The 1,143,906-nt window shown below is 44.5% G+C and overlaps 5 protein-coding genes, 2 pseudogenes and 2 gene segments (V, D, J or C); 6 read left to right on the plus strand and 3 right to left on the minus strand.

Annotated features, from left to right (window-relative positions):
- Positions 1–650: 650 nt before the first annotated feature.
- Positions 651–1,661, plus strand: LOC143795472 (general transcription factor II-I repeat domain-containing protein 2-like; annotated as a pseudogene).
- Positions 1,662–55,263: 53,602 nt separating this feature from the next.
- LOC143817389 (immunoglobulin gamma-1 heavy chain-like) lies at positions 55,264–823,504 on the plus strand. The segment is given in 10 exon segments: positions 55,264–55,563; positions 55,652–55,965; positions 443,444–443,458; positions 539,502–539,547; positions 804,853–805,152; positions 806,180–806,497; positions 806,719–807,039; positions 807,697–808,011; positions 822,333–822,454; positions 822,902–823,504. Coding segments are annotated over 10 exon segments (1,881 nt in total).
- On the minus strand, positions 230,569–241,769 carry LOC143817377 (zinc finger MYM-type protein 1-like). Of its 2 annotated transcripts, none has more exons than XM_077298760.1 (2): positions 241,626–241,769; positions 230,569–236,144 (listed from the first exon to the last, which is right to left on the minus strand). In XM_077298760.1, exons 1-2 carry the CDS (start codon positions 241,641–241,643, stop codon positions 233,790–233,792), a joined length of 2,373 nt encoding a protein of 790 aa, XP_077154875.1. In that variant the 5' UTR covers positions 241,644–241,769; the 3' UTR covers positions 230,569–233,789. The 2 variants fall into 2 exon arrangements, with proteins under 2 accessions (XP_077154875.1, XP_077154885.1); XM_077298770.1 differs by lacking the exon at positions 241,626–241,769 and adding an exon at positions 240,056–240,075.
- On the minus strand, positions 569,796–571,808 carry LOC143793641 (NADH dehydrogenase [ubiquinone] 1 alpha subcomplex subunit 2 pseudogene; annotated as a pseudogene).
- LOC143793987 (uncharacterized) lies at positions 603,586–715,402 on the plus strand. Of its 2 annotated transcripts, XM_077280902.1 has the most exons (12): positions 603,586–603,851; positions 623,314–623,637; positions 661,334–661,624; positions 684,383–684,688; positions 690,348–690,641; positions 696,335–696,646; positions 707,788–708,075; positions 708,305–708,634; positions 708,717–708,977; positions 709,229–709,555; positions 710,070–710,212; positions 715,078–715,402. In XM_077280902.1, the coding sequence occupies exons 1-12, from the start codon at positions 603,764–603,766 to the stop codon at positions 715,084–715,086; spliced, it is 2,973 nt and encodes a 990-aa protein (XP_077137017.1). In that variant the 5' UTR covers positions 603,586–603,763; the 3' UTR covers positions 715,087–715,402. The 2 variants fall into 2 exon arrangements, with proteins under 2 accessions (XP_077137017.1, XP_077137018.1); XM_077280903.1 differs by lacking the exon at positions 690,348–690,641.
- A 20,732-nt stretch (positions 823,505–844,236) lies between the features above and the next one.
- On the plus strand, positions 844,237–868,519 carry LOC143817403 (immunoglobulin heavy constant mu-like). The segment is given in 7 exon segments: positions 844,237–844,440; positions 854,850–855,149; positions 856,915–857,235; positions 857,699–858,025; positions 859,289–859,618; positions 865,878–866,020; positions 868,385–868,519. Coding segments are annotated over 7 exon segments (1,479 nt in total).
- A 52,800-nt stretch (positions 868,520–921,319) lies between these two features.
- OXA1L (OXA1L mitochondrial inner membrane insertase) lies at positions 921,320–960,501 on the plus strand. Its single transcript, XM_077298811.1, has 10 exons — positions 921,320–921,577; positions 944,939–945,055; positions 954,215–954,446; positions 954,545–954,688; positions 954,950–955,035; positions 956,450–956,614; positions 956,698–956,802; positions 956,918–957,080; positions 959,725–959,805; positions 959,965–960,501. Exons 1-10 carry the CDS (start codon positions 921,485–921,487, stop codon positions 960,069–960,071), a joined length of 1,293 nt encoding a protein of 430 aa, XP_077154926.1. The 5' UTR covers positions 921,320–921,484; the 3' UTR covers positions 960,072–960,501.
- LOC143793653 (uncharacterized) lies at positions 928,882–933,641 on the plus strand. Its single transcript, XM_077280710.1, has 3 exons — positions 928,882–929,113; positions 929,208–930,038; positions 933,622–933,641. The coding sequence occupies exons 1-3, from the start codon at positions 928,882–928,884 to the stop codon at positions 933,639–933,641; spliced, it is 1,083 nt and encodes a 360-aa protein (XP_077136825.1).
- A 35,026-nt stretch (positions 960,502–995,527) lies between the features above and the next one.
- SLC7A7 (solute carrier family 7 member 7) lies at positions 995,528–1,027,813 on the minus strand. The gene is made up of 10 exons (XM_077298821.1): positions 1,027,662–1,027,813; positions 1,023,415–1,023,958; positions 1,021,358–1,021,483; positions 1,009,506–1,009,650; positions 1,007,921–1,008,044; positions 1,007,693–1,007,796; positions 1,005,450–1,005,546; positions 1,002,200–1,002,349; positions 1,000,328–1,000,511; positions 995,528–996,110 (listed from the first exon to the last, which is right to left on the minus strand). Exons 2-10 carry the CDS (start codon positions 1,023,917–1,023,919, stop codon positions 996,016–996,018), a joined length of 1,530 nt encoding a protein of 509 aa, XP_077154936.1. The 5' UTR covers positions 1,023,920–1,023,958; positions 1,027,662–1,027,813; the 3' UTR covers positions 995,528–996,015.
- Positions 1,027,814–1,143,906: the final 116,093 nt, after the last annotated feature.

Genomic DNA, 1,143,906 nt, shown 5'->3' on the forward strand with positions numbered 1-1,143,906 from the left:
AGAAATGTATTTATGGGAATATTATTTTTTTTTTTCTTCAATTAGGAATTTTTTTTTTATTTTTTTTTACACATGTGGACATTTTTTTTTTTTACTTTTTTACTTTGTCCCAGGGGGGGACATCACAGATCGGTGATCTGATAGTGTGCACAGCACTCTGTCAGATCACCGATCTGACAGGCACTTTGCAGAGGCTTGCCGGCGCCTGCTATGAGGAATTCTCAGCAGACGCCGGCAAGCAGGGTCATCTCATGACCCAGAAGGAGTCCCGTGGCCATCTTGGATCCGGGGACTCCTTCCAGGTCACCGGAGCAGCGCGATTTCATCGCGCTGCTCCGGTGGGAGAGCGCAGGGAGCCCCCGTCCCTGCGCGATCCCCCTCTATGCCGCTGTCACTATTGACAGCGGCATCAGAGGGGTTAAATGCCCGCGATCGGCGATAGCGCCGATCGTGGGCATTGCTGCGGGGTGTCAGCTGTCATATACAGCTGACACCCGCACCCGATCACCGCGGCGCTCAGCGCAAGACCGCGGTGATCGGGGCGCCGTACTAGTACTGCGGCTGGCACTAATGCAGTGCAGGCAGCGCCGTACTAGTACGGCGCATGGCACGAAGGGGTTAAAGAGTGCCTTCTTTCTGTCGCCAAAGAGATGTGTCCAGAAAACTCAGACTTGTTTAGTACAGTTAGTCTTTTAGGATCTACAATTACACGAAGGATTGAAGAAATGGGAGACAATTTGCATCAGCATTTGCAAAACTCTGCAAGAAAACTTTCCTATTTTTCCTTGGCACTTGACGAGAGCAATGATGTTCGTGATTCCGCACAACTTCTAATTTTTATTCGTGGGACGAATGACAATTTTGAAGTCATGGAAGAGCTTGCTGCACTGCAAAGCATCAAATGAACAACTACAGGAGAGGATATCTATGAAAAGCTTTCCCAAACTGTGAAGGATTTGGAGCTAGACTGGGCTAAACTAGCCAGTGTGACAACTGATGGTGCGCCTAGCATGGTGGGGTCTAAGAAATGAGTAATTGCTCGCATTAAACAAGAGATGGACAAAGGTAACCATTCTCATCCAATAGCCATACACTGCCTCATCCACCAACAAGCGCTATGTAGTAAATCACTGAAGTGGGACTCTGTTATGAAAATTGTGGTATCTTGTGTTAACTTCATAAGAGCTAATGCACTAAACCACAGACAATTTCAGGAATTTCTGTCTGAGCTAAATGTTGCCTATGAAGATGTTCTGTACCACGCAGAAGTCCGTTGGCTGAGTCGAGGCAGAGTTTTGAGACATTTTTATGACTTGCTTCCACAGATTACAGATTTTATGCTGTCAAAAAACAAAGAAGTACCAGAGCTCAGTGATGCAGAATGGAAATGGCACCTCGCCTTTCTGACAGATGTAACAGAGCTACTCAACAGTTTAAATGTGCAACTTGAAGGAAAAGGGAAGCTCATCTGTGATATGCACTCACATGTGAAAGCATTTGAAGTAAAATTAGGCCTCCTTATCAAACAAGTGAAGGAGGAAAATTTCTGCCATCTCCCCTTAACTCAAAATCTGTTAGCAGAAAAACCCATGGTTGCATTTCCAAAAGAAACGTGTGAATTCACTGGAAAAATTGCAAAAGGAGTTCCAATTCAGATTTAAAGGGACTCTGTCACCTGAATTTGGAGGGAACAATTTTCAGCCATAGGGGCGGGGTTTTCGGGTGTTTGATTCACCCTTTCCTTACCCGCTGGCTGCATGCTGGCCGCAATATTGGATTGAAGTTAATTCTCTGTCCTCCGGAGTACACGCCTGCGCAAGGCAATCTTGCCTTACGCAGGCGTGTACTATGGAGGTCAGAAAATGAACTTCAATCCAATATTGCAGCCAGCATGCAGCCAGCGGGTAAGGAAAGGGTGAATCAAACACCCGAAAACCCCGCCCCTATGGCTGAAAATTGTTCCCTCCAAATTCAGGTGATAGAGTCCCTTTAAAGAGCTTCATCTCCATGAACACGACATACAGCTTTTCCGTAACCCATTTTCTATTGACATTGAAAATGTGGATGCAATTTACCAAATGGAACTGGCTGAACTGCAGAATTGTGACTCTCCGAAAGACGCATTCAAGTCAAGCAGCTTGCCTAACTTCTATGCATCTCTCCCCTCTGAGACCTATCCTAATCTCAGGAATCATGCACTCAAAATGGCAGCCATCTTTGGCAGCACTTATGTTTGTTAACAGACTTTTTCCAGAATGAAACATCTGAAATCTCCAACCAGATCTAGACTAACTGATGTGCACTTGCATCACTTGTTACGGCTAGCAGTGACAAATATGGAACCGGACATTGACCACCTCATCAGTCAAAAGCAGGCCCATAGTTCCCATTGAAATAATGGTGAGTTTGTTGATTTAAATTTACTAGTTCTTTATTTTGAATATTGTTTTTGTTCCCTGTATGTTTTTTTACTTTAAAATGAGATATGTGTAGTGTACATAGGGATTGTCACAGTTTTTTTTTATAGTCCGGCCCTCCAACGGTCTGTGGGACAGTGAACTGGCCCCCTGTGTAAAAAGTTTGGGGACCCGTGCTCTAGAGTAACAAGTTGTAAAGGTCTTTCAGTTCAAATTGTACCTGGTAGAAGTCAAGGAAAGATCTTTGAAAATGACGAAAATGACTATACATTTATTTGTGTTTACAGAGAAATTTTAACTTAATTTATGCTTCGTTATGAAATTTGTTTAGATGCTGGAATGAATAAAAAACGCACATCTTACTGAATCCAGTTTGTTTTTGATTTTACACTGTGAATAAAATGTATTATTAGTATTATTCAGATTTTTAATGATTATTATTGTTATTAACTTCATCTTAAGTTAATTTACCACCTGCATAAACTCTATTGAATGTTGTCATTATTTACTTTAGTTTAATCACCAGCAGCGTTGATTAGATAGCAATGAGTGTGCCGAGCGTTAGCTGGCTGGAAACAGCTAGTAATATCTTATTAGCAGATCACTCAGTTGTAGATATAAGGGTTCAAAATCCTATCATAAGAGCCAAATAAGACATGCCGTCACTTTCAGCACAAACTTATGGGACCGGGCGTGATTAGGGGCAGGGTTCAAAACCAGACAGGGTCCGGCATATGCTAGAGCGGCCAGAGAGTGTTGATAGACTTTGTGAGAAAAATATGCGGCTAGAGAGACGGAGCAGCGATCCTTAATCCTGGCCCAGAAAGCCACAGAAACTTCTAGAGACTGTTTCCGCCAAATACTGGGCATTTTCTCCCCACTAGAGCTACGTTGCATTGTACGGAGTCAATCCCTGTGTTTCTTGTTGCATACTAATCCATATACCTCTGTTATATAATTGCTTGTCAAATATTTTGCAAATATTGTCCTTTTGTGATTTGCCATTTTCAGTATCTGTTTCAATTTCATATTGTTAATCCAATAAGTAAATTGTTCTTTCTTACTTGTGCCTCTGGTGTTGCATTTAGTCACCTGCTTACATAAGCAATTACCTTCATAAGTCACATGCTTAGTGAAAGGAAGTACAACTGTGTGCACTATAAGTGTCACATGGTCCGTCAGTATATGCAATCCTTTTCTGAAAGGTCCCAGAGGCTGCACCATTATTAAGTAAGAGGCATTACTAACCAAACAGTGCCGTAAATACAAAGGAGATCTTCAAACATGTCAGGGACAAAGTTATTTAGAGGTACAAGTCAGGGTTGGGGTATAAAAAAATGTCTCAGACTCTGATGATCACCCGGATCACATCAAAGCCATTATCTTCAAATGGAAAGAACATGGAACAATAACAACGTGCCAAGAGAGGGACACTCATCAAAACTCTTAGCCTGGGCAAGGTGGGCATTAATCAAAAAGGCTGCAAAGGGACCAATGGTAACCCTATAGGTGCTACAGAGTTCCCAAGCAGCAAATGGTGCATTTGTCCAAGCGACAATGATAAGAAAAACACTCAATAGAGGTGGTCTTTATGGAAAAAATAGGCAGAAAAAAACCTTTACTTACACAAATTTTAAGGCTTATTTTGAGCTTGCCAAAAGACATGTGGAAGACTCCGCAAATGTATGGAGGAAGGTGCTGTGGTCAGATGAGATCAAATTTGAACTTTTTAGCCATCAAGGTAAACACTATGTCTGGCGCCAAACCAACACAGCTCATCACCCGAAGAACAACATCCCCACAGTGAAACATGGTAGTGGCACCATCATGCTGTGTGGATATTTTTTGACAGTTGGACAAGAAAATGGTCCGAGTCAAGAGAAGATGGATGATGCAAAATACAGTGATATTCTTGAGTAAAATCTGTTTGTCTGTCAGTGATTTGAACCTGGGATGGAGGCTCACCTTCCAACAAGACAATGACGCAAAGTATACTGTTAAAGCAACACTGAAGTGGTTTATGGGGAATGTCTAAATGTTTTAAAGTGGCCTAGTCAAACAACAGACTTTAATCCAATTGAGATTCTGTGGTCATACTTGAAAATTACTGTTCACAAAAGGAAACCATCTAACTTAAAGGAGCTGGAGCCATTTTGCCTTGAGGAATGGGCAAAAATCCCAGTCGCAAGATGTGGAAAGCTCATAGAGACTTATACAAAGTGACTTGCAGCTGTAATTGCTGTAAAAGGAGGCTCTACAGAGTACTGACTTGAGGGGGGGTTGAATAGTTATAGACATGTTCACAGTTGTAGGCATGTTCTTTGCATGAACTTATGCAAACCCTAAACAAAACAGTGAAACTCCAGGTCATGAGGTAGCAAAACACAAAAAATGCTGTTGGGGGTGAATACTTTCGCAAGCCACTTTACTTGAAAGACGACGCTATGTTTGTTGTTCATGCACCTGTGTTTTCAGACTTTATTAAATAGAATCATGATTATAGATCACATAAAAGCAACACAGCAATACCAATTTGCTAAATAATCTATTTCGATTGAATTTTGACTGTCAATTTTTTTTTCTATCTCATATTCTTTCTATATTTCCCAATAGATTAAATGCCTAAAAGATTAGATTAAAAGCTCAGCTCACTTTGCTGTTGATTGCAAAGATTAAAATGTGAGTTATTCAACACCCTCATTCCCTTATATGTATATGACACAGAAATAATAAAATGTCACAAGGGAAATTCTTACAGTTACTTAAGTATACCATAATAATAAATATGCAAATTTATGCAGATGACTTTGAATCTAAATAGAGAACAAAATCCAGAACATGTTCACGAAGAGCATCAGTACACCCATCCTAAGCAAAGTTTCTCTGCAAGTCCTCAGACCAGACATGAAGACTTTCCTGTGGATACTCAGTGCTGTGTTATCTCTACAAAGTGGGTTTCATTGCAGAAAAAATATATATATTTGTCAGTACTACAATATCTCATTCATTTTTTATTGTTTTGCAGGTGTCACATCACAAATCTCTATGGTGGAGTCTGGTCCTAGGATTGTGAGGCCATCAGAGACTCTGGACCTGACCTGTAAAGTGACCGGTGCCTCCCTCACTGATGGCACTAACATGACATTGTGTGCACTGGATCAGACAACATGAAGGGAAAGGACTGGAGTGGTTGGCGTACATATGTTATGAGAATAGCAAATATTATGCCCAGGCTATCCAGGGACGTATGACTCTATCAAGAGACACAAATAAAGGAGAAGTTTATTGTAAACTCACTGGAGTGAGACCTGAAGAATCTGGGGCATATTATTGTGCTAGACAGTCACAGTGTTACAGATGGACTGAGGACATGTACAGAAACTGAGAAGACAAGACATGAAAACCGTCTGGATGTTTTGTGTATTGCCTGTGGAATCTTGTGAATGCCTTGGCCGTGCCAGGGGCAGAATGTGGGGTACTTTCCTAACTGTGGGCAATGGCACTGCTAATGTACAGCACATGGCAGCCTTAGCTTGCAGTTTTTTTGCTTAAACATTCTACCTTTTTCTCCACACATTGTCATATTGATTTGGCCCATACACGTATGCATGAACTTGCTTTTATATGACTATATGGACACATCTTGAGAGTTTTCATTGCATATGGAGGTGTACAAGTGGAACGCCCTCCAGGACAGCGGGGTACTCGGTACCGGGTCCGGTACTTAAAGGGGATGTCATGGTGGCTGCGACACGGTACGTGGCCCTGGGAGCCCAATTAAAGGGGGAGGTCTTTAAGGGGTTTTAGTGAATAAAGTCTATTGTTCGTGTCAACACTTGTGGTTCTCAGTCAGTAGGGACCGACGCTGCTTAAAGGGGTCCTCTGGGGCGATGTTATGCAGCAAGATGGTAACGCTTCGCACAGGTGAAGCGGGGTCCCCAGGGCTTCCCATATGGCACCGATGATGTGGTGCATGGTATAGTAAAGAACGCGGACACAGGTTTGCAGTCTTTACCTGGTTTACTGATGGCAGTAGTCCTCAGTCCAGGGTACTAAGTGCATGGTAGCTGTGGTCTGGCTGACTTGGAGGCAATAGGAGATTCCTCTCTCAGGTGAGGTCCATAAGTCTTTTCTACTTGCGCTATTTAGTTGGTTAGGTCCCTGCCGCTTGAAGCTTAGATGCAAGTCCCCTCATCCTGAGACAGATGTCTGTACGATAGGCAGTTCGAGCCTGTTTATAGGATCTCTATCATGACCCGGGCTCTTAGGTTACTGCTTCACCTCAGACTCGATACGGGTAATTGACATACAGTCCTATACCCTCCAGTTCTGTCGCGAGTCCTGGAGAACAACACGACCTCGGGCTCCCGGTACCCGGCTTCTGCGCTCTTGCTCCCAGGGTGTTCTTCCGCTGTTCCCCTGATGAGCCTCTTCCTCCTCTGTGCTTCTTCCCTCAAATCTCCTCCACTATTCAACTCCTTCAATTTATCGCTCTTTCCAGGGGTAGCAGCTCCCTCATGGCTGCTCTGCCCCTACGTCTGCTCCAGCGCTCCTACTCCTCTCCTCTCTCAAACTGAACTGACTGACTGGCTCCTCCTCCAGACCAGGATACATAAAGTCCCCTGAATCCGGGTCCTGAGCTCCCCCTCCTGGCCTAGATTCAGATGAGTTGAATGCGAGTGCCTTACTTGATAGCGATAATCTCCCTTCCAAGCGTGACATCACCCTCCCGGAAAGGAAGGCAACATCACTGCAACAACTGGTTACCTGGGGTGTTGCACAAGCTTTTTATATCAAATTCCAAACAAATGTGATGTGTTTGAATATATATTCCTGTTCATTTTGACACATTCGGATCATGTTTTCATGGAGTTATTCTCTCCTAGAGTTATTAGAGCTATTAATCTGTGCTGAGCCGTTTCTCTCTAAAAAGCTGTATGGCCTCTAGGCATTAAAACCCTGGCATCTCATTCTCCAATCTTAATAAGTGGTGTGTAAGACTATGAAGCACCAAATTCATTAAAAATGCATGCCATTTAATGATTTTGGTGCATCTTAGCAGTGCTGTTTGCCTCTGGTGTTTGACTCTTGCCTCCTGCTAGAAATGTTACTTAATTCTTGGACTGGAGAAAAGTTTTTGGCATATGGAGAGCCGCCATATTTGAAGAAATTGACAGTAAGAGTAACCACACCCTGTTTCACCCTGGCTCCTCCCCAACCCAATATCTGCAGGTAAATTGGGTTTCTGGATGTGACATGTTCCTTATAAAGTGGTTTAATGAAACTATGCAATGCAATAAAAAGACACTGTTCAAAATTTCAACTTTCTTCTCATCATGCCATATTAGATCACCCAGTTGTAGAGTTAAGGGTTCAAAATCACGCCATAAGAAAAAAATAAGACATGCAGTCACTTGCAGCTTGGACTTATGGTACCGAGCGTGGTCGGGGAAGGGCTCAAAACCAGACAGTGTTGATAGACTTTGTAAGCCGCAGAAACTTCTAGAGACTGTTACCGCCAAATACCGAGCTTTTCCCCCCCACTAGATCTAGGTTGGACTGTAGACACAGGGCTGATCCCAGAGTTTCTTGTTGCATACTAATCCATATACTTCTGTTAAATAATTGCTTGTCAAATATTCTGTAAATATTGTCCTTGTGTGATTGGCCATTTTCAGTATCTGTGTTTCTGTTTCATATTGTTAAACCAAAAAGTAAAATGTTGTTCCTAGCTGGTGCATCCATTGTTGAATTTAGTCACCTGCTTACATTTGGTGTAGTCGGCTGGATGCAACATTCTAATGGGGATCAGGTCAAATTGGGCATCATCCATGCTTAGTAACCTCCCAACAGTTCACGGGTAATAATTTGCAGTTGTTGAATTGGGTGGAGAGACTGCGGAGCATGTTGCCTATGTATCCAATAAACCCCTCTGTACAGTCAGAGCTGGCCTTACTGACGCTTAATGGAGAGGCGCAACAAACTGTTATGTACCAACAACAAAACGACCGTGACACTGTTAAGAAGGTGATTAAGATCTTAGAAGACATTCACACTTACACTACTGACCTTGTCAATTTACAGATGCACCTTTTTCAAGGGGTCCATGGTAAAAGGGAAAACTGTAGTGCAGTATGTCAACGCCCTGCTTGAAATGACGGACCATGAGGCCAGTAAATGAAGTGCTGTGGGACCAATTAGTTAACAGCCTAAGGGACCCCTCTTTGAGACAGGCACTTAAAGAGTGGCTATAACTTTACCCCAACATGAGTTTCTTAGAGATTGGGGCTGAGGATCAAGTTCGAGAAAAAGTGGTGCCCGCCATAACAGGCCACAGTTTTTGAAGCAGCTAGCAGGGAACCTGACTAGGACTGAGAAATATGTCAGCAGATCAGGAACATCTGAGGGGAATTGTGCAGTATAAATGGAGGTTCTGGCAACCTTCAGATAAGTGACCCTCCCAATTGGATACAGAGGGAGAGATAAAGAAGAATATTTTCCCTCACCTGACCTTTTGTCTCAAGTGCATTGCCTATCGGGAGAATGTAGAGTGTAGTGTTGGACCTGCGGCATCAGGGGACATATATCCCTGGACTGCCGATCTGGGGCAATGAAAGTAGAATCCGTTAGTTAAACTAAGGGTACTGTCACACTAAACGATTTACCAACGATCACGACCAGCGATACGACCTGGCCGTGATCGTTGGTAAGGGGTTGTGTGGTCGCTGGGGAGCTGTCACACAGTCAGCTCTCCAGCGACCAACGATGCCGAAGTCCCCGGGTAACCAGGGTAAACATCGGGTTACTAAGCGCAGGGCCGTGCTTAGTAACCCGATGTTTACCGTGATTACCAGCGTAAAAGTAAAAAAAAAAAAACAGTACATACTCACATTCCGGTGTCTGTCCCCCGGCGTTCTGCTTCTCTCCACTGTGTCTGCCAGCCGGAAAGCACAGCGGTGACGTCACCGCTGTGCTCGCTTTCCGGCCGGCCGGCGCTCACAGTGCAGAGAAGCAGAACGCCGGGGGACAGACACCGGAATGTGAGTATGTACTGTTTGTTTTTTTTTACTTTTACGCTGGTAACCACGGTAAACATCGGGTTACTAAGCGCGGCCCTGCGCTTAGTAACCCGATGTTTACCCTGGTTACAAGCGAACGCATCGCTGGATCGCTGTCACACACAACAATCCAGCGATGACAGCGGGAGATCCAGCGACGAAAGAAAGTTCCAAACGATCTGCTACGACGTACAATTCTCAGCAGGATCCCTGATCGCTGCTGCGTGTCAGACGCAGCGATGTCGTATGGATATCGCTGGAACGTCACGGATCGTGCCGTCGTAGCGATCAAAGTGCCAATGTGTGACAGTACCCTAAGGCACCACATGGTCGAGGACCACAGCATGGGGCCCTGTACCCTACGCAAACTGGAGGAAGACTCCAAAGATATTGTTTCTGAAAGGCCTATCACCTGAGCTGAGATTGACGGGGAAAAAATATGTTGTTTTATGGACATAGGGTCCCAGATGACCACAATGCTTCTAGAGTACTTTGGAGCTCACTTTCCTGATGCCAGCCAGTCTAGGAAAAGGCCGAATATTAAACTGGTGTCCATCCCTGTGGCTGGGGTGGTGTGAATGTACAGAAGAGGGTTGGGAAAAAAAGGTATAGTGTTGGTAAAAGGCACCACAGGCCATGGGCCCATCATGACCATGAGGATGAATGTCCTCAAGGAGGTAGGAGAATTTCTGGCTGATTGACAGCTAGGGAGCAACTGGAATTGTGTGACCAGATACCATGAGTCAAAGGGTGTTTCAACAACTCACACGGGTAAGTCAGGCCCAGAAATTACCTGACACCTCCAAGTCCCTCAGCAAAGTGGTCATACTGTCAAAAGCTACAGAGACCTTGCCTGTGAGGCAGACGGTACTCACCATGATGGTGCGGGCCTGTGTTCCAATAGAAGGGGTAGAGGTTCAGATTGACCCAATAGGGAAAGATAAGACAATTCCTCAACTCTTAGTCACCCACACTCTGGCCACGGCACGACAGGCATGTGAGCCTGTTCGTTGCGTCAACTTGAGAGGTACAAACTTACAGATATTCCCCAGAAAAAAGGTCTGTCAGTTGCATGCAATGCTGGAATACCTAACCAATAATGATGCTATCAAATTTACACCAGTGAACGGAGATCAATGGACTCTGTCAGACTCCCTCACTGTAAAAGAAAACAAAGGGGAAAAACCAGCCGGACGTTGCCTCCTGGATCAAACGGAGTCTGATCTCACCAAATTCTTCCCGGGACAAGTAAAACAAATAGAAAAATTGCTGCAGCTCTACCAAAGAGTATTTACCCATCACAAAGATGACTTCAGATGCACTTAGGCCATTCAGCACAAAATCCTCAAGGGAACCACTGCTCCTATTAGAGAAATATTCCATCCGATTCTCCCAGAGATGTGCCAAGAGGTGAAGGAGTTATTTTCACAAATGATCAAAAAGAAAGTCATTTGAGAAGGCCAGATCCACTGGGCTCAGCCTATTGTATTGTATTGGTCTGGAAGACGGATGAAACCTTGAGGTTCTGTGTTGAATGTCTGTACCGTGTGGGGCTTCTACCCCCTGCCCCAGATTGAAGAGTTCCTGTCTGCTCTTGGAAAAGTGAGATACTTCTCTTCCCTAGATATAGCAAGAGCCTACTGGCAGGTTCCTATAGATGCTAAGGATTGACCTAAGACTTAACTCATACTCCCCAAGGGACTGTTCAAATTTAACCGGATGCCTTAGGCTTAACCAATGCCCCCGGGACATTTCAATGGCTAATGGAAAGATACTTTGGGGGCCTGAATTAAAAATCCACCTTAATTTACTTGGATGACATTCTTGTATACTTTTCTACCTTTTAAGAACATCTCAGACTGTAAGAGCAATGGTTGGAGTGTCTCCAGAAGCATGGGCTGAAGGTCAAACACCGAAAATGCCACTTGTTCCATAGGGAGATTGAGTAACTAGGATACACTGACTCCAGAAACAGGGTTTACCCAACCCATAATTTGAGTTGAGAGCATTCATGGGCCTGATGGGGTACTACTGGAGGTTCTTCAAAGATTTTGTGAAGGCTGAGGGTCTGCTTCACAAACTCCTAAGGGGAATGGCAGGAGGGAACAAACTGCGGACTATCTAGTGGGAACTCCATCAGGAAGAGGCTTTCTGTGCTTTGTAAATAGAACTAACCAATGCCCCCATACTGGCCTGTGCTGATTTCTCCCAACCCTTTGTGTTGTACAAGGATGGAAGGATGTACAGATTAGGGGTAGTACTGGCCCAAGTTCAGGAAGGGAAATATAGAGTAACTGCATACAACAGTGAATCATTAATGGAAACTAAGAAGAACCTCGATAACTATAGCTCGTGCATGCTAGAGCTACTGATGCTCGTATAGTCCATGACCGAGAAGATTGCAGAGTATCTGTCAGGATTGGAAGATCAGGTGTAGACTGATAATAAACTCTTCAATCATCTGGAGAATGCAAAGCTGGGTGTGCTGAAGTAAAGCTAAGTTAGGAGGATATCCAAGTAACGGTACAAAATCTCATACGGATCAAAAGCCCAGAATACACATGTGGATGCATTGTCCTGGGTCACCCCAGTGAGTGCAAAGGGGAACACAGATGAAGATCTTGAGAGTGCCGAAACTCCAGACTTTAAGCGGTTTGCAGTCGCCGTGTTGGCTGGCCGAGAAGCGGAAGAAGAGCATAATCCTGCTCAGATCCTGGGGCACTCAAGAAATGAATGGGTAAGGCTGCAACAATCCAATCCTGAACTTGAAAAGATAAGGAGGTATGTTGCTCTGTGACAAAGGCCTGACCAAGAGTTAACAATGTTTCTGTCAGCAAGCACCTTGCAGATTCTGGGAAAGTGAGAAAGGCTCTTTCTGAAAAATGGCTTGCTGTCCCGCAGATTTCAACTGCCCTTTTATGTCACCTGGCAATTGGTGATTCTGGAGGGAATGGCAAAAAAGCCTGGCCAAAGAAGCTCATGAAAGGGGAGCCCACTTTGGTTCTGAGATGACTTTCTGATGGTTGCAGCGGTTGGTGTACTGGCCTCAGCTGTGCCACACAGTAGAAGAAATCTGTTGAAAATCACGCCAGTGTGAATAAACCAAGCCTCCAAAGGAGAAAGCCCCTTTCAGGCCATAAGGAGAATGGTTCTATGGGAAGTATTGATGGTAGATTACTTGATGATTGGGACAAGTTACAAAGGTTATGAGTACTGCTTGATGATGACCAACCACTTCACCAAATTTGTTGTGGTCTCTTCAATTCGAGACCAGATGGCAGGAATAGTGGCCAGGACAATCTGTCGGGACACATTTGTGTGTTTGGGTGCTGAAGAGAATTCATTTGGACCAAGGGGCCTGTTTCCAAGGGAAGATAATGGAGGAGTTACCCCACCTCTATGGCATTGATTAGTCCCGCACCTTACCACCTGCAAGGAAATGGAACTTGTGAACACTTTAATAGAACCCTGTTGAACATGCTGCAGACTCTGGAAAAGGATCAGAAGATGAGGTGGCCGGAAGTCACTTCTGAGCTAGTGTGGGTATACAACAATCATTTCTATGCAACCGCTGGATATACACCCTACACGTTATTACTCCGATGAAGAAGATGGGAGATTAACGAGTTGAATCTGGATCCAGAAGACATTTACCTTGGTAGCAGACCAAGCACCTGGGTCTGGAGGCACCGACATCAACTCCAGTTGATGAGGCATTTGGTGGAGCAAAAGCAAAGGGAGGTGAAGCACTCAGACAAGTCCCTAACATAGTTTTTGGTGAATCCTGAAGGTAAAGACAGATCCCCTACACCAGTGCTGCACATAAGCATTCTCCAGCCATGTTTTCCTGAGATAGCGAAGGGTGAAAAAATGGGTCTTCTTGAAAACTCATCTAAAGTCAGTTTGGGGACCACAGCTGAGCAGGAGGAAGAGTGGGTTGTTATGCAGATGAAATCAGAAGAGTCAGCACCCTCACCTCTTACCAAGACATAAGAATGGTAAGAGTAAGAACCACTCAGTGGAGTGATCAAAACCTCAGATCTCCAGGGAGAACCCTCATCAGAGGAACTGCACAGGACAGATCAAACCAATGCTGGCATTCCTCCTAATCAATATATGCAAGAATAGTTTGTCTGGTCACAATCCAACAAAAGACCTTGGAATATGCACAGCTCTAGCTAGAGCTTGGACTGTCACTGAAGAAACACCGATCATGCAGAGACTCTCCAAGCCTGTGGACTGGCAAGATACAAGAAGAGAGGAATGTAGGAGGCTGTAGCATAGGAGATAAAGTGTTGCAAAGCTGTGTGACCTCTAGGCTTGAGCAAGATGTTGTTCCTATCTTCAAAAAGGGGAAGAAGGTGGACCCAGGGAACTATAGGCTGGTGAGCCTGACTTCTAAACCAGGATAGGTCTTTGAAAAAATTATTAAACAACATGTATGTAAGTACCTGGATAAGAATGAAGTGATTAACCAGAGTCAACATAGGTTTGTAGCTAATAAGTCCTGTAAGACTAACTTAATTTCCTTCTATGACAGAATCACTGACTTGGTGGATCAGGGAAATGCTGTAGATATAGTATATCTTGACTTCAGCAAAGCATTTGACAAAGTATCTCACACCATCCTTATTGAAAAAATGACTAAGTATTGAATGGACAAGGCAACTGTTAGGTGGATTCATAACTGGTTTAGTGATCGGACCCAAAGAGTGGTTGTAAATGGCTGCACATACAGTTGGAAGAATGTCTCAAATGGGGTACCACAGAGTTCTGTCCTGAGCCCTGTATTGTTCAATATCTTTATCAATGATTTATCTGAAGGAATTGAGGGAACACTGATTAAATTTGCTGGTGACACAAAGCTAGGAGGGATAGCTAATACTAGAGAAGAGAGAGACAGGATTCAAAAAGATATAAATATACTGGAGCAGTGGGCAGCAACTAACAGAATGGTTTTTAACAGGAAAAAATGCAAAGTACTACATCTGGGCAATAAAAATGAAAAAAGCATATACAGAATGGGAGGAATAGGGATAAGCAACAGTGCATGTGAAAAAGACTTGGATATACTAATAGATCATAAACTGAACATGAGTCAACAGTGTGATGCAGCAACAAAAAAGGCAAATTCAATTCTGGGATGTATTAACAGAAGCCTACAGTCTAGATCACGTGAAGTCATTATTGCCCTCTACTCCTCTTTGGTCAGACCTCTCCTGGAATACTGTGTCATGTTTTGGGCACCACATTTTAAAAAGACATGAACAAACTCGAGTAAGTACAGAAAAGAGCGACCAGAATTGTGACCGGTCTGCAAACCATGTCCTATGAAGAACGGATACAGGACTTGGGAATGTTTTGCTTACAAAAAGGAAGACTGAGAGGAGACTTAATAGCTGTCTACAAATATCTCAAGGGCTGTCACATTGTAGAAGGGTCATCTTTATTCTCATTTGCACAAGGAAAAACTAGAAGCAATGGGATGAAACTGAATGGGAGGAGACAGATTAGATACTAGAAAAAAACTTTTTGACAGTTAGGGTGATCAATGAGTGGAACAGGCTGCCACAAGAGGTGGTGAGTGCTCCTTCAATGGAAGTCTTCAAAAAGAGGCTGGACAGACATCTGTCTGGGATGATTTAGTGAATCCTGCTTTGAGCAGGGGGTTGGACGAGATGGCCCAGGAGGTCCCTTCCAACTCTACCATTCTATGATTCTATGAAACCCTGAGGCACTATTGTCAATGAGAAAAGTTGCAAAGGGGACAGAATTAGATAGTGCCCCGGATCATGTGACAGGGACGAAACCAGCCTTCAATATAAAAGTTCCGAGCTCCAAAACGGGAGATATGGCTCCAAGACAGCTGACAGATGCTCTTGCTGCAGCTCTAGCAGCAGAGATAGTAGGCTGCAGGCACAGATACTGTATCAGCCAAACCTGGACATAGACGGTCAAACACTGAAGACCAGAGCTACATCAGTCAAGGTCCAGGCTGGACTAGTCAACAGACAAGCAATGAAGACACGAACGAAGCCCATCAAGGTTCCCAATCTAGACAACAGCAGTTAATAGTGGAGGATAATCCCCCACCGATACGGACCGAGGAGGTACTCGTCAGTGTTCAAGCACTGAAGAGGCCCTGGGTGTACCTGGGCAGAGATTTCATCATTGTCTTACAGTATCGGGTGGTGGCAGGGTGAGGGCTGAGGACCAGACGGTCTGGCTGACATTAGAGCAGCCCAAAGAACGTGGATACAATTTGTAAGAATAACGTGCAGCTAGTGAGATGGATCAGCGACCCTCATCCAGGCCCAGAAAGCTGCAGAGACTTTTAGAAAGTGATACCACCAAATGCTGAGCTTGCCCCCCCTCCACTAGACCTAGGTTGGACTATAGACACAGAGCTGATCCCTGAGTTTCTTGTTGCATACTAATCCATATACCATTGTTATACAGGGTGTACCATTTATATGGATACACATAAATTAAATGGGAATGGCTGGTAATACCAACTTCCTGTTTGTGGCACATTAGTATATGGGAGGGGGAAAAATTTTCAAGATGGGTGTTGACTAGTGTTGCGCATTCCGATAACGCAAGTATCGGGTATCGGCCGATACTTGCGGTATCGGAATTCCGATACCGAGTTCCGATACTTTTGTGGTATCGGGAATCGGTATCGGAACCATATTCATGTGTAAAATAAAGAATTAAAATAAAAAATATGGATATACTCACCTCTCCGGTGGCCCCTGGATCTTACCGCTGTAACCGGGAGCCTCCGTTCCTAAGAATGAGCGCGTGAAGGGCCTTCGATGACGTCGCGGCTTCTGATTGGTTGTGTGACCGTTCATGTGACCGCTCACGCGACCAATCAGAAGCCGCGACGTCAGCCGCGACATCACCGAAGGTCCTTCACGGGCTCATTCTTAGGAACGGAGGCTCCGGGTTACAGCGGTAAGGTCCAGGGGCCACCGGAGAGGTGAGTATATCCATATATATTCAACATAGAAAAAGAAAATCCATGTCCGCACTGCTTCTTTTCAGTAAACCCAAGGTAATAGATTTTTACCAACTTAGCACCTGACGGTTGCGATGGCTGTGCGTCTCCTCCACAATGTTAATACGGGGGTGCCGCATCCAGAAAAATGATACAGAATCCAACAGAAAAAAGAGCAAAAAATGGAAGCGCACTTACCCCAGTGGAGTTAAACATCACTTTATTAGGACATTTAAAAGTGAAAAGCAGGGAGGGATGGTGTCAGCTGCGGACAACGGCCGTTTCGTGCTCAGCGGCACTTCAAAGGGTCCTAGCACTGACCGGATCCGGGGAGTATTTTATAGACCCTCCTGGGTCATCAACTCCTCCCCCAACATATTCAGAATACGAACAAAGTTGCATTTAAAAACAATTAATAAAATTAAAAAACACACTCTATGCACAAAATATAAGACAAGGATAAACATTATGGACTAACCATGAATTTCCTACAGAAAAACAGACATATCGACTCTTTCGTTTAAGCCAAATGGTCCTGCTGCGTCTCTAAGCACAAAAACGCTAGAATACAAACTGTTCATGGCCGCTGAAAGAGAAGTAATCCTCTTCTGGACGAATAATTCGTTGAAGTCCTATATGGAGTGCGGCCGTGTGCCGCGAGGACTGCGGGTCACAAAAGAGATGGCTCAATATAAAGATAATGAAGCTTTTATTAAAGAGTGGGAGAAAATTCTATTACATTGCTCCCAAGAATTATTACGTCTAGTTTTGAAACAAAACGTTATTAATTATGAGGCCACTAAAATTGAATTCATTAAGACAAAGGAAGAGTTAAAGACCAGGCTGTCTGAAACTCAATGGATAGCAGTAGACAAAAAACTAGACACAAAATTGGTGATTCTGCAGAATTAAATAAAAGAGAGGAAAAGAGACACATTTATAAGAGATAAAGCTGATTTTGAATCAGGGTAGATTTTTACCTGGAATAAAGGTGGTGCATCAGATGGCAACCGTACATCCTGCAACAAATGGAACCAGAGTAAAGGACAAATGCGGAATAAGCCCTTCTTCAAAAAGAATAAAAATAAGAGAGATTATCTCACCACAGACTCTGATTCTAGTGCCACGGAGGACCCCTGCACGTCTACAAATTCAGTGCCACCTCAACAAACACTTGTTCCTGGTCTGTCCCCTTTAGACGCAGGACGCGTCGAGGGGGTAGGAGAAATGGCAGAAGGAAATGCCAAAAAAAGGCGACAAGTCTCGTGGAAACCAACGAAATAACTGTGGTTAATTTGACCCCACGTGTCTTGGATGAGGCACATCTATCAGTGCTGTCCAAGGGATTGAATTTCTGTATATCAGAGCAATTTGATATAGTAGATTTCAAGATTGACCTGTTTAAAGCAGTCCGTAAGATACATCTTTTTAAATCTTTTGTCACAGCTAAAAATAATGCTGCTCCACGGGAAATTTTCCCAGGAGAAACACCTTGCCACATGGGCCCTCTTGGTTTTTTTGTCACAGAGGACCCATTTGGTGATGTACAGGCAGAGACACGAGATCTACTTGATTCCTTGGGCATGATAAGTATTTCCACCGATAGCAATGATTTGGCAAATGTACCCTTTACAGGAGGGGTTAAATCAACCTATATGCCCCCAGTCTCCCCAGGTAATTTGGTGGATGTCTTTCAATTACAGGGCCTAAAAGATATAGAGGCTTTAATACACAAACCGCCGATAGACAATTTGGGGTTAAATGAAAAACGTGCCCTAGCAGAAATACGGGGTTGGTCTGATGTGATTGTCCGTGGGGCAGATAAAGGTGGGAACGTAGTTTTGTTGACCAGAGATTACTATAGAACAGAAGCAACTAGGCAATTATCAGATGAAAAAACATATCTGAAGTTAAAAGGGGATCCCACCACTAAATTTAAGAATTCTTTGCGCTCCCTGTTGAGAAAATACGTGGAAAAAGGGTATTCTCTTCGAGACAAGCTGAAAAGCTGCTCCCTGATTTTCCAAGAAGACCACACTGGTATCATATACCTAAATTACACAAGTCGGCGGAGGCCCCCCCGGGCCGTCCTATCATATCGGGGGTGGGTTCTCTGACTGAGCCTCTTTCTTCCTATGTCGATTGGCTGCTGCGTCCACTTCTGCGGGATATCCCTTCTTACATTAAAGACACGGTTGATTTCTTAAAAATATTAAAAGATTTTGAATGGCACGAAACGTATGCCTTAACTTCGATTGATATCGAAAGTTTATATACAAGAATCCCCCAAGAATTAGGGGTGGAGACACGGTCAAACGTATTCTGGAAAACACATCTACAGGAAAGGACACTGTGTAGTTTATCTGTGAGGGGCTTTCTTTCATTTTGAAGCATAACGCTTTCCAATTTGATGGCCAGTGGTACTTGCAGACGGAGGGTACCGCGATGGGTACCCCGTCGCATGTACCCTGGCCAACCTCTTCCTTGCCAGGTTTGAGGAGGAGTATATTTATTCCTCAAATAACCCTTTTGTTCGACATGTCAAGCTATATGCTAGATATGTCGCTGACATATTCATGGTGTGGGATGGGCACCAGGATACTTTCACGGAATTTGTGAGGTACCTGGGGACATCCAACACCATGAATATGGGGTTTACCTCGCAATTCGGAGGAACCAATTTGTTTTTTTTGGATGTAAAATTATATATTAATGAAAGAGGTATATCCACAGAAGTACATCGAAAACCTACTGCATCAAATTCATTATTGCATTACAACAGTGCCCATCGCTCATATATGAAACGGTCTTTACCGTACAGTCAATTCCTTAGGGTAAAGAGACTCAACAGTGATCCAGTGAGGTGTATGCAGCAGTCAATTGATTTAGCTAATAGATTTAAGAAACGTGGCTATCCCCCTGAGGTTTTGAACTCTGCATACAACAAAGCAGTTGCCGTTAATAGTTTTACTACTCCACAAAAAAAGTGTGAAAAAAAGTGTGACAAAAAATTTGTGTTCAGTTTCAGGTTTGGCCCACTTGACAGTCACATCAGATCAGTTATCCGTAAAAATTGGCAGATTTTGCGACAGGACACTGATTTAAAGGAAGTAGTGGACAAAGGACCTTTTGTTTGCCAGTCGCCGTAGCAAAAATATTAGGGACAATATAGTCCGCAACCGTTTTATAACGGATAAAAATAATTGGCTCACAGACAGTATCCCAAAAGGAAACTTTAAGTGTGGGGGTTGTAATTTTTGCAGGTTTCACCATATCGGTAGTAAGGTCAGAGTGGGGCATATCCAACATACAGTGCAGGATTTTATATCCTGTAGGACTAACCATGTAGTATATGTTATCTTCTGTACATGCAGAAATTTCTACATTGGTAAGACAATTCGCCCTCTATTTGTGCGGATTAGGGAGCATTTTAATTCTGTAAAAACAGGAAAAGGGGCCCCAAGATTAATTGATCATGTCCGTACTCACCATGGGAGTGATGTCCAGATGTTCAGATTTGCTGGTCTGGAGCACGTCTCCCTACCTGAGGGGGGAGGAGATTTGAATCGCCTTTTGCTATGCAGAGAGGCTAGATGGATTCTGCGCACTGATGCAGCAGGACCATTTGGCTTAAACGAAAGAGTCGATATGTCTGTTTTTCTCTAGGAAATTCATGGTTAGTCCATAATGTTTATCCTTGTCTTATATTTTGTGCATAGAGTGTGTTTTTTAATTTTATTAATTGTTTTTAAATGCAACTTTGTTTGTATTCTGAATATGTTGGGGGAGGAGTTGATGACCCAGGAGGGTCTATAAAATACTCCCCGGATCCGGTCAGTGCTAGGACCCGTTGAAGTGCTGCTGAGCACGAAACGGCCGTTGTCCGCAGCTGACACCATCCCTCCCTGCTTTTCGCTTTTAAATGTCCTAATAAAGTGATGTTTAACTCCACTGGGGTAAGTGCGCTTCCATTTTTTGCTCTTTTTTCTGTTGGATATCCATATATATCCATATACTCACCTCTCCGGCGGCCCCTGGACCTTACCGCTGTAACCGGGAGCCTCCGTTCCTAAGAATGAGCCCGTGAAGGACCTTCGGTGACGTCGCGGCTGACGTCGCGGCTTCTGATTGGTCGCGTGAGCGGTCACATGAGCGGTCACACAACCAATCAGAAGCCGCAACGTCATCGAAGGCCCTTCACGCGCTCATTCTTAGAAACGGACGCTCCCGGTTACAGCTGTAAGATCCAGGGGCCACCGGAGAGGTGAGTATATCCATATTTTTTATTGTAATTCTTTATTTTACACATGAATATGGATCCCAGGGCCTGAAGGAGAGTTTCCTCTCCTTCAGACCCTGGGAACCATTCCGATACTTTGCGTCCCATTGAAATGCATTGGTATCGGGTATCGGTATCGGCGATATCCGATATTTTTCGGGTATCGGCCGATACTATCCGATACCGATACTTTCAAGTATCGGACGGTATAGCTCAACACTAGTGTTGACCATGGTGGCCATTTTGAAGTCAGCCATTTTAGATCCAACTTTATTTTTTTAAATGGGAAGAGGGTCATGTGTCACATCAAAGTTATCGAGAATTTCACAAGAAAAACAATGGTGTGCTTGGTTTTAACGTAACTTTATTGTTTCATGAGTTATTTACAAGTTTATGACCACTTATAAAATGTGTTCAAAGTGCTGCCCATTGTCTTGGATTGTCAATGCAACCCTCGTCTCCCACTCTTGACACACTGATAGCAAAAAAGAAAAAATGCTACCACAGGCTTCCAGTATCCATTGTTTCAGATGCTGCACATCTCGTATCTGTATCTTCACAGCATACACAATAGTCTTCAGATGACCCCAAAGATAAAAGTCTATGGGGGGTCAGATCGGGAGACCTTGGTGGCCATTTAACTGGCCCACGACGACCAATCCACTTTCCAGGAAACTGTTCATGTAGTAATGCTCGGACCTGGCACCCATAATGTGAACGAAATATGATGCCATCCAGGGCAATCTGGCACTAATACAAGTCTTTGACAAAAAAAACGGATCCGTCGGCATCCGTCGGTTTTTTTGATAATTTGCCAGATTGTGCCTGATGGAAAAAAATGGATGTGTGAAAGTAGCCTAAGTTTCACATGGTCTGTCAGTATACAGTGTTCACACCTTTTCTGAAAGGTCCCAGAGGCTGCAAATTTACTAAGTAAGAGGCATTACTAACCAAACAGCGCCATAAATACCAAGGAGATCTCCAAACATGTAAGGGACAAAGTTATTTAGAAGTACAAGTCAGGGTTGGGTTATAAAAAAATATCTCAGTCTCTGATGATCACCCGGATCACCATCAAATCCATCATCAACAAATAGAAACAACATGGAACCATAACAAACATGCCAAGAGAGGGACGCTCACAAAAACTCTTAGCCTGGGCAAGGTGGCCATTAATCAAAGAGGCAGCAAAGAGACCAGTGGTAAGTAACCCTATAGGAGCTACAGATTTCCCAAGCAGCAATTGGTATATTTGTCCAAATGACCACAATAAGAAATACACTCAATAGAGGTGGCCTTTACTTACACAAACAAATTGTAAGGCTTATTTTGAGTTTGCCAAAAGACATGTTGAAGACTATGCAAATGTATGGAGGAAGGTGCTGTTGTCAGATGAGACCAAAACTGAACTTTTTGGCCACTAAGGTAAATGCTATGTCTGGCACCAAACCAACACAGCTCATCACTCCAAGAACACCATCTCAACAGTGAAACATGGTAGGGGCAGCATCATGCTTTGAAGATGTTTTTTGTCATCTGGACAGGGAAAATAGTCCAAGTTGCGAGAATATGGATGATGCGAAATACAGGGATATTCTTGAGCAAAACCTGTTTGTCTGTGAGCTGAGACTGGGATGGAGACTTACCTTCCAACAAGACAATGACACAAAGCATACTGTTAAAGCTACACTGGAGTGGTTTATGGAAAAATGTGTAAATGTTTTGGAGTGGCCTAGTCAAACACCAGACCTTAATTCAATTGAGAATCTGTGGTCAAACTTGAAGATTACTGTTCACCAAAGGAAACCATTTAACTTAAAGGAGCTGAGACAGTTTTGCCTCGAGGAATAGGCAAAAAACCCAGTCTCAAGATGTGGAAAGTTCATAGAGACTTATGCAAAGCGACTTGCATCTGTAATTGCTGTAAATGGGAGCGCTACAAAGTACTTATGAAGTACCAAATTCATTAAAAAGTGCATGCAATTAAATGATTTTGGTGCATCTTAGCAGTGGCGTTTGACTCTGTACGTTTTGCTAGAAATGTTACTTAATTCTTGAACTGGAGAAACATTTTTGGCCTTGGAAAAGCCACCACTTTTGAAGAAATTGACAGTACGAGTAACCACGCCTCGTTTCACCCTGGCTCCTCCCCAACTCAACCTACTTCTTGTTGCATAAAAATATTCACATTGTTCAAAGTTTTTAATGCCAGTTTTCTGATGTAAACACTTTGATGAATCAGGGTCTAAGATTTTCTGAACACATGTATGAGCCTTCACTTAAAAGAGACTTCTAACATTCATAAGCGCTATTTACCTGCAGATATAGGAGTAGTTAGTAGGTCTATAGCAGGGGTCCCCAAACTAAAACTTGTCACATATAGGAGTAGTTAGTAGGTCTATATTGTTTAAATCCTGTGCTTAGTTGATCAGTGGCTGCGAAGATAAAAGTTTTTTTATTGTATACGCTGAGCGTGCTGTAATCACTAACCGGTACTTTGATTGACAATCTGCTCTGATCTGCATACACACTCTGCAGATCCAATGTGCCAGGAGTGATAACAGCATCATCACTGTATATTGAGCACTGTCCAGATGAGTGGAAGCGAACAGCTACCAGGAGAATAAAACTTAATTTTCTTCCTGCAGCTTCTGCTCTATTAATCAAGCTTAATAGGATTTAAATACCATTTACATGCAGATCAGTCTGGTCTGTTAGACCTCTCAATATCTCTGTGTTAGTGTGCGGTTTGTCACCTAAGCAGATTAGCTTCAGCAGAGCCTAATGCCACTTGGCCAAGGCATTGCTGCAGTGCTTCCCACTTCCTACTGATGTTGACAATTTGGAGATGGACAGTGAGGAGGAGGAGGTGAAAGAAGTTCTGTAGAAGGTGGTTGAAACCCTGATTGAACCAGTGCCCGCAATCCTCTGTGTTGGTAGCACGTGTTCCATCCCAGGGTCTGACTGGGAAATGTAGTGCCCCTTGCCACAATCAATTGTCCACGTGTCTTTGGTTAAATGGATGCTCCCAGTCGCAATGTTGGTAAGGACATGTCTGATGCTTTGGGACACATGCTTGTGTAAGGCGGGGACAGCACATCATGAGAAATAGTGGCGGCTGTGGACCAAGTACTGAAGGATGGCTGCTGCCATGAGGTCACAGAAAGCTTCAGTCTCCACAAGCCTAATCGGCAACATTTGCAGGGAAATCAGTCTGGAAATGTAACCATTTAGTATTGTGGCCTGTGGATGAGTGGCTGCATATTTAAGCTTGTGTTCCAAGGACTGAGGTAGGGACAACAGAATGCTGTGCTGGGACAAGGACATGGACGTGGGTGCTGACTGTGGTTGCTAGTGTGCAATGACAGGTGCAGGCTATGAGGCATCTTCACATGTGTCATGGACGGTGGATTGGCTTGCACATAGAACAGGGGAAGAGGCAGCGGTGTCACCAGCAGACATTGTTTCTGGAACCTGGCATTCAGCCCAACTAGTCAGGGGCTTTGCTGTCATTTGCCTAAGAATGCTGGTGGTGGTCAGGCTGGTTGTTGTGCTGCCCCTGCAGATGTTGGCATGGTAGATGTTGCAAATTGCCTTTTTTGGGTTAACTGGACAGTCTTTAAAAAGGCGCCAGACTCTGGAACACCTATCCCTTGGCCTGGCAACTTAACCCATGTTTGTGCTCTGGAGCACTGTTGCCCGCCTTATGGCTCTGGCCACCTCACTACCTCTTCCTGCCTGTTGTGGTGCTGTGGATATTTCCCCTTCTGCACTGCTGTCTTTCCCAGGTTGAGTCAGTGACTTTATCGTTCACCACCTTTTCTTCCACTTCCGCACCCTTGTCCTACTCCAGACTTGCTGACTTAACAACATCACTTGTTGGCAATTCTGTCTCCTCATCATCCATCTTTTGCAACAGTAATTGCATTTTCCCACCGTCACCTTCTTTGGCCATGGCTGCTCAAATACTTGGGCATTGCTACCTGCGTTCTCCTCATGTCCCACTTGAAACAGGCAGGGTGAGAGGCCAGAATCTATAATTGGAAATGTGAACAGCTCTTCGAAAAGTCATAGTGGGATCTCACTTGTCTCTGGGCACTAGGCATGATGGGAGGAAGGAGGATCAGGGTGAGGATTATGTGGTCCTCAATCACTTCTACTGACATTGTGTGGTAGACAGGGTGGTGCTGGCAAAGTGACTGAAAGCATTATGACACAAGAGGCATGATTCATGTTATTGACATCAATGGCATGTGTCACATTATATGTGATTGTATGAGGCATGTCATTAATGATGTGCATTACAATTCACATAACTGCTTGTGGAGTACTAAAACATGCCAGTGATGAAGAACAGGAACAAATAGAAAGTAGAAGCCAGAAGTAAGAAGAAAGAGGAGCTAGTCGGAGACCTGTGGCATCAGGAGAGGTATGGGAAGGGGTGAGGAAGAGTAAATATAAGTTTGGATTTTAGGCGGATTTGCTCATGAACTAATTGTAACAATCTAAGGACCACTCTAATGAAATGTTTTAATTCTCTTTTTAGTACCAATCAGACTTGTATGTGCAATGAGTCAAAAAACATACCAGTTGCTATCTTTTTCCGTTTTCGGCAATATTACAGTCTGCTCTGGCATCACTTGACTACATTCCTGACCTGCAGAATCACACAGTGTTTTCTGTGTGTAGTGGAGGTCACTTTTTACATTTTATCAATGCAAGTCTATGAGACATAGAACAGACCATTATGCTGCTGAAAAAGGCAGGAGACGGCAATCGATGAGTATATTACTGCACTGACTACAAAAACACATATCATTGCTACCAAGGCAGGACTTGGACAAAAAAAAGCAGCTGCCTTTATGACAACAGTGGTGTTACCGTGTAGTGTATACATACAGAATAATATAGATCCTGAAAATTCCACCCAGTATACAGGACCATGGTAGTGTGCAGTGTACAGCATATATTCAGAATAATACAGAAATACAGATTCTGAGAATTACACCCAGTGTACAGGACAGGATAAGTGGTACTGTGCTTTGTATATATACAGATACTGAGGATTACATCCAGTACACAGGACATGATAAGTGGTACTGTGCAGTGTATATATACAGAATAATACAGATACTGAGAATTACACCCAGTATACAGGTGAGGAGAAATGGTACTGTGCAATATATACATAGAGAATAATACAGATACTGAGAATTACTCCCAGTATAAAGGACAGGAGAAATGGTACTGTGCAATATATACATACAGAATAATACAGATACTGAGAATTACACCCAGTATACATGACATGATCAAATCCTAAAAGTTACACCAATAAATACAAATTCCTTTGCCTGCTGGCTAAAATACAAGTGGGAAGTGACAAAAATCCATCTCACTGTTACTTTTCTTTACATTTACCTTATGTATCTCAAAAGTCACCTTACAAATTAGAAAAAAGCTAAATACATTTGCAGTAAAACGTTAGCAAAGCATTCGGAATTATCTATATTTGTGAATTGAATACAATTGCAAGAAAAGATTTCCAGGGCTCTAGATATTCCCTAATCATTAGCTTTGTTACATTATCTAAAACAGACAATCATTGTCTAGTGTTCGTCATTTTTAAGATAATGCAAAACCATTGTGGAATATCACGTCTTGGAAATATATTCCTGATATTGAATTGTTTCCAAGACACGCACACATTATATGGACTAATTTAAGCTATCTACTACAAAATGTTAATCAGAACTGAATTATCAAAAATCATTATATAGCTATTCTGATATAGATTTTAAAAGTAAGTACATCCGCTTCCTGAAATTTAAGAGATCTTTTAATAATGTGTGCATATTGCATTGTGAGATATGATAAACTCAAATCTAAATGACCTATTTGGGAGGCAAAACCTTCTGCCCTTCGCTACCATTCATTCACCTAACTTGTCAGCTGCTCTGACTTAGAACCATGTCCTATATGCCTAGTGATTGGGAAGTGAAGAACAATTTATTTCTATGGAATTTTCCTTGTGAAAAATATTTTTCTTTGTCATGTTGTTTCCTTTTTTCCTAATACTAGAATGCTTACAAAACCCTTTCAACTCCCTTTACTGTTACTCCAAAGATTAACATGTGAAGAAAGTGTTTTATTCCTTTATGTGCATATGACAGACAAAAGACAATATATAACATGGAAATTCTTACTGGCTGCTTACATTTGTCAGAATAATAAATATGTAAATTTATGCAGATGACTTTGAATCTAAATAGAGAACAAACTCCAGGACATGTCCAAGAAGAGCATCAGTACACACATCACTAAGCAAAGTTTCTCTGCAATTCCTGAGACATGAGGACTCTCCTGGGGTTAATCAGTGCTGTCTTACATATACAAGGTGGGTCTCATTTCAGGAAAAAATGGCATTTGTTCATCAGTACTCTAATATTTTATATATTTTTTTTTATGTTTTTCAGGTGTCACATCACAAATCTCTATGGTGGAGTCTGGTCCTGGGATTGTGAGGCCATCAGAGACTCTGGACCTGACCTGTAAAGTGACCGGTGCCTCCCTCACTGACAGCACTAACATGCATTGTGTAGCTTGGATTAGACAACCTGAAGGGAAAGGACTGGAGTGGATAGGAATGATATGTTATAATAATGACAAATATTATGCCCAGTCTGTCCAAGGACGTATGACTCATACAAGAGACACAAATAAAGGAGAAGTTTATAGTAAACTCTCTGGAGTGAAACCTGAAGAATCTGGGACATATTATTGTGCTAGAGTGTCACAGTGTAACAGACGGACGGAGGACATGAACAGAAACCTATTTACTGAAAGTGAATATTGAATTTTTTTTTATTAACAAGAAATCTGTTAGCATGTTTAGTGTATTGCCTGTGAACTCTTGCGAATGTCTGAATCTGCATGCATAGTAATTTTCCATCTTTGGACAATGGCATTGTTAAAGTACTGTGTAAGCCATCCCTAGCATGTGATAAATGAATAACTTTATTCGCAGCGGATTATTCAGGATACTCTCCAAGCATGTGACAACAGACCTTATTTATTCAGGAACAATCAGGAACAATATATGATAAGTAGTGTTGAGCATTCCGATACCGCAAGTATCGGGTATCGGCCGATATTTGCTGTATCTGAATTCCGATACCGAGTTCCGATATTTTTGTGATGTCGGAAATCGGTATCGGAAGTTCCCAGTGTATGGTTCCCAGGGTCTGGAGGAGAGGAGACTCTCCTTCAGGCCCTGGGATCCATATTCATGTAAAAAATAAAGAATTAAAATAAAAAATATGGATATACTCACTCCTCCGGCGGACCCTGGACCTTAGCGATGTAACCGGCAGCCTCCGTTCCTAAGAATGCAGTGAGTTTAGGACCTGCGATGACGTCGCGGCTTGTGATTGGTCGCGTGAGCGGTCACATGAGGGGTCACGCGACCAATCACAAGCCGCGATGTCATCGAAGGTCCTTAACTCTGCATTCTTAAGAACGGAGGCACCGCTAAGAGCAGGGGCCGCCGGAGGGGTGAGTATATCAATATTTTTTATTTTTATTCTTTATTTTATACATGAATATGGATCCCAGGGCCTGAAGGAGAGTTTCCTCTCCTTCAGACCCTGGGAACCATTCTGATATTTTGTGTCCCATTTATATGCATTGGTATCGGGTATCGGCGAGATCCGATATTTTGCCGGTATCGGCCGATCCAATCCGATACCGATACCTTTGCATATCGGAAGGTATCGCTCAACACTAATGATAAGCTTAATAGGAATAAATAATTTGTGTGTCTCTATCTGTGCAGCATCTACAGCAGGCTGCTTCTCTCATACACAGACAAAGGAAAACAAACAGAAAGGCCTGTTTCACACGTCAGTGGCTCCGGTACATGTGGTGACAGTTTCCTCATGTAGCGGAGACACTGACTCACGTAGACACATTAAAAGAAATGTGTCTCTGCACATGTCAGCGTGTTTTCACAGACCGTGTGTCCGTGTGCAAAACACGGAGACATGTCCGCTTTTCTCTGGCAGCACGGTCTGCAAAGCATCCCGCACACGTGCACACGGAGAACAGTGTGCACTCACTTCCGTGTGCACGTACCGCGGCAGGAAAAAGGAGAAACAGCGCTACAGTTAAGCGCTGTCCCCTGCTTTTGGTGCTGAAGCCGGCATTCATTCCTTCTCCCCAGCAGCGTTCGCTGGAGAGAAGGAATGAAAAATCAAGGTTTTAAAAAAAAAATTTTGTTAAAAATAAAGTTTGGGGTTACCTCCCGCCTCCCACCCCGGGTGCGCCTGCCCGCTTGCAGAGAAATACTCACCCAGCTCCCGCGATACCTCCTCTCAGCGCTGGCAGCCTGTCCTGTGTGAGCGGTCACGTGGTACCGCTCATTACAGTGATGAATATGCGGCTCCACCTCCCATAGGGGACCCCAAACTTTATTTTTAACAAAAACATTTTTTTTTTTTTTTGATTTTTCATTCCTTCTCTCCAGCGAACGCTGCTGGGGAGAAGGAATGAATGCCGGCTTCAGCACCAAAAGCAGGGGACAGCGCTTAACTGTAGTGCTGTCTCCTGCACGGTCCGTGTGGTCCTCAGTCAGCACATGGGTGGCACACGGCTGCTGCACGTGTGCCACACTGATGTGCCACGTGAGCACACGGACACATGGACATGAATAACTCTGGTACCGATTTCTCCGGTACCGGAATTATCTGGACGTGTGAGACTGGCCAAAAATACAGCTACGTGCTCTCTCTGTATGAACCTCTGGAAGTTTTTTTGCTCTAACTTTATAAACAGCGTACAAATCTAGCAACTAAACACATAGACAGGAATGGAGTTGTTGCACCAAACATATCCCAACAAACTTCAACGTAAAATGTTTCAGTTGTGCTGAAATTTATGAAGTTCACTTGTCCAAGAGACCTTGAACAATTTACGATTTGATTTGCACAAATCGCCAAAATGCCTGCCATCATTTTTTACATTTCAGAAGATTGTATCTACCAAAAAAGGCTCAGTTGATTTCAGAATGCAGCTGCACAGGATTCCCCATAAATTAATGGTTTGCAACTATTACAACACATGGTACAGCGGTACAGCTCTTCAGTAACTATTGTAGCCTGTACAATGGCAGATTCAGGGAATGCAGGAGCCATTTTAGAGTAATTCTGGATGAAGAGAGGAAGTGAGAACTCACAGTTCAGCAACACAGATATAGAAAGAAAACCCTAAAACAATGGACAAATATTTCAAACAGTGTGTTGTATATCTCCATCACTGAAGAAAATGAGTGTAATATTCTGTGAATAATATAAAAGTTCATTTGATAGTGGAAGAGAGAGATAGTGTCAAGCTGCTGCAATGCAGGTATGTGCAGGCTTCACTAGATGGCAGTAGAGAGGAAGCAGGTCTGCACCTAAACAGAGCTGACCTGCAGTGCAGCAATGAGGCTATCACAGGTGGCAGCAGAATAGTCAAATAAGCCAGTTCTATATAGTCAGTAGCGCAATACCAAAGGAAAAGACAAAGCACAGAGTCAGAGACAAGCCAAGTGGTCAGTAACAGTCAGGAGTGGATAAACCAAAGACAGAAGACAAAAACAGGTCAGGATACAAGCTAAGTCAAAACCAGGGGGGGTCTGCACACTAAAGGGAAACACTGAGTCAAGACGGAAACTGGGGAAAAACAGAGACATGGGTTCATGCAGCTAAAGCAGCAGGACAAATCAGGATATACCAGAGTCAACTACACACACCGAAGGCAGAACTATAACTGACACCACCTGCAGGATGCAACATAGATAAATAGCAAAACCTGAAACCAGACTGAGGCTGCGAAAAGTTGACCCCTGACATGATCAGACCGAGAAAAGGGGAAACAAGATTCAAAACTCGGTCTGGATCATGAAAGTACCCTCCTCTCAAGGGGGGTCACCAGACCCCATGTTTCCCAGAATAACGTATATGAAATGCCCAAACCAATCGATCTACATGGACAGATGGCGCCTCAGGACCGTAACCCCTCAAATGGACCAAATACTGAAGTGAATTGCGGACAATGCGAGAATCCACAATCTGTTCCACTTCATACTCAGCCTGGCTATCCACAAAGACAGGAGGTAGAGGGGATGGAGACCCAGCAAAGGAAGGTACAAATGACTTAAGTAGGGACTTATGGAAGACATTGGGGATATGAAGAGATGGAGGCAGGTGTAAGTGAAAGGCAACTGGATTGACAACCTCAATGATCTCGTAAGGACCAATAAACCTGGGCCCTAGCTTAGTAGAAGGAACTTTCAGACAAATGTTCTTGGTAGACAACCACACTTTGTCTCCTACCAGGAATACAGGTCCTACAGACCGTCGCTTATCAGCAAAATGTTTATGTTTGCCCTGAGCTTCCTCGATGTTCTTCTGGACCTCCCTCCACACCTCCCCCAATCGTTAAACTGCCATATCAGACCCTGGACATCATGAATCTACCCTGGAAAATTCAGCAAAATGGGGGTGAAAGCCATAATTGCAAAAGAATGTAGAGGTGCTAGTGGACTAGTTAACCCGATTATTAAATGCAAACTCTGCCACTCGCAACAAAGAACACCAATCATCCTGCTGAAACGTAGCAAGACACCGCAAAATCTGTTCAAGTGAATGATTGGTCCTCTCCATCTGACCGTTGGTCTTGGGATGGTAGACAGAGGAGAAGGTCAAGCAAATACCCTTTTTTTACAAAATGCCCTTCAAAATTTGGACACAAATTGTACTCTTCTATCACAAACCACACTCAAAGGCACGCCATGCAACCACACAACGTGCTCAACAAACAACTTAGAGTTTCAACTTTAGGCAATCTTGCCAGAGGTACAAAATGTGCCTGTTTACTGAATCTATCAAAAACTACCCAGATAACAGTTTTGCCATTGGAAAGAGGGAGGTCAGTGATAAAATCCGTGGACAAATGAGTCCAAGGTCTATCCAGAATTGGCAATGGCACCAATTTCCCAGCCAGCAAGTTATCGGAGCTCTTAGCATGGGCACAGGTATCACAAGCAGACACAAACACAGAAACATCAGAGGTCATGGAGGACCACCAAAACAGCCTATCAATAGCTTTCCGGGTGGTTGAGATCCCTGGGTGCCCACTGAGAGCAGAATTATGGAACTCCGGAGAACCCTCAACTGGTACTGAACGAGGACAAAGAACTTATTATCAGGCAAAGAGGGAGGAGCGAGAGACTTAGCCTCCCGAATTTCACACTCCAATTCAGAGGAAACCCCTGCAACAACCACCTCGTGCTGAAGAATGGAGGAAGGAGTTCGGGGGGTGATATCTCACCAAAAACTGCGAGATAAGGCATCCGTTTTGAAATTCTTGGAACCAGGCCGAAAGGTGATAGAAAAATAACTCCTGCCTAGGAGTTAACTGCTTGGCAGACTCAATGTAAGACAGGTTCTTGTGGTCCATAATCACCGTGATCCAATGAACCACCTCCTCCAAAAAGTGCCTCCATTCTTCAAAAGCCAATTTTATTGGCTTTATAAATATTTTTACCAACATCATAATTCCTCTTCGCAGAAGAAAACTTCCTGGAGAAAAAGGTACATGGTCTTAAATTGGTCAAAGTAACAGGTCTCTGAGACAACACCACCCCTCTCCTACCTCCCATGCATCCACCTCTACAATAAATGGTTCTGATGGATCAGGCTGAACAAATACAGGAGCAAACAGAGAATTTCCCCGTAACCTATGAAGAACAGCACGTAAATGACCAATGTGGGATTCCTTGTCAGGCAAGAAAACAAGAGTTTCATCCAGGTATACCACCATAAAGCACCCAATAAAATCAGAAAAAACATCATTCATGAAGTTTTGAAACACCGCGGTGCGTTCGTGAGACTGAAAGGAATGACCACATTTTCAAACAGACCCTCGGAGGTGAGAAATGCCTTTTTCCACTCATCCCCTTCCCGAATGCAGATAAGGTTATATGCTCACCTGAGATCGAGTTTGGAACACCACTTAGCCCCAGACAATTGGTTATAAAGATCAAGAATGAGTGGGAGAGGGTAGGTATTTCTCACCGTAATTTTATTTAGTTCCCGGAAATGGAGGCACGGGCATAAACCAACATCTTTTTTCTTAAAAAAGAATCCAGTGGCCACAGGTGAGACAGAAGGATGGATGTGACCTTTGCGTAGACTATCAGAGATATAGTTTTTCATAGAGGTACATTCCGGGCCAGAAAGATTGTACAAACGAGCTTTGGGCAATTTAGAACGCGGAATAAGATTAATCATACAATGATACGGACAATGTGGTGGCAAGACCTCAGCCTCTTTTTCGGAGAACACGTCCTCAAAATCTTTCAAGTACTCCAGAATACCCTCCAGATTAATGGCAGACACAAAAACAGCAGAAAGACAACTACTGGAACAATTAGGACCCCATTTAACAATATCATGTGATCCCCAATCTATAATAGGATTATGCCTCTGTAACCAGGGGAACCCCAACACCAGTCCTGCAGGAAGATTATTCATTACATGAGATTTGTTCCTGGTGCAAGAATCCCACCTTGAGGAGGCACTCCTCAGAAACAGGCTTAATAACATTTTTAGCCAACAGTGTCTTATCAATGGCAATGATATGAATGGAAGTCTCTAGCCTAACCATCCCTAGTTCCTGGAGTTCCCTTAGTTCCCGGAAATTGAGGCATGGGTGTAAACCACCATCTTTTTTCAACAAAAAAAATCTTGCGGCCACAGATAACACAGAGGGATGGATATGACCTTTGCTTAGACTATCAGAGATATAGTTTTTCATAGCAGTATGTTCTGGGCCAGAAAGATTGTACAAACAGGCTTTGGGCAATTTAGAATTCGGAATAAGATTGATGAAACAATCATAAGGACGATGGGGTGGTAAGACCTTAGCCTCTTTTTCGGAGAACATGTCCCCAAAGTCCTTTAGGTACTCCGGAATATCCTTCAGACTAATGGCACACACAAAAACAGCAGAAAGACAACCATTGGAACAATTAGGACCCCATTTAACAATTTAACAAGATCCACAGTCTATAACAGGTTTATGCCTCTGCAACCATGGGAATCCCATCACCAGTCCCGCAGGAAGATTATTCATAAGCAAACATGAAATTGGTTCCAGGTGCAAAGAACACACCTTGAAGAGGAACTCCTCAGAGACAAATTTAAGGACATTTTGAGCCAACGGTGTCTTATCAATGGCAACGATATGGATGGGAGTCTCTAGCCTAACTGTTCCTAACTTTAACTTGGACACCAGACTAGAGTCAATGAAGTTCATGGAAGATCCACAGTCCACAAACGCTGAAGTGGATGCAAAACCACCTCCATAACACAGTTCCACCTCTAACAAAACTTTTTGAAATAATGAAAATGGTACCTGAGAGTCTGGATGACCTCCTAGATCAGCACCCAGACTTGGCAGCTTGTTACTCAATGGGCAAGAGTGGCAGTCCTTCTTCCAATGTCCTGGATCTCCACAATAAAAATAATTTCCCATCACATTGCCGTTTCCTCTCTTTCTCCTTGAAGTTGGTGGCACCAACTTCCATAGTCTCCTTGAATGACATCACCTCAGACTTAGGAAATTAGGGAGACAAAAAGCGCATATAGGGTCTTATCCTCAGATTAAAATGCGTTTTTTTAACAGGGAGCTACTCACCTGATGGTGGAAAGCAAAAGCATGTACGTGTTTGCTGCTGCAGATCCACGGGCCGCCAGCGCGACCTTGTCAGAGACGTTGTGCAGGATAGTTTATGCATTAAATCTGCGCTGCCACAATAATACAGATTCAGATGTATTGAAGAAATCTAGTGGTTTATTCAATGCGTTTCAAGGTCTCTCTGACCCCTTCATCAGGAAAACACCATAAAGATATCCGTGGGTCATGGCCTCCTCCAGGAAACTGGGTGTGTATGAAGGGCAAGAGCATCCTTGAGATGATCAGAAAGTCCTCTCTCAAACAGGCATCTCAGAGTAGAGTCACCCCAAGACACCTCAACGGACCACCGCCTAAACTCAGAGCAATATTGTTCAGCAGTGAGTTAATTCTGGGAGAGACTCGTGATCATGTCCTCTGCTACCCTGACCCGGTCTGGTTCATCATAAATGAGTCCCAAAGCCTCAAAGAATCTGTCCACAGACACACATTCAGGAGCAGAAGCAGGTAAAGAGAAAGCCCACGACTGAGGTCGCTCCCTTACTAAGGAAATGATTATCCCCACCCACTGACTCTCATCTCCAGAAGATCAGAGTCTAAGAGAAAAAAAAACTTGCAACTCTCCTTAAAAGTATTGAATCTCTCCCTCTCCCCAGAGAAGGTGTCTGGGAGCTTGACTGTAGTTTCAGGAGAGTGCAATGAGACATCAACAGTGTTAGAGTGCTTACAGTCAGATTGCAATGATTTAACTGTGTCAGAAAGCTCCCTTTGCAGGTGGTTATGAGACAAGGACAAGGCCCTCTGTTCCACAAACAGGTCTTCTATCATCACTGTCAAACTGTCCATTTGATCCGCTAAGGTATGGAGCGGATCCATAGCAAACAGGTCAAGGAAAAAAATGCAGAAATCCCTTTATATGTATATTGTCAGCTATAATGTCATGCTGCTGCAGTGCATTATAATGCAACCTCCACCAGATGGAGCTTGAGAGGGAAGTTAGACTGCATACACAGAGAAGCACCTCACAGCAGCAGCATAGGTGCCACCAAGTGGCAAGAGAGTGGTCAAACAAGCCGAGTCAAAAAATAACAATAAGCAGAAGTACTAAAGGGATCAGCAATACATATGGTCAGGAACAAGCCAGGAGGTTCAGAAATGGTCAGAAGCTGATAAGACAAAGTCAGAAGGCAGAAGAGAGTCTGAATACAAGCAAAGTCAGAAACCAGAGAATCAAAGCCAAAACACAAGGAAACACTTGGAAAAGGGCAGACAGAGGGAGTCAACAGACACGGGGCAAGTCAGGGATCACAGCAGGACAAACCAAGAGCTACCAGAGTCAGGTTCACACGCCAAAGGCAGAAGTATAGCTGACATCACCAGCAGGATGCATCGGAACTAAATAGCAAACCTGAACCCAGAACGAGGCAGAGCAAAGTTAACCCTTGACATGATCTGCCAGGTAAAAGGGCAGACAGGATAAAACCCTGAAACGGATCATGACAATCAGTACCAGCAACAGTACCTGTACCAGGACCTGTACCAGCAGCTGCACCAGCACCCGGCAGCCTTGAGGAACCAGGCAGCAGCAGCAGCCCTACTGTTCATCTTGAGGGCTCCCCCCAGCCTACTGTCATATCGCACTGTGGGCAATGAAGGTGAGATATCCCTGCCTCTGATACCAGGAGGAATGTTGACATGGGGGTGCTCAATTACCTGTCCAGGGATGCCCAGGATGAGAGTGAGGAGGCATATTCCCACAGCCTGGCCCAGTACCTCCGTCCACTAACCCATGAGGTGAGGCTATGTGTGCGAGGATCCATTCAGAGCTTCATTGATGCATTCACACTCCCCAATACCCCATATGAGGTATTTGAGTTCTTGAAGAGGTGGCAGCTGTCACCCCGTAACCTGCTCTGAGTTTACCCCAATCCAGAAGTGCATGCTCAATATGGATACAGTAGTTGTCCTACACATTTTGGGTATCGTCGCACTCATAAGAAATTACACAACACATTTTATGGTGCATTTCTTCCTGTTTACCTGAAAATAAATGTGAAAATAAAAAAATTGGGGATAAAAGAACATTTTTTGTGGCAAAAATGTGATTTTTTCTTTTTATGGCTCAACATAATAAACTTCTTTGAAGCACCGGGGGATTCAAGGTGCTAACCACACATCTATATAAGTTCCCTGAGGAGTCTAGTTTCCAAAATGGGGTCACTTTTGGGTGATTTTCACAGTTTAGGCACATCAGGGGCTGTCCAAACATGCAGGGCCAGTTTTAGGCAAAGTGGGGCCCTAGGCAAAGTTTAAAATGGGGCCCCAAATGCTAATATATTGCACATCACACAGAAGCATACTGGTTGTATTTACATCCGCTGAGTTCAGGCAGCTAAATGAGTGTGATCGACAATATTGAAATCGTTCAGCGCTTGTTTCCCAGCCTCTTTCCACCATCTGAGAAAGAATGATGGGGACAGAATGATCACTAATAGATCACTAACAGATCACCATACAGTATCAAGTTATCAGCAGCACATCTGCAGTTTACACCGGTGATGTTCTGCTAAGAACAATGATTTTTGTTTTTGTTCCCACATAAGCAATCCAATCACTTGATGAATACTGTATGCAGAATTTTACTTGTTTAGTATTATACACCCCATAGTCCTCCACATAGCATAATGTGTACCACAGTCCTCCATATTGTAAAATGCACACCCCAGAGTCCTCCATATAATATAATATGCCCCATAGTCCTCCATATAGTATAATACACTCCTCATAGTCCTCCATATATTAAAATACACTGCTCAGTCCTCCACATAGTATAATACACTCCTCATAGTGCTCCATATAGTATAATGCATTGCCATAGTCATCCATGTAGTACAATCCACTTCCCATAGTATAATACACCCTATAGCTCTTCATATAGTATAATGTATGCCCCATAGTCCTTGACACAGTATAATGCAATCCACATATAGAATAATACAGCCACCCCACAGAATATAATATAACCCCCAGTAGAATATAATGCAGCCCTCCTCATATAGTATAATGTAGCCCCCTCATAGAGTATGATGCAATCACCCACCATAGAATATAATGTAGCCCCGAATATAATATAATACAGCCTACCTCCCCATAGAATATAATGTAGCCCCATCAAAGAGTATGATGCAATCCTCCCTCATAAAATCTAATACAGCCCCCATAGAATATAATGTAGCCCCCCATAGAATATAATACAGCCCACCTCACCATAGTATATAATGCAGCCCCCATAGAATATAATGCAGCCCCCCATAATATATAACACAGCCTCCCCCATAGAATATAATGTACCCACATAGTATATAAAACAGCCTCCCCCATAGAATATAATAATAATATTATTATTATTATTATTAATATTTTTAATTAAAGTTGAAGGAAGACTTTAAGTCCATCTAGTTCAACCCATAGCCTAACCTAACATGTTGATCCAGAGGAAGGAAAAAGAACCCATGTGGCAAAGAGTAAGCTTCACATTGGGGAAAAAAATTCCTTCCCGACTCCACATATGGCAATCAGACTAGTTCCCTGGATCAACGCCCTATAAATTTAAGTAATGAATCACTCATTACAACATCATACGGCAGAGAGTTCCATAGTCTCACTGCTCTTACAGTAAAGAATCCGCATCTGTTATTATGCTTAAACCTTCTTTCCTCCAGACGTAAAGGATGCCCCCTTGACCCTGTCTCAGGTCTATGATTAAAAAGATCATCAGAACGGTCTTTGTACTGTCCCCTCATATATTTATACATTAAAATGAGATCACCCCTTATCCTTCGTTTTTCCAAACTAAATAGCCCCAAGTGTAATAATCTATCTTGGTATTGCAGACCCCCCAGTCCTCTAATAACCTTGGTAACTCTTCTCTGCAGCAGCTCTAGTTCAGCTATGTCTTTCTTATACACCGGAGACCAGAACTGTACATAGTATTCTAAGTGTGGTCGAACTAGTGACTTGTATAGAGGTAAAATTATGTTTTCCTCACGAGCATCTATGCCTCTTTTAATGCATCCCATTATTTTATTTGCCTTTGTAGCAGCTGCCTGACACTGGCCACTAAATGTGAGTTTGTCCTCCACCCATAATCCCAGGTCTTTTTCATTGATGGTTTTGCCCAGAGTTTTAGAATTAAGCACATAGTTATACATCTTATTACTTCTATCCAAGTGCATGACCTTACATTTATCCCCATTAAAGCTCATATGCCATTTATCAGCCCAAGCTTCTAGTTTATAAAAATCATCCTGTAATATATAATTGTCCTCCTCTCTATTGATTACCCTGCAGTTTAGTGTCATCTGCAAATATTGAAATTCTGCTCTGTATACCCCCTACAAGGTCATTAATAAATCTGTTAAAAAGAAGAGGGCCCAATACTGACCCCTGTTGTACCCCACTGCTAACCACGACCCAGTCCGAGTGTGCTCCATTAATAACCACCCTTTGTTTCCTATCCCTGGGCTCTTAACCCACTTACACATATTTTCCACAATCCCCATTATTCTCATTTTATGTATCAACCTTTTGTGTGGCACCATATCAAAAGCTTTTTGAAAAGTCCATATACACTACATCTACTGGGATCCCTTGGTCCAGACCGGAACTTAGTTCTTCATAGAAATTGGTCAGATTAGTTTGACAGGAACGGTCCCTAGTAAACTCATGTTGATATTATTCCTCTTCAGATACTCCAGTATAGCATCCTTTAGAATGCCTTCCAGGATTTTACCCACAGTAGAGGTTAAGCTTACTGGCCTATAATTTCAGAGTTCAGATTTTGTCCCCTTTTTGAATATTGGCACCACATTTGCTATGCGCCAGTCCTGTGGTACAGACCCTGTTATTATGGACTCTTTAAAAATTAAAAATAATGGTCTATCAATGACTGTACTTAATTCCTGCAGTACTTGGGGGTGTATCCCATCCGGGCCTGGAGATTTGTCAATTTTAGTGATTTTTAGACGCCGCCGTACTTCCTGCTGGGTTAAGCAGGTGACATTTAATGGGGAATTTTTGTTATCACTGATCATATTGTCTGCCATGGGATTTTCATGTATAAATACTGATGAAAAAAGTCATTTAGCATATTGGCTTTTTCCTCATCCCCATCCACCATTTCACCCAGACTATTTTTAAGGGGGTCAACACTATCATTTTTTAGTTTCTTACTATTTACGTAGTTATAGAATATTTTGGGATCATTTTTACTCTCTCTGGCAATGAGTCTCTCTGTCTCAATCTTTGCAGCCTTGATTTGCTTTTTACAGAATTTAATTTTCCGTATTTATTTAATGCCTCATCACTACCTACTTCCTTTAATTATCTAAATGCTTTCTTTTTGTCACTTATTGCGCCCCTTACAGCTCTATTTAGCCATATTGGTTTCCTCCTATTTCTAGTATGTTTATTTCCATATGGTATGTACTGTGCACAGGTCCTATCCAGGATGCTAATAAATGTCTCCCATTTTCGTGATAAAAGAAAATACACCAGCGCTACCTGACTGGAGTCACTGTGCTGCAGGAGCCAAGACAGAGGAGCTGGTACTGTCAAAAAGGGAAATGCCAACGTATAAAAGAAAATGGATCCGCGCTACAGTGGTGTGGAAGTGACCAAGGATGCAGATTAGTGTATATAGGGATGCCCAAGCGGTGTTGCGCCGTATAGATGCACAGTGTGTCAGCGGGAGGTTCCCCACCCCCGCCAATGAACCACCATAAACCAACCTAGATGGATATAAAATTAAATCGAATCTGAAACAGGGTTATACTCCATCCAAAGAAATACGATGCGGACTCACCGTGCTGTACTGAGGACTCGGCGTGCAGAAAGGAATGTGGTCCGGGCTGGGTGGCAGGGTTGGTCCGGCGGGTGTGCAAGTAGGCAGGTGGGCGAGCAGGGAAAAGCAGCTGCCAGGCGGCGTGTGTTGTGAGGGCTGCGTAGAGCCAGGGACGGCTCCGGCCGGTAGCGTCCCTGGATACGAGCGGGAGAGAACAGGGGGCGGAGCTCGCTGGCACAAGGCTCAGCGTGTGACGTCACTGAGCTGGAGAAAGGTACGGGGAGACAGGGGGACCAAAAAACCGACGCGTTTCGAAGGGACAACGACCTTCTTCATCAGGGTAGCTCCGCCCCCTGTTCTCTCCCGCTCGTATCCAGGGACGCTACCGGCCGGAGCCGTCCCTGGCTCTACGCAGCCCTCACAACACACGCCGCCTGGCAGCTGCTTTTCCCTGCTCGCCCACCTGCCTACTTGCACACCCGCCGGACCAACCCTGCCACCCAGCCCGGACCACATTCCTTTCTGCACGCCGAGTCCTCAGTACAGCACGGTGAGTCCGCATCGTATTTCTTTGGATGGAGTATAACCCTGTTTCAGATTCGATTTAATTTTATATCCATCTAGGTTGGTTTATGGTGGTTCATTGGCGGGGGTGGGGAACCTCCCGCTGACACACTGTGCATCTATACGGCGCAACACCGCTTGGGCATCCCTATATACACTAATCTGCATCCTTGGTCACTTCCACACCACTGTAGCGCGGATCCATTTTCTTTTATACGGTGTCTCCCATTTTCTTTGTGCATTTTTATGTCTCAGGATATCGTCCTAGTTAATTGCACCAAGATCATCTCTCATCCATTGGAAATTTGCCCTCCTGAAGTTTAGTGTCCTTGTAACCCCTCTACTACACATCTTATTAAAGGATGCATGAAAACTTATTATTTTGTGATCACTATTCCCCAAGTGACCCCCAACCCTAATATTTGCTATGTGGTCTGGCCTGTTGGTTAATATTAGGTCTAGCAGTGCCCCCCTTCTTGTTGGTCCTGAACCAGTTGTGAAAGGTAATTGTCTCTCATAGTTGTCAAAAACCAATTACCTTTGCTGGAACTGCAGTTTCTGTTCCCCAATCTATTTCAGGGTAGTTGAAGTCCCCCATAATAATGACTTCTCCTTGAGGCGCAGCTTCATCTATTTGCTTTATGAGGATATTCTCTGTTGCTTCCATTATTTTTGAAGACTTATAACAAACCCCTAACAGTAATTTATTATTTTTTCCCCCTCCCCTTATCTCCACCTACAGGGACTCTACATTTTCATTAGATTCACCTATATTATCAGGCAGGATGGGCTTTAAGGATGATTTTACATATAGACACACACCTCCCCCTTGCTTATCTGTTCGGTTATTTCTGAACACAACAGCCCAGTCATGGCTCTCATCCAGCCATGTTTCAGATATCCCCTCCATGTCATAATTATGCTCCAACAACATTAATTCTAATTCGTCCATTTTGTTGTCGAGGCTTCTGGCATTAGTATACATGCACTCTACGTATCTCTCTGTACCTGTATTCTTTCTTAAATTATTAATTGTTTTAACCCCACCCCCCATGCCACCACCACCCCCAACTTCCTTATTTGTGCCCAGGTCTCTATCTGCCCTATCTTCCCCTCCTATAAAATGAATACCCTCCCCAAACCCTAGTTTAAACACTCCTCCAACCTTCTAGCCATTTTCTCCCCCAGCACAGCTGCACCCTCCCCATTGAGGTGCAGCCTGTCCCTAGCGTAGAACCTGTAGCCAACTGAGAAGTCGACCAAGTTCTGCAGGAACCCAAACCCCTCCTTCCTACACCAATTCTTGAGCCACTTATTAAGCCCCCTAATTTCCCGTTGCCTCTCTGGCGTGGCCCGTGGTACAGGCAGTATTTCGGAAAATACCATATTGGAGGTCCTTGCTTTCAGCTTGCAGCTTTATTCCCTGAAATCTTTTTTAAGGACCTTCCACCTACCTCTAACTTTGTCATTTGTGCCAATGTGCACCATGACCGCTGGGCCCTCACCAGCCCCTCCCAGTAATCTGTCCACCCGATCAGCGATGTGTCGGACTCGAGCGCCAGGTAGGCAGCACACCGTTCGATGATTCCTGTCTTTGTGACAGATTGCCTTATCTGTTCCCCTAATAATTGAATCCCCCACTATCAGCACCTGTCTGGCCTGCACTGCTCTCCTATATCCCTCCGTACTGTAGCAGTCACTCCTCCGGCTTTCAGAGGACATGCCTGGCTGCAGCAGTGCTACCCCTGTACTGGCACCCCCCTCATCTGCCAACTTAGCAAACTTATTGGGGTGTGCCAGATCAGGACTAGCCTCCCTGGCACTCTTCCCTCTACCCGGCCTTCTAACTGTCACCCAGCTTGCTGCTTCACTGTCCTGCAGCTCCATCCTACCATCCCCCCATCTATCACATTGAGCGTCTACTCAGTGAGCAGAAGACTCCTCTCCATATTGTCTATGGATCTCAGTGTTGCCAGCTGCACATTTAGATTCAGAATCTGGGCTTCCAAATGCACAACGTGCTCACATCTCGCACAGCTGTATGCACCCTCGACCGGCTGATCAAGGATTGCATACATGTGGCAAGATGTGCACTGGTTGGCATTAACAATAGTGGAGCACATTTCCCAATGGAGATTGCACCAGACAGACACGTTAATTAAAAATGAATACAAAGTATTAATAAAATACAGACAGCAATTCAGTAATTCCTCCCTTGGAAACTCCCTGAATCCAAAGTCACGGAATCTCAAGTCACACACTTACCACCGTTCGCACTTACGCTCAGGTCACACTCAGCCCGTTCACACTTGCTAAGCTGAAGATTTAAAGAGATTTTTTTATTTGTATTTTTCCCCACAGCAACAATCAAACCTTGCTCTTCAATGCACTTCCAAAAGGACTTCCAAAAGGAATATACCCCCATAGAGTATAACACAGCCCCCCATAGAATATAATATACACCCAATAGTATATAACACAGCCACATAGTATATAACACAGCACACATAATATATAGCACAGTCCACATAGTATATAGCACAACCACATAGTATATAACACAGCCCACATGGTATATGACACAGCCCACACAGTATATGACACAGCCCGATCAGTATATAACACAGCCTGCATAGTATATAACACAGCCCACATAGTATATAGCACAGCCCGCATAGTATATAACACAGCCCACATAGTATATAACACAGCCCACATAATATATAGCACAGCTATGTAGTATATAGCACAGCCCACATAGTATATAGCACAGCCTGTATAGTATATAGCACAGCCCATATAGTATATAGCACAGCCCACATAGTCTATAACACAGCCCATGCAGTATATACCACAGCCCACGTAGTATATAGCACAGCCCATGTAGTATATAGCACAGCTTGCATAGCATACAACACAGCCCGCACAGTATGTAACACAGCCCAAACAGTATATAACACAGCTTGCATAGTATATAGCACAGCCCGCATAGTATATAACACAGCCCACATAGTATATAACACAGCCTGCAAAGTATATAACACAGCCCACATAGTATATAACACAGTTCACATCTCCCCCTATGGCTCCACAGTCCAGTACTCACTGTTATAATAAAAAAAACAAAAAACACACACTCCTCACCTCGCCTCATGCCCGCGCTGCTCCCTGCTCCTGTCTCAGCAGCTGCACTGCCTGGCACACAGTGAGTGTATCGCTCACCCACAGTGTCAGAGGAAAAGAGGGGAATGATGGGAGAAGGAGCATCAGCTGATGCTCTCTCCTCCATCATTGCTTTGAACTGTACCAACAGACACCGGTATAGTTCAATGTGGTGGCAGCAGGGGAGTCGGCGCTTTTGACAGGCAGGCCCCCCTGCCTCCCAGGGGCCTCATAGCAGCTGCGTGATGTGCCGCTAGCCGGGGGCCCCTGGGGGATATGGGGCCCTAGGCAGCTGCCTGGTCTGCCAGCCCCTAACGCCGGCCCTGCAAACATGACATGGCGTCCGCTAATGATTTCAGCAAATGTTGTATTCAAAAAGATAAAAAATTCTCCTTCCATTCTGAGTCTTGCAGTTAGCCAAAACAGTTGTTTTCCCCGACATATAGGGTATTGGTGTACTCAGGAGAAATTGCACAGAAATTATATCATGCAATTTCTCTTATTACCCTTGTGAAAATGCAAAATTTGTGGCTACAAAACATTGCATTTATAGATACAACCATCTTTTACCAAATCCAGCACAGTTTTAAGAAACATGCTAAAGCCAGCACAAAAAAAAGGAAAAAGATGCAACATTTTCTGCAGCAAAAGTTATAAAGACATCATTATATATACTGTTGAAAAGCTCCAAAGTCCTCTAGTGGTGACTGCAGGCAGTTAGAATTGTATCATTTGAGCTCTGTCTCAACATTGAAATTACCAAAACAGAAAAGTTGTGGAAAGATGGAAATCACATGATCAATAGACATGTTAATGATAGAAATTGCATTTTCAAAATATCATGATTTATTCACCCCCGAGAAAGCATTGACAGCGAAACGCGCGTCGGGTACTCTTCTATGCTCGGTACTTAGGTTGGTATTACCTCTATTACTATGCAATATTCGCTGGTATACCCATTGTGGGTGTTGGGGATTCTTGTATATCTATGATTATACTTTTTTATGATATGGATGTATTATGTGTTGGCTCTACATATTACTGATTGACGCTACATACTATTATTAGCTACCCGTAGTGGTTGTGCACTTGAGTATTTATTTGGACCACCACATTAACCCTTGCATATATTAAACTTTGTTTCCCCTCGCCTCATGGGCGTATCTGTTTGAACATATATTCTATGTATACCTCCTCATACTTGTACTGTAAATTATATATCTTGCTGAGCATAGCACATTGGTGTCACTATCCCTGTTATTATTTTTTCTTTGCTACAAATTTTAATGGTTACCATTTGTATTAATTCTTAATAAAAATAATATATTTTATTATACTTCCCTGTTATGGAGCTGGTGGTTAGGAACACTTGGAATGACCAGATAGGTAAACCAGAAATATAGGACAATCTCTGGGGACGTGGGAACTTTACTGACCGCAACTCTGATCCTATCACACACACTATAGGCAGCCGTGGAGCGTACCTAACTCTCCCTAGGCGCCTCTTCACAGCCTGAGAGCTAGCTACCCCTAGAGAAAAACAAAAGCCTCACTTGCCTCAGAGAAATTTCCCCAAAGTAAAGTCAGCCCCCCACAAATAATGATGGTGAGTTAAGAGGAAAATACAAACATAGGAATGAAAACAGGTTTTAGCAAAAGAGGCCCACTAGTACTAAATAGTATGAAGATAGCAAGGGAACTGTGCGGTCAGTATAAAATACTACAAAATATCCACGCAGAGAATACAAAAAAGACCCTCACACCGACTCACGATGTGAGGGAGCAACTCTGCTCCCCAGAACTTCCAGCTAGCAAGAAAATAGCATATAAGCAAGCTGGACTGAACTTATCATATACTGAGAAACATTTTCCAAAAGCAATGAGCAAAAATGAACTAGCATGAACTTAGCTTCTCCAGGAGGAGACAGGTCACACGTGAAGTCCCAGAGCAATCTGGACCAATACTGAATACAACGACAGCTGGCAACAAGTAAAGATCTAGGTGGAGTTAAATAGGCAACCAGCACTGCAGAAAACGAGGCAGCTGGAGCCCAGCTAAAGACCACCAGTATCACTCAAAGCCACCAGAGGGAGCCCACGAACAGAACTCAACAAAGTACCATTCACGACCACAGGAGGGAGCCCGAGAACGGAATTCACAACACTTCCCTCTGTGATTCACTTTTTTTGTTTTGGGAAACATATTGTATATGACGTGACAGAGCTATATATTTCTGGCAGTTGTCTGGTAAATTTATTCAGTATTGAGTAAAAGTGCCATTTGCAGAAATACATGGACTTACATGTAGTGATGACCGAGGATACTCGTTGCTCGGGTTTGAGTATTTGTGAGTGCTTGTATATTTAGTTTTCCTCACCTCAGCTGCATGATTTGCGACTGCTAGACAGGCTGAATACATGTGGGAATTCCCTAACAAACAGGCAACCCCCACATGTATTCAGGCTGGCTAGCAGTCGCAAATCATGCAGCTGCAGTGATGAAAACTAAATCTCTGAGCACTCACAAATACTCAGAGAACACTCAAGCGTGCTCGGGTAAACCCAAGCAACGAGTATAGTCGCTCATCACTACTTACATGCCTTAACATGCTATTAGATTATTAATGATTGTTTGAGGAATGTTCTGCCTTGCTGAATCTACAGAGTATGAAAATAATCAAGATCTGCTACTGGCAACTACATCTGCATTTGCTGACCAGTCACGTCCCAAATGTTAGTGATGGAAGACAAGTCTAGAGAGGCTGCAGGCCGTGGTAGCACATTTGCCATGCAAAATTCTCAGTAGCATTAACAACATGCAGAATAATAGCTCCTAGGTTGCTTTGGAGAAATGTCCATACCACTGGTTCCACAAGTGTATCAATCCTATCATATCCATAATTCCACGACTTTTCATCCTTGGTATTGTAATTTCAATGTTGAGGAGTATGGGATAAAAACTAAAATTTGTTAAGAAATTAATGATACAAAATCTCAGTGTGACCAATGAATTAATAAAGATATCATTGGTTGATGGGAATTTGTCAGCAGGTTTTTGCTACATCATCTGAGAACATTGAAATGTAAGCAAAGAGAAGCTGAATCCAAAGATGTATCACTTAGTTTACTGGGTGCAGCAGTTCTGCCACACTCCAAAGTCCATAGACAGTGTATTCCGGTAATGTTAATCTTTTAGTGATAAATCCTTCTCAGTAAACAGCAGCACACAGTTTAACAAATGAAACATTCCTGAATTTTGTTTCAGCCTCTATCTCCTGCTGTTTTCAAATTACATAATAAAAACCTACTGACAGACTCCCTTTAATAAACAGATGCAGATAGCATGTAAATATATTCAGATTACTTATAATATAAATGCTGAACATACACCAGGAAATACTAACTGGAGCAGCAGAGCACACAGAGCCTGAGCCAAGCTTTACTAACTGCTCACACCAGACATGAAGACTTTCTTGTGGTTCCTCTGTGTTATATCATCTCTACAATGTAAGCTTGAATTAAGAAATTATAAATTACATTAAATGTATGGGATCTAACATGTTATTAATACAGTGAATTTTTTTTTCTAGGTGTTACCACACAAATCTCTATGTTGGAGACTGGTCCTGGGACTGTGAGACCATCAGAGACTCTGGACCTGACCTGTAAAGTGACCGGTGCCTCCCTCACTGACAGCACTAACATTTATTCTGTAGAATGGGTCAGACAACCTGAAGGAAAAGGTCTAGAGTGGTTGGGGAGAATACTATATCAGAATGACAAATATTATGCCCAGTCTGTGCAGGGACGTATGACTCTAACAAGAGACACAAATAAAGGAGAAGTTTATTGTAAACTCACTGGAGTGAAACCTGAAGAATCTGGGACATATTATTGTGCTAGAGAGTCACAGTGTAACAGATGGACTAAGAACATGTACAGAAACTGACATATTGGATACTGAACCAAGGAGTTCTATGAGAGTGACTGAAAAAAAGAAGCTGCAAAAATACATTTTCTTAAATTTAGAGGAAACAGCAAAAAATCAAATAGCTAAAACATATCTAGACATCATTGTGAATTATAAACAGAAATTGCATTACAAAATATGGTCCTAATTCAGTGACATTTTTTGCATTTCTCTTGTACTCCTGCATTAGATCATCTCTTAAGGAAGGTACCTTCACATTAAGCGACGCTGCAGCGATAGCGACAACGATGCCGATCGCTGCAGCGTCGCTGTTTGATTGCTGGAGAGCTGTCACACAGACCGCTCTCCAGCGACCAACGATGCCGAGGCCCCCGGGTAACCAGGGTAAACATTGGGTTGCTAAGCGCAGGGCCGCGCTTAGTAACCCGATGTTTACCCTGGTTACCAGCGTAAAATGTAAAAAAAACAAACAGTACATACTTACATTCGCGTCCCCCGGCGTCCGCTTCCTGCACTGACTGAGCGCCGGCCCTAACAGCAGAGCGGTGACGTCACCGCTGTGCTGTACTTTCACTTTCACTTTACGGCGCTCAGTCAGTGTGGGAAGCGGACGCCGGGGGATGCGAAGGTGAGTATGTACTGTTTGTTTTTTTTACATTTTACACTGGTAACCAGGGTAAACATTGGGTTACTAAGCGTGGCCCTGCGCTTAGTAACCCGATGTTTACCCTGGTTACCAGTGTAAAACATCGCTGGTATCGTTGCTTTTGGTGTCAAACACGACGATACACGCCGGTCTGACGACCAAATAAAGTTCTGAACTTTGTTCAACGACCAGCGATATCACAGCAGGATCCTGATCGCTGCTGCGTGTCAAACTAAACGATATCGCTAGCCAGGACGCTGCAACGTCACGGATCGCTAGCGATATCGTTTAGTGTGAAGGTACCTTTACAATTGCCCAACAGTAATCTGCAAGCATTGATGAATTCCATTTCCATTTATATCTATTCTCCATAGCTGCAATATCTTGCTGAAATCTCTCACTGAGCTCGTCGCTCACTGCTCCGCAGTTTGTAGGAAAAAAGTCTATATGTGAATGTAAGAAATTAATCTTTAATAAATGACATGTCATTGCCAAGATCCTTATATGTTTTGGGTATTGAGGAGCGAATACATTCGCATGAACATGCTGGGCTGGCTTGCCAATCAGAGTAATGCCGATGCCATCTTTGGTGTGGCATTACTGTGATTGGCTGGACTTCCAGTGTCATAGGAACTATTTAAACGCTGCCAGTGCAATCTTGTGCACATTGCAGCCAAAAACAGCATAGTGAGAGTGTAATGTGAGCATGTTGAGAGTGAAAAGAGCATTGGGACAGTGAGAGAATGTTATAGTGAGCGTAATTTTTTCCAAAAAGCTCTTTTAAGAGCTGAAGACTGTCAGGACTATTTGTTTTTGTTTGTTAGGTGGGGATTTAGTAGTGAGAGATTTAATAGAAGGGAGGGAGGGAGGTCTTGTGGGTGTCTGAAAGGCAGGTACCTGGGTGTTCTCATCATTGCAAATACATATTGCAGCTCTCTGTTATTTTCTACATAAAATATCTAATATTTGTATAGCAGTTGTGCGACTGGTGCAATCAGGGAACAGATAATCGTACGTGACAATTTATCAGGGGCAATATGGTGTGGTGATTTCATAAACGCACGCTGAGCACTGTCACAATTGGGTGCTGGTGTCAGCTCTATGTGATACACTGCAGCAACAACCACAATCGGTGGTGACAGTGACATCAAGGCAATGTGATCGCGTTGCGCTGATGATCTCCATGATGACCCCCAGCCGCAAGATGGCCACGGGGTCCTTCAGGGTGCTGAAGGGAAGGTGGCTCTGTGAGCTCATGCACAGAAATGGCATCAATTTCACCACAGTAGAAATAGTATAATAGGGACTGACAGGTCTTTCACTACACCCAATCCAGCAGATGGAAACCTAACGAGGAGTATTCACGTTTCCAAAAATTAGTGGCAGACAATTAGACAGTAGCAACAATTTGACCACAGTACAAATAGTATAATAGGGACCGACAGGTCTTCCACTACATCCAACCCACCAGATAGACACCCAAGCAGGACTGTTCACATTTCCACAACTAAGCGTTAACATTACCAGCAGCAGCAGCAACAGCAGGCACATAAGCCCCACTAAAGATAACAGAGACTGGAATTATGTTTGAACAATGCAGCACACTAAAAACTACAACATCCTGTAACAGAAGTTGTCAGTTGTCTTTGGATAGGACGTCACTTTAGTGGTTCACTAGTGCTTTCAGAACCATTAACACCTACCCCACATATACCTCGAACACCAAGGCTAATCCCCCTTCCTCCACGACCTCGCTTTTTCCTGTTATGTTGCTCAGATAGTGTGCTAGGAGCACATTATTAGCAACTAAAAATTAGATTTTTTATTCTGCACAGCCTCTTCACACAGCTGAATTTCAGCAGCACAAAATTAGAAGGTGAATATGGCATGATGAGTCACGTTACTCACAGCAGAAAGAATTGTTTCAGTGTCGATGATGCCTGTATGACAAAGAAGATCTGCTACAAAAAAAATTGAAAGTGAGATGTCCCCTACTTTATGACAATAGCAACAGAATTTTTTGTTTATTTGGTGTGGATGAGACCTGTATAACATTGAATACATGTTCCAAACAATTTGCATGTGAGATTTTCTCTACTGTATTATGCTAGTAACACAGTATGCATAGTATATAACACAGCCCACATAGTATATAACACAGCCCACATAGTATATGACACAGCCTGCAAAGTATATAACACAGCCCACATAGTATATAGCACAGCCCACATCTCCCCCCCAGAAAGGTTACACAGTCCAGTACTCACTGTTATAATAAAAAAAATCACACTCCTCACCTCTCCTCATGCCCACGCTGCTCCCTGCTCCTGTCTCAGCGGCTGCACTGCCTGGCACACAGTGAGTGTATCGCTCACCCGCAGTGTCAGAGGCAGAGTGGGGAATGAAGGGAGAAGGAGCGTCAGCTGACGCTCTCTCCTCCATCAATGCTTTGAACTGTACCGGCAGACGCTGGTATAGTTCAATGTGTCGGCGGCAGGGGAGTCGGCACTGGCAATAGGCAGGCCCCCCTGCCTCACAGGGACCCCATAGCAGCTGCGTGATGTGCCGCTAGCTGGGGCCCCCTGGGGGAGCAGGGGCCCTAGGCAGCTGCTTGGTCTGCCAGCCCCTAATGCCAACCCTGCAAACATGACATGGCATCCGCTAATGATTCCAGCAAATGTTGTATTCAAAAAGTTAAAGGGTTCTCCTTCCATTCTTAGTCTTGCAGTAAGCCAAAACAGTTGTTTTCCCCCACATACGAGGGGCGATCCAAAAGTAATGATAATCGGTTATTTCTATTGCACACATAAATTAAAATAAAATGTTTTCTTCTCTCTTAGGTACCCACTAGTCCAGGAAAAAAAAATCACTTAAATAGATTCCCATGATTCCCGGGAGCTACATTCATTTGAATATGAACTGCCGAGGAGTGAACATCAAAATGGAAAAAAACGAGCTCAGAGCTGTCATCAAATACCTCTGCTTGAAAAAATGACTACCAAAGACATACACAGCGACTTGGTGGAAACATTGGGCGACTCTTCTCCTCCATATTCCACAGTTGCATGCTGGGCCAAGGAATTTAAGCTGGGAAGAACATCGACAGAAGATGAACATGGTGAAGGACGCCCATCCACGTCCCTCAATGAAGAAAACGTGAAAAAAGTTGAAGAATTTGTATTGGCAGATCCAAGAGTGACTATCAGGCATGTAGCTGAGGTCACAGGGATCTCATATGGCAGTATTCAAAGAATCCTTGCAAAAGAATTGCATATGAGAAAGGTCTCCGTGCGTTGGGTCCCAAAAATGTTAACCGACGAGCAAAAGAAGAAACAAGTTGACATTTCAATAGCAAATCTCGAAAAGTTCCAAGCAGACAAGGAAAATTTTTTCTCACGTTTTTTGACCATGGACGAGACCTGGATCCACCACTTTGATCCCGAAACTAAACAACAATCGATGACATGGAAACAAGCTGACGAACCGACGCCGAAGAAATTCAAAGTGTCAAGCTCAGCAGGGAAGGTTATGGCATCCGTTTTTTGGGAAGCTGAAGGAATTATTATGGTGGACTATTTAGACAAGGGAGCCACTATTACGGGCTCCTACTACGCAGAACAAATAAGATTGCGGGAGGCTATCAAGGAGAAAAGGCGTGGCAAACTGAGGGCTGGAGTGCTGTTTCACCAAGATAAAGCGCCGGCTCACAAAGCTGCAGTTGCCATGGCTACCATTCAAGAAGCGGGCTTTGAACTGGTGGAACACCCACCTATTCACCAGATCTAGCCCCCAGTGACTTCTTTCTCTTTCCTCGGCTCAAGGAACACCTCCGGGGCAAGAAATTTGACGACAATAGCAACGTGATAACCGCTGTTGGGGATTTTTTTGAGGGTCAAGATCAAGAATTTTTTTCGAAGGGAATTCTAAGTTTAGAAAAGAGATGGACTAAATGTATAGAATTGTTAGGAGACTATGTAGAAAAATATTTTTTTTTTTACTATATTCATTGTGTTTAGTATTGATTATCATTACTTTTGGATCGCCCCTCGTATAGGGTATTGGTGTACTCAGGAGAAATTGCACAAAAATGCTATCATTGAATTTCTCCTGTTATCCTTGTGAAAATGCAAAATTTGTGGCTACAAAACATTTTTGTGCGAAAAAATTGACTTTTCTATTCCCGTTATAGATACAACCATCTTTTACCAAACCCAGCACAGTTTTAAGTAACATGCTAAAGCCAGTGCAAAAAAGGAAAAAGATGCAACATTTTCTGCAGCAAAAGTTATAAAGACACCATTATATATACTGTTGAAAAGCTCCAAAGTCCTCTAGTGGTGACTGCAGGCAGTTAGAATTGTCTCATTTGAGCTCTGTCTCAACATTGAAATTACCAAAACAGAAAAGTGGAAAGATGGAAATCACACGATCAATCGACATGTTAATGATAGAAAATACATTTTCAAAATATCTTGATTTATTCAGTATTGATATATTAAACACAGTCTAGGAAGAAAAATTACTTTGCAAAACGTCAAAAACTGTAATAAATACACACTACCTCCTAAATACGGAGTAGAAAGACGAAGCAGCAAAATGTTAAAATAATTATAATTTTATTGAGAAAATGATTAAAAACATGTAAAAAAGCTGTATGAACCACACAAAACAGAGCGCGCAAAACCGGACTCCTGAAAAATCAATGTATATATACCAGGTCAGGTATGTGCAGGAAATTAATACCTTGAAAGAAACATATTTCTAAACTGATGAATACAATTAGCTGTATTGCCAATCATATATGACACTTAATTCTATGTGCAAAAACTGCTACATAAAGTGCCAATAAATAAATATCGATAACAAATATATATACAAAATGTGCAAAAATTGCTACATAAAGTGCTGGTGATGAATGTTTCTTACATATATAAATAAATAAATAATAAATATGAACTTGAAAAGGAACTAAAGTGTACCAATACAGTTTGTATGTATATGTAAACTATTCAATAATTAGGAATGCTGGATATTCTATGAAAGTATATAATGCCCAAAGTGTGCCATGATCAAATTATGAGTCTAGCATAAAGTGCTATGTGTGTAATACATCTAGTATAAGGTACTGGGTATTAAATATAAAGACTTGGTATACACGTGTGTCAATGCAAGATAGCTGCACTATGCCTTTAATCTAAAGTGCCGAGTGCTCAGTGCTAGTATATGGCACACACATGTGCCACTACAAAGTTATATGAACAAAGATCCAGCTTATTGTATAAAGTAATGTGGACAGACCTGTAATCATACCTGGCAATGGATATGGTCCTAAGTGAAGTGCGTGCACTTTATGTAGCAATTTTTGCACATTTTGTATATATATTTGTTATCGATATTTATTTATTGGCACTTTATGTAGCAGTTTTTGCACATAGAATTAAGTGTCATATATGATTGGCAATACAGCTAATTGTATTCATCAGTTTAGAAATATGTTTCTTTCAAGGTATTAATTTCCTGCACATACCTGACCTGGTATATATACATTGATTTTTCAGGAGTCCGGTTTTGCGCGCTCTGTTTTGTGTGGTTCATACAGCTTTTTTACATGTTTTTAATCATTTTCTCAATAAAATTATAATTATTTTAACATTTTGCTGCTTCGTCTTTCTACTCCGTATTTAGGAGGTAGTGTGTATTTATTCAGTATTGAGTAAAAATGCCATTTGCAGAAATACATGGACTTACATGTAGTGATGAGTAGTGAGTATACTCGTTGCTCGGGTTTGAGTATTTGTGAGTGCTTGTAGATTTAGTTTTCCTCACCTCAGCTGCATGATTTGCGACTGCTAGACAGGCTGAATACATGTGGGAATTCCCTAACAAACAGGCAACCCCCACATGTATTCAGGCTGGCTAGCAGTCGCAAATCATGCAGCTGCAGTGATGAAAACTAAATCTCCGAGCACTCACAAATACTAGACCACCCGAGCAATGAGTATACTCGCTCATCACTACTTGCATGCCTTAACATGCTATTAGATTATTAATGATTGTTTGAGGAATGTTCTGCCTTGCTGAATCTACTGAGTATGAAAATAATCAAGATCTGCTACTGGTAACTACATCTGCATTTGCTGACCAGTCACGTCCCAAATTTTAGTGATGGGAGACAAGTCTAGAGAGGCTGCAGGCCGTGGTAGCACATTTGCCATGCATAATTCTCAGTAGCATGAAAAACATGCAGAATAATAGCTCCTAGGATGCTTTGGAGAAATGTCCATACCACTGGTTCCACAAGTGTATCAATCCTATCATATCCATAATTCCACGACTTTTCATCCTTGGTATTGTAATTTCAATGTTGAGGAATATGGGATAAAAACTAAGATTTGTTAAGAAATTAATCATACAAAATCTCAGTGCGACCAATGAATTAATAAAGATATCATTGGTTGAAGGGAATTTGTCAGCAGGTTTTTGCTACATCATTTGAGACCATTGAAATGTAAGCAAAGAGAAGCTGAATCCAAAGATGCATCACTTAGTTTACTGGGTGCAGCAGTTCTGCCACACTCCAAAGTCCATAGACAGTGTATTCCGGTAATGATAAATCCTTCACAGTTAGTAAACAGCAGCACACAGTTTAACAAATGAAACATTCCTGAATTTTGTGTTTCAGTCTCTATCTCCTGCTGTTTTCAAATTACATAACAAAAACCTACTGACAGACTCCCTTTAATAAACAGATGCAGATAGTATGTAAATATATTCAGATTACTTATAATATAAATGCTGAACATACACCAGGAAATATTAACTGGAGCATCAGAGCACACAGAGCCTGAGACAAGCTTTACTAACTGCTTACACCAGACATGAAGACTTTCTTGTGGTTCCTCTGTGTTATATCATCTCTACAATGTGAGTTTGAATTAATGCAAAAATTAAAAATTACATTAAATGTATGGGATCTAAAATGTTATTTATACAGTGAATATTTTTTTTCTAGGTGTTACCACACAAATCTCTATGGTGGAGACTGGTCCTGGGACTGTGAGACCATCAGAGACTCTGGACCTGACCTGTAAAGTGACCGGTGCCTCCCTCACTGACAGCGCTAACATTTATTCTGTAGAATGGGTCAGACAACCTGAAGGAAAAGGACTAGAGTGGCTGGGGAGAATACTATTTCAGAATGACAAATATTATGCCCAGTCTGTGCAGGGACGTATGACTCTAACAAGAGACACAAATAAAGGAGAAGTTTATTGTAAACTCACTGGAGTGAGACCTGAAGAATCTGGGACATATTATTGTGCTAGATACTCACAGTGTAACAGATGGACTGAGGATATGTACAGAAACTGACATATTGGATACTGAACCCAGGAGTTCTATGAGAGTGACTGAAAAAAAGCTGCAAAAACACAATTTTCTTAAATTTATTTAGGGGAAACTTGGCAAAAATTCAAATAGCTAAAACATGTCTAGATACTATTGTGAATTATAAACAGAGAAATTGCATTGCAAAATATGGTCCTAAATCAGTGACAATTTTTTGCTTTTCTCTTGTACTCCTGCATTGAATCATCTCTTACAATTGTCCAACAGTAATTTGCAAGCATTGATGGATTCCTTTTCCTTTGATATCTATTCTCCATAGCTGCAATATCTTGCTGAAATCTCTCACCGTGATCGTCGCTCACTGCTCCGCGGTTTGTAGGAAAAAAGTCTAGATGCAAATGTAAGAAATTAATCTTTAATAAATTACATGTTACAGCCAAGATCCTTATATGTTTTGAGCAGTGATGAGCAAATACATTCGCATGAACATGTTGGGCTGGCTTGCCAATCACAGTAATGCCGGTGCCATCTTTGGTGTGGCATTACTGTGATTGGCTGGATTTCCAGTGTCATAGGGACTATAACGCCATCTTGTGCACATTGCAGCCGGAAACAGTGTAGTGAGAGCATAGTGTGAGCGTAGGGAGAAGGAAAGGAGCGTTGGGACAGTGATAGAAAGTTATAGTGAGCCTTATTTATTTCAAAAAGCTCTTTTAAGAGCTGAAGGCTGTCAGGATTACTTGCTTTTGTTTGTTAGGTGGGGATTTATTGTGAGAGAAGGTAGGGAGGGTGGGTGGGTGAAAGGTAGGTACCTGGGTGTTCTCAGCATTGCAAGTACATACTGCAGCTCTGTTATTTTCTACTAAAAAAATATAATACTTGTCTAGCAGTTGTGCGACTGGTGCAATCTGGTACAGATAATCGTAGGTGACAATTTATCAGGGGCAATAATCTTCATTACTCCTCATTTGCACTGTGTTAGCAAGCCAATTTAAAAAAATAGCCACAGATTGCTAGATACAGTGAATTTATACGTAAGACCTTTGTAAGGGTACTTGTGAAAAATTAAGCCAGTATTTTTTTGTTTCATAAGCATAACGCATTGAAAATGCGAAAGGGTGACGTTAAAGGATGTGGGTGGGGTAGTGCCCGCCAATTCCATGTGACAGATCTGAAGGTCACTCTATCTTCTTCTAGATTCCTGTCAAAATTTGATCAGCACGCTATACCACTATTGAACCCAGACAAGTGGCTCCAGTGTGTTGACAAACAGCACCACCAAGTCTACAACATGCTTAAGTCTCATTAGCCATGAGGATGGGCCTCTGAATCCTCAATCTGGTCCTTCTTCCTCCCACTATCAAGAGTCCCAGGAGACATATGACCCCAATGCTGGCACTTTGAGGAATTATTTATGTTCCTTTGTCATTTGTCAGGCCTCTCAACGTGCAACATTAAAGAGGGTCAAGATGAGGTGGAGTGCAGTGATGCCCAAGCCTTTGATTACCCACTGTCAGGAGAAATACACATTGGGGAAGGTCAATTGATGTTTGAAGAGGTGGAGGATAATCATGAGGCACAGTTGCCATCAGGTCAGCCTCAAATTGCAACTCAGAAGGAGGATCAGATTGAGGAATTTGAAACTGACATGGTCGATGATGAGGCCACTGATCCAACCTGGCATGATGGCACGCCTAACGAGCACAGCAGTGCAGAGAGGGACGGATCCTTAGTAGTGATGAGTGAGCATACTCGGTAATGCTCGTTACTCGCCCGAGCATCGCAGTACTCGCGATACTCAGCAATCACCGAGCATTTCCGAGTTGGCTTGGCGGGAGCTCGGGTCCCCAGCCTGCATGATTGGCACTCTTTACAGAGCCAATCAACATGCAGGGATTGTCTGCCGCACACTGTAATGCCGTAGCCATCTTGGTTGTGACATTACAGTGATTGGCTAGCCTCACAGTGTCATCAGGTCTATAAAAGACCTGGCGTCGCCTTGCTCATTGCACTCAGCTCCTGATTCAGACAGTGTATGGACAGATGCTGCCGAGATAGGGTCAGATTTGGGGGTTTATCAGTTAGTGTGGGTATACAATCTGATTGGACACAAATCCAACTAAACCAACAGTCCTTCTAAGGACTAATTACGGAGTTTATAGATTGCAGTGCTAGGTAGGCAGGGTATGTGGCTCTATACATATCAGTGCAAGGCATGCAGGCACTGTATTTGGGTATATAGATATTATTGCATACATCAAGAGGGTCCATTCCATTACTGTCTGCTGCTGCAGCTTATTACATATATACCTAGCTGCAGGTATCAGTGGCTAGGAAGAATTTTGTTGGCATATTAATCCTGATTATTTTATTGCAAAGCAATCCAGAGCTCCACTTTTTTTTTTGCTTGTTCACATATTGAACATTGTTTTTGTGGTCATTTAGAACACCAGGGTGCACGCATTCCGTGATGCAGCAGCCACTTTATTTTTTGGCAAGGGTGTTTATGATGCCCGTAAATATTTTATTAAAAAAAAAAATTATGTGTACCCCCTCAGGGGGAAATGTTTGTAAGCTCATACACTTAGTATATGGGCATTCCAAGTATAGGAGACCCATTCATTTAAATTTGGAAAAGATTAATAGGACATCCTCCACGTCTCTTCAGACACCACTGCTAGAACACTAGGGTGAACATATTCCGTGATACAACAGCCAATCTATATTTTGGCAAGGGTGTTTATGATGCCCATAAATATTTTATTTAAAAAAAATCATGTGTATTCCCCAGGGGGAAATGTTTGTCAGCCCATACGCTTAGTGTATGGACATTCCAAGTATAGGAGACCAGCTCCTTTATAATGGGAACTTTTTTATGAGGCCATCCTCCATAATTCTTTCAAGGGGCATTGCAGTGCCTCCTAATTTTTTGCAGGCCTTGCATTTACTGCATAGGCAAACACTATGGGAGACCCACTTCCTAATAATGGGAACATTGTTTTCAGAAGTCCCACCTCTACGTCTCTTCCAAGGCTTATTGGGGTGCATGCAAATTTGGTGCAGTGCAGGCCTTGCATTAAATACGTAAGCAAACAGTATGGCAGTACCAAATGAATAATGTGAATTTGGTTTTCCTGTGGACATCGAGTATGTGGGCTCAAAGGCTTATTGGGGTGCGTGTAACTTTGGGGCAGAGCAGGCCTTGCATTCAATGCATAGGCAAACAGTATGGCAGTACCAAATGACAAATGTGAACTAGGTTTTCCTGTGGCCATCCAGTACGTGGCCTCAAAGGCTTATTGGGGTACATGTAACTCTGGGGCAGGGCAGGCCCTACATTCAATGCATAGGGAAACAGTATGGTAGGACCAAATGAATAATGTGAACTAGATTTTCCTGTGGCCATCCAGTACGTGGGTTCAAAGGCTTAGTGGGGTGTTGTAACTTTGGGGCAGGCCTTGCATTCAATGCATAGGCAAACAGTATGGCAGTACCAAATGACAAATGTGAACTAGGTTTTCCTGTGGCCATCCAGTACGTGGGCTCAAAGTCTTATTGGGATGCCTGAAACTTTGGGGCAGGGCAGGCCTTGCATTCAATGCATAGGCAAACACTATGGGAGAGCCACTTTCTTATAATGGGAACAATTTTTCAAAAGGCCTGGAAGGGGCATTGTGGTGTGTCACCATTTTTGGCAGCCCAGCCACTCACTGCATAGGCAATAACAGTATAGAAGACCCACTGTTTAATAATGGCCCTTTAAGAATATTAATGCCGCCTGATGCCCCTATAAAAATAGGCTTTGTGACTTTAAGAGTCCCTTTTTCATAAATGAAACAAGATGTGTCTGATGATGTGTCACACACCACATGGCCAGCTAAGGTTGTTAAATGTTACAATGACATTTCCCAGTGAATGCATTTGTATTGGTTGAAAGCAATGCTAAAGTAAAAAAACGCATCAAAAACGCTACTTGTGAACATAGCCAAAGTGGTGGAGGTGCATTTTTGGGGGGTTTTTTATTTTGCCTAACATACAAATGATTACCCTGGAAAGGATGTTCCTTAATATATTTCCCAGGAAAATCCATTTTGTTTTTGTTTTTGTATGTTTTAGTTTGCGGCAGTAAAAGTGGCGTCACACTCTGACAACATTGGTCACAGCTGTGACCTAGGAGTCTGAAATGCTTCCAGGAGTCTTCCCCATGATGTTCCCATGTCCTTAGAGCACTGTTCCCATCGATATCTGATGGATTTTAAACCGTAAAAGTACCCCCGGGGGGGATCACGGCAAAAATGCTTGGGTTTTCCATAGACTTACATTGGGCTCGTTGCTCGGGTCAAGTAGCTGAATATTCCAATTTGCTCGACCCAAACAACGAGCACCTGAGCATTTTAGTGCTCGTCCATCACTAGTAATCAGTTCAGGCCATGTTTGTGGAGTACTCAAAGCAGCACAACACGGTACACACATCCCACATGAAGGCCCAGAAGTAGGTCTTAAAGTGGTGTTGTTCTGCAGAGTGACTCGCTTGTGCATGTTGCAGCTGAAACCCCACTATCGTGTGCTGCTGTTCGCACAGTCTCTCCAGCATACTCAAGCTGGAGTTCCCCCTTGTGGGTATGTTGCACATGAGGTGGGGAACAGAAAGGCAAAAGTGAAGTTGCATCGCAGACAGGTGAGCAGAAGAATGGTGACAACGCCAAAAGCACTTTCTCGCTGGATGAGGAGATGGTGGAAGAAACGGAATAGGAGGAGGCAATATGGAAAGAAAAAAGGCTAGGGGCCAGGTGCAGTGAGCAGTAGCAGCCAACTTAAAGGATAGGGGTCGGCCTCAACACTTTTTCACCCTGTTCCCTCATTTGCTGTGCAGCTGGGGCAGCGTGACCACCACCTCTTCCTCGGAATTTCACACGTCCCTTGGATTTCATTGACTCCATGTAGGGTCTAGGACTGCATCATCACACCTCTCCAGTTTGTCCAGAACTCTGCTGCCATACTAATCCACTTTTGTCCATGATACTCATCTGCTTCTCACATCTGCAAATCCCATCATTGTCTCCCAATTCCATAACCTATCCACTTCAAGCTATTAACACAAACCTACAAAGCCATGCATAACCTGTCTCCCCATATGTCTCTGAACTAATCTCCCGCCACATAATCTGTAGTCTACCTAAGACCTCTTTCTCTCCTCCACAATCATTATTTCCACATCCAATCACCTGCAAGACTTCTCCCAAGTAGAGATGAGTGAATATTTCAATGTTTGGTTCAGATTACATTCGCCAAATTTGCAATATTCGCCGAATAATTCATTGAATATTTGCCGAACATAACCGAACGCCATTCTTGTCAGGCAAAAACAAACGCATGGACAACACCTTATAACGGCTGAAAATACTGCCAAAACACATCAAATCAGGGACAGAAACAAGGAAAATGGCCTCAATTCACTCACATTATGGATTTTAGCATGGCACTGCAGCAATCAGCCGGGCATGAGGTATCGTGGTCTGGGACAGCATTTACAGTTTTCAATTGAACGTCACAGTAAGACGAGGTGGGTGAGGGATCGGTATAGGGCTCCTTTGCTGGGGGACCTGAGACCACATGCAATACCTCTACCTGCTTTCATGCTGAGCAACACTCAGGTGGTACAAATATCAGTTTTCTAGACTACCATTGTCAGAAAAATTTAAGGATAGTAACACGGGTAGTTGAGTTCAAGGAAATGCGTGCCTGACAGTCTCTGAGGCCTACTGCTACAGTCAACACACATGAAGCAGATCCAACCAGGAGTGTTCACGCTTCCAAAAATTATTGGCAGACACCACCAAAGTGGCATCAATTTCACCACAGTAGAGATAGTATAATAGAGATCGACAGGTCTTCCACTACACCCATTTCAGCAGATGGACACCCAATCAGGAGTGTTCACATAAACAAATGAGGGCCTTACACCACAGAAGTGGCATCAATTTCAACACAGTAGAAATAGTATAATAGGGACCAACAGTTCTTCCACTACAACCAATACAGCAGATGGACACCCAACCAGGAGTGTTCACATTTTAAAAACTGAGTGCTTGACACCACCGAAGTGGAATAACTGTCATGAGAATAGAAATAGTATAATTGGGACTGAGACATCTTCCACTACAGCTAACCCAGCAGATATAAGCCAAACATGACAGTTCACATTTTCACAAATTTGTGTTAACATCAGCAGCAGAAGCCACAGCATGCACAGAAGCCACACTAAAGATATCACAGAGTGCAGTTACGTGACATTAATGCATCACACTAAAAAATGAAATATCACCTAGTCTGTACAGTCTGCGATTGGGGTGCAAAATTTCCTTAGAGATCCATGACTTGATTATCTTAATGAAAGTTAACTGGTCTGCACTTCAGGGGACAGCCGGCTGCGCTTATCCATCAGGACACTATCAGCAGCCCTAAAGACACGTTCTGAGAGAACGCTGGCTGCCGGGCATGATAAAACCTACAAGGCGTGAGAGGCGAGCTCAGGACACTCATCAATTTTGGAAGACCAAAATGTGAAATGGTCCAAACCCTCCCTGATGGCATTGATATTTAGTACTAGATGCTCCTGCAGCATCTTCTCCATTCGTTCACACATGTAAGACTTGGATTTTGTTGTGCTGATGCATGAGTTGGTCTAAAAACAGTGCCAAAGGACTCACAGAATATGCTTCTTGAACTTCCACCACTGTTGCTGCTGCTAATGTTTTGGCATTGACGAATTGACGTGCCGAAGGTTGGAAGTCTACAGCTGCGATGCAAACTGTGTGCTTTACTGCTATCTTGGGGAAAAGCTCTCTTAAGGTTGTGTTAAAGCGTGTTTCGATGATCCAGCATTCACGGGTTCCTTTCTAGGGCTAGAATCATCGAGCAAAATTTGGTTTTATCACTTGGATCTAATAAAGTGGCAACTCAGTAGTCAGCATTATTCCTAATCATAACTATATGAGGATCATGTTGCAGCAAGAAGGCATTCATATGTCAGGCTCTACCATGAGGTCCAAGCCCATACTGTGTTGGTGGCTGGGTAACAATGAGGCTTGTTTCCTCCATCCTTTCCCGCCAACCACGAACAACAGAGAGAGGAGGATTATCCTCTTCATTTGACAGTTGCTCACGCATCACCTCTTCCTCCTCCATTTGTTCCTCGGATCTTGCAACTTCGATAACAGTTTGTCTGTTATCACCATCCACCCTCGAGTGCAATAATCCACCCTCCCTTGGAACCACCTGTGTGATGACAGTCTTGAACTTAGAGAAAATGTTATCCTTTCCGCATCCTCTTCTTGTGGGACCACCATCTTCTCCCGCAGGCTATTCAAAGTCTGCTCCAGCATATAGATGACCAGAATAGTGATGTTGATGACAGCGTCATCAGCAGTAATCATCTTAGTAGCCATTTCAAAACTATGCAGTGCAGAAGGGTGCAGAGGTCCTGTGCCCACTCTGTAAATGTGATATGCATCATGGCCGTACTGCGTTGGCCCAAGCTATACAACATGACATAGTACATTAGGGCTCGTTGCTGCTGCCACAGTGGATGCAACATGTGCAGAGTGGAATTCCACCATGTCGGTACATTGCATATCAACCTATTAACTGGCACGGACAAAGATCTCTGTATCGATGCAATTCGATGGGCAGAGGGGTGAGAAAAGAGGAAATGACCACACAGTTTACGTGCTTTCTGGAGCAGCTCACCCAGGCTGAGAAGCCATTTCACCACCAGGTTGAGGATATGATCCATGCACGGCACGTGTGTGAGCTTGCCTCGCTGTAGGGCCGCCACCAGGTTTACACCATTATCAGACATGGCCTTCCCTGGATGCAGATTCAGCGGAGACAGCCATTGATCAAACTCAGTCTGGAGAGCTGTCCACAATTCTTTAGCTGTGTGACTGCGATCTCCAAGGCATATCAATTTTAAGACTGCCTGATTGTGGTGAGCCCTGGCTGTGCATTATGGAGGTGTTGAGGGTTCGCTTTGCACTGTTGGACCGCGTGCCTCATTAAGGCAGAGGTTGAGGGTGCAGATAGAGGCCCTAAAAGAGATAGAGGAGGCAGAAGCAGAGTAGGAAGTGTTAAATGTAGAGGTTAGTCCTGCAAGCCTTGGGGATTCCAAGACTTGTGGAGCAGCGCCTGTCCCCACAGCCACCATAGTCACCCAGTGCCCAGTCAGCAAGACGTAATGCCCTTGGCCATGCTTAGTCGTCCAAGTGTCTGTGGTGAAATGCACCTTGGCAGACAGAGATTTTGCCAAGGAATGGGTGATCTTGTCTGTGACATGCTCGTGTAGCGCAGGCACAGCTTTCTTAGAAAATCAATGGTGACTGGGTAATTGTACTGGGGGACTGCATTGGCCATCAGCTTTCAGAAACCGTCTGCATCTACCAGGCGGAAAGGCAGCATTTCCATGGCCAACAGATTGGAGATGGTGGAGTTCAACCTCTTAGCTTTGTCATGCATAGAAGGAAACAATATTTTACGTGACCACAACTTCGGAACCATGGGCTGGCTGCAGTGCTGTGAGAGGGCGTAGTTAAGTGAACTGGACAAACTGCTGGACCGTGACAGAGATGCAGGCAGAGATGTTACTGTGGATAGAGAAACTTGTGGTGTGATCATTCTCTGAGATTGGTCAAAGATAGCAGGCATGTCTGCTTTCCTTACCGCTGAAGTCGGCCTCTCTGTCAGTGTGACTGGAGCGGGTAAAGAACCTGAGGTTCTGTGGTCAAAGTCCTGCATATCAATAGTTGGCACGGTAACAGAGGAGGACGAAGAAGTGGCAGATGCGATTGATGGGGCGGCTGATGGTTGCTGAGGTCCGCTGGTCTGCATTTTTGCACAATGGGATTCCCACATTAAAGCATGTTGATTGCGCATGTCACGGTTCATACATGTAGTAGTCAAATTATTGCACTTTTTACCTCAAATCAGAATTTTGTGCATTGTTGGTAAATTAAGTGAGTTGGCTAATCCTTTGCAGTGTCAAAAAAGGCTCAGGCTAGGCAAATCTTGCCACCACTGCGAGCTGCAGACCAGCGGACGCTGCTTGTCAGAGGCACAATTGTGGCAGAGGATGCATCGCTCATTGTGGCTGCCTCACTATTTGTCTGCGACGTATGGAGCACCGTAACCTTGTTGTCTTCACCCTCAGATGACCTACTCAGCTGTGTGCCTCTATGTTCATGCCAACTGGGATCTAACACCTCATCATCATCAACCTCTGTGTTATCACATTCCAGTTATCACAGAAGAATTTTTGTGGCCTCTAGATTATAGAGATAACACACTAGATGCTACAAACTTTTTTAAAGTCAGGTCCCTTACTGTATGATGAAGGCCTGATGAAGAGACCTGTGTAGTCTCGAAAGCTTGCAATTTGTTACCATCTTTTCAGTTAGCCATTAAAAGGTATGAACCACTGAGGACTAGTGTTGAGCGATACCGTCCGATACTTGAAAGTATCGGTATCGGAAAGTATCGGCCGATACCGGCAAAGTATCGGATCTAATCCGATACTGCTACCCGATACCCATACAAGTCAATGGGACACCAAGTATCGGAAGGTATCCTGATGGTTCCCAGGGTCTGAAGGAGAGGAAACTCTCCTTCAGGCCCTGGGATCCATATCAATGTGTAAAAGAAAGAATTAAAATAAAAAATAGGGATATACTCACCTCTCCAGCGGCCCCTGGACTTTACCGCCGTAACCGGGAGCCGTTGTACCTAAGAATGCGCGCTTGAAGGGCCTTAGATGACGTCACGGCGCTCTGATTGGTCGCGTAGCGGTCACGTGACCACTACGCGACCAATCACAAAGCCGTGACGTCACCTAAGGTCTTTCAAGCGCTTGAAAGACCTTAGGTGACGTCACGGCTTTGTGATTGGTCGCGTAGCCGTCACGTGACCGCTACGCGACCAATCAGAAGCCGTGACGTCATGGAAGGTACTGAACGCGCTCATTTTAAACAAAGCAGGCTGCCGGTTACCAGCGGTGATGTCCAGGCTGCGTCGGAGAGGTGAGTATATCAATATTTTTTATTTTAATTCTTTATTTTACACATTAATATGGTCCCGATACCGATTCCCGATACAACAAAAGTATCGGATCTCGGTATCGGAATTCCGATACGGCAAGTATCGGCCGATACCCGATACTTGCGGTATCGGAATGCTCAACACTACTGAGGACTCTCAATTCTAAATATTTTTGTATGACATTAATAACAGAAACATTTTTGTGACCTCTAAATCAGGCCTCTATAACACACTAGATGCTATAAACTATTTTAAAATTAGGTCCCCTACTGTATGACACTAGGAACAGAAGAATTTTTGTGGCCTCTAGATTACAGAGATAACATACTAGATGCTACAAACTATTTTAACCCCTTTCTGTCATCAGACATACTATCCCGTCGAGGTGACCTGGGCCCATATGACCATCGACGGGATAGTACGTCCAATGCGATTAGCCGTGCTTACGGGGGGAGCGTGGCTGATCGCAGATGGGTGTCAGCTGATTATCACAGCTGACATCTGGTACTAAGTGCCAGGAGCAGTCACGGACTGTTCCCAGCACATAAACCCCCTGGAACACTGTGATCAAACAAGATCGCAGCATTCTGGTGGCAAAGGGAAGCATCGCGCAGGGAGGGGGCTCCCTGCGTACTTCCATGAGACCCTCAAAACAACGCGATATGATCGCGTTGTTCCAAGAGTCTCCTCCATTCTCCTCCCTGCAGGCCCCCAGATCCAAGATGGCCATGGTGTCCTTCCGAGTTCTGCAGTGAGGTGGCTTGTCAGTGCCTGCTTAGAGCAGCCGCCGGCAAGCCTCGTGCACTGCCTGTCAGATCGCTGATCTGACACAGTGTTCTGCAAAGTGTCAGATCAGCGATCTGACACTATATAGTGATGTCCCACCCTGGGACAAAGTAAAAAAGTAAAAAAAAAATATTAACATGTGCAATAATATATATTTTTTAAATTCCTAAATAAAGAAAAAAATGTGTTCCAATAAATACATTTCTTTATGTAATTAAAAAAACAATAAAAGTACACATATTAAGTATCGCCGCATCCGTAATGACCTGACCTATAAATCTGTCCCACTAGTTAACCCATGCAGTGAACACCGTGAAAAAATAAATAAAAAACTATGCAAAAAAAAAATGCTTTATCATCATCCCGCCGAACAAAAAGTGGAATAACACGCAATCGAAAAGACGGATATAAATAAACATGGTACCTATGAAAAAGTCATCTTGTCCCGCAAAAACGAGAAGCCTTACAGCATCATCAGCGAAAAAGTAAAAAAGTTATAGTCCCCAGAATAAAGCGATGCAAAAATAATTATTTTTTATATAAAATAGTTTTTATTATAAAAGTGCCAAAACCAAAAAAATATATAAATGAGGTATCGCTGTAATCATACTGACCCGAAGAATAAAACTGCATTATCAATTTTACCAAACACGGAACGGTATAAACATCCCCCCAAAAGTAATTCATGAATTGCTTGTTTTTATTCATTCTGCCTCACAAACATCAGAATAAAAAGCAATATAAAAAGTCATGTGCCCGAAAATGGTACCAATAAAAACGTTAACTCGTCCCGCAAAAAGCAAGACCTCACATGATTCTGTGGACCAAAATCTGGAAAAATTATAGCTCTCAAAATGTGGTGATGCAAAAACTATTCTTTGCAATAAAAAGCGTCTTTTAGTGTGTGACAACTGCCAAACATAAAAACCCACTATAAATAGTAAATCAAACCCCCATTTATTACCCCCTTAGTTAGGGAAAAATAATAAAATAAAAAAGTATTTATTTCCATTTTCCCGTTAGGGTTAAAGTTAGGGTTGGCGCCAAAAGTTAGGGTTAGGGTTGGGGCTAAAGTTAGGGTTAAGGTTGGGACTAAAGTTAGGGTTAAGGTTTGGGCTAAAGTTAGGGTAAGGTTTGGGGCTAGAGTTGGGGTTAGGGTTGGGGCTAAAGTTAGGGTTAAGGTTTGGGCTAAAGTTAGGGTTAAGGTTTGGGCTAAAGTTAGGGTTAAGGTCAGGGCTAAAGTTAGGGTTAGGGTAGGGGCTAGAGTTGGGGTTAGGGTTTGGATTATGTTTACGGTTGGGGTTAGTGTTGGGATTAGGGTTAGGGGTGTGTCAGGGTTAGGGTTATGGTTAGGGTTGGGATTAGGGTTAGGGGTGTGTTGGGATTAAGGGTGTGGTAAGGGTTGGGATTGGGGTTAGGGGCGTGTTCGGGTTAGGGGTGTGTTGGGATTAGGGGTGTGGTAAGGTTTGGGATTAGGGTTAAGGGTGTGTTGGGAATAGGGGTGTGTTGGGGTTAGGGGTGTGGTTAGGGTTGGGATAAGGGTTAGGGGTGTGTTGGGGTTAGGGTTGGATTTAGAATTGGGGGTTTCCACTGTTTAGGCACATCAAGGGATCTCCAAGCGCGACATGGTGTCAAATCTCAATTCCAGCCAATTCTGCGTTGAAAAAGGAAAATGGTGCTCCTTCCCTTCCGAGCTCTTCTGTGCGCTCAAAAAGTGGTTTATCCCCACATATGGGGTATCAGCGTACTCAGGACAAATTGGACAACAACATTAGGGGTCCTATTTCTCCTGCTACCCATGGGAAAATATAAAACTGGGGGCTAAAATATAATTTTTGTGGAAAAAAATGATTTTTTATTTTCATGGCTCTGTGTTATAAACTTTAGTGAAACACTTGGGGTTTCAAAGTTCTCACAACACATCTAGATAAGTTCCTTGGGGGCTCTAGTTTCCAATGTGGATTCACTTGTGGGGGGGTTTCTACTGTTTAGGTTCATCAGGGGCTCTGCAAATGCAATGTGATGCCTGTAGACCATTCCATCAAAGTCTGCATTCCAAAACAGCGCTTCTTCCCTTCCGAGCTCTGCTCTGCGCCCAAACGGTGGTTCCCCCCCCCCACATATGGGATATCAGTGTACTTGGGACAAATTGCACAACAATGTTTGGGGTCCCACTTCTTTTGTTACCTTTGAGAACATTTAAAATTGGGGCAAAAATATCACTTTTGTGAAAAAAATATGATTTTTTATTTTTACAGCTCTACATTATAAACTTCTGTGAAGCAGTTGGGGGTTCAAAGTGCTTACAACATATCTAGATAAGTTCCGTCTGGGGCCTACTTTCCAAAATGGTGTCACTTGTGGGGGGTTTCCACCGTTTAGGCACATCAGGGGTTCTCCAAAGGCGACATAGCGTACATCTGAATTCCAGACAATTTTACATTGAAAAGTCAAATGGCGCTCCTCGCCTTCCGAGCTCTGCCATGCGCCCAAACAGTGGTTTACCCTCACATATGGGGTATCGGATACTCAGAACAAATTGTACAACAACTTTTGGGGTCCAATTTCTCCCGCTACCCTTGGTAAAATAAAACAAATTGGATCTGAAGTAATTTTTGGTGAAAAAATTTTAAATGATAATTTTTTTAAACATTCAAAAAATTCCTGTAAAGTATCTGAAAGGTTAATAAACTTCTTAAATGTGGTTTTGAGCACCTTGAGGGGTGCAATTTTTAGAATGGTGTCACCTTTGGGTATTTTCTATCATATAGACCCGTCAAAGTGACTTCAAATGTGATGTGGTCCCTAAAAAAAATGGAATTGTAAAAATGAGAAATTGCTGGTCAACTTTTAACCCTTATAACTTCCTAACAAAAGAAAATGTTGGTTCCAAAATTGTGCTGATGTTAAGTAGACATGTGGGAAATGTTAAGTATTAAGTATTTTGTGTAACATATCTCTGTGATTTAATGGCATGAAAATTCAAAGTTGGAAAATTGTGAAATTTTTACAATTTTCTCCAAATTTCCATTTTGTTCACAAACAAAGGAAAGCAATTTCAAATAAATTTTACTGCTATCATGAAGTATAATATGTCATGAGAGAATAATCTCAGTGTCAGAATCACCAGGATCCTTTGAAGTGTTCCAGAGTTATAACCTCACAAAGTGACAGTGGTCAGAATTGTAAAAATTGGCCCAGTCATTAAAGTGCAAACCACTCTTGGGGATTAAAGGTTTAAAGTCAACTCCCTTGCTGTATGATGTTAATAACCGAATAATTTTTTGTGGCCTCTACAGCTTAATTTCAACCCAAACAAATGACAGTGTGAAACAGCAGGTGTTAGGGGTCGAGATCCCACCTCTGCACAGGGGGAATCTCGGGCTGTCTCCGCTGCAGTCTCCCATTCTTCTCCTGCCACGGTGGAGCCTGCTCAGTGGAGACATCGGTTCCAGCGTCTCGCTCAGTCTGACTCTGTACAAAGAGTTACAGCTGCTGTTCCTGCTTCTGCCATTGAAGTCAGTGCTGGCCAGCGGCGAGGAGATGCTTCTGGGACTAAGTCCTGCTTTTCTCGTTCTGAGCATGCCCAGAGTAAGATCTCTCAGTGGAGATCGAGGGTCACATGATCAGATACTGCAGCTAAGGCCATTGGTCCTTCAGGAAGGTCCTGTAGGTGCTCACGCTCTGTGGCAGCCTCTCATTGGTCCTTCTAGGAAGGTCCTGTACGTGCTGCAACTATTTAAGGCTCGCATGGCCGCACGTTTGTGTTCAGGGACCCGGCTGAAATAAGCCCCTAGAATGCTGGCACCTCCGGCGAGGAGATTTTGTGTGTATGTATTCAGGGACCTGGCTGAAATAAGCCCCTAGAATGCTGGCACCTCCGGCGAGGAGTTTGTGTGCATGCATGACCACTGACTGCCCTCAGTTGGGTAGTTAGCTTGTGCCACTGTGAAGTCAAACAGGGCACAGTGCTTTGAGTTTAAGTAAGGTGGGTTAGCTCATACCGCCTTATAGTTCCGCCATTTGCTAGCAGCAGGTTCTTCTGCACGGTGGACCCCGGGCTGTGAACGCATCTATTATAATAAAACCTCTATATTTACTTGGTGCATTCCGCTAGCCCTAACAGCAGGTTGTCTAACTTTTTTCAACTGAAAAATTATAATTTTTTTAAAAAATGTGCCTTAGGTCTGCAGACAGGTTCATTTCAACGCCACAAAATGACAACGTGGGATACAGCAGGCTGTTTCACGATTAGCAACAGAGAAAATTATAACTTTTTTAATGTGCCCTAGGTCTGCAGACAGTTTTATATCACCACAGCGCTAAATGACAAGGTGGGATACTATTTTTTTCACTAGCTACATGTGAATTAGAATACTATACTCGTGCATTGATCACAGTAGAAGCAGTGCACAACACATGCCCTGCTGGCTTTCTTTGTGGAGCTCAGTAATGTCCAAAAAGGAAACAAAATGCTGGAAGGTAAATTTAACACACTGGGCAGTAGCTCGCTACACTATCTTACTGATATGCAACCATATGTCTAAAATGTGGAATACAGCAGGCTTTTTGACATTTAGCTACTGAAAAAATATTATTTAGAATGCTATACTCGTGCATGGAGCACAATAGAAGCAATGCAACACCATACTTGTAGGACATGTGCCTCAGGAATGGCCCCCAAAAACAATTCTGGAAGGTAAATTTTACAGCCACACTGGACACTATCTACGCTATTTGACTTACATACATCCACCTAACTAGCTAGCTAAAATATTGCTGTTACATAGTTAGTAAGTAAGTAAGGCCGAAAAAAGACATTTGTCCATCCAGTTCAGCCTATATTCCATCATAATAAATCCCCAGATCTACGTCCTTCTACAGAACCTAATAATTGTATGATACAATATTGTTCTGCTCCAGGAAGACATCCAGGCCTCTCTTGAACCCCTCGACTGAGTTCGCCATCACCATCTCCTCAGGCAAGCAATTCCAGATTCTCACTGCCCTAACAGTAACGAATCCTCTTCTATGTTGGTGGAAAAACCTTCTCTCCTCCAGACGCAAAGAATGCCCCCTTGTGCCCGTCACCTTCCTTGGTATAGGAATGGAGGCAGCGTCAGTAGCAGCCTCTCTGCACTGTTCCAGTGTCAAAATGGTGCTAAAACAAGATGTCCGCTTTTTAAATGGAGAGAGACATGTGATTTCAGCAGCCAATGACACAAGCCATAGTGTCAGGATATTGTGGGTGTTTCCTGCGCCCTAATTGACTAGCCCCAATGTGCACACATAAAGTTAGGGGGGAAAAAATGACGGCTGTGCTGTGCTTACAAGAATGCCGTGCCTCTAACCTCTGCAAACCTCCTCCCTTCATTAAACACATGCCAAATGCTCATGATACACCAACATTATTGTTGCTAAAGTGCTGAAAATATTTTTGTGGCAACGCAAATATTTTCCCACACTTTTACCGATTTTATAAAATTTTGCTCGAGTTTCCGATCACGAATCCGAATGTGCCATATTCATGCCAAATTTATGTTTGGAGATCTTTTCCTAACAAATTCACTCATCACTACTCCTGAGCCATTTTGCTATTCATATTTCATGTATTTCATATTAGACATGCTTTGGCACGATAGAGTGCAACCTATTTTGTATATTGTGTATGGAGGTAGCTGCTCCTGGTATGCACCTATTCACACTAGTTTGGATGTGCCAGTCGTTTTTCTGTCATTTCTATGTTAGCTTACTGACTGAGCAATCCTCCGGTCACCATGTGGTTTTTAATTACACCTATCACACTTGGTTCCGGCAAACCCATATGTAGGCTTTGCTGACAGAGGTGTCCACATTCACCCAGGCATACAGACAGTGGCCTTCGGTAAGTGTTCACATTTGGACAGGGAGGTCAGGGACCCATCTGTTTAATGAGACCACCTTGACGATGGTTGATGGGCTCACACTATTTGATTAAATCAATTTCTGTGCAAAGAGTCTCCCAGATAAAAGTTGAATTACCCCATATAATTTACTCTCACATGTTTCTTCTGCGTCCAAACTATGCAACACTTAGTATCCCCCATCTTGTAGAATTATGTGGCCCAAGACATCTGATTATCCCCCACATTTGGAACTTTCAAACGGAACTTGAAAACCCGTCTTCTGAACAGCATCAGCCTGCAATAAACCTGCTTCCATCTCACCAATAGTAGAGCTGCTGCAACCCTCAAACCTGTCTCCTGCCCCATTATCCTGTAGAACGTAAGACCGCAAAGATAGGGTCTTCTCCCCTCTGTACCTCTGTCACTATTAGTTTGTTGATTGTAATTTCTATTTGTGTTTTGTATGTAAACCCTACTCTTGTCCAGCATTGTTGATTTAAAGTTACACAAAACAAGAAAAATAATTCTCAGCATGATGTTCCACCCAGTCCTCACCACTGCCCTCTTTGCTGGACTACACACAGCAGAAAGCAGCAGCGGTTGGCACCTGTATATCATCATCATCATCAATCATAAATCATCATCATGGTCCAGTGGTCCGCTGACCGTTTTCACTACTTCTTTCATGTATTTATCCTCAAACAGAATGGTTGGGCATCAGTGCACTCAATCGCTTCCACTTGTGATGCGGGGCCAGGTAGATGACCCATGGAACCCCAGCCAACAGAGTCATCAAAAAGCAGAAGCGACTGCTGCATGACTTGTGTCTCAGACTGCTTGGCTAATTTTACTCATAGAAAAAAGGAGTTTGAGTCCAAAATAGTATAAAAATATAAACAAATTTTATTTGTACACTATATCAATCCATAAACTGATCTATCAAATACACTGAAGTTTATAACATGCTCAGCAAGAGAACACAACCGTGACCAGACCTGTGTGACCTACTACATACTGCTAAACGTATAAAATAAAGTGCTATGTGCCTAAATATAGATACCATGGGATACAGAAGCCCCTTAGGACCTAGTAATCAGTGTCTCTCATGTCACTTGTCCTTAGTTAAAGATATCTCATTAACATAATGTCATACGAATAGTGAGCCCAAGGCTTGGTTCCTTACCCATGTAGCAGATGTAGGGGGATCTCACAGTACAGCCCCAATGTGCGTTTCGCGTCAGCTTCGTTAGGGGGCGGTACTGTGATGTGTGTGTGGGGTGATCTTATAGGATCCATAATTACCCTTAAGGAGCCACAGGCTGTAGCGCATGTGCGCAGCTGACGGCACCGGGAGCTGCATCACATCAGGCGTCCACCATGACGAAGCGCTCACAGGGACGTCGCGCTGATGCCACTGGAGCGCATACGTCGTTTCCGGGCGCCGTCCACAATGCCCCGGAACACAGGCCACAGCAGACATGCGCACTGTGGCTCTATGGCAGTGTTCCCCAACTCCAGTCCTCAAGAGCCACCAACAGGTCTTGATTTCAGGATTTCCTTAGTATTGCACAGGTGATAATTGCAACACCTGGACAGGCAAGAATTCAATCACCTATGCAAAACTAAGGAAATCCTGAAAACATGACCTGTTGGTGGCTCTTGAGGACCGGAGTTGGGGAACACTGCTCTATGGAGTAAGTCATTGTGTAATAATTATAGGGGATAACTCAGGAGACTCTTTGCGTAGAACAAGACAACTACAGGACACAGTTTTATAAGTGGTAAAGTCTATATTATCACACGGTGATTCAAACAGGTGCAGAGAGAAACTCAAGTCCACAACACTTGGTGCAAATAATAAACGCAGCTTAGCAGTCTATAGGGAACTTCAGAGGAAAATGCAAACACGCAGAAAGTCTATGAAGCACAGTTATTCTTGAGGATACTTGACACGACTAAGTCCTTGTCTTAGTCCAAACACAAATAGATATGCTTATAAGGCAGTTCCAATAATATCTTAGCACAACCAGGGAGGCCTGGGTAACAGTCTCAGGTTTTTGCAGAGCAGCAACAGCTTACATGGCCAGCAAATGCAGATGGAAGTAAACATGACCAGCAGATGAAGGAGGATTACTGGAAACTGGTGTATGCAGCAGGAACTCAGAGCAGAGTAGCAGGATCACCACACAGGTTCACAGAAGCAGGTATATAGCCAGGGAGTCACCAGAGGTCAGGAGCTGTATGCAAGGCAGAATACTCTAGCACAGACTGAAGGCTGGGGTGGAGTTTCATAGCAGGAAGACACAGTGCACATGAGACCAAAGACGCCATCTTGGAAAAGGGCAGTAATGCACAAAAGGTAATAAAAAATGTTCAGAGTCCTGACACATTCCTATGTTGTGGGGAAGCATGGTATTGCAGCTTAAGTGATTACTATCTTTCTAATTCTAGGCACTACATATGAGTGCCAAATTGGAGAAAGTGCGAAGTGCCAGAAAAAGTGCTAGTGATGATAATAAGACATATATATGTATATACATATGACAAGCTGATTTAAAGCTCCATATTAGAGCAAATTTTACATAAATCAATAACAATCTAAAATAAATAATTAATCTAACAAGTGACATCACCACCAAGTAATATAATTAAACAGTGAAAAACAAATTGATCTCATTACAAATACCAAATAAAATACCTAAAGAATATGCATGAAAAATAATATAAAATAAATTTATATCCATTAAAGTTCCGCTGCTTATAGGCTTCCACACATGTTCTTTATGAAGGTACATCCTGGATTAATCATCCTGGGCCATATAACGGAGAGCCTCCCCTAGATATCCCACCACTAGGGTTGAGCGACTTTTATTTTTATAGGATCGGGTCGGGTTTCACGAAACCCGACTTTCTCAAAAGTCGGGTCGAGTGAAATCGTCCGATCCTATAAAAAAGTCGGGGTCGGCCGAAACGCAAAACCCAATGCAGTGCAATGGGATACTATGGTTCCCAGGGTCTGAAGGAGAGGAAACTCTCCTTCAGGCCCTGGGATCCATATTTACGTGTAAAATAAAGAATTAAAATAAAAAAATTGATATACTCACCCTCTGACGCACCCTGGTAGTAACCGGCATCTTCCGTTCCTAAAAATGGCGCTTGAAAGACCTTTCGAATGCTTCACGGCTTGTGATTGGTTGCGGCGGCCCACGTGACCGCTGAGCGACCAATCACAAGCCGGTGACGTAATTCTCAGGTCCTGTTCTGGTTCTCAGGTACATGAGAATTACGTCACAGCTTGTGATTGGTCGCTGAGCGGTCACGTGGGCCGCCGCGACCAATCACAAAGCCGTGACGTCATCGGAAGGTCCTTCACGCGTTCATTCTTAAGAAGGAAGGCTGCCGGAAAGAAGCAGGGCACGTACGAGGGTGAGTATATACCTAATAGGAATATACTCACCCTCGGCTTCTTTCCGGCAGCCTTCCTTCTTAAGAATGAACGTGTGAAGGACCTTCCGATGACGTCACGGCTTTGTGATTGGTCGCGGCTGCCCACGTGACCGCTCAGCGACCAATCACAAGCCGTGACGTAATTCTCATGTACCTGAGAACTAGAACAGGACCTGAGAATTATGTCACCGGCTTGTGATTGGTCGCTCAGCAGTCACGTGGGCCGCCGCGACCAATCACAAGCCGTGAAGCATTCGAAAGGTCTTTCAAGAGCCATTTTTAGGAACGGAAGATGCCGGTTACCAGCGGCGATGTCCAGGCTGCGTCGGAGAGGTGAGCATATCAATATTTTTTATTTTAATTCTTTATTTTACACTTAAATGTGGATTCTGATACCGATTTCCGAAATCGCAAACATATCGGAACTCGGTATCGGAATCCCGATACCAGATTCAGAAGATCGCCGACCTCATGGCCGACCCCACTCAGGAGTCGGGTCGGGTTTCATGAAACCCGACTTTGCCAAAAGTCGGCGACTTCTGAAAATGGTCGACCCGTTTCGCTCAACCCTACCCACCACTGTGTTATTTCGAAAAGACTTGTTGGCGTCATCATATAATATGTAACATGCAAACATTACTAAATTAAAGCAAAGAAAACATATAGTTAAAATTATAAACACACACAAAACAAAATATTGGAGACATTTCTTTACAAAAAGGAACTGAAACTGACTTGTTCATTTAGGCCTGCTGGAGTGGTAGTATTCAATATAGTGATCCAGCGGCATTCTCTCTGTACCAATTTCCATTTTAAATCCCCCCCTCTAATACCTGCACGTATTCTATCAATGCCCCAGATCCTTAAATCTTTTGGGTTGCAGTTATGATATGCCCTGAAATGTTTGGGAATGAGTTTAAGATTAGCCACATCTTCCACATCACGTGATGCCATTATATCCCTTACGTGTTCCCGTGTATGAACACGCAATTCACGGGATGTTAAACCAACATATATCAAATTGCATGGACAAATTGCATAATAAACCATGAGAGTCTGCAACTGATATATTCTCTGATTTGAAATTCATTTTTACCATCCGATGACGTGAAAGATGTGGCCCTAACCAGATTTTTACATGCCAGGCAGTCTCCACATGGATAAAATCCATTTTTCTGCCTTCCGGCATTAAATGGATCTGGGGCTTTGGCTATGTAATGACTATGTACCAGCATATCTTGGATGTTACTACTTCTTCGTGCTGTCATCAAGGGCCAATCAGGAAGGCACTTCTGTAGGATAGAGTCTGTTTTCAAAATCGGCCAATGTTTCTTTAAAATATCCCTCATCACTTCCCATCTATGATTGAAGGTGGAGATGAATCTTATTTGGCTATCCCCCATTTTACTCCTCTTCTTACTAGCTCCCAACAGCTCATTCCTATCGGTCCTTTTGGCCCTTGCATATCCTCCTTTAATAGAACGCCTACTATAGCCACCTTGGCTAAAGCGTTCGCTCAAGTCTCTGGCTTGTTCCTCAAACATTTGATCTGAGGTGCAGATTCTTCGTGCTCAAAGGAACTGTCTGGTAGGAATGGCTCGTATCGTGGATTGTGGATGGGAGGAGGAGGCATGTAACAAGGCATTAACAGAGGTCTCCTTCCAGGCTGTATAAATATACCCATTCTCCTGTACCTTCAGTGTAATATCCAGGAGGGAGACTTCTTTTTGATGATACATGTATGTTAATCTGATATTAGAGTCATTATGATTGAGTCCTACCATAAAATGCTGTAATTCAGAGACAGAGCCCTGCCAGACAAACAGGACGTCATCGATATATCTGTACCATCCTAAAATTTGGGGGGAGGCCTGTGCACCATCAGCCAAGATACTCCTTTCCCAAAATCCTAAATATAAGTTTGCATAAGAGGGCGCACAGGCCGCTCCCATTGCGGTGCCCTGTCTCTGAAGAAAAAAATGGTCTTTAAATACAGATAAGTTATGCATAAGGACAAAATCCAATAACTCCAATACCAGTTCCCTAGTATCAGCCTCCAAATTACTAGATTCTAGAAAAAACCCTGTTGCTCTCAACCCATCCGTATGGCGGATGCTAGTGTATAATGACTTCACATCCGTCGTCACTAAGATCAAGTCATCCTCCACGACAAGGCCATCAACTCTCCTCAGGATGTCAGTAGTGTCCCTGACATAGGAGGGCAACGTTTTGACATGTGGTCTTAAGTAATGTTCAATGAATTTACATGTTGCATCACATAGCCCTCCTATGCCAGAGACAATAGGACGCCCCGGAGGAGAAGTTGGATCCTTGTGGATTTTGGGAATCAAATAGAAGGTGGGGATTATCGGATATTAAACCAATAATCCCCCCAAGATTTTTTTGGAAATTATGCCTCTTTCAAGCCCCATCTCCAGAATATCGTGTAGTTGTTTCTGAAATTTTGAAAGTGGGTTTTGCGGCAACTGAGTGTAGGTATCTCTATTATGTAGCTGTCTAAAGGCTTCTTTTTCGTACCTCTCCACAGGCCAAATGACAATGTTTCCCCCCTTGTCAGCTGGTTTTATAACTACATCATCCCTCTTTTTTATCTCCTCCAATGCTTGTCTTTGGAGAATGCTGAGATTATCTCTTTTCTTATAATTATTGATGTTTTTAAAATCCTCCTTCACTAGTCGAGTGAAAATGTCAACCTGTGGACATAATGACAAGGGGGGAAAAGTCATACATCTAGCTGCTATAGGAGGTGGAGAGGAACTTACCCCAACAAAGGTAGATTCTTGTTCTAATTCCTCCAAATTTTGCAATGTCTCTAATTCAACAGGGTCAGTTATTCCAAGAGAAGAGGAAGGTCCAGATATTCCTCACCCTGATCCTCCTGCCTTCCACCATGCTGAGTGCCTTGAGACATCTGATCCCACACTTGGACACTCTGAAGGGCTGTTCAGTTTTCCACTTCAAGATTCTGGACTCTTGTCCAGTCAACTTGAAGTGGGGACAAATGAGATCGCATGTAGAGCTACCCAAAGCTTTGACCAGCCATGGTAACACAAAGGCGATTGTGGGAAGTGTCAGAAGAGGTGGACGATGATGAGACACAATTGCCAGAAAGTCAGGAGGAGGAGCAGGGTGAGGATGTGGAAGACGAGGTGGTGGATGACATATTGACTGACCCAACCTGTTAGGAGGACATGCATAGCGAGGGCAGCAGCAAACACATGGGGAAGGAGGCATATCCCCCCGACAGGCAGGAAGAAGCAGTGTGGTGGCAAAAGGTAGAAGGCGTGCATCCGTTCCCCGTAACACCAACATGAGTGAAGTTGCCATTCCAACTGTTAGATCTTCCCAAGTCTGGTTATTTTTTAAAGACTCTGCCGATAACCCCAAACAGGCCACTTGCAGCACCTGCCATGCCCGCATCAGCAGGGGTAGCAAAACAACCAGCCTGACCACCACCAGCATGATCAGGCACATGGCAGCAAAGCACCCGACTGTGGGCCGAACCCCAGGCTCCAGGAACACTGTCTGCAGGTGACACCATTGCTTCTTCCACTGTTTTGCATAGAAGCCTATCCCCAGTCCACCGTGCATGTGAGGATGCCTATAGCCCTGCACCTGTTGTTGCCCACAGTCAAGCAGCACCATCATCAAGCCCAATCACGTCCTTGTCCCAGCACAGCCTTCAGTTGTCTATACCCCAGTCTTTGGAACACAAGTGGAAATATCCATCCAACGCCCCACAGGCCACAGTCCTTAATTGTAACATTTCTCTTCTGCTTGCGCTCGAAATATTGCCTTTTAGGCTCATTGAGACAGAATCTTTCCGCAACCTGATGGCGGCGGCCATCCCAAGGTACTCGGTCCCATCACCACTATTTCTCCCAGTGTGCCGTATCGGCAGTACACCAGTGTCCCACAATATTACCCGTGCCCTCAGCAATGCGGTTACAGGGAAAGTCCACCTAACCACGGACACGTGGACAAGTGCTTGTGGGCAGGGTGGGTACATCTCACTGATGGCATACTGGGTTAACATAGTGGAAGCCGGGACCAAGTCGGACCTTGGGATGGAACACATCCTCCCCAGGCCGAGGATTGGTGGCCATATGTCAATCAGTGTTGCCCCCACAGTCTACAGCTCCTGCACCTCCTCCTCCTCTTCATCCTCCATCTCTGAAATCAACACATCAGTCAGAGACTGGAAGCACTGCCTCAGCCAAGTGGCAACAGGCTGTGCTGAAGCTAATCTGCATAGGTGACAAACCGCACAATGCAGAAGAGTTGTGGACAGTGCTGAAAGAGCAGTCAGATATTTGGATGACACCGTTGAACCTACAGCCAGGCATGGTCGTCATTGACAATGGCCAGAACCTGGAACCCCATGTCCTTAACCTTGTGGTTCAAAGTTTTCTGAAAAGCTACCCAGATCTGCCGGATCTGCTAGTGAAAGTATGCCATCTGTCTGCCCATTTTAGAAAGTCAGCTTCAGCTTCAGCCGCCCTCCGTGCTTCAGCTGCATTTGCAGCTTCCAGCTCACCGGCTGGTGTGTGATGTCCCCATGCGCTGGGACTCTACGCTGCATATGTTGGAAAGGATTTGTGAACAGAAGAGGGCAGTTGTAGACTACCAACATCAACAAGGTCATCGATATTCAGTTCAGACTCCACACATAAGACCTCAGGAATAGAGTTGAGCGACTCTTACTTTTTTAGGATCGAGTCAGGTTTCGCGAAACCCGACTTTGTCAAAAGTCGGGTCGGGTGAAATCAGTAGATTATTGCGTAAAGTCGGGGGCCAAATGAAACACGAAACCCAATGCAAGTCACTGGGGAATCAAAGTCGGCAGAGAGTGGAGGACAGGAAAACACCTACAGTGCCCATTTTAATGCCAAAAACATCAATTCTTATTGCTGAAGCTTGTCAATCTTAATTTACTTTATAATAATAGTTAGGCATTGAAAACTGGGGGTCATTTGGCTAAAATTGTGGGGGGGAAGGGCTGGCTCAAGTTTTTCGTGGGCCCAGGAAACGCTGAATACGTCACGGCGGTGGAGCAGGGAGAGGTAAGTATTTCAACTTTGGAAGTGCTGCGATCCTGAGCAAGCAGTGGGGGCCCACTCGTTGGCATTGGCACTGGCACAGGGCCCCTCATAGTACGGCGGTGTGTTTGACAGCGGGTGGCGCCTCCCACCGGCAGAGAGACTTTTGTGTACTATGAGGGGCCCTGTGCCAGTGACGTCACCAATGAGTATGCCCCCCCACCTGAAGAAGGAACCTGCACTTTCATCTGCACCTTCCTCTTTGTCCCCGTGTAAGGTGGTATAGTATGCGGGAAGGGGAACCTGACTTTCAGCAGGGTCAGATTCTGGCTGTGTAGAGTGCAAGGGGAATGTAGTGGTCTGGGTCAATGTAGCAGCAGACTCATCTAGCAGTGGCTGGGCAATGGGTAGGATGAGGAGGAAACACAGATATAGGCCCAAATAATAAAATAGGCTAAATGCAGTTCAAATTGGTAACAGGACTAAACTAGCGGCGTTGCTTGGTTCAGCGGAGGACAATTGTAAGGAGTGGCTGACACAGTGAGTAGGCCCAAATAAGTAAGTAGGCTAAATGCAGTTCAAAATTGTTAACAGGAATAACGAGACGGCATTGCTTGGTTCAGCGGAGGACAATTGTAAGGAGTGGCTGACACAGTGAGTAGGCCCAAATAAGTAAGTAGGCTAAAAGCAGTTCAAAATTGGTAACAGGACTAAACTGGTGGCGTTGCTTCGTTCAGCGGAGAACAATTGTAAGGAGTGGCTGACACAATGAGTAGGCCCAAATAACTAAGTAGGCTAAATGCAGTTCAAAATTGGTAACAGGACTAAACTAGCGGCGTTGCTTGGTTCAGCGGAGGACAATTGTAAGGAGTGGCTGACACAGTGAGTAGGCCCAAATAAGTAAGTAGGCTAAAAGCAGTTCGAAATTGGTAACAGGACTAAACTGGCGGCGTTGCTTGGTTCAGCGGAGGACAATTGTAAGGAGTGGCTGACACAGTGAGTAGGCCCAAATAAGTAAGTAGGCTAAATGCAGTTCAAAATTGTTAACAGGAATAACCAGGCGGCATTGCTTGGTTCAGCAGAGGACAATTGTAAGGAGTGGCTGACACAGTGAGTAGGCCCTAATAATAAGAAAGTAGGCTAAATGTCTGCCAAAAACGTTTTCTGAAATAACCAGGTGGCATAGCTAGGTACAGGGGTGGGCTCCTCTGCTGAGTAGCAGACAGTGGTAGTAGGCGCAATGTATTAACTGGTCTAAATAGAGGCCAGGGCCCCTGTATATTTTAACTATCATCTATCATTTCAACAAATTTGTATTGGCAGTGCCATTGAAGGATTTAACAGCACAAACTACACAGTGGTGGAGCAGGGAGAGGTAAGTATTGCAATTGGTAGAGCACTGTTCGAGCTGGGGGGGAACATTCTCTCGTGGGCTGCGGTACTGGCACAGGGCCCCTCATATTACAACGGTGAGTCTGATGTTGGTTTTGCACCACCACCGTCAGAGACACTTCATTGTACTATGAGGGACCCTGTGCCAGTGCCGTCGCCCAAGAGTGGGCACACCCACCTGTCCAGGCAAATGGCACTCGCACGGGTGCTTGCGCCAGGTGGTGACCACGGCCCTGTGGGGGGAGTCAGCCCATTTAGGGAGGTATAAAAATGGCCTATGGTGGACATTCAGCAGCTGCAAATGGAGGAATTGGATAAGTCAGTAAGAGGAATCCAAAAGCAAGACATTTTTCAGGCAAGCTACATGTCAGTAGGGGAAGGTGGGGCCAAATAATTTGAAATCCATGATTGGTTCATTTTAATGAAGGTTAGATCGTCAACATTTCGGGTAGACAGACGTGTCCTTTTTACGGTGAGTATTGAACCAGCAGCACTGAATACTCTTTCTGATAGCACATTAGCAGCAGGGCATGCGAGCTCCTGTAATGCATGTTCTGCCAATTCAGGCCAGGTGTCTATTTTAGATGCCCAATAATCAAAGAGGAATGACCTGGGAGGGAGAACATCGATAAGGGCGGAAAAGTAGTTCGTAACCATACTGGAAAAATGCTGTCTCCTGTCACTTTGAATCGATGCAGCAGTACCTGTCATGTCAGCGGTCGTTGCGAAATCACTCTACAACCTGGTCATAAAACCCCTCTGTCCAACGCCACTTTGGATTTGTGCACCTCTAACACCTCTGCCATGTTGCCCACTACGGCTCGTGTGAGAACCAACACCGCCGCTGTGTGTTATGAATGCCTGAACCAAACGGTCTACAAGAGATGCTTGTGTGGTAGCCAATATTTGCTCAAGGTTCTCATGTGGCATGATATTTTGTAATTTTCCTTTATATTGTGGATCCAGGAGGCAGGCCAACCAGTAATCGTCATCGGTCATCATTTTGATAATGCGAGGGTCCCTTTTTAGGATACTCAAGGCATACTCAGCCATGTGGGCCAATGTTCCAGGTGTCAATTCACTGCTTGTGCTGGGTTGAGGAGCACTTTCTTGCAAATCAACATCACTTGTGTCCCGCAAAAACCCTGTACCTGACCTTGCAACGCCACGAGTTTCTATTACCCCCTGAGAAGCATCCTCCTCCCATAAATATTCATCCCCATCATCCTCCTCCTCCTCCTCTTCATCCGCCACCTCATCCAGGAGAGTTCCCTTAGCTGACAATGGCTGACTGTCATCAAGGCTTCCCTCCTCTTTGGCTGCAGACGCCTGCTCCTTTATGTGCGTCAAACTTTGCATCAGCAGACGCATTAGTGGGATGCTCATGCTTATGATGGCGTCGTCTGCACTTACCAGCCGTGGGCATTCCTCAAAACACTGAAGGACTTGACAGAGGTCTTGTAGCTTCGACCACTGCACACCAGTCACTCCATGTCTGCCATCCAAGTGCCTGCCCGTGTATGTGTATCCTACCACAAATAAATTACAGCACGCCTCTGTTCGCACAGCCTCTGAAGCATGTGCAGTGTGGAGTTCCACCTGGTTGCAATGTTGATTATTAGGCAGTGCTGGGGAAGAGTCAGCGATCGCTGATGGTTCAGCATACGGCTGGAGTGTACGGGCGACCGGCGGATGTGCGAGCAAAGTCTTCGTACCTTCAGGAGCAGGGCTGGTAACCCCGGATAATTTTTCAGGAAGCACTGCACCACCAGGTTCAAGGTGTGAGCCAGGCAAGGTATGTCTTTCAGTTCTGAAAGGGCTATGGCAGCCATAAAATTCCTTCCGTTATCACTGACTACCTTGCCTGCCTCAAGATGTACACTGCTCAGCCATGACTCAGTTTCTAGCTGCAAGTACTTGGCCAGTACTTCCACGGTGTGTCTGTTGTCGCCCAAACACTTCATTTGTAACACAGCCTGCTGACGCTTACCACTAGCTGTTCGATAATGGGACACCTCGTGTGCAACACTGGCAGCTGCGGAAGGAGTGGTTGTGCGACTACGCTCTGTGGACGACCTTTCACTTATGGAGGAGGAGGAGGAGGAGGGGTGGCGAACGCCTACAGCCAATTGTTTCCTAGACCATGGGCTAGGCAGAACTGTCCCACTATGGCTGTCCCCAGTGTACCCTGCATCCACCTCATTAACCCAGTGCGCCGTGATGGACACGTAACGTCCCTGGCCATGCCTACTGGTCCATGCATCTGTTGTGAGGTGCACCTTTCCACTGACTGATTCCCTCAGTGCATGGACAATGCGGTCTTTGACAAGCTGGTGGAGGGCTGGGATGGCTTTTCTCACAAAGAAGTGCCGACTGGGTAGGTCATAGCGTGGTACTGCGTAGGCCATCAGGTCTTTGAAAGCGTCGCTTTCAACCAACCGGTAGGGCATCATCTCTAACGAGATAAGTGTAGCAATGTGGGCGTTCAAACCCTGTGTACGCGGATGAGAGGATGAGTACTTTCTATTCCTAACGAGAGTCTCTTGCAGGGTGAGCTGGACTGGAGAGCTGCATATGGTGGAACTATCGGTGGTGGTGGTGGTGGTGGACATGGCGGATTGAGAGAGGGTTGGTGATGGTATTCTTGATGTTGGCCTACATACAGTGTTTCCTACCAATAACCTTGTGATTCCCTGACTGCTTTGGCCTTGCGACGATGCCTCCACTTTTGCTGCTGGTGGTGTCCTAACCGGTGGGCTTACAGTAAGGGAAGCAATGTAGTGTTGCTGACTACCTTCATTCTGAGCAGGTGCACCAACGGTACGTGACGTTTGGTAGTTAGTCCAGGCTTGCAAGTGCATGCTGGTTAAATGTCTACGCATGCACGTTGTATTTAAATTTTGAAGATTCTTCCCTCTGCTAAAGGTCTTTGAGCATTTACTACAGATAACTTTGCACTGATCATTCGGATCTTGGTTAAAAAATTGCCACACTGCACTCTTCCTACTATCGAATATCTTTTCAGGCATTGCACGCTGTGCTACTTTCACCGGATGGCCACGCTGTCCTAAAACTGTTTTTGTTTTTGACACACGTTTTTGGCCAGATACGGGCCTGCCAGATGACAGCTGTTGCAATGTAGATGGCTGCTGCGGATCATCCTCCTCCGATTCTGAGCTACTGGCAGCGGCACCCTCTTTCCCCAATGGCTGCAAATCTGGGTCAACAACTGGGTCATCTATCACCTCCTCTTCAATGTCATGTGCACCTTCCTCTGTGTCACCGTGTAAGGTGCTATAGCGTTCGGGACAGGGCACCATAGTCTCATCAGGGTCTGATTCAGGCTCAGTACACTGCGAGGGCAATGTAGTGACCTGAGACAATGGAACAGCATAATAATCTAGCTGTGGCTGTGCATCAGTGCACTCAATGTCCGATTCATCTTGTAATGGGCAGTTAACAATTTCCCTTTTTGACCCAGGCACGGTATGTGTAAAGAGCTCCATGGAGTAACCTGAAGTGTCGCCTGACGCATCCTTCACTTTTGGTTTGGGTGAAGGACACAAGGAAACGTCTTGTTCCTGACCGGGAGCATCCACTGATGACTCGCTGCTTTTATATTTGGAACTTTCTGAAGAGGAGGCGAAAGAGCTAGAGGCTGAGTCAGCAATGAAAGCCAAAACTTTTTCCTGCTGCTCCGGCTTTAAAAGCTGTTTTCCTACTCCCAGATAAGGGAGCCTTCGAGGCCTTGTTTAGCCAGACGATGACGCTGGCTCAACACCTCCAGCCTTAGGTGCTATTTTGCTTTTCCCACTACCACCAGATGCTCCACCACCACCACCACCATCAGTACCAGCTGGCAACGACCGCCCACGGCCTCTTCCACCAGACTTCCTCATTTTTGGGAAAATATAACCAAAATAACAACCGTTATATGGTACTGTAAAACAAGGTAGAAGGTGTATATAAACTTGTTGAGAATTTAAATCTCCCTTTTTATTTTGGGGAGACTGAACACAAACTCAGGCCCAGTGTATTTTACAATGCAATGTGAGTGGCAGCAAGTGGCTGGCTGATACACAAGAAACTAAGAGGACTGAGGTATATCCACTTTGTGAGAATTTGAATCTCACTTTTTTTGGGGGGGAGACTGAACCCAAACTCAGGCCCAGTGTATTTTACAACACAATGTGAGTGGCAGCAAGTGGCTGGCTGATACACAACAAACTAAGAGGACTGACGTATATCCACTTTGTGAGAATTTGAATCTCACTTTTTTGGGGGGGAGACTGAACCCAAAATCTGGCCCAGTGTATTTTACAACGCAATGTGAGTGGAAGCAAGTGGCTGGCTGATACACGACAAACTAAGAGGACTGAGGTATATCCACTTTGTGAGAATTTGAATCTCACTTTTTTTTGGGGGGAGACTGAACCCAAACTCAGGCCCAGTGTATTTTACAGCGCAATGTGAGTGGCAGCAAGTGGCTGGCTGATACACGAGAAACTAAGAGGACTGAGGTATATCCACTTTGTGAGAATTTCAATCTCCCTTTTTTTTTGGAGATGGAGCCAAAACTGAGGCCCAGTGTATTTTACAACGCAATGTGACTGGCAGCAAGTTGCTGGAAGATATATGAAAAAATACAAGGACTGTAGTACAATTTCAATCTCCCTACAATGATCTCAGGACAAGTATGGCAGCAATAAAAAGGACTGCTGCACACAAAAGTGTGAACAAATAAACAAGATAACTGTGCAGAAAGGAGCAACAGGATTTTGCTTTTAAAAAAGCAGTTGGTTTGCACACCAGCGGTGCAAACAGCAATGCAGCTATCAGGGAGCCTTATAAGGCAGCCTAATAAGCTACAGAGCTGATGCACAAAGATATAGCCTCCACTGTCCCTGCAGAACAAAGGTGGTGTTGGACAGTGGAAATCGCTGCAGCACAAGCAGTTTAGGGGTTAATCTTCCCTCCCTAACTATATCCCTTCTTCTGATGAAGCTGCAGAAACCTCTCCCTATGCTACGATCGGCAGAAGTAAGATGGCGGTCGGCGTGCACGCCCCTTTATAGCCCCTGTGACGCCGAAGAAAGCAAGCCAATCACTATCATGCCCTTCTCTAAGATGGTGGGGACCGAAACTTATGTCATCACGCTGCCCACACTCTGCATCCTCCTTCATTGGCTGAGAAATGGCGTTGAATGCGTCATACGAAACACGACTTTGGCGCGATGATCGCCGACCGCATGGCCGATCCCACACTAGGATCGGGTCGGGTTTCATGAAACCCGACTTTGCTGAAAGTCGGCGATTTTTTAATTTGTCTGATCCGTTTCGCTCAATGCTACTCAGGAGTGGACATGGATGTCAGACATATGTACCATCCTCCAAAACTTTGAGGACTGCACCAAGATGGTGAGCGGCGATGATGCCATAATTAGCGTCACCATCCCGCTTCTCAGCATTCTGAAAACTTCTCTGCTCACAATTCAAGAGGATGCATTGCAGGCAGAGCACGAGGACATGGAGCAAGGAACCATACAGGGGGATTACACTCAGCCCAGCCTCATGTCTTCTCAACGTGGATTGGTAGTCAATGATGATGATGAGGAGGAGGAACAGGAGCTACTTTCATGCGCTATAGATGGTACTACAAACACATCTGTATTAGCGTCTGTTCAGCGGGGATGGCCTGAGGACAAGGAGGAAGAGGATGAGGATGAGGAGCAGGAGGACAGCATGGTCAGTCGTCTTGTTGGTGAGGACACGGAAGTCTTGCCTGTTAGCAGTCTGGCACGCATGGCTGACTTTATGTTGCGCTGCATTTCACGTGACCCTCCCATTATAAAAATTTTGGTTGACACTCATTATTGGTTGGTGACACTTCTAGACCGATGCTACAAGGAGAACTTTCAATCTCTTCTGGCTGAGGCAGAAACGTGTACTAAAATGTTGCAGTACCAGAGGGCCCTTGTAGCGGAATTACTTAAAAAGTTGCCATGTGATAACGCTGGCAGCAGACGTCAGAGTTTGTTGTACGACCAAGGAGTCCAAGCGGGAGAGGCAGAAGTACAATCCAGCTCAAGCAGGTGAACAATGGCAAAGTTCTGGGACAGTTTTCTCAGATCCTCTCATCGTGGTGACACAGAGGAAGGGGTTCTGTCACAAGAAGTGCAATGTTTGTGAAGATGGTGAGGAAGTACCTTGCAGATCGTACAAACGTCCTCCGTGATTCCTCTGTGCCTATTAATTATTGGGTATCCAAGCTGGACCCATGGCATGAACTGGCTCTCTATGCCTTGGAGGTCCTGGCCTGCCCTGCTGCTAGCATTCTATCTGAGCGGGTTTTTAGTGCCACTGGTGGAATTATAACAGATAAGCGCATCCGCCTGTCAACTGAAAATGCTGATAGGCTGACTCTTATAAAAATAAACAAGGGCTGGATTGGGAAAGACTTCTGTACATCTCCAAGTGAAAACAGCAAAACAACCTCAAATACATTCTCTCTTTTGGGGAGGTGTATTCTCATGCACCTCTTCACAACCACACAAGGGTATATGCTTCCATATTTGGTCTGTTTGTTGTTATCTTCCTTCTTATCCTCATCCTCATCATCCAGAACCACTAGATGACCAGGGTGAATGTGCTCTGTACTCTTATAGGCCTGTGCATTTTGGGCAAGGGGGCTGTGATGGCACTATTTTATTTAGTAAAAAAAGGACCCCACATTGGGGATATGGGCATTACGTTACATTTGGCCTACTTCTAACTCTGTCTACTGCAATGTGTCCGTTACCTGCCACTAGATCACCAGGGTGAACGTGCTCTGTACGGTGAATTTTGGACAAGGGGACTGTGATGGCACTATTTTATTTAGTAAAAAAAGGACCCCACATTGGGTATTGGGCATTACGTTACATTGGGCCTACTTCTTAACTCTGTCTCTTGCAATGTGTCCTTTACCTGCCACTAGATCACCAGGGTGAACGTGCTCTGTACGGTGAATTTTGGGCAAGGGGACTGCAATGGCACAATTTAATGTATTAAAAATATTAATACAAAATATTATACAAATGGCGATTTGGAATCCAGATTAAAATACTGTATACTGAATGCATTCAGACAATCACATAGCTGCATTTCTTGTGAAACATTTACAGATGTGGCAGACAATGCTCATGGTGACACAATCTTGAGAAATGTTTGGTTATTCACTTCACAAACAGTTCAAAGCCTCTATATGTTTGCTGTTTGTCATTGTAAAACATTAAGGTTTACTGAAACTCTGCCTGTGGTGGTTTGATGCAAATCCTTGTGGCTTTTATATTCTGGGGGTTTATGGCCCCTCGTCTGATGATTTCATGATATCACAGTTTCATACAACCTTGAAAGCTGGCCACTTGAAGGGCTGGGTGAAACAAGAGTTACTGCATAGTGTAAATCACTATATAAGACCAGAGAAACATGACTAAGACAGATGCCAAAACTGGGGTACCTGTACATGTACAGTGTGCTGACACCTGTATAATTGGGGATGCCCATGCAGTGTAGGTAATCTCCCAGGGGTTCTCTGTTTTGGTGTTGCTTCTCTGAGATTCCAGACGGATGATGTTTAAAAGCCTCTTGTTGATGATGTAAGTATACTGTATGTATTTAATCTTTATTAGTGATGAGCGAATATACTCATTACTTGAGATTTCTCGAGCACGCTCAGGTGACCTCCGAGTAATTTTTAGTGCTCGGAGATTTAGTTTTTCTTGCCACAGCTGAATGTTTTACATTTGTTAGCCAGCATAAGTACATGTGGTTGCCTGGTTGCTAGGGAATCCCCACATGTACTTATGCTGGCTAACAGATGTAAAACATTCAGCTGCGGCAAGAAAAACTAAATCTCTGAGCACTAAAAAATACTCGGAGGTCACCCGAGCGTGCTCGAGAAATCTCGAGTAACGAATATATTCGCTCATCACTAATCTTTATATATACGTAATCACTGTATGTATTTAATCCATATATGTACTTATTAACCTTTGTATGTTAACATATACAAAAGTGTACACACTCACACTATTCAATCATACTATTCCTTGAATTTTGTACTTTTCAATAAAATTGCGTTGCATTGCAAGTATTAGCCTTCTTTAAAGCCGTATCTGAACCTTAGTGTTAAAAATGTGGCAAATAAAATTGCCAAATTCTCCTGTAAATAATTCTGCAAAGAGGGAACCATCATATCATTAAAAAATGCAAGTGAATTTTCATGGGCCCATGCAGTATGTGGGTTCCAAGGTGTAATGGGGTGCACATGACTGACTATGCAGCAAGGCTGGCTTTGCTGCCAATGTGTAAAACAAAGGAGTACGGGAGTACAAAATGCATATTGTGAAGTGGATTTTCATGGGCCCATCCAGTATGTGGGTTCCAAGGCGTAATGGGGTATATATGACTGACTATGCAGCAGGGCTGGCCTTGCTGCCAATGTGTAAAACAAAGGAGTACGGGAGTACAAAATGAATATTGTTAAGTGAATTTGCATGGGCCCATCCAATACAGTATCTGGGTTCAAAGGCTTATTGGGGTGCATATGAATTGGTAGCAGGGCAGGCCTTGCATTCAATGCAACATTTTTTCAGGAGGCCCTCCTGGACATCTTATGAAAGGGTTTTTGGTGAGTTGTAATTCTTCACAGCCTGCCCACTCACAGCCTAGGCTACAACAGTTTAGGAGACCCACTGTTTAATAATGGCCCTTTAAAAAGATTAATACCGCCTGATGCACCAGTAAAAATAGGCTGTGACTTTAAGAGTCCCTCCTTCATAAATGAAACAAGATGGGTCTGCTTATGTGTCACACACCACATGGCCAGCTAGGGTTGTTAAATGTTACAATGACATTTCAGCTAACATAGAAAAAACTCAGAAAAAATACATACAATGAGATACGGTGTTAGGACTGGCGGAACGCACCAAGTAAAAGATGTAATAATATTGGTGCGTTCGCAGTCCGGGGTCCACCGTGCAGGTGAAAACCCGCTGCTAGCAAATGGCGGCGCTATATGGCGGTGGAAGCGAACCCTGCTAAGCCACAGGTCCGCAATACCGCACAAATGAGTGCAAGCAAGGAGTCGGCGAACTTAAACCCAAGACTCAGGGTAGAAGTCCGTTCAGACAACTTGCTCACCACACCGCAACTGAGCGTGTAGGAATAGCAAGAGCACCGAAGTGCGAACTGTGCCGTGCTGGCAGACACCACTAGTACCCAGACGTGGGTTAAGAAGCGCACTACTGGCGCTTGGCGCCGCACTGGCGGTCACAGCGATAGACGCTGACTCGTGTGTAACACGTGGAGTGTTTAGTCGGACGCTAGGTAGCAGCCATACACCTTATGCGAGCTTTCATACAATAGGGTAGGGGTCATTAACCCCTTCACCCCCAAGGGTGGTTTGCACGTTAATGACCGGGCCAATTTTTACAATTCTGACCACTGTCCCTTTATGAGGTTATAACTCTGGAACGCTTTAACGGATCTTGGCGATTCTGACAATGTTTTCTCGAGACATATTGTACTTCATGATAGTGGTAAAATTTCTTCGATATAACTTGCGTTTATTTGTGAAAAAAAATGAATATTTGGCAAAAATTTCGCAATTTTCCAACTTTGAATTTTTATGCCCTTAAATCACAGACATATGTCACACAAAATACTTAATAAGTAACATTTCCCACATGTCTACTTTACATCAGCACAATTTTGGAACCAAAATTTTTTTTTGTGACGGAGTTATAAGGGTTAAAAGTTGACCAGCAATTTCTCGTTTTTACAACACCATTTTTTTTTAGGGACCACATCTCATTTGAAGTCATTTTGAGGGGTCTATATGATAGAAAATACCCAACTGTGACACCATTCTAAAAACTGCACCCCTCAAGGTACTCAAAACCAAGAAGTTTATTAACCCTTCAGGTGTTTCACAGGAATTTTTGGAATGTTTAAATAAAAATAAACATTTAACTTTTTTTCACACAAAATTTATTTAAGCTCCAATTTGTTTTATTTTACCAAGGGTAACAGGAGAAAATAGACCCCAAAAATTGTTGTACAATTTGTCCTGAGTTCGCTGATATCCGATATGTGGGGGTAAACCACTGTTTGGGCGCATGGCAGAGCTCAGAAGGAAAGGAGCGCCATTTGACTTTTCAATGCAAAATTGACTGGAATTGAGATGGGACGCCATGTTGCATTTGGAGAGCCCCTGATGTGCCTAAACATTGAAACCCCCCACAAGTGACACCATTTTGGAAAGTAGACCCCCTAAGGATCTTATCTAGATGTGTGGTGAGCACTTTGACCCAACAAGTGCTTCACAGAAGTTTATAATGCAGAGCCGTAAAAATAAAAAATCATATTTTTTCACAAAAATGATCTTTTTGCCCCCAATTTTTTATTTTCCCAAGGGTAAGAGAAGAAATTGGACTGCAAAAATTGTTGTGCAATTTGTCCTGAGTACGCTGATACCCCATATGTGGGTGTAAACCATTGTTTGGGCGCAGGGCAGAGCTCGGAAGGGAAGGAGCGCCATTTGACTTTTCAATGCAAAATTTACTGGAATTGAGATGGGACGCCATGTTGCATTTGGAGAGCCCCTGATGTGCCTAAACATTGAAACCCCCCACAAGTGACACCATTTTGGAAAGTAGACCCCCTATGGATCTTATCTAGATGTGTGGTGAGCACTTTGACCCAACAAGTGCTTCACAGAAGTTTATAATGCAGAGCCGTAAAAATAAAAAAATCATATTTTTTCACAAAAATGATCTTTTCGCCCCCAATTTTTTATTTTCCCAAGGGTAAGAGAAGAAATTGGACCCCAAAAATTGTTGTGCAATTTGTCCTGAGTACGCTGATACCCCATATGTGGGTGTAAACCATTGTTTGGGCGCAGGGCAGAGCTCGGAAGGGAAGGAGCGCCATTTGACTTTTCAATGCAAAATTGACTGGAATTGAGAAGGGACGCCATGTTGCGTTTGGAGAGCCCCTGATGTGCCTAAACATTGAAACCCCCCACAAGTGACACCATTTTGGAAAGTAGACCCCTTAAGGAACTTATCTAGATGTGTGTTGAGCACTTTGACCCAACAAGTGCTTCACAGAAGTTTATAATGCAGAGCCGTAAAAATAAAAAATCATATGTTTTCACAAAAATGATCTTTTCGCCCCAATTTTTTTATTTCCCCAAGGGTAAGAGAAGAAATTAGACCACAAAAGTTGTTGTGCAATTTGTCCTGAGTACGAAAATACCCCATATGTGGGGGTAAACCACTGTTTGGGCGCATAGCAGAGCTCGGAAGGGAAGGAGCGCTATTTTACTTTTCAATGCAAAATTGACTGGAATTAAGATGGGATGCCATGTTGCGTTTGGAGAGCCCCTGATGTGCCTAAACATTAAAAACCCCCACAAGTGACACCATTTTGGAAAGTAGACCCCCTAAGGAACTTATCTAGATGTGTTTTGATAGCTTTGAACCCCCAAGTGTTTCACTACAGTTTATAACGCAGAGCCGTGAAAATAAAAATTCTTTTTTTTTTCACAAAAATGATTTTTAGCCCCCAGTTTTGTATTTTCACAAGGGTATCAGGATAAATTGGACCCCAAACCTTGTTGTCCAATTTGTCCTGAGTACGCTGATACCCCATATGTGGGGGGGAACCACTGTTTGGGCGCATGACAGAGCTCGGAAGGGAAGGAGCGCCATTTGGAATGCAGACTTAAATGGATTGGTCTGCAGGCGTCACGTTGCATTTGCAGAGCCCCTGATGTACCCAAACAGTACAAACCCCCCACAAGTGACCCCATATTGGAAACTAGACCCCCCAAGGAACTTATCTAGATGTGTTGTGAGAACTTTGAACCCCCAAGTGTTTCACTACAGTTTATAACGCAGAGCCGTGAAAATAAAAATTCCTTTTTTTTTCACAAAAATGATTTTTTAGCCCCCAGTTTTGTATTTTCACAAGGGTATCAGGATAAATTGGACCCCAAGCGTTGTTGTACAATTTGTCCTGAGTACGCTGATACCCCATATGTGGGGGGGAACCACTGTTTGGGCGCATGACAGAGCTCGGAAGGGAAGGAGCGCCATTTGGAATGCAGACTTAAATGGATTGGTCTGCAGGCATCACGTTGCATTTGCAGAGCCCCTGATGTACCCAAACAGTACAAACCCCCCACAAGTGACCCCATATCGAAAACTAGACCCCCCAAAGGAACTTATCTAGATGTGTTGTGAGAACTTTGAACCCCCAAGTGTTTCACTACAGTTTATAACGCAGAGCCGTGAAAATAAAAATTATTTTTTTTTTCACAAAAATGATTTTTAGCCCCCAGTTTTGTATTTTCACAAGGGTATCAGGATAAATTGGACCCCAAGCGTTGTTGTACAATTTGTCCTGAGTACGCTGATACCCCATATGTGGGGGGGAACCACTGTTTGGGCGCATGACAGAGCTCGGAAGGGAAGGAGCGCCATTTGGAATGCAGACTTAAATGGATTGGTCTGCAGGCGTCACGTTGCATTTGCAGAGCCCCTGATGTACCCAAACAGTACAAACCCCCCACAAGTGACCCCATATTGGAAACTAGACCCCCCAAGGAACTTATCTAGATGTGTTGTGAGAACTTTGAACCCCCAAGTGTTTCACTACAGTTTATAACGCAGAGCCGTGAAAATAAAAATTATTTTTTTTTTCACAAAAATGATTTTTTAGCCCCCAGTTTTGTATTTTCACAAGGGTATCAGGATAAATTGGACCCCAAACGTTGTTGTCCAATTTGTCCTGAGTACGCTGATACCCCATATGTGGGGGGGAACCACTGTTTGGGCGCATGACAGAGCTCGGAAGGGAAGGAGCGCCATTTGGAATGCAGACTTAAATGGATTGGTCTGCAGGCATCACGTTGCATTTGCAGAGCCCCTGATGTACCCAAACAGTACAAACCCCCCACAAGTGACCCCATATCGAAAACTAGAACCCCAAGGAACCCTTGCCCTAACCCTAGCCCTAACTCTAGTCCTAACTCTAGCCCTAACCCTAACCCTAACGGGAAAATGGAAATAAATACATTTTTTAATTTTTTTATTTTTCCCTAACTAAGGGGGCGATGAAGGGGGGTTTGATTTACTTTTATAGCGGGTTATTTAGCGGATTTTTATGATTGGCAGCCGTCACACACTGAAAGACGCTTTTTATTGCAAAAAATATTTTTTGCGTTACCACATTTTGAGAGCTGTAATTTTTCTATATTTGAGTCCACAGAGTCATGTGAGATCTTGTTTTTTGCGGGACAAGTTGACGTTTTTATTGGTAACATTTTCGGACACGTGACATTTTTTGATCGCTTTTTATTCCGATTTTTGTGAGGCAGAGTGATCAAAAACCAGCTATTCATGAATTTCTTTTGGGGGAGGCGTTTATACCGTTCCGCGTTTGGTAAAATTGATAAAGCAGTTTTATTCGTCGGGTCAGTACAATTACAGCGATATCTCATTTATATCATTTTTTTTATGTTTTGGCACTTTTATACGATAAAAACTATTTTATAGAAAAAATAATTATTTTGGTATCGCTTTATTCTCAGGACTATAATTTTTTTATTTTTTTGCTGATGATGCTATGTGGCGGCTCGTTTTTTGCGGGACAAGATGACGTTTTCAGCGGTACCATGGTTATTTATATCAGTCTTTTTGATCGCGTGTTATTCCACTCTTTGTTCGGCGGTATGATAATAAAGCGTTGTTTTTTGCCTCGTTTTTTTTTTTTTTTTCTTACGGTGTTTACTAAAGGGGTTAACTAGTGGGGCAGTTTTATAGGTTGGGTCGTTACGGACGCGGCGATACTAAATATGTGTACTTTTATCGTTTTTTTATTTTATTTAGCTAAAGAAATGTATTTATGGGAATAATATATATATTTTTTTTCTTTATTTAGGATATTTTTTTTATTTTTTTTTTACACACATGTGGGGAATTTTTTTTTTACTTTTTTACTTTGTCCCAGGGGGGGACATCACAGATCATTGATCTGGCAGTGTGCACAGCACTCTGCCAGATCTGCGATCTGCTGTGCAGGGCTGCAGGCTTACCAAGTGTCTGCTCTGAGCAGACACTCGGTAAGCCACCTCCCTCCCTGCAGGACCCGGATGCCGCGGCCATCTTGGATCCGGGACCTGCGGCGAGGAGGGAGGTAGGAGACCCTCGGAGCAACGCGATCAGGAGTTTAGGACCCTCGATTATGTCGCGGCTTGTGATTGGTCGCGTGACGCTCATGTGACCGCTCACGCGACCAATCACAAGCCGCAACGTCATCGCAGGTCCTAAACTCCTCATTCTTAGGAACGGAGGCTGCCGGTTACATCGGTAAGGTCCAGGGGCCGCCGGACGGGTGAGTATATCCATATTTTTTATTTGAATTCTTTATTTTTTACATGAATATGGATCCCAGGGCCTGAAGGAGAGTCTTCTCTCCTCCAGACCCTGGGAACCATACACTGGGAACTTCCGATTCCGATTTCCGATACCACAAAAATATCAGAACTCGGTATCGGAATTCCGATACCGCAAGTATCGGCCGATACTTGCGGTATCGGAATGCTCAACACTAGTCCTCATAATGTTGCGGGTCCTACCACTAATATCAAAAAACAGCTAACATAGAAAAAACTCAGAAAAAATACATACAATGAGATACGGCCTTCCCAAAACCCTGTCTGATGACAAATGCACACTTAGCAGGATGCAGCAGGCCTCCACTGATAAAGGCTAGGAGCGGCACATGTGCAACCTACTTGATTAAACGAATACCTCATATAGTGTATGTGTTTATCATATGCATACATTGTTTTGCACTATATCATATCCTTTTTTGCAGGATGTGGCCAGGCCTCTTTATGTTGGTTAGGTTTTTCTGGGGCGTCTGTCACTGTGTGCTGCACACTATAGTGCTGGGCAGCCCGCCTGTTAATACAAGGGGCGTCATTAATAGGTTGCATACCAGACACTGTGCACCACACTTATCAGTGTGACTGGCGTCCTATGTGAGTTATATCAATGTGCATTTTTTCTACTAGGCAGCCAACCCCTGCAATGTTTGGAGGGTGGGGGTGGTTGTTTTTATCAAGTAGGTTGCACATGTGCCGCTCCTAGCCTTTATCAGTGGAGGCCTGCTGCATCCTGCTAAGTGTGCATTTGTCATCAGACAGGGTTTTGGGAAGGCCGTATCTCATTGTATGTATTTTTACAATGACATTTCCCAGTGATTGCATTTGTAGTGGTTGAAAGCAATGTTAAAGTTGAAAAACGCTTCAAAAACGCTGCATCTGAACTAAGCCAAAGTGGGGGAGGACATTTTCGGTCTGGGGTTAAATATTTGGCCTTACAGGCAAGTCATTAACCTGCAAAGGATGTACCTTGACATATTTCCCAGCAAAATCCGTTTTGGTTTCGTTTTAGTGTGTTTTTTTTGGCACCGGGAAAAATGGCATGAATCTCGGAAAAAATTGTTTAAAGCTGTGAACTAAGAATCAGAAATGCTTCTAGAGGTGATCCCCATGATGTTCCTGTGTCATTTGAGCAGTGTTTCCATCATTTTCAGACATTTTTAGACCTTAAAAGGACCCCCGGGGGGAGGATCATGGTAAAAATACTCGGGTCTCCTATAGACTTAAATTGGGCTCGTTGTTCGGGTCGAGTATCCGAGTATTCCAATTTGCTCGACCCGAGCAACGAGCACCCGAGCATGTTAGTGCTCGGTCATCACTACTGACTACCACATTTTTTGTTCTTGATTTCTCTTAGTGTTTCCTAAAGCCAGAAAGTTGCCATTTGAAATGACTTTAGTTTTGTGCCATGTCTGTGATCTGCTTTTTTTGTACAATATTAAACAACTGAATGAACATCCTCCAAGGCCGGTGATTCCATAATTTTTGCCAGGGGTTGTACTTTTAGGCTGGGGTCACACTAGCGTATTGCATCCGATGCGAGATCATCGGATGCGATATGCTAATGAGCCTCTGCTCTGCTGAGAGCAGGAGCCGAGTGTCATGCGTCTGTGCTTCGATCGTCTCGCACAGAGCGGATCGGAGCACAGCTGCGGAGGAGGCAGAGAAACTAATTTCTCCATCTCCTCCATTGCTGGGGTCCGCTTATAATGCACTGCACTCGGATGATATCCGAGTGATGTGCGCTGTCTCACTCGCACCCATAGGCTCATATGGGTGCGAGTGAGCCGAGAGTCAGCCGAGTGTCCTTGACAATCGCAGCATGCTGCGATTGTCTCCGACCGAGGAAATCAGCAGACAAAATGTCTGCGGGAGCTGCCCTATAATTTAACATTGGTCTGAGTGCAATGCGATTTTTAATCACATTGCACTCGTCCGTTTAAGTCACCAGTGTGACCCCGGCCTTAGGCCTGTCCCACACGTCCAGATAATTCCGGTACCGGAAAAATCGGTACCGGAGTTATCCGTGTCCGTGTGTCCGTGAGCTCACGTAGGCCATCCGTGTGGCACACATGCGGCACACGTGCGATAGCCGTGTGCCGCCTAGGTACCACACGGACCGTGCAGGAGACAGCGCTAGAGATAAGCGCTGTCCCCTGCATCTGGTGCTGAAGCCGCCATTCATATCTTTTCTCCAGCAGCGTTCGCTGGAGAGAAGATATTAAAAATCCTTTTTTTTTCTTTTCCCGGGGTTTAAAATAAAGATCCCTGTCCCCACCCCCCTCCCAACCCCTGTGCGCCCGCCCGCTGTTAATAAAATACTCACCCGGCTCCCTCGAAGCGTCCTCTCCGCGCCGCAGCTTCTCCAGTATGAGCGGTCACGTGGTGCCGCCTATTACAGTCATGAATATGCGGCTCCACCCCTATGGGAGGTGGAGCCGCATATTCATGACTGTAATGGGTGGCACCACGTGACCGATCATACAGGAGAAGCTGCGGGGCGGAGAGCAAGCGTCGAGGGAGGCGGGTGAGTATTTTAATGCCGGCGGCCGGGCGCACAGGGGGTGGGAGGGGGGAGGATGCCCGAAAGTTTATTTTAAACCCAAAAAAACAACAACAAAAATTTTCATCCCTTCTCCCCAGCGAACGCTGCTGGAGAGAACGGATGAATGGCGGCTTCAGCACCATGCTGGGGGGACAGCGCTTACTGTAGCGCTGTCTCCTGCATGGCACACGGACTGCACATGGACAACATCCGTGTGCGGTACGTGTTTTACACGGACCCATTGACTTTAATGGGTCCGTGTAATCCGTGCGCTCCCACGAACACTGACATGTCTCTGTGTTTTTCAAACGGACACACGGTCCGCAAAAACACGCTGACATGTGCAGAGACACATTGATTTGAATGTGTCTACGTGTGTCAGTGTCTCCGGTACGTGAGGAAACTGTCACCTCACGTACCGGAGCCACTGACGTGTGAAACCGGCCTTAGAGAGATTTTCTGGTTTGGTAGAGGGGCGAATCCCTCTCTCCACTCTGGGTTTTGGGAGTGGCTCTATGTCCATAATTCCCATTTAACCCTTTTCCGACATCGAGCATAATAGTAAGCCAATGTTGAACTCCCTCCTTTGATGTGGGCTCAAGCGGTGAGCGCACATCTTTCCCGGTACATGTCAGCTGTTTTGAACAGCTGATAGCGGCATTTAACTCACGCTTTCGGATATCGGGCCAGAAATCCACCCTCCGGTGACCCCTGGTGGTCGGCGCTCATAGCAAGTGTATAATTCTACTACATAGAGGTGATCTGATCATTGCCTCTATGAAGTAGAGCCGATCGGGTTGTGGTAGCCTCTAGTCTCCCATGGAGACTCTTGAAGCATGCCAAAAGTAAAAAAAAAAAGTTATGTAAAAAAAATAAAAATATAAAGGTTCAAATCACCCCCCTTCGCCCCATTCCAAATAAAACAATAAAAAAATCAAACATACACATACTATTTATCGCCGCATTCAGAATCACCCAACCTATCAATACAAAAAAGAATTAATCTGATTGCTTTACAGCGTAGAGAGAAAAAAAGTAAAAACACCAAAATTAAGTTTTTTGGTCTCCGTAACATTGCATTAAATGCAATAACGGGCGATCAACAGATCGTATCTGCACCAAAATGGTATAATTTGAAACATAAGCTCGGCATGCAAAAAATAAGCCCTCACCGAATCTGAGATCACGAAAAATGGAGGCGCTATGGGTATCGGAAAATGTTGCAATTTTTTCTCTTAACAGAGTTTGCAATTTTTTTTCACCACTTACATGAAAAAGAACCTATACATGTTTGGTGTCTAGTATCTATGAACTCATAATGACCTGGAAAATCATAATGGCAGGTCAGTTTTAGCATTTGATGAACCTAGTAAAAAAGCAAAACAAAAAATATGTGTGGTATTGCACTTTTTTTGCAATTTCATCGCACGGACTTTTTTTCCCCTATTTTCTAGTACATAACATGGTAAAACCAATGGTGTCTTTCAATAGTACAACTCGTCCTGCAAAAAATAAGCCTCACATGGCCAAAAATAAAAAAGTTATGGCTCTGGGAAGAAGGAGAGCAAAAAATGCAAATGCAAAACCAAAAATACCTCTGCTCGTTAAGGGGTTAATCTCTCAGGGGTGTTTTGGGTGGGTCACTGTTTAGTTTTCTAAGGACGGTTTCACACGTCCAGATAATTCCGGTACTGGAAAAAACAGTACCGGAGTTATCCGTGTCCGTGTGTCCGTGTGCAGGAGAGACAGCGCTACAGTCTATGCACATATTCATCACCGTAATGAGCGGTACCATGTGACACACACAGGACAAGCTGCCGGCGCTGAGAGGAGACATTGCGGAAGTTGGGTGAGTATTTCTCTGCAAGCGGGCTGGCGCACGGGGGATGGGAGGCGGGAGGTGACCCCCAAACTTTATATTTAACAACAAAAAAAACAACTTGATTTTTCATCTCTTCTTCCTGCAGGAGAGAAGAGATGAATGCCGCCTTCAGCACCTCACTGAGGGGGGACAGCACTTACTGTAGTGCTGTTTCTCCTGCGGGCGGTAAGCACACACGGAGGAGAGTGCACACTGTTCTCCGTGTGCACGTGTGCGGGACGCTTTGCGGACCGTGCAGCCGGAGATAAACGGACATGTCTCTGTGTTTTCAACATGGACACACGGTCCGTGAAAACATGGAGACATGTGCATAAACCCATTCATTTGAATGGGTCTACGTGTGTCAGTGTCTCCGGTACGTGAGAAAACTGTCACTACACGTACCGGAGACACTGACGTGTGAAAGAGGCCTAAGTTGCAGAGCAGGAGGCTCCGTGCGCCCAGGCCTGTGTGAAGCTAAGGCTACATTCACACGTTCAGCAGTTGGTCAGTATTTTACATCAGTATTTGTAAGCCAAAACCAGGAGTGGGTGATAAATCCTGAAGTGGTGACGGGTTTCTATTATACTTTTCTTCTGATTGTTCCACTCCTGGTTTTGTCTTGCAAATACTGATGTAAAATACTGACCAAATACTGATAGTGTGAATGTGGCCTAACACAGAGCCTGGGACTTCAAAGCGGCTGACACACCCAAGAGTTACAGCAGTGCCATTGACCATGGCAAAAGATTGGAACATGGACTGTTTTTTGCTAACCTGGCTGTGAACAGGAGCATATTGTTTTCCTGTTTATGTGAGTTCTGGAATAAAGATGCAGCGCCCCAGAGACCTGGTCGTTGCAGTACTGTGGCTCCGCCACTATGGGGAGCTACGGTGCGTCCGATGGCACTGAAGGAGTTCATCTGATCAGGTATCACAGACACCAATACATTTCACAGCTGGGCCTCCGGGGGGAGCTAAGGGTGCTATTCATTAGGCCACTCCCCACCATAGTGGGTAAACTGGGAGTCAGGCAGGAAGTTAGATCAGAAAGCTGACTGGGTTGGAACCAGGCAACACCTTGTGGCAGAGGGTGTTGTGGGGGAAGATACAGTAGGGTCTCTGTCAGGGGTGGGATCCTGACAGAGGCTTGGCATTGGAAAGAACGTAACGGGTTCGCGCCTGCTCCGGGAAGCGGCGGTGCCCAAGAAAGGACTAGAAGCGAGATAGATTGTGCTGAGTGAGAAACGAGATCAAGCAATAGGAGAATACCAGTAGGGGTCGTGCTGTAAGACCGGAGCAACACCCTACTGAGGCGCATTACCGGTGGCCGGAACGCCGAGGGAGTATCATAACATTCAGCTTCAAGCAATACTCTAAACAGCGGCAGGACAGTCAGTCTAAGGCGGGCTGTCTCACACAAATCACCTATGAAGTCTTGGGGGGCACCTTGTGGAGAGGGGCGACTCTAGGGTCCCGGAAGAGCTCCGAGCCTACCCGTCAAACGGGTGCCGTCCCAACCAGAACATCAGGGAGGGACGGAGGATTAGAAGAACATCATTTAATCGAGTTGTGAGGGAACTTAAGAAACAGACACAACGGTTGTGGGGACTTTCCGTAAGCACAGCAGGGAAGGACCGCAACACACAGCGCTAGAAGGAAGGCACCGATTTCCACCTGTGAAGAGAACTCTGGAGGTGCCATTGGACCGGCCGGACTTGAGCAGCCTGGTGAACCGTATTCTGGACTGTGGACTCAGAGATCTTCAGTAGTAAAGAGACTGCAACCTGGTGTCCTCGTTATTTACTGCACCGCACCACCACTACCATCATCCACATCTATCATTCACTGTGCGCCCCACGGCAGGGTCACGGACCGGGGCCTAGCCGCCGTGACAACCCCAGAGCAGAGACTCCGGAGGCCCGGTACCGGGTACCCCTCGGCCCTGCGGCGGTGGGGGCGCTACAACTTGGCGTCACGAACAGGATCTACTTAAGCCTGAAGAATCAGGTCATGTGTGCCTAGGAACTGTGATTTACTGTGCTTGGACTGTACTTTGTTGCAAAGACTGTGCTGTGCCATTTACCGCCAAAATCCGCCACCATTACAGCGCTGAAGAGAGCGCAGGAGAAGAAGAGGGGCGTGAAGTGGGCGTAGACAAGCTGGAGAGCGCGAACAGCAATGGCCGCCCAGTCTAAATATTTCTGTGTCCTGAGGACGTGTCCGTCAGCGGCTGAGGTCCGCCTCCTGATCTTGTTTGGAGGGTGGAGACCATGGAGACGGGGCCGCCCACGAAAGAGACCGCGGGAAGAGAACATTGGAGGAAAGGCAAAGATGGCGACACCAGGAACACCGCGTGGGACTGACCCAATCCGGCCTGAGGCTGCGCAACCCGACACAGCCCCAGAAGCGCCAACGCTGCGGGGTCTGACCCTCACGGAGTCACCGATGGGCCGACCCCTTTGCCGCTGTCTGAGGAGCGTGTGGCTGCAGCCGAGGCCCGCCAGCTAGCCTGCCGGCTGGAGGCTGATGCCCGCGTGCTTACTCGGCTGGGCCAGCCCACGGAGGTCCAGTTGTCCCCTGTTCCCTCCCACTTGGCCGCGGCTGGAAGTACGCTACAGACGCCGGACCTAAAGATCATGCCGGACGCCGAACATCTACGGCGTCTGATGGCAGCGTGGCGGAGCCGGCCCCAGCCTGCAGCGCCGATTGACTTGGTCAGAGCCCCGGAGATCCCGCCATCACACTGGGGTGTGGTAGTGTCTTTTAACTCCCGGCACGGGAGAGGAGTCATCCAGGAGATTGGGGAGCCGCTGCAGGTCCGTGTCGATCGGGAGGAGGTGGAGCCCTGCAGCAGGAGGTTCGCTCGTGATCTGGAGCTGGGCGACGCTGTGACCTACACGAGGTGGAGGAGGGAAGCTGGTGGGACGGGCTGGATAGCCCGAGGCGTACAGCGATGCATTGCCCTCCAGGCTGCTGCCGGAACACCGGAAGAAGATGATCCCGTGAAGGGGGCAGCAGAGCCCGGCCCCGCAGAATCTCGAGAAGACCGGCCTCGCCGTGCCCCAGAGGGACGTGTGCACCTGCCAGTGAGAAGGGCCTCCCGGCGAGGGATCTTATCGCTGCGGGGACCGGAACCGCTTCCTGGCTCACCAGTGCGATCCGTTGGCCTGGTGAGGCCAGATCAGAAACCACCCTGCTCCACAAAGGACGAGTAAGCATAATTGCTTTATTACTATGTACATAGTTTTTAACTGTTTGTTTCCTGTTTGGCTGCTAAACCCGTCCAGGGTAAACTTTTAAAGGGATCCTTTTGTTGACCCGGGATCCCTAGTGTTTTGTTTTGTTTGTCTTTTCAAAGTTTTTGCACAAGTTTTAGAACTGCTGAAATCATGAACAGTGCATGATCCGAACTTCTTGTATATAGTTTGCACCTTATTAAAGGTGCTCCCTACTGGTTTTACTTAAAGAAAGACTCTTTGTGAAGATACCGCACTGGAACCTTTGCTGAGTATGGACTGGTAGCTTGAGAAGATACGCTACCTCATAGAGACTTGGTCCCCTCTTAAAGGGGATGTTCATTTGTTGCGCTTAAACTGTGAAATTGCTTTAAGACAGGAAGCAATAATGTCTTGACCAAAGGAAATGATGATAATGTTTATATGAGAAACGTTATATGTATCCAACTAGTTCATTGTGAAGAAATGCTGATGATGTTCTCTGAGAAGAAAAAGTGAAAGGTGGAAGAAAGATGCAGTGGGCCCGTAGGGATAGATGTGGTGTCCAGCATGCATGATAGGAAGAAAGATAATGAGAAGGCTAAATGTTCAATAGGAAATGTTTTGATAATGTTGATAGATAGTTAGGATAGAAGGTAAACCCTGAGTCCTCATAGGAGTCATGTAGAGATGGCTCAGTGCTCTTGAATTGAAAGTAATGTTATGTTCTATACTGTGTATAGTAGTTGAAAAGGCAGTAGGCCCTGGCTGAACGGGGCGGTCCTGTAACAGAAAGGAGAGGCAGTAGGTCTGGTGCCGATAGGACAGGCGGTCCTGCAGATTTAAAGAAGGAGAATGAAAAAGTTAAAATACCTTATAATGTGATTATAGGAAGGTCTTTAGTGGATTAAGAGTGTATGTCCTTAAAGACAAAGTTAAATTATTGTTCAACAATTTTTGCACTTAGTAGAATACCCGGTTGGGTAAGAAAAGTTAATTATAGCATGTTGCTATGATATTTTACCGTGTTTGTAACGTTCAAGTGTCCTCACCTCCCATAAAGGGAAGCTCTGTTCAAGTATACTTGTTGTTATTGCACTCAACAAAATTGTATGTCTTTTTGCTAACTTGTATTGTTGTTTTCTTCCCAGTCCCGGAGTACTGTGTTTAACCAGGGGGGAGTGCAGCGCCCCAGAGTCCTGGTCGTTGCAGTACTGTGGCTCCGCCACTATGGGAAGCTACGGTGCGTCCGATGGCACTGAAGGAGTTCATCTGATCAGGTATCACAGACACCAATACATTTCACAGCTGGGCCTCCGGGGGGAGCTAAGGGTGCTATTCATTAGGCCACTCCCCACCATAGTGGGTAAACTGGGGGTCAGGCAGGAAGTTAGATCAGAAAGCTGACTGGGTTGGAACCAGGCAACACCTTGTGGCAGAGGGTGTTGTGGGGGAAGATACAGTAGGGTCTCTGTCAGGGGTGGGATCCTGACAGAGGCTTGGCATTGGAAAGAACGTAATGGGTTCGCGCCTGCTCCGGGAAGCGGCGGTGCCCAAGAAAGGACTAGAAGCAAGATAGATTGTGCTGAGTGAGAAACGAGATCAAGCAATAGGAGAATACCAGTAGGGGTCGTGCTGTAAGACCGGAGCAACACCCTACTGAGGCGCATTACCGGTGGCCGGAACGCCGAGGGAGTATCATAACATTCAGCTTCAAGCAATACTCTAAACAGCGGCAGGACAGTCAGTCTAAGGCGGGCTGTCTCACACAAATCACCTATGAAGTCTTGGGGGGCACCTTGTGGAGAGGGGCGACTCTAGGGTCCCGGAAGAGCTCCGAGCCTACCCGTCAAACGGGTGCCGTCCCAACCAGAACATCAGGGAGGGACGGAGGATTAGAAGAACATCATTTAATCGAGTTGTGAGGGAACTTAAGAAACAGACACAACGGTTGTGGGGACTTTCCGTAAGCACAGCAGGGAAGGACCGCAACACATAGCGCTAGAAGGAAGGCACCGATTTCCACCTGTGAAGAGAACTCTGGAGGTGCCATTGGACCGGCCAGACTTGCGCAGCCTGGTGAACCGTATTCTGGACTGTGGACTCAGAGATCTTCAGTAAAGAGGTAAAGAGACTGCAACCTGGTGTCCTCGTTATTTACTGCACCGCACCACCACTACCATCATCCACATCTATCATTCACTGTGCGCCCCACGGCAGGGTCACGGACCGGGGCCTAGCCGCCGTGACAACCCCAGAGCAGAGACTCCGGAGGCCCGGTACCGGGTACCCCTCGGCCCTGCGGCGGTGGGGGCGCTACAAAGACATTTTATGTTGAATTTTCTGTGGTCGCTGCTAGTGTTGAGCGATACCTTCCGATATGCAAAGGTATCAGTATCAGATTGGATCGTCCGATACCGGCAAAATATCGGATCTCGCCGATACCGATACCCGATACCAATGCATATCAATGGGACACAAAATATCGGAATGGTTCCCAGGGTCTGAAGAAGAGGAAACTCTCCTTCAGGCCCTGGGATCCATATTCATGTATAAAATAAAGAATAAAAATAAAAAATATTGATATACCCACCCCTCTGACGGCCACGGCTCTCACCGGTCCAAGCGTCTGCCTCCGTTCGTAAGAATGCAGAGTGAACTAGGACCTTCGATGACGTCGCGGCTTGTGATTGGTCGCGTGACCGCTCATGTGACCGCTCACGCGACCAATCACAAGCCGCGACGTCATCGAAGGTCCTTCACTCCCTGCATTCTTAGGAATGGAGGCACCGCTAAGGTCCAGGGTCCGCCGGAGGGGTGAGTATATCAATATTTTTTATTTTTATTATTTATTTTTTACATGAATATGGATCCCAGGGCCTGAAGGAGAGTCTCCTCTCCGACAGACCCTGGGAACCATACGCACCGCACACTTCCGATTCCGATTTCCGATATCGCAAAAATATCGGAACTCGGTATCGGAATTCCGATACAGCAAATATCGGCCGATACCCGATATTTGCAGTATCGGAATGCTCAACACTAGTCGCTGCCTATCTCTCGCACTGTGTAAACCCTGCAGCACTACACCACCTATATTCAGCGCTCGAACCCAGGATGAAGTCTATGCAAATATGTATGACTCTAGTATATAAAGGGTTAGATCATTCTCCTCTTTATCTCACTTATCTTCCTCACATTGTAAATTGATCACTGACAATGTATCTTCTATTACTGCTGGTGATTTCTCCAATAAGTAAGATTTAGATTGTGTCTGTATTGTATATAATATCAATTTTAAGCTGCTATAAGTCACATTTTTCTTACCATGTTCTCTGTATTTCAGGTGTCCTCAGTCAGACATTACAGGAGTCCGATCCAGGACTTGTGAAACCTTCACAGCAACTGAAATTAACCTGTACAGTCTCTGGGTTTGAGTTAACGAGTTATCATATTCACTGGGTCAGACAAGCCCCTGGGAAAGGACTGGAATGGATTGGACTAATATGGGATGGTAGTACTGTGTATGATGATTCACTGAAGAGCAGAACCACAATCACAAAAGACAACGCCAAGAAGCAGGCCTATCTCCAGATGAATAACATGGAGGCTGCAGACACTGGAGAATATTACTGTGCAAGAGAGGCACATGAATATAAAATAATGAGGAGATCATACAAAATCCTGCTGTGTCTCACTGGTTATAGGAAACCACAAGAGGAAGAGAAGTACTGATCGGCGAAAGAGAAACATTATAAGGACATTAACTGTTTTTTAACAAATTATCCATAACCGTATCCTCCAACACAAAATGTGAGCAGTTTTACTTGAGATTTTTCTTATAAAAAAATTAAAAAGTTGTTTGCAGGCAGAAATGGTTTCAATAGAAATTATAGCTTACCAAGAAAACGTAGAATCTTCACACAGCTCCACTAGCATTAAGATAAAAACATTAGGGGTAACGTGCACCAATGCGTTTATATATTTTTAACCCCTTAATCCCATTGGACGTACTATCCCATCAAGGTGACCTGGGACTTAATTCCCAGTGACGGGATAGTAAGTCCAGGACGATCGGCCGCCCTCATGGGGGGAGCGCGGCCGGGTGTCAGCTGACTATCGCAGCTGACATCCGGCACTATGTGCCAAGAGCGATCACGGACCGCCCCCGGCACATTAACCCCCAACACACTGCGATCAAACATGATCGCAGTGTTCCGGCAGTATAGGGAAGCATCGCGCAGGGAGGGGGCTCCCTGAGACCCTCGGAGCAACGCGATGTGATCGTGTTGCTCCAAGGGTCTCCTACCTTCTTCTCCCTGCAGGCCCCGGATCCAAAATGGCTGCGGGGCTGCATCTGGGTCCTGCAGGGAGGTGGCTTATCAGCGCCTGCTCAGAGCAGGCGCCGGGAAGCCTCCCTGCTTTGCATGTCAGATCGCTGATCTAACACAGTGCACAGCAAAGTGTCAGATCAGCGATCTGTCATTTTACTGTGATGCCCCCCCTGGGGCCAAGTAAAAAAGTTTAAAAAAAATATTTACGTGTGTAAAAAAAAAAAATCCTAAATAAATAATAATAAAAAAATAATAATATTGTTCCAATAAATACATTCCTTTATCTAAATTAAATAAACAAACAATAAAAGTACAGATATTTAGTATTGCCGTGTCCGTAACGACCCAGCCCATAAAACTGTCCCTCTAGTTAACCCCTTCAGTGAACACCGTATAAAAAAGAAAAAAAAAACGTGGCAAAACACAGCGCTTTATTATCATACATCCGAACAAAAAGTGGAATAGCACGCGATTAAAAAGACAGATATAAATAACCATGGGACCGCTGAAAACGTCATCTTGTCCCGCAAAAAACGAGCCACTATACAGCATCATCAGAAAAAAAATAAAAAAGTTATAGTCCTCAGAATAAAGCGATGCAAAAATAATTATTTTTTCAATAAAATAGTTTTTATCGTATAAAAACACCAAACATAAAAAATTATGTAAATGAGGTATCGCTGTAATTGTACTGACCTGAAGAATAAAACTGCCTAATCCATTTTACCAAACGCGGAACGGTATAAACGCCACCCCCAAAAGAAATTCATGAATAGCTATTTTTTTGTGATACTGCCTCACAAATATCGGTATAAAATGCGATCAAAAAATGTCACATGCCCAAAAATGTTACCAATAAAAACGGCAACTCGTCCCACAAAAAACAAGACCTCACATGACTCTGTGGACCAAAATATGGAAAAATTATAGCTCTCAAAATGTGGTAACGCCAAAAAATATTTTTTGCAATAAAAAGCGTCTTTTAGTGTGTGACGGCTGCCAGTCATAAAAATCCGCTAAGAAACCCGCTATAAAAGTAAATCAAACCCCCCTTCATCACCCCCTTAGTTAGGGAAAAATAAAAAAATTAAAAAAATATATTTATTTCCATTTTCCCATAAGGGTTAGGGCTAGGTCTAGGGTTAGGGCTAGGGTTAGGGTTAGGGCTAGGGTTAGGGTCAGGGCTAGGGTTAGGACTAGAGTTAGGGCTAGGGCTAGGGTTAGGGCTAGGGTTTGGGCTAGGGTTTGGATTACATTTATGGTTGGGATTAGGGTTAGGGGTGTGTCAGGGGTGTGGTTAGGGTTATGGTTGGGATTAGGGTTAGGGGTGTGTTGGAGTTGGGGTTAGGGGTGTGGTTTGGATTAGGGTTAGGGGTGTGTTTTGGTTAGGATTTCAGTTAGAATTGGGGGTTTCCACTGTTTAGGCACATCAGGGCTCTCCAAACATGACATGGCGTCCGATCTCAATTCCAGCCAATTCTGCGTTGAAAAAGTAAAACAGTGCTCCTTACCTTCCGAGCTCTCCCGTGTGCCCAAACAGGGGTTTACCCCAACATATAGGGTATCAGCGTACTCAGGACAATTTGGACAACAACTTCTGTGGTCCAATTTCTCTTGTTAAGCTTGGGAAAATAAACATTTGGGGGGCTAAAACCATTTTTGTAGGAAAAAAATGATTTTTTATTTTCACGGCTCGGCGTTATAAACTGTAGTGAAATACTTAGGGGTTCAAAGTTCTCACAACACATCTAGATAAGTTCCTTGGGGGGTCTAGGTTCCAAAATGGGGTCACGTGTGTGGGGTTTCTACTGTTTAGGTACATTAGGAGCTCTGCAAATGCAACATGATGCCTGCAGACCAATCCATCTAAGTCTGCATTCCAAATGGCGCTCCTTCCCTTCCGAGATCTGTCATGTGCCCAAACGGTGGTTCCCTCCCACATATTGGAAATCAGCATACTCGGGACAAATTGAACAACAACTTTTGGGGTCCAATTTCTCCTGTTAGCCTTGGGAAAATACAAAACTGGGGGCTAAAAAATAATTTTTGTGGAAAAAAAAAGAATTTTTATTTTCACGGCTCTGCGTCATAAACTGTAGTGAAACACTTGGGGGTTCAAAGCTCTCATAACACATCTAGATAAGATCTTTAGGGGGTCTACTTTCCAAAATGGTGTCACTTGTGGGGGGTTTCAATGTTTAGGCACATTAGTGGCTCTCCAAAAGCAACATGGCGTCCCATCTCAATTCCAGCCAATTTTGTATTGAAAAGTCAAATGGCGCTCCTTCCCTTCCGAGCTCTGCCATGTGCCCAAATAGTGGTTTACCCCCACATATGGGGTATCAGCATACTCAGGACAAATTGCACAACAACTTTTGTGGTCCGTTTTCTCCTGTTACCCTTGGTAAAATAAAACAAATTGGAGCTGAAGTAAATTTTTTGTGAAAAAAAATTAAATGTTCATTTTTTTTTAAACATTCCAAAAATTCCTGTGAAGCACCAGAAGGGTTAATAAACTTCTTGAATTTGGTTTTGATCACCTTGAGGGGTGGAGTTTTTAGAATGGTGTCACACTTGGTTATTTTCTGTCATATAGACCCCTCAAAATGACTTCAAATGTGATGTGGTCCCTAAAAATAAATGGTGTTGTAAAAATGAGAAATTGCTGGTCAACTTTTAACCCTAACAAAAAAAAATGTGCTTCCAAAATTGTACTGATGTAAAGTAGACATGTGGGAAATGTTACTTATTAAGTATTTTGTGTGACGTATCTCTGCGATTTAAGGGAATAAAATTCAAAGTTGGAAAATTGCGAAATTTTCAAAATTTTCGCCAAATTTCCATTTTTTCATAAATAAATGCAGGTAATATCAAATACATTTTATGACTATCATGAAGTACAGTATGTCTCGAGAAAACAGTGTCAGAATCACCGGGATCCGTTGAAGTGTTCCAGAGTTATAACCTCATAAAGGAACAGTGGTCAGAAATTTAAAAATTGGCCCAGTCATTAACGTGCAAACCACTCTCCGGGGTTAAGGGGTTAAAGAAGTAAAGAATTAAATAGCTAATGGCAATGCAGTTCTACTAATCCCTTAAAATGAAGAGAACATGTCATTTTTACTGCAACATTAATACAGTGGAGAAAAAGCCAAATTTACTGATGGAATTGCTGTGTTTGGCTGGTGTTCCATTAGAGTATGGCATCCAGTTATTCTCTCATGCAAAAGCATCAGATGCGATATGCTAATGAAACTCAGCTCCAACACAAGAGCGAATCGTGGCACAGCTGGTGAGGAGACAGAGAAATTAATTTCTCAATCTCCTCTGCTGCCGGCATCAGCAGGAATCGCACTGCACTCGGGAGATATCTGATAATGCGATGATTCACATGCACACAGACTAATATGGGCACGTGCAATCTGAATTCAGCATGCAATTGCAGCATACTGCAATTTTTTTTCTGTCCGATCGAGATCCGATCGGAGTAGGGTAAAAACACAATTGAGAAGAGAACAATAGGGTTAAATTGTCACGAATGCAATATAATTTTTAATTGGATTGCATCCTTCCGATTTAATCGCAAATGGGAGCGAGCCCTTTTTCTATTCCCCACCTCAATGAATGTTTTCCCTCTTTTTAAATACATGATATGTCAAATTAAGTTGTGGCATGAAAAATAGAACTCATCATGCAATAAGCAAGACACCAATCTGCTATGTTTACAGAAAAATAAAAATGTTATCTTCCCCGTTGTGATTGTATTTGGATAGCAATGAGAGATTCAGGCAAGAATATGAATTTGCATGCTTACTCCAGAGTCCAGAGCATAATAAACATTATTTTTTACATATTAAGAAAATACTTTGACTCACATCACCTTTCTGGCCCCTCCACTCCCCATCATCACCCGTCCAATCTTCTCAGCATCTTCAAATTGCTGCTCTCTTACAGAAACCCCTGGGCCTGTCATGCTGGACCTGGACTTTTTATTTTCATGGGACCAGGAGGATTTAGCTCATGTATGTACAAGGTCACTGAGCATGCTGTAATGCCATGGCCTCTAGCACACATGCCCAGAACTCTCCCAAGACACATCAAAGCCGGAAGTACTGGTCCATCGCAAGAGGCATGTGGATTTCAGTGCAAGCGGCGGCAATTTGAAGATAAGGTGAGGACTGGTCGGGTGATGGTGAAGAGAGGTGGTGCTAGAAAAGTGAGCAATAAGTTAAATATAAGGATTTCTTAAAATATGTTTTAACATTTTGATGGCTGTTTATGGTTCAGAAAAATGGCATCTGCTCTCTCATTTTGTTGGATCCACATGAAAAGAAATTAAAAAAAATTCACATCCTGGTGAATGCGCAGTTTTGTAAAATTTGAGTAGAATTCCTTTCCACCTGAATTATTTCTGTCATCTCTATATTTGTGCATGGCATGGTGTATGCAATAAATGAAACTGGTTCAAATGTAGATGAATAATTACTGTATTCATCTACATTTGAACCAGTTTCATTTATTCCATGTGTCATACCTGCCAACAATTGAAGGATAGAAAGAGGGACAAATTATGCAGCGCACATAACGCGGCGAGTAAAAGTTGTGGCCATGCCCCTGGACACATCCCAAACCAAGGCCTTTTACCATTTCTTTCTTCCCTGGCTGGAAGAAATGTCAGAGAGGTAGTGGTAGTAAGAGAAATGCAGATGCTTGAGACTGCAGGGTGTAAACCCAAATCCAGGACTAAGAAGAAAAAGGGAAGGCTGACAGCACTCACTTACTGGGGCGCCCATTCCAAGTCCAGAGAACCCTCCAGGACAATCAAAGTTTCAAATAGTAAAGTGACAGCGCTCCATCCAGGTGTAGTAGTTCAAAAAGACAGATTTATTTTGCCATATTACAGCAACGTTTCGACCACATGGGTCTTTATCAAGCATACAATAGAGTGCACAGGGTAAGCTTTAAATAGTGTAAGCGCCACGCAGGGCACCAATCACCAACAAGCCCCCACCCACCAAACAATTATAACATATCAATACAAAAAACAAACATCAAACATCTATATATTAAAAATCCCCAGCCGCCAATATATCCACTACATATCCATTACAAATAATCCTTAAACTTTCATAATTAACGCATTGTATATAGAAACGTTGATCAATCAGCTTCATGCATCAGGGTCGTCATGGAAACATCCACCAATCCATGCAGATCCTTGTAGCTTATGTAAACATATCCAAGCCAATAGGTTTCACTCCTGAAGAAGCGCCAAATTTCATCCAAGCGCCAATCCATATCTCCAGGACAATGAAGAGCCCCCATTCCCACCAATGAAATAAATCGTAACATCACTTAAAAATCACATATACCTGCGTCAATGCTCAACATCATCACCCAGGGTCCGTCATCACTCCCTGGATCACAATAGGGCGACGACACGAGCGCGCAGGCGCACCGCAAACCGGAAGAGAACACATCACATGAGCGCGATGTGGACCGACCAGCGATACTGCCCGCCCACCTCACGTCAGCCGCACCACGTGACCCAGGCCGAGACCGATCACCTAGGTGACCGAGATACACAGAAGAATGCCCAAATCCAGGACTGTCTGTTGTATCCGGTATAGTTGGAATTAGAGATGAGCTGATCGATTCTGGTCCAGCATCCAGGTCAGTGGTACCAGGTGGTTGGACTTGATGCCTGTGAATCTTTATGTAGCTTCACTATATGACATCTGGCTTTTGATGTCTGTAAGGCCATGTTCAAGCATAGCATAACTACTGTGTTTTGTTTTCTGCAGCTGTCCACACCAAACTATGCAATAACAATCTTCTCTAATTATTGCAGTATTGCTGCATTTTTACGCCTTTTCTTTATTTGATGCATTTTTAGTTGTGAAAAGCAAGCACTAAAATGCTTGGGTACTTGTTACTCAAGTCTAATGGAGCGGCCCCCAGACGCAGGACGGCGGGATACTCGGTACCGGGTCTAACGGTTCTGAGGATGTCACGGTGGCCCGACCCGGTCCGTGGTCCTGCTAAGGGGCGCCCAATAAAAGGTGTAGGTGGTGGTGTAGGTCGCAGTAAATAACGAGGACACAGGGTTGCAGTCTCTTTACCTCTTTACTGAAGGCTTCGGCATCCGCAATCCAGAGCACTGCTAACAGGGCTGGCTGAGACCGGCCGGTCCGAAGGCACATCCAGAGTTCCCTTTGCAGGTGGAAATCAGTGCCTACCTACTAGCGCCTGGGTGTGGTATTAGCAGTAACACAGTAGAAGACAAACAAATAACTATTTACAGTTTAGTTGCTCCAAGGTTTATCTTTACAGTAAATTGCAAGACACCAGCCGGTAGCGAGCACTTCCTGACCGGGAAAGCTCCAGTTCCCTGTTCTCGGCTGATGCGGTGTCAGTATCGGTGGTTCGTCTCTCAGGTGCGGTTAGGTCACCTGGTGTCTGGATTCGAATGTCAGCTTTGGTTGCAAGTTCAGTAGCGGCAATAATACACACAGTGGTGATTGTAGTAGAATTTGTCAGGTCAGAGTTAGTCGTAGTCAGGGCAGCAGGGGGCGCCACTGCCGGCTCGCATCGTTGGACGTTCCGAGTGCACCACCCCTGCGCATTCCGATGGTGAGTGTAGGTCACCGGGTCCCCTTTACATAGTAGTGGATCATCACATCTGTTGCGGAACGGTGTCTTCACATTGTAGCTGGTAAAGAAGATTTCAGTCGGCAGTCCCGGTTCTTGTATGGAGCCCCAACCCCTTTTCGGGTGAAAGGCTAGGACAGTCCCCCATTTTACCACGTCCTTCTTACCGCGTACAGTCTTTGGGTTTTGTACTTTCGGTGCGTCACTTTGTTCTGTCTCTTTTCGGTTTTTCCAATGTAGAATTAAACATTGTTTATATTGTTCCCAGGTGAGCACAGCAATGCTGAGGCCCTCCTGCCTGGCCCCGTCTGGCCCAATCCTCGGGGTATCCCATTGGAAGATCACCCCCTCCGAGCTCACATCTAGTGGTTCCCCCATAGTTGTCGGTAACGGAGGTACCAGCTTCTCCATAGTGTCGGGGGTTATCCCTACCAGCTCAGTGGAGAGGAATCAGTCATTGTCGGGACGGGGAGCGGTCAGGGAGCAGGATCGGTCGGGAGAGCAGGGGCGCTTTCCATACCTGCATCTGATGTGGTTCCACCGATGCCGATCTGTTCCACTGATGAGGACACTGGAGTCGGCAGTGGCTCGGACCGCGGTTCTTCCAAGGCGTCCTTCTAGCACAGCTCCGACTTCCATTGCTTCACATCGGCTGGCTCCATGTTCGGGATAGGTTGACTCGGCTCCCCCGCCGGCGGCTCCAAGAAGTTCGGGTCCTTCAGCTGCGGTGGGTTTGGATCCACTTCTGGCCGGTGGGGATAACCCAGGATCACTTCGTCGTCGTTCAGCTACTCGCTGGTCACCTTCACTGTCTCGAAGTCGGCAGCTGCACATGCACCTGGCTCCGCCATTTCTCGGGGGTGGAGCTCCTTCTTGTCTTGGTTCCCGCCGTTGCAAATCAGGGGGTGGTTCTCCTCTGCTTGTAGGCAGGTCGTCATCTTGCAGCAGTAGTCAGAGGGGGCGGTCGCCACTTTTGGCGCTGCTTTGATAGTCTCCTCCCATGGCACGCCCTTCTTCTTCTGCGCTCCTTGTGGCGCTGCAATGGCGGCGACTTTGGCGGGAATCTTTGGCGGCAATAGCAATACACAGTCTTTGCAATAAGTCACAGTTCAAGCACAATTCAGTCACAGTTCCAAGGCACACATGACATGATTCTTCAGGCTTAAGTAGATCCTGTTCGTGATGCCAAGTTGGAGCGGCCCCCAGACGCAGGACGGCGCGATACTCAGTACCGGGTCTAACGGTTCTGAGGATGTCATGGTGGCCCAACCCGGTCCGTGGTTCTGCTAAGGGGCGCCCAATAGAAGGTGTAGGTGGTGGTGTAGGTCACAGTACATAACGAGGACACAGGCTTGCAGTCTCTTTACCTCTTTACTGAAGGCTTCGGCATCCGCAATCCAGAGCACTGCTAACAGGGCTGGCTGAGACCGGCCGGTCCGAAGACACATCCAGAGTTCCCTTTGCAGGTGGAAATCAGTGCCTACCTACTAGCGTCTGGGTGTTGTAGTACTTCCCTGCTGAGCACCACGGGATAGTCCTCACAACTGTCGTGTATGTTTCTGTTCTTTCTCTCCGTCCCCCCAGATGATATGGATAGGACGCACCCGTATGACGGGGTAGGCCTGGAGTTATTTTGGGACCCTAGAGACGCCCCTCTCCCACAATTGCCTCCGTTGTCTTCATTAGGTGATTTAGGTGAGGCAGCCAACCTATAATTAACTGCCCTGCCATTGGTTTGAAGTAATTCGTAAGGCTCAGGTGATGGACCCCTATGATGAGTATAATGGAAGTCAATGGGAAACTCAAGCATTTTTCCGGGGGCTCACCCACCAGAGGTCTAAAGGGAGTCAAACAATTGCAGCCATGCAAAGCCAGCACTTAAATGGCACGGAAGCATCTCTTAATGCGAGGTCGGTGCTGAGAACAATGTTGTCAGAGTATTATGCCATTTTTACAGACTGACAATAAAACCTACAAAACCAAAGATAAAATGGATTTGACTGGAAAAAATGTTAAGAAACATTCTTTCCAGGATAATGACTTGCATATAAAGCAAAATAAAAAAGCTGAAAAAAAAAAGATCCTCCACCCGTTGGGGTATGTTTATATGCTGTGTTTTTGCACGTTTATATTGCTTTCAATGGTGAAAAAAAAACATTCAACAGGAAATGTAATTTTATCATTTTAATACTGTATCTACAGCGCCAAAAGTTTACCAAGGTATGTGAACTTTTGATCAGGGTCATTTGGATGTTTTGGGTTGTCATTAGGATGTAAAAAGAGAAAACACAGTAGTTTGTCAATAAATGGCTTCACCCAACCACTAACCATGAGTGGAGAAAAAGTTTTGGTGTTACCATTCATATTCTCTGAAAAAAGTCCAAGAAAGCAAATATTCTGCCTGGGTATATAAACTTTTGAGCACAATTGTAACCATGATCAAACACATTGAAAGTCATAATTTTTTATTTCTTTGAAGGCCATCAGCCGGCCATCACTATTTATAGAGGGTCATCAGGTGGCCCTTTCCATTGTTAGAGGGCCAGCAAGTGTTTTGTGGACAGATGAGACCAAGATATAATTTTTTGGTAAAGCACATAATTCTACAGTTTAGTGTAAATGGAATGAGGCCTAAAGAACACAGTAGTTACAGTTAAATATTGTGGAGATTCAAATATATTCTATGGTTGTTTTGCTGGCACTAGCCCTGGGTGCCTTAAAATTTGAAGACTCCCAAAGGATTTTAGGTCACAATGTAGTGCCCGGGGTCAGAAAGCTGGTTTGCATCATAGTAGCTCATGGATCTTCCAGCAAGGCAATGACCCCAAACATACTGTACTTCATGAAGCACCCAGAAGTAGATGGAAACAAAGCACTGGAGAGTTCAGAAGTGGTAATTCCAGCTCCCGTAGTGTAAAGTCTCCCACCACTACCTCTTACATACAGATGCTAGCAAGAAACTGTGAATGGACACATTAAATCAGTTAATTTTGCCTGATTTGATGAATTTCTGAGTACATGGAAAAAAACAGCAGCAAGGTTTAAAATTTTAAAGGCAATAATCCCTGACTAGATGCCTGTCATACGCTATACCTACTGCAACACCTTACAGTAGAACGAATTGCAGATAAGAGAGGTATTATTGTAGAATATAGAAGGGATTTGAACCAGCCCTGAAAAGATTTCTTCTTGTACATGGTAGCCTCAATGTGTAGAAAAAACGCAAGTAACATTGGCAGATTTGATGAATTTCTGAATAAAGATTACCATAAAAAATATTAATTGGTTAATGAGTCCATGTAAAAAAAACAGCAGCACAGAGAAGACATACAAACTCCTTGCAGATGTTGTCTTTGGTGGGATTTGAACCCAGGACTCAAGCGCTGCAAGGAAACAGTGCTAACGACTGAGCCACCACATCTGCTCTTTTGGTTTCATTTTTTCCCCTCATCTAGAAGGTGGATCCACAGAAAATCAATTTCTCCCATTTTTAACCCCTTTACCCCCAAGGGTGGTTTGCACGTTAATGACCGGGCCAATTTTTACAATTCTGACCACTGTCCTTTTATGAGGTTATAACTCTGGAACGCTTCAACGGATCCTGATGATTCTGACAGTATTTTCTCATGACATATTGTACTTCGTGATAGTGGTAAAATTTCTTTGATATTTTGTGTGTTTATTTGTGGAAAAAAACGGAAATTTGGCGAAAATTTTGAAAATTTCGCAATTTTCCAAATTTTAATTTTTATGCCCTTAAATCACAGAGTTATGTCACACAAAATACTTAATAAGTAACATTTCCCACATGTCTACTTTACATCAGCACAATTTTGGAACCAAAATGTTTTTTGTTAGGGAGTTATAAGGGTTAAAAGTTGACCAGCAATTTCTCATTTTTACAACACAATTTTTTTTAGGGACCACATCACATTTGAAGTCACTTTGAGGGGTCTATATGATAGAAAATACCCAAATGTGACACCATTCTAAAAACAGCACCCCTCAAGGTGCTCAAAACCACATTCAATAAGATTATTAACCCTTCAGGTGTTTCACAGGAATTTTTGGAATGTTTAAAAAAAAATGAACATTTAATTTTTTTTCACAAAAAATTTACTTCAGCTCCAATTTGTTTTATTTTACCAAGGGTAACAGGAGAAATTGGACCCCAAAAGTTGTTGTGCAATTTGTCCTGAGTACGCTGATTCCCCATATGTGGGGGTAAACCACTGTTTAGGCGCACAGCAGAGCTCGGAAGGGAAGGAGCGCCATTTGACTTTTCAATACAAAATTGACTGGAATTGAGATAGGACGCCATGTCACGTTTGGAGAGCCCTTGATGTGCCTAAACATTGAAACCCCCCACAAGTGACACCATTTTGGAAAGTAGACCCCCTAAGTAACTTATCTAGATGTGTGGGGAAAGCACTTTAACCCACCAAGTGCTTCGCAGAAGTTTATAATGCAGAGCAGTAAAAATAAAAAATCATATTTTTTCACAAAAATGAAGTTTTCGCCCCCAGTTTTTTTTCCCCTAGAGTAACAGAAGAAGTTGGACCATAAAAGTTGTTGTGCAATTTGTCCTGAGTACGCTGATACCCCATATGTGGGGGTAAATCACTGTTTGGGCGAACAGCAGAGCTCGGAAGGGAAGAAGCGCCATTTGACTTTTCAATGCAAAATTGACTGGAATTGAGATAGGATGCCATGTCGCGTTTGGAGAGTCACTGATGTGCCTAAACTTTGAAACCCCCACAAGTGACACCATTTTGGAAAGTAGACCCCCTAAGGAACTTGTCTAGATGTGTGGTAAGCACTTTGACCCACCAAGTGTTTCACAGAAGTTTATAACGCAGAGCCGTAAAAATAAAAAATCATATTTTTCCACAAAAACTATTTTTTAGCCCCCCGTTTTGTATTTTCCCAAGGGTAACAGGAGAAATTGGACCCCAAATGTTGTAGTCCAATTTGTCCTGAGTACGCTGACATCCCATATGTGGGGGGAACCACCGTTTGGGTGTATGGCAGAGCTCGGAAGGGAAGGAGCGCCGTTGGGAATGCAGACTTAGATGGATTGGTCTGCAGGCGTCAAGTTGCATTTGCAGAGCCCCTGAATGTACCTAAACAGTAGAAACCCCCCATAAGTGACCCCATATTGGAAATTAGACCCCCCCAAGGAACTTATCTAGATGTGTTGTGAGAACTTTGAACCCCAAATGTTTCAATACAGTTAATAACGCAGAGCAGTGAAAATAAAAAATCTCTTTTTCCACAAAAATTATATTTTAGCTCCCAATTTTGTATTTTCCCTAGGGTAACAGGAGAAATTGGACCCCAAAAGTTGTTGTCCAATGTGTCCTATGCTGATACCCCATATGTTGGGGTAAACCCCTGTTTGGGTGCACGGGAGAGCTCGGACGGGAAGGAGAACTGTTTTACTTTTTCCAATGCAGAATTGGCTGGAATGGAGATCGGACGCCATGTCGCGTTTGGAGAGCCCCCTGATGTGCCTAAACAGTGGAAACCCCCAATTCTAACTGAAACCCTAATCCAAACACAACCCCATCCCTAATCTCAATGGTAACCCTAACCACACCCCTAAACCTGACACACCCCTAACCCTAATCCCAACCCTAATCCCAACTGTAAATGTAATCCAAACCCTAACCCTAACTTTGGCCCTAACCCTAACCCTAACTTTAGCCCCAACCCTAACCCTAGCCCTAATCCTAACCCTAGCCCCAACCCTAACCCTAGCCCCAATTCTAACCCTAGCCCTAACCCTAGCCCTAACTCTAACCCTAATGGGAAGATGGAAATAAATACATTTTTTAAATTTTATTATTTTTCACTAACTAAGGGGGTGATGAAGGGGGGGTTTGATTTACTTTTATAGCGGGGTTTTTAGCGGATTTTTATGATTGGCAGCTGTCACACAATAAAAGACGCTTTTTATTGCAAAAGATAGTTTTTGCGATACCACATTTTGAGAGCTATAATTTTTCCATATTTTGGTCCACAGAGTTATGTGAGGTCTTGTTTTTTGTGGGACGAGTTAACATTTTTATTGGAACCATTTTCGGGCACGTGAAATTTTTTGATCGCTTTTTACTCAGATTTTTGTGAGGCAGAATGACCAAAAGCCAGCTATTCATGAATTTCTTTTGGGGGGGCGTTTATACCGTTCCGCATTTGGTAAAATTGATAGAGCAGTTTTATTCTTCAGGTCAGTACGATTACAGCGATACCTCATTTATATCATTTCTCATTTTTTTTTGTTTTGGCGCTTTTATACGACAAAAACTATTATATAAAAAATAATTATTTTTGCATCGCTATATTCTGACGACTATAATTTTTTTATTTTTTCATTGATGATGCTGTATGGCAGCTCGTTTTATGCAGGAGAAGATGACGTTTTCAACGATACCATGGATATTTATATTATTTTTTTTAACGCGTGTTATTCCACTTTTTGTTCGGCGGTATGATAATAAAGCGTTGTTTTTTGCCTGTTTTTTTTGTGACGGTGTTCACTTAAGGGGTTAACTAATGGGATAGTTTTATAGGTCGGGTCATTTCGGACGTGGCGATACTAAATATGTGTACTTTTATTATTATTTTTATTTAGATAAAGAAATGTATTTATTGGAACAATATATTTTTTTTCTTTATTTAGGAATTTTTTTACATTTTTTTTTTACACATGTAAATTTTTTTTTTTTTTTTACTTTTTTACATTGCCCCAGGGGAGAACATCCCACTATAGTGTCAGATCGCTGATCTGACACTTTGCACAGCACTGTGTTAAATCAGCGATCTGACAGGCAGTGCTCCTGGCTTACCAGTGCCTGTTCTGAGCAGGCGCTTGTAAGCCACCTCCCTGCAGGACCCGGAAGCAGCCCCGTGACCATATTGGGTCTGCAGGGAGAAGGAGGTAGGAGACCCCCTGAGCAAGGCGATCACATCGCGTAGGTCCGAGGGTCTCAGGGAAGCACACAGGGAGCCCCCTCCCTGCACGATGCTTCCCTATACCACCGGAACACTGCGATCATGTTTGATTGCAGTGTTCTGGGGGTTAATGTGCCAGGAGCGGTCCATGACCACTCCTGGCACATAGTGCCTGATGTCAGCTGCGATAGTTAGCTGACACCCGGCTACGCTCCCCTCGTGAGCGCGGCTGATCGCATATGACGTACTATCCCATCGAGGGTCAGATAGGCCCAGGTCACCTCGACGGGATAGTACGTCTAAGGTCAGAGAGGGGTTAAGGAGGTCTCTTACACTGGTAAAGTGTATGCACTAAGTACAAGGGACACAAAAAATTAGAAGGAGGAAGGATCCTGTCCAGTGTGAAATCGATTTTCCAGAATCGAACTAGATTGTGCAAAAACTGTGTTGCAGTCTCCGTAGGCCCCATTTGCCCCAGAAGGCCAGATTTCCATTTTAAAATCTTTAGGCCTAATATTGGGATGCAGCAAGGAAGGCCAATTATCTACTATCTATTATTTTCCACTCAAAAATTGTTAGGCCTAATATTGTGGTGTTGCCACGAGGCCCAATTAGCTAATCCAAATCGTTTGTGATATAATTGTGTTTCAGTGACAAATCAAAAGGCTAGATTTCTACTGTACTTAAAAATTGTTAGGTATAACAGTGTGTCATGTCGGACGATATTCACACCAGGGCGTCCGACAGACAGCAGTAATTCCATTTACGGCCACTATATGCTCAGTGGCGTCGGCTAGACTTGTTTTAGGTTGTCCGGGGTTAATCTAGCTGGTACTTGGGTTGGAGGCTGGGTCACACCCACTGCCTTTAAATAGTCGTGCTGGACTTTGGGCGTCGCCGATTATAGCTTGTGCCTCATGCCTAGTGAATCCGGTCTGGAGTGGTGATCTTGGAAAAGAAATATTATCTGGTGGTATATTATCCTTTGTTTATATTTCTCCTTCTTATATTTGTATTTTGGTTTTGCTCTGCGCACATTATTGTGTTTTCCTATGCGTCTACGGCGTGGTGCATTTTAAGTTTTCCCTGTCTGTATTGTCTCTGGAGTTTGGTGTTAGGTCTTTTCATTGGGTGGCGCGTGGTGGTTCCAGCATAGGGCTAAAACAGGAGTCAGGGCCAGGCCTGGTGGCCCAGACAAGCACACCATTAGTGTAAATTCTGGGAGAGGGACAGACAGAGTTTTTCCCTAGTCTGAGGGATATTGCAGGGGCCCGGGAAATTTGCCTTAGCCTTCTAGGCTCCCCGTAACACAGTGGGATTCAGCCAGGAGGCCCAATGTACTAATTCTGTGATTCTGCCTCTAGCCCACATTTCATAATATAAATCTTTTGTGCCAATAATGTGTTGCAGGCACCAGGACTCATTTCATAGTCCAAATTATCTGGGTTAACAGTCTGCTGCAGGCACCAGACTTCATTTCATCATCCAAATCATTTGACATAATAGTCTAGTCCAGGCACCAGGCCGCATTTCATAATCCAAATTGTTTGGGATAATAGTCTGGAAAAGGCACCAGACCTAGTTTCATAATCAAAATGTTTTGTGCTAATACCATGGTTCCACCACCAGCCAATATTTCATAATATAAATCCTTTGTGCTAATAATGTGTTGCAGCCACGAGGACTCATTTCATAATCCAAATTGTTTGGGAAAATAGTCTGGTGCAGGCACCAGACCTCATTTCATAATCCAATCATTTGGGCTAACAGTCTGGTGCAGACACGAGGCATTATTTCATAATCCAATAGTTTATGAAAATACAGGCACCAGACCTAATTTCATAGTCAAAATCTTTACTGCTAATTCTGTGGTTCTGCCACCAGCCCTCATTTCATAATATAAATCTTTTGTGCTAATAATGTGTTGCAAGCACCTGGCCTCATGTCATAATCCAAATCACTTGGGATAATAGTTTGATACAGGCACCAGGCCTCATTTCATAATCCAAATTGTTTGGGATAATAGTCTGGTGCAGGTGCAAAGACCACTGACAACATCTGTACTGGTCGGGCTACTCAACTCCCTTTCTTTTGCAGCCACCCAGTGGTCCGCCTTGTAGATAACGCTCAGAAAGAGCATGTGCTCGAGTGGATGGCAAGTGCTACATCAAGTGGGATCTAAACCTTTTCCTCCACCTTAACATCACACACAGTACAATCCTCAGTGGTGGCACCTCAATCGCCCATGTTTCCCCCCACATCACAAATTTTCAAATGTTCAACTGATTGTGGAGAACTACAGATGGGCCATTTTGCTGAGCTGTTCACACATTCTATTCCATGGGCATCAGAGGTCTGCTCCAAAGATTCCCATAATCCAGATGAGGAAAGCATCTGCGCCTATGCCCAACATTGTTTTCATTTTGAAGCTGGATGAAGTAGAGTCTGAGCAGAATCCAGACCCTCATCACCAAACATTAACCACCAGGGGTGGAGTTGATCCTGATGAGACTCAGATACCAGAGGTGCATGTGAACTGTACTATGTTGTCAGGGCAGGAGGATGAAGAGGGTGACTCTCAGGGTGATGAGTGTGAGAACAGAGAAAATGATGATGTGGTTGTAGATCCCACTTGGTGTGAACCTAGAGGTACACAGCTGAGTAGCTCAGCAGAAGAGGTGTAGGAGGAGGAAGATGAACAGGTTACGTTGCGGCTTCCCACACAGACACAAAGTAATGCAAACACGGCAAACACTGCATCCTCAGCCACAACTTTGGCAGTGGCCAGCACCAGTCACAAGTGTGCAATTCATCAGGGGTGGCAAGGGTTACCTAGCCTGCACCTTTTTTGAGAACTCAAATGATAACCCAACTCAGGTTGTCTGTGATGTTTGTATAAAAACCTCAGTAGGGGCAAAAATTGCAATAATTTGACAACTACATGCACGAAACGCCACATGCACGATCAACATTAAATAGTCTAGGAATCTCAATGCACTAAAATGCTGACTAGCCGGTCTAGAGAACCACCAGCCAACCCATCAACCACATCTGTTGGTTCTACCTCCTCTGTTACTGTGACCAGTGTTCTCACACAGGTCTTCGGCTGCAGAAAATCCGCTTGTTTATTCCCTACAGTGAGGGTGAGTAAGAGCCCATCAGCTGTTATGGAAATGGACATGACTGCAGTTTTTGTGTCGCCTAGAACAACACAAATTTCTCAATACACCATAACATCTCCACCTGCACCTCACTCACAGTTCAGCAGTTTGTCCTGTTCACCCTACTCACCCTCTCTCAGGACAGCAGCCAGCCCTTGGTCCCTCACTTGTAGCCACGTAAAATAATGTTTCCTCCTACACATGCCAAAGCTAAGAGATTGAATTCAACCATCTCCATTCTGTTGGACATGGAAATGCTACCTTTCCACCTGGCAGACACAGGCGGTTTCAGAAAGTTGATGGCAGTTGCAGTCCCCCAGTAAAAGTTGTCCTGTCGCCATTACTTCTCTAAGAAAGCTGTGCCTGCACTACACCTGTATGCTGCAGACAACATCACCATTTCCCTGAAAAAATCTATGTCTGCCAGGTGCATTTCACCACTGACACCTCGACGAGCAAACATGGGCAGGAGTGTTACATCTCGGTGACTGGGAACTGGGTGACTCTTGTGGCTGTGGGAGCAGGCGATCAAGGGGCTGCTCCACAAGTTTTGAATCCCCAAGGCTTGCAGGCCAAACCTCTGTATCTAACACTTCCTCCATTGCTCCTTGCTCCTCCACTTCCTCTAGGGCCTCCACCTTTTCCCTCAACCTCTCCCTTAATCAGACATGTGTTGCAACAGTGCAGATATAATCCCCTCATCTCTGTATTGTGTGGACATGGCTCACCGCTCTGCAGTCAGGGAGTGTTCAAATTACACTGCGTGCAGAATTATTAGGCAAGTTGTTTTTTGGATCACATGATACTTTTTATACATGTTGTCCTACTCCAAGCTGTTCAGGCTTGAGAGCCAACTACCAATTAAGTAAATCAGGTGATGTGCATCTCTGTAATGAGGAGGGGTGTTGTCTAATGACATCAAAACCCTACATAAGGTGTGCTTAAGTATTAGGCAACTTTATTTCCTTTGGCAAAATGGGTCAGAAGAGAGATTTGACGGGCTCTGAAAAGTCCAAAATTGTGAGATGTCTTGCAGAGGGATGCAGCAGTGTTGAAATTGCCAAACTTTTGAAGCGTGATCACCTAACAATCAAGCGATTCATGGCAAACAGCCAACAGGGTTGCAAGAAGCGTGATGGGCAAAAAAGGCGCAAAATATCTGCCCATGAATTAAGGAAAATCAAGCGTGAAGCTGCCAAGATGCCATTTGCCACCAGTTTTGCCATATTTAAAAGCTGCAACGTTACTGGAGTATCAAAAAACAAAAGGTGTGCGATACTCAGGGACAGGACCAAGGTAAGGAAGGCTGAAAAATGACCACCTTTGAACAAGAAACATAAGATAAAACATCAAGACTAGGCCAAGAAATATCTTAAGACTGACTTTTCAAAGGTTTTATGGACTGATGAAATGAGTGACACTTGATGGGCCAGATGGATGGGCCAGAGGCTGGATCAGTAAAGGGCAGAGAGCTCCACTCCGACTCAGATGCCAGCAAGGTGGAGGTGGGGTACTGGTATGGGCTGGTATCATCAAAGATTAACTTGTGGGACCTTTTCGGGTTGAGGATGGAAGGATGGAGTGAAGCTCAACTCCCAGACCTACTGCCAGTTTCTGGAAGACAACTTCTTCAAGCAGTGGTACAAGAAGAAGTCGGTATCGTTCAAGAAAAACATGATTTTCATGCAGGACAATGCTCCATCACATGCCTCCAACTACTCCACAGCGTGACTGGCCAGTAGAGGTCTCAAAGAAGAAAAAATAATGACATGGCCCCCTTGTTCACCTGATCTGAGCCCCATAGAGAACCTGTGGTCCCTCATAAAATGTGAGATCTACAGGGAGGGAAAACAGTCCACCTCTCAGATCAGTGTCTGGGAGGCTGTGGTGGCTGCTGCATGCAATGTTGATTGTAAACAGATCAAGCAACTGACAGAATCTATGGATGGAAGGATGTTGAGTGTCATCATAAAGAAAGGTGGCTATATTGGTCACTAATTTTTTTTTGTTTTGCTTTTGCATGTCAGAAATGTTTATTTCTAAATTTTGTGCAGTTATAGTGGTTTACCTGGTGAAAATAAACAAGTGAGATGGGACTATATTTGTTTTTTATTAAGTTGCCTAATAATTCTGCACAGTAATAGTTACCTGCACAAACAGATATCTTCCTAAGATAGCCAAATAAAAAAAAAAAACACTCCAACTTCCAAAAATATTAAGCTTTGATATCTATGAGTCTTTTGGGTTGATTGAGAACATAGTTGTTGATCAATAATAAAAATAATCCTCTAAAATACAACTTGCCTAATAATTCTGCATGCAGTGTAATATCCATGTCAAATTAGAGCAGTGGTTGTCTCCACTGAACCTGGAGGCAGGGAAGTCCTTGTGCATTAACGGTGCAAACCTGCTGGCAGCCCTTTTTTTGACCCCATGGGGTGAGATCTTGCGTGGAGCCCCAGATCAAGGGAGATTATCAGTGGTCTTGTATGTCTTGCATTTTCTTATTATTGCTCCCACAATTGATTCCATCACATCAAGCTGCTTGCCTATTGCAGATTCAGTCTTCCCAGCCTCGTTCAGGGCTACAATTTTGTTTCTGGTGTCCTTCAACAGCTCTTTGGTCTTCACCATAGTGGAGTTTGGAGTGTGACTGTTTGTGGTTGTGGACAGGTGTCTTTTATACTGAGCAAATTCAAACAGGTAATGAGTGGAGGGCAGAGGAGCCTCTTAAAGAAGAAGTTACAGGTCTGTGAGAGCCAGAAATCTTGCGTATTTTTAGGTGACCAAATGCTTATTTTCCACCATAATTTGCCAAATAAATCTTGCCAGATCAGACAATTCTGAATTTGTACTCTCATTTTGACTCTCATAGTTGTGGTCTACCTATAATGTCAATTACAGGCCTCTCTCATCTTTTTAAGTGGGAGAACTTGCACATTTGGTGGCTGACTAAATACTTTTTTCCCCACTGTATATGAACTGCTGACTTGTAAAGCTCTGCGGAATATGTTTGCGATATATAAATAAAGGTTATTATTATCAGTAAAGTGAAGATGGTGAAGTTCAAGCTCTTAGCTTTGCCATGTGTAGGAGGAAACAATCTTTTACGTGAGCACAACTGCCAAAAATGAGGGCTCGCTGCTGTGCTGACACAGGGTGGAGTAGGGTGAACATGACAAGCTGAGGGACAGTGAGAGAGGTGCACGCGGAGATGTTACGGTGGATTGAGAAAGATGGGGTGTGCTTGGTATGTAATATCAGTCAAAAACAGCAGGCATCTTCATTTCCAAATCAGATGACAGGCTGTCAGTCACCCCAACTGTAGGGGGTAAACAAGTGGAGGTTCTTCAGCTGGAGACCTGTGTGACAACACTTGCCATGGTGAGGGAGGGAGAAACAGAAGATGCGGTTGATGGGGTGGACGGTGGTTGGTGATGCCCGTAAGTGAAATTCCCAGATAAAATGCATGTTGATCGTGCATGTGGTACTCAAATGATTGCATTTTTTTAAACTTTACTCGTTATTTTAAAAAGTTTGCAGATAACATGATTTTTTAGATTTTTGCTAGTCTGAAAAAGACCCAAGCTAAGCAACTGCAGACCTGCGATCACTGCTGGTCACTGCCAGAGTTGCGGCTCAGGATGCATTGCTTGTTATAGTTGCATAACTGTGTCTGCGGGAAGTAGCAATGTAACCTCTTCATCTTCCTCCTCCTCCTCATCCTCCTCTGCTGAGCTACTCAACTGCTTGCCTCTGAGTTTACAACAAGTGTGATCTACTACCTCATTGTAATCCTCTCTGTTCTCCCACTCCTCACCTTGAGAGTCACCATCCTCCTCTTCCTGTCCTGACAGCACAGTACAGTTCGCAGGCGCCTCAAGTATCTGAGTCTCGTCACAAATGGATCACCTCCACCCACCGGGGTTAACGTCTGTTGATGAGGGTCTGGATTCTTCTCAGACCCTACATCGTCCTGCCCTGGATCAAACTGCAAAAAATGTTGAGCATCCATGCAGATGATTTCCTCCTTTTGACTTGACTTTAATCTCTGGAGTATACTTCCAATGCCCATGGCATACAATGTGTTAACAGATCTGCAGACTCAGCCATCTGTGGTTCCCAACGACCAGTTGGCTGGTTGGAGAGTTGTGACATAGGAGAAAACAAGGGTAATTGAGAGGCGAACCTCTGAGGACTGTTCTGTGTGTCTGATGTTAAGATGGAGGAAAAGGAGCAGAGGCCACTTGATGAAACACTTGCCATCTACTGAAGCACATGTTTTTTCTGGCCCTCATCTACAAAGCGTACTGCTGTGCGGCTGCTAAAGAAAGGGAGTGGAGTAACCCGTCCAGTAACATAAGTTGTAAAAATGCTCACTGCAGCAAAACAAACCTACTTCTCATCCCTCATATCATACCTGTCTCACAACCCTAAATAGCCATTCAGTACTTTCAATTCTCTCCTCCATCCACCAGCACCCCCTCACTCTCATCTCAGCTGAAGACTTTGCCTCACCACTTGTGAACTTGACTCAATAATGTCCCACCTCATTCCAAACCTTACCAGTGCCTGAGGGCAGATATTAATAGCCTAGAGAGGGACCATGGTTATTGGCCCCCCTGGCTAAAAACATCTGCCCCCAGCCACCCCAGAAAAGGCGCATCTGTAAGATGCGCCTATTCAGGCACTTAGCCACTCTCTTCCCACTCCCCTGTGATGGTGGGATATGGGGTAATAAGGGGTTAATGTCACCTTGCTAATGTAAGGTGACATTAAACCTGTTTAATAATGGAGAGATGTCAATAAGACACCTATCCATTATTAATCCAATAGTAATATAGGGTTAAAAATACACACATTATGAATAAAGTATTTTAATGAAATAAACAAACACATGGAGTTTTAATATCTTTATTGTATGCTCAATCCAACTGACGAACCCTTGTTACCCCATATCCCATCGCTACAGGGGAGTGGGAAGAGAGTGGCTAAGTGCCAGAATAGGCGCATCTTACAGATGTGCCTTTTCTGGGGTGGCTGGGGGCAGATGTCTTTAGCCGGGGGGGGGGCAATAACCATGGTCCCTCTCTAGGCTATTAATATCTGCCCTCAGTCACTGGCTTTCCCACTCTGGCGGAGAAAATTGCGTGGGAGCACACGCCATTTTTTCCGTGATTTAACTCTTTATTTTAACACATAGAGCTCCCAAATTTTGCACACACACACTACTAATATTATTAGTGAGGAATATGTAAAAATATAACAGATATGAAATGGTTTACTGTATGTAAACCATTTCTCATATCCTGTCGGGTTTGATAACGAGATAGCAAAAGCTGGCAATTGAATTACTGTTTTTTATGCTATCTAGCCCTGTATGAAATATATATACAGTATATACACTCACCGGCCACTTTATTAGGTACACCTGTCCAACTTCTTGTTAACACTTAATTTCTAATCAGCCAATCACATGGCGGCAACTCAGTGCATTTAGGCATGTAGACATGGTCAAGACAATCTCCTGCAGTTCAAACCGAGCATTAGTATGGGGAAGAAAGGTGATTTGAGTGCCTTTGAACGTGGCATGGTTGTTGGTGCCAGAAGGGCTGGTCTGAGTATTTCAGAAACTGCTGATCTACTGGGATTTTCACGCACAACCATCTCTAGGGTTTACAGAGAATGGTCCGAAAAAGAAAAAAAATCCAGTGAGCGGCAGTTCTGTGGGCGGAAATGCCTTGTTGATGCCAGAGGTCAGAGGAGAATGGGCAGACTGGTTCGAGCTGATAGAAAGGCAACAGTGACTCAAATCGCCACCCGTTACAACCAAGGTAGGCCTAAGAGCATCTCTGAACGCACAGTGCGTCGAACTTTGAGACAGATGGGCTACAGCAGCAGAAGACCACACCGGGTACCACTCCTTTCAGCTAAGAACAGGAAACTGAGGCTACAATTTGTACAAGCTCATCGAAATTGGACAGTAGAAGATTGGAAAAACGTTGCTTGGTCTGATGAGTCTCGATTTCTGCTGCGACATTCGGATGGTAGGGTCAGAATTTGGCATAAACAACATGAAAGCATGGATCCATCCTGCCTTGTATGGAGCATCTTTGGGATGTGCAGCCGACAAATCTGCGGCAACTGTGTGATGCCATCATGTCAATATGGACCAAAATCTCTGAGGAATGCTTCCAGTACCTTGTTGAATCTATGCCACGAAGAATTGAGGCAGTTCTGAAGGCAAAAGGGGGTCCAACCCGTTACTAGCATGGTGTACCTAATAAAGTGGCCGGTGAGTGTATATATATATGTCTCTCTGGCATATACAATACAGACCAAAAGTTTGGACACATGTTCTCATTTAAAGATTTTTCTGTATTTTCATGACTATGAAAATTGTGCATTCACACTGAAGGCATCAAAACTATGAATTAACACATGTGGAATTATATACTTTAAGGGAAGGTGCCACATTTTATTTTTTGTATTAAAAATGATTGCTTATACAAACAATTATTTTTAATACAAATTAACATTTTTTAACTTTAACATTTTTTTTATTATTAATTATTTTTTCAGCCACTGGGCGCCGCCATTTTGCTTAGCAGGAGTGTAAGTGTAGCTGCACGACACTTACACTCTGCAAATATGGCAGCCCTGGGCATAGACATCTGTGGTCGGCATCTAACCCTATAGTTTCCAACACCACAGCAGAGGCAGGAGATCGGCGCCATCTTTCTGGAGCTCACAGTGTATCTGTTAGCTCCACTTGAGAGCCCTGCTGTTATAGGAGGAGGAGACCAAGGAAGGCACAGGAGGGAGAAAGGAGCAGCGTGGGAAGCAGTGAAGTAATATCAGCGGGGGAGGGGGAGAGGTAATCTAATCCTATCCTTTGTGATGCTGACTCCGAGCAGTGTATCTACTCCCATGTGTGTTACTGTGCTGAGCCGTGTATCTAATCCTCTCCTGTGGGATACTGTGTGCTGAGCCATGTATCTAATCCTATTCTGTGTGTTACTGTATGCAGAGCCATGTATCTAATCCTACCCTGTGTGATACTGACTGAGCTGTGTATCTAATCCTCTCCTGTGTGATGCTGTCTGCTGAGCCATGTATCTAATCCTACCCTGTGTGATACTGTCTGCTGAGCTGTGTATCTAATCCTACCCTGTGTGATGCTTACTTACAGCCAAATCTAACAGACAGTTCTCCATCCTCCTCGACCATCCCTCTGCTTTTGACACAGTCGACCACTGCCTGTTGCTTCAGATTCTTTCTTCCCTTGGCATCAAAGGCCTTGCCCTGTCCTGGATTGCCTCATACCTTTCTGACCGCACATTTAGTGTTTCCCACTCCCACACTACTTCCTTACCCTGCCCTCTCTCTGTTGGAGTCCCTCAAGGCTCTGTCCTAGGACCCCTACTTTTTTCCATATATACCCTTGGCCTAGGACAACTCATAAATAGGGTTGAGCGAAACGGATCGGCCATTTTCATAAGTCGCCGACTTTTGGCAAAGTCGGGTTTCATGAAACCCGACCCGATCCCAGCGTGGGATCGGCCATGCGGTACACGATCTTCGCGCCAAAGTCGCGTTTCATATGACGCTTAAAGCACCATTTTTCAGCCAATGAAGGTGCACGCAGAGTGTGGGCAGCGTGATGACATAGGTCCTGGTCCCCACCATCTTAGAGAAGGGCATGGCAGTGATTGGCTTGCTTTCTGCGGCGTCACAGGGGCTATAAAGGGGCGTTCCTGCCGACCGCCATCTTACTGCTGCTGATCTGAGCGTAGGGAGAGGATGCTGTCGCTTCGTCAGAAGCAGGGATAGCGTTAGGCAGGGTAAATTGACCCCAAAACCGCATGTGCTGTAGCGATTTCCACTGTCCAACACCACCTTTTCTTTGCAGGGACAGTGGAGGCTAGATTTCTCTTCATCAGCTCTGTAGGTTATAAGGCTCCCTGATAGCTGCGTTGCTGTGTGTACGCCGCTGTGCAAAGCAACTGCTTTTTTCAAAGCACAAATCCTTGGCTCCTTCCTTTCTGCACAGCTATCTTGTTTGTTTGTCCACACTTTTGACTTTTGTGTGCAGCACTCCTTTTTGCTGCCTGCCACACTTTTCTGAGATTACTGTAGGGAGATAGTAATTGTAGTACTTTTTTTTTGTTGTTGTTTTTATCTCTTCAAGCCACTTTCTGCCACAGAAAACCTACTGTATAACAGTGTTAAGATAAAACCTCAAGGCAAAGAATACATAAGTACTGAATTCACTTAGTAGGATAATTAATAAAGATGTAATATATTTATATATATATATATATATATATATATATATATATATATATGTATATATATCCCGTAATGGACATGGTGATGGACAAATCGGAAGAATTATATGAAAAAAGAGAACATAAAAACCGAACTGATGCCCAAACAATAATTCAAATAATTTTATTTATAAAAGAATACACCAAATGGTAGGGGGAAAGAAACCAAAAAGAGGGCACAATACAAAGGAGACAAAGCAATACACAGTCCTTCTATAATAGGGTGATGATGTAATACAAATGAATAAATAAATATATATAACCCAACGCAGAACTGAAAATTGTATAAACACACACTAACATGCTAAATGTACAAAAGAAAAAATAAATAAATAAAAAATAAATGAATATAAAATACATATAATGATGTCTAAAGTGCTTTGTAAGCTGAAGTGCATATACTACCTGCAAGTGCAATAGAACGTGTGTGTATATATTAATATATATTTAATAGTAACTGCAAGTGCAATAGAACGTGTGTGTATATATTAATATACCAGCATGAAGTGCAATACGTGCTAGTAAGAGTGGCCAGAGTATCACTATAAGGTGCAAGTGTGTGGCCAAATATACGCTGGGTACCTGCTAAATAGATCTAGGCATTCTGACCAATATCACAGATGATAAGTCATAAATATAGAACATAATATCTTCAAATGAATAGATTGCCTGGAGCAGGTATTACCTGTTGTGCTGCCGTCTCCTGGATGTGCCACTCCCCGACGCGCGTTTCGGCGTCAGCCTTCGTCAGTCCCCTGTCTATGATGGCCAGTTTTACCTTCAGACATGGGGAACGGCCATGGGCACCCGCTTTGCTCCCAGCTATGCGAACCTGTACGTAGCCAAGTGGGAGGAGCTACACATAAAACTCATCGATAGCCCTCATACTGGGTTAGTTATGTGGAAATGTTTTATAGATGATGTACTATTTATTTGGAATGGCCCCCAACATAAATTGGATGCATTTATTGCCACCCTTAACTCAAATGATTTCGGGTTAGAATTTACGGCAACTACCAGCAAAACGGAAATTAATTTCTTAGATTTTAGTATTTACATCGAGGACAATCAGGTGCTAACCAAATGCCACCGTAAGGCGGTGGACTGTAATGGTTTCATCGATATTAATAGTTGTCACCTACCAATCTGGCTGAATAATATTCCTAAAGGTCAATTCACCCGAATAAGACGGAATTGCACTAAACTACAGGATTATGAAACTGAGGCAGAATACCTGACAGGGCAATTCCTCGAAAAAGGCTACCCGAAGGATTTAGTTGAGGCAGCCAACAAGGAGGTATACGAAACCTCTAGGGACACCCTCATACACAAAACAAGGAGGGATACTAGTACCCTAGAGGGCATTCCAGAACAAATTCAACAACTACCCATCATCACGCAATATCATTATGGGTATAAACATTTTACCAAAATCGTACGTAAACACTGGCCAACTCTCCAACTAGATAGAGTGATAGGTGAGTTATTACCACAACAACCAAGATTCATCTTTAGGAAATCTCAAACCATTGGTAATATTATAGCTCCTACAACTACTAAGGGTCCCATTACAAGAACACTTTCAAAAAATCCAGGTTTCACACCATGTGGTACTTGTTCCTGTTGTGTGCGTACCAACTTCAGGAAAATTAAACAACTGAAATTTTACAATTCAGATGGAACCCGGGAATTTTTAATCAAGGATGACATATCATGCTGGTCATCGGGAGTTATTTATTTAATTAAGTGCCCTTGCGAAAAAATTTATGTAGGCCGCACTAAACGTAGACTGATGGATAGGTTGAAGGAGCACTTTCATAATATAGATAAAGGTTTTGAAGGCCATCCTCTGTCAAGACATTTTAAGGAGCACCATGGAAGATCAACAAGGGGACTTACCTTTTGTGGTATTCAGGGGGTCCAAAAAAATTGGAGGGGGGGTGACTATATTAAACTAATGTCACGCACAGAATCCAAGTGGATCTTCATACTAGACAGCCTGGCCCCTAGAGGCTTGAACCATGAGGTCGAACTATATGCCTTCTCATGAATGAAGATGCCCCTTATTCCATTTTAAATTCCTGGGGAATTTCCCTCCCTTTTTCTTATGCACCCATTTTAACCTATTTTAAACCATTTTTTATCCATACTGTTGCTTGTGGTTTCATTTACTCTTTGCCCCACCATTTGTATATTGTCTTTGGGGGGTGTATTATACCCATTATATCATGAGGTGGTTTTTGAATATTTTTGCACGTTTTTGTTTTTTAAGATACCACCATGAAACAGGGGTTTTTAATGTATTTTTAATGCATTTTTAATATGTTTTCTATTGTAATTTATGTAATAAAGTTTCTTACACATATAAAGTTTTTTAACATATATAGGGACATATAGCGCCTCTGGTGGCGCACATTCCACACTCATCTTCTCTATTCATTCACTTAAACTGTATCTCATACCAGTGTTGCTAGTGGGAGTGGTTTCTCTACACTTTTTTGGAGCAGTAGTGGTTATATTAAGAGCAGGAGACAGCCGGGACCTACAGCCCTGACGAAGAAGGTCCGGAGACCTTCGAAACGCGTAGGCACTGTGATCCCTATCGGCACCCGTCCTCTGCTCTTTCCCCCTTTTCCATCCTGGTGACGTCACCCTTACTACACGCCCCCCTACTCCACCGCTCTGCCTAGCGGTATTCTCGCAGCCCACGTGTGCCGGTCTAACAGCGTTCCAGGCGTGTGTAAGCAGAGCACTAGCTAGGGAGGACGCTCCCGAACCAGTGAGTGCTTCTGCCGTCCGTCATCACCGTCTGGACCTTCCTGCTCCGGACACACAGCTGGCAGCTGCCCCTGCTCCTATCCACACCAGCACTACGCTAGCACCTGCTACTTAACAGTAAGTGTATTAACTTTACTGATAGGGGATTTAGATTGTGAGCCCCATCAGGGACAGCGATGATAATGTGTGCAAAATTGTAAAGCGCTGCGGAATATGTTAGCGCTATATAAAAATAAAGATTATTATTATTTAATTCATCTGTTATACACTCACATACAGATTGCACCTACCATAGGCAATAAAGGTACCGTCACACTAAGCGACGCTGCAGCGATAGCGACAGCAATGCCGATCGCTGCAGCGTCGCTGTGTGGTCGCTGGAGAGCTGTCACACAGACCGCTCTCCAGCGACCAGCGATGCCGAGGTCCCCGGGTAACCAGGGTAAACATCGGGTTGCTAAGCGCAGGGCCGCGCTTAGTAACCCGATGTTTACCCTGGTTACCAGCGTAAAAGTTAAAAAAACAAACAGTACATGCTCACCTGCGCGTCCCCCAGCCTCTGCATCCTGACGCTGACTGAGCTCCGGCCCTAACAGCAGAGCGGTGACGTCACCGCTGTTGCTTTCACTTTCAGTTTAGGGCCGGCGCTTTAGTGTCAGGAAGCAGAGGCTGGGGGACGCGCAGGTGAGTATGTACTGTTTGTTTTTTTAACTTTTACGCTGGTAACCAGGGTAAACATCGGGTTACTAAGCGCGGCCCTGCGCTTAGTAACCCGATGTTTACCCTGGTTACCAGTGTAAAATATCGCTGGTATCGTCGCTTTTGCTGTCAAACACGGCGATACACGGCGACCTAGCGACCAAATAATGTGCAGACCTTCTAGCAGCGACCAGCAATTTCACAGCGGGATCCAGATCGCTGCTGCGTGTCAAATACAGCGATATCGCCATCCAGGTCGCTGCAACGTCACGGATTGCTGGCGATATCGCCTAGTGTGACGGTACCTTAAGTCATTGGGCGGTCGGTGATTGCTGGCCACGGCGGTCTGGCATTTGCTTATCTTCATTTGTGGAGCTGTGACTAGCAGTGTTATTGTAGGGACGGAGCCGCTTCCTCATTGTTGTTAGCTGCCTATTAGCAGCTCCTGTGTATCCATTCTCAGGTTTCTCATTCTTTAGGCACTTTGATCCTATTGTACGTTTCCAGCTGGTTAGCGCGGTGTCCTTATCTATTTTACAATCCTCCACATTACGCGACAGATTTAGCACAGTGGCTGTCTAGGCACCAGCAGCTTTCCATCTTGTTTATCTTAGGAGCGCCAGTGTGTTTCTTCTTTTGTATACTTTTCAGTTAAATCTGCATTAGTGCCAGTCCTGTGTGTGGCTTCTGTCTTTTTTTTCTGCCACAGAAAACCTACTGTATAACAGTGGGCCTGATTTCTTCCTAATTCTCCCATAAAACAAAAAAAAAAGTGGGAGATTAAGACTGGCAAATCTGCATTAGTGCCAGTCCTGTGTGTGGCATCTGTCTTTTTTTTCTGCCACAGAAAACCTACTGTGTAGCAGTGGGCCTGATTTCTTCACAATTCTCCCAGAAAAAAAAAATAAAAGTGGGAGATTAAGATTGGCAAATCTGCATTAGTGACAGTCCTGTGTGTGGCATTGATTTATTTTTTTTCTGCCACAGAAAACCTACTGTGTAACAGTGGGCCAGATTAAATCACTTGTCTCACATATCCCCCAAAAAAATTAAAATGAAAGGAGAATAATCTTGCCAAACCTGTGCATGTGTGCGAGTGCTGTCTGTGGTATCTGTCAGTCATTTTGTGCCACAGGAACTATACCGTGATATAGTGGGCCTGATTCAATCCCTTGTCTCCCATATCAAAAAAAAGAGGGACATTTCTATTGCCTGTGTGTGCATCTGCGTCAGTCCGGCTAGTGCCATATCTGCCAGCCTCTTTCTACTAATCAAACTGTGTATTGTGTAATACAGTGGGCCTGATTTTTCACTGCATTCTCCCACACATAAAGAGGGACATTTCTATTGCCAGTGTTTTTATCTGCATCACTCCTGTTAGTGCCATATCTGCCAGCCTCTTTCTGCCAACAAAACTGTGTTGTTGTGTAATACAGTGGGCCTGATTTTTCCCTGGATTCTCCCACACATAAATAGGGACATTTCTATTGCCAGTGGGTGCATCTGCGTCATTCCGGCTAGTGCCATATCTGCCACCCTCTTTCTGCAAATCAAACTGTGTTGTTGTGTAATACAGTGGGCCTGATTTTTCCCTGGATTCTCCCACACATAAAGAGGGACATTTCTATTGGCAGAGTTTTGATCTGCGTCACTCCTGTTAGTGCCATATCTGCCAGCCTCTTTCTGCCAATCAAACTGTCTACTGTAATATAGTGGGCCTGATTTTTCACTGCATTCTCCCACACACAAAGAGGGACATTTCTATTGCCAGTGTTTTTATCTGAGTCACTCCTGTTAGTGCCATATCTGCCAGCCTCTTTCTGCTAATCAAACTGTGTTGTTGTATAATACAGTGGGCCTGATTTTTCCCTGGATTCTGCCACACATAAAGAGGGACATTTCTATTGCCAGTGTGTGCATCTGCGTCACTCCTGTTAGTGCCATATCTGCCAGCCTCTTTCTGCCAATCAAACTGTCTACTGTAATATAGTGGGCCTGATTTTTCACTGCATTCTCCCACACACAAAGAGGGACATTTCTATTGCCAGTGTTTTTATCTGCGTCACTCCTGTTAGTGCCATATCTGCCAGCCTCTTTCTGCCAATCAAACTGTCTAGTATAATACAGTGGGCCTCATTTTTCCCTGCATTCTCCCACACATAAATAAGGGAGATTTACATTCCCAACAAGTTCACGCACACCTTGTACCTGGTTTTACAGGACTACATAATGGTTGTTAGTTTGGTAACATTTTTCCAAGAATGAGGAAGTCTGGTGGAAGAGGTCGTGGCCATCGGCGGTCATTGGCAGCTGGTAATGATGGTAGTGGTGGTGGTCGTGGAGCATCAGGTGGGAAAAGCAGTATAGCCCCTAAGTCTCGAGTTGTTGAGCCAGCGTCATCGTCTGGCTGCACAAGGCCTCGAAGGCTCCCTTTTCTGGGAGTAGGAAAACCGCTTTTGAAGCCGGAGCAGCAGGAACAAGTATTGGCTTTCATTGCTGACTCTGCCTCTAGCTCTTTCGCCTCCTCCTCGGAAAGTGCCAAATGTCAGAGCAGTGCGTTGTCAGTGGATGCTCACGGTCAGGAACAAGTCGCTTCCTTGTGTCCTTCACCCAGAACAACAGTGAAGGATCCGTCAGGCGACACAACTGGTTACTCCATGGAGCTCTTTACACATACCGTGCCTGGGTTAGAAAGGGAAATTGTTAACAGGCCATGCCCATTACAAGATGAATCGGACATGGAGTGCACAGATGCACAGCCACAGCCAGATTATTATGCTGTTCCTTTGACTCAGATCAGAACATTGCCCTCGCAGTGTACTGATCCATAATCTGCCCCCGATGAGACTATGGAGCCCTGTCACGAACGCTATAGCACCGGCTTACACGGTGACCAAGAGGAAGGTGCACAGGACATAGAAGAGGAGGTCATAGATGACCCAGTTGTTGACCCCGATTGGCAGCCATTGGGGGAACAGGGTGCAGGCGGCAGTAGCTCTGAAGCGGAGGAGGAGGAGCCGCAGCAGGCATCAACATCGCAACAGGTTCCATCTGGCAGGCCCGTATCTGGCCAAAAACGTGTGGCAAAACCAAAACCAGTTGTAGGACAGCGTGGCCATCAGGTTAAAGTAGCTCAGTGTGCAATGCCTGAAAAGCTATCCAATAGGAAGAGTGCAGTCTGGAGTTTATTTAACCAAAATTCCAATGATCAGCGCACAGTCATCTGTAAGAAATGCTCAAGGACCTTCAGCAGAGGTCAGAATGTTAAAAATTTAAATACAAGTTGCATGCATAGACATTTAACCACCATGCACTTGCAAGCCTGGACAAACTACCAAACGTCCCTTAACGTTGTAGCACCCTCTCACAATGAAGCTAATCAGCAAGGTGACATCCCTTCCCTCACTGTAAGCCCACCGTTTACCACACCACCTGCAGGTAATGTTGCGGTTTCGTCGCAAGGCCAAAGCAGTCAGGGAATCACCAGGTTCGTGGTCGGAAAAACTGTATGTAGGGCACCATCAAGAATACCATCACCAACCCTCTCTCAGTCACCCATGTCCACCGGCACCCCCGCTAGTTCCACCGTATGCAGCTCTCCAGTCCAGCTCACCCTACATGAGACTCTCATTAGGAAAAGGAAGTACTCATCCTCGCATCCGCGTACACAGGGTTTGAACGCCCACATTGCTAGACTAATCTCGTTAGAGATGATGCCCTACCGGTTAGTTGAAACCGAAGCTTTCAAAGCCCTGATGGACTATGCTGTACCATGCTACGAGCTACCCAGTCGACACTTCTTTTCGAGAAAAGCCATCCCAGCCCTCCACCAGCATGTAAAAGACCGCATTGTCCATGCGCTCAGGCAATCTGTGAGTAGAAAGGTGCACCTGACAACAGATGCATGGACCAGTAGGCATGGCCAGGGGCGTTACATCTCCATCATGGCACACTGGGTTAATGTGGTGGATGCAGGGTCCACAGGGGACAGTAATATTGGGACAGTTCTGCCTAGCCCACGGTCTAGGAAACAGTTGGCTGTAGGCGTTCGTCCCCTATCCTCCTCCTCGTCTTCCAGCAGAAGCGAGAGCTCGTCCACAGACCGCAGTCGCACGACCACTCCATCCGCAGCTGCCACTGTTGCACACGAGGTGTCCAATTATGGAACAGCTAGTGGCAAGCGTCAGCAGGCTGTATTGGCAATGAAGTGTTTGGGTGACAACAGACACACCGCGGAAGTTCTGTCCGAGTTCTTGCAGCAAGAAACTCGGTCATGGCTGTGCACTGTACATCTTGAGGCAGGCAAGGTAGTGAGTGATAACGGAAGGAATTTTATGGCTGCCATAGCCCTTTCACAACTGAAACACATTCCTTGCCTGGCTCACACCTTAAACCTGGTGGTGCAGTGCTTCCTGAAAAGTTATCCGGGGTTACCCGACCTGCTGCTGAAAGTGCGCAGACTTTGCTCTCACATCCGCAGTTCGCCCGTACACTCCAGCCGTATGCAGAACCATCAGCGGTCTTTGAACCTTCCCCAGCATCGCCTAATCATCGACGTTGCAACAAGGTGGAACTCCACACTGCGCATGCTTCATAGACTGTGCGAACAGAGGCGTGCTGTTATGTATTTGTGGGAGGATACACATACACGGGCAGGCAGTTGGATGGCAGACATGGAGTTGTCAGCTGTGCAGTGGTCGAAGCTCCAAGACCTGTGTCAAGTCCTTCAGTGTTTTGAGGAATGCACACGGCTGGTTAGTGCAGACAACGCCGTAATAAGCATGAGCATCCCCCTAATGCGTCTGCTGATGCAAAGTTTGACGCACATAAAGGAACAGGCGTCTGCAGCCGAGGAGGAGGGAAGCCTTGATGACAGTCAGCCATTGTCTGCTCAGGGAAGTCTACAGGACGAGGTGGCGGGCGAAGAGGAGGAGGACGAGGAGGATGATGGGGATGACTATTTTTTGGATGAGGAAGCTTCTCAGGGGGCAATAGAAACTGCTGGCGGTGCAAGGTCGGGTTCAGGGTTTTTGAGGGAGACAAGTGACGTTGATTTGCCAGAAAGTGCTCCTCAACCCAGCATATGCACTGACTTGACAACTGGAACATTGGCCCACATGGCGGATTATGCCTTGCGTATCCTCAAAAGGGACCCACGCATTATAAAAATGATGACAGATGACGATTACTGGTTGGCCTGCCTCCTTGATCCTCGCTATAAAGGCAAATTGCAAAATATCATGCCACATGAGAACCTCGAACAGATATTGGCAACCAAACAAGCTACTCTTGTAGACCGTTTGATTCAGGTATTCCCAGCACACAGCGCCGGTGATGGTTCTCACACGAGCTGCAGGGGGCAACAGGGCAGAGGTGTTAGAGGTGCACAGATCAGAAGTGGCGTAGGACAGAGGGGTTTTCTGACCAGGTTGTGGAGTGATTTCACAATGACCGCAGACACGACAGGTACAGCAGCATCCATTCAAATTGACAGGAGACAACATTTGTCCAGTATGGTTACTAACTATTTTTCCTCCATTACCGATGTTCTCCCTCAACCGTCATTCCCCTTTGATTACTGGGCATCCAAAATAGACACCTGGCCTAAATTGGCTGAATATGCATTGCAGGAGCTTGCTTGCCCAGCAGCTAGTGTGCTGTCAGAAAGAGTATTCAGTGCTGCTGGTTCAATACTGACCGAAAAAAGGACTCGTCTGGCTACCCAAAATGTTGATGATCTAACCTTTATTAAAATGAACCACTCATGGATTTCAAATTATTTTGCCCCACCTTTCCCGGCTGACACCTAGCTTTCCTGTAAAAAGGTCTTGCTTTGGGACTGGTGTTACTGACTGTTCCAATCTCGTAATTTGCAGCTGCTGTTTGTCCAGCATACGACATCTTTACACCTCCCTAAATGCCCTAACTCCCCCCACGGGGCCGTGGTCTCGCCACTTGTGGCAAGCACCCCTCAGAGTGCCGTTTGTCTGAAGAGGTGGGTGTGCCCACTTTTGGTCGACGGCACTGGCACTGGGTCCCTCATAGTACAATGAAGTGTCTCTGGCGGTGGTGGCGCGCACCCAACATCAGACACACCGTTGTAACATGAGGGGCCCTGAGCTTGTACCGCCGGCTAGAAGAGAGTGTCCCCCCCCAAGGTAAAACAGTGCTCTACCACTTGCAAAATTATCTGTCGCTGCTCCACCACTGGTTTAGTCTATGCGCTGAAATCCTTCCATGCCTGGCACAGACAATAACAATTTGTTGACATGTGTGTTGCTAGTTAAAATAGTCAGGGGCCCTGTCCTACATTTACACCAGTAAATACTTTACGCAAAATTACAATGTCTGAAAGTCAGCATAGGAGCACACCCCTGCACCTAAGTATGCCACCCTTTTTTTTGGGGGGGGGAGGGGGGGTTTTGGGGGAGACATTAACATCTAGTTTGTTTTTGGGAGTACTTACTGTGTCAGACACTCCTTCCAATTGTCCTCCACTGACCACACCAATGCTGCCTGTATACCCCTGTTGCCAAATTTAAGCTGCAAAGAGCCTATTTTATTATTTTAGGCCTAGGAAGTCTGTCTGCGGTCCCTCCTTCCAATTGTCCTCCACTGACCACACCAATGCTGCCTGTGTACCCCTGTAACCAATTTAAAACTGCATAGAGCCTATTTTATTATTTTAGGCCTAGGAAGTCTGTCTGCGGTCCCTCCTTCCAATTGTCCTCCACTGACCACACCAATGCTGCCTGTGTACCCCTGTTGCCAAATTTAAGCTGCATAGAGCCTATTTTATTATTTTAGGCCTAGGAAGTCTGTCTGCGGTCCCTCCTTCCAATTGTCCTCCACTGACCACACCAATGCTTCCTGTGTACCCCTGTTGCCAAATTTAAGCTGCATAGAGCCTATTTTATTATTTTAGGCCTAGGAAGTCTGTCTGCGGTCCCTCCTTCCAATTGTCCTCCACTGACCACACCAATGCTTCCTGTGTACCCCTGTTGCCAAATTTAAGCTGCATAGGGCCTATTTTATTATTTTAGGCCTAGGAAGTCTGTCTGCGGTCCCTCCTTCCAATTGTCCTCCACTGACCACACCAATGCTGCCTGTGTACCCCTGTAACCAATTTAAAACTGCATAGAGCCTATTTTATTATTTTAGGCCTAGGAAGTCTGTCTGCGTTCCCTCCTTCTAATTGTCCTCCACTGACCACACCAATGCTGCCTGTGTACCCCTGTAACCAATTTAAAACTGCATAGAGCCAACTTTTTTAGTTAACACATACTACCTTTGTCTGTCTGCGCCACTAAATCACGCTGTCCTCCACTGAAAAAGCTGAGCTTCAACCATCAGGCTCTCATTAAGTATTTTTAAATGTAACACTGCAATTGCCCTACTACTTGGGTTGGGGCCTAGTAACGGTGTCTGCCGCTCCTTGGTGTTCTCCTCCTCCTTGGTGTTCTCATCCAGGTTTCCTTGTCTGAGCTTCAACCTTCTGGCTCTCATTAAGTATTTTTAACTGTAACACTTTTGTTGCCCTACTACTTGGGTTGGGGCCTAGTAACGGTGTCTGCCGCTCCTTGGTGTTCTCCTCCTCCTTGGTGTCCTCCTCCAGGTTTCCTTGTCTGAGCTTCAACCTTCAGGCTCTCATTAAGTATTTTTAAATGTACCACTGCAGTTGCCCTACTACTTGGGTTGGGGCCTAGTAACGGTGTCTGCCGCTGCTTGGTGTTCTCCTCCACTGAACAAAGCAGTGCCGCCTGTTTCCTACTGTTAGCAATTTAGAACTGCATTTAGCCTAGTTACTTATTTGGCCCTACTCACTGTGTCAGCCTCTCATTACAGTTGTCCTCCACTGAACAAAGCAATGCCGCCTGGTTAGTCCTGTTACCAATTTTGAACTGCATTTAGGCCACTTTATTATTTGGGCCTAGATCTGTGTTTCCTCCTCATCCTGCCCATTGCCCAGTCACTGCTAGATTAGCCCGCTGGTACATTGACCCAGACCACTACATTTACACCAGTAAATACTTTACGCAAAATTACAATGTCTGAAAGTCAGCATAGGAGCACACCCCTGTACCTAAGTATGCCACCCTTTTTTTTTGGGGGGGGGGGAGTTGTTTTTTTGGGGGGAGACATTAACATCTAGTTTGTTTTTGGGAGTACTTACTGTGTCAGACACTCCTTCCAATTGTCCTCCACTGACCACACCAATGCTGCCTGTATACCCCTGTTGCCAAATTTAAGCTGCATAGAGCCTATTTTATTATTTTAGGCCTAGGAAGTCTGTCTGCGGTCCCTCCTTCCAATTGTCCTCCACTGACCACACCAATGCTGCCCGTGTACCCCTGTAACCAATTTAAAACTGCATAGAGCCTATTTTATTATTTTAGGCCTAGGAAGTCTGTCTGCGTTCCCTCCTTCTAATTGTCCTCCACTGACCACACCAATGCTGCCTGTGTACCCCTGTAACCAATTTAAAACTGCATAGAGCCAACTTTTTTAGTTAACACATACTACCTTTGTCTGTCTGCGCCACTAAATCACGCTGTCCTCCACTGAAAAAGCTGAGCTTCAACCATCAGGCTCTCATTAAGTATTTTTAAATGTAACACTGCAATTGCCCTACTACTTGGGTTGGGGCCTAGTAACGGTGTCTGCCGCTCCTTGGTGTTCTCCTCCTCCTTGGTGTTCTCATCCAGGTTTCCTTGTCTGAGCTTCAACCTTCAGGCTCTCATTAAGTATTTTTAAATGTAACACTGCAGTTGCCCTACTACTTGGGTTGGGGCCTAGTAACGGTGTCTGCCGCTCCTTGGTGTTCTCCTCCTCCTTGGTGTTCTCCTCCAGGTTTCCTTGTCTGAGCTTCAACCTTCTGGCTCTCATTAAGTATTTTTAACTGTAACACTTTTGTTGCCCTACTACTTGGGTTGGGGCCTAGTAACGGTGTCTGCCACTCCTTGGTGTCCTCCTCCAGGTTTCCTTGTCTGAGCTTCAACCTTCAGGCTCTCATTAAGTATTTTTAAATGTACCACTGCAGTTGCCCTACTACTTGGGTTGGGGCCTAGTAACGGTGTCTGCCGCTGCTTGGTGTTCTCCTCCACTGAACAAAGCAGTGCCGCCTGTTTCCTACTGTTAGCAATTTAGAACTGCATTTAGCCTAGTTACTTATTTGGCCCTACTCACTGTGTCAGCCTCTCATTACAGTTGTCCTCCACTGAACAAAGCAATGCCGCCTGGTTAGTCCTGTTACCAATTTTGAACTGCATTTAGGCCACTTTATTATTTGGGCCTAGATCTGTGTTTCCTCCTCATCCTGCCCATTGCCCAGTCACTGCTAGATTAGCTCGCTGGTACATTGACCCAGACCACTACATTCCCCTTGCACTCTACACAGCCAGAATCTGACCCTGCTGAAAGTAAGGTTCCCCTTCCCGCATGTTATACCACCTTACACAGGGACAAAGAGGAAGGTGCAGATGAAAGTGCAGGTTCCTTCATCAGGTGGGGGGGCCCACTCGTTGGCGACGTCACTGGCACAGGGCCCCTCATAGTACGCAAAAGTGTCACTGCCGGTGGGAGGCGCCCCCGCCGTGCAAACACACGCCGTACTGTGAGGGGCCCTGTGCCAGTGCCAATGCGAACGAGTGGGACCCCCTGCTTGCTCAGGATCACAGCACTTGCAATGTTGCAATACTTACCTCTAACTGCTCCACCGCCGTGACGTAGTCCACGTTTCCTGGGCCCACTAAAAACTTGAACCAGCCCTACCCCCCACAACTTTAGCCAAATGACCCCCCAATTTTCAATGGCTAACTATTATTGTAAGGTAAATTAAGATTGACAAGCTTAAGTAACAAGAATTGATGTTTTTGGCATTAAAATGGGCACTGTAGGTGTTTTCCTGGCCTCCACTCACTGCCGACTATGCTTCCCCATTGACTTGCATTGGGTTTCGTGTTTTGGCCGAACAACGACCCTGACTTTTCAAGAAGATCGGCCGATTTCACTCGACTCGACTTTTGACAAAGTCGGGTTTTGCAAAACCCGACTCGACCCCAAAAAAGTAAAAGTTGCTCAACCCTACTCATAAAGTCCCATGGCTTCCAGTACCACCTGTATGCGGACGACACTCAGATCTACCTCTCTTGCCCAGATGTCACCTCTCTGCTGTCCAGAATCCCGGAGTGTCTATCAGCCATATCCTCCTTTTTCAACTCTCGCTTCCTAAAACTCAATGTAGACAAAACCAAACTCATCTTCTTTCCCCATTGTCATTTGTCCTCATTTGACCCAGGTTCCTCTGTACCTTGCTCTGTCCTGTGCTTCCGCCATACCTTTCTCTGTCCTGTGCATCCGTCATACCCTGACTGTCCTGTGTTTCCGCCATACCCTGCCTGTCCTGTGTTTCCGCCATAACCTGCCTGTCCTGTGTTTCCGCCATACCCTGCCTGTCCTGTGTTTCCGCCATATCCTGCCTATTCTTAGTCTCAGTCATTGCCAGTCTGTCCTGTGTCTCCGTTATAGCCAGTTCTGCGTCTTTACAGTTCCTACTTCCTGTCCCGGGGATCAGATTCTGCGGCAATAGTCTCCCTCGGACCTGCCCCTAACACTCCCTGTATTGGGGGTGGTCCACCAGGCCAGCTCACCCTTGGGAGGTTCGTTGTCTTGGTTCTGCGGGTTCACTTTAGGAGTTCCTAAAGATCTGACAACCATCTCGCGTATCCCCTCTACCTGATTTATCTATTATGGTAAACAGCATCACGCTCTCTCCCGCACCTGAAATCCGCTGCCTCGGGGTAACTCTCGACTCTGCCCTGTCCTTCAAACCACATGACCGAACTCTTGCCACCTCCTGTCACCTCCAACTCAAAAATATTGCCAGAATCCGTCCCTTCCTCAGCCCACAATCTACTAAAACTCTTGTGCATGCCCTCATCATCTCCCGCCTCGATTACTGCAATACCCTCCTCTGTGGCCTCCCAGCTAACTCTCTTGCACTACTCCGGTCTGTCCTCAACTCTGCCGCCCAGCTAATCCACCTCTCTACTAGCTACTCCACTGTTTCTCCCCTCTGAAAATCCCTCCACTGGCTCCAAATTTCCCAACGAATCCAGTTCAAACTACTAAAACTGATCTACAAAGCCATCCACAACCTGTCCCCTCCCTATATCTCTGAACTAATCTCCCACTATCTTCCCTCACGTAATCTTCGATCCTCCCAAGACCTCCTACTCTCCTCCACACTTATTCGTTCCTCACACAACTGCCTCCAAGACTTCTCCCGAATATCCCCCATCCTCTGGAATTCCATGCCTCAACACATCCGATTATCCACCACCCTCAGATCCTTCAGACGGAACCTGAAAACCCATTTCTTCAGGAAAGCCTACAGCCTGCAATAACCATTCTGCCGCCTCACCACCACCTGAGCTGCCGCGTCACCACCCACCCGAGCTGCCGCGTCAGCAACCACCCAAGCTGCCATATCACCAACCACACGAGTTGCGGCGTCACCAACCACCTGAGCTGCTGAATCACCAACCACCCGAGCTGCCGTGTCACCACCACCAGAGCTGCCGCGTCACCACCACCAGCGCTGCCGCCTCACCACCACCAGAGCTGCCGCCTCACCACCACAAGAGCTGCCACCTCACCACCACCAGAGCTGCCGCACCCCCGAAGTTCTGTCTCTTCCCCATTATCCCGTAGAATGTAAGTCCGCAAGGACAGGGTCCTCTACCCTCTGTACCAGTCTGTCATTGTAAATTTGTTTACTGTAAACGATATCTATAACTCTGTACGTAACCTCTTTTCTCATGTACAGCACCTTGGAATTAATGATGCTACTGTATATAAATAAACAATAATAATAATTTAATTCCCTTTAATTCACTATAATATCCCTATGATATCTATTTAATTTCCTTTAAGATCAATTTGATATCACTTTGATATCAATTTGATAGGGGGCGGGGCACCTGTCAGATTTCTTTTTGACAAAACATACCTCACCCTTACTACTCAAGTGGAAATAGTAGACAATGGCCCCTTAAATGTTTTACACAATTTCTCCCAAGCATTGTAATGTCCAATACATCATCAAAAACTGCTGTTTGGTCTCGGAAGGAAAAATGTATAATTTGGTATTTGGAGCTTAAATTTGGCGGGAATAAATTGCAGACACCATGTCTCATTTGCAAAGGTTCAGACTAACAAAAAAGGCAGAAACCTCCTTAAGTTTCCCCATTTGGGAAACTATACCCCTAAATTAATTCATTTAGAGGTGTGTTGAGCAACCTACAGGTGCTTCAAAGAACTTCATAACTTTTGGGTGCGATAATTAAAAATATTTTTTTTTCCAGGTAAATATTTTTATTTAACCCTAAGTTTGTAATTTTCACAAGTAGTAAAGGAGAAAATGAACCCCTTAGTTTATTACGCAATTTCTCTTGAAGTGGCAATATTTCATATGTTGTAAAAAATAGTTGTTTGGGCTCATGGCAGGGTCCAGAATGGAAAGAGCTCTATTTGATTTTTGAAGTGCAAATTTGGGTTTAAGAGATTGTGGACGCCAGTTTGCATTTGAAAAGCACCTGACATGCAGAACAGCAGAAACCCATGACTAGTGACCCCATTTTGGAAACTACACCTGTGACGCCCGGGAGACCGAGGTACCCAGCACCAGATCAATGAGGTCCGTCTCTTGAGGGGGATGTCACTAGTGGCTTGACCCGGTGCTGTGGCCTCAGGCGATGCACAATGTAAGGGATATCATGAAGGAACAGACACTTACTTGATCAGCAGCAGGTCCTCTCAGCTGTGATGACCCCGATCCTGGATAGATGGCCATTGTCCAAATGAAAGACTGAGGCACTGAAACGTTTAACCAGTTTACTTCAACAAAAAGGGATTTGCAATCAATACTGTCACCGGAGTCTGTTTAAGAACTCTGAATTACTTTGACTCTGTCAAGATTTCCACCTCTTATTATGCGCAGTTTCTGTATGGCCCTGCTGCTGTTTGTGAACTGGCTGCCGACCTAATCTGTCTCTTCTGTGCTCTGGTTCGACGGACAACCCGAGTCCTTTTTTGTCGGCTTACCCCCTCTGGGAGTACCGCTGAACTCTGTGTCTGTTGCTGCGTCTTACCCTGGTGAAGCTGATATCACCTCACTTCCTTCCGGTTACTGTATTATATATAATGAATATAGCCACGGATCCGGTATCCGTCTTTGCGCCTATTCTGGGTAGAGGATATTGCTACCCGGTTCTCACAATGTCCTTTTTCTCTATTCCTCTTTTCCTACTATGGGTATTACGGGCCTATAATCCGTCATAGGGCTGTTAGGAGTTCAGTTATACGACCTCTCACTTTCAGCTCCTCAACCCAACTGCCAGTCCTTTTCTCAGACCAGAATAGATCAAGGGGAGTCTCTGGAGCTCCCCCTTCTGGCCAGAGATGGTAGTGCAGTCTTGCTATTTTAGTATTTCTATTTGGTGTCAATAACTATTTTTGTGACAAATACCCCTAGGGGCGCCACACACCCCTCAAGGAATTTATCTATTTATATGTTGAGCATTCTGAGCCCATAAATGCTTTACGGAACTTTTTAAACTTTCAATATGAAAACAAAAATATCTTTTTTCCACTAATATGTTGTTTGTAATTTCACAATAGGCAATAGGAGAAAATGGACCTCATAATTTGATATTTGTTGCCAATTTCTGTCGGGATGTGAACCATGCACTATTTTGCTGTAGTACAGAATTTTCACCTATCACAGCTCTCTCATTGTTCTGCAGCAAGTGGTGATGGGAGGTGCTGAGCAGCGGTGGTGAGTGCAGGTTGGCAGCCTGATATTGTACTACTAATGTCAATATACCGAGCTAATCTGACCACTGGAAGGAGTGACCACGCTGTGCTCTGTACACTGACTCAGTTCTGCAATGTTATTGTAAAGTCTCATTCAGATGTCTCCATGCAAACTTAACAATTAGTGATGAGAGAGTAGTGAAATATTTGGATTCGGGAAAATCGGCAAGAATAATTTATAATATCATTGTATTCGTACCGAATAAGTCAATGGGAAAGTTGAATATTTTTCTGCTGAACCTAACAAACAGGACTGGGGAGAAAAAAGCTGAAATGGATGGGAAAGAGCTAAAACTAAATTTTGAACAGCATGGAGAAGATGCCTGCATGCCTTTCTGACGCACATATGGTATCTGGAAATAATGTTGTCAGATTATTGCGCTCGTTTTACGGATTTTTAAAAAGACCTACCAAACCAAACCAAATTTTTTTTAAAAGGGAAAAATGATAAGAAACATTTTTTCCTTCATAACTACATGTATATAACGCAAAATAAAAATAAAAAATGTTAGCATACGTTCACAAGGATCATTTGGCTTCAGTTTTTCCTTTAACATATGGTGAGGGCTCTCACTCCTACATTTGGGAGGACCCTCCCTCATGTCAAATAGTTAGCAAGATAGTGGAATATGTACATATTCCCCATCTCTTTCCAATGCCATTTCAAACATGCCCATTTGAATTTTGGGTATCGCCCACCACCACCACCACGTCCACCACCATGTCATTAAGCGGCCTTCACTTCCAATTTGCAGAGTGCCAGCAGGTGGTGTGAAACCTGAGTTTGGTAAGGGCCCTCAGGTAACCCTGTATCATACATTTGGGAGAGCTCTCACGCCTACGTTTGGGAAGTCCCTCCCTCATGCCAAATAGTTAGCAAGATAGTGGAATAGATATTCCCCATCCTTTTGCAATGCCATTTCAAACATGCCCATTTGAATTTTTGGTATCTCTGGCCTCAACCACCACCATGTCCACCACCATGTCATTAAGCGGCCTTCACTTCCAATTTGAAGAGTGCCAGCAGTTGGTGTGAAACCTGAGTTTGGTAAGGGCTCTCAGGTGGCCATGTATCATACATTTGGGAGAGCTCTCACTTCTACATTTGGGACGTCCCTCCCTCATGCCAAATAGATAGCAAGATAGTGGAATACATATTCTCCATCCCTTTATAATGCCATTTGAAACATGCCCAGAGGGCCAGCAGGTGCCATGAAACCTGCATTTTGTAAGCTCCACTGTTCATTTTTGCCACCGGATCCCAATGGAAAAACTGTCATAGCGGGTGAAGCCGCTGTAAGGTGTAAGGTGAATATAATACAGCAGTTGAGGGAGCTGTATGATCAATGTCAGTAAATTGGATTCTACCAGACACCAAAAGCATTAGAATTAAATTCTGAATACAGTGTATGGAAGTGAGGTTCTGTATTGTACTCAGTCTGTCAACCCATGTCAGTAACATGTACAAGCCTCATTTTACTTGGAAGCAGCCTCCTCAAGGGAAAGAGACAGGAATGCCATTGACCAATCTGCACAAGCCTATGCAGTTCTTCTGCAAACTACCCAACCAGGCAGAATGTATCTTTTGGTAAAAGTGTATGATTCAGTGGCACAAGTGGTAGAAAGTTTTTTGATGCTGCAAATCTAGACAATAACCACAGGTTTGTCAATTGGATATGTATTATAATATAATAGATTTGCGCAAAGGAAAAACTGGAGAATATCTGGGGAAAAAATATAATATTTACTGCAAGTGATTAGCAAAAAATGCAACAATGTCAGAAAAAATGAATATGTGACACATATTGCACTAAACCTGTTTCAGTGGTAGCATTGAGCTCACCTAGATAATTGCACATAGCCCAGCTGTGGGTGGAAAAATTATAATAGAAGATACTGTATATAAAAAAGCACAGATTAATTGCCACCCAAGTAAGGTTCCTGTTTCTGGGATGCAAAAAAGTAATGAATGATTAACCAATATATGCCAGAAACAAACAGATGGCTCCACAATTATAATGTATAAAAGTTGAAATAAAAGTCCCAATAAAATAGTCCAGAGTCCTGTGTATTTTGGGGGCCCTTTAGGCCATTAGGAATACAGTCTTAAAGTTAATTTTGGAGCATGCATGTAAGAACCAAAAAAAACTTTTGCATAAAAAAGAGGCTGCCCCGGCCTGTGTCAGTATCTCTACTAGAAAGCTACCGCAGTAGCCAGTGGGAGGATACACAAGATCACCAACCTGTTCACTTGCTGTGGTATACCTTCTGTGGAGCTGGTGTGATGGTGGTGATTGCAGGTTCTTCATTTGGTGGTAGGCGGTAGTTGTATCCAGTGGTTTACGATGGATCTTGATCACTGAGGTTGGTAACTGCATCCTCGCTACAGCTCGTGGTAGGAGCAAGACCTGGCATGCAATTACAGGAATTTTACCTAGGTGGTAATTAATCTGTGCTCTGTAGTGTTGAGCATTCCGATACCGCAAGTATCGGGTATCGGCCGATACTTGCGGTATCGGAATTCCGATACCGAGATCCGATACTTTTGTGGTATTGGGAATCGGTATCGAAACAACATTAATGTGTAAAATAAAGAATTAAAATAAAAAATATTGATATACTCACCTGTCCGGAGGCCCCTGGACATCACCGCTGGTAACCGGCAGCCTTCTTTGCTTAAAATGAGCGCGTTTATGGCCTTCCATGACGTCACGGTTTCTGATTGGTCGCGTGCCGCTCATGTGACCGCCACGCGACCAATCACAAGCCGTGACGTAATTCTCAGGTCCTAAATTCCTAATTCCTAATTCTAGGAATTTAGGACCTGAGAATAACGTCACGGCTTGTCATTGGTCACGTGGCGGTCACATGAGCGGCACGTGACCAATCAGAAGCCGTGACGTCATGGAAGGCCATAAACGCGCTCATTTTAAGCAAAGAAGGCTGCCGGTTCACAGCGATAAGGTCCAGGCTGCGTCGGAGAGGTGAGTATATCAATATTTTTTATTTTAATTCTTTATTTTACACATTAATATGGATCCCAGGGCCTGAAGGAGAGTTTCCTCTCCTTCAGACCCTGGGAACCATCAGGGATACCTTCCAATACTTGAGTCCCATTCACTTGTATTGGTATCGGGTATCGGTATCGGATCAGATCCGATACTTTGCCGGTATCGGCCGATACTTTCCGATACCGATACTTTCAAGTATCGGACGGTATCGCTCAACACTAGTGCTCTGTTATATATTATAGTTTTTTTCCCTCCACAGCTTGGCTAAGTGCAATTATCTAGGTGAGCTCAATGCTACCACTGAACAGGTTTAGTACAATTTGTCTCACATTTTCATTTTTTTTTTACATTGTTGCATTTTTTGCTGATCACTTGCAGTAAATATTATATTTTTTCCCCAGGTATTCTCCCGTTTTTCCTTTGTGCAAACCTATTATATTAGAATGTTTCTTTTGCATGGTTTTGAGCAACAGTGGAGTTATTAACCCCTTTACCCCCAAGGGTGGTTTGCACGTTAATGACCGGGCCAATTTTTACAATTCTGACCACTGTCCCTTTATGAGGTTATAACTCTGGAACGCTTAAACGGATCCTAAAGATTCTGACACTGTTTTCTCGTGACATACCGTACTTCATGATAGTGGTAAAATTTCTTTGATATTACCTGCGTTTATTTGTGAAAAAAAATGGAAATTTGGCGAACATTTTGAAAATTTCGCAATTTTCCAACTTTGAATTTTTATACAATTAAATCACAGAGATATGTCACACAAAATACTTAATAAGTAACATTTCCAACATATCTACTTTACATCAGCACTAGTGTTGAGCATTCCGATACCGCAAGTATCGGGTATCGGCCGATACTTGCGGTATCGGAATTCCGATACCGGGATTTCGATACTTGCCGCGTATCGGATACCGGAATCGGAAGTTCCAAGATTCAAAATGCAGAAATTCAGCCAATGAGAATGATTCCAAGTGTGGGCACATCCTGTTTAGCATGGAGGGCATGAAACTACTGGCAAGGCTGTGATTGGCTGCTGAAATGATGTCATGATGCAGTTTAAAAGTCGCTGGCGCCATTTTGCGATCACTCTGCTGTGAATTCAGTTAGTGACAGGACGCTGTTTGCTGACTGAGGGACAGTTTAGAGATAGCGATTTGCTTCTTTGTGCTTTCCAAAGGCTAATTTAGCAACCGCTGTGTTCACCTACTATTCACCTTGCTTTTGCCTTGTAGTGCTGTTTTCACAGCGATCTGCAAGGTCTGTGTGTGTGTGTGTGTGTGAGTGCAGCCCACTCTCTAGTCTGAGTGCAGCCACATAGGCCATCCATAGCTGGTTGTATTCAGTTCAGGGAGGGTGGTTCATTGCCTCATACTGTTCTTTTTTTTTTTTTTTTTCAAGTAGTGTAGTCTGCTGCTAATTTATTCAAAAAAATCCTATTAGTGTCTTTCCACCCGTCTCCAGCTAATTTGTGGAAAAACACTACATAGGATAACGTAGAGGAGGGTTTTTGGGCCTTGCAGCGCCGTTTACGGCTGTCTGCACGGTCTCCGTGTGACTGCAGCTCGCCCTGTAGTCTGTGAGCAGCCGTAGCCTGGTTGTCTCCAGCTCAGGGTTGTTCACTGCGTCATACCGCCAAATCAATTTTCATTTTGTTTTAAGTAGTGCAGGCTGCTGCACATTTTTTCAAAAAATTCCTATTAGTGTCTTTCCACCCGTCTCCAGCTAATTTGTGGAAAAACACTACATAGGATAACGTAGAGGAGGGTTTTTGGGCCTTTCAGCGCCGTTTACGTCTGTCTGCACGGTCTCCGTGTGACTGCAGCTCGCCCTGTAGTCTGTGAGCAGCCGTAGCCTGGTTGTCTCCAGCTCAGGGTTCTTCACTGCGTCATACCGCCAAATCAATTTTCATTTTGTTTTAAGTAGTGCAGGCTGCTGCACATTTTTTCAAAAAATTCCTATTAGTGTCTTTCCACCCGTCTCCAGCTAACTTGTGGAAAAACACTACATAGGATAACGTAGAGGAGGGTTTTTGGGCCTTTCAGCACCGTTTACGTCTGTCTGCACGGTCTCCGTGTGACTGCAGCTCTATCCGTTGTCAGTTCAGCCCCCAAAAAATAAATAAATAATAAAGTTCACCAAACACACAAGTTACACCACTTTACATTTGTGTAGGCCACATTAGCTCATATTAAAGTCTAGTCCACACTTTAGAAAATTAGTGTTTCTTATACCTGTTAGGAGGAGTTGCTTAGGAATAAGCACACAAAGCCGTTAGTACTTTTCTGCTTATCTTTATCAGTCAACCAAGATGAAGAAGGCAGTGAGTAAGGCACGTGGGCGTGGGCGTGGGCGCGGAGCAGGGAGGGGACGTGGGGATTCTGTGCCTGCTGCGGGCACCGGTGACTCATCAGCACCCACATTCACCAGGCAACAGTCGTTCATGCGCAGCTTTGTGTCAGAGCGCCGTACACCGTTGCTGCGTGAAGAACAAATTGAAGCCGTTGTCGGATGGATGGCAGCTAATGCATCAACTTCAATTAGTGCCACATCCTCTCAGACACAGAGCACTGGAGAGCAGCCATCTGTCTCTTCACCACCTGCCAAATTGCCCAGGCAGACAGAGAGCCCAGGACAGGAGCCATCTCTACTTCTGTTCTCTGAATCTCTTGGCTTGGAAACAGGGGGCCAGCCAAGCAGCATTGGAGAAATGGAAGAAGAGGCAGGGTGCAGTGATGCCCAACAGCTTTTTCTCTCTTCCTCTGAAGAGGCGGGTGGGCCAGTGGCTCCGGTCACCACATCGCAGGCCGCATCAGCTGATGATGACACTCAGGTGCCACTTACTGGTGCGTGCTCTGCTGCTGAGACTACCCAGGAGGAGCAGTTGGGGGCAGAGGGTAGTGTAGATGATGAGGTCCTTGACCCATCTTGGCGTGAGGGACAGGAAGGTGGTGGGAGCAGCTCTGAGGAAGAGATTCCCCGTACGGCCCAAAGAGGGAGAGGGAGGGGGAAGACTGCGGATCCTGCAGCCTCCGCTTTGGCACCCGTTAGGAGCATGTCTCTTCCAAAAGCCAAAAAGGGCGCTCCCAAGACTTGCAGTGCCTGGTCCTTTTTTGACACAGTTGCAGATGACATTTGCTATGTCAGATGCAAGGTGTGTCATCAAAAAGTCAAAAGAGGTCGAAATGTCAGCAACCTCAATACCTCCAACATGTGGAAACATGTGCGCAACAGGCACCCGGCGGAGTTAGAAAAACACACTGAAGAGCTAGGCCAACCAACAGCGGCAGCTACCACCTCTTCAGCTCGTGTTGCCTCTTCCTCTAGCTCACACGCAGCTGGTTCGGCTTCCTCCCAGGATCGCCGTGGAAGAACCTCTGGCCCTGTTGTCCAGAGACCCGCTGTTATTCCACCCGCAGCACCACTTTCCCAGTCATCCACACACTCCCAGCCCAGTCTACAGCCATCGGTAGTACAGGCATGGGAGAAAAGGCGGCCTTTCTTGTCAAACCACCCACGAGCACAGGCTCTGACTGCAGGCATTGCCAAACTTCTTTCACTGGAAATGCTGTCATTCAGGCTGGTGGAGACTGACAGCTTCCGTGACTTGATGTCATTGGCAGTCCCACAGTACAATGTGCCCAGCCGCTTTTACTTCAGCAGGCAAGCCGTCCCTGCCCTGCACAAGCATGTGGAGGGACACATAAAACACGCGCTACTGAACGCCGTCAGTAGCAAGGTCCACCTCACCACCGATGCGTGGACCAGTCAACATGGACAGGGGCGATACCTTTCACTCACTGCCCATTGGGTTAATGTCGTTGAGCCGGGTACAGACCGTGCGAGTGGCGCAGGACGTGTCCTGCCCACTCCAAGGATTGCAGGAATCCATTCTGTACGCATTGACTCCTCCTCTTACACCAGTTCCTCAGAATCATCGCTGCAGGAGCCGTCACAGTCCACCTCCACATGGACCCGTGATGAACGTGTACCTGTTACGACCGACATGAGCACAGCCGTGGCCAAACGTCAACAGGCCGTCTTGAAATTAATTTTTTTGGGGAATCGTAGCCACACAGCGCAGGAGCTCTGGAATGCCATCAAGCAGGAGAGCGATGTGTGGTTTGTGCCAGCAAATCTCCAGCCAGGCATGGTAGTGTGTGATAATGGCCGAAATCTGGTGGCAGCTCTGGGCCTCGGCAACCTCACTCACATCCCATGTCTGGCACATGTGCTCAATTTGGTCGTGCAGAGCTTTTTGAGGGACTATCCGGATCTTGATGCACTGCTGCACAAGGTCCGCCTAGAGTGTGCTCACTTGCGGCTTTCCAGCACGGCAAAAGCGCGCATTGCGGCTCTGCAGCGCCGACACCGCCTGCCGGAACATCGCATCATATGTGACCTACCTACCAGGTGGAATTCCACGTTACATATGTTGGAGCGGTTGTGTGAGCAGCAGCAAGCTGTAATGGAGTACCAGCTGCTTCAGGCGCAAAGAAGTCGCAGTCAGCGCCGTACAGACTTCACAACCACAGAGTGGGCCACTATGAATGACGTCTGCCATGGCCCAACTGTGGCACAGTTTTCTGTGCCCCCCACAAAAGTCTACACCATCACAGACGGCTCCAGTCAGCAGGAGGCAACGGTTCCGTCAGATGGTGACAGACTACATGTCTTGCCCTCTTGCTGTACTCCCAGACGGCTCTTCCCCTTTCAAGTTTTGGGTCTCAAAGCTGGATACATGGCCAGAGCTAAGCCAGTATGCATTGGAGGTGCTGTCTTGCCCTGCGGCCAGTGTATTATCGGAGCGTGTCTTTAGTGCTGCAGGTGGTGTACTAACTGACCGTCGCATGCGACTATCCTCCGATAACGTTGACCGGCTTACTTTCCTGAAAATGAACAAGGCCTGGATCTCGCAGGAATTTGCCACTCCTCCTCCTGATTAAATAATTAGGTCACTGTATACGTTATCCAGGTCTCCTGTTGTGTTCATCTTTCTACCACCTGAACTTAAATTCCTGGGCTCCAACACCGCCAGTTGAGGCTCAGAAGTGCCGTCTGCACAGTCAAAACATACGACCCAGTGTTATTGGGTTTCAGTAACGTCAGCTGATCCCCAGCTGTGTAGCCGGCAATGTGTCATGCGACCGCCACGCTGACACAACAACTGAAATGTAAGGGAATCTGTCCCCCCCCCCCCAAGGCGTTTGTTACTGAAAGAGCCACCTTGTGCAGCAGTAGTGCTGCACAAGGAAAAGGTAGCTATTTTGGTTTAGCTCCTTGCACACGCGGAACTTAACACTTATAAAATGTGTCCACTGATACCGTAAAACCGTCCCGGAGGTGGGACTTTCCTTCGTAATATGACGCAGCACAGCCGTCATTCCTACCCCCCCGGCGCCGCGCCCCGGCTCCTCAGCGTTGTTTGATTCCGTCCCGGAGCCTGCGCTGTTATGTTATCCCGTGGCCAGGCACACTTAGCGCTGCCCGTCTTCTGGCATCATTTGGTGTCAGGATGGCTGCGCCTGTGCGGCCGCGCTGGCCGAGAGCCCGCCTCGCAGTGTCTTCTGATTTAATCCCACTGGGGGCCTGGGATCCATGGACATGCGCATTGCATATCTGAACCTCCACCTCTCACTCATCTCCCTATGGCTTCTTCAGACTGTTCGGTGTCAGCTGGTCCCTAATTGCATGCCACGGTCGTGACACCGCACAGTCTTAAGAAGCCGTAGGGAGGGGAGTGAGAGGCGAGGATATGCACTGCGCATGGCCATGGATCCCAGGTCCCCAGTGGGATAAAATCAGAAGACACTGCGAGGCGGGCTCTCGGCCAGCGCGGCCGCACAGGCGCAGCCAGCCTGACACCAAATGATGTCAGAAGATGGGCAGCGCTAAGTGTGCCTGGCCAAGGGATAACTTAACAGCGCAGGCTCCGGGACGGAATCAAACAACGCGGAGGCGCCGGGGGGGTAGGAATGATGGCTGTGCTGCGTCATATTACGAAGGAAAGTCCCACCTCCGGGACGGTTTCACGGTTTCAGGGGACACATTTTATAAGTGTTTAGTTCTGTGTCTGCAAGGAGCGTGATGAAAAGAGCCACCTTTTCCTTTTGCATCTTTTGTGCTGCACAAGCTGGCTCTTTCAGCTACAAACGCCTTGGGGGGGGTTAAAGGTTCCCTTTCGACTTTCTCAGGCTTCGGCCTACATTGTGTTCCTCTGCTTTTCCACCTGTCCCTGGGCTCCAACACCGCCAGTTGCCGTCCAGAAGTGCTGTCCGCACAGTCCCAACAGTCGCTCCTCTGTTATTGGGGTTCAGTAACGTCAGCTGTTCCCCTGCTGTGTGTGTGGCAATCCCTCCTACCTCCTCCTACCTCCTCCTCCTCCACCTGTCCCTGGGCTCCAACACCGCCAGTTGCCGTCCAGAAGTGCTGTACGCACAGTCAACAGTCCCTCCTCTGTTATTGGGGTTCAGTAATGTCAGCTGTTCCCCAGCTGTGTGTGTGGCAATCCCTCCTACCTCCTCCACCTCCTCCTCCTCCACCTGTCCCTGGGCTCCAACACCGCCAGTTGCCGTCCAGAAGTGCTGTACGCACAGTCAACAGTCCCTCCTCTGTTATTGGGGTTCAGTAACGTCAGCTGTTCCCCTGCTGTGTGCGTGGCAATCCCTCCTACCTCCTCCACCTCCTCCACCTGTCCCTGGGCTCCAACACCGCCAGTTGCCGTCCAGAAGTGCTGTACGCACAGTCAACAGTCCCTCCTCTGTTATTGGGGTTCAGTAACGTCAGCTGTTCCCCTGCTGTGCGTGTGGCAATCCCTCCTACCTCCTCCTACCTCCTCCTCCTCCACCTGTCCCTGGGCTCCAACACCGCCAGTTGCCGTCCAGAAGTGCTGTACGCACAGTCAACAGTCCCTCCTCTGTTATTGGGGTTCAGTAACGTCAGCTGTTCCCCTGCTGTGTGTGTGGCAATCCCTCCTACCTCCTCCACCTCCTCCTCCTCCACCTGTCCCTGGGCTCCAACACCGCCAGTTGCCGTCCAGAAGTGCTGTACGCACAGTCAACAGTCCCTCCTCTGTTAGTGGGGTTCAGTAACGTCAGCTGTTCCCCTGCTGTGTGTGTGGCAATCCCTCCTACCTCCTCCACCTCCTCCTCCTCCACCTGTCCCTGGGCTCCAACACCGCCAGTTGCCGTCCAGAAGTGCTGTCCGCACAGTCCCAACAGTCGCTCCTCTGTTATTGGGGTTCAGTAACGTCAGCTGTTCCCCTGCTGTGTGTGTGGCAATCCCTCCTACCTCCTCCTACCTCCTCCTCCTCCACCTGTCCCTGGGCTCCAACACCGCCAGTTGCCGTCCAGAAGTGCTGTATGCACAGTCAACAGTCCCTCCTCTGTTATTGGGGTTCAGTAACGTCAGCTGTTCCCCTGCTGTGTGTGTGGCAATCCCTCCTACCTCCTCCACCTCCTCCACCTGTCCCTGGGCTCCAACACCGCCAGTTGCCGTCCAGAAGTGCTGTACGCACAGTCAACAGTCCCTCCTCTGTTATTGGGGTTCAGTAACGTCAGCTGTTCCCCTGCTGTGTGTGTGGCAATCCCTCCTACCTCCTCCTACCTCCTCCTCCTCCACCTGTCCCTGGGCTCCAACACCGCCAGTTGCCGTCCAGAAGTGCTGTACGCACAGTCAACAGTCCCTCCTCTGTTATTGGGGTTCAGTAACGTCAGCTGTTCCCCTGCTGTGTGTGTGGCAATCCCTCCTACCTCCTCCACCTCCTCCTCCTCCACCTGTCCCTGGGCTCCAACACCGCCAGTTGCCGTCCAGAAGTGCTGTACGCACAGTCAACAGTCCCTCCTCTGTTACTGGGGTTCAGTAACGTCAGCTGTTCCCCTGCTGTGTGTGTGGCAATCCCTCCTACCTCCTCCACCTCCTCCTCCTCCACCTGTCCCTGGGCTCCAACACCGCCAGTTGCCGTCCAGAAGTGCTGTCCGCACAGTCCCAACAGTCGCTCCTCTGTTATTGGGGTTCAGTAACGTCAGCTGTTCCCCTGCTGTGTGTGTGGCAATCCCTCCTACCTCCTCCTACCTCCTCCTCCTCCACCTGTCCCTGGGCTCCAACACCGCCAGTTGCCGTCCAGAAGTGCTGTACGCACAGTCAACAGTCCCTCCTCTGTTATTGGGGTTCAGTAACGTCAGCTGTTCCCCTGCTGTGTGTGTGGCAATCCCTCCTACCTCCTCCACCTCCTCCTCCTCCACCTGTCCCTGGGCTCCAACACCGCCAGTTGCCGTCCAGAAGTGCTGTACGCACAGTCAACAGTCCCTCCTCTGTTATTGGGGTTCAGTAACGTCAGCTGTTCCCCTGCTGTGTGTGTGGCAATCCCTCCTACCTCCTCCTACCTCCTCCTCCTCCACCTGTCCCTGGGCTCCAACACCGCCAGTTGCCGTCCAGAAGTGCTGTACGCACAGTCAACAGTCCCTCCTCTGTTATTGGGGTTCAGTAACGTCAGCTGTTCCCCTGCTGTGTGTGTGGCAATCCCTCCTACCTCCTCCACCTCCTCCTCCTCCACCTGTCCCTGGGCTCCAACACCGCCAGTTGCCGTCCAGAAGTGCTGTACGCACAGTCAACAGTCCCTCCTCTGTTATTGGGGTTCAGTAACGTCAGCTGTTCCCCAGCTGTGTGTGTGGCAATCCCTCCTACCTCCTCCACCTCCTCCTCCTCCACCTGTCCCTGGGCTCCAACACCGCCAGTTGCCGTCCAGAAGTGCTGTACGCACAGTCAACAGTCCCTCCTCTGTTATTGGGGTTCAGTAACGTCAGCTGTTCCCATGCTGTGTGTGTGGCAATCCCTCCTACCTCCTCCACCTCCTCCACCTGTCCCTGGGCTCCAACACCGCCAGTTGCCGTCCAGAAGTGCTGTACGCACAGTCAACAGTCCCTCCTCTGTTATTGGGGTTCAGTAACGTCAGCTGTTCCCCTGCTGTGTGTGTGGCAATCCCTCCTACCTCCTCCTACCTCCTCCTCCTCCACCTGTCCCTGGGCTCCAACACCGCCAGTTGCCGTCCAGAAGTGCTGTACGCACAGTCAACAGTCCCTCCTCTGTTATTGGGGTTCAGTAACGTCAGCTGTTCCCCTGCTGTGTGTGTGGCAATCCCTCCTACCTCCTCCTACCTCCTCCTCCTCCACCTGTCCCTGGGCTCCAACACCGCCAGTTGCCGTCCAGAAGTGCTGTACGCACAGTCAACAGTCCCTCCTCTGTTATTGGGGTTCAGTAACGTCAGCTGTTCCCCTGCTGTGTGTGTGGCAATCCCTCCTACCTCCTCCACCTCCTCCTCCTCCACCTGTCCCTGGGCTCCAACACCGCCAGTTGCCGTCCAGAAGTGCTGTACGCACAGTCAACAGTCCCTCCTCTGTTATTGGGGTTCAGTAACGTCAGCTGTTCCCCTGCTATGTGTGTGGCAATCCCTCCTACCTCCTCCTACCTCCTCCTCCTCCATCTGTCCCTGGGCTCCAACACCGCCAGTTGCCGTCCAGAAGTGCTGTACGCACAGTCAACAGTCCCTCCTCTGTTATTGGGGTTCAGTAACGTCAGCTGTTCCCCTGCTGTGTGTGTGGCAATCCCTCCTACCTCCTCCTACCTCCTCCTCCTCCACCTGTCCCTGGGCTCCAACACCGCCAGTTGCCGTCCAGAAGTGCTGTACGCACAGTCAACAGTCCCTCCTCTGTTATTGGGGTTCAGTAACGTCAGCTGTTCCCCAGCTGTGTGTGTGGCAATCCCTCCTACCTCCTCCACCTCCTCCTCCTCCACCTGTCCCTGGGCTCCAACACCGCCAGTTGCCGTCCAGAAGTGCTGTACGCACAGTCAACAGTCCCTCCTCTGTTATTGGGGTTCAGTAACGTCAGCTGTTCCCCTGCTGTGTGTGTGGCAATCCCTCCTACCTCCTCCACCTCCTCCTCCTCCACCTGTCCCTGGGCTCCAACACCGCCAGTTGCCGTCCAGAAGTGCTGTACGCACAGTCAACAGTCCCTCCTCTGTTATTGGGGTTCAGTAATGTCAGCTGTTCCCCTGCTGTGTGTGTGGCAATCCCACCTACCTCCTCCACCTCCTCCTCCTCCACCTGTCCCTGGGCTCCAACACCGCCAGTTGCCGTCCAGAAGTGCTGTCCGCACAGAGCCAAACACCTCGCCAATGTGTTAGTGGGGTTCAGCACCGCCAGCTGTTCCCCTGCTGTGCAGCCGGCAACGTGTACTGCGACCGCCACGCAGGCACAACAAGTTAAATTTAAGTGAACCTGTCCCCCCCCCCCCAGGCGTTTGTTACTGAAGGAGCCACCTTGTGCAGCAGTAATGATGCAAAGGGAAAAAGTGCCTCTTTTCGTGGTGCTCCTTGCACATGCTGATCCTAACACTTATGAAAAGTGTCCCCTCCTACCGTGATACCGTCCGGTTGGTGGAACTTTCCTTTGTGATGTGACGCAGCACAGCCGTCATTCTTACCCCCTTGGCGCCGTGCGCCGCCTCCTCAGCGTTGTTTGAATCAGTCCCGGAGCCTGCGCTGTTAGGTTAGCCCTTGGCCATGCACACATTTTGCGCTGCCCGTCTTCTGACATCATTTGGTGTCAGGCTGGCTGCGCCTGTGCGGCCGCGCTGGCCGAGAGCCCGCCTCGTACTGTCTTCTGATTTAATCCCACTGGGGGCCAGAGATCCATGGACATGCGCAGTGCATATCTGAACCTCCACCTCTCACTCATCTCCCTACGGCTTATTCAAACTGTGCGGTGTCAGCTGGTCCCTAATAGCATGCCACGGCCGTGACACCGCACAGTCAGAAGAAGCCGTAGGGAGATGAGTGAGAGGTGGAGGTTCAGATATGCACTGCGCGTGTCCATGGATCTCAGGCCCCCAGTGGGATTAAATCAGAAGACAGTACGAGGCGGGCTCTCGGCCAGCGCGGCCGCACAGGCGCAGCCAGCCTGACACCAAATGATGTCAGAAGACGGGCAGCGCAAAATGTGTGCATGGCCAAGGGCTAACCTAACAGCGCAGGCTCCGGGACTGATTCAAACAACGCTGAGGAGGCGGCGCATGGCGCCAAGGGGGTAAGAATGATGGCTGTGCTGCGTCACATCACAAAGGAAAGTTCCACCTACCGGACGGTATCACGGTAGGAGGGGACACTTTTTATAAGTGTTAGGTTCAGCATGTGCAAGGACCATAATTAAAAGAGCTAAGTTTACCTTTTTCCAGCATTAGTGCTGTACACGATGGCTCTTTCAGCTACAAACGCCTGGGGGGGGGTTAAAGTTTCCCTTTCAACTTGCTCCAGTGCAGGCTTCGGCCTACACTCTGCTCCCTCTCCTCCTCCTGCTGACCCTGGGCTCTAACACCGCCAGTTGGGGCCCAGATGTGCTAGCTGCACAGAGCCAAACACCAGCCAATGTGTCAGTGGGGTTCAGCACCGCCAGCTGTTCCCCTGCTGTGCAGCCGGCATCGTGTCCTGCAAAAGCCACGCAGGCACAACAGACCCAAAGCTGCCGCCAGTGCAGGCTTCGGCCAACACTCTGCTCCATCTCCTCCTCCTGCTGACCCCGGGCTCTAACACCGCCAGTTGGGGCCCGGTACTGCCAGCTGCACAGACAAAAACACCAGCCAATGTGTCAGTGGGGTTCAGCACCGCCAGCTTTTCCCCTGCTGTGTAGCCGGCAACGTGTCCTGCGACCGCCACGCAGACACAAGAACTGAAATTGAAGGGAACCTGTCCACCCTCCCCCAGGTGTTTCTATGTTTTACAGCCACCTTGTACAGCAGTAATGCTGCATGTGTGCAAGGTGGCTCAGAAACGTATTCTCCTTGCACTCGTGGAACTGAACATGTCTAAAATGTGTCCTCTGTGACCATTAAAACGTCCCTCAGGTGTGATTTTCCTTTGTATTGACACGCAACAAGCTCCTTGGTAACGCTGCCCGTCTTCTGGCATCATTGTTTGGCTGGGTGCGCCTCTGTGGCCGCCTTGCCCCACACAACGCCCCTCGGTGTCTTATTTATTTTGACTGCGAGGGTGTGATTGACGGGCATGAACGGTGCATTTCTTCGCCTGTCCCTCATCTCCTTCCGCCTTCTTCGGACTGTGCGGCTTCATGGCCGTGGCATGCGATAAGGGATCAGCTGACGCCACATAGTCTGAAGCAGGTGTAAGAACCCAAGCGAGAGGCGAACATATGTACTGCGCCAGGCCATGAATCCCAGCCCCGCAGTGTTTTAACTATGTCAAGACACTGCGGGGCTGGGATTCATGGGCATCGCGAACCGCACCGGCCGACATCAAATGATGTCAGAGGACGGGCAGCACTAACAGCGCAAGGCCAAGGGATAACACGACAGCGCAGACTCCTGTACAGCAAATAACAACGCTCAGGAGGCTGCACCCAGCACCAAGGTGGGATTCTTGACATCTGTGCTGCGTCTCATTACAAAGGGAACTCGCGCCTCCAGCACAGTTTGACTGTATAAAGGGCTAAATGTTATACGTGTTTCATTCAGCGTGTGCAAGGAGCAAAATTAAAAGAGCAACCTTTGACTTGTGCAGCACTACTGCTGCATAAGCTGTGGCTCTTCTACTTTGTAACCCCTGAGGGGGGGTTAAAGGTTACCTTTGAAATTGGTTCAAGTAGGCTTCGGCCTACACTCTGCTCCCCCTGCAGAGCCTGGGCTCCAACACCGCCAGTTGGGGCCCGGTACTGCTAGCTGCACAGAGCCAAATACCAGCCAATGTGTCAGTGGGGTTCAGCACCGCCAGCTGTTCCCCTGCTGTGCAGCCGGCAACGTGTCCTGCAACAGCCACGCAGGCATAACAGACCCAAAGCTGCCGCCAGTGCAGGCTTCGGCCTACACTCTGCTCCATCTCCTCCTCCTGCTGACCCCGGGCTCTAACACCGCCAGTTGGGGCCCGGTACTGCTAGCTGCACAGAAAAAAACACCAGCCAATGTGTCAGTGGGGTTCAGCACCGCCAGCTGTTCCCCTGCTGTGCAGCCGGCATCGTGTCCTGCAAAAGCCACGCAGACACAAGAACTGAAATTGAAGGGAACCTGTCCCCCCTCCCCCAGGCGTTTGTACGTTTTTAAGGCCACCTTGTACAGCGGTAATGCTGCATGTGTGCAAGGTGGCTCATAAACGTATTCTCCTCGCACATGCGGAACTGAAAACACGTCTGAAATGTGTCCTCTGTGTGACCATTTAACCGTCCCGGGGGTGTGACTTTCCTTTGTAATGACACGCTGAAACCCCCTTGGTAGCGCTGCCCGTCTTCTGGCATCATTGTTTGGCTGCCTGCGCCTCTGCGGCCGCCCTGACCCACACAACGCCCCTCGGTGTCTTATTTCTTGGGACTGCGAGGGTGTGATTGATGGGCATGAGCAGTGCATCAGTTCGCCTGTCCCTCATCTCCTTCCGCCTTCTTCAGACTGTGCGGCTTCATGGCCGTGGCATGCGATAAGGGATCAGCTGACGCCGCACAGTCTGCAGCGGGTGTAAGGACCTGAGTGCGAGAGGCGAACATATGTGCTGCGCCAGGCCATGAATCACAGCCCCGCAGTGTTTTAACAATGTTAAGACACCGCGGGGCTGGGATTCATGGTCATCGCGAACCGCAGCGGCCGACATTACATGAGGTCAGAAGATGGGCAGCGCTAACAGCGCTAGGCCAGGGGATAACACGACAGCGCAGACTCCTGTACAGCAAATAACAACGCTCAGGAGGCTGCACCCAGCACCAAGGTGGGATTCTTGACATCTGTGCTGCGTCTCATTACAAAGGGAACTCGTGCCTCCAACACAGTTTGACTGTATAAAGGGCTAAATGTTATACGTGTTTCATTCAGCGTGTGCAAGGAGCAAAATTAAAAGAGCAACCTTTGACTTGTGCAGCACTACTGCTGCATAAGCTGTGGCTCTTCTACTTTGTAACCCCTGAGGGGGGGTTAAAGGTTACCTTTGAAATTGGTTCAAGTAGGCTTCGGCCTACACTCTGCTCCCCCTGCAGAGCCCGGGCTCCAACACCGCCAGTTGGGGCCCGGTACTGCTAGCTGCACAGAGCCAAACACCAGCCAATGTGTCAGTGGGGTTCAGCACCGCCAGCTGTTCCCCTGCTGTGCAGCCGGCAACGTGTCCTGCAACAGCCACGCAGGCACAACAGACCCAAAGCTGCCGCCAGTGCAGGCTTCGGCCTACACTCTGCTCCATCTCCTCCTCCTGCTGACCCTGGGCTCTAACACCGCCAGTTGGGGCCCGGTACTGCTAGCTGCACAGAGAAAAACACCAGCCAATGTGTCAGTGGGGTTCAGCACCGCCAGCTGTTCCCCTGCTGTGCAGCCGGCATCGTGTCCTGCAAAAGCCACGCAGACACAAGAACTGAAATTGAAGGGAACCTGTCCCCCCTCCCCCAAGCGTTTGTACGTTTTTAAGGCCACCTTGTACAGCGGTAATGCTGCATGTGTGCAAGGTGGCTCATAAACGTATTCTCCTCGCACATGCGGAACTGAAAACACGTCTGAAATGTGTCCTCTGTGTGACCATTTAACCGTCCCGGTGGTGTGACTTTCCTTTGTAATGACACGCTGCAACCCCCTTGGTAGCGCTGCCCGTCTTCTGGCATCATTGTTTGGCTGCCTGCGCCTCTGCGGCCGCCCTGACCCACACAACGCCCCTCGGTGTCTTATTTCTTGGGACTGCGAGGGTGTGATTGATGGGCATGAGCAGTGCATCAGTTCGCCTGTCCCTCATCTCCTTCCGCCTTCTTCAGACTGTGCGGCTTCATGGCCGTGGCATGCGATAAGGGATCAGCTGACGCCGCACAGTCTGCAGCGGGTGTAAGGACCCGAGTGCGAGAGGCGAACATATGTGCTGCGCCAGGCCATGAATCACAGCCCCGCAGTGTTTTAACAATGTTAAGACACCGCGGGGCTGGGATTCATGGTCATCGCGAACCGCAGCGGCCGACATTACATGAGGTCAGAAGATGGGCAGCGCTAACAGCGCTAGGCCAGGGGATAACACGACAGCGCAGACTCCTGTACAGCAAATAACAACGCTCAGGAGGCTGCACCCAGCACCAAGGTGGGATTCTTGACATCTGTGCTGCGTCTCATTACAAAGGGAACTCGCGCCTCCAACACAGTTTGACTGTATAAAGGGCTAAATGTTATACGTGTTTCATTCAGCGTGTGCAAGGAGCAAAATTAAAAGAGCAACCTTTGACTTGTGCAGCACTACTGCTGCATAAGCTGTGGCTCTTCTACTTTGTAACCCCTGAGGGGGGGTTAAAGGTTACCTTTGAAATTGGTTCAAGTAGGCTTCGGCCTACACTCTGCTCCCCCTGCAGAGCCCGGGCTCCAACACCGCCAGTTGGGGCCCGGTACTGCTAGCTGCACAGAGCCAAACACCAGCCAATGTGTCAGTGGGGTTCAGCACCGCCAGCTGTTCCCCTGCTGTGCAGCCGGCAACGTGTCCTGCAACAGCCACGCAGGCACAACAGACCCAAAGCTGCCGCCAGTGCAGGCTTCGGCCTACACTCTGCTCCATCTCCTCCTCCTGCTGACCCCGGGCTCTAACACCGCCAGTTGGGGCCCGGTACTGCTAGCTGCACAGAGAAAAACACCAGCCAATGTGTCAGTGGGGTTCAGCACCGCCAGCTGTTCCCCTGCTGTGCAGCCGGCATCGTGTCCTGCAAAAGCCACGCAGACACAAGAACTGAAATTGAAGGGAACCTGTCCCCCCTCCCCCAGGCGTTTGTACGTTTTTAAGGCCACCTTGTACAGCGGTAATGCTGCATGTGTGCAAGGTGGCTCATAAACGTATTCTCCTCGCACATGCGGAACTGAAAACACGTCTGAAATGTGTCCTCTGTGTGACCATTTAACCGTCCCGGGGGTGTGACTTTCCTTTGTAATGACACGCTGCAACCCCCTTGGTAGCGCTGCCCGTCTTCTGGCATCATTGTTTGGCTGCCTGCGCCTCTGCGGCCGCCCTGACCCACACAACGTCCCTCGGTGTCTTATTTCTTGGGACTGCGAGGGTGTGATTGATGGGCATGAGCAGTGCATCAGTTCGCCTGTCCCTCATCTCCTTCCGCCTTCTTCAGACTGTGCGGCTTCATGGCCATGGCATGCGATAAGGGATCAGCTGACGCCGCACAGTCTGCAGCGGGTGTAAGGACCCGAGTGCGAGAGGCGAACATATGTGCTGCGCCAGGCCATGAATCACAGCCCCGCAGTGTTTTAACAATGTTAAGACACCGCGGGGCTGGGATTCATGGTCATCGCGAACCGCAGCGGCCGACATTACATGAGGTCAGAAGATGGGCAGCGCTAACAGCGCTAGGCCAGGGGATAACACGACAGCGCAGACTCCTGTACAGCAAATAACAACGCTCAGGAGGCTGCACCCAGCACCAAGGTGGGATTCTTGACATCTGTGCTGCGTCTCATTACAAAGGGAACTCGCGCCTCCAACACAGTTTGACTGTATAAAGGGCTAAATGTTATACGTGTTTCATTCAGCGTGTGCAAGGAGCAAAATTAAAAGAGCAACCTTTGACTTGTGCAGCACTACTGCTGCATAAGCTGTGGCTCTTCTACTTTGTAACCCCTGAGGGGGGGTTAAAGGTTACCTTTGAAATTGGTTCAAGTAGGCTTCGGCCTACACTCTGCTCCCCCTGCAGAGCCCGGGCTCCAACACCGCCAGTTGGGGCCCGGTACTGCTAGCTGCACAGAGCCAAACACCAGCCAATGTGTCAGTGGGGTTCAGCACCGCCAGCTGTTCCCCTGCTGTGCAGCTGGCAACGTGTCCTGCAACAGCCACGCAGGCACAACAGACCCAAAGCTGCCGCCAGTGCAGGCTTCGGCCTACACTCTGCTCCATCTCCTCCTCCTGCTGACCCCGGGCTCTAACACCGCCAGTTGGGGCCCGGTACTGCTAGCTGCACAGAGAAAAACACCAGCCAATGTGTCAGTGGGGTTCAGCACCGCCAGCTGTTCCCCTGCTGTGCAGCCGGCATCGTGTCCTGCAAAAGCCACGCAGACACTTGCTCTTGTACCTTCTGCTCCCCATCCTGGTTCCAGTACCGTCAGCTGGTTCCGGGCAGAGCCTTTGGCTTAGGTGCCTCCCTCTGGGTATCCGAGTTCCACCAACGTCAGGTGGTCCTTTGTAGTGCTTTCAGGCACGGGTACCTCCTGCTTAGTAACCGGGTTCCAGTAACGTCAGCTGGTCTTCGGTAGTTCCATTGGCTCTTGGACCTTCGGCTACCCATCCGGGTTCCAGCACCGTCAGCTGGTTCTCGGCAGTGTCTTTTGCTCTTGTACCTTCTGCTCCCCATCCTGGTTCCAGTACCGTCAGCTGGTTCCGGGCAGAGCCTTTGGCTTAGGTGCCTCCCTCTGGGTATCCGAGTTCCACCAACGTCAGGTGGTCCTTGGTAGTGCTTTCAGGCACGGGTACCTCCTGCTTAGTAACCGGGTTCCAGTAACGTCAGCTGGTCCTCGGTAGTTCCATTGGCTCTTGGACCTTCGGGTAGCCATCCGAGTTCCAGTTCCATCAGCTGGTTCTCGGCATTTTCTCAGCCTTCTTGTACCTTCTGCTACATTTCCAAGTTCAAGAGACTAAACACGATGACCCGGAAGACCACCCCTAAGATGACGACGACACCAGAGACGACAACCACCGTGATGACGACGACCCTGGAGACGATGACCCCGAAGACCACCCCGATGACGACGACCCCGGAGACGACGACCCTGAAGACCACCCCGATGACTACGACCCCGGAGACGACGACCCTGGAGACGACGACGACCTGGAAGACCGAGAAGCAGAAGAACAAGAGGCTGCAGAACAAAGAGCAGAAGAACATTAAGCATAACACTAAATATCAGAGCAAAAAATATTATCTAAATTATAAGCAGAAGAAGACTAAGCAGTGTATGGGGGTGAGTCCGTTCCTCCTCGTGGTGCCCCTGGATAAAGCCTGATGCTGCAGGCCAAACTGAACGCGGACAAATGTAACTCTTTTGTGACAGGCAGAACGGAAGGTGTAATCTTCAAACTTTTATAGATAACAACTACGGGAATGCCTGTCACAAATAAGAATATGATGAAGAAGTAGAATATGATGAAGATAATAGTAAAATAAAAAGAAGATGAACAATGTAAGAAAAAAAATAATAGGTAGAAGATGAAGAAGAAGATGAATAAGGTGAAGAAGTTGATGTCAAAGAAGCTGATGATGAGGATAATGAAGAAGAAAGTGTGGGAGAAGTAAAAAAGAAGGTGAAGGGCGTGGAAGTAGTGAAACATCAATATCTGACAAAATAAAAAAAAAATTAACATAGTCAAAATCTTTCTACCGCCGAACGTCATAAAAAAAAAAAAAAACTGCTATTCTATTACATTGGGCTAAACCTCTGTGCCTTTAATGTCTCCGCCACGTCCCCCAATACATCCTACATTATTCTTAGTTGTTTTCCTTCATGTAGAATGAACCTACAAGTTTATAAAGGGTTTATTTTAATTCCGATATTTTAGTCCCATTGACTTGCATTGGGATCGGGTATCGGTATCGGATTAGATCCGATATTTTGACGGTATCGGCCGATACTTTCCGATACCGATACTTTCCGATATCGGAAAGTATCGCTCAACACTAATCAGCACAATTTTGGAACCAAATTTTTTTTTTCTTAGGGAGTTATAAGGGTTAAAAGTTGACCAGCAATTTCTCATTTTTACAACACCATTTTTTTTTAGGGACCACATCTCATTTGAAGTCATTTTGAAGGGTCTATATGATGGAAAAAACCCAAGTGTGACACCATTCTAAAAACTGCACCCCTCATGGTGCTCAAAACCACATTCAAGAAGTTTATTAACCCTTCAGGTGTTTCACAGTAATTTTCGGAATGTTTAAATAAAAATGAACATTTAACTTTTTTACACAAAAAATTTATTTCAGCTCCAATTTGTTTTATTTTACCAAGGGTAACAGGAGAAAATGGACCCCAAAAGTTGTTGTAAAATTTGTACTGAGCATGCCGATACCCCATATGTGGGGGTAAACCACTGTTTGGGCGCATGGCAGAGCTTGGAAGGGGGGAGCGCCATTTGACTTTTCAATGCAAAATTGACTGGAATTGAGATGAGACGCCATGTTGGTTTGGAGAGCCCCTGATGTGCCTAAACATTGAAACCCCCACAAGTGACACCATTTTGGAAAGTGGACCCCCTGAGGAACTTATCTAGATGTGTGGTGAGCACTTTGACCCATTAAGTGATTCACAGAAGTATACAATGCAGAGCCGTAAAAATAAAAAATCATGTTTTTTCACAAAAATGATCTTTTCGCCCCCAATTTTTTATTTTCCCAAGGATAAGAGAAGAAATTGGACCCCAAAAGTTGTTGTCAAATTTGTCCTGAGTACGTTGATACCTCATATGTGGGGGTAAACCACTGTTTGGGCGCATGGCAGAGCTCGGAATGGAAGGAGCGCCATTTGGCTTTTCAATGCAAAATTGACTGGAATTGAGATGGGATGCCATGTTGCGTTTGGAGAACCACTGATGTGCCTAAACATTGTAACCCCCCACAAGTGACACCATTTTGGAAAGTAGACCCCCTAAGGAACTCATCTAGATGTGTTGTGAGAGCTTTGAACCCCCAAGTGTTTCACTACAGTTTATAACGCAGAGCCGTGAAAATAAAAATTATTTTTTTCCCCACAAAAATTATTTTTTTAGCCCCCAGTTTTGTATTTTCCCAAGGGTAACAGGAGAAATTGGACCCCAACGGTTGTATTCCAATTTGTCCTGAGTACGCTGATAACCCTACATGTGGGGGGGAACCACCGTTTGGGCGCATGGGAGAGCTCGGAAGGGAAGGAGCGCCATTTGGAATGCAGACTTAGATGGAATGGTCTGCAGGCGTCACGTTGCATTTGCAGAGCCCCTAATGTACCTAAACTGTAGAAACCCCCTACAATTGACCCCATATTGGAAACTAGACCCCCCAAGGAACTTATCTAGATGTGTTGTGAGAACTTTGAACCCCCAATTGTTTCACTACAGTTTATAACGCAGAGCCATGAAAATAAAAAATCCTTTTTTTTCCTCAAAAACTATTTTTCAGCCCCCAGTTTTGTATTTTTCCAAGGGAAACAGTGTAAATTAAACCCCAAAAGTTGTTGTGCAATTTGTCTTGAGTATGATGATACCCAATATGTGGGGGAAAACCACCGTTTGGGCGCATGGCAGAGCTTGGAAGGGAAAGAGCGCCATTTGGAATGCAGACTTAGATGGATTGGTCTGCAGGCGTCACGTTGCATTTGCAGAGCCCCTGATGTAACTAAACAGTAGAAACCCCCCTATAAGTGACCCCATATTGGAAACTAGACCCCTCAAGGAACTTATCTAGATGTGTTGTGAGAACTTTGAACACCCAAGTGTTTCACTACAGTTTATAACGCAGAACCGTGAAAATAAAAAATCCTTTTTTTTCTACAAAAACTATTTTTTTGGCCCCAGTTTTGTATTTTTCCAAGGGAAACAGTGTAAATTGAACCGCAACAGTTGTTGTCCAATATGTCCTGAGTACGATGATACCCAATATGTGGGGGGGGAACCACCGTTTGGGTGCATGGCAGAGCTTGGAAGGGAAGGAGCGCCATTTGGAATGCAGACTTAGATGGATTGGTCTGCAGGCGTCATGTTGCATTTGCAGAGCCCCTGATGTAACGAAACAGTAAAAACCCCCCACAAGTGACCCCATATTGGAAACTAGACCCCCGAAGGAACTTATCTAGATGTGTTGTGAGAACTTTGAACCCCCAACTGTTTCACTACAGTTTATAACGCAGAGCCGTGAAAATAAAAAATATATTTTTTTACACAAAAATTATTTTTTAGCCCCCAGTTTTGTATTTTTCGAAGGGTAACAGGAGAAATTGGACACCAAAAGTTGTTGTCCAATGTGTCCTGAGTACACTGATACCCCATATGTTGGGGTAAACCCCTGTTTGTGCGCTCGGGAGAGCTCGGAAGGGAAGGAGCACTGTTTTACTTTTTCAACGCAAAATTGGCTGGAATTGAGATCGGACGCAATGTCGCATTTGGAGAGCCCCTGATAAGCCTAAACAGTGGAAACCCCTAATTCTAACTGAAACCCTAATCCACACACCCCTAACCCTAATCTCAACTGTAACCCTAACCACTCCCCTAACCCTGACACACCCAACCCTAATCCCAACCCTATTCCCAACCGTAAATGTAATCCAAACCCTAACCCTAATTTTAGCCCCAACCCTAACTTTAGCCCCAACCCTAATTTTAGCCCCAACCCTAACCCTAACTGTAGCCCTAACCCTAGCCCAAACCCTCACCCTAGCCCTAACCCTAGCCCTAACCCTAACCCTAACCCTAGCCCTAACCCTAGCCCTAACCCTAACCCTAACCCTAGCCCTAACCCTAACTGTAACCCTAACCCTAGCCCTAACCCTAGCCCTAACCCTAGCCCTAACCCTAACCCTAACCCTAACCCTAATGGGAAAATGGAAATAAATACATTTTTTTAATTTTTTTTAATTTTTCGCATCTAAGGGGGTGATGAAGGGGGGTTTTATTTACTATTTATAGCGCATTTTCTAGCGGATTTTTGATTGGCAGTTGTCACACACTAAAAGACGCTTTTTATTGCAAAAAATGTTTTTTGCATTACCACATTTTGAGAGCTATAATTTTTCCATATTTTGGTCCACAGAGTCATGTGAGGTCTTGTTTTTTGCGGGATAAGTTGACGTTTTTATTGGTAACATTTTCGGGCATGTGACTTTTTTGATCGCTTTTTATTCCGATTTTTGTGAGGCAGAATGACCAAAAACCATGAATTCATGAATTTCTTTTTTGGGGGGTGGCGTTTATACCGTTCCGCGTTTGGTAAAATGGATGAAGCAGTTTTATTCTTCGGGTCAGTACGATTACAGCGATACCTCATTTATATCATTTTTTTATGTTTTGGCGCTTTTATACGATAAAAGCTATTTTATAGAAAAAATCATTATTTTTGCATCGCTTTATTCTGAGGACTATAACTTTTTTATTTTTTCGCTGATGATTCTATATGGTGGCTCGTTTTTTGCGGGACAAGATGACGTTTTCAGCGGTACCATGGTTATTTATTTCCGTGTTTTTGATCGCATGTTATTCCACTTTTTGTTCGGCGGTATGATAATAAAGCGGGTTTTTTTTAACTCATTTTTTTTTACGGTGTTCACTGAAGGGGTTAACTAGTGGGACAGTTTTATAGGTCGGGTCGTTACGGACGTGGCGATACTAAATATGTGTACTTTTATTGTTTTTTTTTATTTAGCTAAAGGAATGTATTTATTGGAACAATATTTTTTTTATTATTATTATTTATTTAGGAATTTTTTTTTTTTTTACACGTGATGGGGGGGGGGGGGCATCACAGTAAAGTGACAGATCGCCGATCTGACACTTTGCTATGCACTGTGTCAGATCGGCGATCTGACGTGCACTACAGGGAGGCTTCCCGGCACCTGCTCTGAGCAGGCGCTGTGACGTCACCTCCCTGCAGGACCCGGATGCAGCCCGCAGCCATTTTGGATCCGGGGACTGCAGGGAGGAGACGCTCGGTACAAGGTGAGCACATCGCCTTGTACCGATCGTCTCAGGGAAGCACGCAGGAAGCCCCCTCCCTGCGCGATGCTTCCCTGTACCGCCGGTACACTGCGATCATGTTTGATCGCAGTGTGCTGGGGGTTAATGTGCCGGGGGCAGTCCGTGACCGCTCCTGGCAACAGTGCCGGATGTCAGCTGCGATAGTCAGCTGACACCCGGCCGCGATCGGCCGCGTTCCTCCCGTGAGCGCGGCCAATCACGCTGGACGTACTATTCCATCCTTGGGAATTAGGGCCCACCCCACATGGACGGAATAGTACGTCCAATCGCAGAAAGGGGTTAAAGGATATGTCCCACAGAGTGTTGACTTCTATGGAGTGTATTACTCAGGTGACAGGCAGTGCTACAGAGCTCAGGTAAAGGCCTTAGGTGGCAATGACCATGTTCCAATATGTGTAAAGCTGTGACCTGACTAGGTCTGTGGAACGTATTAACTCAGTCTCTCAGACGTGCTTAAAATGTACATAAACTGGCCACTACCCCACCACAATTTTTTGTAAGGACCCAAATTTAGAAAATGTAAGGGAAGTGACATTTTAATAAAGAGACACAAGTCTCATTTAGGAACCTGGAAAAGCCAGCAATGGTCTTTGTCCAGCACCGGACAAAGTAAATTTCTAACAAATATGTATGCCCTATATGACGAACGATTTGTGAATAGACATACTGTATATGCTGACAAGGAACAACTGAACGCTGTGATGGGACAACGAACTGGACGCGGTTGCTGACTGTTGTGTCTCTGCAACTGCAGGTTGTGGGCAGGAGGCATCAGCGCCACCTTCATGGACAGCAGATTGTGAATGACGTAACACAGGGGAAGGGCCAGTGGTTTCATCGTCAGACACAGATTTTGTACCCAGGCATTCCACCCACCCATGTACAAAGGTTTCCAAAAATTATCCCAAATGGTCTGCATCATACACGCTGAAAGAGGCCATGATGGGGACCTCACAATACATTTAGCAGTTATCACAAGAGGTAGAGAAAGGGAGTGCAAGTTTCAACATTGCACAATATGCAAATATGCAATATGCAAAGTTTTCCAAAAATTACCCAAAGGGTCTGTATCAGACCAGCCGAAAGACGCCGTGATGGGGATATCACAGTACACTTTGCAGTTATTACAAGAGGTAGAGATAAGGAGTACAAGTTTCATATTTGCAAATGTGCAAAGTTTTCAAAAAAATTACCCAAAGGGTCTCTATCAAACCAGTTGAAAAACGCAATGATGGAGACATCACAATACACTTTGCAGGTATTACTTTTCAGGTGATAGTACATGTGATTCAAGGCCTAGGCAGGTAAGCACCTTTGCCTGTTTTTTTGGTGTTTTTTCTAGTATAGTGGAGGTTTTTGCCTCTTTTTCCTCCTTTTGTGGTTTTTGCTGTTAGAGTAGGACTGGCAAGTGTGAGGACACTTGACCTGGGTTGCCAGCTTACGTATTGTGGCCATAATATTAACTAATACCTTACATATTTTGATATGTTCTTGTGCACTTTATTTATTTTCATTTTTAGGGGTGCAGTTGGGCCCAGATGGCTTTGTATACTGCTGCCTCTGTTCACACAGGCTGCATTACAGTTTGCACTGGTCAGCCAGCCACAGGGCGTTATAAATAGGCTATAATCCATATGCTTTGCATTCTTTGTGTGGACATTGTCGCAGATTATTTGTTTGCACTGGTGTGCCAAACGGCCAATCCCTGATTGCAGGCTGGCTGTGTCATTGGTATTACTGCTCCTGTGTTGTTGCCATCTTTACTTGGGCCCGCTGCACCATGATAGTGCATTTGATTCAAGGCCTAGACAGGTAAGCACCTGTGCCTATTTTTTGGTGTTTTTTCTAGTTATTACAAGAGGTAGAGATAGGGAGAACAAGTTCCACATTAGCACAATGTGCAAAGTTTTCAAAAAAATACCCAAGGGGTCTCTATCAGACCAGCTGAAAGATGCTGTGATGGGGACATCACCATACACTTTGCAGTTATTACAAGAGGTAGTGATAGGAAGTACTAGTTTCACCATTGCACGATGTACAAAGTTTTCCAAAAATTATCCCAAGGTGTCTAGATCATACATGCTGAAAGAGGCCATGATGGGGACCTCACAATACATTTAGCAGTTATTACAAGAGGTAGAGATACAGTACAAGTTTCACCATTGCACAAAGTACAAAACATTACCCAAGTACAGAGGTCTCTCTGTTATGATCCCAAGTGGCGGAGGATCACAAATAGATCAGCAAGTGATTAAACTAAGGACGAGCGCTAGGGAGATGGTAACTGGACTGATCGCAAATCTGAACCTATCCAAAACAACTAGAGGTAGCCGGTGAACGTGCCTAAAAAATTCTTAGACGTCTCGAGCCAGCCTGAGGAACTAGCTACCCCTAAAGAGAAAGAAAGACCTCGCTTGCCTCCAGAGAAATAATCCCCAAAGATATAGAAGCCCCCAACAAATATTAACGGTGAAGTAAGAAGAAGGCACATACATAGGGATGAAATCAGATTCAGCAAAAGAGGCCCACTAGTACTAGAAAGCAGAAAATAGAGCAGGGGTCTATGCGATCAATAAAAAACCCTTACAAAATATCCATCCTGAGATTTCAAGAACCCACACACCAACTAACGGTGTGTGGGGAGAAACTCAGCCCACTAGAGCAACCAGCAAGCGAGGGAATTACATTTTAGCAAGCTGGAACAGAAAACATGATAAACACTGCTGATCAAAAAATTAGCAAACAAAACTTAGCTTATCCTGGATGGACTGGGAGCAAGGTAGTCAGAAGGAATCTGAGTAGCACTGATTACATCGACAGCCGGCAACAAGTGAAAGTAAAACAGAGCTATATAGGAACCTCCCAGAGGATAACGAACCAGCTGATAGCCAGAGACCAGCAGGATAACAAACAAAGCAACCAGGGGGAGCCCAAAGCAAAAGTCAAACCATACCACCAGTGACCACAAGAGGGAGCCCGAAAACAGAGTTCACAACAGTACCCCCCCCCTTAAGGAGGGGTCACCGAACCCTCATGAAAACCCCCAGGGCGATCAGGATGAGCCACATGGAAGGCACAAACCAAATCGGCCGCATGAACATCAGAGGCGACAACCCAAGAATTATCCTCCTGACCATAGCCCTTCCACTTGACCAAATACTGGAGCCTCCGTCTAGAAACACGAGAATCCAAGATCTTCTCCACCACGTATTCCAATTCTCCCTCAACCAGCACCGGGGCAGGAGGCTCAACCGGAGGAACCACAGGTACCACATACCTCCGCAACAACGAGCGATGGAACACATTATGAATAGCAAATGATGCCGGGAGGTCCAGACGGAATGACACAGGGCCAAGGACTTCCAGAATCTTATAAGGACCGATAAACCGAGGCTTGAACTTAGGAGAGGAGACCTTCATAGGAACGAAGCGAGAAGACAACCACACCAAGTCCCCAACGCGAAGTCGGGGACCCACACAGCGACGGCGGTTGGCAAAGAGCTGAGCCTTCTCTTGTGACAACTTCAAATTGTCCACCACATGATTCCAAATCTGATGCAACCTATCCACCACAACATCCACTCCAGGACAGTCAGAAGGCTCCACCTGACCCGAGGAAAAACGAGGATGAAACCCCGAATTACAAAAAAAAGGAGAGACCAAAGTAGCAGAACTAGCCTGATTATTAAGGGCAAACTCGGCCAACGGTAAAAAAGTAACCCAGTCGTCTTGGTCAGCAGAAACAAAACATCTTAAATAAGTCTCCAAGGTCTGATTAGATCGCTCGGTTTGGCCATTCGTCTGAGGATGGAAGGCCGACGAAAAAGACAATTCAATGCCCAACTTAGCACAAAAGGTCCGCCAAAATCTAGACACAAACTGGGATCCTCTGTCAGAAACAATTTTCTCAGGAATCCCGTGCAAACGAACCACATTTTGAAAAAACAGTGGGACCAACTCGGAGGAGGAAGGCAATTTAGGCAAGGGCACCAAATGGACCATCTTAGAAAAACGATCACACACCACCCAGATGACAGACATTCTCTGAGAGACAGGGAGATCTGAAATAAAATCCATGGAAATGTGCGTCCAAGGCCTCTTCGGGACAGGCAAAGGTAACAGCAAACCACTGGCACGAGAACAGCAAGGCTTCGCCCGAGCACAAATTCCACAAGACTGCACAAAGGAACGCACATCCCGCGACAAGGAAGGCCACCAAAAAGACCTGGCCACCAAGTCTCTGGTACCAAATATTCCAGGATGGCCCGCCAATACCGAAGAATGAACCTCGGAGATGACTCTGTTGGTCCATCTATCCGGGAAAAACAGTCTCTCCGGTTGACAGCGGTCAGGTCTATCCGCCTGAAACTCTTGCAGCACACATCGCAAATCTGGGGAGATGGCAGACAAAATCACCCCTTCTCTAAGGATACCAGCCGGCTCTGAATCTCCAGGAGAGTCAGGCACAAAACTCCTAGAAAGAGCATCAGCTTTCACATTCTTCGAACCCGGCAGGTACGAGACCATGAAATCAAAACGAGAGAAAAACAACGACCAACGAGCCTGTCTGGGATTCAGCCGCTTGGCCGACTCGAGATAAATCAAATTCTTGTGGTCAGTCAAGACCACCACACGATGTTTAGCTCCCTCGAGCCAATGTCGCCACTCCTCAAATGCCCACTTCATAGCCAACAGCTCCCGATTACCGACATCATAATTCCGCTCGGCAGGCAAAAACTTTCTTGAAAAGAAAGCACATGGCTTCATCACAGAGCCATCGGGGCTTCTCTGTGACAAAACAGCCCCCGCTCCAATCTCGGAAGCATCAACCTCCACCTGGAAGGGAAGTGAGACATCTGGCTGACATAAGACCGGAGCCGAAGAAAACCGACGCTTCAGCTCCCGAAAGGCCTCCACAGCCACAGAAGACCAATTAGTCACATCAGAACCCTTCTTGGTCAAATCCGTCAAAGGCTTAACAACGCCAGAAAAATTAGCTATGAAGCGACGGTAAAAATTAGCAAAACCCAAGAACTTCTGAAGACTCTTAACAGATGTGGGCTGTGTCCAGTCATGAATAGCCTGAACCTTGACTGGGTCCATCTGAATAGTAGAAGGAGAAAAAATGAAACCCAAAAAAGAAATCTTCTGGACTCCAAAAAGACATTTTGAGCCCTTCACAAATAAAGCATTGTCACGTAGGACCTGAAAGACCATCCTGACCTGCTTACCATGAGACTCCCAATCATCCGAAAAAACCAGAATATCATCCAGATACACAATCATAAACTTATCCAGATATTCACGGAAGATGTCATGCATAAAGGACTGAAAGACTGAAGGAGCATTAGAAAGTCCAAAAGGCATCACCAAGTACTCAAAATGGCCTTCAGGCGTATTAAATGCAGTTTTCCATTCATCACCCTGTTTTATACGCACAAGGTTATACGCACCACGAAGATCTATCTTGGTGAACCAACTAGACCCCCTAATGCGAGCAAACAAATCAGTTAACAATGGCAAAGGATACTGAAATTTGACCGTGATTTTATTCAAAAGGCGATAATCAATACAGGGTCTCAGGGAACCATCCTTTTTAGCCACAAAAAAGAATCCTGCACCAAGAGGGGATGAGGACGGGCGAATATGTCCCTTCTCTAAAGACTCCTTTATATAACTCCGCATGGCAGCATGCTCCGGCACAGATAAATTGAAAAGTCGTCCCTTAGGAAACTTACTACCAGGAATCAAATTTATAGCACAATCACAGTCCCTATGAGGAGGTAGAGAATTGAGTTTGGGCTCCTCAAATACATCCTGGTAGTCTGACAAAAACGTAGGGACTTCAGAAGGAGTGGACGAAGCAATTGACACCACAGGAGCGTCACCATGAATTCCCTGACAACCCCAACTTGACACCGACATAGCTTTCCAATCCAGGACTGGATTATGAGTCTGCAACCATGGTAGACCCAACACGACGACATCATGCAAATTATGCAGTACAAGAAAGAGAATCACCTCCCGATGAACAGGAGTCATGCACATGGTCACTTGTGTCCAGTACTGAGGTCTATTCGTAGCCAATGGTGTAGAATCAATTCCACTTAGTGGAATAGGGAATTTTAAAGGCTCCAAATCAAAACCACAGCGCCTGGCAAATGACCAATCCATAAGACTCAGGGCGGCACCTGAATCTACAAAAGCATTAACCGGGTAAGATGACAGGGAACAAATCAGGGTAACAGACAAAATGAACTTAGGCTGTAAAGTACCAATGGTGACAGATTTATCAACCTTTTTTTTGCGCTTAGAGCATGCTGAGATAACATGAGCTGAGTCACCACAGTAAAAGCACAACCCATTTTGCCGTCTATAATTTTGCCGTTCACTTCTGGTCAGAATTCTGTCACATTGCATAGATTCAGGTGTCTGTTCAGAAGACACCGCCAAATGGTGCACAGGTTTGCGCTCCCGCAAACGCCGATCAATCTGAATGGCCAGAGTCATTGACTCATTCAGACCTGCAGGCGTAGGGAACCCCACCATGACATTCTTAATGGCTTCAGAAAGACCTTCTCTGAAATTTGCAGCCAGGGCACACTCATTCCACTGAGTAAGCACCGACCATTTCCGAAATTTCTGGCAGTACACCTCCGCTTCATCTTGCCCCTGAGAGAGGGCCAATAACGTCTTTTCAGCCTGGTTCTCAAGATTAGGTTCCTCATAGAGCAATCCAAGGGCTAGAAAAAACGCATCTACACTAAGCAATGCAGGATCCCCTGGCGCCAATGCGAAGGCCCAATCTTGGGGGTCACCACGCAAAAAGGAAATGATAATCTTAACTTGCTGAACGGCATCACCAGAGGAACAAGGTTTCAAAGAAAGAAACAACTTACAATTGTTCCTAAAATTCAGGAACCTAGATCTATCTCCAGAAAACAACTCCGGAATAGGTATTCTAGGCTCTGACATAGGACTGTGAACAACAAAATCCTGAATACTTTGAACCCTAGCAGCAAGATGATCCAGACTGGAAGCCAAGCTCTGGACATCCATGTCAGCAGCTGAACTCAGAGCCACACCAAGATTAAGAGGAGGAGAGAAGCTAGCCACAGCAGCTAGACACACGGCAAAAAAAAAAAAAAAAAATTCTCAAGGCTTCTTTTCTCCTGCTTCTGCCATGCAATTAACACTTTACGGCCGGCTGTACTGTTATGATCCCAAGTGGCGGAGGATCACAAATAGATCAGCAAGTGATTAAACTAAGGACGAGCTCTAGGGAGATGGTAACTGGACTGATCGCAAATCTGAACCTATCCAAAACAACTAGAGGTAGCCGGAGAACGTGCCTAAAAAATTCTTAGACGTCTCGAGCCAGCCTGAGGAACTAGCTACCCCTAAAGAGAAAGAAAGACCTCGCTTGCCTCCAGAGAAATAATCCCCAAAGATATAGAAGCCCCCAACAAATATTAACGGTGAAGTAAGAAGAAGGCACATACATAGGGATGAAATCAGATTCAGCAAAAGAGGCCCACTAGTACTAGAAAGCAGAAAATAGAGCAGGGGTCTATGCGATCAATAAAAAACCCTTACAAAATATCCATCCTGAGATTTCAAGAACCCACACACCAACTAACGGTGTGTGGGGAGAAACTCAGCCCACTAGAGCAACCAGCAAGCGAGGGAATTACATTTTAGCAAGCTGGAACAGAAAACATGATAAACACTGCTGATCAAAAAATTAGCAAACAAAACTTAGCTTATCCTGGATGGACTGGGAGCAAGGTAGCCAGAAGGAATCTGAGTAGCACTGATTACATCGACAGCCGGCAACAAGTGAAAGTAAAACAGAGCTATATAGGAACCTCCCAGAGGATAACGAACCAGCTGATAGCCAGAGACAAGCAGGATAACAAACAAAGCAACCAGGGGGAGCCCAAAGCAAAAGTCACACCATACCACCAGTGACCACAAGAGGGAGCCCGAAAACAGAGTTCACAACATCTCTCGAACTACCGGTTAACCATTTGATTTGCGATGTGCCGACACGATGTGAGCGATTGGTGAGGATGGTGCAGGAGTATCTGGAGCTCAATATCAATGCCATCATTGGGAGTTTGGATCCTTTTGCATTTTAGTCTTCAAAAATGGAAGAGTGGCCTGAGCTCGCCTGTCGCACCTTGGAAGTTTTGTCATGCCTGGGAGCAAGCGTTTTCTCTGAACGTGTCTTGAGCACTGCTGGTGGTGTCCTGACTGATAAGCGCATCCAGCTGTCCCCTGAAAGTGTAGACTGCCTAACTTTTCACAAATGACTTTTGCACCCCAGTTGCAGACTAGGTGATGTTGTCATTTTTGGCGTCATGCATTGTTATTTGTGGTTTCTTCTTTGCCTGCTGTTGATACTGCTGCTGATGTTCCAAACAATTTTTTGAAGTGTAGAGGTTCCAAGTTGGGTCTCCATCTGGTGTGTTGCCTATGGTGGAAGGTGTGTCATAGGCCTATTACAATATTTTTACTCTGTGGAAGTTGATGCCAGTTTAGTGGTGTGTGACAATTACTTTTTGAAAAGTGGAGAAACCAAGTTGGGTCTCCATAAGAGATGAGCAAACCTTTCAAGGTTCGGTTTGGATTCAAAGAACGGATCAATGTTCGTCGAACACTTTGTTGAACGTATCTGAACCTTATTGATTTAAATGGGAGGGAAAATCAAACGCACAGACAAAACCTTTAGTGGGGGCAAAAAACTGCCCAAAAAGCTGAAATTAGGGTCAGACACCATGAAAAGTGGCATCAATTGAACCACAGTAGAAATTTTATAATAGTGCAGCCGTCAGGCATGTGGCATGCATGAGACAGGGTCTGAGCCAGCATTTACAGCTTGGAATTGAAGATTCAATGAGGACCTGGGGGTTAAGTGAATGGTGTAGGCCTTCTTAGCTGGGACACTTGATACCTCATGCAACACCTCAAATTTTTTTTTTTATTCCAGACGCACTTAGATGGCACAAACATCAGTGTCATACAGTACTATTGATAGAAAAATGTAAGGAAAATTACATAGGTTGTTAACTGATCCATTGACCCACATTAGAACCAGAAGTCAGCCAAGGACTATGACACCGGATGTACAGCTTGGAATTGAAGTTTCAATGAGGACCTGGTGGCTCAGGGAGTGGTGTAAGCCTTTTTTGTTAGGAGACTGAGTCATGCAACAGCTCAATTTTTTTTTCAATCTCAGCCACACTCAGATGGCATAAACATCAGTTTCATATGGTACGATTGGTAGAAAAATGTAGAGAAAGTAAAGCAAGAAGTTGACTGAAAGTAAGTACAGGCCTGCCTATCTGGGAGCCCTACTTACACAGGCAAACCACAAGATGGAGACCCAACATGGAGTCTGCACATTTCAAAAAATTATTTGCAACATCAGCAGCAGTAGCAACAGCAGACACAGAAGACATCACAAAGAAAACATAGACTGCAGTAATGCAAGATTAATACAAGACACTAAAAACGACTGGAGTGCAAAAGTCATTGGAGATCTGTGACTTGTTCATTGTGATGAAAGTTAGGTGCTTATCTGTCAGGACACTATCAGCAGCGCTGAAGATAAGTTCTGCGAGAACGCTGGCTGCTGGGCATGACAAAACCTCCAAGGTGTTACAGGGGAGCTTATCCACTCTTTCATTTCTGAAGACCAAAATGTAAATGAGTCCAAACCTCCCCTGATGGCATTGATATGGATTTCCAGATGCTGCTGCGCAATCCTCTCCACTCGTTCACAGCATGTCAGACTTTGTGTCTGTGTGGGAATGCGCAATGTAAGCTCCTCATCTTCCTCCTCCTCCATCTCCTCTGCTGAGCTACTCAGCTGTGTACCTCTGGGTTCACACCAAGTGAGATCTAAAACCTCATCGTCATCCTCAATGTTCTCACACTCCTCACCCTGAGAGTCACCCTCCTCCTCTTTCTGCCCTGACTCCACATTACAGTACAGTGGTATCAGAGTCTCATCAAGATCACCTCCACCCTTGGTGGTTAACATTTGGTGAGGAGGGACTGGGTTCTGCTCAGACCCTACTTCATCCAGCCCCAGATCTAACATAAAAAATTTGGGGCATCGGTGCATATGCTTTCCTCCTCTGGATTCTGTTATTTTTTGGAGCAGACCTCTTATGCCCATGGAATACAATGTATCGACAGCTCTTCAGAATGGCCCATCTAAGATTCCCCAAAGTTAGGTGGGTGGTTGGAAATTTTTGATGCACAGGGAAACAAAGGCCGAGTAGTCCGCCCAGTAACAGATGTTGTCAGTGGTCTTAGGATTTGAGGAGACGGTGTTTGTTCAGGTGAGCTTTCATTCACATTAACACCTAACCAACGTACATGTCTAACACCAAGTCTATTCCCCCTTCCACCATGAACTTACTTTTTCCCACTCATGTTGTAAGCAGCCTTTCACTCTTGTACCCTGCTGTTTCACAGCATTAGACCCACATCTGTCAGTCACCTGTCACTAAATGAACAATCACTATTTATTTTCGTAGATACTGTGCTTGAACAACACTGTTATGCCTAATGATTTTTAAATGGAAATCTGGCCTTCTGATTTGCCACTGAAATACAGTATTAGCGCAAATGATTTGGAGTAGCTAATTTGGCCTCGTAACTGAACCACTATATTAGGCCTAACAATTTTTTTGTGGGAATCTGGTCTTCTGATTTGCCATTGAAACCTAGTGTTAGAAAGAACGATTTGGAGTAGCAAATGGGGCTTTCAGAGACTGGTTTTTGCTTTGATGCTGGAAGATCAATTTCACACAGGACAAGTTCATTTTCAGCAACACCAGTATTAGCGCAGGAGTGACCTCTCTGCACTGTGACACTGATCAAATGGAGCCAGCAAAACAAGGTATCTGCTTTTCATATGGCCAGGGACATGTGACTTTGGCAACTAATCAAAGAAGACCTTGTGTCATGATGTTGTGGATTTCTGCGCCCTGATTGGTTGCCAGAATCAACACACATAAAGTTAAGGGGGAAAAAAGCATGGGCCACTCCTGTAATCTCCTTAGACGCCCCTTTAACCTCTCCACACACCCTCCCCACTTCAAACACGTCCCCCCAGCTCATCATACAGCACTACTATTCTAGCCAAAGTCATACAAAAGCATTAGAGTTAAAATGCTTGTGAAAGCGAACACGAATCCAAATGTGCTGTTTGTTCCGAAATTTGAGATTGATGAACGCTTTCTGAACATGTTCACTCGTTTCTAGTGCAGAGTACACATTACAGCTTAGAGGACAGTACTCCCAGAGATATGGGTGCAGAGTACATACAACGGCTTAAAGGACAATACCCCCACAGGCCGGGAGGTGCAGAGTACACACAGCGGATTAAAGAACCATACTCCCACTGTTGGGGGGGTGCAGTGTACACACAGCAGCTTAAAGGACAGTATTCCCACAGATATGGGTGCAGAGTACACACAGCGGTTTAAAGGACAGTACTCCCACAGATATGTGTGGCATCCCTGAGGGTCCAGTCGCCACAGAGTACTGCACCTCACCCAGAGGTGTGGTATTCCACTCTCAGGTAAGGAGGGGGCACTGCACAGAACCCTAAAACCTGCATCCAACACTAGACATTTCAGTCAGGGCACCTGGGCGTATCCTTAAAGCGGATGGCCTCATCCCAGTCTGGGATCCCCTTTAAGAACCGTACCGAGTATTCCTACGGCCCTGTCTGGCGCTCCATATAGGTTCAGAGTTCACACAGTGGCTTAAAGGACAGTACTAACACAGGCAGGAAGGGTGCAGAGTACACACAGTGGCTTAAAGGAAAGTACTCTCACAGATATAGGTGCAGAGTACAGACAGTGGCTTAAAGGACAGTACTACCACAGTTGGAGGGGGGTGTGCAGAGTACAGACCACAGCTTAAAGGACAGTATTCCAATAGATGTTGGTGCAGAGTACATCCAGTCGCTTCAAAATCAGTACTCCCACAGGCGGGTGGGGTGCATAGTACACACAGCCGCTTATTCTACAGTACTCCCACATGTGGGAGGGTGTATAATACAAAGTCCGGTGGGTGGCACAACACACACAAACAACGGGATGAAAAAGGGGGAGGAAGGCCCTAACAATAGGGAGCGAGGGATGGGGCACCTCCTAACAACAATCTGAGCCTATCCCTAAACTTCCCTAATGCCCTATGCAGGTCCTTCCCCCCACCACCATCACATGCCTAGCCCCTAGCTATCACCTCACTATACCCTGGCTAGTGCACTGGCCAGCAAGGACGCTAGCCTCATCACTGCAAATGGTATCAACACAGGGGGTAGTGACAGCATGAGACAGACAAGGAAAGTAACAACGAAAATGTAGCTCAAGCTCCTGCTGCTAAGCCCCACACAACAGAGGATACGGAAGCAGGACCTCAAACTCGACCAAAGCAGCTGATACACTGCTGGCACCAGAGCTTCAAACTCCTAGGCTGGTCTTCAGAGACAAACTCTATTACCAACAGTCAGCTGATGCGTCATGTGACTATTTAATGGATGGTGGGAGTGGTCACCATCTACACTAGCTAACAAGCAACACAGCAGCTGCCAGCAAGAAAACTAACATTAATCCTTGCTGGCCCAAAAGCAAAAACCACGTTTAAATGAAAGCAGAACCAGAGCTGTCATGACTCCAAAAATGAGTCTTGACAACAGTACTCCCACAGGCTGGGGGTTCAGAATAGACACAGCAGCTTAGAGGACAGCACTCGCATTCAGGAGGTTCAGTGTACATACAGCGGGTTTTAGCATAGTACTCTCACAGATGGATTTGCAGAGTACACAAAGCAGCATTTAGCACAGTATTACCACAGATAATGGTTGCAGAGTACACACAGGTTTTTTTTTTTTTTACAGAGTATACAGTTACAATCTGTTCCACATTCCAGCTCCATCCTATCCCTACACTAATGGGAGCATAATGGTGGTGGCACTCATGACCCGGCCTTCATACAGGCTGGGCACATGTTACGCTGGTCAATCACAGCCATGCCAATAACTTGAGTGGATGTGATAGCTCTGGAAGTGCCCACAGTCTAAAAGTTTGTTTATTGGTTGCGCTGCAGCCTTTCAACGAGCTTTATTAGACTGGCAAACCCAAATAGGAAACTGGACATACAGTAAAAATTCCATGTTCGGGGTTTGTACTAGACACTAGGAATTAATCACACTTTTAGATTAAATGAGCGGGTTTTAGTTTACAAAATGGCATGACTTGTGGGGGGTTTCCACTGGTTAGGCATATCAGGGGCTCTCCAAATGTGACATGGCATCAGCTCTCGATTCCAGACATTTTTGCATTCAAAAAGTCAAATGGTGCTCTTTACTTTTCGCATCTTCAAGTCTCCCTTAACAAAATCAGTAAACAGTAGCGATGACGAGTGAACATGCTCTAATAATGTCTTATCCAAGCATGCTCAGGTGTTATCCAAGTATCTTGAATAATATGATCGTGTGGCTGCATGATTTACGGCTGATAGTCTGAACACATGCGTGGATTGCCTATTTGTTAGGAAATCCCCACTTATTCAGGCTGTCTAACAACCGCAAATCATGCAGTCACAGGGACATTATCCGAGCCCGTTCGCCCATCATTAGTGAACAGTAAAAAAAAAAAGTTAAAATGACCCCTCTTTTTCCCCATTGAAAATAAAGATAAATAATAATGAAAAAATACACATATGTGGTATTGCCACATTCAGAAAAGTCCGATCTATCAAAACATAAAAACAATTAATCCGATCTGTAAACACCATGAACAGAAAAAATTAAAGGACACCAAAATTACATTTTTTTAGTTGCCATAATGTTGTAACAAGTAGTGTTGAGCATTCCGATACTGCAAATATCGGGTATCGGACGATATTCGCTGTATCGGAATTCCGATACCGAGTTCCGATATTTTTGTGATATCGGAAATCGGAATCGGAAGTTCCTATAAGTTCCCAGGCGTGTGCGGTGCGTATGGTTCCCAGGGTCTGGAGGAGAGGAGACTCTCCTTCAGGCCCTGGGATCCATATTCATATAAAAAATAAAGAATAAAAATAAAAAATATGGATATACTCACCCCTCCGACGGACCCTGGACCTCACCGGTGCAACCGGCAGCCTCCGTTCCTAAGAATGCAGTGAGTGTAGGACCTGCGATGACGTCGCGGTCTTGTGATTGGTCGCGTGACCGCTCACGTGACCGCGACGTCATCGAAGGTCCTTCACTCTCTGCATTCTTAGGAATGGAGGCAGACGCTTGCAGCGGTGACAGCCAGGGCGCGTCAGAGGGTGAGTATATCCATATTTTTTATTTTTATTCTTTATTTTTTACATGAATATGCATCCCAGGGCCTGAAGGAGAGTTTCCTCTCCTTCAGACCCTGGGAACCATCAAGGCTAGCTTCCGATATTTGTGTCCCATTGACTTGTATTGGTATCGGGTATCAGTATCGGCGATATCCGATATTTTTTGGATATCGGACGATCCAATCCGATACCGATACTTTCAAATATCGGACGGTATCGCTCAACACTAGTAACAAGCGATCAAAAAGTGACATCTATCCCAAAATGGTACTAACAATAAACATATATGTATCGTCCTGCAAAAACTAAGCTATCATACAGCTATCTCTATTGGAAGAAAAATTTAGATGTTACGGGTCTCGAAAATTGGCAACACAACTCCAAATATTTTTTTGCAAACCTCAGAATTTTTTTTCACCACTAAAATAATAAAAAAATTTGACGTTTAGTTTTGTCATCGTATTGATGAGGAGAATCATATTGCATGGTCATTTTTACCACAAAATGCACACCGTAAAAACAATTTCCAAAAAACAATGTCAGAATTGTGTTTTGTTCACAACTTTACCGCACTTGGAATTTTTTTTCCTGTTTTTGAGTACACTATGTGGAAAATGAATGGAGTCACTCAAAATTACAACTCGCTCTGCAAAAAACAAACCCTCACATGTCTATGTGGATGGAAAAATAAAAGAGTTATGGCTCTGGGAAGAAGGGGAAGAAGAAATGAAAAAAAAAAAAAAGAAAATGGTATGTGGGGTGAAGGGGTTAATAATAGCTAGAGTTGATAACATTTATTGCCAGGAGGGAGACAAGTGGACAACAGGGTCATCTGCCCAAAGCAAGATTTAGGCCCCAGAGCAGATTGAGAAGCCATGTTCACTGTATGCACAAAACTTCAATAAAAACCTTGAAACATCATTAGTAAGAGCAAAGCAACACGTCCAATCCCGTTTAATCAACTATGTAAATAAATGCAAATATATACAGGTTAGAATTGTGTACAAATAGAGGACAACCTACAGAAATCTCCAAAAAGAGAAGCAGCAGTCACATAGCACTCGATTTCAGCTTCATAATAATTTATCATGATGACACATATCCAGAACTTCCTGTGGTTGCTCTGTGTACTGTACACACTACAGGGTGAGTCTGATTTACTAGTAATATCATAAAATTACCAGCTCTAAGTGAGAAGTAATATCTTTATTCTATGTACAGGTGTCACATCACAAATCTCTATGGTGGAGTCTGGTCCCGGAATTGTGAAACCATCAGAGACTCTGGACCTGACCTGTAAAGTGACCGGTGCCTCCCTCACCGACAGCACTAACATGTATGGTGTAGCATTTATCCGACAGCCTGAAAGTAAAAGTTTGATCTGGTTGGGGGTAATATGGCATAACGCTGGCACCAGCTATGCCCCGATTGTCCAGGGACGTATAACCATAACAAGAGACACAAATAAAGGAGAAGTTTATTGTAAACTCACTGGAGTGAAACCTGAAGAATCTGGGAGATATTATTGTGCTAGACACTCACAGTGTAACAGATGGACTGAGGACATGTACAGAAACTCATAGTAATACTACTACAATTATACTACTGGAGAAATGCATGGGAGAAGTCAGGACTGAATGATGTACCTTGTTTCATCTGCTGTGAATTTTACAAATTGGACAGAATAATTCACTAGCAATCAATCATCTCTTAAGCTAACGCCTTTTTATTTCTCAACTATCTGCATTTGCTCCCTGCTCAGACCCACAGTTGTCTGCTGTAAGCAGGGGTGGACATACTGACCAGGGCCGTTTCTTCAACAGGGCGGGCAGGGCGGCCACACGGGGCGCCGTGGGGCCGGGGGGCGCAGGAGAGGCCTCGGGCCCCGGTGGTCCCCTGCCCGCTGCTGCTGCTGTTTAAGGGCTGTCAGGGGCGCGGATGCCGCGCTCAGTGCTGAGCGCGGGCGCGCCCTGCCCGAACTCAGCTGCAAATCTGACAGCTGAGCGGTCAGATCATCGCCTCGCGTCGCCGCGCCCCCCCCCCCGCACCGCACATAATGGTTGCGGCCACCTCGGCGCCGCCACTCACCCATACCTCCCAACCGTCCCGATTTCAGCGGGACAGTCCCGCTTTGGCACCGGGGTCCCGCTGTCCCGCTTCGGGCATTTAAAATCCCGAATTTGCGGCCGCCGGTGAAGCCCCGCCCACTTCCGGGACGTAGAGAGAGCCTGTTTTTTTTTTTTTTTATATAAAAGCTGCCTCCTGACCGCCCGCGCAACACCCCCCCCCCCTCCCGCCCCCTGTGCGGCGCTGCCACGCTGAAGGAGAGAGCCTGCAGCAATCAAGAAGAAAGGTCAGCGATTCACTACCTCTGGCTGTGTGTGCACGGAGCTCCGGCTTCTGCTCTTAGCTGCTATCCCGGCAGAGAAGGAGAGACGGGGGAGGTGCCGGGATAGTGCAGAGCTGTGAGCAGGAGACTGAAGACTTCAGCAGAGAGCTGCACATGGACATCATCAGCCGCCCCTGCATCACAGAGGAGATTGTGTGTGTGTGATGTGTGTGATGGCTGCGTGTGTGTGTGTGTGATGGCTGTGTGTGTGTGATGGCTGCGTGTGTGTGTGTGTGATGGCTGCGTGTGTGTGATGGCTGCGTGTGTGTGTGTGATGGCTGTGTGTGTGTGATGGCTGCGTGTGTGTGTGTGTGATGGCTGCGTGTGTGTGTGTGTGATGGCTGCGTGTGTGTGTGTGATGGCTGCGTGTGTGTGTGATGGCTGCGTGTGTGTGTGTGATGGCTGCGTGTGTGTGTGTGATGGCTGCGTGTGTGTGTGATGGCTGCATGTGTGATGGCTGCGCGTGTGTGTGTGTGATGGCTGCGTGTGTGTGTGTGATGGCTGTGTGTGTGATGGCTGCGTGTGTGTGTGATGGCTGCGTGTGTGTGTGTGATGGCTGCGTGTGTGTGATGGCTGCGTGTGTGTGATGGCTGCGTGTGTGTGATGGCTGCGTGTGTGTGATGGCTGCGTGTGTGTGTGATGGCTGTGTGTGTGTGATGGCTGCGTGTGTGTGATGGCTGTGTGTGTGTGATGGCTGTGTGTGTGTGATGGCTGTGTGTGTGTGATGGCTGTGTGTGTGTGATGGCTGTGTGTGTGTGATGGCTGCGTGTGTGTGATGGCTGCGTGTGTGTGTGATGGCTGCGTGTGTGTGTGTGTGTGATGGCTGCGTGTGTGATGTCTGCGTGTGTGTGTGATGGCTGCATGTGTGTGTGATGGCTGCGTGTGTGTGTGTGTGTGATGGCTGCGTGTGTGTGTGTGATGGCTGCGTGTGTGTGTGTGTGATGGCTGCGTGTGTGTGTGTGTGATGGCTGCGTGTGTGTGTGATGGCTGCGTGTGTGATGCATTTGTGTCAAAGCTGCATGTGTTTGTGAGCTGCGTGCGTGTGAGCTGCGTGCCTGTGTGTGAGCTGCGTGCCTGTATGTCATTATACAGTATGGAGCATCATGTGTGGTCATTATACAATATGGAGCATCATGTGCGGTCATTATACAGTATGGAGCATCATGTGCGGTCATTATACAGTATGGAGCATTATGTGTGGCCATTATACAGTATGGAGCATCATGTGCGGTCATTATACAGTATGGAGCATCATGTGCGGTCATTATACAATATGGAGCATCATGTGCGGTCATTGTACAGTATGGAGCATCATGTGCGGTCATTATACAGTCTGGAGCATCATGTGCGGTCATTATACAGTATGGAGCATCATTTGCGGTCATACAGTATGGAGCATCATGTGCGGTCATTATACAGTATGGAGCATCATGTGCGGTCATTATACAGTATGGAGCATCATGTGGGGTCATTATACAGTATGGAGCATCATGTGCGGTCATTATACAGTCTGGAGCATCATGTGCGGTCATTATACAGTATGGAGCATCATTTGCGGTCATACAGTATGGAGCATCATGTGTGTTCATTATACAGTATGGAGCATCATGTGCGGCCATTATACAGTATGGAGCATCATGTGGGGTCATTATACAGTATGGAGCATCATGTGCGGTCATTATACAGTATGGAGCATCATGTGCGGTCATACAGTATGGAGCATCATGTGTGTTCATTATACAGTATGGAGCATCATGTGTGGCCATTATACAGTATGGAGCGTCATGTGTGTTCATTATACAGTATGGAGCATCATGTGTGGCCATTATACAGTATGGGGCACTGTGTGGCCATATTTTTTTGTTTATAATTATTGTATATGAAACAGTGTGATCGGCAGTGCTAAATGGGTGTGGTTGGGATGTGGATATGGGTGTGACTAATTATGAATGGGTGTGGTCAGAGGCGTGGCCTAAAATTTGCCGCGGCGCGCAAAGCGCGCCGCAAACTTTGTCCCTCTTTCCCATCTTCAAAAGTTGGGAGGTATGACTCACCTCCGCTCCGCGCTGGATGAACAGCGAGAATGAACAGCCAGGATGAGGCAGCTCGGCCACTCCCACACTGATAGCAGGGGCGCCGCGCTCTCGGCTGAGCACGGGCGCTCCCTGAGACAGTGATCAAAGAGCTAAGCACACACACTATCACTGTCAGACTAGGCTGCCTGGCTGTTGCCAATTTCAATGCTGGACAGGACAGGCTGCAGTCTAGTCTGACAGTGGTAGCAGTATAGCAAAAATGCCCACCCCCTGCCTATGGATTAGTCCTTCCCTTCCCAGCAGCCCCATTTAGCAGTCTGAGCGCGCTCAGACTCAGAGGGCAGAGGGCACTGACACACTGAACAGGTGAGGGGGTCTGAGGGATGGGATGGGTTGGGCTAGCCTTTTTTTTTGGATGGGGACCCCCACACCTGCCCCCCCCCCAACCACCCTTGGGGCATGCTGATTTGGCATGCCCCACAGCATGAAACCCGGGAGGGGGCCCAGCTGACTTACCTCATCTTTGGCAGTCTGGTGGCATCCTCACCCAGGCGAGAAGTGTTGGAAAGAGTTATGGCAGTAACTGTATACCTGGCAACCAATAATTTAGCTTTTCGAGGATCGTCAAATACATTGTTTACACCAAATAATGGACATTTCCTTGGGCTTATAGAGCTTCTTGGAAAATTTGAACCAGTAATGAGAGATCATTTAAAACGAATTACTTCCCAGGAAATCCATACACATTACTGTGGAAATTTAATTCAAAATGAAATTATCTGCTTGATGGCCTCTCAGGTGAAGAAATGTATTCTAGAAAAAGCCAAAAGATCTAAGTATTTTTCAATAATGTTGGACTGCACACAAGATGCAGGTCACACTGAACAGTTGTCATACACCTTAAGATTTGTTGATATAGATGATGATCACGTAGCAATAAAGGAACATTTTATTGGCTATCGTCCTGCTACTGATACATCTGGGGAAAGTCTCGCCAATCTCCTTTTAGAAGAGATTAGTAAATGTGACCTGGAATTAGAAAATGAACTGGCAGAAAAGCTGAATTATTCGGAAGCTATTAATGCTTTTGCAGCGGCTAAATCTAGAAGAGTCAGTTTCTCATAAATCTGCAACCTACAATTTTTAGGATCTGTTTCCAAAATAATTAATAGATATTATTTACCTACAACTTTGTTCTCACCGTTAATAATTAGCATACTTGTCCCTTTTCCCCAAGTTCTATATAAGTTAAAGGCAAATTATAATTTATTAAAAAAAGGGAAGATACAAGCCTGCTCTCTATTTATTACTCAAGCCCACAAAAATAATGTTTATTATTTTCGGTGCCGGGGGGGGGGGGGGGGGGGGAGAAATTTCCTACTCTCGCCCTGTGTCATTTTTGGGCTAGAAACTGCCCTGATACTGACAATGCAGCTAGTGCTTCTGCACATGGGTCTAAACAACTATTATAAATCCTTTGTCCATCATAGACCCGGTGGCAGCATCAACAATCACAGGAGAGGCAGGAGGCCTATGCCATCATGATTTTACAGACCAAGAGGAGTGTAACTACTGTGCTGCACGCTACAGATGATGCTGAGACAGGCCCCTTACCTCTCCTGTTAGTGTTGGTGTTAGCTATGGGAGTCACCCATACTGAGCCTCACACCGTGTGTGATTCCCTCTGCTCTGTGTGCCATGGACACACACAAGCTTGTGAAGTACACACTCTTGTCTTGTCAATCCACTTGTGCGATGAGGGTATGTGGGTAGAGAAATGGTGCTGAAGCTTCATTGTCATACCTATTGCCTCATCTTAAGTACCGAAGATTGTCTATTAAGATTACTTTGATTGAGCCTTCTGATCACGAATAATTTTAACAGAATGCTAGTGTAAGGAGATGCAGATATTGCCCTACTCCCCCTTGAAGACATCATTGCTGAATATAATGCTACGTATTAACATAGGTTTAAAAAAGACCTAGCTAGGTCCATCAATTTCACTTTCTCCACCAATTGTTCATTTTATCACTAAATTAACTATAACCCACAATGTTATATGATCGAGGAAATCGTCCAGCCCTTTCTTAAAATCTGTTATAGTGCCTGCCATTGCTACCTCTTGTAGTGGGGCATTCCACAGTCTGACTGCTCTAACTGTAAAGAACCCTTTCCTATTTAGCTAGAAAGGGGCACAGATATATCCTCCGAATAGAAACTTGTAACCTCTCACATATGTATAGGATTAAATGAGGACTGATAGTCAACTGCATAAACCAGAGGGGGGGGGGGATCACAAAATGATCATAAAGTCCATAGTAAAGTGAACAAAAGATAATTTTATTAAATACTAGCTGAAGAGCCCGATGTTGCTTGGGCATAGTATCTAGCTGTGGTTAGTTGTAACAAATTACAATGATTATATTGCACATAAAAACATTTCACATCATATATTCAACACTACAGATTTGCAACACAAATTAACTAAATTATCACCTAAGTATTGATAGTATTTTATTTTCAACTCATTCAAGAGCCTTTTGGATAAATAACATTTTTGGTTTCTCCTTTCGGTGCAAAGATGAACAGATATTTGGCAGTTCCAACTCTTGAACAGGCCACGTAAAGTTGACCATGAGAAAAGCATGGAGATTGCAAATTGCTCCCTACTACTTTCAAGAACTGTCCCTGAGCCTTGTTACTGGACATTGAAAATTCCAGTTGAACTGGAAACTGGAGTCGTTTAAAATCAAATCAGATGGAATGAGTGGTGTTGTGAATTTGCTTTTTGCTCCCTCTAGTGGTTACTAGTTTTTTGACTCTGGTTTTTCTGTCATTCCTTTTATCCGCACCTGGGTCGTTAGTTAGGGGTGTTGCTATATAAGCTCCCTGGACCTTCAGTTCAATGCCTGGCAACGTAGTTATCAGAGCTAGTCTGCTGTGCTCTTGTCTACTGATCCTGGTTCCAGTTATATCAGCTAAGTCTGCCTTTTGCTTTTTGCTATTTGTTTTGGTTTTGTATTTTTGTCCAGCTTGTTCCAAATCTATATCCTGACCTTTGCTGGAAGCTCTAGGGAGCTGGTGTTCTCCCCCCGGACCGTTAGACGGTTCGGGGGTTCTTGAATTTCCAGTGTGGATTTTGATAGGGTTTTTGTTGACCATATAAGTTACCTTTCTTTATTCTGCTATCAGTAAGCGGGCCTCTCTGTGCTAAACCTGGTTCATTTCTGTGTTTGTCATTTCCTCTTACCTCACCGTCATTATTTGTGGGGGGCTTCTATCCAGCTTTGGGGTCCCCTTCTCTGGAGGCAAGAAAGGTCTTTGTTTTCCTCTACTAGGGGTAGCTAGATTCTCCGGCTGGCGCGTGTCATCTAGAATCAACGTAGGAATGATCCCCGGCTACTTCTAGTGTTGGCGTTAGGAGTAGATATATGGTCAACCCAGTTACCACTGCCCTATGAGCTGGATTTTTGTATTCTACAGACTTCCACGTTCCTCTGAGACCCTCGCCATTGGGGTCATAACAGTTTGCCAGGCCAATATTAAATGTTTAATGCATTGCAGAAGAGGGATTATAAGAAAGAAGATTCTGAGTTTTTTTTTTCTTCTTCCCCTTTACCTCAGAGTGGCTATGCTTGCTGCAGACATGAATGTCCAGACCTTGATTACAAGTGTGGACCAGCTGGCTACTCGTGTGCAGGGCATACAAGACTATGTTATCAGAAATCCTAGGTCAGAACCTAAAATACCGATTCCTGAACTGTTTTCCGGAGACAGGTTTAAGTTTAGGAATTTCGTGAATAATTGTAAATTGTTTTTGTCCCTGAGACCCTGTTCATCTGGAGATTCTGCTCAGCAAGTAAAAATTGTTATTTCGTTCTTACGGGGCGACCCTCAGGATTGGGCTTTTTCGCTGGCGCCAGGAGATCCGGCATTGGCTGATCTTGATGCGTTTTTTCTGGCGCTCGGTTTACTTTATGAGGAACCCAATCTTGAGATTCAGGCAGAAAAGGCCTTGCTGGCTATGTCTCAGGGGCAGGACGAGGCTGAAGTGTATTGCCAAAAATTTCGGAAATGGTCCGTGCTGACACATTGGAACGAGTGTGCACTGGCCGCTAATTTTAGAAATGGCCTTTCTGAAGCCATTAAGAATGTTATGGTGGGTTTTCCCATTCCCACAGGTCTGAATGATACTATGGCACTGGCTATTCAAATTGACCGGCGGTTGCGGGAGCGCAAAACCGCAAATTCCCTCATGGTGTTGTCTGAACAGACACCTGATTTAATGCAATGTGATAGAATCCTGACTAGAAATGAGCGGAAAATTCATAGACGCCGGAATGGCTTGTGCTACTACTGTGGTGATTCTACACATGTTATCTCAGCATGCTCTAAACGTATAGCTAAGGTTGTTAGTCCTGTCACCGTTGGTAATTTGCAACCTAAATTTATTCTGTCTGTAACTTTGATTTGCTCACTGTCATCTTATCCTGTCATGGCGTTTGTAGATTCAGGTGCTGCCCTGAGTCTCATGGATCTCTCATTTGCTAAACGCTGTGGTTTTACTCTTGAACCATTAGAAAATCCTATACCTCTTAGGGGTATTGATGCTACACCATTGGCAGCAAATAAACCGCAGTATTGGACACAGGTTACCATGTGCATGACTCCTGAACACCGCGAGGTGATACGTTTCCTGGTTTTACATAAAATGCATGATTTGGTTGTTTTAGGGCTGCCATGGTTACAGACCCATAATCCAGTCCTGGACTGGAAGGCTATGTCAGTCTCAAGTTGGGGCTGTCGTGGTATTCATGGGGATTCCCTGCCTGTGTCTATTGCTTCTTCTACGCCTTCGGAAGTTCCGGAGTATTTGTCTGATTATCAGGATGTCTTCAGTGAGTCTGAGTCCAGTGCACTGCCTCCTCATAGGGACTGTGACTGTGCTATAGATTTGATCCCAGGCAGTAAATTTCCTAAGGGAAGACTGTTTAATCTGTCGGTACCTGAACATACCGCTATGCGTTCATATATCAAGGAGTCTCTGGAGAAAGGACATATTCGTCCGTCTTCTTCCCCTCTTGGTGCGGGATTCTTTTTTGTGGCTAAAAAGGACGGATCTTTGAGACCTTGTATTGATTATCGGCTTTTGAATAAGATCACTGTCAAATTTCAGTATCCTTTACCGCTGTTGTCTGACTTGTTTGCCCGGATTAAGGGTGCCAAGTGGTTCACCAAGATAGACCTTCGTGGTGCGTACAACCTTGTGCGCATTAAGCAAGGTGATGAATGGAAAACCGCATTCAATACGCCCGAAGGTCATTTTGAGTACTTGGTGATGCCTTTTGGGCTCTCCAATGCGCCTTCAGTTTTTCAGTCCTTTATGCATGACATTTTCCGGAAGTATCTGGATAAATTTTTGATTGTTTATCTGGATGATATTTTGGTTTTTTCTGATAATTGGGATTCGCATGTGGAGCAGGTCAGGTTGGTCTTTAAAATTTTGCGTGAAAATTCTTTGTTTGTCAAGGGCTCAAAGTGTCTCTTTGGTGTACAGAAGGTTCCCTTTTTGGGGTTCATTTTTTCCCCTTCTGCTGTGGAGATGGACCCAGTCAAGGTCCGAGCTATTCTTGATTGGACTCAGCCCTCGTCAGTTAAGAGTCTTCAGAAGTTCTTGGGCTTCGCTAACTTCTACCGTCGTTTTATCGCTAATTTTTCTAGCATTGTGAAACCTTTGACGGATATGACCAAGAAGGGCTCCGATGTAGCTAACTGGGCTCCTGCTGCCGTGGAGGCTTTCCAGGAGTTGAAACGCCGGTTTACTTCGGCGCCTGTTTTGTGCCAGCCTGACGTCTCACTTCCCTTTCAGGTTGAGGTGGATGCTTCGGAGATTGGGGCAGGGGCCGTTTTGTCGCAGAGAGGCCCTGGTTGCTCTGTTATGAAACCTTGTGCCTTTTTCTCTAGGAAGTTTTCGCCTGCCGAGCGAAATTATGATGTGGGCAATCGGGAGTTGTTGGCCATGAAATGGGCATTTGAGGAGTGGCGGCATTGGCTCGAGGGTGCTAAGCATCGTGTGGTGGTCTTGACTGATCACAAAAATCTGATGTATCTCGAGTCTGCTAAACGCCTTAATCCGAGACAGGCCCGCTGGTCATTGTTTTTCTCCCGCTTTGATTTTGTTGTCTCGTATTTACCAGGCTCAAAGAATGTGAAGGCCGATGCTCTTTCTAGGAGCTTTGTGCCTGATGCTCCTGGAGTCGCTGATCCTGTTGGTATTCTTAAAGATGGAGTTATCTTGTCAGCTATTTCTCCGGATCTGCGACGTGTGTTGCAGAGATTTCAGGCTGATAGGCCTGAGTCTTGTCCACCTGACAGACTGTTTGTCCCGGATAAGTGGACCAGCAGAGTCATTTCCGAGGTTCATTCCTCGGTGTTGGCAGGTCACCCGGGAATTTTTGGCACCAGAGATCTGGTGGCCAGGTCCTTTTGGTGGCCTTCCTTGTCAAGGGATGTGCGGTCATTTGTGCAGTCCTGTGGGACTTGTGCTCGAGCTAAGCCTTGCTGTTCTCGTGCCAGCGGTTTGCTCTTGCCCTTGCCTGTCCCGAAGAGACCTTGGACACATATCTCCATGGATTTCATTTCTGATCTTCCGCTATCTCAGGGCATGTCCGTTATCTGGGTGATATGTGATCGCTTCTCCAAGATGGTCCATTTGGTTCCTTTGCCTAAGCTGCCTTCCTCTTCCGATCTGGTTCCTGTGTTTTTCCAGAACGTGGTTCGTTTGCACGGCATCCCTGAGAATATTGTGTCAGACAGAGGATCCCAGTTCGTTTCCAGGTTCTGGCGATCCTTTTGTAGTAGGATGGGCATTGATTTGTCGTTTTCGTCTGCTTTCCATCCTCAGACTAATGGACAGACGGAGCGAACCAATCAGACTTTGGAGGCTTATTTGAGGTGTTTTGTCTCTGCTGATCAGGACGATTGGGTGACATTCTTGCCGTTGGCTGAGTTTGCCCTTAATAATCGGGCTAGTTCCGCCACCTTGGTTTCGCCTTTTTTCTGCAACTCTGGTTTCCATCCTCGCTTTTCTTCGGGTCATGTGGAGCCTTCTGACTGTCCTGGGGTGGATTCTGTGGTGGATAGGTTGCAGCAGATCTGGAATCATGTGGTGGACAACTTGAAGTTGTCACAGGAGAAGGCTCAGCGCTTTGCCAACCGCCGCCGCGGTGTGGGTCCCCGACTACGCGTTGGGGATTTGGTATGGCTTTCTTCCCGCTTTGTTCCTATGAAGGTCTCCTCTCCCAAATTTAAACCTCGTTTTATTGGGCCTTACAAGATATTGGAAATCCTTAATCCTGTATCTTTTCGTCTGGATCTTCCTGTGTCGTTTGCTATTCACAATGTATTTCATAGGTCCTTGTTGCGGCGGTACATTGTGCCTGTAGTTCCTTCTGCTGAGCCTCCTGCTCCGGTGTTGGTTGAGGGCGAGTTGGAGTACGTGGTGGAGAAGATCTTGGATTCTCGCCTCTCCAGGCGGAGGCTTCAGTACCTGGTCAAGTGGAAGGGCTATGGTCAGGAGGATAATTCCTGGGTGGTCGCCTCTGATGTTCATGCGGCCGATTTAGTTCGTGCCTTTCATGCCGCTCATCCTGATCGCCCTGGTGGTCGTGGTGAGGGTTCGGTGACCCCTCACTAAGGGGGGGGTACTGTTGTGAATTTGCTTTTTGCTCCCTCTAGTGGTTACTAGTTTTTTGACTCTGGTTTTTCTGTCATTCCTTTTATCCGCACCTGGGTCGTTAGTTAGGGGTGTTGCTATATAAGCTCCCTGGACCTTCAGTTCAATGCCTGGCAACGTAGTTATCAGAGCTAGTCTGCTGTGCTCTTGTCTACTGATCCTGGTTCCAGTTATATCAGCTAAGTCTGCCTTTTGCTTTTTGCTATTTGTTTTGGTTTTGTATTTTTGTCCAGCTTGTTCCAAATCTATATCCTGACCTTTGCTGGAAGCTCTAGGGAGCTGGTGTTCTCCCCCCGGACCGTTAGACGGTTCGGGGGTTCTTGAATTTCCAGTGTGGATTTTGATAGGGTTTTTGTTGACCATATAAGTTACCTTTCTTTATTCTGCTATCAGTAAGCGGGCCTCTCTGTGCTAAACCTGGTTCATTTCTGTGTTTGTCATTTCCTCTTACCTCACCGTCATTATTTGTGGGGGGCTTCTATCCAGCTTTGGGGTCCCCTTCTCTGGAGGCAAGAAAGGTCTTTGTTTTCCTCTACTAGGGGTAGCTAGATTCTCCGGCTGGCGCGTGTCATCTAGAATCAACGTAGGAATGATCCCTGGCTACTTCTAGTGTTGGCGTTAGGAGTAGATATATGGTCAACCCAGTTACCACTGCCCTATGAGCTGGATTTTTGTATTCTACAGACTTCCACGTTCCTCTGAGACCCTCGCCATTGGGGTCATAACAGAGTGGTGTTGTGAAATTGGATTCTGGGCTCCCCCGGTGGCCACTGGTGGAATTGAACTTGTGTGCATCATCCTCTCTGTTCACCTGTTCCCATCAGGATGTGGGAGTCTCTATATAACCTTGCTCCTCTGTCAGTTTCATGCCGGTCAACAATGTAATCAGAAGCCTTTCTTTGCATGTTCCTGCTACTAGACAACTCCCAGCTAAGTTGGACTTTCGTCCTTGTTTGTTTTTGCATTTTGTTCCAGTTCACAGCTGCCGTTTCGTTACTGTGTCTGGAAAGCTCTTGTGATCTGAAATTGCCACTCTGGTGTTATGAGTTAATACTAGAGTCTTAAAGTAATTTCTGGATGGTGTTTTGATAGGGTTTTCAGCTGACCATGAAAGTGCCCTTTCTGTCTTCCTGCTATCTAGTAAGCGGACCTCGATTTTGCTAAACCTATCTTCATACTACGTTTGTCATTTCATCTAAAATCACCGCCAATATATGTGGGGGCCTCTGTCTGCCTTTTGGGGAAATTTCTCTAGAGGTGAGCCAGGACTGTATTTTCCTCTGCTAGGATTAGTTAGTCCTCCGGCTGGCGCTGGGCGTCTAGGGATAAAACGTAGGCACGCTACCCGGCCACTGTTAATTGTGCGGCAGGTTTAGTTCATGGTCAGTTTAGATTCCATCTTCCAAGAGCTAGTTCTTATATATGCTGGGCTATGTTCTCTCGCCATTGAGAATCATGACAGTTTGACCGGCCCAAAAAGGGTTAAATTATTGGCTGAGAAAGGAGAGAAAAAAGAAGTCTGCTGAAAATTTTTTTTTTTTTTTCTCTAGTTCTGAGTGTGCTCATAATTGAATCACTTGCTAGTCTGCCTATACTGCAGCCTTCCTCTCTTTCTCTCCTTCTAATCCTTGAATGGCTCTGTGTTCACCTGTTTGAAATGGATCTTCAGAGTGTAGCTACAGGTTTGAATAATCTCGCCACGAAGGTACAAAATTTGCAAGATTTTGTTGTTCATGCACCTATGTCTGAACCTAGAATTCCTTTGCCTGAATTTTTTTCAGGGAATAGATCTTGCTTTCAAAATTTTAAAAATAATTGCAAATTGTTTTTGTCCCTGAAGTCTCGCTCTGCCGGAGATCCTGCACAGCAGGTCAGGATTGTAATTTCCTTGCTCCGGGGCGACCCTCAAGATTGGGCTTTTGCATTGACACCAGGGGATCCTGCGTTGCTCAATGTGGATGCGTTTTTTCTGGCCTTGGGGTTGCTTTATGAGGAACCTCATTTAGAGCTTCAGGCGGAAAAAGCTTTGATGTCCCTATCTCAGGGGCAAGATGAAGCTGAAATATACTGCCAAAAATTCCGTAAATGGTCTGTGCTTACTCAGTGGAATGAGTGCGCCCTGGCGGCGATTTTCAGAGAAGGTCTCTCTGATGCCATTAAGGATGTTATGGTGGGGTTCCCTGTGCCTGCGGGTCTGAATGAGTCCATGACAATGGCTATTCAGATCGATAGGCGTCTGCGGGAGCGCAAACCTGTGCACCATTTGGCGGTGTCTACTGAGAAGACGCCAGAAAATATGCAATGTGATAGAATTCTGTCCAGAAGCGAGCGGCAGAATTTTAGACGAAAAAATGGGTTGTGCTTCTATTGTGGTGATTCAACTCATGTTATATCAGCATGCTCTAAGTGTACTAAGAAGCTTGACAAGTCTGTTTCAATTAGCACTTTACAGTCTAAGTTTATTCAATCTGTGACCCTGATTTGTTCTTTATCATCTATTACCGCGGACGCCTATATCGACTCTGGCGCCGCTTTGAGTCTTATGGATTGGTCCTTTGCCAAACGCTGTGGGTATGATTTGGAGCCTTTGGAAGCTCCTATACCTCTGAAGGGGATTGACTCCACCCCATTGGCTAGTAATAAACCACAATACTGGACACAAGTAACTATGCGTATTAATCCGGATCACCAGGAGATTATTCGCTTTCTGGTGCTGTATAATCTACATGATGTTTTGGTGCTAGGATTGCCATGGCTGCAATCTCATAACCCAGTCCTCGACTGGAAAGCTATGTCTGTGTTAAGCTGGGGATGTAAAGGGACTCATGGGGACGTACCTTTGGTTTCCATTTCATCATCTATTCCCTCTGAGATTCCTGAATTCTTGTCTGACTATCGTGACGTTTTTGAAGAACCCAAGCTTGGTTCACTACCTCCGCACCGGGAGTGCGATTGTGCCATAGATTTGATCCCGGGTAGTAAATACCCTAAGGGTCGTTTATTTAATCTGTCTGTGCCTGAACACGCTGCTATGCGAGAATATATAAAGGAGTCCTTGGAAAAGGGACATATTCGTCCTTCGTCATCTCCCTTAGGAGCCGGTTTTTTCTTTGTGTCTAAGAAAGATGGCTCTTTGAGGCCGTGTATTGATTATCGGCTTTTGAATAAAATCACGGTTAAATATCAATATCCGTTACCACTGCTGACTGATTTGTTTGCTCGTATAAAGGGGGCCAAGTGGTTCTCTAAGATTGATCTCCGTGGGGCGTATAATTTGGTGCAAATCAAGCAGGGGGATGAGTGGAAAACCGCATTTAATACGCCCGAGGGCCACTTTGAGTATTTGGTGATGCCTTTTGGTCTTTCAAATGCCCCTTCAGTCTTCCAGTCCTTTATGCATGACATTTTCCGCGATTATTTGGATAAATTTATGATTGTGTATCTGGATGATATTCTGATTTTTTCGGATGACTGGGACTCTCATGTCCAGCAGGTCAGGAGGGTTTTTCAGGTTTTGCGGTCTAATTCCTTGTGTGTGAAGGGTTCTAAGTGCGTTTTTGGGGTTCAAAAGATTTCCTTCTTGGGATACATTTTTTCCCCCTCTTCCATCGAGATGGATCCTGTCAAGGTTCAGGCTATTTGTGATTGGACGCAACCCTCTTCTCTTAAGAGTCTTCAGAAATTTTTGGGCTTTGCTAACTTTTATCGTCGATTTATTGCTGGTTTTTCTGATGTTGTTAAACCATTGAGTGATTTGACTAAGAAGGGTGCTGATGTTGCTGATTGGTCCCCTGATGCTGTGGAGGCCTTTCGGGAGCTTAAGCGCCGCTTTTCTTCCGCCCCTGTGTTGCGTCAGCCTGATGTTGCTCTTCCTTTTCAGGTTGAGGTCGACGCTTCTGAAATCGGAGCTGGGGCGGTGTTGTCGCAGAGAAGTTCCGACTGCCCCGTGATGAGACCTTGTGCTTTTTTTTCCCGTAAATTTTCGCCCGCCGAGCGGAATTATGATATTGGGAATCGGGAGCTTTTGGCCATGAAGTGGGCTTTTGAGGAGTGGCGTCACTGGCTTGAGGGGGCCAGACATCAGGTGGTGGTATTGACTGACCACAAAAATTTAATTTACCTTGAGTCTGCCAGGCGCCTGAATCCTAGACAGGCGCGCTGGTCGTTGTTTTTCTCTCGGTTTAATTTTGTGGTGTCATACCTACCGGGTTCTAAGAATGTTAAGGCGGATGCCCTTTCTAGGAGTTTTGAGCCTGACTCCCCTGGTAATTCTGAGCCCACAGGTATCCTTAAGGATGGAGTGATATTGTCTGCCGTTTCTCCAGACCTGCGGCGGGCCTTGCAGGAGTTTCAGGCGGATAGACCGGATCGTTGCCCACCTGGTAGACTGTTTGTTCCTGATGATTGGACCAGTAGAGTCATCTCTGAGGTTCATTCTTCTGCGTTGGCAGGTCATCCTGGAATCTTTGGTACCAGGGATTTGGTGGCAAGGTCCTTCTGGTGGCCTTCCCTGTCACGAGATGTGCGAGGCTTTGTGCAGTCTTGTGACGTTTGTGCTCGGGCCAAGCCTTGTTGTTCTCGGGCTAGTGGATTGTTGTTGCCCTTGCCTATTCCGAAGAGGCCTTGGACGCACATCTCGATGGATTTTATTTCGGATCTGCCTGTTTCTCAGAAGATGTCTGTCATCTGGGTGGTGTGTGACCGTTTCTCTAAGATGGTCCATTTGGTTCCCTTGCCTAAGTTGCCTTCTTCTTCCGAGTTGGTTCCTCTGTTTTTTCAAAATGTTGTTCGTTTGCATGGTATTCCGGAGAATATCGTTTCTGACAGAGGGACCCAATTCGTGTCTAGATTTTGGCGGGCATTCTGTGCTAGGATGGGCATAGATTTGTCTTTTTCGTCTGCTTTCCATCCTCAGACTAATGGCCAGACCGAGCGGACTAATCAGACCTTGGAGACATATTTGAGGTGTTTTGTGTCTGCGGATCAGGATGATTGGGTTGCTTTTTTGCCATTGGCGGAGTTCGCCCTCAATAATCGGGCCAGCTCTGCCACCTTGGTGTCCCCGTTTTTCTGTAATTCGGGGTTTCATCCTCGATTTTCCTCCGGTCAGGTGGAATCTTCGGATTGTCCTGGAGTGGATGCTGTGGTGGAGAGGTTGCATCAGATTTGGGGGCAGGTAGTGGACAATTTGAAGTTGTCCCAGGAGAAGACTCAGCTTTTTGCCAACCGCCGTCGTCGTGTTGGTCCTCGGCTTTGTGTTGGGGACTTGGTGTGGTTGTCTTCTCGTTTTGTCCCTATGAGGGTTTCTTCTCCTAAGTTTAAGCCTCGGTTCATCGGCCCGTACAAGATATTGGAGATTCTTAACCCTGTGTCCTTCCGTTTGGACCTCCCTGCATCTTTTTCTATTCATAATGTTTTTCATCGGTCATTATTGCGCAGGTATGAGGTACCGGTTGTGCCTTCCGTTGAGCCTCCTGCTCCGGTGTTGGTTGAGGGTGAGTTGGAGTACGTTGTGGAAAAGATCTTAGACTCCCGTGTTTCCAGACGGAAACTCCAGTATCTGGTCAAATGGAAGGGATACGGTCAGGAGGATAATTCTTGGGTGACTGCCTCTGATGTTCATGCCTCCGATCTTGTCCGTGCCTTTCATAGGGCTCATCCTGATCGCCCTGGTGGTTCTGGTGAGGGTTCGGTGCCCCCTCCTTGAGGGGGGGGTACTGTTGTGAAATTGGATTCTGGGCTCCCCCGGTGGCCACTGGTGGAATTGAACTTGTGTGCATCATCCTCTCTGTTCACCTGTTCCCATCAGGATGTGGGAGTCTCTATATAACCTTGCTCCTCTGTCAGTTTCATGCCGGTCAACAATGTAATCAGAAGCCTTTCTTTGCATGTTCCTGCTACTAGACAACTCCCAGCTAAGTTGGACTTTCGTCCTTGTTTGTTTTTGCATTTTGTTCCAGTTCACAGCTGCTGTTTCGTTACTGTGTCTGGAAAGCTCTTGTGATCTGAAATTGCCACTCTGGTGTTATGAGTTAATACTAGAGTCTTAAAGTAATTTCTGGATGGTGTTTTGATAGGGTTTTCAGCTGACCATGAAAGTGCCCTTTCTGTCTTCCTGCTATCTAGTAAGCGGACCTCGATTTTGCTAAACCTATCTTCATACTACGTTTGTCATTTCATCTAAAATCACCGCCAATATATGTGGGGGCCTCTGTCTGCCTTTTGGGGAAATTTCTCTAGAGGTGAGCCAGGACTGTATTTTCCTCTGCTAGGATTAGTTAGTCCTCCGGCTGGCGCTGGGCGTCTAGGGATAAAACGTAGGCACGCTACCCGGCCACTGTTAATTGTGCGGCAGGTTTAGTTCATGGTCAGTTTAGATTCCATCTTCCAAGAGCTAGTTCTTATATATGCTGGGCTATGTTCTCTCGCCATTGAGAATCATGACAAAGTGGAATTCTTGGAATGAAAAGGTCCTCTCCTTTAGCACATCCTGTAGCTGAGCTGTGTATCTAATCCTATCCTGTGTGATACCGTCTGATGAGCTGTGTACCTACTCCTATCCTGTGTGTCACTGTCTGCTGAGTCGTGTGTATTTAATCCTATCATGTGTGATACAGTCTGCTGAGCTGTGTATCTAATCCTATTCTGTGTGACACTGACTGCTGAGCCGTCTCTAATCCTATCCTGTGTGATACTGTCTCCTGAACTGTGTACCTAATCCTATCCTGTTTGATACTGTCTGCTGAGCCATGTATCTAATCCTGTCCTGTGTGTTACTGTCTGCTGAGTCGTGTATCTAACCCTATCCTGTGTGTTATTGTCTGCTGAGCTGTGTATCTAATCCTATCCTGTGTGATACTGTCTGCTGAACTGTGTACCTAATCCTGTTCTGTGTGTTACTGTCCACTGAGCCGTGTATCTAATCCTATCATGTGTGATACAGTCTGCTGAGCTGTGTATCTAATCCTATTCTGTGTGACACTGACTGCTGAGCCTTGTCTCTAATCCTATTCTGTGTGATACTGTCTGCTGAACTATGTACCTAATCCTATCCTGTGTGATACTGTCTCCTGAACTGTGTACCTAATCCTATCCTGCGTGATACTGCCTCCTGAACTGTGCACCTAATCCTATCCTGTTTGATACTGTCTGCTGAGCCGTGTATCTAATCCTGTCCTGTGTGTTACTGTCTGCTGAGTCGTGTATCTAATCCTATTGTTTGATACTGTCTGCTGAGCCGTGTATCTAATCCAATCCTGTGTGATACTGTCTGCTGAGCCGTGTATCTAATCATGTCCTGTGTGTTACTGTCTGCTGAGTCGTGTATCTAATCCTATCATGTGTGATACAGTCTGCTGAGCCGTGTCTCTAATCCTATCCTGTGTGATACTGTGTGCTGAGCCATGTATCTAATCCTATAGTTGGGGATACTGTTTGCTGAGCCATGTATCTAATCCTATCGTTGGGGATACTGTTTGCTGAGCCATGTATCTAATCCTATCGTTGGGGATACTGTTTGCTGAGCCGTGTATCTAATCCTATCATGTGTGATACTGGGCTGTGTACCTAATCCTATCCTGTGTGATACAGTTTGCTGAGTCGTGTATCTAATCCTTGTGTGATACTGGGCTCCCCCTGAAGTCTTTGTCAGAGGGTGATCTGTGTCGGCACAGTAATAAATTGTTTTATTTCCAGCTTTACAGAAGGACGATAACACCATAGAAATGATAAGAATAATAGGCCTCAGTTACCACAACTGTTGCTCGCAGCAACCAGTCACAGCGTCTTATAAACAGCTCTGGTGAAATGAAAGATGCTTAGTGATTGGTTGCTATGTGGAGTGTGCGTGGCTGATACACTCACATGCTTATTGATTGGTTGCCGATACACACACACACACACACATACACTCATAGATAGATAGATAGATAGATAGATAGATAGATAGATAGATAGATAGATAGATAGATAGATAGATAGATAGATAGATTTTACCGAGTGGGCGCGCGGTGTATATGAGCCCCCGCTGGTGAACTTTTATCAGGTAATGAGAAACTCTGGATGTACTTTATTGCTTCAGTGCTGATTTTTCTGCTATACTATTTCATTACCTTGGCATGCACCTATTGATTCCAGACTACAGATATATGTACATTTTCTCAATAGTTTCTCATCCTGACGTCGTATTGCAGGTTGCCTTCCATGTAGCCTCTACTTAGGATTATACCTGCATCTACACAAGATGGTGCCTGCTCATATTGTCCAATGCGCCCCGAGGATACATAGTTGTATGTTTGTCCACATGTCAAAAAGTTATCTTTTGTTCACTTTACTATGGACTTTGTGATCTTTTTTTTTGTTTCTCCTCCCTCCTCTGATTAACCGCTTCATGACCTTGGGATTTTCGTTTTTTCCGTATTCGTTTTTCGCTCCCTTCCTTCCCAGAGCCATAACTTTTTTATTTTTCTGTCAATTTGGCCATGTGAGGGCTTATTTTTTGCGGGATGAGTTGTACTTTTGAACGACATCATTGGTTTTAGCATGTCTTGTACTAGAAAACGGGAAAAAAATTCCAAGTGCGGTGAAATTGCAAAAAAAGTGCAATCCCATATTTGTTTTTTGATTGGCTTTTTTGCTAGGTTCACTAAATGCTAAAACTGACCTGCCATTATGATTCTCCAGGTCATTACGAGTTCATAGACACCTACCATGACTAGGTTATTTTTTTTCTAAGTGGTGAAAAAAAATTCCAAACTTTGCTAAAAAAAAAAAATAATAAATTGCGCTATTTTCTGATACCTGTAGCGTCTCCATTTTTCATGATCTGGGGTCAGGTGAGGGCTTATTTTTTGCATGCTGAGCTGGCGTTTTCAATTATACCATTTAGGTGCAGATATGTTCTTTTGATCACCCGTTATTGCATTTTAATGCAATGTCGCGGCGACCAAAAAAAGTAATTCTGGCGTTTCAAATTTTTTTCTCGTTACACCGTTTAGCGATCAGGTTAATGCTTTTTTTATTGATAGATGGGGCGATTCTCAAAGCGGCGATACCAAATATGTGCAAGTTTGATTTTTTTTTATTGATTTATTTTGAATGGGGCGAAAGGGAGGTGATTTAAACTTTTATATTTTTTTTATTTTTTTCACATTTTTGTAACTTTTTTTTTACTTTTGCCATGCTTCAATAGCCTCCATAGGAGGCTAGAAGCTGGCACAACGCGATCGGCTCTGCTACATAGCAGCGATCATCAGTTCGCTGCTATGTAGCTGAAATGCAGCTGTGCTATGAGCGCCGACCACAGGGTGGTGCTTAGAGCTACCGGGGATCAGTAACCATAGAGGTCTCAAGGACCTCTATGGTTACTATACAGAAGCATCGCTGACCCCCGATCATGTGACGGGGGTCAGCGATGAGCTCATTTCCGGCCGCCCGGCCGGAAGCGCCGGTTAAATGCCGCTGTCAGCGTTTGACAGCGGCATTTAACTACCGTAGTTAATAGGCGCGGGCAGATCGCGATTCTGCCCGCGCCTATTGCGGGAACATGTCAGCTGTTCAAAACAGCTGACATGTCCCAGCTTTGATGCGGGCTCACCACCGGAGCCCTGCATCAAAGCAGGGGAGCTGACCTCAGACGTACTATCCCGTCCGAGGTCAGAAAGGGGTTAAACCTCATTTGCCCAGTGTTTTGCTTATTCAGACATCTTATCCAGATCGTTTTCCAAAATTGTTCTGTCGAGGTCAGATTTTAATATCCTACACAGTTTGGTGTCATCAGCAAAGACTGACACTTTACTCTCAATCCCATTCAAAAGATCATTAGTAAAGAGGTTAAAAAGAATTGGTCCAAGTACAGATCCCTGTGGTCCACCACTGCTGACTATATCCGATTTAGAGAACATACCATTTATGACAACTCGGTTTCCTGTCATTTAGCCAATTCCTTACCCATCTGCATATAGTTTCCCCCAGTCCTTGCCTCTGTAGCATCAGTATAGGGCCGGCCTCACACTAGCGAGTTTTACGGACGTATGAGCGCATAAACTACGTCCGTAAAATACGCATAACACACGGCCCAATGATTCTCTATGTCCCAGCTCCTATCAGCCGTATTTTACTGATCTGTATTATACGGTCTTGTATGGCCGTACAAAATCGCAGCATGCTGCGTTTGTCACTGTATTGCGCAAAAAAATCGTCAATGAAAGTCTATGGGGGCGAGAAAAATACGGATTACACACGGACCAGCAGTGTGACTTGCGAGAAATACGCAGCGGTGTTAGAGAGAAAAGCCGGTAATTCAATTGCCGGCTTTTCATTTCTCCTTCCCAAACCCGACAGGATATGAGACATGGTTTACATACAGTAAACCATCTCATATCCCTTTTTTTTGCATATTCCACACTACTAATGTTAGTAGTGTGTATGTGCAAAATTTTGGCACTGTAGCTGCTAAAATAAAGGGTTAAATGGCGGAAAAAATTGGTGTGGGCTCCAGCGCAATTTTCTCCGCCAGAGTGGTAAAGCCAGTGACTGAGGGCAGATATTAATAGCCTAGAGAGGGTCCATGGTTATTGGCCCCCCCTGGCTACAAACATCTGCCCCCAGCCACCCCAGAAAAGGCACATCTGGAAGATGCGCCTATTCTGGCACTTGGCCTCTCTCTTCCCACTCCCGTGTAGCGGTGGGATATGGGGTAATGAAGGGTTAATGTCACCTTGCTATTGTAAGGTGACATTAAGCCAGATTAATAATGGAGAGGCGTCAATTATGACACCTATCCATTATTAATCCAATAGTACGAAATGGTTAATAAAACACACACACACACATTATTACAAAGTCCTTTAATGAAATAAAGACACAGGTTGTTGTAATATTTTATTATTCTCTTAATCCAGCTGAAGACCCTCATTCTGTGAAAAAGTAAAAATAACAAATCAACAATATCTCATACCTTCCGATGATCAGTCACGTCCCACGAAGTAAATCCATCTGAAGGGGTTAAATCATTTTACAGCCAGGAGCTGTGCTAAAGCACTCGCTCCTGCCTGTAAAACCCCGGGTACTGAATGGAAAGCAGGGTGATCTGTAGTTACCTTGAGTTGCGGTGATGCGCCCTCTGCTGGATGTCCTCATGAACTGGAGCCTTGGAAAAGTTCCCACGCTCGAGTGCATATGAGGACATCCAGCAGAGGGCGCATCACCGCAAGTCAAGGTAAGTACAGATCATCCTGCTTTCCATTCAGTACCCGGGGTTTTACAGGCAGGAGCGAGTGCTTTAGCACGGCTCCTGGCTGTAAAATGATTTAACCCCTTCAGATGGATTTACATCGTGGGACATAACGACGGAAGGTATGGAATATTGTTGTTTGTTTTTTTAACTTTGTTTCAGGACGATGGTTTTCAGGTGGATTAAGAGTCTAATAAAATATTACAACAACATGTGTCTTTATTTCATTAAAATACTTGTAAATAATGTGTGTGTGTTTTATTAACCATTTCGTACTATTGGATTAATAATGGATAGGTGTCATAATTGACGCCTCTCCATTATTAATCTGGCTTAATGTCACCTTACAATTGCAAGCTGACATTAACCCTTCATTACCCCATATCCCACCACTACACGGGAGTGGGAAGAGAGTGGCCAAGTGCCAGAATAAGCGCATCTTCCAGATGTGCCTTTTCTGGGGTGGCTGGGGGCAGATGTTTGTAGCCAGGGGGGGCCAATAACCATGGACCCTCTCTAGGCTATTAATATCTGCCCTCAGTCACTGGCTTTACCACTCTGGCGGAGAAAATTGCGCGGGAGCCCACGCCAATTTTTTCCACCATTTAACCCTTTATTTTACAAGCTACAGTGCCCAAATTTTGCACATACACACTACTAACATTAGTAGTGTGGAATATGCAAAAAAAAAAGGGATATGAGATGGTATACTGTATGTAAACCATATCTCATATCCTGTCGGGTTTGTGAAGGAGAGATGAAAAGCCGGCAATTGAATTACCGGCTTTTCACGTATATCGCGCTGAATTAAATATATATATATATATATATATATATATATATATATATATACATATATATATACTGTATATATGTTTTACCGAACATTTGAGCACATAAATCCATTAGATGTCGGTTTTGCAAGCCTGCGAGAAAATATCGTAGTACGGATGCCATACGGATTACATACGGAGGATGCCATGCCCAAAATACGCTGACACACCCTGCCTACGGATGACATACGGATCACTATTTTGGGGACTTTTCTGCGTATTACGGCCGTAAAAAATGGACCGTATTTACATACGCTGAGTGTGACGCCGGCCTAAGGCCAGGGTCACTCTTGTGAGTGTGATATAGACAGAAATAGAAAAACCAGCTCACCTGTTAGGCATGTGTCGTGGGGAAGCAAGGATATCGTGTAGTCATCACGTGGAACAAATGTAGCAAGAAAAGGAAAATCCAGCTTCCAAAAAAATTCCAAATTTATTGTGAATAAAACATGAAGTCCAGTAGGATGAATTCACATGATAATGAGTAACAGGTTACGAGTTTCGAACAATAGCTTGTTCTTTCTCAAAGCTTTGAGTATTTTCACTGTGTGATAGTAGCAAAACAATATAAATCTCTGTTATACAGAATAAATCCGTCTTATCACTTATACTTTACAGTGAATCGTGCAAAAATAAAATAAGAATAAAGCTCCAGTCACATTTATCCTGCTCTCCTCTGAACGATTATGTTGGGTTTCTGTGTAAAAAATTCCAAAAACCGGGATTCTGAAAAAACCCTCGACGAAACTACACAGGCAGATAGAGTAACTTTGGACAGGTCTCTGTTCCATCATTTTAGGTGTCTTTTTAGCGCACTGGTGTGGTAGACCACAGTTGTGTGCTTAATATATACATGCCACCGGAACCTACGCCAAACGGACTCCAAAGTGTCTCCATCTGCCTCATTAGAGCGAGTGATATCCCCGATGTAAGTGCTCAGCGTAGAACACAAGATTATGATCCAGCCTTATTGTGGAAGCGATCAAAACATGTTATGTACCCCAAAATGTTATCAATAAACCCCTAACTTATCCCACAAAAAACCAACACCAACTCACATCCATTATCAGGTATCATATTCCCAAAATGCATCGTAAATGTTCAGTGCAAGTCAGAAGCGGGTGTATGAAGTGGGCTCACAGGCTGAGCCTGTATTATAGTGCAGGCTCAGTCCAGTTGTAGATGTTGTCCAGCCATATGCTAAACGTCTGCAGTCACTATGTGACTATAGACTTCTGAATCCTCACAGTGTACATCACATGCTGTGAGGATTCTCCGATGTTGACAGTAAAGCTGGCGTCACACACAACGTATAAAAAAATTGGTCTGTTTTACACGGACGAGAATCGCAGAAATGTTCCCTGAACAGTAGTGTTGAGCATTCCGATACTGCAAATATCGGGTATCAGCCGATATTCGCTGTATCGGATTTCCGATACTGAGTTCCGATACTTTTAAGATATCGGATACCGGAATCGGAAGTTCCTATAGTGCAATGATGCACTATAATGGAGTGTGGGCGGTGCGTGGGCGGAGACTGCGTGTCTGTGTGTGCGGGCCGGGTCTGTGCGTGACTGTGGGGGGTCTATGCGGGCCTGCCGGGGGTCTGTGCGGGCCTGCCGGGGGTCTGTGCGGGCCTGCCGGGGGTCTGTACGTGCCTCTCAGGGGTCTGTGCAGCCTGCCGGGGGGTCTGTGCAGCCTGCCGGGGGTCTGTACGGGCCTCTCGGGGGTCTGTGTGGCCTGCTGGGGGTCTGTGCGGCCTGCCGGGGGTCTGTGCGGCCTGCCGGGGGTCTGTACGGGCCTCTCGGGGGTCTGTGCAGCCTGCCGGGGGTCTTTGTGTTTGTGTGCAGGCATCGTCTGATGGGACTACAAGTCCCATCGGGCTATGCCTGCTACAATGGCAGTGATTGACACATTAACCAATGATGGGACAGTAGTAGTCCATCATCCGGCTAATGTGTTGAATGTAAAAAAAAAAACACAAACATACATACTACATACATACAACATATATACATACAATATGCATACAACATACTACATACATACAACATACTACATACATACAACATACTACATACATACAATATACTATATACTACATACATACAACATACATACAACATACTACATTCATTCTACATACATATACACAACATACTACATACATACATACAACATACATACAACATACTACATGCATACAAGATACATACAATATACTGCATACATACATGCAACATACATACATACAACATGCATACAACATACTACATACATACTACATACATACATGCAACATACATACAACATACATACATATTACATACATACTGCATACTACATACATACTACATACATACTACATGCATACTACATACATACTACATACAACATACATGCTACATACATACACGGGAGTTGGAAGAGAGGGGCTAAGTGCCGGAATTTCTGGGGCGGCTGCGGACTGGTATTTGTAGCCTGGGGGGCCAATATCCATGGCCCCTCTCTAGGCTATGAATATCAGCCCGCAGCTGTCTGCGTAGCCACATCATTTTTTGGGGGTCCCCTTATTTTAATGGGCAGTAAAGGCTACGCAGACAGTTGCGGGCCGATATTCATAGCAGGCTACAAATATTGGCTCCCGGCCGTCGGCTTTCCCCCTCTGGCACAGAAAGTTGCGCAGGAGCCCATGCCGTTTTTTTATTGTTTTTTTTTAAATAAACGCTCATTAAGGCCTCTTTCACACTTGCGTCGGTACGGGTCCGTCGCTATGCGTCGGGCCGACGTACCGACACACGTTGTGAAATTTGTGCACGACGTGGGCAGCGGATGCAGTTTTTCAACGCATCCGCTGCCCATTCTGAAGTCTGGGGAGGAGGGGGCGGAGTCTCAGCCACGCATGCGCGGTAGAAAATGGCAGATGCGACGGACAAAAAAACGTTCACTTGAATGTTTTTTCGTGCCGACGGTCTGCCAAAACACGTCGGATCCGTTGCATGATGGACGCAACGTGTGGCCATCCATCGCGATCCATCGCTAATACAAGTCTATGGGTAAAAACACATCCTGCGAGCACATTTGCAGGATCCGTTTTTTTCCACCGGATCTGTTTTTTTCTCATAGAGTTGTATTAGCGCCGGATTGCGCCTGATGGCCACACGTTTCATTCGTTTTTTGCCAGATCCGTCAAAAAAGCTGTTTCCGCCGGTGGAAAACACATACAGAAGAACGGTTTTTCTGTCCGGCAAAAAAATGCACAGTGACGGATCAGGCAAAAAACGTATGAAACGTGTGGCCATCAGGCGCAATCCGGCACTAATACAACTCTATGAGAAAAAAACTGATCCGGCGGAAAAAAACAGAAACTCCGCCCCCTCCTCCCCGTACTTCAGAATGGGCAGCGGATGCGTTGAAAAACTGCATCTGCTGCCCACGTCGTGAACAAATTTTACAACGTGGATCGGTACGCCGACCCAACGCATAGCAATGGACCCGTACCGACGCAAGTGTGAAAGAAGACTTAATGAGCATTTAATTTAAAAAAAAACAAAAAAAAAAAACGGAAGGAAACAGCGCGGGCTCTCGCACAATTTTCTGCTCCAGAGGGGGAAAGCCGACGGCCGGGAGCCAATATTTGTAGCCTGCTATGAATATCAGCCCGCAGCTGTCTGCGTAGCCTATTGTCTATTAAAATAGGGGGACCTAAAAAAAAATGATGTGGGGTCCCCTATATTTAATAGCCAGAAAGGCTACGCAGGCAGCCGCGGGCTGATATTCATAGCCTAGAAAGGGGCCATGGATATTGCCCCCGGCTACAAATACCAGTCCGCAGCCGCCCCAGAAATGGCGCATCTGTAAGATGCGCCAATTCCGGCACTTAGCCCCTCTCTTCCCACTCCCGTGTAGCGGCGGGATATGGGGTAATAAGGGGTTAATGTCACCTTGCTATTGTAAGGTGACATTAAGCAGGGTTAATAATGGAGAGGCGTCAATAAGACGCCTATCCATTATTAATCCAATACTAGTAAATGGTTAATAAAACACACACACATTAGGAAAAAAGTATTTTAATATTCTTCATTTAACCATACTTACCATACTTCAGCGCCTGCAAAAAACATAAAATAATAAACCGTATACTACCTGTCCGCCGTAGTCCAATTAATAACGAGTGTCCGACGACGATCTCCCCTATAGAACAGTGACATCAGGTGATGTCACTGCTCTATAGGACCTTCAGTGACACACTGACAGGAGACAATGGCTCCTGCAGTGCATCACTGAGAGGTTACTATAGTTCAAAGTCTCACTTTATGGCATTTGCTGCGTGGGAAAATTTCTCACACAGCAATGCCAAAAGTGAGACTAGGGACTATTTTTTTACAGCAGAGGAGGAATACAGTGCGGAAGGATACCTTCCTCCCGTCATTGTATTCCTAGAGCCCCTAGAGAGCGGTCACATCAGCTGATGCTGCTGTTCTCCATGGCAGATCGTCGTGGGACACTCGTGGATTTCTGCAGATCAGGGAGTATATTGGTTGTTTGTTATTTCAATATTTTTTACAAATGACACTGGCTTCGGGGAACAAAGTGACAAGTGATGGTGAGTATGTACTCTATGTTATATGTACTGTATGTCTATATGTATGTATTGCATGTAATGTATGAATGTATTGTATGTAGTATGTATGTATGTATGTTGTATGTATGTAGTATCTATGAACAGTATGTAGTATGTATGTTGTATGTATGTAGTATGTATGTATGCATGTAGTATGTATGCAGTATGTTGTACGTATGTTGTATGTATGTATTATGTAGTATACAGTATGTTGTATGTATGTATGTAGTATGTTGTATGTATGTATGTTTGTGTTTTGTTTTTACATTCAACACATTAGCCAGATGATGGGACTACTACTGTCCCATCATTGGCTAATGTGTCAATCACTGCCATTGTAGCAGGCATAGCCCGATGGGACTTGTAGTCCCATCGGACGATGCCTGCACACAAACACAAAGACCCCCGGCAGGCCACACAGACCCCCAGCAGGCCACACAGACTCCCTGAGAGGCCCGTACAGACCCCCGGCAGGCCGCAGACCCCCGGCAGGCTGCACAGACCCCCGAGAGGCCCATACAGACCCCCCGAGAGGCCCATACAGACCCCCGGCAGGCCGCACAAACCCCCGGCAGGCCGCACAAACCCCCAGCAGGCCACACAGACCCCCGAGAGGCCCATACAGACCCCCGAGAGGCCCATACAGACCCCCGAGAGGCCCATACAGACCCCCCACGGTCCCACACAGACACGCAGTCTCTGCCCACACTCTTCCCCCCTCTGGAACAGTATGTACAAGGACAGAAAGGGCTTATTTTCATTCCGATATTTGTGTCCCATTGACTTGCATTGGTTTCCGGTATCGGCGATATCCGATATTTTTTGGATATTGGGCGATCCAATCGGATCCTGATATTTCCCGATATCGGAAAGGTATCGCTCAACACTACTGAACAGTGATCCGTATGTCATCCATGTGCAGTGCGAGGATGCAATTTTCTCGCATCTAAGCAGCCGTGTGACATCCGCATGGCGAGATTTTTTTCACCGGCTTCCAAAATGGACACACAATGGATCTATGGCTTCAAATATTTGTGAAAACATACAATAGAAAAAATAAGCCAGCACTTCTTTTCTTCAAGTGAAAATCTGTGTTTTAATTCAGACCCACATGGCAGGTGATGTTTCGGCTCTAAATGAGCCTTTCTCAAGCCTTGACCAAGAAGGAGAGTGATGGGGTGCTACGCCAGATGACCTGGCCTCCACAGTCACCAGATGTGAACCCAATAGAGATGGTTTGGGGTGAGCTGGACCGCAGAGTGAAGGCAAAAGGGCCAACAAGTGCTAAGCATCTCTGGGAACTCCTTCAAGATTGTTGGAAGAGCATTCCTGGTAACTACTTCTTGAGGCTCATCAAGAGAATGCCAAGAGTGTGCAAAGCAGTCATCAAAGCAAAAGGTGGCTACTTTGAAGAACCTAGAATATAAGACATAACTTCAGTTGTTTCACACTTTTTTGCTAAGTATATAATTCCACATGTGTCAATTCAGTTTTGATGCCTTCAGTGTGAATGTACAGTGAAACACACACACATATATATATATATATATATATATATATATATATATATATATATATATATATACACACATATATATATATATACACACATATATATATATATATATATATATATATATATATATATATATATATATATATATATATATATATATATATATATATATATATATATATACTGCTCAAAAAAAATAAAGGGAACACATATACAACAGAATATAACTCCAAGTAAATCAAACTTCTGTGAAATCAAACTGTCCACTTAGGAAGCAACTCTGTTTGACAATCAATTTCACATGCTGATGAAATAGACAACAGATGGAAATTATTGGCAATTATCAAGACACACTCAATAAAGGAGAGGTTCTGCAGGTGGGGACCACAAACCACATCTCAGTACCAGTGCTTTCTGGCCGATGTTTTGGTCACTTTGTTGTTGAATGTTGGTTGTGCTTTCACACTCGTGGTAGCATGAGACGGACTCTACAACCCACACAAGTGGCTCAGGTAGTGCAACTCAACCAAGATGGCACATCAATGCGAGCTGTGGCAAGAAGGTTTGCTGTGTCTGTCAGCATAGTGTCCAGAGGTTGGAGGCGCTACCAGGAGACAAGCCAGTACACCAAGAGTCGTGGAGGGAGCCATAGGAGGGCAGCAACCCAGCAGCAGGACCGCTGCCTCAGCCTTTGTGCAAGAAGAAACAGGAGGAGCACTGTCAGAGTCCTGCAAAATGACCTCCAGCAGGTCACAAATGTGCATGCGTCTACACAAACAGTTAGAAACCGACTCCATGAGGATGGTCTGAGTGCCCGACGTCCACAGATGGGGGTTGTGCTCAAAGCCCAACATCGTACAGGACGCTTGGCATTTGCCACACAACACCAGGATTGGCAAATTCGCCACTGGCGCCCTGTGCTCTTCACAGATGAAAGCAGGTTCACACTGAGCACGTGACAGACATGACAAGAGTCTGGAGACGCCGTGGAGAGTGATTTGCTGCCTGCAACATTCTTCAGCATGACTGGTTTGGCAGTGGGTCAGTAATGGTGTGGGGTGGCATTTCTTTGGAGGGCTGCACAGCCCTCCATGTGCTTGCCAGCGGTAGCCTGCCATTTGATACCGAAATGAGATCCTCAGACCCCTTGTGGGTGCAATTGGCCCTGGGTTCCTCCTTATGCAGGACAGTGGGGACTATCAGTGTGTAATGAGCTGTGGGGACCAAGATATAGTGTTTAGGGAGCTGTGGGGATCATCATACAGTGTAGTGAGCTGAGGAACATCATGCAGTGCATAAAGAGCTGTGAGATTCATCATACAGCGCATAGGGAGCTGGTGGGACCATCATGCAGTGTGTAGGGAACAGTGGGGATCATCATACAGTGCATAGGGAGCTGTGGGGACCATCACACATAGTGTACAGGAAGCTGTTTGAACCATCACACTGTATAGGGAGATGTGGGGACCATCATACAGAGCATAGGAAGCTTTGGGCACAATCTTAGGCTAGGTTCCCATTGCGTTAATGGGAGAGCGCTAACGGACAGCGTTGCACGGCGAAATTAACGCCGTGCACCGCGTCCGTTAGCGCTCCCATTGCCGGCATTGTTAAAGCGCATTGCTAGCGCGTGTCATTTTCGGCACGCGCTAGCGATGTGCCGGTCTTTTGTAGCGCGCCTCGGATGCTGCTTGCAGCGTTCGCGGCGCGCCAGAGGTCCGTTCCCCGCTCTCGCAGATCGGGGATCTGCGAGAGCGGGGACGTTAACGCGACACCTAAACGCGGCCCCGAAAAAGACATTGCGTTAGCGCAATCCGCTAGCGCTCGCGCTAAACGGATTGCACTATCGCAATCTGAACCTAGCCTTACAGAGAATAGGAAGCTGTGAAGACCATCATACAGAGCAAACGGAGCTGTGGGGACTAGTGTTGAGCGATACCTTCCAATATGCAAAGGTATCGGTATCGGATTGGATCGGCCGATATCCAAAAAATATCGGATATCGCCGATACCGATACCCGATACCAATGCATATCAATGGGACACAAAATATCGGAATGGTTCCCAGGGTCTGAAGGAGAGGAAACTCTCCTTCAGGCCCTGGGATCCATATTCATGTATAAAATAAAGAATAAAAATAAAAAATATTGATATACTCACCCCTCCGACGGCCCCGGCCCTCACCGGTCCAAGCGTCTGCCTCCGTTCCTAAGAATGCAGGGAGTGAAGGACCTGCGATGATGTCGCGGCTTGTGATTGGTCGCGTGACCGCTCATGCGACCAATCACAAGCCGCGACGTCATCGAAGGTCCTTCACTCCCTGCATTCTTAGGAACGGAGGCACCGCTAAGGTCCAGGGTCCGCCGGAGGGGTGAGTATATCAATATTTTTTATTTTTATTATTTATTTTTTACATGAATATGGATCCCAGGGCCTGAAGGAGAGTCTCCTCTCCTCCAGACTCTGGGAACCATACGCACCGCACACTTCCGATTCCGATATCGCAAAAATATCAGAACTCGGTATCGGAATTCCGATACAGCAAATATCGGCCGATACCCGATATTTGCAGTATCGGAATGCTCAACACTAGTGGGGACCATCATACAGTATGCAAAGAGAAGTAGAAACCATTATACAGTGTGTAGGGAGCTGTGGGGACCATCACACAGTGTATAGCGAACTGTGGGGTCCATCATACAGAGCGTAGGAAGCTGTGCAGACCATCATCCAGGGTGTAGGGAGATGTGGGAACCATCATGCAGTGTGTAGGGAACCCTCAGCTGTCAGTGTTAGAAAGGCTGTGTTTTTTTAATTTAAATAATTTTTAAAAACGGCTTGGGGTCTCATTTTTGACAGCCAGCCAAGCTAAAGCAGAAAGCGGGGGGCTGGTATTTTTAGGCTGGTAAGTGGCCATGGATATTAGCCCCCCCAGCCTAAAAGTAGCAGCCGCCCAGAAATGACGCATCTATTAGATGTGCCAATTCTGGCACTTTGCTCGGCTCTCCCCACTCTCCCCCGGCTCTCCACACCCCCATTACTAAGCCCATAGTGATATTGTATAAAAACAAACACACCCAGAATAAAGTACCTTAATTGAAGGAATGACAAACTCCTTTAATGCATCTAAATTAAACCATTGCCCTGTACATTGAAGCCAATGTCTCCTATAACAGAATTAAAATAATAAACAATATTCCGCACCTATCCACCGAGAAGTTAATAATCCATTTGTCCCATGACGCATCTAGCTCAGCTACATCATGGCAGGCTGCATTGTTGCATGATGCGACTATACAGACTGCCATCCAGCAGGGACACTGAGCGCGCTTTCTCACTTTTGTGTCTCGCGGTGAAGACCTGTCACCTCTATGAATTTGGTAACATCAGTCAGATCACAGAAGCGCACGCTGTTCAGGGTCTCTGCTGGAGGGCAGGCTGTATAGTCACATCATGCAACAATGAAGCCTGTCATCTAGATGTAGCAGAGCTAACCCCGTCAAGGATTATTATATTCTCTGTGGACAGATGAGGAATATTGTTGTTCATTAATTTAATTCTGTTACAGGAGATATTGGCTTCTGTGGACTGGATGATGACGTGAGTATGGTTTAATTTAGATTCATTAAAGGAGTCTATGTCATTCTTTCAATAAAACTTTATTCTGGGTGAATTTTATACAATATCACTATGGGGTAATGGGAGGTTTATAATGGGGGCTTCCTCCTGAGAGCTGTGCTCTGCCCTGTGCTGACCCTCTCTTGCCATCATGTGTCCCCATTCTGCCCTGTCCTGCACCCACTGCTCAGTCCTGCCACCCCACTCCCCCATCCCCATTCTCCCCAGCTATTCTTAGGATAGTCATCTGTCATGCAGATTAATGGGATTACTGCTGGCACTTGGGCTGATGCCCCATAGAAAAGGTTGTAGTTATTCATGGACATTATCGTGCCCCTCACGTGTGTGTGCAAACAATCCAGGGGAGGGGGACACTGCAGGGAACTAATACTGATGATGTGGGCGCAGTCTTCTGCTATATTCAATGTGTAGACATATTGTGTACATGTGCATCTATTGCTGGTAAATCAGTGCTTCCCTATCAGTGCAGTGTGCCCCATGTTATCGGTGACAGGGGTCGGGATGTCGCCACTTGTGCTCAGTGAAACTTTCCCCCAGTCTTGTGCTCAGATCTGCCCCAGAGAGGAGCCCACCGCCATCACAACGAAGCCCTGGCTGCCCCCTTGTCCCTGAGCCTCACACAACGAATATGCAGCGGCGGCCTTCTTGCAACGGGGGAGTCCCAGCAGCAGAGGGTCCGGCAATGACCCGCTGGTGGTACTGCGCAAGGGCCTGGTACCACCAGCGGGTGCCATATTGGAATACCCATCACTTGGGTATTCCAATATGGCGGTCGGCGTACTTCCAGTGCGGCGCGGTGGATTGTAGGATTCGAGGACATTCAGACGGAAGTGGATGACAGACAATTTAAGGTAATTATACAAATAGATATATTTAATAAAAGACTTGTTCAGAAAAAGTGGTGTGGGCTCCTGTGTAATTTTTGTAACCAGCAGAGTGAAAGTCGATGGCTGGGGGCCGATGTTTATAGCCTGGGAAGGGGGTAATACCTATGGAGCTTTCCAGGCTATTATCAGCTCATAGCTGTATAATTAGCCTTTACTGGCTATTAAAATGGGGGACCCCAAAAAAAATGACGTGGTGTCCTCCTATAATTAATAACCAGCAACGGTTATGCAGTCAGCTGTGGGCTGATATTAATAGCCTAGGAAAGGGCCATGGATACAGCCCCCCAGGCTAAAAACATCAGCTCTCAGCCACCCCAGAACAGGCACACCTCTAAGATGCGCCATACAGATGTGCCAATTCTGGCACTTAGCTTCGCTCTTCCCACTTGCCCTGTAGCGGTGGCAAGTGGGGTCATAGTTGGGGGGGGTTGATGTCACCTTTGTATGTTCAGGTGACATCAAGCACCAAGGTTAGTAATGGAGAGGCGTCAATAAGACTCCCCTATTACTAACCCCATAGTCATATTGCATAAAAACAAAGACACCAAGAATAAAATCCTTTAATTAAAAGAATGACAGACTCCTTTAATACTTCTTAATTAAACCATACTTACAACCTTGCCCATTCCCTCGATGCCCTTGTCATCTGCAAAAGAGTTAAAAAGAAACAAAAACAAACAATATTCCTCATCTTTCCACAGAGATGCTGCTAATCCATTTGTCCCATCTAGATGGCAGGCTGAATGGTTGCATGATGTGACTGTACAGCCTGTCATCCAGCGAGCGTGAGAAAGTTCTCCTGCTCATGGTGCCCTCAGACAGGGAATACAAGTTCACAAGTTCAACAGGGTGTCTCTGACCTTGAGAGACACCCTGTTGTGTCGATACACATGGGTCTAGCACCTACTCTGCCTGACTGTTCTGCCACATGGGGGGTGACCATGACCTTAGGATAGGGTAAAGTATTTGGTCTTACTGGTTTATTGGTATCTAAAGCGGCAGTCTATCTTTATGCCTCATTTTGCCTTGTTTTGCAATTTTTATGGACCATTATACCCACATAAGTCTAAATTATTATCTGGTAAATTGTGATAAGGGTAGTATGTTGCTTATGTGTCAGCGGTTTACACATTACTTGTTAGCTTCATTAATTTAAATCTATGCCTAATGAGGTCCTTGCAGCTGACTGGTTTCATATAACCCTCTCACAAGAGGATGGTTTGAATATCTAAAATTCACTATATGATAGCAGCAGGTATATTTTGTATATATTTCGTGATTGCTACCAGCTTGCATTTATTTATTCTTATCTGCAAATCTTCGCATCAGGCTACTATTTAGAGGTTTGTTTACTATCAAATATTATAGCATGTAGGGCTCTGGTGTATTGTATACATCATTTGTATGACCCATACTCTTTTGATTGTAATCGGAGTTGTGTATTTTTTAAAGGTTTTTGTATGTGGTGGTTTTCAATAAAAGCATTCTTATATAACACTTCATAAAAAATTCTTGTGGTGATCCCCTTCTTTTTATGCATACACTTTTCTTTGATTAGTGCTGTTGTATTGTATGCATTGGGTGATCCCAGTATTCTTGTATTGATTGACGGTGCCCGCTTATTCATATACATATGCTTCAGGTTTGCACTATTATCGCACACGGCCTTCCCTGGCTCCAGGCTGTGTGACTGCGATTTCCAAGGCATATCAATTTAAACACTGCCTAATTGCAGTGAGCCCTGGCTGCACGTTACGAAGATTGTGGTGGTGGTGTGTTTGGGTAATTCTCTCTGAACTGTTGGAATGCGGGTTTCATTAAGGGATGGGTTGAGGGCACAGGTGAAGGAGGCAGAAGCAGTGGAGGAAGTGTTAGATACAGAGGATTCCACGACTTGCGGAGTAGCCCATTGCCCCCACAACCACCAGTCACAGTCGGCTAGATGTAACGTCCCTAGCCATGTTAGCTCATCCAGGCATCAGTGGTAAAATGCAACATGGCAGACAGATTTTTTTCAAAGAATGGGTGATGTTGTCTGCGACATGGTAGTGTAGTGCAGGCACAACTTTCTTAGAGAATAGCAACTGGTACTATAGGCCATAAGCTTTAGGAAATTATCTGTATCCATCAAGTGAAAAGGCAGCATGTCCTTGGACTACAGATTGGAGATGGTGGAGTTCTAAGGCCACATTCACACGGTCAGTATTTGGACAGTATTTTGCATCAGTATTTGTAGCCAAAGCCAGGAGTGGAACAATCAGAGGAAAAGTATAATAGAAACATGTGAACCACTTCTGCATTTATCACCCACTCCTGGTTTTGGCTGATAAAGACTGATGTAAAATACTGACCAAATACTGAACGTGTGAACGTGGCCTCTCTCTTAGGCTATGTGCACACGTAGGAAAAGTGGTGCAGAATTGATGCGGATTTTCTGAGGTTTTTGCCACTGCGGATTTTTAACATGGAGGGGTGCAGAACCGCTGCGGATCCTCACAAAACAAGTGACATGCACTTCTTTGAAATCTGCAGCAATTCTGCACTGATTTTTCCGCACCATCTGCACAGCTTTTTTTTTATCCCATTGATTTACATTGTACTGTACATCACAGTGTGGATCTGCAGCGTTTCTGCGTGGAAAAATCCGCGGCGGATCTGCAGCAAATCCGCATCGTGGGCACATAGCCTTAGCTTTGGCGTGTGTAGGAGGAAACATTCTTTTACATGACCACAACTGAGGGACCGAGGGCTGGCTGCTGTGCTGAGAGAGGGTGGAGTAGGGTGAACACGACAAACTGCTGGACTGTGAGTGAGGTGAAGGCGAAGAGGATATGATGTGCTCAGTGAAAATGAAACAGCAAGCATCTCCACTTACGCAACAGCTGACGGGCTCTTACAATGACTGTAAGGGGTAAACAAGTGGCGGTTCTGCGGCTGGAGATGTGTGAAAGAATACTTGCCACAGTGAAGGAGGAGGAAGCAGCTTGTGCAGTTGATGGGATGCTTGGGGAGGCCCGCCAATCTGCATTTTAGTGCAAGGAGATTCCCAGACTAACGCATATTGATCGCGCATGTGCCAGTTCATGCATGCAGAAGTCAAATTATTGCAATTTTTGGATAATTCTTTGTTTTAAAGTTGGCAGATGACCCAACTCGCGTTATCCTCTGTGGTCTCAAAAAAGGACCACGCTTGGCAACCCTTGCCGCCCCTGCGAACTGCAGCCCCATGACCACTGTTGGCCACAGCCAGAGTTGTGGCAGAGGATACAGTGCTTGTCATCAATCCGTGTCTGTGCGGCAAGCCGGAATGTAACCTCCTTGTCGAGTGTTCAAGGCTCCTACGTTCAAAGGACAGGAAACCACACCAAAGGAGGAAGTGGGAGTTGCCTTTTTATTTTGTGCTCCAGGCTTCCTGCCCAGTAATAGGGGTGGATCCTACTCTCTCAGGTGTGCTGTCATGGGTGAGGAAGGGGCAAAAAAACAAACAAAAAAAAAAAAACACTCGTTCTTGTGCCGAGATAATCCTATAAATGTGCCCCTGCTATGTACTGTGTAATGGCTGTGCCTGACCTGAAATCACTTTCCCTTTAAGTTTTTCTTCATTCTAGGAAATAAAAAGAAGTCGTAGGGTACTAGGTCGGGCACCATAGCGGAACGGAGCGTCGCGAGGAGCATCGCTAAAGGTCTGGCCTGGATTCGGGGGCTGCCGGAAGGGGAGTATATAACTTTTTTTTTTTTTTTTTTTTTAACAGGGATATGGCGTGGGCCGTGAGACATACTCCGTGGGCCGTGAGACATACTGCGTGGGCCGTGAGACTCTTTCGCCCGGGGTCCTCAAAAACCTGCAGCTGGCCCTGGCTTCACTGATCGGCCGGCCGCAACCAAATCCTGTGTATTCATTGCATTATTCTGAAATCTTCATAAATAAACTACATACATATTCTAGAATACCTGATGCGTTAGAATTGGGCCACCATCTAGTCTTTAATAACTTCCCAATAGTACTCATACCTATGTTAAGGAAATATTTTATTCAATACTTATTTGTTAAATCATAGCATTACCTCTGCACTGAGGCAAGAAAAGAAGCAAGTTCATAAATCATTTTACATGTGATATAGAACATGATGAATTATAATTAACAATATTTAATCAAGTTAATATGAAAAATGTCACAAATATGAGCTGTAATGTTACACAAAATATACAATAATCTTAATTCCAGCAGTGGCATATACTTAGAAAACAAACATTACTAAGCTGTATATTTGTGCTCTGTAGTTTGACATCAACAAGCATTGTTAGTACAAAGAAGGCATAGGCACAAAAGTTATCAGTCAGCTAAACAATCACTGTGGAGAAGAATGAAATAGAAACACCGATAGAAGAAACACCGATAGAACAAAGGAAATGTGACATATTTCTGTATCACCCAGTTAAGAAGATTGATTACGTATGCACGGCCAACTTTAGAAGATGGAAAAATCTTTTTTTTCCTCTCTCATTCTTCCAAGTAGAAAGGTGAGGATTAGAGTTGAGCGAATTTCTTTGGGTCTCCGCTTATTTGGCAAGCTATAGTGCTTGCCGAATAAGCTTCAGAGGGAAACTGATACATGGAGCGTGCCGGCTGATCAGCGCCGCAGCTACATGTGTCACTGTCACAGCACATGCATGGAGAGCCTGTTTGTTGGGCTCTCCATGCATGTGCTGTGACAGTGACACACCCGCGACACATGCAGCTGCGGAGCCGATCAGCCGGCACGCTCCATGTATCAGTTTCCCTCTGAAGCTTATTTGGCAAGCACTATAGCTTAGTTATATATTTAAATTACCACATAAAAGGTAAAGGAAAAACCCTTCTATCTCAAAAAGAAACAGGTCAGAACATATCTCCAGCAGGAAATGAAACCTTATCTGAGTATCAGAGTCCTTACTTTCAATCACTATGTGCAGTACTTTATTTGAATGCTCCCCGAGGCAAACAATCCTTTTTCCTGATCTTAAGACAGAAGTTCCTCTTTACAGCATTGGCTGATCAGGATAACAAGTCCTGTAGTTTAACATGGATTCTAACTAGGCCTTTCAAAATTACAGCAGCATGAACAAAGAGAACATTTTCTTCTACACACAACGTATCCAGATAAAACTTAGAATAAATAAGAAAACAAAAACACACTACAGTCTACTGTAAAACGACAAGTCTGCTGTCACTGTACATGATGGCAGACTTGTGAATTTTCACAGCGCACGCACTGCATGCCGTGAGGATTCTCTGGTGTCAGTGCGAGGAATGACAGTCATGTGACCTCAACTATGCGATATGCATACTCCATGCCAGACTGTTTACAGCATCGTGCAATACACTTGGTTTGAGTGTACTGGAAGCATTCTAGTAGGACTCTGAATATATATATTGGAGTATATATTGGATATACCCTGGAGTATGTATATTAGGGTACGTTCACATTTGCGTTGTGCGCCTCAGCGCACAACGCAAACAAAAACGCAGCAAAACGCATGCACAACGCTGCGTTTTGCGCCGCATGCGTCCTTTTTTTAATTGATTTTGGACGCAGCAAAAATGCAACTTGCTGCGTCCTCTGCGCCCGGACGCGGGCGCCGCAGCGACGCATGCGGCGCAAAACGCAAGTGCGACGCATGTCCATGCGCCCCCATGTTAAATATAGGGGCGCATGACGCATGCGGCGCCCGCCGCTAATGTGAACGTAGCATTACATACTTAATTATAAGAATGCCGTTCCTGGCGCTGACACCAGGGAATCCTCACAGCACGCAGTGCATACGCTGTCACAGAATGAATGCAGACTTGTCGATTTAGACCGGACAATCCCTTCAAGCAAATACAAAAAGGATGGGGAAAAATAAAAATATATATATATCTATTTAGCTACTGCACTTGTCTAGCTTTTTTAGGACCCATGTTGTCAGCACATTCAAAACTACAATTCTCAGAAATATTAATATCAATATTTTACTATAAATTCAGAAAACTCAAATGAGCTTAAAGGGGTTGTCGATTACTTAGATATTGGTGACCGACAACCGGCACCCCCACCGAGCAACAGTTCAAGTGACAGCTGGATGTACGGTACACAGTATGCAGACATGAAACAGCGCCACTCCATACACTGTAATGGCTCTGGTTCTATTGGGCTCTCTGCTGAAGCAACTCAGAACAGTGACTATAAAGTGTAATGAGCCGTGTGCTGTTCCAGGTTCGCATACTGTCTTCAGATGACAGTGGTGCAAAAAGCAGATTGGCAGGGGTGATACATGTCGGAATCCGACCAATCCTTGAGACAGGTAATTATATAAACAGTGGACAACCCATTAAGTAATTCTAGTGCTGTGCCCAAGACATTGGCATTTCCAGCTTTTTGCACAATTATAGCTTTCCTCGGTCAGAATTCTGCTTTATAAGGCTGCCGTCACACTAGCAGTATCTGATCAGTATTTTACATCAGTATCTGTAAGCCAAAACCAGGAGTGGGTGATAAATGCAGAAGTGGTGACGTGTTTCTATTATACTTTTCCTCTGATCGTTCCACTCCTGGTTTTGGCTGACAAATACTGAGGTAAAATACTGACCACATACTGATAGTGTGACGGCAGCCTAACATGCTGCATGCTAGTAAATCAGCATGTTCAACATGACAGGCTTTGTCTACTTAGACCATGAACTATGATCTAACTTAAAAATGGCACAAAAGTCAGTGAATAAAATACAACCCAAAAAGTTAGTCCTAAAGAAGGCAACTTTGCTATTTTTTTTAGAATAATATCCCTTTGCATTTTAAAAGGCAACATATTTACAATAGTTACAAAAAAATAATTGAAGATGAAGGCAGATTTTTATTCATATGCCATCTCATTGACCATTTCATTCCATTAATGAATAGCTACCCTTAAAAGTTTAAAACCTACAGGATACCATAACTTTTTAATTGCTGAGGTCCAACTAGCAGAAACTCCATGACTTGTAAAACATAGATTACCAGTTTGTTAACATACCCTCTACATATGAAAAAAAAATGTTTTCGCTGTGCTGGGAAACTACCAATGGGACATCTTCCCTTTTGTTTGTGGGGGTCTAAAAGGTTGCAGGCATCATTTGTTTTGTATGGCTTTGTAACAATAGATTTTAATATTCGGCATATAGGATCTTTATTGCAAATATTGCCGTCTAATAAATGTAATTTCCAGACTACAAAATAGCTGTTTTAGCAATTAAGAGCCGTGAACAAAGTTATGTGCAATAGTTTCTAAACAGAGACTATCTAACCGTGTCTCATTAACATAGCATATGGCCACATCATTTGAGCGGGTCTCTGTGGTTGTAAACTTCAATAAAGTTTTCAGTCTTTGGAAAGGGCCACAGATTTGGTCATTTTCCATTGTGCTCACTGGAATAATAAGTAAAAGTTTGAGAAATTTGCCCAGCTCATTGAAAAATTCCTTAACTTCAGGACTAACTGACTTGTAAAGGCCTACAGCTTCGGATAGAGAACTGTAGCTGTTTTTGTGAGCAAACATTTCTAACTGGACCTTTAACATACGAACATTGAATTCTGGATATTTAGAAAGGACTCCAAGTTTTTGCTCAATAACATTGTCAGATTCCCCTTTGCCTGCACAAAGCAAAACGTCTTCAAGAATGCAGTATTCCATAAAGCCTTGTTGGAAAAATTGGTTGTCCAGCTGAGAAACTATTGCATCGATCATTCTGAAATACTCCGTTTTAAAGTAATCCTCTTTAGTAACTGCAATTTGTGATTGTGCTGCTTCTGTATTTTGAGAGCTCAGTGTTGGCTGTGGAATGGATAAAGGTGACAGGTTAAGTTTTATGACAAAGTCTTCTGCTTGTCTTAGGAAATCCACCACAGGAGCTTCTTGGCGTACCCTTGTCAAAATTTCTTTCACCATCTTTATTTTTTTCAAAGTGTTCAACATTAGCCTGTTCTGGTCATCAAAATTAATGTTCAGAATATTTAACGACTCCAGCACTGCCCTTACAATCAGCAAACTCACAATTGTATTGCCGTCGATGAACTCTAGTAACAAAGCGTGAGCTTTTACACCGGAAACACCTGCATGCGCTTGCATTTCTCTTAGGCCATCTATGATCAAACCATAGTGCTGAATTACAGTATTTATCAGGGCCAAGTTCACATACCAGTTGGAAGAACATAAAATCCTTGTATGGCACGGAACATTTGAGGTTACCTCAGCAAATAAAAATTTAAACTTTGACGTTTTGCTAAATAATTTGCATAGGTTGTTTACAGAATATACGGCCTGTTGCAATATCGGGCTTGTATGGCTAGCATTTCTTGCTAAAAAATTGCCGCAAGGAGCTCCACAATGGACAAACCTGGCTAAAGGTTGTTTCTGTTTCAGCAAAGTCTGAGACTCCATGTAGCTAGAAGACGTGACAGATGATCCCTCAAATGAAATTCCTCTTAGAAGATCAATGGGCAAAGAATGGCGATCAAGAATATCCAAGATGAGATTTGCAGCAGAAGTACCAGTGTCCTCCATCGGATCAAGAAATCCAATAAATTCCTCTTGAGGGTGCATGTCTGAATCCAAGTATCGCAAAAAGAGGCTCAGCTGATGCGACTCTGAATTTTGAATGCTGTCTAATATTATGGAGTAGTACATTGAACCTTGATTAACTTCTCTTGTGATTAAAGATGTGATTTCATTGCTCATTAAGCCAATTATTTCATGTTGGATTTCGTGACTAGTGAAATTTTGATTAGTCATGAGCCAGTATTTAAACACATCATTGTCTTGCCCGAAAAACTTTAGAAGTTCAAACAAACTCTCTTCAATTGATTCGTGAGTCTGAAACGTGTGACCTCTATGAATCAAAAACCGTATGGAACTAATCAGTTTATTCAAGCATAGAGTTGGAATAGCCTGTCTAACTTTTCGTTGCTGTTCCAAAGCAGCTTCTCTCTTCTGATTCTGTAAGGCATGCATTAATTTCCAAGTAGCAAACTCGTGGCTTTTAGACTTTTGATGAGAACCAAACTTTTCCCGAGCCTTTTTCCAATTCGAAAATCCTACAGCTGTAAATACTGAATCCCTTCTCCTGGTGGAACCCAAAAGGCCCATGCTCTCAGCTTTTCCACAAGTAAAACAAAGAACGCCTTTCAGCTGGGGGTTATAGTGAAGCCATGGAAAATCGGTGTACCAAGCACTCTGGAATCTTAGTTTCCTGGTTCCAAAACACTGTGGGGGGACAAGTTCTGCAGATGGCTGAAATGGCTTATCAACATCAAAAAATTTAGTCGTGTTTTCATCTATCGGACAATGGTAACTTGTGCTAGAATCCAATACTTCTTCGGCAAAGGCATTCAAGCTCATATCAGCTTCATGGGAATGACTGCTTGACTGCGTAACATCATCACTGTACAGACCAAATCCTTTTAACCAAGCCTCTTCACAGCTGTCAGCTTCATCCTCATCTTTAATTTCTTTCTTAATTATCTCAATATTCACTGGGCAAAATCTTTTTTCCTCCACTGCTATTAACTCATCATCATTTGGACGTTTAAATGCAGGGTAAACAGAATCCTAAAAACAAACAAACAAAAAGTTATTGTTGCTTCACCATTTTAAGATGTTACAAAAACATTAATGTTTAGCAAAACATTCCATATACTTTGAATGAAGGTGCAAGACTGCCTCAACTCAACTAACCACTGAGTGATATACCAGCAAACCTCCCAGATATATTATCGAAGGTGGCATTGACATAGTCTGGCCAAGAGCAGTTTTACACATCCAGGTTTAGCTGTCCTGACCCAAACTTGACAGCCTTATAGGCCCCCATTGATCTAATACTGAAGATCTTGACCTATCTCAAAAGCAGGTAACTAATATCATAGGACTGAACTACTCAATTAACACCTTCCCGACATGTGACATACATGTACATCACACTCCAGGTGCACAAGTATACATATGCAAGAAATGCTGGGTTTAATAGAGCCAGCATTTGCATGTAATAGCAGCAATCAGATGAGGTAGTGTGGAAAAAAATGCTGCAAAGTAAGAATACTTTCAAAATAGAAGTGTATGATTATACAGTGGGGCTGTGCGTGTGCGCCTGTCATTAGACGGTGTGGGCTGTGCGTGTGCGCCTGTCATTATACGGTGGGGCTGTGCGTATGCGCCTGTCATTATACGGTGGGGCTGTGCGTCTGCGCCTGTCATTATACGGTGGGGCTGTGCGTCTGCGCCTGTCATTATACGGTGGGGCTGTGCGTCTGCGCCTGTCATTATACGGTGGGGCTGTGCGTCTGCGCCTGTCATTATACGGTGGGGCTGTGCGTCTGCGCCTGTCATTATACGGTGGGGCTGTGCGTCTGCGCCTGTCATTATACGGTGGGGCTGTGCGTCTGCGCCTGTCATTATACGGTGGGGCTGTGCGTCTGCGCCTGTCATTATACGGTGGGGCTGTGCGTCTGCGCCTGTCATTATACGGTGGGGCTGTGCGTCTGCGCCTGTCATTATACGGTGGGGCTGTGCGTCTGCGCCTGTCATTATACGGTGGGGCTGTGCGTCTGCGCCTGTCATTATACGGTGGGGCTGTGCGTCTGCGCCTGTCATTATACGGTGGGGCTGTGCGTCTGCGCCTGTCATTATACGGTGGGGCTGTGCGTCTGCGCCTGTCATTATACGGTGGGGCTGTGCGTCTGCGCCTGTCATTATACGGTGGGGCTGTGCGTGTGCACCTGTCATTATACGGTGGGGCTGTGCGTGTGCGCCTGTCATTATACGGTGGGGCTGTGCATGGGTGCCTGTCATTATATGGTGGGACTGGGCGTGAGTGTGTGTGTCATTGGTGCATTCACTGTGTCATTCTATGTGACTGCAGACTTGTGCATCTCACATTGCTCGCAGTGCTGTGGTTATTTGGCGGGTGTGTGACTGCAAGTTTGTGATTTGAATAAATGCGGTAATATGCCGACTAGACTTGCATAGCCTAATGCAACTTTATTAAGCAAGGCCAGAAACAGTCTAGTCGGAATGTGGCTAGGAACATATATATCGAATGCTTGCATTCACAAGACCACCTGTTCCCAATGCCGGCAACAGAGAATCCTCACAGCGCACAGTGTGCACGATATTAGGATTCACAGACAGTGACTGTAGACATGTAGCTTAAGATCCAACAACCTCTTTAAGAATGGGGCTGTGCACCAGTCAGTATACAGTGGGGCTGTGCGCGTGCACCAGTCAGTATACAGTGGGGCTGTGCGCGTGCACCAGTCAGTATACAGTGGGGCTGTGCGCGTGCACCAGTCAGTATACAGTGGGGCTGTGCGCGTGCACCAGTCAGTATACAGTGGGGCTGTGCGCGTGCACCAGTCAGTATACAGTGGGGCTGTGCGCGTGCGTATATATTTTATCGCATGCTTGCAGACACAAGACCACCTGCTCCCGACGCCAGCACCAGAGAATCATCACAGCATGCACGATATGAGGATTGACAGATAGTGACTGTAGACATGTAGCTTAAGATCCGACAACCCCTTAAAGGATGGGCTGCTACCCATGGGCCACTGCTGTGTGCTTGCCTCCCCAGGCTAAAATTTGCCAGCCAGCCCGACTATAGAGACACCACCTAAATAACATACAGCAGGGTCATCTACTGGGTAACATTGCTGCTATCGGAACTAGCCCCATACATGTTCTGAGAACCTCTATCGTACATGTGTAACAAATGTAGACAAAGAGTAAATACAAAAAGGAAAACAAACATCAGATTACAACAGGGAGCGGTGACAACAGCTATAGAGACCATCCACATGGGATATAAGCTCTGGGCAGCAGGCGAGGAGCCAGGACAGAGACCACCGCCCACCATGTGCACACACTGTACAGAGACCATAACCTACAGAACCCCCGGCCTCCATGGCCCCAGGACCATATCCACAGCTCAGGGCAGCAGCAGGCGGGGAGCCAGGGCAGAGACCACCGCCCACCATGAGCACACACTGTACAGAGACCATAACTTACAGAACTCCCGGCCTCCATGGCCCCAGTACCATATCCACAGCTCAGGGGAGCAGCAGGCGAGGAGCCAGGACAGAGACCACCGCCCACCATGAGCACACACTGTACAGAGACCATAACTTACAGAACCCCCGGCCTCCATGGCCCCAGTACCATATCCACAGGTGAGCGCAGCAGCAGGCGGGGAGCCAGGACAGAGACCATCGCCCACCATGTGCACACACTGTACAGGGACCACAACTTACAGAACTCCCGGCCTCCATGGCCCCAGGACCATATCCACAGCTCAGGGCAGCAGCAGGCGGGGAGCCAGGGCAGAGACCACCGCCCACCATGAGCACACACTGTACAGAGACCATAACTTACAGAACCCCCGGCCTCCATGGCCCCAGGACCATATCCACAGCTCAGGGGAGCAGCAGGCGGGGAGCCAGGGCAGAGACCACCGCCCACCATGTGCACACACTGTACAGAGACCATAACATCATAACATACAGAACCCCCGGCCTCCATGGCCCCAGTACCATATCCACATGAGAGCGCAGCAGCAGGCGGAGAGCCAGGGCAGAGACAACCGCCCACCATGTGCACACACTGTACAGGGACCACAACTTACAGAACCCCCGGCCTCCATGGCCCCAGTACCATATCCACATGAGAGCGCAGCAGCAGGCGGAGAGCCAGGGCAGAGACAACCGCCCACCATGTGCACACACTGTACAGGGACCACAACTTACAGAACCCCCGGCCTCCATGGCCCCAGTACCATATCCACAGCTCAGGGCAGCAGCAGGCGGGGAGCCAGGACAGAGACCACCGCCCACCATGTGCACACACTGTACAGGGACCATAACTTACAGAACCCCCGGCCTCCATGGCCCCAGGACCATATCCACAGCTCAGGGGAGCAGCAGGCGGGGAGCCAGGGCAGAGACCACCGCCCACCATGTGCACACACTGTACAGAGATCATAACATACAGAACCCCCGGCCTCCATGGCCCCAGTACCATATCCACATGAGAGCGCAGCAGCAGGCGGGGAGCCAGGGCAGAGACAACCGCCCACCAGGAGCACACACTGTACAGAGACCATAACATACAGAACCCCCGGCCTCCATGGCCCCAGGACCATATCCACAGCTCAGGGCAGCAGCAGGCGGAGAGCCAGGACAGAGACCACCGCCCACCATGTGCACACACTGTACAGAGACCATAACATACAGAACCCCCGGCCTCCATGGCCCCAGGACCATATCCACAGCTCAGGGGAGCAGCAGGCGGGGAGCCAGGGCAGAGACCACCGCCCACCATGTGCACACACTGTACAGAGACCATAACATACAGAACCCCCGGCCTCCATGGCCCCAGGACCATATCCACAGCTCAGGGCAGCAGCAGGCGGAGAGCCAGGACAGAGACCACCGCCCACCATGTGCACACACTGTACAGGGACCATAACATACAGAACCCCCGGCCTCCATGGCGCCAGTACCATATCCACAGCTCAGGGGAGCAGCAGGCGGGGAGCCAGGGCAGAGACCACCGCCCACCATGTGCACACACTGTACAGAGACCATAACCTACAGAACCCCCGGCCTCCATGGCCCCAGGACCATATCCACAGCTCAGGGCAGCAGCAGGCGGGGAGCCAGGGCAGAGACAACCGCCCACCAGGAGCACACACTGTACAGAGACCATAACATACAGAACCCCCGGCCTCCATGGCCCCAGGACCATATCCACAGCTCAGGGCAGCAGCAGGCGGGGAGCCAGGGCAGAGACAACCGCCCACCAGGAGCACACACTGTACAGAGACCATAACATACAGAACCCCCGGCCTCCATGGCGCCAGTACCATATCCACAGCTCAGGGGAGCAGCAGGCGAGGAGCCAGGACAGAGACCACCGCCCACCATGTGCACACACTGTACAGGGACCATAACCTACAGAACCCCCGGCCTCCATGGCGCCAGTACCATATCCACAGCTCAGGGGAGCAGCAGGCGGAGAGCCAGGGCAGAGACCACCGCCCTCCATGAGCACACACTGTACAGAGACCATAACTTACAGAACCCCCGGCCTCCATGGCCCCAGTACCATATCCACAGCTCAGGGCAGCAGCAGGCGAGGAGCCAGGGCAGAGACCACCGCCCACCATGTGCACACACTGTACAGAGACCATAACTTACAGAACCCCCGGCCTCCATGGCCCCAGGACCATATCCACAGCTCAGGGCAGCAGCAGGCGGGGAGCCAGGGCAGAGACCACCGCCCTCCATGAGCACACACTGTACAGAGACCATAACTTACAGAACCCCCGGCCTCCATGGCCCCAGTACCATATCCACAGCTCAGGGCAGCAGGCGGGGAGCCAGGGCAGAGACCACCGCCCACCATGTGCACACACTGTACAGAGACCATAACTTACAGAACCCCCGGCCTCCATGGCCCCAGGACCATATCCACAGCTCAGGGCAGCAGCAGGCGGGGAGCCAGGGCAGAGACCACCGCCCACCATGTGCACACACTGTACAGAGACCATAACCTACAGAACCCCCGGCCTCCATGGCCCCAGGACCATATCCACAGCTCAGGGCAGCAGCAGGCGGGGAGCCAGGACAGAGACCACCGCCCACCATGTGCACACACTGTACAGAGACCATAACCTACAGAACCCCCGGCCTCCATGGCCCCAGGACCATATCCACAGCTCAGGGCAGCAGCAGGCGGGGAGCCAGGACAGAGACCACCGCCCTCCATGTGCACACACTGTACAGGGACCATAACCTACAGAACCCCCGGCCTCCATGGCCCCAGGACCATATCCACAGCTCAGGGGAGCAGCAGGCGAGGAGCCAGGGCAGAGACCACCGCCCTCCATGAGCACACACTGTACAGAGACCATAACTTACAGAACCCCCGGCCTCCATGGCCCCAGGACCATATCCACAGCTCAGGGCAGCAGCAGGCGGGGAGCCAGGACAGAGACCACCGCCCTCCATGTGCACACACTGTACAGGGACCATGACTTACAGAACTCCCGGCCTCCATGGCGCCAGCGTGTCTCACTTCACCAGCCCTACTGTTCCGACGGAAGCTGCAAGACCAACTCACTGCCCGAAAAGGACCTTTGATGATGTCAGGACCATGTGATTAGTCACGTGTGTGGGCGGAGACAGACTGTAGGCAGCTGTACTGCTGGAAAAGTTTCATGTTGTTCTTTCTGGTAAAGATGAAAATGGTTGATGCTAAAGGACCTTTGATGATGTCACAGGAATTTGATTAGTCACGTGTGTGGGCGGAGTCTGGCTTCAGGATGTGGCAATAGAGCAGTTCTGTTCTGTGACGGGTGATATAGTCTTCACCACAACTAGGTACCGACAAGCTTGGCCTTACACACGGGGGTCTGCACTGCATACATTATATACATATAGTCCTAGTCCTGCACACACGGGGGTCTGCACTGCATACATTATATACACATAGTCCTGCACACACGGGGGTCCGCACTGTGTACATTATATACACATAGTCCTGCACACACGGGGGTCTGCACTGTATACATTATATACACATAGTCCTGCACACACGGGGGTCCGCACTGTATACATTATATACACATAGTCCTGCACACACGGGGGTCCACACTGTGTACATTATATACACATAGTCCTGCACACACGGGGGTCCGCACTGTGTACATTATATACATATAGTCCGGCACACACGGGGGTCCACACTGTATACATTATATACACATAGTCCTGCACACACGGGGGTCCGCACTGTATACATTATATTCACATAGTCCTGCACACACGGGGGTCCGCACTGTGTACATTATATACACATAGTCCTGCACACACGGGGGTCCACACTGTGTACATTATATACACATAGTCCTGCACACACGGGGGTCCGCACTGTATACATTATATACATATAGTCCTGCACACACGGGGGTCCGCACTGTATACATTATATACACATAGTCCTGCACACACGGGGGTCCACACTGTGTACATTATATACACATAGTCCTGCACACACGGGGGTCCACACTGTGTACATTATATACACATAGTCCTGCACACACGGGGGTCCACACTGTGTACATTATATACACATAGTCCTGCACACACGGGGGTCTGCACTGTATACATTATATACACATAGTCCTGCACACACGGGGGTCTGCACTGCATACATTATATACATATAGTCCTGCACACACGGGGTCCACACTGTGTACATTATATACACATAGTCCTGCACACACGGGGGTCCACACTGTGTACATTATATACACATAGTCCTGCACACACGGGGGTCTGCACTGTATACATTATATACACATAGTCCTGCACACACGGGGGTCTGCACTGCATACATTATATACACATAGTCCTGCACACACGGGGTCCACACTATACATTATATACACATAGTCCTGCACACACGGGGGTCCGCACTGCGTACATTATATACACATAGTCCTGCACACACGGGGGTCCACACTGCATGCATTATATACACATAGTGCTGCACACACGGGGTCCGCACTGTATACATTATATACACATAGTCCTGCACACACGGGGTCCACACTATACATTATATACACATAGTCCTGCACACACGGGGGTCTGCACTGCATACATTATATACACATAGTCCTGCACACACGGGGGTCCGCACTGTATACATTATATACACATAGTCCTGCACACACGGGGGTCTGCACTGCATACATTATATACACAGTCCTGCACACACAGGGGTCCGCACTGCATACATTATATACACAGTCCTGCACACACGGGGGTCTGCACTGCATACATTATATACACAGTCCTGCACACACGGGGGTCTGCACTGCATACATTATATACACAGTCCTGCACTGCATACATTATATACACATAGTCCTGCACACACGGGGGTCCACACTGCATGCATTATATACACATAGTGCTGCACACACGGGGTCCGCACTGTATACATTATATACACATAGTCCTGCACACACGGGGTCCACACTATACATTATATACACATAGTCCTGCACACACGGGGGTCTGCACTGCATACATTATATACACATAGTCCTGCACACACGGGGGTCCGCACTGTATACATTATATACACATAGTCCTGCACACACGGGGGTCTGCACTGCATACATTATATACACAGTCCTGCACACACAGGGGTCCGCACTGCATACATTATATACACAGTCCTGCACACACGGGGGTCTGCACTGCATACATTATATACACAGTCCTGCACACACGGGGGTCTGCACTGCATACATTATATACACAGTCCTGCACACACGGGGGTCCGCACTGCATACATTATATACACATAGTCCTGCACACACGGGGGTCCGCACTGTGTACATTATATACACATAGTCCTGCACACACGGGGGTCCGCACTGTATACATTATATACACAGTCCTGCACACACACGGGGTCCACACTATACATTATATACACATAGTCCTGCACACACGGGGGTCTGCACTGCATACATTATATACACATAGTCCTGCACACACGGGGGTCCGCACTGTATACATTATATACACATAGTCCTGCACACACGGGGGTCTGCACTGCATACATTATATACACAGTCCTGCACACACAGGGGTCCGCACTGCATACATTATATACACAGTCCTGCACACACGGGGGTCTGCACTGCATACATTATATACACAGTCCTGCACACACGGGGGTCTGCACTGCATACATTATATACACAGTCCTGCACTGCATACATTATATACACATAGTCCTGCACACACGGGGGTCCACACTGCATGCATTATATACACATAGTGCTGCACACACGGGGTCCGCACTGTATACATTATATACACATAGTCCTGCACACACGGGGTCCACACTATACATTATATACACATAGTCCTGCACACACGGGGGTCTGCACTGCATACATTATATACACATAGTCCTGCACACACGGGGGTCCGCACTGTATACATTATATACACATAGTCCTGCACACACGGGGGTCTGCACTGCATACATTATATACACAGTCCTGCACACACAGGGGTCCGCACTGCATACATTATATACACAGTCCTGCACACACGGGGGTCTGCACTGCATACATTATATACACAGTCCTGCACACACGGGGGTCTGCACTGCATACATTATATACACAGTCCTGCACACACGGGGGTCCGCACTGCATACATTATATACACATAGTCCTGCACACACGGGGGTCCGCACTGTGTACATTATATACACATAGTCCTGCACACACGGGGGTCCGCACTGTATACATTATATACACAGTCCTGCACACACACGGGGTCCGCACTGTATACATTATATACACATAGTCCTGCACACACGGGGGTCCGCACTGTATACATTATATACATATAGTCCGGCACACACGGGGGTCCGCACTGTATACATTATATACACATAGTCCTGCATACACGGGGGTCCGCACTGTATACATTATATACACATAGTCCTGCACACACGGGGCTCCGCACTGTATACATTATATACACATAGTCCGGCACACACGGGGGTCCGCACTGTATACATTATATACACATAGTCCTGCATACACGGGGGTCCGCACTGTATACATTATATACACATAGTCCTGCACACACGGGGGTCCGCACTGTATACATTATATACACATAGTCCTGCACACACGGGGGTCCGCACTGTATACATTATATACACATAGTCCTGCACACACGGGGGTCCGCACTGTGTACATTATATACACATAGTCCTGCACACACGGGGGTCCGCACTGTATACATTATATACACATAGTCCTGCACACACGGGGGTCCGCACTGTATACATTATATACACGTAGTCCTGCACACACGGGGGTCCACACTGTGTACATTATATACACATAGTCCTGCACGCATGGGGGTCCGCACTGTATACATTATATACACATAGTCCTGCACACACGGGGGTCCGCACTGTGTACATTATATACACATAGTCCTGCACACACGGGGGTCCGCACTGTATACATTATATACACATAGTCCTGCACACACGGGGGTCCACACTGTGTACATTATATACACATAGTCCTGCACACACGGGGGTCCGCACTGTGTACATTATATACACATAGTCCTGCACACACGGGGGTCCGCACTGTGTACATTATATACACATAGTCCTGCACACACGGGGGTCCGCACTGTATACATTATATACACATAGTCCTGCACACACGGGGGTCCACACTGTGTACATTATATACACATAGTCCTGCACACACGGGGGTCCGCACTGTATACATTATATACACATAGTCCTGCACACACGGGGGTCCGCACTGCATACATTATATACACATAGTCCTGCACACACGGGGGTCCGCACTGTATACATTATATACACATAGTCCTGCACACACGGGGGTCTGCACTGTATACATTATATACACATAGTTCTGCACACACGGGGGTCCGCACTGTATACATTATATACACATAGTCCTGCACACACGGGGGTCCACACTGTGTACATTATATACACATAGTCCTGCACACACGGGGGTCCGCACTGTGTACATTATATACACATAGTCCTGCACACACGGGGGTCCGGACTGTATACATTATATACACATAGTCCTGCACACACGGGGGTCCACACTGTGTACATTATATACACATAGTCCTGCACACACGGGGTCCACACTATACATTATATACACATAGTCCTGCACACACGGGGGTCTGCACTGCATACATTATATACACATAGTCCTGCACACACGGGGGTCCGCACTGTATACATTATATACACATAGTCCTGCACACACGGGGGTCTGCACTGCATACATTATATACACAGTCCTGCACACACAGGGGTCCGCACTGCATACATTATATACACAGTCCTGCACACACGGGGGTCTGCACTGCATACATTATATACACAGTCCTGCACACACGGGGGTCTGCACTGCATACATTATATACACATAGTCCTGCACACACGGGGGTCCGCACTGTGTACATTATATACACATAGTCCTGCACACACGGGGGTCCGCACTGTATACATTATAACACAGTCCTGCACACACGGGGTCCGCACTGTATACATTATATACACATAGTCCTGCACACACGGGGGTCCGCACTGTATACATTATATACATATAGTCCGGCACACACGGGGGTCCGCACTGTATACATTATATACACATAGTCCTGCATACACGGGGGTCCGCACTGTATACATTATATACACATAGTCCTGCACACACGGGGGTCCGCACTGTATACATTATATACACATAGTCCGGCACACACGGGGGTCCGCACTGTATACATTATATACACATAGTCCTGCATACACGGGGGTCCGCACTGTATACATTATATACACATAGTCCTGCACACACGGGGGTCCGCACTGTATACATTATATACACATAGTCCTGCACACACGGGGGTCCGCACTGTATACATTATATACACATAGTCCTGCACACACGGGGGTCCGCACTGTGTACATTATATACACATAGTCCTGCACACACGGGGGTCCGCACTGTGTACATTATATACACATAGTCCTGCACACACGGGGGTCCACACTGTGTACATTATATACACATAGTCCTGCACACACGGGGGTCCGCACTGTGTACATTATATACACATAGTCCTGCACACACGGGGGTCCGCACTGTGTACATTATATACACATAGTCCTGCACACACGGGGGTCCGCACTATATACATTATATACACATAGTCCTGCACACACGGGGGTCCGCACTGTATACATTATATACACATAGTCCTGCACACACGGGGGTCTGCACTGTATACATTATATACACATAGTTCTGCACACACGGGGGTCCGCACTGTATACATTATATACATATAGTCCGGCACACACGGGGGTCCACACTGTGTACATTATATACACATAGTCCTGCACACACAGGGGTCCGCACTGTGTACATTATATACACATAGTCCTGCACACACGGGGGTCCGCACTGTATACATTATATACACATAGTCCTGCACACACGGGGGTCCACACTGTGTACATTATATACACATAGTCCTGCACACACGGGGTCCACACTATACATTATATACACATAGTCCTGCACACACGGGGGTCTGCACTGCATACATTATATACACATAGTCCTGCACACACGGGGGTCCGCACTGTGTACATTATATACACATAGTCCTGCACACACGGGGGTCCGCACTGTGTACATTATATACACATAGTCCTGCACACACGGGGGTCCGCACTGTATACATTATATACACATAGTCCTGCACACACGGGGGTCCACACTGTGTACATTATATACACATAGTCCTGCACACACGGGGGTCCGCACTGTATACATTATATACACATAGTCCTGCACACACGGGGGTCCGCACTGCATACATTATATACACATAGTCCTGCACACACGGGGGTCCGCACTGTATACATTATATACACATAGTCCTGCACACACGGGGGTCTGCACTGTATACATTATATACACATAGTTCTGCACACACGGGGGTCCGCACTGTATACATTATATACACATAGTCCTGCACACACGGGGGTCCACACTGTGTACATTATATACACATAGTCCTGCACACACGGGGGTCCGCACTGTGTACATTATATACACATAGTCCTGCACACACGGGGGTCCGGACTGTATACATTATATACACATAGTCCTGCACACACGGGGGTCCACACTGTGTACATTATATACACATAGTCCTGCACACACGGGGTCCACACTATACATTATATACACATAGTCCTGCACACACGGGGGTCTGCACTGCATACATTATATACACATAGTCCTGCACACACGGGGGTCCGCACTGTATACATTATATACACATAGTCCTGCACACACGGGGGTCTGCACTGCATACATTATATACACAGTCCTGCACACACAGGGGTCCGCACTGCATACATTATATACACAGTCCTGCACACACGGGGGTCTGCACTGCATACATTATATACACAGTCCTGCACACACGGGGGTCTGCACTGCATACATTATATACACATAGTCCTGCACACACGGGGGTCCGCACTGTGTACATTATATACACATAGTCCTGCACACACGGGGGTCCGCACTGTATACATTATATACACAGTCCTGCACACACGGGGTCCGCACTGTATACATTATATACACATAGTCCTGCACACACGGGGGTCCGCACTGTATACATTATATACATATAGTCCGGCACACACGGGGGTCCGCACTGTATACATTATATACACATAGTCCTGCATACACGGGGGTCCGCACTGTATACATTATATACACATAGTCCTGCACACACGGGGGTCCGCACTGTATACATTATATACACATAGTCCGGCACACACGGGGGTCCGCACTGTATACATTATATACACATAGTCCTGCATACACGGGGGTCCGCACTGTATACATTATATACACATAGTCCTGCACACACGGGGGTCCGCACTGTATACATTATATACACATAGTCCTGCACACACGGGGGTCCGCACTGTATACATTATATACACATAGTCCTGCACACACGGGGGTCCGCACTGTGTACATTATATACACATAGTCCTGCACACACGGGGGTCCGCACTGTGTACATTATATACACATAGTCCTGCACACACGGGGGTCCACACTGTGTACATTATATACACATAGTCCTGCACACACGGGGGTCCGCACTGTGTACATTATATACACATAGTCCTGCACACACGGGGGACCGCACTGTGTACATTATATACACATAGTCCTGCACACACGGGGGTCCGCACTATATACATTATATACACATAGTCCTGCACACACGGGGGTCCGCACTGTATACATTATATACACATAGTCCTGCACACACGGGGGTCTGCACTGTATACATTATATACACATAGTTCTGCACACACGGGGGTCCGCACTGTATACATTATATACATATAGTCCGGCACACACGGGGGTCCACACTGTGTACATTATATACACATAGTCCTGCACACACAGGGGTCCGCACTGTGTACATTATATACACATAGTCCTGCACACACGGGGGTCCGCACTGTATACATTATATACACATAGTCCTGCACACACGGGGGTCCACACTGTGTACATTATATACACATAGTCCTGCACACACGGGGTCCACACTATACATTATATACACATAGTCCTGCACACACGGGGGTCTGCACTGCATACATTATATACACATAGTCCTGCACACACGGGGGTCCGCACTGTATACATTATATACACATAGTCCTGCACACACGGGGGTCTGCACTGCATACATTATATACACAGTCCTGCACACACAGGGGTCCGCACTGCATACATTATATACACAGTCCTGCACACACTGGGGTCTGCACTGCATACATTATATACACAGTCCTGCACACACGGGGGTCTGCACTGCATACATTATATACACAGTCCTGCACACACGGGGGTCTGCACTGCATACATTATATACACATAGTCCTGCACACACGGGGGTCCGCACTGTGTACATTATATACACATAGTCCTGCACACACGGGGGTCCGCACTGTATACATTATATACACAGTCCTGCACACACACGGGGTCCGCACTGTATACATTATATACACATAGTCCTGCACACACGGGGGTCCGCACTGTATACATTATATACATATAGTCCGGCACACACGGGGGTCCGCACTGTATACATTATATACACATAGTCCTGCATGCACGGGGGTCCGCACTGTATACATTATATACACATAGTCCTGCACACACGGGGGTCCGCACTGTATACATTATATACACATAGTCCGGCACACACGGGGGTCCGCACTGTATACATTATATACACATAGTCCTGCATACACGGGGGTCCGCACTGTATACATTATATACACATAGTCCTGCACACACGGGGGTCCGCACTGTATACATTATATACACATAGTCCTGCACACACGGGGGTCCGCACTGTATACATTATATACACATAGTCCTGCACACGCGGGGGTCCACACTGTGTACATTATATACACATAGTCCGGCACACACGGGGGTCCGCACTGTATACATTATATACACATAGTCCTGCACACACAGGGGTCCGCACTGTGTACATTATATACACATAGTCCTGCACACACGGGGGTCTGCACTGCATACATTATATACACATAGTCCTGCATACACGGGGGTCCACACTGTGTACATTATATACACATAGTCCTGCACACACGGGGGTCCGCACTGTATACATTATATACACATAGTCCTGCACACACGGGGGTCCGCACTGTGTACATTATATACACATAGTCCTGCACACACGGGGGTCCGCACTGTATACATTATATACACATAGTCCTGCACACACGGGGGTCCACACTGTGTACATTATATACACATAGTCCTGCACACACAGGGGTCCGCACTGTGTACATTATATACACATAGTCCTGCACACACGGGGGTCCGCACTGTGTACATTATATACACATAGTCCTGCACACACGGGGGTCTGCACTGCATACATTATATACACATAGTCCTGCACACACGGGGGTCCGCACTGTATACATTATATACACATAGTCCTGCACACACGGGGGTCCGCACTGTATACATTATATACACATAGTTCTGCACACACGGGGGTCCGCACTGTATACATTATATACATATAGTCCGGCACACACGGGGGTCCGCACTGTATACATTATATACATATAGTCCGGCACACACGGGGGTCCGCACTGTATACATTATATACACATAGTCCTGCACTCACGGGGGTCCGCACTGTATACATTATATACACAGTCCTGCACACACGGGGTCCGCACTGTATACAGTATATACACATAGTCCTGCACTCACGGGGGTCTGCACTGCATACATTATATACACATAGTCCTGCACACACGGGGGTCCGCACTGTATACATTATATACACATAGTCCTGCACACACGGGGGTCCGCACTGTATACATTATATACACATAGTCCTGCACACACGGGGGTCCGCACTGTATACATTATATACACATAGTCCTGCACACACGGGGGTCCGCACTGTATACATTATATACACATAGTCCTGCACACACGGGGGTCCGCACTGTGTACATTATATACACACAGTCCTGCACACACACGGGGTCCGCACTGTATACATTATATACACATAGTCCTGCACACACGGGGGTCCGCACTGTATACATTATATACTCATAGTCCTGCACACACGGGGGTCCGCACTGCGTACATTATATACACATAGTCCGGCACACACGGGGGTCTGTACTGTATACATTATATACACATAGTCCTGCACACACGGGGGTCCGCACTGTATACATTATATACACATAGTCCTGCACACACACGGGGTCCGCACTGTATACATTATATACACATAGTCCTGCACACACGGGGGTCTGTACTGTATACATTATATACACATAGTCCTGCACACACACGGGGGCCGCACTGCGTACATTATATACACATAGTCCTGCACACACGGGGGTCTGTACTGTATACATTATATACACATAGTCCTGCACACACGGGGGTCCGCACTGTATACATTATATACACATAGTCCTGCACACACGGGGGTCCGCACTGTATACATTATATACACATAGTCCTGCACACACGGGGGTCCGCACTGTATACATTATATACACATAGTCCTGCACACACGGGGGTCCGCACTGTATACATTATATACACATAGTCCTGCACACGGGGGTCCGCACTGTATACATTATATACACATAGTCCTGCACACACGGGGGTCCGCACTGTATACATTATATACACATAGTCCTGCACACACGGGGGTCCGCACTGTGTACATTATACGGGGGTCTGCACTGTGTACATTATATACACATAGTCCGGCACACACGGGGGTCCACACTGTATACATTATATACACATAGTCCTGCACACACGGGGGTCCGCACTGTATACATTATATACACATAGTCCTGCACACACGGGGGTCCGCACTGTATACATTATATACACATAGTCCTGCACACACGGGGGTCCACACTGTACATTATATACACATAGTCCGGCACACACGGGGGTCCACACTGTATACATTATATACACATAGTCCTACACACACGGGGTCCGCACTGCATACATTATATACACATAGTCCTGCACACACGAGGGTCCACACTGTGTACATTATATACACATAGTCCTGCACACACAGGGGTCCGCACTGTGTACATTATATACACATAGTCCTGCACACACGGGGGTCCGCACTGTATACATTATATTCACATAGTCCTGCACACACGGGGGTCTGCACTGTATACATTATATACACATAGTCCTGCACACACGGGGGTCCACACTGTGTACATTATATACACATAGTCCGGCACACACGGGGGTCCACACTGTATACATTATATACACATAGTCCTACACACACGGGGTCCGCACTGCATACATTATATACACATAGTCCTGCACACACGGGGGTCTGCACTGCATACATTATATACACATAGTCCTGCACACACGAGGGTCCACACTGTGTACATTATATACACATAGTCCTGCACACACGGGGGTCCGCACTGTATACATTATATACACAGTCCTGCACACACGGGGGTCCGCACTGTGTACATTATATACACATAGTCCTGCACACACGGGGGTCCGCACTGTATACATTATATTCACATAGTCCTGCACACACGGGGGTCTGCACTGTATACATTATATACACATAGTCCTGCACGCACGGAGGTCCGCACTGTATACATTATATTCACATAGTCCTGCACACACGGGGGTCCGCACTGTGTACATTATATACACATAGTCCTGCACACACGGGGGTCCGCACTGTATACATTATATACACATAGTCCTGCACACACAGGTGTCCGCACTGTATACATTATATTCACATAGTCCTGCACACACGGGGGTCTGCACTGCATACATTATATACACAGTCCTGCACACACAGGGGTCCGCACTGCATACATTATATACACAGTCCTGCACACACGGGGGTCTGCACTGCATACATTATATACACAGTCCTGCACACACGGGGGTCTGCACTGCATACATTATATACACATAGTCCTGCACACACGGGGGTCCGCACTGTGTACATTATATACACATAGTCCTGCACACACGGGGGTCCGCACTGTATACATTATATACACAGTCCTGCACACACACGGGGTCCGCACTGTATACATTATATACACATAGTCCTGCACACACGGGGGTCCGCACTGTATACATTATATACATATAGTCCGGCACACACGGGGGTCCGCACTGTATACATTATATACACATAGTCCTGCATACACGGGGGTCCGCACTGTATACATTATATACACATAGTCCTGCACACACGGGGGTCTGCACTGTATACATTATATACATATAGTCCGGCACACACGGGGGTCCGCACTGTATACATTATATACACATAGTCCTGCATACACGGGGGTCCGCACTGTATACATTATATACACATAGTCCTGCACACACGGGGGTCTGCACTGTATACATTATATACATATAGTCCGGCACACACGGGGGTCCGCACTGTATACATTATATACACATAGTCCTGCACACACGGGGGTCCGCACTGTATACATTATATACACATAGTCCTGCACACACGGGGGTCCGCACTGTATACATTATATACACATAGTCCTGCACACACGGGGTCCGCACTGTATACATTATATACACATAGTCCTGCACACACGGGGGTCTGCACTGTATACATTATATACATATAGTCCGGCACACACGGGGGTCCGCACTGTATACATTATATACACATAGTCCTGCACACACGGGGGTCCGCACTGTATACATTATATACACATAGTCCTGCACACACAGGGGTCCGCACTGTATACATTATATACACAGTCCTGCACACACAGGGGTCCGCACTGTGTACATTATATACACAGTCCTGCACACACACGGGGGTCCGCACTGTGTACATTATATACACAGTCCTGCACACACACGGGGTCCGCACTGTATACATTATATACACATAGTCCTGCACACACGGGGTCCGCACTGTATACATTATATTCACATAGTCCTGCACACACGGGGGTCTGCACTGTATACATTATATACATATAGTCCGGCACACACGGGGGTCCGCACTGTATGCATCATATACACAGTCCTGCACACACGGGGGTCCGCACTGTATACATTATATACACATAGTCCTGCACACATGGGGGTCCGCACTGTATACATTATATACACATAGTCCTGCACACACGGGGGTCCGCACTGCGTACATTATATACACATAGTCCGGCACACACGGGGGTCTGTACTGTATACATTATATACACATAGTCCTGCACACACGGGGGTCCGCACTGTATACATTATATACACATAGTCCTGCACACACACGGGGTCCGCACTGTATACATTATATACACATAGTCCTGCACACACGGGGGTCTGTACTGTATACATTATATACACATAGTCCTGCACACACACGGGGGCCGCACTGCGTACATTATATACACATAGTCCTGCACACACGGGGGTCTGTACTGTATACATTATATACACATAGTCCTGCACACACGGGGGTCCGCACTGTATACATTATATACACATAGTCCTGCACACACGGGGGTCCGCACTGTATACATTATATACACATAGTCCTGCACACACGGGGGTCCGCACTGTATACATTATATACACATAGTCTTGCACACACGGGGGTCCGCACTGTATACATTATATACACATAGTCCTGCACACGGGGGTCCGCACTGTATACATTATATACACATAGTCCTGCACACACGGGGGTCCGCACTGTATACATTATATACACATAGTCCTGCACACACGGGGGTCCGCACTGTGTACATTATACGGGGGTCTGCACTGTGTACATTATATACACATAGTCCGGCACACACGGGGGTCCACACTGTATACATTATATACACATAGTCCTGCACACACGGGGGTCCGCACTGTATACATTATATACACATAGTCCTGCACACACGGGGGTCCGCACTGTATACATTATATACACATAGTCCTGCACACACGGGGGTCCACACTGTACATTATATACACATAGTCTGGCACACACGGGGGTCCACACTGTATACATTATATACACATAGTCCTACACACACGGGGTCCGCACTGCATACATTATATACACATAGTCCTGCACACACGAGGGTCCACACTGTGTACATTATATACACATAGTCCTGCACACACAGGGGTCCGCACTGTGTACATTATATACACATAGTCCTGCACACACGGGGGTCCGCACTGTATACATTATATTCACATAGTCCTGCACACACGGGGGTCTGCACTGTATACATTATATACACATAGTCCTGCACACACGGGGGTCCACACTGTGTACATTATATACACATAGTCCGGCACACACGGGGGTCCACACTGTATACATTATATACACATAGTCCTACACACACGGGGTCCGCACTGCATACATTATATACACATAGTCCTGCACACACGGGGGTCTGCACTGCATACATTATATACACATAGTCCTGCACACACGAGGGTCCACACTGTGTACATTATATACACATAGTCCTGCACACACGGGGGTCCGCACTGTATACATTATATACACAGTCCTGCACACACGGGGGTCCGCACTGTGTACATTATATACACATAGTCCTGCACACACGGGGGTCCGCACTGTATACATTATATTCACATAGTCCTGCACACACGGGGGTCTGCACTGTATACATTATATACACATAGTCCTGCACGCACGGAGGTCCGCACTGTATACATTATATTCACATAGTCCTGCACACACGGGGGTCCGCACTGTGTACATTATATACACATAGTCCTGCACACACGGGGGTCCGCACTGTATACATTATATACACATAGTCCTGCACACACAGGTGTCCGCACTGTATACATTATATTCACATAGTCCTGCACACACGGGGGTCTGCACTGCATACATTATATACACAGTCCTGCACACACAGGGGTCCGCACTGCATACATTATATACACAGTCCTGCACACACGGGGGTCTGCACTGCATACATTATATACACAGTCCTGCACACACGGGGGTCTGCACTGCATACATTATATACACATAGTCCTGCACACACGGGGGTCCGCACTGTGTACATTATATACACATAGTCCTGCACACACGGGGGTCCGCACTGTATACATTATATACACAGTCCTGCACACACACGGGGTCCGCACTGTATACATTATATACACATAGTCCTGCACACACGGGGGTCCGCACTGTATACATTATATACATATAGTCCGGCACACACGGGGGTCCGCACTGTATACATTATATACACATAGTCCTGCATACACGGGGGTCCGCACTGTATACATTATATACACATAGTCCTGCACACACGGGGGTCTGCACTGTATACATTATATACATATAGTCCGGCACACACGGGGGTCCGCACTGTATACATTATATACACATAGTCCTGCATACACGGGGGTCCGCACTGTATACATTATATACACATAGTCCTGCACACACGGGGGTCTGCACTGTATACATTATATACATATAGTCCGGCACACACGGGGGTCCGCACTGTATACATTATATACACATAGTCCTGCACACACGGGGGTCCGCACTGTATACATTATATACACATAGTCCTGCACACACGGGGGTCCGCACTGTATACATTATATACACATAGTCCTGCACACACGGGGTCCGCACTGTATACATTATATACACATAGTCCTGCACACACGGGGGTCTGCACTGTATACATTATATACATATAGTCCGGCACACACGGGGGTCCGCACTGTATACATTATATACACATAGTCCTGCACACACGGGGGTCCGCACTGTATACATTATATACACATAGTCCTGCACACACAGGGGTCCGCACTGTATACATTATATACACAGTCCTGCACACACAGGGGTCCGCACTGTGTACATTATATACACAGTCCTGCACACACACGGGGGTCCGCACTGTGTACATTATATACACAGTCCTGCACACACACGGGGTCCGCACTGTATACATTATATACACATAGTCCTGCACACACGGGGTCCGCACTGTATACATTATATTCACATAGTCCTGCACACACGGGGGTCTGCACTGTATACATTATATACATATAGTCCGGCACACACGGGGGTCCGCACTGTATGCATCATATACACAGTCCTGCACACACGGGGGTCCGCACTGTATACATTATATACACATAGTCCTGCACACATGGGGGTCCGCACTGTATACATTATATACACATAGTCATGCACACACATGGTGTCCGCACTGTATATATTATATACACATAGTCCTGCACACGCGGGGGTCCGCACTGAATGCATTATATACACATATTCCTACACACACACCAGGGTCCGCACTGTATACAGTATATACACATGGTTCTGCACACACACGGGGTCTGCACTGTATACATTATACAGTGCCTTGCTAAAGTGTTCAGCTCCCTGGAACTTTTCAACCTTTTCCCACATATCATGCTTCAAACATAAAGATACCAAATGTAAATTTTTGGTGAAGAACCAACAACAAGTGGAACACAATTGTGAAGTTGAATGAAATTTATTGGTTATTTTAAATTTTTGCGGAAATTCAGATACTGAAAAGGTTGAAAAGTTCCAGGGGGCCCGAATACTTTCGCAAGGCACTGTATACATAGTCCTGCACACACATGGGGGTCCGCACTGTATACATTATATACACATAGTTCTGCACACACATGGGGTCCGCACTGTATGTGTTATATACACATGGTCCTGTACACACACACGGGGGTCCGCTCTGTATACGTTATATACACAAGGTCCTGCACACACACGGGGGTCTGCACTGTATATGTTATATACACATAGTCCTGCACACACATGGGGTCTGCACTGTATAGGTTATATATATACACATGGTCCTGCAAACACACGGGGGTCCGCATTGTATACATTATATTCACATGGTCCTGCACATACATGGGGTCCGCACTGTATACATTATACAGTTAGGTCCATATATATTTGGACAGAGACAACATTTTTCCAATTTTGGTTATAAACATTACCACAATAAATTTTAAACAAAACAATTCAGATGCAGTTGAAGTTCAGACTTTCAGCTTTCATTTGAGGGTATCCACATTAAAATTGGATGAAGGGTTTAGGAGTTTCAGCTCCTTAACATGTGCCACCCTGTTTTTAAAGGGACCAAAAGTAATTGGACAGATTCAATAATTAAAAATAAAATGTTCATTTTTAGTACTTGGTTGAAAACCCATTGTTGGCAATGACTGCCGGAAGTCTTGAACTCATGGACATCACCAGACGCTGTGTTTCCTCCTTTTGATGCTCTGCCAGGCCTTCACTGCAGTGGTTTTCAGTTGCTGTTTGTTTGTGGGCCTTTCTGTCTGAAGTTTAGTCTTTAACTAGTGAAATGCATGCTCAATTGGGTTGAGATCAGGTGACTGACTTTTCCCATTCAAGAATATTCCACTTCTTTGCTTTAATAAACTCCTGGATTGCTTTGGCTTTATGTTTTGGGTCATTGTCCATCTGTAGTATGAAACGACGACCAATCAGTTTGGCTGCATTTGGCTGGATCTGAGCACACAGTATGTCTCTGAATACCTCAGAGTTCATTCGGCTGCATCTGTCCTGTGTCACATCATCAATAAACACTAGTGACCCAGTGCCACTGGCAGCCATGCATGCCCAAGCCATCACACTGCCTCCGCCGTGTTTTACAGATGATGTGGTATGCTTTGGATCATGAGCTGTACCACGCCTTCGCCATACTTTTCTCTTTCCATAATTCTGGTAGAGGTTGATCTTGGTTTCATCTGTCCAAAAAATGTTCTTCCAGAACTGTGCTGGCTTTTTTAGATGTTTTTTAGCAAAGTCCAGTCTAGCCTTTTTATTGTTGACACTTATGAGTGGCTTGCACCGTGCAGTGAACCCTCTGTATTTACTTTCATGCAGTCTTCTCTTTATGGTAGATTTGGATATTGATACGCCGACCTCCGGGAGAGTGTTGTTCACTTGGTTGGCTGTTGTGAAGGTGTTTCTCATCATCATGAAGATTATTCTGCAGTCATCCACCACTGTTGTCTTCTGTGGGCTCCCAGGTCTTTTTGCATTGATGAGTTCACCAGTGCTTTCTTTCTTTCTCAGGATGTACCAAACTGTAGATTTTGCCACTCCTAATATGGTAGCAATTTCTCGGATGGGTTTTTTCTGTTTTCGCAGCTTAAGGATGGCTTGTTTCACCTGCACGGAGAGCTCCTTTGACCGCATGTTTACTTCACAGCAAAACCTTCCAAATGCAAGCACCACACCTCAAATCAATTCCAGGCCTTTTATCTGCTTAATTGAGAATTACATAACAAAGGGATTGCCCACAGCTGTCCATGAAATAGCCTTGGAGTCAATTGTCCAATTACTTTTGGTCCCTTTAAAAACAGGGTGGCACATGTTAAAGAGCTGAAACTCCTAAACCTTTCATCCAATTTTAATGTAGATACCCTCAAATGAAAGCTGAAAGTCTGAACTTCAACTGCATCTTAACTGTTTTACTTAAAATTCATTGTGGTAATGTCTATAACCAAAATTAGAAAAATGTTGTCTCTGTCCAAATATATATGGACCTAACTGTATACACATAGTCCTGCACACACACGGGGTTCGCACTGTATAATGCATACCACCAAAATGTACCTATCTGTCAACTGCTGCCTATCACCCTGCAACAATTCTTTTAATGATACAATCTCTGCTTCCTGTCAACTGCTGCCTATAATCCTGCAACAAGTCCTTCAATGTGCCAGTTGAATATTTGCCAAATTCATTTGTTGCATTGTATTACTTACTGCTGTACATCCATGCTGGGGTCACAGGAGATATTATCGTGTGCAAGGTGTTAGAGCGTATAGTTGTAGCCAGGCTCAGTGCCTTTGATCATGTAACCTCCCCTGGGGTGTTGGACAATTGCTAATTTATCCCCAATCAGGTCCCACAATCCCTCTCACCTGATCCTTTACTCAGTCCTATAAATTTAGTAGCATCTTAAGGGGTGCACGCGTGTGGGGTCAGGCACGCGCATCCCTGCAGCAAAGCATAGAGACGCCGCAGTTATTTCAACGGCAGTTAGTCACGGCAGGAGTCAGGTCCCCACTCTATGGATCTGTCTCTTTTGGGTATGTCTGCTGAATAAGCACTTCTTATTACTTGAACATAGCTTTTCAATTAACCCATCTTACTCCCTCATCATGTTTACATATGCCCTTACAGTGTTTGCTCCACTAATCCTCTCTCCTTCGCTATCCACAAACCCCAGCACCCTCTAACCAAATAATCATCTCTCCTTCCCTCTTTCCTCCCCACCTGACCTCCTCTGCTGAGCTGCTCCTCAACCTCAAATCTGTCCTAATAAAACAAGCCAGCCACTCTCCTTCTCTCACCTACTCTCCCTTTCTCTGCTTCTCCTCACTGCTGGCGACATATCTCCCAACCCTGGACCCCCACAGCTCATACCTCCCATTACTACCCCTCCTACCATTCCCTATCTCTACCGCAATCTTTCCAACATAAAACCCGTGCCCCTGACGCCCACCCCCCTGCTCCCTCTCTCCGGAGTACTCTGGAATGCCCGCTCAATCTGCAATAAGCTTCATGTGATTCATGACCTTTTTCTCTCTCACGAGCTTGCCTCACAGAAACATGGCTAACACCCTCTGACACCGCCTCCCCTGCTGCGCTGTGTTACGGCGGCCTCCACTTCACCCACACCCCTCGCCCCGGCAACAGACATGGTGGAGGAGTGGGTCTTCTCCTTTCTTCAAACTGCACCTTTAACCCAATCCCACCTCTACCCTTCCTTATCCTTCCCGCTTTTGAAGTCCACTCTGTCCGCATCTACTCTCCCTCCAACCTCCAAGTGGCCATCATATACTGACCTACGAGCCCGGCCACTGCCTTTATTGACCAATTCTCCACCTGGCTTCTTGACTTTCTCTCTGTTTACATTCCCACCATCATCATGTGTGACTTCAACATCCCCACTGATTCCCTTCAGTCAACAACCTCCAAACTTCTGTCCCTTACTTCATCTTTTGAACTTACTCAGTGGTCCTATGCAGCCACCCACATAGACAGACATACACTAGATCTGGTCTTCACCCGTCTCTGCTCTCTCTCTAACTTCACCACCTCCCCTCTCCCTGACCACCATCTGCTCACCTTCTCATCCCTGTCCTCCTCACCGGTCACCCATGCCAGCAACATGCGCACCCCGCAGAAACCTTGCACACCTAGACACCAACACACTCTCTAACTATCCTACCACTGGCATCCATATCCTCACTCCACGACACAGATACTGCCACTGCTTTCTAGAATGCCACTCTCGCATCAGCTATTGACACAGTTGCCCCTCTAGTTCATGGCAGAGTGTGACATATAAATAGACAACCCTGGCTCAATAACACCACTAAAAAGCTCCGGCAAGTGTCCAGGGTTGCAGAGCGGCATTGGAAGAAAGCACATTCGTAAGACGACTTCACTGCATTCAAACAGGCAATACTCGCTTTTAACCCCTTAATCCCATATGACGTACTATCCCGTCAAGGTGACCTGGGACTTAATTCCCAGTGACAGGATAGTATGTCATATGTGATCGGCCGCACTCACGGGGGGAGCGTGGCCGATCGCGGCCGGGTGTCAGCTGACTATCGCAGCTGACATCCGGCACTATGTGCCAGGAGCGGTCACGGACCGCCCCCGACACATTAACCCCCGGCACACTGCGATCAAACATGATCGCAGTGTTCCGGCGGTATAGGGAAGCATCGCGCAGGGAGGGGGCTCCCTGCGTGCTTCCCTGAGACCCCCGGAGCAACGCGATGTGATTGCGTTGCTCCGAGGTCTCTTACCTCCTCCTCCCTGCAGCAGGCCCAGATCCAAAATGGCCGCGGGGCTGCATCCGGGTCTTGCAGGGAGGTGGCTTACCAAGCGCCTGCTCAGAGCAGGCGCTGGTAAGCCTGCAGCGCTGTAAGTCAGATCGCTGATCTGACAGAGTGCTGTGCAAACTGTCAGATCAGCGATCTGTGATGTCCCCCCCTGGGACAAAGTAAAAAGTTTTTTTAAAAAATTTCCACGTGTAAAAAAAAATAAAAAAAAATTCCTAAATAAAGAAAAAATATATATATATTATTCCTATAAATACATTTCTTTATCTAAATAAAAAAAACAATAAAAGTACACATATTTAGTAACGCCGCGTCCGTAATGACCCGACCTATAAAACTGTCCCACTAGTTAACCCCTTCAGTGAACACCGTAAAAAAAACACGAGGCAAAAAACGCTTTATTATCATACTGCCGAACAAAAAGTGGAATAACACGCGATCAAAAAGACGGATATAAATAGACATGGTACCACTGAAAACGTCATCTTGTCCCGCAAAAAAATGAGCAGCCATACAGCATCATCAGCAAAAAAATAAAAAAGTTATAGTCCTCAGAATAAAGTGATGCCAAAATAATTATTTTTTCTATAAAATAGTTTTTATCGTATAAAAGGGCCAAAACATAAAAAAAATGATATAAATGAGGTATCGCTGTAATCGTGCTGACCCAAAGAATAAAACTGCTTTATCAATTGTACCAAACTTGGAACGGTATAAACGCCCCCCCAAAAAAGAAATTCATGAATAGCTGGTTTTTGGTCATTCTGCCTCACAAAAATCGGAATAAAAAGTGATCAAAAAATGTAACGTGCTCGAAAATGTTATCAATAAAAACGTCAACTCATCCCGCAAAAACAAGACCTCACATGACTCTGTGGACCAAAATATGGAAAAATTATAGGTCTCAAAATGTGGAGACGCAAAAACTTTTTTGCTATAAAAAGTGTCTTTTAGTGTGTGACAGCTGCCAATCATAAAAATCCGCTATAAAAAATGCTATAAAAGTAAATCGAACCCTCCTTCATCACCCCCTTAGGGAAAAATAAAATAAAAAAAATGTATTTATTTCCATTTTCTTGTTAGGGTAAGGGTAGGGTTAGGGCTAGGGTTGGGGCTAAAGTTAGGGTTAGGGTTGGAGCTAAAGTTAGGGTTAGGGTTGGGGCTAAAGTTAGGGTTAGGGTTGGGGCTAAAGATAGGGTTAGGGTTTGGATTACATTTACGGTTGGGATTAGGGTTGGGATTAGAGTTAGGGGTGTGTCAGGGTTAGGGGTGTGGTTAGGGTTATCGTTGGGATTAGGGTTAGGGGCGTGTTTGGATTAGGGTTTCAGTTAGAATTGGGGAGTTTCCACTGTTTAGGCACATCAGGGGCTCTCCATACGCGAGATGGCATCCGATCTCAATTCCAGCCAATTCTGCGATGAAAAAGTAAAACAGTGCTTTTCCATCCCGAGCTCTCCCGTGCGCCCAAACAGGGGTTTACCCCAACATATGGGGTATCAGCGTACTCGGGACAAATTGGACAACAACTTTTGGGGTCCAAGTTCTCTTGTTACCCTTGGGAAAATAAAAATTGGGGGGGCTAAAAATCATTTTTGTGGGAAAAAAAAAGATTTTATTTTCACGGCTCTGCGTTGTAAACTGTAGTCAAATGGCGCTCCTTCCCTTCCGAGCTCTGCCATGCGCCCCAAACAGTGGTTTACACCCACATATGGGGTATCAGCGTACTCAGGACAAATTGCACAACAACTTTTGGGGTCCAATTTCTTCTCTTACCCTTGGGAAAATAAAAAATTGGGGGCGAAAAGTTCATTTTTGTGAAAAAATGTGATTTTTTTATTTTTACGGCTCTGCATTATAAACTTCTGTGAAGCACTTGTTGGGTCAAAGTGCTCACCACACATCTAGATAAGTTCCTTAAGGAGTCTACTTTCTAAAATGGTGTCACTTGTGGGGGGTTTCAATGTTTAGGCACATCAGGGGCTCTCCAAACGCAACATGGCGTCCCATCTCAATTCCAGTCAATTTTGCATTGAAAAGTCAAATGGCGCTCCTTCCCTTCCAAGCTCTACCATGCGCCCAAACAGTGGTTTACACCCACATATGGGGTATCAGCGTACTCAGGACAAATTGCACAACAACTTTTGGGGTCCAATTTCTTCTCTTACCCTTGGGAAAATAAAAAATTGGGGGCGAAAAGTTCATTTTTGTGAAAAAATGTGATTTTTTTATTTTTACGGCTCTGCATTATAAACTGTGAAGCACTTGTTGGGTCAAAGTGCTCACCACACATCTAGATAAGTTCCTTAAGGGGTCTACTTTCCAAAATGGTGTCACTTGTGGGGGGTTTCAATGTTTAGGCACATCAGGGGCTCTCCAAACGCAACATGGCGTCCCATCTCAATTCCAGTCAATTTTGCATTGAAAAGTCAAACGGCACTCCTTCCCTTCCGAGCTCTGCCATGCGCCCAAACAGTGGTTTACCCCCACATATGGGGTATCAGCGTACTCAGGACAAATTGTACAACAACTTTTGGGGTCCATTTTCACCTGTTACCCTTGGTAAAATAAAACAAATTGGAGCTGGAATAAATTTTGTGTGAAGAAAAGTTAAATGTTCATTTTTATTTAAACATTCCAAAAATTCCTGTAAAACACCTGAAGGGTTAATAAACTTCTTGAATGTGTTTTTGAGTACCTTAAGGGATGCAGTTTTTAGAATGGTGTTACACTTGGGTATTTTCTATCATATAGACCCCTCAAAATGACTTAAAATGAGATGTGGTCCCTAAAAAAAATGGTGTTGTAAAAATGAGAAATTGCTGGTCAACTTTTAACCCTTATAACTCCCTAACAAAAAAAATTTTGGTTCCAAAATTGTGCTGATGTAAATTAGACATGTGGGAAATGTTACTTATTAAGTATTTTGTGTGACATATCTCTGTGATTTAAGGGCATAAAAATTCAAAGTTGGAAAATTGCGAAATTTTCGCCAAATTTCCATTTTTTTTCACAAATAAACGCAAGTTATATTGAAGAAATGTTATCACTATCATGAAGTACAATATGTCACGAGAAAACAATGTCAGAATCGCCAAGATCCGTTGAAGCGTTCCAGAGTTATAACCTCATAAAGGGACAGTGGTCAGAATTGTAAAAATTGGCCCGATCATTAACTTGCAAACCACCCTCAGGACTTAAGAGGTTAAATCTGCTCTCACTTCTGCTAAACAGGCCTACTTCACTACTCGTATCTTCCCTATCCTACAATCCCAAACAGTTATTCAAAACCTCTTCCTCCTCTGCCCCCACTGCCCCCTCCAACCTCCCTCATCTCTGCTGAGGACTTTGCCACACACTTTAAAAATAAGATCGTACAAACAAGGCATGGCTTCATTGTTCAACCACCACAACTCCTTTGTATACCAGACCAATGCCCAAAGCCCATAACCTCCCTATCCAACATCACTGAAGGGGGGCTTAATTGTCTCCTCTCCAAAGCGCACCTCACCACCTGTGCGCTCGACCGCATCCCACCTCCTCCCCAACCTCACCACTACTCTTATCCCATCCCTAACCCACCTCTTCAACCTATCATTTAACTTCTGTCACCTTCCCCTCTGCTTTCAAACATGCCACAATCACGCCTATCCTTAAAAGCCAACCCTCGATCCAACAGCTATGTCCAGCTATCGCCCAATATCGCTGCTCCCATTCGCTTCCAAACTTCTGGAGCAGCACATCCACGCTGAACTTTCCTCCCACCTCTCATCTAACTTGCTCTTTGACAATCTACAATCTGGTTTCCACCCCCATCACTCAACTGAGACAGCCCTGACCAAAATCACTAACGACCTACTTACAGCCAAAGCTAATGGACAATATTCTGTACTCCTCTTTCTAGACTTGTCCTCTGCTTTCAACACAGTTGACCACTCCCTCCTACTACAGATCCTCTCCTCCTTTGCCATCAAAGACCTCGCCCTATCCTGGATCTCATACCTTTCCAACTGCACATTCAGCGTCTCCCACTCTCACGCTGCCTCATCCCACCCTCTCTCTATTGGAGTCCCCAAGGCTCTGTTCTAGGACCCCTACTCTTCTCAATCTATACACTTGGCCTGGGACAACTCATAAAGTCTCATGGATTCCAGTACCACCTTTATGCGGATGACACTCAGATCTACCTTTCTGGCCCAGACATCTCTCTACTGTCCAGAATCCCGGAGTGTCTATCAGCTATATCCTTCTTCTCCTCTCGCTTACTCAAACTCAACGTGGACAAATCTGAACTCATCATCTTTCCTCCATCTCATAGATCTTCCTTACCTGACCTATCTATCTCAATGACATCACGCTTTCCCCCCATACCGGAAGTCCGCTGTCTCGGAGTAACCCTTGACTCTGCCCTGTCCTTCAAACAGCACATCCAAGCTCTTTCCACCTTCTGTCACCTCCAGCTCAAAAATATCTCCAGAATCCGTCCTTTCCTCAACCATCAATCTACTAAAATGCTTGTGCATGCCCTCATCATCTCCCGCCTTGACTACTGCAACATCCTTTTCTGTGGCCTCCCTGCTAAAACCCTTGCACCTCTCCAGTCCATCCTTAACTCTGCTGCCCGACTAATTCATCTCTCTCCGTTTCCTCCCTCTGCAGATCTCTTCACTGGCTCCCATTCCCTCAGCGTATCCAGTTCAAATTATTAATACTAACCTACAAAGCCATCCATAACCTGTCTCCTCCATATATCTCTGAACTAATCTCCCGATATCTTCCCTCACGCAATCTCCGGCCTTTCAAGACCTCCTTCTCTCCTCCAAACTTATTCGCTCCTCACCTAACCACCTCCAACACTTCTCCCGAATATCCCCCATCCTCTGGAATTCTTTGCCCCAACACGTCTGACTATCAACCACATTCGGATCCTTCAGACGGAACCTGAAAACCCAACTCTTCGGGAAAGCCTACAGCCTGCTCTGACCTTGCTGCCTTCTCACCACTACTGAAGCTACCGCCTCACCAACACCGGAGCTCCTGCAACCCTCAACCTATTGTCTCTGTTATGATCCGGTGACCCTGGAGCCGCATGTGACTATCTCTGGAGTTAGTGGTACCTGTACTGACCGCAATCCTAATACTGACACGGCAACTTGAAGTAGCCGTGGGATGTACCTGACATGGCCTAGACACCTCGACACAGCCGGAGGACTAAATACCCCTAAAGATGGAAATGGGAAATCCTATCTTGCCTCAGAGCAGAGCCCCCAAGGATAGGCAGCCCCCCACAAATATTGACTGTGAGTCTAAGAGTAAATACGTACACAGGCAGAAAAGACAGAGTTTAGCAAAAGAGGCACTACTAGCTAAAATAGAAAAGGATAGGACAGAGTACTAAGCGGTCAGTATTAAAACTCTAGAAAAATCCACAGCAGAATATACTATCTACTACATCTTACTAAAGACATAGGATGTATATCTGCATCTCCAAAGAATCCAGCATGACAGAAAAATCCAAACTAAAGTCTAAGCTGGACAAAAACACAATAGATTGCACTGCACATAAAAGCACACTGCATACGTGCTACAGAGAACAAAAAGACACTTATCTTAGCTGAAATGACAGCAGGGCAAGTGGAGCCAGACAGAGATGCAATCCCTCCAAGATACAATGGACAACTGGCAGGGATTGATGGAACCTACAAACCTAAATACCTAATAGAACTGCAATAAGCAGAAACACCTGCCCAGATTACAATCCAGAGACCACTGCACTACCACTAGCAACCACCGGAGGGAGCCCAAGAGCAGAATTCACAACATGTCTCCTTCCCCACCATCCTGCAGAATGTAAGCCCGCAAGGGCAGGGTCCTCGCCCCTCTGTATCAGTCTGTAATTATTAGTTTGCTTACTGTAAGTGATATCTGTAATTTGTATGTAACCCCTTCCTCATGTACAGCACCATGGAAACAATGGTGCTATATAAATAAATAAATAATAATAATAATAATCTGAAGATGCAATACTCTATGGATGAGCAATGGAATACCGATACATTTATGAACAATTTTTTTGAGAGTTATATACTGCCAAAATGGACCCAACAACAAGTAATACTGCATATATGAGCAATATAATACCAATAAATTTATGAACGTTTTTTTTAGGGATATATACCAACAAACACTTTTTGGAGTGATAGATATCACAGTAATGTACCCAAGGCAACTAAATACTCTATAGGTGAGTAATTTAACCCAGCTACATTTTTTAACATTTTTTGGAGAGTTATATAACACCAAAATGTACCACCACAAAGCACATAATGCTCAATGGATTACAGAATTTATTCAATTTTTTTCACACCAAAAATAAAATAACCCCATTATCTATTTTGCAGGGGACTGCACAGCCCTAATCCCTGTCTACAAACTGTATTCTGCCAATGTTCCTGCTCTTGCACTCTCTCTCCCTAGACTAAATATAGAATGTATGTGGCACAAACAGCAAAGCAAACGATTAGCCCTTACAAGGGTTGTTACTATGATGGTTCAGCTACACAATCAGTATCAACACTACAGGACTCTAATTTGTTGTACTGTGTGCACACAGGCCTGGACAACCACTCTCTCCCTTCTCTCTCCAAACTGTCACAGAGCTGTGCAGTGGCTTCAGTGTGCCAAACTGGGCGTCACCTGTTCTTTTATAGCATCCTGATGATGTCACATGACTAGCCAGTCACAGTAATGCCCCAACCAAGATGGCTATGGCATTACAATAACGCCCAGGAAATCCCCACATGCTTATTCGCTGCGTAACAGGCTCCCAACATGTTGCGCGGAGATTTGAGTTTTACATTGAGCACCGCACATCCGAGCACCCAGATACTCGAGTGATATCCGAGTATCACCAAGCACGTTTGCTTATCCCTAATTATCACCTCTAGCTCCCAAATGAATCTTGTCGATACCTCAAAAGTGTAAAAGGCGCCAGTTGTCATTATTATGTTCCTTAAAGTGTTTTGGAATGTTTTAAAATTTTTCGATCTTATCTGGTACATAAAGTTTTCCAGCTTTTCTCCACATATCTCATATGTTCAAGGGCACTTACCTGAAATTCACATGATATTAGGATGATATAGACAAGTTTACAAGGACAGATAGCCAAGTAAACAATGCCAGTTGAACGACAGTTGATATGATGAACTATTTTGAATGTTTTAGAATTTCAAGAATCATGTGCTTTACCAAAAAGCTCTTTCTTGGTCTCATCTGTCCACAAAATGCTTTCCCTGAAGGAATTTCTTTGAAACTTGATGCTTATCCACGATTCAGATTATCCTGTGTTGCAACCTTTCATCAATTTTTCTCTACCGAACACGTCCAGGGAGATTAGCCACAGTGCCATGGTTTGTAAACATCTTGATTATGTTGCATACCATGGACAAATGAACATCAAGATCTCTGGAGATGGACTTGTAATCTTGAGATTGTTTATATTGTTCAACAATTTTGGTTTGCAAGTACTAAAAAAGTTCGCTGCCAACACTCCATGCTTAGTGTGGCACACACAGACACACAATTCAAACATTGAGTCAAGTTCTACCCATTTTGTTTGGTTTTAGGTCTGATTTTCATATTGCCCACACATGTTACTTGCCACAGGTGAGTTTGAACGAGCATCAAATACTTGAAACAAAGTTGTTTACCCATAATTTTGGAAAGGGGACAATAATTTTCTTCAAACCATTTTGGGTGTTTTGTGTGAAATTATGTCTAATTTGCCTTTTTTCAAGTTTTCTATGTTGTTTTACTACACAAAGGAAATAAACGTCTATAACAAAACGTGTAATTGTAATAATTTTCTGGGAGAAATACTTCATCTTCTGGAACAATTTCAGGGGTGCCAGCACTTTTGGCCATGACTCTATAGCAAATGAAAAAAAAAAGTTGAAATAGGAGTGTTTAATATAATGTGCTAAATATTAGTTGAAATAACTGTATAAATATAAATAATAATTAAGCACTGTTATGTTTTTATGTGAAATACTTGCAGCTTCATAAAGTGCATCTTTTTAAATACACGTTAGAAATATATCAGAAATGTAATCCCATAGTACATATCCTTCAATGTTAATACCACCCTTGATCTGACCAACTATCTGTCATTAACATCTCTCTCATTATTATGTGTCTCCTGTTTCCTGAATAGAATATCCCTTGCGTGCATTGATTACAGTTCACACTAGTGATGAGCGAGCTTGCACGGAAGTGCTCGGTGCTCGCCAATCAACATGCAGGGATTGTCTGCCGCACACTGCAATGCCGCAGCCATGTTGGTTGTGGTATTACAGTGATTGGCTGGCCGCACAGCGTCATCAGGTCTATAAGAGACCTGGCACTTCTCTGCTCATCACAATCAGCTCCTGACTTAGGGTACCGTCACACATTGAAATTTCCATCGCTACGACGTTACGATTCGTGACGTTCTAGCGATATCGTTACGATATCGCTGTGTCTGACACGCAGCAGCGATCAGGGATCCTGCTGAGAATCGTACGTCGTAGCAGATCGTATGGAACTTTCTTTCGTCGCTTGATCACCCGCTGACATCGCTGGATCGTTGTGTGTGACAGCGATCCAGCGATGTCTTCGCTTGTAACCAGGGTAAACATCGGGTAACTAAGCGCAGGGCCGCGCTTAGTAACCCGATGTTTACCCTGGTTACAAGCGTAAACGTAAAAAAACAAACCGTACATGCTCACCCGTCGGTGTCCTTCAGGTCCCTTGCCGTCTGCTTCCTGCTCTGAGTGCCGGCCGGAAAGTGAGAGCAGATCACAGCGGTGCTGCGATCTGCTCTCACTGTACGGCTGCACTCAGAGCAGGAAGCAGACTGCAAGGAACCTGAAGGACACCGACGGGTGAGTATGTACTGTTTGTTTTTTTACGTTTACGCTGGTAACCAGGGTAAACATCGGGTTACTAAGCGCGGCCCTGCGCTTAGTTACCCGATGTTTACCCTGGTTACCCGGGGACTTCGGCATCGCTCCAGCGCCGTGATTGCAACGTGTGACCGCAGTCTACGACGCTGGAGCGATATTCATACGATCGCTGCGACGTCACGGATCGTGCCGTCGCAGCGATGAAAATTTCAATGTGTGACGGTACCCTTAGGCAGTGTAGGGAGAGCTGCTGCAGAGATAGGGACAGATTTGGTGGTGTATAAGGTAGTGTGGGTACACCATATTGAATACACATCCATCTGAACCAACAGTCCTTCTGAGGACTAATTACAGTGTATATAGGTATCAGTACTAGATAGGCTAGGCAGGCATTGTATGTGGCATACTTCAGTGCATACAGAAAGAGAGTCCATTCCTTTACTGTCTGCTTAAATAAAAAAAATAGTTCCATTACTGCTGCTGCTACTTATTACAGATATTTACCATATATACATAGCCCAAGGTATCAGTGGCCAGAAATATTTTTTTTGCATTTAATCCTGATTATTTTCTTCAAAAGCAATCCAGAGCTCACGGTTTTTTTGCTCCATTTGCTTGTTGGCAGTGCAGAATACAGCCAGATCCTTTGCAGCGTTAAAAACCAACTATTTTAAGGGGTTTGGCCATCTCAGCGATCACATCTGAGTGCGCAGACAATTCTGCCATTTCTGGGCTACTGTAAAATTTTGTTGGAGTGTCTTATACAAGTTATTGACACCAGTTTGCTGAAAAGAAATGTAGTTACCTACAGGCCAGGTATTTTAAAGGGAACCTGTCACCCCCAAAATGGAAGTTGAGCTAAGCCCACCGGCATCAGGAACCTATCTACAGCATTCTGGAATGCTGTAGATAAGCCCCCGATGTAACCTGAAAGATGAGAAAAAGAGGTTAGAGTATACGCCCCGGACCGCGACACCCATCGGACCGCAGCGGGAACGCCCATGGGTGAGTATAATTTAACCTCTTTTTCTCATCTTTCAGGATACATTGGGGGCTTATCTACAGCATTGCAGAATGCAGTACTTTGCCCTCTACAGGGCAGACAAAGTATGCCGGAGCCGCAGTGTAAATACAAGAAGAGGACGTCATCCTATGAAGATGGGAGGCCCCAGACCGCGACACCCATCGGACCGGACCGCAGTGGGAACGCCCCATGGGTGAGTATAATCTAACCTCTTTTTCTCATCTTTCAGGATACATTGGGGGCTTATCTACAGCCCCTGATGCCAGTGGGCTTATCTCAACTTCCATTTTGGGGGTGACAGGTTCCCTTTAAACAGGGGTTTGGCCGTCACAGGGTTCACATCTGAGTGCACACAAAATTCTGCCATTTGTAGGCTACTGTAAAATTTTGTTGGAGTGTCTCATACAAATTATTGACACCAGTTTGCTGAAAAAAAATAGTTACATACAGGCCAAGTATTTTAAACGGGTTTGGCCTTCCCAGCGATCACATCTGAATGTGCAGACAATTCTGCCATTTCTGGGCTACTGTAAAATTTTGTTGGAGTGTCTTATACAAGTTATTAAGGCACAGATGATTGGCCTCGGGGAGACCAAAACATCCAACACCGCGGAGACACCATCACGTGTTTCTCAACGCAAGCAGTGAATAGCCAGGCCTTTCCCCGGGAAGGAACAACCACGGGAAGGGCAGCATCCAATAAAGGAAAATATCCAATACAGGAAAACCACCTATGCCAAGCATGGTATCCATCCACAGACAGCTGTTTCGGGGTTTTTGCCCCTCATCAGGCACCGAACCCCAGGCTCCACGACCAGTATCTGCGGGTGACACCACTGCTTCTTCCACTGTTGTGCGTGAAAGCCAATCCTCTGATCATGGTGCATGTGAAGATGACTCGTGCCCTGCACCTGTCATTGCATACACTCAACTAGCACCATCATCAAGCATGTCCACATCTTTGTCCCAGCACAGCGTTCAGTTGTCCATACCCCAGTCCTTGGAACGCAAGCGCAAATACGGAGCCAACACCCCACAGGCCACACTACTAAATTCACATATTTCTCGTCTGCTTGCACTCGAAATGTTGCCTTTTAGGCTTGTGGAGATGGAAGCATTCCACAACTTGATTGCAGCGGCCATCCCTCTTTACTCGGTCCCCAGCCACCACTATTTCTCCTGGTGTGCAGTCTCCACATTACGCAAGCACATGTCCCACAACATTAGCCGTGCCCTCAACAATACAGTTACTGGGAACGTCCACTGTCATGGTTCTCAATGGCAAGAGAACGTAGTAAAGCATACAAAAAGGACTAGCTCTTGGAAGATGGGAACTCGAGCTGACCGTGAGCTAAACCTACCGCACAACTAACAGTGGCCGGGTAGCGTGCCTACGTTTTATCCCTAGACACCCAGCGCCAGCCGGAGAACTGACTGACCCTAGCAGAGGAAAATACAGACCTGGCTTACCTCTAGAGAAATTTTCCCCAAAAGGCAGACAGTAGCCCCCACATATATTGTCGGTGATTTCAGAGGAAATTGACATACGAAGTATGAAGATAGGTTTAGCAAATTGAGGTCCGCTTACTAGATAGTAGGAAGACAGAAAAGGGAACTTCACAGTCAGCTGAAAACCCTTTCAAAACACCATCCTGAAATTACTTTAAGACTCTAATATCAACTCATGACACCAGAGTGGCAATTTCAGCTCACAAGAGCTTCCAGCCTCAGAAATAAACAATCACAGAGAACTGGAACAAAAATGCAAAACAAACTTAGGACTACAAGTCCAACTTAGCTGATAGTAGTCTAGGAGCAGGAACATGCAACAGAAAGGCTTCTGGTAACATTGTTGGCCGGCATAGAAATGACTGAGGAGCAAGGTTAAATAGAAAACTCCCACATCCTGATGGAAACAGGTGAACAGAGGAGATGAAGCACACAAGTTCAGTACCACCAGTGACCACCGGGGGAGCCCAGAAACCAAATTCACAACAGTACCCCCCCCTCAAGGAGGGGGCACCGAACCCTCACCAGAACCACCAGGGCGATCAGGATGAGCCCTATGAAAGGCACGGACCAAATCGGAGGCATGAACATCAGAGGCTGTCACCCAAGAATTATCCTCCTGACCGTAGCCCTTCCACTTGACCAGACACTGAAGTCTCCGTCTGGAAACACGGGAGTCCAAGATCTTCTCGACAACGTACTCCAACTCACCCTCAACCAACACCGGAGCAGGAGGCTCAACGGAAGGCACAACCGGTACCTCATACCTGCGCAACAATGACCGATGGAAGACATTATGAATAGAAAAAGATGCAGGGAGGTCCAAACGAAAGGACACAGGGTTCAGAATCTCCAATATCTTGTACGGGCCGATGAACTGAGGCTTAAACTTAGGAGAAGAAACCTTCATAGGGACAAAACGAGAAGACAACCACACCAAGTCCCCAACACAAAGACGAGGACCAACACGACGACGGCGGTTGGCAAAATGCTGAGTCTTCTCCTGGGACAACTTCAAATTGTCCACCACATGCCCCCAAATCTGATGCAACCTCTCCACCACAGCATCCACTCCAGGACAATCCGAAGACTCCACCTGACCAGAAGAGAAACGAGGATGAAACCCCGAATTACAGAAGAAAGGAGAAACCAAGGTGGCAGAACTAGCCCGATTATTGAGGGCAAACTCCGCCAAGGGCAAAAAGGCAACCCAATCATCCTGATCCGCAGACACAAAACACCTCAAATAAGTCTCCAAAGTCTGATTAGTTCGCTCGGTCTGGCCATTAGTCTGAGGATGGAAAGCAGACGAAAAAGACAAATCAATGCCCATCCTAGCACAGAACGCTCGCCAAAATCTAGACACGAATTGGGTTCCCCTGTCAGAAACGATATTCTCCGGAATACCATGCAAGCGAACCACATTTTGAAAAAACAGAGGAACCAGCTCGGATGAGGAAGGCAATTTAGGCAAGGGGACCAAATGGACCATCTTAGAGAAACGGTCACACACCACCCAGATGACAGACATCTTCTGAGAAACAGGGAGATCAGAAATAAAATCCATGGAGATGTGAGTCCAAGGCCTCTTCGGAATAGGCAAAGATAACAACAATCCACTAGCCCGAGAACAACAAGGCTTGGCCCGAGCACAAACATCACAAGACTGCACAAAACCTCGCACATCTCGCGACAGGGAAGGCCACCAGAAGGACCTAGCCACCAAATCCCTGGTACCAAAGATTCCAGGATGACCAGCTAACGCAGAAGAATGGACCTCCGAGATGACTCTACTGGTCCAATCATCAGGAACAAACATTCTACCAGGCGGGCAACGATCAGGTCTATCCGCCTGAAACTCCTGCAAGACCCGTCGCAAGTCTGGGGAAACAGCAGATAATATCACTCCATCCTTAAGGATACCTGTAGGTTCAGAATTACCAGGGGAATCAGGCTCAAAACTCCTAGAAAGGGCATCCGCCTTCACATTTTTAGAACCCGGAAGGTAAGAAACCACAAAATTAAACCGAGAGAAAAATAACGACCAGCGCGCCTGTCTAGGATTCAGGCGCCTGGCAGACTCAAGATAAATCAAATTCTTGTGGTCGGTCAATACCACCACCTGATGTCTAGCCCCCTCGAGCCAATGACGCCACTCCTCAAAAGCCCACTTCATAGCCAAGAGCTCCCGATTACCAATATCATAATTTCGCTCAGCGGGCGAAAATTTACGAGAAAAGAACGCGCAAGGTCTCATCACGGAGCAGTCGGAACTTTTCTGCGACAAAACCGCCCCAGCTCCGATTTCTGAAGCGTCGACCTCAACCTGAAAAGGAAGAGTAACATCAGGCTGACGCAATACAGGGGCGGAAGAAAAGCGGCGCTTAAGCTCCCGAAAGGCCTCCACAGCAGCAGGGGACCAATCAGCAACATCAGCACCCTTCTTAGTCAAATCAGTCAACGGTTTAGCAACATCAGAAAAACCAGTTATAAATCGATGATAAAAATTAGCAAAGCCCAAAAACTTCTGAAGGCTCTTAAGAGAAGAGGGTTGCGTCCAATCACAAATAGCCTGAACCTTGACAGGGTCCATCTCAATGGAAGAGGGGGAAAAAATGTACCCCAAAAACGAAATCTTTTGAACCCCAAAAACGCACTTAGAACCCTTTACACACAAGGAATTAGAGCGCAAAACCTGAAAAACCCTCCTGACCTGTTGGACATGAGAGTCCCAGTCATCCGAAAAAATCAAAATATCATTCAGATACACAATCATAAATTTATCCAAATATTCACGGAAAATGTCATGCATAAAAGACTGAAAGACTGAAGGGGCATTTGAAAGACCAAAAGGCATTACTAAATACTCAAAATGGCCCTCAGGCGTATTAAATGCGGTTTTCCACTCATCCCCCTGCTTAATTCGCACTAAATTATACGCCCCACGAAGATCAATCTTAGAGAACCACTTGGCCCCCTTTATTCGAGCAAACAAATCAGTAAGCAGTGACAAAGGATACTGATATTTAACCGTGATTTTGTTCAAAAGCCGATAATCAATACACGGCCTCAAAGAGCCATCTTTTTTAGATACAAAGAAAAAACCGGCTCCTAAGGGAGATGACGAAGGACGAATATGTCCCTTTTCCAAGGACTCCTTAATATATTCCCGCATAGCAGCATGTTCAGGCACAGATAGATTAAATAAACGACCCTTTGGAAACTTACTGCCCGGAATCAGATCTATAGTACAATCGCAATCTCTGTGCGGAGGTAGTGAACCAAGTTTAGGCTCCTCAAAAACGTCACGATAATCAGATAAAAATTCCGGAATCTCAGAGGGAATAGATGACGAAATGGAAACCAAAGGTACGTCCCCATGAGTCCCCTGACATCCCCAGCTTAACACAGACATTGCTTTCCAGTCGAGGACTGGGTTATGAGATTGCAGCCATGGCAATCCAAGCACCAACACATCATGTAGATTATACAACACAAGGAAGCGAATAATCTCCTGGTGATCCGGATTAATACGCATAGTTACTTGTGTCCAGTATTGTGGTTTATTACTAGCCAATGGCGTGGAGTCAATACCCTTCAGAGGTATAGGAACTTCCAGAGGCTCTAAATTAAACCCACAGCGTTTGGCAAGGGACCAATCCATAAGACTCAAAGCGGCGCCAGAGTCGACATAGGCGTCCGCGGTAATAGACGATAAAGAGCAAATCAGGGTCACAGATAGAATAAACTTAGACTGTAAAGTGCCAATTGAAACAGACTTATCAACCTTCCTAGTACGTTTAGAGCATGCTGATATAACATGAGTTGAATCACCACAATAGAAGCACAACCCATTTTTTCTCCTAAAATTCTGTCGTTCGCTTCTAGACAGAATTCTATCACATTGCATAATCTCTGGCGCCTTCTCAGTAGACACCGCCAAATGGTGCACAGGTTTGCGCTCCCGCAAACGCCGATCAATCTGAATAGCCATTGTCATGGACTCATTCAGACCTGTAGGCACAGGGAACCCCACCATAACATCTTTAATGGCATCAGAGAGACCCTCTCTGAAATTCGCCGCCAGGGCGCACTCATTCCACTGAGTAAGCACAGACCACTTACGAAATTTTTGGCAGTATATTTCAGCCTCATCTTGCCCTTGAGACAGGGCCATCAAGGCTTTTTCAGCCTGAATCTCTAAATGAGGTTCCTCATAAAGCAACCCCAAAGCCAGGAAAAACGCATCCACATTGAGCAACGCAGGATCCCCTGGTGCCAAAGCAAATGCCCAATCCTGAGGGTCGCCCCGGAACAAGGAAATTACAATCCTGACCTGCTGTGCAGGATCTCCAGCGGAGCGAGATCTCAGAGACAAAAATAATTTACAATTATGTTTGAAATTCTGGAAGCGAGATCTATCCCCGGAGAAAAATTCAGGTAAAGGAATTCTAGGTTCAGATATAGGAGCATGAATTACAAAATCCTGTAAACTTTGAACCTTCATAGCGAGATTATTCAAACCTGTAGCTAAACTCTGAGGATCCATTTTAATCAGGTGAAATCAGAACCATTCAAGGATTAGAAGGAGAGAGAGACGAAGGCTGCAGTAAGCAGAGATGCTAGTGAATCAACTAATGAGCAAACTCAGAAAAAAAAAAAAAAAATTCTCTGCAGACTTCTTTTCTCTCCTTTCTTCTGCCAATTATTTTAACCCTTGGCCGGCCAAACTGTCAAGGTTCTCAATGGCAAGAGAACGTAGTAAAGCATACAAAAAGGACTAGCTCTTGGAAGATGGGAACTCGAGCTGACCGTGAGCTAAACCTACCGCACAACTAACAGTGGCCGGGTAGCGTGCCTACGTTTTATCCCTAGACGCCCAGCGCCAGCCGGAGAACTGACTGACCCTAGCAGAGGAAAATACAGACCTGGCTTACCTCTAGAGAAATTTTCCCCAAAAGGCAGACAGTAGCCCCCACATATATTGTCGGTGATTTCAGAGGAAATTGACATACGAAGTATGAAGATAGGTTTAGCAAATTGAGGTCCGCTTACTAGATAGTAGGAAGACAGAAAAGGGAACTTCACAGTCAGCTGAAAACCCTTTCAAAACACCATCCTGAAATTACTTTAAGACTCTAATATCAACTCATGACACCAGAGTGGCAATTTCAGCTCACAAGAGCTTCCAGCCTCAGAAATAAACAATCACAGAGAACTGGAACAAAAATGCAAAACAAACTTAGGACTACAAGTCCAACTTAGCTGATAGTAGTCTAGGAGCAGGAACATGCAACAGAAAGGCTTCTGGTAACATTGTTGGCCGGCATAGAAATGACTGAGGAGCAAGGTTAAATAGAAAACTCCCACATCCTGATGGAAACAGGTGAACAGAGGAGATGAAGCACACAAGTTCAGTACCACCAGTGACCACCGGGGGAGCCCAGAAACCAAATTCACAACAGTCCACCTAACCACGAACATGTGGACAAGTGCTTATGGGCAGGGATGGTACATCTCACTGACTGCACAATGGGTTAACATAGTGGAAGCCGGGACCCAGTCGGACCTTGGAATGGAACACGTCCTCCTGATGCCAAGGATTGCGGGCCCTATGTCAATCAGGGTACCCCCACAGTCTACAGCTCCTTCACCTCCTCCTATTCTTCAGCCTCCATCTCTGAAATGACCACATCAGTCACAAGCTGGAAGTTCTGCAGTACTGCCTCAGCCAAACGGCAACAGGCTGTGCTGAAGCTAATAGGCTTAGGTGACAAACCGCACAATGCTGAAGAGTTGTGGACAGCTCTGAAAGAGCAGGCAGATCTGTGGTTGACACAGCTGAAACTAAAGCCAGGCATGGTTGAGTGTGACAATGGCCGCAATCTGGTGGCGGCTCTGAGGCGTGGCGAGCTCACACACGTACCATGCCTGGCCCATGTGCTTAACCTCGTGGTTCAGCAGTTTCTCAAAACTTACCCAGAGCTGCCAGATCTGCTTGTCAAAGTATGCCGCCTGTGTGCCCATTTTAGAAAGTCAGCTACAGCTTCCGCTGCCCTTGCTGTGCTTCAGCAGCATTTGCAGTTTCCGGCTCACCGACTGGTGTGTGATGTCTCCACGTGTTGGAACTCTACACTGCAGAGACAGTCTTTACTGGTTGGTGACACTTCTAGACCCATGCTACAAGGAGAGCTTTCTATTTCTTATTCCCAAGGCAGACAGGGAATTAAAAAATTCCCATCTGAAAACTCTGGTGGCAGAGGTCACAGTTCGTTGGACAACTAAAGGAAACAGGCGAGAGAGACAGAACTCCAATCCAGCAGAGGCAGGGGAACACTGTCAAAGTTCTGTGAGCATTTTCTCAGACCTTCCCATTGCACAAGCCCTGAGGTGGTGGGTACTCTCACAAGGAGTGCAAAGTTTGGGAAGATGCTGAAGAGGTACCTTGCTGACTGTACCAACGTCCTCCGTGATTCCTCTGTGCCTTATAATTATTGGGTATCCAAGCTGGACACGTGGCATGAACTGGCTCTCTATGCCTTGGAGGTCTTGGCCTGCCCTGCCGCTAGCATTTTGTCAGAGTGAGTTTTTAGTGCCGATGGTGGAATTATTAATAGGCATAAAATTAGCCTGCACTCAGTCAAAGAATAAGGTGCTGGTGTAACGGACCCTATTGATCCCGCTATAAGTAATTCAAAATTCACCGTACACTATAATGAAATGTTTCATAGATATCATATAAATTTATTAACATAATCATGGGAGCAATCAGAGATATATATTGGAGACGACTATACAGAATGACTGATTTCTCCGCCGGAGCCTTAATCATATTGTCGCTGCAAGGTAATAAGAAAGACATGAAAAATTTAAGTTGAAGTCACATAAATCAAAAGAGATCAAATAAATACAAAAAAGATTTTTTAAGATACACGAGGATAAATATAGTAAATGACAATGCCATAAGATATATCAAAAACCATAATTATAAGTTATATGGTGCAAAGGAAATAATATACATGGTAATGAAGCAGACATAATAAAGGAAATAGAGATTACCTTTAGTAGAAAGAACAAGATGCAAACTAAATAATGAAGTTCATGGGGAACCATATAGATGCTGTAAGGAATAGTGAGAAAGTTAGAGGTGCTTATAGTAAGGGAAAAATGTATATATATATTTATATATACAGTATATATATACATATTTTAGTGCCATGATACCCAATCTTTTGGGTAGGCGATGATTATAATTCCAGGTAAAAGGGTTGGTGATATTAGAGACCTGCGGGGATTCAGCATAAAATATCCGGTCAGCATATTCATATGTGAATAGAGCCTAGGGAGTGGGGGATTCGGTAGCAGAATTACCTTATATCACCAAGCCTTTTACCTGCAATTTTAATCATGGCTTACCCAAGGGATTAGGTATCATTGCACTAAAATATGTATATATACAGTATGTAGATATATTTTTCCCTTACTATAAGCACCTCTAACTTTCTCACTATTCCTTACAGCATCTACATGGTTCCCCATGAACTTCAATATTTAGTTTGCACCTTGGTCTTTCTACTGGATAATCTCTATTTCCTTACACTGCTATGTCTTTATTATGTCTGCTTCATTACCATGTATATTATTTCGTTTGCACCATATCACTTATAATTATGGTTTGTTATATACAGTGGGGCAAAAAAGTATTTAGTCAGTCAGCAATAGTGCAAGTTCCACCACTTAAAAAGATGAGAGGCGTCTGTAATTTACATCATAGGTAGACCTCAACTATGGGAGACAAACTGAGACAAAAAAATCCAGAAAATCACATTGTCTGTTTTTTTAGCATTTTATTTGCATATTATGGTGGAAAATAAGTATTTGGTCAGAAACAAACAATCAAGATTTCTGGCTCTCACAGACCTGTAACTTCTTCTTTAAGAGTCTCCTCTTTCCTCCACTCATTACCTGTAGTAATGGCACCTGTTTAAACTTGTTATCAGTATAAAAAGACACCTGTGCACACCCTCAAACAGTCTGACTCCAAACTCCACTATGGTGAAGACCAAAGAGCTGTCAAAGGACACCAGAAACAAAATTGTAGCCCTGCACCAGGCTGGGAAGACTGAATCTGCAATAGCCAACCAGCTTGGAGTGAAGAAATCAACAGTGGGAGCAATAATTAGAAAATGGAAGACATTCAAGACCACTGATAATCTCCCTCGATCTGGGGCTCCACGCAAAATCCCACCCCGTGGGGTCAGAATGATCACAAGAACGGTGAGCAAAAATCCCAGAACCACGCGGGGGGACCTAGTGAATGAACTGCAGAGAGCTGGGACCAATGTAACAAGGCCTACCATAAGTAACACACTACGCCACCATGGACTCAGATCCTGCAGTGCCAGACGTGTCCCACTGCTTAAGCCAGTACATGTCCGGGCCCGTCTGAAGCTTGCTAGAGAGCATTTGGATGATCCAGAGGAGTTTTGGGAGAATGTCCTATGGTCTGATGAAACCAAACTGGAACTGTTTGGTAGAAACACAACTTGTCGTGTTTGGAGGAAAAAGAATACTGAGTTGCATCCATCAAACACCATACCTACTGTAAAGCATGGTGGTGGAAACATCATGCTTTGGGGCTGTTTCTCTGCAAAGGGGCCAGGACGACTGATCAGGGTACATGAAAGAATGAATGGGGCCATGTATCGTGAGATTTTGAGTGCAAACCTCCTTCCATCAGCAAGGGCATTGAAGATGAAATGTGGCTGGGTCTTTCAACATGACAATGATCCAAAGCACACCGCAAGGGCAATGAAGGAGTGGCTTCGTAAGAAGCATTTCAAGGTCCTGGAGTGGACTAGCCAGTCTCCAGATCTCAACCCTATAGAAAACCTTTGGAGGGAGTTGAAAGTCCGTGTTGCCAAGCAAAAAGCCAAAAACATCACTGCTCTAGAGGAGATCTGCATGGAGGAATGAGCCAACATACCAACAACAGTGTGTGGCAACCTTGTGAAGACTTACAGAAAACGTTTGACCTCTGTCATTGCCAACAAAGGATATATTACAAAGTATTGAGATGAAATTTTGTTTCTGACCAAATACTTATTTTCCACCATAATATGCAAATAAAATGCTAAAAAAACAGACAATGTGATTTTCTGGATTTTTTTGTCTCAGTTTGTCTCCCATAGTTGAGGTATACCTATGATGTAAATTACAGACGCCTCTCATCTTTTTAAGTGGTGGAACTTGCACTATTGCTGACTGACTAAATACTTTTTTGCCCCACTGTATCTTATGGCATTGTCATTTGCTATATTTATCCACGTGTATCTTAAAAAATCTTTTTTGTTTTTATTTGATCTCTTTTGATTTATGTGACTTCAACTTATATTTTTCATGTGTTTCTTTTTACCTTGCAGCGACAATTTGATTAAGGCTCCAGCGGAGCCAAGATGTCATTCTGTATAGTCGTCTCCAATATATACCTCTGATTGCTCCCTTGATTATGTTAATAAATGTATATACTATCTATGAAACATTTCATTAGAGTGTGCGGTGAATTTTGAATTACTTATAACTGGTGCAATTATAACTGACTAGATGGTGGCCCGATTCTAACGCATCGGGTATTCTAGAATATGTATGTACGTCGCGCTGTGAGTGGGGGTTAAATTCTGCGCCAATATTGCTGATTGGTCGCACCCGGCTGGCCGATCAGCGAAGCGTGGTTCAAATCTGGCGCCAATTCGAGGCCGGACTGCGCCTGTCGCTGATTGGTCGCGGCCGGCCAGGCACGACCAATGACTGAAGCGGTGTTTAAATACCACGCCAATATCGCTGATTGGTCGCGGCCGTCCGTGCGTGACCAATCACTGAAGCGGTGTTTAAATCCCGTGCCAATATCGCTGATCTTTCGCGGCCGGCGGGGCTCGACCAATCAGCAAAGTGTGGTTTAAATCCCACATCAATTCGCGTCTGGACTGCGTCTGTCGCTGATTTGTTGCAGAATGTCGGGGGTTCGGGGCGCTGGATGTCGGGGGTTCAGGGTGCAGGATATAGTACAGCCATGTAGTATATAACACAGCCACGTAGTATATAGCACAGCCACGTAGTATGTAGTATATAGCACAGCCACATAGTATATAGCTCAGCCACGTAGTATATAGCTCAGCCACATAGTATATAGCAGCCACTTAGTATATAGCACAGCCCGTAGTATATAGCACAGCCACGTAGTATATAGCACAGCCACGTAGTATATAGCATAGCCACGTAGTATATAGCAGCCACTTAGTATATAGCACAGCCTGTAGTATATAGCACAGCCACGTAGTATATAGCACAGCCACGTAGTATATAGCAGCCACATACAGTTGTTGCCAAAAGTATTGACACCCCTGCAATTCTGTCAGATAATACTCAGTTTCTTCCTGAAAATGATTGCAATCACAAATTCTTAGGTATTATTATCTTCATTTAATTTGTCTTAAATGAAAAAACACAAAAAGAATTGTCCTATAGCCAAATTGGATATAATTTCACACCAAACATAAAAAAGGGGGTGGACAAAAGTATTGGCACTGTTCGAAAAATCATGTGATGCTTCTCTAATTTGTGTAATTAACAGCACCTGTAACTTACCTGTGGCATCTAACAGGTGTTGCCAATAACTAAATCACACTTGCAGCCAGTTGACATGGATTAAAGTTGACTCAACCTCTGTCCTGTGTCCTTGTGTGTACCACATTGAGCATGGAGAAAAGAAAGACCAAAGAACTGTCTGAGGACTTGAGAAACCAAATTGTGAGGAAGCATGAGCAATCTCAAGGCTACAAGTCCATCTCCAAAGACCTGAATGTTCCTGTATCTACCGTGCGCTGTGTCATCAAGAAGTTTAAAGCCCATGGCACTATGGCTAACCTCCCTAGATGTGGACGGAAAAGAAAAATTGACAAGAGATTTCAACGCAAGATTGTGCGGATGTTGGATAAAGAACCTCGACTAACATCCAAACAAGTTCAAGCTGCCCTGCAGTCGGAGGGTACAACAGTGTCAACCCGTACTATCCGTCGGCATCTGAATGAAAAGGGAGTGTATGGTAGGAGACCCAGGAAGACCCCACTTCTTACCCCGAGACATAAAAAAGCCAGGCTGGAGTTTGCCAAAACTTACCTGAAAAAGCCTAAAACGTTTTGGAAGAATGTTCTCTGGTTAGATGAGACAAAAGTAGAGCTTTTTGGGCAAAGGCATCAACAGAGTTTACAGGAGAAAAAAAGAGGCATTCAAAGAAAAGAACACGGTCCCTAGAGTCAAACATGGCGGAGGTTCCCTGATATTTTGGTGTTGCTTTGCTGCCTCTGGCACTGGACTGCTTGACCGTGTGCATGGCATTATGAAGTCTGAAGACTACCAACAAATTTTGAAGCATAATGTAGGGCCCAATGTGAGAAAGCTGGGTCTCCCTCAGAGGTCATGGGTCTTCCAGCAGGACAATGACCCAAAACACACTTCAAAAAGCACTAGAAAATGGTTTGAGAGAGCACTGGAGACTTCTAAGGTGGCCAGCAATGAGTCCAGACCTGAATCCCATAGAACACCTGTGGAGAGATCTAAAAATGGCAGTTTGGAGAAGGCATCCTTCAAATATCAGGGACCTGGAGCCATTTGCCAAAGAAGAATGGTCTAAAATTCCAGCAGAGCATTGTAAGAAACTCATTGATGGTTACCGGAAGCGGTTGGTCGCAGTTATTTTGGCTAAAGGTTGTGCAACCAAGTATTAGGCTGAGGGTGCCAATACTTTTGTCTGGCCCATTTTTGGAGTTTTGTGTGAAATGATCAATGTTTTGCTTTTTGCTTCATACTCTTGTGTTTTTTCATTTAAGACAAATTAAATGAAGATAATAATACCAAAGAATTTGTGATTGCAATCATTTTCAGGAAGAAACTGAGTATTATCTGACAGAATTGCAGGGGTGTCAATACTTTTGGCCACAACTGTAGTATATAGCAGCCACGTGCTATATAGCAGCCACGTACTATATAGCAGCCACGTACTATATAGCAGCCACGTACTATATAGCAGCCACGTACTATATAGCAGCCACGTAGTATATAGCAGCCACATAGTATATAGCACAGCCACATAGTATATAGCAGCCACGTAGTATATTGCACAGCCACGTAGTATATAGCACAGCCACGTAATATATAACACAGCCCATGTACTATATGACACAGACAGCCACATAGTATATAGCAGAGCCACGTAGTATATAGCACAGCCACGTAGTATGTAGCACAGCCCATGTACTATAAAACACAGACAGCCACGTAGTATATAGCAGAGCCACGTAGTATATAGCACAGCCACGTAGTATATAGCACAGCCACGTAGTATATAGCAGCCACATAGTATGTAGCAGCCACATAGTATATAGCACAGCAACGTGGTATATAGCAGCCACGTAGTATATAGCAGCCACATGGTATATAACATAGCCCACGCAGTAAATAACAGCCCACACAGTATATAACACTGCCCACGTAGTATATATCAGTCACGCAGTATATAGCATAGCCCACATAGTATACAGCAGTGTGGGAGCCATAGGTCTGTTAAAAAAAAAATTAAAATTAAAAATAGTTATATACTCACCCTCCGGCATCCACCGATGCGCGCGAGCAGCGAGGCTGCCGCCAGCTTCCGTTTTCAGAGATGCATTGCTAAATTACCCAGATGACTTAGCGGTCTCGCGAGACTCAAACTCAAATCCAGTGTCTTTTTTTGGGAGGTCTATTCCCATGCACCTCTTCACAACCACACATGGGTATACGCTTCCTGATTTTGGCTATTTGCTGTTGTCCTCCTCCTTCTCCTCATCCTCATCATCATATCACCAGGCTGACCGTGGTCCATGATGCAACACCCACATAATTTTTTTAAAGGGTGTTTACGATGCCCTTAAAAAAAATTGTTATACAGTATGTTCATGTATACCCCCAGGGGTAAATGTTTGTCAGCCCATACACTTAGTGCATGGGCCTTACAAGTATAAAAGACCCACTCCTTTCTAATGGAAACATTTTTTTTATGAGGCCCTCCTCCTCGTCTCTTCCAAGGGGCATTGGAGTGCCTCCAAATTTTTGGCAGCCCTTGCATTCACTGCATAAGAAAACGCTATAGGAGACCCAGTTCCTAATAATGGGAACATTGTTTTCAGGAGGCCCTCTGACCTCCAAGTCTCTTCCAAGGGGCATTGGAGGTCCTCCAAATTTTTGGCAGCTGTTGCCTCACTGCATAAGCAAACACTATGGGAGACCCACTTTCTAATAATGGGAACATTTTTTTCATGAGGTCCTCCTGTACGTCTCTTCAAAGGGGTATTGGGGTGCGTCCAAATTTTGGTCAGCCCTGCCACTCACTGCATATGCAATAACAGTATAGGAGACCCACTGTTTAATAATGAGAACAGCAAAGCATAGACAGCTGATGGATCTCTGAGAATAGTGAGGGCCGACTGCTTGCCCTTTAAGAATATTAATGCCGTCTGATGGCCCTATAAAAATAGGCTTTGTGACTTTCAGACTCCCTCCTTCATAAATGGAACAGGATGTGTCTGATGATGTGTTACACACCACATGGCCAAATAAGGTTGTAAATTGTTAAAATGACATTTCTCAGTGAGTGCATTTGTCTTGGTTGAAAGCAATGCTAAAGTTCATAAACAAATCAAAAACGCTATGTGTGAACATAGCCCAAGGTGTGGAGGAGCATTTTTGTTTTTGGTTATTTATTTTACCTTGTATACATGTCACTACCCTGGAAAGGATGTCCCTTAACATATTTCACAGGAAAATCCATTTCGGTTTAGTTTTTGTATGTTTTATTGTGAGTCTGTAAAAGTGGTGTAAGACTCTGACAACATTTTCCACAGCAGTGACCTCGGTGTCAGAAATGCTTCCAGGCGTCTTCCCCATGCGGTTCCCATGTAATTTGAGCACTGTACACATCGATTTCTGCAATTTCTAGTCGCTTTGCAGACCACCGGGGGAAAACACCGGAAAAGTGCTCGAAATTCACATAGACTCACTTTGGGCACATTGCTCGGGTTGAGCACCCAAGTGTTCCAGTTTGCTCGACCTAAGCATTTTAGTGCTTGCCCATCACTACTATTCAGCCCTGCATAGTATGCATTCTGCATCGTTTTTTTCCAGCACAAATCTGCTACAGAGGCTCCAATGCAGACATGGTATAAGGGTAACCTTTTTGCCTCTCTCTTACAAGTATGTGTGAGAGTGTTCCATATAAATAAGTGTTATTTTACAATCACAACATAAATGTTTCCTGTCCTAGCTCCAGTGCCGGTTCTTGCTTCTTTGTTCTGTAGCTGACAAAACTCCATACTAGACTATTACTATAACCCGGCAAACACATCTAACATAATCACAAAAAGCTGGCAGCTGCCTGAGTATTCTCTAAAGAATAGCATCTAGCTACAATGAGCTTTTGATGGAGTTAGTCAAATCTACTGTACCTTAACGCTTAGTGACAGAGCCAATTTGTAGCTTAATGACCGAGCCAATTTTTACAATTTTGACCACTGTCACTTTATGAGGTTATAACTCTGGTACGCTTTAACAGATCCTGCTAATTTTGAGAATGTTTTGTCGTGACATATTGTACTTCATGTTAGTGTTAAAATTTCTTCGATATTACTTGCACTTATTTATGAAAAAAACAGAAATATGGCCAAAAAAATGTAAAATGTAGCAATTTTCAAACTCTGAATTTTTCTGCCCTTAAATCAGAGAGATATGTCACACAAAATAGTTAATAAATAACATTTCCCACATGTCTACTTTACATCAGCACAATTTTGGAAACAACATTTTTTTTGTTAGGGGAAGTTATAAGGGTTTAAAGTTGAACAGCGATTTCTCATTTTTACACAAAATTTACAAAACCATTTTTTTAGAGATCATCTCACATTTAAAGTCACTTTGAGAGGTGTACATGAAAGAAAATACCCAAAAGTGACACCATTCTAAAAACTGCACCTCTCAAGGTGCTCAAAACCACATTCAAGAATCGTATTAACCCTTTACGTGCTTCACAGGAACTGAAGCAATGTTGAAGGAAAAAATTAAAATTTAACTTTGTTTTACAAACATTTTAATTCAGAACCAATTTTTTTTTATTTTCACAAATGTAAAAAGAGAAAATGAACCACAAAATGTATTTTCAATTTCTCCTGAATACGCCGATACCCCATATGTGGGGGTAAACCCCTGTTTGGGCGCACGGGAGAGCTCGGAAGGGAAGTCGCGTCGTTAGACTTTTTCAATGTAGAATTGGCTGGAATTGAGATCGGATGCCATGTTGCATTTGGAAAGCCCCTGATGTGCCTAAACAGCGGAAACCCCCCACAAGTGACACCATTATGGAAACTAGAGCCCTTAAGGAACTTATCTAGATGTGTGGTGAGTGCTTGGAACCCCCCTAGTGCTTCACAGAAGTTTATAACACAGAGCCATAAAAATAAAAAATTGTATTTTTCCAACAAAAATGATCTTTATCCCCCAAATTTTTATTTTCACAAGGGTAACAGGAGAAATTAGACCCCCAAAGTTGATGTGCAATTTGTCCTGAGTGTGCCGATACCCAAAATGTGGGGGTGAACCACTGTTTGGGCGCACTGCAAAGCTCGGAAGGGAAGGAGCGCCGTTTGACTTTTTCAATGAAGAATTGGCTGGAATTGAGATCGGATGCCATGTCACATTTGGAGAGCCCCTGATGTGCCTTGTGATGCAGTGACCCATGCTGCAGCTATGGGATGCTGTATGTGCTCCTCAGGATACGAATGGAGGCGTATCTGTAATGGTGATAATTAAACAGTGTCCGGCATGATTGTAAATGGCCGGTATGTGTCGCAGAGGGAGTCTGCACTGTAAGCCAGTAATGTTGTTCTGGGACCTGTAGTCCCACACGTATTTGTATAGTTGTAAAGGGAGGCTTACAATTTTAGCTTGAGAGCTGGGCAGGTCAAACTAACCACAAACACAACCCAGCTATGGGCGTAGTTACAACTACATAATGTGACCAGGGTTTGGTCACATGGGCTCTGTAATGGAGAATGTGTAGATCCTGGATGGCTTGTGTGTTGGGAGATCCTGGGAGTAGGATCGGATCCCTGAATAGCGCACTGAGAGACTTGTGTGTTGGACGGTCCCAGGTGGGGATGGACGTCCTGAACAGCACACGCAGTGGCCTGTGTGTTGGACAGTCCCAGGTGGAAACAGACATCCTGAAGAGCACACAGAAAGGCCGAATGTATGCAACGGCACTGCATTGGGGAAGCTACAGCCCTTCTGAGGATCTGGACTATCAGGGGGTAGCAAGGCATTGTCCGGGTCGGTGATGTCATCTGTTGGTGCCTATTGTGTTCTATGAAGTATATAATGAACTGTGCATAACCCGATTTATGACTGCATAATAAACCGCATGAACTGTTTTTGTGAAAGAAAAATGTGCCTGTGTGACTGAATCCCGCCACTAAGCGAGTGTCCCCAACACATGCAGTAAGCGCTATCTTACAGCCTAAACAGTAGAAACCCCCCACAAGTGACCCTATTTTGGAAACTAGACCCCCCTAAGGAGCTTAGCTAGATGTGTGGTGAGCACTTTGAATGTCCAAGTACTTCACAGAAGTTTATAACGCAGAGCCGAGAAAATAAAAAATCATTTTTTTTTAACAAAAATGATTTTTTTAGCCCCCAATTTTTTATTTTCCCAAGGGTAACAGCAGAAATTGGACCCCAAAAGTTTTCCAATTTGTCGAGAGTATGCTGATGCCTCATATGTGGGGGTAAACCACTGTTTGGATGCACGGCAGAGCTCTGAAGGGAGGGAGCACCATTTTACTTTTTGAATGCAAAATTGGCTGGAATAAATGGTGGCGCCATGTCACGTTTGGAAACCCCCCAATTCTAACTCCAACTCTAATCCCAACACACCTCCAACCCTAATCCCAACCCTAACCATAACCCTAAATCACAATCCTAACCCCAACACACCCCTAACTTAATCTCAACCCTAACCATAACCCTAATCACAACCCTAACTGTTATGATCCTAGTGGCAAGGATCGCAGGTAGGACTAGCTAAGTAACTGAACAGACTACTAGCTCTGGGGAAGTGGTAACTAGATTGACCGCAACCTGATCCTATCCGCAAACAACTATAGGCACCCGTGGAACGTTACCTAAAAAATCCTAGACGTCTCGTCACGGCCTGAGAAACTGACTATTCCTGGAGGGAAAGTAAGTCCTCACTTGCCTCAGTGGAAGACCCCAAAGATATAGAATAGCCCCCCACAAATATAAACGGTGAGTTAAGGGGAAAGCACAAATGCAGAGATGAAATCAGATTTAGCAAATGAGGCCCGCTAATACTAGATAGCAGAAAATAGGAAGGAAACTGTGCGGTCAATAAAAAACCCTATTCAAAATATCCACGCAGAGATTGCTCGAGCCCCCGCACCAACTAACGGTGCGGGGGAAGCAACTCCGTACCCCAGAGCTTACCAGCAAAAAGAAATCACATGTTAGCAAGCTGGACTAGACTCATCATACACAGAAATCATATTGCAGGCAGATGAGCAAAAAATATTCAAACAGAACTTAGCTTATCCTGAAGAGGCAGAAAACGAGATAATCAGGAGCAATCAGAAAGCACTGAATACATTGACAGCCGGCAACAAGTGGAAGTGAAGCAGAGCTAAATAGGAGCCTCCCTGGTGAATAACGAGGCAGCTGATCCAGCAGACCCCCAGGATAATAAACCAAACCACCAGGGGGAGCCAAAAAACCAAAGTCACACAATACCATCTGTGACCACAAGAGGGAGCCTGAAAACGGAGTTCACAACAGTACCCCCCCTTGAGGAGGGGTCACCGAACCCTCATCAAAACCCCCAGGGCAATCAGGGTGAGCCACATGGAAGGCACGAACCAAATCGGCCGCATGAACATCAGAGGCGACAACCCAGGAATTATCCTCCTGACCATAGCCTTTCCACTTAACCAAATACTGAAGCCTCCGTCTAGAAATACGAGAATCCAAGATCTTCTCCACCACGTATTCCAATTCTCCCTCAACCAGCACAGGGGCAGGAGGCTCAACCGAAGGAACCACAGGCACCACATACCTCCGCAACAACGACCGATGGAACACATTATGAATAGCAAACGATGCCGGGAGGTCCAAACGAAATGACACAGGGTTAAGGACTTCCAAAATCTTATAAGGACCGATAAACCGAGGCTTAAACTTAGGAGAGGAGACCTTCATAGGAACAAAGCGAGAAGACAACCACACCAAATCCCCAACGCGAAGTCGGGGACCCACACAGCGACGGCGGTTGGCAAAGCGCTGAGCCTTCTCTTGTGACAGCTTCAAATTGTCCACCACATGATTCCAAATCTGATGCAACCTATCCACCACAACATCCACTCCAGGACAGTCAGAAGACTCCACCTGACCCGAGGAAAAACGAGGATGAAACCGTGAATTACAAAAAAAAGGCAAAACCAAAGTAGCAGAACTAGCCCGATTATTAAGGGCAAACTCGGCCAATGGCAAAAAAGTCACCCAGTCGTCCTGATCAGCAGAAACAAAACATTTTAAATAGGTTTCCAAAGTCTGATTAGTGCGCTCGGTTTGGCCATTCGTCTGAGGATGGAAGGCCGACGAAAAAGACAAATTAATGCCCATCTTAGCACAAAAGGTCCGCCAAACTCTAGACACAAACTGGAATCCTCTGTCGGAAACAATATTTTCAGGGATCCCGTGCAAACGAACCACATTTTGAAAAAACAGAGGAACCAACTCGGAGGAGGAAGGCAACTTAGGCAAGGGCACCAAATGGACCATTTTAGAAAAACGATCACACACCACCCAAATGACCGACATTCTCTGAGAGACAGGGAGATCTGAAATAAAATCCATGGAAATGTGCGTCCAAGGCCTCTTCGGGACAGGCAAAGGCAGCAACAAGCCACTGGCACGAGAACAGCAAGGCTTAGCCCGAGCACAAATTCCACAAGACTGCACAAAGGAACGCACATCCCGCGACATGGAAGGCCACCAGAAGGACCTAGCCACCAAATCTCTGGTACCAAAAATCCCAGGATGGCCTGCCAACACCGAAAAATGAACCTCGGAAATAACTCTGCTGGTCCATCTATCCGGGACAAACAGTCTCTCCGGTGGACAACGGTCAGGTCTATCCGCCTGAAACTCCTGCAGCACTCGTCGCAAATCTGGGGAGATGGCAGACAAAATCACCCCTTCTCTGAGGATACCAGCTGGCTCTGAATCACCAGGAGAGTCAGGCACAAAACTCCTAGAAAGAGCATCAGCCTTCACATTCTTCGAACCAGGCAGGTATGAGACCACGAAATCAAAACGAGAGAAAAACAACGACCAACGAGCCTGTCTAGGATTCAGCCGCTTGGCCGACTCGAGATAAATCAAATTCTTGTGATCAGTCAAGACCACCACACGATGCTTAGCTCCCTCGAGCCAATGTCACCACTCCTCAAATGCCCACTTCATAGCCAACAACTCCCGATTACCAACATCATAATTCCGCTCGGCAGGCGAAAACTTTCTTGAAAAAAAAGCACATGGCTTCATCACAGAGCCATCAGAGCTTCTCTGCGACAAAACAGCCCCCGCTCCAATCTCAGAAGCATCAACCTCGACCTGGAAAGGAAGGGAGACGTCTGGCTGACATAAGACCGGAGCCGAAGAAAACCGGCGCTTCAGCTCCCGAAATGCCTCCACAGCCGCAGGAGACCAATTAGTAACATCAGAACCCTTCTTGGTCAAATCCGTCAATGGTTTAACAACACCAGAAAAATTAGCGATGAAGCGACGGTAAAAATTAGCAAAACCCAAGAACTTCTGAAGACTCTTAACAGATGTAGGCTGAGTCCAGTCATGAATAGCCTGAACCTTGACTGGGTCCATCTCAGTAGCAGAAGGAGAAAAAATGAAACCCAAAAAAGAGACCTTCTGGACTCCAAAAAGACATTTTGAGCCCTTCACAAATAAAGCATTGGCACGCAGGACCTGAAACACCATCCTGACCTGCTTAACATGGGACTCCCAATCATCCGAAAAAAACAGAATATCATACAGATACACAATCATAAATTTATCCAGATATTCGCGGAAGATGTCGTGCATAAAGGACTGAAAGACAGAAGGAGCGTTAGAAAGTCCAAAAGGCATCACCAAGTACTCAAAATGGCCTTCGGGCGTATTAAATGCAGTTTTCCATTCATCACCCTGCTTAATACGCACAAGGTTATACGCACCACGAAGATCAATCTTGGTGAACCAACTAGACCCCTTAATGCGAGCAAACAGATCAGATAACAATGGCAAAGGATACTGAAATTTGACCGTGATTTTGTTTAGAAGGCGATAATCAATACAAGGTCTCAAGGAACCATCCTTCTTAGCCACAAAAAAGAACCCCGCACCAAGAGGGGAGGAGGAGGGGCGAATAAGTCCTTTCTCCAAAGACTCCTTTATATAACTCCGCATAGCAGCATGCTCCGGCACTGACAAATTGAAAAGTCGTCCCTTAGGAAGCTTACTACCAGGAATCAAATTTATAGCACAATCACAATCCCTATGAGGAGGTAGAGAACTGAGTTTGGGCTCATCAAATACATCCTGGTAATCTGACAAAAACGCAGGGACCTCAGAAGGAGTGGATGAAGCAATTGACACCACAGGAGCGTCGCCATGAATTCCCTGACAACCCCAACTTGACACAGACATTGCTTTCCAATCCAGGACTGGATTATGAGTCTGCAACCATGGCAGGCCCAACACGACAACATCATGCAAATTATGCAATACAAGAAAGCGAATCACCTCCTGATGAACAGGAGTCATGCACATGGTCACTTGTGTCCAGTACTGAGGTTTATTCATAGCCAATGGTGTAGCATCAATTCCCCTTAGTGGAATAGGGAATTTTAAAGGCTCCAAAACAAAACCACAGCGCCTGGCAAATGACAAATCCATCAGACTCAGGGCAGCACCTGAATCCACAAAAGCCATAACCGGGTAAGATGACAGGGAACAAATCAGGGTAACAGACAAAATAAACTTAGGCTGTAAGGTACCGATGGTGACAGATTTATCAATCTTTTTTGTGCGCTTATAGCATGCTGAGATAACATGAGCTGAGTCACCACAGTAAAAGCACAACCCATTTTGCCGTCTATAATTTTGCCGTTCACTTCTGGTCAGAATTCTATCACATTGCATAGACTCAGGTGTCTGTTCAGAAGACACCGCCAAATGGTGCGCAGGTTTGTGCTCCCGCAAACGCCGATCAATCTGAATGGCCAGAGTCATTGACTCATTCAGACCTGCAGGCGTAGGGAACCCAACCATGACATTCTTAATGGCTTCAGAAAGACCTTTTCTGAAATTTGCAGCCAGGGCACACTCATTCCATTGAGTAAGCACCGACTATTTCCGAAATTTCTGGCAGTACACCTCTGCATCATCTTGCCCCTGAGAGAGGGCCAACAACGCTTTTTCAGCCTGGTTCTCAAGATTAGGTTCCTCATAGAGCAATCCAAGGGCCAGAAAAAACGCATCTACACTGAGCAACGCAGGATCCCCTGGAGCCAATGCGAAAGCCCAATCTTGAGGATCGCCACGCAAGAAAGAAATAATAATCTTAACTTGCTGAACAGAATCCCCAGAGGAACGAGGTTTCAAAGAAAGAAACAACTTGCAATTGTTCTTAAAATTCAGGAACCTAGATCTATCTCCAGAAAACAACTCCGGAATAGGTATTCTAGGCTCTGACATAGGACTGTGCACAACAAAATCCTGAATACTTTGTACCCTTGCAGCAAGATGATCTACACTGGAGGCTAAACTCTGGATATCCATATCAGCAGCTGAACTCAGAGCCACACCAAGATTAAGAGGAGGAGAGAAGCCAGACACACAGCAGCTAGACACACGGCAGCAAAAAAAAAAAAAAAAATATCTCCAAGCTTCTTTTCTCCTGCTTCTGCCATGCAATTAACACTTTATAGGCCGGCTGTACTGTTATGATCCTAGTGGCAAGGATCGCAGGTAGGACTAGCTAAGTAACTGAACAGACTACTAGCTCTGGGGAATTGGTAACTAGATTGTCCGCAACCTGATCCTATCCGCAAACAACTATAGGCAGCCGTGGAACGTTACCTAAAAAATCCTAGACGTCTCATCACGGCCTGAGAAACTGACTATTCCTGGAGGGAAAGTAAGTCCTCACTTGCCTCAGTGGAAGACCCCAAAGATATAGAATAGCCCCCCACAAATATTAACGGTGAGTTAAGGGGAAAGCACAAACGCAGAGATGAAATCAGATTTAGCAAATGAGGCCCGCTAATACTAGATAGCAGAAAATAGGAAGGAAACTGTGCGGTCAATAAAAAACCCTATTCAAAATATCCACGCAGAGATTGCTCGAGCCCCCGCACCAACTAACGGTGCGGGGGAAGCAACTCCGTACCCCAGAGCTTACCAGCAAAAAGAAATCACATGTTAGCAAGCTGGACTAGACTCATCATACACAGAAATCATATTGCAGGCAGATGAGCAAAAAATATTCAAACAGAACTTAGCTTATCCTGAAGAGGCAGAAAACGAGATAATCAGGAGCAATCAGAAAGCACTGAATACATTGACAGCCAGCAACAAGTGGAAGTGAAGCAGAGCTAAATAGGAGCCTCCCTGGTGAATAACGAGGCAGCTGATCCAGCAGACCCGCAGGATAATAAACCAAACCACCAGGGGGAGCCAAAAAACCAAAGTCACACAATACCATCTGTGACCACAAGAGGGAGCCTGAAAACGGAGTTCACAACAGTACCCCCCCTTGAGGAGGGGTCACCGAACCCTCATCAAAACCCCCAGGGCAATCAGGGTGAGCCACATGGAAGGCACGAACCAAATCGGCCGCATGAACATCAGAGGCGACAACCCAGGAATTATCCTCCTGACCATAGCCTTTCCACTTAACCAAATACTGAAGCCTCCGTCTAGAAATACGAGAATCCAAGATCTTCTCCACCACGTATTCCAATTCTCCCTCAACCAGCACAGGGGCAGGAGGCTCAACCGAAGAAACCACAGGCACCACATACCTCCGCAACAACGACCGATGGAACACATTATGAATAGCAAACGATGCCGGGAGGTCCAAACGAAATGACACAGGGTTAAGGACTTCCAAAATCTTATAAGGACCGATAAACCGAGGCTTAAACTTAGGAGAGGAGACCTTCATAGGAACAAAGCGAGAAGACAACCACACCAAATCCCCAACGCGAAGTCGGGGACCCACACAGCGACGGCGGTTGGCAAAGCGCTGAGCCTTCTCTTGTGACAGCTTCAAATTGTCCACCACATGATTCCAAATCTGATGCAACCTATCCACCACAACATCCACTCCAGGACAGTCAGAAGACTCCACCTGACCCGAGGAAAAACGAGGATGAAACCGTGAATTACAAAAAAAAGGCAAAACCAAAGTAGCAGAACTAGCCCGATTATTAAGGGCAAACTCGGCCAATGGCAAAAAAGTCACCCAGTCGTCCTGATCAGCAGAAACAAAACATTTTAAATAGGTTTCCAAAGTCTGATTAGTGCGCTCGGTTTGGCCATTCGTCTGAGGATGGAAGGCCGACGAAAAAGACAAATTAATGCCCATCTTAGCACAAAAGGTCCGCCAAACTCTAGACACAAACTGGGATCCTCTGTCGGAAACAATATTTTCAGGGATCCCGTGCAAACGAACCACATTTTGAAAAAACAGAGGAACCAACTCGGAGGAGGAAGGCAACTTAGGCAAGGGCACCAAATGGACCATTTTAGAAAAACGATCACACACCACCCAAATGACCGACATTCTCTGAGAGACAGGGAGATCTGAAATAAAATCCATGGAAATGTGCATCCAAGGCCTCTTCGGGACAGGCAAAGGCAACAACAAGCCACTGGCACGAGAACAGCAAGGCTTAGCCCGAGCACAAATTCCACAAGACTGCACAAAGGAACGCACATCCCGCGACATGGAAGGCCACCAGAAGGACCTAGCCACCAAATCTCTGGTACCAAAAATCCCAGGATGGCCTGCCAACACCGAAAAATGAACCTCGGAAATAACTCTGCTGGTCCATCTATCCGGGACAAACAGTCTCTCCGGTGGACAACGGTCAGGTCTATCCGCCTGAAACTCCTGCAGCACTCGTCGCAAATCTGGGGAGATGGCAGACAAAATCACCCCTTCTCTGAGGATACCAGCTGGCTCTGAATCACCAGGAGAGTCAGGCACAAAACTCCTAGAAAGAGCATCAGCCTTCACATTCTTCGAACCAGGCAGGTATGAGACCACGAAATCAAAACGAGAGAAAAACAACGACCAACGAGCCTGTCTAGGATTCAGCCGCTTGGCCGACTCGAGATAAATCAAATTCTTGTGATCAGTCAAGACCACCACACGATGCTTAGCTCCCTCGAGCCAATGTCACCACTCCTCAAATGCCCACTTCATAGCCAACAACTCCCGATTACCAACATCATAATTCCGCTCGGCAGGCGAAAACTTTCTTGAAAAAAAAGCACATGGCTTCATCACAGAGCCATCAGAGCTTCTCTGCGACAAAACAGCCCCCGCTCCAATCTCAGAAGCATCAACCTCGACCTGGAAAGGAAGGGAGACGTCTGGCTGACATAAGACCGGAGCCGAAGAAAACCGGCGCTTCAGCTCCCGAAATGCCTCCACAGCCGCAGGAGACCAATTAGTAACATCAGAACCCTTCTTGGTCAAATCCGTCAATGGTTTAACAACACCAGAAAAATTAGCGATGAAGCGACGGTAAAAATTAGCAAAACCCAAGAACTTCTGAAGACTCTTAACAGATGTAGGCTGAGTCCAGTCATGAATAGCCTGAACCTTGACTGGGTCCATCTCAGTAGCAGAAGGAGAAAAAATGAAACCCAAAAAAGAGACCTTCTGGACTCCAAAAAGACATTTTGAGCCCTTCACAAATAAAGCATTGGCACGCAGGACCTGAAACACCATCCTGACCTGCTTAACATGGGACTCCCAATCATCCGAAAAAAACAGAATATCATACAGATACACAATCATAAATTTATCCAGATATTCGCGGAAGATGTCGTGCATAAAGGACTGAAAGACAGAAGGAGCGTTAGAAAGTCCAAAAGGCATCACCAAGTACTCAAAATGGCCTTCGGGCGTATTAAATGCAGTTTTCCATTCATCACCCTGCTTAATACGCACAAGGTTATACGCACCACGAAGATCTATCTTGGTGAACCAACTAGACCCCTTAATGCGAGCAAACAGATCAGATAACAATGGCAAAGGATACTGAAATTTGACCGTGATTTTGTTTAGAAGGCGATAATCAATACAAGGTCTCAAGGAACCATCCTTCTTAGCCACAAAAAAGAACCCCGCACCAAGAGGGGAGGAGGAGGGGCGAATAAGTCCTTTCTCCAAAGACTCCTTTATATAACTCCGCATAGCAGCATGCTCCGGCACTGACAAATTGAAAAGTCGTCCCTTAGGAAGCTTACTACCAGGAATCAAATTTATAGCACAATCACAATCCCTATGAGGAGGTAGAGAACTGAGTTTGGGCTCATCAAATACATCCTGGTAATCTTACAAAAACGCAGGGACCTCAGAAGGAGTGGATGAAGCAATTGACACCACAGGAGCGTCGCCATGAATTCCCTGACAACCCCAACTTGACACAGACATTGCTTTCCAATCCAGGACTGGATTATGAGTCTGCAACCATGGCAGGCCCAACACGACAACATCATGCAAATTATGCAATACAAGAAAGCGAATCACCTCCTGATGAACAGGAGTCATGCACATGGTCACTTGTGTCCAGTACTGAGGTTTATTCATAGCCAATGGTGTAGCATCAATTCCCCTTAGTGGAATAGGGAATTTTAAAGGCTCCAAAACAAAACCACAGCGCCTGGCAAATGACAAATCCATCAGACTCAGGGCAGCACCTGAATCCACAAAAGCCATAACCGGGTAAGATGACAGGGAACAAATCAGGGTAACAGACAAAATAAACTTAGGCTGTAAGGTACCGATGGTGACAGATTTATCAATCTTTTTTGTGCGCTTATAGCATGCTGAGATAACATGAGCTGAGTCACCACAGTAAAAGCACAACCCATTTTGCCGTCTATAATTTTGCCGTTCACTTCTGGTCAGAATTCTATCACATTGCATAGACTCAGGTGTCTGTTCAGAAGACACCGCCAAATGGTGCGCAGGTTTGTGCTCCCGCAAACGCCGATCAATCTGAATGGCCAGAGTCATTGACTCATTCAGACCTGCAGGCGTAGGGAACCCCACCATGACATTCTTAATGGCTTCAGAAAGACCTTTTCTGAAATTTGCAGCCAGGGCACACTCATTCCATTGAGTAAGCACCGACTATTTCCGAAATTTCTGGCAGTACACCTCTGCATCATCTTGCCCCTGAGAGAGGGCCAACAACGCTTTTTCAGCCTGGTTCTCAAGATTAGGTTCCTCATAGAGCAATCCAAGGGCCAGAAAAAACGCATCTACACTGAGCAACGCAGGATCCCCTGGAGCCAATGCGAAAGCCCAATCTTGAGGATCGCCACGCAAGAAAGAAATAATAATCTTAACTTGCTGAACAGAATCCCCAGAGGAACGAGGTTTCAAAGAAAGAAACAACTTGCAATTGTTCTTAAAATTCAGGAACCTAGATCTATCTCCAGAAAACAACTCCGGAATAGGTATTCTAGGCTCTGACATAGGACTGTGCACAACAAAATCCTGAATACTTTGTACCCTTGCAGCAAGATGATCTACACTGGAGGCTAAACTCTGGATATCCATATCAGCAGCTGAACTCAGAGCCACACCAAGATTAAGAGGAGGAGAGAAGCCAGACACACAGCAGCTAGACACACGGCAGCAAAAAAAAAAAAAAAAAAATATCTCCAAGCTTCTTTTCTCCTGCTTCTGCCATGCAATTAACACTTTATAGGCCGGCTGTACTGTTATGATCCTAGTGGCAAGGATCGCAGGTAGGACTAGCTAAGTAACTGAACAGACTACTAGCTCTGGGGAATTGGTAACTAGATTGTCCGCAACCTGATCCTATCCGCAAACAACTATAGGCAGCCGTGGAACGTTACCTAAAAAATCCTAGACGTCTCATCACGGCCTGAGAAACTGACTATTCCTGGAGGGAAAGTAAGTCCTCACTTCCCTCAGTGGAAGACCCCAAAGATATAGAATAGCCCCCCACAAATATTAATGGTGAGTTAAGGGGAAAGCACAAACGCAGAGATGAAATCAGATTTAGCAAATGAGGCCCGCTAATACTAGATAGCAGAAAATAGGAAGGAAACTGTGCGGTCAATAAAAAACCCTATTCAAAATATCCACGCAGAGATTGCTCGAGCCCCCGCACCAACTAATGGTGCGGGGGAAGCAACTCCGTACCCCAGAGCTTACCAGCAAAAAGAAATCACATGTTAGCAAGCTGGACTAGACTCATCATACACAGAAATCATATTGCAGGCAGATGAGCAAAAAATATTCAAACAGAACTTAGCTTATCCTGAAGAGGCAGAAAACGAGATAATCAGGAGCAATCAGAAAGCACTGAATACATTGACAGCCGGCAACAAGTGGAAGTGAAGCAGAGCTAAATAGGAGCCTCCCTGGTGAATAACGAGGCAGCTGATCCAGCAGACCCGCAGGATAATAAACCAAACCACCAGCGGGAGCCAAAAAACCAAAGTCACACAATACCATCTGTGACCACAAGAGGGAGCCTGAAAATGGAGTTCACAACACCTAACCCCAACACACCCCTAATCCCAACCCTAACCATAACCCTAATCACAACCCCAACCCCAATACACCTCTAACCCTAATCCCAACCCTAACCATAACCCTAATCTCAACCCTAACTTTAAACCAAACCCTAATCCCAACCCTAACCCTAATCCCAACCCTAACGGTAATCCCAACCCTAATCCCAACCCTAATCCTAACCCTAATCCCAACCCTAACCCTAATCCCAACCCTAACCCTAATCCCAACCCTAACCCTAATCCCAACTCTAACCTTAATTTTAGCCCCAACCCTAACCCTAACTTTAGCCCAACTCTAACCCTAATGGGAACATGCAAATAAATACATTTTCTTTATTTTATTATTTTTTTCCTATCTAAGGGGGTGATAAAGGGGGGGTGTTATTTACTATTTGTTTTGTTTTGATCACTGTGATAGGGTCTATATAGGGGACCAAAATGAACCAATAGGAAAAATCTTTCTATTGTTGCCGGCTGTGGTTTAAGTACCCTTAACTACCACCATTAAAAGGCATATCGGCGGTGGTTAAGAGGTTAAGTGTCTGCTTCAGCCTGCTGTCTAATTATTTTAGAAAGCAACTTTTGATAGCTTTCCAGCATAAACCTTCTATTTCCTGGGTTACACCTGTGCATCATCTGTGCTAATTTAAACTACAATTAATTGTGGTAGCTTATTTCAGCTATCAAGATACCTGATTGCAAATACTTTAAGGCTATGTTTCAACTATCCGGATTCCTTCAGTATTTGCTGCGGATTGGACGCTGCATACATCCACAGCGTCCAGATGCTACAGCATAGTGGAGGGGATTTTATGAAATCCTGTCTCCACTATGTGTGCAGGGCCGCATCCGGTGGCCCTGCGTAACCGGACATGCTGTGCGTCTTTCCAGACTGCAGCATGTCTATTTATCTTGCGGAGACACTCAGTCTCCGCAAGATAAATAACACAGTCTATGACTATGAATACAATGCGGTGATTCCACATGTGTTCAATGAACACATGCGGAATCACCGCGCGTACAACAGGGGGCGGCGCTTTGGGCAGAGCGGGGTATCCGCTGCGTCCAAAGAGCAGGGATTCCTGATGGTGGAAACATAGCCTAAGCCTCATGTTCCTGCTGCAAATTCTTTCTAGTTCGTGGTTCTCAGTCTGACCTATAGCTCACCTATAAGGTGAGCTCTGAAAAAGTAGTGTGATTTCTCATGTACAAACACATGTGAGCTTATTCTGAAAGTCACCCGAAATAGCAAGTATATTTTATATATATACATTTTATTAAAACAAAGATTTCCACAAATTAAAGGCTGTTTTTGTCATAGCATATGTTTTGAATCTGAGGATATTTTCTCTTTGATCGTGTGTTTTGTTCCGCTTTCTGGATAACTTTTTACCACTAAAAAAATTTTGCTGGTTCAGCGCACCATCTAGTGTTAAAACAGAAAATTAATATGTATAAGCCTTTTATCAGTTTTAAATAGAAAACATGTTTTAGAAATTAAAACTCATAATAAATAAAAGACTTCAAATCTTTGACACTTTCAGTACCTAGAAACTGAACTGCCTTGATGTTCTTGGTAAAATTTCTCCTTTAGTAATGGGACTTCTTTTTTATAATGGGATTTTGTTTTTTATATTTCAATCGATTTTTTTACATTTTCAAATTATAACAATGTTAACATATTGTATAATTCTTTTTCGTTTTGTTTAGCTTTCTATTATATATTTAGTCTTTTTAGCAATATTTATTACTTAAATTAGGAAGGGATTGAAAAAGGACTAAGGGATAGTGGATGGGCAATAGGAATTGTTTTATTAGGGTACGATGGGAAGGTATTTGGTACAACAAGGAAATTGGAGCAAAGGAGTATCGATAAACATTTAGGTACATAATTTAGGTACCGGGCAGCACAGTGGCTTAGCAGTTAGCACTGCAGCCTTGCCGTGCTGGAATTCTGGGTTCAAACCCCACCAAGGACAACATCTGCAAGGACTTTGTATGTTCTCCCCGTGTTTGTGTGGGTTTCCTCTGGGTACTCCGGTTTCCTCCCACATTCCAAAGACATACTGATAGGGAATTTAGATTGTGAGCCCTATTGGGGACAGTGATAATAATGTGTGCAAACTGTAAAGTGCTGCAGAATATGATAGCGCTATATAAAAATAAATATTATTAGAATTATCCATAATATCGAAAGGGTTCTTTATAATTTGTGAGTTTTAGAACATTTTCACACTTTTTATTAATATTGATGTTATGTGTTCTAGTATCTCTTTAATTATCTTGTAAGAATTCTATCAACAACAGGGAGTGAAGGGTAGTAGTGCTAATAAGGAGATAGATAGAATAGGCAGCGAGTGAGACAGTAGGGGTAAATGAGGATTTAGGGGGGCTGGGATATGAAAGGAAAGCAAGGAGCTGAGTAGGAGTAACAAATGTGCTAATGGTATTAAATGTCTGCTGACAAATGCAAGAAGTTTCCCAAACAAAATGAATGAAGTGGAGACTCTTATGTCAGATTATGATGTGCTTGGTATTACGGAAACCTGGCTGGATGAAAGCCATGACTGGGTGACAAACGTAGAGGGTTACACTACATTTAGAAAGGGCAGGAAAGACAAAAAAGGTGGTGGGCTTATTTTTTTGCTGGACGAGATGTACTTTTGAACGACACCATTGGTTTTACCATGTCTTGTACTAGAAAACGGGGAAACAATTCCAAGTGTGGTGAAATTGCAAAAAAAAGTCCAAACCCACACTTGTTTTTTGTTTGGCATTTCTGCTAGGTTCACTAAATGCTAAAACTGACCTGCCATTATGATTATCCAGGTCATTATAAGTTCATAGACACCAAATGTGTCTAGGTTCTTTTTTTATCTAAGTGGTAAAAAAATTCCAAACTTTGCTAAAATATATATATATATATATATATATATATATATATATATATATATATATATATATATATATATATATATATATATATATATATATATATATATATATATATATATATTGCTCAATTTTCTGAGATCTGTAGTGTCTCTATTTTTCATGATCTCAGGTTGGGTGAGGACTTATTTTTTTGCTAGCCGAGCTGAGGTTTTTAATGATACCATTTCGGTGCAGATACGTTGTTTTGGTTGCCAACGACCAACAAAAACAATTCTGGCATTTACAATTTTTTCTCGCTACGCCGTTTAGTGATCAGGTTAATTCTTTTTTTATTGATAGATTGGGCTATTCTGAACATGTAGATAGCAAATATGTGTAGGTTTGTTTTTTATATACCGTATTTTTCGGACTATAAGATGCAACGGACCATAAGGCGCACCCCAAATTTGGGGTGAAAATTGCAGAAAAAAAGATTTTTTATAAGATGGGGGTCCGTCTTATTGTCTGAATTTACAGTATCTTACCTGAAGGCTGGTGGTGGCAGAGCAGGATCACAGGAGGCATGGTGTCGGCAGAGGTGGGGTGATGCGGTACGGCGTGCACCTGAGCAGGGTCCCTTCCTGCTTAGGTGGGCGACGCCACGGCCTGGTGTCCATGGGAGGGTTGCAGCACTGGTTACCGGCAGAGGTGCTGGGATGAGGAGGTGCTGGGATGAGGAGGTGCTGGGATGAGGAGGTGCTGGGATGAGGAGGTGCTGGGATCAGGAGGTGCTGCGATCAGGAGGTGCTGGGATCAGGAGGTGCTGGGATCAGGAGGTGCAGGGATCAGGAGGTGCAGGGATCAGGAGGTGCTGGGATCAGGAGTCGCTGGGATCAGGAGGCACAGTGACAGGTATGGTGTGAGAGGGTCCCTTTCCCCGGTGAGCTGATGCAGCAGCCCGGTAAGCAGCAGAGCCGGGTGAATGCTGTGGTCATCGGTAGTGGCGGCCATCTTCCGGGGGCCGCGCGTGCGCAGATGAAGCGCTCTGCTTCCCGGGGCATCAGGAAAATGGCAGCGGGAGGCCGCGTGTGCGCAGATGGAGATCGCGGTGGCCATTTTCCTGAAGCTAAGAACTTTTATATTTTTTTATTTTTTTCATATTTTTTAAAACATTTTTTTACTTTCATCATGCTTCAATAGCCTCCATGGGAGAAGAAGCTAGAAGCTGGCATAGCCTGATCAGCTCTGCTACATATGAGCAATGCTCAGATCACCCCTATGTAGCTGAATTACAGCATTGCTATGAGCACCGACCACAGGGTGGCGCTCATAGCAATCTGGCAACAACAACCAAGAAGGTCTGCAGGAGACCTTTGGTTGTTATGCCAACGCACCGATGACCCCCGATCATGTGACGGGGTCACCGGTGCTCGCATTTCCTGCGGTAAATTTGACTGCAGCACTTAAATAGTTAATAGGTGCGGGCAGATCGCAATTCCACCTGCGCCTATTGCGGGCACATGTCAGCTGTTCAAGACAGCTGACATGTCCTGGCTTTAATGCGGGCTCACTGCCGAAGCCCGTATCAAAGCAGGGGTTCTGCCATCAGACTTACTATTCCATCCGATGGCAGAAAGGGGTTAAAGAGAACCTGTCAACCCCCCAGGGCCTATTAAAGTAAAAGAGCCACCTTCAGCAGCACTATGGCTGCATTCTTTGAAGGCTCTTATGTTTATTATCACTAGGAACACTGAAATAATTGCTTATAAATTTCCCGCCATACCTCTATTGAGTCCGGGAGGTATGTTTTCTCCTACTGACTCAACCGCCTCGCAGCTGTCCATCATCCCCTCTCTGGCCTCTTGACACACTCTTGACCCACTGATAGCAATACTGCAGAAGAAATGCTAGCACAGGCTTCCAGTATCCATTGTTTCAGATGCTGCACATCTTGTATCTTCACAGCATAGACAATTGCCTTCAGATGACTGCTAAGATAAAAGTCTAAGAGGGTCAGATCAGGAGACCTTGGTGGCCATTCAGCTTGCCCTCAATGACCAATCCACTTTCCAGGAAACTGTTAATGTAGGAATGCTCGGACCTGACACCCAAGATGGTGCACCACCACAGTATGGGTGTCAGTTCCGAGCATTCCTACATGAACAGTTTCCTGGAAAGTGGATTGGTCATCAAGGGCCAGTTGAATGGCCACCAAGATCTCCCGATCTGACACCCTTAGACTGTTATCTTTGGGGTCATCTGAAGACAATTGTCTATGCTGTGAAGATACAAGATGTGCAGCATCTGAAACAACGGATACTGGAAGCCTGTGCTAGCATTTCTTCTGCGGTGTTGATATCAGTGTGTCAAGAGTGGGAGAAGAGGGTTGCATTGACAATCCAACACAATGGGCAGCACTTTGAACACATTTTATAAGTGGTCATAAACTTGTAAATAACTCATGATAGAATAAAGTTACGTTAAAACCAAGCACACCATTGTTTTTTTGTGAAGTTCTCAATAAGTTTGATGCGTCACCTGACCCTCTTCCCATTGAAAAAAATAAAGTTGGATCCAAAATGGCCAACTTCAAAATGGCCGCCATGGTCACCACCCATCTTGAAAAGTGTTCCCCCTCCCATATACTAATGTGCCACAAACAGGAAGATGATATCACCAACCATTCCCATTTTATTTAGGTGTATCCATATAAATTGCCCACCCTGTAGATAAATGTAGAGTAATGTACCTAGGACGGAGTAATCCTATCCACACGAAGCGACGCTGCAGCGATAGCGACAACGATGCCGATCGCTGCAGCGTCGCTGTTTGGTTGCTGGAGAGCTGTCACACAGACCGCTCTCCAGCGACCAACAATGCCGAGGTCCCCGGGTAACCAGGGTAAACATCGGGTTGCTAAGCGCAGGGCCGCGCTTAGTAACCCGATGTTTACCCTGGTTACCAGCGTAAAAGTAAAAATAACAAACAGTACATGCTCACCTGCGCGTCCCCCGGCGTCCGCTTCCTGTACTGTGTGAGCGCCGGCCCTAACAGCAGAGCGGTGACGTCACCGCTGTGCTTTTACTTTCACTTTAGGGCCGGCGCTCAGTCAGAGCAGGAAGCGGACGGCAGGGGACGCGCAGGTGAGTATGTACTGTTTGTTTTTTTAACTTTTACGCTGGTAACCAGGGTAAACATCGGGTTACTAAGCGCGGCCCTGCGCTTAGTAACCCGATATTTACCCTGGTTACCAGCGTAAAACATCGCTGGTATCGTTGCTTTTGGTGTCAAACCTGACGATACACGCCGGTCTGACGACCAAAGAAAGTTCTGAACTTTATTCAACGACCAGCGATATCACAGCAGGATCCAGATCGCTGCTGCGTGTCAAACACAACGATATCGCTATCCAGGACGCTGCAACGTCACGGATCGTTGTCGTTCTCGTTGTAAAGTCGTTTCGTGTGAAGGTACCTTAAGCTGAGCGGCAGTACTCAATGTCAAAGCAGCCGGAAAAGCAAACAAGATTTTGAGATTTATAAAAAAGAAAGACAAAATCCTTTGATCCCAATGTTTTGTTACCCCTTATCTCATTGGTGAGGCCACAAGAAGAATATGGGATCCAGTTTTGGGCTCCACATTTTAAAAAGGTTATTCAGATGTTAAAGGCATTTCAAAAGTGGGCAACAAGATTTTTACAAGGGTTGGAAGGCCTCTTATATGATGAGAGGATGGAAAAGTTGGGCTTGTTTAGTTTAGAAAAAAGATGCCTTGAAGGAGATCTCATTTACATGTATAAATATATCTGTGGTCAGTACAAAGGACTTGCACATGACTTATTCCTTCCAAAGGCCATGCTAAGGACCAGAGGGCATTAATTACTGGTGAAATAAAGGCAATTCTGGCAACTAAATTGGAAAGAGTTCTGTACAGTTAGAGCAGTCAGACTGTGGAATGCCCTACCACAAGAGGTAGTAATGACAGTTTTTAAAAAAGGGCTGGATGATTTCCTCGATAGACATAACATTGTGGGTTATAGTTAAGTTAGTGACCAAATGTACAGTTGGTGGAGAAAGGTTGAGCTTGATGGACCTAGGTCTTTTTTCAACCTATATTGCTATGTAACAGATATTATAAAACTAGTTGTTGTACGAAGAGAAAAAGGAGTATATCGGGTTTAAAAAGGTAATATTTTATTTAAATACACAACACATTCATTAGTAATATCAATAGGTACAAAAAATGCAAAAGATATAAGGTGCATAAAGATGATTTAAAAGAACAGGTATCCCCAGGTGTGAAATCATCTTTATGCACCTTTTATCTTTTGCATTTTTTGTACCTATTTATATTACTAATGAATGTGTTGTGTATTTAATCAAAATATTACCTTTTTAAACCCGATATACTCCTTTTTCTCTTCGTACAACTGCTAGTATGGAGTGGGTTGCCTCTGTTTCAGGCTTTGGGTCTCTTTTCACTCTTTAGTGCTAACAGCCCCTCTCTTCAAATATGTGTTCTGGTTTTGTTATATTAGATATTATAAAACTAGTCTGTAAGTACATAATTAAACTAGGCTAGTCTATCAATCAAATATATCAGTCTAAGGGTACCGTCTCACAGTGGCACTTTGGTCGCTACGACGGCACGATCCGTGACGTTCCAGCGATATACATACGATCTCGCTGTGTCTGACACGCTACTGCGATCAGGGACCCCGCTGAGAATCGTACGTCGTAGCAGATCGTTTGAAACTTTATTTCGTCGCTGGATCACCCGCTGTCATCGCTGGATCGGTGTGTGTGACACCGATCCAGCGATGTGTTTGCTTGTAACCAGGGTAAACATCGGGTTACTAAGCGCAGGGCCGCGCTTAGTAACCCGATGTTTACCCTGGTTACCATTGTAAATGTAAAAAAAAATAAACACTACATACTCACATTCCGGTGACTGTCACGTCCCTCGCCGTCAGCTTCCCACACTGACTGTGAGTGCCGGCCGTAAAGTAAAAGCAGAGCACAGCGGTGACGTCACCGCTGTGCTGTGCTTTACGGCCAGCACTGACACAGTCAGTGCGGGAAGCTGACGGCGAGGGACGTCTCCCGATGTTTACCCTGGTTACCCGGGGACTTCGGCATCGTTGGTCGCTGGAGAGAGCTGTCTGTGTGACAGCTCCCCAGCGACCACACAACGACTTACCAACGATCACGGCCAGGTCGTATCGCTGGTCGTGATCGTTGGTAAATCGTTTAGTGTAACGGTACCCTAAGGACTCATTCACCCCTCAGCTTTTCATGTATGAGTACTATTTGTTTGTTTCACAGATAACACTCACATCTATGACAGTCTATCAGGCTGTTTACTTGTCCTTATTTTCTTGTGGTCTATGCAAAATCATGGACACATGTTCGATATTGATCTGAGTGTCAGATCAAACCTGGCATTGAAAGTCTGTGGGTCTGTGAAAAAAATCGGGCAGCATTCAAATGCCATTTGTCTGCTGTCCGTTTTTCACTGACTGATCTATAGAAGGTGAAAAAAGCTGATGAAACTCTGACTAACCTCTGATTGAAATCTGATGAAACTCTCAAGAAAATCACTGATCAAACTGTCTGATTTTCTCTTACTGTACATAAAAAAACTGACGGCAGTCACTGATACGACCGCCCCACTGGAGGCTCAAAAGTGCAAAAAAGAGAAGAGGTTTAAATGATGAAAACATACAATGGGGAAAATAAGTATTTGATACACTGCCAATTTTACAAGTTTCCCCACCTACAAAGGATGGAGAGGTCTGTAATTTTTATCATAGGTACAATTCAACTGTGAGACAGAAACTAAAAAAATCCAGAAAATCACATTGTGTGATTTTTACAGAATTAATTTGCATTTTGTTGCATTCTATAAGTATTTGATACAATAGAAAAACAGAACTTAATTATTAGTACAGAGACCTTTGTTTGGAATTACAGAGGTCAGACATTTCCTGTAGTTCTTGACCAAGTTTGCACACACTGCAGCAAGGATTTTGGCCCACTCCTCCATACAGATCTTCCCTAGATCTTTCAGGTTGCGAGTCTGTCTCTGGGAAACATTGAGTTTCTGCTCCCTCCAAAGATTGTTTATTGGGTTTAGGTCTGGAGGCTGGATAGGCCACTCTAGGACTTTGAAATGCTGTTTGTTTCAGGTCATTATCATGCTGGAAAATCTAGCCATGACTCATCTTCAATGCTCTTACTGAGATAAGTAGGTTGTTTTCCATAATCTATCAATGCATGATCCCATTCTTTCTCCATTCAATAAGCTGCAATTGTCTTGTCCTCTTTGCAGAAAAGCACCCCCAAAGTATGATATTTCCCCCACCATGCTTCATGGTTGAGATAGTGTTTTTGGGATTGTACTCATCCTTCTTCTTCCTCCAAACACGGCAAGTGGAGTTGATACCAAAAAGATTTATTTTGATCTCATCTGACCACATGACCTTCTCCCATGCCTCCTCTGGATCATCCAGATGGTCATTGGTGAACTTCAAGCAGGTCTTGACAAGTGCTGGAATCAGCAGGTGGACCTTGCATGACCTTCAGGATTTTAATCCATGAAAACGTGGTGTGTTACTAATGGTAATGATTGAGACTGTGGTCCAAGCTCTCTTCAGGTCATTGACCAGGTCCTCCCATGTATTTCGGGGCTGATTCCTGACCTTTCTCAGAATCATCCTTAATCCATGAGGTGAGATTTTGCTTGGAGCCCCAGACCAAGGATGAGTGACAGTCATCTTGTGCTTCTTTTATTTTCTAATAATTGCGCCAAAAGTTGTTGCCATCTCACCAAGCTGTTTGCATATTGACCTGTAACCCATCCCAGCCTTTTGCAGGTCTACAATTCTGTCCCTGATGTCCTTAGACAGCTCTTTGGTCTTGACCATGGTGGAGAGGTTGGAGTGTGATGATTGATTGGGTGGACATGTGTCTTTTATACAGATAACAAATTCAAACAGATTCAGTTAATACAGATTATGAGTGCAGAGTACGAGGGCTTCTTAAAGAAAAACTAACAGGTCTGCGAGTCAGAATTCTTGCTGGTTTGTAGGTGATCAAATACTTTTTTAATGGAATAAAATGAAATTAAATTATTTTAAAATCGTACAATGTGATTTTCTGGATTTTTTTAGATTCTGTCTCTCACAGTGGAAGTATACCTACAATAAAAATTACAGACATCTTTAAAAAATTTCAGATTTTTTGTAGGTGGGAAAACTTGCAAAATCAGCTGTGTATCAAATACTTATAGTTGTGTGAAATAGTGTTTGCCCCTTCCCTGATTTACTATTTTTTTCAGGTTTGTCACACTTAAATGTTTCAGATCACCAAACAAATTTAAATATTAGACAAAGATAACACAAGTAAACACAGACTGCAGTTTTTAAATTAAAGTCTTTACTATTAAGGGAAAAAGAAATATAAACCTAAAAGACCCTGTGTGAAAAAAAGATTGCCCCCTGTTGTGAATTCCGTTCTTGGGCTCCCTCCGGTGGTTGTAAATGGCACTTTTGTGAATTCTGCCCTTGGGCTCCCTCCGGTGGTTTTAAGTGGAACTGCTGCTCCTTGGATTTAGCTTAGCAGCTGCTTCCACTGATCGTCTCTCCTGCTCTGCTATTTAGCCTGGCTCTGATCTTCAGCAAGTGCCAGCTGTCAATGTTTCTTGGTTGGATTCAGATCTCTCCTTGGATTTCCTTGATAGTCGGTCCTGTTCAGCAAAGATAAGTCCTTGCATGGTCATTTGTTGTCCTCTTGCTGTGGACTTAATCATTCAGCTAATTTTATGTTTGCTCTAGTCCAGCTTGTCAGTATTCTATATTCAGTTAAGCTGGAAGCTCTGGGGAAGCAGATTTGCCCTCCACACCGTTAGTCAGGTGTGGAGATTTTTTGTAAACTCTGTGATGGATTTTTCTAGCTTTTAATACTGACCGCACAGTATCCTTTCCTATTCTGTCTATCTAGTTAGAAGTGGCCTCCTTTGCTAAATCCTGTTTTCATTCTGTGTATGTCATTTCCCTCTCCACTCACAGTCCATATTTGTGGGGGCTGTCTGTCCTTTGGGAGCTTTCTCTGAGGCAAGATAGCTTTCCTGTTTCCATCTTTAGGGGTAGCTAGTTCTCCGGCTGTGATGAGATGTCTAGGGAGTGACAGGAACATTCCACGGCTACTTCTAGTGTTTTGTTAGGTTCAGGAACTGTGGTCAGTAAAGATACCATCTCCTCAGAGCTCATCCCATGTTGCTCCTTAACCACCAGGTCATAACAGTACAGCTGGCCTACAATGTATTGAATGCATCTCAAAAGAGGGAAAAAAAAAGTTCTGAGCCATTTTTTTTTCTCTGCAGCCTGTTTTGTCTTTTTTTTCCCCTTAATCTCTGGGTGGTTCAGGATTTTGGCGCTGACATGGATGTTCAGGGTTTGTTTTCTCGTGTGGATCAACTTGCTGAAAGGGTACAGAGTATCCAAGATTATGTTGTTCAGACTCCGGTTTTGGAGCCTAGAATTCCTACTCCTGATTTGTTTTTTGGGGATAGATCTAAGTTCTTGAACTTTAAAAATAACTGCAGATTGTTTTTTGCTTTGAGACCCCGTTCCTCTGGTGACCCCATTCAGCAGGTGAAAATTGTCATCTCTCTGCTGCGTGGAGACCCTCAGGATTGGGCATTCTCCCTTGAGTCAGGGGATCCGGCATTACTTAATGTAGACGCATTTTTTCAAGCGCTCGGATTACTGTATGATGAACCTAATTCTGTGGATCAGGCAGAAAAAACCTTGTTGGCCCTGTGTCAGGGTCAGGAAGCGGCAGAAGTATACTGCCAGAAATTTAGAAAATGGTCTGTGCTCACTAAATGGAATGAAGATGCTCTGGCTGCAATTTTCAGAAAGGGTCTTTCTGAAGCCCTTAAAGATGTTATGGTGGGGTTCCCCACGCCTGTTGGTTTGAACGAATCTATGTCTCTAGCCATTCAGACTGATCGGCGCCTGCGCGAGCGCAAGGTTGTGCACCATATGGCGGTGTCCTCTGAGCAGAGTCCTGAGCCTATGCAATGTGATAGGATTTGGACTAGAGCAGAACAGCAGGAATTCAGACGTCAGAATAGGCTGTGTTTTTACTGTGGTGATTCTGCTCATGCTATTTCTGATTGCCCTAAGCGTACTAAGAGGGTCGCTAGGTCTGTTACCATTAGTACTGTGCAGCCTAAATTTCTTTTGTTTGTAACCCTGATTTGCTCATTATCGTCCTTTTCTGTCATGGCATTTGTGGATTCAGGCGCTGCACTGAATTTAATGGACTTAGAGTTCGCCAGACGCTGTGGTTTTTCCTTACAGCCTTTGCAGAGTCCTATTCTATTAAGGGGAATTGATGTGACACCATTAGCCAAGAATAAACCTCAGTACTGGACTCAGCTGACCATGTGCATGGCTCCAGCACATCAGGAAGATTGTCGTTTTCTGGTGTTGCATAATTTGCATGATGTGGTTGTACTGGGTTTTCCATGGTTACAGGTACATAATCCAGTGCTGGATTGGAAATCCATGTCTGTGACTAGTTGGGGTTGTCAAGGGGTACATAGTGACGTTCCTTTGATGTCAATCTCCTCTCCCCCCTCTTCTGAAGTTCCTGAGTTTTTGTCGGATTTCCAGGATGTATTTGATGAGCCCAAGTCCAGTTCCCTTCCTCCTCATAGGGACTGTGATTGTGCTATTAACTTGATTCCTGGCTGTAAGTTCCCTAAGGGCCGACTTTTCAATCTGTCTGTGCCAGAGCATGCCACCATGCGGAGTTATATTAAGGAGTCCTTGGAGAAGGGGCATATTCGGCCCTCTTCGTCACCGTTGGGAGCGGGATTCTTCTTTGTTGCCAAGAAGGATGGCTCCTTGAGACCCTGTATTGATTATCGCCTTCTTAATAAGATCACGGTCAAATTCCAATACCCTTTACCTTTGCTTTCTGATTTGTTTGCTCGGATTAAGGGGGCTAGTTGGTTTACTAAGATTGACCTTCGAGGGGCATATAATCTTGTTCGTATTAAACAGGGTGACGAATGGAAAACTGCATTTAATATGCCCGAAGGCCATTTTGAATACCTTGTGATGCCAATCGAGCTCTCTAATGCCCCATCTGTGTTTCAGTCCTTCATGCATGATATCTTCCGGAATTATCTTGATAAATTCATGATTGTATATTTGGATGATATCTTGATTTTTTCCGATGATTGGGAGTCTCATGTGAAACAGGTCAGGATGGTATTTCAGATCCTTCGTGCTAACACTTTATTTGTGAAGGGGTCTAAATGCCTATTTGGAGTTCAGAAGGTTTCTTTTTTGGGTTTTATTTTTTCTCCCTCGGCTATAGAAATGGATCCTGTTAAGGTCCAAGCCATTCATGATTGGATTCAACCCACTTCTGTGAAGAGCCTTCAGAAATTTTTGGGCTTTGCTAATTTTTATCGCCGTTTCATTGCCAACTTTTCCAGTGTGGTTAAGCCCCTGACCGATTTGACGAAGAAAGGCGCTGATGTGATGAATTGGTCCTCTGCGGCTGTTGAGGCCTTTCAGGAGCTTAAACGTCGATTTACTTCTGCCCCTGTGTTGCGTCAGCCGGATGTTTCTCTTCCTTTTCAGGTTGAGGTTGACGCTTCTGAGATTGGGGCAGGGGCCGTTTTGTCTCAGAGAAGTTCTGATGGTTCTTTGATGAAACCGTGTGCATTCTTCTCCACAAAGTTTTCACCTGCGGAGCGTAATTATGATGTCGGCAATCGGGAGTTGTTGGCTATGAAGTGGGCATTTGAGGAGTGGCGACATTGGCTTGAGGGAGCCAAGCACCGCATTGTAGTCTTGACCGACCATAAGAATCTGATTTACCTCGAGTCTGCCAAGCGGTTGAATCCTAGACAGGCTCGATGGTCCCTGTTTTTCTCCCATTTTGATTTTGTGGTCTCGTATCTTCCGGGATCTAAGAATGTTAAGGCTGATGCCCTCTCTAGGAGTTTTTTGCCTGATTCTCCGGAAGTCCTTGAGCCGGTTGGTATTCTCAAGGAGGGGGTGATTCTGCCATCTCCCCTGATTTACGGCGGGTGCTTCAGGAATTTCAGGCTGATAAACCTGACCGCTGTCCAGTGGGGAAACTTTGTTCCGGATAGATGGACTAGTAAGGTAATCTCTGAGGTTCATTGTTCGGTGTTGGCTGGTCATCCTGGGATTTTTGGTACCAGAGATTTGGTTGCTAGGTCCTTTTGGTGGCCTTCCTTGTTGCGGGATGTGCGTTCTTTTGTGCAGTCCTGTGGGACTTGTGCCCGGGCCAAGCCTAGCTGTTCCCGCGCTAGTGGGTTGCTTTTGCCTTTGCCGGTCCCTGAGAGGCCCTAGACGCATATTTCCATGGATTTTATTTCGGATCTTCCTGTTTCCCAGAAGATGTCTGTTATCTGGGTGGTTTGTGACCGGTTCTCTAAAATGGTCCATTTGGTACCTTTGCCTAAATTGCCTTCCTCCTCTGATTTGGTTCCATTGTTTTTTCAGCATGTGGTTCGTTTGCATGGCATTCCGGAGAATATTGTGTCTGACAGAGGTTCCCAGTTTGTTTCTAGGTTTTGGTGGGCCTTTTGTGCTAGGATGGGCATTGATTTGTCTTTTTCTTTGGCGTTCCATCCTCAGACAAATGGCCAAACTGAGCGAACTAATCAGACCTTGGAAACCTATTTGAGATGCTTTGTGTCTGCTGATCAGGATGATTGGGTGGCTTTCTTGCTGTTGGCCGAGTTTGCCCTTAATAATCGGGCTAGTTCGGCTACTTTGGTTTTGCCTTTCTTTTGTAATTTTGGTTTTCATCCTCGTTTTTCTTCAGGGCAGGTTGAGCCTTCTGATTGTCCTGGTGTGGATTCTGTGGTGGACAGGTTACAGCAGATTTGGACTCATGTGGTAGACAATTTGACGTTGTCCCAGGAAAAGGCTCAACGTTTTGCTAACCGCCGTTGGTTTGTTGGTCCCCGGCTTCGGGTGGGGGATTTAGTCTGGTTATCTTCTCGTCATGTTCCTATGAAGGTTTCTTCCCCTAAGTTCAGGCCTCGGTTTATTGGTCCTTATAAGATTTCTGAGATTATCAATCCTGTGTCTTTTCGTTTGGCCCTTCCAGCCTCTTTTGCCATCCATAATGTTTTCCATAGATCTTTGTTGCGGAGATATGTGGTGCCCGTTGTTCCCTCGGTTGATCCTCCTGCCCCGGTGTTGGTTGAGGGGGAGTTGGAATATGTGGTGGAGAAAATTTTGGATTCTCGTTTTTCGAGGCGGAGGCTTCAGTATCTTGTCAAGTGGAAGGGTTATGGCCAGGAGGATAATTCTTGGGTTGTTGCCTCCGATGTCCATGCCGCCGATTTGGTTCGTGCCTTTCACTTGGCTCGTCCTGATCGGCCTGGGGGCTCTGGTGAGGGTTCGGTGACCCCTCCTCAAGGGGGGGTACTGTTGTGAATTCCGCTCTTTGGCTCCCTCCGGTGGTTGTAAGTGGCACTTTTGTGAGTTCTGCTCTTGGGCTTCCTCTGGTGGATTTAAGTGGAACTGCTGCTTTTTGGATTTAGCAGTCAGCAGCTGCTTCCACTGATCCTCTATTCTGACTCGGCTATTTATCCTGGCTCTGTCCTTCAGCCTGTGCCAGTTGTCAATGGTTCCTGGTTGGATTTACATCTCTCTTGGATTTCCCTGATTTTCTGTCCAGTTCAGCAAAGATAAGTCCTTGCTTTGTTCTTTTGCAGTTCACTTGTTGTGGACTTAATCGTTCAGCACATTCTATGTTTTTTCTTGTCCAGCTTGTCAGTATGTTTTATTCAGTTAAGCTGGAAGCTCTGGAAAGCAGATTTACCCTCCGCACCTTTAGTCAGGTGTGGAGATTTTTGTAAACTCTGTGGTGGATTTTTCTAGTTTTTAATACTGACCGCACAGTATTCTGTCCTGTCCTATCTATCGAGCTAGATTGGCCTCCTTTGCTACATCCTGGTTTCATTCTGTGTATGTCATTTCCCTCTCCACTCACAGTCAATATTTGTGGGGGGCTGTCTGTCCTTTGGGAATTTTCTCTGAGGCAAGATAGCTTTCCTGTTTCTATCTTTAGGGGTAGTTAGTCCTCCGGCTGTGACGAGGTGTCTAGGGAGTGACAGGAACATCCCACGGCTTCTAGTGTTGTGTTAAGCTCAGGAACTGCGGTCAGTACAGGTACCACCTCCTCCAGAGCACGTCCCATGTTGCTCCTAAACCACCAGTTCATAACAGTCTTCATCTTGAAACTCTGCCATGCAGGCCACTTTTTGCCCAGTCTCAATAACTCTGAGGAGGGCATTTAGATAAATGCCTATATAGAGTCTTTCATTGTGCTTTTTGCTCATTTGAAGAATACATTTTGGGATTAACTGATAAGTCTAAAAAAAATAAAAACTTTATATCCATATGACAGTGATTTGCATAATATTCAGTATTTTTATTTTACTCTATGTGCTATTGTAGTGCTTTTATCTGCTGCTCTTTATGACTGTTCTAATGACACAAACATATCGCTTGCACAAACTGAATTGAGTTGTGAAGCAATCTATTTTTAGTCAGCACCAACAGTTTTAACCAAGGTTTCTAGAAACCAACATACATTTCCTAGATGGTCTGTATTTAGCTTTTGCATGAAAGGAGACATTTCCTATTAGATTAGATGGTTTGTGTTTAGTTTTTGTATGAGCGTTTCTTACTGTGATACTATAGCGGGAGCTACCACAGTGATAGATGCCATAACAAAAACTTAGTGGCATGAAAATCCATAAATTTGTGATAAAAATACTGAAACATAACATACAAAAAACCTGATAATTGTTTTCTTGATAAATAGATAGAAGTAATAGTATACAACACCTAAATATAAACTACATGTTAACTGTAGAATAATAAAAAAAACCTTGTTAATGATTGTTATAGCTGAATTCTTCTCTAAAGCTGAATTCAGTTATTCGCAAAATTAAGACCGAGTAGGGACCGTCATGTCTGAAACAGCCTCTTGCCGCCATACCTGAGCTCAACAATCTTGTATATGATGCATTCTTGATGTTGATGGTATTGCAGGATGGACTATGAGGCTGTTGAGTTCGGGTCAGGAGATAGGACTATGATAAACTATGTGAGTTGGTGATACAAAATAACAGTGAAACAGCTTTTTATATTCCTCCATTTTTTGTTACTCTGTGAGGCCCAAACATGCATTTGGTCCCTCTGGGGGAACTTAGGGTGCTTTCGCAATAGTGTTCAGTGGCCCCGTCCATGCATACGTCCGAACGCCCCTTCAAAAAACTGGGGTTTGAATATGTGAGCCAAGGGGGCCATAGACTGTAATGATGCAGGCAGAGCGAACATGCGCTCTGACATGCATCATTTTAGTGAGTGTACGCTTACAGGAGGTGAATGCTCAGACATGGTAGACGGCGTCTGAGTGTTCGCCTCCAGTACGTGAACGCTCCCTAAAATGGTGCCCATCAGAGGGCACATTTGCTCTGCGTTCACCATTGCAGTTTATGGCCCCATTGGTCTATACGTGCAGATTCCGTTTTCCTGGGGGCTCAGACAAATACTCCGACGGGACCAGTGAATGGGTGAATAAACGCAATATGAAATCACTCTTACCTGAGTGGATGAACACAAAATCCTATTTTAAAAAATGTGGATTATGGTAAATTGTATAACCATGAATTTAATTTAGAAAAAAAATTACTTTGTGACAATAATAATCTTTATTTATTTTTTATATAGCACTAACATATTCCGCAGCGCTTTACAGTTTGCACACATTATCATCACTGTCTCCGATGGGGCTCACAATCTAGATTCCCTATCAGTATGTCTTTGGAATGTGAGAGGAAACCAGAGTGCCCAGGAGAAACCCATGCAAACATGAGGAGAACATACAAACTCCTTGCAGATGTTGTCCTTGGTGGGATTTGAACCCAGGACCTCAGCGCTGCAGTGCTAACCACTGAGCCACCGTGCTGCCATGCCTATACATGAACCCATTTCTGCACAGAATGCTATAAAGATATGGATGACTTTCTTCAAAAATAGTGATGGTTAGCTATTTTCTATCTAAGCAGCACACATGCCACCATTATGCAAAAGACAGTACAACCCATGTGGTGCAGTAACGATTGTGGTGAACTTGGAAATCTGGGAGTTGAGTTTCCACAAATAAACAGATGAAAGTGGCAGACTGAACAGATTGAACATGTCCATATCCTTTAAAACTGTGGTCTAGTGTCAACAAGGGCTTAATCCTCCCTTTTCATCAATGTAAAATGCTTGATCTGATGGCAGCACATGAAGAATGAATGACTATACTATTACTGCAATTCTTGTTATTCAGATGGAATGTAAATTATGTGTCTCCTACATATTATAATTATCAAAGAAGAACGAAAAAAATCTGCAACATAAATTACTTACGAAAACTAGGAAATAGTGACTGACTAGGATTAGAGGATGTGGTGCTTCATGACTGGGTGCCCACAGTTCCTGTCAGTTTGTCTCCTTAGGAAGAGGAATTTCCTAGATGACTGACATTCTTATTTTGCATTAATGAGTTTCATGGTGCTACTACGGTAGCGGGTACTACCACAGTAATAAATGCCATGACTAAAACCTACTCTTATTATATTCTCAAGGCTATTTAAATACTGTTTCATGTGACAAATTTACTGATAGGCCACACTTAATTGAACCTGTTTGCACTGCATATATAATTAAAAGGTGAAGAATATAGAATCATAGAATAGTAGATTTGGAAGGGACCTCCTGTGTCATCTGGTCCAACCCCCTGCTCAAAGCAGGATTCACTAAATCATCCCAGACAGATGTCTGTCCAGCCTCTGTTTGAAGATTTCCATTGAAGGAGAACTCACCACCTCTCGTGGCAGCCTGTTCCACTCATTGATCACCCTGTCAATAAGTTTTTTCTAATATCTAATCTGTGTCTCCTCCCATTCAGTTTCATCCCATTGCTTCTAGTCTTTCCTTGTGCAAATGAGAATAAAGATGATCCTTCTACAATGTGACAGCCCTGGAGATATTTGTAGAAAGCTATTACCGTATATACTCGAGTATAAGCCGACCCGAGTATAAGCCGACCCCCCTAATTTTGCCACAAAAAACTGGGAAAACTTATTGACTCGAGTATAAGCCTAGGGGGGAAAATGCAGCAGCTACCGGTAAATGTCAAAAGTAATAATAGATACCAATAAAAGTAAAATTAATTGAGACATCAGTAGGTTAAGTGTCTTTGAATATCCATATTGAATCAGGAGCCCCATATAATGCTCCATACTGTTCATTATGGCCCCATAAGATGTTCCATATTAAAATATGCCCCATATAATCCTGCATAAAGGTTAATAAAGGCCCCATAAGATGCTCCATAGACACATTTGCCCAATATAATGCTGCACAAATGCTGATTATGGCCCCATAAGATGCTAGAAAAGTATAACAGTAGCACCAATCAAATATAATTGTCAAAGCAGGGTGTGATTAATAATTCAATAAAAATTAACTTTTAATAAATATTATTTAAAAATGGTAACCATTAGTAACCAAACAAAAGGGACTCACAAGAAAGAACATCCATAGGAATGCCTATATAAAACACAAACCCCCGAGATATAGAGAATATATATACAAATGATCTCCGTCTCCGGGGAACCAGATCTCTCACCACATGAGATCTTTAGATATACAATACCCTTCAGTCCTATATTCCATATCAGCAATATACACAAATTGCAGGAATCACGACCAAAGTATAAATTGGAACGATCTCACCTCTTTCTATTTCTTCAGTATGGATGAGATCACCTGGCATTGGCACTGTATCCGAGGGGGGGGCAATCTTCGCCACACACTAACCCACGCTGCCAATGAAAAGATCAACCCCAAAATAGACCATGCATTTCCCTACGCGTTTCGTGTATCAATCAACTCATCAGGGGAAAAGAAGGGATACCAAATAACCTCCCCAACTTTCTAGGAGGATTTCGCTGCGGGGTGCTCCAGGAATGTTATGGCCCCATATAGTGCTGCAGGAACGTTATGGCCCCATAGATGCTCCATACAGACACTTGCCCGATTTGCTGCGATAAAAAAAAAAAATCACATACTCACCTATCCGTCGCTCAGGCCCCCGCACTTTCAATAGTCACCTGCTCCTCGTTCCGGGCGCCGATCTGTCTCCAGCACTGACGTTCAGCAGAGGGCGCGCACTGACCACGTCACCGCGCCCTCTGACCTCAGCGTCACTGCTGGAGACAGATCGGCGCCCGGAACGAGGAGCAGGTGACTATCGCGCAGTGCAGCGCTCGCCTCCCCGTATACTCACCTGGTCCTGTCGCTGTGTAGATCCTGCTTCCCCGACGCCGCAGCGCTTCATCCTGTACTCAGCGGTCACATGGTACCGCTGATTACAGTAATGAATAGGCGGCTCCACCCCTATGGGAGGTGGAGCCGAATATTCATTTACTGTAATGAGCGGGACCATGTGACCGCTCAGTGCAGGAACGCTGAAGCTGCTGCTGCCGGCGCTGGGGAAGACAGGGACCTGCAGGGACCGTGCCTGGACTAGGTGAGTATTTTTAGACAGCCCCCGCTCCCCCTCCCCTGCCGACCCCCGGGTATGACTCAAGTATAAGCCGAGAGGGGCAATTTCAACCCAAAAAAGTGGGCTGAAAATCTCGGCTTATACTCGAGTATATACGGTAAGTCTCCTCTCAGTCTTCTTTTTTACACGCTAAACATTCCCAAATCCTGTAAACGTTCCTCAAAGGACATGGTTTGTAGACCAGTCACCATTATGGTTGCTCTTCTCTGAACTTGCTCCAGTTTTTTTATGTCTTTTTTAAAATGTGGTGCCCAAAACTGGGCACAGTATTCCAGATGAGGTCTGACTAAAGAGGAGTAGAGGGCAATAATGACTTCACGTGATCTAGACTGTATGCTTCTGTTAATACATCACAGAATTGTATTTGCCTTTTTTGCTGCTGCATCACACTGCTAACTCATGTTCAGTCTGTGATCTATTAGTTTACCCAAGTCCTTTTCACATGTGCTGTTGCTTAGCCCTATTGCTCCCATTCTGTATATGCTTTTTTCATTTTTATTGCCCAGATGTAGTACTTTGCATTTTTCCATGTAAGGCCGGGGTCACACTACTTAATTGCATCCGATGCGAGAGCATCAGATGCGATATGCTAATGACCCTTGGCTCCTGCTCTGCTGCAAGCGGGAGTCAAGTGTAATGTATCTGTGCTCCGAGCCTCTCGCAGAGAGTGGATCAGAGCACAGCTGCGGAGGAACTAATTTCTCCATTTCCTCCATTGCCCGGGTCAGCGTTTAACGCACATCACTCGGATGATATCCGAGTGATGTGCGTTGTCTCACTCACACCCATAGGCTTATATGGGTGAGAGTGAGCCGAGAGTCGGCCGAGTGTCCGTGACAATCGCAACATGCTGCGATTGTCTTGGACTGAGGAAAACAGCCGACAAAAAATCGGCTGCTGGGAGCTGCCCCATAGTTTAACATTGGTCCGAGTGCTATGCGATTTTTTATCGCATTGCACTCATCCGTTTTAGTCGCCAGTGTGACCCCAGCCTTAAAAACCATTCTGTTAGTTGCTGCTCACTGCTCCAGTTTATTTATATCTTTTTGAATCCTATCTCTCTTCTCTAGTATTAGCTATCCCTCCTAGCTTTGCATCAGCAAATTTAATCAGTTTACCCTCAATTCCTTCATCTAAATCATTGATAAAGATGTTGAACAATACAGGGCCCAGGACAGAGCCCTGTGGTACCCCACTTGAGACATTCTTCCAACTGGATGTGCAGCCATTTACAACCAATCTTTGGGTCCGATCACTAAGCCAGTTATGAATCCATCCAACAGTTGCCTTGTCCATTCCATACTTAGTCATTTTTTCAATAAGGATTGTGTGAGATACTTTGTCAAATGCTTTGCTGAAGTCAAGATATACTATATCTACATCATTTCCCTGATCCACTCAGTCAGTGATTCTGTCATAGAAGGAAATTAAGTTAGTCTGACATGACTTATTAGTTACAAAACCATGCTGACTCTGGTTAATCACTTCATTCTCATCCAGATACTTACATACATGTTGTTTAATAATTTGTTCAAAGATCGTTCCTGGTATAGACATCAGACTCACCGGCCTGTAGTTCCTTGTGTCCACCTTCTTCCCATTTTTGAAGATTGGAATAACATTTGCTCTTCTCCCGTCTTCTGGGACTTCTCCTGTTCTCCAAGAATTTTCAAAGATTATGGAGAGTGGTTCAAAAATTTCTTCTGCTATCTCCTTCAGTACTCTGGGGTGTAATTCATCTGGACCTGGAAACATGAATTCATTTATGTTAGCTAGGTTGTTGTGAATTCTGTTTGTGGCTCCCCCGGTGGTGTTTTATGGTAGTGCCACTTATTTGCCTTCTTCTATCCTTGATCACCTGTTGACACCCATTAGGGGAGTTTCCTATTTAAGGCTGCTTGGCTGCTGGTCCGATGCCGGCCAACAATGTATCAGTAGCATTCTGTTGCATTCTCCTGCCTCAAGATCCTGTTCAGCTAAGTTGGATTTTGTTTCTAGTTAATGCTATTTTTGTCCAGCTATTTGCAATGTGACTCTCTGTAGCTGGAAGCTCTCGTGGACTGAAATTGCCACTCCAGTGGCATGAGTTGTCTCTGGAGTTTTAAAGTAATTTCAGGATGGTGTTTTTGAGTAGTGTTTTGAAGTTGACCGTGAAGTGACTCTTTCCTGTACTTCTGCTATCTAGTAAGCGGACCTCACTGTGCTAAATCTGCTGTTCATCCTACGTATGTCTTTTCCTCTTGACTCACCGTCAATATCTGTGGGGGGCTGCTATCTCCTTTTGGGGTTCATCTCTGGAGGTAAGGCAGGTCTGTATATTCCTCTGATAGGGGTAGTTAGATCTCCGGCTGGCGCGTGGTGTCTAGGGCATCGTAGGAAACACTCCCCGGCTACTTCCAGTGTCGTGTCAGGTTCAGGTCACGGTCACTTTAGTTCCCATCACCCGAGAGCTAGTCCGTTGTTATTTTGATTTCCCTGCCATTGGGAAAATCATAACAGTTTGGCCGGCCCACATGTGTTAAAACTATGCACTAAAGCAGGAAAGGATATGAAAAGGTTTTTTTTCCTTCTGTGTTTGGAAAGTGCACCTTAGTGCTTATTTGTACTCCTTGCTTAAACTGCAGTCTTCAGCCTTTTTTTTTTTTTCCTCTCCTCTTAATCTCTGAATGGCTTTTGTTACACCTGTTTGAATCATGGATCCACAGAGTTTGGTTGCAGGTCTGAATAACCTGGCTACAAAGGTCCAGAACTTACAAGATTTTGTTATACGTGCTCCAATGTCTGAACCTAAGATCCCTTTGCCTGAATTTTTTACCGGAGACAGATCCCGTTTTTTGAATTTCAGAGAGAATTGTAAATTGTTTTTGTCTCTGAAATCTCACTCTGCTGGTGATCCTGCGCAACAGGTTAAAATTGTTATTTCTCTATTGCGGGGTGACCCACAAAGTTGGGCATTTGCATTGTCGCCAGGGGATCCTGCGTTATTAAACGTAGATGCGTTTTTTCTGGCTTTGGGGTTGCTTTATGAAGAACCTAATTTAGAGATTTTGGCTGAGAAAGCCTTGATAGCTCTTTCCCAAGGGCAAGATGAAGCTGAGATATACTGCCAAAAATTTCGTAAATGGTCGGTGCTTACTAAATGGAATGAGTGCGCTCTAGCAGCTAATTTCAGAGAAGGTCTCTCTGATGCCGTGAAGGATGTCATGGTGGGGTTCCCTGTGCCTACAGGTCTGAATGATGCCATGAAATTGGCTATCCAGATTGATCGGCGTTTACGGGAGCGCAAATCTGTGCACCATATGACGGTATCTTCTGAGCAAAAATCTGTGCACCATATGGCGGTATCTTTTGAGCAAAAACCTGTGCACCATATGGCGGTATCTTCTGAGCAAAAACCTGTGCACCATATGGCGGTATCTTCTGAGCAAAAACCTGTGCATCATTTGGTGGTGACCTCTGAAAAGGCACCAGAGCATATGCAATGCGATAGTGTATTGTCTAGAGGCGAACGACAGAATTACAGGCGCAAAAATGGGTTGTGCTTCTATTGTGGAGATCCAGCTCATGTTATATCAGCATGCTCTAAACGCATAAAGAAGGTTGATAAAAAGGTTGATAAATCTTTTTCTATGGGTACCTTGCAGTCTAAATTTCTTTTGTCCGTGACATTGATTTGTACTTTATCATCTGTTACTGTGGATGCTTATGTGGATTCTGGCGCCGCTCTGAGTCTCATGGATTGGTCCTTTGCCAAGCGTTGTGGGTTTGATTTAGAGCCTCTGGAGGTTTCTATTCCCTTAAAGGGTATTGATTCTACACCTTTGGCTAGCAATAAACCACAATATTGGACACAAGTGACTATGCATCTTTCCCCAGACCATCAGGAGATTATTCGTTTCCTTGTGTTATATAATCTACATGACGTATTAGTACTTGGATTACCATGGTTACAAATTCATAATCCAGTCTTGGACTGGAGATCAATGTCTGTGCTGAGCTGGGGATGTCGGGGGATTCATGGGGATGCACCTTTGGTTCCCATTTCTTCATCTACTCCCTCTGAGATCCCAGCATTTCTGTCAGATTTTTATGATGTCTTTCAGGAGCCTAAAACTGATTCTCTCCCCCCTCACAGAGAGTGTGACTGCGCTATTGAGTTGATTCCCGGTAGTAAATTTCCTAAGGGTCGCTTGTTTAATTTGTCTGTACCTGAACATACTGCTATGCGGGAGTATATCAGAGAATCTTTGGAAAAGGGTGATATTCGCCCCTCTTTGTCTCCACTGGGGGCAGGGTTTTTCTTTGTGGGTAAAAAGGATGGTTCATTGAGACCTTGTATCGACTATCGACTTCTGAATAAGATTACAGTTAAATACCAGTACCCGTTACCTTTACTGACTGATCTTTTTGCTCGCATAAAGGGGGCGAAGTGGTTCACTAAGATCGATCTACGTGGTGCGTATAATTTGGTGCGGATTAAGCAGGGGGATGAGTGGAAGACCGCATTTAATACGCCTGAAGGCCATTTTGAGTATTTGGTAATGCCTTTCGGTCTCGCGAATGCCCCTTCCGTTTTTCAGTCCTTTATGCACGATATTTTCCGTGAATATCTGGATAAATTTATGATTGTGTATTTGGATGATATTTTGATTTTTTCGGAGGACTGGGAATCTCATGTTCAACAGGTCAGGAGAGTTTTTCAGGTTTTACGAGCTAATTCTCTATTTGTGAAGGGCTCAAAGTGTATTTTTGGGGTTCAGAGAATTTCCTTTTTGGGATATATTTTTTCCCCTTCATCTATGGAGATGGACCCTGTTAAGGTTCAGGCTATTTGTGATTGGATACAACCTACTTCTCTAAAGAGTCTTCAGAAATTCTTGGGATTTGCTAATTTCTATCGCCGATTCATAGCGGGTTTTTCTGCCATTGCTAAACGTTTGACTGATTTGACCAAGAAGGGTGCTGATGTTGCTAATTGGTCCTCTGCGGCTGTGGAGGCCTTTCGGGAGCTTAAGCGCCGCTTTTCTTCTGCTCCTGTGTTGCGCCAGCCTGATGTTTCGCTCCCGTTCCAGGTTGAAGTAGATGCTTCCGAGATCGGAGCAGGTGCAGTTTTGTCGCAGAAAGGTCCTGACTGCTCAGTGATGAGACCATGTGCGTTTTTCTCTCGAAAGTTTTCGCCCGCTGAGCGAAATTATGATGTTGGAAATCGGGAGCTCTTGGCCATGAAGTGGGCATTTGAGGAGTGGCGTCATTGGCTTGAGGGTGCTAGACACCAGGTGGTGGTCTTGACTGACCACAAAAATCTAATTTATCTTGAGTCAGCCAGGCGTCTGAATCCTAGACAGGCGCGCTGGTCGTTGTTTTTCTCTCGATTTAAATTTGTGGTTTCATATCTGCCTGGGTCTAAGAATGTGAGGGCGGATGCCCTCTCTAGGAGTTTTGAGCCTGACTCGCCTGGTGATTCCGAACCTACTGGCATCCTGAAGGATGGGGTGATATTGTCAGCTGTCTCCCCTGACCTGCGGCGCTCTTTGCAGGAGTTTCAGGTGGATAGGCCTGATCGCTGTCCGCCTGGTAGACTGTTTGTCCCTGATGACTGGACCAGTAGAGTTATTTCGGAGGTTCACTCTTCCGCGTTGGCAGGTCATCCTGGAATTTTTGGCACCAGGGATCTGGTGTCTAGGTCCTTCTGGTGGCCTTCCTTGTCTCGAGATGTACGTATTTTTGTGCAGTCTTGTGATGTTTGTGCTCGGGCTAAGCCCTGCTGTTCCCGGGCCAGCGGGTTGTTGTTGCCCTTGCCTATTCCTAAGAGGCCTTGGACGCACATCTCTATGGACTTTATTTCTGACCTTCCTGTTTCTCGTAGGATGTCCGTCATCTGGGTGGTGTGTGACCGTTTTTCTAAGATGGTTCACTTGGTACCTTTGCCCAAATTGCCCTCCTCCTCTGAGCTGGTCCCTCTATTTTTTCAGAATGTTGTGCGTTTGCATGGTATTCCTGAGAATATAGTGTCTGACAGGGGTACTCAGTTTGTGTCTAGATTTTGGCGGGCGTTCTGTGCCAGGATGGGCATCGACTTGTCTTTTTCGTCTGCATTCCATCCTCAGACTAATGGCCAGACTGAGCGTACTAATCAGACCTTGGAGACTTACTTGAGGTGTTTTGTGTCCGCTGATCAGGACGATTGGCTTGATTTTTTGCCATTGGCAGAGTTTGCCCTTAACAATCGGGTCAGTTCTGCCACTTTGGTTTCTCCATTTTTTTGTAATTCAGGGTTTCACCCTCGCTTTTCGTCCGGTCAATTGGAGTCTTCGGATTGTCCTGGAGTAGATGCTGTGGTTGATAGAATGCATCAGATTTGGGGACAGGTTGTGGACAATCTGAAGTTGTCCCAGGAGAAGACTCAACAGTTCACTAATCGTCATCGGCGTGTCGGTCCTCGTCTTTGTGTTGGGGACCTGGTTTGGTTGTCTTCTCGATTTGTTCCTATGAAGGTCTCGTCTCCTAAGTTTAAACCTCGGTTTATCGGCCCTTATAGGATTCTGGAGGTTCTCAATCCTGTGTCCTTTCGTTTGGACCTCCCAGCATCTTTTACTATTCATAATGTTTTTCATCGGTCATTGTTGCGGAGGTATGAGGTGCCGGTTGTTCCGTCTGCTGATCCTCCTGCTCCTGTGCTGGTTGAGGGTGAGTTGGAGTATGTGGTGGAAAAGATCTTGGACTCCCGTGTTTCCAGACGGAAACTTCAGTATCTGGTTAAGTGGAAAGGCTATGGTCAGGAGGATAATTCTTGGGTGACAGCATCTGATGTTCATGCTCCTGATTTGGTTCGTGCATTTCATAGTGCTCATCCAGATCGCCCTGGTGGTTCTGGTGAGGGTTCGGTGCCCCCTCCTTAAGGGGGGGGTACTGTTGTGAATTCTGTTTGTGGCTCCCCCGGTGGTGTTTTATGGTAGTGCCACTTATTTGCCTTCTTCTATCCTTGATCACCTGTTGACACCCATTAGGGGAGTTTCCTATTTAAGGCTGCTTGGCTGCTGGTCCGATGCCGGCCAACAATGTATCAGTAGCATTCTGTTGCATTCTCCTGCCTCAAGATCCTGTTCAGCTAAGTTGGATTTTGTTTCTAGTTAATGCTATTTTTGTCCAGCTATTTGCAATGTGACTCTCTGTAGCTGGAAGCTCTCGTGGACTGAAATTGCCACTCCAGTGGCATGAGTTGTCACTGGAGTTTTAAAGTAATTTCAGGATGGTGTTTTTGAGTAGTGTTTTGAAGTTGACCGTGAAGTGACTCTTTCCTGTACTTCTGCTATCTAGTAAGCGGACCTCACTGTGCTAAATCTGCTGTTCATCCTACGTATGTCTTTTCCTCTTGACTCACCGTCAATATCTGTGGGGGGCTGCTATCTCCTTTTGGGGTTCATCTCTGGAGGTAAGGCAGGTCTGTATATTCCTCTGATAGGGGTAGTTAGATCTCCGGCTGGCGCGTGGTGTCTAGGGCATCGTAGGAAACACTCCCCGGCTACTTCCAGTGTCGTGTCAGGTTCAGGTCACGGTCACTTTAGTTCCCATCACCCGAGAGCTAGTCCGTTGTTATTTTGATTTCCCTGCCATTGGGAAAATCATAACACTAGGTGTTTCCTCACTCTCTTTCTGTTTATAGAGATCCTGGATTCTTGTATTCCTTTAATAGGACAGTGAAAATCAGTTGATGTTACATTTCCTTTCTGAGAGAAAATAGATGCAAAATAGGAATTTAAAAGTTCGGCCTTCTCAACATCCTTTCTTACCATTTCATCATTTTCATCCTGTATAAATCCTATAGCATCTTTGACATTTCTTTTACTTTTACCTTTTTTATTGCTTTTGATATCTCTTGCAAGCCTTAATTCATTGTCTGATCTGATTCGTGCCCTGCAGGTTCTGCAGACAGCATTATGTTCTTCTTTAGCTATGCCTCCCTCTTTCCATTTGATAAACATTTCTTTCTTCCTTTTTAGTATGTGTTTAAGTTCTGTGTTCATCCATCCTGGTTTCTTTAAATGCTTCCTATTCCTCCCTCTTTATGGAATTGTTAACGATTGTGCTTTGAGAGTCTCATTTTTCAAGATTTCCCATCCTTCCTGGACATTTTTGTCCTTAAGGATATCCAGCCATTGGATCCCTCCGATTCTCTTTCTGAGTCCCTTAAAATCTGCCTTTCTGAAATCTAACCTTGATGTCTGAGTCTTCACAGGTCTTCCTTCTCTAGTTATTCAAAATTCTAAAATAGCATGGTCGCTACCTCCTAGGGTCCCAGTCACTCTCACCTCCTCAACCATTTCCTGCCTGTTTATAAGGATTAGATCCAAGGTAGCAGATCCCCATGTTTTCTCTCCTACCTTTTGGAAGATAAAATTGTCAGCAAGAGAGGATAAGAATTTGCATGACTTGTTAGTTTTGCCTGAGAGAGATTCCCAACAAATATCTGGATAGTTGAAGTCTCCCATGACCACTCTGTCATATTTTTTGGAGAACGTGGCCATTTGATGCATAAAGAGTTCATCCTTATCTTCAGCTTGCACAGGCAGCCTGTAGTAAATGCCTACAATAGTATCCTTTCCTTTGTTCTCTCCTTGTATTCTTACCCAAACAGTTTCCACAGAACTCCCGGTCTCTGAAGCTTCAATCTCTGTGCAGATATGCACTTTTCTAATATACAATGCAACACCTCCTCCTCGTTTATCAAGTCTGTTTCTTCCAAATAAGTTGTATCCTTTTAGCCTTGTATTCCAATCATGTATATCGTCCCACCAAGTTTCAGTGATTCCAAAGACATCATATTTCTTCTCCTGTATTAGTAGTTCCAATTCTCCTTGTTTGTTGCTCATGCTTGTGCATTCGTATAGAAACATTTTAGTTTGTGATTGTATTCTCTTTCTCCAATATTTTTATTATTTAGATTTTTTTTGTCTTTGTTCTTCCCTTCCACTTTTAGCCTTGTATTCCAATCATGTGTATCGTCCCACCAAGTTTCAGTGATTCCAAAGACATCATATTTCTTCTCCTGTATTAGTAGTTCCAATTGTCCTTGCTTGTTGCTCATGCTTGTGCATTCATATAGAAACATTTCAGTTTGTGATTGTTTTCTCTTTCTCTAATATTTGTATGATTTAGATTTTTTGTCTTTGTTCTTCCCTTCCACTTCTAATAGCAGAGTTCTCAATAGTATTTGTCAGGAGTATGGCTTTTTCTGGCCTTTAGGTTCCCTTCCCACATTGTTCTAATTTAAAGCTCTCCTGATGAGTGTAGCAAGGTGACTTCCAAATACATGTTTTCCAGTCATCGTAAGGTGCACCCCATCTCTAGCAAGTAGTCCATCTTATAGGTAATTCACTCCGTGATCCAGAAATCCAAATCCTTGCTGACGGCACCATCGACGTAGCCAGTTGTTCACCTGCAAAATGTTATTCCACCTCCTTTTTCCATGGCCATCTGCTGGAAGGATTGAAGAGAAGACCACCTGCGCTTCCAGTTCTTTCACCTTCTTACCTAAGTTTTCAAAGTCACTGCAGATGGTTTCCAGGTTTCTTGCGGTGTCATTTGTCCCCACATGTATTAGCAGGAATGTGTGGTCATCTGTAGTTCTAAAGAGTCCTGATATCCTGTCAGACATATCTTTAATTTTTGCACCTGGAAGACAGCACATTTCTCTTGAGGTTATATCCGATCTGCAGATAGCGGCCTCTGTTCCTCTCAACAGGGAATCCCCCATGACAACAACTCTCCGTTTCTTCTTTACAACATTTTTCTTTCTCCCTCCAGGATGACTCTGAAGGCGTCCAAGGTTGTTCTTTGATGGCAAAGTCTTATCTTGATGTATTTCTTCGTCATTCTCCTGCGTGAGAGCCTGGTACTGGTTCCTGAGCAGTATGGGTGCTGACTGCCTCTTGATCCTCCTGCTTCTCTGGGTCACATGCTTCCATTCCTCTGTTTCTTCAGGTGCACGTCGAATTTCTTCTCTTTCTGTAACATGAAGAGATAATTCTGCACTGTCTAAGAACTCTTTCAATGTAGCTAACGTCTCTTCTAGATTTTGCAACTTCCTCCATCAGGGACACAAGCTTGCATTTCTGGCATATGAAGTTTGGCTTTTCCACTGGTAAGTCTGTGAACATATAGCAAGAAATGCGGCTCACCAAATGGTTCCTGGCCTCTTCCATGTTCTTATTTTTAAAAAGATATGAAAGTGGTGAAAAATATGCGGTTTATCGATGTCCTCCTTTCAGCTGCAATGGCCAAAATCCAGTATTCTTTGATCTCGCTGAGACTCTTCACTTATTCCATAAGGCACTGGGAATATGCAAATTCTTTCCTCAGGACTCTTCCCCTGGTTTACCGATGTCCTCCTTTCAGCTGTAATGGCCAAAATCCAGTGTTCTGTGATCTCGCTGAGACTCTTCACTTATCCCAGAAGGCACTGGGAATATGCAAATTCTCTTCTCAGGACTCTTCCCCTGGTTTGTTACATATTGTATTAAATTTCATATATGTATGTATATACAACTACATTTCAATACATGTAGCATTGTTTATTGAAATCCATATTCAAAAAAAAAGAAAAAGAAAATACGTGTTAAAGGGGTTGACCAAAAAAATAATGAGTGCTAAAAAGGTTATCCACCTGTGGGGATATGGAGACATTTTTCTCTATGTAAAGAGATGTATTTGGGACTAAAAATAATTATTACATTTCGATGTCATTAAAACACTTTGTGCTGTTCGCCTTCCATAACCTCTTTCCTGGAGGTCCTGTGGCAGCACAATCATCATGGCCGTATTTAGAGTTTATGCTGCCCTAGGCACTTTTAGTGCTGCCTCCCCCATTGCTGAGTATGACACTATCGGTAGTGACTTTGGCAAAAATTGCTGATGTGAAAGTAGCCTTTTGCAGCAGATCCGGCAGTTTTTCCGCATCTGCCGCCTAATGGATCACTTACGACAACACTGCGTTCAGCCTCATTTATTCCCTATGGGACTTGCGGACATGTGCGGCACTTGCGGTCTTGCTGCATCCAGCAAATGCGGTACTCGCAGCAATGGAAAAAAACGCTGCTAGCAGTGGTTTTCTTTTCTCACTGCAAGTGCAAAACTGCAAGTGCCACACATGTCCGCAAGTAGCCATCATTACCTGTCCCTGCACCTTGCTAGCTCATCCCTAACCATCCCTCTCTGACCTAAAACTACACTATAAAGCTTTAGAAAAACAATTTATTAACTGACATATTCCTATGATAATGAGGGCTCCAAGCTACAGCGTAGACTGAGATGGGCAGTCTCCGAGTCTCCATTATCTTTGTGCACTACCTCAGTCCCTGCCTCACTGCCTGTGCTGCACTGTGCACAGACATCCCTCCACCGGACCCGCTAATCATTGCTCGCAGTAGCATACCGACAGAGGTGTATCTAGGTTTTCTGGCACCCGGGGCAAGAATTCATTTTGGCGCCCCCCCCCCCCCCCTTCCCAAGGACATATGCGATTTGCACACTTAGTCATGTACCCACAAGCTCCTCTCCCTAATGCTCTCAATGTTCAGTGAAAAACTGAGAGAAGCAGAAGAGAACTCATTGTCACAGGACTTTGAGTGAAGTGTCCATGTAATGACTACTGAAACCTGCAGAGCTGAATCCTGGCATTGCAGGCTTCTGAATTCTCACAACTAATGCACTGCACACTTTTAGGATTCTCCCTTTCTGGTGGACAGTCATGTCAGCACAAGCATGTGATTTGTATAGTTCTGACCACATTCCGACTAGACGTGCCCGGCCTCACTCAGTTCATTTTCGTTGAGTGAGGCCACACATGTCTCATCAGCGCATGACCGCATGTTTATAAATCGCCAGTACGAGAGAATCCTAACAGCGTTCAGTGCACACTGTGAGAATTCAGAAGTCTGCTGTCACAAAGAATGACTGCAGACTCATTACAAACCTGGATATTCCCTTTAATGCTCCTAACATAAATAAAAACATGATAATTAGTTAGTATCACAAATAACATTAACACCCAGGTACCTTATTGATGACGTTGTCTCTGGAGTCGTTCTTTTCTTCATGTTGTGCAGACCCCATGATGAGTTTTCTCATCCACAGCTCATCTCTGCAGACTTCCATCTTCTCCGCTCTTTTGCAGAAAATCTCCACATGATTCCCTTAAAGATAGAAGTGTCATTATAATGCTCCTGAATAAAAAATTGCCCCTCACTACATTGTCAGAACAAAATATGACCCCCACACTGTCCCTCTTATGGTACATGCTCTTTACACTGACCTCTCCTTTCCATACGGCACCCTCTTAAAACTGTCCTCTCATACTGTGTCCCCCCTATAAGGCCCAGTATTTATACTGTACTCGCATCACAATCCCCCTCCTTGGTATACTATCCCCTCCTGGCTGTGCCCTTACACTGTCCCTCCATGCTACGCCCCAATACTCAGTTTCTATTTTGTGTTCACTCACTTTTCTCCCCCATACTGTCTCCTCACACTATTCCCCTCCCTCATCATACTGTCTCCTCTCACATCCCCCTGTTCACCATACTGTCTCCTCATATATTTACACCCTTACTTTCTATACTGCCTGCTCACCTAACTGCCCATACTGCGTCTGCACACATCCCATCACCCTCACTCCCCGTTCTCTGTCCACATACATTTTTCACATCGCTACTCATACTGTGTCCACATACATTCCCTCGTTCGCTCCCCATAATGTCTGCACCCATCCCCCTGTACTGTTTCCTCATGTATGCCCACATTCCCCCATACTGTTTCCTCGTACATGCCCCCCATTCCCCAGTACTGTTTCCTCATGTATGCCGCCCCCATTCCCCAGTACTGTTTCCTCATGTATGCCCTCATTCCCCCATACTGTTTCCTCGTACATGCCCCCCATTCCCCTGAACTGTTTCCTCATATATGCCCCCATCTCCCCCTTTGCTCTTCATTTTGTGTCCTCAAATCTCCCCCACACATTAAACACCCCCATCCCCACTCTAATTCTCCCCACACAAATTAAAAAACCCCATCCCAACTCCAATTCTCCCCACATATAATACATCCCCCCATCCCCGCTCAAATTCTCCCCACACATAATCAATCCCCCATCCCCACTCAAATTGCCCCTCCATGCACTTAATCTTCGGTATCTTCAGCTCCACTGGAGCACATACCACCAGTGTTCGCCTCTGCAGCGCGAGTGAGCAACGTTAGCAGCGTGATCACATGATCTGATCATGCTGCTCACGTTGCTCTGACCCGGCAGTCAGAGCCTCAAATGTACTCACTTCTGTATGATGCGAGTACAATGGATCCCTGGGCAGGGGTGGACACTGACAGCTTGGGGCCCCTGTGCAAGAAATGTGTCTGGGCCTCCCTCCTTTTATGGCGACATAAAATATATAGCCACACACACATTCATGTGTATATATTACATACACGCATATACTCGAGTATAAGCCGACCCGAGTATAAGCCAAGGCACCAAATTTTGCCACAGAAAACTGGGTAAGCTTATTGACTCGAGTATAAGCCGGGTATGTATTGTCCCCTCATTCCTATCCCGGTATGTGTGGTTCCTCATCCTGTCCTGCTCTGTGTGGCTCCCCATGTTGTATGCATGGCTTCCCTGGTCCCATCTTGTATGCATAGCTCAGCTCCCCCCCTCCAATCCTTGTATGCATGGCTCCCCTGTCCTATCTTGTATGCATGGCTTGTCTCCCCCTCCTCCCATCCTTGTATGCATGGCTCTCCTGTCCCATCTTGTATGCATGGCTCCCCCCGTCCCATCTTGTATGCATGGCTCGGCTCCCCCCTCCCATCTTGTATACTTGGCTCCCCCATCCCATACTTGTATGCATGGCTCCCAGTCCCATCTTGTATGCACGGCTCCCCCGTCCCATCTTGTATGCATGGCTCCCCTGTCCCATCTTGTATGCATGGCTCCCCCATCCCATCTTGTATGCATGGCTCGGCTCCCCTTCCTCCCATCCTTGTTTGCATGGCTCCCCTGTCCCATCTTGTATGCATGGCTCCCCCCATCCCATCCTTGTATGCATGGCTCCCCTGTCCCATCTTGTATGCATGGCTCCCCTAGTCTCATCTTGTATGCATGGCTCAGCTCCCCCTCCTCCCATCCTTGTATGCATGACTCTCCTGTCCCATCTTGTATGTATGGCTCCCCCGTCCCATCTTGTATGCATGGCTTGGCTCCCCCCTCCCATTTTGTATGCATGGCTCCCCTATTCCATCTTGTATACATGGCTCGGCTTCCCCCCTCCCATCTTGTATGCATGGCTTGGCTCTCCCCCTCCCATCTTGTATGCATGGCTCCCCTGTTCCATCTTGTATGCATGGCTCGGCTCCCCCCTCCCATCTTGTATGCATGGCTCCCCTGTCCCATCTTGTATGCATGGCTCGGCTCCCGCCCTCGCATCTCGTATGCATGGCTTGGCTCTCCCCCTTCCATCCTTGTATGCATGGTTCCCCTGTCCCATATTGTATGCAAAAAAAACTTGCTCAGGTGCCGCCCCCGCATCCTGGCATCCTAGGCATATGCCATCAAGTGCCTAGTGGAAAATATGACCCTGCTCATCATACAAGGCAAACAAGTATTTACTAAATTACAGACCACAATCCTTTATAGAATACCTTGAAAAACCAACCAACAAAAAAATTCAGGTATGTCCTCTACACAAGTGGTAGGCTATTTCTCGGCTTGACACAGGCTGATGTATACAACTAGTAAGCTTGCCCCTTGGCTATTTTTGCACTACCATTTCTCTCAGCTAATTCTTGTCAGGCTTTTGGCATCTTTGGGGTACCTGCTGACTTTAGGGGATGGTTGCTATGGCCGTATTTTCATTCCAAGTGCTATCCGTGATAGAAATGGACAGCACTTGGACCAATGTTATTCAATGTGGCAGAACAAACTATTTTACTCTGGAAATCAGATGAAAAACTCACCCTTTCAAGTCTAGGGGTGTGCAAAAAATTTTTGAATGTCATATACCACAGTTTAGCATCCAATTTTTATGGATACATTGCAATTCTGTAACATAGGAAACTGTAAATGGTCCTGCAAAAGATTAATAACTGATGTAAAAATATGGATTGCATACAGACAGCACATGGAGGACAAGTGAGCAAAAAAAGTCACACTTTGCTGGATAAAACTGAACATTAAGGGGAGTGTAGCAAAACCAGGTGTGCTAGGGTTAAATTCTAGCAACTGGATAAACCTGAGGCAAACATTCAGATTGCAATGCCCCAAAAAATGTTTTTATTCACATGACCAATCATACAGTGCCAACTTTTCGGCCCGATGGCCTTTGTCAAGGTTATTATCTACAGGATACAAAATTAAATAAGTAAATAACTTCATCGATTAATACAAAATAGGTCATATGCAGACATACGGAAAATTAGAAAATAAACAAAGAGATATCTGTAAATTCTCATATACTACATCTTCAAAAAATAAGATTAAATAAGAATCTTCATCATATAATACTAGGAGGATAAGGAGGCTGTAAAAAAATAAAAGGGAAGACAATACAGAAATTCAGTATAAGGCCAGTATTACATGCTGTCAAAAAAACAAGTATAATAGGTCCTAGGTAAAGGTACTGAAATCCACAAATATAGTAAGGATATTATAGCAGAAAGAAAGTAAAGACAAAATGGGATGATTACCTGTATGATAGGATATGTCAGATATGTTGTAATGAGTAAAGAGGTATCATAATGAATATCTAACGTGCTAGAGAGCTAATTAGCACAAAGAGCCTAAAGAAAAAAGAAAATACCTAGTAACGATGTAGACAGAGAGCAGGGATGTACCGCTGTGGTGACAAGGTGCAGAGTGTACTGGCAAGGCGCCAATTTATATGAACACAACAGGCATAAGGTCCAGAAGTAAGGTATAGCGTCCGAGGTGTTGGAGTAAAAGTGCGTGTGCGCAAAGGCTCAGTACGGACGGAAGTGGGGCATGAATAATTGCTAAAGGTGGAAGTGGGGCATCGCATCTAAGAGAAGAGGTGAACGTGCGCCAGGAAACAGAGCAGTGTATGTTCACCACCGCCCGGGGGACAGAAGTGGAACAGGCAGAAGTGCCTGAGAGGGGTAATAGAAAAAGTGGGATCATTAGCAATTGGAAGATACGTGTCTACATCATTTAATTGAGAGTAGCTCTTGTCCACATAATATTTTTTGTCCATGACAACAACCACTCCGCCTTTATTGGCAAGCTTGATAATTGTCTATTGGTTCTCAGGCTATTAATAGCCAATTTTTCAGTGTGAGAGAAATTACTGAAAATATGAAGTTTTTTCTGTAAAATATCAAGAAGCTGCTTATGGACATCATTACTAGTGTTGTGCCACCCCCCTAGTGTTCGAGTTCGGTTCAGTTCGTCGAATTAGGGCGTGTTCGACAATGTTCGACGAACGTTCGACGAACACCATCGAACCCCATTGAAACCAATGGCAGGCAAACACAAACACATACAAACACATAGAAAAAACATAGAAAACACCTTAAAAGGTGTCCAAAAGCTGACAAACTGCTCAGAAGACACAACAGTCACATGGAAAAGTCACAACTACATATAGTCATGCGAAAAGAAAAGAGGTGGAGGAGTAAAAGGAGGAGGAGACACAGATATAGGCATGTCATGCCCTTCTAATATCAAGAAAGGCTGGAGTAAAAATCTAAAATCACCCTACCAACACCCAGACGTAGTGACAAAAAAATGTACAAAAGAAATATCTATAGGTAGAATGGCGGCGCGTCCATTCAGAACACTTTCCTTAGAAGACGTAGTAGTATCCCCGTTGGGAGTCGTGCCAAAAAAGGAACCCAATACATTGAGACTAATCCACCATTTGTCATATCCAAGGGGCAGGTCAGTAAATGACAACATCGACGCGGAACCAAGTACAGTACTATGTACTGTACCTCCTTTGATGAGGCAATCATGCGGGTCAAGAAGTTGGGAAGGGGCACCCTAATGGCCAAAACAGACATTGAGGGGGCGTTCCGGTTACTACCTGTGCCTCCGAATAGTGTCCTCCCATTGGGCTGCATCTGTGAAGGAGCATAATACATAGATCGCTGTTTGCCCATGGGGTGCTCCATATCCTGCTCACTATTTGAGGCGTTTAGTTGCTTCCTCGAATGGATCCTCATGGACGTTTCTAAGGGGGCACATATTATCCATTGCCTCGACGACTTCTTATGCCTGGGCCCAAAAGATTTGCCACAGTATGAATACACGCGGTAGTCCACCTGTGAGAAGGAGAGAGCTGGAGGGAGAGCGGACACTCCAGAGCCGAGGGGTTAGATTAAGAAAAGAAGAAGGCGGTGTAGCTTGCTTCATGGGTGGGGTACTCTGCTTAGTAGCAGAAATTGCTACTAGGCCCAAAGTATTACCTGGGCTAGATGCAGTTAAAAATTAGTACTTAGATAAACAGGTGGTGTAGCTTGCTTCATGGGTGGGGTACTCTGCTGAGTTGCAGAAATTGCTACTAGGCCCAAAGTATTGCCTGGGCTAGATGCAGTTAAAAAATAGTACTTAGGTAAACAGGCGGTGTAGCTTGCTTCATGGGTGGGGTACTCTGCTGAGTAGCAGAAAATGCTACTAGGCCCAAAAGGATTTCCTGGGCTAGATGCTGTTAAAAATTAGTGCTTAGATAAACAGGCAGTGTAGCTTGCTTCATGGGTGGTGTACTCTGCTGAGTAGCACAAAACGCTATTAGGCCCAAAAGGATTTCCTGGGCTAGATGCGGTTAACAATTAGTACTTAGGTAAACAGGCGGTGTAGCTTGATTCATGGGTGGTGTACTCTGCTGAGTAGCACAAAATGCTATTAGGTCCAAAAGGATTTCCTGGGCTAGATGCAGTTAAAAATTAGTAATTAGATAAACAGGCGGTGTAGCTTGCTTCATGGGTGGGGTTCTCTGCTGAGTAGCAGAATTTGCTACTAGGCCCAAAGTATTGCCTGGGCTAGATGCAGTTAAAAATTATTACTTAGATAAACAGGCGGTGTAGCTTGCTTCATGGGTGGTGTACTCTGCTGAGTAGCACAAAATTCTACTAGGCCCAAAAGGATTTCCAGGGCTAGATGCAGTCAAAAATAAGTACTTAGATAAACAGGCGGTGTAGCTTGCTTCATGGGCGGTGTACTCTGCTGAGTAGCAGAATTTGCTAGTAGGCCCAATGTATTGCCTAGGCTAGATGCAGTTAAAAATTAGTACGTAGATAAACGGGCAGTGTAGCTTGCTTCATGGGTGGGGTACTCTGCTTAAGGTACCTTCACATTAAGCGACGCTGCAGCGATAGCGACAACGATGCAGATCGCTGCAGCGTCGCTGTTTGATCGCTGGAGAGCTGTCACACAGACCGCTCTCCAGCGACCAACGATGCCGAGGTCCCCGGGTAATCAGGGTAAACATCGGGTTACTAAGCGCAGGGCCGCACTTAGTAACCTGATGTTTACCCTGGTTACCAGCGTAAAATGTAAAAAAAACAAACACTACATACTTACATTCGCGTCCCCCGGCGTCCGCTTCCTGCACTGACTGAGCGCCGGCCCTAACAGCAGAGTGGTGATGTCACCGCTGTGCTGTACTTTCACTTTACGGTGCTCAGTCAGTGTGGGAAGCGGACACCGGGGGACGCGAATGTAAGTATGTAGTGTTTGTTTTTTTAACATTTTACGCTGGTAACCAGGGTAAACATCGGGTTACTAAGCGCGGCCCTGCGCTTAGTAACCCGATGTTTACCCTGGTTACCAGTGTAAAACATCGCTGGTATCGTTGCTTTTGGTGTCAAACACGACGATACATGCCGGTCTGACGACCAAATAAAGTTCTGAACTTTGTTCAACGACCAGCGATATCACAGCAGGATCCTGATCACTGCTGCGTGTCAAACTAAACGATATCGCTATCCAGGACGCTGCAACGTCACGGATTGCTAGCGATATCGTTTAGTGTGAAGGTACCTTTAGTAGCACAAAATATTACTAGGCCCAAAAGGATTTCCTGGGCTAGATGCAGTTAAAAATTATTACTTAGCTAAACAGGCGGTGTAGCTTGCTTCATGGGTGGGGTACTCTGCTGAGTAGCACAAAATGCTATTAGGCCCAAAAGGATTTCCTGGGCTAGATGCAGTTAAAAATTAGTAATTAGATAAACAGGTGGTGTAGCTTGCTTCATGGGAGGGGTTCTCTGCTGAGTAGCAGAATTTGCTACTAGGCCCAAAGTATTGCCTGGGCTAGATGCAGTTAAAAATTATTACTTAGATAAACAGGCAGTGTAGCTTGCTTCATGGGTGGGGTACTCTGCTTAGTAGCACAAAATATTGCTAGGCCCAAAAGGATTTCCTGGGCTAGATGCAGTTAAAAATTATTACTTAGGTAAACAGGCGGTGTAGCTTGCTAAACGGTTGGGGCACTCTGCTGAGTAGCACAAAATGCTACTAGGCCCAAAAGGATTTCCTGGGCTAGATGCAGTTAAAAATTAGTACTTAGGTAAACAGGCGGTGTAGCTTGATTCATGGGTGGTGTACTCTGCTGAGTAGCACAAAATGCTATTAGGTCCAAAAGGATTTCCTGGGCTAGATGCAGTTAAAAATTAGTAGTTAGATAAACAGGCGGTGTAGCTTACTTCATGGGCAGTGTACTCTGCTGAGTAGCAGAATTTGCTAGTAGGCCCAAAGTATTGCCTGGGCTAGATGCAGTTAAAAATTAGTACTTAGATAAACAGGCGGTGTAGCTTGCTTCATGGGTGGGGTACTCTGCTGACTAGCACAAAATGCTACTAGGCCCAAAAGGATTTTCTGGGCTAGATGCAGTTAAAAATTAGTACTTAGGTAAACAGGCGGTGTAGCTTGCTTCATGGGTGACCTCTGCTGAGTAGCACAAAATTCTACTAGGCTCAAAAGGATTTCCTGGGCTAGATGCAGTTAAAAATTAGTACTTAGATAAACAGGCAGTGTAGCTTGCTTCATGGGTGGTGTACTCTGCTGAGTAGCACAAAATGCTAATAGGCCCAAAAAGAATTCCTGGGCTAGATGCAGTTAAAAATTATTACTTAGATAAACAGGCGGTGTAGCTTGCTTCATGGGTGGGGTACTCTGCTTAGTAGCCCACAATATTACTAGGCCCAAAAGAATTTCCTGGGCTAGATGCAGTTAAAAATTATTACTTAGGTAAACAAGCGGTGTAGCTTGCTTCATGGTTGGGGTACTCTGCTGAGTAGCACAAAATGCTACTAGGCCCAAAAGGATTTCCTGGGTTAGATGCAGTTAAAAATTAGTACTTAGGTAAACAGGCGGTGTAGCTTGCTTCATGGGTGGGGTACTCTGCTGAGTAGCACAAAAGTCTACTAGGCTCAAAAGGATTTCCTGGGCTAGATGCAGTTAAAAATTAGTACTTAGATAAACAGGCAGTGTAGCTTGCTTCATGGGTGGTGTACTCTGCTGAGTAACACAAAATGCTATTAGGCCCAAAAGGATTTCCTGGGCTAGATGCAGTTAAAAATTAGTAATTAGATAAACAGGCGGTGTAGCTTGCTTCATGGGAGGGGTTCTCTGCTGAGTAGCAGAATTTGCTACTAGGCCCAAAGTATTGCCTGGGCTAGATGCAGTTAAAAATTATTACTTAGATAAACAGGCGGTGTAGCTTGCTTCATGGGTGGGGTACTCTGCTTAGTAGCACAAAATATTGCTAGGCCCAAAAGGATTTCCTGGGCTAGATGCAGTTAAAAATTATTACTTAGGTAAACAGGCGGTGTAGCTTGCTAAACGGTTGGGGCACTCTGCTGAGTAGCACAAAATGCTACTAGGCCCAAAAGGATTTCCTGGGCTAGATGCAGTTAAAAATTAGTACTTAGGTAAACAGGCGGTGTAGCTTGATTCATGGGTGGTGTACTCTGCTGAGTAGCACAAAATGCTATTAGGTCCAAAAGGATTTCCTGGGCTAGATGCAGTTAAAAATTAGTAGTTAGATAAACAGGCGGTGTAGCTTACTTCATGGGCAGTGTACTCTGCTGAGTAGCAGAATTTGCTAGTAGGCCCAAAGTATTGCCTGGGCTAGATGCAGTTAAAAATTAGTACTTAGATAAACAGGCGGTGTAGCTTGCTTCATGGGTGGGGTACTCTGCTGACTAGCACAAAATGCTACTAGGCCCAAAAGGATTTTCTGGGCTAGATGCAGTTAAAAATTAGTACTTAGGTAAACAGGCGGTGTAGCTTGCTTCATGGGTGACCTCTGCTGAGTAGCACAAAATTCTACTAGGCTCAAAAGGATTTCCTGGGCTAGATGCAGTTAAAAATTAGTACTTAGATAAACAGGCAGTGTAGCTTGCTTCATGGGTGGTGTACTCTGCTGAGTAGCACAAAATGCTAATAGGCCCAAAAAGAATTCCTGGGCTAGATGCAGTTAAAAATTATTACTTAGATAAACAGGCGGTGTAGCTTGCTTCATGGGTGGGGTACTCTGCTTAGTAGCCCACAATATTACTAGGCCCAAAAGAATTTCCTGGGCTAGATGCAGTTAAAAATTATTACTTAGGTAAACAGGCGGTGTAGCTTGCTTCATGGTTGGGGTACTCTGCTGAGTAGCACAAAATGCTACTAGGCCCAAAAGGATTTCCTGGGTTAGATGCAGTTAAAAATTAGTACTTAGGTAAACAGGCGGTGTAGCTTGCTTCATGGGTGGGGTACTCTGCTGAGTAGCACAAAAGTCCTACTAGGCTCAAAAGGATTTCCTGGGCTAGATGCAGTTAAAAATTAGTACTTAGATAAACAGGCAGTGTAGCTTGCTTCATGGGTGGTGTACTCTGCTGAGTAACACAAAATGCTATTAGGCCCAAAAGGATTTCCTGGGCTAGATGCAGTTAAAAATTAGTAATTAGATAAACAGGCGGTGTAGCTTGCTTCATGGGAGGGGTTCTCTGCTGAGTAGCAGAATTTGCTACTAGGCCCAAAGTATTGCCTGGGCTAGATGCCGTTAAAAAATAGTACTTAGGTAAACAGGCGGTGTAGCTTGCTTCATGGGTGGGGTACTCTGCTGAGTAGCACAAAATGCTACTAGGCCCAAAAGGATTTCCTAGACTAGATGCAGTTAAAAAGTAGTACTTAGATAAACAGGTGGTGTAGCTTGTTTCATGGGTGGGCTACTCTGCTGAGTAGCAGACACTGAAGCTTTGGAGCAGACCTCTGAATCCCAAGCCATAGTATGAGTAAACTACTCCGCAGACGACCCCACCCACCTGAAATTGACGATGGCAACGTAATGTAAAACACAGCAAGGGGACTCCAAATAGAGTCTCCATTTTTATCAAAAATTCGGCCACAGACACCACTTAAGTGGCATCAATTTCGCCAGAGATTTTTAAAATGGTTGGTGAGGTGATTTTCAAAAATCATCAAGCTTTTAGTCTCCCCAGGATGACACAGGGGTAGAAAAGTCCTTGCGGATCCAGGATTTGTTCATCTTGACGAACGTTAGTCTGTCTACATTGTCACTGGACAGCCGCGTGCGCTTATCTGTCAGCACACCACCAGCAGTGCTGAACACACGTTCAGATTGAACGCTGGCTGCGGGGCACAACAAGATCTCTAAGGTGTGAGTGGCCATTTTTCCAGATTGGAAGCCCAAAATGAGCAAGGGTCCAGTTCCACAGTCATGGCATCGAAGTTAACTTGGAGATACTCCTGTACCATCCTCTCTAGGTGTTGTCTATGCGTCAGACTTCTTGTCTCTTGTGGCCTTGCAAAGGATGATCTAAAAAAATTCTTGAAACGATTGGAAAAAATTGCTGTTACCACCAGATACGATGTTACTGTTATGGTTTGAGTGATGACTCAACAGTCCCACGGTTGGCAAGTGAGAACTCAGAGATTCACTACGTGCACCACTGGTGTTTTGTGGAAAAGCAGATGTAAGATTCTGTAACAGTCTCTGCTGATACTGCTGCATGCGTGAATCCCTTTCTATGGCAGGAATTATTTCGGCAAATTTACTTTTGTACCGGGGATCTAAGAGTGTGGCAACCCAGTAGTCGGCATTACTTCGGATTCTGACAATCCGAGGGTCATGTTGCAGGTAGGGCAGCAAGAAGGCACTCATGTGTCTTGCACAACCAGGAGGACCAAGTCCTTGTTGTCTTGGTGGGGGCGAGGTGAGAATCATGCTTCCTTCCTCTGCCCTCTCCACCCAACCTCGCACAACAGAAATTTTATCAAGGTCTCCCTCATCTGATGAGTCTTCCATGCCCAGCGCCAGTTCGTCCTCCACTTCTTCCTCTTCTCCTGCACCTTCCTCAACAGTTTGGCTGCTACCATGCACCCTCGGTAATCCCTCTCCCCCAGCCTCCAATGCCAGTCACCTTGGTGCTGCCGACCATCTGGACCTTGGAGATATTATCCCTTCCGCATACGACTCCTCCTGTTCCTCCTCCTCCTCTTGTTCCACCACCTGACTCCGAATACTGTTTAAGGTGTGCTCCAGCATGTAAATCACCGGAATAGTCATGCTGATAATGGCATCATCAGCACTAAACATCTTCGTCGCTATTTCAAAACTGTGCAGAAGGGTGCATAGGTCCCTGATCTGAGACCACTCCTGCAGCATGTTTTGCCCCACCTCTGGATCTCGTTGGCCCAGGCTATACGTCATAAAGTATTGCGCCTCGGCTCGTCAGTGCTGCCACAGTCGCTGCAACATGTGCAGAGTTGAATTCCACCGTGTGGGCACATCGCATTTCAGCCGGTGAACTGGCAGGCCCAACGACTTCTGTAAAGATGTAAGTCATTGAGCTGCGGGATGCGAATGGCGGAAGTGAGCACACAGCGACCGTGCCCTCTGCAGAAGCCCATCTAGTCCAGGATAAAGGGATAAAAATTGCTGGACAACCAGGTTCAAAACGTGAGCAATACAAGGCACGTGTGTGACATTGCCTCGGCGAAGGGCCGCACCCAGGTTTGCAGCATTGTCGCACACGGCCTTCCCTGGCTGCAGGTTGAGTGGAGACAAACATTGATGGAACTCGGTCTCCAGAGCTGACCACAACTCCTCAGCTGTGTGACTCACATTTCCCAGACATTTCAATGTAAACACCGCCTGATGCCGTTGAGCCCTGGTGACAGCATAGTAAGGAGGTGTGCAGGATTCCTTCTGCGCAGTTAGAACGCGGGTGGCATTACCAGACAGGCTTTGGGTGCAGGTGGAGGACCGAGAGGAGGTTGAGGAGGCAGAAGCAGTGAAGGAACTTCTATATACAGAGGATCGATGAGCAACTCGTGGGGACGGCAAGACTTGGACAGCAGCCCCTTCTCCTGATGTCACCATAGTTACCCAGTGCCCATTCACCGACATGTAACGCCCCTGTCCATGTCTACTTGTCCAAGTGTCTGTGGTGAAATGCACCCTGTCACACATAGAGTTTCTCAAGGAAGTGGTGATGTTGTGTGCGACATGCTGGTGTAGCGCAGGCACAGCTTTCTTTGAGAAGTAGTGGCGACTGGGCATCTGGTACTGGGGCACTGCGACGGACATAAGGTCTCGAAAATCCTCTGTGTCCACCAGGCGGAAAGGCAGCATTTCTGTAGCCAACAGCTTGCAGATGGTGAAATTCAACCTCTTAGCTTTGTCATGGCTAGGAGGAAATGGTCTTTTACTTGTCCACATCTGAGGGACTGAGGGCTGGCTGCCGTGCTTAGACGGGGTTGAGTAGGGTGTCCCCGGCAAACTGCTGGTCTGTGAGGAAGGTGCAGGTGGAGATGTTATGTTGCCTTAATCAAAATGTGGTCTTGATGTCAGAGAGCGCTCAACACCAGCAGGTGTTTCCACTTGCAAATGTCCTGATGACTAGTGTTGAGCGATACCTTCCGATACTTGAAAGTATCGGTATCGGATAGTATCGGCCGATACCCGAAAAATATCGGATATCGCCGATACCGATACCCGATACCAATACAAGTCAATGGGACACAAGTATCGGAAGCTATCCTGGATGGTTCCCAGGGTCTGAAGGAGAGGAAACTCTCATTCAGGCCCTGGGATCCATATTCATGTAAAAAATTGAAATAAAAAATATGGATATACTCACCCGTCCGGCGGCCCCTGGACCTTACCGATTGTAACCGGCAGCCTCCGTTCCTAAGAATGAGGAGTTTAGGACCCTCGATGACGTCACGGCTTGTGATTGGTCGCGTGCCGCTCATGTGACCACTCACGAGACCAATCACAAGCCGCTAAATCATCGCAGGTCCTAAACTCCTCATTCTTATTAACGGAGGCTGCCGGTTACAATCGGTAAGGTCCAGGGGCCGCCGGACGGGTGATTATATCCATATTTTTTATTTTAATTCTTTATTTTTTACATGAATATGGATCCCAGGGCCTGAAGGAGAGTCTCCTCTCCTCCAGACCCTGGGAACCATACACTGGGAACTTCCGATTCCAATTTCCGATACCACAAAAATATCGGAACTCGGTATCGGAATTCCGATACCGCAAGTATCGGCCAATACCCGATACTTGCGGTATCGGAATGCTCAACACTACTGATGACCTGCCAATCACACTGGCTGTTGCGGGTAAAGAGGTGGAAGGTCTGCCTCCAAAACTATGTGCGACTGCTGTCCCCACAGTCACAGAGGATGAAGAGGATGCGGATGCACTTGATGAGGCAGACTGTGGTTGACCCAGCCCACTAGGCCACATTGTAGCACAGTGAGCTTCCCACTGCAACTTATGCCTCATATCCATGTGACGGTTCATGCATGAAGTACTCAAACTAGTCATTTTTTGGCCTCTATTGAGATTTTGGTGACAAATCTTACAGACAACATGAGTTGGGTCAGCCTTTGCGATCTCAAAAAATGCCCAGGCTATGCAAGGCTTAGAGCCCATGCGACCTGAAGAGCCACCACGACTTCTGGTCTGAGGCACAGTTGGGGTTGAGGATGCAGTTGTTGACGTGCTTCCAGTACTCCGTCTCTGTCCAGAAATGCACAACCTAACCTCGTCGTCAGACTCGTCACTAGCATCCTCCTCCACCTCTTCTGCTTACCTCATGGACTGGCGGACTGTGGGTTGACAGTAAGTGGGGTCTCCATCCTCGTCATCATCATCCTGTGTGTTCTCACACCCGTCGTCCTCAGAGCCAACCTCTTCCTGCCCTGACCGAGAAGTCAAGCTTTCGTTCCAATCAGGTATCTCAGTCTCATCATCATCTTCCTCATTGTCTCCACCAACAGGAGTTACAGTTTGGGAACGAGGGTCTACATTATGCTCAGAACCTTCTTCATCTGGGTCTGGATCTGACTCACAAAGATTCTGGGCATCAGTACAGATCATTTCCTCATCTGGATTCACAGAAGCTCTGGAGCAGACCTCTGATTCCCAGGCTATAGTATGAGTAAACAGCTCTGCAGACTCAACCATCTGTGTTACCACATACTCAGACAGGCGGCTGGAGACTTGGGAGCTGTGAGGAAGCAAGTGCGATTGGGGTGACACTTCTGAGGACTGGAGTAGTTGTGATGGTGAAGTTGACATGGAGGAGAGCCCACTTGAATGAGCACTTGATATCCGTTCAAGCACCTGCTGTTTTTGTGCCTCATCTGGAATTTGTAGTGATGCTCGTAGCAATGGTCATAAGAAATGGATCATATCAGATTGTCCAGGAAAAGAAGTAGACATCTTACTTTGGCTGGAAGATGGTCTTTCTTCTGCAGATGTTACTGTTGCTTTACCACCTACCCTACGGACACAACCTTTTTTTCCCTTTCCAACACGCCTATTCCCCTTTCCACCAGCAGCAGGCCTTTTGCCACTCATTTTGGTGCCTAACTAATTGGCAACTCTGTATCTGTAGTTGTTGGCACAAAAAATGATGGATGAAAACCGAGCAGAGCTGAGTGGCCAAACTGTGGTACTAGGCCCAAAAGGATTTACTGGGTTAGATGCCGTAAAAATTTAGATACACAGGCGGTGTAGTTAGCTTCACAGGCGGGCTACTCCGCTGACGTGCAGACACTGATCCTAGGCCCAAAACTATTTAATGGGTTAGATGCAGTAAAAATTTAGATACACAGGTGGTGTAGTTAGCTTCACAGGCGGGCTACTCCGCTTACGTGCAGACACTGCTCCTAGGCCCAAAACAATTTAGTGGGTTAGATGCAGTAAAAATTTAGATACACAGGCGGTATAGTTAGCTTCACAGGCAAGCTACTCCGCTTACGTGCAGACACTGCTCCTAGGCCCAAAACTATTTACTGGGTTAGATGCAGTAAAAATTTAGATACACAGGCGGTATAGTTACAGTAGCTTCACAAGCGGGCTACTCCACTGACGTGCAGACACTCCTCCTAGGCCCAAAACTATTTACTGGGTTAGATGCAGTAAAAATTTAGATACACAGGCGGTATAGTTAGCTTCACAGGCGGGCTACTCCGCTGACGTGCAGACACTGCTACTAAGCCCAAAAAGATTTACTGGGTTAGATGCAGTAAAAATTTGGATACACAGGCGGTGTAGCTAGCTTCACAGGCGGGCTACTCCGCTGACGTGCAGACACTGCTACTAAGCCTAAAATGATTTCCTGGGTTAGATGCAATACAAATTTAGATACACAGGCGGTGTAGCTAGCTTCACAGGCGGGCTACTCAGATGACTACCCGACAATGCTACTAGCCCAAAAGGATTGGCTGAGCTAGATTACACCAAATGCTATGAAAAACACTTGCACAGCACTGGCACAGACCTGCCTGGCAAAAAGTTCTATGAACTGCTGTAACCTACCCTGAAAATGGCTGATATTACAACTAAAAACACCAAAAAAGGAAAAATTCAAGAAAATACACCAAAAACAGGCAGAGATGCTTACCTGTCTGAATGGGCCTCAATACAAATGCACAAGCAGGGTGCAGCGTGCGACCCCAATGGCAGAGGGTCTCAGGAATAACGCTAAGTCAGTAAATACAGAAAACCAGCTCATAGGGCAGTGGTAACTGGGCTGACCATATAACTAATCCTAGCACCACAAATACCAGCAGCCGGGGAACGTTCCTACGTTGATCCTAGACGTCTCGCGCCAGCCGGAGAGCTAACTACCCCTAGAAGGGAAAAGAAAGACCTTTCTTGCCTCCAGAGGAAATACCCCAAAAAGTTGGATAGAAGCCCCCCACAAATAACAACGGTGAGGTAAGAGGAAAAGACAAACATAAGAATGAGCTAGGAATTTAGCAAAGAGAGGCCCACTAGCTAATAGCAGAATATAGAAAGATAACTTATATGGTCAGCAAAAAATCCTATCAAAAATATCCACACTGGAAATTCAAGAACCCCCGAACCGTCTAACGGCCCGGGGGGAGAACACCAGCCCCCTAGAGCTTCCAGCAAGGTCAGGAATCACATTTAGTACAAGCTGGACAAAAATGATAGCAAACAAATAACCCAAAAAACAAAGGAGAAAGACTTAGCCTAATTAAACACGAACCAGGACAAGCAAACAGGAGCAAACAGAATGTGTCTGATAACACCGATGCCAGGCACTGGACTAAGGTTCCAGAAGGTTTATATAGCAACACCCCTGAAGTAACGACCCAGCTGGGTGCAGACAGAGGGAAGGAAATCCCAGAGTCATACCACCAGTAACCACCAGAGGGAGCCAAAAAAGTCCAATTCACAACAGTACCCCCCCCTTAAGGAGGGGTCACCGAACCCTCACCAAGACCACCAGGGCGATCAGGATGAGCAGCGTGAAAGGCACGAACCAAATCGGCCACATGCACATCAGAGGCAACCACCCAGGAATTATCCTCCTGACCATAACCCTTCCACTTGACCAAATACTGAAGCCTCCGCCTGGAGAGACGAGAATCCAAGATCTTCTCCACCATGTACTCCAACTCGCCCTCAACCAACACCGGAGCAGGAGGCTCAGCAGAAGGAACCACAGGCACAACGTAGCGTCGTAACAAAGACCTATGGAACACGTTGTGAATGGCAAACGAAACCGGAAGATCCAAGCGAAAGGACACAGGATTAAGGATTTCCAATATCTTGTAAGGACCGATGAAGCGAGGCTTAAATTTAGGAGAGGAGACCTTCATAGGAACAAATCGAGAAGACAGCCACACCAAATCCCCAACACGAAGTCGGGGACCCACACCGCGGCGGCGGTTGGCAAAACGCTGAGCCTTCTCCTGTGACAACTTCAAGTTGTCCACCACTAGTGTTGAGCGATACCGTCCGATACTTGAAAGTATCGGTATCGGAAAGTATCGGCCGATACCGGCAAAGTATCGGATCCAATCCGATACCGATACCCGATACCAATACAAGTCAATGGGACTCAAGTATCGGACGGTATTCCTGATGGTTCCCAGGGTCTGAAGGAGAGGAAACTCTCCTTCAGGCCCTGGGAACCATATAAATGTGTAAAAGAAAGAATTAAAATAAAAAATATCGCTATACTCACCTGTCCGACGCAGCCGGGACCTCAGCGAGGGAACCGGCAGCATTGTTTGTTTAAAATTCGCGCTTTTACTTGGTTACGTGAATTCCCGGCTTGTGATTGGTCAGGGCGGCCATGTTGCCGGGACGCGGACCAATCACAGCAAGCCGTGACGAAATTACGTCACGGCTTGCTGTGATTGGTCCGCGTCCCGGCAACATGGCCGCCATTAACCAATCACAAGCCGTGACGTCACGGGAGGCTGGACTTGCGCACTTTTTAAAAAACGCGCGTGTCCAGCCTCCCGTGACGTCACGGCTTGTGATTGGTTAATGGCGTCCATGTTGCCGGGACGCGGACCAATCACAGCAAGCCGTGACGTAATTTCGTCACGGCTTACTGTGATTGGTCCGCGTCCCGGCAACATGGCGCCTTGACCAATCATAAGCCGGGACGTCACTGGAGGCTGGACACGCGCGTTTTTTAAAAAGTGCGCAAGTCCAGCCTCCCGTGACGTCACGGCTTGTGATTGGTTAATGGCGGCCATGTTGCCGGGACGCGGACCAATCACAGCAAGCCGTGACGTAATTTCGTCACGGCTTGCTGTGATTGGTCCGCGTCCCGGCAACATGGCCGCCCTGACCAATCACAAGCCAGGAATTCACGTAACCAAGTAAAAGCGCGAATTTTAAACAAACAACGCTGCCGGTTCCTTCGCTGAGGTCCAGGCTGCGTCGGACAGGTGAGTATAGCGATGTTTTTTATTTTAATTCTTTCTTTTACACATTTTTACATTAATGTTGTTTCGATACCGATACCCGATATCACAAAAATATCGGATCTCGGTATCGGAAATTCCGATACAGCAAGTATCGGCCGATACCCGATACTTGCAGCATCGGAATGCTCAACACTAATCACCACATGATTCCAGATCTGCTGCAACCTATCCACCACAGAATCTACTCCAGGACAGTCAGAAGGCTCCACATGTCCCGAGGAAAAACGAGGATGGAAACCAGAGTTGCCTAAAAATGGCGAAACCAAAGTAGCGGAACTAGCCCGATTATTTAGGGCAAACTCAGCCAACGGCAAGAAGGTCACCCAATCATCCTGATCTGCCGAAACAAAACACCTCAAGTAAGCTTCCAGAGTCTGATTAGTTCGCTCAGTTTGTCCATTAGTCTGAGGATGAAAGGCAGACGAGAACGATAAATCAATGCCCATCCTAGCACAAAAGGATCGCCAGAACCTGGAAACAAACTGGGATCCTCTGTCAGACACAATATTCTCAGGAATGCCGTGCAAACGAACCACATTCTGAAGGAACACAGGAACCAGATCGGAAGAGGAAGGCAGCTTAGGCAAAGGCACCAAATGGACCATTTTTGAAAAGCGATCACATACCACCCAGATGACAGACATACCCCGAGACACCGGGAGATCAGAAATGAAATCCATGGAAATATGTGTCCAAGGCCTCTTCGGGACAGGCAAGGGCAAGAGCAACCCGCTGGCACGGGAACAGCAAGGCTTAGCTCGAGCACAAGTCCCACAGGACTGCACAAATGACCGTACATCCCGTGACAAGGAAGGCCACCAAAATGACCTAGCCACCAGATCTTTGGTGCCAAAAATTCCCGGATGACCTGCCAACACCGAGGAATGAACCTCGGAAATGACTCTGCTGGTCCACTTATCAGGAACAAACAGTCTGTCAGGTGGACAAGAGTCAGGTCTACCAGCTTGAAATCTCTGCAACACACGTCGCAAATCAGGAGAAATGGCTGACAAAATAACTCCTTCTTTAAGAATACCAACAGGTTCTGTGACTCCAGGAGAGTCAGGCACAAAGCTCCTTGAAAGAGCATCAGCTTTCACATTCTTTGAACCTGGTAAATACGAGACCACAAAGTCAAAACGGGAGAAAAACAATGACCAGCGGGCCTGTCTAGGATTCAAGCGTTTAGCAGACTCGAGATACATCAAATTTTTGTGATCAGTCAAGACCACCACACGATGCTTAGCACCCTCGAGCCAATGACGCCACTCCTCAAATGCCCACTTCATGGCCAGTAATTCCCGATTGCCCACATCATAATTCCGCTCAGCAGGCGAAAACTTCCTAGAGAAGAAAGCACATGGTCTCATTACCGAGCAACCAGGGCCTCTCTGTGACAAAACGGCCCCTGCCCCAATCTCAGAAGCATCCACCTCGACCTGAAAGGGAAGTGAGACATCAGGCTGGCACAAAACAGGCGCCGAAGTAAACCGGCGCTTCAACTCCTGGAACGCCTCCACGGCTGCAGGAGCCCAGTTAGCAACATCAGAACCTTTCTTGGTCATATCCGTCAAAGGTTTAACAACGCTAGAAAAATTAGCGATAAAACGACGGTAGAAGTTAGCAAAACCCAAGAACTTCTGAAGACTCTTAACTGACGTGGGTTGAGTCCACTCATGAATAGCTCGGACCTTGACTGGGTCCATCTCCACAGCAGAAGGGGAAAAAATAAACCCCAAAAAGGGAACTTTCTGTACTCCAAAGAGACACTTTGAGCCTTTAACAAACAAGGCATTCTCACGCAAAACCTGAAACACCATCCTGACCTGCTCCACATGTGAGTCCCAATCTTCTGAGAAAACCAGAATATCGTCCAGATAAACAATCATAAATTTATCCAGATACTTCCGGAAAATATCATGCATAAAGGACTGAAATACTGAGGGAGCATTAGAAAGCCCAAAAGGCATCACCAAGTACTCAAAATGACCTTCGGGCGTATTAAATGCAGTCTTCCATTCATCACCTTGCTTAATGCGCACAAGGTTGTATGCACCACGAAGATCTATCTTGGTGAACCACTTGGCACCCTTAATCCGGGCAAACAAGTCTGACAAGAGAGGCAAAGGATACTGAAATTTTACAGTGATTTTATTCAGTAGCCGATAGTCAATACAAGGTCTCAAAGATCCGTCCTTCTTAGCCACAAAAAAGAATCCCGCACCAAGAGGGGAAGAGGATGGACGGATATGCCCCTTCTCCAGAGACTCCTTGATATATGAACGCATTGCGGCATGCTCAGGTACTGACAGATTAAATAATCTTCCCTTAGGAAATTTACTACCTGGAATCAAATCTATGGCGCAGTCACAGTCCCTATGAGGAGGCAGAGCACTGGATCTGGACTCACTGAATACATCCTGATAATCAGACAAATACTCAGGAACTTCCGAAGGAGTAGAGGAAGCAATAGACACCGGCGGGGAATCAGCATGAATTCCCTGACAGCCCCAACTTGACACAGACATTGCCTTCCAATCCAGGACTGGATTGTGGGTCTGTAACCATGGCAGACCCAAAACGACCAAATCATGCATTTTATGCAGAACAAGAAAACGAATCACCTCCCGATGTTCAGGAGTCATGGACATGGTCACCTGCGTCCAAAACTGCGGTTTATTTTCCGCCAATGGCGTAGCATCAATACCTCTAAGAGGAATAGGATTTACTAACGGTTCAAGAACAAATCCACAGCGCTTGGCAAATGACAGATCCATAAGACTCAAGGCGGCACCTGAATCCACAAACGCCATAACAGGGTAAGAAGACAAAGAGCAAATTAAAGTCACAGACAAAATAAATTTAGGTTGCAAATTACCAATGGCGACAGGACTAACAACCCTTGTTAGGCGTTTAGAGCATGCTGATATAACATGTGTAGAATCACCACAGTAAAAACACAACCCATTCTGACGTCTATGATTTTTCCGTTCATTTCTAGTCTGAATTCTATCACATTGCATTAAATCAGGTGTTTGTTCAGACAACACCACCAGAGGATTAGCGGTTTTGCGCTCCCGCAAACGCCGGTCAATTTGAATAGCAAGCGCCATAGAATCATTCAGACTTGTAGGAATGGGGAAACCCACCATCACATTCTTAATGGCTTCAGAAAGGCCATTTCTGAAATTTGCGGCCAGAGCACACTCATTCCACTGAGTAAGCACGGACCATTTCCGAAATTTTTGGCAATACACTTCAGCTTCATCCTGACCCTGAGAAATAGCCAGCAAGGCTTTTTCTGCCTGAATTTCAAGATTGGGTTCCTCGTAAAGCAATCTGAGCGCCAGAAAAAACGCATCAATATTCGCCAATGCCGGATCTCCTGGCGCTAGCGAGAAAGCCCAATCCTGAGGGTCGCCCCGTAAAAAAGAAATAACAATTTTAACTTGCTGAGCAGAATCTCCAGATGAACGGGGTCTCAGAGCAAGAAACAATTTACAATTATTCTTGAAATTCCTAAACCTAAATCGATCTCCAGAAAACAATTCCGGAATAGGTATTTTAGGTTCAGACATAGGACTACTGGTAACAAAATCTTGTATACCCTGCACACGAGCTGCCAGCTGGTCAACACTTGTAATCAAGGTCTGCACATTCATGTCTGCAGCAAGCACACGCCACTCAAAGGTAAAGGGGAGGAAGAGAAGGAAGGAAGAAAAAAAAAAAAAAAACTCAGAATTTCCTTTCTTATTATCCCACTTCTGCAATGCTTTAAACATTCAATATAGGCCTGGCATACTGTTATGACCCCAATGGCAGAGGGTCTCAGGAATAACACTAAGTCAGTAAATACAGAAAACCAGCTCATAGGGCAGTGGTAACTGGGCTGACCATATAACTAATCCTAGCACCACAAATACCAGCAGCCGGGGAACGTTCCTACGTTGATCCTAGACGTCTCGCGCCAGCCGGAGAGCTAACTACCCCTAGAAGGGAAAAGAAAGACCTTTCTTGCCTCCAGAGGAAATACCCCAAAAAGTTGGATAGAAGCCCCCCACAAATAATAACGATGAGGTAAGAGGAAAAGACAAACATAAGAATGAGCTAGGAATTTAGCAAAGAGAGGCCCACTAGCTAATAGCAGAATATAGAAAGATAACTTATATGGTCAGCAAAAAATCCTATCAAAAATATCCACACTGGAAATTCAAGAACCCCCGAACCGTCTAACGGCCCGGGGGGAGAACACCAGCCCCCTAGAGCTTCCAGCAAGGTCAGGAATCACATTTAGTACAAGCTGGACAAAAATGATAGCAAACAAATAACCCAAAAAACAAAGAAGAAAGACTTAGCTTAATTAAACACGAACCAGGACCAGCAAACAGGAGCAAACAGAATGTGTCTGATAACACCGATGCCAGGCACTGGACTAAGGTTCCAGAAGGTTTATATAGCAACACCCCTGAAGTAACGACCCAGCTGGGTGCAGACAGAGGGAAGGAAATCCCAGAGCCATACCACCAGTAACCACCAGAGGGAGCCAAAAAAGTCCAATTCACAACAGCAGCGGACCCAAACAAAATAGCAAATGCACAGGTGCAATACCTAATGAAACAGCCAGCCTTCAATCAGGGTTTGGCCGTGTGGTACACCAATGCACTGAGATACATACTCTGTATGTGGCGTGTTCACACAAGGAATGCAAAGCATCTGGCTCCAGCCTATTAATGACGCCCTATGGCGGGCTGCCCAGTTGGCCCAAATGGTTCTGTACACTGTGGCCTCTGTTCACACAGGATGCATTTTAGCACTGGGCAGCCCGCCATAGGGCGTTAATAGGCTTGAGCCAGATGCTTTGCATTCCTTGTGTGAACACGCCACATACAGAGTATGTATCTCAGTGCATTGGTGTACCACACGGCCAAACCCTGATTGAAGGCTGGCTGTTTCATTAGGTATTGCACCTGTGCATTTGCTATTTTGTTTGGGTCCGCTGCACCCTGCTTGTGCATTTGTATTGAGGCCCATTCAGACAGGTAAGCATCTCTGCCTGTTTTTGGTGTATTTTCTTGAATTTTTCCTTTTTTGGTGTTTTTCATGTTAGAGTAGGACTGGCAAAACGTAAGGACCCTTGGTGCGGGTTGCCGGCTTGTATATTATGGCCAGAATATCAACTAATACCTTACATATATTTATATGTTTTGCTTTGCACGTATATTTTTTGCAGGGTGCAGTTGGGCCCAAATGGTTCTGTATACTGTGGCCTCTGTTCACACAGGATGCATTTTAGCTCTGGGCAGCCCGCCATAGGGCGTCATTAATAGGCTGGAGCCAGATGCTTTGCATTCCTTGTGTGAACACGCCACATACAGAGTATGTATCTCAGTGCATTGGTGTACCACACGGCCAAACCCTGATTGAAGGCTGGCTGTTTCATTAGGTATTGCACCTGTGCATTTGCTATTTTGTTTGGGTCCGCTGCACCCTGCTTGTGCATTTGTATTGAGGTTCATTCAGACAGGTAAACATCTCTGCCTGTTTTTGGTGTATTTTCTTGATATTATAACTAGTTCCGACTCCCTAAACCTATCTCTCAGAAAATTCACTTGCAAAAAAAGTCTCTTTGACTGTATAGCGCCCACAGCAGCAGCGGTGCCGTCTAACACTAAGCTGCAGCAGTGAGGAAATGGTGGCGACGGGGAAATTGGCTGGTTCTTATAGGGCAAGGACATGTGACATACACAGCCAATGACACATGCCCTTGCTTGTGTGCATCACATGAACATTTTTGTGTGTGTGTGCACTGCTGAAAGGCTGAGAGACTGCACCGCCCCACTGTAAATGCGAGAGAAAAAAAAAAAAAAAGGACATCGGCATTATTTCAGCACAGATCTATCCCCCACCCCTCCCACTATACACTGAAACAGTCTATTAACAATGATAAATAGTTTTAATGTGCAAATCAAGTTAGGCTTTTGGTGAACGAACAGTTATCGAATAGAAACTCGAACAGCCGAATTTTAAGCAAATTGTTCGAGTTTGACGAACGACTCGAACCCCGCCCAAAACAGCTCGAATTTGAAATTGGCGGACAGTTCGACTCGAACACCGCTCATCTCTAATCATTATGAACAAGTGTAATGTAGGTTTCGACAGGATGATATGTTTTAGGAGGAGAAAAATTGCTACGTTAAAAAAGATTCAGATTACTCAAGGTAAATATGTCCCTGGAGGAATTATCCCCCAATCTGCTCTCAGTGATAGAAGGCTGTATTGGTAGTTGACTAGAGGAAAAGTGTACCTTGAGGCGGAGAGATCTAAAGAACCTGTTAAGTTCCTGATCAAGAGTAAAGTCAGTGAATGGTGGAGTAGGGCAAAATGAGAGGCCCTTTTGGAGGACCGGAAGTTTGATTGGAGATAAATTATGAGACGAAATGTTATACACCATTTGGTCACACGGTACCTGGGAACGAGTCCGTGTTGAAGAGGTATCCGTTCCTCCCGGATTTTGTCTGTTATTCCTATTCCTCAGGCCACTCCCACGTCTCTGTTCAAAGGGTCGAGAAGAAGTCCTGGAGCTATCACTATCAGAGTGAGAGAAGTTCCAACGTCTTTGAGTTCTGCGAGGGTTAAATTCTAGCTCTACAGACTCTGATTATGCACCTGGCTGTGGCTCTACATATAACCAGGCTCACTATTCACCCTAACCCCTTAAGGACCGAGCCACTTTATGCAATAATGACCGGGCATCATTTTTTTAAAATGTGACCAGTGTCAATTTATGAGGTTATAACTCTGGAATGCTTGAACAGATCCCAGTGATTCTGAGATTATTTTCTCTTGACATATTGTACTTCATGATAGTGGTAAAAGTGGTTTGATATGACTTGTGTTTATTTGTGAAAATATCAGAAATTTGGCAAAAATTTTGAAAATTTCACAATTTTTAAACTATAATTTTTATGCCCTTAAACCAGGAAGTTATGTCACACAATATAGTTGAAAAGAACATTTTCCACATGTCTATTTTATATCGGCACAATTTTTGAAACATGATTTTTTTTTTGTTAGGAAGTTAGAAGGGTTACAAGTCAATCAGCAATTTCTCATTTTTCCAACAAAATTTTGAAAACCATTTTTTAGGGACAAAACTGTAACTTTAGCCCCCCCCCCATTTTTTTTATAAGCGTAACTGGAGAAAATGTACCTCAAAATTTGTTGTGAAATTTCTCCAGAGGAATCCAATATCCCTTATGTAGGGTAAAACTACTGTTTGGGTGCCAGGCAGGACTCGGAAAGGAAGGAGCACCATTTGACTTTTTGAATGCAAAAATGGCTGGAATAGAGAACGAACGCCATGTCGCGTTTGGAGAGCCTCTGATGTGCCTAAACACAAGTGACACCATTTTGGAAACTAGAGTCCTCAAGGAATTTATGTAGATGTTGTGCAATTTTTCCTGAGTATGCCTTTAACCCATATGTGGGGGAAAACTACTGTTTGGGAGCATGGCATGGCTCAAAAGGGAAGGAGCACCATTTGACTTTTTGAACACAAAATTGGAATCGACAGGGATGCCATGACTCATTTGGAGAGCCCCTGATGTGCCTAAACAGTGGCAATCCTCCACAAGTGACCCCATTTTGGAAACTAGATCCCTCAAGGAATGTATCTAGATGTGTGGTGAGCACCATGAACCCCCAAGTGCTTCACAGAAGTTTATAACAAAACTCAAGACAGAAACAAAATAAACAAAAAACACGCTATAAGTAAACAAGTAAAACCAGTAGTGCATACAAATAACTTTTTTTAGGGACCACATCGCATTTGAAGTGATTTTGGGGGGCCTGTATGACAGAAAATACCCAAAAGTGACACCATTCTAAAAACTAAATCACTCAAAATCGTCAAAACCACACTCAAAAAGTTTATTAACCCTTCAGGTGCGTCACAGAAATTAATGCAATGTGGAAATACAAAATTCACATTTTTTAATGAAATTTTTATTTTAGCCCTAAATTGTTTTATTTTCACTAGGTGTTACAGAAGAAAATGGACCCCAAAATATGTTGTGCATATACCCCATATATGATCAACAACTACTTTTGAGGTACAGTACAAAGCTCAGGATGGAAAAATGCGATATTAGAGTTTAGATTTTGCTGGAATGGTTTGAGGGTGCCATGTCACATTGACAGAGCCCCTGAGGTGCCAGAACATCAGAAACCGCTCAAAGGTGATGGCATATTACAAACTACTCCTCTCCATGAATTAATCTAGGGGTACAGTTAGCATGTAGACACCACACATGCCTCACAGATATTTATACCATTGGGTGGTGAATAATTACTATTTTACCACTAATATGTTGTTTTACCAACCCAATTTTTTATCTTTATAAGGGCTAATAGGAAAAAATGAACCTCAAAGTTTGTTGTGCAGTTTTTTCTCATTGCACCACATGTAATCGGGATCTACTTTTGAGGCACAGTACAAATCTCAGAAGGGAAGGAAAGCTATATTATATTGCAGATTTTATTGTTATGCTTTGCGGGTGTCATGACCCACTGGGAGAGCCCGTGAAGTGCTAATACAGCTGAGCCTCCTATAAGTTACCCCATTTATCAAACTACACCTCTCAATAAATTCATCTAGGGGTGCAGAAATCATATTGACACATCGGGTGTGTCACAGAATTTTAAAATATTGGGCAGAGAAGAAAAAATAATTACATTCTTGCCACAAAAATTTCGTTTTAAGCCTCAGATTTTACATTTTCTCACAGGGAAATGGATAAAAATGATACCAAAATTTGTCACACAATTTCTCCTGGACATGGAAAAACCCCATATGTGGCTGCACAGTACAGCTTAGCCACTAACTCGGGAGGGACGAGTGCTACTTGCCTCCTGGTGCACAAATTTTCCTAGAATTGTTTACGAACTCCATTTAGAGAGTCCCTAAGTGCTAGAAGAGCAGAGTACCCCCTCAAGTAACCTTATTTTGGAAATTATACCCCTGCCAGACATGTGGATGCTAAATGTGTCTTAGGCACACAGTGGGGCTCAGATCGGAGGGGGCAGTTGGATTTAGTACTCACTACTCAGAATTTCTTTTGAGGGTTGAGGAGCCATAGTATCTTTCCAGTTCCTTAGAGCTACCAGTAACATGGAAGCCCCCTATATTTCCATTGACAGATGATGGACCTGAGTGGGGACTTGCTTTTTTTTAATGAGCTGAAGCTTTGTTGGGAACATTTTACATACATAAACAATAAACATGAGGATGAGTGACCTCGGGGAGATCAAAACATCCAACACCGCGGAGACACCATCATGTGTTTCCGGCTATTCATTGCTTGCGTTGAGAAACACGTGATGGTGTCTCCGTGGCTTTTCTACATACATTCGCATATTTCCCTTAAGGGATGGGGGCAGTGTTCTGGATCACTGTGTTGAGAAACACGTGATGGTGTCTCCGCGGTGTTGGATGTTTTGATCTCCCCGAGGTCATTCATCCTCATGTTTATAGTCTTTTCACTAGGCACTGCTCCTAATAGCCAGTTTCCTACTCCACAACTGATTAGGGGCAAATACCCCGAATCAGCTGTCTGTGGATAGGATTGCTTCTCGGCCTTTTGGCTGCGACCTTGTGTCGCGGTCAGAGGGTGCGAGTATTTCTTGGCAGCGTGCTGCTAATTTTCTTCTGCGGTATTCGTATCGGCAGTGAAGACTGAAGATGTTTATTTAGAATACGATTCGTGTGGTCGTGGAGGATGGTGCCAAAAATAACGTGGTGTACGTGGTTCGTGATCTGCTGGAGGGAAAGGCTGGAGCTCATCGGACTGATATTTTCAGTGTGAATGAATTTCACAATCAAGGTATATATGATGTTACCTTTGTGAGTGAGCCTTGCTGTCTAACTGTCTTTGAGTGGTTCAGAAGCCATGATGGTGACCCTTGCCTGGAAGGAGTGCGGATGGAGCCTCTGTTTGGGCTCATGGAGAAAGTAGTGACTGTTACCGTGTATAATCCTTACACAGAAGTAAGGCTGCTGGAGCAGTTCCTGGCTCAGTACTGCGAATATGTGAAGAGTGGAGAGAAACAGAGAAATTGTTTGGGCATTTTTAATTGTAAATATGTGTTTCGTGTGAAACTGAGGAAAGACGCAAGTTGTTTGGGAGGTTTCACCCATCCTCCGGCGAACTTTTCAGTGGCGGGTCATAGGGGCTTTCTGTCGTATGCAGGGCAGCCTCTATACTGCAGGAAGTGTTTCCAATTTGGGCACTTACAGAACACATGTGAGAAGAGCATGGTTTGTCGTAACTGTAAGCAAGAAGGCCATGCGGCGGCTCAGTGTCCGATGCCACGTGAATGTGACCAGTGTGGTAATACAGGGCACCTGTATAAGGACTGTCCATATGGTGGGCCAAGGAGGCCAACTAGAGAGGAGGAGAGGCGGGAGGGGGAAGAAAAGAAAAGTGAGGAGGAGCGGAGGCAGGAGGAGAAAAAAAGAGAGAGGAGGAGGTCAAGAAACGGGAGGAGGAAAGGAAGCGGGAGGAAAGCGAGGCATCTGTGCAGCAAAGCGCTGAGGTAAATCCACCCTCTATGATTGAGAGATGGCGGGATAAATGGCAGGTGGACAAGGAGGCTGAAAAGAGGAAGGAGGAGTAGGAGGACAAGTTATTCTGGAGAGCCGCAAAGCGTGAAGAGCGTGCTATGGTTAAAAATAAAAAAAAAGGAGGCCCCAGTTACCAAAGCAGAGGAGTTGGGTGTTTTGATGGATTTTGACACTTCTGGGGCAGAGGAGATGGCTGCGTCTTTGATTCCTGAGTCTGACCCAAGAAACATTGGCATTTTTTCCTCAGAAGAGGAGCCTGGAGGTCGAAAGTGTCCCAGGGAGGGTGGTGGGGAAATCTGTGACTCTGAGGTTCGTGAAGGTGGAGGGCCCCAGAGGAAGGTTGGGCAGAAGAAGACGCATGTGGAGGAGTGTATGGAGGTCAGCGGCTCTAAAAGCTGCTCAGCGCAGATGGTGGAGGAGGACAGTGGCGGTGCTGTGTAGTTATGTGCTATTATTTCAGTAGCTAGGTGTTTTTGTATATAGCATTTGCCTTTAAAAATGTTTTTTTGTGTGTTTTTCATGTAAGTTGAGTAGTGTCATATTTGTAGGTTGTTTTTTTTTAGTATTTCTCGTTTCTGTGTATGTGATGGGTTTTGTAATCATATCACAAAATGTGAGGGTCTTTAAAAGCAGGTTGCGGCGGGCGGCCATTTTGGATTTTTTTGCAACCCAAAATGCAGGAATTTTTTGTCTGCAGGAGTGTGGGATTGTGGATGGTGTGAAGGGGAGTGAATGGCCTCATGGTGCGTCTGTGTGGTCAGGGAGTGCCTGTAATAAAAATGATGGTGTGTGTTTTTTGGCGAAGGGAAATGATGTGAGTTTGTGTGACTATATGGTGATTGAGGTTGGAAGGTGTGTGTTGGCTAATTTTGAGTTTAGAAATGTTCGTTTTTGCGTTATTAATGTACTAGCTGAAGAGCCCGGCGTTGCCTGGGCATAGTAAATATCTGTGGTTAGTTATGCAGCACCCCAGAGTCCTGGTCGTTGCAGTACTGTTGCTCCGCCACTAAGGGGGGCTATGGTATGTCTGATGGCACTGAAGGAGTTCATCTGACCAGGTATCACAGACACCAATACACTTCATAGTCTGGCCTCCAGGGGGAGCTAAGGGTGCTATGTATTCTCCTCACAATCTGGTAAAACTGGGGGTTAGATAGGAAGTTAGACAGAAAGCTGACTGGGTTGGAACCAGGCAACATCCTGTGGCAGAGGGTGTTGCAGGGGAAGATTCAGGGGGGTCCCTGTCAGGGGTGGGATCCTGACAGAGGCCTAGCGAACAGAAAGAACGTTACGGGACCGCGCCTGCACTTCATCGCGGCGGTACCCCAAGAAAGGACAAGAAGCGAGGTTTATTGTGAAGAGTGAGAAACGAGATCAAAGCAACAAGGAGAAAACACCAGTAGGAGTCGTGCTGTAAGATCGAGGCAACATCCTACTGAGGCGTGTAGCCGGTGGCCGGAAACGCCGAGGAAGTACTGGCTCCAAGCCTTACTTCAAACCAACGGCAGGACAGTCAGTTATAGGCGGGCTGTCTCACCTAAATCACCTAAGCAGACATAGGGGGCAACAGTGGGAGAGGGGCGACTCTAGGGTCCCGGAAGAACTCCAGGCCTACCCGTCATACGGGTGCGTCCTAGCCATATCATCTGGGGGACGGAGAAGAACATCAGAATCAGTTGTGAGGGAACATCAGAAACAGACACAACAGTTGTGAGGACTATCCCGTGGTGCTGAGCAGGGAAGGACTACAACACACAAGCGCTAGAAGGAAGGCACAGATTTCCACCTGCAAAGGGAACTCTGGAGGTGCCATCGGACTGGCCGGTCTCAGACAGCCCTGTTAACCGTACTCTGGATTGAGGATCCTGAAGCCTTCAGTAAAGAGGTAAAGAGACTGCAACCCTGTGTCCTCGTTATTCATCGCACCCTGCACCACACATTATCACTCTCAACTTTCATTGGACGCCCCTTAGCAGGGTCACGGGCCGGGTCTAGCCACCGTGACAATCCCAGAACTGAGACAGAGAGGCCCGGTACCGGGTACCCCACGGCCCTGCGACGGTGGGGGCGCTCCAGTTATAGCACCTCACTTCTCTTATTTTCCCATCACGCCTCTCATTTTCCCCCGCACATCTATCATTTTCTCCCTTACACCTCTCATTTTCCCCCTCACTCCTCTTATTTTCCCCCTCACTCCTCTCATTCCCCCCTAACACTTGTGATTTCGACCTCACATCTGTCATTTTCCGATCACTCCACTATTTTCCCTCACTCCTCTCATTTTGCACTCACACCTTTTCATTTTCACCTCACACCCCTCATTTTCACCTCACACCTCTCATTTTCCCCTCAGTATATACATGTTTGTTATCTCCCTTATATATAGTATACACCTGTATATCATCTCCTGTATATAGTATATACCTGTATGTTATCTCCCCTGTAAATAGTATATACCTGCTGTATGTCATCTCCTCCTGTATATTGTATATACCTATGTGTCATCTCCTCCTGTATATAGAATATACCTGTATGTCATCTCTTCTGTATATACTATATACCTGTATGTCATCTCCTCCTATATATAGTATATACCTGTATGTTATCTCCTGTATATAGTATATACCTGTATGTCATCTCCCCTGTATATAGTATATACCTGCTGTATGTCATCTCCTCCTCTATATACCTATGTGTCATCTCCCCTTTTATATAGTATATACCTGTATGTCATCTCCTCCTGTATATAGTATATTTGTGTGTCATCCCCTCCTGTATATAGTATATACCTGTAAGTCATCTCCTCCTGTATATAGTATATACGTGTGTCATCTGCTCCTGTATATAGTATATACCTGTGTGTCATCTCCTCCTGTATATAGTATGTACCTGTATGTCATCTCCTACTGTATATAGTATATACCTGTGTGTCATCTCCTCCTGTATATAGTATATACCTGTGTCATCTGCTCCTGTATATAGTATATATCTGTGTGTCATCTCCTCCTGTATATAGAATATACCTGAAAGTCATCTCCTCCTGTATATAGTATATACCTGTGTGTCATCTCATCCTGTATATAGTATAAACCTGTGTGTCATCTCCCCTGTATATAGTATATACCTGTGTGTCATCTCCCCTGTATATATTATATACCTGTGTGTCATCTCCCCTGTATATAGTATGTACCTGTATGTCATCTCCCCTGTATATAGTATATACCAGTGTGTCATCTCCTCCTGTATATAGTATATACCTGTGTGTCATCTCCCCTTTATATAGTATATATGTGTGTGTCATCTCCTCTTGTATATAGTATATACCTGTATGTCATCTCCTCCTGTATATAGTCTATACCTGTGTGTCATCTCCCCTGTATATAGTATATATGTGTGTGTCATCTCCCCTGTATACATTATATACCTGTGTGTCATCTCCTCCCATATATAGTGTATACCTGTGTGTCATCTCCTCCTGTATATAGTATATACATGTGTGTCATCTCCCCTGTATATAGTAAATACCTGTGTATCAGCTCCCCTGTATATAGTATGTGCCTGTATGTCATCTCCCCTGTATATAGTATGTACCTGTATGTCATCTCCCCTGTATATAGTATATACCAGTGTGTCATCTCCTCCTGTATATAGTATATACCTGTGTGTCATCTCCCCTGTATATAGTATATATGTGTGTGTCATTTCCTGTGTATAGTATATACCTATATGTCATCTCCTGTATATAGTATATACCTGTGTGTAATCTCCCCTGTATATAGTATATACCTGTGTATCATCTCCTCCTGTATATAGTATATACCTGTGTGTCATCTCCTCCTGTATATAGTATATACCTGTGTGTCATCTCTCCTGTATATAGTATATATCTGTGTGTCATCTCCCCTGTATATAGTATATATCTGTATGTCATCTCCTCCTGTATTAGACCGCGTTCACACGTTATTTGGTCAGTATTTTTACCTCAGTATTTGTAAGCTAAATTGGCAGCCTGATAAATCCCCAGCCAACAGGAAGCACTCCCCCTGGCAGTATATATTAGCTCACACATGCACATAATAGACAGGTCATGTGACTGACAGCTGCCGTATGTCCTATATGGTACATTTGTTGCTCTTGTAGTTTGTCTGCTTATTAATAAGATTTTTATTTTTGAAGGATAATACCAGACTTGTGTGTTTTAGGGTGAGTTTCATGTGTCAAGTTGTGTGTGTTGAGTTGCATGTGGCTACATGCATGTATCGACTTTTGTCAGATGATATGTTTGTCATCTCCCTTATATATAGTATACACCTCTATGTCATCTCCTGTATATAGTATATACCTGTATGTTATCTCCCCTGTAAATAGTATATACCTGCTGTATGTCATCTCCTCCTGTATATTGTATATACCTATGTGTCATCTCCTCCTGTATATAGAATATACCTGTATGTCATCTCTTCTGTATATACTATATACCTGTATGTCATCTCCTCCTATATATAGTATATACCTGTATGTCATCTCCTGTATATAGTATATACCTGTATGTCATCTCCCCTGTATATAGTATATACCTGCTGTATGTCATCTCCTCCTCTATATACCTATGTATCATCTCCTCTTTTATATAGTATATACCTGTATGTCATCTCCTCCTGTATATAGTATATACGTGTGTCATCTCCTCCTGTATATAGTATATACCTGTGTGTCATCTCCTCCTGTATATAGTATATACCTGTGTGTCATCTGCTCCTGTATATAGTATATACCTGTGTGTCATCTCCTCCTTTATATAGTATGTACCTGTATGTCATCTCCTACTGTATATAGTATATACCTGTGTGTCATCTCCTCCTGTATATAGTATATACCTGTGTCATCTGCTCCTGTATATAGTATATATCTGTGTGTCATCTCCTCCTGTATATAGAATATACCTGTAAGTCATCTCCTCCTGTATATAGTATATACCTGTGTGTCATCTCATCCTGTATATAGTATATACCTGTGTGTCATCTCCCCTGTATATAGTATATACCTGTGTGTCATCTCCCCTGTATATATTATATACCTGTGTGTCATCTCCCCTGTATATAGTATGTACCTGTATGTCATCTCCCCTGTATATAGTATATATGTGTGTGTCATCTCCTCTTGTATATAGTATATACCTGTATGTCATCTCCTCCTGTATATAGTATATACCTGTGTGTCATCTCCCCTGTATATAGTATATATGTGTGTGTCATCTCCCCTGTATACAGTATATACCTGTGTGTCATCTCCTCCCATATATAGTATATACCTGTGTGTCATCTCCTCCTGTATATAGTATATACCTGTGTGTCATCTCCCCTGTATATAGTATATACCTGTGTGTCATCTCCCCTGTATATAGTATGTACCTGTATGTCATCTCCCCTGTATATAGTATATACCAGTGTGTCATCTCCTCCTGTATATAGTATATACCTGTGTGTCATCTCCCCTGTATATAGTATATATGTGTGTGTCATTTCCTGTGTATAGTATATACCTATATGTCATCTCCTGTATATAGTATATACCTGTGTGTAATCTCCCCTGTATATAGTATATACCTGTGTATCATCTCCTCCTGTATATAGTATATACCTGTGTGTCATCTCCTCCTGTATATAGTATATACCTGTGTGTCATTTCTCCTGTATATAGTATATATCTGTGTGTCATTTCCCCTGTATATAGTATATATCTGTATGTCATCTCCTCCTGTATTAGACCGCGTTCACATGTTATTTGGTCAGTATTTTTACCTCAGTATTTGTAAGCTAAATTGGCAGCCTGATAAATCCCCAGCCAACAGGAAGCACTCCCCCCTGGCAGTATATATTAGCTCACACATGCACATAATAGACAGGTCATGTGACTGACAGTTGCCGTATGTCCTATATGGTACATTTGTTGCTCTTGTAGTTTGTCTGCTTATTAATAAGATTTTTATTTTTGAAGGATAATACCAGACTTGTGTGTTTTAGGGCGAGTTTCATGTGTCAAGTTGTGTGTGTTGAGTTGCATGTGGCTACATGCATGTATCGACTTTTGTGAGATGACATGTTTGTCATCTCCCTTATATATAGTATACACCTGTATGTCATCTCCTGTATATAGTATATACCTGTATGTTATCTCCCCTGTAAATAGTATATACCTGCTGTATGTCATCTCCTCCTGTATATTGTATATACCTATGTGTCATCTCCTCCTGTATATAGAATATACCTGTATGTCATCTCTTCTGTATATACTATATACCTGTATGTCATCTCCTCCTATATATAGTATATACCTGTATGTCATCTCCTGTATATAGTATATACCTGTATGTCATCTCCCCTGTATGTAGTATATACCTGCTGTATGTCATCTCCTCCTCTATATACCTATGTGTCATCTCCTCTTTTATATAGTATATCTGTATGTCATCTCCTCCTGTATATAGTATATACGTGTGTCATCTCCTACTGTATATAGTATATACCTGTGTGTCATCTCCTCCTGTATATAGTATATACCTGTGTGTCATCTGCTCCTGTATATAGTATATACCTGTGTGTCATCTCCTCCTGTATATAGTATGTACCTGTATGTCATCTCCTACTGTATATAGTATATACCTGTGTGTCATCTCCTCCTGTATATAGTATATACCTGTGTCATCTGCTCCTGTATATAGTATATATCTGTGTGTCATCTCCTCCTGTATATAGAATATACCTGTAAGTCATCTCCTCCTGTATATAGTATATACCTGTGTGTCATCTCATCCTTTATATAGTATATACCTGTGTGTCATCTCCCCTGTATATAGTATATACCTGTGTGTCATCTCCCCTGTATATATTATATACCTGTGTGTCATCTCCCCTGTATATAGTATGTACCTGTATGTCATCTCCCCTGTATATAGTATATACCAGTGTGTCATCTCCTCCTGTATATAGTATATACCTGTGTGTCATCTCCCCTTTATATAGTATATATGTGTGTGTCATCTCCTCTTGTATATAGTATATACCTGTATGTCATCTCCTCCTGTATATAGTATATACCTGTGTGTCATCTCCCCTGTATATAGTATATATGTGTGTGTCATCTCCCCTGTATACAGTATATAACTGTGTGTCATCTCCTCCCATATATAGTATATACCTGTGTGTCATCTCCTCCTGTATATAGTATACACCTGTGTGTCATCTCCCTTGTAAATAGTATATACCTGTGTTGTCAGCACCCCTGTATATAGTATGTACCTGTATGTCATCTCCCCTGTATATAGTATGTACCTGTATGTCATCTCCCCTGTATATAGTATATACCAGTGTGTCATCTCCTCCTGTATATAGTATATACCTGTGTGTCATCTCCCCTGTATATAGTATATATGTGTGTGTCATTTCCTGTATATAGTATATACCTATATGTCATCTCCTGTATATACCTGTGTGTAATCTCCCCTGTATATAGTATATACCTGTGTATCATCTCCTCCTGTATATAGTATATACCTGTGTGTCATCTCCTCCTGTATATAGTATATACCTGTGTGTCATCTCTCCTGTATATAGTATATATCTGTGTGTCATCTCCCCTGTATATAGTATATATCTGTATGTCATCTCCTCCTGTATTAGACCGCGTTCACACGTTATTTGGTCAGTATTTTTACCTCAGTATTTGTAAGCTAAATTGGCAGCCTGATAAATCCCCAGCCAACAGGAAGCACTCCCCCCTGGCAGTATATATTAGATCACACATGCACATAATAGACAGGTCATGTGACTGACAGCTGCCGTATGTCCTATATGGTACATTTGTTGCTCTTGTAGTTTGTCTGCTTATTAATAAGATTTTTATTTTTGAAGGATAATACCAGACTTGTGTGTTTTAGGGCGAGTTTCATGTGTCAAGTTGTGTGTGGCTACATGCATGTATCGACTTTTGTGAGATAGTCCATGAGCCAAGAACCAAATTTGACGATATCGGTACCAAGCGGAGTGACTAATTCTCTTTGGTATTTTTAGGTAGATGCATGTCTGTAGTTTATTTTTTGATATGATAGCCCTTACATATACGTAGCTTATTAACCCCTTCAGCCCTAGGCCTATTTGTACCCAAGTGCCTAAGCCAATCTGACCTGTGCCACTTCATGGGCTAATAACTTTGGAACGCTTTCACCTATCCAAGCCATTCTGAGATTGTTTTCTCGTGACATATTGTACTTCACGTCAGTGCTAAATGGGAGTCAATATATTTTACCTTTCTATATAAAAAAATGCTAAATATTCGGAAATTTTGGAAAAATCGGCAATTTTTTAACTTTGAAATTCTCTGCTTTTTACAAAAATACTGATACCCCCCATAATAGTTATTAATTTACACTCCCCACATGTTTACTTCATATTGGCATCATTTTGAAAATGAAACCTTATTGTTTTACGACGTAATAGGGCTTATAGTTTTATGCGCAATTTTTCACATTTACAGCAAAACCCACTTTTCAAAGGACCAAGTCACTTCTGAAGTCACTTTAAGGGGCTTACATAACAGAAACCACCCATAAATTACCCCATTTTGCAAACTACACCCCTCAAGCTGTTCAAAACTCATTTTTAAAAACTGTTAACCCTTTAGGTGTTCCACAGGAATTTTAGCATGAGCCAAGAACCAAATATGACGATATCGGTACCACCCGGAGTGACTAGATGTAGTATTTGTAACAAAATTTAATCCAAGTTATGTAAATACACACTGAACATGTCATGTGCATATATATATATATATATATATATATATATATATATATATATATATATATATATATATATATATATATATATATATATATATGTTACTCCATAATATCTTCAACATCGGACTCTGAATCTGACTGTTGTTCTACTGGCTCGTCTTCAGTACCCTTGTTCTGGCATGTCTGTAATCTGCACATGTCTGTGCACTTCAGGCCATTGCTGAGGCAAGTACACTGAGGAAGTTCACATGACCGCACACACTTGCAGGACAGTAGCTGTATAATAGCTTCTGGTGCTGGTGCCCCTTGCATCCACTTGACAACAAGCTTTCCGTCGTTATCTATCATCCAACCGCAGTCTGTTGGGTTTGCAACCCATGGCTGGCTCTGCAGACTTCTCCTCCAGATCGCAGCCTGGTAGTTTGCACGCAGTGCATGCATGAAAAGGCAGTCCTGGCAAGGAGGGAGTTGACTTGACTCTACCACTCCACGTCTGGCACAGAACAGCTGATAACGGAGCCTGTTTACCTCAGTTGTTTGGGTAGTTGGCAGGTACATGTGGCAGGTGATTTCCTGTAACTTCTCAAAAAGTTCGGTAGACACTTCCCATGAACGACCAACTTCCTGAAAGGCATCCTGGTATGTCTTGTTCATCTTCAACTGCTTGAGTGTCGTCATCTTCCCACGGCCAGCGAATGCACTGACGGTGTCACAGCCTGTAAATGCATGCATACCAATCAATGAATCACATACGCTGCCTCCCAATGTTCGGCTCAGAGTGGTGATATCCAGGAATCTTGTCCGGTTCTGTGTACCGCATTTCTGGAACAGGTGGGATGGGATTTTGTGGCACATGCCCAGACACAGGACCATGACATCAGTATCCTCCGAAGTGATGATGACCGACTTGTAACCAGATTCTGCTGCATGAAGAGCATGGAGAAGGAGGCGTGTGTCTGCTTCTTCTTGATTTGACTTAAGGTCAGCAGCCTCTTCCCACTGTTCTTTGGTGATCTTAAAGCAGAGCTGCTCACATGTGACATACAGCTCCTTCTCCTCAAGCTTCTCCCTGTGGTGTTTCGCCTTCCATTCTTCTACCAGAAACTTTATGAGACTTGCCTTGTTGGAGGAACTACTTAGAAGCTTTTTCCACTGCTGGATGTTGTGCCCATGTTGAATGTTCTTGAAATGGATCCCTGTGCCTTCATATCTGTTGACTCTTTCTGTATCTTTGATGGATGTCTCCTTGTAGACGTCAAAGACAATATCAATGCGCTTGCTCTTAGCACCCTCATGGATAGCGCGACTCATTGCTGTGCCTGCTAGCTGGCCAAATGTTGCATTGTTTCCCTTCAGTTTCTGAACCAGGCTCATCCCATCAATGATGGTTGCAGAGGGCTCGGGGATCACTTCTGCAGGACGAGCATTCCTCTCCAACTCCCTTGCGAGGGCAGCCTTGTTGGTCTTGCGGATAGACCCATCACCATTGGCAAGTGCCCATGGCAATGGACCCAGGGGATGAGTCAAGACATCACTCATTTGTAGCTTTCTGTTCTCAGCTACAAGTATCATCTGGCCAAATAGGTTTCTGTCAGCCTTCAAAATTACCTCCTTGCCAAGACCTTGTCTGCGTGTCTTCATTTGGATGTTAGAGAACGTTTTAAGTTTGTTCTTCGTCATCTTGTCATGAAACAATGTAGTTGGCTTATCGGTACCCAAACGCTCATCCTTGAATGTTTGATATGCATCCTCTCCTATACTGTATGCCCCTTGAAGGTCTTTGGCTACATCTGGTGGTGCTACAGTCGCTGTTGACAAACTGATAAGTTCACCATTATGCTCTTTGTTGAAGGGGTTCACCCAACCTGTCTCCAGCAGTTGAACGAAAGATTGGACATCGGCTTCATCTCTTCTAATCCTAGACACCTGTAGGTCTGAATGGCTGAAGTCAGTATATTGTTGGCCTACCAGGGCCCTCAGCTGCCTCAAGTACATACTGCGGTACTCTGATGTCAGGTAGAACCTGGAAACAGCTCCAACTTTGAGGCTGAAGCCTTTTGTGCCCCCTGGTGTCTGGGTGTCTTTGTTGATTGTCTCTTCAATGGTCTGGTCCACAGGAATTCGTCCAAAAGGATTCTTGCTACCGATCTGGACCGAAAAGCCACCTTGCATGAAGTATTCATGGACCTCTGGGTGTTCTATGGGCAGCCGAGACATTGTGGCATAGTAATAGGTTAGGTATCGGGCATAGTTGACCTTGTCATAGGCAAAACACCATGGTATCATCTGTCGGATTGCTCCTAGGTGAAGCATCCAGTTGCCTTCTCTTGAAGCTCGAACCAGGGCCAGCATGGTCTCGACCATGTATGTGTCAGTGTGTACGTGTATGTGTCAGTGTGTGTGCGTGTGTTGGGGCACCTCAGGGTGTCTTCAAATGTGACATAGCCCCCTAGATTTCTTCCAGTAAAATTTGCACTCCAAAAGTCATTTGGCGCTCCTTCCCTTCCGAGGCCTGCCGTTCCCCAATACTGCAGTGTACGACAACATATCGGGTGTTGTTGTGTTCGGGAGAGATTGGTGAACAAATAGTGGGGTGCATTTTTTGCTGGTACACCTCTTAAAAATAAAAAAATGAGCCTAAAATGACACCTTCATGTAAAAAATGCACTTTTTCCATTTTCTCAACCAAGTGTTTCCAACTACTGTGAAACACTGGTTGGGTCAAAGTGGTCACTATACCCCCTAAAAGATTCCTTGGGGGTGTAGTTTCCAAAATAGGGTCACTTTTTGGTGTTTCCACTGTGGGGGTACCTCAGGCAGCCTTCAAATGTGACATGGCCCCCTAGATTTCTTCCAGTGAATCCGCCACCCAAAAACCACATAGCGCTCCTTCCGTGTTGAGCTGTGCTGTGTGCCCATACTTTAGTTTACGAGTACATGTGGGGTGTTTCTATAAACTGCAGAATTAGGGTAACCAAGTTTGGGTTTGCCGTTAACCCTTGCTAGGTTGCAGGTAAAATTGGATTACAATGTAATATCTGGAAAAAAAATGAAATTTTGAAATTTCGCCTTCATTCTGCTAAAATTCCTGTGGAACACCTAAAGGGTTAACAGTTTTTAAAAATGAGTTTTGAACAGCTTGAGGGGTGTAGTTTGCAAAATGGGGTAATTTATGGGTGGTTTCTGTTATGTAAGCCCCTTAAAGTGACTTCAGAAGTGACTTGGTCCTTTGAAAAGTGGGTTTTGCTGTAAATGAGAAAAATTGCGCATAAAACTATAAGCCCTATTACGTCGTAAAACAATAAGGTTTCATTTTCAAAATGATGCCAATATGAAGTAAACATGTGGGGAGTGTAAATTAATAACTATTATGGGGGGTATCAGTATTTTTGTAAAAAGCAGAGAATTTCAAAGTTAAAAAATTGCCGATTTTTCCAAAATTTCCGAATATTTAGCATTTTTTTATATAGAAAGGTAAAATATATTGACTCCCATTTAGCACTGACGTGAAGTACAATATGTCACGAGAAAACAATCTCAGAATGGCTTGGATAGGTGAAAGCGTTCCAAAGTTATTAGCCCATGAAGTGGCACAGGTCAGATTGGCTTAGGCACTTGGGTACAAATAGGCCTAGGGCTGAAGGGGTTAATAAGCTACGTATATGTAAGGGCTATCATATCAAAAAATAAACTACAGACATGCATCTACCTAAAAATACCAAAGAAAATTAGTCACTCCGGGTGGTACCGATATCTGGCCCGGCTCATGGACTAAGATGAGTTTTGTGTGGCGACATGCGTGTAGCAACTTTGTGTGTGTCGAGTTGCATGTGACAGGTCAGTGTACCAAGTTGTGTGCAGCAAGTTTTGCGCATGGCGAGTTTTCCACGTGGCGAGTTTTATGTGTGGTGCGTTTTGAGTATGTGCAAGTTTTGTTTCAGGCAACTTTTGCATGTGTTGCAACTTTTGTGCATGTGGCAATTTTTCCGCGTGTGCAAGTTTTGCGTGTGGCGAGTTTTCCATGAGGTGAGTTTTGCACATGTGGCGAGTTTTGCATGAGCCTAGTTTTGCATGTGGCGAGTTTTGCGCGTGGCAAGTTTTGAGCGGCGACTTTTGTGTTTCGACTTTTATGTGGCGAGGTTGGTGTATGTGTGGTGAAATGTGTACTGAGGGTGGTATATGTGTTCAAGCACGTGGTAGTGTGTGGCGCATTTTGTGTGTGTGTTCATATCCCCGTGTGTGGTGAGTATCCCATGTCGGGGCGCCACCTTAGCAACTGTACGGTATATACTCTTTGGCGCCATCGCTCTCATTCTTTAAGTCCCCCTTGTTCACATCTGGCAGCTGTCAATTTGCCTCCAACACTTTTCCTTTCACTTTTTCCCCATTATGTAGATAGGGGCAAAATTGTTTGGTGAATTGGAAAGCGCGGGGTTAAAATTTCGCCTCACAACATAGCCTATGACGCTCTCGGGGTCCAGACGTGTGACTGTGCAAAATTTTGTGGCTGTAGCTGCGACGGTGCAGATGCCAATCCTGGACATGCACACACACGTACATACACACACACACATTCAGCTTTATATATTAGATATGCGCCTGTGGGAAAACAGGAGCGTAGAGTTTTATTTGAAAAAATTAAGTTTTTTATTCCAGGAATAATGTTCGGTACAGCGTGTGAAGTTGTTGGTTTCTATTTTTTGTGGAGCATCTGCTTTTAAAGTGAATTGGGAGAAGAGTGAGTGTAAGAATTTTGGGGGAAGGAGTCTGAGCGATGATTCTGCAGTGAATGTGGATCGATAAAGGTTTTGGGTGTGAAATTTTCAGAGAAATTGGATGGAGAGGAAAGCTGGGTGGATGTGAGAGAGAGAGAGTGGAGCGTAAGTTAAATTTTTGGAGTTTGAGGGATCTTACGTTTTTTGGTAAAATTTTAGTTATTAAGAGTGTTGTGTTACCTATTTTTTTGTATGTTGCGATGGTTTTTCCACCAAGCTACATGTGTATTAGGAGATTAAATAGGGTTTTGTTTGTCTTTTTTTTGGGTTCATGTATGGAGCGTGCGAGGAGAGAGATTATGAAGAGTTTGGATAAGGGGGGACTGGGTTTCCCAAATTTGAATGTTTTTTTCGGCGTGAATATTATGGTGTTCGTATTAGGCGTGATTAGGATGGATGGGAAGTATGCATGTATGTGCAGGTTTTTGTTTGGAAATTTCTTGTTTCGTTTGAAATGGCGTGAAAGAGAGCTTAGGAGCCCAGTGGCTTTTGAGGTTCCTGTGTGGTATGTGTGGGTTTACAAATTTTTAGTGAAGTATGAACTGTGTGATGTGGATGTGAGATTGTTAGAAAAGAAGAAAGCTGTATATAAGATGATTGAGTGTAGAGAGATGGAATGTGACATTATTGTTGGACGAGCCCAGGGGTGGATTAAGGGTAGCCAGGGCCCCGGGCTGTTCAGACACTGTGGGCCCCCCCGGTCATGTGACGGGGGGGGGGGGTCATGTGATGGGGGTCATGTGACGGGGGGGTCATGTGACGGGGGGGTCATGTGACGGGGGGGTCATGTGACAGAGGGGGTCATGTGACGGGGGGGGGGGGTCATATTATACCCGAACCAGATTATTCCAGAAAAATGGCCGGGCCCTACTCTACTGTAACCTATTAAATATTTGTTAAAATCTGCAATATAATTTAGGTATATTTTGACCAATAATATCACATACAAGGAACAAATACCACCGCGCCATGACCAGACCACAAATTACAAACACAGTGATCGAATAATATCACATACAAGGAACAAATACCACTGCACCATGTCAAGACCACATATTACCACCACTTGGTGACCAAATAGCACATTCAAGGGACAAATACCACAACACCATTTCCAGACCACATATTACCACCACATAGTGACTGAATACTACAATACTGATCAGTAATAATAAAAAAAAAACCCACAATACTATCACCATAAGTGTCAGTATTCACAGGAGATCTGTACTTAGTATGCAGTGTCTGTGTAGAGGTAATACAGAGATCACTGGTGACATTATACACAGGAGCTCTGTATATAGTGTATAGGTAATACAGTGATCACTGGTGACATTGTACACAGGACCTCTGTATATAGTATAGTGTATAGTGTCAATGTATAGGTAACACTGACTCACCAATGACGTCTCTAGGTGAAGTCCTTCATCTTTCATCCAGCACAGACCGCCATCATTTCTTCCAGCCAGGACTCGTTTCTGCAGGAAATAACACAGTTATCTCGAGCTCTGCTTGCAGAACACATTACTTAATTTTTCACAACTTCTACATTACACATGGAGAAAAAAAGGCGATATAGAGTCACTCTGCACAGTAACAGGACTGCCCCCCCATTTAAAACAGTATACTCAAAAAATAAAATAAATACATCACTGCAGTAATAATATCCCTTAATTTAGCCCCTATGGTAATAATATTCCCCACCCTGGCCCCGTGTGTCTCATTCCTGGCTCCTGCCATATGTTCTCCCATCCTGCACTCATGAGTATCCATTCTACCCCATGTGATCTCCCCATCCTGCCCCATCTGTCTCCATCGTATTCTCCTGCCCCATGATCCAATCCTGCCCCATGTCTTTCATTCTGCCCCGTGATTACATTCTGCCCATGCCTCCAGTCCTGCCCCCAGTGTGTCCAGCAATCTGCCCCAGTGTGTCCAGCATATTACCCCCAGTGTGTCCAGCAATCTGCCCCAGTATGTCCAGCATATTGCCCCAGTAACCAGCAATCTTCCCCAGTGTGTCCAGCATTGCCCCCAGACAGTGTCTCCAGCAATCTGCCCCAGTGTCTGACTCCAGCATATTGCCCCCAGACAGTGTGTTCAACAATCTGCCCCAGTATGTCCAGCATATTGCCCCAGTGTGTCCAGCATATTACCACCAGTGTGTCCTGCAATCTGCCCCAGTATGTCCAATTGTCCAGCATTGCCCCCAGTGTGTCCAGCAATCTGCCCCATTGTCTCCAGCATATTACCCCCAGTGTGTCCAGCAATCTGCCCCAGTATGTCCAGCAATCTGCCCCAGTGTCTCTAGCATTGCCCCAGTGTATCCAGCAATCTGCCCCAGTGTGTCCTCGAGCATTGCCCCAGTGTGTCCAGCAATCTGCCCCAGTGTCTCCAGCATTGCCCCAGTGTCTCCAGCATTGCCCCAGTGTCTACAGCAATCTGCCCCAGTGTCTACAGCAATCTGCCCTAGTGTCTACAGCAATCTGCCCCAGTGTCTACAGCAATCTGCCCCAGTGTCTACAGCAATCTGCCCCAGTGTCTACAGCATTGCCGCAGTGTCTCCAGCATTGCCGCAGTGTCTCCAGCAATCTGCCCCAGTGTCTCCAGCAATCTGCCCCAGTGTCTCCAGCAATCTGCCCCAGTGTCTCCAGCATTGCCCCCAGTGTGTCCAGCAATCTGCCCCAGTGTTTACAGCAATCTGCCCCAGTGTCTACAGCAATCTGCTCCAGTGTCTACAGCAATCTGCCCGTGTCTACAGCATTGCCCCAGTGTCTCCAGCAATCTGCCCCAGTGTCTCCAGCAATCTGCCCCAGTGTCTCCAGCAATCTGCCCCCAGTGTGTCCAGCAATCTGCCCCAGTGTCTCCAGCATTGCCCCAGTGTCTCCAGCATTGCCCCAGTGTCTCCAGCAATCTGCCCCAGTGTCTCCAGCAATCTGCCCCAGTGTCTCCAGCAATCTGTCCCAGTGTCTCCAGCATTGCCCCCAGTGTGTCCAGCAATCTGCCCCAGTGTCTCCAGCATTGCCCCCAGTGTGTCCAGCAATCTGCCCCAGTGTCTCCAGCATTGCCCCAGTGTCTCCAGCAATCTGCCCCAGTGTCTCCAGCATTGCCCTAGTGTGTCCAGCAATCTGCCCCAGTGTGTCCAGCAATCTGCCCCAGTGTGTCCAGCAATCTGCCCCAGTGTCTACAGCATTGCCCGAGTGTCTACAGCATTGCCCCAGTGTCTACAGCAATCTGCCCCAGTGTCTCCAGCATTGCCCCAGTGTCTCTAGCATTGCCCCAGTGTCTACAGCATTGCCCCAGTGTCTCCAGCAATCTGCCCCAGTGTCTCCAGCAATCTGCCCCAGTGTCTCCAGCAATCTGCCCCCAGTGTGTCCAGCAATCTGCCCCAGTGTCTCCAGCATTGCCCCAGTGTCTCCAGCATTGCCCCAGTGTCTCCAGCAATCTGCCCCAGTGTCTCCAGCAATCTTCCCCAGTGTCTCCAGCAATCTGTCCCAGTGTCTCCAGCATTGCCCCCAGTGTGTCCAGCAATCTGCCCCAGTGTCTCCAGCATTGCCCCAGTGCAGCAATCTGTCCCAGTGTGTCCTCCAGCATTGCCCCAGTGTGTCCAGCAATCTGCCCCAGTGTCTCCAGCATTGCCCTAGTGTGTCCAGCAATCTGCCCCAGTGTGTCCAGCAATCTGCCCCAGTGTGTACAGCAATCTGCCCCAGTGTCTACAGCATTGCCCGAGTGTCTACAGCATTGCCCCAGTGTCTACAGCAATCTGCCCCAGTGTCTCCAGCATTGCCCCAGTGTCTCTAGCATTGCCCCAGTGTCTCCAGCATTGCCCCAGTGTCTCCAGCATTGCCCCCAGTGTGTCCAGTGTTATGGTTCTCAATGGCAAGAGAACATAGCCCAGCATACATAGGAACTAGCTCTTGGAAGGATGGAAACTTAAACTGACCATGAACTAAACCTGCCGCACAACTAACAGTAGCCGGGTAGCGTAGCCTGCGTTTTATCCCTAGACGCCCAGCGCCGGCCGGAGGACTAACTAATCCTGGCAGAGGAAAATATAGTCCTGGCTCACCTCTAGAGAAATTTCCCCGAAAGGCAGACAGAGGCCCCCACATATACTGGCGGTGATTTAAGATGAAAATGACAAACGTAGTATGAAAATAGGTTTAGCAAAATCGAGGTCCGCTTACTAGATAGCAGGAAGACAGAAAGGGTACTTTCATGGTCAGCTGAAAACCCTATCAATACACCATCCTGAAATTACTTTAAGACTCTAGTATTAACTGATAACATCAGAGTGGCAATTTCAGATCACAAGAGCTTTCCAGACACAGAAACGAAACTGCAGCTGTGAACTGGAACAAAATGCAAAAAACAAACAAGGACAAAAGTCCGACTTAGCTGGAAGTTGTCTGGTAGCAGGAACATGCACAGAAAGGCTTCTGATTACAATGTTGACCGGCATGGAAGTGACAGAGGAGCAAGGTTAAATAGCGACTCCCACATCCTGATGGGAACAGGTGAACAGAGGGGATGATGCACACAAGTTCAATTCCACCAGTGGCCACCGGGGGAGCCCAAAATCCAATTTCACAACAGTACCCCCCCCTCAAGGAGGGGGCACCGAACCCTCACCAGAACCACCAGGGCGATCAGGATGAGCCCTATGAAAGGCACGGACCAGATCGGAGGCATGAACATCAGAGGCAGTCACCCAAGAATTATCCTCCTGACCGTATCCCTTCCATTTGACCAGATACTGGAGTTTCCGTCTGGAAACACGGGAGTCCAAGATTTTTTCCACAACGTACTCCAACTCGCCCTCAACCAACACCGGAGCAGGAGGCTCAACGGAAGGCACAACCGGTACCTCATACCTGCGCAACAATGACCGATGAAAAACATTATGAATAGAAAAAGATGCAGGGAGGTCCAAACGGAAGGACACAGGGTTAAGAATCTCCAATATCTTGTACGGGCCGATGAACCGAGGCTTAAACTTAGGAGAAGAAACCCTCATAGGGACAAAACGAGAAGACAACCACACCAGGTCCCCGACACAAAGCCGAGGACCAACCCGACGCCGGCGGTTGGCAAAAAGCTGAGTCTTCTCCTGGGACAACTTCAAATTGTCCACCACCTGCCCCCAAATCTGATGCAACCTCTCCACCACAGCATCCACTCCAGGACAATCCGAAGATTCCACCTGACCGGAGGAAAATCGAGGATGAAACCCCGAATTACAGAAAAAAGGAGACACCAAGGTGGCAGAGGGCAAACTCCGCTAAAGGCAAAAAAGCAACCCAATCATCCTGATCTGCAGACACAAAACACCTCAAATATGTCTCCAAAGTCTGATTCGTCCGCTCGGTCTGGCCATTAGTCTGAGGATGGAAAGCAGACGAGAAAGACAAATCTATGCCCATCCTAGCACAGAATGCCCGCCAAAATCTAGACACGAATTGGGTTCCTCTGTCAGAAACGATATTCTCCGGAATACCATGCAAACGAACCACATTTTGAAAAAACAGAGGAACCAACTCGGAAGAAGAAGGCAACTTAGGCAGGGGAACCAAATGGACCATCTTAGAGAAACGGTCACACACCACCCAGATGACAGACATCTTCTGAGAAACAGGAAGATCCGAAATAAAATCCATCGAGATGTGCGTCCAAGGCCTCTTCGGGATAGGCAAGGGCAACAACAATCCACTAGCCCGAGAACAACAAGGCTTGGCCCGAGCACAAACGTCACAAGACTGCACAAAGCCTCGTACATCTCGTGACAGGGAAGGCCACCAGAAGGACCTTGCCACCAAATCCCTGGTACCAAAGATTCCAGGATGACCTGCCAACGCAGAAGAATGAACCTCAGAAATGACTTTACTGGTCCAATCATCAGGAACAAACAGTCTACCAGGTGGGCAACGATCAGGTCTATCCGCCTGAAAATCCTGCAAGGCCCGCCGCAGGTCTGGAGAAACGGCAGACAATATCACTCCATCCTTAAGGATACCTGTAGGTTCAGAATTACCAGGGGAGTCAGGCTCAAAACTCCTAGAAAGGGCATCCGCCTTAACATTCTTAGAACCCGGTAGGTATGACACCACAAAATTAAACCGAGAGAAAAACAACGACCAGCGCGCCTGTCTAGGATTCAGGCGTCTGGCGGACTCAAGATAAATTAAATTTTTGTGGTCGGTCAATACCACCACCTGATGTCTAGCCCCCTCAAGCCAATGACGCCACTCCTCAAAAGCCCACTTCATGGCCAAAAGCTCCCGATTCCCAATATCATAATTCCGCTCGGCGGGCGAAAATTTACGAGAAAAAAAAGCACAAGGTTTCATCACGGAGCAGTCGGAACTTCTTTGCGACAAAACCGCCCCAGCTCCGATTTCAGAAGCGTCGACCTCAACCTGAAAAGGAAGAGCAACATCAGGCTGACGCAACACAGGGGCGGAAGAAAAGCGGCGCTTAAGCTCCCGAAAGGCCTCCACAGCAGCAGGGGACCAATCAGCAACATCAGCACCCTTCTTAGTCAAATCAGTCAATGGTTTAACAACATCAGAAAAACCAGCAATAAATCGACGATAAAAGTTAGCAAAGCCCAAAAATTTCTGAAGACTCTTAAGAGAAGAGGGTTGCGTCCAATCACAAATAGCCCGAACCTTGACAGGATCCATCTCGATGGAAGAGGGGGAAAAAATGTATCCCAAGAAGGAAATCTTTTGAACCCCAAAAACGCACTTAGAACCCTTCACACACAAGGAATTAGACCGCAAAACCTGAAAAACCCTCCTGACCTGCTGGACATGAGAGTCCCAGTCATCCGAAAAAATCAGAATATCATCCAGATACACGATCATAAATTTATCCAAATAATCACGGAAAATGTCATGCATAAAGGACTGAAAGACTGAAGGGGCATTTGAAAGGCCAAAAGGCATCACCAAATACTCAAAGTGGCCCTCGGGCGTATTAAATGCGGTTTTCCACTCATCCCCCTGCTTAATTCGCACCAAATTATACGCCCCACGGAGATCTATCTTAGAGAACCACTTGGCCCCCTTTATGCGAGCAAACAAATCAGTCAGCAGTGGCAACGGATATTGATATTTAACCGTGATTTTATTCAAAAGCCGATAATCAATACACGGCCTCAAAGAGCCATCTTTCTTAGACACAAAGAAAAAACCGGCTCCTAAGGGAGATGACGAAGGACGAATATGTCCCTTTTCCAAGGACTCCTTTATATATTCTCGCATAGCAGCATGTTCAGGCACAGACAGATTAAATAAACGACCCTTAGGGTATTTACTACCCGGAATCAAATCTATGGCACAATCGCACTCCCGGTGCGGAGGTAATGAACCAAGCTTAGGTTCTTCAAAAACGTCACGATAGTCAGACAAGAATTCAGGAATCTCAGAGGGAATAGATGACGAAATGGAAACCAAAGGTACGTCCCCATGCATCCCCTTACATCCCCAGCTTAACACAGACATAGCGTTCCAGTCGAGGACTGGGTTATGAGATTGCAGCCATGGCAATCCAAGCACCAACACATCATGTAGATTATACAGCACAAGAAAGCGAATAATCTCCTGATGATCCGGATTAATTCGCATAGTTACTTGTGTCCAGTATTGTGGTTTATTACTAGCCAATGGGGTGGAGTCAATCCCCTTCAGAGGTATAGGAGTTTCAAGAGGCTCTAAATCATACCCACAGCGTTTGGCAAAGGACCAATCCATAAGACTCAAAGCGGCGCCAGAGTCGACATAGGCATCCGCGGTAATAGATGATAAAGAACAAATCAGGGTCACAGATAGAATAAACTTAGACTGAAAAGTGCCAATTGAAACTGACTTATCAAGCTTCTTAGTACGCTTAGAGCATGCTGATATAACATGAGTTGAATCACCACAATAAAAGCACAACCCATTTTTTCGTCTAAAATTCTGCCGTTCGCTTCTGGACAGAATTCTATCACATTGCATATTCTCTGGCGTCTTCTCAGTAGACACCGCCAAATGGTGCACAGGTTTGCGCTCCCGCAGACGTCTATCGATCTGGATAGCCATTGTCATGGACTCATTCAGACCCGCAGGCACAGGGAACCCCACCATAACATCCTTAACGGCATCAGAGAGACCCTCTCTGAAATTCGCCGCCAGGGCGCACTCATTCCACTGAGTAAGCACAGACCATTTACGGAATTTTTGGCAGTATATTTCAACTTCATCTTGCCCCTGAGATAGGGACATCAAGGCTTTTTCCGCCTGAAGCTCTAAATGAGGTTCCTCATAAAGCAACCCCAAGGCCAGAAAAAACGCATCCACATTGAGCAACGCAGGATCCCCTGGAGCCAATGCAAAAGCCCAATCTTGAGGGTCGCCCCGGAGCAAGGAAATCACAATCCTGACCTGCTGAGCAGGATCTCCAGCAGAGCGAGATTTCAGGGACAAAAACAACTTGCAATTATTTTTGAAATTTTGAAAGCAAGATCTATTCCCCGAGAAAAATTCAGGCAAAGGAATTCTAGGTTCAGATATAGGAACATGAACAACAAAATCTTGTAAATTTTGAACTTTCGTGGTGAGATTATTCAAACCTGCAGCTAAACTCTGAATATCCATTTTAAACAGGTGAACACAGAGCCATTCCAGGATTAGAAGGAGAGAGAGAGAGGAAGGCTGCAATATAGGCAGACTTGCAAGTGATTCAATTGAAAGCACACTCAGAACTGAAGGAAAAAAAAAAAAAAAAAAAAAAATTTCAGCAGACTTCTTTTTTCTCTCCTTTCTCTGCCAATTAATTTAAGCCTTTGTGGGCCGGTCAAACTGTTATGGTTCTCAATGGCAAGAGAACATAGCCCAGCATACATAGGAACTAGCTCTTGGAAGGATGGAAACTTAAACTGACCATGAACTAAACCTGCCGCACAACTAACAGTAGCCGGGTAGCGTAGCCTGCGTTTTATCCCTAGACGCCCAGCGCCGGCCGGAGGACTAACTAATCCTGGCAGAGGAAAATATAGTCCTGGCTCACCTCTAGAGAAATTTCCCCGAAAGGCAGACAGAGGCCCCCACATATACTGGCGGTGATTTAAGATGAAAATGACAAACGTAGTATGAAAATAGGTTTAGCAAAATCGAGGTCCGCTTACTAGATAGCAGGAAGACAGAAAGGGTACTTTCATGGTCAGCTGAAAACCCTATCAATACACCATCCTGAAATTACTTTAAGACTCTAGTATTAACTCATAACATCAGAGTGGCAATTTCAGATCACAAGAGCTTTCCAGACACAGAAACGAAACTGCAGCTGTGAACTGGAACAAAATGCAAAAAACAAACAAGGACAAAAGTCCGACTTAGCTGGAAGTTGTCTGGTAGCAGGAACATGCACAGAAAGGCTTCTGATTACAATGTTGACCGGCATGGAAGTGACAGAGGAGCAAGGTTAAATAGCGACTCCCACATCCTGATGGGAACAGGTGAACAGAGGGGATGATGCACACAAGTTCAATTCCACCAGTGGCCACCGGGGGAGCCCAAAATCCAATTTCACAACAGTCCAGCAATCTGCCCCAGTGTCTCCAGCATTGCCCCAGTGTCTCCAGCATTGCCCCAGTGTCTCCAGCATTGCCCCAGTGTCTCCAGCAATCTGCCCCAGTGTCTCCAGCAATCTTCCCCAGTGTCTCCAGCAATCTGTCCCAGTGTCTCCAGCATTGCCCCCAGTGTGTCCAGCAATCTGCCCCAGTGTCTCCAGCATTGCCCTAGTGTCTCCAGCAATTTGCCCCAGTGTGTCCAGCAATCTGCCCCAGTGTCTCCAGCATTGCCCCCAATGTGTCCACAGTCCACCGTTAGCTTATAAAAAAAACGAAAAAAGCAAAAAAAAACAGTCTCCTCACCTTACCAGTGCTCCACGCGGCGAGCTCCCTCCAGCAGCGCACACTCGCCGGCGACTGACAATGACGTCAGAGGCCGGCGACGTGTGAGCTGCGGCCGACTTCAGCTGCCAGCCTCCAATTGGCTGGCTGGCGGCTGTTGTTAACTATTGAGGTGCGGGCGCGCGCACGCACGTCAATAGAAAAGCGCCGCAGCGCCGGAAGGGGCCCGGTGAGCAGATGAGAAGGGGCCCGATGCGGACCCCCTCTCTCTGCCCACCGGGTCCGGGGGGCGGGGCACATAAATGCTGGCGGGCCGGGCATTCAGTCACACTCCGGCGGATTATCAGAGGGTCAATCTGCGGTGGCCCAGGGCCCCCCCAAGCCACTGGGCCCTGGGCGACCGCCCATATTGACCCTCTGATAATCCGCCCCTGGACGAGCCCATAGGCTGTCCTTGCCAGATTTTAAAATGGTAAGAGGGGATGATGTGCAGAAAGTATGGAAGAAGGTACGTGTGAATGGTATGACAAATAGGCAGAGTGAGATTGTATGGCAGTCATTGCATGAGCTGTTGCCGGTGAGGGAGTTTCTGAAAAATCGGGGTTTAGTGAGGAGTGAGAGGTGTCCGAGGAGTGGATGTGGTGGGAGTGAGAGTGTGGTGCATTTGTTTTGGAATTGTCAGTATGCTAGAAGTGTGATTGCAGGTCTGGGTAATTTGTGTAAGGAGCTGTGTGAGGTGAATCTGTTGTCTTTTGAGCTTTTTATGTTTGGATTGGGTATGTGTGGGGAAAAGGAGAGAATATTGTGGTTGATGATGGCATGTATAAAAGAGGTATTGTGGGATGTGAGGAATGTGTATGTGTTTAAAAGGAAGGATATTGAGGTTAAAAATTGTATAAAAATTATTTTGGGAAAATTGTATTTTTGTTTTGTGTGTGATCAGAGGAGGAGAGGGGAGGTGGATGCAGAGGGAATTTGGAAGACTAAAAAGTGGAAACAGTTTGTTAATGTATCTTGAGTAGGGTTGAGCGACTTTTACTTTTTCAGGATCGAGTCGGGTTTCGCGAAACCCGACTTTGTCAAAAGTCGGGTCGGGTGAAATCGGCCGAATATTGCGAAAAGTCGGGGATCCGACCGAAACACGAAACCCAATGCAAGTCAAAGGAGAATCAAAGTCGGCAGTGAGTGGAGGACAGGAAAACACCAACAGAGCTGTTATGATCCTAGTGGCTGAGGATCACAAAACGGACTAGCTAAGTTTATGAACATAAACACGAGCTCTAGGGAGGTGGTAACTGGACTGACCGCAAACCTGATCCTAACCAACACACTAAAGGTAGCCGGTGAACGTGCCTAAAATCCTGGACGTCTCGACGCAGCCTGAGAAATTATCTACTCCTGGAAGGAAAGTAAGACCTCACTTGCCTCAAGAGAAATCACCCCAAAGATATAGGAAGCCCCCAACAAATAATAACGGTGAGGTAAGGGGAAAACACAAACGTAGAAATGAAAACAGATTCAGCAAATGAGGCCCGCTAATACTAGATAGCAGAAGACAGATAGGGAACTGTGCGGTCAGTAAAAAGCCCTATGCAAAATATCCACGCTGAGAATACAAGAACCCCCACACCAGCTAACGGTGTGAGGGGAGAAACTCAGCCCCCTAGAGCTACCAGCAAGCAAGGAAATCACATATTAGCAAGCTGGACAAGAAACAAAAATAAACCAAGAAACATATGACCACTGATGGTCAAAAAATGAACCAAGCAAAACTTAGCTTCTCTTGAAGAGACTGATAACGAAGGACTGCAGGAGAGCTCCAAAATAGCACTGAAGACATTGACAGCAGGCAACAACTGAGAGTCCAGGTGAACTAAATAGGAAACCAGCTAACAGATAACGAGACAGCTGATCAGCCTCAGACCTGCAGAATGACACAAAGAACCACCAGAGGGAGCCCAAAGACAGCACTCACACAGTACCAGTTGTGACCACAAGAGGGAGCCCAAAAACAGAGTTCACAACAGTACCCCCCCCTTGAGGAGGGGTCACCGAACCCACATCAAAACCCCCAGGGTGATCAGGATTAGCCACATAGAAGGCATGAACCAAATCGGCCGCATGAACATCAGAGGCGACAACCCAGGAATTATCCTCCTGACCATAGCCCTTCCACTTAACCAAATACTGAAGCCTCCGTCTAGAAATACGAGAATCCAAGATCTTCTCCACCACGTACTCCAATTCGCCCTCAACCAGCACCGGAGCAGGGGGTTCAACAGAAGGAACCACAGGCACCACATACCTCCGCAACAAAGACCTATGGAACACGTTATGAATGGCAAACGACGCTGGGAGGTCCAAACGAAATGACACCGGGTTAAGGATTTCCAAAATCTTATAAGGACCGATGAAGCGAGGCTTGAATTTAGGAGAGGAAACCTTCATAGGTACATACCGAGAAGACAGCCATACCAAATCCCCAACAAGAAGTCGGGGACCCACACCGCGACGGCGGTTGGCAAAGCGCTGAGCCTTCTCCTGTGACAACTTCAAATTGCCCACCACATGGTTCCAAATCTGTTGCAACCTATCCACCACAGAATCCACCCCAGGACAGTCAGAAGGCTCAACCTGACCCGAGGAAAAACGAGGATGAAAACCAGAATTGCAGAAAAAAGGCGAAACCAAAGTAGCAGAACTAGCCCGATTATTAAGGGCAAACTCGGCCAACGGCAAAAAAGTCACCCAATCATCCTGATCAGCAGAAACAAAACATCTTAAATAAGTTTCCAAGGTCTGATTAGTTCGCTCGGTTTGGCCATTCGTCTGAGGATGGAAGGCCGACGAAAAAGACAAATCAATGCCCATCTTAGCACAAAAGATCCGCCAAAATCTGGACACAAACTGGGATCCTCTGTCAGACACAATATTTTCAGGAATGCTGTGCAAGCGAACCACATTCTGAAAAAATAGAGGAACCAAATCGGAGGAGGAAGGCAACTTAGGCAAGGGCACCAAATGGACCATTTTGGAAAAACGATCACACACCACCCAGATGACAGACATTCTCTGAGAGACTGGAAGATCCGAAATAAAATCCATGGAAATGTGCGTCCAAGGCCTCTTCGGGACAGGCAAAGGCAAAAGCAAACCGCTGGCACGAGAACAGCAAGGCTTAGCCCGAGCACAAATCCCACAGGACTGCACAAAGGAACGCACATCCCGCGACAAGGAAGGCCACCAGAAGGACCTAACCACCAAATCTCTGGTACCAAAAATCCCAGGATGGCCTGCCAACACCGAAGAATGAACCTCGGAAATAACTCTGCTGGTCCATCTATCTGGGACAAACAGTCTCTCTGGTGGGCAACGGTCAGGTCTATCCGCCTGAAATTTCTGCAGCACTCGTCGCAAATCTGGGGAAATGGCAGACAAAATCACTCCCTCTCTGAGGATACCAGCCGGCTCTGAAACTCCCGGAGAGTTAGGCACAAAACTCCTAGAAAGAGCATCAGCCTTCACGTTCTTCGAACCAGGCAGGTACGAGACCACGAAATCGAAACGGGAGAAAAACAACGACCAACTAGCCTGTCTAGGATTCAGCCGCTTGGCAGACTCGAGATAAATCAGATTTTTGTGATCAGTTAAGACCACTTCATGATGCTTAGCTCCCTCGAGCCAATGTCGCCACTCCTCAAATGCCCACTTCATAGCCAACAACTCCCGATTACCAACATCATAATTCCGCTCGGCAGGCGAAAACTTTCTTGAAAAGAAAGCACAAGGCTTCATCACAGAGCATTCAGAGCTTCTCTGTGACAAAACAGCCCCTGCTCCATTCTCAGAAGCATCAACCTCGACCTGAAAAGGAAGAGAGACATCAGGCTGACACAAAACTGGAGCCGAAGAAAACCGACGCTTCAGCTCCTGAAAGGCTTCCACGGCCGCAGGAGACCAATTAGTCACATCAGAACCCTTCTTGGTCAAATCCGTCAAGGGTTTAACCACGCCAGAAAAATTAGCAATGAAGCGACGGTAAAAATTAGCAAAACCCAAGAACTTCTGAAGACTCTTAACAGATGTAGGCTGAGTCCAGTCATGAATAGCCTGGACCTTGACTGGGTCCATCTCAATAGTAGAAGGAGAAAAAATAAAACCCAAAAAGGAAACCTTCTGTACTCCGAAGAGACATTTTGAGCCCTTCACAAATAAGGCATTAGCACGCAGGACCTGAAATACCATCCTGACCTGCTTCACATGGGACTCCCAGTCCTCAGAAAAGACCAAAATGTCATCCAGATACACAATCATAAATTTATCCAGATATTCTCGGAAGATGTCATGCATGAAGGACTGGAACACAGAAGGAGCATTAGAGAGTCCAAAAGGCATCACCAAGTACTCAAAATGGCCTTCGGGCGTATTAAATGCTGTTTTCCATTCATCCCCCTGCTTAATGCGCACAAGGTTATATGCACCATGAAGATCTATCTTGGTGAACCAACTGGACCCCTTAATCTGAGCAAACAGATCAGACAACAATGGCAAAGGATACTGAAATTTGACCGTGATTTTATTTAGAAGACGATAATCTATACAAGGTCTCGGAGAACCATCCTTCTTGGCCACAAAAAAGAATCCTGCACCAAGAGGGGAGGAGGACGGGCGAATATGTCCCTTCTCTAAAGACTCCTTTATATAGCTCCGCATTGCGGCATGTTCTGGTACAGACAAATTAAAAAGTCGTCCCTTAGGGAACTTACTACCAGGAATCAAATTTATAGCACAATCACAATCCCTGTGAGGAGGCAGGGCACCGGATCTGGGCTCATCAAATACATCCTGGTAGTCCGACAAAAACTCAGGGACCTCAGAAGGAGTGGAAGAAGCAATTGATACCAAAGGAGCATCGCCATGAATCCCCTGGCAACCCCAACTTGACACAGACATAGCTTTCCAATCCAGAACTGGATTATGGGCCTGCAGCCATGGCAGACCCAACACGACAACATCATGCAAATTATGCAGCACAAGAAAGCGAATCACCTCCTGATGCACAGGAGTCATGCACATGGTCACTTGAGTCCAATATTATGCAAAAAAGAGAGTATTACAAAGCAACATAGCTAAATTAAGATCTGTATTACTCAGTTGCTTTCTATAGGAATTTACTTATAAACCAAGCCGTACAACAGCACATGAAAGAGGTGTGGAGACCACATAAACGACCAAAAACTGGAAACTCAATTTTATAGACAATTTTATTAAGTATATAAAAAAAATATTACACATCAAGAGAAACAGGACATGAAGAGTACAAAATGGGATTATGGTGCCAGACACTGCACCGAGATATAAGTGTGTCAACGGACAAACAGACCACAGACTCCTAATAATAAAGGATAACAGTATAGAGGAGAGGACATCGGAGTATAAATGATCGGAGTATAAATAATCCTGCAGGTGTGGGGCATATAATAATGTTACACCCTAATCCCAGGGTATGGGCACTAAAAATATTACCAATTATAATCCACCACACAGGGTATATATATACTAAGTATCTGAGGCCCATCCATATTTCCACGCCCTTGGGAAAAGTCACATGAGAAATAGAATTAAAATTCCATCATACATCCTGCTTACCAAAAACCCCGCTAATCAAATCAGCACCACTGATAGAGAGTCTCCATGTGGCTCCACAGTTGGCCGGCCACTCAGCCTGTATAGTATATTACCTCTCACAGAAGGGGGGTAGAGAAAAGAATGCTCCGGTGTCCCTGGGTCCGGTCCGCTGGTCACCCGACGCGCGTTTCGGAGCCCGCAAGCTCCTTCGTCAGGGGGCGTGTCTGATGCTTGGGACAGACGGGGTTTAAATAGTGGAAAGCCAATCACCGCCGCGGCGCTAGCCGGATGTGACGCAGGCGCCAACCCGGAAACCGGAACTCAACACGACAGCGGCGTCATGTATGAGCGTCGCCATAACCATGGCGACCACTCAAACATAGAGACGCCGAAAGTCGCAGGGAGTGACGGCACCGAGCGCGCATGCGTGCAGGCGGCGCCGCAACAGTGAGTGGGTCCACAAAGAATAAGAAAATATGTATCAAATAAATGAAAAGAAAAAATGAAATAAAAGTAAAAAGAAAAAGGTAAATACATGGAATAAGCTAAATGAAGCTCAAAAATAATTATGAACCCACCAGGGCACATAACATAGCATACATATATATGGGCAACACCCAAAAGCAAATAACAGCCAAAAAATCCCCGCACATGCAAATTTGACAAACATATGCAATAAATATAACCACGTGATACCACCTAGCTAAATCAATATTAAGACAGAAAAACATATATTCATAGAAGAAAAGTACTAGAGCATCAATAATTTACATAAAGAAGATATGCCATATATAAAAAGTGATGATGCACAGTAGTATAGGCGATGGCCGAGAAATGGTAAAAGGGCTTGAGTCCCAAACGAGAACCATCAGACAGTCCATAACATAGATATCTAAAAAATAATTAAAAACAATATTAAAAACAAACACAAAAAATACCACAATGCAAGTGTACCACACCACCCGTGCACTGTCAGGATCACAAAAATGGCGCATAACTTATTGTTTCGTTCAGACCGTGGGGGTGGACAGTATTCAAAGTCCACATCCACCGAGTCTCGAGTTGTGCCAACCGTTGTGAGATACGGCCGCCCCTAATATTTGGTTCCACCATGTCAATACCTTTAACACGTAAGGCATTGCCATTGCATTGGTGATGAGACTTAAAGTGCCTCGGTATTGTTTTAAGCGTATGAACATCCATAACGCCTGCTGCTTCCTCAATCCCCAGGACGTGTTCCCGTACTCTTTTTTTCAACTGTCGGGTTGTTAGTCCTACGTAAATCAACGGGCAGGGACACACCGCATAATATACAACGTTCCTTGAAGTACATGTTATATATTTAGTTATTTTAAAACTTTTTTGTCCTGAGGAATCAACAAATGTATCGTCCCTGGAGATGTTACTGCATGCTACGCATCTACCACAGGCACGACAGCCACCCCTTGGTTTATATGGAGAACTATTCAGAAATGTTCTCAATGGGTTGGGTACATAGTGGCTGCGTACCAAATGGTCGCGTATATTTTTGGCCCTACGGAACGTAATAGACGGACGATCAGGCAATAATTTGGCCAAAGTCAAATCCGTTTTTAAAATTGGCCAAGCTCGTTCCAAGGCACTCCGTATGGCATCTGCTCTGGAGTTATAATTAGTGACGAACCTGACCACCTCAGATCCGTCACTTGTAGCACTATTACCATAAAGCAGACCATTTCTGTCACTATGTTTAGCACGCAGGTACGCCTTTTTGATGGCACGGTTACTATATCCCCGTTCTTTAAATCGCGTTTTAAGGTCCCTAGCCTGAATCTCGAACTCAATATCGGTGGAACATATACGACGTATCCGTAGGAACTGTCCAATAGGAACAGCTCTCACCATATGGGCTGGATGAGAGGAGGCGGCATGAAGGAGCATATTTGTTGATGTCGGCTTCCTGTAAATTGTGGTCTGAATTGTATCCGTGCAATCCCTACTCAATGTTACATCCAAGAATTCAATATTAGTACTACTTGATGTTGCTGTCAGTTTAATATTCATTTCATTGGTGTTCAGGGCAGCCACAAACTCCAGGAAAGCCTCACTATCACCCTGCCAGACAACAAAAATGTCGTCTATGTAGCGCGCCCATAAGAGGACGCGCTCCATAGACGACAGACCGTCTGACCGTAGGAGGTCCCTTTCCCACAGCCCCAGGAACAGATTGGCATAGGACGGCGCAAAGGCCGCCCCCATGGCTGTTCCCTGGAGCTGCAGGAAAAAGGACCCCCTAAACGTGAAAAAATTATGAGTCAGTGTGAATTCCAGGACCTCAAGAAAAAATGCCACAAATTCAGGAGACCATCTAGATGTAGATAGAAAAAATTTGGTAGCCGCCAGTCCATCACTGTGTCGGATGGAAGTATATAGGGACTCTACATCCATCACCCCCATAATAGTATCTTCCCCCAATTTAAGGTCATCAACACGGCGTAATAGTTGGCTTGTATCCTTCAAAAAAGAAGGAAGCTCCTCCACCAGTGGTTGAAGGATTGCATCAATCCACTTGTTGATTGATTCTAAATAGTTCCCACAACCTGACACAATCGGGCGTCCGGGAGGTACGGACAAGTTTTTGTGTGTCTTGGGGAGCAAATAAAAAGTCGCTATCGTTGGTTCTGGTACGACTAATGCAGTACTTAATTCCTTAGTAATGATACCACTCTCGGTAGCTCTATTAAGGATCTCCCTGAGTTGCGCGCAGAAGGCGGACAAAGGGTTATAGGTCAATTTCTTGTAGCATGTGGGATTTAATAGTTGGCGCATGGCTTCCTGCTCATACATTACCTTAGGCCATAACACAATGTTACCCCCCTTGTCCGCCGACTTTATCACAACATCAGGGAGATCCTTAAGTTGCTTAAGGCGTGATCTCTCTTGTCTTGTTAAATTGTCGTTTTTTAAGGATTGCGGGATCTTGGCCACTTCCTCACTTACCACCTTCACAAAAGTGTCTATAGCACTGCAACTCGCTAAAGGAGGAAATTTCTTAGAACGTACACGAATTGTTGATGGAATCATACCTCCTTCCTCCATCATGTGCTCCCTGGACAGCTCCTCCAAGATTCTTAGGGCTGACTGCTCACTCTCTGTAGGGAATAATTCATGAAGGTTATTATCAAAGAAATGTCTCTTAAATATCAAGGATCGGGCAAAAAGATGCAAGTCCTTGATAACTGTAAAACGGTCAATGCCTGCTGTTGGTGAAAATGACAATCCCTTACACAGAAGTGAACAGTCAGCCCCAGAAAGAGTATATTTGCTCAGATTAATTACCTTATTGTCATCTTTGGTAGACTCAAAATTCCGTGGTCTATATCTCTTATATGGATGGTAATTATGGTTCCTTGCTCTACCATAGCTCGTTCCTGAACGTGTGACGGCTGATGATGCTGATATATCAGATTGAGAGCTAGCAGAAGATATAGAAGTATTGGACCCACTACGTTGAATATGGTGTTGCTGTATGGAGGACTTCCTCCATTGATATACATTTTGGGTCTGATAATCCTTTGTGTCTCTATTCAATTTAGAGGCCTGTGTCTCACTAATCTTTTTCACAGATGTCTCCACAACCTTGTCCATCTGTATCTCATAGTTCTTTAATTGCTCGTCGGAGCACTTACTCCGCAACTCAGATAATGCCGGATCGATTTTTTTGTCTAATTCATCAATAGTTTTGATGTTAAGCCCAATGAGCAATTTCATCAGGGTAACAGAACAGGAGCTGCAAGCCTCCTCCCATCCAGCCACAAACTCCAGATCATCCACTGGAAAGGTTGGCACAACTCGGACTCGGAGGCCCCTGGGAATCATTTTCTTTACAAGATATTTCTCTAGGAATGTCTTGTTCCACCAGAGCCTGGTTCGCTTTAGAACCATCTTCTTCATTGATTCAAAAATAATGTCGCCACTGTGATCCTTAACAGGCACACCACCTGCCCCATCATGTCCAAAAACCTGTTCAATTTGTCCCAGCCAGGACTTTTCCCTGGCTCTGAAATCCATAATACCCCAAGGCGAACCTGTTCCTGGGGCTGTGGGAAAGGGACCTCCTACGGTCAGACGGTCTGTCGTCTATGGAGCGCGTCCTCTTATGGGCGCGCTACATAGACGACATTTTTGTTGTCTGGCAGGGTGATAGTGAGGCTTTCCTGGAGTTTGTGGCTGCCCTGAACACCAATGAAATGAATATTAAACTGACAGCAACATCAAGTAGTACTAATATTGAATTCTTGGATGTAACATTGAGTAGGGATTGCACGGATACAATTCAGACCACAATTTACAGGAAGCCGACATCAACAAATATGCTCCTTCATGCCGCCTCCTCTCATCCAGCCCATATGGTGAGAGCTGTTCCTATTGGACAGTTCCTACGGATACGTCGTATATGTTCCACCGATATTGAGTTCGAGATTCAGGCTAGGGACCTTAAAACGCGATTTAAAGAACGGGGATATAGTAACCGTGCCATCAAAAAGGCGTACCTGCGTGCTAAACATAGTGACAGAAATGGTCTGCTTTATGGTAATAGTGCTACAAGTGACGGATCTGAGGTGGTCAGGTTCGTCACTAATTATAACTCCAGAGCAGATGCCATACGGAACGAGCTTGGCCAATTTTAAAAACGGATTTGACTTTGGCCAAATTATTGCCTGATCGTCCGTCTATTACGTTCCGTAGGGCCAAAAATATACGCGACCATTTGGTACGCAGCCACTATGTACCCAACCCATTGAGAACATTTCTGAATAGTTCTCCATATAAACCAAGGGGTGGCTGTCGTGCCTGTGGTAGATGCGTAGCATGCAGTAACATCTCCAGGGACGATACATTTGTTGATTCCTCAGGACAAAAAAGTTTTAAAATAACTAAATATATAACATGTACTTCAAGGAACGTTGTATATTATGCGGTGTGTCCCTGCCCGTTGATTTACGTAGGACTAACAACCCGACAGTTGAAAAAAAGAGTACGGGAACACGTCCTGGGGATTGAGGAAGCAGCAGGCGTTATGGATGTTCATACGCTTAAAACAATACCGAGGCACTTTAAGTCTCATCACCAATGCAATGGCAATGCCTTACGTGTTAAAGGTATTGACATGGTGGAACCAAATATTAGGGGCGGCCGTATCTCACAACGGTTGGCACAACTCGAGACTCGGTGGATGTGGACTTTGAATACTGTCCACCCCCACGGTCTGAACGAAACAATAAGTTATGCGCCATTTTTGTGATCCTGACAGTGCACGGGTGGTGTGGTACACTTGCATTGTGGTATTTTTTGTGTTTGTTTTTAATATTGTTTTTAATTATTTTTTAGATATCTATGTTATGGACTGTCTGATGGTTCTCGTTTGGGACTCAAGCCCTTTTACCATTTCTCGGCCATCGCCTATACTACTGTGCATCATCACTTTTTATATATGGCATATCTTCTTTATGTAAATTATTGATGCTCTAGTACTTTTCTTCTATGAATATATGTTTTTCTGTCTTAATATTGATTTAGCTAGGTGGTATCACGTGGTTATATTTATTGCATATGTTTGTCAAATTTGCATGTGCGGGGATTTTTTGGCTGTTATTTGCTTTTGGGTGTTGCCCATATATATGTATGCTATGTTATGTGCCCTGGTGGGTTCATAATTATTTTTGAGCTTCATTTAGCTTATTCCATGTATTTACCTTTTTCTTTTTACTTTTATTTCATTTTTTCTTTTCATTTATTTGATACATATTTTCTTATTCTTTGTGGACCCACTCACTGTTGCGGCGCCGCCTGCACGCATGCGCGCTCGGTGCCGTCACTCCCTGCGACTTTCGGCGTCTCTATGTTTGAGTGGTCGCCATGGTTATGGCGACGCTCATACATGACGCCGCTGTCGTGTTGAGTTCCGGTTTCCGGGTTGGCGCCTGCGTCACATCCGGCTAGCGCCGCGGCGGTGATTGGCTTTCCACTATTTAAACCCCGTCTGTCCCAAGCATCAGACACGCCCCCTGACGAAGGAGCTTGCGGGCTCCGAAACGCGCGTCGGGTGACCAGCGGACCGGACCCAGGGACACCGGAGCATTCTTTTCTCTACCCCCCTTCTGTGAGAGGTAATATACTATACAGGCTGAGTGGCCGGCCAACTGTGGAGCCACATGGAGACTCTCTATCAGTGGTGCTGATTTGATTAGCGGGGTTTTTGGTAAGCAGGATGTATGATGGAATTTTAATTCTATTTCTCATGTGACTTTTCCCAAGGGCGTGGAAATATGGATGGGCCTCAGATACTTAGTATATATATACCCTGTGTGGTGGATTATAATTGGTAATATTTTTAGTGCCCATACCCTGGGATTAGGGTGTAACATTATTATATGCCCCACACCTGCAGGATTATTTATACTCCGATCATTTATACTCCGATGTCCTCTCCTCTATACTGTTATCCTTTATTATTAGGAGTCTGTGGTCTGTTTGTCTGTTGACACACTTATATCTCGGTGCAGTGTCTGGCACCATAATCCCATTTTGTACTCTTCATGTCCTGTTTCTCTTGATGTGTAATATTTTTTTTATATACTTAATAAAATTGTCTATAAAATTGAGTTTCCAGTTTTTGGTCGTTTATGTGGTCTCCACACCTCTTTCATGTGCTGTTGTACGGCTTGGTTTATAAGTAAATTCCTATAGAAAGCAACTGAGTAATACAGATCTTAATTTAGCTATGTTGCTTTGTAATACTCTCTTTTTTGCATTATATTGTTTTTCTGTGTTTTGCACAGGTACGCCTTGGGGTATTATGGATTTCAGAGCCAGGGAAAAGTCCTGGCTGGGACAAATTGAACAGGTTTTTGGACATGATGGGGCAGGTGGTGTGCCTGTTAAGGATCACAGTGGCGACATTATTTTTGAATCAATGAAGAAGATGGTTCTAAAGCGAACCAGGCTCTGGTGGAACAAGACATTCCTAGAGAAATATCTTGTAAAGAAAATGATTCCCAGGGGCCTCCGAGTCCGAGTTGTGCCAACCTTTCCAGTGGATGATCTGGAGTTTGTGGCTGGATGGGAGGAGGCTTGCAGCTCCTGTTCTGTTACCCTGATGAAATTGCTCATTGGGCTTAACATCAAAACTATTGATGAATTAGACAAAAAAATCGATCCGGCATTATCTGAGTTGCGGAGTAAGTGCTCCGACGAGCAATTAAAGAACTATGAGATACAGATGGACAAGGTTGTGGAGACATCTGTGAAAAAGATTAGTGAGACACAGGCCTCTAAATTGAATAGAGACACAAAGGATTATCAGACCCAAAATGTATATCAATGGAGGAAGTCCTCCATACAGCAACACCATATTCAACGTAGTGGGTCCAATACTTCTATATCTTCTGCTAGCTCTCAATCTGATATATCAGCATCATCAGCCGTCACACGTTCAGGAACGAGCTATGGTAGAGCAAGGAACCATAATTACCATCCATATAAGAGATATAGACCACGGAATTTTGAGTCTACCAAAGATGACAATAAGGTAATTAATCTGAGCAAATATACTCTTTCTGGGGCTGACTGTTCACTTCTGTGTAAGGGATTGTCATTTTCACCAACAGCAGGCATTGACCGTTTTACAGTTATCAAGGACTTGCATCTTTTTGCCCGATCCTTGATATTTAAGAGACATTTCTTTGATAATAACCTTCATGAATTATTCCCTACAGAGAGTTAGCAGTCAGCCCTAAGAATCTTGGAGGAGCTGTCCAGGGAGCACATGATGGAGGAAGGAGGTATGATTCCATCAACAATTCGTGTACGTTCTAAGAAATTTCCTCCTTTAGCGAGTTGCAGTGCTATAGACACTTTTGTGAAGGTGGTAAGTGAGGAAGTGGCCAAGATCCCGCAATCCTTAAAAAACGACAATTTAACAAGACAAGAGAGATCACGCCTTAAGCAACTTAAGGATCTCCCTGATGTTGTGATAAAGTCGGCGGACAAGGGGGGTAACATTGTGTTATGGCCTAAGGTAATGTATGAGCAGGAAGCCATGCGCCAACTATTAAATCCCACATGCTACAAGAAATTGACCTATAACCCTTTGTCCGCCTTCTGCGCGCAACTCAGGGAGATCCTTAATAGAGCTACCGAGAGTGGTATCATTACTAAGGAATTAAGTACTGCATTAGTCGTACCAGAACCAACGATAGCGACTTTTTATTTGCTCCCCAAGACACACAAAAACTTGTCCGTACCTCCCGGACGCCCGATTGTGTCAGGTTGTGGGAACTATTTAGAATCAATCAACAAGTGGATTGATGCAATCCTTCAACCACTGGTGGAGGAGCTTCCTTCTTTTTTGAAGGATACAAGCCAACTATTACGCCGTGTTGATGACCTTAAATTGGGGGAAGATACTATTATGGGGGTGATGGATGTAGAGTCCCTATATACTTCCATCCGACACAGTGATGGACTGGCGGCTACCAAATTTTTTCTATCTACATCTAGATGGTCTCCTGAATTTGTGGCATTTTTTCTTGAGGTCCTGGAATTCACACTGACTCATAATTTTTTCACGTTTAGGGGGTCCTTTTTCCTGCAGCTCCAGGGAACAGCCATGGGGGCGGCCTTTGCGCCGTCCTATGCCAATCTGTTCCTGGGGCTGTGGGAAAGGGACCTCCTACGGTCAGACGGTCTGTCGTCTATGGAGCGCGTCCTCTTATGGGCGCGCTACATAGACGACATTTTTGTTGTCTGGCAGGGTGATAGTGAGGCTTTCCTGGAGTTTGTGGCTGCCCTGAACACCAATGAAATGAATATTAAACTGACAGCAACATCAAGTAGTACTAATATTGAATTCTTGGATGTAACATTGAGTAGGGATTGCACGGATACAATTCAGACCACAATTTACAGGAAGCCGACATCAACAAATATGCTCCTTCATGCCGCCTCCTCTCATCCAGCCCATATGGTGAGAGCTGTTCCTATTGGACAGTTCCTACGGATACGTCGTATATGTTCCACCGATATTGAGTTCGAGATTCAGGCTAGGGACCTTAAAACGCGATTTAAAGAACGGGGATATAGTAACCGTGCCATCAAAAAGGCGTACCTGCGTGCTAAACATAGTGACAGAAATGGTCTGCTTTATGGTAATAGTGCTACAAGTGACGGATCTGAGGTGGTCAGGTTCGTCACTAATTATAACTCCAGAGCAGATGCCATACGGAGTGCCTTGGAACGAGCTTGGCCAATTTTAAAAACGGATTTGACTTTGGCCAAATTATTGCCTGATCGTCCGTCTATTACGTTCCGTAGGGCCAAAAATATACGCGACCATTTGGTACGCAGCCACTATGTACCCAACCCATTGAGAACATTTCTGAATAGTTCTCCATATAAACCAAGGGGTGGCTGTCGTGCCTGTGGTAGATGCGTAGCATGCAGTAACATCTCCAGGGACGATACATTTGTTGATTCCTCAGGACAAAAAAGTTTTAAAATAACTAAATATATAACATGTACTTCAAGGAACGTTGTATATTATGCGGTGTGTCCCTGCCCGTTGATTTACGTAGGACTAACAACCCGACAGTTGAAAAAAAGAGTACGGGAACACGTCCTGGGGATTGAGGAAGCAGCAGGCGTTATGGATGTTCATACGCTTAAAACAATACCGAGGCACTTTAAGTCTCATCACCAATGCAATGGCAATGCCTTACGTGTTAAAGGTATTGACATGGTGGAACCAAATATTAGGGGCGGCCGTATCTCACAACGGTTGGCACAACTCGAGACTCGGTGGATGTGGACTTTGAATACTGTCCACCCCCACGGTCTGAACGAAACAATAAGTTATGCGCCATTTTTGTGATCCTGACAGTGCACGGGTGGTGTGGTACACTTGCATTGTGGTATTTTTTGTGTTTGTTTTTAATATTGTTTTTAATTATTTTTTAGATATCTATGTTATGGACTGTCTGATGGTTCTCGTTTGGGACTCAAGCCCTTTTACCATTTCTCGGCCATCGCCTATACTACTGTGCATCATCACTTTTTATATATGGCATATCTTCTTTATGTAAATTATTGATGCTCTAGTACTTTTCTTCTATGAATATATGTTTTTCTGTCTTAATATTGATTTAGCTAGGTGGTATCACGTGGTTATATTTATTGCATATGTTTGTCAAATTTGCATGTGCGGGGATTTTTTGGCTGTTATTTGCTTTTGGGTGTTGCCCATATATATGTATGCTATGTTATGTGCCCTGGTGGGTTCATAATTATTTTTGAGCTTCATTTAGCTTATTCCATGTATTTACCTTTTTCTTTTTACTTTTATTTCATTTTTTCTTTTCATTTATTTGATACATATTTTCTTATTCTTTGTGGACCCACTCACTGTTGCGGCGCCGCCTGCACGCATGCGCGCTCGGTGCCGTCACTCCCTGCGACTTTCGGCGTCTCTATGTTTGAGTGGTCGCCATGGTTATGGCGACGCTCATACATGACGCCGCTGTCGTGTTGAGTTCCGGTTTCCGGGTTGGCGCCTGCGTCACATCCGGCTAGCGCCGCGGCGGTGATTGGCTTTCCACTATTTAAACCCCGTCTGTCCCAAGCATCAGACACGCCCCCTGACGAAGGAGCTTGCGGGCTCCGAAACGCGCGTCGGGTGACCAGCGGACCGGACCCAGGGACACCGGAGCATTCTTTTCTCTACCCCCCTTCTGTGAGAGGTAATATACTATACAGGCTGAGTGGCCGGCCAACTGTGGAGCCACATGGAGACTCTCTATCAGTGGTGCTGATTTGATTAGCGGGGTTTTTGGTAAGCAGGATGTATGATGGAATTTTAATTCTATTTCTCATGTGACTTTTCCCAAGGGCGTGGAAATATGGATGGGCCTCAGATACTTAGTATATATATACCCTGTGTGGTGGATTATAATTGGTAATATTTTTAGTGCCCATACCCTGGGATTAGGGTGTAACATTATTATATGCCCCACACCTGCAGGATTATTTATACTCCGATCATTTATACTCCGATGTCCTCTCCTCTATACTGTTATCCTTTATTATTAGGAGTCTGTGGTCTGTTTGTCCGTTGACACACTTATATCTCGGTGCAGTGTCTGGCACCATAATCCCATTTTGTACTCTTCATGTCCTGTTTCTCTTGATGTGTAATATTTTTTTTATATACTTAATAAAATTGTCTATAAAATTGAGTTTCCAGTTTTTGGTCGTTTATGTGGTCTCCACACCTCTTTCATGTGCTGTTGTACGGCTTGGTTTATAAGTAAATTCCTATAGAAAGCAACTGAGTAATACAGATCTTAATTTAGCTATGTTGCTTTGTAATACTCTCTTTTTTGCATTATATTGTTTTTCTGTGTTTTGCACAGGTACGCCTTGGGGTATTATGGATTTCAGAGCCAGGGAAAAGTCCTGGCTGGGACAAATTGAACAGGTTTTTGGACATGATGGGGCAGGTGGTGTGCCTGTTAAGGATCACAGTGGCGACATTATTTTTGAATCAATGAAGAAGATGGTTCTAAAGCGAACCAGGCTCTGGTGGAACAAGACATTCCTAGAGAAATATCTTGTAAAGAAAATGATTCCCAGGGGCCTCCGAGTCCGAGTTGTGCCAACCTTTCCAGTGGATGATCTGGAGTTTGTGGCTGGATGGGAGGAGGCTTGCAGCTCCTGTTCTGTTACCCTGATGAAATTGCTCATTGGGCTTAACATCAAAACTATTGATGAATTAGACAAAAAAATCGATCCGGCATTATCTGAGTTGCGGAGTAAGTGCTCCGACGAGCAATTAAAGAACTATGAGATACAGATGGACAAGGTTGTGGAGACATCTGTGAAAAAGATTAGTGAGACACAGGCCTCTAAATTGAATAGAGACACAAAGGATTATCAGACCCAAAATGTATATCAATGGAGGAAGTCCTCCATACAGCAACACCATATTCAACGTAGTGGGTCCAATACTTCTATATCTTCTGCTAGCTCTCAATCTGATATATCAGCATCATCAGCCGTCACACGTTCAGGAACGAGCTATGGTAGAGCAAGGAACCATAATTACCATCCATATAAGAGATATAGACCACGGAATTTTGAGTCTACCAAAGATGACAATAAGGTAATTAATCTGAGCAAATATACTCTTTCTGGGGCTGACTGTTCACTTCTGTGTAAGGGATTGTCATTTTCACCAACAGCAGGCATTGACCGTTTTACAGTTATCAAGGACTTGCATCTTTTTGCCCGATCCTTGATATTTAAGAGACATTTCTTTGATAATAACCTTCATGAATTATTCCCTACAGAGAGTTAGCAGTCAGCCCTAAGAATCTTGGAGGAGCTGTCCAGGGAGCACATGATGGAGGAAGGAGGTATGATTCCATCAACAATTCGTGTACGTTCTAAGAAATTTCCTCCTTTAGCGAGTTGCAGTGCTATAGACACTTTTGTGAAGGTGGTAAGTGAGGAAGTGGCCAAGATCCCGCAATCCTTAAAAAACGACAATTTAACAAGACAAGAGAGATCACGCCTTAAGCAACTTAAGGATCTCCCTGATGTTGTGATAAAGTCGGCGGACAAGGGGGGTAACATTGTGTTATGGCCTAAGGTAATGTATGAGCAGGAAGCCATGCGCCAACTATTAAATCCCACATGCTACAAGAAATTGACCTATAACCCTTTGTCCGCCTTCTGCGCGCAACTCAGGGAGATCCTTAATAGAGCTACCGAGAGTGGTATCATTACTAAGGAATTAAGTACTGCATTAGTCGTACCAGAACCAACGATAGCGACTTTTTATTTGCTCCCCAAGACACACAAAAACTTGTCCGTACCTCCCGGACGCCCGATTGTGTCAGGTTGTGGGAACTATTTAGAATCAATCAACAAGTGGATTGATGCAATCCTTCAACCACTGGTGGAGGAGCTTCCTTCTTTTTTGAAGGATACAAGCCAACTATTACGCCGTGTTGATGACCTTAAATTGGGGGAAGATACTATTATGGGGGTGATGGATGTAGAGTCCCTATATACTTCCATCCGACACAGTGATGGACTGGCGGCTACCAAATTTTTTCTATCTACATCTAGATGGTCTCCTGAATTTGTGGCATTTTTTCTTGAGGTCCTGGAATTCACACTGACTCATAATTTTTTCACGTTTAGGGGGTCCTTTTTCCTGCAGCTCCAGGGAACAGCCATGGGGGCGGCCTTTGCGCCGTCCTATGCCAATCTGTTCCTGGGGCTGTGGGAAAGGGACCTCCTACGGTCAGACGGTCTGTCGTCTATGGAGCGCGTCCTCTTATGGGCGCGCTACATAGACGACATTTTTGTTGTCTGGCAGGGTGATAGTGAGGCTTTCCTGGAGTTTGTGGCTGCCCTGAACACCAATGAAATGAATATTAAACTGACAGCAACATCAAGTAGTACTAATATTGAATTCTTGGATGTAACATTGAGTAGGGATTGCACGGATACAATTCAGACCACAATTTACAGGAAGCCGACATCAACAAATATGCTCCTTCATGCCGCCTCCTCTCATCCAGCCCATATGGTGAGAGCTGTTCCTATTGGACAGTTCCTACGGATACGTCGTATATGTTCCACCGATATTGAGTTCGAGATTCAGGCTAGGGACCTTAAAACGCGATTTAAAGAACGGGGATATAGTAACCGTGCCATCAAAAAGGCGTACCTGCGTGCTAAACATAGTGACAGAAATGGTCTGCTTTATGGTAATAGTGCTACAAGTGACGGATCTGAGGTGGTCAGGTTCGTCACTAATTATAACTCCAGAGCAGATGCCATACGGAGTGCCTTGGAACGAGCTTGGCCAATTTTAAAAACGGATTTGACTTTGGCCAAATTATTGCCTGATCGTCCGTCTATTACGTTCCGTAGGGCCAAAAATATACGCGACCATTTGGTACGCAGCCACTATGTACCCAACCCATTGAGAACATTTCTGAATAGTTCTCCATATAAACCAAGGGGTGGCTGTCGTGCCTGTGGTAGATGCGTAGCATGCAGTAACATCTCCAGGGACGATACATTTGTTGATTCCTCAGGACAAAAAAGTTTTAAAATAACTAAATATATAACATGTACTTCAAGGAACGTTGTATATTATGCGGTGTGTCCCTGCCCGTTGATTTACGTAGGACTAACAACCCGACAGTTGAAAAAAAGAGTACGGGAACACGTCCTGGGGATTGAGGAAGCAGCAGGCGTTATGGATGTTCATACGCTTAAAACAATACCGAGGCACTTTAAGTCTCATCACCAATGCAATGGCAATGCCTTACGTGTTAAAGGTATTGACATGGTGGAACCAAATATTAGGGGCGGCCGTATCTCACAACGGTTGGCACAACTCGAGACTCGGTGGATGTGGACTTTGAATACTGTCCACCCCCACGGTCTGAACGAAACAATAAGTTATGCGCCATTTTTGTGATCCTGACAGTGCACGGGTGGTGTGGTACACTTGCATTGTGGTATTTTTTGTGTTTGTTTTTAATATTGTTTTTAATTATTTTTTAGATATCTATGTTATGGACTGTCTGATGGTTCTCGTTTGGGACTCAAGCCCTTTTACCATTTCTCGGCCATCGCCTATACTACTGTGCATCATCACTTTTTATATATGGCATATCTTCTTTATGTAAATTATTGATGCTCTAGTACTTTTCTTCTATGAATATATGTTTTTCTGTCTTAATATTGATTTAGCTAGGTGGTATCACGTGGTTATATTTATTGCATATGTTTGTCAAATTTGCATGTGCGGGGATTTTTTGGCTGTTATTTGCTTTTGGGTGTTGCCCATATATATGTATGCTATGTTATGTGCCCTGGTGGGTTCATAATTATTTTTGAGCTTCATTTAGCTTATTCCATGTATTTACCTTTTTCTTTTTACTTTTATTTCATTTTTTCTTTTCATTTATTTGATACATATTTTCTTATTCTTTGTGGACCCACTCACTGTTGCGGCGCCGCCTGCACGCATGCGCGCTCGGTGCCGTCACTCCCTGCGACTTTCGGCGTCTCTATGTTTGAGTGGTCGCCATGGTTATGGCGACGCTCATACATGACGCCGCTGTCGTGTTGAGTTCCGGTTTCCGGGTTGGCGCCTGCGTCACATCCGGCTAGCGCCGCGGCGGTGATTGGCTTTCCACTATTTAAACCCCGTCTGTCCCAAGCATCAGACACGCCCCCTGACGAAGGAGCTTGCGGGCTCCGAAACGCGCGTCGGGTGACCAGCGGACCGGACCCAGGGACACCGGAGCATTCTTTTCTCTACCCCCCTTCTGTGAGAGGTAATATACTATACAGGCTGAGTGGCCGGCCAACTGTGGAGCCACATGGAGACTCTCTATCAGTGGTGCTGATTTGATTAGCGGGGTTTTTGGTAAGCAGGATGTATGATGGAATTTTAATTCTATTTCTCATGTGACTTTTCCCAAGGGCGTGGAAATATGGATGGGCCTCAGATACTTAGTATATATATACCCTGTGTGGTGGATTATAATTGGTAATATTTTTAGTGCCCATACCCTGGGATTAGGGTGTAACATTATTATATGCCCCACACCTGCAGGATTATTTATACTCCGATCATTTATACTCCGATGTCCTCTCCTCTATACTGTTATCCTTTATTATTAGGAGTCTGTGGTCTGTTTGTCCGTTGACACACTTATATCTCGGTGCAGTGTCTGGCACCATAATCCCATTTTGTACTCTTCATGTCCTGTTTCTCTTGATGTGTAATATTTTTTTTATATACTTAATAAAATTGTCTATAAAATTGAGTTTCCAGTTTTTGGTCGTTTATGTGGTCTCCACACCTCTTTCTTGAGTCCAATATTGAGGCTTATTCTCAGCCAATGGTGTAGCATCAATTCCCCTCAGTGGAATAGGGAATTCCAAAGGCTCCAGGACAAAACCACAGCGCCTGGCAAACGACAAATCCATCAGATTCAGGGCAGCACCTGAATCCACAAAAGCCATAACCGAGTAGGATGACAAAGAAAAAATTAAAGTAACAGACAAAATGAATTTAGGCTCTATAGTACCAATGGTGACAGGTTTAGCGATTTTTTTAACGCGCTTAGAGCATGCTGAGATAACATGAGTTGAATCACCACAGTAAAAGCACAACCCATTTTGACGTCTATGATTTTGCCGCTCAATTCTGGTCAGAACTCGGTCACATTGCATAGACTCAGGTCTCTGTTCAGAAAACACCGCCAGATGGTGCGCAGATTTGCGCTCCCGCAAACGCCGATCAATCTGAATGGCCAAAGCCATTGAGTCATTCAGACTTGCAGGCGTGGGGAACCCCACCATAACATTCTTAATGGCTTCAGAAAGACCCTCTCTGAAATTTGCAGCCAGGGCACACTCATTCCATTGAGTAAGCACTGACCATTTCCGAAATTTTTGACAATACACCTCAGCTTCATCCTGGCCCTGAGAAAGAGCCAGCAAGGCCTTTTCTGCCTGGTTCTCAAGATTAGGTTCCTCATAAAGCAATCCAAGCGCCAGAAAAAATGCATCCACATTCAGCAATGCAGGATCTCCTGGCGCCAGGGAGAAGGCCCAATCTTGAGGGTCGCCACGTAACAGGGAGATAACAATTTTAACTTGCTGAGCGGAATCACCAGAGGAACGAGGTCTCAAAGATAGAAATAATTTACAATTATTCTTAAAATTCAGAAACCTAGATCTATCTCCAGAAAACAACTCAGGAATAGGTATTTTGGGCTCTGACATAGGGCTATGAACAACAAAATCCTGAATGCTTTGCACCCTTGCAGCAAGATGATCCACACTAGAAGTCAGACTCTGAATATCCATGTCTGCAGCTGAACACAAAACCACCCAGAGATTAAGGGGATGAGAGAAGCTGGACAGACTGCAGCAAAGATAGAGAGGAAAAAAAAAAAATTGTACTCAGGGCTTCTCTTATCCCACTTCTGCGATGCATTAAACACTTTTTGGGCCTGCTGTACTGTTATGATCCTAGTGGCTGAGGATCACAAAACGGACTAGCTAAGTTTATGAACATAAACACGAGCTCTAGGGAGGTGGTAACTGGACTGACCGCAAACCTGATCCTAACCAACACACTAAAGGTAGCCGGTGAACGTGCCTAAAATCCTGGACGTCTCGACGCAGCCTGAGAAACTATCTACTCCTGGAAGGAAAGTAAGACCTCACTTGCCTCAAGAGAAATCACCCCAAAGATATAGGAAGCCCCCAACAAATAATAACGGTGAGGTAAGGGGAAAACACAAACATAGAAATGAAAACAGATTCAGCAAATGAGGCCCGCTAATACTAGATAGCAGAAGACAGATAGGGAACTGTGCGGTCAGTAAAAAACCCTATGCAAAATATCCACGCTGAGAATACAAGAACCCCCACACCAGCTAACGGTGTGAGGGGAGAAACTCAGCCCCCTAGAGCTACCAGCAAGCAAGGAAATCACATATTAGCAAGCTGGACAAGAAACAAAAATAAACCAAGAAACATATGACCACTGATGGTCAAAAAAATGAACCAAGCAAAACTTAGCTTCTCTTGAAGAGACTGATAACGAAGGACTGCAGGAGAGCTCCAAAATAGCACCGAAGACATTGACAGCAGGCAACAACTGAGAGTCCAGGTGAACTAAATAGGAAACCAGCTAACAGATAACGAGACAGCTGATCAGCCTCAGACCTGCAGAATGACACAAAGAACCACCAGAGGGAGCCCAAAGACAGCACTCACACAGTACCAGTTGTGACCACAAGAGGGAGCCCAAAAACAGAGTTCACAACACAGAGCCCATTTTAATGCCAAAAACATCAATTCTTGTTACTTAAGCTTGTCAATCTTGATTTACCTTATAATAATAGTTAGCCATTGAAAATTTGGGGGTCATTTGGCAACAGTTGTGGGGGGAGTAGGGCTGGCTCAAGTTTTTCGTGGGCCCAAGAAATGCGGACTACGTCACGGCGGTGGAGCAGGGAGAGGTAAGTATTTCAACTTTGCAAGTGCTGTGATCCTGAGCAAGCAGGGGGGGCACACTCGTTCGCATTGCCACTGGCACAGGGCCCTTCAAAGTACGGCGTTGTGATTGACGGCGGGGGCGCCTCCCACCGGCAGAGACACTTTTGCGTACTATGAGGGGCCCTGTGTCAGTGACGTCACCAATGAGTATGCCCCCCCCACCTGTTGAAGGAACCTGCACTTTCATCTGCACCTTCCTCTTTGTCCCCGTGTAAGGTGGTATAGTATGCGGGAAGGGGAACCAGACTTTCTGCAGGGTCAGATTCAGGCTGTGTAGAGTGCAAGGGGAATGTAGTGGTCTGTGTCAATGTACCAGCAGACTCATCTAGCAGTGGCTGGGCAATGGGCAGGAATGAGGAGGAAACACAGATATAGGCCCAAAATAAAAAAAGTAGGCTAAAAGCTGTTAAAAATTGGTAACAGGAGTAAACAGGCGGCATTGGTTTGTTCAGTGGAGAACAACAATCAGCGGCAGACACCGTTAGTAGGCCCAACCAAACAAGTAGGCCAAATGCAGTTTCATATTCTAAATATAGGCCGAAAGCCTGAAGATTGAAGCTCAGCTTTGTGTAGTAGAGGAAAACAAGAGGCAGCAGCAGACAATGTTACTAGGCCCAAATCAAGAACTAGGCCAAATGTAGTTTCATATTGTTGTTACAGGCCGAAAGCCTGAAGCTTCAAGCTCAGCTTTGTTTAGTAGAGGAAAACAAGAGGCGGCAGCAGACAATGTTACTAGGCCCAACCCAACAAGTAGGCCAAATGCAGTTTAATATAAAAAATATTTAAAGTAAAGCCTGAAGATTGAAGCGCAAGAAAAATAAACCAGGAGAACATCAAGGAGCGGCAGACACCATTAGTAGGGCCCAACCCAACAAGTAGGCCAAATGCAGTTTAATATTTGAAACGGGACAACAGTTGAAGTTCAGCTTTGTTCAGTGAAGGAAAAAAAAGAAGCAGTGGCAGACACCGTTATTACACCCAAATAATAAAGACAGTGGTAGTAGGCGCAAAGTATTAAATGGAGGCCAGAGCCCCTGTATATTTCAACTATCATCTATCATTTCAAATAATTCGTATTGGCAGTGCCATTTAAGGTTTTAACCGCACAGACTACACAGTGGTGAAGCTGGGAGAGGTAGTATTGCAAGTGGTAGAGCACTATTAAAGCTGGGGGGGAACACTCTCTCGTGGGCGGCGGTACTGGCACAGGGCCCCTCATATTATGATGGTGTAATATGAGTTGTGGTTCATTGTCTCCCCCCAAAAAATGAGGAAGTCTTGTGGAAGAGGCCATGGACGGGGGTTGGCAGCTGGTACTGATGGTGCTGGTGGTGCTGCATCTCGTGGTAGTGGCAAAAGCACAGTAGCACCTAAGGCTGGAGGTGTTCAGCCTGCATCATCGTCTGGCTACACAAGGCCTTGAAGGCTCCCTTACCTGGGAGTAGGAAAACAACTTTTAAAGCCGGAGAAGCAGGAAAAAGTGTTGTCTTTCCTTGCTGACTCACCCTCTAGCTCTTTCGCCTCCTCTTCCCAAAGTTCTAAATGAAAGAGCAGCCAGTCGTCAGTGGATGCTCCCGGTCAGGAAAAAGACGTTTCCTTGTGTCCTTCTCCCAAACCAAAAGTGAAGGATGCATCAGGCGACACTACAGGTTACTCCATGGAGCTCTTTACACATACCGTGCCTGGGCTAGAAAGGGAAATTGTACACTGCCAATTACAAGAAGAATCGGACATGGAGTGCACTGATGCACAGCCACAGCTAGATTGTGATGCTGTTCCATTAACTCTGATCACTACATTGCCCTCGCAGTTTACTGAGCCAGAATGTGACCCTGATGAGACTATGGTGCCCTGTCCCAAACGCTATAGCACCTTACACGGTGACACTGAGGAAGGTGCACATGACATTGAGGAGGAGGTGATAGATGACCCAGTTGTTGACCCAGATTGGCAGCCATTGGGGGAAGAGGGTGCCGCTGCCACTAGCTCAGAAGCGGAGGAGGATGATCCGCAGCAGCCATCTACATTGCAACAGCTGTCATCTGGCAGGCCCGTATCAGGCCAAAAATGTTTGCGAAAAACAAAAACAGTTTTAGGAGAGCGTGGCCATTCGGTGAAAGTAGCACAGCGCACAATGCCTGAAAAGGTTTTCGATAGTAGGAAGAGTGTAGTGTAGCAATTTTTTAACCAAGATCAGAATGATCAGTCAAAAGTTATCTGTAAGAAATGCTCAAAGACCTTTAGCAGAGAGAAGAATCTTCAAAATTTTAATACAACGTGCATGCTTAGACATTTAAACAGCATGCACTTGCAAGCCTGGACTAACTACCAAACGTCCCGTACCGTTGGTGCACCTGCTCGGAATGAAGGTAGTCAGCAATGCTACATTGCTTCCCTCACTGTAAGCCCACCGGTTAGGACACCACCAGCAGCAAATGTGGAGGTATCGTCGTAAGGCCAAAGCAGTCAGGGAATCACAAGGTTATTGGTAGGAAAGACTGTATGTAGGCCAACAACAAGAATACCATAACAAACTCTCTCTCAATCCGCCATGTCCACCACCACCACCGCTAGTTCCACCATATGCAGCTCTCCGGTCCAGCTCACCCTACAAGAGACTCTCGTTAGGAAAAGAAAGTACTCATCCTCTCATCCGCGTACACAGGATTTCAACGCCCACATTGCTATACTAATCTCATTACAGATGATGCCCTACCGTTTGTTTGAAAGCGAAGCTTACAAAGACTGGATGGCCCACGCAGTACCACGCTATGACCTACCCAGTCGCCACTTCTTTGCGAGAAAAGCCATCCCAGCCCTCCACCAGCATGTCAAAGACCGCATTGTCCGCATTGCCTTGAGGAAATCAGTCAGTGGAAAGGTGCACCTCACAACAGATGCATGGTCCAGTAGGCATGGCCGGGGACGTTACGTGTCCATCACGGCGCACTGGGTTAATGTGTAGGATGCAGGGTCCAAAGGGGGCAGCCATACTGGGACAGTTCAGCCTATCCCACAGTCTAAGGAAACAGTTGGCATAAGGCGTTCGCCACTCCTCCTCCTCCTCCAGAAGCGAAAGCTCGTGCACAGAGCGCAGTCGCCCTACCACTCCATCCGCAGCTGCCAGTGTTGCACACGGGGTGTCCCATTATCGAACAGCTAGTGGTAAGCGTCGCAGGCTGTGTTTGAAATGAAGTGTTTGGGCAACAACAGACACACCGCGGAAGTACTGGTGGAGTACTTGCAGCAACAAACTCAGTCATGGCTGGGCAGTGTACATCTTGAGGCAGGCAAGGTATTCAGTGATAATGGAAGGAATTTTATGGCTGCCATAGCCCTTTCAGAAGTGAAACACATACCTTGCCTGGCTCACACCTTTAACCTGGTGGTGCAGGGCTTCCACAAAAATTATCCAAAGTTACCAGCCCTGCTCCTGAAGGTGCGAAGACTTTGCTCGCACATCTGCCGGATGCCCATACACTCCAGCCATATGCTGAACCATCAGCGATCGCTGAATCTTCCCCAGCATCACCTAATAATCGACGTTGCAACAAGGTGGAACTCCATACTGCACATGATTCAGAGGCTGTGCAAACAGAGGCGTGCTGTAATTAATTTGTGGGAAGATACACGGGCAGGCACTTGGATGGCAGACATGGAGTTGTCTGGTGTGCAGTGGTCGACGCCATCATAAGCATTAACATCCCACTTATGCGTCTGCTGATGCAAAGTTTGATGCACATTAAGGAGCAGGCGTCTGCAGCCGAGGAGGAGGGAAGCCTTGATGACAGTCAGCCATTGTCTGCTCAGGGAACTGTCCAGGACGAATTGGCAGACGAAGAGGATGAGGAGGAGGATGATGGGGATGAATATGTATGGGAGGAGGATGATTCTCAGGTGGCAATAGAAACTGGTGGCATTGCAAGGTCTGGTACAGGTTTATTGCGGGACACTTGTGATGTTGATTTGCAAGAAAGTGGTCCTCAATAGGGTTGAGCGACTTTCATTTTTTTAAGATCGAGTAGGGTTTTGGGAAACCCGATTTTGTCCAGAGTCGAGTCGAGTGCAGTCGGCCGATTATCGCTAAAAGTCGGGGATCGACCGAAACACGAAACCCAATGCAAGTCAATGGGGAAGCATAGTCGGCAGTGAGTGGAGGCCAGGAAAACACCTACAGTGCCCATTTTAATGCCAAAAACATCCATTCTTGTTTCTGAAGCTTGCCAATCTTAATTAACTGTATAATAATAGTTGGGCATAGGGAATTGGGGGAAAGTTGTGGGGGGAGTAGGGCTGGCTCAAGTTTTTCGTGGGCCCAGGAAATGCGGACTACGTCACGGCGGTGTTGCAGGGAAAGGTAAGTATTTAAACGTTGCAAGTGCTGTGATCCTGAGCAAGCAGGGGGGGGCCCACTCGTTCGCATTGCCACTGGCACAGGGCCCCTCAAAGTACGGCGGTGTGTTTGCATGGCGGGGGCGCCTCCCACCAGCAGCGACACTTTTGCGTACTCTGAGGGGCCCTGTGCCAGTGACGTCGCCAACGAGTATGCCCCCCCACCTGATGAAGGAACCTGCACTTTCATCTGCACCTTCCTCTTTGTCCCTGTGTAAGGTGGTATAACATGCGGGAAGGGGAACCTTACTTTCAGCAGGGTCAGATTCTGGCTGTGTAGAGTACAAGGGGAATGTAGTGGTCTAGGTCAATGTACCAGCAGACTCATTTAGCAGTGGCTGGGCAATGGGCAGGATGAGGAGGAAACAGATATAGGGCCAAAGAATAAAGTAGGCTACATGCAGTTCAAAATTGGTAACTAAACAGGCGGCATTGCTTTGTTCAGTGGAGTAGCAAACCCAAGAGCAGCAGACACTGTTTCAAGGGCCTAACCACACTAGTAGGCCAAATGCAGTTTAATATCTGATAGTATAGGGCGAAAGCCAGAATGTGGAAGCTCAGCTTTGTTCAGTTGAGGACAACACCAGGGAGGGGCAGACACCTTTAGTAGGCCGGAAAAGCCTATTGCATTTTTTAAAATGGTAATTTGGAGCAGAAGGTTGAAGCTCAGCTTTATTTAGTTGAGGACAACACCAGGCAGGGGCACACAGACAGACACCTTTAGTAGGCCGGAAAAGCCTATTGCATTTTTTAAAATGGTAATTTGGAGCAGAAGGTTGAAGCTCAGCTTTATTTAGTTGAGGACAACACCAGGGAGGGGCAGAAGCCGTTAGTAGGCCCTAACCACCATTTTTTTTTTTTAAAACCACTTAATGAGAGCCGGAAGGTTGAAGCTCAGCTTTATTTAGTTGAGGACAACACCAGGCAGGGGCACACAGACAGACACCTTTAGTAGGCCGGAAAAGCCTATTGCATTTTTTAAAATGGTAATTTGGAGCAGAAGGTTGAAGCTCAGCTTTATTTAGTTGAGGGCAACACCAGGGAGGGGCAGAAGCCGTTAGTAGGCCCTAACCACCATTTTTTTTTTTTAAAACCACTTAATGAGAGCCGGAAGGTTGAAGCTCAGCTTTATTTAGTTGAGGACAACACCAGGCAGGGGCACACAGACAGACACCTTTAGTAGGCCAGAAAAGCCTATTGCATTTTTTAAAATGGTAATTTGGAGCAGAAGGTTGAAGCTCAGCTTTATTTAGTTGAGGACAACACCAGGCAGGGGCACACAGACAGACACCTTTAGTAGGCCGGAAAAGCCTATTGCATTTTTTAAAATGGTAATTTGGAGCAGAAGGTTGAAGCTCAGCTTTATTTAGTTGAGGACAACACCAGGGAGGGGCAGAAGCCGTTAGTAGGCCCTAACCACCATTTTTTTTTTTTAAAACCACTTAATGAGAGCCGGAAGGTTGAAGCTCAGCTTTATTTAGTTGAGGACAACACCAGGGAGGGGAAGAAGCCGTTAGTAGGCCCTAACCACCATTTTTTTTTTTTAAAACCACTTAATGAGAGCCGGAAGGTTGAAGCTCAGCTTTATTTAGTTGAGGACAACACCAGGCAGGGGCACACAGACAGACACCTTTAGTAGGCCGGAAAAGCCTATTGCATTTTTTAAAATGGTAATTTGGAGCAGAAGGTTGAAGCTCAGCTTTATTTAGTTGAGGACAACACCAGGCAGGGGCACACAGACAGACACCTTTAGTAGGCCGGAAAAGCCTATTGCATTTTTTAAAATGGTAATTTGGAGCAGAAGGTTGAAGCTCAGCTTTATTTAGTTGAGGACAACACCAGGGAGGGGCAGAAGCCGTTAGTAGGCCCTAACCACCATTTTTTTTTTTTAAAACCACTTAATGAGAGCCGGAAGGTTGAAGCTCAGCTTTATTTAGTTGAGGACAACACCAGGGAGGGGCAGAAGCCGTTAGTAGGCCCTAACCACCATTTTTTTTTTTTAAAACCACTTAATGAGAGCCGGAAGGTTGAAGCTCAGCTTTATTTAGTTGAGGACAACACCAGGCAGGGGCACACAGACAGACACCTTTAGTAGGCCGGAAAAGCCTATTGCATTTTTTAAAATGGTAATTTGGAGCAGAAGGTTGAAGCTCAGCTTTATTTAGTTGAGGACAACACCAGGGAGGGGCAGAAGCCGTTAGTAGGCCCTAACCACCATTTTTTTTTTTTTAAACCACTTAATGAGAGCCGGAAGGTTGAAGCTCAGCTTTATTTAGTTGAGGACAACACCAGGCAGGGGCACACAGACAGACACCTTTAGTAGGCCGGAAAAGCCTATTGCATTTTTTAAAATGGTAATTTGGAGCAGAAGGTTGAAGCTCAGCTTTATTTAGTTGAGGGCAACACCAGGGAGGGGCAGAAGCCGTTAGTAGGCCCTAACCACCATTTTTTTTTTTTTAAACCACTTAATGAGAGCCGGAAGGTTGAAGCTCAGCTTTATTTAGTTGAGGACAACACCAGGCAGGGGCACACAGACAGACACCTTTAGTAGGCCGGAAAAGCCTATTGCATTTTTTAAAATGGTAATTTGGAGCAGAAGGTTGAAGCTCAGCTTTATTTAGTTGAGGACAACACCAGGGAGGGGCAGAAGCCGTTAGTAGGCCCTAACCACCATTTTTTTTTTTAAAACCACTTAATGAGAGCCGGAAGGTTGAAGCTCAGCTTTATTTAGTTGAGGACAACACCAGGCAGGGGCACACAGACAGACACCTTTAGTAGGCCGGAAAAGCCTATTGCATTTTTTAAAATGGTAATTTGGAGCAGAAGGTTGAAGCTCAGCTTTATTTAGTTGAGGGCAACACCAGGGAGGGGCAGAAGCCGTTAGTAGGCCCTAACCACCATTTTTTTTTTTTAAAACCACTTAATGAGAGCCGGAAGGTTGAAGCTCAGCTTTATTTAGTTGAGGACAACACCAGGCAGGGGCACACAGACAGACACCTTTAGTAGGCCGGAAAAGCCTATTGCATTTTTTAAAATGGTAATTTGGAGCAGAAGGTTGAAGCTCAGCTTTATTTAGTTGAGGACAACACCAGGGAGGGGCAGAAGCCGTTAGTAGGCCCTAACCACCATTTTTTTTTTTAAAACCACTTAATGAGAGCCGGAAGGTTGAAGCTCAGCTTTATTTAGTTGAGGACAACACCAGGCAGGGGCACACAGACAGACACCTTTAGTAGGCCGGAAAAGCCTATTGCATTTTTTAAAATGGTAATTTGGAGCAGAAGGTTGAAGCTCAGCTTTATTTAGTTGAGGGCAACACCAGGGAGGGGCAGAAGCCGTTAGTAGGCCCTAACCACCATTTTTTTTTTTTAAAACCACTTAATGAGAGCCGGAAGGTTGAAGCTCAGCTTTATTTAGTTGAGGACAACACCAGGCAGGGGCACACAGACAGACACCTTTAGTAGGCCGGAAAAGCCTATTGCATTTTTTAAAATGGTAATTTGGAGCAGAAGGTTGAAGCTCAGCTTTATTTAGTTGAGGACAACACCAGGCAGGGGCACACAGACAGACACCTTTAGTAGGCCGGAAAAGCCTATTGCATTTTTTAAAATGGTAATTTGGAGCAGAAGGTTGAAGCTCAGCTTTATTTAGTTGAGGACAACACCAGGGAGGGGCAGAAGCCGTTAGTAGGCCCTAACCAAAGTTGAAGGCCAAATGCAGTTTAATTTCTGATACTATAGGCCGAAAGCCAGAAGGTGGAAGCTCCGATTTAGACAGTGGAGGACAATTTAAATTAGGGACTGCAGACAGACTTAGTAGGCTGTCCCCTGTGGACCATGCATCCACCACATTAACCCATTGCGCCGTAATGGACACGTAATCTTCCGTGGCCATGCCTACAGGTCCATGCGTCTGTTGTCAGGTGCACCTTTGTACTCACAGATTGCCAGAGTGCATGGACAATGCGGTCTTCTACATGCTGGTGGAGGGTTGGGATGGCTTTTCTCACAAAAGAAGTGTCGACTGGTTAGCTTGTAGCGTGGTACAGCGTAGTCCATCATGGCCTTATTAATAGTAAATAAAATATATAACTAGGCTCTATGAACTTTTAAATAGGTTCCAGGGGTACACGGGCAGCATTGGTGTGGTCAGTGGAGGAGTATTGCAAGTAGGGGCTGCAGACAGGCTATCAAAGGCCTAAAATAACAAACAGTAGGCAGTCATGGCAGTTTTACATCGGTTACGTGGATACACAGGCAGGCACTCCAGGCAGCATTGTGGTCAGTGGAGGAGTATTGCAAGTAGGGGCCGCAGACAGGCTATCAAAGGCCTAAAATAACAAACAATAGGCTCATTGCAGTTTTACAGCGGTTACATGGATAGACGGGCAGGCAGCTTGGTGGTGAGTGGAGGAGTATTTAAAGTAGGGACCGCAGACAGGCTATCAAAGGCCTAACATAACAAACAATAGGCTCATGGCAGTTTTACAGCGGTTACATGGATACACGGGCAGGCAGCTTGGTGGTCAGTGGAGGAGTATTTAAAGTAGGGACCGCAGACAGGCTTCAAAGGCCTAACATAAGAAAATGGGCTGGCTGTAGGCACTTTATAATTGGTTCCAGGGGTACACGGGCAGCAGTGGTCTGGCCAGTGGAGGACTAGTGGAAGGAGGGACCGCAGACAGGCTTCAAAGGCCTAACATAAAAAAATGGGCTGGCTGTAGGCACTTTATAATTGGTTCCAGGGGTACACGGGCAGCAGTGGTCTGGCCAGTGGAGGACTAGTGGAAGGAGGGACCGCAGACAGGCTTCAAAGGCCTAACATAAAAAAATGGGCTGGCTGTAGGCACTTTATAATTGGTTCCAGGGGTACACGGGCAGCAGTGGTCTGGCCAGTGGAGGACTAGTGGAAGGAGGGACCGCAGACAGGCTTCAAAGGCCTAACATAAAAAAATGGGCTGGCTGTAGGCACTTTATAATTGGTTCCAGGGGTACACGGGCAGCAGTGGTCTGGCCAGTGGAGGACTAGTGGAAGGAGGGACCGCAGACAGGCTTCAAAGGCCTAACATAAAAAAATGGGCTGGCTGTAGGCACTTTATAATTGGTTCCAGGGGTACACGGGCAGCAGTGGTCTGGCCAGTGGAGGACTGGTGGAAGGAGGGACCGCAGACAGGCTTCAAAGGCCTAACATAAAAAAATGGGCTGGCTGTAGGCACTTTATAATTGGTTCCAGGGGTACACGGGCAGCAGTGGTCTGGCCAGTGGAGGACTAGTGGAAGGAGGGACCGCAGACAGGCTTCAAAGGCCTAACATAAAAAAATGGGCTGGCTGTAGGCACTTTATAATTGGTTCCAGGGGTACACGGGCAGCAGTGGTCTGGCCAGTGGAGGACTAGTGGAAGGAGGGACCGCAGACAGGCTTCAAAGGCCTAACATAAAAAAATGGGCTGGCTGTAGGCACTTTATAATTGGTTCCAGGGGTACACGGGCAGCAGTGGTCTGGCCAGTGGAGGACTAGTGGAAGGAGGGACCGCAGACAGGCTTCAAAGGCCTAACATAAAAAAATGGGCTGGCTGTAGGCACTTTATAATTGGTTCCAGGGGTACACGGGCAGCAGTGGTCTGGCCAGTGGAGGACTAGTGGAAGGAGGGACCGCAGACAGGCTTCAAAGGCCTAACATAAAAAAATGGGCTGGCTGTAGGCACTTTATAATTGGTTCCAGGGGTACACGGGCAGCAGTGGTCTGGCCAGTGGAGGACTAGTGGAAGGAGGGACCGCAGACAGGCTTCAAAGGCCTAACATAAAAAAATGGGCTGGCTGTAGGCACTTTATAATTGGTTCCAGGGGTACACGGGCAGCAGTGGTCTGGTCAGTGGAGGACTAGTGGAAGGAGGGACCGCAGACAGGCTTCAAAGGCCTAAAATAACAAACAATAGGCTCATGGCAGTTTTACAGCGGTTACATGGATACACGGGCAGCTTGGTGGTGAGTGGAGGAGTAGTGCAAGGAGTGTCTGTCCCAGTACTCCCAAAATATAAATAGATGTTAATGTCTCGCAAAACAACCAAAACAAAAAAAAAGGTGGCATACTTAGGTACAGGGGTGGGCTCATCTGCTGAGTTTCTGACATAGTAATTTAGCAGTAACTATTTAATGGTGCCAATATAGGACACAGACACAGACTACTTTAAGTTGCATCATAGATGTCTACAAATTTGTATTGTCAGTGCCAGACATTGAATGATGTCAGCGAATAGACTAAAGATTGGTGGAGCTGTGCGACATAATTTTGCATGTGGTAGAGCACATTTTGAGCTGGGGTACGGGGGGAACTCTCTAGAGGCCGGCGGGACCGCCCCAGGGCCCCTCATGTTACAACGGTGTGTCTGACGTTGGGTGCGCACCACCACCGCCAGAGACACTACATTGTACTATGAGGGACCCAGTAGCAATGCCGTCAACCAAAAGCGAGCACACCCACCTCTTCAGACAAACAGCAGTCTCACGGGTGCTTGCGCCAAGTCGCGATACCACGGCCCCGTGTGGGGAGTTTGGCCATTTAGGGAGGTGTAAACATGTCGTATGCTGTACAATCAGCTGCAGCAAATTAGACATTAGAAAAGTAATTCACAGGCAAGAGCCTTTCATAGGAAAGCTAGGTGTCGGCCGGGCAAGGTGGGGCAAAAGATTTCGAAATCCAGTTGTGGTTCATTTTAATGAATGTTAGATCGTCAACATTTTGGGTAGCCAGACGAGTCCTTTTTTCGGTTAATATTGAACCTGCAGCACTGAATACTCTTTCTGATAGGACACTTGCTGCCGGGCAAGCAAGCTCCTGCAATGCATATTCTGCCAATTCTGGCCAGGTGTCTAATTTGGAGGCCCAGTAATCAAATGGGAATGACGGTTGAGGGAGAACATCGATAAGGGATGAAAAATAGTTAGTAACCATACTGGACAAATGTTGTCTCCTGTCACTTTCAATTGATGCAGCAGTACCTGTCCTGTCTGCGGTCATAGCAAAATCACTCCACAACCTGGTCAGAAAACCCCTCTGTCCAACGCCACTTCTGATGTGTGCACCCCTAACACTCCTAGTCTGCTGCCCCCTGGAGCTCGTGTGAGAACGATCACGTGCGCTGTGTGCTGGGAATGCCTGAAGCAAACGGTCAACAAGAGTTGATTGTTTGGTTGCTAATATTAGTTCCAAGTTCTCATGTGGCATAATATTTTGCAATTTGCCTTTATAGCGTGGATCAAGGAGGCAGGCCAACCAGTAATCGTCATCGTTCATCATTTTCGTAATGCGTGTGTCCCTTTTTAGGATACGTAAGGCATAATCCGCCATGTGGGCCAAAGTTCCAGTTGTCAAATCTCCGGTTGTGATTGGTTGAGGGGCAGTTGCAGGCAAATCTACGTCACTTGTGTCCCTCAAAAAACCAGAACCCGGCCGTGACACGCAACCAATTTCCTGTGCCCCCGGGAAAGGTTCGGCATTAAAAATATACTCATCCCCATCATCCTCCTCGTCCTCCACCTCCTCTTCGCCCGCTTACTCGTCCTGTACACTGCCCTGACCAGACAATGGCTGACTGTCATCAAGGCTTTCCTCTTCCTCTGGTGCAGACGCCTGCTCCTTTATGTGCGTCAAACTTTGCATCAGCAGACGCATTAGGGGGATGCTCATGCTTATTACGGCGTTGTCTGCACTAACCAGCCGTGTGCATTCCTCAAAACACTGAAGGACTTGACACATGTCTTGTATCTTAGACCACTGCACACCTGACAACTCCATGTCTGCCATCCTACTGCCTGCCCGTGTATCCTCCCACAAATAAATAACAGCACGCCTCTGTTCGCACAGTCTCTGAAGCTCCACCTTGAGTTCCACCTTGTTGCAACGTCTATGATTAGGCGATGCTGGGGAAGGTTCAAAGACCGCTGATAGGTCTGCATACGGCTGGCGTGTACAGGCGAACGTCGGATATGTGAGCAAAGTGCACGCACTTTGAGGAGCAGGTCGGAGAACCCAGGATAAGTTTTCAATAAGCACTGCACCACCAGGTTTAAGGTGTGAGCCAGGCAAGGAATGTGTTTCAGTTGGGAAAGGGAGATGGCAGCCATGAAATTCCTTCCGTTATCACTCACTACCTTGCCTGCCTCAAGATCTACTGTGCCCAGCCACGACTGCGTTTCTTGTTGCAAGAACTCGGACAGAACTTCCGCGGTGTGTCTGTTGTCGCCCAAGCACTTCATAGCCAATACAGCCTGCTGACGCTTGGCAGTAGCTGGCCCATAATGGGACAACTGGTGTGCAACAGTGTCATCTGCCGATGGAGTGGTTGGCAGACTGCGTTCTGTGGAAGAGCTGTAGCTTCTGCAGGAGGAGGAGGAGGAGGAGGGGGTGCGAACGCCTACAGCCAACTGTTTCCTAGACCGTGGGCTAGGCACAACTGTCCCTAAATTGATGTCGCCTGTGGACCCTGCATCCACCACATTCACCCAGTGTGCCGTGATGGACACATAACGTCCCTGGCCATGCCTACTGGTCCATGCATCTGTAGTCAGGTGCACCTTTGTACTCACAGATTGCCTGAGTGCATGGACGATGCGCTGTTTAACATGCTGGTGCAGGGCTGGGATGGCTTTTCTGGAAAAAAAGTGTCGACTGGGTAGCTCGTATCGTGGTTCAGCGTACTCCATCAGGGCTTTGAAAGCTTCGCTTTCAACTAACCGGTAGGGCATCATCTCTAACGAGATTAGTCTAGCTATGTGGGCGTTAAAACACTGTGTACGCGGATGCGAGGATAAGTACTTCCTTTTTCTAACCAGAGTCTCATGTAGGGTGAGCTGGACTGGAGAGCTGGAGATCGTGGAACTTTCGGGTGTGCCGGTGTACATGGCAGACTGAGAGACGGTTGGAGACGGTATTGTTTCCGCCGGTGCCCTAGATGCAATATTTCCTCCTACAAAACTGGTGATTCCCTGACCCTGACTGCTTTTGGCTGGCAAAGAAACCTGCACAGATACTGCCGGTGGTGCGGAAAATGGTGGCCTTACAGTGACGGAAGGGATGTTGCGTTGCTGACTAGCTTCATTGGCCGAGGGTGCTACAACCTTGAGGGACGTTTGGTAGTTAGTCCAGGCTTGAAAATGCATGGTGGTTAAGTGTCTATGCATGCAACTAGTATTTAGACTTTTCAGATTCTGACCTCTGCTTAAGCTAGTTGAACATTTTTGACAGATGACTTTGCGCTGATCAGTTGGATGTTGTTTAAAAAAATGCCAGACTGCACTCTTCCTAGACTCGGATCCCTTTTCAGGGATTGCAGACTGAGCTTTAACCGGATGGCAACGCTGTGCTCCAACAGGTTTTGGCTTTGACACGCGTTTTGGGCCAGATACGGGCCCGGCAGATGGAACCTGTTGCGATGTTGATGCCTGCTGCGGCCCCTCCTCCACCTCCGCTTCTGAACTACTGCCGCCTGCACCCTGTTCCCCCAATGGCTGCCAATCGGGGTCAATAACTGGGTCATCTATTACCTCCTCTTCGAGCTCGTGTGCAACTTCGTCTGTGTCACTGTGTCGGTCGGTGGTATAGCGTTCGTGGCGGGGCAACATAGTCTCATCAGGGTCTGATTGTGGATCTGTACCCTGAGAGGGCAATGTGGTGGTCTGAGTCAAAGGAGCAGCATAGTACTCTGGCTGTGGCTGTGCATCAGTGCACTCCATGTCAGAATATACTTGTAATGGGCATGGCCTGTTAAATGTTTCACTTTCTAAGCCAGGGACGGTATGTGTAAAGAGCTCCATGGAGTGACCCGTTGTGTCGCCTGCTGCATCCTTCTCTCTTGTTGTAGTTTTTGCTGAGGAGGACAAGAAAGCGACTTGTCCCTGACCGTGAACATCCACAAGCGACGCGCTGCTTTTACATTTACCAGTTTCGGAAGAGGAGGCAAAAGAGCTAGAGGCTGAGTCTGCAATGTAAGCCAAAACTTGCTGTTGCTGCTCCGCCTTTAAAAGCAGTTTTCCTACTCCCAGAAAAGAGAGCGTTCGAGGCCTTGTGTAGCCTGACGACGAAACTGGCTCCACAGCTCCAGACTTAGGTGGAATATTTTTATCCCCACGACCACCTGATGCTCCACTACCACTACCATCATTACCAGCTGACAATGAACGCCCACGACGACCTCTTGCACCAGACTTCCTCATTGTTTTAAAATCTTAACCAAAGTAACTTTATTTGTTGCTGTCAAACAACTTACACGGTGAGCTATAACTTCAGTATGATTTCAATATCCCTTAACAGGTTGGTGAGACCACAAGGAAAATCAGGCACAATGTTACACACTCTGTTTTCTGTGGCACAAAATCACAGAGATGACACACACGCAGGACTGTCACTCAAGCACTAATGTCAATATTAATCTCCCACCTAATTTATTTTTTTTTTTTTCTCAGGGAGACTTTAGAAACCAAATAATATTAAAAAAAAAAAAAAAAAAAAAAGGCTTTCTATGGCCCACAATTAGAGAGAGAGAGGTGGCACACCCAGGAGTCAAGACTGGCGCACAAGCTGAAAGGGCAATATTACTCTCCCACTGTTTTTTTAAGTTTTTTTTTTATTTCAGGGAGACTTTAGAAACCAAATAATATTAAAAAAAAAAAAAATAAAAATAGGCTTTCTATAGCCCACTGAATGAGAGAGAGAGGTGGCACACCCAGGAGTCAAGACTGGCACACAAGCTGAAAGGGCAATATTACTCTCCCACTGTTTTTTTATGTAGTTTTTGTTTTTTAAGGGAGACTTTAGAAACCCAATAATATTTAAAAAAATAAATAAATAGGCTTTCTATGGCCCACTGAATGAGAGGGAGAGAGGTGGCACACCCAGGAGTCAAGCCTGGCACACAAGCTGAAAGGGCAATATTACTCTCCCACTGTTTTTTTATGTATTTTTTGTTTTTTAAGGGAGACTTTAGAAACCCAATAATATTTAAAAAAATAAATAAATAGGCTTTCTATGGCCCACTGAATGAGAGGGAGAGAGGTGGCACACCCAGGAGTCAAGACTGGCACACAAGCTGAAAGGGCAATATTACTCTCCCACTGTTTTTTTATGTTTTTTTTTTTTTCAGGGAGACTTTAGAAACCAAATAATATTAAAAAAACCAAAAAAAAAAATAGCCTTTCTATGGCCCACTGAATGAGAGAGAGAGGTGGCACACCCAGGAGTCAAGACTGGCACACAAGCTGAAAGGGCAATATTACTCTCCCACTGTTTTTTTATGTATTTTTTGTTTTTTAAGGGAGACTTTAGAAACCCAATAATATTTAAAAAAAAATAAAAATAGGCTTTCTATGGCCCACTGAATGAGAGGGAGAGAGGTGGCACACCCAGGAGTCAAGCCTGGCACACAAGCTGAAAGGGCAATATTACTCTCCCACTGTTTTTTTTATGTATTTTTTGTTTTTTAAGGGAGACTTTAGAAACCCAATAATATTTAAAAAAAAAAATAAATAGGCTTTCTATGGCCCACTGAATGAGAGGGAGAGAGGTGGCACACCCAGGAGTCAAGACTGGCACACAAGCTGAAAGGGCAATATTACTCTCCCACTGTTTTTTTATGTATTTTTTGTTTTTTAAGGGAGACTTTAGAAACCCAATAATATTTAAAAAAAAAAAAAATAAATAGGCTTTCTATGGCCCACTGAATGAGAGGGAGAGAGGTGGCACACCCAGGAGTCAAGACTGGCACACAAGCTGAAAGGGCAATATTACTCTCCCACTGTTTTTTTATGTTTTTTTTTTTTTTTCAGGGAGACTTTAGAAACCAAATAATATTAAAAAAACCAAAAAAAAAAATAGCCTTTCTATGGCCCACTGAATGAGAGAGAGAGGTGGCACACCCAGGAGTCAAGCCTGGCACACAAGCTGAAAGGGCAATATTACTCTCCCACTGTTTTTTTATGTATTTTTTGTTTTTTAAGGGAGACTTTAGAAACCCAATAATATTTAAAAAAAAAAAAAAATAGGCTTTCTATGGCCCACTGAATGAGAGGGAGAGAGGTGGCACACCCAGGAGTCAAGACTGGCACACAAGCTGAAAGGGCAATATTACTCTCCCACTGTTTTTTTATGTTTTTTTTTTTTTTTCAGGGAGACTTTAGAAACCAAATAATATTAAAAAAACCAAAAAAAAAAATAGCCTTTCTATGGCCCACTGAATGAGAGAGAGAGGTGGCACACCCAGGAGTCAAGCCTGGCACACAAGCTGAAAGGGCAATATTACTCTCCCACTGTTTTTTTATGTATTTTTTGTTTTTTAAGGGAGACTTTAGAAACCCAATAATATTTAAAAAAAAAAAAAAAATAGGCTTTCTATGGCCCACTGAATGAGAGGGAGAGAGGTGGCACACCCAGGAGTCAAGACTGGCACACAAGCTGAAAGGGCAATATTACTCTCCCACTGTTTTTTTAGGTTTTTTTTTTTTTCAGGGAGACTTTAGAAACCAAATAATATTAAAAAAAAAAAAAAAAAAAAAAAAAGGCTTTCTATAGCCCACTGAATGAGAGATAGCACACACAGCAGTGGCACACAAGCCCTGACTGAGGCCAATATTTTTCTCCCACTGATTGATGTAGTGTTTTTGTGTTGAGGTAGAATTTAGAACACAAATCACGGAAAAAATAAATAGGCTTTCTATGGCCCACTCAGTGAGAGATGGCACACACAGGGATGGCACTGTAGCAGAAATGCAAATCTTAATCTCCCACAAAAAAAAAAAAAAAAAAAAAACAGGGACTGTCCTACAATTACTATCTCCCTGCAGTAATCTAAGCCAGGTATGGCAGGCAGCAATAGGAGTGGACTGATGCACAAATTAAATAAAAAGTGTGGACAAACAAAAAAGATAGCTGTGCAGAAAGGAAGGAACAAGAGGATATGTGCTTTGAAAAAAGCAGTTGGTTTCCACAGTGGCGTACACACAGCAATACAGCTATCACGGAGCCTTCTAGGGCAGCCCAATGAGCTACAGCGCTGAGGGGAAAAAAAAAAAAAATAGCTTCCACAGTCCCTGCACACCGAAGGTGGTGTTGGACAGTGGAAATCGCTGCAGCACAAGCGGTTTGGTGGTTAGTGGACCCTGCCTAACGCTCTCCCTGCTTCTGACGAAGCGGCAGCAACCTGTCCCTAAGCTCAGATCAGCAGCAGTAAGATGGCGGTCGGCGGGAACGCCCCTTTATAGCCCCTGTGACGCCGCAGACAGCAAGCCAATCACTGCAATGCCCTTCTCTAAGATGGTGGGGACCAGGATCTATGTCATCACGCTGCCCACACTCTGCGTTCACCTTCATTGGCTGAGAAATGGCGCTTTTCGCGTCATTGAAACGCGACTTTGGCGCGAAAGTCGCGTACCGCATGGCCGACAAGCACAGGGGTCGGATCGGGTTTCATGAGACGCCGACTTAGCCAAAAGTCGGCGACTTTTGAAAATGATCGACCCGTTTCGCTCAACCCTAGTCCTCAACCCAGCAGAAACAGTTGACACCTGGAACATTGGCCCACATGGCTGAGTATGCCTTGCGCATCCTAAAAAGGGACCCCCGCATTGTTAAAATGATGACCGATGACGACAACTGCCTCATGGATACAAGATATAAAGGAAAACTGCAAAATATCATGCCACATGAGAACCTAGGTCAAATATTGGCTACCAAACAAGCAACTCTTGTAGACCGTTTGGTTAAGGCATTCCCAACACACAGCGGCGGTGATGGTTCTCACACGAGCTGCAGGGGGCAACATGGCAGAGGTGCTAGAGGTGCAGAAATCCGAAGTGGCGTTGGACAGAGGGGTTTTATGACAAGGTTGTGGAATGATTTCGCAATGACCGCTGACACGACAGGGACAGCTGCATCGATTCAAAGTGACAGGAGACAGCATTTGTCCAGTATGGTTACAAACTACTTTTCCGCCCTTATCTATGTTCTCCCTCACAGGTCATTCCCCTTTGATTAGTGGGCATCCAAACTAGACACCTGGCCTGAATTGCCAGAATATGGATTACAGGACCTCGATTGCCCTGCTGTCAGTGTGCTTTCAGAAAGAGTGTTCAGTGCTGCTGGTTCAATACTGACCGAAAAAAGGACACGTCTGGCTACCAAAAATGTTGATTAGCTAGCCTTCATTTAAATTAACCAATCATGGATTTCACATTCTTTTGCCCCACCTTCCCCTGCTGACACATAGCTTGCCTGAAAGATGACTTGCTTTTGGGGAGAGACACAGAACCCACAGCTGAATATACACTGTGTGAGAATTTGAATCTCCATTTTTTGGGGGGAGACACTGAACCCTAACTCTGGCCCTGTGGTATAACACAACACTATGAATGTGGCAGAAAGTGGCTGCCTGATATACGACGCACTAGCAGTACAGCTGAATATACACTGTGTGAGAATTTGAATCTCCATTTTTTGGGGGGAGACACTGAACCCTAACTCTGGCCCTGTGGTATAACACAACACTATGAACGTGGCAGAAAGTGGCTGCCTGATATTCGACGCACTAGCAGTACAGCTGAATATAAACTGTGTGAGAAATACTATCTCACTTTTGGGGGGAGACACTGAACCACAACTCTGGCACAGTGGTATAACACAACACTATGAACGTGGCAGAAAGTGGCTGTAATTATTATAAAAAAAAAAATGCAATGAGGCTGGTTTCACACTTGCGTTTTGATCTGCAGCGTTTAAAAAAAACGCAGGTGGTGTAAACGCGTGCAAACACTGCATTTTTTAGACGCATGCGTTTTTGCATGCGGTAAAAAAAACGCGGTGTTTGGACGCGTTTACATGCGTGTTTTCATGCGTTTGCATTTGTGAAACGCATGCTGAGAAGTGTGTGACAGCTGCCAATCATCAAAATCAACTAGAAAACCCACTATAAATAGAAATAGCTATGGTTAGGGTTAGGGTTATGGATAGGGTTAGGGTTAGGGTTAGGGTTAGGGTAGGGTTAGGGTTAGGATCCCTAGGGTTAGGGTTAGGGGTAGGGTTAGGGTTTGGATCCCTAGGGTTTGGGTTAGGGGTAGCTTTTTATTAGAAGAATGTCCTGGTCACCAGGTCACTGATAAGCCACCCCCCACCATCAAGGTGATAAAGGGATCCAAACCCTACCCCTAACCCTACCCCTAACCCTACCCCTAACCCTAACCCTAGTGATCCATAGGGATGTTGACCTGGTGACCAGGACATTCTTCTAATAAAAAGCTTTGTTCAATGTGGACACCCCAAGATATACGGTATTGCTATAGAGTACTAAAAATATTAACTCGTAGAGTATTCACTCTAGAGTACTAAAAATATTAACTCGTAGAGTATTCACTGTCATATTGTTAGGGTTAGGGTTAGGGTTAGGATTCCTTTATCACCTTGATGGTGGGGGTGGCTTATCAGGGTGTATTCTTGTTTTTTTCTATAAAAATGCATGCGTTTTTAACACAAGCAAATGCATGTGCTTAAAAACGCATGCGTTTACATAGACAACAATACATTTTTTTGCCGCAAAAAAACGCCTCTAGAAATTACTACATGTTGCATTTCTGCAACAGAACGCATGCAGCAAAAAAACGCATGCGTCGTTAAATGCGGCCAAATGCGTACAAAAAAAACGCATGCGTTTTTAATATTAAACATAGGGAAAAAAAACGCAAGTGTGAAACCAGCCTTACACGCTCCCTAGTCCCTACAATGATCTCAGGACAAGTATGGCAGCAATAAAAAGGACTTCAGAACAAAAAAGTGTGGACAAATAAACAAGACAGGTAACTGTGCAGAAAGGAGCAACAGGATTTTGCACTTGCAGTTGGTTTGCACAGCACCATGCACACAGCTATGCAGCTGCTGCACTAAAATACGACCTCCACTGTCCCTGCACAAAAATGGTGGTGTGGGACAGTGAAAATCGCTCCAGCACAAGCGGTTTGGGGGTTTATATTTCTTCCCTAACTCTGTCCCTGCTTCTGACTAACTGCAGCAAACTCTCCCTATGCTCAGATCGGCAGAAGTAAGATGGCGGTCGGCGTGCATGCCCCTTTATAGCCCCTGTGACGCCGCAGACAGCAAGCCAATCACTGCCATGCCCTTCTCTAAGATGGTGGGGACAGAGACCAATGTCATCACGCTGCCCACACTCTGCGTCCTCCTTCATTGGATGAAAAATGGCGGTAACAGCGTCATACGAAACGCGACTTTGGCGCTCTGATCGTGTACCGCATGGCCGATCCCACACTAGGATCGGTTCGGGTTTCATGAAACCCGACTTTGCCTAAAAGTCGTCGTTTTCTGAAAATGACCGATCCGTTTCGCTCAACCCTAATTTTGAGGTGTTTTTTGTTTGTTAATAAAAATGTTGTTGTGTTTTCCAATGATGATGGGAATAGCGGGTGCACTGAGTATGTGGCACGCTTTTTTGGGAGATGAGTTCCTTATAGTTTTGGTTACCTGACTGTGGAACGTCCCATCTGAGGGAAAAAAAAAAGGAAAGCTGTCTGTGGATGGATACCATGTTTTGGCATAAGTGGTTTTCCTTTATTGGATGCTGCCCTTCCCGTGGTTGTTCCTTCCCGGTGAAAGACCTGGCTATTCATTGCTTGCGTTGAGAAACACGTGATGGTGTCTCCGTGGCTTTTCTACATGCATTTGCATATTTCCCTTAAGGGATGGGGGAAGTGTTCTGGATCACTGCATTGAGAAACACGTGATGGTGTCTCCGCTGTGTTGTATGTTTTGATCTCCCCGAGGTCATTCATCTTCATGTTTATGAACGCGTAATGACCTGGAGAATCATAATGGCTGGTTAGTTTTAGCATTTAGTGAACATATTAAAAAAAAACTACTGTGGGATTGCACTTTTTTTGCAATTTCACAGCACTTGGAATTTATTTTTTTTCCGTTTTATAGTACACGATATGTTAAAACCAATGATGTTGTTCAAAAGTACAACTCGTGCTGCAAAAAATCAAGCCCTTACATGGCCATTTTGACTAAAAAATAAAAGTTATTTCTCTGGGAAGAAGGACAGCAAAAAACGAAAATTCAAGAACAAATATACCTCTGGTTGTTAAGGGGTTAGCAACGCAGATGTTTGCTGGCTTTATTCTTTTGCCACATGATAACTGCATCTCAGGGGCGGACACTGACATCTTGGGGCTCCTGTACAAGAAATTTGTCTGGGCTCCCCTCATTTTATGGCGACAAAGCTACAGATATACAGTATATACTTATAGCCACAAACAAACTACCGTATATACTCGAGTATAAGCCGAGATTTTCAGCCCATTTTTGGGGGCTGAAAGTCCCCCTCTCGGCTTATACTCGGGTCATACCCGGGGGTCGGCAGGGGAGGGGGAGCGGGGGCTGTCTAGTTATACTCACCTACTCCCGGCACGGTCCCTGCAGTCCCTGCTTCTTCCAGCGCTGCATCTTATTCCTGTACTGAGTGATCACATGGTCCCGCTCATTACAGTCATGAATATGCGGCTCCACCTCCTATAGAGGTGGAGCCGCATATTCATGACTGCAATGAGCGGTAAGGGTGACCGCTCAATACAGGAAGAAGATGCAGCGGTAGAAGAAGCAGGGACCGCGCCAGGAGCAGGTAAGTGTTGTGAATTAGACTTCTTGGCTCCCTCTGGTGGTTATTAGTGATATGACTCTGGGATTTTCTTTCCTCAGTTTGCACCCACCTGGGTCGTTAGTCCAGGGGTGTTGCTATATAAACCTCCTGGATCCTTAGTCCAGTGCCTGGCATCGTTGTAATCAGATCCTTTTTGTTTGCTCCTATCTGCTGGTGCTGGTTCGTGCAAAATTAAGCTAAGTCCTGCTTCTTTGTTTTTTGGGTTATTTGCTTGCTCTCATTTTTGTCCAGCTTGTACTAAATGTGATTCCTGACCTTGCTGGAAGCTCTAGGGGGCTGGTGTTCTCCCCCCGGGCCGTTAGACGGTTCGGGGGTTCTTGAATATCCAGCGTGGATATTTTTGATAGGGTTTTTGCTGACCATATAAGTTATCTTACTATATTCTGCTATTAGCTAGTGGGCCTCTCTTTGCTAAATACCTAGCTCATCCTTACGTTTGTCTTTTCCTCTTACCTCACCGTTATTATTTGTTGGGGGCTTGTATCCAACTTTTGGGGTCTTTTCTCTGGAGGCAAGAAAGGTCTTTCTTTTCCCTTCTAGGGTTAGTTAGTTCTCCGGCTGGCGCGAGACGTCTAGACTCAACGTAGGCACGTTCCCCGGCTGCTGTTATTTGTGGTTCTAGGATTAGATATATGGTCAGATCAGTTACCACTGCCCTATGAGCTGGTTTTTGTGTTTGCAGACTTAGAAACTATTTCTGAGACCCTCTGCCATTGGGGTCATAACAGTATGCCAGGCCAACATTGAATGTTTATTGCATTGCAGAAGTGGGATAATAAGAAAGGAAATTCTGAGTTTTTTTTTTTTTCCTCTCTTCCTAACCTTTACCTTTGAGTGGTTTGTGCTTGCTACAGACATGAATGTCCAGACCTTGATTACAAGTGTAGACCAGCTTGCTGCTCGTGTGCAGGGCATACAAGATTTTGTTACCAGTAGTCCAATGTCTGAACCTAAAATACCTATTCCTGAATTGTTTTCTGGAGACCGATTTAGGTTTAGGAATTTCAGGAACAATTGTAAATTGTTTCTTTCTCTGAGACCCCGTTCATCTGGAGATCCAGCTCAGCAAGTGAAAATTGTTATCTCTTTTTTACGGGGCGACCCTCAGGATTGGGCTTTTTCGCTAGCGCCAGGAGATCCGGCATTGGCAAATATTGATGCGTTTTTTCTGGCGCTCGGATTGCTTTACGAGGAACCCAATCTTGAAGTTCAGGCAGAAAAAGCCTTGCTGGCTATTTCTCAGGGCCAGGATGAAGCTGAAGTGTATTGCCAAAAATTTCGGAAATGGTCCGTGCTTACTCAGTGGAATGAGTGTGCTCTGGCCGCAAATTTCAGAAATGGCCTTTCTGAAGCCATTAAGAATGTGATGGTGGGTTTCCCCATTCCTACAAGTCTGAATGATTCTATGGCGCTGGCTATTCAAATTGACCGGCGTTTGCGGGAGCGCAAAACCGCTAATCCTCTGGTGGTGTTGTCTGAACAAACATCTGATTTAATGCAATGTGATAGAATTCAGACTAGAAATGAGCGGAAAAATCATAGACGTCAGAATGGGTTATGTTTTTACTGTGGTGATTCTACACATGTTATATCAGCATGCTCTAAACGCCTAACAAGGGTTGTCAGTCCTGTCGCCATTGGTAATTTGCAACCTAAATTTATTTTGTCTGTGACTTTAATTTGCTCTTTGTCTTCTTACCCTGTTATGGCGTTTGTGGATTCAGGTGCTGCCCTGAGTCTTATGGATCTGTCATTTGCCAAGCGCTGTGGTTTTGTTCTTGAACCGTTGGTAAATCCTATTCCTCTTAGAGGTATTGATGCTACGCCATTGGCGGAAAATAAACCGCAGTTTTGGACGCAGGTAACCATGTGCATGACTCCTGAACATCGGGAGGTGATTCGTTTTCTTGTTCTGCATAAAATGCATGATTTGGTCGTTTTGGGTCTGCCATGGTTACAGACCCACAATCCAGTCTTGGATTGGAAGGCAATGTCTGTGTCAAGTTGGGGCTGTCAGGGAATTCATGCTGATTCCCCGCCGGTGTCTATTTCTTCCTCTACTCCTTCGGAAGTTCCTGAGTATTTGTCTGATTATCAGGATGTATTCAGCGAGTCCAGATCCAGTGCTCTGCCTCCTCATAGGGACTGTGACTGCGCCATAGATTTGATTCCAGGTAGTAAATTTCCTAAGGGAAGATTATTTAATCTGTCTGTACCTGAGCATGCCGCAATGCGTTCGTATATCAAGGAGTCTCTGGAGAAGGGGCATATCCGTCCATCCTCTTCCCCTCTTGGTGCGGGATTCTTTTTTGTGGCCAAGAAGGACGGATCTTTGAGACCTTGTATTGACTATCGGCTTCTGAATAAAATCACTGTTAAATTTCAGTATCCTTTGCCTCTGTTGTCGGACTTGTTTGCCCGGATTAAAGGTGCCAAGTGGTTCACCAAGATAGATCTTCGTGGTGCGTACAACCTTGTGCGCATTAAGCAAGGAGATGAATGGAAGACTGCATTTAATACGCCCGAAGGTCATTTTGAGTACTTGGTGATGCCTTTTGGGCTCTCTAATGCGCCCTCAGTGTTTCAGTCCTTTATGCATGATATTTTCCGGAAGTATCTGGATAAATTTATGATTGTTTATCTGGATGATATTCTGGTTTTCTCTGAAGATTGGGACTCACATGTGGAGCAGGTCAGGATGGTGTTTCAGGTTTTGCGTGAGAATGCTTTGTTTGTTAAGGGCTCAAAGTGTCTCTTTGGAGTACAGAAGGTTCCCTTTTTGGGGTTTATTTTTTCCCCTTCTGCTGTGGAGATGGACCCAGTCAAGGTCCGAGCTATTCATGATTGGACTCAACCCACGTCAGTTAAGAGTCTTCAGAAGTTCTTGGGTTTTGCTAACTTCTACCGTCGTTTTATCGCTAATTTTTCTAGCGTTGTTAAACCTTTGACGGATATGACCAAGAAAGGTTCTGATGTTGCTAACTGGGCTCCTGCAGCCGTGGAGGCGTTCCAAGAGTTTAAGCGCCGGTTTTCTTCGGCGCCTGTTTTGTGCCAGCCTGATGTCTCACTTCCCTTTCAGGTCGAAGTGGATGCTTCTGAGATTGGGGCAGGGGCCGTTTTGTCACAGAGAGGCCCTGGTTGCTCGGTAATGAGACCATGTGCTTTCTTCTCCAGGAAGTTTTCGCCTGCTGAGCGGAATTATGATGTCGGCAATCGGGAATTGCTGGCCATGAAGTGGGCATTTGAGGAGTGGCGTCATTGGCTCGAGGGTGCTAAGCATCGTGTGGTGGTCTTGACTGATCACAAAAATCTGATGTATCTCGAGTCTGCTAAACGCCTGAATCCTAGACAGGCCCGCTGGTCATTGTTTTTCTCCCGTTTTGACTTTGTGGTCTCGTATTTACCAGGTTCAAAGAATGTGAAGGCTGATGCTCTTTCAAGGAGCTTTGTGCCTGACTCTCCTGGAGTCGCAGAACCAGTTGGTATTCTTAAAGAGGGAGTTATCTTGTCAGCCATTTCTCCTGATTTGAGACGCGTGTTGCAGAGATTTCAGGCTGGTAGACCTGACTCTTGTCCACCTGACAGACTGTTTGTTCCTGATAGGTGGACCAGCAGAGTCATTTCCGAGGTTCATTCCTCGGTGTTGGCAGGTCATCCGGGAATTTTCGGCACCAGAGATCTGGTGGCTAGGTCCTTTTGGTGGCCTTCCTTGTCACGGGATGTGCGGTCATTTGTGCAGTCCTGTGGGACTTGTGCTCGAGCTAAGCCTTGCTGTTCTCGTGCCAACGGGTTGCTCTTGCCCTTGCCTGTCCCGAAGAGGCCTTGGACACACATTTCCATGGATTTCATTTCTGATCTCCCGGTGTCTCAGGGCATGTCTGTCATCTGGGTGGTATGTGATCGCTTTTCCAAAATGGTCCATTTGGTGCCTTTGCCTAAGCTGCCCTCCTCTTCCGATCTGGTTCCTGTGTTCTTTCAGAATGTGGTTCGTTTACACGGCATTCCTGAGAATATTGTGTCTGACAGAGGATCCCAGTTTGTTTCCAGGTTCTGGCGATCCTTTTGTGCTAGGATGGGCATTGAGTTGTCGTTTTCGTCTGCCTTTCATCCTCAGACTAATGGACAAACGGAGCGAACTAATCAGACTCTGGAGGCTTATTTGAGGTGTTTTGTTTCGGCAGATCAGGATGATTGGGTGACCTTCTTGCCGTTGGCTGAGTTTGCCCTTAATAACCGGGCTAGTTCCGCTACTTTGGTTTCGCCATTTTTCTGCAACTCTGGTTTCCATCCTCGTTTTTCCTCGGGACATGTGGAGCCTTCTGACTGTCCTGGGGTAGATTCTGTGGTGGATAGGTTGCAGCAGATCTGGAATCATCTGGTGGACAACTTAAAGTTGTCACAGGAGAAGGCTCAGCGTTTTGCCAACCGCCGCCGCGGTGTGGGTCCCCGACTTCGTGTTGGGGATTTGGTATGGCTGTCTTCTCGATTTGTTCCTATGAAGGTCTCCTCTCCTAAATTTAAGCCTCGCTTCATCGGTCCTTACAAGATATTGGAAATCCTTAATCCTGTGTCCTTTCGCTTGGATCTTCCGGTGTCGTTTGCCATTCACAACGTGTTCCATAGGTCCTTGTTGCGGCGGTACGTTGTACCTGTGGTTCCTTCTGTTGAGCCTCCTGCTCCGGTGTTGGTTGGGGGCGAGTTGGAGTACGTGGTGGAGAAGATCTTGGATTCTCATCTCTCCAGACGGAGGCTTCAGTATCTGGTCAAGTGGAAGGGCTATGGTCAGGAGGATAATTCCTGGGTGGTTGCCTCTGATGTGCATGCGGCCGATTTAGTTCGTGCCTTTCACGCTGCTCATCCTGATCGCCCTGGTGGTCTTGGTGAGGGTTCGGTGACCCCTCCTTAAGGGGGGGTACTGTTGTGAATTAGACTTCTTGGCTCCCTCTGGTGGTTATTAGTGATATGACTCTGGGATTTTCTTTCCTCAGTTTGCACCCACCTGGGTCGTTAGTCCAGGGGTGTTGCTATATAAACCTCCTGGATCCTTAGTCCAGTGCCTGGCATCGTTGTAATCAGATCCTTTTTGTTTGCTCCTATCTGCTGGTCCTGGTTCGTGCAAAATTAAGCTAAGTCCTGCTTCTTTGTTTTTTGGGTTATTTGCTTGCTCTCATTTTTGTCCAGCTTGTACTAAATGTGATTCCTGACCTTGCTGGAAGCTCTAGGGGGCTGGTGTTCTCCCCCCGGGCCGTTAGACGGTTCGGGGGTTCTTGAATATCCAGCGTGGATATTTTTGATAGGGTTTTTGCTGACCATATAAGTTATCTTACTATATTCTGCTATTAGCTAGTGGGCCTCTCTTTGCTAAATACCTAGCTCATCCTTACGTTTGTCTTTTCCTCTTACCTCACCGTTATTATTTGTTGGGGGCTTGTATCCAACTTTTGGGGTCTTTTCTCTGGAGGCAAGAAAGGTCTTTCTTTTCCCTTCTAGGGTTAGTTAGTTCTCCGGCTGGCGCGAGACGTCTAGACTCAACGTAGGCACGTTCCCCGGCTGCTGTTATTTGTGGTGCTAGGATTAGATATATGGTCAGATCAGTTACCACTGCCCTATGAGCTGGTTTTTGTGTTTGCAGACTTAGAAACTATTTCTGAGACCCTCTGCCATTGGGGTCATAACAGGTAAGTATACAGGGAGAGGAGCGCTGCGCGATATTTACCGCTCCTCGTTCCGGTGCGGCTCAGTCATCAGTGTCCTCTGGCTGTGACGCTCAGGTCATAGGGCGCGGTGACGTAGTCAGTGCGCGCCCTCTGCTGAGCGTCAGCGCTGGAGACGGAGCCGCACGAGGAGCAGGTAAAAATTGAAAGCGCCGGCGTCCTAAGCGAAGAGAGGTGAGTATGTGATTTTTTTTTATTGCAGCAGCAGCAGCATTATATATTGCACAGCTTTATATGGAGTATCTATGGGGCAATAATCAACGGTGCAGAGCATTCTATATGGCACAGCTTTCTATGGAGCATCTATGGGGCCATAATGAACGGTGCAGAGCATTCTATATGGCACAGCTTTATATGGAGCATCTATGGGGCCATAATGAACGGTGCAGAGCTTTATATATAGCACAGCTTTATATGGAGCATCTATGGGGCCATAATGAATGGTGCAGAGCATTATATATGGCACAGCTTTATATGGAGCATCTATGGGGCCATAATGAACGGTGCAGAGCTTTATATATGGCACAGCTTTATATGGAGCATCTATGGGGCCATAATGAACGGTGCAGAGCATTATATATGGCACAGCTTTATATGGAGCATCTATGGGGCAATAATCAACGGTATGGAGCATTATATGTGGCACAGCTTTATATGGAGCATCTATGGGGCAATAATGAACGGTATGGAGCATCTATTTTTATTTTTGAAATTCACCGGTAGCTGCTGCATTTTCTACCCTAGGCTTATACTCGAGTCATTAAGTTTTCCCAGTTTTTTGTGGCAAAATTAGGGGGGTCGGCTTATACTCGAGTATATACGGTATATTTTAAAAGGGCTGCCCAAGCCCTATTTCAGGATACTAATAGTATGCTTTGAAAAAATCACCTGACAAATATCCCAAAATGGTGCTGACAAATACAACACATCAAACAAGAAAAATATTTTATATGGCTATGTCTACAAAAAAAATAAAAAAGTAAAGTGTGGCCATTAAGGACCAATTAGGCATGTTTCTTAAAAAGTTTAAAGAAGCCAATACAAAAATTAAACTCACCTTTTTACAATTCATAAGTATCATAAGATACAAGCTAATATTAAATACCACTAAAAGAAGTGCAAGTACCCTACATTTCACATCTACAAAATGGACAGAATGAAATGGGCTTTGGGCCTCTATTCTGTATGATTGTGTGTCTGACAACAGCTGAAAGTTACTCAAGAAGCAGATCCATGTCCTTATCCTTCTTACTGCCTCTGAAGGGTGCTGTATTGGGCAAATGGGAAAAATTCTCCCTGTAGAACTACAACATCCTCCCGCACTATCAGGATGTTCTTCAGTTTGTGAGGCAACACCAAAAGCTTGTCTTGTGGAAACTGAAGACTATGAACAAGTTCATCTGAACAAATACTTACAAGGTCTATGCCAGGGCTCCTTGATAGCACATCTGACACTGTTTGGAAGAAAGGCAGGTTGAGCGACACGTACAAAGACTGGGAAGGCATGCCTTGGAGGACTTTCATGCATGCTTGTAGTACTGCATGAGGTGCCCATTTGTTGAGAAACACCCTCGCACCTCTTCTGTCAGTGCCCATTTGTACAAGCCTTCTTCACTGTCCTGAAGGTCAGATTCTATTTCCTGGAACAGCATAGTCTTGCACTGCATCTGTCATGGCTCGGTTTTGGAATTCAATCCGGTGACCTGTTGCATCATGGTGGTTTTCCGTGTCTGCTGAGCTATTGCCCTTTCTTCCCAGTCTAAATGCTGATGGTTTCTATTGTCTTTGTTTTTCCTTCTTGATTCGCTTCCCTCCAGTTGTTTCTTATTTTCCCACTTTGGTTTGCCTTATCATATTCTGGGTGGGGTTTTATATGTTCACCCTTCACTTCACTTCTTTGCTGGCTATACAGTACTTCTAGTTGGATTTGTGCGAAGGAATTCCAGCTTTTCAGTTATGGGATTTCCCTGCTAGGCAAACTGTTGGATTAATCTCTGCATTGTAAAGCAGTTCATCAGTGAATATATATTTATTCATGAACAAAGATAACAAAGCTTACAACTGATATTTCTTGTAGCTTAGGTTCTTAGCATCTTGTCTGTCAGCTAGCATAGTTAAAGCAAAATGTGCTCCAGCTGCATACACACTGAACAGGAACTTCCTGGGGGTTTTTTCATTGTTTTTTTATAGTGCTTTACTGGCAATAAAACACTATTGCTGGAGGCAGAAACTCATGCACTGGTAAACAGTAGCAAATGGTAGTTGTTGCAATACATACAATAATAAGCATTATTCGAACACAAACACTGTTTGTATTTTGCTGAGTGTCTGTTTGTCTACCTTCCAAGCACCTTTTCCTTCGACCATAGTTTGTATTCTGAGAGGTTATTTTTGTTTCATTTATTTTTCTTTCTCCTTAGTCTTCCTTCTCTCCCTTTTATGAATGTGCTTTTCGTTTTCTCACCCTGGGTCTTATTGTCCATCTGCATACTTTCCCCTTGTTTCCAGTATAAAACATACTCCCCTCTGGTTTTTCAGGAGTAGTGATGGGCGAACCCGAACAGTAAAATTTGGGCACAGACCCTGAACACGTACTTCTCCAAGTTGTCCATGTTACTGTTGAGGTTGGCACCCTGAACATCGAGTGTTTCCCATGCTGGAAAAAAAAAAACACCGGCAATTCTGATTGGCGTTAAGATTATCACCACCAGTCAGAGAGCTGCGGTTCCTATGCTGTCAGATGACAGCATGAGCCAGCAGCTGTGGCTGGCATTAAAAAATTTACCTCCGGTTATAGACTGATAACAGTGAGAGCAGGCGCTGTGAATAGGACTACTCATCAGCCCGTGCCTGCACTATAAATAAGTAAAAAAAATTTAAAAAAATGAGGTGAAGTCTGTTCTATTTTTTGATAACCAGCATGGCAAAACTGACAGCTGTGGCCTACAACCCTCAGGTGTCAGCTTTCTCATGGTTGGTTATCAAGAATAGTGGTGTCCCCACTCATTTTTTTTATTTAAATAATTTTTAAAAACGGTGTGGGGGTCGCACCATTTTTGACAACCAGTCAAACTAAAGCAGACAATTGGGGATGAAATTCTCAGACTAGTAAAGGGCCATAGATATTGCCCCCCAGCCTAAAAAGAGCAGCCTACAGCCACCCTTTTAGATGTGGCAATTCTGATGCTTTGCCTGGCTCTTCCCACTTGTCCTGTGGCAGTGCCAAGTGGGGTAATAGTTCTGGGGTTGTATTGTCATGTGACATCAAGCCTACAGGTTAGTAATGGAGAAGCGTCTATAAGACACCCATCCATTGCTAACCTTATACTCATATTGCAAATAAAAAACACCCAGAATAAAGTCCTCTGTTTGAAATAAAAATCCACACTGTTTTCCAAATGTATTTAATGATAATAAAGTTATACTCACCTTACACGAATTCCATTAAAGTGCTTGGTCCCTGTAAAAAACAGAAAATAATAAACAACCGTATCCCTCACCTGTCCGAAGTGAAAATGTCCTACGCCATAATCCATGTCTGTGATATATGGTTTACAATCTGGAAGGTGCCATGATGCAATTGTCCAGGCTGAAAACCATGGGAGAATGAGGTTCTGCGAGCACAGCTTAGGTTACTAGTGGTGACATCATAGAGTTTACCGCAGGTCACTGAGGCTACTTTCCCACACTTCACTGTGAGCCGGGATGATAAACTGTGGTGACCTCAATAAGATCACCATGAGCACCGGCTGATGAATTCTGATGCTTCCTCTGTTATAAACTGGTCACATCTGCTGGCTCACTCTGTCATCTGACAGCTTGGGAACCGCAGCTCTATGACCAGCAGTAATGATCTTACCACCGATCAAAGGCAGTGCAGATGACAGCATGGCAAACTATGGATGTTCGGGCCGGGTTCGGGTACTGTTCTGGTACCCAATCCAAACTTTTTTTAAATCTTTGGCTGAACCCGCCAGACCTGAACATCCAGGGGTCGCCCATCACTACTCAGGAGGTATGAGAAACTCCTCAATGACCTTTTAGGGAGTCGGGTCTAAGGTGGTGTTTTAGTTTTATGACTAGCGATTACCTAATCTGTACAGGGACCAGCAGAGTGGCTGCAGCTTCTATCTGTAATAAGTCTTCCTTATTCACGCGTGTATCATGTTCATAACAGCATCGTATATGTGTTTCATGACTGATTGAAATAAAACTATTTTAATAAGCCTAGAGCCTAGAGCTGTCTACAGATGTCTACAGGCTTCTAGTTTTTCTGCCATCCTTCGTCATGGTGCAGTGTTTGTGAAAGTGACAGGCTTTGATTCCTAGCTATCTCCAATAGGTGTCACTATCAAAACTGTTTTCCTCTTATGGGAGATATAATTTGTATATATTTCCAATGGAGCATTTCCTGGAAATCTCAATTCTCCAGCTGGATCCCCTTAATGAAAATGTTACTATGAGAAAAAGAAACAGAAATATAACATATAACCGTTAAAAAGAAAAAAATCGGATGTCTGGAGTCCAAAATAAAGGAAGATGTGGTTTGTAATAAAAATAGTCATCGTTATAGAGTGGAACAAAACATTTTGTACAAGTGAGTATCACTGTGTATTATAGCGGGAGCTGGTACAGCACTGTGAAATATCCTATTACTAAAACACATAGATTTATAGACTGTGTCTGGTATTTCCTGGTGCCTGTTCAATAAGGCTACATAACATCTGAGTTGGAAATAACGCTTTACGCTGAATCATATTTTGTCAAATTTTGTAAGTATTTGTCTTTTTTAAAGTTAGTTTTGTATGAAACAATAGGGTTCTAGTAACACCCCTGCTCAGCTATAAACTAAAGAGCATAATAAGTAGATATGAAATAGTAATGTATTTAATTTTGATGACACTGGATATGGCTAAAGAAAACGTATCATTTTGAACAAGCATTCAATCTGGAGTCCAGGGGGCTGTACTGCAGAGCGACTGACAGCTATCTATGTGTAGGGACGGCATTAGCGGCAGGCAGACCAGGCAGCTGCCTTGGGCCCCACTCCCCTAGGGGCCCCCAGCCAGTGGCGTGCCGCTAATAGCGGCACATCACACAGCCGCTATGGGGCCCGTGAGTTAGAGGGACCAGGCCACCGCCAATGCCACCGCATTCAACTATGCCGGCGCATAGATGCCAGTACAGTTCAAATCAATGATGGAGGAGAGCGCGTCAGATGACACTCCCTCTCCCATCATTTCCCTCTGCCTCTGACACTGCGGGTGCGCGATGATGTCACTTCATCGCGCTCCCACTGTTTGCCACCGCTGAGACCGGAGCCAAGCCTGGAGCAGCGTGGGGCACAAGGAGAGGTGAGGTGTGTGTTTATTAACAATTTAACTCTAGGATTAGTAATGGATAGCCATCTTATAGATGCCTCTCCATTACTAAGCCTTGTGCTTGATGTCACCGACATGAACCCCACAAATGTGAACCTCCTTTACCACCGCCACAGGGCAAGTGAGAAGAGCCGGGCAAAGTGCCAGTATTGGGGCATCTAATAGATGTGCTTTTTATGGGCGTCTGAGAGATGATATATATTTTTAGGCTGGGGGGTGCAATATCCCCACACTTTTTTCTTTGAAATTATTTATCTAGAGTGCAGACTCCAGCTGATGAATACTTCCAACAGCCGCCATCTGCTGTTGCTGTAATTAGTGGCAGTAGGCAAAGGCTGAAGGGAGGCCCGAACAGTAGGTGTAGTCACCACTCGTCACTGAAGATGCGTTCTTAGCAGTTCAGTGTCTCCTGCTTTTCAGCCTGGATGGTTGCATCATGCCACTGTTAAATTTGAAAATCAAATGTCGCAGAGATGGATTATGGCATGGAACAGTATGGATTATCTTTTCGTCAGACAGGTGAGGGATATGGTTGTATATTATTTTTATTTTTTACAGGGGACATGGGCATTTGAAGATTATCTTCTCATCGGACAGGTGAGGGATTTGGTTATTATTTTTGTTATTTTACAGGTGGCCATGGGCTTCAATGGATTAGGCATTAAGGTGAGTATAACTTTGTTTTTTATTTTTAAATAAATGTGTAAAACAGAGTATTGCGTTTTATTTGAAATAATGGATTTTATTCTTGCTGTGTGTTTATTTAAAAACTTACTATGGGTTAGAAATGGGGGCGTCTTAAAGATGCCTGTTCATTATTAGCCCCTGGGCTAGCATTCAGCTGACAATACAAAGCTGACATCAACCCCCAACCCTATTACCCCACTTACCACCACCACAGGGCAAGTGGGAAGAGCAAGTCTAAGCGCCAGATTTGGCATATCTTATGGATGCACCATTTATGGGGCGGATGAGGGCTGATGTTGATAGCCTGTGAGGGGAGACAATATTTCTGGCTCCTACCCAGGCTATTAACCCCTTCACCCCCGGAGCTTTTTCCATTTTTTAGTTTTCATTTTTTGCTCCCCTCCTTCCTAGAGCCATAACTTTTTTATTTTTCCGTCAATATGGCCATGTGAGGGCTTATTTTTTGCCAGACGAGATGTACTTTTGAACGATACCATTGGTTTTTCCATGCCCTGTAACAGAAAATGGGAAAAAAATTCCAAGTGTGATGAAATTGCAAGAAAAGTGCAATCTCACACTTGTTTTTTGTTTGGCTTTTTTGCTAGGTTCACCAAATGCTAAAACTAACCTGCCATTATGATTCTCTAGGTCATTACAAGTTCATAGACACCTAACATGTCTAGGTTATTTTTTATCTAAGTGGTGAAAAAAAATTCCAAAGTTTGCTAAAAAAAAAAAAAAATTGCGCGATTTTCCGATACCCGTAGCGTCTCCAATTTTCGTGATCTGGGGTTGGGTGAGGGCTTATTTTTTGCATGCCAAGCTGGTGTTTTTAAAGATACCATTTTGGTGTAGATACGTTCTTTTGATCGCCCGTTATTGCATTTTAATGCAATGTCACGGCGACCAAAAAACCTTAATTTTGGCGTTTTGATTTTATTATCGCTACGCCATTTAGCGGTCAGGTTAATCCTTTGCTTTTATTGATAGATCGGGCGATTCTGAACGCGGCGATACCAAATATGTGTATGTTTGATTTTTTTTTATTATTTGTTTTATTTTGATTGGGGTGAAAGGGGGGTGATTTGAACTTTTATATATTTTTTATTTTTTTTATATTTTTAAATACTTTTTTTTTTTTAATTTTGGCATGCTTCAATAGCCTCCATAGGAGGCTAGAAGCATGCACAACTCGATCGCCTCTGCTACATAGAGGTGAAGTACAGATCACCTCTATGTAGCAGAAATGCAGGTGTACTTTGAACGCCGACCACAGGGTGGCGCTCAAAGCAATCGGCCATCAACAACTGTAGAGGTCTCAAGGAAACCTCTGGTTGTTATGGCAATGCACCGATGAGCCCCGATCATGTGACGGGGGTCAGCGGTGCGAGCACTTCCGGCCACGCTAGTTAAATGCCGCTGTCAGCGCTTGATGGCGGCATTTAACTAGTTAATGGGCGCGGGCGGATCGCAATTCCGCTCACGCTCATTGCGCGCACATGTCAGCTGTACAAAACCGCCGCCGGAGCCCACCTCAAAGCAGGGGATCTGCCAAAGGGGTTAATATCTACCCACAGCTGTTTAGCCTTTGCTGTTTTGAACTCATAGGGGGACTCTACCACATTTTTTTTCTGGAGTCCCATGTAAATTCACTAGTAAAGGCTAAGCAAACAGCTGTGGGCTGTTATTAATATCCTGGAAGCTTCTGGGGATTTTGTCCCTTTTCCCAGATTATTAACATCAGCCCCCAGCCATGGGTTTTCCCTTGCTGGTTATGAAAATTACATGAGAGCCCACACAATTTTTTTTTATTTAATTCTGTATTTTGCACAAAATTTACACAGTGGTTGCAGAATACATCTCCCATCATTGTCACCTGGTTGTGCTGATCTCAGGGAGATCAGGCGACATTAATCAGACCTACCTTCAGCAGCCGGTGCCTGGGAACAGCGTGTACTATACTGCTTCTTCAAAAACACCATAAGGGCTGTCCCACACGTCCAGATAATTCCGGTACCGGAATAAATCGGTTCCGGAGTTATCCGTGTCCGTGTGCCTGTGAACTCACGTAGGCCATACGTGCGGCACACGTGTGCCGCCCGTATGGCGAGTGGGTACCACACGGAGCGTGTGGTACCCACGCGTGTGGTACCCTGCATCGTGCTGAAGCCGCGATTCATATGTTCCCTGCAGCAGCGTTTGCTGCAGAGAAAATATGAATAATAGTGTTTAAAATAAAGATCTATGTGTCCGCCGCCCTCCCACCCCCTGTGCGCCCCCCCCCCGCTGTTCAGAAAATACTTACCCGCCTCCCTCGCTGCTTCCTGCTCTGGCCGCGGCTTCTAGTGTATGCGGTCACGTGGGGCCGATCATTTACAGTCATGAATATGTGGCTCCACCTCCCATAGGGGCGGAGCCGACTATTCATGATTGTAAATGAGCGGCCCCACGTGACCGCATACAGTAGGAGGCGCGGGGCAGAGAGGAAGGAGTGACAGCCAACGTGGGAGCGGGTGAGTATTTTCAGGACAGCGGGGGGGCGCACAGGGGGTGGGGGGGCAGCGGACACATAGATCTTTATTTTAAACACTATTATTCATATTTTCTCTGCAGCAAACGCTGCTACAGGGAACATATGAATCGCGGCTTCAGCACCATGTGGGGGGGACAGCGCTTACTGTAGCGCTGTCTCCTGCACGCACACGGACCCCAGACGGAGAACGTCCGTGTGAGGTCCGTGTTTTACACGGACCCATTGACTCTATTGGGTCCGTGTAATACGTGCGCTCCCACGAACACTGACATGTCTCCGTGTTTGGCACACGGAGACACGGTCCGCAAAAAATCAATGACATCTGAACAGATGCATTGATTTTTATGGGTCTACGTGTGTCAGTGGCTCCGGTACGTGAGGAAACTGTCACCTCACGTACCGGAGCCACTGACGTGTGAAACCGGCCTTAGAGGAAAAAAAAAACCTCCACTAACTATAAACAAAAAAAACCAGTACACAGGCAAAGGTGCTTACCTGCCTCCAAACAGTTGCACTATCAAGGTGCAGCGGACCCAGGTTAAGATGGCAGCTACACAGGTGCAGTAATACCGATGAGGCAGCCAGCCTACAATCAGGGATTGGCCGCTTGGTGCACCAGTGCAAACAAATAGTCTGTATGTGGCGTGTTCACACAGAAAATGCAGAGCATCTGGCTCAGAGCCTCTTAGTGATGCCATATGGTGGGCTAACCAGTGCTATCTAATGCATCCTGTGTGAACAGAGGCCACAGTGTACAGAGCCATCTAGGGTCCAACTGCACCCTGAAAAATATAAAGTGCACAAAGACATAACAATGTATGCAAAGTATTGGTTCATATTATGGCCACAATACTTAAGCCGGCAACCCACGTCAAGGGTCCTGTGTAGCTGCCATCTTAACCTGGGTCCGCTGCACCTTGATAGTGCAACTGTTTGGAGGCCGCGACAGGTAAGCACCTTTGCCTGTGTACTGGTTATTCTGTTTACACTGCTTCTTCCCAGGTGCTGGTACATGTCGCACTGATGACACATGGATGTCATCCATGTGTCATCAGTGTGCATGTGTTTGGCACACATTTTGTCTGTGCTGCGCAAAAAATCCTGGCATGCCTGCAGGTTTTTCACATGGACACAAGGTCTGTGTGAAAAAGCTGAAATGTGCGTGCGCGCCATCATTGAAAACAGTGGGTGTGTATATATGAGTGTTTAAGTTTTTTTTTAAAAAAAACGGACTGCATACAGAGACAAAAAATGGACTTGTGAAGGGGGTCTTAAGGACAGTTGGTAATGCAGGCCATCTACTAGTTTTGATCCCTTACTTAGTTATGGATTTCCAGAATGCAATTTGCACCTCCAATCCTATGCCACATCTAAACATCTAAGCTTGCACACATTTTTTTTAGATCAAAAAGTTGTAAGGTATAAAATATTCAACTTTACAGAAAAAAAACCAAAAACATTTATTATATTTAATCCAGCAAATACCAACACAGGAAATTGTGATTTCATTTAATGCTAATATTTCCTATGAAGGCACACAGGAAAGACTAAAACCACAAGTCTAAATTCTACAAGTGCTAAGCTATTATAATAATAAAACTACAGTATCAGAGTATTTTAATGTGGCAGAAGTTTTTGTACAAGCCTTTAACACTGTGGAGGGCATTATCGCCATGAAACATTCATTGTCAATATTATAGATTACATACTATCTATATGTTTTCCATCTATATAAATTCTAACAAAGACCAAAGATAATAAGGTACAGTCATCTTTTTATGCAAAGATATTTGAAAAATCCTGAGAATGTTTATGTTTGTGCATGGAATAATATATATTTTTTAGTATTTTGTCTTTTGACACAAGTAACACATATGCTAGTTACAATATTTGTAATTTATTGTTCTTAGGCATTGGTAGTGAAGAGGACGTTATCTAGAAGGTTTTTGTATGAGACTGGACTGATGTGCTATATAGCGGGTACAGCCACAGTGACATACACTGATACCAAAACTTTAGAGTTGAAATATTTTTAGAAGTTGTTTTTTATTTTCTGATGCTTCACAGCCGATCCCACCAGAAACAAGCTGTAACCATACATATACAGATTTATTAGTGTAACAATCAATGACACAATGTTTTCTTTGTTCAGAGATGATATTCTACCAGTTGCTGGAGAAAAGAAAAATGTGACTGATACCCCAAGAAAATTTGGTTGACCTTTGTGAATTCTTTCAGTCCTCTCTTATTATGTAATGAATGAGGAATACGGCGGTTTAACCCCTTCACCCCGAAGCCTGTTTTAACGTTATGAGTTATGAGTTCATAACTCTGGAATGCTTCAATGGATTACACTGATTCTGAGAATGCATTTTTGTGATATATTGTACTTCATAATAGTGGTAAAATTTCTTTGATACGATTTGTGTATATTTGTGAAAAAATCGGAAATTTGGCAAACGTTTTGAAAATTTAGCAATTTTCAAAGTTTTATTTTTTATGCCCTTAAACCAGAGAGTGATGTAACACAAAATAGTTAATAAATAACATTTCCCTTATGTTTACTTTACATCATCACAATTTTTTAAACAATTTTTTTATCGGGAAGTTATGAGTTAAACGTTGACAGGTGATTTCTCATTTTTACAATAACATTTTTAAAACCATTTTTTAGGGACCACATTATATTTGAAGTGACTTTGAGGGACTTCTATGACAGAAAATACCCAAAGATGACACCATTCTAAAAACTGCACCCCTCAAGGTGTTCAAAAGCACATTCAAGAAGTTTATTAACCATTCAGGTGCTTCACAAGAATGTGGAAGATAAAATAAATAACTTTTTCAGAAAAATTTTCCGTTAGACCTAATTTTTTTTATTTTAATAAGGATAACTGGAGAAATTGCAACATACAATTTGTTGTGCAATTTCCTTGAGCATGCTGATATCCCTTGTGTGGGGGAAAACCTCTATTTGGGTGCACAACAGGGCTCGGAAGGGAAAGAGCACCATTTTACTTTTTTAATGTAAAATTTGCTGGAATAATTAGCGGACACGTTTGGAGAACCCTTGATGTGCTTAAACAGTGGAAACCCACCACAAGCAACACCATTTTTGAAACTAGACCCTTGAGGGAGCTTACCTAGATGTGTATTGCGCACCTTGAAACCCCAGGTGCTTCACAGAAGTTTATAACGTTGAGCCGTGAAAATACAAATTGTTGTCCAAATTCTCTTGAGCATGCCGATACCCCATATGTTGGGGAAAACCACTGATTGAGCTCACGACATGGCATGGAAGGGGAGGAGAACCTTTCAACTTTTTGAATGTAAAATTTGCTGGAATAACTAGTGGACACCATGTCCCGTTTGGAAAGCCTCTGATGTGCCTAGACAGTGGAAACAACCCACAAGTGACACCAGTTTGGAATTTAGACCCCTCAGGGATCTTATCTAGATGTTTGGTGAACACCTTCAACCCCTAGGTGCTTCACAGAAATTTATAACATTGAGCTGTGAAAATAAAAAAAATCACATCTTTCCCACAAAAATGATTTTTAGCTCCAAAGTTTGCATTTTAATAAGGGTAAATAGAGAAATTTCACAATACAATTTGTTGTGCAATTTCTCTTGAGCATGCCGATACCTCATATGTTGGGGAAAACCACTGACTGAGCTCACGACATGGCACGGAAGTGGAGGAGAACCTTTTAACTTTTTGAATGTAAAATTTGCTGGAATAACTAGTGGACATCATGTCCCGTTAGGAGAGCCTCTGATGTGCCTAGACAGTGGAAACAACCCACAAGTGACACCAGTTTGGAGTTTAGACCCGTCAAGGATCTTATCTAGATGTTTGGTGAACACCTTCAACCCCTAGGTGCTTCACAGAAATTTATAACGTTGAGGCGTGAAAATAAAAAAATCCCACAAAAATGTTTTTAGCCCAAAATTTAGTATCTTCACAAGGGAAACAGGAGAAAATGGACCACAAAATTTATTGTGCAATTTCTCCTCACTTCACCGTTACCCCATATGTGGTCAAAAACTACTTTTGAGGCACAGTGCAAAGCTCAATAGGGAAATAGCGCCATATTTCAGTGCACATTTTGCTGAACTGGTTTGAGGGTGCCATGTCACATTGGCAGAGTCCCTAAGGCATCAGAACAGCAGAAACCCCCATAAGTGACCAAATTAAACTTCTTAATGAATTCATCTAGGGGTGCAGTGATCGTCTTGACACCACAGCTTTGTCACAAAGTTTTATACCAGTGTAGAAAAAATAATTTATATTTTTACCACCAAAATTGTGTGTTAATCCCAAATTTTACATTTTCAAACTGGGAAAATGATAAAAATGGCACCAAAATTTGTCCTACAATTTCTGCTGAATGCTGAATTGCAAACTGCCATTTTAGTGAGCCATACTTTGTAGTGACCAACACATTATGCGCAGCTTATGCTTCTGGGGACATGCACCCATAAATTAGGCTGGCTCTCTCATCACTACTGAAATGCCAAACATGTGGGTGATGTATGTGGTTTAGACACACTGGAGCTTAGAAGGGATGGGTGCATTTGGATTTGAATTTTCTGAATTTCTTTTGGAGGGTGAGGAGAAATTTCGCTTTTGCAGAGCCTTTGTACTATCAATAACATGGAAGCCACCTATATTTACATTAACAGATGACAGACCTGAGTGGGGACTTGCTTTTTTTGTGGACTGAATTGAAGTTTTTATTGGGAACATTTTACATAACGTTTGGGATCAGATCTATCCAGTGCTCTATGTTGAGCACTTATTTTGTGATTTCCATCAAAATGACGTGATTCAGATGAAACCCAGAGGGATCCATTCGTTATAATGAGGCAGCAGAGCTACTCTGGACTCTTTCTGGCCTCTGGTCATTGCTGTCCTTCTTATCAGAGGTGCACAAAACTGTGGCCGATGGAACTGTTATGCAATCCTAAAAAGACGGACACCACCGGATCACAGGTCAGACAGCATCCACAGCGCCTTCATCTGTCTCATTATAGGGGGTTCAGTCTGAATCACTTATTTCCGAGATTTACACGGAAATCCCAGTGTAAGCACTCAGCACAGAGCACAGGATGAATATGCGCAGAGCCTTACTGCAATCTTTGGGACGCAGAATGAACAAATCTACAGCAGGTGAAGAATGACTTTTATTTTTTTTTACACCGTTCCTCATGCGGTATAAGTGATTAGGTGACTTTATTCTTTAGGTCAGTGCGATTAGAGCGATACCAGATTTATATTGGGTTTTTACGTTTGGCTGCTGTCACACACTAAAACAAGTTTTTGCATCCTGATATTTGAGAACTATACACTACGGTTCCAAAGTTTAGGGTCACCAGACAATTTTGTGTTTTCCATGAAAACTCAAACTTTTATTAATCAAATGAGTTGCCAAATGAATTGAAAATCTAGTCCAGACATTGACAAGGTTCGAAAAAAAGACTTTTATTTGAAATAATAATTTTCCCCTTCAAATTTTGCTTTCGTCAAAGAATGCCCCCTTTGCAGCAATTACCGCATTGCCTTTGGCCTTCTAGCAGTTACTTTGCTGAGGTAATTTGGATAAATGTCACCCCATGCTTCCAGAAGCCCCTCCCACAAGTTGGTTTGGCTTGATGGGCACTTTTTGCGTACCATACGGTCAAGCTGCTCCCACAACAGCTTAATGGGGTTGAGATCTGGTGATTGCGCTGGCCACTCCATTACAGATAGAATACCATCTGCCTTCTTCTTCCCTAAATAGTTCTTGCATAATTTGGAGGTGTGCTTTGGGTCATTGTCCTGTTGTAGGATGAAATTGGCTCCAATCAAGTGCTGTCCACAGGGTGTGGCATGGCATTGCAAAATGGAGTAATAACCTTCCTTATTCAAAATCCCTTTTACCTTGTACAAATCTCCCACTTTACCAGCACCAAAGCAACCCCAGACCATCACATTACCTCCACCATGCTTGACAGATGGCATCAGGCACTCTTCCAGCATCTTTTCAGTTGTTCTACGTCTCACAAATGTTCTTCTGTGTGATCCAAACACCTCAAACTTAGATTTGTCTGTCCATAACATTTTTTTCCAATCTTCCTCTGTCCAATGTCTGTGTTCTTTTGCCTATATCAATTTCTTCCTTTTATTAGCCAGTCTCAGATATGGCTTTTTCTTTGCCACTCTGCCCTGAAGGCCAGCATTCCGGAGTCGCCTCTTCACTGTAGATGTTGACACTTGTTTTGCGTGTTCTATTTAATGAAGCTGCCAGTTGAGGACCTGTGAGGCGTCGATTTCTCAAACTATAGACTCTAATGTACTTGTCTTGTTGCTTAGTTGTGCAGCGAGAGCCTCCCACTTCTCTTTCTACTCTGGTTAGAGCCTGTTTGTGCTCTCCTCTGAAGGGAGTAGTACACACTGTTGTAGGAAATCTTTAGTTTCTTGGCAATTTCTCACATGGAATAGCCTTAATTTCTAAGAACACGAATAGACTGTCAAGTTTCACATGAAAGTTCTTTTTTTCTGGCCATTTTGACAGTTTAATGGAGCCAACAAATGTAATGCTCCTTATTCTCAACTAGCTGAAAGGAAGGTCAGGTTTATAGGTTCTCTAATCAGCCAAACTGTTTTCAGCTGTGCTAACATACTTGCACAAGGGTTTTCAAGGGTATTCTAACTATCCATTAGCCTTCTACACAGTTAGCAAACACAAAGTACCATAAGAACACTGGAGTGATGGTTGTTGGAAATGGGCCTCTGTACACCTGCATTGCATTACAAACCAGTCGTTTGCAGCTAGAATAGTCATTTACCACATTAACAATGTATAGAGTTTATTTCTGAATCAATTAATGTTAGCTTCATTGGAAAAACCTGTGCTTTTCTTTCAAAAATATGGAAAATTCTAAGTGACCCTAAACTTTTGAACGGTAGTGTAATACTCTACTGTATTTCTACTGTCCCATAAACACAAGAAGCAACAATATTTTGTGAAACCTAAATGCATTCCCCTTAGCAGACCAATCACTTTCAAATCTCCACAGATATTCCATTGATGATTCATATATTGTATAGCATCCAAAACAACTGACAGATGTTCTTAACTTTCCTTTAGATGACACGAGTGAGCAATAAGGATTGATGGTTTCATGTTTCCATTGTGAAACAACACTGCTTTTAAATTTCTCTGGGATAAGTCAATAAACAATCGCCAGTTTGCAACAAAATACTCGTGATTCAGTTCTTCAAAGAGGCCATTCACATTGTTACAGTACACCATTGATCCATCAACTGTGAAAAATTGTGTTAAAGTGTTACTTCTGTTTCGGTAATAACACACTTTGACAACATCATGAAGAAGATTCTTCTGTTTCAACCTCGATGCAAGAAGTTCCGCTTTATCTTTTGACAATGAAAGGTCTCTGATGAGATCATTTAATTCATGTTGAGTAAAACGCTCTGGCTGCTCGGCAGCTCCATCATGTACATACTCATCTTGACTTGTCTCCGTGTCTTCACCAGTAGCTTCAGCTCCATAGTGTTCATATTCTACTTCATTTTTATCCAATCCAGACAATGGTGGTACAGGAACTGGCAAGGTACTGTCATGTGGAACTGGCCTAATCGCAGATTCAAGTTCAGGGTAATAAATCTTATGTTTGTTCTTTGTAGAAAAGCCCTTCAGTTTGACAAAACAAATTTAGCAGTCATCACTATGATTTTTGGGTTCTCTCCAAATCATGGGAACAGCAAATGGCATAGCCACTTTCCTCATATTCAACAAAGACCATTTGAACAACTTGAGCATATATGAGGTGCCCAGCTTTTGTCTTGATCACCAAGTGGACACTTAAAGTATGTATGGTACATCTTTTTAATATCATGAGTGATTGAACACACTTGCCCTTTTGGTATAAAAGAACCACACACATAGCAGAATCTGTTCAAATGATTGATACACTTTCGGGGCATTTTTCTCCTTTAAATCAGATCAAACAGTAGAGTAAGTTCAGTTCAATGGTGGTGACAAACTAAAAAAAATGGTGATAAGCCAACAGACTATATATAGACATTTCCCCAGAAATGACAGGGGCAGCTTGTATTTAGAACTGATTTTACTGGAAGTAATCTGGTAGATAACTATATATATAGTTGTGAGGTAAACGTGTCAGTCTATTCCTTACAGATGAACATTTGCAGACAGGCAGTTTCTCAGTGTGATATTGGCTGTTTTCAGGTTCTCTCTCTGTGGAGACCCTCACTCACAGTGGCTGAGCTGTTTTCTTCCCTCTGAGGCGACTTGCCCTCCCAGAAAATCAGTGAAAATCCTCTCACAATGGCAGCTGTCTGCTTCCTTCCCTTCTATCTCCCTGTGGAAGGGCTCAGACCCCTGTAGAGGCCTGTCTCCTGTCAGAGTCTCACAAACCAGTCCTTGATGCCATCACCACCCTTTTCTGACTGACTCAAATCTTACCGCCTCATAACAACTCCTCCCCATAACATGTGACTTTCGGAGAAGCAGTCATTGGTTGACTGCACTGTCAATACTCCTTCCCATAAAACTCACTAAAACCTTTACTGATGTTGTCCCTGTAAGAAAATTCACAATTAAGTAGAACAAGCAAAGAAATGAGAATAACACAGGAAAAACAACATATATTGAAAATGCAGAAATAACGTAATAACAAAAATACTTGTATCTCAGACACTTTATGTGATAGAGCAAAACTAAGCATATTTTTTCAATCAGCACATCAAACTCCATAAAACAGACATATTACCTTTGCTGATGATTTTTTTTGTGACCAGTGTTATTATTTATTCTTAGAATTTTTGTTTAATTGTGTAATTATCTATTTGACATGTTGGTGTCTTAATCCTGTGTCCTTTTTGGGCAAATCTAGTATTTATAGCATTTGGCTATTGGGCTTCTTGGAATATTGAATGGCTGAGACATTTAACCAAGCAAAAGTTTTGAACGCTTTTTATGGCCTGATAGATATCACATTAATGTACCGCAGACAGCAGAATAAGGTGAGTAATCTAAAAAAAATGTAAAGCTTTTTTGAAGAGTTAGATATCACAAAAATGTATCCCAGGCCATGGAATTCTCTATGGGTGAGCAATTTAATCTAGAAAAAAATTTCAATACTTTTTTTGAGCATTACATAACATTAAAATGTACCGCAAAGCACGTAATACTTGATGGATCACAGAATATATTCAATTTTTCACACCTAAAAAAGCTGAAGCTATATAATTTGCAATGGACTGCACAGCCCTAATCCCTGTCTACAGACTGTATTCTTCATTGTCCCTGCTTCTGCAATTCTTTCTCCCTCCCTAGGCTAAATGCAGATTGTATGTTATACAAACAATTAGCCCTTAGAAGAACTGTTAGTATGATGCCTCAATTTCAGCACCAGTATCAACACTACAGGCCTCTGATTCATTATACTGTGCACACCCAGACCTAGACAGGTATTCTCTCCTTCCAATACAAAGTGTCACAGAGCTGTTCAATGGCGTCAGTGTGCTGAGTCTGGCGGCGCCTGTCCTTTATAACCCCAGGTGATGTCACACGGCCAGCCAAATACAGTAATTCCACAACCAAGATGACTACAGCATTACAGTGACGCACAGGCAATCCCCTCATGCTTATTGTCTGTGTAACTGGGGCCAAACATGCGGGACGGGGATTTGGGTTGTACATCGAACATCGCCCAAAGGTCGCCGAGTGACAAGTCCAACTGAGCGCCCAGATACTCGCATGATAAGAGTATCACCAAGCACATTCGCTCATCCCCATTTAACGATCTGTTTATGATGCTGTACTCAAGTTATAATGTTCAATAAAGATAGTTCCCTATTCTTCTTACATTGTTGAATTGAGGACATTTGGCTCTCATTGGTTTCTGTGAATACCGGACACATTATATAGACTGTACACATGACAACTTTTTTCCTTTAACCCAAAATACAATGAGCCTGTCACCCAATCCACAGGTAGCATGCATCAGGCACTGGCTGAATGAACTCAGTCAAGTATAGTTGACTCTGAAATGCCTCAGAAAAACATACTTCAATAGCCGCCTGGGATCGAGCTGCCCTAGAGACCAGTTGGACAGGCGAGTCATCGGTCATTTCTCCCCACATGCGGCCCTGGAATGACAAGACTCTGCTCATACATGCATATCGGCAGATACCTGTCAGTCCAAGGCAGCGAGTGAGGAGAAGCCAATGTGGACCTATTAATCTAGTCTACAGTGCTGCTCAGTCCCCAATATTTTTTTTTTTTGCTTTACTTTGTTTTGTTTTTTTATTTTACAATGTATTCCCTTTCAGAACTTTATATTTGTATCTTTATGAATATAAGACTAACCTTGATATTTTTCTTTATATCTTTCATCGCACACAAACTATTGATTTACATAAGTTAGTAGAGTGTTGTGAATTCTGTTTGTGGGCTCCCCCGGTGGTGTTTTATGGTATTGCCACTTATTTGCCTTCTTCTATCCTTGATCACCTGTTGACACCCATTAGGGGAGTTTCCTATTTAAGGCTGCTTGGCTGCTGGTCTGATGCCGGCCAACAATGTATCAGTAGCATTCTGTTGCATTCTCCTGCCTCAAGATCCTGTTCAGCTAAGTTGAATTTTGTTTCTAGTTTATTCTATTTTTGTCCAGCTATTTGCAATGTGACTCTCTGTAGCTGGAAGCTCTCGAGGACTGAAATTGCCACTCCAGTGGCATGAGTTGTCACTGGAGTTTTAAAGTAATTTCAGGATGGTGTTTTTGAGTAGTGTTTTGAAGTTGACCGTGAAGTGACTCTTTCCTGTCCTTCTGCTATCTAGTAAGCGGACCTCACTGTGCTAAATCTGCTGTTCATCCTACGTATGTCTTTTCCTCTTGACTCACCGTCAATATCTGTGGGGGGCTGCTATCTCCTTTTGGGGTTCATCTCTGGAGGTAAGGCAGGCCTGTATATTCCTCTGATAGGGGTAGTTAGATCTCCGGCTGGCGCGTGGTGTCTAGGGCATCGTAGGAAACACTCCCCGGCTACTTCCAGTGTCGTGTCAGGTTCAGGTCACGGTCACTTTAGTTCCCATCACCCGAGAGCTAGTCCGTTGTTATTTTGATTTCCCTGCCATTGGGAAAATCATAACAGTTTGGCCGGCCCACATGTGTTAAAACTATGCACTAAAGCAGGAAAGGATATGAAAAGGTTTTTTTTTTTCCTTCTGTGTTTGGAAAGTGCACCTTAGTGCTTATTTGTACTCCTTGCTTAAACTGCAGTCTTCAGCCTTTTTTTTTTCCTCTCCTCTTAATCTCTGAATGGCTTTGGTTACACCTGTTTGAATCATGGATCCACAGAGTTTGGTTGCAGGTCTGAATAACCTGGCTACAAAGGTCCAGAACTTACAAGATTTTGTTATTCGTGCCCCAATGTCTGAACCTAAGATCCCTATGCCTGAATTTTTTACCGGAGACAGATCCCGTTTTTTGAATTTCAGAGAGAATTGTAAATTGTTTTTGTCTCTGAAATCTCACTCTGCTGGTGATCCTGCGCAACAGGTTAAAATTGTTATTTCTCTATTGCGGGGTGACCCACAAAGTTGGGCATTTGCATTGTCGCCAGGGGATCCTGCGTTATTAAATGTAGATGCGTTTTTTCTGGCTTTGGGGTTGCTTTATGAAGAACCTAATTTAGAGATTTTGGCTGAGAAAGCCTTGATAGCTCTTTCCCAAGGGCAAGATGAAGCTGAGATATACTGCCAGAAATTTCGTAAATGGTCGGTGCTTACTAAATGGAATGAGTGCGCTCTAGCAGCTAATTTCAGAGAAGGTCTCTCTGATGCCGTGAAGGATGTCATGGTGGGGTTCCCTGTGCCTACAGGTCTGAATGATGCCATGAAATTGGCTATCCAGATTGATCGGCGTTTACGGGAGCGCAAATCTGTGCACCATATGGCGGTATCTTCTGAGCAAAAACCTGTGCACCATATGGCGGTATCTTTTGAGCAAAAACCTGTGCACCATATGGCGGTATCTTCTGAGCAAAAACCTGTGCACCATATGGCGGTATCTTCTGAGCAAAAACCTGTGCATCATTTGGCGGTGACCTCTGAAAAGGCACCAGAGCATATGCAATGCGATAGTGTATTGTCTAGAGGCGAACGACAGAATTACAGGCACAAAAATGGGTTGTGCTTCTATTGTGGAGATCCAGCTCATGTTATATCAGCATGATCTAAACGCATAAAGAAGGTTGATAAAAAGGTTGATAAATCTTTTTCTATGGGTACCTTGCAGTCTAAATTTCTTTTGTCCGTGACATTGATTTGTACTTTATCATCTGTTACTGTGGATGCTTATGTGGATTCTGGCGCCGCTCTGAGTCTCATGGATTGGTCCTTTGCCAAGCGTTGTGGGTTTGATTTAGAGCCTCTGGAGGTTTCTATTCCCTTAAAGGGTATTGATTCTACACCTTTGGCTAGCAATAAATCACAATATTGGACACAAGTGACTATGCATCTTTCCCCAGACCATCAGGAGATTATTCGTTTCCTTGTGTTATATAATCTACATGACATATTAGTACTTGGATTACCATGGTTACAAATTCATAATCCAGTCTTGGACTGGAGATCAATGTCTGTGCTGAGCTGGGGATGTCAGGGGATTCATGGGGATGCACCTTTGGTTCCCATTTCTTCATCTACTCCCTCTGAGATCCCAGCATTTCTGTCAGATTTTTATGATGTCTTTCAGGAGCCTAAAACTGATTCTCTCCCCCCTCACAGAGAGTGTGACTGCGCTATTGAGTTGATTCCCGGTAGTAAATTTCCTAAGGGTCGCTTGTTTAATTTGTCTGTACCTGAACATACTGCTATGCGGGAGTATATCAGAGAATCTTTGGAAAAGGGTCATATTCGCCCCTCTTTGTCTCCACTGGGGGCAGGGTTTTTCTTTGTGGGTAAAAAGGATGGTTCATTGAGACCTTGTATCGACTATCGACTTCTGAATAAGATTACAGTTAAATACCAGTACCCGTTACCTTTACTGACTGATCTTTTTGCTCGCATAAAGGGGGCGAAGTGGTTCACTAAGATCGATCTACGTGGTGCGTATAATTTGGTGCGGATTAAGCAGGGGGATGAGTGGAAGACCGCATTTAATACGCCTGAAGGCCATTTTGAGTATTTGGTAATGCCTTTCGGTCTCGCGAATGCCCCTTCCGTTTTTCAGTCCTTTATGCACGATATTTTCCGTGAATATCTGGATAAATTTATGATTGTGTATTTGGATGATATTTTGATTTTTTCGGAGGACTGGGAATCTCATGTTCAACAGGTCAGGAGAGTTTTTCAGGTTTTACGAGCTAATTCTCTATTTGTGAAGGGCTCAAAGTGTATTTTTGGGGTTCAGAGAATTTCCTTTTTGGGATATATTTTTTCCCCTTCATCTATGGAGATGGACCCTGTTAAGGTTCAGGCTATTTGTGATTGGGTACAACCTACTTCTCTAAAGAGTCTTCAGAAATTCTTGGGATTTGCTAATTTCTATCGCCGATTCATAGCGGGTTTTTCTGCCATTGCTAAACCTTTGACTGATTTGACCAAGAAGGGTGCTGATGTTGCTAATTGGTCCTCTGCGGCTGTGGAGGCCTTTCGGGAGCTTAAGCGCCGCTTTTCTTCTGCTCCTGTGTTGCGCCAGCCTGATGTTTCGCTCCCGTTCCAGGTTGAAGTAGATGCTTCCGAGATCGGAGCAGGTGCAGTTTTGTCGCAGAAAGGTCCTGACTGCTCAGTGATGAGACCATGTGCGTTTTTCTCTCGAAAGTTTTCGCCCGCTGAGCGAAATTATGATGTTGGAAATCGGGAGCTCTTGGCCATGAAGTGGGCATTTGAGGAGTGGCGTCATTGGCTTGAGGGTGCTAGACACCAGGTGGTGGTCTTGACTGACCACAAAAATCTAATTTATCTTGAGTCAGCCAGGCGTCTGAATCCTAGACAGGCGCACTGGTCGTTGTTTTTCTCTCGATTTAACTTTGTGGTTTCATATCTGCCTGGGTCTAAGAATGTGAGGGCGGATGCCCTCTCTAGGAGTTTTGAGCCTGACTCGCCTGGTGATTCCGAACCTACTGGCATCCTGAAGGATGGGGTGATATTGTCAGCTGTCTCCCCAGACCTGCGGCGCTCTTTGCAGGAGTTTCAGGTGGATGGGCCTGATCGCTGTCCGCCTGGTAGACTGTTTGTCCCTGATGACTGGACCAGTAGAGTTATTTCGGAGGTTCACTCTTCCGCGTTGGCAGGTCATCCTGGAATTTTTGGCACCAGGGATCTGGTGTCTAGGTCCTTCTGGTGGCCTTCCTTGTCTCGAGATGTACGTATTTTTGTGCAGTCTTGTGATGTTTGTGCTCGGGCTAAGCCCTGCTGTTCCCGGGCCAGCGGGTTGTTGTTGCCCTTGCCTATTCCTAAGAGGCCTTGGACGCACATCTCTATGGACTTTATTTCTGACCTTCCTGTTTCTCGTAGGATGTCCGTCATCTGGGTGGTGTGTGACCGTTTTTCCAAGATGGTTCACTTGGTACCTTTGCCCAAATTGCCCTCCTCCTCTGAGCTGGTCCCTCTATTTTTTCAGAATGTTGTGCGTTTGCATGGTATTCCTGAGAATATAGTGTCTGACAGGGGTACTCAGTTTGTGTCTAGATTTTGGCGGGCGTTCTGTGCCAGGATGGGCATCGACTTGTCTTTTTCGTCTGCATTCCATCCTCAGACTAATGGCCAGACAGAGCGTACTAATCAGACCTTGGAGACTTACTTGAGGTGTTTTGTGTCCGCTGATCAGGACGATTGGCTTGATTTTTTGCCATTGGCAGAGTTTGCCCTTAACAATCGGGCCAGTTCTGCCACTTTGGTTTCTCCATTTTTTTGTAATTCAGGGTTTCACCCTCGCTTTTCGTCCGGTCAATTGGAGTCTTCGGATTGTCCTGGAGTAGATGCTGTGGTTGATAGAATGCATCAGATTTGGGGACAGGTTGTGGACAATCTGAAGTTGTCCCAGGAGAAGACTCAACAGTTCACTAATCGTCATCGGCGTGTCGGTCCTCGTCTTTGTGTTGGGGACCTGGTTTGGTTGTCTTCTCGATTTGTTCCTATGAAGGTCTCGTTTAAGCCTCGGTTTATCGGCCTGTCATGATTCTCAATGGCGAGAGAACATAGCCCAGCATATATGAGAACTAGCTCTTGGAAGATGGAAACTATACTGACCATGAACTAAACCTGCCGCACAACTAGAAGTGGCCGGGTAGCATGCCTACGTTTTTTTATCCCTAGATGCCCAGCGCCAGCCGGAGAACTACCTAATCCTAGCAGAGGAAAAGACAGTCCTGGCTCACCTCTAGAGAAATTTTCCCAAAAGGCAGACAGAGGCCCCCACATATATTGGCGGTGATTTAAGATGAAATGACAAACGTAGTATGAAAATAGGTTTAGCAAAATCGAGGTCCGCTTACTAGATAGCATGAAGACAGAAAGGGCACTTTCATGGTCAGCAGAAAACCCTATCAAAACACCATCCAGAAATTACTTTAAGACTCTAGCATTAACTCATAACACCAGAGTGGCAATTTCCGCTCACAAGAGCTTTCCAGACACAGTAACGAAACAGCAGCTGTGAACAGGAACAAAATGCAAAAACACACAAGGACAAAAGTCCAACTTAGCTGGGAGTTGTCTAGTAGCAGGAACATGCACAGAAAGGCTACTGATTACATTGTTGACCGGCATGAAACTGACAGAGGAGCAAGGTTATATAGCGACTCCCACATCCTGATAGGAGCAGGTGAACAGAGGGGATGATGCACACAAGTTAAATTCCACAAGTGGCCACCAGGGGAGCCCAGAATCCAATTTCACAACAGTACCCCCCCCTCAAGGAGGGGGCACCGAACCCTCACCAGAACCACCAGGGCGATCAGGATGAGCCCTATGAAAGGCACGGACAAGATCGGAGGCATGAACATCAGAGGCAGTGACCCAAGAATTATCCTCCTGACCGTATCCCTTCCATTTGACCAGATACTGGAGTTTCCGTCTGGAAACACGAGAGTCCAAGATCTTTTCCACAACGTACTCCAACTCACCCTCAACCAACACCGGAGCAGGAGGCTCAACGGAAGGCACAGCTGGTACCTCTGTTATGACCCCAATGGCGAGGGTCTCAGAGGAACGTGGAAGTCTGCAGAATACAAAAATCCAGCTCATAGGGCAGTGGTAACTGGGTTGACCATATATCTACTCCTAACGCCAACACTAGAAGTAGCCGGGGATCATTCCTACGTTGATTCTAGATGACACGCGCCAGCCGGAGAATCTAGCTACCCCTAGTAGAGGAAAACAAAGACCTTTCTTGCCTCCAGAGAAGGGGACCCCAAAGCTGGATAGAAGCCCCCCACAAATAATGACGGTGAGGTAAGAGGAAATGACAAACACAGAAATGAACCAGGTTTAGCACAGAGAGGCCCGCTTACTGATAGCAGAATAAAGAAAGGTAACTTATATGGTCAACAAAAACCCTATCAAAATCCACACTGGAAATTCAAGAACCCCCGTACCGTCTAACGGTCCGGGGGGAGAACACCAGCCCCCCTAGAGCTTCCAGCAAAGGTCAGGATATAGTTTTGGAACAAGCTGGACAAAAATACAAAACCAAAACAAATAGCAAAAAGCAAAAAGGCAGACTTAGCTGATATAACTGGAACCAGGATCAGTAGACAAGAGCACAGCAGACTAGCTCTGATAACTACGTTGCCAGGCATAGAACTGAAGGTCCAGGGAGCTTATATAGCAACACCCCTAACTAACGACCCAGGTGCGGATAAAAGGAATGACAGAAAAACCAGAGTCAAAAAACTAGTAACCACTAGAGGGAGCAAAAAGCAAATTCACAAGAGTACCCCCCCCTTAGTGAGGGGTCACCGAACCCTCACCACGACCACCAGGGCGATCAGGATGAGCGGCATGAAAGGCACGAACTAAATCGGCCGCATGAACATCAGAGGCGACCACCCAGGAATTATCCTCCTGACCATAGCCCTTCCACTTGACCAGGTACTGAAGCCTCCGCCTGGAGAGGTGAGAATCCAAGATCTTCTCCACCACGTACTCCAACTCGCCCTCAACCAACACCGGAGCAGGAGGCTCAGCAGAAGGAACTACAGGCACAATGTACCGCCGCAACAAGGACCTATGAAATACATTGTGAATAGCAAACGACACAGGAAGATCCAGACGAAAAGATACAGGATTAAGGATTTCCAATATCTTGTAAGGCCCAATAAAACGAGGTTTAAATTTGGGAGAGGAGACCTTCATAGGAACAAAGCGGGAAGAAAGCCATACCAAATCCCCAACGCGTAGTCGGGGACCCACACCGCGGCGGCGGTTGGCAAAGCGCTGAGCCTTCTCCTGTGACAACTTCAAGTTGTCCACCACATGATTCCAGATCTGCTGCAACCTATCCACCACAGAATCCACCCCAGGACAGTCAGAAGGCTCCACATGACCCGAAGAAAAGCGAGGATGGAAACCAGAGTTGCAGAAAAAAGGTGAAACCAAGGTGGCGGAACTAGCCCGATTATTAAGGGCAAACTCAGCCAACGGCAAGAATGTCACCCAATCGTCCTGATCAGCAGAGACAAAACACCTCAAATAAGCCTCCAAAGTCTGATTGGTTCGCTCCGTCTGTCCATTAGTCTGAGGATGGAAAGCAGACGAAAACGACAAATCAATGCCCATCCTACCACAAAAGGATCGCCAGAACCTGGAAACGAACTGGGATCCTCTGTCAGACACAATATTCTCAGGGATGCCGTGCAAACGAACCACGTTCTGGAAAAACACAGGAATCAGATCGGAAGAGGAAGGCAGCTTAGGCAAAGGAACCAAATGGACCATCTTGGAGAAGCGATCACATATCACCCAGATAACGGACATGCCCTGAGATAGCGGAAGATCAGAAATGAAATCCATGGAGATATGTGTCCAAGGTCTCTTCGGGACAGGCAAGGGCAAGAGCAAACCGCTGGCACGAGAACAGCAAGCCTTAGCTCGAGCACAAGTCCCACAGGACTGCACAAATGACCGCACATCCCTTGACAAGGAAGGCCACCAAAAGGACCTGGCCACCAGATCTCTGGTGCCAAAAATTCCCGGGTGACCTGCCAACACCAAGGAATGAACCTCGGAAATAACTCTGCTGGTCCACTTATCCGGGACAAACAGTCTGTCAGGTGGACAAGACTCAGGCCTATCAGCCTGAAATCTCTGCAACACACGTCGCAGATCCGGAGAAATAGCTGACAAGATAACTCCATCTTTAAGAATACCAACAGGATCAGCGACTGCAGGAGCATCAGGCACAAAGCTCCTAGAAAGAGCATCGGCCTTCACATTCTTTGAACCAGGTAAATACGAGACAACAAAATCAAAGCGGGAGAAAAACAATGACCAGCGGGCCTGTCTCGGATTAAGGCGTTTAGCAGACTCGAGATACATCAGATTTTTGTGATCAGTCAAGACCACCACACGATGCTTAGCACCCTCGAGCCAATGACGCCACTCCTCAAATGCCCATTTCATGGCCAACAACTCCCGATTGCCCACATCATAATTTCGCTCGGCAGGCGAAAACTTCCTAGAGAAAAAGGCACAAGGTTTCATAACAGAGCAACCAGGGCCTCTCTGCGACAAAACGGCCCCTGCCCCAATCTCCGAAGCATCCACCTCAACCTGAAAGGGAAGTGAGACGTCAGGCTGGCACAAAACAGGCGCCGAAGTAAACCGGCGTTTCAACTCCTGGAAAGCCTCCACGGCAGCAGGAGCCCAGTTAGCTACATCGGAGCCCTTCTTGGTCATATCCGTCAAAGGTTTCACAATGCTAGAAAAATTAGCGATAAAACGACGGTAGAAGTTAGCGAAGCCCAAGAACTTCTGAAGACTCTTAACTGACGAGGGCTGAGTCCAATCAAGAATAGCTCGGACCTTGACTGGGTCCATCTCCACAGCAGAAGGGGAAAAAATGAACCCCAAAAAGGGAACCTTCTGTACACCAAAGAGACACTTTGAGCCCTTGACAAACAAAGAATTTTCACGCAAAATTTTAAAGACCAACCTGACCTGCTCCACATGCGAATCCCAATTATCAGAAAAAAACAAAATATCATCCAGATAAACAATCAAAAATTTATCCAGATACTTCCGGAAAATGTCATGCATAAAGGACTGAAAAACTGAAGGCGCATTGGAGAGACCAAAAGGCATCACCAAGTACTCAAAATGACCTTCGGGCGTATTGAATGCGGTTTTCCATTCATCACCTTGCTTAATGCGCACAAGGTTGTACGCACCACGAAGGTCTATCTTGGTGAACCACTTGGCACCCTTAATCCGGGCAAACAAGTCAGACAACAGCGGTAAAGGATACTGAAATTTGACAGTGATCTTATTTAAAAGCCGATAATCAATACAAGGTCTCAAAGATCCGTCCTTTTTTGCCACAAAAAAGAATCCCGCACCAAGAGGGGAAGAAGACGGACGAATATGTCCTTTCTCCAGAGACTCCTTGATATATGAACGCATAGCGGTATGTTCAGGTACCGACAGATTAAACAGTCTTCCCTTAGGAAATTTACTGCCTGGGATCAAATCTATAGCACAGTCACAGTCCCTATGAGGAGGCAGTGCACTGGACTCAGACTCACTGAAGACGTCCTGATAATCAGACAAATACTCCGGAACTTCCGAAGGCGTAGAAGAAGCAATAGACACAGGCAGGGAATCCCCATGAATACCACGACAGCCCCAACTTGAGACTGACATAGCCTTCCAGTCCAGGACTGGATTATGGGTCTGTAACCATGGCATCCCTAAAACAACCAAATCATGCATTTTATGTAAAACCAGGAAACGTATCACCTCGCGGTGTTCAGGAGTCATGCACATGGTAACCTGTGTCCAATACTGCGGTTTATTTGCAGCCAATGGTGTAGCATCAATACCCCTAAGAGGAATAGGATTTTCTAATGGTTCAAGAGTAAAACCACAGCGCTTAGCAAATGAGAGATCCATGAGACTCAGGGCAGCACCTGAATCTACAAACACCATGACAGGATAAGATGACAGTGAGCAAATCAAAGTTACAGACAGAATAAATTTAGGTTGCAAATTACCAACGGTGACAGGACTAACAACCTTAGCTATACGTTTAGAGCATGCTGAGATAACATGTGTAGAATCACCACAGTAGTAGCACAAGCCATTCCGGCGTCTATGAATTTTCCGCTCATTTCTAGTCAGGATTCTATCACATTGCATTAAATCAGGTGTCTGTTCAGACAACACCATGAGGGAATTTGCGGTTTTTCTATCACATTGCACCGAATTAGGTGTCTGTTCAGACAACACCATGAGGGAATTTGCGGTTTTGCGCTCCCGCAACCGCCGGTCAATTTGAATAGCCAATGCCATAGTATCATTCAGACCTGTGGGAATGGGAAAACCCACCATAACATTCTTAATGGCTTCAGAAAGGCCATTTCTAAAATTAGCGGCCAGTGCACACTCGTTCCAATGTGTCAGCACGGACCATTTCCGAAATTTTTGGCAATACACTTCAGCCTCGTCCTGCCCCTGAGACATAGCCAGCAAGGCCTTTTCTGCCTGAATCTCAAGATTGGGTTCCTCATAAAGTAAACCGAGCGCCAGAAAAAACGCATCAAGATCAGCCAATGCCGGATCTCCTGGCGCCAGCGAAAAAGCCCAATCCTGAGGGTCGCCCCGTAAGAACGAAATAACAATTTTTACTTGCTGAGCAGAATCTCCAGATGAACAGGGTCTCAGGGACAAAAACAATTTACAATTATTCACGAAATTCCTAAACTTAAACCTGTCTCCGGAAAACAGTTCAGGAATCGGTATTTTAGGTTCTGACCTAGGATTTCTGATAACATAGTCTTGTATGCCCTGCACACGAGTAGCCAGCTGGTCCACACTTGTAATCAAGGTCTGGACATTCATGTCTGCAGCAAGCATAGCCACTCTGAGGTAAAGGGGAAGAAGAAAAAAAAAAAAAAAACTCAGAATCTTCTTTCTTATAATCCCTCTTCTGCAATGCATTAAACATTTAATACTGGCCTGGCAAACTGTTATGACCCCAATGGCGAGGGTCTCAGAGGAACGTGGAAGTCTGCAGAATACAAAAATCCAGCTCATAGGGCAGTGGTAACTGGGTTGACCATATATCTACTCCTAACGCCAACACTAGAAGTAGCCGGGGATCATTCCTACGTTGATTCTAGATGACACGCGCCAGCCGGAGAATCTAGCTACCCCTAGTAGAGGAAAACAAAGACCTTTCTTGCCTCCAGAGAAGGGGACCCCAAAGCTGGATAGAAGCCCCCCACAAATAATGACGGTGAGGTAAGAGGAAATGACAAACACAGAAATGAACCAGGTTTAGCACAGAGAGGCCCGCTTACTGATAGCAGAATAAAGAAAGGTAACTTATATGGTCAACAAAAACCCTATCAAAATCCACACTGGAAATTCAAGAACCCCCGTACCGTCTAACGGTCCGGGGGGAGAACACCAGCCCCCCTAGAGCTTCCAGCAAAGGTCAGGATATAGTTTTGGAACAAGCTGGACAAAAATACAAAACCAAAACAAATAGCAAAAAGCAAAAAGGCAGACTTAGCTGATATAACTGGAACCAGGATCAGTAGACAAGAGCACAGCAGACTAGCTCTGATAACTACGTTGCCAGGCATAGAACTGAAGGTCCAGGGAGCTTATATAGCAACACCCCTAACTAACGACCCAGGTGCGGATAAAAGGAATGACAGAAAAACCAGAGTCAAAAAACTAGTAACCACTAGAGGGAGCAAAAAGCAAATTCACAACATACCTCATACCTGCGCAACAATGACCGATGAAAAACATTATGAATCGAAAAGGATGCAGGGAGGTCCAAACGGAAGGACACAGGGTTAAGAATCTCCAATATCTTGTACGGGCCGATGAACCGAGGCTTAAACTTAGGAGAAGAAACCCTCATAGGGACAAAACGAGAAGACAACCACACCAAGTCCCCAACACAAAGACGAGGACCAACACGACGACGGCGGTTGGCAAAAAGCTGAGTCTTCTCCTGGGACAACTTCAAATTGTCCACCACCTGCCCCCAAATCTGATGCAACCTCTCCACCACAGCATCCACTCCAGGACAATCCGAAGATTCCACTTGACCGGAGGAAAATCGAGGATGAAACCCCGAATTACAGAAAAACGGGGACACCAAGGTGGCAGAGCTGGCCCGATTATTGAGGGCGAACTCCGCCAAAGGCAAAAAAGCAACCCAATCATCCTGATCCGCAGACACAAAACACCTCAAATATGTCTCCAAGGTCTGATTAGTCCGCTCGGTCTGGCCATTAGTCTGAGGATGGAAAGCAGACGAAAAAGACAAATCTATGCCCATCCTAGCACAGAATGCCCGCCAAAATCTAGACACGAATTGGGTCCCTCTGTCAGAAACGATATTCTCCGGAATACCATGCAAACGAACAACATTTTGAAAAAACAGAGGAACCAACTCGGAAGAAGAAGGCAACTTAGGCAAGGGAACCAGATGGACCATCTTAGAGAAACGGTCACACACCACCCAGATGACAGACATCTTCTGAGAAACAGGCAGATCCGAAATAAAATCCATCGAAATGTGCGTCCAAGGCCTCTTCGGGATAGGCAAGGGTAACAACAATCCACTAGCCCGAGAACAACAAGGCTTGGCCCGAGCACAAACGTCACAAGACTGCACAAAGCCTCGCACATCTTGTGACAGGGAAGGCCACCAGAAGGACCTTGCCACCAAATCCCTGGTACCAAAGATTCCAGGATGACCTGCCAACGCAGAAGAATGAACCTCAGAGATGACTCTACTGGTCCAATCATCAGGAACAAACAGTCTACCAGGTGGGCAACGATCAGGTCTATCCGCCTGAAACTCCTGCAAGGCCCGCCGCAGGTCTGGAGAAACGGCAGACAATATCACTCCATCTTTAAGGATACCTGTGGGCTCAGAATTACCAGGGGAGTCAGGCTCAAAACTCCTAGAAAGGGCATCCGCCTTAACATTCTTAGAACCCGGTAGGTAAGACACCACAAAATTAAACCGAGAGAAAAACAACGACCAGCGCGCTTGTCTAGGATTCAGGCGCCTGGCAGACTCAAGGTAAATTAAATTTTTGTGGTCAGTCAATACCACCACCTGATGTCTGGCCCCCTCAAGCCAGTGACGCCACTCCTCAAAAGCCCACTTCATGGCCAAAAGCTCCCGATTCCCAATATCATAATTCCGCTCGGCGGGCGAAAATTTACGGGAAAAAAAAGCACAAGGTCTCATCACGGAGCAGTCGGAACTTCTCTGCGACAACACCGCCCCAGCTCCGATTTCAGAAGCGTCGACCTCAACCTGAAAAGGAAGAGCAACATCAGGCTGACGCAACACTGGGGCGGAAGAAAAGCGGCGCTTGAGCTCCCGAAAGGCCTCCACAGCATCAGGGGACCAATCAGCAACATCAGCACCCTTCTTAGTCAAATCAGTCAATGGTTTTACAACATCAGAAAAACCAGCAATAAATCGACGATAAAAGTTAGCAAAGCCCAAAAATTTCTGAAGACTCTTAAGAGAAGAGGGTTGCGTCCAATCACCAATAGCCTGAACCTTGACAGGATCCATCTCGATGGAAGAGGGGGAAAAAATGTATCCCAAGAAGGAAATCTTCTGAACCCCAAAAACACACTTAGAACCCTTCACACACAAGGAATTAGACCGCAAAACCTGAAAAACCCTCCTGACCTGCTGGACATGAGAGTCCCAGTCATCCGAAAAAATCAGAATATCATCCAGATACACAATCATAAATTTATCCAAATAATCGCGGAAAATGTCATGCATAAAGGACTGGAAGACTGAAGGGGCATTTGAAAGACCAAAAGGCATCACCAAATACTCAAAATGGCCCTCGGGCGTATTAAATGCGGTTTTCCACTCATCCCCCTGCTTGATTCGCACCAAATTATACGCCCCACGGAGATCAATCTTAGAGAACCACTTGGCCCCCTTTATACGAGCAAACAAATCAGTAAGCAGTGGTAACGGATATTGATATTTAACCGTGATTTTATTCAAAAGTCGATAATCAATACACGGCCTCAAAGAGCCGTCTTTCTTAGACACAAAGAAAAAACCGGCTCCTAAGGGAGATGACGAAGGACGAATATGTCCCTTTTCCAAGGACTCCTTTATATATTCTCGCATAGCAGCGTGTTCAGGCACAGACAGATTAAATAAACGACCCTTAGGGTATTTACTACCCGGGATCAACTCTATGGCACAATCACACTCCCGGTGCGGAGGTAGTGAACCAACCTTGGGTTCTTCAAAAACGTCACGAAAGTCAGACAAGAATTCAGGAATCTCAGAGGGAATAGATGATGAAATGGAAACCAAAGGTACGTCCCCATGAGTTCCTTTACATCCCCAGCTTAACACAGACATAGCTCTCCAGTCGAGGACTGGGTTATGAGATTGCAGCCATGGCAATCCCAGCACCAAAACATCATGTAGATTATACAGCACCAGAAAGCGAATAACCTCCTGGTGATCCGGATTAACACGCATAGTCACTTGTGTCCAGTATTGTGGTTTATTACTAGCCAATGGGGTGGAGTCAATCCCTTTCAGAGGTATCGGAGCCTCCAATGGCTCCAAATCATACCCACAGCGTTTGGCAAAGGACCAATCCATAAGACTCAAAGCAGCGCCAGAGTCGACATAGGTGCCCGCGGTAATAGATGACAAAGAACAAATCAGGGTCACAGATAGAATAAACTTAGACTGTAAAGTGCTAATTGAAACAGACTTGTCAGGCTTCTTAGTACGCTTAAAGCATGCTGATATAACATGAGTTGAATCACCACAATAGAAGCACAACCCATTTTTTCGTCTAAAATTCTGCCGCTCGCTTCTGGACAGAATTCTATCACATTGCATATTTTCTGGCGTTTTCTCAGTAGACACCGCCAAATGGTGCACAGGTTTGCGCTCCCGCAGACGCCTAGCGATCTGAATAGCCATCGTCATGGACTCATTCAGACTCGCAGGCACAGGGAACCCCACCATAACATCCTTAATGGCATCAGAGAGACCTTCTCTGAAAATCGCCGCCAGGGCGCACTCATTCCACTGAGTAAGCACAGACCATTTGCGGAATTTTTGGCAGTATATTTCAGCTTCATCTTGCCCCTGAGACAAGGACATCAAGGCCTTTTCCGCCTGAAGCTCTAAATGAGGTTCCTCATAAAGCAACCCCAAGGCCAGAAAAAACGCATCCACATTGAGCAACGCAGGATCCCCTGGTGCAAATGCAAAAGCCCAGTCTTGAGGGTCGCCCCGGAGCAAGGAAATTACAATCCTGACCTGCTGTGCAGGGTCTCCGGCAGAGCGAGACTTCAGGGACAAAAACAATTTGCAATTATTTTTAAAATTTTGAAAGTGAGATCTATTCCCCGAGAAGAATTCAGGCAAAGGAATTCTAGGCTCAGACATAGGTGCATGAACAACAAAATCTTGCAAATTTTGTACCTTTGTGGCGAGATTATTCAAACCTGTAGCTACACTCTGAAGATCCATTTGAAACAGGTGAACACAGAGCCATTCAAGGATTAGAAGGAGAGGAAGAGAGGAAGGCTGCAGTATAGGCAGACAAGCAAGTGATTCAATTAAGAGCACACTCAGAACTAGAGGGAAAAAAAAAAAAAAAAAAAAATTGTAGCAGACTTCTTTTTTCTCTCCTTTCTCAGCCAGTAATTTAACCCTTTTTTGGGCCGGTCAAACTGTCATGATTCTCAATGGCGAGAGAACATAGCCCAGCATATATGAGAACTAGCTCTTGGAAGATGGAAACTATACTGACCATGAACTAAACCTGCCGCACAACTAGAAGTGGCCGGGTAGCATGCCTACGTTTTTTTATCCCTAGATGCCCAGCGCCAGCCGGAGAACTACCTAATCCTAGCAGAGGAAAAGACAGTCCTGGCTCACCTCTAGAGAAATTTTCCCAAAAGGCAGACAGAGGCCCCCACATATATTGGCGGTGATTTAAGATGAAATGACAAACGTAGTATGAAAATAGGTTTAGCAAAATCGAGGTCCGCTTACTAGATAGCATGAAGACAGAAAGGGCACTTTCATGGTCAGCAGAAAACCCTATCAAAACACCATCCAGAAATTACTTTAAGACTCTAGCATTAACTCATAACACCAGAGTGGCAATTTCCGCTCACAAGAGCTTTCCAGACACAGTAACGAAACAGCAGCTGTGAACAGGAACAAAATGCAAAAACACACAAGGACAAAAGTCCAACTTAGCTGGGAGTTGTCTAGTAGCAGGAACATGCACAGAAAGGCTACTGATTACATTGTTGACCGGCATGAAACTGACAGAGGAGCAAGGTTATATAGCGACTCCCACATCCTGATAGGAGCAGGTGAACAGAGGGGATGATGCACACAAGTTAAATTCCACAAGTGGCCACCGGGAGAGCCCAGAATCCAATTTCACAACATCGGCCCTTATAGGATTCTGGAGGTTCTTAATCCTGTGTCCTTTCGTTTGGACCTCCCAGCATCTTTTACTATTCATAATGTTTTTCATCGGTCATTGTTGCGGAGGTATGAGGTGCCGGTTGTTCCGTCTGCTGATCCTCCTGCTCCTGTGCTGGTTGAGGGTGAGTTGGAGTATGTGGTGGAAAAGATCTTGGACTCCCGTGTTTCCAGACGGAAACTTCAGTATCTGGTTAAGTGGAAAGGCTATGGTCAGGAGGATAATTCTTGGGTGACAGCATCTGATGTTCATGCTCCTGATTTGGTTCGTGCATTTCATAGTGCTCATCCAGATCGCCCTGGTGGTTCTGGTGAGGGTTCGGTGCCCCCTCCTTAAGGGGGGGGTACTGTTGTGAATTCTGTTTGTGGGCTCCCCCGGTGGTGTTTTATGGTATTGCCACTTATTTGCCTTCTTCTATCCTTGATCACCTGTTGACACCCATTAGGGGAGTTTCCTATTTAAGGCTGCTTGGCTGCTGGTCTGATGCCGGCCAACAATGTATCAGTAGCATTCTGTTGCATTCTCCTGCCTCAAGATCCTGTTCAGCTAAGTTGAATTTTGTTTCTAGTTTATTCTATTTTTGTCCAGCTATTTGCAATGTGACTCTCTGTAGCTGGAAGCTCTCGAGGACTGAAATTGCCACTCCAGTGGCATGAGTTGTCACTGGAGTTTTAAAGTAATTTCAGGATGGTGTTTTTGAGTAGTGTTTTGAAGTTGACCGTGAAGTGACTCTTTCCTGTCCTTCTGCTATCTAGTAAGCGGACCTCACTGTGCTAAATCTGCTGTTCATCCTACGTATGTCTTTTCCTCTTGACTCACCGTCAATATCTGTGGGGGGCTGCTATCTCCTTTTGGGGTTCATCTCTGGAGGTAAGGCAGGCCTGTATATTCCTCTGATAGGGGTAGTTAGATCTCCGGCTGGCGCGTGGTGTCTAGGGCATCGTAGGAAACACTCCCCGGCTACTTCCAGTGTCGTGTCAGGTTCAGGTCACGGTCACTTTAGTTCCCATCACCCGAGAGCTAGTCCATTGTTATTTTGATTTCCCTGCCATTGGGAAAATCATAACAGTAGAGTAATTAACATTTTTGAGGATTAGTGTACCTATTCATATACAGTGGGGGAAATACAGTTATATGAAAAAGTTTGGGCACCCCTATTAATCTTAAGCTTAATGTTTTATAAAAATTGTTTTTTTTGCAACAGCTATTTCAGTTTCATATATCTAATAACTGTTGGACACAGTAATGTTTCTGCCTTGCAATGAGGTTTATTGTACTAACAGAAAATGTGCAATCTGCATTCAAACAAAATTGGACAGGTGCATAAGTATGGGCATCTCACCAGAAAAGTGACATTAATATTTAGTAGATCCTCCTTTTGCAAAAATAACAGCCTCTAGTCGCTTCCTGTAGCTTTTAATGAGTTCCTGGATCCTGGATGAAGGTATTTTTGACCATTCCTCTTTACAAAACAATTCAAGTTCAGTTAAGTTTGATGGTCACCGAGCATGGACAGCCCTCTTCAAATGATCCCACAGATGTTCAATGATATTCAGGTCTGGGGACTGGGATGGCCTTTCCAGAACAGTGTAATTGTTCCTCTGCATGAATGCCTCAGTAGATTTGGAGCGGTGTTTTGGATCATTGTCTTGCTGAAAGATCCATCCCCTGCGTAACTTCAACTTTGTCACTGATTCATGAACATTATTGTCAAGAATCTGCTGATACTGAGAGGAATCCATGCGTCCCTCAACTTTAACAAGATTCCCGGTGCCGGCATTGGCCACACAGCCCCAAAGCATGATGGAACCTCCACCAAATTTTACTGTGGGTAGCAAGTGTTTTTCTTGGAATGCTGTGTTTTTTGCCGCCATGCATAACGCCTTTTTGTATGACCAAACAACTCAATCTTGGTTTCATCAGTCCACAGGACCTTCTTCCAAAAAGAAATTGGCTTCTCCAAATGTGCTTTTGCATACCTCAGCCGACTCTGTTTGTGGCGTGCTTGCAGAAACGGCTTCTTTCGCATCACTCTCCCATACAGCTTCTCCTTGTGCAAAGTGCGTTGTATAGTTGACCGATGCACAGTGACACCATCTGCAGCAAGTTGATGCTGCAGCTCTCTGGAGGTGGTCTGAGGATTGTCCTTGACTGATCTCACCATTCTTCTTCTCTGCCTTTCTGATGTTTTTCTTGGCCTGCCACTTCTGGCCTTAACAAGAACTGTACCTGTGTTCTTCCATTTCCTTACTATGTTCCTCACAGTGGAAATTGACAGGTTAAATCTCTGAGACAGCTTTTTGTATCCTTCCCCTGAACAACTATGTTGAATAATCTTTGTTTTCAGATCATTTGACAGTTGTTTTGAGGAGCCCATGATGCCACTCTTCAGAGGAGATTCAAACAGGAGAACAACTTGCAAGTGGCCACTTTAAGTAGCTTTTCTCATGATTGCATACACCTGGCTATGAAGTTCAAAGCTCAATGAGGTTACAAAACCAAAAAAAGTGCTTTAGTAAGTCAGTAAAAAGTAGGTAGGAGTATTTAAAACAAGAAAATGATAAGGGTGCCCATACTTATGCACCTGTCAAATTTTGTTTGAATGCAGATTGCACATTTTCTGTTAGTACAATAAACCTCATTTCAAGGCAGAAACATTACTGTGTCCAACAGTTATTAGATATATGAAACTGAAATAGCTGTTGCAAAAAAAACAATTTTTATAAAACATTAAGCTTAAGATTAATAGGGGTGCCCAAACTTTTTCATATAACTGTAAGTATTTGATCCCTTGCTGATCTTGTAAGTTTGCCCACTGACAAAGACATGACATGAACAGTCTATAATTTTAAGGGTAGGTTAATTTTAACATTCAGAGATAAAATATCAAAAATAAAATCCACAAAATCACATTGTATAAATTATATAAATTTATTTGCATTTTGCAGTGAGAAATAAGTATTTGATCCCCTTCCAACCATTGATGGTAGGTGCACATGCTGCGGATTTTGCTGCGGATCCGCAGCGTTTCCGCAGCTGCGGATCCGCAGCGGTTTCCCATGAGTTTACAGTACCATGTAAACCTATGGGAAACCAAATCCGCAGTGCACATGCTGCGGAAAAAAACGAGCGGAAACGCAGCGGTTTATTTTCCGCAGCATGTCAATTCTTTGTGCGGATTCCGCTGCGGGTTTGCACCTGCTCCAATAGAAATCGGAAGGTGAAAACCCGCAGAGGAAACCGCAAAAGAAACCGCGATAAATCCGCAGTAAAAACCGCAGCGGTTTTTCACTGCGGATTTTGCAAATCCGCTGCGGAAAATTCCGCAATGGAATCCACAGCGTGTGCACATGGCCTAAGAGTTCTGGCTCCTGCAGACCAGTTAGACGCTCCTAATCAACTCGTTACCTGCATTAAAGACAGCTGTCTTACATAGTCACCTTCAGAAAAGAAAAATGATAGACTGTTCATGTCTTTGTCAGTGGGCAAACTTACAAAATCAGCAAGGGCTCAAATACTTATTTCCCCCACTGTATTGAACTGCATTGAAAAGCATAGTCAACATAATACTCAGATATAGTGTGAAGCTAGCCTTAGTGGTCACAGTCCAGTAACTGCATGTATCTTTTGTCAAAGGAAATCACTTGTGAAGTCATGATTTCTTTTTATACCATTGAGACACATTGAAAAATCCCAGATGTGTGAAATAGATCTCACCACAACTTTTTTTCCAGTTTGTGCTATAAATTATTGCATGTACTGGGCATAATTCTGTTCTGAGGATATCACATTTGGTGTAAGAATACCTCTAACATGGACAAAATGTTATTCAAAAAAAGAGAAAAAAAAAAACGACTATTAAGTAAGTATATATGTATGTATTTCTTGAATAATTGATTAGACTAAAAAAAAGTAGCATATATAAGTTGTGTGTTTTAGTTTGCTTAAAATATCTAAATGATACAATTATTTTACAATGCAGAAATGTATTTTTTGCATTCGGTGGTATACTGTACATTTTACTGTAGTACCACAAATAACATGAATTTTATATTCTTCTTGTATCTTATTGTAGACTGATATAAAAAAAAATCTGCAAAATTAATTATGGATTACAGGGGAATTAAATTAAAAAAATGACATAAAATAATAGTGAAATTGGGGATGAAATTGGGGGTGAGATTTTTTGTATTAGTGTTTGTCAGTGTGTATAACTGGGGCTCACTCTGCCGCATGGTGATACAAAAACCCTACTTCTAATCTGTTCTTTGCTACTATCAGTTCCTGTGAAGCTTACTATTACATTTCAGGGAAAACTTGTAATTTTCCTCTGTTTATCATGTGCATATTACAGTAGGAATGTTTGTATAGGTCATATACACATTTTCAGAGCATATTTTTTTGTCTAGAAACTTGCATATAGAATAGCAAATGGTAATAACTGGTCCATATAAGACATAACTCAGTAATTCAGAACAAATGACATCAGCAACACAATATAGCTGCCAGCTAAGTAAATTATAAAAGATAACCTGTTAATGAGATCTTAAGTACAAAGACTCACCTATTCATTTTCTAAAAATAAATAAGTGACAATAAAACATAACAATAGGGGATAGGGAAAGGCATAGCAAGGCCACACACATCTAGTCGAAAAATGGCCAGGAGTAGGCGTAGCGCATGCTTGCAGTCAATTATCTGCTCAGTCTCACCACTGGCATCCTCACAGTGCGCGCTGCACGAAATATGAGGGTTCACAAGTCTACAGTCACATAGAGTGACTGCAGACTTACGTGATAAACCTTGACAGCCTCTTTAGCATATTCAGTAAGGTCTTTTCCAACTGTGCGTAAAAGTGGGGTATAATGTTCCGAGAATGTATGTAATCTGTGGTCTGTCTGACAATCTAGTCCTGATATCAGTGTCCATAAGAAAAACTGCCCAAAGTCTAGAGAATCTCCTGAACCTTCTGTGTCCCATTGGCAAAGGTGGTGACAAACCTCATGCTGTCATTATTAACAGGTCTGGTTTTGGGTTTGAGTAGATCCGATCGGGTTCTCTATTTACCATCATGATAGGCCCTTTTTAGAATGTCATCGGGATAGCTCCTCGCTCTAAACATATGCAACACCCACTAGGGCCATGGGGTACTTGGAATCGGGTAGGATGGTTCTTAAAGGGGTGGTCACAGCAACAACTGACCCGGTCCGTTGCCCTAGGCATGCAATAAAAGGGATGAGGGAAATGTTGGTAGGGGATTGTTCATGACGTCATCTCTGGTATTTGGCTAGAAATGGCCGACGCTGCTTAGGGAGTCTGCTGAGGCCAATGGTGATGTAGCTGGGATGGTTCTACTCTCCACAGGCAGAGCGGGGGGCCCCAGGGCTACCAGACCAGTCTATGAGGGGTTGTGGATGTTGGGGTGCAGGAATAATTGGAGGACACAGGGACTGTAGTTTCTTTACCTTTAATTGTAGGTGCAGTCTGGAGCACAGGAAACAGGTGGTATTGTAGATCCGGGCAGCCTGGCAGCAGTTCAGAATTCCCCTAGCCAGGTGGGGTTGGAAACCTCCCTACTGCACTGCTCTCTGGGTTCCTGATGCTTGTAGTTCTCCTCAAGTCTGTCCACTTAGTGAAACACTACCCACATGGCAGGCAGCTTGAGCCTGTTCCAGGTGTCACTCCCTCGTGGTGACTCTGTGCTCTGGTATGCAGCTGTGCCTTTGGGTGTCAGTTGTGGCCAGGAGACCTGCAATCTCCTGTCCTCCAGAATTGGCTGCGGGGCCTGTAGTTCCCACACAACCATGGATTCCGGTGTCTGCTCTGTTGCGCTCAATCCTGGTGTGAGCTCAGTCACAGCTCCACTCCCAGGCTCTCCTCACATTCTTCCTCTCCTTTCACTGTCTTACACTGAACTCACTAACCCCGCCTCCAGCCAAAACTTATAGAGAAGATACCCTGAAACCGGGTTTAGAGCTCCCCTTCTGGTCTGGAGTCAGGAAAGGTGTTGTATGCCAGCATACCTGCTAAGGGAATACCTTCTTGCTTCCAGACATGGCATCACCCCCTGTGAGGGAGGCAATTGCACCTGTGGCAACCGGACTCCTGGGGTGCCACATATAATTCTTAGATCAGCTGCCTATTCTTCACAAATTTCATTGCTTGTACAGTTCCTCCTTATCCTGAGGTATTGCACTTTTGGGATGCATCTCTTAAGATGTGTTGGATGGCTGCTTTCCCATTTCAGCAGTGAATTTGTCTTTGTGGGCTTTCTGAATGGGGTTAAGATTTCATCATTCTTGTCTTTACTGATCACAATGTCCAGGAATGGCAGGGCAGGCCCACCCAGAACATAGGTGAAGTACAGACCGATATCATTACGGTTGCGTTCAGCCACAAAACTATCGAAGTCTGGCTGCTGACCTTTCCTGACTAGAAAGACATCATCAATATAATGTGTGCAAATATCAAATTTGCTTGTGTAGGCCTCCATGCCATTCTCAAACACCCTTGACTAGGTATTGGGACTCACCCCTTGAGCTGTGCTTTTCCCATTGGAAGTACACAGGTTTCAAGATACATTTAAGGGTTAATGTAAAGTTCCTATTGATGTCCAGTTATCAATGGTTAATTATCAGACATTAGGATGGGTGACTAAAACTGACTGTTCAATCACCAGAGACCTCTGGTTTGATCCCGCTTAGCCAATCACTCGCCCTCCATTGAGGATAAGTGCATTCCCTCTCTTGCTGGTTACCACCATTCACAGAGACACCTACAATTTCCCTCATTTTTGTGCTTAATGTGTATTAAATGTTTTATCTATTTTAACTATCACAAATGTTAAAAGTTATGTTTTAAATATTTAATATTCTATATACCTAATTCTGCGACTCTCATACATCGACTGGAATAAAAAGTAAAGTTAAAGGGAACCTGCAAGCAGGATTTTGCATAGTAACCTACAGACATTGTCCGGTCAGCACCGTTATACAGATAAAAATGATACCTTGGTTGATGAAATCCGTCTTGTGGTTGTTGTTTAATCTTTATTTTCAGTTTTGAGTTAATGATATTATCGTGCTTTTGGGTGGCCTTTGGGGTGGTCTTCATGTGGTGCTCTGCTTATTTATTCATGTGTATGGCTTTTAACAGTTTGACAGGTCACTGATCCCCAATGAATATTATATTTATCTTGGGGAAAAAAAGCCCTTCTGCAGGCAGACACCAGTGGTGGCACCTGCCCTGCAGCCTGATGTACTGTGTGTATAATCAGGTGATCTGATAGCTGCTACTTTGCAAGCATCGGCGGCGCCATCTTGCTAGAGAAAAAAATTAGTCCTCCATGATGGTCCTGCCGTCACCTGATCATTAGCACCTGTCGGTGATCGCCGAGAGCTGCTATTGCGCAGGCATTGGCGGTGCCATCTTGCTAGAGAAAAAAAAATGTCCTCATCCAAGATGGCGCCGGCAGTGCCTGTGCAGTAGCAGCTATTGCCGAGCGCCGAGAGCTGCTATTGCACAGGCGCCGGCGATGCCATCTTGCTAGAGGAAAAAAGTCCTCCTCCAAGATGGCGCCACCGGCGCATGCGAAGTAACAGCTATCGGCAACCACCGATAGCTGCTACTGTGCAGGTCCTGGCGGCACCATCTTGGAGGATAACATTTTTTTTCTCTAGCAAGATGGTGCCACAGGAGCTTGCGCACTAGCAGCTATCGGATCCTAGATAAATATAATATTTATTATGTAAACTAGGGGGAAGGTCACTGAGGGATCAGTGACCTGTTCGGGTATGTGCACACGTTGCAGATTTGGCTGCGGATAAGCAGCAGTTTTCCATGCGGTGTACAGTACCATGTAAACCTATGGAAAACCAAATCCGCTGTGCACATGCTGCGGAAAATTCCACGCAGAAACGCAGTGGTTTATTTTCCACAGCATGTCAATTCTTTGTGCAGATTTCGCAGCGTTTTTAACCTATTACATTATCGGAATCTGTAGGTGTAAAAACGCAGGTGAAATCCTCACAAAATCTGCACAAAATCCTCAGAAACCCACAGGGAATCCGAAGGTAAAATGCAGGTCATTTTACCTGTGGATTCTGCAGAATCCTTATGGAAAAATTCGCAGTGGAATCCGCAACGTGTGCACAAACCCTTAGAAGACATAAACATGAATAACTAATCAGAGCACCACATGCACAACCCACACAGGCCGCCCCGAAACACAAGCATATCACTAACTTAAAACTGAAAATAAAGATTAAACAACAACTACAAGATAGATTTAATCAACCAAAGTATCATTGTTAGGGTCCCTTTCCACTTGCGAGAGAAAAAACGGTCCGTAATCTGGACCGAAAAAACGGATGTAACGTATGCGATTGTCATGTGAGTGTCATGCGAGTGCAATGCGAGTGCAATGCGATTTTCAATCGCATCATCCGTATGACATCCGTATTACTGTCCGATTTGTACGCACCGGTGTCCTTTGAAAAGCCGGCAAATCAGTGCTGTGTACAGTAAAATCACACTGACAGGCTAGAATAGAATAGATATATACACATAGAATGTGTATATATACATATATATATATATGTCAGTGAGACACCTATATATGTATATTTATATTTAATGCAGCGCTAGATAGCATTAAAGCCGCTAATTCAATTGCCGGCTTATTCTTTCTCCTTCACAAACCCGACAGAATATGAGACATGGTTTACATACAGTAAACCATCTCATATCCCTTCTTTTATTATATATTCCTCTTCACTAATGTAAGAAGTGTCTGTGGGTCAAATTTGGGGGCTCTAGCTATTAAATTAAAGGGTTAAAACGCGGAAAAAACTGGCGTGGGCTCCCGCGCAATTTTCTCCGCCAGAGCGGTAAAGCCAGTGACTTAGGGCAGATATTAATAGCCTAGAGAGGGTCCATGGTTATTGGCCCCCCTGGCTACAAACATCTGCCCCCAGCCACCCCAGAAAAGGCACATCTGGAAGATGCGCCTATTCTGGCACTTGGCCACTCTCTTCCCACTCCCGTGTAGCGGTGGGATATGGGGTAATGAAGGGTTAATGCCACCTTGCTATTGTAAGGTGACATTAAGCCAGATTAATAATGGAGAGGCGTCAATTATGACACCTATCCATTATTAATCCAATTGTATGAAAGGGTTAAAAAAAACACACACACATGATTAAAAAGTATTTTAATGAAATAAACACACCGGTTGTTTTAATATTTTATTGCTCTCTCAATCCAGCTGAAGACCCTCGCTTGACAAAATAAGAAACCCACAATATACATACCTTCTGATGACCTGTCACGTCCCACGAGGTAATCCATCTGAAGGGGTTAAAATATTTTACAGGCAGGAGCCCTGCTAATGCAGCTGTGCTCATGCTTGTAAGCCCCGGCGAATGAAGGAAATGTAGGTCAATGACCCATAGTTACCTTCAGTCGCGGTGATGCGCCCCCTGCTGGATGTCCTCATATGACCTCGAGCGTGGGAAAAAGTTCCCAGGCTGCAGTTCATGAGGACATCCAGCAGGGGGCGCATCACCGTGACTGAAGGTAACTATAGGTCATTGACCTACATTTCCTTCATTCGCCGGGGCTTACAAGCACGAGCACAGCTGCATTAGCAGGGCTCCTGCTTGTAAAATATTTTAACCCCTTCAGATGGATTACCTCGTGGGACGTGACAGGTCATCAGAAGGTATGTATATTGTGGGTTTCTTATTTTGTCAAGCAAGGGTCCTCAGCTGGATTGAGAGAGCAATAAAATATTAAAACAACCGGTGTGTTTATTTCATTAAAATACTTTTTAATCATGTGTGTGTGTTTTTCTAACCCTTTCATACAATTGGATTAATAATGGATAGGTGTCATAATTGACGCCTCTCCATTATTAATCTGGCTTAATGTCACCTTACAATAGCAAGGTGGCATTAACCCTTCATTACCCCATATCCCACCACTACACGGGAGTGGGAAGAGAGAGGCCAAGTGCCAGAATAGGCGCATCTTCCAGATGTGCCTTTTCTGGGGTGGCTGGGGGCAGATGTTTGTAGCCAGGGGGGGCCAATAACCATGGACCCTCTCTAGGCTATTAATATCTGCCCTAAGTCACTGGCTTTACCGCTCTGGCGGAGAAAATTGCGCGGGAGCCCACGCCAATTTTTTCCGCGATTTAACCCTTTAATTTAATAGCTAGAGCCCCCAAATTTGACCCACAGACACTTCTTACATTAGTGAAGAGGAATATGTAATAAAAGAAGGGATATGAGATGGTTTACTGTATGTAAACCATGTCTCATATCCTGTCGGGTTTGGGAAGGAGAGGGCAAAAGCCGGCAATTGAATTAGCGGCTTTAATGCTATCTAGCGCTGCATTAAATATAAATATACATATATAGGTGTCTCACTGACATATATATATGTATATATACCTATTCTATGTGTATATATCTACTCTATTCTAACCTTTCAGTGTGATTTTACTGTACACCGCGCTGAATTGCCGGCTTTTCAAAGGACACCGGTGCGTAAAAATCGGACAGAACTCGCATGGTGCGAGTGCTGTGCGATTTTTTTTCTCGCACCCATTGACTTGCATTTGCGAGTCTCGTCCGAGAATCGCAGCAATACGCAGCATGCTGCGATTTTTTTCTCAGCCGATCCAGATTTTTCTCAGTCCGATTTCGGCTGAGAAAAAAATCGCAAATGAAAAGACACCTATTGAATAACATTGGTCCGAGTGCAATCCGATTTTTTATCGGATTGCACTCGTCCGTTTTCCTCGCCAGTGGAAATGAGCCCTTATCAGCATAACGACGCTTACCTTACAGTGTCTGTAGGTTACTCTGCTGACAGGTTCCCTTTAAAAAAAAAGGTTTTCAGAAAAGAAAATTGTCTTAGAAAACAGTGTAACAAATAAAATTTTTGTACAAAGTTCAGTTTTTTCAACCGTTAAAGTAGTAAATGAAACCACTGTATATAAGTTTGATAGTGATGTAATTGCACTGTCCTATAGAATCATGCTGTAATTTTTACTGCACAATGAATGCTATAAAAAGGAAACTCAAAAAGAAATGATGAAATTTAATAATAAAAAATAATAATTTTATTTATATAGCGCCAACATATTCCGCAGCGCTTTACAAATTATAGAGGGGACTTGTACAGACAATAGACATTACAGCATAAAAGAAATCACAGTTCAAAATAGATACCAAGAGGAATGAGGGTCCTGCTCGCAAGCTTACAAACTATGAGGAAAAGGGGAGACACGAGAGGTGGATGGTAACAATTGCTTTAGTTATTTGGACCAGCCATAGTGTAAGGCTCGGGTGTTCATGTAAAGCTGCATGAACCAGTTCACTGCCTAAGTATGTAGCAGTACAGACACAGAGGCTATTAACTGCATAAAGTGTATGAGAAAATGATACGAAGAACCTGATTATGTTTTGTTTTTTTGTTTTTAATAGGCCACACAGGGATAGTTAGGTTAATGCGTTGAGATGGCAGGCCAATCTGAACAAATGAGTTTTTAGGGCACGCTTAAAACTGGGGGGATTGGGGATTAATTGTATTAAACTAGGTAGTGCATTCCAAGGAATCGGCGCAGCACGTGTAAAGTCTTGGAGACGGGAGTGGGAGGTTCTGATTATTGAGGATGCTAACCTGAGGTCATTAGCGGAGCAGAGGGCACGGGTAGGGTGGTAGACTGAGACCAGAGAGGAGATGTAGGGTGGTGCTGACCCATGGAGAGCTTTGTGGATGAGGGTAATAGTTTGTACTGGATTCTGGAGTGGATGGGTAGCCAGTGTAATGACTGGCACAAGGTAGAGGCATCGGTGTAACGGTTGGTGAGGAATATGATCCTGGCTGCAGCATTCAGGACAGATTGGAGCGGGGAGAGTTTGGTAAGAGGGAGGCCGATTAGTAGAGAGTTACAATAGTCCAGACGAGAATGAATAAGTGAGACAGTAAGAGTTTTTGCAGAGTCGAAAGTAAGAAAAGGGCGAATTCTAGAAATGTTTTTAAGATGCAGATAAGAAATTTATTTTTTTTTCACCATTTACCTCACTTGGAGGTTTTTTTTCCAATATTTCAGTAAATTATAAAGTAATGTGAGTGGTGTTATTCAAAACTTAAACTGCGGGTGTTATACTATGTTGATTGAAAAATGAAAAAGCGCAAAAACATAAAACGGACAGGTCCAAGAGATTAAAGCAACATTACTTGTGATGACATCACTTCTCTGGATTCTGATGTATATAATTTTGATAAACATGGCCATTTCTATTTATTAGGCTGTTTTGGAAGTGTGGGTTCACTGCCGGTTTTGATGTTTTTTGTAGGGTTCCAGTATCTTTGGACTGCAATAGTAGAACACCATACAGGAGTTTTCGTCATATCAAAATAATGAAAAAAAAATCAGCAGATCTGCCTATGGCTATTTATATTTGTCTTTGGTTTCAAAAGTCATGGCACTGGTGTGAACATAGCCTTGCATAGATTAAGTTACATATTTTTGATCTAAGCTTACTTTTTTGTATGCAAATAAGCTGTAAGCTGTACATATGATGCACTGTGACTCATGTTGCCAAAGAAGACATATGTATATATAGGTAAGGTGACAGGCTAATTTAATTTTTACTTGTTATATGATTTACTTTGCCTTGCTTATATGGGGAATGGACATACCATCTGTCTCCCTATGCTTTGATGTTTATGTACACACTTTTTTTGATCTTTATGTTCTTTCAGCACCACATTGTATGTGGTGTATTTATATAATAAATATGTACAGAGGATAGTTTCATATAGCGTGGCATCACTAGTTATGATTTACAGTGTGTACAGTGGTGTGAAAAAGTTTTTACCCCCTATGATTTTGCATGTTTGTCAAACTTAAATGTTTCAGATCACCAACAAATGTAAATATTAGACAAACATAACACAAGTAAACACAAAATCCAGTTTTGAAGGTATTAATTGTTAGGGAAAAAGAAATCCAAACTTACAGGACCGTGTGATCCAAAGAAATTCTGGAACAAATGAGAAACAAAGTAATTGAGATCTATCAGTCTGGAAAACGTTATGAAGCCATTTCTAAACTTTCAGACTCCAGCAAACCACAGTGAGAGCCATTATCCACAAATGGCAAAAACATGCAACAGCAGTGAATCTTCCCAGGAGTGGCAGCAATCTTCCCAGGAGTGGCAGGTAATCAACATTACCCCAAGAGGGCAGCAACGACTCATCCAAGAGGTCACAAGAGACCTCACAATATCCAAAAAACTGCACGCCTCACTTGCCTTCAGTTAAGTTCAGTAGTGTTCATGACTCCAGCATAAGAAAGAGTCTGGGTAAAAATGGCCTGCATGGCAGAGTTCCAAGACAAAACCACTGCTGAACAATAAGAACATAAAGGCTCGTCTTAGTTTTGCCAGAAAACATGTTGATAATAGCCAAGACTTTTGGAAGAATACTCTGTGGACGGACAAGACAAAAGTTGAACTTTTTGGAAAGTGTATGTTCCATTACATCTGTCATAGAAGAAACACAGCATTTTGGAAAAGGAGCATCATACCAACAGTAAAACATGGTGGCAGTAGTGTGATGGTCTGGGGCTGTATTGCTGCTTCATGGCCTGGAAGACTTGCTGTGGTAAATGAAACCATGAATTCTGCTGTCTACCAAAATATCCTGAAGGAACATGTCTGGCCATCTGTTCAAGACCTCAAGCTGAAGAGCACTTGGGTTATGCAGAAGGACAATGATCCAAACAACACCAGCAAGTCCACACCTGAATGGCTTAAGAAAAGCAAAATTAAGACTTTGGAGTGGCTTAGTCAAAGTCCTGACCTTAATCCGATTGAGATGCTGTGGTAACACCTTAGAAAGGGGGTTTATGCTCAGAAACTCTCCAATGTGGCTGAATTACAACAATTCTGATGAGTAGGCCAAAGTTCCTCCAGGGCGTTGTAAAAGGCTCATTGGCAGTTATCGCAAAGGCCTGATTGCAGATGTTGCTGCCAAGGGTGGCCCAACCAGGTTTAGGGGGCAATCACTTTTTCACACAGGGAACTTTAGGTTTGAGTTTCTGATTCCCTCTAAAATTGTTAATGTATAAATGGCATTTTGTGTTTGCTTGTCTTTGTCTATTATTTAAATTTGTTTGGTGATCTAAAACATTTAAGTGTGACAAACATGGAAAAAATAGAAAGCCAGGAAATCACCACTGTATATTACAAAATCAGCTCCCATGTGAAAGGGGTTATGTGTTGGGAGATAATAGCTTTAAGCTTAATATTACAAAAAAAAAGAACACTGGTTTCCTGTCTTCTTCCCCCATGTTAGAAAACAGATGAAAAGCAGAGGTTATTGTTCAGCGCTGTTTCAATGTGTGGGGTGGGAGCACTGTGTTGCAACCCTGTACAAAAACCTAACTGATTTTCACATGTCACTTTTCCATTACATACCGTATATACTCGAGTATAAGCCGACCCGAGTATAAGCCGACCCCCCTAATTTTGCCACAAAAAACTGGGAAAACTTATTGACTCGAGTATAAGCCTAGGGTGGAAAATGCAGCAGCTACCGGTGAATTTCAAAATTAAAAATAGATGCTCCATGTCGTTTATTATGGCCCCATAGATGCTCCACATAAAGCTGTGCCCCATATAATGCTCTGCACCGTTCATTATGGCCCCATAGATGCTCCACATAAAGCTGTGCCATATATAATGCTCTGCACAGTTCATTATGGCCCCATAGATGCTCCATAGAAAGCTGTGCCATATATAATGCTCTGCACCTTTGATTATAGCCCCATAGATAGCTGTGCCATATACAATGCTCTGCACCTTTGATTATGGCCCCATAGATAGCTGTGCCATATATAATGCTCTGCACCTTTGATTATGGCCCCATAGATAGCTGTGCCATATATAATGCTCTGCACCTTTGACCTTTGATTATGGCCCCATAGAAGCTCCACATAAAGCTGTGCCTTATATATAGTGCTCTGCACCGTTGCTCCATAGATGCTCCACATAAAGCTGTGCCATTGCTGCTGCTGCTGCTGCTGCAATAAAAAAAAAAAAAACACATACTCACCTCTCTTGCTTGCAGCTCCTCAGCGTCCCGTCCCAGCGTCTCTCTGCACTGACTGATCAGGCAGAGGGCGGCGTGCACACTATATGCGTCATCGCGCCCTCTGACCTGAACAGTCAGAACAAGAGGACGCGAAGACTGAGCGGCGCCCGGCGTGTGGAACGCGGACAGGTGAATATGACATACTTACCTGCTCCCGGCGTCCCGCTCCTTCCCCCGGACAGCTGGTCTTCGGTGCCGCAGCCTCTTCCTCTGTCAGCGGTCACCGGCACCGCTGATTAGAGAAATGAATTATGCGGCTCCACCCCTATGGGAGGTGGAACAGCCTATTCATTTCTCTAATGAGCGGTCCCATGTGACCGCTGAACAGGGGAAGAGCTGCGGCACCGAAGACCGTGGGACGGGCAGGGGGAGCGCCGGGACTAGGTAAGTATGCCTCAGCGCCCTCTCCCCCTCACCCGCCGACCGTGCCTCGAGTATAAGCCGAGGGGGCACTTTCAGCCCAAAAATTTGGGCTGAAAATCTCGGCTTATACTCGAGTATATACGGTAATTTGCTTCTACAATTTTTTTTCTAAATATAGGGATGCTTTGCAATCTCCTGTTCATCTATTCAAATATGGGGAACCTTTGTTCTGCCAAAAGTCATTTGGAAAAATTACAATGGAGACATTGGGCTCTGGCATATACAACACTGGAGACACTGGTCTGGGGCATATACAGTTCAAACTAGTTTACATACACTATATAAAAAGACACACATGCATGTTTTTCTTAGTATCTCACATGAAATCAGAATAAATCTTTCCCATTTTAGGTCAATTAGGATTACCTGTTGTGAAATTGGATTTTGGGCTCCCCCGGTGGCCACTGGTGGAATTGAACTGGTGTGCATCATCCCCTCTGTTCACCTGTTTCCATCAGGATGTGGGAGTCGCTATTTAACCTTGCTCCTCTGTCACTTCCATGCCGGTCAACATTGTAATCAGAAGCCTTTCTGTGCATGTTCCTGCTGCTAGACAACTCCCAGCTAAGTTGGACTTTAGTCCTCGTTTGTTTTTGCATTTTGTTCCAGTTCACAGCTGTAGTTTCGTTTCTGTGTCTGGAAAGCTCTTGTGATCTGAAATTGCCACTCTGATGTTATGAGTTAATACTAGAGTCTTAAAGTAATTTCAGGATGGTATTTTGATAGGGTTTTCAGCTGACCATGAAAGTGCCCTTTCTGTCTTCCTGCTATCTAGTAAGCGGACCTCAATTTTGCTTAACCCTTTTTTCATACTACGTTTGTCATTTCATCTAAAATCACCGCCAATATATGTGGGGGCCTCTGTCTGCCTATCGGGGAAATTTCTCTAGAGGTGAGCCAGGACTATATTTTCCTCTGCCAGGATTAGTTAGTCCTCCGGCCGGCGCTGGGCGTCTAGGGATAAAAAACGTAGGCAACGCTACCCGGCTACTGTTAGTTGTGCGGCAGGTTTAGTTCATGGTCAGTTTAGTTTCCATCCTTCCAAGAGCTAGTACTTATGTTTGCTGGGCTATGTTCTCTTGCCATTGAGAACCATAATAGTTTGACCGGCCCAAAAAGGGTTAAATTAATTGACAGAGAAAGGAGAGAAAAGAGAAGTCTGCTGAAGATTTTTTTTTTTTTTTTTCCCTTCCCTTCAGTTCTGAGTGTGCTTGTAATTGAATCTCTTGCAAGTCTGCCTATATTGCAGCCTTTCTCTCTCTCTCTCTCCTTCTAATCCTGGAATGGCTCTGTGTTCACCTGTTTAACCCCTTCACCCCCAAGGGTGGTTTGCACGTTAATGACCGGGCCAATTTTTACAATTCTGACCACTGTCCCTTTAGGAGGTTATAACTCTGGAACGCTTCAACGGATCTTGGCGATTCTGACATTGTTTTCTTGTGACATATTGTACTTCATGATAGTGGTAAAATTTCTTCGATATAACTTGCGTTTATTTGTGAAAAAAACGGAAATTTGGCGAAAATTTTGAAAATTTTGCAATTTTCCAACTTTGAATTTTTATGCCCTTAAATCACAGACATATGTCACGCAAAATACTTAATAAGTAACATTTCCCACATGTCTACTTTACATCAGCACAATTTTGGAACCAAAATTTTTTTTTGTTAGGGAGTTATAAGGGTTAAAAGTTGACCAGAAATTTCTCATTTTTACAACACCATTTTTTTTTAGGGACCACATCTCATTTGAAGTCATTTTGAGGGGTCTGTATGATAGAAAATACCCAAGTGTGACACCATTCTAAAAACTGCACCCCTCAAGGTGCTCAAAACCACACTCAAGAAGTTTATTAACCCTTCAGGTGTTTCACAGGAATTTTTGGAATGTTTAAATAAAAATGAACATTTAATTTTTTTTCACACAAAATTTATTTCAGCTCCAATTTGTTTTATTTTACCAAGGGTAACAGGAGAAAATAGACTGCAAAAGTTGTTGTACAATTTGTCCTGAGTACGCTGATACCCCATATGTGGGTGTAAACCATTGTTTGGGCGCATGGCAGAGCTTGGAAGGGAAGGAGCGCCATTTGACTTTTCAATGCAAAATTGACTGGAATTGAGATGGGACGCCATGTTGCGTTTGGAGAGCCCCTGATGTGCCTAAACATTGAAACCCCCTACAAGTGACACCATTTTGGAAAGTAGACCCCCTAAGGAACTTATCTAGATGTGTGGTGAGCACTTTGACCCACCAAGTGCTTCACAGAAGTTTATAATGCAGAGCCGTAAAAATAAAAAATCATATTTTTTCACAAAAATGATCTTTTCGCCCCCAATTTTTTATTTTCCCAATGGTAAGAGAAGAAATTGGTCCCCAAAAAATGTTGTGCAATTTGTCCTGAGTACGCAGATACCCCATATGTTGGGGTAAACCACTGTTTGGGCGCATGGCAGAGCTTGGAAGGGAAGGAGCGCCATTTGACTTTTCAATGCAAAATTGACTGGAATTGAGATGGGACGCCATGTTGCGTTTGGAGAGCCCCTGATGTGCCTAAACATTGAAACCCCCTACAAGTGACACCATTTTGGAAAGTAGACCCCCTAAGGAACTTATCTAGATGTGTGGTGAGCACTTTGACCCACCAAGTGCTTCACAGAAGTTTATAATGCAGAGCCGTAAAAATAAAAAATCATATTTTTTCACAAAAATGATCTTTTCGCCCCCAATTTTTTATTTTCCCAAGGGTAAGAGAAGAAATTGGTCCCCAAAAAATGTTGTGCAATTTGTCCTGAGTACGCAGATACCCCATATGTTGGGGTAAACCACTGTTTGGGCGCATGGCAGAGCTCGGAAGTGAAGGAGCGCCATTTGACTTTTCAATGCAAAATTGACTGGAATTGAGATGGGACGCCATGTTGCGTTTGGAGAGCCCCTGATGTGCCTAAACATTGAAACCTCCTACAAGTGACACCATTTTGGAAAGTAGACCCCCTAAGGAACTTATCTAGATGTGTGGTGAGCACTTTGACCCACCAAGTGCTTCACAGAAGTTTATAATGCAGAGCCGTAAAAATAAAAAATCATATTTTTTCACAAAAATGATCTTTTCGCCCCCAATTTTTTATTTTCCCAAGGGTAAGAGAAGAAATTGGTCCCCAAAAAACGTTGTGCAATTTGTCCTGAGTACGCAGATACCCCATATGTTGGGGTAAACCACTGTTTGGGCGCATGGCAGAGCTTGGAAGGGAAGGAGCGCCATTTGACTTTTCAATGCAAAATTGACTGGAATTGAGATGGGACGCCATGTTGCGTTTGGAGAGCCCCTGATGTGCCTAAACATTGAAACCCCCCACAAATGACACCATTTTGGAAATTAGACCCCCTAAGGAACTTATCTAGATGTGTTTTGAGAGCTTTGCACCCCCAAGTGTTTCACTACAGATTATAACGCAGAGCCGTGAAAATAAAAATTCTTTTTTTTTTTTCACAAAAATGATTTTTTAGCCCCCAGCTTTTGTATTTTTACAAGAGTAACAGAATAAACTGGACCCCAAAACTTGTTGTCCAATTTGTCCTGAGTACGCTGATACCCCATATATGGAGGGTAACCACTGTTTGGGCGCATGACAGAGCTCGGAAGGGAAGGAGCGCCATTTGGAATGCAGACTTAAATGGATTGGTCTGCAGGCGTCACGTTGCATTTGCAGAGCCCCTGATGTACCCAAACAGTACAAACCCCCCACAAGTGACCCCATATTGGAAACTAGACCTCCCAAGGAACTTATCTAGATGTGTTGTGAGAACTTTGAACCCCCAAGTGTTTCACTACAGTTTGTAACGCAAAGCCGTGAAAATAAAAATTCTTTTTTTTTTCACAAAAATGATTTTTTAGCCCCCAGCTTTGTATTTTTACAAGGGTAACAGAATAAATTGGACCCTAAAAGTTGTTGTCCAATTTGTCCTGAGTACGCTGATACCCCCTATGTGGGGGGTAACCACTGTTTGGGCACATGACAGAGCTCGGAAGGGAAGGAGCGCCATTTGGAATGCAGACTTAAATGGATTGGTCTGCAGGCGTCACGTTGCATTTGCAGAGCCCCTGATGTACCCAAACAGTACAAACCCCCCACAAGTGACCCCATATTGGAAACTAGACCTCCCAAGGAACTTATCTAGATGTGTTGTGAGAACTTTGAACCCCCAAGTGTTTCACTACAGTTTGTAACGCAAAGCCGTGAAAATAAAAATTCTTTTTTTTTTCACAAAAATGATTTTTTAGCCCCCAGCTTTGTATTTTTACAAGGGTAACAGAATAAATTGGACCCTAAAAGTTGTTTTCCAATTTGTCCTGAGTACGCTGATACCCCCTATGTGGGGGGTAACCACTGTTTGGGCACATGACAGAGCTCGGAAGGGAAGGAGCGCCATTTGGAATGCAGACTTAAATGGATTGGTCTGCAGGCGTCACGTTGCATTTGCAGAGCCCCTGATGTACCCAAACAGTACAAACCCCCCACAAGTGACCCCATATTGGAAACTAGACCTCCCAAGGAACTTATCTAGATGTGTTGTGAGAACTTTGAACCCCCAAGTGTTTCACTACAGTTTGTAACGCAAAGCCGTGAAAATAAAAATTCTTTTTTTTTTTCACAAAAATGATTTTTTAGCCCCCAGCTTTGTATTTTTACAAGGGTAACAGAATAAATTGGACCCTACAAGTTGTTGTCCAATTTGTCCTGAGTACGCTGATACCCCCTATGTGGGGGGTAACCACTGTTTGGGCACATGACAGAGCTCGGAAGGGAAGGAGCGCCATTTGGAATGCAGACTTAAATGGATTGGTCTGCAGGCGTCACGTTGCATTTGCAGAGCCCCTGATGTACCCAAACAGTACAAACCCCCCACAAGTGACCCCATATTGGAAACTAGACCTCCCAAGGAACTTATCTAGATGTGTTGTGAGAACTTTGAACCCCCAAGTGTTTCACTACAGTTTGTAACGCAAAGCCGTGAAAATAAAAATTCTTTTTTTTTTTTCACAAAAATGATTTTTTAGCCCCCAGCTTTGTATTTTTACAAGGGTAACAGAATAAATTGGACCCTAAAAGTTGTTTTCCAATTTGTCCTGAGTACGCTGATACCCCCTATGTGGGGGGTAACCACTGTTTGGGCACATGACAGAGCTCGGAAGGGAAGGAGCGCCATTTGGAATGCAGACTTAAATGGATTGGTCTGCAGGCGTCACGTTGCATTTGCAGAGCCCCTGATGTACCCAAACAGTACAAACCCCCCACAAGTGACCCCATATTGGAAACTAGACCTCCCAAGGAACTTATCTAGATGTGTTGTGAGAACTTTGAACCCCCAAGTGTTTCACTACAGTTTACAACGCAGAGCCGTGAAAATAAAACATATTTTTTTCCCACAAAAATGATTTTTAGCCCCCCAAATTTTTATTTTCCCAAGGATAACAAGAGAACTTGGACCCCAGAAGTTGTTGTTCAATTTGTCCCGAGTACGCTGATAACCCATATGTTGGGATAAACCCCTTTTTGGACGCACGGGAGAGCTCGGAAGGGAAGGAGCACTGTTTTACTTTTTCAACGCAGAATTGGCTGGAATTGAGATCGGACGCCATGTCGCGTTTGGAGAGCCCCTGATGTGCCTGAACAGTGGAAACTCCCCAATTCTACCTGAAACCCTAACCCAAACACACCCCTAACCCTAATCCCAACGGTAACCCTAACCCTACCCCTAACCTCACCTCTAACCGTTTAATGAACATTTTCTGACAGTCATAAGTGCCACGTATTTAAGTGCCACGTATTTAAGTGCCACATATTTAAGTGCCACATATTTAAGTGCCACGTGTTTCAGTGCCACGTGTTTCAGTGCCACGATATTTCAGTGCCACGTATTTCAGTGCCACGTACTATAAATACTATAACTATGTGGTTATACGTGGCACTGAAATATCGTGGCACGTAAATACGTGGCACTTAAGTACGTGGCACTTAAGTACGTGGCACTTAAATACGTGGCACGTAAATACGTGGCACGTAAATACGTGGCACTTAAGTACGTGGCACTTAAGTACGTGGCACTTAAGTACGTGGCACTTATATACGTGGCACTTATATACGTGGCACTTATATACGTGGCCACTGAAATATCGTGGCACTTATATACGTATATAAACGTATATTTTAGTGCCACGTATTTCAGGTTAGGGGTAGGGTTAGGGGTAGGGTTTTTTTTTTTTGTTTGTTTTCTTGTGTTTTTCTATAAAAACGCATGCGTCTAAAAACGCATGCGTTTTACCACGTTTACATGCGTTTTTTCACACATGCGTTTTTTTAAAAAACGCATGCAGATAAAAACGCAAGTGTGAAACCAGCCTAAAAGACGCTTTTTATAGCAAAAAAGTTTTTGCGTCTCCACATTTTGAGACCTATAATTTTTCCACATTTTGGTCCACAGAGTCATGTGAGGTCTTGTTTTTTGTGGGACGAGTTGACGTTTTTATTGGTAACATTTTCGGACACGTGACCATTTTTGATCACTTTTTATTCCGATTTTTGTGAGGCAGAAGGACCAAAAACCAGCTATTCATGAATTTCTTTTGGGAGAGGCGTTTATACCGTTCCGCGTTTGGTAAAATTGATAAAGCAGTTTTATTCGTCGGGTCAGTACGATTACAGCGATATCTCATTTATATAATTTTTTTATGTTTTGGCGCTTTTATACGATAAAAACTATTTTATAGAAAAAAATAATTATTTTGGTATCGCTTTATTCTCAGGACTATAACTTTTTTATTTTTTTGCTGATGATGCTGTATGGCGGCTCGTTTTTTGCGGGACAAGATGACGTTTTCAGCGGTACCATGGTTATTTATATCCGTCTTTTTGATCGCGTGTTATTCCACTTTTTGTTCGGCGGTATGGTAATAAAGCGTTGTTTTTTGCCTCGTTTTTTTTTTTTTTTTCTTACGGTGTTTACTGAAGGGGTTAACTAGTGGGGCAGTTTTATAGGTTGGGTCGTTACGGACGCGGCGATACTAAATATGTGTACTTTTATTGTTTTTTTTATTTTATTTAGATAAAGAAATGTATTTATGGGAATAATATTTTATTTTTTTTTTCATTATTTTGGAATATTTTTTTTTTTTTTTTTTACACATTTGGAAAAAATTTTTTTTAACTTTTTTACTTTGCCCCAGGGGGGGACAATACAGATCGGTGATCTGCCAGTTTGCATAGCACTCTGACAGATCACCGATCTGAGGAAAGTGCAGGCTGCTTCACAGTGCCTGCTCTGAGCAGGCGTCTGTGAAGCCACCTCCCTCCCTGCAGGACCCGGATCCGCGGCCATCTTGGATCCGGGTCTGGGAGCTGCAGGGAGGGAGGTAAGACCCTCGCAGCAACGCGATCACATCGCGTTGCTGCGGGGGGCTCAGGGAAGCCCGCAGGGAGCCCCCTCCCTGCGCGATGCTTCCCTGCACCGCCGGCACATCGCGATCATGTTTGATCGCGGTGTGCCGGGGGTTAATGTGCCGGGGGCGGTCCGTGACCGCTCCTGGCACATAGTGCCGGATGTCAGCTGTGATAATCAGCTGACACCCGGCCGCGATCGGCGGCGCTCCCCCCGTGAGCGCCGCTGATCGCGTATGACGTACTATCCCGTCGGCGGTCATACGGGCCCACCCCACCTCGACGGGATAGTACGTCAGATGTCAGGAAGGGGTTAAAATGGATATTCAGAGTTTAGCTGCAGGTTTGAATAATCTCACCACGAAAGTTCAAAATTTACAAGATTTTGTTGTTCATGTTCCTATATCTGAATCTAGAATTCCTTTGCCTGAATTTTTCTCGGGGAATAGATCTTGCTTTCAAAATTTCAAAAATAATTGCAAGTTGTTTTTGTCCCTGAAATCTCGCTCTGCTGGAGATCCTGCTCAGCAGGTCAGGATTGTGATTTCCTTGCTCCGGGGCGACCCTCAGGATTGGGCTTTTGCATTGGCTCCAGGGGATCCTGCGTTGCTCAATGTGGATGCGTTTTTTCTGGCCTTGGGGTTGCTTTATGAGGAACCTCAGTTAGAGCTTCAGGCGGAAAAGGCCTTGATGTCCCTTTCTCAGGGGCAAGACAAAGCTGAAATATACTGCCAGAAATTCCGTAAATGGGCTGTGCTTACTCAGTGGAATGAGTGCGCCCTGGCGGCGAATTTCAGAGAGGGTCTCTCTGATGCCATTAAGGATGTTATGGTGGGGTTCCCTGTGCCTGCGGGTCTGAATGAGTCCATGACAATGGCTATCCAGATCGATAGGCGTCTGCGGGAGCGCAAACCTGTGCACCATTTGGCGGTGTCTACTGAGAAGACGCCAGAGAATATGCAATGTGATAGAATTCTGTCCAGAAATGAACGGCAGAATTTAAGACGAAAAAATGGGTTGTGCTTCTATTGCGGTGATTCAACTCATGTTATATCAGCATGCTCTAAGCGTACTAAGAAGCTTGATAGGTCTGTTTCAATTGGCACTTTACAGTCTAAGTTTATTCTATCTGTAACCCTGATTTGTTCTTTATCATCTATTACCGCGGATGCCTATGTCGACTCTGGCGCCGCTTTGAGTCTTATGGATTGGTCCTTTGCCAAACGCTGTGGGTATGATTTGGAGCCTCTTGAAACTCCTATACCCCTGAAGGGGATTGACTCCACCCCATTGGCTAGTAATAAACCACAATACTGGACACAAGTAACTATGCGGATAAATCCGGATCATCAGGAGATTATTCGCTTTCTTGTGCTGTATAACCTACATGATGTGTTGGTGCTTGGATTGCCATGGCTGCAATCTCATAACCCAGTCCTTGACTGGAAAGCTATGTCTGTGTTAAGCTGGGGTTGTAAGGGGACGCATGGGGACGTACCTGTGGTTTCCATTTCATCATCTATTCCCTCTGAGATTCCTGAATTCTTGACTGAATATCGTGACGTTTTTGAAGAACCTAAGCTTGGTTCATTACCTCCGCACCGGGAGTGCGATTGTGCCATAGATTTGATTCCAGGTAGTAAATACCCTAAGGGTCGTTTATTTAATCTGTCTGTGCCTGAACATGCTGCTATGCGAGAATATATAAAGGAGTCCTTGGAAAAGGGACATATTCGTCCTTCGTCATCTCCCTTAGGAGCCGGTTTTTTCTTTGTGGCTAAGAAAGATGGCTCTTTGAGACCGTGTATTGATTATCGGCTTTTGAATAAAATCACGGTTAAATATCAATATCCGTTGCCACTGCTGACTGATTTGTTTGCTCGCATAGAGGGGGCCAAGTGGTTCTCTAAGATAGATCTCCGTGGGGCGTATAATTTGGTGCGAATTAAGCAGGGGGATGAGTGGAAGACCGCATTTAATACGCCCGAGGGCCACTTTGAGTATTTGGTGATGCCTTTTGGTCTTTCAAATGCCCCTTCAGTCTTTCAGTCCTTTATGCATGACATTTTCCGTGATTATTTGGATAAATTTTTGATTGTGTATCTGGATGATATTTTGATTTTTTCGGATGACTGGGACTCTCATGTCCAGCAGGTCAGGAGGGTTTTTCAGGTTTTGCGGTCTAATTCCTTGTGTGTGAAGGGTTCTAAGTGCGTTTTTGGGGTTCAAAAGATTTCCTTTTTGGGATATATTTTTTCCCCCTCTTCCATCGAGATGGATCCTGTCAAGGTTCAGGCTATTTGTGATTGGACGCAACCCTCTTCTCTTAAGAGTCTTCAGAAATTTTTGGGCTTTGCTAACTTTTATCGTCGATTTATTGCTGGTTTTTCTGATGTTGTTAAACCATTGACTGATCTGACTAAGAAGGGTGCTGATGTTGCTGATTGGTCCCCTGCTGCTGTGGAGGCCTTTCGGGAGCTTAAGCGCCGCTTTTCTTCCGCCCCTGTGTTGCGTCAGCCTGATGTTGCTCTTCCTTTTCAGGTTGAGGTCGACGCTTCTGAAATCGGAGCTGGGGCAGTTTTGTCGCAGAGAAGTTCCGATTGTTCCGTGATGAGACCTTGTGCCTTTTTCTCGCGTAAATTTTCGCCCGCCGAGCGGAATTATGATGTTGGGAATCGGGAGCTTTTGGCCATGAAGTGGGCTTTTGAGGAGTGGCGTCATTGGCTTGAGGGGGCTAGACATCAGGTGGTGGTATTGACTGACCACAAAAATCTAATTTATCTTGAGTCCGCCAGACGCCTGAATCCTAGACAGGCGCGCTGGTCGTTGTTTTTCTCTCGGTTTAATTTTGTGGTGTCCTACCTGCCGGGTTCTAAGAATGTTAAGGCGGATGCCCTTTCTAGGAGTTTTGAGCCTGACTCCCCTGGTAACTCTGAACCTACAGGTATCCTTAAGGATGGAGTGATATTGTCTGCCGTTTCTCCAGACCTGCGGCGGGCCTTGCAGGAGTTTCAGGCGGATAGACCTGATCGTTGCCCACCTGGTAGACTGTTTGTTCCTGATGATTGGACCAGTAAAGTCATTTCTGAGGTTCATTCTTCTGCGTTGACAGGTCATCCTGGAATCTTTGGTACCAGGGATTTGGTGGCAAGGTCCTTCTGGTGGCCTTCCCTGTCTCGAGATGTGCGAGGCTTTGTGCAGTCTTGTGACGTTTGTGCTCGGGCCAAGCCTTGTTGTTCTCGGGCTAGTGGATTGTTGTTGCCCTTGCCTATCCCGAAGAGGCCCTGGACGCACATCTCGATGGATTTTATTTCGGATCTTCCTGTTTCTCAGAAGATGTCTGTCATCTGGGTGGTGTGTGACCGTTTCTCTAAGATGGTCCATTTGGTTCCCCTGCCTAAGTTGCCTTCTTCTTCCGAGTTGGTTCCTCTGTTTTTTCAAAATGTGGTCCGTTTGCATGGTATTCCGGAGAATATCGTTTCTGACAGAGGAACCCAATTCGTGTCTAGATTTTGGCGAGCATTCTGTGCTAGGATGGGCATAGATTTGTCTTTCTCATCTGCTTTCCATCCTCAGACTAATGGCCAGACCGAGCGGATGAATCAGACCTTGGAGACATATTTGAGGTGTTTTGTGTCTGCAGATCAGGATGATTGGGTTGCTTTTTTGCCTTTAGCGGAGTTTGCCCTCAATAATCGGGCCAGCTCTGCCACCTTGGTGTCTCCTTTTTTCTGTAATTCGGGGTTTCATCCTCGATTTTCTTCTGGTCAGGTGTGGAATCTTCGGATTGTCCTGGAGTGGATGCTGTGGTGGAGAGGTTGCATCAGATTTGGGGGCAGGTAGTGGACAATTTGAAGTTGTCCCAGGAGAAGACTCAGCTTTTTGCCAACCGCCGGCGTCGGGTTGGTCCTCGGCTTTGTGTTGGGGACTTGGTGTGGTTGTCTTCTCGTTTTGTCCCTATGAGGGTTTCTTCTCCTAAGTTTAAGCCTCGGTTCATCGGCCCGTACAAGATATTGGAGATTCTTAACCCTGTGTCCTTCCGTTTGGACCTCCCTGCATCTTTTTCTATTCATAATGTTTTTCATCGGTCATTGTTGCGCAGGTATGAGGTACCGGTTGTGCCTTCCGTTGAGCCTCCTGCTCCGGTGTTGGTTGAGGGCGAGTTGGAGTACGTTGTGGAAAAAATCTTGGACTCCCGTGTTTCCAGACGGAAACTCCAGTATCTGGTCAAATGGAAGGGATACGGTCAGGAGGATAATTCTTGGGTGACTGCCTCTGATGTTCATGCCTCCGATCTGGTCCGTGCCTTTCATAGGGCTCATCCTGATCGCCCTGGTGGTTCTGGTGAGGGTTCGGTGCCCCCTCCTTGAGGGGGGGGTACTGTTGTGAAATTGGATTTTGGGCTCCCCCGGTGGCCACTGGTGGAATTGAACTGGTGTGCATCATCCCCTCTGTTCACCTGTTTCCATCAGGATGTGGGAGTCGCTATTTAACCTTGCTCCTCTGTCACTTCCATGCCGGTCAACATTGTAATCAGAAGCCTTTCTGTGCATGTTCCTGCTGCTAGACAACTCCCAGCTAAGTTGGACTTTAGTCCTCGTTTGTTTTTGCATTTTGTTCCAGTTCACAGCTGTAGTTTCGTTTCTGTGTCTGGAAAGCTCTTGTGATCTGAAATTGCCACTCTGATGTTATGAGTTAATACTAGAGTCTTAAAGTAATTTCAGGATGGTATTTTGATAGGGTTTTCAGCTGACCATGAAAGTGCCCTTTCTGTCTTCCTGCTATCTAGTAAGCGGACCTCAATTTTGCTTAACCCTTTTTTCATACTACGTTTGTCATTTCATCTAAAATCACCGCCAATATATGTGGGGGCCTCTGTCTGCCTATCGGGGAAATTTCTCTAGAGGTGAGCCAGGACTATATTTTCCTCTGCCAGGATTAGTTAGTCCTCCGGCCGGCGCTGGGCGTCTAGGGATAAAAAACGTAGGCAACGCTACCCGGCTACTGTTAGTTGTGCGGCAGGTTTAGTTCATGGTCAGTTTAGTTTCCATCCTTCCAAGAGCTAGTACTTATGTTTGCTGGGCTATGTTCTCTTGCCATTGAGAACCATAACAATTACCATAACTAATATTTGCCAAATGCCAGAATAATGAGAGAATGTTTTAAAGCATTTTTATTACATACTGCCAAGTCAAACATTTACATACACTAAGATTACTATGCCTTTAAACAATTCTGGACAGCCCATATGATGCTGTTATGTGTTTGGAAGCTTCTTTTTTTGGGCAACATCTGAATTAATTAAAGACACACATGTGGATGTATTTTAATGCACACCTGAAACACACTGCTTCATTGTATAGTATCATGGGAAAATCTCAAGAAATCAGCCAAGATATCAGGAAGGGAATTGTGGACTTGCACAAGTCTGGCTCATCCTTGGGCACAATTTCAAGATACCTGAAGGTGCCTCATTCATCTATACAAACAATTATACACAAGTACAAACAAGATGGGAAAGTCCAGCCATCATACCGCTCAGGAAGGAGACGGGTTCTGTGTCCCAGAGATGAACGTACTTTCGTCCGACATGTGCATATCAACCTAAGGACAAAAGCAAAAGACCTTGTGAAGATGATGGCAGAAACTGGTAAGATTGTGTCAATATCCACAGTGAAACGAGTGCTGTATCAAGATGGGCTGAAAGGCCTCTCTGCCAGGAAGAAGGCATTACTTGCAAACTTGGCTGACCTTAACTCCATAGAGAATCTATGGGGTATTGTCAAGAGGAAGATGAGAGACAACAGACCCAACAATGCAGATGAGCTGAATGCTGCTATCAAAGCAATATGGGCTTCAATAACACCTCAGCAGTGCCACACAGACAGATTGCTTTCATGCCATGCCGCATTGATGCAGTAAATGCTGCAAAAGGAACCACAACCAAGTTTTGAGTGCACTTACTGAACATACATTTCAGTAGGCCAACATATTGGATTTTAAAATCATTTTTCAAGCTAGTGTTATGAAGTATTCTAATTTACTGAGATAATGACTTTTGGGTTTTCATTGTAAGCCATAATCATCAACATTAACAGAAATAAACACTTGAAAAAGATCATTCTGTTTGTAATGACTCTATATATGAGTTTCAGTTTTTGTATTGAAGAACTGAAATATATTAACTTTTTGATGAGATTCTAATTTTGTGAGAAGCACCTGTATTTAGTATTGCAGCATCCATGACAATCCGAAATATGAAAAGTCACACTATATAACCCTTCATACAAAAAATGATGTAATTCATGTTGTCCTGCAAACAATAAGCCGCCAGAGGAGAAAACAGCTCTGTCCTTCCTCTTTCCTGGCCATACCTCTCCTTCCTCTCCCCGTTGTCCTTTCCCCTTGCCTCTCCCCCCACTCACACTCATCAAACAACACCTCATTACATTTTTATCTGCCCTACCTCTTACGTAACCTGATCCTTATTTTTCACTCTCACACAAAACACTAATCCAGGCCTTGGCCTTTATTAACAAACCTATGCATCACATCCATTCTAGCATCTGGCTCTTACTGACAGTTTCATACCACCCCTGGACAGTTTCATCCTTATCCAACCTCTTAACAACACCTCCAACACTTGTCTATTATGAACCATACCATTATTGCCAGTGCACAAAAATCAGCCTCACACAATGTACACCTCGAGAACTCCGGCCGTGTCATCAACTGGTGATGTCACTACCGAGGGAGTGTCTTCCATGCACTTTTGGTCCCGGGATCCACGGCACATGCTATTTAGAACCCACTTACCAGGCCAGCAAGATGCAGTACACAATGAAGGTGTGTGAGCACCAATATACAGATGCACAGTAATGTAAAAAGCCACCTGGCGACCCCCATAACCTGGGCATTGATTAACTCTCTCCATGTATTGTTATTTATGTATGGAATTAGTATCTTATGTTATGTTTCTCTTTTTGCAGCAACTATATGAATAATACCCTGGTAGTGTCAAATCATTATTTTATCACTCTCCACCTGTAAATATTTCCTGCACTTTCTCCATATATTGCTATTGTCTCATTCACTAAATGTTAAATAAATTTTATACATTTGCTGCTATATACACCGGCATGTCACAGACAACATCACCCATTCCTTAAAAGAATCTAAGCCTGCTAGGGTGCATTTCACTACTGACACCTTGGAATCCCCAAGTGGCACAGACCTCTGTAACTAAAACTTCCTCCACTGCTTCTGCTTCCTCCACCTCTTGTGGACACACACTCCAACACTGCAGAGAGAATCCCCACAACTACGGACTGCATAGCCATCTTGTTTTAGAGCCATTTTGACACTGTAACAGCGCAGAGACTGCTCCTGATGCTGGGACTGTTTGCTGCCATATTTTAGCTAGTTAGCTAGGCGGTTGTTTCTTAGTAAGTTAGTTTAGCTAAGTAGTGTCCTGTGTGCCAGTGAAATCGACCTTCCAGCTTTTTATTTATTTTTATGCCATTACTGAGGGCCACAGACAAAGACACCAGGGCACATTTCATACAAGTGTGTTGTGCACTGCTTCTATTGTGCTCCATGCACTCGTAGACCGTTCTGTTATTTTTTCACTAGCTAAATGTGAAACAGCATGCCATATCCCACCTTGTCATTTAGTGGTGTGGTGACATTGTTCTGTAATTTCAGCTGTTGGGCATGAAGAAATATTTTTTGAGGCAGTTGCTAGCGTAAATAACCATTCCATATCTTGCTTTTTTATTTAGTGATGGTGAAATTCCACTGTCTGCATATCTCATGCAGATTAAAGAAAACAATTCTGTTGCTAAACGTGATACAGCCCACCATATCCAACGTTGTAATTTTGTGGTGGTGAAATAGAGCTGTCTACAGATCTCACGCACATTAACCCATTTGAGACCTAGCATGTTTTCACCTTTCTGACCAGGCAATTTTTACAATTCTGACCACTGTCACTTTATGAGGTAATAACTCTGGAATGCTTCAACGGATCCTGGTCATTCTGAGATGTTTTCTCGTGATATATTGTACTTTATGATAGCGTTACATTTTCTGTTATATGAATTGCGTATATTTGTGAAAAACATAGAAATTTGGTGAAGATTTTGAAAATTTTGCAATTTTCAAACTTTTAATTTTTATGCCCTTAAATCAGTGAGTTATATAGCACAAAATAGTTAATAAATATCTCACATTGTAATTTTGTAATTTTGTGGTGGTGAAATGAAGCTGTCTGCAGACCTCACGCACATTAGCAACAGAAAAGCTTTTTTTAAAACGTGATACAGACCGACATATCCCACGTAATTTTGTGGCGGTGAAATGATGGTGTCTGCAGACCTCATGCACAGTAAAAAAAAATTTTACAAACATGATACAGCAGCTCAGATCCGAGTTTGAAATCGTTTTGTGCTTATCTTCTAGATTATACATTCCTCATTCACATAAAAAACAAATTTTGTTCTGTTACTAACGTGATACAGTAGGGGAGATCTTATTTGGAAATTGTTTGTAGCATCTAATCTATGTTTTACAGGCATCATCCACACCAAAAAAAAATCTTCTGTAACTAACGTCATACAGTAAGGGATATCTAATTTTGAAATTGTTTGAAGCATATCTTCTTTGTCATAAAGGCATCACCCACAGAAAAAAAATGTCCTATGTTACTAACATCATATAGTAGGGTAGATCTCACTTTAAAATTGTTTGGCGCATCTAGTCTATGTTATACAGGCCTTATCCACAGAAAAAAAAAATTATTCTGTTACTAACGTCATACTGTAGGGTAGATTTCACTTTGACATTGTTTGGAGTATCTAGTCTATGATAATTATGCAGGCCTCATACACACCAAAAAAAGTCTTCTGTTACTAATGTCATACAGTAGGGGAGATCTCATTTCAAAATTGTTTGCAGCATATCTTCTATAGGTGTCGAGTTCCCGCTTCTGCACAGGGGGAATCTCAAACCATTTCCTTTGTGGTCCCCCATTCTTCTCTAGCCACAGTGGAGCCTGCTCAGCGGAGACATTGGTGCCAGCGTCTGACTCAGGCTGATTCTGGGCAACTGGTTACTGCTGTTCTTCCAGGCTCTGCTTTTGTAGCCAGCGCTGATCAGCAGTGAACAGATCTTTCTGGGACTAAGTCCTGCTTTTCCCATACTGGGCATGCCCACGGGACGACCTCCCATTGGAGGTCGGGGGTCACATGAGCAGTTCCTGAAGTGGTTCCTGTTGGACCACTAGGAAGGTCCTTGAGTGCTAAAACTATAAAAGGTTTGCATGGCCACACGGCCATGCACTAGTATCAACCCTATGTTATGAGCTCAGCACCAGTGTGGTCATCAATGTAATGAGAGGCTGACACTGAGTAGGCCCAAATAAGTAAGTAGGCTAAATGCAGTTCAAAATTGGTAACAGGACTAACCAGGCGGCATTGCTTTGTTCAGCGGAGGACAACTGTAAGGAGAGGCTGACACAGTGAGTAGGCCCAAATAAGAAAATAGGCTAAATGCAGTTCAAAATTGGTAACAGGACTAACCAGGCGGCATTGCTTTGTTCAGTGGAGGGCAACTGTAATGAGAGGCTGACACAGTGAGTAGGCCGAAATAAGTAAGTAGGCTAAATGCAGTTCAAAATTGGTAACAGGACTAAACTGGCGGCATTGCTTTGTTCAGCGGAGGACAACTGTAATGAGAGGCTGACTGTTATGATCTGGTGGCCTAAGAGCAGCATGAGATGTACTCTGGAGAAGGTGGTACCTGTACTGACCGCAGACCCTGAACTTAACACCGCAACTAGAAGTAGCCGTGGAATGTACCTAGCGCTCCCTAGACATCTCGACACAGCCGGAGGACTAATTACCCCTAGAGATAGAAAAGGGAAAACTATCTTGCCTCAGAGAAAATCCCCAAAGGATAGACAGCCCCCCACAAATATTGACTGTGAGAGGAGAGGGAAAAAACATACACAGACTGAAATGAGAATTTAGCAAAGGAGGCCTCTTCTAGCTAAATAGAAAGGATAGGACAGAGTACTATGCGGTCAGTATTAAAACACTAGAAAATATCCACCAAAGAAAATACGAAATCTCCACAGCTAACTAAAGATATGGAGGGTATATCTGCATCTCCAGAGATACCAGCTTGGCTAAACAAATCCTTATACAGACCAAGCTGGACAAGACAAAAACATGGAAAAGAACTGTAAAATAAGGCCACAGCATGTGGACAGCAAAAATCAAGGCCAGAACTTATCTTTGTTGAAATGAACTGCAAAGCAGAACAGACCAGGCAGGGATGTGAATCATCCAGGAACAATGGACAACTGGCACTGACTAAAGGGTGAAGCAAGACTAAATAGCCCAGTCAAAATTGCAAAAAGTGAACACACCTGATAAATGCTGTGATTCAGAGACAGCAGCGCTACCACTTACAACCACCGGAGGGAGCCCAAGAGCAGAATTCACAACAGTACCCCCCCCTTGAGGAGGGGTCACCGAACCCTCACCAGAGCCCCAGGCCGATCCGGACGAGCCAAATGAAAGGCACGAACCAAATGCTGAAAAAACAACGGAACCAAATCAGAAGAGGAAGGCAACTTAGGCAAAGGTACCAAATGGAACCATCTTAGAAAACCGGTCACAAACCACCCAGATAACTGAGATCCTCTGGGAAACCGGAAGATCCGAAATAAAATCCATAGAAATATGCGTCCAAGGCCTCTCAGGGACCGGCAAAGGCAAAAGCAACCCACTAGCGCGGGAACAGCAAGGCTTGGCCCGCGCACAAGTCCCACAGGACTGCACAAAAGAACGCACATCCCGTGACAAAGAAGGCCACCAAAAGGACCTACCAACCAAATCTCTGGTACCAAAAATCCCAGGATGACCAGCTAACACAGAACAATGAACCTCCGAAATCACTTTACTAGTCCATCTGTCAGGAACAAACAATTTCCCCACTGGACAGCGGTCAGGTTTATCAGCCTAAAATTCCTGAAGAACCCGTCGTAAATCAGGGGAGATGGCAGTAAGAATCACCCCTTCCTTCAGAATGCCGACCGGCTCAAGGACCCCAGGAGAATCAGGCAAAAAGCTCCTAGAGAGGGCATCAGCCTTAACATTCTTAGAACCCGGAAGATACGAGACCACAAAATCAAAACGGGAGAAAAACAGGGACCATTGGGCCTGTCTAGGATTCAGCCGTTTGGCAGACTCGAGATAAATCAGATTCTTATGATCGGTCAAGACCACAATATGGTGCTTGGCCCCCTCAAGCCAATGTCGCCACTCCTCAAATGCCCACTTCATAGCCAACAACTCACAATTGCCGACATCATAATTGCGTTCCGCAGGCGAAAACTTTCGAGAAAAGAAGGCACACGGTTTCATCAAGCAACCATCAGAATTCCTCTGAGACAAAACGGCCCCTGCCCCAATCTCAGAAGCGTCAACCTCAACCTGAAAAGGAAGAGAAACATCCGGCTGACGCAACACAGGGGCAGAAGTAAATCGGCGTTTAAGCTCCTAAAGGCAACAGGAAACAGGAAACAGCCGCAGAGGACCAATTCGTCACATCAGCGCCTTTCTTCGTCAAATCGGTCAGGGGTTTAACCACACTGGAGAAGTTGGCAATGAAACGGCGATAAAAATTAGCAAAGCCCAAAAATTTCTGAAGGCTCTTCACGGATGTGGGCTGGATCCAATCATGAATGGCCTGAACCTTAACTGGATCCATTTCTATAGATGAGGGAGAAAAATTGAAGCCCAAAAAAGAAATCTTCTGTACTCCAAAGAGGCACTTAGACCCCTTCAGAAACAAGGCATTATCACGAAGGATCTGAAATACCATCCTGACTTGTTTCACATGAGACTCCCAATCATCTGAAAAAATCAAAATATCATCCAAACATACAATCATGAATTTATCAAGATAATTCCGAAATATATCATGCATGAAGGACTGAAACACAGATGGAGCATTAGAGAGTCCGAATGGCATCACAAGGTATTCAAAATGGCCTTCGGGCGTATTAAACGCAGTTTTCCATTCGTCACCCTGCTTAATACGAACAAGATTATATGCCCCTCGAAGGTCAATCTTAGTAAACCAACTAGCCCCCTTAATCCTAGCAAACAGACCAGAAAGCAAAGGCAAAGGGTATTGGAATTTGACCGTGATCTTATTCAAGAGGCGATAATCAATACAGGGTCTCAAGGAGCCATCTTTTTTGGCAACAAAAAAAAACCCTGCTCCCAATGGTGAAGAACATGGCCGAATATGCCCCTTCTCCATGGACTCCTTAACATAGCTCCGCATGGCGGTATGTTCTGGCACAGACAGGTTGAAAAGTCGGCCCTTAGGGAACTTACAGCCTGGAATCAAGTCAATAGCACAATCGCAGTCCCTATGCTGTGGAAGGGAACTGGACCTGGGCTCATTGAATACATCCTGGAAATCTGACAAAAACTCAGGAATTTCAGAAGAGGGAGAGGAGGCAATTGACATCAAAGGAACGTCACCATGAACCCCCTGACAACCCCAACTAGTCACAGACATAGATTTCCAATCTAATACCGGATTATGCACCTGTAACCATGGGAAACCCAACACAATAGCATCATGCAAATTATGCAACACCAGAAAACGACAATCTTCCTGATGGGCTGGCGACATGCACATGGTCAGCTGTGTCCAAAACTGAGGTTTATTTTTAGCCAAAGGTGTAGCATCAATGCCCCTCAAAGGAATAGGACTCTGCAAAGGCTGCAAGGGGAAACCACAACGTCTGGCAGATTCTAAGTCCATTAAGTTTAGAGCGGCGCCTGAATCCACAAATGCCATGACAGAAAATGACGATAATGAGCAGATCAGGGTCACAGATAACAGAAATTTAGGTTGTACAGTACTGATGGTAACACAACTAGCGATTCTCTTGGTACGCTTAGGGCAATCAGAAATAACATGAGCAGAATCGCCGCAGTAAAAACACAACCTATTCTGACATCTGAATCCTTGTCGTTCAGCTCTAGACACAATCCTCTCACACTGCATAGGCTCAGGACTCCGCTCGGAAGACAATGCCATAGTGTGTACAACTCTGCGCTCGTGCAATCTATCAATCTGAATGGCCAGAGACATAGAATCACTCAGACCAGCAGGCGTGGGGAACCCCACCATAACATCTTTAACGGATTCAGAAAGACCCTTTCTGAAGATTGCCGCCAAGGCATCCTCATTCCATTTAGTCAGTACAGACCATTTTCTAAACTTCTGGCAATATGATTCTGCCACTTCTTGACCCTGAGACAGGGCCAACAAGGTCTTCTAAGCATGATCCACTGAATTAGGTTTGTCATACAATAACCCAAGCGCCTGAAAAAAGGTGTCTACATTAAGCAACGCCGGATTCCCAGGTTCCAGGGCAAATGCCCAATCCTGGGGGTCACCACGCAGCAGAGATATAACAATTTTAACCTGCTGGATGGGATCACCAGAGGAACGGGGTTTCAGAGCAAAAAACAGTTTACAGTTATTTTTAAAGCTCAGAAATTTGGACCTATCCCCAAAAAACAAATCAGGAGTTGGAATTCTAGGTTCTAAAACCGGAGTCTGAACGATATAATCGGAAATACCCTGTATTCTAGCAGCAAGTTGATCCACACGAGAAGCCAATCCATACCAGCGCCGAACTCCTGAGCCACCCAGAGGTAAAGAGGGAAGAAAAAAAAAAACACAACAGACTACAGAAAAAAAAATGGCTCAGCACTTTCCTTCCCTTCTTCTGAGATGCGGTTAACTCATTGTTGGTCCAGTTGTACTGTTATGATCTGGTGGCCTAAGAGCAGCATGAGACGTACTCTGGAAAAGGTGGTACCTGTACTGACCGCAGACCCTGAACTTAACACCGCAACTAGAAGTAGCCGTGGAATGTACCTAGCGCTCCCTAGACATCTCGACACAGCCGGAGGACTAATTACCCCTAGAGATAGAAAAGGGAAAACTATCTTGCCTCAGAGAAAATCCCCAAAGGATAGACAGCCCCCCACAAATATTGACTGTGAGAGGAGAGGGAAAAAACATACACAGACTGAAATGAGAATTTAGCAAAGGAGGCCACTTCTAGCTAAATAGAAAGGATAGGACAGAGTACTATGCGGTCAGTATTAAAACACTAGAAAATATCCACCAAAGAAAATACAAAATCTCCACAGCTAACTAAAGATATGGAGGGTATATCTGCATCTCCAGAGATACCAGCTTGGCTAAACAAATCCTTATACAGACCAAGCTGGACAAGACAAAAACATGGAAAAGAACTGAAAAATAAGGCCACAGCATGTGGACAGCAAAAATCAAGGCCAGAACTTATCTTTGTTGAAATGAACTGCAAAGCAGAAGAGACTAGGCAGGGATGTGAATCCTCCAGGAACAATGGACAACTGGCACTGACTAAAGGGTGAAGCAAGACTAAATAGCCCAGTCAAAATTGCAAAAAGTGAACACACCTGATAAATGCTGCGATTCAGAGACAGCAGCGCTACCACTTACAACCACTGGAGGGAGCCCAAGAGCAGAATTCACAACAGCTGACACAGTGAGTAGGCCCAAATAAGTAAGTAGGCTAAATGCAGTTCAAAATTGGTAACAGGACTAAACTGGCGGCATTGCTTTGTTCAGCGGAGGACAACTCTAATGAGAGGCTGACACAGTGAGTAGGCCCAAATAAGTAAGTAGGCTAAATGTCTGCCAACATTTTTTTCATAAATAAACAGGTGGCATAGCTAGGTACAGGGGTGGTCTCCTCTGCTGAGTAGCAGACAGCGGTAGGTGCAAAGTATTAACTGGTCTAAATGGAGGCCAGAGCCCCTGTATATTTTAACTATCATCTATCATTTCAACAAATTTGTATTGGCAGTGCCATTGAAGGATTTAACAGCACAGACTACACAGTGGTGGAGCAGGGAGAGGTAAGTATTGCAAGTGGTAGAGTACTGGCACAGGGCCCCTCATATTACGACGGTGTGTCTGACGTTGGTTGTGCACCACCACCGTCAGAGACACTTCATTGTACTATGAGGAACCCTGTGCCAGTGCCATCGCCCAAGAGTGGGCACACCCACCTGTCCAGGCAAACGGCACTCGCACGGGTGCTTGCGCCAGGTGGTGATCACGGCCCTGTGGGGGGAGTTAGCCCATTTAGGGAGGTATAAAAATGGCCTATGGTGGACATTCAGCAGCTGCAAATGGAGGAATTGGAGGAGTCAGTAAGAGGAGGCCAAAAGCAAGATATTTTTCAGGCAAGCTACATGTCAGCAGGGAAAGGTGGGGCTAAATAATTTGAAATCCATGATTTAATGATTTAATTCATTTTAATGAAGATTAGATCATCAACATTTCGGGTAGCCAGACGTGTCCTTTTTTCGGTCAGTATTGAACCAGCAGCACTGAATACTCTTTCTGATAGCACACTAGCAGCAGGGCATGCGAGCTCCTGTAATGCATATTCTGCCAATTCAGTCCAGGTGTCTATTTTAGATGAAAAACAACTCAAAAAACGAACAAAACCAGCTCACCGCATGGCCACTGCCGGTGCACGGAACTCCACGTGGATGGACGCAGTCATCAGATAGAAGAAAACGAAAAAAACTTGTTCCAGCACCACATTGATAAAATCCAGGCTTGTAACTTTATTTTTGCCAGAGTAAAAGCAGTGGAGACACACTCTTCAAATAACACCAGGACACAAACAGCGACGCGTTTCGATCTACTGATCTTTATCAAAGCTATATACACAGAGTTGTGCATCCCGTATATACCCCCCTGTGACCAATCAAGACCAAAGAAATGGTCACATGATCCGAAATAAGGTCCTACAAATATGAAGGAATCCCTTGTCTAATACACAAAACAATACCTAAATATAACGTGACGTTAAAATTGTACAAAATTGACACAAAAATCAAAAAATATAAAAACATGTATGAACACATGATAATAACAACAATATCAATAATGAAACATCAATTCATTGCGTTTATTGAGGCCAGTTGGAAACCGAGTATTTAAATAATAAATCCAGAAGGCTTCGCGGGTATGAAGAATCCGTCTCAAATCTCCACCACGCGGGGGTCTATTAACTCGTTCTATTCCCTGAACTCGAAAAAACTTAGTACTACGTGCATGGGCTGAAATGAAATGTTTAGACACCGCAGAAATCGTGCGGGTCGAATCACCGGTGTAACCGATGTCATATAAATGTTCACCAATACGGACTTTCAATTTGCGGGAAGTGCACCCAACATATGACAGATGGCAAGCAATGCAATCAATTTTGTAAATAACAAACTCCATATTGCAATTAATATATTGCTTAATGTTAAAACTCTGTGAATTATCATAATTATAAAAAATGTTGGTGATATTTACATGTGCACATGTTCTACAAATATTAGACCCGCATTTGTAAAATCCATTACAATCCAGCCACGTTTTGTTTTTATTTCTATTTTTATTTCTATTGGCCCCAAACATGCTTGGCGAAATCCTATTACCTATAGAAGGAGCTTTCCTGGCAACAACATTAATGCCAGTGTGTAATATCCTGGCCAAATTTTCATCTTCATATAGGATAGGAAGGAATTTATTAATAATTCCCTTAATCTGTTGAAACTGAGGGCTAAATTGAAAGCACACATAAGGTTTGCTAATGTTGGCAGAGACCGGGGTTTTAATTTGTTTTCTGAGCGATGAGATCCTCTCGTTTTTTATAACTAAGAATCTTATGGGCTCTATTAAGTGTCCATTCTGGGTATTGACGTCTTTTTAATTTGCTCGATACCAACTCTAATTCTTTATTCAAAGCATGATCATTATTGCAATTTCTTTTAATTCTCACATATTCACCCACTGGAACAGACCGGATGGTATGCTTAGGATGTCCACTGCTGGCATGTAGAATAGTATTTCCACTAAGTGATTTCTGAAATGTATTAGTCGAAATAAGACAATCTGCTGTGCCACTCAAATTAAGATCCAAAAATTGAATATGGTCCGGATTCTGTCTATATGTAAACCGAAAGTTGTATTCATTGGAATTTAAATACTCTATAAATTCTGGTATGGCAGACACATCGGCAACCCAAACAATAAGTAGGTCATCGATGTATCTGCCATACCATACTAGACAGGACAAAAACGGATTGGACACGGAAAAAATGAATTCGTGTTCCCAAAATGCCATTACAGGTTAGCCAGGGAAGGTGAAAATTTCGCACCCATGGCCACACCAGATTTTTGCAAAAAAAACTGACCATTGAAAGAAAAAACATTATGAGTCATAAGAAAAAAAATTACCTGTAAAATAAAATTCTTTAAATCAACAGAATAATTACTAAACCCATCCAAATGAAATTGAAGGGCACGCATTGCCAAATCATGCGGAATGAACGTATACAGTGAAATTACATCACAGCATAACCAGGAATAATTACAACGCCAGATTTTTTCCTTCTATAGGTAATAGGATTTCGCCAAGCATGTTTGGGGCCAATAGAAATAAAAATAGAAATAAAAACAAAACGTGGCTGGATTGTAATGGATTTTACAAATGCGGGTCTAATATTTGTAGAACATGTGCACATGTAAATATCACCAAAATTTTTTATAATTATGATAATTCACAGAGTTTTAACATTAAGCAATATATTAATTGCAATACGGAGTTTGTTATTTTCGTCTCTTTTAGATGCCTAGTAATCAAAAGGAAATGACCTGTGAGGGAGAACATCAATAAGGGCGGAAAAGTAGTTCGTAACCATACTGGAAAAATGCTGTCTCCTGTCACTTTGAATCGATGCAGCAGTACCTGTTGTGTCAGCGGTCATTGCGAAATCACTCCACAACCTGGTCATAAAACCCTCTGTCCAACGCTACTTCGGATTTGTGCACCTCTAACACCTCTGCCATGTTGCCCACTACGGCTCGTGTGAGAACCATCACCGCCGCTGTGTGCTGGGAATGCCTGAACCAAATGGTCTACAAGAGTTGCTTGTTTGGTAGCCAATATTTGCTCAAGGTTCTCATGTGGCATGATATTTTGAAATTTTCCTTTACATCGTGGATCCAGGAGGCAGGCCAACCAGTAATCGTCATCGGTCATCATTTTGATAATGCGGGGGTCCCTTTTTAGGATACGCATAGGCATACTCAGCCATGTGGGCCAATGTTCCAGGTGTCAATTCACTGCTTATGCTGGGTTGAGGAGCACTTTCTTGCAAATCAACATCACTTGTGTCCCGCAAAAACCTTGTACCTGACCTTGCAACGCCACCAGTTTCTATTGCCCCCTGAGAAGCATCCTCCTCCCATAAATATTCATCCCCATCATCCTCCTCCTCCTTCTCATGTGGCATGATATTTTGCAGTTTTCCTTTATATCTTGTATCTTGTATCCATGAGGCAGTTGTCGTCATCGGTCATCATTTTAACAATGCGGGGGTCCCTTTTTAGGATACGCAAGGCATACTCAGCCATGTGGGCCAATGTTCCAGGTGCCAATTAACTGTTTCTGCTGGGTTGAGGACCACTTTCTTGCAAATCAACATCACAAGTGTCCCGCAATAAACCTGTACCAGACCTTGCAATGCCACCATTTTCTATTGCCACCTGAGAATCATCCTCCTCCCATACATATTCATCCCCATCATCCTCCTCCTCATCCTCTTCATCCGCCACCTCATCCAGGAGAGTTCCCTGAGCTGACAATGGCTGACTGTCATCAAGGCTTCCCTCCTCTTCGGCTGCAGACGCCTGCTCTTTAATGTGCGTCAAACTTTGCATCAGCAGACGCATTAGTGGGATGCTCATGCTTATGATGGTGTCGTCTGCACTTACCAGCCGTGTGCATTCCTCAAAACACTGAAGGACTTGACAGAGGTCTTGTAGCTTCGACCACTGCACACGAGACAACTCCATGTCTGTCATCCAAGTGCCTGCCCATGTATGTGTATCCTCCCACAAATAAATTACAGCACGCCTCTGTTCGCACAGCCTCTGAAGCATGTGCAGTGTGGAGTTCCACCTTGTTGCAACGTCGATCACTAGGCGGTGCTGGGGAAGATTCAGCAATCACTGATGGTTCAGCATACGGCTGGAGTGTACGGGTGACCGGCTGATGTGCGAGCAAAGTATTTGCACCTTCAGGAGCAGGGCTGGTAACCCCGGATAATCTTTCAGGAAGCACTGCACCACCAGGTTAAAGGTGTGAGCCAGGCAAGGTATGTGTTTCAGTTCTGAAAGGGCTATGGCAGCCATAAAATTCCTTCCGTTATCACTGACTACCTTGCCTGCCTCAAGATGCACACTGCCTAGCCATGACTGAGTTTCTTGCTGCAAGTACTCGGCCAGTACTTCGGCGGTGTGTCTGTTGTCGCCCAAACACTTCATTTGTAACACAGCCTGCTGATGCTTACCACTAGCTGTTCGATAATGGGACACCTCGTGTGCAACACTGGCAGCTTCGGATGGAGTGGTCATGCGACTGCGTTCTGTGGACGAGCCTTCGCTTCTGGAGGAGGAGGAGGAAGGGTGGCGAACACCTACAGCCAACTGTTTCCTAGACCGTGGGCTAGGCAGAACTGTCCTACTATGGCTGTCCCCTGTGGACCCTGCATCCACCACATTAACCCAGTGCGCCGTGATGGACACGTAACGTCCCTGGCCATGCCTACTGGTCCATGCATCTGTTGTGAGGTGCACCTTTCCACTGACTGATTCCCTCAGTGCATGGACAATGCGGTCTTTGACATGCTGGTGGAGGGCTGGGATGGCTTTTCTCGCAAAGAAGTGCCGACTGGGTAGGTCATAGTGTAGTACTGCGTAGGCCATCAGGTCTTTGAAAGCTTCGCTTTCAACCAACCGGTAGGGCATCATATCTAAAGAGATTAGTATAGCAATGTGGGCGTTCAAACCCTGTGTACGCGGATGAGAGGAGGAGTACTTTCTTTTCCTAACGAAAGCCTCTTGCAGGGTGAGCCGGACTGGAGAGCTGCATATGGTGGAACTAGCGGTGGTGGTGGTGGTGGGCATGGCGGATTGAGAAAGGGTTGGTGATGGTATTCTTGATGTTGGCCTACATACAGTGTTTCCTACCAATAACCTTGTGATTCCCTGACTGCTTTGGCCTTGCGACGATACCTCCACATTTGCTGGTGGTGGTGTCCTAACCGATGGGCTTACAGTGAGGGAAGCAATGTAGTGTTGCTGACTACCTTCATTCTGAGCAGGTGCACCAACGGTACGTGACGTTTGGTAGTTAGTCCAGGCTTGCAAGTGCATGCTTTTTAAATGTCTATGCATGCACGTTGCATTTAAATTTTGAAGATTCTTCCCTCTGCTAAAGGTCTTTGAGCATTTCTTACAGATAACTTTTGACTGATCATTCGGATCTTGGTTAAAAAATTGCCACACTGCACTCTTCCTACTATCGAATACCTTTTCAGGCATTGCATGCTGTGCTACTTTCACCAGATAGCCACGCTGTCCTAAAACTGTTTTTGTTTTTGACACACGTTTTTGGCCTGATACGGGCCTGCCAGATGACAGCTGTTGCGATGTAGATGGCTGCTGCGGATCATCCTCCTCTGCTTCTGAGCTACTGGCAGTGGCACCCTCTTCCCCCAATGGCTGCCAATCTGGGTCAACAACTGGGTCATCTATCACCTCCTCTTCAATGTCATGTGCACCTTCCTCTGTGTCACCGTGTAAGGTGCTATAGCGTTCAGGACGGGGCACCATAGTCTCATCAGGGTCAGAATCTGGCTCAGTACACTACTAGGGCAATGTACTGATCTGAGTCAATGGAACAGCATAATAATCTAGCTGTGGCTGTGCATCAGTGCACTCCATGTCCGATTCATCTTGTAATGGGCAGTTAACAATTTCCCTTTCTAACCCAGGCACAGTATGTGTAAAGAGCTCCATGGAGTAACCTGTGGTGTCACCTGATGCATCCTTCACTTTTGGTTTGGGTGAAGGACACAAGGAAACATCTTGTTCCTGACCGCAAGCATCCACTGACGACTCGCTGCTTTTATATTTTGAACTGAGTCAGCAAGAAAAGCCAAAACTTTTTCCTGCTGCTCCGGCTTTAAAAGCAGTTTTCCTACTCCAAGATAAGGGAGCCTTCGAGGCCTTGTGTAGCCAGACGATGACGCTGGCTCAACACCTCCAGCCTTAGGTGCTATTTTGCTTTTCCCACTACCACCAGATGCTCCACAACCACCATCAGTACCAGCTGGCAACGACCGCCCACAGCCTCTTCCACCAGACTTCCTCATTTTTGGGAAAATGTTACCAAAATAACAACCGTTATATGGTACTGTAAAACAAGGTAGAAGGTGTACAGTATATAAACTTGTTAAAAATTTAAATCTCCCTTTTTATTTTGGGGAGACTGAACCAAAACTCAGGCCCAGTGTATAACACAACATAATGTAAGTGGCAGAACGTGGCTGGCTGATATACGACAAACTAACAGAATTGACGTATATCCACTTTGTGACAATTTGAATCTCCCTTTTTTTGGGGGGGAGACTGCACCACAACTCAGGCCCAGTGTATAACACAACACAATGTAAGTGGCAGAACGTGGCTGGCTGATATACAACAAACTAACAGAACTGACGTATATCCACTTTGTGACAATTTGAATCTCCCTCTTTTTGTGGGTAGACTGCATCACAACTCAGGCCCAGTGTATAACACAACATAATGTAAGTGGCAGAACGTGGCTGGAAGATATCTGAAAAAATCCAAGGACTGTAGTACAATTTCAATCTCCCTACAATAATCTCAGGACAAGTATGGCAGCAACAAAAAGGACTGCTGCACACAAAAGTGTGGACAAATAAACAAGATAACTGCAGAAAGGATCAACAGGATTTTTGATTTTAAAAAAGCAGTTGGTTTGCACAGCAGCATGCAAACAGCAATGCAGCTATCAGGGAGTCTTATAAGGCAGCCTAATAAGCTACAGAGCTGATGCACAAAAAAATAGCCTCCTCTGTCCCTGCAAAAAAAGGTGGTGTTGGACAGTGGAAATCGCTACAGCACAAGCAGTTTGGGGGTTAATCTTCCCTCCCTAACTATATCCCTTCTTCTGACGAAGCTGCAGCAACCTCTCCCTATGCTGAGATCAGCAGAAGTAAGATGGCGGTTGGCGTGCACACCCCTTTATAGCCCCTGTGACACCGCAGAAAGCAAGCCATTCACTGTCATGCCCTTCTCTAAGATGGTGGGGACCGAGACCTATGTCATCACGCTGCCCACACTCTGCGTCCTCCTTCATTGGCTGAGAAATGGCGCTGAACGCGTCATACGAAACGCGACTTTGGCACGAAGATCGCCGACCTCATGGTCGATCCCACACTAGGATCGGGTCAGGTTTCATGAAACCCGACTTTGCCGAAAGTCGGCGGTTTTTGAATTTGTACGATCCGTTTCGCTCAACCCTAGTCCCCAGCGGTCGAGGAAACATCAGCGTCTAGTGGTAGTAGGTGGAGGTACACTAGACACGGTGACGTTTGCCTCCAAATTGTCCTTTAAGGGGACAATTACAATAGGCTCATTCACTCACTCGGTAGAGCTCTGCGTGGATTCTGGGGCGGAGGGCAATTTTATGTCTTCTGCCTTCGACCAACGTCACGCCATACCCCTGGTAATGCTAGCTCAACCAGTGACCGTACGAGTGGTGAACGGGTCAACACTGCCCTCACAGATAACTCACCAGACCATCCCTTTCACTCTGTCCATGTTGCCATCTCATCAGATTATATCTCTGCTCTTCATTCTTGAGGGAATTGATGAGGTCCTTTTAGGGATACCTTGGCTACGGTACCACTCTCCTCATATTGAGTGGTCCACATGCAGAATTTTGGGATGGGGTGAATCTTGTGGGGGTAGATGTCAGAGGGAAAGCGTTCAGGTTGCTACTACTGAGGTACCCGCAGATCTATCCTCTCTCCCCAAGCAATATTGACCCTATGCGGACATGTTCTCCAAAAGGGCAGCGGAGACCCTTCCGCCTCACCGCCCCTATGACTGTCCTATTGACCTCTTGCCTGGTGCTGAGCCTCCCCGGGGTCGAGTCTATCCGTTATCTCTCCTGGAGATGGAGGCAATGTCACAGTACATCCAGGAAAATCTGGCAAGAGGATTCATTAGAAAGTCAGTGTCACCTGCAGGGGCTGGGTTCTTCTTCGTGCAGAAGAAGAATGGGGAACTACTTCCATGCATAGACTACAGGGGTCTTAACGCCATCACCGTTAAGAATAAGTATCCCCTGCCCCTGATATCTGAGCTTTTTGATAGGCTTCGGGGAGCAAGGGTATTTACTAAACTAGATCTGCGGGGTGGTTACAACCTGATTCGCATCCATGAAGGGGACGAATGGAAGACTGCTTTTAACACTAGGGATGGGCACTATGAATATCTAGTGATGCCCTTTGGGCTCTGTAATGCCCCAGCCGTTTTCCAAGACTTTGAAAACGATATCTTCCAGGATATGCTCTCCACCTCGGTCGTAGTCTATCTGGATGATATTCTCATCTACTCTCCAGATATTGACTCCCACCGGAGAGATGTTTGCAGAGTCTTCGACCTCTTACGAACAAATTCCCTCTACGCCAAGTTGGAGAAATGTGTGTTTGAGCTGGAGTCCTTACCTTTCCTGGGCTATATCATCTCCGCCCAGGGATTGGCTATGGATCCTGCCAAACTACAGGCTGTGATGGACTGGCAAGAACCCCATTCTCTTGAAGCGGTGCAGCGCTTTATGGGGTTCATTAACTATTATCGCCAGTTCATCCCTCATTTCTCAACTTTGGTAGCTCCCTTGGTAGCCCTCACCAAGAAGGAAGCAAATCCTAAATTGTGGTCTGAGGAGGTCTCCAAGGCCTTCACTTCTATTAGATCTCATTTTGCTAGCGCTCCCATCCTACATCACCCCGATGTAGCTAAGCCATTTCTAATGGAGGTGGATGCGTCATCCGTTGATGCTGGAGCAGTCCTCTTCCAAAAGGATGCTTAAGGTCGGAAGCATCCTTGCTTCTTCTTTTCCAAGACCTTCACACCAGCAGAGAGGAATTATTCCATCGGGGACAGGGAGTTGCTAGCAATGAAGTTGGCCTTCTCAGAGTGGAGACATCTTTTGGAGGGGGCTCGCTTTCCCTTCCAAGTATTCACAGACCACAAGAATTTGGTCTATTTACAGATAGCCCAGCGGTTAAATTCTGGCCAGGCCAAATGGTCCTTGTTCTTCTCCCGGTTCCATTTCACCCTCCATTTTCTTTCCGGGGAGAAGAACATTCGTGCCGATGCTCTCTCGCTCCATTGTATCATCTGAGGAGGAGGAAGAGGAGCCTCAGCTTATTGTCCCTTCTGAGAGCCTGAAAACCGTGGCCCCGGTTTCGCTAAAGTTTGTGCCTAAGGGCAAGACTTTTGTACCATCAAGTTTGCGTCTGGAGGTTCTCTCTTGGGCTCACTTGTCCAGGGTGGGTGGACACTTTGGGACCAAAAGGACATCTGAGCTACTGGCGAGGACATACTGGTGGCCGCATATGGCCCGTGACATTGCAGACTATGTTCGGGCGTGTGTCTCCTGCACCAAGAATAAGTCTCCTCGTCAACGGCCAGCTGGGTTGCTTCACCCCCTGCCGGTGGCGGACAGGCCCTGGGAGATGGTCGGGATGGATTTTGTGGTGGGCTTACCCAAGTCTCATAGCTGCACCATTATTTGGGTGATCACCGACCATTTTTCCAAAATGGTGCACTTGGTGCCTCTTACACGGCTACCTTCTGCACTGGCTCTGGTGGCGTTGTTTATCAAACGCCTACACGGTATGCCGGACAAAATTGTCAGTGACCGGGGTCCCCAGTTTGCGTCTCGATTCTGGAGAGAGCTTTGCCATCTACTCAGCACAGCATTGAGTTGACGGGTATTATTTGGTGGACTGGAAGGGTTATGGCCCAGAGGACAGGTCCTGGGAGCCTGCTGAGCACATTCAAGTATAGCATAGTAGTATACAGCAGAGCCCACATAGTAGTATATAGCACAGCCCACACAGTAGTATACAGCAGATCCCACATAGTAGTATACAGCATAGCCCACACAGTAGTATACAGCACAGCCCACATAGTAGTATACAGCAGAGCCCACATAGTAGTATATAGCACAGCCCACACAGTAGTATACAGCAGAGCCCACACAGTAGTATATAGCACAGCCCACATAGTAGTAAACAGCAGAGCCCACATAGTAATGTATAGCACAGCTCACATAGTAGTATACAGCAGAGCCCACATAGTAGTATACAGCAGGGCCCACATAGTAGTATACAGCACAGCCCACACAGTAGTATACAGCAGAGCCCACATAGTAGTGTATAGCACAGCCCACATAGTACAGCACAGCCCACACAGTAGTATAAAGCAGAGCCCACACAGTAGTGTATAGCACAGCCCTCATAGTAGTGTATAGCACAGCCCACTGTAATAATTATAGGGGATAACTCAGGAGACTCTTTGTGTGGAACAAGACAACTACAGGACACAGTTTTATAAGTGGTAAAGTCTATATTATCACACGGTGATTCAAACAGGTGCAGAAAGAAACTCAAGTCCACAACACTTGGTGCAAATAATAAATGCAGCTTAGCAGTCTATAGGAAACTTCAGAGGAAAATACAATCAAGCAGAAAGTCTTTGAAGCACAGTTATTCCTGAGGATACTTGACACGAATAAATCCTTGTCTTAGTCCAGGCACAGATAGATATGCTTATTAGGCAGTTCAAATCATATCTTAGCTTAACCAGGGAGGCCTGGTTAATAGTCTCAGGTTATTGCAAAGCAAAAACAGCTTACATGTCCAGCAAATGCAGATGGAAGTAAACACGAACAGCAGATGAAGGAGGATTACTGGAAACTTGTGTATGCAGCAGGAACTCAGCGCTGAGTAGAAGGATCACCACACAGGTTCACAGGAGCAGGTGTATAGCCAGGGAGTAATCAGAGGTCAGGAGCTGGATGCAAGGCAGAATACTCTAGCACAGACTGAAGGCTGGGGTGGAGTTTTATAGCAGGAAGACACAGTGCACATAAGACCAAGGACGCCATCTTGGAAAAGGGCAGTAATGCACAAAAGGTAAAAAAAATGTTCAGAGTCCTGACACCCACATAGTAGAACCAGCCTCCAACACTGGGTCTGTACAAGTGGCCATATTGGGCAGGTGGGTTATAGGCTGCCATTTGGGCCTGTTGTGGCCAAGGTTGGTTTGGGGGAATGGGTTGAGGTGTAGGTGTTACGGAACTGCAACACAGAACTAGGATAGAAGGGGGAAAACTGACCCTGCAATGACACTAGGCTGATACCCTATGATGGAATGGGCAACCCATTCCTTGTGAATAGGTTCACCGACAATCCTAGGTTAATCTCAGCGAAGACCTATAGTTAGGGGGAAGGAGGTCCCTGAAAGATCTAAGGACTGGGTATAAAAGCGGGTCATCTCCTAATAGAAGCACAGAGACGGCTGCAGAAAGCAACTGAAAACAAAAACTAAAGATAGCAGAACCAGAGATCCCAGAACTGCACAATATCAAGCACAGAAAGCTATCAAAGCACCTAGCCAGAACTCAAGCGGATTAACACTGTTGTCCAGCATGGAATGGGAGGCAGGTGCTGGGTAATAAAGAGTGATACAATCACCTGACCTAAGACAACTCAGCACCAGGGAAAAAAGACCAGCAGCCAGAAAACCACAAGATGGTGGATGGTCAAAAAACAAAACAGATTCTAACAGTAGGCACCCGTGGAGGAGGTCCTTCAGATCCATATTGAGTATGCACTTCTGGGTTGGAGCAAACTCGGAGCAGGTTACGGGGTGACAGCTGTCACCTCTCCAAGAACTCAAATACCTCATATTGGGTATTGGGGGTGTGCATACATCAATGAGGATCTGAATAGATCCTCCCACACGTAGCCTTACCTCACGGGGTAGGGGACGGAGGTACCAGGCCAGGCTACAGGAATATGCCTCCTCATCCTCATCCTTGGCAGCCCTGGACAGGTGATTGAGCACCCCCGTGTCAACATGCCTCCTGGTATCAGAGGCGGGGATCTCTCGCCTTCATCGCCCATAGCGGGATATGACAGCAGGCTGGGGGGAGACCTCAAGATGAACAGTAGGGATGCTGCTGTTGCCTGGTTCCTCAAGGCTGCTGGGTGCTGGTACAGGTCCTGGTACAGGTTCGGTTTCAGGTACTGGTGCTGGTGCAGGTGGAGCTTGGGGGATGAAGCTGGAAGGCTCAGAAGATGAGACAGCCACCTCTTCACCTCCCCTCTCAGTGAGGTTGGACTGAGTTCTGTTATGAAATTTAATTAAAAAAAAAAAAGGTTGGAGATATGACCCTAAGTAGCATATGTGTAATGTTGTGTGATGTATGTACTTACGGTCTGAGATCCATAATGGGAGCCAGAAATGCCAGAATGTCGAAATAAATACACTTCCACTTGGTGGGTGCTGCATCCCCACTCCTGGCCAGCTGCTGACGTTCCTGCCTGTATTTGTCGCGGATGCTTCGCCAGCGTCTCATAACATCTTCCACTGCAATTTCACACAATAATAATGTATTAGGACATTGCGCACATTGGATCAACAAGTTTATAGACATTTTACATAGTCATGTGGCCTAGTAAGACGTCAGTTATAAACATAATCTAGATTACACATAATGAGCAAAAAATATACATAGTAGAATTTAAGGGGATACTGTGAAAACGTGTTATTTAGTGCAGTTAATATGATTTAGAAAACATGAGAGAAATTACTAATTTGTTGCTGGCCCTCACGTGGACGGTCCCCAAAATCTCTAAACATTTGGCCACAGATCCTCCTCTATGCCACCTCTTTTCTGGCACGGTTGGAATAATGGGCATCCCTCTGGTCCCAAAGTTCTGGCCTTTCTTGGACCTGAACGATAAGCATCTCTACATTTATGTAGATAGACATGCTGCAGGACTCCATGGAGGCGTTCTTCCGGGATGTCTGGAGTGTTTTTTGAGCTAACTACCATGTCTAAGCTTCCTGATAATGGCTTGGCCCATTTCCTGTCACCTGGAAAAGTCTTGCGTATTTCTCGCAAGTCACACGTGTGGTCCGTCTGTAATCTGTATTTTTATCGCCTCCATAGACTTGCATTGGCGTATTTTTGGAGGAATACCCTGACAATTGCAGCATGCTGCGATTTTCTCAGCCCGTAAAATACGGCCAAGAAATATATTGCAAATGGGAGATGTCCCATAGAGAAACATTGGTCCGAGTGCAATGCTTTGTATTTGCGCTTATCACTCGTCTGTATTTCTCTGTAGTGTGATGCCGGCCTAATAGTAATGCTGATGACAGCATCGTCAGCGTTAACCATCTTAGTAGCCATTTCGAAAACGTACAGAAGGGTGTAGAAGTCCTTCATCTGTGTCCATTCCACAAGTGTGAATTGCACCACGTCCATACTGCGTTGTGCCAGGCTATGCAAAATGTCATACTGCAGCAGGTCTCGGAACTGCTGTCATAGTCACTGTAACATGTGCAGAGTTCAATTCCACGCTGTAGTCACATCGCATATCAACCAGTTAACCAGTAGTCCGAAAGATCTATATACCAACTTAAGAGGAATGGTGTTAGTGAGCACACAGTGGTTTCTGAAGCAGCACATCCAGGCTAGGACAGAGGTGGAGGAATTGCTGTACCATCAGATTGAGGATGTGAGTCATGCAAGACACGTGTCTGAGGTTGCCCAGGCGTAGGACCACCACCAGGTTTGCACGGTGATCACACACAGCCTTCCTTGGCTCCAGGTTCAGTGGAGACCATTGCTCAAACTCTGCATGGATAGCTGTCCACAACTCTTGATCTGTATGGCTGCAATCTCATAGGCATATTGATTTAAACACTGCCTTATTGCGGTGAGCCCTGGCTGTGCAGTCCGTAGCTGGGGGATTATTTCTGCAGTGCTGGAATGCGTGTCTCATTAAGGTAGAGGTTGAGGGTGCAGGTGGAAGCCCTAGAGGAGTTGGATGAAGCAGAAGCAGTGGAGGAAGTGGTAGATACAGAGGCTTTTCCTGAAAGCCTTGGGGATTTTAAGACTTGTTGTCTAGTGGTTTAGTTCATTATCCCTTTGTGTGTAGTGGTTTAGTTTTCCATCCTCTGGCATGTAGTCATCTAATTCTCCAACCCCTATTATCTAGTAGTTTAGTTCAGTTTAGTTCTCCATCTTCTGGTGTGTAGTGGTTTAGTTCATCATCCTTTGGTGTGTAGTGGTTTAGTTATCCAACCTTAGGTGATTAGTAGTTTAGTTCTCCTACCCCTGTTGGAACATGTGTTTCCTTAAGGCAGAGATTGAGGGTGCAGGTGGAGGCCCTAGAGGAGATAGAGGAGGCAGAAGCACTGGAGGAAGTGATAGATACAGAGGCTTCTTCTGCAAGCCCTGGGAATTCCAAGACTTGGTGTCTAGTGACACCTTGGTGTCTAGTAGTGATGAGTGAGTGTGCTGGTTACTCGAGACTTCCGAGCATGCTCAGGTATTCTCCAAGTATTTTGGGCATGCTCATAGATTATGTTTGTGTCACCACAGCTGTATGATTTGTGACTGTGAGACAACCTGAACACATGCAGGGATTGCCTGTTTGATAGAGAATCCCCACATGTATTCAGGCGGTCTAGTAGCCACAAATCATGCAGCTGCAGCAACACAAACATAATCTATAAGCATGCCCAAGCTACTCCGAGAACACCTGAGCATGCTCGGAAATCTCAAGTAACAAGCACACTCACTCATCACTAGTGTCTAGTGCTTCAGTTCTCCATCCCCTGGTCTGTAGTAGTTTAGTTTTCCAACCCAAGCTGTTTAGTAGTTTAGTTCTCCAATCCCTGTTGTCTATTAGTTTACACTTCCTGACAGAAGTTATGTCGCTTATCCATGTTATGTAAATAAAAGCTTATAACCTGACGTTAAATTCATCCATTGGTTATATAAATTATTCTTTTGAAAGCTGAAACCCTCCGAAATGTGGTTTAGGTTAAGAAAATAAATTGTCATCAAAGCAGAAATATTGATCAGTTAATGGACACAGAATGGTCGGATTTTAGCAAGACAAAAGTTTTGTCGCCTGGTCATATAACGCACCCAATCCTAGTTTACATTCTCACCTGTGCTCAGTAAATGATTGGTTAAATAGTGTGTGTGTATAAAAAGAAACCCAGCACCCCAGACCTTCACTTGAACTGCAACTTGAGCTATGACAACATGCCAAAAATTTACCCTGCGACCAAAGCCTGGATTATAAAGAGGCTGAAGACCAGATCCACTGCAGTGGTGGCTGGCACCTTTAATGTGTCTCAGCGTCAAGTACAAAGAATTAAAAAAAGATTTGAAGAGACTGGAGATGTGTTTGACAAGCCCAGGTCCGGCAGATCCCTCAAGACAACTGCTCAGGAGGAACGTTTGTTGGTTAGAAAATCCAAAGCAAGCCCCTCTTCCACTGCAGCAGAGCTCCAACAGGCCTGGTCACCTCAAATCCCTGTGTCAACTAGAACAGTTTGTAGGATTCTGTCTCGAAATGGCCTCCATGGTCGAATCAGTGCCCAGAAGCCAGCACTAGACAAAAGGCAAATAAAAACCCATGTGGCATTTGCAAACTCCCACAGCCTGCTAAACAGATGGACTCTGGAAAAGTGGCAGAAGGTGGATTTCTCTGATGAATCTTCAGTAGAATTACACTACAGCCGCCGCAAATACAGCAGGAGACCTACTGGAGCCCTATGGATCCAAAATACACCCAGAAAACAGTTAAATTTGGTGGTGGAAAGATCATGGTCTGGGGTTACATTCAGTATGGGGGTGTGCGAAACTTTTGCAAGGTGGAAGGTGATATCAATAGCCTAAAATATCTAGAAGTATTAGCTACCTCTTATATTCCAAATCATAAAAGGGGTCAAATTCTGCAGCAGGATGGAGCTCCATCTCATACATCCATCTCTATAACAAAGTTCTTCCAGGCAAAAAAGATCAAGGTGCTCAAGGACTGGCCAGCCCAGTCACCAGACATGAACATCATTGAGCATGTTTGGGGTAGGATGAAAGAGGAAGCTTGGAAGACAAAACCAAAGAATCTAGATTAACTCTGGGAGGCATGTAAGACTGCATTCTTTGCTATTCCTGATGATTTCATTAATAAATTGTATGAATCATTGTTGAACCGCATGGATGCAGTCCTTCAAGATCATGGAAGTCACACAAATTATTAAATATGACTCTGATAGCACCACAACTTCATTCACCAATTTTAGGCAACATATATTTGTATTGTAAGTTAATTATTTGTTTGAATATCACATTACTTTCTGTGGGCGACAAAACTTTTGTCTTGCCAAAATCTGACCATTCTGTTTCCTTTAACTAGTCAATATTTCTGCATTGATGCCAGTTTATTTTCTTTACCTAAACCACATTTTGGAGGGTTTCAGCTTTCAAAAGAATAATTTATACAACCAATGGATGAATTTCATGTCAGGTTATTATAAGCTTTTATTTACATAACTTTGATAAGCGACATAACTTCTGTCAGGGAGTGTAGTTCTCCATGTTCTGGTGTGTATTTCATTCTCCAATCATAGCTGTTTAGTAATTGAGTTCTCCAACCCCTGTTGTCTATTAATTTACTTCTCCATGTTGTGGTGTGTATTTGTTTCATTCTACAATTGTAGATGTTTAGTAGTTTAGTTCTCCATCCCTTTGTTGTCTAGTAGTTCAGTTCTCCACCTTATGGTGTGTAGTGGTTTAGTTCTCCTTCCCCAAGAGCCCTGCAAGCCTTGGGGATTGCAAAACTTGTGGAGCAGGCCCTTCCCTGACTGGCCCCACAGCCACCAGAGTCACCGAATGCCCAGTTAGCGAGATGTAACTCTGCTTGTCCATGCTTGCTTGTCCAGGTGTTAGTGTGGAAATTTTCCCTGGCAGACATAACATTTTTCAGTGAATGAGTAATATCTGTGACATGCTAGTGTAGCACAGGCACATCTTTCTTAGAGAAGTAATGTTAATTGGGCAACTGGTATTGAGGGACTGCGACGGCCATCAACTTTCGGAAACCGCCTGTATCCACAAGGCAGAAAGGCTGCATTTCTGTGGCCAACAGATTGAATTGGCAATGCAATAATCACAGAGATCACAGGCTATGAGTCACGCAGAACCACCCACTGTGATGTTAGTAGCGAAGAGCTCTCAGCTGTGCCCTATTGTCCAGACAATTACATAATTCGGCAAAGATCTTCTGAGGAGGCTGCAGGCTGTTCACAATAATTAGTTCTCGGAAAACTAATAGTGAGCGTACAGCATATCCACCTCCAGGTTAGAACACATGGAATATGTGTATATCCTTCCATACGATTATTCCTTACTCCACGATAACCCCACACTCCTTGCTGCCACCAACAATCCTGTTTTTACAATAAGTTATAAATATTTGCCCATTGGATGCCATTTTTTGGAGCTTTCCACCATCCGGGTCTCCTGTCCCCTTTATCTCAGAGTAGCGATCATATACCATCCCCCAGGCTCAGCAACTAACTTCCTTCACCACTTTTCTGCCTTGCTGCCACACTTCATGTCCTCAGAATTGCCAACCCTTATCCTGGGAGACTTCAACAGCCCCAACTCCCCAACTGCATCTCAGCTTCTATCTCTAGCCACTTCTCATGGCCTCTCCCAACTTTCAGCTTCTGAAACACACAAAGATGGCAACACCCCTGATATGGTCTTTGTCCAGCTCAGTTCAATCTCCTACCTAAATAACTCACCTCTTACCCTTTCTCCCCCATGAAATTAGGAGTATAACCACATCTTATACATTTTTAGGAGCTCCCTCAAAACACATCTGTTTAGGGTGGTCTATCACGTTCCCTAATTCAAGTCCTTTTTATATATAGGATATTCTCCACTTCTCTGAACATAATTCGCTATCAAACTCAACAGTACCCAAAAGCCTCATGCAGCCCTTATCTATCCACCATTTTCTCAATATGGTTGGACCATCATTGTACATAAGCACCTGTACTTATTGTACACACCTTATTGTAGATTGTAAGCTCTGAAGAGCAGGGTCGTCATTATTTTAGCTTTGATTGTTGATTATCTTAAGCTTTGTAACTTTTGACTGATTTATATGAACTGCTGACTTGTAAAGCTTTGTGGAATATGATAGCGCTATATAAATAAAGGTTATTATTATTAGTAGATTGAAGATGGTGAAGTTCAAGCTTTTAGCTTTGCCATGTGTAAGAGGAAACAATATTTTACATGAGCACAACTACACAAATGAGGGCTGGCTGCTGTGCTGACACAGGGTGAAGTAGGGTGAACACGACACGTTGCTGGACTGCGAGAGAGGTGAATTGAAAAATATGAGGTGTGTTTGGTATCTAAGGTCAGCCAAAAACAGCAGGAATGTCCACTTCTGTATCAGCTGACATGCTCTCATTCACCCCGACTGTAGCGGGTAAACAAGTGGAGGTTCTGAGGCCGAAGACCTGTGTGACAACACAGTGAAGGAGGAGGAAGAATTAGAAGATGTGGTTGATGGGGTGGACAGTGTTTCGCAAGGTATGCTACTCTGCATTTTAATACAGTGACATTCCCAGATTAAAGCATGTTGATCACACATGTGCCAGTTCATGCGTGTAGTAGTCAAATTATTGAAATTTTTTTAACTCTACTCTGTCGTTTTTAAAAAAATTGGCAGATAACGTGATTTGTGTCATTTTTGTCAGTCTGAAAAAAAGACCCCAGCTAGCCAACTGCAGACCCGCACGCACTGCTGGCCACTGACAGAATTGGCGCTGAGGATGCACTGCTTTTCGTGGTTGTATAACCCTGTGTCTGCGGGAGGCCACAACATAACCTCCCGTGCTGAGCTACACAGCTGTATGTCTCTGTGTTTACACCAAGTGTGATCTACTACCTCATCATTATCCTCTCTGTTCTACCACTTATCACCTTGAGAGTCATCAATGCAGATGATTTCCTCCTCTTGATTCTGTGAATCTTTGGAGTACACTTCCGATAGCTATAGCATAGAATGTGTGAACAGATCTGTAGACTCAGCCATCTGTGGTTCCCTACAGTCAGTTGGGCGGTTGGAGAGTTGTGATGTTGGGGAAAACAAGGGTAATTGGGGTGCCACCTCTGAGGACTGTACTGTGTGTGATGTTAAGGTGGAGGAAGAGGAGCAGAGGCCACTTGATACAGCGCTTGCCATCTACAGAAACACATGTTCTTTCTGGCCCTCATCTACTAAGCGTACTGCTGTGCGGCTGCCAAAGAAAGGGAGTGGAGTAGCCTGTCTAGTATTAGTATTGTAAAAATGCTCACTGCAGCAAAACAAACCTACTTCTCATCTTTCATATCATATCTGTTTTACAACCCTAAGCAGCTATTCAGTACTTTAAAATCTCTCCTCCGTCCACCAGCTCTCCCTCCCTCTCCTCTGATCTCAGCTGAGTGTGCCTCACCACCTTTGGACTTGACCCAATAACGTTCCAATTCATTCCAAACCTTACCACGGTTTTCATCCTAAGCCTAACCCACCTCTTCAGCCTATCAACTTGTGTCTTCCCCTCCTGTAATAATTATAGGGGATAACTCAGGAGACTCATTGCATGGAACAAGACAACTACAGGACACAGTTTTATAAGTGGTAAAGTCTATATTATCACACGGTGATTCAAACAGGTGCAGAGAGAAACTCAAGTCCACAACACTTGGAGTAAATATTAAATGCAGCTTAGCAGTCTATAGGAAACTTCAGAGAAAAATGCAATCACTCAGAAAGTCTATGAAGCACAATTATTCTTGAGGATACTTGACACGAATAAGTCCTTGCTTAGTCCAAAACACAGATAGATATGCTTATAAGGCAGTTCAAATAATATCTTAGCTCAACCAGGGAGGCCTGGGTAATAGTCTCAGGTACTTGCAGAGCAGCAACAGCTTACATGTCCAGCAAATGCAGATGGAAGTAAACACGACCAGCAGATGAAGGAGGATTACTGGAACTGGTGTATGCAGCAGGAACTCAGAGCAGAGTAGCAGGATAACCCCACAGGTTCACAGGAGCAGGTATATAGCCAGGGAGTCACCAGAGGTCAGGAGCTGGATGCAAGGCAGAATACTCTAGCACAGACAGAAGGCTGGGGTGGAGTTTTATAGCAGGAAGACACAGTGCACATGAGACCAAAGACGCCATTTTGGAAAAGGGCAGTAATGTACAAAAGGTAAGAAAAAATGTTCAGAGTCCTGACACCTCCTGATTGAAACACCCATCCTCAAAATCCCTCTCTTGACCCATCATCTGTGTTTAGCTGTCGCCTCATCTTATTTTTCCCCCAAGCCTCCAATTGGGAGTCAACCTAATAATACACTGAGCTATTAGTAAATGTCAGAACAGGTTGTAATTTGTGGTATTCAGGAAGAAAAATATTTTCCATCACCAGGAGCAAAGCAGTAATAATGCAGTGAAATGACAAGAATCTGCATAACTAATCATATGATAAATAGTTGCCAGTCAAATTTATGTATGAGGTAGCCAAGATGATTGGTAGTCTCACTATCAAAGCAGTAGTGGATCGTGTGATATGGAGCCTGAAAGTCAAAAGTTCAACACATTGATACCCGGCATCTCCACCTTTACGAGTAATCCGGGGGACAGGAATAGACTAGGGCATCCCTAGTTTTAGGGCTTGGGTAGACGTCAACAGTCCCTAGTCACTCTGTGACAGTTTGTCAGCTGAAATGATGGCACTGAAAAGCTTCAGCAGGATCCAGGCAGAGGAGGAGAGTGAAGTATGGTGCAGACTGACTGTGCAGAAGCTTTGAAATGCTGTCCATGCAGCTGTCATGCACTGTTATATGTTTTCAAATGAACAGCAGCACATCGCAGCACTTGATAGCTGAAGGGACGGCTCTCCAAAGCATTGGCAAGACCCAGGCAGAGAATGAGAGTAAAGTCAATTTTTCTGACTGCAGTCTGCAGATTGGAAGTCATAGTGGTGGCATCGCAACAGAGTACTATATGACCCACTTAGAGATGAGCTTACAGAAGAAAGCTGATTATTAGGGAGTTTTAGTACATATGAAAGGGGATTTTTCTGGAACTGTGGGAAAGAAAGATCTTCACCACAGTGCCCATACCCTTGGTGGATCGGGTGTGATACTGGGGGAGGTTCATTGATGATATTTTGTGTATTTGGCAGGGGTCCTTGGAGGAACTTGAAATGTTCAGAAATCAAAACAACATCAACTTACGTTTGGCCTATAAAGCTGGAAGATCAGATGTTGAATTCCTGGATATTCTATTGCAAGTTGATGAACTGGGATATATACATTCTGATGTCTTTCATAAACCTACGTCTACAAATAGCCTTCTTCATGCATCATCATCACATCAATCAAGTTTGATTCGGGGAATCCCTGTGGGACAGTTTTTGAGAATGTGTCGTATTTGTTACAATGGAGAATCTTTTGAAAGACAATGTCGAGATCTGATTAGAAGATTCAAGGAGCATGGATATTCATCCTCTAATATTAACCCCTCTGTGACCTTGGACGTACTATCCCGTCGAGGTGACCTGGGCCTATCTGACCCTCGACGGGATAGTACGTCATAGCCGATCGGCCGCGCTCACGGGGGGAGCGCGGCCGATCGCGGCCGGGTGTCAGCTGACTATCGCAGCTGACATCCGGCACTATGTGCCAGGAGCGGTCACGGACCGCCCCCGGCACATTAACCCCCGGCACACCGCGATCAAACATGATCGCGGTGTACCGGCGGTATAGGGAAGCATCGCGCAGGGAGAGGGCTCCCTGCGGGCTTCCCTGAGACCCCCGGAGCAACGCGATGTGATCGCGTTGCTCTGAGGGTCTCCTACCTCCCTCCTCGCCGCAGGTCCCGGATCCAAGATGGCCGCGGCATCCGGGTCCTGCAGGGAGGGAGGTGGCTTACCGAGTGCCTGCTCAGAGCAGGCGCTGGTAAGCCTGCAGCCCTGCACAGCAGATCGCAGATCTGGCAGAGTGCTGTGCACACTGCCAGATCAATGATCTGTGATGTCCCCCCCTGGGACAAAGTAAAAAAGTAAAAAAAAAAATTCCCCACATGTGTATAAAAAAAAAATAAAAAAAATATCCTAAATAAAGAAAAAAAAAAAAAAATTATTCCCATAAATACATTTCTTTAGCTAAATAAAATAAAAAAAACAATAAAAGTACACATATTTAGTATCGCCGCGTCCGTAACGACCCGACCTATAAAACTGGCCCACTAGTTAACCCCTTCAGTAAACACCGTAAGAAAAAAAAAAAAAAAACGAGGCAAAAAACAACGCTTTATTACCATACCGCCGAACAAAAAGTGGAATAACACGCGATCAAAAAGACGGATATAAATAACCATGGTACCGCTGAAAACGTCATCTTGTCCCGCAAAAAACGAGCCGCCATATAGCATCATCAGCAAAAAAATAAAAAAGTTATAGTCCTGAGAATAAAGCGATACCAAAATAATTATTTTTTCTATAAAATAGTTTTTATCGTATAAAAGCGCCAAAACATAAAAAAATGATATAAATGAGATATCGCTGTAATCGTACTGACCCGACGAATAAAACTGCTTTATCAATTTTACCAAACACGGAACGGTATAAACGCCTCCCCCAAAAGAAATTCATGAATAGCTGGTTTTTGATCACTCTGCCTCACAAAAATCGGAATAAAAAGCAATCAAAAAATGTCACGTGTCCGAAAATGTTACCAATAAAAACGTCAACGCGTCCCGCAAAAAACAAGATCTCACATGACTCTGTGGACTCAAATATGGAAAAATTACAGCTCTCAAAATGTGGTAACGCAAAAAATATTTTTTGCAATGAAAAGCGTCTTTCAGTGTGTGACGGCTGCCAATCATAAAAATCCGCTAAATAACCCGCTATAAAAGTAAATCAAACCCCCCTTCATCACCCGCTTAGTTAGGGAAAAATAAAAAAATTTAAAAAATGTATTTATTTCCATTTTCCCATTAGGGTTAGGGCTAGAGTTAGGACTAGAGTTAGGGCTAGGGTTAGGGCTAGGGTTAGGGTTAGGGCTAGGGTTAGGGCTAGGGTTGGGGCTAGGGTTAGGGCTAGAGTTAGGACTAGGGTTAGGGCAAGGGTTAGGGCTAGGGTTGGGGCTAGGGTTAGGGCTAGAGTTAGGACTAGAGTTAGGGCTAGGGTTAGGGCAAGGGTTAGGACTAGGGTTAGGGCTAGGGTTGGGGCTAGGGTTAGGGCTAGGGTTAGGGTTGGGGATAGGGTTAGGGCTAGGGTTAGGGCTAGGGTTGGGGATAGGGTTAGGGCTAGGGTTAGGGCTAGGGTTAGGGCTAGTGTTACGGCTAGTGTTAGGGCTAGTGATAGGACTAGGGTTATTGCTAGGGTTAGGGCTAGGGTTAGGGTTGGAGCTACAGTTAGAGTTGGGGCTAAAGATAGGGTTAGGGTTTGGATTACATTTACGGTTGGGAATAGGGTTGGGTGTGTCTGGGTTAGAGGAGTGGTTAGGGTTACCGTTGGGATTAGGGTTAGGGATGTGTTTGGATTAGGGTTTCAGTTATAATTGGGGGGTTTCCACTGTTTAGGCACATCAGGGGCTCTCCAAACGGGACATGGCATCCCATCTTAATTCCAGTCAATTTTGCATTGAAAAGTAAAATAGCGCTCCTTCCCTTCCGAGCTCTGCTATGCGCCCAAACAGTGGTTTACCCCCACATATGGGGTATCGTCGTACTCAGGACAAATTGCACAACAACTTTTGTGGTCTAATTTCTTCTCTTACCCGTGGGGAAATAAAAAAATGGGGGCGAAAAGATCATTTTTGTGAAAAAATATGATTTTTATTTTTACGGCTCTGCATTATAAACTTCTGTGAAGCACTTGTTGGGTCAAAGTGCTCAACACACATCTAGATAAGTTCCTTAAGGGGTCTACTTTCCAAAATGGTGTCACTTGTGGGGGGTTTCAATGTTTAGGCACATCAGGGGCTCTCCAAACGCAACATGGCGTCCCATCTCAATTCCAGTCAATTTTGCATTGAAAAGTCAAATGGCGCTCCTTCCCTTCCGAGCTCTGCCCTGCGCCCAAACAATGGTTTACACCCACATATGGGGTATCAGCGTACTCAGGACAAATTGCACAACAATTTTTGGGGTCCAATTTCTTCTCTTACCCTTGGGAAAATAAAAAATTGGGGGCGAAAAGATCATTTTTGTGAAAAAATATGATTTTTTATTTTTACGGCTCTGCATTATAAACTTCTGTGAAGCACTTGTTGGGTCAAAGTGCTCACCACACATCTAGATAAGATCCTTAGGGGGTCTACTTTCCAAAATGGTGTCACTTGTGGGGGGTTTCAATGTTTAGGCACATCAGGGGCTCTCCAAACGCAACATGGCGTCCCATCTCAATTCCAGTCAATTTTGCATTGAAAAGTCAAATGGCGCTCCTTCCCTTCCGAGCTCTGCCCTGCGCCCAAACAATGGTTTACACCCACATATGGGGTATCAGCGTACTCAGGACAAATTGCACAACAATTTTTGGGGTCCAATTTCTTCTCTTACCCTTGGGAAAATAAAAAATTGGGGGCGAAAAGATCATTTTTGTGAAAAAATATGATTTTTTATTTTTACGGCTCTGCATTATAAACTTCTGTGAAGCACTTGTTGGGTCAAAGTGCTCACCACACATCTAGATAAGATCCTTAGGGGTCTATTTTCTCCTGTTACCCTTGGTAAAATAAAACAAATTGGAGCTGAAACAAATTTTGTGTGAAAAAAAGTTAAATGTTTATTTTTATTTAAACATTCCAAAAATTCCTGTGAAACACCTGAAGGGTTAATAAACTTCTTGAAAGTGGTTTTGAGTACCTTGAGGGGTGCAGTTTTTAGAATGGTGTCACACTTGGGTATTTTCTATCATATAGACCCCTCAAAATGACTTCAAATGAGATGTGGTCCCTAAAAAAAAATGGTGTTGTAAAAATGAGAAATTGCTGGTCAACTTTTAACCCTTATAACTCCGTCACAAAAAAAAATTTTGGTTCCAAAATTGTGCTGATGTAAAGTAGACATGTGGGAAATGTTACTTATTAAGTATTTTGCGTGACATATGTCTGTGATTTAAGGGCATAAAAATTCAAAGTTGGAAAATTGCGAAATTTTCAAAATTTTCGCCAAATATTCGTTTTTTTCACAAATAAACGCAAGTTATATCGAAGAAATTTTACCACTATCATGAAGTACAATATGTCACGAGAAAACAATGTCAGAATCGCCAAGATCCGTTGAAGCGTTCCAGAGTTATAACCTCATAAAGGGACAGTGGTCAGAATTGTAAAAATTGGCCCGGTCATTAACGTGCAAACCACCCTTGGGGGTGAAGGGGTTAAAAATGGTTATATGCGAGCAAAGAACACCAAATGCTCTCAAGCACTTTCCAAGCAGAGACAACAATCTGAATCTTCAAATGAGGTACTCTTCATTCATTCCTACAATTCTAGGTGGCGGGAAGTTCAAGAGATTATGCCTTTTTGATCTTTGAATGCATGTTTGCAAGTATATACTGGCTATATGTAAATGGTTCATTTTTATAAATATATCAGTCCATGATTGTATCCATGTACCCACTCCAACTACTGCACTGGGGTTTTTCATATTCTGTTGTTTGGTTGTCCCCTTTTATATGCTATATGTGTATTTTAATATTATTAATAAAATTTCACGTTTTTATTATATTGTTTTTGTATCGTTGTTTTTTCAGAAGGTCACTACATATGAAAGGGGGTTAAACTAGTAGTGGGCCGGTTCATCAAAGCTTTTACTCCAGTGGTGTAAAAGCTTTGAAAGGCGCTACATTTTTGCACAACATGGAGTTGCATAAAAATATTGTGATTTTCACATTTTCACGCCAGTTTGAATAAGCAGCATAAATGGGCTGAGTTGGGGAGGAGTAGAGAGAAACCTGGCATGGCCACATCCTCCCATTCAATTAATTACAATGGATGGCATTTTGTTTGTCAGAAGTGTTACTCCTGTCCCTGACCGGAGTAGCATTTTTGGTGCCGCGCACAAAGCCGCACTCCACTTATGAGATGCATTAAATCTACTATGTAGCAAATGCCTCTTAATGAATTTGGTGCTTTGTACTCTATTAAGACTGCCATAGCACGTGCATGAGCTACAGCATTCTTGATGAATCTGTGCCACTGCTTGTAAAGCACTTGACCTGTCATGATTCTTCTCTATTACCATCTCATTCAGTATTGAAAGGAAAATAAGAAACCTTGTTTGTGACCTCATTTTTTATTTCAAAGCCTTGTGGGATAGGTTAAGGGAGGGGAAAGGGCCAGCTGGCCATGCAATTTTCACAGATTGCGAACAACATTATTCTTAAAAAGTTCTTATAAAAGCAAGAAGCTAGATTTGTCAGGGTGTACAACTTTTTTGACAAATGGGGACCAGGAACTCTCGTGACCGTCACATCTGGTAAATGTTCAGAATTTTCTCTTTTTTGATACCTGACAAAATGTATGTGATATTGCTAATGTCAACAATAGCTAGTCTTATCTGTTAAGTAGTTTTATGGCATGTAAAATAGGAGTTTATTAAACAGGAATCTTAATTGTCCATTTAGGTAAAATACTCCTTTTTGTGTTTTATCTTAACGCTAACATTTGGGGACCAAGTCAAAGTAATTTTAGGCAGCACATTTTTTATTATGTTTCCTTCTGCTGGTATTGTATGTCTTGTATATGATGCTTTACACTTAAAGCAAATGAGGCATTTATACAAGTTAACACTAACTGGAAATTAGTTGTAGAATTGTATATGATAACGTGTATATATATATATATATATATATATATATATATATATATATATATATATATATATATATATATATATATATATATATATTTTACTGTTATTTATGGACCTCATTATACTTTGTAATATTATAATACAAAAATTCCATCTCATGCTTTGGCATATGCAGTAATATAGTAAAGTCACTGAGTAGTCACTAAAGGGTAAGTCAAGCAGTATTTGCCATCTAGTGAGAGTGGTTTGTCTCACTGTGACTACTTCGATATATGGGGTCCCGGCACCCTGGTCACTGTCACATCAGGTAAGAATGCCTTTATCCTCTTATCATTTTTTGTTGAAAATGTGATGACTTATTCTCATTTCTTTTAAGAAAAAATAAATTAAGTTTAAAGGATTTATTATGCCCAGGTTCACAAATCTATTACTTTTTAGCCTGTTACTGTTTGAAATTAGATAGTTTTTTTAGATATATTTTTATGATATCATATTAGACTGTTTTGAGTGTCTGGGAGAAATAATGTAATGATGGCACAATTAATAGTAACACTGTGAGCTGGGCTTTCGATATCTGGGGACAAGGACAAATGGTCACAGTTACATCAGGTAAAATTTTTATTTTCTTATCTCATAAAGATCTTTTTTTTTAAATTTAATGCTAAAATTCATAAAGAGAAATATTGATCGTTTTGGTAGAATTCTGTGTTGTTTTCTTACTGTGATTTTAGCATTTGATTCGTATTAATTCTAAATTATGGAATTCGTCTTTTAAACAACTTACTGAATTTTATTTTAATATGTTGCATTGAAACTACTCTGAAAATCTTTAGGTCTAGTCTGTACTTTTCAATGTCTGTGGAGGAAAAACTTCTAGAAAATTAAGTAATGTAAACTTGTGCATATTAGATAGAAATTGTGTATAAATGAGTTTAGAGTTTTATTGTGCTACTATGCTATGGCTACAATGGACAAGACATCATGGTCACGGTGAACATCAGGTAAGATAACTTATTTTTATGGATCATTTTTAATAATTGTAGTTTTTCTATAGTCACATAAATAAGTCTATGTTATAATTATTTATACTGTAAAAAAATAAACTTTTCACTTAAAAAAATGTATTACTTTATGGATCATGGTTTTAAAATTTAGTCACTTAAACTGTAAGATATATAACTTAAGACCATTATATAAACTAGGGAAAAGCTTCATTCAGTTTAATTTGTAATAATAAATGTAAAAAAATAAATATTTAATAATATGTTTATTTTTTGCCAGGACTTTAAATATAACAAAATGTTTTTTTTTCTATGATAGTAGTTTAGTTTTCATGACCTTATATGATTATTTCAGATTAATAGAATTATCCAATTTAATATGTTTGATATAATTTATACACTATTACAACTTTTTTTTATAAAACTTGGAATTTAAGAGCATATAGACTAATTTACTGATCTGAAATAATATGCTACATTTAATAATACATAATACAGTATTGAAAAATACGTTTCTTTCAAACTTGAATTTTTAATATTGAGACAAAATGATCTTAAGTTTCTGTTCCATAAAATGGGGAAGGGAAACTAGCAGATGATCTGGGTGGTAACCGAAGCCTCCAGATGTGCTTTCATCTAGTTTCAGGATCTATTATTGGGTATGAAAGTCACACTCCGGTGACTCCCTGCTCACAGCTGGCAGGGATCGAGAAAAACAATGCCACCCTAGATTTTATTTTTAGCTGATTCATTTCCCTAAATGCCTGTCAATCTTTTTTAAAAGTAATAGAACATTAAAACAGTAATTAGCAATTTTATGATTTAGTATTCAATAACTTAATAAAAAAGCTAAAGAAAAATGTTTATAAATTAAGATGTATTAAATTAACCTTAAATATGTTAGTGTTTATATAAATAAATATGTATATTTTTAACATGTAAATATTCCTGTACTTTATTAAATGCTATTTGCTAATATATATATATATATATATATATATATATATATATATATATATATATACATGTATATATATATTTACCTATCTATATACAGTACATATATATTTAAATAAATAGCATTTAATTAAGTAAAGGAATATTTACAGTATAAAAATATGTACACACAAATATATACATTTTACATGGTACCATATTTAAAGTTAATCTAATACAGTTGATATATATATATGCATAGTAATTTAAATGCATTAAGCTAATGTTATAAATGTTAGCATTAAAATGTATCGATTTGAGTGTATATACTTTATAATGTGAATACTTCTTTACTTTATTAAAAGCTATGTATTCTATTATACATACATAGATATAAATATAAATACCGAAAATATATATATATATATATATATATATATATATATATATATATATATATATATATATAGTATCATAGTCCAGGTTAATTTAATGCATTTATATATACAAATGTTTATATTATACATCAGGCTTGATTGTTTACTTGCTAAATGTTTAAAATGTTTTACTGTATGTCCATATTCGAAATTCCCACATCCCCATATTTTTATTTACTTTATTGATATTCATGTTTGTATATTCGGTACGTGGGTATATATATATATGTATATATATATATATATATATATATATATATATATATATACTTTTTTTTCCACACAATTTGCAGGGAACATGTGTATGGTAAAGAATTTTGTCAACATTTTAAGATTGTTTTATTTCTTTTGATACCATTTATTCTATGTCTTATTTCATACTGTATACTGCAGTATATTTCAATGTTTTAGCGTTTACTTTGTATATGTGTATTAGTATTACTGTAGTATTATTGTGTATACATACATAGAATAGTATGCGCTTTGTAAGAATCTGGCTGTTGAATATTTTCAAATTAGCATATAGTTTAGCATAAATGCTTCATATACTGTATATGCAGTGTTATTCTGATTACTCTGTTAGCTTATTAGACAATATATACATATTTTCCATACTAACTTAACGGTAGTATTGCTAGTATTGCATCTAGGCTGAAAGTGTAGCATGTACAGCATAGCTTACCAGAAGGAATAGCAGGTACATACAGATCAGCAGAAGCTATAGCCAGTGCTGTACAGTTCAGCAAATGCATAGCAGTTCAAATACAGCTTGGCAGAAATCATAAGAAATGCTGCATGATAAGTAGCAGTTACAGTAAAGCTGGGCAGTCGGGAGAGGAGTATAGTACTGCATAGCGGGAACTGTACTGCTTTGCAGAAAGCATAGCAGCTACAGTGTAATTAAGTGTAGCATAGCAGGTATAGCTCATAGCAGCATAAAGTATAGCAGGTACAGCACAGATTGCTAGAAAGCATAGCCATTACTGTACAGCTCAGTACAAACCACAACCAGTACACTACAGCCCTACAGAAAGCATAGGTGGTTCAGTATAGTAGGTATTGTAAAGCTCCGCAAATTCCATAGCAGGCATAGTATAGCTCGGCTGAAAGCATAGCAGAACAGTTCAGCAGAAAGCATAGCCAGTTCAGTACAGCAGGTACAATAGAGATAATAGCATAGCCAAAACAGTACACCTCTGCAAACAGCATAGCACTTACAATACAGCTTAGCATAAAGCATAGCATGTACAATACAAAACAGCAAGCAGCCTGGCAGTTACAATACAGCTTAGTATAAAGCATTGCATGTGCAGTACTGCTTGATAGAAAGCATAGCTAGTACCGTATAGCTCAGCAGAAAGGATAGCTAGTTCAGCATATCAGGTAAAGCTCAGCTCACCAGAAAACACAGCAGGTACAGTACAGCTTGATAGAAAACAAAGCCAGTATAGTACAGCTTAGTACAAAGCATAGCTTGTTCAGTTCATCTCAGCAAAAAACATGGCTGGTTCAGTATAGGAGGTACAGAATAGTAGACAGCATAGCAAGTACAGTACAGCTTAATAGAAAGCATAGCCGGTACAATACAGCTAAGCAGAAAGCACAGTCACTATATTAAAGCTCAGAAGAAAGCACAGCCAGATCACTATAGTAGGTGCAGTAAGCTTCAGAAAAAAAACATAGCAGGCACAGTACAGATTGATAGAAAGCATAGCCAAAACAATATAGCTCAGTAGAAAGCATGTCCAGTACAGTACAGCTCAGGAAAAAGCATAGGTGGTTCAGTATACAAAAATCATAGCAGGTACAGTTCAGTTTGATAGAAAGCATAGTTAGTACAGTACAGCTCAATAGCTCAAAAAGAAAGCATAATAATACAGCTCAGCAAAAAGCATAGTCAGTTCAGTATAGCAGGTACAATATAGTACAATATAGTGAATAGCATAGCAGGTACAGTACAGCCTAGCAAACTACATAGCAGGTACAATACAGCTCAGGGGAAAGTATAGTAGGTACAGTGCAGCTTTATAAAATGCAAAGCCAGTATAGTATGTATATAGCACAGCATGTGCAATGTAGCTGGATAGTATAGCCAGTACAGCAAGTACAGTATGGTATATAGCACAGTAGATGCAGTACACCTTGATAGAAAGTATAGCCAGTACAGCATGTACAGTATGGTATACAGCACAGCAGGTGCAGTACAGCTTGATAGAAAGCATAGCCAGTACGGCATGTACAGTATGGTATATAGCATAGCAGATGCAGCACAGCTTGATAGAAAGCATAGCCAGTACAGCAAGTACAGTATGATATATAGCATAGCAGATGCAGTAGACCTTGATAGAAAGCATAGCAAGTACGGCATGTACAGTATGGTATATAGCATAGCAGATGCAGTACAGCTTGATAGAAATCATAGCCAGTACAGCAAGTACAGTATGGTATATAGCACAGTAGATGCAGTACAGCCTGATAGAAAGCATAGCAAGTACAGCAAGTATAGTATGGTATATAGCACCGCAGATGCAGTACAGCTTGATAGCATAGCCAGTACATCAAGTACAGTATGGTATATAGCACAGCAGATGCAGTACACCTTGATAGAAAGTATAGCCAGTACATCAAGTACAGTATGGTATATAGCACAGCAGATGCAGTAGACCTTGATAGAAAGCATAGCAAGTACGGCATGTACAGTATGGTATATAGCATAGCAGATGCAGCACAGCTTGATAGAAAGCATAGCCAGTACAGCAAGTACAGTATGATATATAGCATAGCAGATGCAGTAGACCTTGATAGAAAGCATAGCAAGTACGGCATGTACAGTATGGTATATAGCATAGCAGATGCAGTACAGCTTGATAGAAATCATAGCCAGTACAGCAAGTACAGTATGGTATATAGCACAGCAGGTGCAGTGCAGCATGATAGATAGCATAGCCAGTACAGCAAGTACAGTATGGTATATAGCACAGCAGATGCAGTACAGCTTGATAGAAAGCATAGCAAGTACGGCAAGTACAGTATGGTATATAGCACAGCAGATGCAGTACAGCTTGATAGAAAGCATAGCAAGTACGGCAAGTACAGTATGGTATATAGCACAGCAGATGCAGTACAGCTTGTTAGATAGCATAGCCAGTACAGCAAGTACAGTATGGTCTATAGCACCGCAGATGCAGTACAGCATCATAGACAGCATAGCCAGTACAGCATGTACAGTATGGTATATAGCACAGCAGGTGCAGTACAGCATGATAGATAGCATAGCCAGTACAGCAAGTACAGTATGGTATATAGCACAGCAGATGCAGTACACCTTGATAGAAAGCATAGCAAGTACGGCAAGTACAGTATGGTATATAGCACAGCAGGGGCAGTACAGCTTGATAGAAAGCATAGCAAGTACGGCAAGTATAGTATGGTATATAGCACAGCAGGTGCAGTACAGCTTGATTGAAAGCATAGCCAGTACAGCACGTACAGTATGATATATAGCACAGCAGGTACAGTACACCTTGATAGAAAGCATAGCCAGTACAGTATGGTATATAGCACAGCAGGTACAGTACACCTTGATAGAAAGCATAGCCAGTACAGCAAGTACAGTATGGTATACAGCACAGCAGGTACAGTACACCTTGATAGAAAGTATAGCCAGTACAGCATGTACAGTATGGTATACAGCACAGCAGGTGCAGTACAGCTTGATAGAAAGCATAGCCAGTACAGCAAGTACAGTATGGTATATAGCACAGCAGGTGCAGTACAGCTTGATAGAAAGCATAGCCAGTACAGCAAGTACAGTATGGTATATAGCACAGCAGGGGCAGTACAGCTTGATAGAAAGCATAGCCAGTACAGCAAGTACAGTATGGTATATAGCACAGCAGGGGCAGTACAGCTTGATAGAAAGCATAGCCAGTACAGCAAGTACAGCATAGCAGGTGTTGTACAGCTCAGGAGATGTTTAGCAGGTACGTTATAGTTTAGCAAAATCAAAACAACTATTCTAAAGCTTGGCAGAAAGCATAGCATGTTAAGTAAAAAGCATTTCTGGTATAGTACAGCTCAGTAAGCTTATGCTGTATAGTACCGCTCAGTAGAATGCATAGCTGGTACAATCTAGCTCAACAAAAGACAAAGCACATACAGTACAGCTTAGAGAAATTCACTGCAGGCACAGAATAGCCAAAATAGCAGAAACTACAAGTTACACAGTACATCTTACAAGAAAGCAAAACAGGTAAAGTACAGTATAGCAGAAATCACAGTGTTTACAGGATGAATGGAATGAATGCAGTCTCTAGGGATAGTAGGGATTATAGCAGCAATATAACAGGAGCAGTGCAGGGATCCATAATGTAGGCTGATGGAGTAAATATACCATGGGTGTCCCTCATTGGATCGTGAACACTACACAGCTGGTTAGGCATTAGTAGTAATACATTACAGCTGGTTACAAACTCTAGGAATTAATGTAATAATCACCAAAAAAGACATTCACCATCTGGCAGCGCTAGAATCTTAGCCTACGTAATTGGTCTGAATGTAGATTATTATTATTATAACACCATTAATTCCAGATGTATGACAATATACAGTAGCAGACACTTATTAAAGCAGGTATTATAGGATCTAGTCAGTAATGTCATCTCATGTATGTGCACATACTCCGAGCCGCCATTTTGTCACATTGTAAGAGGAGCAAAGCTCAGAAGAATATGGACTTATAAATAGCTAATCTGTAGCGCAATATTCAGCATAAAACAGATGGAAAACGGTGTAAAACTAGAACATGTATGTTGCTGATGTTTTAGAAGCTGTTACAATGTACAAGGCTGTAGACCATAGAAATCTAAGGGCCAATTATCTTCTCTCTGGAGATTTTTGGTAGTGAACTACAATGGAGATATTGCACCTCTCTGGAGAACTGAGGGTCCCGACCTCTGGTCCATGAGGTGAGGCAGTTAGGTAGAAAAGGAATAGTAAGGTGATTGCACTTGTTTGCACATTTATTAGGTATGAACACAGTTATGCAATTGGACATTTTCAAGCCTTGTAGGCCGAATAGTTAATTGAAAGAAAATTCTGTAATAATGTAATCACTAGATAAAAGAAATAGCCTGTTAATACAGGCACAACTTTACATGGCTCACTACGACGTAACGAAATGTAAAAAATAACTTCAGCTAAGACATGACATTAACTTGTATTGTCTGTACAGTGATATAGCATCGTCTGACTGGTATAACCTATTCTGGGGAGCTGTAAAATCATCCACATTTCAGCAATTGAATTTACATAGTTCTATAGAATTTCTCAGAAGTTATAATCCTTCATCTGGTGCAGTGTTTTCCTGTATAACATTTATCTATACGTTGTGTTCTTACTACTCCTAACCTATCCATGATGTTGTAGTTCTATCCTCATCATTAACTTGTGGCTATAACTCCTAATTTACAACTAACATGAACTGAAGCTCTTTTCAAACCTTCTCCTCTTAGCTTTTGGCAACCTTCACCTCCTAACCAAGAATTCATTCCTTCCACCTTTTGCTTGTGTTCTCAGCTACAGAGCAGGCACCATCTCTCTTTCCACTCATTTCTTGCGGCACATCTCAGGAACCTACCATCACCATTGGTTGCTTGGCCAAAGATTTCCTTCCAGAATCACTTAACTTCAGCTGGAAAGATAAGTCCAATAACAGCTTTACCAATGGCATGAAGACATACAAATCAATCCTGCAATCCAGTGGTAACTATGCAGCTAGTTCACAAATCCAAGTGACGGGTGAAAGCTGGGACAATCGCGATCCATATTACTGTGTGGCAAAGCATTCATTAAACACCAAGGTTGTGAAACTTGAGAGTAAAGGTAAGAATGTTAAATAGTCCTCAGATTTTGTTACTATTGATGAGTAGTAAGTAAGTATTTCTGTTAAAGGGAGTATGAACATTGGGTTGTTTTTTTCAGGAGGCCATTTTGAGACACCCTTGATAGAAATTTCTGTCACTATATGCAATGCCATGTAATACACAAAATGGCATCTTTAACAACTATAAAAAGTCTTTCAAGTGTAATGTCAGTTAGCAAAAATGGGATGTAGTAGTTTGGCCCAGTAGAAATAGGGGTTTGGTATTCCATGTGTGCCCCTTAATTTGAAGTTCCTACCTGGCAGATAATTTTATTTTTAACTAAAGTGTTTAAAAATAATTTTAGTTGAGACATTCTTCATTTTGAAGATTCATTAAATGATTAAATTTAAGTATAAAGGTGATTTCACAAGCAATGCTAGTGCAAGAGAAAATAATGCCCCTCATAAACTTGTAATAAAAAAGCACATGACAGTCATGGCTTTTGCTTTGTGTGAAGAAAACATCACATCTATATTATAGCTCTCTTGATGGGCATTATCTCAAAGTTGATGTCCTATAGTATTGAATTGATCAAAAATAATAAACTGAGGCCCACACACATTCCAGCACCTTTGTGGCCACTGGCCAGGCCACTTCCAATATTTTTACAAGCTCTAGAAGAAGTGTCTGCCCCATTTGGCAGTCCAGCACCATTGTAACTTCTAATTGGCTGTGGTGGTCAGGGTCTAGATGTGCACGTCATCGGTAAAACATCACTTCTACTCACTTGAGCTCTGCAGCCAATCCCAAACTACAGCAGTTCTGGGCCAACCAAATGGGACAGCTTTTCCTACTGGAGTTGCCAAAAAGTCTCAGAAGTGGTCTGCATTGAATCTGCTGGAGGGATGGAGGGTGAAAATGCCTCTAATTATTATTTTTCATCAATTAATGGTTAAAAAGCATTATTTAACTGTTGGCCAACCCCCTTAACTTGTTTTAATGGAAAGTGTGATAACAAGAGTGAACTTGCCTTGACAAATGTACCAAATCTGTTGATTTCAGCAGTAAATCCCGTAAGTCCAGTAGTGACCATGGCTGCTCCTGTAAAAGAAGACCTCTATATGAATAATAATGGTACAATTGTGTGTATCATCAATAACTACTACCCTAATGATATCAAAGTCAAGTGGCTGAAAAACTACGTGGAGACCACCCTCAACACCATGACAGATAAAGCCAATACAAATGCTGATGGAAAATTTGTCTTAAGCTCATTTATGACAGTATCTAAGAAGGACTGGGATGAAGACGCCATTTTCTCATGTGTAGTAGAACATTCTCGGTCTGGTTTCTTTGAAATTAGGAATGTGAGCAAGTCCCTAGCTTGTGGTAAGTTAAATGACAATGTATTATTTTCAAAGTGTTTGCAAAGATATATAGTTCACCACAGTAGATAGTAAAATCTCAGCACTTTACCATTGGTAAGAGAAATTTCTAAACGTCTTTTATTACAAGAAATGTTCTTTCTCTTCCAGAATCATCAGCGTCACCTGGTGCTATTCAAGTTTATGGTATTCCTCCATCTTTCGAGAGCATATTTCTAAATAAGAAAGCACCGCTCACCTGTGTAATCGCCAACATGATGAGTGCGGAAGGATTAGAGGTCTCCTGGTATGAATTGGGCTCTGACATCAAGCTTAAAACCATTTTGGATGACCCTATTTACAAAGATGGAGCATATTCAATCAGAGCCACGGCGACAGTGTGTGCCGATGACTGGCTAACAAAGACATTTGAGTGCAGAGTGACACATCTTGATCTTACTTCTCCAAAGAAAATAACCCTGGCGAAAGATAATGGTAAGCTTTATCATGACCCAATGACTGCGTCTTGCATCCTTCAGTCCAAAAGTACCGTATTTTTCGGACTATAGGACGCACCGGACTATAAGGCGCACCCAGGTTTTAGAGGTGGAAAATAGGGAAAAAAAATTTGAAGCAAAAATGTGGTAAAATATTCAATAACACAAATAACATACTATTATATGTGGTGTTATTACATATAACAGTATGTTATTATGTTGGAAGCTGCAGGACCAGTGTGGTGTCTGAAGTACTATATGAAGATGCTGGAGGGTGAGTATAAGAATGGGGGCACAGGGCTGATATTGAAAGCACCCCTCCAGCACTGCAAAATAGCACTGGAGTGCTGCTTTAAAATCCCATGGGAGAACTATAACTCCCAGCATGTCCTGCAGATCCTATGACATGCTGGGAGTTATAGTTCACCACAGGAATGGCAGAGTGCTTTATTGTGTTTTGTAGACTAACCTCTTAATTGTGGCAGCCTGCCAGCCACTGTGGTGAGGTGCAAGCATCCCATGACTGCACACAGAGCCCTCCCTCTTGTTGCCTCCCCACAGCACAGGTTATGAGGAAGCTGCAGATTCTAGTGGAGAGCCTGAAGGACCTGTGATGATGTCAGGAAGAGGGAGGGCTCTGTGCTGCCATGTGATGCTCCAGCCCGCCCACTTCTGACATCATCACAGGTCCTGTTTGTGCACAACACTCGGCATCCAAGCATGGCAGGCAGGTATACAGCGATCTCCTCTCTCCCCTGGCCCCTGCTGCTGCTGCTGCCTCCTCCCCAGGACACACAAATCTCCCTAACTGCTGCAGCAATCAGCAGCTGAGGAAGCCATGCGTGTCCCTGCTTAAGTGCAGCATTCATTTGCTGCTCCCGACTCACCGCTCAGCTGATCGGTGGGCGGGGAGCCGCTAATGAATATTCACTGCACTTAATCATCGGAACCACGTGGTTTCCCAGCTCTCATTCCAGGCAGCGGGGACATCCTGAAGTGGGATAACAGTGCGATCCCACTCACTGCTGCCCCCCTCCCCACATGCTACATCCGTACCATAAGACGCACCCACACTTTCCTCCCAAATTTGGAGGAAAAAAGTGCGTCTTATGGTCCGAAAAATATGGTATTAAAGACATGTTTAAATTATTCTATTTGTGTTATTCTTAAAGGTGTTTCCAGGCTCAGAAAAACATGGCTGCTTTCTATTAAAGAGTGCCACAGCAGTCCACAGTTTGTGTGTGGGGTTGCAGCTTAGTCCTTTTTCCTTAGTCCTTAGGGGTTTTCTTCTCATAAATGGGTAAAATATTGAATTGCTTTTTAAAAATAAGCAATTTGCCATTTACTTCTTATTAAAAATCCTCCCTGTTCTCAATAAAGGAGGGATTTAATTTTTCAGAGCTTATGGCACATTGCCTAGGTTACTGGCCACTTCTGCATTCTATCAGAGGTGGCTGGTTTCCTAAAAAAGCAGTGTGCACTTGCAAACATTTTTGCTCTGAAGAGTGCAAGCGCTGTTCTGATTCCTGGATCTGGTGAGCTTCAGTGACCATACACTGCTCCGGTGATACAGAGGCAAACTGCTCCTGCTTGCAGCAAGGGTGAGCACACAATTGAAGCCAGCAGGGCAAATATGTTACCGGTCTGAAATATCATGTCAGTCATTCAGGAAGGCACCATTCCGTCTCCCCAAAGGCAAGGAGGAAGCCAGGAAGTAGCGAAGATGCCTCCCTGAAGATCACTCATGAAAACAATCATTTAACTCCAAAAAGACTAATCTGTAATACCAGGCACAACCCATATGCATTTGTGGTTTGTTCCAGACCATGATTTTATAATCCTGGACAGCCCCTTTAAGTGTTTGTACACATTTTATCGTCAAATACACTATATGGTGACAAGTAAAGTCTCTGTGGGTCTATAGGGACTTTATTCCCTGCTGCATGGTTTACCCAAGACATCATATTCTACCATGGAAGTAATGCTTTAAAGAATATCTCCAAAGCATATTAAAAAAAATTTCCTGGTATACATGTAGCATTTTCAGATTTTAGTCAGAATTACTTCATTGCACATTCTTATCAATTTTCATATTACACAACCTTCAATATAGGATTATCTTACTTCATCAATCAAAAACAAACTTTGACAACTACATAGTTATAATATCAAATGTTAAATTATGGTACATTGATAACCTAACCGAAATAATCAATATATTCTTTTGTTTTGCTTCTAGGCCAGGAACCTCAGACACCGACAGTTTTACTTTACCCACCGCACCAAGATGAGCTAAATAGAAAAGAATCAGTCACCTTGACATGTATGGTTAGGCATTTCTATCCAGAAGACATACTGGTCAAGTGGACAAGCAGTGACCAGGTAGAAGATAGATATGTCGTGACCACTAAACCTATGCTGGAGCCTTATTCTTCTGGCAAGAAATCCTACTTCTTATATAGCACATTGACTATACCAAGCATTGAGACCTGGAACTCTGGAAAATCCTATACCTGTGTGGTCGGCCATGAATCATTACCACTACAGGCCACCCAGAGGAGCATTGACAAAACCATTGGTAAACCAACTTCCGTGAATGTGTCCCTCGTTATGTCTGATTCCTGTTAATATTCCCTCCGAAAAGCTCTGCCTCTTGTTATCCCCTATGTCATGTGTGGAGTGAGAAGGAGGAAGAAATGTCATCCTGGTGTTTGTTAGTCTGTTTTTGTACATTACCTTGATTGAACTCTGTCTGCATATTGAAAAGTAGAAATAAAAAAAAATCTATATAAAATGTTTTGTTTTGATGTCTGGAGTGTGTGGAGCTGCATTCCGAGTGTAGTTACGAGTGTAAGTTAACACCATCCGTAGTATCCATACTTTGTACAATATTTCTCTAGGCCTGTGAGTAACATTAGACTACATCACTAGTTAGCACTTGTCTAGAATGAAGACACGTAGTGCCAATAATACATACCTACATATATATAAATGTCTGGATGAGCAATAATGATAGAAGCTGGAACCATGAAGGAAAAGTAGAGCAGAAAACTAAGGGTTTCATATGTACACATAAGATGAAAATTATCAATCTTATACAAAAAAAATGAGGCTAAAACATAAAATTTGGCAACAAGTGAATGGGAACTCCATGTATATTATATAAGATTTAGTTATGCACATAACATCTGCAGGAATGAAGCCATCTTGCATCTCTGATGACCATGATCGGGTATTGGAGGTGGATCAGTACAGCTAATATATGTAGTAAAAAACAGTATACATAGTACAATAATAGGGATAAAGGTGTGGACAATGAATAAAGAATGGATTTTAAATACACAGGACCAGGAACTAGAGACTAGTGGGAATGGGACGTGTGGGGGATCAATGAGGGTGATTATTGCAACTTTTTAAAGTAAACTGAACTCTAAGAAAAATGATTTCTATAATTTCTGCAGCACAACCTCTATAAGCATTACAGCCATTGTCTCCCATAATCTGCTGGATTTCCAAGCTGAGGATTCCCCTATAATAACGTCTCCGTTATATACCATTTTATGCCCTTACAGCCTGACACTTTATCACTCTCCGGTTTCTATGAATCGCACCTTGAACAAAGTGACAGTAGCACTGTAGAAGAGACTCATAACATCTGCAGGACAGAAGCCATCTTGCATCTCTGATGATCATGATCAGATACAGGAGGCGGATCAGTACAGCTAATAAATGTAGTAAAAAAAGCACACATCATACAATAATAGGGCTAAAGGTGTGGACATTAAATAAACAATTTTAAATATTTTTTTTTCTGTCCCAACTGATATGACAGTAACCAGTATTGGAATTTGTTAATGGTGCAAACCTCAACTCAAAAATGTGGCATATACATATGCAAGATCATATTTAGGCTGGTATGTCTTTACAAACAAAAAGACCAATTTAAAGATCTCCTAGATGAACCAATCGGTACAGGTGTCATTACTATTGTGTATACCTATACTGCCACTAGCCACCTGTCTAAGAAAGGCAAATAGTCAATACATTTGGCGTACCTTTCTTTTATTTATTGATGATTATATAGCGCCATCATGTTCCTTTGCGCTTTGCAGACATGATAATGTCTCATAATGACTTGTTACTGAGGCAGTATCCAGAATTAATCCTACATGCATACACCCATAAAGATGCTTTAAATTGCACAATCTAACAGTTCAATAGTGAAATGACTGTTCCATTTAAACTGGTTATTTTATCTCATAAAAATGGACAAAATACAAAAAAAATAGAAATCAATTTGATTCTGATAAAACCCACATTACTGCTGTGCACATTACTGGTTCTAGCCCTTTAGAAATAAGAGAAATAAACCAGCTGCCTCTTTTATTAACTGGTTTTATCCCACTCCATGTAACTACCTGTGGGCAAAACCCAGCAGACATTATATCAAAAAATGCAACTAGATTGTTATCAACATCAAAACCTCGAGAAAATGTAGTTAGTGCAATAGTCCTGTCCAGTAGTGTGCTGTGACCATCAATGTATAGTGAAGGCTGAAAATTTACCAAATGTTACATTTGTAAAATGTATTCAAATTGTATATTACCCATGAAACGACAGGACACGTTCATCCATGGCATCTATCACATTGGGTCAGACACCAAACCACATAGGCCCAGTTCATCTGCGGGATAGTGTTGGCTTGGTAATGAAGCTGGAATTTTCAATTTATAAGTGCATTAAAAAAAGAGTAAAAAGAGAAAAAATAATAATTTCATGGCATTTTAAGGAACTTTGGAAAAAAAACACCTGGAGTGTCTTCATTATTAGGGACCAGGTCTCAGGATATCACCCACTGAATCATTGGCTCTGATCCCACACTAGGACACACTTCTTTATTGATCTAAAATTTAGTTTAAACGTTCACAAACTTAAACAAACTAATATTTATCTGATGCTCTGCCCCCACCCTCCGCCATTATGATAGAAGACACTATTGCCTATGCCAAATTCTGGCCGGCCTGTAGTATATAGACATAGGTATGGATTAATCTATAGATTTAACTTGCGATATGAGGCAATATGACGATTATATGTGTCTATGTGCAGGAATGTAATGTATGTGCCCTGTACTGATCAGTTCTTCACATGTTGCATAATTGCATCAGTTTACAGCACCCGCATGATCAATGAGATTTCTGAAATTTCACGCACATGCTTTTTTTCTTGCTGCATTTCTTCAAAGACATATCCTGACAATTCATTAAAAGTTTTGAGTGAATGACACTAGTGATACACTGTGAAATCGCGCCTAGAAAAACTCCCAAATCTCACATTTTCTTACCAGCTGTTCTCTGGTTTTTGGTACAGAATAAAAGCTGCAGTTATGCAAGGTGTGAACAAACCCTAAAGGTCCCTTTATTTGTCTTACTATACCCGTGCCTTTCAGAAGTTTATGTACTAGTTGGTATTAATGTTAATATTTTTGCACATCCCCACAGTCCATACACTTTACATAGAGGAAGACGATGATATTGCTAACCCGTGGACCACAGCCTCCACTTTCATAGTGCTTTTCCTCCTGAGTCTCTTCTACAGTGCTACTGTCACTTTGTTCAAGGTGCGATTCATAGAAACTGGAGAGTGATAAAGTGTCAGGCTGTCAGGGCATAAAATGGTATATAATGGAGACGTTATTATAGGGGAATCCTCAGCTTGGAAATCCAGCAGATTATGGGAGACAATGGCTGTAATGCTTATAGAGGTTGTGCTGTAGAAATTATAGAAATAATTTTTCAAAGAGTTCAGTTTACTTAAAAAAGTTGCAATAATCACCCTCATTGTCCCCCGCACATCCCATTCCCACTAGTCTCTAGTTCCTGGTCCTGTATATTTAAAATCCACTTTTTATTTATTGTCCACACCTTTATCCCTATTATTGTACTATGTATACTGTTTTTCACTACATTTATTAGCTGTACTGATCCACCTCCAATACCCGATCATGGTCATCAGAGATGCAAGATGGCTTCATTCCCGCAGATGTTATGTGTATAACTAAATCTTATATAATATACATGGAGTTCCCATTCCCTTGTTGCGAAATGTTATGTTTTAGCCTCATATTTTTTGTATTAGATTGATAATTTGCATCTTATGCGTACATATGAAACCCTTAGTTTTCTGCTCTACTTTTCCTTCATGGTTCCAGCTTCTATCATTATTGCTCATCCAGACATTTATATATATACGGTATGTAGGTATGTATTATTGGTAGTAATGGTCTTCATTCTAGACAAGTGCTAACTAGTGATGTAGTCTAATGTTACTCACAGGCCTAGCGAAATATTGTACAAAGAATGGATACTACGGATGGTGTTAACTTACACTTGTAACTACACGAGGAATGCAGCTCCACACACTCCAGACATCAAAACAAAACATTTTATATAGTTTTTTTTTTCTACTTTTCAATCAAGTTAATGTACAAAAACAGACTGACAAACGCCAGGATGACATTTCTTCCTCCTTCTCATTCCACACATGACAAAGGGAATAACAAGAGGCAGAGCTTTTCGGAGAGAATATTAACAGGAATCAGACATAACGAGGGACACATTCACGGAAGTTGGTTTACCAATGGTTTTGTCAATGCTCCTCTGGGTGGCCTGTAGTGGTAATGATTCATGGCCGACCACACAGGTATAGGATTTTCCAGAGTTCCAGGTCTCAATGCTTGGTATAGTCAATGTACTAGATAAGAAGTAGGATTTCTTGCCAGAAGAATAAGGCTCCAGCATAGGTTTAGTGGTCACGACATGTCTATCTTCTACCTGGTCACTGCTTGTCCACTTGACCAGTATGTCTTCTGGATAGAAATGCCTAACCATACATGTCAAGGTGACTGATTCTTTTCTATTTAGCTCATCTTGGTGCGGTGGGTAAAGTAAAACTGTGGGTGTCTGAGGTTCCTGGCCTAGAAGCAAAACAAAAGAATATATTGATTTTTTTTTACTATATTATCAATGTACCATATAACTTAATATTTGATATTATAAATATGTTCCTGTCAAAGTTTGTTTTTGGTTTATGACAAAAGATAGTCTAATATTGGAGGTTGTGTAATATGAAAATTACTAAGGCTGAGCAATGAAGTAATTCTGACTAAAATATGAAAATATTATATGTTTACCAGGAAAATCATCTATTATACTTTGGAGATATTCTCTAAAAGCAATACTTCCATGGTAGAATGTGATGTCTCGGGTAAACCGTACATCAGGGCATAAACTCCCTATAGACCCACAGAGACTTTACATGCCGCCATATAGTGTACTTGACATGTAATGATAAAAAAAACATTACAAAATAGAAATCAATTTGATTCTGAAAAAAAAGCACACTACTATTGTGCACATTCCTGGTTCTAGACCTTTATAGCAGAAATAAACCAGCTGCCTCTTTTATAAACTGTTTTATCCCACTCCACGTAACTCCCTGTGGGCATAACCCAGCAGACATTATATCAAAAAATGCAACTAGATTGATGTCAACACCAAAACCATGATAAAGGTTAATTAGCGCAAAGGTCCTGTGCAGTAGTGTGCTGTGCCCATCATGGTATAGTGAAGGCTGAAAATATACCAAAAATGCTACATTTTTAACATTTATTCAAATTCTATATCATCCATGAAACGACAGGGCACGTTCATCTATGGCGTCTATCACATTGGGTCAGATATGCCAGACCACATAGGCCCAGTTCACCTGTGGGATAGTGTTGGTTTGGTAAAGAAGCTGTAATACTAATTTTCAATTTATATGTGCATTACAAAAAAAGTAAAAAGAGAAAAAAATAATAATTTTATTGTGTTTTAAGGAACATTGGAAAAACACAGAAAACACCTGGAGCGTCTTCATTATCATTTTTAAGGGACCAGGTCTCAGGACATCACCCACTGAATCATTGGTTGTGACCCCACACTAGGACACACTTCTTTATTGATCTAAAATGTAATATAAACATTCACAAACTTAAACAAACTAATATTTATCTGATGCTCTGCCCCCACCGTCCGCCAATATGATAGAAGACATTATTGCCTATGCCAAATTCTGGCCGGCCTGTAGTATATAGACATAGGTATGGATTAATCTATAGATGTACCTTGTGATATGAGGCAATATGACAATTATATGTGTCTATGTGCAGGAATGTAATGTATGTGCCCTGTACTGATCAGTTGGGGTATGTTCACATGTTGCATAATTGCATCAGCTTACAGTACCAGCATAATCAATGAGATTTCAGAACTTTTTTATTCCTGCCCCATTTTTGCAAAGATGCAGCCTGTCAATTCTTTCAGGGTTTTGGGTGAAAAACACAAGTGATACACTGCAAAATCACACATAAAAAACTCCCAAATCTCACATTTTCTTACCAGCTGTTCTCTGGTTTTTGGTACAGAATAAAAGCTGCCGTTATGCAAGGTGTGAACAAACCCTAAAGGTCCCTTTATTTGTCTTACTATACCCGTGTCTTTAAGATGTTTATGTACTAGTTGGTATTAATGTTAATATTTTTCTTACATCCCCACAGTCCATATACTTTACATAGAGGAAGACGATGATATTGATAACCTGTGGACCACAGCCTCCACTTTCATAGTGCTTTTCCTCCTGAGTCTCTTCTACAGTGCTACTGTCACTTTGTTCAAGGTGCGATTCATAGTAACCGGATAGTGATAAAGTGTCAGGCTGTCAGGGCATAAAATGGTATAAAACGGAGACGTTATTATAGGGGAATCCTCAGCTTGGACATCCAGCAGATTATGGGAGACAATGGCTGTAATGCTTATAAGGATTGTGCTGCAGAAATGATAGAAATCATTTTTAAAAGAGTTTAGTCTAGGTTAAAAAAAGATGCAATAATCACCCTCATTGTCCCCCGCTCATCCCATACCCACTGGTCTCTAGTTCCTGATCCTATCTTCCCTCACTGGAAATGGTTGATAAATTCTGATCAGCCAATCACTGGCCGCAATGATGACCTAAATTAGTGAGTGATCGAACAGCTGAACAGCTATTTCCTGCCATTTCCGTTGTGTCAAGATGGAATAAGAAAGTAAAGACCAGAAGGGACTGGCTAAGCTTTGGAACGAGATCTTTGGAGTTAGTGAGGATGAGCAGCTCTGCTTTTCTGTTTTTAACCAGTCTCAGTTATTAGAAAAATATTTGTATGCACTAGATGACCTTTTAAAGGCTGGACTCATACATCTTTTTTTGCAATGCAAGCATGGGCCACCCAGCATAGACCGGTCACAGATCTCCTGAGAAGGTGACATCCTCATTAGTGATGACTGAGCGAATATACTCGTTACTCGAGATTTCCAGAGCTCGCTCGGGGGTCCTCCGAGTATTTTTTATTGCTCGGAGATTTAGTTTTTCTTGCCGCAGCTGAATGATTTACATCTGTTAGCCAGCATAAGTACATGTGGGGATTCCCTAGCAACGTCACCACCAGGCAACTCCCACATGTACTTATGGTGGCTAACAGATGTAAATCATTCTGCTGCGGCGCTAAAAACTAAAACTCTGAGCACTAAAAAATCTCGAGTAACGAGTATATTCGCTCATCACTAATCCTCATATATGCCTTTGAGGCTGTCATATTCGGACCAATAGACCAGCGGCCGGTCCATACTCAGACCATGAAGCAGATATTCGTAAATATAAACTCAGAGGTTAGGTACTTTAACATTTATTTGGAATTGGTGGAAATTCAAGTTTGATCATCTGAGCTATACATATTGCTTGTCACTGTCAGTTTTGGGTTAGGCTGGTTTCACACTTGCATTTTGATCTGCAGCTTTTAAAAAAAAACCGCATGTGGTGAAAAAACGCATGTAAACGCGGCAAAACGCCGCGTTTTTTAGACGCATGCGTTTTTGCATGAAAAAAAAGCGGCGTTTTGCAGCGTTTACATGCGTTTTTTCCTGCGTTTGCATTTTTTAAACGCATGCTGAGAAGTGTGTGACAGCTGCCAATCATCAAAATCAACTAGAAAACCCACTATAAACAGAAATAGCTAGGGTTAGGGTTAGGGTTAGGATCCCTAGTAACCCTAGGGATCCTAACCCTAACCCTAACCCTAGGGATCCTAACCCAAACCCTAACCCTAACCCTAACCCTAGGGATCCTAACCCTAACCCTAAGGGTTAGGATCCTAACCCTAAGGGTTAGGGTTAGGATCCCTAGGGTTAGGGTTAGGGTTAGGGTTAGGATCCCTAGGGAAACTAGGGATCCTAACCTTAGGGTTAGGGTTAGGGTTAGGATCCCTAGTAACCCTAGGGTTAGGGTTAGGGTTAGGGTTTTCTTGTTTTTTCTTGTGGTTAGGGTTAGGGTTAGGGTTTTCTTGTTTTTTCTTGTGTTTAGGGTTAGGGTTAGGGTATTCTTGTTTTTTCTTGTGTTTTCTTGTGTTTTTCTATAAAACCCATGCGTTTTTAAAGCAAGCAAACGCATGTGCTTAAAAACGCATGCGTTTACATAGACAGCAATGCATTTTTTTGCCGCGAATAAACGCATGCGTTTTTTTGTGGCAAAAAAACGCCGCTAGAAATTACTACAGGTTGCATTTCTGCAACTAAACGCACGCGTCAAAAAACGCATGCGTTGCCGAAAACGCGTCAAAACGCATGCTAAAAAAACGCATGCGTTTTTAATGTTAAGTATAGAAAAAAACGCATGCGTTTTTTAGCGCTAAAACGCTGCAGATCAGAACGCAAGTGTGAAACCAGCCTTAGATGGTGCTTTTCTATATGATGTAACTATCTACAAAAACTAACTAAAGAGAGTATATGAGCTAATCTCTTGGTCCTGAGATGACATGTTGAAGAGGTTTTCCGATTAAAAAGCTACAAGTCTGTAATCATTCTGCTTGACTGCAGACTTGTGAATCCTCACATTTGCACACACTGTGCTGAGAGTATTCTCTGGAGGCAGCGGCAGGAGCAGGCAGTCATGTGACCTCAAGTATGCAATATGCATACTCCTGGTCACATTCCGACTAGATGGACGTGGCCTCGCTAAATGCAAGTGTATTGAGCAAGGCCGGAAACAGTCGAGTCGGAATGTGGCCAGAAGTATGCATATTGCACCCTTGCGGTCGCATAACCACCGCTGGCATTACAGGAGAAACCTCGCATTGCGCAGTCACTGCAGTCCTGTAGCTTTAGACTAGACAAACCCTGTAAGCTAGCTAGATACATGCTAAAGCGTCTTCTTACATGACAGTATCTAACCTATATTCCTGGCATCAATGCTACATAGAGGTTTAGTCATATACCTATTAATATATCTGTACTTATGAGCTCATTAGATAAGACAATATTAGCAAGAGACAGAATGAACTATTAGAACCAAGTAAATAAACGTTCAGGAACAAGAATAGGAATCCAGGTCAGACCGTGTTTCGGAGGATCTAGTGATATGTCCTCTTAAAAAGCTCTTTGTTATCTTTCATTAATTCTGCAATTTACAGAAAGTTGGTAATTATACATAATTGGTCATTTTTTTTACACCAAAATTTTTAAAGCAGATTTTTAAAGCAGTTTCCCAACTACACACATATCTTGCCCAGGATGGGCGATTATTGTCTGATTGTTGGGGGTCTGTACCATCACTACAAACAGGAATACAGAGTTTCTAATTTCCCTTCACTAAAACTGCTGTGAGGAGACTGAATGGAGCAGGGGGAGAGCATGCAGGATACTACTACATACAAACTTTATGGAAGTTACTAAAGCTGTATTATGCTATATGAGACTGACTAAAGGAGCAGCAACATGGAGATTTGACCCCTGCTCCATTCAAAGTCTTCTGTATCATGGTCCATGCAGATGGGAAGGAATAAGTGATTCATGATTCCTCCGGTAGTCATTGTCAGGTGCTCCCCATATCGAAGATATATCACCTATGTGTAAAGTTGGGGGAACCTATAACACATGTAAATTACTTCGTTAAGGGATCATTATTAGACATCAGTTGTCCAATCAATTTGTATTAATAAAAAAAAAAACCTACTCCCTGCAAAGAGAGTAAATCTAGCCCAACATAACCGATAGATTACTTTATATGAAACAGGCACTTGAGATTTTTAGCAGTAGTTGTGAATGTATTTGCCACTTATGGGTATGTAAGATGGCCATTGATAGTCAGAGTCTCGGAGAAAGGATTTCTTTGTGTAATCAGATAGATGTCACCTAAGGATAATTTTATTTTTTTTTATGAATAGTGGGAAATTTTACTTGAGAAGACCATGATAGTATTGCACATTGCATCACAAGCAAGACATTGGGGGCAGCTTAATATAGAAAAAGGACGTGACAGGTTCCATTTAAGCTTGCATACATGGGCAAATACAGAAAGCCTATTTTTTTATGGGATATTTGATGGGAGCGCTGCCTTGTTTAGAAATTGTGTATATGTTGATCACTTGGTCCAGTGATTTTGAGGCATATTCCTCAGCTCTTTATAAATATAAAATTCCCCATTAGTAAGTCTTTGGAGTGTGGGAGGAAACCCAAGCAAATACAGGGAGAACATACAAAATCCTTGCAGATGTTGTCCACAGTGGGAGTTAAACCCCAGCGCCGCAAAGCAACAGTGCTAACCACTGAGCCACCCATTCACAATGGTCTTTGATTATTTCTCCTTTATTCTTTTTTTACCTTTTTGTAGATAGAAAAATAGATATAAGAGATATGAGATAGATTCCAACTTGCTCTGTGTTACTATTTCATAGAATATTAAACCACACTAACAGTATTCTCTTTTGCTCTTTTCATCCGTAGGTAAAATAATACCATTGGAATAGGTCGGCGCTCTTTTTCCAGAAGAAGTTACTCACTTGTTCTCACGATAGCATGCTCACTGTCATCCGTCTGCCCAGGCTATGTAAATACTTTCCTCTCTCCGCCTGTACACAATGCACTGAACGCAGTATTGTCCGCTCTTTCCTGTGCTTTTCTTCTGATTGTAAATGTAATACAACAAGTGCAATAAAGATATTTTATGATAACACAAAATGTCATCCCTATCAATTATTCTTCCATAATCTTTGTGTAAAATCTTCTTCTTTAAATTCTTGACTGTAATCCTCCTCTTTAACTAACCACTAGCACTGCACTGGTTGAAGGTTGTAGGGTAGCGGAAAGGTGTATTTGTCACATCTTAATGATAACTTTCTGATTATAATGAAAAAAAAACTTGTGTGATATATGTACATGAAATCTGAGTGTTTTTTCTTTAGGCTTGAAAATAAGAAAGGTTTTAATATACCTTATTAAGGAAATCTGCTTCTTTCTTCTCCTGGACTGATCTTTCATTCTCCAAATTCTGAATTCACGGATTGTTACATTGCTGAGATAGGAGATAACAGTTGGTGCTTATAAAGTTCAATGGAAAAGGAGGTGAGAGGAGGAGGGAGGAGCTCTACCACTAGCTCCTCCCACCTCCTCCTCTCTCCACTTTACATTGGAGATGGCAGTTGCTATTAATAAGGTTCTGTTTTGGTAATGAGAAAGTCTGGCTTCACTGAATACAGATTTTACCTGTGAATTGGGAATTTTCAGAATGAAAGATCAGGCGGAGAAAGAAGAGGATTTCTATGATAAGATATATTTCAAAGTTTCTTATTTTAACATGTTCTATTGATTTGTGAAATAAAAATTAAAATGATGATTACTCTTTAAATAATATTACAAATAACTTTTTTTACAGACATACCATGCTTCTTAAAATAATGACATAACAAAAAACAGAAGTCATACATAATCATAACAGCTTAAATGGATACAGACCTTGACATCTAACCTTGTTTTGTAGCTTAACTGTATAAGGACCAGGGATTTTTTTTTTATTTTTACCCTTTTGGGGTTTTTTTCTCACCTTCTTCTAAGAGCCACAACTTTTTTTATTTTTATGTCGACATAGATGTTTGAGGGTTTGTTTTTTTAAATGACAAGGTGTAGTTTTGAATTTAAGTACATTATATGGTAAAATGAGTGGTGCCAAATGGGAAAACAATTCCAAGTGGGATGAAATGTTGAAATAAAAAATTCAATTCCCCATGGTTTTTGGGTTTTGTTTCAACGTCATTCATTGTGCTGTAAAAATAACCTGGAAACACAATTGTCCGGGACAGCCTGATTACTTTGACACCAAATATGCTCGATTATTTTCTATTTCAGTGGTGAAAAAAAAATTCTGAATATTGTAAAAAAAAACTTTTCTAGCTTTGTGACACCATTTTCCGTAACATTTTTATTATTCTGTTGATGGAGATAAGTGAGGACTTGCTTTTGCAGCGTGCGCTTACATATTTATTGGCACCAATATCATGTACATAAGATACTTTGCTTGTTATTATATTTGTTAGGGAATTGAAGTGACAAAATAAACACAATTCTGGCTTTTTGATTTTTTTTTCTTTTTATGGTGTTTACCTGTTGAGTTAATTAACCCCTTCCTGACGTCGGACGAGATAGTACGTCCGACGTCAGGTCCCCTGCTTTGATGCAGGGCTCCGCGGCGAGCCCGCATCAAAGCCGGGACATGTCAGCTGTTATGAACAGCTGACATGTGCCCGCAATAGGCGCGGGCAGAATCGCGATCTGCCCGCACCTATTAACTAGTTAAATGCCGCTGTCAAACGCAGACAGCGGCATTTAACTACCGCATCCGGCCGGGCGGCCGGATGTGACGTCATCGCCGACCCCCATCACATGATCGGGGGTCGGCGATGTGTCAGGAAGGTAACCATAGAGATCCTTGAGACCTCTATGGTTACTGATCCTCGGTAGCTGTGAGCACCACCCTGTGGTCGGCGCTCACAGCACACCTGTATTTCTGCTACATAACAGCGATCTGATGATCGCTGTTATGTAGCAGAGCCGATCGGGCTGTGCCTGCTTCTAGCCTCCCATGGAGGCTATTGAAGCATGGCAAAAGTGAAAAAAAAAGTTTTGAAAAATGTGAAAAAAATAAAAAAAACATAAAAGTTTAAATCACCCCCTTTTCGCCCCAATCAAAATAAATCAATAAAAAAAAAATCAAACCTACACATATTTGGTATCGCCGCGTTCAGAATCGCCTGATCTATCAATAAAAAAAAAGCATTAACCTGATCGCTAAATGGCGTAATGAGAAAAAAAATCAAAACGCCAGAAATACGTTTTTTTGGTCGCCGCGACATTGCATTAAAATGCAATAACGGGCGGTCAAAAGAACGTATCTGCACCAAAATGCTATAATTAAAAACGCCAGCTCGGCACGCAAAAAATAAGCCCTCACCTGACCCCAGATCACGAAAAATGGAGACGCTACAAGTATCGGAAAATGGCGCAAATTTATTTATTTTTTTTTTGCAAAGTTTGGAATTTTTTTTCACCACTTAGGTAAAACATAACCTAGACATGTGAGGTGTCTATGAACTCGTACTGACCTGGAGAATCATAATAGCAGGTCTAATAGCAGTTTTAGCATTTAGTGAACCTAGCAAAATAGGCAAGCAAAAAACAAGTGTGGGATTGCACATTTTTTGCAATTTCACTGCACTTGGAATTTTTTTCCTGTTTTCTAGTACACGACATGCTAAAACCAATGATGTCGTTCAAAAGTACAACTCGTCCCGCAAAAAATAAGCCCTCACATGGCCAAATTGACGGAAAAATAAAAAAGTTATGGCTCTGGGAAGGAGGGGAGCGAAAAACGAACACGGAAAAATGAAAAATCCCACGGTCATGAAGGGGTTAATTAAGTATAAATTTTAATAGATCTGACTTTTACGAATTTGGCAATATAAAATGTTTTTATTTCTTTTTTTAACAGAGAAAAGAAAGGTGATTTGACTTTTTATATTTAAAAAAATATATATTTTTTAAAACTTTTTTAAAAAAAATTTCAGACTTGTGACTCCTTGCACACTGTGAGAATTATCCGGTGTTAGTGCCAGGAGCTGCGGTCATGTGATCATATGCAATATGCAAATTTCCAACCTCAATCTGACTAGGCTGTTTTCAACCTCGCTCAATACACTTGCATTGAGCAAGGCCGTGCCAATCTAGTTGGATTGTGGTCAAGAGTATGCATATTGCATACTTGTGGTCACGTGACCGAATCAAACCGGAGACACCGGTTGACCAACCAATGATTTAGAAACCAAACCACGTTATAAATAATGGTGGATGTGTCCTTCTGTCCTTCTGTCTGAAGCCGGGATGGGTGGCGCCTGTGCAGTGTGGCACTGGAGTCAGCGCGTGCGCATACCGCGATCTCTTGCGCCATTTTATTGAAGACACTGTATATGCGAATTCACAGACACAATGTCACACGCTGACTACGGCGCAATCTTATTGAAGAATTCTACTACAACATCAACATAGCAGTACACACTCACCTGCCGTCACCATTAGGCATATGGCCAGCATGTGCACACTGCTATGCTGACGTTTTAGTTCATTACTTCAATCAAATGGTGCCAAATATTGCGGAATGCGCTGACTCCAGCGCCATTTTATTGAAGTAATGTTAATGTGGCAGTGCACACGTGCCAGTCATAGGCGCGGTATGCATACACACTGACTTTGGCACCATTTTATTGAACTATAACAGCCAACTAGTGATGAGCGAGGGTACTCGTTGCTCAGGTGATCTCTTAGTATTTGTTAGTGTTCGGAGATTAAGTTTTCATCGCCGCAGCTGAATGATTTACAGCTATTAGCCAGCTTGATTACATGTGGGGATTCACTAGCAACCAGGCAACCCCCACATGTACTCAGCCTGGCTACTAGCTGTAAATCATTCAGCTGCGGCGATGAAAACTTAATCTCCGAACACTAACAAATACTCGGAGATCACCCGAGCGTGCTCGGGAAAACTCGAGCAACGAGTACACGCGCTCATCACTACACCCGATCTAAAAACTCCAGGCGTGGTGAAAAAAATAAACAAAAAAAGCAGGCAGGGGAGGAAGACATACATAAGACCCCACCCACAAACTCACGCACAAACAACCCAACCGTAAATAAATACCATAGACTTTTTTTTTTTTTTTAAGTGATTTACAGAGAATTTGTTGCAGTGCGCACGCAACAGGCATAGGCGTGGTATGAATACGCGCTGACTCTGGTGCCATTTTAGCCTATATGTAATGGTGGATATGTCCTTCCATCTGAAGCTGGGATGGGCGTTGACCCCAGCACCATGCGTTCTGCTATGTTGACGGTGCAGTGTGGTGCCAAAGTTAGCATGTGCACATATCGCACTATGGCGCCATTTTATTGAAGGCATTGTGTATGCGAATTCGCAGGATGTGCACGTGTTGACTTTTATTGAAGAATTCTACTACAACGTTAACGAAGCAGTGCACATGCGCCAGCCATCGCCATTATGCCTATGGCTGGCGCGTGCACACTGCTATGTTGACATTGTAGTACACTACTTCAGTAAAATGATGCCAAAGTCAGAGCATAAGCATACTACGAACACCAGCGCCATTTTATTGAAGACACAGTACAAATGTACCAATAAAAATACTTGCCACCCGGGAATTCAACTGGTTAAATAGCTAGTACAGTATACTGGTTACATACTATTATTTCATGAAGTTGTATATTGCAAAGATTACAGTACTTAAAGGAGTTGTCTGGGAATACTTTTATTTTTACTTACGCTTGCAGATATTGACAATAATAAAGACACCAATAATCACCTTCCCCAGGTCCAGAGTTGCATCGCTGCCTTTGCTTCGGTCTTTGTTGATGGGCTGCAGTGTTGCTGTCATGACTACAGGACACATGACCGATGCAGCCATTGACAGTGTGGCTCATGCTAGTTACATTTACATCAAGGCTGAGTCCAGTGATTGGATGCAGCAGGTACATGCGCTATATTGTTGACGCTACCATTACAGCCAATCAAAAAGTACCAGAGCTAGACCTGGGGAGGCCAAATTTGCTAGTTTCAACATCTGCAAATATTATTCCTGGACAACCCTTTTAAAAGATCCAAAAGAGCAAGTAAACACGAATTGACATATTCAAAGTTCACAGATCAACAATGGGCATAGGTCTGTTAGTTCACAGTTCTTCATCTGTGTCACCAAAATCCATCCCTAGTCTTATGGGGCAGCAGGTTAAGGTGCGTGGATATGAAGAGATTCCAATTTGTCAGATTGTAGCAAATTTATTTCCCGCCAATTAAATGTTCCTTATTGAAATTAAAATGTAAGATGTAGAAAGAAAACAAAAATAATTAATACCTTTGCTGCTTGCTGTCGACTATGTGGTCAACAGCATCTATTCTTACCATCGCTGCACTGAAATCCCAGACATCTTTACGCTAGGCCAGGACTTCTGGCCACGACCAGCCCAGGAAGTCACTGCACATGAGCATCATAAACCCATGGTCGTGAGTCTCGTAACATCACAACACCACAACCTTATGACATGCATGTGCAGGGTCTCCTGAGCCTGGTCGCTCTCAGAAGTCCCTGCCTAGCGTAAAGAGGGTTTCAGTGTGCCACGACGGTAAGAAGAGGACTGTACCCGAGAAAGAGAGCAGCAGAGGTGGCCGGGGGTGAGGTGATTACTGTATTTTTTTAACCTATTGCTTGCACTCTACAGTTCAGCAAAATGGTCGCCATTTTGCTGAATTCATGTACAGTGAATTGCAACAAAATCTATATTTTGAAGAATACAGATTGTTGTAAGATTCAAGTAGAATTAAGTTCCAGTCTAATACATTTTGCTCATCTCTAGCAGCAAGCATTAGTGCCCCCATTACACATTAGATGACTGTCAGCTGAATAATGGTTTGGCTGATCGTTCAGCCAGCTGCTATCTCGGTTAACTTTCACATACACACGAGCGCTCACTTGGACAAGCCCTCCTGTCTTCTCTATGGCAGACCTGCTGCCAGATATGTATGGTGGCTGCTTATCTCAGGAAGAACAAAAGGATGGGCAGAATTGGACTTGCTGGATTGTTAGCTCCAACAATCAACTGTCCAGGACTTCCATACATATTTCACTGTAGGCCAAACCCACCATTATCGCTGGGTTTGGCCAACATTAGTCTATTATGTATGTGGAGCTTTACATGAGAATACAGTATGAGCAGATTATGTTTGTTAGGAGTCGAGTTCCCGCAGCTGCATAGGGGGAATCTCAAACCACCTGCGCTGCAGTCTCCCATTCACCTCCAGCCGCAGTGGAGCCTGCTCAGCAGAGAAGTCGGTCCCAGCATCTGGCTCAAGCTGATACTGTGCAGCTGGTTACTGCTGTCCTTCCAGGCTCAGCCATTGTAACTAGGGTTGAGCGAAACAGATCGGCACTTTTCAAAAGTCGCCGACTTTTAGCAAAGTCGGGTTTCGTGAAACCCGGCCCGATCCCACTCTTGGATCGGGTCAGCGGTACACGATCTGTAATCCAAAGTCGGGTTTCGTTATATATATATATATATATATATATATATATATATATATATATATATATATATATATATATATATATATGTCATAGAGACACATATATATATATATATTTATATTTACTTCAGCGCGATAATGTTGAAAAGCTGGTAATTCAATTGCCGGCTTTTCATTTCTCCTGCCTAAACCCGACATGATATGAGGCATGGTTTACATACAGTAAACCATGTCATATCCCCCTTTTTTTTGCATATTCCACACTACTAATGTTAGTAGTGTGTACAGTATGTGCAAAATTTCGGCGCTGTAGCTATTAAATTTAAGGGTTAAATCGCGGAAAAAATTGGCGTGGGCTCCCGCGCAATTTTCTCCGCCAGAGTGGTAAAGCCAGTGACTGAGGGCAGATATTAATAGCCAGGAGAGGATCCATGGTTATTGCCCCCCCGTGGCTAAAAACATCTGCCCCCAGCCACCCCAGAAAAGGCACATCTGGAAGATGCGCCTATTCTGGCACTAGGCCACTCTCTTCCCACTCCCGTGTAGCGGTGGGATATGGGGTAATGAAGGGTTAATGCCACCTTGCTATTGTAAGGTGACATTAAGCCAGATTAATAATGGAGAGGCGTCAATTATGACACCTATCCATTATTAATCCAATTGTATGAAAGGGTTAAAAAAAATACACACAGATTATTAAAAAGTATTTTAATGAAATAAACACACAGGTTGTTGTAATATTTTATTGCTCTCTCAATCCACCTGAAGACCCTCGCTCTAAAAATAAAAAAACAACAATATACATACCATCCGAGGATCTGTCAGGTCCCACGATGTAAATCCTTCTGAAGGGGTTAAAATATTTTACAGGCAGGAGCTGCGCTAATGCACTCGCTGCTGCCTGTAAACCCCGGCGAATGAATGAAGGTAATGTAGGTCAATGACCTGTAGTTACCTTCATTCGCGGTAGAACTTCATTGCTTGCTGTTTACAGCTGACTCCAGGGCTTTGGCTACTTGGTCAGCAGACTGATTGTGAAGGGGAATGCTCACTTCTTTCCCAAAATCGTATCTTGCCCACAGTTTGGGTTGAACTTCAGAGCATTCTCTAATCAGTATGGGAAACTCTGGATTTGCCTTTTTCAGGGTCACATAGTTCTGCTCCACAAAATCTCTGACCCCCTGGCTGCCCGCCGACTTCTGACACAGGTGAATCCTGATCTCCTTCACGTTCCTGCTCAGCTTTGACCCGATGTGGTACGCTCCCCAGTACTATCTATAGTAGTGTTTCAGTATTTCTCAATTAAACCATCCCTAGTGTTGTTGACTGTTCGCGAATGGTGGAAGCTACCTAGCGCCTGACAGTGCTATCCCGCACAGCTAGCACACGATACAGCATCTGATAGCAGTGACCGCCAGTGCGGTGCCATGCGCTAATAGAGCGCTTTCCTGGCCCAAGTCTGGGTGGTTAGTGGCGTCCACCAGAGCGGCACTGCACACACTCTTGTGCAGTCAATTTTTAGTTCTATTAATCTCTGACACCCCAGTAGCGGTGTCGAGCGCAAGAGGTCTAGAGGAACTCTTTCCCCGAGTCTTGGGACAGAGTTCTGTGACTCTTTGCTTGCGCTCTTTGTGAGGTACCGCAGCCCTGTGACACAACAGAGTTCGCTTCCTTCATACTGGGTGAAGCTAACTCGTGTGTGTATCCACATTATACCGCCATATAGTCTGTCATTACTCAGCAGCAGGTTCTATCTCTGCACGGTGGACCCAGGGCTGCGAACGCACCTTATACCATCCTTATAATTATTTGGTGCATTCCGTTAGTCCTAACATTACACTAGCGCCAGGGTCTGGCTAGTAATGGTGGACGAACAGTGACTGCAGCGGTACATCCAGCAGCTGGAGGGCAGGTTGGCGACTCTCGAGCGCACAACCTTGGCTGTGGATGTTACCGCACTAGCTGAATGGCTGCAGCTAGTTTGTCCACTGCCACCCCTGTTCCGACTTTATCCCGCCTCCCACTACCAGATAAATACTCTGGCGATAGCAAGTCATGCAGGGGATTTGTGAACCAGTGTGCAATACACCTTGAGCTCCTGGCTGCACGTTTCCCCTCAGAGCGGACTAAAGTGGGATTTATTATTTCTCTCTTGCTGGGCAGGGCGTTGGAGTAGGCTACGCCGCTGTGGGAGCACGACGATCATGTGGTGCAGCGTTCTCCGTGGTTCCTGAGCACTCTGAAACAGGTCTTTTTGGGAACTCAAGTCACCCATGATACGGCGCTCCAACTGCTGGCACTGACACAGGGCACATCCTTGGTCAGCCATTTTTCCGTCCACTTCCCGACTTTAGCGTCTGAGCTGGAATGACCGGATAAATCCCTCATCCCTGTATTTTGGAGGGGGCTGGCTGATCATGTGAAGGACGCTTTGGCCACTAGGGAGATTCCCGCCACACTGGAGGAGCTAATAGCTGTAGCAACTCGCATCAACCTCCGTTTTAACGATCGAAGGTTGGAGCGAGCCCAGTGTAGGCAGAGGTTTCGGCTAGCTCCCACCTTCACCAAACCTCTGAAATTTCTGGTCCAGGCATCCAAGCCACATGAGGCCATGGAGGTGTCACGAGCGGGATCTAAGTCCCGGACCACTAGTGCACACAAGGTCTGTCATGTCTGCCGGCAGTCAGGACATCTTGCCTCCAGATGTTCCCAATGGTCAGGAAAACGTCAGCGTCTAGTGTTTGTAGGAGGAGGTACCCTAGATAACTGTCCTTCAAGGGGGCAATTACCATAGGCCCATCCACTCTTACGGTAGAGCTTTGCGTGGATTCCGAAGCGGAGGGCAATTTTATATCATCTGCCTTCGCCCAACGGCACGCAATACCCCTGGTGATGCTCGCCAAACCTGTGACCATATGAGTGGTAAATAGGTCGACACTGCCCTCACAGAAAACACACCAGACCATCTCATTTACCTTATCCATATCTCCATCCCATCAGGAGATTATCTCCCTGATAGTCATTACCAAGGGAATTGATGAGGTCCTGTTAGGGATACTATGGCTACGCTACCATTCTCCTCTTATTGAGTGGTCCTCAGGGAGAATTCTGGGATGGAGTGAATCTTGTGAGGGTAGATGTCTGAGGGAGTCCGTTCAGATTGCTACTACTGAAGTACCTGCAGATCTTTCCTCTCTCCCCAAGCACTATTGGCCCTATGCGGACGTGTTCTCCAAGAGGGCTGCAGAGGCCCTTCCACCCCACCGCCCCTATGACTGTCCTATTGACCTCTTGCCTGGTGCAGAGCCTCCCCAGGGTCGAGTCTATCCCGTGTCTCTCTCGGAGACGGAGGCGATGACCTAATACTTTAAGGAGAATCTGGCAAGAGGATTCATTAGGAAGTCAGTGTCACCTGCGGGGTTGGGGTTCTTCTTTGTGCAGAAGAACAGAGAATTACGTCCATGCATTGATTACAGGGGTCTTAACGCCATCACCGTTAAGAACAAATACCCTCTGCCTCTGATATCTGAGCTATTCGATAGGTTGCGGGGAGCGAGGGTATTTACTAAGCTTGATCTGCGGGGTGCTAACAACTTGATTCGCATCCGTGAGGGGGACGAATGGAAGACGGCATTTAACACCAGGGACGGGCACTATGAATACCTGATGATGTCCTTCAGGCTCTGTAATGCTCCTGCCATTTTCCAAGACTTTGTGAACGGTATCTTCCGGAATATGCTCACCACTAGGGTTGAGCGACCTTTAGTTTTTTAGGGTCGAGTCGGGTTTTGTGAAACCCGACTGTCTTAAAAGTCGAGTCGAGTGTAATCGGCCAACCACCGTGAAAAGTCGGGTTTCAGCCGAAACACGAAACCCAATGAAGAAATGTTTTTAATATTATTTTTTAAATCTCTCTCTCTCTCTCTCTCTCTCTCTCTCTCTCCCAAATGGCTGTTGTTGTGTACGCCCCCTAACACCTACGTCAGCACTCTACCGCTCCTTCATTGGCTGCAAAAATGGCGCTAAACGCGTCATATGAAACGCGACTTTCGCGCCTAGATCGCGTACCGCATGGCCGACCCCACACAGGGATCGGGTCGGGTTTCATGAGACGCCGACTTTGCTAAAAGTCGGCGACTTATGAAAATGAACGACCCGCTTCGCTCAACCCTACTCATCACCTCTATTGTTGTGATTCGGTTCGTGGGCTCCCCCGGTGGTCTCTTGTGGTACTGGTGTCCTGCAAGCTTTGCCTTCTCAGTTCACCTGTTCCTATCAGGATGTGGGAGTATCCTATTTAACCTTGCTCCTCAGTCATTCTAATGCTGGCCATCAATGTATCCAGAGTGATTCTGTTGCATGTTCCTGCTCCCAGTATTCTGCTCAGCTAAGTTGGACACTTTAGTCCTTAAGTCTATTTTTGTATGTTTTGTCCAGTTTGCACTTATGTGAATCTCTGCAGCTGGAAGCTCTTGTTAGGCTGAAATTACTACTCCAGTGGCATGAAATGACATACAAAAAATCATCATAAACCAAGTATATAAAACATAAATCAAAAAAAGGAGGGTAAATAGTAGCAAAAGATGGAAAACAACACTGTATGGGCACTCCTGATAACAAGTTTACTATTTAATAAAGTGCACAGTGCAAAAATACATAGTAACCTGGGAAAGGGGTCAAAAATCTAAGGATCCACAATAAGTCTATATAATAGGCATGTAATCAAACTACATCAAGCCCTGCGCACAGGCTGAATGTCAGAAGTCCAAAATAAATCCTATAAAATACAAGCCCAATTAGGGCAAAGATACTATAAATAGACCCTATTGATCCTTACCCAGGTACTGGTGATCAGGAGGAACCCGCACAGTGGGGCCACTGTGCGGGTTCCTCCTGATCACCAGTACCTGGGTAAGGATCAATAGGGTCTATTTATAGTATCTTTGCCCTAATTGGGCTTGTATTTTATAGGATTTATTTTGGACTTCTGACATTCAGCCTGTGCGCAGGGCTTGATGTAGTTTGATTACATGCCTATTATATAGACTTATTGTGGATCCTTAGATTTTTGACCCCTTTCCCAGGTTACTATGTATTTTTGCACTGTGCACTTTATTAAATAGTAAACTTGTTATCAGGAGTGCCCATACAGTGTTGTTTTCCATCTTTTGCTACTATTTACCCTCCTTTTTTTGATTTATGTTTTATATACTTGGTTTATGATGATTTTCTGTATGTCATTTCGGCTATGGATGCCATTTTATAACTAATAAAAATATATTTATGGACTTTAACTCCATTTGTCCTTGGTTTATTGCTATGTTAGGAGTGTCCATCTTGATTGAGTGTACATATCTCCCTTAGTGGCTCTCCCATTTGGGGTTGAGCATGGTGTGGATATTAGGTACAGCATCTTCTGATTTGATTCTTTCTGTCCAGTGGCATGAGTTGTCACATGAGTTAAGGTAATTTCAGGATGGTGTTTTGAAGGGTTTTGCAGCTGACCGCGAAGTCCTCTGTTGTATCTTTCTGCTATTTAGTTAGCGGGCCTCTCTGTGCTAAATCTGCTTTCATACTACGTGTTTCTTTTCATCTGCTCTCACCGTTATTACATGTGGGGGGCTGGCCATACCGTTATGGTTTCCAATGGCAAGGAAACATCAGAAGCATAGAATAAACGGACAAGCTCTCGGGTGATGGAAACTAGAGCTGACCGCGATGCTAAACCTACACACCACGCTAGAAGTAGCCAGGGGGCATTCCTGCGTTGTCTCTAGATGCCGCGCGCCAGCCGGAGAACTAACTACCCCTGGTAGAAGAAAACACAGTCCTGGCTTGCCTCCAGAGAATGTCCCCACAGGAGATAGCAGCCCCCCACATGTAATAACGGTGAGAGCAGATGAAAAGACACACGTAGTATGAAAGCAGATTTAGCACAGAGAGGCCCGCTAACTAAATAGCAGAAAGATACAACAGAGGACTTCGCGGTCAGCTGCAAAACCCTTCAAAACACCATCCTGAAATTACCTTAACTCATGTGACAACTCATGCCACTGGAGTAGTAATTTCAGCCCAACAAGAGCTTCCAGCTGCAGAGATTCACATAAGTGCAAACTGGACAAAACATACAAAAATAGACTTAAGGACTAAAGTGTCCAACTTAGCTGAGCAGAATACTGGGAGCAGGAACATGCAACAGAATCACTCTGGATACATTGATGGCCAGCATTAGAATGACTGAGGAGCAAGGTTAAATAGGATACTCCCACATCCTGATAGGAACAGGTGAACTGAGAAGGCAAAGCTTGCAGGACACCAGTACCACAAGAGACCACCGGGGGAGCCCACGAACCGAATCACAACACTCTATAGTCTATCTGGATGATATTCTCATCTACTCTCCAGATTTAGATTCCCACCGGAGAGATGTTTGCAAAGTCTTCGACCTCCTACAGGCAAACTCCCTCTATGCCAAGTTGGAGAAGTGTGTATTTGAGCAGGAGTCCTTGCCTTTCCTTGCCTATATTATCTCTACCCAGGGATTGGCTATGGATCCTGCCAAGCTACAGGTTGTGATGCACTGGCAAGAACCCCTTCTCTCAAGGTGGTGCAGCGCTTTATGGGGTTCATTAACTATTATCGCCAGTTCATTCCCCACTTCTCAACCTTGGTAGCTTCCCTGGTTGCCCTCACCAAGAAGGGAGCTAATCCCATATTGTGATCGGAGGAGGTCTCCAAGGCCTTCCTCTCTATTAAGTCTCATTTTGCTAGCACTCCCATCCTACATCGCCCCGATGTAGATAAACTATTTATTATGGAGGAAGATGCCTCATCAGTCGGTGCTGGAGCAGTCCTCTTCCAAAAGGATGCTCAATGTCGGAAGCATCCTTGCTTCTTTTTCTCCAAGAGCTTCACACCAGCTGAGAGGTATTATTCCATCGGGGACAGGGAGTTGCTAGCTATGAAGTTGGCCTTCTCAGAGTGGAGACACCTCCTGGAGGGGGTTCATTTTCCCTTCCAAGTGTATACCAACCACAAAAATGTGTTTTATTTACAGACTGCCCAGCGCCTAAACTCTCGCCAGGCTACATGGTCCTTGTTCTTCTCCCACTTCCACTTCACCCTCCACTATCTTTCCGGGGAGAAGTACATCCATGCCAACGCTCTCTCCCGCTCCGTAGTGTCATCAGTAGAGGAGGAGCCTCGGCTAATTGTCTCTTCGGAGAGCCAGAGGACCGTGGCCCCGTTTTCACTTGAGTCTGTGCCCCTGGGCAAGACCTTTGTGCCATCTAATTTGCAACCGGAGGTTCTCTCTTGGGCTCACTCGTCCAGGGTGGGTGGACATTTTGGGACCAAGAGGACATCTGAGCTTCTGGCGAGGACGTACTGGTGGCTGCATATGGCCCATAACATGGGAGACTATATTCGAGCGTGTGTCTCCTACGCCAAGAATAAGTCTCCTCGACAATGGCCTGCTGGGCTACTTTACACCCTGCCGGTGGTGGACAGGCCCTGGAAAATGGTTGGGATGGACTTTGTGGTGGGCTTACCCAAGTCCCGTAGCTGCACCATTATTTGGGTAGTCACCAACCATTTTTCCATAATGGTGCACTTTGTGCCTCTTCCACGGCTACCTTCTGCACGGGCCTTGGTGGCATTGTTTATTAAGGACATTTTCCGCCTACACGGTATGCCACACAAAATTGTCAGTGACCGGGGTCCCCAGTTTGCGTCTCGGTTCTGGAGAGACCTTTGTCGTCTTTTCAGCATCGAGCTGAATCTCTCTTCAGCATACGATCCCGAGATGAATGGGTTGGTGGAGAGGGCCAACCAGACCCTAATCACATACCTGCGACATTTTGTCTCAGCCAGGCAGGATGACTGGGCATCCTTGCTACCATGGGCAGAGTTTCCGTTGAACAATGCCACAGCCGACTCCACTGGGCAGACCCCATTCCTCCTTAATTACGGCCAGCATCCGCGGTTTCCTGTACCCATGCCCGTGTCTCTCGCGACTCCAGGGTGGCAGACTGGTCTGTGGAGGCATGTGACATTTGGGACCGCACACAGGATGCTATGTGGGCCTCCAGGGAGAGAATGAGGACCTCCGCTGAAGCACATGGGTGCCCTGCTCCGACCTTTGCTCCTGGCGATTTAGTGTGGCTCTCCACCTGTAACATCAGGCTGCGAGTTGAGTCCACTAAGTTGAGTCCACTACCTAGGCCCCTTCAAGGTCCTGGAACAGGTTAATCCTGTGGTCTACCGTCTGGCCCTTTCTCCACACCTAGTCATCACCGACACTTTTCATGTGTCCCTCCTAATAATAATGAATAATAATAATTTTTATTTATATAGCGCCAACATATTCCGCAGCACTTTACAATTAAGTGGGGACATGTACAAACAATAAATTCGGTATGAGTTAAGACAATTTAAACAGTGACATTAGGAGTGAGGTCCCTGCTCGCAAGCTTACAATCTACAAGGAAATGGGGGGACACAATAGGTGAAAAGTGATTGTTATTTCAGGTCTGGCAATTATAATAAATATGGATTTTCATACAAAGCTGCATGATCCGGTCATCAGCCCGTGTGTTTAAGTGCAATAGTCAAGTATCAAGTGCAGTTATGTGCATGGAGGGTGTGGAGGGGGTGGAGACAGATGAATAGTAGGGTGCAGATTCAGAGTAATATTTGGAAGGGGGGAACAGGGCAAAGTTAGTTTACTGAGTAGTTGATGTGGTAGGCTTGTTTGAAGAGATGGGTTTTCAAAGCATGCTTGAATAGGTCGGGGCTAGGTATCACTCTGATCGTCTGGGGAAGTGCATTCGAGAGAGCTGGTGCAGCACGAGAGAAGTCTTGGAGATGGAAGTGTGAGGTTTGGATTACAGGGGATGTTAGTCTTAAGCCCGTCCACATGTCCCGGTTTTCCCAGTCATCTGTCGGGACATCGGGCTTGTCCACGGACGATTACGAGGTGAATGCCATCATAGGGTGTAAGGTGGTACGTGGCAAAAAATTCAATTTGGTGGATTGGAAGGGTTATGGTCCAGAGGACAGGTCCTGGGAGCCTGTTGAGCACGTTTGGCCTCCGCAGCTCATTGCTGCCCTCGAGCGTAGCGAGGCCCAAGAAGGGGGGCCATGTTAGGTGTCGATTTCCCGCCGTTGCACAGGGGGAATCTCGAACCATCTCCGCTGCAGTCTCCCATTCTCTTCCAGCCGCAGTGGAGGCTCAAGCTGATACTGTGCGGCTGGTTACTGCTGTTCTTCCAGGCTCAGCCATTGTAACCAGTACTGATCAGCAGCGAGCGGGCGTCCCTGGGACTAAGTCCTGCTTTTCTTCTTCTGAGCATGCCAAGGGACGACCTCTCATTGGAGGTCAGGGATCACATGCTCAGGTCCTGTAGCAGCTCCTATTGGACCACTTGGAAGGTTCCGGAGAGCTTACGCTATAAAAGGTTCACATGGCCGCACGGCCATGCACTAGTGTAAACTTATTATCGTGTGTGTGTGGATGTATGCCTGTCGATGGATGAAAGCTCCAAATCATTCCCAACCCTAGTGTTGTTGACTGTTCGCGAATGGTGGAAGCTACCTAGCGCCTGACAATGCTATCCCGCACAGATAGCACACAATACAGCATCTAATAGCAGTGACCGCCAGTGCGGTGCCGTGCTCTAATAGAGCGCTTTCCTGGCCCAAGTCTGGGTGGTTAGTGGCGTCCGCCAGAGTGGCACTGCACACACTCTTGTGCAGTAAATTTTTAGTTCTATTAATCTCTGACAGCCCAGTAGTGGTGTCAAGCGCAAGAGGTCTAGAGGAACTCTTTCCCTGAGTCGTGGGACAGAGTTCTGCGACTCTTTGCTTGCGCTCTTTGTGCGTTACCGCGGCCCTGCGACACAACAGGGTTCACTTCCTTCATACCGGGTGAAGCTAACCCGTGTGTGTATCCACATAATACCACCATATAGTCCGTCTTTACTCAGCAGCAGGATCAAACTCTGTACGGTGGACCCCGGGCTGCGAACGCCCCTTATACCATCCTTATAATTATTTGGTGCATTCCGCTAGCCCTAACAATGTTGTACCTTATTTGATGCCACTCTACTAAGAGTAATGTCTCTTAATGATGCCGTTCCTCCTGTGTGCCGCCTTGATTATTTCCACTAAACTTATCTCAGTGCAGAGGCGTAGCTAGGGTTTTGGTTCAGGGGGGGGAAATTCTGTTTGGGCCCCTAACCAGGTAACCTTCATTACAATTCGGTGACATGCCCTAATAGTGGAGGAGAACCTCAGCAGATGACCCCGCTATTACTGAAGATAATCTCTATATAACGACCAACGTGGATATTACCGCCATATGGTCAGTGGTAGATACCATCCCTACAGAACATTTAAGAGATCACAGCTCAGTTACAGATAATGTCTTACCGCTGATGTTCTCTGATGGAATTGTTCACTTTTCCTGTCTTTTCCATCTGGCACAGACAGACATGAGAACTTCTTCCAGCCAGGACTCGGCTGCAGAGAATACAACAAAGACACATTTCACTTCTCATATTCCAGCCCCATCACCATCTATTCCCAACCTGCACAAACTCCTCATCCTGCTGATACCCCAATATTGAGCCGCTGCTGCCGTATGTGTCCCTATTACTGCACCTGATACCCCAATACTGAGCCACTGCTGCTGTATGTGTCCCTATTATTGCACCTGCTGTGCGGTTCTCTGTGCCTTCTAAATTCTAAAGCACCCCTCTATAATATAGTAATGCCGGGTGCAAGTGCCCTAGAAAACAGTGCCCACATTTTGCTCCCTAGAAAGTAATATTGCCATGTGTGCCCCTTTGATAGTCACAGTAACCTGAGATCTCCTATAACAAGAAGTGCCTACTTTACATTTAATAAAGTCCCGAGTCTGCCCCCCTGTACAGCTCCCCTATACGGTATAATGCCCCCTCACTGTATTGTAACATCCACACAGTATACTGACCCCTTAGTAGCCCCCAAACTGTTTGATGGCTCCAACACTGTATGATGGCCCCTTCATTGTAATCTCCACACTCACTAGATGGCCTCCATATAGTATAATGCACCAGATCATCCTAAATATAGTATAATGCACTCCCCATAAGCCTCCATATAGTATAATGCACTCCCCATAGGACTCTATATAGTATAATGCACTCCCCATAGGCCTACTCTATAGAACAAGGCAGCACCCATAGGCAGACTCTATAGCACAAGACAGCATCCCCATAGGCAGACTCTAGTATAAGACAGCACCCCATAGGTAGACCATGTAGTATAAGGCAGCACTCCATAGGCAGATCCTGTAGTATAAGGCAGCCCCCCATAGGCAGACTCTAGTAAAAGGCAGCACCCCATAGGCAGACCCTGTAGTTAAAGTGGCACCCCATAGGCAGACTCTAGTAAAAGGCAGCACCCCATAGGCAGACCCTGTAGTATAAGACAGCACCCTATAGGCAGACCCTGTAGTAAAAGGCAGTACCCCCATAGGCAGATTCTGATGTATAAGGCAGCACCCTATAGGGAGATCCTGAAATGTAAGGCAGCCTCCCTATAGGCAGATCCGGAAGTATAAGGCAGCCCCCCATAGGCAGATCCTGAAGTATAAGGCAGCACCCCTATAGGCAGATCCTGAAGTATAAGGCAGCACCCCTATAGGCATATCCTGAAGTATAATGCAGCCCCACTATAGGCAGATCCTGAAGTATAAGGCAGCCCCCCTATAGGCTGATCCTGAAGTATAAGGCAGCCCCCTATAGGCAGATCCTGAAGTTTAAGGCAGCACCTTTATAGGCAGATCCTGAAGTTTAAGGCAGCCCCCATAAAAAACAATAAAAAAATACTCACCTCTCTTCCTCCTTGTTCCAGCGGTGCCCCGAGCTCCTGCTTATCTCCTGACAGTGGGTGCCGGGTGGCGTCGGTGATGCCAGACGCTGACAGAGGGATGATGGGAGAAGCAGCGCAGCACTCCTTCCCTCATCAGTGCGGTGACGGGCGGGGGGCCCACTACTGGCACTGGGTCCCCCCGGCCTGCTCAGGGGCCCTATAGCGAGCGGCAGAGTAGGGAGATCGATTCTCCCTGCTCTGCCGCAGAGGGTAACTGTATCGTCTCTCTGCGCACGCCGATACAGTTACAGTAGCGTAGCTGCAGGTGGGCCCCCTCTGAGCACCGGGCCCAGGCGATGGCTCCCTCTGCCCCCCCTCCCCCGGTAGCTACTCTACTGTCTCAGCTCCTAAATCCTACGGCTCACAAGACCCTTCTAGCCCTTTGTACATGGCACTCGGAGAATAGCATTGTCCATTCCCTTAAAGGGGTTGGTTATCTGACTTTTTTGTTTTATACTTAAATGCTTGTATTTTGGACCCAAAATCTTTTTTGCCATTTGATTTCTTTACAAAATTAGCACCATTTGGCTTTTACAGGCTCATTGATTACCTGCACATTCAACTTTAATGTAGTTTGTAGCCATAAATCAGATGAGAAGAACTGAGAAAAATAAAAATAAGAGAGTTATGAACTTTCCTGTTACTGTCAGAATGAGCTCATTGACAGATTTTCAGGTAGAGGTCGTCACTTTCTCTTTTTACTGCAGTTTCCTCCCAAACTGACCAGACCTTCTGTCCATACAATGGCTGCTGATGGAGGAGCATGTGACCAGTCCAGTCCATCAGCCTTCTCCAATTATAAAATGCCTCACATAGGAAAGCTGCATTTTTATTGGCTTCAAATAATTTATTCCATTTTGATGGGGCCAATGGGGGGAAACCATATGAGGGGCCAATTTTTGGCAATTTCATGCTAGTTTGAAACAGCTCAAGCCAAAATGGGAGCAGATGGGGAGGGGACAATGCGCAACTACACCCAGCTATCAAAGTCAACAAAAGTGTGGGCATTTTTTATAAAAGTAAAGCTTCTTGAGTCAATGGCTGGATTAGCATTTCTGGTGAGATGCCAGAGGCGCACACCACAGAGGAGATGCGCCAAATACATCAAGCAATGTACACCTCTTAAGGAATTTGGTTCGTCGTATTCCAGCTAGCCCTTCACTAAGACTGGTATGTGAGTAAACGTGAACGGGGTGGTAGCCTTAGTCAAGTGTCATGTGTCCAACACTCTGGCATGTTACAGACAATTGTGGGTCCTGGCTGGGAGTTAGTGTTGTGAGGGCCTTGTGCCCATGCATGAGTTCCACAGATTAATAAAGGAGACCTCCTTTAAAACAAGGGAACATTATTGAACTTGATAAGGGTTATGTATAAGGAATAGTGAGTACTCAGTCTTAAGCATGTTTCTTTCATAGCAAGAAGCCTTTCCAAAAACATTGTTTCCTTCCACTGTAGTCTGCCCCAGGGCTGTTATAGCACACTGTTTTGCCCTATTTCATCACAGCCTAGCTTGAAGGACTATAAGACGCACCCCCCATTTTCATCCAAATTTTTAGAGATAAAAGTGCACCTTATAGCCCGAAAAATACGGTATGTCTTTCATGCATCACATCACTACACATTAAAATACCTTACATTACCAGCATTACCTATAACACTGCTACACACTATGGATTACTTTATACTGCCAATACTGTTATCACACTAAATATATCGTAATACATTTAAAAGACGTATATAGGGTTGAGCGACTTTTACTTTTTTGGGGTCGAGTCGGGTTTTGCGAAACCCGACTTTGTCAAAAGTCGAGTCGAGTGAAGTCGGCCGATTATCGCGAAAAGTCGGGGATCGACCGAAACATGAAACCTAATGCAAGTCAATGGGGAAGCATAGTCGGCAGTGAGTGGAGGCCAGGAAAACACCTACAGTGCCCATTTTAATGGCAAAAACATCCATTCTTGTTACTGAAGCTTGTCAATCTTAATATACTTTATAATAATAGATAGGCATTGGAAATTGGGGGTCATTTGGCTAAAGTTGTGGGGGGTAGGGCTGGTTCAAGTTTTTAGTGGGCCCAGGAAACGTGGACTATGTCACGGCGGTGGAGCAGTGCGAGGTAAGTATGTCAAGTTTGCAAGTGCTGTGATCCTGAGCAAGCAGGGGGGGCCCACTAGTTGGCATTGGCACTGGCACAGGGCCCCTCAAAGTACAGCGGTGTGTTTGCACGGCGGGGGCGCCTCCCACCGGCAGCGACACTTTTGCGTACTCTCAGGGGCCCTGTGCCAGTGACGTCGCCAACGAGTATGCCCCCCCACCTGATGAAGGAACCTGCACTTTCATCTGCACCTTCCTCTTTGTCCCTGTGTAAGGTGGTATAGTAAGTGGGAAGGGGAACATTACTTTCAGCAGGGTCAGATTCTGGCTGTGTAGAGTGCAAGGGGAATGTAGTGGTCTGGGTCAATGTACCAGCACACTCATCAAGCAGTGGCTGGGCAATGGGCAGGATGAGGAGGAAACACAGATATAGGGCCAAAGAATAAAGTAAGCTAAATGCATTTCAAAATTGGTAACAGGACTAACCAGGCGGCATTGCTTTGTTCAGTGGAGGACAACTGTAATGAGAGGCTGACACAGTTAGTAGGCCCAAGTAATAAAGTGGGCCAAATGAAGTTCAAAATTGATAACAGGAGTAAACAGGCGGCACTGCTTTGTTCAGTGGAGGAGAACACCAAGGAGCGGCAGACACCGTTACTAGGCCTCAACCAAAGTAGTAGGACAACTGCAGTGTGACATTAAAACATACTTAATGAGAGCCTGAAGGTTGAAGCTCAGACAAGGAAACCTGGAGGAGAACACCAAGGAGGAGGAGAACACCAAGGAGCGGCAGACACCGTTACTAGGCCCCAACCAAAGTAGTAGGGCAACTGCAGTGTGACATTAAAACATACTTAATGAGAGCCTGAAGGTTGAAGCTCAGACAAGGAAACCTGGAGGAGAACACCAAGGAGGAGGAGAACACCAAGGAGCAGCAGACACCGTTACTAGGCCCCAACCAAAGTAGTAGGGCAACTGCAGTGTGACATTAAAAAATACTTAATGAGAGCCTGAAGGTTGAAGCTCAGACAAGGAAACCTGGAGGAGAACACCAAGGAGGAGGAGAACACCAAGGAGCGGCAGACACCGTTACTAGGCCCCAACCAATGTAGTAGGGCAACTGCAGTGTGGCATTAAAAAATACTTAATGAGAGCCTGAAGGTTGAAGCTCAGACAAGGAAACCTGGAGGAGAACACCAAGGAGGAGGAGAACACCAAGGAGCGGCAGACACCGTTACTAGGCCCCAACCAAAGTAGTAGGGCAACTGCAGTGTGACATTAAAAAATACTTAATGAGAGCCTGAAGGTTGAAGCTCAGACAAGGAAACCTGGAGGAGAACACCAAGAAGAAGGAGAACTGTTGTGATCCGCTTTTTGGCTCCCCTGGTGGTGGCTGGTGGTACTGGAGACTTGTGTGTGCTTTTCTGCCTCAGCTCACCTGCTTCCATCAGTTTTGGGAGTTCCCTATTTAGCCTTGCTCTCCAGTCACTTCCTTGCCGGTCATCATTGTTACCTGAGTCATTCAGTTGCATGTTCCTGCTACTAGTCTGCTGATCAGCTAAGTGGACTCTTGTCCTTATTGTTTTGTTTTTCTTGTCCAGTTTACAGTTTTGTCATTTCCTGTTACTGGAAGCTCTTGTGGACTGAAATTGCCACTCCTGTGTCATGAGTTGACACAGGAGTCTTAAAGTAATTTCAGGATGGGTTTTTTGAAAGGGTTTTTCAGCTGACCGTGAAGTCCTCTTTTGTATCCTTCCTCTATCTAGTAAGTGGACCTCGCTTTGCTAAATCTACCTTCATACTGTGTATGTCTTTTCCTCTGAACTCACCGTTAATATACGTGGGGGCTACTATCATCTTTGGGGAATTTCTCTGGAGGTAAGCCAGGTCTGTTCCTTCCTCTTCCAGGTGTAGTTAGTTCTCCGGCTGGCGCATGGCATCTAGGCAGCCGTAGGAATGCTTCCTGGCTACTGTTAGTTGTGTGGTAGATTTAGGTCACGGTCAGCTTGAGTTTCCATCACCCGAGAGCTAGTCTGTTATTTTTGTGTTTCTGATGTTCCCATGCCATTGGGGAATCATGACAGTATGACCGGCCGCTGTTAAAGTAATTTGCAGAAGAAAGGAGAGTAAAAGAAGTCTGTAGATTTTTTTTTTTTTTTTTCCCTCTCATGTTTGCTACTTAGTTGGCTCAGTTGTATTTCTGCTCTATTTACAGCCTTGCCTTTCTCTCCTTCTAATCCTTGAATGGCTCTGATCTCTCCGGTTTAAGGATGGACCCTCAGAGTTTGGCTGCAGGTTTAAATAATCTTGCTACGAAGGTTCAGTATTTACAAGATTATGTTATACGTACTCCTATTTCTGAACCTAAGATTCCTACACCAGAGGTATTTTCCGGAGATAGATCTCGGTTTCGGAATTTCAAATGTAATTGTAAATTATTCCTTTCTCTCAGACCTCACTCCTCTGGAGATCCTGTTCAGCAGGTTAAGATTGTGATTTCTTTGCTGCGAGGTGACCCTCAGAATTGGGCATTTTCATTGACACCAGGGGATCCTGCGTTGCTCAATGTGGATGCGTTTTTTCTGGCTTTAGGGTTGCTGTATGAGGAACCTAATTTGGAGATTCAAGCTGAAAAAGCTGTAATAGCCCTGTCTCAAGGGCAAGATGAAGCTGAGATATACTGCCAAAAATTTCGTAAATGGTCTGTGCTTACTCAGTGGAATGAGTGTGCCCTAGCGGCAAATTTCAGAGAGGGCCTTTCTGATGCTGTTAAGGATGTCATGGTGGGGTTTCTGGGGTTTCCTACGCCCACAGGTCTGAATGAGTCCATGACAATGGCGATTCAGATTGATCGGCGTTTGCGGGAGCGCAAATCCGTGCACCATTTGGCGGTATCTTCTGAAGGGACGCCAGAGAAAATGCAATGTGACAGAATTCTGTCAAGAAGCGAGCGGCAGAATTATAGTCGCAAAAATGGCTTGTGCTTCTACTGTGGTGATTCCGCGCATGTTATATCAGCATGCTCTAAACGTACTAGGAAGGTTGACAAGTCTGTTTCTATTGGCACTTTACAGTCTAAATTTCTTCTGTCTGTAACTCTGATTTGTTCATTATCAGTTATTACCGTGGATGCCTATGTGGACTCTGGCGCCGCTCTGAGTCTCATGGATTGGTCCTTCACCAGGCGCTGTGGGTTTGATTTGGAGCCTCTGGAAGTTCCTATACCTCTGAAGGGTATTGATTCTACACCTCTGGCTTGTAATAGACCACAGTTCTGGACGCAAGTGACTATGCGTATGACTCCAGACCATCAGGAGATGATTCGCTTCCTCGTGTTGTATAATTTACATGATGTTTTAGTGCTTGGATTACCATGGTTACAATCTCATAACCCAGTACTGGACTGGAAAACTATGTCTGTGTTAAGCTGGGGATGTCGGGGGGCTCATGGGTACATTTTTTCCCCTTCTTCTGTTGAGATGGACCCTGTCAAGGTTCGGGCTATTTGTGACTGGACGCAGCCTACTTCTCTAAAGGGTCTTCAGAAGTTCTTGGGCTTTGCTAATTTTTATCGTCGATTTATAACTGGTTTTTCTGGTGTTGCTAAGCCTCTTACGGATTTGACTAAGAAGGGGGCTGATGTTGCCAATTGGTCCTCTGCCGCTGTGGAGGCCTTTCGGGAACTTAAGCGCCGCTTTTCGTCTGCCCCTGTGTTGCGCCAGCCCGATGTCTCTCTCCCCTTTCAGGTTGAGGTCGATGCTTCCGAGATCGGAGCGGGGGCGGTTTTGTCGCAGAAAAGTTCCGATTGCTCAGTGATGAGACCTTGTGCGTTCTTTTCTCGAAAAATTTCTGCCGCCGAAAGAAATTATGATGTCGGTAATCGGGAGCTTTTGGCCATGAAGTGGGCATTTGAGGAGTGGCGTCATTGGCTTGAGGGTGCTAGACATCAGGTGGTGGTTTTGACTGATCACAAGAATCTGATTTATCTTGAGTCTGCCAGGCGCCTGAATCCTAGACAGGCGCGCTGATCGTTGTTTTTCTCTCGGTTTAATTTTGTGGTCTCATATCTGCCAGGTTCTAAGAATGTGAAGGCGGATGCCCTTTCTAGGAGTTTTGAGCCTGATTCCCCTGGTGATTCGGAACCTACAGGTATCCTTAAGGATGGGGTGATATTATCCGCTATTTCCCCAGATCTGCGACGTGCTTTGCAAGAGTTTCAGGCGGATAGACCTGATCGCTGTCCACCTGGTAGACTGTTTGTTCCTGATGATTGGACCAGTAGAGTCATCTCGGAGGTTCATTCTTCTACGCTGGCGGGTCATCCTGGAATTTTTGGTACCAGGGATTTGGTGGCTAGATCCTTCTGGTGGCCATCTCTGTCTCGTGATGTGCGTGTTTTTGTGCAGTCTTGTGATGTGTGTGCTCGGGCCAAGCCTTGTTGTTCTAGGGCTAGCGGGTTATTGTTGCCCTTGCCTATTCCGAAGAGGCCTTGGACGCACATCTCGATGGACTTTATTTCTGATCTTCCTGTCTCTCAGAGGATGTCTGTTATCTGGGTGGTATGTGACCGTTTTTCTAAGATGGTTCATTTGGTGCCATTGCCGAAATTGCCTTCCTTGTCTGAGTTGGTTCCTTTGTTTTTTCAAAATGTGGTTCGCTTGCATAGTATTCCTGAAAATATCGTTTCTGATAGGGGTACCCAGTTCGTTTCTAGATTTTGGCGGGCATTCTGTGCCAGGTTGGGCATTGATTTGTCTTTTTCGTCTGCCTTCCATCCTCAGACTAATGGCCAGACGGAGCGAACTAATCAAACTTTGGAGACGTATTTGAGGTGTTTTGTGTCTGCGGATCAGGATGATTGGGTTGCCTTTTTGCCGTTGGCGGAGTTTGCTCTTAATAATCGGGCCAGTTCTGCCACTTTGGTTTCCCCTTTCTTTTGCAATTCGGGGTTTCATCCCCGTTTTTCTTCTGGTCAGGTGGAGTCTTCGGATTGTCCTGGAGCAGATGCTGTGGTGGATCGGTTGTATCGGATTTGGGAACAAGTGGTGGACAATTTGAATTTGTCCCAGGAGAGGACTCAGCGGTTTGCTAACCGCCAGCGTCGGGTTGGTCCTCGCCTTCGTGTTGGGGACTTGGTGTGGTTGTCTTCCCGTTTTGTCCCAATGAGGGTTTCTTCTCCTAAATTTAAGCCTCGGTTCATCAGTCCCTATAGGATTTTGGAGATTATTAACCCTGTTTCCTTTCGTTTGGACCTTCCGGCATCTTTCGCTATCCATAATGTGTTCCATCGGTCGTTGTTGCGGAGATACGAGGTGCCGGTGGTTCCTTCTGCTGGGCCTCCTGCTCCTGTGCTGGTTGAGGGTGAATTGGAGTACGTTATAGAGAAGATCTTGGACTCCCGTATTTCCAGGCGGAGACTCCAGTACCTGGTTAAATGGAAGGGCTATGGTCAGGAAGATAATTCTTGGGTAACTGCCTCTGATGTTCATGCCTCGGATTTGGTTCGTGCCTTTCATAGGGCTCATCCAGGTCGCCCTGGCGGTTCTTGTGAGGGTTCGGTGCCCCCTCCTTAAGGGGGGGGTACTGTTGTGATCCGCTTTTTGGCTCCCCTGGTGGTGGCTGGTGGTACTGGAGACTTGTGTGTGCTTTTCTGCCTCAGCTCACCTGCTTCCATCAGTTTTGGGAGTTCCCTATTTAGCCTTGCTCTCCAGTCACTTCCTTGCCGGTCATCATTGTTACCTGAGTCATTCAGTTGCATGTTCCTGCTACTAGTCTGCTGATCAGCTAAGTGGACTCTTGTCCTTATTGTTTTGTTTTTCTTGTCCAGTTTACAGTTTTGTCATTTCCTGTTACTGGAAGCTCTTGTGGACTGAAATTGCCACTCCTGTGTCATGAGTTGACACAGGAGTCTTAAAGTAATTTCAGGATGGGTTTTTTGAAAGGGTTTTTTAGCTGACCGTGAAGTCCTCTTTTGTATCCTTCCTCTATCTAGTAAGTGGACCTCGCTTTGCTAAATCTACCTTCATACTGTGTATGTCTTTTCCTCTGAACTCACCGTTAATATACGTGGGGGCTACTATCATCTTTGGGGAATTTCTCTGGAGGTAAGCCAGGTCTGTTCCTTCCTCTTCCAGGCGTAGTTAGTTCTCCGGCTGGCGCATGGCATCTAGGCAGCCGTAGGAATGCTTCCTGGGTACTGTTAGTTGTGTGGTAGATTTAGGTCACGGTCAGCTTGAGTTTCCATCACCCGAGAGCTAGTCTGTTATTTTTGTGTTTCTGATGTTCCCATGCCATTGGGGAATCATGACAGAGAACACCAAGGAGGGGCAGACACCGTTACTAGGCCCCAACCAATGTAGTAGGGCAACTGCAGTGTGGCATTAAAAAATACTTAATGAGAGCCTGAAGGTTGAAGCTCAGACAAGGAAACCTGGAGGAGAACACCAAGGAGGAGGAGAACACCAAGGAGCAGCAGACACCGTTACTAGGCCCCAACCAAAGTAGTAGGGCAACTGCAGTGTGACATTAAAAAATACTTAATGAGAGCCTGAAGGTTGAAGCTCAGACAAGGAAACCTGGAGGAGAACACCAAGGAGGAGGAGAACACCAAGGAGCGGCAGACACCGTTACTAGGCCCCAACCAAAGTAGTAGGGCAACTGCAGTGTGACATTAAAAAATACTTAATGAGAGCCTGAAGGTTGAAGCTCAGACAAGGAAACCTGGAGGAGAACACCCAGGAGGAGGAGAACACCAAGGAGCGGCAGACACCGTTACTAGGCCCCAACCAAAGTAGTAGGGCAACTGCAGTGTGACATTAAAAAATACTTAATGAGAGCCTGAAGGTTGAAGCTCAGACAAGGAAACCTGGAGGAGAACACCAAGGAGGAGGAGAACACCAAGGAGCGGCAGACACCGTTACTAGGCCCCAACCAAAATAGTAGGGCAACTGCTGTCTTATATAAACAACTACTTAATGAGAGCCTGAAGGTTGAAGTTCACCTTTTTCAGTGGAGGACAGCGTGATTGAGTGGCGCCGCAGACAGACAAAGGTAGTATGTGTTAACTAAAACAGTTGGCTCTATGCATTTTTAAATTGGTTACAGGGGTACACAGGCAGCATTGGTGTGGTCAGTGGAGGACAATTGGAAGGAGGGACCGCAGACAGACTTCCTAGGCCTAAAATAATAAAATAGGCTCTATGCAGCTTCCATTAGGAGGCAGGGGTACACAGGCAGCATTGGTGTGGTCAGCGGAGGACAATTGGAAGGAGGGACCGCAGGCAGACTTCCTAGGCCTAAAATAATAAAATAGGCTCTATGCAGCTTTCATTAGGTGGCAGGGGTACACAGGCAGCATTGGTGTGGTCAGCGGAGGACAATTCGAAGGAGGGACCGCAGACAGACTTCCTAGGCCTAAAATAATAAAATAGGCTCTATGCAGCTTCCATTAGGTGGCAGGGGTACACAGGCAGCATTGGTGTGGTCAGCGGAGGACAATTCGAAGGAGGGACCGCAGACAGACTTCCTAGGCCTAAAATAATAAAATAGGCTCTATGCAGCTTCCATTAGGTGGCAGGGGTACACAGGCAGCATTGGTGTGGTCAGCGGAGGACAATTCGAAGGAGGGACCGCAGACAGACTTCCTAGGCCTAAAATAATAAAATAGGCTCTATGCAGCTTCCATTAGGTGGTAGGGGTACTCAGGCAGCATTGGTGTGGTCAGCGGAGGACAATTGGAAGGAGGGACCGCAGACAGACTTCCTAGGCCTAAAATAATAAAATAGGCTATATGCAGCTTCCATTAGGTGGCAGGGGTACACAGGCAGCATTGGTGTGGTCAGCGGAGGACAATTGGAAGGAGTGTCTGACACAGTAAGTACTCCGAGTCCCAAAACCTAAATTGATGTTAATGTATCCCAAAAAAAAACAAAACAAAAAAAACAAAAAAAAAAAGGGTGGCATACTTAGGTACAGGGGTGTGCTTCTATGCTGACTTTCACCAGTAAAAGTATTTACTGGTGTAAATGTAGGACAGGGCCCCTGACTATTTTAACTAGCATCATACATGTCAACAAATTGTTATTGTCTGTGCCAGGCATTGAAGGATTTCAGCGCATAGACTAAACAGTGGTGGAGCAGCGACAGATAATTTTGCCAGTGGTAGAGCACTGTTTGACCTTAGGGGGGGACACTCTCTCCTGGCCGGCGGTACAAGCCCAGGGCCCCTCATATTACAACGGTGTGTCTGACGTTGGGTGCGCGCCACCACCACCAGAGACACGTCATTGTACTATGAGGGACCCAGTGCCAGTGCCGTAGACCAAAAGTGGGCACACCCACCTCTTCAGACAAACGGCACTCTGATGGGTACTTGCGACAAGTGGCGAGACCACGGCCCCGTGGGGGGAGTTAGGCCATTTAGGGAGGTGTAAACATGTCGTATGCTGGACAAACAGCAGCTGCAAATTAAGAGATTGGTACAGTCAGTAACACCAGTCCCAAAGCAAGACCTTTTTACATGAAAGCTAGGTGTCAGCCGGGAAAGGTGGGGCAAAATAATTTGAAATCCATGAGTGGTTCATTTTAATGAAGGTTAGATCATCAACATTTTGGGTAGCCAGATGAGTCCTTTTTTCGGTCAGGATTGAACCAGCAGCACTGAATACTCTTTCTGATAGCACACTAGCTGCTGGGCAAGCAAGCTCCTGCAATGCATATTCGGCCAATTCAGTCCAAGCGTCTATTTTGGATGCCCAGTAATCAATGGGGAATGACGGTTGAGGGAGAACATCGGTAATGGAGGAAAAATAGTTAGTAACCATACTGGACAAATGTAGTCTCCTGTCACTTTGAATGGATGCTGCTGTACCTGTCGTGTCTGCGGTCATTGCGAAATCACTCCACAACCTGGTCAGAAAACCCCTCTGTCCTACGCCACTTCTCATTTGTGCACCTCTAACACCTCTACCCTGTTGCCCCCTGCATCTCGTGTGAGAACCATCACCGGCGCTGTGTGCTGGGAATGCCTGAATCAAACGGTCTACAAGAGTAGCTTGTTTGGTTGCCAATATCTGTTTGAGGTTCTCATGTGGCATGATATTTTGCAATTTGCCTTTATAGCGAGGATCAAGGAGGCAGGCCAACCAGTAATCGTCATCGGTCATCATTTTTATAATGCGTGGGTCCCTTTTGAGGATACGCAAGGCATAATCCGCCATGTGGGCCAATGTTCCAGTTGTCAACTCAGTGCATATGCTGGGTTGAGGAGCACTTTCTGGCAAATCAACGTCACTTGTCTCCCTCAAAAACCCTGAACCCGGCCTTGCACCGCCAGCAGTTTCTATTGCCCCCTGAGAAGCTTCCTCATCCCAAAAATACTCATCCCCATCATCCTCCTTGTCCTCCTCCTCTTCGCCCGCCACCTCGTCCTGTAGACTTCCCTGAGCAGACAATGGCTGACTGTCATCAAGGCTTCCCTCGTCCTCGGCTGCAGACGCCTGTTCCTTTATGTGCGTCAAACTTTGCATCAGCAGATGCATTAGGGGGATGCTCATGCTTATTACGGCATTGTCTGCACTAACCAGCCTTGTGCATTCCTTAAAACACTGAAGGACTTGACACAGGTCTTGGAGTTTTGACCACTGCACAGCTGACAACTCCATGTCTGCCATCCAACTGCCTGCCCGTGTATGTGTATCCTCCCACAAATACATAACAGCACGCCTCTGTTCGCACAGTCTATGAAGCATGTGCAGTGTGGAGTTCCACCTTGTTGCAACGTCGATGATTAGGCGATGTTGGGGAAGGTTCAAAGACCGCTGATGGTTCTGCATACGGCTGGAGTGTACGGGTGAACGGCGGATGTGAGAGCAAAGTCTGCGCACTTTCAGCAGCAGGTCGGGTAACCCCGGATAACTTTTCAGGAAGCACTGCACCACCAGGTTTAAGGTGTGAGCCAGGCAAGGAATGTGTTTCAGTTGTGAAAGGGCTATGGCAGCCATAAAATTCCTTCTGTTATCATTCACTACCTTGCCTGCCTCAAGATGTACAGTGCCCAGCCATGACTGAGTTTCTTGCTGCAAGAACTCGGACAGAACTTCCGCGGTGTGTCTGTTGTCGCCCAAACACTCCATTGCCAATACAGCCTGCTGACGCTTGCCACTAGCTGTTCCATAATTGGACACCTCGTGTGCTACAGTGGCAACTGCAGATGGAGTGGTCGTGTGACTTCGGTCTGTGGACGAGCTCTCGCTTCTGCTGGAGGACGAGGAGGAGGAGGGGCGACGAACGCCTACAGCCAACTGTTTCCTAGACCGTGGGCTAGGCAGAACTGTCCCAATATTACTGTCCCCTGTGGACCCTGCATCCACCACATTAACCCAGTGTGCCATGATGGAGACGTAACGTCCCTGGCCATGCCTACTGGTCCATGCATCTGTTGTCAGGTGCACCTTTCTACTGACAGATTGCCTGAGCGCATGGACAATGTGGTCTTTTACATGCTGGTGGAGGGCTGGGATGGCTTTTCTGGGAAAAAAGTGTCGACTGGGTAGCTCGTAGCGTGGTACAGCATAGTCCATCAGGGCTTTGAAAGCTTCGCTTTCAACTAACCGGTAGGGCATCATCTCTAACGAGATTAGTCTAGCAATGTGGGCGTTCAAACCCTGTGTATGCGGATGCGAGGATGAGTACTTCCTTTTCCTAACGAGAATCTCATGTAGGGTGAGCTGGACTGGAGAGCTGCATAGGGTGGAACTAGCGGGGGTGCCGGTGGACATGGGTGACTGAGAGAGGGTTGGTGATGGTATTCTTGATGGTGCCCTACATACAGTTTTTGCTACCACGATCATGGTGATTCCATGACTGCTTTGGCCTTGCGACGAAACAGCCACATTACCTGCAGGTGGTGTGGTAAACGGTGGGCTTACAGTGAGGGAAGGGATGTCGCGTTGCTGACTAGCTTCATTGTGAGAGGGTGCTACAACGTTAAGGGACGTTTGGTAGTTTGTCCAGGCTTGCAAGTGCATGGTGGTTAAATGTCTACGCATGCAACTTGTATTTAGATTTTTAACATTCTGACCTCTGCTGAAGGTCCTTGAGCATTTCTTACAGATGACTTTGCACTGATCATTGGGATCTTGGTTAAAATAATGCCAGACTGCACTGTTCCTACTATCGGATACCTTTTCAGGCATTGCACACTGAGCTACTTTAACTGTACGGCCACGCTGTCCTACAACTGGTTTTGGTTCTGCCGCACGTTTTTGGCCAGATACTGGCCTGCCAGATGGAACCTGTTGTGATGTTGATGCCTGCTGTGGCTCCTCCTCCTCCGCTTCAGAGCTACTGCCGCCTGCACCCTGTTCCCCCAATGGCTGCCAATCGGGGTCAACAACTGGGTCATCTATGACCTCCTCTTCTATGTCCTGTACACCTTCCTCTGGGTCACCGTGTAAGCCGGTGCTATAGCGTTCGTGACGGGGCTCCATAGTCTCATCGGGGTCAGATTCAGGATCAGTACACTGCGAGGGCAATGTTCTGATCTGAGTCAAAGGAACAGCATAATAATCTGGCTGTGGCTGTGCATCTGTGCACTCCATGTCCGATTCATCTTGTAATGGGCATGGCCTGTTAACAATTTCCCTTTGTAACCCAGGCACGGTATGTGTAAAGAGCTCCATGGAGTAACCAGTTGTGTCGCCTGACGCATCCTTCACTGTTGTTCTGGGTGAAGGACAAAAGGAAGCGACTTGTTCCTGACCGGGAGCATCCACTGACGACGCACAGCTCTGACATTTGGCACTTTCTGAGGAGGCGAAAGAGCTAGAGGCAGAATCAGCAATGAAAGCCAATACTTGTTCCTGCTGCTCCGGCTTCAAAAGCGGTTTTCCTACTCCCAGAAAAGGGAGCCTTCGAGGCCTTGTGTAGCCAGACAATGACTCTAGCTCAACAACTCGAGACTTAGGGGCTATATTGCTTTTCCCATGACCACCTGATGCTCCACGACCACCACCAATACCATCATTACCAGCTGGCAATGAAAGCCCACGGCCACGACCTCTTCCACCAGACTTCCTCATTCTTGCAAAAATGTTACCAAACTAACAACCGTTATGTGGTCCTGTAAAACCAGGTACAAGGTGTGCGTGAACTTGTTGTGAATGTAAATCTCCCTTTTTTATGTGTGCGAGAATGCAGGGAAAAATCAGGCCCACTGTATTACACTAGACAGTTTGATTGGCAGAAAGAGGCTGGCAGAAATGACACTGACAGGACTGCCGCAGATGCACACACTGGCAATAGAAATGTACCTTTTTATGTGTGGGAGAATGCAGGGAAAAATCAGGCCCACTGTATTACACTACACTGTTTGATTGGCAGAAAGAGGCTGGCAGATATGGCACTAACAGGAGTGACGCAGATAAACACACTGGCAATAAAAATGTCCCTCTTTATGTGTGGGAGAATGCAGAGAAAAATCAGGCCCACTGTATTACAGTAGACAGTTTGATTGGCAGAAAGAGGCTGGCAGATATGGCACTAACAGGACTGACGCAGATGCACACACTAACAATAGAAATGTCCCTCTTTATGGGTGGGAGAATGCAGTGAAAAATCAGGCCCATTGTATTACACAACACAGTTTGATTAGCAGAAAGAGGCTGGCAGATATGGCACTAACAGGAGTGACGCAGATAAAAACACTGGCAATAGAAATGTCCCTCTTTATGTGTTGGAGAATGCAGTGAAAAATCAGGCACACTGTATTAGACTACACTGTTTGATTGGCAGAAAGAGGCTGGCAGATATGACACTGACAGGACTGCCGCAGATGCACACACTGGCAATAGAAATGTCCCTTTTTTGTGTGGGAGAATGCAGTGCAAAATCAGGCCCACTGTATTACACTACACTGTTTGATTGGCAGAAAGAGGCTGGCAGATATGGCACTAACAGGACTGACGCAGATGCACACACTGGCAATAGAAATGTCCCTCTTTATGTGTGGGAGAATGCAGGGAAAAATCAGGCCCACTGTATTACACAACACAGTTTGATTACCAGAAAGAGGCTGGCAGATATGACACTGACAGGACTTACGCAAATGCACACACTGGCAATAGAAATTTAACTTTTTTTGAGTGGGAGAATGCAGGGAAACATCAGGCCCACTGTATTACACTACACTGTTTAATTGGCAGAAAGAGGCTGGTAGATATGGCACTAACAGGAGTGACGCAGATAAAAACACTGGCAATAGAAATGTCCCTCTTTTTTGGGGTGGGAGAATGCAGTGAAAAATCAGGCACACTGTATTACACAACACAGTTTGATTAGCAGAAAGAGGCTGGTAGATATGGCACTAACAGGAGTGACGCAGATAAAAACACTGGCAATAGAAATGTCCCTCTTTTTTGGGGTGGGAGAATGCAGTGAAAAATCAGGCACACGGAATTACACTACACTGTTTGATTGGCAGAAAGAGGCTGGCAGATATGGCACTAACCGGACTGACGCAGATGCACACACTGGCAATAGAAATGACCCTCTTTATGTGTGGGAGAATCCAGGGAAAAATCAGGCCCACTGTATTACACAACACAGTTTGATTAGCAGAAAGAGGCTGGCAGATATGGCACAAACAGGAGTGACGCAGATAAAAACACTGGCAATAGAAATGTCCCTCTTTATGTGTGGGAGAATGCAGTGAAAAATCCAGCCCACTGTATTACACTAAACTGTTTGATTGGCAGAAAGTGGCTGGCAGATATGGCACTAACAGGAGTGATGCAGATAAACACACTGGCAATAGAAATGTCCCTCTTTATGTGTGGGAGAATGCAGTGAAAAATCAGGCCCACTGTATTACACTACACTGTTTGATTGGCAGAAAGTGGCTGGCAGATATGGCACTAACAGGAGTGATGCAGATAAACACACTGGCAATAGAAATGTCCCTCTTTATGTGTGGGAGAATGCAGTGAAAAATCAGGCCCACTGTATTACACTACACTGTTTGATTGGCAGAAAGAGGCTGGTAGATATGACACTGACAGGACTGACGCAGATGCACACACTGGCAATAGAAATGTAACTTTTTTTGTGTGGGAGAATGCAGGGAAAATTCAGGCCCACTGTATTACACTACACTGTTTGATTGGCAGAAAGAGGCTGGCAGATATGGCACTAACAGGAGTGACGCAGATAAACACACTGGCAATAAAAATGTCCCTATTTATGTGTGGGAGAATGCAGGGAAAAATCAGGCCCACTGTATTACAGTAGACAGTTTGATTGGCAGAAAGAGGCTGGCAGATATGGCACTAACAGGAGTGACGCAGATGCACACACTGGCAATAGAAATGACCCTCTTTATGTGTGGGAGAATGCAGGGAAAAATCAGGCCCACTGTATTACACACACAGGACTGGCACTAATGCAGATTTGCCTATCTTAATCTCCCACTTTTATTTTTTTTTTCTGGGAGAATTGTGAAGAAATCAGGCCCACTGTTACACAGTAGGTTTTCTGTGGCAGAAAATACAAAAAAAGATGCCACACACAGGACTGGCACTAATGCAGATTTACCAATCTTAATCTCCCAATTTTATTTTATTTTTTCTGGGAGAATTGTGAGGAAATCAGGCCCACTGTTACACAGTAGGTTTTCTGTGGCAGAAAATACAAAAAAAGATGCCACACACAGGACTGGCACTAATGCAGATTTGACAATCTTAATCTCCCACTTTTATTTTTTTTTCTGGGAGAATTGTGAATAAAACGGGGCCACTGTATTAGAGTATATTTTCTGTGGCAAAAAGTGGCTTGAAGAGATATAACAAAAAAAAAAAAAAAAAGGGACTGTACTACAATTACTATCTCCCTACAGTTATATCAGAAAAGTATGTCAGGCAGCAATAAAAAGGACTGCTGCACACAAAAGTCAAAAGTGTGGACAAACAAACAAGATAGCTGTGCAGAAAGGAAGGAGCAACAGGATTTGTGCTTTGAAAAAAGCAGTTGGTTTGCACAGCGGCGTACACACAGCAACGCAGCTATCAGGGAGCCTTATAACCTACAGAGCTGTTGCACAGAAATCGAGCCTCCACTGTCCCAAAAAGAAAAGGTGGTGTTGGACAGTGGAAATCGCTACAGCACAAGCGGTTTGGGGCTTAATTTACCCTGCCTAACGCTATCCCTGCTTCTGACGAAGCGGAAACGCCCTTTTATAGCCCCTGTGATGCCGCAGAAAGCAAGCCAATCACTGCCATGCCCTTCTCTAAGATAGTGGGGACCAGGACCCATGTCATCACGCTGCCCACACTCTGCGTGCACCTTCATTGGCTGAGAAATGGCGCTTTAAGCGTCATAGGAAACGCGACTTTGGCACAAAGATCGTGTACCGCATGGCCGATCCCACGCTGGGATCGGGTCGGGTTTCATGAAACCCGACTTTGCCAAAAGTCGGCGACTTATGAAAATGACCGATCCGTTTCGCTCAACCCTAGACGTATAGCACTTATTCACAAAACACGATTGGTTTCTTCAGGGATAGGAACTCGAGTCATTGTCCACACTTCTTACATGTGCAAAGCCAGGCTTAATGAGTCGACCCCTGAAATGGACCACTGTACTGGAGAGCAGACAGATCCTCTCTACTGCACCACACAGGAGAGCTGATAAAACCTTTGTAGTGCAACTCAAAGGAGAGTTAATGAGTCGCCCTGCCTGGGCCTGGGTACCGGGTCCTGAGTTCACAGGGGGATGTCACGGTGGCGACCCGGTCCGCGGCCCTGGGCGCTCATGTAAAAGGGAAAGGTCTTTAAAAGGAATAAAGTTTATGTTCGTGACGCCACCTGTGGTATTCGGTCAGTGGGAACCGACGCTGCTTTAAGTGGTCCTCTGGGGTGATGTTATGGCAGCTAAATTGGTATAACTTCCCACAGGTAAAGTAAATCCCCAGGGCTCCGGGTGTGTAGATGGAAGATGGTGAATGGCGCAGTAAAGAATGAGGACACAGGTTTGCAGTCTCTTTACCTTGTTTACTGAAGTCTTCAGTCAGCCACAGTCCACGGCGCCAGATCACAGGGCAGGCAGGGTCCGGCCGGCTTGGAGGCAAGTTAGGAGTCCCCTTACCCAGGTGGAAATCAAAGCCTTCCTCTAGCGCTGTGGTGTTGTAGTCCTTTACGGCCTATGGCTTCAAATAAGGCCCTCACAGGTGATATATTGTTCTCTCTGTCCCTCATATAGGATAGGACATGACCTGTATGACTGGTGACTTGAGGCGGTTTATAGGGACTCTAGCACGCCCCAGCCTCTAAGGGTGTCACCGTGCCTCCTGGGTACTAAGGCGGACAGGTAACGTGGAGTTCAGCTGTCCTGCCAGTCTCTGATGTAAGTCGTGGAGGGCCTTACGATCCTCGGTGTTCAGGCTACTGGTTTCTGCGCCTCAGAAGGAGGCAGCCTGCTCGGGGCTGGTCCCCCCCTGGTATCCTCTCCTGTGCTTTGCTCTCCTGCATGTTCACTGCAATGTGTTCGGCTTTCTGAATGTCTCTCCGTAAACCCTCTCCTGCCGGGAGACTGATCCGGTCTGTTTCCTGGCAAGAACTGACTAACTTTCCCTATAGACTATCATATATATGGGGAGTCACCAATAAATAGGATCAAAAACTCCCCCTGGTAGCCTGGAGTGTGAATGTGTTGCATGCTTGTGGTTACCTGGTTACAGTTATCCCTTCTTGCCTTCAAGCATAACATCACTCTCCCCGTGAGGAAAGCAATGCTACTGTGACGACCAGGATCCTGGGGCGCCACATTAACACAGCCTCTGTACTGCACAGCATAGGAGAGTAGAGAGAACCTCTTTACTGCACAACACAAGAAAGCTGACATAGCCTTTCTACTTCATCGCACAGAAGAGCTGAGAGAGCCTCTGTACTGCACTACATAGGAGAGCTGACAGATCCTCTACTGCACCACGAAGGAGAGCTGACAGAGCCTCTGTACTGCACCACCAAGGAGAGCTGATAGATCCTCTGTACTGCACAAGGAAGGAGAGCTGACAGAGCCTCTGTACTACACAGCACAGGAGTCTCTGTAGTTCAACACAAGAGGTGACAGAGCCTCTCTACTGCACCACACAGAAGAACCAACAGAACTTCTATGCTACACCCCACAGAGAGCTGACAGAACCTCTTTACTGCACCGTCCAAGAGAGAAGACAAATCCTCTATTCTGCACCCCACTTTAGAACTGACAGAGCCTCTCTGCTGCATCATACTGGAAAGATGATAGAGCCTCTGTTCCACACTGACAAGAGAGCCGACAGATCCTCTATACTGCACAGTACAGAAAAGCTGACAGTTGATCTTTACTACTCCACAAAAGGACTGATGTCCTGTACCTGTGATTGAGTTTGAGCAGCTTTACATTTGATGTGCTATTTTTTCATAGAATTAGAAAGTGTAGCATGCCATGCTTTTTCATAATTCAAGAAACAAAAAACACATATTCAGTGTAAAGTTTGTTTGTAGTTTTTTCTCACTGCATAGGAGAGCAAATAGGTCCTCTTTACTATGCCCTGTGAGAGCTGATAATTTCTGTCTGCTATGCCACACAGGAGAGCTGGAAGATACTCTTTATTACACAACACAGGAAAGTTGGAAGATCCACATACTTACGCCACACATGAGAGCTGGAAGATCCACTTTATTACACCACACATGAGAACTGGAAGATCCACTATATTACACCATGCAGGAGAGCTGGAAGATCCTCTTTAATACACCACACAGGAGAGCTGAAAGATCATTTTTATTACATCAGACAGGAGAGCTGGAAGATCCTTTTTATTGCACCATGCAGGAGAGCTGGCAGATCCTTTTTATTACACCACACAGGAGAGCTGAAAGATCCTCTTTATTACACCACATAGGAAAGCTGGCAGATCCTTTTTATTACACCACACAGGAGAGCTGAAAGATCATTTTTATTACACCATGCAGGAGAGCTGGAAGATTCTCTTTACAACAATATGCCGAAGAGCCAACAGGTCCTTTTTACTGTACTGCATAGTTGAGCTAAGATATCTTCTATAGGTGTGAAAGTGACCAAAGGGTATGCTCACAGAATCTTTTTTTGAGCAGGCCACCTTGAAAATCCCTTGGAGAATCGTCCTATTAATTTCCCTGTAAAAACAACTTGCTTCACATATGTTCAGGATTTTGAGCATCTTTTAACCACCTCTCCCCTTCAGGTTTCCAAAGATGTCAAGTGGTTAAAAGAAGTGCGCTGATCATTCTTCCAGTGTTTTCCATTTGGAAGATGTTGCTTCATTCTACATTATATGTGAAAGAGAAGTCTTAAAGAGGTTGCCCACTACTTTATCATTGATGACCTATCCTTAAGAGAGGTCCTCAATGTCTGATCGGTTGGGATCTAACACCTGATCCCCCTGCCAATCAGCTTTTCTCTGTGTCGGTGGATGTAGGAGGCACATGTGCAATAGCCTGTCGCTGCAACTATCAGAAGATGGAAAACTGCACAATTGAGAAGTTCCAGTTGACGGCCACCGACAACTAGAACAGCTGATCAGCAGGGGTGCTGGGTGTCGGACCCCTACCAATCATAGGGACAACCTCTTTAAAATATATCCGGAATACATCTGGGAATTTTTTGGAGCGTTTTGTCAACATTAATATTTAAAACACTAGCATTTTACTACATTGTTTTATGAATGTCAAAAGACTTCAGAAAACAGTCCAAAAAATGCTCACAGAATGCCAGAAAGAAACATTTTTCTAAGCCACTAATAAAGAAACATTAACAAAAACGCTTCTGGATAAAAAAAAAAAGCTGTCATTTCCTGAAAGAGTTTCAGCTTTAAAACCTCATAGTTGTTGTATGCCTAAACAAAATGTACATCTTTAGCATGTGTTGACCTTATCTGATCATCAATGTGAACAGGTAATGTAATATTTATTATAAAATACCTTCTTATTTAATCCTTTTATTAAATGTTTGTGACAATCCATTTTAGGGCTCATTAATATGCCAGTTTTTGTTGTACGTATTCTGTCCATTTTTTTAACGAACAGGACATAGACACGTTAATTTCAATTCATTGGTTCAGAAATACATTTTTTTCCAAGCCAATGAGACACAAAAAAAAGGTTGCAGACATCAACTTTTGATTCGATTAGGGATCAAAGTCACTCATTCCAATGAATGGGTGAAGAAATGCCACTTGGATGCAACCCTTGTATAACCTTGTGGTCTCTTTTCAGCTGATAGAAGCGTTGAATTTTTTTTTATATGAAAAAACAGATTGTAAAATTCTTGCAGATGGAAATGTGGCCTTAGGGCTCATTCACTCGTCTGATTTTTCCAAATACGAGAAAAATGGACCGATTATTCTGATAAGTCCTTGATCAGAGTTTGATCAGAGTGTGGTCCAAGAATCGTTCGCTTATCTTGTATGTGGAGAAGTGAAGAAATTCATGAACATGTGAAGGGCCCCATAGACTATCACAAGTGCGAGTGCTATGCGAGAAAAAGAAGAGCAGATTCATACATGAAAATCAAACATCTGAATGAGCCCTCAGGCCTGGTTCTCATGAGCGTATGAAAATTGGCCAGTTTTCACCCATATTGTAATCTTTATTCCATCCATATGCCATCTGTGTATCATCCATTGTTTATTTACAAGTGTATGGCACTTGTTTTTTTTACAGATTGGCATTGAAAAAAATTGGCAAGAATAAATACAGTTTCCTACATAAATAATTATTGCAATGTATAAAAAAAATCGTATGCTATACGGATGATCCATATGGGAATACATTTTTTGTGCATCCATAGACTTGAATGGATGAGTCTCATCCAAAATATGGAAAAGACTAGTGCATGCTGCAACTTTTCCCCCCTGGAAACTCGGTCTGTGTGAACAAATTGCCATCTGTTCATCCCTATGATATAACATTGGTCTGGGTTCTATCCATGTGCTATGCAATTCTAACATGGACAGCACACGTATGTAAAATAAGGTCATCTGAACAAGCCCTCTATCAACAGGCAATGATCAATAATCACATTTTGCACTTTATTGCTTTTATTATGTTCTGAGTAACTTTTTCACATTGTTTTATTGGTTTTGAATGTGACATAATAAATGATCACATATTTTTATGATATAAACCTTTTATAACACTAAAGGAGTATGAACAAATGAAGGTAAAGGGTAAGATGGTTCCATAAACCTTGTGTTAATTTCATTGCAATGTAACTGCATGGGAGAAAAGCTTCTGTTTAAAAGGGTTTTCCGGTGCTCATCAATATCAGATCTGTGGGGGTGCAACACCTGGCACCCCCACCAATTAACTGTTTCCCGTGCTGGCGGTGGGACATACTTAGTTGCAGAGCTCCGTTAACTGTATAGTGGCGACAACTGGGTACTGTTCATACCCCGATATTCAAATAAATAAGGGTGCATCTGTAGTATCTCGCTGTGGCCATCATACGGTTGATGGAACTGTGCTGTTCCACTTTGCAAGGGAGCACATCCAGCAGCCGATCGCATCGGGAATGGCAGATTGACAAATGCCTGATGTCACATCCCCACTGATATTTATTACCTATCCTAATATAAGGCAATCAATATAAACGTACCACACAATCATTTTAACTCAAAAGGTGCTTACAAAAAACATCTTGGACCTTGCTAAGTGATATTTTATTTTCTTCTGTAGGGATAGAAAGTAATGGTATACTACTGCCATTGATCCCATGCTGTGACGAACTGAAGGAAAAACAAAAAATAACTGTTGGTTGCCTTCTTAAAGATGCTATACCACTTCCTGAAAAGATATACTGGAGTGAAGGACTTAGTAAAGATTCAAAGTCAATAAAAGACAATCAATCACCTCTTTTAATGAGCAGTTTTCTGACCCTCACCAATTCAGAATGGGAAAAAAAGCCGTTAACCTGCTCTAATAAAGACACACAGAGTGAAATCAAAGGTAAATGTGTTATAATATAAGCTAAATCTGTGTCATCTGTAACATTGATCTATCTATCTGCAAATGAAATCAGAGCAGCATTGGTACAAAAATGTAGGTGCACGTCCTAAGGCAAAAGTCAAATTGTCCAAAAATGTATAATCCAGGAAAGAAATGGCAGCACTTCAGCTCCAACTAAGTGAAAAACATGGACTTTTCTATAATCATCCATAGTGTAAATACAATGTAAATTTTAGATCCATACACAACACTGAGCTATCTAACTATCTATCTATCTATCCCATATCCATCTATCTACCTATCTATTATATCTATCTATCTATCTATCTATCTATCCCATATCTAACTATCTGTCCATCTATCTATCTACCTATCTACTATATCTATTATCTATATCTATCAATTATTTATCTATTAGATCATCTATCTATTATATCTATCTATCTAACTATCTATCCCATATCCATCTATCGATCTATCTATTATAGCTAACTATCTATCCCATATCTATCTATCTATCTATCTATCTATCTATCTATCTATCTATCTATCTATCTCTATCAATTATCTATTTATCTATTCGATCATCTATCTATTATATCTATCTATCTATCTATCTATCTATCTATCTATCTATCTATCTATCTATCTATCAATCTAACTATTTTATCTATCTAGTTATCTAGCTATCTCTCATGTATACTGTATATCTATTATTTATGCTATTAATCTATCTATAGTAAAATACAGACTTTTCTATAGTCATCCATAGCGTAAATACAATGAAAATTTTAGATCCATGTGCAGCGCCCAAGAGTCCTGGTCGTTGCAGTACTGTCGCTCCGCCACTAAGGGGAGTGATGGTATGTCTGATGGCACTAAAGGAGTTCACCTAACCAGGTATCACAGACACACATTACACTTCACACTCCTGCCGCCAGGGGGAGCAAAAGGCCCTATCTACTAGGCCACTCCTCACACTTGGGTAAAACTGGGGGTGGGATAGGAAGTTAGGAAGAAAGTAGCTGGGAAGAGCTCGAGAGAGGACCTGTCAGGGGTGGGATCCTGACAGAGGCCTAGAAAAGGACAGGTCGTTACGGAGCCGTGCCTGTACCTTATAGCGGCAGACTCCTAAGAAAGGACAAGAAGCGAAGCATATTGTGGAGAAGTAAGAAACGGGATCACAGCACAACGGACATAGAACCAGAAGGAGTCGTGCCTCAAGATCAGCAACATCCATCTGAGGCGCGTAGCCGGCGGTCGGAACGCTGAGAAAGTAAGAGACTTCACGCATTACTTTGAACTACGGCCGGGCAGTTAACTTTAGGTTGGCTGTCTCACCTTTACACCTAACGAAGACAACGGAGGCAATGGTGGGAGAGGGGTGTCTCTAGGGTCCCTATAAAATAACTCCAGGCCTACCCCATCATAAGGGTGCGTCCTATCCATATCATCTGGGGGACGGAGAGAAAAAACAGAAACATACACGACAGTTGTGAGGACTATCCCGTGGTGCTCAGCAGGGAGGTACTACAACACACAGGCGCTGGTAGGAAGGACACTGATTTCCACCTGTAAAGGGAACTCTGGATGTGCCTTCGGACCGGCTGGTCTCAGCCAGCCCTGTTAGCAGTGCTCTGGATTGTGGATGCCGAAGCCTTCAGTAAAGAGGTAAAGAGACTGCAACCCTGTGTCCTCATTATTTACTGTGACCTACACCACCACCTACACCTTTTATTGGGCGCCCCTTAGCAGGACCATGGACCGGGTCAGGCCACCGTGACATCCTCAGAACCGATAGACCCGGTACCGAGTAACCCGCCGTCCTGCGTCTGGGGGCCGCTCCAACTTGGCGTCACGAACAGGATCTACTTAAGCCTGAAGAATCAGGTCATGTGTGCCTTGGAACTGTGATTGAATTGTGCTTGGACCGTGATTTATTGCAAAGACTATGTATTGCCATTTGCCGCCAAAATCCGCCATCGCCGCGCACGAGGGGAGGAGCCATAGCTTCTTGGGCGGAGCCGGCCAAAAAGAGCGCGGAACAAGAAGACGCGGTGAAGTGCCGATTCCGGAAGAGGAACCCCGACTCTCAGCAGGTTAGCAGGGGGGAGGAACGGCCATGTCTGATTCGGGAGGAGCAGAGGCAGCGGTCGTAGCCGCAGACCCAGGGGCACCTCCGGTCCCCACAGTAGATGCAGCCGCGGGCCTTGTACCACCGCCGGTCGCCGCAGAGCTTGCCGCCCCCATCAGCCAGCCGGATACTGCCGCGGCTACAACAGCCATAATGCCCTTCTCCATGCCGTATCTACCTGGAGCAGCCTGGCTCCCGCGATACTCTGGAGAATCACATACATTAACTGACTTTAAAGAGGGGATCTGCAGCCTGCTCGAGTTCTATCCCTTGACAGAGCCTCATAAAGCTCATATGATAACCGGCCAACTCTTTGGGGCGGCTCTGAGAGAAGTGAAGTCCTGGCCCGCTGCGGATAAGGGAACTGCGCAGCAAGTCTTTGCAAAGCTTAAAGCCACCTTTGACACCCGCACCGCTACAGAAATTAAGTTGACGTTCTGTGGGTGCAAACAGAGGCCGCAGGATAGCTTACGGGACTATGCCCTTAATCTCCAGGAGGCGCTGCTCAGCAGGGAGGTACTACAACACACAGGCGCTGGTAGGAAGGACACTGATTTCCACCTGTAAAGGGAACTCTGGATGTGCCTTCGGACCGGCCGGTCTCAGCCAGCCCTGTTAGCAGTGCTCTGGATTGCGGATGCCGAAGCCTTCAGTAAAGAGGTAAAGAGACTGCAACCCTGTGTCCTCGTTATTTACTGCGACCTACACCACCATCTACACCTTTTATTGGGCGCCCCTTAGCAGGACCACGGACCGGCTCAGGCCACCGTGACATCCTCAGAACCGATAGACCCGGTACCGAGTACCCCGCCGTCCTGCGTCTGGGGCCGCTCCACATACACAACACTGAGCTATCTATCTATCTGTCTATCTATCTGTCTATCTATCTATGTATCTGGATCGCCCCAGTAGGGCAATGGGGTACTCGGCACCAGTCCTTCGGTTCACAAGGGGAATGTCACGGTGGCTGACCCGGTCTGTGGCCCTAGGGACATCCATTGTAAAAGGGGGAAAGGTCTTTAAAGGGGAAATGTTTGTGATGCCACCTGTGGTATTCGGTCAGGGTGACCAACGCTGCTTTAAGGGGTCCGCTGGGGTGATGTTATTACAGCTAGATGGTATACCTTCCCACAGGTGAAGTGTAACCCCAGGGCTTCCCAGTGTGTAGGTGCTGGATGGTGAAAGGCGCAGTGAAGAATGAGGACACAAGGTTGCAGTCTCTTTACCTTTTTACTGAAAGCTTCAGCATCCACAGTCCAGAGCACCAGATCACAGGGCAGGCAGAGTCCAGCCGGTCTGAAGGCAAATCCAAAGTCCCCTTATCCAGGTGGAAATCAGTAGCCTTCCTCTAGCGCCTGGATGTTGTAGTACCTTACTGCTGAGCTTCTCATAAGGTCCTCACAACTGTTGTAGTTGTTCTAGATGTTATGTCTTTCTCTCTGTCCCCCAGATGGATAGGAACAACCCATATGACTGATGGCCTGAGGCTTTTTACAGGGACTCTAGCACGCCCCAGCTCCCACAAGTTGCCACCGTGCATCCTGGGTATAGGTCGGGCAGGTAACATGGAATTATCTGTACTGCCGGTCTCTGGAGCAAGGCATTGAGACGATTGCTCCCTCGGTGTTCCGGCTACCGGATCCTGCGCCTCAGAACGGAGGCAGCCTTTTGCAGGGCAGAACTCCTTCTGGTTTCCTCTCCTTTTGCTATGACTTCGTTTTTCACCCTCTACAATACAATTCGCTGTTCGTGTCTCTTTCTTAGGATGCTGCCACATGTGGGGCAGTGGCAGCTCCGTGGCCTTCTGTCTAGGCCTCTGTCAGAGGGACCACTCTGTTGGCAACTGCTAGGTGTTCCTCCATCCTCTCTGTCTGCCTGACAGCTTCTGCCTAACTTCCTATCCAGACCACCAGTTTTACCTAATTGTGAAGAGTGCCCTAATAATTAGAATAGGAGCATAGCTCTCCTGTTATGATCTGGTGGCCCAGGAGTAGCATTGGATGTACTCTGGAGAAGGTGGTATCTATACTGACCGTGGACCCTGAACCTAACACCGCAACTAGAAGTAGCCGTGGGATGTACCTACTGATCCTAGACACCTCGACACAGCCGGAGGACTAATTAACCCTATAGATAGAAAAGGGAAAACTATCTCGCCTCAGAGAAAATTCCCAAAGGATAGGCAGCCCCCCACAAAAATTGACTGTGAGAGGAGAGGAAAAAACATACACAGGCTGAAAACAGGATTTAGCAAAGGAGGCCAATCTAGCTAAATAGGAAAGATAGGACAGAGAACTATGCGGTCAGTAATAAAATACTAGGAAATATCCACCACAGAAAATACAAAAACTCCACATCTATCTAAAGATATGGAGGGTATATCTGCCTCTCCAGAGATTCCAGCTTGACTGCATAAATCCTTACACAGATTAAGCTGGACAAGAAAAAACATGAAATGCACTGAACAATGAGGCCCACAACATGTGGGCTGCAAAACAAGCAGAACTTATCTTGGTGAAAAGACCAGGAAGCAGGAGAAACCATGAAGGGATGTGAATCCTCCAGAATACAATGGACAACTGGCACTGACTAAAGGGTGAGGCCAGACTAAATAGCCCAGTCCAGAGTGGACACACCTGATAATTGCTGTGAAGGACAGACAGCAGCGCTACCACTTATAACCACCGGAGGGAGCCCAAGAACAGAATTCACAACAGTACCCCCCCTTGAGGAGGGGTCACCGAACCCTCACCAGAGCCCCCAGGCCGATCAGGACGAGCCAAATGGAAGGCACGAACCAAATCGTCAGCATGAACATCAGAGGCAACAACCCAAGAATTATCCTCCTGGCCATAACCCTTCCACTTGACAAGATACTGAAGCCTCCGCCTTGAAAAACGAGAATCCAAGATCTTCTCAACAACATACTCCAACTCCCCATCAATCAACACCGGGGCAGGAGGATCAACAGAGGGAATGACGGGTACCACATATTTCCGCAACAAAGATCTATGAAAAACATTGTGGATGGAAAAAGAGGCTGGAAGGGCCAAACGAAAAGACACTGGATTGATAATCTCAGAAATCCTATAAGGACCAATAAACCGAGGCTTGAACTTAGGGGAAGAAACCTTCATAGGAACATGACGGGAAGACAACCAGACCAAATCCCCAACCCAAAGCCGGGAACCCACACGCCGCCGACGGTTAGCAAAACGCTGAGCCTCCTCCTGAGACAAGACCAAATTGTCCACAACATGAGCCCAAATTTGCTGCAACCTGTCAACCACAGAGTCCACCCCAGGACAATCAGAAGGCTCAACCTGCCCCGAAGAAAAACGAGGATGAAACCCAGAATTACAAAAAAAAGGTGAAACCAAGGTAGCAGAACTAGCCCGATTATTAAGGGCAAACTCGGCCAATGGCAAGAAAGCCACCCAATCATCCTGATCGGCAGACACAAAGCATCTCAAATAAGTTTCCAAAGTCTGGTTAGTTCGCTCGGTTTGGCCATTTGTCTGAGGATGAAATGCGGAAGAAAAAGACAAATCAATGCCCAGCCTAGCACAAAAGGCCCGCCAAAACCTGGAAACAAACTGGGAACCTCTATCGGACACAATATTCTCCGGAATGCCATGCAAACAAACCACATGCTGAAAAAACAACGGAACCAACTCAGAAGAGGAAGGTAACTTAGGCAAAGGTACCAAATGAACCATCTTAGAAAACCGGTCACAAACCACCCAGATAACAGACGTCCTCTGGGAAACCGGAAGATCTGAAATAAAATCCATAGAAATATGCGTCCAAGGCCTCTCAGGGACCGGCAAAGGCAAAAGCAACCCACTGGCGCGTGAGCAGCAAGGTTTGGCCCGCGCACAAGTCCCACAGGACTGCACAAAGGAGCGCACATCCTGTGACAAAGAAGGCCACCAAAATGACCTACTAACCAAATCTCTGGTACCAAAAATCCCAGGATGGCCAGCCAACACAGAACAGTGAACCTCAGAAATCACTTTGCTAGTCCATCTATCAGGAACAAAGTTTCCCCACTGGACAGCGGTCAGGTTTATAAGCCTGAAATTCCTGAAGAACCCGTCGTAAATCAGGGGAGATGGCAGAAAGAATCACCCCCTCCTTCAGAATGCCGACCGGCTCAAGGACCCCAGGGGAATCAGGCAAAAAACTCCTAGAGAGGGCATCAGCCTTAACATTCTTAGAACCCGGAAGATACGAGACAACAAAATCAAAATGGGAGAAAAACAGGGACCATCGGGCCTGTCTAGGATTCAGCCGTTTGGCAGACTCGAGGTAAATCAAATTCTTATGATCGGTCAAGACCACAATATGATGTTTAGCCCCCTGAAGCCAATGTCACCACTCCTCAAATGCCCACTTCATAGCCAACAACTCACGATTACCGACATCATAATTGCGTTCCGCAGGCGAAAATTTTCGAGAGAAGAAGGCACACGGTTTCATCAAGGAACCATCAGAATTCCTCTGAGACAAAACGGCCCCTGCCCCAATCTCAGAAGCGTCAACCTCAACCTGAAAAGGAAGAGAAACATCCGGCTGACGCAACACAGGGGCAGAAGTAAATCGGCGTTTAAGCTCCTGAAAGGCAGAAACGGCTGCAGAGGAACAATTCGTCACATCAGCGCCTTTCTTCTTCAAATCGGTCAGGGGTTTAACCACACTGGAGAAGTTGGCAATGAAACGGCGATAAAAATTAGCAAAGCCCAAAAATTTCTGAAGGCTCTTCACAGAAGTGGGCTGGATCCAATCATGAATGGCCTGAACCTTAACCGGATCCATTTCTATAGATGAGGAAGAAAAAATGAAGCCCAAAAAAGAAACCTTCTGTACTCCAAAGAGGCACTTAGACCCCTTCACAAACAAGGCATTATCACGAAGGATCTGAAATACCATCCTGACTTGTTTCACATGAGACTCCCAATCATCCGAAGAAATCAAAATATCATCCAAATATACAATCATGAATTTATCAAGATAATTCCGAAATATATCATGCATGAAGGACTGAAACACAGATGGAGCATTAGAGAGTCCGAATGACATCACAAGATATTCAAAATGGCCCTCGGGCGTATTGAACGCAGTTTTCCATTCATCACCCTGCTTAATACGAACAAGATTATATGCCCCTCGAAGGTCAATCTTAGTAAACCAACTAGCACCCTTAATCCTTTCAAACAAATCAGAGAGCAAAGGCAAAGGGTATTGGAATTTGACCGTGATCTTATTCAAGAGGCGATAATCAATACAGGGTCTCAAGGAGCCATCCTTCTTGGCAACAAAAAAGAAACCTGCTCCCAATGGAGAAGAAGATGGCCGAATATGCCCCTTCTCCAAAGACTCCTTAACATAACTCCGCATGGCGGCATGTTCTGGCACAGACAGGTTGAAAAGTCGGCCCTTAGGGAACTTACAGCCTGGAATCAAGTCAATAGCACAATCACAGTCCCTATGCGGTGGAAGGGAACTGGACTTGGGCTCATCAAAAACATCCTGGAAATCTGACAAAAACCCCAGGAACTTCAGAAGAGGGGGAGGAGGAAATTGACATCAAAGAAACGTCATCATGAACCCTCTGACAACCCCAACTAGTCACAGACATAGATTTCCAATCCAACACCGGATTATGCACCTGTAACCATGGAAACCCCAGCACAATAACATCATGCAGATTATGCAACACCAGAAAACGACAATCTTCCTGATGGGCTGGCGCCATGCACATGGTTAACTGTGTCCAAAACTGAGGTTTATTTTTAGCCAATGGTGTAGCATCAATGCCCCTCAAAGGGATAGGACTCTGCAAAGGCTGTAAGGGAAACCCACAACGTCTGGCAAATTCTAAGTCCATTAAATTTAAAGCGGCGCCTGAATCCACAAATGCCATGACAGAAAATGACGATAATGAGCAGATCAGGGTCACAGATAACAGAAATTTAGGTTGTACAGTACTGATGGTAACAGAGCTAGCGATTCTCTTGACACGCTTAGGGCAATCAGAAATAACATGAGCAGAATCGCCGCAGTAAAAACACAACCCATTCTGACGTCTGAATCCTTGTCGTTCAGCTCTAGACACAATCCTATCACATTGCAAAGGCTCAGGACTTCGCTCGGAAGACAACGCCATAGTGTGCACAACTCTGCGCTCACGCAAGCGCCGATCAATTTGAATGGCCAGAGACATAGAATCACTCAAACCAGCAGGCGTGGGGAACCCCACCATAACATCTTTAACAGATTCAGAAAGACCCTTTCTGAAAATTGCCGCCAAAGCATTCTCATTCCATTTAGTCAACACAGACCATTTTCTAAATTTCTGGCAATATGATTCTGCGCTTCTTGACCCTGACACAGGGCCAACAAGGTTTTCTCAGCATGCTCTACAGAGTTAGGTTCATCATACAATAACCCAAGCGCCTGAAAAAAGGCGTCTACATTAAACAACGCCGGATTCCCAGGTTCCAGGGCAAATGCCCAATCCTGGGGGTCGCCATGCAACAGAGATATGACAATTTTAACCTGCTGGATGGGATCACCAGAGGAATGGGGCTTCAGAGCAAAAAACAATTTACAGTTATTTTTAAAGCTCAGAAATTTAAACCTGTCCCCAAAAAACAGATCAGGAGTTGGAATTCTAGGCTCCAAAGCAGGAGTCTGAACGATATAATCAGAAATACCCTGTACTCTAGCAGCAAGTTGATCCACACGAGAAGCAAGTCCCTGAACATCCATGTCAGCGCCAAAATCCTGAACCACCCAGAGGTAAAGAGGGAAAAAAAAACACAACAGAGTACAGAAAAAAAAATGGCTCAGCACTTTCTTTCCCTTCTTCTGAGATGCGATTAACTCATTGTAGGCCAGTTGTACTGTTATGATCTGGTGGCCCAGGAGTAGCATTGGACGTACTCTGGAGACCTACTGACCGCGGACCCTGAACCTAACACCGCAACTAGAAGTAGCCGTGGGATGTACCTACTGATCCTAGACACCTTGACACAGCCGGAGGACTAATTAACCCTATAGATAGAAAAGGGAAAACTATCTCGCCTCAGAGAAAATTCCCAAAGGATAGGCAGCCCCCCACAAATATTGACTGTGAGAGGAGAGGAAAAAACATACACAGGCTGAAAACAGGATTTAGCAAAGGAGGCCAATCTAGCTAAATAGGAAAGATAGGACAGAGAACTATGCGGTCAGTATTAAAATACTAGGAAATATCCACCACAGAAAATACAAAAACTCCACATCTAACTAAAGATATGGAGGGTATATCTGCCTCTCCAGAGATTCCAGCTTGACTGCATAAATCCTTACACAGATTAAGCTGGACAAGAAAAAACATGAAATGCACTGAACAATGAGGCCCACAACATGTGGGCTGTAAAACAAGCAGAACTTATCTTGGTGAAAAGACCAGGAAGCAGGAGAAACCATGAAGGGATGTGAATCCTCCAGAATACAATGGACAACTGGCACTGACTAAAGGGTGAGGCAAGACTAAATAGCCCAGTCCAGAGTGGACACACCTGATAACTGCTGTGAAGGACAGACAGCAGCGCTACCACTTATAACCACCGGAGGGAGCCCAAGAACAGAATTCACAACACTCTCCCTCGTGGACTGGAGTGTGAAGTGTGTTGCGTGGTTTGTGATACCTGGTAAAGACATCTCCTTTATTGCCTTCAGACGTAACATCACTCCCCCTGGTGGAAGAATGACATTACTGCAACGACCAGGACCCTGGTCCATCTATCTACCTATCTATTATATCTATCATCTATATCTATCTATTATCTATTTATCTATTCGATCATCTATCTATTAGACACCCTCGCAGAAATTTTAAACATCTTGACCTACATTCATTCTCTGAATCCCTCCTCCCTCTCACAGACATAAGTTCCATACACAATGCGGAAGACGCTGCCGCTCAATATAACACCACAATAGCTGTAGCTTTGGAATCTGCTGCCCCACTTACACATACCAAAGCTCGCAAAACCAACAGACAGCCCTGGCACACCAGCCTGACCAAAGAACTGAGGCGAGCTTCCAGGGCTGCTGAGCGCAGATGGAAAAGATCCTACTCCAACGAGCACTTCATCGCATTCAAACAGTCCCTCACTACTTTCAAGACCACACTCGCCACAGCTAAACAAACCTACTTCTCATCTCTCATATCCTCCCTGTCTCACAACCCTAAACAGTTATTCAACACCTTCAATTCTCTCCTCCGTCCCCCAGCACCTCCTCCCTCCCCACTTATCTCCGCTGAAGACTTTGCCTCATTTATCAAGCAGAAGATTGATAGCATCAGAGACAGTTTTGGTCAACAACCCCCAGAGCCCTTCCTCCCGACTTCCCAGCCCTCCACCTCCAAAACCAACTTCTCCACCATTACAGAAGATCAACTCTCCACTCTACTCTCAAGATCACGTCTCACCACCTGTGCACTTGACCCGATCCCTTCCCACTTCATCCCAAACCTCACCACAGTCTTCATCCCAACCCTAACCCATCTCTTCAACCTATCACTAACAACTGGTGTTTTCCCCTCAAGCTTTAAACATGCCTCCATCACACCTATCCTCAAAAAGCCCTCTCTTGACCCATCCTCTGTATCTAGGTATCGCCCTATATCACTTCTCCCTTATGCCTCCAAACTACTGGAACAACACGTTTACCTTGAACTGTCCTCCCATCTCTCTTCTTGCTCCCTCTTTGACCGCTTACAATCTGGCTTCCGGTCACACCATTCCACTAAAACTGCCCTAACTAAGGTCACCAATGACCTCTTAACCGCCAAGAGCAAGCGACACTACTCTGTCCTCCTCCTCCTCGACCTGTCGGCTGCCTTTGACACAGTAGACCATTCCCTATTATTACAGACCTTCTCATCCCTTGGCATCACAGACTTGGCCCTATCCTGGATCTCATCATACCTAACAGACCGGACATTCCGCGTCTCCCACTCACACACCACCTCCTCACCTCGCCCCCTATCTGTCGGAGTCCCACAAGGTTCAGTCCTTGGGCCCCTGCTCTTCTCCATTTACACCTTTGGCCTGGGACAGCTCATAGAATCTCATGGCTTTCAGTATCACCTCTATGCTGATGACACACAGATCTACATCTCTGGACCAGATATCACCTCCCTACTAACCAGAATCCCTCAATGTCTGTCCACTATTTCATCCTTCTTCTCCGCTAGATTTCTCAAACTTAACATGGACAAAACAGAATTCATCATCTTTCCCCATCTCACACAACCCCCCCAACGAACCTAACCATTACAGTAAATGGCTGCCCACTCTCCCCAGTCCCACAAGCTCGCTACCTCGGGGTAATCCTCGACGCTGATCTCTCCTTCAAACCACATATCCAAGCCCTTTCCACTTCCTGCCGACTTCAACTCAAAAATATTTCACGAATCCGTTCATTCCTCAACCAAGAATCTGCAAAAACCCTAGTCCATGCCCTCATCATCTCTCGCCTTGACTACTGCAACCTCCTGCTTTGTGGCCTCCCCTCGAACACTCTCGCACCCCTCCAATCTATTCTAAACTCTGCTGCCCGACTAATCCACCTGTCCCCCCGCTACTCCCCGGCCTCTCCCCTCTGTCAATCCCCGCACTGGCTCCCCATTGCCCAGAGACTCCACTACAAAACCCTAACCATGACATACAAATCCATCCACAACCTGTCTCCTCCATACATTTGTGACCTCGTCTCCCGGTACTTACCTATATGCAACCTCCGATCCTCACAAGATCTCCTTCTCTACTCCCCTCTTATCTCCTCTTCCCACAATCGCATACAAGATTTCTCTCGCGTATCACCCCTACTCTGGAACCCTCTACCACAATACATCAGACTCTCACCTACCATCGAAACCTTCAAAAAGAGCCTGAAGACCCACCTCTTCCGACAAGCCTACAACCTTCAGTAACCACCGATCGACCAAACCGCTGCATGACCAGCTCTACCCTCACCTACTGTATCCTCACCCATACCTTGTAGATTGTGAGCCCTCGCGGGCAGGGTCCTCTCTCCTCCTGTACCAGTTATGACTTGACTTGTATTGTTCAAGATTATTGTACTTGTTTTTATTATGCATACCCCTCCTCACATGTAAAGCGCCATGGAATAAATGGCGCTATAACAATAAATAATAATAATAATATATATCTAACTATTTTATCTATCTATTTATTTAGCTATCTCTCATCTATAAATCTATTATTTATTCTATTAATCTTTCTAAATCTATCTCTCTATCTATCTAAATCTATCTATCTATCCCATATCTATCTAGTATATCTATACTATATATTATCTATTTATTTATCTATTCTATCATCTATCTATCTATCTATCTATCTATTATATATATATATTTCTATAGCTATCTTTCTATCTATTCTATCCATCTATTTATCTAGCTATCTCTCATCTACAGTTGCACTCAAAAGTTTACATACCCTGGCAGAATTTGTGCTTTCGTGGCCTTTTTTCAGAGAATATGAAGGATAACACCAATTTTTTTCTCCACTCATGGTTAGTGGTTGGGTGAAGCCATTTATTGTCAAACTACTGTGTTTTCTCTTTTTAACCCCTTAGTGACAGAGCAAATTTGCAGCTTAATGACCAGGCCACTTTTTACAATTCTGACCACTATCACTTTATGAGGTTGTAACTCTGAAATGCTTTAATGGATCCCACTGATTCTGAGACTGCTTTTTCAGGACATATTGTACTTCGTGTTACTGGTAACATTTCTTCGATATTACTTGCATTTATTTTTGAAAAAAAAAAACAGAAATATGACAAACAAATTTAAAATTTTGCAATTTTCAAACTTTGAATTTTTATGCCCTTAAATCAGAGAGTTATGTCACACAAAATAGTTAATAAATAACATTTCCCACATGTCTACTTTACATCAGAATAAAAAAGGAAAAATTCAGCTCACCCCTATAAGTGCTTTCATAGTCCATGAAAGAGATCCGAGCACGGAAGGGCGTTTCTGCTTGACGCTGTAGACTGGTACAAGGAGACAAAGGTTTCCAGCTTCGGAAATAAAATCAAGGTCTTTATTTCACAATAGTAAAAAAAGGAGAGAGATTAGCTGCTGGACATAGACTGGTATTTACCGGAGGAAAAATGCCGTTGTGTCACTGAACGCATTTCGAACACGTGTAGTGCTCTTAGTCCTGAGTATGAAACGCATTCAGTACCAGAAGATAGCGATAGGTTGAAGAGATGGGTTAAGGCTGGAATGAGTGTGTTAGTGAGGTTGGGGAGCAGGTGGGAAGGGATGGGTCAAGTGCACAGGTGGTGAGGTGTGTTTGGAAAGGAAGTGAGTAAGCTCTCCTTCAGTGATGTTAGAGAGGGAGGTTATAAGGAAAGAGCAAAGGTCTGGTATATGGAGTGGTTGGGGTGGTGGAACAGTAAAAGTTTGCCTTGTTTGGTCGATCTTATATTTGACGTGTGTGGCAAAGTCCTCAGCAGAGATTAGGGGAGTTGTAGGAGGCAGTGGTGGGCGGAGGAGAGAGTTGAATATGCTGAACAGTTGTTCTGGGTTGTAGGATAATGAAGATATCAGAGGTAGAAGAGAGTCTGTGAATGTCTAGGTGTGCAAGGTTTCTGCGAGCATGTGCTAGTGGCTGGACATGGAGGGGGGGGTGAGGAGGACAAGGATGAGAAGGTTAATAGATTGTGTTCAGATAGTGGGAAGGGAGAGGTTTGGAGAGTTTAGAGACCCTCTGATGTACCTAAACAGTGGAAACCCCCAATTCTAACTCCAACCCTAACCCAAACCCACCCCTAACCCTAATCCCAACCCTAATCATAACCTTAATCACAACCCTAACCTCAACACACCCCTAACCTAATGCCAACCCTAACCATAACCCTAATCACAACCTTAACCCCAACACACCCCTAATCCCAACCCTAACCATAACCCTATTCACAACCCTAACTTCCAACACACCCCTAACCTTAATCCCAACCTTAACCCTAATCCCAACTCTAACCCCAATCCCAACCCTAGCCATAATCCCAACTCTAACACTAACTTTAGCCCCAACCCTAACCCTCATTTTAGCCCCAAGCCTAACCCTAACTTTAGCCCAACTCACATTAGCCCAACTCTAACCCTAATAGGAAAAAGGAAATAAATACATTTTCTTTATTTTATTATTTTTCCCTAACTAAGGTGGTGATAAAGGGGGAGTTTATTTACTATTTTTTTTAATTTTTATCACTGTGATAGGGTCTATCACAGTGACCAAAATGAACCAAGAGTCGCTCAACGATATTGAGGTCAGGAGTGTGAGATGGCCAATCCAGAACCTGTGACTGGATGATGGATGCAAAAGTCTGGCTGGATCCCAGAAACTTACTCAGCTTTCATACACACACTGAGATTAAGCAAACCATTCAAACCCATTTCTGTGCGTGTTATCAGGCCAAATTCACTTGACTATGTGAACTTTTGATCAGGGACATTTGGATGTGTTGGGTTGCCATTATGATTTAAAAAGAGAAAAACAGTAGTTTGACAATAAATGGCTTCACCCAACCACTATCCCTGAGTGGAGAAAAAGTTTTGGTATTATCATTAATGTTCTCTGAAAAAAGACCAAGATAGCAAAAATTCTGCTGGGGTATGTAAACTTTTGAGCACAACCGTATATATCTATTATCTATTCTATTACTCTATCTAGCTATCTAAATCTATCTACCTATCTATCTTACTTGATTACACAATATATAAAAATAATGGTCCTTATTTTGTCATAAAAGCAACCATATAGGTCAATTCTTCAAGTGCTTCTCACTATATTAGAATATCATCAAAAAGTTTATTTATTTCAGTTCTTCAATACAAAAAGTGAAACTCATATATTATATAGAGTCATTACAAGCATTATCTCAGTAAACTAAAAAAAATAACAAAAAGCACCTGCAAAAGGCTTTCTAAGCATTTACAAAGGTCCATTAGTCTGTTCCAGTAGGCTCCACAATCATGGAGAAGACTGCTGCCTTTACAGATGTCCAGAAGGCAGTCATTGACACACTCCACGAGGAGGGTAAGCCACAAAAACTCATTGATAAAGAAGCTGGCTGTTCACAGAGTGCTGTATCCAAGCATATCAATGGAAAGTTGAGTGGTAGGAAAAAGTGTAGTTGAAAAAGTTGCACAAGAAACCGGGATAACCGCAGCCTTGAAAGGATTGTTATAGTCTACATTATAGTCTATGAGGGGGCTACATTATATTGTGTGTTGGGGGCTGCATTATACTCTGAGGGAGCTGCATTATACTCTCTGAGGGCACTACATTTTACTGTGTGCGTGTGGGGTTTGCATTACACTCTATGAGGGGGCTGCATTATACTCTATGAGGAGGCTACATTATACTGTGTGGGGGGCTGCTTTATACTCTGAGTGGGCTGCATTATACTCTGAGGGGCTGCATTATACTGTGTGGGGTAATGTATTATGCTATATTATACTCTGAGGGGTCTATGAGTGGGCTACATTATAGTCTATGAGGGGGCTACATTATACTGTGTGTGTGGGGCTGCATTATACTCTGTGAGGGGGCTGCATTATACTCTGTGAGGGGCTGCATTATACTGTGTGGGGGGGCTGCATTATACTCTGAGGGGGCTGCATTATACTCTGAGGGGGCTACATTATAGTCTATGAGGGGGCTACATTGTAGTCTTTGAGGAGGCTGCATTATACTGTGTACGTGTGGGGCTGCATTATACTCTGAGGGGGCTGCATTATTCTCTGAGGGGCTGCACTATACTGTGTGGGGTAATGTATTATGCTATATTATACTCTGAGGGGTCTATGAGTGGGCTACATTATAGTCTATGAGGGGGCTACATTATACTGTGTGTGTGGGGCTGCATTATACTCTGTGAGGGGGCTGCATTATACTCTGTGAGGAGGCTACATTATACTGTGTGGGGGCTGCATTATACTCTGAGGGGGCTGCATTATACTCTGAGGGGGCTACATTATAGTCTATGAGGGGGCTACATTGTAGTCTTTAAGGGGGCTGCATTATACTGTGTGTGTGGCTGCATTATACTTTGAGAGGACTACATTATACTCTGAGGGGGCTGCTTTTTACTGTGTGTGGGGGGCTGCATTATACTCTGTAGACTGTTATACTCTGAGGGCGCTGCATTAAACTCTGAGGGCGTTGCGTTATACTGTGTGGAGGGCTGCATTATACTGTGTGTGTGGTGGGCTGCATTATACTCTATGAGGGGGCTGCATTATACTGTGTTTTGGGGGCTGCATTATACTCTGAGGGGGCTGCATTATACTCTGAGGGGGCTACTTTATACTCTGAGGGGACTGCATTATACCCAATGGGGGGTCTGCATTATAGTGTGTGTGGGGGATCTGCATTATACTCTATGAGTGGGCTGCATTATACTCTATGAGGGGGCTACATTATACTGTGTGTGTGGGGGACTGCATTATAATCTGAGGGGGCTGCATTATACTGTGTGGGGGTTGTATTATACTGTTGGGATCTGCATTATACTCTATGAGGATGCTACATTATACTGTGTGTGGAGGAGCTGCATTATACTATGAGGGGGTTGCATTATGCTCTGATGGGGCTGCATTATACTCTGAGGGGGCTGCATTATACTGTGGATGGGGGGGCTGCATTATACTGTATGTGGGGCTATATTGTACTCTATGAGGGGCTGCATTATACTCTATGAGGAGGCTACATTATACTGTGTGTGGGAGGACTGCATTATACTCTGAAAGAGCTGCATTATACTCTGAGGGGGCTGCATTATACTGCGTGTGGGGGGTTTGCATTATACTCTATGGGGGGACTGCATTATACTGTGTGTGGGGGGCTGCATTATACTCTGAGGCAGCTGCATTATTCTCTGAGGGGCTGCATCATACTCTCATACTCTACGATTGGACTACATTATACTGTGTGTGGGGGACTGCATTATACTGTGTGGGGGGTCTGCATTATACTCTATGAGGGGGCTGCATTATACTGTGTGTGGGGAGCTGCTTTATGCTCTGAGGTGGCTGCATTATACTCTGAGGGGGCTGCATCATACTCTCATACTCTATAATTGGACTACATTATACTGTGTGTGGGGGACTGCATTATATTCTATGAGGGGCTACATTATACTCTATGAGGGGACTACATTATACTGTGTGTGTGTGGCTGCTTATACTCTATGAGGGGGCTACATTATATCGTGTGTGGGGGGCTACATCATACTCTAAGGGGGCCGCATTATTCTATGAGGAGGCTGCATTATACTGTGTGTGGGTGCTGTATTATACTGTGTGTGGGGAGGGGCTGCATTATATTGTGTCTGGGGGCTGCATTATATTCTATGAGGGGCTGCATTATACTGAGGAGGCTGCATTATTCTGTATGAGGGGACTACATTATACTGTGTGTGTGGGACTGCATTATACTCTATAAGGGGGCTACATTATACTGTGTGTGGGGGCTGCATCATACTCTGAGGGTGCTGCATTATTCTCTGAGGGGGCTGCATTATACTGTATGTGGGGGATGTATTATACTGTGTGTGGGGAGGGGCTGCATTATATTGTGTGTGGGGGCTGCACTATAGTCTATGAGGGGGCTGCATTAAACTGTGTGGGGGTCTGCATTATACTCTGAGGGGGCTTCATTATTCTATGAGGGGGCTGCATTATACTCTATGAGGGGACTACATTATACTGTGTGTGTGTGGCTGCATTTTATTCTATGAGGTGGGCTGCATTATACTCTAAGGGGGCTGCACTATAGTCTGAGGGGGGCTGCAATATACTCTGAGGGGAGCTGCAGTATACTCTGAGGGGGACTGCAGTATACCCTGAAGGGGGCTGCATTATGCTCTTTCAAGGACCATGGGGAGTGCATTATATTATATGTACTATATGGGACCTGCATTATACTGTATCGAGGACTATCTGTCCCATCATTGTTCCTCAGACGGTGTAAAGAAACTCGGGAACAAGCATCGAACGACTTCAATATTGTTGATCACGCTTGTTTAACGGCCTGAACTCAGGGCATGTAAATACAACCAAAATGTTTCTGTGATGGTGCAATATGTTAGCATTTTGGGCTCCACTTTAAACTTTTGCCAAGGAACCCACTTTGTCTAAAACCGGCCCTGGCTGCGACTCTCACGATTTTCAACATGTGGGTAGGAAATTGTCCTTGGTTAGCTATGCAATTATTTCTAAAAGCAGATTTATGAATTGGGACTTTTTAAAAACATATAAGTAAGTCGCAATTCTCACTCCCGTAGGGGTGTGGAGTAAAAATAGGAAAAATATCTCTAGATTGAAGTACTATAATTTATGATATGCAAAATTTATCAAACAATTTGAAAATCTTTCTTGTATTTCGAACAAATAAACACAACATACCCTCAGGCAAAAATTGCTTGCAGTAATTAAAGCTGACCATACACATTGGGCCGGTTTCACACATCTGGATATCATGGTCTGTTCTTGGCCCGTTTGCCACATGGCTACTGTTCTAAACTTGACAGTCTCATAAATCAATAGTACAAGTGAAGATGAGAAACTTGCTACTACATCTTATCAGAGAAATCTGCTTCTCTCTCCTCCTGGGCTTATTATTCGTTTTCAATTCACAGGTAAAACCTGTATTCAGTGAAGACAGATTATCCCATTACTGAGAAAGGAGTTCTATATAGATGGGAGAGGAGGAGGAGGAAAGAGCTAAAGGCAAAGATCCTCTCTGACTTTTACATAGAATCTTATAAAAAAAATCACTTGCCATCTCCTATTTCAGTAATGGGAAAATCTGTCTTTACTGAATACAGATTTTACCCTTGACTTGGGAATTTTGAAAATGTATGATCAGTCTTGGTGCAGAAAGAAGCAGATTTATCTGATAAGATATATTAGAAAGTTTCTTATTTTCACATGTACTATCAACTTATAAGATAAAATGATAATGACGATTACTTTTCAATTGTTTTATGTACTGTGTATATGTTACTACTTGGTGAACGACCTATATTCTAACTACAGACATTGAATTCATGGCATCTAAATGCAGTCAAATTCAATGGATAAGCAATGGCAGTGTGATATAGTTTTCATTAGCAGATGAAGGATGTCTAGGGGAAGCAATATTTGACATTATATTTGCATATGCTAGATTGTCTTATAAGTCTACACAGTTCTCTAGAAATCAAATTATTTATTTCATTCAGTTCCAGGATGTATGAGTGCTGTCAAAATTCCCCACATTGAGATCTTTCTGACTCCTTTGGATGCTAGCAATGAGGTCAACAATCAGTTGGTTTGTTATGTGTCTGACTTTACTCCCAAGCAAATCCAAGTAGATTGGCTTAAAAATGGTAAAGAACATGCTTCCAAGCTATCTACATTTAAAGTCCTAAAAGGTGAAGATGGGTTATTTTCTGGAACAATTAAACTTAATGTCAGCAAAAAAAGTTGGATTAAAGGAGACAAGTACACATGTAAGGTGGACATGAAGGGAGAAACTTTAATGCAGAACATTAGCATATGTTCAGGTAAGAAGACTACATTAAGTATTAAATTTAGTTAGAGTATCTGACATTGTATTATTTTCTATATGTCAACAATAGTACAAGTGAAGATAAGAAATTTTACAACACATCTTATCAGAGAAAAAATGCCAAGTTCTCCTGAACTAATGAATAACTCTCAGTTCATAAGTAAAATCTGTCTTAAAGCGAAACTGTCAGCAGAATTTTGCTAAGTAAACTACAGGCATTATCAGGTTGGCGCTGTTACACTGATTAAAATGATACATAGGGTGAATAAATCAGTCTTGTGGTTCTTGTGTAATCACTGTTAAACGTTTTCAGTTAATGAGATGCTCGTGATCCGGGCAGGACTGTAGGCAGAGTCTTATCTTGGTGCTCTAGGCCAGAGAAACCAAGATGAGACCTGCCCACAGGCCGCCCCAAAGTATAAACAATCTGTCTCTCTCTCTGTCTCTATGATGAGGAACATGTTTGTGATTCAGGGCGGGCTCTGGGCAGGTCTTTCCTTGGTTTCTCTGGCCTATAGCAGGAAGATAAGACTCTACCTAAAGTCCCACCCCGGAGCACGGGCATCTCATTAAAAGGAACCTCTCAGCAGGATTGTGCTGAGTAACCTACAGACAGTGTCAGGTTGGTGCCATTATACTGAGTAAAATGAAATCTTCGGAGCACGGGCATATCATTAACTGAAAACTTCTAACATTGATTACACAAGAAGCACAAGATGGATTTCTTCACCAAAGGTATCATTTTAATCAGTGCGGCAGCCTGATAGTGTATGTTGTTTACTTAGCAAAATCCTGCTGACAGGTTCACTTTAAGTGAATACAGATTTTCATCTCACTTAGGGATGAGATGACGGGTTCTGCTCCTAGACTTCTATAAAGAATAACATGGGGAGGAATAAGAACCTAAAGGCATTCAGACATTTTGCAAGTGCACCTGAAACAACAGTTAAAGAGATATTCCCATCACCAAGATCATATCCCAATATGTGGTAGCTGTAATAATAATAATATTAAGAAAAAACTCCAATTAGAAATGTAGCATAGTTCTTCTGATTTGATATGTTGCTTTACCCATGTGCAGGGCAACACAGTAGCTTAGATATCCATTAGTACGGTCACTAACAGCTAACTAACTGTCACTATATGAGTGGTCATAACCATGGATACCATAGCTACTGCAATGTTCTGCACATGAGGTAAGAGATATAGCGAATCAGAAGAACTACACTACATTTCTAATTGGAGGCATTATTACATGTACTACATATTGGGATAAGAACTTGGAGATAGGAATACCCCTGTAAACTTGAAATCAAATGTTTTATGTACATGTTGTGAAATCTTGTTGTTTTTACGCTGTCCATTGAACCTCATATTTGGCTGATACTTCCAGTTCTGTAATAATCACTATTCAGTAGTCATCTCAGTATTATCATAGCAGGATTATAAAGTAAATTAAACATAACATATAAATTTATATATAGATAATAAGGGATCCACTATCCAAAAACTACCTTCCTCTCTTCCTGCACAATGAGCCCTACACAGATTATACAGAGTGGGCCATTTATATGCATACACCTAAATAAAATGGGAATGGTTGGTGATATCAACTTCCTGTTTGTGGCCCATTAGTGTATGGAAGGGGGAAAACTTTTCAAGATGGGTGGTGACCTTGGCGGTCATTTTGAAGTTGGCCATTTTGGATCTAACTTTATTTTTTCCAATGGGAATAGGGTCATGTGACACATCAAACTTATTGATAATTTCACTAGAAAAACAATGGGGTGCTTGGTTTTAACATAACTTTATTCTTTCATGAGTTATTTACAAGTTTATGACCACTTATAAAATGTGTTCAAAGTACTGCCCATTGTGTTGGATTGTCAATGCAACCCTCTTCTCCCACTCTTGACACACTGATAGCAACACCGCAGAAGAAATGCTAGCACAGGTTGCCAGTATCCTTTGTTTCAGATGCTGCACATCTTGTATCTTCACAGCATAGACAATTGCCTTCAGATGACCCCAAAGATAAAAGTCTAAGGGGGTCAGATCACGAGACCTTGGTGGCCATTCAACTGGTCCACGATGACCAATCTACTTTCCAGAAAACTGTTCATGTAGGAATGCTCGGACCTGACACTCATAATGTGGTGGTGCACCATCTTGCTGGAAAATCTCAGGGAACATGCAATCTTCAGTGCATAAAGAGGGCAGCACATCATCATGTAGCAATTTCAGATATCCAGTTCCATTGAGGTTTCCATTGATGAAAAATGGTCCCACTATCTTTGTACCCCATACACCACGCCGTACCATCAATTTCTGTGTTCCAACTGTCTTGGAGGGATCTATCCATTGTGGGTTAGTGTCAGACCAATAGCGGTGGTTTTGTTTGTTAACTTCACCATTCACAAAAAAGTTTGCCTCATCACTGTGTAAACTGATGTTCCTGTTCCAATTTTAGTTTTGCCCATTCTGCAAATTCAGAGCGCCGATCTGAGTCATCCTCGATGAGATGCTGCAGCAGCTGGATTTTGTAAGGGTGCCATTAGTGAGTAGCTAATATCCGCTGAAGGGATGTTCAACTGATGCCACTCTCCAGTGACATGCAGCAAGTGCTACGCTGTGGGCTCTTGCTGAATGAAGCTAGGACAGTCACTGCTGTTTCTTCATTAGTGACAGTTTTCTTGCGTCCACATTTTGGCAAATCCAATACTGAACCTGTTTCACAAAATTTGGCAAGCAGTTTACTTACTGTAGTATGGGAGATGGATGGTCTCATAGGGTGTCTTGCATTGAAATCTGCTGCAATAACCCGGGTAAAGCGTTCACCAGACATCAACACAATTTCTATCCGCTCCTCATGTTAACCTCTGCGATATGTCAATGGCTGTAAACAAAGAGAAACTTGTAAATAACTCATGAAAGAATAAACTTACGTTAAAACCAAGCACACCATTGTTTTTCCTGTGAAATTCTCAATAAGTTTGATGTGTCACATGACCCTCTTCTCATTGAAAAAAATTAAGTTGGATCCAAAATGGCCGACTTCAAAATGGCCCCCATAGTGACCATCCCTCACCATCCATCTTGAAAAGTTTTCCACCTCCCATATACTAATGTGCCACAAAAAGGAAGCTCATATCACCAACCATTCCCCTTTTATTTAGGTTTATCCATATAAATGGCCCACCCTGTAGAACATTCAAGAACACTGTTCTATAGATGTCTATTGTTTTCTGTGATCCATGTAACTGCTGTAAAATATATCTCTAAACACTATTAGCAGCAGTTCAGGCAAGATGGATGCCCCACCATAAATATAAAACAGTTAATAGTCAGAAAATGGCAGCAAAAAGAAAGGACTTTGTATTATTATTTATTTTTAGTTAGCAATTAAACATATTCGGTGGAATAGGCAAAAATTAGGAAGAACCATGTTTTCCATGTTTTATATTTAACCTCTCTACGACCTTTGACATGTCCATACGACCAAGTCGGGAATTATGAAGGGATAGATGTGGAGACATTATGTGTGTATACGCGATGGCGATTTTGGGCGTCCAGAGGCTGTGCGCGAGCGATCACCGATCAGCTCAGTGCATCACTCCCGGCACTTTAACCTCCAAAATACCCCAATCGATATCACAGTATTTAGCAGGCATGCAGAGGGAGGGAGCTCTCGCTGCACTCTGATCTGCTCCCCTGAGACGTCATCGCGTCAATCAATCCCAAGATGACCTGATGTCGTCATGACTGCCTTTGCTATGCAATCAGACTGCAAAAAATGAAATTTCCATAATAGGACATCATAAAAAGTGAAAAAACAAATTGTAATTTTTTTTAATAAAAACAAAGTCACAAAATAACTAAAAAAACAATAAAAATATATTGTACCCATATATAATAATTTTTATGAAAAAAAAAATAAACAAAGTACACATATGTGGTATTGCCACTTCCGGAACTACACGACCTATAAAACTGTCCTACTAGTTAACCACTTTAGTGAACAGTGGAAAAAAAATGAGGCCGAACAAAAAGTGGAACAATATGCGATAAAAAAGATGAATGTAAATAAAAATAGTATAGCTGATAACATTATCTTGTCCAGCAAAAAATAAGCTGCCATAAAGCTCCATCAGTGGAAAAATAAAAAAGATATAGCCCTCAGAATAAAACAGTGCAAAAATAATTATTTTTTTCTATTAAATAGTTTTTATTGTATAAAAGTAACAAAGTATATATAAAACTGATAAAAATGTGGTATTGCTGTAATCGTACTGACCGGAAAATAAAGCTGCTTTGTCAATTTTACCACACTCAGAACGACATAAAAAAAAAAAAAAAAAAAAAAAACAATTTCTGTATTGCTGGTTTTTGTTCATTTTGCCTCATAAAAATCAGAAAAGAAATTGATCAAAAAATATCAAGTGTCAACTCATCCGGCAAAAAACAAGCCCTCACATGACTGTGTCAGGCAAAATACAGAAAAATTGTAGCTCTCAAAATATGGCAATGCAAAAACTAGTTTTTGCAAAAAAAAAGCATCTTTTAGTGTGTGACAGTGGCAATAAAGAAAGTACGATATAAATTTGGTATCACTGTAATCACACCCACCTAAAGAATAAGGTCGCTTAATCACTTATACTTCTTCTCAAGGAATGGAGTAAAAAATAAAACCAATTCTTCACCTGCTGTTGATTTGTTCATTCTGCCTCCCAAAGATTGCAATAAGACTCGGTGCACATTTATTCTGAACTCTGCTCTTGGTGCTTACACCTGGATTTTCAAGTAAATCTCTGAAATGCATGACTCTGATGGAACCCCTGGCAGAAGATTCCCTAAAATGACTCAAGACACTTTGAACAATGTCTGGCCTATGATTCAGCTGTGACCATCTTTTTAGGTGTGCATAAATAATGAACCGCCACAGTTTTGTGAACTTCTGAAAAAACGACATCTGCTACCTCATTATAGTGAATGGATCCTCCGGGGGTTTCAGCTGAATCACGTCACTCTGAGAATTAGACGGAAACCCCAAATTAAGCGCTCAGCATAGAGGGCCAGATAAATGTGATCTCAAACATTATGTAAAATGTTCCCAATAAAAGTTTCAACTCAATCCACAAAAAAGTCCCCACTTAGGTCCATCATCTGTCAATGGAAATATAGGGTACTTCCAAGTTACTGGTAGCACAAAGGCTCTGGAAAAACGAAATGGCTCCTCGCCCATCCAAAATAAATTCAGCAAATTCTGAGCTCTCAAATTCAAATGTGCCCTTACCTTCTAAGCACCACAGTGTGCCTAAACCACATTTCGCATCCACATGTTTTGCATTTCTGTAACGATGAGAGCCCACCTAATTTACGAGTGCTTATCTCCAGAAGCATGAGCTGGGCATAATGTATGGGTCACTACAACATTCTGGTCAGTACAAGGGCAGGTTGCAATTTTCACTCACCAACATCCACTGCTACTTGTTTCTGGAAAACACCCATGGAGTCAAAATCATCACTAAACCTGTCCATAAATTCCCAAAGGGGGGTACAATTTCTAAAATATGGTCACTTGGGGGGAATCTGCTCTTCTAGCACTCAGGGGCTCTGTATATGGAGTCCACAAACTATTCTAGGAAAATCTGCACTACAGGAGGCAAATAGCACTCTGTCCCTCCCGATTCTCGCTGTGTGGCTAAGCAAAACTGTACAGCCATATATAGAGTACAGGTGCTTCTCACCAATTAGAATATCATCAAAAAGTTAATTTATTTCAGTTCTTCAATACAAAAAGTGAAACTCATGTATTACAGGTGCATCTCACAAAATTAGAGTCCAGCAAAATCTGAACTCCAATATGGCGCTTCTTCCCTTCTGAGCTTTGCACTGTGCCTAAAAATCAGTTTTCGACCACATATGGGGTATTGGCGAGCTCAGGAGAAACTGCACAATTTTGGTGTGTATTTTCTCCTTTTACCCTTGTGAAAATAAAATATTTGGGCCTAAAATAAATTTTCTGTGGGAATTTTTTTTATTTATTTTATTTTTATAATCTTCTGTGAAGCAATTGGGGGGCTATGGTGCTCACCACACATCTAGATATATGCCTGTAGGGGTCACTTGTGGGGGGTTTCCATTGTTTAGGCACATCTGGAGCTCTCCAAACATGACATGGAATCTACTACTTATTCCAGCAAATTTTATATTCAAAAAGTCAAGTGGTGCTCCTTCCCTACGGAGCCCTGCCAAGCGTCCAAACAGTAGTTTCCCCACACATACCGGGTACCAGTGTACTCAGGATAAGTCGCACAATAAATTGTATGGTGCAGTTTCTCCTGTTATCCTTGTAAATATGCAAAATTTTGGGCTTTCTAAATGTTACATGGCGTCCTTTAACCCCTTCACCCCCAAGGGTGGTTTGCACGTTAATGACCGGGCCAATTTTTACAATTCTGACCACTGTCCCTTTATGAGGCTATAACTCTGGAACGCTTTGACGGATCTTGGCGATTCTGACATTGTTTTCTCGTGACATATTGTACTTCATGTTAGTGGTAAAATTTATTCGATATAACTTGCATTTATTTGTGAAAAAAACGAATATTTGGCGAAAATTTTGAAAATTTCGCAATTTTCCAACTTTGAATTTTTATGCCCTTAAATCACAGACATATGTCACGCAAAATACTTAATAAGTAACATTTCCCACATGTCTACTTTACATCAGTACAATTTTGGAACCAAAATTTTTTTTTGTGACGGAGTTATAAGGGTTAAAAGTTGACCAGCAATTTCTCATTTTTACAACACCATTTTTTTTTAGGGACCACATCTCATTTGAAGTCATTTTGAGGGGTCTATATGATAGAAAATACTCAAGTGTGACACCATTCTAAAAACTGCACCCCTCAAGGTGCTCAAAACCACATTCAAGAAGTTTATTAACCCTTCAGGTGTTTCACAGGAATTTTTTGAATGTTTAAATAAAAATGAGCATTTAACTTTTTTTCACACACAATTTATTTCAGCTCCAATTTGTTTTATTTTACCAAGGGTAACAGGAGAAAATGGACCCCCAAAGTTGTTGTACAATTTGTCCTGAGTACGCTGATACCCCATATGTGAGGGTAAACCACTGTTTGGGCGTATGGCAGAGCTCGGAAGGAAAGGAGCGCCATTTGACTTTTCAATGCAAAATTGACTGGAATTGAGATGGGACGCCATGTTGCGTTTGGAGAGCCCCTGATGTGCCTAAACACTGAAACCCCCTACAAGTGACACCATTTTGGAAAGTAGACCCCCTAAGGAACTTATCTTGATGTGTGGTGAGCACTTTGACCCACCAAGTGCTTCACAGAAGTTTATAATGCAGAGCCGTAAAAATAAAAAATCATATTTTTTCACAAAAATGATCTTTTTGCCCCCAATTTTTTATTTTCCCAAGGGTAAGAGAAGAAATTGGACCCCAAAAAATGTTGTGCAATTTGTCCTGAGTACGATGATACCCCATATGTGGGTGTAAACCATTGTTTGGGCGCATGGCAGAGCTTGGAAGGGAAGGAGCGCCATTTGACTTTTCAATGCAAAATTGACTGGAATTGAGATGGGACGCCATGTTGCGTTTGGAGAGCCCCTGATGTGCCTAAACATTGAAACTCCCTACAAGTGACACCATTTTGGAAAGTAGACCCCCTAAGGAACTTATCTAGATGTGTGGTGAGCACTTTGACCCACCAAGTGCTTCACAGAAGTTTATAATGCAGAGCCGTAAAAATAAAAAATCATATTTTTTCACAAAAATGATCTTTTTGCCCCCAATTTTTTATTTTCCCAAGGGTAAGAGAAGAAATTGGACCCCAAAAAATGTTGTGCAATTTGTCCTGAGTACGCTGATACCCCATATGTGGGTGTAAACCATTGTTTGGGCGCATGGCAGAGCTTGGAAGGGAAGGAGCGCCATTTGACTTTTCAATGCAAAATTGACTGGAATTGAGATGGGACGCCATGTTGCGTTTGGAGAGCCCCTGATGTGCCTAAACACTGAAACCCCCTACAAGTGACACCATTTTGGAAAGTAGACCCCCTAAGGAACTTATCTTGATGTGTGGTGAGCACTTTGACCCACCAAGTGCTTCACAGAAGTTTATAATGCAGAGCCGTAAAAATAAAAAATCATATTTTTTCACAAAAATGATCTTTTCGCCCCCAATTTTTTATTTTCCCAAGGGTAAGAGAAGAAATTGGACCCCAAAAAATGTTGTGCAATTTGTCCTGAGTACGCTGATACCCCATATGTGGGTGTAAACCATTGTTTGGGCGCATGGCAGAGCTTGGAAGGGAAGGAGCGCCATTTGACTTTTCAATGCAAAATTGACTGGAATTGAGATGGGACGCCATGTTGCGTTTGGAGAGCCCCTGATGTGCCTAAACATTGAAACTCCCTACAAGTGACACCATTTTGGAAAGTAGACCCCCTAAGGAACTTATCTAGATGTGTTTTGAGAGCTTTGAACCCCCAAGTGTTTCACTACAGATTATAACGCAGAGCCGTGAAAATAATTTTTATTTTTTTTCTCAAAAATGATTTTTTAGCACCCAGCTTTGTATTTTTACAAGGGTAACAGAATAAATTGGACCCCAAAATTTGTTTTCCAATTTGTCCTGAGTACGCTGATACCCCATATGTGGGGGGGAACCACTGTTTGGGCGCATGACAGAGCTCGGAAGGGAAGGAGCGCCATTTGGAATGCAGACTTAAATGGATTGGTCAGCAGCCGTCACGTTGCATTTGCAGAGCCCCTGATGTACCCAAACAGTACAAACCCCCCACAAGTGACCCCATATTGGAAACTAGACCTCCCAAAGAACTTATCTAGATGTGTTTTGAGAACTTTGAACCCCCAAGTGTTTCACTAAAGTTCATAGCGCAAAGCCGTGAAAATAAAAATTCTTTTTTTTTTTCACAAAAATGATTTTTTAGCCCCCAGTTTTGTATTTTCACAAGGGTAACAGGATAAATTAGACCCCAAAAGTTGTTGTCCAATTTGTCCTGAGTACGCTGATACCCCATATGTGGGGGGGAACCACTGTTTGGGTGCATGACAGAGCTCGGAAGGGAAGGAGCGCCATTTGGAATGCAGCCTTAAATGGATTGGTCTGCAGGCGTCACGTTGCATTTGCAGAGCCCCTGATGTACCCAAACAGTACAAACCCCCCACAAGTGACCCCATATTGGAAACTAGACCTCCCAAGGAACTTATCTAGATGTGTTGTGAGAACTTTGAACCCCCAAGTGTTTCACTACAGTTTATAACGCAGAGCCGTGAAAATAAAACATCTTTTTTTTCCCACAAAAATGATTTTTAGCCCCCCAAATTTTTATTTTCCTAAGGATAACAAGAGAACTTGGACCCCAGAAGTTGTTGTTCAATTTGTCCCGAGTACGCTGATAACACATATGTTGGGGTAAACCCCTTTTTGGGCGCACGGGAGAGCTCGGAAGGGAAGGAGCACTGTTTTACTTTTTCAACGCAGAATTGGCTGGAATTGAGATTGGACGCCATGTCGCGCTTGTAGAGCCCCTGATGTGCCTGGACAGTGGAAACTCCCCAATTCTACCTGAAACCCTAACCCAAACACACCCCTAACCCTAATCCCAACGGTAACCCTAACCACACCCCTAGCCCTGACACACCCATAATTCTAATCCCAACCCTAATCCAAACGTAAATGTAATCCAAACCCTAACCCTAACTTTAGCCCCAACCCTAACTTTAGCCCCAACCCTAACTTTACCTCCAACCCTAGCCCTAACCCTAACCCTAACCCTAAACGTGACTGAAATACGTGGCACTGAAATACGTGGCACTGAAATACGTGGCACTGAAATACGTGGCACTGAAATACGTGGCACTGAAATACGTGATACGTGGCACTTAAATACGTGGCACTGAAACACGTGGCACTGAAATACGTGATACGTGGCACTGAAATACGTGGCACTGAAATACGTGGCACTGAAATACGTGGCACTGAAATACGTGGCACTGAAATACGTGGCACTGAAATACGTGGCACTGAAATATGTGATACGTGGCACTGAAATACGTGGCACTGAAATATGTGGCACTGAAATACGTGGCACTGAAATACGTGGCACTGAAATACGTGATACGTGGCACTGAAATACGTGGCACTGAAATACGTGGCACTGAAATACGTGATACGTGGCACTTAAATACGTGGCACTGAAACACGTGGCACTGAAATACGTGATACGTGGCACTGAAATACGTGGCACTAAAATACGTGGCACTGAAATACGTGGCACTGAAATACGTGGCACTGAAATACGTGGCACTGAAATACGTGGCACTGAAATACGTGATACGTGGCACTGAAATACGTGGCACTGAAATACGTGGCACTGAAATACGTGGCACTGAAATACGTGGCACTGAAATACGTGGCACTGAAATACGTGGCACTGAAATACGTGGCACTGAAATACGTGGCACTGAAATACGTGGTACTAAAATATGTGGCACTGAAATACGTGATACGTGGCACTGAAATACGTGATACGTGGCACTGAAATATGTGATACGTGGCACTGAAATACGTGGCACTGAAACACGTGGCACTGAAATACGTGGCACTGAAATACGTGGCACTGAAATACGTGGCACTATGACTGTCAGAAAATGTTCATTAAACGGTTAGGGGTGAGGTTAGGGGTAGAGTTAGGGTTAGGGTTTGGATCCCTTTATCACCTTGATGGTGGTGGGTGGCTTTTCAGTGTGTTTAAATGCATGCGTTTTTAACGCAAACAAACGCATGTGCTTAAAAACGCAAGAAAATACTGCAGGTTGTATTTCTGAAAATGAACGCATGCAGAAAAAAAACGCATGCGTTTGAAAACGCGACCAAACGCGTACAAAAAAACCGCATGCGTTTTCAATGTTAAATATAGGGAAAAAACGCATGCGTTTTTTTGTGCAAAAAACGCTGCAGACAAAAACGCAAGTGTGAAACCAGCGACGCTTTTTATAGCAAAAAAGTTTTTGCGTCTCCACATTTTGAGACCTATAATTTTTCCACATTTTGCTCCACAGAGTCATGTGAGATCTTGTTTTTTGCGGGACGAGTTGACGTTTTTATTGGTAACATTTTCGGACACATGACCGTTTTTGATCGCTTTTTATTCCGATTTTTGTGAGGCAGAATGACCAAAAACCAGCTATTCATGAATTTCTTTTGGGGGAGGCGTTTATACCGTTCCGCGTTTGGTAAAATTGATAAAGCAGTTTTATTCTTCGGGTCAGTACGATTACAGCGATATCTCATTTATATCATTTTTTTATGTTTTGGCGCTTTTATACGATAAAAACTAAAATATAGAAAAAATAATTATTTTCGTATCGCTTTATTCTCAGGACTATAACTTTTTTATTTTTTTGCTGATAATGTTGTATGGCGGCTTGTTTTTTGCGGGACAAGATGACGTTTTCAGCGGTACCATGGATATTTATATCAGTCTTTTTGATCGCGTGTTATTCCACTTTTTGTTCGGCGGTATGGTAATAAAGCGTTGTTTTTTGCCTCGTTTTTTTTTTTTTTTTCTTACGGTGTTTACTGAAGGGGTTAACTAGTGGGGCAGTTTTATAGGTTGGGTCGTTACGGACGCGGCGATACTAAATATGTGTACTTTTATTGTTTTGTTTTTTTTATTTAGATAAAGAAATGTATTTATGGGAATAATATATTTTTTTTTTTTATTATTTATTTAGGATTTTTTTTTTTTTTTTTTTTACACATGTGGAAAAATTTTTTTTTAACTTTTTTACTTTGTCCCAGGGGGGGACATCACAGATCATTGATCTGGCAGTGTGCACAGCACTCTGCCAGATCGACGATCTGCTGTGCAGGGCTGCAGGCTTACCAAGTGTCTGCTCTGAGCAGACACTCGGTAAGCCACCTCCTTCCCTGCAGGACCCGGATGCCGCGGCCATCTTGGATCCGGGACCTGCAGCCAGGAAGGAGGTAGGAGACCCTCGCAGCAACGCGATCACATCGCGTTGCTCCGGGGGTCTCAGGGAAGCCCGCAGGGAGCCCCCTCCCTGCGCGATGCTTCCCTATACCGCCGGTACACTGCGATCATGTTTGATCGCGGTGTGCCGGGGGTTAATGTGCCGGGGGCGGTCCGTGACCGCTCCTGGCACATAGTGCCGGATGTCAGCTGCGATATGCAGCTGACACCCGGCCGCGATCGGCCGCGCTCCCCCCGTGAGCGCCGCTGATCGGTGATGACGTACTATCCCGTCGGCGGTCATACGGGCCCACCCCACCTCGACGGGATAGTACGTCAAATGTCGGGAAGGGGTTAATTATTCCAGCAAATTTTATATTCAAAAAGTCACATGGCGCTCTCTCTTTTAAGCCCTGCCATGTGCCCAAACAGTAGTTTTCCCCCACATATGGGGTATCGGCATACTCAGGAGAAATTGCACAACAAATAAATTGTACAGTGCCATTTCTCCTGTTACCCTTGTGAAAATGCAAAATTTTGGGTAAAAAACATTTTTGGGGTTCAAGGAGCTCACAACACATCTAGATAAGTTCCCTGAGGGGTCTAGTTTCCAAAATGGTGCCACTTGGGGGTTTCCACAGTTTGGGCACATCAGGGGGCTCTCCAATTGAGACATGGCATCCTCTAATTATTCCAGCAAATTTTGCTTAAAAAAGTCAAATGGTGCTCTTTCCCTTAAGAGCCCTGCAATGCAACCAGACAGTGGTTTTCCCCCACATATGCGGTATGCTCAGTTATTCTTGTGAAAATAAAAAGTAAAGGTCTAAAGTAAATTTTTTGTGAAAAAAAGTTAACTGTTCATTTTTTCCTTCTACATTCTAAAAATTCATGCGAATCACCTGAAGGGTAAATAAAGTTAATGAATGTGGTTTTGTACACCTTGGAAGGTGTCATTTTTGGGTATTTTCTGTCATATAGACCCCTCAAAGTCACTTCAAATGTAATTTCATCCTAAAAAAATGGTTTTGTAAATTTTGTTGGAAAAATTAGAAATTGCTGATCAACTTTTAACCCTTCTGACTTCCTAAAAAAAATGTTAAAAAAAATTGTGCTGATGTAAAGAAGTCATGTGGGAAATGTTGTTTATTAACTATTTTGTGTGATATAACTTTCAGGTTTAAGGGCACAAAAATTAAAAATTTGAAAATTGCAAAAAGATTTTTTCATAAATAAACGCAAGTCATATTAGAAGAAATTTTACCACTACTATAGTGTGCATTGGGTGTTTGGGTATGCAACGAATATCGTGGGTCCTCGAGTGACATGCTGAAGTCCCCAACCCGTATGTTTTGCGGCTGTAAGACACCCAAAAAATAATACGAGGATCCGCGATACCCGAACACCTGATGCAAACTTGAGTAATAAGTTCTTGCACTCAACACTAGGGTTGAGCGACTTTTACTTTTTTGGGGTCGAGTCGGGTTTTGCGAAACCCGACTTTGTCAAAAGTCGAGTCGAGTGAAGTTGGCCGATTATCGCGAAAAGTCGGGGATCGACCGAAACATGAAACCTAATGCAAGTCAATGGGGAAGCATAGTCGGCAGTGAGTGGAGGCCAGGAAAACACCCACAGTGCCCATTTTAATGGCAAAAACATCCATTCTTGTTACTGAAGCTTGTCAATCTCAATTTACTTTATAATAATAGATAGGCATTGGAAATTGGGGGTCATTTGGCTAAAGTTGTGGGGGGTAGGGCTGGTTCAAGTTTTTAGTGGGCCCAGGAAACGTGGACTACGTCACGGCGGTGGAGCAGTGAGAGGTAAGTATGTCAAGTTTGCAAGTGCTGTGATCCTGAGCAAGCAGGGGGGGCCCACTCGTTGGCATTGGCACTGGCACAGGGCCCCTCAAAGTACAGCGGTGTGTTTGCACGGTGGGGGTGCCTCCCACCGGCAGCGACACTTTTGCGTACTCTGAGGGGCCCTGTGCCAGTGACCTCGCCAACTAGTATGCCCCCCCACCTGATGAAGGAACCTGCACTTTCATCTGCACCTTCCACTTTGTCCCTGTGTAAGGTGGTATAGCATGCGGGAAGGGGAACCTTACTTTCAGCAGGGTCAGATTCTAGCTGTGTAGAGTGCAAAGGGAATGTAGTGGTCTGGGTCAATGTACCAGCAGACTCATCTAGCAGTGGCTGGGCAATGGGCAGGTTGAGGAGGAAACACAGATATAGGGCCAAAGAATAAAGTAGGCTAAATGCAGTTCAAAATTGGTAACAGGACTAAACAGGCGGCATTGCTTTGTTCAGTGGAGGAGCAAACCCAGAAGCAGCAGACACCGTTTTAAGGGCCCAACCACACTAGTAGGCCAAATGCAGTTTAATATCTGCGACTATAGGCCGAAAGCCTAAAGACTGAAGCTCAGCTTTATACAGTGGAGGACAACACCAGGGATCGGCACTCACCGTTAGTAGGGCCCAACCAAAGTTGAATGCCAAATGTAGTTTAATATCTGATACTATAGGCCGAAAGCCTAAAGACTGAAGCTCAGCTTTATACAGTGGAGGACAACACCAGGGAGCGGCACACACCGTTAGTAGGCCCCAACCAAAGTTGAAGGCCAAATGCAGTTTAATATCTGGTACTATAGGCCGAAAGCCTAAAGACTGAAGCTCAGCTTTATACAGTGGAGGACAACACCAGGGAGAGGCACACACCTTTAGTAGGCCCCAACCAAGGTTGAAGGCCAAATGCAGTTTAATATCTGATACTATAGGCCGAAAGCCTAAAGACTGAAGCTCAGCTTTATACAGTGGAGGACAACACCAGGGAGCGGCACACACCGTTAGTAGGGCCCAACCAAAGTAGTAGGCCAACTGCAGTGTGATATTAAAACATACTTAATGAGAGCCTGAAGGTTGAAGCTCAGACAAGGAAACCTGGAGGAGAACACCAAGGAGGAGGAGAACACCAAAGAGCGGCAGACACCGTTACTAGGCCCCAACCAAAGTAGAAGGCCAACTGCAGTGTGACATTAAAAAATACTTAATGAGAGCCTGAAGGTTGAAGCTCGGACAAGGAAACCTGGAGGAGAACACCAAGGAGGAGGAGAACACCAAGGAGCGGCAGACACCGTTACTAGGCCCCAACCAAAGTAGTAGGGCAACTGCTGTCTTATATAAACAACTACTTAATGAGAGCCTGAAGGTTGAAGTTCAGCTTTTTCAGTGGAGGACAGCGTGATTGAGTGGCACCGCAGACAGACAAAGGTAGTATGTGTTAACTAAAAAAGTTGGCTCTATGCATTTTTAAATTAGTTTCAGGGGTACACAGGCAGCATTGGTGTGGTCAGCGGAGGACAATTGGAAGCAGGGACCGCAGACAGACTTCCTAGGCCTAAAATAATAAAATAGGCTCTATGCACCTTCCATTAGGTGGCAGGGGTACACAGGCAGCATTGGTGTGGTCAGTGGAGGACAATTGGAAGGAGGGACCGCAGACAGAATTCCTAGGCCCAAAATAGTAAAATAGGCTCTATGCAGCTTCCATTAGGTGGCAGGGGTACACAGGCAGCATTGGTGTGGTCAGTGGAGGACAATTGGAAGGAGGGACCGCACACAGACTTCCTATGCCTAAAATAATAAAATAGGCTCTATGCAGCTTCCATTAGGTGGCAGGGGTACACAGGCAGCATTGGTGTGGTCAACGTAGGACAATTGGAAGGAGGGACCGCAGACAGACTTCCTATGCCTAAAATAATAAAATAGGCTCTATGCAGCTTCCATTAGGTGGCAGGGGTACACAGGCAGCATTGGTGTGGTCAACGTAGGACAATTGGAAGGAGGGACCGCAGACAGACTTCCTAGGCCTAAAATAATAAAATAGGCTGTATGCAGCTTAAATTTGGCAACAGGGGTACACATGCAGCATTGGTGTGGTCAGTGGAGGACATTTGGAAGGAGGGACTGCAGACAGACTTCTTAGGCCTAAAAAAAGAAAATAGGCTGTATGCAGCTTAAATTTGGCAACAGGGGTACACAGGCAGCATTGGTGTGGTCAGCGGAGGACATTTGGAAGGAGGGACCGCAGACAGACTTCCTAGGCCTAAAATAAGAAAATAGGCTGTATGCAGCTTAAATTTGGCAACAGGGGTACACAGGCAGCATTGGTGTGGTCAGTGGAGGACTGTCATGATCTCTGCAGGCAGAGATCATAGCAAGCCTATAGAGGGACAAGCTCTCGGAAGATGGAACTATACTGACCATGAACTAAGCCTGCCGCGCAACTAGAAATAGCCAGGTAGCATTTCCTATTTATCGCTAGATGCCCAGCTCTGGCCTAAGACCTAAATAGCTAGCAGAGGGAAAAATAAGACCTGGCTCACCTCTAGAGAAATATTCCAAAGAAGACAGTAGCCCCCCACATATAATGACGGTGAGTTCAGATGAAACAACAAACGCAGCAGGAAAATAGTCTTAGCAAATTTGAGGTCCGCTTACTAGATAGCAGAAGACAGATAGTATACTTTCATGGTCAGCAGAAAAACACTAACAAAACACCATCCAGAGATTACCTTAAACTCTGGCATTAACTCATAACGCCAGAGTAGCAATCCCTGATCAACGAGAGCTTTCCAGACACAGTAACAAAACTTCAGCTGTGAACTGGAACAAATAGGCAAAACAAAAACATGGACAAAAGTCCAACTTATCTAGTAGTTGTCTAGAAGCAGGAACAAGCACTGAGAGGCATCAGATAACATTGTTGACCGGCAAGAAACCACCAGAGAAATGAGCTTAAATAGCGACACCCACTACTGATGGAATCAGGTGAAACAGGAAAGAGGATGACAAGTCCAATTCCACAAGCGGCCACCGGGGGAGCCCAGAATCCAAATTCACAACAGTACCCCCCCCTCAAGGAGGGGGCACCGAACCCTCACCAGATCCACCAGGGCGACCAGGATGAGCCCTATGGAAGGCACGAACAAGATCAGAAGCATGAACATCAGATGCATTGACCCAAGAATTATCCTCCTGGCCGTAACCCTTCCAGTTGACCAGATACTGGAGTTTCCGTCTGGAAACACGAGAGTCCAAAATTTTCTCCACAACGTACTCCAACTCACCCTCAACCAACACCGGAGCAGGAGGCTCAACTGAAGGTACAACAGGTACCTCATACCTGCGCAATAACGACCGATGAAAAACGTTATGAATGGAAAAGGACGCAGGGAGGTCCAAACGGAAAGAAACAGGATTAAGAATCTCCAATATTCTATAAGGGCCGATGAACCGAGGTTTAAACTTAGGAGAAGAGACCCTCATAGGGACAAAACGAGAAGACAACCACACCAAATCTCCAACACAAAGCCGAGAACCAACACGACGATGACGGTTGGCAAAACGCTGAGTCTTCTCCTGGGACAACTTCAAATTGTCCATAACCTGCCCCCAGATGTGATGCAATCTCTCCACCACCGCATCCACTCCAGGACAATCCGAGGATTCCACCTGACCGGAGGAAAATCGAGGGTGAAACCCCGAATTACAGAAAAACGGGGACACCAAGGTGGAAGAACTGGCCCGATTATTGAGGGCGAACTCTGCCAATGGCAAAAAAGCAACCCAATCATCCTGGTCAGCAGAGACAAAACACCTCAGATATGTCTCAAGGGTCTGATTAGTCCGCTCGGTCTGGCCATTAGTCTGAGGGTGAAAAGCAGATGAAAAAGACAAATCTATGCCCATCCTAGCACAGAATGCCCGCCAAAATCTAGACACAAATTGGGTACCTCTGTCAGAAACAATATTCTCAGGAATACCGTGCAATCGGACAACATTCTGAAAAAACAGAGGAACCAACTCAGAAGAAGAAGGCAACTTGGGCAGAGGAACCAAATGGACCATTTTAGAGAAACGGTCACAGACCACCCAGATGACAGACATCTTCTGGGAAACAGGCAGATCTGAAATAAAATCCATCGAGATGTGTGTCCAAGGCCTCTTAGGAATAGGCAAGGGCAACAGCAGTCCGCTAGCCCGAGAACTACAAGACTTGGCCCGAGCACAAACGTCACATGACTGCACAAAGACTCGCACATCTCGTGACAGAGAAGGCCACCAGAAGGATCTTGCCACCAAATCCCTGGTACCAAAAATTCCGGGATGACCTGCCAATGCAGAAGAATGTACCTCAGAGATGACTCTGCTGGTCCAATCATCCGGAACAAACAGTCTATCAGGCGGACAACGATCCGGTCTATCCGCCTGAAACTCTTGCAAGGACCGCCGCAGATCAGGAGAAACGGCCGACAAAATTACTCCCTCCCTAAGGATACCTGTGGGTTCAGAATTACCAGGAGAGTCCGGGTCAAAACTCCTAGAAAGGGCATCTGCCTTAACATTCTTAGAACCCGGTAGGTATGACACCACAAAATTAAAGCGAGAAAAAAATAAAGACCAGCGCGCCTGTCTAGGATTCAGGCGTCTGGCAGTCTCAAGATAAATCAAATTTTTGTGGTCAGTCAATACCACCACCTGATGCCTAGCCCCCTCGAGCCAATGGCGCCACTCCTCAAACGCCCACTTCATGGCCAAAAGCTCCCGATTCCCAACATCATAATTCCGCTCTGCGGGCGAAAATTTGCGAGAAAAGAAGGCACAAGGCCTAATGACGGAGCAGTCGGAACCTTTCTGCGACAACACTGCCCCAGCTCCGATCTCCGAAGCGTCAACCTCAACCTGAAAAGGCAGATTCACATCAGGCTGACGCAACACAGGGGCAGAGGCAAAACGGCGCTTAAGCTCCTGAAAGGCCTCTACAGCATGAGGGGACCAATTAGCAACATCAGCGCCTTGTCTGGTCAAATCAGTCAGTGGTTTAACGACATCCGAAAAACCAGCAATAAATCGGCGGTAAAAGTTGGCAAAGCCCAAAAATCTCTGAAGACCCTTAAGAGAGGAGGGCTGAGTCCAGTCACAAATAGCTTGCACCTTGACGGGATCCATCTCAATGGAAGAGGGAGAAAAAATATACCCCAAAAAGGAAATTTTCTGGACCCCAAAAACGCACTTAGACCCCTTCACACATAAAGAATTAGACCGCAGAACCTGAAAAACTCTCCTGACCTGCTGGACATGAGAGTCCCAGTCATCAGAAAAAATCAGAATATCATCCAGATATATTATCATAAATTTATCCAGAAAATCGCGGAAAATATCATGCATAAAAGACTGGAAAACTGAAGGGGCATTAGAAAGACCAAAAGGCATGACCAAATACTCAAAGTGGCCCTCGGGCGTATTAAATGCGGTCTTCCACTCATCCCCCTGCCTGATCCGCACCAAATTATACGCCCCACGAAGATCAATTTTAGAGAACCACTTAGCACCCTCTATACGAGCAAACAAATCAGTAAGCAATGGCAATGGGTATTGATACTTAACAGTGATCTTATTCAGAAGCCGATAATCAATACATGGTCTCAAAGAGCCGTCTTTTTTTGAGACAAAGAAAAACCCAGCTCCCAAGGGAGAAGAAGATGGACGAATATGTCCCTTTTCCAAAGACTCCTTTATATATTCCCGCATAGCAGCATGTTCCGGCACAGACAAATTAAACAAACGACCCTTTGGATATTTACAACCCGGTATCAAATCTATGGCACAATCGCACTCACGGTGCGGAGGTAACGACCCAAGCTTGGGTTCGTCAAAGACGTCTTGATAATCAGAGAGGAACTCAGGGACTTCAGAGGGAATGGACGACGAAATAGAAACCAAAGGTACGTCCCCATGAATACCCTTACATCCCCAGCTCAACACAGACATTGCTCTCCAGTCCAAGACTGGGTTGTGAGACTGCAACCATGGCAATCCCAGTACCAAATCGTCATGTAAATTATACAGCACCAGGAAACGAATAATCTCCTGGTGATCCGGATTGATACGCATGGTTACTTGTGTCCAGTATTGTGGTTTATTATTAGCCAATGGGGTGGAGTCAATCCCCTTCAGAGGAATAAGAGTCTCCAAAGGCTCTAAATCAAAACCACAACGATTGGCAAAGGACCAATCCATAAGACTCAGAGCGGCGCCAGAGTCAACATAGGCGTCCGTGGCAATGGATGACAAAGAGCAAATCAGGGTCACAGACAAAATAAACTTAGACTGAATGGTGCCAATGGAAACAGACTTATCAAGCTTCTTTGTACGCCTAGAGCATGCCGATATAACATGAGTAGAATCCCCACAATAGAAACACAATCCATTCTTCCGTCTAAAATTCTGTCGCTCGCTCCTGGACAGAATTCTATCACACTGCATACTTTCTGGCGTCTTTTCCATAGACACCGCCAGATGGTGCACCGGTTTGCGCTCCCGCAGACGCCTATCAATCTGAATAGCCATTGTCATGGACTCATTCAGACCTGCAGGCAAAGGGAACCCCACCATAACATCCTTAACGGCATCAGAGAGACCTTCTCTGAAAGTTGCCGCCAAGGCGCACTCATTCCACTGAGTAAGCACAGACCATTTACGGAATTTTTGGCAGAAAACTTCAGCTTCGTCTTGCCCCTGAGATAGTGCCATCAAAGTTTTTTCTGCCTGAAGTTCCAAATGAGGTTCCTCATAAAGCAAGCCCAAGGCCAGAAAAAACGCATCCACATCGCGTAACGCAGGATCCCCTGCTGGCAATGAGAAGGCCCAATCTTGAGGGTCACCCCTGAGCAAGGAAATCACAATCCTAACCTGCTGAGCAGGGTCTCCAGCTGAACGAGACTTCAGGGACAAATAAAGCTTACAATTATTTCGGAAATTCTGGAAGCTAGCTCTATTCCCTGTGAAGAACTCCGGCAAAGGAATTCTCGGCTCAGATACCGGAGCATGTACCACAAAATCTTGTAAATTTTGTACTTTCGTGATGAGATTATTCAAACCCGCAGTTACACTCTGGAGATCCATTATTGTCAGGTGCACACAGAGCATACAGAGATTAGGAGGAGAGAGAGAAAAAAGACTGCAGCAAGGCAGACTGGAGGAAAAAAAAAAAAAAAAAAAATTCCAGCAGACTTCTTATAACTCTCCTTTCTCAACCTGGGTCTTTAACACTTTATTGGCCGGTCAAACTGTCATGATCTCTGCAGGCAGAGATCATAGCAAGCCTATAGAGGGACAAGCTCTCGGAAGATGGAACTATACTGACCATGAACTAAGCCTGCCGCGCAACTAGAAATAGCCAGGTAGCATTTCCTATTTATCGCTAGATGCCCAGCTCTGGCCTAAGACCTAAATAGCTAGCAGAGGGAAAAATAAGACCTGGCTCACCTCTAGAGAAATATTCCAAAGAAGACAGTAGCCCCCCACATATAATGACGGTGAGTTCAGATGAAACAACAAACGCAGCAGGAAAATAGTCTTAGCAAATTTGAGGTCCGCTTACTAGATAGCAGAAGACAGATAGTATACTTTCATGGTCAGCAGAAAAACACTAACAAAACACCATCCAGAGATTACCTTAAACTCTGGCATTAACTCATAACGCCAGAGTAGCAATCCCTGATCAACGAGAGCTTTCCAGACACAGTAACAAAACTTCAGCTGTGAACTGGAACAAATAGGCAAAACAAAAACATGGACAAAAGTCCAACTTATCTAGTAGTTGTCTAGAAGCAGGAACAAGCACTGAGAGGCATCAGATAACATTGTTGACCGGCAAGAAACCACCAGAGAAATGAGCTTAAATAGCGACACCCACTACTGATGGAATCAGGTGAAACAGGAAAGAGGATGACAAGTCCAATTCCACAAGCGGCCACCGGGGGAGCCCAGAATCCAAATTCACAACAGAGGACATTTGGAAGGAGGGACCGCAGACAGACTTCTTAGGCCTAAAATAAGAAAGTAGGCTGTATGCAGCTTAAATTTGGCAACGGGTATACAGGCAGCATTGGTGTGGTCAGCGGAGGACATTTGGAAGGAGGGACCGCACACAGACTTCCTAGGCCTAAAATAATAAAATAGGCTCTATGCAGCTTCCATTAGGTGGCAGGGGTACACAGGCAGCATTGGTGTGGTCAACGTAGGACAATTGGAAGGAGTGTCTGACACAGTAAGTACTCCGAGTCCCAAAACCTAAATTGATGCTAATGTATCCCAAACAAAAACAAACCCCCCCCCAAAAAAAAGGGTGGCATACTTAGGTACAGGGGTGTGCTCCTATGCTGACTTTCAGACATTGTAATTTGGGGCAAAGTATTTACTGGTGTAAATGTAGGACAGGGCCCCTTACTATTTTAACTAGCATCATACATGTCAACAAATTGTTATTGTCTGTGCCAGGCATGGAAGGATTTCAGCGCATAGACTAAACAGTGGTGGAGCAGCGACAGATAATAATTTTGCAAGTGGTAGAGCACTGTTTGACCTTGGGGGGGGGACACTCTCTCCTGGCCGGCGGTACAAGCCCAGGGCTCCTCATGTAACTACGGTGTGTCTGATGTTGGGTGCGCGCCACCACCGCCAGAGACACTTCATTGTACTATGAGGGACCCAGTGCCAGTGCCGTCGACCAAAAGTGGGCACACCCACCTCTTCAGACAAACGGCACTCTGATGGGTGCTTGCGACAAGTGGCGAGACCACGGCCCCGTGGGGGGAGTTAGGCCATTTAGGGAGGTGTAAACATGTCGTATGCTGGACAAACAGCAGCTGCAAATTAAGAGATTGGAAGAGTCAGTAACACCAGTCCCAAAGCAAGACCTTTTTACAGGAAAGCTAGGTGTCAGCCGGGAAAGGTGGGGCAAAATAATTTGAAATCCATGAGTGATTCATTTTAATGAAGGTTAGATCATCAACATTTTGGGTAGCCAGACGAGTCCTTTTTTTGGTCAGTATTGAACCAGCAGCACTGAATACTCATTCTGATAGCACACTAGCTGCTGGGCAAGCAAGCTCCTGCAATGCATATTCAGCCAATTCAGGCCAGGTGTCTATTTTGCCCAGTAATCAAAGGGGTATGATGGTTGAGTGAGAACATCGGTAATGGAGGAAAAATAGTTAGTAACCATACTGGACAAATGTTGTCTCCTGTCACTTTGAATGGATGCTGCTGTACCTGTCGTGTCTGCGGTCATTGCAAAATCACTCCACAACCTGGTCAGAAAACCCCTCTGTCCTACGCCACTTCTGATCTGTGCACCTCTAACACCTCTGCCCTGTTGCCCCCTGCAGCTCGTGTGAGAACCATCACCGGCGCTGTGTGCTAGGAATGCCTGAATCAAACGGTCTACAAGAGTAGCTTGTTTGGTTGCCAATATCTGTTCGAGGTTCTCATGTGGCATTATATTTTGCAATTTGCTTTTATAGCGAGGATCAAGGAGGCAGGCCAGCCAGTAATCGTCATCTGTCATCAATTTTATAATACGTGGGTCCCTTTTGAGGATACGCAAGGCATAATCCGCCATGTGGGCCAATGTTCCAGTTGTCAACTCAGTGCATATGCTGGGTTGAGGAGCACTTTCTGGCAAATCAACGTCACTTGTCTCCCTCAAAAACCCTGAACCCGACCTTGCACCGCCAGCAGTTTCTATTGCCCCCTGAGAAGCTTCCTCATCCAAAAAATAGTCATCCCCATCATCCTCCTCGTCCTCCTCCTCTTCGCCCCCGCCACCTCGTCCTGTAGACTTCCCTGAGCAGACAATGGCTGCATACGGTGGAACTAGCGGGGGTGCCGGTGGACATGGGTGACTGAGAGAGGTTTGGTGATGGTATTCTTGATGGTGCCCTACATACAGTTTTTCCGAACACGAACCTGGGGATTCCCTGACTGCTTTGGCCTTGCGACGAAACCGCCACATTACCTGCAGGTGGTGTGGTAAACGGTGGGCTTACACTGAGGGAAGGGATGTCGCGTTGCTGACTAGCTTCATTGTGAGAGGGTGCTACAACGTTAAGGGACGTTTGGTAGTTTGTCCAGGCTTGCAAGTGCATGGTGGTTAAATGTCTATACATGCAACTTGTATTTACATTTTTAACATTCTCTGACCTCTGCTGAAGGTCCTTGAGCATTTCTTACAGATGACTTTGCGCTGATCATTGGGATTTTGGTTAAAAAAATTCCAGACTGCACTCTTCCTATCGGATACCTTTTCAGGCATTGCACACTGAGCTACTTTAACCTGATGGCCACGCTGTCCTACAACTGGTTTTGGTTTTGCCAGACGTTTTTGGCCAGATACGGGCCTGCCAGATGGAACCTGTTGCGATGTTGATGCCTGCTGCAGCTCCTCCTCCTCCGCTTCAGAACTACTGCCGCCTGCACCCTGTTCCCCCAATGGCTGCCAATCAGGGTCAACAACTGGGTCATCTATGACCTCCTCTTCTATGTTCTGTGCACCTTCCTCTGGGTCACCGTGTAAGCCGGTGCTATAGCATTCGTGACGGGGCTCCATAGTCTCATCGGGGTCAGATTCTGGATCAGTACACTGCGAGGGCAATGTTCTGATCTGAGTCAAAGGAACAGCATAATAATCTGGCTGTAGCTGTGCATCTGTGCACTCCATGTCCGATTCATCATGTAATGGGCATGGCCTGTTAACAATTTCCCTTTCTAACCCAGGCACGGTATGTGTAAAGAGCTCCATGGAGTAACCAGTTGTGTCACCTGACGCATCCTTCACTGTTGTTCTGGGTGAAAGACACAAGGAAGCGACTTGTTCCTGACCGGGAGCATCCACTGACGACGCACTGCTCTGACATTTGGCACTTTCCGAGGAGGCGGCGAAAGAGCTAGAGGCAGAGTCAGCAATGAAAGCCAATACTTGTTCCTGCTGCTCCGGCTTCAAAAGCGGTTTTCCTACTCCCAGAAAAGGGAGCCTTCGAGGCCTTGTGTAGCCAGACGAGGACACTGGCTCAACAACTCAAGACTTAGGGGCTATACTGCTTTTCCCACAACCACCTGATGCTCCACGACCACCACCACTACCATCATTACCAGCTGCCAATGACCGCCCACGGCCACGACCTCTTCCACCAGACTTCCTCATTCTTGGAAAAATGTTACCAAACTAACAACCGTTATGTGGTCCTGTAAAACCAGGTACTAGGTGTGCGTGAACTTGTTGGGAATGTAAATCTCCCTTTTTTATGTGTGGGAGAATGCAGTGAAAAATGAGGCCCACTGTATTACACTGGACAGCTTGATTAGCAGAAAGAGGCTGGCAGATACGGCACTAACAGGAGTGAGGGAGATAAAAACACTGGCAATAGAAATGTCCCGCTTTGTGTGTGGGAGAATGCAGTGAAAAATCAGGGCCACTGTATTACACAACAACACAGTTTGATTGGCAGAAAGAGGCTGGCAGATATGGCACTAACAAGAGTGACGCAGATGCACACACTGGCAGTAGAAATGTCCCTCTTTATGTGTGGGAGAATCCAGGGAAAAATCAGGCCCACTGTATTACACAACAACACAGTTTGATTAGCAGAAAGAGGCTGGCAGATATGGCACCAACAGGAGTGACGCAGATAAAAACACTGGCAATAGAAATTACCCTCTTTATGTGTGGGAGAATGCAGTGAAAAATCAGGCCCACTGTATTACACTGTTTGATTTGCAGAAAGAGGCTGGCAGATATGACACTGACAGGACTGACGCAGATGCACACACTGGCAATAGAAATGTCCCTTTTTTTGTGTGGGAGAATCCAGGGAAAAATCAGGCCCACTGTATTACATAACAACACAGTTTGATTAGCAGAAAGAGGCTGGCAGATATGGCACTAACAGGAGTGACGCAGATAAAAACACTGGCAATAGAAATGTCCCTCTTTGTGTGTGGGAGAATGCAGTGAAAAATCAGGCCCACTATATTACAGTAGACAGTTTGATTGGCAGAAAGAGGCTGGCAGATATGGCACTAACAGGAGTGACGCAGATGCACACACTGGCAATAGAAATGTCCCTCTTTTTTTTAATATGGGAGACAAGGGATTGAATCAGGCCCACTATATCACGGTATAGTTCCTGTGGCACAAAATGACTGACAGATACCACAGACAGCACTCGCACAGATGCACAGGTTTGGCAAGATTATTCTCCCTTTATTTTAATTTTTTGGGGGGATATGTGAGACAAGTGATTTAATCTGGCCCACTGTTATACAGTAGGTTTTCTGTGGCAGAAAAAAAAAATGCCACACACAGGACTGGCACTAATGCAGATTTGCCAATCTTAATCTCCCACTTTTTTTTTTTTTTCTGGGAGAATTGTGAAGAAATCAGGCCCACTGTTACACAGTAGGTTTTCTGTGGCAGAAAAAAAAAATGCCACACACAGGACTGGCACTAATGCAGATTTGCCAATCTTAATCTCCCACTTTTATTTTTTTTTCTGGGAGAATTGTGAAGAAATCAGGCCCACTGTTACACAGTAGGTTTTCTGTGGAAGAAAAAAAAAATGCCACACACAGGACTGGCACTAATGCAGATTTACCAATCTTAATCTCCCACTTTTATTTTTTTTTCTGGGAGAATTGTGAAGAATTCAGGCCCACCGTTACACAGTAGGTTTTCTGTGGCAGAAAAAAAAAATGCCACACACAGGACTGGCACTAATGCAGATTTGCCAATCTTAATCTCCTACTTTTATTTTTTTTCTGGGAGAATTGTGAAGAAATCAGGCCCACTGTTACACAGTAGGTTTTCTGTGGCAGAAAAACAAAGACAGATGCCACACACAGGACTGGCACTAATGCAGATTTGCCAATCTTAATCTCCCACTTTTATTTTTTTTTCTAGGAGAATTGTGAAGAAATCAGGCCCACTGCTACACAGTAGGTTTTCTTTGGCAGAAAAAAAAAAAGATGCCACACACAGGACTGGCACTAATGCAGATTTGCCAATCTTAATCTCCCACTTTTATTTTTTTTTCTGGGAGAATTGTGAAGAAATCAGGCCCACTGTTACACAGTAGGTTTTCTGTGGCAGAAAAACAAAGACAGATGCCACACACAGGACTGGCACTAATGCAGATTTGCCAATCTTAATCTCCCACTTTTATTTTTTTTTCTGGGAGAATTGTGAAGAAATCAGGCCCACTGCTACACAGTAGGTTTTCTGTGGCAGAAAAAAAAGATGCCACACACAAGACTGGCACTAATGCAGATTTGCTAATCTTAATCTCCCACTTTTATTTTTTTTCTGGGAGAATTGTGAAGAAATCAGGCCCACTGTTACACAGTAGGTTTTCTGTGGCAGAAAAACAAAGACAGATGCCACACACAGGACTGGCACTAATGCAGATTTGCCAATCTTAATCTCCCACTTTTATTTTTTTTTCTGGGAGAATTGTGAGGAAATCAGGCCCACTGTTATACAGTAGGTTTTCTGTGTCAGAAAAAACAAAGACAGATGCCACACACAGGACTGGCACTAATGCAAATTTGCCAATCGTAATCTCCCACTTTTATTTTTTTTTCTGGGAGAATTGTGAATAAATCAGGCTCACTGTTAAAAAAGTAGGTTTTCTGTGGGAGAAAAACAAAGACAGATGCCACACACAGGACTGGCACTAATGCAGATTTGCCAATCTTAATCTCCCACTTTTATTTTTTTTTCTGGGAGAATTGTGAATAAATCTGGGCCACTGTATTAGAGTATATTTTCTGTGGCAAAAAGTGGCTTGAAGAGATATATATATAAAAAAAAAAAAAGGGACTGTACTACAATTACTATCTCCCTACAGTTATATCAGAAAAGTATGTCAGGCAGCAATAAAAAGGACTGCTGCACACAAAAGTCAAAAGTGTGGACAAACAAACAAGATAGCTGTGCAGAAAGGAAGGAGCAACAGGATTTGTGCTTTGAAAAAAGCAGTTGGTTTGAACAGCGGCGTACACACAGCAACGCAGCTATCAGGGAGCCTTATAACCTACAGAGCTGTTGCACAGAAATCGAGCCTCCACTGTCCCAAAAAGAAAAGGTGGTGTTGGACAGTGGAAATCGCTACAGCACAAGCGGTTTGGGGCTTAATTTACCCTGCCTAACGCTATCCCTGCTTCTGACGAAGCGGCAGCAACCTCTCCCTATGCTCAGATCAGCAGCAGTAACATGGCGGTTGGCGGGAATGCCCCTTTATAGCCCCTGTGACGCCGCAGAAAGCAAGCCAATCACTGCCATGCCCTTCTCTAAGATGGTGGGGACCAGGATCTATGTTATTACGCTGCCCACACTCTGCGTGCACCTTCATTGGCTGAGAAATGGCGCTTTAAGCGTCATAGGAAACGCGACTTTGGCGCGAAGATTGTGTACCGCATGGCCGATCCCATGCTGGGATCGGGTCGGGTTTCATGAAACCCGACTTTGCCAAAGGTCGGTGACTTATGAAAATGACCGATCCGTTTCGCTCAACCCTACTCAACACTAGCCGTCATATTGTAATCATTTTTTTGTTAATTTTTGAAGAAACCCCAATTCCAACTCCAACCCTATCACAACCCTTTCCCTAAACCTAACACAACCCCAACTCCAACCCTAACCGCAAAGAATGAATAAAAAAAAAAATTAATTTTAGAATTTTTATTTAACTAAGGGGATTACAAAGGGGGGTTTGATTTACTAATCTAATCTTTTGATCACTGTGATAGACAAAAAGAACCAATAAGAAAAATTTCCTATTGTTGCCAGGCAGATCTTGTCAGGCGCACTGTGCATGCGCCCGCCATTTTTTTCCAGGAAGATGATGCGGAGGGCCAGGGGACAGAGCAGGAGGGACCAGGAGGATGGTAGAGGTATCGGGGGCCTCGAAGGACCCCACTTCTCTCTTCTCTGATAAATTAGATCATATCAGAAGAGAGAAGTTAATTCTAAATCTGACTCTTTTATTTTATGTGATCGCCATTATTCGGTGAATAATAGCGATCACATGACAGGGAAACATAAAAACCAGCCCTGATCATGTTCTCCAAGGTCTCAGCTACCCCCAGTAGCTGACACCCCAGAGATTTTCCAATGCTGGGAGATGCTATACCCTAATTTCTCAGCTCCATTAAAAAGTGGCCCTGAGGAATAAGTATCCTTAACTGCCGCCGTTAAAAGGCATATAGGCTGTCGTTAAGGGCTTAAAGCTGTGGAGAATCTACACCACATTCCAAATTATTATGCAAACTGGATTTAAATATCATAAAGATGTCATTTTTTGTTTTTCCAATAAACTCATGGATGCTTCTGTGTCTCAAAATAGCTGTGATTATAATTAGTTTACCAGGTGAGCCAATTAAAGGAAAATTACTTTAAAAAGATATTACACATTATTCAGCAGGCCACAGGTTTCAAGAAATATTAGAAATAAAATGAATCTCTCTGCTGCTGAAAAGAGCCAATTTGTGCAATGTCTTAGACAAGTGTGGTAGAGCTGCTCACTCATTTGCACACGGAGGTAGACACAGGAACACTGCGGCTTTAAGGATGCACTTGGTTTATTACATATAGCATAAACCAAGTTTTAAGCACAAAATAGACACAGCTCTCTGGGCAAAACAGCAAAACAAAATAAAACGGTAGCACTACGTGCAGTCCTTGCATTAGTGGGGCTGAGCCCACTCTGGGTTACCAATGTCCTTTAACAAACGCCATGTGCACAGACACTTTCCAGGAGTCCTTTCTCTCCAGGCACTTCGTACAATGACTCCCTCTGGAGCCCAGATATTTAAGCCCAGACAACGTGACTCCTCACCCATATGACTGTCACATGATTGTGAATCACACAGGTTCTTCATGTGTTTTTAGTAAACTCTATGCAGGCTTTCATATGTCTTGCACTGAGGAGAGACTTCCGTTGGGCTACTCTGCCATAGAGGCCTGACTGGTGGAGGGCTGCAGTGATAATTGACTTTGTGGAACTTTCTCACATCTCCCTACTGCATCTCTGGAGCTCAGCCACAGTGATATTGGGCTTCTTCTTTACCTCTCTCACCAAGGCTCTTTGTTATGATCTGGTGGCCTAAGAGCAGCATGAGACGTACTCTGGAGAAGGTGGTACCTGTACTAACCGCAGACTCTGAACTTAACACCGCAACTAGAAGTAGCCGTGGAATGTACTTAGCGCTCCCTAGACATCTCGACACAGCCGGAGGACTAATTACCCCTAGAGATAGAAAAGGGAAAACTATCTTGCCTCAGAGAAAATCCCCAAAAGATAAGCAGCCCCCCACAAATATTGACTGTGAGAGGAGAGGGAAAAAACATACACAGACGGAAATTAGAATTTAGCAAAGGAGGCCACTTCTAGCTAAATAGAAAGGATAGGACAGAGTACTATGCGGTCAGTATTAAAACACTAGAAAATATCCACCACAGAAAATACAAAATCTCCACAGCTAACTAAAGATATGGAGGGTATATCTGCATCTCCAGAGATACCAGCTTGGCTAAACAAATCCTTATACAGACCAAGCTGGACAAGACAAAAACATGGAAAAGAACTGAACAATAAGGCCACAGCATGTGGACAGCAAAAATCAAGGCCAGAACTTATCTTTGTTGAAATGAACTGCAAAGCAGAAGAGACCAGGCAGGCATGTGAATCCTCCAGGAACAATGGACAACTGGCACTGACTAAAGGGTGAAGCAAGACTAAATAGCCCAGTCAAAATTGCAAAAAGTGAACACACCTGATAAATGCTGTGATTCAGAGACAGCAGCGCTACCACTTACAACCACCGGAGGGAGCCCAAGAGCAGAATTCACAACAGCTCTTCTCCCACGATTGCTCAGTTTGGCTGGATGGCCAGTTTAGGAAGACTTCTGGTGGTCTCAAACTTATTCCATTTAAGGATTATGGAGGCCACTGTGCTCTTCGGAACCTTGAGTACTGCAGAAATTCTGTTGTAACCTTGGCCAGATCTGTGCCGTGTCACAATTCTGTCTCTAAGCTCCTTGGCCAGTTCCTTTGACCTCATGATTCTCATTTGGTCTGACATGCACTGTGATCTGTGAGGTCTTATATAGACAGGTGTGTGCCTTTCCAAATCAAGTCCTATCAGTTTAATTAAACACAGCTGGCATCCAATGAAGGAGTAGAGCCATCTCAAGGAGGATCACAAGGAAATGGACAGCATGTGACTTAAATATGAGTGTCTTAGCAAAGAGTCTGAATACTTATGACCATGTGATATTTCAGTTTTCTTTTTTATTACATTTGCAAAAATTTCTAAATTTCTGGGTTTTTTCAGTCAAGATGGGGTGCAGAATGTACATTAACCCCTTTCTGAGGTTATAACTCTGGAAAGCTTCAACGGATCCCGATGATTCTGACACTGTTTTCTCATGACATATTGTACTTCATGATATTGGTAAAATTTATTTGATATTACTTGCGTTTATTTGTGATAAAAATGGAAATTTGGCAAAAATTTTGAAAATTTCGCAATTTTCCAAATTTAAATTTTCATGCCCTTAAGTCACAGACATATGTTACACAAAATACTTAACAAGTAACATTTGCCATATGTCTACTTTACATAAGCACAATTTTGAAACCAACATTTTTTGTTGTTAGGGAGTTATAAGGGTTACAAGTTGACCAGCGATTTCTCAGTTTTACAACACCATTTTTTTTAGGGACCACATCACATTTGAAGTCACTTTGAGGGGTCTATATGATAGAAAATAGCAAAAAGTTACACCATTATAAAAACTGCACCCCTCAAGGTGCTCAAAACCACATTTAAGAAGTTTATTAACCCTTCAGGTACTTCACAGGAATTTTTGGAATGTTTTAAAAAAAATGAACATTTAACTTTTTTTCACAAAAATTTTACTTCAGATCCAATTTGTTTTATTTTACCAGGGGTAACAGGAGTAATTGGACCCCAAAAGTTGTTGTACAGTTTTTCCTGAGTACGCTGATACCCCATATGTGGGGGTAAACCACTGTTTGTCCGCACAGCAGAGATCAAAATGTAAGGAGCGCCATTTGACTTTTCAATGCAAAATTGGCTGGAATTGAGATAGGACACCATGTCACGTTTGAAGAACCTCTGATGTGCCTAAACAGTGGAAACCCCCCACATGTGACACCATTTTGGAAAGGAGACCCCCTAAGGAATTTATCTAGATGTGTGGTGAGCACTTTGAACCCACAAGTGCTTCAGTTCATAATGTAGAGCCGTAAAAATAAAAAATCATATTTTGTTTCCCAAAAATTATCTTTTTACCCCCAGTTTTTTATTTTCCCAAGGGTAACAGGAGAAATTAGATAACAAATGTTGTTGTGCAATTTTTCCTGAGTACGCTGATACCCCATATGTGGGAGAAAACTACTGTTTGGGCACATGGCAGAGCACAGAAGGGAAGAAGTGGCGTTTTGGAATGCAGACTTTGATGGAATGGTCTACGGGTGTCACGTTCCGTTTGTAGCGCCCCTGATGTACCTAGACAGATGAAACCCCTGACAAGTGACTCCATATTGGAAACTAGACCCCCCCAAGGAACTTATCTAGATGTGTTGTGAGAACTTTGAACCTCACCCAAGTGTTTCACTAAAGTTTATAACGCAGAGCCGTGAAAATAAAAAATCTCTTTTTTTCCACAAAAATGATTTTTAACCCCCAGTTTTGTATTTTCCCAAGGGTAACAGGAGAAATTGAACCCCAAAAGTTGTTGCTCAATTTGTCCTGAGTACGCCGATACCCCATATGTGGGAGAAAATTACTATTTGGGCACACGTCGGGGCTCGGAAGGAAGAAGTGGCGTTTTGGAATTAAGACTTTGATGGAATGGTCTGAGGGCATCACGTTGCGTTTGCAGAGCCCCTGATGTACCTAAACAGTGGAACCCCCCACAATTGACCCCATATTGGAAACTAGACCCCCCAAGGAACTTATCTAGATGTATTGTGAGAACTTTGAACCCCCAAGTGTGTCACTAAAGTTTATAATGCAGAGCCATGAAAATAAAAAATCATTTTTTTCCACAAAAATGATTTTTAGCCCCAAAATGTTTATTTTACCAAGGGTAACAGGAGAAATTGGACTGTAAAAGTTGTTGTCCAATTTGACCTGAGTACGCTGATACCCCATATGTGGGGGTAAACCACTGTTTGGGCGCACAGCAGAGCACGGAAAGGAAGGAGCACCGTTTTACTTTTTCAATGCAGAATTGGATAGAATTGAGATCGAAGGTCATGTTGCATTTGCAGAGCCCCTGATGTGCCTAAACAGTGGAAACCCCCAATTCTAACTCCAACCCTAACCCCAACACACCCCTAACCCTAATCCTAACCACAACCCTAACCCGAACACACCCCTAACCCTCACCCCAACCCACCCCTATCGCCAACACACCCCTAACCCTAATCCCAACCCTAACCATAACCCTAACCAAATCCCTAACCCTGACACACCACTAACCCAACTGTAAACGTAATCCAAACCCTAACCCCAACTCTAGCCCCAACCCTAACTTTAGCCCCAACCCTAACTTTAGCCCCAACCCTAACCCTAACCCTAATGGGAAAATGGAAATAAATACTTTTTTTAATTTTATTATTTTTCCCTAATTAAGGCGGTGATAATGGGGGCTTTTATTTACTATTTATATTGGGTTTTTATAGCGGGTTTTATGTTTGGCAGCTGTCACACACTAAAAGATGCTTTTTATTGCAAAAAATATTTTTTGCATCACCACATTTTGAGAGCTATAATTTTTCCATATTTTGGCCCACAGAGTCATGTGAGGTGAAATTTTTATTGCTACCATTTTCGGGCACATGACATTTTGTGATTGCTTTTTATTCCGATTTTTGTTAGGCAGAACAAAAAAGAGCAGTTCGTAAATTTCTTTTTGGGGGAGCGTTTATACCGTTATGCCTTTGGTAAAATTGATAAAGCAGTTTTATTCATCGGGTCAGTACGATTACAGCGGTACCTCATTTATATCATTTTTTATGTTTTGGCGCTTTTATACAATAAAAACAATTTTATAGAAAAAATAATTACCTTTGCATCACTTTATTCTGAGGCCATAACTTTTTTATTTTTTCACTGATGATGCTGAATGGCAGCTCGTTTTTGCGGGACAAGATGATGTTTTCAGCAGTATCATGTTTATTTATATCTGTCTTTTTGATCGCGTGTTATTCCACTTTTTGTTCGGCTGTATGATGATAAACATTGCTTTTTGCCTCGATTTTTTTTTACGATGTTCACTGAAGGGGTTATCTAGTGGGACAGTTTTGTAGGTCGGGTTGTTACGGACGTGGCGCTACTAAATATGTGTACTTTTATTTTTTTTATATCTAGTATATAATTGTCTAAGGGTACTTCCGTCTTTCTGTCGCGGTTATTCGTTCACTGATTGGTCTCGGCAGCTGCTGCCGCAACCAATCAGCGACGCGCACAGTCCGGAAAAAAATGGCCGCTCCTTACTCCCCGCACTCATTGCCCGGCGCCCGCATACACCCCTCCAGTCAGCGCTCACACAGGGTTAATGCCGGCGGTAACGGACCGCGTTATGCCGCGGGTAACGCACTCCGTTACCGCCGCTATTAACCCTGTGTGTCCCCAACTTTGTACTATTGACGCTGCCTATGCGGCATCAATAGTACAAAATGTAATGTTAAAAATAATAAATAAAAAAAAAACCTGCTATACTCACCCTCTGTAGTCCGCTGAGCCGCTCGCGCCGCCGGCCATCTTCAATTGCAGGTTGCGGTGGCAAAGATGGTATGGCAGAAGGACCTGCCATGACGTCACGGTCATGTGACCGCGCCATCATGACAAGTCCTGCTCGGAAAGGACCTGCCGTGACGTCACGGTCATGTGACCGCTACATGGTCATGTGACCGCGACGTCCTCACAGGTCCTGCGCTCAGACCAACCCTGGGACCGGAAGCTGCCGTGGACTACAAGGGGCCCTCGGAAAGGTGAGTATATGTTTATTTTTAATTTTTTAACCTGTGACAAACGTAGCTGGGCAATATACTACGTGACTGGCCAATATACTACGTGACTGTGTGCTGTATACTACTTCGCTGTGCAATATACTACGTGGCTCTGTGCTGTATACTACGTCACTGGGCAATATACTACGGCACTGCGCAATATACTACGTCGCTGGGCAATATACTACATGGCTGGGCAATATACTACGTGGCTGGGCAATATACTACGTCGCTGGGCAATATACTACGTCGCTGGGCAATACACTACGTGACTGGGCAATATACTACGTGGCTGGGCAATATACTACGTAACTGGGCAATATACTACGTCGCTGGGCAATATACTACGTTGCTGGGCAATATACTACGTCGCTGGGCAATATACTACGTCGCTGGGCAATATACTACGTGGCTGGGGAATAGACTACGTTGCTGGGCAATATACTACGTTGCTGGGCAATATACTACGTGGCTGGACAATATACTACGTGGCTGGGCAATATACTACGTGGCTGGGCAATATACTACGTGGCTGGGCAATATACTACGTGGACATGCATATTCTAGAATACCTGATGCGTTAAAATCGGGCCACCATCTAGTATATATATATATATATATATATATATATATATATATATATATATATATATATATATACATACATAAAGAAATGTATTTATTGGAACAATATTTTTTTTTCTTTATTTAGGAATTTTTTTTATTTTTTTTTACACGTTATTTTTTTTTTACTTTTTAACTTTGTCCCAGGGTGGGACATCACTGTATAGTGTCTGATGGCTGATCTGACACTTTGCAAAGCACTTTGTCACATATCCCCCCTTCTGCCCAAAGCTGGGGGTTTTGGCACCTTCACTGGCTAAGCAGAGGACTCTGGACAGGGCATCCACATTCCCATGCAACTTTCCTGGCCTGTGCTTCACACGAAAATTAAAATCCTGGAGTTCTAAAATCCATCTAGTCACCCGGGCATTCTTCCCCTTCCTTCCCTCATCCATCTCAGGGGTGCAAGATCTGACACTAGCCTGAACTTACGGCCTAGAAGGTAGAACCTCAGGGTGACGGCATAAGATGGACATTCTCCCACCCACTCTGTGAATGCCCACCTAAAAACCAGCCGATTATGCAACTTAGCTTAAACCTCACAGCACGTAGTGTGCTGGACGAAAAATACTCTGGGTTTATATCACAGACGTCTTTAAGCATACTGACACATACCTCCCCTCCAGTACTTTACCAGTGACTTTGTCACACAAGGTATGAAAACAGATATTTCATGAAAACTTAAAGTTTGTCCACTACTCTATCATTGAAGACTTTTCCTCAGGATCTGCCAGCCTTGCCGATCAGTCATTCCTGGCAGCAGTGGCCACCAGCCAGAGCTGCTCAATTGCAGATTGCTCCATCTTCTGATAGTAGCCATAGCTGGGTACTGCACATTCACCTCCTATTGATTTAAATAGGAGTCTGATGTGTGCCCAGCTGTGTCTACCATCAGAAGATGGAACAGCTCTGCAATTGAGCAGTTTCGGCCAGCTGCCGCCACTGACGACGCTGAGAACGGCTTATCGGCGGGGGTTTTGGGTGTTGTGGAGATAAAGGCATAATGAGGAAGGTTTCTGTCAGACAAATTCATCAGATTAAGAGAGCAGCAAACAGTTATTTTAAGCAGCCGCTGTTGCCTCTGGAATCTCCCAAACATCAAGGTGTAGGATCCTCCAGAGGCTTACAGTGGTGCATAAACCCATTTGGCCACCCCTTAAACAGTGCTTACAAGCACTAATTTTAAAACAGTCTTGTTTATTGGTAAATGCCATGCAACTCTGGTTGGTAATCATGTCACAACAGGGCTGTGTCATCAGCAAGGATGTGGGGTAGCTGTGTTATGAGTCAGAATCATGGGGAGAGAGCTGTTAGGACCCTTTATGGTCCTTGAAGGTGTGAAAATTAAAAAAAGAAGAACCCTGCCATCTGTTACAAAATGCATAACATTGGCTCTTATGGGCATAAAAGGAGAGAAACCTTATGGTGTGGCCACAATTCGCCCCTGACCTCCACCCTATTGAGAACCTTTGGAGTATCCTCAAGCAAAAGATCTATGAGCAAGAAATGCAGTTCACTTTAAAACAGCAGCTCTGGGAGGTTATTCAGACATTATGCAAAAAAAATCGAACCGTAAACTATCCAAAAATGCAATGGATGCAGGAATTGTGAAAGTGATATCAAAGAAGGGGCTCTATGTTAACATGTAACTTGGCCTGTTAAGAATTTTTGATTTGACTAAATATGATCTATTAATGCTGCAGATTCAGCAAATGACCATTTTCAGTTCTTTATAACCATTTATATGTTTGGAAACTCTGTTGTATAATTTGTAACAGTGCATTTTGAGTTTTTTAGTTTTGAAAAAATACTGTTGTCATTGGGAGATTTGTCCAATAAAATTAGATTTATATTATAGCAATTGATGACTTGAACATTATACTGATTCATTTGAATCCACCATTTAGGAAAATAAGAGAAAAATAGCATTTCCATAACAATTTGGAATGCGGTGTAATTAAATGAAGATTGGTTTTCACAGTAACCAGATACATATTACTAGAGTATTTAGACGTTCTTTAATTAAAAATTAATTTATTACATTTCCTTTTTGTGTAATGCTGGTTAAATATATTTCTATTTTCCTTACAGACAACTTTGTGAAGCCAGTTGTCAACCTGGAATTACCTTCCAATGAAGATTTGATGCATGACAATGTCAGTGTCATTTGTTCAGTTTTGGGTACTAATTTAGACACATACCAAATTTTCATGAATTTTGATGATAAAAATTACAATTACATTAAAGAACACACAAGAAATAGCCTACATGTGGAATACAGCAGCAATGTTTCTCAAGAGTTTTGGAAATCTGTAAAGACAGTGTCTTGTGTGGCACAATCCCCATGCCGTTTGTTCAGCATTAAAGAATCAAAAAAAGTTGGTAAGTGTAGTTTAAGTAAATACACATGTAAAAATGTTTCCAATTTGCTTTTTTTCTCATTTTCCATGTTGTTCTAACTCACACAGTAGTGTGCAGTGGGGAAAAAAAAGTATCTAGTCAGCCACCAATTGTGCATGTTCTCCCACTTCTACAGCTCTTTGGTCTTCACCATAGTGAAGTTTGGAGTGTGGCTGTTTGGGGTTGTGGACAGGTGTCTTTTATACTGATAACAAGTTCAAACAGGTGCCATTACTACAAGTAATGAGTGGAGGACAGAGGAGCCTCTTAACCCCTTCACCCCCAAGGGTGGTTTGCACGTTAATGACCGGGCCAATTTTTACAATTCTGACCACTGTCCCTTTATGAGGTTATAACTCTGGAACGCTTCAACGGATCCCAGTGATTCTGATATTGTTTTCTCGTGACATATTGTACTTCATGATAGTGGTAAAATTTCTTTGATATTACCTGTGTTTATTTGTGAAAAAAATGGAAATTTGGTGAAAATTTTGAAAATTTTGCAATTTTCCAACTTTGTATTTTTATACAATTAAATCACAGAGATACGTCACACAAAATACTTAATAAGTAACATTTCCCACATGTCTACTTTACATCAGCACAATATTGGAACCAACATTTTTTTTGTTAGGGAGTTATAAGGGTTAAAAGTTGACCAGCAATTTCTCATTTTTACAACACCATTTTTTTTTTAGGGACCACATCTCATTTGAAGTCATTTTGAGGGGTCTATATGATAGAAAATACCCAAGTGTGACACCATTCTAAAAACTGCACCCTTCAAGGTGCTCAAAACCACATTCAAGAAGTTTATTAACCCTTCAGGTGTTTCACAGGAATTTTTGGAATGTTTAAATAAAAATGAACATTTAACTTTTTTTCACAAAAAATTTACTTCAGCTCCAATTTGTTTTATTTTATCAAGGGTAAAAGGAGAAAATGGCCCCCCAAAGTTGTTGTACAATTTTTCCTGAGTACGCCGATACCCCATATGTGGGAGTAAACCACTGTTTAGGCGCATAGCAGAGCTCGGAAGGGAAGGAGCGCCATTTGACTTTTCAATGCAAAATTGACTGGAATTCAAATGGGACGCCATGTTGCGTTTGGAGAGCCACTGATGTGCCTAAACATTGAAACCCCCCACAAGTGACACCATTTTGGAAAGTAGACCCCCTAAGGAACTTATCTAGATGTGTGGTGAGCACTTTGACCCACCAAGGCTTCACAGAAGTTTATAATGCAGAGCCGTAAAAATAAAACAAAAATTTTTTCCCACAAAAATTATTTTTTAGCCCCCAGTTTTGTATTTTTCCGAGGGTAACAGGAGAAATTGGACCCCAAAAGTTGTTGTCCAATTTGTCCTGAGTACTTTGATACCCCATATGTGGGGGGGAACCACCGTTTGGGCGCATGGGAGGGCTCGGAAGGGAAGGAGCGCCATTTGGAATGCAGACTTAGATGGAATGGTCTGCAGGAGTCACATTGCGTTTGCAGAGCCCCTAATGTACCTAAACAGTAGAAACCCCCCACAAGTGACACCATTTTGGAAAGTAAACTCCCTAAGGAACTCATCTAGATGTGCTGTGAGAGCTTTGAACCCCCAAGTGTTTCACTACAGTTTATAACGCAGAGCCGTGCAAATAAAAAAAAATTTTTTTTTCCACAAAAATTATTTTTTAGCCCCCAGTTTTGTATTTTTCCAAGGGTAACAGGAGAAATTGGACCCTAAATGTTGTTGTCCAATTTGTCCTGAGTACGCTGATACCCGATATGTGGGGGGAACCACCATTTGAGCGCATGGCAGAGCTCGGAAGGGAAGGAGCATCATTTGGAATGCAGACTTAGATATATTGGTCTGCAGGCGTCACATTGCGTTTGCAGAGCCCCTAATGTACCTAAACAGTAGAAACCCCCGACAAGTGACCCCATATTGGAAACTAGACCCCCCAAGGAACTTATGTAGATGTGTTGTGAGAACTTTGAACCCCCAAGTGTTTCACTACAGTTTATAACGCAGAGGCGTGAAAATAAAAAATCCTTTTTTTTCCCACAAAAATTATTTTTTAGCCCCCAGTTTTGTATTTTACCAAGGGTAACAGGAGAAATTGGACCAAAAAAGTTGTTGTCCAGTTTGTCCTGAGTACGCTGATACCCCATATGTTGGGGAAAACCCCTGTTTGGGCACATGAGAGAGCTCGGGAAGGAGGGAACACTGTTTTACTTTTTCAACGCAGAATTGGCTGGAATTGAGATCGGACGCCATGTCGCGTTTGGAGAGCCCCTGATGTGCCTAAACAGTGGAAACCCCCCAATTATAACTGAAACCCTAATCTAAACACATCCCTAACCCTAATCCCAACGGTAACCCTAACCACACCTCTATCCCAGACACACCCCTAACCCTAATCCCAACCCTATTCCCAACCGTAAATGTAATCCAAACTCTAACCCTAACTTTAGCCCCAACCCTAACCCTAACTTTAGCCCAAACCCTAACTGTAGCCTTAACCCTAGCCCCAACCCTAACCCTAGCCCTAAACCTAACCCTAACCCTAGCCCTAACCCTAGCCCTAACCCTAACCCTAGCCCTAACCCTAATGGGAAAATGGAAATAAATACACTTTTTTAAATTTTTTAATTTTTCCCTAACTAAGGGGGTGATGAAGGGGGGTTTGATTTACTTTTATAGCGGGTTTTTTTTTAGCTTATTTTTATGATTGGCAGCCGTCACACACTGAAAGACGCTTTTTATTGCAAAAAATATTTTTTGCGTTACCACATTTTGAGAGCTATAATTTTTCCATATTTGAGTCCACAGAGTCATGTGAGGTCTTGTTTTTTTGCGGGATGAGTTGACGTTTTTATTGGTAACATTTTCGGGCACGTGACATTTTTTGATCGCTTTTTATTCCAATTTTTGTGAGGTAGAATGACCAAAAACCAGCTATTCATGAATTTCTTTTGGGGGAGGCATTTATACAATTCCGCGTTTGGTAAAATTGATAAAGCAGTTTTATTCTTTGGGTCAGTACGATTACAGCGATACCTCATTTGTATCTTTTTTTATGTTTTGGCGCTTTTATACGATAAAAACTATTTTATAGAAAAAAATATTATTTTTGCATCGCTTTATTCTGAGGACTATAACTTTTTTATTTTTTTGCTGATGATTTATGGCGGCTCGTTTTTTGCGGCACAAGATGATGTTTACAGCGGTACCATGGTTATTTATTTTCGTTTGATCGCGTGTTATTCCACTTTTTGTTTGGCGGTATGAGAATAAAGCGTTGTTTTTTGCCTCGTTTTTTTTTTTTTTTTTTACGGTGTTCACTGAAGGGGTTAACTAGTGATATAATTTTATAGGTGGGGTTGTTACGGACGCGGCGATACTAAATATGTGTACTTTAATTGTTTGTTTTTTTTATTTAGATTAAGAAATGTATTTATAGGAACAATATATATATATATATATATATATATATATATATATATATATTTTTTTTTTTTACACATTGGAATATTTTTTTTTTTACACTATAACATTGCCCCGGGGGGGGGGGGGGGGGGGGGGCATCATGTTATAGTGTAAGATCGGTGATCTGACACTTTGCTGTGCACGGTGTCAGATCACCGATCTGATGTGCACTTTTTGCTCTGAGCAGGCGCAGTGAAGCCACCTCCCTGCAGGACCCGGATGCCGCGGCCATCTTGGATCCGGGCCTGCAAGGAGGAGGAGGAGGTAAGAGACCCTTGCAGCAATGCGATCACATTGCGTTGCTCCGGGGGTCTCAGGGAAGCCCGCAGGGAGCCCCCTCCCTGCGCGATGCTTCCCTATACCGCCGGCACACCGCGATCATGTTTGATCGCGATGTGCCGGGGGTTAATGTGCCGGGGGCGGTCCGTGACCACTCCTGGCACATAGTGCCCGATGTCAGCTACGATAGGCAGCTGACACCCGGCCGCGATCAGCCGCGCTCCCCCCGTGAGCGCCGCCGATCGCGCTGGACGCACTATCCCGTCAGTGGTCATACGGGCCCACCCCACCTCGACGGGATAGTACGTCCAATGTCAGAAAGGGGTTAAAGGAGAAGTTACAGGTCTGTGAGAGCCAGAAATCTTGCATGGTTTTAGGTGGCCAAATACTTATTTTCCACCATAATTTGCAAAATAAATCTTGCCAAATCAGACAATGTGATTTTCCGGATTTGTTTTCGCATTTTGACTCTCATTGTTGTGGTCTACCTATGATGTCAATTACAGGCCTCTCTCATCATTGTAAGTGGGAGAAATTTCACAATTGACTAAATACTTTTTTCCCCACTGTAGCTACCGGGGGCAGTGGGGTCCGTCACATGGAGGGGCCCACTCGGAGTCGCAGGCGCCTCAGTCATTAAGCAATAAGCGGCTTTGGCTCTCTGATGTTTCAGAGACAGGGCAGCAAGCTGCGGCGTCGCCCTGAGCCTCGTCACATGATGGAGGGGCCCACCTGGAGCCGCGGCCGCTTCTCTCTGATAAGTCAGAGACATGACAGCACGCTGCGGCACCACAGCCTGGTCTCTGAGCGGAGACTCTGCACACTGAACAGCAGCCAATAGCAGAGTCTCACTGCAGCGCACGGTGCGGGCTTGAGCGCTGCTCACCTGATAGTCTTCTCTGACAGGCTGGCAGCGCTGCAGTTAGCTCCACCCCAGGTGCGCTCCGATTGGTCCACGCTGGACTCAGGGTCCTAGTATAAGCTGCAGCTTAGGCTGTGCCAGGAGCCCAAGACAGTGCCTGGCCTGGACAAACTGGGACTTATCACGGACGGACATATTCATACTGTAAATGTAAGGGCTGCTGTGGAACAAAATGTTTGTTCTTTTAAATAAATTAAAGCACATGATGTTAGTATGTTACTGTGGGAGTGAGGGGAAGAGAGGGAGCTGAATTAAGGTAGTGGGGGTGGGTGGCGCTGTAGGGGCCTTGTATTCCATTTCTTGGATTATATGCAATGCAATCTTATCTAATAGTTGCTGTCTGGGGAGGGTGGAGGTACGAGGCTTACTATATTTACAGCTTAGGTCTTATAATAAGCCCCAGCCTGTTAGTATAACATGCCCCATACATTAACCAAGGCACAAGCTGCACTTTATTTAAAGGGATTGTCTGATCTAATTCTACAAGTCTGCAGTAACTCCTATGTGACTGCAAAATTGTGAATCCTCACATTGCTCACACTAAGGATCCACCATTGCCCATATCAGCAAGTATGCGATTTGCATACTCCAGGCCATGTTCTAACTGTGCGGCCTCACTCAATAAAAGTGTATTGAGCAAGACCAGAAACAGTCTATTCAGAATGTGGCCAGTTGTATGCAAATAGCATACTTGAGGTCACATGACATCCCAATTCCCACACTGGAGACTCCTGACAGTGTGCTGTGCACGCAATGTGAGGATTCACAAGTCTGCAATCACATGGAGTCACTGCAGACTTGTAGCATAAAACTAGACAATCCCTTTAATAATTTCATAATAAGCAGCTTACTATTTCTATAAAGTTATTAAAGGGGTTGTGCGAGTTTGGAATAAAAATCTACAGTCAGTATATATGACTGCAGACTATCATGATAGGGTGCGGTGCACCTGCTGCCATGAGTCCCCAATATCATCAGTGTGGTTATGTGACCACATGTTTGCTATGTGCATGCATAGACTAGATACTTATGGCTTCTCTCAATAGAAGAGAATAGAGAGAAGCCAAAAGAGTCTAGTCAGCACATACAAATAGCAAACATGCGGTCACATGTCCGTCTGATCACATAAGTGATGCTAGGGACTCATGGGCCATTATTACTGTACATAGGGGGACTCAGGAGACATTATTAAATGTGAAGTGGGGACTTTTAGAGCACTTGCTCAGGGCAGTAATATTTTAAAGGGGTAGTTTTACCATCCAGATGGCACAAAGGGGGGATTTTACTTTGTAAGGAGCACAGTGGTGGGCATTACTATGTAGGAAACAGTGGTGGCATTATTATATGGAGTACTAAGAGGATCAGTAATAGGGGCACATATGGCAGCACCAGTTCAGTATTGGGGTATCAGCAGGATGAGGAAGTTGTGCAGGTGGGAATAGATGGTGATGGGACTGGAAATGTGATAAGTCAAATGTGTCTTTGTTGTATTCTCTGCAGCCGCGTCTTAGCAATGCGTGCCTGGTTTTAAAGACTGGAAAAGAGAATGACTTCATTAGAAAGAGCATCACCTGTAAGTCTCTATAACTGTACTGTAATCGCCAAAATGTTCTTCAGGCCAAGGTCATACTTGCGAGTGTGATGCGAAAACCCGTGCATCAATACCCGCCACTGCCACTAGCACTCAGGACTGTTGTGTGCAGCTACATATGTTTCTATGCAGCCACACACTCCGGTCCCAAGTGCTGGCAGCAGTGCCTGGTATTGATGTGAGAGACTTACGTGAGTTTCTCGCATCACACTTGCAAGTGTGACCTCGGCCTTAGGACTGATATCTACCACTATATATTCACCATATGGCAGTAATATCAGTGAGGGTGTTTGTGTAGAGATTTTTAATATCAGTTACAGCCCGGCCGTCTGCTGATACTTGATTCATCAGCTGCATCTTTTTGTATTCTTTTTTTGAAGTATTAATCCCTTTCTGCCATCTGACGTACTATTCCGTCCATGTGACCTGAGCCTTAATGCCCATGGACGGAATAGTACGTCATTACTAATTGGCCGCGCACATGGGGGGTGTGGCCGATCGCGGCCGGGTGTCAGCTGATTGTCACAGCTGACATCCAGCACTAAGTGCCAGGAGCGGACTGCTCTCGGCACTTTAACACCCGGAATACTGCAATCGGACATGATCACAGCATTCCGGAGCCGGCACAGGAGCTGACAGCCACTCTGCCTTTGGATCGGAGACCCCGCAGCGTAACACGGGGTCCCGATCGCTGCCATGGAGACCCGATGTCATGACGACATACAGATCTCCAGAGCTGAGAAACTTCCTGACATGTGCAGTGCATGCCAGGAAGTGTCTCAGGTTAGTGGAAATTACATGCAGTGAGCAGGGGAGAATGATGAGAGTTGTGTTCAGCATCCGGCGCCGGGGAACAGCACTTACTGTTATGCTTCTTCCCTGGCGCCGATGCGTGTCACATGGATGACATTCGTGTGTCATGCATATGCACGTGTGCTGAATGTTTTGTGACCTGTGCTGACATAAAAAAACTGACATATCAGGGTGTTATGCCCATGGACACATGGTCCGTGGAAAAACACTGACATCTGCACAGACCCATTCACTTGAATAGGGAAATAGCGCTCCATTCCTCCTGAGTCTCTCCGCATTGCTGCCCAATGGTATAAAATTCTGTGACACACCCATGGTGTCAATATGATCACTGCACCCTTAGATGAATTCATTGAGAGGTGTAGTTCATAAAATGGGGTCATCTGCTGTTTTGGCACCTCATGGGCTCTCCCAGTGGGTCATGGCACCTGCAAACCATTACAGTAAAATCTGTCGCTCCTTCTGTTCTGAGCTCTGCCATGTGCCCAAACAGTGGTTTACCCCCACATTTGGGGTATCAGTGTACTCAGGACAAATTGCACAATAACTCTTGGGGTCCAATTTCTTCTGTTTCCCTTGGAAAAATAAAAAATTGGGGGCAAAATATTATTTTTGTGGAAAAAATATGATTTTTTTACGGCTCTACGTTATAAACTTGTGAAGCACTTGGGGGTTCAAAGTTCTCACCACACATCTAAATCAGTTACTTGTGGGGTCTAGTTTCCAAAATGGGGTCACTTGTTGGGGGTTTCCACTGTTTAGGCACATCAGGGGCTCTCCACATGCGACATGACTCCCGCAGACCATTCCATCAAAGTCTGCCTTCCAAAACGTCACTACTTCCCTTCCGAGCCATGATATGTGCCCATACAGTAGTTTTCTCCCACATATAGAGTATCAGCGTACTCAGGGCAAATTGGAAAACAAGTTTTGGGGTCCAATTTCTCCTATTACCCTTGGGAAAATAAAAAATTGGGGACTAAAAGATCATGTTTGTGGAAAAAATAAGATTTTTTTATTTTCACGCCCGGGCGTCATAAACACCCGGTCGTTCTACTTTCCAAACTGGGGTCACTTGTGGGGGGTTTCCACTGTTTAGGCACATCAGAGGCTCTCCAAAAGCGACATGGTGTCCAATCTCAATTCCAGCCAATTTTGCATTGAAAAAGTCAAATGGCACTCCATCCCTTCTGAGCTCTGCCATGTGCCCAAACAGTGGTTTACCTGCACATATGGGGTATCAGCATACTCAGGACAAATTGCACAACAACTTTTATGGTCCAATTTCTCTTGTTACTCTTGGGAAAATAAAAACTTGGGGGCGAAAAATCATTTTTATGATTTTTTATTTTTATTGCTCTACATTATAAACGTCTGTGAAGCACTTGGGGGTTCAAAGTGCTCATCACATGTCTAGATACATTCCTTAGGGGGTCTAGTTTCCAAAATAGTGCCACTTGTGGGGGTTTTTCACTGTTTAGGCACATCAGGGGCTCTCCGAATGCGACATGGCATCCGATCTTAATTCCAGCCAATTTTGGGTTGAAAAAGTCAAACGCCACTCTTTCCCTTCTGAGCTCTGTCGTGCACCCAAACAATGGTTTATCTCCACATATGGGGTATCTGCGTACCCAGGACAAATTGCACAAGAACTTTTGGGGTCCAATTTCTTCCGGGACCCTTGGTAAAATAAAAAAAATGGATCTGAAGTAAATTTATTGTGAAAAAAAGTTAAATGTTCATTTTTTTAAAACATTCTAAAAATTCCTGTGAAGCACCTGAAGGGTTAATAAACTTCTTGAATGTGGTTTTGACTTCAAATGTTATGTGGTCCCTTAAAAAATGGTGTTGTAAAAATGAGAAATCGCTGGTCAACTTTTAGCCCTTATAACTTCCTAACAAAAAAAATTTTGGTTCCAAAATTGTGCTGATGTAAAGTAGACATGTGGGAAATGTTACTTATTAAGTATTTTTTGTGACATATCTCTGTGATTTAAGGCATGAAAATTCAAATTTGGAAAATTGCAAAAATTTTCAAATTTTTACCAAATTTCCATTTTTTCACAAATAAATGCAAGTAACATCAAAGAAATTTTACCACTATCATGAAGTACAATATGTCAGGAGAAAACAGTGTCAGAATCACCGGGATCCGTTGAAGTGTTCCAGAGTTATTACCTCATAAAGGGACAGTGGTCAGAATTGTAAAAATTGGCCTGGTCATTAACATGCAAACCATCCTTGGGGGTCAAGGAGTTAAAACATTATTACTTAAAAAAAAATTATTACATTTTTGTACTTTTTTTCATTTTTGTTACGGATACAGCTGGTACCTTTAGTGTTGGCCTGCAGAACCTGGGGCTTTTGTACTTGTGGATTGCACTTATGTAGTGCTGGGCAGCCCACCTGCTCTAATAATGTGGAGTCACTAATAGGCTGAAGCCAGACACTGTGCACTACCTGTGTATGACTGGTGCTCTATGCAAGCCTTATTTGTGTGTACTTCTAATATTAAGCAACCACTCTCTCAATGAATGATCGGAGTGTGAGTGGTTGTTTCATCAATAATTTGCACCTGTGCATTTTGCTAGTACATTGGTAATCTGATCTGGTGTTTTAAAAAATGGCTGCTTTTTTCTGTTATGTTTTTTGAAATGGATGTCATGAGAGCTCTGCAGCCAACCAACGACTACTGATGAGCTGCAACTGACACACTGTTACTAAGGTTGGGGGGCCCACTCAGATGTTTTTCGCCCCCCCCCCCCAGGCTGAACCCTTAGCTGCGCCTCTGAATACAAACAGGAAACAAAGGAAATAAATGTGTATAACAAAACATTTGTATTTGCAATAATATTCTTAATTTTCTGAAACAATTTCAAGGAGGCCAACACTTGTGGCAAAAGATTGTATATACAACTCTAGCAAAAATTAACAGACCACTGCATAGTTTTATAAAAGTCACCATCTCTACATGTCTGACAGCCATTCAATTCCAGTGTCAGTTGAATTTCAACAAGAGAACACCTCATTCTACTTAATGTGCTTCTGATTAGGTGATCACCTGAACCAAATCTTATTTAACAAAGGAAAGTATAAAAAAAAACTAGTGTGGTGTTCAAAATCCTCTTGCAATAGGACAAGCTGGATGGCAAAACAAGTGCTAGTAATATCCCAAAAGTAATAGGAATTAAAAAATAACTTGTATCCGTGCCAAAGGAGTTGAAAAGAAAAGTCTTGAGTGAGGAAAAGAAGGGTTCAATTCTGGCTTTTGTACTAGAGGGACACAGTGAGCGTCATTTTGCCTCCATCCTTAAAATTTAGAAGACGGCTGTCCATTACAACAAGGTCAAGCAGCAGAAATTGGGGACAACGAAGCTACAGACCGGCAGAGGGCAAAAGCGACTCTCCACTGACCGGGATGACCATCATCTTATTCGAATGCCACTCAGCAAACGCAGGATGACATCAAGTGACCTACAAAAGGAATGGCAAATGGCAGCTGGAGTGAAGTGCACGGCAAGAAGAGTTCTTAACAGGCTCCTAGAGGCAGGACTCAAGTCATGTAAAGCTAGAAAAAAGCCTTTTCATCAATGAGAAGCAAAGGAGAACCAGGCTGAAGTTTGCCAAAGACCATAAGGATTGGACCATAGAGGACTGGAGTAAGGTAATCTTCTCTGATGAGTATAATTTTCAGCTTGTCCAACACCTGGTCATTTAATGGTTAGACGGAGACCTGGAAAGGCGTACAAGCCACAGTGTCTGGAACCCACTGTGAAATTTGGTAGAGGATCGGTGATGATCCGGGGATGCTTCAGTAAAGCTGGAATTGGGCAGGTTGTTCTTTGCGAAGGACGTATGAGGCAAGCCACATACAAGGTTATCCTGGAAAAACAGTTGATTCCTTCTGCTCAGGCAATGTTCCCCAACTCTGAGGACTGTTTTTTTTCCAGCAGGACAATGTGCCATGCTACACAGCTAGGTCAATCATGGTATGGATGAAGGACCACCCATCAAAATCCTGTCATGGGCAGCCCAATCTCCAGACCTGAACCCAATTGAAAACCTCTGGAATGTAATCAAGAGGATGATGGATAGTCACAAGCTATCAAACAAAGAACTGCTTTTTTTTGCACCAGAAGCAGTGTGAAAGACTGGTGGAAAGCATGCCAAGACGTATGAAAACTGTGATTAACAATCATGGTTATGCCACAAAATATTGATTTCTGACCTCTTCCTGAGTTAAAACATTAGTATTGTTGTTTCTAAATGATTATGAACTTGCTTTCTTTGCATTATTTGAGGTCTGAAAGCACTGTTTGTTTTTTAATTTGGACCATTTCTCCTTTTCAGAAAAAAAACAACATTTATTGCTTGGAAATTCGGAGACATGTTGTCAGAAGTTTATAGAATAAAAGAACAATTTACATTTTACTCAAAAGTATACCTATAAAGAGAAAAATCAGACAAACTGAAAATTTTGCAGTGGTCTCTTAATTTTTGACAGAGCTGTATATATGCACATATTCTATGTGTATATATAGGTGCATCTCACAAAATTAAAATATCATCAAAAAGTTAATTAATTTCAGTTCTTCAATGCAAAAAGTGAACCTCATATATTAGATAGAATCTTTACAAACAGAATGATCAATTTAAAGTGTTTATTTCTGTTAATGTTGATGATTATGGCTTACAGCCAATGAAAATCCAAAAGTCATTATCTCAGTAAATTAGAATACTTTGTAACACCAGCTTGAAAAAATGATTTTAACTTCCGAAATGTTGGCCTACGGAAATGTATGTTCAGTAAATGCACTCAATACTTGGTCGGGGCTCTTTTTGCAATTACTACATCAAAGCGGCGTGGCATGGAGGCGATCAGTCTGTGGTGCTGCCAAGGGGTTATGGAAGGCCAGGTTGCTTTGCTAGCAGCCTTCAGCTTGTCTGCATTGTTGGGTCTGGTGTCTCTCATCTTCCTCTTGATAATACCTCATAGATTCTCTATGTGGTTAAGGTCAGACGAGTTTGCTGGCCAATCAAGCACAGTGATACTGTTGTTTTTAAACCAGGTATTGGTCCTTTTGGCAATGTGGACAGGTGCCAAGTCCTGCTGGAGAGTTAAATTTCCATCTCCAAAACGCTTGTCAGGAGAGGGAAGCATGAAGTTCTCTAAAAGTTCCTTGGTCTTGATAAAACGCAGTGTACCTATACCAGCAGATGACATGGCTCCCCAAACGATCGCTGATTGTGGAAACTTCATACTAGACCTTAAGCAGCTTGGAATGTCTGTCTCTCCACTCTTCCTCCAGAATCTGGGACCTTGATTTTCAAGGTCTAATGTGAAGTATCCACCATCAATGATGGTTTCGGGAGCCATGTCATCTGCTGGTGTAGGTCACAAAATTAGATTGTGGATACTTCACACGAGACCTTGGAAATCAAGGACCCAGAGTCTGGAGGAAGAGTGGAGAGACAGACAATCCAAGCTGCTTGAGGTCTAGTGTGAAGTTTCCACAATCAGTGATGGTTTGGGGAGCTATGTTATCTGCTGGTATATGTCCACTGTGTTTCATCAAGACCAAAGTCAGCGCAGCCGTCTACCAGGAAATTTTAGAGCGCTTCATGATTCCCTCTGCTGACAAGCTTTTTGGAGATGGAAAATTTATTCTCTGACTTGGCACCTATCCACACTGCCAAAAGTTTCAATACATGGTTTAAAAACAACAGTATCACTGTGCTTGATTGGCCAGCAAGCACGTCTGACCTTAACCAGATAGAGAATCTATGGGGTATTGTCAAGAGGAAGATGAGAGACACTAGACCCAACAATGCAGATAAGTTGAAGGCTGCTATCAAAGCAACCTGGGCCTCGATAACACCTCAGCAGTGCCATAGGCTGATCGCATCCATGCCACGCGCATTGATGCAGTAATTGATGCAAAAGAAGCCACAACCAAGTATTGAGTGCATGTACTGAACATACATTTCAGTAGGCCAACATTTCAGGTGTTAAAATCATTTTTCAAGCTGGTGTGATAAAGCATTCTAATTTACTGAGATAATGACTTTTGGGTGAAAATGACTTTGGGTGACTTTCATTGGCTGAAAGCCATAATCATTAACAGAAATAAACACTTGAAATACATCACTCTATTTGTTACATCACTCTCATTCCGTTCTTTAGAGGTCCACACCATCAGGCTCCTCTGTCCCCTCTCCCTCAGAGTAGCGGTCATATACCGGTCCCTAGGCTCACCCACCCACTTCCTTGACCACTTCTCAGCCTGCCTACCACACTTCATATCCTCAGAACTACCAACCCTTATCTTGGGAGACTTCAATATCCCCATTAACAGCCTCACTTCCACATCTGCATCCCAGCTTCTATCACTAACCACTTCTCTAGGCCTCTCACAGCTTTCAACCTCTGAAACACATAAAGACGGTAACATCCTTGACCTGGTCTTTGCTCTGTTCCACCTCCTACCTACATAACTCACCACTCCGCCTCTCTGACCACAACATTCTCTCCTTCACACTCACAAATCCTCGCCCACCCCAGCACACTCCTACCTACCACACATTCAGAAATCTACAAGCCATTAACCCTCAGACACTTTCAGACTCCCTACACTCATCACTGTCCCCATTCTCCTCTTTTTCCTGTCCTGATCTGGCTGTACATCACTACAATGACACTCTTAGAAGCACCCTTGACCAAGTAGCACCCCTCACCCTCAGAACCTCCAAACACCAAGTAAAAAAGCCCTGGCTCACATCACAAACTCAAATTCTCCAGCGATGCTCTAGGAGTGCTGAACGCTTTTGGAGGAAAATTCACACACCAGAAGACTTTATCCACTTTAAATTTATGTTAACCTATAACTCTGCCCGTCACCTTGCCAAATAGACCTACTTCACCACCCTGGTCTCCTCACTAGCCAACAACCCCAAGAAACTTTTTGACACCTTTCACTCCCTCCTCAGGCCAAAAGCACAATCCCCTATCAGACATTTGTGATGATGACCTGGCCTCCCACTTTATAGAGAAAATACCGTATATACTCGAGTATAAGCCGAGAATTTCAGCCCATTTTTTTAGGCTGAAATTGCCCCTCTTGGCTTATACTCGAGTCATACCCAGGGATCGGCAGGGGAGGGAGAGTGGCAGCTGTGGCAGTAATGAATATGGACTCCACTCCCATAGGGGTGGAGCCCCATATTCATTACTGTAATGAGTGGTACCATGTGACCGCTCACTACAGGAAGAAGCTGCCGGCGCCGGGGAACCAGGGACACCACGCCAGGAGCAGGTGAGTATAACGCAGTGCGCGATATTCACGTGCTCCCAGTTCCACCATTGGCGCCGCTGCGTCTTCCCCGTCCTCTGCACTGACGTTCAGGTCAGTGGGCGCGGTGACGCGATTAGTGTGCACGCCGCCCTCTGCCTGAACATTCTATCGTTACTCCATTACTAAAGAAACCAGGTCTCGACCCATCCAGCACAAATAACTACAGACCAGTCGCCAATCTCCCCTTCATCTCTAAACTCTTGGAGAACCTAGTCTACTCCCGCCTTACCCATTACATATCCACTCACTCCCTCCTAGACCCTTAACAGTCCAGCTTCCGCCCCCCTACATTCGACAGAAACTGCACTCATCAAAGTTACCAATGACCTTCTGACAGCAAAATGTAGTGGTGACCACTCTCTGCTCATTCTTCTCGACCTTTCTGTAGCATTCGACACTGTTGCCATCTGTCTCCGACTCTCTAGGCTCCAGTCACTTGGCATTAAGGACACTGCTCTCTCCTGGTTCGCTTCCTATCTCTGACCGCTCCTTCAGTGTTTTGTTCGCTGGCTCCACATCATCCCCTCTTTCTCTCGCTGTTGGGATACCTCAGGGCTCAGTCATTGGCCCCCTTCTCTTCTCTCTCTCTACACGACCCCAATTGGACAGACCATTAGCAGATTTGGCTTTCAGTACCATATTTATGCTGATGACACACAACTATACACGTCATCCCCTGACATTACCCCCACTGTACTAAAAAACGCCAGTGACTGTCTGTCTGCAGTCTCCAACATCATGTCCGCCCTTCTTCTGCTCCCGCTGTCTACTAACATCCATAAATCTGACATTTTCCTCTTCATGGGTGGCACCATAATAACACCTTGGCAGTAGGTGTGCTGTCTGGGTGTTATGTTTGACACCAATCTCTCATTCACATCCCGTATACAATCTCTTGCCCTCTCTTGCCGCTTACACCTAAAGAACATCTCTATAATCCGCCCTCTTCTCACCATGGAAACAGAAAAAATTCTCACTGTCGCATTGATCCACTCCCGCCTGGACTACTGCAATGCTCTATTAATTGGCTTCTCTGTTACTCGAATTTCCCCTCTCCAGTCCATACTTAATGCAGCAGCCAGGGTCATCCATCTGGCTAATCGGTACTCGGACGGGTCCGCTCTTCGCCAGTCCTTACATTGGCTGCCCATTCATTATAGGATCCAACTCAAAGTACTTGTGCTCACCCACAAAGCTCTCCACAGTGCAGCACCTCCCTACATCTCCTCCCTCATTTCAGTCTATCAGCCTAACTGATCGTTGCGCTTTGCAAATTACTTTCGACTAACCTCAGCACTAATCCATACCTCCCACTCCCGACTTTAAGACTTCTTCCGCGCTGCGCCAATACTCTGGAATGCTCTACCCCAAGAAATTAGGACTATCCACAATTTGCATAGTTTTAGGCGCTCCCTCAAAACGCATTTGTTCAGAGCGGCCTATCACGTTCACTAATCTAAGTAATTTTATATGTAAGTGTGCATGTGTAGCCCATTCACCAGCTCCATCTATCCCTCAAGATGGCTGGACCATCATTGAATATACATCATTGTAAATACACACCTGTACTTTGTATCTCCCCCACCTCATTGTAGATTGTAAGCTTTCACGAGCAGGGTTGTCTTGTCTTATTTTGCTTTAACCCCTTCGCGACATGCGCCGTACTAGTACTGCACTGCCGGCACTGCATTTGTGCCAGCAGCAGTACTAGTAAGGCGCATCGATCACCTTTGTCTCGCGCTGAGCGCCGCGGTGATCGGGTGCGGGTGTCAGCTGTATATGACAGCTGACACCCCGCAGCAATGCCCACAATCGGCGCTATCGCCGATCGCGGGCATTTAACCCCTCTGATGCCGCTGTCAATAGTGACAGCGGCATAGAAGGGGATCGCGCAGGGACGGGGGCTCCCTGCGCTCTCCCACCGGAGCAACGCGATGGGATCGCGCTTCTCCGGTGACCTGGAAGGAGTCCCCGGATCCAAGATGGCCGCGGGACTCCTTCCGGGTCATGATATGACCTAGCTTGCCGGCGCCTGCTGAGAGTTCCTAATAGCAGGCGCCGGCAAGCCTCTGCCCTTGCCTGTCACATCGGTGATCTGACAGAGTGCTGTGCACACTGTCAGATCACCGATCTGTGATGTCCCCCCCTGGGACAAAGTAAAAAAGTTAAAAAAAAAATGTCCACATGTGTAAAAAAAAATAAAAAAAAAATTCCTAAATAAAGAAAAAAAAAATATTCCCATAAATACATTTCTTTATCTAAATAAAAAAAATCACAAAATAAAAGTACACATATTTAGTATCGCCGCGTCCATAACGACTCCACCTATAAAACTGTATCACTAGTTAACCCCTTCAGTGAACACCGTAAAAAAAAAAAAAAAAAAAAAAAAAAACGAGGCAAAAAACAACGCTTTATTCTCATACCGCCAAACAAAAAGTGGAATAACACGCGATCAAAAAGACAGGTATAAATAACCATGGTACCGCTGAAAACATCATCTTGTCCCGCAAAAAAAAAAGCCATACAGCATCATCAGCATAAAAATAAAAAAGTTATAGCTCTCAGAATAAGGCGATGCAAAAACAATTATTTTTTTATATAAAATAGTTTTTATTGTGTAAAAGCGCCAAAACATAAAAAAATTACATAAATGAGGTATCGCTGTAATCGTACTGACCTGAAGAATAAAACTGCTTTATCAATTTTACCACACGTGGAATGGTATAAACGCCCCCCCTAAAAGAATTTCAGGAATTGCTGGTTTTTGTTCATTCTGCCTCCCAAAAATCGGAATAAAATGCGATCAAAAAATGTCATGTGCCCGAAAATGGTACCAATAAAAACGTCAACTCGTCCCGCAAAAAACAAGATCTCACATGACTCTGTGGGCCAAAATATAGATAAATTATAGCTCTCAAAATGTGGTGATGCAAAAACTATTTTTTGCAATAAAAAGCGTCTTTTAGTGTGTGATGGCTGCCAACCATAAAAATCCGCCAAAAAACGCTATAAAAGTAAATCAAATCCCCCTTCATCACCCCCTTAGTTAGGGAAAAATAATAAAATTTTAAAAAATATATTTATTTCCATTTTCCCGTTAGGCTACTTTCACACTAGCGTCAGTACGGGGCCGTCGCGCTGCGTCGGCCCGACGTACCGACGCATACTGTGCAAGCGCCGCACAACGGGGGCAGCGGATGCTGTTTTTCCACGCATCTGCTGCCCCATTGTGAGGTGCGGGGAGGTGGGGGCGGAGTTCCAGCCGCGCATGCGCGGTCGGAAATGGTGGACCGTCGGCACAAAAAAAGTTACATGTAATGTTTTTTGCTGCCGATGGTCCGCCACAACAAGACGCAACCGTCGCACGACGGTTGCGACATGTGTCAATACGTCGCAATGCGTCGCTAATGTTAGTCTATGGGGAAAAAACGCATCCTGCAGATGACTTTGCAGGATGCGTTTTTTCGCCAAAACGACGCATTGCGACATATGCAAAAAAACGCTAATGTGAAAGTAGCGCTAGGGTTAGGACTAGGGTTAGGGCTAGGGTTAGGGTTGGGGTTAGGGCTAGGGTTAGGGCTGGGGTTAGGGTTGGGGTTAGGGTTTCAGTTAGAATTGGGGAGTTTTCACTGTTTAGGCTCTCCAAACGCGACATGGCGTCCGATCTCAATTCCAGCCAATTCTGCTTTGAAAAACTAAAACAGTGCTCCTTCCCTTCCGAGTTCTCCTGTGCGCCCAAACAGTGGTTCCCCCCAACATATGGGGTATCAGCGTTCTCAGGACAAGTTGGACAACAACTTTTGCGGTCCAATTTGTCCTGTTACCCTTGGGAAAATAAAAACGTGGGGGCTAAAATATCAGTTTCGTGGAAAAAAAAATTATTTTCACGGCTCTGCGTGATAAACTGTAGTGAAACACTTGTTGGTTCAAAGTTCTCACAACACATCTAGATAAGTTCCGTGGGGGGTCTAGTTTCCAATATGGGGTCACTTGTGGGGGGTTTCTACTGTTTAGGTACATCAGGGGCTCTGCAAATGCAACATGACACCTGCAGACCAATCCATCTAAGTCTGCAATTCAAACGGCGCTCCTTCCCTTCCGAGCTCTGCCGTGCGCCCAAACAGTGGTTCCCCCCACATATGGGGTATCAGCGTACTCAGGACAAATTGGACAACAACTTTTGTTGTCCAATTTCTCCTGATACCCTTGGGAAAATAAAAACGTGGGGGCTAAAATATCATTTTCGTGGAAAAAAATATATTTTTTATTTTCGCGGCTCTGCGTTATAAACTGTAGTGAAACACTTGTTGGTTCAAAGTTCTCCCAACACATCTAGATAAGTTCCGTGGGGGGTCTAATTTCCAATATGGGGTCACTTGTGGGGGGTTTCTACTGTTTAGGTACATCAGGGGCTCTGTGTTGTGAATTCTGCTCCCTCCGGTGGTTATAAGTGGTAGCGCTGCTGTCTTTGGATCGCAGCATTTATCAGGTGTGTCCACTTATTGCATTTCTGACTGGGCTATTTAGTCTTGCTTGACCCTTTAGTCAGTGCCAGTTGTCCATTGTTCCTGGAGGATTCACATCCCTGCCTGGTCTCTCCTGCTTGCTGTTCATTTCAACAAAGATAAGTTCTGGCTTTGCTTTTTGCAGTTCACATGCTGTGGGCTTTATTGTTCAGTTCTTTTCCATGTTTTGTCTTGTCCAGCTTGGTCTGCATAAGGATTTGTTCAGCCAAGCTGGTATATCTGGAGATGCAGATATACCCTTCATATCTTTAGTTAGATGTGGAGATTTTGCATTTTCTGTGGTGGATATTTTCTAGTGATTTAATACTGACCGCATAGTACTCTGTCCTATCCTTTCTATTTAGCTAGAGTGGCCTCCTTTGCTAAATCCTGATTTCAGTCTGCGTATGTTATTTCCCTCTCCTCTCACAGTCAATATTTGTGGGGGGCTGTCTATCCTTTGGGGATTTTCTCTGAGGCAAGATAGTTTTCCCTTTTCTATCTCTAGGGGTATTTAGTCCTCCGGCTGTGTCGAGATATCTAGGGAGTGTTAGGTACATTCCACGGCTACTTCTAGTTGCGGTGTTAAGTTCAGGGTCTGCGGTCAGTACAGGTACCACTTTCTCCAGAGTGCGTCTCATGCTGCTCCTAGGCCACCAGATCATAACAGCTCTGCAAATGCAACATGACACCTGCAGACCAATCCATCTAAGTCTGCATTTCAAACGGCGCTCCTTCCCTTCCGAGCTCTGCCGTGCGCCCAAACAGTGGTTCCCCCCAATGTATGGGGTATCAGCGTACTCAGGACAAATTGGACAATAACTTTTGTGGTCCAATTTCTCCTGTTACCCTTGGGAAAAAAAAATTGCGGGCTAAAACCTCATTTTGTGGAAAGAAAAAATGATTTTTTAATTTTCACAGCGCTACATTCTAAACTTTAGTGAAACAATTGGAGGTTAAAAGTGCTCACCACACATCTAGATAAGTTCCTTAGGGGGTCTTCTTTCCAAAATGATGTCACTTGTGGGGGTTTCCACTGTTTAGGCACGTCAGGGGCTCTCCAAACACGACATGGGTTCCGATCTCAATTCCAGCCAATTTTGCATTGAAAAGTCAAATGGCGCTCCTTCCCTTCCGCGCTCTGCCATGCGCTCAAACAGTGGTTTATCCCCATATATGAAGTATCAGCGTACTCAGGACAAATTGCACAACAACTTTTGGGGTCCAATTTATCCTGTTACCCTTGGGAAAATAAAAAATTTGGGGCAAAAAGATCATTTTTTGTGAAAATTAATATTAATTTTTTTTACGGCTCTACATTATAAACTTCTGTGAAGCACTTGGAGGTTCAAAGTGCTCACCACACATCTAGATTAGTTCCTTAGAGGGTCTACTTTCCAAAATGGTGTCACTTGTGGGGGTTTCCACTGTTTAGGCACATCAGGGGCTCTCCAATCGCGACATGGGTTCCGATCCCAATTCCAGCAAATCTTGAATTGAAAAGTCAAATGGCGCTCCTTCCCTTCCGAGCTCTGCCATGTGCCCAATCAATGGTTTACCCCAACATGTGGGGTATCGGCGTACTCAGGACAAATTGTACAACGACTTTTTTGGTCCAATTTCTCCTGTTACCCTTGGTAAAATAAAACAAATTGGATCTGAAGTAAAAATTTTGTGAAAAAAAAGTTAAATGTTCAATTTTTTTTAAACATTCCAAAAATTCCTGTGAAGCACCTGAAGGATTAATAAACTTTTTGAATGTGGTTTTGAGTACCTTGAGGGGTGCAGTTTTTAGAATGGTGTCACTTTTCGGCATTTTCTGTCATACAGACCCCTCAAAGTCACTTCAAGTGTGAGGTGGTCCGTAAAAAAAATGGTTTTGCAAATTTTGTTGCAAAAATGAGAAATCGCTGGTCAAGATTTAACCCTTATAACTCCCTAACAAAAAAAAATTATGTTTCCAAAATTGTGCTGATGTAAAGCAGACATGTGGGAAATGTTGTTTATTAACTATATTATGAGATATAACTCTCTAATTTAAGGGCATAAAAACTAAAAGTTTGAAAATTGCAAAATTTTCATAATTTTAGACAAATTTTTGTTTTTTTCACAAATAAATGCAAGTCATATCGAAGAAGTTTTACCACTATCATGAAGTACAATATGTCACGAGAAAACATTGTCAGAATCACCAGGATCCGTTGAAGCGTTTTAGAGTTATGACCTCATAAAGTGACAGTGGTCAGAATTCTAAAAATTGGCCCTGTCACTTAGGTGAAAACAGGCTTCGGGGTGAAGGGGTTAATGATTGTATTGTTAACATTGTTACTTATGACTTGTGTTTTGAAACTGTTAAACTGTAAAGCGCTGCGGAATATGTTGGCACTACATAAATAAAGATTATTATTATTATTTTGATAGTTTTTGCATTTCTGAAAGCAGCGATACCAAATATGGGCATTTTTTATTTTTTGTTTTTATTGTTTTATTTTGAATGGGGCAAAACAAGGGCGATTTGAACTTTTTATATTTTTAAAAATTTTTAAATATATTTTTAAACATTTTTTTTTACTTTTTACTTGCTTCAATAGTCTCCATAGAAAACTTGAAGCTGTGATCGTCTGATCGCTTGTGCTACACATAAGCAGTGCTTCAGCCCTGCTATGTGTAGCAGAAATGATCATCTGCTATGAATGACCACCGTGGGGCAGAGCTCATAGCACCTTAGCAATGACAAGAATGGGGGTCTTCTGCAGACCCGTTGTTGTCATGCCAGCCCATCGGCACCCCACGATCATGTGGCAGGGGAGCCAATGGGTAGATTAAGTGATGGGCTTGCAACTTGTGCATTTTAAATACTGCTGTCAGAGATTGACAGCAGCATTTAAAGGGAACCTGTCACCTGAATTTGGCGGGACAGGTTTGTGGTCATATGGGCTGGGTTTTCAGGTGTTTGATTCACCCTTTCCTTACCCGCTGGCTGCATGCTGGCCGCAATATTGGATTGAAGTTCATTGGATTGAAGCGCCACCGAAGACTGCATGGTGCACGCGCCAACTATGGCGCACGCATACTCTTATTCACTAAAATATTGGAACAGGGACAGACGGGGTGGAAAAATGACGAAGATACGCCGCCCATCTGACCGGTAAAAACTCATTTTAATATCCTGCCAATTTGAGGTGACAGGTTCCCTTTAAATGCATAACTGGTGATTTTTAACAGCTGTTCATGATAAGCGGATGCCATTGTACCCTGAATGATGGACTCTCAAGGCCACATTCACACATTCAGTATTTGGTGAGTTTTTTTACATCAGTATCTTTAACCAAAACAAAGAGTGGACGAGAAATACGGAAGTAATGAACTGTTTCTATTATACTTTTCCTGTAAGCTAAAATGGCATTTATTGAGAATGTCACAAAGCTCAGATCATAATCATTAAATTAATACTATTACAGCCCATGGGAGACAGGTGCCACTGTTTACCTTTAATAAAGTATAAGTTAGCAGCTTTTACCAGAATATACATTCAAAGACAAAAAGACAAAGAAAAGTAATGTGAACAGCACCGTAGGCACACTGTCAGTCTTTAAAGTCATGGACAGACAATGGAAACAGATCGATAATAAAAAAAATATGAATACAAAAAAAGATTAGAAAATGTTTCAGTATTGGGTTTTAATTATCAGAAAAAAACATCTATGTGATACATTCGATTTAATGTAGATTAATATATATTAGCTGCATAGTACGATGTGTTAATAAAATGTTGTTCTGTTTTCTTGATCTGTCAGATCATACTGCCCTGGATAATAAACGCCCCAACATTCAAATATTGGCATCTTGTAAGAATTGGACTCAGGCAACTTTATTCTGCTTAGTTTCTGATTACTGGCCACATCATATTTCCGTCGCCTGGTTCAAAAACGGAAAACTTCTTACAGACAGCGGCAAAGATTTTGCTGCCATGCTAAACAAAAAAGATAACACGTACTTTGGAAAGAGTGAAATTAGTGTAAATTGGAATGAAACTGATACCTACACGTGTAAAGCAACCCATCAAGGTCAAGATTCTCTGCAGGATGTCACTAAGTGCTCAGGTAAGGGAAATAAAAATCTATATACATGGGCTTCTTAAAGAGGACCTATCAATTCTGAGAAAAATGCAGAAAGTGACAGTGGACTAAAGTCTAAAGGTACCGTTACACTAAGCGACTTACCAACGATCACGACCAGTGATCGTGATCGTTGGTAAGTCGTTGTGTGGTCGCTGGGGAGCTGTCACACAGACAGCTCTCTCCAGCGACCAACGATCAGTGGAAAGACTTCGGCATCGTTCAAACTGTCTTCAACGATGCCGAAGTCCCCTGCAGCACCCGGGTAACCAGGGTAAACATCGGGTTACTAAGTGCAGGGCCGCGCTTAGTAACCCGATATTTACCCTGGTTACCATTGTAAAAGTAAAAAAAAAACAGTACATACTCACCTTCTGAAGTCTGTCATGTCCCCCGGCGTCCACGCGCTGCTGCAGAGAGCTTTCCCTGCACTGAATGTGTCAGCAGTGCCGGCAGTAACAGCGGTGACATCACCACTGTGCTCTGCTTTACGGCCGGCCGGCGCTCACACAGTCAGTGCAGGGAAAGCTCTCTGCAGCAGCGCGTGGACGCCGGGGGACGTGACAGACTTCAGAAGGTGAGTATGTACTGTTTTTTTTTTACTTTTACAATGGTAACCAGGGTAAATATCGGGTTACTAAGCGCGGCCCTGCGCTTAGTAACCCGATGTTTACCCTGGTTACAAGTGAACACATCGCTGGATCGGTGTCACACACACCAATCCAGCGATGACAGCGGGTGATCAGCGACAAAATAAGGTGCTGGCCTTCTAGCTCCGACCAGCGATATCACAGCAGGATCCAGATCGCTGCTGCATGTCAAACACAACGAGATCGCTATCCAGGATGCTGCAACGTCACTGCAACGTCACGGATCGTTGTCGTTCTCGTTGAGTGTGACGGTACCTTAAGACTTTTGTCAGATATATGCCAGGAGCAAATCATTTGATTTTCCCTAGTAATGTATGTTTTAGATTCGCTTCACCACTGTGGGCTCAAAATTTGGTGAGGTTCTCTTCTCTGGGATGTAATTGTAACAGGGGGACTACTTACTTCTAGCATCTCAATGGTAAGTGGAGCATTGTACTTAAATCTACAGGATAAAGAATGGAATTGACAAGCCTTTGAATACAATGGGAAAATCAATTAAGTTATTTTTCTCCTAAATTTGCCTAAATGAATTTACAAACATGCTGAATCATTTTATCAATGCAACCCAATGAGCACTACATTAGTGAAAGGCAAATAAGGTGAAACATTTTCCTCCCGTCATTTAAGAGTCACAACTTTACTTGATACTTAATATCGCCATTTATCATTCATGGTATTAAATGTTTCCTTGTATTCCGCAGACCAGATAAAGTGTGCATAGGTGCTTTTAATGGGTTAATCTGGAGGAGGTGAACTTAAAGGGGTATTCCCATCTCCAAGATCCTATACGAGGGAGGTATTATGGGCATGGGGAGCAGTGAATATTCATTTTTCTTTAGCACCGGCAACAGGAGTTAGCTGCATCAGCCGACTCCTGCCTCCTGTAACCCGCACCTCCGCCACTGCTGCTCCACCACCTCCGCATTCACAGATGCAGCAGGTACATCCAGACTATGAGATGCACCCCCCATTTTCCTCCAAATTTTTGGAGGAAAAAAGTGCATCTAATAGTGTAAAAAATACGATACATAGCAAAAATCCTGCTGACAGATTTCCTGTATGATGTGGAATTACCTTTAAATCATGTCTCAAGTCAGTCAAAAGAAGAAAATTCCATTAGTATATAATGCTCATGTCACTCATTATGTAATTTTGATTAATACGTAACCCTTTAATGATGCACACAATTTTAGCTTTAGAATTATTATTTTCCACTATACTATTTCCACCTCCTTGTGATCCTCCTTGAGATGGTTCAACTCCTTCATTGGAGTCCAGCTGTGTTGAATTAAACTTATAGGACTTGATTTGGAAAGGCACACACCTGTCTATATAAGATCTCACTGCTCACAGTGCATGTCAGACCAAATGAGAATCATGAGAACAAAGGAACTGGCCAAGGAGCTCAGAGACAGAATTGTGGCAAGGCACAGATCTGGCCAAGGTTACAACAAAATTTCTGCAGTACTCAAGGTTCCTAAGAGCACAGTTGCCTCAATAATCTTTAAATGGAAGAACTTTTAGTCCACCAGAAATCTTCCTAGACCTGGCAGTCCAGCCAAACTGAGTAATCGTGGGAGAAGAGCCTTGGTAAGAGAGGTAAAGAAGAACCTCAAGAACACTTTGGCTGAGCTCCAGAGATGCAGTAGGGAGATGGGAGAAAGAAGTCAACTACCACTGCAGCCCTCCACCAGTTGGGCCTTTATGGCAGAGTGGCCCGACAGAAGCCTCTCCTCATTGCAAGACATATGAAAGCCCACATAGAGGTTGCTAAAAAAAACACATGAAGGACTCCCAGACTATGAGAAATAAGATTCTCTGGTCTGATGAGACGAAGATAGACCTTTCTGGTGCTAATTCTAAGTGGTATGTGTGGAGAAAACCAGGCACTGCTCATCACCAACTCAATACAATCCCAACAGTGAAACATGGTGGTGGCAGCATCATGCTATGGGGTGTTTTTCAGCTGCAGGGACAGGACGACTGGTTGTCATTGAAGGAAGCATGAATTTAGCCAAGTACAGTGATATCCTGGATGAAAACCTCTTCCAGAGTGCTCTGGACCTTAGACTTGGCCGAAGGTTCACCTTCCAACAATACAATGACCCTAAGAACACAGCTAAAATAACAAAGCAGTGGCTTCAGGATAAGTCAGCCAGAGCTCTGACCTAAACTCAATTGAGCATCTCTGGAGAGACCTGGAAATGGCTGTCCACCAACGTTCACCATCTAACCTGATGGAACTGGAGAGGACCTGCAAGGAAGAATGGCAGAGGATCCCCAAATCTAGGTGTGAAAAACTTGTTGCATCATTCCCAAGAAGACTCATGGCTGTACTAGCTCAAAAGGGTGCTTCTACTCAATACTGGGCAAAGGGTCTGAATACTTATGACCATGTGATATTTCAGTTTTTCTTTTTTAATACATTTGCAAAAATTACTACATTTCTGGGTTTTTTTCATTCAAGAAGGGGGCAGAGTGTACATTAATGAGAAAAAAAATGAACTTTTTAAAATTTACCAAATGGCTGCAATGAAACAAAGAGTGAAAAATTTAAAATAGTATGAATACTTTCCATACCCACTGTATATACAAGTGGCTCCTATAAAATTAAAATATCATCAAAAAGTTAATTTATCTCAGTTCTTCAATACATGATCATCAATATTTACAGAAATAAACACTTTAAATAGATCACTCTGTAATGACTCTATATAATATGAGTTTCACTTTTTGCATTGAAGAACTGTAATAAATTAACTTTTTGATGATATTCTAATTTAGGGAGATGCACTTGTATGTCACAGGCTGTTAAGCGGTTAATGGAGGAACTCAAACTGGTAGATTTGTACCACTATTCTCTGGCTTAATTTGAAGGAATTCAAGAATTTATATGGGTTGCAGCTGAGACTTTGTTCTCAAATATAGTACCAGTCCAATGGTTTGGACACACTTGTTCATGCAATGCGCACATTGTAGATTCAGACTGAAGGCAAAAAAAACTACAAAGGAACACAAGATACAAGGAATAAAGAAACATTTGTGAAACCAACCAGACTGTGTGTTAAACCTTAGGGTACTGTCACACAGTACCATTTTGATCGCTACGACGGCACGATCCGTGACGTCGCAGCGATCGTATGAATATCGCTCCAGCGTCGTAGACTGCGGTCACACGTTGCAATCACGGCGCTGGAGCGATGCCGAAGTCCCCGGTAACCAGGGTAAACATCGGGTAACTAAGCGCAGGGCCGCGCTTAGTAACCCGATGTTTACCGTGGTTACCAGCGTAAAAGTAATAAAAAAACAAACAGTACATACTTACATTCCGGTGTCTGTCCCCGGCGTTCTGCTTCTCTCCACTGTGTAAGCAGCAGAGCCGGAAAGCACAGCGGTGACGTCAGACGTCACCGCTGTGCTCGCTTTCCGGCTGGCAGACGCTCACACAGTGGAGAGAAGCTGAGACGCTGGAGGACAGACACCGGAATGTAAGTATGTACTGTTTGTTTTTTTACGTTTACGCTGGTAACCAGGGTAAACATCGGGTTACTAAGCGCGGCCCTGCGCTTAGTTACCCGATGTTTACCCTGGTTACAAGCGAACACATCGCTGGATCGCTGTCACACACAACGATCCAGCGATGTCAGCGGGTGATCAAGCGACGAAAGAAAGTTCCACACGATCTGCTACGACGTACGATTCTCAGCAGGATCCCTGATCGCTGCTGCGTGTCAGACACTGCGATATCGTAACGATATCGCTAGAACGTCACGAATCGTACCGTCGTAGCGATCAAAATGTGACTGTGTGACAGTACCCTTAGCTTCCTCAAAGTATTTACTTTCCTCAAAGTATTTACTTTACTCTGATTACAGCCTTGTGCCCCCTTTGCATTATCTCAAGCAGCTTCATCATGTAGTCACCTGGAATGGCATTCTAACAGCATTGATGGAGCACTTGTTGGTTACATTGCCTTCACTCGGCGGCCCAACTCATCCCAAACCATCACAATTAGGTGGAGCTTGGTTATTGTGGAAGCCATGTCAACTGATACAGCACTTCATCCCTCTCTTTCTCGATCACATATCTCTTACAAAACCTGGATGTGTGTTTAAATTATTGTTCTGCTACAGCACAAATGATAATCCCACGAAGTGCAAACCAGAAGAGATGGCACGTCATTGTAGAATTCTGTAGTGGTCATGCTGCGTAAGCGTGTATTGAACTTGGAATAAATCACTAACAATGTCACCAACAAAGCTCCCCACATCATCATATATCCCCATTAAGAGGTATGTGCCCAAAGTTTTGACTGTTATTTTAACTAATGATCTGCGGGGCATTAAAGTTCACTTGGTGCACTGTTTGCACACAATAGACAGCACCCATAGCTCTAAAATATAGAGGCAAAGGATGCATGAGACCTTAAACCATCATTCTAGAGATAATATATCAGAAAAGGGGGGTCATCAATTGAACATTACTGAGTAAAACTATAGCCATACTGATCATTTATTAAAATACTTAAATAAGGAAATTACATCTAATATATAATTGCCTAGAATACTACTTCCTGCAATTTGTGCCAAGAAAGAACATACCAATATACATAGTTATTGATACATATTATTTATTATTTACATTATTGTTCTTAAGCAAAGAACCGTTGTTGTGGCATTTGCCACAACACGCAAAGTTGTTGTCTGATGTCTTTCATCACTCCCCTCATAAGCATGTTCATGGATCCTGTGTAACTGTACCTTAAATAACAAGAATTGTCAAGAGCTGGTGAGTGCAGCCATTTTTTGTTCTTTCTTACTATTATTTATTAATTGTATTATTCTTACATTTGAATAAATAAAGTATATATGGATTCTAGACTCCCGATTCTTTAGAATCGGGCTGCCATCTAGTAATAAATAAATAATGATTGGAGAATAAGTATGGATGATTCTTCACTTTAATCATAATTATTTTTTTTTCCATTTTTATAGCTTGTAAAAACATAATCGAAGAGCCTGTTATAGAACTGAAGTTACCTTCCAATGAAGATTTACAAAATGGCAATGCTAAAATAAAATGTTTGATTCGGGTTAGCAATCTGGACAATAGCCAAGTGTCTTTAAAATTAAATAATGACATGAAAATACCACAAATAACACCTGCCAAAAATGTATATACTGCAACATATATGATATCCCGGGAGGAACTAAAAGGAATAAAAACAGTGACCTGTGCAGTGAATCGGGCTTGCTCACCTATGCCGGTAGAGATATCTAAAGGAGTTGGTAAGTGTAATGGAAAGTAAGCATATTCTGCTACCAGTCGAGTAAGGATGGTAAAGGGGACAATGCTGGTCTCAGTTGGGTAGGGATGGTAAAGTGGACAATGCTGGTCTCAGTTGGGTAGGGATGGTAAAGTGGACAATGCTGGTCTCAGTTGGGTAAGGGTGGTAAAGGGGACAATGTTGGTCTCAGTTGGGTAAGGGTGGTAAGGGGGACAAAGCTGGTGTCAGTTGGGTAAGATTGGTAAAGGGGACAATGCTGCTGCTATAGGGGGAGGAATGGGAAGAGTTAAGGATGCTACCAGTGGGGGAGGAGAGGAATAGGGACGAACGCTGATGCTAGTAGGGCATGGGCGGGAAAGAAGGCAATGTTGATGTAAACTTGTTTGAGCTTTACCACTTTATTACTAAGCCAGATACTTCATGTATTCTCCCAAGTTTATGTGGCTCAGTATAAATGGTTTGGATAAATCAAGCTACACAACATCCAGCAACTCATCCTGATCCTGTTGAAAACTTACCTTCTCATAGAAGCTATTCAGTTTAGTGTAGGCAGGACAGATCCCTCATAAACCAGTGACCATGTTATTTTGATTGAAACATGATTATTTTTATTGAGATACTCCTGTTACACACAGTGAAGCTTAAACTTACAGGCATTTAGTCTCCTAGCTCACTCTTTGACAACATCCAGCATATTGGTCACATATTTACTATGCAGCAGTTCTGTCGAACAGACCCATCCCATAAATATTAGAAAATAGCAGATCTGTCAATGTACTTAATTCCTTTAGAATATGAAGATCTATACCATCTGTACATAGTGATATACAGTGGGTATGGAAAGTATTCAGACCTCTTTAAATTTTTCACTCTTTGTTTCATTGCAGCCATTTGGTAAATTCAAAAAAGTTCATTTTTTCCTCATTAATGTACACTCTGCCCCCTTCTTGAATGAAAAAAAAACAGAAATGTAGTAATTTTTGCAAATGTATTACAAAAGAAAAACTGAAATATCACATGGTCATAAGTATTCACACCCTTTGCTCAATTTTTCCTTGCAGATCCTCTCCAGTTCCGTCAGGTTGGATGGTGAACGTTGGTCGACAGCCATTTTCAGGTCTCTCCAGAGATGCTCAATTGGGTTTAGGTCCGGGCTCTGGCTGGGCCTGTCAAGAATGGTCACAGAGTTGTTCTGAAGCTGCTCCTTTGTTATTTTAGCTGTGTGTTTAGGGTCATTGTCTTGTTAGAAGGTGAACCTTTGGCCAAGTCCGAGGTCCAGAGCACTCCGGAAGAGGTTTTCATCCAGGATATCTCTGTACTTGGCCGCATTCATGTTTCCTTCAATGGTAACTAGTAGTCCTGTCCCTGCAGCTGAAAAACATCCCCATAGCATGATGCTGCCACCACCATATATCACTGTTAGGGTGGCAGGTGATGAGCAGTTCCTGGTTTTCTCCACATATACCGCTCAGAATTATCACCAAAAAGCTCTGTCTTCATCTCATCAGACAAGAGAATCTTATTTCTCATAGTCTGGGAGTGTGTTTTTTAGCAAACTCTATGCGGCCTTTCATATGTCTTGCACTGAGGAGAGGCTTCTGACGGGCCACTCTGCCATAAAGGCCCGACTGGTGGAGGGGTGCAGTAATAGTTGACTTTGTGGAACTTTCTCTCATCTCCCTACTGCATCTCTGGAGTTCAGCCACAGTGATCTTGGGGTTCTTCTTTACCTCTGTAACCAAGGCTCTTCTCCCACAATTGCTCAAGTTGGCTGGACGGCCATGTCTAGGAAGACTACTGGTGGTCCAAATCTTCTTCCATTGAAGGATTATGGGGGCCACTGCACTCTTAGGAACCTTGGGTACTGAAGAAATTCTTTTGTAACCTTGGCCAGATCTGTGCCTTGCACAATTCTGTCTCAGAGCTCTTTGGCCAGTTCCTTTGACCTCATGATTCTCATTTGGTCTGACATGCACTGTGAGCTATGAGGTCTTATATAGACAGGTGTGTGCCTTTCCAAATCAAGTCCTATCAGTTTAATTAAACACAGCTGGACTCCAATGAAGGAGTTAGAACCATCTCAAGGAGGATCACAAGGAAATGGACAGCATGTGACTTAAATATGAGTGTCTGAGCAAAGGGTCTGAATACTTACAGTATGACCATGTGATATTTCAGTTTTTGTTTCTTAATAAATTTGCAAAAATTTCTACATTTCTGTTTTTATCAGTCAAGATGGGGTGCAGAGTGGACATTAATGAGAAAAAAATGAACTTTTTAGAATTTACCAAATGGCAGCAATGAAACAGAGTGAAAAATTTAAAGGGGTCTGAATACTTTCCATACCTACTGTATCTCTTGCAGTGATCATCGAGCACTAAAATGCTCGAGTGCTCTGTATTCGAACCAGACAGGTGACAGTGCATTTTCCCACTGTCCAGAGTTCATCGCAGTTTAGGCTGTGAGGGAGCGCAGCTTCAGTGATGTCACTTCTAGTCACTGAAGCTCCGCTTTCAGCAGCTTATTCACCAATGGTTTTCAACCGGGACAGTCGCATCTTGGCACCGTCCTGGTTGAAAACTGTATATCCCCCAGATATGGACTACTGCGTGATACACAACGACGGACAGGTATGGGTATATTGTTGGTTTATTATTTTACTTTTATTACAGGAGATTGAGGGCATCGGGGAATTAGGTGTGGCAGTAAGTCTGGTTTAATTTAGAATATTAAAGGAGTCTGTATCTTTATTTCAATTAAAGGATTTTTTGCTGGGTGTCTTTGTTTTCTTAACAATTTGACTATGGGGTTAGTAATGGGGCGTCTTATTGATGCCTCTCTGTTATTAAACTCGGGGCTTGATGTCACAATGGTGACATCATACAAAATACCGTGTGCACTACTGAAAAGGGTGGTGCTTAGGTTAGGTTCCCAAACCTTCATAGACCATAATCAAAAAGAACCTAGCACTCAACTTGATGCCTTTAGCGTGAGTTTTATTTGTAGTGGTACAAAATAAACGTTTCGGTCCAACACCTGGACCTTCGTCAGTAACGTACTGCTGTAATAGCAAGTGAGACAAAAGGGATGGTAGACACACAGTAACGGCGTCTTAAAGCTGTAATATACAGGGTCGGTACTTATAGAGACCGTGGCTGGATTAGGTGGGAGCAGACGCGGATTCCACCAGCGGTGGAATCCGCGTCTGCTCCCACCTAATCCAGCCACGGTCTCTATAAGTACCGACCCTGTATATTACAGCTTTAAGACGCCGTTACTGTGTGTCTACCATCCCTTTTGTCTCACTTGCTATTACAGCAGTACGTTACTGACGAAGGTCCAGGTGTTGGACCGAAACGTTTATTTTGTACCACTACAAATAAAACTCACGCTAAAGGCATCAAGTTGAGTGCTAGGTTCTTTTTGATTATGGACAATGGTGACATCAACCCCCACAACTATTACCTCATTTGCCATCACTACAGGGCAACTTGGAAAAGCGAGAGTAAGTGCCAGATTTGGCACAAGTTAGAGATGCACCATTTATGGGGTGGCTGAGTGCTGATGTTTTAAGCCAGGGGAGGCAATATCCATGGCCCCTTCCTAAGCTATTAATATCATACTGCAGCTGTCTGCATAGCCTTTGCTGGTCATTTTTGGGGGGTTCCCCTATTTTAATAGCCAGTATAGGCTATACAGGTGTGAGCTGATATTAATAGCATGGGAAGCGCCATTGGTATTACCCCCTTCCCAGGCTATAAACATATGCCCCCAGTCACTGTCTTTCCTTCTGCTGGTTGCAAAAATTGTGCGGGAGCCCACACCATTTTTTCCCCAAAATAATCTTTTATTAATTAAATACATGTCCAGTAATTTGCACTTATGTTGTACTAATTGTGTTTGTCACTGACATCTATATACTGTATCTACCTATTCTATATGCATTTACTGTATGTAGTCCTTCTCTTCTATCCTGTCGGCTCCTACAGTGATTTTACAGAAGCCGGCAAATGTATTATCGGCTTTTCTTCTATCTTTCTGTGCAATATAAATACATTCATTTATTTGTGTGTTACTGCACATGAATTACTGGCTTTTCAAAGGGGTAACGTTTCTCCTAATGGAGAGTGACATACCAGCTGGCTTGTCAAGGTAAGGAGGCTTATTCGCCGTGCAATGCTCCTCTGGGAAATTAAATGTGCAAATTGCCTCTTCTGAGAAAAAGAGGACTCTAAAGCGCCACTTGTTGGAAGTAGCGATCCTACAAGTCACAATCAACCCTTTAACGAGTCATGCAATATGACTTAGGATAAAAGCCAAATCAGTATCTCAATCTGCAGACATGGTGTTTCGGGCTGTTGGCCCTCGTCAGTGCGAAGCATGAGAACTGATTTGGCTAGGTGAGAGGCTCTGGACTGGGATCTAAGGGGTAACGTTTCTCCTTATGGAGAGTGACATACCAGCTGGCTTGTCAAGGTAAGGAGGCTTATTCGCCATGCAATGCTCCTCTGGGAAATTAAATATGCAAATTGCCTCTTGTGGTATGTCACTCTCCATAAGGAGAAACATTACCCCTTATACCCCAGTCCAGAGCCTCTCACCTAGCCAAATCAGTTCTCATGCTTCGCACTGACGAGGGCCAACAGCCCGAAATGCCATGTCTGCGAATTGAGATACTGATTTGGCTTTGCAATAACAGGGGAATGTGAAGCACGCTGCATACACTGCGGGCTCCACAAAGATGGCCGTGATCTCTCACATTTGTGACCTGGACAGCCCAGGGGGCATATCCAGGTCACAGCTAAGAGGTAGGTGGAGTGGCCTCAATAGAAAAGATGTGGTCGCTGTCTGACCGCAGTCTCTTATGCCCAGGGCCTGCCGTAAGTGAGGTGTGTAATATTCCTGCTCAGACTCTTACACACCCCCAAATGAAAATGGCAGCCCCCAGTGGTTAAAGTAAAAATTACTAAATAAAAAAATACTAAAGTTGTACATTTAATTTTGTATTAAAAATAATTGATTTTATAATCAAAAATTATTAATACAAAATTAAAAATTGTGGCATCTTCACTTTAAGCAAGAGATTTAGTTTATGTCGATGCAGCTGCATGATTTGCGGCTGCTAGACAGCTTGAATACATGTGGGGATTGCCTGTTTGTGAAGCAACCCCCACATGTATTCAAGCTGTCTAGCAGCTGCAAATCTTGCAGCTGCGTCGACATAAACTAAATCTCCGAGCACGCCGAAATACTCGGAGACCACCCGAGCATGCTCGGAGAAACCTGAGTAACGAGCATACTCACTCATCACTTGCGCTACCATGATCAGTGTCTCTGAGCTTGACTCCCATCAATGATATCTAGGATGTTATTGGTCAACTATTGCACAGGGCATCCAGTGTGGCAGAACACACCTCAGATAACAATTAATAACCTCATTGATAGCAGCCAAGACATCTAAGTGCATGTACGTCTGTCCACAGCATTCATACCCTATTCAGAATAAATCAAGATATTTTAAAAATTGTCGAACCTGTGATTTACATGATTCTACTTTTCCTTATTAGTGGTTCAATTTCAATGTTGAGGACTGTGTATTAAGATATACTGAAGGTACGATATGTTTGACTTCAATAACAATAGTTTCTATTATTTTGTAACAGTTGATCTTATGCCTTATTTTTCTGTTCCCAGACACAATCATTGAGCCAAAGTTTCCAGACATTCTGACATTATTTGGAAAAAGCAATATGGTAACAGGCACTATATCGTTGTTTTGTGTCATTTCAAACTACTGGCCACAAAATGCTACACTTGTATGGTTAAAAAATGGAAATCAGCTAGATAAAAAGGAAATTGAGTTTACATCGATGAAGCAAGAAAATGGAATGTACTCTGGAAACAGTTTACTGAATGTGTCTATAGAAAGCTGGAATAAAGACCTTTATTCATGTCAGGTCACCCAACAGAAGGAAACCGTCACCCAGGATATAGGAAAACCCCAAGGTATGGAGGCTGCTTTCATTTCATACTAATTCTATTTTATAAAATATTCCGGATGTGTAGTACCAGTCAAAAGTTTGGACACACATGTTTAAGCATTGGCTTCCTTTGTTCTTATTGAAATATGCATATTGTAGATTCGGACTGCAGACAGAAATACCACAAAGGACACATATGGGCACAAAGAGTAAAGATACACATGTGGAGGAAACAAGAATATGTTGTGGAGCAAATAAGAATATGTGTGTTAAACCTTAGCTTTCTTAAAGTATCCCTCCCCTTTTGCTCTGATGACAGCTTTATGGCCACTTGGCATTCTTTTAAAGGGACTGAATCTGTCACCAGTTTTGTCCTGTGTCAACTAATTCTGTTACTCAGTGCCTGTGCTGCAGTCCATCAATGTTTACATACCCCAGCAGAATTTTTGCTTTTTTGGCCTGAGAAACTCACTGAGTTTTTATGCACACACTGATTACAAGCAAACAGGTCACAGGTGAGGATGTTACCTTTAGTTACCAATCAAACCCATTTGTGGCAACTTCTGTGCATGTTATCAGGCCAAAATCACCAGGGTATGTGAACTTTAGATCAGGGTCATTTAAATGTTTTGGGTTGTCATTATGATTTAAAAAGAGAAAACACAGTAGTTTGACAATAAATGGCTTCACCCAACCACTAACCATGAGTGGAGAAAAGGTTTTGGTGTTATCATTCATATTCTTTGAAGAAAGGCCAAGAAAGAAAAAATTCTGCCGGGGTATGTAAACTTTTGAGCACAACTGTATATAACCTAATTCCCCCTGTAAGATGCAGGAGGATGACTATCAGCAGTAGGGAGGAGGCATAGAGAAGCCAGGAGGAGGGATGGAGACCGCAGAAATGACGCCTTTTAGACCGAACCGACATGATTAACATACAGTGCGGGAGAACTTCAAAAGATTTTTTGAGGGTAATACAGGGGAAGTTAAGGGATTATAAAACCATTGATGGACTGCAGCACAGCCATGGATTATGCCCATAGTTTTAGTTGACACAGGACAAAACTGGTGACATGTTCCCTTTTAATATGCAATTTTCATATTAAATTTCCCAGAGGAGCATTGCACAACAAATAAGTCTCCTTACCTTGAAAAGCCACAGCTGGTATGTCACTTTCGACAAGGAGAAACCTTACCCCTTAGACCCCAGTTCAGAGCCTCTCACCTAGCCAAATCAATTCTCATATTTTGCACTGATGAGGGCCACTAGCCCGAAACAACGTGTCTGCATATTGAGATTCTGATTTGGCTTTTATCCTAAGTCATATTGCAAGACGCATTCAAAGGTTGATTGTAACTTGTAGGATAACTACTTCCAACAGGTGGCACTATAGAGTTCATGTCCTCTTTCTCTCTGAAGAGGCAATTTGCATATGTTCCCTTTAAGCAGCTTTATCAAGTAGTCAGCTAGAATGACTTCCAAGAACAGATGTGCCCCATTATGAGATCGTTTGTGGAATCACTGGCCTTCAGAAAGTGTTTGCAACCATCAGGTGGGTTTTGCAGAAGGAGTGTTGGTACACAGTTTCATACAGTGCTGTACCTTATTTCACAACAGTTCTAAGATAGAATATGGTAAGCACCACTCATTAAGTAAAGAGAAAAGACAGTCCATCATTATTTTATGACATGAAGGTCAGTCAATCATTGCCTAACCTTGCCTAAGGTAACCTTAATTTCATTCCTGAAAACCATCAATCACTATGATGATATTGACTCTCATGATGACTGGTCCAGGAAAAGAATGCCATGAATTACCTCTGCTGCAGGGGATAAGTTCATCAAAGTTACCAGCCTTGGTAAACACAAATTGGCAGGACCTCAGATAACAGTCCTCATAAATTATGCATAATTATCATGAAGAATACACATTTCAACATCAGATGTCCAGAGGAGACTGTGAAAATTAGGTCTTTATGGTTGAATTGCTGCAAAGAAGTCACCACTGAGGTTCACAAACAAGAAGATGCTTATTTAGGCAAAGCAACACAAAGACTGGACATTAGATCAGTGGAAATCTGTATTGTAGTCTGATGAGTCAAAATGTGAGATTTTTTGTACCAACTACTAGGTCTTTGTGAAACACAGAACAGATGAGTGGATGGTTTTTACATGTGTTGTGTCCACTGTGAATGGTGGGGGAAGTGTGATGGTGTGGTGGTGCTTTGCTAGTGACACTGTTGGAATGTCATTCCAGGTGACTACTTGATGAAGCTGCCTTAAGGAATGGCAAAGGAGTTTAAAACAGCCATCAGAGTAAAAGGCGGGTACTTTAAGGGATCTAAGGTTTTTACGAACATTGTGGTTTATATCATGTGTTTCTTCACTCCTTGTTTCCAAATATGTTTTTCAAAATTTTTCTATTTTAAGTCTCAACCTAAAATGTGCACATTCCAATAAGACCAATAAAAACCATTGCATAAACAGGTGTATCCAAACTTTTAACTGATACTGTGTATGAAAATGTTTCCCTATATAAACAGGTTCAAAACTCACACAAAGGTACTAGGTTCTGTTCACTGTAATACTTGGTTTAGATGGTATTCTGTTACTTTTGACAGCAAAAATAGTGTGGTGTGGTATTCTAAACATGAGAGCAAAATAAGCCCCAGGCCTCTTTTATTTTTCACCATATTTTACTTCTCTAGGTTGTGGATATTACCATGTCTGCCAGAATTTCGACCAATGGGATACACTGCAATCTGTTTAAAAATGGATCAGTCAAACCTGTGAACAGGGCCTAAATTCATTTTCCATTATTATTAGGTGTTAATATGTTTTATACTGCTTTCAATTACCGTATATGCCCATCAGTATTATTAGGGTGCAAAATTTGGATACACATATAATGCAATGCTCACTTTAATGATAGACCAACTAATAACATTTAGTAATAAATAACACAAAGTAGTATATAACACAGCCCACGTACACTATAACACAGACAGCCACATAGTTTATAGCAGCCACGTAGTATATAGCACAGCCCGTAGTATATAGCACAGCCACGTAGTATATAGCACAGCCACGTAGTATATAGCAGCCACATAGTATGTAGCAGCCATGTAGTATATAGCAGCCACGTAGTATATAGCAGTCATGCAGTAAATAACACAGCCCACACAGTATATAACACTGCCCACGTAGTATATATCAGTCACGCAGTATATAACATAGCCCACGTAGTATACAGCAGTGTGGGCACCATATGTCTGTTAAAAAAAAGAATTAAAATAAAAAATAGTTATATACTCACCCTCCGGCGTCCACCGATGTGCGCGAGCGGCGAGGCTGCCGCCAGCTTCCATTCCCAGAGATGCATTGCGAAATTACCCAGATGACTTAGTGGTCTATTTTAATAGCTAGAGCGGCTTCAGGTTCAGGTACTGCTGGAGCAGCTTCAGAGTTCAGGTACCGCAGGAACAGTGTTAGGGTTCAAGTTCCATGTGAGCGGTGTCAAGCTCCGGTACTGCTGGAGCAGCTTCAGGGTTCAGGTACTGCAGGAACGGTGTTAGGGTTCAAGTTCCACGTGAGTGGTGTCAGGTTCATGTACCACCAGAGCGGCTTCAGGATTCGGGTACTGTGCCTGCAGTGTCATAGTTCAGGTACTGTAGGGTCAGGGTTCAGGTATCGTGGGTGCGGCTTCTGGGTTCAAGTGCCGCAGGTGTGGCTTCTGAGTTCAGGTACCACATGTGCAGTGTCAATGTTCAGGGTTCAGGTACAGCGAATGTGGCTTCAGAATTCAGGTACTGCGGGTGCAGCTTCAGGGTTCAGGAGCCACAGGTGTGGTGTAAGGGTTCAGGTAACACAGGCACAGATTCAGGGTTTTATAACACAGGTCACAGGCACAGGTTCAGGCTAAGCAGGGTCTACAAGAGGTTCAGGTATTAACACAAGGTTCAAGGATTAGTTCAGGAATAGATTCAGGGATCTAACAACAAACTAACAAGAATGAACACAAATAGTAAAAAGGGCATTGTACAGGCACCTTCCTACAAGGACTTACATCATGGTGATTATGTAGACACAGGCTGTGACTGCAGGACAGCTGCTGGGAGCTCAGCGTAAGTGATAGCCAATCTCTGGCAGTCATGGAAAGGAGCAGTTCACTTATCACCCAAGGGCATTAAACACTCTGGCCATGTGCACACGTTCAGTATTTTTCGCGTTTTTTTCGAGTTTTTTCGCTATAAAAACGTGATAAAAACGCGAAAAAAACGCTTACACATGCCTCCCATTATTTTCAGTGTATTCCGCATTTTTTGTGCAAATGTAGCCTTTTTTTCCGCGAAAAAATCGCATTGCGGAAAAAAAAGCAACATGTTCATTAAAATGCGGAATTGCAGGGGATTCCGCACACCTAGGAGTCCATTGATCTGCTTACTTCCCGCACGGGGCTGTGCCCACCATGCGGGAAGTAAGCAGATTATGTGCGGTTGGTACCCAGGGTGGAGAAGAGGAGACTCTCCTCCACGGACTGGGCACCATATAATTGGTAAAAAAAAAAGAATTAAAATAAAAAATAGTGATATACTCACCTTCGATGTCTTCCCGCCTCTCCACTGCACGCTGTCGCTTCGGTTCCTGTAGCTGGTGTGCGGTGAAGGACCTGCCGATGACGTCGCCGTCTTGTGATTGGTCGAGACCGGTCATGTGACCGCTCACGTGACCGCAACGTCATGGAAGGTCCTGCGCGCACACACCATCTATACGGAACGGACGCTGGTGAGGAGATCAGCTGTCTGCGGGTGAGTATAAGCATTTTTTTTATTTTTTTTAAATATTCTATCTTTTACTATAGATGCTGCAAAAGCAGCATCTATAGTAAAAAGTTGGTCACACTTGTCAAACGCTATGTTTGACAAGTGTGACCAACCTGTCAGTCAGTTTTCCAAGCGATGCTACAGATCGCTTGGAAAACTTTAGCATTCTGCAAGCTAATTACGCTTGCAGAATGCTAAAAAAAACGCGAAAAAAACGGAAAAAAAACGCAAAAAAAAAATGCGGATTTCTTGCAGAAAATTTCCGGTTTTCTTCAGGAAATTTCTGCAAGAAATCCGGACGTGTGCACATACCCTCTAAGTACCATGTTTAATAGCAGATGGGACTCATGGCATTTAGAAGGCTGGGAGAAGAATGGGGCTTGCCCACGTGAGTGGCACCTTTGAGACATGATCGCGATTGTTTTCATGGCAACCCAATTGTTACGACGACTGCTGGATCTGCCAGCTACAGTGGCCTGTTTAGACAACGCCAAGAGCATGGTCTAAAGGCATTATGTCATTGTAACACTGACAGGTATAATACATTCCAGTACATGTGCATTGCTTTTCTTTATACCAGTGATCAGATTAATAAAAGTTAAAGTCCCATAAAAGACCTAAGTAAAACAGTACATTTTTAATTTTTAATGTCACCCCAGAAGTGTTCTATCAGAGGATTGTGCTGGCCACTTCATAACCTCAATTTTGCTGGAATGGAACCAAGATTTTGCTCATTTACTGGGGTGTTTCGAGTCATTGTCTTGTTGAAACACCCATTTCAGCAAGTGCAGCTCAACGTGTCCCCAGAGTGGAGTATGGATTTAATAGAAAACATAAGCTATAAAGTCTATGCTGTTCACTCCTGTCTCCTGTGCAACACACTTCTTCTGGGGTATTTAGAGCATAGTGGAGTACAGCAGAGTATTTATTCAAAAGAAAGCATACGTTTCACAGCCTCAGAGGTCTATTGAGAGTGGGCGGAGTATCTACCCAAAAGAAAGCATAGGCTTCATAGCCTCACAGGTCTATTGGGTGTCGGTGGAGTATGGATCCAAAAGAAAGCATAGACTTCACAGCCTCAGGGGTCTACTGAGAGTGAGCGGAGTATAGACCCAAAACAAAACATGGGCTTCATAGTCTACTTTCTTCTATTGAATTCACACCCACCCTATTCTACTCCATTTTCAATTGAATGCTGAGGCTATAAAATCTATACTTTCTATTGAATTCATACTCCCTGAACTCAGCTCTGCTCTCAAAAGGCCCATGAAGAATGCAGCTCAGGGGACAGAAGCACACAGCCCCGGCCTTAGTGCGCACAGAGGGTGAGAAACATTAAATAGAAAGCAAAGGCTTCATAGACACCTGAGAAGTGTGCAGCTAAGGAACCAGGAGGGCACAAGTCCTGCCCCGGCTTGTGCACAGACAGTGTTATGGATTCGATTCATCATGCCTTCTATTGAATCAGATTCATATTCTACTCTGTGACACACCCAGGAAGGAGCTGCGTGCTCCTGTCTCCTGAGCTATGCACTTCTCAGGACCTATTGTGCGATTGGTGCCGGTCTAAGGACCGCACAGAGTGTCCGTATCTAAGCCCCATTTTTTAGATAGAAGCACTATCGCAAATCTATGACCAGCCAGACATTTCTTCTGCAGCAGTTAGCAGTACACTTTTAAACCTTTATTTCTAATCATTTATCCAATTATGTTAAGAATTTCTGTTTTTTACAATTTTTAAATAGAGACTAAACATTCTTAATATTTTTTTCCATATTTAGCAAGCGACCATCCACTCTGCATATACTCAGTCAGGAGGCACAGACTGTCATAAATAAATAAGTGGTTGTGTTCAAGAAGCTCACCAATAAATTCTTTGGAAGCTGAAAAAATTGTTGACCAATTATACAATATTGTCTGTAAATAGTTTTGAAAGTCTTTATTTTTAAATATAACTCGTTGGCTCTGAATTTACCTAGTTACATAGGTTGAAAAAAGACCTAGGTCCACCTTTCTCCCCCAATTGCACATTTTGTCACTAATTTAACTATAACCAGCAATGTTATGTGTATCGAGGAAATCATCCAGCCCTTTCTTAAAAGCTGTTATAGTGCCTGCCATTACTACCTCCTGTGGTCGGGCATTCCAGTCTGAGTGCGGTAACTGTAAAGAACCCTTTCTCATTTAGCTACGGAAATTGCCATTCTTCCACCCTGATTGAGTGCATGACACCGTAACAAGGTTATGTATAGTGTTGAGCATTCCGATACTGCAAATATCGGGTATCGGCCGATATTCGCTGTATCGGAATTCCAATTCCGAGTTCCGATATTTTTGTGACATCGGAAATCGGAATCGGAAGTTCCTATAAGTTCCCAGGCGTGTGCGGTGCGTATGGTTCCCAGGGTCTGGAGGAGAGGAGACTCTCCTTCAGGCCCTGGGATCCATATTCATGTAAAAAATAAAGAATAAAAATAAAAAATATGGATATACTCACCCCTCCGACAGACCCTGGACCTCAGCAGTGCAACTGGCAGCCTCCGTTCCTAAGAATGCAGTGAGTATAGGACCTGCGATGACATCACGGCTTGTGATTGGTCGCGTGAGTGGTCACATGAGTGGTCACGCGACCAATCACAAGCCGCGACGTCATCGAAGGTCCTTCACTCTGCAATCTTAGGAACGGTGGCAGACGCTTGCAGCGGTGACCGCCAGGGCTTGTCCGAGGGTGAGTATATCCATATTTTTTATTTTTATTCTTTATTTTTTACATGAATATGGATCCCAGGGCCTGAAGGAGAGTTTCCTCTCCTTCAGACCCTGGGAACCATCCAGGATCACTTCCGATATTTGTGTCCCATTGACTTGTATTGGTATCGGGTATCGGTATCGTCGAGATCCGATATTTTTTGGATATCGGCCGATCCAATCCGATACCGATACTTTCAAATATCGGAAGGTATCGCTCAACACTAGTTATGTACAAAAAACGAGGGTATGTTCACAAGTGGTTTTGAAAACTACATCCACATCCAAATAGTTAGCAAGGCCGAAAAAATAAATTTGCCCATATAGTTCAGCCTATATTCCGTCAGAATAAGTCCTCAGATCTTCGTCCTACTAAAGAACCTAATAACTGTAAGATACAATATTGTTACGCTCCAGGAAGACATCCAGGCCTCTCTTGAACCCCTCGACTGAGTTCGCCATCACCACCTCCTCAGGCAAGGAATTCCAGATTCTCACTGCCCTAACAGTAAAGAATCCTCTTCTATGTTGGTGGAAAAACCTTCTCTCCTGCAGATGCAGAGAATGCCCCCTTGTGACCGTCACATTCCTTGGTATAAACAGATCCTTAAAGAGATATTTGTATTGACCACATCCAACAGGAAATGATCTCCCAATCCCTTCATACCATGCACTATCCTCCCTCCCCCATTGCATCTAGTTCACTCTCTGACTTTGAACCAGTTACAGAAGAAGGAGTAATCAGGCTCCTTGCATCTTCTCGCCAGACCACTTGCACCAGTGACCCCATTCCTTCACATCTCCTCAAGTCCCTTTCCCATGCTGTCACCTCTCACATAACAAAAATAATCAACCTTTTTCTCTCTTCCGGTATCTTTCCCTTCTCATTTAAGCATGCCATCATACATCCATTACTTAAAAAACCATCCCTCGACCAAAACGGTGCCGTTAATTATAGACCTGTCTGTAATCTTCCCTTCATCTCTAAACTCCTCGAACTCCTAGTCCACTCACGTCTTATCCGCTATCTCTCAGATAACTCTCTTCTCGACCCTCTTCAATCTGGTTTCTGCTCTTTACACTCTACTAAAACCGCCCTCACTAAAGTCTCTAATGATTTACTAACAGCTAAATCTAATGGTCACTACTCCATGCTAATTCTCTTGGATCTCTCCGCAGCATTCGATACTGTGGATCATGAGCTCCTCCTCACTATGCTACACTCCATCGGTCTCAAGGACACTGTTCTCGCCTGGTTCTCCTTCTATCTCTCTGACCGCTTTTTCATAGTATCTTTTGCTGGTTCCTCCTCCTCTCATCTTCCCCTTACTGTTGGGGTTCCTGAAGGATCAGTCCTAGGCCCCCTCCTCTTCTCTTTGTATACTGCCCCTATTGGACAAACAAACAGTATATTCGGTTTCCAGGACCATCTCTATGCTGATGACACCCAATTATACACTTCTGCTCCTGATGTCACACCTGCCTTTCAAGAAAACACCAGTAATTGTGTTACCACTGTCTCTAACATCATGTCCTCCCTCTATCTGAAACTGAACCTGTCAAAAACTGAACTCCTCGTGTTCTCTCCCTCTACTAACCTACCTTTGCCTGACATTTCCATCTCCATGTATGGTTCCACCATTACTCCCAAGCAACATGCCCGCTGCCTTGGGGTCATACTTGGTTCCGAGCTTTCATTCACCCCCCACATCCTATCACTGGCTCGCTCTTGGTATCTGCATCTCAAAAACATTTCTAGAATTCAACATTTTCTTACGTTCGACTATGCAAAAACTCTTACTATTTCACTTATTAATTTTCGTCTGGAGTATTGTAACTCTCTACTAATCGGCCTCCCTCTTACCAAACTCTCCCCTCTCCAATCTGTCCTGAATGCTGCAGCCAGGATCATATTCCTCACCAATCATTATACCAGTGCCTCTACCTTGTGCCAGTCATTACACTGGTTACCCATCCACTCCAGAATCCAGTACAAAACTATTACCCTCATTCACATGGCTCAGCACCGCCCTACATCTCCTACCTGGTCTCAGCCTACCACCCTACCCATGCTCTCTGTTCTGCTAATGACCTTAGGTTAACATCCTCAATAATCAGAACCTCCCACTCCCGTCTCCAAGACTTTTCACGTGCCACGCCAATTCTTTGGAATGCACTACCCAGGTTAATCCCCAATCCCCACAGCTTTAAGCGTGCCCTAAAAACGCATTTGTTCAGACTGGCCTACCGCCTCAACGCATTAACCTAACTATCCCTGTGTGGGCCATTCAAAAAACTTAAACCATAATCAGGTTCCTTGCATCATGTTCTCATACACTTTATGCAGTTAATTAGCCCTTGGTGTCTGTACTGTTACATATTTAGGCTGTTAACTGGTTCATGCAGCTTTACATGAAAACCTGATTCTTACACTATGGATGGTCCGAACAATGAAAGCAATTGTTACCATCCACCTCTTGTGTCTCCCCTTTTTCCTCATAGTTTGTAAGCTTGCGAGCAGGGCCCTCACTCCTCTTGTTATCTGTTTTGATCTGTGTTTATTGTTATGCTGTAATGTCTATTGTCTGTACAAATCTCCTCTATAATGTAAAGCGCTGCGGAATATGTTGGCGCTATATAAATAAAATTATTATTATTATTATTATTGTCCCCTTATATACTTATACATGGTTATTAGATCGCCGCTCAGTCGTCTTTTTTCTAGACTAAATAATCCTAATTTTTCTAATCTCTCTGGGTATTGTAGTTCCCCCATCCCATTTTTTAATTTTGTTGCCCTCCTTTGTACTCGCCCTAGTTCCATTATATCCTTCCTGAGCACCGATGCCAAAAACTGTACACAGTACTCCATGTGCGGTCTAGCTAGAGATTTCTACAGAGGCAGTATAATGCTCTTATCATGTGTATGGAGATGTGCCTTGCATAACAGAACATGGCTTAAAAAAGTTGTCCACACCAGAATTTTTACATTTTTGTTATGTTTTTAAAACATATAAAACAGGGACAAGAATTGACAAATAATTTATACTCAACTCACAATTGACCCACCCATTCTTATCCTGTGAAGCTTGAATCTCCTGACAGTCTCTTTCTTTCCATTTATTTATTTATTTTCCTAATTTATATAGCGCCATTAATTCCGCAGCGCTTTACAGACATTATCGTCACTGTCCCCACTGGGGTTCACAATCTAAATTCCCTATCAGTATGTCTTTGGAGTGTGGGTGGAAACCGGAAACTCAGAGGAAACCCACACAAACACGGGGAGAACATACAAGCTTGGAGATGTTGTCTTTGGTGGGATTTGAACCCAGGAACATAGCGCTGCAAAGCAAGAGTGCTACCCACTGCAGCCAAGCTCTGCTATTCATCATAGTGAGCAGTTTTTGAAAAAGGAATACAAAAGTAAAATAGGTCAATGTGATAAGCTAATGGACAAATCCAGAGCCAACATATAGACATACGTATTCCTGTTGAATGCACCAAAAAAGAGGTCCATTTGTACAAAGTGTCTTGTGTGCTTTTGTTAATTCAAGCAATTGGTGCTTAATTTCATGCTGTGTTTTTTCCTCAGTGCCTGATGGTGACATAGTAAAACCATCCTTTAGGGACCTATTTCTTTACAAAAATGCAACTGTTTCCTGTAGAACTAATATGGTACATGCTGAAATTCAGTGGATAGAGAATGGGATGTCAAAAAAAGAAGCAAAAAATGAACAAATCATATTTCACAACACAACATGGGTCCAAAGCACAATGACAATCAGCTTGGCACACTGGAAAAAAATCTTATCTCTTTCCTGCAAACTAAATCCACCCCAGGAGCATCTCCAGGAAAAGATGACCATTATCAGGACAAAAAGTAAGTTCTCCGTATCAAATACCAGCTTGCTTACATCTAATTGTTCTTACATCCAATTCACTTATTATGTTGAGTAGTCACTGTAAGTTTCCACTTTATTTATGAACTGCTTGTGAATTTGCAATTATTACATGGTCAGATATATTGTAAGATATATAAAACTTTGTGTGTTTTTCAGATTATAATACATTCGATAATATTAATTTATATTACATTTTCCAAAAATTAGATGAGATAAAGGTTCCAGTTATACATCTGCTGCCTCCAGGCCAAGAAACAATGAAGGATGACCTTTTGATGTTGATCTGTTTGGTGATGGACTTTTATCCAGAAGATCTCTTCATAACCTGGGGGATCAATGGGTCTTCAACTGAAGAAGAAGTTTCAAATTCCGTCCAAGTCAACTGTAACCACAATACAAAACAGTGTTCAGCCATAAGTCAGCTGAAAATACAGGAGCGTGAGTGGCTAAATGGCACAACTTACTCCTGCCTTGTAGCCCATATCTCTTCTGAAGTATATATCATGAAGAATATTAGTGCTGTTCCCAACAAATCAGGTAATTATAGCCCTCTTTTAGTCTATCATTGTATATGAAAAGTGTCATCAGAAGTATAAAGCTGAACTTATTTTCTTTCCAGTCGAAGCATTAATCACACCAGAACCATCCTTCAATTATCTGCTTTTTTCCAAAAATGCCACCATCAGTTGTAGAACCAGTGTTGGTATCAATGATATAAACTGGTTGCTTAATGAGACAGAAATACCAACACTAAGGCAGAAAAATTTTGAACTGATGTACAAGGATGTGGATTCTGTACAGGTCACAATACAAATCCCACTGGAAGAATATACAACAAGCTCAACACAAATATGCAAGCAAGAATTTTTCAACATCACAAGTAAGTGGCTTTACAATTGCTCATCAGATGCTGAATCTGAGACTCAATGGCTTGAGCCATTCAACTGTCATACTGCGTGATCCTATGGAGCAATATGACCACCTAAAGCCAGAATCATATCCTAGCCTAATGCCATTGTACCTAAAGCAGTACAGAACTGTGAAACATATTTGAAAATTGTTTCTACATTTAGATTTATATTGTTTGCTTAATTCATCCTACTTTTAATAAGTTTTCTACTATTTTTACAGAACTCAATGTAATAAAACAGCCAAAAGTTTCCCTATTTCCCCCTACCAATCAAAGGGTAGAAGAGGATCATATAACATTGATATGTTTAGTTAATGGATTTTATCCAGAAAACGTTTTTGTGACATGGAAGATCAATGACACCACAATCAAGCAGGACTTTCCCCACCCAAAGGATGTTATTTGTGACCACCAGAAACATCTGTGCTCATACATCAGTGAATTACCCATATTAAAAGAACAGTGGCTTGGAGGAATGAGCTATGCATGCCTTGTGGCTCATTCATCATCTAAACAGAACATCCATTCAAACATCAGCAAACCAAACGGTAAAACGCTATTAAAATGTGTATCTTATACTGTGTTAAAATAAATTTTAGTTAATAAATCTATGTATAAAAGTATATTGTGTTTTATTCATTATTCATAAATTATGGATTCCCAATAAATTTTGTAATTTCATGCATTTTTAAGTGTAGTCATTTATTTCCAAAAACAGATGGCATTCAGCTATTTTTTCTTTACCTCCTCAAAAGTTCTATGTTCTAATTTACTGTGAAAATACCGGTCGCTTACAGATTTCCTATTGGCTATTTAATGTATACCTCCAATGATGAAGAGAGGCATATCTCCACCAGAACTTTAAGACTAATGGTACAAAACACAGCATTTAGAGCAGGCAGCTACCATATGATGCCAAACACCTCTGTGGCAAAGCTTCATTCCAAAAAGAGGCTTTTGATGTTGTAAAATTATTTAAGCATCTGGATCGCCAGCTTACACTTTACAACAACTATAGTAAAGGAGACTTAACTACATTCTGTATTCTAACTATGCTTGCAGATATCGATACGGTCTATCAAGATGATGGATGCGAAGAACTACAGGAGCTCGACGAGATCAACAATGTGTGGTCAACAACATCTACCTTCATTGTTCTGTTCTTGGTAACATTGATCTATAGCAGCTTTGTCACATTTGTTAAGGTACATGAAAACATGTTTTAATGAAAGTTATATAATTATAACATGTATAAATGTTATAGCTTTTAGATAATTTCCTGGTGTCTGTTTTACATAATGACTTATAGCTAATTTTAATGAAATGTGGAGCATCACTTAAAAACGAAAATCGTCTTTGAGGGAAAAATCATGAATATACACTTATTACAGATCTATGTTGTACTCGTATGAAATATGGCATACCTGAAGGGTTTGTTTTTACTAAATGTTTTGTAAGAAACCTAAAGAAATGTGACATTATGTTAGTTCTTAGGTAGAGGGGATTACATGTCTTATGAAGGTTTACAATATGTGTATGGCTACATAATGTTAGCAATCAGCTGTGCTTGGGCCTATATTATTATTATTATTTATTTACCGTACTGTATATACTCGAGTATAAGCCGAGATTTTCAGCCCAAATTTTTGGGCTGAAAGTGCCCCTCTCGGCTTATACTCGAGTCACGGTCGGCGGCAGGGTCGGCGGGTGAGGGGGAGAGGGCACTGAGGCATACTTACCTAGTCCCGGCGCTCCTGACGCTCCCCCTGCCCGTCACACTGTCTTCGGGTGCCGCAGCTCTTCCCCTGTACAGCGGTCACATAGAGAAATGAATATGGACTCCACTCCCATAGGGGCGGAGCCGCCTATTCATTTCTCTAATCAGCGGTGCCAGTGACCGCTGACAGAGGAAGAGGCGGCGGCACCGAAGACCAGTGTGACAGGCAGGGACAGCGTCAGGAGCGCCGGAACTAGGTGAGTATTTTATATTCACCTGTCCACGTTCCACCCGCCGGGCACCATTCTGTCTTCCCGTCCTCTGGCTCTGACTGTGCAGGTCAGAGGGCACGATGACGCATATAGTGTGCTCGCCGCCCTCTGCCTGATCAGTCAGTGTGGAGAGACGCCGGGACGGGACGCTGAGGAGCTGCAAGCAAGAGAGGTGAGTATCTGTGTTTTTTTTTTTTTTTATTGCAGCAGCAGCAATGGCACAGATTTATATGGCACATCTATGGGGCAACGGTGCAGAGCATATATGGCACAGAATTATATGGCACATCTATGGGGCAACGGTGCAAAGCATATAAGGCACAGAATTATATGGCACATCTATGGGGCAACGGTGCAGAGCATATATGGCACAGAATTATATGGCACATCTATGGGGCAACAATGAACAGTGCAGAGCATATATGGCACAGCTTTATAAGGAGTATTTATGGGGCCATAATGAACAGTGCAGAGCAATGGCACAGCTTTATAAGGAGCATCTATGGGGCCATAGTGAACAGTGCAGAGCATATATGGCACAGCTTTATAAGGAGCATTTATGGGGCCATAATGAACAGTGCAGAGCATATAAGGCACAGTTTTATAAGGAGCATCTATGGGGCCATAATGAACAGTGCAGAGCATATATGGCACAGTTTTATAAGGAGCATCTATGGGGCCATAATGAACGGTGCAGAGCATTATATATGGCACAGCTTTATGTGGAGCATCTATGGGGCCATAATGAACGGTGCAGAGCATTCTATATGGCACAGCTATATATGGAGCATCTATGGGGCAATAATCAACGGTATGGAGCATTATATATGGCACAGCTTTATATGGAACCTCCTTTGAGGCAATAATGAACGGTATGGAGCATCTATTTTTATTTTTGAAATTCACCGGTAGCTGCTGCATTTTCCACCCTAGGCTTATACTTGAGTCAATAAGTTTTCCCAGTTTTTTGTGGCAAAATTAGGGGGGTCAGCTTATACTCGGGTCGGCTTATACTCGAGTATATACGGTATATAGCATCATTAATTCCATGATGCTGTACATGAGAAAGGGGTTACATCTATATTGCAAAGATAGACAATATCAGGGGCGTAACTACTATAGGTTCAGGGGTTGCAATTGTACCCAGGCCCTGGAGACTAGGGGGCCCCCAAAATGAAAAGACTACTACTATTAAAGAACTGTGTTAGCTCAGGGCTCCATTTGAGATTTTGCATTGTGGCTCACAAACTTCAAGATACTTCCTTGTACATTAGAAACTCATGCATTTTGGCACAACAAGGCCAAATATGTAATGTGTATTAAGGCCTCACAACTCTCCCTCTACAGCAGATGTCAGGAGAGAGATGAACATAGACAAACCTTTTGTTGTCAGGGAGATGAACTACCACCAACAGCTTACTCCCCATTCCCCAGACACAACTCATGCACACTTGGTCAAGTTGAAGGGCGTTGCATGATATATCTTGTAAGGGGAGTACTATTAGTGTATTGTATCAACACAAGTATCAGTATATATATTATATATATATCATTATAACAAGCCAAGTTGTGTTTGTATTTCATTAACACAGGTTAATTAATATAAGTTGAATTGATTTCCTTAAAGGGATCTGTCATGTCAAAAAATGCTACAAACCTGCCAATATAGGGATAATCTGCAGGTTAATAGCATTCTGAAGCAGTGCAGCCACACTGAGAGCCCTATTGCCTTAATGGAAATTAACTTTATTCATCCTGGCAGCCTCGGGATTTCAGTCATAGAGACGCGGCTTTAGTCACTGCTCAGTACACAGTGAGTGGTGGCTGTAACCACGCCCTCGCACTGACTGACAGCCAGCTCTGCACTGATGCACAGGTGAGCCAGCTGTCAGTCATTGCCAGGATGTGGTTACAGCCACTACTCACTGTTTACTTAGCAGTGATTGATATCACAAAGAGAATTTTTTTTATAGCACTCCAAAAATGTGTGGTCAAGGATCGGACAAAATGGCCCTGTCCTATTTTTTTCCTTCTCTTCACTACCTTATTTTGCTTCCACCATACTCAAACTGCAGGCTTTTGTGCTTAGATCAAGTTATATTAGTAGCTGATTTGAACTGCAGGCCTCCATGTCTGAGCATAGGAGAAAGGAGCAGAAAAGCTCACACAGAACCTTGCCAGACCAGCAGTTCAAACAGCCACTAAGACAGTATTAAGTGGCATTGTATCTTAGAAGGAAGCAAAATAGAGTTGTGAAGAGATGGTAACAATATAAGATAATGACGTATATTCATAACTTTAGAAAGCCGATCAATAATAAAATAAAAAAATTGTTTCTTTTTAAATCTAAAATTACCATGTACATACAGTGGTGTTTTGAGAGATTGTGAAACCTTCAGAAATTTCAATATTTGTGGATAAATTTGACCTTAAACTTCATCAGATTTTCACAGGTATAAAAAGTAGATAAAAAGATCCAAATGAGTACAAATTCACATTTCTGTAAGTGGTAAAAATATTTGAACCTTTAGGATTAGCATAACATTAAAAAATTAAAGTCTGGTGTTTGCAATGGAGTAAGAGGTAAAATGATGTTTTAAAGAAAACTTCATAGCCGATCCGTGGGCAGCATGTATCAGGCACTGGCTGTATGATCTCAACCAGGTATGTTTGACTCTGAAAAAGTGCAGTGTTTCAGAGAAAAAGATACTTTAAAAGCCGCCAGAGACCGAGCCACACTGGAGACCTAAGTATCAATACCGGGCACACTCAGGGATTTTTGATGCAAAAATCTAAATTTACTACATACAGTAGCCACTAGTTACAAACGTTTCGGTCGTGATAGACCTTCATCAGTGTACTGGGGTTAATTTTTAGATGCTCGTGTGAGTAGAACACAAACAGTAGCCAAAGATCAGCTAAAGGGTGTAGCCAAGAGCGTAGGTGGTCAGTGACCTGCAATCAGGTATACTGTGACCCAAACTAGGTATGTGCCGAGTATCATATGTCGCGGTATCCACCTCAAGACAAGGAGGTGGATACTATACTATACATACTGGTATGTATTAATTTTTTATTTTTGCACCAAAAATCCCTGAGTGTACCCAGTATTTGATACTTAGCTATAAGGTTTGGGAACCTACTGTGTGGCACCTCCAAGTTTGGCTGTGCCAACATTTATTCCTATAGGCAGAGACCTAGGCAGCGGGTGGATGGTCTTGCTAGTCTCCAGTGTGACTCGGTCTCTAACGTCTTTTAAATTATGTTTTTCTCTGAAACACCTCAGCGTTTGAGTCAAACATACTGGACTGAAATTATACAGCCAGGGTCTAATACATGCTGCCTGATCCAGCTGTCAGGTTCATTTTAATTTTATCAGCAAATTTTAAAAGAAACTATCAAGACATCTGCCCCTGAACTGAATCTTAATCAGAAAAATGTGGGTATGCAGCAAGACAACACCCAATACACATACGCTAGTCATTCTACTGTATGAAAGCATGGACAAAGAAGAATAAAGTGATATTATTGGAGTAGGCAAGACAAAGTCCTGACCTTAATCCTATAAAAAGGACCTAAAGTGAGTTGTTCATGAGAAAAAGACCACCAACATAACAGAGTTGAAGCTTTTTCGTAGGACTGAAGGTGCTAAAATTCTTCCAAGACGATTTTCAAGAATAATCAACAATTATCAGTAATGTTTAGATGCAGTTATTGCTGCACAATGGGGTCACACTAGATGCTGAAAGTAAAGGTTCACATACTTTGCCACTCAAAAGCATGTGTTATTGGATCATTTTACTGCTTAAAAGTAATATTTTTGACTAATTTGCTTGAATTGTTTCTTTATATATACTTTTAGAACTTATGTGAAAATTTGATATATTTTTAGGTCAAATTTATTCAGAAATATAAAAAATTCTGAAGGGTTCAAAAACTTTCAAGCACTATTATATATGCATTTACAATTAAAATTGAAAAAATTTAATATGCTTTTCACACATATGTACTATAAGTAAGTCACAGATAAAGTTGCCATTTTCACAGTGACCTACTAACTAAATAATACTTTTTTTTTTAGGTAAAGTAAGAAGTAGAAAGAAGAAAACCAGAGTATGCATATCAACCCCCATTGTTAAAGAGACAATTCCCTATGCTACCTATATTGTTATTACAATATTCATTATACAAGCTAAGAATATGTCAATAACACTGTAGATATACCCTGCGTTCATGTATCAAGCAAAAAGAGAAAAAAGACCGGCACTACTAGGACTGCATACCTTGAGCTGTGATCAATGGATACATAGTAGCAGCTGGCCAACGCCTTGGCAGAGAGGTGCTCAACCTGAAGAAAGTGTGTCCCGGATGCAGACGGTAGAAGAAAAGAAGGTGGCACTCTGAAGCACGGTGAAAATCTTCGTTACTTTATTGCTGGTATACACGATAAAACATGGAGCCAGGGAGCGGGATTCCTGTGGACAATGGACGTCTTGTGTCCAATGACGCTTCAACATACCTGGATTCATTGAAGCGTCATTGGACTCAAAACAGTCATTGTCCGCAGGAATCCCGCTTCTCGTCTCCATGTTTTATTGTGTATACCAGCAAAAAAGTAACGAAGGTAATCAACGTGCTTTAGTGTGCCTCCTTCTTTTCTTCTACTGTCTATTCCCTGAGTTCTTATTTAGAGAAACTGGAATGCAACAGAAGAAACAAGGAAGCATTATATTTACAAAGAGCTAAAGAAAGATGGCATGATGATATTGCAGAAAATGTCAATCAGATTCATCCTTCTCATTCTCTTGATAACTATGTTACTAGCCATACAACTCACCAAATGCTATAAGGGGGTATTTTGGGGAGATGAAAATGTATTAACTTTGGCATAATGTCAAAAACTATTCACTGTGACAGAGATGGAGCTCCTGAGTTCCCACTGCCTTCTGGGGTGCTATGTCACAGATCAGGGGGCATGGATTGCTTCTGTCTCCTAATGCCAGCCAGCCCACTAATACCATTTATTTCCCTGCAGTCACAGATTAGCGAGCATGGCTTACTTCTTGCCTATTTTGCAAGTCAGCCTAATGTCATGTGTGCCTATTTGTTCTGCCATGGCTCATTTGTGTTCTGCCTTCCATACTCCCCTTAAGATCTATGCCTGCTTTGTCACAGCTTGTCTGTACTTACAGAGTTCTCACTTCACAGGCAGAGTAACACATCAGTACACTGTATTCATGGTCGTGGCTTATTCAGCACTTGCAGCCTGAAAATATTCAGCTTATCTGTGACATGTCAAGCAGAGTGGAGGGTAGTTATGACTGTAACAGGCAAGCTGTAAAGAAGAAGGCATAGATCGCAGAGTACAAATGAGGCATGACAGTAGTAAAAACAGGCACACATGTAACTTACATAACAAGCAGAAAGAAAGACACACAAACCTAATGTAATGCAGCTGCAGTGCAGTTTAGCACAACCTCCATACTCACAGCGTAGCAACACTGAGTCACAGGTAACGAAAGAGTGGTCAGCCGAGCAGAGTCAGAAACTGTCAGGAGCAGAAGTACCAGAGTTCACAGTAATGCACAGAGTCAGAGGCAAGCCAGAAGTCAGAGCCAAATGGGAGAGCAGTATCCAAAAAGTGAGATGTAAGATGAAGTCGGGGTACAAGCCAGAAGTCAAAGCCGGTCAGGGAATGAGGTATTAGATACGGAAAGCAAGAGGCTGGGTTCAGAGATCAGGCTGAGTCATACACTGTAAGGAAAACCACCAGATGAACACTAAGTCAGGGATAGGGAACGGGTCTCGCACAAATACAGGAAGTCAAAGGGAGAAGGATCACCAGGGTATATGGGTCAGCTGCTCCTGGGTCGAAGCATGAACTATCACTGATGCTGGCTAGCAGACTGCAGAGGACTGAAAAAGCCCAGCCAGCTCCAAAACGAGACAGAGGGAGTAACCCCCACGTGACCAGTCCAGAGAGAGGATAGCAGAAAACAAACTCCGGACTGGATCATGACACCTAATCTGTAGGGAAAGAAATTGTGTCAGGTGGCCGGCTTGCATTAGGAGACAGAAGCCATCCACGCCTCCTGATCTCTAACTTAGTGTCCAAGAAAGGAGTGGGAGAACTCAGGAGCTTTATCACCATCAATGTGAGCAGTTTTAAAGAGGACAAAAAAGTGACAGTTAAAAACAGTGTTATAATTTTTTAAGTTATGTCAATATGAATACTTTTATTTCTCTGGAAAATACCTTTAAACAGTGCCATTTACCATTTGTATACATATTGCTATATAATCTACAATTTTAGAAATAACTATATTGCATTGGACGTGTGTGTTATGTATTTTCATTGTAAACTATGTCACTATGGGTGCTTTTGCTTTTTAATAAAACATTTTCATTATAAATGTTTTTTATGGTTTCAATTATTATTGTATTTTAAGGGTGTTACCTTAAAGGGGTATTCTTATGTTGTTAAATTGCTTGAACATAAGCAAGTTTTCTTTTTAATTGCTTTACCTATCTGCTGTGATTCTCCTGATATGAGAGCTTTTATCCTACATAGTGTACAGCACATTTCCATGTAGCTTGTGAACTAGTGCCTGAATGAGAGAATATAGTAGTTGCATTCCAGAAGAGTAGTTAACTGCTAACATCCCTATTTATTTCTGTACAACCTCCCTCTCAGATCCTGAAAAGCTGCTGTTAAAAATGTCGCAATATCACGGCTCTTACTTTCCCCACCCATGTACACCGATGCATGTTATCTTTATAAGCAAATATAGTGATAGTAGTCAAGGTTACTTGCCTTGTGCTGAGCCTTATATTTCTAATATAGCAGTCTTGCTACTCACCAGAACTGTTACTTAAGGAAGTGTGTAAGCCCCTCCAAAAACCAGGATTTAATGAGATTGCATAGTTGTGAGCTGCTCAAGAGACAACTTGAGAATACCCCTTTAACATATCCTAATGAATGTCCATGATCAGCAATATTACTTTCTTGTAGTCTGATGTAGAACTTTCTTAGTCAGGCATGTCACTGTAAACCATTGATTATGTGGAACCTACATTAAATCTATTCTTCAAAGCAATTAAAAGTCTGCAGTGATATTAAGTTATATGCTTCACAGTACCACAATTGTTTAAAATGACCCATTCTGTTGAATCATGTTTCTGAATGTGCACTAATCAACCTGAGGTCATTCACATACTATAAAAGATTAGTGAGCATTAGAGATGAGATAACAAAACTGATACAAATTAAATTTGCAATGAATTTTATTAAATCCATAGGTTTCAGAAAATTGAAACAATTTGTGATCTTGCAGAAGATTGCATACACCACAAAATGTTCAAAAGCCTCAGGCCCGGCTGAGTGGGCATCCCCGTAATGCCTTGCAACTATCACATAGCATGGTATTGTGCAGTCAATCAGAGAGGACTATCAGGCCATGTGCACACGTTCAGGATTGTTAGCGTTTTTTTCGCGTTTTTTCGCTATAAAAACGTGATAAAAACGCGAAAAAAAACGCTTACATAAGCCTCCTATTATTTACAGGGTATTCCGCATTTTTGGTGCAAATGTTGCGATTTTTTCCGCGAAAAAATCGCATAGCGGAAAAAAAAGCAACATGTTCATTAAAAATGCGGAATTGCAGGGATTCCGCACACCTAGGGGTCCATTGATCTGCTTACTTCCCGCACGGGGCTGTGCACACCATGCGGGAAGTAAGCAGATTATATGCGGTTGGTACCCAGGGTGGAGGAGAGGAGACTCTCCTCCACGCACTGGGCACCATATAAGTGGTCAAAAAATAAGAAATAAAATAATAAACAGTCCTATACTCACCCTCGATGTCTTGCCGCCTCCTCGCACGCTGCCGTTCGGTTTCTGTACCTGGTGTGCGCTGAAGGACCTCGCCGAATGACGTCACTGTCCTGTGATTGGTCGTGAGCGGTCATGTGACCGCTCACGTGACCGTGACGTCACGGGAGGTCCTGTGCGCACAGACCAGCTATACGGAACGGACGCCGGTGAGATGTCTGGGTGAGTATAAGCATTTTTTTATTTTTTTTATTATTTTTAAACATTCTATCTTTTACTATAGATGCTGCATAGGCAGCATCTATAGTAACAAGTTGGTCACACTTGTCAAACGCTATGTTTGACAAGTGTGACCAACCTGTCAGTCAGTTTTCCAAGCGATGCTACAGATCGCAGGGAAAACTTTAGCATTCTGCAAGCTAATTACGCTTGCAGAATGCTAAAAAAACGCGAAAAAAACGGAAAAAAAACGCAAAAAAAAAAATGCGGATTTCTTGCAGAAAATTTCCGGTTTTCTTCAGGAATTTTCTGCAAGAAATCCGCAACGTGTGCACATACCCTCAGAGTCTGTATAAAAGCCGAGACAGGGAATGCAACATGGTGATTCATGACAGAGAAATGATGTCAAGGCTCCCTGCTCAGCAAAAGAGATATGGTAATAAAAAATTAGTCAAATACTCCAGAGAGTAATGTGCAGCACTCACGAACAAGATTGGAGTAGTGTATGAATGATATCTAGATTCAATTGATAAGCGGAGAGAGGGAGGAGAGGCGCAAGTAGCAGCAGTGAAAGACTCACTGTGATTAAACAGTAATATGTAACCTATTAATATGTGCATACAGGTTGTAGACTGCTGAAAAAAGTCCTACCTGTGTGCCTCATATCAGATGCCTTATTGTTCAGAAATCTGCTTTTATAACTTAATGTAAATTAATTTTTCCAGGCTATAGGGAAGATGCCCAGAAGATAACTCTGCCTCCATACTTCGTTATAATTTGAATCACCTTCCATAGCGTCACTTGTGTGTGTGCTTGTGACTTCTGTTTTTTGCCCTGTAATCTTGTGCCTGCGTAGTCCCAGTGCCGTCGTTCCCCTGTAATTACCAGAGATTCAAATGAGATCCAGTGAGTCACAAACCAAGACAGAGAAAGAAATAACAACACTCCCTTTAATGGAATAGAAGTTGAAGAGAAATTTAATATTGTATGAAAACAGCCTGAGGTTCCCCTATTATTTACAATCATTCAGCTAGGGCTGAAATCAATGTGCCAATCCCAAAGTTCCCGCTTTAAGTGTATTACACTGAGGTTTTTTTAGAAGATCTTTACCTAACAAAAGAACAAACAAGGTACTAAGAAAACAGGTGTAAAACGGCTGAGGTGGTATTATGGGACCCCTGGGATGGCACACTGTTATGGATCCTGGTGGTAAGGATCACAAAACTGACCTGTTTAGTAAACCAAAATAATAGGACAAGCTCTGGGGATGTGGTAACTATACTGACCGCAACCCTGATCCTAACCAAACACACTAAAGGCAGCCGTGGAGCGTTACCTAAAAACCTAGACGCCTCTTCACAGCCCAGCCTGAGAAACTAGCTACCCCTAGAGAGAAAGCAAAGACCTCACTTGCCTCAGAGAAATAACCCCAAAGTTTAGACAGCCCCCCACAAATAATAACGGTGAGCCAAGGGGAAAGCACAAACGTAGAAATGAAAACAGGTTTTAGCAAATGAGGCCCGCTAATACTAAATAGTAAGAAGATAGCGAGGGATCTGTGCGGTCAGTACAAAAGCTAACAAAAAATATCCACGCAGAGAATACAAGAACCCCCACACCGACTCACGATGTGAGGGGCGCAACTCTGCACCCCAGAACTACCAGCAAGCGAGAAATCACATATAAGCAAGCTGGACTGAACTCATCATATAGTGAGAAACATTTTCAATGAAACAATGAGCAAATGAACTAGCAAGACTTAGCTTCTTCAGGAGGAGACAGGTCACAAGTGAAGTCCAGGAAAGATCAGAACCAGAACTGAATACAACGACAGCAGGCAACCAGTAAAGGTCCAGGTGAATTAAATAGCAACTAGAAGAGCAAGAAACGAGACAGCTGAGCCACCTACAGACCAGCCGTAACGCTAAAGGCCACAAGAGGGAGCCCAAGAACAGAACTCACACAGTACCACTCATGACCACAGGAGGGAGCCTGAGAACAGAATTCACAACAGTACCCCCCCCCCTTGAGGAGGGGTCATCGAACCCTCACCAGAGCCCCCAGGCCGATCAGGACGAGCCAAATGAAAGGCACGAACCAAATCTGCCGCATGGACATCAGAGGCGACAACCCAGGAATTATCCTCCTGACCATAGCCCTTCCATTTGACTAAGTACTGAAGCTTCCGTCTTGAAACACGAGAATCCAAGATCTTCTCCACCACATACTCCAATTCTCCCTCGACCAAGACCGGAGCAGGAGGATCAACAGAAAGAACCACTGGCACCACATACCTCCGCAACAAAGACCTATGGAACACATTATGAATGGCAAACGATGCTGGGAGGTCCAAACGAAATGACACAGGGTTGAGGATTTCGAGAATCTTATAAGGACCAATGAACCGAGGCTTGAACTTAGGAGAGGAAACCTTCATAGGAACATAACGAGAAGACAACCATACCAAATCCCCCACACGAAGTCGGGGACCCACACAGCGACGGCGGTTGGCAAAGCGCTGAGCCTTCTCTTGTGACAGCGTCAAATTGTCCACCAAGTGGTTCCAAATCTGCTGCAACCTATCTACCACAGAATCCACCCCAGGACAGTCAGAAGGCTCAACCTGACCCGAGGAAAAACGAGGATGAAAACCAGAATTGCAAAAAAAAGGTGAAACCAAAGTAGCAGAACTAGCCCGATTATTGAGAGCGAACTCAGCCAAAGGCAAAAAAGTCACCCAATCATCCTGATCAGCAGAAACAAAACATCTCAGATAAGTTTCCAAGGTCTGATTAGTTCGTTCGGTCTGGCCATTCGTCTGAGGATGGAAGGCCGACGAAAAAGATAATTCAATGCCCATCTTAGCACAAACTGGGATCCTCTGTCAGACACAATGTTCTCCAGAATACCATGCAAACGAACCACATTCTGAAAAAACAGTGGAACCAAATCGGAGGAGGAAGGCAGCTTAGGCAAGGGCACCAAATGGACCATTTTAGAAAAACGATCACAAACTACCCAGATGACAGACATTCTCTGAGAGACTGGAAGATCCGAAATAAAATCCATGGAAATATGCGTCCAGGGCCTCTTCGGGACAGGCAAGGGCAAAAGCAATCCACTGGCACGAGAACAGCAAGGCTTGGCCCGAGCACAAATCCCACAGGACTGCACAAAGGAACGCACATCCCGCGACAAAGAAGGCCACCAAAAGGACCTAGCCACCAAATCCCTGGTGCCAAAAATCCCAGGATGACCCGCCAACACTGAAGAATGAACCTCAGAAATGACTCTACTGGTCCATCTATCCGGGACAAACAGTCTCTCCGGTGGACAATGGTCAGGTCTATTGGCCTGAAATTCCTGCAGCACCCGTCGCAAATCAGGGGAGATGGCAGACAAAATCACCCCCTCTCTGAGGACACCAGCCGGTTCCGAAACTCCCGGAGAGTCAGGCACAAAACTCCTAGAAAGGGCATCAGCCTTCACGTTCTTCGAACCCGGAAGGTACGAAACCACGAAATCAAAACGGGAGAAAAACAGCGACAAACGAGCCTTTCTAGGATTTAGCCGCTTGGCCGACTCGAGATAAGTCAAATTCTTGTGATCAGTCAAGACCACCACACGACGTTTGGCTCCCTCAAGCCAATGTCGCCACTCCTCAAATGCCCACTTCATTGCCAACAACTCCCGATTACCAACATCATAATTCCGCTCGGCAGGCGAAAACTTTCTTGAAAAGAAAGCACATGGTCTCATCACAGAGCCATCAGAGCTTCTCTGCGACAAGACAGCCCCAGATCCAATCTCAAAAGCATCAACCTCAACCTGGAAGGGAAGAGAGACATCCGGCTGACGCAAAACAGGAGCCGAAGAAAACCGACGTTTCAGCTCCTGAAAGGCCTCCACGGCCGCAGGAGACCAATTCGTCACATCAGAACCCTTCTTGGTCAAGTCCGTCAAAGGCTTAACCACACTGGAGAAATTAGTGATGAAGCGACGGTAGAAATTAGCAAAACCCAAGAACTTCTGAAGACTCTTCACCGATGTAGGTTGAGTCCAGTCATGAATAGCCTGGACCTTGACTGGATCCATCTCAATAGTAGAAGGAGAGAAAATAAAGCCCAAAAAGGAAACCTTCTGAACTCCAAAGACACATTTAGAGCCCTTCACAAACAAGGCATTGGCTCGCAGGACCTGAAATACCATCCTGACCTGCTTCACATGAGATTCCCAGTCATCAGAAAAGACCAAAATATCATCCAGGTACACAATCATAAATCTATCCAGATACTCTCGGAAGATGTAGTGCATGAAGGACTGGAACACAGAAGGGGCATTAGAAAGCCCAAAAGGCATCACCAAGTACTCAAAATGGCCTTTGGGCGTATTAAATGCTGTTTTCCATTCATCGCCCTGCTTAATACGCACAAGATTATACGCTCCACGAAGATCTATCTTGGTGAACCAACTGGACCCCTTAATCCGAGCAAACAGATCAGACAATAGAGGCAAAGGGTACTGAAATTTGACCGTGATGTTATTTAGAAGGCGATAATCTGTACAGGGTCTCAGAGAACCATCCTTCTTGGCCACAAAAAAGAACCCCGCACCCAAAGGGGACGAGGATGGGCGAATATGCCCCTTCTCCAAAGACTCCTTTATATAACTCCGCATAGCGGCATGTTTTGGTACAGATAAATTAAAAAGTCGTCCCTTAGGGAACTTACTACCAGGAATCAAATTTATAGCGCAATCACAATCCCTATGAGGAGGTAGGGCACTGGATTTGGGCTCATCAAATACATCCTGGTAGTCCGACAAAAATTCAGGGACTTCAGAAGGAGTAGAAGAAGCAATTGACACCAAAGGAGCATCGCCATGAATCCCCTGGCAACCCCAACTTGACACAGACATTGCTTTCCAATCCAGGACTGGGTTATGAGCCTGCAGCCATGGTAGACCCAACACGACAACGTCATGCAAATTATGCAACACAAGAAAGCGAATCACCTCCTGATGTGCAGGAGTCATGCACATGGTCACTTGAGTCCAGTACTGAGGTTTATTCCTGGCCAATGGAGTAGCATCAATTCCCTTTAGTGGAATAGGGAATTGTAAAGGCTCCAAGATAAAACCACAGCGCCTGGCAAAAGACAAATCCATCAAATTCAGGGCAGCACCTGAATCCACAAAAGCCATAACTGAGTAGGATGACAGAGAGCAAATCAAAGTAACAGACAAAATGAATTTAGGCTGTACAGTACCAATGGTGACAGACTTAGTGAAGTTTTTTGTACGCTTAGAGCATGCTGAGATAATATGAGCAGAATCACCACAGTAAAAGCACAACCCATTCTGACGTCTGTGATTTTGCCGTTCAATTCTGGTCAGAATCCTGTCACATTGCATAGACTCAGGCTTCTGTTCAGAAAATACCGCCAGATGGTGCACAGGTTTGCGCTCCCGCAAACGCCGATCAACCTGAATGGCCAAAGACATTGACTCATTCAGACCCGCAGGCGTGGGGAACCCCACCATAACATCCTTGAGGGCTTCAGAAAGACCCTTTCTGAAAATCGCTGCCAGGGCACACTCATTCCACTGAGTGAGCACAGACCATTTTCTAAACTTCTGGCAGTAAACCTCTGCTTCATCCTGACCCTGAGAAAGAGTCAGCAAAACCTTTTCTGCTTGGTCCACCAGATTTGGTTCCTCATAGAGCAATCCGAGCGCCAGAAAAAAAACGCATCCACATTTAGCAATGCAGGATCTCCTGGCGCCAGAGAGAATGCCCAATCTTGAGGGTCACCACGTAACAAAGAAATAACAATTTTAACTTGCTGAACAGGGTCACCCGAGGAACGAGGTCTCAGAGAAAGAAATAACTTACAATTATTCTTAAAGTTCAAAAACCTAGATCGATCTCCAGAGAATAACTCAGGAATTGGTATTTTAGGCTCGGACATAGGACTGTGAACTACATAGTCCTGAATGCTTTGTACCCTTGCAGAGAGATGATCCACACTAGAGGACAGACTCTGAATGTCCATATCTGCAGCTGAATTCTGAACCACCCAGAGATTAAGGGGAGGAGAGAAGCAAAACACACTGCAGAGAAAAAAAAATGAACTCAAGATTTCTCTTATCCCTCTTCTGCGATGCATTAACACTTTAACGGCCTGCTGTACTGTTATGGATCCTGGTGGTAAGGATCACAAAACTGACCTGATAGGTAAACCAGACTATTAGGACGAGCTCTGGGGATGTGGGAGCTATACTGACCGCAACCCTGATCCTAACCAAACACACTAAAGGCAGCCGTGGAGCGTTACCTAAAAACCTAGATGCATCTTCACAGCCTGAGAAACTAGCTACCCCTAGAGAGAAAGCAAAGACCTCACTTGCCTCAGAGAAATAACCCCAAAGTTTAGACAGCCCCCCACAAATAATAACGGTGAGCCAAGGGGAAAGCACAAACGTAGAAATGAAAACAGGTTTTAGCAAATGAGGCCCGCTAATACTAAATAGTAAGAAGATAGCAAGGGATCTGTGCGGTCAGTACAAAAGCTAACAAAAAATATCCACGCAGAGAATACAAGAACCCCCACACCAACTCACAATGTGAGGGGCGCAACTCTGCACCCCAGAACTACCAGCAAGCGAGAAATCACATATAAGCAAGCTGGACTGAACTCATCATATAGTGAGAAACATTTTCAATGAAACAATGAGCAAATGAACTAGCAAGACTTAGCTTCTTCAGGAGGAGACAGGTCACAAGTGAAGTCCAGGAAAGATCAGAACCAGAACTGAATACAACGACAGCAGGCAACCAGTAAAGGTCCAGGTGAATTAAATAGCAACCAGAATAGCAAGAAACGAGACAGCTGAGCCACCTACAGACCAGCCGTAACGCTAAAGGCCACAAGAGGGAGCCCAAGAACAGAACTCACACAGTACCACTCATGGCCACAGGAGGGAGCCTGAGAACGGAATTCACAACAGCACACTGAGTATAAATTGATCAAAACCCACAATACAATACCTGTAGATATAACAGGAACTCTTAAACACTTAATCTGGGGATACCCGGGTATCTATTACTACGGTACCGTTAACCTGAGGGGAGTCTCTACTCAGGCATATAACATGCATTGGCTGCAGCCAGTTCCAAGATCTTCGGCGCCAAAACAGCTACAGAAAAACAAAGCTCCTTGTCTTGTCAGTAGATGCCAAGCCCACACATCGGGGACTTACAGTTCAGTAGCCTTAGGATATGGTACTGGCTAGCACTTCAACGGGGCATGTCCAGGTCCCTCTCATGGATGGTACAGGATACCATCTCTCCTCCAGCAGCCACTCACAACTTCCCTGAAAGCAACCTGCCTGGGTCAGCACAGGATAAATGTCTTCTGTTGCTTTTCAGCTCAGCACAGCAGGGATTTACAGAGCTCCAAAGTCACACAGCTTTCAAAGTTAACTCCCTCACAAACACACGGCAGGAAACAGTACTTAGAGTCCAGACTTCTCAATTCTTACAGTTGCCTCACAGTGAGTCTCACATGGCAGTCTCTGCTTCTAAAAGCATCACCTCAAGACTTCATATACAGCAGACACTAGACCCCAGCCCCCTGCACACACACTTTCCTGTGCTTTTTCCTTCAGCTCAGACATGCAGCAGCAGGGTCCTGATGCTCTCCTGATGTTATCACAGTTCATCCTCTTACATGCCAACCAACTAGAGGTTGGCATCCCCAACATACCTCCCCACTCAAAGTCATCTTGGGCATAGCGCTGAGGTGGTATTCCAGCCGTAGATTGAGTAGTTCTCCTGAGACTCACCCCAACAGGCTCAGTCCCAGAGGGAGCAGGGGCCACTCGCGTGGGGTCATCAGAGGGAGCAAATGAGGCTGCTTGGTCCTGAGGTGTGGCGCCCTGTGGCACAACTTCTGGATCGAGTAACTCACTTGACTCTCCCTCCTCAGCAGGATCTACCACATTCTCAACACCCTCTTCACATGGGACAGATTGACCACAGGGGGCAAGTGAGGAGGTGCGGGAGAAGGCACAACATCAAATTCAAGAACACTAGGAGTACCCATCCCTTGAGATGCAGCCTCTGGCTTAATGGGAGTGGGGGCCGAATCTTCAAACCAGCACTGTTGTAGCATGTTACGGTGAAGATTACGAGTTGGCCCCCTGTCTCCACCGGCTTCATAAACTGGAATCTCAGGATTTACCCTTTTCTTACCAGATACGGAGTTGCCAATGTGGCGCCCCTAGGGGTATTTGCCACAAAAATAGTCATTGACACCAAATACAAATATTAAAATAGCAAGACTGCACTACCATCTCCGGCCAGAAGGGGGAGCTCCAGAGACTCCCCTTGATCTATTCTGGTCTGAGAAAAGGACTGGCAGTTGGATTGAGGAGCTGAAAGTGAGAGGTCGTATAACTGAACTCCTAACAGCCCTATGACTGATTATAGGCCCGTAGTACCCATAGTAGGAAAAGAGGAATAGAGAAAAAGGACATTGTGAGAACCGGGTAGCAATAATCACTATCCAGAATAAGCACATAGACGGATACCGGATCCGTGGCTATATTCATTATATATAATACAGCAACCGGAAGGACTTGAGGTGATATCAGCTTCACCAGGGTAAGACGCAGCAACAGACACAGAGATCAGCGATACTCCCAGAGGGGGTAAGCCGACAAAAAGGACTCGGGTTGTCCATCGAACCAGAGCACAGAAGGGACAGATTGGGTCGGCAGCCAGTTCACATACAGCAGCAGGGCCATACAGAAACTGCGCATAATAAGAGGTGGAAATCCTGACAGGGTCAAAGTAATTCAGAGTTCTTATACAGACTCCGGTGACAGTATTGGTTGCAAATCCCTTTTTGTTGAAGTAAACTGGTTAAACGTTTCAGCGCCTCAGTCTTTCATTTGGACAATAGCCATCGATCCAGGATCGGGGTCATCACAGCTGAGAGGACCTGCTGCTGATCAAGTAAGTGTCTGTTCCTTCATGATATCCCTTGCACTGTGCATCGACGGAGGCCACAGCACCGGGTCAAGCCACTATTGACATCCCCCTCAAGAGACGGACCTCATTGATCTGGTGCTGGGTACCTCGGTCTCCCGGGCGTCACAACTGGCGTCACGAACAGGATACGGCCAGCCTGTACACCGGGTATTGTGTGCCGTAATTGGAGTCTGAAACTGTGAAAATTTGGATGAAAAATCTTGGAAATTGACTTTGTTAAAGAAAATCCCATTCCCCATTGAAAACTATTGAAAGTGACTTTTCTCCATTGGTTATAAAGGTGTAAAAATGGCCACAATCCCCTGATGTGATCATCTCATAACCGTTAGGCACAAAACTGTTAATCGAGCTACATCATTACCCAAGCCCCAGTCTAACTGAAAAACTTCAAAATCCACCATCACAGAGTGTGCGGCAGTTAGAGGCAGCAGGGGGCGTGTCATTGTGAGCGGTACCAAGCAGAGTGCTCTGACATCAGAGCAAGGGGAAAACCAATCCTGCTGCACAGAGGAACTAATCTACATTATCTAGACGGAAGCTGGGACCGGAGGGGTCTGGATTAACTAAGGGGGTACAGTATGTCGCAGCACGGAGACGCCGCAGCACCCGGCGACGCTAATGCAGCTGAAAGACAGAGTGTCGATAGAGAGCCCGGCAGCACAGCAGTGCAAGGAGTGGCGCCCATCATGCCGGTGTTGATGCCATATACCCCGGGTGGCCCGTGGCTTCCAATGTATGAAGGTGAACCTAATACCCTTGACGGTTTCAGGGAAAAGATGCTGGCTCATTTTGATATGTTCCCGGTGGGTGAAGCTCAGCGTGTTAGTCTCCTGATGATGCAGTTAAGTGGCCATGCTAAGCGATAAGTCACGGCATGGGCAACTGATCTAAAAGGTACTGTTGAACGCGTATTAGCTGGATTAAAAGCTACATTTGAAACCACTGCCAGCAGCAGAGCTAAAGTACGATTCTTTAATTGCAAACAAAAAGCTAATGAGGGCGTGAGAGATTTTGCCTTAAACCTGCAGGAAGCCCTTAAATCACTTACACTGGCTGAACCCATTTTTAACACAGGAGCCGATAAACTGCTAAGAGATCAATTTTTTGAGGGACTCTACACCCCTTCTCACCGGGGGCATGTGAGCATGCTTGTTTTTAAGAACCCTGAATTGACATTTGCCCAATTAAAGGAGAGCGCTATACGTCTCCAGCTGGCAGAGGCACCTCGGGATCAGGATCTCACACAACCCATGGCAGATGCACTTCAGCAACGGGGAATGCCAGTGACATCAGCTACGTCCGGTGCCAGTGCTAAGTCCCTGGGGCCCATTACTAATGAGACTCTTCAGCAAAAGCTTGACTCTTTAACTGATGTTGTTGCTTCAATGGCTAAAACCATGCAGGAGATGAGAGAACCCAAGATGGAGTTGGTAAACCGTAGAGAGGATGTTCCATGGATGAGGTCCCGGAGATACCCGACATGGAGAGGACGGCCCCGTGACCGCTACCAATCGGATGAACAGCCCATTTGCCGCCGTTGCCAGCAGCCAGGCCACTTTGCACGAAATTGTGATTTAAATGGGAATCCCCTGGGAATGCGGACTGCTTCGCAGGAATGAATTTTCAAGGCCCAACACCCTGGCACGACAGATACATCGGAGGACGACCCATCATCCCTATCGTGCTGGACGGAATTCCCCTCAACGCTTTGCTGGATACAGGTTCCCAGATTTCATCTATACCATATATCCTTTATAAGAGGTACTGGGCTGAGGTAGATATTGATAAAGGACCCTCTGATGTTGAACTAGATATATGGGCCAGTAATGGTAAGTTGGTACCGAAACTAGGATTCAGGGAGATGACCATAAAGATTGGTAAAGCAGAATTGAAGAAACAGGGTATAATTGTCGTTGATGTTGACCGGCAGAACTGTGAACCAACTGTATTGATAGGGATGAATGTGTTAGAGAATTGCTTTTCCGAAGTTATTTCTGTCTTACAACAAATTGCTGAAACTGCCCGATCCTGCCAGCAGAGAGTTCTCCGGAGGGAAATAAAAGTATTAATTTTAAGGCAACGGATAGAAGTTGCAGGTGGAGAAATCGGCAGTGTGAGGGTGAGTGATCCAACGTCTATTGTAATCCCACCAAAAACAGAAATGCTGGTATGGTGTAGAGCGGCCATTGGTACTAAAGGACGAGACTATCAAGCCTTAATAGAACCAGCGTACACCGACAGCAGGCCCACTATACTCACGGCACGAGTGGTGGGCGAGGTACACCGGGAACGGGTGCCGGTACGACTTTTGAACTGTGGAGAGGAAGAGGTCACTTTGCCAAGGTACGCTACAGTGGCAAAGTTATATACTGTTGACAACAATGCCATCACAACCGTTGAGCCCTTAGAATCGACCTGTCAGGTGGAAAATAACGGCTCAGATGGAGAATCGGAGGATTGGTGCCAACAGCTAGACGTGGGTGTAGATTCAACACCTATCCATCAAAGACAAGGGGTGTATAGATTAGTGACGGAATATGAACGGTCTTCAGTAAACACCCATTGGACTTCGGACGGATAGAAGGGGTGGAACATACAATCCCCACCGGTGACCATCCCCCGATAAAAGAAAGATATAGACCCATACCGCCCGCTCACTATCAATGCGCGAAGGACATGCTGAGAGAGATGAAACAGGCCGGGGTAATAAGAGATAGTTGTAGCCCTTGGGCGGCTCCTCTGGTGATTGTCAAAAAAAAGGACGGAACCATGAGAATGTGCGTAGACTACCGGCGGATTAATAATATCACCCATAAAGACACCTATCCCTTGCCTAGGATAGAAGAGTCCTTGACTGCTTTGAAATCTGCTAATTATTTTTCCACCTTAGACTTAACAAGCGGGTATTGGCAAGTCCCTGTGGCTGAGAGAGATAAAGAAAAAATGGCATTCACCACACCAATGGGTCCAAGCGAATTTAATCGCATGCTGTTCGGACTCTGCAACACATCCGGTACTTTCCAGCGACTGATGGAATGTTGCCTCGGACACAAGAACTTCGAGACCGTCCTCCTGTACCTAGATGATGTGATCGTCTACTCAAAGACTTACGAACAGCACTTAACAGACTTGGCAGAGGTGTTCGAAGCCTTATCCAAGTATGGTATGAAAATCAAACCATCCAAATGTCACCTTCTCAAGCCAAAGGTACAATACTTAGGGCACATCGTGAGTTCGGAGGGAGTAGCACCGGAACCCGAGAAAATAACTGCCATAAGTGTTATGGACCTGGTGGTTAGGTGCACCCGGAATGACCTGATAGTTATACACGGAAACGGGACTAGCTCTGGGAAGTGGGAACTCTGCTGACCGCAAACCCTACTCCTATCACACACACTAGAAATAGCCGTGGAGCGTGCCTGACTCTGCCCAGATGCCTCTTCACAGCCTAAGAGCTAACTACCCCTAAAGATAGGAAACAAAGCCTCACCTTGCCTCAGAGAAATTCCCCAAAGGTAAAGGCAGCCCCCACAAGTATTGACTGTGAGTTAAGAGGAATACACAAACACAGAAATGAAATAGGTTTCAGCAAAGGAGGCCAGTCTAACTAAACAGATTGAGGATAGAAAAGAGATCTTTGCGGTCAACATAAAAAACTACAAATAACCACACAGAGTGTGCAAAAAGACCCCCGCACCGACTCACGGTGCGCTGGTGCCACTCTGCACCCCCAGAGCTTCCAACTAGCAAGGAAATATCATGGTTGCAAGCTGGACTAGAATTTAGCATGAAAACAATGAGAAAAAATAAACAAGCAGGAACTTAGCTTCTGCTGGAATAGACAGGTCCTCAGAAAGGTCCCAGAGAGATCTGAACCAATGCTAAGACATCGACAGCTGGCATACACTAACGATCTGAGTGGAGTTAAATAGAGAAGCCAGTCTAGCAACAAATGAGGAGCAGGTGAGGAAGGCACCTCAATGGCTAGTAGCTCCACTCACAGCCACCAGAGGGAGTTCACAGACAGAACTCGCCGAAGTACCATTCATGACCACAGGAGGGAGTTCGAGAACAGAACTCACAACAGTACCCCCTCCCTTGAGGAGGGGTCACTGAACCCTCACCAGAGCCCCCAGGCTGATCAGGACGAGCCAAATGAAAGGCACGAACTAAATCGGCAGCATGGACCTCAGAGGCAACAACCCAGGAATTATCCTCCTGACCATAGCCCTCCCATTTGACCAAGTACTGAAGTTTCCATCTCGAAATACGAGAATCCAAGATCTTCTCCACCACATACGCCACCTCCCCCTCGACCAGCACCGGAGCAGGAGGGTCAACGGAGGGAACCATAGGCGCCACATATCTCTGCAGCAATGACCTATGGAATACATTATGGACGGCAAAAGAAGCAGGAAGGGCCAAACGAAATGACACAGGATTGAGAATTTCAGAAATCTTATACGGACCAATGAAACGAGGCTTAAACTTAGGAGAAGAAACCTTCATAGGAACATGACAAGACGACAACCAAACCAAGTCCCCAACACAAAGTCGGGGACCAACCCGGCGACGGCGGTTAGCGAAACGTTGAGCCTTCTCCTGGGACAAAGTCAAATTGTCCACCACATGAGTTCAAATCTGCTGCAACCTGTCCACCACAGAATCCACACCAGGACAGTCCAAAGGCTCAACCTGCCCTGAAGAAAAACGAGGATGAAAACCAGAATTACAAAAAAAAGGCGAAACGGAAGTAGCCGAACTGGCCCGATTATTAAGGGCGAACTCAGCCAATGGCAAGAAGGTCACCCAATCATCCTGATCCGCAGAAACAAAGCATCTCAGATATGTTTCCAAAGTCTGATTGGTTCATTCGGTTTGGCCATTTGTCTGAGGATGTAAGGCTGAAGAAAAAGACAAATCAATGCCCATCTTAGCACAAAAGGACCGCCAAAACCTTGAAACAAACTGGGAACCTCTGTCAGACACGATGTTCTCCGGAATGCTATGCAAACGAACCACATGCTGGAAAAACAATGGAACCAAATCAGAGGAGGAAGGCAACTTAGGCAAGGGTACCAAATGGACCATTTTAGAGAAACGATCACAAACCACCCAGATGACCGACATCCTTTGAGAAACAGGGAGATCTGAAATAAAATCCATGGAAACATGCATCCAGGGCCTTTTCGGGACCGTCAAGGGCAAAAGTAACCCACTGGCACGAGAACAGCAGGACTTAAGGTACCTTCACACGAAACGACATTATAACGATATCGCTAGCAATCCGTGACGTTGCAGCGTCCTCGCTAGCGATATCGTTTCGTTTGACACGCAGCAGCGATCAGGATCCTGCTGTGATGTCGCTGGTCGCTGAATAAAGTCCAGAACTTTATTTGGTCGTCCGATCGCTGTGTATCGTTGTGTTTGAAAGCAAAAGCAACGATACCAGCGATATTTTACACTGGTAACCAGGGTAAACATCGGGTTACTAAGCGCAGGGCCGCGCTTAGTTACCCGATGTTTACCCTGGTTACTAGCGTAAAATGTAAAAAAAACAAACAGCACATACTCACATTGCGTCCCCTGCAGTCTGCTTCCTCCTCTGACTCAGCGCCGCAAAGTGAAAGTGAAAGCAGCACAGCGGTGACGTCACCGCTCTGCTCTCACTGTACGGCGCTCAGTCAGTCAGGAAGTGGACGCAGGGGGACGTGAATGTAAGTATGTGCTGTTTGTTTTTTTTAGATTTTATGCTGGTAACCAGGGTAAACATCGGGTTACTAAGCGCGGCCCTGCGCTTAGTTACCCGATGTTTACCCTGGTTACCAGGGGACCTCGGCATAGTTGATCGCTGGAGAGCGGTCTGTGTGACAGCTCTCCAGCGACCAAACAGCGACGCTGCAGCGATCGACATCGTTGTCGCTATCGCTGCAGCGTCGCTTCGTGTGAAGGTACCTTTAGCCCGAGCACAAGTCCCACAAGACTGCACAAAAGAACGCACATCCCGCGACAAGGAAGGCCACCAAAAGGACCTAGCCACCAAATCTCTGGTACCAAAAATCCCAGGATGACCAGCCAACACCGAACAATGAACCTCAGAGATAACTCTACTAGTCCATTTATCAGGGACAACCAGTTTCTCTGCTGGACAACGGTCAGGTCTATCAGCCTGGAACTCCTGCAGCACTCGCCGCAAATCAGGGGAGATGGCAGACAGAACTACCCCTTCTCTAAGAATACCAGCCGGTTCAGGAACTCAAGGAGAATCAGGCACAAAACTCCTTGAAAGGGCATCAGCCTTCACATTTTTAGAACCCGGAAGGTATGAAACCACAAAATCGAAACGGGAGAAAAACAGCCACCAACGAGCTTGTCTAGGATTCAACCGCTTGGCAGACTCGAGATAAGTCAGATTCTTGTGATCTGTCAAGACCACCACGCGATGCTTGGCTCCTTCCAGCCAATGTCGCCACTCCTCGAATGCCCACTTCATAGCCAACAACTCCCGATTGCCAACATCATAATTACGCTCAGCAGGCGAAAACTTTCTAGAAAAGAAAGCACATGGCTTCATTACCGAGTCATCAGAACTTCTCTGAGACAGAACAGCCCCTGCTCCAATCTCAGAAGCATCAACCTCGACCTGAAAAGGGAGCGAAACATCTGGCTGACACAACACAGGAGCCGAAGAGAAATGACGTTTCAACTCCTGAAAAGCTTCAACGGCCGCAGAAGACCAATTCACCACATCAGCACCCTTCTTGGTCAAATCGGTCAACGGTTTAACAACACTAGAAAATTTAGCGATGAAGCGACGGTAAAAATTAGCAAAGCCCAGGAATTTCTGAAGGCTATTCACAGATGTAGGCTGAGTCCAATCAAAAATGGCCTGAACTTTAACAGGGTCCATCTCGATAGTAGAAGGGGAAAAAATGAAGCCCAAAAAGGAGACCTTCTGAACTCCAAAGAGACATTTAGATCCCTTCACGAACAAGGCATTAGCACGAAGGACCTGGAACACCATTCTGACCTGCCTCACATGAGACTCCCAATCATCCGAAAAGACCAAAATATCATCCAAATATACAATCATGAATCTATCCAGATACTTTCGGAAGATGTCATGCATAAAGGACTGAAACACAGAGGGGGCATTAGAAAGCCCGAATGGCATTACCAAGTACTCAAAATGGCCCTCGGGCGTATTAAATGCTGTTTTCCATTCATCGCCCTGTTTAATACGCACCAGATTATACGCCCCTCGAAGATCTATCTTGGTGAACCAACTAGCCCCCTTAATCCGAGCAAACAAATCAGACAGTAGAGGCAAAGGGTACTGAAATTTGACCGTGATTTTATTGAGAAGGCGGTAATCTATACAAGGTCTCAGAGAACCATCCTTCTTGGCCACAAAAAAGAACCCTGCTCCCAATGGTGATGACGACGGGCGAATATGCCCTTTTTCCAAGGACTCCTTTATATAACTCCGCATAGCGGCGTGTTCTGGCACAGACAAATTGAAAAGTCGTCCCTTAGGGAATTTGCTACCAGGAATCAAATTAATAGCACAATCACAATCCCTATGAGGAGGTAGAGCACTGGACTTGGGCTCATCAAATACATCCCGGTAATCCGACAAAAACTCAGGGACTTCAGAAGGAGTGGAGGAAGAAATTTACAATGATGGAACATCCCCATGTACCCCTTGACAACCCCAACTGGACACAGACATTGATTTCCAATCCAATACTGGATTATGGACCTGTAGCCATGGAAAACCCAACACGACCACATCATGCAGAATATGCAGCACCAAAAAGCGAATATCCTCCTGATGTGCAGGAGCCATGCACATGGTCAACTGGGTCCAGTACTGAGGCTTATTCCTGGCCAAAGGCGTAGCATCAATTCCCCTCAAAGGAATAGGATGCTGCAATGGCTCCAAGAAAAAACCACAGCGCCTGGCAAACTCCAAGTCCATCAAATTCAGGGCAGCGCATGAATCCACAAATGCCATAACAGAGTAGGACGACAAAGAGCAAATCAGAGTAATGGACAAAAGAAATTTAGGCTGTACAGTACCAATGGTGACCGACCTAGAGAACCGCTTAGTGCGCTTAGGACAATCAGAGATAGCATGAGTGGAGTCACCACAGTAAAAACACAGCCCATTCTGACGTCTGTGTTCTTGCCGTTCAGCTCTGGTCAAAGTCCTATCACATTGCATAGGCTCAGGCCTCTGCTCAGAGGATACCGCCAAATGGTGCACAGTTTTGCGCTCACGTAAACGCCGATCGATCTGTATGGCCAAGGACGTTGATTCATTCAGACCAGCAGGCGTGGGGAACCCCACCATAACATCCTTAAGTGCTTCAGAAAGACCCTTTCTGAAAATTGCTGCCAGGGCACACTCATTCCATTGAGTAAGCACAGACCACTTTCTGAACTTCTGGCAATAAACCTCCGCTTCATCCTGACCCTGACACAAAGCCAGCAAAATTTTCTCTGCCTGGTCCACAGAATTCGGTTCATCATAAAGTAATCCTAATGCCAGAAAAAACGCATCTACATTACACAATGCAGGATCTCCTGGCGCCAGGGAGAATGCCCAGTCTTGAGGGTCGCCACGCAACAAAGAAATAATGATTTTTACTTGCTGAATGGGGTCACCAGAAGAGCGGAGTTTCAGAGCAAGAAACAGTTTACAATTATTTTTGAAACTCAGAAACTTAGATCTATTCCCAGCAAACAAATCAGGAATTGGTATTCTAGGCTCTAATATCGGATTCTGAACCACATAATCTTGAATGCTCTGTACCCTTGTAGTGAGTTGATCCACACTAGAGAACAGACCCTGAATGTCCATATCTGCACCTGAGTTCTGAACCACCCAGAGGTTAAGGGGAAAATAGAGACAAAACACACTGCAGAGGAAAAAAAAAATGGTCTCAGAACTTCTCTTTTCCCTCTATTGAGATGCATTAACACTTTGTGGACCAGCTGTACTGTTATGGACCTGGTGGTTAGGTGCACCCGGAATGACCTGACAGTTATACACGGAAACGGGACTAGCTCTGGGAAGTGGGAACTCTGCTGACCGCAAACCCTACTCCTATCACACACACTAGAAATAGCCGTGGAGCGTGCCTGACTCTGCCCAGACGCCTCTTCACAGCCTAAGAGCTAACTACCACTAAAGATAGGAAACAAAGCCTCACCTTGCCTCAGAGAAATTCCCCAAAGGTAAAGGCAGCCCCCACAAGTATTGACTGTGAGTTAAGAGGAATACACAAACGCAGAAATGAAATAGGTTTCAGCAAAGGAGGCCAGTCTAACTAAACAGATTGAGGATAGAAAAGAGATCTTTGCGGTCAACATAAAAAACTACAAATAACCACACAGAGTGTGCAAAAAGACCCCCGCACCGACTCACGGTGCGCTGGTGCCACTCTGCACCCCCAGAGCTTCCAACTAGCAAGGCAATATCATGGTTGCAAGCTGGATTAGAATTTAGCAAGAAAACAATGAGCAAAAAATAAACTAGCAGGAACTTAGCTTCTGCTGGAATAGACAGGTCCTCAGAAAGGTCCCAGTGAGATCTGAACCAATGCTAAGACATCGACAGCTGGCATACACTAACGATCTGAGTGGAGTTAAATAGAGAAGCCAGTCTAGCAACAAATGAGGAGCAGGTGAGGAAAGCACCTCAATGGCTAGTAGCTCCACTCACAGCCACCAGAGGGAGTTCACAGACAGAACTCGCCGAAGTACCAATCATGACCACAGGAGGGAGTTCGAGAACGGAACTCACAACACATAAGGGATTGGCCAAGACCTACCAACGCAAAAGAAGTGAGGCAATTCTTGGGATTAGTGGGTTACTATCGTAGATTTATAAAAGGATTTACCAAATTGGCAGCGCCCTTGCAAGATGCTTTGATAGGGCAGACGAAGAAACCTTCAAACCGAAACCCTCCTTTTCAGTGGAACGACGAAAGAGAAGACTCCTTTGAACAACTAAAGAAAGCACTAACCGGAGAAGAAGTTCTGGCGTACCTGGATTACCATCAACCTTTCATCCTCTACACCGATGCCAGCAATGTGGGATTGGGAGCGGTGCTGTCACAAAAGCAAGAAGGTCGGGAGAAAGTCATCGCCTTTGCAAGTAGAAAACTCCGGCCTACTGAAAGAAATTCAGAAAATTATAGTTCCTTCAAATTGGAGCTACTGGCAGTAGTTTGGGCTGTGACTGAACATTTCAAACACTATTTGACTGGTGCAGAATTTATTGTCTATACTGACAACAATCCATTGACCCACCTAGACACGGCTAAATTAGGTGCGTTAGAACAGCGATGGATAGCCCGGTTATCTAATTACAACTTCGTGATCAAGTATCGAGCAGGTCACAAGAATGGAAATGCCGATGCCCTATCCCGGATGCCACACTTGAGAGATGTAGAAGAAGAAACAGGGGAGCTTGAAGAAATTGAACTACCAGCCTTTCATCAGCCCAAGGCAAAACATTGTCAGTCAAATACCTATCAGAAACAACAAGAAGTGAATTTTAATCCGTTAGCACACCATAGATGGGCTGACACCCAAGATAGCAATGCGGCTGTGAAGCTAGTGAAGGAACTATTGACTGAGCAAAGTGCATATCCCGATGAGGATGCCCCAGAAGAGACGCATCAACTCTGGAAAGAGAGAGGCAAAATGTTCCTGTATCAAGGGAAACTCTGTAGAAGATACACCAATCCGAAAACACATGAATTGGTTTGACAGATTATCGTGCCTAAACAAGATGTGAAGATGGTCCTCGAGGCTTACCACAATGGTGCTGGTCACTTTGGTTGGAAAAAGCTAGAAGTACTTCTGAGAGAAAGATTTTATTGGGTCGGGATGAGAAAATCAATCGAACAGTGGTGTAGAAACTGTGGCCCGTGCAACCTCAGAAGGAATGATCAAAAGAGCCAAAGAGCACCACTGCAGCCCATAATCACCAAACAACCACTTGAACTGGTAGCCATGGACCACGTGAAGTTGACACCGAGCCGGTCCGGTTACGTCTATGCCTTGACCATCGTGGACCATTATTCACGCTTCTTGGTAGTAGTACCTGTACCACCAAAAACCAAAACACAACAAGGATCCCTAAAATGTAACCTTTATTGATTATAAAAGCTAAAATCAGTTTGCTCCAATATAAGAGACAATAATGTTAGAAGAAAAAATATTCAAAAAATTAAAAGCTGACTTACCCTATCAGGTGTATATTTGTTGGATAAACGAGACACTGATATTTTTCATTTAAACAAGATATTGGCATTGTTATCCAATAATTGTGTTTTGCTATACCCTATTAGGGACCTTTTTGTCTAATATGATAAAAACAATTTTGTTTTTTTGCTGAGTTTAATTGTTTTGCTTTTTTCTTGTTTATTTGTGTATTTTTTTGATTTTTTTATATTTATTTCATTTTTTCTGAGAACGATTAGGTCTCAATTAGGGAATATAGGGTGTAAGTAGGGCTATTAGGGCCAGCCGTCGAGGAGTGGGGGCGCCTACCGCAGAAACTTAGGGTGCCAACCTCCGCTGTCAGGTAGGGAGCAGTGATTAGGACACCTGATAGGGTAAGTCAGCTTTTAATTTTTTGAATATTTTTTCTTCTAACATTATTGTCTCTTATATTGGAGCAAACTGATTTTAGCTTTTATAATCAATAAAGGTTACATTTTAGGGATCCTTGTTGTGTTTTGGTTTTTGGTTGTTTCTAGGATTCCACTAATATTTGCTTTGAGTGGTCTTTTTAGTAGTACCTGTAAAAGATCTAACTGCAAAAACAGCAGCCAAAGCATTCCAAACATACTTTTGTAGATCCCATGGATATCCGGAACAGGTTCTCACTGACCAGGGTACAGCCTTTGAATCAGAGATCTTCAGAGAATTCTGTAATATGTATGGTTGCAAAAAGATCCGGACGACGGCCTATCATCCGCAAACAAACGGCTCATGTGAGAAGATGAACCATATTGTGATAGACCTACTAAAGACTTTACCTGAAACGGAAAGGAATCAATGGCCAGAGAAATTGCCTGACTTGGTGGATCTGTATAATCATGTCCTGGTGAGCTCTACCAACTGCACCCCAGCTTATCTTATGCGTGCAAGACCCGGCCAATTGCCAATCGATCTAGAAATGGGAATTCTGAAACCAGACGCAGAAGTTCAAGACTCCAATTGGGATGTCGTACGGCAAAAGCAGTATCACCAAGTGCAAGAAAGTGTGGAAAGAAGCCTCCAGCAAACCAGAGAAAGACAAGAGCGAACTTTCAACCAGAATGCTCTAGCAACTCCATTAAGACCGGGTGACCAAGTGCTCAAGAGGAATCGTCGAACCAATAAACTGGATAATCAATGGGAAGCCGTACCCTACACAGTTTTACCAACAAGAATGGATAATCCTAAAATGTGTCTCATTAGCAAAAACGGAGGTTTAACATCTGTACAAGTGTCAAGAGACAATCTTAAATTATGTCCGGAAACGTTGAAAGAGCCAGAAGTTGTCCAGCCAGAATCAGAAGTTATTCAACCTATACAGGTTCAATCAGTAAAGGAAAAAGAGGAGGAAATGTATCACACCTGTATAGGAGACTTTCCCAAAACCCTACTAACATACCATGGTGCAGTAGTGGTTCCCATGGTGGCCTTTTATCCAACACCGAACCCAATATTAGAAGTCCCAAGACAGGAAGAGGCTGACCCCGTACTACAAGAGGTTCCAGGTCAGGAAGAACAGATTCCTGATCAGAGTGATCCCATTCACGGTGGACTTGCCAACCCCATAGTGGTGGAATTATCTATAGCAGAGAGGGCAGATACTATATCCGCAGTAGACAGTAGTACACCACATAAAGAAACACCGCTATTATGTAGATCCCAGCATAGTACCCAGGGTCAATTACCGGCCAGGTATGCGGATTACCAACTATAAGACTATAGTCATTGTTATCGTTCTGTAACGTTTAAGCCCAGTACCTACAGAGACTTACCTGTATGAACTTCTTGCATATTCTTGAACTTTTATCAGCCCGGAAACACTAAATCAAAGCTCCGGAAAGACTGCTTTGTGAACTTTGCTTCCTAGTACCTTCAAGGATAAAACTGTATTAATGGACGCTATTTGAAGTGACTTTTTACAGAATTCCATTTTTTTTGTTTCTTTGAGTGGTTTTTGTAACTTTTCATTTTTAAGACTCTGTACATATCAATTGTTATTTCAAAATGTTATCGTCCCACAGTCCCGGAGTACTGTTCTTAACTAAGGGGGAATGTGGCGCCCCTAGGGGTATTTGCCACAAAAATAGTTATTGACACCAAATACAAATATTAAAATAGCAAGACTGCACTACCATCTCCGGCCAGAAGGGGGAGCTCCAGAGACTCCCCTTGATCTATTCTGGTCTGAGAAAAGGACTGGCAGTTGGGCTGAGGAGCTGAAAGTGAGAGGTCGTATAACTGAACTCCTAACAGCCCTATGACGGATTATAGGTCCGTAATACCCATAGTAGGAAAAGAGGAATAGAGAAAAAGGACATTGTGAGAACCGGGTAGCAATAATTTCTACCCAGAATAGGCGCAGAGACGGATACCGGATCCGTGGCTATATTCGTTATATATAATACAGCAACCGGAAGAAAGTGAGGTGATATCAGCTTCACCAGGGTAAGACGCAGCAACAGACACAGAGTTCAGCGGTACTCCCAAATGGGGTAAGCCGACAAAAAGGACTCGGGTTGTACGTCGAACCAGAGCACAGAAGAGACAGATTGGGTCGGCAGCCAGTTCACATACAGCAGCAGGGCCATACAGAAACTGCGCATAATAAGAGGTGGAAATCCTGACAGGGTCAAAGTAATTCAGAGTTCTTATACAGACTCCGGTGACAGTATTGGTTGCAAATCCCTTTTTGTTGAAGTAAACTGGTTAAACGTTTCAGCGCCTCAGTCTTTCATTTGGACAATAGCCATCGATCCAGGATCGGGGTCATCACAGCTGAGAGGACCTGCTGCTGATCAAGTAAGTGTCTGTTCCTTCATGATATCCCTTGCACTGTGCATCGCCTGAGGCCACAGCACCGGGTCAAGCCACTAGTGACATCCCCCTCAAGAGACGGACCTCTTTGATCTGGTGCTGGGTACCTCGGTCTCCCGGGCGTCACACCTACGACTGGTCACTCAGCTTACCCAACCATTGTTTGGCTCTCACCAACACTCTATCCCCGGAGAAAATGTCTCTGCTTGCACGCACGGGTCACGTGTCCCTATGGGTTGCTTGACGTGGGTGATCACCCACCACCTGATGCACCACCCTTAGTAGCCGCCGGTGCTCTTGTACCCATTCAGATGCAATCCAAGGGGCATTGGAGGAGGGATCCGGCATGCTCAAATCCCCAATGTCCCTGTGGGACCTCCCGAACATCAACATGTGTGGTGAAGAGCCAGTAGTGATGTGCACTCTCTTATTGAAGGCCCACATCACTTAGGGGAGATAGGCAGGCCAGCGCGCTTGCTGTTTACCCTCTAATGTCCTCAACATCTGCAACATGGTCCAATTAAAGTGCTCACATACCCCATTGCCCTGGTGGTGGTAAGGTGTCGTTCTCGACTGTTCGAGACCACACAGCTGGTACAGCTCTTTCATCAGCGTCCAATGGAAGCATGCCCCCTGATCCAAGTGTATTCTCTGCGCACACCTGAATACTTGGAGGAAATGTTGACTCACGACTAGTGTTGAGCGATACCGTCCGATACTTGAAAGTATCGGTATCGGAAAGTATCGGCCGATACCAGCAAAGTATCGGATCCAATCCGATACCGATACCCGATACCAATACAAGTCAATGGGACTCATGTATCGGACGGTATCCCTGATGGTTCCCAGGGTCTGAAGGAGAGGAAACTCTCCTTCAGGCCCTGGGAACCATATTAATGTGTAAAAGAAAGAATTAAAATAAAAAATATTGCTATACTCACCTCTCCGACGCAGCCTGCACCTTACCGAGGGAAGCGGCAGCGTTCTTTGTTTAAAATTCGCGCTTTTCTTTCCTTTACGTGAAGTCCCGGCTTGTGATTGGTCGCGTGCCGCCCATGTGGCCGGGACGCAACCAATCACAGCAAGCCGTGACGTAATTTCAGGTCCTTCAGGATTTTAAAATTACGTTCCGGCGTTGTGATTGGTTGCGTCGCAGTCACATGGGCGACGCAACCAATCACAGCAAGCCGTGACGTAATTTCAGGTCCTTCAGGATTTTAAAATTACGTCCCGGCTTTGTGATTGGTTGCGTCGCGGTCAACCAATCACAAGCCGGGAGGCTGGACACGCGCGCATTTTAAAATGCGCGCTTGTCCAACCTCCCGTGACGTCCCGGCTTGTGATTGGTTGCTTCGCGGTCAACCAATCACAAGCCGGGAGGCTGGACACGCGCGCATTTTAAAATGCGCGCTTGTCCAACCTCCCGTGACGTCCCGGCTTGTGATTGGTTGCTTCGCGGTCAACCAATCACAAGCCGGGAGGCTGGACACGCGCGCATTTTAAAATGCGCGCTTGTCCAGCCTCCCGGCTTGTGATTGGTTGATCGCGACGCAACCAATCACAAGCCGGGACGTCACGGGAGGCTGGACAAGCGCGCATTTTAAAATGCGCGCGTGTCCAGCCTCCCGTGACGTCACGGCTTGTGATTGGTTGCGTCGCCCATGTGACTGCGACGCAACCAATCACAAAGCCGGGACGTAATTTTAAAATCCTTAAGGACCTGAAATTACGTCACGGCTTGCTGTGATTGGTTGCGTCGCCCATGTGACTGCGACGCAACCAATCACAAAGCCGGGACTTCACGTAACGAAAGAAAAGCGCGAATTTTAAACAAAGAACGCTGCCGCTTCCCTCGGTAAGGTGCAGGCTGCGTCGGAGAGGTGAGTATAGCAATATTTTTTATTTTAATTCTCTCTTTTACACATTTTTACATTAATGTTGTTTCGATACCGATACCCGATACCACAAAAGTATCGGATCTCGGTATCGGAATTCCGATACAGCAAATATCGGCCGATACCCGATACTTGCGGTATCGGAATGCTCAACACTACTCACGACCTCAGTCACCGACTCTGCCGTCTGGTCTCTTGTTGGCACCACTACAGCATACTAGGTAAAGTGATCTGTCATTACCAGACAATAGGAGTACCCAGACGTAGAGTACCCTATCAAAAATAGTCAATCATGAGTAGCTCTAATGGAGTGAAAGTCTGAATAGACTGTGTGAGGGCCCACTGCTCAGGGCTTTTACTGAGCCCACAGACCCAACACTACCGACACGCATCTGCCACCATCCCTCCCAACTCAGGGCAATAGAGGACTCACTGTAACCACTGAAGTGTCTTTTCACTTCCAAAGTGGGCAGCTTTCTGATGCACCTCTCAAGCAACCACCAGACCCAGCTTCACAGGGATCACCAGTAGGTACCGGTGTTGCAGCTTAGATGGCAGATACAATTTACTATACAAGAGGCCCTGTTCCTCAAACAACTTGTCCCACTGTCGCAGTAGTTTCATTCCTTCCTTGTCCTCTGCATGGGGCCAGACCCCATTTTGTACCTACCCAAAGGCGCACAAGTGCAATGTCTGGGCACTCGTCCTGGTCTTTTGCCCAATCTGAGGGTGTTTTTCCCAGGACACAGGGCATCCCTGATGCCACCCCACTTGAGTGTACCACACTTCGGAAGATAGGAATCTGACCCAAGGCCAGAGTTTCACGGTCCTCAAGTTGGTTGTCAACATTCTCACCCGAGGACCCAAGGGGTACCCTTGACAATGCATCTGCATTTTTGTTTTCTGACCCAGAGTGAAACTTAATACAGTAATTAAATATAACAAGGCAGGCGACCCACTGCTGCTCCAACGCCCAGTTTTGCATTCTCTAAGTGAGCCAGCGGGTTGTTATCTGTCATGACTAGCACCTCAGGTCCTGTTAGATATTAGAGTACTGCATCAGGGACTCACATTCCCTTTGAGGGCGATTAACCCCTTTCTACCACTGGACGTACTATTCCGTCCATGTGACCCCGCCCTACTTCCCATGGACGGAAAAGTACGTCTAATGCGATCAGCCGCGCTCACGGCCGGGTGTCAGCTGATTATCACAGCTGACATCCGGCAGTATGTGCCAGGAGCAGTCACGGACTGCTCCCAGCACAATAACCCCAAAACACTGTGATCAAACAAGATCGCAGCATTCCGGTGGCACAGGGAAGCATCGCGCAGGGAGGGGGCTGCCTGCGTGCTTCCCTGAGACCCTCAGAACAACGTGATGTGATCACGTTGTTCTGAGGGTCTCCTCCGTTCTCCTCCCTGCAGGCCCCCCTAGATACAAGATTGCCTCGGGGTCCTTCTGGGTCCTGCAAGGAGGTGGCTTGTCAGTGCCTGCTGAGAGCAGGCGCCGGCAAGCCTCCTGCACTGCCTGTCAGATCGCTGATCTGACACAGTGCTCTGTGATGGTGATATATAGTGATGTCCCACCCTGGGACAAAGTAAAAAAGTAAAAAAAAAAAAAACAAACAATATGTGTTGTGACAAAACACTCCGGGATCGCCTTTGCTGGGGTCAAAGGTCACATGGTTTGTGCATTAAACTCTAAGGCGTGCAGCAGGATTCTGAGTAGACTGACCGTAGGTCAGGTTTATTAACGTGAAAGTAATCATAAAACAAAACATAAACATAAATCCCTGCCTGTCCGGCACTAACTAAACAAACACGTTCCTAACTAACAACTGGGGGGCTTCTCCCACCCAGCTAACATTACACAGTGCATGAGCTGTCATGATCTCAATGGCAAGAGAACATAGCATAAGCATATATAGGAACTAGCTCTTGGAAGATGGGAACTGAGCTGACCATGAACTAAACCTAACACACAACTAGCAGTGGCCGGGTAGCATGCCTACGTTGATTCTAGATGCCCAGCACCAGCCGGAGGACTAAATAATGCTAGCAGAGGAAAATATCAGTCCTAGCTCACCTCTAGAGAAATACCCCGAAAGGAGACAGAGGCCCCCCACATGTATTGGCGGTGAATTAAGATGAAATAACAAACGTAGTATGAAAATAGGTTTAGCAAATTTGAGGTCCACTTACTACATAGCAGAAGACAGAAAGGACACTTTCATGGTCAGCTGAAAACCCTATCAAAACACCATCCAGAAATTACTTTAAAACTCTGGCATTAACTCATAACACCAGAGTGGCAATTCCTGTTCACAAGAGCTTTCCAGACACAGTAACGAAACTACAGCTGTGAACTGGAACCAAAATGCAAAAACAAACATGGACAAGAGTCCAACTTATCTAGTAGTTGTCTAGGAGCAGGAACAAGCACAGAGAGGCTTCTGATAACATTGTTGACCGGCAAGCAACTAACAGAGCAGCAAGGTTATATAGCGACTCCCACATCTTGATGGGAACAGGTGAACAGAGAAGATGAAAACACCAGTTTAATTCCACCAGTAGCCACCGGGGGAGCCCAGAATCCAAATTCACAACAGTACCCCCCCCTCAAGGAGGGGGCACCGAACCCTCACCAGAACCACCAGGGCGATCAGGATGGGCCCTATGAAAGGCACGAACCAGATCAGAGGCATGAACATCAGATGCATTCACCCAAGAATTATCCTCCTGGCCGTATCCCTTCCACTTGACCAGATACTGGAGTCTCCGTCTGGAAACACGAGAGTCTAAGATTTTCTCCACAACGTACTCCAACTCACCCTCAACCAACACCGGAGCAGGAGGCTCAACGGAAGGCACAACCGGTACCTCATACCTGCGCAATAATGACCGATGAAAAACGTTATGAATAGAAAAGGATGCAGGGAGGTCCAAACGGAAGGAAACAGGGTTAAGAATCTCCAATATCTTATACGGGCCGATGAACCGAGGCTTAAACTTAGGAGAAGAGACCCTCATAGGGACAAAACGAGAAGACAACCACACCAAATCCCCAACACAAAGCCGAGGACCAACACGACGGTGGCGGTTGGCAAAAAGCTGAGTCTTCTCCTGGGACAACCTCAAATTGTCCACCACCTGCCCCCAGATCTGATGCAATCTCTCCACCACAGCATCCACTCCAGGACAATCCGAAGATTCCACCTGACCAGAGGAAAATCGAGGATGAAACCCCGAATTACAGAAAAACGGGGACACCAAAGTGGCAGAGCTGGCCCGATTATTGAGAGCGAACTCTGCCAATGGCAAAAAAGCAACCCAATCATCCTGGTCAGCCGACACAAAACACCTCAGATATGTCTCCAGGGTCTGATTAGTCCGCTCGGTCTGGCCATTCGTCTGAGGATGGAAAGCGGACGAAAAAGACAAATCTATGCCCATCCTAGCACAGAATGCCCGCCAAAATCTAGACACGAACTGGGTCCCTCTGTCAGAAATGATATTCTCAGGAATACCATGCAAACGAACAACATTTTGAAAAAACAGAGGAACCAACTCGGAAGAAGAAGGCAACTTGGGCAGAGGAACCAAATGGACCATCTTAGAGAAACGGTCACACACCACCCAGATGACAGACATCTTCTGAGAAACAGGCAGATCTGAAATAAAATCCATCGAGATGTGCGTCCAAGGCCTCTTAGGAATAGGCAAGGGCAACAATAATCCACTAGCCCGAGAGCAACAAGGCTTGGCCCGAGCACAAACGTCACAAGACTGCACAAAGCCTCGCACATCTCGTGACAGGGAAGGCCACCAGAAGGACCTTGCCACCAAATCCCTGGTACCAAAAATGCCAGGATGACCTGCCAACGCAGAAGAATGAACCTCAGAGATGACTCTACTGGTCCAATCATCAGGAACAAACAGTTTATCAGGTGGGCAACGATCCGGTCTATCTGCCTGAAACTCCTGCAAGGCCCGCCGCAGGTCTGGAGAAACGGCTGACAATACCACTCCATCCTTAAGGATACCTGTGGGCTCAGAGTTACCAGGCGAGTCAGGCTCAAAACTCCTAGAAAGGGCATCCGCCTTAACATTCTTAGAACCCGGTAGGTATGACACCACAAAATTAAACCGAGAGAAAAATAATGACCAGCGCGCCTGTCTAGGATTCAGGCGCCTGGCGGTCTCAAGATAAATCAAGTTTTTGTGGTCAGTCAATACCACCACCTGATGTCTGGCCCCCTCAAGCCAATGGCGCCACTCCTCAAAAGCCCACTTCATGGCCAAAAGCTCCCGATTCCCAACATCATAATTCCGCTCAGCGGGCGAAAATTTACGGGAAAAGAAGGCACAAGGCCTCATCACGGAGCAGTCAGAACTTTTCTGCGACAACACTGCCCCAGCTCCGATCTCAGAAGCGTCGACCTCAACCTGAAAAGGTAGAGCAACATCAGGCTGACGCAACACAGGGGCAGAGGAAAAACGGCGCTTAAGCTCCCGAAAGGCCTCCACAGCGTCAGGGGACCAATCAGCAACATCAGCACCCTTCTTAGTCAAATCGGTCAATGGCTTAGCAATATCCGAAAAACCAGCAATAAATCGACGATAAAAGTTAGCAAAGCCCAAAAATTTCTGAAGACTCTTAAGAGAAGAGGGCTGCGTCCAATCACAAATAGCTTGAACCTTGACAGGATCCATTTCAATGGAAGAGGGAGAAAAAATATATCCCAAAAAGGAAATCCTCTGTACCCCAAAAACACACTTAGAACCCTTCACACACAAAGAATTAGACCGCAAAACCTGGAAAACCCTCCTGACTTGCTGGACATGAGAGTCCCAGTCATCCGAAAAAATCAGAATATCATCCAGATACACAATCATAAATTTATCCAAATAATCGCGAAAAATATCATGCATAAAGGACTGGAAAACTGACGGAGCATTTGAAAGACCAAAAGGCATCACTAAATACTCAAAGTGGCCCTCGGGCGTATTAAATGCGGTTTTCCACTCATCCCCCTGCCTGATTCGCACCAAATTATACGCCCCACGAAGGTCAATCTTAGAGAACCACTTGGCCCCCTTTATGCGAGCAAACAAATCAGTCAGCAACGGCAATGGGTATTGATATTTTACAGTGATTTTATTCAAAAGCCGATAATCGATACATGGTCTCAAAGAGCCGTCTTTTTTTGACACAAAAAAAAAACCGGCTCCTAAGGGAGATGACGATGGACGAATATGTCCCTTTTCCAAGGACTCCTTTATATATTCTCGCATAGCAGCATGTTCAGGCACAGACAGATTAAATAAACGACCCTTTGGGTATTTACTACCCGGGATTAAATCTATGGCACAATCGCACTCTCGGTGCGGAGGTAATGAACCAAGCTTGGATTCTTCAAAGACGTCACGATAGTCAGACAGGAACTCAGGAATTTCAGAGGGAATAGATGATGAAATGGAAACCACAGGTACATCCCCATGAGCCCCCTTACATCCCCAGCTCAACACAGACATAGCTCTCCAGTCGAGGACTGGGTTGTGAGATTGCAGCCAAGGCAATCCTAGCACCAAATCATCATGTAGATTATACAGCACCAGAAAGCGAATAATCTCCTGGTGATCCGGATTAATACGCATAGTTACTTGTGTCCAGTATTGTGGTTTATTATTAGCCAATGGGGTGGAGTCAATCCCCTTCAGAGGAATAAGAGTCTCCAAAGGCTCTAAATCATACCCACAGCGTTTGGCAAAGGACCAATCCATAAGACTCAAAGCGGCGCCAGAGTCGACATAGGCGTCCGTGGTAATAGATGACAAAGAGCAAATCAGGGTCACAGATAGAATAAACTTAGATGGTAAGGTGCAAATGGAAACAGATTTATCAAGCTTTTTATTGCGCTTAGAGCATGCTGATATAACATGAGTAGAATCACCACAATAGAAACACAACCCATTTTTCCGTCTAAAATTCTGCCGCTCGCTTCGGGACAGAATTCTATCACACTGCATACTCTCTGGCGACCTCTCAGTGGACACCGCCAGATGGTGCACTGGTTTGCGCTCCCGCAAACGCCTATCGATCTGAATAGCCATTGTCATGGACTCATTCAGACCCGCAGGCACAGGGAACCCCACCATAACATCCTTAATGGCATCAGAGAGACCCTCTCTGAAAGTCGCCGCCAGGGCGCACTCATTCCACTGAGTAAGCACAGACCATTTACGGAATCTTTGGCAGTAAATTTCCGCTTCATCTTGCCCCTGAGATAGGGACATCAACGTTTTTTCTGCCTGAAGCTCCAAATGAGGTTCGTCATAAAGCAACCCCAAGGCCAGAAAAAACGCATCCACATTGAGCAACGCAGGATCCCCTGGTGTCAATGAAAAAGCCCAGTCTTGAGGGTCGCCCCGGAGCAAGGAAATCACAATCCTGACCTGCTGTGCAGGGTCTCCGGCAGAGCGAGATTTCAGGGACAAAAATAATTTGCAATTATTTCGAAAATTCTGAAACCCAGATCTATTCCCCGAGAAAAATTCCGGCAAAGGAATTCTCGGCTCAGATACAGGTGCATGACAAACAAAATCTTGCAAATTTTGTACCTTCGTGGCGAGATTATTCAAACCTGCAGTTACACTCTGAAGATCCATTACAAACAGGTGGACACAGAGCCATTCAAAGATTAGAAGGAGAGAAAAAAAAAAAAAAAAAATTTCAGCAGACTACTTATTTCTCTCCTTTCTCAGCCAAGGATTTTAACCCTTTAGTGGGCCGGTCAAACTGTCATGATCTCAATGGCAAGAGAACATAGCATAAGCATATATAGGAACTAGCTCTTGGAAGATGGGAACTGAGCTGACCATGAACTAAACCTAACACACAACTAGCAGTGGCCGGGTAGCATGCCTACGTTGATTCTAGATGCCCAGCACCAGCCGGAGGACTAAATAATGCTAGCAGAGGAAAATATCAGTCCTAGCTCACCTCTAGAGAAATACCCCGAAAGGAGACAGAGGCCCCCCACATGTATTGGCGGTGAATTAAGATGAAATAACAAACGTAGTATGAAAATAGGTTTAGCAAATTTGAGGTCCACTTACTACATAGCAGAAGACAGAAAGGACACTTTCATGGTCAGCTGAAAACCCTATCAAAACACCATCCAGAAATTACTTTAAAACTCTGGCATTAACTCATAACACCAGAGTGGCAATTCCTGTTCACAAGAGCTTTCCAGACACAGTAACGAAACTACAGCTGTGAACTGGAACCAAAATGCAAAAACAAACATGGACAAGAGTCCAACTTATCTAGTAGTTGTCTAGGAGCAGGAACAAGCACAGAGAGGCTTCTGATAACATTGTTGACCGGCAAGCAACTAACAGAGCAGCAAGGTTATATAGCGACTCCCACATCTTGATGGGAACAGGTGAACAGAGAAGATGAAAACACCAGTTCAATTCCACCAGTAGCCACCGGGGGAGCCCAGAATCCAAATTCACAACAATGAGCACAGCTCCCACTCACGTTTGTCTCACACAGACAGGCATTCTGTGTGCCCCAGGCTGACACCTGAAACCTCCAGCTGGTCAGCCTTTATTCCTGCACTTATTAACCCCTCGGTATCCTGAAGATACTGAGCGGCCTAATTCACATAGGACAAATACCTGGGCGAGATATACCTGCCCCCGACTACCAGACCGACATGACTCTTACATATCCTCCCCCCCTGCTCAGACCACTCAGGTCGAGCAAGAATACTCTCGAAACAGTGCACGCGGGACAGGGCATCAGCGTTCCCCATTTGCACCCCGGGGCGGTGCTCCACCGTGAAAGAGTAAGCCTGCAGGGCAAGGAACCACCGGGTTACCTGACTATTACGGTCCTTGTGGAGGTGCATCCACTTGAGAGGGGCATGGTCCGTGACCAGCCTAAACTTCCTACCTGCCAGGTAATATTTGAGGGAGTCGAGAGCCCATTTGATGGCTAGGCACTCTTTTTCAATCACGGCATACCTCTGCTCATGTACATTCAGTTTCCGACTGAGGTAGAGGACCGGGTGCTCGACTCCGTCCCTTACCTGGGAAAGTACAGCTCCGACACCAGTATCAGAAGCATCAGTTTGCACCACAAACTCGCTGCTGAAATCAGGAGTCACTAGTACGGGCTGAGAGCACAAAGCCCGTTTCAGACTGTGGAAGGCCTCTTCAGCCGCTGAGGTCCATTTTACCATGACGGAATCCCTCCCTTTGGTAAGATCCGTCAAGGGGGTAGCCATGGCCGCAAAGTTGGGTATGAACCGGCGATAATAGCCGGCAATGCCCAGGAAAGCTTGAACTTGTTTCTTGTTCACTGGTTGCGGCCAGCCCTGAATTGCCTGTATTTTGTCGATCTGGGGTTTAACCACTCCTCTGCCAATCACGTAGCCCAAGTATCGGGCTTCTTCAAGGCCGATGTGACATTTCTTGGGATTCGCCGTTAAGCCTGCGTCTCTCAGGTCATCAATCACCGCCTGTACCTTCCGGAGGTGAGCTTCCCAGTCCACGCTGTAAATTATGATGTCGTCTAGGTAGGCAGAAGCGTACTGCCTGTGGGGCCTCAAGACTCGATCCATCAACCTCTGGAACGTTGCTGGGGCTCCGTGAAGTCCAAACGGCATGTAGATATACTGGAACAGCCCTTCCGGTGTAGCAAATGCTGTCTTCTCTCTGGCCGCCTCGGCCAGAGGGATCTGCCAGTACCCCTTTGTTAGATCCAGGGTCGTAATATATCGGGCTTTACCCAGCCGATCGATCAACTCATCGACCCGAGGCATAGGATAGGCATCAAATTTAGAAACCACATTCAGTTTCCTAAAGTCATTGCAAAACCGTATAGAGCCATCCGGCTTAGGTATCAACACGATTGGACTGGACCAGGCGCTGTGCGACTCTTCAATGACTCCTAAGTCCAACATTGCCTTCACCTCCCGGGAGACGGCTTCACGGCGTGCTTCCGGAATCCGGTATGGCTTCACATGAACTGTGACACCAGGCTCTGTGACAATCTCATGTTTCACTAGCCTAGTCTGGCCAGGTTTTTCCGAGAAAAACTGTTGGTTCTGTAACAAAAACTGCTTAACCTCAGATTTTTGTCGTTCAGAGAGAGTCTCGGCAATCTGCACCTCCGGTACGGTAGGTGAGCAAACCGGACGGGGCAGATCCGCTGTTAGGGCAGCGCGGTCTTTCCAGGGTTTTATCAGATTCACATGATAAATCTGTTCTGGTTTTCTCTTACCAGGCTGGTCCACTTTATAGTTCACTTCTCCAACTCGTTCCATGACCTCAAAGGGGCCCTGCCATTCTGCCGGAAATTTACTATCCACCGTAGGGATTAGGATCAACACCCTATCCCCGGGTGCAAACGTACGGACCTTGGCGCCTCTATCATAACTTTGCCTCTGAGCTCCCTGGGCCTGTAACATATGTTCCCTAACAAGGGGCATGACAGCAGCAATCCGGTCCTGCATTTGCGTTACATGGTCTATCACCGTTTTAAAGGGAGTGACTTGACCTTCCCAGGTTTCTTTTGCGACGTCCAACAGTCCACGGGGACGACGGGCGTATAATAGCTCGAAAGGCGAGAATCCTGTGGAAGACTGGGGAACTTCCCTAATGGCAAACAGCAAATAGGGTAACAAGTAATCCCAGTTCTTCCCATCTTTGTCTATCGCCTTCCGGAGCATCTGTTTTAAGGTTTTATTGAACCGCTCAACCAGGCCATCTGTTTGAGGGTGATAGACAGACGTACGCAACTGGTCTATTTGTAAGAGCCTGCAGAGCTCCTTCATCACCCTTGACATAAAGGGAGTCCCCTGGTCGGTGAGTATCTGTTTTGGAATTCCCACCCGACTAAACACTTGTACCAACTCTTTGGCGATCGTTTTGGTAGCAGTGTTACGCAAAGGGATGGCTTCTGGGTAACGAGTGGCATAGTCCATGATGACGAGGATATGTTGATGCCCACGTGCGGACCGGGGAAGGGGCCCAACCAAATCCATCCCAATTCTCTCAAATGGGACCCCAATAATAGGGAGGGGTACCAAAGGGCTACAGAACCGAGGTTTAGGTGCCGAGATTTGGCACTCTGGACAGGACTCACAATAGTTACGCACATCATTGTGTATTCCAGGCCACACAAAACAATGCAATATCCTTTCTGTGGTTTTTTGTACCCCCAGATGTCCCCCCATTATATGTGCGTGGGCCAGGTCCAGTACCTTCCGCCGATAAGGTTTGGGTACCACTAACTGTTGCACAGTGTCTTCCCCTTTTTTTTCTATCTGGTAGAGTAAATCATTCTCAAGAACCATGTACGGGTACGCCTAGTGTCAGGTTCTACGGGTACGCTATCTATCACTTTTACATTTTTCCTAGCCTGAGTCAGGGTAGGATCTTTCATTTGTTCGCTGTGGAAGTCATCCAACTGAACTCCCAAATCTGGTAGGCAGGGTGCTGGATGGCTGTCTGCCTCCGCCTCTCGCTGAGTTTCCTCAGTTTCCCCCGCCATAACTGAGAAGGGGAACTGAAGGTTAGATTCAATAACCTCCCCAGCAACATCTTCCTGTGGGGTCTCGTCAAGGAACTCGGGACCTCCAGATGGCATGGGGGAAGGTTCACAGCTACCGTGAAGGAGCAACTGATTCTCCCATAACTGCCAGAAATGGGGGAAATCCCTACCCAGGATTATATCATGTAACAATGCGGGAACGAGTCCCACTTTGTGTTGCACAGACCCATAGGGAGTGGAAATCGGTATGACCGCTGTTAGGTATGAGCAGGTGTCACCATGCACACACGTTACAGAGAATTTATCAGACGAACCAGATGGAAGTGCCACCAGACTAGCTTTCACCAGAGTCACCACACTTCCAGAGTCTAGTAACGCCACAACACTTTTCCCATCAACGGATAATTCACACAGGTGTTTTGCTGTATCATTTTGGCCCGCATTCACATTCACCAGCCGTGTAACCAAAGACATGCGTTTCTTAGAGTCTATAACATCGCACTGCATGGGTTCAGTGGTAACAGGACAGTTCGCAGAAACATGGCCCTTCTCACGGCAACGGAAACACCTAACAGGCCCCCTACTGAGACCACCGTCCCATACTCTCGGTCTCGGAGTGCGAGCAGTCCCGGGTTCCTCCCCCACAGTTTTTGGCGATTTTCCTTCACCCGTAGTCGCTGGAACAGTCTTACCGGTTCCACGAGGTGAAGGCACAGACCGGGTGCTAGCGGTTTCGTCGGGGAGTCCTTCTGCCACGGAATAACGCTCGACCAACTCCACAAGTTGATCCGCTGTCGTGGGATTTCCTTGGCTTACCCACCTTTTCAGCGCTGGAGGTAGCACTCTCAGATACTTGTCCAGGACAACCTGCTGGATTATTTCTGGGGTTGTCAGTACCTCGGGTTGCAGCCATTTATTTGTCAAGTATATCAGGTCGAACATCTGAGACCGCGGCGGTTTATCTGGCTGGTATGTCCACTGGTGTACCCTCTGCGCACGGACAGCCGTCGTCACACCTAGCCGGGCCAGGATCTCAACTTTCAGCCTCTCAAAGTCCTGAGCGACTTCCGGATCCAAGTCATGGTAAGCTTTTTGGGCCTCGCCGGAGAGAAACGGAGCAATCAAATCGGCCCATCGTGCCTTCGGCCACTTCTCCCTCAGCGCCGTCCGCTCAAACGTTGTCAGGTACGCCTCGACGTCATCTTCTGCGGTCAACTTTTGCCAGTATCGACTCACATGGATCCTTCTGGACTCTGCTTCCGGGTCCACCTCAGGCATGCTCACCAGGCGCTGCGCCACCTGTTGGAGAAGCTGGCGGTCTGCAACCGTCATGTCCATTAACTCCTTCAGCTGTGCGGCCATCAAGCGATTAGCTTCATGCTGTGCGGCAGTAGCCTGCTGCTGTACGGCAGTGGACTGTACCAGGGCTTTCACCACGTCTTCCATACTGTCGCCTGTGCCACGCGATGCCCGCATTCTCCACCACAATGTGACAAAACACTTCGGGATCGCCTTTGCTGGGGTCAAAGGTCACGTGGTTTGTGCATTAAACTCTAAGGCGTACAGCAGGATTCTGAGTAGACTGACCGTAGGTCAGGTTTATTAACGTGAAAGCAATCATAAAACAAAACATAAACATAAATCACGTTTGTCTCACACAGACAGGCATTCTGTGTGCCCCAGGCTGACACCTGAAACCTCCAGCTGGTAAGCCTTTATTCCTGCACTTATTAACCCCTCGGTATCCTGAAGATACTGAGCGGCCTAATTCACATAGGACAAATACCTGGGCGAGATATACCTGCCCCCGACTACCAGACCGACATGACTCTTACAGTGTAAACACATTTTTTTTTGAATTTCCGAAAAAAAAAATTGTTCCAATAAATACATTTCTTTATGTAAATAAAAAAAACAATGAAAGTACACATATTTAGTATCGCTGTGTCCGTAACGACCTGACCTATCAAACTGTCCTACTAGGTAACCTCCTCAGTGGACACCATTTAAAAAAAAAAAAAAACGATGCAAAAAACAATGCTTGATTACACAGGTCTGCGACTAAAAAGCTGTTTGATTATTTTCATCTAATTTACAAGTATTTTGGTGTGCTGAAAATGAAAAAAATATTGAAAAAAATCCTGGACGTCAGGATTTGCCACAGAATGCAAAATTCTCTTCAAACTTAGTATATTTTTCTAAATTTTTGGTATTTTTTTTATCTTAGGGTTTTGAAAGTCAAAATTACTATTAATTAATTCACATCAATGCATTGAAGATATACAAGACCCTGAATACAAAAAAATCATCGGACAAATGCTGAAAGCATTTCAAGCTTTAGGTTGCCTGATGAGTTTGAAAGTGCATTTCCTCCATTCCCACCTTGACAACTTTCCTGAAAATTTGGGAGCTGTGAGTGAAGAGCAAGGTGAACGATTCCACCAGGACATTAAGGCAACTTTCACACTAGCGTCGGGCTCGGCCCGTCGCAGTGCGTCGGGCCGAGGTTACCGACGCTAGCGTTCTCTGCGCCGCACAACGGGGCAGCGGATGCATTTTTCCAGCGCATGCGCGGTCGGAAAAAGCGGACCGTCGGCTGCAAAAAACACTACATGTAGCGTTTTTTTGTGCCGACGGACCGCCACAACACGGCGCAACCGTCGCACGACGGTTGCGACGTGTGTCAATCCGTTGCAATACGTCGCTTAATGTTAGTCTATGGGGAAAAAACACATCCTGCAATCACTTTTGCAGGATGCGTTTTTTCGGCCAAACGACGCATTGCGACGGATTGCAAAAAAACGCTAGTGTGAAAGTAGCCTTAAAAGATGGAAAGAAGATACCAGGGAAGATGGAGCATTACAATGATGGCAGACTACTGTTGGACGCTTCAGAGAGACATTCCAGATGCTACTCACAAGCGTAAATGTACCAAAAGAAGCCTCACAGGGAAGAAGAATCGATTTTAGTGTGTGTAAGGGCTCATTTCCACATGCGAGGCACACTTCCGTATCTCGCATGTGGAAACCAAGCTGTGGAGCCGGCACTCCAGAGCGGAGCGTGCGGCCGCATAGGAACACATGGAGCTGCACAGCTCTGCTCCAAAGTGCCGGCGCCAGAGCTTGGTTTCCACATGCGAGATATGGACGTGTGCCTCACATATGGAAATGAGCCCTCAGATTCAGCGCACTTAGAAACATAAAGATTACGTGGAATAACCAAAATAGCTCTTGAAAAAAAAAAATTTTCTAGACCTGTGTTATCATACCGCCAAACAAAAAGTGGAATGACACGCAATCAAAAAGACAGATACAAATAAACATGCTACCAATGAAAACGTCATCTTGTCCTGCAAAAAGTCGCCAAATAGCTCCATCAGCGAAAATAATAAAAAAGTTATAGCTCTCAGAATAAAGCGATGCAAAAACAATTATTTTTTATATAAAATAGTTTTTATCAGGGGCTCTGCAAATGCAACATGACGCCCGCAGACCATTCCATCAAAGTCTGCATTCCAAAATGCCATTACTTCCCTTCCGACCCGACGTGTGCCCAACAGTAGTTTTCTCACACATATGGGGTATCAGCGTACTCAGGACAATTTGGACAACAACTTTTGTGGTCCAATTTCTCCTTTTACCCTTGGGAAAATACAAAACTGGGGGCTAAAAATTCATTTTTGTGGAAAAGAAAAAGGATTTTTTATTTTCACGGCTCTGCGCTATAAACTTTAGTGAAACACTTGGGGATTCAAAGTTCTCAAAACACATCTAGATAAGTTCCTTGGAGGGTCTAGTTTCCAATATGGGGTCACTTGTGAGGGTTTATACTGTTTAGGTACATAAGGGGCTCTGCAAATGCATCGTGACGACCACAGACCATTCCATCAAAGTCTGCATTTCAAAAAGGCGCTCCTTCCCTTCGGAGCTCTGCCAAGCGCCCAAATGATGCCCCACATATGGGGTATCAGAGTACTCAGGACAAATTGCAAGGCAACTATTGGGGTCCAATTTCTCCTGTTACTCTTGGGAAAATACAAAATTTGGGGCTAAAAAATCATTTTTGTAGAAAAAAAATGATTTTTTATTTTCACTGCTCTGCGTTTCCAATATGGGGTTACTTGTGGAGGTTTATACTGTTTAGGTACATCAGACACTCGCAGACCATTCCATCAAAGTCTGCATTCCAAAATGGCACTCCTTCCCCTCCAAGCTCTCCCATGCACCCAAACGGTGGTTCCTCCCCCACATATGGGGTATCAGCGTACTCAGGACAAATTGCACAACAATGACTACATGCAAAAACAATTATTTTTTATATAAAATAGTTTTCATGGTATAAAAGCACCAAAACATAAAAAAATTATGTAAATGAGGTATCGCTGTAATCGTACTGACCCGAAGAATAAAACTGCTTTATCAATTTTACCAAATGCGGAACGGTATAAACACCCCCAAAAAGAAATTCATGAATTGCTGCTTTTTGTTCATTCTGCCTCTCAAAAATTGGAATAAAAAGCGATCAAAAATGGCATGTGCCTGAAAATGGTACCAATAAAAACGTCAACTCATCCCGCAAAAAAACAAGACCTCACATGACTCCGTGAACCAAAATATGGAAACATTATAGCTCTCAAAATGTGATGATGCAAAAACTATTTTTGGCAGTAAAAAGCGTCTTTTAGTGTGTGACAGCTGCCAAACATAAAAACCCAATATAACTAGTAACTCAAACCCCCCTTAATCACCCCTTAGTTAGGGAAAAATAATAAAATAAAAAAATGTATTTATTTCCATTTTCCCATTAGGGTTAGGGCTAAAGTTAGGGTTAGGGTTGGGGCTAAAGTTAGGCTTGGGGCTAAAGTTAGGGTTGGGGCTAAAGTTAGGGTTGGGGCTAGAGTTAGGATTATGTTTACTGTTGGGGTTAGGTTGGGATTAGGGTTAGGGGTTTGGTTAGGGTTATGGTTGGGATTAGGGTTAGGGGTGTGTTGGGGTTAGGGGTGTGTTGGGGTTACGGGTGTGGTTAGGGTTGGGATTAGGGTTAGTGGTGTGTTTTGGGTTAGGGGTGTGGTTAGGGTTATGGTTAGGGTTGGGATTAGGGTTGTGTTGGGGTTAGGGGGTATGGTTAGGGACGGAATTAGGGTAAGGGATGTGTTGGGGTTAGGGCTGGAGTTATAATTGGGGGGTTTTGAATGTTCAGGCACATCAGGGGCTCTCCAAATGTGACATGGTGTCCGATCCCAATTCCTGCCAATTCTGCGTTGAAAAAGTAAAACGGTGCTCCGTCCCTTCCGAGCTTTGCTGTGCGCCCAACCAGTGGTTTATCCCCACATATGGGGGATCAGCGTACTCACGACAATTTGGACAACAGCTTTTGTGGTCCAATTTCTCCTCTTACCCTTGGGAAAATACAAAACTGGGGAATAAAAAAATCATTTTTGTGGAAAAGAAAAAGGATTTTTTATTTTCACGGCTCTGCGTTATAAACTTTAGTGAAACACTTGGGGACTCAAAGTTCTCACAACACATCTAGATAAGTTCCTTGGAGGGTCTAGTTTCCAATACCGGGCCACTTGTGGGAATTTATACTGTTTAGGTACATCAGGGGCTCTGCAAATGCAACGTGACGCCCACAGACCATTCCATCAAAGTCTGCATTTCAAAAAGCTCTTTCCCTGCCATGCGCCCAAGTGATGCCCCCCCCCAACATATGGGGTATCAGCGTACTCAGGACAAATTGCACAGCAACTATTGGGGTCCAATTTCACCTGTTACTCTTGGGAAAATACAAAATTCGGGGTTAAAAAATCATTTTTGTAGAAAACACTTGGGGGTGATTCAAAGTTCTCACAACACATCTAGATAAGTTCCCTTGGGGGGTCTAGTTTCCAATATGGGGTCAATTGTGGGGGTTTATACTGTATAGGTACATCAGACGCTCGCAGACCATTCCATCAAAGTCTGCATTCCAAAACGGCGCTCCTTCCCCTCCGAGCTCTCCCATGCACCCAAACCGTGGTTCCCCCCACATATCGGGTATCAGCGTACTCCGGACAAATTGCACAACAACTTTTTTTGTCCAATTTCTCTGGATACCCTTGGGAAAATTAAAAATTGTCAGCTAAAAGACCATTTTTGTGGAAAAAAAATGATTTTTCAATTTTCATGGCTCTACATTATAAACTTTAGTGAAACAATTGGGGGTTCAAAGTGCACCCCACACATCTAGATAAGTTCTTTAGGTGGTCTAGTTTCCAAAATGGGGTCACTTGTGGGGGGTTTCCACTATTTAGGTACATCAGGGGCTCTCCAAACGCGACATGGCGTCTGATCTCAATTCCAGCCAATTCTGCTTTGAAAAAGTCAAACGGTGCTCCCTCCCTTCCGAGCTCTGCCATGCGCCCAAACGGTACCATCCTCCCACACATATGAGGTATCAGCATTCTCAGGACAAATTGCACAACAACTTGTGCAGTACATTTTCTCCTGTTACCCTTGGGAAAATAAAAAATTGGGGACAAAAAGATAATTTTTGTGAAAAACATGATTTTTTTATTTTTACGGCTCTACATTATAAATTTCTGTGAAGCACTTGTGTGTTCAAAGTGCTGACAACACATCTAGATAAGTTCCTTAGGGGATCTACTTTCCAAAATGGTGTCACTTGTGGGGGTTTTACACTGTTTAGGCACATCAGGGGCTCTCCAAACACGACATGGCGTCCTATCTCATTTCCAGCCAATTTTGCATTGAAAAGTCAAATGGCGCTCCTTCTCTTCCGAGCTCTGCCATGCGCCCAAACGGTGGTTCCCCCCACATATGTGGTATCAGAGTACTCAGAACAAATTGGACAACAACTTTTGGGGTCCAATGTCTCCTGTTACCTTTGGTAAAACAAAACAAATTGGATCTGAAGAAATTTTTTTGAGAAAGAAAGTTAAATGTTCATTTTTTTTTAAAACATTCCAAAAATTCCTGTGAAGTACCTGAAGGGTTAATAGACTTCTTAAATGTGGTTTTGAGCACCTTGAGGGGTACAGTTTTTAGAATGGTGTCACTTTTGGGTATTTTCTATCATATAGACCCCTCAAAGTGACTTCAAATGTGATGTGGTCCCTAAAAAAAATGGTGTTGTAAAAATGAGAAATCGCTGGTCAAACAAAAAAATGTTGCTTCCAAAATTGTGCTGATGTAAAGTAAACATGTGGGAAATGTTACTTATTAAGTATTTTTGTGTAACATATCTCTGTGATTTAAAGGCATTAATATTCAAAGTTGGAAAGTTGGCAAATTTTCAAAATTTTTGGCAAATTTCCGTTTGTTTCACAAATAAATGTTACCACTATCATGAAGTACAATATGTCACGAGAAAACAATGTCAGAATCACTGGGATCCGTTGAAGCATTCTAGAGATATAACCTCATAAAGGGACAGTGGTCAGAGTTGTAAAAATTGGCCCGGTCATTAACATGCAAACCATCCATGGGGGTAAAGGGATTAAAGAACAGCTTGGCCTCCCTAACTCCCCACGAGCTTGGCCTCCCTAACTCCCCTCTAAGGCTGCCGTCACACTAGCAGTATTTGGTCAGTATTTTACATCAGTATCTGTAAGCCAAAACCAGGAGTGGGTGATAAATACAGAAATGGTGCATATGTTGCTATTATACTTTTCCTCTATTTGTTCCACTCCTTGTTTTGGCTTACAAATACTGATGTAAAATACTGACCAAATACTGCTAGTGTGATGGCAGCCTAACAATTCCAAAATCTTCTCTAACGTCTTCCTCTGGACTTACCATCACCATTCGACTAGCATCGCCCTCTAGTGCATTTAATGCCAGCTCAGCCTGTAAGGCAGGGGCCAGATTACACATACGCAGAATACTCTGGACCCTCTCCGCCCAATCCTGCAACACCATGTTACGCCCATCGTATTTCGGCATGTGCTGGAGTAAAGCTCCTACCGGCAAATACCCTCCCAAAGTTGCCACGGCTGCCAGGGTATCCGCGACCAGCGAGGGAGCTGCTGGTGCAGCGGGATCATTTCTTTCCTCGCCTCTGTCCATGACAAACACTGGATCCTGCCGACTTAGCCAAAAATGTAATGACCAGAGGTCCTAATGAGATCCAGTGAGTCACAAACCGAGACAGAGACAGAAATAACAACACTCCATTTTATGGAATAGGAGTTGAAGAGAAATTCAATATTGTGTGAAAACAGCCTGAGGTTCCCCTATTATTTACAATCATTCAGCTAGGGCTGAAATCAATGTGCCCATCCCAAAGTTCCCGCTTTAAGTGCATTACACTGAGGTTTTTTAGAAGAAATTTACCTAACAAAAGGACAAGCAAGTTACTATGAACACAGGTGTAAATTGGCTGATGTGGTATTATGGAACCCCCTGGGATGGCACACTGAGTATAAATTGAGCAAAATCCTCAATAAAATACCTATAGATATAACAGGCGCTCCTAAACAATCTGGGGATACCCGGGTATCTATTATTACGGTACCATTAACCTGAGGGGAGTCTCTACTCTGGCATATAACATGAATCTGCTGAAGCCATTCCCAAGATCTTCAGCGCCAAAACAGCTAAAGAAAAACAAAGCTCTTTGTCTTTTCGGCTGATGCCAAGCCCATATGCCAGGGACATACAGTTCAGTAGCCTCAGGATACGGTACGGGCTAGCACTTCAACAGGGCTTGTCCGAGTTCCTCTCAATACGGATGGTACAGGATACCGTCTCTCTTCCAGCAGTCACTCACAACTTCCCCGAAAGCAACCTGCCTGGGTCTGCACATGATCAATGTCTTCTGTTGCTTTTCAGCTCAACACAGCAGGGATTCACAGAGCTCCAAAGTCACATAGCTCTCAAAGTTAACTCCCTCACAAACACACTGGCAGGAAACAGTTCTTACAGAATCCAGACTCCTCAATTCTTATCAGCTACTTTACAGTGTGTCTCACATTGAAGTCTCTCTGCTTCTCGCAGCATCACCTCACAGCATCATATACAGCAGACACTAGACCCCACCCCCCTGCACACACACTTTCCAGGGCTTTTTCTTTCAGCTCAGATGTGCAGCAGCAGGGTCCTAATGGTCTCCTCTTACACCTCTTCCGTATCCTACCCTACTCTGGGCATTGGCTTCACATTCCTACTGCCAATGAGTTACTGTACTTCTGCTCCCAGCGTTCCCTGGTGTGCAGGAACACTGGGAGCGGAAGTTCCAATAATGGCACCTGCGTAGTATTTTTAGCACTTTGGCTAGGCTAGTGGTGACTAGTGTTGAGCGATACCTTCCGATATTCGAAAGTATCGGTATCGGATTGGATCGGCCGATACCGGCAAAATATCGGATCTCGCCGATACCGATACCCGATACCAATACAAGTCAATGGGACACAAATATCGGAAGGTATCCTGGATGATTCCCAGGGTCTGAAGGAGAGGAAACTCTCCTTCAGGCCCTGGGATCCATATTCATGTAAAAAATAAAGAATAAAAATAAAAAAATATGGATATACTCACCCTCGGACGGCACCTGGCTGTCACCGCTGCAAGCGTCTGCCTCCGTTCCTAAGACTGCAGAGTGAAGGACCTTCGATGACGTCGCGGCTTGTGATTGGTCATGTGACCGCTCACATGATCAATCACAAGCCGCGACGTCATCCCAGGTCCTACACTCACTGCATTCTTAGGAACGGAGGCTGCCGGTTACACCGCTAAGGTCCAGGGTCCGCCGGAGGGGTGAGTATATCCATATTTTTTATTTTTATTCTTTATTTTTTACATGAATATGGATCCCAGGGCCTGAAGGAGAGTATCCTCTCCTCCAGACCCTGGGAACCACACACTGGGAACTTCCGATTCCGATTTCCGATATCACAAAAATATCGGAACTCGGTATCGGAATTCCGATGCAGCGAATATCGGCCGATACCCGATATTTACAGTATCGGAATGCTCAACACTAGTGGTGACGTATGATGAGCGTTCAGCATGTGTTTGATGAGGGAAGGGGTGGGGAGCTCAGAGGAGCTGCATGCTTGAATTTTTTTAAAATTTTATGTATACAAATTGCGGCTAGCCAATCAGAGCGCAGGAACTATCCACAATGTCCAGACAGAAGGGCTTGCGCCACTAGCTGCTGAAGTCACATCCCTCTCTATATAAAGAGCGAGTATCTTGTTTTAGCACTATTTTGTGAGTATAACAGCGCAGAGTGGCTGCTCCTGACACTGCTCGTGGATGCTGAGAGATTTTAGCTAGTTAGCTAGGCGGTTGTTTCAAAATCAGATAGTTTAGATAGCTAGTATCCTGTGTGGCTGTGAAATCGACCTTCCAGAACTTTTTTTAGTGAGGTCCACAGACAAAGACAACAGGGCACATTTCATAGAAGTTTGTTGTTCACTGTTTCTATTGTGCTCCATGCGTGAGCAGACCTTTCAAAATCTATTTTTTTCAGTTGCTAAGGTGAATCAGTAAGGCACATGTCACCTTTCATTTATTGCCGCCTGAACTTCATCTGTGTGCAGACCTGTTTCGAAGTAAAAAAAAATACTTTCTTCTGTTAGTAGCATCATACAGCAGACTAAATGTTAGTTTGAAATTGCTTGGAGCATATCTTCTATTTTATAGAGGCCTAATTCACACTAAAAAAAAATACTTTCTTCTGTTACTAACGTGATACAGTAGGGGAGATCTCACTTTGAAATTGTTTGGAGAATCTCTTCTATATTATACAGGTCTCATCCACAAAGAAAAAATACTTTCTTCTGTTACTAATGTGATACAGTAGGGGAGATCTAATTTTGAAATAGTTTGGAGCACATATTCCTTGTTACACAGTCCTCATAAAAACTGAAAAAAGTCTTTCTTGAAATGGGCCCAAAAGCTGCCAAAACATATCAAATTTGGGGCAGACACCAGGAAAGTGGCATCAATTCACCCACAGTGCAAATCTTGGAATGGCACGGCAGCAATCAGACATGCATGAGGTATCAGGGTCTGGGCCAGCATTTACTGCTTTGAATTGAACATCAAATTAAAACAAAGTAGTTGAGGCCTGCTGTCCTGGGAGCCCTGATACCACATGCAACAGCACAACCTGCATTCATGCTCAGCCACACTCAGGTGGCACAAATATCAGTTTCATAGACTACGTTTGTCAGAAAAATCTAAGGATAGTAACACGGGTAGACCAACCATGACTGTCAGGGCCGGACTGGGACTAAAATTCAGCCCTGGCATTTGAAGTTACACAGGCCTACTTGTCACATGGTGACTTTATAATATCTTTGTACACTTGTAGGCAGGGCCGGTTTTAGGCAAAGTGGGGCCCTACGCCTAGGCAAAGTTTAAAATGGGGCCCAAAATGCTAACATATTGCACATCACACAAAAACATTTCGGTTGTATTTACAAGCGCTGAGTTCAGGCCGCTAGATGAGTTTGATCGACAATACTGAAGTTGTTCAACACTTGTTTCCCGGCCTCTTTCCACCGTCTGAGAAAGAATGATGGGACAGAACGATCACTTCACTAAGGCTAGGTTCACATTGCGTTAGGGCAATCCGTTTAGCGTTAGCGGATTGCGCTAACGCAATGTATTTGTAGGGGCCGCGTTTAGGGGTCGCGCTAACGTCCCCGCTCTCACGGATCCCCGATCTGCGAGAGCGGGGAACGGACCCCGGGCGCGCCGCGGACGCTGCAAGCAGCGTCCGAGGCACGCTACAAAAGAACGGCACATCGCTAGCGCGAGCCGAAAAAGGCACGCGCTAGCGATGCGCTGCAGGCGAAATTTACATTGCTGTCAATGGGTGCGCTAACGGACCCGTTGCACGGCGTTAATTGCGACATTTTCGCCGTGCAACGCTGTCCATTAGCGACCACCCACTAACGCAATGTGAACCTAGCCTAACAGATCACTAACCGATCCCCATACAGTATCATGTTATCAGCAGCACATCTACAGTTTACAGCGGCGATGTGCTGCTGAGAACAATGATTTTTGTTCCGGCAAAAACAATCTGAATATGCAGCATTTTACTTGTTTAGTAAAATACACCCCATAGTCCTCCATATATTATAATGTGCTCCACAGTCCTCCATATAGTATAATACACTCCCTATAGTCCTCCATATATTAAAATACACTGCTCAGTCCTCCACATAGTATAATACACTCCTCATAGTCCTCCATATAGTATAATGCACCGCCATAGTCATCCATGTAGTACAATTCACTTCCCATAGTATAATGCACCCCATAGTTCTTCATATAGTATAACGTATTCCCCATAGTCCTCGATACAGTATAATGCAGCCCACATATAGTATAATGTAGCCACCACCCTACAGAATATAATGCAGCAACCACAGAGTATAATGCAGCCACCCCACAGAGTATAATGTAACCCCATAGAATATAATATATATAGTATATCCAGCACAGCCCGCACAGTGGTATATCCAGCACAGCCCGCACAGTGGTATATCCAGCATAGCCCGCACAGTGGTATATCCAGCACAGCCCGCACAGTGGTATATCCAGCACAGCCTGCACAGTGGTATATCCAGCACAGCCCGCACAGTGGTATATCCAGCACAGCCCGCACAGTGGTATATGCAGCACAGCCCGCACAGTGGTATATACAGCACAGCCCACACAGTGGTATATACAGCACAGCCTGCACAGTGGTATATACAGCACAGCCCGCACAGTGGTATATCCAGCACAGCCCGCACAGTGGTATATCCAGCACAGTGGTACATCCAGCACAGCCCGCACAGTGGTACATCCAGCACAGCCCGCACAGTGGTATATCCAGCACAGCCCACACAGTGGTATATCCAGCACAGCCGTATATCCAGCACAGTGATATATCCAGCACAGCCCGCACAGTGGTATATCCAGCACAGCCCGCACAGTGGTATATCCAGCACAGCCCGCACAGTGGTATATCCAGCACAGCCCGCACAGTGGTATATCCAGCACAGCCCGCACAGTGGTATATCCAGCACAGCCTGCACAGTGGTATATCCAGCACAGCCCGCACAGTGGTATATCCAGCACAGCCTGCACAGTGGTATATACAGCACAGCCCACACAGTGGTATATACAGCACAGCCCGCACAGTGGTATATACAGCACAGCCCGCACAGTGGTATATACAGCACAGCCCACACAGGGGTATATCCAGCACAGCCCGCATCTCTCCTCCTTCCCCCCCCCCCCGAGAATGTCCCCACAGTCCAGTAAAAAAAAAAAAAAACACTCTCCTCACCTTTCCTCTTGCCCGCGTTGCTTCCTGCTCCTGTCTCAGCAGCTGCAGTCTGCCCGGGACGCAGCAGGTGCACAATGATATGACGTCATCGCGAACCCGCAGTGTCAGAGGCAGAGCGGGGAATGATGGGAGAGGGAGCGTCTGTAGACGCTCTCTCCTCCATCATTGCATTCAACTGTACCGGCGTCGACGAGTTGAATGCGGCGGCAGGGGAGTGAGTCGGCGGCGGTGGGGGTAGGCGGATCGAGCGGCCCACGATTGGCACCGGCCCTTCTGGCATTTGCCAGAAGTGCCCGATGGCCAGTCCGGCCCTGATGACTGTTCACATTTCCTCAAATTTGTGCTAACATCTGCAGCAGCAATAACAGTAAATAAACACAGTAGTGATACCCAAGGTATTATATAAAAATTTCAGATTCTTTTCTAAAGGTGTATACGTGCAGAAACTAGAGTGGAAACCACTAAAAGAAATATAAACCGTGCTCCAACCATAAACAGTACCAGAACCATTAAAGCAGGGAATATTTAAAATATATACTGTGTATATATATATTTTTTTATTGAGACAATAGAGGAACATCTAAAATACACAAAAAATACAAAAAATAGTGCACGTATCAAGTGGTACGCAGAGACATTTATACTTGTTAAATTCCATATATGAGAAGAAATCAATCAGTGCATGCGGCAGGTACAAATATATTATATAATATACTGTAACATATCCCCAAGAATTAGACATCAAAAGAGACCATGCATAGCACGTGCCAATAAAAAATAAATAAATAATTGTATTAAAATTATATCATTAAGTGTCCATAAAGTGCATATAATGTGCATACAAATCATGTGATCATGTGCTCAAAGAGGACATTACTCGATGAGGTGGGGGAATATACCTTAATGCCACCAAGGTCTTGATACCGAGCACCCCTGTCCTCTTTGAGCACTTGCATATGGCACTTTAATTTACATGCACCTTATATATAGTTGCACTCTTTACAAGTCAGTGGACCCTGCTTGCATTTGCACTAGATATCACATGATTTGTATGCACATTATATGCACTTTATGGACACTTAATGATATAATTTTAATACAATTGTTTATTTATTTTTTATTGGCACGTACTATGCATGGTCTCTTTTGATGTCTAATTCTTGGGGATATATTATATAATATATTTGTACCCGCCGCACACAATGATTAATTTCTTCTCATGTATAGAATTTAACTAGTATTTAATGTATTAATGTCTCTGCGTACCACTTGATACGTGCACAATTTTTTGTATTTTTTGTATATTTTAGATGTTCCTCTATTGTCTCAATAAAGATATATATATATATTAAATATTCCCAGCTTTAATGGTTCTAGTTCTGTTTATGGTTGGAGCACGGTTTAATATAGTTGCAATAGCAGGCAAAGAAGCCACACTAAAGTTATCACAGAGTGCAATTACGTGGGATCAATGCAGCACACTAAAAACTTCAACTTCGCCTAGTCTGTGCAGTCTACGATTGGGGTGCAAAAGTCCTTGCAGATCGATGAATTGTTCATCTTGATGAAAGTGACATGGTCTATACTTTCAGGGGACAGCTGGCTGCGCTTATCCATCAGGAAACCACCAGCAGCGCTGAAGACACGTTCTGAGAGAACGCTCGCTGCTGGGCATGATAAAACCTTCAAGGCGTGAGAGGCAAGCTCAGATCACTCATCCATTTTTGAAGACCAAAATGTGAAAGGGTCCAAATCATCCCTGACGGTATTGATATTCAGTTCTAGATACTTCTGCACCATCCCCTCCATTCCATCACCACGTGTCAAACTTGGACTCTACACTACAAAGCGGCACAAATCGCCCAATTGGCAGCAGTGACTGCTGAGCAACATGCACCCATCTTGTCACGGATAGAAAGCTCCCATATAGCGCCCTACTCCTTAGAGAGTCTAATCTGGGCCACTAGACCACTGCCAAAAGAGTTAAATTTACATTCCCCTTATACTTTCCATTCAATACGTATCTGGAGCGCTAATAGATTCGAATTTTCACTCAAATACCAACCCTCACCACTCTTAGAACTATTTGATAATCCCATGTTTCCTCCAAGTGTGGCTTCCAAAAATCATACTTGGTGGAAACAAAACAAATTAACTAGGTTACAACGTTTAACATCTCATTTTCAACTAATGTCGAAACAAGACTTTATCACAAAATACCATGTACCAACATCTGAAAACTTCAGATTAGAACAAATCTTTCACTTTGTACATACCATGTTCACTAACGCACCAAACCCAAAACCTAAAAGCTTCGAATTAAAGTGTCTATATGGCCCAGTAGGAAACGGCCTTATATCACATCTATACTCTACTTTCAATCGACCCCGAAATGACTCAAAATTAAAGGTCATGGAACAATGGGAGAATGACTTACGAGTTACTCTCACACCTCAAAGGTGATTTAAATGTTATGAAAATATACTAAAAGGAAGTCACCAAATCTCACTAACCGAGACATCTGTTAAACTATTTCATAGAATACACTACGTCCCCAGCTTTTTACATAATATTTATCATACAATTCCTAACAATTGCTTTAGAGGATGCACAGATGAGGGAGATACACTCCACATTTGGTGGACGTGTCCAATAGTGAAGTTGCTTTGGAAGGATGTAATAAAGTTAATTAACACAGTTCTAAAATAAGAGCTGCTTCTCCCTCCGACAGTCTTACTCTTGGGAGACAGACCAATTCATGCTAATAATAAAACTTGTCGTCTAATTGACTTTATTACTATGGCTACCAGAAACCATATAGCAAGTCAATGGAAAAAAAAAAAAGTTGTCATTTATACAAGTGAGGAGACGGATAGATTTAATAATGCTGTATGAGAAAATCGCGGCCACCAAATCCGATACTATTGATACGTTCCAGAGTATCTGGGATCCCTGGATGCAAGCGCAGAATGACGACAACTTCTCCAGGACAATGTCTCTCGCCATTTAACAACTAATAATACTTCAATGTATGGATATCTACAATCTATTTGTATCCCTGACCCATTTACCCACGCCAGCTTATTTCTTTTCGCCAACTCTCAAAACCTCTGATCCCCCCTCCTTTTTTTTTCTCTTTTTTTCTCCCCCTCCTCCCCCTACTCATTACTCTGAATATGACTAAGTTAAGACTGTTGTATATCAGATTCTTGTAATTATGATTATATTATCAAGGATATTGTTATGCAATTCTCTGCTTCTTAATTTGTTATATATCTCCCCCTGCGAGGGGATCCTTGAATTTTTTGCTACCCATGAATCCCATGTTAAAAGAAGTTTTCTGAAATAAAAACTGTTGAAACTAAAAACTTGGACTCTACTGTGCTGGTGCATGAGCTGGTCTAAAAAAAAGTGTCAAAGGACTCACAAAAATTTCTTCCGCCACTTACATTACTGCTGCTGCTAATGTTTTGGCGTTGACGAATTGTCCTATCGAAGGTTGGAAGTCTAGAGCTGTGATGAACACTGTGTGCCTCACTGCTGTCTTGGGGAAAACCTCTTTAAAGGGCCACTGTCACCCCCTCCAGCCGTTATAAACTAAAAGAGCCACCTTGTGCAGCAGTAATGCTGCATTCTAACAAGGTGGCTCATTTAGTTTTAGGTTCAAGTATACCCCAAATAAAGCGTTTTTATACTTAGCCACAATTCCTGTCTCTAGCCAGGTAGGCGGGTCCTCACTCCCCAGCTTGGCCAGCTCCTCTGCCGTCACTCACATCTTCCTGCACTTTCGGCGCCGCCCCCTCAGCGCTGTTATCGTTTCAAAACCGGCACCTGCGCTGTGTACTGGTGTCCTGCGCAGACGCAGTAAGCTCTGGCCATCTGACGTCCCGGCCAGGCTAGCACACTGCGCCTGCGCGGGCATTGCGGCCAGCCACCTTTGGAATCCCCGCCCCGCACTGTGTTATGCATTATGCACAGTGCGGGGCGGGGATTCCAAAGGTTCCACCTATACAGAATATTCCATGTAATGGCTGATACCAGAGAACAAAAGACATCCACAGAACACCAGGATGGATCGCTGCACAGCAAATAGCTGTAGGACCTGCGATGACGTCACTGCCATGTGATTGCCCTAATCACATGGCAGTGACGTCATCGCAGGTCCTACAGCTATTTGCTGTGCAGCAGATCCATCCTGGTGTTCTGTGGATGTCTTTTGTTCTCTGGTATCAGCCATTACACGGAATATTCTGTATAGGTGAAACATAAATATATACTGATAAGAAGACGTTTTCCGGGGATTCCAAAGGTGGCTGGCCGGCGGCCGCAATGCCCGCGCAGGCGCAGTGTGCAAGCCTGGCTGGGACATCAGACGGCCAGAGTTTACTGCGTCTGCTCAGGACACCAGTACACAGCGCAGGCGCCGGTTTTGAAACAATAACAGCGCTGAGGGGGTGGCGCCGAAAGTGCAGGAAGATGTGAGTGACGGCAGAGGAGCTGGCCAAGCTGGGGAGTGAGGACCCGCCTACCTGGCTAGAGACAGGAATTGTGGCTAAGTATAAAAACGCTTTATTTGGGGTATACTTGAACCTAAAACTAAAAGAGCCACCTTGTTAGAATGCAGCATTACTGCTGCACAAGGTGGCTCTTTTAGTTTATAACGGCTGGAGGGGGGTGACAGTGGCCCTTTAAGGTTGGGTAAAATCATGTTTCTATACTCCAGCATTTGCGGGTCCCTTTCCAGGGCGGGAAGCATCTGGCAAAATTTTGTCTTATAATATGGATCTAACAGAGTGGCAATCCAGTAGTTATCAGCAAGAAGGCACTCATATGTCGGGCTCTTTAATGAGGTCCAAACGCAAGCTGTGTTGGTGGCTGGGTAACACTGATGCTTGTTTCCTCCATCCCCTCCTGCCAACCACAAACAACAGAGAGGGGATGATTATCCGCTTTATCTACTGACACTTGCTCACCCATCACCTCTTCCTCCTTCATTTGTTCCTCGGATCTTGCACCTTCACTAACAGTTAATCTGTTATCACGAGCCCCCCCACAAATGCAGTAATCCACCCTACCTTGGCACCCGCCTGTGTGACGACATTCTGAAACTTTGAGACAAAGTTATCCCTTCCGCATCCTCCTCTGCTTCCTTTTCTTCCTCTGGGACCACCACCTCCTCCGCTGGCTATTCAAAGTCTGCTCCATCATATACAGTGGGTACGGAAAGTATTCATACCCCTTTAAATTCTTCACTCTGTTTCATTGCAGCCATTTGGTAAATTCAAAAAAGTTCATTTTTTTTCTCATTAATGTACACTCTGCACCCCATCTTGGCTGAAAAACAGAAATGTAGTAATTTTTGCTAATTTATTAAGAAAGAAAAACTGAAATATCACATGGTCATAAGTATTCAGACCCTTTGCTCAGACACTCATTTTTAAGTCACATGCTGTCCATTTCTTTGTTATCCTCCTTGAGATGGTTCTCCTCCTTCATTGGAGTCCAGCTGTGTTTATTTAAACTGATAGGGCTTGATTTGGAAAGGCACACACCTCACAGCTCACAGTGCATGTCAGACCATGTCAAAAAAGGCCCAGGCTAGGCAACCCTTGCTGCCCCTGTGAACTGCAAACCAGCGAAAGCTGCTGGCCACAGCTACAGCTGTGGCTGAGTGTTGTGAATTTGGATTCTGGGCTCCCCCGGTGGCCACTTGTGGAATTGTACTTGTGTGCATCATCCCCTCTGTTCACCTGCTCCTATCAGGATGTGGGAGTCGCTATATAACCTTGCTCCTCTGTCAGTTTCATGCCGGTCAACAATGTAATCAGAAGCCTTTCTGTGCATGTTCCTGCTACTAGACAACTCCCAGCTAAGTTGGACTTTTGTCCTTGTGTGTTTTTGCATTTTGTTCCTGTTCACAGCTGCTGTTTCGTTACTGTGTCTGGAAAGCTCTTGTGAGCGGAAATTGCCACTCTGGTGTTATGAGTTAATGCTAGAGTCTTAAAGTAATTTCTGGATGGTGTTTTGATAGAGTTTTCTGCTGACCATGAAAGTGCCCTTTCTGTCTTCTTGCTATCTAGTAAGCGGACCTCGATTTTTGCTAAACATATTTTCATACTACGTTTGTCATTTCATCTAAAATCACCGCCAATATATGTGGGGGCCTCTGTCTGCCTTTTGGGAAAATTTCTCTAGAGGTGAGCCAGGACTGTCTTTTCCTCTGCTAGGATTAGGTAGTTCTCCGGCTGGCGCTGGGCATCTAGGGATAAAAAAACGTAGGCATGCTACCCGGCCACTTCTAGTTGTGCGGCAGGTTTAGTTCATGGTCAGTATAGTTTCCATCTTCCAAGAGCTAGTTCTCATATATGCTGGGCTATGTTCTCTCGCCATTGAGAATCATGACAGTTTGACCGGCCAAAAAAAAGGGTTAAATTACTGGCTGAGAAAGGAGAGAAAAAAGAAGTCTGCTACAATTTTTTTTTTTTTCCTCTAGTTCTGAGTGTGCTCTTAATTGAATCACTTGCTAGTCTGCCTATACTGCAGCCTTCCTCTCTTTCTCTCCTTCTAATCCTTGAATGGCTCTGTGTTCACCTGTTTCAAATGGATCTTCAGAGTGTAGCTACAGGTTTGAATAATCTCGCCACAAAGGTACAAAATTTGCAAGATTTTGTTGTTCATGCACCTATGTCTGAGCCTAGAATTCCTTTGCCTGAATTCTTCTCGGGGAATAGATCTCACTTTCAAAATTTTAAAAATAATTGCAAATTGTTTTTGTCCCTGAAGTCTCGCTCTGCCGGAGACCCTGCACAGCAGGTCAGGATTGTAATTTCCTTGCTCCGGGGCGACCCTCAAGACTGGGCTTTTGCATTGGCACCAGGGGATCCTGCGTTGCTCAATGTGGATGCATTTTTTCTGGCCTTGGGGTTGCTTTATGAGGAACCTCATTTAGAGCTTCAGGCGGAAAAGGCCTTGATGTCCTTGTCTCAGGGGCAAGATGAAGCTGAAATATACTGCCAAAAATTCCGCAAATGGTCTGTGCTTACTCAGTGGAATGAGTGCGCCCTGGCGGCGATTTTCAGAGAAGGTCTCTCTGATGTCATTAAGGATGTTATGGTGGGGTTCCCTGTGCCTGCGAGTCTGAATGAGTCCATGACGATGGCTATTCAGATCGATAGGCGTCTGCGGGAGCGCAAACCTGTGCACCATTTGGCGGTGTCTACTGAGAAAACGCCAGAAAATATGCAATGTGATAGAATTCTGTCCAGAAGCGAGCGGCAGAATTTTAGACGAAAAAATGGGTTGTGCTTCTATTGTGGTGGTTCAACTCATGTTATATCAGCATGCTTTAAGCGTACTAAGAAGCCTGACAAGTCTGTTTCAATTAGCACTTTACAGTCTAAGTTTATTCTATCTGTGACCCTGATTTGTTCTTTGTCATCTATTACCGCGGACGCCTATGTCGACTCTGGCGCTGCTTTGAGTCTTATGGATTGGTCCTTTGCCAAACGCTGTGGGTATGATTTGGAGCCATTGGAGGCTCCGATACCTCTGAAAGGGATTGACTCCACCCCATTGGCTAGTAATAAACCACAATACTGGACACAAGTGACTATGCGTGTTAATCCGGATCACCAGGAGGTTATTCGCTTTCTGGTGCTGTATAATCTACATGATGTTTTGGTGCTGGGATTGCCATGGCTGCAATCTCATAACCCAGTCCTCGACTGGAGAGCTATGTCTGTGTTAAGCTGGGGATGTAAAGGAACTCATGGGGACGTACCTTTGGTTTCCATTTCATCATCTATTCCCTCTGAGATTCCTGAATTCTTGTCTGACTTTCGTGACGTTTTTGAAGAACCCAAGGTTGGTTCACTACCTCCGCACCGGGAGTGCGATTGTGCCATAGACTTGATCCCGGGTAGTAAATACCCTAAGGGACGTTTATTTAATCTGTCTGTGCCTGAACACGCGGCTATGCGAGAATATATAAAGGAGTCCTTGGAAAAGGGACATATTCGTCCTTCGTCATCTCCCTTAGGAGCCGGTTTTTTCTTTGTGTCTAAGAAAGACGGCTCTTTGAGGCCGTGTATTGATTATCGACTTTTGAATAAAATCACGGTTAAATATCAATATCCGTTACCACTGCTTACTGATTTGTTTGCTCGTATAAAGGGGGCCAAGTGGTTCTCTAAGATTGATCTCCGTGGGGCGTATAATTTGGTGCGAATCAAGCAGGGGGATGAGTGGAAAACCGCATTTAATACGCCCGAGGGCCATTTTGAGTATTTGGTGATGCCTTTTGGTCTTTCTAATGCCCCTTCAGTCTTCCAGTCCTTTATGCATGACATTTTCCGCGATTATTTGGATAAATTTATGATTGTGTATCTGGATGATATTCTGATTTTTTCGGATGACTGGGACTCTCATGTCCAGCAGGTCAGGAGGGTTTTTCAGGTTTTGCGGTCTAATTCCTTGTGTGTGAAGGGTTCTAAGTGTGTTTTTGGGGTTCATAAGATTTCCTTCTTGGGATACATTTTTTCCCCCTCTTCCATCGAGATGGATCCTATCAAGGTTCAGGCTATTGGTGATTGGACGCAACCCTCTTCTCTTAAGAGTCTTCAGAAATTTTTGGGCTTTGCTAACTTTTATCGTCGATTTATTGCTGGTTTTTCTGATGTTGTAAAACCATTGACTGATTTGACTAAGAAGGGTGCTGATGTTGCTGATTGGTCCCCTGATGCTGTGGAGGCCTTTCGGGAGCTCAAGCGCCGCTTTTCTTCCGCCCCAGTGTTGCGTCAGCCTGATGTTGCTCTTCCTTTTCAGGTTGAGGTCGACGCTTCTGAAATCGGAGCTGGGGCGGTGTTGTCGCAGAGAAGTTCCGACTGCTCCGTGATGAGACCTTGTGCTTTTTTTTCCCGTAAATTTTCGCCCGCCGAGCGGAATTATGATATTGGGAATCGGGAGCTTTTGGCCATGAAGTGGGCTTTTGAGGAGTGGCGTCACTGGCTTGAGGGGGCCAGACATCAGGTGGTGGTATTGACTGACCACAAAAATTTAATTTACCTTGAGTCTGCCAGGCGCCTGAATCCTAGACAGGCGCGCTGGTCGTTGTTTTTCTCTCGGTTTAATTTTGTGGTGTCTTACCTACCGGGTTCTAAGAATGTTAAGGCGGATGCCCTTTCTAGGAGTTTTGAGCCTGACTCCCCTGGTAATTCTGAGCCCACAGGTATCCTTAAAGATGGAGTGATATTGTCTGCCGTTTCTCCAGACCTGCGGCGGGCCTTGCAGGAGTTTCAGGCGGATAGACCTGATCGTTGCCCACCTGGTAGACTGTTTGTTCCTGATGATTGGACCAGTAGAGTCATCTCTGAGGTTCATTCTTCTGCGTTGGCAGGTCATCCTGGAATCTTTGGTACCAGGGATTTGGTGGCAAGGTCCTTCTGGTGGCCTTCCCTGTCACGAGATGTGCGAGGCTTTGTGCAGTCTTGTGACGTTTGTGCTCGGGCCAAGCCTTGTTGTTCTCGGGCTAGTGGATTGTTGTTACCCTTGCCTATCCCGAAGAGGCCTTGGACGCACATCTCGATGGATTTTATTTCGGATCTGCCTGTTTCTCATAAGATGTCTGTCATCTGGGTGGTGTGTGACCGTTTCTCTAAGATGGTCCATCTGGTTCCCTTGCCTAAGTTGCCTTCTTCTTCCGAGTTGGTTCCTCTGTTTTTTCAAAATGTTGTTCGTTTGCATGGTATTCCGGAGAATATCGTTTCTGACAGAGGGACCCAATTCGTGTCTAGATTTTGGCGGGCATTCTGTGCTAGGATGGGCATAGATTTGTCTTTTTCGTCTGCTTTCCATCCTCAGACTAATGGCCAGACCGAGCGGACTAATCAGACCTTGGAGACATATTTGAGGTGTTTTGTGTCTGCGGATCAGGATGATTGGGTTGCTTTTTTGCCTTTGGCGGAGTTCGCCCTCAATAATCGGGCCAGCTCCCTTGGTGTCCCCGTTTTTCTGTAATTCGGGGTTTCATCCTCGATTTTCCTCCGGTCAAGTGGAATCTTCGGATTGTCCTGGAGTGGATGCTGTGGTGGAGAGGTTGCATCAGATTTGGGGGCAGGTGGTGGACAATTTGAAGTTGTCCCAGGAGAAGACTCAGCTTTTTGCCAACCGTCGTCGTCGTGTTGGTCCTCGGCTTTGTGTTGGGGACTTGGTGTGGTTGTCTTCTCGTTTTGTCCCTATGAGGGTTTCTTCTCCTAAGTTTAAGCCTCGGTTCATCGGCCCGTACAAGATATTGGAGATTCTTAACCCTGTGTCCTTCCGTTTGGACCTCCCTGCATCCTTTTCGATTCATAATGTTTTTCATCGGTCATTGTTGCGCAGGTATGAGGTACCGGCTGTGCCTTCCGTTGAGCCTCCTGCTCCGGTGTTGGTTGAGGGTGAGTTGGAGTACGTTGTGGAAAAGATCTTGGACTCTCGTGTTTCCAGACGGAAACTCCAGTATCTGGTCAAATGGAAGGGATACGGTCAGGAGGATAATTCTTGGGTCACTGCCTCTGATGTTCATGCCTCCGATCTTGTCCGTGCCTTTCATAGGGCTCATCCTGATCGCCCTGGTGGTTCTGGTGAGGGTTCGGTGCCCCCTCCTTGAGGGGGGGGTACTGTTGTGAATTTGGATTCTGGGCTCCCCCGGTGGCCACTTGTGGAATTGTACTTGTGTGCATCATCCCCTCTGTTCACCTGCTCCTATCAGGATGTGGGAGTCGCTATATAACCTTGCTCCTCTGTCAGTTTCATGCCGGTCAACAATGTAATCAGAAGCCTTTCTGTGCATGTTCCTGCTACTAGACAACTCCCAGCTAAGTTGGACTTTTGTCCTTGTGTGTTTTTGCATTTTGTTCCTGTTCACAGCTGCTGTTTCGTTACTGTGTCTGGAAAGCTCTTGTGAGCGGAAATTGCCACTCTGGTGTTATGAGTTAATGCTAGAGTCTTAAAGTAATTTCTGGATGGTGTTTTGATAGAGTTTTCTGCTGACCATGAAAGTGCCCTTTCTGTCTTCTTGCTATCTAGTAAGCGGACCTCGATTTTTGCTAAACCTATTTTCATACTACGTTTGTCATTTCATCTAAAATCACCGCCAATATATGTGGTGGCCTCTGTCTGCCTTTTGGGAAAATTTCTCTAGAGGTGAGCCAGGACTGTCTTTTCCTCTGCTAGGATTAGGTAGTTCTCCGGCTGGCGCTGGGCATCTAGGGATAAAAAAACGTAGGCATGCTACCCGGCCACTTCTAGTTGTGCGGCAGGTTTAGTTCATGGTCAGTATAGTTTCCATCTTCCAAGAGCTAGTTCTCATATATGCTGGGCTATGTTCTCTCGCCATTGAGAATCATGACAGCTGAGGATGCATTGCTCATTGTGGCTGCATCACTACATTTCTGTGCAATGTATCCTCCTTGTCTTCCTCCTCCTCCTCCATCTCCTCAGATGATCTGCTCAGCCGCATACCTCTATGTTCATGAACAGCTAACATAGAAAAACTCAAAAAACACAACATGAAGAGCATACTCACCAAAACCTTGTCAAATGACAAATGCACTCGCAGGGTGCAGCAGGCCCCCCGATAATAAATGCTAATGCAGCACAGGTGCAAGATACTGATGAGAGCAACCACCCACTCACCCAAACATTAGAGGGGTTGGCTGCCTAGTAGCAAAAATGCACACAGGTAAGGCTTGCATAAGACATACATTTGTCATTTGACAAGGTTTTAGTGAGTCTGCTCTTCATGTTGTGTCTCTATGTTCATGCCAACTAGGATCTACCACCTCATGATCATTCTCTGTGTTATCACATTTCTTGACTTGGATGTCACCCCCTTCTCTTCTTGCCCTGACAGCACAGTACAGTCCGCCTGAGCCTCAGATATCTGAGTCATATCAGGATCACTCCCCCCCTGGGGGTTAATGTCTGGTGACAAGAGTCAGTAAGCTGATCTGGCCATACTTCGTCCTGCCCCAGGTCCATGCTAAAAACATTTTGAGCTTCGGTGCAGATGATTTTCTTCTCTTGACTCTGTGAAGCTTTTTAGTACACTTCTGATGCCCATGGCATAGAATGTGTGAACACCTCTCCAGACTCGCCCATCTGTAGTTCCCTACATTCAGTTGGACAGTTGGAGAGTTGTGATGTGGGGAAAGCAATAGTAATTGGGGTGCCACATCTATGGCCTGTACTGCATGTGATGTTGAGGTGGAGGAAGAGGAGGAGAGGCCACTTGAAGCAGTGCTTGCCATCCTCTCGAGCACATGCTCTTTCTGGGCCTCATCAACAAGGTGTACTGCTGTGCATCTGCCAAAGAAAGTGAATGGAGTAGCCCGTCCAGTAACATAAGTCAGTTGTCTTTCTATAGGACGTGATGTTTCTGGTTCACTAATGCTTTCACAATCTTTACCACCAACCCCACGTACACCTTGAACACCAAAACTAATTCCCCTTCCACCTCACTTTTTCCACTCATGTTGCTCAGATAGTGTGGTAGGATCACAGTATTAGCAACAAAAAATTAGATTTTTACTCTGCACTAGCTCTGCAAACAGCTGAATTTCAGCTGCACTAAATGACAAGGTGAAATATAGCGTGCTGAATCTCATTAGTAACAGAAATAAGAATTGTTTGAGTGTGGATGAGGCCTGTATGACAAAGAAGATATGCGCCAAACAATTTCAAAATCAGATCTCACCTACTGTATGATGTTAGTAAAAGAAGAAAGAATTGTTTGAGTGTTGATGAGGCCTGTGTGACAAATACATGCTCCAAACAATTTTAAAATGAGATCTCTCCTACTGTATGGCGTTAGTAATTGAATACATTTTTTTATGTGTGGATGAGGCCTATATAATATAGACAAGATGCTCCAAACAATTTCAAAGTGAAATCTCCCCTACTGTATCACGCTAATAACAGAAGAAATTATTTTTTGTCTGTGGATGAGGCCTATATAACATAAATTACATGCTCCAAACTATTTCAAAGTGAGATCTCCTCTACTGTATCAAGTTAGTAACAGAAGAAATTTTTTTGTGTGTGTGTTAGGAGTCGAGTTCCTGCCTCTGCACAGGGGAAATCTCGAGCCATCTCTTCTGTGGTCTCCCATTCCTCTCCAGCCGCAGTGCAACCTGCTCAGTGGAGACGTCGGCCCCAGCGTCTTGCTCAGCCTGATACTGTGCGGATAGTTTCTGCTGCTTTCCCAGGCTCAGCCATTGTAGCCAGTACTGGTCAGCGGCAAGCAGACATCTCTGGGACTAAGTCCTTCTTTTTCTCTTCTGAGCATGCCCAGAGAAAGACCTCTCATTGGAGGTCAGGGGTCACATGCTCAGGTACTGCTGCAGCTCCCATTGGTCCTCTAGGAAGGTCCTGAAGTTGCTCTGGTATTGTAGCAGCTTCCATTGGTCATCTAGGAAGGTCCTGAAGCTGCTGCAGCTATAAAAGGTTTGCATGGCCGCACGGAAATGCGCTAGTATCACTTCACGTTATGTGCTTGCTAATTGTGGTCACGCCTGTATGATTGTATTCAAGGACTCAGCTGAAATAAGCCCCTAGAATACCGGCACCTCCGGTGAGGAGTTTGTATGTTTGTATTCAGGGACCCGGCTGAAATAAGCCCCTAGAATACTGGCCCCTCCGGTGAGGAGTTTTTGTGTGCTTCTCTGTGTGCGTGACCACTGACTGCCATCAGCTCAGCAATTAGCTGTGTTCCCCTGTAACGCTAACAGGGCACAGCGTGTTCATTTCTGTGGGACTCAGTGAAGTAACTGAGTTCACTTATACTGCCATATAGTGCCATCAATTTCTATCAGCAGGTTGTCTCCTGCACGGTGGACCCCAGTGTTATGGTTCTCAATGGCAAGAGAACATAGCCCAGCAAACATTAAGTACTAGCTCTTGTAAGGATGGAAACTAAACTGACCATGAACTAAACCTGCCGCACAACTAACAGTAGCCGGGTAGCGTTGCCTACGTTTTTTATCCCTAGACGCCCAGCGCCGGCCGGAGGACTAACTCATCCTGGCAGAGGAAAATATAGTCCTGGCTCACCTCTAGAGAAATTTCCCCGATAGGCAGACAGAGGCCCCCACATATATTGGCGGTGATTTTAGATGAAATGACAAACGTAGTATGAAAATAGGTTTAGCAAAATTGAGGTCCGCTTACTAGATAGCAGGAAGACAGAAAGGGCACTTTCATGGTCAGCTGAAAACCCTATCAAAATACCATCCTGAAATTACTTTAAGACTCTAGTATTAACTCATAACATCAGAGTGGCAATTTCAGATCACAAGAGCTTTCCAGACACAGAAACGAAACTACAGCTGTGAACTGGAACAAAATGCAAAAACAAACGAGGACTAAAGTCCAACTTAGCTGGGAGTTGTCTAGCAGCAGGAACATGCACAGAAAGGCTTCTGATTACAATGTTGACCGGCATGGAAGTGACAGAGGAGCAAGGTTAAATAGCGACTCCCACATCCTGATGGAAACAGGTGAACAGAGGGGATGATGCACACCAGTTCAATTCCACCAGTGGCCACCGGGGGAGCCCAAAATCCAATTTCACAACAGTACCCCCCCCTCAAGGAGGGGGCACCGAACCCTCACCAGAACCACCAGGGCGATCAGGATGAGCCCTATGAAAGGCACGGACCAGATCGGAGGCATGAACATCAGAGGCAGTCACCCAAGAATTATCCTCCTGACCGTATCCCTTCCATTTGACCAGATACTGGAGTTTCCGTCTGGAAACACGGGAGTCCAAGATTTTTTCCACAACGTACTCCAACTCGCCCTCAACCAACACCGGAGCAGGAGGCTCAACGGAAGGCACAACCGGTACCTCATACCTGCGCAACAATGACCGATGAAAAACATTATGAATAGAAAAAGATGCAGGGAGGTCCAAACGGAAGGACACAGGGTTAAGAATCTCCAATATCTTGTACGGGCCGATGAACCGAGGCTTAAACTTAGGAGAAGAAACCCTCATAGGGACAAAACGAGAAGACAACCACACCAAGTCCCCAACACAAAGCCGAGGACCAACCCGACGCCGGCGGTTGGCAAAAAGCTGAGTCTTCTCCTAGGACAACTTCAAATTGTCCACTACCTGCCCCCAAATCTGATGCAACCTCTCCACCACAGCATCCACTCCAGGACAATCCGAAGATTCCACCTGACCAGAAGAAAATCGAGGATGAAACCCCGAATTACAGAAAAAAGGAGACACCAAGGTGGCAGAGCTGGCCCGATTATTGAGGGCAAACTCCGCTAAAGGCAAAAAAGCAACCCAATCATCCTGATCTGCAGACACAAAACACCTCAAATATGTCTCCAAGGTCTGATTCGTCCGCTCGGTCTGGCCATTAGTCTGAGGATGGAAAGCAGACGAGAAAGACAAATCTATGCCCATCCTAGCACAGAATGCTCGCCAAAATCTAGACACGAATTGGGTTCCTCTGTCAGAAACGATATTCTCCGGAATACCATGCAAACGGACCACATTTTGAAAAAACAGAGGAACCAACTCGGAAGAAGAAGGCAACTTAGGCAGGGGAACCAAATGGACCATCTTAGAGAAACGGTCACACACCACCCAGATGACAGACATCTTCTGAGAAACAGGAAGATCCGAAATAAAATCCATCGAGATGTGCGTCCAGGGCCTCTTCGGGATAGGCAAGGGCAACAACAATCCACTAGCCCGAGAACAACAAGGCTTGGCCCGAGCACAAACGTCACAAGACTGCACAAAGCCTCGCACATCTCGAGACAGGGAAGGCCACCAGAAGGACCTTGCCACCAAATCCCTGGTACCAAAGATTCCAGGATGACCTGTCAACGCAGAAGAATGAACCTCAGAAATGACTTTACTGGTCCAATCATCAGGAACAAACAGTCTACCAGGTGGGCAACGATCAGGTCTATCCGCCTGAAACTCCTGCAAGGCCCGCCGCAGGTCTGGAGAAACGGCAGACAATATCACTCCATCCTTAAAGATACCTGTAGGTTCAGAGTTACCAGGGGAGTCAGGCTCAAAACTCCTAGAAAGGGCATCCGCCTTAACATTCTTAGAACCCGGCAGGTAGGACACCACAAAATTAAACCGAGAGAAAAACAACGACCAGCGCGCCTGTCTAGGATTCAGGCGTCTGGCGGACTCAAGATAAATTAGATTTTTGTGGTCAGTCAATACCACCACCTGATGTCTAGCCCCCTCAAGCCAATGACGCCACTCCTCAAAAGCCCACTTCATGGCCAAAAGCTCCCGATTCCCAACATCATAATTCCGCTCGGCGGGCGAAAATTTACGTGAGAAAAAGGCACAAGGTCTCATCACGGAACAATCGGAACTTCTCTGCGACAAAACTGCCCCAGCTCCGATTTCAGAAGCGTCGACCTCAACCTGAAAAGGAAGAGCAACATCAGGCTGACGCAACACAGGGGCGGAAGAAAAGCGGCGCTTAAGCTCCCGAAAGGCCTCCACAGCAGCAGGGGACCAATCAGCAACATCAGCACCCTTCTTAGTCAAATCAGTCAATGGTTTAACAACATCAGAAAAACCAGCAATAAATCGACGATAAAAGTTAGCAAAGCCCAAAAATTTCTGAAGACTTTTAAGAGAAGAGGGTTGCGTCCAATCACAAATAGCCTGAACCTTGACAGGATCCATCTCGATGGAAGAGGGGGAAAAAATATATCCCAAAAAGGAAATCTTTTGAACCCCAAAAACGCACTTAGAACCCTTCACACACAAGGAATTAGACCGCAAAACCTGAAAAACCCTCCTGACCTGCTGGACATGAGAGTCCCAGTCATCCGAAAAAATCAAAATATCATCCAGATACACAATCATAAATTTATCCAAATAATCACGGAAAATGTCATGCATAAAGGACTGAAAGACTGAAGGGGCATTTGAAAGACCAAAAGGCATCACCAAATACTCAAAGTGGCCCTCGGGCGTATTAAATGCGGTCTTCCACTCATCCCCCTGCTTAATTCGCACCAAATTATACGCCCCACGGAGATCTATCTTAGAGAACCACTTGGCCCCCTTTATGCGAGCAAACAAATCAGTCAGCAGTGGCAACGGATATTGATATTTAACCGTGATTTTATTCAAAAGCCGATAATCAATACACGGTCTCAAAGAGCCATCTTTCTTAGCCACAAAGAAAAAACCGGCTCCTAAGGGAGATGACGAAGGACGAATATGTCCCTTTTCCAAGGACTCCTTTATATATTCTCGCATAGCAGCATGTTCAGGCACAGACAGATTAAATAAACGACCCTTAGGGTATTTACTACCCGGAATCAAATCTATGGCACAATCGCACTCCCGGTGCGGAGGTAATGAACCAAGCTTAGGTTCTTCAAAAACGTCACGATATTCAGTCAAGAATTCAGGAATCTCAGAGGGAATAGATGATGAAATGGAAACCACAGGTACGTCCCCATGCGTCCCCTTACATCCCCAGCTTAACACAGACATAGCTTTCCAGTCAAGGACTGGGTTATGAGATTGCAGCCATGGCAATCCAAGCACCAATACATCATGTAGGTTATACAGCACAAGAAAGCGAATAATCTCCTGATGATCCGGATTAATCCGCATAGTTACTTGTGTCCAGTATTGTGGTTTATTACTAGCCAATGGGGTGGAGTCAATCCCCTTCAGGGGTATAGGAGTTTCAAGAGGCTCCAAATCATACCCACAGCGTTTGGCAAAGGACCAATCCATAAGACTCAAAGCGGCGCCAGAGTCGACATAGGCATCCGCGGTAATAGATGATAAAGAACAAATCAGGGTCACAGATAGAATAAACTTAGACTGTAAAGTGCCAATTGAAACAGACTTATCAAGCTTCTTAGTACGCTTAGAGCATGCTGATATAACATGAGTTGAATCACCGCAATAGAAGCACAACCCATTTTTTCGTCTTAAATTCTGCCGTTCACTTCTGGACAGAATTCTATCACATTGCATATTCTCTGGCGTCTTCTCAGTAGACACCGCCAAATGGTGCACAGGTTTGCGCTCCCGCAGACGCCTATCGATCTGGATAGCCATTGTCATGGACTCATTCAGACCCGCAGGCACAGGGAACCCCACCATAACATCCTTAATGGCATCAGAGAGACCCTCTCTGAAATTCGCCGCCAGGGCGCACTCATTCCACTGAGTAAGCACAGCCCATTTACGGAATTTCTGGCAATATATTTCAGCTTCGTCTTGCCCCTGAGATAGGGACATCAAGGCCTTTTCCGCCTGAAGTTCTAACTGAGGTTCCTCATAAAGCAACCCCAAGGCCAGAAAAAACGCATCCACATTGAGCAACGCAGGATCCCCTGGAGCCAATGCAAAAGCCCAATCCTGAGGGTCGCCCCGGAGCAAGGAAATCACAATCCTGACCTGCTGAGCAGGATCTCCAGCAGAGCGAGATTTCAGGGACAAAAACAACTTGCAATTATTTTTGAAATTTTGAAAGCAAGATCTATTCCCCGAGAAAAATTCAGGCAAAGGAATTCTAGGTTCAGATATAGGAACATGAACAACAAAATCTTGTAAATTTTGAACTTTCGTGGTGAGATTATTCAAACCTGCAGCTAAACTCTGAATATCCATTTTAAACAGGTGAACACAGAGCCATTCCAGGATTAGAAGGAGAGAGAGAGAGAGAAAGGCTGCAATATAGGCAGACTTGCAAGAGATTCAATTACAAGCACACTCAGAACTGAAGGGAAGGGAAAAAAAAAAAAAAAAAAAAAATCTTCAGCAGACTTCTCTTTTCTCTCCTTTCTCTGTCAATTAATTTAACCCTTTTTGGGGCCGGTTAAACTGTTATGGTTCTCAATGGCAAGAGAACATAGCCCAGCAAACATAAGTACTAGCTCTTGTAAGGATGGAAACTAAACTGACCATGAACTAAACCTGCCGCACAACTAACAGTAGCCGGGTAGCGTTGCCTACGTTTTTTATCCCTAGACGCCCAGCGCCGGCCGGAGGACTAACTCATCCTGGCAGAGGAAAATATAGTCCTGGCTCACCTCTAGAGAAATTTCCCCGATAGGCAGACAGAGGCCCCCACATATATTGGCGGTGATTTTAGATGAAATGACAAACGTAGTATGAAAATAGGTTTAGCAAAATTGAGGTCCGCTTACTAGATAGCAGGAAGACAGAAAGGGCACTTTCATGGTCAGCTGAAAACCCTATCAAAATACCATCCTGAAATTACTTTAAGACTCTAGTATTAACTCATAACATCAGAGTGGCAATTTCAGATCACAAGAGCTTTCCAGACACAGAAACGAAACTACAGCTGTGAACTGGAACAAAATGCAAAAACAAACGAGGACTAAAGTCCAACTTAGCTGGGAGTTGTCTAGCAGCAGGAACATGCACAGAAAGGCTTCTGATTACAATGTTGACCGGCATGGAAGTGACAGAGGAGCAAGGTTAAATAGCGACTCCCACATCCTGATGGAAACAGGTGAACAGAGGGGATGATGCACACCAGTTCAATTCCACCAGTGGCCACCGGGGGAGCCCAAAATCCAATTTCACAACACCCCAGGCTGCGAACGCACCAATTATAACATCCATATTAACTCGGTGCGTTCCGCCAGTCCTCACTGTGTGGATGAGGCATTTGTAAAATAGACTGGATGTTCCAAAAGATTTCAAAGTGAGAGCTCCCCTACTGTATGACATAAGTAACAGAATAAATAATTGTTTGAGTGAGGATGAGGCCGGTATGACAAAGAAGATATGCTCCAAATAATTTCAAAATTAGATCTCCCCTACTATATGACGACTTTAGAAACAGAAGAAATTTTTTGTGTGTGGATGAGGCCTGTATAAAATAGACTAGATGCTCCAAACAATTTCAAAGTGAGATGTACCCTACTGTATGACGTTAGTAACCAAAGACATTTTTTTTGCCTTTGGATGAGGCCTGTATAACTTAGACTAGAGGCTACAAACAATTTCAAATTGAGATCTCCCCTACTGTAGAACGTTTGTAACAGAAGAATTTTAATTTTGTGTGGATGAGGCCTGTATAAAACAGACTAGATGCTCCAAACAATTTCAAGGTGAGATCTACCATACTGTAGAACGTTAGTAACAGTAGATTTTTTTTGGTCTGAGGAAGAGACCTGTATAACATAGACTAGATACTCCAAACAATTTCAAAGTGAGATCTCCTCTACTGTATGAAGTTAGTAATAGAAGAATTGTTTGAGTGTGGATGAGGCTTGTATGACAAAGAAGATATGCTCCAAACAATTTCAAAATTAGATCTCCCCTACTGTATGACGTTAGTAAAAGAAGAAAGAATTGTTTGAATGTAAATGAGACCTGTATGACAAAGAAGATATGCTTCAAACAAATTCAAAATTAGATCTCCACTAGGGTTGAGCGAAACGGGTCGGCAATTTTCAGAAGTCGCCGACTTTTGGCAAAGTCGGGTTTCATGAAACCCGACCCGACCCCCGTGTGGGGTCGGCCATGAAGTCGGCGATCTTCTGAATCTGGAATCGGAATTCCGATACCGATTCCCGATATGTCTAAGATATCGGGAATTGGTATCGGAATTCAGATTTAAGTGTAAAATAAAGAATTAAAATAAAAAATATCGCCATACTTACACTCTGACGGGCCCTGGTACTAAGCGGGAACCTTCCTTCCTTAGAATCAGCCTTCCATGACCTTGCGGTGACGTCACGGTGACGTCGCGGCTTGTGATTGGTCCACGGCCACCCATGTGACCGCTCGCGCGACCAATCACAAGCGGCGACGTCACCGTGACGTCACCGAAGGTCCTAGAAGGGCTGATTCTTAGGAAGGAAAGCTGCTGGAAAGAAGCAGGGCATGTCCGAGGGTGAGTATATACCTAATAGGAATATACTCACCCTCGGCTTCTTTCCGGCAGCCTTCCTTCCTAAGAATCAGCCCTTCCAGGACCTTCGGTGACGTCACCGAAGGTCCTGGAAGGGCTGATTCTTAGGAAGGAAGGCTGCCGGAAAGAAGCCGAGGGTGAGTATATTCCTATTAGGTATATACTCACCCTCGGACATGCCCTGCTTCTTTCCGGCAGCCTTCCTTCCTAAGAATCAGCCCTTCAAGGACCTTCGGTGACGTCACGGTGATGTCGCGGCTTGTGATTGGTCCGCGGCCACCCATGTGACCGCTCGCGCGAGCGGTCACATGGGCGGCCTCGGACCAATCACAAGCCGTGACGTCACCGCAAGGTCATGGAAGGCTGATTCTAAGGAAGGAAGGTTCCCGGTTAGTACCAGGGCCCGTCAGAGGGTAAGTATGGCGATATTTTTTATTTTAATTCTTTATTTTACACTTAAATATGGATCCCAGGGCCTGAAGGAGAGTTTCCGCTCCTTCAGACCCTGGGAACCATAGGAAACCCAATGCACTGCATTGGGTTTCGAGTTTCGGCCGACCCCGACCCCGACTTTTTTATAGGATCGGCCGATTTCACTCGACCCGACTTTTGAAAAAGTCGGATTTCGTGAAACCCGACCCGATCCTATAAAAGTAAAGGTCGCTCAACCCTAATCTCCACTACTGTATGATGTTAGCAACAGAAGAATTTTTTTGTGTGTGGGTGAGGCCTGTATAAAATAGACTAGATGCTCCAAACAATTTCAAAGCGAGATCTACCCTACCGTATCACTTTAGAAACAGAAGAATTTTTTTGTGTGTGGTTAAGGAATGTATAAAATAGACTAGATGCTCCAAACAATTGTAAACTGAGATCTCCCCTACTGTATGACATTAGTAACAGAAGAAAGAATTGTTTGAGTGGGGACGAGGCCTGTATGACAAAGAAGATATGCTCCAAACAATTTCTAAAATTAGATCTCCCTTACTGTATGATGTTAGTATCTGAAAAAAAATTTTTTATGTGGATGAGACCTGTATAAACTAGAAGAAAGATGGGGAAAAAAGCCGATCATAAAGTCCAAACTTATAGTGAAAAATAACATCTTTATTAGATAAAAGGCATGGGGAGCTGCAACAATGTGACACACACAATATCATACATAAAACAGAGGACTTACAGAGCCTAAATGAGCAACATAATCAACAGTTCAAATATATAGTAGTATACAAATACATAACACTACATACACTCACCGGCCACTTTATTAGGTACACCTGTCCAACTTCTTGTTAACACTTAATTTCTAATCAGCCAATCACATGGCGGCAACTCAGTGCATTTAGGCATGTAGACATGGTCAAGACAATCTCCTGCAGTTCAAACCGAGCATCAGTATGGGGAAGAAAGGTGATTTGAGTGCCTTTGAACGTGGCATGGTTGTTGGTGCCAGAAGGGCTGGTCTGAGTATTTCAGAAACTGCTGATCTACTGGGATTTTCACGCACAACCATCTCTAGGGTTTACAGAGAATGGTCCGAAAAAGAAAAAAAATCCAGTGAGCGGCAGTTCTGTGGGCGGAAATGCCTTGTTGATGCCAGAGGTCAGAGGAGAATGGGCAGACTGGTTCGAGCTGATAGAAAGGCAACAGTGACTCAAATCGCCACCCGTTACAACCAAGGTAGGCCTAAGAGCATCTCTGAACGCACAGTGCGTCGAACTTTGAGGCAGATGGGCTACAGCAGCAGAAGACCACACTGGGTACCACTCCTTTCAGCTAAGAACAGGAAACTGAGGCTACAATTTGTACAAGCTCATCGAAATTGGACAGTAGAAGATTGGAAAAACGTTGCTTGGTCTGATGAGTTTCGATTTCTGCTGCGACATTTGGATGGTAGGGTCAGAATTTGGCGTAAACAACATGAAAGCATGGATCCATCCTGCCTTGTATGGAGCATCTTTGGGATGTGCAGCTGACAAATCTGCGGCAACTGTGTGATGCCATCATGTCAATATGGACCAAAATCTCTGAGGAATGCTTCCAGCACCTTGTTGAATCTATGCCATGAAGAATTGAGGCAGTTCTGAAGGCAAAAGGGGGTCCAACCCGTTACTAGCATGGTGTACCTAATAAAGTGGCCGGTGAGTGTAAATCCCACATGGTTTTGGGTGTATCAGAATACGTACTGAATCAATGGGACAAAAAATTTCTTTAAGATATAGAACTGTATTGCATTGGTATTAATTATTGTGCATTAAGTATTATCTAATTATATACTTATTCTTAATGCCAATGTGGTTCATAAGCTATCTCTGTATAAATTAGACTAGATGCTCCAAACAATTTCAAAGTGATATCTACCCTACTGTAAGACGTTAGCAGCCGACAAAATTTTTTTGGGCCTGTGGATGAGGCCTCTATAACCTAGAAGATATGATCCAAACAATTTCAATCTTGGATCTAGCCTGCTGTATCACGGTTTTAAAAAAATATATATCTTTTTTTAATGTATAAAAGCTCTGCACACACAACAGTTTCACTGCCACAAAAGTACAACATATGGGATATGGTGGACTTTACCATGTTTAGTAACAGAAAAAAATATTTTTTTAATGTGCGTGAGCTCTGCTCTTCATTTCACTGCCACAAAATTACAACATGGGATATGGTGTGCCCCGGTCTCAAGTTCAAAGGCCTGTTCAGAGAACTAAGCTTACCCCCTGCAACTCGGGTAAGGGCACCGATGGTTCCGGACTCGTCCCGGACAAGGCACACCAGGGTCGGCTCTCCTCCTTACATAAGTCTCTCTATAGAAGAGGATAGACAGGAACAGTAATTTACAAGGGGTTTTATATAAATTATTGTGTAATATTCTTTTTTATGTTTGCGTGCTATAACATGTGCAATATTTTTGTCTTTTGTGTTCTTTGGGGTGAATTTGTTGTTAACATTTTATAATAACTATATTTTCGTCACATAATACATAATCCACCAAGAGGTGAAAAAATACCTCAGCAAGACATAATATTTTTTTATTGCTTAGTTTTCCTTGTATCTGGGGCACCCACTGGAATTAAGAGGGAGTCATGAGAATGATTTGAGCATTGAAGCCAAATGTGGTCTTGTGTAAAATGATGGATAGAATTGCCAGAAGAAATCATGCTGTGCAATGTTAACTGCAAAGTGAGTCTAACCCGAATTGCTATTCTCTGCATTGTGCTTGTAGACGTTTTATTGTGGGTGCAAGAAGAAAAAAGGACCATCCTTTTACCAGGAGTTAAACCCACTTATAAGAGGCAACAAATATATACACTGATTTGAGTTATCCCCACAGTAGAAGCTTGTCTAATTAGTGCAATTGGTAATGCGTCAGTGTCATAACATGAGGGTCATGAATCTTTCACAGAAAATGTTTTCAGGAAATTTTGTCTCCATAAATAAATAGCTGAAGTTACTTTACAACTCGTCCCCCAAAAAACAAGACCTCACATGACTCTGTGGACCAAAATATGGAAAAATTAAAGCTCTCAGAATGTGATAATGCAAAAAATATTTTTTGCAATAAAAAGCGTCTTTTAGTGTGACAGCTGCCAAACATAAAAACCCGCTATAAAAACCTGCTATAAATAGTAAATCAAACCCCCCATTATCACCGCCTTATTTAGGGAAAATATTAAAATAAAAAAATGTATTTATTTCCATTTTCCCATTAGGGTTAGGGTTGGGGCTAAAGTTAGGGTTGGGGCTAAAGTTAGGGTTGTGGCTAAAGTTAGGGTTGGGGCTAAAGTTAAGGTTGGGGCTAAAGTTAGGGTTGGGGCTAGAGTTGTTGTTAGGGTTTGGATTACGTTTACGGTTGGGTTAGGGGTGTGTCAGGGTTAGGGGTATGGTTGGGTTGGAATTAGGGTTAGGGGTGTGTTGGGGTTAGGGGTGTGTTGGGGTTGGGATTAGGGTTAGGGGTGTGTTGGGATTAGGGGTGTGGTTAGGGTTGGGATTAGGTTTAGGGGTGTGTTGGGGTTAGGGTTAGAGTTAGAATTGGGAGGTTTCCATTGTTTAGGCACACATGGGGCTCTGCAAACGCAACATGACGTCCGATCTCAATCCATACAATTCTGCGTTAAAAGAGTAAAACTGTGCTCCTTCCTTTCTGAGCTCTGCCGTGCACCTAAACAGTGGTTTACCATCACATATGGGGTATCAGCATACTCAGGACAAGTTGCACAACAACGTTTGGGGTCTAATTACTCGGTTACCCTTTGGAAAATAAAAAATTGGGGGCGAAAAATCATTTTTGTGAAAAAAATAAGATTTTTTATTTTTACGGCTCCACATTATAAACTTCCGTGAAGCACTTGGGGGTTCAAAGTGCTCACCACACATCTAGATAAGGTCCTTAGGGGGTCTACTTTCCAAAATGGTGTCACTTTTGGGGGGTTTCCACTGTTTAGGCACATCAGGGGCTCTCCAAACGCGACATGGCGTCCTATCAAAATTTCAGCTAATTTTGCATTGAAAAGTCAAATGGTATCGGCATACTCAGGACAAATTGTACAACAACTTTTGGGGTCCAATTTCTCTTGTTACCCTTGGTAAAATAAAACAAATTGGAACAGAAGTAAATTTTTTGTGAAAAAAGTTAAATGTTAATTTTTTTTAAACATTCCAAAAATTCCTGTGAAACACCTGAAGTGTTAATAAACTTCTTGAATGTGGCTTTGAGCTCCTTGAGGGGGTGCAGTTTTTAGAATGGTGCCACACTTGGGTATTTTCTAACATATAGACTCCTCATAATGACTTCAAATGTGATGTGGTCCTTAAAAAAATGGTGTTGTAAAAATGAGAAATTGCTGGTCAACTTTTAACCCTTATAACTCCCTAACCAAAAAAAAGTTGGTTCCAAAATTGTGCTGATGTAAAGTAAACATGTGGGAAATGTTACTTATTAAGTATTTTGTGTGACATATCTCTGTGATTTAAAGGCCTGAAAATTCAAAGTTGGAAAATTGCGAAATTTTCCAAATTTTCACCAAATTTCCATTTTTTTGACAAATAAACTCAAGTAATGTCAAGGAAATTTTACCAGTAACATGAAGTACAATATGTCACAAGAAAACAATGTCAGAATCACCAGGATCCGTTGAAACGTTCCAGAGTTATAACCTCATAAAGGGACAGTGGTCAGAATTGTAAAAATTGGCACTGTCACTAACATGCAAACCACCCTTGGGGGTAAAGGGGTTAAAGACTTCCTGGGGCAAGTTGAGATTGGCCCTGTTTCCTGATATACAAAAAAAAATCAACCATTATTCAGATTGAACTCGGCCATGCAAGTCAACGAGTGCATGGAAATCATCAGACTACACTTGAATGACATCTGATTACAGTCCGATTTCCGGGCACTGACACAATGGAGAAGATGGAAAAAAATTGTTCTCCATTTTCTCCTCATCCTAGAGAATCCTATCACATTATGCATACACTCTGGTCAAACTCTGATCGGGGTGTCATTTGCATAATCAGCCCGATTCTCTCGAATAACAGAATCTATGGCCATCTGACCTTAGGCTAAAGGTGACCTTCTTAGAAAAGTTACAGCTTTAAGAAATACATGTATATGCAATAGCCAAAAAAAAGAAGCTCACCAAAATAAATGCAAACATTACATTAACAGCTAGTTTTCCTTTATAATTTTGTGCTTTTACTACCTATTATAATTTTTTTCTCTGTAGGAATAAAGATCTGTATGGACTTTTTTGTTTTTTTATGAACACATTTAGTTTTGACATTTTGAATATGTATAGTGTGATCCTATTTTTATCTCTTTCACATTCTCCCCTAGTCACTGAGCTTGAAATATCAGTCAAACAAAGCTACAAAATGTATTTACCAGCCTATTTCAGTCTAGATATTCTAATGAGCTGATTACAAGAAATTATGTTGTGTTTCTTAGGCGAGAATTGAAAAACTAAACCGGATATGCCCTAGCTGGCCTTGCTCTGCTTCCTTTAGTTGGCATACTAAGGGCACCAGGTCAGATGGAAGCGAGTTGTTCTACAGAGGTAAGATTTCATCATGGTAGCAGATTTGTTATAAGACATTAAATTAGACAATATCTAACATTTGTGATCTGTATAATGTAACAGGCTTCAGTTATTATCAAGTCACAAGTGACCTGTAACCATCATCGAAATTGGAATAATCATTACTTTGCTTCCCTCCGGGTCATTTACAGTAGGAGATAGCAAATAATGAGCACATAGAGAGGAAAAAGATATAAGATTCATTTATAATCAGAATGTGTGGGAGGAAAGGGACATTTATTTTTAATATAATGATATACCTGCATAGAGTTTATTTATTAGTGACATTTTTGCAATTTCATTTCGGTTGTATAGATTGGAATATGATTATTTCTGCAGCATACACATGGATGTCTGTAAAGCCCTATTGAGATGTATGGAACAATCACAGAAAACTCTACAACCAATCTGCCATGTGTGAACTTAACTCTACAAAGAGAAGGTGCCATAAGTCTGATCATCAACCTACATTATTTTTGTGTTAATTGTATGTGACGCTCAGTTTTCAGTTTTTGTTTGTTTTATCATATTTTAGTTTTTTTTAATTCTGGACTAAATGGTTAAGGATTATTTTCTTGAAAAAATATTCCTAATGCCTGGATTACAATGTCTGTTATTTGCCCATCTATATATTCTTTTTTTTTTCTTTCTCTTTAAAACAGATACTAGTAAAGAACAAGTTTTCAGAGAGAAATGAAGTCATTTCTGAGAACAGGTAAGTATCTGAACATTATTATTGTATTGCTAGAGAACAGATTTGCCTTGAATGCGTACAAAAAAATCCCCCAAATCCCCCAAAATGTATCTGCCCATACATATTAGAAATAAAGGATACAACATACATCAGCGTGCAAATTGTAATATTGTACCGTGACATATGATAGACATTGCTGACTTGTATATTAGATAATATTGCTAGTTATTGCAGCTGTAGAACTATAGGGCTGTGCACATGACTAATACTGAGATTACTTTCATAAATGATGGTAAAACAGATGGTTATTACTCGTGACTTTCAGTGGTGAATATAGAATATTTAAGATCGAGCTATGAAAAGTGCTTTGTAATCAACCATGTCATTTATATCAAAAAGTACTAAATACGTGGACCCGCGGGAGTGCGGTGCAGTCAGCTGGGTCTGTAGCTATAGTTATCGAGGAAAGCAATACATCTGGTATGTTCTGCACTGATGTATGGAGCCACTGATGTATCAACTGGGAGAAGAGATGAGGATTTGTGCAGGATTGCAGTTGGGGAACACTGTCCTAGAGCATAGCCCTGCCATAGCTCAGCTAGTTTTTGACAAAGTTTCTGCCAACTTTAGAAGGGTACATACAGGGGAATAACTATAGTGGGTGCAGGGACTGCAGTCGCACAATGGCCTTAGAGCATACCCCTGCAATCCTAGTGCTAATTCTGCTCTATTAGCTATTCATGGAGTCAATGACAATTTCAAAGGGTCTATAAAAGCACAGCCTTATGTTTCAGGTTTTGCAAGCTTTTTCAGGGATTTATCCAGACTTGCAAGGATGCATAGAGATGCAGGAGAGGGTTTACATGCTTGATGCTTGGGTAAAACCACTTAGTTCTAGCTCAGCTAGCTTTTGACAAAGGTGCTGCAAGCTTTGGAAGGTTTTATGCATAAAAAAATAACTTTAGTTGGTGCAGGGATTGTAGTTGCACCCCTGGGCCTTAGGGCATACCCCTACAGGTCATGATTTAAGAGTTTCCTTGATACTGCACAGTGGATAATTCTATCACCTGGGCAATACTAAGGAAATCCTGAAAACATGACCTGTTGACAGCTCTTGAGGACTGCTGTTGGGGAACACTGCCCTACAGCATAGCCCTGCCATAGCTCAGCTAGCTTTTGGCAAAGGTGCTGCCAGCTTTAGAAGAGTGCATGCAAAAAAATAACTATAATGAGTTCTGGGATTGCAGTTGCACTCCCAGGCCCTAGAGCATACCCTTACAGGTCATGATTTAAGAGTTTCCTTGGTACTGCACAGTGGATAATTCCATCTCCTGGGCAATACTAAGGAAATCCTGAAAACATTACCTGTTGGCAGCTCTTGAGGATTGCAGTTGGGGAACACTGCCCTAGAGCATAGCCCTGCAATAGCTCAGCTAGCTTTTGACAAAGTTTCTGCCAGCTTTAGAAGGGTACATACAGGGGAATAACTATAGTGGGTGCAGGGGCTGCAGTCGCACAATGGCCCTAGAGCATACCCCTGCAATCCTAGTGCTAGTTCTGCTCTATTAGCTATTCATGGAGTCAGTGACAATTTTGAAGGGTCTATAAAAGCACAGCCTTATGTTTCAGGTTTTGCAAGCTTATTCAGGGATTTATCCAGACTTGCAAGGATGCATAGAGATGCAGGAGAGGATCTACATGCTTGGAGGCGTGGGTAGAACTACTTAGTTCTAGCTCAGCTAGCTTTTGACAAAGGTGCTGCAAGCTTTGGAAGGGTTCATGCAGAAAAAAAATAACTTTAGTGGGTGCAGGGATTGCAGTTGCATCCCCGGGCCCTAGGGCATACCCCTACAGGTCATGATTTAAGAGTTTCCTTAGTACTGCACAGCGGATAATTCCATCACCTGAGCAATACTAAGGAAATCCTGAAAACATGACCTGTTGGCAGCTCTTGAGGACTGCAGTTGGGGAACACTGACCTAGAGCATAACCCTGCAATAGCTTAGCTAGCTTTTGGCAAAGTTGCTGCCAGCTTTAGAAGGGTACATGAAGGGGTATATCTATAGTGGGTGCAGGGACTGCTGTTGCACCCTGGCCCTAGAGCCCAGGGTAAAGCCCAAGATACCTCTTTGGCCCATCTGACAAGAAAAGTATTTTTAAACACCTGTGATACTTGGGGTCTATGTTTTGCATTAGGGTTCCTGAGCTTCAAGTTATTTGACTGCCTACAGGAGAAAACAGAACATAGGTGAAGTACAGTGAATGGCAAAATATTCCAGTTAGCAGTAAATGATGCAGGTAGTGCATAGGAGTATAAAGGTATAGCTCTGGCCAGCCTGCCAGATATATGACTAGATTTAGGTTCAGGGGTAGTATAAAGCATAGTCTTAGGCGAAGACAGTCACATCATCGATTTATGGAGGTGCTTGTATCTGTGCTTTTCTGCATCAAGGACAGGTGTACCATTCAGCACAACTAAAGCTAATAAAATAGACAATAATAATGCATACGGCAATTATTTCCACTCCACCCTAAGGTCCACGTGTGGGGAATCCATTCTGTTCACTAGCACACTGAGTACAGTCCTGTCCAAGGTAGTATAGAAAGTGTAAGGCAACATGAATGTACCGGAATAAGCGGTAACCTATACAAGCTCTCACAGAGCTATGTATAAGGCAGGTGTCAATGTCATGCACTGCGATGCCTAAGGAAGGGTATTAGGAAAAATGCTCAACCTTGCAATACTACATGAAATAGCTGGGGAAGAAACTAAATTCTGCAAGTCTGGAGAGAAATACTAGGGACATATTCAGATTTGTCATACTACATGAAAGAACAGGAGCACATTGTAACCTATGCAAGCCTAGACAGTAATGGGATACACTGGGAAAATGTATCCCCTCTGAGCCATTCATGGTGCTAGACTTATTGAAACAGCATTGATAGCTATGGAAACAATGTAGCAAACCTATCAATGGGAGCAACAAAAAGATGGCAGCATGGGCCGCTCAGCTGTTTCAGTAGCTCGGAACACCTGTGGCTGAGGCACTTAGATGGATATTGCCATTTTAGCCATGGCTGAGATGAAAATACCCCTTTAAGCACAAATCTACCTAAAATATCAGGAGTAAACTTTGCACTGCCAATCCCTGTGGACCACACCGATCTTTGAAGGGCTACCTGAAAGAGCAATGGTAAATTTCAAGCTCTGCAAGCATAGGGCGCTGTAGTAGAAAAACACCCTGCTTTATAAGGCTACATAGAAATAGGGGCACATTTCTGGCAATACAAGTACAGGCAAGGGCAGTATATTTACTACTTTACCAGACTCCATGAAATCGCTCGATGTAATTGTAAGCTCTACAAGCTTACAAGCTCACAGTGGCATAGTGGGCACATACATAGCTTTATCAGGTTACAAGAACTAGCAGAAGCAAGATTCATGCACTGCAATCCAACGGAGAAATAATGGATAAAAATCTTAGCCTTGCATGGCTCCCTAAATTAGATGGGGAGTATTTTCAAATCTGCGGATCAAGAGTAATGGGATTATATCCATGTGTGTAATGTACGCTGCAGCATTATAAGCTTCTATATTTAATACTGCAGCTAACATTGAGGAAAAAAGTGCAGGGAAGCCTCACATTTCACTCCTTGCACTGCAGTGTTTAGCCTCACATTTCACTCCTTGCACTGCAGTGTTTAGCCTCACATTTCGCTCCTTTCACTGCAGTGTTTAGCCTCACATTTCACTCCTTTCACTGCAGTGTTTAGCCTCACATTTCACTCCTTGCACTGCAGTGTTTAGCCTCACATTTCACTCCTTGCACTGCAGTGTTTAGCCTCACATTTCACTCCTTTCACTGCAGTGTTTAGCCTCACATTTCACTCCTTTCACTGCAGTGTTTAGCCTCACATTTCACTCCTTACACTGTAGTGTTTAGCCTCACATTTCACTCCTTTCACTGCAGTGTTTAGCCTCACATTTCACTCCTTTCACTGCAGTGTTTAGCCTCACATTTCACTCCTTTCACTGCAGTGTTTAGCCTCACATTTCACTCCTTTCACTGCAGTGTTTAGCCTCACATTTCACTCCTTGCACTGCAGTGTTTAGCCTCACATTTCACTCCTTTCACTGCAGTGTTTAGCCTCACATTTCACTCCTTGCACTGCCGTGTTTAGCCTCACATTTCACTCCTTTCACTGCAGTGTTTAGCCTCACATTTCACTCCTTGCACTGCAATGGTTAAGCTGCACATTTCGTTCCTTTCATTGCAATGGTTGAGCTGCACATCTCATTCTTTGCACTGGAATGGTTGAGCTGCACATCTCATTCTTTGCACTGGAATGGTTGAGCCGAGCCACACATTTATCTCCTTCCATTGCCATGGTTAAGCCATACATTTCACTCCTTGCACTGCAATGGTTGAACCAACCGCACATTTCACTTCTTGCACTGCAATAGTTGAGCCGCACATTTAATGCACATTTAGCCTTGCATGTCTCCCTAAATTAGATGGGGAGTATTTTAAAATCTGCAGATCAAGAGTGGTGGGATTATATCCATGTTTGTAATGTACGCTGCAGCATTATAAGCCTCCATATTTACTACTGCAGATAACATTGAGGAAAAAAGTGCAGGGGAGCCTCATATGTCTTTTCTTGCACTGCAATGGTTGAACCTTACATTTCCCTCCTTTCACTGCAATGGTTGAACCACACATTTCACTCCTTGCACTGCAATGATTGAGCTGCACATTTCACTCCTGGCACTACAATGGTTACGCCTGAAATTTCACTCCTTGCCCTGCAATGGTTGAGCCGCACGTTTCACTTTATTCACTGTAAGTGTTTGACACTCACATTTCACTCTTCTCATTGCGATGGTCGAGTTGCACATTTCACTCCTTAGGGCTCATTTCCACATGCGAGGCACACGTCCGAATCTCGCACGTGGAAACCAAGCTGTGGAGCCGGCACTCCAGAGCGGAGCGTGCGGCCGCATAGGAACACATGGAGCTGCACAGCTCCGCTCCAAAGTGCCGGCGCCAGAGCTTGGTTTCCACATGCGAGATACGGACGTGTGCCTCGCATGTGGAAATGAGCCCTTACACTGCAATACTTGAACCTCACATTTCGCTCATTGAACTACAATTACCACAATTACAACTACTAGTAAATGTTTGTGGGTGTTTTTAATTATTAGGCTGGAGTCACACTAGTGTATTACATCCGATGCGAGATCATCGGATGTGATATGCTAATGACACTCGGCTCCTGCTCTGCTGCAAGGGGGAGCCAAATGTCATGCGTCTGTGCTTCGATCGTCTCACACAGAGAGGATCGGAGCACAGCTGCGGAGGAGGCGGAGAAACGAATTTCTCCATCTCCTCCATTGCTGGGATCCGCTTATAACGCACAGCACTCAGATGATATCAGAGTGATGTGCGCTGTCTCACTCGCACCCATAGGCTTATATGGGTGCGAGTGAGCCGAGAGTCTGCTGAGTGTCCGTGACAATCGCAGCATGCTGCGATTGTCTCGGACCGAGGAAAACGGCCGACAAAAAGTCGGCTGCTGGGAGCTGCCCCATAATTTAACATTGGTCTGAGTGCAATGTGATTTTTAATCGCATTGCACTCGTCCGTTTAAGTCGCCAGTGTGACCCCAGCCTAAGACTAGCTACAGGATGAACATTCATAATTTTAAGGCCAGTATCACACATCCAACAGTCACGGTCCAAGTGCAGATTGCGATCTACAGAGTGGCCATAGTTCCTTTGACCTAAACGCAACAACTTCATAGGCTTCAGAGACACACGGCTAGTCCGTACTTCGTGGTCCGTACTTGGATCATGAATGTTGGATGTGTGAAGCCGGTCTTCGTCTGGATGAAAGTAAAGGTGAGGGTTTTCCCTACTCAAGACATTGTTAGCCAGAGGGAAGAAATGCTGCATGAATTGACTCCAGATTTGGAGGACATGGCATTATATATTAGATGGTCACTCATTCCACTGACTGGGTATCAAATAATACTGCATTTGTAGTGTGGCTGTCTGCCAATCTCCCATGTTTGGTTACTTAGAATACCAGCTCACAGACATGTGGGGATCAGCCTATTTTCAGCAACTCTGTTTAGAAAGAATTAGTCCCAATTAATCAACCACTGTAAGGCCCCATTCACACATCAGTTTTTTGCATACAAGTACGATCCATGAATTTCTTGGATAGCACTCGCACCTATAATAGTGAATGAGACCTATTCACATGTCTGTGATTTTTCACAGGCCGAACAATTCGTAGAGACATGTCCTATTTTGATCCGCACATCGGATCAAAATCGTCAACAAAAGTCTATGGGTCTGTGAAAAAATCGGACTGCACTCGTTTATTATCCAAGTGCGGTCTGATTTTCAAGGACTATTAGGTAGGAGACAGTTGAGCAACTGTTTTGGGGGAGGGGTCAATGCCAATGGATTGCGGAAAGTGAGGTACAGGTATGTTTTGACATAATCAGCATAAAATGATGTTTTGGATTGCAAATCCTCAAAGCTGGTCAATAAATGCTAAGGATATTGTTTGCAAAATATGCATAAGATTTCTCGAAATCTCATGCTCAATGCAGCTAATATAGGCAAAAAGTGTTTTCGGTATGTGGGAACGTACAGTATTGATGCAAGATTCTAGCTTTCAAAACATGTAGGCGAAATGTAAGGCAAGATAGAAGTTTAATAGTATAGTTTTAGATTTTCTAGCAGGTTTGTACAAGTGTATAGAAGTATCTATCGCCAGCTTTTTACTGTAAAATTGATTCTAGATATCAAAGTGTGGATAGAGAGACACTGAAATTTATTGGAAATTGGAGTAAAACTATTTTATGCCAATATAAGTAAAGTCGGTTGCAGTGAGATCTGAATACAGTAGCTGAATATAAATTGTATGAAAAAGGGCAGTTTGGTCCAGACTTGTATAGCTATAGGGCCATCACTGTTTGCAAGATATGACCTGAAACTGATCACAAAAGTTGAATTTTTTTTTTTTTGCTGTGAATTTATCTGCTGATTTGCCAGAATGTCACCCCTTGTACTGCAACAGGTGAATTATGGAGCAAATCCGGATTAGGTCCTGCTGTCATTCTCGGTTTCAAAATCTGCTCTGTGCTCTTTTAAATACACTATTGGTTCAATTTATAATTTGTCATTAATTAAGTCACTTTTCATTCTTTGTCTTGTGGTATTTTGGGAATTTTTTTGCATCAAATTGTTCAAACTGGTGGTTCATTAATTTTGTGCAAAATCAAAAATGTTCTTTTTAATCTTTTTTTTTGCAACTTTTTAATAAATACAGTCACATGTTTGGCTAAAATATTGCAAAATTTCCGACTCACAAAAAAAAAAAACCTTTTGTGGAGACTGGAGTCCATTTGAACAACAAAATGTAAACTATTTTTTTTTTTTTTAAGTCACAATTGATGAATCAGCTGAGAATATCTGGAAACCCCAAACCTTGCCCACAATGTCAAACACAAAAAAAGAGTTGAACATATTAAAAAAAAAACATAAATTACAGTAAAGTAGACTGAAAAAAAATGTGTAAATGCAGTAATGAACCAGGCCCAATGGGTTCTCAAGGAAAGGAAGACATGTTTAAGTCCAATCTGTATCATCTACTTATATGGGGTTTATAGATGTTATGCATTTGGTATGGAGGTAAAGGTTAGTAGGTAACCTTAAATGAATTGTCTATGAAAAATAACTGCAGTGGTAAATGACTACCACTTGTGACCACTCTCTAACAAGTCTAATTCAGATATCTGCATTTTTTCAGCAATTTTCATCAGTGTGCTGGATCCTTTTTTTTGCCATTTTTGGTTTGTGTGTCCATTTTTACCACCATCCGTTTTTCTTGTAAGCAAAATAAATAAATGACAAGATTTTCCAAGCCTCTCCTACTTATTAAACTGTAAATACACGTGGAAGACACACTCATAGCGTCCGAATGTTATCTGTTTTTCATTGACCGATTCACTAGAATGGGTATGTTTGATGCACAAACTGGATCAAAAATCGGTTTGCAAAATGCAAATACGTAATAAATGTGACTCAACATAATATTGAGTAATTTTATGCAATTTGCAACAGAAATTTATACCTGAAGAGGAAATGTATTAACATTTCAATTATATGTGTTTCAGACACAGTTTACACCAATTGATAGTTTGGAAAACGGCCTGCAAAGGGTGTGGTTAAAAGGACTGGCAGTACCAATCTTATTAAACATATGCTCTATATACTGTATATGCCAGCAACGTGGAGCATAATAAGGAGATATGTGTCCAACATATCCAGATAATTGTCCTACAATAATTAGGCTGACTGCACCATCTTGATAAATTTGGCATAATTTACATCATTTTAACAAACCCCCAAATACATCAATACATTAACATTCATCCATTGATAATGAGCTGCCTTCTTTACTCATGGTTTCCAGTCAAAGTCCAGCTTCAAAGCAGATGTCACTTCTCAATTTAAGCGCACCTTACGCCCATTTAGTCAATAGCACCCAAAACAGAACATAGTGGACTTACATATTCACAAGGAGAGCACTACCTTCGCTCCTCCTCACATCAGTGACTGCCGGCCACACTTATTTATTTTACTCACCTATATAGAGACATATATTCCACAACGCTTTACAAACATTACTGGCACTGTCCCCACTTGGGCTCACAATCTATCAATAGGTCTTTGGAGAGTGGGAGAAACTCAAGGAGAACATGCCAACTCCTTGCAGTTGTCCTTGGTGGGATATGAACCAACACTACAAAGCAACAGTCTTAACCACTGAGCCGCTGTGCTGCCTATCTGACTGCTCTCTTTTTATATCAGTTCTGTTTGTACTAAAAGTGATTGGTGTTATGTCATAGTATGTAATTCCTAATGCTATACCCTAATTTCTAATCCAACGTAAACTGCAAACCTCAACTCAAAAGAATTCCTAATCCAAACTGTAATATTCACATTACTTAGAAGTTCTGTTCACCTAGTAGAACCTGGCTAATTTCTATAAGTAACACTTTTTCATTGCTTCAGTTTACTCCTATATGATAAAAGCTATGTACCTTCTATGTTTTACTCTTATATGCATAACTCATTGCCACATTCATATTTCATTACAGCGGAGACAAGGGGTCCTTCAGTCTTCCCTCTGGTCCCCTGCTGTGATTCTTTGTCCTCTGATCAAGTCTCCATTGGTTGTTTGTCTACCGGTTACCTTCCTACTCCCGTAGACGTACAGTGGAATTCAGGTTCTATTACAGGGGGAATTAGAAACTACCCAGCTGTTCTTGGAAAACAGGGCACGTATATATCAACCAGTCTACTGACGATCCCTACATCTGAATGGACAAGTGATAAGAAATTTGTGTGTAATGTCAACCACAAACCATCTGGTGTTAAAATCAACAAAGAGATTGAAGGTGAGATCACAATTATTCTCTAAATAAGTTAGAGGGGGTTCTACATTTTTATTAAATATTTGACTGCTAAAGGATAGCTCTTGAGGACTATACTGAGAAGAGGCATAATATAAGCATAGCCAAAGCTAAAGGAATATTTGTGCCAGATAGCAGGGCTTATATACTCTGCTCTCCTCTGCCTCAAGACTGCATTCAAGAGCAGTTTAATGAAGGAACGGGCTGTGTACGCATGCTGCAGCTCTTTTTAATGTCTGGTGTGCTAATGGTGAACTGCATTTGGCAATATTCATAAGTGTCTGAGGCTTCAATGGAGCGGTAAGATTCATTCTTGACTTGTCGCTCCCTTCAACTCCTCCTGGATCTAATGTTACAGCCAGAGGAAAAATGGTGACACAAATCTCTCATTCGGGAGATTGGATCCAGCAATTTCACCCACACCAATCTAATAGTTATCACAGTTGGTAACTTGGTTGGACCAGAATACCCCTTTAGCCTAGTCCTACACGTGAGCAAACCATACATATGACCTCCACATAAATATGCACTCTCACATTGGCTGTGCCATGTTTATTTCAAAAGGATAAGAAGCTACATTCACAACACCTAGCTCCCAGGAAAACAAAGGATGGGCCATGTGGAAATGAAACATAATTACAAAAACTGAAAAAAGACGTATGGTCATGAAGTTCAGCCTTCCTTGGTCAATTGATGTCAATTTCCTTCCTTACTGTTGGACTGCCCTCATGCATGCCCGTAGACAACATTAAGCTTTCATCATTTTATATTAAAATTTAATTTCAATGAGTATATCCATCCTCTCGTATCCCAGTAATAACATTTAAAGAGTCAGAATATGACTTGTGAGTACTTCATACTCTCATACTATTTCAGCCAGTTGGATATTAGTGAAGAACCTATATAATGTCTATGAGCACATCATACTTAACCCATAATAACACATATATCTCAGTGAGATGCAAAGAGATATATAGAGTTAATATAATATACAATTGCTTTATTTCTTTAGCCTGTTCAAGTAAAACAAGTCCGCCCACAGTAGAAGTCATGCAGGCTTCCTGCGGTGAAAGTGGCTCTGTTGATCTGGTCTGTCTCATCCTCGGATACGCTCCTAGCAACATTAGAGTGGAGTGGCTGTTAAATGGATCGCCAACATCTATAATCCCATCAAACAGCACACCTTACAAAGAAAGTGATGGCACCTTCGGATCTCGTAGCAAAGTTAGTGTTCCAAAACAAGACTGGATTGCTGGAGATAAGTACACATGCAAAGTGAGCCATCCAGCCAGTGAAACCAAAAATGAAGACTCTATACACAAGTGTCCAGGTGAGAATGATCTTTTTAATCACAAGGATGAAGTGGTGATGGATAGAAGGATGGAATGATGGAAGGATGCTGAGGATGATGATGATATCACACCTACAGAAAAGTTTAAGATACATAAAAAGTTGTAATAAACTGCACAACAGTAATTATCATGAGCAACAAAAATACAACAAATGATAATTAATCATCAACCCTCTCATTATGTTCTTTTCCCTTCACAGTCCCAGAAAATCTAGTTCCAAAAGTTGTTGTTCTTCCTCCTACCCCTAAAGACATCTTAATCAGCAAGCAACCAAAAGTGGTCTGTCAGGTGTCTCAAGTAGAATCTCCAGAATCTTTAAGGATCAGCTGGAAAAGACAAGACGGCAAAAAAACTCTAGCATTTTCTTCAGAACCAGAAATAGATGCATTTGGACGATATACAGTCAAAAGTACATTAAAAATAAGTTTATCTGATTGGTTAAGTGGCCAAAGCTGTACGTGCATTGTCCAAAACAATGAACTTCCATCTCCAATCGAGAAGTCAATTAAAAAAACAGAAGGTAAAATTATTTGTGTATTTTTAAGCTTGAGTTAATAAAGGGCGTTGAGTTGTTGCCTTGCCCAGCGCAAGCTCTATGGTTTGCAACGTGTGTAGCCCCACAAGGAGCCCCAAACTCCACTGATAACGCAAGTGCTGCAGATTACATAGAACCCTGAGGCATGGGACTACTGCAAATCTTCGGATTAATACTACGTATTACTATTCTTATTCCATTACTTTATATATGGCAGTGTTATTGGTGACTATATTCATAAAATTGTAAGCTATATGGGGCTGAGCTACTTCAGCACATACAGTACATATTCTTACGGTGTATGGCTGTAGAAGGATTATATAGCACTGTTATTCAGGCAACTATATAGCTGTGTTCTTTGGCCAAGAGGTGGCACTCTAATTTGGGCACCATCCTGTATGATGCTTGTATGCAGGCACTGTGTGGCATGGTTATTTGTGCATTACATATATACAACTACACCATATGGGACCAACATTACCCAACATAAGATCAGCCCTGGTTTAGTTCACTTCCTTACCCACATTTATTCTACTTCTGCATTGCTACCATGATTGTAATGGTGATGGGAGGAAATTAAATTTGGGCTACTGTTAGACTGCAAATTTTCTACAACTATATAATACTTTGTATCTTTTTTAGCCCCAGCCACAGACCCATCAGTCTATGTCTTCCCACCTTCGGCAGATGAACTTAAAAGCCATGACTTTGTCAGTGTACCCTGCCTTATCAAAGGGTTCAAGCCTAAAGAAATCTATGTCCAGTGGAAGAAGAATGGTTACCTCCAGGATGAAGACCATTACACAGACTCTGAGCCTATGCAGCAAGACGATGAAGAAACCTACTTCATCTATAGTACACTCACAATTGAGAAATCTGACTGGAACAGAGGAGCAGCTTTGACATGCAGTGCTGTTCACAGCAAGATTACTGAAAAAACCATAAAGAAATCTAATGGTAAATGATTTATGTGCATTTCTCCAGGCCATAAAGTTGGCCCAAATGCTTATTGTTTCCCCCTATATCTTACCTAGTATGTATTAACTTCAATTATTCATCAGCTTGATGTGTGGAACATCAACCAACTACGTTTCAGCACTATATGCTCCCGTAGGACGCAGTTATGGAGAACCAATACCAATCAGACCAGCAATCACATAGGTTTTTTTTATCACAACATGTACTAAGTGCATTGTACTAACATTAGTCATCGCGGTTTCTAACCAATGTATGTCCTGTATATCTACTATGTATCCCTTCTCGTGTGTCTGGTGTGTGGAACACTAGATTTTGTGAGTCATGTCAAGTGTGCTTGTATTTCAATAAACTCTTGTTTAAGATGAAATCACTAAACTAAAATGTCTTTTGTTTTGTCATCTGGAGTTTTCAAGCAAATACTAATCTTTTGTGAAAAAAAAAAGCTAAGACGTCTTAACCTTTCTGTGCATATTGGCTTCTTCAGGACAGAGAATGTGTGTCCCCAACAGCTTTAGGGTCAGACCAGCTGGACAGTTGAGATGTGGTCATGCAGTCCAAAAAAGTGCAGTTGACTGTATCCAGTTTTTGCAGAAGCATATACGGTTATGACAGTGCCTAGCAACCTCGCCATATTTTAGCCTTTGAAACGTTAAAATTAATTTAATACTAACTCGATCAGTAGGCTGTGTTGGAGGAATGAGAAATACCTGGAGCTAGAGAGTAATAGCCCATGGCCCAACTTTGCTAAACCAAATTTAATGTACTCATGCGCATTGTCAGAGTATTCACCAAAACTATACACAGTGGGATAAACTGATTAAGACTGAGATCGGGTTTACACCTTTCGACCTGTGGTGTTAAACAATACCGGTCGGCAACACATTAGTAGGGCATCAGTCATGTAACAGCCAGGCAGACCGCTCTTCAGATGCACAAAATCAGTAATAGATTGCTCCATGCGCATAGGCTGCTATTGTTCTCGACAGCACAGGTTCCTTTTACACTGCGCAATTATCGGGAAATGAGCGCTATAATTCATCGTGTTTTTATAACGCTAAAAAATGCCCTTTAAACCTATACCTGCTTGCTCGAGTGTACAATGAACTCTTAGGGTATGTGCACACGTTACGGATATGGCCCTGCGGATTTTGCAGCTGTTTTCCATGCGGTGTACAGTACCATGTTAACCTATGGAAAACCAAATCCGCAGGGCACATGCTGCGGAAAATACCACGTGGAAACGCAGCAGTGTTTATTCCGCAGCATGTCAATTCTTTGTGCGGTTTCTGCAGCGTTTTACACCTGCTCCATAAAAGGTGTTAAACCACAGGTGAAATACGCAGGTAAAACGCAGGAAATCCGCGGTAAATCGGAGTGCGTTTTACCTGCGGATTTTTCAAAAATGGTGCCGAAGAATCTGCACACGAATCCGCAACTCGTGCACATAGCCTTAAAGCCATTTACATTGCCAAAATGATTGCTGACTGAACAGCAGTGTGTGCTTCCTCCCTGTCAGATACTGTCGCTTTTGTATGGATTCTAGTGGTAAGAACACATAAAACAGCAACACAAGAGAAGGAATACAAAGAAAGATGCATGACAAAGATGAGTGATTTAAATGCTCCTGGTCAATTCATGTTTGCCACTGATTTATTACTATATTAACTACTTCTGGACCACCCATAGACTTCTAACATCCGGGCAGTCCGGCTCCTACTCTGCTGTGGTGTTCTAAAGCATCAATGCATAGTAGCGCAACTACATGCGATCGCAGGAGCGAGGATCCAGCTGTCAGAGACAGTCAGAGCCCCGATAGAGAAGGCACAGACAGTTTATTACCATATGTGCCTTGTCTACCGCTGTATACGCAAGCGCGGTGTAAAGTGAGGGAGCAGGAGCTGCTGGGTGGTAGGGGACCCACACAGCTCTGATGTGTAGACACCAGGCTGCATTCCCCTTGTAACTGTACTAATACACCAGCCCCAGTTACAAGGGAAATAGAAGGAAAATAAAAACATTTATCTATTGAAATGCCCCCCAAAGGTCTTTTATAATCTTATGGAGGGCACAATGTGAAAAATAAATTATAAATAGAATTAATACATAATAGCAGGTAATCCACAGTAGTGATGAGCGAATATACTCGAGATTTCTCGAGCATGCTCGGGGGTCCTCCGAGTATTTTTTAGTGCTCGGAGATTTAGTTTTCCTCACCGCAGCTGAATGATTTACATCTGTTAGCCAGCATAAGTACATGTGGGGATTCCCTAGCAACCAGGCAACCCCCACATGGGCATATGCTGGCTAACAGATGTAAATCATTCAGCTGTGGCAATAAAAACGAAATCTCCGAGCACTAAAAAAATACTCGGAGGACCCCTGAGCGTGCTCAAGAAATATCGAGTAACGAGTATATTCGCTCATCAGTCATCACTAATCCAGTCAATCCAAGCTGTTGTAACTAGCCTTGCCACGATAAAAAAATATCCAATATATAAAAATAATTGTTACATAAAGGGAAACACATTTTTAAATGCATTTTGGTAGTTCCTGTATTTCCCATGATATCGCTCAATACCAGCAAAAAAAATAGAGAATATAATAGTGACATGAAAGTAAAGAGCCACGTATCACAAAAAAGACACAAGTGAATATCCAAACGAGAAATAAATTTACAATTCTTTTAAAACGCATGTAGGAAAAACATTTTAAAAAATGGGCCAAGTCAGAAACAGAGATAAATGGCCTAGTCTTCAACTGGTTAAATCCATGTGCTAGCCAATTATTTGTAATAAAATAGTCATAAGTTAAAAGTTATGAGATCTGATTAGACAAAGTAGCGGCCTGACTGCCCCCGTAGCATACACATATAGATATGTGCCGACTACATAATGAACATGCGCATCCAGATTGACTAAGCATGCATGTTAATATGAATAGGATGAAGGGGACAGCGGGCAAGAATTTAAAGGTGTATTCCCATCTCTAAGATCCTATCCCAACATGTAGTAGGTGTAATAATAATAATAATAATAATAATAATAATAATAAAAAATACCTCAAATTAGAACTGTAGTACAGTTCTTTTGATTTGCTATGTTGCTTACCCCATGTGCAGGGCATTGCAGTATCCATGCTTACGACCATTAGCAGCTAACTATCTAACTAATTGTCACTATAAGAGGGGTCATAACTAGATGATTCTGCAGGTCAGTACAATTTCAGCAATAGCAAACACATATATATACTTTATATATTGCTGTTTTTAAAAAATGCAAGACAATTCAAAAATTAGTTTGTGTCCTCATTTTCCTACACTCAAATTTTTATCTTTCAGTCAATTGAGCAATTGAGTAATATCATGTTTTTTTGTGAGCAGGGTGGTAGTTTTTATTGCTACCATTTTGGAGTTCATATGATGTTTCTATGACTTTTTCTTGCAATTTTTTCAGTAGGTACGGTGTGCAAAAATGGAAATTCTGTTTTGTTTTTTCCGTACATTGCATGAGTTGGTTAATTTTCCATTTTGATAGATTGAACTAATATGGAAACATCTGAGAAGGGGGTAATTTAAAGGGAATACGTCATGTCCACAAATGCTATTTATCTGTAGATCTAGAATCAATCTGAAAGTAAACGTTGTTAAAATCACTTTAGGCTACTTTACTGGAGCAGCAGCTATAGGGAAAAACTGAACTTCTTTCCTCTCTGCGGCTGCTGGCTTCCAGTCATCAGGGCGGTAGAGGGAGGGGTTATGGTCACTGCTTACCATACAGTGAGTGAGCGTTCTGTAATCTGTCCCCAGCACTTGATTGTTAATTGTCAATCAAAGTGCCATTGAGTCATTACAGAACACTCACAGTATGAGAGGTGACTAGTGATGAGCAAACATGCTCGGATAAGATGTTATCTGAGCATGCTAGGGTGCTAGCCGAGTGACTTTGGTATGCTCGAAAAATAGGTTCAAGTCTACATGTCTCGCCGTTATTCGACAGTCGCAACACATGCAAGGATTGATTGTTTGCTAGGCAATCCCTTCATGTGTTGTGGCTGTCGAACAGCAGCGAGACATGTAGCTGCGGGGACTAAAACATTTTTTTCTAGCACACTGAAGACACTTGTTAGCACCCGAGCATGCTCAGATAACACCTTATCCGAGCACCTTCGCTCATCACTAGTGGTGACTGTAGCCGCTTTTTACATCACCACTTTGACTGGAATTTAGTAGCTGCAGGGAGAAATTGGTCATTTTCTACCTGCAGCTGCTTTTCCAGTAAACCAACTCAACATGATTTTAACTCTATCTACCTGCAGATTAACCCTATATCTTCAGGTAAATAGCAATTCTTGATGTGACAAGATCCTTTTAAACTTTTTATGGTTTTTATTTTTCCAGATATTTCTTTTTTTATTTAGTCTCACTAAGAGAACTGAATCTGTAATCATTTTATCATTAGTACTATATACTGCAATACTTGAGTCAATTAACGATCTCCTATATAGCATATCTATAGAATGGGCTTCAGCGAGTCACCATGATGGCAGTGACAGTGGCTTTCAGTAGGCTACTGGCTGCCATGGTAACCTGACGACATGAACTGTTTCAGATAGGTGCTGCCATATACTGTCACATAACAGATGAAAATGGAAATACATTTTTTAACACTTTGGTTTAGAAATTGTATTAGAAAAAGTCTTTGAAATGCTTATATACAGTAGTTTGTGAGTGCATGAACTGACATATAGATAGAGGGGATATGCCATATATCTACTTCCTGTGAGATATGCCCTCCATCTATGCCCTGTGGAATATGCCCTCCTTCCATCTATGCCTTGTGGGATATGCAATCCATCTATGCCCTGTGGGATATGCCCTTCATCTACGCTCTGTGGGATATGCCCTCCATCTATGCTCTGTGGGATATGCACTTCATCTATCCCTGTGGGATATGCCCTCCATCTATTCCCTGTGGGATATGCCCTATATGTACACCCTGTGGGATATGCCCTTCATCTATGCCCTTTATCTATGCCCTGTGTGATATGCTCTCCATCTATGCCCTTTGGGATATGCCCTCCATCTATGCTCTGTGGGCTATGCCATCCATCTATACCCTGTGGGATATGCCCTCCATCTATGCCCTGTGTCATATGCCCTCCATCTATGCTCTGTGGGATATGCCCTCCATCTATGCCCTGTGTCATATGCCCTCCATCTATGCTCTGTGGGATATGCCCTCCATCTATGCCCTGTGGGATATGCCCTCCAGCTATGACCTGTGGGATATGCCATCCACCTATGCTCTGTGGGATATGCCCTCCACCTATGCTCTGTGGGATATGCCCTCCATCTATGCCCTGTGGGATATGCCCTCCATCTATGCCCTGTGGGATATGCCCTCCAGCTATGACCTGTGGGATATGCCATCCACCTATGCTCTGTGGGATATGCCCTCCACCTATGCTCTGTGGGATATGCCCTCCATCTATGCCCTGTGGGATATGCCCTCCATCTATGCCCTGTGGGATATGCCCTGCATCTATGCTCTGTGGGATATGTCCTCCATCTATGTCCTGTGGGATACGCCCTCCATCTATGCTCTGTGGGATATGCTCTCCATTTATGCCCTGTGGGATATGCCCTCTATTTATGCCCTGTTGGATATGCCCTCTATCTATGTCCTGTGGGATATGCCCTCCATCTATGCTCTGTGGGCTATGCCATCCATCTATACCCTGTGGGATATGCCCTCCATCTATGCCCTGTGTCATATGCCCTCCATCTATGCTCTGTGGGATATGCCCTCCATCTATGCTCTGTGGGATATGCCCTCCATCTATGCTCTGTGGGATATGCCCTCCATCTATGCCCTGTGTCATATGCCCTCCATCTATGCTCTGTGGGATATGCCCTCCATCTATGCTCTGTGGGATATGTCCTCCATCTATGTCCTGTGGGATATGCCCTCCATCTATGCTCTGTGGGATATGCCCTCCATTTATGCCCTGTGGGATATGCCCTCTATTTATGCCCTGTTGGATATGCCCTCTATCTATGTCCTGTGGGATATGCCCTCCATCTATGCTCTGTGGGATATGCACTTCATCTATCCCTGTGGCATATGCCCCCCATCTATTCCCTGTGGGATATGCCCTATATGTACGCCCTGTGGGATATGCCCTTCATCTATGCCCTGTGTCATATGCCCTCCATCTATGCTCTGTGGGATATGCCCTCCATCTATGCCCTGTGGGATATGCCCTCCAGCTATGACCTGTGGGATATGCCATCCACCTATGCTCTGTGGGATATGCCCTCCACCTATGCTCTGTGGGATATGCCCTCCATCTATGCCCTATGGGATATGCCCTCCATCTATGCCCTGTGGGATATGCCCTGCATCTATGCTCTGTGGGATATGTCCTCCATCTATGTCCTGTGGGATATGCCCTCCATCTATGCTCTGTGGGATATGCCCTCCATCTATGCCCTGTGGGATATGCCCTCCAGCTATGACCTGTGGGATATGCCATCCACCTATGCTCTGTGGGATATGCCCTCCACCTATGCTCTGTGGGATATGCCCTCCATCTATGCCCTGTGGGATATGCCCTCCATCTATGCCCTGTGGGATATGCCCTGCATCTATGCTCTGTGGGATATGTCCTCCATCTATGTCCTGTGGGATATGCCCTCCATCTATGCTCTGTGGGATATGCCCTCCATTTATGCCCTGTGGGATATGCCCTCTATTTATGCCCTGTTGGATATGCCCTCTATCTATGTCCTGTGGGATATGCCCTCCATCTATGCTCTGTGGGATATGCACTTCATCTATCCCTGTGGGATATGCCCCCCATCTATTCCCTGTGGGATATGCCCTATATGTACGCCCTGTGGGATATGCCCTTCATCTATGCCCTGTGGGATATACCCTCCATCTATGCCCTGTGGGATATGCCCTCCATCTATGCCCTTTGGGATATGCCCTCTATCTATGCCCTGTGGGATATGCCCTCTATCTATGCCCTGTGGGATATGCCCTCTATCTATGCCCTTTGGGATATGCCCTCTATCTATGCCCTGTGGGATATGCCCTCTATCTATGTCCTGTGGGATATGCCTTCCATCTATGCTCTGTGGGATATGCCCTCCATCTATGCTTTGTGGGATATGCCCTCCATCTATGCCCTGTGGGATATGCCCTGCATCTATGCCCTGTGGGATATGCCCTCTATCTATGCCCAGTGGGATATGCCCTCACTCTATACCCTGTGGGATATGTCCTCCATCTATGCCCTATGGGATATGCCCTCCATCCTCCATCTATGACCTATGGGATATGCCCTTCATCTATGCTCTGTGGGATATGCCCTCCATCTATGCCCTGTGGGATATGCCCTGCATCTATGCCCTGTGGGATATGCCCTCTATCTATGCCCTGTGGGATATGCCCTCTATCTATGCCCAGTGGGATATGCCCTCACTCTATGCCCTGTGGGACATGTCCTCCATCTATGCCCTATGGGATATGCCCTCCATCCTCCATCTATGCTCTGTGGGATATGCCCTCCATCTATGCTCTGTGGCATATGCCTTCCATCTATGCTCTGTGGGATATGCCTTCCATCTATGCCCTATGGGATATGCCCTCCATCCTCCATCTATGCCCTGTGGGATATGTCCTCCATCTATGCCCTATGGGATATGCCCTCCATCCTCCATCTATGACCTATGGGATATGCCCTCCATCTATGCTCTGTGGGATATGCCCTCCATCTATGCTCTGTGGCATATGCCTTCCATCTATGCTCTGTGGGATATGCCTTCCATCTATGCTCTGTGGGATATGACCTCCATCTATACTCTGTGGGCTATGTGAATATATGAATCTTTAGCAGAAAGAGTGCAGGCACGTGCTGGACAAACCAGTGCATGGATTCCCACTGTCTCTAGCCTTAAAGGAAATCTTTCACCAGACATGGAGAACCTGTTTCCAGTGCTGTCTCACTTACTGAGCTCCTTGCTGTAGGTTTTGATATCACAGTTTTATTTGCTAGTCTTCTCAATAATGAGCTCTCTATGACTCTGCACCATCGCAGGTCACCTTTATGCCTACACTGTGCATATACAGAAAACTGACAATGAATGATAAAGGGAACAGATAGCCAGGGCTCATGAATATCAAGGACTATATAGCAGAAACTCATCACTGAGAGGACTAGCAGAGCTGCAGAAGATAAAACAGTGATTTTATCAAATCTACAGCAAGAAACCCAGCAAGTGACACATTGCTAGAAATAGTCTCTGTCCCTAATTTATGCCTCTCTCAGACATAGCAGCAAAGTCTGGAAAAGATATGTTAAAATCTATTTCCACCCTCAATCACACTAATACTGCATTTAAAAATGCTGCAAAAATTGTGTGCTAATACGTGTATGTCTGACCACAAACTAACCACATTCTAGAAAAAAAAGAAAACTGCTACTGGCTCTATGGAAAACAAATAAGAAAAAATGCCACAGAATACTACAAAAAGGACGTGTTTCTAAAATATGTGGATCACAAAAAAATCCCAATAAAATATTCATGAACGGGGTTACAGACTGGGTCTGATATAAGCCACATAACAATATAGAATAGAAAAATGATTTACTAATACTTATGGATGTTGTAAGTAAAATAATAGAATTAGACCCATCACATAAAAAGGATTTGGGAATCTAAAGCACATGGACATAATATGGCTCAATATACACCCTGAGTTGGATAGAAAACTACCTTTAAAAATCAGTGAACTCACGTAGTGCCTTAGTATTTCTCCCTTATTACTTATTGCCTTGCCCTGTGTATGAAGCCTTGAAGGGATATTCACATATCCAAGACTCTATCCCAATGTGTTATAAGTGTAATAATAATAATAATATCAGCAAATACCTCCAGTTAAAAATCTAGTATAGTTCTCCTAATAACAGATGTCGATTACCTCATGTGCAGGCCATTGCAGTAGCTTAGGTACAGGTGCTTCTCACAAAATTAGAATATCATCAAAAATTTATAATTTATTTCAGTTCTTCAATACAAAAAGTGAAACTCATATATTATATACAGTCATTACAAACAGAGTGATCTATTTCATGTGTTTATTTCTGTTAATGTTGATGATTAAGGCTTACAGCTAATGAAAACCCAAAATTAATTATTTCGGTAAATTAGAATACTTTATAACACCAGCTTGAAAAAATATTTTAAAATCCGAAATGTTGGCCTACTGAAATGTATGTTCAGTAAATGCACTTAATACTTGGTCGGGGCTCCTTTTGCATCAATTACTGTATCAGTGCGGCATTGCATGGAGGCGATCAGCCTGTGGCACTGCTGAGGTGTTATGGAAGCCCAGGTTGCTTTGATAGCAGCCTTCAGCTCGCCTGCATTGTTGGGTCTGGTGTTTCTCATCTTCCTCTTGACAATGTTCCATAGATTCTCTACAGAGTTAAGCTCAGGCGAGTTTTCTGGCCAATCAAGCACAGTGATAGTGTTGGTTTTAAACCAGGTATTGGTACTTTTGGCATTCTGGACAGGTGCCAAGTCCTGCTGGAGAATTAAATTTCCATCTCCAAAAAGCTTGTCGGCAGAGGGAAGCATGAAGTGCTCTAAAATTTCCTGGTAGATGGCTGCGCTGACTTTGGTCTTGATTAAACACAGTGGACCTACACCAGCAGATGACATGGCTCCCCAAACCATCACTGATTGTGGAAACTTTACACTAGACCTCAAGCAGCTTGGATTGTGTGCCTCTCCAATCTTCCTCCAGACTCTGGGGCCTTGATTTCCAAATGAAATGCAAAATTTCCAACAAAAGTGAAGCAAAAGGGCTGCCGCGCTAAAACACAAATAAATGAACAAATTACCACGTAACGGTGCCCACCTTGTTGTGTTTGCAATCACACATGTCTGCACAATCCCAGAACTGAAGGAGCAGCACCGGCTGGTGTGTGCCTAAAGTCTCTGTTGCATCCGCTACCTGTGCTGGGTCTACAGATGGGGAGCGTCCTCCCTTTGCACCATAGGTGGCTCCTAGAGAGCTTTCCGTGACAAACGGCGGTTTACCTCGGCCGAAGGCGCTGCCGTGTGGTAGCAAGGTGTGCAAGGGGCGTGGTTTAGCAGTGACGTCACCTGTCCATAGAAGACGGACATGTACAGGGGACATATACATTATCTCCCTTAGGAAAACTGGCATAGTAGCAGGGAGAAGCACGGGGGCATAAAGGTTCAGCGTGAGTACAGGGACAACAACCTTGAGGAAGAGGGACGGTTCCCTCGAAACACGTCGGTCATTGGCCCCTGTACATGTCCGTCTTCTACGGACAGGTGACGTCACCGCTAAACCACGCCCCTTGCACACCTCGCTACCACATGGCGGCGCCTTCGGCAGAGGTAAACCGCCATTTGTCACGGAAAGCTCTCTAGGAGCCACCTATGGTGCAAAGGGAGGACGCTCCCCATCTGTAGACCCAGCACAGGTAGCGGATGCAACAGAGACTTTGGGCACACACCAGCCGGTGTTGCTCCTTCAGTTCCGGGATTGTGCAGAGACGTGTGATTGCAAACACAACAAGGTGGGCACTGTTACGTGGTAATTTGTTCATTTATTTGTGTTTTAGCGCGGCAGCCCTTTTGTTTCACTTTTGTTGGTTATTTGTTTCGGCAGGTTTACACATCCCACCTGCCAGGGTGCCAGCAGCTCACACAATACAGCGTATTAGGACAGCGCCAGTGTACCATAGTTGTTTGAAATGCAAAATTTACTTTTATCTGAAAACAACACCTTGGACCACTTAGCAACAGTCCAGTTCTTTTTCTCCTTGGCCCAGGTAAGACATTTCTGGCGTTGTCTATTGATCATGAGTGGCTTGACACAAGGAATGTGACACTTGTAGCACATGTCCTGGATATGTCTGTGTGTGGTGGCTCTTGAAGCAATGACTCCAGCAGCAGTCCACTCCTTGTAAATCTCCCCAAAATTTTTGAATGGCTTTTTCTTAACAATCCTTTCAAGGCTGCAGATATCCTGGTTGCTTGCGCACCTTTTTCTATCACACTTTTTCCTTTCACTCAATTTTTGCATTAATATGCTTGAATAGAGCACTCTGTGAACAGCCAGCTTGTTTAGCAATGGTCTTTTGTGGCTCCTTCCTTGTGGAATGTGTCAATGACTGCCTTCTCAACATTGGTCAAGTCAGCAGTCCTCCTCATGATTGTGGAGCCTAGTGAAACAGACTAAGGGACCTTTTCAAATGCTTAGGAAGCCTTTGCAGGTGGTTTTTGTTAATAATTCTAATTTACTGAGATAATGACTTTTGAGTTTTCATTGGCTGTAAGCCATAATCATCAACATTAACAGAAATAAACACTTTAATTAGATCACGCTGTTTGTAATGACTCTATATAATATGAGTTTCACTATTTGTATTGAAGAACTGAAATAAATTAACTTTTTGATGATATTCTAATTTTGTGAGAAGCACCGGTATCCATTCTTAAAACCACTAGCAACTAAGTTACTAACTATGACTGTATTTGTGGTCATATCCATGGGCACCTAAGCTACTTCAATGCCCTGCACATGGGGTAAATGACATAGCAAATCAGAAGAACCATTCTACATTTTTAATTGGAGATATTTGCTAATATTATTACAGCTATTACATGTTCGGATAGGATCTTGGACATGGCAATATCCCTTTAAACAAACTTTTGTGGAAATAATAATAAATAATAATAATCTTTATTTTTTTATATAGCGCTAACATATTCCGAAGCACTTTACAGTTTACTCACATTATCATCACTGTCCCTGATGGGGCTCACAATCTAAATTCCCTATCAGTATGTCTTTGGAGTGTGGGAGGAAAGCGGAGAACCAGGAGGAAACCCACGCAAACACGGGGAGAACATACAAACTCCTTGCAGATGTTGTCCACTGTGGGATTTCTACCCAGGACTCCAGCGCTGCAATGCTAACCACTAAGCCACCATGCTGCCCATAATAGTAAATGGACTCTCCATGGATCATTTTATGAACACAGTAAAAAGAGTTTAATTGGAGCAGCAGTCCATCATGGAATATGCCGCTATATTCAATGTCTATGGGGGTCATGTAACAGCTGATGATGTACTTGACTGTCTTTGAATGGAGCTAGTAGAGGGCGCATACTTGACAGCTGCTCCTTCTAAACGTTTCATAACTTAACGACCATTCTAGTGATTTTTGGAACCCAGAAATGTATCATTAATCCTGCAGATAAATGATAAATGTCCGTATTAAGAAAAATATTTTTTTAAGATTAAACCCTCAGCCATCATTGAATGATTGGTGGAAGTCTGACTTTTGGACCACTGACCAAAATATTGCAAATTAAAAGGATACAACATTTTGATGATCTATGAAGATCACAATCCATCAAATAATAGTTCATTACATCTATATAAGAAAGAGGAGAAATGCTGACTCAAATATTCCAATCTAGTGACCCATCTCGCACAGGCCCACAGGGTAACAGGTGAAGCCCCTCTGGGTCCTGAGTAGAACTGGATTCCTATCGTTCTACATGAGCTCTAGTTTCCAAAATACTGCTGATTCACTTATGTACAAAGGCAGCATCTCATCATTCTTTCACTTTACAAACTACTCAGTTTAATATTAATAGTATATAGAAGCGGGGGCAAATTAGTGAATAAGGGTAATGTACCACAGTCCGATACTGCTTGTATTCCTGTGTATGGTCTCAACCCTTGGTACATTTCAGTCAATTATCAAAATAGTAACATTAGTCTAGTATTGGGAATAAAACAATTTACACGTTATTTCAGTCACACAAATATTTATCTTCAGTCCCTTTTTGCTATGTCATCTGTCTTTTAAAAGTTTTGAACAGACTGTCCTAATTCGACAATAAGAGCAATAGAATACATGAATGTGAAAAGAGGAAATAGGAAATAAAGAGTAAAGCTGGATTTACCATGGCCGATTATCACGAGGGTTCTTAGGAATGCTACGTTCCCAATAATCGGGCAGTGTAAACCATACAATGAATGAGGTGAGACCTCAAAGGGGTATTCCCATCAATAAGTTCCTATCCCAATATGCCAATATGTAGTAGGTGTAATAATAATAATTAGTGATGAGCGAACCTGCTCGGATAACATGTTATCGGAGCATGCTCGGGTGTTATCCGAGTATCCTGGGCATGCTTATATATTATTCTTTAGTCCCTGGGGCTGAATGATTTGCAGCTGTTAGACAGCCTGAACACATGGGGATTCCCTAATAAATAGGCAATCCCCTCATGTGTCAGATTGTATAACAGTCGAAAATCATGCTGCTGCGGGGACTCGAACATAATACACGGGCACTACCAGATGCTCGGATAACACCCAAGCGTGTTCAGATAAGATGTTACCCTAATAATATTAGCAATTAGAAATGTAGTATAGTTCTTCTAAATCACAATGTCACTTACCCCCATGTGCAGGGCAGTGCAGTAGCTTAGGTATGCATGATTATAACTAGTGATGAGCGAGTATACTCGTTGCTCGGGTTTTCCCCAGCATGCTATGGTGGTCTCCGAGTATTTGTGAGTGCTCGGAGATTTAGTTTTTGTTGATGCAGCTGCATGATTTGCGGCTGCTAGACAGCTTGAATAAATGTGGGGATTCCCTAGCAACCAAGCAACCCTCACATGTACTCAGGCTGGCTAGCAGCTGTAAATCATGCAGCTGCATCAACCAAAACTAATTCTCCGAGCAGTCAAAAACACTCGGAGACCACCCGAGCAACGAGTACACTCGCTCATCACTGATTATAACCACTTATATAGTGACAGTTAGTTAGTTGTTAGTGGTCGTAACCACGGAAACCTAAGCTACTGCAATGCCCTACACATGGGGAAAGCAATATTATAAATCAGAAGAACTATATTGAAGATATTTGCTAACATTATTATCAAATCTAATACATATTGGGATAGGATCTTGGAGATGGGAATACCCTTTCAATTTTCAATTGTTTTTAAGCAGGCTAAAACAATTATTGTTCTCTGCGGCACATCAGGAAATGTGCTGCCGAGAACAATAGCAGAACCGTCTACTACCAATATGTCATGACAAAGAATTAGCTGATCGGTTGTCGTTTAACACTGCAAGTGGGTTTTGTTTAACTGCTTTTAGTCCATACACTGAGAACATATCATAGCTAAGCTTAATAAATAATGATTGCATTCATTTTCTTCCTCCACAGAGTACGTAGTCTGGGACTGCAGCAGTGAGGATGATGATGACAGTCTCTGGTCTACAGCAGTCACATTTATCGCCTTATTTCTAATTAGCTTCTTCTATAGTGCAACTATTACAATTGTAAAGGTAAGGGAATTGCAGATTCTACGATCAGAGTGTGATTTGCATAATCAACCTGATTCTCTTGGATGAGAAAGCACACTATAGATTGCACCTACCCCCTAACTACAGTGGTAAAAGTAGGAGGAATTTTGCAGAACATCTAAATACAAATTTAAAATTGAGCTACAATTCTAATTGTAAATCAAGATGGCGGACTGGTCACTGTAGGTAGTATTATTCAATGTGACATTGCATTAGGACCTTCTTCTTGTGTATTAGTTACTAGTACTTGTGTTGGATTTTATATTCTGTATCATAGCCACAGCTATACAGTAATTAATTTTTTTATTTATTTCTGGTATTACTTTTTATGTTTTGTATAAAGTTCACCTTAATTTTCCATGTGCCTACAGAACAAATATTCACATGCTAAATATAAGGTCCCTGATGGTAAATCATTTCTTTTCACAGGTTAAATGGTTCATATCCAGAATTCTCCAGCTTGACAAACACGATGAGCAATTTGTAACAGTCCTAGATTCTATGTCACAGTGAGAACCTGACTGATCGGCAGAAACCTCACCAAAAACTTAAGGTACCGTCACACTCAGCGACGCTGCGGCGATATAGACAACGAGCTGACCTAAACTAGATCGCTGGAGCGTCGCTGTTTAGGTCGCTGTAGAGACGTCAAACACAGCAGCTCCAGAACGATGCAGGAGCGATCCAGTGACGTAACGGCGACTCACTTCTCGTTCTCGCTGGTTGATGGCTCCATGTCAAACATTGCTGGCGTCGTTGCTTTTGATGTCAAACATGACAATACATGCCGACCTGGCGACAAAATAAAGTTCTGGACTTCTAGCTCCGACCAGCGATGGCACAGCGGGATCCAGATCGCTGCTGCGTGTCAAACACAACGAGATCGCTATCCAGGACGCTGCAACGTCACGGATTGTTGTCGTTCTCGTTGCAAAGTTGCTGAGTGTGACGGTACCTTAAGTTACCGACTCAATGCCAGTATTAGCATGATTCCCTACCCTGCATGCAGTACCTTGGATGATACCCAGAAAAGTAATCTAACAAATGTTACCCTTAGTGCGTTTTTTTGCTAAAGACAAGAAACATATCTTACAATGAACGATGGTGAGACAACCACTCAAAGTTACAGTGAAAAACAATGTATTGGAGTGGTTTTCCTAAAGAACATAATGAGTATATCAATGGGTGGTCTTCTCAAAATGTGACCTTTTGGAGTCGATTCATTAGTATTTTTTGCCAAAAGTATTGTTTGCTACCATGTGTTGGATGTATGACCATCATAAATATATGTAAATAAATACTTATCCTCATAAATATTAATATATATATACATATAATCAATATTCAAACAAGATTACTCTCCAGAAATGATACCGTACCTTGTTAACCAGTAGATAGAAAAATATTTAGATTTGAGAGGACTCTCAAGTCTAAATATTTTTCTCCAGAAATAATCACTTATCACATTTGAGGCCTACTTTGGTGTTATTTACTAATTACAGAGGCTCCGGGGGTAACCCAGGTTTGTAAACTACGTGCCTCAAGGCATATATATACAGGAGCAGTTACTTTTGGAATTCACAGGAAGTTTTAAAAAAATGTAACTGCCATCCTCACTTAGAGGACTTGGTTTTGGAAGCAACAAAGACATTGAATTCCTCAGCTAAAACCATTCAATAATGTTTTTGTGTCATTCTATAAGGAACTTCAACCGGTATGGTGTAAAAATGTATATAAAAATGAATGGTGTACAAGTTATGTGGTAAAGTTACCAAGTGCTAATGGGTGTAAGTACCGATAAGTAGGAGGAGAAAGATTCTAAGGAAAATATAGAAAGCAGGAACAGGGAAGATTAGTGCAGGGAGGTGATAGGCCTGTCTAAAGAAATGTGTTTTTAAAGCAAGCTTAAAAATGTATTGTCTTATCGTATTGGGTAGTGCATTCCAGAAAACTGGGGCAGCACGAGAGAAGTCTTGGAGACTGAAGTGGAAGGTTCGGATGTTAATCTTACATCAGTTGCGGAGCGGACAGCACAGGCTGGATGATAAAAAAAGATGAGAGTGGAGGTATAGGGTGTTGCATATCTGTGGAGAGATTTGTGGGTGAGTGAGATACGTTAGATATGTAGTGAATGGGTAACCAGTGAAATGATATGGAAAATAGATAATGTAGTACAGTTTAACAAGAAGCATGTTTGTCAGAATATCTGGCATAGCTTAACTGTCTCCTGCCCTGTTGAACTACCATGTTTATCTGCAATGCACTTCAACGATATTGCATTTAGAAAGTTATTGCACATGTTCCCTCAGCATACGAGCTCTCCCTAAGCCAGTTCTGAATAAATGGTATCTGCTAAGAGCTGGGCCCAATGTATCTTGTTAAACAATTAATCAACTAACTAGAAACCAGAGCAAGTAATACTATGCAAGAGAAACAAACACCCTTGCCGGCCGAAAAAAAAAAATATAAAACATGAAGTGAATAAGAAAACTTTGAACATTTACAAACAGACACAAGAACAATTATAGAAACTTGATTCCAGCTCACCCAGTTGCTCCATTCTCATCCACCTGGGGCTCAGACTCCGGCCTCGCCCTGGCCTCACATCAAGGAAAATAGAAAAAATTGGAGTCCGGCTCCACAGGACTGGATTTTCCTTTTCTTTTTCAAAAGAAATTATAGTGCATACAAAAGAAAAATGTACATAGTTGACATTTCAACATCACACTATTGCATGTGTTTTTTATAATTTTGGTGTGTGACTTTATTTATATATAATTTTTTCACCTGCACTGTGAAAAAATTATTTGCAGTTTTGTAATCTCATTCTAGTATTTGCTACATCGCTCGCTTTATGTAACACCCATTTGTTAAGTGAATTAAGAACATCTGTGTTATACCTTGTAAAAGAATATATAAATGACTGCATGTTACCTGACCATTAGTCATGAGTAAGACTGCCTAGTGCAGTCGAAACGCGTCGACTGGGTCATTTTTCTTTTGTATGCCCTATAATTTCTTTTGAAAAAGAAAAGGAAAATCCAGTCCTGTTGAGCCGGACTCCAATTTTTTCTATTTTACAAGAACAATTAGTATATTCCAAAGATGAAATTTTGAAATATCAACGAGAGATGTTCATGCTTGACAGATGTTACACCAGCAGATCAGTGAGTATATACCTGTGTGAAGAGAAGAAAGATGAGTATTAGCTTCATGCCATATTAAGCTACATACACTTTGACGACATTGCACTAAGAAAGATATCAGATGTACGTGTTCTATTCGTTTTTTTCACAGATACAGTGGTATGTAAAGTTTTGGGCACCCCTTGTCAAAATTACTGTATTGTGAACAGTTAAGCAAGTTGAGATGAAATGATCTCTAAAGGGCCTAAAGTTAAAGATGACACATTTCCTTTGTATTTTAGCAAAACAAATACCGTATATACTCGTGTATAAGCTGAGATTTTCAGCACATTTTTTTGTGCTGAAAATGCCCCCCTCAGCTTGTACACGAGTCATTGTCCAGAAAGCCGGCAGGGGAGGGGGAGCGACAGAGCAGCGGCAGGAGCAGGCTAACAGAAGACATCAAATTCACTCTCATCGCACCGTTGCTGCATCTCCATCCCTGCATCTCCGTTGTCCCGACGCCGGCAGCTCTTCCTGTGCTGAGCGGTCACGTGGTACTGCTCATTAGGGTAATGAATATGCACATGTCTCCACTCCCATAGGCATGGAGTGCATATTTATTACCTTAATGAACGCTACCACGTGACCGCTCAGGACAGGAGAGCTTGCTGCGCCGGGACAACAGAGATGCAGCGACGGCACGGGGAGGGTGAGTAGGACAGGGGGGTGAGCCATGCATACAACGATGGGACGGGAGGTGAGCCATGCAGGATTGGGGGAGCCATGCATACAACAGGGGGAGCCACACATACCAGGACAGGATGGGCGGTAGCCACACATAGAACAGGACTGGGAAGGAGCAAATACCAGGACAAAAGGGGGAGCCACATTCCAGGACAGCAACGGGAGGGAGCTACACATACCAGGACAGGACGGGGGAGGCACAAATACGAGGAAGGGACGAGGGAGCCACATACCAGGACAGGACGAGGGAGCCACATACTAGGACAGCAACGGGGGTATCAAGGCAAACTATCAGGAGAAACCACCAGGTGGCACTTTCCAGCGGTTTATGCTGCCCTGACAGTGAGAACCCAGAGTCTCAGACAGCCTGTGACAGCTGTGCTCACAGCGCCCGAGAGCTGGGCAAGAAAACACCAATACGGCAGAGCTGGAGTGAGCAGAACGCCAGGTGGTGAGTGTACTGAAAGGACCTGTGGTCACGTGACAACAGGGGGCGGGGCTTAGCATCCTGTAGCTGGAGTGTAGCTGGAGGATGCAGGATACTACAGGAACAGAGGGTACAGGAGAAGGTAAAGAGAGTCACCGGACACCAGGGAAAGGATGGGGCAACAAAGGGAAACGCAATCCAAGACAAGCCGAGGTCAATAAACGAGAGAGGTAACGCAGTACACAAGGAGCAGGATAATCAAGAATAGTCGGGGACGTGGCAGGAGTCAGAAAACCGGAGAAGCAGATACACAGTACAGAATCAAAAGGCAAAATCACACTGGGGAATAGAACAGAGTCAGAACCATACAAGCAAGCTAGAATACAGGCACAAGCACACAGAAGTGAACACACTCAGCCAATAGCAAAAGTATAACTGACAGAGATTGGAGCTTCCCAGGGCTATAAGAAACTCTCCCCGAATGAGAGAGAGGCCAATAACAAGCCCCAGGTGTGCAGGTCAGAGCCTGCACTGTGATCAAAACATTAACCCCTGGAGTGCAGGTCAAACCCTGCACTGGGATCATGACAGTAACCCCCTCTCAACGTGGAGCCTCTGGACCCCCAGGCTTACCTGGGTACCTGGCATGGAAAGCCCGAACTCGACGATCCGCATGTACCGAGTGAGCAGAGACCCATGAACGATCCTCCGGTCCATATCCCTTCCAGTGGACCAGGTACTGCAAGGAGCGGCGCACTCGCCGAGAGTCCACAATATGTCCGATTTCGTACTCCCAGTGACCCTCCACTAACAATGGAGGAACAACAGACTCCGAGTCCTCCTTGACAGACCCCATGGGTTTCAACAAGGATTTATGGAACACATTAGATATTTTTAAGGACGAGGGAAGACGCAACCTATATGCCACTGGATTGACTATCTCCACAATCTCGTACGGACCGATGAACTTCGGTCCCAATTGAGCTGATGGTACCTTCAAGTTGATGTTATGTGTGGAAAGCCAAACTTTCTCCACCACCTGAAACATGTGTCCCAGGGCTCTCTTCCTATCCGCAAAATATTTATACCTCCCCTGGGCCCGAGAGATATTACGCTGGAATTCAGCCCAGATATTTTTTAACCGTTGAACAGATCCCTCAGCCCCTGGACAGCCAGAATCCAACCAAGAAAACTCCCCAAAATGGGGATTAAACCTATAATTGATCAGGAATGGGGACATGTTGGTGGATTGACTCACCCGGTTGTTAAAAGCAAATTCCGCCAACGGTAACGCATCACACCAATCCTCCTGTCTGGCGGAGGTCAGACACCTAAGAGTCTGTTCCAGGGATTGATGTGTGCGTTCCGTCTGACCATTGCTCTCCGGGTGATACATCGACGAGAAGGAGAGTGAGATGCCCAATTTCTTACAGAATGCCCTCCAAAATTTGGCCACAAACTGCACCCCTCTGTCAGACACAACATTCAGGGGTACCCCATGCAAACGGACCACATGCAGCACAAACAACCTTGACAAAATTTCTGCTGAGGGTAATGCTGCCAAGGGAACGAAATGGGCCTGTTTCGAAAACCTGTTCACCACCCAGATCACGGTATTACCCCTGGAAGGTGGAATACCGGTAATAAAGTCCATGGAGAGATGAGTCCATGGCCTATCAGGTACCGGTAAAGGTATGAGTTCCCCAGCCGGCCGACTATGCGAGCTTTTGGAACGGGCACAAACACCACAAGCAGAAATTAATCTCTTAACATCAGACCCAAGTGAAGGCCACCAAAACACCCTAGCTACTGCCTCTCTAGTGGCCGTGATACCGGGATGAGCACTCAGCCTAGACCCATGAAACTCCTGCAGAAGTCTAGACCACAATAAATCTGGAACAAACAATTTATCCCCTGGTCTAGCCGTCGGAGCTAGGAACTGAGCCCTCAAAATTTCTTGTTCCAATTCTGACGAATTCTCCGCTACAACCACCTCCCGGCGAAGAATGGAGGACGGCGGCTTGGGGAGGAGACACCGGGTCAAAACTTCTGGACAGGGCATTCGCTTTAACATTTTTGGACCCCGGTCGAAAAGTAATGGAGAAATTAAATCGTGAAAAAAAAAGTGACCAACGGGCTTGTCTAGGAGTAAGCTTCTTAGCAGATTCAAGGTATGCTAAATTTTTGTGATTCGTGATAACAGTGATAGGGTGAGCCGCCCCTTCCAAAAAGTGCCTCTGTTCTTCGAATGCCAGCTTGACCGCAAGAAGTTCTCTATTGCCTACATCATTGTTTCTCTCGGCGGAAGAGAACTTCTTGGAGAAGAAGGCACAGGTTTTGAGATTAGTGAGGGTGGCCGGACCCTGGGCTGGGACAACACTGCCCCCAGCCCCACTTCAGAAGCATCCACCTCTACAATAAAAGGTCTGGACGGGTCGGGCTGAACCAACACCGGGGCTGACATGAAACACTTCTTAAGCACTGAGAAGGACTCCTTAGCAAGTCCCGACCAATTTTTTACATCAGCACCCTTCCGGGTAACATCCGTCAGGGGTTTAACCACTTGTGAGAAACCTTTAATGAATCTCCGGTAATAGTTCGCAAACCCTAAAAAGCGCTGGAGCCCCTTGAGATCTCGAAGCTGAACCCAGTCTGCAATCGCCAGCATCTTCTTAGGATCCATACGAAACCCCACACTGGACAAAATCAGCCCCAAAAAAGACAGTTCTTGTACGAAAAACGAAAATTTTTCTAATTTCACAAACAATTGGTTCTCTCTGAGTCTCTGGAGAACTGTCCATAGATGTTGCAAGTGAGACTGACTGTCCAGGGAATATACCAAAATATCATCCAAATAAATAACAACAAAACGGCCTATCAGGTCTGAAAACACCACATTGATAAAGTTCTGGAAAATAGCAGGGGCATTAGTTATCCCAAACGGCATAACCAGATTTTCAAAGAGTCCATTCGTCCCCTTCCCGAACCCTTATCAGGTTGTAGGCCCCCCGGAGATCTAATTTGGAGTCAGGGACGTGGCAGGAGTCAGAATATCGGAGAAGCAGATACACAGTACAGAATCAAAAGGCAAAATCACACCGGGGAACAGAACCGAGTCAGAACCATACAAGCAAGCTAGAATACAGGCACAAGCACACAGAGGTCAACACACTCAGCCAATAGCAAAAGTATAACTGACAGACATTGGAGCTTCCCAGGGCTATAAGAAGCTCTCCCCGAATCAAAGAGAGGCCAATAATAAGCCCCAGGTGTGCAGGTCAGAGTCTGCACTGTGATCAAAATATTAACCCCTGGCGTGCAGGTGAAACCCTGCACTGTGATCATGACAGGGGGGAGCCACGCATACCAGGACATTGACAAGGGGAGCCACACATATCAGAACAGGGATGTTAGAGGTCGAGTGCCCTCCTCTGCACAGGGGGAATCTCAGACCATCTCTGCTGCGGTCTCCCATTCTTCTCCTGCCGCAGTGGAGCCTGCTCAGCGGAGACGTCGGTCCCAGCATCTTGCTCAGTCCCACTCTGTACAAAGAGTTACTGCTGCTTTTCCTGCTTCTGCTATTAAAGTCAGTGCTGGGCAGCGGCGAGCAGACGCTTCTGGGACTAAGTCCTGCTCTTCTCGTTCTGAGCATGCCCTGAGTAAGATCTCTCAGTGGAGATCGAGGGTCACATGGTCAGATACTGCAGCTAAGTCCATTGGTCCTTTCAGGAAGGTCCTGTAGGTGCTAGCACTAAGTCCTGCTTGGCACACACTGAGCATGCCCAGGGCAAGATCTCTCAGTGGAGATTTACGGTCACACGCTCAGGTATGGCAGCCTCTCATTGGTCCTTCTAGGAAGGTCTTTTACTTGCTGCAGCTATATAAGGCTCGCATGGCCGCATGGCTAGTATTGCTTTCATTTATGTACTTTGCGCCAGTGTGGTCTTGTATGAGTGCGTTCAGGGACCCGGCTGAAATAAGCCCCTAGAATGCTGGCACCTCCGGCGAGGAGTTTCGTGTGCGTGCAAGACCACTGACTGCTCTTGTTTAGACAGTCAGCCTGTGCCTCTGTGGAGTTTAACAGGGCGCAGCGCTTTGTGTTCACGGCTGCTCTGTGAAGTAACAGAGTTAGCTAACACTGCCATTAGTTCCGCTATTTGCTAGCAGCAGGTTCTCCTGCACAGTGGACCCCGGGCTGCGAACGCATCTATCCTAATAAAATATATACTTTCATTAGGTGCGTTCCGCTAGCCCTATCATAACATAATACTAGCGCCAGGGTCTGGCTAGTAAATGGCGGACATACAGCAGTCTTTGCGGTATATCCAGCGGCTGGAGGGTAGGTTGGCGGCTCTCGAGAGCTCAACCTAAGCTGTGGATATTTCCGCAGTTGCTGTACAGGCTGCTAGAGTGGCTGCAGCAACTTTGTCCACTGCCACCCCTGTTCCAACATTTTCGCGCCTCCCGCTCCCAGAAAAATTTTCTGGAGAAAGCAGATCTTGTAGGGGATTCGTGAGTCAGTGCTCTATTCACCTTGAGCTTCTGGCTGCACGTTTTCCCACAGAGCGGGCTAAGGTGGGATTTATTGTGTCCCTCTTGTCGGACAGGGCGTTGGAATGGGCTACGCCGCTGTGGGAGCGTGGCGATCATGTGGTGCAGAGTGCTCCGTTGTTTATGAGCACTCTGAAACCGGTCTTCCTAGGACCTCAAGTCACCCATGATACGGCGCTCCAACTGCTGGCATTAACTCAGGGTGAGTCCTTGGTCAGCCAATTCGCCATCCGTTTCCGAACTTTAGCTTCAGAGCTGGAGTGGTCGGATAAAGCCCTTATCCCCATATTTTGGAGGGGGCTGGCTGATCACGTTAAGGACGCTCTGGCCACTAGGGAGATTCCAGCCACACTGGAGGAGTTAATAACTGTCTCTACCCGCATTGACCTCCGTTTTAACGAGCGGAGATTTGAGCGAGCCCAGTGTAGGCAGAGGTTTCGGCTGGCTCCCACCTTCGCCAGACCTCTGGAATCTCCGGTCCTGGTTCCTGAGTCACATGAGGCCAGGGAGGTGTCACAAGCGGATTCTAAGTCCCGGACCGCTTGGGCATCCAAGGTTCGTCATGTTTGCCAGCTGTCTGGACATCTTGCCACCAGATGTTCTCAGCGGTCGAGGAGGGGGAGGTACACTAGATACGGCGACGTTTGCCTCAAAATTGTCCTTTAAGAGGACAATTAACATTGGCTCATCTTCCCACTCAGTAGAGCTCTGCGTGGATTCTGGGGCAGAGGGCAATTTCATGTCTTCCGCCTTTGCCCAACGTCACGCAATACCCCTGGTTATGCTAGCGCAACCAGTTACGGTACGAGTGATGAATGGGTCGACACTACCTTCACAGATAACTCACCAGACCATTCCTTTTACTCTGTCCATGTCGCCATCCCATCAGGAGACAATATCTCTGCTCGTCATACCTGAGGGTATTAATGAGGTCCTGTTGGGGATACCTTGGTTACGGTACCACTCTCCACATATCGAGTGGTCTTCTGGCAGAATTTTGGGATGGGGTGAGTCTTGTGAGGGTAGGTGTCAAAGGGAGTGCGGTCAGGTTGCTACTACTGAGGTACCCGCAGATCTATCCTCTCTCCCCAAGCAATTCTGGTCTCATGCGGACGTGTTCTCCAAAAAGGCGCCGGAGACCCTTCCGCCTCACCGCCCCTATGACTGTCCTATTGACCTCTTGCCTGGTGCTGAGCCTCCCCGGGGTCGAGTTTATCCGTTATCTCTCCCGGAGACGGAGGCTATGTCTCAGTACATCCAAGAAAATCTGGCAAGAGGGTTCATCAGGAAGTCAGTGTCGCCTGCTGGGGCTGGGTTCTTCTTTGTTCAGAAGAAGAATGGGGAACTGCATCCATGTATTGACTACAGGGGGACATCACCGTTAAGAACAAATACCCATTACCCCTAATATCTGAGCTTTTTGATAGGCTACGGGGGGCAAGCGTATTTACAAAATTAGATCTGCGGGGTGCTTACAATCTGATTCGCATCCGTGAGGGGGACGAATGGAAGACGGCTTTTAACACCAGGGATGGGCACTATGAGTATCTGGTGATGCCCTTCGGGCTCTGTAATGCCCCAGCCGTTTTCCAAGACTTTGTGAACGACATCTTCCGGGATATGCTCACCACCTCGGTCGTAGTCTATCTGGATGATATTCTCATCTACTCTCCAGATATCGACTCCCATCGGAGAGATGTTCGCAAAGTCTTCGACCTCTTACGGGCAAACTCCCTCTATGCCAAGTTGGAGAAGTGTGTGTTTGAGCAGGAGTCCTTGCCATTTCTTGGTTATATCATCTCTGCCCAGGGTTTGGCTATGGATCCTGCCAAGCTACAGGCTGTGATGGACTGGCAGGAACCCCATTCTCTTAAAGCGGTGCAGCGCTTTATGGGGTTCATTAACTACTATCGACAGTTCATTCCACACTTCTCAACGTTGGTAGCTCCCTTGGTTGCCCTTACCAAGAAGGGAGCAAATCCCAAATTGTGGTCTGTGGAGGTCTCCAAGGCCTTTAATTCCATAAAGTCACATTTCGCTAGCGCTCCCATCCTACATCGCCCTGATGTAGACAAACCCTTTATCATGGAGGTGGATGCCTCATCTGTTGGTGCAGGAGCAGTCCTCTTCCAAAAGGATGCTCAAGGTCGGAAGCATCCTTGCTTCTTCTTTTCAAAGACCTTTTCACCAGCAGAGAGGAATTATTCCATCGGGGACAGGGAGTTGCTGGCCATGAAATTGGCCTTCTCGGAGTGGAGACATCTCTTGGAGGGAGCTCGTTTTCCTTTCCAAGTCTTCACAGACCATAAAAATCTGGTGTACCTACAGACAGCCCAGCGGTTAAATTCTCGCCAGGCTAGATGGTCCTTGTTCTTCTCCCGGTTCCATTTCACCCTCCATTTTCTTTCTGGGGAGAAGAACATTCGTGCTGACGCTCTCTCTCGCTCCGTGGTGTCATCAGTGGAGGAGGAAGAGGAGCCTCGGCTTATTGTCCCCACTGAGAGCCTGAGAACCGTAGCCCTGGTTTCGCTAGAGTCTGTGCCTTCGGGCAAGACTTTTGTACCACCCAATTTGCGACCGGAGGTTCTCTCGTGGGCTCATTCGTCCAGGGTGGGTGGTCATTTTGGGACAAAAAGGACATCTGAGCTTTTGGCGAAGACGTATTGGTGGCCACATATGGTGCGTGATGTCAGGGATTATATTCTGGCGTGTGTCTCCTGTGCCAAAAATAAGTCTCCTCGACAACGGCCAGCTGGGTTACTCTATCCATTGCCGGTGGCAGACAGGCCCTGGGAGATGGTCGGGATGGACTTTGTGGTGGGTTTGCCCAAGTCTCGGGGCTGTACCATCATTTGGGTTATCACCGATCACTTCTCCAAAATGGTGCATTTGGTGCCGCTTCCGCGGTTACCTTCGGCACGGGCTTTGGCAGCATTGTTCATAAAGCACATCTTTCGCCTACACGGTATGCCAGACAAGATTGTCAGTGACCGGGGTCCCCAGTTTGTGTTTCGGTTCTGGAGAGAGCTTTGTCGTCTTCTCAGCATTGAGTTAAATCTCTCCTCCGCATATCATCCCGAGACGAATGGATTGGTAGAGAGGGCCAATCAGACCTTGGTCACATATGTGTGACATTTTGTTTCAGCCAGACAGGATGACTGGGCATCCTTGCTACCATGGGCAGAGTTTGCGCTGAACAATGCAGTTGCCGACTCCACTGGACAAACCCCATTCCTCCTCAACTATGGTCAGCATCCGTGGGTACCTGTGCCTATGCCCGTGTCTTCTGCTGACTCCAGGGTGGCAGACTGGGCTGTGGAAGCACGAGATATTTGGGACCGCACTCAGGATGCCATTCAGGCCTGCAAGGAGAGAATGAGGTCCTCCGCTGATGCACATCGGCGCCCCGCTCCGACCTTTGCTCCTGGCGACTTAGTGTGGCTCTCCGCCCGTAACATCAGCCTGTGAGTGGAGTCCTCTAAGTTTGCACCTCACTACTTGGGTCCTTTCAAGGTCCTCGAACAGGTTAATCCTGTGGTCTATCGTTTGGCCCTTCCGCCACGCCTGGGTATCACCGACACCTTTCATGTGTCCCTCTTGAAACCCGTATACATGTCCCGGTTTTCCGAGTCATCTGCTGGGACATCGGGTTCGTCTACGGACGATTACGAGGTGAACGCTATTTTGGGGTGCAAGGTGGTACGTGGCAAAACATTTTATTTGGTGGATTGGAAGGGTTATGGTCCTGAGAGTCTGTTGAGCACATTCGGGCTCCGCAGCTCATTGCTGCCTTCGAGCGTCGCGAGGCCCAAGGAGGTAGGCCCTAGGAGGGGGGGTAATTTTAGGGGTCAAGTTCCCGCCTCTGCACAGGGGGAATCTCGGACCATCTCCGCTGCGGTCTCCCATTCTTCTCCTGCCGCAGTGGAGCCTACTCAGCGGAGACGTCGGTCCCAGCATCTTGCTCAGTCCCACTCTGTACAAAGAGTTACTGCTGCTTTTCCTGCTTCTGCCATTAAAGTCAGTGCTGGGCAGCGGCGAGCAGACGCTTCTGGGACTAAGTCCTGCTCTTCTCGTTCTGAGCATGCCCTGAGTAAGATCTCTCAGTGGAGATCGAGGGTCACATGGTCAGATACTGCAGCTAAGTCCATTGGTCCTTTCAGGAAGGTCCTGTAGGTGCTAGCACTAAGTCCTGCTTGGCACACACTGAGCATGCCCAGGGCAAGATCTCTCAGTGGAGATTTACGGTCACACGCTCAGGTATGGCAGCCTCTCATTGGTCCTTCTAGGAAGGTCTTTTACTTGCTGCAGCTATATAAGGCTCGCATGGCCACACGGCCATGCGCTAGTATTGCTTTCATTTATGTACTTTGCGCCAGTGTGGTCTTGTATGAGTGCGTTCAGGGACCTGGCCAAAATAAGCCCCTAGAATGCTGGCACCTCCGGCGAGGAGTTTCGTGTGCGTGCAAGACCACTGACTGCTCTTGTTTAGACAGTCAGCCTGTGCCTCTGTGGAGTTTAACAGGGCGCAGCGCTTTGTGTTCACGGCTGCTCTGTGAAGTAACAGAGTTAGCTAACACTGCCATTAGTTCCGCTATTTGCTAGCAGCAGGTTCTCCTTCACGGTGGACCCCGGGCTGCGAACGCATCTATCCTAATAAAATATATACTTTCATTAGGTGCGTTCCGCTAGCCCTATCATAACAAGGGATAAGGGGACAATGCATACCCGGCTTATACTCGAGTCAATAAGCTTACCCAGTTTTCTGTGGCAAAATTAGGTGCCTCGGCTTATACTCGGGTCGGCTTATACTCGAATATATACAGCATATGTTTTTTATCTTTTATATTTTAAAAATTACAAAAAGGAAAAATGTCTGATGCAAAGGTACCCTGCATGATTAGTACCTAGTAGCATCCCCTTTTGCAAGTATCACAGCTTTGAAACACTTTTTTAACCATCAAAGAGTCTTTCAATTCTTGTTTTAGGGATTTGTATTCATTCTTCCCTGGAAAAGTAGCATAGTAACATAGTTTGCAAGGCCGAAAAAAGACATTTGTCCATCCAGTTCAGCCTGTTTTCCGTCAGAATAAATCCCCAGATCTACGTCCTTCTAAAGAACCTCATAACTGTAAGATACAATATTGTTACGCTCCAGGAAGTCATCCAGGCCTCTCTTGAACCCCTGAGTTTGCCATCACCACCTCCTCAGGCAAGGAATTCCAGAATCTCACTGCCCTAACAGTAAAGAATTCTCTTCTATGTTGGTGGAAAAACCTTCATTCCTCCAAACGCAGAGAATGCCCCCTTGTGACTGTCACCTTCCTTGGTATAAACAGATCCTCAGAGAGATATTTGCATTGTCCCTTAATATACTTATACATGGTTATTAGATTGCCCCGCAGTCGTCTTTTTTCTAGACTAAATAATCCTAATTTTGCTAATCTCTCTGGGTATTGTAGTTCCCCCATCTTCCAGTTCTGTGAGATTCCTGGATTGTCTTGCATGCACTGCTATTTTGAGCTCTCATAAAAGATTTTCAATGATGTTGAAAAAATATTGGTAGTATGCCTTAAAGGGTTGCCATGTCCCGTAACTGCGCACCCCTTTTATAAAAAACATAAAGACATGATGACAAATAAAACTCTTAAAGGGCCACTGTCACCCCCTCCAGCCTTTATAAACTAAAAGAGCCACCTTGTGCAGCAGTAATGCTGCATTCTAACAAGGTGGCTCTTTTAGTTTTAGGCGCATGTATTACCAAAATAAAGCTTTTTATATTTTCGCCAAAATACCTTTCTTTCGCCAGGGAGGCAGGTCCTCACCCCCCTGCTTGTAACGCCACATTGCTGTCACTCAAATCTTCAGGGGTGCAGGGCACCGCCCCCTCAGCGCTGTTTACCCATGAAATCCGGCGCCTGCGCTGTGTATCGCTGTTTGGTGCAGGCGCAGAGAGCTCTGGCCATCTGACGGCACAGCCAGGCTTGCAGACTGCGCCTGTGCGGGCAGTGCGGCCACCCACCTTGGTAATCCCAGCCCCACAGTGTGTTATGCATTATGCAGAGTGCTGGGTTGGGATTCACAAGCAGGGCGGCCGCACACCAAACAGCGATACACAGCGCAGGCACCGGATTTCATGGGTAAACAGCGCTGAGGGGGCGGTGCCCGGCACCCCTGAAGATTTGAGTGACGGCAATGTGGCGTTACAAGCAGGGGGGTGAGGACCTGCCTCCCTGGCGAAAGAAAGGTATTTTGGCGAAAATATAAAAAGCTTTATTTTGGTAATACATGCACTTAAAACTAAAAGAGCCACCTTGTTAGAATGCTGCACAAGGTGGCTCTTTCAGTTTATAACGGCTGGAGGGGGTGACAGTGGCCCTTTAACAGGAAAAAAGTGCGGGAGTGGGGGAGAAAATTTCATACATTGGATTTGCAGGTTATTGTACGTTAAATTGCATCAAAATGAAACAAGAGTCTTGTAATAAAATGGTGCCCAAAATTCATCATAATCAGCTTGAAGAAGGTATTTTTTTTCTAAATATAGGAACAAATATTAAATATAAATAAATATTAAATAATAACTAGCAGCAAGGACCCTAAAAGAGAGGCAGATGGAAAGTCCCCAACCCCACCTGGCAGGGTGGATCCCCTGAAAGCCTCCAGGCAAGCCGGACTCAATCCGTCATCTGTAATTGGTACCCCAGATTGCATCTACTTTCAAGTCAAAGGTAAAGAAAACTGCACCTCTGTGTGTCCTTCACTTATTCTCTGCACCCCAACGTTCACCACCATCTGAACAATCTATATATATAATCGTCTAAGGGGCACTTCCGTCTGTTTGCTTGTCTGTCTGTCTGTCTATCACAGAAATTCAGCGACGCTGACTGGTCGCGGCTGACAGGCCACGACCAATCAGGGATGGGCACAGTCCGGCAGAGAATTCTCCCCTTCCTACTCTCCGTCAGTGCCCCCTCCATACTCCCCTCCAGTCAGCGCTCACACAGGGTTAATGGCTGTGTTACACCGCGTTATGCCGCGGTTTAGCAGTCTGCTAACGCTGCTATTAACCCTGTGTGACCAACTTTTTACTATTGATGCTGCCTATGCAGCATCAATAGTAAAAAGATCTAATGTTAAAAATAATGAAAAAAAATAAAAAATCATTATATACTCACCTTCCGGCGTCTTTCCCGCTCCTCGTGACGCTCGCGAGGAGTATCGGTAAACGCCTGGGCTGGATCCAGGGGCCGACGGAAGGAGAGTATATAACTATTTTTTATTTTAATTATTTTTTTAACAGGGATATGGTGCCCACATAGCTATATACTACGTGGGCTGTGTTATACACTACATCTCTGTGCTATATACTACGTGGCTGTGGTATATATTACGTGGCTGGGCAATATACTACATCGCTGTGCTCTATACTACGTGGCCTGTGTTATATACTGCATGGGCTGTGTTATATACAACGTCTCTGTGTTATATACTACGTGCCTGTGCTACTGTATATACTACGTGGCTGTACAATATATTACGTGGCTGTGCAATATACTACGTGGCTGTGCAATATATTATGCGGCTGGGCAATATACTACGTGTCTGTGCTATATACTACGTGGGCTGTGCTATATACTACGAGCATCATAAGTAGTATTCTGCAGCAGAAAAAATCCAAAGAAAAAAAGCAAACCAGCACCACATATACAGTATAGCTACACAAATTATGCTGACAATTTTATCCAAATTTATCAAGGAAGACGTTTTAAACTCAACTACAAATGAGCGACTTTATTCAAGCGGAATTTAATTCTCTTTGAATTTTACAAAAATTTATATTCTCCAGAACACTGATTTTGTTTTTGCAATTCGCTCCTCTCTAATTGAGTAAAATGGCCACCAGCTGTGGCCATAGAGAGTCAGAGAAACAGTTAAAAATAAATAAATGATAATACTCACCTCACCACTCATCAGTCCCACCACCCCCACACTCCATCGTCCAGTGCGCCAGCCATCTTCTTTTCTCCTTCTCCTGTCATGCATGTCTTCTTCTGCACTTCACTCCATGCTGCAGCTTCAATTGCTGACTAGGCCTCTGATGTCACTGCGCTTTGTACCATCACAGCGCATGTTATCACTTCACGACATTATGACTTGGGCCACCTGAGGTTTAGTCAACGCAGTGAAGTCAGAGGCCAACTCGTGCTGAAGCCTGGAGTGAAGTGATTGAAAAGGATGAACAGGAGAGAAAGTGAAGAGGCACAGAGGATTGAAAACTGGGCTGTAGGAGTGGCAGGACAGGTGAGCGGTGAAGAGAGTATAAGACTACGTTCAGACTGGCATTTTTGTTGCGTTGTTTTTCTGCAGCAAAACCTACTCTCTTGGCAGTAAAGAAGCTTCAGAAAAAAAGCAGATTTTGCTTGGTTTTTCTTGCCGTTTTTGCTGCGTTTTTTGTTGTCATGCTACATTTGTCTCTTGTGCATGCTGGCAAAGTTTAGTGCCGAAAAAAAAACATATTCTACTCCATAAGGTTTAGGCACAAAAAATGCTGCAAAACCTGATACCTGCATTTTTTCACCACCCATTACTTTCAATGGTTGAAAAACTCAGAAAAACGTGACATCCTCTATTCTGCAAAAACCAAGCATAGCATAAAAAACTGAGGACAAAAAACAATGTATGTGCATGAGATCTATGAAATCCCATAGGCTTTGCTGAAACTGTAAAATGCATCTGAAAATCTTCATTAAAAAAGCCACAAAATTGCCACTTGTGAACATACCCTTAATATTTTCTGTAGAGAGTTCAGAGCATAGTAAGGAGCATTCAATTCACAAAGAATAACTTCCCTGCAAATCAAATTTCCCTGTAAAATTCACACGAATAAGGCTACGTTCACATTTGCGTTGTGCGCCGCAGCGTCGGCGCCGCAGCGCACAACGCAAACAAAAACGCAGCAAAACGCATGCACAACGCTGCGTTTTGCGCCGCATGCGTCCTTTTTTTCATTGATTTTGGACGCAGCAAAAATGCAACTTGCTGCGTCCTCTGCGCCCAGACGCGGGCGCCGCAGGGACGCATGCGGCGCAAAACGCAAGTGCGACGCATGTCCATGCGCCCCCATGTTAAATATAGGGGCGCATGACGCATGCGGCGACGCTGCGGCGCTGACCGCAAATGTGAACGTAGCATTACTGAATTTGAATCTTTGTACAATCATTTCTAGGCTCTGTCCATAGTACAGAGAAGTAATACAATTGCATTGTATCAATCTATGGCTCAATTTTCATATAGAGGCACACAAATATATTTCTCTAAAGAAAGTACATACAATTGCCCTAAATAGTGAAGGGCCCTCTTTAACAGACAAAAAACCTACAGAGCATTAGGTTGAAACATCAGTGTATCCGTATATGTAAAGTTTAGAGATATACACTTAAGGGAGGCAAAATAGCAAAAAAGTTTGGCCATGGGTTACAACAAGACGAGTGAAGCACAAAGTAGCAGAGTGACAAAATCTGAGTGTGACTGGCCAAATGGAACAGCCCAATGCGCATTTCGCATACTGCTTCTTCTAGGGGGTGGCTTGTGGGCAGAATCTATATTATAACTCATTAATAATGATGAATGCGGTATGTTGTGGCGCTCCCATCGACTGCGCCAAGACTGGAAGTCCCTGGGTATGTCTGATGTCACCGCTACCCACCTACACCAGATTGGTCAAATGATGTAGGAGGGGAGAGGCGAGGCTACAGAGAGGCGCAACTGGACGCAGGGTAGAAGATGCGAACGCACACCATTGGGTGCATGGTATATGGTGACCATAGCAACTGAAGGTGATCATCCACCGCAAGAATAAAAGGATGCTGGTATGGTATGTCATGATGCTGGTATGGCATGTTACTGAATACAGAGTGTAATGCTACCAAGGAGGCGGAACTAGAGTGGACCCTCTGGACCGTGGAAAGGACCTACCCCTGGGCGAGCAGACCTAGTGAGACCGACCCCTATACAGGGACCGTCAGGAGCAGGCCCAGAGGTCACCAGACCACAGTAGCAGATACCGAGAGGGACGGCTCAGAAGGAGGGAAGGGAATGAGAAAAAAACAAAGAAAGTACTGGAGACGGTAATACTGGGACCAGGACGACAGGAGCAACTGCAACGGAAAATACACGCACAAAGGTACAGGAAAACAGGGAAGCTGGAACGAAGGCGGATCTGCAGGGAGAAAGAGAGAGAGAGAGGATAAAGGGAAATGAACGATAAGAAATGCAAACAGAGGCAGAGGAGAGCACGGACACAGGATAACGCAGGACGACGTGAATAGCACGGAGATGCCAGGCATTAGCGAGCAGAGGGGCCAGAGACATAAGCGAAAAGCAAATGACGATCAGGCGCCACCATGCAGGGGAGACGGCCTGATATACCAGATACCTCACCCGGATTGGCTGGAAGAGATCACCGGATCCAGGTATCCAATGTTAGGAGTCGAGTTCCCGCCACTGCACAGGGGGAATCTTGAACCATGTCTGCCGCGGTCTCCCATTCTTCTCCAGCCGCAGTGGAGTCTGCTCAGCGGAGATGTTGGTCCCAGCGTCTTGCTCAGTCTCACTCTGTGCATAGGGTTACTGCTGCCTTTCCAGCTTCTGCCATTGAAGCCAGTGCTGGGCAGCGGCGAGCAGATGCTTTTGGGACTAAGTCCTGCTTTTCCCCTTCTGAGCATGCCGAGGGCAAGATCTCCCGTTGGAGATCGAGGGTCACATGCTCAGATACTGCAGCAGATCCCATTGGTCCTCCAGGAAGGTCCTGAAGGTGCTCAACTTCTGTGGCAGCCTCCCATTGGTCCTTCTGGGAAGGTCCTGTACATGCTGCAGCTATAAAATGTTCGCATGACCGCACGGCCATGCGCTAGTGTCAACTTGTAAACGTGTGTGTGTTGATGAGTGAAAGTCGTTCATTAATTATCCCCTCCCTTGTGTATGACTGCTCGCGTAAGGTGGATGATTGCTATCTAGCGCCCGACTTAGCCATCAGCACGTAACACACAAAACAGCGTCTAATTGCTGTGACCACCAGAGCGGCGCCGTGCGCTTTCACAGCGCTTTCCTGACCCAAGCCTGGATGGTTAGTGGCGTCTGCCAGTTCGGCACCGCACGCACTCTCGTGCATCTTTATTATTATTTCTTTCACTCTGACACCCCAGTTGCGGTGTCGAGCGCAAGAGGTCTATATGAACTCAAATCCTGTGTCTTGGGATTGAGTTCTGAGACTCCTTGCTTGCGCTCTTGGTGCGGTACCGCGGCCTTGTGACGCAACAGGGTTCACTTCCTTCACACAGGGTGAAGTTAACCCGTGTGTGTATCCACATTGTACCGCCATATAGTCCGTCATTACTTGGCAGCAGGTTCCATCTCTGCACGGTGGACCCCGGGCTGCGAACGCACCTTTCTCTATCTTTCTTATTATTTGGGGAATTCCGCTAGCCCTAACATCCAACAGCAGGAGGATTGTAGCGCGTGCTCCCTCTAGAGAAGCCAGGACGCCTGCGCAGGAGATGGATCCCTGTAGCAGAGCCAGAAACAGGAAGCTGAGAAGGAGCACCGAGGAGAGGAGCGCGCTGGGAACCGGAAGCAGGAAGAGCAAGCGCCGCTGCAGAAGCACAGAGGACAGCGCGCCGGGACCCTGGAGCCGAGCGGCAGGAAAGAGCAGGGAGAACAGCCGCAGAAGAAGCAGGAGGAGCGCGCCGGGACCCTGGAGCTGAGTGACGGAGGTGAGTAGAAGCGGCGCCGCTAACAGCGGCGCTGCTAACACAGAGGAAGCACAACGCAATGGAAAAAAGTCTAAATGAAAATGGTCCTTATTGCAGAGCATAAAGTAAATAAAGTCAGCCTTATATTAAAACAAAGTAAAACATATGATATATGGTAGAAATACGTATGTGCACTGTAAACATGAAATATGTGTAATGCAAAATATAGGTGTGAATGATAGATGTTCACATATTTTATGTTACTCTTAGGTGTATGCACAAAACAGTGAAAAAAGATGATAAAGTGCTAGAAGTGCAAAAACATGACTGACACACAATATAACAATAATATGAGCATTGAAAACATCTAATATGTGTAATAGAATTGTAAATAGTTATAATGAATTATAATAAATGATAATGACCTACATAATTGTCACTATAACACAATTGTAAACCCATAATATGAGCAATGTAAATATAGGTGCAAGATAGGCCTCTGACACAGGCGCCTACCAGTGTCTTATTCTCTTCACACCATTAAAACAAACATGTTTGTTAGGCTGGACCATGCTGAATGTACATGTTTATAATGGGGCAGGAACGAATAGGTGTCAGCTGAACAAGTCTTCAGTCTTGAATAGATAGGTGGGCAAAGAGTAGAACAAAGACTTGAGAACAAATCTAAAACTATAGTGTATGGATGATGAATTCATTTTTATACCTTCTTCTAGCATGGGAACACTTTTCAGCTTTATAAAATCTATAATGACTATTGGTTTATTTTATATATCTCATCTAACAAATCACCAGTGGTTGTCCACTCGAGCCTATAACCTTTTCAAAATATGTTTCATTGGCAATACAACACATACAAGCTGAACAGACATTTTTTTGAATATAAAAGATAGGAGAGTAACAATTTTTAGAATAACAAATGTTCAGATATTGATGATCAAATGAGACAGAAAAAAAAAGGAAGTGGGCACATTTTATTTTGATTGAGCCACGTTATATGTGAGTTTTGTACATACCCAGACTAGACATGTGGAGCACCACATAAACCACAGGCCTACAAAATAATACCATGAACAACAGCTAACAGATGCTATACAAAATCCCCTTTCCTCCCACCAGCATTCCCAAAAATAGACTAAATCTGTGCCAAACACATATACCACTCTGTAGGCAGGATTCCACCTCAGATCTCCAAAAGAACACCTTAAGAAGAGACAACGCGCTATAGTATAACAGCATATGATCTGCAATGCCTTCCTCGACTAAACACACCTTGGCTATAAATCGCAAGGGACGATCACAACATGACTGAGACCATAGTCTTGAAAATGATCCACCATCTACAAACCAGGGGTAAGAATAATTAAAAATTACACTAAATTTATTAGTCCACAACGTAATAGAAAATATGTTTCCATATAGTTTTCCTTATTTTGGAATCCTAATAGGTCAAGGAGCTTTGCTATTGGCTCTGTCCTATGAAAGTGACACTTTACTTTCAGGTAAATACATTTGCTAAGTTGACATGTGCATTTCATGCCTATAGTGACTTTGCAACTACATTATTCTCATATGTTTAATAATTCTATTGATCAGTTATTCTAAAGGCTGCAGTAATGACCATGTAAATCATTGGTTGGGTTATACAGTAGCAATACATTTATAATTTATGACTGTTATATACATTGTTAGAACTCTATATTTTCAGAGCTACAGGTTGATTTCCAGCTAGTGAAGCCTGAAGATGCCAAGGACCTGATTAAGGAATACAAATGAACTAATTATATGGACCTGTGGATTTATTGTATAATTTAAGCAGGTAATGACCTAATAAGATGTTAAGAGTGTTGACCTTCAGAAGTTTGGCTATTTAGAGCTCTAAAAAACCTCTACTGATATAGTCATTTTAGGCAAATTGGCAGTTAAATAGTCATAATCATGTATATATGAAGAGCATTATAGGACTGATAAAACCGGGATAGCACTGAGGAATACACATTTATGCTATAGTTTTAGCACAAACTATAGCAACAATTAAAAGAACGTAGAGCTTTATGTTTTATACATATACAATCATATACATCGAAATTGTATGGCAGGGCACCAAAGCAATACAGTTACCTTGTCCGGAGTTTTATGACCTCCGTGTTTTGCGACACACTGTCAGCTGTCATGTAGACAGTCATATTCTTCCATAAAATACTTGAAAAGGAGAACACCTCCCTTCATTCAGAGTCTGATACAAGTCACAACAAAGTCTCCTTATGCCACTGTATGAAATCAAGATCAAACTCACACTAAAGGCTTCATACATTTTCTAGAAATTCTCTCTTAGTTCGTCAGTGTGCCATAGTTAGCCGGTGAGCTTGGTTATGTGATCTACTGAATACAAGTGGAGAATACATGCAAGATCAATGCTCATGTTTTCAGCTTTAGTGGTGAAGATTGTGACCATCTCTGACTAGTACTGATTGAACATTTTCTAGTACCTATATAGTAGCTAGCAGTATGCCATAGCTAGCTGGTGAGCTTTGTTAACTTGTACTACTGAATATAAATGACTAGTACAGGCAAAACGTTTGCCCATGAGCAGTGTCAGACTGAAGAACATTAGGCCCACCAGAGGATTTTATTCTGAGGGCCCACTTTTCTCCCCCACTCAGAAACCCCATAGCAGCTGCAAGGTTTGCACTATGAACTCTCCTTAAGGAGAAGCCAGAGCCCATCGGAGGATTGTCCGGTTCTCTGGTGGGTCAGTCAAACCCTGGCCATGGCTTAAGCTTTAGTTGTGATCTTTCATGAGTATTCACTAGACTGATTCTAGCAATTGTATAGTAACTTGCCTGTGTGCATTAGATAGCTGGGACCACAGGTCAGATCCCTGTCCATGGTGTTAGCTTTAGTGATGAGGATTAAGACTTGCCCTTTCTAGTTTTCAATGGTCTATGCTAATATGCTATAATAATTAAGTAGATAGCTGATATTCAATATCTAGCTACTGAGCTTTGTCAAATGAGCTACAGAATAAAAATTACTAGAATAAGCAAAATCTCTGCCCTTGGTTTAGCTTTAATGCTAAGGATTGGGACCATCTCTCTCTAATTTTAACTGTACCATTTCTAATTACTATCTAGTAGCTATAGGTATACAACAGCTGGCTGGGGAGTACGAGCTAGCTCATGAGCTATGCTAATACTGAATATATATTGCTAGCATAGGCAAGATTTGTCAGCTTTAAGGATGAGGAGTATGTTCTTATCTCCTTAGTATTTTCTTGACCCACTCTTGTCATTATATAATCGCTAGCCAGTGTCCTAGGTGTTATGCAATAGCTAGCTGGTTACCTTCGGTGATTTACAGAATGGAAATGGTTCATACAGGCCATGTAGCTTCCATTTATTTTGGCTGTAGTGGTGAGGATTAGGACCCACTTTCCCCGGTATGTGGTGGATCTATGCTGGTACATATTTAGTAACTAACCAGCATATGATAGCTAGCTGTTGATCTAATGAATATAAAATGCTAGCACAGGCCGAATCAGTGACCATAGTTTTATCTTTGCACTTGGGATTAGTATATATTGGCTCTGTGGTAGCAACAATATAGTAAGTAGCGGTATGCAATAGCTAGCTGGTGAGCTTTCTTAATTGAACTACTGAATATAAATGGCTAGGATGTCTTCTTATGGTATTAGCGTTAGTGGTGAAGAGTATGCATATCACTCGCTAGTATGCACTTGACCTATTCTAGTAATTATACAGTAGCTATCTGGTTAGCTTGGTTGATTTACACAACATAAATACATCTCTGACCATGGGAATAGCTTTAGAGGTAAATTTGAGACTTTCTCTTCCTAGTATTCATTGGATCTATGACATTAATTACCGTACATAAAAGCTAGCTGGTATGCAATAGCTAGCTAGTGCCCTAAGGTAATTGATCTACTGAATACACATTGCTAGATCAGGCATAACTTTTGCCCATGGTTTTAGCTTTGGTGGATTGAGACCATCACTTACTAGCATTCACTAGATCTATTCTACTAACTAAATACTGTAGTAGCTAGCCAATACGCACTAGCTAGCTGACCAGCTTTGTTAATTGAGCTACTGATAATAAATTGCTAGCACAGCCAAGACATCTGGCTTTGATCTCAGCTTAAGTGATAAGGATGTTCATCTCTCACATACATCCACTTGACCTATCATAGTAATTGTATAACCAGTATGCCATAGCTAGCCAGTAAACGTGGGCAAATAATCTAATAAATATAAATGGTGATCACAGGTCTGATCTCTGATCATTGCTTTAGCTTTAGTGGTGGGGATTAGGACCCTCTCTCATTAGTATTAACAGTACCAATTGTAGCAACTATAAGCTAAGCGGTATGCAGTAGCCATATTGCAGGGTAAGTTAATTGATTTACTGGATATAAATTGACAGCATTGGTTAGATGTTTGCTCATGGTTTAATCTTTAGTGGTGAGAATTGAAACTAACATCTCATTAGTATCCATTGAAACTATTCCAGTAATTATATAGTATCTAGCTGGTTAGCTTGGTTGACTTATGGGATCAAATGGTAAGCACAAGCATTTATGATAGTAATTACCATATATAGTAGCTGGCCAGTACGCAATAGCTAGTTGGTGAGCTTAGATAATTGATCTAATGAATATAAATTGTTAGCACAGGTCAGACCTTCTGACAATAGTTTTAACTTTAGAGATTAGGACCATCTGTCACTAGTATTGACTGAACCAATTCTAGCAACTATAGAGTAGCTCACTTGTAAGCAATAGCTATCTGGTGAGCTTGATTAATTGATTTACAGAATATAAATTGCTAGCACAGGTTAGATGTTTGCCTATGGCTTTATATGGAAAAATCAAAGCAGCACCAAAATCACTCAAGATTGGGTACCAGGCCTCCTAGACCCGCCATCAACAGGTCATAAGAGATGAAAAAAAAGAAAAGCAGGCAGCACTCCAATGAACTGTGCAAAAAGGTGGACTTTTATTAGTCCATGTGGCAGCGAGCCAGCGACGTTTCTGTCATAGCACAGGACTTGACTTGAGAAAGGTCCTGGTAGGACCAGCTCTTCCTGGTATGCATTGTTGGCACATATCTAGTACACAGGCTAATAAAAGTTCACTTTTTTGCACAGTTCATTGGAGTGCTGCCTGCTTTTTTTTAATTTATGTGCCTATGGATTTAGCTATATTGATAAGGATTATCACTTGCTGGTATGCAATCATTAACTGCTTATACTGATTGATTTACAGAATATAAATGGTTATAACAGGGCCAATCTGAGTCCAAAGTTTTAGCTTCAGTGGTAAGGATTAGGACAATCTCTTCCCAGTATACATTGTATATAGCTAGTAACAAGCCAGCATGCAATAGTTAACTGGTGAGCTTAACCATTTCATCTACTGAATTTAAATTGTTAGCACCGGCCAATTCTATACCTCTGGTTTTAGCTATGTGATGGGGAATTGGGTCATCTACTCCTAGTATCCACTGGACTTTGTAGTAATTAAATAGTTGTTAGTCAGTGTGAAATAGCGGGCTTGGTAAGCTTACTAAATGACTGAATATAAATTGATTGCACGGGCAATCCATTATAGTATTATTATGTAGTAGTTATCTGGTATGCCATAGTGAGCAAGTGAGTGTGGCTAATTGAGGAGGTAAATAGAATTGTCAAGCACGTAAGATTTTTGCCCTTGATTTTGGATTTAGTGATAGGAAATATGACCCCTCTTCCTAGTATGCACTGGATCAATTATATTAGATACCTACTTGGTAATTGATCTATTGAGTACAAATGGCTGGTACAGGGTAAAACTATTGGTTTTAAGTATATTAGACTAGATTAGATTTATCTCTTCCTAATAAATAATGATACTGTGCATGTAATTGTCTAATAGCTAGCCAGTGTGCAGTAGCTAGTTGGTGAGCTTGTGTAATTAATCTACTGAATATAAATGGTTAACACAGGCCAAATTTCTATAGATGATTTTAGCTTTAGTGGTTAGGATTAGAATAATCTTTTCCTAGTATATAATGGATCTGTGCAAATAATTTTCTAATAGCTAGCCTCTGAGCAACAGTTATCTGGTGAGCTTCTGTAGTTGATCTACTGAATATAAATGTTTAGTGCAGGACAAGTCTCTGCCCACGGCTTTAGCTTTAATGGCTAGGAGTAGAATCATCTTTTCATAGTATGTCATGGATCGGTGTGAATAATTTTCTACTAGCTAGACAGTGACCAATAGCTAGCACATGAGCTTGTGTAATTGATCTACTGAATATAAATGGTTAGAGCAGGTCCAATGTCGGTCCATAGTTTTAGCTTTAGTTGTTAGGATTGATCTTTTCCTAGTATCTACTATATGTATGCTAATCAATACATGGCAGCTAGTCAATAGCTAGCTTGTAAACTTGTGTATATTATTACTTATTCTTTCTTTAGTAGTAATTATTATTGTCATCTTAGTATATATATGAACCTTTGGTAGTAATTAGGGCCGGACTGGCCATCTGGCAAATGCCAGAAAGGCCTGTCTGGTCATGGGCCGCCTTGTCTGCTACGTTGTTAACAGAATCGGTGTTATCAAGACACCCATACTGTTAAGAGTTGGGATGGAGCACAAAGTTGCTGACTCCGTCACTTACCCCAGCAGGCCACAGGTATCAATAGAAATATTGGTCTTGTAGAAAATCATCTGGTTCATGGGGACGGGGACAGCATGGGCCTGTGTGAGTTCATATGCAAGGACTGAATTTCAGCCCCAGTCCGTACCTGACTAGTAATTATTTAGTAGCTACCTGGTATACATTAGCTAGCTGGCAAGCTTACAGATTTGATCTATTAAATGTAAAGTAAACACTTTTGCCCATTTTGGCTTTAGTGGTGAGGATTAAAACCATATATTCCTAATATCCATTGGACATAAGGTAATAATTATGTAGTAGCTACTTGATATGTAAAAACCAACTAGTAATTGGTCTACACAGTCAAATTAAGGATTATGTCCCTGAATTGACATCTGCAAAATGCTGTACAGGACACACTGGGATCAGTAACTGACAAACACAAAAACTATAACAAGGATACTTTTTCACAACAGAAGTTCCCTAACGGGCTGCATCAGAGTCCTATACAGTTGTGCCAGCCTGACATCAGAGGGTACCTCCAATGGTAGCAGGGAACTCGGCTGCTATGAGGTCCGTGAGCCAAGGGGGCCTGGCTCCAGCACCGGGTCCCCCGCCTGTCAACTGTATCGACATCCTGGATGACAATGCATTTGAAAGCAGTGGAGTAGAGCCAATGGGGTTCATGATGCCAATACAGTTGAAAGTAATAATAATCGAGGGAGCATCAGCAGACGCTCCATCTTCCATAATTCTTCCTCGGTGTCTGTCATCTCAGCGCAGCAGGCATGATGACGTCACAACACAGCTGTGTTGCCCTGAGATGTTCGGTGCATCAAAGCGGATGTGAGTATTGTATTTTTTTAAATCATTGAGTACATTGTGGTGGCCATAATACTGTATGTAGGACTATGGGGTGCATTATACTGTATTCAGGACTATGGGGAGTGCATTATCCTGTATGGAGGACTATGGGGATTGCATTATACTAGGTGGAGAGCTATGGGGTACATTATACTGTATGAAGGAATATGAGTACACTGTACTATTTGAAGAACAATGGGGTGCATTATACTGTATGTAGGACTATGGGCAGTGCATTACACTGTATGGAGGACTATGGATTCATTATACTATATGGAGAACTATGAGGTGCATTATACTGTATGGAGGACTACGGGGAGTGCATTATACTATATGGAGGACTATGGGGAGCATTATACTGTGTGGAGGACTATGGGGAGTGCATTGTACTATATGGAGAATTATGGGGAGTGCATAATACCATATGGAGGACCATGGGGAGTGCATTATACTATATGGAGGACTATGGGTTCATTATACTATATGGAGGACTATGAGGTGTATTATACGGTATGCCAGACTATGGGGAGTACATTGTACTATATATGGGGACTATGATGAGTGCATTATACTGTATGGAGGACTATATGGTGCATTATATTATATGGATGACTATGGGAAGTGCATTATACTATATGGAGAATTATGGGGTGTGCATAATACCATATGGAGGACCATGGGGAGTGCATTATACTATATGGAGGACTATGGAGTGCGTTATACTATATGAAGGACTATGGGAAGTGCATTATGCTATATGAAGACCTATGGTGAGTGCATTGTATGATATGGAGGACTATGGGGTGTATTATACTTTATGGAGGACTATGGGGAGTGCATTATATTTTATTTGCAACTATGTCCCGCCAAATTCAGGTGACAGGTTCCCTTTAATATTTGAAACATAGAAGCCATTTAATTCTAGTTCTGCACCATGGTAAAGCTACTGTCTGTTGCTGACAGCCCGGTCTAAAGACCAAGATCAGAGATACTATAATCCTACTTGTTTATAGATAATGATCATGGTGCCATCAAAGAGGTTTTATAGATTTCACCATATCCTTTTGTATCCTCCTCGAACCGTCATGATAGTTTGGGTACTGATGTGTTGTATCATTCAGAGTCCTAAAAAAGGCCTCCAGGTCTGCCATGTACAGATGCTTTATGCTGATTGTCAGTTTTACACTAGCAGACATGGTACACCGTATTATATGACAAACACAGGATTGCATGACCAAGTCCCCTACAAAAATTTTAAAGAAAAAGTACAAAAATTTAAAGCGTTTAGAGAAAAAAAAACCTGAGCAAAAAAAAAAAAGAAATAAAAAAAGATGAACAATGCATACTAAAACTATAGCTGTTCTTTAAAAGGGTTATCCACTACAATGATATTGATGACCTATCATAAAAATCGGTCATCAATATCAGATCGGTAAGGGTCCAACACCCGCACCCCCAAACCAGTCAGTTGTAATCACCTCCAGCAGCAACCAGTGGAACGGAGTGGAATATCACTGCTCCATCACACTACATAGTGGCTGCTGTATTAGTGAATGCTGCTAATCAAACAATACACATTTTACAACTTACATTAAAAAATGGAGGCGTGTACGCGATCATTATATGGATTCAAATATTCATACTTCATACTTGTGACAACTTTTAAAACTACAGATTTTTGCCATTCATTTAAAATAAGTAAGTCTCTTGTAAACAATTCTTAAAAATAAATCAAATCTGTTTTTTTTGTTCAAAGCAAATTCTCAATTTTGTACACATTAATTGTTTAATTTCTTATTATATTTTTATAGTAAATATACGGTTTTTGGGTTTTTTTTAAAAAAGTGCTCCCACCTAGAAAAGATTGTGGCTCCCCCCAGCTGTCACTAGAGGGAGTTTATTAGATTATGGTATATGTACTGTCATACATTAACCTTTATGATAATACAGAGCCAGCTGGAGATAGCATCTTATGTCTTAAGGAATAACTTTCTTATAATTTAACATTGACAGGGAATCATCCATTTAATCCAGTCACTCAAATTATGTAATTGCCACGACTGCACCGATGTCCTCATTTCAAAAGTGCCACCCCTTACGGTGCTGCGATGCGATCCAGAACATGGTGACTGATGAAGGCGCATATGATCAGACCCTTTCATCAGATGCCTCCATTGAATACCAATGTACACAGTACCATGTATGAGCTAGTTCCCATTGCTCACAGTGTTACTGAAAGCCGCTAACGGACAACTCTGATCACATATCCATCCATCAGCAGCCATGTTCTAGAAGAACACAACAGATTGGAGAATTTTTTAATTGACGACATCAGCACTACTGTGGTAATTACAATATATCATTCACCAGATTAATTGGATGTTTCCTGGACATTGTAAAAAAGGTTTATAGGGATTGGTGCTGGCAAAACCGCAGGCAGTGCTGGGAAAGACCTGACCAGTCTCTTCCCTGGCTATGGTCCATGCCCGGATCTTCAAAGTATTGTATCTTTGAAACATTGGAGAGTTACAGAGAATAGTACACCTAGATGCAATTATACAGCCAGTTTTTTGCTGCCTGGGCTTTGTAAGCATGAATCAACTGACAGCTTCCCTTTAAAAAATGGCCAACGCATTTAAAATATATGGCTACACAAGGGATGTTACATTCTGTATCATTAAATCACATCAATCAATATAAATATGGAGGAATGAGTAAAAAATTGTTGACCTAAAAACAACATGTTAAGTTCATCTGTGAAGTATACATAGAATTGAAAATTCCAAAAATCTTAAATATTTGTAATACATTTTTATGAATCTGCTTTTCACCATTTTTAGTATGACAGAAATGACAGTACTATGCTGAAATGAACGGGAGCATCAGCAGTTCCCATTGACTTACAATTGGGTTGATTGGGTTCCATCAAGTTGTGAATCATTTTGACATGAATAACAGAGACAGGTTTAGGTACGATACTAAAGATATGCGATAAATCACAAGAATACCTCTTGAAATGAAGTGTGTCCACCGTATGAGAAGCTGTGTCCACCGTATGAGAAGCTGTGTCCACGGTATGAGAAACTGTGTCCACCATATGACAAGCTGTGTCCACCATATGAGAAGCTATGTCCAGTGTATGAGAAGCTGTGTCCACTGTATGAGAAGCTGTGTCCACCGTATGAGAAGCTGTATCCACCGTATGAGAAGCTGTGTCCACGGTATGAGAAACTGTGTCCACCATATGACAAGCTGTGTCCACCATATAAGAAGCTGTGTCCAGTGTATGAGAAGCTATGTCCACTGTATGAGAAGCTGTGTCCACCGTATGAGAAGCTGTGTCCACCGTATGAGAAGCTGTATCCACCGTATGAGAAGCTGTGTCCACCATATGAGAAGCTGTATCCACCGTATGAGAAGCTGTATCCACCATATGAGAAGCTGTGTCCACCGTATGAGAAGCTGTGTCCACCATATGAGAAGCTGTGTCCTGTGTATGAGAAGCTGTGTCCACCATATGAGAAGCTGTGTCCAGTGTATGAGAAGCTGTCCACCATATGAGAAGCTGTGTCCACCGTATGAGAAGCTGTGTCCACCGTATGAGAAGCTGTGTCCACTGTATGAGAAGCTGTGTCCACTGTATGAGCTGTGTCCACCATGTTAGAAGCTGTATCCACCGTATGAGAAGCTGTGTCCACCATATGAGAAGCTGTATCCACCGTATGAGAAGCTGTGTCCACCATATGAGAAGCTGTGTCCACCGTATGAGAAGCTGTGTCCACCATATGAGAAGCTGTGTCCAGTGTATGAGAAGCTGTGTCCACCATATGAGAAGCTGTGTCCACCGTATGAAAAGCTGTGTCCACTGTATGAGAAGCTGTGTCCACTGTATGAGAAGCTGTGTCCACCATATGAGAAGCTGTGTCCACCCTATGAGAAGCTAGGTTCACTGGTTATTCATGTTGCAGCACTGAGGGGGTTGCATTTGACCAAGGATACTATGTGCAGTGTGCGTGTTCCCCTTGTGTACCATACAATATGTGTGCATGTGTGAAATTACATTGTGAGCCACAGTGGTGACACAGACTGACATGAGGGATGGTAACCTGTACACAGCATCGTGGGATATGTTGGAGCAATATAAGTAACAGTAAAATAAAATAAAGAAAAAGCTTTAATTCTTTACAAGATGTACTTATACATTTCTACACCAGTTTATCATACTCTTTTCTCTTGCAGTTCAGTTAATTATCCCAACTGTCTACCCAGTGATTGCAGTTGGGCATACTGGTAGCACTTCCACTTCTATTGCATGTCTGGTAAACCGTTTTTTGCCTCCACCTTTGTCTATCACATGGGATACTACTAAAGGGGAGAAACTATCTGGAGTAAAGGACATCATGTTCCCTCTTAGTGGAGACCCTCCAGCATACAGCCTTCTCAGTCAAGTCACCATCAATAAAAATGACTGGGACAGTAAGACTTACCAGTGCAATGTTAGTTTTCACTCTACCAACATTGTGAAAATTATTCCCAAAGGTAAGTCAATGGTCAAGTTTATAAATTGGTTGAGACAATTGTATTGCATAAAAGTTATTGAGAATTAAATTTGCTTAAGACCCCATGCACAAATGTTAGGGGCCTTTACTGGGCCCCAGTGACATGATTTCGTATGGAGGCCAACAAAATATAAATTGCGGCAAATTCATTGGACACCATATCTATGGAAGTATTCTTTTGTAACATCATTGCTTGCAGGGAAGAATAGCTCATTACATATGTGACCTAGCAGAGATTTAGAATGCTTCATCAGGGGAGCAATAAAGACTTACGTTGATGCGACACCCGTTAGGGCCGTGTGGTACTCGTAACTGGGTCGGACGGTTCTTAATGGGGTGGTCACAGAAGCGGTGACTCGGTCCGTGGCCCTGGGCACGCAATAAAAGGATGATGATGGAATGTTTGTAAGGAATAGAGGAATTGTTCGTGACGCCACCTGTGGCACTTGGCTAGGGATAGCAGACACTGCTTAAAGAGACCTCTGGGGCTGATGGTGATGCAGTAGAGTTGTTACAGCTCTCCACAGGTAGAGCTAAGTCCCAGGGCACCTATGATGTTACAGATGGTGATGGTGGATGTAGTGCAGGGAGAGTGGCGCAATAAAGAGAGAGGACACAGCAAGGTGCAGTCTTCACGTTTTACTCACAGTTCTGGTATGGTATCCAGCCGGGTGCTATGTTTTCCGGGTTTAGTGGTCCAGCCAACTCTCCAGTAACTTAGGGCACTTGTCCAGAACCCCCCTTTGTATGTGACTTTCCTGGCTGACTCTCTGCGCTGGCTCTCACCTCTCCTGCCCTATGCTTCACACCCAGTGTCCCAAGCCAATAGTCGCGGGTCCTGTCGGGCGACGTCCTCACTGTCCCCTTTGACCCTCTGTGACTCCCTTTTCAGCTAAATAGATGTGCATGTGGCCGTCGCACTTGCAGACGTGACAGCTTCCGGGTTCCTAGCTGGGACTTGTAGTTCCTCCGCTAGATCAGGGGCCTGTTTCTCTACTGTGACCTGGTCCCTCCACCTGACGATGTCAGCATGGATGCAGGCCCCACGGGTGGTTTCCACACTTCCCTGCCCCTAGTACCTATTCGATCCTTCTGGGAGCTTCTTTCCTTTCCTCCCTCTCTTCAGACTGTCAGGAGCTTCATACCCACACATCTGCTCTGCTCCACTTCTCCTCATACACCCCCTTACTGACTTACCCACTCTCTCCTCCCCTTGTTCACCCTCTACCTAATACCTCTCTGGCCCGGAGAGGTCTAATGATGGGTGCAGGTGTTAGGGTTCTGTGCAGTGTCCCCTCCTTACCAGAGAGTTGGGGTACCCCATCTCTGGCTGAGATGCAGTACCTCTGTGGCGACTGGACCCTCAGAGGTGCCACATTGCCAAACTGGTTCATTTCATGTAGCCTAGGGACTCACACTCTTAGCCAAAAGTATATATTGGGAGCTTTTTCAACCTATACTTTAGCATTCTCATAGATGCGTTCTTTGTCCTGCATCTGACAGATATGTGTCCGTGTACTGTTTATATAGCTGTACATGAAAGCACAGCAAAATGCACTTTCCTATACTGCAACCACAAAAAGATATCTACCTTGTAGTATATGTTGTAGTGCAATAGCTTTCTATGGTGAACGGATACATAAACATCCATCCAGACTGGCCAATGTTGGGAATATGCCGACTGAAAGTAAGCGCCGCACAGTGGTTCTGAAACAGGAAATAATTGGATTTCTTCTACCCCTCAGTTTGTGACTCTCTACCAGAAGCACCAAGTGTCCACCTATTGCAAGGAACCTGTCCTGAAGGCAACGGTGAAATAGAGCTCACTTGCCAGGTGTATAACCTAACCTCCCAGGATGCCACATTGAAATGGTATATCAATGATCAGGAAAGGAGGTTTGCAGAAGACAAATTCGAACTGGGAAAATCCCAGAACCACTATTTTGCTTTGCAAAGTACAGTGACCATTGGTCAGTCTGAGTGGAACAACGGCGTCCATGTGAAATGTCATGTGACCGACACCAATACAAATACAACAGCGGAGGACACAATTAAGAAATGCTCAGGTAAAGAACAATGATAATTAATATGTTGCCTATCCTAAATATTAGCCCTTGAGATGTATTCATTTGGAAAACTGTTTCTGGTTTTAGCCTATATTTTCCAAAACTGCAGCAAGTTTCAACCATCATAATAATAGATCCCTCTATGGATTTATGTGCTTTATAATTACTGAAATATATAAACAGACACAAGGTGCCCTGCACCGAAATCTTTTGACATGTGGACTGATGTGCCTGTAGGCCTAAATGGGCAGAAGTATGACAGGAGGATGACACTTTGGATATATGCTTTGCAGGGATATGCGAAGATCACACAATACTCCAACCAAATTGAAAAATGTAGACATCAGTACTAAGGAAGTCTATGACAAGCTTATTAAAGCAGTATAGAACAATATACGGTATAAATTCTAATTTGCCATTATAATAATAATTGTTGTTTAATTGCTGTTTTTTTATCATATAGACAGCTTTAACTGTTTGGGAATTCATGTGTTTATCGTGCCACCCTCTATTGAAGATCTCTATGTCCATAACACTGCTCGTCTTACATGTGTGGCCTCCAACCTGAAAGATACAAATGAAAATTATTCATTTGAATGGAGCATTACTGGAGGATCTGACCTCCATATTCAGACTGAGGATGCACAACTACATAACAATGGAACTTACAGTGAGTCCAGTGTCCTCACTGTTCCCCCAGATGTCTGGCTGCAAGAGACAGAATTTACCTGTCTATTCCGTCACAATGGACTCCAGAACCCCATCATTACTAGAATCAAGAAGGAAAAAGGTGAGGAACACAAATATAATCCTTATTTTTTGGATTATAAAATGCACTTTTTTTCCACTCATATTTGGGGGAAAATGAGGGTGTGTCTTACAATCCGAATTGTAGCTGCAGTGGAGCTTACCATCTGCGGAGGAGCTGGGTCACATGTTCGCTGCCGCTGGAAGCATCTGGTGGAGGCAGAAGTCGAGTGATGGCTGCGGGCTCCAGGCTGGTATGATGAGGTGTTCGGCAGTACAGAACATTTTGTGAAAGCCCTGAGCCCAGCATCTTCCATACTCACCATGTGAAGGAAGGACTCCGGGAAAATGGCCGCAGGAATCGGCGTATGCGCAAATTGAGATCTTGGCATCGAGATCTCATCTCCCTACATCTCGGCTCCTGAGATCTCAATTGCGCATGCCTTGCCTCCAGCAGCCATTTTGCTGGACTCCACGGCATTAGAAAGTATAGAAGGTGTGGGGCTCCGGGCTTTCACAAAATGGCAGCGGACCCCAGCACTACCGAACACCTTGTCGTACCAAAAAAACTACCTGAACAACTAAAACCATAATAACCACATAATCAACCATATTGTCTTCATAATATAAATAATTTTATTAAAGACACCAATCCAATCAATCCTTGTCGTACCAGTCTGGGGCCCGCAGTCATGGTTAAACTCCTGCCGCCACCGAACATCCCGTCCTACCAGCATGGTGCCCACAGCACTCCTACCTCCACCAGCAGTGACCTTGTCACTTGGGAACCCAATCCACCACTGCTGCCCCCAGATAAGCTGCTGCAAAAGTGGATTATAATACGCACAATTTTTTTTCTATTTTCCTCCCCAAAATTTGGGGTGCACCTTATAATACGCAAAATACGGTATATATGTATATGTATACTGTATATGGAATAACAATGGTGCTACACTGCAAAATTCATGTAACTGGCTAAACATTTGTGAATTATAGACTATTGATAGAGCAGTAGGCACACTTCTGAGCAAAATAAATGCTTTTCTGTTACCTCAGATATATTTAACTAATAAAGTTATTTTCTGTAGATTTTTTGATAGTTAAAAAAAAAATCTTTAGCTTATTCTTTCAGTCTTTGTTAATGGAATCAAATCTGACTGGTCTTGATCTCAACGGGGAACTCAAAATTATGATTCCCAAAAGGTGCATTTTAGTGAATTGAGTTATTTCCTTGTAAATCTGTCAGACTGCTGTACTGGTACATTAAGTATTGATATGGCTAATTTTAAATATATTTTATACACAGTAACAAAGACGTCCCAACCTGTGGTTTCTGTTTTCCCACCATCTACTGAAGAGCTGGCTCAGAAGGAGACATACACTTTGTTATGCTTGAGCTCCAAATTTAATCCTCCAAATATCTTCATGGGTTGGACCATAAATGATTTGGAAGTCTCCAAAGATCTCTATATCAACAGTCCACCCATGCTTGAAACCGGGGGGAAAAATTATTTCATGATAAGCAAGCTTACCATTCCAGCTAGTTCTTGGGATTCAGGATTTAGCTATGGCTGTGTGGTAGGCCATGAAACCATCCCGAAGAATTTTACCAGAATATCCATTGACAAAAACTCTGGTAAACCAACAGTGGTCAATGTGTCTGTCATAATGTCTGATGTTACCCTCAGTTGTTATTAAAATGTCATCTATAGCATCCATCACTTTCCTTCTACCAATTGTTCTTCAATACTTTCTTCCCTTTATCGTGTATGTTACACAAATTGCTCAACATGTTGTTAAAAAGCGATTACGACTGTAAGAAGAACTACAGCTGTCTTTCTATATAAATGAATGAATGACGTCTTCCCCAATTCTTTTGTCTTGACTTTGTTAATTGTATCTTCTCCTGTCTATTTGTGATTTTACAATGGTAGAAATGTGGAAATGTTTTGTTTTTTTTAAATAATTGATGTTGCAATAAATTCTATAAAGACAAATTTCAGAGATGGGGACTCAGTGACTAGAATAAGGTTCTTAAATTTTGGAATATGGCATTTTTTCACTTTGCCTAAAGAACTTGCAGGGAAAATTGCAAGCAAGATGTATCTAGACTGATTAAAATTATGCGTCAAGGTCACTATATTTTCAGTTATTCCACAATATTGTGGCACCAGACTCTTGTGCTCTCTATTAGTTCTTCTCATTTATTTTTACAGCATAGGAATTGCAGGCACCACAGTTAAAGAAGGCTAAGGGGTAACATTTCTCCTTAAAGTGAACCTGTCACCAGGTTTAGCCAATAAGAGATATGGTCATCACCTTTCAGTAATGATATACAGCATTCTATATTGCTATATATAAGCCCTCAACCTGCACGAGAAGAAAATAACTTTTATTATACTCACCTGCTGGGCAGTCCGGTCCAATGGGCTTCGCTCTTCTTGGTCCGGTGCCTCCCTTCTGCTTGCGATGCCACTTTCCTGCTTACTTCGTGTGGAGGACTCGTCTCCTCGGCACTGAGCTCCTGTGCAGGTGCACTTCTCTGCCCTGTTGAGGACAGAGCTAAGTACTGCAGTGTGCAGGTCCCGTGAAAGGTCAAAGAGCCCCGGCGCAAGCGCACGGCAGTACTTTGCTCTGTCCTCGACAGGGCAGAGAAGTACATCTGTGCAGGAGCGCTGTGCTGAGTAGACTATGTGGGTGATGAAGGGACGCATCATCCACACAAAGCAAGCAGGAGTACAGGGATCGTAAGAAGATGGGTGGTGCAGGACCAAGACCAGCGACACCCATCAGATCAAACCACCCCACAGGTAAGTATAATAAAAATAATTTTTCTTCTCTTACAGGTCAGGTTGGGGGCAGATATACAGCATTATAGAATGCTGTGTATCAGCCCTGAATGTTGATGGCCGCATTTCTTATTGGCCAAACCTGGTGACAGGTTCACTTTAAGGAGACTGTTAAGTTGGAATAGGGAAACTTATAGGCCACGCATTGCTCCATGGAAAATAAATTATGTATATAGCCTCTTCACAAAGAAAGAAAACATGGTCTCTACTGACACCCATTGTAACTAGCAATTCTATAAATCAATATTAATCTTCCAAAGATCATTACTACCTGACAGGATATAAAGCCAACCCAAATAGAGATTGTGGACAAAATTTCTGTTGTGAGGGTCTTTATTGACTTATACGATTGCTACTTCCCATATGTGATACTAGAGACCTCGAGCTGTTCTGTGAAAAGCCTATCTGCACAGTCAGATAAGACACTATACTAGACAATGTACAGTGTAAAATGAAACGCCAAGCCGAAGCACTCTCAGATCCTTTCAACTATGACACACTATTAATGCAATATCAATGTGTATTATTACAACTAGTAAACGGTCTCCTAAGGTGCCAAAGAACTTGGATATGTGGAGAAACATGATGATCTTAGTTTATTAAATCTGTCATAGTCTAAGTCTTACTTGGTGTCATAAGCCGTAGTAATGTCTAGAACTCTTTTACTACTCAATACCTCATCTCTAGGAGAGCGTGCCATCAAGTAAAGGAGACAAAAATCATCAATAAAGAGAAAAGGATTTCCACAATGCATGGCATAAAGTAATTCTAGGTAGTATAGAATTTTCACTTTTACAAATGCACATCACTCAATACTACAAAAAATATATTACCCACTATCCTATGCAAATGCATTATTATCTTTACTAATAAGGCCAAACAAACCTTGCCTTCATTGGCAATTGTAATTTACTTGTTATCTAAAAAGTGACAGTATATCTAATATAAATACCACAAAGTAATGTTAGATCCACGTTTCAGCATGATCCAAAAGTAAAATTCTAGCAAATTATATAAATATATGAAATGTACATTATCTAAGCAATAAACTCAGACAATTAGGGAGATTTAGTAAGCAAAGAACTCAACCACTATTTGCATCATTTGTTGTGTTTCAGATACCTTTAGTGCCTTACTTGTCAGGTGGCTTCCTGGATAGCGGAATTGCCAAAAAGAAGTGTGGCTTAAATGCCACACTGTGCGCCAAGATATGGCACAAATTTAAATAAGCTAACAAATAGGTATTGTCAAGTCCACAAGAATTGTGTAATGATGCAAAAAATTATCATCCAGCATTAGCCACTGGGATAATCTTGCAGACTATCGAATCTAAACGCCATGCGCTCCTGTGGCCTCTATGAGAGAGCAGCTGGCAGCAGCTTATCTCCGCACCAAACAAAAAGGATCGGGTGTTGGATCCTTCTCTAAACCAGGGGAGAGTCAGGAGGCCCCCATACACACATGGTACAAATATCTAAGGATAAAATCATGAAGAAATATATGGTAATTGAAAGTATACTACTATAACCCAAATATAACTGCATAAATTATCTACAAATAAAACTTCACAGACAACATGAAAATGGCATTCCTATGTACTAGGTATAATTCAGTATTGCCCTAGGAACTTCTATGGTTATCTTGTTATTTTATCGAAACCAGGCCAACCATATGTAATGAATTATAAATACCCGAAAGGACTCCAAATTGGATCTGACAAAAGGTTTATTGTAGACAGTTTTAGCATTGCTAAACATTCCCCCAAAAAACAAGACCCCCTCCACACCCTTAAAAAACAGTTAACATAGCCAACACTCCTAAGGTGAGTATTCCCCTACACAGGACCCAGACTTGTGAATGAAGCCCTAACATGGCCAATAGACATATAGCAAATTTAGGTAGTCAGGCTTTTACCTTGAATTCTGCATGGTTCCTCTTTACTACATATAAGCAAGAGGGCTGAAAAAATAACCAAATCATATAATGGGACACATTATAACGACCATAGGTCAACACCAGTGGTGGCCCAACTCAACCATCATAATTTCAAAAAACATTATTAGAATAAATCCCGGATTCTAGAGTAGCCACTTAATGAAACATTTTGCTATTTATCCCTTAAATGAAGTTTACAGATTAAAAGGAAAAAGACTGAATTAGAATTTTCATAGCAGTTTTCTGAAACATTAATGAGATAGTGTTGAAGTCATTCATTAACGAAGTTGTCCAGGCATCTAATATCGACTACCTACTCTTTGGATAGATCATCAATATCTGATTGGTAGGTATTTCGACACTCCAGAGCCCCACCAATCACCTATGGTGGCGGTACGTTAACAATGAATAGAGCTGAACTGTACAGCTGCAATAAACATGTACCAGCCGCTGCCCAGGACTTCTGATCAGCTCTAAAATCCATCCACTTTCGTAAATATTAATTCTAAGGCAGATTATATCCATACAGATGGAGTCAAAGGGAGCTTATATGGCAGTGGATGAAGGCTGCAGCAATTAGGACTAAAAAGCTATGGTGCCTTCATATACTGCCACGAATGCTCCATGCAGTAGTCTCAGTCCTATGCATATGTCCGTACTGTGAGTGGGCAGCACATGTACATAGGCAATGGAGAACAAAAGACTAGAAAATTAGGGATAGAAATAAAGGTGCCAAAATAGAATACCAATTTTTTATTGATGTTTTTGCAGTTTAACAATAATTGCAGATTATAAAAAAGCCAAGGAAATTTTATAATTCAGTTTTATTTAAATGTTTTTCATTTCTAATGCTAGGAAAAGCTGAAAATGTTAGTTAGGAAATAAAAAGATAATATAGAAACCATTGGCACTAGTTAGAAATCATTTTCAAGATATTGTTTGGAATCTGTCTCCACCTCCTGTCTGAGGACCATAAGTGACAAGAATCATGAGGTTATGAAAAGTGCTGGGAAGTTATTACATTTTAAGCACCAGCAATCTCACAGAAGCATTAATGTCATACTTGGACCCATAAGACTGTCCAGAATAAGAAACAATATTGTACACTGAACTGTGTTCATCTGTATCTGGAAACACTGAATTCAGTAAAACACCATATAAAAATATGGGACCCAACGTAAAAAAGATCTGCATATCCCACAGTCCAAGTTAACGTCATACTTAAGATGTGATGTGAGTCCCAAATATGTTCAACTCCTGGAGCCCATAAGATTATGTATGAAAACAAAAACAAGTTTACTAGAGAGCTTTATCCTCATTGGACTAATCTTCCTTAAAGGGTGTTTTCTCAAGTTCTTGTAAAATTACAAAGTGACCTCTTATTAACCTCTTATTAAAAAAATCCTCTCCTTTCTCAAGAATGAAGGGATTTTTACATTTTTAGTATACAGCTCACTGTCTAGGTTACCGACCACTCTGCCGTCTCAGAGACCACAGAGTGGTCGGTTGCCTAGGTAAAGAGCGCGTGCTGCTAGTAGGCGCTACGTTTGGTGCCGGCTTATGCTTCTGTGATAAGCAGGCCAGATCGCTGGCTCTTCAGTGCCCCTGTGCTTTTCCCGTGAAGCTGAGGCAAATCTACCTCTGCTGGCAGCATGGGAGAACACACAGTTTGGACCAGCGGCGCGACCATGCTGCTGGCGCGAATTGTCAGTCTTCAGGTACATACCAGCCCAGCAACCAGGAAGCTGGGAGGCAGAGGAGCAGTGCTCTCCTCAAGATGCAGCACGAGAAAATCCCTCTAAGTATATTATTCTTTACCAGTCATAATATGTGCTTGACATCTGTCCCAAGACAAAATTCACTTCATTTAACTACAAATGACATACAGTATATTCTTATTTATTCCATGGCAGTTTTTTACCCAAATTGCTTTTTTTCACCAAGCTTTCACCAATCCATTGACCGCTCAAACAAACTAATAAAACAAACACAAAGAAGTTAGTTTTCCAGTTATCTTTCTTACTGAGCACACTTTATTTTCAAGCACATGAGGATAAGGAAAGCCGAGGACTTGTCATAGATCTCATTACAACAATAGCATCATATTATTATACTATATTTAGCCATTTTCTAAGTATTACGAAGTGGAGATGCTCCGTTTCTGAGTCAGATCTTTGCATACAGCTCAGAAGCAATGAATAATACCGAACTGCAGGTGCATATCACATGTTTGTGGATGTAGGTGCGGTTCTTTCTTAATCTTAAAACTTCTGTTTTTCAGGGGAAGTGAAATTTAGACAAAACACCATATTTTATGCTTTGTAGAACACTAGAACATATTGACTTTCAAATGTTTTACAGGAGGAATTAATGAAATACGATACATAAATACAAAATAAAAACATTTATTTTAAATGTATATTAAAGACAAACGCTTAAAGATATGAGTCTTTTTAGAGAGGGATAAAAAAGATACCAATATAATCATAGAAATATGTAAAAACAGGGCAATACAGATACTTCTGTAGGTTGATATACCTGGATAAGTGTATAGTACAATAAACGTCTATAATATAATTTTTAACAATCTAACAGAAGGTTTAGACCATGTAATGAAAACATAGTATCATGTATACAAATAATACCATAACATACAAGGGATTTAGTTATAACATGTCAATGTAATAATGGCTCAATCTATGTAAAAATCCTAGTAAATTCTTACAGCTGAATCTCACATCAATGTAAATAATGTTAGATTAAGAGATGGAACATATAAACATGATAAAATACTATATTATACATATTAATATGATGTCAGTAGATGGTGTGAATACAATAGTCACTTGTAGACATATCACAAAGGATACCAGACAAAAAAAGACACCAATATGTAAAGGTTATGTTACAAGCAGAATACTTGAATACCAAGAAGAATACCAGGAACCCACCACACCCGACGCGCGTTTCACAATGAAATGCTTCTTCAAGGGGTATATTGTAATGAGTCAGGTCACAGATATAGTAGGTCACAGATCACTGTGAATTTAGTTTAATGAGTATGTACTGGGAATATTTGGTCATTAGTTAAAAAGTGTGTTCTTTATTTAGGTTGCTGTGAAAATATCGGAGTCAAAATCATTGCAGGTGAAGAAGAAGAAGAGGCTATAGAGGATCCATGGGAGATCTCAACAACATTCATGTCCTTGTTTGTCTTGAGTCTGGTCTATAGCGTCACCGTAACTCTATTTAAGGTAATAAGCCACTATCGATCAAAGCTGTGATATCCATCCTTCTCTGTAAGAATATCACCAGGCTATCACATATAACTGGTACAAGAGAAAATATCAAAAATCCCTGCTTCAGACTCAGAATGACCCAGTGTGATGTCAAATTAAAAAGGTTTTCTCAAAAAATTAAAACATAAAAATCAAACTAGTGGAGGGGCTTCATTCTCAACATCATTAGGAATGCTACAATTCACTTTCGTGAACTAATAACATTAATTTTATGACACCTGCTATAACCCACATATGTGAATTTATGATACTAACTTTTATGACACAAAGTCCCATAAAAATATTCAATACAGCTTCTTTTTAAAATTGTATCTTTTTAGAATAGTTTTTCATTTACATATACATTAATAAATTACAATTAATTACACATATTTGCAAATAGTGGAATAGTAGGGCAATTTTTCTTCTGATGGCTCAGATACAGTTGGTGGAGACCTCTTCTGTGTTTACGCTGGTCAGATTTGTACCAGACATTACAGAAATTGTCCCATACATGTGAATGAAGCTTACAGAAATCCATGTACATACTGCAGAACAAACCACATTCACCAGTAGAGAACCCATTTTGAGTCACAGAAATTTTTGAAAAAAAAATCTGCAATGTGTGAATAACTTATTATTTGTGAACTCCACAACTTTTTAAAATAAAGGGCAAACAGCCTTATCAGATATATCATAAATTTCAATAGCGCTCTATTCTTCCTACATACACAACCAACAGGGTCTCTTCTCAAGCATAGCACTAGTGATGAACGAATGTACTCGTTCATCACATGTGGTCTCTGAGTATTTGTGTGTGCTCGGAGATTTAGTTTTTGTTGCCTCAGCTGCATGATTTACAGCTGATAGACAGCTTGAATACATGTAGGGGTTCCCTAGCAACCAGGCAACCCCCACATGTACTCAGGCTGGCTAGCAGCCGTAAATCATATAGCTACGTCAACAAAAACTAAATCTCCGAGCAGATACAAATACTCAGATCACCCGAGCGTGCATGGGAAAACGAGAGCAACGAGTACACTCGCTCATCACTACATAGCACACTAAAGTCCACCCGATTAGATTTTGAGCCCTGCTATCATAAGTAATGTTGAATCTTATTACGCAGAGACTTTTTGTGTTAATAGTAGTATTTAACATTTGACCTTCCTGGATCCATGCTAATGTTTTCTTCTAAAAACCTTACAATGGACAGATCACACCCAAATTAAAGTATTGCATCTATTAGAATATACACAGAAAATAACTGCATAGCTCACGTCTATCACATCTTAGCGCAAGAAAATTAATGCCTGTTAATGTGCAGTGGTCAGAGACTGATTTTTTTTATGCACTGTAATGAAGTTGGCCATAATTAGAAATAACGTCTGCTTTTTTTTTCTAGAAACAGAGCCACTCATGTCAGTAGAAGCAAACAATTGAAAAGTCAGCTCACCCAGCAGGAGATCCGAAGCACGGAGGCTTGTAGTGCCAAAGGGAGAAATATAGAAATTAAAAAAATCTTATAGTGATTTTCAGTTAAAAGCATAAATTTATTAAAAAAGTAAAAAATTCCCAACTGAAACAAATATGTCTGACTTTTTTACATATATTTTTTCAATAAATTTATGCTTTCACCTGATAACTGTATGTGATTTTATAACACACCAGATTAGCTCTATTCACTTTAAAGGGATAAGCTGCAAAACTAGACACAACCCATAAGGATGAGTGGTGCTGTTTCTGAAAAAACACAGACTAAAAAAAAAAAGAATGAAAACCTGGTAAACGTCCTTAATTTTTTCTCAATGTTGAATTCTATCCAGTTTTAGAGTGTTCCAATCTTCAAGTAGCGACTATGATATATGGATGAGCTGGGGTTGCCTGTCCCGAACACAACAGCTTCATTTATGCCTAAAACGCTGTTAATTTCCAGTCAGGAGACCCGCAGCTAGTCCTTACATTGTGGACCATGAATGCCGGATGTGTGAAGAAGTGCATCTATGAAAAAGAGTCATGCATTGACACTAACGAAGACACTTCTACGCAATTAAGGCCAAATATGCAGAATAAGTGACCTGTTAGGGATACTTTATATCCACAAACTCCAACAAGAAATAGTAGCAGAACATTAAAGATTTTTATACTTTTGCTTTAATACTTTAATTATAAAAAGAGTCAGAGGTACCGAGGATAGAATGAGCTCTAGGAGGGGCCTGAGACCTTGCTTCGAGTGTTTCCAGGGACAAGTGATTTTGCTTCTACTGTGAAATGTATTATGACCAGCACAGCACTGTATACTTGTCCCATACTGATGTAAAACTGCGGTTTTCTTCACAGGTAAAGTGAGTCCAACTTTCCCTCCTGTGTACGACATACTGAGGACCCACAGCATATCAAGCAGGACATGTCTGAATGTGTCCAAAAGTTGAGAGGATGCATTCTTTTTCCACTGAAATCATGATGCCATAACTGTAATAGATGCGTTTAATGATTTCTTTAATAAACATATATTTCTCTAATATATCGAGTGTACGTGAGTATATGTAAACCACCATGTTCATCACAAAGGTCTACATTGTACTAGTAGTGGAAAACTACAGGGTATTACCATAGAAGAGAAAGAAAGACAAACTATGAGGCGCGGTACATGTGCTACGGCTACATTTATAGTCACACCCTTCACCACACAACCATTTAATATTTTTATCTACCTTGACAGGAGATGTCAGAGTGGGCATGGGGCAGTGAGAGATGGTTGGATTTATTTTTTAGCCATTAATTCGTTGATTGATTCATAGTCAGAACTTTTTTGGTTTTACGTAAGCTTTACTATATGAAGTCTTGCTTTGTTCTACTAGTTGAGCTATTGATTTTCTTAACTGCCATTTTATCAAACACAACTGTAAGGTTGTGTTCACATGTAGGGTATATTACAATATTACATATTGTTTTGTGCAGGAAATCTGCTGTGCACCTGTTCAAGCAAAGCAGATGTGATGTCATGAAAACACACTAGGCAACTAAAGACGCTGTTAAACTGCGCATTTTGGGTGTCTTTTCACTATAGATTTCCATGGAGAGTCTTTAAAAAAGACCTCAGTGTTGTTACATTACATATTTATGAGTTTAATGGAGAAAAAAAATCAATCGTGCCGTTTTTTTTCACGACATTTACCGATCACTGTAAATCTGTTCACTTTAGAGGGACACCTAATACATCTGTGTTATTTGGTGATTTTCCGTGTTAATTGCTGATCTGTAATATTTGTTTTCTAAAAAGTGCATTAAAAATGTCATCATTGTAATTGTTTTTCATAGTTTGTGTTAGTCATTTTAGGAAGAAAAAAAATTGACATTTATTTTACCTCTAGAATACAGGTATATAGAAATGCAATGGCAGTGTTCATAGAGAAGTAGCACTATGTACTAGTACTGAACAATGTGCCTGTAATGAAGATGAACATTTTCTTGCACTTGGAAGTGCAGCTCGTGGCTCATTGATGCAGCTGCTGACTCCAATACATGGAGTTGGGCATTCGAATCCCAAAGCAGACCACATTTCAAGTAAAGTGAGCTGTAAGACAGATACTGTACAAGAAGTTTGACTCAATATCACACGCAGTGCTCACTACACAGCAAGGAGGACATCACAGACACAAAGTGAAAGACAGGACACAATATTGACCTCCCAAGACAGTGGGACATCTTCCCCAAATCGATACTGTTCCGCTGGATCTTTGATGGTTGAGAACTATGAACAAACATTTTTATTATCCCTCATGTACAATGTGACATTACTGTTACCAATAAATCTATAACATATTTTCATAAATAACAACCTAGTCTTTAAATACTGAAGTTGTAGTTTACATCCACACAGCAATCGTATGCAGCTGATTTTGACACCGGATTTTCAGCACACAAATCCACTATTATGGTACCAGCAAAGATTTTGAGAAATGTCATCCAGATGATCTGAAGAAGATACTCAACAAAAATTAATATGTGCTATAGATTTAAAATCTATGAAGAGTATTTTTCAAAACTCATTTCACCCTTTGCCATCTAAGTCCATAGTGGAATAAGTCAATGTGGATATACTTTTATAATTTGTCCAAAAATCCCATCACGCAATCCACAGTTATTCGGCCTTTGTCTAATAACTTCCATCTCATGATCAGGACAATAGTATATCCACCATACGTAACCAATAAAGCCTGCAGAACATCTACATCTAAAAACTGACACAAAACAGAACCCAGACGGACTCCATAATAATTAAAGGGGTCCCTCTGCTTGCTTTTGCATCAGTTATGGAATGGATCTGTTTTGCACATGAATTCTGCTTATATGTTCATCAAAAAGGAATAGACAAACAAAATGTGCAAATGAAAATGATTACTTAGCTTATAAACGTTCCAAGTCCTTTGGTCTGGTTTCCACAAGGAATATATAAAAAAAAAATGCATTGTGTAAAACAAATAAGATAAGTGGATTATATTAATCCTTTCACAACATCTGGCTATATTTACATCATATGTCATGCCCCTGCCTTTGATGCGAGCTTACATGCCGAGCCCGCATCTTTCTCCACAAATGATGGCAGATTTAATCAGCTATCATGTGCCTTTAACAGTCATGGGTACAGCGGTGGTCTACCTGAGATGTTAATGCTTCCATTGGCGTGATTGGCTATTCCTCTGGCGTGATAGCGGGGCACCAATGGGTTGTCCTAACAACCAGGGGCCTACTGAAGACTCCTGTGCCTTTCATTATGATCCTCCTATGAACACCGGCCCAAGGCTGACATTCATAGGAGACTGTGATTTCTGCTATATATAGAAGTGCTGAAGCACAAAAGGACGATTGCAGCTTCCAGTCCTCTAAGGGAAAGATCAAATGCAGTAAAAAGTTAAAAATTCCAAAAAACATTAAAAATATGAAAAAAAAACACAAAAGTTCAAATCATTCACCTTTTGCCCCAATATGGTCAACTTAATGGTGTAATTTCAAAGTACAACTCGTCCTGCAAAAAACAAGTCTTCATAAGGCTATATTGATGGAAAAACAAGAAAGTTATGGCTCTTGGAGAAGAGGAAGAAAAAATGAAAACGAAAAAATCTAAAATGGCCAGGCGGTGAAGTGGTAAATTATTTTATCAAATTCCAGTACTAAGTATCCTAGAACTGCCATTTTGGAGACTTTCTTTTTGACAAAATGTATATAATATCAACATATGTAGCCCCATAAAGACAACCTGTTTTATGACTGAACCCCACCTGCTAAAGTTTGGGGAAAATTGATTTGGCCATATGGCCATGCCGACGACACAGGGGAAATATAGTATGAAAATGGCTTATGGTAACAGACAAAGAGAATGTGGAACCTTTGAGCCCTTCTTACTTAGCAGCTCTTCCCTCTGGCTAAGGACCTCCTCTATGACATCCATAGATTTTAATAAATAATATGGACATGGGGTTATTTTAGTTTAAAAAAAACCTCCTAGAACTTTTGAAAAATTAAAAACAGCTGAAAATGTGTAAAAAACAAAAAAGAAATGTTATTTAACTCTTCTTTCCCCCAGAAACCAAGCACTGGTGCTCAGGCTGTCCTGCCAGCTACCAGTACTTCACAGTTGCCACTGAACTATGGCACGTGATTGAGGTAGCCGCTGGCTGCACGCTGGGAGGACGGCAGGAGGGTCAGCACTGGATCACTCCTAGAAACAAGAGGTGAGTATTGTTTGGGTTTTTTTGTTTTATACATTTGCATTTTTTTCCCCGAAGACTGAATAACTCTTTACGTTTATGATAAAGAAATAGAAATATAGGTAATTTTCCTAAGTGTACCTTTCTACATGTCACTAAAGAACAGCTGAGCTTCAGCTGCAGTTACACACACAAATATGAATTCTCAATTAAATCTAGGAATGGTACAGTTGTGGCCAAAAGTATTGACACCCCTGCAATTCTGTCAGATAATACTCAGTTTCTTCCTGAGAATGATTGCAATCACAAACTCTTTGGTATTATTACCTTCATTTAATTTGTCTTAAATGAAAAAACACAAAAAGAATTGTCCTAAAGCCAAATTGGATATAATTCCACACCAAACATAAAAAAGAGGGTGGACAAAAGTATTAGCACTGTTCGAAAAATCATGTGATGCTTCTCTAATTTGTGTAATTAACAGCACCTGTAACTTACCTGTGGCACCTAACAGGTGTTGGCAATAACTAAATCACACTTGCAGCCAGTTGACATGGATTAAAGTTGACTCAACCTCTGTCCCGTGTCCTTGTATGTACCACATTGAGCATGGAGAAAAGAAAGAAGACCAAAGAACTGTCTGAGGACTTGAGAAACCAAATTGTGAGGAAGCATGAGCAATCTCAGGGCTACAAGTCCATCTCCAAAGACCTGAATATTCCTGTGTCTACCGAGCGCAGTGTCATCATTAAGTTTAAAGCCCATGGCACTGTGGCTAACCTCCCTAGATGTGGACGGAAAAGAAAAATTGACAAGAGATTTCAACGCAAGATTGTGCGGATGTTGGATAAAGAACCTCGACTAACATCCAAACAAGTTCAAGCTGCCCTGCAGTCTGAGGGTGTAACAGTGTCAACCCGTACTATCCGTCGGCGTCTGAATGAAAAGGGACTGTATGGTAGGAGACCCAGGAAGACCCCACTTCTTACCCCGAGACATAAAAAGCCAGGCTGGAGTTTGCCAAAATTTACCTGAAAAAGCCTAAAATGTTTTGGAAGAATGTTCTCTGGCCAGATGAGACAAAAGAAGAGCTTTTGGGGCAAAGGCATCAACATAGAGTTTACAGGAGAAAAAAAGAGGCATTCAAAGAAAAGAACACGGTCCCTACAGTCAAACATGGCGGAGGTTCCCTGATGTTTTGGGGTTGCTTTGCTGCCTCTGGCACTGGACTGCTTGACAGTGTGCATGGCATTATGAAGTCTGAAGACTACCAACAAATTTTGCAGCATAATGTAGGGCCCAGTGTGAGAAAGCTGGGTCTCCCTCAGAGGTCATGGGTCTTCCAGCAGGACAATGACCCAAAACACACTTAAAAAAGTCCAGACCTGAATCCCATAGAACACCTGTGGAGAGATCTAAAAATGGCAGTTTGGAGAAGGCACCCTTCAAATATCAGGGACTTGGAGCAGTTTGCCAAAGAAGAATGGTCTAAAATTCGAGCAGAGCATTGTAAGAAACTCATTGATGGTTACCGGAAGTGGTTCGTCGCAGTTATTTTGGCTAAAGGTTGTGCAACCAAGTATTAGGCTGTGGGTGCCAATACTTTTGTCTGGCCCATTTTTGGAGTTTTGTGTGAAATGATCAATGTTTTGCTTTTTGCTTCATTCTCTTTTGTGTTTTTTCATTTAAGACAAATTAAATGAAGATAATAATACCAAAGAATTTGTGATTGCAATAATTTTCAGGAAGAAACTGAGTATTATCTGACAGAATTGCAGGGGTCTCAATACTTTTGGCCACAACTGTATACATAGCAAATATTCGATCAATGGGTTTCTATTTCTGATACAGAAATCTAGTAATACTTCCTCAATAAAGAAAAATAAAAGAACACAACATAAAAGAGGAACTAGGAGACAGAGAGGTTTAGGACTAGCCGTAACTAAATCTGCACACACCCTTGGTGGTGGAAAGTGAGAAAAGCTACAGCACAGAATCCGAAAACTCCACCATTGCTGTACAATAATGATAGTCATAAAAACGTGTCTTCTGCATGAAACTATACTGAGGGCTTTTGTCATGAGTTTTCTTTGCAAAAATATCAAAATAAATCTATGCATTGAAATAACTATAGAAAACATGGATTTTTGGATGAAGATGGAGTACAATAAAATAACATAACTGAGTACATATTCTAAATGCTATTCTCTATCAAACTCATCAAATTAATGAATCAATTATTTAATTAACAAACAACCCCTATGTCACTGCAACTAACCATGGAACTGACAGTGGAGATTCATCGTCTGCTAAATATATACAGCTAAGAATAAGTAAAATAATAATTCATTTCTATAGTTATTCTGATTAGTGCTGTTGATAATAAGGAATCTCCGCCACTCAATTAGCTGAAGGGAATGCAGCCCAAAGTGCTGACTGAAATTAATGATTTCAAATGCTCACTATATATTACTTTGCACATTCTAAATGATCATGACTTTTTATGTTGGGTTTTATCACACTAGATTATGATTGACCAAACCGCCAATATCAGAAGGAGCAATATGTAAGGGGTCTCCCTGACACTTCTGTGACATCATTTTGAAAAAAAAAGAGCAGTTATGTATAAATTAAAACACTCAATCTTTTGTTCACATGGGGGATAAGTTGCTGCCAGAGGTGTCTGCCAGTGGCTTTCTTGGCCAATCAATCGTGTATATGGGGGTCATATATACATAGCTATCAGCCCAATAAACTTTCAACTGACAGCTATGTGTACCTTTAAACTATATTGTCATGCCAACCACACAGTGAGAAAATCTCACCCAAATCAATAAATAATATTCACTGAAACAAATCTAGAAAACCTACTCAAAAGTGAATACTGAAAAATCCAAATAACCGATACTTTAAAATATTTTTATATGGAATAAAATTAAAATCAGGAGAAACTAACAACACACATCACGATATATATCATAGAACAGGGGAAATACACATCATTGGGAACACAGATCCAATATTATATACAAACATGATTGGCTAAATAACCCTCAAAAAATCATATAAAGTGCAAGTCTAATAATCAGTCTGTCAAGACTGCATAAAGGGCATAAATAATGTGCAAAAAGTTGTATAAATACCAATATATTAGTTATCCGTGACTCCCAAGGACTCCAGCTCCAACTTACGTTTCGCCACCGTGGCTTTTTCAAGGAGCAATCTACATTGCCTATCAGTATGTCTTTGAAGGGTGAGAGAAAAGTGGAGAACCAGGAGGAAACCCACACAAACACGGGGAGAACATACAAACTCCTTGAAGATGTTTTCTTTTGGTTGATATGAACCCAGGAACCGAGCGCTGCAAAGCAACACTGCTAAACCAAGCCGAACGTGTTACCACTGTCTAAAGAGCAAACCATAATATTCAACAGTATAGCAAATGGCTTAATCCATTATGGGCCCTTGGGTAAATCACACGTTTCATGTTTAACGTAAAGAAAATCCACAACCGTGCATATATTACACATATATTAATAGATTCTCGTAGCAAAGTAAAACAATTTTGTTCTCTGGAGAATAAATATTACAAATATTTGAAATGAATGGATAGATGTAGTAGTATTACCCTCAGCTATTGCACATTCAAATTGACTAGTTTCTTAACCAGTCGTTTACTTTGCACTTGTATCCATTTATTATCAATTATTGTGACCAAATAGTTTTTTTCAGTTTTTCATTATAGAGAATATGATAGAAATATGATTTTTTTTTTTAATAAATACAATTTATTAATTTTGCAGTCTTTTTCCCCTAAAACAGCATAGTAACCTGCACTTTCACACTACCATTACTATAATGTTCCTATTATGAAATGCTGTCATAATGCTGCTAGTTTTATCCCAAGAGTTCCACTTTTTGCTCATGTGCTCAAAGGAACTAATACCAAAAAAATGGGGGTCAAAATGGCTATTTCTTATGCCAATGTGAGACAGACATGGTTGTTACCATTAAAAATCAAAGGATTCAGTCTTGCAACTCACTCATGAATTACAATTTTGATCTTTCTCAAATGATGGAGTTAGGAGCTGACCTTGCCTAAGACAAGAAATATTTACAGTTTTGGGGTGGAAAATCTGTCTAGATGTTGGAGAACTATGATCAGACATGGCACTGCTGGGAAGACATGTCTACTCTAAGTAGTCTTCCTTTAAAGGTAATTTCTTTCATGATGGTTCAAAGAGCCCTGATGGTCCTAGAGCTCTTTGTTACCCCATCCAATTATTAAGCTTTCTTATCGCTTTTGATTATGACCTAGTCTTTTTTAAGTTATTTGAGATATTTCCAAATATGACAGTGAAGAGTGCAAATACACTAGTCAATCTATGATCGGTAAATGAGCGCCGATTAGCTACATACAAACTGCAGTCATTTAATAGCCTGTTTAAACAGGCCGACTACACTTCCACACACAAAACTATTATTATTTTTATTTGTTCTATGTGTGTAAGGAGTTGCCATGAATATGTTATGTATAATGTTTATTTATACTCTTAAATAGTGTATTATTTCCAGATATTAGGGACAGTGTAGTTCCCTAGTTTGCCCACTAGATGGGGATAGAGAGACCTAGCCTGCAGATGGTTAATGTGGGAGGAGCTAGTGACAGTTAAGGTTTAGAGCAGCTGATATTTGAGTTAGGCTGGAGTCACACTTAACATATAAAATACGGTTCGTTTTACACAGAAGATAATCGCAGAAATGTTCCCTGAACAGTGATCCGTATGTCATCCGTGTGCAGTGCGAGGATGCGATTTTCACGCATCTAAGTATCTGTGTGACATCCATATGGCATCCGTATGGCGAGATTTTCTCGCCAGCTTACAAAATGGACATATAATGGATCCATGGCCTCAAATACTCGTGAAAACATATATACAGTCTATATATATATAGATATATATATATATATATATTCAGTATATACAGTTGTGGCCAAAGTATTGACACCCCTGCAATTCTGTCAGATAATACTCAGTTTCTTCCTGAAAATGATTGCAATCACAAATTCTTTGTTATTATTATCTTCATTTACTGTAATTTGTCTTAAATGAAAAAACACAAAAAGAATTGTCCTAAAGCCAAATTGGATATAATTCCACACCAAACATAAAAAAGGGGATGGACAAAAGTATTGGCACTGTTCGAAAACTCATGTGATGCTTCTCTAATTTGTGTAACAGCACCTGTAACTTACCTGTGGCACCTAACAGGTGTTGGCAATAACTAAATCACACTTGCAGCCAGTTGACATAGATTAAAGTTGACTCAACCTCTGTCCTGTGTCCTTGTGTGTACCACATTGAGCATGGGGAAAAGAAAGAAGACCAAAGAACTGTCTGAGGACTTGAGAAACCAAATTGTGAGGAAGCATGAGCAATCTCAAGGCTACAAGTCCATCTCCAAAGACCTGAATGTTCCTGTGTCTACCGTGCGCAGTGTCATCAAGAAGTTTAAAGCCACTGTGGCACAGTTGCTAACCTCCCTAGATGTGGACGGAAAAGAAAAAATTGACAAGAGATTTCAACGCAAGATTGTGCGGATGTTGGATAAAGAACCTTGACTAACATCCAAACAAGTTCAAGCTGCCCTGCAGTCTGAGGGTACACAGTCTCAACCCGTACTATCTGTCGGCGTCTGAATGAAAAGGGACTGTATGGTAGGAGACCCAGGAAGACCCCACTTCTTACCCCGAGACATAGAAAAGCAAGGCTGGAGTTTGCCAAAACTTACATGAAAAAGCCTAAAACGTTTTGGAAGAATGTTCTCTGGTCAGATGAGACAAAAGTAGAGCTTTTTGGGCAAAGGCATCAACATAGAGTTTACAGGAGAAAAAAAGAGGCATTCAAAGAAAAGAACACGATCCCTACAGTCAAACATGGCGGAGGTTCCCTGATGTTTTAGGGTTGCTTTGCTGCCTCTGGCACTGGACTGCTTGACCGTGTGCATAGCATTATGAAGTCTGAAGACTACCAACAAATTTTGCAGCATAATGTAGGGCCCAGTGTGAGAAAGCTCGGTCTCCCTCAGAGGTCATGGGTCTTCCAGCAGGACAATGACCCAAAACACACTTCAAAAAGCACTAGAAAATGGTTTGAGAGAAAGCACTGGAGACTTCTAAGGTGGCCAGCAATGAGTCCAGACCTGAATCCCATAGAACACCTGTGGAGAGATCTAAAAATGGCAGTTTGGAGAAGGCACCCTTCAAATATCAGGGACCTGGAGCAGTTTGCCAAAGAAGAATGGTCTAAAATTCCAGCGGAACATTGTAAGAAACTCATTGATGGTTACCGGAAGCGGTTGGTTGCAGTTATTTTGGCTAAAGGTTGTGCAACCAAGTATTAGGCTGAGGGTGCCAATACTTTTGTCTGTCCCATTTTTGGAGTTTTGTGTGAAATGATCAATGTTTTGCTTTTTGCTTCATTCTCTTTTGTGTTTTTTCATTTAAGACAGATTAAATGAAGATAATAATACCAAAGAATTTGTGACTGCAATCATTTTCAGGAAGAAACTGAGTATTATCTGACAGAATTGCAGGGGTGTCAATACTTTTGGCCATAACTGTATGGCAGTGAGACACACACACATATATATATATATATATATATATATATATATATATATATATATATATATATATATATATACAGTATAGACCAAAAGTTTGCACACCTTTTCATTTAAAGATTTTTCTGTATTTTCATGACTATGAAAATAGTACATTCACACTGAAGGCATCAAAACTATGAATTAACACATGTGTAATTGCACACTTAACAAAAAAGTGTGAAACAACTGAAATTATGTCTTATATTCTAGGTTCTTCAAAGTAGCCACCTTTTGCTTTGCACACTCTTGGCATTCTCTTGATGAGCTTCAAGAGGTAGTCACAGGGAATGGTCTTCCAACAATCTTGAAGTAGTTCCCAGAGATGCTTAGCACTTGTGTTAGGGGTCGAGTTCCCGCCTCTGCACAGGGGGAATCTCGGGCCATCTCCGCTGCGGTCTCCCATTCTCCTCCTGCTGCAGTGGAGCCTGCTAAGTGGAGACATCGGTCCCAGCATCTCGCTCAGTCCCACTCTGTACAAAGAGTTACTGCTGCTTTTCCTGCTTCTGCCATTGAAGTCAGTGCTGGGCAGCGGCGAGCAGACGCTTCTGGGACTAAGTCCTGCTTTTCTCGTTCTGAGCATGCCCAGAGTAAGATCTCTCAGTGGAGATCGAGGGTCACATGATCAGATACTGCAGCTAAGGCCATTGGTCCTTCAGGAAGGTCCTGTAGGTGCTCACGCTCTGTGGCAGCCTCTCATTGGTCCTTCTAGGAAGGTCCTGTACGTGCTGCAACTATTTAAGGCTTGCATGGCTGCACGGCCATGCGCTAGTATTGTTCTATGTTATGTGCTTTGTGCCAGTGTGGTCATGTGAGTTTGTGTTCAGGGACCCGGCTGAAATAAGCCCCTAGAATGCTGGCACCTCCGGCGAGGAGATTTTGTGTGAATGTATTCAGGGACCTGGCTGAAATAAGCCCCTAGAATGCTGACACCTCCGGCGAGGAGTTTTGTGTGCATGCATGACCACTGACTCCTCTCAGTTGGGTAGTTAGCCTGTACCACTGTGAAGTCAAACAGGGCACAGTGCTTTGAGTTTCGGCTACTCTGTGAAGTAACAGGGTTAGCTCATACCGCCTTATAGTTCCGCCGTTTGCTAGCAGCAGGTTCTCACGGTGGACCCCGGGCTGCGAATGCATCAATTCTAATAAAACCTTTATATTTACTCGGTGCGTTCCGCTAGCCTTAACAACTTGTTGGCCCTTTTGCCTTCACTCTGCGGTCCAGCTCATCCCAAACCATCTCGATTTGGTTCAGGTCTGGTGGCTGTGGAGGCCTGGTCATCTGGAGTAGCACCCTATCACTCTCCTTCTTGGTCAAATAGCCCTTACACAGCCTGGAGGTGCGTTTGAGGTCATTATCCTGTTGAAAAATAAATGATGGTCCAACTAAACGCAAACCGGGTGGAACAGCATGCTGCTGCAAGATGCTGTGGTAGCCATGCTGGTTCAGTATGCCTTCAATTTTGAATAAATCCCCAACATTGTCACCAGCAAAGCACCACCACACCATCACACCTCCTCCATGCTTCACGGTGGGAACCAGGCATGTAGAGTCCATCCATTCACCTTTTCAGCATCGCACAAAGACACGGTGGTTGAAACCAAAGATCTCAAATTTGAACTCATCAGACCAAAGCACAGATTTCCACTGGTCTAATGTCCATTCCTTGTGTTCTTTAGCCCAAACAAGTCTCTTCTGCTTGTTGCCTGTCCTTAGCAGTGGTTTCCTAGCAGCTATTTTACCATGAAGGCCTGCTGCACAAAGTCTCCTCTTAACAATTGTTGCAGAAATGTGTCTGCTGCTAGAACTCATTGTGGCATTGACATGGTCTCTAATCTGAGCTGCTGTTAACCTGTGATTTCTGAGGCTGGTGACTTGGATAAACTTATCCTCAGAAGCAGAGGTGACTCTTGGTCTTCCTTTCCTGGGGCGGTCCTCATGTGAGCCAGTTTCTTTGTAGCGCTTGATGGTTTTTGCCACTGCACTTCAAAGTTTTCCCAATTTTTCTGACTGACTGACCTTCATTTCTTAAAGTAATGATGGCCACTCGTTTTTCTTTACTTAGCTGCTTTTTTCTTGCCATAGTACAAATTCTAACAGTCTATTCAGGAGGACTATCAGCTGTGTGTCCACCAGACTTCTGCACAACACAACTGATGGTCCCAACCCCATTTATAAGGCAAGAAATCTCACTTGTTACACCTGACAGGGCGCACCTGTGAAGTGAAAACCATTCCCAGTGACTACCTCTTGAAGCTCATCAAGAGAATGCCAAGAGTGTGCAAAGCAGTCATCAAAGCAAAAGGTGGCTACTTTGAAGAACCTAGAATATAAGACATAATTTCAGTAGTTTCACACTTTTTTGTTAAGTATATAATTCCACATGTGTTAATTCATAGTTTTGATGCCTTCAGTGTGAATTTACAATTTTCATAGTCATGAAAATACAGAAAAATCTTTAAAAGCGAAGCCAGATATAAATGCTGACAAGATCAGAGAGGAGACAGGGACAGCAAGGAAACTGTTTAACCCCTTCACCCCCAGAGCTTTTTCCGTTTTTCTGTTTTCGTTTTTCGCTCCCCTCCTTCCCAGAGCCATAACTTTTTTATTTTTCTGTCAATTTGGCCATGTGAGGGCTTATTTTTTGCGGGACGAGTTGTACTTTTGAACGACATCATTGGTTTTAGCATGTCGTGTACTAGAAAACGGGAAAAAAATTCCAAGTGCAGTGAAATTGCAAAAAAAGTGCAATCCCACACTTGTTTTTTGCTTGCCTATTTTGCTAGGTTCACTAAATGCTAAAACTGACCTGCCATTATGATTCTCCAGGTCACTACGAGTTCATAGACACCTAACATGACTAAGTTATTTTTCACCTAAGTGGTGAAAAAAAATTCCAAACTTTGCAAAAAACAAAACAAAACAAAATTGCGCCATTTTCCGATACTCGTAGCGTCTCCATTTTTCGTGATCTGGGGTCAGGTGAGGGCTTATTTTTTGCGTGCCGAGCTGGCGTTTTTAATGATAGCATTTTGGTGCAGTAACGTTCTTTTGATCGCCCGTTATTGCATTTTAATGCAATGTCGTGGCAACCAAAAAAACGTAAATCTGGCGTTTCGAATTTTTTTCTCATTACGCCATTTAGCGATCAGGTTAATGCTTTTTTTTTATTGATAGACCGGGCGATTCTGAACGCGGCGATACCAAATATGTGTAGGTTGGGGGTTTTTTTTAATTGATTTATTTTGATTGGGGCGAAAGGGGGGTGATTTAAACTTTTATATTTTTTTTATTTTTTTCACATTTTTAAAAACTTTTTTTTTTTACTTTTGCCATGCTTCTATAGCCTCCATGGGAGGCTAGAAGCAGGCACAGCCCGATCGGCTCTGCTATGCAGCAGTGATCATAAGATCGCTGCTACACAGCAGATTTGCAGGTGTGCTGTGAGCGCCGACCACAGGGGGGCGCTCACAGCCACCGGCAATCAGTAACCATAGAGGTCTCAAGGACCTCTATGGTTACAATGGAGGAGCATCGCCGACCCCCGATCATGTGACGGGGGTCGGCGATGCGCTCATATCCGGCCGCACGGCCGGATGCGGTAGTTAAATGCCGCTGTCTGCGTTTGACAGCGGCATTTAACTAGTTAATAGGCGCGCGCAGATCGCGATTCTGCTCGCGCCTATTGCGGGCACATGTCAGCTGTTCAAAACAGCTGACATGTCCCGGCTTTGATGTGCGCTCACCGCCGAAGCGCACATCAAAGCGGGGGTCCCGACATGTGACGTACTATACCGTCAGATGTCGGGAAGGGGTTAATGTAAAGCCTGCTATAAATGCTGAAGAGAACCGTTATGTTATGTTCCCATCTTTTGTAAAGTTTATTGTTCAAGCGTTCAATGGGACTGTGACTCTGTTTATTCTACTTTGGCAGAGGAGAAAGTGCAGTGCATTACAGGAAGCCCCAGAAGTAAAGGAGCAGCAGGTATGCTGACTGGGAGTTGTGGAGTGTATGTGAGGGAAGGCCAGGGTGTGATGGAGCAGAAGTCCTCAGCCATGACTACTGCCCTGGCTGACCCATACATGTGCACAGAATAACATTTTCCCAGTAGCAGCACATATCCTGTTACACAAGAGGATATGCGGCTAGGAACAATAATTTTTAAGCTAGTTTAGTAATGATCTCACTAGTTGAACGAGTGTTTTGCTTGTTCATCAGGTGACTGGCGACATGTTTTGACAAGCCAATGATCAAAAAAGGTGTTTTCTTTGAAACAGCCATTCTCGATGCTTGCCAGTGTAAATGTTTGTTACCAAAAATCAGTAGGTGTAAATGCACCCTTACCACAAATCAGTTATATGTAAGCTGATCGGCGGTCGTTTAATAGCCAGTTTAGATAGGCCGATCACCCGCAAAACTATTGTTAATACGATTGTTCCATGGACACAGCAAGCATTGTTCTTGGCAGCACATGTCCTGCTTACAAAGGACAATGTGCTGCTTACAACGATGGTTTTTAAACCAGCTTGAAAACTATTTAATCAAAGAATGAGCATTTTGCTCATTTGTCAGCTGATTAGTGGCCTGTTTAGAATGATTGATAATTGGGAAATAAGTGTTCCCATGAATGCTTGTTCCCTAGTAATAGTAAGTATAAATACACCCTTCTTAAAAAAAAAACCATGAGAGGGAAACATACAGGTGCGGCCTAATAATCAAGGAACTGTGCTATACACCCCATAATAAAAATAAGTAGGAGGCAAGAGAAGAAAAGGATGTAAAATAGGCACTAGTAACTCTGTAATATAACAAACAACCTGAATAATGAAGACGAAAATATTTTATTGTAATCAGAGTGAGCAAACAAGCATAAAAACATTTGAAAGAACAAACATCTACTTGATCTCCACAAATAAACATATGTGGAGATCCAACCTTATCCTTTGCAGACCTGTACTAACCAAACAAAGTCAGAGCACATGGGTAGGATAATAAACAACCAAGAGGTGCCACATAAAAAGCAAAAAAGCTATGTAGTGGCTGTACTGAACCAAAAGATGACATGGATAAGGAATAGGCATATATGAAAAATAACACAAATAACCAGATCCTAGAAGGCGTGGGGTATGAGCCCCAAGCGTTATGCCAACAAGTTGGGTTCACACATGTTGGCATAACTGATGGGGCTCATATCTTATCCCCAGACTTTCTCTAGGTAGCATAAATAGGTCACATGCCTTCTCTTATGCCGACAGTACTTTTTTTTAAAAGCAGCGTAAACTGACTCACATTGCATTTTTTTAATCCACTTGTCAATTTCTCTTGTGGTAAATGTGCTCTTCATGTGTGAATTTTCCCCATAGTCTTTTATGAGATGAGGAAAATCAGAACATAAAAAACACACATTCATTTCAAGTGCATTTTCACAGTGGAAGCTCACAAAAAATGCATGTAATTCACACAGGACTTTATCAATAAAGTTTTATCAAAGCTAAGTAACAGGGAGTTTCCGAAATGAAGCAACTTTATTTACAACATGACCTATCAAAAGGAAACAAATAATCAGCTGAAAAAACATGATAAAAATGTATGTGAAATACCTACACTCAAAAATGCAAGTAACCTACCTTATTTTTCGGATTATAAGACGCACTTTTTTCCCTCTAAATCTGAGAGAAAAATTGGGGTGCGTCTTATAATCCAAAGTGAGCTTAGCAGTGGAATTTGATCATATTAGGCAGTGTCGCTGTTTCAGGAGGCCGGCGGTGGCAGAACTGTGGCGATGTTGCTGTGCCTAGACGTTCATTAGATGTCGGCGACAGTGAGCGGAGTCCCCTTTCCCATTCAATTCCCTGCCGGGGGTTTAGGGCAATTGGCCGCTGAAAGCAGCACATGTCACATTGAGATATTGGGAGATGAGATCTTGTTTGCTGAGATCTCAATCTGCACATACGCCGCCTTCGGTGCTCATTTTCCCGTAGCTCAACACAGGTAACTAAATGGGAAAGGCGACTCCGCCCACCGGCGCCGACATCTAATGAACACCTAGGCACCACAGCATTGCCCCACTCCTGCTGCTGCCGCCGCCAGCCTCCTGAAACAGCGACCCTGTCTCCTGTGCCCTTGCTACACCACTGCCGCCCCCAGGTAACCTATGGATTGAAAGACTAACCACCAACCACCATTTTATAAAAAAAAATGTTTTCCTATTTTTCATCTCAAAATTTGGGGTGCGTCTTATAATCCACAAAATACAACATTTTACCTAATAAATGCAGACATACTACAGAAAATCTGCGACATCAAAATGCACCAAATGTGGGAATTTAGACTATGTCTATTCATTTTTCTCTGTCTTTCTATCAAATATTTGATAGAAAGACAGAGAAAGACAAATAGATAGATATGATAGATGATAGATAGATAGACAGATAGATAGATCAATAGATAATAGATAGATAGATAGATAGATAGATAGATAGATAGATACGATAGATGATAGATAGATGGATAGAGTAGATATGATAGATAGATAGATACGATAGATAGATAGATAGATAGATAGATAGATAGATAGATAGATAGATAGATAGATAGATACCGTAGATAATTGATAGAGTAGATATGATAGATAGATAGATAGATAGATAGATAGATACGATAGATAGATAGATAGATAGATAGATACGATAGAGTAGATATGATAGATACAATAGATAGATAGATAGATAGATAGATAGATAGATAGATAGATAGATTGATAGATAGATAGATAGATAGATACGATAGAGTAGATATGATAGATACGATAGATAGATAGATAGATAGATAGATAGATAGATAGATAGATAGATAGATAGATAGATAGATTGATAGATAGGCAAAAACATGAACACCTGCAGGCTTCTAATTTATAATTAGCAATCTAGTTTCGGGAAGAATATCTTCACTTTTTGTTGAAACCGAAACACATAACACCTGTTACTAAAAGAACATGAAACTAAAAACACATTACATGTGATCATGAGCTGCCACTAGCCAAACAAAAAAATGTAATTTCATAACTAAAGTGTTAAAAATATATAATTAATCTTCAATTACAGCTGGGTGATTTTGTATCCCTTAACTGCCTAGTAAATACATAGATTTTATGTATTAAAAAAAAATGGAAACAAATTCCTTAAACTATGAATTTAATGATCATAATACACAAAAATTGCCAAAGGCAAATAAAAATTCCTTAATAAAGACCCTAAATTAAAATGTAACTTTTATTTCTTGTATATATAAATAACGGAATGAATCACACTCTTTAAAACCACATTATCCTAGAAAGCGATAATTATTCAGTAATGAAATAATAATCTCCGACTTAAATAAAGTGCTTGTACTTATATTATTGGCAGATTAATTGGCACATGCAGCTTTTCCAAGCCTTTTGACTACTGTACTCAATATTATGAGCTCTCAGGTATTTGTTGCTACCTGATGTTATCTTACTAGATGTAGTCGCTATATACACTTGATAGCATTCAGATCAATCATAAGAGCATTCATTAGAGACCATGCTGTTGCCATTGCTGCAGCTCATATCAGTCAGTGCACCGATTTATGAGCCATCTATCTTGCTACACATCTATGAAGTCCATTTGCCATTTATCATCGCTATCTATCTATTTTGATAGTCTCATTCCCCTGATGATGCCGCATGGTGAAACATGTTGGAGAGATTAATGGTTGTTAAATTTTAATCGCATGTACGGTACTAGATGTTGAATACAGTGATTTGAATAGGCAGCTAGCTCTGCAGTGGGTCTTATAGTATTAATGAGTAGAGAGGCAAGACTCATTGAATATGATCACTTAGATAGACAGAGATGATAAATGGTAAATGGACTTACTAGACGTATCTCAAATAAAACACAACAATAAGTTCAAAATAACTGGTGCTCCATGCTGGAAAAAGTCTGCGTCCATTGGTCCAGTAGTCTTTAGAACAGAGGTGTCAAACTGCATTCCTCGAGGGCCGCCAACAGGTCATGTTTTCAGGATTTCCTTGTATTGCACAGGTGATAATTTAATCACCTGCACAGAATGATTCCAGCACCTTGTGGAATGCTAAGGAAATCCTGAAAACATGACCTGTTGGTGGCCCTCGAGAAATGCAGTTTGACACCTCTGCTTTAGAACAAGACCAGCTCCTTACATAGGCCATTCAAACACATGAATTTGCTTTGATCTAAACCATTCCATTGTACTTTACAGTATGTTTAGGGCCATTGTCCTCCTTCAAGGTGAACCTACACCCACTGCAGTCTCAAGTCTTTTGCAGCCGCTAACAGGTTTACCTCCAGGATTGTCCTGTATTTAGCTCCATCTGTTTTCCCATGAACTCTGACCCTGTGCTTGCTGAAGAGAAGCATCCCGAAAGCATGATGCTGCCACCTAGCTACCAGGGGGGCAGAGGAGGCCATCGCCCTGGGCCCGGTGCTCTGAGGGGGCCCCCCCGGAGCTACGTTACTGTAACTGTATCATACAGTTACATTCTGCAGCAGAGCAGGAAGAATCGATCTCCCTGCTCTGCCGGCCGCTATGGGGCCCCTGAGCAGGCGGGGGGGTGGCGCCAGCAGTGGGACCCCTGCTCGTCATCGCTGGTTCAGCTGTATCAGCTACATGCCACTACAGCTGACCGAAATGATGGAAGGAGCATTACACTCCTTCTCCCATCATCCCCCTGTCAGCGTCTGATGTCGCCGACAGTGACAGCGGGTGTGATGTCACAGCCCGGCGCCAGCAGTCCGGAGACATGCGGGCGCTCAGAGCAGTGGAGGAAGCAGGAGGAAGAGATGTATTTATTTATTGTTTCTTTATGGGGGCTGCCTTATTACAGAGTCTGCCTATGGAGGTGCTGCCTTAATACAGGGTCTGCATATGGGGCTGCTGCCTTATTACAGGGTCTAACTATGGGGGTGCTGCCTTATTACAGGGTCTTACAATGGGGGTGCTGCCTTATTACAGGGTCTGCCTATGGGGGCTGCCTTATTACAGGGTCTGACTATGTTGGTGCCTCCTTATTACAGGGTCTGCCTATGGGGGTGCTGCCTTGTTACAGGGTCTGACTATGGGGGTGCTGCCTTATTACAAGGTCTGCCTATGGAGGTGCTGCCTTATTACAGGGTCTGACTATGGGGGTGCTGCCTTATTACAAGGTCTGCCTATGGGGGTGCTGCCTTATTACAGGGTCTGACTTTGGGGGTGCTGCCTTATTACAGGGTCTGCCTATGGGGGTGCTGCCTTATTACAGGGTCTGACTATGGGGGTGCTGCCTTATACTACAGGGTCTGCCTATGGGGGTGCTGCCTTATACTACAGGGTCTACCTATTGGGGCTGCCTTATTACAGAATCTGCCTATTAGGGTTGCCTTATAAAAGTCTGCCTATGGGGGGTGCCTTATACTGCAGGCTGCCTATGGGGGCTTCCTTGTGCTATAGAGTCTGCCTATGGGGGATGCCTTATGCTATAAAATCTGCCTATGGGATGCATTATACAATATAGAGTGCATTATACTATATTAAGGCCTATAGAAAGTGCATTATACTATGTGGAGGCCTATGGGGGGAGTACATTATACTATACTGTGGACTATATGGTGCATTACACTATATGGAGGCTATCTAGGGGGCCATCGCACAGTGTGGAGATTACAGTGAGGGGGTCATCATACAGTGTTGGAGCCATTAAACAGTTTGGGGGCTACTAAGGGGTCAGTATACGGTGTGGGTGGTACTATACAGTGAGGGGGCATTATACTGTGTATAAGAGAGCATCAAATTGTGTATAGAGGAGCTGTACAGGGGGAGACTCGGGACATTATTAAATGTTAAGTGGCCACTTATTGCTATAGGGGAACTCAGGTTACTGTGATTATCAAAGGGGCACACAGGGCATTATTACTTTCTAGGGGCCAAAAAATGGGCACTGTTTTCTAGGGCACTTGCACCCAGCATTACTATATTATAGAGGGTTGCTTTAGAACTTAGAAGGCACAGAGAACCACACAGCAGGTGCAGTATTTAAGGACACATACGGTGGCAGTGGCTCAGTATTTGGGGTATCAGCAGGATGAGGAGTTTGTGCAGGTTGGGAATAGATGGTGATTGGGGCTAGAATATGAGAAGTGAAACGTGTCTTAGTTGTATTCTCTGCAGCCGAGTCCTGGGTGGAAGAAGTTGTCATGTCAGTCTGGGCCAGATGGAAAAGATGGGAAAAATGAATAATCGTCATCAGAAAGAACGTCAGCGGTAAGTCATTATCTGTAACTGTGCTGTGATCTGTTATATGTTCTGTAGGACTGGTATCTACCACTGACCATATGGCGATAATATCTATGTTGGTCTTTGTATAGAGATTTTCAGCAACAGCACGGTCATCTGCTGAGGTTCTCCTCCACTATTAGGGTGCATCACCGAGTTGTAATCAGGGTTACCTGGTTAGGGCCCACTCAGAAGCTTCGCCCCTCCTGAACCAAAATCCTAGCTGCGCCTCTGTGCCACCATCATGTTTCATGTTTAATGGTGGGGATGGTGTTTTCAGTTTGATGTGGAGTGTTAGTTTTCCGTCACACATATCTTTTTGCATCTAGCAAATGCTAGCTGTGGACCTTACATGTCTTTTTGCAACTGCAACAAGACTTCTCATGGTTTGCTTTAAAAAATGGCTTTCTTCTTTCCACTCTTCCATGAAAGCCAGAGTTGTGGGATATATCAGTGAAGTTTGTCTTGTAGACATACTCTCTCTCCTGAGCTGTGAGTTTCATCTCTAATTAGTAATCTCCTTGCAGGGGATGTTAGTTTAAGTGGACTGCCTTGTCTTGGTAGGTTTACAGTTTTTCCATTCTCCTTCCATTTTTGGATGGTGGATTGAACAGTGCCCTGTGAGATGTTCAGAGCTTGGGCTATTTATTTTATAACCTAACCCTGCTTTACGCTTCTCCACAACTTCATCCCTGATATGTCTGATGTGTTCCTTGGTTTCCATTTTGTTGTTTGATTGCTAATGTTCTCAAACAAACCTCTCAGGCCTTCACATAAAAGCTGTAGTTATAATAACAGTATATTACATACAGATGGCATCACTTTAGTAATTATGTGACTTCTGGAGGCAATTGGTCACTCAGGATTTTATTTAGGGGTATCAGACTACAGGGGGCTAAATTAATGCACATCACATTTTTCAGATTTATACTTTTTAAAATAATTAGAAAACCATGCATCACTTCCTTTACACTTCACAAATACTTGCAACTTTGTGTTGGTATACCCCATACAATTCTAATAAAATATATTGAAGATTGTGGGTATAACATGAAAAAATGAATTTCAAAATCAACATGTATTGTACTATAAGCAATCATGAGCCCGGAAGCTGCGAATGGGACATACTTGAACGTTCCAATATGACAACGATTTAAAACACAAGGCCAAGTCGACCTGTCGTTGGCTAAAGCAGAACAAAATGAAGTTTCTGGAGAGGCCATCTCAGTCTTCTGACCTCAATATAATTAAGCCACTCTGGGGAGATCTCAAGTGGGCAGTTCATGCTAGACAACCCAGGAATTTACAGGAACTGGATGCTTTTTGCCAAGAAGAGTGAGCAGCTTTACCATCTGAGAAAATAAAGAAATTCATCCACAACTACCACAAAAGATTTCAAGCTGTCTTTGATGTTAGAGGGGGCAATACACTGTATTAAGAAATGGGGTATGTGAACTTTTGATCAGGGTCATTTGGATGTTTTGGGTTGTCATTCTGATTTAAAAAAGAGAAAACACAGTAGTTAGGCAATAAATGGCTTCACACAACCACTAACCATGACTGGTGTTTGTTTGTGTTCGGGACTGTATGCGTGGAGAGCAGTGAGTATTCACTGCTCTTTAATAGCAAGCACAGTGTTAGCCAGAGCCTTCCTGGAGCTGCCAGAGGTCACGTGTGCCGCTACTAAAGGGAATGAATATCCACCGCATTTCACGCCCATGTAGAAAGCAGTGAGTATTCTGGCAGTGAATTCCTCCACAGAACTCGCCACATGCACAGTATGATGACTTTACTGTATCCTCCCTCCCTCTATGGGGGGACAAAGAATGGTGAACCAATAACATTATGATTCTCCAGTAATAATCTCTGCACAACCTTCCATACAGTACATTAGCCCCATAGTGTTCCATACAGTATAATAGCCCCACATAGTGCCCCAAACAGTATAATGGATCCTCAACATAGTGCTCCATACAGTAAAATGGCGCCACATAGTGCTATAAACAGTATACTCGCCCATATAGTGCTCCATACAGTATAATGGCCCTGCATAATGCTCCATACAGTATAGTGGCCCCAAATAGTGCTCCATACAGTATAATGGCCTCACAGTGCTCCATACAATATAATTTCCCCACAAGTGCTCCATACAGTAAAATTTCTGCATACAGTATAATGGCCCCATATAGTGCTCCATACAGTATAAAGGGCCCCACACAGTGCTCCAAACAGTATAAAGGGCCGAATATAGTGCTCCATACAATATAATAGGCCCCACAAAGTGCTCCATACAGCATAATAGGCCGCACATAGTGCTCCATACAGTATAATGGCCCCATATAGTGTTACATACAGTATAATGGCTCCACATAGTGCTCCAAAGAGTATAATGGCCCAACATAGTGCTCTATACACTATAATGTCCCCTCATAGTGGTGCATACATTATAATGGCCCAACATCGTGCTCCATACAGGATAATGGCCCCACATAGTGGTCCATACAGTATAATAGCCCCACATAGTGCTCTATATACTATAACAGGCCCAACATAGTTCTCCATGCAGCATAATAGGCCTCACATAATACTCCATACAGTATAATGGCCCCACATAGTGCTTCATACAGTATAATGGCCCCATATATTGCTCCATACAGTATAATGGGCTCATATTGCGCTCTATACAGTTTAATAGGCCCAAACACAAAAAATAAATACTCACCTCTGCTTGTTCCCCTGCCTTCTCATGGTGTCTTCAGATCCTCTGCACAGCTCAGTACAGCGGGTGCATTGTATAGATGTCATCGCACCCACTGTGCTAAGATGTCAGACGTAGAGGGTAATGATGAGAAAGGAGCATCAGCTCTCACACCCTCTCCCGCCATTGCTTTCAACTGTATCAGTATCTAAAATGCCCACATAGTTGAAAGTGCGATGCTGGGTGAAAGTGTGATGCTGGGCGAGGGATCCATCCAGCGTAGTGGGCCAAATATACTCAGGGAACCCACCTGGTGTCGCAGGCCCAATATACTCACTCTGTGGGCCAGAGGTTAACATATATGTTCTAGAGGTACGGAAAAAACCTTGATGGCCTTTTAAGGAGCAAGGTCCAAGGTGTTCTCAAGCTGTGTGGCTTTCTAGTCTGTCCAGTGACCGGTTTGGTGTGGGTGCTGAGTCTCCCTGTAGTAGGTGTTCCCTTTTTACATTACCCGTGAGTGGATGTGTGTTACCTTCATAACATATTCAAAGGACTAGAGTGTAAATATAAGATGGAAGCATGTACTGTTGTATTTATTTATTAGAGCAGAAATATGAAGTAGAGAAGAATTAACATTTTTGTTCACATGTGGACATTCATGATATGAGTAACAGACTATAATATCCAGACTTGTCAAGTGTCTCCTGACTCAAACTCAACAGACTCCTATAGGCCTATGAAAGTGTTGAGTTTGGAACAGGATATCTGCAATTTTGGACGTGTTAAACTGGCCTAAGCATTTTGAATTGTACTCTTTTTGTCGGGTAGTCAGTGTAGGAAACGATGGGGAGAGGGAAGTACAGGAATGACATGAGCGGTCAGTTAAAGGAGTTGTCCCCCACTCTGAAAACCCTTCCCAATCACAATAGTTCCCCATGTAAAATAATAGTAGCTATACTTACCTATAGAGCGAGCATCATTCCAGCGATGTTGGCTCCTGCTCTCCTAGGGCTCGCCTGACATTGAAATGTTAAGCAAGCCCTGCAGCTAAAAAGCGGCCTCTGTTCCTTAGGACGAAAACTTACACTCAGAAAAAGCAAGAGCTGCTGCTGCTGCTCCCTGACACTCTCTGGATGTCAGTGACATCCAAAGGAAGGGAAATGGAAGTGGACACTAATTGGCTGCAGGGATCACTTAACATATCAATGTCACAGGAGAACAGACACTGACATCGCTGGAACGGTGCTAGCATGAGAAGCGATTATTTATATGGGGAACTATGGTCATTGAGAAAGGTTGTCTGAGTCGTAGACAACTCCTTTAAGGATTGATTAAAAAGGTGTATATTTGCCTGCCGGGAGGTCACAATGAAATTAAAGATTATTATAAGTGTGCGTATCAATATTTTGCTAGTCTTCTATTTGAAAAAGCAACAGACATGGGAATTTTTTTTTTTGCTAAAACATGAAAGTACCAATCTGATAATTAGAGAATGGCTTGTAAATATAGTTTTGGATGATATCGTGATTCCAGTATTCAACATTGCCAAGGAAAGCAAATTCCCTTCTTCCCTGCAGAGACTATACCTCTGAAATCAGGGACCATTTACAGCAGCTTATCTTCTGTGATTGGTGTCTCACAGGGGCTACCAGAATCAAGACAAGGAAAAACTATTGTCACAAAGATATTTTTCCTGTAAAAGTACTACAGATGTTATATTTAATTATACATTAGATAAATACACCTGTAAACCATAAAAAAACAAGACAAATTAAAAAGCCAAAATTTTGTTCCAAAACTTCACGTAGCCATCACAGCTGAGATATCAGAAGTGAAATAAAGAAAGGTATTTGCATACTGTGAAGCCAGATGTATCACTTGATGTGAGAAATGAGAAAAACAACTTATTTTTAAACCTGTCCATGAAAATGGCATTTTAGTCAATAAGCAATAATCTCATTTTGTAAATGATAATGCACAATAAGGGTTGATACATATCATATAGTGGTGTGAAAAATTAAGGACATCAGAAGAAAAGTCTTTTATTTTTTACATAAGTGAAAATATTAGTATTAAATCATTATTCAAGCAACATATAAAGATACAGATGATAAAATTGAGCTACACTATAAATTACGGAATAGTCCACGATTAAAACCACATAAAGTTCTCTCCTCAACAAACTCATAAATCGCATATATTGCTATTAATACAATATTATTCAACTCAAAAAATATTTATGGTATTAAAGCAAATTTGTCATCAGATTTCAAAATGTAAATATATATATATATACAGTATATATATATATATATATATATATATATATATATATATATATATATATATATATATATATATATATAATATAGATCTCTTAGGCCTGATGAGGCAAGTGTAGTTATTGTGAAAATTATTGTCTTATTATTTTTTAAAGATAAACTGCCTAATATAAAAATGAGCATTTTAGGAGTCCTGCCTGTTATGAGTCTAGCCCCAGCTGAAGTCATATAATGCTCATTTTGACATCAGAATTATGCAACCACAGTGATGTAGATTTTCATTGCAATACCAGTCTCATAAAAGGCAAAAGAAATATGACTGTGCTACTTAATCACTAAAAAATATAATTATAAATACCGTAAATAACATGTTGAATATACATTTCTGGAACTGGAAAGCAATATACAGTATATTTGTAATCACCTTGATGGATTATTTTTAATATTTTGTGTGTAATGCATTTGTTTTTTTTATTGACTTTGTGACTATAGTATTTTAGGGAATATATTTTTGTTTGAAACAAGTCCAATGATGCTACCTTCAAACGGTTATTCTCGTTATATTAAATGGGACAAATTAGCAAAATGCTTTTAAAAACCAACAAATATGGCATTTACTTGTTATTTATTAAAGCACCACTCCAGCGTTTTAAGTTTTATTCACCCCTGGAGTGATGCTTTAAATGTAAGCCCCCTGCCCCGGTCATATACCAGCACTCCGGCGACTTCACCGTTTTTCGGTGCTGCTTCAGTCCCTCTGCGCCATCTTGTGATAGTAACTTCTGACTGGTCGGAAGTCAGAAGCTTTCTCACAAAGTCTCAATACTAGTCTGTGAGAGCCATTTCTCTCTCCTCTGGTATGCTAGATCATATCAGAGGAGACAGAAATGAATGGGAAATGGGACTTTTTTTTGTGATCGCCGTTATTCGGTGAATGATGGCGATCACAAGACTGGGGATGGTAAAAACTGACCCTAATCATGTTCTCTGGGGTCTCAGCTACCCCAAGTAGCCAAGACTCTGGAGATTTTCTGACACTGGGGGACGCTATATCCTTAAGGGCTTGTTCACACCATCCTTTTTTTGCTGCGGATTTTTCAGGTCCTGATTTGGAAATCCCGCAGTGCCAAACCGCGGTGGATTTCCCTGCTGTTTTTTGTGCGGTTTCTCCTGCGGATTCCACTGCGGTTTTCCAACTGCACTTTCCTATTGGTGCAGGTGGAAAACAGTTGCGGAATCCGCAGAAAGAAGTGACATGCTACTTCTTTTTTTCCGCAGAAAATCAGCGCGGATTTTCCAGCGGAAAAAAGCAAAGTGGGAACAGCGGATTTGGTTTTCCATAGGGTATCATTGTACTGTACCCTGCATGGAAAACGGCTGCGGATCCGCAGCTGCAAATCCGCTGCGGATCCGCAGCAAAAACCGCAGCATGTGAACATAGCCTAATTCTCAGCGCCGTTAAAAAGTGTCGCTGAAGAATAAGGCCCCTTAACTGCTGCTGTTAAAAAGTATATCAGCGGTCATTAAGAGGTTAAATAACTTCACCAATAACAGAATGGAGGGATTTTTTTTAATATAAGTGTTTACTGCTCGTTGTCTAGAATACCCACCATGTCTGCAGTCTACCAATAGTCGCCAGTCTCCAAGGTAAGAAGTGCAGTGCTTACAAGTTCTTTTGTATAGAATTTGTAATCATTGCTCTAAAGCTGACTGAATACCCCAACAGGTGGCACTATAGAGTTTAAAATTCCAACAGGTGGCGCTATAGAGTTTAGTTCCAACAGGTGGCGCTATAGAGTTTAAGTCCTCTTTTTCTCAGAAGAGGCAATTTGCATATTTAATTTCCCAGAGGAGCATTGCACGGCGAATAAGCCTCCTTACCTTGACAAGCCAGAGCTGGTATGTCACTCTCCATAAGGAGAAACCTTACCCCTTAGATCCCAGTCCAGAGCCTCTCACCTAGCCAAATCAGTTCTCATGCTTCGCACTGACGAGGGCCAACAGCCCGAAACACCATATCTGCGAATTGAGATACTGATTTGGCTTTTATCCTAAGTCATGTTGCACGACTCGTTAAAGGGTTGAATGTGACTTGTAGGATCGCTACTTCCAACAGGTGGCGCTATAGAGTTTAAGTCCTCTTTTTCTCAGAAGAGGCAATTTGCATATTGAATACCCCAATGCAGACAGCTTCAGAACCACCGCGCTTCTCCAATGATGCGGAGGCAAAGCTGCCTCATATAAAAGCAATGGAGAATAACCAGCAGTGCCACCATCTACTATATACAGTGCCTACAAGTAGTATTCAACCCCCTGCAGATTTAGCAGGTTTAATAAGATGCAAATAAGTTAGAGCCTTCAAACTTCAAACAAGAGCAGGATTTATTAACAGATGCATAAATCTTACAAACCAAAAAGTTTTGTTGCTCAGTTAAATTTTTATAAATTTTAAACATAAAAGTGTGGGTCAATTATTATTCAACCCCTAGGTTTAATATTTTGTGGAATAACCTTTGTTTGCAATTACAGCTAATAATCATCTTTTATAAGACCTGATCAGGCTGGCACAGATCTCTGGAGTTATCTTGGCCCACTCCTCCATGCAGATCTTCTCCAAGTTATCTAGGTTCTTTGGGTGTCTCATGTGGACTTTAATCTTGAGCTCCTTCCACAAGTTTTCAATTGGGTTAAGGTCAGGAGACTGACTAGGCCACTGCAACACCTTGATTTTTTGCCTCTTGAACCAGGCCTTGGTTTTCTTGGCTATGTGCTTTGGGTCGTTGTCTTGTTGGAAGATGAAATGACGACCCATCTTAAGATCCTTGATGGAGGAGCGGAGGTTCTTGGCCAAAATCTCCAGGTAGGCCGTGCTATCCATCTTCCCATGGATGCGGACCAGATGGCCAGGCCCCTTGGCTGAGAAACAGCCCCACAGCATGATGCTGCCACAACCATGCTTGACTGTAGGGATGGTATTCTTGGGGTCGTATGCAGTGCCATCCAGTCTCCAAACGTCACGTGTGTGGATGGCACCAAAGATCTCGATCTTGGTCTCATCAGACCAGAGAACCTTGAACCAGTCAGTCTCAGAGTCCTCCAAGTGATCATGAGCAAACTGTAGACGAGCCTTGACATGACGCTTTGAAAGTAAAGGTATCTTACAGGCTCGTCTGGAACGGAGACCATTGCGGTGGAGTACGTTACTTATGGTATTGACTGAAACCAATGTCCCCACTGCCATGAGATCTTCCCGGAGCTCCTTCCTTGTTGTCCTTGGGTTAGCCTTGACTCTTCGGACAAGCCTGGCCTCGGCACGGGAGGAAACTTTCAAAGGCTGTCCAGGCTGTGGAAGGCTAACAGTAGTTCCATAAGCCTTCCACTTCCGGATGATGCTCCCAACAGTGGAGACAGGTAGTCCCAACTCCTTGGAAAGGGTTTTGTACCCCTTGCCAGCCTTGTGACCCTCCACGATCTTGTCTCTGATGGCCTTGGAATGCTCCTTTGTCTTTCCAATGTTGACCATGTATGAGTGCTGTTCACAAGTTTGGGGAGGGTCTTAAATAGTCAGAAAAGGCTGGAAAAAGAGATAATTAATCCAAACATGTGAAGCTCATTGTTCTTTGTGCCTGAACTACTTCTTAATACTTTAGGGGAACCAAACAGAATTCTGGTGGGTTGAGGGGTTGAATAATAAATGACCCTCTGAAAAGACTTTTCACAATTTAAAAAAAAAAATAAACGAAGAAATAACATTCTTTTTTGCTGCAGTGCATTTCACACTTCCAGGCTGATCTACAGTCCAAATGTCACAATGCCAAGTTAATTCCAAATGTGTAAACCTGCTAAATCTGCAGGGGGTTGAATACTACTTGTAGGCACTGTAATTGTCTAAGGGTCACTTCTGTCTTTTTGTCACGGTTATTTGTTCGCTGATTGGTCTCGGCAGCTGCTGCTGCGACCAATCAGCGACGCGCACAGTCCGGAAAAAAATGGCCGCTCCTTACTCCCCGCACTCACTGCCCGGCGCCCGCATACACCCCTCCGGTCAGCGCTCACACAGGGTTAATGCCGGCGGTAACAGACCGCGTTATGCCATGGGTAACGCACTCCGTTACCGCCGCTGTTAACCCTGTGTGTCCCCAACTTTGTACTATTTACGCTGCCTATGCGGCATCAATAGTACAAAATGTAATGTTAAAAATAATAAATAAAACCTGCTATACTCACCCTCTGTAGTCCGCTGAGCCGCTCGCGCCGCCCGCCATCTTCCGTTACAGGTTGCGGTGGCAAAGATCGTATGGCAGAAGGACCTGCCATGACGTCACGGTCATGTGATCGCGACGTCATGACAAGTCCTGCGCGCCTGCGCGGAAAGGACCTGCCGTGACGTCACGGTCATGTGACCGCGACGTCATAACAGGTCCTGCGCTCAGACCAACCCTGGGACCAGAAGCTGCCGTGGACTACAAGGGGCCCTCGGAAAGGTGAGTATATGTTTATTTTTTATTTTTTAACCTGTGACAAACGTGGCTGGCCAATATACTACGTGACTGGCCAATATACTACTTGACTGTGTGCTGTATACTACTTCGCTGTACAATATACTACGTGGCTCTGTGCTGTATACTACGTAACTGGGCAATATACTACGTAGCTGGGCAATATACTACGTCGCTGGGCAATATACTACGTGGCTGGGCAATATACTACGTGGCTGGGCAATATACTACGTGGCTGGGCAATATACTACGTGCCTGGGCAATATACTACGTGGCTGGGCAATATACTACGTGGCTGGGCAATATACTACGTGGCTGGGCAATATACTACGTGGCTGGGCAATATACTATGTGGCTCGGCAATATTCTACGTGGCTCGGCAATATACTACATGGCTGGGCAATATACTACGTCACTGGGCAATATACTACGTGACTGGGCAATATACTACGTGACTGGGCAATATACTACGTCACTGGGCAATATACTACGTGACTGGGCAATATACTACGTGACTGGGCAATATACTACGTGGCTGGGCAATATACTACGTGGACATGCATATTCTAGAATACCCGATGCGTTAGAATCGGGCCACCATCTAGTACCACCAGAACTGTGGTGCGAACTGTGACTGAATCAGAAGTGCACTCTTCTCCCACAGCAGCGGATCTTGATGATTTCTGTGCCCAAGTGCATTCAGCGTGGCAGAACACTCTTCAGACAACTGTTAATAACCTCATTGATAACAGCTGACGCATGACTTTATACTGAATAAATCAAGATGTTTCAAAATTTAAGTTTCATTTTTTCATCATTTTCATATCATTAACATGTCTACACATCCTGTGATTTACATAATTCCATGATTTTTCCAACCTGGTGTTGCGATTTCAATGTTGAGAGATGAGTGTGTCTCTATTTATTCTGCAAGATATCATAAAAGATCTCTAGGAAGCATATTTTTCCTTTCATTTTTACACTGTAACCCAGGCATCAAAAGAAGCGCCAATTACAGGGGAAAATGTCGCAGTAGAGTAACAGAAGTCACTGGCAAAGCTGATTTTGGTCTAAGATCCAGCAGCACTGCAATGCTGGGAGGAACCTGAGCAATCATGTTATCTCCAGGTCCTAATACACTATATGGTACTCACTGCGCACTATGTCGCCAGCGAAATAGAAGACAGAAACCATGACAAACTACTTTTGTATTCTCTCCAGGGCCCACGGATGAGCCTGACCTCTAGAGACCAAACTTGCTCCTCTGCTAGACTTGAGTTTTAACCCTGGGCAGTAAAATGGTTTACTATTTCATGTTATTAATACTTTGATGACAAATGATACTGACAGTTGTAATGGTAATCAATCTATTCTCATTAATGCCATGTTAAAGAGATAAATAACAAAAAACTGACTGTCACTTCCAAAACAGAAAACTGGTGTGTACAGGTGTGAACTAAGAGTAGCCATCTCTATACATAGCAAATACATTTGCACTCTGTAGTGCTATAGCATGTAAATATTAATGATATACAATTTGAATAGCATTACTGATCTAGATAATAAGAAACATGGAGATGCTTAGCGCATAATTTGGCCAATTTATGCATGCCCAGCAGCCAACGACAAGGCAGTCACCGGTTGCTGGGTACCAGCCTAATGTGAAACCTCTCTTAGATTAAAACCTGAATTTACAGGTAGGTAGGTCTCTGCTGCAATTAACACCACCACAGGCTGGAGGGCAGAGTGCTCGGTCAGAGAGCCTATGTAAAAAAAAACAACAAAAGACTGACTGTCAGTTCCAAACAGAAAACTGGTGTGCACAGGTGCGAACAAAGAGTAGCCATCTCTATACATAAATAAAGTTGCACTCTGTAGTGCTATAGCATGTAAACATGAAATATATAAAATTTTAATTGCTTTACTGCTCTAGATAATAAAATAATTCAGATGCTTAGCACATAATTTGACCAATTCATGCTGGGCCAGCAGCCAAAGACAAGGCGATCTCCGGCCTCATACATTGTTAGCTTGCGAGCAGGGCCCTCACTCCTTTTGGTATCTGTTGAGTTATGAGTTGCTCTGTAATGTCTTTATTTTCTGTACAAGTCTCCTCTAAAATGCAAAGCCCTGCGGAAAATCAGAATCATATATCATTACCTAGTGGTTAATACATAAGCAGTAGATCTTTATGAGCCCGTACAGCGTTCTGAACGCACGCTCATTCAGGTGCTCGGCGCTTCAGCTTACTGGGCAGACTATTTCAGAGCACCTTTTTTAAGCAATTGGTGGGTGATTTCCATGATAAATGCCCAAAAAGATAGTCTTCGAGCATGTCGCTATAAATATGATCATAGATACAAGCAATAAACATCATTTACAAAAACAATTGCTTCCTAACCTCATCCAGCAGCGAGATCCTCTCTACACTCCGAAAATCATATTAATAGAAATAACCAACTATCTCATGTCATATCACATATCATATATAAGAGCATATATTGAATTTCTATGACCAGTGATAATTAGTAGAAAACAACATTTGGGCTTTCACGGACACATCTGACAGTATTCTTAAATGATGTTGCTGTTCCCAATAAACCCATGAGATGGCCTTAGTCTACTCACAAGCTGCTTCAAGGGCACAAATCTTCATTGCTTAGGTTATGCTGCCCTCTAGTGACTAACTGCTGTATACAGCATATAACTACTGTGGGGGATGGTAAGAAATTGTACATATTAAAAGCGTATTTCCAGGATTTACTCTCACTCATGCCTGTCTCATAAACATTGCCTAGTGATGCCTGTTGTAACCAGAATGTTATGTTTTACATTTATGACTTGAAGCTTCGTATCATAAAAATTGAGATTCGGACACTATAACGTTGTAAGAAATTATGGGGGTTGTCCAATTAAAATAATTTATTACTTATCTGCAGGATAAGTGACAACTTGCTGATTCGAGCTGTCCGATCACTGGGACCTGCACCAATCAGTAGTAGGGGGAATCTTTATCCTTGCTACAAAATAGAGCAAGAGGTCAGACGCCCGACTGCCACTGCATTCATTCTGTATGGGCTGCTGGGAAAAGCCAAAAGCAGCCCAATGTGGAATGAATGAGTGGTGGTCGAGCATGCAAACTGTCTCTCCATTCTTACAGGGATAAAAGTTCTCTGTTCTTCTGACAGATGTTGGATCCAGTGGTTAGACCCCTGAAAATCAGTAAGATATCACCTATTTAATGACTTTCCTGGGAAAATCTAGGTGAATTAGAATTTTGCTTGATCCACTTCCAAGCAAGGAGACTTTCACATGAAAATGTAGAGTAATGCACTACTGCCGGTTCTAAAACCTTTGTTTGATTTTTCCTAATAGGCCACTTGAGGGAGCAGTAGTAATAGTGAAACCAGAGCTGTTTAGCTTTAGTTCCACCAGCTATACACAGTAAGCATTACACAAGTGTATATAAAACAACCTTGCATTGTACAGCAAATGAGACCAAAGAAGAACTTTTTGGGCTAAATGCAAAACTCTCTTGAAAAATTAAAACTGCACATCACTCTAAAAACACTATCCCCACCATCAAACATAGTGGTGGTTTCAGCATCATGCTGTTGGGATGGTTTTCTTCAGCAGGGACTAGGAATATGGTCACAGTTGATGGGAAGATTGATGAAGCTAAATACAGGCCAATCCTGGAAGAAAACCTGTTAAAGACTGCAAACACTTAAGACTGGGGCATAGGTTCACCTTCCAGCAGGTCAACAACCCTAAACATAATACGAAAACTACAATGGAATGATTTAGATCAAAGCATATTCATGTGTGTGAATGGACCAGTCACAGTCCAGTATTAAATCCCATTGAGAATCTGTGACAAGACTTGAAAATTACTCTTCACAGACGCTTTCCATCCAATCCCATTGAGCTAGAGGTAGTCTGCAAAGAAGAATGGGCAACAATTTCATCCTCTAGATGTGCAAAGCTGATAAAGACAGACCCCAAGAGAATTGCAGCAGTAATTGCAGCGAAAGGTGGTCCAACAAAGTACTGACTCATGGGGGCTGAATACAAATGCACGTCACAATTTTCAGATTTATATTTTTAAAATAATTAGAAAACTTCACAAATACTTGCTACTTTGTGTCTGTATATCACATAAACACCATAAAATCCCAATAAAATATATTTAAGTTTGTGGGTATAAAGTGAAAAAGTGTGGAAAAGTTCACTAGGTATGTATACTATTTCAAGGCATTGTATATATTAGAGATGTGCAAATAAATTCGAATGGAATGTAATTGTACTTCAATATTACAGCCACCTTCGCCAAAATGTGGATTATTTGAAATTCCCTACTGTGAACTGCCATTTATCTGAACCTTATTGGGCCATCAACAGGTTAAAAAAAATGTAATACATCTTTATACTCACCTCACCGCTTACCTCTTTGACCCCTCCATTATTCACTGCTACCCATTAGGTCCTCTGTGCATCTTCTGATTCCCCGTTCCTTGGAATCTTCAGTCCTCACGCACTGTGCCGAACTTCTGCAATAATGGCACCGAGGAGGTTCTGCACAGGCGTGCGGGAGGTCAAGGCGCAACTTGTAAGATCAAGATGTCATTGACCTCCCGCACAGGTGCCATGACTAAGAAAGTCCGGCACAAGGTGAGAGGACAGAAGATTCCAAAGCAAGCTGAAGAAAATCAGAGGATGCGGCGAGGACTTGACAGGTGGCGATGAGTAGTAAAAGGTACGGTAGGTGAAGGATTAGTATAAAGATTTTATTCTTTACATATTAGATTTATTATGCCACAGCATAATGAGGAACAATATGTCAAATTTCCTACGAAAAAAACGCATGAAAAGGTGAATTTGAATTTTGCGTTATCCACTCAACTTCCTGTATGTTTCACATGGAAATGCAGAGGAATGCAGCTAGCTTTGGTTCCCTCTGTTGTCCGCAGCAAGCATTACACAGGTGTACACATACTGTAACAATCTTTGCGCACAGCAAATGTGGGTAACCTACTATTCTTCAGTAACTATAGATTTGTTGGCTACCCTTACCATCACTAAATTTTACTACCTAATGCAAAAAAAAAAATCTTTATTAACCCCTTCACCCCCAAGCCTGTTTTCACCTTCATGACCGGGCCAAATTTTACAATTCTGATCACTGTCATTTTATGTAGCAATAACTCTGGAAACCTTCTAAGGATCCCACCAGTCCTAAGATTATTTTGTCATGACATATGCTACTTCATGATAATGGTAACATGTATTCGATATGACGAGTTAATTTGTGAAAAAAACTGAAATTTGGCGAAAATTGGGAAAATTTAGCAATTTTCAATTTTACATTAGCACAATTTTTGAAACACAATTTTTTTTTCTTTTAGGAAGCTATAAGGGTTAAAATTAGACCAGCGATTTCTCATCTTTCTAACAAAATTCACAAAACCATTTTTTTAGGGACCACATTACATTTAAAGTGGTCTTGAGGGGTCTATATGACAGAAAATACCCAAAAGACACCATATATGACACCATTCTAAAAACTGCACACATCAAGGTGTTCAAAACCACATTCAAGAAGTATTTTAACCCTTCAGGTGCTTCACAGGAATTAATGGAATGTGGAAGGAAAAAATAAACATTTAACTTTTTTCCACTAAAAATTTACTTTAGACGCCATATTTTTATTTTCACAAGGGTAACAGGAGAAAATGGACCACAACATTAGTTATGCAATTTCTCCTGAACATGTCAATACCCCATATGTGAGGGAAAACAAGTGTTTGGGTGCAAGGCAGGGCTCAGAAGTGAAAGAGCGCCATTTGACTTTTTGAATGTAAAATTTGCTAGAATCATTAGCGGACACCATGTCGCGTTTGGAGAGCCCCTGATGTGGTTAAACAGTGGAAACCCCACAAGTGACACCGTTTTGAAAACTAGACCCCTCAGGGAGCTTACCTAGATGTGTGGTGAGCACCTTGAACCCCCAGGTGCTTCACATAATTTTATAACGTTGAGCCATAAAAATAAAGAAATCACATTTTTCTACAAAAAAAATTTTTTAGCCCTAAATTTTGCATTTTCACAAGGGTAACCATACAATTTGTTGTTCAATTTCTTCTGAGTATGCCGATACCCAATATGTGGACAAAAACTACTGCTTGGGCCCACAGCATGGCTCGATAGAGAAGGAGTGTCATTTAACTTTATGAATGCAAAATTTGCTGGAATGATTAGCGGATAACATCTTCCCACAAAAATGGATTTTAGCCTCACATTTTTTATTTTCACAAGAGTAACAGGAGAAAATGGCTCCTAAAAGTTGTTGTGCAATTTCTCCTGAGTACGCTGATACCCCATATGTGGTTGAAAACTACTTTTGAGGCACAGTGCAAAGCTCAGAAGGGAAGAAGTGCCATGTTGGAATTCAGATATTGCTGGACTAGTTTGAGGATGCCATGGCACATTAGCAGAACCTCTGAGCTGCCAGAACAGCGAACCCCCCATAAGAGACCCCATTTTACAAACCACACCTCTCAATGAATTCATCTAGGAGTGCATTGATCATATTAACACCACAGTTTGGTCACAGAATTTTATACCATTGGCAGTGAAGAAAAAAAGAATTACTTTTTACCAACAAAATGTTATTTTAGCTGAAGATTTTACATTTTCACACTGGACAATGGATAAAAAATGGCACCAAAATTTGTCCCAAGATATCTGCTGAATGTAGAACTACCCCATATGCTGCTGTACATTACTGCTAAGCCATATGGCGAGACTTGGGAGGGATGGAAAGCTATTTGCCTCCAGGGACACAGATTTTCCTGGAATAGTTTGCGGACTCCATATACAGAGCTACTAAGTGCTAAAAGAGCAGAATCCCCCCTCAAGTCTCACGCTGTGACGGTCTTCAGTAAGGAAGGGGGGGCCTCAATCTGTCCCTGGAGCTGGGACCCTAACTATTTCTGTGCCGGGGGTACTCTTAAAGGTAGAGAGGCACTTGTCTCCAGCCTTACAATGCCTCTGTAAAAACCCTAATATGTTCCCTCCCCCACCCCATGAGACATGGGACGGAAATGAAAGGGTAAACCAGACACAAAGACAAAACAGAAATAACAGAAAACCTCTATCAGTTTGTAGTGCCCAGGGGGAACAAGATGTTATAGGTGCCAGGGTCAGCCAATAATAAAGAAATTAGGAATGTTACAGGCAGCGCTGTGGCGTTAGCTCTGTCTGAGTTCCTCACACTGAGCCCTTAATGCGTGTGTGTGCGTGCGTGTGTGTGTGTGTGTGTGTGTGCGCGCGCAATTTCAAGGATGAATGATGACCAGGGTATTAACGTAATCAAAAGGGAGTCATTACTGTATTCACTTCAAAATACATAGTCCATAGCGATGGTATCACAGTCTCTCACACAAGCTTGAAATTTTAGGTAGCAAGAGAGATGGTCACCGTGACGTTTAAGATAGAATCTTTCCCAGTTAATGGCTTAAATAGAGTGATTGGCTAACTGCCGGTTATATACCGGGTTACAATCTTAATTTACACAGTCCTTCAGTTATATGACTACCAAGGATGGGCCTACACAGTTTGGTTCACTGTGGAAATAGTATTCACTGTTTACTCACAATTAAGTCCTGATAAGGTTCCCTGTCGCATGGCATACAGTAGATGATGCAGTAGAACATGAGGCACTCATGCTGGCAGAACCATTAACCCCTTTCTGTCATTGGACGTACTATTCAGTCCATGTGGGGTGGGCCCTACTTCCCAAGGACGGAATAGTACGTCCAGCACGATCGGCCGCGGTCACGGGGGGAGCGCGGCCGATCGCGGCCGGGTGTCAGCTGACTATCGCAGCTGACATCCGGCACTATGTGCCAGGAGCGGTCACGGACCGCCCCCGGCACATTAACCCCCGGCACACCGCGATCAAACATGATCGCGGTGTACCGGCGGTATAGGGAAGCATCGCGCAGGGAGGGGGCTCCCTGCGTGCTTCCCTGAGACCCCCGGAGCAACGCGATGTGATCGCGTTGCTCCGAGGGTCTCCTACCTCCTTCCTCGCTGCAGGTCCCGGATCCAAGATGGCCGCGGCATCCGGGTCCTGCAGGGAAGGAGGTGGCTTACCAAGTGTCTGCTCAGAGCAGACGCTGGTAAGCCTGCAGCCCTGTCAGTGAGATCGGTGATATGACAGAGTGCTGTGCACACTGTCAAATCACCGATCTGTGATGTCCCCCCCTGGGACAAAGTAAAAAAGTTTAAAAAAAAATGTCCACATGTGTAAAAAAAAAAAAAAATCCTAAATAAATAAATAAAAAAAAAAAATTATTCCCATAAATACATTTCTTTATCTAAATTAAAAAAAAATTAAACAATAAAAGTACACATATTTAGTATCGCCGCGTCCGTAACGACCCCACCTATAAAACTACATAACTAGTTAACCCCTTCAGTGAACACCGTAAAAAAAAAAAAAAAAAAAAAACGAGGCAAAAAACAACGCTTTATTCTCATACCGCCAATCAAAAAGTGGAATAACACGCGATCAAAAAGACAGATATAAATAACCATGGTACCGCTGAAAACGTCATCTTGTCCCGCAAAAAACGAGGTGCCATACACCATCATCAGCGAAAAAATAAAAAAGTTATAGTCCTCAGAATAAAGCGATGCCAAAATAATAATTTTTTCTATAAAATAGCTTTTATCGTATAAAAGCGCCAAAACATAAAAAAATGATGTAAATGAGGTATCGCTGTAATCGTACTGACCCGAAGAATAAAACTGCTTTATCAATTTTACCAAACACGGAACGGTATAAACGCCTCCCCAAAAGAAATTAATGAATAGCTGGTTTTTGGTCATTCTGCCTCACAAAAATCAGAATAAAAAGCGATCAAAAAATCTCCCATGCCCGAACATGTTACCAATAAAAACGACAACTCGTCCCGCAAAAAACAAGACCTCACATGACTCTGTGGACTCAAATATGGAAAAATTATAGCTCTCAAAATGTGGTAACGCAAAAAATATTTTTTGCAATAAAAAGCGTCTTTCAGTGTGTGACGGCTGCCAATCATAAAAATCCGCTAAATAACCCGCTATAAAAGTAAATCAAACCCCCCTTCATCACCCGCTTAGGCTACGTTCACATTTGCGTTGTGCGCCGCAGCGTCGGCGACGCAACGCACAATGCAGGAACACCGCATGCACAACGCATGCACAACACTGCGTTTTGCGACGCATGCGTCCTTTTTTTGCTTGATTTTGTACGCACAAAAAATGCAACTTGCTGCGTCCTCTGCGCCATGACGCGTGCGCCGCAGTGACGCATGCTTCGCAAAACACAAGTGCAACGCATGTCCATGCGCCCCCATGTTAAATATAGGGGCGCATGATGCATGCGGCGACGCTGCGGCGCCCGACGCTGCGGCGCAGAACGCTAATGTGAACGTAGCCTTAGTTAGGGAAAAATTAAAAAAATTTAAAAAATGTATTTATTTCCATTTTCCCATTAGGGTTAGGGCTAGGGTTAGGGTTAGGGCTAGGGTTAGGGCTACATTTAGGGTTGGGGCTAAAGTTAGGGTTAGGGTTGGGGCTAAAGTTAGGGTTAGGGTTTGGATTACATTTACGGTTGGGAATAGGGTTGGGATTAGGGTTAGGGGTGTGTCTGGGTTAGAGGTGTGGTTAGGGTTACCGTTGGGATTAGAGTTAGGGGTGTGTGTGGATTAGGGTTTCAGTTATAATTGCGGGGTTTCCACTGTTTAGGCACATCAGGGGCTCTCCAAACGTGACATGGCGTCCCATTTCAATTCCAGCCAATTCTGCGTTGAAAAAGTAAAACAGTGCTCCTTCCCTTCCAAGCTCTCCCGTGCGCCCAAACAGGGGTTTACCCCAACATATGGGGTATCAGCGTACTCGGAACACATTGGAGAACAACTTTTGGGGTCCAATTTCTCCTGTTACCCTTGGGAAAATACAAAACTGGGGCTAAAAAATAATTTTTGTGGAAAAAAAAAATATTTTTTATTTGCATGGCTCTGCGTTATAAACTGTAGTGAAACACTAGGGGGTTCAAAGCTCTCACAACACATCTAGATGAGTTCCTTAGGGGGTCTACTTTCCAAAATGGTGTCACTTGTGGGGGGTTTCTACTGTTTAGGTACATTAGGGGCTCTGCAAACGCAATGTCACGCCTGCAGACCATTCCATCTAAGTCTGCATTCCAAATGGCGCTCCTTCCCTTCCGAGCCCTCCCATGCGCCCAAACGGTGGTTCGCCCCCACATATGGGGTATCAGCGTACTCAAGACAAATTGGACAACAAATTTTGGGGTCCAATTTCTCCTGTTACCATTGGGAAAATACAAAACTGGGGGCTAAAAAATAATTTTTGGGGGAAATTTTTAATTTTTTTATTTTCACGGCTCTGCGTTATAAACTGTAGTGAAACACTTGGGGGTTCAAAGTTCTCACAACACAACTAGATAAGTTCCTTGGGGGGTCTAGTTTCCAATATTGGGTCACTTGTGGGGGGTTTCTACTGTTTAGGTACATTAGGGGCTCTGCAAACGCAATGTGACGCCTGCAGACCAATCCATCTAAGTCTGCATTGCAAATGATGCTCCTTCCCTTCCGAGCTCTGCCATGCGCTCAGACGGTGGTTCCCCCCCAGATATCAGGTATCAGCGTACTCAGGACAAATTGGACAACAATATATAGGGTCTAATTTCTCCTGTTACCCTTGGAAAAATACAAAACTGGGGGCTAAAAAATAATTTTTGTGGAAAAAAAAATATTTTTTATTTGCACGGCTCTGCGTTATAAACTGTAGTGAAACACTTAGGGGTTCAAATCTCTCACAACACATCTAGATGAGTTCCTTAGGGGGTCTACTTTCCAAAATGGTGTCACTTGTGGGTTTTTTTTACTGTTTAGGTACATTAGGGGCTCTGCAAACGCAATGTGACGCCTGCAGACCATTCCATCTAAGTCTGCATTCCAAATGGCGCTCCATCCCTTCCGAGCCCTCCCATGCACCCAAACGGTGGTTCCCCCCCACATATGGGGTATCAGCGTACTCAGGACAAATTGGACAACAACTTTTGGGGTCCAATTTCTCCTGTTACCCTCGGGAAAATACAAAACTGGTTTGTTTTATTTTTACGGCTCTGCATCATAAACTTCTGTGAAGCACTTGGTGGGTCAAAGTGCTCACCACACCTCTAGATAAGTTCCTTAGGGGGTCTACTTTCCAAAATGGTGTCACTTGTGGGGGGGTTTCAATGTTTAGGCACATCAGTGGCTCTCCAAACGCAACATGGCGTCCCATCTCAATTCCTGTCAATTTTGCAGTGAAAAGTCAAACGGCGCTCCTTCCCTTCCGAGCTCTCCCATGCGCCCAATCAGTGGTTTACCCCCACATATGGGGTATCAGCGTACTCAGGACAAATTGCACAACAACTTTTGTGGTCCAATTTCTTCTCTTACCCTTGGGAAAATAAAAAATTGGGGGCGAAAAGATCATTTTTGTGAAAAAATATGATTTTTTATTTTTACGGTCCTGCATTATAAACTTCTGTGAAGCACTTGGTGGGTCAAAGTGCTCACCACACATCTAGATAAGTTCCTTAGGGGGTCTACTTTCCAAAATGGTGTCACTTGTGGGGGGTTTCAATGTTTAGGCACATCAGTGGCTCTCCAAACGCAACATGGCGTCCCATCTCAATTCCTGTCAATTTTGCAGTGAAAAGTCAAACGGCACTCCTTCCCTTCTGAGCTCTCCCATGTGCCCAAACAGTGGTTTACCCCCACATATGGGGTATCAGCGTACTCAGGACAAATTGCACAACAACTTTTGTGGTCCAATTTCTTCTCTTACCCTTGGGAAAATAAAAAATTGGAGGCGAAAAGATCATTTTTGTGAAAAAATATGATTTTTTATTTTTACGGTCCTGCATTATAAACTCCTGTGAAGCACTTGGTGGGTCAAAGTGCTCACCACACCTCTAGATAAGTTCCTTAGGGGGTCTACTTTCCAAAATGGTGTCACTTGTGGGGGGTTTCAATGTTTAGGCACATCAGTGGCTCTCCAAACGCAACATGGCGTCCCATCTCAATTCCAGTCAATTTTGCATTGAAAAGTCAAATGGCGCTCCTTCGCTTCCGAGCTCTGTCATGCGCCCAAACAGTGGTTTACCCCCACATATGGGGTATCAGCATACTCAGAAGAAATTGCACAACAACTTTTGGGGTCCAATTTCTACTACCCTGGGTTAAATAAAAAATTGGGGGTGAAAAAATCATTTTTGTAAAAAAATATGATTTTTTATTTTTACGGCTCTATATTATAAACTTCTGTGAAGCACTTGGTGGGTCAAAGTGCTCAACACACATCTAGATAAGTTCCTTAGGGGGTCTACTTTCCAAAATGGTGTCACTTGTGGGGGGTTTCCACTGTTTAGGCACATCAGGTGCTCTCCAACTGCGACATGGCGTCCTATCTCAATTTCAGCCAATTTTGCATTGGAAAGTCAAAGGGTGCAGCCTAGGAAGTCGACCTCTCCTCAAGTCTCTCCTCACAGGAAGGACAGGAACTCCTCACTGACTCTTCCCTCATCAGCTTCTAGAGGCTTCTGCAGGAAACCAGGCTGAGAGAGTGTTGTGACCAAACTCTTGCACCTTACTCTTTGACCAGTAGATGGCAGTATAGGACAATTTATTGAATATACCACATAACGGGACATAAGTTTTGGTAACCACCTGACAGCTATGATTCTAACTATATTTTGCAACAGATAGGAGGAGGTACTGGGACACTACAATACAAAAGTACTAAGGCTGGTTTCACATTTGCGGTTGTGTCCGCAGCGTTTCTACCGCATATATCCGCATGTGTTGTGTATTCCTATATTTAACATTAGGGACGCATGCCTTTTTGATTTTTCGCGTTTTGCCGCGTTTGACGACGCATGCGTCATTTTGTCGTTTGCGGCTTGGTGCGGAAATGCAACATGTAGTAATTTTTAGAGGTGTCAATTTGCCACCTGGAAACGCATGCGGTCGATTGAGCAAGGATTGCAGCAAAAAAACGCATTGCTGTCTATATGAACGCATGCGTTCACAAGCACATGCGTTTGCTTGCGTTCGTGAACGCATGCGTTTCAATAGAGAAAAACATGTCTAGACACTGATAAGCCACCCCCCACATACAAGGTGATAAAGGGAGGGAGTGGACATTTGCAGGTCACTACTCGGCAGACACTGAAGCAGACGAGACACAGGCTACATCTTGGAGGAAAACAAGACACAGAACAATGTGAGTATATCCTAGCCAATGCCTTTATTTTCTATTTTCTGTCTCTATATGTCCTAATTTCTGCCATTTCTTTCTTTCTACATGCATCAAAATGTCTTCTGCTTCTTCTTCTGATGATGAGGAGTTTTGTCCAGGACAGTCGGAAGTAGAGCATGTCAGTGAGGCGAGTACTTGCCTCGTCAGATTCGTATGTATTCACTGTCACATCGACACATGTGACAATTTGAAATTTTCATTCTTTTAGAGCTCTTCTTCAACTGCGGCACAGACTGGGCAGGAGCAGCGGACTCAAGGTCGGGTGGAAAGACGGCAGCGGGTACATATACAAGGCTGACTGTTTACTGTATCCTCAGTGTAATATTCTTGAATCTTCTTTTCTTTCCATTCCTATTTCTTAACTTTTTTCTTCTGGAATCCTTTTGTATGTTGACTTTTCTGTTCATGCCATTTCTCAGCATCTTTTTTCTTTTTTTTTTCCTTATGTTAATTCACTAAACTTTAATGACTTTATTTAATTTTTAGGATCTACAACGGGAGGATGACCTAATTGAAAATGACCTCCTCATCTCCCTGGTCCAGGAGCGAGTCCCGTTGTGGGACACCCGGGATCCACTGCACTCAAACAACGTCACGATCCGGCGCCTATGGAATGAGGTGGCCAAAGAGATGTGGGATGGCTGGGACAACGCCCCCGACTCGGGTCCGAAATGCATTTGGTAAGTATTGCACTGCAGTGTGAAGCAGCAGAGAACTTGGCCGTGCTCACTCGACTGTGTGTGATGAAAGAAACTCTCAGGAGTTTCTGTCATCACACACAGTTGTGGCAAAAGTCCTTTTTCTGACCATAATTTTTCTTTTTTTTTTTTAACAGTGGCCAAAGTCAAAACACGTTGGCGTTCGATGAAGGACTGCTTAAACAAGGACCTGCGTCAAGAGAGCCGTGTTCCCAGTGGTTCAGGAGCAAGGATCAGAAGATCACACACACTCCAGAATTTTTCCGAAATTTCAAGCCACATGTCGACGGTGGGTAGGGGTGTAAACTCATCCTGGAGTACATTCCACAAAGACCGACAGGTGTCCGCAACTATTCCGGACAGGGTGGATATTCCAAGCTGGTATTGGAAGTGGAGGGATGATAAACTCTCTCCGGTTGCCAGAAATCTGTAAGAAAAAGAAACCCCCAAAAAATTACAAACTATTCTATTTATGGTGTGGTTACGCTAAAGAAAAAAAGGAAAATACCCAAAACATACATGTCAGAAAACACAAAATTTGGACTGTCGTTGGTTTAGATTTGGAACGTACCTTAATGTAACCAGCAGACGTTCTTCCGGTGGAATCGCTCTACGGAGCTGGCTGTCCTGTCTCCGTATGGCTCCTTGGACACGAGCAAGCAAATCCCGGAACGAGTCTTGTGACATCCTTGTATATTCATGGAATTTCTCCGGGCTGGCATTAAGCTCGCCATACAGCGTGTGATGGGCTCCACGGCTCTCACGTAGTTCGATAATGGGGTGTCTCCAAAAACGCCTACATTGTCTCCTTCTCCATCTTTCGCGATTTCTGTCTTGCTCCCAAGCAAAAGCACAGGCAAGAAACAGCTTGATGCTTAAATCCAGGTTGAAATAAAAGCTCTCCATGCGAAGATCCATCATGACACAGGATACAGGAGCAAAATCTGAAGATTACAGCTGTTCAGGGGTCTATATAAAGAAATCCCATAATACACGCCCTCTGTAGTCCCATTGGTGGTGTCTGGTTATCTTGATTTTTCTCTTGTGAAATTTATCATCATGCGCACCAAAAACGCAAACGCAGGAAAAACGCATATAAACGCGTACAAACGCGGCGGTTTTTTTCACCGCATGCGTCTTAAAAACGCTGCGTTTGTAAGCATTTATATGCGTTTATTCCAACCACTTGCGGATGCGGATTAAACGCTGTGGATTTAAACGCAAATGTGAAACTAGACAATAGAGGAGACTAGGGACAGAAGGAATAAACTAAATGGTAAAAGGGAACAGGAGATCAACACACATACAACAGCAACCTCCAAATACCACAACTCCAGACTTCCAACTACTTAGCTTTAGCACACAGCAAAGAAAGACGAATCTCCAACAGCAACAGCGAACTCGTATTCAGCACAGCGTCTCCCGAGAGCAAGGAAGCAGAGCTTTCACAAGCAAGACAGTGAGGGTCTGGCCAAGTTTTATAGGAAGAGTTAAAGGGAACCTGTCACCCCAAAATCGAAGGTGAGCTAAGCCCACCGGCATCAGGGGCTTATCTACAGCATTCTGTAATGCTGTAGATAAGCCCCCGATGTATCATGAAAGATGAGAAAAAGAGGTTATATTTGACTCACCCGGGGCGGTCCCGCTGCGGTCCGGTCCGATAGGCGTCGCCGTCCGCCTCCCATCTTCGTACGATGACATCCTCTTCTTGTCTTCCTGCTGTGCCTCCGGCGCAGGCGTACTTTGTCTGTCCTGTTGAGGGCAGAGCAAAGTACTGCAGTGCGCAGGCGCCGGGCCTCTCTGACCTTTCCTGGCGCCAGCGCACTGCAGTACTTTGCTCTGTCCTCAACAGGGCAAAGTACGCCTGCGTTGGAGCCACAGCGTGACTACAAGAAGAGGATGTCATCGTAAGAAGATGGGAGGCCCCGGACCGCGACGCCTATCGGACCGGACCGCAGCGGGACCGCCCCTGGGTGAGTATAATCTAACCTCTTTTTCTCATCTTTCAGGATACATCGGGGGCTTATCTACCACTTTACAGAATGCTGTAGATAAGCCCCTGATGCCGGTGGGCTTAGCTCACCTTCGATTTTGGGGGTGACAGGTTCCCTTTAACAACCAGATCAAAAGCAGCTGAAATGGGGCTTCATGTTGCTGACTGTCAAGGTTCGTTAACCTCTTCAGCAACAAAGGAAACCAAATTAATTTAATATGGGATCCAAATACACAGGCTAAATGGAAGATCTGCGATTCACAACACACAGTGATCTTCTACCCCAGATATCACAGGTTGGCGTGAGACACTCGTGGCAACAAATGATTCCATTATGGGAATTTATTTACAGGTGTAGTGATAATTTTGACTCCATGGGTGTTTGCTAGAAACAAGCAGCTTTGCATGCTAGTAAGTGAAAATTGAAAACTTCAATTGTAGTGCCCAGTACATTATAGTGCCCGTATATTGTGCCCAACTCATGCACCTTTAACCCCTTAACCCCGGAGCTTTTTTCGGTTTTCGCTCCACTCCTTCCCAGAGCAATAACTTTTTTATTTTTCTGTCAATATGGCCATGTGATGGCTTATTTTTTGTGGGACAAGTTGTACTTTTGAACGACATAACTGGTTTTACCATGTCGTGTACTAGAAAACGGGAAAAAAATTCCAAGTGCGGTGAAATTGCAAAAAAAAGTGCAATCCCACACTTGTTTTTTGTTTGGCTTTTTTGCTAGGTTTACTAAATACTAAAACTGACTTGCCATTGTGATTCTCCAGGTCATTACGAGTTCATAGACACCAAACATGTCTAGGTTCTTTTTTATCTAAGTGGTGAAAAAAGTGGTGAGGACTTATTTTTTGCGTGCAGATACGATCTTTTGATCGCCCGTTATTGCATTTTAATGCAATGTCGTGGAGATCAAAAAAATTTAATTCTCGCGTTTTTACTTTTTTTTATCCTACGCCATTTAGCGATCAGGTTAACCCTTTTTTTTATTGATAGATCGGGTGATTTTGAAAGCGGCGATACCAAATATGTGTAGGTTTGTTTTTTTATTTTTTTCATTTTGGCATGCTTTAATAGCTTCCATGGGAGGTTAGAAGCTGCCACAACTCGATCGCCTCTGCTGCATAGATCGCCTCTATGTAGTAGAATTACAGCATTGCTATGAGCACCGACCACAGGGTGGCGCTCATAGCAATTTGGCATCAACAACCATAGAGGTCTTCAGGAGACCTCTGGTTGTCATGCCAACGCACCGATGACCCCCAATCACGTGACGGGGTCACCGCTGCGTGCATTTCCAGCAGAATGGCCGGACTATTCCGTCTGATGGCAGAAAGCGGTTAAATTAGTTGGGCTCTCATCGCTACAGAATTGCCAAACTTGTGGATGCTAAATGCAGTTTAGGAACACTGTGGTGCTCAGAAGGGAGGGGGGCATTTAGATTTGCTGAATTTGTTTTTGGGGGGGCGAGCAGCCATTTTGCTTTTCCAGAGCCTTTGCACTACAAGTAATGTGGAAGCCCCTTATATTTATGTTAACAGATGACGGACCTGAGTGGGGACTTGCTATTTTTGTGGATTGAGTTGAAGCTTTAATTGCGAACATTTTACATAACATTTTGGATCACATTTATCCGGCGCTCTATGCTGAGCAATTAGATCAGGGTTTCCATTTAAATCTCCAAGGGTGCCACTCACTATAGTGAGGCAGCAGAGTTATTCTGGACTCCGTCTAGCCTCTGTTCTGCGGTGTCCTTTTTTCAGAAGTGCACAAAACTGTGGCGGAGAGCAGAGGGGGCTCCCTCCCTCTGCATGCCTGTTAAATGCTGCAATCGATACCGATCACAGCATTTAGCAGGCTAAAGTGCTGGGTGTCAACTGTCAGAATCAGCTGACACCTGATGGCGATCACCCGCGCACAGCCTCCTGTACTTCCCGACCATGACGTATACATACTGCAAATGTATGGAGTGGGTTAAACAATTTCTTTTTGTGCAAAATTAATTTTTAAAAAATTATATATAAATTGGGTATCAGTAATAGTAATCATATTGTACTAAACTATTGTTTAAGAGGCAAGAAAAACACTTAAAAAATAATGAAAATTGTTATGTCGTTCCGTTAGTGGTAAAATTGAGATTTTTAACTTCTTTTTAACTTTATCCCACTATGGGACTATTATTTTTTGCAGGCTGATCGCTTGTATAACATGGGGATGCAGCAGCATCCCTAAGCTATGCAAAGTGTCAGCTCTGCACTGACAAAGCTGATTCTCATGCTCTGAGCATGGTCAAGCAACTTTCCTAGCTCTGGTGACCCGGATGTCATCATGACAACGATTGAGATCCAGCGTGACATCGCGGGGTCTCCGATCCAAGGGCAGAGGGGTTGTCATCCTTCTGTCTGCTCCTGAAATGCTGCGATCGAGTTCGATCGCAACTAGGGGGTTAAAGTGCTGGGAGCGGTGCAGTACCACTCCTGGTACTTAGAGCCGGGTGTCAGCTGTCAGAATCATGTATCCAGGTCATAGGGACATATGGATACGTCCAAGGTGGGAAAGGAGTTAAGGGTATGTACACTACATGTTTTTTAGGTGGATTTGCTGTGTAGCCGACTTGAAAAAGCACTAGATAAATGCTAAAAATAGCATGGGGGATACGTGGTCGAGAAGACCCTCCCACCCCCCACCCCCAGTTATTGTGCTTATTCTCTTCCTCTCCCCCACCTTTTTTTGTCTTGGTCTTAATACTACATGTTAATAATTACCCGTGTCAGCTTTGGATGTTCAATCCAGTTCAATGCCCCTGTGTGCATGGTTCTTTCTCTGGATGTTGATTGGCCAGCTCAAAAAAGAGTGGGAGGATTTCAGCTATTTAAATCTTGAGGTCAGCGTCAGCTAGCAGTCGCCGCAAGACAAAGATTGAAAAGCAGGATGTTGAGTCTACTGGAGCAGCAGGTCCGAAGATTTGGAGAAGTCTAGCTGAGAAGAAGCTATCGGCAGAAGAAGAAAAAAGGATTCGCGATGAGGAGGAAGATGAAATTATGTGGCAACAGGCGCAGTGGAGCAAATGAGCTCAGAAAACCTAAAAGAGAAAAAAAACGCTGCAATACAAATTCACCTCCGACGGTAGTCAACCCACTGTAAGGTCAAAGGCCGGGTCACATGCGCACAAACGTCATTAGGAAGCAATGGTCGCCTTAGAAATACAATGATTTGCCTAGCCGCCACTGCTGTGAAAGTACAGCGATGACCCAGAGAAAGTCAAAGCACAGCCAGTGCATGTATGTATCGTCACTGCTGAGGATAAGATTGGAATTGTCAGCTGCTGCAATCTGGAATGTCGTGGCAAGATCTTCAGAGGAAGAAGAGGAACCGGCCTATCCAAAGGGGCAGTTAGACCAAGGGGACACATGGTATCACAGTCTCATGTAGCCTGTTATTAATTTTACTATACCTTTATTCATACTAGTCTCATTTGTTCTTTAAATTCTGTTTTTATAATGGCTACAGGTTTAAGTATAACATGAGGTGTTTTACTTTACTTGGTTGTGCTGGTAGCTGGGCAGATTTTGGAGTCTTATTTTATTGGTGGGTCAGAGGGGTCAGCTATGCATTAGTGCAAGCATGTTCTAATTTTAGCCGATGGTAGCAGGGCAGATGTTTTTCTTATAGATGTAATCAAACAAATAAGGCAGCACTCTGTAGCGCTGTATTAGCCTTCTGACTGCGCACTCTGCCCCTTAGCCACAGACGTTTTTAATTGCAGCAGAATTCTACCCCTCCATAGAGATATAGACTTTAGTCTAAAAGAGAATTCACATTAGGTTCCCAGAGAGATGTAGACTGTTTAAGAGAGGATTGGCATTAGGTCCTGGCAACGAGAATCGCCTTATCATTGCTGCCAGGTACACATGAATTGGCCAATGTATGCGCTAAGCATTCTCAATTTTTCATATGTCTAGTGCAGTAATGCAATTCAATTTTCCTATTTCATGTTTGCATGTTATAGCGCTAGAGTGCTGCCTTATGTGTTTGATTGTATTTGAGTTGGTTACTCTAGGTAAGCACCTGTTCAGACCTAATTCATGTTTTGATGTGACGGTCAGTTTTTTTTATATTTTTCTTACAGATGTTACCTGATTGGTAAATGAAAATCGTCGGGAAGGAGTTTATTGATAAATACCCGATGCTGAGGGGGTTTTGTGCCAGTCTGAAAAAAGAAGAGGAAGATCAGTGCCATGATGAAAGCTATAGTGAATACGCTACTGGACTGGGCGACGGCAGAAGGAGTAGCTTGGATATGGTGATGTCTAGTGGAGCCTCAGAGGCAGATGTCACCCACAGATGATGGAGAGGCTGCATTGTGAGACGTGACTCTAGTACCTGAGTACACGGTAAGCAGATAGGAAGTGATGGTGGTATTAAGCGACAAGCAGGTTAAAGAGGGAGTTAGTGTGCAGCCGAAGAAGAGGAACATATTTGCTACCTGCTCACAAGAGCACATGGAGGGGGTTTGCAAGAAGAGGTCTGCAGCATCAGAAGCAGAGTGGGTCCCAGGAATGGCAGCAGCTGGGGGGTGAGGCAATGAGTGTGCACACCTTGGGAGCCAGGGCGGAGTCAGCAAATGGTGAGATTATTGTCCCCCCTTGTTCTCAGCCCCTTGCATGCTCCTAACACTGACACCATGATGGCTAATATCATTACGCTTCCATGAGAAGCAATGCTGAAGAGTCAGTAGCCAACTGGCTCTTCCAGTTGTGTAGGCAGATTCTATCACCCCAAGAAGCATAGTCCCTTGGTTAACTCATTATTACCTGGTTGTAGCAGTGTGCAGTTAGTGTCAGCAGTTGATAATGCAAAACGAGCTGGTGTTCACCATTCTGTGAGGTCGCCTGTTATGCTTCCACAAGCAATGTTTCCATAGTAAGTAATAATATCCCTATTAAGGATAGGTGTGCAGGGGTAGTCGAATCTTGACTTAAGGAGACAATAGCATGTAATGTGTCACCTTTGGGCTTCCACCTGCATTCCACTGCTGACCCTGTAAAAAGTGCCAACATCCACGGTAAGGTAGGGGCATTATTATGGAATAATTACAAGGGAAAGGATTTAGGCTTTCTCTCTGATTCCCTCCCCACTTGCTCCCCAAAAAACCCTGGGTACTTATACGACACTTTTTTATGCTGTTCACTGTGTGGTAAAAGTGATAAGGCAGTTTTATTCTTCAGGTCAGTACGATTGCAGCGATACCGTATTTATATAATTTTTTTGATGTTTTGTCACTGCTACACAATAAAAAATATATTAATAGACAAAATATTGTTTTTGCATTTCTATATTATGAGAGCTATAACTTTTATTTTTGCGTTGACAGAGCTGTATGGAGGCTTGTTTTTTGCAGGACAAGATGATGTTTTCAGCTGTATCATTTTCATTTATATTCTTTTTTTATTGCTTTTTATTCCGCTTTTTTTCCAGCAGAATGATGAAAAAGCAGTCTTTTGACACTTTTTTTAAGGCATTCACGGAAAGGGTTATCTAATGTGGCAGTGTTATAGATCAGGTCGTTCTGGATGCAGCGATACTAAATATGTGTTTTTTTTATTTTTGTTTTTACGCGAATGTGTATTTATTGATGTAATTTTTTGTTCTTTATTTTGCTTTTTTTTATAATTTTTTTCAATCTTAACTTTTTTATTTTTTAACTTAGCTCCTCTATGGGACATTAGCCTTAATTATTATGATCACTGGTCTCATGCATTATAATGCACCAGCGCTGCAATGCATGAGACCTGTCAGATTACACAGGCAAATCGCCTGTTACACTCTGCCTATGGCTGGGTCTAACAGCCCACAACAGGTCATTGTTTGACCTACGGGTGCCATGACAACCATCAGCTCCCTGTGATTTTGTGTTGGGAGGTGCCGATGAGGGTGAGAGAGGTAGCCCCCTCCCTCTCATAACCTATCAAATATCGCAATCACTATCGATTGCGTCATCTGGAGGTTTAGTCAGCCAGGGACAATGCAGGCATCATTCCTGGATGTTACAGCAGGAGCTTAGCCCTCAGCTGAACCGAGCTCCTGCGGTGATCTTGCAGGAAAGTGCTGTTGTTTCAGCACCTCCCGCACGATCATGCTGTAATCGATCAGACATATTGACTGACCGATTACAGCGATCAGAGAGCGGAGACCGATGAAATGAGCCATTGCATCCCTGCCCATGCCGATCAGTAGTCAGTCACCGATGTGTTTTAATCCATGACTGACACGGCACATCATCATGCAGGAACTGACTCCTGCCCATGATGTGCTATGTCCGTCATTGGTCATTAAGCAAAAATTAAGTTTCTTATTCATATGAAAAGGTTTGTCATTATATTTGATAAGGAAAAACTTCCTCAAGTGTAGACTTTGTTATAAATATAAAGGTTGGCCCGCGACTTTGTCCAAGTTTTTAATTTTGGGGCTCGTGTAGTTCAGTTTGACATCCCTGTGCTGACGCGTTTTAAAGGCCTTAAACTTTTCCAGGGGTTTGTATCTGGAAAATAAACTGACTTATTCTAACAACTCCCAGCTCAGCTAGAGCAAGGTGCCCCACGGTCTGCAGGAAGAGACGGTCCAAAAGACGCCGGACTGCAGAAACCTGTGCTTGTCTGCAGTGCTCAGACGGGCAATGCCTGCTGCGCGAGTCCCCTGACCGCTGCAGCCAATCACAACCTGCAACTTTTCTCCATTCACCTGCGCTGGATCCAGCCAACGGGCATCAGTTTTCTACTTAGCGAAGCCCCTGGAAAAAGGCTCTTTCTGCTCCTTTCAATTACTAATTTAGCTCCAGTTGCCTCACCGATGACAATATTTCTGTCACATTATACCAGGCTGAACGCTACGCTATGGGCGTCCTTTTTTATTAATAAGTGGCACTATTTAGCCATGGAAACATCTGTCAGCTTTTCACGACCTTTACTTTCCATTCTGTTCTGCAGTGTTATTAAAAAGTGGGTCCGCCATTAGTGACCTGCAGTCTGTGAAGTGAACCCGCTCTAGTGTGTATCATCATCACCGCACATGAGCGACCGCGCTCCTGCCTCCCGTCAGGTAGGAGCCCGCCTCCAGCTGGGTACGCACTGCGCCTGCGCGTGACCTGCCTGTCCTCGGTCTCTAACCAGTGACGTCACTAGCAACATGGCGGCCTTCAGTGTGGAAGCAGCATGCCGGGCAGTGTTGGGCCGAAGGCTACAAAGCGTCTGGAGGATGACAGAGGTTGCAGAGCGGCAGGTCAGGGCTGTGTTACATGTGTGTTACAGGAATATGTTACATGTCGCCGGGGCTGTGCGCGGTGTGTCGCCGGGGCTGTGCGCGGTGTGTCGCCGGGGCTGTGCGCGGTGTGTCGCCGGGGCTGTGCGCGGTGTGTCGCCGGTGTGTGCGCGGTGTGTCGCCGGGGCTGTGCGCGGTGTGTCGCCGGGGCTGTGCGCGGTGTGTCGCCGGGGCTGTGCGCGGTGTGTCGCCGGGGCTGTGCGCGGTGTGTCGCCGGGGCTGTGCGCGGTGTGTCGCCGGGGCTGTGCGCGGTGTGTCGCCGGGGCTGTGCGCGGTGTGTCGCCGGGCTGCGCCATCACCTCTACATGCCCCATTCGTTTCTTCGATGTAACTCTGCGCCGTGCACTCCGCTCACTTTATAGGGGTGTCCAGGATGAGGAAAACAGCGCCACCTCTGGCCATGTGCTGTGACTTGGCCCCATTGGAGTGAAGGTAGCAAAGCTGCAATACCATGTACAGATCATAGTCAGGGGGCGCTGTTTCTCAAAGAAAGCAGTCATGGTTTTCTCTATCCTGAGCATTTCTTTAAAGGGAATTTTGTCAGTTGATTTTTTTTTTTTTTTATAGGATGCTAATGGTATCCGGAAATAGTGCTCGGGCAGCCCTTTCAGAATATGTAACCCTTATTGCTGTACTTTCTGCTTTTTGTTCTTGCTGTAAATTCTGCACAAGTCAGTCAGACACCAGCTGGTCAAGCGTCTGTAAATGAAAAGTAAATATGCCCCCCACCCCTGCCCACAATCCCACCCAACCCTCTGCACAGAGGTCCGGGATAGTAAATGACACTATAGGGAAAAATGAAACCCCACATGCGCAGGCCTAGAGAGGCATCTCACATGAACAAGATTTTATTATCCCTGATGCCGACACCGAGGGGGTGCAGGGGTAGGGGGGAATATTTACTTTTGATTTACATACCTGTGACTAGTCGGTGCAGGACTGTGAGTTGTGCCGAGCTTCCAGCAAGAAAACAGCACATTCTGCAGCAATAAATGTTACATACCCTGAAGATACCATTATTAGGCTACAAAACCATCACCGGACAAATTCCCATTAACATTCCCATCAGCTCCATTTATCAGGCAGAGAGCAAAAACAGTGTTCTTTTTGTCTCTGTGTAAATAATCTGGTATATTTACGGATGTACCAGAAATGTGCAGTAGGGTTGAGCAAAACGGATCGGACATTTTCAAAAGTCGCCGACTTTCAGCAAAGTCGGGTTTCATGAAACCCGACCCGATCCCACTGTGGGACCGGCCATGCGGTCGGCGATCTTTGCGCCAAAGTCGCGTTTCATATGACGCTTTCCCCGCCATTTTTTTCAGCCAATGAAGGAGTGTGGGCAGCGTGATGACATAGGTGAGAGAGAGAAGAAAAAAAAAAAAAAACCATTGACCTGCATTGGGTTTCGGTTGGCCCCCGACTTTTCACAATAATCGGCCGATTTCACACGATCTGACTTTCGAGACAGTCGGGTTTCACGAGACCCGACTCGATCCTTAAAAAGCAAAAGTCGCTCAACCCTAATGTGCAGTAGTTGCGGGTTCCACCAATGAGAACCGCACATGTCTCGTGACCAGTCAGAATTCCCATACCCTTTTACGCTGCGCACAATGGGGCCCTGGTCTCCCGATGTATGCAAGTCTTACTGGTGGGACCTGCATGTACCATACATATATGGCATATCCTGACAACATGCCAAAATGTACAAATGAGGTGAGATACTCTTTTTATACACCAATCTGACGTGTGAACATACGAGCCTGCAGTAGTTCATTTGTTTGGTGAGGACCGTTCTAAGTGGAGAATGGAAATAATAGTTAAGGCAGTTAGTAATTTGTTCTGAAGATCTCAAATGGTTTTTGGGCTTAACTTAAATTTCTGCAGTTACTTGTTAACTGCATATTGCCCAATTTTGACAATGTTCAATATATGCGTTGTCAGGATTCCCCTCCTTTTCCAGTTTCTTTCCCTGTGGTCAACGTGGTGTACATGATACAATGTACGAGGTGTCTTGGAAGTATTTATATTGGGGAAACTATGCAAAGACTACAAACTAGGATGAATCTACACAGGCACACAATCAGGAATGAAATGGACACGCCTGTGGGAAAACATTTCTCTGGACCTGGACACATTATGACAGACTTAAAAGTCTTAATACTAAAAGGTAATTTTAAGGACCACAGGGAAAGAAAAATTTGGGAATACAAACTAATGAATATGTTTAATTCGTTGACACTAGGACTCAATTTAACACCTGGATTTATGAGTCACTACATGGATACCATTCATACCTCCACCAGATGGACTCCAGATAACTAAAGGCCCCGTCTCACATAGCGAGATCGCTGCTGAGTCAATAGTTTTGTGACGCAACAGCGACCTCAGTAGCGATCTCGCTATGTGTGACACGTACCAGCGATCAGGCCCCTGCTGTGAGATCGCTGGTCGTGTCAGAATGGCCTGGACCTTTTTTTGGTCGTTGAGGTCCCGCTGACATCGCTGAATCGGTGTGTGTGACACCGATCCAGCGATGTCTTCACTGGTAACCAGGGTAAACATCGGGTTACTAAGCGCAGGGCCGCGCTTAGTAACCCGATGTTTACCCTGGTTACCAAAAAAACAAACAGTACATACTCGCCTTTCGGTGTCCCTTGCCGTCTGCTTCCTGCTCTGACTGAGCCGCCGTACAGTGAGAGCGCAGCAGTGACGTCACCGCTGCGCTCTGCTCTCACTGTACGGCGGCTCAGTCAGAGCAGGAAGCAGACGGCAAGGGACACCGAAAGGCGAGTATGTACTGTTTGTTTTTTTTGGTAACCAGGGTAAACATCGGGTTACTAAGCGCGGCCCTGCGCTTAGTAACCCGATGTTTACCCTGGTTACCCGGGTGCTGCAGGGGGACTTCAGCATCGTTGAAGACAGTTTCAACGATGCCGAAGTCGTTCCCCTGATCGTTGGTCGCTGGAGAGAGCTGTCTGTGTGACAGCTCCCCAGCGACCACATAGCGACTTACCAACGATCACGGCCAGGTCGTATCGCTGGTCGTGATCGTTGGTAAATCGCTATGTGAGACGGGGCCTTAAGAACATTATTCACACTGCCTCTCTATTTGTAAGAAAATACCTAATTTGATTACCTTGGCTTATCTATGGACTCCTCACACTTCCCACCCCCTAACAAATGTCCTCCTGTAGTATTCTTTAAATGTTGTGCTTGTTTCTTATATCTATTTGTAATTCTTACCTGAAGAAGGAGCCACTGTGCTATGAAAGCTTGCAAACATATTATTTTCTGGTTAGCCAATAAAGGTATCACTCCTAGAATACTTCTGTCATCATTGGGCAGAAAAGTATCCACATCAATTCTAAATGAACCTAATTACTGGACACCTTGTAATAAAGTGAAAAATCCCACCTAGGTAAATCAACCCATGAAATCCTGATTAGAAAGAATGTAATACCGGAGATCAGCAATGGTGGATGGGTAAAGATTAGTGATGAGCGAATATACTCGTTACTCGAGATTTCTCGAGCATGCTCGGGGGTCCTCCGAGTATTTTTTAGTGCTCAGAGTTTTCGTTTTTAGCGCCGCAGCTGAATGATTTACATCTGTTAGCCAGCATAAGTACATGTGGGGATACCCTAGCAACCAGGCAACCCCCACATGTTCTTATGCTGGCTATCAGATGTAAATCATTCAGCTGCGGCAAGAAAAACTAAAACTCCAAGCACTAAAAAATACTCGGAGGACCCCCGAGCATGCTCGAGAAATCTCGAGTAACGAGTATATTCGTTCATCACTAGTAAAGATATTACCTATAGTGTCACACGACAGCAGGCAATACCAGGACCCGGTGCCAGAAACAGTGCCGACCTAGGGACCCTCCTCGCCCCAACGCGCGTTTCGCGCTAGCTTCTTCCGGGGGCGTCCTCATTCTCATGGACGGCACCATGGAATTAATGGTGCTATATATAATAATAATTTTATAGGACATTTCATAACTTTCCCAAATTCTTATGAAAAAAATATTCTCCACAAACTGTATTGAACTACTGTACCCATTTTCTTATATATTTTAGGTGTCGGAGTCGGTCCATTTTATTCCGACTCCACCAAAATGGGCTCCGACTACGACTTCAAAGCCCTGCTGCCGACTTTAACTCAAAAATATTACCCGGATCCGTACATTCCTCAACCAATAATCTGCAAAAACCCTAGTACATGCCCTCATTATCTCCCGCCTTGACCACTGCAACCTTCTGCTGTGTGGCCTCCCCTCTAACACTCTCCCAACCCTACAATCTATTCTAAACTCTGCTGTCCGACTAATCCACCTGTCCCCCCTGCTATTCCCCGACCTCTCCCCCTCTGTCAATCCCTGCACTGGCTCCCCATTACTCAGACTCCAGTTCAAAACCCTAACCATGACGTACAAAGCCATCCACAACCTGTCTCCTCCATACATCTGTGACCTCGTCTCCCGGTACCTACCAGCACGCAACCTCCGATCCTCACAAGATCTCCTTCACGACTCCCCTCTTCTTCCCACAACCTCATACAAGATTTCTCCAGCGCATCCCCCATCCTCTGGAACTCTCTACCCCAAAAGAGACTCTCGCCTACTTTGGAAACCTTCAAAAGGAACATGAAGACCTACCTCTTCCGACAAGCCTACAACCTGCAGTAACCACCTACCCACCAAACCGCTACATGACCAGCTCTGCCATTACCTAGTGTATCCTCACCTGTCCTTTGTAGATTGTGAGCCCTCACAGGGTCCTCTCTCCTGTACCAGTCGTGACTTGTATTGTTTAACCCCTTTCTGACATGTGACGTACTATCCTGTCGAGGTGGGGTGGGCCCATATGCCCACCGACGGGATAGTACGTCATAGCTATCGGCCGCGCTCACGGCTGCAGAGCAGCTGGGTGTCAGCTGACATCCGGGACTATGTGTCAGGAACGGTCACGGACCGCTCCTGGCACATTAACCCCCAAAACACTGCGATCAAACATAGGGAAGCATCGCGCAGGGAGGGGGCTCCCTGCGGGCTTTCCTGAGACCCTCGGTACAATGCGATGTGCTCGCGTTGTACCGAGCGTCTCCTCCCTGCAGGCCCCAAATCCAAAATGGCCGCAGGGCTGTATCTGGGTCCTGCAGGGAGGTGGCTGCTCAGAGCAGGCGCCGGGAAGCTTCTCTGCAGTGCACGTCAGATCGCTGATCTGACACAGTGCTCTGTAGAGTGTCATATCAGCGATCTTACACTATAACATGATGCCCCCTCTGGAGCAATGTTATAGTGTAAAAAAAAATATATATATTCAGATGTGTAAAAAAAAATAAAAAAAAAATTCCTAAATAGAAAAAAAATAAATATATATATATATATATATATATATATATATATATATATATATATATATATATATATATATATATATATATTAGTTCCCATAAATACGTTTCTTTATCTAAATTAAAAAAAAAACAATAAAAGTACACATTTAGTATCGCTGCGTTCGTAACGACTTGACCTTTAAAACTGTCCCACTAGTTAACCCCTTCAGTGAACACCGTAAAAAAAGGCAAAAAACAACGCTTTATTATCATACCGCCGAAAGTGGAATAACACGCGATCAAAAAGACGGATATAAATAACCATGGTACCGCTGAAAACGTCATCTTGTCCCGCAAAAAACAAGCTGCCATACGGCATCATCAGCGAAAAAATAAAAAAGTTATAGTCCTCAGAATAAAGCGATGCAAAAATAATAATAATAATTTTACCCTTCGCCACGACAGCACCCCACATGAGAGAGAGGGATCCGCCCCATAGGAACAGGAAACCTACAGAATAAAAGGAGGCGGTCCCCTCTCCTCCTCAGTTTAGGTTTCCTGTTCCTACAGGGACCCAGCTTACCTACAGATGAAGAGGATCCCTGGGCCATGCACCCGCCTGCGTCGGTCTCTGTGGGAACGGCAGGGGCTGCGGTTCCAGAAGCAGCGGCGGGGGAGCCCCTGCTTGCAGCCTCCCCCCTCGTCTGGCCAAACATCCACGGTCCGGGTCCGGTCACCGTGGGTCCGCCCGGCACCGTGAGGACGCGCGCGCTGCTGCGGCCGGCTTAATATCCCCAGCCGCCGCATGGTGAGTGAGAGCGGCGCGTCTAACCCGGAAGTCGCTGGAGCACTTCCGGGTTGGTCCGGGGAGGCAGGAGAATGGGCGGCAAATTTAAAAAGGCAGCGCTAGCGTCGGGCCGGTGTGTGTAAGATGGCTTCACCGGCCGACGATGCGCACTTGCCCGCAGTGCAACAGCGTTCTCCCAGCAAGGAGAGAAGCGCTAGGAGCAGCACAAAGAGTTGTGGTCGACCTCCAGAGAAGGGTTCTACCACCAAACGAAATCCGCCTCCAGAACCGGTACCTGTCAGCTTCACTGGGTGAGTTTTTGAAAGAGTCTCTACCTATATGCTGATATATGTTCCTCCTGTATCTTTCCTAGACTAAGAAAAGGACACACAAATCCAAGCACAAGGAATGTGCTTTATGTACGCAGCCCCTCCCGGATGATTATGTTAAAAAACTGTGTTCGGAGTGTATCATGCAAACCTTACGGCAGGAAAACATAATGACTCCATCAGATGTCAGAGCTATAATCCGGGAAGAAATGCAGGGGTTGGCGCAGACTAGTACCACCAGTACCCGTCAGCTTAGTAGGTCCAAATCTCCGGTCAGTTCACAGTCAGAGGACGTATGTATATCCTCAGGCGAAGCGGAATCCCAGCCGAGCTCATCCGAGACTGAAGGGGGACTTTGTCTTCCCAACAGCAGTGTGGACAATTTAATAAAATCCGTCAGAAGCACGATGGGGTGCTCAGATGAGAAAGAAAGTAAATCGGCTCAGGACATCATGTTCGCGGGGTTAGGACAGAGGAAACGTAGGTCCTTCCCCGTCATAAAAGCTATTAAAGAAATAGTAAAAAAAGAGTGGGATAAGCAAAATAGAGGTTTTCTACCATCATCCTCTAAAAGACGCTATCCCTTCAGCGACGAGGAGTTAAATACCTGGTCGAAGGTGCCGAAAGTGGATGCCGCTGTAGCCTCCACAACCAAACAGTCGGTCCTACCGGTGGAGGATTCAGGAGTCCTGACAGACCCGCTGGACCGTAAAGCGGAAGCTTTACTAAAAAGGTCATGGGAAGCCAACACGGGGGCGTTCAGGCCCGCCATATCTAGCACCTGCACTGCGAGGTCACTACTAGTGTGGATGGAGCAACTGGAGGAACAGATTAGAGGTAGAACTTCGAGAGAGTCAGTCCTGCCGAAATTCCCTCTAATCAAGGAAGCAGTAGCATTCCTGGCTGATGCCTCTGTGGATTCGCTACGCCTAGCAGCCAGGTCAGCCGGCCTAGTGAACACAGCCCGGCGAGCACTCTGGCTAAAGAACTGGAAAGGGGACGCACAGGCCAAAGCAAAACTTTGTGCGATCCCCTGCCAGGGTGAGTTTCTTTTCGGAAAAACGCTGGATGAGCTCCTGAGTAAAGCAGGAGAAAGGAAAAAAGGCTTCCCTAACCAGTATCTTCCATCCTACAGGAGAGCCTTCAAAAGACGTCCCTTTACCAGGAACAAGCCGTTCGAACAAAGGGAGCGATGGGAGTCGAAGGACCCGAAGCAAAAAGGTGCCTTTTTTAGCGGGTCCCATAACCCGAAACGTAAATACCGCTAACCAGGAGGTAGGCGGCAGATTAAAATTCTTCCTCCCCAGATGCGAACAAATAACATCCAGCCAGTGGATTCTGGACATTGTACAATACGGCCTAAAATTGGATTTTGACCGAATCCCTTGGGATTCCTTTATAGTAACATCTCCAAAAGGTCAAGACCAACAAAGGGCTCTGGAATCAGAGATCCTATCTCTTCTGTCTAAAAAAGTCCTGATAGAAGTTCCCCAGGATCAAGAAGGGAAGGGGTTCTATTCCCCTTTATTCTTGATCAATAAGCCTGATGGTTCATTTAGAACCATCATAAACCTCAAGAGATTAAACGCCTTCCTGCGTAATCATACCTTCAAAATGGAATCCATTAGTTCAACCATAAAACTCTTGTTTCCTAGGTGTGTCATGGCCGGAATAGACTTAAAGGATGCCTATTATCATCTTCCCATACATGCCGAACATCAAAAGTATCTAAGGGTAGCAATCATCCTGGAAGGACAGGTTCGTCACTTTCAGTATGTTGCAATGCCATTTGGGCTTTCTATGGCTCCCCGCGTCTTCACTAAGGTGATATTAGAAGTGATGGCTCATCTACGTCAACGAGATACCTTGATAATACCCTACCTAGATGACTTTCTAGTGGTGGGAAACTCTATGCTCCAGTGTAAAACCCGTCTATCTAATACGATCTCGTCCCAACAGGAGTTAGGTTGGATCGTCAACTTCGAGAAATCCCGGCTGGATCCAGAAACCGTCCAGACATTTCTAGGAATCCAGCTAGACTCCGTAAGTCAGAGATGCTTCCTCCCCCAGGCAAAGAAACTGACTATACAATCAAGGGTATCAGACGCAATACGCAACCCCTACATGACACTAAGGAAGGGCATGTCTTTGCTGGGGTCATTATCATCATGTATCCCTGCTGTACCATGGGCACAATTTCATACTCGATACAATTACAGTATGAGGTATTGTCGGCTCAGGGAAAAGACGGACATCTAGAAAGCAGAATATCTCTTTCCAAAGATGTCTTAGAATCACTATCCTGGTGGCTAGACATGGACCACCTCTCAGAGGGTGTGCCATGGATAATAGACCCGTCTAAAATAATTACCACCGACGCCAGCCCTATTGGGTGGGGAGCACATATGAAAGACAGTCTGGCCCAAGATACTTGGGACCAGGCAGAATTGTCATGTTCCTCCAATTGGAAGGAGCTAAAAGCGGTAGAATATGCCTTAAATCACTTTCTTCCGCAGATTCAAGGAGCAAATGTAAGAATTTACTCGGACAATTCCACCACAGTGGCATATGTGAACCGTCAAGGTGGTACAAGGTCAGGAAGTCTAATGACCATAGCTGCAGACATCTTCCAGCTGGCAGAGACTCATCTAACATCCCTAACAGCCCTGCACATCAGAGGTGTAGAGAACATCAGGGCAGACTACCTCAGCCGAAACGAGTTACGTCAAGGGGAATGGACCTTAAACAGATCCATATTCAGTATGATAACAGAATCATGGGGGATACCACAAATCGACCTATTTGCCACAAGAGACAACCGGCAAGTAAGAAGGTTCGCTTCCCTGAACGCCATGGATCACCCAGATATGTTGGACTCTCTCCACCATCCTTGGAGGTTCCAGCTGGCATACGCCTTTCCTCCGATGTCTCTGATTCCACTAGTGATCAGAAAAATCAGGAGGGAACAAGCAAGAGTGATCCTCATTGCACCATTCTGGCCGAAAAGACCATGGTTCTCTTGTCTCCAGACCATGTGCCTATGCGATCCATGGATTCTCCCATCAGACAAGAAACTGCTGTCCCAAGGCCCCTTTTTCCACCCGCAAGTGAAAGGTCTTCACTTGACGGCGTGGAATTTGAGAGGCAACTACTAAGATCAAGAGGGTTCTCAGCAGAACTAGTAAACACCCTCTTATTGAGCAGGAAAAGATCTACCACCCTGATATATAGTAGGGTATGGAATAAATTCTTAGACTTTTACACGGTACCGTTCACTAAGCAAGTTCCAGTCACACCTATTCTAGAGTTCTTGCAAAAAGGCCGAGAGTTGGGGTTATCTGTAAATACCTTAAGAGTTCAGGTCTCGGCATTGGGAGCCCTATATGGATGCAATATAGCAGCTAATAGGTGGATCTCCAGATTCATAAAATCTTGTGAACGTAGTAAACCGGTCCATATTCCCCGTCTACCTCCGTGGGATTTAAATCTAGTGCTAGAAGCCTTAACCAGCTCCCCATTTGAGCCACTAGATTCAATACCTTTAAAAGTCCTGACATATAAAGTAGCCCTCTTGGTAGCCCTAACCTCAGCTAGACGGGTTAGCGACATCCAGGCCCTATCAGTAGACCCACCTTTCTTACTGATATTCCATGATCGGATAGTCCTAAAACCAGACCCCTCATACCTCCCTAAGGTAGCGTCCACCTACCACAGGTCCCAAGAGATATTTCTCCCTTCCTTTTTTGATTCACCTGTAACTCCAGAACAGCATAAATTCCACACCTTAGATGTCAGAAGAGCCATCCTGACCTATATAGAAAGGTGTCAGACATGGAGGGAGAGTAGGGCTCTGTTTATCTCCTTTCAGGGCCACAAGAAAGGACATGGGGTCACGAGAGCTACCATATCTCGATGGATCAGAGATGCTATCTGCTTGGCCTATACGTCAAAAGGCGAGATTCCTCCAGTGGGTATTAAAGCGCATTCAACACGAGCCATGGCTTCCTCCTGGGCGGAACAAGCGGATGTACCGATCCATTTAATATGTAAGGCCGCAACTTGGTCTACACCTTCTACCTTTTACAACCATTATAGACTTGATCTATCTGCATCTTCTGATCTGACCTTTGGGAGAGCTGTTCTTAATACAGTAATCCCACCCAAATAATGAATCTCTGAAAATCTCTCATGTGGGGTGCTGTCGTGGCGAAGGGTAAAAAGCCAGATTACTCACCGGTAATGCTCTTTTAATGAGTCCACGACAGCACCCATTTACTACCCTCCCTAAGTTATGCACAGCTCTTCCTTTTAAATTCACAAATAATGGTTGTATAGAGTTTAAGATATTTTGCTGAATAAGAATTAATACTAAAGCTTTTGCGGTTCCCTTTTTGTACTCTGTAAACTAAACTGAGGAGGAGAGGGGACCGCCTCCTTTTATTCTGTAGGTTTCCTGTTCCTATGGGGCGGATCCCTCTCTCTCATGTGGGGTGCTGTCGTGGACTCATTAAAAGAGCATTACCGGTGAGTAATCCGGCTTTTTTTTCAGTAAGGCTACTTTCACACTAGCGTCGTGCACTGCACGTCGCTATGCGTCATTTTGGAGAAAAAACGCATCCTGCAAAAGTGCTTGCAGGATGCATTTTTTCTCCATAGACTTTAATTAACGACGCAGTGCGACGCATTGCCACACGTCGCAACCGTCGTCGGACCATCGCCACCAAAACGTTGCTTGTAACCCCGCCTCCCCGCACCTCACAATGGGGCAGCTGATGCGTTGAAAAACAGCATCCGCTGCCCCCGTTGTGCGGCGCTTCCACAGCTAGCGTCGGTGCGCCGACGTGATGTGCAGCGCACGACGCTAGTGTGGAAGTAGCCTAAAATAGTTTTTATCGTATAAAAGCGCCAAAACATAAAAAAAGATATAAATGAGGTATCACTGTTATCGTACTGACCCGAAGAATAAAACTGCTTTATCAAGTTTACCAAACGCAGAACGGTATAAATGCCTCCCCCTCCAAAAAAAAAAATAAATTCATGAATAGCTGGTTTTTGTTCATTCTGCCTCACAAAAATCGGAATAAAAAGCGATCAAAAAATGTGACGTGCCCGTAAATGTTACCAATATAAACATCAACGGGTCATTCCATGTCAAGTGAACCAATGATTTTTACCACTATATTTTTAATTCTTTTGAGATTTTGTTATTTGGTAATAGTGTGTCAGAGAATGCAAAATGTGAAGAAGAAAAAATTCTAGATATTTTTTTTTTTTATTGATTTTCAAAGTTCGGAAAAAGTGTGAATTTCGGTGTTTCCTGCCTTTACATTTCTCCCCATAACTCAGGCTAGAAAATAGATAGAGAAACAAAATAAACACCATTCTACTCAGAACGGTACAGGCTTTCACCAGATATGTCACAAGAGTATCAAAATACAAGCTGGGATCGTGATGGGATCATATTTTAAAAAATAAAACTATTACCGTGTCAGTTCAAAAATCTTGATTTCAGATCTGTTCAGCCTGTGGTCTAACAATGTGGGGTCTAGATTTGCCAAATAATCCATGATTGCTAGATATTACTGTATTATTTTATTATGTTACAGCTTAGAAGCAGGAGAGGACAGAGGAGAAGCTTTGTTAGGGCCCAACCTGAGAATGAGCAGGGGTAGACGGTGACTGCAGAGCAGATGACAGGTCAGCAGCTCAAGCCTCCAGAGGCCATATTCACACCAAATCTTATCACCCAGGCAACTCCTCAAATGGAGGGAGAAAAATACTCTTAACCCCTTCATGACCCAGCCTATTTTGACCTTAATGACCTGGCCATTTTTTGCAATTCTGACCAGTGTCCCTTTATGAGGTAATAACTCAGCCACGCTTCAACGGATCCTAGCGATTCTGAGATTGTTTTTTCGTGACATATTGGGCTTCATGTTAGTGGTAAATTTAGGTCGATAATTTCTGCGTTTATTCGTGAAAAAAATGGAAATTTGGCGAAAATTTTGAAAATTTCGCAATTTTCACATTTTGAATTTTTATTCTGTTAAACCAGAGAGTTATGTGACACAAAATAGTTAATAAATAACATTTCCCACATGTCTACTTTACATCAGCACAATTTTGGAAACAACATTTTTTTTTTGCTAGGATGTTATAAGGGTTAAAATTTGACCAGTGATTTCTCATTTTTACAACAAAATTTACAAAACCGTTTTTTTTAGGGACCACCTCACATTTGAAGTCAGTTTCAGGGTTCTATATGGCTGAAAATACCCAAAAGTGACACCATTCTAAAAACTGCACCCCTCAAGGTGCTCAAAACCACATTCAAGAAATTTATTAACCCTTCAGGTGCTTCACAGCAGCAGAAGCAACACGGAAGGAAAAAATGAACATTTAACTTTTTAGTCACAAAAATGATCTTTTAGCAACAATTTTGTTATTTTCCCAAGGGTAAAAGGAGAAACTGGACCACGAAAGTTGTTGTCCAATTTGTCCTGAGTACGCTGATACCTCATATGTGGGGGTAAACCACTGACTGGGCGCACGGCAGGGCTCGGAAGGGAAGGAGCGCCATTTGACTTTTTGAATGAAAAATTGGCTCCAATCTTTAGCGGACACCATGTCGCGTTTGGAGAGCCCCCGTGTGCCTAAACATTGGAGCTCCCCAACAAGTGACCCCATTTTGGAAACTAGACGCCCCAAGGAACTTATCTAGATGCATAGTGAGCACTTTAAACCCCCAGGTGCTTCACAAACTGATCCGTAAAAATGAAAAAGTACTTTTTTTCACAAAAAAATTATTTTAGCCTCAATTTTTTCATTTTCACATAGGCAACAGGATAAAATGGATCCTAAAATTTGTTGGGCAATTTCTCCTGAGTACGCCGATACCTCATATGTGGGGGTAAACCACTGTTTGTGCGCAAGGCTCGGAAGGGAAGGCGCACCATTTGACTTTTTGAATGGAAAATTAGCTCCAATCGTTAGCGGACACCATGTCGCGTTTGGAGAGCCCCTGTGTGCCTAAACATTGGAGCTCCCCCACAAGGGACCCCATTTTGGAAACTAGACGCCCCAAGGAACTTAGCTAGATGCATAATGAGCACTTTAAACCCCCAGGTGCTTCAGAAGTTTATAACGCAAAGCCGTGAAAATAAAAAATAATTCTTCTTTCCTCAAAAATGTTTTTTTAGCCCGGAATTTTTTAATTTTCCCAAGGGTAGCAGGAGAAATTTGACCCCAAGAGTTGTTGTCCAGTTTCTCCTGAGTACGCTGATACCCCATATGTGGGGGTAAACCACTGTTTGGGCACATTCCGGGGCTCGGAAGTGAAGTAGTGACGTTTTGAAATGCAGATGTTGATGGAATGCTCTGCAGGAATCACGTTGCGTTTGCAGAGCCCCTGATGTGCCTAATCAGTAGAAACCCTCCACAAGTGACCCCATTTTGGAAACTAGACCCCCAAAGGAACTTATCTAGATGTGTGGTGAGCACTTTGAACCCCCAAGTGCTTCACAGAAGTTTATAACGCAGAGCCGTGAAAATAAAAAATCATTTTTCTTTCCTCAAAAATAATTTTTTAGCCCGCAATTTTTTATTTTCCCAAGAGTTACAGGAGAAATTGGACCCCAAAAGTTGTTGTCCAGTTTCTCCTGAGTACGCTGGTACCTCATATGTGGGGGTAAACCACTGTTTGGGCACACGTCTGGGCTCGGAAGGGAGATAGCACCATTTGACTTTTTCAATGCAAGATTGGCTGGAATCAATGGTGGCGCCATGTCGAGTTTGGAGACCCACTGATGTGCCTAAACAGTGGAAACCCCTCAATTCTAACTCAAACACTAACCCCAACACAACCCTAACCGCAACACACCCCTAACCCTAGTCTTAACCCTAATTCCAACCCTAACCCTAAGGCTATGTGCCCACGTTGCGGATTTGTGGGCAGATTTTTCGGCACCGTTTTTGAAAAATCTGCAGGTAAAACGCACTGCGCTTTACCTACGGATTTACCGCGGATTTCCAGTGTTTTTTGTGCGAATTTCACCTGCGGATTCCTATTATGGAGCAGGTGTAAAACACTGCGGAATCCGCATAAAGAATTGACATGCTGCGGAAAATACAACGCAGCGTTTCCGCGCTGTATTTTCCGCACCATGGGCACAGCGGATTTGGTTTTCCATAGGTTTACGTGGTACTGTAACCGTGATGGAAAACTGCTATGAATCCGCAGCCAAATCCGCACCGTGTGCACATAGCCTAATTCTAACCCTAATTCCAACCCTAGCCCTAATTCTAACTCTAATTCTAACCCTAGCCCTAAGTGCAACCCTAGCCCTAAGTGCAACCCTAGCCCTAAGTGCAACCCTAGCCCTAAGTGCAACCCTAGCCCTAAGTGCAACCCTAGCCCTAAGTGCAACCCTAGCCCTAAGTGCAACCCTAGCCCTAAGTGCAACCCTAGCCCTACCCCTACCCCTAATGGAAAAACAAAAATAAATATATTTTCTGTACTTTATTATTGTCCCTACCTATAGGAGTGATAAAGGGGGGGTTTATTTACTATTTTTTTTATTTTGATCGCTGTGATAGAACTTATCACAGCGATCAAAATGTACAGGGAACGAATCTGCCGGCCGGCAGATTCGGCGGACGCACTGCGCATGCGCCCGCCATTTTTCCAAGATGGCGGCGCCCATGCGAGAAGACGGAGGACACCGGAACTAGGTAAGTATGGGGGGGAGCGATCGGACAGCGGGGGGGACGGAGGGGAGGACGGGGGAGGGGCGGAGGTGAGAGGAAGGCGTTTAGAACAGGACGGAGGGGTAGGGAACACTGACGGCGGCTGCAGATCGCCGCCGCCAGTCGGTGGGGGGGCCAGATCGGGGTCTCCAGCCATGGCAGATGCTATTGCAGCATCGGCCATGGCTGGATTGTAATATTTCACCAATTTTCATAGGTGAAATATTACAGATTGCTCTGATTGGCTGTTTCACTTTCAACAGCCAATCAGAGCGATCGTAGCCACGGGGGGGCGAAGCCACCCCCCCTGGGCTGTAGCACCACTCCCCCTGTCCCTGCATGTCGGGTGAAATTGGAGTTAACCCTTTCACCCGGCCTGCAGGGACGCGATCCGGCTATGACGCATATGCTGCATCACAGGTCGGATTGGCACAGGTTTTCATGACGCATACGCTGCGTCAAAGGTCGGGAAGGGGTTAACATCCAGTTCATGTATTGTACAAACCAGGACAACGAAGAGGAGGAAAACATCGGTTACAGGAAGCAGAACCCATCACAGGGACTCAGCAATATCACACTGTCATCCCATGTAGTGGAAATAAAGACAGTGACGTCCATGACGTGGTAGAAGGCGGCACAAGATCGGCAATGGATGACAGAACTGGTGATGTGACCTGTGAATATGATCAGCGCTGGTGGCGGCTACTGGACTCTCGAAAGACTCTCTTCTGCACCTTCTGGTCCAGCGCCATCCTTTGTGTATCCAAGAAAATCAGACATTGTAAAAGTTACAAAAATCAGATATTAACTCAGGTGGAGCCGGACACCATGACAGGCCGGACATACTCCGACACAGAAGGAAATGGCCATTGCTAGTGAGCGCTTATGGGCAAGATGACATTTCATCCTCTAGAAGGGACACATTGATGATAACAGGCCAGTGTAAAAACCTACTATTAATTGTTTGATTAGTTCATATTTTATAGAACGAGGATTTATCTGCTGGACTATTCTTCTTAAACACTTCATAAATGACATGTTTAGTGATATAGAAAAAAAATTGTTCCATGTATAAATAGGTGGTAGAAATATTGGTTCTTTTAATCTTGTTTTTAACATATAATTAGGATCAGACTGTATTTAGAAAACCACACTTGAGGATATGATCACCTTTTATCTTTTGGCTTGTTCAATGAATTCAGGTTGAAAATGCTGAGCAAGTTGTGTTATGATGATTAAGATTTATTTATTCTGGCACTTCGTTATTTGTTTTTGTGTTTCTTTATTGTTACATATAAATGTTGAATGCAATAAGTTGTAATTTGAAAAGAAAAAAGGAAGAAACTCACACAAACATAAAATCAGATGATTCAAGGCTTAAAAAAAAATACAAATTTGATAGATCCCAAGTTGAATCCCTGTACAAATATAAACAAGGACACGAGTAACACACATGCATGTTTTCACAATTTTAAAACATAAGTTTTTTTCAGAATTGCGCATCAAAATGTTTAATTTGATTTCTCCAAAACAAAATATAAAGAAACATAGTCTTGTGACATATCAAATGAAAGCCGGTACCATTCTGAGAAAAATGATGCCTCTCCCACCTCTATATATTAATTCTAGCCCGAGATATGATAAAAAAAAGTAAAGCCATACCAGGCCAAAATCCGCGCTTTTTCAAAACTTTAAAAATCTGTAAAAAATGAACTGATGAAGAAAAAAATTCTAAACTTTTAATTTGTAATTAACTAAAGTTGTACTTCATAAAAACAAAAAATAAAAAAAATCTAAAGACGTAAGGTAAAAAAAATATTCATATTTGGATCACTTGATATGGAATGACCCCAACTCGTCCTGCAAAAAACAAGACCTCACATGACTCTGTGGACCAAAATATGGAAAAATTATAGCTCTCAAAATGTGGTAACGCAAAAAATATTTTTTGCAATAAAAAGCGTCTTTTAGTGTGTGACGGCTGCCAATCATAAAAATCCGCTAGAAAACCCGCTATAAGGCCATGTTCACACTTTGCGGGTGACCTCTGCGGGTTCTCCCGCAGCGGATTTGATAAATCTGCAGGGCAAAACCGCTGCGGTTATCCCTGCAGATTTATCGCGGTTTGTTCCGCGGTTTCCGCTGCGGGTTTCCGCCTATACTATTGATGCTGCATATGCAGCAATATGCAGCATCAGTAGTAATGTTAAAAATAATAAAAATCAGTTATACTCACCCTCTGATGTCCGGATCTCCTCGGCGCTGCACCCGGCGGTCCGGTTCCAAAGATGATGTGCGAGAAGGACCCTTCGTGACGTCACGGTCATGTGACCGCGACGTCACGGTCATGTGACCGCGACGTCACCGCAGGTCCTGTTCGCACAGCAACTCTGACCGGCCGGCCGCTTGCAGCGCTGAGAGGTGAGTATAACATGATTTTTTATTTTTATTCTTTTTTTTACCCCAAATATGGTTCCCAGGGCCTGGAGGAGAGTCTCCTCTCCTCCACCCCGGGTACCACCCGCACATTATCCGCTTACTTCCCGCAACGTGGGCACAGCTCCATGCGGGAAGTAAGCGGTTCAATGCATTCCTATTATTATTATTATTATTGTTTATTTATATAGCACCATTAATTCCATGGTGCTGTACATGAGAAGGGGTTACATCAAAATACAAATATCACTTACAGTAAACAAAACTAACAATGACAGACTGGTACAGCGGGAAGAGGACCCTGCCCTTGCGGGCTTACAATCTACAGGATTGTGGGGAAGGAGACAGTAGGTCAAGGGTTGCAGTAGCTCCAGTGGTGTTGAGGTGGCCGTGTAGTCTTTACAGGCTGTAAGCTTCTTTGAAGAGATGGGTTTTCAGGTTTCTTTTGAAGGATCCAAAAGTAGTGGATATATGGGTGCAGAATCGCAGCGATTCTGCACAAAGAAGTGACATGCTGCGGGTTTTAAACCGCTGCGTTTCTGCGCGTTTTTTCCCGCAGCATGTGCACAGCGGTTTGCGGTTTCCATAGGGTTTACATGTAAATGGAAACGCTATGGAAACTGCTGCGGACCCGCAGCATCAAAATCGCGGCGGTTCCGCGGTAAAAACCGCAAAGTGTGAACATGGCCTAAATAGTAAATCAAACCCCCCTTCATCACCCCCTTAGTTAGGGAAAAATTAAAAAAATGTATTTATTTCCATTTTCCCATTAGGGTTAGGGTTGGGGCTAGGGTTTGGATTACATTTATGGTTGGGGTTAGGGGTGTGTCAGGCTTAGGGGTGTGGTTAGGGGTGTGGCTGGGGTTAGGGGTGTGGTTGGGATTAGGGTTAGGGATGTGTTTGGGTTAGGGTTTCAGTTAGAATTGGGGGTTTCCACTGTTTAGGCACATCAGGGCTCTCCAAACGCAACATGGTGTCCCATCTTAATTCCAGTCAATTTTGCATTGAAAAGTCAAACGGCGCTCCTTCCCTTCCGAGCTCTGCCATGCACCCAAACAGTGGTTTACCCCCACATATGGGGTATCTGCGTACTCAGGACAAATTGCACAACAACTTTTGGGGTCCAATTTCTTCTCTTACCTTTGGGAAAGTAAAATAATTGGGGGCGAAAAGATCATTTTTGTGAAATAAAATGATTATTTTTACGGCTCTGCATTATAAACTTCTGTGAAGCACTTGGTGGGTCAAAGTGCTCACCACACATCTAGATAAGTTCCTTAGGGGGTCTAGTTTCCAAAATGGTGTCACTTGTGGGGGGTTTCAATGTTTAGGCACATCAGGGGCTCTTCAAACGCAACATGGCGTCCCATCTCAATTCCAGTCAATTTTGCATTGAAAAAGTCAAATGGCGCTCCTTCCCTTCCGAGCTCTGCCATGTGCCCAAACAGAGGTTTAGCCCCTCATATGGGGTATCGGCGTACTCAGGACAAATTGTACAACAACTTTTGGGGTCCAATTTCTCCTGTTACCCTTGGTAAAATAAAACAAATTGGAGCTGAAGTTAATTTTTTTGTGAAAAAAAGTTAAATGTTCATTTTTTATTTTTTTTTAAACATTCCAAAAATTCCTGTGAAACACCTGAAGGGTTAATAAACTTCTTGTATGTGGTTTTGAACACCTTGAGGGGTGCAGTTTTTAGAATGGTGTCACACTTGGGTATTTTCTATCATATAGACCCCTCAAAATGACTTCAAATGGGGGAAATTTTGGGGGAAAATGTGTGTAAATGGGTTAGTAACTGGCTTAGTGATAGAAAGCAGAGGGTGGTTATAAATGGTATAGTCTCTAACTGGGTCGCTGTGACCAGTGGGGTACCGCAGGGGTCGGTATTGGGACCTGTTCTCTTCAACATATTCATTAATGATCTGGTAGAAGGTTTACACAGTAAAATATTGATATTTGCAGATGATACAAAACTATGTAAAGCAGTTAATACAAGAGAAGATAGTATTCTGCTACAGATGGATCTGGATAAGTTGGAAACTTGGGCTGAAAGGTGGCAGATGAGGTTTAACAATGATAAATGTAAGGTTATACACATGGGAAGAAGGAATCAATATCACCATTACACACTGAACGGGATACCACTGGGTAAATCTGACAGGGAGAAGGACTTGGGGATCCTAGTTAATGATAAACTTACCTGGAGCAGCCAGTGCCAGGCAGCAGCTGCCAAGGCAAACAGGATCATGGGGTGCATTAAAAGAGGTCTGGATACACATGATGAGAGCATTATACTGCCTCTGTACAAATCCCTAGTTAGACCGCACATGGAGTACTGTGTCCAGTTTTGGGCACCGGTGCTCAGGAAGGATATAATGGAACTAGAGAGAGTACAAAGGAGGGCAACAAAGTTAATAAAGGGGATGGGAGAACTACAATACCCAGATAGATTAGCGAAATTAGGATTATTTAGTCTAGAAAAAAGACGACTGAGGGGCGATCTAATAACCATGTATAAGTATATAAGGGGACAATACAAATATCTCGCTGAGGATCTGTTTATACCAAGGAAGGTGACGGGCACAAGGGGGCATTCTTTGCGTCTGGAGGAGAGAAGGTTTTTCCACCAACATAGAAGAGGATTCTTTACTGTTAGGGCAGTGAGAATCTGGAATTGCTTGCCTGAGGAGGTGGTGATGGCGAACTCAGTCGAGGGGTTCTAGAGAGGCCTGGATGTCTTCCTGGAGCAGAACAATATTGTATCATACAATTATTAGGTTCTGTAGAAGGATGTAGATCTGGGGATTTATTATGATGGAATATAAGAATATAGGCTGAACTGGATGGACAAATGTCTTTTTTCGGCCTTACTAACTATGTTACTATGTTACTATGTAAATGCGATGTGGTCTGTAGAAAAAAATTGGTGTTGTAAAAATGTGAAATTGCTGGTCAACTTTTAACCCATATAACTCCCTAACAAAAAATGTTGGTTACAAAAGTGTGCTGATTTAAAGTAGACATGTGGGAAATGTTTCTTATTATTATTATTAGTAGTAGTAGTAGTAGTAGTAGTATTTTGTGTGACATATCTCTGTGATTTAAGGGCATGAAAATTCAAAGTTGGAAAATTGCGAAATTTTCAAAATTTTCGCCAAATTTCCGTTTTTTTTCCCACAAATAAACGCAGGTAATATCAAAGAAATTTTACCATTGTCATGAAGTACAATATGTCACGTGAAAACAAGGTCAGAATCACCGGGATCCGTTGAAGCGTTCCTGAGTTAAAACCTCATAAAGGGACAGTGGTCAGAAATGTAAAAATTGGCCTGGTCATTAACGTGCAAACCACCCTTGGGGGTTAGGGGGTTAAGATTACTGTATTTGTTTTCTATTATGTATGACCCTCCTCACATGTAAAGTGCCATGAAATAAATGGCGCTATAATAAATAATATTTCTCATGTACACCACCATGGAATCAATGGTGCTATATAAATAAATAATAATAATAACTAGATGGGTATTTCCTGTAGGAACTACAGATAGTGCTTTGGAATGGTGCACGGGCTGCCCCTGCAAGACTATACACTTGGGTGCCCCTCAGGCGGTCTGATTTGGTGGGTTGGGTCAATCTGGGTCTGATTTTGTGGGCGCGGTCACTCTGGGTCCGATTCGGTGGGCGGGGTCACTCTGGGTCCGATTCGGTGGGCGGGGCACCTCAGGGACCGATTTGGTGGGCTGGGCACCTCAGGGTCCGATTTGGTGGGTGGGGCCACTCTGGCTCCGATTTGGTGGGTGGGGCCACTCGGGGTCCGAATTGGTGAGCGGGGTAATCTACTATATAATTGCCTAAGGGCACTTCCGTCTTTCTGTCACCGTTATTCGTTCGCTGATTGGTCTCGGCAGCTGCCTGTCATAGCTGCCGCGACCAATCAGCGACGCGCACAGTACGGAAGAAAATGGCCGCTCCTTACTCCCCGCACTCACTGCCCGGCGCCCGCATACTCCCCCCGGTCAGCGCTCACACAGGGTTAATGGCAGCGTTGACCGCGGTGTAACGCACTCAGTTAACCCTGCTATTAACCCTGTGTGACCACCTTTTTACTATTGATGCTGCTTATGCAGCACGAATAGTAAAAATATCCAATGTTAAAAATAATAAAAAAAATAAAAAATAGTTACATACTCATCCTCCGGTGGACCCTCCGGATCAGGAACCAGCTTTTCCCGCTCCGCGCGACGCCCCGGTCACCGCTGCATGCATTGCGGTCTCGCGAGATGATGACGTGTGGTCTCACGACACCGCTACGTCATCATCTCGTGAGACCGCAATGCACTCTTGGGACCAGAGCGAGCAACAAACATCGGGTACCGGCCGCTCCAGGAGGTGCAACAAGCATCAGGTACCGGCCGCTCCAGGAGGTGCAACAAGCATCGTGTACCGGCCGCTCTAGGAGGTGCAACAAGCATCAGGTACCGGCCGCTCCAGGAGGTGAGTATGTAACTATTTTTTATTTTAATTCTTTTTTTTTTTTTAACAGGGATATGCAGTATACTATGTGACTGGACAATATACTACGTGACTGGGCAGTATAACTACGTGGCTCTGCGCTGTATGCTGCGCGGCTCTGCGCTGTATGCTGCGCGGCTCTGCGCTGTATGCTGCGCGGCTCTGCGCCTTGTTTGCTGCGCGGCTCTGCGCTGTATGCTGCGCGGCTCTGCGCTGTAAGCTGCGCGGCTCTGCGCTGTATGCTGCGGGGCTCTGTGCTGTATACTATGTGGCTGTGCAATATACTACGTGGACATGCATATTCTAGAATACCCGATGAGTTAGAATCGGGCCACCATCTAGTAATAATAATAAGACTACAGAGAGTGCTTTGGAATTGTGCTGTCACTTTAAGAGCTGATATTATCTGACAAAACTGTGTCTTGGTACAGTTCGTAGGCGTTGGCATAGTAACTGTGTCTGACTGCGCATATCAATGAGCTAATCAGCCAGGTGGCATTTGGCAGTTATTTTTAGAAATTGCCTCAGAAATCAGGCCCATTATAAACGTATGGGAAAATTTCCCTATTGAAATGCATTGAAACACTTTTTTCAAATGCAAATTGCGCCAAAACTACAAATCCGATCAACACGAAAAATACTTAGCACACCTCTTGGGGACGCTGGCATCGAAATGACACCTCACTGGAGTCTGTGAGTGAAGCGGTTCGGGCCGCATTAACTGCGGACTGAATAATAAGAAGAAGAAGTTTACCACGATGGAATAACAATATAGTGCTTTGTGCCAAAGCACTATAATAATAATATGCACATGCAAATTTTAATTATTTGATCCCATAAAATTAATTTATGCCTATATTTTTCTCACTTCACCGATTTGGACTATTTAGTGCTGATGCATCACACACACATAAATCAGATTAAAAAAATATTTAAACACAGGTTGTAATGTAACAAAATAGGTAAAAAGCCTATTTGCAAGCCTCTGTACTTCGTATAATTTAGTGTAGAGGGCCACTTTGATAAAATCATGCCGGTGAGCCACTGTCTCCATGGAACATGCCGTGAGCAGTTCACATAAAAGCTGTTGTAATAGTAATATTTATGTTTTGGAATAATGAAAAATCAATGAGGACTCTAACTGATTTTGTGTTGTATTGTGTTTTTCAGTATCACAGATGCCCATCTACAGCTTGTCTGCACAGGGTGCGAGCTGCCGGGACACATCAACTCCTGTTCTTCACAAATGTTCGCCACCAAAGCACTGTAACCACTGCTGCCAGTCAGGTAAATATTCAGTCTTGGTGATCAATATGAAGGAGACTTTATATCTGCTGCCACCGGTCGACTGCTTTTGTCATGTCACCGCTGCAGCGTTGGAGAGCTAGTGCTGCACCTGCTATGAGTGAGTAAAGTATTGTATTTTTAATGTATACAGGCCTACACAATAAAGGCTATAGCAAAGGAGTAGGATAAAATATAACCCTTAAACAGGAAACTAAAATGTCACTCTCTTGGCTACATAGACAAACAAGAACATGCAGACTTAAAGGGAACCTGTCAGCAGGATTGTGCACAGTAACCTACAGACAGTGTCAGGTTGGCGCCATTATACTGATTACAATGATACCTGGGTGATGAAATCTGTCTTGTGGTTGTTGTGTAATCTTTATTTTCAGTTTTTTGTTAATGATATGCTCGTGCTCCAGAGTGGCCTGTGGGGGGTCTTCATGTGGTCCTCTGCTTAGTTATTCATACTGCAGCCTGCTGACAGGTCACTGATCCCTCACTGACCTGCCCCCTGTTCTACATAATGAATGCCTGTACATGTGTTCAATAAAAACCACCTGCAGGCAGATACCAGCCGTGGCACCTGCTCTGCAGCAAAATTGTATGTTTTATGTGCCAATAATACATTTTTTTTAGCTACAGGAAAGAAAAAAAAACCTCAAATTGAAAATGGCTCCCGCCGCTCCTGCACAGTAGCTGCTATCAGTGTAGCTGTGATCTGAGAGCTGCTACTTTTATCTTACCCTTTTGCAGTAGCTTATTTGTATAATTATTGCTGAGTACTATTCTCTATTGATTTTTGGATTTATGCTAAATGCTTAAGTCTATAAAATATATTCTTTATCCTTCATGTGCTCATGTCACTTTGTGCTTCTTCACTGATGTGATCAGCTGCAAGTGCGCAGCTGATACACAAAGCCAGGCTCTTGCTGTAGCTGCTATAAATCAGTGTTGCCAATCCAAGCAGCTTTAGTAGTGACAGAAGCTGGCACCTTGCGATCGCGTTGCTGGGTTGCCAGCGAGTTGCTGTGGCATCCTTAGGCTTGACAATGGCCTGTAAGTCCATCAGATCTTGCCAGATACAGGTTCTGCCATCATTGAAACAATGACAGGCTAGGTAATGTACTGCATTACACAAGAAGCCAGTGTATTTATGCAATCACAAGATCACTTGTTCAAATCTCCTCGGAGATTAAAAAGTAGTTGGCAAAAAAAATTACATTTTCTTTTAATCCCTTTCTGACCTTGAAAAGGATAGTACGGGTGATCAGAAGAACGTATCTGCACCAAAAATGGTATCATTAAAAACATCAGCTCGGCCCCAGCACCAGATCACGAAAAATGGAGTTTGGAATTTTTTTTATCTACTTAGATAAAAAATAACCTAGACATGTTTGCTGTCTATGAACTCGTAATGACCTGGAGAATCATAATGGCAGGTCCGTTTTAGCATTTAGTGAACCTAGCAAAAAAGCCAAACAAAAAACAAGTGTGGGATTGCACTTTTTTTGCTATTTCAGTTTTTCATGCTAAAACCAATTATGTCGTTCAAAAGTACAACTTGTCCCGCAAAAAATAAGCCCTCACATGGCCATATTGACGAAAAAATAAAACAAGTTATGGCTCTGGGAAGGAAGGGAGCGAAAAACGAAAACACAAAACCGAAAAAAGCTGGGGTTAATTTAAAAAATAAAAAATTACCTTCCCCAAATCCCGTTTTAACAGTAAAAATTAAAATTTGAACTAGAAAAAAATAAACCTCCTCTAAGCTAACATATATATTGCATTGCCGTGTCTGTAATGACTCATACTATTATATAATATAATTTGTCCCAAGCAGTGAACACTGCATTAGGAAAAAATCTCAAAAGTGCTGTTTTTGTTAATCCAGCAGTCAAACTTTTTTTTATAAATCCACGTATTTTATGCTGTTTTTCTTGCCAACACTTTAGTACTTGAATCAGAAATGTCCGCAGCAAATACTTAACGTATGCATATACCCAAAAAGTCTCATACCAGAAAATGGTACCTCTGAAAACTGCCTCTTGTCTCAAAACAATAAGGTGTTGCGCAGCTTTTTTTTTTTTTTTTACAGAAAATTGTATTACTGTCAAAAAATATGGCAACACAAAAACAATTTTTGATTTTTTTTTTTTAAATAGCCTATTTGTTGTCATACAACTACACATAAAATTATGCGTGCAATACGCAAGCTTTGAAACATTTCAACGTGCATTTTTACAGGGTTTTTACTTGCGTTGGAGCTGGTGAAAGTGCTGCAAAAATGCTGAAAGAATTGACATGCATTTTTTTGAAAAAAAAAAGCATGGCTCAAATATGCACAGAAAAAAAAACTGCATGAGCAAGAGATTTCATAAATGTCATAGATTATGCTGGTACTGTAAAAGCATAGCATATTTTATGTTCGGTATTAAGTCTTCAAAGTGGTGCCACTAACAAATACAATACATCCCGCAAAAACAAGCATTCAGCTATGTCAGCGGATTAAATGTGATAACTCCTGGAAAGCCTCAATGAAAAAAACTGAAAAAAAAATAAAAACTCTTACTCCTGAAGGCCTAAGATGGGTGAGTCTTTAACCCCTTAATCCCATATGACGTACTATCCCGTCAAGGTGACCTGGGACTTCATTCCCAGTGACGGGATAGTACGTCATACTGTTTAATGCGACATCGCGACTTAAGTCACGGTGATCGTATTAAATTTCCGGCGCCATCTTACCTGCAGGAAGATGGCGTCGGCATCCCAGGTCCTGGCTCCGCCCCCCAGGCCTCACGGTCGCTGTGATTGGCTGTTCAGTTCTGAAAAGCCAATCACAGCGCTTCTCATTGTTTCAGCCAATCGGAGCGGCTGAAACAATGAGGTCCCAGGCTAGGATCGAGTACCGATGTACTCGATCCTAGGGCAAGACCCCCGGATTGGCGCGATCGCCGATCGAATCGATCGCGCCATTCACAGGGCACAGCGGCGGTATTACCGTGCTGTGCCCTGCTGTAGCGGCCTGGATCGGTGCTGCAATCGCACCGATCGCAGGCCAGAGACTGCTGATTGGCGCGATCGATGCTATCAACGATCGCGCCAATCACAGGGCACAGCGGCGGTCACGTTGTGACCACTGTGTGCCCTGCTGGTGACCTGGCTGTGACCTGCCTAGGATCGGAGGGATCCTAGCCAGTTGCCATGGTCACCAGGGCCTGCAGGGATTGGTGGGATCAATGTTATCATTCGATCCCACCAATGACCGCTCACAGCAGCGGTGTGACCGCTCTGTGACTTGTCTGTCACCTGCAGGTGACCTGTCTGACCGCTCTGCAAGGGTCCCCACTCTAGCTGAGGACTCCTGCAGAGCGGTCACACAGCCAGATCTTGTCTTGCTGGGCCTTGTGGTGCTACAGAAGCCTGTAACACCACAATCCCCTGGATTAGAAAAGAGCGAAAGAAAGAAAAAACGAAGAAAGAAGAGAGACTACAAACGTAAGTGTTAACAGCCCCTACCCGATCTCTCTTCACCCCCCCATCCCCCCTCTTTTTTAACCTTCTCCGTCCCTCTTTGAGCCGCCTCCGTGCGCACGTTCAGCAGCCGTTGATTGGTGACGCATTTCACCGATCAACACTCGTGCTTGCTTTTTTTTCAGCAGCCCCCTTTAACCAATTCCGTACACCCATCCCGCAGCTGCCAAACTTTGATAAGTGACGCAGTTCACTTATCAGAGCTTGTGCCTGCCGTTTTCCTTTTTTTTTTTTTTTTCACCACACCTGTGCGCACACTGAGCTGCCGCCTAACTTTGATAAGTGACGCGGTTCACTTATCAAAGCTCTCGTGCCTGCGTTTTTTTTTTTTCCAACTCCGTGCGTTCACCCAGCCGCCGCGTCTAACCCGTGCCTTCCTTTTCTTTTCTTTTTTTTTTTCCCATCTCCGTGCGCTCACCCAGCCGCCGCATCTAACCCGTGCCTACCTTTTCTATTTTTTTTTCCCCATCTCCATGCGCTCACTCAGCCGCCGCGTCTAACCCGTGCCTTCCTTTTTTTTTTTTCACATCTTCTTGCGCTCACCCAGCAGCCGCGTCTAACCCGTGCCTTCCTTTTCTTTTTTTTTTTTTCACATCTCCGTGCGCACACCCAGCAGCCGCTGAACTTTGATAAGTGACGCGGTTCACTTATCAGAGCTCTCGTGCCTGCCGTTTTTTTTTCACATCCCCGTTCGCACACCCAGCAGTGGCCGAACTTTGATAAGTGACGCGGTTCACTTATCAGAGCTAGGGCCTGCTGTTTTTAGACTTTTCTTTCACAGGTATTTTTATTCCCTATTTGCTTTTTTTTTCCTGTAGCTTTTTCTTTTCAGAGTAGTTTGCACCAAGCACTATCCCCCCCACACTTACACATAGTTACCAATAAAGTACACCCAAGCACCACCCTTACAAAAAAAATGTCGCGTTCGTCCCAACAGCGCTATTCAGCAGAGGAGGCATATTCTTTCCTTGCCTCCGACACTGATAGCGAGGGAGAGGATCCCACTTTTCTTTATTTTTCAGATTCTTCCTCATCCTCTTCCCACTCCTCATCTTCCTCCTCCGGCCCTGCGGAACCGCCACGCAGACGCCGCAGGACAGAAGATGAGGCAAGGCCCATCATTGATGAAGATGATGAAGCGCCCACCATTGCTGAAGACGAACCAGCGCACCCCACTGTGGACCCCATATGGACCTTGCCACCCGAAAATTACGAGCCACTGATTCCTGATTTTGTGGCAGAATCAGGAATCAAGTTTGACACCACCGGCCTCACAGAACTAGACTTTTTCAAAGTCTTTTTCTCTGAGGCTTTCGTTAACCTCATGGTCACCTCTTGGTGGAGCAAACTAACTTGTATTGTATGCTCGGCAATTTTTGGACCAAAACTCGGGTTCATCATATTCTAACTGGTCTCCCGTAGACGCAGTTGAAATGATGCAGTTTTGGGGTCTGGTCCTCCACATGGGGATCCTGAAGAAGCCTGAACTTCGGCAATATTGGAGTGTGGATATTTTATATAACACCCCAGTGTTCCGAATGGTAATGACCCGGACGCGTTTTGAGGCCATCCATAAGTTCCTGCATTACAACGATAATACACGGTGTCCCGCATGAGATGACCCCAACTTTGACCGTCTGTTCAAAGTTCGGCCGGTCATCGAACACTTCAACAAAAGTTTGCTGAAGTGTATGTGCCTCAAAGGGACATCTGCGTGGATCAGTCCTTAATTCATTTTAAGGGGCGGCTCAAATTCCGTCAATACCTGCCCAGCAAAAGGGCCAGGTACGGAATCAAACTCTACAACCTGTGTGAGAGTACCTCAGGGTACACCCACAGCTTTAGAGTTTACGAAGGGAAGGACACCAGGATTGAACCGCCTGTGTCCTTCTATCCTGGGAATGAGTGGGAAAATTGTGTGGGATTTGGTGCACCCACTGCTGGATAAAGGTTATCACCTCTATACCGATAACTTTTACACCAGCATCCCACTCTACAAATCTCTCTCTGCGCGAGGTACTGCAGCCTGCGGTACTGTCCGCAAAAATCAGAGAGGCCTCCCGAAGACGCTACTTGGGCAGACTCTCAGAAAAGGTGAGAGCAAAGTCCAATGTAGCGACCACCTTCTGGTGGTCAAGTACAAGAACAAAAGGGATGTCCTTCTATTGACCACCATACACGGTGATGGCAGCGCCCTCAGCACTGTAAGGGGTACCTCTACAGAGGTCAGCAAACCGACCTGTGTACTGGGGTACAACAAAAACATGGGGGGCGTTGATCTCTCTGATCAACTCCTCCAACCGTACAGTGCTTTGAGAAAGGCCAGGGTGTGGTACAAAAAGCTGTCCGTGCACATTGTACAAATGGCAATGCTCAACGCTTTCCTGCTGTCACGATGTGCACACAACACCGATACGTCGTACCTTCATTTCCAGGAGGTAGTGGTTAAGGCCCTGATGTTTGGCACGAGGGAAGGAGCGGGCCCCAGTACTTCTGGAACTGAAGGTACACGTATCGTACCAGGTCAGCATTTTCCGGGGGTGGTACCGCCAACTGGAAGAAAAGGTAAGCCGCAAAAAAGGTGCCGAGTGTGCTACAAAAGAGGAATACGCAAGGACACCATCTATCAATGCGTCACCTGCCCCGAAAAACCTGGCCTGTGTATGAAGGATTGCTTTAAATTGTACCACACCTCCATGCACTACTAATTTACAGGAAACAGATTCATTCCAAAGGAGGCACATCTACGTAAGTTCTTTGGGGGCCTACTTTCCAAAATGTTGTCACTTGTGGGTTTTTTTCCTGTTTAGGCACATCAGGGGCTCTGCAAACGGAACATGACGCCCGCAGACGATTCCATCAAAGTCTGCGTTCCAAAACTTCAGTACTTCCCTTTCGAGCCCCAACGTGTGCCCAAACAGTTTTTTCCCACATATGGAGTACCAGCGTACTCAAGACAAATTGGACAACAACTTTTGTGGTCCAATTTCTTCTGTTACCCTTGTGAAAATAAAAAATTGGGGACTAAACGATCATGTTTGTGGAAAAAATATGATTTTTCATTTTCACGCCCGGGCGTTATAAACTTCTGTGAAGCCCCTGGGGGTTCAAAGTGCTCATCACACATCTAGATAAGTTCCTTAGGGGGTCTAGTTTCCAAAATGGGGTCACTTGTGAAGGGGGGGGTTTCTACTGTTTAGGCACATCAGGGGCTCGTCAAACGCAAGATGGCGTCCGATCGCAATTCCAGCCAATTTTAGGTTGAAAAAAATCAAACGGCGCTCCTTCCCTTCTGAGCCCTGCTATGCGCCCAAACAGTGGTCCCCCCCCCCCCCACATATGGGGTATCAGCGTACTGAGGACAAATTGGACAACAACTTTTGCAGTCCAATTTCTCCTTTTACCTTTGGTAAAATAAAAAAATTGTTGCTATAAAATCGTTTTCATGACTAAAAAGTTAAATTTTCATTTTTTCCTTCAACATTGCTTTAGCTCTCATGAAGCACCTGAAGGGTTAATAAACTTCTTGAATGTGGTTTTGATCAGCTTGAGGGGGTGCAGTTTTTAGAATTGAGTCACTTTTGGGTATTTTTTGCTATATAGACTCCTAAATGTGACTTCAAATGTGAGGTGGTCCCTAACAAAAATGGTTTTGTAAATTTTCTTGTAAAAATGAGAAATTGCTGGTCAACTTTTAACCCTTATAACTCCCAAACAAAAAAAAATTTTGTTTCCAAAATTTTTCTGATGTAAAGTAGACTTGTGGGAAATGTTACTTATTAAGTATTTTGTGTGACATAACTCTGTGATTTAAGTTGGAAAATTGCGAAATTTTCAAAATTTTAGCCAAATTTCCAATTTTTTCACAAATAAACGCAGGTAACATCAAATAAATCTTACCACTATCATGAAGTAGAATATGTCACGAGAAAACAATGTCAGAATTGCCAAGATCCGTTGAAGCGTTCCAGAGTTATAACCTCATAAAGGGACAGTGGTCAGAATTGTAAAAATTGGCCTGGTCATTAACGTGCAAACCACCCTCGGGGCTTAAGGGGTTAAATGGTTAAGGAAGAAGCAATGCAAGCAGGGATGTAATAGAAGTCCTATTTTTCACTTGGCTTTTCCGTAATATAAGTAAGGGTTAATTTACTAGCGTCTCATAAATCCCTATTTTTGCATTTGCATTCCGGAACCTGTGTTCAGTAAACATATCTTTCTTATGTGAGACTTAATATACATAGACCAAAAATTCGCAGAGTTTCAATGCCAAGCTATTATATCAAAGTTTGCTGATGTCAGAAACGCACCATCATTTTACCACCCGGGGAAAATAAGTTCCAAGAAAACCTAGTCAGGTCCTATTGTTCCATCCAGACGCAACTGCAGTCACAATCTAGATCCAGTTGAATATAGAATATCGATCCATGGACCAAATATTGTCTACTGCTCCATGGGGGGTTGGTAATCTGTAACCTGTCTAATGAATGGAGTATATCGTGAAGAACCAGTAGATGCCAATAATATATTGTTGTCTATTGATGATACTCACAAAACGTTTTAAAATGTGAATGTATTAAAGTGAAACTCTGGAGGGAGATCTATGTCCGACTGATAAATCTTAACAGCTCATTTACATACTACGAAAAATGAGGATTTCTCAAAAATAAGCCATCAGATCTCAGATATCGAGGTATGTTAGGGATGGATCTACTGACTGGTTCCCTTTAAAAAAATATTCCTGATTTGTGAGATTGCCAATAAACTGCTATATATTTTATATCTAAGGCCGGGATCACACACAGCGAGATACGGCCGAGTCTCGCAGGTTAAAACCACCTCTGGCACCGGCACTCCGGAGCGGAGCGTGTGGTCACATAGCAGTACATGGAGCCGCACCCTCTGCTCCGGAATGCCGGTGCCAGAGCTTGTTTTTAACTTGCGAGACTCGGCCGTATCTCGCTGTAGTGTGACTCCGGCCTAATGGTTCTGCACCATATACTCCTGTTCATCAGGCAGGATGCAGATTTCCAAACCTACCTGTGCAGGAGACAATATTTTGTCTGTGGCAGGGAAGATGAATATTTGCTGACTGTAGCTGCGTATGGCTAGAACAAGAGTAGAACCTGACCTTGGTTTTCCTGGATGGCAAAATGATGGTGAGTTTTTGACATCACCAAACTTTGATGGTATTTTTTGCAGCTTGGTTTTGAAGAGCTGCTAACTCTTGAACTTTGTTGCACAGACTTGGGATTTGGTGACTTATCCCATTCACTGGCCACAGCTCCTCTAAAGCTAATGGGTTGATGAGGCCCCACAACTATCTGTATCATTTGTATACTTCAGTGTGCCCTTCACATCTAGATACTGAAGAACAGATCTTAGGCATTTACTTGTATAGGCAAGGCTGGTCAGTAACTGTGTGCGCATCGAGTGTGCTGCACCCAGAACGGACAACATGTTCAATGTGACATATCGGCATTAGTCTGTGCACCGGAAATATGGAAGATGATGGGTTTAATCGGTGGCTTACAGTTGCATTTTTATGTTTCTTCTTTTTGCTGTAGGACTTGTTTATTTCCTTTGGATTAGCCATATAGTCTCATTTGTCATGTTTCTTTTTAGATCCCGGTGGTCTCCGAGGCTCAGTTGCCACCATCCTCTTCAGTTCCTGAAGCTCTCCTTCCACCACCAGTCTCTGAAGTTGCACCCACAGTGATAGAAACTCTTGGTCAGGTGGATCAAAGTTTGAGTGAACTGGGGCTTGGGGGATACAGTCCTGTTGGTTTGATTCAAAACTTCCTGGAAATATTACACGTAGATGTGGGCATTCCCTGGTGGGGGGCAATTGTGACAGGTAATTGTATGCTCAGCACTCCGATATCTTCTGACCCCTTTATTGGACAGCACCTATCCATGTACCGGTACTTACTGTCATATTGTGTTTTCTTTCAGGCACCATCCTTGCACGTATTCTGGTTTTTCCTTTAATAGTCAAAGGACAGAGAGAAGCAGCTAAACTGAATAACCACATGCCTCAAATCACCGTATTGTCAAGTAAAATGAGCGACGCCAAGCGATCAGGCAACAGGTTTGAATGTAAGAGCATAACGGGGCGATATAATAAACTAATGTAAAGAATAGGGAAGTAATGCATCCGTCAGACACAAACTTCCCGGCTCTTATTTTACAGAGATTTTTTTGTCACAGCAGTCACCAGATTGTGGTGGGCATCTCACCTACTGTGGTATTACCATTGGTGACCAATAGCTTAGAAATGATATGAAACTATAGGTTAGAAATTGCTAGCATTGTATCATGGGTTTTTTTTTTTTTTTATTTGGTGTTTCTACTCATTAGTTTCCAAAGCATACTCTGACCTCACGCTGTATCAGAAGAAACATGATGTCAATCCTCTCCGTGGATTTTTGGTGCCTCTGGTCCAGGTATGTCGTGTTATGAAAATTGCTCTTTAGAAATAAAAAAAAAAAAATCCAACCACTGTATATTTCATCTTCCATCACTATAATATATTTTTGATAAAGGATTTATATATTACCATTGAGACAATTTAGTTTTGATTTAGTCGGCCACATCACACTCAGCTTTTTGACACGTTTGGTCTTCCAAAATCTATGGTAACATTTTGTAAATTGAACATATACAGCTTTTGTGGGGGGGGTTTCAACACAGCTTGGTCAGGTTATATTTTCTCCAAAAACTTTTGTAGGATGTCAAAAACCTGAGTAAATCTAATAAGAATGGCAAAAAAGCACAAACATATGGGGACTGACTCGATATTCCATTAGTTAGGTATTTGGTTTTTTGGTGTGTTTTTTTTAAGCCTGTATTTGATTTTCTCTGAATTCTTCTTCTTTTCATTTACACCTGTTATGAAGTCTATTTTATCCGTTTACTTGTTTGTTTTTTTGTATGTTTGGTAATTTGGGGGGTGTTGTTTGTTTTGTTTTTTTAGATGCTTGCGATAAATTCCTTAATTGTGAATGTATAAAAAGTCACAAAATTTTTTCACAAGTTCACTCCTGTCCCCATCCCCCAGAGCGATTTTATGTATGCCTTAAATTTTTGTGCAAATATTTGTGTCAGTTTAGCAGAGCATGTGAATTTTCAGTCTATAAAAAAAGCTGAAAATGGGTCAAATATGAAAACAAAGAACATTTTTTACTTTTCGCAAACCTCGAGCCATGTGCACCCTTTTGAAGAATTTAGAGTCAAAACATCAGCTAATACCAGAAAGTAAAAAAGAAAAGTGACTTAAAAAGATAATAAAAAGTGCAAATGATTAATCCGGACCCTTGATGTTTTTTACATTTGTTTGAAAAGGATGTGTGTGAAACATGGGCCAACTTACGGGTGATGTGATATCATAAGCATTAGGTATATACACTTCTCTAACTCCCGTCGCTCCAGGGCAGGCTGTTGGTGGTGACAGCTTGGACAGGGAGCAATGACTTCCCATTTTTCCCTCACCTGGCTACTACAGTCATGTGATTGGCTGCAGCAGTCGGATCACAGGAACCAGACATCTGCTGTACGTCAAATGAATTTAAGTCCAGTCACCTGACTAGTGCAGCCAATCACAGGCCTCACCAGTCAGCGGAGCTTAAAATACCGCTATCGCTTTGCCTCCGAGCCTATTCTAGAGTAACAAGGGCCTAATTTATGACATTTTTGTGAGTCTGACAATGTGCTGGTAAGAATCTTTATTTATTAAGGCTATAAATAATTACTAGCGTTGTACAGCATAAGTTCTTCTTGTTCTATATAACTTGATAATACCTGCATAGAACTATATAGTTCCATTCTGCATACAATAACATTGTTATCTCCATCCTCTAGGCACCTATATTTATTTCCTTTTTTGTGGCCCTGAGACAGATGTCTTATCTTCCTGTTCCAAGCCTGCAAACTGGTGGTCTCTGGTGGTTTGCCGACCTAACTGTAGCTGACCCATATTATATCCTGCCGCTAGTAGTCACAACCAGCATGTGGGCAGTTCTAGAGGTAAAGAATAGTGTTGTTAACCTCTTATTACTGTTACTTCTTGGTATATAGTCTAGTTCCAGATTGTTGGGTTTTTTCCCTAGCTTGGAGCAGAGTCTGGAGTAAATAATCCTAATCTCAAAATCATGAAGACAGTTTTTCGTGTTATGCCGCTGATTATTTTGCCTCTCACAATCAACTTCCCCACTGTAAGTAACCCACCCGAGTATTGCCAGCAGACTCACTCACTGTCTGTATGCGCTGTGATTTATGTGAACAGCAAGTGGCTCTTTAAAATTGAACTTTTCTGCTGTTCTTCCACAGGCTGTTTTCACATATTGGGTCACTTCAAACTTTTTCTCTATAGCCCAAGTGGCTTTCTTAAGAATTCCTGCTGTCCGACAGAAGCTGAGGATACCAGAGCAAATCAAGCATGATCCATCAGTTCTCCCTAACCAGGATGGCTTCTTAAAGAGCCTGAAAAGCGGTCAGTTTTATTAGATTTACTGTGATGTGCGTTGATTGTTTTTTTTTGTTCTGTTTATGGTTATTACCCCTTCATGACCCGGGGTATTTTCGTTTTCGTTTTTCGCTCCCCTCCTTCCCAGAGCCATAACTTTTTTATTTTTCCGTCAATGTGGCCATGTGAGGGCTTATTTTTTGCGGACCGAGTTGTACTTTTGAATGACATCATTGGTTAGCATGTCCTGCACTAGAAAACGGGAAAAAATATTCCAAATGCGGTGAAATTGCAAAAAAAAAAAAAGTGCAATCCCACACTTGATTTTTGTTTGGCTCTTTTGCTAGTTTCACTAAATGCTAAAACTGACCTGCCATTATGATTCTCCAGGTCATTACAAGTTCATAGACACCAAATATGTCGAGGTTATTTTTTATCTAAGTGGTGAAAAAAAAATTCCAAACTTTGCTTAAAAAAAAAATTGCGCCATTTTCCGATACCCGTAGCGTCTCCATTTTTCGTGATCTGAGGTTGGGTGCGGGCTTATTTTTTGCGCGCCGAGCTGACATTTTTAATTATACCAATTTGGTGCAGATATGTTCTTTTGATCGCCTGTTGTTGCGGCGACCAAAAAACGTAATTCTGGCGTTTCAATTTTTTTTTTATCGCTACACCATTTAGCGATCAGGTGAATCCTTTTTTTTTTTTATTGATGGATTGGATGATTCTGAACGCGGCGATATCAAATATGTGTATATTTGATTTTTTTGATTTATTTTTTTTTCATTGTTTTATTTTGAATGGGGCGAAAGGGGGGTGATTTAAACTTTTATATTATTTGTATTTTTTTCATATTTTTTAAAACATATATATATTTATTTTTTACTTTTGCCATGCTTCAATAGCCTCCATGGGAGGCTAGAAGCTGGCATAGCCTAATTGGCTCTGCTACATAGGAGCGAAGCTTAGATGGCTCCTATGTAGTAGAATTGTTGCATTGTTATGAGCACCGACCACAGGGTGGCGCTCATAGCAATCCGGCATCAACAGCCGTAGAGGTCTCAAGGAGACAATCTGGTTGTCATGCCGATGCATCACTGAACCCCGATCACGTGACGGGAGTCAGCGATGAGCGCATTTCCGGCCGGATGGCCGGAAGTGGTAATTAAATGCCACTGTCAGCGTTTGACAGCGGCATTTAACTAGTTAATAGCGGTGGGCGGATCGCAGTTCCACCCACCGCTATTGTAGGCACATGTTAGCTGTTCAAAACAGCTGATATGTCCCGGCTTTGATGCGGGCTCACCGCTGGATCCTGCATCAAAGCAGGGGATCTGACCTCGGACGTACTATTCCGTCCGAGGTCAGAAAGGGGTTAAAACGGCAATTTAGAGTCCTGAAATTCAGATATTCTGCACAAAGGTGCTGGTAACGCCTGCGTCAGAGGATCCTTCATTGAATTGGGGTAAAATAGCCCTTCACACCGCCTTTGTGGATACCCTGCAGATTATGGGGCAGAAAATCCGTAGAATATTGCACCTAATTTAGATGTTCATATATCACGGGCCGCGGTTTCCGGACTGACCATTGATCTCCTGACCTGAAGCATCATAGTTCATCTGGCACTGCATTTTGGTTTTCTTTTATAATGAAAATCGCTTTGCAGATGTGAATAAAATACATTGGTCTCTTAAATTCACTGTTATATCTCTGTCTAATGTTTCATTAATCTTTTGGGTTTCTTAACATTCCTTAGATTGAAGGGTTATTATGTCTATGCACTTCATAGCTGATAAATGTTAGTCATAGGTTGGCGCCAGGACCCCAACCAGAAAAGCTGATTAAAGGGGTTTTCCCACTAACAAAAGTTCATTTTAATGGATAGATCTTGGAATAATAATAAGTTCCACAATTGGATGTGTGTAAATAAAATGTTCCTGTGCTGAGATAATCTTATAAATGTGCCCCTGCTGTGTACTGTGTAATGGCTGTGTCTGACCGTGCAGGAACATGGTCTGATCATACCACAGCTCCTGGCCAGGGGTGGAAGAAAAAAACAATACAGACATTACAGCACAGAGTGAAGTAAAACCTTGAAAACAGGCAGGTAAAAGTTTTACCTCACAAAAAATATCAGTTGTGATCCAGTGCTGCCCTGTCTGTATACTCTTTTGCGTCCTTCCCTGCCCAGGAGCTGTGGTATGATCAGACCATGTTCCTGCACGGTCAGACACAGCCATTACACAGTACACAGCAGGGGCACATTTATAAGATTATCTCAGCACAGGAACATTTTATTTAAACACATCCAATTGTGGAACTTATTATTTCAAGATCTATTGAATAATTTGAACTTTTAAACCACTTGAAGTCCATTCTTCCCAGGTTGTGCCTGGTACCTTCTGTTCCTTTCAAGTCCACTGCACTGATCAATGGGCATAACACCGCGTCAACTGTCTTGGCACCGTAAGCTCCAACTTCAAGTGGAATAGCAGGGCACGTGCATGACCAACAGATTCGAACGCGCTTTACACTGATATCATCGTTCAGATCATAAAAGATAGTAATTTTATAGGAAGCCAATTAACCCATCAGTGTGTTTTTGGAGATTTAAAGGAAGCCAGCACATACAAATTTCTTTCAGTGATCATCTCCACTTTTTGTCTTACAGGTTGGAAGAACGCACAACTAGCTCAGCAACTGGATGATCGAGAACACAAAATAAAACATCACCTGGACATTGCAGCAAAAGGTTAGCATGAGGCCAATGCTACATGTACAGCTATAATGTAGTCAGATTTAGTAGCTGTAAGTTGATCTGATAAGTGAGCATGGTGGAATCAAGCACCTCTAATATTGTTAAGGTGGTGGGGAGGAGACTCTCATTAACTATAAGTTTTCCTTTTTATAGGACCACTGCGACAGACCTTTGCTCAAAATCCTTTGCAGCAGCGTGAGAAGACACCCGTATCTCCAAACAAAAATAAAACTAAACCATGGCAAGACACAATTGGATGAACCACAGACCTATGTACTCATGATGAACTGAATAAACTCTGCCAGGCTCATGTGGCATTAAGTGAACTTTTCCAGGACTCTGAGAGAAAAAATAAATGACCAAGTAGATCCCAGATGAATAAACATTGGATCCTGTGTAATATTTAAGAGTAACATTGTATCATTGGATGTCTGGATATGAAATATGACTGAAGCACACCTCAAAACTATTAAGATGATGATGTCTCATTCTTAGACATTTTTAAAAAGACTTGGACGCTTATGACATTGTAGTATTAATTTGCCCCTTTAACTTTGCATTAAGTACAACATGCTATCTTGGCGATATTATATATCGCCTTTATACACCAGTTCAATGGACGGGAAGCATGGTTATCAAGATGTGATTGAAGTGTAGACTATACACTTTATAAAGAAATATTGCATTCATTGTTTAGTAGCTACAACTAATTTTTTTACATGGTTTCTTCATTTTCTTATTCTCAAAACTAATTGGACAATTTTTGACCTATTTCATAGTCCGGAATAGCCCGATACCTCATTATTTCATGGCAGATTTTAAAATAGAGTGTATGTAATTCCAAGTGTTACATTTATATATAGTAGCTTGTCAGGAAGACCTGCCATGAGTCTAAAGCCAAGTAATGTGGAAGATCACAGAATCCCTTCCTGTTAAAGAAAAACTTCTTTCCATCATTTAGCCACGTCAAGACCACCCTCATTAAGGTCAGCTTATTGTCAGTAGAGAAATATGGCGCGCACTTGGCATTGATGAGTACAGGTGCTTCTCACAAAATTAGAATATCATCAAAAAGTTAATTTATTTAAGTTCTTCAATGCAAAAAGTGAAACTCATATATTATAGGGTCATTATAAACAGAGTGATCTATTTCAAGTGTTTATTTCTGTTAATGTTGTAGTGCAGCAGTGTTCACGCTGTGCAGTGATGAGGCAGTGACCCAGGAAAGTTGAAAGTAAACCTAGGTTTAATGTCCAAAAACTTGCAAACAAAAAAAATGGTATCCTTCAGATCGCAACTGGGAAACAAAACAGTCCATAAATGCGTCTGGTTGCTGAGGCGACCGCACCACCATATTAACCTGCAAGGTGCAAGGCGTTTGCTCGGCTGGGCTCTGTGTTCCCTCACAAAGGCAGAGCTTTTGCAGAGCTGTCCGCTCTGTGACCACAAGGCACTCCAGTGGGTCTAATAGGACTCCGTCCGCATCCTGGGGGTACATATCGATGTTGATCATTATTGGCTACAGCCAATGAAAACCCGAAAGTCATTATCTCAGTAAATTAGAATAATTAACAAAAAACACACTACTGTGATTCCACAATCATGGGGAAAACTGTTGACTTGACAGATGTCCAGAAGGCAGTCATTAGCACACTCCACCAGGAGGGTAAGCCACAAAAGGCCATTGCTAAAGAGGCTGGCTGTTCATATAGTGCTATATCCAAGCATATTAATGGAAAGTTGAGTGGAAGGAAAAAGTGTGGTAGAAAAAGGTGCACAAGCAACCGGGATATCTGCAGCCTTGAAAGGATTGTTAAGAAAAGGCCACTCAAATTTGGGGGAGATTCACAAGGAGTGGAGTGTGAAGGAGTAGGGTATCAGAGCTGCACGTGCTTAGCAATGGTGGAGCGACCATGTGCAGCGCTAGTACCCTTACTCCTCCACACTCCAAAACTCGAAAAAGACCCGGGACGGGTCGAAATGTCAAGCTTCTAGCACTACTTGTTGCTTTTCTGTCCCCTTATCTAGCACTATGATGAACTATTGTGTTAAATCAAACTGAAATCCTTCGTGTGAGTGCGCTTGATTTCTCCAGTCAAGCTTCCACGACAGCAGTATCGGAGGATGTCTCCCCGCCCTAATAGGGGACAGGAAACAAAGAGGTTAAATACCCCTCCCCTTCCTGCAACCACCAGTGTTTTTCTTGTCCCCTATGGGGCATGAAGAGGTCCTCTGATAGTGCTGCCGTGGCCGGCGATCAGGAGCGCGGTTACCTGCTTGTGCCGGGCAGTCGAGGTCGGGGGCTCCGCTCTCCTGTGACAGCTCCCATCTCCGCGTCCTCCGCGTGACCTATCCCGCCCTTCCTGTGCCTCCTCCTGGGGTAAAGCAGGGCGGTGAAGTGCACCGGGGTCCTCCTTTAGCTCCCCGGCTTTCTCCCCGCTGCTGCCGGAGGCCGCGCACGCGCACCGGAAGTGACGCGCCCGAACTTCCGGTTTCGTCCCTATGCGCTGGAGCACGCGCGCCGGCCGACGTGCTGATCCTGCGGCAGCTATGACGGGCATTGCTGGCATCACCCCCTACGAACCCTAGGGAGGAGGAGGAGCACTAAACTCACTGGCGACCAGGAATATATACGTATCGAGGTCGGGGGAAAGCCTCCAGGTAAGGCCCATTTGTCTATGTCCCCTCTGTGACTGGTGACTGACCATAAGGACGGCACCAAACCCCTGCACTCTGCTTCTGCAGAGCCCAGCGTTCACCCTCCTACTGTCAGTAGTGGATAAGGTCCCTTGCTGTCCAGGTAATTATAAAGTGACTTAGTTCACCTTTCTCTCTCGTTTTAGGGAGACAAGGTCCCTGCCCCTAAAAAGGATAATATGCCGCGAGTGTGGTGTATGTGTGTCCAAGCTTTCCTCCACTTATAAGAAAAAGCTCTGCCAACCATGCACTGATGAAGTGCTGCGTAATGAACAGCCCTCTCTCCTGGACAGTATCCGAACCCTCATCAGACAGAAGGTCCAGTCCTCTATCGCGGCCTTTACCCAGGCCCCGACACCACAGCCCCCTCCTCCTAAGAAAAGGAAGATGGCTCCTGTGGACTCTTGACTCAGGCGAGATCCGTACCTCGGGTTCGGAGGACATTTGGGAGAATGAGGGTTCTACTTCCACCCCCAGATCAGATAATAAAAAATATCTTTTCTCTTCCGAAGATATGGAAGAGCTAATTTCCATGGAGAGGTAGCAAGCCACTCCGTTCAGGATGATATGTATGGGGGGTTAAAACCCAGGGCCCTGAAGGGGTTCCCTATACATGAAAACATTGAAAATCTTGTCCTTCATGAGGGCCTACCTGAGAAAGGTTTGAGTGTCCCTTCAGAATTAAAGAATCGTTTCCCTCTTGATGGAGACTGTTCTTTATGGGAAATACCCAAAGTGGATGTGCAGGTGTCCAGGGTAACCAAAAAGACGGCTCTTTCCTTTGAGGATTCCTCTCAGCTCAAAGATCCTATGGATCGGAAAATCGAGAGCTTGTTAAGGAAATCCTGGGACACATCCACTAATCTGCTGAAAACAAATGTGGCCTCAACATGTGTTGCCAGATCCCTATTTCTCTGGCTACGTACTTTAGAGAATCACCTTTCTCAGGGGACACCAAGGGGAAGAGATACTAAACTCTCTTCCACTTCTTCTGAAGGCAACAGAAGCGGATGCTTCCGCTGAATCTGTACGGGTAGCCGCTAGGTCTGCAGTTCTCTCCAATTCAGCTAGGAGAGCTCTATGGCTTAAATCCCGGGGAGGTGACATTACCTCCAAGTCCAAACTGTGTGGTATTCCTTTTCAGGGACATTATATGTTTGGGCCAGCCCTTGATGAGATCTTAGACAAGGCTACAGATAAAAAGAAAGCTCTTCCGGAGCAGAGAAGCTCTAGGAAATGCTTTTTTCATCCCTCCTGTGAGCAAGCTCCCCAGAGAGATTACAGGGGTAAATTTAAATCAGGTCGGTGGAGCTACCCCAAAGGGGGTAAAACCAGGAACATCCTTGTCCCCCAACACCAGCAGACCCCTGAGAAGCAATGACTGCTCTCCGGTCGGGGGCCGACTCTCGGGCTTTCTCTCCCAATGGCAGGCCATCACCACAAATCAGTGGGTCCTGCGTACCATAGAGGAAGGCCTGAGGTTGGAATTCGAGAGTCCTCCTTCACCGTTTAATAATTACCTTCCTTCAGTCTCCACACCTTCGAGAATCGCTGATTTCAGATCTTCACGGTCTGCTTCAGGCAGGAGTAATCTTCCGGGTACCATATCAGGAAATGGGAGAGGGTCACTATTCTCACCTATTTTTGGTAAAAAAAAAAAAAAAGCCCTCTGGGAAACACCGGATCATCATAAACCTGAAACCCCTAAATCGGGTGATCAAATATCGAAGATTCAAAATGGAATCAATCAGATCAGCAATCCCACTTATTGGTCAGGACTGGGTAATGGCTACGGTAGATCTGAGGGACGCATATTATCATGTGTCGATACATCCCGACCACAGGAGGTTCCTCAGATTTGCAGTGGCCCAAGACCATCGAGTCAGCCATTATCAATTCAGTGTCCTTCCATTCGGAGTCTCGACAGCTCCACGGGTTTTTACCAAGATCATGTCAGAAGCAGTGATCTTCATCTGACAACAGGGGATCTGTATCATCCCATCTCTGGACGATTTTCTTATTGTCGCTCCATCCATTCCTCGTCTGAATCTGGATGTGACGAAGATCCTGGATATCCTGACATCCCTGGGGTGTATTCTGAACTTGGAAAAGTCGGATCTCCATCCATCTTCGAGGAAAAAATTCTTAGGAGTTCTTCTGGACTCAGGGGAAAGAATGTCCTTCTTACCCAGGGACTCGATCTCGTCCACAGGATTTCCATATTCAGGAATCAGAAAACCCCCGACCTTAAGAGACTCGATGTCAATCCTGAGCTCATTGACGTCATGCATCCAAGCGGTCTCCTGGGCCCAGGCCCACACAAGAGTCTTTCAATCCCACATCCTGATGCATTCAAAGGGATGCCAGAATGCATTAACTAGGAGGATTCCTCTCCCCACTCATGTAAAATCCTCCCTTTCATGGTGGCTGAACTCCCAAAACCTTCAACGGGGAGTCAGTTGTGATCAACTTCCTCTGAAGGTGCTCACAATGGATGCAAGCCAGAGGGGCTGGGGCGCCATAGTAGAAGGTTCCCACTTCCAAGGGTTGTGGCCCCCAAACATCAGGTCCAGCTCCTCAAATCTGAGGGAACTAAAATCGGTGGAGGAGGCGCTAAAAGCCGCATCTATCCTCATCCAAGGTCACCATGTACGTGTAATGGCTGACAACACGACTACAGTGGTCTACCTCCGACACCAGGGAGGCACGAAATACATCAGCCTGAAATTAACAGGTGCAAGGATTTTTTCCTGGGCAGAAAAACACCTCCTACCATCACGGCAGTGCACATAAAGGGATCAGACAATGCCCAGGCGGACTTCCCAAGGCAGGAGAGACTTCCATCCTGGAGAATAGTCTCTAAACCAAGAGGTATTCCTATCCCTGGTCCAAAGGTGGGGAAGTCCCAACGTGGATCTGTTTGCCAACAGTCAGAACACAAAGTCGAGCACTTTCTTCTCCCTCAATCCCTCAACCGAAGCACAAGGACTGGATGCCTTTGGGATTTGAACCTTGTCCCAAATAGTCTGACCGGGGACCCCTTTGAACCCTTATCAGCCATCAGCTTAAAAATCCTGAACCTTAAGACTGTCTGCAATCACTACCGCTAGGCGTATAGGAGAGCTGCAGGCCTTGTCAGTACAGGAGCCATACTTAACCATAACCATGGATAGCTTAATCCTTAAACTAGACCCTTCCTTTATACCTAAGGTGGTCTCTGATTTCCACAGAAGTCAGGATATCGTTCTACCATCGTTCTGTCCAAATCTCTAATCCGAAGGAAGAAGCCTTTCACACCCTGGATGTCCGCAGGGTGGTCTGTTGTGAAATTGGATTTTGGGCTCCCCCGGTGGCCACTGGTGGAATTGAACTGGTGTGCATCATCCCCTCTGTTCACCTGTTTCCATCAGGATGTGGGAGTCGCTATTTAACCTTGCTCCTCTGTCACTTCCATGCCGGTCAACATTGTAATCAGAAGCCTTTCTGTGCATGTTCCTGCTGCTAGACAACTCCCAGCTAAGTTGGACTTTAGTCCTCGTTTGTTTTTGCATTTTGTTCCAGTTCACAGCTGTAGTTTCGTTTCTGTGTCTGGAAAGCTCTTGTGATCTGAAATTGCCACTCTGATGTTATGAGTTAATACTAGAGTCTTAAAGTAATTTCAGGATGGTATTTTGATAGGGTTTTCAGCTGACCATGAAAGTGCCCTTTCTGTCTTCCTGCTATCTAGTAAGCGGACCTCAATTTTGCTAAACCTATTTTCATACTACGTTTGTCATTTCATCTAAAATCACCGCCAATATATGTGGGGGCCTCTGTCTGCCTTTTGGGGAAATTTCTCTAGAGGTGAGCCAGGACTATATTTTCCTCTGCCAGGATTAGTTAGTCCTCCGGCCGGCGCTGGGCGTCTAGGGATAAAAAACGTAGGCAACGCTACCCGGCTACTGTTAGTTGTGCGGCAGGTTTAGTTCATGGTCAGTTTAGTTTCCATCCTTCCAAGAGCTAGTACTTATGTTTGCTGGGCTATGTTCTCTTGCCATTGAGAACCATAACAGTGGTCCTTTTCTACCTCCAACAGATGGAAAGATGGAGGATAGACCAAAACCTATTTGTCCAGTTGACAGTACGGAATAAAGGCAAAAAAGCAGCTAAAAGTACGATCGCTAACTGGATCAAACAAGCCATTTGTCTTGCATATTCATCCCAGAAGCTTGCACCCCCGGCATTGCTGAAAGCCCACTCCACCCGTTTAGTTTCGACTTCCTGGGCAGAGAGAGGGAACGCATCATCTGAGCAGATATGCAGAGCCGCAACCTGGTCGTCAGTCCATACATTCACCAGGCACTACAGACTAAATTTCAATAGGGACCTATCGTTTGGCAGATGCGTTCTGCAGGCAGTTGTCCCTCCCTAAGAAATTAGCTGTTGGCATTACTCCGATACTGCTGTCATGGAAGGTGACTGGAGAGAATAGAGTTAGTCTTACCGGTAATTCGGTTTCTAGGAACCTTCCACGACAGCACTAATTTCCCTCCCTCTCTGATATTCTTATTGGATGATTCCTGCACTTAACTGGTAACTATACATGCTACTGTGTCCAGAAAAAAACACTGGTGGTTGCAGGAAGGGGAGAAGTATTTAACCTCTTTGTTTCCTGTCCCCTATTAGGGCGGGGAGACATCCTCCGATACTGCTGTTGTGGAAGGTTCCTAGAAACTGAATTACCGGTAAGACTAATTCTATTTTTCTACATTCATATCATTGTCCAATATCTTCTTAAATACAAGGTCAGCGGGTTTATCCACGATCGAAGCCACCGGTAACTCTTGTACAGTAGGCCACATTAAACTTTACTAGGAAATGTTTAAATAGTTGCCGAGTTCTGAAACAGGAATATATGGACTGAAACAACCATGAGTCACTTGTACCAAAACAATGGGAAGACAGTAATATGATGGAAAGGAAGAGCTCATGCTCTGAAGCATCCCACACAACATAGCATATACCACAGATTATGCCCCCCAAGGGGCTTGAGTCACTTTTGTTTCCTAACAATGTGGCTAGGAGAATGAGTTCACAAGTGCTATGTAATTTGCTTAGAATCAGAATATCCTGCAGAACTGGTTGAACAACACTGATCGATAACAACCAAAACATAACACAAAAGCAACCCAAGAACTTATAGTCACCTTACTGCAACTCTGACTGAAAACCGAACTAAAGGCAGAAATGCCCACAAAAAAAATAAGATGGAAACAAAATGAGCAAATACCCTGCTGTAAGTAAAATGTAATATATATATAAATAACATGGGGTACTTTAGTAGACCCTGTTTTTTTTATTTAAAATAAAGTGTAAAAAGCCATCCCACCGCATCAGGGTGTACCCAAATCGGGACAGTCCTAGACGGGATCTTTTATTAGAAACACAAATCATAAGCGCCCGCTAAAGTATTTCAAAAGAGAAAACTCTGGCATCCAATTATTAAAAATAATCCTTATATATGTGATAATTCTTTTCAATGACTTTGGAGGTAAATGTAAAAGATAACTAATTTATATATGGTAATGCAAATTGTTAATAAATTAAAGTTGAATTTCTACACTTCAGTCAGGTTTTGATGACTTTATTTCACATCCATGGTGCTGGTGTTTAGAGACCCAAAGGCCACCATACACCTTAAATTAACATCAGCCTAAACTGCCAATAGAACATGATTGCGATACATCCAGTTGAATTTTAATGTATGATCCTTTTCTCACCAGAGTTCAGTGACCACATAAATGCAAGCTTTATACATCCATGTTTCAGTCTCTGTACACACCGCAATGTTTGGATCGGCCACAGGTCTCCTGACCCAACATGGTGAGACCCGCGGCAGATCTGTACATAATGGTCTGTACTCCATGTCAAACAGAGATGGGTGAAAATGTTGGATCGCCCTACTTTTCTCCCATTAATAAAGAAAATAAACATTTGGTATTGCTGTGTCCATAAAAGTACAGTTTATCAAAGTATAAAATGAGTTCCCCATACAGTAAACACCTTTAAGGAAATACAATAATCAACAAGCATGTATTTATGTAAGTGGCCGAGAGCATATTTAGTCATTTTGGCTCTCCCAACCGTCACAAGAAATATATATTCATAGAGCGGCTGATGCAGCAGCGGTGAGGGAAGAGGGAGTCCCGCCGCTGCAAGGTGTTCAGCTGTATTGTGAAGCAGCGAATGGTACACCGCCACTACTATATAGCGCCGCTCAGCTTCTTAGTGCTTCAGAGAGGTGTGCTACCTCTAATCCTTCATATAATTGCCCAAAAATCACAGGGGAAATTGACAATTACCCAAACAATAAGGGGCAATCATGCAGAAGCTACACTACAGTAGGTGAAGAGGCTGATGCGGCGACAGTTAGAGAGGAGGGAGTCTTGCCACTACAAAGTGGTGGAATAGCGATTGGAACACCGCTACAGTTATATAATGCCTCACAACCTCTTCCTATATTGAGGAGAGGTGCCACCCTTAAACCTTCTTTTGATACCCCGAAAATCATAGGGGAAACTCATGAAAACCCTGACAATAATGGGCAACTATGTAGAAGCCCATCTGTTAAAGGGGTTTTATTAACAAAATTGGAATGGCTGTGACCAGTCCTCTGACACATCAGAAAGTGACCCCTTTAAACAAATACAGTCACAACAAAAATCTATACTAGAAGAAACCAGGCTTCTTTGTATTAAAAGCTTTGAAGAAATAATCCAAAAAATACTTCCTAATTTGACCTCTACTATGGAACCAGCCAACAAAAACAATAGCGACACAGTAGATCAAAAGGAACAGCTGGATGTAAACCATGATACAGATAATTCTTCTAATTCATCAGAGGGGCTAGAAAGTGTCCACTCAGAAGAATTTACCAATATGACGGATACCTCTGACTATGGGGACAGCGACTTTACTAATTTTACAGATTCTGACAAAAATGAATCCCAACATTCCTCCTCAGAGAGTTCTAATGAATATGAGACTTATGAGCCCATAGGAAAATTCCTATTCCAGCCAAATAAAATTACTTGGGTCAAGAGAAATCGGATGCAGGGCCTGAGGACCATATCTCTAATGTTTCTTTAATAGATAACATACCTGCTTCTGACGACTACCCATCTGAGAGCTTTATGATCAATATCTGCAGAGCCTTTTTAACATCGGCAAACATCTTGGAAAAGGGTACTAATAAACGTGGATACGAATCTAAAATATCCGACCTTCAACAATCAAATACAGTAAAAGCCTCTGAATCTTTTATCAAGAAGCTATTTAAAGATACACTACATTTTATAGTCAAAGACTAGCTTAAATTCTACCAAGGCCCCTGATGCCCCTCTTCAAAACTCAAAAATAACAGACTCTCTAAACAAAAACTACCGGATCTCGCCCTCTATCCATGCTCATAGTCCACACATACTCTCAACTCTCTGGAGAGGATCCAAAAAAGACATCAACTATTTTAGAGACTACTTGGCTAATTATGAAGACTTCAAAAGGAAAAATGACATAAAAATCAGAGGAATACCGGAGTCGGTCCAGCCCTTAAAAAATTATATTTCTTCATTGAACTCTCACTTATTACCCAAAAACAAAGGAAAAAATCTGATTGAGGTTTTCAGAATCCAAAGGCCACTCTCTTTCCCTACAAACAATGCTGGAGACGTCATTGTGTCCCTCTATCCTACAGGGGTAAAGAATGATCTCCTTATGCTGACAAGAGACTCAAAACACCTTCCATCTCCATACAGCAACTTATCTTTTTGCAAGGACTTGTCTAAAGATACCCTACAAAAATGAAAATCATTCTTTCAAACCACTTGGGAACTTTTACACTCCGTAATACCCTACCAATGGACAAAGACTTCCAATCTACAAGTGAAATTTGCTACAAAATTGTTCACGCTCTCATCTCCGGAGGAAGGAATTAACTTTCTGAAAAGAACATGATTGACATCTTCTGCTGTTTCTTCCGATACCTCCTCTCTGCGTACATCAAATATACAGTACATCCTACTTGAAAAGACCTTTATTCCACTTGTTACCATGTTTCCCCGAAAATAAGCCACCCCCGATAATAAGCCGTAGTGGGGGGTAGAGAAGGGGCGGCTAATATAAGCCATACCCCGAAAATAAGCCGTAGTGGGAAACACGTGGAAAATATAAGCCATGGTACCTTTTGACTGCCTCGGTCCCCTCTGTCCTCTCTCTAGTGGCCCCGAGTGCAGGGTTAACTTTCTGTGTGCGGGTGAAGGGGAGAGGGCGCCGAGGCATACTTACCTAGTCCCGGCGATCCTGACGCTCCCCCTCCCCGTCCCACGGTCTCTGGGTGCCGCAGCTCTTCCCCTGTTCAGCGGTCACGTGGGACCGCTCATTAGAGAAATGAATAGGCTGCTCCACCTCCCATAGGGGCGGAGCCGCATAATTCATTTCTCTAATCAGCGGTGCCGGTGACCGCTGACAGAGGAAGAGGCTGCGGCACCGAAGACCAGCTGTCCGGGGGAAGGAGCGGGACGCCGGGAGCAGGTAAGTATGACATATTCACCTGTCCGCGTTCCACACGCCGGGCGTCGCGCCATCTTCCCGGCGTCTCTCCTCACTGACTGTGCAGGTCAGAGGGCGCGATGACGCATATAGTGTGCGCGCTGCCCTCTGCCAGTCAGTGCAGAGAGACGCCGGGACGGGACACTGAGGAGCTGCAAGCAAGAGAGGTGAGTATGTGTTTTATTATTTTTATTGCAGCAGCAGCAGCAGCTATGGGGCAATAATGGACGGTGCAGAGCACTATATGGCACAGCTATGGGGCAATAATGGTGCAGAGCACTGTATGGCACAGCTATGGGGCAATAATGGACGGTGCAGAGCACTATATGGCACAGCTATGGGGCAATAATGGTGCAGAGCACTGTATGGCACAGCTATGGGGCAATAATGGACGGTGCAGAGCACTATATGGCACAGCTATGGGGCAATAATGGTGCAGAGCACTATATGGCACAGCTATGGGGCAATAATGGACGGTGCAGAGCACTATATGGCACAGCTATGGGGCAATAATGGACGGTGCAGAGCACTGTATGGCACAGCTATGGGGCAATAATGGACGGTGCAGAGCACTATATGGCACAGCTATGGGGCAATAATGGTGCAGAGCACTGTATGGCACAGCTATGGGGCAATAATGGTGCAGAGCACTATATGGCACAGCTATGGGGCAATAATGGACGGTGCAGAGCACTGTATGGCACAGCTATGGGGCAATAATGGACGGTGCAGAGCACTATATGGCACAGCTATGGGGCAATAATGGTGCAGAGCACTGTATGGCACAGCTATGGGGCAATAATGAACGGTGCAGAGCACTATATGGCACAGCTACTTTTTGGTTAAAAAAAAAAAGTCGCCTTTTTTTTTTGCTAATATAAGCCATACCCCGAAAATAAGCCATAGTGGGACTTTTAGGGGTAAAAAGAATATAAGACACTGGCTTATATTCGGGGAAACACGGTATTTTACTACAAAGAACAGAACATTGCCCTCCAGCCAGTCTTAGGGTCACCTTAAGGTGTTCCCAGACTTGACAGGTTTTCATACTGACTTTTATTTTCAGACGCTGATATTGAGCAACATTTAATTTGATATCATACCCAATTGTATATGTGTACTGTTTGAGTTTCTATTTCAGGGGCTGATATTAAGCGACAGTTGTGTTGTGTAAACCTACGGGAATGTCTGTATGTATACTTGTCTTTTTTCCCTTTTCCCCAAATTATATGGGTTTTTTCCTTTTTTTCCCCTCTACCTTGTTTTCCCTTATTCTTTACCCTTCCCCGTTATAAAATTTATAAAACCAATAAAGATTATTGGAAAAACAAAAGGACGGTAATGTTACAGAGGGGGCATTACTACTGTCTGGGGCTCTGATTACATCATATATGGTTTGCGTAAAGGTGGGTGAATGTGAGGAGAGCAGTAAGTCAAAGACGTTTTTGTCCAAGAACAGAAAATGACAGCGCACCTTACCCTCACTGGCATCTTGGGTTCACAGCGGCCTAAGCAGGCAAAGAGGTATATCAGCAGAGGATAGTCGGCAATCCGTTTTCCTTTGTTCAATACTTTATTGTAAATCCAATTGAACCTAGGAAAACTGAGTGCCGACTTTCTTCTGCAAAGCTGTCACTGTGTTACATTTTGCAGGGAAGAATTATGGATGGAAGAAGTGGTCATGGCTGTCTGGGACAAAGGGAAAAGAAAAAGAAATTAATGACTCAGTAACATCAAGAACCTGTTCTGGTGGCACATATATAGTCTGCGGAGCACTGGTGAAAAACTGATATTACCATTATGTGATCACTGTATAGTGGTAATATCAGTAAAGTGGTTTTGATTGATGATCAGTATAGTGGAAATGTCATTACTCTATATGCTAGTAATATGTGGTATAAAGCTCTGCGGAATATGTTGGCGCTATATAAATAAAATTATTATTATTTATTATTATTATAAGTCTTGTACAGCGATATTATTGGAAACATAGATTTTGTAGTAATCCTTGATTTCCTCCAGCCAGGGGGATATCTGTAGCAAAGACCCTCACCTGGAAGTGTGCAGCATGGGCCTTTATGCTTTCAAATGCCAGGCAGCCCCAGTCCGGCCCTGGGGCCAACTATAAGAGATAGCAATCCTATAAGTCTACATTGACCCTTTAACCACTTAAAGCAAAATCCTGCACATGTACTTTATTGCAGGGGAGACCGAGGGTAGAGAGAGCTTGGAAGCTGAGCTTTTGCCACATGGCTAACATAGGCTATGTTACAAACATCAGCGGCTTGTGTTGAACTCTGTTAACTGTTTAAATGCCACTGTCCATCTCTGACAACAATGTATAAATTAGACGTGCACTGAAAAAATACAATAAAAAGCCATCAAAATGTCATGTACCCCAAATTGCTATCACTAAAACAGTCATCTCACCGTACAAAAAACAAGCCCTCACACATCTTATCCAATGAAAAAAATAAAAATGTGAGGGGGGTGGGAAAATGGCAGCACAAACAAAAAAAAATGTTCTTACAAACTTCTGATGTACAATAACAAATTGTATTGTGGTACCGTGTTAGCCAGAAAAATCGATGTGAATACTTTTCTGCCCAATGATGACTGAAGTATTCTAGGTATCACTCCTAGAATACTTCTGTCATCATTGGGCAGAAAAGTATTCACTTATAAACTTCTGAATGTTTAACTTTTATAAACAGTCTATGCAAGTTTGGCATGCAAAACAACAGGGCGATACACTGGATGAGTTCCAGGCGGAGTGATGTGATGATGTCATTGCGCCGGGACTCTGACGTCCTGTGTGTGCACCGCTACCATTATATCACCTCGTTAATCCAGCTCGCTAGGATCCAAGGTTAGGTGATGATGATATGATGGTTTTCATTGTTTTAATATTACTTCTAAGGGGACTATGGGGGCATCATGCAGTGTGGGGTCCACCATAAAGTAAGGGGGTATTGTAAAGTGGGGACGCCATCGTGGAATGTGTGGGTTACTGTGAAGGTCAACATACAATGTAGAGGATATTATGCTGTGTGTGGGGGAACTGAATGGAAAGTAATTCTGTATATAGGGGAGCTGTGGGCCTATCATACCGTGCAGAGGGAAGGGAGCTCTTGGGGCAGCATACTGTGCTCTCCTATGCACAGTATGATGCCCCAAGAGCTCCCTTCCCTATGCACAGTATGATAGGCCAAAGCTCCCCTATATACAGAATGATGGGCCTGCATACAAACATCTCTGGCGGCGGCTTAGAGAATAAAAGGACCAGCAGATATGCTAGATCCTTAGAGATTATGGCAGGGGAGAGTCGGGAGGCCCCCATTCGCATTAGACTGTCTGCTTACTACTTAGTCATGTGCGGCACAATTAATAAAGGAGCTCAATAATAACACCTGGGGGATTACCTTTACATCACAAATTAATAAAGAAAAAATGGTATTTCTTGATCTAGAGATCAGCCATAGTGGGAAAAAAATCATTACAAAATCCCACTTCAAAAAAGTGGATTCAAATGGTTTTTTAGATTTCAATAGTGCACATTACAAGAAGTAGAAGGTTAATATACTCCACAGCCAATTTTTTCGCATCAGAAAGAATTGTACGAGAGAATCTGATTATGTAGCTCAGTCTAAAATTCTAAAAAGAAAATTTAAGGAAAAAAGATACCCGAAAAATTTGATAAATGGTGCATATAGGGATAACAAAATATAAACACAGGAGGAATGTTATATAAGGAAAAAATAGGAAGGGAGATAATTTGACTATTGGTAAAGAAAAAAGTGATGATCGCTGGAAATTTAATTTTGTGACAACATTCAGTAGGGGAAATAAAGTCATAAGAGCTGTGCTTTCTAAATATTGGTATATCTTGAAGCATGACCCTGTCTTGGGAAAACATCTCCCTGATAAACCAGGGATTACATATAGAAGGGGGAAAAATTTGGTGGCCCCCAGTAAATTAAAAAAACATTTGGATTCAAAAAGAAAAAACATTTATAAAAATAAGGATAAAACTTTATTTGGAGTTCTTCAAGGCACCGGAATTTTTAAATGTAACTCCAAAAAATGTTGTACCTGTGGGATCCTAGATCATGGGGCTAAAACTATCAAATGCAATAATACTGGTGATGTCTATGAAATCTCACAGACTCACCTGTAGTAGTGATCATGTTGTATATGTCATCACATGCAGTTGTTGTTTGCAATATGTGGGACGCACTGTACAGACACTGCGCTCCCGCATTAACGGCCACAGAAATAGAGCAAAAAACGGCTTTTTAAAACATAGTCTCTCAAGACATCTGCTAATTAAACATAATAAAATTTTTAACATAAAAGTAACTCCAGTTGAGCAGATACCCTCTGGAGTTGCAAACAGGAATGCTCTTTTAAATAGGAAAGAAACGTTTTGGATATATGGTTTGGGAACATTATTTCCAAATGGATTGAATGATATCATAGAGAGAGTTTAAAGGTTGTTTTTTTTTGTTTTGTTTTTTTCTTTCTCTTTTTCATGCATCAATGTTAACAAGGCTGTATCAATCAGTGGGTGTGTTCCTGAACTTGGTCCACACCCCAAATCAAGTTTCTGAGGCTGGGATAAAAGGTTTGATACTATATATAAGTGTAATTGAATTTTATACTAGTAGGATTTGTACTGTGTTTTTATGATACCTGAAGAAGGATATATACTGTATCCGAAACGCGTTGTATCTCTTCTATTTTAAGTTATGAAATAAAAAAATATAAAATATCATCTCTGGATGTGAGTCCTGGGAAGCGCTGCCATTCATGGGCTGGATGTGCATTTCTTGAATTACTTAGTCATGTGGGTCGATATTGATTTATAGGATTGCTAACTCCAATTTGTGGTAGTAGAGACCCTGCTGTCTTCCTCTATGGAGAAGCTATTTACATATGATAATAGTCATGGTGATTGCGAATATCTATGGCCACCTTTAGATCATTAACTACGGTAAAAGCAATGTTTGACCAGCCGGTAGGGCTGCTTCCACAATGTTTGTCCAGCTACAGCTCATTGTAATTGACTTTAAGTATTTGTGCTACTGCGTTCTCTTTGTTTCATCACCCTTATTTTGTTATTTTGCTATGTCCTTTCAGGACACAGGAGATGACTGTTCTAGATATTACAGGCGTTATTCTGCATAGACTCTGAAGGTGTGTACTTTGTACTCAGAGAACATATCAGCAGACACACCTGCATTTATGCCCGGGGTCAGGTCATAAAGAGTATAGCAAGGTGAGAACAGTGCTGAGCACATCCTACACTATAGATCTGATTACTACATTGACGAAGGTGGTCCGGGTTCTAGGGCTATTCAGTATTCTGGAAATAACATTTTTACAAATAAGTTCTCAATGGTTGGCCATGTAAGCCGCTCCTTATGTGTTTGCTTATTGTGCCTCATTCATCTAAACTGTCTTACGGTAAACCTATCTTTGTTGACCAAAGCAGACAATCAGAGCTCCGCTCTAGTGATGAGTGACGCTCGTGTCCTTATCGATTATTTTCGGATTGCTTGAAAAAAAAAAAATGCTCTAGTCACCATGGCTGCATGTCTCATGGCTGTTTGACAGCCGCAATACATGCAGGGATCGCCTGTTTGTTGGGCAGTCCCGTGAGACATGCGTCCGTGGCAACTCGAGCATTCCAAAAATGCTCGATTAGGACACGAGCATGCTCTCTCATCACTATTCAGCTCTCATTTTACCAGAACCAGTTTAAGACATAAATGGCGCCCATCGCATCCTTCACTGTTAGTTTTGTCGTAGTCTTTGCAGATGGCGGTAAAATTGTGAGTGTGATCAAGATGGTTTGGTGCAACGTAAACACAGGATCTGAGTCCAATGCCATGAAAAAAATTGGCAAGCGTGTGTTCACACACCGATTATTGTTGCAGATATCCAGGAGAGGATTATGAGAAGCCTGAGGAAGTCAATGAGTAAATCAGCCTTGCGAGCTCATGTCAGAGGAACAAAAATGTCGGTCACTAATATTACCGACTGTCAAGAGTGTGTTATAATGATTTTCTTGTTAGCGAAGCTTGAAATTATAGTTGTTCAACAAGTGTGTGGTGTTGCAGTTGGGTATTGTATATGATCGTAAATGGTCATTTGGATCATGAGCGATGAGGCACTGCTGAGCCGGCTGTCAGTCAGTGCCAGGGCGTGGTTACAGACGCTACTCTCTATGGACTGAGAAGTAACTCAAGCTGAACCGCTATGACCGAAAACCCGAGTTAATTTCTTCCCGGCAGCGGGGCTCTCAGTGCGGAGACCACATGGCTTCAGAATGCTATTAACCTACAGATTTACCCCATATCAGAAGGTTAATAGCATTTTTTCACATGACAGGTTCCCTTTAAAGCTACATCTATATATAGAATTGTCTAAGGGGTACTTCCGTCTTTCTGTCCGCAACTTCCGTAACGGAAATCCCGCGTTGCTGATTGGTCTCGCCAGCTGCCTGTCATGGCTGCCGCGACCAATCAGCGATGGGCACAGTCCGATTTGTCCCTCCCTACTCCCCTGCAGTCAGTGCCCGGCGCCCGCATACTCCCCTCCAGTCACCGCTAACACAGGGTTAATGCCAGCGGTAACGGACCGCGCTATGCCACGGGTAACGCACTCCGTTATCGCTGCTATTAACCCTGTGTGTCCCCAACTTTTTACTATTGATGCTGCCTATGCAGCATCAATAGTAAAAAGATGTAATGTTAAAAATAATTTAAAAAAAAAACAAAACCGGCTATTCTCACCCTCCATAGTCCGCCGAGCCGCACTCGGCTGCCGCCATCTTCCATTCCCAGAGATGCATTGCGCAATTACCCAGAAGACTTAGCAGTCTCGCGAGACCACTCAGTCATGTGGGTAATTTCGCAATGCATCCTGGGAACGAAAGATGGCGGCAGTCGCGCGCGCATCGCCAGAGCTTCGCTGGATCCTGGCGGGTGGGTATATAACTATTTTTTATTTCAATTATTTTTTTAAACAGGGATATGGTGCCCACACTGCTGTATACTACGTGGGCTGTGTTATATACTGCGTGGCTGCTATATACTGCGTGGCCAGTGTTAGATACTATGTGGGCTGTGTTTTGTACTGCATGGGCTGTGCTATATATTATGTGGCCAGTGTTATATACTCCGTGGCCTGTGCTATATACTGCGTGGCTGCTATATACTGCGTGGGCTATGTTATATAGTACGTGGGCTGTGTTATATAGTACGTGGGCTGTGTTATATACTGTTTGGGCTGTTATATACTGAGTGGCCACTGTTATATATTGCGTGGCCTGTATTAACGCATCGGGTATTCTACAATATGTATGTATGTATATAGCAGCCACATAGTATATAGCACAGGCCACGTACTATTTGTCTGCTATATACTACAGGGCTCCTATATACTACGTGGCCTGTGCTATATACTATGTGGCTCCTATATACATACATACATATTCTAGAATACCCGATGCGTTTGAATCGGGCCACCATCTAGTAACTTTATAATAATTAATATTAAAGTCATGAAGCACCAATATACTTTGTATAAATGAGTGGTAAATACCAACTCTCTCTAGGCACTCCTCAGGTGCCCTTCTGGGACTACTCCAAACCAATACATAAACAAGAACACGGAGAAAAAAAGTCCACTTAAACATATTAGAAAACAATATTCAAAAGATTTATTAAGTAATAACAATCATATACAAATACAAATATGTAAGATACAAAACATGGGTGTATTGTCAATACAGCCATATAGCAGAAGACACATAAAGGAGAAAATGCGGCAATGACCAAGTCAGGGGGGGAGCTGTTGTGAATTAGACTTTTTTGGCTCCCTCTTGTGGTCACTAGTGATATGACTCTGGGATTGTCTTTCCCTAGTTTGGCACCCACCTGGGTCGTTAGTCCAGGGGTGTTGCTATATAAACTTCCTGAATTCTCAGTCTGGTGCCTGGCATCGTTGTAATCAGTTCCTTTCTGTTTGCTCCTGTCTGCTGGTCCTGGTTCTTGCAAAATTAAGCTAAGTCCTGCTTCCTTGTTTTTTGGTTATTTGCATTGCTCTTATTTATTTGTCCAGCTTGTACTAAATGTGATTCCTGATTTTGCTGGAAGCTCTAGGGGGCTGGTATCCTCCCCCCGGGCCGTTAGACGGTTCGGGGGTTCTTGTATATCCAGCGTGGAAATTTTGATAGGGTTTTTTCTGACCGTATAAGTCATCTTACTATATTCTGCTATTAGTCAGTGGGCCTCTCTTTGCTAAATATCTAGTTCATTCTTACGTTTGTCTTTTCTTCTTACCTCACCGTTATTATTTGTTGGGGGCTTGTATCCAACTTTTGGGGTCTTTTCTCTGGAGGCAAGAAAGGTCTATCTTTTCCCTTCTAGGGTTAGTTAGTTCTCCGGCTGGCGCGAGACGTCTAGAACCAACGTAGGCACGTTCCCCGGCTGCTGCTATTTGTGGTGCTAGGATTAGTTATACGGTCAGCCCAGTTACCACTGTCCTATGAGCTGGTTTTTTGTGTTTGCAGACTTGGTAATTACTTCTGAGACCCTCTGCCATTGGGGTCATAACAGTATGCCAGGCCAAAGTTGAATGTTTAATGCATTGCAGAAGTGGGATAATAAGAAAGGAAATTCTGAGTTTTTTTTTTTTCTTTCTTCCTCCCCTTTACCTCTGAGTGGCTTGTGCTTGCTGCAGACATGAATGTCCAGACCTTGATTACAAGTGTAGATCAGCTTGCTGCTCGTGTGCAGGGCATACAAGATTTTGTTACTAGTAGTCCTATGTCTGAACCTAAAATACCTATTCCTGAACTGTTCTCTGGAGACCGATTTAAGTTTAGGAATTTCAGGAATAATTGTAAATTGTTTCTGTCTCTGAGACCCCGTTCATCTGGAGACTCAGCTCAGCAAGTTAAAATTGTTATCTCTTTTTTGCGGGGCGACCCTCAGGATTGGGCTTTCTCGCTAGCGCCAGGAGATCCGGCATTGGCAAATATTGATGCGTTTTTTCTGGCGCTCGGATTGCTTTACGAGGAACCCAATCTTGAAATTCAGGCAGAAAAAGCCTTGCTGGCTATTTCTCAGGGCCAGGATGAAGCTGAAGTGTATTGCCAAAAATTTCGGAAATGGTCCGTGCTTACTCAGTGGAATGAGTGTGCTCTGGCCGCAAATTTCAGAAATGGCCTTTCAGAAGCCATTAAGAATGTGATGGTGGGTTTCTCCATTCCTACAAGTCTGAATGATTCCATGGCGCTGGCTATTCAAATTGACCGGCGTTTGCGGGAGCGCAAAGCCGCTAATCCTCTGGTGGTGTTGTCTGAACAAACACCTGATTTAATGCAATGTGGTAGAATTCAGACTAGAAATGAACGGAAAAATCATAGACGTCAGAATGGGTTGTGTTTTTACTGTGGTGATTCTACACATGTTATATCAGCATGCTCTAAACGCCTAACAAGGGTTGTTAGTCCTGTCGCCATTGGTAATTTGCAACCTAAATTTATTTTGTCTGTGACTTTAATTTGCTCATTGTCCTCCTACCCTGTTATGGCGTTTGTGGATTCAGGTGCTGCCCTGAGTCTTATGGATCTGTCATTTGCCAAGCGCTGTGGTTTTGTTCTTGAGCCGTTGGTAAATCCTATCCCTCTTAGAGGAATTGATGCTACGCCATTGGCGGAAAATAAACCGCAGTTTTGGACACAGGTAACCATGTGCATGACTCCTGAACATCGGGAGGTGATTCGTTTTCTTGTGCTGCATAAAATGCATGATTTGGTCGTTTTGGGTCTGCCATGGTTACAGACCCATAATCCAGTCTTGGATTGGAAGGCAATGTCTGTGTCAAGTTGGGGCTGTCAGGGAATTCATGGTGATTCCCCCCCGGTGTCTATTGCTTCCTCTACTCCTTCGGAATTTCCTGAGTATTTGTCTGATTATCAGGATGTATTCAGCGAGTCCAGGTCCAGTGCTCTCCCTCCTCATAGGGACTGTGACTGCGCTATAGATTTGATTCCAGGTAGTAAATTTCCTAAGGGAAGATTATTTAATCTGTCTGTACCTGAGCATACCGCAATGCGTTCGTATATCAAGGAATCTCTGGAGAAGGGGCATATCCGTCCATCCTCTTCCCCTCTTGGTGCGGGATTCTTTTTTGTGGCCAAGAAGGACGGATCTTTGAGACCTTGTATTGACCAGCGGCTTCTGAATAAAATCACTGTTAAATTTCAGTATCCTTTGCCTCTGTTGTCGGACTTGTTTGCCCGGATTAAAGGTGCCAAGTGGTTCACCAAGATAGATCTTCGTGGTGCGTACAACCTTGTGCGCATTAAGCAAGGAGATGAATGGAAAACTGCATTTAATACGCCCGAAGGTCATTTTGAGTACTTGGTGATGCCTTTTGGGCTCTCTAATGCTCCTTCAGTGTTTCAGTCCTTTATGCATGATATTTTCCGGAAGTATCTGGATAAATTTATGATTGTTTATCTGGATGATATTCTGTTTTTTTTCTGATGATTGGGACTCGCATGTAGAGCAGGTCAGGATGGTGTTTCAGGTTTTGCGTGAGAATGCTTTGTTTGTTAAGGGCTCAAAGTGTCTCTTTGGAGTACAGAAGGTTCCCTTTTTCGGTTTTATTTTTTCCCCTTCTGCGGTGGAGATGGACCCAGTCAAGGTCCGAGCTATTCATGATTGGACTCAACCCACGTCAGTTAAGAGTCTTCAGAAGTTCTTGGGTTTTGCTAACTTCTACCGTCGTTTTATCGCTAATTTTTCTAGCGTTGTTAAACCTTTGACGGATATGACCAAGAAAGGTTCTGATGTTGCTAACTGGGCTCCTGCAGCCGTGGAAGCTTTCCAAGAGTTGAAGCGCCGGTTTACTTCGGCGCCTGTTTTGTGCCAGCCTGATGTCTCACTTCCCTTTCAGGTTGAAGTGGATGCTTCTGAGATTGGGGCAGGGGCCGTTTTGTCGCAGAGAGGCCCTGGTTGCTCTGTAATGAGACCATGTGCTTTTTTCTCTAGGAAGTTTTCGCCCGCTGAGCGGAATTATGATGTTGGCAATCGGGAGTTGTTGGCCATGAAGTGGGCATTTGAGGAGTGGCGTCATTGGCTCGAGGGTGCTAAGCATCGTGTGGTGGTCTTGACTGATCACAAAAATCTGATGTATCTCGAGTCTGCTAAACGCCTGAATCCTAGACAGGCCCGTTGGTCATTGTTTTTCTCCCGTTTTGACTTTGTGGTCTCGTATTTACCAGGTTCAAAGAATGTGAAGGCTGATGCTCTTTCAAGGAGCTTTGTGCCTGACTCTCCTGGAGTCGCAGAACCTGTTGGTATTCTTAAAGAGGGAGTAATCTTGTCAGCCATTTCTCCGGATTTGCGACGTGTGTTGCAGAGATTTCAGGCTGGTAGACCTGACTCTTGTCCACCTGACAGACTGTTTGTTCCTGATAAGTGGACCAGCAGAGTCATTTCCAAGGTTCATTCCTCGGTGTTGGCAGGGCATCCGGGAATTTTTGGCACCAGAGATTTGGTGGCTAGGTCCCTTTGGTGGCCTTCTTTGTCACGGGATGTGCTGTCATTTGTGCAGTCCTGTGGGACTTGTGCTCGAGCTAAGCCTTGCTGTTCTCGTGCCAGCGGGTTGCTCTTGCCCTTGCCTGTCCCGAAGAGGCCTTGGACACACATTTCCATGGATTTCATTTCAGATCTTCCGGTGTCTCAGGGCATGTCTGTCATCTGGGTGGTATGTGATCGCTTTTCCAAGATGGTCCATTTGGTATCTTTGCCTAAGCTGCCTTCCTCTTCCGATCTGGTTCCTTTGTTCTTTCAGAATGTGGTTCGTTTACACGGCATTCCTGAGAATATCGTGTCTGACAGAGGATCCCAGTTTGTTTCCAGGTTCTGGCGATCCTTCTGTGCTAAGATGGGCATTGATTTGTCGTTTTCGTCTGCCTTTCATCCTCAGACTAATGGACAAACGGAGCGAACTAATCAGACTCTGGAGGCTTATTTGAGGTGTTTTGTTTCTGCAGATCAGGATGATTGGGTGACCTTCTTGCCGTTGGCTGAGTTTGCCCTTAATAATCGGGCTAGTTCCGCTACTTTGGTTTCGCCATTTTTCTGCAACTCTGGTTTCCATCCTCGTTTTTCCTCGGGACATGTGGAGCCTTCTGACTGTCCTGGGGTAGATTCTGTGGTGGATAGGTTGCAGCAGATTTGGAATCATGTGGTGGACAACTTAAAGTTGTCACAGGAGAAGGCTCAGCGTTTTGCCAACCGCCGCCGCGGTGTGGGTCCCCGACTTCGTGTTGGGGATTTGGTATGGCTGTCTTCTCGATTTGTTCCTATGAAGGTCTCCTCTCCTAAATTTAAGCCTCGCTTCATCGGTCCTTACAAGATATTGGAAATCCTTAATCCCGTGTCCTTTCGCTTGGATCTTCCTGTGTCGTTTGCCATTCACAACGTGTTCCATAGGTCTTTGTTGCGGCGGTACGTTGTACCTGTGGTTCCTTCTGTTGAGCCTCCTGCTCCGGTGTTGGTTGAGGGCGAGTTGGAGTACGTGGTGGAGAAGATCTTGGATTCTCGTCTCTCCAGGCGGAGGCTTCAGTATCTGGTCAAGTGGAAGGGCTATGGTCAGGAGGATAATTCCTGGGTGGTTGCCTCTGATGTGCATGCGGCCGATTTAGTTCGTGCCTTTCACGCTGCTCATCCTGATCGCCCTGGTGGTCTTGGTGAGGGTTCGGTGACCCCTCCTTAAAGGGGGGGTACTGTTGTGAATTAGACTTTTTTGGCTCCCTCTTGTGGTCACTAGTGATATGACTCTGGGATTGTCTTTCCCTAGTTTGGCACCCACCTGGGTCGTTAGTCCAGGGGTGTTGCTATATAAACTTCCTGAATTCTCAGTCTGGTGCCTGGCATCGTTGTAATCAGTTCCTTTCTGTTTGCTCCTGTCTGCTGGTCCTGGTTCTTGCAAAATTAAGCTAAGTCCTGCTTCCTTGTTTTTTGGTTATTTGCATTGCTCTTATTTATTTGTCCAGCTTGTACTAAATGTGATTCCTGATTTTGCTGGAAGCTCTAGGGGGCTGGTATCCTCCCCCCGGGCCGTTAGACGGTTCGGGGGTTCTTGTATATCCAGCGTGGAAATTTTGATAGGGTTTTTTCTGACCGTATAAGTCATCTTACTATATTCTGCTATTAGTCAGTGGGCCTCTCTTTGCTAAATATCTAGTTCATTCTTACGTTTGTCTTTTCTTCTTACCTCACCGTTATTATTTGTTGGGGGCTTGTATCCAACTTTTGGGGTCTTTTCTCTGGAGGCAAGAAAGGTCTATCTTTCCCCTTCTAGGGTTAGTTAGTTCTCCGGCTGGCGCGAGACGTCTAGAACCAACGTAGGCACGTTCCCCGGCTGCTGCTATTTGTGGTGCTAGGATTAGTTATACGGTCAGCCCAGTTACCACTGTCCTATGAGCTGTTTTTTTGTGTTTGCAGACTTGGTAATTACTTCTGAGACCCTCTGCCATTGGGGTCATAACAGGGAGCACACAGATAAACCTTTCGAGTGGCAGCATCAATTCGAAGTATAGAAAAAACGTATGACCAAATGCAGTCACTATGTCCAACTCACGTGGCTAAATTGCCCAAAATACATGATCACATATTCATATATACATATAGTCGCTGCTTACCCATTGTGGATCAGGTATGGCCTCCCCACCTCACTCGGTCCCCCCGGACGCGCGTTTCGCGTAGCTTTTTCAACAGGGTGTCTATATACTACAGGGCTCCTATATACTACGTGGCCTGTGCTATGTACTATGTGGCTGCTATATACATACATACATATTCTAGAATACCCGATGCGTTTGAATCGGGCCACCATCTAGTAACTTTATAATAAGCTTGCTAACCACTTATTACTGTAATGTAGTGAAACACAGTACAGCCACAAGTTTCATAATCGTCAGTTAAAACAAAACTTACATCATTCCCACTAAAACAATGAGCCATAGAAGTCACGGCAATGTTTGTACATGACTTTGATGTATTAATGTAATTCACTGACATCATAAGCCCAGACATGCCTAACAATATCACACGAGTCTTTTATGTGGCTTATAAATAAGATCCAGCAGCTGCTAGGCAGGAACCCAAAGGCTTTTGCCTTTAGCATTTACGTTTACTACAGAACAAACTACACTCCTCAACATTGAAACTGTATCACCAAGAAGGAAAAGTCATGAAGTTCTAGAAATCACAGGATTGATAGATGTATTAATGGTATGCAAATGATGAAACACTGGAAACAAATTTTCAAAACATATTAATTTACCATATTTTTAGGACTAGAAGACACACTGGACCATAAGACGCACCTAGGTTTTAGAGGAGGAAATTAGGGAAAAAAATTGAAGCAAAAAAATTGTCAATTCTGTACTTAATATCCCCTATCCTGGTATATATGGTCCCCTCATCCCCATTCTGATACACATCCCCATTCTGATATGCATGGCCCCCTCATCCCTATCCTGGTATGCATGGCCCCCTCATCCCCATCCTGGAATGCATGGCCCCCTCATCCCTATCCTGGTATGCATGGTCCCCTCATCCCCATCCTGGTATGCATGGTCCCCTCATCCCCAACCTGGTATGCATGGCCCCCTCATCCCTATCCTGGTATGCATGGCCCCTTCATCCCCATGGTATGCATGGCCCCCTCATCCCCATCCAGGTATGCATGGCCCCTTCATCCCTATCCTGGTATGCATGGCCCCCTCATCCCTATCCTAGTATGATTGACCCCATCCCAGTTCTGGTATGCATGGCCCCATCCTTATCCTGGCAGGATTGGCCCCATCCTTATCCTGGTATGATTGGCACAATCCCGGTCCTGATTTGATTGGTCCCATCCTTCTTCTGGCATGATTGACCCCATCAAGGTCCTGGTATGATTGGTCTCATCCTTCTTCTGGTATGATTAACCCCATCAAGGTCCTGGTATGATTGGTCCCATCCTTTTTCTGGCAAAAAATGGCCCCATCCTGTTCCTGGTATGATTGGTCCTGTCCTTTTTCTTCTATAATTGGCCCCATCCCGTTCCTGGTATGCATGGCATCATCAGGAAAGATTAAAAAAAACAAAAACATTACACGTACCTTCCTACGCTTCCTCACATTTGAAGGGAAAAAGGGAGACACAAAGCGCAAATAGGGTCTTATCTCACAAAAAGAATGGAGGAATCACCAAGAAAATCGCTCACCTGGTGAAGCTGAAAGCAGGCATGTGAAGATTTCGACTGCCGTAGATCCACAAGCCGGTCACCGACCATATGAAGCAGTATACTATAGGAAGTGTGGATTAAATCCGCGCTGCCGCAATAATGATGAGGTTCCAGTTGATAGTAGAATTAAAACAGTGGTTTATTCAACGCGTTTCAGGGCTCTTATGGCCCCTTCTTCAGGAATTACCACATACAACAGCAACTTATACAACTTATCTGCGGCTCTCCCTCATCTCCCTCCGACTCTTTCCCACTGTGCAGCGTCATAGAAATCGTCAGATTCCTCTGACGCTGCACAGTTGGAGGAAGGCAGAGGGAGATGAGGGACAGCATACATAACACTACAATAGCTGTAGCTCTGGAATCGGTTGCCCCTCTCACACATACCAAAGCTCACAAAATCAACAGACAGCCCTGGCACACCAGCCTGACCAAAGAACTGAGATGGGACACCAGGGTTACTGAGCAAAGATGGAAAAGATCTCACTCCAATGAGCACTTCATTGCATTCAAACAGTCCCTAACTACTTTGAAGGCCACACTCGCTGCAACAAAACAAACCTACTGCTCATCTCTCATATCCTCCCTGTCTCACAACCCTAAACAGTTTTTCAACACTTTCAATACTCTCCTCCGTCCCTCAACACCCCCTCCCTCTCCACTCATCTTGGCTGAAGACTTTGCCTCAATTTTCAAGCATAAGATTGATAACATCAGAGAGTTTTGGTTGACAACCCCCAGAGCCCTTCCTCAACACTGCCCAGCCCTCCTCATCCAAAACCAGCTTCTCCACCATTACAGAAGTTCGACTCTCCACTCTACTCTCAAGATTACATCTCCCCACCTGTGCACTCAACCCGATCCCATCCCACTTCATCCTAAACCTCACCATAGTCTTCATTCCAACGCTAACCCATCTCTTCAACCTATCACTAACAACTGGTGTTTTCCCCTCAAGCTTTAAACATGCCTCAACCACAACTATCCTCAAAAAGCCCTCTCTTGACTCATCCTCTGCATCTAGCTATTGCCCCATATCTCTTCTACCCTATGCTTCAAAACTACTGGAACATGTCCATCTTGAACTGTCCTCCCACCTCTCTTCCTGCTCCCTCTTCGACCGCTTTCAATCTTGCTTCCGGCCACATCACTCCACTGAAACTCCCCTAACTAAAGTCACCAATGATCTATTAACTGCCAAAGCCAAGCAACACTTCTCTGTCCTCCTCTTCCTAGACCTGTCCTCTGCCTTTGACACAGTGGACCATTCCTTACTATTACAGACTCTCTCATCTCTTGGATTTTGTTGTACCTAACAGACCAGACACTCAGCGTCTCCCACTCGCGCACCACCTCCTCACCTCGCCCCTTATCTGTCGGAGTCCTGCAAGGTTCAGTCCTAGAGCCTCTGCTTTTCTCCATCTATACCTTTAGCGTCGGACAGCTCATAGAGTCCCATGGTTTTCAGTATCATCTCTATGCTGACGACACACAGATCTACAGCTCTGGACCAGATATCACCACCCTACTAAACAGAATCCCACAATGTCTGTCTGCTATTTCATCCTTCTACTCTGCTAGATTTCTATAACTTAATATGGACAAAACGGAATTCATCATCTTTCCCTCATCTCGCTTGATTCCCCCAACAGACCTATTCATTAAAGTAAATGGCTGCCCACTCTCCCCAGTCCCACAAGCTCGCTGCCTCGGGGTAATCCTTGACACTGATCTCTCCTTCAAACCACATATCCAAGCCCTTTCCACTTCCTGCCGCCTTCAACTCAAACTGTAACCTTCTGCTCTGTGAGCTCCCCTCTAACACTCACGCACCCCTCCAATCTATTCTAAACTCTGCTGCCCGACTAATCCACCTGTCCCCCCGCTATTCCCCAGCCTCTCCCCTCTGTCAATCCCTTCACTGACTCCCCATTACCCAGAGACTCCAGTACAAAAGCCTAACCATGACATACAAAGCCATCCACAACCTGTCTCCTCCATACATCTGTGACCTCGTCTCCCATTACTTTCCTGCACGCAACCTCAGATCCTCACAAGATCTTCTTCTATACTCACCTCTTATCTCCTCTTCCCACAATCGCATACAAGATTTCTCTCGCGCATCACCCCTACTCTGGAACTCTCTACCACAACATATCAGACTCTCGCCAACCATCGAAACCTTCCAAAAAGAACCTGAAGACCCACCTCTTCCAACAAGCCTACAACCTGCAGTAACCACCGATCGACCAAACCACTGCACAACCAGCTCTACCCTCGCCTACTGTATTCTCACCCATCCCTTGTAGATTGTGAGCCCTCGCAAGCAGGGTCCTCTCTCCTCCTGTACCAGTTGTGACTTGTATTGTTCAAGATTATTGTACTTGTTTTTATTATGTATATGGTACCGGGTCTCTCTCTCTCGGTTCTGGGGATGTCACGGTGGCCCGACCCGGTCCGTGGCCCTTTGAGGGACGTCCAGTAAAAGAGTTTATATATAAGGGATTTGTTCGTGACGCCACCTGTGGCATTCGGTCAGGGTGACCGACGCTGCTTAGGGGTCTGCTGGGGAGATGGAATGGCAGCTAGATGGTGTTTCTTCCCACAGGTGAAGTGTATCCCCAGGGCCTCCCAGGAGTGTAGATGGTGATGGTGGACGATGTAAGGCGCAGTGAATAACGAGGACACAAAGGGTGCAGTCTCTTTACCTTTACTGAAGACTTCCGCATCCACAGTCCAGAGTACCGTTCACAGGGCGGGCAGAGTCCGGCCGGTCCGAAGGCAAATCCAGAGTTCCCTTATCCAGGTGGAAATCAGTAGCCTTCCTACTAGCGCCTGTGTGTTGTAGCGCCTCCCTGCTGAGCACCACGGGATAGTCCTCACAACCTTTGTAAATGTTCTTGATGTTATTTCTTCCTCACTGTCCCCCAGATGGTATGGATAGGACAACCCGTATGACTGGGATAGCCTGGGGCTTGTTTGTAGGGACCCTAGAGACGCCCCAACCCCCACAATTTGCCACCGTGTCTTCTTAGGTATTAAGGTCGGGCAGCCAACTTGGAATTGACTGTCCTGCCGGTCTCTGAAGTAATGCGTAGAGTCAATTAGTCCCTCGGTGTTCCGGCCACCGGCTACACGCCTCAGAAGGAGGCTGCCGATCTCGGGGCAGAACTCCTCCCGGTATCTCCTTGTGCTGTGACTTCGTTTCTCACTCTCCACAATACAATTCCTTTCTTGTCCTTTCTTAGGATGCTGCCCCACGTGGGGCAGGCGCAGCTCCGTGTCTTTCTGTCTCGCTAGGCCTCTGTCAGGATCCCACCCCTGACAGGGACCCTCTGTCTGCAGCTCAGATGTTCCTCCTTTTCCCCCTGTCTGCCTGACAGGTGCTCACTGGGTCAAACCCAGGCAGCGTCTAACTAACGTCCTATCCAACCCACCAGTTTTACCCTAATGTGAGGAGTGCCCTAATAGATAGGAGCAAGGCTCCCCCTGGTGGACTGGAGTGTGAAGTGTAGTGTGTGACTTGTGATACCTGGCAAGGTGAACTCCTTTAGTACATGAGACGTAATATCACTCCCCCTGGTGGAAGAGCGACATTACTGCAATGAGCAGGACTCTGGGGCACCGCACTCCCCCCCCCCCCCTCCCCCGTTAAATTCAGTACTCTGGGACTGGGAGAAGAAACAACACTTACAGGTTATCAAAGGACATACAAAATTTTCGAAATGCTATAAAACAAATTAATTTAACAGTGCTTCCCTTTATGGGAGGTGAGGACACTTGAACGTTACAAACAAGAACATATTTACATTGTGCAAAAGGCAGATTGAAAACAGTTGTTATCTATCTATAGAACCAATTACCCATACAGGTATTCTACCTACTAAGTGCTATCTTATAACAATAATTTAACATTTTCCTTAAGTGCAAAGTCTATTAACCATCTATCTATGGCTCTCTAGAGGACTCGCTAACCCCTACGGGTTCACTTTATTGAAATGCAGAACAGGCTTCACCCCCACTACAGGCTAGACCGTATCTTTCTTCCAATTCCCTTCCGTCCTCAATTTTATTCAAAGTACATCATTAAACATTCTACTCCCAACATTTTCAAACATTTCTTATCACTAGTTTTCTAACTACATACTATTACTATGTATAAACATTATTACTATCTAACTTCTTAAGGCAACATTATCATGTTTTGACTAAGTGCAACAAGTGAACATTCCCTTTAAGAGGGAATCCAAGTCCTTTCTGAGGCAAGGCAAATAATCACATCACTAATTTTTCAAGTTTTGTTTAAAGCGGTATTACGTGATCTGAGGGACCCGTTACGAACCCCCAAACGTTGGTCTTGGGTGAGCTACAAGACGTGTAATCCTGACCCGGAATTCTGCCGCACCAACAGGTTTTTCTTCAGGTTTGTGAAGCAAAGCAGTTATTTTTACAGCATAATTTAACAGCAGTTTCTGTTAAGAGGCAGTCTCTGTAAAAGCCTCCTATGTAAAACCAGTAGAGAGCACCTTTAAGAAGGTGCAAACTATTTACAGAAGCAGTTTGTGAATCATTCACCGTCCATGATTCCAATGTTCTTTGGTAAACAGTGATGAACTTTTGTGCAAAACTGGAATAGGGATCCCGGGTAAACAAAGGGATCCCTTTAAGAGTTAACCCTAGACGGGTTTTAAAGCAGCAAAGGAAAAGAATGAACAGTTTTAAAAGAACTATATACATTTTTCGGTTTTCCGAGGTTTATTCTAGCGGTCTCCACCAGGGCTTTACCTGACAGGTAGCCCTCTGTGGCTTAGGATGGCTCGAATCCAGGTTCACTCCCGGCGCCAGGTACACTCCATGAGTTTGTTTTTCCTGCACGGTCAGGTCGTGCACGGCAATAAAAGTCTGAATGGTCCGGTGGATGATGCAAGTGACAGCAGGGGCTGCTGCAGCCGCGTCAGCGGTAAGTTCTTCCAGGGTCCTGGATACCGCTAAGAGAGCTGTGCATCTCTGTAAGTCCCGGGCCCACCAGCTATTTCCCTTCTGGTGCCGGCGGTAGGTCACAGCCTCCCCAGGATTCAAGGCCAGATCTGCGCTGTCTCCGCACAGGCAGGACTTCACCTCGTCCCGGGTAACATGGACTTTCACTGGGGATCCAATTTCTTGGATGAAACCTTTCCCCTCTTGCGGTTGGTACTTCACCACAACACCCCACTTCGGTGGAGAGTCGTCCAGCATTTCGCCTCGAGCCTCCTGCTCTACTTCCCGCTGGTACTCTGTGATTAGATGCCGCCGGTATTCTCCCCAGGGAAAGCGCCCAAGGTCATGCCCTCCCAGTGGTCTGGGGTCTGGTGACGGGGATGCCGAGGCTCCAGCAGTCGTGGTGAACGGAGCAGGTGCGGAAGGAAGGTGGACCTCCGAGACGCCACGGCACCGAGTACCTGCACTAGGGATGACTCGCTCGGCGCCACTCCACTCCTCCTGGGAAGTCGCCGGGGTTGGTAGCGGTGCAGGCAGCGGGGTCTCCATAGACAGCTCCCAGGAGTCCAGGCTCTCCAGCAGTGGCATATTGGAGTAGTCCTCCGGTGACGAGGGTCTGTGCGGGGCCATTCTTTTTCGAGGGTCCCCTCTGATCTTCAGCTCCATTTCCTCTTCCCCTTCTGGATAATGGTTTTCTTTTTTCGGTCTCCGCCCGCCATTGAGAATCAGGAGGCGGACCTCGGCTGCTGACGGACACGTCCTCAGGATACAGAAGTATTTAGACTGGGCGGCCATTATTTTTCGCGCTTCTCAGTCGTTCACGCCCACAATTCCACCTCCCCCTTCTTCTCCTGCGCTCCTCGAGGCGCTGCAATGGCGGTGGTTTTGGCGGGAATTTTGGCGGCAAATGGCAATACACAGTCTTTATGCAAATCACAGTTCCAATCACAATTCTGGCACAGTTCTTAGGCACACATGGCCCGATTTTTCAGGCTTAAGTAGATCCTGTTCATGACGCCAAAGATGGATTGCCCCCACATTAAGGGAAATGGGGTACTCGGTACCGGGTCTCTCTCTCTCGGTTCTGGGGATGTCACGGTGGCCTGACCCGGTCCGTGGCCCTTTGAGGGACGTCCAGTAAAAGAGTTTATTTATAAGGGATTTGTTCGTGACGCCACCTGTGGTATTCGGTCAGGGTGACCGACGCTGCTTAGGGGTCCGCTGGGGAGATGGAATGGCAGCTAGATGGTGTTTCTTCCCACAGGTGAAGTGTATCCCCAGGGCCTCCCAGGAGTGTAGATGGTGATGGTGGACGATGTAAGGCGCAGTGAATAACGAGGACACAAAGGGTGCAGTCTCTTTACCTTTACTGAAGACTTCCGCATCCACAGTCCAGAGTACCGTTCACAGGGCGGGCAGAGTCCGGCCGGTCCGAAGGCAAATCCAGAGTTCCCTTATCCAGGTGGAAATCAGTAGCCTTCCTACTAGCGCCTGTGTGTTGTAGTACCTCCCTGCTGAGCACCACGGGATAGTCCTCACAACCTTTGTAAATGTTCTTGATGTTATTTCTTCCTCACTGTCCCCCAGATGGTATGGATAGGACAATCCGTATGACTGGGATAGCCTGGGGCTTGTTTGTAGGGACCCTAGAGACGCCCCGACCCCCACAATTTGCCACCGTGTCTTCTTAGGTATTAAGGTCGGGCAGCCAACTTGGAAATGACTGTCCTGCCGGTCTCTGAAGTAATGCGTAGAGTCAATTACTCCCTCGGTGTTCCGGCCACCGGCTACGCGCCTCAGAAGGAGGCTGCCGATCTCGGGGCAGAACTCCTCCCGATATTATCTCCTTGTGCTGTGACTTCGTTTCTCACTCTCCACAATACAATTCCTTTCTTGTCCTTTCTTAGGATGCTGCCGCACGTGGGGCAGGCGCAGCTCCATGTCTTTTTCTCGCTAGGCCTCTGTCTGTCTGCAGTTCAGATGTTCCTCCTTTTCCCCCTGTCTGCCTGACAGGTGCTCACTGGGTCAAACCCAGGCAGTGTCTGACTAACTTCCTATCCAACCCACCAGTTTTACCCTAATGTGAGGAGTGCCCTAATAGATAGGAGCAAGGCTCCCCCTGGTGGACTGGAGTGTGAAGTGTAGTGTGTGACTTGTGATACCTGGCAAGGTGAACTCCTTTAGTACCATCAGACGTAATATCACTCCCCCTGGTGGAGCATTACTGCAACGACCAGGACTCTGGGGCGCTGCACTTACCCCTCCTCACATGTAAAGCGCCATGGAATAAATGGCGCTATAATAATAATATCCCATCTACTTTGCTGCTGCATTATTTTTGCCAACAAAAATGCACAGCGTTAAAAACACCAAATACTCATCGTGGCCCGAAAAATAAAAAATATATATACTGTATAGCGTTAAAAACACCAAATACTCATCGTGGCCCGAAAAATAAAAAATATATATACTGTATATCCGGTATAACAGTAACACTAAAAGTCCAATCTATCAAAGTATAAAAGTAATAAATCCATACAATAAACTCTGAAAAGAGGAATAGAAAAACAAAAAACAGAATTGCCATTTTTTAGCCGCTACAGTTTTCTTAAAAAAATGTGATAAAAAGCAATCAAAAGACAATATGTACCCCAAATTGCTATTGATAAAAAAGTCAGCTCGCTGCGTAAAAAAGAACACAGCTCCATTGCTGGAAAAAAGAAAGAATATAATATTAAAAAAACTATACAAGTTTGGTATCTCCATATTCGTACTGACCTGAATATTCATAATGCCAGGCAATTTTACCATGTAATAAACTCTGTAAAACAAAACCTAAAACACAACAGTGGAATTGCATTTTTTTCACAATTTCATCCTACTTGGGTTTTTTTTTCTTTTTATGCTTGCTAATAAAAAATCTACAAAACCCCCTTGAAGGGGTTGTAAACTACTAGGACAACCCCTTCTTGATCTGAATTTTTGGCACTATAAAATAAAAACACTTATACTCATCTCCCGCGCAGTTCGAGCAGTGTCGGTACTCGCGCTCCCGGGACTCATGTGAGGTTGTTATGCAACATAAGCCCGCCGTCCAATCAGCGCTGGCGTTACTGTCCAACAGGAAGTATCAGTTTTTGCTGATACTGTAAAACGCAGCTTTTAATTTTGCATAAAAAATCACAGCAAAAAAACACAACATGTGAACATAGCCTAACTCTTCTCTGCCATAGAGAGTACATGATGACCAAGCATTCATTTGTATGGGAAAGTCAGGAAAGATAACTTGTTCAACCAACAGTTATCGAAGGTAAATGGCCACCTTAGAGGGATTTGCCAGTGAATACAAAATATCACCTATCAACAGGAAGGGTTATAATTAGGGTTGATCGAATAGCTGTGGATAAGCACTTGTATAGCTATAGCGCTTCCCGAATAGCTGCCTCGGGAACCTGGATACCTGGAGCGCTCCCGATAATCAGGTGTCCGGCGCAGCAGCCACATTTGTCGTGGGTGTGTGACAGCCTGTTTGTTGGGCTCTCCATGCACTTGTCCGAAACTCTTCGATCAACCCTAGTTATAATTTGTTGATCAGTGGGAGTCCGGCCAATTAGCCAGACCAGGAATTTTTATCCCTGAATGGGAAATTTTATCCCAGTTACAAAATGGCACAGCCGATCAGTTGCTATACCAATCCTCCATTCATTTTTTTTATTGGTCTGCCGAAAAAAAAAGAGAACAGCACAAAACAGTGCCGCAGAGAAAGAATGGAGCGTGGATTGAGAAAGTGCACTCTCCATTCTAATGGGGATAAAGGTTACCCCGTTCTGCAAATCATTTCCAGTAGTTGGTCCTCTACCCATCAAGAGGTTATCGCCTATCCCTGGGAGAGGTGACACAACTTGGTCCCACCAGACAACGCCTTAAAGCCCTACACCATTTTTTAACATGTTTCTTTTACATTTACTAACACTGGAGAAATAAAAACAAGATAAAATGAGTTACTTCATTCTAGAGGATACAAATTTGTCTTGGGAAAGCGATAGACACATTATATTATTATAGTTACAGTATAGTAATGGTGCTATATAAATAAATAATAATAATAATAATAATAATAAAGCAACACCAAAAATTAAAATTTGTTCTAATGTTTTTATTCCAATATTTTCCCACCAATTTTGTGCAAAGAGACAATTTTTTTTTTATATTTTTCCAGTCAGTGCAAAAGGTGCAGAGAATTCCTCTGTCATTTAAGGCACGTGGCCCATTGCTTGGAGTCTGATGGTTGGTCCATGGAGTGCTGCTGCTAACACAAAAATACATATTATACCTCTAATTTCATAGTCCATATCCAGATTTCTGCCCCCATCCAGAGACTTAGCAATTACCATCCCATTTCAGGGCAAAATATATTTTATGATGGGAGGAAGAAACAAAAGTTACCGCTGCCCCTGCCAGAGAGAACTTGTTCAGCTAACTTCATGTCAGAGCACTGCCCTGCAGCCACCTGGCATTGAAGCCTCTGATGACAAACGAAAGATGTCCATCCAGTGTAAGAAATAAATTATGTGACGATGAGGTTTCCGGAGATCCAGCATCTTCCAGATGTGATCACGTCTCTCAGTCAGACTTTGCTGTTAGTTTTTCTTCCTCTTCTAAATCCATCTCCGTGATGACAGAATAGCATATGATCTGGGCATATCGAGTAATCATGGCTACGGGAAAAGACAAACATCTGTTAGGATCTGCTCTATGACAATGATATCCTGGGCAGATATTATATCTAACCTCCTCCAGCTCCTGCTGGTAGAAAGCAGTAATGGTTATTCCTATTTTGCCTGCAATAGGCACAGTCCATTATATATACAGTTAGGTCCAGAAATATTTGGACAGTGACAGAAGTTTTGGCATTTTATCTGTTTACTAAAACATATTCAGGATACAGTTATATAATCAATATGGGCCTAAAGTGCAGACTCTCGGCTTTATCGCCCGCTCACACCACACTGTATACATTAGACGAGTGCTTTCTAATTTTGTTATCGGATAGCATGCAAACCAATGTTATTCAATGGGGCAGCGCTGATGCATGCTGAAATTTCACTTTGAAATCAGATGCCAGTCACCCATTCAAGTCTATGGTACGGGTGGAAAACATTGGACTGCACTCGAATAACATCCAAATGCAGTTCGATATCCGTGGACTCACAAAATCGAGAGGATGGAGAAATTTTGTTCTTCATCTTCTCACATTGTGCTCTGATTTTCTCATCTGAGAGAATCGGATTAAAATATGCTGATACTCGGATCAAAGTCTGGTGAGAGTTTGAGCAGAGTGTAATTTGCATAATTGGCCCAATTTTCTCATATGAGAGAAACTACAGCCATCTGACAGTAATTAATTTGAGGGTATTCACATCCTAATTGGAGTAAGGATTAGTAATTACAACTCTTTAATATGTAACTGCCTTTTTTTAAAGGGACCAAAAGTAATTGAACAATTATCTCAAAAGCTCTTTAATAGGCTTCATGGGCTACTCCCCTTAATTGATCATCAACTAAGAAGGTAAAAGGTGGAAGGCGCTTCCATGCTCTGGCACTGAGTGGACACGTGTAAAAAGAGCTCCTGGTTTCCTGGTCAGAAACGCTAACTAAAAACTTGTCTCCTTTTGCTAAAACGGTTCCCTGCCGGTGGTGGAGGGACAGAATCGGTTCTCATGCTGCGTGAGGCAAGTTGCGGTGCCTGGGTTTGCTGTGCTGCTGCTGTAGGGTCCATCTCGTGATGCATTGTGAAGAGAGGGCAGCCATCTTAGGTGCCTTGTCCCAACGCTTTGAGGAGAGGTGTAGAGTCAAGAAGGAGGTAAAGTGCAGAAATACATACATCGGTGTAGGGGTGACAAAGATCCCGGTCTGTGTGGGGCTTATTGTCGGCTTGTGGGTGGCTCGTTGAAATGACATGCCTGAGAACTCCCCTGGGTCTTAAAGCCCCTGGCAATCAAGTACTGCGGTTGGTGTTTCTGTCTGTAACGTGCTCCAACATAGGGGAGGGATCCCTTGGATGGTTGTGTAAGGTGCTGAGATGATCAGCAGTAAAGGAATGGGCCAGGAAGATGGTGGACAGCATGCTGAATCCCAAGATGGCGCCCGAGTGTCTAGTGGGAGACACTGTAATTAATACCATGTATCCTCTATGTGCTGCATAATTCTTCCGTTTTGATTCCTAAGTATAGGATCAGAAAAAATGCATGATATCTTCAGAGGTTTAGTGTGGAAACAAGAGAATCCTAGAATGAAGTTGGAAACACTGCACTTACCTAAAAAAAAATCAGGGGGGTCTAGCTTTGCCTCATATTTAGGGATATTACTTAGCTTCCCTTTTTCAGCATTTTAAAGGTGGGGCATTGGAGGGGACAGAAGACGGGGTTGATAGTACTTAAACATCTGGGGGGTGGGGATGATAATTTTTTAGATTTGTTAAAATCTCACAAATTCAAAAGTAATTCAAGATGCTACCCCACCCAGTCCATAATATTTGTGGTCATGTAAAAAAATGGCTTGGCATGAAGGTCTGTTCGAAGTGTACGGCCATTTGGAGCAATCCCAATCCAAGGAAACTGCAGCATCTATAGGGTTTCGGTGAATGGAGAAGACTGAGGTTGAAGTATGGTTATCAGTTGTTTGTAGATAGTCATTTCTGTACGTTTGACAACCCGAAACAGGAGTTTAATTTGCGTAGCTCAGAGTTTTTTAGGTACTTGCAATTAAGACATGCAATAAGGGCTCAGGAGCTTATCACGGATCTTTCCATTTCTACTAATGGGTTGGTAGACTTCATGGTACACGCTAAAACCACTAAGAGAATTATCTCTCTATTCTACACCTCTTTGCTGTTTAAAGTATTGGGTGATCCCAATATGATATTGGGCACTGGTTCGGGCTAATGTGAGAGAGATCTGGGAAGTATTTCCACAGAAGAGTGGGAAGATGTTGTAGAGTGGATAGCATCAGTTTCAATTAATACGGCGCAGAGAAGGTCCCAATTGTTCCTTATTCAAAGTTTACATGACTGAATGGGACTTAGGGCTGATGACTGCTGTCCACGTTGTAGAGAAGAGAAATCAGACCTAATGCACAAGTTTTGGAGATGTCCCAGATTAGCTGAGCTATGGGAGGGCATTGCTAGAATAGTTATGGAGGTGTTTTATATCAAAATCCCACTTGGCTCAAAATCATGTGTGTGAGCACTGGTGGGCAATGTGAGAGGATCTTCGCAGGTGCAACAGGCCTTTGCTAAAATCCTCTCTGAAGAGACAATTTGCTTATTTCTATCAAACTAGGAAGTCTATTGCCAAACATTGGCTGGCAAATGGTCCTCCTTCTGAGGAAGAAGTGGCATGAACAATACCATTTTAATGGGAAAAAAAAGGCAGGTTAAAGGTCTGGAGCTGGTTCCAGGTGTGGCATTGCATTTGGAAGCTCTCAATGGAAGAGAGGTGAAAAAACTGGACTAACAATAAGCGCAATAGGGTTTTATCAGAGTTTCAGCGAGGAGACCAAAGGCATGGTACTCATCTGGTGTGGCTGTGTGACCACAAACACTACAAAGGCTGAACGCTGCTGTAGACCCACAAGTGAAAACAACTTCAATGGAATGAAAGGGTTTTTTTCTGGCACAGAATTAAACCTTGCAATCCATTTTAATTGTTCTCAATGGAACATAAACAGACCATCGTTAGGCTGAAAAAAAGTAGAAATCCATTGCAGAGATAGCCATTCTGCAAAACAAAGAGCGCACTAATGAGCTTGTGAACTCAAGAAGGCCTGAAGGTCAAAGGAAGACAACAGTGATTCCTGATCACAGAATCCTTTCCATGGTGAAGAAAAAATTCTTCACAACATCCACCTAAACGACGAACACTCTTCAGGAAGTAGGTGTTTCTGTATCTAAGTCTACTATAATGAGAAGACTTCATGACAGCAAATACAGTTCACCACAAGGTCTAAACCAATAATCTTAGTCTTAACAATAGAAAGGCCAGTTTAGACTAGCCAAAACCACCTAAAGAAGCCAGCCCAGTTCTGGAAAAGTTTTCTTTGGACAGATGAAGCTAAGATCGACCTATACCAGAATGATGGGAAGAAGAAAGTATGGAGAAGACTTGGAATGGCTCATGACCCAAAGCACACCACATCCTGTGTAAAACATGGTGAAGGCCGTGTGACGGCATGGGCATGCATGGCTTCCAATGGCACTGGGTTACTAGTGTTAACTGTTGATGTGACTGAAGACAGAAGCAGCCGGATTAATTCTGTACAGGGCTATACTTTATTCTCAGATTCAAAAAAATACAGTAAGGTTGATTGGATGAAGCTTCACAGCACAGATGGATAATGAGTCTGACCCAAAACATACAGCAAAAGCAACACGAGTTTTTTAAGGCAAAGAAGTGGTAAACTCTGCAATGGCCAAGTCAATCACTAGATTTCAACCCCTCAACAAGCAACAACTGAAGTCAGCTGCAGTAACGGCCTGGCAGAGCATCACAAAGGGGGAAACTCAGCGTTTGGTGATGTCCATGGTTCCAGACATCAGGGAGATTATCAGCAATAATGCAAATGTGTTACTAACAAATACTGTGTCATTGTTATTAACTAATAAAATGAAATTGTTGTTTGCCCATGTATAGATGCAATCAATGACACACATGCTTGCCTGGTTGGCTGGTCACCGGGCTAGTTTATACAATGCAGGCACATGGAACGCAGACTCCCAGGAACGTTCTTTGAGCCGATCTATAAACCTGTACAATTACATTTCAGCCTGTTGTGCCTACTAACAAGCCAAACACCTAAGTGGCTACCACATCTTGTGTTTCAAAGGTCTGCACTGCTGTTTAAAAGATCTGGAATCTGAAAATGTGAGAAGTCATACCTGCAAAGCGACGTAGCCATTCTGGTTTCTTATCCTCTGAGATATATACAAAAATGAAATAGACAGGAACACCGGACAGTGCTATGGCTATTCCAATCAGAGAGTTGATCAAGTCGCTGTAGAGTGGAACGGCCACCAGGAACACAGTACATAGACAAAATATTATTGGAAAAATCAGGCTGAGCTGTAAATTATGAGAAAAGAGAGGTCACCAACAGTCGCAGCACTGCAAGAATATAGAGCGATATTTACATGAGAGAGTGCACCTGGTTTCATATCAATATAGCCTTAAAGGGGTATTCCCATCTCCAAGAGCCTATCCCAATATGTAATAGTAATAATATTAGCAAATACCTCCAATTAGAAATGTAGTGTAGTTTTTCTAATTCTCTATGTCTCTTTCCTCATGTGCAGGCATGACAGGACCTTAGGTATCCACGGTTATGACCACTAGTAATGAGCTATCACTATATCAGTGGTCGTAACCATGGATACCTAAGGTCCTGCAATGCCTGCACATGAGGAAAGAGACAGAGAATCAAAAAACTACACTACATTTCTAATTGGAGGTTTTAGCTAATATTACTATTATTACATATTTTAAATATTGGGATAGGATCTTGGAGATGGGAATACCCCTTTTAAGTATGCCATACACCTTTAAAGGGTTGGCCCCTAAATGCTTTATAATAACAAACAGAGCAGGTACTCACCCTCCCAAGTCCAGTGCCAACTCCCTACCGCTGCGCGGGTCTCGGTATTTTCTCTGCAGCGGTGATGTTATGTCTACAGCGTGCATAACAGATATAGCCAACCACAGAGCTCAGCAGATGTGCCAAGTTAGACGGCATAAGCTGCTGAGTGCACTGATTGGCTACTGTGATGATGCGCACTGTAATGACATTACCGCAGCAGCCAAGATACCGAGACCTGAGCAGGGGCAGGGAAGCGCAACTGGACTTGGTAGGGTGAGTACCTGCTCTGTTTGGTATTTTAGCTATAAATAGCTGGCAGTTATTTCACCTGACCAAAAACATGCACTTTTTGCTCTACTGAGCATGCCTGTGTTCTCAATAGGGATAATGGAAAAAGCGGCAGCTAAAGGTATTACCCATAAGAACAGCGGATCAGTGATGTTGAAATTCAACATGCCCGACTTTTCTATCTCCATGACATCTGACATTGGATAGGTGTTGGAACAAATTACATATTGGGCAGTTTCCTGCTTCTTCTGAAATGGGCGGCAATGACCAATGTTCCACTGTGTCTAGGTATCTTGAGGCTCGAGCTGTTAAAAAAAAAACCTTAAAGGGGTTGCTAGTTTTCAGATAATGTTCGGCCTCGGCTGCAGTATTAAAAAAAAAAAACAAATTAAGGAGAACTCACCTTCCCCAGGTCCACTGCTTAGTCTCTACCCCTTCTCCCGATATCTAGCATTGGCTGCAGCACTAACGTCATGCAGCCAGTGCGGCAGCCAATCAGTGATCTCAGCAGCTCTGTCAGTGTAGGCAGAACGATTCCTTCAGAGCCGCTGAGCTCACTGATTGGCTGCTGCACTGACGACATGACATCACTGCCGAAACCAATGCCAGACATCGCGAGAAGGGGTAGGGACTCAGAGCCCAGGGAGCACGAGTCAAGCGAGGTTTTTATTTTTAACAAACTGCAGCTGTGGCAAAATATTATCTGACAGGGAACAACCCCTTTATGTGGCCCCTTAACTGCCTCCTAGGCTAAATTAAATCTGAAACCAGTGATGAGGTGAACAAAGGTTGATATGAGAATGTACAACAACAAGATCATGTGACTGAAGAGGTCAAAGGGCAAGACATAAAAACATTAAAGCAGATACTAAATCTAGGCAAGACTAACCTTGAGTGGTCGTGGTCTGTCTGGCTCCTTCCATCGCAAATAAAGTTGACCGGCAATAGACAGGCCCACAAACAACCAATAGCTGAAGCTGTAGTAATTAATGAGCTGGAAGATGTCTTCTACACAGAGGTACACCAGAGCCATAGCACCCTGTAATGGGACAGAACACCATCACTGCAGGTCTATGAGGACATGTACTCCCCAGGCATCACGGCAGGTCTATGAGGACATGTACTCCCCAGGCATCACTGCAGGTCTATGAGGACATGTACTCCCCAGGCATCACTGCAGGTCTATGAGGACATGTACTCCCCAGGCATCACGGCAGGTCTATGAGGACATGTACTCCCCAGGCATCACTGCAGGTCTATGAGGACATGTACTCCCCAGGCATCACTGCAGGTCTATGAGGACATGTACTCCCCAGGCATCACGGCAGGTCTATGAGGACATGTACTCCCCAGGCATCGCTGCAGGTCTATGAGGACATGTACTCCTCAGGCATCGCTGCAGGTCTATGAGGACATGTACTCCTCAGGCATCGCTGCAGGTCTATGAGGACATGTACTCCCCAGGCATCGCTGTAGGTCTATTAGGACATGTACTCCTCAGGCATCGCTTTAGGTCTATGAGGACATGTACTCCTCAGGCATCGCTGTAGGTCTATGAGGACATGTACTCCTCAGGCATCACTTTAGGTCTATGAGGACATGTACTCCTCAGGCATCGCTGTAGGTCTATGAGGACATGTACTCCTCAGGCATCGCTGTAGGTCTAGGAGGACATGTACTCCTCAGGCATCGCTGTAGGTCTATGAGGACATGTACTCCTCAGGCATCGCTGTAGGTCTATGAGGACATGTACTCCTCAGGCATCGCTTTAGGTCTATGAGGACATGTACTCCTCAGGCATCGCTGTAGGTCTATGAGGACATGTACTCCTCAGGCATCGCTGCAGGTCTATGAGGACATGTACTCCTCAGGCATCGCTTTAGGTCTATGAGGACATGTACTCCTCAGGCATCGCTGTAGGTCTATGAGGACATGTACTCCTCAGGCATCGCTGCAGGTCTATGAGGACATGTACTCCTCAGGCATCGCTGTAGGTCTATGAGGACATGTACTCCTCAGGCATCGCTTTAGGTCTATGAGGACATGTACTCCTCAGGCATCGCTGTAGGTCTATGAGGACATGTACTCCTCAGGCATCGCTGCAGGTCTATGAGGACATGACCGCACACGGACCAGGAGAGCAGGTTCAGGGCTCTGGCCACACACGGACCAGGGGGCCTCACAACTCACTAGTAGGAGAAACTACACACTAATGAATATTATTGCTTCAGCAACTCCCTAAGGGGGAAGGGAGTCTTTTATACAGGATGCCTCCCAGCTATTGGGAGAAGGGAAACCATGCAGGGGTGCTGGCAATAGTGTTACAGTATAAAGACATTTATTGTCATTAGCCTATAATCGTCAGTTATTGCATTTTAAATCTTATAAAAATAAAATCATTCATATCAAAACAATACTAAGTAAAAACTCCATCCACTAAGCATTTGTGCCACTGCTGCATTTGTTACTTTCATATGCATCATCACCACTTCTGCTTTGAAACTGACCTTTACTATCGCAACCTATTTCACAATAGATTTCATGAATGAAACTCATGATATTTGATAGTCTGAGAATAAACTGCACATTTGATTGCCCACTTACGTCCTGCAAGATATCTGCAATGATGGATTTTTTTGGTTTCCGTCATAGTGAATTCAGGTCATAATCTTTGATGCACACAAAGTTACTTATGCATATGATAGTTCATGAATCTTTCAACCAAAGCAAAATAAAATAAGGAATTGAAAAAAAACTTACCGTATATACAAGTTTATGACATTATGAGTTTTTGACATATTTAACTCAGGACTTAATTTATCCCAAGGATTTGTAGTATGTCACAAGATCTAAGAAATATGGTCCAGAAATAGTAAGGGCTCTCAATTTAATGGCAGTAAAATTTTCACACTGCTAGTCTGTGAACAAATTAATTACGGTACTTTCGGACCACTAAGCAACTGAAAAACGACAGCATAGTCCGCATATTACTCTGCAACAACATTTTAGATCGTCATTGCAGAGTCAGAAGCTTCATGAATATGGTGCAACTGGAGGAGCAAGGAGACTGTTGAACTCACTGCAGAGAAGGCAGAAATGGCTTATTACTGTCTCTGTCTTCCTGACTGCTGTATTTGTAGCACTGAAGGAGCATTGTGTATACAGTGTAGGAAAAGCGCCGGACCCAGCAATCATGGGATCACTGGGAGCAGGGAAGAAGCAGGAGCTGCGGAGGTTTAGCAGTCCCAAATCAGTTCAGCAATTCAAGCAGGAGGCTAAATTTGGCCAGTATCTGGCGCTAATAACGGCCAGCCCAAGTTAAAGGAAAAATAATAAAAGCGTATTTAAATGCCTCAAAAGGTATGCAATGTGTAAAGAAAATTAAAAAGACTAACAGACATAAAAAAAAAGTTGTGTCCGATACATAAATCTAATTGAAAATGAAAGAGAAACAATTTAAAGTACATTTTAGTGGTCATTTATGATCACAAAAAATGAAAAATGAAAAAAAATTTACAAAATCAACATGTATTTCCTTTTTTCTTACTTTTACTCTGTACGTATGTATGTTTCTTGGTATTATTAACACATTACATAGGTAAATATTAGGAATTTGATGTCCTCCTCTCCTATAATGCCACCTTATGCACTGTGTATCATATGGTATTTTAAAGCTTTGTATATTGCAGATTGTATTTTTAGATTGACTGATATTTCATGTTTTTGAGCCCTTCTTATTTTAGAGAAACTGCGCTTTCTATTTAATAAAGAAGCCATGACGTAATGTTTTATATTCGACTATAACATTGGTAGGTAAATAAAATTGGTTTTGATATACAAGGACTGTAATGGATATAATGGTCAGGTTGAGAAATAATTTAGGTATTTTAGCTGAAGGACTGCTTTCTGTTTCCCTTATTCAGAGCGATGTGATGTTTTAGCCAAGAATAAAGGTCTCCTCATAAAGCATTTTAGATTTTGTGCCAATCCATGCTTGATAAAGAGACCTAACTAGTTTCAAAAGCTTGGTACTGTCATCTTCTTTACAGTTAGCCAAGTTTTCAGCCACCAAGGACTCATGTTTTAGAAAGTTCCCAAAAGTACTACAGAGCATTTCAGATTTGGCCTGGCACACTTACATTAAACAGCAGGGCTGGTATTGGGGTGAATCTCTCCATATGGATCATACTGAGAGCATCAGGAAGGTGTCCTTCTCGAGACCCAACAAAGAAGAGCCTGAAATGGAGGACGACAGTAACTTGATTAAGCGAATTAAGGAACAGCATTGCCAGGACAAGAGAAACATACCGGACAAACTATAGCAATAGTTATAGCAAAGCTATAACAATAAATAATAATAATAATAATAATAATAATAATAAACTATACATTTTTCTGTTCAAGTTACTAATTTTTTTATTATTATTGCAGAACTGTTAGCTCGATTTTTAGCTTCTAAATGTATATACAAAAATAAATAGCTAATTCAATACTTTAGCTAAAGGCCCCCATACACATTAGACTAATTTCAGCTGAACTCGTCAATATCGCTGGGTTTGGCTGACAATCTAATGTGTATGGGGACAGCAACCGACTGACCGTTGGGAGAGATGTACCGTATTTTCCGGCGTATAAGACGACTTTTTAACCTCTGAAAATCTTCTCAAAAGTCAGGGGTCGTCTTATACGCCAGAAACGGCGTGTGCAGGGAGCGGTCCTGGATGGTTCCCAGGGTCTGGAGGAGAGGAGACTCTCCTTCAGGCCCTGGAATCCATATTCATGTAAAAAAAAAAAGAATAAAAATAAAAAATATGGATATAATTTCCTTCCGACGACCCCCGGCTCTCAGGGGTGCACGCGGCAGCTTCCGTTCCCAAGGATGCATTGCACGAAGGACCGGAGTTGGGAACGGAAGCTGCCGCGTGCACCGCTGAGAGCCGGGGGGACCGTCGGAAGGTAAGTATATCCCTATCTTTTATTTATTTTTATTTTTTTACATGAATATGGATCCCAGGGCCTGAAGGAGAGTCTCCTCTCCTCAAGACCCTGGGAACCATCTGGACCGCACACGCCGTATAAGACGACACCTGGCGTATAAGATGACCCCCGTCTTAAACGGCGAGTATATCCCAAACTCTATATTTTATATGGAAAAGTTGGGGGTCGTCTTATACACCCAGTCATCTTATACGCCGGAAAATACAGTAGATAGCACTTGTGCAATTTCAGACTGCCAATCGCATTGTCCTGGAAATAAGCCATCGGCCGATGTGTCAGTCGGAGGCTTTCACATAGAGAACAAAGGAGCACTCGACCAAACGAGAACATAGGAGCACTTGGCCAAACGAGTGCTCCTGTGTATAGGAGAGTTGGCTATGATGGCTATCGGTCAAGGCATCGTTTGGCCATCGGCCATCTAATGTGTATGGCAAGTTTAAGAGTGGAGATCCTGAAAGGTGTACTCCAGTCCGAGGGACTCTGTGAGGCAGGGAGGGGGATCATATGCGAGGGTCGATATGTATTCCCCAGGATGCAAACAGAGTCCTATCAGACCCGCTGGAGTGCCTTGTGGTCACAGCAGGATGCCTGGGAGTCACAGGGCAAAATAAAAGTAAGCGTGGACCTGGTCAAGCTATTTGGCCTAGGCATTTTCAGGAAAAGCCGGTATGGGCTTTTATTTTTTTAAACAGACTGCAGGAAGGAAGTGGGGCCGGTCCGTTTCCTCCAGGCCGGGTATGCGGGTGGCCTATGGCCATAGATTCCAGCTTGAGAGAAAAACCCTGCAGGAAGGGTTTGGGTGTGTCAGTTTTGGGCTTGCATGCAGGCAGAGCAGTAGACTCTGGAGAGCTCAACGGTGTGAGGCAACACAGAGCCAAGCGGAGCCAAAAGGCCTGACACCCCCAGAGTACACGACGGTGCAGTCACCCACGACTATAAGTCACGGCCTGTCTTTGTTTCACGGCTGCGATCCGGAGGATTTGATTTACTTCCTTTGTTTGTGAGTACGCTGTTTTATTAAAATAGACTTTACTTTGAACTTTTCATGGGTTACTGCCTCATCACTGCACAGCATGGACACCACTGCACTACAGTCACTTTTCATAAAACATCAACAACGGAATATCTGATTATGATCCTGAGATTTTGCTTTATACCAATACAACCATCTGCAGTGGTAGTGTGAACAGATGACACCATACCTTCACCAAAAGACATAGGGGGAAACCATCTGAAACCAGCACCAGAGACTGTGCAGAAGCATATTAGACACCTACTATATGGCATTTAACATCATTTGCCATCCCATATGTATCACAATGGATAATGCTGGCATTACTTTTGTATTTGCAGATAGCCTGAAAGATGGTTTCTGAATAAATACCTTGATGCTGCGAGAATGGAAGCATTCAGACCTCCAAAGCATGAAAGTGCTACAGCCAGAGGGATCGTCCAGTTAAATATTCCAAATATCTGATCTGCAAATGTCTGAGAAAAGAGGAATCAAGGGTCGGTTTAGATGCATGTACAAAGACGTGAACCTGAGGATCATGCTATTATATAAATTATAACATTTACATGACATCATACATGGTATATAGTGTGTATTTACCACTGCTACGGCATCACTTCCCAGTATGGATCGCATGTCCAGAACTGTGTAATATGCCACATTAGTCAGTATGTAAATGACAGTTACAATTGGCATGGAGATCCCAATGGCAAGGGGAAGGTTCCTGTGGACAACATACGTAAAATGATGAGAAAAGGTGTCACCTGTCACGATATAACAGAAAATATTATTTTGCATTACCTTCATCATTTGCTTTGTGTCTGATGAAACGTCATCAGGACTTTTACTATAAACTATCTTTGCTACAGCTATAGACGTTGGAAGATGTAGTCAATGCAATTGTCATCCAGCTCTATGGGGTTTCACACTTTACTCAACCATATATATGAAACCCGAATTAGGGTGGTTTCACACTTGCGTTTTTGTCTGCAGCGTTTTTTGAACAAAAAACGCATGCGTTTTTTTCCCTATATTTAACATTGAAAACGCATGCGTTTTTTTGTACGCGTTTGGTCGCGTTTTCAATCGCATGCGTTTTTTTACTGCATGCGTTCATTTTCAGAAATGCAACTTGTAGTATTTTTGAGAGGCGTTTTTTGGACACATAAAAACACATGCGTTTTTTTGCGGCAAATAATTGTATTGCTGTCTATGTAAACGCATGCGTTTTTAAGCACATGCGTTTATTTGCGTTAAAAACGCATGCGTTTTTATAGAAAAAACACAAGAAAACACAAGAAAACACAAGAAAAAACATGAAAAACCTAACCCTACCCCTAACCCTAGGGAACCTAACCCTACCCCTAACCCTAAGGGATAGGATCCTAACCCTAAGGGTTAGGGTTAGGATCCCTAAGGTTTGGGTTAGGGTTAGGATCCCTAGTGTTACTAGGGATCCCACTAGGGATCCCAACCCTAACCCAAACCCTAGGGATCCTAACCCTAACCCTTAGGGTTAGGATCCTATCCCTTAGGGTTAGGGTTAGGGGTAGGGTTAGGGTTAGGTTCCCTAGGGTTAGGGTTATGGTTAGGGGTAGGGTTAGGGGTAGGGTTAGGGTTAGGATCCCTAGGGTTACAAGGGATCATAACCCTAACCCTAACCCTACCTATTTCTGTTTATTGTGGGTTTTATAGTTGATTTTGATGATTGGCAGCTGTCACACACTTCTCTGCATGCGTTTAAAAAATGCAAACGCAGGAAAAAACGCATGTAAACGCGTTAAAACGCCGCATTTTTTTTCTGCATGCAGAAACGCATGCGTCAAAAAAACGCAGCGTTTGCATGCGCTTACATGCGTGTTTTCACCACATGCGTTTTTTAAAAAAACGCTGCAGATCAAAACGCAAGTGTGAAACCAGCCTTATGCGGCAGTGCAATGAGTTGTCCTAAATGCTCCACAATATTCCCATAGATAAAAGTGTTATTATGTATGTAGATTCTGTGTATGCAATTAGGTGGACAATCAGGAATATCTAAGACACTAGTTCTAGATTGTGCACTTCATAGCATCTTTACCTCTTCCTCCACAATCCAAAAGTAATGATTTCTTCCTTCTATTCTTCATCTTTACTTCTACATAAAGCCACTTGGTTTCTACATATCCTTGATTGTTATAAACTTTACCTTTCTGGGTTCTTAATTTCCTCTGTCACAAAGTTGAGAGTATCCCATCCAGAGTACGAAAAAAGCGCAGAATACAAAGCGAGAGCAATGTTCCCTACGTCATAGGACGAACCAGCAAAAGCATCCTCAAAATTCTCCGTGTGACCTAATAAGAGACATAAATTACGGGTTAATGGAGCCATAGTAATGTATAAAGCTAAAAAGGCAAATATTTCCCATATCACTGCTGATCACAATAGTTTATACAGAATAAAACAAGGATTTCCTCAACCTCTGCCAACCACAGTATGCATAAAGAAAACAATAGCAGAGATTTCCTATACCAAGGCATTGTGCTGATCTTTCTCTGCAGTAAACATTCAGCTTGAGGAAATAAAGTCCATTCGTCAGTTCAGGGAAACATCTGTGTCTCGGAGACTTTAACTCTGGTGACGAAAAAGCAGCACTGAAGCCATAGCAATCTTACAGCAGGCAGTATGTGCTATGATGTGACTATGAGCGGCATGCTGATAAGATAAAGCTGCATTCCTATGGAGTCACTGTATGCACAGATTTGGGGACTTTTCATGCTACAATAATAATTCTGAGTGCAAAGTGAGCCTATAGCATTGTGCCCCCTCCGTCATTACACCTAGCCACATATGCTTTGTAATAAATGGCTCAATTCTGTCCCCGATGTTCCACATTTATCTTATTCCCTGACAATCACAATGGTATTTGCAGGATGATATAAATGGGTACAGATACGGCAGGGCTATACACAATTTTGGGTCAGCATTCATCCCACTTTTAGCTCGCACTCACCTTTGCTGTCATCCCTAACACAGATGGTAAAACAGCAGAAAAAGGGCAAGGAAAGTGTTTTCACCCTAAAACAATGCCAGCCCAGGATAATACCACAGCTGTGCTATTGTTTTATCATGTAAATGAAGGTAAAAGTGTTCATCTGGCCCTATTCCTGCTGCATCCTCTCCTGTCATCTGTTATCACTTAGTTTAGCAGATGGTCATGAATAACAATAGACGAAACAGCACAAACCAGACTTTTGCTGGCTCATAATGTCCATCAATCACCAACTTGTTTGCTGACCACCAGTTGTTTAACAGCCTGATTACAGACAGACCATATTTAATATACACACAGAATGATCAGTAATAGATCAGTGAGTGCTCATGGGCTGTCATAGTTCTCAGCAGCACATGTCCTGTTTACACTGGATTATGCACTGCCAATAATGAAGAACCATCATTTCACCCGACGAACAAGTATTTCGCTTTTCCACTAGGTAATCGATAGCCTGTTTACACTGTACAATTAGCAGGAAACATGTGCACCAATTGGTGTTATATATATATATGTATATACAATATATATAAATATATATATATATATATATATATATATATATATATATATATACACTCACCGGCCACTTTATTAGGTACACCTGTCCAACTTCTTGTTAACACTTAATTTCTAATCAGCCAATCACATGGCGGCAACTCAGTGCATTTAGGCATGTAGACATGGTCAAGACAATCTCCTGCAGTTCAAACCGAGCATCAGTATGGGGAAGAAAGGTGATTTGAGTGCCTTTGAACGTGGCATGGTTGTTGGTGCCAGAAGGGCTGGTCTGAGTATTTCAGAAACTGCTGATCTACTGGGATTTTCACGCACAACCATCTCTAGGGTTTACAGAGAATGGTCCGAAAAAGAAAAAAAATCCAGTGAGCGGCAGTTCTGTGGGCGGAAATGCCTTGTTGATGCCAGAGGTCAGAGGAGAATGGGCAGACTGGTTCGAGCTGATAGAAAGGCAACAGTGACTCAAATCGCCACCCGTTACAACCAAGGTAGGCCTAAGAGCATCTCTGAACGCACAGTGCGTCGAACTTTGAGGCAGATGGGCTACAGCAGCAGAAGACCACACCGGGTACCACTCCTTTCAGCTAAGAACAGGAAACTGAGGCTACAATTTGTACAAGCTCATCGAAATTGGACAGTAGAAGATTGGAAAAACGTTGCTTGGTCTGATGAGTCTCGATTTCTGCTGCGACATTCGGATGGTAGGGTCAGAATTTGGCGTAAACAACATGAAAGCATGGATCCATCCTGCCTTGTATGAAGCATCTTTGGGATGTGCAGCCGACAAATCTGCGGCAACTGTGTGATGCCATCATGTCAATATGGACCAAAATCTCTGAGGAATGCTTCCAGCACCTTGTTGAATCTATGCCACGAAGAATTGAGGCAGTTCTGAAGGCAAAAGGGGGTCCAACCCGTTACTAGCATGGTGTACCTAATAAAGTGGCCGGTGAGTGTATATATATATATATATATATATATATATATATATAGTGGGTAAGGAAAGTATTCAGACCCCTTTAAATTTTTCACTCTTTATTTCATTGCAGCCATTTGGTAAATTCAAAAAAGTTCATTTTTTTCTCATTAATTTACACTCTGCGCCCCATCTTGACTGAAAAAAAACAGAAATGTAGTAATTTTTACAAATTTAATAAAAAAAAGAAAAACTGAAATATCACATGGTCATACATATTCAGACCCTTTGCTCAGACACTCATATTTAAGTCACATGCTGTCCATTTCCATGTGAACCTCCTTGAGATGGTTCTACTCCTTCATTGGAGTCCAGCTGTGTTTAATTAAACTGATAGGACTTTATTTGGAAAGGCACACACCTGTCTATATAAGACCTCACAGCTCACAGTGCATGTCAGACCAAATGAGAATCATGAGGTCAAAGGAACTGGCCAAGGAGCTCAGAGACAGAATTGTGGCAAGGCACAGATCTGGCTAAGGTTATGGATCGCCCCCAGGCGCAGGGCAATGGGGTACTCGGTACCGGGTCCCTCTGTCTCGGTTCTGGGGATGTCACGGTGGCCCGACCCGGTCCGTGGCCCTGCTAAGGAGCGCCCAATCAAAGGTGTAGTTTGTCAAGTGTTCGTGACGCCACCTGTGGTGTTCGGTCAGGGTGACCGACGCTGCTAGAGGTCCGCTGGGGTGATGGAATGGCAGCTAGATGTTATACCTTCCCACAAGTATGTCCCCAGGGCTTCCCTTGATGAGTATGTGGTAATGGTGGATGTTGTAAGGCGCGATGAATAACGAGGACAGAAAGGTTGCAGTCTCTTTACCTTTTACTAAAGACTTCAACGTCCACAGTCCACAGCACTGTTCACAGGGCAGGCTAAGTCCAGCCGGTCCGAAGGCACATCCAGAGTTCCCTTTGCAGGTGGAAATCAGTAGCCTTCCTACTAGCGCCTGTGTGTTGTAGTACCTCCCTGCTGAGCACCACGGGATAGTCCTCACAACTCTCGTGTATATTTCTGATGTTCTCTCTCTGTCCCCCAGATGGTATGGCTAGGACGACCCGTATGACGGGGTAGGCCTGGAGCTATTTTATAGGGACCCTAGTGACGCCCCTCTCCCACAATTTGCCTCCGTTGCCTTCATTAGGTATTAAGGTCGGGCAGCCAACTTGGAATTGAACTGTTCTGCCGTGTTTCAAAGTAATGCGTAGAGCCAACTACTTCCTCGGTGTTCCGGCCACCGGCTATGCGCCTCAGAAGAATGTTGCCGATCTTAAGGCAGGACTCCTCCTGGTGTTATCTCCTTGTGCTATGATCTCGTTTCTCACTTCTCCACAATATACTTCGCTTCTTGTCCTTTCTTAGGATGCTGCCGCAATGAGGTGCAGGCGCAGCTCCGTAACATTCTATCTCCTGCTATGTCTCTGTCAGGATCCCACCCCTGACAGGGACCTCTGTCTGCAGCTCCGATGTTCCTCCTTCTCTCTCTCTGTCTGCCTGACAGGTCTTCTCTGGGTCTCACCCAGGCAGCTTTCTGACTAACTTCCTATCCAACTCCCAGTTTTACCCGTGAGTGAGGAGTGGCCTAATAAATAGAACCTTTTGCTCCCCCTGGTGGCCGGAGTGTGAAGTGTAGTGTGTGACTGTGATACCTGGTCAGGTGAACTCCTTTAGTACCATCAGACGTACCATCACTCCCCCTGGTGGAAGAGCAACAATACTGCAACGACCAGGACTCTGGGGTGCTGCAGTTACAACTCAATTTCTGCAGTACTCAAGGTTCCTAAGAGCACAGTGGCCTCCATAATCCTTAAATGGAAGAAGTTTGGGACAATCAGAAGTCTTCCTAGACCTGGCCATCTAGCCAAACTGAGCAATCGTGGGAGAAGAGCCTTGGTGAGAGAGGTAAAGAAGAACCCCAAGATCACAGTGGCTGAGCTCCAGAGATGCAGTAGGGAGATGGAAGAAAGTTCCACAAAGTCAACTATCACTGCAGCCCTCCACCGTCGGGCCTTTATGGCAGAGTGGCCCGATGGAAGCCTCTCCTCAGTGCAAGACATATGAAAGCCTGCATAGAGTTTGCTAAAAAACAAGTGAAGGACTCCCAGACTATGAGAAATAAGATTCTGTGGTCTTATGAGATGAAGATAGACCTTTTTGATGATAATTCTAAGTGGTATGTGTGGAGAAAACCAGGCACTGCTCATCACCTGCCCAATACAATCCCAACAGTGAAACATGGTGGTGGCAGCATCATGTTATGGGGGTGTTTTTCAGCTGCAGGGACAGGACGACTGGTTGTCATTGAAGGAAACATGAATGCAGCCAAGTACAGAGATATCCTGGATGAAAACCTCTTCCAGAGTGCTCTGGACCTCAGACTTGGACGAAAGGTTCACTTTCCAACAAGACGATGACCCTAAGCACACAGCTAAAATAACAAAAGAGTGGCTTCAGAACAACTCTGTGACCATTCTTGACTGGCCCAGCCAGAGTTCTGACCAAAACCCAATTGAGCATCTCTGGAGAGACCTGAAAATGGCTGTCCACCAACGTTCACCATCCAACCTGACGGAACTGGAGGGGATCTGCAAGGAACAATGGCAGAGGATCCCCAAATCCAGGTGTGAAAAACTTGTTGCATCTTTCCCAAGAAGACTCATGGCTGTACTAGCTCAAAATGGTGCTTCTACTCAATACTAAGCAAAGGGTCTGAATACTTATGACCATGTGATGTTTCAGTTTTTCTTTTTTAATAAATTTGCAAAAATTACCGTACTACATTTCTGTTTTTTTCAGTCAAGATGGGGTGCAGAGTGTACATTAATGAGAAAAAAATGAACTTTTTTGAATTTACCAAATAGCTGCAATGAAACAAAGAGTGAAAAATTTAAAGGGGTCTGAATACTTTCCGTACCCACTGTATACATATATACAGCTCTGGCAAAAATTGAGAGACCCCTGCAAAATGTTCAGTTTGTCTGATTTTTCTCTTTATAGGTATATTTTTGAGTAAAATGTAAATTGTTCTTTTAGCCTAGAAACTTCATGTCTCTAAATTTCCAGGCAATAAATTTTGTAATTTTTTTCTGACAAAGAAAAATGGTCAAAATTAAAAAAAACAGTTCTTTTAGACCTCAAATAGAAAACAAGTTCATAATCATTTAGAAACAACAATACTAATGTTTTAACTCAGGAAAAGTTCAGAAATCAATATTTTGTGGAATAACCATGATTTTTAATCACAGTTTTCATGCGTCTTGGCATGCTTTACACCAGTCTTTCACACTGCTTCTGGAGCAAAAATTTAAGCAGTTCTTCTTTGTTTATGGCTTGTGACTATCCATCATCCTTTTGGCTACATTCCAGAGGTAGGTTTTCAATGGGGTTCAGGTCTGGAGATTGGGCTGCCCATGACAGGGTTTTAATGTGGTGGTCTCTTAATTTTTGCCAGAGCTGTATACATACAATATTATATACACTGCTCAAAAAAATAAAGGGAGCACTAAAATCCCACATCCTAGATATCACTGAATTAAATATTCCAGTTGCAAATCTTTATTCATTACATAGTGGAATGTGTTGAGAACAATAAAACATAAAAATGATCAACTTATATCAAAATGGATATCCCATGGAGGTCTGAATTTGGAATGATACTCAAAATCAAAGTGAAAAATCAAATTACAGGCTGATCCAACTTCAGTGGAAATGCCTCAAGACAAGGAAATGATGCTCAGTAGTGTGTGTGGCCACCAAGTGCCTGTGTGACCTCCATACAATGCCTGGGAATGCTGCTGATGAAACGACGGATGGTCTCCTGAGGGATCTCCTCCCAAACCTGGACTAAAGCATCCGCCAACACCTGGACAGTCTGTGGTGCAACATGACCTTGGTGGATGGTGCGAGACATGATGTCCCAGATGTGTTCAAATGGATTCAGGTCTTGGGGAACGGGCGGGCCAGTCAATAGCTTCAATACCTTCATCTTGCAGGAACTGCTGACAAACTCCAGTCACATGAGGTCTGGCATTGTCCTGCATTAGGAGGAACCCAGGGCCAACCGCACCAGCATATGGTCTCACAAGGGGTCTGAGGATCTCATCTCGGTACCTAATGGCAGTCAGGCTACCTCTGGCGAGCCCATGGAGGGCTGTGCGGCCCTCCAAAGAAATGCCACCCCACACCATTACTGACCCACTGCCAAATCGATCATGCTGAAGGATGTTGCAGGCAGCAGATCGCTCTCCACGGCGTCTCCAGACTCTGTCACGTCTGTCACATGTGCTCAGTGTGAACCTGCTTTCAATTGTTTTGAGGTGAGGAAATCACCATTGCATGCTTCTACTTAAAGGGAACCTGTCACCCCCCCAGTCGTTTCAAACTAAAAGAGCCACCTTGTGCAGAGGTAATGCTGCATTCTGACAAGGTGGCTCTTTTAGGTCTGGGTGCTGTAACTTGAGAAATAATCAGTTTTATAATTTGTCTGAAATACCTGCTCCTCAGTCAAGTGGGCCGGCGTTTCCCCCCTGCTTCAGACAGCACACAGCTGTCACTCACATCTTCTTGGCGCCGGGCGCCGCCTCCTCCTCACCGCTGTTTTCAAAAGTAGCCGGCGCCTGCGCTCTTATCCCCTGCCTGGTGCAGGCGCAGTGAGCGCTGGCCGTCTTTCCTCATATGCAGTCCAGCTGACTGCACCTGTGCGGCCGCCCTGCCTGTGATTCCCAGCCCCGCAATGTGAATAAATCATAAGTCACTGCGGGGCTGGGATTCAAAGGCAGGGCGGCCGCACAGGCGCAGTCAGCTGGACTGCATATGAGGACAGACGGCCAGCGCTCACTGCGCCTGCACCAGGCAGGGGATAAGAGCGCAGGCGCCGGCTACTTTTGAAAACAGCGGTGAGGAGGAGGCGGCGCCCGGCGCCAAGAAGATGTGAGTGACAGCTGTGTGCTGTCTGAAGCAGGGGGGAAACGCCGGCCCACTTGACTGAGGAGCAGGTATTTCAGACAAATTATAAAACTGATTATTTCTCAAGTTACAGCACCCAGACCTAAAAGAGCCACCTTGTCAGAATGCAGCATTACTGCTGCACAAGGTGGCTCTTTTAGTTTGAAACGACTGGGGGGGGGGTGACAGGTTCCCTTTAAATGACCTACTTTCATGATAAAATGCCACTGTAGTGTGAACTTTTTCAGTTTTCTATAAATTTAACCCGAAAGCCAAATATCCGTAACTTTGTGTGAGTAGAATATATACTTGTTGTTTGTTGAATTACAACAACTTGATCATCTCTATAAAAACAGTATGTTATTGGTTTCAGATATCAGATCTGAGTAACTGTAAAAGGTCCCCACTATACAGTGGGGAAAATAATTATTTGATACACTGCCGATTATGCAACTTTTCCCACCTACAAAGAATGAAGAGGTCTATAATTTTTAGCATAGGAACCCTTCAACTGTGAGATACAGAATCTAACAATAAAATCCAGAAAATCACATTGTATAATTTTTAAATAATTAAATTGCATTTTATTGGATGAAATAAGTATCCGATCACCTACCAATCAGCAATAATTCTGGCTCTCATAGACCTGTTAGTTTTTCTTTAAGAAACCCTCCTACTCTGCACTCATTAATTGCACCTGTTTGAACTTGCAACCTGTATAAAAGACACCTGCTGACACAATTAATCACACTCCAACCTCTCCACCATGGCCCAGACCAAAGAGATGTCTAAGGACACCAGGGACAAAATTGTAGACCTGCACAAGGCTGGGATGGGATACAAGACACAAGGCAAACAGCTTGGTGAGAAGTCAACAATTATTAGAACACAGAAGAAATAAGATGACTGTCAACCTTCCTAGGTCTGGAGCTCCATGAAAAATCTCGCCTCGTGGAGTAAGGATATTTCTGAGAAAGGTCAAGTATCAATCCAGTACCACACAGGAGAACCTGGTCAATGACCTGAAAAGAGCTGGGACCACAGTATCAAACATTACCGTAAGTAACACAAACACACTACGCCGTCATGGATTAATATCCTGCAGGGAAGGCAAGGTCAACCTACTCATGCCAGCACATTTCCAGGCTCATTTGAAGTTCGCCAACGACCATCTGGAAGATCCAGAGGAGACATGGGAGAAAGTCATGTGTTCTGATAAGAGGAAAATAGAACTTTTTGATATTAACTTCTCTCGCAGTGTTTGGAGGTGGAGAAAGAACCCCAAGAACGCCACAAAAACCCCAAGAACAAGGTCACAACCATTAACCATGGTTGGGGAAACATCATACTTTGGTGGTGCTTTTCTGCAAAGGGGACAGGACGACTGCGCCATATTGAAGGGAGGATGGATGGGGTCATGTATCGCAAGATTTTGGCCAACAAACTCCTTCCGTCAGTAACATCGCTGAAGATGGGTTGTGACTGGATCTTACACACAGCCAGGGCAACTAAGGAGTTGGTCCGTAAGAAGCATTTCAAGGTCCTGGAGTGGACTAGCCAGTCTTCAGACCTGAACCCCATAGAAAATTTTTGGAGGAAGCTAAAACTCAATGTTGCCTAGAGACAGCCCCAAAACCTGAAAGATCTGGAGAAGATCTGTTTGGAGGAATGGGCCACAATCCCTGCTGCAGGGTGTGCAAACTTGGTCAAGAACTACTGTTTATAGCTCTAAAGTAGCAACTCTTTTATTAAGTCACATGTTGTGACAAAACATCCTGCCCCCACCATCACTCTACACTTGATGGTCTACTCCTTTTTGCTGCTCCTGCCAGTCAGAACACATTCAGACCAAAGGAAATTTGGTGACTTATGGAATTAACCTAGGTATCCGGACATGTAATTTCTTAAGACATGGACTTTGCTGGTCTGAATCACTATACAGTATAGAATATTTTATTGCAGCCTTATCCACATACATTAAACACTTCACGACCTTGGGGTTTTCCGTTTTTCCATTTATTTGTTTTTTTGTCCCTGTCTTCCCAGAGACATCACTTTTTCATTTTTTGCCAATGTGGCCATGTGAGGGGTTGTTTTTTGCAGGACTGGTTGCACTTTTGAATGACACAATTGGTTTTACCATATCGTGTACTGGAAAACATGAAAAAAATTCAAAGTGCGGTGAAATTGCAAAAAAAAAATTGCAATTCCCCAATTGTTTTTTTTTTACCATGTTCACCAAATGCTATTTTTCCGTGCCAAGCTGACTTCTTTATTGATACCATTTTGGGCTAGATCTGATGTTTTGATCGCCTATCATTGCATTTTAGTGCAATGTTGAAGCAACCAAAAAACATAATTCTGGCGTTTAGATTTTTTTATCGTTACACCATTTACCAATCATATTAATTCTTTTTATATTTTGATAGATTGGGTGATTCTGAACACAGTGATACCAAATATGTGCAATTTTTTAATTACTGTTTTATTTTTAATGGGCGAATGGGGGGGGTGATTTGAACTTTTACATTTTTTTTTTTTTTTTTAGATTTTTAGAAGCATTTTTTTTTACTAAACACTTGTTTCAACAGTCTCCATAGAAGACTAAAAGCTGCGACCATCCGATCACCTGTGCTACGCATAGCAGTGCTTCAGTAGCTAAAATGCTCATCTGGTATGAGTGCCAGCCACAGACCCCAAGTTGTCATGCCAACCCATCGGCGACCCGTGGTCATGTGACACGGGCGCTGATTAGCGGGGTTTATGATGTGCTTCTGACGCGAGCATGTTAAATGCCGCTGTCAGAGATCAATTCGATTGCGGCTGTTAGGGGCACATGTCAGCTGATTTCATCAGCTGACATGTTCCGGAAAACATGCAGGCTCAGCGCCTCAGCCCGCATGGAGTGCGCGGATACCACCTATGACGTACCTATACGTCATAGGACGTGAAAGTGTTAAGTGAGTTGTCCGTGACTCTTACTATTTTTGATATGGGTATAAGAACCATCAGGCAGAGAGTTGATGCCAGCTGAAAGTGCTCAAGGACGCTCCTACCGGCGATTTCCCTGCTTCCGATGATGTCACATTGAATGAGCAGTGTCTTCTCTTATACTCTGCTGTGTTGAATGGGTATCTCTGCTGATGGCATACTGATTGACTTCCTGTTCCCCACTGCCTAACTGCGGGGAGCAAGCTGTCAATCAGCATTACGTCTGCAGTGATGTTCTGTCAACAGAGCAGTCTGTAAGAGGAAGAGCTGATCTGACGACAAGAAATGAAGCAGAGGAATCGCCGGCTGAGATCGTCCCTGTGCAGAACAGGCAGATAATTAGCAACTACCTGCTTTTTAGTTCTAAGCTCCATACACAAAAATAATAAAAGTCCTGAATAATCCAGTTAATTTTCTGGTTGCAGATTTAGTCAGTAGTCTACTGGGATAAAATGATTACCAATCATGTCTGAACTATATTTAATTCATAATTGTCTTTAATAATCTACAATAAGACTTGATGATAGGATAGTGGTGATGTATACATGGGGCAGAAGCAATGCTGATCTGTAACGCAGCACTATGCAGTGACCTATATAACTGCTGACTGCAGTTCTATCATATTGGGTCGGAGTTCACAGTGCCAAACAGTATTCAGTGGCTGTGTAATTAATGCAATGTGACACCATATTCAGGGACAGTCTGACCGTATCTCACTTATGTTATACAGCTGTTGTTGCTATATAATCTTGCGACCTTCAAACTGTGTGAGTCAAGTTCGACTGAGAAGATAGGCGATTTGCACAGAACTACCCTAATGGAAGATGATAGCACGCAGATAATGGCCTTCCTTCCTGTGTATGCTGATAACAATCCATTACAATACAAGCGGCCATACACACTAGATGAATGATGGCCAAGCCCCCCTTATTGGGCCATCTAATGTATATGGTGGTGCCCGATGGCAGATGGAGGGTAAAAGCAAGGTCAGATCTATAGGATTTCACACATCCAATTATTTTGTTCTTAATCCTTCAGAGGTGCCTGGCGGCATCTAATTTCCTTTGCCGACTCACAACACAGGCACGTTTGGCTGAATTGGGCGTACATATGTATGTAGTGGACGGAGGAAAAACTACAAGTCGAAGAAGTGTACCTCTAAAATGTAGAGCCAGTTTAAAAGGAATTTCTCAGCAGATTTTTGCAATGTAATCTGAGAAAGGCATGGTATAGGGGCAGAGACCCTGACTCCAGTGATGTATCACTTACTGGACTGCTTTATGCAGTTTTGATAGTTTCCCTGTTTTCTCTGCTGTACATAGATCAGTGCTATGAATGCTGAGCCCTTTATAACCCCGCCCACACCACAGACTGGCAGCTTCCTGTGTACATTGTCTGGTTGCACAGATGGTAAGAGATTTGCAGGCCTCCTGTCTAGCTACCAGATACTATTGACCTGGATCCTGGACTGGAATCCTACGTATCGATCCTCTCATCTCTACTGGTGACAGATTCCCTTTAAATCAAAATGTTAACTGTAGAGATGTGCAATCAAGGCACATAGTCATTTGCCCCATAACTTACCTTTGCCTATTTTCACAATTCCAGCAATGATGACAGCGATGAGTGCCACTACTTTGGCATAAGTGAAGACATCCTGGACGCGTGTACCCCATTTTACATATGCACAGTTCACAAAGGTGAGGAGCGCTAGGAGGAGGCAAAAAAAGGTGAGTCATGTTTTCAAATGGAGCAATGCACTACAATGAATATTGTAATAATTATAGCTCGTTCATGGTAGGGCATCCAGATGACAATTAACAATCATTGATTCCCTAAGATCCTGGAACCTAAAATGATCATGTGCTGTAGAGCCTCCATTAAAGGGATTGTCCTTCAGCTCTACAGAAAGACATGGTTGTGCTGGTACTAACACTAGTAATACATGTCACTAGAGAGATATGTGAACATAGAAAGTAAATTACAATATCGGGGCTACCAACTGTCCGCAAATGCCTGAAAAATCAATGACTATCACCAAAAATTGATGTGTCCCTGATTTTTCTAAGAAGCTGGAGGAGATGGTTACTGTGACTGTAACTACCCTGATTTCTCAGGCTGAGGTCGCAGTCGGTGGGCTCACGGGCCGGGCCGAGTATTCCCATCTGTGCACAGGCCGGAAAGTGTGTAACGTTCACAATAATTACCAGCCTTGGGGCTGTAGACATATATCACTAATAATTGTTATGTCTGTATAATGTTAGCTGGCTGTGATTTTTGTATAACTTGTGCAGAAAAAACACAGCTCGGCCTAGCAACCTTCATAGAGGTGGCTGAGTGGGCAAGTGTGAGTCCAAGTAAAACATATTGGGATCACCACGTCATGTAAGTACAGGTCCTGGATAACAACTCCAGAGCCCTGCAGTCTGGTCTATTTCTCCCCGGCCGGGCATTAGTCATGGGCCGCCTGAACTTCTCTCTTTGTAGACAGAGATTTGGCCGCTTTTGTGACATCAGTGAGGATGTATTGTCCCCGGCAGTCAGGAGACCGTCCTGCTGCTGTCAGCACAAGACCCGCTGCCGCACTTCCTTGTGTACCACTTTCCACCACATCCTGTTACACACAGACCAGGGACCTCGTATTTCAAAAGACCAAAATAAGGGAAGACCAGCAGATGGGAACACTGAAATGAGAGGAGGTCTGCTAAGCAAGGACGCAGCACTGCACATCAGGCAGACACGCAGAAAGCGCCTTCCCATTTCTGAATATCATCACTCAGCAAACATAGTTTCACTTCCATATGGGTCCGGCACATGACTTTAACACACGACATGGTGATTCTCCAATATCCTATCCCAATATGTAGTTGGTGTAATAATAATTATTTTCATGGCAGATTACATGCGTTTTTGATGCGTTTCCGCTGAAGAAAAGCAGTAAAAACGTGCGCTTTTTTAGCTGTGGATTTTCTGCATCTAATGCAAATCATTAGGAAAAATCTGCACATAAGACTCAGCGTACCCGCAAGAGAAATTAACATGTTGCGGATCTGAAACCCACATCACAGGTCAGTTTACACCAGGGCTGTGGAGTCGGCGCCCATTTTGGTGGAGTCTGAGTCATGGAAATTGAGGAGTCGGAGGTTTGGTTTACTGACTCCACAGCCCTGGTTTACACTGAGTAAAAAAGCTCCTTGGGCAGGAGATCTCTATAAATCCCATCCACTTTGCTGGAACTGTAAGATGCTGCGTGTTTGATGCAGTGAGAATATGGGAACGTACAACAAAGAGTAAGGAAAAGCCAATCTTTATCATTACAAAGTGGGACATTATCTTCATGGTCATGTTCTGATCTGGAATAATAGTCTTAATACTTCTGATGTTTTCCGAGCTGCAGTCAGACAGCATTCCCTTGTACTATTCTGGTAAGTGTAGATTGTTTACGGGCTCGTATCCAATAGCGACATGCAGAATTGTGAATGCAGCTCTGGGATTCAATATGCTGAAACTCAGGATTACAAGAAATCCAATGTGCTTACACATTTTATGTGGATTTCATTTCTACACAGTAAATACAGCCATTCTGTGAGTACACATTAATATCTTATCATGCACTAAACGTGACGTCATCTTCTTCTTACCTATGCACGTCGCTGCTATGAGCCTGTTTGCAGAGTAGGGAGACTCACATGATGGAAAGATGGGCTGCACCATGTAGTTGGCGAAGGTAATGGCAATAACTGCTTGGCTCGTAGGCTCAATAATTAGCAGAGAAGTCCACAGCCTAATAAAGGCTATAAAGCCACCGAAAGCCTCCAGGATGTAGGCATAGCTTGCTCCTGACTTGGTAATAGTTGTGCCCAATTCTGCATAACATAAGGCACCAAATATCGAAAACACTCCTCCAACCGCCCAGATCACAAGGGAAAGACCATATGAAGCGCTGTAAATCAAGACCCCCTTTGGTGATACAAAAATCCCAGAGCCAATCATATTGCCCACAATTAGACAAACCCCATTTATCAAGGAGATTTCCTTCTTGAGTTTCATGGATTCCTGGGAGCTGGAGTTGGTTGCAGTTCCATTTTTTCCATTCGGAGTTGGCTCCTCTGTGGCAGCTGATGTGTATTTAGTGGCGATACCCATGGTGGAATGAAAGAGTCAGCAGCACAACAGCATGTCCAGCTAGGAGAATAGGAAAGGACAGAGGGTGAGCTAAAAAGCCACACACATAAAAACGTTACCGCGGAGGATGGACCTCTGCAGTGACGGCTACATGTCAGGTGTATAGAACCAGTCAGGGATGCAGTCGTTTTCGGACGATTCTCTAGTTATATATTAGATAGGGTTAGTAAGTCTTCCCAAATCTGTTAGTTTTCAAGATGCCGAACCCGAGCAGAACCAAAGACGTCCAAAGCCAAAGAATCAGTTACATCGGAATAGTACCCGAAAATACCAAATCTAGCCAAATAAAACCTATCGTAGCTAAAATCATCATAGTAGCAATGTACACAATATTCTTGTCCCTTTAATACCACATTACTGAGCACCCGGGCATGATGTATGTTTATAACAATGTTGTATTTGTCATTACAGGTATTCTGTTGACAAAATACAAAATAACAAAAAGTGCTAAAAACGGTCAACAAAAAACATGGTGGAATATATTTTCGACCTAAATGAAGTTCACACTTATGAAGTCGTAAGATATAATCAACCAAACACTATCTAGTGACAAAAAAAAAAAACAAAAGCGAAGTTTACGTTTCTTACACATTTGGGATCCAATTCTTAAATACTACTTTTTCTAGCCCACAAACATAGTTACATAGGTTGAAATAAGACCTAGGATCATCAAGTTCCACCTTTCTCCATTCATGCATCTATATGTACCTTTATTATACACTATGTAGTGTAGAAAGCGGAGAATCCCTATTTCCAGGGTATATTTCACCTTGTACCGATGCTTCTATTGGCCATTGTTACTGATAATTCTCATAAGAAGCTCATCTCTCCGTTATAGACCTATCAAGACTAGATTAGTGGACTCTTGAGCTTGGTGCCTACAGTAATGCCATTTCTGTTTAATTATTAACGATGGGTTAAAATACAATTAAGGGTACACATCTAAGGCTCTGTGATGACCATGTCTCCGTCCTAAATATGGCATATGCAGTGAGGAAAGTCCCCAGCATAAAGTCATATACATACGGCTCCTTTTTCCCCATACAGGACCAGAGACACCCTTGTTAGCATTTGTCGGAGTGGTATACTTCTGTATTTTATTACGTAGAAAAGACTGGCATACTAGTACAGCAAATTATTTAAAAAGTCATATACCATGGGGTATATATCTGTATGTACAATTGGAGTTAATGGGTGATGTGCGCCACGTTACTAGAATATGTGTCTGCACGTTTTATGAGTGGTTGTAACCATGGATCGCTAAGCTACTGCAACATAGTAAGCGACATAGCTTATCAGAAGAACTATACTACATTTCTAATTGGAGCTATTTGCTAATATTATTATTACTACACCTACTATATATTGGGATAGGATCTTGGAGATGGGAATACCCCTTTAAGCTTCTGGAAACTGGAGTTAAGCTAGGCTTTCCTTTATCTGGAGCAAAGATTAAGCTCGCTGACGAAAGTTAACACTGCAAATGAAATCTTTGGTCAGAGTGACTTCTTAGCATCTTCCTCTGGCACCCAGGGCACATGCCCAGGCATCCTCGTCCTAGCTATGCCCATCACATCCCCTGCTCTCCCGCTTTTACACCCTGATTATTTTCCACATTTGTACGGGGCGTCACTTGAAACAGGCTGCATTTCTTTGAGCCTTGTAAACAAGCAGGACAATTACACAGTGATACAAAAGCCTCACAACACAGGAAGAGTGACAAGAACGGGTTGGATGAAGAAGTCAGTCCCGTCACCGTCAGTCACCTTATAGTTGACTCTGATGGTCACCGTTGCCATAGCAGCAGTCAACCCTTGAGTGACAGAACTTTCATTGTCAGATCTGATGTGTGTTGTCCATGCCTGATAATATAAGCCTGAGGCAGCAGCTTCACCTTAAGGAAGAGATAAGTTTACTTATTCTAGGAAGTTAGTCATTAATGCCGGCCTATGAGAGCAATGTGCTGATAAGTATTCCCAGAGGTGTAAACAACCGCAGCCAGCTGTGACCCTGGCACTGATCACGGCCAATTACCGCACACCCTGCAATTCTGGGGGCACCTGAAATCCCCCAATCACAACAGCCACTATCTGGGCACAGTCTTATTAATGATCATAGAGATCACGAGTCACTTCAGAGTATAGCCACAATTCTGGGCACTCACAGCTACGACCATAGTGATGGGGTCCCAGAGACCCAGTAATCATCATCCGCACATGCTGCTATTCTGGAGCAAACCTGTCATCTCCGGTGTATACTGACCAGCAGAGAAATATACACTACGCTCCATGTACAGGAATAGCAACAGTAAAAACAGCATGGTGTGTACTGGCAATAATCGGGGGGTACTGAGTGGTCTTGGTAATACTGAGGTAACACGGCCAGTGGGATAGGTCCAGTCATCACCAGAAGGTTGGAGGTCTGTGGGGACCAGAGCAGTGATAACAGGGTGAGTGGGGATGGTGGTGGGTACACTCACCAATATATGTGTGACAGGAGGAGCACAATGACTATGTAGTGATGATGGAGGGGTATGGTGGGGACCTGAGGGGTGTGGGTGTAACCTGAGAGATAGGTCTAGTGATGTAAGCTGTGGGGGGAAATGGTGGGTAAACTAGTGGGTATATGTGTAACCTGAGGGATAGGTCTAGTGATGTAAGGTGTGGGGGGATATGGTGGGTACACCAGTGGGTGTGTGTGTAACCTGAGGGACAGGTCTAGTGATGTAAGCTGTGGGGGGATATGGTGGGTACACCAGTGGGTGTGTGTGTAACCTGAGTCTAGTGATGTAAGCTGTGGGGGGATATGGTGGGTACACCAGTGGGTGTATGTGTAACCTGAGGGACAGCTCTAGTGATGTAAGGTGTGGGGGGATATGGTGGGTACACCAGTGGGTGTATGTGTAACCTGAGGGACAGGTCTAGTGATGTAAGGTGTGGGGGGATATGGTGGGTACACCAGTGGGTGTATGTGTAACCTGAGGGACAGGTCTAGTGATGTAAGCTGTGGGGGAATATGGTGGGTACACCAGTGGGTGTATGTGTAACCTGAGGGACAGGTCTAGTGATGTAAGCTGTGGGGGGATATGGTGGGTACACCAGTGGGTGTGTGTGTAACCTGGGGGATAGCTCTAGTGATGTAAGCTGTGGGGGAATATGGTTGGTACACCAGTGGGTGTGTGTGTAACATGAGGGATAGGTCTAGTGATGTAAGCTGTGGGGGGATATGGTGGGTACACCAGTGGGTGTGTGTGTAACATGAGGGATAGGTCTAGTGATGTAAGCTGTGGGGGGATATGGTGGGTACACCAGTGGGTGTGTGTGTAACATGAGGGATAGGTCTAGTGATGTAAGCTGTGGGGGGATATGGTGGGTACACCAGTGGGTGTGTGTGTAACCTGGGGGATAGCTCTAGTGATGTAAGCTGTGGGGGAATATGGTGGGTACACCAGTGGGTGTGTGTGTAACCTGGGGGATAGCTCTAGTGATGTAAGCTGTGGGGGGATATGGTGGGTACACCAGTGGGTGTGTGTGTAACCTGGGGGATAGCTCTAGTGATGTAAGCTGTGGGGGGATATGGTGGGTACACCAGTGGGTGTGTGTGTAACCTGGGGGATAGCTCTAGTGATGTAAGCTGTGGGGGGATATGGTGTGTGCAAGCTGAGGGACAGGTCTAGTCCTGACAGGGGTCGGGTCACACTCACTGCTCCTGGACGCCTTCTGCTGCCCTCGGCTGCTGCTGAGACTGAAGAGGCAGTGCACAGGAGCACTGGCCGTTTAGCTGAGAGCCGGGAGGAGGGTGCAAGGTACAGAAACAACAGGATTTCGAAAGAAGACAAGATCACTCAGCGAATTCTGAGAGTTGTGGAGAAAGCATTTCTTATCAGCGGGGGGAGGTGGATGGAGACAGCAGGGGGGGCAGGGAGCACTCAGGAGAGGAAGGTGAGGAGGAAAGTGTCCGTGGTGGGGGATGCTGCTTCAGGACGACCCCCGGGAGCCCCGCACCCTGCATAGTGACCGGGGTGGGGGGTTTCCAGCTAGTGCCCTGCCCCGTCCCAGCCTGGGAAAGCCTCTTCTCTCAGGAGACTATGGTACCGGTAAATCTCCCAGAGAATGCGGCTCCATAGCCTCCTGGATGGAAAGTAATGCTGCCATATACATGCTGGCCATTACCCTGCACTTGTCACAGATAGCACAATATATAGATTTATGTTACTTCTATTCCGCAGCACCTTACTGACATCACTGTCCCCATTGGGGCTCAGGAACGTAGCACAATACATAGATTTATATTACTTCTATTCCGCAGCACCTTTGCCGTATGTGGAGTCGGGAAGGATTTTTTTCCCCAATGTGGAGCTTACTCTTTGCCACATGGTTTTTTTTGCCTTCCTCTGGATCAACATGTTAGGGCATGTTAGGTTAGGCTATGGGTTGAACTAGATGGACTTAACCCCTTCATGACCGTGGGATTTTTCGTTTTTCCATTTTCGTTTTTCACTCCCCTCCTTCCCAGAGCCATAACTTTTTTATTTTTCCGTCAATTTGGCCATGTGAGGGCTTATTTTTTGCGGGACGAGTTGTACTTTTGAATGACACCATTGGTTTTACCATGGCATGTACTAGAAAACAGGAAAAAAATTCCAAGTGCGGTGAAATTGCAAAAAAAGTGCAATCCCACACTTGTTTTTTGTTTGTTTTTTTTGCTAGGTTCACTAAATGATAAAACTGACCTGCCATTATGATTCTCCAGGTCAGTACGAGTTCATAGACACCTCACATGTCTAGGTTATGTTTTACCTAAGTGGTGAAAAAAAATTCCAAACTTTGCAAAAAAATAAATAAAATTGCGCCATTTTCCGATACCCGTAGCGTCTCCATTTTTCGTGATCTGGGGTCGGGTGAGGGCTTATTTTTTGCATGCCGAGCTGGCGTTTTTAATAATAGCATTTCGGTGCAGATACGTTCTTTTGATCGCCCGTTATTGCATTTTCATGCAATGTCGCGGCGACCAAAAAAACGTAATTCTGGCGTTTCGATTTTTTTTCTCGTTACGCCGTTTTGCAATCAGGTTAATGCTTTTTTTTTATTGTTAGATCGGGCGATTCTGAACGCGGCGATACCAAATATGTGTAGATTTGATATTTTTTTTATTGATTTATTTTGATTGGGGCGAAAGGGGGGTGATTTAAACTTTTATATTTTTTTTATTTTTTTCACATTTTTTTTTACTTTTTTTTTTAATTTTTACCATGCTTCTATAGCCTCCATGGGAGGCTAGAAGCAGGCACAGCCCGATCGGCTCTGCTACATAACAGCGATCATCAGATCACTGTTATGTAGCTAAAATGCAGGTGTGCTGTGAGCGCCGACCACAGGGGGGCACTCACAGCCACCGGCGATCAGTAACCATAGAGGTCTCAAGGACCTCTATGGTTACCTTCCTGACTCATCGCCGACCCCCGATCATGTGACGGGGGTCGGCGATGCGCTCATTTCCGGCCGCCCGGCCAGATGCGGTAGTTAAATGCCGCTGTCTGCGTTTGACAGCGGCATTTAACTAGTTAATAGCGGCGGGTGATCGCGATTTCACCCGCCGCTATTGCGCGCACATGTCAGCTGTAAAAAACAGCTGACATGTCGCGACTTTGATGTGCGCTCACCGCCGGAGCGCACATCAAAGCAGGGGACCCGACATCGGACGGTATAGTACGTCCGATGTCGGGAAGGGGTTAAAGTCTTCCTTCAACCTTAATAACTATGTAACCTTACTGACATCACTGTCCCCATTGGGGCTCAGGAACATAGCACAATATATAGATTTATGTTACTTCTATTCCGCAGCACCTTACTGACATCACTGTCCGCATTGGGGCTCAGACAGCACAATATATAGATTTATGTTACTTCTATTCCGCAGCACCTTACTGACATCACTATCCCCATTGGGGCTCAGACAGATAGCACAATATATAAATGTAATAATAATAATAATTTTATTTCTATAGCGCCAACATATTCCGCAGCACTTTACATTATAGAGGACTTGTACATACAATACACATTATAGCATAACAATAAGCACATAGATCAAAACAGATGCCAAGAGGAATAAGGGCCCTGCTCACAAGCTTACAATCTATGAGGAAAAAGGGAGACACGAGAGGTGGATGGTAACAATTGCTTTTGTTGTTCGGACCAGCCATAGGGTAAGGATCGGGTGTTCATGTAAAGCTGCATGAACCGGTTATCAGCCTAAGTATGTAACAGTACAGACACAGAGGGCTATGAACTGCATAAAGCGTGTGAGAATATGATGCGAGGAACCTGGTTATGTGAAAATTTTGAATGGGCAACACAGGGATAGTTAGGTAAATGTGTTGAGACGGTAGGCCAGTCTGAACAAATGCGTTTTAGGGCACGCTTAAAACTGTGGGGATTGGAGATTAATATTATTTCTATTCTGCAGCCCCTTACTGACATCACTGTCCCCACTGGAGCTCAGACAGATAGCACAATATATAGCTTTTTGTTACTTATATTCCGCAGCACCTAACTGACATCATTGTCCCCATTGGGGCTCACAATCTATATTCCCTGTCAGTATGACTTTGGAGGAAACCCACAAAAACTAGGAGAACATACAATGTGCAGTTCTATGGAATCCCTACACTAAAGTATGTACATAATAGGTGAATGTATTGTCTATGGTGTCTAACCTCTGTACCATCTCTGTCTACAGGTCTTAGGCCAGGTTCACACTGCGTTCTTGTCCATGTTCAGTGGTCCTGTTGGGGCTTGCATCCGAACCCCCAGCAAAATGAGATTTGGGCGTATAAGCCTCCTGAAAACAATGGAAATAATGCACAACAGAACAGACATTGACTCTGTCCCACCATTATAGTCTGTGGCCCCGTCGGCATATACGCCCAAATCCTGTTTTGCTGGGGGTTCAGACGCAAACCCCAACGGGACCCCTGAACGCAATGTGATAGCACCCTTACCCATATCACCTCATTCTACTTAATGTGCTTCTGATTTGGTGGTGAGCTGAATCAAATCTTATTTAATGAAGGAAAGTATAAAAAGCACTGCTGTGGTGCTCATAATCCTCTTACAATAGGACAAGCTAGATGGCAAAACAAGTGCTTGTAATATCCCAAAATTAATAGGAATGAAAAAATAACTTTTAACCATGCCAAAGGAGTTGAAAAGAAAAGTCTTGAGTGAGGAAAAGAAGGGCTCAATTCTGGCTTTACTAGCAGAGAGACACAGTGAGCGTCATGTTGCCTTCGTCCTTAACATTTCTAAGAAGGCAGTCCATTACAACAAGGTCAAGCAGCAGACATTGGGGACAACAAAGCTACAGACCGTCAGAGGGCGAAAACGACTCTCCACTGAGCGGGATGACCGTCATCTTATTCGAATGTCATTCAGCAACCGCAGGATGACATCAAGTGACCTACAAACGGAATGGCAAATGGCAGCTGGGGTGAAGTGCACGGAAAGAAAAGTTCGTAACAGGGTCCTAGAGGCAGGACTCAAGTCATGTAAAGCTAGAGAAAAGCCTTTCATCAATGAGAAGCAAAGGAGAGCCAGGCTGAAGTTTGCCAATGACTATAAGGATTGGACCATAGAGGACTGGAGTAAGGTAATCTTAATAATAATAATAATCTTTATTTTTATATAGCGCTAACATATTCTGCAGCGCTTTACAGTTTGCACACATAATCATCACTGTCCCCTATGGGGCTCACAATCTAAATTCCCCATGAAGAGTCTAATTTTCAGCTTTGCCCAACACCTGGTCATCTAATGGTTAGATGGAGACCTGGAGAGGCGTACAAGCCACATTGTTTTGCACCCACTGTGAAATTTGGTGGAGGATCGGAGATGATCTGGGGATCCTTCAGCACGGCTGGAATTGGGCAGGTTAATCTTTGCGAAGGACGTATGAATCAAGCCGCATACCAGGTTATCCTGGAAAAACTGTTGATTCCTTCTGCTCAGGCAATATTCCCCAACTCTGAGGTCTGGTGTTTCCAACAGGACAATGTGCCATGCCACTCAGCTAGGTCAATCAAGGTGTGGATGAAGGACCACCACATCAAATCCCTGTCATGGCCAGCCCAATCTCCAGACCTGAACCACATTGAAAACCTCTAGAATGTAATCAAGAGGAAGATAAATAATCACAAGCCATCAAAGAAGAACTGTTTAAATGTTTGTACCAGGAGTGGCATAAGGTCACCCAAAAGCAATGTGAAAGACTGGTGGAAAGCATGCCAAGACACATGAAAGCTGTGAATAAAAATCATGGTTATTCCACAAAATATTGATTTCTGAACTCTTCCGGAGATAAAACATTAGTATTGTTGTTTCTAAATGATTATGAACTTTTCGTTTTTATTTTGCATTGAGGTCTGCAAGCAATGCATTTTTTTGTTATTTTGACCATTTCTAATTTTCAGAAAAAAAATACAAAATGTATTGCTTGGAACTTCAAAGACATGTTGTCAGTAGTTTATAGAATAAAAGAACAATTTACATTTTACTCAAAAATATACCTATAAAGAGAAAAATCAGACAAACAACATTTTGCAGTGGTCTCTTAATTTTTGCCAGAGCTGTGTATCTATTCTAACTTGTCACTCTGTGATTATACTGTACACCGCACATGAATTACCGACTTTTCAAAGGACACCGGTGCGTAAACATCAGACAGCACTTGCACGGTCCGTGTGGTGTCCGATATTGTCTCGCACCCATAGACTTGCATTGGCGAGACTCGGCCCATATACACGTAAAATCACAGCATGTTGCGATTTCACACGCACGTAGAATACACCCGAGAAAAAAAACGGTGATGTGAGCTGCCCCATAGATTAACACTGGTCGGAGTGCTATGCGATGTTTCCTTGCATAGCACTCATCCCTACTCTACAGTAGTGTGATTCCGGCCTAAATGTGATGAAAGTTGCGCTAATCGTATAATTAACATCAGAAGAGCCGCTAATGTCATCCACATATGTATGGAAATATTTCTGGACCTCTGTAAGTTGCTACATTGAAAAACTCTACAGTCGGCCTCCCCTGGCGCACAGAGGACTGATAACTGGGAACAATAGATTGCATTAACTTGCACAAGTGGCTAGGCTGTACACAGAAGAAGAACGTTCTCTTACCCCTTGATCTGATCATTAAGGTATTTTAGGCTCAGTCATACCTGCATGTACATTCCTATGGGGAGGGGGGCAAACATCTGGGACCCTGCACATAACTTAGGTTACATATTAAAAGGGAAAAACAACAACCCTTCCTTCCGTAATCAGATGCCCGGGGGTCCATACACATAGATCATTGGAACTAATCAGGGTGTATTTATGGTGCATTCAGACGAGTAGATAATCGGTGCTTGTAACCAGGCCGGCAATCACTCGCCATCAAGAAGAACGCTCATTTGTCTGGTGATCAGATCGTTTTATGCCAGCTAAAAAAGTCAATGTAATTGGTAATGTATTGTCCCATGTAAACAGGAGATGTGCTGCTGGTAACATGATATCTTATGGGACAGAACAATCGTATTGATGATCATCCTGTCTCCATTATTGTTCATCGTCCTAACTAGCGCCGATCAGCTTGTGTATGGCCAATCAGACCTTCTTACGGTGCATTAATGGCTGAAATCAGCACATCTATATGCGCCATTATTTCAGTCTGACGTGTACGGGTGACTTTAGTGCCACTTTAATGGATGAAAACAAGGACGGTTCATAGTCCAAAGACTACACGCTGATATGTGTCACACAAGCGTGAAGCTGTGCAGACAATTGTGTGACAATGCGACCCAAACCGCAGTGCGACACCACTGACATTACTTGCAGAACAAGGGGTAGGTGGAGCACAGGAATAATAGGTCTGGCCTCACATTGCACGGCACACAGGGGGACTGACCCTACCTGTTCTCAGCTTCTACATTCCTCTTTGGGAGCCGCCATCATATTTACAAGTCAGAAGTGGGAAGTCCTGTTCTTCATATAGAACGAAAAACAAGAAGTTTCTCTTCATAGGGAGGTTGTAACGAAAAAAATGGGACTTCTGCCGGGCAGAAAGGCATTGTTTGTGGGATGGTCAATGAATTAATAATGATGTGCTGAGTAAACAGGGCTGTCCTAGCAACCACAGGAAGACGGAGAGGAGCTTTACATTGTTGGCACGGACTGAACGTCCTGTATTGTGTGCAGCCTGTCCTCCACTAGTATGAGCAAGTCATCATTTACTTTCCTCCATGCTTCACCCAAGTCTTTATTCAGCCACGCTTCTTGTCTGCTGTAATAGGGAAGTGTGTATCTACCCAGGGCTCCACAATAGGAACCCTGCGCTCCCCAATAGCAACCCTGCGCTCCCCAATAGCAACCCTGCGCTCCCCAATAGGAACCCTGCACTCCCCAATAGGAACCCTGCGCTCCCCAATAGCAACCCTGCGCTCCCCAATAGGAACCCTGCGCTCCCCAATAGGAACACCGCGCTCCCCAATAGGAACCCTGCGCTCCCCAATAGGAACCCTGCGCTCCCCAATAGGAACACCGCGCTCCCCAATAGCAACCCTGCGCTCCCCAATAGGAACCATGCGCTCCCCAATAGGAACCCTGCGCTCCCCAATAGGAACCCTGCGCTCCCCAATAGGAACCCTGCGCTCCCCAATAGCAACCCTGCGCTCCGCAATAGGAACCCTGCGCTCCCCAATAGGAACCCTGCACTCCCCAATAGGAACCCTGCGCTCCCCAATAGCAACCCTGCGCTCCGCAATAGGAACCCTGCGCTCCACAATAGGAACCCTGCACTCCCCAATAGGAACCCTGCACTCCCCAATAGGAACCCTGCGCTCCCCAATAGCAACCCTGCGCTCCCCAATAGGAACCCTGCGCTCCCCAATAGGAACACCGCGCTCCCCAATAGGAACCCTGCGCTCCCCAATAGGAACCATGCGCTCCCCAATAGCAACCCTGCGCTCCCCAATAGCAACCCTGCGCTCCCCAATAGGAACCATGCGCTCCCCAATAGGAACCCTGCGCTCCCCAATAGGAACCCTGCGCTCCCCAATAGGAACCCTGCGCTCCCCAATAGCAACCCTGCGCTCCGCAATAGGAACCCTGCGCTCCCCAATAGCAACCCTGCGCTCCCCAATAGGAACCCTGCGCTCCCCAATAGCAACCCTGCGCTCCGCAATAGGAACCCTGCGCTCCCCAATAGCAACCCTGCGCTCCCCAATAGGAACCATGCGCTCCCCAATAGCAACCCTGCGCTCCCCAATAGGAACCCTGCTCTCCCCAATAGGAACCCTGCTCTCCCCAATAGGAACCCTGCGCTCCCCAATAGGAACCCTGCGCTCCCCAATAGGAACCCTACGCTCCCCAATAGGAACCCTGCGCTCCCCAATAGGAACCCTGCGCTCCCCAATAGCAACCCTGCGCTCCCCAATAGCAACCCTGCGCTCCCCAATAGCAACCCTGCGCTCCCCAATAGGAACCCTGCGCTCCCCAATAGGAACACCGCGCTCCCCAATAGGAACCCTGCGCTCCCCAATAGGAACCATGCGCTCCCCAATAGCAACCCTGCGCTCCCCAATAGCAACCCTGCGCTCCCCAATAGGAACCATGCGCTCCCCAATAGGAACCCTGCGCTCCCCAATAGGAACCCTGCGCTCCCCAATAGGAACCCTGCGCTCCCCAATAGCAACCCTGCGCTCCGCAATAGGAACCCTGCGCTCCCCAATAGCAACCCTGCGCTCCCCAATAGGAACCATGCGCTCCCCAATAGCAACCCTGCGCTCCCCAATAGGAACCCTGCTCTCCCCAATAGGAACCCTGCTCTCCCCAATAGGAACCCTGCGCTCCCCAATAGGAACCCTGCGCTCCCCAATAGGAACCCTACGCTCCCCAATAGGAACCCTGCGCTCCCCAATAGGAACCCTGCGCTCCCCAATAGCAACCCTGCGCTCCCCAATAGCAACCCTGCGCTCCCCAATAGCAACCCTGCGCTCCCCAATAGGAACCCTGCGCTCCCCAATAGGAACCCTGCGCTCCCCAATAGGAACCCTGCGCTCCCCAATAGCAACCCTGCGCTCCCCAATAGCAACCCTGCGCTCCCCAATAGCAACCCTGCGCTCCGCAATAGGAACCCTGCGCTCCCCAATAGGAACCCTGCGCTCCCCAATAGGAACCCTGCGCTCCCCAATAGGAACCCTGCGCTCCCCAATAGCAACCCTGCGCTCCGCAATAGGAACCCTGCGCTCCCCAATAGGAACCATGCGCTCCCCAATAGCAACCCTGCGCTCCCCAATAGCAACCCTGCGCTCCCCAATAGCAACCCTGCGCTCCCCAATAGCAACCCTGCGCTCCCCAATAGCAACCCTGCGCTCCGCAATAGGAACCCTGCGCTCCCCAATAGGAACCATGCGCTCCCCAATAGCAACCCCGCACTCCCCAATAGGAACACCGCGCTCCCCAATAGGAACCCTGCGCTCCCCAATAGGAACCCTGCGCTCCCCAATAGCAACCCTGCGCTCCCCAATAGTAACCCTGCGCTCCCCAATAGGAACCCTGCGCTCCCCAATAGGAACACCGCGCTCCCCAATAGTAACCCTGCGCTCCCCAATAGCAACCCTGCGCTCCCCAATAGGAACACCGCGCTCCCCAATAGGAACCATGCGCTCCCCAATAGCAACCCTGCACTCCCCAATAGGAACACCGCGCTCCCCAATAGGAACCATGCGCTCCCCAATAGCAACCCTGCGCTCCCCAATAGCAACCCTGCGCTCCCCAATAGTAACCCTGCGCTCCCCAATAGGAACCCTGCGCTCCCCAATAGGAACACCGCGCTCCCCAATAGTAACCCTGCGCTCCCCAATAGCAACCCTGCGCTCCCCAATAGGAACACCGCACTCCCCAATAGCAACCCTGCGCTCCCCAAAAGCAACCCTGCGCTCCCCAATAGGAACCTGTGCTCCCCAATAGCAACCCTGCGCTCCCCAATAGGAACCCTGCGCTCCCCAAAAGGAACCCTGCGCTCCCCAATAGGAACCCTGCGCTCCCCAATAGCAACCCTGCGCTCCCCAATAGGAACACCGCTCTCCCCAATAGGAACCCTGCGCTCCCCAATAGGAACCCTGCGCTCCCCAATAGGAATCCTGCGCTCCCCAGTAGGAACCCTGAGCTCCCCAATAGGAACCCTGCGCTCCCCAAAAGGAACCCCGTGCCCCCCAATAGGAACCCTGCGCTCCCCAAAAGGAACCCTGGGCTCCCCAATAGGAACACCGCTCTCCCCAATAGGAACACCGCGCTCTCCAAAAGGAACCCTGCGCTCCCCAATAGGAACCCCGTGCTCCCCAATAGGAACCATGCGCTCCCCAAAAGGAACCCTGTGCTCCCCAAAAGGAACCCCATGCTCCCCAATAGGAACTCTGCGCTCCCCAAAAGGAACCCTGCGCTCCCCAATAGGAACAATGCGCTCCCCAATAGGAACACCACGCTCCCCATTAGGAACCCTGCGCTCCCCAATAGGAACCCTGCGCTCCCCAATAGGAACACCACGCTCCCCATTAGGAACCCTGCACTACCCAATAGGAACCCTGCGCTCTCCAATAGGAACCCTGCGCTATTAGCTACGGCTGGGAGCCCTGGTGAAATCAATAGTGCTCCGACTGATTGGAATATGCACCTTAGGACATGTCAGTGCAGAAGACCATCGTCTGTTAGCCAGAGCTGCTGTAATGGCTGCCACTTTGAAAGACTTAGTACAGCCAAATATTGGGAATATATCACAACGTTTTTCTACCACATCTGAGAGCCGTATAATGTAGGGGCAGAGACCCTAATTCCAGTGATGGGTCACTTACTGGGCTGCTTGCGGTCATTTTGATAAAATTACCACTTTACCTTCTGCAGATCTTCCAGTTTTCTGAATCCTGAGCTCTATAACCCCGCCCACATAACTCATTAGCAGCTTTCTGTGTACACTGTGCATAGACAAAAAGCTGCCAATCAGTGGTGTGGGCGGGGTTCTACAGAGCTCATGACTATGGAGGACTACATGGCAGCAGGTTTACTAGTCCTCTATTGATAATCTCCTGTTTACTTAACAGTGATTTTATCAAAACTACAGCCAATAGCCCAGTAAGTGACACATCACTGGAATCAGGGTCTCTGTCTCTATATTATGCTGCAATCTGGTTAGGTGGCAAGAAGCTGGTGACAGATTCCCTTTCAAGTGTTTTGATTCACATATTCCCTTTGGCATAACAACTAAGTTTCAGGGGTTTCAGCAGCCATGTTACAGGGGTTTCAGCAGCCATGTTAGTGGGAATTAAAGGGAACCTGTCACCCCCAAAATCGAAGGTGAGCTAAGCCCACCAGCATCAGGGGCTTATCTACAGCATTCTATAATGCTGTAGATAAGCCCCCGATGTATCCTGAAAGATGAGAAAAAGAGGTTAGATTATACTCACCCAGGGGCGGCCCCGCTGCAGTCCGGTCCGTTTTTTTTTTTTGCATGTATTTTTTTCAGGATGCAGTTGGGCCCAAATGGTTCTGTAAACTGTGGCCTCTGTTCACACAGGATGCATTATAGTTATCACTGGGCAGCCAGCCATAGCGCGTCATTAATAGGCTGAGAACCAGATGCTCTGCATTCCTTGTGTGAACATTACCACATACAGAGTATATTTTTTTGCATTGGTGTGCCACACAGCCAATCCCTGATTGAAGGCTGGCTGTTTCATTTGGTATTGCACCTGTGCAGTTGCCATTTTACTTGGGTCCGCTGCACCCTGTTAGTGCAATTGTATTGAGGCCCATTTAGACAGGTAAGCATCTCTGCCTGTTTTTGATTTTTTTCTTGAATATTGGAGGATTTTTTCCTCTTTTTGTGGTTTTTATATTATACTCACCCAGGGGCGGTCCCAATCTGGTCCGATGGGTGTCGCGGTCTGGTCCGGCGCCTCCTATCTTCATCAGATGACGTCCTCTTCTTGTCTTCATTCCGCGGCTCCGAAAGGTCAGAGAGGCACTGCAGTGCGCCGGAGCCGCAGCATGAAGACAAGAAGAGGACGTCATCGTAAGAAGATGGGTGGCCCCAGACCGCGACGCCCATCGTATTGGGAACGCCCCTAGGTGAGTATAATCTAACCTCTTTTTCTCATCTTTTAGGATACATCGAGGGCTTATCTACTGGTGGGCTGGTGGGCTTAGCTCTCCTTCGATTTTGGGGATGAGAGGTTCCCTTTAATTGATTAACAGGTCAGGCAGTCTGAAATAGGTGGTCCACTTGGGACAATCCCTTTTACAAAGATCAGACTCTATCCAAGTAGAACTTGTACTGCTTAGCCTCTTCTCAGTGCTGAGTAGGACATGGAGTATAGGCAGTGCTCACAGTTATGTAGGAGGTTGGCTTTTGGAGCTATGGAGTAGACAGCTTCTATTGCTGTTTAAATCATTCCTGGCTGCTTTTGCAGCAGCGGCTATTGGAAGAAAATGTAGTTGTATTTCTCCCTGCAGCCACTCCCTTCCAGTCACCGGGGCGGTGCAGGGAGCTGTAGAGTCATTGCTCAGTACACAGGGAGTATATTGCACATTGATATACAGCCTGCTCTGCAGCATGTCTGTGAACTGTAGGCTGTCAATCAGTGTGCTAGGGAGTGATTATAACTGTTCTCACTCTGCAGTGAGTGATGACTCAAAGCGAGCGGCTGCAGGGAGAATATAACATCACTTTCTCCCTTTAGCCGCTCCATTTATCTCGGCCTGCTATGCTATTTCCATAGTTTTCATTCACTTCCATGTAAATAATGTAAACAGCGTAGCACAGCCTATTTCCTTAGTCGCAAACACATATCGACAGATTTTCCCATCTCAGCCATTAATGGCTAAATGGGAATACCCATACTCATACTCTGCAAAAAATGGGCTTCCTTTTTAAAGACACTTTTAGCAAGCTAATGTGCTTTGTCATAATTTATACTAAAAATCTTTCATGACCTGCACCAGAATTATATGTTTTAGACACTTTCTACACCTTGGACAGCAAGAAAACTGTGAAATGGATGAAAAGGGCGAGGCTTATTGGGAAAGAAGATAGCCTAATGTGCAACACAAGGCATAATGCTGTCACAACAGTATTAATAAATCTGCCCCAATGTGGTGAACAAGGCTGCACATGCATTTGTGGAGCAGAAGAACAAAGTGTACCATTTTTTAATGCCTGGCCACCAAAACCCATATTAAACAATCCTACTGAGCCATTGACAAGTTGGAGATAAAGTCCATATACTGTTAATGTCAGTACAGAATTTTGTATAAATGGGAAATAACTGCATGTGACCAGGGGATGCTTATGTGACCAATCCCACAAAGCATCTGCCCAGTTGAACTTGTTGTAGGTGTATTTATTCTAATGTTATCTTGTCTAGGATGTTACCAGGTTTTATATCACCTTATTGTGTAAATTAAATGTTAGAAAATATAAAGCAATAGATTAGAAGCAATTGTCAATTATAAAGTTGTCTAATGGTAGCATAGCCGGTCTAAGGCTAGGTTCACATTTACGTATGGGAGGGCTGCTGATGGCAGCGCACTTCCTTCTTCCTCCCTGAAACCCCGCCTACACCCTGCCTACTGTGCATGCGTCCTGCATGCGGCTCGCAGACTGCAGAGGGGCTACTTCCTCCCCAAGGTCCAGCCAAGCTGAGAAGGCTGAATGGTACCATGTACTCAGTGTCTCTACTCCCAGCCTCTATATATTTCTTTGGAGCCCCTTGCATGAAAAGAGCATATACAATTTGTCATGGAAAATGGGCAGAAAACATAGTTATTTATTTAAAAAAATTTCCTTAATGTAAAACATATCTATTAGCAAACATTTTTATTTTTTCATATCCACCCAAGTGTCGTTAGGCCAGTTTTTGTTCCAAACTAATGTCCATGCTGAATGTTATGTAGAAATCCTTTGGAAGTCATTTTAGCATCTGCATAATCCAAGCTACATTTTGGTGGATCTATTCAGAGATGATTCTTAGGGCTCCTACTCTCTTGCACGAGACTCGGATGAGTCTCGCATGTTAATACCTGGCGCTGCTGCCGGCACCCAGATCGGAGCGTGCGGCCACATAGGAATACATGCAGCCGCACGCTCCGCTCCTCTGTGCCAGGGGCAGTGCCGGGTATTGACATGCGAGACTCATCCGAGTCTCACGCAAGTGAGTAGGAGCCCTTATTGCATCGTGTGATGCTGACAGCTGAAAAGAACGCGCAGAAAAAAGCAGTAAAACACAGCATTTATGCTACATGTGAACACTGCCTCAGCTTTATATGTTATTACATTTTTTCTGGGTTTAATAGAGAAAAAAATATCAATCAAGCCTTTTTTACACCATTTACCAATCACCATAAATATTCTGATAACTGTGTTGTGTGGGACGCTACAATAACAGGGATACAAACATGTCCACATTATTTGCTGATTTGTGATGTTTAGTTTTGTTTTTTTTTATAAAAGCATATTAGAAATTACATTAGTTGTTTTTTAATTATTCTTTAGTAATTTTATAGGAATAAAAAAAATCTTTATTTTACACTCCCTCTAGAATATACAGTGTGTCCGTAAAGTCATGGTGCACTTTTGACCAGTCACTGGAAAGCAACAAAAAGATGATAGAAATGTGAAATCTGCTCCAAATAAAAGAAAAACTCTCCCAGAATCATACCTATTCAGTGCAGTTTGATGGGGGCTCCAATTGTTGAGCTACACACATCCAAACGATAGTGAAGCTCTTACCACACACGGGTAAGGACGTCTGGTGTAAATAACGAGTGAATAACGTCTGTGATTCTTTGTTTTAAGTGATTAATGTCAATGATATGTTCAAGGTACACATGTTGCTTCACATAACCCCAAAAGTAAAAGTCTAAGTGCGTCAGATCCGGGGATCATGGTGGCCATGGCTTGACAGAACCCCTGCCTATCCACCAATGGGGGAATGTTCTATCCAGAAACTCACAAACAATGGTGGCGTAGTGTGGAGCAGCACTGCATACAATTCCAACATGTCAAGATATGTGTTTCCTGTCACAGACCGCTCCGTGAAAAAAAATGGGCCTATCACCTTATCATGCATCAGGCCACACCACACGTTCACTTTAGGGGTGTTATGTTCGTACTCAATGTAGGCATGAGGATGTTCAGCAGCCCATATTCGGATGTTATGGCAAAGAACATGTCCACAGATATGGAAGGTCGCCTCATCACAAATCACAATCTTCTGCGAAAATATTTTATCATTGTCGATCTCACAGAACACTGAACTTTCCTCTGTACCATCCACATCTCGACTGGCATGGAAAACCACACTGCTGGCATAAGCCTGTGGTTGCATGATGTCACAGACTTGGCAGTGTATTAATCAGAGTTCAGTTTATCAAGGGTTAATCTGACTGGGGGCTCAGCAACAGCGTAAATGAGTTTGTGCTGTTTGATTAGTTCTTGTTATCTCATCATGAACAGATCTGATATGATTGGGCCAGAGAAAGGGCACCAAAAGTGCACCATGACTTTACGAACACACTGTATGGTCATAGAAATACACTCCTCTGTACAGATGTATATCTATGTAGCAGTGTAATTTGCCTTTGGGGTCAAAACCTGCAATGCAGCTTTAGGCTACGTTCACATTTGCGGTCTGCGCCGCAGCGTCGGGCGCCGCAGCGTCGCCGCATGCGTCATGCGCCCCTATATTTAACATGGGGGCGCATGGACATGCGTCGCACTTGCGTTTTGCGCCGCATGCGTCCCTGCGGCGCCCGCGTCCGGGCGCAGAGGACGCAGCAAGTTGCATTTTTGCTGTGTCAAAAATCAATGAAAAAAAGGACGCATGCGGCGCAAAACGCAGCGTTGTGCATGCGTTTTGCTGCGTTTTTGTTTGCGTTGTGCGTTGCGGCGCCGACGCTGCGGCGCACAAACGCAAATGTGAACGTAGCCTAAGTGCACCAAATTTTCACAATAGTAGTTTTACAGGACCAAAAAAAATCTGACTTTTTTCGCCTGTAGAATACAGGGACATAGATGCATCTGTGCATAGCAGTTTATCTCTATGCACCAGTGTCATTTCTTTATTGGCCTTCTGCCTATAATACAGCTCAAGTATATCAAATTGTCCTATCTTCATTAATATAGGCTGTGGCTCATAGCTAGAGCTGCTGGCCATGAACTTGGTGGTAGTGAGTTTGATGTTTGTTTAATTTATGCACCTAGGAGCAGAGTGATGGCACACCCCCAAAGAGGAGAGACTAAGCAAAGAGAGTGAGCGTGCAAAAGAAATGGAGTAAACTGAGTTCACCAACCACATATAAAAATTAGAACCACTTTATTGATACAAATTAAACTACTGTGGGGAAAAAAGTATTTAGTCAGCCACCAATTGTGCATGTTCTCCCACTTAAAAAGATGAGTGAGGCCTGTAATTGACATCATAGGAAGAGCACAACTATGAGAGTTAAAATGAGAAAATAAATCCAGAAAATCACCTTGTCTGATTTGGCAAGATTTATTTTGCAAATTATGGTGGAAAATAAGTATTTGGTCACTTAAAAACATGCAAGATTTCTGGCTCTCACAGATCTGTAACTTCTTCTTTAAGAAGCTCCTCTGTCCTCTACTCATTACCTGTAGTAATGGCACCTGTTTGAACTTGTTATCAGTATAAAAGACACCTGTCCACAACCTCAAACAGTCACACTTCAAACTCCGCTATGGTGAAGACCAAAGATCTGTCGAAGGACACCAGAAACAAGATTGTTGCCCTGCACCAGGCTGGGAAGATTGAATCTGCAATAGGCAAGCAGCTTGGTGTGATGAAATCAACTGTGGGAGCAATAATAAGAAAATGGAAGGCATACAAGACCACTGATAACCTCCCTCGCACTGGGGCTCCATGTAAGATCTCACCCCGTGGGGTCAAAATGATCACAAGAACAGTGAGCAAAAATCCCAGAACCACATGGGGGACCTAGTGAATGACCTGCATAGAGCTGGGACCTCCGTAACAAAGGCTACCATCAGTAACACACTACGCCGCCAGGGACTCAGATCCTGCAATGCCAGACGTGTCCCCCTGCTTAAGCCAGTACATGTCCGGGCCCATCTGAAGTTTGCTAGAGAGCATTTGGATTATCCAGAAGAGTATTGGTAGAATGTCATATGGTCTGATGAAACCAAAGTAGAACTGTTTGGTAGCAACAAAACTCATCGTGTTTGGAGGAGACCGAATGCTGAGTTGCATCCAAAGAACACCATACCTACTGTGATGCATGGGGGTGACAACATCATGCTTTGGGGCTGTTTCTCTTAAAGGGACCAGGACGACTGATCCGTGTACATGAAAGAATGAATGGGGCCATGTATCGTGACATTTTGAGTGCAAACCTGCTGCCATCAGCAAGGGCATTGAAGATGAAACGTGGATGGGTCTTTCATCATGATAATGATCCTAAGCACACCGCCAGGGCAACAAAGGAGTGGCTTCGTAAGAAGCATATGAAGGTCCTGGAGTGGCATAGCCAGTCTCCAGATCCCAACCCCATAGAAAACCTTTAGAGGGAGTTGAAAGTCCGTGTTACCCAGCGACGTGCCCAAAACATCACTGCTCTAGAGGAGATCTGCATGGAGGAATGGGACAACATACCACAAACAGTGTGTGCCAACCTTGTGAAGACTTACAGAAAAGGTTTGACCTCTGTCATTGCTAAAATAAGGATATATAACAAAATATTGAGATGAACTTTTGTTAATGACCAAATACTTATTTTCCACCATAATTTGAAAAATAAATCTCACCAAATCAGACAAGGTGATTTTCTGGATTTGTTTTCTCATTTTGACTCTGATAGTTGTGGTCTACCTATGATGTCAATAACAGGCCTCTCTCATCTTTTTAAGTGGGAGAACTTGCACAATTGGTGGCTGACTAAATACTTTTTTTCCCCACTGTAAATTATTTTTTAAAAATCATGAGGTCAATCAGATGAGGTCCTAGAGAAAAAATGCACAGTGGTACCTACACTCATATACTGTTTAAGAGGACCAAGGTGTGAGGCAGTGATAGGTATTATATGCGAGTGACGCTATTTATCCCCCAGGATGTGCATAGAAGCGTATTAAGGCCATTGGAGTGCATTGCAGTCGCACGTATAGCTGTGGTTGCAATGCAGAATTAAAGTGTGGTCTTGGACAAGCTATTTGCACAAGACAGATTTAAGAAAACCCGGTATAAGCTTTTATTTTTGAAGCAAACCACAGGATCGTAGTGGGGCAGTTCGCTCCCTCCAGGCCGGGTCTTACAAGTGGCCCATGGCCACAGATTCCATTTAAAAACCCTGCAGTAAAGGGTTGGATGTGTCAGTGTTTGTTTTGCAAGCGGCAGAGTAGGTGGCTCTGCAACAGCCTGCTTGTGTGAGGTAACACAGCAAAGGGAAGCGAACGCCTGGCACCCCTCAGCATGACACGGTGGTGCAGTCGCTCGCGGCAACCGGTCTCGGATACGGTCTGTTTTGACTCCCCAATTGAGATCCAGAGGATACCGTGTGCTGTTCATTTTGTGAGTTTTTTTGGACATTAAATACATTTGCTTTGAACTGTCCTGGATCACTGGTTTCCTGAACACCGCTGCACTACAAAGGGTACTATACACATGAAGCTGTTATTTACTCATATGAGCGGTATAACTGTATAACTGAAAGAAAATGTAACAGTTGTACATATAAAGGAACAGTAAAGTGCAAGTGCAGTTAAATGCTATCTCTCAATTAAGCCAATCAATAAATTGAGATATTTGGCATAAAAGTGCATGTATGAATATTCATAATTCAAAAAATGTAAAGTGAAAAATGCACGATAACGATAATAAGATAAACAAGAATTCAGCTGGTCAACTTTTTATTCACATGATGTCATAGACCCAATGGCAAAGAGAAAAGTTAACTGGGTATAAGGGCAAAATGAGCAATTGTAAGTACACAGAGCTATATAATATGATGACTGCAGTATATTAAACCCTTGGTTAATGGCTATTGCCATTTTTTTTTTTTTTTTTTCGTTTTCGTTTTTACCTTTCTTTCCAAGAGATACAATTTTTTAATATCATTTCCATAAATATAACCATATAGGACTTGTTTTCTTACAGGACAAGTTGTGCTTTTGAACGACATCATTAATTTTATTTTTTAACTTAACGCACACCAGTGCCACCCATGAATGAACACGTTCCAGTGCCGTTCCTGTGACTAAACCCGTGCTAGTGCCGCCCATGTGACTGAACCCTCGCTAGTGCCGCCCCTGTGAGTGAACCCACACCAGTGCCACCCCTGTGACTGAACCCGCGCTAGTGCCGCCCCTGTGACTGAACCTGCGCCAGTGCCACCCCTGTGACTGAACCAGCACCAGTGCCACCCTTGACTGAACACGCACTAGTGCCATCCCTGTTAGTGAACCCGTGCCAGTGCCACCCCTGTGACTCAACCCACTCTAGTGCCGCCCCTGTGAATGAACCCGCACCAGTGCCACCCCTGTGACTGAACCCACTCCTGAACACTGCCGATAAGTTTCCTTTAAGTATTCAGGTTTATTAACACTTTGGATGGACTGGCAACGTTGTAGTAATAAAAATAATCATCAAAAATACAAATTTCTTAATAATAGTGCGCATAGTGTGTGATGTTATGGGGTCCTGTAGTATTTTTAATTCCAGTTCTATTCTATATTGAATGTCTTCTATAGCCTCTGACTTTACAAAAAAAAAAATCAGGGTTAGTGGTTCTGTCTTGAAATGAATCTTCAATGATAGTATAACCTTCATCATTTTGTTATTAAGTTCATATAAATGTAATGCTGCTATTTGTTCATTAAAACATAATTGGAAATATTTGCTTTCTTCCTCCTCATCTAAAACTTGATTTGTCTGTTGTTGGTCCTGATGTTGATCAATACTCAATGTTTCTTCACAGTGAATAGTCTCATAAAATAGATTACATCTATAATAGCGAGGTTGCAGCATCTTCTGAGAGGTATTATGAGGTTCTCCTGCACATGTGAGGTACATATTATGATGTTCTGCAGCATCTGAAGTGTGTGTTATGAGGTTATGAAGCAGCTGAGGTGTGTTATGTGCACTGTATGGTATATTTTGTGGTATGGCGTGGATTTCAAAATCATTGACTTTATTCTATTCATAGGGAAATCAACAGCAGCAAATCTTTTCCACACTAGCCATACGGGTCGGCGTAGATTTAATTTACAGGTTTCATTGCAAGTTGTTGGTCAGAATTGTGTAATTATATGCAGCAATTCCAACTAGTGGTAAGCTATGCTTATTATTAAAGGGGTTATTCAGGATTCACAAGGCTGTTTTCTTCCAAAAACAGCGCCATATCTAACCAGAAGTTGTGTATTGCACCCTAGCCCTGTTCAGGTAAATAGAACTGAGAGAACAATACCACATGTAACCCATGGACGGTTGTGGTGCTGTGTGTGTGTAGGAAAGTAGACATGTAGTTCTAAATTTGTACAATCCCTTTCAAAATCCACATCAGTAGCATAGCTACCGGGGGTAGAGCGGTCGCTCGCCCCAAGCCATGGGCTCTGAGGGGCCAACCCAGAACTACGCTACTGTAACTGTATTGGCGTGTGCAGCGTGCCCATATAGTTATGCTGTATTAGAGTAGGGAGATTCGATCTCCCTGCACTGCTACCCGGCCCCTATGGGGCCATTGAGAACAGAGGGGGGCAATATATGTGGAGGCAAATTTCAGAGGCAGTAATGGAGACCGTGACTGTGAGCAGGATAAGCTGCTTGGGCATGCAATGTGGCCACACTGTGTACTAAACGTTCTGTTGCCTGGAGCGCTGGTGGTGTGCTGAGACGCTGAGGAAGGCGCATTGCATGCCCAAGCAGCTTATCCTGCTCACAGTCACGGTCTCCATTACTGCCTCTGAAATTTGCCTCCACATATATTGCCAGTATACTCATACATCTGATTATAAGTTCAGAGCCTACGCTCCAGTACAGTAGATAAACTTGCTCTGAGGAAGGTCCACAAAGGACCGAAAACGTTTAGCAAGAAACGAGCTACCGCTGATCTGTCTGTCCAGATGTATAATAAATGACTTTATTTTCTACAAGCATTATTGAGTGTCAAGCTTTTTGATACATTTGATTTAAGGGGCTGGAAACCCTACTTGAGCACCTCTTCTCACAAATTTATAGAGTGCCGTGTAACTTGTTCTTGGAGAAGTCATTATGTCGGTTTGGGCCAGATGGAAAAGACGGGAAAAGTGAACGATTCCATAAGAAAGAACGTCAGCTATAAGCCACTATCTGTAATCTCCTATGTTCTGCAGCTCTGGTATCTACCACTAAATGGTCACCACATATGGCAGTAATATCAGTGTTGGTCTTTGAATAGAGATTATTTTCAGTAACAGCGCGGCCATCTGATGAGGTTCTCCTACATCCACTATTAGGATGCACCACCATAGCTCTACAAAGGGTTATCTGGTTAGGGGCCCACTCAGAAATTTCACCTCCCCCCACCCCCGAACCAAAACACTAGCTACACCCCTGAGCCACGTTATCTGACGCTGGGGGGAATGAGACATTTTGGCATAGCTCCCAACCACCCCATGTCCCAGCTTCTGATACTCACCTCTCTCTGATGTCTATCACTCTATAGCACCTCCTGCTCAGGGGGCAGAGTGACTTCTCTCAGGACAGTGTATATGGAGCGCCCCCAGACGCAGGGCCACGGGGTACTCGGTACCGGGCCTCTCTGTCTCGGTTCTGGGGTTGTCACGGTGGCTAGACCCGGTCCGTGACCCTGCTAAGGGGCGTCCAATGAAAGGTGTGAAGATGGTGCGTGGTGCAAGTCGCGATGAATAACGAGGACACAGGGTTGCAGTCTCTTTACCTCTTTACTGAAGGGTGAAGGCTTCGGGATCTGCAATCCAGAGCACTGCTAATAGGGCTGGCTGAGACCGGCCGGTCCGAAGGCACATCCAGGGTTTCCTTTGCAGGTGGAAATCAGTGCCTACCTTCTAGCGCCTGTGTGTTGTAGTACCTCCCTGCTGAGCACCACGGGATAGTCCTCACAACTGTTGTGTCTGTTTCTGATGTTCTTTCTCACAACTATCGTTCCTGTTCTGATGTTCTTCTCCGTCCCCCAGATGATTTGGCTAGGACGCACCCGTATGACGGGTAGGCCTGGAGTTATTCTGGGACCCTAGAGACGCCCCTCTCCCACAATTGCCTCCTATGTCTGCTTAGGTGATTTAGGTGAGACAGCCAACCTATAATTAACTGTCCTGCTGCTGTTTGAAGTAATGCTTGGAGCCAGGGCCGGCGTCAGCACCCGGCGTACCCGGGCAAGTGCCGGGGCCCTGGCAAGACTGGGGGGCCCATTTATGGTAGTAATGGTTGGTACACTCACACACTCCACACAGACACACTTCCGTTATGCGCTCCTGGGGCGGGGGGCCTGCTGACGCTGATCTGTTGTGTGACGCAGTGTGACAGTCTCCCAGCCAGGACTTGGAGGGGAAGCACATCCATCATCACCGCCCCGCGGCGCAGCTGCAGGAATACTCACCTCCGGGACCGTCACCATGGATACGCTCGCGGAGTCACTTCCGGGCCGTCTGTCCTGTCACTTCCGGGTGAGAGCTCAGAGAAGAGATCTGTCATCCACCGTCCAGGTGTCCAGCGGCGGCGCAGCGCCAAGCAGAAAGACGAGCAGGAGGCAGCAGGAGCAGCACTGCAGTCAGGTGCACGGACGGTGCGACCCGGTCCCTGTCTGTCCCTGTGTCCACAACGGAAGCAAGTAACGGCGAAGTGTGAGTCTTCCCAAGTTCCTGGTGGTCCCAAAGCATTGCGGGGGCGGGGGCTATGCAGCCTGCTGTGAGCCTGGGAGTCACAGTGGATCATCATGCCTGATCTCTGCTCTGTGCAACTTTTCTCTGTCTGGGACTTGTGCAATGTGCAACAATATGGTGTGTTAGCGATGCTGGGACTTGTAGTCCTAGACTGTCTGTATATACAAAATGGCTGGCTGAGTTATATACTACGTACGTGGGCTGTGTTATATACTACGTCACGGCCCGGGCCTGTGCTATATACTACGTGGGTAGCTGTGCTATATACTGCGTGCCGGGCTGTGCTATATACTACGTGGGTTGCTGTGCTATATACTGCATGCCGGGCTGTGCTATATACTGCGTGCCGGGCTGTGCTATATACTGCGTGCCGGGCTGTGCTATATACTGCGTGCCGGGCTGTGCTATACACTGCGTTCCGGGCTGTGCTATACACTGCGCGCCGGGCTGTGTTATACACTGCGTGCCAGGCTGTGTTATACACTGCGTGCCAGGCTGTGTTATTCGCTGCGTGGGCTGTGTTATACACTGCATGCCGGGCTGTGTTATACACTGCGTGCCGGGCTGTGTTATTCGCTGCGTGGGCTGTGTTATACACTGCGTGTCGGGCTGTGTTATACACTGCGTGCCAGGCTGTGTTATACACTGCGTGCCAGGCTGTGTTATTCGCTGCGTGGGCTGTGTTATACACTGCGTGCCGGGCTGTGTTATACACTGCGTGCCAGGCTGTGTTATACACTGCGTGCCAGGCTGTGTTATTCGCTGCGTGGGCTGTGTTATACACTGCGTGCCGGGCTGTGTTATACACTGCGTGCCGGGCTGTGTTATTCGCTGCGTGGGCTGTGTTATACACTGCGTGTCGGGCTGTGTTATACACTGCGTGCCGGGCTGTGTTATACACTGCGTGCCGGGCTGTGCTATACACTGCGCGCCGGGCTGTGTTATACACTGCGTGCCAGGCTGTGTTATACACTGCGTGCCAGGCTGTGTTATTCGCTGCGTGGGCTGTGTTATACACTGCGTGCCGGGCTGTGTTATTCGCTGCGTGGGCTGTGTTATACACTGCGTGTCGGGCTGTGTTATACACTGCGTGCCGGGCTGTGTTATACACTGCGTGCCGGGCTGTGTTATAAACTGCGTGCCGGGCTGTGTTATACACTGCGTGCCGGGCTGTGTTATTTGCTGCGCGGGCTGTATTATATGCTACTTGGCTATGCTATATTTCTCTGCTGTATCTGCATCATGAATCGTGGTATGTGTTAAAGAGGGGGGCCCACTGAGACTCTTTCGCCCGGGGCCCTCAAAAACCTGGAGCCGGCCCTGCTTGGAGCCCAATACTTCCTCGGCGTTCCGGCCACCGGCTACGCGCCTCAGTAGGATGTTGCCACGATCTTAAGGCACGACTCCTACTGGTTCTATTATCCTTTGTGCTGTGATCTCGTTTCTCACTTCTCCACAATAAACCTCGCTTCGTGTCCTTTCTTAGGATGCCACCGCAACGGGTGCAGGCGCGGCTCCGTAATGTTCTGTCCTTCTCGCTAGGCCGCTGTCAGGATCCCACCCCTGACAGAGACCCCCCTGAATCTTCCCCCGCAACACCCTCTGCCACAGGATGTTGCCTGGATCAAACCCAGTCAACTTCTGACTAACTTCCTATCCAACCCCCAGTTTTACCAGATTGTGAGGAGTGGCCTAATACATAGAACCCTTTGCTCCCCCTGGAGGCCAGAGTGTGAAGTGTAATGTGTGACTGTGATACCTGGTCAGGTGAACTCCTTAAGTGCCATCAGACGTACCATCACTCCCCTTAGTGGTGGAGCGTCAGTACTGCAACGACCAGGACTCTGGGGCGCTGCATATACCTTAAATTATATATTCACCAGGACTCAAACTCACATCTCCATAAGCTGCAGCTCTACCAATGAGACACAGCTTCCAATGATGTACGTAGGAGAATTTGGTAATCTTAATAAAACTGTAATGCTGAGGCCGTAGCACAACTGCTGAGTTCTTTCTGCTGCTTTTTTACAGCAAGTGCCCTCACCACAATATGCAATTCTTCGATTATTGCATGTTTGCTGCGTTTCTTTGATGTGTTTTCTAGATTATTTGATACGATTTTGGTGTAGATATGAAGCAGAGTTTTTTATGCTTTTTAATAGTACAGGAAAACCTTGATTTTACACTTAAAAATGCAGCAAGTTTTTTTTTTTTTAAATGTGTTTTTTAAGAATAAGCCTATAGAGAAAAACTGCACCCAAACTGCAGAGTTCAGTAGTGTCTTTAGGTGCACAAACGGCAGAGATTTCATGGAATCACATTTGCTTAACGATTTAGACCTTGTTCATATTTTGTATAAATGTTGCATATTTTCTGCTGATTTTTTTTGGGCACAGAAATTCTGCTGTTTAATTGTCCAAGCAAAGTGGATGTGATTTCATGAGTACTGCGCCCCTGTGGTCTAAAGACGCTGGTGAACTGTGCGGATTTGATGCTTTTTTTTTCTTTTCACTATGGAAAACTCCTGTAAAAACTGTATTTAAAAATCTGCAGATTCTTTTTTAAGTGCAGGATGAAAACTTTTTTGTACCATAAAAACACATTAAAAATGCATCTTCAGAGCTGCACCAGAAATGCATCAAATAAGGGGGAGAAGATTGTTTTTGAATAGTTTGATGCAGATCCTGCAGAAAACAAAAAACACAGTATTTCTGCAACGTGTGAACATGAGACACAAAAAAGCCAGATGAGATGGGGTGCCATTTACGCAGTCATAGGGTGCCAACCTCCACAGTAAGACAGGGACAGTACGGTGGTTAAAAAAGTCCCTATGCCTTATATTGGTCTGACGAGTATTTGCCCAAATGTGACCATTGCTTTGGACCCTTATATATTGTGATACCAGTGTTTTATACTATTGATGGGAGAAGCGGGTCTGCTGACGCATGTGGCATCTTAGGTGGTATTGTGTTTATAAGTTTGACCTTATGACTTGTTTCTGTACCCTTTCATCTATGGCCTCACAGGGCCAGCAGGGTGAGCCGCCAGTGAGCGGGGGCGCCAATTGCATAATAGTATGGTGCCAACCACCTCAAAAAGGTAGGGTCACTCTACAGTAGAGTGAGATCAGGCTCCTCCACTGGCTTTACTCTTTAAGTGTTGTCTGTATTATATATTTTGGTTGTGGTCCTATATTAGTTCACTTTTGTACAATTTTGATCAACTGATAAAGGTTACATTCTAATATATCTTACAAAGTACGGAGTCTCTACAGTAAAATAGCTGTGTTCAATAAAACTTGTACTACACCATCCTTCAAACTGAGACACTAGAACAGCTGGTCAGAAGGGATGTCGGTTGTCACATCCCCCCTAAGGATAGGCCATCAATGTTAAAGTGTCGGTAAACCCATTAAAGTTCACACGTGTTGGATTTGAGATGTTGATTCCGCATAACATTTTAGAGAAGTTTATAGTACAAAACAAGAGAAGCAGAAGAAAAAAAAAACTAAGGCCCCAGTGGAAAAAAGACTTGTGTTTTGCACACCTTCTTAAGGGGGTCTGGCAGGCATAAGATATCAGTTGCGTGCACTTTGCCAAAAATATTACTCTAATCGCAGTCCAGTCCTGGCATAAGAAACACCACACTTTTCATGAGTTTGGCGTGTGGATGTAACCATGCCCCGTCCCGCTATTTCCCAGATCTGCCCATTTCGGTAGAGCTGCTTGAAACTGATGTGATAACGTCAAAAATTTCAATTTTTTTTTACACAATTCTGCATTGATATATCGGTCTCTAAGTGTGACGAAAGTCTAAATCAATTTTCCTGTAGAAGTTAGCCTTCTGTGTTCTGGAAAAAAGAAAGTGAAAAAGCAGCACAAAAATAATCGCAGGGTGCAAAAGCTTCCCAGGCATGTACCAATCCTAGTAAATATATCCACAAGAAACGGAAGCAGCACACCATAACAGAGTCAATTCCCGTGCAGTTTAATTGCCCATCTGGCAATGTTTCGGTCCCTCAAAAAATGGACCTTTTTCAAGCAATACAAGAGTGCAAATGCATCATATTTATAGAGACTCAATTATTTTAGTATTTAACAACAATTAGTAAAAATATATAATACGCCATAATACGCTCATCACACGCCTGCCCAGTACAGGCAAAGATCAAAAATCGCCATCTTGGATTTGGGCATAATCAATCCAAATGCCCACAATACATAGAGTTCAATGTTAAATTGATGAATCCTGTGCTTCATGATATATAAGCTTATAGCTTTCTGGGAAATACATGGTTGTGGTGATGGTCTAATTGTCATGGGAACACTCCCCATGAGCTGGGGTAAGTAACACATAAACATAGGAGGAAGGTGAGTAATGAACCCCGCTAAGGGCGCAACACTCAACCCTCGCTACACAAAGTCCAGTATCCATATAACGCCAGCAGTAATAACCCAATCACATTAGAGCACATTGATCCAACTATATAAAATAGGAAATCATTGAATACAATAATTCAAATATAGAAATGTGCATAATATTATTTATTTAGGAGATAGTGTGATTATATCATAATATTCAAACAAATTATATTAGAAAAAAACAAAATAAAAAACAAAAACAATGAATGTATTCTGGAGATGTAAACTGTATAAAACTGTATAAAAAAAACAGTAGTGTGGAGGCGCCAAAAGGCAACAGGCACCATTCAGCCCAAGGCCGGCCCTGATTGCCAGTTCTACAAGCGACCCTTGACACCACAGAGTCACATTCTGTGACTGAAGGAAGCTTGTAGTTGGCAGAGGAGTTCATTGCGCTGTTACTACTGGTTAATTATAAATGATGCTGTGTTTATAATAAATGTAATTCCTTATCCACAACTCTTGTTACGTGTAATTATTTCCAGATGAATGGACAAACTTAATCGTATTTGTCCTCTGACCCCTGTTCAGGTGGGAGCTGACTAGGCCAGCATTTTTGACACTTTAAGGCCGGTTTCACACGTCAGTGGCTCCGGTACGTGAGGTGACAGTTTCCTCACGTACCGGAGCCACTGACACACGTAGACACATTGAAATCAATGCATCTGTGCAGATGTCATTGATTTTTTGCGGACCGTGTCTCCGTGTGCCAAACACGGAGACATGTCAGTGTTCGTGGGAGCTCACGGATTACACACACCCATTAAAGTCAATGGGTCCGTGTAAAACAGTCCGTGTGCCTTGCAGGAGACAGCGCTACAGTAAGCGCTGTCCCCCCCACATGGTGCTGAAGCCGCCATTCTTATCTTCTCTGCAGCAGCGTTTGCTGTAGAGAAGATATGAATAATCCTTTTTTTTTGTTGTTTCTCGTGTTTAACATAAAGATCCATGTGCCCACCCCCCTCCCACCCCCTGTGCGCCCACCCGCTGTTATTAAAATACTCACCCGCCTCCCTCGCAGTGTCCTGTCCTGGCCGCAGCTTCTCCTGTATGCGGTCACGTGGGGCCGCCCATTACAGAAATGAATATGCGGCTCCACCCCTATGGGAGGTGGAGCCGCATATTCATGACTGTAATCGGCAGCCCCACGTGACCGCTCATACAGTAGAAGGTGCGGCCAGGACAGGAAGCAGCGCCAGCGAGGGAGCCGGGTGAGTATTTTAATAACAGCGGGCGGGCGCACAGGGGATGGGGACATGGATCTTTATGTTAAACACGAGAAACAAAAAAAAAAAAAGGATTATTCATATCTTCTCTACAGCAAACGCTGCTGCAGAGAAGATATGAATGGCGGCTTCAGCACCACGTGGGGGGGACAGCGCTTATCTCAAGCGCTGTCTCCTGCACGGTGCGTGTGGTACCCAGTCGCCAGATGTGCCACAGAAACGCACGGGCACACGGACACGGATAACTCCGGTACCGATTTTTCTGGTACCGGAATTATCTGGACGTGTGAGACTGCCCTAAGGCGGCATTTTTGCAGCAGGTTTTTTTTTATGCATATTTTACAGTACCAGCAAAGGCTATGAGATTTCAGAAAGCTCATACACACATTGTTTTGTTTTTTCCTGACTGAATTGGAAAACTGCTGCGGTTTTGAAAAGTGGAGCATGTCACTTTTTTCACGTTTTTTCAGCATATTTGCAACGTTTTTCACCCATAGGAAACAATGGGTAAGTGCAAAAATGCAGCAAAAACAAATGAAAAAAGCAGGTATCAGTTTTTGCTGCGTTTTTTGTGCAAAAACCTAAGGAAGTTAAATCAAGGTTTTTTTTGTGCCACTAAACTTTATGATTATGCTCAAGAGACGTGAAAAACGCAGCAAAAAATCAGCAAAACCTGCTTTTTGTAAGCAGCTTAAAATGCAGCATAAAATTTGCATAAATAAACCCCAGCAAAAACGGAACGTGTGAACATAGCCTAACACCTTCTATACATTCTGCTGTAGAAGCAAAGAAGTGGAAACATATAGCAATTCTAACACTGTAAGTAATAAGAATAAAACATGTACAGATGCTTCTCACAAAATTAGAATATCATCAAAAAGTTAATTTATTTCAGTTCTTCAATACAAAACGTGAAACTCATATATTATATAGAGTCTTTATAGACAGAGTGATCTGTTTCTAGTGTTTATTTCTGTTAATGTTGATGATTAAGGCTTACAGCCAATGAAAGCCCAAAAGTCATTATCTCAGTAAACTAGAATACTTTATAACACCAGCTTGAAAAAATGATTTTAAAATCCGAAATGTTGGCCTACTGAGCTGCATGTTCAGTAAATGCAGTTGGAGCGCCCCCAGACGCAGGGCCGCGGGGTACTCGGTACCGGGCCTCTCTGTCTCAGTCCTGGGGTTGTCACGGTGGCTAGACCCGGTCCGTGACCCTGCTAAGGGGCGTCCAATGAAAGGTGTGATGATGGTGCGTGGTGCAAGGTGCGATGAATAACGAGGACACAGGGTTGCAGTCTCTTTACCTCTTTACTGAAGGCTTCGGGATCTGCAATCCAGAGCACTGCTAACAGGGCTGGCTGAGACCGGCCGGTCCGAAGGCACATCCAGAGTTCCCTTTGCAGGTGGAAATCAGTGCCTACCTTCTAGCGCCTGTGTGCTGTAGTACCTCCCTGCTGAGCACCACGGGATAGTCCTCACAACTGTTGTGTCTGTTTCTGATGTTCTTTCTCTCTCCGTCCCCCAGATGATTTGGGTAGGACGCACCCGTATGTCGGGGTAGGCCTGGAGTTATTTTATAGGGACCCTAGAGACGCCCCTCTCCCACAATTGCCTCCGTTGTCTGCTTAGGTTATTTAGGTGAGACAGCCAACCTATAATTAACTGTCCTGCCGCTGTTTGAAGTAATGCTTAGAGCCCAATACTTCCTCGGCGTTCCGGCCACCGGCTACGCGCCTCAGTAGGATGTTGCCACGATCTTAGGGCACGACTCCTACTGGTTCTATTCTCCTTTGTGCTGTGATCTCATTTCTCACTTCTCCACAATAAACCTTGCTTCGTGTCCTTTCTTAAGATGCCGCCGCAACGGGTGCACCCCCCTGAATCTTCCCAGGAACTCCCTCTCTCACAGGATGTTGCCTGGGCAAAACCCAGTCAGCTTCTCTCTAACTTCCTATCCAGCCCCCAGTTTTACCAGATTGTGAGGAGTGGCCTAATACATAGAACCCTTTGCTCCCCTTGGTGGCTAGAGTGTGAAGTGTAATGTGTGACTGTGATACCTGGTCAGGTGAACTCCTTTAGTGCCATCAGACGTACCATCACTCCCCTTAGTGGCAGAGCGTCAGTACTGCAACGACCAGGACTCTGGGGCGCTGCACTCCCCCCCCGGTTAAATCCAGTACTCCCGGACTGGGAAGAAGAACAACAATACATGTTAGCAAAAGACATACAAAATTTTGAAATGCAATGAACAAGTAAATTTAACAGTGCTTCCCTTTATGGGAGGTGAGGACACTTGAACATTACAAACGGAAACATATTTACATTTTTACTCAAGGTTATAAATAACACTTATGACTAACTCGACTATAAATAACCATCATTACCCAGCCGGGTATTCTATCTACTAAGTGCAAATTGAAAGTGAACAATAATTTAACTTTTCCTTTAAGGGCGTATAAGCTGAACCCACTAAAGGCTTACTATAAAACTCTAAAATATAAATTAACTTTGTCTTTATTTCTCTGACTTTGAACATGCAGGACCGCCTGGCTACTCGTCCGGGCCTACTGCCTCTTTTCTTCTATAAGCTCAATTTTTATTCACAGCATAAGATCAATCAACCATCTCTCTATGGTTTCCAGGAGGACTCACTAACCCCTACGTGTTCACTTCACTGAAACTCGGCTTTCGACTCTTTCCTGTCCTCAATCTCTAGTAACATCATCGAACATTTTCCTATTATTTCTTAAATAACTACACACTATTCACTACTATTCAACCTTCTTAAAGTAACATTATACTTAAGTGCAACACATGAGCACTCCCTTTAAGAGGGAACCAAGTCTCTTTAAGGTAGTGCAGACTCTCTATCTGCAAGTCCGTTTAAGGCAAGAACTTCTGCGCTGTATTCAAGAACAGTCTCTTCAAAAAGTTCTCCTTTTTGTAAAACCAGTAGGGGGCACCTTTAAGAAGGTGCGAACTATTTACAACACAGTTTGTGAACCATTCACCGTCCATGATTTGGCAGTCTTTGTAAACAATGATGAACAAAAGCAAAAACAAAAAGCAAAAACAATAGGGATCCCGGGTAAACGAAGGGATCCCTTTAAGGACAACCCTGGTCGGGTTCTAGCAGCAAAACAGTAGAAGACAAACGAATAACTATTTACAGTTCCATGACTTTGAGGCTTACTCTGGTTCTGGCGGCCTCCACCGGGGCTTCACCTGACAGGTGGCCTTATGTGGCTCAGGAAAGCTTGACTCCAAGTCTGCTCCCGGTGCCAGGTGCACTCCGTGAGTTTGGGTCTTCTGCACGACCAGGTCATGCGCTGCGATGAGTGTCTGCGTGGGCCGGTGGATAACGCTAGCAGCGGCTGAGGCTGCTGCAGCCGCTTCAGCGGCAAGCTGCTCCCCCTCGGTTCTGGATACCGCCAGGACGGCTGTACAGCGCTGCATATCTCGGGCCCACCAACTCCTTCCCTGTAGGTGTCGGCGAAAAGTTACCACGTCTCCAGGCTTCAGGAGGGACTTTGCACCGTCTCCGCACAGGCAGGGCTCCACCTCATCCCGGGTGATGCGGACTCTCAGGGTCGCTCCGATTTCCTGGACGAAGCCTTTCCCCTCCTGGGGCTGGTAGATAATTACAATGCCCCATTTCGGCAGGGAGCCATCCAGCAGCTCGCCCCGTGCCTCACGCTCCACTTCCTTCTGGAACTCCGCGATCAGGTGGTTCCAGTATTCTCCCCAGGGGAAGGGCCCGAGAACATGGCCCCCCGGTAATTTGGGGTCAGACGGCGGGGACACCGGGGCGCCAGCGGCTGCTGGGTCAGGTGCGGAGGTGAGGCGACCTCCCTGGGAGTTGCGGCACCGAGTACCTGCGCTCGAGGTAACTCCTCCGGCGCCACTCCACTCTCCTGAGGAAGGCGTACGGACTGGTGACAGTTCAGGCAGTGGACGTTCCACCGGCAGCTCCCATGGATCCAGATCCTCCAATGGAGACATGTCGGAGTAATCCTCCGGTGACGGGGGCCGGTGCGGGGCCATTCTCTTTCGTAGGCCTTCTCTGGTCTCCAGTCCCACCTCATCTGAATCATAGTTTCGTTTCTTCGGTCTCCACCCGCCATAGAAGATCAAGAGGCGGGTCTCAGCTGCTGACGGACACGTCCTCAGAATACAGTAATATTTAGACTGGGCGGCCATTGTCTTTCGCGCTCTCCAGCTTGTGTACGCCCACTCCACGCCCTTCTTCTTCTCCTGCGCTCCTCTTAGCGCTGTAATGGCGGCGGTTTTGGCGGGAATTTTTGGCGGCAGATAGCAATACACAGTCTTTGCAATAAATCACGGTTCAAGCACAATTCAGACACAGTTCCAAGGCACACATGACCTGATTCTTCAGGCTTAAGTAGATCCTGTTCGTGACGCCAAGTTGGAGCGCCCCCAGACTCAGGGCCGCGGGCTACTCGGTACCGGGCCTCTCTGTCTCAGTCCTGGGGTTGTCACGGTGGCTAGACCCGGTCCGTGACCCTGCTAAGGGGCGTCCAATGAAAGGTGTGATGATGGTGCGTGGTGCAAGGTGTGAGGAATAACGAGGACACAGGGTTGCAGTCTCTTTACCTCTTTACTGAAGGCTTCGGGATCCGCAATCCAGAGCACTGCTAACAGGGCTGGCTGAGACCGGCCGGTCCGAAGGCACATCCAGAGTTCCCTTTGCAGGTGGAAATCAGTGCCTACCTTCTAGCGCCTGTGTGTTGTAGTACCTCCCTGCTGAGCAACACGGTATAGTCCTCACAACTGTTGTGTCTGTTTCTGATGTTCTTTCTGTCTCCGTCCCCCAGATGATATGGCTAGGACGCACCCGTATGACGGGGTAGGCCTGGAGTTATTTTATACGCCCCTCTCCCACTGGAGACGCCCCTCTCCCACAATTGCCTCCGTTGTCTGCTTAGGTTATTTAGGTGAGACAGCCAACCTATAATTAACTGTCCTGCCGCTGTTTGAAGTAATGCTTAGAGCCCAATACTTCCTCGGCGTTCCGGCCACCGGCTACGCGCCTCAGTAGGATGTTGCCACGATCTTAGGGCACGACTCCTACTGGTTCTATTCTCCTTTGTGCTGTGATCTCATTTCTCACTTCTCCACAATAAACCTCGCTTCGTGTCCTTTCTTAAGATGCCGCCGCAACGGGTGCAGGTGCTGCTCCGTAACGATCTGTCCTTTTCGCTAGGCCGCTGTCAGGATCCCACCCCTGTCAGAGACCCCCCTGAATCTTCCCAGGAACTCCCTCTCTCACAGGATGTTGCCTGGGCAAAACCCAGTCAGCTTCTCTCTAACTTCCTATCCAGCCCCCAGTTTTACCAGATTGTGAGGAGTGGCCTAATACATAGAACCCTTTGCTCCCCCTGGTGGCCAGAGTGTGAAGTGTGATGTGTGACTGTGATACCTGGTCAGGTGAACTCCTTTAGTGCCATCAGACATACCATCACTCCCCTTAGTGGTGGAGCGTCAGTACTGCAACAACCAGGACTCTGGGGCGCTGCACACTCAATACTTGGTTGCGGCATCTTTTGCATCAATTACTGCATCAATGTGGCGTGGCATGGAGGCGATCAGTCTGTGGCACTGCTGAGGTGTTATGGAAGCCCAGGTTGCTTTGATAGCAGCCTTCAGCTCGTCTGCATTGTGGGGTCTGGTGTCGCGCATCTTCCTCTTGACATTACCCCATAGACTCTCTATGGGGTTAAGGTCAGACAAGTTTGCTGGGCAATTAAGCACAGTGATACTGTTGTTTTTAAACCAGGTATTGGTACCTTTGGCAGTGTGTGTAAGTAGGGTCGGGATGCAGTGACAGACGGGAGGCAGAGCAAGGGTTAACAATTTTTGTTACTGTTTTAATTGAACAGGGGGTTAACTCCTTGCAGGGCGACGAAGGGCTAAACAAGGGGATAAACAGTGAAATTGCTAAGGATATGCAGAGTTACTGAACAAGGTAATGGCAGAAATAAAAACTTGAAATAGATGTTTGTAATGACTCTATATATTATATGAGTTTCACTTTTTGAATTGAAGAACTGAAATAAATGATATTGATGATATTCTAATTTTGTAAGAAGCACCTGTATGTAAGGCCTGTTTCACACGTCAGTGGCTCCGGTACGTGTGGTGACAGTTTTCTCACGTACCGGAGACATTGACTCACTTAGACACATTAAAATCAATGTGTCTCTGCACATGTCAGCGTGTTTTCACGGACCATGTGTCCGTTTGAAAAAACACGGAGACATGTCAGTGGAGCGCCCCCAGACGCAGGGCCGCGGGGTACTCGGTAACGGGCCTCTCAGTCTCGGTCCTGGGGTTGTTACGGTGGCTAGACCCGGTCTGTGACCCTACTAAGGGGCGTCCAATGAAAGGTGTGATAATGGTCCGTGGTGCAAGGTGCAATGAATAACGAGGACACAGGGTTGCAGTCTCTTTACCTCTTTACTGAAGGCTTCAGGGTCCGCAATCCAGAGTACTGCTAACAGGGCTGACTGAGACCGGCCGGTCCGAAGGCACATCCAGAGTTTCCTTTGCAGGTAGAAATCAATGCCTACCTTCTAGCACCTGTGTGTTGTAGTACCTCCCTGCTGAGCACCACGGGATAGTCCTCACAACTGTTGTGTCTGTTTCTGATGTTCTTTCTCACAACTCGTATCTGTTCTGTTTTTTATCTGTCCCCCAGATGATATGGCTAGGACGCACCCGTATGACGGGTAGGCCTGGAGTTCTTCCGGGACCCTAGCGTCGCCCCTCTCCCACAATTGCCCCCTATATCTGCTTAGGTGTTTTAGGTGAGACAGCCAACCTATAATCAACTGTCCTGCCGCTGTTTGAAGTACTGCTTGGAGCCCAATACTTCCTCGGCGATCCGGCCACCGGCTACGCGCCTCAGTAGGATGTTGCCGATCTCGGGGCACGACTCCTACTGGCTTTATCTCCTTTTTGCTGCGATCTCGTTTCTCACTTCTCCACAATATATCTCGCTTCGTATCCTTTCTTAAGATGCCGCCGCATTCGAGTGCAGGCGCGGCTCCGTAATGTTCTGTCCTGTTCGCTAGGTCACTGCCAGGGTGCCACCCCTGACAGAGACCCCCCTGAATCTTCTCCCGCAACACTCTCTGCCACAGGGTGTTGCCTGGATCGAACCCAGTCAGCTTCTAACTAACTTCCTATCCAGCCCCAGTTTTACCCAAGTGTGAGGAGTGGCCTAATACATAGAACCCTTTGCTCCCCCTGGTGGCTGAAGTGTGAAATGTAGTGTGTGACTGTGATACCTGGTCAGGTGAACTCCTTAAGTGCCATCAGACGTACCATCACTCCCCTTAGTGGCGGAGCGTCAGTACTGTTCGTGGGAGCGCATGTATCACACGGACCCATTAAAGTCAATGGGTCCGTGTAAAACACATACCGCACATGGATGCTGTCCGTGTGCCGTCCGTGTGCCGTGCAGGAGACAGCGCTACAATAAGCGTTGTCCCCCCAGCTTGTGGTGCTGAAGCCGCCATTCATTTCTTCTCTCCAGCAGCGTTCGCTGGAGAGAAGGAATGAAAAATCATTGTTTTTTTTCTTTTTTTGTGTTTAAAATAATGATCCTTGTCACCACCCCACTCCCACCCCCTGGGCGCCCGCCCGCTGGAAATAAAATACTCACCCAGCTCCCTCGATGCTTCCTCTCAGCGCCGCAGCTTGTCCTGTATGAGCAGTCACGTGGTGCCGCTCATTACAGTGATGACTATGCAGCTCCACCTCCCATAGGGGTGGAGCCGCATTTTCATCACTGCAATGAGCGGTACCACGTGATCGCTCATACAGGAAGAAGCTGCGGAGCTGAGAGGAAGCATCGAGGGAGCTGGGTGAGTATTTTATTTCCAGCGGGCGGGCGCACAGGGGGTGGGAGGGGGGTGGTGACAAGGATCTTTATTTTAAACACACAAAAAATAAAAAAACAATGATTTTTCATTCCTTCTCTCCAGCGAACGTTGCTGGAGAGAAGAAATGAATTCCGGCTTCAGCACCAGATGCAGGGGACAGCGCTTATCTCTAGCGCTGTCTCCTGCACGGTCAGTGTGGTCCTCAGTGGGCACACGGGCGGCACACGGCTGCCGCACTTGTGCCACACTGATGTGCCACGTGAGCACACGGACACACGGACATGGATATCTCCGGTACCGATTTTTCCGGTACCGGAATTATCTGGACGTGTGAGACTGGCCTAAAGGTTTAACACAAGACCTATTCTGCCAGTGGCTTACATTGCCTGCTCTGGGATGCAGAGACTGATAAACACCTATTCCTGCTTCAAAAGCTCCCTCATACAGGGAGGTAGATTCTCCATGAACGCCATCAATAGTATAGGTCGTAAATGTCTAATCGCTGGGAGGCCCAACACTGGAACCCGTATTGCTAGCTAGAGTTGCAGTGAGGAAGAACCGAATGCAGGGCCTCCATTATAGCGATCATGTGGGTCTAAACAATGGGGTCCCCATAGATCAAACATTTCATTATCAATATCAATGTAATTCATGGGAAAAACCCTTAAAGGATATATTGACACACGACAGTTTGTTTACAAGAGTTTTGGTGTCTAAAAATACATTCCATACATGTAAATGGGTACATTTTTGCAGAAGGTGCATGGATTTTCACAAACCCCCTTAAGATATAGTAAGGGTAGGTTCGTACATGGCGTTTTTGCTGCGTTTTTTGTATGCAATTTTTAATGCAAATTTTTAGCTGCGTTTTACAGTACCAGCTAAGTCTATGAGATTTCAGAAATCTCATGCACATGTAAGGAGGTGGCAGTAACCATCATGTGCTTCCTCTCTCCTGAAAACTGAGCACATGTGTCACATGCAGCACCCTGATAGTTATTCACGTTCACTAATGCTGATGTAATGTGCGGTTCCCTAATGTTCATTAATGTGTGTCATGTATTGTAATGTGATGCATTTGTTATATACTGTGTGTAAGCTTAGGGACAGTATAGGACCAAAGGGGGATTAGAATAGAGGGGGCACATTAGAGATAGCGAATAGGATAGATAAGAGTATTAGTTTAAGCACAGGCAGCAAGGAGTTAAGTAGATGGGAGGGGCACAGAGCAGAGCAGCACAGAGCAGGGAGATATAGGACACACACTTCCTGGTTCTGCCAGACACCCGGGCAGTCTGCCCAAGGGGCAAAACGCATACAGTGAGACAGTTAGGGTGTGTGTCCACGGTCAGTAAACGCTGCTTGTTTGACGCTGCGCAGAGCTGCAGCGTCAAACACGCAGCGTCCAGATGTTCCAGCATAGTGGAGGGGATTTTTTGAAATCCCGTGTCCACTATGCGTGGAAACCCGCACGCGGCGGGCCTGCGACTCCGGACATGCTGCGTGTCTTTTCAGATCGCAGCATGTCCGTACACCTTGCGGGGACGCAGCGTCCCCGCAAGGCACAACACAGGGCCCTATGGGAGGGGGGCGATGATCCCGGATGTGTACAGTTAACACATCCGGCATCATCGCGTCCCAGAAGGGGGCGGGGCTTAGCGCCGAGCGGCTTCGCCGCTCCGGCGATACCTCCGGCCATCCTGAACGTGGACACGCAGCCTTACAGGCTGTGGGGGATAAGTCTGCAGATGGCAGTAACGGGCTCCCCAGCTGAAGATTAGTGCAGTTGGGCACCAGCTCAATGTGACCATCCCCAAGAAGGATCCGGGGTCTACGGCCGGGGCGGGAGCAACTGAGATGGCGTTTCTGGCACCTTTCCCTATTGGAACCAGACAGGGAGCTGGTGATGCTGAAGGTTCAGATGGGACACAAACTGTACAAAGATGCTGCCCGGATGGCAGAGGAAAGGAAAGTGCCGACAGGACAGAGTCTGGCTAGAGGTACGGCCGTTAATGCCGAGAGTAAGGAGGGAAAAATGACAGAGATGCTAGAGGCAGAGGAAGGGAAAGTACAGCAAATTTTGCCCTGTGTGAGCTGTACTGCTGATGTGAAGAATGCAGCTAAGAAGATGGCTCTGTGTTTGAACTGTGCTGTCTGTGATGTGAATATGCTGCTCTCTAGTAAAGTTAGGCCTGTTTCACACATCAGTTTTTAGCCGTCAGACACAATCCGGCTAATTTTGACAAAAACTGAACTGTTGCAAATTGTGAAAAACTGATGCGATGGATCTGTTTTTCCGCTGGGATGAGAGAGAGAGAGACTCCAGAATGTAAAATGCAGCTACGGGGCATGCTCAATGTAAAAAAAACGGAATCGGTAGCCAGATTCACTCATTTCACCTCACGTTTCATCTGTTTTTCGCAGGATCTGTCGCTGTGCGTTTTTTCGCCAGACAGAAAAAACGTTCCTCTGTACATTTTCTCAGGCCGCCGGAAAACTAATTTTCAATGGATCCTCCAAAAAATGGATGAAACGTGAGGCCATCCGTCGCAATCTGGCGCTAATACAAGTCTATGAGAAAAAAACTGATCAGGCGGCAAGTTTTGCCAGATACGTTTTTTTCAAAATTCACCGGATTGTGGCTGACGGCAAAAACCTGATGTGTGAAAGGGGCCTTAGGCTATGTGCACACGTTCAGGAAATTTTGCATTTGCTATAAAAACGGGATAAATCCACGAAAAACGCATACATTAAACATCCTATTATTAGAATGCATTGCGCATTTTTGTGCACATGCTGCGTTTTTTTCCGCGGCGGAATCGCATTCCGGAAAATACGCAGCAAGTTCATTCTTTGTGCGGAATCGTGGGGATTCTGCACACATAGGAATGCATTGATCTGCTTACTTTCTGCATGTGGCTATGCCCACCATGCAGGAAGTAAGCTGATCATATGCGGTTGGACTCTCCTCCAGGCCGTGGGAACCATATAATTGTTAAAAAAATTATTAAAATAAAAAATTGTGATATTCTCACCTTCCGGCGTCCCCGGCAGTCTTCCCGATCCTCGCGATGCTCACGTTCCCAAGGATGCTTTGCGGCAATGACCTACGTCATCTGGGGTCATTGCCGCTAGGCATTACTGGAAACGTGAGCATCGCCGGAAGGTGATAATATCACGATTTTTTATTTTTGTTATTATTTTTAACATTAGATCTTTTTACTATTGATGCTGCATAGGCAGCATCAATAGTAAAAAGTTGGTCACACTTGTCAAACACTATGTTTGACAAGTGTGACAAACCTGTCAATCAGTTTTCCAAGCGATGCTACAGATCACTTGGAAAACGATAGCATTCTGCAAGCTAATTACACTTGTAAAACGCTAATGCTTAGCGGGAAAACGCATGCCAATTCCGCATGCATTTTTCCCGCGGCAGGGACTTCCGGAATTGCCTCGGAAATTTCCGCAGCAATTCCGGATGTGTGCACATAGCCTTAAGCTGTTGGAAAAAGTCCTCGTCTCTGAAGTAATTTGCTCATCTCATGAATGTGGAGCCGACATGGCAGAAGCTGAGGGGAATCTGACAGAGCCTGTGAGTGTGCTGTGGTGCATGTTGCACATGCAGTGCAAGGGACTTTATCTTTTCATGTACAAGATGCCAGGATGCTCACTGACTGTTGCTTAGTGAACTTGCCCACGACTACCACCCCGTGCCACCTTCTTACACACACATTGTTTTTTTTGTCCTAAGGATTTTGTGCTTTGCATTGTTTTTTTGCACAATGGAGCATGTCACTTCTTTAAGCATTTTTTTCTGCGCTTTTCACTTATTGAAAGTACTCGATGGTGAAAAACACTGAAAAACCGCTGATTTCAGGTTTTGTTGCAATTTCTGTGCCAAAAGCTTATTGATGTAGAATATGATTTATCAGCTTGCACAATAGACAAATGTAGCATGGCAAAAATGCTGCAAAACATGCAAGAAAAAACAAGGAAAACATTCTTTGTTTTCTGCAGTTTATTGCCAAGAGAGCAAAAACGCCACGTGTGAACATAGCCTAACAGAAATTTTTGTAACAAGTCTGCCACAATGTCAAAATGAAATCAAACAGCTCCGTCATATGGCAGTGACTAATGATCAAGTGATAAGTCAGGCTATGTATGGCCCAATAGAGGCAGCGACATTATAGAATAGTCTTTTATCATTATGTACTTTGCAGAAGAAAAAGCAGTAATCAAATGGACAATATCAATTATTTTTATTTTTTGTACGTGTTCTGTCTCCGCCATCTAATTTGTTACCTCTGATTATCTGTTTGAATAATTTGCAGTTTTCTCAGCTAGTATACAGCAACTGATATACTCAGACTTTTAATTGTAGCATTTTGGCTCCCTCTAGCGGTCAGATTCATGTTCAAACTTCTATTTCTGTTTTTTCTATTTTTTCCATGTCTGATTCTCCTCCCCCTTTGCAAAGCATTATGGTAGCTCAGCCTACATCTCCCTCCATTTGTCTGCTTTCAAGGAAAGACGCTTGCACTCCATCCCCCTTGCGATTGCATTGCCGGTATGTCTTTATGCTTTCTGTAGATAATTTCTGCTCTATATTAGCCTAGCTTAGTCAGTTGTACTCCTAGTTGAGTTACTAGCTTTCAAAATGTTTATGCATAATGTACATCATGTTTTGTATGTATTTTTTCTATACCATGCCCTGACTGTATGTATATCATTGTTAACAGTTTCACCGCATCAATATACCACTACGTTTAATAAAGCACAGACTCAACCACAGTCTCCTTATTGGACTCCAGTATAGCGGTTTAGCTGCCTGTATAGCTACATATGAGCCTGCCTCATTTAGTGAGGACAGAACAGTGAAACGGCAGCCATCCAAATAGTGGGATTCAAGTCACCGACTACACAGAGACTAAATACAGCTACAGCAATCTCTGCACAGCCAAGCACTTTCCCAAGACACCATATCTCACAAATCACACAAGACAAGATCTGTTACTTCCGTCTCCTCAAAGACAATATGCATTAGCAGCGCGGTCACCATTGCCCGCGCAAATGCTGAAGCCGCTAAAATGCGAGCGAGCTTTGCTGACTAAGAGATGCAACTTAAATTAGAGAAAATCTTATGTGTATTGTAGCGGCGCTAATGCATGTGCATAAAAGCAGCTGCAAGTAAAATCCCGAACCACATCGGGAGAATGAGGCTACAAGGAAATATGTAATGTAATACCCGCGCTAGAATATTCTAGCGCGGGTATTACATTACATATTTCCTTAAATTAGAGAAAGCACGCCTGGATAACCAAGAGAGAAGGTCACAGTTAGAGAAGGCACATGTGGACGTTGCCTTAGAAAGCCTAGCAGCAAAAAGGGAAGCTGCCGCAGCCCTCGCCGAAGCAGAATCGCTAGAAGCCGCGCAAAACCCCAAGCGGCATAGCCGAAGCAGTATGTCGAGTCTGGAGTTTCCACTGCAAGACTCACCACAACGCACATCTCAGTATGTTAATGAACTTCCTGATCCAAACTATAACCCTGAACCAGTACCAAAACAAGAATACGACGTCTCCGGCAAAGTGAGCAAGAGTCGTCATGAGGCTCAGCTGCATGACAGAAACAAACTCGAAAACGTGAGGCAAAACAACTCTGTTAATGACTGCCTTGCCTCTCACGAGGTAACCAACGTGGATCACCCTGCTGAGACACCGTACGTCAGACCGAAGCAATACGACACTAACAGGTACGAACGCACCTCACATCACTATCAGGGTGACCCATCACCAGTGTACTCCGCTGACAACCGGTTCACGGCAGAATTTGCAAAGTTCTTCACACGACATGAACTGGTTGCCAAGGGACTCATGAAATTCACTGACCAAGCTGAAGGTTGCAGAGCTTGGAAAGCTTCCTTCCAAAATGTCACTAGAGACTTGGGGCTACAACACAGGGAAGAGATAGACCTCTTAGTCAAATACCTGGGAGAAGAGTCGGTCAAACACGCAGTAAGGATCAGAGACATTAATATAAACCGTCCTGTGACTGGCCTCAAAGAGATCTGGAAGAGGCTGGATGAGTGTTATGGCTCAGCAGAGGTAATAGAAAGAGCCTTGTTCAAAAGAATCGACGACTTCCCTAAAATTTCTAACAAAGGTCTCCAGAAACTTAGAGAGCTAAGCGACCTACTAAAGGAAGTCCAAGTTGCCAAATACGAGGACGACCTACAGGGACTTGCATTCCTCGACACAGCCAGAGGTGTTAACTCTATAGTCCAAAAGTTGCCCTACAATCTACAGGAGAGGTGGCTCACACATGGTTCCACGTACAAACACAAACACAGTGTTCCATTTCCTCCCTTCTCTGTTTTTGTAGACTTTATACACCAACAAGCGAGAATTAAAAACGATCCCAGCTTTGACTTTGCAATGCCTTATGCTACACCGTCACCACCTGCAAATCCACGCAGAACATCTGTAGCAGTACACAAGACTTATGTTTCTTATCCAGGTTCTAATTACAGGTCTGCTGGCTGCTCCCAATCAGAGTCAAAGGTGCAGGACCCTGACAAGCAGTGCCCACTTCATCAGAGGCCTCATCCTCTCCTGAAATGCAGAGCCTTCAGAGGAAAATCTATGCCAGATCGCAGAAGCTTCCTGAAAGAAAACGGTATCTGCTACAAGTGCTGCTCGTCCACAACTCATCTCTCCAAGGATTGCAAGGTCAGTGTAAAATGCACAGAATGTGGCACCACAGGCCATAACACTGCTCTACACCCTGGCCCAGCTCCATGGACTACACAAAACACGCCAGCTGACAGTGAGCATGGCGGGGAGGAAAGTAACACTGATACGGCTACGCCAGAGATCACTTCACAATGTACAGAAGTCTGCAAAGGGACAATAGACAGTAGGTCCTGTTCAAAAATATGCCTCGTCAGAGTATACCCAAAAGGCCATAGAGACCAAGCTGTAAGACTCTATGCTATCTTGGATGATCAAAGTAATCGATCCTTGGCTAGATCATAATTCTTTGACCTATTCAACATCAAAGGGCCAAGCACCCCTACTCATTAAAGATGTGTGCAGGTACTGTGACAACAGCAGGCAGGAAAGCTACTGACTACCAAATCGAGTCCTTAGACGGACAATTCTGCCTACCGCTACCTACGATCATCGAATGTAACCAGATCCCAGACAACAGATCTGAAATCCCTACGCCAGATGTAGCAATCCATCATGCTCACTTGAAACGAATAGCACACCTTATACCAGAACTCGACCATCAGGCCCAGATAATTCTGCTGTTGGAGAGAGATATCCTGCAGGTTCATAAAGTGAGACATCATATCAATGGACTCCACAATGCAACCTATGCCGAAAAGCGAGACCAAGGATGGGTCATAATTGGCAACGTATGCTTAGGACGCATGCACGCCCCATCGTCTGTGACAAGCATGCTAACAAATACATTGGAGAAAGGACGACCATCTCTGTTTCAACCTTTTAACAATGAGTTCCATGTCAGGGAACTGCCACACAGCACCCAACTGCCCAATCATTTAATAGACTTTACTCACGACAGCAGTATAGTGTCAGGAAGCTATGAGGATCAGTTAGGGTGCACAGTCTTCCAGAGAACTAAGCAGGACAACCAAGTGGCAATGTAGGTAGAGGACAAGTTGTTCTTAGAGATAATGGACAAGGGACTTGCTAAAGATGAGACCAACAGCTGGGTCGTACCTCTTCCCTTCAAAACCCACAGACCACATCTACCGAACAACAGAAATCAGGCATTACAACGTTTGTCCTCTCTCAAACATAATCTACAAAAGAAACCAAAGATGAAAGATCACTTTTTCTCCTTCATGTCAAAGATTTTCGAAAACTGTCACACAGAACTAGCTCCCACTATCCTACCCATGTTTGGTGTATATCACCCTAAGAAACCAGGCCAGATTAGAGTCGTGTTCGATTCCAGTGCTAAGTTTAATGATGTCTCCCTGAATGACATTCTACTGACAGGACCAGACCTCAATAACAAACTGCTGGGAGCGCTTCCGTAAGGGTTCCATTGTCTTCATCGCTGACATCCAACAAATGTTCCATTGTTTCCTTGTGAGAGAGAGAGACAGGAACTTCCTAAGATACTTCTGGTACAGAGACAATGATCCTACTAAAGAAGTCACAGAGTATCGCATGAGAGTGCACATCTTTGGCAACAGCCCTTCCCCTGCGGTCGCCATTTACGGACTCAAAAGGTCAGCTCAGGGAGGAGAAGCAGAATACGGAGCAGATGTCAGACAATTCATAGAAAAAGACTTTTATGTCGACGACTGTCTGAAAGCCATGCCTTCAAATGAGACTGCCATCAGTCTTCTCAGGAGAGCCCAGGACATGCTTGCCTGCTCGAACCTTATGCTTCATAAAATAGCCTCAAACAGCCAAGAACTCATTGAAGCATTACCTTCTCAGGACTCATGTAATGGTCTCAGAGACCTGGACCTGGGGTCAGACCCTGCACCAATGCAACGCAGCCTCAGGCTTCTCTGGAATCTACAGTCAGATACTTTCACCTTTCAGGTCAGCCAGGAAGAAAGGCCTTTCACACGTAGAGGCGTCCTGTCTACCATCAACAGTCTGTACGATCCCGTGGGTTTTGCAGCTCCTGTTACTATACAAGGCAAGGCCCTACTAAGAGACTTAACTAGGGAAACATCTGACTCGGATGCACCTCTGCCGCCTGAAAAGAGGATCCAGTGGGAAGGGTGGAAGAACTCGTTAGCAGCCCTCTCCAACCTGAATGTGCCAAGACCATACACCCCTGTGCCATCTACAGAAATACAAAGCCAAAGACTGTACGTATTTGCAGATGCTTCTGTCAAAGCGATTGCCGCTGTTGCCTACCTCAAAACTGTAGACTCCAAATGTCAGTGCCACATTGGGTTCATTATGGGGAAGGCCAAACTCGCACCACAACCAGAGCACACTATACCCAGGTTAGAGCTTTGTGCCGCAGTCCTAGCTGTTGAGTTAGCGGAGTTCATCACATCCAAAATGGATATCGACCTGACACAGGCCAAGTTCTACTCAGACAGTAAAATTCCTGGGATATATCTGCAGCGCCCCAGGGTCCTGGTCGTTGCAGTAATGTCATTTTCCTCTAGGGGGGAGTGATGTTACGTTTGGAGGCAATAAAGGAGATCTCTTTACCAGGTACCACAAACATACAACACATTTCATACTCCAGTCCACCAGGGGGAGCTATGCTCTTATTTATTAGGGCACTTCTCACACTTAGGTAAAACTGGTAGCCTGGATAGGAAGTTAGGCAGTTGCTGGCTGAGCTCCGCTCAGGTAGTTGGTCCCTGACAAGGGTGGGATCCTGTCAGAGGCCTAGACTGAAGGTCACGGAGCTGCGCCTGCCTCACGTGTGGCAGTTCGTAAGAAAGGACACAAACAGAGAACTGTATTGTAGAGAGGGTGAGAAAGAAGACATAGCAAAGGAATGGATACCAGAAGGAGTTCTGCCCTGCACAGGTTGCCTCCTTCTGAGGCGCAGGATCCCGGTAGCCGGAACACCGAGAGAGCAACAGTCCTTGATGCCTTGCTCCAGAGACCGGCAGGACAGCTAATTGCAAGTTACTGATCCGCCCTTTACACAGGAGGCAAGGTGGCACCCACGAGAGGCCGGGGCATGATGGAGTCAATGTAAAAAGCCTCACGCCACCGGTCATACGGGTTTGTCCTATCCATCTGGGGGATAGATAGAGAGAGAGATAACATCGATAACATCTACAATATCTGTGAGGACCTTATGAGAGGCTTAGCAATAAGGTACTATAACACCAAGGCACTAGAGGAAGGCTACTGATTTCCACCTGGATAAGGGGACTCTGGATTTGCCTCCAAACCGGCCGGACTCCCTGTGATCTGGTGCTCTGGACTATGGATGCTGAAGCCTTCAGTAAAAGGTGAAGAGACTGCAATCTTGTGTCCTCGTTCTACACTGCGCCTCACACCATCCACCAGCTACACACTGGGAAGCCCTGGGGACATACTTCACCTGTGGGAAGGTATACCATCTAGCTGCCATAACATCACCCCAGCAGACCCCTAAGCAGAGTCGGTCACCCTGACCGATTACCACAGGTGGCGTCACGAACATATCCCTTTAAAGACCTTTCCCTTTTACAACGGACGTCCCGAGGGCCAAGGACCGGGTCAGCCACCGTGACATCCCCCTTGAGAACCGAAGGACCCAGTACAGAGTACCGCTAGCCCTTGGGGACGCTCCATATCCACAATGAAACCAGGTGATTCTATGTTTATGTCAATAACAGAGTGCTACGAATCAGGAGATCAGTTCATCCGAAGCAGTGGCATTACATACCCACGGACTAGAATCCCGCATATCATGCAAGTAGGGCAGTTGATGCAAGTCAACTAGGAAGCAGAACATGGCTCTCGGGACCAAAACTATTGTACATTGAGAAATGTTTTCCAGACACCTTTGAACTTGGAGAGCACTCAGATGCTGAAATCAGCCCTCAGGTGTCTACACTTCATACAACGACCTCTGTTATCCAGCTTGGATCTTGCAGGTTCCACAGATTCTCAAGTTGGAAGTTGCTTATTCGAGCCATTACCTGCCTGACTCATATAGCTCACTCATTCAGGACCACCAGAACTTGTGACATGGAAAAATGTAAAGGAGCAGCGAGGCTTACCCACGAAAGCCTAATGACCGTCATGGCAGAAGCTGCAGCTATAATCAATGCAAGACCCTTGGTTCCAGTTCCTAACGACCCTGAGGAGCCCTTGTTATTGACTCCAGCTACTCTCCTTACCCAGAAAACAGGACTGTCCAGTGCCCCTCCAGGAGGATTCGTTACTAACGACCTCTACAAGCGCCAATGGAGACAGGTACAAAGTCTTGCAAATACTTTCTGGGACAGGAGGCGCAATCAATATTTGTCTACCCTGCAGCCACGGACGAAGTGGCAATCTACTAAGCCTAATCTGAGAATAGGTGACCTTGTTCTTGTGAAAGACTGTCAAATTCACCGGAACCAGTGGTCACTTGGTCTAGTTACCGCAACGTTCCCGAGCAAGGACGGCAACATCAGCAAAGTTGAACTAAGGATGACCAAAGGGAATGAACCCAAGACATTTTTCAGACCGGTATCTGAACTGGTCCTATTGTTGCCTTCAGGAGAAAGGAGTAGTGACATCCGTTGATGTCAGACAGGGAGTGTTCTGTCTCCATCATCTAATTTGTTACCTCTGATTATCTGTTTGCATAATTTGCAGTTTTCTCAGCCAGTATACAGCAACTGATATATTCATACCTTTATTTGTAGGGTTTTGACTCCCTCTAGCGGTCAGAGTCATTTTCACACTTCTATTTCTGTTCTTTCTATTTTCCATGTCTGATTTTCCTCCCCCTTTGCAAAGCATTATGGTAGCTCAGCCTACATCTCCCTCCATTTTCTTTCACTTCCTTCAGTTTGCTTTCAAGGAAAGACTCTTGCACTTTATTCCTTGCGATTGCATTGCCGGTATGTCTTTATGCTTTCTGTAGATAAATTCTGCTCTATATTAACCTAGCTTAGTCAGTTGTACTCCTAGTTCAGTTACTAGCTTTCTAAATGTTTATGCATAATGTACATCATGTGTAGTATGTATTTCTTCTATACCATGCACTGATTGTATGTATATCATTGTTTACAGTTTCACAGCGTCAATATACCACTATGTTTAATAAAGCACAGACTCAACCACAGTCTCCTTATTGGACTCCGGTATAGCGGTTTAGCTGCCTGTATAGCTACATATGAACCTGCCTCATTTAGTGAGGACAGAACAGTACGCATTATTTTTTATTGTTTTATCCAAATACGTCAATTGAGGGACTGCTGCGGATGCTAAGGTTAAAAAGCAGTTCCTATACTATTATATTGATGGGGTACCCCCACCAATCAGCTATGTTCACACTAGCAGCAGCATTATGTTAACAGATGCAGGGCTTAACAGCACAGCATGAACTGTGTACTGGCTGCTGCTGTGTACTGAAGGTACACCAGTATTCATTAGAAGGATAGGTCATCAAGATAAAAGTAGTGGAACAACCCTTCAATACTTAGATTACTACTACTTATTTATCTGAGATTATTTTTTTATTTTCATGGGACTAAGCACTGACAGGCAGGTGGTTGTTAACTACCTTTCTGTTTTGTACAGTGCCGGCTCTGAGCAATCACAGACTGCTCTTGTCAGCGATTTTGCTTCTTTACGTCAGCAGAGTAGCTCTTTCCCTTCCAGTCTGCTCTGTTGACATGGCGTGGCTGCCAATGTGAAGCTGATTGAGCTGGCTGTCAATAAGCATGACATTGACAGTGACGCCTTCAACAGAGCACAAAAGCAGCAGCTGTCCTGTCGATGTGACTTCACAGTAAGTCACAGAATCACATGCAGGAGTGGTCAGTAACCCCTCTGAGCCAGCAAAGATCAGCATAGGGCACAACAGGCAGGTAGTTTTAACAATGACCGGCCTGGAAGTTCATTGAACCATGATAGAAATAAACTGGCCAGGGATAACCTTTTTTACATAGTTAATCAGGGCCACAATGGAAGGGTAGTGGACAATTGCTGTCACATTCTTTTTCCTGAAGAAACCAATCGTGCTGTGAGTGTATTATGTCATGAATATTTTGTAACTACCGTGTAGTAATGTATGGGGTAATGTATAGGTAATGCCTAGTGTTGGTAGTGTACAGGACATAAAATAGGTAGGATAAGATAGTGACTGTAGTTAAGTAACGACTTTAGAGTAAGTGTTAATGTTAGGGACTAGCCCGTAGTGGGAGGGTCTTATTGTTAGGGCAAGTGACTGCTTCCTGTAGATAGAGAGGGACAAGTTCAAGATGAAGTAAGAAGTGTCTGTGAGCAGTGTTGCCTTTGGATAACCTACAAACTAAGAAAAGGAGACTAAGGGATAAGGGAATGACTGAATAGAAAAAGTGATTTCCACCTTAAGGGGGTCCTTGGGTAGGACATGTCACAAGAAACCCTGAGGTTGTTGAATGCTGAAGATAAACAGGACTGAGTTTGTGGAACTAGTGGCTGGAATAGGACACAGGGTTGCTGAGCAGGTAGAGAGACTTGCTGATCAGGACTGTGGTGACAAGCTAGGCTGTGACGTACTAAGGCGATCCAGTGTGCTTCACCAGCCCGGACGTAAACTACAGTGGAAGGAAGCCATGTGTGTGTGAAAATGTGTTACACTGTGAAGGAAACATCCATAAGACTTTATATCCACTACCCCCTGTGCATAACATTTATCAAGTCACTGTTCATTATAGACTGTGTTTTATAACAGAAGTCTCCTTTATTGAACTTCAACACATGCGATCCTGGCCGACACAAGGCACTCACAACACCCAGCCAGGACCCATCTTTTCCTGTGGAGTGCCAAAGCGACATGGAGCTGCAGCTCGCTCACGACTACTGCCCTCTGGCACCTCACAACAGCAGAAGTTTGGTGACTGAGCTGATATCTCAATTACACTCTGGTTGGATGTCTTAAACTGTTTAAAAAGTTATGTTGTTGGATATAAAGGGTTAAAAGCAGCACAATTCTGACATCACTCCCATATTAGCACAAACTACCAGGGATTGTCGGTCAGCAGCCTCTTAGTACCTCAGTCAGCACCCCTGCTATTTCCAGTATTAGATAAGAATAATAGGGTGAACAGCAGTATGATTATCCTCTTCTTACATTAGCACCACTGGTATCTCCAGTATAAGATCAGAAAGCCAGGTTAGACAGCAATGTAAATGGCCTCTACTTACCTCTGCACCCTTGGTATCTCCACTAGAGATGAGCCACCTCCCTAGCGTTCGGGTTCGGTTCGGTTAGTCGAACAGGGACATGTTCGACGAACTGTTCGTCGAACGTTCGACGAACACCGTCGAACCCCATTGAAACCAATGGCAGGCAAACACAAACACATACAAACACATGGAAAACACATAGAAAACACCTTAAAAGGTGTCCAAAAGCTGACAAACTGCTCAGAAGACACAACAAACACATGGAAAGTCACAACTACATATAGTCATGTGAAAAGAAAAGAGGTGGAGGAGTAAAAGGAGGAGGAGACACAGATATAGGCATGTCATGCCCTTCTAAAATCAAGAAAGGCTGGAGTAAAAATCTAAACTCACTCTACCAACACCCAGACGTCTTGACAAAAAAAAAAAAAAGAAATATCTTTAGGTAGAATGGCGGCGGGTCCATTTAGAACACTTTCCTTAGAAGACGTAGTGGTACCCCCATTGGGAGTTGTGCCAAAAAATGAACCCAATACATTCAGACTAATCCACCATTTGTCATATCCAAGGGGCAGGTCAGTAAATGACAACATCGACGCAGAACCAAGTACAGTACTATGTACTGTACCTCCTTTGACGAGGCAATCAGATGGGTCAAGAAGTTTGTAAGTGGCACCCTAATGGCCAAAACAGACATTGAGGGGGCGTTCCAGTTACTACCTGTGCCTCCGAATAGTGTCCTCCCCTTGGGCTGCTTCTGTGAAGGAGCATACTACATAGATCGCTGTTTGCCCATGGGGTGCTCCATATCCTGCTCACTATTTGAGGTGTTTAGTTGCTTCCTCGAATGTGTCGTCATGGACGTTTGTAAGGCGGCACATATTATCCATTACCTCGACGACTTCTTATGCCTGGGCCCAAAAGATTCGCCACAGTGTGAAAACACGCGGTAGTCCACCTGTGAGAAGGAGAGAGCTGGAGGGAGAGTGGACACCCCAGAGCCGAGGGGTTAGATGAAGAAAGAAAGAAGGCGGTGTAGCTTGCTACATGGGTGGGGTACTCTGCTGAGTAGCAGAAATTGCTACTAGGCCCAAAAGGATTTCCTGGGCCAGATGCCGTTACAAAATAGTATTTAGGTAAACAGGCGGTGTAGCTTTCTTCATGGGTGGGGTACGCTGCTGAGTAGCACTAAATTCTAGGCCCAAAAGGATTTCCCAGGCTAGATGCCGTTACAAAATAGTAGTTAGGTAAACAGGCCGTGTAGCTTGCTTCATGGGTGGGGTACGCTGCTGAGTAGCAGCAAATTCTACTAGGCCCAAAAGGATTTCCTGGGCTAGATGACGTTAAAAAATAGTACTTAGGTAAACAGGCGGTGTAGCTTGCTTCATGGGTGGGGTAAGCTGCTGAGTAGCACTAAATTCTACTAGGCCCAAAAGGATTTCCTGGGCCAGATGCCTGTTGTGAATTTGGATTCTGGGCTCCCCCGGTGGCCGCTTGTGGAATTGGACTTGTCATCCTCTTTCCTGTTTCACCTGGTTCCATCAGTAGTGGGTGTCGCTATTTAAGCTCATTTCTCTGGTGGTTTCTTGCCGGTCAACAATGTTATCTGATGCCTCTCAGTGCTTGTTCCTGCTTCTAGACAACTTCTAGATAAGTTGGACTTTTGTCCATGTTTTGTTTTGCCTATTTGTTCCAGTTCACAGCTGAAGTTTTGTTACTGTGTCTGGAAAGCTCTCGTTGATCAGGGATTGCTACTCTGGCGTTATGAGTTAATGCCAGAGTTTAAGGTAATCTCTGGATGGTGTTTTGTTAGTGTTTTTCTGCTGACCATGAAAGTATACTATCTGTCTTCTGCTATCTAGTAAGCGGACCTCAAATTTGCTAAGACTATTTTCCTGCTGCGTTTGTTGTTTCATCTGAACTCACCGTCATTATATGTGGGGGGCTACTGTCTTCTTTGGAATATTTCTCTAGAGGTGAGCCAGGTCTTATATTTCCCTCTGCTAGCTATTTAGGTCTTAGGCCAGAGCTGGGCATCTAGCGATAAATAGGAAATGCTACCTGGCTATTTCTAGTTGCGCGGCAGGCTTAGTTCATGGTCAGTATAGTTCCATCTTCCGAGAGCTTGTCCCTCTATAGGCTTGCTATGATCTCTGCCTGCAGAGATCATGACAGTTTGACCGGCCATAAAGTGTTAAAGACCCAGGTTGAGAAAGGAGAGTTATAAGAAGTCTGCTGGAATTTTTTTTTTTTTTTTTTTCCTTCAGTCTGCCTTGCTGCAGTCTTTTTTCTCTCTCTCCTCCTAATCTCTGCATGCTCTGTGTGCACCTGACTATAATGGATCTCCAGAGTGTAACTGCGGGTTTGAATAATCTCATCACGAAAGTACAAAATTTACAAGATTTTGTGGTACATGCTCCGGTATCTGAGCCGAGAATTCCTTTGCCGGAGTTCTTCACAGGGAATAGAGCTAGCTTCCAGAATTTCCGAAATAATTGTAAGCTTTATTTGTCCCTGAAGTCTCGTTCAGCTGGAGACCCTGCTCAGCAGGTTAGGATTGTGATTTCCTTGCTCAGGGGTGACCCTCAAGATTGGGCCTTCTCATTGCCAGCAGGGGATCCTGCGTTACGCGATGTGGATGCGTTTTTTCTGGCCTTGGGCTTGCTTTATGAGGAACCTCATTTGGAACTTCAGGCAGAAAAAACTTTGATGGCACTATCTCAGGGGCAAGACGAAGCTGAAGTTTTCTGCCAAAAATTCCGTAAATGGTCTGTGCTTACTCAGTGGAATGAGTGCGCCTTGGCGGCAACTTTCAGAGAAGGTCTCTCTGATGCCGTTAAGGATGTTATGGTGGGGTTCCCTTTGCCTGCAGGTCTGAATGAGTCCATGACAATGGCTATTCAGATTGATAGGCGTCTGCGGGAGCGCAAACCGGTGCACCATCTGGCGGTGTCTATGGAAAAGACGCCAGAAAGTATGCAGTGTGATAGAATTCTGTCCAGGAGCGAGCGACAGAATTTTAGACGGAAGAATGGATTGTGTTTCTATTGTGGGGATTCTACTCATGTTATATCAGCATGCTCTAGGCGTACAAAGAAGCTTGATAAGTCTGTTTCCATTGGCACCATTCAGTCTAAGTTTATTTTGTCTGTAACCCTGATTTGTTCTTTGTCATCCATTGCCACGGACGCCTATGTTGACTCTGGCGCCGCTCTGAGTCTTATGGATTGGTCCTTTGCCAATCGTTGTGGTTTTGATTTAGAGCCTTTGGAGACTCTTATTCCTCTGAAGGGGATTGACTCCACCCCATTGGCTAATAATAAACCACAATACTGGACACAAGTAACCATGCGTATCGATCCGGATCACCAGGAGATTATTCGTTTCCTGGTGCTGTATAATTTACATGACGATTTGGTACTGGGATTGCCATGGTTGCAGTCTCACAACCCAGTCTTGGACTGGAGAGCAATGTCTGTGTTGAGCTGGGGATGTAAGGGTATTCATGGGGACGTACCTTTGGTTTCTATTTCGTCGTCCATTCCCTCTGAAGTCCCTGAGTTCCTCTCTGATTATCAAGACGTCTTTGACGAACCCAAGCTTGGGTCGTTACCTCCGCACCGTGAGTGCGATTGTGCCATAGATTTGATACCGGGTTGTAAATATCCAAAGGGTCGTTTGTTTAATTTGTCTGTGCCGGAACATGCTGCTATGCGGGAATATATAAAGGAGTCTTTGGAAAAGGGACATATTCGTCCATCTTCTTCTCCCTTGGGAGCTGGGTTTTTCTTTGTCTCAAAAAAAGACGGCTCTTTGAGACCATGTATTGATTATCGGCTTCTGAATAAGATCACTGTTAAGTATCAATACCCATTGCCATTGCTTACTGATTTGTTTGCTCGTATAGAGGGTGCTAAGTGGTTCTCTAAAATTGATCTTCGTGGGGCGTATAATTTGGTGCGGATCAGGCAGGGGGATGAGTGGAAGACCGCATTTAATACGCCCGAGGGCCACTTTGAGTATTTGGTCATGCCTTTTGGTCTTTCTAATGCCCCTTCAGTTTTCCAGTCTTTTATGCATGATATTTTCCGCGATTTTCTGGATAAATTTATGATAATATATCTGGATGATATTCTGATTTTTTCTGATGACTGGGACTCTCATGTCCAGCAGGTCAGGAGAGTTTTTCAGGTTCTGCGGTCTAATTCTTTATGTGTGAAGGGGTCTAAGTGCGTTTTTGGGGTCCAGAAAATTTCCTTTTTGGGGTATATTTTTTCTCCCTCTTCCATTGAGATGGATCCCGTCAAGGTGCAAGCTATTTGTGACTGGACTCAGCCCTCCTCTCTTAAGAGTCTTCAGAGATTTTTGGGCTTTGCCAACTTTTACCGCCGATTTATTGCTGGTTTTTCGGATGTCGTTAAACCACTGACTGATTTGACCAGACAAGGCGCTGATGTTGCTGATTGGTCCCCTCATGCTGTGGAGGCCTTTCAGGAGCTTAAGCGCCGTTTTGCCTCTGCCCCTGTGTTGCGTCAGCCTGATGTGAATCTGCCTTTTCAGGTTGAGGTTGACGCTTCGGAGATCGGAGCTGGGGCAGTGTTGTCGCAGAAAGGTTCCGACTGCTCCGTCATTAGGCCTTGTGCCTTCTTTTCTCGCAAATTTTCGCCCGCAGAGCGGAATTATGATGTTGGGAATCGGGAGCTTTTGGCCATGAAGTGGGCTTTTGAGGAGTGGCGCCATTGGCTCGAGGGGGCTAGGCATCAGGTGGTGGTATTGACTGACCACAAAAATTTGATTTATCTTGAGACTGCCAGACGCCTGAATCCTAGACAGGCGCGCTGGTCTTTATTTTTTTCTCGCTTTAATTTTGTGGTGTCATACCTACCGGGTTCTAAGAATGTTAAGGCAGATGCCCTTTCTAGGAGTTTTGACCCGGACTCTCCTGGTAATTCTGAACCCACAGGTATCCTTAGGGAGGGAGTAATTTTGTCGGCCGTTTCTCCTGATCTGCGGCGGTCCTTGCAAGAGTTTCAGGCGGATAGACCGGATCGTTGTCCGCCTGATAGACTGTTTGTTCCGGATGATTGGACCAGCAGAGTCATCTCTGAGGTACATTCTTCTGCATTGGCAGGTCATCCCGGAATTTTTGGTACCAGGGATTTGGTGGCAAGATCCTTCTGGTGGCCTTCCCTGTCACGAGATGTGCGAGTCTTTGTGCAGTCATGTGACGTTTGTGCTCGGGCCAAGTCTTGTAGTTCTCGGGCTAGCGGACTGCTGTTGCCCTTGCCTATTCCTAAGAGGCCTTGGACACACATCTCGATGGATTTTATTTCAGATCTGCCTGTTTCCCAGAAGATGTCTGTCATCTGGGTGGTCTGTGACCGTTTCTCTAAAATGGTCCATTTGGTTCCTCTGCCCAAGTTGCCTTCTTCTTCTGAGTTGGTTCCTCTGTTTTTTCAGAATGTTGTCCGATTGCACGGTATTCCTGAGAATATTGTTTCTGACAGAGGTACCCAATTTGTGTCTAGATTTTGGCGGGCATTCTGTGCTAGGATGGGCATAGATTTGTCTTTTTCATCTGCTTTTCACCCTCAGACTAATGGCCAGACCGAGCGGACTAATCAGACCCTTGAGACATATCTGAGGTGTTTTGTCTCTGCTGACCAGGATGATTGGGTTGCTTTTTTGCCATTGGCAGAGTTCGCCCTCAATAATCGGGCCTGTTCTTCCACCTTGGTGTCCCCGTTTTTCTGTAATTCGGGGTTTCACCCTCGATTTTCCTCCGGTCAGGTGGAATCCTCGGATTGTCCTGGAGTGGATGCGGTGGTGGAGAGATTGCATCACATCTGGGGGCAGGTTATGGACAATTTGAAGTTGTCCCAGGAGAAGACTCAGCGTTTTGCCAACCGTCATCGTCGTGTTGGTTCTCGGCTTTGTGTTGGAGATTTGGTGTGGTTGTCTTCTCGTTTTGTCCCTATGAGGGTCTCTTCTCCTAAGTTTAAACCTCGGTTCATCGGCCCTTATAGAATATTGGAGATTCTTAATCCTGTTTCTTTCCGTTTGGACCTCCCTGCGGCCTTTTCCATTCATAACGTTTTTCATCGGTCGTTATTGCGCAGGTATGAGGTACCTGTTGTACCTTCAGTTGAGCCTCCTGCTCCGGTGTTGGTTGAGGGTGAGTTGGAGTACGTTGTGGAGAAAATTTTGGACTCTCGTGTTTCCAGACGGAAACTCCAGTATCTGGTCAAATGGAAGGGTTACGGCCAGGAGGATAATTCTTGGGTCAATGCATCTGATGTTCATGCTTCTGATCTTGTTCGTGCCTTCCATAGGGCTCATCCTGGTCGCCCTGGTGGATCTGGTGAGGGTTCGGTGCCCCCTCCTTGAGGGGGGGGTACTGTTGTGAATTTGGATTCTGGGCTCCCCCGGTGGCCGCTTGTGGAATTGGACTTGTCATCCTCTTTCCTGTTTCACCTGGTTCCATCAGTAGTGGGTGTCGCTATTTAAGCTCATTTCTCTGGTGGTTTCTTGCCGGTCAACAATGTTATCTGATGCCTCTCAGTGCTTGTTCCTGCTTCTAGACAACTTCTAGATAAGTTGGACTTTTGTCCATGTTTTGTTTTGCCTATTTGTTCCAGTTCACAGCTGAAGTTTTGTTACTGTGTCTGGAAAGCTCTCGTTGATCAGGGATTGCTACTCTGGCGTTATGAGTTAATGCCAGAGTTTAAGGTAATCTCTGGATGGTGTTTTGTTAGTGTTTTTCTGCTGACCATGAAAGTATACTATCTGTCTTCTGCTATCTAGTAAGCGGACCTCAAATTTGCTAAGACTATTTTCCTGCTGCGTTTGTTGTTTCATCTGAACTCACCGTCATTATATGTGGGGGGCTACTGTCTTCTTTGGAATATTTCTCTAGAGGTGAGCCAGGTCTTATATTTCCCTCTGCTAGCTATTTAGGTCTTAGGCCAGAGCTGGGCATCTAGCGATAAATAGGAAATGCTACCTGGCTATTTCTAGTTGCGCGGCAGGCTTAGTTCATGGTCAGTATAGTTCCATCTTCCGAGAGCTTGTCCCTCTATAGGCTTGCTATGATCTCTGCCTGCAGAGATCATGACAGATGCCGTTACAAAATAGTACTTAGATCAACAGGCGGTGTAGCTTGCTTCATGGGTGGGGTACGCTGCTGAGTAGCACCAAATTCTACTAGGCCCAAAAGGATTTCCTGGGCTAGATGCCGTTAAAAAACTAGTACTTAGATCAACAGGCGGTGTAGCTTGCTTCAGGGGTGGGGTACTGTGCTGATTAGCACAAAATGCTATTAGGTACAAAACGATTTCCTGGGCTAGATGCAGTTAAAAATTAGTAATTAGATCAACAGGCGGTGTAGCTTGCTTCATGGGTGGGGTACGCTGCTCAGTAGCACCAAATTCTACTAGGCCCAAAAGGATTTCCTGGGCCAGATGCCGTTAAAAAATAGTACTTAGGTAAACAGGCGGTGTAGCTTGCTTCATGGGTGGGGTACGCTGCTGAGTAGCACCAAATTCTACTAGGCCCAAAAGGATTTCCTGGGCCAGATGCCGTTGAAAAATAGTAGTTAGGTAAACAGGCGGTGTAGCTTGCTTTATGGGTGGGGTACTGTGCTGATTAGCACAAAATGCTATTAGGTACAAAATGATTTCCTGGGCTAGATGCAGTTAAAAATTAGTAATTAGATCAACAGGCGGTGTAGCTTGCTTCATGGGTGGGGTACGCTGCTGAGTAGCACTAAATTCTACTAGGCCCAAAAGGATTTCCTGGGCTAGATGCCGTTATAAAATAGTAGTTAGGTAAACAGGCGGTGTAGCTTGCTTTATGGGTGGGGTACGCTGCTGAGTAGCACCAAATTCTACTAGGCCCAAAAGGATTTCCTGGGCCAGATGCCGTTAAAAATAGTACTTAGGTAAACAGGCGGTGGGTGGCTGGACTACTCTGCTGGCTAGCAGACACTGAAGCTTTGGAACAGACCTCTGAATCCCAGGCCATAGTATGAGTAAACAACTCTGCAAATGACCCCACCCACCTGGAATTGACGATGGCAACGTCATGTAAAACTCAGCAAGGGGACTAAATAAAAGAGTCTCCATTTTTTCATAAAAATTGGGCCACAGACACTACTTAAGTGGCATCAATTTCGCCAGAGTTTTTTTAAAAAGGTTGGTGAGGTGATTTTCAAAAATCATCAAGCTTTTAGTCTCCCCAAGATGACACAGGGGTAGAAAAGTCCTTGCGGATCCAGGATTTGTTCATCTTGATGAACGTTAGTCTGTCTACATTGTCACTGGACAGCCGCATGCACTTATCTGTCAACACACCACCAGCAGCGCTGAACACACGTTCAGAGAGAACGCTGGCTGCGGGGCACGACAAGATCTCCAAGGTGTGAGTGGTGAGCTCAGGCCATTTTTCAAGATTGGAAGCCCAAAATGAGCAAGGGTCCAGTTCCACAGTCATGGCATCGATGTTAACTTGGAGATACTCTTGTACCATCCTCTCTAGGCGTTGGCTGTGCGTCAGACTTCTTGTCTCCTGTGGCCTTGCAAAGGATGGTCTAAAAAAATCTTCAAACGATTGGAAAAAATTGCTGTTACCATCAGATACGATGTTACTGTTACGGTTAGAGTGATGACTCGATAGTCCCACAGTTGGCAAGTTAGAACTCAGAGATTGACTACGTGCACCACTGGTGTTTTGTGGAAAAGCAGATGTTAGATTCTGTAACAGTCTCTGCTGATACTCCTGCATGCGTGAATCCCTTTCTATGGCAGGAATTATTTTGCCAAATTTGCTTTTGTACCAGGGATCTAAGAGTGTGGCAACCCAGTAGTCGGCATTACTTCGGATTCTGACAATCCGAGGGTCATGTTGCAGGTAGTGCAGCAAGAAGGCACTCATGTGTCTTGCGCATCCAGGAGGACCAAGTCCTTGTTGTCTTGGTGGTGGCGAGGTGAGAATCATGCTTCCTTCGTCTGCCCTCTCCCCCCAACCTCGCACAACAGAAATTTGATCAAGGTCTCCCTCATCTGATGAGTCTTCCATGCCCAGCGCCAGTTCGTCCTCCACTTCTTCCTCGCCTCCTGCACCTTCCTCAACAGTTTGGCTGCTACCATGCGCCCTCGGTAATCCCTCTCCCCCAGCCTCCAATGCCAGCCGCCTTGGTGCTGCCAACCTTCTTGACCTTGGAGATATGATCCCTTCCGCATACGACTCCTCCTGTTCCTCCTCCTCCTCTTGTTCCACCACCTGACTCCAGACACTGTGTAAGGTGTGCTCCAGCATGTAAATCACCGGAATGGTCATGCTGATAATGGCATCATCAGCACTAAACATCTTCGTTGCTATTTCAAAACTGTGCAGAAGGGTGCATAGGTCCCTGATCTGAGACCACTCCTGCAGCGTGATTTGCCCCACCTCTTGATATCGTTGGCCCAGGCTATACGTCATAACGTATTGCACCAGGGCTCATCGGTGCTGCCACAGTCGCTGCAACATGTGCAGAGTTGAATTCCACTGTGTGGGCACATCGCATTTCAGCCGTTGAACTGGCAGGCCCAACGACTTCTGTAGAGATGCAAGTCGCCGAGCTGCGGGATGCGAACGGCAGAAGTGAGCACACAGCGACCGTGCCCTCTGCAGAAGCCCATCTAGTCCGGGATAGTGGGATAAAAATTGCTGGACAAGCAGGTTCAAAACGTGAGCCATACAAGGCACGTGTGTGACATTGCCCCAGCGAAGGGCCGCACCCAGGTTTGCACCATTGTCGCACACAGCCTTCCCTGGCTGCAGGTTGAGTAGAGACAACCATTGATGGAACTCTGTCTCCAGAGCTGACAACAACTCCTCAGCTGTGTGACTCACATTTCCCAGACATTTCAATGTAAACACTGCCTGATGCCATTGAGCCCTGGTGACAGCATAGTGAGGAAGTGTGCAGGATTCCTTCTGCGCAGTTACAACGCGGGTGGCATTACCAGACAGGCTTTGGGTGCAGGTGGAGGACCGAGAGGAGGTTGAGGAGGCAGAAGCAGTGGAGGAACTTCTAGATGCAGAGGATCGACGAGCAACTCATGGGGATGGCAAGACTTGGACAGCAGCCCCTTCTCCTGATGTCGCCGGTTACCCAGTGCCCAGTCACCGACATGTAACGCCCCTGTCCATGTCTACTCGTCCAAGTGTCTGTGGTGAAATGCACCCTGTCACACACAGAGTTTCTCAAGGAAGCGGTGATATTGTGTGCGACATGCTGGTGTAGCGCAGGCACAGCTTTCTTTGAGAAGTAGTGACGACTGGGCATCTGGTACTGGGGCACTGCGACGGACATAAGGTCTCGAATATCCTCTGTGTCCACCAGGCGGAAAGGCAGCATTTCTTTAGCCAACAGCTTGCAGATGGAGAAATTCAACCTCTTAGCTTTGTCATGGCTAGGAGGAAATGGTCTTTTACTTGTCCACATCTGAGGGCTGGCTGCCGTGCTTAGACGGAGTTGAGTAGGGTGTCCCCGGCAAACTGCTGGTCTGTGAGGAAGGTGCAGGCGGAGATGTTATGTTGCCTTGATCAAAATGTGGTGTCGATGTAGGAGAGCGCTCAACACCAGCAGGTGTTTCCACTTGCAAATGTCCTGACGACCTGCCAATCACACTGGCTGTTGCGGGTAAAGAGGTGGAAGGTCTGCATCCAAAACCAAGTGCGACTGCTGTCCCACACAGTCACAGAGGATGAAGAGGACGCGGATGCACTTGATGGGGCAGACGGTGGTTCACCTGGCCCACTAGGCCGCATTGTAGCACAGTGAGCTTCCCACTGCAACTTATGCCTCATATCCATGTGACGGTTCATGCATGAAGTACTCAAGCTAGTGATTTTTTGGCCTCTACTGAGATTTTTTGACAAATCTTACAGACAACATGAAGTCATCCTTTGCGATGTCAAAAAATGCCCAGGCTATGCAAGGCTTAGAGCCCGTGCGACCTGAAGAGCCACCACGACTTCTGGTCTGAGGCACAGTTGGGGTTGAGGATGCAGTTGATGACGTGCTTCCAGTACTCCGTCTCTGTCCAGGAAGGCGCACCGTTACCTCGTTGTCAGACTCGTCACTAGCATCCTCCTCCACCTCCTCTGCTGACCTCATGGACTGGCGGACTGGGGGTTGACAGTAAGTGGGGTCTACAACCTCGTCAACATCATCCTGTGTGTTCTCACACCCGTCATCCTCAGAGCCAACCTCTTCCTGCCCCGACCGAAAAGTCAAGTTTTCGTTCCAATCAGGTATCTCAGTCTCATCATCATCTTCCTCATTGTCTCCACCAACAGAAGTTACAGTTTGGGAACGAGGGTCTACATTATGCTCAGAACCTTCTTCATCTGGGCCTGGATCCGACTCACAAAGATTCTGGGCATCAGTGCAGATCATTTCCTCTTCTGGATTCACAGAAGCTCTGGAGCAGACCTCTGATTCCCAGGCTATAGTATGCGTATGCAGCGCCCCAGAGTCCTGGTCGTTGCAGTACTGACGCTCCGCCACTAAGGGGAGTGATGGTACGTCTGATGGCACTAAAGGAGTTCACCTGACCAGGTATCACAGTCACACATTACACTTCACACTCTGGCCACCAGGGGGAGCAAAGGGTTCTATTTATTAGGCCACTCCTCACACTCTGGTAAAACTGGGGGTTGGATAGGAAGTTAGAGAGAAGCTGACTGGGTTTTGCCCAGGTAACACCTAGTGAGAGGAGAGGTTGCTTGGGAAGATTCAGGGGGGTCCCTGTCAGGGGTGGGATCCTGGCAGAGGCCTAGCGAAAAGGACAGATCGTTACGGAGCCGTGCCTGCACTTCATTGCGGCGGCATCTTAAGAAAGGACACAAAGCGAAGTATATTGTGGAGAAGTGAGAAACGAGATCACAGCACAAAGGCGATAGAACCAGTAGGAGTCGTGCCCCGAGATCGGCAACATCCTACTGAGGCGTGTAGCCAGTGGCCGGAACGCCGAGGAAGTATTAGGCTCTACGCATTACTTCAAACCAACGGCAGGGCAGTTAATTTTAGGTTGGCTGCCTCACCTAAATCACCTAATGAAGACAACGGAGGCAATTGTGGGAGAGGGACGTCTCTAGGGTCCCTATAAAATAACTCCAGGCCTACCCCGTCATACGGGTGCGTCCTATCCAAATCATCTGGGGGACGGAGAGAAAGAACAGAAACATACACGACAGTTGTGAGGACTATCCCGTGGTGCTCAGCAGGGAAGTACTACAACACCCAGGCGCTAGTAGGTAGGCACTGATTTCCACCTGCAAAGGGAACTCTGGATGTGCCTTCGGACCGGCCGGTCTCAGCCAGCCCTGTTAACAGAGCTCTGGATTGCGGATGCCGAAGCCTTCAGTAAAGAGGTAAAGAGACTGCAACCCTGTGTCCTCGTTATTTACTGCGACCTCCACCACCACCTACACCTTTTATTGGGCGCCCCTTAGCAGGACCACGGACCGGGTCGGGCCACCGTGACATCCTCAGAACCGATAGACCCGGTACCGAGTACCCCGCTGTCCTGCGTCTGGGGGCCGCTCCAACTTGGCGTCACGAACAGTGTTATGGATCCCAATGGCTAGGGGATCGCACTGGACAAGCAAAAAATAACTCAAATAACGGACGAGCTCTAGGGTGATGGAACCTGGGCTGACCGCTGCCCTACTCCTGACAAACACAACTAGAAATAGCCAGGGAGCGTGCCTACGTTGATTCTAGACGCCTCGCGCTAGCCTAAGAGCTAACTAGCACTGACCTAACTTGCCTCCAGAGAAATAAACCCCAAAGGTATAGTTGCCCCCCACATGTATTGACGGTGAAAATGAGAGGAAGGCACGCACATAGATATGAAAATAGAGTTAGCAAAACGAGGCCCGCTATAACTAGAAAGCAGAAGGATACAAAAGGGGTCTGAGCGGTCAGCAAAAAACCCTAATCAAAAACCATCCTGAGATTACAAGCACCCATGTGCCAACTCATGGCACATGGGGAGCACCTCAGCCCACTAGAGCTTCCAACTAGCATAGAGTAATATTTAGCAAGCTGGACAAAAAACAAAACAACTGAAAAGCATAACTTAGCTTATCCTGAGAGATCTGGAAGCAGGTAGTCAGAACCAAACTGAGCACATCTGAGTACATTGATAGCCGGCAAGGGAATGACAGGAAAGCCAGGTTAAATAGGAAACACCCAGCCTCAGATGGACAGGTGGAAACCAGAGACCGCAACCCACCAAAGTCACCCAGTACCAGTTGTAACCACCAGAGGGAGCCCAAAAACAGAATCCACAACAGAACAGGATCTACTTAAGCCTGGAGAATCAGGTCATGTGTGCCTTGGAACTGTGACTGAATTGTGCTTGAACCGTGATTTATTGCAAAGACTGTGTATTGCTATTGCCGCTAAAAGTTCCCGCTAAAACCGCCGCCATTACAGCGCAATGTGGAGTGCAGGAGAAGAAGAAGGGCGTGGATTTGTGGGCGTGAACAAGCTGAAGAGCGCGAAAAACAATGGCCGCCCAGTCTAAATACCTCTGTACCGTGAGGACGTGTCCGTCAGCAGCCGAGATCCGCCTCCTGATTCTCAATGGAGGGCGGAGACAAAGAAAGCGAAACCGCCCACGAAGGAGAGAGCGGGAAAAAGACCAGGAAGTGCGCCACGTGGAGAATGCCATGGCTGATAGCTCAGAACCAGAGTGTGGGGTGGAAGCGGAGGACTCCCCCAGCTACTCGGAAGAGCAGAACGGTCAAATCTCCACAGTCGGCACTGACCTCCTGCAGATCAAGATGGAGGAATTAATCGAGCAGCTCCTTCAACTGCGGGTGGAGGCCAAGGCCTTGTACCAGGAGGCGCCGGCGGAGGACCCCCGACGTCGATTCCTGTGTTGCTGCCGGAGCTCCTGCCGATGCCCCCACCGCCACCGCCACCGGCGGAGCCAGCCGCGATGGAGAAAGCCGCACCAGCTTGTGAGTCTGCCGACCCTGCCCCGCCAGCAGAGGACCTGCTGATAGGTCCCGTCGCGGCACCCCCTCTCCCTGGGACCTATAGACTCCAGCACCTTACCCCCTGGGACCAGGCCACGGGTATGGAGCACCTCTTAAAGGCCCCGATCTCGCCAATCACCTTGCCAGGTGAGGTCTATGCGGAGCGCACAGTGTGCCGCTGGGTGAACCCAGGATCCGACTTCATGGGGTTCCCCGGGGTGAAGACGCAGGAAGGGGAGATGGTGGAGGCCCTTAGCTAGGCGGAATACCAGGCCCAGCTAGACCAATGATGGGAGAAGGAGGAGAATGATTACCAGGCCCGGCGGCAGGCCCATCACCAGCGGGACTTGGCGGTGAAGAACCGGGCCCGCAAGGACCGCACCACCCACCAGGCCCCGCGCAGGCAGGGCATCATCATCGCCTTTAAACTCCATGGGGGCTGGGGCTTCATTAAGGAGCCAGGCCTGTACTCTGAAGTTTTTGTGAATCAGAGGGATGTAGAGTCCCACCTTAGAGAGGGCCACCCAGATCGGGATCTCTCCCCGGGGGATGAAGTCACGTACACCCGGCACTTTGGGGAAAAGGGGTGGTTCGCCCTGAACGTCCACAAGAGTTGAAGCTCCGTGACACCCCCGACTAAGGTGCCGGTGAAATTGTCCCCCATGGCGAAGGTGCCCCCCTGTGGTCAGGCTACGGTTACCACAAGGACCACCGTTGCTACCCCGACGTGCACCATCGTCAAGACCACGACCTGCACTATTGCCACCACCGCCACTGTGGTGGCTAGAGAACTGACTGCGGTGATGGCTAGTGCCCAGGCCATCCCAGGATCTAAAACTGTGGGTACCCAGACCCCTGTCTGGAGTGAGGGAGCTCCTGGAACAACACCCGGTAGCTGCAGATATTCGGGCGGATGGCCTCGCCCATTGCTATCTGTGGAGCTGCAGCCGCCTGAACAGGAGTAAACCTTAGAACCGGAACCACTGTAAATAGTTAACTGTTTTTCCTGCTGTTTTGCTGCTAAAGGTACCGTCACACTCAGTGACGCTGCAGCGATATAGACAACGAGCCGATCGCTGGAGCGTCGGTGTTTTGGTCGCTGTAGAGACATCAAACACAGCAGCTCCAGAACGATGCAGGAGCGATCCAGTGACGTAATGGTGACTCACTTATCGTTCTCGCTGGTTGTTAGCTCCATGTAAAACATTGCTGACATCGTTGCTTTTGATGTCAAACATGACGATACACGCCGACCTGACGACGAAATAAGGTTCTGGACTTCTAGCTCCGACCAGCGATATCACAGCGGGATCCAGATCGCTGCTGCGTGTCAAACACAACGAGATCTGTCATGATCTCCATGGCCAGAGAACTAGCATAAGCCTCTATAGGAACAAGCTCTTGGAAGATGTAACTGTACTGACCATGAACTAAACCTACCGCCTCATCTAGAAGTAGCCAGGTAGCATGTCCTACTTTTTATCCCTATATGCCCAGCGCCGGCCGGAGAACTAAATCATGCTAGCAGAGGGAAATATAAGACCTGACTCACCTCTAGAGAAATGCTAAAAAAGGAGACAGAGGCCCCCCACATATATTGGCGGTGATATGAGATGAAACAACAAACGCAGCAGGAAAATAGTTTTAGCAAATTTGAGGTCCGCTTTCTAGATAGCAGAAGACAGAAAGCATACTTTCATGGTCAGTAGAAAACCCTAACAAAACACATCCAGAAATTACTTTAGGACTCTGGCATTAACTCATAATACCAGAGTGGCAATTCCTGATCAACAAGAGCTTTCCAGACACAGTAACGAAACTGCAGCTGTGAACTGGAACCAAAATACAAAAACAAAACATGGACGAATGTCCAACTTATCTAGTAGATGTCTGGGAGCAGGAACAAGCACAGAGAGGCTTCTGATAACATTGTTGACCGGCAAGCATCTAACAGAGAAGCCAGGTTATATAGCGACACCCAGATCTAATCAGAACAGGTGAACAGGGAAGATGATGTCACAAGTTCAATTCCACCAGTAGCCACCGGGGGAGCCCAGAATCCAAATTCACAACAGTACCCCCCCCTCAAGGAGGGGGCACCGAACCCTCACCAGAACCACCAGGGCGATCAGGATGGGCCCTATGAAAGGCACGAACCAGATCAGAGGCATGAACATCAGATGCAGTGACCCAAGAATTATCCTCCTGGCCGTATCCCTTCCACTTGACCAGATACTGGAGTCTCCGTCTGGAAACACGGGAGTCTAGGATTTTTTCCACAACGTACTCCAACTCACCCTCAACCAACACCGGAGCAGGAGGCTCAACGGAAGGCACAACCGGTGCCTCATACCTGCGCAATAACGACCGATGAAAAACGTTATGAATAGAAAAGGATGCAGGGAGGTCCAAACGGAAGGAAACAGGGTTAAGAATCTCCAATATTTTATACGGACCGATGAACCGAGGCTTAAACTTAGGAGATGAGACCCTCATAGGGACAAAACGAGAAGACAACCACACCAAATCTCCAACACAAAGCCGAGGACCAACACGACGGTGACGGTTGGCAAAAAGCTGAGTCTTCTCCTGGGACAACTTTAAATTGTCCATCACCTGCCCCCAGATATGATGCAATCTCTCCACCACCGCATCCACTCCAGGACAATCCGAGGATTCCATCTGACCGGAGGAAAATCGAGGGTGGAACCCCGAATTACAGAAAAACGGGGACACCAAAGTGGCAGAGCTGGCCCGATTATTGAGGGCGAACTCCGCCAATGGCAAAAAAGCAACCCAATCATCCTGGTCAGCAGACACAAAACACCTCAGATATGTCTCCAGGGTCTGATTAGTCCGCTCGGTCTGGCCATTAGTCTGAGGGTGAAAAGCAGACGAAAAAGACAAATCTATGCCCATCCTAGCACAGAATGCCCGCCAAAATCTAGACACAAATTGGGTTCCTCTGTCAGAAACGATATTCTCAGGAATACCATGCAAACGAACAACATTTTGAAAAAACAGGGGCACCAACTCGGAAGAAGAAGGCAATTTGGGCAGGGGAACCAAATGGACCATCTTAGAAAAACGGTCACACACCACCCAGATGACAGACATCTTCTGAGAAACAGGCAGATCTGAAATAAAATCCATCGAGATGTGTGTCCAAGGCCTCTTAGGAATAGGCAAGGGCAACAATAATCCACTAGCCCGAGAACAACAAGGCTTGGCCCGAGCACAAACGTCACAAGACTGCACAAAGCCTCGCACATCTCGTGACAGGGAAGGCCACCAGAAGGATCTTGCCACCAAATCCCTGGTACCAAAAATTCCAGGATGACCTGCCAATGCAGAAGAATGTACCTCAGAGATGACTCTACTGGTCCAATCATCAGGAACAAACAACCTATCAGGCGGACAACGATCCGGTCTATCCGCCTGAAACTCCTGCAAGGCCCGCCGCAGGTCTGGAGAAACGGCTGACAAGATAACTCCCTCCTTAAGAATACCTGTGGGGTCAGAGTTGCCGGGTGAATCAGGCTCAAAACTCCTAGAAAGGGCATCCGCCTTAACATTCTTAGAACCCGGTAGGTACGATACCACAAAATTAAACCGAGAGAAAAATAATGACCAGCGCGCCTGTCTAGGATCCAGGCGCCTGGCGGTCTCAAGATAGATCAAATTTTTGTGGTCAGTCAATACCACCACCTGATGTCTGGCCCCCTCGAGCCAATGGCGCCACTCCTCAAACGCCCACTTCATGGCCAAAAGCTCCCGATTCCCAACATCATAATTCCGCTCAGCGGGCGAAAATTTACGGGAAAAGAAGGCACAAGGCCTCATCACGGCGCAGTCAGAACTTTTCTGCGACAACACTGCCCCAGCCCCGATCTCAGAAGCGTCGACCTCAACCTGAAAAGGAAGAGTCACATCAGGCTGACGCAACACAGGGGCAGAAGAAAAACGGCGCTTAAGCTCCTGAAAGGCCTCCACAGCATCAGGGGACCAATTAGCAACATCAGCACCCTGTCTAGTCAAATCGGTCAATGGCTTAACGACATCCGAAAAACCAGAAATAAATCGACGATAAAAGTTGGCAAAGCCCAAAAATTTCTGAAGACTTTTAAGAGAAGAGGGCTGCGTCCAATCACAAATAGCTTGAACCTTGACAGGATCCATCTCAATGGAAGAGGGAGAAAAAATATATCCCAAAAAGGAAATTCTCTGAACCCCAAAAACGCACTTAGAACCCTTGACACACAGAGAATTAGACCGCAAAACCTGAAAAACCCTCTTAACTTGCCGGACATGAGAGTCCCAATCATCCGAAAAAATCAGAATATCATCCAGATACACTATCATAAATTTATCCAAAAAATCGCGGAAAATATCATGCATAAAGGACTGGAAGACTGAAGGGGCATTAGAAAGACCAAAAGGCATCACCAAATACTCAAAGTGGCCCTCGGGCGTATTAAATGCGGTTTTCCACTCATCCCCCTGCCTGATCCGCACCAAATTATACGCCCCACGGAGATCAATCTTAGAGAACCACTTGGCCCCCTTTATGCGAGCAAACAAATCAGTCAGCAACGGCAATGGGTATTGATATTTAACCGTGATTTTATTCAAAAGCCGATAATCAATACATGGTCTCAAAGAGCCGTCTTTTTTTGACACAAAGAAAAAACCGGCTCCTAAGGGAGATGACGATGGACGAATATGTCCCTTTTCCAAGGACTCCTTTATATATTCTCGCATAGCAGTATGTTCAGGCACAGACAGATTAAATAAACGACCCTTTGGGTATTTACTACCCGGAATTAAATTTATAGCACAATCGCACTCACGGTGCGGAGGTAGTGAACCCAGCTTGGGTTCTTCAAAGACGTCACGATAATCAGACAGGAACTCAGGGATTTCAGAGGGAATAGATGATGAAATGGACACCAAAGGTACGTCCCCATGAGTCCCCTTACATCCCCAGCTCAACACAGACATAGCTCTCCAGTCAAGGACTGGGTTGTGAGACTGCAGCCATGGCAATCCCAGCACCAAATCATCATGTAGATTATACAGCACCAGAAAACGAATAGTCTCCTGGTGATCCGGATTAATACACATAGTCACTTGTGTCCAGTATTGTGGTTTATTATTAGCCAATGGGGTGGAGTCAATCCCCTTCAGAGGAATAAGAGTCTCCAAAGGCTCTAAATCATACCCACAACGATTGGCAAAGGACCAATCCATAAGACTCAAAGCGGCGCCAGAGTCGATATAGGCGTCCGTAGTAATAGATGACAAAGAGCAAATCAGGGTCACAGACAAAATAAATTTAGACTGTAAAGTGCCAATGGGAACGGATTTATCAAGCTTTTTAGTACGCTTAAAGCATGCTGATATAACATGAGTAGAATCCCCACAATAGAAACACAACCCATTTTTCCGTCTAAAATTCTGCCGCTCGCTTCTGGACAGAATTCTATCACACTGCATGTTTTCTGGCGTCTTCTCAGTGGACACCGCCAGATGGTGCACTGGTTTGCGCTCCCGCAGACGCCTATCGATCTGAATGGCCATTGTCATGGACTCATTCAGACCCGCAGGCACAGGGAACCCCACCATAACATCCTTAATGGCATCAGAAAGACCCTCTCTGAAAGTAGCCGCCAAGGCACACTCATTCCACTGAGTAAGCACAGCCCATTTACGGAATCTTTGGCAGTATATTTCAGCTTCATCTTGCCCCTGCGATAGGGACATCAAAGTTTTTTCTGCCTGAAGTTCCAAATGAGGTTCCTCATACAGCAAGCCCAAGGCCAGAAAAAACGCATCCACATTGCGCAACGCAGGATCCCCTGGTGCCAATGCAAAAGCCCAATCTTGAGGGTCGCCGCGGAGCAAGGAAATCACAATCCCAACCTGCTGTGCAGGGTCTCCAGCAGAACGAGATTTCAGGGACAAAAATAACTTACAATTATTTCTAAAATTCTGAAAGCTAGATCTATTCCCTGAGAAGAATTCCGGCAAAGGAATTCTCGGCTCTGATACCGGAGCATGAACAACAAAATCTTGCAAACTTTGTACTTTCGTGGCGAGATTATTCAAACCTGCAGTTACACTCTGTAGATCCATTATAGACAGGTGAACATAGAGCCATTCAAAGATTAGAAGGAGAGAGAAAAAAAAGAAAGACTGCAGCATAGACAGACTGGCAAGTGATCCAATTAAGAGCACACTAACTACTAGAGAAAAAAAAAAAAAAAAAAAAAAAAAAAAAATTTTCAGCAGACTTCTTATTTCTCTCCTTTCTCAGCCAAGGATTTTAACCCTTTAGTGGGCCGGTCAAACTGTCATGATCTCCATGGCCAGAGAACTAGCATAAGCCTCTATAGGAACAAGCTCTTGGAAGATGTAACTGTACTGACCATGAACTAAACCTACCGCCTCATCTAGAAGTAGCCAGGTAGCATGTCCTACTTTTTATCCCTATATGCCCAGCGCCGGCCGGAGAACTAAATCATGCTAGCAGAGGGAAATATAAGACCTGACTCACCTCTAGAGAAATGCCAAAAAAGGAGACAGAGGCCCCCCACATATATTGGCGGTGATATGAGATGAAACAACAAACGCAGCAGGAAAATAGTTTTAGCAAATTTGAGGTCCGCTTTCTAGATAGCAGAAGACAGAAAGCATACTTTCATGGTCAGTAGAAAACCCTAACAAAACACATCCAGAAATTACTTTAGGACTCTGGCATTAACTCATAATACCAGAGTGGCAATTCCTGATCAACAAGAGCTTTCCAGACACAGTAACGAAACTGCAGCTGTGAACTGGAACCAAAATACAAAAACAAAACATGGACGAATGTCCAACTTATCTAGTAGATGTCTGGGAGCAGGAACAAGCACAGAGAGGCTTCTGATAACATTGTTGACCGGCAAGCATCTAACAGAGAAGCCAGGTTATATAGCGACACCCAGATCTAATCAGAACAGGTGAACAGGGAAGATGATGTCACAAGTTCAATTCCACCAGTAGCCACCGGGGGAGCCCAGAATCCAAATTCACAACAGAGATCGCTATCCAGGACGCTGCAACGTCACGGATCATTCTCGTTCTCGTTGCAAAGTTGCTGAGTGTGACGGTACCTTAAGACCCGACCAGGGTTATTCTTAAAGGGATCCCTTTGTTTACCCGGGATCCCTAATGCTTTATGTTTGTTTTGCATCAGTGTTTTAAAAGACTGCCGAATCATGGACGCTGAATGGTTCACAAACTGTGTTGTATATAGTTCGCACCTTCTTAAAGGTGCCCTCTACTGGTTTTACAAAGGAAGGAGCTTTTTGAAGAGACTGTTCCTGGATACAGCGCAGAAGCTCTTGTTTATTGCAGACTTGCAGCTTGAGAGTTGCACTACCTCCAAGAGACTTGAAATGTCCCTCTTAAAGGGGATGTTCACCGTTGCAATTAGTCAAGATATAAAGTTGCTTTAAGAAAGTTGGAAAGTAATGATGTTTTACATAGTAGTATGTAGATAGATAGTGATAAGGAATAGGACTGTTGATAATGAATAAAAAAAAATAAATTGAAGTTGAAGTGATTATCGGAACTAATAATAGGGAGCCAAGGAAAGATGCAGTAGGCCCGTAGGGGTAGACCAGAGAGTCCTGCATAGGAGAAAGAGAGCTCAGGAAAATGTTGATTTGCACTTTTAGTTTTGTAGTATGCCTTTAGTGGGTTCCTGCCTTACGCCCTTAAAGGAGAAGTTGAATTATTGTTCGAGAAAAGTTTGCACTTAAGTAGATAGTGAGTAGTATACCCGGCTGGGTAATCATAGTCAGTTATTTAATAAATGTTATTTAAAATCTTAAGCACTATGTAAATATGTTTTGTTTGTAACGTTCAAGTGTCCTCACCTCCAATAAAGGGAAGCATTGTTAAATTTACTTGTTTATTGCATTTAAAAATTTTGTATGTCTTTTGCTAACATGTATTGTTGTTCTTCTTTCCCAGTCCGGGAGTACTGGATTTAACTGGGGGGGAGTGCAGCGCCCCAGAGTCCTGGTCGTTGCAGTACTGACGCTCCGCCACTAAGGGGAGTGATGGTACGTCTGATGGCACTAAAGGAGTTCACCTGACCAGGTATCACAGTCACACATTACACTTCACACTCCGGCCACCAGGGGGAGCAAAGGGTTCTATGTATTAGGCCAGTCCTCACACTCTGGTAAAACTGGGGGTTGGATAGGAAGTTAGAGAGAAGCTGACTGGGTTTTGCCCAGGTAACACCTAGTGAGAGGAGAGGTTGCTTGGGAAGATTCAGGGGGGTCCCTGTCAGGGGTGGGATCCTAGCAGAGGCCTAGCGAAAAGGACAGATCGTTACGGAGCTGCGCCTGCACTTCATTGCGGCGGCATCTTAAGAAAGGACACGAAGCGAAGCATATTGTGGAGAAGTGAGAAACGAGATCACAGCACAAAGGCGATAGAACCAGTAGGAGTCGTGCCTCGAGATCGGCAACATCCTACTGAGGCGCCTAGCCGGTGGCCGGAACGCCGAGGAAGTATTGGGCTCTACGCATTACTTCAAACCAACGGCAGAGCAGTTAATTTTAGGTTGGCTGCCTCACCTAAATCACCTAATGAAGACAACGGAGGCAATTGTGGGAGAGGGGCGTCTCTAGGGTCCCTATAAAATAACTCCAGGCCTACCCCGTCATACGGGTGCGTCCTATGCAAATCATCTGGGGGATGGAAAGAACAGAAACATACACGACAGTTGTGAGGACTATCCCGTGGTGCTCAGCAGGGAAGTACTACAACACCCAGGCGCTAGTAGGTAGGCACTGATTTCCACCTGCAAAGGGAACTCTGGATGTGCCTTCGGACCGGCCGGTCTCAGCCAGCCCTGTTAACAGTGCTCTGGATTGCGGATGCCGAAGCCTTCAGTAAAGAGGTAAAGAGACTGCAACCCTGTGTCCTCGTTATTTACTGCGACCTCCACCACCACCTACACCTTTTATTGGGCGCCCCTTAGCAGGACCACGGACCGGGCCACCGTGACATCCTCAGAACCGATAGACCCGGTACCGAGTACCCCGCTGTCCTGCGTCTGGGGGCCGCTCCACGTAAACAGCTCTACAGACTCAACCATGTCTGTTACCCCATGCTCAGATGGGCAGCTGGAGACTTGGGAGCTGTGAGGAAGCAAGTGCGATTGGGGTGACAACTCTGAGGACTGAAGTAGTTATGATGTTGAAGTTGACATGGAGGAGAGCCCACTTGAACAAGCACTTGATATCCGTTCAAGCACCTGCTGTTTTTGTGCCTCATCTGGAATTTTTGGCGATGCTTGTAGCAATGGTCGTAAGAAAGGGATCATATCAGATTGTCCACGAAAAGAAGTAGACATCTTACTTTGGCTGGAAGATGGTCTTTCTTCTGCAGATGTTACTGTTGCTTTACCACCTACCCCACGGACACAACCTTTTTTTTCCTTTCCCATTCCACCAGCAGCAGGCCTTTTGCCACTCATTTTAGTGCTTAACTAATTGGCAACTCTGTATCTGTAGTTGTTGGCACAACAACCGTTGGATGAAAACCGAGCAGAACTGAGTGGCCAAACTGTGGTACTAGGCCCAAAACTATTAACTGGATTAGATGCAGTAAAAATAGAGATACACAGGCGGTATAGTTAGTTTCACAGGCGGGCTACTCTGCTGACGTGCAGACACTGCTCCTAGGCCCAAAACTATTAACTGGATTAGATGCAGTGAAAATAGAGATACACAGGCGGTGTAGTTAGTTTCGCAGGCGGGCTACTCTGCTGACAGTGACCAGAAAAATGCACACAGGAAAATTGCCCACAGGAAAATTGCCCACATGAAAAATGCACACAGGAAAAATGCCCACAGGAAAATTGCCCACACGGAAAATTCCCCACACGGAAAATTCCCCACACGGAAAATTCCCCACACGGAAAATTGGCAATTACAGCATCACAAAAGTTTCAGATCTATGATATTTCAGGTGCAAGGTGAGGATGTTCACATAATATGTAATCAACTTGTGATGTACAGTTGACCTAGTGCAAAACTGCAAAAATGATGATCTGTGGTTTGCAGCAGTCTGTCATTGTCAGCAATAGATAGATCTAGTCTGCTCTCTTCTCTCACTGATTCTGCCTTACTCCTCCCACCAGCCCAGAGCAGCAGCACATGCAGAACCAGCAGCAGTATGATCCAGAGGAGCCATCACTGCTATCAGAACCTACAAAAGAATCACTGCTGCTGGCAGAGATATTTGGTCCTGGAAGCCCAGAAGGCACAGCGGAAAGGTGAGATTCTGTCACTTGTACCACTTTGTGTTCTTGCTGGGAATGTATGATATGCTTTTGCAGTGGAGTCCGATGGGCCCCAGTGCGAAATTTGGCCCTTCCCCCCCCCCCCACACACACACACGTTGGTCAGATGTATGGGCCCCTGTAGTGTCCTAAATTCTATAAAGACGTATGAATTGCCCCCCTCCCCCTTCATTATGTAGTAATGTCCCCCATACTGGTATATATGCCCATCATCCTGGTGAATATGTCTGCATCCTGGTATGTATGTCCTAATGCTGGTATATATGGTCCCCATCCTAGTATGTATGGTCCACATGATCTCCATCCTGGTATTTATGCCCCCTTTCTGGTATATATGTTCCTATCCTGGTTTACATGGTCCCCAATCCTAGGCTATGTGCACACGTAGGAAATGTGGTGCAGAATTTTCTGCACTAAATCTGCATCTCCTGGCAGAATCCACAGGTGCGTTTTTAGTGCGTTTTAGTGCGTTTTTTATGCATTTTTTGTGCAGTTTTTGTGCATATTTTACCACTGCAGATTTCTATTAATGGAGGGGTGCAGAAACACTGCAGAAACGCACAAAAGAAGTGACACACCCTAAGGGTATGTGTGTTGTGAAATTGGATTCTGGGCTCCCCCGGTGGCCACTTGTGGAATTGAACTTGTGTGCATCATCCCCTCTGTTCACCTGCTCCTATCAGGATGTGGGAGTCGCTATATAACCTTGCTCCTCTGTCAGTTTCTTGCCGGTCAACAATGTAATCAGAAGCCTTCTGTGCTTGTTCCTGCTACTAGACAACTCCCAGCTAAGTTGGACTTTTGTCCTTGTGTGTTTTTGCATTTTGTTCCTGTTCACAGCTGCTGTTTCGTTACTGTGTCTGGAAAGCTCTTGTGATCGGAAATTGCCACTCTGGTGTTATGAGTTAATGCTAGAGTCTTAAAGGAATTTCTGGATGGTGTTTTGATAGGGTTTTCTGCTGACCATGAAAGTGTCCTTTCTGTCTTCCTGCTATCTAGAAAGCGGACCTCGATTTTGCTAAACCTATTTTCATACTACGTTTGTCATTTCATCTAAAATCACCGCCAATATATGTGGGGGCCTCTGTCTGCCTTTTGGGAAAATTTCTCTAGAGGTGAGCCAGGACTGTCTTTTCCTCTGCTAGGATTAGGTAGTTCTCCGGCTGGCGCTGGGCATCTAGGGATAAAAAACGTAGGCATGCTACCCGGCCACTTCTAGTTGTGCGGCAGGTTTAGTTCATGGTCAGTATAGTTTCCATCTTCCAAGAGCTAGTTCTCATATATGCTGGGCTATGTTCTCTCGCCATTGAGAATCATGACAGTTTGACCGGCCCAAAAAAGGGTTAAATTACTGGCTGAGAAAGGAGAGAAAAAAGAAGTCTGCTACAATTTTTTTTTTTTTTTTCCTCTAGTTCTGAGTGTGCTCTTAATTGAATCACTTGCTAGTCTGCCTATACTGCAGCCTTCCTCTCTTTCTCTCCTTCTAATCCTTGAATGGCTCTGTGTTCACCTGTTTCAAATGGATCTTCAGAGTGTAGCTACAGGTTTGAATAATCTCGCCACAAAGGTACAAAATTTGCAAGATTTTGTTGTTCATGCACCTATGTCTGAGCCTAGAATTCCTTTGCCTGAATTCTTCTCGGGGAATAGATCTCACTTTCAAAATTTTAAAAATAATTGCAAATTGTTTTTGTCCCTGAAGTCTCGCTCTGCCGGAGACCCTGCACAGCAGGTCAGGATTGTAATTTCCTTGCTCCGGGGCGACCCTCAAGACTGGGCTTTTGCATTGGCACCAGGGGATCCTGCGTTGCTCAATGTGGATGCGTTTTTTCTGGCCTTGGGGTTGCTTTATGAGGAACCTCATTTAGAGCTTCAGGCGGAAAAGGCCTTGATGTCCTTGTCTCAGGGGCAAGATGAAGCTGAAATATACTGCCAAAAATTCCGCAAATGGTCTGTGCTTACTCAGTGGAATGAGTGCGCCCTGGCGGCGATTTTCAGAGAAGGTCTCTCTGATGCCATTAAGGATGTTATGGTGGGGTTCCCTGTGCCTGCGAGTCTGAATGAGTCCATGACGATGGCTATTCAGATCGATAGGCGTCTGCGGGAGCGCAAACCTGTGCACCATTTGGCGGTGTCTACTGAGAAAACGCCAGAAAATATGCAATGTGATAGGATTCTGTCCAGAAGCGAGCGGCAGAATTTTAGACGAAAAAATGGGTTGTGCTTCTATTGTGGTGATTCAACTCATGTTATATCAGCATGCTTTAAGCGTACTAAGAAGCCTGACAAGTCTGTTTCAATTAGCACTTTACAGTCTAAGTTTATTCTATCTGTGACCCTGATTTGTTCTTTGTCATCTATTACCGCGGACGCCTATGTCGACTCTGGCGCTGCTTTGAGTCTTATGGATTGGTCCTTTGCCAAACGCTGTGGGTATGATTTGGAGCCACTGGAGGCTCCGATACCTCTGAAAGGGATTGACTCCACCCCATTGGCTAGTAATAAACCACAATACTGGACACAAGTGACTATGCGTGTTAATCCGGATCACCAGGAGGTTATTCGCTTTCTGGTGCTGTATAATCTACATGATGTTTTGGTGCTGGGATTGCCATGGCTGCAATCTCATAACCCAGTCCTCGACTGGAGAGCTATGTCTGTGTTAAGCTGGGGATGTAAAGGAACTCATGGGGACGTACCTTTGGTTTCCATTTCATCATCTATTCCCTCTGAGATTCCTGAATTCTTGTCTGACTTTCGTGACGTTTTTGAAGAACCCAAGGTTGGTTCACTACCTCCGCACCGGGAGTGCGATTGTGCCATAGACTTGATTCCAGGTAGTAAATACCCTAGGGTCGTTTATTTAATCTGTCTGTGCCTGAACACGCTGCTATGCGAGAATATATAAAGGAGTCCTTGGAAAAGGGACATATTCGTCCTTCGTCATCTCCCTTAGGAGCCGGTTTTTTCTTTGTGTCTAAGAAAGACGGCTCTTTGAGGCCGTGTATTGATTATCGACTTTTGAATAAAATCACGGTTAAATATCAATATCCGTTACCACTGCTTACTGATTTGTTTGCTCGTATAAAGGGGGCCAAGTGGTTCTCTAAGATTGATCTCCGTGGGGCGTATAATTTGGTGCGAATCAAGCAGGGGGATGAGTGGAAAACCGCATTTAATACGCCCGAGGGCCATTTTGAGTATTTGGTGATGCCTTTTGGTCTTTCAAATGCCCCTTCAGTCTTCCAGTCCTTTATGCATGACATTTTCCGCGATTATTTGGATAAATTTATGATTGTGTATCTGGATGATATTCTGATTTTTTCGGATGACTGGGACTCTCATGTCCAGCAGGTCAGGAGGGTTTTTCAGGTTTTGCGGTCTAATTCCTTGTGTGTGAAGGGTTCTAAGTGTGTTTTTGGGGTTCAAAAGATTTCTTTCTTGGGATACATTTTTTCCCCCTCTTCCATCGAGATGGATCCTGTCAAGGTTCAGGCTATTGGTGATTGGACGCAACCCTCTTCTCTTAAGAGTCTTCAGAAATTTTTGGGCTTTGCTAACTTTTATCGTCGATTTATTGCTGGTTTTTCTGATGTTGTTAAACCATTGACTGATTTGACTAAGAAGGGTGCTGATGTTGCTGATTGGTCCCCTGATGCTGTGGAGGCCTTTCGGGAGCTCAAGCGCCGCTTTTCTTCCGCCCCAGTGTTGCGTCAGCCTGATGTTGCTCTTCCTTTTCAGGTTGAGGTCGACGCTTCTGAAATCGGAGCTGGGGCGGTGTTGTCGCAGAGAAGTTCCGACTGCTCCGTGATGAGACCTTGTGCTTTTTTTTCCCGTAAATTTTCGCCCGCCGAGCGGAATTATGATATTGGGAATCGGGAGCTTTTGGCCATGAAGTGGGCTTTTGAGGAGTGGCGTCACTGGCTTGAGGGGGCCAGACATCAGGTGGTGGTATTGACTGACCACAAAAATTTAATTTACCTTGAGTCTGCCAGGCGCCTGAATCCTAGACAGGCGCGCTGGTCGTTGTTTTTCTCTCGGTTTAATTTTGTGGTGTCGTACCTACCGGGTTCTAAGAATGTTAAGGCGGATGCCCTTTCTAGGAGTTTTGAGCCTGACTCCCCTGGTAATTCTGAGCCCACAGGTATCCTTAAAGATGGAGTGATATTGTCTGCCGTTTCTCCAGACCTGCGGCGGGCCTTGCAGGAGTTTCAGGCGGATAGACCTGATCGTTGCCCACCTGGTAGACTGTTTGTTCCTGATGATTGGACCAGTAGAGTCATCTCTGAGGTTCATTCTTCTGCGTTGGCAGGTCATCCTGGAATCTTTGGTACCAGGGATTTGGTGGCAAGGTCCTTCTGGTGGCCTTCCCTGTCACGAGATGTGCGAGGCTTTGTGCAGTCTTGTGACGTTTGTGCTCGGGCCAAGCCTTGTTGTTCTCGGGCTAGTGGATTGTTGTTGCCCTTGCCTATCCCGAAGAGGCCTTGGACGCACATCTCGATGGATTTTATTTCGGATCTGCCTGTTTCTCAGAAGATGTCTGTCATCTGGGTGGTGTGTGACCGTTTCTCTAAGATGGTCCATCTGGTTCCCTTGCCTAAGTTGCCTTCTTCTTCCGAGTTGGTTCCTCTGTTTTTTCAAAATGTTGTTCGTTTGCATGGTATTCCTGAGAATATCGTTTCTGACAGAGGGACCCAATTCGTGTCTAGATTTTGGCGGGCATTCTGTGCTAGGATGGGCATAGATTTGTCTTTTTCGTCTGCTTTCCATCCTCAGACTAATGGCCAGACCGAGCGGACTAATCAGACCTTGGAGACATATTTGAGGTGTTTTGTGTCTGCGGATCAGGATGATTGGGTTGCTTTTTTGCCTTTGGCGGAGTTCGCCCTCAATAATCGGGCCAGCTCTGCCACCTTGGTGTCCCCGTTTTTCTGTAATTTGGGGTTTCATCCTCGATTTTCCTCCGGTCAAGTGGAATCTTCGGATTGTCCTGGAGTGGATGCTGTGGTGGAGAGGTTGCATCAGATTTGGGGGCAGGTGGTGGACAATTTGAAGTTGTCCCAGGAGAAGACTCAGCTTTTTGCCAACCGCCGTCGTCGTGTTGGTCCTCGGCTTTGTGTTGGGGACTTGGTGTGGTTGTCTTCTCGTTTTGTCCCTATGAGGGTTTCTTCTCCTAAGTTTAAGCCTCGGTTCATCGGCCCGTACAAGATATTGGAGATTCTTAACCCTGTGTCCTTCCGTTTGGACCTCCCTGCATCCTTTTCGATTCATAATGTTTTTCATCGGTCATTGTTGCGCAGGTATGAGGTACCGGTTGTGCCTTCCGTTGAGCCTCCTGCTCCGGTGTTGGTTGAGGGTGAGTTGGAGTACGTTGTGGAAAAGATCTTAGACTCTCGTGTTTCCAGACGGAGACTCCAGTATCTGGTCAAATGGAAGGGATACGGTCAGGAGGATAATTCTTGGGTCACTGCCTCTGATGTTCATGCCTCCGATCTTGTCCGTGCCTTTCATAGGGCTCATCCTGATCGCCCTGGTGGTTCTGGTGAGGGTTCGGTGCCCCCTCCTTGAGGGGGGGGTACTGTTGTGAAATTGGATTCTGGGCTCCCCCGGTGGCCACTTGTGGAATTGAACTTGTGTGCATCATCCCCTCTGTTCACCTGCTCCTATCAGGATGTGGGAGTCGCTATATAACCTTGCTCCTCTGTCAGTTTCTTGCCGGTCAACAATGTAATCAGAAGCCTTCTGTGCTTGTTCCTGCTACTAGACAACTCCCAGCTAAGTTGGACTTTTGTCCTTGTGTGTTTTTGCATTTTGTTCCTGTTCACAGCTGCTGTTTCGTTACTGTGTCTGGAAAGCTCTTGTGATCGGAAATTGCCACTCTGGTGTTATGAGTTAATGCTAGAGTCTTAAAGGAATTTCTGGATGGTGTTTTGATAGGGTTTTCTGCTGACCATGAAAGTGTCCTTTCTGTCTTCCTGCTATCTAGAAAGCGGACCTCGATTTTGCTAAACCTATTTTCATACTACGTTTGTCATTTCATCTAAAATCACCGCCAATATATGTGGGGGCCTCTGTCTGCCTTTTGGGAAAATTTCTCTAGAGGTGAGCCAGGACTGTCTTTTCCTCTGCTAGGATTAGGTAGTTCTCCGGCTGGCGCTGGGCATCTAGGGATAAAAAACGTAGGCATGCTACCCGGCCACTTCTAGTTGTGCGGCAGGTTTAGTTCATGGTCAGTATAGTTTCCATCTTCCAAGAGCTAGTTCTCATATATGCTGGGCTATGTTCTCTCGCCATTGAGAATCATGACATATGTGCACACGATGCAGATTTAGTGCAGAATTGGTGCAGATCTGCAGCAGATTTTTCTGCAGCAGAAACGCTGCAGAACTGCACTGTGATTTACAGTACAATGTAAATCAATGTGAAAAAAACAAAGCTGTGCACAGGGTGCAGAAAAATCTGCGCAGAAATGCTGCAGATTTCAAAGAAGTGCATGTCACTTGTTTTGTGCGTTTCTGCAGCGTTTCTGCACCCCTCCATTAATAGAAATCTGCACTGGTAAAATCTGCACTAAAAACGCATAAAAAACGCACCTGTGGATTCTGCCAGGAGATGCAGATTTAGTGCAGAAAATTCTGCACCACATTTCCTACGTGTGCACATAGCCTAGGATTGGGGACCATGTAAACCAGGATAGGGACATATATACCAGAAAGGGGGCATAAATACCAGGATGGAGATCATGTGGACCATACATACTAGGATGGGGACCATATATACCAGTATTAGGACATATACACCAGGATGCAGACATACTCACCAGGATGATGGGCATATATACCAGTATGGGGGACATTATTACATAATGAAGGGGGAGGGGGGCAATTCATACGTCTTTATAGAATTTAGAACACTACAGGGGCCTATACATCTGACCAACGTGTGTGTGTGTGTGTGGGGGGGGGGGAAGGGCCAAATTTCGCACTGGGGCCCATCGGACTCCACTGCAAAAGCACATCATACATTCTCAGCAAGAACACAAAGTGGTACAAGTGACAGAATCTCACCTTTCTGCCGTGCCTTCTGGGCTTCCAGGACCAAATATCTCTGCCAGCAGCAGTGATTCTTTTGTGAGCACTGATAGCAGTGATGGCTCCTCTGGATCATACTGCTGCTGGTTCTGCATGTGCTGCTGCTCTGGGCTGGTGGGAGGAGTAAGGCAGAATCAGTGAGAGAAGAGAGCAGACTAGATCTATCTATTGCTGACAATGACAGACTGCTGCAAACCACAGATCATCATTTTTGCAGTTTTGCACTAGGTCAACTGTACATCACAAGTTGATTACATATTATGTGAACATCCTCACCTTGCACCTGAAATATCATAGATCTGAAACTTTTGTGATGCTGTAATTGCCAATTTTCCGTGTGGGGAATTTCCCGTGTGGGGAATTTTCCGTGTGGGGAATTTTCCGTGTGGGGAATTTTCCTGTGGGCATTTTTCCTGTGTGCATTTTTCATGTGGGCAATTTTCCTGTGGGCATTTTTCAGGGAACCGATGCTGACATGCCTCCTTCCCTGCCTGTCAGATACTGATGTGATACTCTGCTGTGCAGTGTTAAATCAGCGATCTGACATTATAAAGTGAAGTCCCATACTGGGACAATCTAAAAAAAGGTTTAAAAAAATATTAAAAAGTGTAAAAATATATATTTTTTAACTCCGCAAATAAAGAAAAAAAAAGAAAGAAATATTTTTCCAATAAATACATTTATTTATGTAAATAAAAAAATAAACGCTAAAAGTACACATATTTGCTCTCGCCGCGTCCGTGATGACCCGCTCTATAAAACTGTTTCACTAGTTAACCCCTTCAGTAAACACCGCAAAAAAATAAATAAAAAATGAGGCAAAAAACAATGCTTTATCAACATACCACCGAACAAAAAGTGCAATAAATTGCGATCAAAAAGACAAATGTAAATAAAAATGGTATAACTGAAAACGTCATCTTGTCCCGCAAAAAAACAAGCCATCATACAGATCCATCACCAGAAAAGCAAAAAAGTTATAGCTCTCAGAATAAAGCGATGCAAAAATAATTATTTTTTCCTAAAATAGTTTTTATTATGTAAAAGCGCCAAAACATAAAAAAGTGATATAAATTGGGTATTGCTGTTATTGTACAGACCCCAATAATAAAGCTGCCTTACTAATTTTACCACACATGGAACGGTATGAAAAACAAACAAAAAGCAATTCCCGAATTGCTGGGTTTTTTTTATTCTGTCTCTCAAAAATCGGAATAGAAAGCAATCAAAAAATGTCATGTGCCCAACAATGGTACCAATAAAAACGTCATCTCGTCCCACAAAAAACAAGCCATAACATGATTCTGTCGGCCGAAATATGGATCAATTGTAGCTCATCAAATGTGGTGATGCAAAAACTAGGTGTGACAGAAGCCAAACATAAAAACCCGATATAAATTTGGTATCACTGCAATCGCACCAACCTGAAGAATAAAGACACCTAATCACCAATACTGCATGAGGAATGGCGGAAAAAATAAATAAAACCAATTCTTCACATGCTGTTGATTTTTTCATTTCATTCAAAGATCGCAATAAGGCTCGGCGCACATTTATCCTGCGCTCTGCGTTGAGCGCTTACACTGGGGTTTCTGTGTAAATCTTTGAAATACATGATTCAGATAGAACCTCTGGCGGAAGATTCCCTATAATGAGGCAGATGGAGGCACTGTGGATGCCATCTGACCTGTGAGCCGGCAGTGACCATCTTTTTAGGATTGCATAAAAGTGCCGTCAGACACAGTTTTGTGCACTTCTGAAAAGAAGGACACCGCTGAACAGAGGCCAGATGGAGTTCAGAGTAACTCTGCTGCCTCATTATAGTGAATGGATCCATCGGGGGGGTTCATCTGTCACGTCACTTAGAGATATAGATGGAAACCCCGATGTAAGTGCTCAGTGTAGGGCGCTGGATAAATGTAATCATAAATGTTATGTAAAATGTACCCAATAAAAGCTTCAACTCAATCCACAAAAAAGCAAGTCCCCACTCAGGTCTGTCATCTGACAGAAATAGGGGGCTTCTACGTTACTGGCAGCATAAAGGCTCTGGAAAAGCAAAATGGCTCCTTGCCACCAAAAGAAATTCGGCAAATTGTCCGCTCCCAAATCCAAATGCCCCCCTCCCTTCTGAGCACCAGTGTGCCTAAACCACATTTAGCGCCCACATGTTTGGCATTTCTGTAGTGATGAGAGCCCGCCTAATTTAGAGTTGCGTGTCTCCAGAAGCATGAGCTGGGCACAATGTACTGGTCACTACAACGACAGTTTGCAATTTTCACTCAGCGACATCCACTGCTGCTTGTTTCTGGAAAACACCCATGGAGTCAAAATTGTCACTACATCTGTAGATAATTTCCCAAAGGGGTATGATTTCCAAAATGTGGTCACTTGAGGGGGGATTCTGCTTGTCTAGCACTTAGCAACTCTGTATATGGAGTCCGCAAACTATTCTAGGAAAATCTGCACTCCAGGAGGCAAATAGCCGTCCCTCCAGAGTCTCGCCGTGTGGCTAACCAGTACCGTTCAGCCACATATGGGGTATTTTTACAATCAGCAGAAATTGTGGGACAAATTTTGGTGCCATTTTTACCGTTTTCCCTGTATGAAAATGTTTGTAACCAGGGGGGACCAATAACCATGGACCCTCTCTAGGCTATTAATATCTGCCCTCAGTCACCGGCTTTACCACACTGGTGGAGAAAATTGAGCGGGAGCCCACGCCAATTTTTTCCGCCATTTAACCCTTTATTTTACCAGCTACAGCGCCCAAATTTTACACATACACACTACTAACATTAGTAGTGTGGAATATGCAAAAAAAAAAGGAATATGAGATGGTTTACTGTATGTAAACCATGTCTTATATCCTGTCGGGTTTGTGAAGGAGAAATGAAAAGCCGGCAATTGAATTACCGGCTTTTCTGCTATATCGCGCTGAATTAAATATAAATATATATATTGTGGCATAGCAACTGGTCGTGTGATTGATGGACGGTGTGTATCGCAGAGGTGGGTGACCCTGTGATGGAAGCCTGGGTATGTTTTGCTCAAGCAGATCTACTGCTGAGGGATTTGTTTACGTTGGGAAGGCTTCCAGGTGATTTGAGAGATGGGTGGGTTCAGTCACCTACAAACCCAACCAAAGAGGCGTGTCTGAACACATAAGATGGTTTTGTGTGTGAGGACCTGTGGTGATGTCACCCTCACCTGACTAGCCATGTGACAGGTACCTGGGTGTGGTTACACCTATGTAAAGAGGTTTGTGTAGCACATGGAGTAAGTGTGTGGAAGTCTGTCAGTGTGGACACACTTCCAGGTGTCCTGGCTGGACACTGCAGAGTGGCCTGTGTGTTGGACGGTTCCACGTGGGGACAGACGTCCTGAACAACACACAGAGACCATCTTTAGGCTGGAGAGCCTACGTGCTGGTCATAGCATGGTCTGTGTGCCCACAGACGTGAGAGAGCGGAGCTCTACTATGGACATTGGGGAATCACCTTTCTGACGTAAGACTGTTTACCTGTTGTTCCTGTTGCAATGTGGTTTATGGAGCAATAAACCCTGTGAACTTTTAAGGAAACGCGTCTCCTGAGTGTCATCCGCCGCACCTAAGCGAGTGTCCCCTAGACCCGTAGCGGGTGAAATGCTACAATATATATATGTGTCTCAATGACATATACATATATATATATATATATATATATATATATACTGTATATATACTGTATATATGGTTTACCGAACATTTGAGCCCATAAATCCATTAGATGTCGGTTTTGCAAGCCTGCGAGAAAATATCGCAGTACGGATGCCATACGGATTTCATACGGAGGATGCCATGTGCAAAATACGCTGCCACACCCTGACTACGGATAACATACGGATCACTATTTTGGGAACATTTCTGCGTATTACGGCCGTATTTTGGACGTAAAAAACGGACCTTATTGTCTTACATCTAGTGTGACGCCGGCCTAAAAATGTAAATTATTTTTTCTTCACTGGCCAATGGTATAAAATTCTGTGACTCACCTGTGGTGTCAATATAATCACTGCACTGCTAGATGAATTAACTGAAAGGTTTAGTTTTTAAAACTTATGGGGGATTCTGCTGTTCTGGCACCTCAGGGGCTCTGCCAATGTGACATGGCACCCCTAAACCATTGCAGCAAAATCTGCACTGTAATATGGAGCTACTTCCCTTCTGAGCTTTGCACTGTGCCTTAAAAGTAGTTTTCAACCACATATGGGGTATCTGTGAACTCAGGAAAAATTCCAAAACTATTTTTAGGGTTCATTCTCTCCTGTTACCCTTGTGAAAATACAAAATTTAGAGCTAAAAAAGATTTTTGCAGGAAAAATGTGATTTTTTTTAATTTTAACTGCTTAAAACCCTGCTATTCTGTTCGTTACCACCAGGGCCGGACTGGCCATCGGGCACTTCTGGCAAATGCCAGAAGGGCCGGTGCCAGTAGTGGGCCGCTGCACTGTTCCTCCCCCCCCCCCCTGCCAGTGCCGCCGCCGCCGCATTTAACTATACCGGCGTCTATGACGCCGGTATAGTTCAATGCAATGATCGAGGAGAGAGCGTCACCTGACGCCCCCTCTCCCATCATTCCCCGCTCTGCCTCTGACACTGCGGGTGCGCGATGACGTCATATCATCGCGCACCTGACTGCAGCCGCCGAGACAGGAGACAGGAGCAGCGCAGGCAAAAGGAAAGGTGAGGAGAGTGTTTTGTTTTTTTTTAACTGGACTGTGGGGCCATTATCGGGGGAGGGGGGGTGACGAGATGTGGGCTGTGCTCTATATACCCCTGTGTGGGCTCTGCTATATACACCCCTGTGTGGGCTCTGCTGTATACACCCCTGTGTGGGCTCTGCTGTATACACCCCTGTGTGGGCTCTGCTGTATATACCACTGTGTGGGCTCTGCTGTATACTGTGTGGGCTCTGCTGTATACTGTGTGGGCTCTGCTGTATATACCCCTGTGTGGGCTCTGCTGTATACTGTGTGGGCTCTGCTGTATATACCCCTGTGTGGGCTCTGCTGTATACTGTGTGGGCTCTGCTGTATATACCCCTGTGTGTGCTCTGCTGTATACTGTGTGGGCTCTGCTGTATATACCCCTGTGTGGGCTCTGCTGTATATACCCCTGTGTGGGCTCTGCTGTATATACCCCTGTGTGGGCTCTGCTGTATATACCCCTGTGTGGGCTCTGCTGTATATACCCCTGTGTGGGCTCTGCTGTATATACCCCTGTGTGGGCTCTGCTGTATATACCCCTGTGTGGGCTCTGCTGTATATACCCCTGTGTTGGCTGGGCTGTATATACCCCTGTGTTGGCTGGGCTGTATATACCCCTGTGTGGGCTGGGCTGTATATACCCCTGTGTGGGCTTGGCTGTATATACCCCTGTGTGGGCTGGGCTGTATACTGTGTGGGCTCTGCTGTATATACCCCTGTGTGGGCTCTGCTGTATACTGTGTGGGCTTTGCTGTATATACCCCTGTGTGGGCTCTGCTGTATACTGTGTGGGCTCTGCTGTATATACCCCTGTGTGGGCTCTTCTGTATACTGTGTGGGCTCTGCTGTATATACCCCTGTGTGGGCTCTGCTGTATACTGTGTGGGCTCTGCTGTATATACCCCTGTGTGGGCTCTGCTGTATATACCCCTGTGTGGGCTCTGCTGTATACTGTGTGGGCTCTGCTGTATATACCTCTGTGTGGGCTCTGCTGTATACTGTGTGGGCTCTGCTGTATATACCCCTGTGTGGGCTCTGCTGTATATACCCCTGTGTGGGCTCTGCTGTATATACCCCTGTGTGGGCTCTGCTGTATATACCCCTGTGTGGGCTCTGCTGTATATACCCCTGTGTGGGCTCTGCTGTATATACCCCTGTGTTGGCTGGGCTGTATATACCCCTGTGCTGGGCTGTATATACCCCTGTGTGGGCTGGGCTGTATATACCCCTGTGTGGGCTTGGCTGTATATACCCCTGTGTGGGCTGGGCTGTATATACCCCTGTGTGGGCTGGGCTGTATATACCCCTGTGTGGGCTGGGCTGTAAATACCCCTGTGTGGGCTGGGCTGTATATACCCCTGTGTGGGCTGGGCTGTATATACCCCTGTGTGGGCTGGGCTGTATATACCCCTATGTGGGCTGAGCTGTAAATACCCCTGTGTGGGCTGTGCTGTATATACCCCTGTGTGGGCTGGGCTGTGCTGTATATACCCCTATGTGGGCTGGGCTGTATATACCCCTATGTGGGCTGTGCTGTATATACCCCTATGTGGGCTGTGCTGTATATACCCCTATGTGGGCTGGGCTGTATATACCCCTAAGTGGGCTGGGCTGTATATACCCGTGTGGGCTGGGCTGTATATACCCCTGTGTGGGCTGGGCTGTGCTGTATATATCCCTGTGCAGGCTGTGCTCTATATATCCCTGTGCGGGCTGTGCTGTATATACCCCTGTGCGGGCTGTGCTGTATATACCCCTGTGCGGGCTGTGCTCTATATACCCCTGTGCGGGCTGTGCTCTATATACCCCTGTGCGGGCTGTGCTCTATATACCCCTGTGCGGGCTGTGCTCTATATACCCCTGTGCGGGCTGTGCTCTATATACCCCTGTGCGGGCTGTGCTCTATATACCCCTGTGTGGGCTGTGCTATATTATGCAGGCTGTGCTATATACTATGCGGGCTTTGCTATATACTATAGGGGGTATATTATATTCTATGGGGGAGGCCATGTTATATACTATGTGGCTGTGTTATATACTATTGCGGGGGTATATTATATTCTGTAGGGGAGGCTGTGTTATACTATGGGGGTATATTATATTCTATGGGGGAGGCTGTCTTATACTATGGGGGGCTGCATTATATATTATGGGGAGGTGGGCTGTATTATATTCTATGGGGGGCTCTATTAGATTTTATGAGGGATGATTGCATCATACTCTGATGGGGCTGCATTATATTCTATGGGGAGGTGGGCTGTATTCTATTCTATTTGGGGCTACATTAAATTCTATGGGGGGGCTGTATTATATATATTCTATGAGGGGTGATTTCATCATACTCTATTGGGGGGGCTGCATTATATTCTATGGGGGGTTACATTATACTCTGTAGGGTGGTGGCTGCATTATACTGTATGTGGGCTGCATTATACTGTATCGAGGACTATGGGGAATACGTTATACTATATGAAGAACTATGGGCTGCATTATACTATGGGAAGTGAATTGTACTACATGGATGACTATGGCGGTGCATTATACTATATGGAGCACTATGAGGAGTGTATTATGCTCTGTGGAGGACTGAGCAGTGTATTTTAATATATGGAGGACTATGGTGCACATTATAATATATGGAGGACTATGGGGTATATTTTACTAAACAAGTAAAATGCTGCATATTCAGATTGTTTTTGTCGGAACAAAAATCATTGTTCTCAGCAGCACATCGCCGCTGTAAACTGTAGATGTGCTGCTGATAACATGATACTGTATGGTGATCTGTTAGTGATCGTTCTGTCCCATCATTCTGTCTCAGACGGTGGAAAGAGGCCGGGAAACAAGCGTTGAACAACTTCAGTATGGTCGATCAAACTCATTTAGCGGCCTGAGATCAGCGCATGTAAGTAAATACAACCGAAATGCTTTTGTGTGATGTGCAATATGTTAGCATTTGGGGCCCCATTTTAAACTTTGCCTAAAACCGGCCCTGCCTACAAGTGTACAAAGGTATTATACAGTCACCGTGTGACAAGTGGGCCTGTGTAACTTCAAATGCCAGGGCTGAATTTTAGTCCCAGTCCGGCCCTGGTTACCACTATACACTTGCTATGTTCCGGTCATTTTTGACCGGACCTAATAAAGTCTTGATTTTTAGCTGATTTAAGTGTTTTAATTTTTGCAGTATTATATTGTATGTGAATCTGGTTGTTTATAAACAAATGAAAAATGGAAAGAAAAACTTACTTTTAATTTTTTTGTGTCAAAACATTTAACATGGCTTTATTGGAATATTTAGGCATATTGCATATTTGCACATACTAAAATAATTATTTATCCAACTGTAAACTATAATAACAATAAACTAAATGTAATTATATTATTTTCCAACAAAAAAATACCCCCAAAAAATTAACAGTTCAGTTTTTTTTATGTAAAATGATAAATAAGTCACACGGTGCAAAATTTACTCTTTGCAATTGTCACAGGTATAATTGACATGTCTTTTGCATAAATATTTTTCACATCTGTAACATATCACATTTGATTTGTGATTGCTTGATGTTGGACAGAAGTCGCATCGTTTCCGTTTTAAGCTGCTTGCACTGCTGGTGGCGTCCGTGGGTATTGTAGCAGTGCTGGTGGTAGCTGTTTGTTCACTTTATTTATCTTGCTGTTGGATCCTGTGGAAAAAATTTAATATATACATAAACAATAATAATACAATGAGAGAACAAACTATTACCAGTTTTACAACAATAAACACAATTAAGGCCCCATCACACATTGAGAAATCCACTGCGATTGTGATGCTGGAGCGTCGCAAACAAGACCATCTATATAAGCATGCACTCATTCTATCAATTGCTGCTTTACACTATACCATCTAATCAAAAGAATTGAATACTTTGACAATAAAAAAATAGTTTATCTGCTACATACCTGTGAGGCTATGTGCACACGATGCGGAATTTGTGCGGATCCGCAGCAGATTTTTCCGCGCAGAAACGCTGCAGTTCCGCACAGTGATTTACTGTACAATATAAATCAATAGGGAAAAAAAAAAGCTGTGCTAATGGTGCGGAAAAATCCTCACTAAATCCGCTGTGGATTGAAAAGAAGTGCATGTCGCTTCTTTTGTATGGAACTACAGTGTTTCTGCACCCTTCCATTATAGAAATCCGCAGTGGTAAAAACCGCAAAAAAGTCCACACAAAATCTGCATCAATTCCGCATCAAAACCACACAAAATTCGCAGCAAATCCGCACCTGTGGTTTCTGCCAGGAGATGCGGGTTTTGTGCGGAAAATTCTGCACCCCAATCCGCAACATGTGCACATAGCCTAAAGATGATCCTTCAGAACTCTGTTGTCTGTATATGTCCTCTCTGCTCTCTCCAGCTGGACTGAAAATGAAACTGGATAGACTACTATGGCAATTGTCTATTGATCAGATAAAATAAAACACCCCCCACCTTTAGGCTGAGTTCACACGTAGCAGAATTGCCGCGGAAATATCCGCGGCAATTCTGCGCCTCCTGCCGCGGGTATATCGCATGCAGAATTTGCATGCATATACCCGCAGAAAACTAGCGTTTTGCAAGCATAATTAGCTTGCAGAGTGCTAGCGTTTTCCAAGCGATCTGTAGTATCGCTTAGAAAACTGTTTGACAGGTTGGTCACACTTGTCAAACATAGTGTTTGACAAGTGTGACCAACTTTTTACTATAGATGCAGCCTATGCAGCATCTATAGTAAAAGATAGAATGTTAAAAATAATAAAAAAAATAAAAAAAAAGGCTATACTCACCTCAGCGGCTTCCGTTCCTAATGCTGTGTGTTCAGGACCTTCCATTGACGTAGCGGTCACGTGACCGCGGGTCATGTGACCGCGACGTCATCGCAGGTCCTTCACATACACCTCGGAAGCCTCTGAGAAGGTCGGGCCGCCAGAAGGTGAGTATATCGCTATTTTTTATTTTAATTCTTTTTTTTTTACCACTTATATGGTGCCCAGTCCGTGGAGGAGGGTCTCCTCTCCTCCACCCTGGGTACCAACCGCACATGATCTGCTTACTTCCCGCATGGTGTGCACAGCCCCGTGCGGGAAGTAAGCAGATCAATGCACTCCTAGGTGTGCAGAATCGCCGCGATTCCGCAATTTTAATGAACATGCTACGTTTTTTTCTGGATTGCGATTCCGCTCAGGAAAAAAATGCAGCATGTGCACAAAAAATGCGGATTGCATTCTGTTACATAGGATGCTTAATGTTAGCGTTTTTTTCGTGGTTTTATAGCGTTTTTATAGCGAAAAACCGCGAAAAAAACGCAAAAAATCTGCTACGTGTGCACACAGCCCTAAGGGTATGTGTACACGTTCAGGATTGCTTCAGGATTTTATGCAAGTAAAATCCTGACCAAATCTGCACCTGAGGTCACTGGCAGGTCACCTGCGTTTTTTCTGCAATGTAAGGACATGCTGCGTTCTTAAAAGACGCGCCGCATGTGAGTTTTCTCGGGTGTGCCGCATGCGTCTTTTACTGCATAGTGGAGACAGGATTTAATGAAATCCCCTCCACTATGCTGTAACATCTGGACGCTACGTTTTTTATGCATGCTGCTCAATGCTGCGTCAAAAACGCAGCGTTTCCTGAACGTGGACACATACCCTTAGGATAAGAGCTCAGAGTAAGGCTATGTGCACACGTAAGAAAAGAGGTACAGAATTTTCTGCACAAAATCCGCATCTCCTGGCAGAATCCGCAGCCATGGATTTGCCGCTGATTTTGTGCGGTTTTTATGCGCAATTGATGTGGATTTTGTGCGGATTTTCAGCGGTTTTTTTTTTAACATGGAGGGGTGCAGAAACGCTGCAGATCCGCACAAAAGAAGTGACATGCACTTCTTTGAAATCCGCAGCAATTCCGCACTGATTTTTCTGCACCATCTGCGCAGCTTTTTTTTCCCCCATTTAATAACATTATACTGTACATCATAGTGCGGATCTGCAGCGTTTCTGCGCCGAAAAATCCGCTGCGGATCCGCAGCAAATCCACATCGTGTGCACATAGCCTAAAGCAAACACACTTTTCAGACAGAATTTATTAGTACTCTTTCAGGTCAGCATTTCACAGAAATTAGATCAGGGAACACAAGTAAAAAAAGAGAATATGTTCATTTACAATATGAAATGTTGAGAACTGAATTTAACTATTTTACAGGAACAGCAGGGTAAAAATATTTGGCACATAACTATACTGGAAGGTAATCCATCAGCAGTATTGTAATGAGAAAATGTATGTATGTGTAAATCTGCATGGACCAAAAGGACCTAAATAAATTGATAAATAGTAGTAGATGTAATATATAGTCCAAAATGAGATTATAGCTCCTTAAAATGGCTGGAGATCGCTATAAAAGGCTATCGGTCATTTTTGACTGAACAGTACAAGTGTATAAAAAATTGTGGAGCAAAAAGTAAACAAAAAAAAAGTACCCATAGTAAGAACCCCTCAAATGAGGAAAAGTCAATCAACCACAAGTTTCAGAACCGCATCTTGAATATTTAAAAAAAAATTAAAGTTCAAAATCGGTCCTTTTGACCGAACATAACAGCAGGGTTTTTAATGTTATAAACTTCTGTGAAGCACCTGTGGGTTCAAGGTGTTCAATACACATCTAGATAAGTTCCCAAAGGGGTCTAGTTTCCAAAATGGGGTCACTTGTGGGGGTTTCCACTGTTTAGGTACATCAGGGTCTCTCCAATCAAATCCCATTTTTTGCTATATTTTCTGTCTCTCCAAACGCGACATGGCGTCCGCTAATTATTCCAGCAAATTTTACATTCAAAAAGTCAAATGGCGCTCCTTCCCTTCCAAGTCATGAATATGTGCCTCCACCTCCCATAGGGGCGGAGCCGACCATTCATGATTGTAAATGAGCGGCCCCACGTGACCGCATACAGTAGAAGCCGCGGCCAGACCAGGAAGCAGCGACAGCCAACGTGGGAGCGGGTGAGTATTTTCTGAACAGCGGGGGGGGGCGCACAGGGGGTGGGGGGGTGGCGGACAGGTAGATCTTTCATTTAAACACTATTATTCATATCTTCTATGCAGCAAACGCTGCTGCACAGAAGATATGAATCGCGGCTTCAGCACCATGTGGGGGGACAGCGCTTACTATAGCGCTGTCTCCTGCACGCCACAGGGACCGCACACGGAGAAGGTCCGTGTGAGGTCCGTGTTTTACACGGACCCATTGACTTTAATGGGTCCGTGTAATACGTGCGCTCCCACGAACACTGTCATGACTCCGTGTTTGGCACACGGAGACACGGTCCGCAAAAAATCAATGACATCTGCACAGATGCATTGATTTTAATGGGTCTACGTGTGTCAGTGGCTCCGGTACGTGAGGAAACTGTCACCTCACGTACCAGAGCCACTGACGTGTGAAAACGGCCTAAAGCAGTGTTTCTCAACTCCAGTCCTCAAGACCCACCAACAGGTCAAGTTTTCAGGATATCCTTAGTATTGCTCAGGTGATAATTTCATCACCCGCTCCATCATTAATTCCATCACTAAGGAAATCCTGAAAACATGACCTGTTGGTGGCTCTTGAGGACTGGAGTTGAGAAACACTGGTCTAAAGGAAATTTTTTGTGAGAGAAAAGTAAATGTTAATTTTTTTCCTTCCACATTCCAAAAATTCCTGTGAAGCACCTGAAGGGTTAATAAACTTCTTTAATGTGGTTTTGAGCAGCTTGAGACGGGAGATATGTGTCACATAGATGGCTTACCGCTGTGATGTAACCATAGCTGTCAGTATGTATGTCAGGACCTGTGGTGAGGTCACAACCACATGTCTGATCATGTGATGGGTTCTGGGTGTGGTTACACCTATTAAAGAAAGCCTAAAGGCCCTGTCTCACATAGCGCGATCGCTAGCGAGATCGCTGCTGAGTCACAAGTTTTGTGACGCAACAGCGACCTCAGTAGCGATCTCGCTATGTGTGACACGTACCAGCGACCAGGCCCCTGCTGCGAGATCGCTGGTCGTATCGGAATGGCCTGGACCTTTTTTTGGTCGTTGAGGTCCCGCTGACATCGCTGAATCGGTGTGTGTGACACGGATTCAGCGATGTCTTCACTGGTAACCAGGGTAAACATCGGGTTACTAAGCGCAGGGCCGCGCTTAGTAACCCGATGTTTACCCTGGTTACCAAAAAAACAAACAGTACATACTCACCATCTGATGTCCGTCAGGTCCCTTGCCGTCTGCTTCCTGCTCTGACTGACTGCCGCCGTACAGTGAGAGCAGAGCGCAGCAGTGACGTCACTGCTACTAATGTAACAAGTGTCTCTGTGTAAAATTTGGGGTCTCTAGCTATTAAATTAAAGGGTTAAATCCCGGAAAAAATTGGCGTGGGCTCCCGCGCAATTTTCTCCACCAGAGTGAGAAAGCCAGTGACTGAGGGCAGATATTAATAGCCTAGGGAGGTACCATGGTTATTCCCCCCCCCCTGGCTAAAAACATCTGCCCCCAGCCACCCCAGAAAAGACACATCTGGAAGATGCGCCTATTCTGGCACTTAGCCTCTCTCTTCCCACTCTCGTGTAGAGGTGGGATATGGGGTAATGAAGGGTTAATGTCACCTTGCTATTGTAAGGTGACATTAAGCCAGGTTAATAATCGAGAGGCGTCAATTATGACACCTATCCATTATTAATCCAATAGAATGAATTGGTTAATAAAACACACACACATTATTAAAAAGTATTTTAATTAAATAAAGACACATGGTGTTTTAATATTTTATTATACTCTTAATCCACCTGAAGACCCTTGTCACCTGAAATAAAGTTAAACAAAACAAACAACAATATTCCATACCTTCCGTCGTTCAGTCTTGTCCCACGCTGTAAATTCATCTGAAGGGGTTAAATCATTTTACACCCAGGAGCTCTGCTAATGCAGCTGTGCTCCTGTCTGTAAAACTTGGTGAATGAATGGAATGCAGGGGAATGTCCTGTAGTTACCTCGAGTCGCGGTGATGCGCCCTCTGCTGGATGAACTCATATGAACTCGAGCCTGGGAACTTTTCAGAATATTTTGCCCAGTCACGTAGTATATTGCCCAGCCACGTAGTATATTGCCCAGCGACGTAGTATATTGCTCAGCGCTGTAGTATATTGCCCAATTACGTAGTATATTGCCCAGCGACGTAGTATATTGCCCAGTGACAGGGCAATATACTACGTGACTGGGCAATATACTACGTGGCTGTGCAATATACTACGTAATTGGGCAATATACTACAGCGCTGAGCAATATACTACGTGGTTGTGCAATATACTACGTGGACATGCATATTCTAGAATACCCGATGCGTGTTTTTAAGAATATTTGAGCCGATGGATCCATGATATGTCCATTTTGCAAGCCTGCGCAAAAAAATCGCCGTACGGATGACACACGGATAAATTTGTGCATAAAAATCGCATCCTCGCATTGAATACGGAACAGTGTTTTGGGACAATTACTGCGTATTACGGCCGTAAAAAACAGACCGTATTTTCATACGCTGAGTGTGACGCCGGCCTAAGGTGCTGCGGTTATTCAGGAACGCTATGCATCCTAACCTAGCACCTAAAATAAGGTAAACTAAGTCTATAAAAAGGATATTATCACCTGTGAAATATATTTTAGAAAGATACACATTTTATGCAACAGAGAAATTCATTTACATGAAAGTAAATAAAATGTCATGCCCAGCTTTGTCACTAGAGGGCGATAGAGTATTTTTACACAAGAACAGCAAATATTCTCAACATTCACATAGACCTGACATAAATGATGATTGTAGGTAATGTTATTAAATGACTGATCCTTTAGATAACACAATTTAATGTAAAATAAATACTATTAAGGAAAACATAAATGAATAAAGAAACTGACCACTATGCAGCATCATGGCTGTTTTCACATCTGCTTTCAGGCTTCCATTTATTGCAGAAGATTATTGTCAGATCTGTCATATGTCAGATACAACTGATACCTGATGATCTGCTGTCATTTACATGTAAGGGTGTGGCAGGAAATGTCATACCCCCTCTCCCCCTAAAGACAGCATATGCAAGGAGTATATTTAAATATGTGTTGTGATGTGGTTTTACTGAATTTTGGGAGTAATATGATTTGTGAATCTGCATAGAGCTCTATAGGCACTAAGTGGCACAGTTACTGTACTGCAATGTGATTAATGTGAACTATCAATAGTATATTGATAAAGCCTAGGGTTTGGTTTAGAATATAAGGCATTGCATAAGACTTAGGAATTAAGCTGGAAAAGGGAAAGATTCAGTTGAGGGCATACTAGATACAGGAAGTAAAGTGCACAGGTTAATTTGCCCAAAAACCTACTGCTGAGGTATACAGAGTAAAGAGACAGTTAATGATTGGTCCATCCCACAGTGGGAGGGGTAAGGGCCAGTAAAAGGATACCATTTTCCTGATTTTAGTCAGTTAGTGAAATAATTCATAGGTAACAGTTGCTAGCGGGAGTTCAAAGTTCAGTGGGCTACTAGCAGAAGCCAGTACATGTCGTGCTGGGTGGTATGAGGCCTTACCAAGCTCCTTGCGGTATTCCTGCAACTGTAAGGCGAAGAACCAGACCAGGCGTGCCTTTTCTGTTATGGATCCACAACTGTTGGGGCTGTCACCCAAGTTGCACGGGGGAAAGCTTAAAACCCAGGACCGACCTTTGAATTAAGTGTTATGGGGAGCAGCTATACAAAAGAGGCTGCAGCGCACAGGAAGCAGGGCAGACTTGGCGGGAACGTGCAGTGCGCAGGAGGACATAGTCAGGGCTCCAACCAATGTGCACTGGGGCAGAGCAGGCCCAAGCCTAAAGGGCCTCAGATCCTCAAACAGAGACTGCCGACAGAGACCAGCTAACTATACGCTGACACCGGAGACCGTAAGTGACAAAGTCCCCTGTCAGGACTTAGACTTGCGCATGCTGAGACAAGAACGCCGGGTGACCCTTTGTGAACTGTATCCTGATACACCTGCTTGCATCTGCCGAGTAACATCATACTCTGGCAGTGTTAGAGACTGTGATGGTACCTCTGCTCTGTTTTCTGGACCCAGGACCCCCGTCGGGACAATGAGGATACACCGCCACCGCCAGGACCCCCGCCAGGACCACAAGGATTCACCACCACCACCAGGAACCAGAACGCCATCTCTCTCAGGACGCCGCCGGACCCCTTATGCATCAAAGCCTTGGCGCCACCGCTTGAATTCAGGATTCCAGATTCTGACATCGTTGGACTGATAAGTGTAACATTACTGAACGTCCCCTTTAAATTTCCCAAACTTGTTTTATTCCAAGTTTACTGCACAAATCAGTTTAATCCCCTTTTCTCCCTGCATAGAGTATCCACTGTTAAAATAAATCCCACATTAACACTTGCTCTGCCTCCGGTTCGTGCATGCCGCAACTTGCTCACACTTGGCATAGTCGGCAGGATGCAGTCCACCAGCATGGAGGTGGCAGACCAAGAGGTTGGGCAGTCCTAGGTCCAGCATTTCCCTGGGGGTCATGTTAAACAACCTCCTGAAATTTAATGGGAATAATACTATGTTATGGAGCTGGACTGAGCGTATTAGGGGAATGATGAAGATGCACCCCATGGTTCCTGCCCTACATGCAGAGGTGGCCATGATGGCTTTGTACGGAGAGGCGAGGGACTCAGTTATGCTATGACTTCCACCCCCAACAGCAAGATACTTTTGACAATGTACTGCGCATACTGGAGGAGACCCATGGGGACACCACAGATGTAGGGGAATTGCACATGCGGTTGTTTAGCCGGATTCAAAGAGAGGGGGAGACGGTGACTCAATATATGAATGTACTACAGGAGATCCACACTGCCATATACAGGAAAGACGACGTAGGCATAGGGTCGAGTGACATAGTGTTGCGGGACCAGTTGATGACCGGATTGAGAGACGCGCTGCTGAAGCAGGCCCTGTGAGAGCGTTTGCGAGTAAACCCGCACATGACCCTTGCAGAAGTCGGTAGTGAGGCACGTGAGCAAGAGCAGGGGGTGACAGTCCCGGCGACGAAGATCCGGAGTGGAGAGGTATCTGTGAATCTAGTCACCGAACCTGGATGGGTAGAAGACTTGCGGAAGGTGATTCAAGTTATGCGGGAAGACCTGACAGAAACTAAAAAGAAGGTAATCACATTAAACTCACCCAGGGGCAGGACTATCCCAGAACCCCGAGGGGCCGTGAGAACATATCGTCGGGAAGAACTCCTTACGTGCTATACCTGCGGAGAGCTGGGACATGTGGCCCGGGTTTGTCCGCACCAAGGATGGCCTCTTCAGCATCGCCAGTTAAACTAGGAGGCTCCGAGGCTGGGGGACGCCGCCCGGAGCCAGAACAGTCAGAAAGGAGAATCAGGAGTCCCACCAATTTATTTTCCGTGTGTCCTCTAGTCTGGGCTGAAATAGATGGTCGGGCCGTCTAATGTCTGGTAGATACTGGCTCACAGGTAACTGTAATGCCCAAAACATACTTTAAAAGACATTGTCCTGAAGCATTGAGGCCAGAGTGTGGCCCGGTGATGAAGTTGACGGCCACCAATCAGTTGCCCCTCCTGGTCGCAGGGGTGGTCTGGAGGCAGATCAAGGTCTGTGGTAAAGATCAGGGCTGCAAAGGAGTGGTGTTAACTGCGGTAGACACAGAATGTGGATATGCTGTCACTGTAGGGATGAATGTGCTTAAGGAGTTCGGGAGTCTTCTCATTAATGAGTCCCCAGACGTGTTTTTGAAGCAATGAAGTCCGCAAACCCCTCAGAGAGAAGTGTTTCAGCAGTTGATCCAGACAGCTTGAGCGCAAGGGGTCTCCTGTGATGAAAAGGCGCTGGGAAAAATGGTTATTCTGGCTGCAGGAAATCTTGTAATACCACTGGGGCAAACCGTGCTCTGTTTACCTGTCTGGGCTTGCACTCCTCCGGAGGGGGTTGAGATACAATTAGAACTGGCTGTTATGGAGCACTTACCCCCAGGACTCCTAGTTGCTCGGACCCTGGCAACTGTACATAATGGAATGGTACCCATGCGTTGTGTGAATTTGAAAGAGGCCAATCTGACACTCTTCCCCAGAAGTGAAATAGGGCAAATTGTAGGCAAGTCGGAGTTGCTGCTACCCCCCAGGCCGTTCAGTTGACGGCAAAAAAAGATGATCCATGGACTGTAGCTGTAGAGACATCTCTCGTGCAGAACCTCAACAACAGCAGAAAGGAAGCCGTATTTTGGAACAAATGCGAGCTGAATTAATGGAGCTCACACCGCAACAAGTACAACAAGTGGAAGCCTTACTCGGACGTTATCAAGATGTATTCGCACATCATGAGGACGATTTCGGCTGCACTTCTGCAATCACACACGAGATTCCAACCGGTAGTGCTGCACCTATAAGAGAACGCTATAGTCAAATTCCTCCGCAAATGTATCAGAAGGTGAAGTGGATGCTGACACACATGCTACAGAACGGTGTCATCCAATAGAGTCAAAGTCTGTGGGCCTCCCCCATCATACTAGTATGGAAAAAGGACGGCTTCTGCATGGATTATCACAAGCTAAACGCCTGCACTGTGCGAGATTCGTACCCACTACCTCGTATCAAAGAGTCTCTGTCCGCACTGGGAAGCGCGAGATACTTTTCCACGTTAGACCTGGCCAGTGGTTATTGGCAAGTGCCGATGTCTGAACATGACCGAGCGAAGATGGCCTTCATACTACCCTTGGGCCTGTACGAGTTCAACCGGATGCCATTCGGTCTGGCTAATGCTCCTGGTACTTTTCAGCACCTCATGGAGAGGTGATTTAAACTTTGAAGCCACTGTCATCTACCTCGATTATATAATTGTGTATGCTGCTACGTTTGAAGAACATTTACAACGTTTAGAGCAAGTATTGAGCCGGCTCCAGAAACATGGTCTAAAAAGTAAAACCTCCCAATTGTCATCAGTTTCGTACCCAGATTGAGTACCTAGGACATGTGGTCTCTGCTGAAGGCGTAAGACCGTCCCGTGAGAAGATTGCGGCAGTACAGGAAGGGCCCACTCCGTGAAGGATGCTCGAGCCTTCTTGGGGTTGACCGGATACTACTGGCGGTTCGTAAAAAACTTCACCCGCATCGTGAATCCGTTGTTAAAGCTACTGAAAGGAGTGCCGTCTGGAGCCAAAAACAAGACGATTCAGTGGGGAGAGCATCAGGAGAAAGCCTTTCAGGCCTTGAAAATGGCCTTGACAGAAGCACCCGTCCTAGCTTGCGCTGACTTCTCTCAACCTTTCATCCTACATACAGATGGGAGCTTGCATGGACTCGGAGCTGTATTGTCCCAGATTCAAGACCGAAAAGAGCAGGTGATTGCCTACGCTTTCCCTCCATGACTCTGAATGGAACCCAGACAACTACAGTTCATTCAAGTTGGAGCTATTTTCATTAGTCTGGGCCATGACAGAGAAGTTCGCAGAATACTTGTCTCGGTTTGAAGTCCTAGTGCGTACCAATAACAACCCTCTGGCTCACTTGGAGAACTCAAAGTTGGGAGCTTTGGAACAGTGCTGGGTGGCGCAAATGGCCAAATATTGGTATAAAATCACCTACCGAAAGGGGGCCGAAAACACTCATGCAGATGCACTCTCTAGAGTGACACACGGGAAGCCTAGTCTCAATCGAGATGAGGAGTAAGAGGCTGAAGAAGTTCCCGAGTTTCGAGATTCTGCCAGGACATTGGCAGCTACGCAGGAACAGGTGCAAGCAGTAACCCAGGAAAATATACTAGGGCAGCCTGGAGATGAGTGGGTATGGATCCAACAGGAAGATGGAGAGCTCGCACAAATATGACAGTGGGTGGCACTTAAACAACTGCTCCACCGAAATGAGAGGGAGGCCCTGTCTCCCAGGTCGTAACAAATTCTTCAGCAATGGGGGAGAATGCAATTGAAGAACGGACTGTTATATTGGAAGATCCAATTACAACGGGCCCTGTCCATCACTTGGCAAGTGGTGATTCACATTTCAGTGGCTACAGAAGCTAATTTACCACCCCCTTCTGAAGTCAGTAGTAGAAGAAGTGTGCCGGCTCTGTAAGAGCTGTGAGTTGGCCAAACCTCAAGAACAGAGAGCCCCTACACAAACGATTGTGACCTCGGCACCTTTAGAAGTGTTGATGATCGACAATTTGACCATAGGCCCGCTCATCAGGGGTATGAACATTGCTTGGTAATGACAGATCATTTCACCAAACAGCGGAATCCGCAGCACATGCCATCTGCAAAAACTTCATCCAAGTGTACAAATGTCCAAAGAGAATCCACTCAGACCAGGGTGCCTGTTTTTTGGGATGAGTAATGGAGGAACTCCATCGCTTGTACCAAATTGGGAGGTCTTGGACTATGCCTACCATCCCCAAGGTAATGGAGAATGCGAGCGGTTTAATCGGACTCTTATTCAGATGAGGAGAACCCTAGAGGAGGATCGCAAAGTTCACTGACCAGAATTTGTAGCAGAGTTGGTGTGGGTCTATAACAACCGAGTACATCGTACCTGTCACACTCACGCCCTGACTGGGTGGTGTGAGCAAGGGAATAGTGGCCCCACTGTGCCACAAACCAGACTACCCTGGAAGGGGTGTGACTAAACAGCTACCTTGATGTTCGCTGGAGCCTCTGATGGTGAGGTCAGACTTGTGTGGCAGATAGCTGTCAGGTAACACTCCAGGGCGGTGTCTGGCTGTGTCACCTGATCCCACTGAGGGACTGAACACTAATAGCAAGTGTAGGCAAGTTCAGATGAGCACGACTTGTACTCTGGCAGGCAGACTGGCACTCTGACAGGCGGGCATGACTGGCACTCTGGCAGGCAGGCGGGCATGGATGGCAGGCAGGCAGGCACTCTGGCAGGCGGGCACGGCTGGCTCTTTGGCGGGCGGGCATGGCTGGCACTCTGGCAGGCAGGCGGGCATGGCTAGCTGGACTGGATATGGTTCAGGTAGGACAGGAACATAGGCAGGTACGTGTGGGAAAAGGGAACAGGTAGGGACTAATTCAGACTGGAAGGACAGGAACTGCTTAAGGAGACACCGTAACACAGGCTGGAATGAGTAGGATAGAGTCGCAGGAGGCAAGACAGGAGTAGAGCAGAACCGCTGGACGTGGAGCAAAGACCAGAACAGCTGGAGTTGGAGCAAAGACCAGAACCACAGGAGTCGGAGCAAAGGCCAGAACCGCAAGAGGCGGAGCAAAGGGCAGAACCGCAAGAGGCGTGGCAAAGGGCAGTACTGCAGGAGGAGGAGCAAAGACAACCACAGGAGGCGGAGCAAAGACAAGAACCACAGGAGGTGGAGCAAAGACCAGAACAGCAGGAGGCGGAGCAAAGACCAGAACCGCAGGAGGCGGAGCAAAGACAAGAACCACAGGAGGTGGAGCAAAGACCAGAACAGCAGGAGGCGAAGCAAAGAGCAGAACTACAGGAGGTGGAGCAAAGAGGAGAGCCACAGGAGGCAGAGCAAAGACAAGAACCGCAGGAGGCAGAGCAAAGAGGAGGAGTGAACACAAGGAAACACACAGCGGAATAGTAAAGGCTACAGACAGGGATACAAACGGACACAGGACTAAGTTCAGACAGGGTCAGGAACGGGACAAGGCACAGAAACAAGGATTCAGACCAGGGTAAGAAGCCCCACTGGGTGGCAGTAACGAGAGACACAGGAAAACTATGTGTAAACGACATAGAAAATTGCCCTATGTAAAAGCTCATGTTAAAATCGCATTGTATCTTATGGATGCATAATTTCTGGGGCAGCTGAGAGCTAATGTTTTTAGTCTGTAAGGGGCCAATATCCATGGCCCCTTCTTAGGCTATTAGCCTGCAGTTGTCTGCCTAGCCTTTGCTGGTTACTAAATATAGAGGAACCATACGTAATTTTCTTGTGGGGGGGGGGCGATGGGTCCCCATTTTAATAACCAGGTGGCGCTTTTCCCGGCTCTTCCCACTTGACCTGTGGTGGTGGCAAGTGGGGTTCATATTTGTGGGGGTGGTGTCACCTTTGTATTGTCCGGTGACATCAAGCCCACAGCTTAGTAATGGAGAGGCGTCTATAAGATGTACTGTGTTGTCTATGCGTTTGGTCTTGCCTCCCATTGAAGTTAATGAGATTCGGGTATGTTCGTCAATCCAAACCTGTTTTTTTTTATGAATTAATGGATACCATCAAAGAAAATAATTAAATACACATTATAGATGCGATCATGCTGTAGCGCCTGCCTGCAGAAGTGGATTTTTTTTTTCAATTTGTATATACAATATTCATTATGTAAACTAGGGGCAGGTCAGTGAGGGATCAGTGACCTGTCAGCAGTCTGAATACCTAATCAGAGCACCACCTGAAGACCCCCCCCCCCCACACACACACACACACACACACACACACACACACACACGCCACCCTGGAGCACGGGCATATCATTAACTCAAAACTGAAAATAAAGATTCAACAACCACAAGACAGATTTCATCAACCAAGGAATCATTGTAATCAGTATAATGGTTGCTGACCTGACACTGTCTGTAGGTTACTGTGCACAATCCTGCTGACAGGTTCCCTTTAATGGTAGATATCAGCTAGACTCGAAACTCGTCAAATATATTTTTATGCCAATGCTATTTTAATAAAGTCACAATAAAGTAACTTTGCTTTTATTTCACTTTGCTTGATTGAAAAACCTCTTTTCACAGCATCAATGACAGGCTTCAGTTCACACTTGGCAGCACCATTCCACATAGGAACATTGTTTTTCCTCAGAACAGATTTTTCCTACTTTGATGCAGATTATACGCTGTTAAAATTTTACTTGCAGTGTCTTAGGTCTTGCTAATGTTTAGTAGGATCTACTGCAGCATGGGCCCCAATCTATTTACAGTCTTTGAATTATTTTCTTGCTGAAGATGAGTATTGTGCAGCCAGTTTTGTATACTGCCCCAGTCAGCATGTGGTTTGCTCCAGTTCTGCCCTATGCATGAGGCTGGTTTCATACATGCTAGCTTTGCTTTTGTTGCAAGTACAGGGATATCACATGGGGCTCGATTAATTAAGACTGATGCTATGCATGCCAGTCTTAATTGACAGGACCACTGGAGTAAGATGCGCCTACTTCATTAAGAGGCACATGACATTTCAAGGGAATCTGTTGCTAGTTTTTAGCTACCTAATCAGAGAGCAGCATAATGTAGGGACAGAGACCCTGATTCCAGCGATGAGTCACATACTGGGCTGCTTTCTGTAGTTTTGGTGTAATCACTGTTTTATCAGCAGGAGATTATCACTAAAAAAACTAGTACATTTGCTGCCATGTTGCCTTCCATATTCATGAGCTCTGTATAACCCCACCCCCACCACTTTTATACACAGTATGCACAGAAAGCTGCCAGTCAGTGGTGTGGGCGAGGTTTTCAGAGGTCAGCATTCAGGGAACTGCTAGATCTGCAGAAGATAAACCAGTGATTTTACCACAACTGCAGCAGGCAGCCCAATAAGTGACACATCGTTAGAATCAAGGTCTCTGCCCCTACATTATGCTGTTCTCAGATGAGGTAACAAAAAGCGTGACTGGAGTACAATTGTGCTGTCCATTTTTTTTAATGTACAGCACATGCACTCAGATTTTCATAAATCAATACACATATGTTTTAAGAATGCGTCAGTGTGTCCGCCCCATGAGACTCGGAGCATGTCCTATTCTCATCCATTTTGTGGATTAGATTCCGCCATTTAGACCATGGAGAGCCATGTATAATAGATGAAATATAGAAGACATAGGCCCTGATTTATTATCGGTGGCGTTTTGTAGGCCTTTCTTACTGAGGATTGTGCAGGAATAAGAAGAGATGAATTAATTAGGAGGTGCACACCACTTAATGAATTCAGTGCTTACCAGTGACATGTGCCTCGCCAGAAATTAGACATTTTCTATGAATTTGATGGGCAGGAGTAACTATGCCCCGCCACCTCCCCAGCTCTGCACATTTTGTTGAAGCTGCCCAAAACTGGAAATGTTCTACACAAGATGTCTGGTGTAAACACTTTGGTGAATCGGGGCCAGACTTTTACATCAGTGTTCCATCCGAGGTTTCATCTGCTTTTCACTGATCCATTGTTAAGAGTCAATGGATGACAAAGAAGTTCAGATGTTCTACCTTCTTCACTTTCTAAAAACGGATGAGAAAAACAGATGCAACACGATTGAAAATGGCAAAATGGAAGCCACAAGATATTTTTACGAAGATGTAAAAATAGTAACGGATATGTGAAAGTATTCTAAAGCACATAGTGGTGTGTCACGTGGTTTACTGCTCCACCGCCATAGCGTGGGAACCCGACATAAGTGTGGAACATTTAGGGCTCGTACTCATCTGCCTATAGATCGGAAGAGTGCAATCCGATAAAAAATCATATTCACTGGTTTAGTGCTCTTTTGTGATTTTTTTCTCAGCTGGAATCTGGATGCCTTACGCTTTTTCAAAAGGGTGTGTCCATATGTGAAGAAATGGACTGCCTTACACCGTCCCTGCCCTGAAGACAACCGCCATATGCATAAGTGTAATGTGAACAGTGTTATGTGTTTCTTTGTAGTTTATGTGTATGAATACAGTTGAAACCAGAAGTTTACATACACTATATAAAAAGACACATATGCAAGTTTTTCTCAATATATGACATGAAATCAGAATAAACCTTTCCCATTTTAGGTCAATTAGGATTACCATAATTATTAATATTTGCCAAATGCCAGAATAATGAGAGAGAGAGAATGTTTTAAGGCATTTTTATGACTGCAAAATCAAAAGTTTACATACACTAAGATTACTATGCCTTAAACAATTCTGGACTGCCCATATGATGATGTCATGTGGTTAGAAGCTTCAGGTTTTTTGGCAACATCTGTGTTAATTAGAGACACACCTGTGGATATATTTTAATGCACACCTGAAACACACTGTTTCTTTGTGCATGCAAATTGCCTCTTCTGAGAAAAAGAGGACTTAACTCTATAGCGCCTCCTGTTGGAAGTAGCGATCCTACAAGTCACAATCAACCGTCTAACGAGTCGTGCAGTATGATTTAGGATAAAAGCCAAATCAGTTTCTCAATTCGCAGACACGGTGTTTCGGGCTGTTGGCCCTCGTCAGTGCGAAGCATGAGAACTGATTTGGCTAGGTGAGATGCTCTGGACTGGGGTCTAAGGGGTATCGTTTCTCCTTATGGAGAGTGACATACCATCTCTGGCTTGTCAAGGTAAGGAGGCTTATTTGCCATACAATGCTCCTCTGGGAATTTAAATATGCAAATTGCCTCTTCTGATAAAAAGAGGACTTAACTCTATAGCGCCACCTGTTGGAAGTAGCGATCCTACAAGTTTCTTTGTGTAGCATCACAGGAAAGCCTAAAGAAATCAGCCAAGATATCAGGAAGAGAATGGTGGACTTGCACAAGTCTGGCTCATCCTTGGGTACAATTTCAAGATACCAGATGGTGCCTCTTTCATCTGTACAAACAATTGTAGGCAAGTACAAACAAGAATGCCCAGACATCACACCACTCAGGAAGGAGACTGGTTCTATGTCCCAGAGATGAAAATGCTTTAGTCCGACACGTGCTTATCAACCCAAGGATAAAAGCAAAAGACCTTGTGAAGGTGATGGCTGAAGCTGCTAAGATTGTGCCAATATTCACAGTAAAATGAGTACTGTATCAACATGGTGTCATGATCCAGGACAGGGTATGGTCTTTATTGCCTCTCTCTGGGGTGAGGGCGGCTATTTAGTTGCCATATGACTGAGGTCCAGTGCCGGTGATAGTTTCCGGTCCCTCAGCCTGAGCAGCTGACCTAGGTTACTCTGTTAGTAATCGTGTCTCCCTGTATGCGTGCCTGCTGCTGTGTGTATGACCCGGCTTTGTCACTGACCTGCGTTTCCGCCCTCTGTTTTGGTATTGTTTAGCTTGCTTCTGTTTTTGTGACCTCGTGGCTTGTTTCTGACTAGCCCTTTCGCTTCTCCCCCTGGTACAGCACTCCCGTCTGGTTCTGACCTGTTGGCTTGCTTCTGACCACGTGTTTTCTGACACCTCTTACTTCATTTGACTGCTTGTTCCTGAATTGGCGAGTTTGACTATTCTGCTGCCACCTGGTGGTAGCCCTGCAGATGCATTGCAGGCCTGCCCTGAGAGTGTGCAGTCCTTGCTCCACTCTATTGCCATCTGGTGGAGCTTGCACAGACCTGCATTGCAGCTGCATGACACATGGGCTGAAGGCCAATCTGCCAGGAAGAAGTCATTACGCCAAAAGAAACATAAAAAAGTTAGATTAATGTTTGTAAATGCACACAGGAACACAGACCTTATTTTTTGGAGACACATCCTGTGGCCTGATGAAACTAAAATTGAACTTTTTGGGCATAATGACCATTGTTACGTTTGGAGGAAAAAGGGAGAAGCTTGTAAGCCTAAGAACACCATCCCAACTGTGAAACTCAGGGGTGGCAGCATCATGTTGTGGCGTTGTTTTGCTGCAGGAGGGAATGGTGCAGTTCACAAAATAGATGGCATCATGAGAACAGAAGATTATGTGGGAATAGAGAAGCAATATCTCAAGACATCAGCCAGGAAGTTACAGCTTGGGCGGAAATGGGTCCTCCAAATGGACAATGAGCCAAAGCATACTGCCAAAATAGTAACAAAGTGTAAGGATAACAAAGTCAAAGTTTTGGAGTGGCCATCACAAAGCCCTGATCTTAATACTATTGAGAAGGCAGGTGCGAGCAAGGCGACCTACAAACCTGGATCAGTTACACCAGTTTTGTCAGGAGGAATTGGCCCAAATTCCGATCAACTATTGTGAGAAGCTTGTGGAAGGAGATCCCAAACGCTTGACTCAAGTCATTCAGTTTAAAGGAAATGGTACAAAATACTAATGAAACGTAAGAACAGCCAGGGAGCCCTGATATAGGAAGGATGGGCACCATGACAAGTTAGAGGGTGGGAGTGAGAGGGTTAACATAGTGGGTTAGGGTCAAGGAATGTGTTTGCTTAGGGGGTTGGAGAATGTGGGGATGGGTCATAAGACCTTTATAAGGTGTGAGATGAGCAATTAACCTCCTCTTTGTTCCAGTCAGCGAGACACACCCGCCCACTCTCCCCTAATGTATGTGCAGCGCCCCAGAGTTCTGGTCGTTGCAGTGCTGTGGCTTCACCGCTAAGGGGAGCCATGGTACGTTCGATGGCACCGAAGGAGTTCCTCCAATCAGGTATCACAGACACCAATATGTTTCACAGCTGGGCCTCCGGGGGGAGCTAAGGGTGCTATTCATTAGGCCACTCCCCACCATAGTGGGTAAACTGGGGGTCAGGCAGGAAGTTAGAAGAGAACGCTGACGGGATTGAACGGAGCAACACCCTGTGGCAGGGGGTGTTGTGAAGGGAGAGACTGTAGGGTCTCTGCCAGGGGTGGGATCCTGGCAGAGGCTTGGCATTGAAAGAACGTAACGGGTCCGCGCAGGCTCCTGGAAGCGGCGGGACTCAAGAAAGGACTAGAAGCGAGATAGATTGTGCTGAGTGAGAAACGAGATCAAGCAGAAGGAGAATACCAGCAGGGGTTGTGCTGAAAGAGGCAGCACCCTGCTGAGGCGCAATACCGGTGGCCGGAACGCCGAGGGAGTGGATTAGAATACAGCTTCAAGCCATACTCCAAACAGCGGCAGGACAGTCGGTCTCAGGCGGGCTGTCTACCACATATCACCTATGAAGTCTTGGGGGGCAATTGCGGGAGAGGGGCGACTCTAGGGTCCCGGAAGAACTCCAGGCCTACCTGACAAACGGGTGCCATTCCAACCTGAATACAGGGAAGGGGTGGATTACAGAGGAACATCAAATCGAGTTGTGAGGGAACTTAAGAAACAGACACAACCGTTGTGGGGTTACTTTCCGTGAGCACAGCAGGGAAGGACTACAACACATAGCGCTAGAAGGAAGGCACAGATTTCCACCTGAGAGGAGAACTCTGGAGGTGCCATTGGACCGGCCGGACTTGCGTAGCCTGGTGAACCGTGTTCCGGACTGAGGACTCAGAGATCTCCAGTAAAGAGGTAAAGAGACTGCAACCTGGTGTCCTCGTTATTTACCGCGACTTACACCCCACAACCGTACCGCTCCATCGCTACCATTACTACCACTTATTGCACCGGACGTCCCCCACTGACGGACAGGGCCACGGACCGGGTCTAGCCACCGTGACAACCCCAGGACTGAGACCTAGAGGCCCGGCTCCGGGTACCCCTCGGCCCTGCGGCGGTGTGGGGGCGCTCCAAAACTTGGCGTCACGAACAGGATCTACTTAAGCCTGAAGAATCAGGTCATGTGTGCCTAGAGACTGTGATTTGTTGTGCTTGGACTGTACTTTATTACAAAGACTGTGCTGTGCCATTTGCCGCCAAAATCCGCCGCCATTGCAGCGCTGAGGAGAGCGCAGGAAGAGAAGAGGGGCGTGGAGTGGGCGTAGACGAGCTGGAGAGCGCGAAGGATAATGGCCGCCCAGTCTAAGTATTTCTGTGTCCTGAGGACGTGCCCGTCAACAGCTGAGGTACGCCTCCTGATCTTGGTCGGAGGGTGGAGACCATGGGGACGGGGCCGCCCACGGAAGAGACCGCGGGAAGGAGACGCGGGAAAAGAGCAAGAAATGGCGGCACCAGAAGCACCACGCGGAGCTGAGTCGGCTCAGTCTGAGGCCGCGGCGTCCGAGATAGGCTCCGAGGCACCGCTGCTGGGAGGTCTGACCCTTACCGAGTCCCTGATGGGCCGACCTCCGACGCCGTTATCGGAGGAACGTGTGGCTGCGGCCGAGGCCCGCCAGCTGACCCGCCGACTGAGGGCCGATGCCCGCGTGCTCACCCGGGTGGGCCAACCCACCGAGATTAAGCTGTCTCCCATTGCTCCTTACCCGGTCCCGGCTGAAAGCACCCTACCTGCACCGGGTCTGAAGATCATGCCGGATGCGGAGCACTTACGGCGCCTTATGGCAGAGTGGCGGAGCCGGCCCCAGCCTGCAGAACAAGTGGACTTGGTTAGTGTCCCCGAGATTCCGCCCTCACACTGGGGTGTTGTGGTGGCCTTCCATCCCCAGCAAGGGAGAGGGGTCATACAGGAGATCGGGGAGCCGATCCAGGTCCGGGTAGACCGAGAAGAGGTGGAACCTTCTGGCAGGCGGTTTGATTGTAACCTGAAGCCGGGGGACGCCGTCACCTATACGAGGTGGAGAAAGAACACCAGTGAGACGGGCTGGTTTGCCCGGGGGGTCCAACGATGTGTCGCCCTCCAGGCTGCTGCTGGGACACCAGAAGAGGATAGTCCTGGAGGAAAGGCAGCGGGACCTGACCCCGCGGAACCAGGGGAAGTTCGACCTCACCGCGCCCCGGAGAGGCGGGTACGCCTACCGACGAGAAGGACCTCCCGGAGAGGGATTCTATCTTTACTGGAGCCAGGACGGCGTCCTGGCTCACCGGACCGATCTGTGAGTCTGGTGAAGCCAGGAAGAAGGTCACCTCCCGTAGAACCTCAGTAAGATATAGCTTTTAATGTTTATGAAAATGTAAATAGTTACTGTTTGTTCTTTTAAAGTTGCTGCTAAACCTGTCCAGGGTTAATGGATCCCTTTGTTGACCCGGGATCCCCTTTGTTTGTTTTTCTTTTTCTTGAAGTTTTTGCACCAAGTTACACAAACTGCAGAAATCATGGACTGTGCATGATTCGAACTTTCTTTTGTAAATAGTTTGCACCTTCTTAAAGGTGCTCCCTACTGGTTTTAGCCAAAGACACTTTGCGAAGATATTTGCCCTATTGGTTTGAGCCAAAGACACTTTGTGAAGATACCTTTCCTACCGGTTCTAGTTAAAGACACTTTGCGAAGATACCATACCGGAACCTTTGCATGGGCTGGTAGGCTGAGAAGACGAGCTACCTCGGAAAGACTTGGTCCCCTCTTAAAGGGGATGTGAGAAACTGAACTTGAGAGATACTGTTGCAGAACAGTAATGCCATAATGATGCCTTGAAAAGAAATGTAACTGTTTTACATGCTAAGTTATATGTGTTGAACTTGTTGAAATGTGAAATCTAAATAATGTTTTGCAGAAAGAAAAGATGCAGAGAGCCCGTAGGGGTAGATGTAGAGGTCTGCATAGTTGAAAGTAAGGAAGTAATGATGAAGGTGAGGATAGAAGGTCAACCCTGCGTCCCCATAGAAAGTTACTTTGTTACTAAGGACAGAAGGCGAACCCGTAGGGGTTAGAGAGTGAGTCCTTAAAGGAGCCGAGTAGAGCGGGCTCAGAGTTCTTTAAACGAAAGGAATGTTATGTCTATACTATGTATAGTAGCGAAAGGCAGTAGGCCCTGGCTGAACGGGGCGGTCCTGTAAAAGAAAGGAGAGGCAGTAGGTCTGGTGCCATAGGGACAGGCGGTCCTGCAGGTTCAAAGTAGGAGAATGTGAAGTTACCTTACCCTGTAATGTGATTATAGGAAGGCCTTTGGTAAACTAAGAGTGTATGTTTCTTAAAGGCAATGTTAATTTATTGTTCCAGAATTTGCACTAAGTAGAATACCCGGTTGGGTAACAGGAGTTATGTATAGCCTGTAATTTATAATGTTGACTATGTTTGTAACGTTAAAAGTGTCCTCACCTCCCATAAAGGGAAGCCTGTTCAAGTATACTTATCGTTTTGCACTCAACAAAATTGTATGTCTTTTTGCTAATCTGTATTGTTGTTTTTCTTCCCAGTCCCGGAGTACTGTGTTTAACCAGGGGGGAGTGCAGCGCCCCAGAGTTCTGGTCGTTGCAGTGCTGTGGCTTCACCGCTAAGGGGAGCCATGGTACGTTCGATGGCACCGAAGGAGTTCCTCCAATCAGGTATCACAGACACCAATATGTTTCACAGCTGGGCCTCCGGGGGGAGCTAAGGGTGCTATTCATTAGGCCACTCCCCACCATAGTGGGTAAACTGGGGGTCAGGCAGGAAGTTAGAAGAGAACGCTGACGGGATTGAACGGAGCAACACCCTGTGGCAGGGGGTGTTGTGAAGGGAGAGACTGTAGGGTCTCTGCCAGGGGTGGGATCCTGGCAGAGGCTTGGCATTGAAAGAACGTAACGGGTCCGCGCAGGCTCCTGGAAGCGGCGGGACTCAAGAAAGGACTAGAAGCGAGATAGATTGTGCTGAGTGAGAAACGAGATCAAGCAGAAGGAGAATACCAGCAGGGGTTGTGCTGAAAGAGGCAGCACCCTGCTGAGGCGCAATACCGGTGGCCGGAACGCCGAGGGAGTGGATTAGAATACAGCTTCAAGCCATACTCCAAACAGCGGCAGGACAGTCGGTCTCAGGCGGGCTGTCTACCACATATCACCTATGAAGTCTTGGGGGGCAATTGCGGGAGAGGGGCGACTCTAGGGTCCCGGAAGAACTCCAGGCCTACCTGACAAACGGGTGCCATTCCAACCTGAATACAGGGAAGGGGTGGATTACAGAGGAACATCAAATCGAGTTGTGAGGGAACTTAAGAAACAGACACAACCGTTGTGGGGTTACTTTCCGTGAGCACAGCAGGGAAGGACTACAACACATAGCGCTAGAAGGAAGGCACAGATTTCCACCTGAGAGGAGAACTCTGGAGGTGCCATTGGACCGGCCGGACTTGCGTAGCCTGGTGAACCGTGTTCCGGACTGAGGACTCAGAGATCTCCAGTAAAGAGGTAAAGAGACTGCAACCTGGTGTCCTCGTTATTTACCGCGACTTACACCCCACAACCGTACCGCTCCATCGCTACCATTACTACCACTTATTGCACCGGACGTCCCCCACTGACGGACAGGGCCACGGACCGGGTCTAGCCACCGTGACAACCCCAGGACTGAGACCTAGAGGCCCGGCTCCGGGTACCCCTCGGCCCTGCGGTGGTGTGGGGGCGCTCCATATGTGTTTTTTAGGATGGTATAAAGATAAAAAGAAATGATAAAGGATTATATAGATGAGTAGATTGGTATTGTGTTTATACCCATTTGTCACAGCAGCGGAGAATAGGTCTGGGTCAGAGGCTTTAAGTGTAAGTCCTTTGCGTAAAGGGCACTTTGGGGGATAGTAATAGTGGCTACATCCCAATTTTAGTGGCAGGCGTAGGTCCTGCATAGTCAAGGGTATTGACCGGGTGGTGTCAGTGCTCTTACTCCCTGGGCTGGTGTGGTGCAGTCAGGAAAATAGGTTATTGGTAGTGGGGTTTGCCTCTGGCCTAGATCTATTAGCCAGTATGTGTATGTAAATAAATGTTTACTGTATTTATTTGTTGTGGGGTTGCAACTTGTTCCCGCCATCCCTGTTTGGTTATGCACATATTTAATTAAAGGCTGCTGTGGCCATTTAATCCAAGTCACTAGCAGTCATGTGTCTTATTTCCACGTGTATTGAGCTAGGGGGAGTGTGTTTATGGGTGGAAGGTATAATGACGAGGACCAAATCTCTCTTAACTTGTCATGCAAACTTTTGACTTTGCAGTAAGTAATAACAATGCCTTAAAACATTCTCTCTCTCTCATTATTCTGGCATTTGGCAAATATTAATAATTATGGTAATCCTAATTGACCTAATTGTCAGATAGTGAGAAAAACATGCATATGTCACGGGGTTACCATGACAGTGTGAAGCCAGAAGACCGCAGTATCTGATTGCTCCTACTCCGGTGCTGAGAAGAAGCACTTCTCCTTCATTTTAAATGGTGTTTATTCCTTCTGGCAGAACAGGGGTTAATCGGACATGTTGGAAATCCCTGTGCTCACAGCTGAGCTCAGTTAGCCACTCCTTTCTCCTTTATAAAGTGGGCTTTGTTACAAATTCTTGTCAGAGCTAGCATTTGCTGCATGGCTAACGGACGGAGAGGTGTTCATATGAGAAGGAGAGTTGGAGGAGCTATCTGTAACTGTTGCTTGGTTTGTATGTGTGGTAATTCCCTATCCTTCTATATTTTGGTTTATTCCCTTATGCCCCAATGCATTCCTCTGTTATATGTGAGTGAATATTTTGTATGCCTGGAATTTTCTATTAACCCTTGTTTGTGTTGTCTTGTTTGTCGGGTTGGTGTACTACGGTGCACAGTAGCACCCCTCTTCCCTGGGTGGGGGAAGAGAACAGATGGAGAGAGCTGACTCAGGAGATAAGGCAAGGGTGGAGGCCCTGGCATTTTCACCTTCAGAAGTATCCCGGGGAATAGGGCGCCCCCTAGTGTCAGGGACAGGGAAGGAGGCCCTAGTCCCGGGTCACCTGACAGCTGTGTCATGACAGTGTATGTAAACTTCTGGTTTCAACTGTATAATCCTTATGTACTATGATATAACAATATATAGAATAGCAGTGTTAATGCCGGAATCCCTTGATAGTATATAGGAATAAGTGTTTTATAGATAAAAGGGAAAGGCAATTAGTAATGTACTGTAAGGATAGGATATAGATAAGGAATAGTTAATGTTAAATAAAGGCCCACAGATGGGAGGGCAGTAGTGTTAATAAAAGGGGAAGCACTTCCTGATTGGAGTTAGATAGGAGTAGATGTAAAGATAAGCCAGTTCACTGCTGAGGTCACAACTGCTGCTAGGGTCAACATGGACCTATCACTTGGGGCAGTGGATTGCCATATGACTATTACGTGCTGATCCGTCTGTCGGTCCCAGGACCTTGAGACTGGCGTCGAGGCCTTTGGGCACATTATGCCTGCGGGACTGCAGGGGAAAGATAGACACGGACTCATTAACGTGGAAGGTAACAATAGTTATAGTTACCAGACAACTATTGCCTTTGCCTCACCCCTATGTTTATGATGTACCATCCTGGCTTTTTGATGTCAGACTCCCTGACTTCCCCACCTCACGGTGTGTTCATAAGTAGTGACTAGCGTTACAATACCAAAACTAATATGCCAATAATAGTACAAATAAATACTGCCACACAGTGACCATTGTGAGGCAGCAACAAGTGTTACGGCCCCTGGAACTTTTCAACCTTTTCCCACCTATCATGCTTCAAACATAAAGATACCAAATGTAAATTTTAACTGAAGAATCAACAACAAGTGGAACACAATTGTGAAGTTGAACGAAATTTATTGGTTATTTTAAATTTTTGTGGAAATTCAAAAACTGAAAAGTGGGGCGTGCAATATTATTCGGCCCCTTTACTTTCAGTGCAGCAAACTCACTCCAGAAGTTCATTGTGGATCTCTGAATGATCCAATGTTGTCCTAAATGCCTAATGATGATAAATATAATCCACCTGTGTGTAATCAAGTCTCCGTATAAATGCACCTGCTCTGTGATAGTCTCAGGGATCTGTTTGAAGCACAGAGAGCATCATGAAGACCAAGGAACACAACAGGCAGGTCCGTGATACTGTAGTGGAGAAGTTTAACCCCTTCACCCCCGGAGCTTTTTTCGTTTTCGTTTTTCACTCCCCTCCTTCCCAGAGCCATAACTTTTTTATTTTTCCGTCAATATGGCCATGTGAGGGCTTATTTTTTGCGGGACGAGATGTACTTTTGAACGATACCATTGGTTTTACCATGGCGTGTAACAGAAAACGGGGAAAAAATTCCAAGTGTGATGAAATTGCAAAAAAAGTGCAATCCCACACTTGTTTTTTGTTTGGCTTTTTTGCTAGGTTCACCAAATGCTAAAACTAACCTGCCATTATGATTCTCCAGGTCATTACGAGTTCATAGACACCTAACATGTCTAGGTTATATTTTTTACGTAGGTGGTGAAAAAAAATTCAAAAGTTTGCTAAAAATAAAAAAAATAAAAAAATTGCGTGATTTTCCGATACCCGTAGCGTCTCCAATTTTCGTGATCTGGGGTCAAGTGAGGGCTTATTTTTTGCGTGCCAAGCTGGCGTTTTTAATGATACCATTTTGGTGTAGATACATTCTTTTGATCGCCCGTTATTGCATTTTAATGCAATGTCGCGGCAACCAAAAAAACGTACTTTTGGCGTTTTGATTTTTTTTCTTACTACGCCATTTAGCGGTCAGGTTAATCCTTTGTTTTTATTGATAGATCGGGCGATTCTGAACTCGGCGATACCAAATGTGTGTATGTTTGATTTTTTTTAATTGTTTTATATTGATTGGGGCGAAAGGGGGGTGATTTGAACTTTTATATATTTTTTT

This window comes from Ranitomeya variabilis, chromosome 1, assembly GCF_051348905.1.
Source record: "Ranitomeya variabilis isolate aRanVar5 chromosome 1, aRanVar5.hap1, whole genome shotgun sequence".
NCBI lineage: Eukaryota > Metazoa > Chordata > Amphibia > Anura > Dendrobatidae > Ranitomeya > Ranitomeya variabilis.

What these genes read in the sequence shown, in the direction of transcription:
- SLC7A7 (XM_077298821.1), bottom strand. Translation starts at nt 1,023,919, where the DNA reads ATGGGTATCGCCACTAAATACACATCAGCTGCCACAGAGGAGCCAACT. An exon ending in CATAGCAGCGACGTGCATAG is followed by an intron (nt 1,021,484 to 1,023,414) that starts GTAAGAAGAAGA and finishes GCCTCCTCCTAG; the next exon opens with CGCTCCTCACCTTTGTGAAC. An exon ending in TACCAGCCCTGCTGTTTAAT is followed by an intron (nt 1,002,350 to 1,005,449) that starts GTAAGTGTGCCA and finishes GTCCCATTACAG; the next exon opens with GGTGCTATGGCTCTGGTGTA.
- OXA1L (XM_077298811.1), top strand. Translation starts at nt 921,485, where the DNA reads ATGGCGGCCTTCAGTGTGGAAGCAGCATGCCGGGCAGTGTTGGGCCGA. An exon ending in TTTTGGTGCCTCTGGTCCAG is followed by an intron (nt 955,036 to 956,449) that starts GTATGTCGTGTT and finishes TCCATCCTCTAG; the next exon opens with GCACCTATATTTATTTCCTT. An exon ending in GCATGTGGGCAGTTCTAGAG is followed by an intron (nt 956,615 to 956,697) that starts GTAAAGAATAGT and finishes TTTTTTCCCTAG; the next exon opens with CTTGGAGCAGAGTCTGGAGT.
- LOC143793987 (XM_077280902.1), top strand. Translation starts at nt 603,764, where the DNA reads ATGAGCAGTTTTCTGACCCTCACCAATTCAGAATGGGAAAAAAAGCCG. An exon ending in TAAAGAATCAAAAAAAGTTG is followed by an intron (nt 661,625 to 684,382) that starts GTAAGTGTAGTT and finishes TTGATCTGTCAG; the next exon opens with ATCATACTGCCCTGGATAAT. An exon ending in AGAGATATCTAAAGGAGTTG is followed by an intron (nt 690,642 to 696,334) that starts GTAAGTGTAATG and finishes TTCTGTTCCCAG; the next exon opens with ACACAATCATTGAGCCAAAG.
- LOC143793653 (XM_077280710.1), top strand. Translation starts at nt 928,882, where the DNA reads ATGGAGCAACTGGAGGAACAGATTAGAGGTAGAACTTCGAGAGAGTCA. An exon ending in TTGTGCGATCCCCTGCCAGG is followed by an intron (nt 929,114 to 929,207) that starts GTGAGTTTCTTT and finishes TCCATCCTACAG; the next exon opens with GAGAGCCTTCAAAAGACGTC. An exon ending in CTCGTCCCAACAGGAGTTAG is followed by an intron (nt 930,039 to 933,621) that starts GTTGGATCGTCA and finishes TGTGGGGTCTAG; the next exon opens with ATTTGCCAAATAATCCATGA.